At 37.3% G+C, this 939,244-nt stretch overlaps 7 protein-coding genes across 20 annotated transcripts; 2 read left to right on the forward strand and 5 right to left on the reverse strand.

Moving 5' to 3' along the window:
- Positions 1–13,381: 13,381 nt before the first annotated feature.
- On the reverse strand, positions 13,382–48,790 carry DCP1A (decapping mRNA 1A). Of its 2 annotated transcripts, XM_076346258.1 has the most exons (10): positions 48,652–48,790; positions 47,541–47,581; positions 45,608–45,735; positions 36,123–36,189; positions 29,619–29,757; positions 25,183–25,302; positions 20,403–21,167; positions 17,781–17,846; positions 15,466–15,684; positions 13,382–13,830 (listed from the first exon to the last, which is right to left on the reverse strand). In XM_076346258.1, the coding sequence occupies exons 1-10, from the start codon at positions 48,784–48,786 to the stop codon at positions 13,750–13,752; spliced, it is 1,761 nt and encodes a 586-aa protein (XP_076202373.1). In that variant the 5' UTR covers positions 48,787–48,790; the 3' UTR covers positions 13,382–13,749. The 2 variants fall into 2 exon arrangements, with proteins under 2 accessions (XP_076202373.1, XP_076202375.1); XM_076346260.1 differs by lacking the exon at positions 13,382–13,830 and having other exon boundaries at positions 15,607–15,647.
- Positions 48,791–91,149: 42,359 nt separating this feature from the next.
- Positions 91,150–304,759, forward strand: CACNA1D (calcium voltage-gated channel subunit alpha1 D). Of its 8 annotated transcripts, XM_076346267.1 has the most exons (51): positions 97,442–97,512; positions 99,753–100,071; positions 102,568–102,673; positions 174,326–174,465; positions 178,326–178,468; positions 179,889–180,041; positions 180,900–181,096; positions 193,644–193,747; positions 205,989–206,158; positions 209,281–209,358; positions 215,048–215,135; positions 216,451–216,477; positions 223,098–223,258; positions 223,865–224,090; positions 224,234–224,441; positions 226,317–226,437; positions 227,506–227,620; positions 228,328–228,397; positions 229,022–229,091; positions 229,916–230,060; positions 232,449–232,578; positions 235,427–235,486; positions 235,567–235,626; positions 240,566–240,672; positions 241,777–241,864; positions 242,362–242,469; positions 242,640–242,692; positions 242,952–243,098; positions 243,812–244,013; positions 245,225–245,383; positions 247,291–247,401; positions 252,964–253,047; positions 253,377–253,460; positions 264,033–264,071; positions 264,490–264,618; positions 265,359–265,424; positions 267,169–267,260; positions 268,609–268,768; positions 270,025–270,152; positions 270,259–270,355; positions 270,768–270,870; positions 271,986–272,087; positions 279,025–279,155; positions 292,481–292,597; positions 294,115–294,482; positions 294,796–294,822; positions 295,770–295,919; positions 298,224–298,387; positions 302,283–302,404; positions 303,156–303,470; positions 304,466–304,759. In XM_076346267.1, exons 1-51 carry the CDS (start codon positions 97,476–97,478, stop codon positions 304,757–304,759), a joined length of 6,675 nt encoding a protein of 2,224 aa, XP_076202382.1. In that variant the 5' UTR covers positions 97,442–97,475. The 8 variants fall into 8 exon arrangements, with proteins under 8 accessions (XP_076202378.1, XP_076202382.1, XP_076202377.1 ...); XM_076346263.1 differs by lacking the exons at positions 97,442–97,512; positions 209,281–209,358; positions 235,567–235,626 and adding an exon at positions 91,150–91,166; XM_076346262.1 differs by lacking the exons at positions 193,644–193,747; positions 209,281–209,358; positions 235,567–235,626 and adding an exon at positions 193,045–193,148.
- Positions 304,760–305,662: 903 nt separating this feature from the next.
- Positions 305,663–326,112, reverse strand: CHDH (choline dehydrogenase). Of its 3 annotated transcripts, XR_012996023.1 has the most exons (10): positions 325,670–326,112; positions 323,675–323,799; positions 319,818–320,623; positions 319,218–319,369; positions 315,297–315,426; positions 314,475–314,621; positions 313,179–313,321; positions 312,254–312,356; positions 309,625–311,668; positions 305,663–306,826 (listed from the first exon to the last, which is right to left on the reverse strand). XR_012996023.1 is itself a non-coding variant. In XM_076346270.1 (9 exons), exons 3-9 carry the CDS (start codon positions 320,566–320,568, stop codon positions 311,250–311,252), a joined length of 1,845 nt encoding a protein of 614 aa, XP_076202385.1. In that variant the 5' UTR covers positions 320,569–320,623; positions 323,675–323,799; positions 325,670–326,112; the 3' UTR covers positions 306,854–311,249. The 3 variants fall into 3 exon arrangements, 2 of the variants coding, with proteins under 2 accessions (XP_076202385.1, XP_076202386.1); XM_076346270.1 differs by lacking the exon at positions 305,663–306,826 and having other exon boundaries at positions 306,854–311,668; XM_076346271.1 differs by lacking the exon at positions 305,663–306,826 and having other exon boundaries at positions 306,855–311,668; positions 314,487–314,621.
- An 18,724-nt stretch (positions 326,113–344,836) lies between these two features.
- ACTR8 (actin related protein 8) lies at positions 344,837–355,116 on the reverse strand. 2 transcript variants are annotated; one of them, XM_076346273.1, is made up of 13 exons: positions 355,098–355,116; positions 354,042–354,212; positions 353,052–353,162; positions 352,697–352,801; positions 351,873–352,046; positions 351,217–351,310; positions 349,225–349,357; positions 348,730–348,883; positions 348,086–348,181; positions 347,349–347,489; positions 346,675–346,939; positions 346,205–346,368; positions 344,837–345,526 (listed from the first exon to the last, which is right to left on the reverse strand). In XM_076346273.1, exons 3-13 carry the CDS (start codon positions 353,121–353,123, stop codon positions 345,383–345,385), a joined length of 1,542 nt encoding a protein of 513 aa, XP_076202388.1. In that variant the 5' UTR covers positions 353,124–353,162; positions 354,042–354,212; positions 355,098–355,116; the 3' UTR covers positions 344,837–345,382. The 2 variants fall into 2 exon arrangements, with proteins under 2 accessions (XP_076202388.1, XP_076202387.1); XM_076346272.1 differs by lacking the exon at positions 355,098–355,116 and adding an exon at positions 354,443–354,625.
- A 2,397-nt stretch (positions 355,117–357,513) lies between these two features.
- On the reverse strand, positions 357,514–359,965 carry SELENOK (selenoprotein K). The gene is made up of 4 exons (XM_076346274.1): positions 359,880–359,965; positions 359,164–359,254; positions 358,311–358,391; positions 357,514–357,610 (listed from the first exon to the last, which is right to left on the reverse strand). Exons 1-4 carry the CDS (start codon positions 359,896–359,898, stop codon positions 357,514–357,516), a joined length of 288 nt encoding a protein of 95 aa, XP_076202389.1. The 5' UTR covers positions 359,899–359,965.
- Positions 359,966–455,556: 95,591 nt separating this feature from the next.
- Positions 455,557–935,279, forward strand: CACNA2D3 (calcium voltage-gated channel auxiliary subunit alpha2delta 3). Of its 3 annotated transcripts, XM_076346275.1 has the most exons (38): positions 455,557–456,465; positions 457,093–457,174; positions 556,009–556,125; positions 599,943–600,002; positions 638,338–638,500; positions 661,079–661,210; positions 662,640–662,700; positions 662,793–662,943; positions 674,822–674,896; positions 689,516–689,605; positions 697,699–697,812; positions 763,635–763,713; positions 771,082–771,215; positions 796,322–796,339; positions 809,521–809,592; positions 810,395–810,475; positions 814,629–814,703; positions 827,957–828,040; positions 834,283–834,354; positions 834,586–834,647; positions 836,555–836,622; positions 838,458–838,503; positions 838,654–838,751; positions 839,567–839,660; positions 841,339–841,434; positions 842,764–842,885; positions 843,462–843,542; positions 887,195–887,256; positions 888,417–888,461; positions 894,519–894,581; positions 897,888–897,958; positions 907,042–907,117; positions 910,757–910,809; positions 912,419–912,474; positions 916,348–916,459; positions 933,030–933,142; positions 933,950–934,032; positions 934,880–935,279. In XM_076346275.1, the coding sequence occupies exons 1-38, from the start codon at positions 456,347–456,349 to the stop codon at positions 934,970–934,972; spliced, it is 3,273 nt and encodes a 1,090-aa protein (XP_076202390.1). In that variant the 5' UTR covers positions 455,557–456,346; the 3' UTR covers positions 934,973–935,279. The 3 variants fall into 3 exon arrangements, with proteins under 3 accessions (XP_076202390.1, XP_076202391.1, XP_076202392.1); XM_076346276.1 differs by lacking the exon at positions 796,322–796,339; XM_076346277.1 differs by lacking the exons at positions 910,757–910,809; positions 912,419–912,474; positions 916,348–916,459; ... (1 more) ...; positions 933,950–934,032; positions 934,880–935,279 and adding an exon at positions 905,512–905,557 and having other exon boundaries at positions 907,042–907,111.
- Positions 856,196–864,666, reverse strand: LRTM1 (leucine rich repeat transmembrane protein 1). Its single transcript, XM_076346775.1, has 3 exons — positions 864,597–864,666; positions 859,560–860,156; positions 856,196–856,629 (listed from the first exon to the last, which is right to left on the reverse strand). Exons 1-3 carry the CDS (start codon positions 864,664–864,666, stop codon positions 856,196–856,198), a joined length of 1,101 nt encoding a protein of 366 aa, XP_076202890.1.
- Positions 935,280–939,244: the final 3,965 nt, after the last annotated feature.

Here is a 939,244-nt window from a genome sequence, read left to right on the forward strand (position 1 = left end):
AAACAGTAAATTAAAACCTTACGGTTTTCCACTATTCAAACCCTGTTCGATAAAGCTATTTCAGAGGGTTTCCACCTCAAGCCTGTCACTGTAAAAATGTCACTGCATCCAATGCCTCTTAACAGTAACCACGTTCCTCTGCGCAGTCAGGAGAAACAGTAACGGAATTACCCTGTGTGACTTCCTTTCAAGAAATAATTCATATTTCTATAATACACGCTTAAAAATTTGACAAATACAGAGTCTTTTGCATAAAAGATTCAGGAAATACATTTTCTCTAGCAATTCTGAACACTGAGATTAAAGCTACAGACGTAACTAGGCAAGTTAAATATTTCATATTTGTTCTAGAAAGCTCGAGTAGCATTAGAAGTCACAATCCGGAAAAAAAAAAGTTTAAACAGACAACAACAAAAAAATCCTTCACATCTTGCTCATGAAACCTGGTATTCCTGCACTGCTATCTCCATGTATTTCAGTGTTCTGTCCACTGGTAGTTTTTCCTGGAAGTTGTATTATATGATTTAAAAATACTAATATATTTTAAAATCTGTTTTAAATGTAAACTGTTACATCTAGTGAACTAGTGCTATCAGCTAATTTCAGAAGACACTAGCGATGTGTACTATTTACATTAAAAAAACTACACCTTTGTCTTCAAGACTCTGAAGACTGGGTTTCGGAAAGAAAGGAAGCCACCTGTATTTACAGAGTATCCATGCATGCTCACTTGGCAAACTGCAGCTGAAAAGTAACATGTGAAACTCTTAGCAAGGTAAAACAAAACTTTCTTCCATAAACTAACCACTTTATTGGGAGAAATAAAAGCAGACACCATTCCCTTAGCTTAACTGTTTTCTTTAACTGCTCCATCAGTTGTCTTTTCAAAAATCCTTTTAATAAAAAAATCTCAGAAGCAAAACTAGACTGGAAATAGGCTATATGCCGGGAAGAAGGAAAAAAATGAAGCCAGACAACCAAACTTGACAGTAGCAAAGTGCAGAGTTCATTTTAGAGAGCACTATACAAAGGTTAGTTGCTGCAACTGCCATTTGCTATGCTCCAATCTATATTCTACTTTAAAATAATTAGGTAGGCCAATTACTTTATTGTCTTTTGCAGAACCATTTATCCAAATCTTTGAATTTCAGTAATACACTTTGAAGTGATATGGACAATAAAATTGGGATACGGAAGAGCCTGATGAGAATCGCATAAGCCTTTGTTTAAATTCAGGAACTCTGAAGACATGGCCTATAATGCCAAGAGCTTCCAATGGCGGGGCAATGCCCCCTTAGAGCAGAGAGCCAAGAACTGAAGTTGTTAATGCACTTCAAGGGTCATTGTGCAGATCTACTACTGTCTCAAGGTACAGAAAGACACATCACATACCCTGTAACATGCTATGTCTAAATGGCAGCTTGGAAATTAAATTATACTTGATAGCTAGAAATTAGCTAGTTGTGTAGGAAATCATAGCAAAGAGATCCTAGCTGAGGAAATGTAGAAAAAGGACTGCCAGACATGGTGGAGGCAATCAACAGCTGTTCTTAGTAGCAGTTTCCCCACAATATTCCTGTTGAAATCCACTTTGGTTCAACAATACATGGACTTCTTTTGTCCTCCTGGAGCTATGGTGCCCAAAGGAATATGGTCAGTAGGGGGACTGTGAAAGATCAAGAGTTACAAGTAGCATCTACAAGAGAATTGCTGATTTAGGGCTCCTCCTTTTCAGATTTTCAACTATAAAACCTACCTTAGCTATTGGAGAAGTAACAGTAAATTAAAACCTTAAGTTCCCCATAAAAGTTCTTTAACTGAACCTTATTATGCTATATACCAGCAAATATCTTGCTAGGGATCTGGCTGTGCCATAGCCTCAAATAGGCCTAACATCAGTCTAATCTCGTAGAGTGAGGGTTACCAACCTCTTTGAGCAAGTTACACAACTTTCCCTCTTCTCCTTTGTCCTTCCTTGCATCCTTTTCCACTACCTCTTAGCCTTTCTCAAGGCAACACCACACTTGATTCTGTCTGCAGCCATATGGTCAGAAGGTAAGTCTAAAGTAGCTTGAGCCAGAAGTACCATCCTGATTCAAATCTCCTGATCATCCCTGCTTACTGTGCTTTGGCTTGCCCTGCAGAGCAGTCTCAGAGCTCATGAACTGGGTTCCCTTCAAATGAAGATGAAACAGAAGATTCAGTCTGAGAAAACAGCTAATACGCCCCAGCCATTAACGAGTATTCAGTCCAACAGGACAGACAAGAGCTAGTCTGGAGCAAAATTCAAAAACATGTACAGTGCGGATGTTGAGTCTTCAGCACTGTCTCATGTGCTCTATAGACCTGCTATACTGGAATTTCCTACCTGCTGATGTAGGTGAAGCCACAGAACCATTTATTAGCTTGAGCTCTGTTCCATGCTTACTGATTAAGAACAGTTGCTAAAATACTGGCTGTGCTAGGGAAGTGAATGGCAATTTTTCTGTCACTCCTGCTGTTTAAACAGTGTTCTTTAGACAGATGTTGACATCTGGCTCAACCATCATCTGTGACATGGATAACTTCACGTCAGTTGAGCGAGGTTAGGCAGAATAACTTGGTCTATCTGTGGTTTAGAAGAGGTGCATAAAGTAAATTTTTCAAATGAGGCCAAGCATAAGTGAAATAATGGCTATGATGCCAAACTCCACAGTATTTCGTGTTGACTGAAGACACATTAAGAAAACATGGCTGTACACCCTTCCAATTTCAGCTGCAGACAATAAGTTTCCAAAAACTTCCAAAACACATTTGCATCAGGAAACCAAAAGCTTATTTTAGAGATATGGGTACTTCATCTTTCTGGATGGCTAGTAGTATCTATAAACACAGTAGAAAAATATCATCATGGAAGCAGGTATCATGAGAACAATCAAGTAATTTCTACACTATATTTTTGCTTCTAATAGATTAATTTACTCCATGTTTTAAGTATATACAGTGTGATTAAGATGTAAGCATTGCCAGGCTGTTACTGTTTCTCTCTGCATACGTCATTGGCAGTGGCAAAGTGAGGTAACAGTCAACTAAAATAGAGTTCAGTCAGTCCCTGCTCCTTAGTCAACGTCCTTTGTTTTCCCTCACAATTCTTTTAAACATACACTGCCTAGGTCATAGCTTCAATTTTGGCTTTATTGGTCCAGGCTGATTTCATTCTTTGGCTGAAGAGTAAGGCCTGTGATCAAGTCTCTGTGATTACAGTGAAGATGCGCTCTTGAATCTTCATTGTAAGGATGGCTCCCTAACAAACTGTCTCCCTGGTGTACTATAGCAATAGCAATCTTATCAACTGCTTTCTCAGGCTCGACATATGGTGCTTTCTTTTTTTCCCCTCCTGTAAGAAAATAGGGGGGGATGATCTGGATGAGACCAGTATTACTATGGTTCACAACTTACTCTGTTTCCTCCATTGTTATCTGGATGGTAGAAAGACTTTAAGATAGACTTAGCTTAGATAATGTCATTGGGAGATTACTGCCCACAACTCACCCTCCTTTCCCTGAATCCTCATGCTGCATCACTGAGTGCTTATTTATGGTATTGTGCTGTTAAAACAGCAGCTCAAGCATACACAGGATGAAATTCCACCTTGTGTCAGTGCCTCCACTTTGATCTACTGAAGCGGCATGTTATTTCTGCAACTTTGACCAAGTGTGATGGACTGTAAAGCAATAGTTAAAGTCATGGTATACATTGTGTACAACAGTCAACATTTCTTCCACATTCTTGGCATTTGTCTCTGAACCCACATACAATATGATTAAAACAAGGATGCAAATGTATGGACAAACAGTCTTGCTTCAGTATATACAATCACATCTCGTTAGCTTCAGTATTAACTACTAGACTAGACAGCTTCTTAAATACATACACAGGACAATTGGATTTTTCCATCCCCTCCTCCACACATTTCACAGTCAGGGCATTATGTGCAGTAGAAGCATGGAAGCTGAGCTATGGCTGTCATTTGCTGAGATACTGCAAAAATGCATTGCTGACATAAGTACATGCAACCCTGTTTACCAGAGCAGGAGCTGCATGCACTCAGCACTGCTGAAATTCAGGCCATTTAGCTACTGTGGAGCTATGTGCCAAATTTTGCCTTAAAAACTGTTCTCAAAAGACATTCCAAAATCAAAGTCTAGTAAGAACACTGAGTGGTTAGGTAGCTCATCACCTACAAAATCCAAACAATAGTGAGTAAAGAAAATGAGTGGAGGCATGGAAGGAGACCAATGGGCTGTGCAATTGCAGTTCAAGCACTGTATGGATTCCAAACTGAACTGCAATGTGCCGATCACTGCTGGCATGGATTGTAACCTTGCTAGTCCTGAACATCTCCATATAGTGTACAGGGTTTCATTTCATTTGCAGGGTACCTTAAAAAAAGACAAGTTATGCGGTGGAATTCCAATCATTGTAGTCTGGTGTATGGGGATGCAGTATATTCTCAGAACAAATCTGGTGCTGCAACTTTTGCAGAGATTCAGTCCATACTGTCACACCTTACTCAACATAAATTCTGTTCTTTTGTCAGCGATAGCAAGTGGTTTTAGTTAAGCAGAAGCGCACACTCAAGTAAGCACGCTGTAAAAAGAATATTCAGCAAGCTGTGAAATAATGATCAGCTCTGCAGTTCCCATTGGAGCATGAAAAACACTTTAAACATCCTTTAGTTTCCATAGAACAGCAGTTATCTCTGCTACACAGGCTACAAACAGCTATAACCAGCAACCTGGAAAATGCAAGGTTCTCATGCAGCACCTGATCCAGAAATATCCAGACAGGGAAATCAATTCACCTTTGAAGTCCATAAGAGCAAGACACAAGAAAAAGATACGTACATGCAGAAATACATTCATAGTTCAACTCAACTATAACCTTCTCTTCAGATACAGCTCACAAAGTAATCTGCAAAAGGAAAAACGTTTATGGAAAGCTTCCTAACAGAACAGACCCATTTTTGAGCTACAGGCAGCCAAATGTTGGATAAAAATAATTTTAAAATCATAGTAATTTTTACATTGCCTCTAAATAAAATGTTATTTAGTAAAAAAAGACTGGAAAACAAACCAAAATTTGCAAAGTTTCCAAAATATTATGGCAATTTTATGATACATTAAAAATGTTCAGATTAAACCAAATAGGCCAAATAATTTGAGACAAGTTTTATACAAAGAGACTTTTTTATCTCTATCTAACATGTAGCCTATCAGAGAAAAACCAAATCATTGCATATCTCACACAGTTAAAAGGAATTTACCGTGACTGATTTTGGTAACTGCTCTGCTGTTTGATGATATTTAGGGAAGTATTTCCGCTAGCAATGCAACAAAACTACAATATTTAAATTGTAATTGAAATTGAAACTTCAATTGAAGTTTGTAATGCTAATACAGCAATATTTGAGGGTATTTGGATTAGTTTAATTTAACCAATTGCTAATATTAATATTATTTACACATTTTTTGTAAATTTACAAACTGAATTTTCACAAGTTGCAATTTCTTCGTATTATCTGTTAACATAAATATGAAATACTTACGTAGTGGGAGTTTGAGGCATTTGCCTGCATCTATGCTTGAAAGACCTACTGAATACATAAATGTTCCACAGTCACTTCATCACATTTGCCTTTTCTATTTGATTCTTAATAATTTAGCTTCCATAACACTTACTCTTCAACAAAGCTGGGAAGTTATTAGTCAATTTAGACTCTGTTTAAATGAACATCTGTATTCAAATAACTGAATTTGGTACAATTAAAAGAATAAAGTTATCATCAATAACTTACGCTATGAGAAATCTCTCAAACAGTAATGCTTTCACAGATCATGTAAATTTAGAAAGAAGGTAGCAGAGACAGCTATAATGACCAAATAAAGCAGGATTTATTTGTGCCGTAATGTGTATGGAAAGAAAGAAACTGAAAAATTTTCTTCAGCTTGTCCTCCGCGACACGACAGGCTTTGACTATTCTTGCCCTTTGAAAGAACAGCTGGATTAGAAGCCCTTCAAGAAGGGAACTGTTCAAGAATGGATGAGATGGATTTATGCCAAAGCATTCTCTAATCATGCAGACCATTATGCATCACCAGCACATCCTTCCACATGTGCAAAAATACAGCTACTTCAGTTATACATGGAACAGATTGTTCAGCTAGTCTTCAGTAATAAAATTACTTTAAATTCATTAGCAGCTAAATAAAAAGAATTAAAAAAAATCTCCAATTTCTGTGCAACATAGCATCAAGAATTGCAAGAAATAATGATATGTACTTCATGGGAGCAGGTATAGGTGTAGTAGTAGCATCAGGCTGTCTTTTTTATCTAAAATGAAGCTACAGGTAGAGCTACATCATGGGCCCAGGCTCAGTCACTATGTAGTATGCAGTCTACAGTACTTTCACATACATCTTTTATCTTAGCAATTTCCTTCAGACAGCTATCCTCATATCTGCAGAATATTGATTTATGTTTATTTTCAACCCCTTATTAAAAGTACCACATGTGTTTCTAACCAAGCCTTTGGGTATTCTGTAAGGGCTTCTGTTGTGGCAGGATTTTCCTATTCCATTATTGGAAAGCAGAGATCTCCCCTTATAAGGGGTGCCCTGTGTCTTCCATCTTGAAGATTACACCAGGAGCAGGGCTTGCTGTAAACCACAACAGATTCTGTACACATCTGAATCCTGTAGGCTTTAATTTTACCCTTGTATCTCAATTCTTGTAGTAAGTTTACGATAGCAGAAGCTTCCTTTACAGCAATTTTGTTACATGGGAGAACTGTGTCTCCAGAGAACAGAAGCTAATTTATTTGATGCTTAAGAAGTAAACTAGAGAAGGCACTTAGCATTATCGGTAAATCTCAAGTCTACACAAGAAAGTCAGATGGATAACCTGCTAAGCCTTTCCCATCCCTCTTATGAGCCACGAGAAGTAAAGCAGGATGTGCAAGCCATATACTCTCTAAATTAAGACGACAGTTTTGCATACATGAGACCAGCTGGGAGATCTTTGCTCTGTAGATACTCTTAAAGCTTCTTGACTTATTTATGAGGAGAAAAGAAACAGAACTTGTGCATTTACATCACAAACCTGCATGTTTTCAAGTAAGGCCTAAGGGCAAGTGCTTTCATTTCAGCCAACATATAAAGAAAACTTACTCTTTTCTGGTTGTATTTCCCAAGGTTGATTTTGTAAAATGGAGCTTCTTGAATTTTAAAGAATGGATTATGGTAGAAATATTTTTAAAGGTCTGTTTAAAGTGAAAGATAGAGGGCAACTAGGTATGAGCAGCCTTGCTCTATGTAGCAGATTAAGCTGTAATGTGAAGCCATCAAGCAAAGATAAAAATTAGGTACTGCTATGAATCAGCCAACTCCATTATGCTGCTTCGTAACTGGAGGTTAAAGAAACCCACAGCAGACCTGGCAAATTATGTACTGCTGCCTCAGGAATTACAGCAAGGAAATCATGCTTAACCAGTCTGGTTTTGAACACACACTGAAGCATTCTGGATTCTTACAGGCAAACCGCATTTGAGCTTTGGGAATACCTGAAGACGACATATAGCAGTACAGAAACAAAACTATAACTTAAATTCTTCTGTGCTTCAGGAAATACCTTCACAGGCCATACTTGTCTCTCTACAATATTCCCTTTCACATTTACTTACCCTCTTTTGCTATTCCTTCCCTTGTTCACTTCTCAGGAATCTTCTACTCACTGGTCCTTTCCCTTTCATTTTATTGCAAATGCTCTTTCAAAAATGCAGCAACTGATAAAAATATTATCTCTTCACTGCCCTTTTTTCCCCAATGCTTTTTGAACGTAACTGAGTCTCATATGAAGAAGGATTCTAAGAGGAAGTGAAAAATTGTTGCATACCTGACAAGGATGAGCTTTACAGTTAATAGCCATGTTTCAGTTACAGGTCTATCACTGAAGTTTAACTCTCCTAAATTAGTAGGTCAGTTCAAAAGTAAATCCCTCAATCATAAAATCTGGAAGAGAGAAAAAAAAACCTGATTCACACTTGAAGTTGTGTGAAGATAGGAGAAAAAAAATCCACTATTGGGCACTGAAAATAACTGTCAAAGTTGTTTAACATATGTTATAATTTCTAATCTTTTGAATTTCAGATTAGGTCACTAAACTTAAGAGAAATTTACCTCAGCTATACTCAAGACTGTATTTAGTGATTTGACTGCATCCTGTTCATAAATGAAGAAGAGTTATATGAATGACAGGTTTCTTATCCTCTATACTAGTGTTAACCCCCCCCCCAGTATCTTGTATATTGAGAATGAAGTATAGTTGAATCCTTACCAAATAATGAGTCCACTGACTTCAATTAATTTGGCCCATGAACATGAGCTACAACTTGGTTTAAAAAGCCAGTTGCGTTATTTCATTCTGCAAGTCTGCAAATAAAATTTGAATTTTAGTGGATGAGTTTTAGGAAGCCTAATGCTTACTCCTTGATTCTATCTAGCGCTGTATCACCATCGTAGTAGGGATTGACTTTATGCTCTCATGCACTCTCAGGAAACACGACTGTAGAGCACACACTAGCAAGAGAGAAAAGGCCAAAAAGATTTTGGTCTGCGTAAATTTCTTGCACGGTGCCTGGTTTAGCTGCAGCTACACACAGTAAGTCAGAAGTATTATCTTATTTCCAAACCAAAGGGGAGCACTTCATAGGAATAACAGTAACCAGGAATACATGGATCGAGAAGAGACAAAAAGGTTAACAGCATCAACAATGAAAAAAAGTACTTCCTCAATATTGACCAAACAGGCAACACATCTAACATAGAATTTAGAGTTAGATTCTAGGCCTTAGCTGTTTCCACTTCTTCTCTATTATCTTACAGTAAATCCATGACTTCTGTACTTTTTTTGTATGGTATTCTTCTATTAGAAGAATCTGCTTTTGTATATAGTACAGGAGCCAGTTCAATATTAACCACTAGAGCAGCAAACACCGTTCTTCAGTGGCCTCTCCTGACATTTGGTATGCCTTGCAATCTCTAACTCTTATGGGTAGTTTGAATGGGAATAAGCATCTAGCTAAGATTAAGGGACTTTGGCATAAGGTTTTGTTTAATTTCAAGATCTATTCCAACAGAACTTCTGCTATGGTTTTCCTCCTCATCAGCTTCCCTATTTTACTTTGCAAAATTTGGATCGATCAGTTGCATGATACCAATCAGATATGGTAAGAGGGCAACTGCAATTTCCAACATCTATGATCAAGGACCAACGCTGGATTGAATATCATATGCCACGTCTAGACGGCTGAGAGGGGATACCATAAAAAAAAGTGATAAGGAAAGGCACTAAAACCAGTTACACCCGTACTTACAAGACAGTGAACTTGCAGCTGCATTTCTTAACGTGAAAGGAAATCGGTCTGTTTATCAAATTCAAAGTGCAAGCCTGCTTACAGCAATACAGAGGATAGCCAGAAGCTGTTACAAGTGGCAGATGCTATTCTCAACTGTCCTTCAAGCAGGCATGCTGCATTTTCTTTAGTGAACAAATGCAATTTGTTTTTGCCCCTGGTAGGAAGTAAGGAGTTTGAGTTTCTTCTCTGGAAAATATTAACCCTAAATAAAATCTGAACTTACCCTTCTAGCAGGCTACTAGAGCTCTAGAAATAAAAGGAAACATTGGAAGATTTTAGGAGGTGCTGAAACATTTGTTTTGAAGTTTTATTACAAAAATATATTTGCAAACATACAAAATTTTGGATGAAAAATGCTCATTCTTAAACATTTATGCAATAACTTAATAACTGCAAACATACATAGGTGCTATAAAATCCATACCATACCAAAAACGTTAATGATGCAGTATCTACATGTATTGACTTACAATTATTCTCATTCAGGTTTCCAGAAATCTTTCCTGAAGCCCCCCCTTCCCCATGGTCTTCATATTGAAAGAACATGCAAATGGGTACAACTGGTGCATCCACAAAAGTGATAGAACTCAGAAGTTACTAAAAGCACATAATGTACATAAAAAAACCTAACTAACCATATGCCCATACACCGAATAGATAAAAATAAATACACCACCAGATTAGAGATACTGCAATTTTTCCAACTTGAAGTGAAAGGAAGATATTGCATCTTAACATTTTCGTAACATTGCCAAACAAAACTGAGGTGATATATATTGCACACATTCCTCCTGTTAAGATATGCTGTACAAAGCAACCCAAATACCTGGCAAAAAGGTGGCTGATTTGTTTAGAATACTTTTTAAAAACAAAGAAGTCCCAAATTAAAGTTTGTTTTCAAAAATATTTCAGAAATTATATCAGTGACTATACATGGCATAATGGGTTTCAGAAATATACCAAAATGAAGCAATTAGAAATGCAAGCAAAAATGAGATACATCCAGCAGCGAGTGTTTAAATATTATATTGAGTATTTATACACAGAATTAAACATTTTATGCGAAATCAAAATTAACCACTTACATTTTTTTTTTGAACTTTATTCAATCATTCTGCAAATCTTGTTTAATTTGGAAAGATATACTGCTTCTAAGTTAATAGCTGTTAGGCACCTTTCATATAAACTTTGCATTGTTAAATAACAGCAGATAAAGTCTAACTACAAAACTGAGAATTTTGATTTTCCTGAACAATTCAGCAGCTGTAGGTTTTAAAACTGTCTTTGATTAGGTTTGAGGTGGTTTGGGTTTTTTTTTTTGTTGTGTGTGGTTTTTTTTTTTTTTTTTAAAGTGACTTAACGCTAGCCACAAAACACATGCTTAGATAATACAATTAATTTGGGGAGTATAGTCTAAACTAATAATCTTTTAATTCTCAGAACTAATAGGTAAAATCCCATTAAGCCAGTAGTTTAAAAAAAAAAAATCACTTGAAAATGGTCACAATAATTTCCTGTGATGACCCATGGTAACTTGCTACACACTAGTTATCCCTACACGTGGATAACACGAATCAAGCACTTTGACAAGCTGGCAATTTTAGATTTATACAAAAAGTTAAAATAATCAGGAAAAAAGTTGTTAAATAACACAGTCCACATTTAAAAAAAAAAATTCTAATTCTACGCTGTAGTTGAGCTTGTGTTTTACAATGTAACTTTTCATTGAAGAGGTTTATCCGTTAAACCCACTACCCTGGCACTTGTCATAAATCTCTGTGGTGTATTAGCTGACACCTCGGTTGGTTCCAGTGTCTGTTGGCTACACGTAGAGAGGTCAGAACAAACATGTGCACGTGTTCAAGATGAACAGGCTTGCTTGTTGTAAAAATGCCTGCCTAGTAACTATGATTTCAACTCTGTTTCTCTTCCAATTAATTTTGAAAGTTGGGGGTGGGGGTGGGGAAGTAAACCAATAATGCAAAACCAAAGTAAAGTAAGGAGCTGCCAACTGCTTGTGGGGGTTCCTGGACAGCTGGAAACAAGTTAAGGATAGTCAAAGTAGAGTCAAACTCTCATAACAGCATTGCTGCTCTAAACAGTATTACTTTTGTCAACTGTATATGACTGAAGAACTCAAAATACAACTCCTTCCTATCATTTCTATAGATCTTTGGATATGACTGTATTTAGCAAACAGTACAAATCCGCACTATCATCTTCCAACATTTCTATTCTTAGAAACTTTTATCAAATCTTCCTTTGAAGAAACTGGAAGCTGTCCATATGAAGTGAAGTTACGGACTTAATCGTTGCTAAATCCAGATAAAAAACAACTCTCTATTTGGTTTAGGATATCCTTTTTTGTTCAGAGGAACTACTCATTGGTTTGTCCCTTCTAGTGAAACTTTTTCTAAAAAATCCAACAAAAATTAGTTTAGACCTTAGATCTAATTTGAGTCTCATTGTTTATGCATATCCACAGTATCATGACTCCAGAATTTATGTAGGAAGCTCCTATCTTCCTTAACAAGGCTGAGTTTATATTGCTGAATTCAAATGCTACTATTAAAGCCAATATATTTCTTGATGAATGTGCATGACATTAGCATCTTTCCCTGAATCTTGCACATTTTTCTAACAAAATACTACATATTTGAACTGGAAACGCTGAACTCAAAGGCTGAGAAGAGCTTTTCAGAAGGCAGGTAGTGCTAAACAAAATATATTTTCCACTAAAAAGCTATGAAAAAACTAAAATAGATCAAATACATAAAAATGTAAATATTTGTTGTATCTAAAACATACCGATTTGTGAATAAGTTGCAATTAAAGCTCAATTACTAGTTTCCAATGAAATGACCATGCACCTTGACTATGTCAACATTAACTAATCCTTAGGATATATATACATACATATATGTTGTAAGGAGCCAAACAATTTTTTTCTTTGTATTTCAATAGTGCTTGAGGGAAAAGAAGCAGCAGTGCAGCATAATTCACTACAGATTATCTTTTTACTCAATAAACCAAAACTTTTCTACTGGAAAAGCATCCTTTAAAACTACTATTGCTGGAGAAAGTTGGGACCTGAAGTCTTATTAATTACCTTTGCATGCCTTTAAGAAATAAATACAAGCCATGGGTAAACCAACACAGCAGCATAAGAAACTATAATTAGAAATTTTCTGATTTCAAATGGGAAAGTTAAATCCAGTTAAATTCTTACATTAGTGAATAGTGAATTACTAAATCACATATAAGAAGCGATAACATTTTAATTAGATAAACTTCAGACTATGAAGTGTGCACTAACAATTTGGGGAGAGGGCAACAGAAGAAAAGCATGCATTTGTTCCCCATCTGCATACTTTTCAACACTGCAGTTCCAACACAACCGAGGAATGAAAGCCAACTACGACATGGTCCATCCTTAAGCTAAAAGGGAAACAAAGTATTTAAATTATATCAAACACTGCTGAACAGGGAGAGGGTCTTCCAGTGGTGGTCTCCTAACTATAAACTTAAAACAAGAGAACTTCAACATGCAACAGAACAACTCTGTTGCTTTAAAAAAAAAAAAAAAGATACAATCACTGAGGATTTTGCATACTTCAAATTTTGTCTTTTTAGAGAAAATGGCCTTACTCACTTGGATACCTGTTTAATGTCAGCGACACAGAAGCAAATAAGATTAATGGAATATTTAAAAGATGAATTTATGTGCATTAGGTAGAGACTGTCAATGTATCGAGCAAATCACATTTTTAAACCTTTTGTTAAAGATTTCTCTCCAAAGGCCTGGCTTCCAGATCTGTTCCTTCCCCACACCTGCCAACTTAATCACAAGGCATTTTGCTCTCCTTTTCCTCAGTCCTTCAAACTGGAACTAGGTTCCCACAACTGAATTTTGTTCTGGTGTGGTGTAGTGTACTGTACTGTACTAGTTATTTGCTGGTTTAAATAGTATTGAGTCTCTAATCCTTGAACAGTGAATACAGGTAGGAATGAAAGCCAGAGCAAACATTTGCACATTCACTTAATGCTAATGAGAGCTCAAATGCAACTTAAAGTCCCCTCCCCAATAAAAACAAAGGTTTGCTGGTGATGATCACAGTGAAAACCTAGATCACTTCTGAGAACATTACTTTCATAAGTATTTAAGGAATAGTCTTTCCTAACAGGTTCAAATTCAAGACATTGAAAACTAAATATTCTTTTACAAAAATATTAGTTTTATAGACGAGGCATAATTGTTTCTAAAATGGATATATTTTAAGCAGATTTAGCTTCGATTATAGCTTAATGTTGTCTGTATTCTTGGTTAGGACTTGCAAGTAGACTTCATGAATAGTGCTGAGAAAATGGGAATCATTCTGCAGGAAAAAAACACATTAGAAACATTAGTAAAAAGATAAAAAAAAATTGTTTAGTTTAATGCCATTTAAGTTGTGCATAAGGATTCCTTATAGTGCTAGCTATCTGAGCATTAAGAGAAGGGAACTAGCTGCATACTTGTACAGAAGGCAATGCTTTTTGGACAACATACCAGCTTCCTGGTTCAGAGTCTGTAAGATAGCTAAAGAGATCACTGAGCACATTGGATGCTCAAACAAGCAAAACAGGGGTCACTAGGTCAGCCTTGGCCACATAATTTCACCTCCCTCCAGAGTCCAAACCTTAGTCTTGGACAAAGGGAATTCCATCCTGTGTACAGGCTCCCAAATAAAGTCTGCATGAGTGTCAGAAATAATGTTATTTCTGTCTGTCAGACCAGCCTGAAAGGGATTGCAGTGTGTTATACAAGAAGTCTCATGTCAAAGCATTACTGGGAGTGAATTCTTTTAACCTATAGACAATATTTAGAGATATTTTCTGAGTTTAATTCCTTCAAATAACAAGTTTACAAAACTGGTATCTAATCACCTAGCTTGAAGATGTAATATTCTTTTTACAATATCTGCATAGCAAATTTGGTATCCTGCTTGGAGTGCTGTGCAAGTACTCCCATGCTGCAGGGTATGCCTATTTTGGTCTTCATTCAGCTATCTCTCTACATAAAGAGAAGATTAGAGACAAATATTCCAATCAGCTCTCTGATCACCACAATGATGTTCCTCAGACTACTGGGTGAGAATCAGTGCGCTATGTCTCTAATGAGAATAAGACTTCCAGCAGCTGAGCTCAGATGCAAGACTTACAAGTAAGCTAGTTTAAGTCTTTAAAGAGAAAAAAACCCATGCACAGCAATACACAAAAACATTATGCAAAAAGGAACAACATAGATAAATCAGGCAACCTAGCTGATGATGGGATCTGGTAGCTGCCCTTTTTGGTCCTAACAACTTTATTGCTGGGAAGATAGTTTGCTATTTTTAGACTTGCATTCTGGGTGTAAGCTCTACTAACATCAGCACGGAGGGGGCAAGAGAATCCTGAGTTAACAAAGAACGGTTTGTCATTCATGGCAACTTCACCATGACATTAGAGGTCAAAATGATCTCACTGCATGGCTACTCCCGACATCACAGATTTAATTCAACTGAACTTTTTAGTCCCTAGAAATGGCAGAACTAGAACTTTACAATTTCCATTTCAAAGACACATACTTCAGTTAAAGATCAGGAACAGTTCTAGGGAACTGGAAACAGGAAAGCTTTCCTTGGAAAAGCAGGAACACTTACAAAAACAACAAAACCAACCCCCCCATCCCCATACCAGGGCTTCTACTAGTGCAACTTTTCCTTCACTCACCCACAAATTCATATGGATGTGAATGGACACATCCAATGTACAGCTCTGTCCTTCTAAGTCCTCCATCTCGCAACCAAAAGGAGCAAGCTGTGCCATACTATGTGTACAGTGTGGAGTAATCTACCCCTTCCAACAGAAAGGAACAACTTTTGTAATGTTTCAGGGCAAAAGGAGTTATAGGGGTACAGAATTTCTCAGTACTGGCTACTGTAGTTGGAACCCCATCCCTCAGAAATTGAGCTCTGTAAAGACAGGACCTTTATTAGATGTATCAGTGCTTCTTGAAGCTGCGACCTACTGAGAACAGTAGGAGGTATAGTCTGAATTTCTGTTGTTCCAAGTGTTAAAGGCGAAGAGGAATTGGCTTTATTCTCCACTTCAGTAGCTTTTGTAGCTGATTGCTGAAAAACACTAGGAGACAAGAGGATTGAAGGCGTTACTGTAGTTGTGGCTGTCACAAACTGCGGAGGTGCAACCTGTAAAAAAGAACAGAAAATTAATAAGCACTGTGTCCAGTAAGAATGAATGCTGTTATAAAGGCTGGAGAGACGAGCATAAAAAAAAAATTGTAGCCACTATTATTCAGTCAGATATTACAGAATAGCTGCTCTTAATGAAGAAATATCTACCTATGAAGATAAATATCAATAGTAATTCTCATTTTAAAAGCTGAGGAAGGTAACAGTCTTCAATATTCTTGTATGCAGACTCCTTCCTCCTCATGTGGTTGCTACCTTCCAGAATTTTTGAAACATAACACGTAGAATAAGAGATGAGCTTTTCACCTAGGTAATCGAAGGAGCCTGTAGTTGTTTTGCAAATTATTATTTTCCTTGGGAGTTTACAGAAAGGCTAGTCCTGCTTCCCGCCCCTGCCCGCTTCTATGGTCTCCAACAAATACACTTATAATTTGAAGTAAAGTATCTCAAAGATATTTAAAATGACTGATGAACTATAATTAAAGCATTGGAGTACATTGAAATATTCTTATTCTAAGTAAATTTTCCCTTGGGAGGAAGGGAGACAGGAATATTTTGAGGACTCTATCTTCCCACCTCATTCTTCCACAGGTCTGTGTCCATTTCATTACAGAAATCCACACACTGCCTTCACCACTTTTCCTTTTAAACATAAATCACAAATGTATAGGAATATTATATTTGCATAAAGTGGATGTGAATAAACATCAGCTTTGAGCAACTCTGACATCTCCTGATAACTGCAATTATTATTCAGTATGATAATCTACATCTTGCTCATGCTTCCAGAATGACCAACATGGCGGGAAAAAAAAAAGAAAATAAACAAGCCAATCTCACTCAAAAGAAAGCAAGACTAAAAGTGATATATCAAGATGTTTGATATGTCAGCAGAAAGAGTTCCCTTTGGATAACCAAAAATCTCCAGAAGAAAAAAAACTGCAAAGCCATCCGAAGTGAATGCATATATAACAACATCAACAACAGCAGAACTAGCAAATTGATTCTGTTGTAGCCAAAACTGTGAAGACTTACAGCGTGGGATTTCAGCTGAAGACAACGTGTTTAAACCAGCAAATGCAGTTTACCACACAACATGCACACATTTCTTAAAATTCCAAAATCCATGTAAAATGCTTTTACTTAGATAATTATTTGCTGTATCATGAACAGACTGTATAGCTTGTCTTATAGCAGGCCAGTAGCTAAAACAGCATTTTACTTTAAGCAGGACCGTTTTTACTGTCTTCACAATCAGATCTGGGCATGCTACTAAAACTGCTTTTATGTAGTGCAAGTTGGGCAAGAATGAGGCAATTTAACAGATTTGAAAAAGGAGGAGGTGGGTAAAGGAAAAGTAGAATTAAATTACAGATGGTATCCTGAAAAGAATACATAATTAAAAACAATTCTTGAAGACATGACTATTACCAGTTATTTTTTTAACTGCAACCTGAAACTTTATGTTGACATTATTTTGAACTGTTATTCAAAGGCAGTTCTAATAATGTTAAATCCGTAGTCAGATCACTAAAACTTGCTATTAGAAAGTTTTGCAGTAACAAATGCTTGTCATTCTTTTCTTCCTCTATCTTCCTTCTTTTTTTTTTGCTTGGTATCTTTTTCATAAAATGCAAGGTATCTCAGGAAAACTGAAAGAGACAGCAAGGCAAGGACTGCATTTTATGCCTCTGGGGTACTTAAGGTTGGGCTAAGGCTAATAGACCCCACTGCAATATTATAGCATTAGTACTGCTTGCTTACAAGATTTAAAAAACCAGTTCAAATGGTGCAAAATGAATGCAAGATTGCAGATCCAAAAATGGATTCTCTTTTCTGCATTAGCATCAACAATAAGAGGCACTGTACAACCAAGTAGTGTACTCGTTCATAGTAGTCTACAGAAACTCCCCCTTGCTTCAGTACAGCTTCTTTCTGCTTCATCACAGCACTTTAAATATGGTCAGTGGGCAATGACTAGTTGAGATACCAACTGCTTACCAGTTTTACACCACTACCATCCCCTCCCCCCCCCTTTTTTTTTTTTTTTAAGAAAACGAGCAAACAATTAGCAGAAGTATTTATTCACTTACTTGACTTGCTTTAGACAAAGTCTTCGGCTGTGGAAATACTTCTGATTCCTTGTTTTGTTGTACAGTCTAAGTTAAAAAGAAAGCATAATTCACAAGTTATCATCCACAGCTCAATTTCCAGTGGTGGTTCTCTGTTTTTATGAAAGCATAAAAATGTAAATTTCAGCAGATTTTAGATGTAATGCTATTCATTTTGTAAAAGTGATATAATCAATGGGAAGCTGGAAAAAGAGGAAAGATTTGAATTTATGTTTTATGCTCTCAATATTACAGCAAACCTGTAAAGCCACAACAAAACACAGTTACTACAGTTAAAAAATTCTAAACATGAACACTGAAACTGGGAACAAAACAAATGCTACAAAGTGAAGAGTTAAGTACCTTGTAATAAGTTTGGTAAATTGCCAGGAAGGTTAAATTCAGTATTTTTTTTCCTAGGAATTTGATCTAATCACCTCCACAAAAATTAAATGCTGTTTTCTGGTAGAATTTCAGAAGTATTTTATACCTTTACAAACAGCATCCAGTTATTTCTTTAGTCAGATTTCAAGACTATAATATAATAAAATTCAAGTATTATAAAATATTAGAAAATACAATAAAAGGCACGTAGATAAAGTATGTTAGTAAATTCCTGTGGCATTCTTTGAAAGGCTTGTTGTAGCCATTTGGAATACCTCTTGGCAACATAGAACAGGAAAAAACCCTTCGCAACAGACAGTACTTAGCTTACTTGAACTGCAATGAAAAACACTCAGGGAATTGATAGTCCTTAGTGACAAAAACAGAATTAGCTTTATGAAGTGGTAACAAGCACAAGATCAAATTCTTAAAGTCTAATTACACAAGATTTAAGAAGTCTTTTGCTAGTTTGAGAGTATATTTGGACTATGGAGAATTTTGTCTAATGAAAATATGTACACACAGTGGACATGGAAAAAAAAAAAGGGTGTAAGACTGGCATATGAAGAGCTAATTCCCAAGGCTATCACGCAGACGTTGAATAAATGCAGTCAAGGGCAGTTACGGATAAACACAGCCAACTTTTCTAAATGTTCAAAGATGTCACAATCTTCAGTCAAATCTGCACCAAGGTTTAGTAGTATACAAAAGAAAAATACTGCTCAGAATGTACAGTTCTTCAACACTAGATCAAGATAGCTGCTCAATGCTGTACTTGGACCTCCTCCTCCCTCTGCAAAATGAATCAGTCCAAACATCTCGAGAGGTGATCGCTAGTAAAATAATCCTAGCACGTAGCAGTCACAGTCATCTTGAAAATTTTCAAGAACAAAGGCAGTAGATTAGAAATAAGGTAATTAGAAAGACACCACAATGAAAATATACCGATTTCTTAAACATTAAGACAGGGATAACTCTTCTGAGGACAGAAAAGCAACACTTGAAAAATACAGGGTATTCTAAAATAATGCTTAGGACAAGTTACAGGCTGAAGAGTTGAGCTTTTGATTAGTTCTCTGTTATAAGTAAGTCATCACCATATCATAGCAAAGAGTAGCAGCTGACCCAAACAGGGCTACCAAAGATCTTGTTAAAACCCAGTGGCAAGCACTGGATAATAATAAACATTAGGAAATTCATACAGATGTAGCTGTAAGTAGTTTAGTTAGGTGGTTTTTATTCTTGCATTATCATTGTACCCAAGATGCAAGAAGACACGACTGAACACTGGCTTAGTCTGCATGACTGTAAATAAAATAAAATAATAACGCAACAAAACAAAGAGAAGCCTCTGGATAACCTGAGAGATGGGCACTACAGAAAGTTACTCCCTTTGGAGAAAAAAGAAATCCAATAACCCAAATTCATTAATGTCTTTACTACTGAGATAGCCAATTATACAGCAGAGCAACACTAATGGAAAATAATTTGTAACACAAAGCCACACGCATTAACCTTACAGACTAGCTGTGACATTTTCACCTAGTGTCTCAAAACAAATTTACTGCTTTGGCTTATATTAAGGCATAGACAATAGATTCTCCTCCAAGAAATAAAAAATTTAAGAGGTCTTTTGTAAGCGATACTAGGATAAAATAAACCAAGGCAGTCAATTAAACAAAATAAATCAGTTTACAATCCATTTTACTAAATAACTAACAGTATCTCAATGTAGCCCACAGGTATCCCCAGCAGAAGGGGGTCAAAATTGAAGGAGTACAAAACATCCAAAGCAAAATAACCAGAAACAGGAAATGGTTAATTTTGTACCTTCAAAGAAGGTACAGGCTAGATTTCCACAGCATCAGCTCTCATAACACTGATCAGTCTGTAACCTTCTGTCCCTTCTCAGATCATCAGTTCTTAGCAGTATTTTTCTGACACAAGTACAGATGAATTCTTTAGGACTTATTCAACTCCTAACAGCACCAGCTTGAAAAAACCTCCTCCTCTACAGACAGGTCTGTTACTGATAGCAGATGCTAATGATAGAAAACTAGTGAAATTGGATTTCTAAGTTAGCAATTCAATCAATATCACACAGTGGAAGTCCTTAATTATTTTAAAAAGGCTAATATGTAACAGTACCTTTTCCAAGGGAAAATACATGTAGTCTAAAAACAATCTAAAGCTTCATGGATATAAAAACCCACAGAATACCTGAAGGGGAGAGATTATCTTGCTGTTCAAGGTTGATGGCTTACTGTGAGATTCTTTGAAGCTTTCTGGTGTTGCAAGTTGGCCAACCGAGGCAGAGATGTTTGGTGTTAAGGAAGTCTTAGTGAGAGACTGCTGTTGAATTTGGTCATGCTGTGGGGTCAACCTGAGTTTCTGGAGAAGATCAACACTTGTATGGGATGTATTTGAGACAGTTCCTGTATTTGTTGACATCAAGGGTGCTATAAGCTGGCTTTGGCCAGCCATTAGATTTTGTGGAGCGTGGTTCACTTCAGATGGCGGCTGATTCACTAGTGGGGATATCTGCTTGGCAGCTTGCTGCATAACGTGCATTATACTGTTGCTTTGTTTTAAGCCAGGAAGCATCTGAGCAGGGGCAGCTTCCATTGTCGAGGCTGAATTAAGAATAGGGCTTAAACGAACTGAATAGCTTGAAACATTTTTTACATCAGGCTGGGAAACTGAAGCTGGAGGTATTAGCATAGGTGTTAAACATTCCTGCTGATTCAAAGGATTGGCACTGGTTTTAACACTTGGACTTTCAGATTTCCCTAGTGATTGTTGTATTACTGTTGACTGGTCAAAGGAAAAAGGCAAGAGCAAGCTGTGCTGCTCTCTGGCAGAGGTGTCAGTCTGCAACTTTTCCATTCTCTCTGGATTGGGATACGGAGCTGTGGGCTGTTCCTTTGGTACAGATGTTCCAAACAGTTCCTCCAAAGTCAGATGCTTCTGCCTTGACTGAAATGGCTAGAAAGAAGGGAACAGGAAGTTTTCAGTTTAGAAATATACATACCACTGTGCATCTCACACAGTCTATTACAATTTCAAGAAAACTATGAAAGACAACTAGGTCAAATGCATTTAAAATACAGTTTGGATATCAGTGTGCCCTATTCACAGGAATTTTGAAATCAATTTCATTTACAAGGAACATCCTGTCTATGTAAGCTTTTTCTCTACAGCCTTCTGTGCACAGACTGTCATTAAGATGGCGCCTGCCATCATCGATCAGCCAGAACTACACAAGGCACTTCAGGGGCGGGGGGGGGGGGGGGGGGGAACATACATGTTGAACAAAATCCACATAGAATTTATAGAGTTGGAAATAATTAAATGGCCTAAAAGATGGGAAGGGAACAAAGAAACCTGAAGGTACACAACTGATCTAGCAATACATGCCTAGACAGTTGTTCTCACCCTTTTCATTAACAATGCGATAGATGTAACAATAGGTAAAAGAATCTGTATAAACGTAAACATATGTATATATATCTCCTTGAAAAGTGTGTATATATACACAGTTACATCTACCAGTCCTTTAGTTTCTCCCAAAAATATAGATCTAGCCTACAGCACTGACACTGTTAGAAAAAATCCGATTTTAAGGATATCATCTTCTAAATGTTTTGCTGAAAATGTTTAAAAATGTGCCTCACTAAAGAGAAAAGAAAAAGCTATTAACACCCTTAACCTCAAAATTTTCCTTTTTTTTTTTTAGGTTGCACAGGACCAGAAGTTATGTAAAACAGCTGGACTAAAATACAACATTCTGTTCAGAAGACTGAATGGCCTGCAGCACAATTCCAGTGTATTCTGACAGTATGTCTAAACAAAGATGCTATTTTACAATAACAACAACTACTGTACCATGACATTGCTATGCTAGCTCTAATTTTATTAGCACAGATAACAGCAGTGAAAGCACGGCAGTACAGGTAGCATGCAAGTAGCCTAACAAAAAAACCCTTGAGCTTGAAATCATATTGACTTCTGCCCAGGTTACTAATCTCTACTGCCATTGTTGTTACCCATTTTTAGCTAACCTAAAGTCAGGCACACTTTCATTTTGCAGCTGAGACATTCTATGGTTTATAAGCCTTGTTAATTATGTTAGGAATTCTTCCTAAAAAGTTGTTCGTTCTTTTCTCCACTGATCTTACTGTTCTGGAGACCTGTCCTTCAACTGTAAAGATTCCGTTAAAAGAAAAATCACTATTCCATCTCATTTCAGACTCAGCTTTTCACTTCACTATGATAAATTGACTAGTTTTCCTTCATTAATATATTACAATAGTCAAGTAATAAACAGAAATCTCTACCATGCTCTGATCCAAGTCAGACTAGCCCCTTACGTGGATACAGTCTCAAACATGAAGTTAATTTCCAGCCTGAAGTATAGAACACATCTTTTGCCTGTCCCAACTCTGGCTGAGGTATATTTTGAGCGTATCATCAGCTCCGTGGGTTATGAAGACCCTTATCAGTGGGGGCTGCAAAAAGGCAACATGATCACTTTACTTGATAGGAACAGACTGCTCCTCAGAGGGTTTCTCCAGAAATCATTTCAGATGTATTGAAACATGAACCAGCAGTCAGAGCTGGCACTATAAAGTTTAATTTCAGTGTTCTAGTTCAGTTTTGCCGATCACTGGCACAAAAGCATTTCATGATACAACTGATTTTCATTTTGAACTGCCAAGATAAAAAACTTGAACTTCAGAATATCACAGAGAAAACATTTATTTTTATTCCCAAGTCTGTGATATCTTTAGCATGAAATAAAGTTAGTCAATCAACATACAAGTGTGACATTTTGGAGGGGGTTTAGGAATCTCACCGTACTTATATGCACACTTTAAGTCCACTGGTCACATGTTTCAATTAGATGAAAAATGTATTTTTACAGTTGAAATGGAATGTTTTTCCAGTAGTCTTCCAGCTGTCCATGTTATTAAAAATGTGATTAAGAACACACACATTTGTAATATATTTGAACCCAGTTAACTAGCTTTACTTTTATTACCCAATTAATTTTTTCCAATATCTCCGCACTTACTATTTTAAATAGCTCAACAGAATTAAAAATACGCCATTTCACCTGTTCTATAAATCTACTGTTTCCCTTGAATTACTTCAGAGCAATTTGTTAGAAGCTTATCTTTCCAATTTTTCCCTTTGCTAGTTATTTGATTTCTGTTCTGCAATTCCATGCACTGTCAGGTGGGGCACTTCAGCTGATTGTGTACAGTCTACATGGAGTGATCCAAAAGAAAGTATCTTCTTTTAAAACAAAGCCTTAGGAAACTCTGCTACCAGGTCTCAAGACCAGGCATGCAGCAAGCAGAGCTGGCTGCCAGGGGTCAGTCTATCACTTGTGCTGATCCAAGAGCAGAGGTGCTGCTGAGGGGGTAGAGGGGACTGTGATAGCCAATAATCCCAGCAAACTCCCCACCCCCAATTTAATTCATTAACTGTTACTACCCAATCCCCTAAAACAGATTCCTGCTGCCCATACCCAAGCCCTAACCTGTACTGGAAATTACTACTACGAAGTAATTTGTTTACAAGTACTAAGTGCAAGGTTGCACACATTTTCATAGGGCATTTCATTTCACAGACACAGTGGTTTATTGCATCAGAAACACAAGTGTAAACTACGGCAAGGACGGAAGGCAGGCCTTGCAGTTTACCTCAGTGGGGTATGTTCTGAGGAAAACCACTACTGACCTTTCCGTGCCCACTGGGTGGCACTGTAAGTAGGCCCAAGTTATTTAGGTGTTACAGGGAATTTAGTCATTGCAGATTTTTTTTTTTAATCTCTAAAAAGTCTTGTATGAAGCTACAGCTCCCTTGTGCTGAAATGCTTACTAGAAAACGGAGCCAAATACTGAACTATTGCTACCCGTTCCAGCCACTCCAGTGATGATACTAAGTATTTTGTAACAAGTTTCCCGTGGTTCAAAGACATCATTTACATAAAGCAGAGGTTATTTCCACTAGCATTTTTACTGTGGTTTAAACTTTAATTACAGTAGTAACACCAAGCTTTAGAATTTGTAGATATTTGGATACATGCTGATTCAACATGCTGTATCTAACACTTACCTGAAACAGATCTCAACACTCGTATTACTACAGTTTGAGCAACATCCCTCCCCCAAATTTTTTTTTTTTTTTTTAAAATATTTCCCTTCCTGCAGAGGAAGGAATATATTGTCAAAAAGTTCTTAACATAGGAAAAAACTCCCAAACAACACTCCTCCCCTGCCCCCAACAAAACAAAAAGCCGCAAAGCAAACCAACAAAAACCACACACACCTTTTCCACAATATAAGTATGAAGGAATCAGCCAAGCTGACTGATATTGTTACCAAACAGTGATACAAGCGAAGGTTCAATGCAAGCTACAGAAGTATGGGAAAAGATAGGTAAACACACTTTCAGTTACGCCAAAGAGACTTTGGTGCTGCCATGACTGAAGCGCTTTCCATTTCTTTGACTAACTCCTGATTTAAGTTAGCAGGACTGTGGCTTTGAAGGCAGCACAGACAAACCTTAAGTAAATCTCTCAGACATGAGAAAACAGGGCTTGAGTTTACGTGTGAAAGACTGCAACAACATGTACAGCTAACTGATGCCATAGTCAGTCCAATAATGTGGCAGAGGTAATTTTTTTCTTGCTTCCTGGCTCTGCAAGTCATCCTGCACATTACCACAGACTGACTTCTTCCAGAATCCAAGCTAGTCCATTTAAACATACCTGGATATTCACAGTAGTGTGGACATCGCCTCATATTTTAAAATGCTAAGTCAAAAGACAGAATTTAGGATCCTAAAAGTCTTCAAACCCATTAGTTTATTTAAAGCGATAATATCTTCAGACAACAACACTGCAGGCATTCTAAGAAAAAAATATTTTCGTACCAAAACAAAGTACTAAATGAAAAAAATAGCACCTTATTTAGGGTTGGATGAAACATACCTGCTCTTGCACTTGTAATGAAGTTTTTTGTTCTGAAGGCTCTGTGCTTTCTGGCTTTGGAGGATTTGCATTTTGTTGCATTCCAGAACTTGATATAATACTTAAGTCGCTAATCTGATTCTTGGGTGGGGGGAGAAAAAAAAAAAAAGAAGAAAATTTAACACAAATACATGAGTTTAAGTCTACATTTACCCACTACTACAATCCTGTTTACATGGCACTTTGACTGAAATACAGACTATGTACAGAGTACCGATTTTTGTAAGACACTGTGGAATTCACAAATTTTAGGAAATAAAAATCATACCAAGACATCCACCACCTTATATGTAGTCATAAAGCTTTTACTCTTTATTATTCAAAAAAAACCTGACAACTGGCTTCATACTTTTTTCACCAATAAATATTAAAAAAAAAAAACAAAACGGGCTTTTTACATCCTTTATCTGCATTAGCTGCTAACGAGGAAGTTTGCTACACTTCACTAAATCAAAAACCCAAAGTAGAAACAGCTTAGAAAAAAAAAAATCCTGTCAGAAATCATTCTAAGTAGCTGGAAAGTGAGCTTGTCACGGACTTATTTCCGCCAGATTTAATTAACCATGTACATGTATTTTCAGAAGCTGTTAATTTGGTTTTCTGTGAACAAGACAAAAACAGACAGTATGTTTACAGATCGAGTTAACTTTCATCTTTAATAAATATATACATAAACAAATATAGAAATTGTATTACAGTTGAAATCACCAGAGAAAAAACTCAAACTGTAGAACAGTCTAGCTTTCAATAGGTAAAATACACCTTACGCATATGATAGAGGTGAACATTAGCACAAGCAACGATTGCTCTGGTCACTTAACCACAGCAGCAAAATCTGGGTTAAACTTTTTTAGAAACAAGTTAAAAAACAATCTCAGCTTTATTATTCTTTTGTTTTCCATTTCTAATTGAAAGCAATAAATACAAAATCAAGGCTATATATTGTGATTTAGGGACAGAGGCAAGAAGCAACTTCTCCCATCTTTCCGACTTTTAGCCACTAACTTGAAGGTCAAAACTCTTTGTGCCTGAAATACTGGATGCCTTGTGGTTACAAAAAATCAGACAAGCATAGTTTTCTTTTCAGTAGAGGATGAGCTGCAGTATGTTTCCATGCTCATACTGAAACACACACAAAACACTACACTATAAAGAGCATCCATTCACTTCATTAAAAAAAATAGTATCTCAGAATTCATTCATTTTCACGTATGGACTTGATGTAGCGAGTACTTGAAGGATTAAGCTGATTTGGAATCCTAGATTAAATCACTCAGACCTTCATAAATCTCTTTTTCACTCTCTGCCCCCTTCTCATGCTGACACTCTGCCAATCTCATGTGGGCTGCGTACAAGGATTACTGTATGATCCATCTGGAATGTACCAGGCAGATAAGTACGTTCTGCTCCTAAATACAAATTCATGTGTAATTACCGAGTGCCATAAAATAATAAAAAAAAAATTAAGACAGGAAAGGTCTCTCAAGAAGCCATCTTCAAGTTGGTGACTTCATCACGTTAACATTGACATACCTTGCCTACAAGGAGTTCTAAAATTAACGTGCCAGAGGTTTGTTGCTAAAGCTGAGGTGGTCAACAGAACATTCTCCAAAGAAATTTGCTTGAAAAGTGACCAACATTGCTCAATTGAGTTTATCTGACAACTTTTATGTAACTACAATCATAGCAGGCTATCGGATTATGTTGAACAGATTCAGTTTACAGTTCACATACACACACAAAAGGGAAATTTTTTAATTATTCTAGTTTCACTAGTGTTCTAAAAGCATCAAGAAACAACACACACACACACACACACCAACAACTAATCAAGATCAAGACAAAAACCCCAATTATATAGCAACTCTACTGTAGTCCATGCCCTGCATATTTCCCTATTGTATTACAGGCACCACAGCCGTCAACTGTCCACCACAAAATCTGCATACCATGGCCTGTTTAGCAATATTTTACTTGTCTACAGAGCTTCATCCATGATGCTTAGGAACTTCGTTTCTAGCAAAAGCTTTTCAGTACTCTCACATTAAAAAGATCTGAAAATTAGGAGAGGAGAAGCTAGAATATCCTTTCTGAGTCATTTTTAAGAGCCATCTGTTGGAAATGTGTATTATCCAATACTGCAAGGACAAAGAGGGAGAAAAGGCTTCATCACACCCTAAGAGGGCACTACCAAACCAGTAAGTTTTGTGGTGTGTTTTCTTTTTTCTCCCCCCCTCCCCCTTCCCAAAAACCCTTCAATTTCTTCAAATCTGTCTCAATGGATAAACATTGAAAGATGAGTCATTCAGGTTTTGATACTTCCTTCTGTGCTCTCACAAAAGCTGCTACTTCCACAATGCTGGCCTTCGTACAAAGACACCTTCTCCCCAAACAGCACTGATGTTCAGAGAACCAGAAGCAATTTTTTTTTTAAAATCTGTATTTAAAGCATTCAAAAAACACATTACTGATTTTCAGAAACGAGTATCTAGCCTGGGTCAAATATATTGTATGGTTTGTCACATTCACCTGTCCTCAATCTACGTCAGAAAGTAACAAGTTAAGTTGGCTCATACAAGGCTTAATCCACGTGTTCATTCTTTTCTCCTCATCCCACCTTGTACTGTAACAATCTAGAATACCACAAAGACTCAAGTCCCAAGTACTCAAAGGAACTCTGCTGTGATCTACTGCACAAGCAAGTTCTGGAAGGAATCAAGCACTCTACTAACGTGCTAACTCTTCTCCCACCAGTACAACAGCAAAAACTATACCACAGCTCTGCAATGTTATACTCACACATTACTTTACTATTGCACATTCTCACATTATTATACTTGGGGAGAGGCATGTTCAGAATCTTTGTTTCCTTTTTGGGATCTCCCACACATTACCCTTATATTTGTCCTGCGTGTATGAATTTGGTCCTCAGGACTATATCACGTAATTCTTTCCTAATTTTCTCCTTCATTATGTAAACTTGTGAATTTAGCACTGGCAAAAGAGACCAGACTCACCCTTCTGAAATCAATTAATTAAAAGGATAGACACACAGCAGACAGGACAGAAGTAGTAAACTGGGGAACAGAAAGATAGGGGAACAGTATTGTTATACTTAGTCTACAGCTATTAAAAATATGCTTCATAGAGTCTACAAAGGTACTGAATACTAAATCTCTCATCTCTAATACCGCAAGACTTCTTTTGAGACTAAGAGACAGACGCTGTTGGGTACAAATTTATTTGCTCTTCTCACAGACAAAATTTTCTCACAGCAGTAGAAATCGTTGTAAAATGGGTCTATCAAGCTACATTTCAAATTGGATCACACGATCAGTATTCACCCTATCTTGCCTGAAATCAGAGACTGTTTCTAGTAAAGTGTACTTGAGAGAGGGAAGGAGACATCAGTCTGAAAACAAGGCTACTGAAACAATGGCAGAGAATGCCTGCTCTTTAAACAAAACACAGCTGATGTGTTAAAAACTAGTTTCTAGATAGGCTTTCTTAAAAATGAAAAATAATAAAAAAGTAGGCAAAGAGTTGCCCACTAAGGTAATAATTACAGAAATAAAACCTATAAACTCATGCAACATGCAAATCCCACACTGTTTTAAAATATGAATTTTTCCCCACATTACCCCTTCTCTCTAAGTCATTGTACATCTGTGCTTGTATCACAGATGTGGGATAGTTCACAGTTTCTGGGCTTCTGTTATATTATTCAACATGCTAAAGCATTTTAGCGTGCAGCTCAATGAATGCTCTTGATTATGGCATGAATCATAGCAGATCTCCTCCAGTGACTTTCAGTACAGAGGAAAAAACTGAAAAACCAAAGTGTCAGCCACTGTAAGGAATATTTACAACAGTGGAACTTCAAGATCACAAACCCAGACATGTTCAGAGTATGTTCTTCTACAGTGTTACATATATACCTATTTGTTCACATTTCCTTTGACAACGATCTCACAAAACAAGACAGTAGACAAGTACTGAGATTAAGCAGCCCATGCACCTACTTTAGAAAAATATTTTGTTGTGTCTGCATCTCCAGGTACCTGTTTTTAAAATTATATTTCCTCCCCCAGAAGGTAGCAATTCAAACATGAGAATATACAGGCCCATTAAATTATGGATTAGGTGCATTACTTTGCAATCTTGGGTTAGAATGTATTGCACAGGACAATTTAGTCTATCAGAATTATTCTCTATCATCTATCTCTCAGAAATCACAGGGCATGCTATTTCAGTGGACTCCATATGATGTCCTAAGCCCCTTATTCAGAAGTAGAAGTAGTGGTTTTATTTGTTTGGGGGGTGGGGAGAAAAATAGGAAAAAAAAAGGAAAGAGAAGGGGGGGGGGGGGGGGGGGGAAGAGAGAGACATTTCCTTACTCGTTCATATTCATCCTTGGCTTTACTAAGCATTTCCAGGATGTCAATGGGCCTGTTTTCATTGCAGCCATTGGTTCTGCTGGGACTTTTTCTGTCCTGGGAAACCTGCTGCGATCTCTGAGCTTCTTGTTCTACCACTCTGTAACAGGAAAGGAGAAACAGGATTTTAAGATTTTATCTGGAGTTCACATCTTGCAAAAAAGCAGTAAAGAAAAATGTACTCCCAGCATATCAACACATTTTGCTCCACCTGTATAAAAACTTAAAACATAGTTGACCAAAGTTACAAAAGTTTTCATTTGCTACAAGGTTTAGACAAGTCAAACTGGCAAATGGTCTGTACAATTTATCTCCAATCCAGACAGCACTGGTCTGCCTCTCACAAAGTTTGCCTACAGTAAACACTACTACTGTCATATTTAGACTTTTTTACAATAAAATATGTGGACATTCAAGCACGTGTTACACAAAGAGCACATGTATCATACCACAGACTGAGTAGAATACATTTTTTACTCTTTACTTCCTAACATGCATTTTTTCCATATTTAGCCAAATCAAGCCATGTTATTCAACAAAATCAATTATAAAACAGCTCTAGTTTAGGATGAGGCCTACCATTATACAACAAAACAAAGACACTGGGAAAGAAGAGAGCTGGCTCACACCAGATGTCTCTGGAGTCAGCCTGCAAGGAGGCTTAGAGCAAGTTACCCCTTACTCCCCCACTTAAGGCTCTGAAAAGAAGGGCAAACCATTTTCTTCTCTAGCTACCCTATAGCCATTCCAATTACCTGCAGGTCAACAACACGTCTTTTCCTCCAGCCTTTGGTGCCTACAGTTCATTCACCACTTCTACTCCACCCCTACCTGCCTCAAGTATAAAAAAATTTCAGTTTAAAAGATGGTTAAGATATGCAAGATGATGATGTGTACCTGGTACATTTCATTAATAAAAGCAAAGGCAGCATATATTTCTACTCCTAATCCATACGCAGTTCACAAGATATACATGGCTGTGCAATGCGCTAAAGCTTATCCTCTTGAAATAAACACACACCAGCCTGTAATCCCTTCTTTTTTAAGCCTGCATTAATCAAATATGTTAAGAAAAAACAAGCACTGTAAACAGGGCAGAACTCTGGAGCTGGCATGTCACTTGAGAACTCTCATGCTGTGGAACTGATGGCTGATGGGGAAGCCAAGAGGTGCCATCATAACAATCACAGAAAGTGACAATCATTCCAGCCTCCAGTTTCTTTGGGTCAGTTAGGATTCAGGAGTAACTCCAGATTTTATAGACTGTAGAGTTATTAGATATTTATATGCACCTCTATGTTCCCATTTCTGAGGAAAAAAATAGTTCAAGTCTTGGAAGTTTCTTCCCAGTTTTCTAGCAACCAAGCCTCTTAACTTCACTAGAGTTTAGCTGTGTTTATCTGAAGAAGGGTTAGATTTGGCTTTTAACAATTCAGTACTGCTTTCAAAATTACTTTGAAAATTTTTAATCATACAAGCTGCTTATTTAACCAGCTTCTCATTATTAGTACAGCTTTCCCTGTTTGTAAGCAAGCATTCACCCACAAACATAACTCAGAATACGGAGGCCAATCTACACTGTCTGACAATTTCTAAGAACTGCAGCATGTGCTCGTTTGGATTTAGCAGCTCAATACTGTGCAAATGTTTCTATGGTGACACCCTGAGAGAACATTTTGTTCTAGCACCCCACACGGTCATACAGTCCTGACTTAGGACTTGTCTAAACTCAACTTTCAAACTAGAGATGAGAAAGCGCAAGGTAAAAGAACCAGAATACCTTTGCTGAGATTTTAAGTGTCAGCATAATTTTATCAGAAAAAATAAATACTTCAGTTAAAGGGAAAATTTTGGACAGCTGAAGTCATGCATGTGCTGTCTGATGGGTGAAGCAAAGGCTTCAGTCTTGAGACCCTCCTTCTGCTCTTAACTAGTTGGTCCAGAAGGTTTCAACAAAACATCTTCCCATTAAAATAGTACTAATTGGTCTCATAGCAAAACATCTTCAGGGAGTACATCCATTTCACAGAAATGTTTCACAAAGACTTCTGAAAAATATATCATAATATTTTTCTGTTGTCCATTATGAAGTATTTGTTACCTTTTTAAAGTTTACTGTTTTTTTCTGAAGAATGACAATTAAATTATCTTCTCATGTAGCTAGCTCTCTAATAGCTCTTCCTCCATCTTCTGTCTTGTGCAGGTTACATTCAGATGGTGGTGATGGGGTAACTGTGAAACAGTATACTCCCAAAACTCTGAGATACTATCCCACTTCTGGCTTGCTGCCTGCATCTCAGAAGCCAGTTTGGGTCTGACTGTTGAAACAGGGTAAAACAAGCCTATAAACTAACCTAAAAATAAAAAACCCCTACAAAATTACATGTCAGAATGCAATAGTTTCTCAAAGATTTGTAAAACCCTAGTTTCTGTCCTACTTCTAGAAAGCTCATCCCTTATAAACAATCATCTTGACTTAACTTGACGCAAATTAATTCCTTCTAAAGTCAGCAGTTTGATGACTCCCATAAAATTTTTTCATTTCAGAAAATTCTAGAATTCTTTTTTAAAAAAACAAACCCAAAAAAGTTCTGTAAATCAAATACCTTTGCTGGGGAAAAAAGTCAACTAATGCAAATCTATACACTGAGCATGCTCTGTGTGCAATCCGGGATTAAATCTTTTTTAAGCAAGGCCTGCTGTTTCTTTCCATTATATCAGATAGTGGAACAGGCACACATTCCTTTGGGGACACAGTAGCTCTGTGACAGTTTGCTTAAGAATATCTGCAGTTATAGCATTGAAAATATACCTAGCACAACCTCACAGAAGGGGGGGGGGGGGGGGGGGGAGGGAGAGGGAGAGAGAGAGAATGTGAGAAGTGAAGTCTGTGATTACAAAGCTCACAAACACTAATTTACTTTTCTTTTGAAAGATAAGCCACCAAAATATAAATGGATGGCCTGCAATCTTGTTAACTGAGTCTGGCACAATAAGGTCAAGTCAAACAGCAGGAAAGAGAATGCAAATCTCCTTGAAACCTTTTATGGTTATGTTTTTGAAGCTCTGACGTACTATAAGGGCAGTACTCTTGCTATCAATGATACAAAAAATCCCACCCAAACGAAGGGGTGCCAATCCAAATTTCCACCCAAGACAAAGACAAAAACTGTGGAACAAAATTAATGCTCTTGGAAGACAACATAAATATTTATTTTAAAATACACTGAACTAAGCCTGATGGAGCCTGTTACCATGCACTGAAATGCAGCTTTCCTTCTTTAAGATGCAATCTGATTTTATTTTTTAAATTAAAAAGTATATTTTAAGTTTTCTTAAATACATATTTCATCCCAAGATGAAATAGTTCCTGCAGTTTCAGCCTCCTTCTTGTAGAGAAGCACACAGAAGTATCCACATTTTTACTTTTCTTCTGACTGCCTTCTACCCATTTTGGGGGAGAGAAAGCTTGATGTTTGTGGAAATGGATGTCAGCAAGACAGTATCATTCAGCTTTTCATCAAGTTTGCAACAACCACCTCAGAAGAGCAGCTTTTCCATCCTACAGTAATGTGCAACTAGAATGCCTTCATTTCATTTTCCCTAATATGAATCTTTAGATACTCAGAAGCTATAAAGCACGTGGTACCAAACTAAATGCGATTTTATTCTACAGTGCTTTTTCAACAAATAAAAGTAAATATACTTACACTAAATACCTTTCTCAGTATAAAAATGGCTTCCGCAAATACTTTCGTTACCCCTAAACCAATATACAATTTTAAAGGAAAAAAGAACTAGAAGTATTCAGACATTCCATAATCTAATAATGAAGAAAGGTGTTATGAAAAAAAGCACTCAGATAAAGAAAGACTTATTACTAGCAGTACTTAGGCTAGCAAAGATCACTTATACCTTTTTTTACCAAGTTAATGGCAGCAAAGACTAAAAATCATACTAAAGTGAGGTCCTAGCCAGCTCAGCAAAATTCAACTGTCTGTATTCTGTCAATATCCAATCAATGTCTTTTTTATGTACGCATTTGATTTCTCTAATTTCACTTGCATAAGTCTGAAGTGACAAAGCTCAATACATGTTCCCCAAACTCTGCTTGATGCATTAACTCTAATTTCAGTTTCAAAGATACTTTTAATCCACAATCATTCCAACACCTACCATAAAAAGTTCCAACATTTTAAAAATACATTTCAGCTTTTTGACCTTCCAAAACAATTTGTAATCTCAGAAACTTTCTAGGTGCTGAGATGCTACAATTACAAAAGCGTGTGAGTATCTGTACTATAAACGGGGCGAAGCAATAATGATAACATTGGCACTTAATAAAGCTGTAATACAGGCATCAGGGACCCAAGAAAAGGCAGGCTACAGTAGTCTACAAAGGAGTTGACAATAAAACTTAGATTATTCCCAGACTGACTTTAAATAAACCTACTGGGTTACAGTTATTTCCAGAATCCAGCAAAAAGGGTAGATGTGATTTATGGACTGCTGAGCCATGGCTAAATCAGTCTGTTACCTGATTACACTTTTAAAGATCCCTGAAGTATCTATAGCCCATGATTTGTGCTATAGTGACTAGACTAGTTTAATACCAAATGAACTCAAGTTTTGCTATATGACACTTAGAGCTGCAGTGTAGCTGTGCATGACAGAATAAGAACATGGTAGAGTTCGAAGGGCTCAGCTCTCTCCCCCACTGCAAACATTAATCATGGTTTTAAATTAAAAGGTGCATTAAAAAAAGAAAACCTTGCCCTTCTGATGCTCTGTTTATAAAGTGGAGAGGCAATAGACATTTTATTTGTTTTGGTAACTATTTCTGAGAGACAGTTTCACACAATTGTTTTCCATTAATCCTTATATTTGCACAAGCCAAATAACAGCAAAGAGTCCAACACAGCTGGGGACAGGGGAGGGAAAAAAAAAAAAAAAGTGGGAAATGGGAACTGTATAGGGTTATCAGGACGACAGAAAAGAAAAATAAGAATTTAGAAAGAGACCTTGATATCAAAGCCTGTCATTTGTGTTGCCTTATATTACTTCTGTGGGGAAAAGCCAAAATAACCCAAAGCAAAAACCCCAGAACAAGAAATTAAAATTCAGCTTAAAATGTCTACACTATGACTAGTTACCATATAATTAAGTTTTGCCAGTCTTCAAGATGTCCTGACTTGCAAGCCATGACATGCTGATTAAGGCATGCAATAGAAAAGAAAGTTCAGGAAAGTAGAGTGTGATGGTGAAGAAAAGCAAAGCAGAAGACAAGGGATGAGAAGATATCCTGTGCAGTATTTCTACATTTTGCAATTTTGCATTTTTGCTAGTGTAACTACCCTGTCACACACTTCAAGCTCCTTCCTTTCATAAGAACACTGAAGATTTGCTTAAGTTAATTCTCATCCTTTTCTATTAGTAGAAAGTTTTAGCTTATTCTGCAAGGTACCTCACCTGAAGGAGCAAAAAGGTGCAAGAATACCCTCCAATCACAACATTTTAAAGACTTTATGCCACACTGCCAAGTCAACCAGTTCCAGCCTTCTTTGACCTCTGTTTTCACTCAAACTTCTGTGCTCTAGTCTGAAGCCCTCCTCAGCTGTGGCACTGCAACCATCTACAGTACAGATACTAACTGCATTGCTACAGTGACAGCAGCTGAAACAAACTAACAAAACCATGGTATTGCAAACAGAGTCTTTTAAAGCTTCTTTAAATTGATACCACTTCAGAAATTCTCTTGCTGCATGACATCTCTAGGAGCCCTTGGAACTACAAAACAGGAGCAAGTGACATGGCAGATTTATAAACCAACTTTATCTCCAAAGGTGGGAAAAAAAAGAAAGAAAAAAAATTAAAAAAAAAATCAAACAATCCAGAAATTAGCAACAACAAGCTCCTATTATTTCATAGTTTTGCTTACCCTCCTAACATGACTTTAATTCTAGAAGATTCCACATACTTCTCCCACTATTCTCCAATCTCTTCACTTTAGTCAGGAATAATAACTAAGCCTTAAAAAAACCCCACAAACCCAAACAAAAACCAGCCCACCACCAAACAAACCACAAAACCAACCAAAAAGATGTGGCCATCATTTATTTGATTACACTTTCTGCATCAGAGGATCTTTTGCCAGCATCCCTATACAAAATAAAATGTAAAATTATAAACAGTGTTCATATTTGCTTTCTTTGGAGAATGCCAACTTATACTTCAACTGATTTTTTTTTTTTTATGACTTAACTGAAAATTTTAATGCTGTAGTTTTTTTAAAAAACAAAACCAACATTTTGCTTACTAAAAAAACTGGTACCAGCAAGAACGTTGCATTTTTCTATTTAAGGAGAGTGAGGAAAAAACCCCCAATCACATTTAATAGGTTCAATTCCCCCCTCCCCCCCCGTACTGCATAAAAGAATTACAGGATAGTAAGACCACAGTACTTACTTAGCCATGAGTTTTGCTATTCGATGACAGTCATTCTTGTCGTAAAACCAGATACTGTAAATTGACACTTGAAAATAAGAAAAAAAGGCAAGTGTAAGACAAAGGTTTAAAAAAAAAATTAAATCAAATCAATAGGAAAAAAGCAAAAAGCCAGCAGTCCATTAGATCTGCAACATATGAATTACCATCAATTTCCACTCAAATATTCTGTGTGTAACCAACTACTATTTATAAAGTAATCAGAAATAGCACATGTGCAAACACAAATACAACTTCAGTCAGATTAAATGCAAGAACTACAAAATGTTGATACTGTTTGTAAATAAAAGTGGCAGGAAAATGAAGTTTTAACTACCAGTTGCCTTCTCACTACAGTTGCAACCTTCTGTTTTGAATTACTGATTTTACCATTTAAACTAGGCTAAAGAATATCCACTTTTTTTTTAAACACCCATTTTTAAATTTGTCAATTTTTGAAGCTCAACAAAAATATTAAAGCTTGAATTACAGTATGATGATTCAGTCAGAGGCTCTCTGAAAGGTTCCCTCTCCAAATTATTTTCGTAAGAGAAGTAATTGTATATGAAGGAAGCAGTACCAAAGCTCCAATCATACTGTCACATTCATGGAGCAGCTTAAAACTAGATTCATATTGAACCCTACTCTTTGAAGGTATCAAGGACAAAGCAACAAGGGCAAAAGGGTTCCAGCTCAGCAAGACTAAGCCCCTTTCTGGCTTTCAGAATAAGTAAAATTCCACTGAAAGTTGGCAGAGTTAGAGCCTGATCACTGAGCTGAAAGGTAGCCCATCAGAGGGAGAAACTTCGTCAGTAGTGCCATGTACTATTTCTTCGACAGCAATCCCACTTCAAAGAGGCCATTTTTACCCACACACATGCTCATCTCCTCACTGTCCCCACAGTTGTGCCAATACAAGTCTACAGAACTCTTTTCAGAATTGTATTTAATCCAACCCACAAAGCAGGTTATTTTAAATCTTGGTTCACCTATGAAGTTTGTCAATGCACAGTGTGCAAGTACATCAAAGGCAACTGGACACTTTACGTATGTTACCATTAAAATATTTTCGTTTCTGAAAAGACACTTTTAGCCTTTTAAAACTCATCTTTATACTGCAGCTCATGCCAATGTTTTTATGAAGTTGAAATCATTAACTGGTTATAAAAATACGACTTAAAGTGAACAAAAGGAATGTTTGGGGAAAAAAAAAAAATACACAACCTTTTCCAGACAGATGTAGATTTTTATTTCAATGTGAAATCCTTTCCTCCCCCTGCCCCCCCCCCTTTTTTTTCCTTCTCAAAACACTCAAAAATCTCAACCAAAGCCCACTGAAAATTATTTCAAGCCATGGTAAAGAGGGCAATTATTGACTAAATTTTTTTCCTAGACCTTCCAGTTATCCTAGGCTTACTGTGCTGGACCAAAACCCTTAAAGAGTCATGCCCACACCTCATTTCTGTAACAATATCCTAAGAAACTGAAGTTCTGCTTTGCTTCTTTTTAATATATTTTATTTAATAACAACTATATTCATTTGGGTGTTCGTTTCTTTAGAAGTTACAGCTTAAGTAATAGACAAAGCTTTTCAAGTCATAAACAAAGAAATCGATACCGCACAATTTAAGGAACTTTCTTCTTACAAAAGACATAAGCCAATAAAAAAAGCATTTCATACATGTAGCCAATGCTTAGGAAATATTTATTAATATTTACAGTTTAATACAACTGGATTGTCTACTGCATAGAAACCTGAAGAATGTTTACAGTTTGAGCTACTTCTTTAGTCATGTAGCATATTTTAACACTGAAGAAAAGCTCTTTCCCGTCCCTTACTTCATTATCAGACAAACTGCCAAGAGAAGAAAGCTTCTTCAAAAGCATACTTGCTGAAGAACTGAAGATAATGATATCTTAATGGGACAAATGATAAAAGTCACACTCAATTCTGCCAGAAACAGGCCTACACAAGACAAGAAGTAGATCCAAATCTCAGTTTGGTGTACAGAGTATCAGGCTTTTTTCCACTTTGTACTACTGGCAAGCAATCAGAGGGAGTCACTGCAAAACTTTAACAGTATTACAAAGATGTAAAGCAGATTATGAACAAGTAAACTTGGGCATTAACTTAGATATGGTCCAACAGGCTGGAATGTTTACCTTCCTCTTTTCAAAAGAGAACTCATTTGTACTATCAGATCAGTCCCTTACCCCAGAAGTATATGTGTGTGTCCCAACTGCATTACTGTATTTGATGTATTTCTTACATGCATGCAACTCTAGCTATGAACATCCTTTTATTAAAAACAGAGTTGGTACTTACCAGTTCTTTTCAAATCTGTGATCTTTTTACTACATCCAGCATAAACATTAACTGAACAGTCGTATGTCTAATGGCCTATCTTTCTACTGCAGTTCTTTTAAGAGTTTCATCCAACAGAAGCCACTAAGTTACGTGACTCATTTTTCCATCTAGTTCAACACTTTCCATCCAGCTTTTCTACACTCTATGCCGGGCAGCATCTTTAGTAATCAAGTAGAAGCAGTTTGTAATCATCATCAGCAATATCTTTCAGTTGGATTCACGCTACGTTTTGACACGCATGAAGTCATGAGTAACCCATATCACAGACAAATCAGATTTCATAAAATTAAAAGAAGTCATCAATTATCTTTATCTACATTCTTTGACATATGCCATTTTTATTAGAAACATTGACCTACAAATATTTATCTAAATACGTAACACAACTTCTCTCCAAACTTGACTGGATCAACCATTAAAACTTGATTGAAATTGCTATGGGAAAACAAAGAGATTTTGAGAAAACAAAAGCATTATGGAAGTCTTCCTGCTCAAGCCTAACAGCTGGATGACACCAAAAGGAAGGTCTTGGTCTCTTCTACATTGTACTCCCATTGCTTCATGGGGCAGTCAGCTTACTGTTCAAAGCTGCCCAGTTAGCAGATCTGAATTAAGAGTGGGGACAGCGAAGTGCCACAGTGAGACAGAAGCCTCACTCTTTGGCAACATAAAATGAAGTTGCATCCCAAAGCTGTAGTTTCACTTCAGTTTTTATTTTAAGTAAGCAGAAAGAAGCAGTGTCACCACTTTTACGTTCTCACAACTTTGCCATTAACTCATTCCACCCCAACTCACCCCTCGCCCTTATGTCAGCTGGATACATTTTAGTCCAGACCAGTTCCTTGATACTGTTTGCGCATCAGCTTCACAAACACGCCATCTGGCACAAGAGAGAGGGCAGAAACAAGAAGCTGGGGGCAGCACAGTAAGGCAAAACCGTTCAAAGCTGTAGCCTGAGAATGCTATGCCAGAAGAAGTGTACATGGGACTCATCAGCACTGCCAGTTTCAGAGATTCCAGACACTATCGCTCTCTTGCCTTAGGCAGTTTAGCCATTTGTGCAGATATAGCTTCATCTCATTCAAAAAGATGACCTGTTTAGAAGTTACCTTAACTAGTTGGAAGAGCTGACAGAAGAGAGAGAAAATTTTTATTTTATAGTTCCAATTTAGACGTTGCTATACAATGAAGCAGAACAACTGGAAGTGGAGGACAACAACCTTTCAAACTCTCTCCGGAAAGAAAGGACTTGTATTTTGAAACCCATCCTATAAGGTAATCACGGAAATCAACCCAATCTCGCTCCCATAAAGAAAAGTACATACATGCATCATTTGCATATGGTATATGCATCATTTTACATTTCAAATAGAGTTTAAGGCAAAAGCATATAAAGCAACCTCTCTCAAAGCTCATATTTCTTCCAGTAGCAAGTTTAGCTGAAATGCCGCCTCTCCTCAGTCAATCTGCTCTAATATCTTCTTCACTGAGATTCCTCATTCACTATTCATATTTTCCTCAATTTAAATATTAGCCTGCCACATAGATTTATAAATCATTAGAATTAATTTAAAAAGTCCCTCCCTTTCATATGGTTTTAATATCTAAGGCCATTTCACAAATACAGTTCACAGCACAAACCCACAAGCAGTTGCACTGGAGAAATTCAGCAGGTGGCACACAGCATCCGAGATCAGGAACACTTTAACAAACTGCCATCTGACAAAGTACAGTGTGGAATGAGAGGGATTACTACTTTGCAACACTGAACCAGCGCGGAAAACCCCGTCCAGTTAGAGTGCCATCTTTCAGGTCAAACAAAATATTTTTAGAACTTCTTAACAGCTTTCAGTGGTTCCTCCCCTCCCCCTAGCTTGCATTGCTTCTGCTATAAAGGTATCAAGAACAGGCTCCTTTCTTATCTCAGACTAAACCACTGGGTTAATGCGCTTGCTGGAGAGCCATTCAGCTTCGGCAATCGCACAGATATGTTATACTTAATGCATTGCCAGCTGGGAACAAAGGTGATAATGAGAGACTTTCCTTACCAGTAAAGATGCCCTGTTTTGAAACCAGTCAGGAGCTCTTTCAAAGAATTTTAAAAGCCATTTGAAATAATGCAACATTTTGCTTTTGCTGTTCTGAATACAAGTTTGTTTAATTAATGATAATACAAGTCCAGAAGACAGTACTTTGTAACTGAGTTTTCCACTTAAACATATAAAACCTCTCCAAAATCCATTATTTTTGTTTTTCTAACTCCTACCCTTGGACAGGAATAAGCAGCAAGTAAGAAAAAAAACCGAAAATACCCACACCAAACAAGGACCATTTATTTTAATACCCAAGTTTTACGCTTAGCATCTGTCTTTTCAGCACCATGGAAATCAATCTGCCTGACATCCCAAGTGAACTAGCTTGGATTAAAAAGCCTTTTAATCAAGACCAACACCACCGATACAGAGGGAAAGTTATAAACGAGAAAGACTTAGAAGAATACTTCTTGCAGACTTTAAGCGGTAAGTTGGCCATTGCTTAAAACTTTGACTAATTTTCCTCTATTATTAAGCAAACTATCAACTATCGGCTCCAAATTCTCACATTAGATTGAAAGAAAGTACCGAACTTTCAGATCGGACTATTATTTCTGCTACTGGCAGAACTGTATGCATTTTTTTAAACGGAGTTTAACATACTTTCACAAAACACAGACAAGAGGAAACAAGCTTAGGTTCATTGGAAAAAAAAAAATAGGTCAATGGGATTCAGTGCTTCATGAACAAATACTCTGAATACTCTAAATGTGCATGCATCCAGAGGGAAAGTTAGACAAGGATCAAATGTACCCAGCAACACATATTCCAGATTAAGCAATAATAAATAGCACATTAAGTATGAAGTATAATCTAAAAAATTCTACCTTTTAAGAGAAATTATAAATTAAAAATGTTACATTAAGTCAAACAATTTCTTTTCATTATGGCAATTTCTTGATTTGTTCACCTTTGGAGATATTTGCTTTCTTTAATTCTTTCCAACGATGAAAACTAGAATACATTTTTTTCTATTTACCACTGTAACTGGTATAATGTCCACAGCCTCTTAGTCACACCCCCTGCCATTTTTGCTTTAGGACCTGATGCCTCATGAATAAGTGGTGTAAGTTTTCAGGCAGCATTATATACAACTTTTAAAGTAGACATAGCCTTTCTCAAAATTTTGGGTTTAAGTATTCTTTTGGGGCTTGAACTGTATTATGTAGCCAGAATGATTTTGAGAAAAAAATTCTGGAGTTGGGAAAGATTTTCCCATTAACACTGAAAATATTAAAAAGATATTCTTTCCTGAAAGAAAAAAAAAAAAAAGCCTCTAAATGTCTTAACAGAATAACGAATAACAAATTGACCCAAAATGTCTTCCATGTCACTCAGTGAACACAACAAAAGGTAGATATAAGAAAGGTACTGTATCACTTGGTCTATACTCCTTCCAGAATACCCATGAAAGACTCCTTCCTATACCACCCTGCAAAAACGAGAGGAAAACCCCCAACAACTATGAAAGATAAGTCAGGCCTCCTTTCCCATGAGAATAGCATGGCAATTACCTAGTCTGGTTCTAAGAGTTTTCTAATGAAAGAGTCTTTCTGCAATTGGATAAAGGATCTCATGCCTACAGCTTAACAGAGGTAAATTCCAATATGCAGCAAACTAAAGATTCCGTTGTATATTAAAAATAAGTATTTGAACAAATCAAACCATAAAAGAATGGTAAAACCCACCAAAAATATTATGACCTAGCATGACAGGCAAAGCATTCTTATAGCCTCCAGCCTAGTAAAAATAATGTTTCTATACTGCTTGCAAAGTTTCTCATATAACTTGTTAGCGGCTCTGCATAGACTAGAGTACGTCACTCGATATACTCAGAACAGCTCTCATGCCATTTAAGACAGAAATGCCAGAGATCTGATCTGGTATACCTAACAGGCTTTGCCCTTATTATCTTCTTAAGTCAAGACAGAATCCCAGAACAAAGTGAAAACGTGAAGTTTATAAAACAGTAGTATCATATTCAGTTATAAAGATTGTTGACATGGAACCTTCTCCAAATACGTGGTGGCATAATTTTGCTTTGATCATCTTCTACTATTTCTACCATGCCCTGGGGAAGCGTAAACCACAATTTGTCATTGATCCTGTCACAACCTAAATATACAGGCACAAAATATGCTTGTCTCTGCCAAACAGCAGTATGAATAAACATCATTTTAGGTTTTTATCAGGTAGTCTGAACCATTCCCCATTTGTAAGCTAAGGAAACAGAATCCTCAGTTCAATCATTCAGCAATCTTAGTAGGACAACTGATTCTTAAGAGTTTCTAATGATCACAGTAGATTTCCTCAAGCAGCATACAAAAAACCCCCCCCCACTCTACAAGAAACAGGGCTGTTGCCAACACCCTGTATAAGAGGTAGTTTTTCCTTGCACAACCTAGCAGTCCATCCTCTTTCAGTCATTAAAGGATCTCAGAAGAAATTCACATTAAGCCATTAGAGATACACCACATTAAGCCCTTAGAGATACACATTACATTAACCACTGGCTTAAAACTCCTATTTGAATTAGTCCCAAAAATGCAAAGGTTTTTCATGCCAGCAGGCAGCTGAGCAGAAGTGGACACCCTTCTGCATGAAAAGAACTTGGGCAAGAATCCCCTAATCTACCCATACAAATAAAACATATACCTGTTGAAATTTGTCTACAAATCCAAATCAATCCTGAAGGCTTTTCTGGTTTGTTTTTTTTAAAGTTTCATGAATACTATGCAGGTAGAGGCAAACAGCTTTAACACTGAACATTTCAATCATATAATTTGTTGGTTTTTTTTTTTCCTAACTAATTCAGGGGACAGAGGTCAGAAAATTTGGGAAACTGCATGTACAGAAGAAAATCCAAAACACAACAACTACGTGCAAAATGTAAGGGAGTTAGCGGTGCTGAAATCATAAGGAATAAAAAGCTTAGATGCTGTTTTCTATGCTTTTAAGCTTGTATTTGAAAAAGGTGCACACTAGCAGAGCACACAAAAACTGATCTGCTGCTTATCTGTGGCCCTCGGGGAAATAACTAATGACATACTAACTACACTGAACATTTTCAATTTGCAATCAGTGTAGACTGTTTCTGGACATGCTACCACCCTCTTCCAGGAGACAGAACAGAGTGAGGAAATAAAAGATGGTTTCCGACCAAAGTCTTTTAAAATGACAATGGGAAAGATGTAAGAAGAAAAAAAAAAAATCGCTCTTGACTACTTCAGAATGCAACTATTTCCCATATCCAGTCTATAATATTTTCCTTGCTCGCCTTTGTATGAGTTTCTTCCTTCCTCATACTTTTCTATGTCATGTCTATCCTAACTCCAAAGAGCCTCCCACAGATCTTACACAATAGTGTCCCATAGGAAAAGGAGAGCTTTTATCAATGAGAGAAAGGCATATAATTAGCTTTAGGGGTTTCTAATGAACTCACACACAGCCTACCTTCTCTGATTGCTTCCTTTAAGTGATCCTCTAGACACTCCCACTAGCATACACCATGGTAATTCCACAGCAGCTCCTGCTTCTTGATACCATCAGCAGTTCCAACAAACAAATCAATCAACTTCCTGCTTCCCTTATGTCACCAATCTCACAATTGCAATTCTTTCCTCTACTGCCACCTCATCAGCCATCCTACCCCTACCACCATCTACAGCTCCTCTTCCTTCCAAACCAAGCAACCCGCTTAAACATCCAACAACGCAATATTTTTCCCCCCACCTCCTCCTCCCAATTTCTTGCCAGTCATTTACTTCCCTAATCTCCTAGACTTCTCAACTTACTGACAAGTTTTGACTTATTCCTCTCAATGACACTTATAGAAGGAAGACTGCTAAGACTATTCAACAGAGGAGACCACCTACGTTATACTGTTCTTTGTCACCATAATGGAATCTATCCTACTCCCCACAGAACCTAGAGGCTTTCCAAGGGGGAAACAGGAAGGGATTAACATTTGACTGTTCTTTTAGGTACACTGAAGCATAGCCAAAGCAGTGTTCCTATCTGTAATTCAAGAGGACAATCTGATAGGAAGAAGACATGGTGTGGAGGAAGTACTGTATCCAGACAGCATAAAGGTTCTCTGAGTAATTCAGTAAGGGGAACCTGTCACTAGACAGCAGCAAACTAGTTTCGAGAACTTTGTCTAGAAAAGAGGACCTGAAATGATACCTTTGTATCAGGAGGACCCTCTGCTCTGTGGGGTGCCTTTTATTTATCTACTTAACCTAACGTGAATTGCATATACACATATACTCCCTCTTCCTCTCTTTAAGGGCTACATAATTTATACTTTGAGCTCTTTGGACTAACAGGATTTTTAGCATGTACCTAATTGGAACACAGTACACTGGGACACTGAAGCTCAACTGATGACCCAAAACACTACTAGAATTCAAAAAGCAGCAAGAAGATACTGACTATTTCACCGCTCATCTGTATAACGACTATCCCAACGCCCAGACTTGCTGAAGTCTAGACTCCAGGAAATTTAGTATAGACATCTATCTCTTGACTCCAAAACCTATTGTAGAGAAAGAACCTTCAACCTAGAGCTGAGCAATTTTCTCAACTTCTTCAGGCAGCTACTGATTAATATTTAATTTTTCACTGGCAAAAGAGGAAGCCCTTAGAACTGTTCTTGGTGTTAAATACTTTCAAAATCTATCAATCTTCATTATTCTTTCATAGTTTTTTATTAATGCTATAGCACTGCATATATGTTTAGATTAAACCTATCAGATAATTAATTAAAAAGAACATAGCAATATTGAACTTTGTTAGTATACCCTCTTTTTATTGAGAGCAGGTCATCATAATATAATAGCACAGCTATTTAAGTAAATCTAGGACTGCAGACAGAAAACATCAGACATTTCATTGGAACATGCCCTATTACATTATACTTGAAACAGACACCACAGTAATCAGAAATGGTCTAGGTTATAAAACAGAACATGAAGTTTATATGGATTAAAGAAAGTTATACTCACAGCTAGCATTTCTGTAGAGAAGAAAAGGTTCATGGAGCTGAAACTCCAAATCTTTATTTACTGGTTCAACCAGGTTGTGCATGTTCAGTCGATTCACTATCGTAAAACCGTGATAAGGAGAAGCTGACCTATTGTTTCAGTTAAAACAAAAACAAGGATTAATACCTTCATCAACGTATACGATTTTCTGAAACAGTTATGAATTAATCTTCAAATCTTCAGTGCTTTATTAGGTGAAGCTTTAGCAGTCCTGAAGCTCTAATAGTTGTTCTTCTATGCCATTTCTTGGCATGCCAACTAATTTCAATTTAAAACTACCCTTACCTCAAAGTAGGATTAACATTACAGTTCTACACTGCTAAACTGCTGAAAGATGTGCCTCAAAAAAAATCTATTCAAAACAACTAGGGCAGGTCCAGGATTAAAATGCAGGTGTATTCAATACTTCACATAAGATAGTTTTCAGGCATTTTAGAATCTTTTATTAGAAGACAAAAAACCAAACCACTTATGGAGCAACATTTACCTTACTGTAAATAGGTACAACAATGGAAAAAGCTGTTAGCTGAAATAACATGAAATACACTTAGAGGGGAACCATAAGCAGTAATTTCTTCCTAATGGGAGACTCTTAAAATGAAGACTTAACCCAGTGTCCTCAAACTAGATGTTAAATTATTCAAAACCGTATTGCTTAGTGAAACAATTTTTATTATCTAGATTTTTGCTAGACACCAGGTGGAAAAAGAAAACATCAAGCAAGCAAGCACTGGAAGTTCAAGATAGTTTTAGAACTGTTTTCTCTTGCTGCATGAATGTCATGTCAGCATACTCAACTGTGCCTGTAAGCAGCCATATAACCAACACAGCAGCATGATGAAGGCAGGGTAAAAATAGATATAATTAGCTAGCAAATGTTAAAATTTCTGTAACAATGTAGCCACCTTTACCGAATGATCAACAACAAAATCTGTTAAGAGCTTCTAAGAAGAGCACAAACGATCCTTACCATCACAAGTTAGTCTTTTAATGCGCCTAACAGAACTTACTTGAAATAATCAGCTAACCACACAGAAACTTTCTTGCTTAGTTTTTTGGTTTTTAGTTTGGTTGGCTTTCTTACACTAAGTATTTCCAAGCTTGGAGCTCAAGTAAAATAGACAGGAACTGGTTATTAGTATCCCTTCACAGTGCCAGGATAAAATATTGTAATGACCTAGTCTATAACAGTCTGTCTCAGGACAGGTTAAGTCTGCATTATTTGTATTTCTTAGATTCAACAGTGTTATTTCATCGTTAGATTTTTGATTTGCCTGTAATTTAAAGCTTAAATCCACGCTTGGTTTTATGCGCTGGTTCTCCCCCCCAACCCTTTCCCCCATCCCGTATAATTGGAAATTTCTTTCATGGTTTTGATGAGGAAATCAAGTAGCCCCCAAAACTATATACTAACAGATCTCCAGCTTTTAGGCAACTTTGTCCATTTACATGAAATTCTGCCTTTTCCCGACAGTAAGTTAGGACAGATTATTTAATTTGTCATCTGAATTGTTTTCATAGTCAACTTTATGGATTTTAGGAGACAAAGGAAGACTCAGCATTTAACAAACTCAATACATTAACAAATGCTATTAGATTAACAAAATAAGCTCAATAAACTAGGTTTTTGTGTGGATACATATGCAGCGTTCATCAAGTTTTATGATTTTTCAGCAGTACTTTTAGGTGCTTTTGACAGAGTTATTAACCAATGTGCAGAGCTTATTCTTTTCAAATGAGTATACAGATGTTAACAGCTGGACAAATAAGTAATTATGAGTTTACTAGAAGCAGTAAATCCAGTATGAAAGCTACTTATGAAGCCCTCTAAGGTTTGTTTTCTTAAGGAAGGAAAATGAACCCCCACTCCCCCCCCCAAAAAAAAACCCCTTACCTTTTGTACACAAATAAGGTCCCTTCTATGTCGGTTTTCTCCTACAAGAGACAGCAATTGCATTTAAGGGATATGCTTGTTCACCCAGTTATGTAGCTTTTGTATAGCATTTTAATTAGAGAGATTTACAATATCGTTATCTTCCCATGAGGTCTGACATCATAGGACTAAAAATATGATCTCTTATTTCCAGAAACTACCTATTTTTTCTTCGTAAGATTAGGAAACTAAACCCATTTCCAGAAGATTTTGTTCATGCTATCAATCTGATGATGTGATATACAGTATTCTACAACCTTCCTATGCTGAGCCTGATGGGTCAGAGCTGAACACCTTTCACACAACTCCTTATTTTAAATATGGACTACAGCCCATTAGTCTGCAAATGGCAGATAGGTTGTCTTCCACAGTGTTACTTAAAGGACAGCAATGACAGCACAGCCAACAACAAAACAATAGAACTACGGACCGTGGCTCTGTTTCATACTTCAGTTTTCAAAGCAACCTTTACCGTGTGCTTGTGACCCACAAGCACAGAAAGTCGTGTACAGCTCCGGTGCTGGATATGACAATGTGAAATTCCATATATTTCCATTTTTATAGTTTTGTGATAAAACCGGCAGTCAAGCAAAAACTGCGTTTTAATGCAATGACGAATACTAACATTTCTCAAGCCCCACTCTTCCTACATTAGGGCTCTGTTCAACACGCATGAGCAACAACAATTACAATTTAAAAAAAAAAAAAAAGAAGTCAACCCAGCAACGGCCACCAAGAGCAAAAGAAACCTCGAGCCCCACAGCTGCTTCGGTCACAGCGACCCCCAGTAGGTGAACGACGCTGTGCCGCCCCGTGCGCAAGCACAGGCTCTCCTCTCCTCTGGCACAAGCGCCCTTCGGGGTCGACACCTCCGCCGAGGGAAGGCACCCAAATCCCAAACTTTCCCTTGCACGAGAGCAGCCCCCACCGGGGCCCCGTGCGGAGGCCCCGGGCCGGGCGGCTGCTGGGGCGAGGGCACGGGCGACCGCGAACGCCCTGCCTGGGGCCGCGCCGCCGCCGCCACCCCCCGGCCCGGACGTGGGGAGAGCCAGGCCCGCTCCTCCGGACTCACCCACTCGTTGGCCTTCGGGCTGAAGCTGTAGAGCGCTACCTGGCCGGTCACGTCGGCGATGCTGGTGATGTACGGGTCGTGCTGCTTCAGGGCTGCCAGGCTGATCTCCTGCCCTGCTCTGCTCACCGACTCCATCTTGGATCCCGGCAGCCACTCGCGGGGGAGGGCAAGAAGCAGCCGCGCGGTGTCACCGGCGCACCCGTCCCCGCCGCCGGCCGGAACGCCAAGCCCCGCGCCTGCCGTTCCGCCCGGCGGTTTGGCCCCCTCCCAGGGCTGCGCCGCGGCAGCCGCCGGCCCCGCCAGAAGACGCAGCGAGGCCCTTCCTGCCCTCTCGGGACCCGGAGCCCCCCCTCCCCGGGCCCGCGGGCTCCCCTCTCCCCCACCTCGCAGCTCCCGTGCCCGAGGCCTTGCTGGGCCGTGAGGCGTCAGGGGTGCCCCATGGCCGTGGGGTTTGGGCACTGGCTGTGCCCGAGGCAGCCCCCAGCCCCTGCCGACACCCGTGGCCTGGGGCTGAGGGTTGGTGTTCACACACCACCACCACAGAGGGGTTAGTGGCATTGTGGCACGGGGTCATGAGCCGCAGGTCAGTGGCTAGGTGGAAAACCGGCTTCATGGGGTTCAGCCTGACACGTGGCAGCTGGGCTGTGGCGTGTCCCCCGATGCTGCTGGGCATTGGCCGAGCAGGCGGTGGCCAGCTGCGGTGGCAGTGCCTCCACCAGCTGCAAGGCTTGGCCAAGCTCTGTCGGAGCTGGCACAGCTGAGCGATGGCCTCCACGCTCCCATGCTGCCAAGTGTCCAAAGACACCAACCATTGCCATGCCTGCCAAGCAGAGAGCTTGTGCTCCCTCCCTGCCGCCTCCCCTCCGTTTCAGCCGGCTGTAGCTCCATCCAGGAGGTTTATGTCAGAAATGTTGTCGCTCAGGTTCAGCTCACGCAATGCTGTGAGGAAAGGACCTTTAGTCCTTTGTTGAAGAAGGGATCCTGCCAGCCACCCTACCCAACTCCACTCCCTGTACTTAGTCCCCTTGAGCACATTGTAAGAGATTTTCAGTTGACTTCTTCTGAGTTGTCTCTCCACATCTGGATGTGTCATGAAGAGAAATAGCTTCTTCGTGTCAATGGAACAGATTAAGCTAAAGAGCTGTGTATTGTTTACAGTGTAAGAGGTCATTATTTTTATTGTTAGTATTCATTTACTGACATTAGTAATACAAAGGCTTCTGAGTGAGCTGGGTCACAGGCCGGAGGAATTATCTTTCAGTACTTTGGGGGTTATGCTGTTTGTTCGCGTGTTTGTCATTATCTGGTATCTGAATATTTCACAGTCTGCAGTGGGATATGGAATTTGCAATATTTTAAAAGAATTTTAGAATTAAATATTTTTCTCGGGTATAGTGAACATATCAACTGTCCTATGTAGTACATATTTAAGTTTGCTGGAACAAGAACAAGGTAACATGCAGTGCACTGAGCTTTGTTCCTGCAATTTTTTTAATAATTAGTGGATTTTAGGAACAGGAAAGTATAGAATATTTATTAGGACCAAGGCATGAATGACTTCCAAGGCAAGATCACTGAGATCCAACTATCTTTGTAGCATTCTGTGCAATCTGACAGGAAAAAACAGGATTGTAAATTTCTAAACAAAACCATGTTTCTGGCATGCTTCTGACCCTTCGAGAATGTAAAGAATTTCCACTAAGCTCTGTATTACCACAGGTTATGTTCTTCTCCATTGCAGGTGGACATACTTCTGATTTTAATACAGCTTTACAGTATAATCCTCTCCCACAATGGCAGACATTTAATGCACAAGCTATAAGCAAGGATCCAGAAGTTGTGTAGTTCCATAAAAAGTCTTTCTGACAAGCAGTGGAAATACCAAGTTCCCGTATAATATAATTTTGTAAATTATAAAAGTAAAGCTTTGTGGAGAAAACATTAATCTACCTGTTTTGATGTCAAACAGTTCTAGTATAAAGACATTTCTTAGAAAAAAATGTAATCTGGACACAAAACTCTTGTGTACTTCATCCCAGTAACTCACCCCTGAATCCCAAGACCTAAGCATCAGTAAAAAAACCCCTAAAAATCATACAGAATGTCTTAGAGCTCCATAAATCTTCCATCCCCTTCTAATGGTTTTACCACAGGAGGGCCCAATCTGATCCATACAATTTGGGTTTTCACTGATTCTGTTAGTAAAGTACATAAAACTCTTTCCATCAAGGACAAACAATGACACTTATTATGGTGTCAAAAATACTTTGACGTAAAATGTCTAGTTATTATTCAGTAACACTCTATATTAGGAAAAGATAGTATGAGGAAGTTAAAGTTTGAAAACAATCTTTTATAAAGAGACAATCAACATTCTAAGGGCTCAAATGAGACAGAAAGAAAATGACAAAAACTTTTTTAAGAGCTGGTTTTAAATGGCGTCTTAAACATCTTCACCAAACCGCTCCTTTCTGCAAGATTACTGTAAAGCAAAGGTATCTTTCAAAGTAAAAAACTTATTGGCAAAGGACAGCCTTCTGCTGTGTGAGATCTTCTGAAGTGTGAAAACTCCTTGGCTTCATCTTGAATTAAAAGTGAAACATGAGGAGCATCGATAAAAAAAGAGAAGTGGTGGTTTCTGGTTATGGATTGTTTTCCTCCTTCATCTGCTCATTCCAGTTCCGCATTTTAGTGAATTTATTCTCCCTGCCCTGTTGTTACCTCGGAATAAAATATTTTGTATCAGAAATAAGTCATATGGCCTGCCATCTGCTTCCTCAACCTTGAAGTACACCAAAGTATATCGTATACTTAGACTCAAGCTGTGACCTCAGCGTAAACTGAAATGTTAGTTGTATCCATTCAGGCTTGTTCTGTGATTATTGTGTACTGCAAATCTCTTTGTCCTCCCTTGAAGCTATGCAGCAGTTATTGCTGGGGAAATGTTCATCTATCACTCTCTGTTCCCGATTCTTGCACTGAACCAGGCAGAAGTGGGATGATGTACATAATGCCCTTTTGATGTTTTCTCTGTGAGTGGGACAGATTCCATTTGTCTTTCAACAAGTGAAGAGACCGTTACGTTCTATATTTCAGTTATTCAGCTGTTTTTATAGGACAGGTTATGATGATTTATTACCCTAAGTACTATTACCTACTTGATACATGTTAATATTAAGGTAGGTGCAATAATAAAGATCTCCTTTTATGCCTTCAGTTGCTTGTGACAGCATGGCTGGGTCTCTCCATTGATGTCTGCTCTGCTGTTTGCAGTTACGTTATACAAACTCTTTTTCTGGCCCCTGTTTTTCACACAGCAGATTACTCATGTATTCCCAAAGCTTATTTGGGCCGCAGTCACTCCTTTCAGACCATACAGAAAAAGTCTTCTTCAGTCTGCGGTCCCTTTGTTTTTCCCTTGTTAGCTGAATATCATCAGGAAAGAATATATTGCTGCTGTGAAGATGATGGAGGAGTGCAGTAAGCATTCCCAGTCAGTGCATTTTCTGTTATTACTAAAAGTTGAATTAGGGTCCAGTGGAGTCCAGCAAATCTGAGTGACTCATAGAGCTCATATTCTATCTTTGCTGTTTTCCACTTGAAACAATTGTCAGAAGTTTCTGGTTTCATGACATATTTTGCAAATGACACGGTTTTTACTGGTTTGCTTACAGATGTTTTTCCTTGAATTGTAATAGCAGGCAATTCTTGGGCTATTGATTAGTAATTGCATTGTTATCTATACCTTAAATTTCAGTGATAATGGCTGTAATTCTACAGACTGTTTATTTGCGCTTAGTCCTAGCTAGGGCAAATTGTCCTGGTGATAACTTCCTTAATCAACAATTTAATGAACTTTTATTTTGCATTGTAATTCTCTGAGCAAGCCTGCAAATGTTTAGCCTGTCTTTTTTATGAAAGACACAAATTTCTCTGTTATTTTAAAGTGGTTAAAACAAGGGGGGGGGGGATGCTAGAATTTTGCAAGGGTTGCCATTTTATTTCACACCAGGCATTACTTGAGCATTTTTATTTGCTTATTGTTTATTACAGTGTTTTCTTCAGTTGTATTCTTTGCTGTACTGTGAATGCATGTTTGATCTTTGCTATTGGTGAGGCTGACAGTTCCTGATACTCAGTCTCTTTACTATACCTCACTGTGCAAATAGTTCTACCTGTGGTGAGGCTCCAAGCTGATAAAGGATAACTGAAAACTGCTGCAGTTGGAGCTTATGACCCATCTCTTCGTAAACGAGATTTGTAAAAATCTCCCCTTTCAAGGATTAGCACAGAAATGGCCTTGCATGCTACTCAACAGCAGTTTATACCATATTTATGTAAAGAAAAGTTACCTTTCCAGGCAATTTTTCTGCTCTTTGGGAGTGCCAAGTGAATCGCAAGCCTTTCATAGGTCTTCCACCTTGCGGTATGCTCTTTCTGCACTAATGCTGCATTCACAGGTACCTTATTGGATATTCATGGTGACAGATACTTATTTTTAGCTGTGAAAAATCTTTTTCCACCTTTAGAGGAAAGTTTTCTAAATTGTTACACATTGCAGTGCTATAGGACAGCAAAATTTTTCCTTTTTACCTTAGAGTTTTTAAAACTTGGATACTCTGCAGTATCTGTTGGTCACCAAATCAGTTTCCTTCTATCCTTCTTCCCCTGGCTACAAAACTAAACTTGTTAAAACACTTGCTGATTGTCATCAGGATAAAATACCACCAGATGTACAACTAATATCCTTTCCTTGGATTTTTAGTAATTAATTCCATGATAAATTTGTCAATTCGTAATGTCCTGCTTGAGTGATACACTAAATAGGAATCGTAGACAAACTGAGGTGACTCCGGGGAAAAAGCTAGAGGAATGGCAAAAGAATTAGAGCGCATGCCTTGAAAGAGAAAACAAAAGAAATTATTATGTTGCTGGGTTAAAAGAAAGAGAAAATTAAAAAAAGAGCATGGCAGTTTACACATTTGATGTGTAAAAGGTTGTTACAGAAATCAGTTCTCCACACTTACTGGCAAAAGGACAAAATGAAATCAGGTTAATGTACAGCAAAAATAATTACACTGGATCCTAACAATGCCAATCAGTAGGAATTGTTAAGCCATATAACAAATCACTGAAGGATGTTATGGTGTCTTCTTCACTGTTGTTTTTTAGGATCAGATGATACAATATCTGTCAGGGATGATCTTTACGTACTTGTTCTTACCTCTGTGCAGAGCCTTTTAGCTAAGGTAATTATTCCATTTTGCTATTGTACCATTTCTCTCCCACCTTTCTGGGGAGAGCAGTACCCCTTCATTTCTGCCAAGTCAATTGTTGAAGTCAGAATTATGAAATAAGCCAACCATGTGTTTCTACAGTTCTTCACACCGAAGGTGACAGTTTCTGGCCCGGGTTTTGTCAACAGGTTTTTTTTTTTTTGAGTGTGTGACTACATCTGCAAATACAGTCCAGATGGATACAGAGCAGTGGTAAGCTAAACAATTAAAATCCATAGGATAGGTTGGTGTGTAAAGTGACTCCTGGCTTTGGAGGATCATCACATTGAAGTGACAAGGTATAGGAAAATAGTTCTGGGACTGCTGACTTACCCAGCTGTAGGATTTTTTCCTATTTCTGTGCTGTACCTAAAACAGAGATAATACATAACTACTTTGTAGAGTATCTGAGTTTTTCAGATGTTGCAATACTGAAATCTGAATTTAACTATAAATTACTTTGGTCTCATTTTGACATGTAGTAGTTGCAGTCCTGATTCTGTAACAGGAATGGATGACTTTTTCTTTTTTTCTTCACCTTGTACAACTGGCAAAATGTTCAAGAAAATGTGAAGCAGGAAGCGTTAAAACAACAGTGAATTACTGAAATAATGTAATTTAATAAAGTACAAGGAAAATGACATAAAAAAACCATTTAGCCATCTATGTGTTCACTGCCATTTTGGACATGAGTATTACCAACAGTTATGGTCCTTCTGAGAGATGCTAAAAAAACATGGAACAAAGAAAAGGCATTAAATTACTCTTACAAGTCAATAAAATCAAGGGAATGAAAATAATTCGATTTATACAGTAAAGCTGTTCTCACAACAACAGTGCAAGAGGTTGAAATAGGTCACAGGCAGCCCTCCTTACATTGCTCAAGAACATTAGAAGGATTAATCATTTATGGATTATCTCCTAGAAACAATGATCTGGCGCAGACAGGTAATCCAATCTCCTCTGTCTTTCTAACCTGGTTTGCCGTTTCACAAGGGATTGTGGAAGGGTGGCAATTTTTTCTAGGAAGACATTGCCTGCCAGCTTGAAATGTGTAAATTGCTGGAATTTGCATCAAAATATGACAGCTTTTCTCTGATGAAGGTAGGTAGTGAAATTAGACAGGTAAAACTAACTTTTTTTAACTAGAGCACAGAGGTTTGGCTCAGAAATTATATCATGTTCACCCTGTGCTGGTTTCGGCTGGAATAGAGTTAATTTTCTTCATAGTAGCTGGTATAAGGCTCTGTTTTGGATTTGTGCTGGGAACAACGTTGATAACACAGGGACGTTTTAGTTACTGCTGAGCAGTGCTGACACAGAGTCAAGGCCTCTTCTGCTTCTCACCCCACCCCACCAGCCAGCAGGCTGGGGGGGCACAAGGAGCTGGGAGGGGGCACAGCCGGGACAGCTGACCCCAACTCACCAAAGGGACATCCCACACCATAGGACGTCATGCTCAGCATGTAAAGCTGGGGGAAGAGGAAGGAAGGGGGGGACGTTCGGAGTGATGGCGTTTGTCTTCCCAAGTCACCGTTACGCGTGATGGAGCCCTGCTTTCCTGGGGATGGCTGAACACCTGCCTGCCGATGGGCAGTGGTGAACGGATTCCTTGCTTTGCTTTGCTTGCATGCGCGGCTTTTGCTTTACCTATTAACCTGTCTTTATCTCAACCCACGAGTTCTCTCACTTTTACCCTTCCGATTCTGTCCCCCATCCCACCAGGGGGGAGTGAGTGAGCGGCTGGGTGGTGACACACCCTTAGTTATAATCTGTCACTGAACAGAGTAGAGAGAGAAGTTTATCATTGACATAAATCAGAAATAGAGAGAAAATGTTGTTCCTGGGACTCTGCATTTTGCATAAATATCCAGTAATGTATTCTTCCTGACTAAATTTGTCCAAAAATTTAAATACAACTTACTTTTGAATACAAGCCTTTCAGTGATCGCAGCTTCTGTGAGTACATTAGATGTAGGTGTACAGCCTGACTTTTACTGATTTATATACTTAATGTAATGTATAGGGCTTTGAACATACATCTTTAGCCAGTTTTGTCATATTTTATCCAACAGTAGATACAAGGCCTGCTGCTGAATATATTAGAACTGTACTAATTTCATTACTGAAAATGAACTCTATTGCAAATCTTCATTGTGGCAAATTAGCAATTGGACAAAATATTGCAGTAGCAAAGGTGCACCATCAGGGATTCTCTATTGCTTATTTCTTTTTACATGTACTTTCTGTTTTCTTGGTATAATAACATTAGGAAAAGCAATATGCAATTACTATCACAAGGCAGAGTAGCCTGTTCTTCTAAATCTTGTACAGATTATAGACTGCACAGATTAAAAAATGACAATTAGATTAGCAAGGTTCTGCTCTGTACAGAATTGAGAAATACGTCAGGAATAATTGTGCATCATAGTAGATACCTTGAGCCTTGAGAAAGTTACTTTAGTAGAACTATGTCAGTTTTTAACTCGGCCAATTTTTAATTATTGAGTTATCTACCTTAAATATACTGTGTCAGTTTTATGGCATTATTGTGTGCTTATATTTTTGTTTTCTTGTAAGCATCCCTTTGTATCCTTTAAGGTTCCTGAGCCACTTTCGATGCCTCTATGTATCTAGCCCTTTAAATATTGAGACTATCACATAAATTTTAAAATGTGGGTTTATATGCTGCTTTATCTCTGAAGCCTTGCTGTAAAATAGCAAGTCAGAATTCCTTTTTAATATTTTAATATTTTTAGCTGGCCCTCTTGCAAAATAGGGACATATCAGAGCAATCATCTTTAAAACAGGTTAGATAAATTTTTTATGACCAAATGTGTATTTTTCAATAGGCTTTTCTTGATGTGGTACAGTACTAATAAAGAAGATGCAACACAGTTCTGAGAGTAAATAGCTTCTAGAGCTTTTCAGACAGGGCTGGGAACAAATACAATGTAAAACAGCCAGGTGATTTTGGCTGCTTTTGGTGCTTCTTAGGTTGTCCGGTCTCAGAGGAATGGGAATTGGTAAACCTGCATTCATTTCATAGGTTATTAAACCACTTCAGCTCTCTGTACCTTCGTTTTCCCAGACATAAAATGAGTACAATGTATTTACTCATCATTATAAATTTCATTGAAATACTTTTTTGAAGAGTAATATAAACAGTAGGCATTATGACAATATTTCACTCATCCAGGGAAGGGCTGGTGGATTGCTGATCTATCACAAGACCTTGTTTGAAGGTGAGGGCGGCAGCGGCATTGACTGCTATCACCCTAATGATGCAGTCATGACAAAGGAGCAGGTTCAGGAACACCGCTGTGCTCTGGCCGGGTGGGTTTCCTGAGGCCCCTCGCTGCCACCTAACACCCTCTCTAGGTGCTCATCTGCCTACTGGGGTTGGGCTGCAAACTGAAAGATACATGTGTGTAGCCAGACACCCAAGGCACAGCGCCGGTTAATTCTTAGTGTAAGCACATGTATCTCTTGTTCTTTGCTTTGTCAGCTTTCTCCAGGATGTATCATGTCCAAGAGTATTCAGTGACATAACCACGTGGATTTAATGTGTGTTGTGTGCTAAATTCTGCCCCTAACAGTTGCAGTCAAGAATCCGTAACGTGTCTCTGCTTTGAACTGAAACTCTGAGGCAGACCCACCCAGTTTGGGATGGGATGGCCTTCCTCCAGGGGTTAAGGAAGGCAGGCTAAGAAAAGTGGGAAGGAGTCACCATCCTGGCGAAAAGGGAAGCTCGATTACATCATGACTAAGTAAATAAACTGGATGGGATCCTAATGTCCTATTTGGCTTCTTTTCACCAATTAAGTTTTGGCTGATGGAGCATTCCTTTGCTGTAGTCACTCAGAAGAGAGCCATAAAGCTGTCTGCTGAAGATCCTCTGGGGAGCCCTGTGGTTAAGATGTGCGAGGAATGGCATAAGAAGGGTGTTTCAAGGGAAAGGCCTTTAATCCATTAACATGCAATGCTGTGGAAATTTGCAACCAAACTAGCACAGAGCTTAGTGTAAGAAACTGCTGTAGTTCAGGCAGGCGTTAAGGGCTGTGATGGAAGTGCAATTGCAGCCTTTAATTTTGGGACCTCGTGTCCCTTCATTCTGGTGTTAGAAAATAAGTGATCTGATAGTAGTGAATTATTTAAGAACAAAAGCAGTAACATCTTATTGAATTAATTTCAAATGGGTTGTGTGCAGTTATGTGCGTAAAGCAAAATGGCAGTCAACTGGTAAAATATTTTCTACAAAATTCTGTGTACAGATTTACTGAATTTTCATTTTGAAAACTAATGTAACTTTAGAGAATAATCTACAAATTAGATTGCTTACTTTGGCATGTTTTCAAAGGAAAAAGAACTAAATAATGTGTTGTGTGTTGAAACCATCCGCTGCATTCATACAGTAATTTTTCCCCAGTGGTATTTCACGATAAAATTACTTTTACATGTGGAATTATTGTACTGAAATGATGAATCCGAAGAGCTTGTGTAGGGGTGATACGTTTTGTCAGGTAAGGATTGAAGAGCTGATGAGCATCTCTCCAATAGATTGTAATAATCACAAATAATTATTTAAACACCTCTTGAGTACCAGTTTACACGACAGGCTCTAACAGGTTCTTTCAAAACTCTCACGGTCAACACGATGACTATTTCTCATTTTCAAAATTAATACCTCTTCTAAAGTCTATATAAGTTATGTGATTTTCAAAGCAATTAAATTTAACAGACTTTGAGAGCTGCAGTGTAAACAATGCACATATGCAAAAACAGCTGAAGGACCACATCTCCTCTCGCTTTTTCCTTCTGGTGTGATGCCTTCCAGAGCTGGCCAGTTCAGCCGAGCTCTGCAGTCCTGGAGGTCTAAACCCAGTGCCTGCGTAGCTGCCCAGCTCCTCCTCTACCTGTGAGTGCAATCTGTGGCTGATGGCAGCTGGCATAGAAATCGGTGATGGGTAGGTCAAACTTGCCATGCTTGCCGTTCCCCTGTCCCTGTGTGCATGTGTGCACCTGACGTTGGTCAGACAAAACAGACCTGCCAACCAAGAGAACTGAGTTCCAGAAGTGATGAACTGTCCTACAGGGCAGAAATGACCAGAGTCCACTATTTACCCTAATGGAAAATAATTCAAAACCAGTTATCAAAAAATAGAACAAAAAATTACCTCTGTAAAACATTTTCACTCCGGGATAAAACTGGCATGCAGTATTTTTGGTTTTTTCGGATTAAGAAAAATTCTGATCAGCTCTGTTTTCATGACAGACTTGTCACCTGAGTGGTGATAATTCGTGAGTGGTTGTGTCTAGGAGGTAAGCAGAATACAGAGGGAGAGCTGTTGGCCTACCTGCAGTGCGTGGAGGGGGAGTGTGGACCAGCCAAGGGGTTAGGCACACTAATCCTCCTGCTCTTTGCTTTAGCTCTCAGTAGCAAGAGTGTCTGCACAGGAGCAGCAGAGGAGCTCAGGCTGAAGGAAGGTCTTAGCAGGCAAAAACGGCCGTGTCTCTGCAATGTATTTGTGTGGGAAGGGGACTGTTAGACTTTGGTGATATCATGGGCATATATTTTTTGTAAGATCCTCCAATTACAGTTAACTTTGATTATTTTTCTTGGTTTTTTGGAGCTCAGTCATAAATTCCAGTTGTAATGGGGCGCTGGCCAAGTAGGCTGTGTAAACTTTAGAGATTTAGCACTTCAGGGCCGCTATGTGATTCATGAGCTTCTTTGACACGAGAGCTAGGCAATGCTGTTGGCTTACAAACAGCTGTGGGGAATGCTTAAGTTAAAGGAGCAATAACCTATTATTCTTGCTCCTTTAGAAAATCCCCAAAATACTATTGTGTAATATCAGGGGATTTACATTTATTCAACTTCAGGTATTCCTTTTTTAGGTCCTAATCTACTTCATGGTGCTTGTTTAATGGTCACACTTCTGCAAAGTGCTCTCCATGGCTTAGTGGCACCATGCCAACTGCTGAGAGGTTTGAAGTGTAGTAACTATTTGTTTGTTTTTAGACAATGAGAGGCCTACTAAGTAAAATCCACTGCAAGTGAAAGCTAGTAACTGAAACACTGACTTTACCAGGTGAGCATGGCTGCCAGTATACAGGCACTTTGTCAAACACTTCAAGAAAGAAAAAAAAAAAAGTATAATAATTAAGGTAATTGTACAAATGTATTTTGTTTATCACCATCATATCAGCAGAGCAGACACAAAGACTTATTAAACTTACTCCAATCCCCATTAGTTCTTTATAACCTTGACAAAAAATCAGAGCGCAAGATAAACAAACTGTCTATAGTCTATGTATTTAAGTTGATTTTTCATTTGTATCTCTAGTTGGAATTTAATTATTAATGTTTGCAAAAACATATTCTGGTATATGGGCTATTTGCAAACTGTTCACTGAGATTATTATTTAAGATATCTCTTAATTGTAGTTTTCAATTAACTAAGCAATATTGTAGTGGTTCTTGAAAGGCTCCCAAAGCCATTAAGCGTTCTCCAGAGGATATGCTAATGAGGCATATAATGGGACATCAAGATGGATTTATTATTTTAATTTATACATAAAAAGATTATTTTTTATACTTTTGTTACCTGTGTCTCATTAAAAATAATATAATCCTAGAAAATGTTTACCCTGTAAAACTATCAAAAGAGAATATCTTGCTTATTTGTATGTAGCCAAAGGAATAGAGTAGCAGCAGGGCTTGTATATATACTTCTATTATAATCAGCAAAACGGTAATAGAGGAAAAAGGCAACTAAGACGTAGATCTGTAGCAAGATCTTCTGTTCATAGATTTCTAAGGCTTCTACAGTCTCTTTGGGGCTGAGGCTTTTCTCATATTTCAGCTGGAGTTGCCTTTTTTTTGCACTTCCACCGAGCTTATGGAAGAGAGGAACTTTGCAAATCTCCATGACTTATTTTTCCGATGGGAAACTTTGCAACTATATGTGTGGCAATTAGGGGCTTCACTCATCTATGTAATCAGGGGGAGCTGTTACCAGCCTTACTCTGGATCTGAATGACCCAGACTGACCTCAGTGGTGGGCTGTTCAGGGCTGCTGGCTGGGCTGACCCTTTCAGCAAGTCCACAGTCATGATGACTGTGGTCGCCCCTGTGAATGCTCACTGGTGCTAACATCAGTGCTATTTAAGGGAGCATCTAAATTTGTTCTCTGACTAGTCAGTAGCTGAGGTGTATGGCTATTTGAAAATGCTCATTTTGTGACCTTCGGCTTGCATCCAGGACCTATTTCAGTCCTAACCTTTGGCTTGTATCTTGGTTTCTGACTCAGGCTCTTGACCTTTGGTATTTAGCCTGATCGCTGGTCTTTGGGTGCCAGATCGCTTCTTGTCCTAGGCTTGGATTCTGGTTGCAGATTAGCTCTAACTGCTTGTTGCAGCTTGGCACTTAAATCTTCTTCGTGCTTTTGAAATTTTCCCTTTAGGTCACTAATTGTACTTCTCACATTTCTTTTTCAGCCTTTATGTAAATGAGTCAAAACTCTTGTAATCAGAACAGCTCTATGTTGCTCAATTCTAAATGCATCCTTTCTCTCATGGGTCATTAAACTGAGGATGCAGAGCTGTTTGGACACTCCTCCAGGAATCCTTGATTCCTACTCAACATGGGTAGTCACTTGGTTGCCTTTGTGCTCACGCTTATCTGTTAGGATGGCTCCTGGCCTCCGTGCAGGTGGGTGGGTGCCCATCAGCAGAGCCTCAGCCCCCGGTGGCCAGGGGAAGTCTGCTTTATGGCTGGACATTCCAAAAAACAAAACGAGTGCAAGCCTGATAAATCCCAGCATCCTGTTTGCTAGAAATCTGTTGCTGAGACACCAACCTGTAAATTGGCTTACTTGAGCAAATGTGGGAGAATGAAAAACTCTCCATAAATTGAAATGAAATCAGTTGATTTCCTGCTAAGACATTTGATATGAAATGACAGCAAAATCATATTTAAGGAAAATAAAAACAACCCCCAACATCCCTATAGTGTTTTCAGTAAAAGCACCAAAAAATTCTGTCAGTTTTGAAGGTCAGATGGCAAGCTTCATGTTCACAGTCGTGACTGCATGCTCACGTGAGTTTGTTTCCCTGGCTTTACAGGGACTGTTCGCATGAATAACTACCCCTGCAGAGTGAATAAAGGCATTTGCAATCTGGTCCCAGCTGGAAACTTATTTCTGAAGCCAGTTCACTCCCTTCACAAAGCACAGATTCTTTATTTTATCTTGTTTTGTATGTAGTTCAAATGATTTGAGATCTTTGGGTTGACTGCTACTCCATTCCAAATCGCTTCCTACTGGAAGAGACGTACATTTCAGAGCTCTTAATTCTTTCTGGTCACGTACTTGGAATAGAGATATTCTTTTTGTCTGGGAGGAGAAGGGTAATTGCTGCCTGCCTGGATATCAGTTAATTAGCAGTCTCCTCACCAGTGGACGCCTGGCTAAATTCACTCCTTTGCTGAGTAATGTATTAAATCACTACAAGACTATTCAGGCAGCCCCAATAGTATTTTATAACAAAGCACTAATTACTTGGTATATTTAATGGCAAAAAGGGATGTAAGGAAATACAGGGCATATAGTCTCAATTGTTTATGAACCTTTCTGTCACACCCTTCTCTTGGATCACAGAGCTCAGTGAACTAGATCCAGTTGTTCCTCAAGTGAGGATGCGGCATAATTTCAGAGGAGTTATTGACTATCCTTTTCTTCCACGGTTAATGCAATCTTGGCCTGCTTGGGAATGCAGCGTAACATTTCAAACAGGAATCACTGTCAGAGCCTTAGCAAGGCTCCTTAGATAGGGAGAATCAGCTCCGCTAAGTGCTGATGCTTGTGCAGTGGCTTGGGAAACGTATGGAGGAAATGCACGATAAACCTTTTGCTCGGCTCCCCTGTCACATCTTCTGTGGTGCGGCTGTCCATTAACATGCCACTGGCTCAGCAAGAACGCTGGGGTCTGCCCAGATCACTTGGTAGCTGTCAAGAGGATAAGACAAGCTTTCTGGGGAATGTACTAAGATAATTACAGGATGGTGAAGTTAAATCACATACATGTGCTGCACTGAGCGCTGTGAGCAAAGGAGGCTTTATTCTGCGGTACGGGGACCAGATGGACTCGGTGACTGTTCTTTTGGTTTCTGGGGGGCAATTCAGCACATATGGTCTGGAATCAACACCTCATTTTGTCAGTTCAAGTCACACCACCGCACTCCCGCCCCCCCAAATAATAATTTTTGTTGTTGTTTTATAAACAGGAAATCTACTGGTGAGTGCGAGCAGGTATGCGTTAAGGCAGCGTTTTGACATTTGCCAGCTCTTTATCTCTTTTGCTGAACCCCCCCTGGAGTCCAAAAGCCCAAGTTCTTTTCTTCTCTTTCCTGCAGGGTAGAGACAGCTGTTATTTTGAAAAGAGAGGCTATGTACCGTAGTCATTCTTCTCAGCAATTTGAAAAAAGCACAAGCTCTCTGTTACTCTAATGACTTACCAGATGATTTGCTGTTTATATATTTATATAGAAAAAATAGACTACTGTATAAATTGTCAAAATGGAAGGTCAGTAGATTCAATGATTAGGTCTAACCCTGTTCTTTTAGGACCAATCCTTGCAGCATATCTAAGGTATCTTAGTACACAAAAGGTACATGCAGGTATTTCCTAGGTATTACTTAATGAGTAATACCAATGGTCAGTTTTAATGCTGGGATATGCTAACTGGGGAGGAAGCACGCTCTAGTTTTTCACGTACTCCTTTCCAATACATCGTTCTTGCAACACTGAACACACGCGTGTTAAAACATTATTCTACACAGCATTGTAGTTCATCTGTTGCAGCCTTTCTGCAGGGAAAACAGGGATTAACTCCATATCTTAGTATACGGAATAATTTAACGTGCTGCAGAAGATTTGAAGAGAGACCTTTTTGCAAAGTAGTAAGTAGACAAGCAAATGTAATAAAATTGGGGACCTGGCTTGGTAACTCTAGTTTAAATGTATATGACTGTACTTCATGGTATGGTCACATAAAAAAATTTTAAAACCCTTGTAGTCTATTTGTTAAAATAATCTAAATTTTAGTTTTATCTAGAACTTTTCTGCCACATTTTGAATGTGTGAAATCATGAAGCTTTGTTTTTAATGAAACGTGTATGGTACAAAGAAAGAAACTATCATTTTAAGTATTCATATATAATGGGCAGAGACCTAAATTATAAGTTTTGATGTCTGTTAGTTCTTCCTTGAGTAAACACCTGCCCGTTCTTGAAAGGTGTTTCTGGTAGGGCAGTTTTGCTGTTGTTTCATCCCTCAGTTTTAGAATATTAAAGCAGTGAATAGCACAGAAAAGACTTTTTTGCATAATGGAGGCAACTAACTCACACCGGGACCAAAATGTGTTAAAGAACAAGGCTGAAGCATTGCACTGTCCTCTTGTAACAGATCAGAAATCATGGGTGCGGACAACACACACCAGGTCATCTTTGGGCTTTGGTGGGCTTGACCTTGAGTCAGCTCAGAACATTTTTCATACGAATAGCAAAACTGAACTAGTCTTACAGCTAAAGGAGAAGCAGGACCTCATGGTCCTCTAAATACATTTTTTTTTTCATTTAAAGGAGTAGTTAGTTTTCAAGGCAGAAGGGGTTAGTAATGATCCTTTAAAACAATGATGATTCCTTTTTCATTTTTAAAAAAATCTGTCCTTACTGAAATGTTATTAAAGGCTGTTTAGAATGTTTTTGTTTTAGTTAAATGGTTAAGTGGAATTAGGTAAAGAATTACACTGAGTTCAGAAAACTTTCAGATGGTGGTGCCAGTTTGCTCTTTATGAAGATCCGAAGGATTGCCGTCAGAATGGTTACTATTGCAGCACTTGTATATCACTGACAGCTGGAGCTGCTGTCTTTTGGTTTTGCAAAACTAGCTGAAGTTTTATTTCATCCCGGTTTGTTTACACTGACTTGATGCACACTTTCAAGTGTTTCAGCAGCATGTATGAAGATTGTTACTTTGAGAGAAGCGATTTCCATGGATTCCTTATATTTGGTGTCACGTAAGACTTGCATCTTGCATTGTGGACTCTGTAGCTCAGTTTTATTTCTGATATTTTAGAAAGCACACTTATAACTTGTGAGATAAAAAAGTCATCGAAGCTGTCATTGTCCATTGCACTCAGGCTTTGACGTTTCCTTTGCATTTCCCATTATTCATTAATAATGGCAAGCTGACTGATCTCACTCACATTTTACGATGCACAGACGCTCCATATGTATGACAAAGACCTGCCAAAGCCTAGGAGGCTTTTTTTTCCTCCAGTGAATTGATTATCTTCAAAGTCCTGCCCCATATCTTTTTTTTTTTTAAACAAGATCTTTCTATGTGTCAGGGAGAGGGATCAAAGGTGCCTTTACACTAGCCTGTTTCCCCAGCTGATGGATCAGCCTTAAGATGGTGTTGGTTTAGGATGTGCTAGAGGGTTGGATGCGAGAGGTTTTACAACGGCACAACCTCCACTCCGATGGCAGAGGTTAAATTGCTTTTAGCCTTTTCCAAGTATATACCAGCAAAGGATTGTTCTGGCTGCTGGTTTTTCATTATAATTCCTATCTACTTCATGGATCTTACACTTAGATCTAAAACCAAATGGCCTTCAGGAAGTAATTAATGTAATTTTCTACTGGGAAAACAATTGCAAAACTATTGTGAGAAATTTCTTTTCTGACTCATCCATTTGTGGACAAGTATTTTCGTTTCACTCTGAATCAGAGGCACTTCCTCTGCTCTGTCACCCTCCGTGTTGGAGCAGGTGTAGTGGGTCTATTCCTGCATTCTGCATGAAATTGGCTCCTTTTCCTCTTGCCACGAGTGGGTTTGGACAGGAACTAAATAGTGGATGAAGTATCCACCATGAGGTCATTTCGCTGCTGTTACATATCCCCATATCTATCAGGCTTTCCATGATACAAGTTTGGATGCATTGCAGGAAAAGCTAATAAAGCCTTTCAACGTGAGAGTTCCCACCTTGCAGAACTATGGAGGAGTGTCCTCCGTGGCCTTGCTCCCCTCGGACCCCTTTCTCCCTTTTGCACCGTTTTGAAACTGCACCGAGACCAACCAAGTGGAAGTTCCCACATCGTTTCCAGCCTGGGCAGAGACACTTGCAGAGCGTACTGGACCGTGCCCAGACTTCATGCTTGAAAGTCTTCTATACACTCAGAATCCCAATAAAAAATCTGGGGTTTGGGTTTGGAGAATAGTATGGTAATAGGTACTGAATAATTTGACACACATTTCTGACTGGCTGGTCGGTCATTTAAGGCTTTGAAACTAACTATATAAAAAAAGGTGATGTGGAACCTATGTTTGGGATAAAAGCAACTTTTAGGTGTCTTTAGCAGTTCACGAGGATGACGCTTGTAAAAAAAATAAGTATTTGTTCATATCTTTTCAGGAGTGATACTGTAATTCCTTTTGCTGTTAATACAAAATGTTGACTTAAGAAAATGCCCAGTGCATTAGCTTTTAAACACCTTTGAACTTCATAGTCCCCAAATTTGGTGTAGGCGTTAAATTAGTAGCAGCTGTTTCTAGTCTCTTTTTTCCCTCCCTCCCTGAATATGGATCACAGACACAGGATGTACGATTTATAAAATGTGTGCAAGTGCAGACACATTCCTAAAAGTCAGGGCAGCTTCAGGTAGTTCTTTTTAATTTTACTGTTTCTTTGAAAGCTGATAAAATTAGGAATTTCCAATAAGCTGTAGAAAAAAAGAATTTTTACGGCTGGAAAATACCTAATTCAAAATGTCTTCTAGTAATACGGAAGAACTTGATATGGAAAACATTCAAAACATTTTAAAAATAAAATTGAATACTCCATTTCAATATTTCCATTTTTCATTTGGATCTTTTTCCTGTTCAAGCTTTTAGACATACAGACTATAATATTTCAATATTACTGTAAAAATATGTCAACGGGGCCTGGTTGATATTTCCAAATTAAAAGACAGTGGAATCCACATTTTACTAAACTTTTAGGGGTTTCAATACTTTTTACCTGCTTAGAATGAAAATAAATTTTGAAATGCCTGGATTTCCCAAAGGATAGACAATTTATTACTCTAACTAAAAGGGTTTTTGCCACAGAGCTCCCTAATGTAGGATCCGTATCCTTATTACACAAAGCAGTGTGCTTCCTCTTGCAGTCTTGACTATTAAAGCATGAGAGCTGTCAGATGAGAAAAAATGTGTAGCATGTAAGAAAGAACTGTGTATCAGTAACACATTGTTTAAAATCAAAGGAAATTAAGACCAAAAAAATCATGTTTCTTTTCACCTTAATACTAAATCAAACAAACGTTAATTAACCTTCCGAGACAGCAATAACTTCAGAAAATAATGGCTTTTCCGGGATTTTTATCAGTGGAAAGCCCTTGGTCTCCAAATGCATAGCACAGAACTGTTTTTACAGTTCCAAGGTATTATTTAAAGAAAAAAAGAAGTTGCATCAAGATTTTTAGTCTCACTGAAGTCCATGAGCATTGGATTAGGTCCTTAGATCTGGTTATGTAAACATTTCTGTAACATTTTTAGACTGTAATGTTTGGACTGTTACTATGGAACGCTGCAGTGCTTTTCATAGCTTGATGTTTTAATACCTACACTTGAAGAGCTTATAATTTATTTTCCACCTGATACATCCTCTTCCCATGTTAACATATACACTGGTATTTAAGAGTATCACTCTTTCCTTTCTGTACTCATTGAAATATGTGAAACAGCTGCCTGAGGTCTGACAAAACATAAGAACATTGCTGAGCCTCAGTGATCCTTAACTTGTACCAGAGGAGAAGTTATCCTTTGCATTTTATCTTGCAGCTATTTCCTGTTTACCTGTGGGTAAGAACATGTTTTTTTAATTCATTGTCTTTGCTCCTCATACCTCATGGGTGGATAAATATGGCCACCCATCTGAATGCTGCCTTGAAGACTTTCAACCTATTTTTTCTTTTTCTTACTCTGTATAAGCTTTATCCTTGTATAGCTTTGTCCTTCCACGAAGAGTCAGTGCAAAGTCTAAGGTCCTTGCCCAAGAATGCTTAATCCCACTTAAAAACCTCGCTTCAGGTGTTACGTGGGGCTTCAGTGACACAGAAAGGCTGTGCTAGACTTTGCGGAGGAGGAGGCCTGGAGGCAGAGGACTAGGAAACACTCGGTTTTGATTCAGGGAGCTGTATGGTCAGATACAAGATGAAGACAATACTCATCATTCTGGGGTCCCATTAGAAGGAAATGAGGACCTCAGGTTTAAAAAGAACAGACGCTTCTCCTGTTAATTCTGCATACTGCACTGACTTTTTACCTAATTTTTCCAAAAATGTATCTCACTACTAACTGGGTAGTGTTAAACAAAGGGAGCAGATTGATCTAAAAAGAGTGAATAATAGATGCCTTGTATCAGAACCGCTGAAAGATCGCACACTGACAAAAGTGAAACGTGGTCGCTCATTCATTGTTCATTCACTCCTGTGCCATCTGTTACGGTAGCACAGTGACACACTGAAATATTGCACCTCAAAAGCATCGGCATTTTGCACAAAGGGAGCAGACTGACACTGTCAGGAAAATGGTTTTGAATGTGTGACCTGTATCTTATGCAAACAGCATGCCCTTCCCTGACAATACAGGCAAGCAGGAGAATGGGGTTCCACCTCTTCTCTGTGATAAATGACAGTAAATTTTATATTATAACATGCATGCATGTCCTGGGAAACTTATGACAGAACTGTGGTTCTTAAGCAACAGGATTGTTAATTACTACAGTGAAAATAATTCCTTTGCTACCAAATTAAACTGATGTTGCATGGACATGTTTTTATTTTAATATTACCTCCAATTCCCTGTTTCTTACAACCGTCAGAGCTCTCATATGATGAGCACAATATAATTTTTCCATGATCAGCAGTTGCACTGCTTTAGGAATGATGCACTAGACTTTCTCAAACACTTGAACATACATTATGCACAGCTGCCCTTCTTCAAGAACTGCTGAAAGAATATCACAGTCCAAACCTGCACTCATTTATGAAGTCAAGGAAGATGCTACCCTAACAAAGTCAATGGGATTAGGTGACTTATATGATTGTTATCTTAAGGTCTTTGTTATAACTAATTCTGAACATGGGAACTATGCACTTTCTTTTTTGACTTACTGGCATTCTTCAAATCCTCATAAAATTTTACTGAGATAATAATAGCAATCATATGTTGCATAGATAGTACTGTTCATCTCTAAGTGCTTTTTAAAGATAAGAAGCATCTTCATTGATGCTGAAACAAAATTAAACGGCTTGTGCCAAGTCCCACAGCACCTACTGACAAAAATGGGGAGTGAGTGAACCTTCCAATGCACCAAGTTTGTATAACGGTAACTGCATCTTTGTTGTTCTTACCGTTTTCTGTGAAAGTAATCAAACCTGTTAAAAACTTTTAAAAAATATAAAAAATAATAACTAATACTGTGGTTCTACACACACTTTAGCCTAGCATTAGCTAGCTCTGTTACTGCAAGAAGTGGTCCTAAACCTCTCTGACCTTGTCCACAAGCTGATCCATAGGAACAGAGATTCTCACAGGTTGGAAGGGACCTCGGGAGGTCACCCAGTCCAGCCTCCTGCTCAAAGCAGGCATCAGTACTGATCTCGGACTAGGTTGCTCAGGGCTTTGTCCAGGTTAAAACTGACCCACCATCATAGCTTAGTTTTAATCTAACTCAGTTCTTTACTCGGGGTCATTCTGCATCCATATGGGTACCAGTATTTATTTAGGCTGACAAAGGAGCTGAGCGGATGAAGCGGAGGGGCAAGTGAGATCATTTCTTTCAATGGCAGTACTAATTCATGCTGCCCTACAATGTAAGGCTTGCTGTTGTGGTGTAAGAGATGTTTTGATGCTATGTTCGGTCCTGCTTTCTTCTTGTATTTAGACATTTGTTGGAGCAACAGTCTCAACTCCAAAAGGAGGAAGGGAGAAGGGTACTCTACACTGCTTGAGAGAAATCTCTTATGTTAGTGGCACTTTCCACTCCCCAAACCAGTCCAAGCAGACATATTTTCATACATTCCCTAAGTGAAGTTGATATCAACTGTTCAGATGTAGTATTTGTGTGTGGTCTGCCACTTCTTTCTAGCTTATTTATTTCCATTGTAGTGCAGCATAAATTTAATTTAAATTACCATATTAATACTTAGCCTTCTGGATCTTTTAAGACTTTCATAGTAGTTTCATAAGAATATATCTCACTGAGCTTTCAGTGCAATTCCCTCTCTATCACACCATCTTAATGAGAGAAGGGATAGTTCTCCTAGCTTAACTTCTTGCATTATGCTTTTTAAGATACTGTTTGTTCCTGACATGTGAAGGTATCTTAGGATGCCGTCCTTGAAGCCTTTGCTTTCCTTTTCACTGTGTTCTTACTGTGTCTGTCTGTGCTTTAAGTTTTACGCTCTGCCAAATTTTAGCCTGGAGTGACAGCAGAGAAATGAGCATTATAATGAAAATGCTGACAAACCCTTAGCTGTAATGACGTGAATGGTGCAGCTATCATTCGAGTTTGCTGTGTTCTTTACTTTAAATCTTTAATGCTATTTTCTCCTTTTATCCTATGTTGAACAGTGGGATTATTCAAGTGGTTTATGGCTTAGAAGTTGTGCAGTTAAGTGAGTTGTTCAGTGGGGTGGAAGGACTCCTCTTTGGGGGCTACCTTCTTCATTTTAGAGGTGTGGAAGAGTTTAAGGTTTGAGGAGGAAAACCACTGCTAGCAAGATGTTCGATACTGCATTGCCATTCCAGCAGTGCCATCAACTTTGCCCCCTGTGACCACTCACTCTAATGACACCTTATTTTGTATACCTCTGACTGAGGTAAGGTCAGTGTCCTCTAAGGTGGAAGAAACAGGGCATTTTGTATTGTAAAGGGGGAAAGAGTGAAGCCTTAAGAGTGAGAAAATTTAGCTCATATTAAAGAAGTATTAGTCGATGATGTAGGCATTAATATTTTAGACTGTAAGTCATTTGAAGCAGGATGTCTGCATTCCTGTGTGTATGGATGCTGTCCAAAACATTTCTGACATTACCACAGCACAAATAATGCATGGACTAGATATGAATCCGTACTGAAGTGCCCACTCTCTGTCTGCCTGTACCTGACATGGCACCAATGGAAGTTATGATCCTGTGGAGTTTCCCATTCATTTCAGTGAGAGCAGAAACAAATTTTCCAGAGGCCTTTTGGATTAGATCTCTAGCTTTTCTAAAATGGCAGAAGTCCTTTCATCTTGAATATGCCCTGCCATTTTATACCAGACAAGGATTTGGCTCTGAGAATTGCCTCTGGGCAATATCTGCCTGATTCCAGTTGGGTGCAGTTACTGTGTGGGTGGATGTGTGGCTCTTGCTGTACCATGTGACTACGTAATGCTAAAGAAGAGGGGAACTATAATCCCTTTAGCTCCATCATATATCTTCCCATGGTGACTGAGATTAACACTGTATTAGTTTGAACAAAATAACTAGAGTATGCATATATTAAAAAAGATAAAACAAGATGTATATGCAGAGGGATGTTAACAGCCTATGGACATCGACTGACATGAGCCTCATGGAGCTCAGCCCCATTTCACCATTAGGGAAATGAAATCCTTACCTTTGGACATGGAGAAAACTTGACTGGGCAAGGCCATGAGCAACCTGCTCTAAGTTGGTCCTGCTCTGAGCAGGGGATTGGACCAGGTGACCTTCAGAGGTCCTTTCCAGCCAATATCGTTCTATGAATCTAGTCTATTAAAAGAAAGATTAGTAGTGAAATCATTGTCCTTTGTGTTGTGAATCTGACTAAACTACTGAAGCAGTGGGTGCTTAGACCTGCCTAGAGGGACATTAATAGCTCTGGCAGGATCACTGAAGGAAGACCCTTCAAGTGTGTTATACCAGCAACAGATTAGCTCGTTGCTGTCAGCAAAGTTAGGGTACAAACTTTGGTTTGATCTCCTGTGCTTCCCTGTCACTATGAGATCTGTATTTCTCTCATTCTTTATTATGATCATCGAATCAAAATCCTTATGCCTCAAGAATTCACCTGCTTTGTCTGACACCATCCCACTTTTCTTCTGCTTTACTGTATGGAAATTATGTTGATTCACGGAGAAGAGATTACTGTGCATCATACCTGCCTTTGCTCTCATTTTCTTTTCTGCTTTTCACATGTGACAGCATTATATCGCAGGCCTTGCACCCACTTCTCAACTTCTCTGGGGTATGATTCGGAGAGTTCCTGGAACCGTGTTGCACAGATGTGGCTGCCCCGTGTTGCACAGATGTGGCTGCCCCGGGAATACTGCTGCAAGCTGCTTTCCATAAGAAACAGTACAAATTCTTCAGATCATTGTCTCTCCTTAACTCGCCTTGGTCTTTCAAGATTTCCGTACCTACAGAAGGCACGCAGACACACTGTCTATACAACTGGGTGTAACACTTCGTTTCTGGAGCTGACAACTACCACCAGTTATTCATTAATAGTCTTTTGAGGGACAATGCTAATAAGAGTGAGAACAGCAGCAGTGGGGGTGATATCATGCTTCTCTGAGTCAGGTTTGATTAAAGAAGGTAAAAAATCATCAGAAGAAGCTTCTGAGAATCAGAATTGCAAAATAGGTGATAACAGCCTTCTCTGGATTATGTCTGACTCTTCAGCTAAAACAGGTTTCTGTATTTCTGGGATCTTCATTGACAACATTCTGCTGGTCATAAAGCACATGAGCACAAGAAAATTTATGGAAAAAGATCCAAGTAACCTGCTTGCTTTATTTTGCTTTACCATCATGGTACTCCAGAGCAGATCAGAGCAGATGAATGAAAGTCAGAACTTTTGGGGTTTTATTCTTACCCCAGACCTGTAATTTCAACAAGACTTGTTTCATCTCTCATTGTCTCATCTTACCTCCATGTAAAATGCGGATTTTTTATTTATATTAAAAAGGAGGATTAGATGCTTAATCCATTCATCTTTGTGAAGTATTTTGAAATATTAGGAAGAAGACATGTGAGTCCAAAGTTTTGCTGGTTAGGAGCCTGCTGTGCTGGGTGACAATGATATTAAAATCCAGATGCGTTTTTTTGTGAATGCTTTTCTGGACTCTTGTTTTGCAGTGTGACATAAAGAGTTCATAAAGAAACCTTGGCAGAAAATGCAGTTACACAGCACCTCCAGAACAGATACATGATGATCTCAGGAACTCCCAGGTTGGGAATATAGGTACAGGAGACAAATACACATATTTTCTTGAATGTACAACCAAAGTTATGCAATGATTAGTAAGACTTGAGTGTTAAGCATTATTCTGACTTCATTATGATTGCTCTTTGAGACACAGATATGAGCTGAAGTATAAAAAATACTGATTTGTTGAGTGTCTAGTAAACTTTGAGAAAGCTTCCAGAAACACCAGCATAACTATAAGTGTAATCAATTCCAGACTTTTTGTCCTTTGTACCACTTTTCCAAATAGCTTATGGGAAGTCCAACGTGTCAAAAGAGGAAAGCTCTGGAAAACCAATTACATATATTCTGCCCAAGAAGCCACACAATTTTTCATCCCTGAATACAGAGGCAATATTTGACACTAGGACATTCTGGTATATATGGCAACATGTAAATCCATGTTGGTTCATACCAACACCGTATATGTGGCTTAGCCAGACAGCCAGGGCAAGAAATGCCCTGCAAAGAGACAGACAGGTATGTGGGTGTGGTCTCAGTCACCTCTGCCCAGTGACCTTTTTCTAGCAGCCGCCTTTTCACTGGATGCTAAGAGAAAACTAGAATTTCGTTTTCAGAGGGACTATGGCAGGGACCTGTGGGAGACAACAGGTTCAGCTGCCTCCCTGTCTTGGGGCTCACTCATCAACTTTGATTAAGTGCTGCTAAAACTTGTCCCAACTAGTTTAGCTTGTTTCCCTTTTCCCCACTGACGTACGTATTACGTCATCAGCAAGTCTGCATTCTATTCTGAGAATTACTTTCCTGCAGATTTCCCTATGGAGAACTAGCATCTATCTTGCAGGGAGAAACAAGTGTGTGGATGTCTGACACATTACATTTTCTTCTATATTTGCCCTTCATTTGTGTACAGCAAGAGGCTAAAAATTGTCAAGGATATTTGTTGCCTGTCACTCTTATTTGTGCATGAACATACACGTACAACCTTATGCAGAGACATGGAAACTTTGAATTTTAAAACAGTAAGAAAAGGTTTTATATCCTTGTTTATCCTCTAGGCACTGTGCTCTCACTTCTCTTTTGATGCTGATGGGAAAGAGGCTTATTAATGGGCTGGTTCAATAGACTTGTTAAAAGATTTTCTTTATAATAAAGGAAAAAAAAACCTCTTTGAAATTCCATCACTGAATGAATTACATCACTGACTTAGTCTTTATTTTCCAAATGACTAAGCATCTAATTTTTATACAGAATAAAAATCCTTGTCAAGAAAAATTGGTCACAGTTCAAATGTTTTCTAACAAGACATCAACTGCATCATTAGTATGGTTTTCCTCTCTAAGCTGAACATCATCTTATATGAGAAAGAAGTGATATGCTGAGCTCCACATTCGTCCTCCCTCTCCGATCTGCATATCGCGCTCCATTGCTGTGGTACATTAGTTCTCTTGTGACCCAACCATTCATAAATCATCACTACAGAGAGCACAGAATTACAAACTTTAGTGAGGGAAAGATCTTGCAGGTCAGCCCACTCCGTTTCCTCACCGGTACGAGATTGTTCTATGATACCTAGAGTCTACACATGCCTCTCTGCTAATACAAAACCGTGTGTGTGGCGTAGGAGCAAAGGAGAGAAGCAAGAAAGGTGTTCTTCTGAAGGAGTGGGGGAAACCAGTGGCACTGAGTTTCCGGATTATTCTGGTGGCATAGGTGGAAACTGGGACAACCACCACTGAGATACTTATTTTCCTCTCCCTGAAGAGTTTGAGACTCTTCTGTCTCTCCAGTGAAGACCTGGTATCCTTCTGTTGAGAAGTATTTCTTCCAAGGAAGAGCCATCCTGTCGTTTTCCCCACAGATTTCAGTGCAGAAGGACAGAAAAAGGACTCCTATTGTTCAGAACATTTAATTTCGACAAATATATATTTGATATGTGAGAAACAACCTATATATTTGTTCTGTATAGCTTGAAATGAAATACGTGAATGTTATCCCAATTGTTCTAAAGTTAAATACAGTTGTATGGCAAATTTTGTTTTCAGGATCTTTTTCTGGTTTATGAGAATCAGTCTCACAAATCAGTCTCATTTGCTTTGGTTTTAAACCCAACCTTGCTTACACTTTTTTTTCTGCACAAAGCTTTGCGACACTGTGACAGCTAGTGTATTTACAGACACATACCCCTCCCAGACGATGTAGTCAGATGAAGGTAATCTAGTAATTTTATAGAGGTAAATCTTCACACAACTATTTGTCTTCTGAAATATAATCCCTCTAGTTTTTGTGTTTAGAAGGTCATTTAATAAATTATTTGTTGACCTTGTCTGCTCTTACAACTATCAGATCCACTGCTGTACTACGCACTGTACGCAGCATGCAAGAGAGTTTGGAATGCTGTGTTGTGTTCACACAAATGGTATGTAATTTTTGGCTCAAGTTCAAAGGAATAAACCCACATCATTTTCCTAATGCTGCCATACTTTAATATAAAAGGCTTAGTGCTTTATGTTTGAGAAAATGTAAAAGCTTAAACTCTGGTTATATCTCTTACACCCATTTTGTAGTACACTGACTGAAAACCTCACAGAACATGATGGTTCAGCTTTCAAGTCCCTCTTATGCTCCTGGGCCATAAGAGTGAAAATGTATTTTGACATTCAAGCTATACATCTAGCCAACTTACAAGTATCTCTTGACAAATATCTGTTTCATTTCTCTGTGGAACTTTGCTTCACTACTGTGTGTTAATGGGTAGACATACAAATACATTCCCTAAGTAGCCAGTGACAAAAAAGATTATTTTATACATTTATTTCTTACCCAGTGGACCTTTCAGTGCCATTGTTTATAGTGATGGGTTGTGGTCACTCTGCTACTGAAGTGAGAGTCAGCTAGTCTCCTGGAAGATACAATTCTTCAAGAGTCTAGCATTTTCTTGATTATGAACAACAGCTTTATTCAGGTCAGGCAATAATTTCATCAGCTGAGCTCAAAGTACATCTCAGGGAGCATTTTGAGACATTCCTCTAAGGCAGTTAAGAAAAGTTTTGTTCTTATGACTGCTGCACAGCTTTGCACATTGTATTTCCATGTCAGACTTATGTGCAGGGTGAGCCCGAAGTCAAATGTCTGCTGGCATTTTAAGCTTAGTTCTTGACCCAGTTCAGAATGAGGATAAATGAAAATGGCCAATTCTGCAACTGGCTTCACTGGTGTCAGAGCTAATCAAAAGTTTCTGCATGAACTCCTAGTCCAGATGAAACCTGGTAGGGACTGTACTAAGCAAGAATATTTAGTTTCTTCAATAAAGCCTTCTCTTTATGGGCATGAAGCAATGTTCACAGAACCAAATGGAAGAAATCATGTTCTTGTGATGACTAAGCATCAAAATCACACACGCACACACTGAAATGCAAATTGTACCTGCTGTTGTGAGTGCAATTTGAGGAATGACTTAACAAAGAGCCACAATGACTAGAGAGGAGTGGAGGGGCAGGAAAAATAGAGAAAGAGTTAATTAACATTTCTGAAACCATTTCATTCCTAACAAAAGTTCATTCATCTATGTGCCTTTAGCTGGGAGATATTTTTCTGTTGAGATTTGCCTACACAATAATCTGCATTATTATCTCCCTCATTGTCCTTTATGCTCAGTAATGTCAAATACACGTAAACTGAATGAGAACCTTGTTTATTGTGAGAAAGGGTAGAAAAAGATGAGGGAAAACATAGACAGCATCTATTTTAACAATACTCTAAAATTATTAGGTACTCACGATAGATACTAATTAACAGCTGATGGAGAATTGAAACCCTGCAATTTTGAGTTAATTCCCAGATTTAAAGAACTGCAGTCAATGGGAAACAACTGATGATGTATCCACATGACAGACATTGCTTGGTGGGACATTCCTGTGTTTGCAAGAAGTGAAAAGTGCAGCCACAACAATTCAGAAATTGAAGGGATAGTGGACCGATCACCCCTATTTCGGCATCCACTTCATTATCTCTATTCACACTGATCGACCCCCTAACATAAATGAAACTACTTTTTGGAGAAAGGAGTGTTCACTGTGTGTAAAATTGCCAGAAAGAGACTCTTAAGGAACTAAGGGAATAATTTAGTAAAATTTTATTCTTCCTGTACATATTTAACTGCTTTCTGTCTAAGCCTATTTTTAAGGTTTTATTACTTCAGCTTTTCAGTACTAAATAACATTTATGAATAAATGATAGGAAGTTCCATAGTTGCTTCTTTTTCCAGATTTTTAATGGATTTGTGCAGGGAAAAGCTTTTTCTAGAAGATGCTTTCAGGGAAACGTCTTTTACTTTCTCTGCAAATGTATATTGCTGTGACCACTAAAATGTGAGTTTGGAAATGAGAGTAGGCAGTAGCAGATGAGGTACCATTACTGCTGTTTTGGGAAATGGAAAAAGATGTGATCGCAAAGCGACAATTCCCTACTTTTTGGAAGTCTAATCACTATATTCTTCTGGCTGTTGTGGTTTCAGGAGTAAAGGGAATTAAAGGCATGTCATAGTTATATATGAAGAAGCTGTTTCTAGTCAGTTTTGCACTCAATGTGTGGTCATATTTTTGGTAAAAATTATGTTTTAATATTATTTTAAGTAAAGTATAATATGTATAATACATAGTGCGTGATCTTTTTAAAATCAATTTAACTTAGCTCAGCATGAATGTGCACAGATGTATTAGTTTGTATTTCAGCATTGCGAGCGAAGTGGCCAATTTAAGTACGTGATAGTAGAACCTCCCAGTCTACCATCATGTGGTATCTTTCCCTCTCTTTCAATGCATTTTTTAATTGTAAATCCTGCTGCCTCTGAATCGCTGATGTAGGCAGTCTCCAGCAAAGCCATCAGCCATACCTTTAGCTGCAGGCACCTGCAAAAATCCCATTCATATCCTGACTTCCAGAGCTGGGAACAAATTACTTCCGAGGCACCTGCCCCAAATGAGTTAGGCAATCATCGTAGTAAATTTAGAAGAACTTTAAAGATAATCTTTTTAAAAAAAGGAGGGAAAGAATAAATGAAGTACAATGCAGTATAGATACTCTATAAATACATCATGCATGACTAAAGTACAAACTTGCAAACCTACCAATGTCAAATAGGATTTTGTAACAGGCTGCCAGCCTATCGGGAAGGAAAGCTTACCCAACTGAAGAATCAGAGAGAAAGCTCTGCAGAAGGTCTATGCCTTCTAGATGGAAACCTCTCCAACAATGGTAATTCAACGTGAGAGAAACACCATCTCACAGCAAAGCTCTTATTATCTTTTCACAAATGTAAAGTTACTTTAACCTCACAGGGCACGCAGATACATGTATTTTGGCATTCACAGTCAGGTTGATTTATGCTAACACTGCTAATTCTTTTGCTTCTTGCCTCTGATGATTTGTAGCTGTTCTACTTTCTGCTAGCTTAGCTGAATGACACGATGTCTGTCTGAGACCTGTGCTTCCTGTAGTTCCTTGCACTGTGCACCTCAACATACATGTTTAAATTACTTTGAATAGTTTCTTATGCTGTCTTATATGCTTGGCTTTCTTAATGGGTAACTTATACAAAAGTTTCACAGACTGAGACAAATATTTGATTGCTTAGCTGAAATGAAATGATTAAATATAAAGGTGAAAAATTTTATTGCGTCTTTCTAGGAGGAGCTCTGGTCAAGATTTGACTTCCTTGTTTCCCTAGAAATTTTTGAATACTTTCTGTAAAATGTTACAAAATCCAGGATTTGTTCTTTCTGGAAGATAAATATGTCTGCTTGTAATGAAACATTTCTGTTGAGATACTGATGCATTAATATAATGCAAAGGAAGGTCTATACGTCTATCAGACTTCTATTTCATTTCCTATGCTGATCTATAAAAAAAAAAATTCTCATTTTCCTGCTGGAATTCATGACATTACTGATTTTATCTATTTTTTGAAACCCAAAACACAAATCAAAGGAATTCATATTCACTGTAAAGAAGAAATTTCAGTGTCTTTTATAAAAATGCCACAATCCCACCTACGCACTAACAGTCTTTCCTGTTTTCAGTAATAGCTTTTGGATGCGTGGAGATATATGAACCATTAAATTGTGCCTTGGAAAGATGTTTAAAGAATGATCTTCACTTAACAGTGATTCTACATGACAGTATATAAAGTATAGAGCTGTAGATTTTAAAACCGTAAGAGACCATTGTGACCGTCTTTTTCGATCTATGTAATTTTATGAATGAATCATTGTATCACATCCAACAGCTACAACTGAAAGAGAACTGAGCTTTTAGAAAAAAGTCCAACTTTGATTTGAAGATTTTCAATGATGCAAAGTCCTTTGCAGGCCCACAGTATACACCTTCTTCATAAGGTGCATCAGACAATTTTTAATACATTGTGTGCCACACTGCTGTTATCATCCTGTTTTAGTAATCGAAAGGACAGATCAAATACCATAGAGAAGTCTAAATATAATACATTAATGAAGTTATTTTATCAAAACATCTCAGTCTCAAAAGAAAAAACGTGGCAAGGTGGTCTGAAAGATTTATTTTCCATTGCCCTATGTCGACTTGCATGAATTATATTACCTTCCTTTAATTTTTTGTTACTTAAAAATTCCAGTGCTGGCTTTTCTATTATTTTGCCCAGGATCGCTGTCAGGCTGACAGACCTATAATTACCTTGGTCCTTCCATTTACTCTATTGAAATTTGGCACAATTTAGCTTTTTTTCTGTCAAGCTGAATTTTAGTATTGAATTCTCCTTCCAAGCTAGGAAATTGCCCTTGGAATTTTTAAAAATAATAACTGACACTGTATTGTTCACATCATGAGACCACCAGCATATGTCAATGAGATATAAAACTGTTTTCTAAATAATTAAGCTTTATATCTAAAAAACCCAACACCCGTGCAGTGGAGGACGACTTAAAATATGATACAACTTTTTAAGAATTAACTTTGCTGGAGTAAGAATTTGAATACTTATTCTCTTGAAGTGTTTAATTCAGTGGTCACTGAGCATAGGATGACTTTGCAGCGCTGGAATTTCTGCACACAGAAGTGCAAGTTGGGATGATAGGTTGTATTACTACATAAAGATTTATAATAGTTTATTTAGTGGTCAAATGATGACAAGTTAAAACAGAGGACCATCTTGCTAGTTATTAGGTAATTTGAAAGAGCAAATTAATCTTCAGAGGAAGTCAAGATCATCATGGGTTGATTATGAATTCAGAATGGTCCTTCAAGAGAACATTCCTGTTTACCAAAGTACCGCACTACATTTTTAAATTCAAAGAAGTAAAAGACACTTGGGGGCTTTTCTGGAATGACCACATTCATTCTTTCTTTGTTGCAGACACACAAACAAAATCAAATGTTAGTTTTTAGTAGTGCTTAAAGTAACTGTATCATCATGGATAGTGAATAAAGGCTTTACATTACTAAAGCTCTGTAAAAGAAAAAGGAAAAAAATTGTTTAGGAAACTTTTTAAAATTAAGATGCTAGTCTCTTAGATTTCTCTGTAGACTTTCAGAGATTTACTACTTTAATACTTTACATCCCATATTAAATAGTAGATGATGATTAAAACTAAGCTCTAATGTTTCTCCTGGCTGCAACTTCATTGCCAAAACACCATAATTTGAAGGCTGTTTTGCCATTAAAAGGTATTACACTATTCAATACAATGTACTTTCCTGAAGATTTGTTCGTTTATCTTTACAAATTTGATTCTATTTATGTCCATTCTATTTCAGTGCCCATTTTAATGGCTTTAAATTATTGCAAGTTACTTGAATAGTATTACATAATTTCTTACAATTTTACTCTATTATAGAGGTATTTAACTTCTTCCTTCTCCTTTTCCGTGAAAGATCACTTAATATTAAAATGTGCCATTTTCATCTCTTTAGATAATAAATTTTGCCATGGTTTATTTTCTTTACAACTAGTTTTAGTAGTGATTCTATTGCAAACCATGGGATCAATGTATATTTTATAGTGTGTAGAATCTATTGTGAAAAGTCTTATGTAACAGATTCTTTGATATAAATAAGACTATTAAAAATATGGATCTGAATTCTGCCTGCTTGTACACTGATGTGGTTGCATTGTCACTGGCTTGCTAGCTGACATCAGTGAGTTTTCTTCCATTTAATATTCATGACATTGCTGGACTAGTTTCTGCAGCAAAAAGTTAAGTCCTAATGCTATTGAAATTAAGAGCTCCCTCTGGTTTCGGTAACTCCATGATTTTATCCTAAATGCATAACCTTTCCGGATGTTGAAAATATCAATATAAAGCAATGAAGGCTACTGTTTTGGGGTGCCCACAAATAATCAGATTGATTGTAATTGAAATTCAGTCTAATACAGACCATTAGTGTTGTGTTTATGTGGGATGAAAGACTACTGAAACGTTATTCTTTGGTTTCATAAGCACATACATAAACATTTGCGCTGGCTATCATTGCAAGGGTGAATTTTGGCCTGATGGAATAGATGTCTTCAATGGCGTTTTGCCTGCTTGCTCCAGCAAAACAATTGGCTCCAAGTTCTGCATTGCCTGTGATTGCTCTGTAAAGTAATTAGCTAACTAGCCTTGTTCTTAAAGCTATGCTGACATCAGCAATGATGGTGGTGGCCAAAGAGTTTTGGCATGGAACTCTTTAATGTAAGGTCATCAAATAGAATCATAGAATAGTTTGGGTTGGAAGGGACCTCTAAAGGTCATCTAGTCCAACCCCCCCTGCTGTGGGCAGGGACATCTTCAACTAAATCAGGTTGCTCAGAGCCCTGTCCAACCTGACCTTGAATGTTTCCAGGGATGGGGCATCCACCACCTCTCTGGGCAACCTGTGCCAGTGTTTCGCCACCCTCAGCGTAAAAAATTTCTTCCTTATATCCAGTCTAAATCTACCCCCCTTTAGTTTAAAGCCATTCGCCCTTGTCCTGGGGGAAACAGGCCCTACTAAAAAGTTTGCCGCCATCTTTTTTATAAGCCCCCTTGAAGTACTGATAGGCTGCAATAAGGTCTCCCCGAAGGCTTCTCTTCTCCAGGCTGAATAACCCCAACTCTCTTAGCCTTTCTTCACAGGAGAGGTGTTCCATCCCCCTGGTCATTTTTGTGGCCCTCCTCTGGACCCGCTCCAACAGGTCCGTGTCTTTCTTATGCTGAGGGCTCCAGAGCTGGACGCAGTGCTCCAGGTGGGGTCTCACCAGAGCAGAGTAGAGGGGCAGAATCCCCTCCCTCGACCTGCTGGCCACGCTGCTTTTGATGCAGCCCAGGATACGATTGGCCTTCTGGTCTGTGAGCGCACATTGCTGGCTCATGTCCAGCTTTTCATCCACCAGTACCCCCAAGTCCTCCTCGGCAGGGCTGCTCTCAATCCCTTCATTCCTCAGCCTGTATTGATACTGGGGGTTGCCCTGACCCAGGTGCAGGACCTTGCACTTGGCCTTGTTGAACCTCATGAGGTTCACAGGGGCCCACTTCTCAAGCTTGTCCAGGTCCCTCTGGATGGCATCCCATCCCTCTGGGGGCATCCCCCCCGCACCACTCAGCTTGGTGTCATCTGCAAACTTGCTGCAGAGGGTGCACTCGATCCCATTGTCTGTGTCATTGATGAAGATATTAAACAGTACCTGTCCCAATACGGACCCCTGCGGGACGCCACTCGTCACCACTCTCCATCTGGACATTAAGCCGTTGACCACTACCCTCTGGATGCGACCATCTAACCAATTCCTCACCCACCAGACAGTCCACCCATCAAGTCCATCCCTCTCCAGTTTAGAGAGAGGGAGGTTGTGGGGAACCGTGTCAAAGGCCTTACAGAGGTCCAGATAGATGACATCTGTAGCCCTTCCCGTGTCCACTGATGTAGTCGCTCCATCCTAGAAGGCCACTAGGTTAGTCAGGCAGGACTTGCCCTTGGTGAAGCCATGTTGGCTGTCTCGAGTCACCTCCCTGTCCTCCATGTGCCTTAGCATAGCTTCCAGGAGGATCTGTTCCATGATCTTGCCAGGCACAGAGGTGAGACTGACTGGCCTGTAGTTCCCTGGGTCTTCCTTTTCTCCCTGTTTAAAAATGGGGGTTATGTTTCCCCTTTTCCAGTCAGTGGGAACTTCACCAGACTGCCACGACTTCTCAAGTATGATGGATAGTGGCTTAGCAACTTCATCCGCCAGTTCCTTCAGGACCCGCTGATGGATCTCATCGGGTCCCATGGACTTGTGCACCTTCAGGTGCCTTAGATGGTCTTGAACCTGATGTTCTCCCACAGTGGGCGGCTCTTCATTCTCCCAGTCCCCGCCTTTGCCTTCTGCGGCTTGGGCAGTGAGGCTCGAGTACTTGCCGGTGAAGACTGAGGCAAAAAAGTTGTTGAGTACCTCAGCCTTCTCTGTGTCCTGGGTAACCAGGTCTCCTGTTTTGTTCCGGAGAGGGACCACATTTTCTCTCATCTTCCTTTTATCCCCAATGTACCTATAGCAGCTTTTCTTGTTGCCCTTGACATCCCTGGCCAGATTTAATTCTATCTGGGCTTTAGCTTTCCTAACCTGATCCCTGGGTGCTTGGACAATTTCTCTGTATTCCCCCCAGGCTACCTGTCCTTGCTTCCACCCTCTGTAGGCTTCCTTTTTGTGTTTGAGTTTGTCCAGGAGCTCCTTATTCATCCATGCAGGCCTCCTGGCGTTTTTGCCTGACTTCCTCTTTGTTGGGATGCATCGCTCCTGAGCTTGAAGGAGGTGATCCTTGAAGATTACCCAGCTTTCTTGGGCCCCTCTTCCCTCCAGGGCTTTGTCCCGTGGCACTCTGCCAAGCAGATCCCTGAAGAGGCCAAAGTCTGCTCTCCTGACATCCAGGGTAGTGAGCTTGCTGTGCGCCCTCCTCGGTGCCCTAAGGATCTTGAACTCCACCATTTTGTGGTCACTGCAGCCCAGGCTGCCCTTGAGCTTCACATTCCCCACCAGCCCCTCCTTGTTGGCGAGAACGAGGTCCAGCATAGCACCTCTCCTCGTTGGCTCCTCTACCACTTGGAGAAGGAAGTGATCATCGACATGTTCCAGGAACCTCCTGGATTGCTTATGCCCTGCCGTGTTGTCCCTCCAACAGATGTTGGGGTGGTTGAAGTCCCCCATGAGGACCAGGGCTTGTGAGCGTGAGGCTGCTCTTGTCTGTCTATAGAGGGCCTCATCCACTTGGTCTTCCTGGTCGGGTGGCCTGTAGCAGACCCCCACCGTAATGTCACCTGTCCCTGCCTTCCCTTTAATCCTGACCCATAAGCTCTCGGTCGGCTCCTCATCCATCCCCAGGCAGAGCTCCATGCACTCCAGCTGGTCATTGACATAGACGGAGACACCCCCTCCTCATCTCCCCTGCCTGTCCTTCCAAAAGAGCCTGTATCCCTCCATCCCAACACACCAATCATAGGAGCCATCCCACCACGTCTCCGTGATGCCAATAAGGTCGTAGCCCTGCAGGCATGCGCACGTCTCTAACTCCTCTTGTTTATTCCCTGTGCTATGTGCGTTTGCATAGAGGCATTGAAGTTGGGCCCCCAATGAAGCTGTCTTACTGCCTGGAGTTCCTTTGTGCTGCTCTTCAGGTGCTCTCCTGCTGACCTGTGCTCCTTCTCCAGGCTCTGGGCATCTATTGCTGGCCCTGGCATCAAACTGGTAGGAGTGGGATGGACTGATGTTTCCCTCCCATGGCATCTCTAGTTTAAAGCCCTCTTTACCAGCTTGGCAAGAGGCTGAAGATGCTCTTCCCTTTCTCTGACGGAGGGACCCCATCAGCCCCCAGAGCATCCATAGTAGTTACAGTATAGCCTGAAACATGGGATAGCGTAGCCTATTAGGGAAAGGTCAGTAAGTAGGTAAGAAGCATATCCACAGACATTTAAATTAAGCAGCATTCAATGACATAAAGGTGAAAAAACCACAAGGTTGATTGAATGTGCATTTAGAAAGACGGGTATCCACAGAGAAAAAGAAATGCAAATTGCACAGTGGTGAGTTTATTTAGTGTGCAAAATCTGGGCAGAAGTGTTCTGAATCTGATGAAGAGAATAGTTGGATAAAATGTATTTTGCGGCCTATTTTGGCAGTTCTTAGGCTTCAGACATCAGTTCAATAACCTCTTCATGGCAGAAAATGTGTTAATTAATCAAAGAAAGTAAACAGTGTTACTGCATACTTGGGTGTAGAGAAGCCAAGAAGGCACTAGCTTCTCTCTTTTTCTGTGGTTGACTTAATTACTTGATACAAAAGGTTTAATTAAACTAACTTTAAGTTACAACAAAATATTATGTTCTTTAATTTTGTCTGATAATATCTTCTGAATCTAAGAGGGTCAGTGAGTTCCTTCCTTCATGCTGCTAAATCTAGGGCCAGTGATTTGATGCAGGATGGGCCTGCTGACCTTTTATACAAAGACCTGGTAGAATATAAGGTAAATACCTTGGTGTGAAGGTCTTCCAGCTTTGGGGTTATTTTACAGTGCTGAAATAGGGCTCGTGACTGATCCTGAAATACCCATTCTTTCAGATCTGCCATCGGATTTTAATAGAATCAACCTTAAGGTTTCCCTGACGTTGTGAATATGGGTGCTGCCACTCTCCAATGGTTCTGCCTAAGTAGTGAGACACTAGTTTCTGTGAAAAAACAAGGACAGAAACTGGGGGAGGTTGCAGACTATTGTCTCAGATTGACTTCACTTCAAAGTAATAGAAAATGAAGTCGCAAACATACTACATTTGCAAAGGTTGTCCTATTGTGGATTGCTATGGAATGCTTTTTATTTCTTCCTAATGCTATACATGGTTACTGATCTCATGCTTTAATGTTGGTGGGATCGCTCTGGCCACTCAGGTTATAATGAGTCATCTCTGCTTTCCTAGCTCTTTCAGATTTGGTTTCCGAAGGCTGGAGTAATATTCACTTATTTTTGTGTTCATCTTGAGCTCTTTCTGCAAAATCACTGTTAAAGGGTCACTGTTGTTTGAAATTTTCTTTCAAGTATATTTGTCACAAATAATCTAGCCTCACAGCCTCTCTGTGTTATTGGTTATTCTAGATGATGCAAAGGTTAGTTCTTATTTTATTGCTCTTAAAATGTTATTTTCACAGTATCGTCCTCTGGAAGTTGTGTTCTCTTTTCTGGCATTTCACTTTTCTTTACTGCATGGATATTGAATAGAAGTGCGCATTTCCATTTCTAGCTTTATCTTGTTGTTTTGTTAAGTCCTCTCATGCACAGGTTCTGTTAACAGCTCAGTAGCTAACTCCTTGTTGATCTTCACATCACTTAAATATTTTGGGATCCTTTATTGTTTTTCTTCCCTTTCTGAGCAATCTTCTCACTTTGTCAATTCTGGCAGTCTTAAACAGTGCTGTTGTTGGGTCTGGGTTTTTTTTACAGCCTTTCAGTTTCAGTTCATAATTCTCTTAATCCTCTTCAGATTTCATGTTCTTATATATATCATATACCCTCTATTTTTCCTCAAGAGGTCTTCTGACATTCTTAGTCATCCACATCAGTCTTATCCTTCTTTTATGCCTAGAACAGCCAACCTTGCTCATGCTCTCATAATCTCTTGACCTCCCTCCCTTGCCCCAACTCCTGTTTTGTTCATTATTTAGCGCTGGATGTGGCTGGATTGAAAGAAATACCAGATCTCATGGAAGTCAATGATATTGAAGTGTCTGCCTATTTAGGGGAAGCATTGATGTTTAGCTTCAGTGGTTCTGAGTCAGCCTTTGCCCCCAGGCCACTGCCACATTGCTGGCTCATTTGAACAGCAGAGAAGGTGGTGCTGGGTGATTCAACAGGCACAGGCTGAATAGACACAGATTTTGCTTGCCAAAAGGTAAATCTGTATGTAAGCAGGATGCTTAGGCAGAGGTAAAAAATAACTTAAATTGCTGCATTTGTCAGATAATGTGCTGAATTTCTAGGAAGCCAAAAAAGTCCTTCTGTAGAGTGTATCAGCTAATGCACTATGCATACATGGCATGCGGTTTTACAGTGGGCACCTGTGCATCAGAGGCAAGATCAAATCCGTTTTCTATACACATACTCCAACCCCAAACCTTCATATTTGAATATAACTTAAGTAGTGTTTCTGATGAAATTATAACATTGAAAAATTGTATCTGAAAACAGAATTAGAACTGAAGGATGGAGAAAAAGCATATTTCACATGGGTTTGCAGTGTAGACTATTTGACAAAACGCCAGCCTGCTGAAGAAGCATTCCTGTCTATTTTTATATAGCTTGATTCCCCATGTTTTCTAAGTAGTTTAACAGCTTATTATTCTAAAAAATAGGTTCACAACAACCCTTTTTTGAAGTCTCAATTACATTTGCTCTCTCCATAGTTCTGAAGCTCTACCTCCCAGGCATCTCAGCACCATGCCTCACTGCCATCAATGAGGAACATTTTAATGCCTCATTATAATAAGCTACTCCCTAACTGGAGTGAGTGTTCATGTGTGGGCATACGTATGTTGTGTGTCCCTCAGTACCTGCCTGCAGTGCGTTTCCGGGTGAGATCTACTGTTCAAGAATACGGGCAGCAAGAAAGTCAGCATTAGCCTTCTTTTCTTGTGTCAGATACTAAAAGTAATAAAAGATCTGCAGTCTTTTTTCTTCTTGTTGTTGTCAAAACTTCCTGAAATATTTGAGCTCCTTTTTCTCCTTCCCACTCTGAAAGAAAACATTCAACTACAATTTGTTCTTCAATTAGAACTGCTCTGTGGAGAGATGGCACTGATGGAAAGAGGTACTTTGCAGATATCTTTACATTCTGGCAATTCGGTACTACATCTAGGGGCTAGTCTAATATCTGACATACATTAATTTACCTTGGAGACTCTTCAAGTGTATGCCTGACTGCAAGATGCTAAGAAACTGTATTGTTAGCCAGGGATCTCCTTGGCAAAGGTCACAATCATTTGTATTTCTGTTGAGAACACCATGTACTAAGGGCTAAAGCAGTTCTGAGGTTCCTCTGAGACATCAAAACTTCAAAAATAGTGATTGTCAAGACAAAGTCTTTGCTAGGATTTTTTAAATAATTGTGTTGGTCTCTTTCAGCTTTGTTTAAACCTTGAATTTTTTATCAAAATTCTGTTGGAATTTATGAGAGACTGTGTAACTTAGAAGGTACAGCTGTAACATGCCCACGTTGTGTGACTTTCGAGTATGATTTTGTATGCGTAGGGCACTCAAATGTGTTTTATTTTGCTAGGTACCTATATTAGCTATATTAGCTCTCGGGGGGCATACTAAACATAATTTCTCTCTCATCAAGTGTTGTTTTACCCACCGTATAGTACACAAAGTAGGTCAAAATGTGCTACAGCTAAGCAGAGCCCTTAAACCTAAATCAAATTAATCTAAATTGAACTTCTGAGTGAAATTCACCATTTGTTTTGTTTACAATTTTCTAAATTCAGTATGAGACAAGAGGAAGCAATCTGTATCTTTAGTGAATTAAAATATGCCCATAAATAAGCTCAATCACTGGCCTTTGTACAGAACAAAACAAAAAACCCCACCATATACTAAATCAGCCAGAAGCTGAAAATAAATTTTGAGATTGTACTCTATGTTGTTGTCTTTTTTTTTTAAACTGTGTATTTATATGGAACAGCAAACACAGATTATGCCTTAGTAACTTTTATGGCTTCGGCATCTGTCCCTTTGCTTTTATTCACATATTTTCATAGCCATAATGTCTAGTTTCTTATTTGATGATGTAAACCTTTCAGATGCAGAAATGGATAAAAATCTTGCCAAGTCTAGTGAGAGTCATTTTCAGGAATAATCCTTTTATTTGACAGGAAATAAAGACCCCAGGCAAAAAAAAAGCAGCATGCATATTAAATGACTGAAGATCTTAGTGTCCAATGTTTTCATAGCTAGGTTTCTGCGTAAAGAAATGCTTGGAGAATTGCTCTACAACAGCAAACTGGAAAAGCCCCAAGACATAATCCACCTGAGCCTGAGTTTTATTTTGCGTGCATAATAGAGCCTTATTGTGTTTGAAATTGCAGAGTATGTTGACAGGTCTGTCAGCTATCTCAAGCAGATATCCATAATGGGATACACGCCCTTCATCGGGAAATGGCACCCTACTTTGAGATGCCATTTCCATGGTCATTGAAAGGAGCTTTACATGTACGTTCAAAGCTGTAAGTGAACTGCATCAGCAACTCAACTATGTGAGGCAGGCGATTATAGAATATTGAGATTTGGCTGCACTCGCTGATTTTCAATTAGTTTCAAGGGCATGCAGGAGATGATAGTAAAAGTGTGACAGAATTTGTTAGTTGTTTTAGAAATATTAATATGATGCAAAATTGGAATATTTCTATTAAATTAAACACATGATAGCACATCCTCATTTGATGTGCTTGGGCAGTGGTGTCTCTGATGAAAACAAAGCAAATCCCCAAACCCTCTAAGTAACAAACCGTACCCCACAAACACCTTTTGATAATTGCACCTGCTAGCTGAAAAGCATAAAGAGAGTCCATTGTGTCCTAAAGAAATTTTGTTATTTGCAGCTACTCTATTACTGATTGAAAGCTCCTCTGTTGCCTTGTCTACTACTAGCATGATCCCTAAGTGCTTTTCTATAGGGATTTGTTTCCCTAGTCTATTAAACTGTCTTTGTGTTGTCAAGAGCTACACAGTGAAGTCTTATGATATGAAAGGATATTTACTTTGCTTCCTTATTTATGCTTTTGTCCTTTCAAACTCTTTGAACTGCAGTGAAAGCAGAGATTTGACCTAACATGGTTCCGTGTTTTGTTGAATATCACCATAAAGCCAGGAAGAAAGATTTTTGGTAGGGTAGCAATCTTGACATCCTACAGCATTCAGAGAGACAGGGAAAGGAATTTTTGAACAATATGCAACTCATAGATGTGTTCATGTATCCATAAAAACAAAGACTGAATGTATATACGAGTTGTTCATGTTAAAGCCAAAGATGGGATCCTGGCATCTTTACATGATGGTCTCCGTTCTACCTAGTGAGGCACTTTAAAAATGATTGTCATATCATCTACTGTTGAGATTATACCACAATTTCTAAAATATTTAATAACTGTAATCCTTTACTTCTGTGAGTAATGCAGCTCATTGCATCTACTTGTAAGAATGTCAAATTTTAAAGAAAAAAGGCTTTAAAAGCTTGCTCCAGATCTGAAAACCTAGACTTGCATTTTACTTCAGTAGCATTTTACACTTTTTTTCCCCATTCTCTTATGCAGTTACTGCGACTCCTCCCTCATTCTATAAGCCTGTGATTTTCCTATTATCTGTGGTTCTCGTTTCAATGGGGGGTGCCAACACCAACAAAGAGACATGAGTATATTTTCTCCAGTGGGTACCAATTAGCACAGATAGAAAGCTTTCTTTTTACAGTTGTTGTTAGCTCCTACTTACTCTAAAACTTGTTTGTGCTTACTGCTAGCCCTAATTATTGTGAAACAGGTACAGGCAAATCCTGCATGCCTTTGCTGCATTCCAACAAAATAGGTTTGGAATAAATTTTGTGTCGTATCCATTGCTGAATACATAAATTAATTAATCGGATGAAAAGATAAATATAAATATTCACTGTCAGTTTCTTGCTGTAAGGGTAGGCTGTCTCGTACACTACATAGTGTGTATTCCTGCAAAAGGAAGAAAGGATCATGTGAAACTGTGTCATGATGCAGCCCCAGAATGAAGTAGGACATTTCTTGACCTTGGTGTGCTCAGCCGTGCAGCTGTAGTCTTCTTCAAGAGCTACCTTTGACAAGGAATGTCTCTCAAAGTCATCTTAAAAATCTATTTGGGAAAGATTCTGCAGAGAAATTTGCTAAATTCATGTTTCCTGTATCTGGTAAGTGAGAAACATTTTTTGAACCCCAGGTAATGTGTTTAGTAACTGGAGCAGAGACAGGTAAACTTTTTACTTATTCGCTAATCTCTGTGTCAGTTTCTTAATATTTCATACAGAGCTAATGAATTTTACTTGTTCTGGCAAAAATACTTCCAGATACCACAGCAGAACAAGTTGGTTTAAAAGTGCAAAGTAAGTTTACATTTGAAAGGATACATTTGTGCTTTCATAGGGGAAATCAAAGGGCTTCGTAGGAAGAGCAAGGACTCTTGCCTGAAAGTGTATTTTCATTTGGGCTGGGCTCCACTCGGGAGCAGCGCTTGGGCAGCACCTCGGGCGGCTCCCACGGGGTGCGGTGGGAGAAGCTCCCAGGGCTGGAATTCCCACTTGATGCTGTCGGGCTCGGCCGCCCCCTCTCCTGCTGCCTCCCACGGTGCCCGCCGAGAGCTGGTGCTGCCTGGCTGTTGTCTCCTGCAGTCGCCGTGGGAGAGCCCACACACAAACGTGTTTGCTTCTGTCTAAAATCTGTGCAGTTTTTAGTAGTCTTCCAGCCTCCGGTGTGGGGTTTTGAAACTCCGTCACAAGCCACCGTCAGAATATCCTGCAGAAGCTGGAGTGTGGCTTGTATTTATAAAAGTTATTTGTTTGCATGAGGCACATGTGCTGATACTGTGAGTCATCCATCCATTTCACTGTGACATTTTCAAGCACAATTATGTGTAGTGGAATTTTTTTGGTAGCTGGCTATGTTGCCCATCTGTGAAATCATCATTCTACTGAGCACTAAAAATAGAGATGAAACTCTTCAGAGAAAATTTTGAATCTACTTAAATGACAGTTTGAAATGTGTTCCTGCAGTCAACAGTTTAAATATTTTCTATCCTAAATATGGATACTCTAAATTTAAGGTGATGTAGTCCTGCTGTCACCACTTCAGTTCACCTTGCTAGCACAGTGATATAGTTGGAAATAATTTCTGGCTAGGAACCCAGTCTGGTGTGCACCAAAGCCAATTCACTTAGGGCTCCAAGGACTAGGACTGGCATAGGCATGTAGAAGTTCTGGAAGGCGGGTTACACACAGGGTGGAAAGTATTTCTTAATAACGGTGGATCACTGGAGAAAAATGTGAAGACAATCTGTGACCGTAGATCAGAGGGGAACAGGGAGAAGATGAAAAAGAAGACTACTAGGAAATGAAGCTTTAAGATAAAGAACAATAGAATATCCGGTAACTTCTAAGTGGCTGTATTTTCAGTCAAATAATCAAAGCAAGTTAGTGAAAAGATATGGTAAACACTGAAAATAGTGAAGAACTATAGCTAGGAGAGGGAACTGCTGGAAGAATATAAACTGTGTTGCTGAGTAATAGCATCCTAATTGAAGCCACAGAAAGCCAAAGAATCTAATTAGTCAGGAAAACACATTTCATTGCATTCTTAGTAATTTGTTTTGAAAAAATCCAACTGGATTTTAAATTTAACAGATTTTCAATATGTTCAGAGCAGATTACACTGATTATACTTGCATATAGAGAAAATGAAAAATACAGTTTTAGAGACATATACAAGAATGCGTTTAATTCAAAATTGTGTTTGCTGTTGTCCCTTACTATCTGGGTACCATTATATAAAGTTCTGCTGAGAGGATGGAAAAAATAAATTAGGACTTTTGTTGAGTTGGTAAGCATTACTGGAGACCATCACCCATTTCTTTAATCCACAGGCAATCTGAGACATATTTGAAGCTGTAGCTCAGCCAAAAAAAATGAAAAGAGCATCATCTGTGCACCCCACTGCCTTCCCTCTTTCTCTCCCTCCTTCTCCCTCCCTCCCTCCCTCTCTCCCTCCTTGTTTCTGTACAAGTTTTCACAATGAAATTTTTTTGACAAAATGTACAGCTAGATCTCCAGCTAGACTGAAGTGGTGTTACTCACTTCATTTACATTTAGCTTTCAAAAATTTGTATTTTTGGTGAGCTTATATGCAAATGATTACATGGTAAGACCTCAGTGTGGTGGGTTTCTTGTATCTTGAATGGTTTTGTCAAACACTAAGTAGGAGAGAAGAAAATCAAAATTATGCCTAGTGTTAGGATACTTTGCTCACGCAAACTGATAAAAAAACAACTATGCAAAACCATAAAAGACTATTCTTGCAGAGGGCAAATCAAAATTCAGTGTTATATCCTCTTGGAAGTTTTTTTACCTATTAAATCTCGAGCATGGATAAGGTCAATAACGTGAACAATTAAGCCTCCCTCTCATCATCTTTATTCTATAGTGGATGAATGTGTCTTAAAATCCATTTATGCACATTTTTATCTGTTTTTGAGATTTGGGGTTTTCAGAAGTATGCACTTTTTATTGTGCATATATATGCAGTCCATATAAACTACATTCATAATAACAAAGTGCTATTTGAAATTCTTTAGAGAGTCACCATTACTTGTACTAACATCAGAAGGACGATATTCACTGATCTGACATAAACAATATACGGACATATTTAAATTTCATCAAGGTCTTTTTAGATAAAAATTTGAACAACATCTTCAAACTCAAACTGTAGCTCTACCATACTTCAGATGAGAAGAATGAAAATAGAAGTCCTTAGGCAAAAAGAAAAAGAGGATGCACCTGAAAATATATGCAAAATTAAAAGGAAATACAGAACATGGACGAGAATGAATCCTGCAAGTCCTTGCTTGCAGCATAGTCATCTTTCATTAGAATATTCCTCCCATGTATAAGGACAGTAATAGTTTAGTATATATTAGCATACTAATAACTTCAGCTGGACTATTAGAAATAATAATGGATTAACCCGCACGAGTGAGAATCCCTGCCTTGTTAAGGACTAGGCTAGTTCTGTTGCTTCCCATTTTTTACAAAATTACGTATTTGTTAGGTAAGTTCCTCCCACATGCACTGCAATTGGATTTGTTCTTTCTTCCTGCAATGAACTGCTGCACAGTATTGCTGTGCACCGCTCCACAAGTTCATAGCTGCTGAAGTTTTGGTTAAGTAGGCTTGTCCTTCTGCACAACGCTCCTGAATTCTTAATGGGCTTCTGCTCCTATGGTGTCCATAAGAGGCTGCTTCTCTGGCCGCCTCTTTCCCTTACAGAGAATAAAACCCTGACAAGCAATAAATGTTATCGAGGGGGAAATGAGTGTCATTTAGTTGCAAATCTGCAACAAATGTCTTTGTTCTCTGCTCTACCATTCTTTAACATATAAAGGAAGTACACTGAATATGGTATAGCACAGAGCGTGTGACAGATGAGGACATCCATATTTCTTTTTTCTCTGAACAATGGTTGTTTCCATTCAAAATGTCATCACTTATTATCGTGGTAGCTGGTACACATTCTAAAACATCCATCTAAGGCTGGCCATTTCATTCAGGAATGAGTAACTAGTATCAAAGTGACATAAAAGTGAAGCAATCTTAGTAAAATAATTAGACACAAGTTTATAGAAGAAGGGAAAACAGCTGTTTAGAGAAGAATTGATGGCTTCAGTAATTAGCACTTTTGTGACTAAACAGTGTCAGTTTATATATCTATATATAGTAGATAATTTGATCTAGCAAAAAAGGGCCAGTTAGCTTTTGAAATATGCAAAACTGTATGCTTATGGGTTTGGACCAACTGCAAAAAATTTTTTCTCTCTGTTTCATGGTTTTATTGGGAGGCTTACGAAGTTTGGTTTTGAGGAGTATTTGGTAGCTTCCAGTTCATATTGCTATGGTCCATTATAAGGACTGGGGGTTAGAAAATAGGCAATGGCGAGGCCAGAATCCAGGAATTTCATTAAAACATTTGCAAGGGAAGCAGACCTTTTCTATGGGATGCTTTTTGCTTATGTTAGATCCAGGCTTTATTAGTTATGAATTCCTCAATAGTGCCTCAGTGCTTAACTTCATAAGCCTCATTTAAAAAAATGATTTAGATACCTGAGCCTAGATTTGTAAAGGTACTAAGTGCCTAAGCAGGTTAGGCACTAACTCCTACTAAGCATGCTAGGTGCCTACTTCCAGTGCCTGCAGTGGTTGTTAGGCAACTAGTCTTGATTTAGATACTTTTGAAAATGTACCAAGCATTTTTGACACCTAAATATCTGACTGTCGAGAAAAGAAGTTCTAGTGACTTTCATGGACATTTAAGGCGAGTACCTAAGTACGTAGTAGACTGTTTTAATCTGGAAAAACATGCACTGTAATGATAGAAACCTGTCAAGTGGGTGTGGTACCTTCCCAATTAAACCAAACCAACAGATGGATTCACGACAGCAACAGCTGAATCCATCAGGTCAGAAGATGATAAAAAAGGAAGTGCTGAAACCAAGATCAAGAGGTGCCATTGGGTTTTTCTCTCCTTAAAAGACTTCTTTCCAAGTCAGCCTTGCTGCTAATGGTTTTTATCCTTTAACTTACAAAGGTAACACCAAAAGGGATAGGTTCCACTTAACAGTAGAGCTTCTTATAAAGCTGGAGGATGGGCATTCTTCACCCGGTCCCTGGAGAATATCAGGAGTATTAAGGTTTTATTGCTCTTCTAATTACTGTCTGTAGTTGTTATTTATTATTAATTAGATGGAGATAGTTGTGGATGAAGGAAGGCTAAAAGAGCGGATAGGGACACAAATAAGGCGGTGATAGAGGAAAGGGATAGTAGAGGTAGTTTCACTGACATGTTTTCTTAACAAAATACCACCTTTGTCAAAGAGAAAGGTTCAAAACCATCAGGTTTGATGATGGCTTGTTAAAAAAAAAATAATCCGGAAATACTCTTAAAAAAAAAAATACCAGAAAAACGTTCAATGCGGAGAAAACAAACTTTAATTTTGAAGAACCAATTCTGTTTTGAATTTGTATGTCTATAATCCTTGATTTCATTAATTACTCTCTGTAGTGATTGAAATACTGCCTTGCAGTAATTGAAGGCAGCTGCCCTGAGTTTTCTCCTTTGCAGTGCAGCTCGTGGCCCCTCCAGCCGTGTGTATCAGTACACAGGACTTCGGTGGTAGCTTCAAGATCAATGAAACAAACCAAAACCTCAATTAAAGTTTTAGGGTTCTGCAGTGAAAGATAACGCCAAAAATAATTTTTTTCAAAGCCAAATTTATTCATATTATTTACTTGGATAAACTTTGAAAATCTCAGGGTTAGCTTGGAGTCAGAATGACGGCATTTCAACAGGTTAGCGCGGTAAGCGGAGCGCTCAAGGTTGGAATAACTTACTGGGTTTTCCCTGGAGGTGAAGGCAGAGGCTGAGCGGAGCCCGCGGGGTGAGGAGAGGAGCCCCCGCGGGGCCGGGCGGCGCGGGAACAGCGCAAGGGCGCTGTGGGGGAATGGCGCAGGCAGGGGTGGACGGGGAAGGTCGTACCGGGCTGGTAAGCCTTGAGTTGTCAATAGCGAGGGACACGGTCGCCGAAGTGGAGAGGGAGACGCTAAAGCTGCTCACGTCTCGGTGGTGTCCCGGGCGTTACACCGGTACCTGTCGTGTGGGGCAGCGCGAGTTGGACGGGAGGGGAAAGGGCTGAGGGCGGGCGAGGTACGCGGGACGCTACGCGGCCCTGAGGGGCCGGGGCCTCGGCCGGGACGGACGTGGCGACCGCGGGGGAGGACGGCTAGCGGCGGCGGGGACGGCGCGGCTGACGGGCAGCGGTGCCTGAGGGAGGGCTGAGGGGCGGGAACCAGGTGAGGCGGCGTGTGGAGCGGGAGCCCGGCCGGCGGGAGCGGCGGCGAAGGGGTTAAGGCGGCAGCAGAGGGGTTAAGGCGGCGGCAGCTCTATTTGCGGCTGCCGGAGCTCCAGGCGATTAGAGAGCGGCTCCGCGTCCCCGCCCGGCCCGGCCGCGGGAGCGCGGTAGCAGCAGGTGGCGGCGGCAGCAGTGAGGGAGTTAACCCTGTGGCGGCGGCAAGCAGCAGCAGCAGGAGGAGGGGGACTGAGGAGCAGGCGGCAGCAGCAGGAGGACGGGGACTGAGGAGGAGCAGGCGGCAGCAGCAGCAGGAGGAGGGGGATTGAGGAGCAGGCGGCAGCAGCAGCAGCCGGGTTGCTAGGGATGGAGAGATCCCGTGTCACCCGGATGTGAGTGTCATGTTGGCCCAAACTCTGAGGGATTTGGCAGCGGCGAAGCATCAGCAGGAGGAGGAGCAGCCCCTCGCGCGTCGCTAGTCACTATCATGGGGGTCGGGTAGCGGGGAGCGCAGGGGGCAGCGCACACCTGGCTCGGGGTGGGGTGGGGGGCGTCTCTGCCCTTTTTTGTTTTTTCATTTTCCTCTCACACACTGGAGAAAGTGAGAATAATGCACCACCAGCAGCAGCCGGAGCAGCACCCAGAAGGTAAGAGTCGGATCTGAGGGGAGGGAGGGAAGGGGGAGCGGGGGAGTATTTATGAGGGATGTGGGAGTCGGGGATTGGGGGGATTAGGGAAGGGGTTGAGGACGGGGTAGGTTTGGGATGGGGAAGGGATGAGCGGTTGGGTTCGAGGAGGGACCGGGAAGGGCAAGGGGATGAGGTGAAGGCGAGATAAGGTGCTGCCCTCGGCGTGTGATCGACATGGGAGCGGGTTTATACGTGTCTGTCTCTTGCCCCGAGGCCATTAATATCAGCTGGCTGAGCTGGGGGAGGACACGGCTTGGTCTACGTTTCCCTCTTACTTGTGTAATTGTGGATAAACCTGCCCGGAGATGCGGCTTCCCCGCGCCGGGGCGGGCGGGCAGCGGGGGGTTAGGGCAGGGCGGTGGGTGCGATGTGCTCGGCCTCCTGCCCTGCCGGGGCGCGCGGGGGCAAGACGCGAGGCTTCTCAGCGTTAATCGCGTTAATCCCCTCCGCTGACGGGCTCCGGCGCTGCCACATCCCCCGCTGTTGTTTTTAAATGATTCCTCGCTCCTCAATTAGCAGTAAATTCGTGGTTTTGCCCCTGCCGGAGGCCAGGGGCTCCCCCGGGGAACGCAGGCACCCGGGCTTTGTTTCCCTTTCAAGTATTGATTTAAAAAGACGATGGATAGATAGATGGATTGGTGGGTGGTTTATTTGCGCCGAGCCACGTTTCATGGCATCCCAAAGGGCAGGCGGAAGGCGGGGGAGATGGCTGTGCCATTGCTTTTTTTATTAAAAAAAAAAAAAAAGGCGGGGGGGAGCAGGGATGCTTTGGAAAAATGTTAAAATTCCCACCTTTGCCCCCGGTGTCAGCCCGCCCCCGAGGCGGCACTGCCCCCCGTGCCACCCAGCTGTTGATGCGCCGCCCGCTCGCCGCTGGCCAGCGCTCGCCGCGCTGGTGCCGGGTCCCCGCGGCAGCTCGGCCGCCCTCGGGGGCGACGCGCGCGAGCCCCGGAGTGACATCCCCCCCCCCCCGCCCACCGCCCCCGCCGCCATCCCGGGGAGCCATCTTAGTGCTCCCGCGTCCCCTCGCCCCCGGCGCGCGCTGCCGTCCCTCACGCAGGCAGGGGCGCGAGCGGAGCGGGGCGGCGGGAAGCGGCGGCTGAGGCCGGGCTCCTCCGCATCCACGCATGTTCGCGGCTCTCGTGTCTTTCTCGTCGTCTGTTTCCCCCCGTCTAGAAAAGGAGGGGTGTGCTTTTTGTGGCTCTCCTCTGTTTGACGAGCAGCGATCGCTGGAGAGCAATTTTCCTCTCCTGCCTGGGTAGATCCATTTCACAGTCATCCCGCCTGCCAGCCCTAATTCCCAGCACGTATATTGTGCCGTTCCTCCATTTTTTTTTTTTCCCACCCAGGCATCTTCAAGTTTTGAATTTCACTTAGGAGTCTCTCCTTCCTACAGGTGCATGTAGGAGTAGACTGTTGCTCTAGTCAAAGAGCTCGCGAGGAAAGATGCTTGTGAGGAGGTGGTGTTTTGCCGCTTTTGCTGTCATCTGGATAAAAAGGACTTTATTATTGTTTGGAAGGTGCAGTTTATTTTGTAAATCCTTGTGAAAAAGCAAAAACAAACCCCATCCCTTTATAGTGGTTTCACGGTTGTAATTTCTAGTGTGAAAGATACCAGTGCTTTATTAACTTGTTTTTCAGCAGACAATATTGGATTTTTTCACTTGTGGGAGGCATCCATGCATTTTTCTTTGCAAATGCAGATTAGGGCAAGGTTTAACTTGCTTACAGGACTTCCTCCCCCCCCCCCCCCAGCGTTGGTTATTCGTAATTAAAATACTTACACATTGTTCAAACAACTACTTTTTGACCAAAATGAAGTGAGGAAATAGTAAATGCTGTGGTACTACAGCAAAGTTGATCTTAAGGAGTAGCTATGTTTTATTGGATAAACATGGTGACAGAAAAGCTGCCATCCAGTTAGGAAAAAATGCAGTAAGTGGAAGAATCAAAACATGAAGTGTTTGTGTAGCACTTGTCTTGATGCTTGGATTAAACTTGAAGTTGTAGTACAGATTCCTGAGCATTTTTTGCTACTGTTCAATCACATATATACATGCATACAATTGTCTCTGTAGTATGTGTAATGGAAGCATCACGCTGCCAAGAGGTCTTAAAATAATCTTTTTGTCAGAAATATTGTGACGCGTTTTAGCATAAAAAATTATAACCAAATACTTTTTTCTTTTGTCCCACAGAGGCGAACTATGCAAGTAGCACCAGAATTCCTCTCCCTGGTGACGGACCAGCTATTCAGTCAAACAGTTCAGCACCATCCAAGCAAACTGTTCTATCTTGGCAAGCTGCAATTGATGCTGCTAGACAAGCAAAGGCTGCCCAAAATATGAGTACCACCACAGCCCAGCCTGTAGGGTCTCTGTCCCAAAGAAAACGCCAGCAATATGCCAAGAGCAAAAAACAGGGTAATACGTCTAATAGTCGGCCACCCCGTGCCCTTTTCTGTTTATCCCTCAACAACCCAATACGAAGAGCCTGCATTAGTCTAGTAGAATGGAAGTATCCTTTGACTCAGTTTCATTTTCACAGGCTGTTCCTTGCGTTTTCTGAATGTATCAAGGGGATGTTTTACAGCATCTCTTATAGCATCACAGCTAACACGAGTTCACTTGCACGTGTGGGTAACTGTCATTAATGTTGATGGTAGTTAAATTTGCTTAAATTGCTGTTAAAGATATCTTCTTAATTTGTGTCATAATGACCTAGAGTATCATTTTACTGAAGTAAGTAGTTCAAAGTCAGAGAAGAGCTCATAGCTGTTCCTTTTTTCTTGGAGGAGATGGGGGAACGCTTTCAGAACTTTTTAAAGTTACAAGCTTACATTATATTCCAGCAAATCTCTGTATTGCATTTGTTGCCCTTCCAAATAAGGTTGAATGGATAGGAGTGCGTCTAGCAGTGTTAATTGGGAGATGACCTAAGATGTCAAACCTGTGTCTTCCATATTACAATTTGGTGTATTGCCATTAGGGCAAATGAGTCAGATGTAGAAATCTTTTAAAAAAGATTATTTTTGCAAGTACTAAAAGTAGGGAAGATTTTTAGTTAAGCCAAGGACTCATTCTAAGTACATGCAAGTGTCTGAAATATATTAATCTTCTGAACTTTTACAACATATGTCTACCACCAAACATATTTGGAAGCATGTACATCTGTAGATAGGAGATCAGATATACTGGCCTGTATTCATGATGACTTGTATGCTGGGAAGGATTGCTTTATCTTTAGTTCAGTGGTTGTGATGTGGAAGTATGTGGATTTCTTTGGCAGAACTGATAGCATGTTGATTTGGTATATTATTTCTCAAGAAAAGGTTTGAAATAGAAAATAGTTTTGTTGAGGTATGAGTAGAAAAATGTTTGCCTATTAGCCATGGCAACGTCCCTGTAACGGGAAACAGCTGTTCAAGAGTAGATTACTGAAGTAAAACTGATTTTGTTACTTTAAACAGAACAGCCAATCTGGCAATAGGAACTATTACTCATTTATAAGGCTTGTTTTTTTCAATTCTTTGAACATAATTCAATTCCATATTAAAGATTCTGCTTTCATTTAAACTGGTAGAAGTCCAACTAATTTCAGTAAATTGGCCTCTCCTTGGCTAAGGTCAGTTAAATGAAATTACTATGGATCTAGAGTGGAATAACTCAGGGCAGAATTTGTCCCAGTAGCACTACGTCATAAAATAAGGTTGTCAGTCTTGCGCTAGTATCATTTGTTCATTTCAGTCTGGAGAATGTTGCATGTTAAGATGTGTGTTGTAACTTTATTTTGTACACAACATAGCAGCTGTTGATGTTGATAGGCTTTGTGAACATAAACTCAGCCCTTGAGGTGGCAAACTTCTTGTAGGGCAACAAACAAAACTTAACAGATCTTAAGGGGCATATGGGCTTTGTAGGAGTTTTTGTCAGGAAAAAGATTTTAAACTGACAAAAATATATGCTTTTGAGTATATTCGGTACTCTTCCTTGGAGTATATTCAGTACTCTTCCCTCAGTCTTTTATGGGACTCGTATGGACGCGTATCAGGAAGTTGTGCATTGAATAGAGGAAAGGATGTAAAAAATCATAGCTAAAGCCCAAAATATTCCCTTTCCAAACTTCCACAGATAGGTTCATCTGGGTACCTCCGTGTTCGTAGTTAAAAGAAAATAATGAAATACTTTGGGGGAAAGGCAAATTAATGATGAACTGAAGGATGAACTTCATAGGCATGAATCTTAAGAAATATTTTTCTTTCTGGAAGACAAAAGGTATCTCTAGGTTTCAGCTGCTGTCATCCAGATATGGTATAAAAAGTGCAGCTGCAATTCATGCTGTTGTCAGTGTGAAAGCCTATAGCCTCTCGGTGTGCATGGCTGCCAAGCCAGTAATGATATTCCATTCCCCAGTCTACTCACCTAAGCTTTCATCTGTCCTGGCCAAAGCAAAATTGTTCTGGAGTCTAGCTGTCAGAGACATGAAGAGAGTCTCAGAATTTTCCTGCGTCCATTGTACAGCTTTCCAGCTCTCGTACAGGAGAACAGCTGTGATTTGCTGGGAATCTTTCTCATATCCTACTATGAACTAGACCCCAAATTATTTTCCTCCTTTGGACAAACACATTTCTGTTAACATTAATGAGACTTACGTGAGCGTATGAGGACAGAAGAGCTCAGTAAGTATTCCTTACCCATCATGATGACCCACATATTGATTTAAGACTGTATATTAAATTCCAGAGATGAATATAATTATAAAGTGCGCTGTGGCAGCAAGAGTAATAGTCTTCTCTTTTTTTCAAAAAGGAGAGGACGTTGAAAGATCATTGTGATGGAAAATAATATGGTATAGTGATATAACTAAAAGTGATGAAATGTTTGTCATAGTTATCAGTCAAAAGATTGCCTTAAAAGTAAGACTTGTTTTACAAGTGTTGATGCTGAAAGGAGAGCTAGACTTAAAAGTTGGTAGATACTCATAATTCATGAATTCCTTAACAAGATTTTCCAGACCATTTGACATATTTATACTACTGTCTATTTTTGCCAATTGTGTGGCCTTAGCTGTTTACATCCCATTCCCAGAAGATGATTCTAATTCAACTAATCATAATTTGGTAAGTACTCTTGAGTTTTTATTTTCTGTTTGTTTGCTGCACTTTTAAATTGATGGTCATGATTAGTGGCTAGTATTTGAGACTGTATTAAGTATAGATAATTTTAGTAAAAAAAATAAGATTGGTATATAGTGATACTTTAAAATAAAATGTATATGGAATTGCTTTGGGTTGGTTTTTTTTTTCAGTTTTAATATGTGCTCCCTTATGTCATGTTTAAAATAAGATTTTTTCAGCAGTAATATTCTTTGGAGGAGAATGTACATTAATATTATGCTGCATGTATGTGTACATTTGTGTGGTATAAAAACTTTAATTTGAATTTCTATTGCTTATATTGATTAAATATATTTACTAGCTGTTACTGTGTTTCTGACACTTGTTTCAGTCCTGAAGTTTTATTGCCTTTCCTGTATACTTGTTGTCTGTTTTCGATTTTTAATGGTGTTATTTAGCTGAATATTGTACTAGATATTTTAGTTTTTAATGAGAGGATGGTGGGAAATTTTACATTAATACATTTTAAAGTGGTAGGAACATCAATGTGAATCTTAAAAGCAGTCACTGCTGGTACAAGTGATCTTTCAAAAAGGGATGGTACTGCAGTAAGTAGTGTGTAGAGATGTATTTCTTCGATTGAAAATAGTGTACTATTGTTGTGCTTGAAAATATCATGAAAACTAATTTTGTTCTAATTCTCTATTTTATTAAAACTTATAAAGGCTATCACACTCAAGGGTAATATTGAATTACACTGCAATAATTCCATTGTTTATACTAGACACCATCTTGAAATAGTGGAGTTCAGTGGTCCTGTGCACTCAAAATCTGCGTGTGACTTCTTTTTTGGGGGGGAGGTTTGTTCATGAAATAAAGAATTGGATACCAGTAAGTAGGTAAATTTGGATTATTTTACATGGAAAGTTTAGGTTGATATGAGGTCTTCTATTTATGAACATGTTTGTGTAATTTGCGGTGTGTAAGCTTTTTTATTTTTCTAAAAGTAATTATTCTGTGCATATGACCCATTTTACATATTTTTTGTTTATCAAGATTAAGCAAATATGGACAATAAAAAATGCTGGCGAAAGGCAGAATAATTCAGGTCAACGTAAAGAATGATTTATGCAGCTGTGTATCTAACCAACAGTCTTTATCTCTCCTTTCTTTTTTTTTTCCCCTGAGAAATTCAGGGCACAAATCTCCATAGCTGTCAATCCACCAGGAGATCCGCTAATAACTAATTTCATAAAGCATTACATAAAAAGTGTAAAAGCAGTTACTTGTGTCAGAGGCTAATCATTTTGAAAGAAATGTTTTTAGCATTAGTTTTGTTAGGCTAACATCTGGTATTTCTGACCTAATTCTGCAGTGCGCTAGTATTTAGAAAGAAATGGACATTTTCATCCCTGATGGTTTTTCTTTTTTTAGCTAATGTGGCCAGGTTAGTCTAAGTAAAAATAAATTAAGTTTTTTTTAGTAAGAGATCCTTATCCATTTTAAGTAGAAGAGGGTCTTGAACACCCCCAATTATATGTATATAAAGTTTACTTGGCCATTTAAATTCTCTCAAATTCCCATTTAAATTTGTATCCTGTTTATATTGATATTGAGTAATTCCACTAAGTTTGCTCAGAGAACAGAATTTATCCTGACAACCTACTTTAAGGTGCTGGGACAGATTTAAGCCCGGTAAGGGAACACAGAGGCACATCCTGTGTACCTAATCTAATAAAATAAATAGTTCTGGAATGAGCAGCATTGGCTTTTCTTATGACTAAGGTTCTACATAATGAAATACACTAACCGGTGATCCGGGTTCATGTATCTTCCTCTAGCATTTCGCTGACATTTTTCCTAGTGTAGACCCACTTCCTTTGTTGAACTCTTAGTGTGGATACAAGTGTACTGAGAGGGAGTATCATAGAAGAGCCGAGTTAGAAATCCTCAGGCTTGCTTGGGAACCTGCTTGAGCATGCATTTTCTGATGCTTGAGGTGTGTGTATAGATATATATTTGAGAGAGAGAGCTGTCAGTTGTCTTACAGTGGAAGTAGAGATTGAATATTGTTCAGATCTTTTGTGATACTGGTTTTAAAAAAGACCAAATCTTAAAAATCAGTATTAAATCTTATGAATAGGTTTGGTAGGATTTTAGCCCCCTGCATGTAGACATGTTTGTCTTCCATGAGCCCTACATTGCCAGTTTGATCTTGCTAGGAGACTGTACCCCACTCTGGCTTTAATTCAAATTCAAAAGTTGAGGAGAACAAGATAATTTCCTCTCTCCTTCCAGCCCAGGTGTTTGGTCCTATCAACCCCATAGCCCCTTCTCCCCCCTTTCCTTCTCTGGACACAGGCATCCATTGACACTGTACAGATTGCAGCACTTGTATCATTTAGTGTCTTGGGGGAGGAGAGACCAGAGTGAGGAACAGGAACATGGTCTGCCTCCAGTGCCTTCACTTCCTCATTATGTAAACCCCAAAAGTTCAGCTTTATAAATTTTAGTTTGCATGTGGATATTATAGCTAGGGCTTGGTTCTTAGGGGGTAAATCAATTTTGCTTCATTGAGTTGAACAGATTAATTGCTTTCCATCAGCTAGCTGAACTGGCTCATATTTTTTTAATTTGTAAACAGAAAAATTAAATATGCATGTGGATTTTTTTTCATGAATACGAAATATACGTGACTTGTAATCAGGTGTGGAAAGAGGAAGCAATGGTACAAGAGGGCAAAAACCAGTGGAACACTGCTAAGTGGGAACTAGAAATGGAAACTTTTCCAGTTTTGCTTGGGCTAGGGAGAAGACTGCATATGTGGGAAGTTGAGCAGTCGAAGTGTTTATGACTTCAGGAAGTCTACAGTGGCAACCTCAATCCAAGGGTGTACATGCAGAACACGTATTCATTCCCCTTTGTGATGGGATGTTAGAAAACAGCTTCTGTATGATGGAATTTCCAAGACTTGTAAGAGAAACCTGAGATACAATTTCTGAGTCTGTCTTCACCTGTGACTGAGCCAGTGAAACACTGACTGTATGTCAACCACCTAACCGCTGGTTGAGCTGTGAGTGAGCCCTGTTCTTGCTTTCTCATGAATGTTTCAACATGTGGTGTCTAATCAACACAGTCAGTTACACGTTGCAGTAGTAATGGCAAAATAAATTTTAGCACAAATTAACCAAAACTATAACAGACATTTTAAGAAACAGGTAGATGTATCTTAAGAGAAATAGTAAATCAAATGTATGCATATTTATGTATTTTTTAAAAATAAGATGTATCTTGGGTATCTGTTATTCTTGAATTTGAGTCAATTTTTAATCTTTAATATCTTGAGATGTCTGTGGGAAGGTTCCACACCCTTGTTTTTGGAACAGTAGACTTACAGAAAATTGACAGTACAGGCTAAGTGTAAGGATGGGACAATTGTGTGTTTCTGTGTTGGTCACTCATCTTTGCTGAGATGCAAGTTGTGATTATTGAAGTTTTTGTGATAGAGCCAGCAGCATGCTATATGAGATATGAGATACTTCTGATAACTTAGGGAAGTAAGAAAGGGTTTCTTCATGATATCTGTGACTAAATTAAGCAGATGGTAATCACTGATGTAGGATAGGAGTCTCTTTCATTATTAGTTTTTTTGTCTGTCTCTTCATCTTCTGAGTAGACAAGCTTAGATTCTCTTTTGCCTTTTTGCCATTCTCTGAGAGTAGAGGGTGCACTACAGCTATCTTCTTGCACAGTGGATTCATGGTCATCCTTGTTCTCTCTCAAGAATGATGTGTTAGTACTGGGTGATACAAAACAATGCATTTCAAACAAAGCAGAAGTGCAGAATTAAATTCAGACTGGACTGTGCTTGACCACTTGCCAGTGTTAGTCCTGTGTTCTGTGGGAAAGTTTATCTAATCCTTTGTCTAAAAACACCTTGACGTGTGTCTCTGGTGTGTGCTGGGAGAGGCAGGAGGAAGGGATCTTCTCTACTTTGAATGGACCAGTTTTGTCATGTATTTCTGTACTGCATAGAGTGCAATACAGACTAATGAATGTTAAAAACAGTTATTGAACTTGATCCCGAATTCTACTTAATAATTAGTCCCTAATCAATTAACATTCTTTCACAAGTGGGCCCAGTTCTTCTGCAAGTAGATGTGTGAAACTATTATTGAACCAAAGAAATTTTTTTTTTCCTCTTACAGCAGAACAGGGCTGGTGTACTCTGGGATGAAATCCTCATAAGCTCACTACTTTGTTCATATTTTAATGTAGTTTCTTTCATCTGCCTTCAGAAGTTTCAGGTGATCTGAACTTTCCATGCTTGATTCAGCTCTTCTTTTGGCAGTGTTTCTTGTCTGAGCTTGATAAGAAGCAGTTTCTGGCAGGATGGGTTTCCTGTCTATATCTATCTTCTGTTTCTGTCTTTTCAATTTTTTTTTCCCCATCTGTGTTATTTCCCTTCATGTCTTTTGTCTTTAACTTCCCATTCCTTCCTTTCTCTCTTGCTATCTTTTGTCTCTGCCCTCTGGCTTCCCTCTGTGTTTACTCTTCTATTTGTCCTCATCTGCAGCATGTTTTACTCTATCTCACTCTCACACCTCAATGCTCTTTCTTGTATCATCCTGCTGTACCATGTTCTGTTCTCCTGTGCTTTGCCTCCTACTGACTTTCCCATTGGTCTGGCTAGCACTGGGCTTCTTTACAATGTGCAGGCAGACTGGCACAATATGAGTCTGGATTTTGGCCGTGATTAAGATGTTTTGGTGGTTGTTTTTTTTTTTTTTTTAAATAACTAAATGTGAACAATGAGACGGCATGTGTACTAAGTCTATGAAAACTAGACCCCTGAAGTTTGAGTTGAGTCTGCTTTGGGTGTACTGCATCTATTGTGACTAGACCCTGAAGGTTTTCGCTGGTGACACCATTCTACTTGAGAAGAGATTGACAGCCTGTGCATTTTGGGAGACTTACTTGCATAAATTACAGCAAATTGGCAAGTGCAAAGTCATGTGAGTAAAGGGCTTGACCCTAATGCATAAAGGGCTGGAACCTGATGATAATTAAAGACTCTATGTCCCTGATAGCAGGATTCTTCAGCCTTGTTTCTGACTACTGTTGTCACTGGGGAACCCTCTGAGTGAGGTGCTGCATTATAAGAAGGTCTCTCCAGCCTGTGCTTACAGAGCAGGTGAGGTCATGGTCCTGGACACCTCTTGTTTCTCCCAGGCAGTTGGGACTGGGAGAGCCATAGTGGGGGGACGCTGCTACAGAAAGGTAACTGTTTGTGTCCTATTTTTCAGGCAAAGATTTCCTCTGTAAGTAGATTTAGGTGGATTTTTCAGTGCCTCCAGCATTAGGAAAGCCCCTGTTGTCCCTGAATTGTTAGTTGTGCCTTCAATCTAGGGCACAGCAGGAGAGTACTCTGAGAAGAACTGGTTGAACTCTTGATTTAGAGGTGTCAGGCTTCCTATCCTTATCTCATTAGCAACCCCATGACTCGTTCAGTTCTAAGGCCACATGACTAATTAATCCACCCATTGAAAAGGTTTTTGGTTTCTACCTTGCACCTAGTTATCCTTTATACATAGCTTATCTGAAAATATTGTTGTAGAATATTATTAATTTTAACCACATTTAGAATTATTTATTAAAGATTTCTGTTTAATTGCTAAATGTTCTATGATGTATTTTAGAAAGACTTCCATGTATAGCTACTGTCTTTGCTGTGTTTACTTTTTCAGTTCAGGGGTCTTTGAGGCCTGTGTGTGTCTCTCCTCACTTAGAACATCTTCCAGTCTAAATAACTTTTTGTTAGTGTGTTTCTGATCTTTTTCTACTTTTGGATTCTTAGCTAATGCTCTCTCCTAATGTCTCTGCTAGCTGGTATAAAAGTCACCCAAGTAAACTTTTGAGGAAAGATGCAAGATAATTTGGACTCTACTGAAAATACTTCATTTTGCATGCGGGTAAACATGATGGAGACATTACAATATTTTGTGTGTATTTAGCCAAGCACCTAACTACTGGTACTAAAGGCACTAGATTAATTCTTTGTAAGGGAAAATGTCATTAAGTTTAATTTGAAAAAAGATTCAAAAATATTGGATCTAATTGTAACTGATATACCACAGGAATTTTATGTTGCATGTTGATTCAAGTCAGTGAAATGTATTTATAGCTCTGTGTATGAGTAGTCAGGAGGGCCTGAGAGAAAGTCAGTAGTTTAATTTTGAAAAAAATACATGTTAGGAACTGTCCTTTTTCTTTTCACACAGGCTTAAAAATGAAGAGGCTTGAATTATCTCCTCATCAGTGTTTGTGTCTATATGCATATGTAAATGCTCTGAGGGATAGTTTTGATAATTTTTTTTGCTATTTTTAATGTACATCGATTACCCTGGCATCTATTTTCTCATTCAAAAAACCATGAAGTAACTATTTAAATACTGGAGCAGCCTGACTTACCTTTCTGAAAATTAGTAGTAAAGCTGTTTGGTTTTTAGGTGAGACAGTATGCATTAGTAAGTAAGCTTTGCACAACTGCAAGAATTCCTTAATAGATGACACTTCTGCAAGGGAATTATTAAAAAATATTATAATGCTGTACTCAGCCCTATCTTCATATTTCAATTTTTTTATATTACTGGCAGCTCAAGACTTCCAGTAGTATGCATTAGCTAATTATTATGGATTGCTTTGACTTTTATCAGTGCAGATCATGTATTTAGAAAACTTTTTTCCTTTGTGTTGTAATGCACACCTCTGCAAAACAGATGAAAATTCTGAGTTGGTAGTGTTTTACACCCACTTTGTCCTACAGCCAGTTCCTAGGCTATTCTGTCTGCTCTGCGCTATACCAGTAGAATGAAATAGCTCTTGAATTTTTTTTGGTAAACATAATTGCATGTGTCAAGTCCATCTCTAGTGGAGAACGAAACAGAAATTTTATTTCACACTCTTGCTTAGGAAAAGGGACATTCCTGAAAGAAAAAGATGACCAAGATGACTGGCAATTTCCAACTGGTAGAAGGGTCACTTGGGTTTGTAGAGGTTTGGGAATAACATAAGACTAGTACTTGTTCTTCTTTATTTTATGTGCCCCAATACAACTTAGGATCTAGCTACTTCAGCACAGATGAAAATGGCTGTTTGGCATGCAAGACTATGAGAAGGTGGTCTGCAACTTAGTTTTACAGGTTTCAGTTAATGACACTGCAAAAATAACTTCCCATTTTTTTTTTAATGCAGGAGATAGCTTCTCAGTTATCCAAACCAGAAGGCCTTACAAAAGGATGTACTTAATCATTCCCATATGAAAGGAAGTGTTTTTCTTTGTTCAAAGTTGCAAGCTTGTTCCTGTGGGGAATTCCTACTAAGGGCTTGTCTCTCCTTAAAGATTTGCTGGTAGTGCTTCACTGGCAAACTGCCTAGGGAGATACAGCATACACCAGAAAGAGTTCTTTTTCTATTATAGCCTAAAGTCAGTCTCCCAAACAGAATAGTGCTGCACTGGTAGAAGGCTTTTTTTTTCCCCTGGTTTAATTGTGCTGTGAAGAGCAGTGATTCCCCGCCCTATGTGCCCTTCTCCCCTTTCCCCCCCGCCCCGTTCTTTTCCCTTAGTCCCTGCTTGATAAAGGTATGCCTGCAAAACTTTAGAGACTGGTCACAGTAAAAGTAAATCTATGTCCTTCCAAATACACAGAATAATCTTATTAGTTACTAATCGGTTGAATGGTTGGTGGGAAAGTAGATTTGACATTAAAATTGTAATTCAAATCTATAGTGAGCATTTAAGATAAGTGGGAGAAGTTTGTACTTTTCATACAAACTATTGGAATAGAGTAAAAGTTGATTTTTAAATGCTCTGAAAAAAACATGAACAAACCTAGGTTATAAAACCAGTTTATGGACTGTATGTAAACTATGTGAATTACTAATTTCCTCCAATATTGAGCATGTAAATGTAATAAAATGCTAATCTACAGTTTTATTCCTTGACAATAGCTGCTATATGAAAGGAAACCCTGAAAATTGTTTCTGAAGTTTTTACTCAAAAAATGAACACATAAAATTGAGAATCTTTACATGTTGCCATGTATCAGTGCCATACCAAAAGTAGATTGCCGTAAATATTACTTGGATTTGCCTTATAAAACCTGTCTTAAAACTCTAGGTTATGCAGAATATGGGTGTTTACTTTCTTTTAAAAACATGTTTCATATAAAAAGCATATTATGCATTGAGAACCGTGGGTTTTTTTTATATGGTCTGCGTGTGTGTGAGCGCTGTGTCTTGAAATACCACAGCCTCGGGATCCATGGCTTTTGAAAATGCTGGTCAAGGCTTGCTTTCTTAATTTGAGCAGAAATTGAGAAGTTCTGGGTGCTTTTGAAAAGCCAGTCCCTGGGTACTTCAAAAGACTCATGTAGCTGTTAAGATCGACTAAAACGTATTTTCTGATCTGGTGAGCTTTAATGACAAACTGTTTTCAGTGATGGTTGATTGAATATGTGATTTGGTTTACCATTCATTTTGCAAGAATTCAAATTTGTTTATCCTGCTGTCATGCACCAAAACCTTTCTTTTGCTGGGCCATCTGGAAGGACGGGGCCATGAAGAAAGGTTAAATGAATATATAGTGATAGTGGGAGAATGTTAACTAAGATGGATTTTCTTTTCAGTGTTAGGTTTTTTGGTTATTGTGTAATCCTCTGCAATAAAATTTTCATTTAATGAATTGGAAATACAATATCATCTGCCCCTCCCCCTTCAGAGGCGATTGAGAGCATGCCCTTACTTCCTGCTTGCATAAAGTTCACTTGGTAGCACCGCTTAGTAGCCTACTGTTGTTTGTGTTTTTTCATAGTTATTTTTACGAAAAGTGCTTTTAGAGTTCCATTCTTCTTGAAGAATGCCTTGATTAAACAGTGTGATTCTTCACAGAAACCTAGGTGCTTGACTTCAGCATTTGAAAGCGAACTTTAAATAAAGATTTGAGATTTATGCTCAAAATTTAACTATGAAAATAACATTTTCAATGAAATCAACACAGTTGACCAGGATACATCATTTGCCTGTTAAATGTTAGTAGGGAGTATTATTCTAGAATAATACTGTAGTGATTGATAGCAATATAAAACTTTGAAATGATGATTAGATTGATTTGCGTGGATTTATATAGTTATGAACCAAGATTTTTTTCCTCTTATTTAATATTAAAAGGTATTATGTGAGTACATTTTCAGTTTTGTTGCATAGCTAAAAGTTTGGGCAGTGTCTAACTCCTCTGTTGCCATTACATGATGGCTTTCACAGTGGTCACTATTCATGTGGGTAGAGAGCTGCTTACAAGTTGGAAAGCTTGTAGAATTATACCTTTTGATGTCATTATTAAGAATCTGAATCTTGCTATTTGTTACTGTAGTAAATCACATAATACAAACTGATCAGTGTTGGTCAGTATAGCAGAAGGGATGATGCTAGACAAAGAACTTGCAGAAGATCAGAATTTAATAATCAAATTTATTTTTATTGCATATTTTCTAAGAAACTAATATTTGATGTATCTTAATTGAGGAAAGTAGTTCAGCCCAAAGATTCATTTGGCCAATTGTTTTGGTCGTTCTTTTCTCATATGGTACAAAACAGGTGGTATGTTGAATTTTATCACACCTGACTGCTTAAACCTGTCGTACTGAACTACCAGCTTTTCTTTCAGTAAAATTTTGTGGAAGATCCAGTGGCACAAAGGAGCATACAGAGCCAGTTATGTTTGTATGGCATAAAGGCTGGAAAGCTCTTTGCAATGTAAGAACATAAACATAAGAAAAGTTCATTAGTAAGGTTCAGTAGTTTAATTATACTTTTCTGGGTTGACTGACAGTGGCTGCAGCAGTGCAGCAGCCTCCAGCAAGATCGCATCTTATGCCACTCAGCTAATTGGAAAAATGCAGTCCTTCCAAGGTACCGAGTAGCAAATACCCCAAAGCTGTATTATGTTTATCAGACATTTTGTTAGTGCAGTTTTCACTCTGATGGATTTATTATGATGCCATTACTTATTTTTTTCAAATACTCATCCACAATCCTTTAAAACACATACCAATGATGTGTGGCATAATTCAGTTATGAAATGATATTTAAGTAATTATGTGCTTATCTTCATCCCAAGAAGACCTACTAGTTCCGAGTTCAGGTAGCTTTTATTGTTCAATAATTTATTTCTTGCTATAGCAAAGGAAGAAGCTGAAAGAAAACAACCTACCAGATTATATAGATCTTGTACATTTATTAAAATAAGGCTCAATCTCTTGACACAGACTTCAGAAAAACTAAATTTAAGAAATTCAGGAATAAAAAGGAACAATATTTAACCCAACTGTATCTAAAAGTCTCATGGTATTAAACGATGCTTACTATAGTTTGTGCTCTGATTGACTGCTAGAGCAAAGATGAATACTTCCAGGTACAAAGTCTCTGTGACTGGCGTGCATTCGTACTGCAAGGCAGCTAGCTCTGTCTCTTGTTGAAGTGCCTCAGCTTCCATAATTCTCGAGGCATTGTATAGAACAGAAAGTTTCTTTACATTCTAGTACCAAATTGAATGGTACTTAAAATGTTTTACATATTGTCTTAAATATAATGAAACTATCACATTTAATTGAAGTTCCCTAAAACATGGTTTCAGCAGAGGCCATGTTATTTTTCTGGCTAATGATTCAGTTTTATGTTTGCATTGTCATGGGTGTGTTGGTGTAAGCCCGTCGTAAGACCAGACATGCCTGCTGTCTGTATTCTTATTATATTAAGACCACCTTACCCTGAACTGTGAAACTCGCTGGAAGCTTTGCAAGCTTAACACCCGTAGTTAATGCAGATTGAGCATAGGTAGACTGAGCATGCACAGACCTAGTCTGTCAGCATAGGTTAGATTTGTGACTTTTTTAAAGGACTTTGTCTCGTGTAGTAAAAGACTACCAGCTGCTTCTCACATCTATGCTTTCCCTAAGCACTATATGGCTGAAAGCATTTATCAATGTAGATGAAAAATACATGGGCCACAAGTTGTGATGTAGCTAAGGTTGTTCTTCCAGGAGCTTCCTATTAAAAAGGGGGGGGAAGCAAAAAAAAAGAAGCTTTTGCAGTCACATGCTATATGTATCATAGAATCATAGAATAGTTTCAGTTGGAAGGGACCCCTAAAGGTCATCTAGTCCAACCCCCCCTGCTGTGGGCAGGGACATCTTCAACTAAATCAGGTTGCTCAGAGCCCCGTCCAACCTGACCTTGAATGTTTCCAGGGATGGGGCATCCACCACCTCCCCGGGCAACCTGTGCCAGCGTTTCACCACCCTCAGCGTAAAAAATTTCTTCCTTATATCTAGTTTAAATCTACTCCCCTTTAGTTTAAAGCCATTCCCCCTTGTCCTGTCGCAACAGGCCCTGCTAAAAAGTTTGCCGCCATCTTTTTCATAAGCCCCCTTTAAGTACTGATAGACTGCAATAAGGTCTCCCCGAAGGCTTCTCTTCTCCAGGCTGAACAACCCCAACTCTCTTAGCCTTTCTTCACAGGAGAGGTGTTCCATCCCCCTGGTCATTTTTGTGGCCCTCCTCTGGACCCGCTCCAACAGGTCCGTGTCTTTCTTATGCTGAGGGCTCCAGAGCTGGACGCAGTGCTCCAGGTGGGGTCTCCCCAGAGCAGAGTAGAGGGGCAGAATCCCCTCCCTTGACCTGCTGGCCACGCTGCTTTTGATGCAGCCCAGGATACGATTGGCCTTCTGGTCTGTGAGCGCACATTGCTGGCTCATGTCCAGCTTTTCATCCACCAGTACCCCCAAGTCCTCCTCGGCAGGGCTGCTCTCAATCCCTTCATTCCTCAGCCTGTATTGATACTGGGGGTTGCCCTGACCCAGGTGCAGGACCTTGCACTTGGCCTTGTTGAACCTCATGAGGTTCACACAGGCCCACTTCTCAAGCTTGTCCAGGTCCCTCTGGATGGCATCCCATCCCTCTGGGGGCATCCCCCCCGCACCACTCAGCTTGGTGTCATCTGCAAACTTGCTGCAGAGGGTGCACTCGATCCCATTGTCTGTGTCATTGATGAAGATATTAAACAGTACCTGTCCCAATACGGACCCCTGCGGGACGCCACTCGTCACCACTCTCCATCTGGACATTAAGCCGTTGACCACTACCCTCTGGATGTGACCATCTAACCAATTCCTCACCCACCAGACAGTCCACCCATCAAGTCCATCCCTCTCCAGTTTAGAGAGAGGGAGGTTGTGGGGAACCGTGTCAAAGGCCTTACAGAGGTCCAGATAGATGACATCTGTAGCCCTTCCCGTGTCCACTGATGTAGTTGCTCCATCCTAGAAGGCCACTAGGTTAGTCAGGCAGGACTTGCCCTTGGTGAAGCCATGTTGGCTGTCTCGAGTCACCTCCCTGTCCTCCATGTGCCTTAGCATAGCTTCCAGGAGGATCTGTTCCATGATCTTGCCAGGCACAGAGGTGAGACTGACTGGCCTGTAGTTCCCCGGGTCTTCCTTTTCTCCCTGTTTAAAAATGGGGGTTATGTTTCCCCTTTTCCAGTCAGTGGGAACTTCACCAGACTGCCACGACTTCTCAAGTATGATGGATAGTGGCTTAGCAACTTCATCCGCCAGTTCCTTCAGGACCCGCTGATGGATCTCATCGGGTCCCATGGACTTGTGCACCTTCAGGTGCCTTAGATGGTCTTGAACCTGATGTTCTCCCACAGTGGGCGGCTCTTCATTCTCCCAGTCCCCGCCTTTGCCTTCTGCGGCTTGGGCAGTGAGGCTCGAGTACTTGCCGGTGAAGACTGAGGCAAAAAAGTTGTTGAGTACCTCAGCCTTCTCTGTGTCCTGGGTAACCAGGTCTCCCGTTTCGTTCCGGAGAGGGACCACATTTTCCCTTGTCTTCCTTTTATCCCTGATGTACCTATAGCAGCTTTTCTTGTTGCCCTTGACGTCCCTGGCCAGATTTAATTCTGTCAGGGCTTTAGCTTTCCTAACCTGATCCCTGGCTGCTTGGACAATTTCTCTGTATTCCTCAATATACATGTATATCAATGTATCTCTTTGATCTCTGTAACTTCTGAGAGCATCCGATTTCAACCAAATACAGCGGAAACAAAGTTTTCAAAGTTATTTTTACATGTTTTTTGAGAACAGGAAGAGAGAAACTTTGTGTTCCGTCCTTCCCCCAAAGGCAGGCTGCAGCAGGAGCCCACGTTTCATACCAAAACCCATCAACCAATGCCAGGCTGCAGGATGAAGCGTTATTAATTTTCATGCTTACAGAACTGCTTGTCTCCTCTAAGAGAAACACTGAATTATGCAGGTTAAGGAAATAAAATAGTTTGTTGCTATAGTGGAAAGGGTAAGAGAAGGTAGGTAAGATGCTAGCCAGGAACTTCAGAAATGAGCATTGAATTTTTTAGTTTGCCCCTAGCTTCTTGTGTGTTCTTGGATCAGGCTATTTATCTTTTTAGTATTTTAGTTTCCCACCTATGGAATAGGTTTCTTCTCTAAAAGGATATCAAAAGGAAAAGTAAGTTTCATGCTGTGAAATGTTCAGATATGGTGATAAAGTTCATATGAAGCGTAGAATAAGATCTAGGGAGTTCTCTTAAAACAGTTTATTTTGTCTTTATTTGGAAATGGTTTGGCTGACTTTCTGGTGAACGCTTTCTGGTGAATCTTGTTGTCAGAGGGTATATTTTAAGTTTGAGAACGTAGAATGTTTTGGCAGCAAATTTTGGCGAAGAAAAAGTGATTGGTAGTGGCAATATAGGAACAGAAGGAACAGACACTGTTCCCATAGTGATACAGCAAAAGCTGTTTACCTAAATGTCACTGCAGTAGGAAAGGAAATTTGGGGGAGTTAATGTTAAATGTCTCAGAAGATACAGTAAGCTTCCATACGGTGTTTCATGTGTATCTGAAAATGCTAATGTTAAGCTTCTATTTGGTATATTAGTAGCACAAGCACCCCTCAATGTTTTTTTGGTGGGAAGTTCAGTGACTTCCTTGAACAGGTGCTCTGTGAATGAAACCAAGGCAGGCAACATCCCATTCAGCAGAAACTGCACATAGCAAAAGAAAGCATGATATTTGTAGTATTCACAAATAAGCTCATGTGAACTGTCCATCTGGTGGGAATGGTACCACTGAAGGTGTTTTTAGCATGACCATGTGACACATGGATAACAAGGGTATTTTTAAAAACCCTTGCAGCAACATTACTATTGATCCAAATATTACATCCTTCTTAGCCCCAAATAATTATTTTAAATATATGTATGAAAGTTCAAATACAGGACCTTAGTACTCATTTTACTCAATGAGTGCTAGGGCTGAGGTGTTGCATGGTGTTGTGTCTACCCCTCTGTTTAGATACTGGTCAGTGCAAATTCTGGAATGATGTAAGGACTTTAGCTTGTGGAGTAAGCCAAAAACTAAGTGGATAAAAGTTTCATTTTTGTAATAGTAATTGTTTGAAATAAAGTAGTATGAAGTAGGAAGAATAGGGCGTTAAGTGCAGGGTAGGAAATTAATTTCAGACAAAAGTTGTGGGAGAAATAGAATTCTGGAGACTTTTTTTACATGGAAACTTTCAGGAAAGTTAGCTAATCAGTTAAAGCATGGATTAGATAAACTGTCTTCTGAAGTGTTGCACAGTAAGGGCGGTGGGGGTGAAGAGCACTGACTATTGGAATTAGTGTCCACATAGGGACTCTGTGCAGGGGTTTATCTAGTCCCCTTTGTCCATGTTTGTGAATGAGACTGCTTCAGAAAGTATCAGAAGAAAAGCAACAACTGGAAAGGCTAATGAAAAGAAAATGAACTTAAAAGAGCAACTGCACAAAGTTGGTATATTTTAATGTGGTATGACAGCACGTTTTAATAAATAATCTGAATGAGCTTGATCCATTCTTTGAACAAAGATAAGGCTATGCTAGATTGTCTTGCACACGCTTTGTTCTGTTCCAGTGAAAATAGGGTCAAGATTTACAGATAATTTTGAGGCCCTGACATGAATGGGTGTTCAGTGAATGGAGGGTTTCCAGTGAAGGGTTAAGTAACGTGGATTGTAAGCACATTAGAATTGTCCTTTTCTTGCCTTTAAACAAGTGTAGAGGTTACAAAATATAAATATGTTAGCTGATAACTTTCAGGCAAATTGATCATGGTGACTCAGTTAAGAAAACTATAGATTTCTGGGCTGAGGATACTGGAAGTATTTGAAGAGATGGATTAAAGCTCTGTGCTTAAGGGCCCCCTGTACAACAGCTATTTTCTAATCGTTAGAGAAGTGATAAATTGTCAAGGATGCATCAGTATCCTTCATACAACATTTATCAATATAAATGTATTTCTAAAGAATATGGTTACATATGTAAGAAAAGTAGATGCGTTATTTTGTAGCTAGATTACTTCGTAAAAGTGTACTTTGAAAATGCCTATTTTGCCTATAAAGAGGGTATCTTTAAGTCGAGGTGGTGATGCTGAAAAAGGCTTAACTGGCCCATGTGTCAGCCTCAAGTTGCAAGACCAATGCAGTCTTTTTGGATAGCAAGATTCTGTGTTCAGAAATGTTAGTTTAAATTCCATATTTCACCACTTAGTATAAAAAGATAGAATCATAGAATGGTTTGGGTTGGAAGGGACCTTAAAGATCATCTAGTTCCAACCCCCCCTCCATGGGCAGGGACACCTTCCACTAGACCAGGTTGCTCAAAGCTCCATGCAACCTGGCCTTGAACACTTCCTGGGATGGGGTATAAGAAGTAATGTTATTTTCTTTGATATGTGACTTTGTGAAATACTACTGAAACTATAAAATACTTCCGAATTTGCTTTTACAGAAGTACAGAACTCTTTAACATTCTTACTCAAAAGTTTCATCTCTAATAAAGAACAAATTTTACGTGTAGGTAGTTCAATATTTGGATTGGACACAGCTGGTAAGTGAGCCTACTAGAGGAGGTGCCTCGCTCGACCTGCTGTTTACAAACAGAGAAGGACTGGTGGGAGATGTGGTGGTCGGAGGCCGTCTTGGGCTTAGCGACCATGAAATGATAGAATTCTCGCTTCTTGGTGAAGTAAGGAGGGGGGGCAGCAAAACCACAACCATGGACTTCCGGAGGGCGGACTTTGGCCTGTTCAGGACACTGGTTGAGAGAGTCCCGTGGGAGACGGTCCTGAAGGGCAAAGGGGTCCAGGAAGGCTGGACGATCTTCAAGAAGGAAGTCTTAAAGGCACAGGAGCAGGCTGTCCCTGTACGCCGTAAGAAGAACGGGCGGGGAAGACGACCGGCCTGGCTGAACGGGGAGCTCTTGCTGGGACTCAGGAAAAAAAGGAGAGTTTACCGCTTGTGGAAGAAGGGGCAGGCGACTCAAGAAGAGTACAGGGATCTTGTTAGGTCGTGCAGAGAAGAAATGAGAAAGGCAAAAGCCCAGCTAGTACGCAATCTGGCCGCTGTCGTTAAAGACAACAAAAAAAGTTTTTACAAATATATTAATGACAAGAAGAGAGCCAAGGAGAATCTCCATCCTTTATTGGATGCAAGGGGGAACATTGTCACTGAGGATGAGGAAAAGGCTGAGGTACTCAATGCCTTCTTTGCCTCAGTCTTTAACAGGCAGACCAGTTATCCTCAGGGTACTCGGCCCCCCGAGCTGGAAGACGGGGACGGCGAGCAGGATGAACCCCCCGTAATCCAGGAGGAAGCAGTCAATGACCTGCTATGCCACCTGGACGCTCACAAGTCTATGGGGCCGGATGGGATCCACCCGAGAGTGCTGAGGGAGCTGGCGGAGGTGCTCGCCAAGCCGCTCTCCATCATTTATCAGCAGTCCTGGTTAATGGGGGAGGTCCCGGACGACTGGAGGCTTGCCAATGTGACGCCCATCCACAAGAAGGGCCGGAAGGAGGATCCAGGGAACTACAGGCCTGTCAGCCTGACCTCGGTGCCGGGGAAGATTATGGAGCGGCTCATCTTGAGGGCGCTCACAAGGCATGAGTGGGACAACCAGGGGATCCGGCCTAGCCAGCACGGATTCATGAAAGGCAGGTCCTGCTTGACCAACCTGATCTCCTTCTATGACCAGGTGACCCGCCTAGTGGATGAGGGAAAGGCTGTGGATGTGGTCTACCTGGACTTCAGCAAGGCCTTTGACACTGTCTCCCACAGCATTCTCCTAGAGAAGCTGGCGGCTCACGGCTTAAGACAGGTGGACTCTGCGCTGGGTCAAAAACTGGCTGGATGGCCGGGCCCAGAGAGTTGTGGTGAATGGAGTTACATCCAGTTGGCGGCCAGTCACGAGCGGTGTTCCCCAGGGCTCAGTACTGGGGCCAGTCTTGTTTAATATCTTTATTGATGATCTGGATGAGGGGATCGAGTGCACCCTCAGTCAGTTTGCAGACGACACCAAGTTGGGCGGGAGTGTTGATCTGCTCGAGGGTAGGAAGGCTCTGCAGAGGGACCTGGACAGGCTGGATCGATGGGCCCAGGCCAACTGTATGAGGTTCGACAAGGCCAAGTGCCGGGTCCTGCACTTGGGTCACAACAACCCCATGCAGCGCTACAGGCTTGGGGAAGAGGGGCTGGAAAGCTGCCCAGCAGAGAAGGACCTGGGGGTGTTGGTCGACAGCCGGCTGAACATGAGCCGGCAGTGTGCCCAGGCGGCCAAGAAGGCCAATGGCATCCTGGCCTGTATCAGAAATGGTGTGGCCAGCAGGAGTAGGGAAGTGATCGTGCCCCTGTACTCGGCACTGGTGAGGCCGCACCTCGAATACTGTGTTCAGTTTTGGGCCCCTCACTACAAGAAGGACGTTGAGGTGCTGGAGCGTGTCCACAGAAGGGCAATGAGGCTGGTGAGGGGTCTGGAGAACAAGTCTGATGAGGAGCGGCTGAGGGAACTGGGGTTGTTCAGCCTGCAGAAAAAGAAGCTGAGGGGAGACCTCATCACTCTCTACAACTACCTGCAAGGAGGTTGTAGCGAGGTGGGTGTTGGTCTCTTCTCCCAAGTAACAAGCGATAGGACGAGAGGAAATGGCCTCAAGTTGCGGCAGGGGAGGTTTAGATTGGATGTAAGGAAAAATTTCTTTACTGAAAGAGTGGTGAAACATTAGAACAGGCTGCCCAGGGAAGTGGTGGAGTCCCCATCCCTGGAGGTATTTAAAAGACGTGTAGATGAGGCGCTTAGGGACATGGTTTAGTGGGCATGGTGGTGTTGGGTTGACGGTTGGACTCGATGATCTTAGAGGTCTTTTCTAACCTCAATGATTCTATGATTCTATGATTCTATGATTTGGGATCTTTGGAGTGCAGAATTTATTTATTTTTGTAAGATGAATGTTTGTACTCTTAATTTTGTTTGTAAGTCAGGGAAAACAAACAAACCTATGTGCCGAAGTGCATGCCAGAAGATATAAATCATGTGAAGAGAATTTAGTTACTAGAAGAGATCATCAAACTTTTCTACCAAATGTGTAAACCACACTTTTGCTGAATGTGGTAGAAAAAGTTTAAACCCACAAAATCTTCTTTAAATCCTCTTCAAACTATTAAAAATGCAAGTGAGTATGGCCGTTTTATACCACAAAACTAATTTTTTTTTTTTATCAGACTCTTGTTTCCAGTATGGCATTTTGAAGGGTTTGTGTTTGAGATATATAGCCTGTCCTATTATTAGCCAATAATCTCAAAATAAGTCCCTGGCAAATGTGAAGGACAAATTAGGGTGCTAGACACTCCAACACAGGGTTCAGCACTTGGCATGTAAGGTGACCATGAAACATCAGCTGTTTCTGCATTGTGCAATTTGTAACCCCTTTTCAGTATGTGAAGACAAGACAGGGAAATCTTAGGGTATAAGAGCACAAGTTTTCCTATCCTTTCTTCTCTAAAGCTTTGGAGGAGTAACCATGAATAAAAAGTCCATGAGTTTAAAGTCCATGGGTTTACAGTATGCAGGGGCATTTCAGGATGCACCCTACAAAGCTGTGATCATGTATTTTAGCAAAGATTTGCAAAATTGCAAACGCTTCCTCACTTTTACTTGCTGTTACTCCTGTCATGAATAGTGCATGTTAAAGCCCTACTGGAATGAAAGAAAATCCTTGAAGTTGAGTCCTTGAATTTGAATGTTACTATATTAATTTTTTAAGTTTGTGGTGAAATATTTGTTTCTCTAAAAATGAAAAAGGGGTAACTATAAGCGTTTATCTTGACTTAGAAAGGGAAGTTAAAAGGGCTTATTCCGTTTTGAGGTGTAATTCTCTTTTGAAGAAGTCAAAGGTTCTGGACTTCTGTGTGTGTGTTACAGATGAAGCTGCATTGCTTGAAGATTTGAGTGTCTTCTGCATTTTAACAATCTGGCAGCTTAGCAGTAGTGATGGTGGTACATGCTTCATTAGAAATGGATTTTATAGGTTTGGTTTGTAGGTGAAAAAAGAAATATGAAGTGTATTAAAACATTAAAGAATATTATCATTCTATCTAGAAGATAAAACTGAGACTGAAATTTTTATTTTAAAATTATTGTTTATCCTTAAACTAAATATGAACCAGTCTTTGTATCTCTTTGTGTATTGACTTGATTAGAAATGATTGGGTGCTGCTCTTAGACAACCCCAGTTGCAGAGTGAATCACCTTCTGCCACCTTTTTGATGGCTGCTCATGTTTTAAATTAATGCGTTTTACTTGCAGTTAAGATGTGTTAAACATGAATACTTGAAGTATAATGACTTAGCTAAAGAGTGATAAACTGCTGTGGTCTTGTGATCACATGAAAATACCTGACTCCCATGGAGCAGGCGAGTTTTCACCTTTCAGATTGTAATTAATTAAATATTAGAATTCTTATAACTGAGTAGGATATACAGTCTCAAGGGATTGTACTTTTTTAAGCCAAGCCTAGATCATGGATATTGTACATGGAACTTGCCTTTCTAAATAACTAGCTTCATAATTCAGCTACTGTACCTGTTTTCAAATCAGAAGCAGCTTATCTAAGCTTAAGTTTATATTTTGCCATTTGTAGTATTAACTCTATTATGGATGCTTTGCTGCATCTAGTTAACTCTTTCCTAAGGCTAAACACAAGGCTGTGCTCCCCAGAAGAAGATTGAAGAATTCACTCACCTTTGAAAACGTATAGATAGGTACATGTTACAGCAAAATTATAAAAAAAAAATTAGAGGGAAAAATCAGAGTGGATTAATTTTTGATAAATGTCATGGCTTCATGACGGAATTTATTCTGTCAGTAACTGTTAGGTTGATAAAAATTTATGAGAATTGATTTCCTAATTTGTAAGTTGGTCATGTGTTACTCTACCAAAATAGTTGGATTCTGGCACATCTTATTCTATAGCTTTTCCTAATACAGTTTTTCTTCCCATACTAATAGATTATTATGAATAGTGAGATTTCAATGACAAAAATAACACTTCAAAACACTTCAAAATACATTAAAAATGGTGCATGGTTTCCCTTAACTTCAGTAATAGTTGGATGCTGCTATATTTTCCATTAATACATGCAATGATTCCTTGATAATTTGATGCTATGTCTATTCAAGTGTGTTGTGCATGAGTTAAGAAAAATATCACATATTTTAGCTTATAGTTGCTAGCTGTGATTTTGTATAAGTGGTAACAAGCAGTAAAGTGTGCGCTGTGTGGTTTGTAGTGACTTTCATTGCTGGGAATAACTGTAAGAAAAAAAAAATCAAAGACATGCTTAGAAATTCTTTGTTTGGAGGGCTAAATCTGGCCTTTATTCTGCTGTCCTAATTGTGCATAGTGACTGGAGACCTTTCAGCTTGGACAGACACAGATCTTCCAAAGGGCAGAATCAAGCACTTAGTTTTGTTTTTATTTTACAAAACCGTGTATATATCAGCGTAAAATAGAGCAATGTGTTTGTTCTGAGGTATAGATTTCTAGTCTGCATACATTGTTTTTATGTAAATTTAACAAGCATTCATGCCTCTAAAAAGGACTAGAAGTTATTTTTATTAATAATTTAAGCATTGTTATTAGTTGGAAGTTAAATGTCAAGATTTTTCTTGCAGTTTGGATGTGCCCCAAAATTAACTTGGTCATGCTAGAAGCAGCTCTGTTTTAGCAAGATTTTCCTTAATGTAGGAACAGCAAATTATAACAGCTGTACTGGGTTACAGCATCAAGCCCCCAATCCTAGCTCTAACACTGACCAGTAGGGGATGTATAGGCAGCGAAATAAATGCATAGTACATGGATCCAGTAGTCCTCATCTCAAGAACTTTCTGAGGCAGAGGTAAGGTCTTTGTGTTTAATGGTTTTAAATGAGACAGTACACATCACAGTTAATAATTCAGTAGTTTCATGTCATACTTTCTTTAAACATTTTGAGAGAACATCATCTGGTCATTGTGTGTTCTTACTAATTTTTCTTAGTTTTTTTTTTCTAAAGATGTTTCAGCTGAGACAAATTTTCTAACATCTCCCCCATAAAAAACTTTCATTATGGAGCACTCTCCTACTCACCTGCAACTTTTTTTGTTACTCTTTCCATTGCTCCTTTAACAAGCTATTTTATTCTTTTATGTCACTGTAGTAGATATTTTTGATTTTTCTTTCTGCACTTGTAAGGAAGTAAAATTTAAGAATGCAGCGATTGTTGCTGCAGATGTATTCTTCAGAAATAATGTTTTGAACCAGAACTGTTCATGACGTGATGACATGTGGATTTCTTGGAAAGATGATCTGAGATGCAGTCATGTATAGTGTGTCATAATTCAGTATTTTATCAGATTGATTCTGACCCAGTATTTACCAAGTAGTGATCTGGGTTACTAGAATATTCTGGTCTTGTTTTTCCTGCCTTTTGAAGGCTTTCTGGTCTCATTTAGCATGTAATAGATAGATACTATTTATTCAGTAACAGATACTATTTATGGAGGAATAAAAATATTTTCTTTTAAAATAAAGCAGATGTCTTTTAAAAACTGCACTTAATAGTATCTTTTCTGTTGTTGTTAATCTAATGCTTATTTTGGCAAGCATAAAGTTTGAAATTCAAGAGTAGTCAAAGTATTTTCTTTGTCAGATGTCAAATAGAATCCAACAGCAAAGTTGATACTAACATTGGTCTGATTTCCCCCCTCAGCTGCTCCCGCAATTTAAGAGTTACTTTTTGCTTACTGCAACTACACTCCTCACCCCCACCCCCCCCACCCCCCCCATCTGATTCTCTGTGTTTCTGAGATTCTGAATTGTAGCAGTATTTCTTGTGTAATGGAAGGGATAGTAAGAAAAGTACGTTTTGAGAAAGTAGCAGCTGTGATCATAATATATCTGCTCCTTCTATACCACAAGTAAACAGCGTATGCATGTGGAATTTACTGTATCATTTAGGGCTGTGTCAGCTATGCCTTTCGGCAGATTTCACACTATCACAAGTTTCTAATTTTAATTGTATCATTTCACTGTAGCACTTTTGAGTAATTTTATTGGTAGAAGGGAAAGCCAGTAGGCCCTGGACAAATTCTAGTAATGACTTTAGCTAAATCAGATTATGTCCAGTTATTTAAATATAGTTTCTGCACATTATTGGTAATGATACTGCATTACGTCTACGTACATATAATGATGGCTCAGAACACTGTTCCCGAGTATACTGTGCTTGCAGTATTTCTCATAAAGTATATTGTAGTATTATGAAATATTTTCCTAGCTTACTTGTTAGTAAATAGAAACATACTCCATATCATGCCACCATAAATTTGCTCATGTTCTCTGGTGTTTTTTGTAAAGGCGGCAGCCAGTAGTGATGAAGGTGAGCTACAGAATATTGAAACATTTCTCTGTGAATCGAAATGTGTGATGGATACAATTTAACAACTATTTCTTGCTTTATTTTTTTGTCCCGAGATTTTAGTCTAATTTGGTATCATATGTTACTGATTATTGTGCAGTTTTCTTAAAAAAAATTTTCTATTACCAGATTACCAAATTAACATATGTATACAATAAGCCAATAGCATATTCTTAGTCTTAAAAGATAATGAAAGAAGCTGGTGATTCCAGCTGAAGTAGGAGGATGAAAACACTGTTGTACTGAAATTGGTCAACAATAGGCAGCAGCTGTTAAAAGAAAACGAACTGTTCTGTTTTCAGCCCACTTACACTATTTTCATAACCTGATGAATAGTGAATTAGTTAATCAAGTAGTCAGCATGAAAGTATCTAGGAGAAAATAAGACATTGTAGGTAAACAGTAGAAAACAGAAGTTCAGTTAGAATTAAATTGTGCCAAACTGTGTTTGTTTCTGTTTTGTTTAGAAATCTATCCTCCCACTTTGCTTCCTAAAAATAAGAATCTTTGTAGAAGTGTTGAAGGCCTGAAGGGGACAGTACTCCAACCCTGATTCATGAACCTGTTTTTTCCCAGTCCTTTAAGAGGTGATGATGGTAATCCCATCACTTTGTTGTTTTCCATCGAGATTGACCAAAGTCCCTGTATGAAGCCCAGATCGATAGAACCTTCCTAATTACTCATTGGAAGAGCTTTGGGATCCTGTTCAGACATGCTTTTCATGACTGTGGTGCTAAATTTTCTCCTGGAGACACTATTCAGGAAGGAGGAATGGGAATGCTTCTGGGGAGCAACCTTCATTATCAGGTCCTTCTTTTGGCCTACAGACCAAGTGTTGTCTGTCTTCAATATTGCAGTGGTTCTAATAAATGAATGCCCAGCTAAGATATGAGAAGACGCATTGCCCTCTTAGTGAATACATATCATTCCGCTCACACTTTTCTTTTCCTAGCTTATCAAGCAGTCGGTGTTATCCTTCAGCTATCCTGGCCTTCATTAAACTAGGCATTAAGGAAGAGTGGACTGCCTATTTATTTCTCCTGAGATTTCTCCATTTTGCAGAATCTTTTAACTATCTCATTGAGAAAGGTAGCTACAGTAAAGCAGAGAAGATGAATAACAAGTAAGGGATATAGTCATCCCAGAGAACACACCTCATCTGTAAAATTGTTAACTTCAAAGTCTTCCCAACTCTGAAAGTTAAAACCATGGGATTTTGTCTGGCAGTTGGTGTACAGGCTTCATGCCTGTATACTTACTGCTGTTCCCCGCAAAATTAAGCCTACACCTCCTTTCTCTGCCATTTTTTTTCTCTGTCCATTGTTTCATCAGTGAAACACATTTAAAAATCATTTAAAAATTGCCTAGATTATGGAAGGTTCTTTGACTTGTAACTACCATAAAACAAATCAGAAAGTCTCCAGAATAAATGTTTTCCATTTATATAGGGATGTTGCATTGCAATTTAGGGGAAACAGTAAGTCTTAATACTGCATAAAAGTAAGAAATGAAGATGAGAAGCTAGGTAAACAAGCTTAGAAAAATGCCCTTCCTTTATTTTATAGGAATGTTAAAGAAAAATTCCTAATACTTCTAAATTCCTTATTTGCCAGGAGCATCTCTGGTTGCTTGCAGATAAAATAAATGGATCCTGGTTTATGTTCATTGGTTTGAAATTTAATGTACAGTGTAGAAAGTCCTCAGTGGGAAAGATCTTCAGAACTACTGCTTTGGAAGTCTGCCACTTTTATTCAGGAAATTGTTATTGCTGAGGTTGATATTGTTTCAACAGAGTATCCGTGTGTGTGCATGCATGCACATGAATATACATATATATCGTCAGTTTCTAAGAATATACATATGATACCACATCAGTTCAGAATGATTCCTCTGTATGAGAAAACTGAGCAGTTGATATGTGGAAATGTTTTTTAGCACAACTAGACCAGTCGAAATGGCCACTTGTCCTAATTTCTTTTTGGGCTGATAGACCTGCTGGTAGAATAACCAGAATTTCTCCCCCCCCCCCCATTTCTTTCCCTTGCCTTGATTGTTGAATGTAACTCAAATTTTAATTGGGAGATTGTTCTACTTGCTTGAAAAGAGCTCTCTCTTTAGCAGCTACTGCTGAACTAAAGTATGTAGTAATCAGTACAGTAATGATGAAACTATGTTACAGAAATTCCTCTTTCCATTAAGATGCTTTTGGATCACTGATAATAGCTTCTATGAGTTCTTAAAGGAGACTTTGTCTCTAAGTGGTACAGATTACTAAGTAAGGAGCCATCTCACAAGCACTACATTGCTTGTCTAAGGTCAGCAGATTTAATGAGGAATCTTGCAGATTATTCATCTCAGCTGAGCTTTGTGCCTTTGTTTGTAAATTTACATCTTTTATGAGGCTAGGCAGGAATTGGTGAGCTGACTAGGTCTGTTTGGTGTACCCACACTATGTGGATACAGGACTTTGGTAACTTAATATTGGCATGCCACAGTTTAAAAGAAAGTTTCCATGCAAGATGCCTGTGAATTTCAGTTGCCCCTGCTGCATACCCTGTTGGGGTTCTACCTAGGAAAGCCCCCAAGCTGATCTGCCCATAGGGCACATGGGAGCAGCTGGTCACTGTCTTCCCATCCTTCTGCACTGGCCACAGGCATGCACTTCAAGTGGGATGAGGAAGCGGGAGCCTGGTAGCATGTTCTTCTCCTCCATCAGCACGGTCTTCTGTCCTTATGATGTGGGGATAAGGCAAAGTTGGGCTTAGGTGCTAAATAGGGCCTAAGGGAACTCTAGCCACTGTCTTGCTACATTTGTGCTGGCAGTCTACAATGATGATGTAGTTCCTGAGAACAATAAAAATTTTGCAAAATAACCAACATGACTTATGCAGCAGGATGTACTATTAATGATGGTATCTCATCTTGACCAGAAACTATGAAGTTACTAGAAAACGGGGAAATACGTTCTGGAACACATACATAATTTTTCAGTCTTTATAAATTGGTGTATTTTATGGTACTTTTACACTTGTATTCTGTGTTTGTGTTAACCCCCAAAATGCAGGTTAGTGCATCTCTTGAAGTCGTTACCATCACTTTTATATAGTACAAGTTGGCATTTTTTAAAAGTAGAAAGTTATTCTGTGCTGAAGGCTGATGTCTGTAAAAGTTCTTGTACTTATGCGAAGAGCCTTTTCATTTAGCTCATCAGTCAGCTGTGACTTTCATTTTTATCTTCAGATGTAGACAACAGCTGGGAGAGGAATGCTCTGGGTTGCTTTCATTGCTGATAAATACTTCAAAAATCATTAAAGAGAAGGGTCTTTCATGCTGAGGAAAAATCCTGCTTTGTTTTCTATTCCTCCATGAAAATTTAGAAGATTTTGTGCGTCTCATTAGTATTAATGTTATCTGTTACAAATCTGCTGACTACCTCCAGAAGAATAAGCCTGCAGTTTTTTAGCATTATTCTCAGCTATCATAATGTCATTTTATCCCTCATCAGCATCCCTTGCAAACAGCATCTTACACAGTGAGCTTGCAACTCAAACTCTGTTCATTAATGCAGTTTTGTTTGGGGGGTGGAGGGGGGAAGAAATAGCAAAGTCCATATTGGACACTTTGCATGGAATTAGTATCAAGGTCATATGCAGTAAGAAATGCAGTGAATATAAAATTCAGTTATTTGAAATTATAGTCTAGAAGCTTATTACTTTGGACCAGAACACTTTTAAAATTTTAGTTTTTGTCAAAACTTTGTCTCATATGAAGATTTTTTGGATAGCTTGTAAAGAAATGTCAAGTTTCTATAGCCAGATGTCTGTTTTGCAGTGTCAAAACCTATTAAATGCCAGGTTATACAAAGTCAAGCTGCTTATGTGTAATCTTTGATTCTCTCTTTCGGTCTTTTTCTAAAATGAGATTCCTAATACTACATTTAATCAACACTAGTATTATAGAGTTTGCTTGCCTCATCAGTTGCTTTATGGAACATTTTTAGGCAAAAATGTACTGTGATATGCTGAAATTACAATTTTTTTCATATTTTAAACAGTGACAATGTATAGAAAAATAAGGCAATAATATGTTTCATTTAACACAAGTTTTAGCAGTTAGCAAAGGGGAGCTCATGACGAAGTTTATAAAGCAAGTGCTTTCTGTATTTTAGTCTTTATTCTAAAATTAATTACATGATTGAGGATTAAAAAGGTCACTAGTAAATGCATAACTGAAATATTCACTTACGTCTAGCAGTATAGTCTTCAATTTGCAAGCTGATTTCAGATATCTAGCTGTGATAAGAACATGGTCCATCACCTTTTAACAGCTGAAGTGTCAACGATCTACAAGTTTTTCAGTGGTTTTTCAATACCTGAGCCTGCAATTATGGTGGAGGAGGGGATAGAAGGATATTGGAATGTGGATACTTTGACAGCAGAGGCAATGCGCAGGAATGATGTTTGTGCTGGTTTTGGCTGGGTTAGAGTTAACTTTTTTCGTACTAGCTCGTATGGGGCTCTGTTTTGGATTTGTGCTGGGAACAACGTTGATAACACAGGGACGTTTTAGTTACTGCTGAGCAGTGCTGACACAGAGTCAAGACCTCTTCTGCTCCTCACCCCACCCCACCAGCGAGCAGGCTGGGGGGGCACAAGGAGCTGGGAGGGGACACAGCCGGGACAGCTGACCCCAACTGACCCAAGGGATATCCCACACCATAGGACGTCATGCTCAGCATATAAAGCTGGGGGAAGAAGAAGGAAGGGGGGGACGTTCGGAGTGATGGTGCTTGTCTTCCCAAGTCACCGTTATGCATGATGGAGCCCTGCTTTCCTGGAGATGGCTGAACACCTGCCTGCCGATGGGCAGTGGTGAAGGAATTCCTTGCTTTGCTTTGCTTGCATGCGCGGCTTTTGCTTTACCTATTAACCTGTCTTTATCTCAACCCATGAGTTTTCTCACTTTTACCCTTCCGATTCTCTCCCCCATCCCACCAGGGGAGAGTGGGCGAGCGGCTGGGTGGTGCTTAGTTGCTGGCTGAGGTTAAACCACGACGATGTTGTATCATTTTATCTGTCTTTTATTCAGCATGTTGCCAGAGTTGAGGTGTGGTTTCTTTCTAATTATACTGTTGAATTTGCTTTTGGAATTTTTTGGGGGATTTCAAGATCATGTAATTCTTTACATGGCACAGTTTGACACCTGAAATCTAATGTGAATTTATATGCACATGAGTTGTGGTCCTCAGTGCCTGTTTTACTTAGAAATGTCTGTCATTCTTTAAAATGACACAGTCTCACACCATATTTGCTTTATAATTACTCTATTTACCAATTGTCTTTTACTACCAATAAACTTGCATATATAAGGAAGTTATAGGCTTCATTTCGGGGGGGGGGAAACCCCAAACATTCCAAGAATAGAAACCATACAGAGAATTTTTGGATATTAGACAACTGTGCGTGGTGAACTTTCTTTATTGTAGCACTAATTTATTCTTCTTTAAACATAAGGCTTTGGCATATCCGAAATCAAACTAATGTTAAATTCACTTTAATGTTTCTTGAAAATCCCAGCCTTTATTCATAGTATCCGTTCTGATTTTTCAAAAAGCACACCACATGTATTGTGGTGGAACCTAAGTAGTCTTCTGAGAATTTTTTTTTTGTGAGATTTTGTCACTTTTATGATTTCTTTTTTTGAGTAGGTTGTTCATTATGAAATTTCAAAAAAGAATTAAATGATGAGAATTGTAAGAATGAACAGCTAAAATGGCAAAAAAAATCATGAAGGTAAACAGGAACTTTCAAAAATCACTTTTGTTCAGCGTAGTTGATGTCCACTGAAACATTTAGTTCATTTTCCTTCCTCCTCTTGAGCATCAGCTTCCCATTTAGTTTCCTCAATGTCTTGGGTAAACAGTGAAATTTAGGAGAGTGAACTTGTCAGTTTACTTCCTATCCATTCATCGTGAGACTTGGGTGATATACTTGAATTCTATTAGCCAAAATCTTAGCAAATTCTTCCTTGTTGCCTGACTATATGAACTGTGCTAGCTTTCCAGCCTGTTAAATAGGAGAGTTTATTGCCTATTGAACAGAGGCCTGGTTATGAATGTACAAGCATTTAGCTGACTTATCCTATTGATTTCAGTGAGGGTATTTATTTCAGTAACTGTTAACAGTATAATTTAAGGGATCCTAATCTGTCTCAAGATGTTAAGCAATTAAAAATTAGTAACTTGAAGGTGTAAGTTATGTACTTTCCTGTATTGCTTATTTAACACTGGACTCCCATTTAAAAGGGATTAAATGAACAAATACTTGAGTTTATCCCTGACATTGTTGTTCTTTTGTCTAATTCCTTGTTTATAAATCTTTGGTTTGTCTTCTCATTTGCCTGTTTTTCTTACCCTCTTCCTTTCTATTTCCACTTCTATTTTTCTTTTGTGCTTTTTGAACTGAAATTGCCATGTCTTACCTGGTGTGTATTGGACGGGCTTTTTGGAGTTTGCTTGCTCATGAACTCTGAAAACGTTTTTTATCCCAAGTAGTGTGACTGCTTGAGCTGTGTAGAGCACATGTAAGGAAAAATATGCCTTCTACCACTATGTACATAGAAGACGTAGTATTTCCTTTTTTTACATTATGCTGAAGGAAAATCACCAGCATTTCCTAACTGTCTGACACTTGGTGGATTGTCTGATACTTGCTTCTCTTTCTGGTTGGTATTATTTATACTAATTGTGGTACTCCTCTCTTAGAACTTGAAACTAGTAATGATTGCTTGACTGAAGTTGTCAGGTCTCTTGCTAATGGAACAAAGATGTAAGAATGGGAGCCCATTCGTATGGCTTTGGAGAGAGGCTAACGCTTCTGACAAAGTTTGGAGGCTGGGAATAAGAAGGACCAGCAGCAGAACTCTAGGTGCCTTTATCTACCCATACAGCCAGGGAATCTAACCTACAGAGGCTCAGGGACATTATATATTATAGTTAAAATGCTCCACATTAGGTTTCCTTGCAGAACAGAGATCAGAGCCTGTAAATGGATGATAAGGAAATGAGGGGTGATAGAGTTGAGGCTAACAGTTATTTGGGAGTGGATTCAGAGCAAACTGAATGTATTACTTCAGACTTAATTTTCATACTAAAACTAAATTTGTGCCAGGATATTTGGTGAGAATTGTCTGTGTTTTAATATTCTTGTTTGAAAGTAAAGTATTTAATAAACTTAAATATTTTGTTCAGATACTGGGCAGTGTCCCATTTTATGATACTGTTGAAATGAGAAAGTGTTTAGAATGAGTAGTGTTGAAAAGCCACAGCAGAGGCCTTAATATTGATGGCATTTAAGTATTAACCAGGAAAATGGCATGTAGTGAGAAGTAACTATGTTCTTATGTAAACTTTGTTACTTTAATATGACAAAAGGTTGTTTTCTTGAAAGTTAAAAGAACTGGATTGATTCCATTTTTTAGTCATGTAAACTGGGAATTTATTTCTAAGGTGTACACATACAAAAATATTTTCCACTTGTCTAAACTAAATCTTTGGTGTTATTGGCATTATAAACCATTGTAATTCAATTTAAAATGTCCATATGTGCTAGCATGGGAGTTGGATTATTTTGTATAAATATCGCATTTGAGCTATTAAGCGTTTATGATGACAGTGCATTAAGTCTTCTGACCTCATTTGTTGATATGAAGTTAGTTACTTTAATGACGAGGAGAGTAAATGGATGTTCTATACCATTAAAGTTTCCATACATGGATGATTCAGTCTGAAGAGTTTCACAGTTGTAATGTTTTTCTGCATGTATAACCATTGGTATCTAAAAGCTGAAACAGGGTATCTTTTTATAATGGGATATAGTGCTGTTGAATATCAGAATTTTATATCTTGGTCTCCTTTATTTTACCAGTACCTGATGAGCAATTGTTACCATCAAAATATTCTTTGAAGTCTGGTTTACCTAAGCAGAAATGATGGGCTTAACAGGACTTTCTTGGTTTAGTAAGAATTACATAAATGACGTTTTGTAGTCTTGGATGCTAGTTTTATTCTTTTTTTCCTGCTAGAATGCCTGGTAATATTCTTCGATGGAATGAAGGGCTTAGGTAGTCTTCAGACAAAGCAAACTCAAAAATTATTTTCAGGGGAATAGGTTTCTTTACATTTGTGTCAAGCTACTTTTCAAGCTGGAAGGAGGCTAAAAGTTTGCTTATGGTGTATGTTATGACTATACAAATCTGATTTTTACATGCTGGTTTTTCTAGTGTAATATATTGATTGAAAGGTAAATTATGAAAAAAATATGAAAAGCTTTGCAGAGAAAGCTAGCTTTTTAGATAAATTGTGTTATAAAATGAAGTAATGAGAAACCAGAAAAGTGGAAAAGGATTTTGCTTAGTAATATAGACTAGTTACTCAATTCCTGGCTTCCAATTTTAATTTTGGCAAGCTAAATGACCATATCTTGATTGAATTATTTTTGTGGGGCTTCGGAAAGAAGGAGGGAAAGAAAGAGAGAAAGAAGAAAACTTAACTTAAATTTTAGAAAATTATAAGCATTTCCAAAACATTCAGAATTGTCAAAAAGGTTAGATAGGACTTATTTGCATCATGAGTATAATAAATACAAAGATTATATAAAGTGTTTATGATTGCATATTCAGAAGACATCTTACGAAAAGCCTTACTTTTTTTTCTTAAATCCAAGCACTTTTAAAATTTAACATGACCTTTAGCCTGAAAGGTAGACTACATTGACAAAGGTGGGATAAATGTATTTTCTATAAACGCAGTGGACAGGTTTTAGAAACCTGTTAAATACTACGTTAAGAATGATGTTCAAATTTGAAGTCAAGTTCAATTATACATGAGATGTTATGAGTAGTTTTAAAAATACATTGGAATGTATTAAAATCCAGATTGATCATCAGCTCCTGTCTCTTCCTCTCTGCCAGAGGAAACCTTTGTCTCATATCTGCCAGCCAAACTGTTGCTGTGGTTGTTCCCTACCCTAACGTGGGTGAGTTAACTAAAACAGTTTAAACAATAAGCCTCACCTTTTTCTAAACTAAGCAGTGATGAGCAGCTAAGAATAGACTGAATGGGGTTCTCCTTTCTGCTCTACAGCTGGATCCAGAAGATGTTTGCCCACAGTTTCATTTCCAAGTTTGATACATAATCTTTAGTTAGCAAGGTTTCCCCTCTGTGAGGGATTCTGCAACCAGAATCTCCCTCTTCGTATTGGAAGCTCAGGAGGTGACAGAGGTTCAGAGCTTTCTGTTATTACACAGCAGCAAGGATTGGACCAAAGCAGGCAGAAGTGCTCGATCGGGGGGGCTTGCATGAGATTGCCTATGATGGATTACAGTCCATAGTCTTTTCTTTCAATCAATTTACAGCAGCATTTGAATGCTGTGAGGCTTCCTTTGTTTGTGGAGGGATGCAATTTCAGCATCAGTGAAGAAAAAGAACTGAAATTCTGGGAATGGAAACCTGGGGTTTTTGTCTGTTTTGGTTTTGCGCTCTGTGGACTGTTTCTGTTTTGTGGATAAATGGTACTTACATTAGCACATGGCTACGATGTTAACTGTACTAGTTCAGGTAATTCAGAATTAATGTATCTTTTCTATGCTTTAATGCATATGCAGTGTAGAAGCTTTAATATATACATGAGCATGCAACATTTGGTAACGAGACATTATTATCAATTTAAGTGCACAGATGGTACCTTTGATGCTATACAAGGCATGAAGAGACACGTTGCTAAGTTCTTCTTTTAGCTATACTGATGTTGACTATAATTCTGCAGTTCTAGAATTATATCTGATTTTAGTCCTGGCTTTGGGGGGAAAACCCAAACATAGTATCTGAAAAATAATTAGTGCTTTTTTTTCAGGTACCAACGCAAACAGATGATTTTATTATTGTATTTAGCTTATCCTGTAGTGAGAAATTCTCTTGTGATGCATATATGCAATGATGTGAGCTCAAGTCTACCCTTGGGAGTTTATTTTTCTTGATTTCTGCATTATTAAATATGTACAGTTTTCAGTTAGGAGCAGCTTCCTATTTTCATATTTTGTAAGGTAAGCTGACAAGGGCCTGTAACAGTCTACATACTTACACGTGAAAAGTGTGGATATAATTTAAAGCATGTTGTGTCAAACTGCCATTATCTTAAGGAACAGTGTGCTTTGCCAGTAATAGAGCATCTGCTCTCTGTTGACATTGTCAAGGGTTGAGGTCAGTAATGGTATTATGGTCTACTGTATACTTAGCAAAGAGCAGGGTAAAGCTTTTCTGTTTCTAACATGTTTTGCGAGTTGTTTGTACTGTTTGCGGTTTCCTTACATATATTTGTATGTTGATTTTACTATGCTCTTGGAGATGTGAGAAGCTGCTAGTGTTCTGATCTGATTATAAAATATAAAAGATGTCACGCATGCTTCTGGTGAATTTAACTTCTTTGATCATCAGGATAATATTCTCATCTATGTAGCGTATCTTCTGAAACTGGGGTCTTGGAAATAGACGTCTGTGGTCAGAAAGATTATATCACACCAAAGCTGACAGCGTTGGGTACTGCTGAGGAGTTGATTATGAGGGCTTAGATGGCATCAGAGAGAGCTACTAAGGACAATGGGTAGGAAACTGAGGTATAGCGTAGGTGATATGAATATAGCCCCTTGTGTCACCAGACGCAGCAGAGAAAGGGCATGTGATCAACAGTTGCTGTTACTGTATTGTTTTAGTGACTTTCTGCTGATGCAGCAAAGCTGTGGCCGTAGCAAATCATACAGCAAAAATGTACTTTCCTGGGCATGTTTTGCTGATGCTTCTGGAGGAAAAGGCACCTAAAAGGTGTTCCTGTATCATTGAAAGCATTGTTAGTAATACTCTACCAGAAATGAATATGCTACGTATCCTATGTATCTTTTATGAAAAGTGTAAGAGACTGAATCCCTCCCCCCACCCCCAGCCCTGCAATGTGAAATTGTCACTAGAGTCTGTTTCGGACTAACAAATTTCTAAGTGGTTCAACAGCAAACCAGAAGAGCTTCTTCGTTGTCCTGGGGTATTTCATTAAATAGGTTTAGGTAAAATAGGACAAGATCTTTGTTTTTAATTAAAATGCTAATTCATAATTACAGGAGGCACATATGACCTTAAATTACGTGTAATAATCTGTTTCTTGTCAGATCTTACTTGTAAATGGTATAGTAGCATTAACATTTCTTGTAAGAGTGGGTTTGCTGATCAAAAGCAGCTCCAGCGCAGTACTCTCTGGTCAGTAATACATCTTAGGTATAGAGTTTGTTTTTAAACTTAATATGAATGCCCTTCATTAGGAAGTAAAGTACAGCCTCTCTGAAACACTAACAAAATTATGTATTTGTGGTCCTGTGAGCTGATCTGGGCACACCAACCTCTACCCCTGTATGGAGAGCTATTAATTTTGCTGGTGTGCTATAGCAGTGCCAGGAGAATGGAGGAGTGTGTTCACACAATGTGGTTTTAGTCTTGCTTAGATGTGTAAGTAAGGTGCTCAAAGTTGGAATGTGTTACCAGGGATCTTTTAAATATGTTGTATACTTGGATCTTATTAATTAGTCTTCCTGTCCCGCTGTGCTAGGTAAATATTTTATTACATTTGAAACACAGATACTGATGTAGTGTGGAAGTCTGACTGTAGGTACCTGCCTTTGTGTTTATACTCCTGAAGCTTTTGCTGACTGGCAATGCAGGGGCAGTTCTCTCCTATGACTGCAGAGTTGAAGCTTGTATGGTGTTGCATGTGTGACCCGGGGGCTGTTTGATGGCTTCTTCTTTCTCGTTCTAGGATCTGCTTGGGGATCATTTTCATATGTTTGCTTGTACTTTTACATCTTGCTCTTTCTTCAGTGGTCTGCAAGTTATGTCAAAATGTAGTATATGTGGTGTGTTTTACAGAGGTTATGTACTTCTTTGTTCTTTTTGTTACCCCCAAATTGGTTTGCCCCACTCCAAGTCTGCATTTCTTCAAAACACTGGCGATTTATTTGTAGCCTTTGCTGTCAGCCTATGCTTGTACCCTCATGCTGTGCCCATACACCTTTACGCTGCAGCTCATCTTTCTACTTTTCAAGGCCTCTGCTATTATTCCGGGTCTGTATTCCTCCACACTAATCATAAATGTTTCATTCTGTACAAAATAACTACTTGTTACTGCTGTCTATATACATCTATAGTTATGCTATATGAAAATAAGCAAAAGCAAAACAAATCAGGCATAGCTACCTGGCCATTAGAAAGAATTGCTGTTATGGCTAAACCAAGTGAAAAGAAAGCTTCAGGTGGTTGAGACAAGTTCAGACAAAGTCTGCCTGGTGAGCCCTTGGTCCTGAGACCCAGCACACTGTGTACGGAGCCTGTGCCCTATCATTTGCAATAGTGTATTTACAGAGCTATAGTTTGTCTCTGTGATGTGACAGAGAAGAGGTCAAAGTAATCCTGAAAAGTTGGTACGTGAGAACAGATTGCAATCATAAGAGTAATTAATTAATCTTTTAATATTTTGGTTGCAAACCTGTACAGCTTCTGAGATGTCCCTCTAAAGAGGTATTTATGAGCAAGTTGTGTAAATTATTTCAGCAGCAGGTGCGTTCCCAAAACTCTCATCAGAAACAGTTTGGGACTAGTGAGGGACATGCATGCTTTGAGGAGCACATAATTACAGACACTTGTAGAAATTACTGGGTTTACAAATGTATACCATTCTGTAACACTTATATAAACTCTCTTTTGACTTTGAGCTATACGCTAGAAATACAATGCATGTATGTGAACTGCAAAGAAAGTTTAGAACCAATCCAGTAAGATCATAACTGTTGTTCCAAGGTGTGCTGTGGGTCTTTGCAAACTATGATACTGAACGTTTTCTTGGGTCAGTACCTTTGGGGACGGTTAACTACAGGGGAAAAAAGGACTGGTGCTTTATACTGACACACTGATGCTATGGTAATATAGGAGTGTCTGCATATGAAAGTTGAATAGGGAATGACCCTCAGAGAGTGTAGCTTGCACAAGATAATGCCATCGCTTGTTCTCTTCCTGTGTCCTGTTGCCTCAGATTTGCAGGCATATCCTCGTGGCATAATACATGCTATTAGAGCATCTCTGAGGGAGATATTTTCAACCACTGCAGTGCAAATGCAATGATAAAACTCCTTTCTAGTTAACTAATCCATTTAAATACTAACTGGGAACAAACTGCTAATATAGTGAAACCTTACATGTCCACCCTACCTGTTCTCACTTTCAATATAGGTTTTAGAGTAGGAAGGAAATACTTGCATAGTTGATGACTGACAGGTGGTGCAGGTATCTGTCATGGTAGTTTCAAGGCAGTAACCTTCAATTTTTTCCTTCAGAGAAATCCTGAGATTAATATAACACTCAGTTTAATCTTAGATGATCTCAGATTCCTTACTTGAATATAGAGTTAATTTCAAAACGGCAGTGTTATTCTTAAGCAACTCTATAGCTTCCCTGTGTTGCTGTGATAGTTTTCTAAATGAAAATTGGGAACAGTCATAATTGTTTAATGTGATGATAATAAACTAAACAGATTGTCTGTTCATTTTAAAAAGGAACTAAAATGCACATAAAATGAGAGGAAAAAGCAATTTCAGCATCTGCTGCTCACACAGGATTAATTTTCAGATGTTCTCTAACAAAAGTTGGAGTACAAGAAATTAAGATGAGAAGTAAACCACAGTTCTTATGTGCAGTTACATTTTATTTATCAGATTCTCTTGCTTACTTCTGTTTTTTCTTAATGTGCTCAAAAGCTTGGATGTACACGTGTAGCAGAAGAACTAAAACCAAAATGAAAGAACAGTATTTGTCTGCTCATCTGTTGACTGCCCTCATGATTATTTGCAGGATCAAATTGTGTGTTTGTGTCTTTATTGCACTGTACACAGTGCAGCCCTTACACTGGGTGTATAAAAGTTCTCACTTACAAAAGGAATGAAGTTACAGGATTTTTTTCTTCAAGGAAGTACTGTATCTAGCCCTGTTCCTTATCCAGCTGCTCCTTGATTAGGAGTGGTTCTTCTCTGAACTCAGTTTTCAGTTGTACAGAGAGTAAAAGTGGAATGTATCAGCTTTGGAAGAGAATGCTTCTTAAGTTCATTCTCAAAAATAGTGTCTTTCCTCTGGCAAGAATAATGGCAAAACTGATCGCTAATAAAAGCCCTTCTTCTTGCACCAAATTAACTAAATGAGAGCACAGAAATGGGAAAACTCTGAAAGTATGCAAGAAGAAAGTAGAGGAAATATGTGTATGTATACATACATATATACCTGTGTGTGTGCGTGACTGCAGACTGATGAATGAGTCTTGGAATAGCTGATACTGGAAAAATTGCACAGCTTGAATACAATTATAAGATATAATGTTCATACACAAGGTTAGTTCCCTAAAGAAGGGAACTTCACACATTTTTGTGTCTTTTACGATCTTACCAGAGGTGTAATTCGCCTCCATAGAAGATTTACCTGACATTGGAATAACTGGGGGGAGAGGGGGGGGAAACACAGAAAAGTCTTAAGATTGGTGGAAAGCTAGTAAGTACACTTATTAACTGTGCTTCATACTGCTGAAGAATTGTGTGACAGCATATATTTTTTTATTATAACTAAATAGATTAATGTTTCATATCTTTAAAGGATGCAATTAATCAGCAACATTCTCTTTAGGTGTCTTTTAAATGCCTATTTAATTTTTTGATGAAAAAATAAGATTGATCAGGATGGAAAGAATGTCATACCAGGCTGGCATGGAGATTCACTGGCAGAACACTTTTTTCCTGAATGCTGATTTCTTCTTTTTTAACCTTTTGGTCAGGTTAACTTTCTAAGGAGGTGAATTGCACCTCGTGTAAGATCACAAAAACGCACAAAACTGGAGTTCCCTTCTTTAAGACACTAACCTTGTATACAAACATGTTACAATTGTATATTTTTCCAAATCTTGTGACTTTTTTTCTTATGTATAGCTATTAATTGAAAAAACCCAAACAACTCACCATTGCAACTTGAAAAACAATTGATCTATTTCTGTTTTCTGATCTTGGCTAGGTCTATCTGCTCACCTAATGCTACTTTTCAAATTCTAATATAGAGGTCCAAAGCATGAAGAATTATGGCTTCTTTTTTCTTTTAACTTCTCCCTGTGATTAAAAAAAATAGTAGTAAGGAAATGGTTGCATTTCTACACAGCACATAAACATTTCTATGGGAAATTTGAGCAGTTCAAAGATAACAGCTGTTGCACCACTTTAGATTGCTCTCAATGGAATGTACTATTTTTACTGGTATTTTTTGTGGATGGTTTTGCAAGCCAGTTACCAGGAGCTCAATTATATAATCCTGGTTTAATCACAGACAAGTGTAAATTGAAAGAATATTTTACACAGAAAGCCAAACGGAGCTGGCTCATTGGCAAAGACCTGATTTTGCAGGAAAACCTTCGCGGTTTTAGTCAATAAAAACATGTAGTAGCACAGATGACCACCTAAGACCTTTCTGGGAAAGGTGCTGGCTGTGCAGGTCACAAAAATGTTTGAAATTGTCATCGCTTCTGCAATAACTTTTAATTATGTAATATTTTGGATTTGATTCTTTTAAGATGTATGGGAAGAATATAAAGCATGAGCCTGTTGGCTGTATTCATGTCTGAAATTAGAAATTTTTGAATTCTGTTCCAAGCACATAGTTAGGGGAGAAAACACTTTCATATCTTAAACAGAAACAATAATTCCATATAGGACCTTATAGGGTTTAAGGCATTACCTAAGCTTCTGATAAGGAAAGTGCAATACAAGTGCCAACTATTAATAATAGTTAATTTGAGAGAAAGGGGATGATAGGTTGCTAACCTAGAAGAAAGATTATTCATAACATATGCATGTTTCTTGTTATGGGACAGAATCTCTTTCCGGTTTCTATATGCACTTGAAAAGCCATGTTTTGGAACACTTTCAGCTTAGTGTTTCTATATGTTTTAAGATGGATAGATAAGAAATTGCAGGAATGTCATCTAGGTTTGTTTTTTTTTTTTTTTTTTAAAAGTCTCAGAGATTTATGATTAAAGTTGTTTTATCTACTGATATGGTAAATCAAAGATAGTTTAAATATATTCTGGTCTGAAGTACTTTGCATTTCTCCTTCAGTAGTTACTTTGTAGAAGTTTTCCTTGTGGAGGAGTAAAAGACAATGAATGCCAACGTCACATGCCCTGGGAACTCGTTAGCTTTTCTGCACTCTTGTAATCAGAGCTCCGTATAAAGAAAACTTCCTTTGTGAAGGTACTAATCTAGGAAGTAGGCCTATATTAATTATGTAATGGGAGTTGCTTTAGATGCGATTTCCAAATGTTACTTTGTTACAGATGACTCTGCTCTTGAAGTGACATTACATTTAGTAATATGCTTAAGAACTCTAAATCATCTTTGCCTAAAATAGGTAACACATTTTGTTTTCCAGCAGCAGGCAGCTGTGACTGTCCCTTCTAGCATCAGAATTATTTTTATCATGTAAAATCTCATTGTTCATTTTTTGGTCCAGCCCAGACTAAGCAAAGCTACTTTTACACTTCCACTTGTATAAAATGTTTGGATTATAGTCAAATGAGTAGAACATCTGAACAAATCATTAAACTTTTTAAAGTAAAGAAGAATTCTGTGGAAGGGGTAAATATATGGATTGTGTTTACTGGTGAGATAGATATTTTAATAGAGTCCTTACTAATTTAGTAATTAAATGATCCATATGCAATTGCAAATTTATTTCTATTTGCTCTTTATTGATTCAGAATATTTTGTTAAGTTACAGTTAAGGATACCTAGGTTTACTTACTGTTACTGTATTAATTTAAATTCAGAGGAGAAATGGTCAGCAAAAGGCAACACCCATCTAATATTTTCTCAACCATTGTGTTAACCAAATTGACTGAGACTTTTGCAAGCAAAAAACTAATTTTTAATTTCAGTGCTCAAGCATGTTCATTTAACTTCACTTAACTGCTCAACACTTTATTTAGTAGGCAGCAGTAATAGGTGTCTTTGCAATAGCTGAAGCAACAAAATTCTGCGCCTGGATTGGCAAGTTTAAATACCATATCTCTGGCTTTTTTCCTTGCATAAAAACAGCTAAAGCAAGAGTATGACTATTGTTACTAGAGGAGAAGTTTAAATATTAACTATCTTACCTGCAATACCTGTCAGGTTGAGCTGGTAGAGGAACATTGTCCCAGGTTTTATCATGACTTGTTTTATGACCTGTACCATAAATTACATAGATATAGAATAACAAATACTCAGAATTACTAGAACTGCTTTTATTTAATAAGAATAGTATCAGAATGGGTATTTAGATGTAAATGAGTACAAACCTACAGTCTATAAGTACACATTGGCATGAAAATGAAGTTCAACTAGTTTTATTCTAAATACTCAGAGTGGTGCAGAGTTTCATTGTAATAAATGATAGCTTCTTTGAAGTTAATAAGCACACAGCCCACAACCTTAGTCAATGACTAGCCAATTGTACAACCTTCTATTTTTCTCCTCTTTATTCTGAATCTTCATTTACATTGGGGTTGCTGAAAACTTTTCTGACATGAATAATGAAAAAATTATGATCTGGAGAAACAACATTAACTGTTTCTCACATGGAGTTCACAACAGCATAATCAGATCCAGACAGTTTCTCGTTTTCATTAATGATTTAAAAAAATCTTTTGTAGTATGGATACTATGGTGAACAAGTTTTTAAACTCATTTACTTGTTTATCACTTTTTAAAACAAATGATTTACTACATTCAAAATTTTTTACAATCTTATCTTTTTTAGTTGTTCTTTTGCTCATTTTTTGTTTCATTTGAAGTATTGTGAACATCAGAAAACGTCCAAGAAAACATTTATGTATCTGTTGAGCCCCATGTAAATATCCCATGTGTCTTTGTTTTCTTCCAAATAAGGAAATGTTGATTCATTTGAAGAAACCGATTTAAAAAAAAAAAAAGATTATGTATATTGAAGAATGCACAATTTGATTCCCTCTTGGAAATTTGGGGGAGACTTTCATTATCCCTTCTTTCCCTCAGCATGGCAGTTGTGACAGAGGAGCTTGTTGAAAGTGTGCTGGTCTGTTGGACACAGTTATGGCTAGGTTGTGTGGACTCATTAAGAAGTCTTAATGCAGAATTCTCAAATTACATTTTTCTGTAGGAATGTGTTTCTTAAGTTATCAGTGATTTGTTCATTAAATACTGTGGGCAGTGTTCCTGCAAAGAACAATTTTTTTTTTTTAGAAGGTGGTGGCTGATTTTAAGTGTGTGAAATTGAGACACTCCAAATTCCACATATTCTTCTGAAAATTGACTTGGAAATAGAAATGTTATTCATTAAAAATCAGATTTGTTGCACTGAGTTTAAAAAAAAAAAGAGAGAAAAACATTTGCCTTCCAGGCTTGTGCAGGAGTAAAAGGCAGAGCCACTTGCTTAGTATTATTCTGTATCTGCTTTTATGGTTCCCAGACATTATTGTTTAGTCTTATGATTCAGGTTAATCTGGCAGTTAAAAAAAATAAGTTGACTCTTAAATGAGGTGTCCACTTTCAGTCGTTCTTTGCCTGCAATAGACAGGTTCTAACCACTCTTTAGGGAGCACGTGGTATTAACTGGACAGGTTTATGATTTGGAATAATTCTGCTGGCATGTTTATTCACTAACCTTACACACAAAATACCAGCCTCGCTATCCTATGGAGTTGTGTAAGCCAAGGTCAAAAAAAATTTCTCCCCCAAACTGGCCTTTGCTTGGTGTGCTTACCAAATGGAGCAGTGCCTACTTCTGTCACTTTTTTCAGTTCATAATATATAGCAAATGACTGGTGATGAGTGGGTTCTTCAGCAAAATTTCATTAAGTTCATGTCCCACACACATTCTAACTTACTTCCAAAAGTGAGAACCAGTATTTTAAACCTTGTTATCATGTGTAACCCATTGTAAGTAGTGAAATTATTTATGTACACAATGGGACCTTTTAAAACTTAGGGTATGATTCAGCTGTTCTTGTATTAAATAGTACTTACTCAAGGTGTAATTCTATTTGTTTTGATAATAATACCATCTAATGATGGTTATTTTAACACTTGATCAGAATGACTCCACTTTTAATTAGCCTCCAAGGACATGATGTTGTGACTCACCCTCACGCTGAACTATTTTTAGTAAATATTTATATTCTTACATAGTACTGAAAGGAAATGGACCCCAGTATGTTGACAGAGGAAAGAGGAAGTCCCTACTCTGGAGGTGTTCTAAGGTGTAGATTAAATAGCAGGGCTTCTTTCCCATGACTGGCTTCTATGCAATTGGTATTTTTCTAGACCACATTATTACTGAACGTGAACAAGGATGTAAGAGCTGGACATAAGAAATGAAATTCAAAGAAATTTCAAATCACTGTCTGGTTTCAGGTACATAGTAATTTTCTGTACTTGCTCAAGGACACTGGCAGTGGCCATGTTATGTTGGTAGTTTTGAGGGATACTTCATATGTATGTGCAGAAATACGAGAGACGACTTGTTGTTCAACTTCCGATATAAGACCAAATTAGAGGGTGAAAAATGTAATACGGAGGTGGAACTACTTTGAATATGCAAAGTTTTGGGTTTTTTTTGAATATTGATATCATTCAATGAATACTGACTTAACAGGTACATTGTTTTGCTTCCACTGGGTTGGTAGGAGTATATTTCTCTGCACTGCCATTATCCTGAAAGCACAGGCTTTTGGGTGTTTTTTCTCAGTTTGGTGTTGCACTAACTTGTGCTGATGTTCTTCAGAACATCGAAGCTTTTAATATCTTAGTCTGTCATCATGCTGTAAATTAAAGAACATATCACAACAGGTAATGAAAGAATATTCAGCATTTACCTATATTTCATTCTGTACAATTTATGAGCTTTTCTCCTGTGTAAGATTTTGATCTCAGTATTACCAAATAAGGTAGTAATATTTCAAAATTGGAAGAAAGTCATGCTGTAAAACACACTCACAGAAATAGTAAAGTTGTCAGCAGCAGCTTCTAAAATACATCCTTGTTAAATATTTTAGGATTCCATCATGTTCTCAATCATTTCCTTAGAAGGGACTGTGATCACAGTGGAGAATGTGTTACTTTTCTTTGAGCAATGTGTCTGTAGTCAACAAGAAATAGTTTGGGGCTGATGACCTTCTAAAGTCCTGCCAGAATTCTAGTTAGAAAGTTATTCTATGGCTGTAAGGAGGGAATTAAGAATCCTGATACATGAGAATAGAGGCCTCTGGGAGCAGAAGGTGATTTATATGTACCATGCTTTTCCCGTGGGGGCTCTGCTAGCCTACTGGTTTTTAATGCAACAAGCTTTAAAAAATGACACAAATAACTTCTGGGGACAGGTAATTTCCATATTTTTCTGCAGACTTCACTGTTGGGCAAAGCCTCCAGAGACACTTTTTTTTCATTGCACCAAGCTACCTACCAAGCTAGGTGTTCTGATTACCTATGTGAGCAGATCTTTCTGGTTCTTTGTACTTGGGCATTCAGATAGTAAGAAGAAACAACATTAGAAACTTAATATTTTAGTGCTGTGGAGATATGAGTGAAATTCATTCTGATAAATTTTGAATTTTGTATTTGTGTCTTTGGGTCCTTGATAGGTAGTCACCTGTATTACTGAAAACAACTGCATTAGAAGAGTTTTTTTAAAAAATTATATAGCTAGAAGAACTTCATTAAACTGTAGTAAAGATGAATAAAATGTAATCCACTAACTAAAGCATCTCTGGTGGTTTAAATAATATGAACTATTGAACAAAATAAGCTATACCTTCTTCAGGCCATTTGACATAAATATTGATGCATTAGTATAAGCAGTTAAAACTAATTTGGCTTTTCATTCTTAAACTTCCCATTCCAGTCTCCTTAGCATGAATCGAGTGGTTTTTTTAATACAGTTTTTGCTAGGTTTAAAAAAAAAATCACTAATGTATAGCCAAGCTGCAAGTTATTTCTCAGTGCACTAGAAACGTATGATTATTTCATCAAGCAATCGAAGAAACTTGTTACAGCAAAATACTCCAGTGAGACATTTGTTTGGAGTGAGATCATGCAGCACATGCTACTGTGTTGGGGTTTTTTTTCTTGTTAGTGCAATTTTACTGAATGTAGTGATTATGAAGCAAAGAACTCTGTGTTTGGGTAAAGTGGAACTTTTGCTTAGCTCTACCTTGTGAGATCAGAAGATTGAACAAGGTTACCTCCATAAGCTACAGATACACCTGTAGGAGCAAAGAGAACCTGAAGGAGTTCTGGAGAAAAAAAGGAAAGACAATTTGAAGAAAAAAAATCATTTGGTCAAAATCTTATCTAATTTTTGCTTTCAAACTGGGCTGTAAAAATCTGTTCCATCATGTTCTCTTAAACATACAGTTAAAAGGCTTCCCAAAAAACCAGTCCTCACTCTCCTCCATCGAAAATAGATTTTTATTTAAAACTACTGATAATTCACTTCCCCTTCAGTTACTGAAACAAGCTAGGTTAATCTCTGCAGTCCCAAAGAAAATAATAATCTATGAAAGCAATTTGCATGTCTTTTTCTTCCATTAAGTATTCCTGTATTTCATTGCTATGCAATTGGTGCTAATCCAATTTGTTCCAATTATGCATTAGATCGCATGACTTTGCCTAGTGCAAATTACTGTGAAATTATGGTAGACTCACTCAGTTTTTCCAAACTCGGTTTTGTGTAGGCTGACTTAGTTGTGACTACTGTTAACTGTGTTCGTTCTTTAAATTTTGTTTTGCTAATCAGATTTTTTTTTTCTTGCTAGTCTAGCTAGAGATATTTGTATCCTCTTTAACCTTAATTGCATCACCCCTCATTTTAACATGCAACTCTTTGCTAATCTTGTACTTGTAATTCATTCCATGTTTTTTAGATAGGCTATTGTGTATTGTTATTAATTTTCAGAGTAATCTGATTTAGAGTACCTAAGGACATTTAATCAAGATATGTCAGTGCCTACATATAATAGGACTGAAGTTCAGGATAGGCCATGAAAAAATTGGACTGTATTACGACATTTTTTTCCATCCAAATCCTAAACATCTCAGATACAGTGATTCTAAATGTCTTAATGCTGGAAGCTGAAGCTATACAAACTCTGAGATGTAAGGTGAAAATTTTGAAGAAGTGGTATAAATAACGCTACAATGGTTTGACAGTGGTTATAGTAGATGCCCCACATGCATCTGATCATTCTAAAAATCTGGGTGGGATGCTCTTTGCTGACTGGCATGCTGCTCAAAGAGGGCAGAAGCAAATTTATGTTTTTGGAATACAAACACAAGGTTTGTTTAGGGACCTGTCAAAGCTTTTGACCCAGCTCTCTAGTGAATGACACAAGGCTTGAATATTTACTCCTAATACTTAAACACAGTTTCATGTGTTGTGGTTTTCTTTTGACAAGTTTACACGGGGTCTCAGCCGAGAAAGAGCAGAGAAGGTCAGAGATATGTTTTGAGCGCAAAATGGAGTTACTAAACTTATTAAAGGATACTTCTTTATTCGTAGATTAATTTCTTTCCTCTAGGTTGATTGAAGGGCACTGCTTTTTGTCCTGAAGGAAGGGAGAAGCTTTTATTCATTGAGCTGAATCACTCTCTTGTTTTTGTAGCTATAAAGTCAGGTCTGATTAAAAAAACATTTCCCTGGGTTGCCGTGGCAGTCAGTGTTTCAGGCCGGCCAGAGGCAAAACCAGTCTAGGCTTTTGTCATATGGGAGATCAGATAATGATGATTTCTGCTTGGTTTTATAGCTCTATTGCTGTTATTGGTAACTTCTGTGGTCCTATCTTCAAATTCTTGGAAGATGAAATCTGGTATCAAACTAGCTTTGCTTTCTTCTTTTCTCCTTGTGCTGAAGTTACTTAAAGGATCCAGCTCTTGATACTTCTTCAACAATTCCCCTGCTAGATGATATGTCTTCAGTTATGGTTTCCTCTGTCATTTTATTTTTATATGGACTCTTTATCTTCTTAAAACTGCTTTTTTTTTTTCTCCCCAAAGATAGAACATCTAAGATTTTAGCTTGATGAACAGTCTTCAGTTTCACTGCTTGCTTGAGCATTGCCTTCATCCTCCAGTGTATGTTTCTGCTGCTTTGATTGTGCTGGTGTAACTCCGTGTACAGCTGTGTTGTGAGACAGATCAATGAACAAATTTGTGTTAAAATGGCCCCTCCCCACAATTTTTAATAAACTTTTTAAATTAACTGGATCAACATATGCCCAGTAGTTGTTCTCATGTAGTTGAAATGGTGTTGCCTTTGTGAGAAAGAGTGGCAAGATGGAAAGAGGGAAAAATGCTCAGTTTAATCCAGCACCACTGCTGGAAAAAAAGGCTTGTCAGTGTCCTTCCCTGCATTTCTTATCCTGTAGCAGACTGGACCTAAAACCATAGGTATTTCATTGTACGTAGAACTAGTATGAAATGAGGAACTGTGGAAAACCTAGCCTTCAAGTCAAAGTCCAGTAAAACACAGTTTGGTTTAGAGTCTGAAGGTACTAAACCAGAAATGACATATTGTTATGCTTTAATCCGCAGGCAGCTAAACACCACACAGCCGTTTGCTCACTCCCCAGTGGGAGGGGGGGAGAGAATCGGGGGGGGGGGGGGGGGGGGGAAGGAAAATTCATGGGTTGAGATAAAGACAGTTTAATAGGACAGAAAAGGGAGGGAAAATAATAATAACAACAATGATAAAAGAATATACAAAGTGAGTGATGCACAATGCAATGGCTCACCACCTGCCGGCCGATGCCCAGCTAGTTCCTGAGCAGTGGTCACCCCTCCCCCAGCTAACTCCCCCCAGTTTATATACTGAGCATGACGTCATATGGTATGGAATATCCCTTTGGCCAGTTTGGGTCAGCTGTCCTGGCTGTGCCCCCTCCCAGCTTCTCGCTGGCAGGGCATAAGAGGCTGAAAAGTCCTTGACTCGTGTAAGCACTACTTAGCAACAACTAAAACATCGGTGTGTTATCAACATTATTCTCATACTAAATCCAAAACACAGCACTGTACCAGCAACTAGGAAGAAAATTAACTCTATCCCAGCCAAAACCAGGACACGTATGCAGATGGTGTAGCATTCTGAACTCATGTAAATTCATGTAGCTGTTTCAAGTTTGCTAAGTATTTTTTCAGTAGGTAAAGTTTTCATTGACACTTCATGTAGTTGCAGGTATTGCCTCTTTGGCCTACTAGGTCTTTTTCTGGCTTAGGGATCATCAGACCTACTATAGCTGTCAAAAACTTCTATAAGCTCCATATTACGTGCCATGAATAATTGGAGATACATGATCATGGGCCATGTGTGATCTGAATCAAAATTTTTACTGTTGGGTGAACTGACATGGATATACTGTGAATTGACAGCCTCAGCCTCCAGACTTGTCTCACTTTTGAATTCTCTGAGCAGAATTTTAAGGGAAGAACACATTATAGCAAACTACTGGGACTTGTGGGCTCAGAGCTTCCAGCTGTGGATTTCTGAAGTTTGAATGAATACATGTGAAATGATTGCAAAAATATTTCCCAACACTCTCAAAAAAATTATTTTTACTATACATAATATTTTAAAGAATATTTCTGAATCTTGTTTTCTCCTCTGTGTCTTCCTGAATCCTGTTTTCTTCTCTGTGTCTTGTAAGTCTTGTAGGCTAATGAGTTTCCATTTGGAACTGATTTTGGTGTTGGGAGTTTGATTAGAAGTACATCATCATGGTTGCTTCTGTCACTGGAAGAAGTACAATTATTATGTGCAGTTGTCAAGTGACTCAAAAAGTATTGTAACAAATATACAAGTTAGCTGCAGAGTATACAGTATTTAGGCACTTATAACTACGTTTCCGTAAAGCATTATGAAAATGTTGAGGGAAAAGGATACCAATTTAACAGACTTTTTTTTTTTTTGGTATTGTGTGGTTTCAGAATGAATGTAATGACATCCGTTTTACAGAAAGTTAAGGATGTAGTCTCAGTATATCTTGTACAGTTCAGGGATGGAAAATCTTAAACTACATTTTTAAATGTTGGCATGGTTTCATGATTATTATTTTTAATACACTTTTTCTGGTAAATTGAGGTAAGGTAGCATACAAACATACTAGCATAGTAAAATATTTGTCATAGGTGTGTCATGCCATATTAATAAATACTCTCTTGCAAATTAACTTTAAATGTTAAAAGAATTTAATTCTTTCATAGCTGATGAATACGATAACTGCTTGCTTACGTCTTTCATGTAGCTTGTACAGCATTCATCATATTGGTATCTAACCATCTGCATTCTTTATGGAAAGTGAATTTATTGCTTGAAGCAAACTGAACTTCTTTATCTACAAAAAGATACTATCCAGACAGTCTTCATGAGGGTTGTCAGATGCTTCATTGTGAGCCTCAAGTACTGTAGTTACTGTTATCTACTTAGAACTTGGTCTGGCTGGGCAAGTGATTGAAGACAGATATTAGAATGGATTCTGAAGAACTTGACCTAAACTTTTAAATTGATATACTGATGTTTTTCAAGTAGGCACAGTGTGAGGATTACAAGGTTCCTGCCATGTAATCTGTAACTCAGGGCAGGTTTCCCTCAGCATACCAAAAAGATTCAGCTCTTTCCTTGCATTCTTCTGTTTTCATGCTTGGTAGAAGAACAGAAAATAGCAAAACAGTTGTTACGATTTACAAAGTTATTTATTTCTGTAAGTGTATGTATGATCCTTAATTTACATTAGAGGTCATAGTTATAATTGAGTCTTTTATCTGTACTGAATATTGATGTCAAGTTGTGCCAAATTGAATCTTTGCACAGCTGAATTCAGTCTCTAAATTTTAGTGTGTATTATAATATCTAAATTTTAGTAATATTTACTAAGTAGAAAATAACTTCATCCACAGGTCAGTCAAGAGTAAAGTTAGAGGGTGTTAGCTTTCTTGCTGTTTCTGCCAGATTATCCAGCTATTTGTTATGTGGACATACACGTGGTAGGAGTTGCCGTGAGCATACTAGTTGATTATACTGTAGGCTACAGAACAACATTCAAAGAATCCAGTTTCAACCACTGTGCACCTAAATTGAGTTTAAACAAATAATTGAAAGGTGAAAGGATTTATATCCTGTTACAACCTACTCTTCAGCTATGTTCTGAAGTTTTAGTCCTCTGCTAAATCTTTTCTTACATGAACTTCCTGTATTTGTGTTTGTCCTAAGATGAACACGCACAGGGTTTTCATACTTTTTGCCCTAATCTCATTTTCCTGCTGAAAAACAAAACTTCATGCAAATCTTCATGAAAAGAGTGCCAGTGATGTAGTTTTAATATTAACAGCATATGGAAGCTGCCATCTCACGTGAAGGGAAAAAAAGGCTTATATTTTTGCCTTTTGCTTTTAAAGAGCGAAGATATTCAATATAGTAGGAAGCAAAAATTAAGGAATTAAATTTTATTTTTCAAAGAAACATTCATCTGCATTATATTGGTGTGGCAAGGAGAAATTCTCTAGATTAGGATTGAGGCAGGGATAATTTAGATAAGCTCTGCATTTACATTTTCAGTTTCTTACCTCTGCTTGCTTCCTCTGGCTCTATATGTAACGGTACAGCAAACATGTGGAAAAGCTTCTGATGGATATATATTTTAATTTTCTCCCTTGCAGCCTGCAATAGTTGGCCAGCATAAAAATGTCAGGAAATACAACCAGGTCATACTGACCTACTTTCTTTATTTTTGAAGGGTGGGAGAATACTTTTGTACTGTCATATAGATGCATTTAGGAATAAGCCCAAGTAGAGGGCATTGGTTTGAAATCTCCTCACTTTCTCCCCACTTCTTAGAACGCGCTACCACAAGAAGTCACTACCAGTTACAACATCTAAAAAGCATTATGCTTTCCGTTCTCTGCTGTACCAATAGTTTTTGTATTATGTATATACAGACTATATTACAATATACAGACTATAGTCTGTGTATATACATAGTCTGTAATATACAGGCTGTATGTTTATCTAAGATACCATTAAAATATTAAAGAAAATAAGATGCATGTATAATTTGTGCATAGCAATCTTTTAGTTGTCCTAACTGTGGCAGAGTGGTGTTGGACTGGATTCCCAGTCTCAATTTGCAGCACCTGGTTTCATCACTGTCATATATGCTAGTGGTAGATGGAGAGTGTGTATTTCTGCATATGATTCTTAAATGCTGGAATAGAGACCCTAGACAGCCAGAATGCTGTAATTTATCGGACTACTTTATTTGCCAGCCAATACCAGGTTTTATGGTGCTATCAGACTGCTATGTCTAGCTGGTATACACTGCAGTCAGAGGTTTAATTCAGAATACATAGGGTAGATTTAAAGCTAGCTAGCTTGGGCATGAAGATCAGTGCAGCTGCAGCGTCAGTGACTTCACTCTACAGACTGCAGGTTACTAATCTGTGCTGTATTAATTACTTTTGACTCAGTTAAACTAATTGAACAAATACGATCAAAGCTTAGAAGTAGTTTAGAAGTAAAATGCCTGTTGTGATAAACAATCTAAAGTAATGACGTACAAGGTGAAGGCAAAGTATTTTTCTCTGGCTTAGAGCAAACATTAATGTGAGAAAGGCAGGAGAATGCAATAAATACAGGCAAATACGGTGTATTTTTTCTTTCCTCTTGCAGACATGTTTTGCACTGAATTTTTGTGGAATTTCGTGAAACTTGGAGGTAAAGGGAAACTAGGGAGGTAAAGAAGCTTGATATCAGTTTCTGTCTCCAGTTTTCTGTCTTCAGCATATCAAATGAATTTCATTGCCCCATCACTATAGTAATATTTTGCTGTCTGACTGCAGACTTTACCTGACTTGCAGTGTCTCAGGTCCTCCAAGGAAGCAGTGTTCTATATGGCCAGCGGCTGGGTGTTTTGCTCTAGAAAATACCCTGGATCACCCAGCAGCTGAACTAAGTTATCTTGGCCTTTTCTTGAGACCTTTTGTGCTTTTCCAGAGGGGAGAATGGATGGCGTCTCAACACATAATTCTTCAGAAACTAAAATATGCCCTGTAATTTATTCTTATTTGTTAACACATCTGTACTGCCCTTTCTTATGTAATGAACCAAAACCTAACTGAGGCATAAAAGGTCGTTAGGACTCCAGTATTCTTGGTTGTTAGATGGGATAATAGTTGCAATAATCTATAGTCTAACTTTCAAGCTTGGCTAAGTAGTATCAGAATGGTGCCGTCTGTAGTATTTTCATTATCTTTTGGGAAAGGAAGTTAATGTGAAAGGGTACACTCATTCAAGAGGTAGACAAAGAACGAATGACAGCATTTTAAATGATCTGTGTCAGTATACACTATAGAAAACATGAAAATAAACAGCTACATAGCGTAGTCCCTGATAATAATCATACTTCTGGAAGACTGCATATAAAGGTAAAAAAATAATTCTTCCTTTTAATATGAACTATTTTTTACAGAAATGTGGGACTTTTTAATAATCTCAAGGGCTGATTCCCCGGCTAACTTCACTCTGCTCTTCTTATGGCTTATTGCTGTCACACAACCTAAATGACAAGTATATAGCCTGAAGACCTAATCTAACCATATTTTATAATAATAGTAAAAAGGCTTTGCATTTGTCCAACATCTTTCATCCAAAGAAAACCTTACTACAACAAAGTATCACTGGTTACCTTCCAAATTCTGTACTGAGTCCTGATCCTTTTGACTTAAGAGAATACTGTTTAACTCTAGACATGATAAATACATGACAGCGCAGACATCATCAAGGCTTATGTAACATGGGAAAAAGACTACTTCACACAAACCAACCATAATAATCCTCTCTTCTAAGAAAATTCACGTATGTTTTAAGGATCGCCGCAGAAAGGACTCCCCAAGTGTGAGATGTTACGAAGCTCTATATGTTTATTTAGAAAGGATAAATGGTTAAGGTGCCCTAATGAAATGGGGCGCTTCAAAAACTAGCATGATAAATTCTGATTCTTTGGTGCAGTTCAAGTGCTGACAATTTTGACCCTACAGTAAGGATTTGAAGGTATGGAGTTTAGGGAGATTCACTGAAACAGAGACATATAAGAAATGCCTACTTTTAAATTATGTAACAGATTTATGTGCATACTTTGTCACACTGTGGAAATTGCTTTCTGACAGAGGGTAAATCAATCATCCTTTTTTGGATCAATTCAAACAGGTGCAGAGGAAGGATAATAGGATGACTGTGTAAAGAAAACTTATTTCATAAGAGGGAACTGTAACAGCATGACATTTTTCAGCTAGGAAAATTGAAGAATGAGAGAATATCATTGGGGGAACACGAGGAGGAGAGAAAAGCTACTTAAGCTAAAGGCTGGTGTTGGCACAGGAGCAATTGGGTATCAGTTAGCTGTGAGTAAAGTTACATTAGAGATTAGAAGAGCTTTCTAAACACCAGAGGGGTGAGATATGGGAACAGACTTCCAGTAGGAGTGAACAGGACATTCATTTTTGCAGGATTGGGCCCCCCAACTTCACATATTATCTAAATGCTGTCAACTCTGCTGGAAAAGAGTGCAGCAAAGAATCAAGAAATAAAATAGGAAAAAGATGCAAATCTGAATTTACTGACATATTAATAAAATGTCTCTTGAGCTAACCCAAACCTAATAAAGCGCTAGACTGTATATTTTTGTGAAATTATTGTACAAAAATAGGCTTTAGAATATCTGCAAAAACATAAAATACCCAGAGTTTATTCGGAACAGTTAATTGGTGGTGCTGCTGCTTCTCACCAAAAACTTTGAAATTAGTGATTATTGGATTATTGAAGTACGCTGAGAGTCCTAAGCAAGTAACTCACCTGCTTCAAATAGCTATAGTCTCTTAGGATTCAATAGTAGTGCACATTTTATTATCTAAATGTATTTTTACTTTCTGTCTTATTCTTTATAGAACAAGGAATAGTATTTGTAAAACAAAAGTAACTTCCTTAGTTAGGCCTGTAATTATATATACTTTTTGTAATGATGAGGGATTAATGGCAATGATGATTTATTGGAATATAGTTTCATTATGATTTTTGAGATCCTTTCCTAAGTGATAATATATTGGAAATGTATAGAGTAATGATAACCTGTGAAATTAGGAATAAATGAGGTACTTGGGCAGAAGTGCCAAAATGTCTGAGAGAAAGAAACTGATGGAATTATAATGCAGATAAGACTAAAGATGGAGAACTATTTTAAATGTAAGTCACGTTTTCAATCTTGTTGATCGTATGTTTGGTAAAACAAGAACCATCAAGAGTATCGTAGATACTGGCACAGGACAAATACTGTGTAATAGAGTGGAAATATTAAAATGTGAAGTGTGTACCTGTTTTGAAGTAAAACCTAGATTTATTTCTGAAAAGTGTTGAGTGATGTTGCTAAAAATGTAACAATAGTTAAGGTTAATTGTATATAAGAGGAATAAGCATAGTAGAGCCTTTTTATTTCAGTGAAATCATGCATTTTTTGTTTTTGATCTTTCTTTTCTGTTGAAGACTAGGACTAGGTCTTTCTGCACGCTTTTGCTGCAGGGATTGTAGGAATGTTTTATGTAGCTCTACAGCAAATACTACTGTAGGAAATTACACAATTGCTGGATGCCTCACCAAAAGTAAATTACGTCAGACAACAGAAAAATAGGTCTTTAAAAGAATCACTTCTATTTATGCCTGAAGAGTTGTGTTCTGTGATAGATAGTGAGTCTGGAGTCTTTCAGTGTTGATTCTTCTAAAATTTGTATACTCATCTAATTTATCTGATTTCAGTGGCATTACTACCAATTTATGCTAAAGGAGAATCAGGCAACTGATTTTCTTGTGGAGCTATATTCCATTTTAAATAATTGTAACTTTAAGGCTAATCTGCCTTTCAAAAAATAACACATTATTCTAACCTATTGTGGAATTGAAGCTGTCTTTGTGTTCCTGGTTTTGTCTTCTTCAATGGTTTAATACTCAATTCTGAGAGTCATCAGTGAACCTTTGTATCATAAATATTATCATTTGTTGCTGTGAATAAATGAAAACTTGTATTTTGCATTCCCATAAATATCTGTTAGAAAAACCAGGAGCTTTTAAATCTGAGCTAAGATGCCACTTGTTAATTGTGGTTCAGGTACTTAACTTTTCATGGAGAAAAGACAGATTCTTGGTCAACAGAACAAAAACAAAACTAAGAAATTAAGGTTATTCTCTGGTCAACAAGCACATCATACTCTCTCCAGTGTGTTTTTGCATGCCACTTTTTCTTCTTTGGCATCTTTCATCTTTTAACTCTATTTCCAGGATAAACTAAGCATGCAGACTAAAAGCTTGTAGTTTTCTGTAAACTGTATTAATTATACATGGAGTACACATGTATTCAGTGCTTTGAAGAGCTTTCTTCGAGTGTGTAGCACTCTCAAATAGGGAAAAAAAAAAGGTTTAGTCTTATATGCTGTAAAAAACCCAAATGACTAGTTAATATTTAAAAAGGAAATGGTATCATAGTTTAAATATCAGGTTAGAAATACATGATCATGTTGAGAATAGAGGTTCATTCCCTGGCATGGTCAGTACAGGTTTTAATGTTCCAAAATAAATACGTTGTTTACTATGTGACCTTATGGTTCCTAAATCATTGTATATTTAAGCACTAGTAAAAAATTAATGCATGCCGTCCAGTTGGTCATTACATAGTATGTTGCATTCTTAATTACTGCTTTTGAATATGGCTTATATGTATATATAATTGAAGGACTGTTTCTGCTTCCATAATAGGCAGATTTTAGGTCATAATTTTTAGTAATATGTGGGATTTTTGGAGATCAGTGTAATTGTAATTATTGTCACGTACTTTTCTGTGAGATGACTTTATTTTAATGTACAAGGCAGAATTTGTTGCTGGTATTTTTGCCTTTTTTTTGGTAGAAAAAAACCCCAAAAAACAATCAAACAACAAAAACCTCCAAACAAAGAATTCAGATGCTTAAAAAGGATGTGAACTAAACCATCTAATATGGCTGAATTTCCCTGAAGGAGGAGGAAGGTGTCAGTTACGATCAATGTGAACAACATTTATGGCCCTTGAGATGTGACCTCTCATTACAGTAAATGTGACAGCATGAATTACTTTCAATTACAGTGAACTACATTCAGCTACATTAGTTCTGACACACCTCACTAGGAGACTGCTGCTTTGATAGCTTTAACCAAAGGAAAAAAAGGAAAAACTTTTGAGTGCAAACGTGTACGTCACTTGAGCAAAACCATTGGATTCTGACTACAACTTATTATTACCTCAGGTTTTACACACTTCTGTTACATCGTTTGTTATTTCCACTGACACTTTCAGGTTTATGCCTTGGGCACTGGAGAATATGAAAACCACCTTTTTAATATGCCATGTATAATAAATTTAAATGCTGAATTTTTTTTTTTTAAAAGATTAGATGAATTATCCTTTTTTTCTTGTCAGATAGTAACGTGCACCTTTACTTGGAACTATGATAAGTGGGGTTTACTAGCTATCAGCATGTCCCATTTGGTATGGCGTAACTCCCTTTAATGTTTGTTTAACAATATCAATTTATTCTTACAAATTAAGTATATCGCAACACAGGATGTTTATCACTTGACAGAAGCAGTTGTTATAATGTCACTACTTTTTCCTTTAAGGTTCAATTATTATGCTTCAGTTTCTACCTCTAAGCTTTCCATAGAAAATAAAAGATGCCCAGGGCGGAAGTCAACCTTTCACTTTTGCTACAGAGGAGATGCCATCTATTTCACGCTGTGCTAAGTATTCCATCGAAACATGAGTAAAACAATGCCTTTGGCAAATCATAAGTTAGAAATAGCACTAAGCAAAAGAAATAGCTTTAATTAAAGCATTTTGTTTCTCTTTGAGAACTTCGCAGAGTATTGGGCATTTTTTCTGCAAAGTGAAGACCCTCTTTTCAAATTCAAGGGATTGGTGGTGTGGAATCACACTAGAAAACTTGCAATGTAAAATTGCCAGTTAGCAAAAGAGAACGAAAAACAGCGGCTGCTTATTCCAAAGTGATTCTGAATTAAGGCTGTGTTAGTCTTTATCCCATGTTAAGGGCTAACTTTCAAACCTCAGTTTTTCCAATATTTTCACTGGCCCTTTGATGTTGTAGTAGTGGATTGTGAAAATATTTGTAAATGTTTTAATAGCTATTTTAAAAAACAATATGCTGTATAAACTTACTTCCATATGTCAGCAACCTCCAGGCCATTAAGGTACAAAGATTTGTATTTTAGTTGTTATACTTATTAAAACTTAAAATAGAATCATAAAATTTTTAGAGTTTTCTTCAAATCGCTTGAAACAGTGTGAGTCTAATAGCATTTTCGATTCAGATATTCTATCTGTGAAATGTCCTCACTTAAGCAATCAGATACCCTAGAAGTGGTGAAGATTCTTCTTCTTTCTTTCTTTTTTTTTGTGCAACAGAGACTCAGATTAGCCCCTAAATCTTATGTCCATTGTTGTAAGCAGTAAGTTTGATAGCAGAGAGATAAATGGTTTAGAATAGATCAAATAAAAAGAGTTTGACCCAATCCTTATATCCTACCTGCATGACAAAGCAGGATGGGTTAACAGATAACACCTTAGGTTGATAACAATGAGTTTTCTCCTGCTTCTGGAGGTGATGCGTGCTATTAATTCAGTAATTTTCTTTATGTATGTTTAACAAATAATGGTGTTTCATGCCATCAAACCAAAGAGAAACTTCACAACTAACTCCATTGGATTTCTTTTCTGCTGTTCGTGCATTTAAGGCCTCACTTAAATATACTAATGGTACCTGGCTGTTTTTAGTTGCAATACATAGAATTTGACTTTTTGGCTTTACATGCCACCTAACAAGTCTTCCTCTCTCCTCAACAAAATGGGAAAATCTGAACGGACTGTCCGCGTGGGCCAGGTAGGCTGAGGGTCGTTAGTAGAACCATCAAGTTCTCTTGTGTCTCTGTGTGTGTGTATATATATATATATAAAAAGAAGCATAGGAATATCTAATATGAATTTGTGAGCACATTTACATAGAATGTGCATGAGATTAAATTAGCCTAGCTTTTGGGGAATTCCTAATGATTGCTCTTTCATTTTTGCAAGTATTGAAGTACACGAAAGCTGGAAAAATAGAGGGCTTACTACACATGAACATCTTCAGCAAATGCGTGTTTTTGAAATTCTGTGCATATAACTGAAGGAGAAAAAACGTTTTTTTGGTTTTGGCTCTTGGTCTCTGTGATTTGTATCTGATCAAAATAATAGTTTTTTTCTTGCCTACTTGGAAGTAGTAGAGACTCCAACTGTCTAGGAGAAAGCCTAATTTTTCCGAAAGGGAAGTAACATTTCTTATTCCATGTAATTACTTTCAAGAACACAATTTGTAAATATGCTATAGGGGCTATCTCACTGAATAGGTGGAAGAAAGTCACAGGGACTGTGACATTTTACATCAGCTGGAGAGCAGTTTTATAGGTGGAGAAAAAGCAGGTGTTGGTATACTCACTGTCTTATAGTGATAATGGAAGTGAACTTGAAACAGTGACAGAGCACTTATGAATATATTGTTGTGGGCAGTGAGTTCTCTGGAAATCAAAACTGATATCCCAGATAGGGGAATAAAGAAAAAAAGGCTTAGATGCAGTTCAGATGGGAATAATAAGAATTACAAAATAATGTTCCTGATAAATAGTGTTCTGTGTGGAGAAGTGGAAAATGAAATAAGAAATTCAAAACCTAAATACATCTCCTGGGCTGCCAAATGGTATAGGAATGAAAGGAAGAAAATTACTTTGCGTTGTAACTTTGAAATTACAAGGATGCACTTAGAAGTGTTTGAGATTTTTGAGTACTGCTTACTGCCTTTAATATTATGGCTGGCTATGTGATTAAAAAAACCTATGCGTAGTTGTTTGCAGAATCTGGAGCTGTAATTGTAGCAGCCACTGGAGGGGCACTAACTAATGTTAGTAACATTCCGCAAGAGAGAAGGAAAACTGATTCATCCATAGAGAAGAAAGAAATTTGGCTTCAGGGCAGGCAGACTCATATTTTCCTTTCTATCAGAAGTTTAAGCTTTTTATCAGTAAGGTTTGATCTGCAGATCACAGGAAGTGAACAAAAAATATTTTTTCAATGTTATTCAGGTATTTTAGTTTTGTTTTTACTGTGGCAAGTTTTCCTGATACTTTAGCAATGACTATCAGTAGTATTCTATGTGTTTATTTCTTTCAAAATTAGTACGTTCATTGTTACTTTTGTTGGACAGTTTTCTATCTTGGTTAGAACAAAGAAAAGAGTAAGGCTTCATGATGGTGCTATTACTAGAACCAAGCTAAATGTTTTAATTTTTTAATGAATTTCTGGAAGAGCAGACCAGTATTGTACCTGACTACAGCTGAAATCAAAACAGGTGTATCACTGATCTTGTTTGTGGACTGGGAACAAATTGGTGTTTTAGTTGTGCGATTTTTTGAATTTTTCTTGGAGCTCCTTTATATTTATACGGAGCCATTCCACCTCCTAATATTTCTTCTCCTTGTGCTCTCTCTTTGCGATGTATGTCCAGGCTACAGTCCTTTTACTTTAGGGAGCAAAGGGCTTCCATTAAACACTATCATGGCAGAAGAGTACATTTCTCCTTGCAACTGTATTTTTCTCTACAGGTCTGCATTTTCTTGGTTATGGAACAGCCAGAGCAATCCGACCCTCAGATGTGTAACGAAAATGTTCTCATGTTCACTGAGTCTTCTGTTTCTGTTGAAAGAATTATAGAGGTCTTCCTTTTCATAGTTATCCAAATACTTACTGGGCACACAAAATGGGAATCTCCCTGCATTTTATTGCTGCAGGGAAATGCCAATTTTTGCAGCCAAATTAAATTTTGCATATCTGGAATTTACTACAAGATATTTCATAACAAAGTCTTTTATCAGTGGAAAAGCTTTGATTTTTGATGATTGAGGAATAAAATTTTTATTGAATAGACACTTCAACCGTTTGGTTCAAAAACAAGCACAGGAGAAGAAGAGTACTAGGAAGAACTTCTTCAACAAACTGAGACAATCAAGGATAAAATTGTGCTTTAACATTTTCATGGAGAATGCAGACCCTTCTTCTGTCAGTTCGGATAAATGCTTTTTTTTTTTTCTTCACATTGTTGTTCTGAACAGTGTCTACAAGGAGTATTCTATCCTGCCCTCTCCTATAGTTGAAAATTATTTCATTAACATCATTGCTGTTGACATTTTTATAGTTTATGACTTCTAATGCTCTGGCAGGTTGTCTGCTCATAAGTAATGAAGTCTTCCTAGACTTATTTGAGTGTAATCTTTTATAGTGCAGTACAGCATGTTACCTACTAACAAATATAAGGTAAATTAATGTGTATCTAAGTAGTAAAGAAATTCCTTCTAGAAGAAAAAAATTCCAAAGACATGGTAGAGCATGTAGCATGTCATTACCAGAAAGGCATTAGATCTTTCACCGTGGAACTTGTTATTTACCAGTCATACCTGCTCCTCAGTATAGAAGTGTCATGTCCACATCAGGTATTGCATTCAGTACCTTCTGTATGAAATTCTAGTGATGGTCTGATGTTCGGAAATACTAAACAAGAAACTAAGAACTAAATGCATATTTCTCTGATCAAATTTCTTAACGTTGTTATCCCAATATAAGGGATTCGCATCCTCTAGTACTTTTTAAAACCCTTGCTGATTTTTTTATAATACTTTAATTCTGTAGCCTGTCCTGCTACAGAAGACCCAATCCTGGACATGGAAGTTGACTGCTCTACAAAAGCAGAGGATTTGAAGAAAGTGTTCTTTTCTTGATCTTGCTGGCTTGTAGGAGGCACTAGTAGACCACAGGTGTAGGACATAGCACCCTGGCTGACACTGGTCTAGGGGTCTGCCATTTAAAACTTGAGAAGGTAGATTAGAAAAATTCTGATAAAGTAATAGACGTAACCATGTCCTCTCTTCATATTCTGAAACTTCAAAGTCAGACCAGGACATATGGTAGATACAGATCTTGATGGTGTGTTTAAGTTTTTTGCAAGCCTTATTCATGGAGATTTCTTTAACCTTCTCCACCATAGTAAAACAAACAAAAAACCAAAACCAAAACACCAAACTAACACTAAATTATTTAGCCTTACATAATGAAAGGTTCTATCCTGCTAAAGGTATTTAGAAAAACAGACTGTCTCATTGGGTAGGTTTTTAACAAATCGTTCTGTAGTTTTTAAACTGACAAAGGCAAAGAGCTACTGTAGTCATATATCTGACAGATTAATGAGTAAAGTATTGTAATGAAACTATTCTATCGGTTTTACCCAGTTCTTTTGTAATCAAAGTGGAAATTAGATTTGCGATCAGATGGATAAATCTAGGGCAAAAAACACCTACTCAACAAATATGGTATTGTTCTGTTTCCCAGCTGACACTATCAGTGCAGAACATAACTACAAAACCAATCTGTTCTCTGTATTGTTTTTTAATCTTTTTTTACAGGAAGTCCTTGGCATTCTTTAAACACAGCACTGGAACATTATAGAGCTGTCAATGAATAGTTAACCCACAAAACTGTTACCTTTTTGGTCTTCTCACTTCCTTTTCATTTGGGATGCCATGTTCCTTCAGAGTGACTTGAAGAAAGCTTGCATGAAGTATCTCCTGGAAAATAATTTGGCTGTTGGGGTAGACTTTTGCTTTGGCAAGCTCACCTACATAAAAGCTGAGCACAAAGTGACTGTTAACTGACATATGAGAGCCACTCTTTTGTACATTTCAGAACTGTATTAGTCAAAGAACGAAAAAGGTTGGAAAACTATGAAGCCATCAAAAAATGGACATAGGAAAAAGTGGATAGGCTTGAATCCAGGCTATTGCAATATCACCTGAATAGGTTGACTACATTTTTATGACAGTTTTTTTTAAGAAACATATAGTATCAATATATATTTTTTTTAAGTATGATTAGCAAGAAGATGCATATGAGCTCACAGAAAACATGGGGAAAGCTCACATAGCAGTATTTTTTTTTAAATGCTGAAATGCATTATAGTTTGCTTTGATTTAATTGGTCAGATTTTGGTCTGGAATTTTTCTGTTTTAAGGAAAAATTATTTTGGCTCTTGGAGATTTTTTTTTTTTATGCACCTTGTCCTTGTTTTTTAGTTTCTCTTCAAATGTTCTGGGAAGTCTGGATCTAAGAAACACTTGTTGAACATACAAAGTGGGGTTGTTACCAGTCTTGTAACATTTGAAAATTTTCCAAGTTCCAACTTATATTAAAAAAAAAAAAAAAGAATCAGTAGAGGATTTACTGCTATCAGTGCTCCTGTCTGTTTTCTACTCATGGGTTTCTCCATGGTCAGAGGTGAATTTACAGGGATTAGAAAATTCTCTTGGTTTATACATTCTCAGAGAATTTGAAGATGTTCACTGAAGTATCTGACGCCTAGTAACATTCTTACCCCTTGGCTTCTATCCAAAACCTGCTCTCTTACAAATAAATAAAACTGCTAGCAAGTAACAAAATATATTTAACCTTACTTTAATGCTGTTTTATGACTAGATGCAGGTTTAATTCACCACTTGACACTGACTCTAGTCAACTATGTAAGGTAAAATTATGTGATGGTATACATAAATATTGCCTCTTCTACTTTCCTTATTTTGCTGACATTATTTTCCTGAATATCATCAATTAGAGGGTGGCAGAAAGGCACCCAAGTAATTTGGATGCTATTCCAGTTATATTCTTTATTGCTTGTTTGGCCTGCTTTCTGTTGTGCAATTCAGATTCTTTGGCATACTGTGCTCAATCTTCAATAGGAGTTGTATGGATTTAGGATTGAAACTCATGTGTCACTGCCTATTAGCATTTCTGCAGCTTGCCTTTCACACCTTGCAAGTACAGAGTCAATGCAAAGTGATTGGTTCGTTGTCCCTTTGTTGATAATTTTTCAGTAGATGGTAAATTTATGGGGGGGTCTGTTACAGTTTTAGTAATTGATGAGCAAATTTCCAAAATCATGCCAGTTACCTTGTTCCTTCAGAACAATGTGAAACAGAAAGATAGTCTGTGCCTCTATAAGGGTATGTAAGGAAGTGCGAATCATAGAATCATAGAATCATTGAGGTTGGAAAAGACCTCTAAGATCATTGAGTCCAACCGTCAACCCAACACCACCATGTCCACTAAACCATGTCCCTAAGTGCCTCATCTACTCGTCTTTTAAATACCTCCAGGGATGGGGACTCCACCACTTCCCTGGGCAGCCTGTTCCAATGTTTCACCACTCTTTCAGTAAAGAAATTTTTCCTTACATCCAATCTAAACCTCCCCTGGCGAAACTTGAGGCCATTTCCTCTTGTCCTATTGCCTGTTACTTGGGAGAAGAGACCGACACCCACCTCGCTACAACCTCCTTTCAGGTAGTTGTGGAGAGTGATGAGGTCTCCCCTCCGCCTCCTTTTCTCCAGGCTAAACAACCCCAGTTCCCTGAGCCGCTCCTCATAAGACTTGTTCTCCAGACCCCTCACCAGCCTCGTTGCCCTTCTCTGGACACGCTCCAGCACCTCAACGTCCTTCTTGTAGTGAGGGGCCCAAAACTGAACACAGTATTCGAGGTGCGGCCTCACCAGTGCCGAGTACAGGGGCACGATCACTTCCCTACTCCTGCTGGCCACACCATTTCTGATACAGGCCAGGATGCCATTGGCCTTCTTGGCCACCTGGGCACAGGCTCATGTTCAGCCGGCTGTCGACCAGCACCCCCAGGTCCTTTTCCACCAGGCAGCTTTCCAGCCCCTCTTCCCCAAGCCTGTAGCGTTGCATGGGGTCGTTGTGACCCAAGTGCAGGACCCGGCACTGAGCCTTGTTGAACCTTACGCGATTGACCTCGGCCCATCGATCCAGCCTGTCCAGGTCCCTCTGCAGAGCCTTCCTACCCTCGAGCAGATCAACACTCCCGCCCAACTTGGGGTCGTCTGCAAACTGACTGAGGGTGCACTCGATCCCCTCATCCGGATCATCGATAAAGATATTGAACAAGACCGGCCCCAAAACTGAGCCCTGGGGAACACCGCTTGTGACCGGCCGCCATCTGGATGTAACTCCATTCACCACAACTCTCTGGGCCCGGCCGTCCAGCCAGTTTTTGACCCAGCGCAGAGTCCACCTGTCTAAGCCGTGAGCCGCCAGCTTCTCTAGGAGAATGCTGTGGGAGACGGTGTCAAAGGCCTTACTGAAGTCCAGGTAGACCACATCCACAGCCTTTCCCTCATCCACTAGGCAGGTCACCTGGTCATAGAAGGAGATCAGGTTGGTCAGGCAGGACCTGCCTTTCATGAACCCGTTCTGGCTGGGCCTGATCCCCTGGTTGTCCCGCTCATGCCTTGTGAGCGCCCTCAAGATGAACCGCTCCATAATCTTCCCCGGCACCGAGGTCAGGCTGACAGGCCTGTAGTTCCCCGGATCCTCCTTCCGGCCCTTCAATAGTGAATAGAATAGTGTATTTAATAAGGTACATACAGAATGGATATGTCTGTTGTTTCCACCTAGCTGTTATTCAGCAAAGCTCTGTATTACCTGTCAGAGAGCAGAGAGAGTTCTGCCTAAATATAGCACAGGAAAAAACTAGACAAAGAACTTGGATTTTTCCTATTTAGTGTTATGAATGGACAATACATATTTAGCATATGTACTAAACAGAGCTTTTACACGAACAAAACCAGCACGGATCCACACAGATGCCTGTACTCGGTGTGAAAATTTGTCATTTGGATGCAACACTTTCCTGTCTGTACAAATGCTTATTTACAGAACTGAGGTGTTTAACTATATCTCCATTATTGTGTTATTTACAAAGTAAAGTGGAAAATATATGATTAAAAATATTAAAAATATTAAATAATATACGATTAAAATATATAAAATAATATACGATTAAAAATATGGGAAGCAATCACACTCAAAGATGAAATGCAGGCCTACAATGCATTTAGAGGATATAGATCAGTGTATAGCTTGCACATCCATTTTGTTCTTTTGCCGTGCTCAGTATTTGAGATGTCCTACTGCACATTCTTTTCTTGCAAGCATAAATGCCTGCTTGAGATCTAGAGTGTGTAACTGTTGTTAATAACTGTTGTTAATTGGTGCTACACCAAGTGATTGTGAATTCATAGTTCAAATGAGATGAAAAGATTTTGTGTCCTCTTTAGAAACAGTGGAAATGCTGTGGGTGAGATTTGTTGCTTGGCAGTGGTACTAGGAATGTGAAATCTCTTCAGTTTTATATAAAACTGGTTTAAGAATGTTTATGGTGTGTAGCACCTACTTAGTTCTACTCCTAAATATGGAGTTTGCATTTGGTATTGACTTTTAAGTATCAACCTTGCTATCAGATGTACCAGTGCTAACTGCCAAAGCATCTGGATCTGTGGTAGTATGATGGTGTCCTATTAAGAGCCTCAGAAGATTGGCGATATTTCGGGGCCTAATGCCAAATTCCTGCCTGGAGTTGCCCTGGATTTTACGTGTGAGCCAATGTATTCATTTCAGTTTTATTGTTCCAGACTTTCACAACTAACACTAAATTTCTTACACTTTTTGTAGTACTTTTGTAAATTCAAGAACATGCTTGGACTCTGACCTCTGGATGGTATCATAAGGGTTAGGAAATGTATTCTCAAAGTTTCCCAAAACAGGCTTCTGAATGCATAAAGACATATTATAAGTTAATATATGAAAGTGGCTTAGCCACATCAGAACTTTGTCCACTAATTGCTTCCAAATTTCTGAATTTTGGAAAGAACTACTAAGATCTTTGTCCACACCTTCGTAAAACATTTTTCTTTAGCATATATATCTCGATGGGGTGCCTTTTTGATAGAGTTGTTCAGCAGTTACCGTTTAAGGGGGAATGCTCCTACTTAACTAGAAACATAGAGATAATTTAGTCACCAAAGTGGAATCCACATGAGCAGTTAAATGATTCTTTAAGATACAATGTCTACACAAGCTGTTTCCTTTTCCATACTGGAATCCTAGTCCTCAGGAATTGAGGTCTGTCCAACTCTTTGCACTCCAAGATGTGGGGATGAGGGTGTCCTGGGAGCAATTTAAGGTCAGGGGACATTGCTGGTCAAACAAGGGGACGTTGCTGGTCAAACATAAAATGGTCCCATGTACATGGAACGTCATGTGCACTTGAAGTGTGGAAACAATGTCTATTGGTCCATGTCTGTATTAAAGAAGTATAATTATGGGTATGTAATTATATTCCTAAAGTTGCTGCAGAGCTCCTCTCTTGAAAAGCAAAGCTGCCCTTACAAGAACACTGATGCAGACATCTGGCAGTTGAGAGCAGTGGTTGTATCCTCAGGTGGATCAGGACTGGTCAGGAAGATGTAGCATAATTTAACTGGATTGATCAGAACACATCCTTAAAATTGTTTTACAAACTCTCCCTCCCTTGTTTGCTGTTATGTATCTAAAGACATAGTTAACCCAATAGTTATCACAGAATTCTTGAGTGATAAATAATTCTAATTCTTCTAATAAAGGGAGAGTAATTTCCATGTCTAATCTAGGAAGTAAATTACTTTATCAGCTTTAAAAGCAGAAACAAATAAAGCTTTAGTGCTGTTTTCTTTTTGCCAGGTATATGGATTTCATGTTTGTTTCATTTTCTATATTGGGAAAGTGCTATAACATTTTCCACATGTGGGAATAAATAGGTTTTCTTTCCTTTTTTTCGTATTAGTGTGGTGCAGCTCACAAATGATTTTCAGGGGAATAAGGGTATATGAGGTGAAAAATTAAATCATTATATCTCAAAATTCAAAACTTAGTTACTTTTCTGTCTTACAAATGCCGTGTTTTCCCAGTGGCAGAATTTGAAAGAATGGCTGTTTGTCAAAAAGATAAATGGCTTTGTATGTTGTCAAGGCATCAGTCACACATCTTATTTAATAGCACATGATTGATTATTAGTCCCCAAATCAAGAACGTCAAAGTATCTGGTTTTGTGTATGTCTAAACTGCAGAAAGTTGATCAGTTTGGTTACTTTGCTTAAATTGAGTCACTTTATCTGCTAAGCAGTTTTTACTCTGATACATGTATGTTACTCTGGGTGCAAAAATGTATCCCCCCAGTTAAGAAGTAATTCCGATCTCTGATGCCCAGGGAGTAGAAATTAATATGAGAAGACTTAATTGCATAGCATAATAGATTAAGGTTTTGCAAATTAATAACTTTTTATTTTGAAACAATTATCTTGTGAGACATCTTAAGTTAAATGCAGAGTTTTGGTGCATCACATTACAACGTGTAACAGTAGCTTTGCATATTTCTTTCAGAGATTTTGAAAATATGAAGATAATAAATGATGACTAATGTACACCATCTGGCTAGGGTGGGGGGGAAGAGATTTCTTCCTGAGCAACAGGGTTTCTGCTAAGCTGATTTACTTAAAATAAGAAAGCAAATGCATTTGTTTGCTGAGAACATGAAGTTTTAATGACTTCACTGAAATTCAGTGGATAAGGGTAGCCTTTGTTTTGTACTCCACGATCAATATCAAAGCAGAGCTCACTGGTCTCTGTCAGAAAAGCAGTGTATCTTATCAGTCCTGTTGTTGCATCATATATTCAGAAAAAGATTGCTGAGACTTCAAGATTTTGAGCAATGTTAACAAAAGTGTTAGCCTTTGCAGGAGTCAGCCCCTGGTAAAGAGAGATGACCTAGCTCTGTGTGGTATCAAATCAGTGAACAAACTACTATCAATCTATACAGCCATAGGATTAGATCCTTAGTAACACAGACATTTTTGTGCTTCGTATCTTTAGATTTACAGCTGTCATTTTTTCTCTGCTACTTTTGTGATGCAATATAGAACTAAACGCAATAATAGATACTAGAAATGATGTACAATTTCTAATCTAATCTGTGCAATTTCTTAGAACCAAAATTGTATTCTCAGTTTCTTTTAATACAAATTTTGTTTTTCAGACAGACAGTCAGTCTTAGGTATTTCCTTTTTTGTTTGTTTGTTTGGTTGTCTTATTTCTTAGTGTTCCTACTTCCATTTTTAATGAAATAAAGTATTCACTTCAAGACCTCAACTAATTTGAACAAAATAAGATGTGCAGGGATAGTTTTCTCCACTATAGAGTAAAGAAAGCAGATAAATGTGTGCATCAAACTGTTAGAACTGCAGTCTTCAGCCTGTATTTTTAAATTATTTCTTACTGCTTTAGATTTATTTTTACATAGCAACCCTACCTCTGCAACTCTTCCAATAATACTGAAAATGGTATGATAGATTAAACTTTATTTACTCTTGAGTAATGGTTGCTTAAGCTCTGGACATGCTAGGTGACATATGGCCTACAGATGTATCTCGGTTGCAGAGGCAAAAATTGATGTCCATAGTGACTGGCAAGAAGTTACGGCAATGTGAGAAGGGACTGCCAGTACCTTCCTGAGGGTGAGCAGGTTGTTAACTTTGCAGTTTGTGTTAGAACATCTGCTGGCTGCCTACTTATTAAAAAAACCCCAAACAGTCTGTAAAGAAAGCACGGCCTGTACTTTGAATGTTGTTAACTACTGGGCCAAATCATTCATCTGGCCTCTGTGGAAGACACAAGTTGTAATTTAAAAAAAAAAGTGAGTGTGAGAGAGCATGAAAGAAGAAGAAAGGAATGAAAGGAGGAAGGGACGAAAAATGAAACACTGGAAAATAATAGGCATTTTTGGTTGTAGATGTATAGAAATATCTGTGTTCCTTTTCTCAAGGTTTTCAAGAAATCGTGGCTCTTGGATTGCCCAGTGGCTGTTGTTACAAAGCATCTTTCCCTTGTGCCATTGGCTCCATTAATAGCATCATCCCTGATTCTATCTTGTATCTATTATGAATATATGTTTCTAGGGGCAAATTCTGGAACCAGGCGTATATGTGCTTTACAACAGGGAACAAGAATGGAAGGAAACACTTCTATCCTTCCACAGGAAGGAAGGAAAACTTTTCTAGTGTTCAACATCATGTAGAACGCAGGGGCTTTTACATGTTGAATGTGTAGTGGGTGTAGGTAGTTGTACATGCCCTGAATCTATCCGTACTTTTCCCTATGATCATGAAAGAATTATCAGAATTGTATCAGAATAATAGAAATTACAGAACTGTAATTCTATGGGAGAGACCTCTGGAGGTTACCTAGTCCTTCAGCTCCTGGCAGGACTGTCACCAGCACTAGATCAGGTCAGCTGTACCTTTGCCTAGCTGCATCTTCAAAAATTCGTGCTTTGAAGCTGCATGTTCCTGTTCTGCACTACCCTTCTGATAAAGTTGTTTTTCTTAACATCCTGTGAGCCTCCAAACCTGCAGCTTGTGGCTGTTTTCCCTTAGTTTACCATGTGCCGTTACTTCGTGTTTGGCTTCATAGTCTTTTTAACCCCCTTTCAAGTAGTTGTAGTCTACTGTTAGACCTTCACTTAGCCACCTCTTTGATGGAGAGGAGATCCTTCTTGCTGGAGAGGAGATCTTTCCTTCACTGGAGTCTGCACTTTCTCAACACCCTTTTTGAACTAAGAGACCCGAAACTGTAGTAGTGTTGCAGCCCCAGCACTGAGTAGAGGTGGATAATAATTTCCGTCTATCTGCTCACCATGCTGTTCCTAATACAGCCCAATGTGGAATTTGTCCGATTTACAGTAAGCGCATATTTAACTCGGTGCCCACTGTGACTTCCAGGTCCTTTCTCAGCCCATATTGATGTGGGATTATTTAACCTGAGGTGCAGAACTTTACATCTTTCCTTGCTGAGATTCATGTGGCTTCTGTTGGTCTAGCTGTCAAGGTTTCTTATGGTCCATCTGCTAAGTGACATGCACTGACCTTAAGCCCACCACTTGGTTTAAAAAATGAGCTTGTCTTACATCCCATATTGTTTGAATAGCGTGTTTGCAATACTGTTTAGGAAATAAGAAACAGTCCTGCTTCCATAAAAGGGAAATAAAATAAACAGGAACAAGACCAATTGTTTTTTTAAAAGTGATAGGGTAGAGTTGTTAGATTTGAACTGTCACATTAAAATGAACTGCAAGGGTATGTGACCATTAAGCAAGTTACACTGCGACTAGGCTAGGGCTGGTGCCTAGCCCAAATAACAGAAGAGCATTAGAACATTCTTTGAAGGGGAGCAGTGAAGGGCAAAGATGCTTTTTAGGATGGAATCTGGTAGGTTGATGGGCAGAATTAAACTACATATTTGCCTGTAATAACAGGACACTGGACATGATGACCCAGGAGGTCATCTTGGCCCAGAAGGTCCCATCCAGTCCTGTGTCCTATGTTCCCTTTATCTAAAGAAGCTGTTGAAATTTTGCATATATAAAACTTTCTATCTCTTTTGTCTCACCTTTTCTTTTACTACTATGATTTTGAGATATATTTTGCCCATAGCAAATGCCAACCATAATATTTTTGTCTTCCTTATGTTGTCTTACATTATTTATCTTTCTATATCCAAGCTGCAGACTTAGTTATATGCAGGGAGACAGAAATAGCTGTTATTGTGAAATGCATACATGGTAGGATTTGCTTGAATTTAAGTGTTTTTGCAGTATGTTTCTCAGGAATTCTGATAATTCATATTGTAACATCTGTGGTGCTCTCTAGCCAAAGAAATCTGATGGCTTTTGGTGCACAAACCATTGACATTTCTTCTGTGAGGCCACTTCACTCTTGTTATCCAGTAATTGTTCCAGTTTATTGGTGATAAATTAGAGTGGAAGGGACAATTGTAGTCTTTAGAAGTAAGAATTAGGAAAAAAAATCAGGAGAAGGGAGTGAGGAGAAGGAGGATGTCCATCAGTTTCAGTGGGCTGGAAGATCTCATGCAAAATATAATGCAGCTGAGGAGAACCTGCCTTTGGTGAAGCTCTACAGTGTTTATGAAGTGTACTCAAAGCAGAGGAAAAAGGCAGGAGTATGGGACTGACCTGAGCAGAGAATGAGATCCAGGAATCCTTGCTTTGCACTAGGAGAAAGCCTTACCTCTCATCGTGATCCCAGGGTGCTGCCTGTTGGAGATGAAGACCTGGAGAGGAGTATGTAGTTTATCGATAAGCCTCTACATTTATTAGGTCACCAGTGTCAGATTTATAAATGGATATATCACATCCTATACATAACCAACCCTAAACGGCCTTTTCACGGGGAAAAGAAATCTAGCCTCCCAAATTAAAGACTTTGCACATGAGAATATAAAGATCTTTGTTTAAATCACAAACGGTCAAAGCTTGTTTTTTAATTGGTTGTATGTGAAAGTGCCAATCTGTGTAACAAATAGAAAGTACATAGTTTTGTGTGTAATGTCTGTGCTATATTTGAGTATGTGATAGTAGGAGATTGTAATCCTTTCTGAGAAATTATAGTCCATACATTTAACGCTGTGTGTGATAAGTGAGCAACATCATGTGTTCCTGAACAAGTTAAAAAAAAATGAATCATTCTCTTTGTGTCTCTTATGCTTGGCTCTAATATTTGCATAGCAACAGATAACTGAAAAGTATTATACAAAGTGCTGAAATGATGATTTCTGAAGGTAAAAAGCAACAAATGTGTTAACTGGTCTGTTTTGATAGCAGTGACTTTTGCAATTTATCCAAATCAAATATGCTATTACTATAGAAAAAAAAAACACAAAAAAAATATTGTCAAATTAGCTAGGAAAAGAGATTCAATGTATAACTCCGTTTAAAGTAAGAATTTTGGTAAAATGAAGAAACGAATGATGTTTAAAAAAAGCATTGAAACAAATCTGAAGTTGGAGCTTCAATGATACAAGGTGGTGATATATTAACTTAAAATTTCTTCAAGCATGTTAGGGTGATTTAAGGAAATTCTGGTGACATGGAAGGAAGAATAAATCAATGTAAACTTCCATGTCAACGTGAAAAAATTGCAAGACAGTGTAAAATTAAATGAAGACCCTCTTAAATAGCTTACAACTTTTTGACTCTCCTTAGTATGGGATAACACTGTCTCAAACTCCCTTATTAGGTAGAACTCTGTGGGTCCTAATTAAATAAAGGCTGACATAATGAATAGTGAAAGTAAGTATACCACTGCATAGCTTTTAAGGATATTTCCAGGGCCCTGTTCTACAGCATTTTCTGGTTTTAATGAATGCAAAGAATCCTATTGACCTGGATGGGACTATTTGCTTAAGCAAAGGTACAGTATACTTCCATGTTTGCAGAAACAGAGCCTTTTTCTCTCACAGAATGTGAAAACAGGAAAATCTCATGCAATTATGTAATTATAACCTTGTCAGTACAGCTATCATTAAGTGCTATGCAATTAAAACCTGTAAAATAAACTGCCATGAAGTATTTATCTCCTTAGTCCTGATCAATACAACTTACCCACTTACTGCAAATTCTAACTAGTATAAAAGCTGTTACATTACATTGTCTTCCATTGTACTTTTTTGTCTTTTACAGGAAAAAGTAGAATATGCCTTCCTGATAATTTTTACAGTTGAAACATTTTTGAAGATTATAGCATATGGATTATTATTACACCCCAATGCGTATGTTAGAAATGGATGGAATTTATTGGATTTTGTAATAGTAGTAGTAGGGTAAGTAACTTATCCTTCATTATATAAAGATTTAAAATCTTCTTTACAGTCAGGTAGATATAAGTCTGTTTGGCTATGAGTAACAGGCTATGCTTGATTTCTGTTCCTTTGGAGTAAAAGAATGAGCTGATATGAGTGGAAGAATTCAAAACAAGTTCCTAAAAAATTTCAACACTATCTGTGGCTGCAGGCTGTGTTGCGCAATCAGCTTTATAGAAAAGTTCCCAGGGAATTCTGAGTTCTGCCAAAAATTTTCTTTGGTTGTTGTCTTTCAGAATCTTTTCCATCTGATTTTTTCCAAGGTGAACTCCTGATGTCTTTCCATGTGATAAAGGTTGATCTGTTTAGGTTCATACATTGTTATGTCATTTATTCATTTATCCCTATACTGCGGTTATGCGGAGTTCATCTGTTCTACGGAGACCTCTAGGAGAACCCACGTGTTTCGAAGTGGAGGAGAGTGGTCAGGGGAGACAGAGTTAACTGAGTGATTCCACGACTTTCCCAAAATCTGAGGAGAATTGGACACTTAAGTACTTTCCTTTGGGGTGCTGCACATCGGGCCCCAGGTATATATGATTTTGGCTTGCCAGGGGGAGAATGTATGCTAAAAATGCCTTCCCCCACCTGCGCGCCTTGCTGTACCAGGAAACCCTGGAGAGTTTGTTCTGCTCCTCAGAGGAGGGGCTGCTCGGGCCTTATGCAGGTTACAGAAGAGTGGAGAGTAGAACAACCCACAGTTATGTTATGCACCTGCTTATGATAAATAACACATCTGGCCTTTTTGTCAGCAACTTCATGTCAATGGTTGTGCTAGTTCATTAGAAGATCCTACCTTCAGCTATCTAGGGAATTAATCTTGAGGCATATATTCCCCAATTCCCTAAATATGGAGGAGATTATATTGGGGAAAAAAAAGGAATTTCCAGTACTGTAAATTTTGTTTACTGAAAACATTTATTGATATAGCACACGGAGAACATTATCAACATATAACTTTGTATGTTGTGGCTGGCTTGCAGAGAAGACCTTGGCATGCAGTGTGCAATTCTAATTTCATTTTTAAGTTCAATCTATTTCAAGGGTTGCCTGTAGTTGAAAAGGCCCAGAAATTAGAGTGTGTGCTGCTCTTAACTCACGTCATTACATTGAGGGAAAAGAAAAAGACGCAAAGTAAAGGAATTTGTGGTAAAGCGTTATTAAATTTGGGCAAGTATTATGAATGTATGAATATCCAGTTTATAACTGTTTGATTCTGAGATAGTAAATGTTACTGAGAAGATTGTATTTGGGCCAGTTGCTTGGCATTCAGGCAGTTTTGGTCCAGGACTAAAATTTGTATATAAATAGATCCTTCATCAGGTCAGGTCATTCTCAACAGATTGGCCTCTGTGCCTGAAGGGGAAGCTTGGTAGGCAGGTGTGGAGACTATCACACATAAGAGCTCTATTCTCTTGCCAGGCAGTCACTTGAATAGATTTCTTCCCTCTTGTCAAGTGACCATGGAGTTACAGTAACCCTGGAGCAGTCTAATTAACATGACCTCTATCTTTGGCTGTGTCCTAAATACATGATAACTAAAAAGTTTTCCATTAACTCATAAAACACTCATTATTGGAGGCTAAGTCTAGTTAGGTCAAATGCTCATACAGAATCCAAGGAAACTACAAAGAAAAAAGGACTACATCTTATCAAATACCTAAAATATCACACTAAGATTTAAATCCTAGCTCAAAACCAAAAGTTTTGGCATATAAACTATTGTGTAGGTTGTCATTGGTCTACCTGGAAGACAAGGTGGACCCTTCATAACACATCAGGCACTGACAAAACTGAGAGCAGTATTTTTGTTCTTGCACTCTGTGAGCAATATTTTTGTTTCTTCTTTTAAGAAGAATACAATCCACATAAGCAAGTAAGCAAGCATGAATCCACTTATTTAATTAATACTTAAAAGCCCAGTGAGAAATTGATTTTCATATATAACCCAAGGTAGATATGGAATCACTTCTGGATCTGATTTTATTTGACTAGTTTCATTGTGAAATTTCATTAGGTATTTTAATAGCTTTGAAAGAGCTGCCATGATGTCCTATATTGGATGTATTAGATGAAATTTGCTTTGTGTGCTTTCTCAGCAGAAACTGTAGCAGTCCAAATGCATAAGTCTTATTATATCAAAAGAAATCTCTACTAGCAAAAGAGAAGCAAGTATAGAGACTTTTTTCCACAACATCAAATTTGGCATTTAAACTTTGGTAAACTGTACAGGAAAATAAATGCCAATTTTAAAAGTAATAAAGGAGATCAATGGTTTTTATACCTAAATGGCTTTATAGGATAGACATAAAATGACAGAACTGTAGACATAGCTGTGAATGTGATGTTTTCTCCTGTTTTTCTCACTTCTCTCTGAAACCAGTGAGTATGAATTACTTTCAGAACAGTCTACTGCTTGCCTGCATGCTGTGCCACGTAATTTCCATTGATTTCTGTGAAAGAATAAAGTCCTGGTAGAGAAAGCTTTCATAGCACCTTCCTGTGCCTGTAGCCCTTTAATTTTCTGAATGATGTATGGACTGACAGGCTGAAAACAGCTTCTCTTAATTCGGGACTTGATTCAGAAGTCTGTTTAATCATGTCTGCCTTTAGAGCATGAATAGTCACTCTGAAATCATTGAGATGGCTCATTTTCTTAGAATTATGCTTCTATTAAATTATAGGGCTGAAATATTAAACATCTGGATTTCTGTGGTTATAGCAGTATGTAGGTTGCTGGTGTTCATTCTAAGATCTGTAGTCTTCGTGGCTGGGTTTCATTTTGGAGGAGAATGAAGCAGGATAGGGGTGGGTGTTGTGCTTACTGGGGGAAGAGAAGAAAGTCTTCAATATTCTAGTTTGGGCAACCTATTAAATATTACATGATTTCTAGCAACTATCCAGCATGACAGATTTGTGAAAACTTTTCTTGACAAAACCAAAAACCTGCATGTTTCAGGAGTCCTTTACAAGTGTGAAACATTTTTCAGGATTACAAAACTCTATTGACTTGATAATCCTTTCAGGAGAAGTTCAGTTTTGCAACTACTGAACTACAGACTCTGTGCAAAGGATAATATGGTTTGCGTGGTCTAGCCACAGTCTAGAAAACCATGCATCTGAAAAGCAGGTCCAAACTAAAATAAACCTAAGATTACTTTGGACTTCAACCACTTGCATCACTTTGAATTGCTGCTAGAAGTGGGAAAGAAAAATAAAACTCTTCTTTTCCAAACTGTTCTAATGAGACTAGCTCATTTCTGCAGTGAAGAAATACAATATAATAAATGACTCATCTGGGAGTATTTTTATCCTCAAAGATATTATGTGTAAGAAACAAATCTTTTTGGTGTTATTAAATGTTGGACTCTATTTTTTCATATATTCAGTTTTTGCTGTCTGTATTTAGAATATTGAACTGCAGTGTCACTTGGAGTTCATATATTCCACCAAAATTAAAACAGATGGTTTCTTGTGATTATCTATTTCATGTTCTAAAGAGAAGACTAATTCTCCAAACCTTACAGCTGAAACGTTTGGACAAAGAAGTGGCAAAGTAGCTTCATTTACTTAAAAATAGCAGATTGTGTATATAAGCAGAATGCTAATTTATCGGATACCGTGTGATCATCGCTCTCTGGAGGGATTAGAAACTCTTGCACTTCATAACTCTTCCTGTCATGATTTAATGTGTAAATATACCTCTCATTTTGACAGCTGAACAGCTTTTCAGAATTATCTGCAGTTCAAGTAATTTCCTAATGCCTTTGATTGCATGGTAAATGGATGGTGATGACCTTACCCTTCATCTCATTTTCTAGATTATTTAGTGTAATATTGGAACAATTAACCAAAGAAACAGAAGGTGGCAGCCACTCAGGTGGCAAACCTGGTGGCTTTGATGTCAAAGCCCTAAGAGCCTTTCGTGTATTGAGACCTCTCCGGCTTGTATCAGGAGTGCCCAGTAAGCTCTTTTCTATTTAATTCTATTGGAATGAATAATGTAACTGATCTGGTTATTTAACTTTCTGGTTCCAGACACTAACAGAAATGAGATAATATGAAGTTGATTTTTTTTGTTATCTGGTTATGTATATCAAGTGCTTTTCGAGATGAATGATACCCTATTTCAAGTTGAATGAAGGATTGTGAATTCATTCAGTGTATGATCTTCTTACACAGTTCAAAAAGCAGACAGGGGAATACACTTCCTTTTTAGAAGCTTTATATAAAAGTAAATTACATGTTAAAATGCAAATACACCAGAAAAAAAATTCCGATTTTTTTTTTTATTCCAAAACCCTGCAGATCTGAAAGTGTAGGTGGTCCTAAAATAGTTTATATGTTGGTAAGTGTATGCCAAAGCACATTACACATTTCATATTTCCTGCCCCCTCCAATGCACATGAATGCCTTCTGTTTATCTCCGTAGAGCTAACAGATAAATTAGGAAACTTAAAAAGTAGAACAATATTATTTAAAGAAAGCAATTTAATTTTCTGATAATGTATTTAAAAAAACAGGAAAGATTATTAATTACTGAAGCTATTTAGGCTGAATAAGAGGTTCATGGCTTACAATTTGGCTCTTTCCAAGACATTCAAAAGAAGAATCCTAATGCTGTGTTTATTGTATCATAGTCTGTTACATGGAAATGATCGTGATGGTATATATTTAGCAAAAGAACTTCAGTGAGGAAAGAAGCAGCCTTATGAAATGTCAGAAAGGAAGTCTGTTAAAATAAAAATGAGCCATATTTTGTTCTCATTGGTACTGTGGCAGCTTCATTAGTCTGGGATTTACTTCTTTTGGTAAGACCCAAATTTGGCTAAATATTTAATTAAGGAGAAAAGAAAAGAAAAATGAAGTAGTTCTGAAAGTGATGTGAGGGGTAAACGATGAAAAAGTAAGTTTGTTCAGAGTAAAAATGTGTTTTCCCAGGTAACTATACTCTATCTCTCCAGACCAAAAATACAGTTTTGTAATTGGCTGGGTGTACATTTTCTGAGGACTTGCCACAAAGTTGTGGTTGTAGCACAGAACTTTTTAAAGGTCATATAAAATGACCTACAGCCACATACTGACTACATGCCCTTTCTTTCTAAAAAGCCATAAATTCTTGTGACACATTTCAAGCATTGACTTCTATGGCATAACCTTTATTAACAGAGGAAATAATTAGACTTTGACACAAGTTTTAGGTTCTTATGAAGTATTTTATGTTACAGAACATTTTGTGGCTCTGAGCAATAGGATTTTTTTAAAGCTGATTCACTCTGCATGCCTGTATCATTAATTTTTAATAATGTGTAATTATAGACAATTCGGTAAGGCAAGACATAGAAGTCTGGTTCATATCTTGTATCTCCTTTTTTTTCTTTTAGGTTTACAAGTTGTCCTGAACTCCATTATAAAAGCCATGGTCCCCCTCCTCCATATTGCCCTTTTGGTATTGTTTGTAATCATAATCTATGCTATTATAGGATTGGAACTTTTTATTGGAAAAATGCACAAATCTTGTTTTCTTATTGATTCAGGTAAGTCATGAAACTGTTGACTAAAATAAGGGATTAATTTTGTTTTATTCCAATCTGTGGGATTTCAGTTTGAAATAGAACGTGGGCCAAAGCACTAGAACTGTTGTAACCCCAATTTTTACTGTGGTTCATAATTTTAGGAAGAGTGCATTACATGTAAACAACAACAACAATGCAAACTAGTTAGAGACTAGAACATGCTCTGAATAGGTTTTCATTTCTGAAATGTGTAACTGAAATGTCAGTACTGAAAATAGTAAGGGTGACTGTTCACAAGGGACAACTCAGTAGTTTTTTCTAATCTCTGATAACTGAAGAGCTAGCTAGTCCTATTCCAGGGAAGATATACTTTCCTGAGTTCACAATCTGGCAGTGTCTCTCCTTCCAAGATTGTGGTAGTGTGGTAAGAAGTGCGGTTCTGAAATGAGTGATGAAAGAAAATGGTGTTCCTCTGTCCAGGTGAAATGATGAAATCAAAGTGTTTGTTATGGGAGAATTTTGAAGGAAGTAAACATCATGAGGGAGTAGCTGATGGCGAAGGGTACATTTCTATCAGCTAAATAATGAAGTAGACTCTATGTATCTAAAAGGATATGTTGTATTACTACATGCTTCCTTTCACTGCTTAATTACTTGAGCTCTTTTATACATTCAGTTTTGATTAGCCTATTTAAGGCTGTAAGGCCCAGATGTGAGAGACACTAAAAGCTGTGAAGCTCCCACAGGTTGCCTTTCTCAGTGTTTCTCAGCTTGATACCTGGATTTACCTTCCAACAGGGTTGATACTTCTTCGTGCAAAGAGTTAACTCACAAAAATTTGAGAACGGAAAGGTCTGAGGTTTTTTGGTCAATTTTCAGATATACTAGTTGAAGAAGATCCAGCACCTTGTGCATTCTCAGGGAATGGACGTCAGTGTGTCATGAATGGCACTGAATGTAGGGGTGGATGGGTTGGACCAAATGGAGGCATAACCAACTTCGATAATTTTGCATTTGCGATGTTGACTGTATTCCAGTGTATAACCATGGAAGGATGGACTGATGTGTTATACTGGGTAAGTTCATAAATCACTGAGCTTTGTTTACTTTTAAACAAGCTTCAATGTTTAAGTGAGAAATAAACCGTGTTTTACAACACCATCAGTGGGAAATCTCGGTGAGTTTTGCAGCAGACGAGCTCAGCTGCATACTTTTTCCAGTCACAGCATCTTACTGGACTCCTCAGGCTAAGAAGACATTTTAGAAACAAATTTATTCGTTGCTCATTTGAGGTTTTTTTGCCTATTCCATTTGGATAAATGTAATATTACATTTATGTCCTTTGGACTAGCGTTTTTTCGTGCAAGCCTACAGTTTTTAAGTATGTCATTTCTGATTAAGCTTAAAAGCTCTCTTTTTGCAGTATTTCTGCAAAATATTTCACAATATTAACATAAATTAGAACAAAGCAAGCTCTCAACTGTCATTGCTTGCCATGGGGACTGCAAATCATTTGTTAACCATTCAGAAACAACAAATCACAAGAGCTGTGAGCCTGACATTGTCTCCGTAGAAGCAGCAAAAGGTTTTAAAAAAACCTAACTCTGTAAGTCCCCACCTTTAAATGCTACTCTAGCATCAGATATGGAACCTCCACAATCTTACAACATAAACAGACAGCTGGTCATAGACTGGGAAACTGAAGATATGTTTAGTCCTGATTTTACAAATGAGAAGGGAAGAAAAAGAACACAAGATTTTTAAAGGACTAGGGTCACCTAAATATACAGGTAGACATTTCTCTGCCTAACCCCATTCCCATCTAAGGACATTACATTCTTTTTTCAGTCTTTAAGCACCTAAATATATGATGTGAGTGATTTGTCCAAGGTCGTTCAAGAAGTCTGTGACAGAACCTACCTACCATAGGTGCTGAAAATTAATGAGAATATTCTGTACTACTTGGTACTCAGCAGTAAGTCTTTGCAGCAATTAGGACCTTATAACAAATATAATTCTAACAGTTCAAATATTGGAAAATATTTATGAAAGAAGAGAACTGATTACTAGTAAGGATCACTATTAGCAAATTTAAGAATGGACGCGCTATCTCAAGATGTATCTTGCATAACCTAGAGTATAGTTCCAGTTGCTCTCAGCAGCTCACATTTAGAATTTCTTTGTCTGGCCAAGTGGGACTATTTACTAATAGCACATCTGTTGTGGAGTATTGGATGCAATTAAGGATGTAGTATTACCCCTTAATTTTGTGTGGTCATTTGTTGCAAATCAAGGTGAAATATGCTGTTGCTAAAAAATATAACACCAGAGTGTAATCTCACATAAAATCTGTGATACTAGAATATAGAATATGAGATGTTTTTAAGATAATGTCACTGTTAAAGATAATTAAGATGGTAAGCTGGCATTCTTCTAGGATTGAAAGACAAAATTTTGCAAAATATGAATCTCTGTTTCCACTGTCTGTTATCAGAGATATAAAATCGGCTATAAACATGCAAACCTTCAATACTAAAGAGTCTAACAATAATGCATAGCTGCATATAGGCTAATGTATTGTTTCTCATAGTGTAGGTTTATCAACTCTTTGGGTTTTGCTCTCCAACTCCTCCTGATTTTCTCAAAGAGACTGTGCGAATATAGAATTAGTATGTGCTTTATATGATTTGTGTTTGTGATGATGACAGTTATTTTTATCCCTCCTGAAAGGAAAGGGAAGGTTTGCCATGATTCTCTAAAAAAAAAAAAACAAACCAAAAACCAAAACACATTTAATACCTTTCAAGGCAAAACTATGCCCACATTTCAGCACTTGATAATTCCTCCAACTGTCACCAATTTTTTCAAAGAAAATTAATGTAAAAACTTCGTGGAGTTACTGTATTTAGAATATGATTGTTATAAAAGGTATAGAAACAATTTAAGCTGAGTGGCTCAGTATTAAACACTTTCCCCCTGTAGAATTAATGAGCTAATTGATCTGATGCATCTTAAGACATCTTTGTAGAGTCTCCATTGACAGCACAAAAAATAAAACCATTAAAACAGGATGCTGAATATTGTCATGATCAGACAAAATGCAAGGCATAAGAAAATGAAAAATTCAAAAAATTCAAAACTGCACACGAGTTATTTTATTTGTTTCTCTATAATGAGTTCTTGATGTAGAAGATATTTACAGGTACATAAATGTCAGTTTTCATTTTATTACAAATGATACTGGGATTATTAGACAGACAAGCAAATATTTATTGATCTAGTGAAATATAATCAAAGTCAGATATTCAAGTGGCTTTGGAACCTGTCTTAACTGACATTTATATAATTATAGATCTGGATTCTTTCTATCTGTAGACCAACAAATTGCCCGTTGTCAAACTGATGTTACTTGCTGAGGACAAGAGAAATGACAATTTATATGTTTTAATTTTATCCCTGGATTAAGCTAAGGTAGATTTAGCTATTGCTAAGTAAAAGTTGGAAAAGATCTTGTTTTAATTGCAAATTGTGAAAACATTAGGGGTATACCAGATTGTACTAAAAATGTCCAAAGAGTCTAAGGAAACCATTTTAGCTAGAGGTGATTGGGTTTTGTGAGTTGCTTTTTACTTAGAAATCTGTTGATGATACACAGACTGAATGAGTTTTATACAAAATGTAAACAAATAAAACCAAACCCACAAATATTAGAAACTGCACAAAATTCTGATTTCCATTTGGTCGCTGTGTGAACAGTAAAATTAAGAATGTAGGCTTATCTCGCTAGCAGGTGTAATCTGAGTGGGTGAAATACGTGCAATATTTTGCATCATGTTATGTGGCATTCTGTTAGCAAGAATGACAGCTGAAAATGACAGCTTCCAATAACATGCACTGGGACAGCTTGTTATCACCTGTTAACAACAGTAAACTCGGCTTAAAAATTCTCCAAGCATCGATAATGATTTTTCTCTTATGCGTATCTATTTTAGATTGAGGGCTTGATCCTGCTACTGCTAGGCACCCTTCAGATCCTGGTGACTCACATGGACATCCTGCTGCTCACCAGTTTTCATCCGAATCCCATATGTCCTATTATTTTTTAGAGTGTCTTCATCTGGCTACTTTTCTCTCTCTAACTTACATGTAACTCCCTGGATAGTATGTATTACATGTTTCATCCAAAAAAAAAAAGTGACTCCTTAGTGCCAAATGCTAGACTTAACTGTAGAGGTTAAGGGGTAGTGTCCTTGTTTTCACCAGCCAGTGCAGCATATGTGTTCCCAGATTGTATAATATGTTTGTGGCTGCACATCTGTACATCTTCTCCATTTGTATCAGGACTGTGTTTACTCCCAGTCAACAGTCCTTTCTGTTTGCTCTCTAGCCCTAGCTGAAGGCTTATGCTGTTAGTTTTGGATCTCAGTGCAGTTCTTGTTATTGGCAAAGTGGCAGCCTCTGTGCGTCCAAGTTTTTAATGCTCTGGCTCACAATCTAAAGCTGAGAGCATAGTATTCTTTGCCTCATTTTCAGTTTATGCTAGCAAGCACTCAAGAATTACAAAATCTGAGTCTACATTTGCATATCTGGCTCTAGATTTTTTCCATGTCTTTCAAACATTTAGATTTATAGTCTATTAATGGCAAACACGTATTTTGTAAATCGCTTTTTATTTTTAGGTATTTCACTTGATACATAGGAACACACATAATGAGCAGCGGTACTTGCCAGTAAAACCTCCAATTTTCCCATGAGTACCAAAATTATCACATTTAATTCTTCTTGTTTTCACCATAGTGAAGTTATCTTGAGTTACTACACTTGAATAATCTACACTGACACTACTGTAACTTGAATGAGAAATGGGCAGGGCCTCTGTGTACCTAAATTATATACTTCATTAGCTGACAATGGATAAAAATAACAGAAGGTAGAAACTGAGGTCTGTTCAGATACATCAAAACAAATTAGTAAAACGGAAGCAAGTGTCTTGCAAGTTAAGGTTTAACTTGAGAGGGTCACTTATATGTGTCCTATATGCAACTTCATAGCATGGTTTACATACAGAAGACAAGGGCTAAATTTAGAGGTGATTAAGTAATTATGAGGCTCTCTAGGTACTGTAACAATTTTTCTCTTCTCCAAGGGATATATTTCTCTTTAGGCCTACCTTAGGCCCAAGCCATGGAATTCTGATTTTCTAGTTGTTAATGAACTGAAATGCTTAAGAAAGCAGTGGTCTCTGAGTTCACATCCCACCAGTTGTATCTCTCAGCTCATTTCTGTGTTGGTAGTACAACAAAGTTGAGCCTGGCCAAGCAGGAGAATGTCAGGGAAATCTGTGCTTTAACTCCAGAACCCAGATAAGATTGAATATAAAATTACATGCTTTTACAAACCAGCCTGGAGGCTGCTATGCTTCAAGCACAGCCTGTTTTAAGTCAGCTTTAAGTCCACTTCAGCCAACAATATCCCAGGACACAGCCTTTGAAGCTAGAAGGCTTTGAAAAGCTGTCTGGTATCCTCTAAAATGAGTAGAATAAATAGCCTGTGATCTGAGGCTTTGTGAACCTACATTGTATGCTTTGAAGAATGCAGGATTAGTCCCACCTCACAAAACACTGATTTCTGAAGGATTTTTACACCTGTCAAGAGACTGAGTTTGTCAGTCTTAATAATTTTTAAGATGATTAGGTAGATTATAGGTAACAATAAATAAACCCACAAGTTATGAGTCTATTGGAATGTTACAAAAGGAGGAAGGTAAAATTGAAACCTAGGGAAACTAAAACTTAAGAAATTAAGCAAGTCTGAAACATTGTGGAAAATAATTCAAAATAGGTTCATGCATCAGTGCATTATATCTGTAATAGTACAAATGAAGAATTAGAGGTGTTACTGCATTGCTTTATCATTATTCCCAGTTAGGGCTTAGATTAATTGATACATACAAAGTGCTTGCAACAATTTTCAGTAAAACAGTACCAGGTGTGCAGAAAAGTAAGACCTTGATCTGCACGCAATTGCATATGGGGATTTTACTCTCAATTACCACAGATAGGAATAAATGACACATTCTAATGATTTCTAATAGATGTTTTAGATTGGAGTGTGCCATCTGCTGCTGTGAAATACTAATGGTTATGTCTGCTGTAAATTTGGCTTTCTCCCTATTTCACTTCAGTCTTGGGCTCTGATCATCTACACTGCATTGTAATGATAGTTGACTCCAACTACAGCACAGCTAACGATAATTCCCTCCAAATGCCACATGAGGCGGTTTCAGACTGTACCAAGTCTGTCCTATCAGCTCAGGATAATTCTTCCAGACTTTGCAGACATATACTCACAAACATATACATGTAAATATAAAGAGCCAAATATACAATTAAAATTAATTATTCTCCACCAATTTAACTTGCATAGAGTAACTTGTCTCCAGATCTGGTAGCATCAACAAATGGGCCCTTTTACAAGGACTTTTGAACTGTTCGTTACTGCATCACTCATGAAGGGGATAGGAAGAGCTTCAGAGCTCAGTTCAAAATTCTTTTCAAAGCTGTTTAAACATACAAATCTAATTTAACATTTGTATGAAAGGAGCAGAAATGCCAGAGTGTAACCAAAAGTGACATCTCTGGAGAATAAGCGTTTTTAAACACTTATCTGAGTAGTACACATCTACCATTATGGTGAAACAGAATTAAGTGGTACGAAAAATACTTTGTCCTTCCTGTCATCCATCATCTCATCTGTCCTCTGGTTGATGTGATGGACAAACTAACTAGAACTGAAATCCAAACAGTAAGACTAGATCTGGAAAAAGGCACAAAGAACGGCAAGAAGGATGGTACTTGGGGGTGTCTTTGCAATAGGTGTTACAGATGCTAAAAGCTTAATGGACTCAAAAAGAGATGGGAGAAGTCCTTTGAGAGCCATTAAATATGACACATCCTTTGTTATAGTACATCCCTGAGCCACAGAGGGTAGGAGTCTTGCAAGACTTTTTGCTGAGGATTTGAGATGTGATATCTCCTAGATTTCCTGGTGTTACTTTAGCATAATTCAGGGGCTTTTATTGTTTATATTTCTTAGTTGCAACTTCCAATGCATCTGGAATTTGAGTCTTCGTAACTCCTTATTCTGCACTTTGGGTGAGAAGTTAGCATTAATCCTTTCAACTCAAAATACCTTGTTTCTGAGGATGGAGATTTTCCTGTGTTCATATATTAACCAAGCTCTGCCTCAATTTTTAATCAGAAGGCAAATTGACTCCTTTAATCTTTCTTTAATTGAAAGTTATGGAAAATGCCACTGGACATGCATGAAATGAGCAGTGAAGTTTTCCAAAAGGAAAGGACTTCTTTTTATGCTTTCATCTCTGGTATTAATGCAATCAGAAATATCACTTAATAGAAATTACAATGCATTACTTGAATAGAGTTTAATTGTCTCTAGAATTAAATGGTAAAATTCTTGAGTAGATGTAGTTTCAGGCTGTTGCTTTTAGGAATTCAGTCTTCGATTAGTGCCAAGATGTTCTACTAGATTAAGGGTTCCTGAGTTAGGAATGCTTTTGAATTAGTTCAGCATCTGCCCAAACCAAAGCATTTCTTCTAGCACTGGTTAGCTGCAGTTTCCAATTTTTACATCACAGGTCATTAGGCCTAGATAGATTGGCCTAAAACATTGGGCTTAAAATCAAGCTGCATAAATGACAAGGATTTTTCTTCATATGTTACGCACTATAAAGTGAATGAAGGAAATGCAAATCACAGTTGCCTATGCTAATAGAGCCTTTAGGACAGAGCATGGAAATTTCAGCTTTGCTTCTGAGTTACTAAGTTAGCACAATGCCAGGCTTCTTGAATATGTTCTCTTTGTGAGCAAAAAGTATATCAAGGTGGATTGCAGTGGTTCCCAGAGCTCTCTTTTCTCAAAGTAAAATTGCAAATATTAATCTTTCAGGTTTTTCAAAAAGATGTGCAGCAGGAAAATATTGGCATCAACACCAGATGAATTTATGCCTTCACTCTGAACTCTGCTGACTTGCAAACAACTGTTTGCTAATGGTATAGTTCAGTTAGAATCATAGAATCATTAAGGTTGGAAAAGACCTCTAAGATCGAGTCCAACCGTCAACCCAACACCACCATGCCCACTAAACCATGTCCCTAAGCGCCGCATCTACATGTCTTTTAAATACCTCCAGGGATGGGGACTCAACCACTTCCCTGGGCAGCCTGTTCCAATGTTTAACCACTCTTTCAGTAAAGAAATTTTTCCTCATGTCCAATCTAAATCTCCCCTGCCGCAATTTGAGGCCATTTCCTCTTGTCCTATCGCTTGTTACTTGGGAGAAGAGACCGACACCCACCTCGCTACAACCTCCTTTCAGGTAGTTGTGGAGAGTGATGAGGTCTCCCCTCAGCCTCCTTTTCTCCAGGCTAAACAACCCCAGTTCCCTGAGCCGCTCCTCATCAGACTTGTTCTCCAGACCCCTCACCAGCCTCGTTGCCCTTCTCTGGACACGCTCCAGCACCTCAACGTCCTTCTTGTAGTGAGGGGCCCAAAACTGAACACAGTATTCGAGGTGCGGCCTCACCAGGGCGGAGTACAGGGGCACGATCACTTCCCTACTCCGACTGGCCACACTATTTCTGATACAGGCCAGGATGCCATTGGCCTTCTTGGCCGCCTGGGCACAGGCTCATGTTCAGCCGGCTGTCGACCAGCACCCCCAGGTCCTTTTCCACCAGGCAGCTTTCCAGCCCCTCTTCCCCAAGCCTGTAGCGTTGCATGGGGTCGTTGTGACCCAAGTGCAGGACCCGGCACTGAGCCTTGTTGAACCTTACGCGATTGACCTCGGCCCATCGATCCAGCCTGTCCAGGTCCCTCTGCAGAGCCTTCCTACCCTCGAGCAGATCAACACTCCCGCCCAACTTGGGGTCGTCTGCAAACTGACTGAGGGTGCACTCGATCCCCTCATCCGGATCATCGATAAAGATATTGAACAAGACTGGCCCCAAAACTGAGCCCTGGGGAACACCGCTTGTGACCGGCCGCCATCTGGATGTAACTCCATTCACCACAACTCTCTGGGCCCGGCCGTCCAGCCAGTTTTTGACCCAGCGCAGAGTCCACCTGTCTAAGCCGTGAGCCGCCAGCTTCTCTAGGAGAATGCTGTGGGAGACGGTGTCAAAGGCCTTACTGAAGTCCAGGTAGACCACATCCACAGCCTTTCCCTCATCCACTAGGCGGGTCACCTGGTCATAGAAGGAGATCAGGTTGGTCAAGCAGGACCTGCCTTTCATGAACCTGTGCTGGCTGGGCCTGATCCCCTGGTTGTCCTGCTCATGCCTTGTGAGCGCCCTCAAGATGAGCCGCTCCATAATCTTCCCCGGCACCGAGGTCAGGCTGACAGGCCTGTAGTTCCCCGGATCCTCCTTCCGGCCCTTCTTGTAGATGGGCGTCACATTGGCAAGCCTCCAGTCGTCCGGGACCTCCCCCGTTAACCAGGACTGCTGATAAATGATGGAGAGCGGCTTGGCGAGCTCCTCCGCCAGCTCCCTCAGCACTCTCGGGTGGATCCCATCCGGCCCCATAGACTTGTGAGCGTCCAGGTGGCGTAGCAGGTCATTGACTGCTTCTTCTTGGATTACGGGGGGTTCATCCTGCTCGCCGTCCCCGTCTTCCAGCTCGGGGGGCCGAGTACCCTGAGGATAACTGGTCTGCCTGTTAAAGACTGAGGCAAAGAAGGCATTGAGTACCTCAGCCTTTTCCTCATCCTCAGTGACAATGTTCCCCCCCGCATCCAATAAAGGATGGAGATTCTCCTTGGCTCTCTTCTTGTCATTAATATATTTGTAAAAACTTTTTTTGTTGTCTCTAACGACAGCGGCCAGATTGTGTTCTAGCTGGACTTTTGCCTTTCTCATTTCTTCTCTGCACGACCTAACGAGATCCCTGTACTCTTCTTGAGTTGCCTGTCCCTTCTTCCACAAGTGGTAAACTCTCCTTTTTTTCCTGAGTCCCAGCAATAGCTCCCCGTTCAGCCAGGCCGGTCGTCTTCCCCGCCCGTTCTTCTTATGGCATACAGGGACAGCCTGCTCCTGCGCCTTTAAGACTTCCTTCTTGAAGAACGTCCAGCCTTCCTGGACCCCTTTGCCCTTCAGGACCGTCTCCCAAGGGACTCTCTCAACCAGTGTCCTGAACAGGCCAAAGTCCGCCCTCCGGAAGTCCATGGTTGTGGTTTTGCTGCCCCCCCTCCTTACTTCACCAAGAATCGAGAATTCTATCATTTCATGGTCGCTAAGCCCAAGACGGCCTCTGACCACCACATCTCCCACCAGTCCTTCTCTGTTTGTAAACAGCAGGTCAAGCGAGGCACCTCCCCTGGTAGGCTCACTTACCAGCTGTGTCAGGAAGTTGTCTTCCACACACTCCAGGAACCTCCTAGACTGTTTTCTCTCTGCCGTGTTGTATTTCCAGCAGATGTCCGGGAAGTTGAAGTCCCTCACGAGAACAAGGGCTAGCGATTGTGAGACTTCTGCCAGCCGCTTGTAGAATGCTTCATCCGCCCCTTCATCCTGGTTGGGTGGTCTATAACAAACTCCCAGCAGGATATCTGCCTCGTTGGCCTTTCCCCTCATCCTTACCCATAAACACTCAACCGTATCATCATCACAATCGTTGAGCTCTAGACAATCAAAACACTCCCTAATGTACAGAGCCAAGATGCAGAGCCAAGTTAGATGCAAAATGCTTTTATATGTATTTGAAATTTAATCAGAATGTTTGCTCTTATCAGCTATTGTTAAGAAAATACTTTGCCTGTATCATATGAATAATTTCTATGAAGCAAACTCAATTCTAAAGTAATAAAATAATTATGAATATGCATTTTAAAAAACCATTTAGTAAATTTTGTTCCTAAACCTTAAGGCCAGATACCTACAATTGAAAGAAGATGCAAAGGGCAACATACACTGGGACGAAGCAGAAATTCAGTCTGGGCAATAGGGTATTGTTAAGACTTCTCAAATGTAGGGGGCTTGCTCTGAGGGAGTGGGAATGGATGATAAAAAAACCCCAAAACCACAATTGATCTCCTTGGCATAGGCACCTGACATGCTAAGTATTGGTAGAAGTATTGCACAGGAGACTAAGTTTAAGTAGGTCAGTAGAATGGCAGCATTATGAAAGACTTTATTTTCCATATGAATATGCTGTTGCAGAATTGGACTACAGAAACTTGGGATCTTCTAAAATTGAAGGTAGTGATCCCAGCCTTTTTGAATGACTATAACCCTTCTCTGTTTTAATTTCTCCAAAACGTAGTTTTATTGAAATTAAAAGGAAAAAATCCAAATACAGATTTAGCAGTTTTCTTTTTTTCCTAGCAAGTCTAAGTAATTTTAAGTTACTTTTCAGTACCTTAGTTCAATTACTAAAGCATTTTAAAAGATGATACATAGAGAGATTATTTTAAAGGATGCATGAAGAAGTTGTGTAAAATAATCTTCTCTGGTTACTTAGAAAATTTGTTTAGTTAGTATAAAGTGGCGTTATTGCAGATCACCGTTGAAGAAAAAGTGCTTATGGGCCTTAATCTGCAAAGACTTAATGCGTGTGCTTATATCTAACCATCCATAGGGCCACCTTGCAGAAACTGAGATTATGATACATTTTTAAAAGATAGAGCAATAAATAAAATAAGTAGTACAGTTTGAAAAACGTTTGTTCCCATGTTTAATATGTCTAGTCCAACAGAGATGTAAAGGACAGGAGTCAAACTTGACTATCGATAGAGCTCAAAGCCTAATCACAAATTTCAGATACAAAAAACACAGCAGCATTCACAGGAGAGGAAAAAGTTTTGCCCAAAGATTGTTCTACAAGACCATATCCAGTCTCAAATGCTCATGGTATTTTTATTGTCTGCTGAATTTTCATGGCTAAAAAGCATCTTAAGAAGAATCTAATGCAAACTTGTCAGTATAAACAAAAAAGCCAGAATAATTCCTCTCCCACAAAAGACCTTTCCAAGAAGTTCCAAGCCAGAATTATTGTTGTAACTTATCAAAATGTCTTTTTGCACCTGAATGCTACACAGAAGAACAATTTCCCTGTGTTTTAAAAAACCTGTTTTTCTCAATAGGCCTTTTTAGTTTTCCATGGTGGTTTAAGTCCATCTTATAGGTATAATGAGTTCGCTAAGAATAGACAGTGGAAAAGGTCTTTATAGAAAAGCTTGTGTGAGTCTGTAAAGAGTGTTTTTAAAGCTCAGTTACTTCAACTTTACTTAAAAAAAACCCCAAAAAACCAAACCAGTAACAACTTTTTAAACGTCACTTAACCTTGATCTTGATATAATTTTTGTTCAGAAGTGTTTCTGGAATATTTCCATGTTTCCACTAGCTTTCTAAAATTTGATTTCAGTTTTTCATTTTCCTAAAATTGTGTTCATGTTTTTACACAAATTCATTCTCATTTATTTCTTTTTAAATTAATTAATTTAATTAATTTAGAATGTCTGCATCCAACTGTAGTATTTCAGGAGAAACATATTGAAATTCCATGTCACAGAAAAAATAAGATTGCTTGTACTGTTGAGATACATATTACTGTTTCTTTTCTCAAGGGATCATTCACGTAGCTAGGATATATATGAACTAAAAATCCTAATACTTCAGTATACTTTGTAAGCATCATTTTAATTAGTGAGACCTGAAATTTAGTTCATGTTCTAGGTGTTGAAGAACAGAACTGTTGCAGTGCTCCATTTATGTTTGATAATATTTTTGATCTGAATGCTAGGTTCACTCGGTATTTTCTTTTAGAGTATGTATTAGAAATGCAAAGTGAATGTGGCCAGTGCCTTCTTTCTGTATTGTTCTTCTTTGAATACTGAAGGAATGTATAGAATGCTATCTCACCTGAATGATTAAATTCTCTTTTTCTCTGACTCTTCATTGCTGTTACTATAGTGATCTACTCTATAAGATCATCTTATTTCTTGCAGATGAATGATGCTATGGGATTTGAATTGCCATGGGTGTATTTTGTCAGTCTCGTCATCTTTGGGTCATTTTTCGTACTAAATCTTGTTCTTGGTGTATTGAGCGGGTAAGCATACACCTTTTTGATCATGAAGGCAGAGTCCTGAATTCAGTTGCCATGAACACACAGGTTATCTTATACAGGTGAGACTTCAGTTGTGGTGACATCTTTTAATAAACCTTTGTTTCTTCCTCTTCTAATTAGAACAGAAACAGTTTTCTGTAGCTATCATATAAATAACATACAAATACCAAAATCGGAGTTTAGGCGTACCAGTATATATTCTTCATGTCCATACTTGTGGCAAAAATATAAAAAGGACTAATAATTATCCTGCACTTATTTAAATGTCATTTTAATTCATCTTCTAAGGCATCACATCTGCAACATAATTTGGGTAAGTAAAGAAATTAAACAAATGTTCATTAATTTTTTTTTTTTTTAAGAACTGAATAAGCCATAAACTTTCAGTGTTGAAACCTACGTGATCTGGCAGCTGCAAAAAGGACTCTGCTGTTTAATGAATGACTGAATCGTAACTTATTTCCTTACATTTTACAGGTAAATGATGCAATAGGATGTGAATGGCCATGGATCTATTTTGTTAGTCTTATCATCCTTGGCTCATTTTTCGTACTTAACCTGGTTCTTGGTGTACTTAGTGGGTAAGCAGTTGAGTTAACATTGTATATGCTACTGCTACTTGTAAGATGGCCTCTGCATTTACTCAAGCTTCTCAGCAATGGCTTTTTTGCATGCAATTGAGATTCTTGTCATCCTACCAGTGTTTGCTCTTTTGACTGAACTGTGTGATTCTAGTGCCTGTATCTGTCTGACATCACATTCACCATGCTTGCCAAAAATATTCATTAAATGAGGCACTAATCTCTTTATTCTATAATATTCCAGCAGGGAGAAATGTTATTTTGCACACAGAGATGGGCAGTGTACCTGTACAAATATTCTCCTCTATAGTTACAGACAAGCGTCCTTTTCTGAAAGCCCAATTTTTGCTTTTGTTCAAATATCCATAGAGTAATTGAAGTGTTATTTGTGTTTACCAGTCATGTTGCAAAAAATTTTTAATGGGTGCTTCAAGATCTGTCTTACAGAAAGAGTATGACTAGGTTACCTTGACACAAAGTGTTTAGTGCTTCCCGCATTGTAGAGCTGTGTACTGCTGTGACAACCTGCACCAGCAAGCTGATATGTTTATCAATTATAAAGAATCAATTTACTATACTTGTCAGTGGGAGTTGTCACAGCTTTTTGTTGGTTTGTGTACTCCAGACTCTAGCCAGGCACTAAAGTGGTGTCAGTTGTAGCTGTATAATATGGTTTAAAACTGTAGTTTATGGCAACAGTTTGCAAGGTTTTCCTTTTACAAAGCTCCCTTACTAAGGTTACAACCCCACTTCCTTTGTAATTTCCTGGTTTCTAACACACTTGAGCTTGGGAAACTCCAGTTTATGGTGAAGATATTTTCTGATAAATAAATAAAAGATCCTGCTAGCATTTGAATGCTAAAAGAAAATGGTTATAACTGTATGTATTAGCTTTTAGTTATACCACAAATGATACTGTTCTGGCAATCTTAGGCAGCTGTGCCATCTTTATTAGCCAACAGAAAAATCTGTCTTGCATAGAAAGCAGCCTGACACCGTAGTTGATGGTGTTACCAGACTGCTGATTGTGTGTGCAGCCCTATTCAGGGCTTTGCCATGTTGTACGTTAGTTTTGAAAGGAGTTATAATGCATTATTATATTCCTGGAAATCAGGCAATCAAACAAAATTTCCAGTTGCTGATATGATAATTATGTTACGAGAGCATTTTTATCTGATGAGTGATTTTACAATGTGTTTTTTAAAATCATAAGTCATTTATCTGTGATAGATTACTGTTGCACACAGGAAACTAGGGAAAGCGTAGTTTTACCTTACTGTCAGAATCACTTTACAAAGCAGATGTTTAAAAGCAAAGGGATGGTGCTAAAAACACATTGCTGATTTTTAGATTTCATCTCTTCCTTCCAAGATCTACCCTGTAAAATCTGGTTTATACAGTCGTATCGGCTTTGTTTTATTCAGGGACAAATGCGTAAATTGTTGCAAAACTAAGAACCTAGCTTTCATGTCACAGCCACGCTGGACAAACAAAATAAAGAGAAGGATAGATAAATGAGGGTAGTTGCAGTGCAGTTTATTTCTTCTTTTGATACTGTTACCTAACATTGCTGTGTGACCAGACTTCCCACTGAAGTCATTAGAGGATTAGGTTTTCACAGTTCCTTTCCCTGGCCCTTGAGAAGGTTATAAGCAGCAATTAGTTTTCTTCCTGTTGTGTGAAGGTGTCCTGTGGTAACAGTTAACTAAATATTCCCATTTTCCCTTGCATAACTTGAATTATTATTGGTTTCAGATTTTTATGTTTTTAAAAATAAGTTGTGGGGAAAATAATGCCAGATTGGGTATTTTGTTGCACATGTTCGTTTCTTCTACTGAAGCCTTGGAAATTTAGAGAGACCCTCACAGCTAAGCTTTACATTTGATTTCATACATTTAAAATACTTTTTAAGGTTTGCAATATTATGATATGTATGATATTTATTAGAAAATGGAGTTGTTCTTTAGCTGCTGTTACAATACAGGGGAAGAGATGTCCCCTGGTCCTTGGGTTCCATTGTGCAGTCAAGAAATCACCACTGATTTCTAGGTATTGCTTGATCCGTAGAGCTCTAATCCTCTTCAGAACCCTTGCTGGCTTGCCTTTGATTTCTAGTGAAGAGAAATGTCTGTTTCAAGTGTGATGTGAGCTCTCCTTAAATTCATAAACTCATTCATTCCTAAATTTATTTTCTGCCATAGTGTCACCTAACTGCAGTGTCACTTGAGTGCTTAGGGTGCTTGATGAATTGTTTGAATCCATGTTTGCCCTAAATACATGAAAGAGCCTTCCTAACACTCCAGTTTTTTGTTTTCTATGCTGAAGAAAATGGTACTGGTGAACTGAGACATGTGGTATATAAATATCACCGATGATTGACATTGAGAGTGGAAGGAGAAAGGAAAAGAGAGTATTCCTGAAAGATACCTATCGTACCAAACTAATGTGTGGTACATAAGGGAAGAAAATGTCCTGGCATACTTGTTTGAAACTCTGACAAGGACCAGTGTGGAATACTGTTACACTGATTTATTTTGATCACTAAATGCCATTTGTATATAAATAATAAATATTTTTCACATATTTTCTATTTAGACATACCTGTCTAAATTTTACGGGTAAAAAATGATGTACTGGTAAAATCCTATGGATGTGTTTGTATGCCTTAGTAGAAAGCCAATATTTTTCATTCTGAGCCAGGCATTGAATATGTAACACGTGCATTCTTTGTTTTTTATTTAAGAGTTATTAGCTTTTATGTTTTATGCTCTTCAAACCATAGCATGAAACTTTGTTTATGATAAATCTACAAAGAAAGTGAAATTTTACTAAACCAATCAAACTTCAAGAATGCAAAAATTATGCCAACTTACTTGAAAAGCATGGCTTTGCATACAGATTTTGGAAGTGGAATCTGAATGCCTAATTACACCTTTTCTGTATGAAAGTGTTACTTCCTGTAAAATCAAGTTATGCTGTGTACATTTAAATCTGTCTGCTGTTTTGATCTGTTTGCGGTGTTAAAATATTCATTCATTCTCTTTGCACTCCTTTGTTACTCTGTGACCATCTGCCCCTTTGTATTTCTGTAATGCCTCTCGCACACTGCATGCTTGATGTATTTAGATACTGTACAAATGGATGAGAATGATGATTTGGGAGATCTTTTGTTTTACATCTAGCCATTTCTGAAGGTGAGTATTTCCTGGTGATCCATGTCAGTTTTGCCTGCTAAAGGTGACATTCTTAAAAATAAAGTTCATATTTTTAATAGCAGATGTGTAAATTAATAGAAATAATGTGTGTGTGGAATCTGCATGTGGTGAATATTTTAATTTCTGCATGGAAGCTGACTGTGGAGATTTTTTTCTAAATATTCCCTTGAACAACAAGGATGGAGAGAATTTATAGGTTTGAAGTGATTTAGCTTTTTCAAAATACTCTGTTTTATACTAGTATTATTCACATTATTCTTACAGTGAATTCTCAATTGAAAAGCTATTTCAGTTTGCAGGGCTCTACAGGAAAAGGCATTCTAGAAAAAGACTCCAGGTCAGGTTTTAGAAATGGCTCCAGATCCAGCTCAGGCTCTAGCTCCATCTCAGAAATTACAGAACCAGCTTTAAAAAAGACACTAGAAGTGGTTCCAGCTCCAGCAATGACCTGTACAAATTGTCCTAGACTGAGCTGTAGAGATGCTCTCCAGAAATGGGCTCTAGAGTCAGCTCTAGAAAGGCATTGTGACATAAACCCCTCTAGAGCAGCTCTAGTAAAGGCCTCTACAAAGAGCGCCAGAAAGGGCTATGGGAGAGGGCTCCAGAACATGCTCTAAATCCATCTCCGATAAATGACTGGGCAATTGAACCTAGATCCAGCTCTGGAAAAGACCTCAAGAAATGGCTCTAGGCCCACTCTGGGAAAGGGCTCTAAAATTGGCTTAAGATCTATTTCTGGAAAGTGCTCTAGAAATGGCTCTAGAGCCAAATAGGCTCTAGGAAAGGGCTCTAGCAATGGCTCTTGGTCCAGCTTCAACAGAGGGCTCTAAAGAAGGCTGTAGCTCTGGCCTGAGAACAGACTTGACAAACAGCTCCTCCCTAAACATATTATGAAAAAATTGGCTCTAGGTCCAGCTCCAGAAATGTGTCTGGAAATGTGCTTGGAAATGTGATTCAAAACGCGCATGTTGGTAACTTCTTTCAGCACAGTGAATTTCTTAAGAGTCTAGCCGGACACCTGGAACTGTCAGCTGATCTTTCACAATAAGACTGCATTTTTGAATTCTTTCAATATTTGGAAATACAGAGCAAAATGCTTGCAGCTCTGGAAAGCTGCCATAGATGGATTCAGATATCTTTGCATTTTCATTATCTTGGGCTGGCTCATTCACATTACAGATTTAAAGCTGTATGTGGCTCCGATTAATTGTTTTAGCTCCTAGAAATCGCAGGGTGACCATGACACGGTCATACTCTATTTTGATTGCTATATCTTTTGAGGCAGCAGCAGGGAATGTGTTCAGTCTGTAAGAGATACCAGAGCACCTTTTCTTCCTTTGTAAAAATTCCTCTGGTTATGATGCAAGGATTAGGCAGCACATCTTTGGGGCAACTTCAGACTTGATGGAATGGCACAGAAATTGCCACTGAGGGAGCTGCCCAGCAATTCTAGCTCTGTGAAGGGTGGTGGACTGCTTCAGGAGCCTGCTTTTACACGTGGCTTTGGTTACACACACTGCGTGTAACAGACATAAACTGGACCTGTGTCCTCCTAAGGCATGAAATACTAGGCACAGAAATTGGGAGCTGAGGACAGGCCTCCTCCACATATGCCAGGGTAAAAGACCAGAGCATATCATGACTATTGGTGCAAGAGACAGTAAGCTGAAATCAGAAAGTTAAGTTAGAAATTATGAAGTTAAGGTTATTAGAAAGTTAACAAATAAAGTTAAACCTTACTTTTTTAAGGGAATTGCGAGATACTCATACCCTGAAAGTACCTTTAAAAGTGTGTTGAAAGTTAAAATAAATATGCCAGTAATTCAGCATGCATTAAACTGTTTTACTATGAACAGAGAAAATAATAAATTATAAAACTTCGTAACTTATTTATCAAGAGGCATGGCTTTTAATGATGCATGATAATCTATTCCTCAAGATAGTCCTTATCATTAGGGGATGGTTTAGCTGACGGCATTTTCTGCTCAAGGCATTAGTATTTCTTTGGGTAGTCATGGGAACAAGTAAGACCTTTCAAACACACTTTCATAAACCTCTGTAAGTTGAATTTATTGACTTGCTTAAGGACACCAAAGCATAAGCTTTGACATGTCCTTACATACATCCTCCTACATGCAAGTCTTGCAGGTTACTAAGAGAATTTATTTCCTACATTATTATTTGCAATGTATGTACAATAATGATTCTAAAAGCTGAGGGTATGTACTCATCCATGCTAATCTCAGGGCAATATCTGTCAATTAATGTCGTATAAAATACGTTGACACAGATAAGCTTATACACCTAAGAACTGTTGTCTACAGTATATATGGAAAAAATCAGAGAAAAAGGCATTTGAATAATGATGCACCAAATTGGATGACAGTTCACTGCCATTTTCTTAGTCTTTCAGCAAAAGGGAAATGAACTGGGTTTGACAGTGTTCCTTTTCACAGCAGAGGGAAGGCTTAGTAGAAAAAAAATCTGTTACAGGTAAAAATTTAACTTTCTCACATAGATAAACAGAATATAAATTCAAAAAGAAGAGAGGGACTTCAGCTCTGGATCTCAGCAGGTTATGAGCTAAAGCAGGTTCTTTTTATTGCTGTGTCACTGGTAAAAATAAAACTCAAACACAAATAGATAAAAAAAGGAAATATTATCCTTGATTGATCAGTCGAATATACTAACAATAATCAGCAAATCCTTTCAGCTGTATACAGCAGTAACTCTAACCAACTGCTTTAACCAAAGACCACTAAAGTCAATGGGAGTAGTTCAGTACTCTTGAGTAAGAGCTTGAAGGGAACTGATTTTATTTCGGTCCTGTTTGAACTTAACACACTAAGACTTCTTAGGAATTAGTTCTGGGAGATGCTTGCTCATGAGCTCCTGGCAGTTAACAAACCACATTAGTTTCAAAACCTTGGTTGACAGCCCACGTCATGATGGTAGGGTGAATACAATCTGGGGTGTGGTCCTACCCTCAGTACTGCCAGTTCTTCTCTAAGCAGTCCAGTGTCCTGAGCCAAACAGGTCTCTGCTCAGGACAGAATAAGCACATCTTAATATGCAGATATAATTGCAGTCTGAAACATCAGATCTCAGTTTTGTCGCTGTATCAAATTGTTCCCTACCTTGCTGTTCCCACAGATGATCCCATTGCATTCATGTGTGCTCTGGCGCAATAATGCTCTACAGGTCCTCTGCTACACAGAGGTTGTGCTGGAGCCATTGAATATACATTTTGTCAATTGCTAACGAACTATATAGAAATAACTATGGGTAGGTAATACCAGTTTGTGTTTCCTTATCACAAACCCAATACTCCTTGCTCAGGGAAACCTGCTAGAATTTTTTTCTTCCTGCAGAAATAATTCTACAGTGTTCACCCTATGAGTTTTTATTATTTCTAAAAGAAGGGGTAACAATGATGTATACAAATTTCCAGTAATTAAAGATGTGATGTTACTTAACCTTTTTTGTCTCTCTACATCTGTTACACATTACACCCAGCTGTGAGCTGTTGTCCATGCTTATCTGTACAGTTTAAGCAGTTTGAGTTCTCTGATTTGATTCTGTGAATTTGTTGGTTGGTATGGTTACCACTGCGTGAAACCTCGTCTGTGAGTCTGGTGGCCAATACTGTACTCCTGTGAGTACATTTTTGTTATTATGTGACTGTTCTCTGTGAATAAAAGAGTCTAGGATGTCTGGGTGACAGTTCTACATATAGCATTAGCATAACACTTTCCAGACCCTGTGCGCGCTAAGTTGCATTCTGCAGTAGATGAATTCTCTCTCTCACTGCGTTTGCAGTGACACAGAAGGGCAGTAATATGGCCAGTGAAGAATTAGTGTCCTGGTTTATGCTTAAACATAGAAGGCAACTGTTTATTTCCTATCATCAGTGCCTAGTGATGCACAGGAGATACAGCAACACTCATGTTGCTGCACAAGCCCCCTTATGGACAATGTCTAGCTCTTAGCATGGAAGAACTTTCAGCTGATAGGAGGCCAGTATAGATGTCGTCTTAGTTATTATGTCCATGAATTACAGAGAGAAGGGAGAGTATACCAGATAGTCACATTTAAGCAAATTGTTGTCTTGGGTTTTTTGGTTAATATGACCCTGCCTCAAATTAAGGTCTGAGAACCAGAGAGCTGTAATTGAGTCCCAGTAGTTACTCCCTGCTGCCACCTCCACGCTGTCGCATCAAGCCATTCCCAGATGATGCATACCAGCAGGAGTTATTTCACTCTGTTAAAGAAAGAAAAACCTGGCATGAAAATGATTGCCCCAGACTATCGAAGCACAAACTCAAAACCTGCATTTTACATGCTTCTGCCTCAACAACCATTGATGATGATGATGGTGGTGTGCCTAAGCAGAGAACTGAGATCATCTTTCTGCAAGGAGACAAGGAATTTTTGGACAATAAAAATAAAACTTGCATTTTATATGGTAGCTTAGTTATCACTAAAAATAAATTAGATTATGTAGGTGAGTCTCCATATAATGCTTTATTTTGCAAGTGATCTCTCCTTTCTGCTGCAGGTGCAATTGACTGAGTTATTTACACTATGGCTGCAATTTGAAGCTTTACTCAGTTTACAGGATATTGTCATATGCTGCAATTTTAGTCATACTTAACTAGATCAAAATTAGGCTGGCTAGGGCTGGGTCGTCTGATTTATTTGCATTTGTGATTAAATCAAAAACTGAATTGCCTCCATCTAGGTAGCAATAGGCTGTTTTGAAGAAAAGATATTTTTGAAGGCCAAGAGGTATTATACAAGGTGGTGTGTTATACAAGTTATGCAGGTCTGCCATATAAGATTCTTCAAAAGTAGAGTCTTGCAAAAAGCTCTTTCTAGCCCTGCTAGCCTAAAGTCTTAATTTTGAAGAATATTACCCTTTAAAATATGAGACACTAGTAAGCTTGGCTTTTTCTAGTTGTTGAAATTAGGACAAACATATGTTCACTGAGTCCTATGCTTTGTGAAAACTGCTTAAATCCATTTTATTTTTAAACTGAAATTTTACAGGCAATAGGCCTGATTTTCATTTCACATATGCTGGTGTCAAATCAGAGTAGCTCCTCAGGATTTTTCAGTCTGCAACTTGGGTGGAGAGTGATTTAAATCACATTTTAGTGGAGAGACCCTTATGAATCCTAGCATAGTCACAACAGCCCTTAGAATACAATTTTTGTCAGTTTAGTCAATGAACAGCACCCCACCCCCAAATATACACTTTCAAATGCCAGATCTAGGTCATTTTATGAAACCAGAATGCAATATGTATTTTGAAGTTAGCTCTTAGTACAGGCATTTGTGAAACCAAATATTTACAGAGCTTAAGTCCACTTACCACAATTAATGTGCCACTTCCTAAGCCTGTCAACTTCATAGGCTTCTGGACTGAGTACTCGGTTGATGACAGTCAGGGAGGCCAGTTCAGGCCATTAGTCTAACCACATCAGGACCGATGCTGCCTACATAGTCAAAAGCTTTTTTCTGCCCTGGACCCAGCCTGTGCTGTCCATAGCCATGAAATGCTGCACAAGCAGCTGTCTTATTCCTCCTTCCATGAGATCAGCCAATGTCTACATATCTCTGTCTAAATATTCAGATATCTTGTTGTCTAAATGTCTTTGTCAAGCTTTAAAGAGCCAATGTCTCTCCCTCATCTCACCCCATCTTTTTCAAATAGCTTGTTTCTTGGAAAAAAATGCTTTTGTTCTGCTAACAGGAAACTCATTACATTCCAATACCATTTAATTCCAATTTCTTACTCATGGTATTTCAGTAAAAGGAATAACGTACATATGTGTGTCTGAGGGATGTAACTTCATTGTGACTGTGATAGAAAAAAATACCATTGAGCCAGATTCCTCCCTCCCCTAAAGAAAATGCAGTCTTCTCAGATATTATACTTCCTTACAAAGTCAGGTTTTAAAAATAAAAGTAAAACTTTTAAATATCATGGAAATTAAGCACCATTGTATCTCCCTCTACTGATAAATTGTAGCAGCATTTAACAAGTGTGGTTTACAGCTGGCAACTAACCACAACCTAGCTGCTTGCTCACTCTCCCCTGGTGGGATGGGGGAGAGAATCGGAAGAGTAAAAATGAGAGAGCTTGTGGGTTGAGATAAAGACAGTTTAATAGGTAAAGCAAAGCAAGGAATTCATTCATCACTTTCCATCAGCAGGCAGGTGTTCAGCCATCTCCAGGAAAGCAGGGCTCCATCACGCCTAATGGTGACTTGGGAAGACAAACGCCATCACTCCGAACGTCCCCCCCTTCCTTCTTCTTCCCCCAGCTTTATATGCTGAGCATGACATCATATGGTGTGGGATATCCCTTGGGTCAGTTGGGGTCAGCTGTCCCGGCTGTGTCCCCTCCCAGCTCCTTGTGCACCCCCAGCCTGCTCGCTGGTGGGGTGGGGTGAGAAGCAGAAAAGGCCTTGACTCTGTGTCAGCACTGCTCAGCAGTAACTAAAATGTCCCTGTGTTATCAACACTGTTTCCAGCACAAATCCAAAACAGAGCCCCATACTAGGTGCTATAAAGAAAATTAACTCTATCCCAGCCAAAACCAGCACAGAAGACAATGTCTGACTTCTGTGCTGTGTTAAAGGGAAAGGTCATAGTTGGCTGTGTATGTAAAAACCCCTGTGTTTAATTCTCTGCGTGCAGCCATTTTAATGTAAAGTCAAAGTTAAAGGGTAGTTCAGTCATGGGTGAAGTGCGGTTGAAAGTACCAGCTTTGCCAACTGTTTAATTTTTATATGGAGTGAAGTGAAAGAAATCATTTAATAACAGCAGCTTTCATTTTACTTTACCCACACAGATCGCGTATTCTTCACCCTAATGAAAAACACCTGAAGGACTTAACTGAACAAACCACCAATACTTAGTAAAAGCTAGCAACGGTTGTTACTTCTGATTTCATACTATGCCATGATAGCTTTTTTTCCAAAGATACTGCCTATGGAATGAGAGTCACAAATATGTTGCCTCAATCAGATGTAAAGGATGGTCTCTTTGATACTTTCTCTGAGAGAAGCTTAAACCCAGCATTCCATAAACCAACCAATTTCTTATAGGCTTGTGACATCTTCTGCCAAAACAATGAAATTTTTTTGGTTTGTTTTTTTAAAAAAGCAATTATTCCTCAGAGAGATTTGTTGAACTCTCTCTCTTTCATGAGCGTTTTTCTGAAGAGATGGCCTTTTGAAGGACTTGGTCCTTGGATGCTAGGTGAAGGATAGCAAATGCAAAGCAAGCACGGGCATTCTTCAGTTTCATTACAGTGCCATCAGATGGAACAGGATGATCTCAACATGCCAAACCAAATTTTTGTTGAATTAAGTTCTCAACTGGAAAAGATGTAGTGCCTGCCTCTCAGCTTTTGCACTAGAAAGCTTTTTAGCTTCTGCAACATAACATTAAAAAAAAAATACAGAATCTGTATGGTTGCATGTAAAGAGCTTAACTCTTAAATTTACCAATGTCAAAGCAGAAATGTAGTGTTTAGAAGATGGGTTTGAAGACTGCAAATAAAACAATAAAACCAAAAAAACTTGGAGAGATTATATCTTTGCAATTCCAAATAAGTAATGTCTGTCACTGAACTGAAATACTGTGTTGAAAAAATATGAGACTTTCTATTATTCTGCTATATTTTGTTAGCAGGGCAACATCATTGATAATTGTGTTCACCTTGTTAAAATATTTTGCAAGTCTTACACTAATTTGCTAATATTTTTCCATTGGAAAAAGGATATTATTGAGTGCTTTAATTTCCCCTTGAAAGTGTATTAATTAGGGAATATTTTCAAGTGAAAGTTCACAATAAATAAAGGGGTTGCAAATTCATAGTAAATGAAATTACTATAACCATTTTTTAGGTTTAATTTCAACTCTATCATAAGATTAACGAGTTAGAACAAGCTTAATTTTAAATACTGAATCAGTATGTAGTTACAATACAGTTCAAAAGATGCTTGCCTACCCCTAATCATACATATTGATATTCAGATAAATCGGAAAATGTTTGATCCTTCTAGCGTAGGGAGTTACGTGTTTGGAGCTGTGCATCACACCAAATGTTGTAATAATGTCGGCATATGAAATGCTGCGGTGCAAGAAGTTACTTGATAATTGTCGAGTCATATATCATTAAGGGAATCATAGATTCATGAGGTAACTCAGGTTGGAAGAGGCCTCAGTAGGCTATTGTGTCCAACCTCCTTCTCAAAGAGCATGACTTAATTATTTTAATTATCATTCCATGATAATTTAGGGATTGACCCAAATCAGGAAGCTAAACTAGACAGACAGTCAAGTACATTGTCTTGAGACTGGGGCAATGAGAATGAGGATTCAATTTATATGAAAGGATGATTTCTGATCTGTGAGAACAGGATTTCTAGGTTCTTTTACAGAGAGCAAAAGGGCAAAACATCCAGATCTGAAACAGCACAGGTGTCTGTGCATGATGTAATTAAGAGAGAGATTATTAGTGGAATTCTGTGAACCACGCACTAAAATAAGTATGTTTGGACATAGCCAATAAACCGTGGTTGGAGGAGGAAGGATTTTAGAACTGGCTGCCAGAATTTCCTTTTTACTGAAACTAATACTCACCTCTCTGAAATTACTTCACTACAGCAAGTCAATTTCTCTTCCTAGCCATTAGATAAAACTGGTTTTAAAATCTGTACAGAAGAGCACATAACTAAATGGGGGGGACTTTTCCAGTATGGGAAGAGTCAAGAATACTGCTTAATTTTCAATTAAATCATAAAGGCTCTGAAAGTTTTGATGTAATATGATAGGGATTTACCATGACTTCTTTGCACCATCTCGTTTTCAAAGAAGCTCTCAAATCTTCGGTGTAGTTTGTTCAGTTCATTTTCTATGTCAGTATGTTATTCTGCAATGTTGAGACCTAGGTCAAAATGCCTGGGAGTTTGGTAATCAGTATTTTTTTCTGCTTTATCTGAATTTGATAGAGAATTTTCTAAGGAAAGAGAAAAAGCCAAGGCCCGAGGGGACTTCCAGAAACTACGTGAAAAACAGCAGCTTGAAGAAGATCTGAAGGGATATTTAGACTGGATTACACAGGCAGAAGACATTGACCCTGAGAACGATGAAGAGGTGGATGAAGAAGGCAAGCGGAACAGTACGTTTTCTTTACTCTGTACTTCTTTACTGTGTGGGACAGTTTGACTGCTTTTAAGGGTGTTACACGGGTGAATGCAGCCTATCTGATGTCGCTTTCAGATTTCCAGTTTGCAAAAGTGTTCGTTAGCAGAGCAATCATGTCCGTTAATATATTGGTACTTAGTCATGGAAGATAATTCAGAATCTTACAACAAAATTCTGCTCTGAGCTGTCCATGTACAAGTCATTGTCTGCACTCAGTCACTACTGAGACTTAAAAAATTTGCTTTATTTGTGTTCTGTAAAAAGTTAGTGCATACAAGCTATGTGCCACCAACTATCATCATAAATTCTTAGTCAAGAAGAATATGTGTGTGCTTGTAGGTGCATGCAATAGAAACAATAATAATATAAAAAGCTTAAAAAATACGTCCAAAACTACAGTCAAGAAATAACCTTGTGCTAACAGTGAGGATTTTTTTTGAGTTTTGAAGTAGGGAAATGATGTTCTGGATCTTTTTTTCTGATATTCAAGAAAATTATATGTATAATCTTTTTTACTAGATGTATTAATTGAGCGTGAAATAAATGAAATCTTGTGGGATTTTTGTTCAACACTAGGAAATATAATTATCACTTACTTACAATGTGTTTATTTGATAGTAGTGTATAGTGTATTATGGGAAAGGTAATTCATGCCTTAGTGGCCCTTGAGTGCTTCTGACCTGAGTCCTAACATAAAGGAACAAGTTAGCTTCATGATATTGCAACAATTGTAAAAGTTATAATCTATTTCTCTATATCAGAAATTTTGAGTAACAGCAGTATTTTAATGTCATAATATAGTAGAGGTTATTTTAGCCTCTTAGCCACGTTTACATAGTAGTGGTTAAAATTTTCATGAGAACTTTTAGTGCTGTACATAAATGAGAACATGGATTCAGGATATAGTTTATGATTTAATATTAAACGTAAGATTAAAGTCCAAATTTCAATATATATACTAACACTTATTAGCACCTTATTATTCATGTGATACTCTGCAAAGTCATGATATTTATTCATTTAGATACCCTTGAGTTTATATAAGAAAATACATCTATAAGTGGTTTGTCAAAGGCAACTCAGAATATTACTTTCTGTGTTGAAATAATACATTATTACTGTTCTATTTCTCCTAGTGCTGCTAATTTATTGTGAACTGTTCTTTTAAACCATAGTACTTTCAGAAGTAGTAAAATAGTGAAAATTACGTGGTGTGATATGGAGGTATTTGTTTTTAAACTTACCTCTGTATTGCATGTAGTTAAGTTTTTTAAAATCTTTATATTTTTGAGTTTCAGAATTTTATTAGTCCTTTAGTTCGCAATAAAAGCAGGGTATGAATCTGTGTTACTAACTGGAAGGAAGCAAGATGATTTTATGAGAGGCTGGAAAGCAACTTGTGGGTTGATGTTGATGCCAGCATCACCCAGAAAGGAATAATTTATGTCTATATGAAAATTTGTAGCACAAACAGAGTTTTTATCTAGAGCAGAGCAAAAAAGCCAAAGAGTTCCCTATACTTGGTTATTGCTACTAATGTTGTGTGGAAGGAATACATAAACTGTGGGTTTGAGTACCAGTATAAAATCCTAAGACTGAGAAGTAAAAGATTGCACGTTTCATGGAGTAAATACACTTTGTACAAGACTGCTATGCAGAATTGTAGGTGATGCTGAATTTGCAGAGAGTGTTGGACAACCATGCTGTCAGCTATGGTGCTGATGGACTTGGTTTGCAAGTCAGCAGGTGAAATCCCAGGAACTTTTTGCATCCTGTTCAAATTGGACGTTTGTTAATATGCTGCAAAAGAGCCATTTGCTCCAACATTCTTTAAACAGCTTCTAGGTCATATAGGTCTTTCATACATCAAAAATGCTTGTTTGCATAGTTGTTGAGTTTGAGAGAGCTTTTGGCTCTAAACTGTTAACTTAGACACAGTTTTAGGGTAAGTTAAGAGTTGAAGGAGACTTGCAGAGTAAAAATAGGAGGAGGAAAGTAATTAAAAGAACTTTAAAACAAATCCCAAGAATTTAATTTTAGGCATACGTATGTATTTTGAGTGGAAATTTCCAGCAAACAGACAACCTCCTAGCAATCCTCTGGGTTTGTGCACATGTGCTTAAAAGTGTAGCTTGGAATTTCATTTTTAGTATCAGCTGCAACAGGGTGTAAAGGAGGAAGGGTTGCTGAATTGCTCCACCTCCTTGCATTCAAGACATGCTCTGCTGCATATCACGTTGCATGGGGAGGTACGATGAGAGACAGCACAAGCTATCTATCCAGTTACTCCATGGGAAGCTTTTGGGTTAGGAGCATAGTTATGATAATGAGCTACCTGTTTGGGAGTCAGGTGTAATTTAGCTAGTTATCACCAGGTTAATAATCTTGTCGTAAGCTTAGGAAATAAATTTAGTCCAAATATACTGGTGATGTGTTTCTAGAACTGTCTTTGAAGCATAAGGTAGGGCTGGGTCCCAAGATAGGCAGAATAATAATTTGCAGGCTTCTAGGCAGCTGTGTCCCTACTTTGAATACCTAAACCTCTGGATGATCAAGATTACTGCTGATTTATGGTGATGGAAGATCACCATAATGCTCTTCAACGATGTGGAAGAGCTCTGGGTTTAGGATACAGAAGATCTCTCTATGGCAGGAAAAGGAACAGATTTCAAAGGCAGTTAAATCAGTGATTAACAGCTTCTTACATAATCCTTTAAAAATGTAGTTTAGGGTCCTGCAACCCCAGCATTTTAAAATTTCTAACCAGAGAAGTCATTAAGTCAGGTCACTTATATATGAACATCTGTATTCGTACATCTCCGTTGCTGATAGTGGGCAGGTATTCAGTGCTGTTGAATAATGGAATACCTTTTAACTACTAGAATTGTAGACTTCAAAGCATTGCGAATTCAGCTCAAAATGCAAAAATCAGTGAGAGGTGAGGGATTTAGCTCTGATTAGTTATGCTGCGGGTAATTTCAATTTGTTTTGCCTAACATTGCTTGTGTGGTATATATGGACACGTTTTTATTTTTTGCGTTGCAACTGCTGCCACCTACTGTGTAAATGCTGGGATTACATGTACGTAACACGAAGGGGTTACATTGGCTGACTTAATGGAAGAAAAGAAGAAAAGCAGACTTAGTTGCTTTGGCCGTTCTTCCAATAAACATGGTAAAACATGTTCTGATTTGCAGTTGAATTTTCTTTTGTGCCAATACTGCATTTGATGTGTTAGCTTTTGAAAGCACATATTGTATGCATTTTCTATAACAAAGACATATACATCTTTAGCATGTAGACACTCATGCATGCGGTTCTGCTGTTTTAAGTGCATGTCTGAAATAGACTGGTGCTGCAGTGCTCTACCTTCCTAAAGCATAGTCTTTAATCCGTTTAGGTTTTCACTGAAGTGTCTTTGTGACTGTTCTTGTTGAAGCATAGGTTTTCTTTTTCAAAAGTCAGGTAAACCAGATAAAAAAATGTATTTTAAGTTCAGGTGTGAAGAAATTAATTGAAGTATTTTACAAGCTTTACAATGGATCATAGTCTAAGCTTAGAACAGCATGATGATAATATTGACTACTTATTTATAATAGTAGAATGTTTTAATGTAGAATCTAATAAAACATAACAAACTTTTACTGTATCTCCTCTTGTTATTGATAGTTTTGTTTATGTAATTTTTGTTTTATTCAATTTCTTTCCCACCCACAATGGAGATGGACAGGCGTTTTACAGTATGATAGTTATTTTCAAGTTTGCACTCTTTTAATACTGGCAAACTTATTGATTTGACATAATCACAGTTGTAGTAATTAGGAGACGTAGTTTTAATCCTACCTACAACAAAGTCTTCAGAGCAACTGACTTCCTTGCTGTCCTAAGAATCACCATTGTGGCTCAGACTGAGGCTGACTAAGCTGATCCAGTTAATTTAGAGAATGCAGAATATTAAGTCAGAATTGCTAGGACCTAATGGACTCATTTTCTACAAATACTGAGTTTGCTTGAAATTATTTGTGTAACTGTTACATATATTGTCTAATAGCTTGCACAGCTTTATAAGCTGGAATAATTTTTCCATAAAAATTGCTGAAAGACAGTGGTTGCAATCTTACTTTGGATATGTGTTTCAACATAGCCTTTAAACTAGCAGGTTCAGGTTCTGATGTCAGTCATGAAGCAGCATGGAACTGGCTGAAAATTTACTGTCATCTACTGGCCGCAAATGCTGTCTCGCTACTAGTACTTGACATTGCTAGTCAGAAGCATTTTCAAGCACGTGTGCACTGACTTACAGTTTCATCTGTGTCTTGCAGGGCAGGTATACCTTTTATGAGTAGGATCTTTCCAACGTACAAATCGGTGGCCTGAGTCTGTTTCTTTCTGTATTTGTGAGACTATTATGCTGATCTGAGCAGCTCAGACTTAGACTACCACTGGATTAGAAATCCCACTGTAAATGTTTTTCTTTGTATTACCTGTATGTCTATTTCTATTAAAAGCACCAAATCTGTAGAGTATACAACATTCCCAAGATTCATAGTGTCATCCTTCAGGCTAGAAGAGGTTGGTTCAGTGATGCTTCTGTAATGAAGACTGATTATTTTGCTCTCCTTCCACTGCTATGCAACCATTCAACCTTATCTTGAGTTTCCATGGGCTGCCTATAAAATATAAAATGAGAGCGCCTATAAGAATGATTGTTGATAGTATCAACATTAAATGTGCACTATGAAAACAGATAACCTCGCTACAGTATAATGTAGAACATCTTCCAGGCAGTCCCTCCTTAAACTGAATTTACCCTGAGGAGCTTCACAGAGTAGATAGTACTACTTCTTTCTGATGTGTTTTCTGGGCATACAGCAGACTTAGGAAAATTTGTGATGAATTTGCAATTATAATGTTGCCTCTTGCGATTTTGTTGTTGTTGTTCTGTTTTCCTGTTTGACTACCTCAAAGATTTGGTGTAAAGGATTCAGAAAATCCATGTACTGATTTGAGAAAAAATTAGGAGAATTTTGGAGCTCATGGAATTGGTTGGATGTTACCAGCAGACAGATGATGACCATTTTGCAAGGTTGATCTAAAATTTTGTCAGTATAGTACCTTTTTTAATAATTGTAAGATTCTCTCCAGTAGCTTTACTGATTATCCAACTAGCTCTGCAGATCAGTGCACTTCTGCAGCTCTTTTCCTTCAGCATGCGTAACCAGAAAGCTACCCAAGGTGCATCAGTGTGGAAATGAGATCAGCTTATGGATCAAAAGTTGAACCAGATTAAAATATTAATTATATACTTTCTAGAGGAAAACATTTCCAACAATAATACTTGCCACCACAGTTCAGTATTTCAGTGTGTAATTTAGCCTGCTTCTGGATTCTACAGTGACACTAAATTGTCATATAGCAGGATTATGGAATTTATTTCTTCCGACTCCAGCTGGCTAGGACATATCAATGCTGATGGACACTGACTTGCTCTTAGCTATGCATTAGTTATGTCCTGGTGTGGAGTTTGAAATCCCTTCTCTAAAATCTGAAAACTGTTTAGAGTAAATAGTGAACATTATAACATGAGAAAAACAATCTATTTTCTTATCCACTGAAATGAAATTCAGGAGTTGATATATTTGACCTATTTTCTATATACTCAGGAAAGTATTAAGCTGCATGCTATATGGGTTGTTTATATTGCCTAATGCAAGCATTCTTTCGTTTGAAACCAGTTACCATAATTGAAGAGAGCCGATACTATCTAGAAATCTAGATAATATTTCCAGATGAATGCCAGTAAAATAAGGGCAAAAGGTGAATAAAGAGTAGAGAAAATTTGGTATCTTCCTTTGAATACTGGAGTACCAGTTTAAAGATCTCAAAACTGGCCTTACTGAGATCAGACGGTCTTTCAAAAGTTCATTCTGTGTGCTGTACGTTGCCCAATGAACACCTGCCTTAAAAAAGCTGTGGTCATGAAATTGAGTCTTTTCAGGACTTGCCAGGTTGCTTGCTTGCATTAGCGAGAGTGGATGTGGTCATGCAGTGCTGTTGCTGTTTTCTTCTGGCTAAAGATTTAATGACTTGCTAGCATTGCTGGATCTAGACTTCCACATGGTGCCTTTCTCAGTACTTCTGTCAAGTTTTTCTTTTGGCATATAAATTACAGTATGATAGCTGAGTTTCTAATGTAAACTGAACTGTTTATGGTTCTTTTTTTCCTCTTCCATTTTTGTAACACAGCACCTGCAAGTCACTAATAGAGCTAGAGCAATAGCCCTGTCTGAAATAGAGAGTAACATTGTGGCTGTATTTAATTATTAGCAGAACTGATACTGGCTTCAATAGGGGCAAAGATTTTTTTTTCCTTTGGTATTTTGTTTTTCTTCATGCAGTCATGTTCAAAACAGGCTGGTATTTCTAACTGTGGGTTAAAGTATCAAGTCTGGGTAGACTTGAATTAAAATTATATTACTTTACACTTAAAAATTATTTGGCATATATTAAAACAGCATTCATGTGATGCTGAGTGACAGTTTATGAGGAATTGGATTCTAGGTACTGCTTTTAGATGAGGGAAGGGTTGATAAATTTGAAACACAAGTGTGAGACATATTGCACATGTAATACTTGCAAAAGTGGGCCTAGCTCTGTTTTCATGGCAGCTGTTACTAACAGTGTATGAGACAAGACTTCTGCACTCTATTTTGCAGTTGCCCATCACAAGTGCTAAAATGTTCATCATTAAGTGGCTGTAATGTTGTGTTTCCTAACAGCATGCAAGTCACCCAGCATAAGACAACCATTTCAGTTATTAACCAGACAGGGAAACTCCTTGCATTTATTGCAAAAGACCCTGGCATTTTTAAATAAAAAAATATTAGTTCTGAAGATCTGAGACAGTGTCTGAAATAGTTTTGTAAATTTTTTTTTCTTAAGCCCTTGAAAATTTTAATACTTGAACTTGGATTTCATCAAAGATTGTTTGCTTTACTTTTGAATGAAATTCCTTTTGAACTCTATGACTGTAAGCTGTGAAGTTCACACAAGACCAGCAATATTCATTTTTTAAAACTGATCTATAAAGAGAAACGTGATACTAGAATTGAGGCACTTGCAGGTGCTAACCAGGGATTTTGCATATATAAAGGAATTACGATAATATTTTAAAAGAATCACCAAAACAGAAGAACCTTGTGAAAGAAGGTTTTGCTGTGCTTACTGCCTGAAGTGCCTGAAGTTTTATTCAAACACCTGCATGGACATTTTGGATCTTTCTTTGTTATGCCAACTCTGTGTTTAACATTTCATGTAATGGTGACTTACATTTATGGGGACAGATTCTCAGCTGTTGCAAATAGTTGCTGAGCATCTAGCCTGCACAGACCTGTCACTCTCTAGTTGGATGAAATTGATGGACATGGAAACCAAACTACCATTTACCACTTCCATGTATCTCTCTGTCAGTGTTGAGGCAATATAGAGGCTGTGCAGAGAAGCTGTTACTAACAGTTCTCATTTTGTACCTGATCTGTAAACAAATCAGAAAATTCAGGGCCTGATTCTCGAGTCTCACGTATATTAAGATGTGTGTAATTAAGCCTGCTTTAAGCCTCCTTTAGGCTGCCAAAATAGTGAGACATCCCTAACTGAAACAGGCATTGTAGCCCTTCTGCCTTCAGTACTCTCAGTCCAAGGACATTGGTTTAAACCCTCCCCAACAAAACAAAACAAACAAACAGGCCAAACAAGCAAACCATCAAAACAGCAGAAGGTACTGAAACTCCTGTAGAACAGCAAGAACAAAAGAAAAAATGAATAGTTTTAAGATACTCTGTTTTTCTTTTGTTCTTGCTGTTCTACAGTCATCTCAGTGCATCTTCCACCTCTCATTTTTTCCTACTTTATATGGTATTTCTACTGTATAAACCAGCAACATTAATTTTACACTTTTCTTATTCCTGAGGTTTTCCTTTCATGCTTGCTTTGCAGACATGGAAGTAGTGTTCTCCCCTAGGAAGTACTGAGAACTTTGGCTGTTCATCATTTCCTAACACCTTTTGACATATGTTGTCCTCCCTCTATATTTCAGTTGATTTGATGATAAATGGTGATGACCAATCTGCAAATGAATTTGTCTAAAAAACCATTAGCTACAATTGCTAACTATTCAGTAATGGTCCGCTATATGTACAATAATTCACCGTGTAACCAAACGTAAGAATCCCCTTTTTATTAGTAGTAATTCTCATCATCCTTTGTACTAACCATTCTGCCATTCCCAGTGCTCCTTCCTGTCTGTCATATAGTATTTGCAGGCACAATTACTTTCTAGCATTGTGCCTTGATACTTCATGATGGAAGTAGAAGCATAGAGCGGTCAGTATGATCAGAGTTGATAGTTCCTATTTTCAGAACTGTGATGATGTTTCTTGGAATTAATGAGCATGTTAGCAACACTTAAACTGATAAACATCTCCGAAGTGTTAACAGAACACTTCTTAAAATGAAAGGTCATAAAATCTAGCTCAGGTTTATTTCTTTACTAGGGGTAGCATGCTCTTTGCTACAAAACTCCTCTACATTGTATTCTGTAGTGCATTTTCAACAGTTATGTTGAATCATTGGAAAGAAACAAAAAAAGCTACGATACACTCTGGAATTTTGTGTGCTGATGGAGGACTGATGAAGTGTCTAACTTCATCTGCTATTCCTCAGATCTTCCAAGCTCTCATTAGACCTGCAAAAAGTGGAGGCATTCTTGCAATAGAACAGGAGATCACATTCTGTGTAATGAATAGATAATAATGATAGCCAATTGCTTGGCTATCAATCTAAAACAATTTCTGTCTCCTAACAGCAAGCATGCCCACCAGTGAAACTGAATCAGTGAACACAGAGAATGTGAGCGGAGAAGGAGAGAACCCAGCATGCTGTGGGAGTTTATGGTGAGTACACGGACTGTTTTCAAGTACCACCCTCATCATCTCAAAATTTAAAAGAATCATTCTTTCCCCATTGTTTGTTTAGTCAAAAGTGCTTTCAAATAGTCAAGCTTTGTATGACACTTTGGGGTTTTTTTGCCTTTCAGTAGTTTAATATTAGACCGATTATTACAGCATTAAAGCACTCATGAAATTCTCAAGTTAAGAAGATATAAACCAATTCAACTAAACTTCCAGTGGAGTCATGTTTTCCTGAAAGCTTTTATAAAATATAATTATTGTCCAAAATAATAAGAATGGAAGTCCCCTATGACATGTAAACCGAAACATTTTCTGTTAAATTGTTGTCGTGCTTTAACCCCAGCTGGCAACTAAGCACCACCCAGCCGCTCGCCCACTCTCCCCTGGTGGGATGGGGGAGAGAATCGGAAGGGTAAAAGTGAGAAGACTCGTGGGTTGAGATAAAGACAGGTTAATAGGTAAAGGAAAAGCCGCACATGCAAGCAAAGCAAAGCAAGGAATTCCTTCACTCCTTCCCATGGGGAGGCAGGTGTTCAGCCACCTCCAGGAAAGCAGGGCTCCATCACACGTAACGGTGACTTGGGAAGACAAACGCCATCACTCCGAACGTCCCCCCCTTCCTTCTTCTTCCCCCAGCTTTATATGCTGAGCATGACGCCATATGGTGTGGGATATCCCTTGGGTCAGTTGGGGTCAGCTGTCCCGGCTGTGTCCCCTCCCAGCTCCTTGTGCACCCCCAGCCTGCTCGCTGGTGGGGTGGGGTGAGAAGCAGAAAAGGCCTTAACTCTATGTCAGCACTGCTCAGCAGTAACTAAAATGTCCCTGTGTTATCAACACTGTTTTCAGCACAAATTCAAAACAGAGCCCCATACGAGCTGCTGTGAAGAAAATTAACTCTATCCCAGCCAAAACCAACACAGTTGTGCATGATCTGGAGCATATGTATTTTTTAGGCAATAACTGAATGTATGGGAGTATTTCTGTATCCCATGGTGTTTGTTATTTATTTGCTCAGATTTTCATGACTTCCAAGCAGCTTCTGCATGAGCAGTGTATTTACTTAGTTTTAAAGGAGGTTTCCTTTCTTTCACTTAGAAAATTTGTAAAGCTTTAGGAATGGTATTTTAGAAAATAAATAACTGGCAATAGAATTTCAGCATTCATGATGCATTTTGTTAAAAGCTTGGGTTTATGTATATGTAATTCCAGTGTATTGATTTGCAAAATTCTAAAGAGAACCAATTTGTGTTAATTATTTTTTCCACATTCTTAAAAATGTGTTTTCCTTTTCTTCTAGTCAAACCATCTCAAAATCCAAGTTCAGGTCAGTATTTTCCTCTCTCTTCATCACTTTTTTTCCTTGTGACTATTTCACATCATGATGATCTAATATAATTGTTCTTTATTTACTGCACTTTAAATTTTACTGTGTGAAAATTCTTCCTAACAGTTACTGGTGAATACAAAAGTAAATTATCCATGAATGCTCTTGGAAATCAAACACCCTGATTTGCTTTGCTGATATTTGTGGCTCTCTTTTCAATTACTAGGAGCATTTGGGAATATGAGCTTCTATTTTCAAGTATGATTGCAGAAGGGAAGTGTTGTAAGCAAAATTAAGAATTAATAGTCCCGATATTGTAGACACTGGATGTGCCAGTACAAAACCAATAGGTTTCTTTATTTTGATTTTATTTTCCAGTCTTATAGGCCATATATTTAGTAATTAGAAAGGGTAATTGCAAAGAAGAGATACCTCTTTCTGTTTAAAAAGGTTAGGTTGCTCCATGAAGGAACAAAAAAAAAAGAAAAAAAAGCTATGTGATTTAAGGTAAGTAATCAAGTGGTAGACTTAGTGAATCACAGAGGGCAAAGACACTCCTGCAGCTGCAGACAACCCACAGAATAAATATTTTTCACAGAAAATTTTCGGTGGAAAAAAGGGACAATCAAGAAGATTTGGCAACATCTGGCATCAGCAGTTTTGGCAACATCTGGAACCATTCCAATTTTTTAACCCTAGTAAAACTGATTTCAGTGTTGGATATGTAGCAAGTAATTCATTGGTAACAGCAGTGTATTCTCCTTGCAGCAATGAAGAGGAATAGCATACCCAGGTTTACTCTACTAGCCTTACTAGCTCTAATGACCTGCCAGCGCTGACCAGTTGCAAGCAGTTGGAGCGGACTTGTGTTCCTTCTGAATAGTCTTCTTTCTTTTTTGAAGAGCTCCCAGGCAACAGTTAACTGGTGCTTTTCTACACTGAGAGTTTTTTCATGTGACGCTATGATCAAGCTTTATTTTGTCATCCCTTTCAGCCAGCAAACTGGTAACAGCATATAAATGTGCCTCACTCTGCTGAAGACTGTGGCCAATGGAGATCTGGCCGTTAAGGATGGTAGCGAATACACAACTAACTTTTTAGAATTTTCATCATTAGTTGTAAAAGCTGTATCACTTCTTGTATGCCTTCTGCTACAGAAACTGGCCTTAGCTACACCAACTGAATGGACCAGTTGTGTCCTTGTGGACCTTTGAGCTTAACCCTTCATGAGAATGATGAGAGATGAGACTGCTTTAGCTTAATAAAGAGAAGCAATTCAGTATGCTATGGTCTGTAATTTCTTTTGCCGTTGCTTCCAGTTACCATAACAGTAGAACAAATGGAACAATTTGTTTAGTATTTCATTAGCTGAGAATCCCAAACAAGCATGATTATTTTGAATCATGGGATTGTCTCCAGTCAACCTTATAGCATACTATTTATTGCTATGAAGCCTACTCATGCTGGTTTTAAAGGAGAAACTCAAATATGAAGTGGTCGCATGAAACTTCAAATACCAGGCAGTGCAGTAGACTGCCATTATACTACATTCTCCAAGTTTGGTCTACTTGCACAGTGGGGACTCATAGAAGCATTACAGAGAAAGCACAAAGTAATACCTACATTCTGAACCATGCCCATTATTCATATTTTAAGGAAAAAGAGAACTCCAGAAGCTCTGTTAACTGAAAGCTGCTACCTCATCTTTGAGAAAGGAGAATTTCTACCCAAACCTGATGTTTTTAATAGTCCAAGTAGTGAGTAATAAGCAGTCAGTGCTATCCATCTCTACAATCATTGTTCATAATCAACATGTCAATTTGAAAGAAAACTTCTTTGCAAGCCAAAAAGTCACCAAAGTATCTCCAGCTGTCTAGATTCTGCTACTGTCCTAAATGTCTTTTGCATGAGCTCTTTGATCAGAACCTGTTCTTGTGGCGTTAAAAAACACAAGTCACACAGAAGTTCATTCATACATGTATTGCTGCATCTCTTCACAGAGGTTGTGGCAATCGGCAACGGGATGTTGGTGTTTCTCATTTGGAGGAGCTGCAGCAGTCTGCAGCTGCTTGAGGTCTTCAACCATACTTAAACTTTTTAAGCTGAATTTGGTAATGGGAATTCCCCTTTCAACTTTCATGTCTTTACTTGTATTGGAGAAAGATCTATCCCTTTTAACTTAATGAATCCATGTGAGGAGTAGTTTTGAGGCAACAGAGCTCAAAATTATAGTTGTGCCATTGTCTTCCAAACAGATGTGGCTTGCACCATGTCCCAAACTCCTAAAAACAGCTGACAACATCTGTTATCAGAGAGAAAAAGCACTTTGAAGAGCTGCTGGCTCTGCAATGCCACTGAGAACAAAGTGTATCTGCTCTTCTATCTCTCTAAGGATCTGCAGACTCACGGTTCTCATCCCATTGCTTCTGGATACCTAACATCTCATATTTGCAAAATCAATTTTTCTGATATGTCAGAAGAATGTAATTTTGGTGTTTTTCATTGGAATCACTAGTTTCTAAAAAGTTCAATTTACCTAAAATACAGAAACTCTCAGTTCTGCAGCAAAGCCCTAGATTATGTGTTCAGCTGTCAGGGATGTCCTATTAGGATGTCCAAAAAGGACTGTTGTGGTTTAACCTCAGTCGGCAACTGAGCACCACACAGCCGCTCACTCACTCTCCCCACCCGGTGGGATGGGGGAGAGAATTGGAAGAGCACAAGTGAGAAAAACTCATGGGTTGAGATAAAAACAGTTTAACAATGGAAATAAAATGATACTACTACTACTACTACTAATAATATGATAATAATAATAATACACAAAGCAAGTGATGCACAGTACAATTGCTCACCACCCGCCGACCGATGCCCAGCCAGTCCCCGAGCAGCGGTCCCCCCGGCCAGCTTTCCCCAGTTTATGTACTGAGCATGACGTCAAATGCTAAGCCAAATGCTAAATCTTGGTCTAATTCTCACTCTTCTGGCCTGATCCTCGCTCCAACTTCGGGAATGTTATTCTGCAATGGCAGTACACTGTGTTTCAGGGCAAAGTAAATCAGGACATAGCTTATCAAGGATATTGGTTTGACCATAAACATCTTTGCCTTTGGATCAAAGTAGAAAATGCTTTTTATTGCAAGCTAGCCTACCTGCTGTACCACAAGTGAAAATAGAAGTTAATCTTTGGAAATACGTTTCTATACAGTCAGATGGTATTTGGTCAAGAGATAGCAGTTATCTGCCAGTTTAGTAAGTGAAGGTGTATATCAGCCACACATTATGCAAGGATATATGGGTAAATATGATCTGTGCTGCATGTTTGTAATCTTCCAGGTGGAATTTGAAATGTTTTGATACTAGAACAACTGTGTTTTCTCCTCACATGGAAGCGACAGAGCTATGATTAGAGGAAGATGGGGATCCACTAGTTGAAGAGATTTGTGCACGTTGTCCTCTGTGAAGATCCCTCTTTTTAAGAATTCGCTTCCTCATTTGTCAGTATGATTATATGATCACATTAACCTTCAAGTCATGCTAAAAAGCTGGTGCTATGCCCTGAATCCTGTAACTACAAAAATGAGGAATGGAAAAATAATCTCAAAGGCTTCTATTTTTTCATGAGTGAGCACTGTGGTGCAATTTTCTGTCCCATACTTTATAAATAAGAGCAGTGAAGTCTAGGGTCTCTGCACAGATGTTAGCACCCACAATTACAGAAGAATTCATCTTGGGCATTAATATTTACTTCTCCGTGAGCTTACTAGTGAAAATATGAGGCATGCCAGTTTTGCAGATACAGGGATTATGTATGCGGTTCTAAACAGAAAGTCCAGTTTAGAAAAATACCATGTTGTAATGAAAGGCTGCTGATACAAAATAATCTGAAAATGAACATTCCTACCTTTGCGTAGGTCTAGTAGCGATACACAAACACACATGAATAGCAAGTAAACAAACTAAACTTCATAGATTCTGCATGACTGACTGTCTGCCTGACACTGATTTCAGAGTCAATGCAAGGCTGGATTTCCCATGTGTGGATTCAAATTTAAGACCAGGGCCTAAAGGACCACCTAAACATGAATACCTGAGTGAATGAAAGTGAAATTGGGAACACATTTGTAAGAATAATGATTTGCTTCTAAATAGTTACGAAGCAAATATGATAAATTATTTAATGAGAACAAAAGCAGTGAATAATTTGGTTTGTTGTAACAAACTGTCAACTATAAGTGTCCTCTGTGATTTTAATATTTATTCAACTGCTACATTTTGTCAAAAATGCTTGATAATTTCGTGAAAGCAATATTGTATCACTGCAAATTTATGAAAATGGAATTTCTCTTCAAAATAAAAGGGTACATTTCATTCTTCCAGAAAAAAATCATGCTATTTGGTTAAAAGTAGGAGGGGCGGTTACTAAAAAATAGAAAACTGTTGAGTGAAAATAATGTAATTGGTTTTCCTATTTTATATAATAGCCACAGGTTTTCCTGCACAACAGGCCATCTACTTCAGTCTGCTACTTACTGTTTATTTCTTTACTTGTACCAGTCTAATGAAGGTAGAAGATTACTCCTATTCACCTTGAATTTTTGCTTTATTTCTGTAGGCTTTTTACATATACTTATATTATTCATACACTTCTACACGTGAGTGCCATTGCACACCCTTTGGCAGCATTTTCAGATGGGCACCACTTAGTTATACTGTTTTGTCACTGATTCCACAGACCTTTTGGGAAAAAAAAAAAGCCCCATTGGCTTCAGAGTTACACACTTTGAGACTGCTTTTGGCTCCTTTGAGTAGAGATATACAAACAATATTGTTCTTGTCTCATTGATTTCATTGATAGGATGTTCTGTAAGCATAAAAAAAGGCTGTTTTACCTACCCAGGGAGTGAACCATCCTGATGATGGCCATGGACATAGTGCTGTTTATCAAGGGACTGGCAAGATAAGAATGATCTTGAATACCATGTAGTTTTAGGTCAGGACAGGATATTTTTCCTTTATATAGCTAAAATATTGTAAAGGCTTGAAACATCTTTGTACTGATGTCTGAAACCAGTATTAATTTCCATTACTACAAGTACAAATTTAAGGTGCATAAGGAAAACTCAGTTAATGCTTGAATGCAATGCCAAGCTCAGTTATTTTTATGGTGGTGGTACTCATATTGTTTCTGTTTTCTGAGGCAGATTTAAAGCATTTCTGATTTTATACATACTAAATACAATACCTGCCAATTCAGACAATAAAGTATTAAGAAATTCACCTAGTGAATGTAACAGTTTTCAAAAGCCATAGTTCCATGTTTTGGTACTGCCAAAAGGGCTGCAGTGCCTTTCCCCTGTCTCAGCCACTCATTCTTCCTGCTCTTTCTGTGATGCGGCAATACAAGGAATTGGATCAAACAACTGACCAACTAAAATCAACCCAGAAAAAAAGAAGTTGGTTTCCACCAGTCAATTCTCAGGTCTAGCTCACTTCATTAGGGCTAGTTTTGGCAAAATGGAAATGAGAGGGCAGAACAAGGAGAGCAGACCACCCCTTTCCATCTCACAACAGATTTATGCTAGACTGGCTTGATAGTAAAACTATAGAGGAAGAAGCTTATACATGTACACTCTTCTCAGTTCTTTGCTATTTTAAGGCTAGGTCAAGCTTCCATTGGAGTCTGTGCCTGCTCTGTCCCTTGAATTTTGGATGAAGCAGTTGTCAGTTCCTAAAATTTTTTATCTGAGCCCACGGCGGTAGTTTTGGATGTGTGAATTTTATATGCCTCCCTTTTAGGTAATATCAATTGCTTCCTAATCCTTCTCTTCCTATGACCCAGCAATATATTTTCTTCCTGTTTCACAAATGGAAATGTAACTCAAGGAACCTAATTGGTTTACTAAAGTTCCCAGAAGTGAAGCAGAGAAATTAAATCTAGTTTTATGAGTACAAAGCTGAGCTAATACCCTCACTTGTGAGTCCAACTCCTATCTAGATAGGATCTGTTTACTTGTCCTTGATTGTCACTGTTACTCATTTCACAAATGTTTGCCCACTGACACAATTTCAAGGCACATGAGTGGAAATCTGACACATCAGTGGAGTCACTGACAGATTTCTAACGTCGTTATAGGGTAGATTTCTAAAAGTTGACCTCAACATTCCTGCCTTGTTTAATCCTGCCAAAATTGTGCCCGTGGTTGAACTCAAAGCCTACATTTTCAGACTAAATGTAATCTGAATTCTAAGTTGCTTCATTGGCTTTTCTTTACTGCTGTTAAGTGTATGGGGCCTGGGAAGACAGATACATCGCTACTCAATGAAATGTTAAATGCAGGTTAATCTAATTATGTCACAGGCAATTAGAGTCTCCAAAAGTTGTGGTTTACATTTAAAAATCTATAATGAAATCTAAAAAAGGAATAACAAATTAGCACTCCCTAGTCTGCAACTGGTAATAATTTACACAACTATCTGAAGTATTGTGCACATATTTACGTAAACACACCTGCTCACACATACATACTTGCACTATGTTTTCTACACAGAAGAAACCCTCCTTAAGTTCATATGTGTTTTCTGTATAATAATAAATTTGTTTTTATTTGAACTTTCAGTCGACGCTGGCGTCGCTGGAATCGATTTAATCGAAGAAAATGTAGAGCTGCAGTAAAATCTGTCACATTTTATTGGCTTGTTATTGTCTTGGTCTTTCTGAATACATTAACTATCTCATCGGAGCATTATAATCAACCTGACTGGCTGACCCAGGTCCAAGGTACAATCAAAAATTATTTGTCCTGTTTTTGACTATGGATACTTGCATTCTATCAGTGCCTACTTTTGTACTTTGCCATTTTGTTGTTGTTTGCTGTCCTGAAGGATATTCAGCCCAGCCAAAGGGAGATACAAGAAATGACTGAATGTGTGTGATTTCCACAACTTAATGGCATAACTTAACAGCTTAATGGTATACCGGAAAAAAATGACAATACTAAATTGTCAATACCTGTACTTTTATTGTTAAACCATGCTTGAAAGATGAGGAAGGAGATGGGAACTGGCACAGCAGAACACACTGTGGGCTGTGATGCTTAAGTTACAGTGTTTACTCAAGGTGTGAGTTGAGCAGCCATGAACTGCACAATGGATTGGAAGGATGAATAGTTCAGAGGTCGCAGGAAGCTTTACATCCTTGTGTAACTTTTGCCACTTAGGCATCAAATACAATCCAACATAAAAAACCAGTACTTCCTTCCTTCTTAAGCAAAAGGCTGTGACCTAGTATAGAAAGTATAGTACTAATAAGTTAAAATAAAAATTGAATCTATGAGACAATTCAGGAATGTCTTTCTTTTTTCTTTTTTTTAATATTTTGTTCCAGATATCGCAAATAAAGTTCTTCTGGCTTTATTCACCTGTGAAATGTTAGTAAAGATGTACAGCCTGGGCCTACAGGCTTATTTTGTTTCTCTTTTTAACCGCTTTGATTGCTTCGTTGTTTGTGGTGGCATTGTTGAAACAATTTTGGTGGAGTTGGAAATTATGTCACCCCTTGGAATTTCAGTGTTTCGCTGTGTTCGTCTCCTGCGTATTTTTAAAGTAACAAGGTAAGATTAACTAATACTGCTAACTTTAGGGATAGCTGAAGGGTGATCAGCAATTCTTTTGTAATACTTCATCATGCACTGCTCTTTTACTGTTTTGTTTGGGTTTTTTTGGTGTGTGTTAACACACGCATTTTAATTTATAGGCACTGGGCATCCCTGAGCAACTTGGTAGCATCCTTGTTAAACTCAATGAAGTCCATTGCTTCACTGTTGCTTCTGCTTTTCCTCTTCATCATAATCTTCTCGTTGCTTGGAATGCAGCTGTTTGGAGGCAAATTTAATTTTGATGAAACTCAAACAAAACGGAGCACCTTCGATAATTTTCCACAAGCTCTTTTAACTGTATTCCAGGTAACTTTCTTTCATCCCGTATGAAACATTTTACCTTTGATGATCAACAAAACTGTTTAAGTGATCATGTTGCCTGAAAATAAAATCACGAATACTATTTATTCAGTTTACTTTAAGTAGCATTCTGCTCATTAAATTCAGTACTCTGGTAACTCTGCACCATTTGTACCATTTGTTTCATGTCTTATTTGATCTATCTATGCAACATAGCTGTCATATTACTTCACAAAATTAAATCTCCTTTGTCCATCAAATACCAGACTAGAAAAAGAGGTGGAATGTTATTTTTATTTTAATCAAATTGTTTTCTTTAACTTCATTAGCTATATAAAAGTTCAGCTATTCCCAAGCAGGAAAAAATGAGAAGCATTGTAAGAGTGTATATTTGCATATGGGTCATATCATTTACTGTAATATAAAAATAAGTATGAATTTCTTTAAAGAGACACTGTCAGGTTTATTAAAATTTTAAAGCAAGGTGTCTGTTACTTGTGAAAAGATAGGGCCATACTCACAGTTTACTTTTCACTACTTTATGATCCTTTTTTTTATTTTTCCCAATTTGGATTCTGGAATTAGGCTAATTGGTTTCATCTTTCTAGCCATTTTCACATTCAGCTTTGCACATTACCACAATGTTTGGTTTCAGACATTGTAGGTGAGTGTTTAAAGCTGACCCTGCAAGACTCAGCTTTGTGCCAGCTTCCTGTCTCTGGTAGAATTTTCATCTGGTGGCTGCCCAGAGCAAGCAAAAAATCTTTCCATGTAATTTTGACATAAGGAAATCTTAATGAGAAATTTCCTTAAGAGGAAAAGTGTCCACATTTGACCTGGCATTGCCCCTTTAAAAAATGAAGGCTGTACTTTCAAACTCAGCTGAGTTGGATTTTTTTCAGATTTTAGGCTGATTTTCAGTTTCAGAATACACTCAGGAGCAACCAACCTGTTGGGTGCTCAATAACTGTGAAAATCAACTTGATAAGTTTAGCTCTCCAAAAATGAATTTCAGAAATTAGCATGCATATAATTTTCTCAAACAACCAATTAATTACTTGGAAGGAGAGTCAGTATTGCATGTTTTCTCAGGATAGAACTGATAATTTTTAAGAAGTTACTTAGAAATATACAAAGTGCCCCTATAACGTGCATTGTAATACCCAGAATTTTCGTTACAATACAGAAAAAGTGGAGTTGCCTCATTGTAAACTATCCTTTTAACTAATCAACAGATTTCTGTAAAATTCTTTCAGACTTCCATGAAACAATAGCCAATAAGAAAATCATGTAATTCTCCCGCAGCATTGAGGTCCATTCAGTTTAAAATAGCTACCATTTCAAAAGCTATAGCAGTAGTGTATGTGTGTGGTATGTGTATTACATAATTTATGATAAGGTGGCCAGTCCCCGTTAAAACTGAAATTGGTTAGACCAATTTGCAGGACTAAAAAATGGCATACACTAGAAAAGATTTGTGGCCACTATTTCAAAAAAAGAGAACCTTAAAACATATATTAACTTGATTTTCAAGAATGATGAACGTTTGTGGGCATTACTACATATGTGGCATTACTGAAAATCAGGGCTCTTACTTTTGCATGCCAAAATCAATAAAATTATAGGCTTCTATTTTTATTATTTTTGCCTTTGAAGTTCAGTGATGTAAATGTGTAGCATAAAATAAAAGCTAGTAGAATTAAACCCAAGCTTTCAGGAGACACTTATTTAAACGGAAATTGTAAAACAATGCATGAAAAGATTATGGTATTGCTTTATGTATACAGAAGGTTAGCCTTATTGTGTATTGTGGTCAGAGGAAATGTGTTTCTCTATTGCTCTTTTTGATGTTGAGTTACTAATAATATATCTGCTTCTTAGATTCTAACAGGTGAAGACTGGAATGCTGTTATGTATGATGGCATAATGGCATATGGTGGCCCATCATCATCAGGCATGATAGTCTGTATATATTTCATTATCCTCTTCATCTGTGGTAACTGTATCCTTTGCACTCACTGGAAACATCTCCAAATGGGGCTGGGTGCCAGGGACATATGCAAAATTTCTCTAGAAGGGAGTAAATTGCAATGGACATGCAAATGCTTTCTGCATGTGCTAAGTCCTTTAAATAGACTTTTCTTTGTACACCTGTTCCCTAATGAATGAGACTCCAGTGATCTCCGAGTCTATCTCCCGCCACCACAGTGGCAGAAACCAGAGAATTTTTTTTTTCTTCCTTCAGTGGGAAAACAGCCGTGTTCTTTCTACTTGTCTCTATTTGACATCCCTCCCTCTGAAAATGCATGGATGTAGTCTGATCTCTATGGCAGTAATTTCCCGTTCATCCTTTTGACGCTTGATATAGCCCTGTTAATTCTGACACACACTGACAGTGGAGCCAGTGATCCACTGTATAGTGCAGGGACCAGATGAGAGAAATCTGCATGGAAGAATGTTGAGTCAGTTAGGATTAAGTCTGCTGAAGCATTCTCCCTCCCTGCCTTCAGTGTGTACTGGAAATACTTCCTTGGCCCCACGTAGCAGCAGAAACTAGTGTCATTCTCAGAAGTTCTTAAAAGGTCAGGAGGTGATAAAAGGGCAAAACCATTCCATTTTCTGCACTATATGGTACTTGTATCAGTATTTGTACTCAACTGATATGGACTGAAATACAGAATTTGATATAGATTGTTGTGGAAACAGAAGATAGTGCATTATAAAAATGAATTTTTCAAAATGCCTGAACAGTCTTCACTTTTAATAGACAGTGTTTCATATTTGAAACTTCCTCAGGCCAGCTTAAAGTTGAATTTCATTTATTTAAAAAATACGTCAAGTATTGTGCTATTTTAAAATTTTAAAACCTAACGGATCTCTGCTCATTTTACACCCAGTATTAATCTAGTCCATTAAATGAGTGTTATTTGCACTACGCTCCAGCATCACAAGTCTCTACACTGTAGGTTGGGAACATGTGTTTTATATCTCTCACATTGTCAGTGTTCATGCTGATAATAAACCAAACAAGTATAGTAAGGCATAATGTCCTTAAAATTATTTGAAATAGATATCTTGCTAAATGTCTTCTTGGCTATTGCTGTGGATAACTTGGCAGATGCTGAAAGTCTAAATACAGCTCAGAAAGAAGAAGCTGAAGAAAAGGAAAGGAAAAAGAATGCGAGGTAAAATAGCATGGGCATGTTGAATAAGCAGGAGAGGGAAGGAGGAGGGTACTGAATTATTTCATAAGGATTTTCTTTACTTCATATAAATGTCTTTACCATCTTGAAAATTTATTGGACTCAGGAAAAAAATGAGAGAGTTTACCTAGACATTAAAATAAGACCCAATTAGTATGATTTTAGATAAAAGTTGGGTAGTAATTGGGAAAATGGGGTGAATTAAGGACATAATGACAAGCCAACTGATATTTAAACATTGCAACGGTAGGATTTATTGTGCAATTAGAACAAGAATGTATCTGTTGTTGGCAGTGCACAACTCCCTGTGGAATCGGTTCTCTAAGCCTTATATAGGCAACAAGAAAGCCTTCATTTGAAATCAGTGCAGGCCTGTTGAAGTCAATGCAAGTTGTTTGTTTGAGTCCAAGGGCACAGTTTATCCCTCTAGAAAGGAGTAATGATCATGCATTGAATTTTTTAGGGATTAGCTTCTGGAATTATATTCAAAACTATAATCTTTTAAATGGATCATTGCATTCAAATGCAATAGATTTTATTGCTCTGACACCTGCAGCTGTGCAAATAATTTTAAATATTTTACTATATGGTTTTAGGTATGCTCTCTTTTCATAGAATGGGTATAGCTCACTTAAAATCTTATGTCTTTACATGACGTGCTTTGTAATTGTTATTGTATTGTTTTGTAGAAAAGAGAGTCTGGAAAATAAAAAAAGTGAGAAGTCAGAAGGTGACCAAAAGAAGCCGAAGGATAGTAAGGTGTTTATTCTAAAAATTGTGTCTTTTCTAAGAAGCAGTTTTACTAATTTTGCTAGGGAGTACTTTTCAAGAGTGCTGTGCATTGTACAATTTCTTCTATGAACACATCATCCCTACGTTTTTTTCCAGGCAAAAGAAACTTAGTTCTGATGCTTTGCATCCTCACAGAATCTCTTAAACCAGAAAATCCTTTTGGTTTCAGGATATCCTGAGAAGGGAAGTTCTTAGAGCGTGAAATAGTTAATGTTAGAAAAATTTGACGTTATTTTAAGATCCCTGTAGGTATTTTGCCTGATAAATCCGGTGGAAGATACTAATAACTGATTAACTCTTAGTACAATGTTCAAACATTCTTGCTAATTTTTACCAAAGCCTGTTGGTTATATTCTCATTGTGATCTACACAGCCAGAAGAATGTGGATACTATAGAAAAATCATCTTTTAAAAATATGTATTAAACTGTTAGCTCTCTTCTCAGTTACCCTGTTTCAGAAAACTCAGACTAAGCGTAGGGATTGCTTCCCTGACTTCAGAGGCTTATTTGGTTTGCTTTCTGTTGAACTTTATACTCGAAGCTGTATTTAAATCTAGTTTTCTTCTTGTGCATCCCTTTCATTGCTGTAGGTGACAATTGCTGAATATGGAGAAGGAGAGGATGAGGATAAAGATCCCTATCCACCCTGTGATGTACCAGGTATATGAATACCAGCCAGAAGACAAACACATTTAAGTTTGTTTGCTAAAATATCCTAAACTTGTTCTTGCTGAACACTGAATCAATTCCTTTGAAGCCGGTTGTGCTCTGTTATCAGTGGATAAATGGGCCTGTAAGCTGCTAAGTATTATCTTTTCCTGCAGCTTCCTAGACAGTACAAAGAGCATATGAGAGTTAAAATTGTGAGCCTGAAGACTGCTGTGGTAATACTACCTGAATGTGAGAGCAAATTCTAAACTTTTCTGAAACGTTTGGCAGAAGAGGACATTCCAGGGCTGATGATGTTCGATCACTTTTGTCTTAGCTTCTTCCAGTCCAGTGAACATACTTATCTAAAAATCAGTTCTGTCTGATTGTCTGGATGCCTGTTACAGAAATCTGCCCTACCTTTTGAGCACTCAGTGCTCAAACAGTGCGCAGAGCTCAGCACCCCTACAACACAGCTGACGTAGGGCACCCCTACAACAAGGACTGACGGTCAGGGGCTGAGCTTAACTGGGACTCCAGAGCCCATGTGTAGGGGGTGTGAGTGGAGACCCCAGATGAGGCTGGTCAGGGCGAGTAAAGCCTATTAGTGTACTCAGGGCACTTAGGCACATGCCCATATATGCACATAAACATGTATATAAGCTCATGACAACTATATGGATGTTCATATATTGATTCATAGATTTTTAAAGCCATGCTTTGAATATATATTTCCTATAAGCCATATATATTTTAATAGAAGCCGTGCTTTTATATTGTTATGAACAAAACCTCAATGTTTTTTATTTTATAGTAAAAAAGTGTTTAATTTAAAGTAGGTGAAGATGAAGAAGATGAAGAGGATGAACCAGAAGTACCAGCAGGCCCACGTCCCCGGAGAATATCGGAACTACATATGAAGGAGAAGATAACACCAATCCCTGAAGGGAGTGCCTTCTTCATTTTCAGCAGCACCAACCCGTAAATATAACTTTGAAAAATACTGGTTTATTCCATCAAGGTTTAGCAGTGAAGGAACAGGCCTCCTTCCAATGAGCTTAGGAATAGAACTCCAGTATCTTCAACAGGAGAGAGATTGGCTTCTCTCCTAAAATTTTCTGAATGGCTTGGTAAATGGGAAGAATTTGATAAAGATATTAATTTGCTTCCCACTGTTGAAGATAATAGCATTTTGTAGATATAGTCTGTCAAGTCTGCACGTCTGAAAAGTACCCTTTAACGTATATTAGCTATTTAGTATGTTAGTCACTGGATATAAAAGGTGTGATGTTAAGATCTGAGCATCTTTTACGTGAGATAGGATTCCTAGGAACCCTAGGAACCTCTGTGGAGCTGTACAGGTAAGGAAGGAGAAGATCAAATAAGAGAAAAAGAGAAAAGGAGAAAGGAGAGATATATATATTCCTCTTGCGGTAACCGCATTTTCCCAGATTCAAGTAAACACTGAAGATAAAGACAAATTATTTCAAAAATCAAGAACAATAATAGTTGGATTTGGGGGGGAATTGGAATCTTTCACTGCTTAGTCCAACTCCAGAGCATTTGAAGTCCTACACTGATGAAGAAAGCAAGCTTCTGTAGTCAGTAAAAGTCATTACTGATTGTTGGATGGAAGTGAACAAGTGAACTAAATTCAGTTCCTATAGGCTGAACATAGCTGTTACGTTTATATATAGCAATTTCATGAGCAGTCTTAGAAGGGAGCTTGAGAGTTATTTGGCACAGGAGAACGCTGTCTTCTCGGTGGTAGAGCTCATCACAATTAAGTTTAGAAGATGTTGTGATGATCAAGATACAATGTTTTGGGCTTGTATCTTATTCATTGCATGGGTTGTCGAAAACTCTTCAGAATTTTCAAACAAACTGGAAAAACAGCTATTTAAACTAGTAATTTTAAGAACACATACGCTGAATGCAAAAACATAAGATTTGTTGAACATGTCAAATTGCTTTTGGCCTCAACTAATGCTACATATTTTCATCCCAAAATGGCCATCTTACTTAACTGTCTTGGTTTAACCCGGCAGGCAGCTAAACACCACACAGCAGTTCGCTCACTCCCCCCCGGTGGGATGGGGGAGAGAATCAGAAGGGTAAAAGTGAGAAGACTCGTGGGTTGAGATAAAGACAGGTTAATAGGTAAAGCAAAGCAAGGAATTCATTCATCACTTTCCATCAGCAGGCAGGTGTTCAGCCATCTCCAGGAAAGCAGGGCTCCATCACACGTAACGGTGACTTGGGAAGAAGACAAGCACCATCACTCCAAACGTCCCCCCCTTCCTTCTTCTTCCCCCAGCTTTATATGCTGAGCATGACATCATATGGTGTGGGATATCCCTTGGGTCAGCTGGGGTCAGCTGTCCCAGCTGTGCCCCTCTCCCACCTTCTTGTGCACCCCCAGCCTACTGGCTGGTGGGGTGAGAAGCAGAAGAGGCCTTGACTCTGTGTCAGCACTGCTCAGCAGTAACTAAAACATCTCTGTGTTATCAACACTGTTTTCAGCACAAATCCAAAACAGAGCCCCATACTAGGTGCTATAAAGAAAATTAACTGTATCCCAGCCAAAACCAGCACGCTAAGATACACTATGCTCAAATCATCTACTTAGTAACAGGAGAACAAATTTTCCCCAAGAACCTTCTGATTCTTCAGCAGAATTTAGACAACTTCAGTGTTAGTCAGTTATAAACCTGATCCTGCTTTTTTGCCAATTTAATCCCGGACCTACTCTACCAAGGTGCTCAATAGCATTTTTAATAACTGTGTGCTCAGTGACTCTAAGCATATGTACAGTTTCACTTCTTACGTGGCTGCAACTTAGCAGCTCTGTAATCTTCAACGCCCACTTGTCCTCTAACTCTATAAGAAAATCTTCACAGGCGACTCTGATTTGGATTGAGTCTCTAAGTAGCACAATGAGATCTGCAGCCTAAGCCACATCTCACCGTATGACTATTTTTGACAGCTTTAATAAGAATCAAATCAAACTGGGGATCTGAAATGACATTATCTAGCATTGGTCCTTTTGACATTGGCCTATGTGTGTGCACAGTGGTACAAACGCTGGAACTTGTAGTGGCATTCATAACCCATAGAAAACTAACAGGAGCTGGGAAATCCTCTCTCAGATTCCTTTGATAAGTGCGTCTTCACTACAGGTGGATTGGATTTTGGATTTATTTACATTTTTAGAAATCAGAGCTATAACTTAAGCATTTGCACTGCTTTTAGCTACTGGTGGTTGCTCTGTTCTGTCATTGTTGTCAGAGTCATAGAAAATATGTTGTATATTAGCCATCTGCTGAGTTCTATTTGCACACATGGTATATTTTTGTATCTCCTCTTCAGAATTCGAGTGGGATGCCACAGACTCATCAATCACCACATCTTTACCAATCTTATCCTTGTCTTCATCATGCTGAGTAGTGTTTCCCTAGCAGCAGAAGATCCAATTCGCAGCCACTCTTTTCGAAATAATGTAAGCCCTTAATTTTTATGTCTGAAGATAAATACCTCCTCACAGGATAACAATCCTTTGGGACTAGTGCCTGTTTTCTAATTTTCAAGTTAAGAAACTTTCCTTTTCCTTTTTTAAGTCATACATTTGTATTTTTTTGCTTTAAAAACCATAAATCTTTAAAGACAAGTAACTTTATTGATGGAACATCATAGATATTAGAACCATTTATTATGTACATAATGTTTTTCCTTTGTAGGCTATTAATATATTGGAATAAAATATGCTCAAGCTGAGCATAATCTTTATAATTTCCATGTTTTTTCATAATTTTCAGCTGGTGTACCTGATATGCATTTCCTGAATCACTCTTAGTGCCTCGCATTGTTTGACACTGATTTAAGATTGCCAGTTAAAATTATCGCTGTTTATAACATGTTGGGAATAGCCTCTGACCTGTCCTCTCTTCTCCTTCATTGACTCTATTGTATGGTCTTGGGGAACTCAGAGTATCAGTCTGTTACTGTGTGTATGCATTTGTAAGGATATTACCTCTTCTTTCAAAGAAGCTAGTGTGGCCACACTAATGAGTCTGAGTACCACCACATCGGACCTGAAGATCCTTGGATTCCTGATTGGCCAAATCAGAAATGAAACAAGTTTCACTTTTTTCTGGATCAGAGCATGCCCAGCTCTTGCCTTGATTCAGAGTCAAATGCCATTTCAGCCTATATACAAACCTGAAAATTTGAAAGTGTTTCTGCATCCTTTTTTAGATATAGTTGTAGAAACAAAATACTTGTAAGAATATTGATTTCAGAAATGTCTCTATTATTCAATAAAACTGTAGTTTATGTGGTATAAACATCTGTGTTCTCCTAAAACAAATTCCTGAATCCCTCATTTTAAGTTCTTAATATAGTAGAAGACTTGCCTGTTACTCAAATGCACAATTATTAGACAGAGAAACAAAAATAAATCCACTCTCGTGACCACTAATGTTTGTCTTACACTTGTTGCGCTTGTATTAGCAGTGAAGCAAGTCTCTCATTTTTGTGAGTTGTGCATGCTTTAGATTAGGTATGAAATAGCTGAGATGATGCAACTTGGTAATAGTCTGTGGGGACTTTTGGGATACGTTGACAGAACTTCCAGGCCTCTCCTGTCTTAGGTATAAATTGATCTGTAGAGATTGCCATGGAGTTAGAGAAACTGTTCCACCTCTTACAGGAAAGATGGGCCTACTAGGTCAGTAGATGTTGTATCCCTCTAGTTCTTGCTAGTGTAGATGCAGCTTCTGAAAGTCCTCTTTTGGCTGTTGACATTCTCTGAACATTTTTTCAGTAACATTAGTAAAAACCAAAAAGTTAAAGCTTTCTTCAAAGGTAAAAAGAGGTCAAAGCACAAAGACACTCTTCATGTACTATTCAGTAGAGCTGTGTGTTTCCCATATCTATAAAACTGGACAAGTGCAATCTTATAAATAAATCACACTAATGGATAAGAAAAAGAGAGCTGGTGGGCAATACTGAAATTGTTATTGTAGAAATGGCTTGAAGGGCTGATAATTAGTTTTGTAACTGGAGGAGTACTAGGAAAATGTAACTGGAGAGTGCTGGTAACTGAAAGGATTATTCCTATTTGGGACGCAGACAGGTAAAATGTGTGAGTGATTTCAAGAAAGCGTTGCCCTCTTGTAAATATTCACAAATGCACCAGACCTGCATATTTTCTTGTTACTACCTTGAATGATCATGTTCCTTCAACCAGCCAGCTCGACAAGGAAATGAAAGTTTGCAAACTAGAATGCCTTTAAATACTTTCTTTTAACTCTAGAGTGAATTCCCTACTGATTAATCTTTGTTGAATGGCTTTAATGTTTGCCTATTTTCTCAGCCACAGCAAGGGACAGAAGGATGTGATCTTCAACTGAACATGGGCAAAAAAATTATTTCCTTTTATATGATCTAACAGGAATACTGTCTTTATGTGTTGTCTCTTTATTTTATTTCTCCTTCCCGTTTTATTCGTTGCTGAGCCACAGGCAACATGTTTCTGTGCACAGCTGTTTGCTAGTTGGATTGCTGCATCCTTGAAACTAAACTAGTACCCAATGCAGTGCATGTCAATCGCTAAATTAGGTGCTAGCAATATGGCCACCTTGAAAGGGTGTGAAATCTTGCTTGTAATGAAATATATGGCAGTGTTCCTGTCGACAGCAGTGAGGTCAATATCACATCCACAATCTTTTTAAAAGTGTGCATATCACTACGCAACTGTTGTGGGTTCTTTTAAATTTCCTACAAATAAATCACTGCTGTATCTTCCAAGTTCAATAAAAAAGAGTTGTTGTGCTGATTTTAAGTAATTTAGTTATTCGTTAATTTGCTTTGTGACACTCTAGCCCAGTCTATACAGGAACAATATGTAGAATGTGGAATGATGTGCAGTCTAGAAGCATCCATTGAAGTTTTATCTTTTGATGCAATACTTTGGTAAAAAAAAAAAAAAAAAAAAGGATTTATTATTAATAAGTATTTATTCTTTGTGTAAAATTCTGTATCTCTGCTAAAGGCTGAAGAAAGTACCTGTGAAAGCTGATAGACGAAAGTCTGAATTGAAAGAACATGTTGCTTATGGGGTCCTGTTAACTCTTTAGGGGTGAAAACTAATATCTAAGCACAGTGGCATCTGATAAATTTTTAAGTAAATAAAAATGGTTGCACAATAGCCAGAATTTTAAACTACTTTGTATAAATTCCCCATCTACCTACTTAGATTAATTCAGGTGTTGCTGTGCATGTGGTCTAAATTGTAAAAATTTATTAACAGATGGATTTCTTACTGTGGCACATATTATACCTTGCAGATACTTGGTTACTTTGACTATGCTTTCACAGCCATCTTTACTGTTGAAATCCTGTTAAAGGTAATGCATTGTTAATTGATCCTTGTTAGCTCACAAGCAGCTTTAGCAATAATGTTTGTAACTTTTTGTTTACCTTCCAGATCCTAGGGTATGCAGATTATGTCTTCACTAGTATGTTTACATTTGAGATCATTTTGAAGGTAACAGGTTTTTAAAGGAAGTTTGTTTAAAAGGATTTTCCTTGTGTGTCACCTGCCAAGAAAAGGCACTTGAAGTGTTCTTCGCCTTTTCTCTAAGCTATCAAAGCTGAACTTTTTTTAAACCAGAGGATTTTTTTATTTGACAGTTCCTCATAGTTTTGATTGGTTATTTTTTACCATTGGGTGCATGAAGAAGCTGATTTTTTTATCATTACATCAACTTAATAATTCATTTTTTACCCTTTTTAAACTACAGTTGTCAGAAAAGGGAAAAATAATTCACTGCGCATGAGCTTTTCCTTCTCCTTGCTCTGGCATTTCCAAAAGAGATAATCAGTCTTTTAAGGAGAGAGCATGTAATTTCTCATTTCTTTTGCTGAACTATATTCACAGAGCTAAAATAGTAGATAACTATTTTCTTGCAATAGGACTTGCAAGATATCTTGCATTTATCTATCTGTATACTAAGATACTTTGCATTTATCTTGGGCATACATTTAAATACACGGAAAGGCATAAATATGCTTGCTTAAATGTATTACCCATGCATGAGTCAAAAATTGGCATTTTAATGTATAGTTTGTGTACTGATTATTAAGAATATCCATTGGGGTTACTCAGATTTTAGATGTATGAGGCTTACTCTGGCACTGAAGCCGTATAACTGAGGATTAGGTTCACATGTAAGAAAATGCTGAACAAATAAATGAAAAGTTTTGGTGGGAATTTGTGAAATATTTTTTCAGAGATTTACACGTTTCCTAAAAGTATCATGCTGTGCATATTCACCATGAGTTTTTGGTTGAGTAACCCTGATCTATAAACTTTAAAATTTCTGGTACACTAAGAATCTGTACATAAACTTTGCATTTCCAGTTGAGGATTAAGCTTAACAAAATCTCTTCTCCCAGCTTTTGCTCATATTGCTGTGCATACTCTTCACAATGCGATTCGATTAATACTAATTGATGCAATATTTGGGCTGTTTACAAGATAAGCTGTACTGTAAGTAGTAGACTATTTTTATGCTTGCGAATATTCTCCCAGACTTACATTTATCCCCTTATTTCTCATTTTCAGCAGTGAGGAGCTTGCTAGAGAATTGATTAATCTTATAAAATTTGTAGCATTCTGTTGTGGTTTAACCTGGCAGGCAGCTAAACACCACCCAGCTGTTGCTCGTTCCCCACCCCACAGTGGGATGGGGGAGAGAATCGGGGGGGCAGTGGGGGAGGAAGTAAGATTTGTGGGTTGAGATAAAGACAGTTTAATAGGACAGAAAAGGAAGGAAAAGTAATAATAGTAGTAGTAGTAATAATAATAATAATGATAAAAGAATATACAAAATAAGTGATGCACAATGCAATTGCTCACCACCCACCGACCGATGCCCGGCCAGTCCCAAGCAATGGCCCCCCCAGCCAGCTTTCCCCCAGTTTCTGTACTGAACATGATGTCCCATGGTATGGAATGTCCCTTTGGCCAGTTTGGGTCAGCTGTCCTGGCTGTGCCCCCTCCCAGCTTCTTGTGCACCTCCAGCCTGCTCCGTCGGTAGAGCATGGGAAGCTGAAAAGTCCTTGACTAGTGTAAGCATTACCTAGCAACAACTAAAACATCAGTGTGTTATCAACATTGTTCTCATCCTAAATCCAAAACACAGCACTGTACCAGCTACTAGGAAGAAAATTAACTCTATCCCAGCTGAAACCAGGACACATTCTAAAATAAATACCCAGTTTTTTCACTGCTAGAGAAAGGTCAAACTAAAGGAAAGAACAAAGTATTGAAAAGAACTGTAGCATTAGATCAAACTAGTTCCCAACTCCGAATTTGAGAAGCCATTCAAAATATGTTACCACCATTTCTGTGGCAGAAGAGAGTCGGTAAATTTCCACATGCTCTGAGCAGCAGGTTGTATAGCTCCTGCAGTTCCAATTGTGTTTCTGCAGGAGACAGAGGAGTTATAAAGCATGGCATAAAGAGGCATAATTGGATGTATTAAGAAAAGCAACTTTCCTACTAATTGCAAAAGATTCTGACACTGAGCGACTCGAGAGTTATCCAAGGGAAGTAGGAAGCTCTAGAGCTTGGGCTGCTGAAATCTGTCATTGTAGAATATTACAAAGAAACAAGAAGCCCCATCATAGCCAAAAATGTTGATGCTCCTGACTCCACGTTCTCCAGGAAGCTCTGCCCTGCAGGACACTCACATGTATTTATAAAGGAAGATAGATTGTACCATAAAAAATGTAATGGACAACCAGAACATGACACACGTACGTATACAGTGCCTGCTTTACTAACATGTCTCAGACACTGGCTTTGCTTGCTTATGGCTGGAGTCCTCCATGTCTTCTGTGCTGGGTTTTGCGTTGTGCTTTCCACAGTATCTAAGTCGTGCAGAAGCTGCGTGTGTTCTGCAAGGAGTAAATTCAAGACTAGACCTGCAGTAACAATAGCATTCCTTAATTTCCAGGCAAAAAGTATATGAAACTAAAATTGAGATAACCAGAGGCAATATTATCAGCTGCAGCAAAGAAGCTCATAAATGTCCAAAAAACAAGCATTAAAACAGAATAACTCTCAGCATGTGGAGAGTCTCCCTGTGCTCTGTCTTACTGACTGCTCTGCAGGCATGAGGATTTCCACATTATATGGTGTTGAGGATATGAATGAGGATATGAATAACAGAAAAGCTGCAATATCAGTTTAAAGCATTTAAGAATTCTCTCACGTAATCCCTACATGATGTTGAAATCCAGCTTACCATCCTGTTTGCAGTACTTGGGAAATGTGAAAACATCAGAGCAAAGGTCAGGTTAGGACCTTGCCCCAGCTGTGCTAATCCCACACCATTTAAACCATTCCCCACTGGCGTGGAATTACAGGCAGGAGGAAGAGAGCAGCACTGGTGGTGCCCCGGGCATGCAGCTCAGTGAGTGTCCTGCAGCATCTGCTCCGCTGAAGGCTGTGTGACAGTGCTCACCACCTCAAATCCCCTCTAAGCTTTGCTTTGGTCCTGATCTGTGTGAAGGATAGAATGATTTGCTATAGAGAGTTTTAGTCAGATGCTTCTGCTGGGATTTATAGTGATTGAAATACGAGTCTCCATATAAAGATGGGGAGATACGTACTTCACCTGTATTTTTAGGTCAATGTATCTTTACTTTTGTGGGAGTCTTTACATGAAACTTTGTGTGCTGCTAACTGACAACATACTACAGTGTAAACGAGTATTTGTAGATAGCTGTAGGTTTGATATTCGAGGTTAGTTTAGTGTTCAACTCCCACTAATTTTAATGAATTTAGCCATGCTCTGTACAGCTGTAAGTGAAAAGAGCTAGGAATTTATTGGAAATTGTATAATATATTAACCTCTCTCATGTCATGGCATAGGTTAAAACTTTAGGATTTTTATTCTTCTAGTTTTGAGGAACATTTAGTATTTTGACCATGATGAAAGCAAGTTTAACATGAGAATAAGGAGAGAAAGGCTTCCAAGAAAAATGTATCTTTTGTAGTTTGCATTCCTCGGCAGATACATAGCTTTCACTGACGTTGATGGTTTTTCATGCAAAAGACCTGCAAGTTTGTGCACACGAGTAGTGACACAGTGGACTGAGATGTCCATTGACAGTAGCTCTGTTCTACATTGTGGAACAGTCTTGAAAGATGTAATAGTCTACTGCAAGAGGACAGGGAATAAAATCTTTTCGCTCCATCTTGAGGAACAGAACAGAATAGAAAGTAATGGGTTTAAAATGCACAGTCAATACCAGATGTTTTCTGGCTGGCATTGAGTTTTCTTCCCTGTGGAAAACAATGAGTAGCTGAGAGTACTCAGGTCTGTTTTAAGAGGACCATAAGGCTGAAGAAATTAGAATCTATGTACCTGAACTGACTACTAGGTATTTTTCAAAGGTATCCTTGTTTTAATTTCAAGTTTTTAGTTTCAGTGTTTCAGTCTTAATCCATAACTATGGAAAAACCCATGCAAAATTCTACTCAAGTGCAGATTCTGTGCTTCTAATGGCTTCACTGGATTCCTCTGTGCATTTTTTAACTGGTACTTACTTGCAGTTATGGTAACGGTCTAATTCGTAGATTCAGGAACCAAATTCAGCTTTGCAATACCTGAGAGCATCTGCCCAGATTCTGTCTGCAGCCATAATTAACAGAGCCTCTGTCACTGGCTCCTCATGAAACCTGCAAATGATGCATGCAGGTTCCTTCACAAGATATCCTTTGTGTGCTTCTTTCTTCTTAATCTAGGCACAGAAAGCAAAAAATGAAGAGAAAGTCCAATAGAGAGCAATGTTTGATACTCCCCACAGACCAGCAAAACTTGGGGACCCTTGTCCACACATAATACAAAACAGTCTATGAGTTGTTCCAGGTTATTCCAAGATACCCACTCATGGTCTTAACATGTCTCCTGTGAGCCAAAGGCAAATAGCAGTGTAATGCTGCCTTACGACAGCCTTGTGCTAGCTCTGTACCAGATTCGACTCTCAGGTTTTTACAATACATTTTCAGCTCCTTGAATTCTCAAGATAGTATGAATTATTAGGAGTCAGAATCTGGACCTTACAGTTTAGTAAGCATGGAAATTTTATGTTTCTTTTCTTCTTCATTTTTCTAACAAAGGCCAAATCAATGCAGTGTAATCACCTCGGCCTAATTAGTTCTTACACAAAATAGAACATTTGTTGACATCAGAAACAATTAACACATTTGCTGGTGTTGCTTGAGCAGAATTTTTATGATTTAAATGAAAGATTTAATGTACATAGTGGGATTGTTTTATATCTCAATTGCTTTTAGAAAGTGAGATAATACTGTATGCATTCGCACTCTAGGCAATTGTCTTGTAAACAGCCTAAATGTGAATTTGAATAAATTGAAATATAGACTAAACGTGTAACAATTCTATTTTTAGATGACAGCTTTTGGAGCATTCCTTCATAAAGGGTCCTTCTGCAGGAATTATTTTAATTTGCTGGATTTGCTGGTTGTGGGTGTTTCTCTGGTATCATTTGGTATTCAGTAAGTACTACACTTATAATGTGAATGATTTATTTTTGCTTTGGGGTTTTATACTGAAATAAGCGTTTCAGCTCCTTTTGTTCCCCCATTGTGTGTGGGTGTGCAGTATCAGTATTCAGAGTTGGGACTGGCAAGAGGTAGTGCTGTATGTTGAGAGTGTTGTAACTCACTACTCATATGGGTTGGAAACAAATTGCTACTTCCCGCTATTACCAAGAGAACAAGAAAGAGCACCATGATACTGCATTGTATAGCAACTAATTCCTGGAGCTTCAGGAGGTTTATATACCCTCTTTTGTACTATTGCCACATCTACAACCTAATTCTATGAGCTTGCTTATTCAGCATTGACCTACTGGGATATGTAACTTAACAGTATTTGAAGGGGAGAGAAGTTTTGCCTTAATCAGGACTGTAAGTGGTAGTGAAGAGATTTTTGTGCTTTGTTTGGATCAGGCTAAACATAATAAAAGATTGATTCACTAAGCAGTTGTGCCTCATTTAAAATAATCTGTGAAACCCTTAGTGACTTAGAAAAGAGCAAGGGCTGGGTGTCAGTCAACTGCTTCCCGCTTTGTATTCTGCTTGTGCTAGAATACCTATTACACAAGCTTTCAGTTTCACAATACGTTCTTTAAAAGGCTGTCTGCTATTATTTCTTCAAGATGCAGTCCTAGCTACTTAAACAAAGAGAATGTGAGTCATTTGAGATCTTTTTGTCTCCAGCTGGTTGGAAACTAAGGTATTCATTGATTTACAGGACTTACACAGTGTCTTTGAAAGAGCTTGTCCATACTGAAAAATACTTTGGGGACTATTTTGCTCCTGACCAAACTTAACTGCATTACAGTGTCAGACAAGCTTCTGAGCTGTTAATTCCCAAGTTGCTCCAGAAATCAAAATAATTCTTATGGTACTTATGAGATTGATACTATTTTCTAATATTAATAAAGACTCAATAAAGAAATACTTCAAAAAATCTTGTATATATATCTTGAGACTTTTTTGAAATTTCATTTATAAGGAAGTTGCAAGAACATTGTTATTCTTAGTGATAAAATCGGTTACCTTAAAAGTAACAGAATAACTTCTTTTTCCCTCTAGATCAAGTGCTATCTCAGTTGTGAAGATCCTCAGAGTTTTAAGAGTCTTGAGGCCTCTAAGGGCAATAAACAGAGCAAAAGGACTTAAGGTGTTTATTTTTATTTTTTAAGTTATATTTCTGTTGGCCTGATTCTTCAGTCCTGCCTCAGGTTAAAAATTCTTGCACAAGAAAAATTGCCTAGAGAAGTTTACAGGGCAAGGACATAAATCAGTTCCTGATTCTTAAATATATTAGGGCAGGTTTTACCCACAGTTACAGCAGTTTATATGTGGAGGAACGCCAATGCCATGGAGAGCAGATTTTGACCATAATACTTGCTGTGAACCAACATGCCAGAGCAATATTTTAATTATTTTTCCATAATGCTTATGTAATTTTTAGTCAGTTGATGTTGATGAGTCTATATCAACAGACTTACAGAGAAATTTAGAAAACAAGTTGAATTATGGTAGTATGTATAATACTGACAACACAAAAACAGTGGTTTTAAAAAATAGTCTGAATGTGATAAAATAGACTTTTATGGTATGTATTCTGTGATACTAAGTAACAAGTATTAAATTTTTTTCTTTCTTTCTTTCCAGCATGTTGTTCAATGTGTCTTTGTGGCTATTAGAACTATTGGTAATATCATGATTGTTACAACTCTGCTGCAGTTCATGTTTGCTTGTATTGGAGTGCAGCTGTTCAAGGTAAGTAGACACGCTCAAAATTTACACTGCATCAAGAAAAGCAAAGCTGAGTTGAATTCTTGGTGGCTTGCTGCTGGAACTGGGTTGGTCACATTCTGAACCAATCATAGTAGAAATGTGTTTATTTTGCATATTCTGCATTTTGTTATTGCTTTTTGTTTTATATGTAGGGAAAATTCTACAGGTGCACCGATGAGGCAAAACAGAATCCTGAGGAATGCCGGTGAGAACATCTTAGATCTAAGAATGATACATTATATTTTGAATAATTTAAACTGTAGCAGATATGGGCAGGCATGTGTCAGGCCACTTAGGTTTGTGTAAATTGGAATTATCATTTTAAATCCACCAGAAAATACAGGTTAGCAAGGAAATAAAACAAGCTTAGGGAGGGAGTAAAATAACCTGTTTTGAATATAGCATTGAGTAACTCTGAGGCTAATTTAATATTTCACTAATGAGAGTTTGTTTCTTTCCCACAGAGGGATATACATCGTTTATAAAGATGGAGATGTTGATAATCCAATGGTCAAAGAGAGGGTCTGGCAAAATAGTGATTTCAACTTTGATAATGTTCTATCTGCTATGATGGCCCTTTTTACAGTATCCACTTTTGAAGGCTGGCCAGCGTGAGTGAATTCTCCATGTTTTCACAGCATTGTTAAGATTGTTACATTTTCTAGAACAGTTCTTTATCATTTACCAGGCATTTTTGGGCAAAAAACCAGTCTTAAGGGATGTATGTAAAAAGTTATTAATGGAGGAAGGAAAAAACCTACTGTCCTTCTGAATCTGTGCACTTTTCCTGTGCACTTCGTTCACCTCTATCTATAAAGGGCAAACTTTTTTTATATTGTTTGATTCCTAATCTTTCAGCTACTTTTGCTATAATGACCTATTCTTTAGCTCTAATGGAAGTTATCCTTTTAGATGTTTATCCATCGATGCCTTTTAGTACTAATATGAAAATTTTAGGGCTTTGAGTAAAACTTTTACTGCAAAATCAGGCAATAGTACACTGCATAGAGAGGCCCAGGAAGAGCAAACTACCACTCACTATTTCCCTAAATGAGAAAAATCTTAGAGGATAGCTTTATGTGAGGAAAAAAGAAATAAAAAGTACAACCATCTGGTCAGTATCTTGATTCTTTTGGGAAAAAAGCGTATAACATTGCGTGGTGTGATGCTTTGGGTTTCAATATGCTTGTAAGCACTGCCAGTAGCTAGAAAAAGATAACAGTAAAGAGCAGACCATTTCTGAAATCTGTCCTCTGTGTCTGCATATTTTACTCTCTTTTGTCATTTTAATGCTAATAAAGATAAAATTTTGTTTGTTTTTCAGGCTGCTGTACAAAGCCATTGATTCAAATGGCGAGAATGTAGGACCTGTATACAACTATAGAGTGGAGATCTCCATTTTTTTCATCATCTATATCATCATTATTGCTTTCTTTATGATGAACATATTTGTTGGTTTTGTGATTGTTACATTCCAAGAACAGGGAGAACAAGAGTATAAGAACTGTGAGCTGGACAAAAATCAGGTTAAAATAAATAATGAACTCTTAACTTTTGGAAGTACTCTTTTTTATTTATGCATGAAGAGCTTCCTTTCTCTTTTGGGTCAGAAGAGGGCACCACACACCTATCTTAGTAAAAAAATGGAATTAGTACATACCATCAACTGGTATTCAGGTCATTGTATGTTCCTCTTTCTATAAGCCCAACATATCAGTCTTTTTGTTGTGAAAAGGTGTTACATTAAGCTTGTTAACTTCTTAGTGTCTCACTTGTTGGTGTCACATTAAGAAGAATACAGCACTTGCCAGTTTATCCATAGGCAGACGTAGGTTTTACAATAAGAACAGGAAAATAAATTTTTCGTTCTGAATAGTCTGAAAGTGTTCAAAATATGCTACTCTTTTTTTTCGCCCCTTATTTAGTTAGAAATTCACAGGGGATATTCAGATTCAAATAAAAAAAATCTGTCCCCTTTTACTGTTTAATCCTTTGACTAAGAAACTCATCAGTCACCAGTTGTGATTTTTCAGGTACTCTTGTCTGACTGTAACACACTTCATTTAAACAAAGTTAAGCAATGAAACTTTAGCCAGCATTCATTCTGCATTTTGTGTCCTGTCCATCAACTTTTATAAGCATCCTTCAAAAGACAAGTGGAAGGTCCAGCCTACATGAAGATTTCAGGCACTAATAGAGTAGGAGATGAATCCATGATGTTCCTACATATGACATGATTTTGCTGGGCAAATTAACTGAACTATTAGGAACAGCTCTTCCTCAGTATTTATTTTGCTGACTCTAGGGTTTTAAGCTATGCAGTAAAATTGGTGGTTGAAAACTTAGTAAAGACAAAGCATGATTTCTAGATGAATTAATAGTCATGCTATTAATAGTTATGCTATATACTATACATATACATACATATAGTCTACAGTATACTACTGTGTACTACTACACTGTATAAAGGTGAAACGCTTCAGAATTACTCTGAGCATTGTTTGATTCTTTGTATGTGGCTAAGTAGTGTATATGATTAGATACAGTTGTAAATAACCAAGTGAGTATTGGTAAGCTACTTGATTACTTTATTAACACTTAATAATAAAAACCCCTACATCAAGTAGATAGACTGCCTGTTTTTAAGAGTTATGTTTAACAATTTGCACTTATTAATTATATTATCAGATGATTAACAGGTATAGTGTGACAATTTTTGATGTATTTGCTTTTACAGCGTCAGTGTGTAGAATATGCCTTGAAGGCACGTCCTCTTCGTAGATATATTCCAAAAAATCCTTACCAATACAAGTTCTGGTATGTGGTGAATTCTACTGGATTTGAATACATCATGTTTGTCCTCATCATGCTGAACACTCTTTGCTTGGCTATGCAGGTAGGAAAATCAGCTCTTTTGAAGCCGTTGGCATAAATTGCAGGGAAGGATATGGGTGGTATAATGCCTTTAATTTATGGCAACCTGTATTTTTTTATGCAGTGAAATTGAAAAAAAAGCACCTCTGATCATAGTACTCTTCTGTGACATGTTCTAGTCTGTTCATCAGTTATACTACTCTGAAGTAAAATTGTTTAAAACAGCTTGATGTTGATAAAGGTCTTCCTAACCTAATCAAGCTCTTTGAGCTTTAGTTTGTTTGTACCTGCAGTGTAATTTCATTTATATTATACTATGTATTATATGTAATATATGTAATACATATATTATATGTACTCCCAAGATTATCCAAGTGCAAGAAAATCTGAAAAGTCTAATTTTGTTAGTGAATGTTTCTCTCAACCCCTTAGATTCTTTTATCTAGTATATTCTTTTATGCAGTGTTTTTAAGCATTACTTCACCTCTGTGTAGTTTCTGTACTTGTTCTGTGTTCATTTTGTATACGTACTACTACATATTTGGTTGGGTTGGACTAGATGATCTTTAAAGGTCCCTTCCAACCCAAACCACTCTATGATATTTCTATCGTCTGTGTCTGTATCTTCTTCAGAAGTTTAAAAACTTAATATACGGAGCAACTCTAGTTTTGTGTGTTAATCCAAACCTCACACAAATGTGTTTTGATATATTGTTGTGGTTTAACCTCAGTCGGCAACTGAGCACCACACAACCGCTCGCTCTCTCCCCCCCACCCGGTGGGATGGGGGAGAGAATTGGAAGAGCACAAGTGAGAAAAGTGAGAAAAACTCATGGGTTGAGATAAAAACAGTTTAATAATTGAAATAAAATAATAATAATAATAATATGATAATAATACACAAAGCAAGTGATGCACAGTGCAACTGCTCACCACCTGCCGACCGATGCCCAGCCAGTCCCCGAGCAGCGGCCCCCCCGGCCAGCTTTCCCCAGTTTTTACATGCTGAGCATGACGTCCCATGGTATGGAATGTCCCTTTGGCCAGTTTGGGTCAGCTGTCCTGGCTGTGCCCCCCCCAGCTTCTTGTGCACCTCCAGCCTTCTCAGTCAGCAGAGCATGGGAAGCTGAAAAGTCCTTGACTAGTGTAAGCATTACCTAGCAACAACTAAAACATCGGTGGTTATCAACTTTGTTCTCATCCTAAATCCAAAACACAGCACTGTACCAGCTACTAGAAAGGAAATTAACTCTATCCCTGCTGAAACCAGGACATATATTAGCTGTATATCTATATATACCTGTGTGTATTTTTGCAGGTTTTCACTTTTTCTACATTATGTGTGTAGTTCTTCGCCACCTACTTGTCTTATCTACTTTTCCAAGCTGTCTCTTTCTTTTCCGCCAGTACTTCAGATTTTGAGAAGAAAAAGAGTGGTTCAAATTCAGTTTACAAAACCATTCAACTTTTTTCAGTAAACTTGCGTGCACTGTATCCTCTTAAAAATATCAGTCCTACACAATGTGTGTTATTCTGTGACTAACATACTGCAGGCTTTCTAAGCAGGTGTAACACAAGGTAATGTAATTTCAAAACCTAGCATATAAAACTTGGGAAATTGCTGTTGTCAAATACTTCTTTTTTGAGGGAGCAGTTTTCTTCTCAAAACCATGTCTCTGGAGATTCCCTTAGGATGGAGAGGAATGACAGTTTTTTTCTACTTAGTACCTAAACAGAATAAATTTAAACAACTCCATTCTTGACCAGAGATATTCAACTATTCTTGTATGTATATAGGTGTGCATTATAAATACTACTAGAAAATATTTTCCTGTGCTGCATTTTTGCCAACTTTGTCTTAGGCTGCCTTACTTTCACTTAACATTTTAAAGCCTTTACTTTTAAAAGTACTGTATTTTTTATTCACAGCACTATGGACAGTCTAAGCTCTTTAATGATGCAATGGACATTATGAATATGGTTTTCACAGGAGTGTTCACTGTTGAAATGGTTTTGAAACTGATTGCATTCAAACCCAAGGTAAGTTTTAGATACGATTTAATTAGGTCATCACCACAGGAATTAAGCATAATGTAAGTTTCACACTAGCTATGTATTATTCAAAGAACAAAAAGAACCTATGTTTCCCACATTTATCTGTCAGTGAAATCATAATAGAAATGTTAATCTGATAATACGTATATATGTAACTTCAGGAAATGAAATGCAAATATCAGAAAAAATATTACAAGGTGGTTGATGAGATCTGGAATATTTTGTAATGAAAATGTCCCTTTGTAAATCAGATAAATCATTTCCTGTTACAAGCATTACCACTTCTCCTATTCATGGTACTACATTCATAACTTTACACTAAATTAAACTCCAGCAGAGTCCTGTATGTTATGCTATATTTCCTATTCTAAAATGCAAAATTACTTCTTTACTTTATAAAAGATAGCCAAATACTACAAACATACACATAAATAATTTGCATATTTAAGAGCCTTTTTAGATTTTTATGTTTTCGGTTATACATACACAATATTTGGTAGAGGGCCCCACAGAGAGTAGTTGATTCCTTGCCTTAAAGGGACACTGTCAAAATGAAAAATGCAGACACATTTTCAAAAGTAGATTTGCAAGAGAAACTGATAACTATAATTACTAATTGAAGAAAAAGGTGAAAATCAGACTGTTAATGCAGTCTTTTTGTTCAGTTCTCATACTGCATTTATGACAGTGCAAAAGTTAGTAATGAAAAACTAAACTAAATTTTGTTTTCAGTACAATGAAATCAATGTTTATGCTGGGCTTATATCTATGTAAATAAGTGAAGTGTGGTCACTCGCTATACATGGAATTTGAAAAAAGCCAGTCATGCCATTTGAAGTTTACTGATCTCACCATCTAAGGCTGGTATTTTTCATTTTCCATTGCCCTTCTTTTAAAGTAATCAGGATATCTGCATCTGTAATTGGCTGTGAACTGTGCCCTTTCTTGGGGTTAAGTAGCAAACTGGATGACTGAAACAAGCTAGTGCTGATGCTTAGAGCAACATAGCCATGGCTGCCCAGAGCTCAGTGCTGGAGTAGATGTATAACTACTTGCCAGCTTTTCAAAACTATTTATTCATCTTGCATTTAGTCATGAGCTTGGCTGTGGAGCCTCAGCTACTTGATTTAAAGCTAGCTTGTATTTGCCTGCAAATTATACATCACCTGAGGTCTGGTGTTGAGGTGTGGAGTTCTGGGTGAATGCTTACCCACTCTCCTGTAGTCTCGCTCTGCACTGTCCAGTCCATTGTACATTTCTAATGAATTTATTTGTATTTTTGTGTCACCTATCTTATTTAAATGCTAAGGATTTCACATTAAAAATAACACGATATGAGGCCCCAGAGGAGATAGCTCAGATATGTGGACTGCAGTGTCATGAGTATGCTGATTGTGTTTCCTAATTTTGTATTTCCTGTTCTACATCCTTGTTTCACACTGAAGTTTCAGAAGACTTTGCTGCGTTTTATCATCTGCTCTTTGAAAGAAGATTGTGAATCCTTGTGTGGTTCTCCATGCACTTGTGACTGTAGTCAGAAATAGCAGCTAATGCAAAATATAGTGGTCTGATAATGAGTGTATAAATCACAGTGCTCCATTTGTATTATGGACTTCCTACTCGTTATCAAATCCAATGTCTTAATACTGGTCTCTAAGACTTTGTACAATTTGAGTTTTAACTCTGCAACATGCTTTCTATCTGATTGGATGCTTCTACTGTGAGAGATCCCTGGATCTGAACCCTGAGAGTTTGAAGAGCAGACACTCAGTGAAAGGTCCTCATTTCCTGGATTTCGTTCCCCTGTAGATGCAGAACACCTTAAACTTGTTAATTAGCAGGACAAGGTTAAAAGGCCATGTTACTAATCAGACTTTTGGCAGAGATTAATTAGCAGGAAGGGAAGGGAGTTAAATATCTTTAAAGTTTTTCCTGTTATTCTTTGAAGATTGTAACTTTTTGAATTGTCAGATACTCTTTAATAAAAACACCTACTGGCAACATATATTACATAGTTCATTAATAATTGCAAATCAGCTAGCAGTCTTAAGCAGAATGTGAATGTCTTTTAGTAATCTACATTTAAACTAGATACATGCTTAAATCAACAATGAATTGCTTTAATTCATATTAAGATTTAATAATAGTAGGAACAATCTGAAACCCGGCTTAATGTTTTGCTTTAGGGTCCGTGAGGAAAGACTGATTCATTTCCTCTATGTTTGAGTCACTGGGGGGTTTCTTAGTCTAGTCTGGCAGAATGGACAGTTTTATTTATTAATTTTGTGCATTTTAAAAATTATTTCAAAGATGCTCAAAGCGTCAAATAAAAACTCCGTTACTCACTCTGTAAAAATAAGAATAGATAAAAATATGTTAGTTTTTGTCTCATCTGCTTGACAGTGTCCCCTTAATATGTTGACAAAAAATCTGTGAAAACTGTGATCTTTTGGTTTTGCTGGTCATACAAACTTAAGGCTACTATAAATTATCGATACTCTTACTCTGATATTGTGTTGTTTAAAACCAAGGTACTGCAGACTGCCTTCCAGCTCTGAAATTATAAAACTTGGATAAGTGATAGATATTAAAGGTGATGCTGAGTGTCTGGCACACTTCTTGACTGGGAGATTGGAACACACAGTACTTTGCAGAATGAGGCCCTAAACTTTTCAACAGAGTACTAAAAGGACTAAAATATTTATGTGGTAGATCTATAGAAACATATTTTGGTGTTAATTCTCCTTGCCTACATATTCCCCAGGACTTGTGATTTTATCCTTCAGCATTTCTTAATGAACAAATTTTTCATAATTTAAGTTAGAAGAGCAGGCATTTTTTCTTCACATTGTTCTTCACATTTGCTAAAATCTGTTACTTAGCATGGTTTAGTACAGTACAAAACAAAATACAGCTATGAAATCTAAAATAATACATCAACACATACCGTATGTACAGCTTCATGATAGCTAGCTGTTACTTAAACTTGTAATGATTTTCCATGTCATTTTACATCAGATTTTTGTAAGAAAAAAGGAAAGATGGCTAGTAAGTGAATTGATCTTGGGTCATTGCAGTGGTGAAAACAACTTATTTGCATGATGTTTATTTGCTGTGACTTGTCCATTCCTCCCTTTTCCAAAACCATCTTTATTTTCTCTTAGTTTTTTTTGTTTATTTGTATGCTTTTGCTTTACATATTACTTTGAACAATATTTGTCTATACTGATGGAAAAGGTTTCATAAAATAAATAAATGTGTAAAGTATTGTAGCTGTATTGAATCAAAATGTGAATTTGTTATTTCAGTGCCTTATATTGTAGCATGTCTAGTAAAGTCACTTTATAGCTGAAATTAACCTTTATTTGGAGGACCTTTTTTGGCTCCCATTGTTGTAGAGGGAGATGGATAGCACACCTCAGGATTGTGCTGATTATCTGTTTGCTGTTTGCCAATAGTCTCTTATTTTATGTATATATATAAATATCGCTATTTTAAAATCAAAGATACTTCTTTTAAATAAGAGAAATAAGGAATATGAATGATCAGGAAGAATATTAGGAGAGTAGCTCCCTTTCTTTAGTTGGCAGCTGCTAAGCTCTTTAGGATTATAAATTTCAGTATCGTTGAGGTGGTTCAGCATGATGTTTACTAGAAACTTTGGGAATGACTTGTTCTTGTGAAGTGGGATGAGTAAGGAAGGAGCGATAGGGAATTGTGCAGGAGCTCTCAGAAATGGATACGTTTGTTCAGGAGGCCAAATGCATGAACATTGGCTTTTGCCCCAAGACTGGAATTGATGATTAATCCCAGAGAACCAAAGCATGTGGCACAAAGGGCTGTAGTGATAATCATACTCTGATCTGTTTTCCTCTTACAGCCCCTTCCTTAAATGAGGGAATGATTGTAGTAATTTGTGTTTTAAAAGAGCCAAAAGAGAGTAGCATTAGAAACATAATGAGGCTTTTCTGACTCCGCTCAGTGCTTACTCTCCTAGAATACGCTGTAGAGCTGTCTTCTTCTGTAGCAGCTCTCTTGTAGTCTCCAAGAGCAAATTTCCACATAAAAGTAGCTTTTTTTCAAATAATAATGCACTGGAATATAACCTTTAAACTGTGAAGTTACTAGAAATTCTAACAGTTTAAAATCTTGAGAAAAATACTGTCCAATTCTAAAAAATTTTGTAGCTGATTTTGCTTTTCTGTGCTAACAACACGTCACAACTTGAACGAGACAGCTAAAACATTATCTTACAGTAAACAGTGTAATAATAAGTGTAACTAGACATAAAGTTAGATTAGCACACTTGTCATTTTAAACTTTTTGCTAAATCTATTTTTTAGAGCTTCAGTAGTGGCTGACAGGTTAGTATTTTTAAATTAATTACCAGGAAAGCAGAATGTATGTGTACAAAATGTACATTTCAGCCTTTGTCATGTAATGCACATTCCTTAGTCATAGTTGGCTGATAAATTAATATATCTGAATGAGAAAAAGGGCAAGTTCAGTAATTTTTGCAATTCTGAATTTCTGTAATAACTAGGCAAAATCCACATATTGCAGAAAACCTACATACCTTGTCTCCGTAGAGTTGCCTTCAACAGAGTAATACATCTTGATTTGTTCCCAGTGAGAGATTGATCCTGGGACCTACCTCAAAGTTTCTTCTGAAATACCTTTTTGCTCAAACACGCGGTTTGATGCCAATAGACAGCTAATTGCATGATAGCACTTTATAACCATTTGCAGCAGTGTGCCAGTAACAGACGCATAGGGAATATATTTAAAGCCATAAAATGTCAGAAGGGTGACTAAGCAATTCATGAAAATGAATTTTCGGACATTGGACTGGCTGTATTAAAAGCATTAAGAAATTGTTCAAGTTGCTGTGGTTCCTAGCACTGACTTCACTGGTTACAGAATCAGGCCGTGACTGCAAATGTAGTGTGAGTTCCTATATTAAACCTAGTTTATGAATAGAAGATTAAGTCAGTTCTCTAATATTTATGCACAGTTCCACATTAATAATTGTGCATGATTAACCAGTGATGAGCTTTGACCCTTTGAATATTTTTACCAGTCACTTAGATAGGACTATCATAAAGTCATTAATGTTAAGGAGGTTTCAATTGGCTTGGTCTTGTAGAAATATTATTAAAGGGATTTTGTCGTGCTTGTTAGGGTATATACATTAGAATTTTTCAGCCTTGCTAGAAGTCCAAAACCGGTTTTGGATGATGGCTTGCTTGCCAACTTTGTGCTTATACGATGGTGTATTATGCATGTGTACTGCGTGTGTGTGCGTGCGTGTGTGTGTCTGTGTGTGTGTCTGTACATGTATATATATAAAGTATATATATACACACACATGCACATATATGTTGCTTTTCCTTCAGTAGGCAATATTGTTTGTTTTGTTTTGTTTTCTCATTAGACCACAGGTTTTGTTTAACTAATTTCTGTTTATGCAAAACTAAACAGAAGTATGCAAATATTTGACATTTCATGTGTAATCACAAACGTTTGCACCCTGCCTGCTCTGTTCAGGGCTATTTTAGTGATGCCTGGAATACGTTTGACTCCCTCATCGTTATTGGCAGCATAGTAGACGTCGTTCTCAGTGAAGCTGATGTGAGTATACCCCAGCTTACTTTCCCCAGTCCCTACTTCTCTTTCTCTGTCTCCCCACTATTTCCATCATCTGGACAAGTCACAGATTTTGATCTGATGTTTCTAAAGTTTGAGTACAGACCAGTCATAGGTCAATTATGTTGATATGGGAAATAAATAGCCTTTTTTTTCTACCAATTTTTTTTAGCTATGAAAGGGAAAGATTAGATTGTATAGTGGTACATCAGAGAAGCCTAGAGTGTTTCTGTGTTATAACACTGTCCTTTTCTTCTCTTTTTCTGTTTGTGTTTTTCTCTTGCTCTCTTTCTGCTGAATGCTTGTCCTAACAGCACTATTTCACTGATGCATGGAACACTTTTGATGCCTTAATTGTTGTTGGTAGCGTCGTTGATATTGCTATAACAGAAGTTAATGTAAGTAGCAACTGTTCATGCACTAAAAAGTAATTGCTGTCATCAAGAAATACAGAAAATGTAAACTTTATCCCTCAAAATCCTTTTTTAGAAAAGTATGTTTTATCCTGGAATCAAAGACCAAAACATTGATATAGATGTTTGTACAAGCTGTTATTATAAATCTATATACCCGTATAGTTGCACATGCACACAGCATAGCGAGACAATAAGAATTATGTTTTTCTATATATGTACAGAAAATATTTAAAACATTTTATGTATAAAAAAGGAATTAAGCCTCTGTGACTATTTTACTTGAAGCCCAGTGATTTTTGTAGGTAGCTTGACCAAGATAATTCAAGATCGTGTAAGCTGTTTCAGTGGCTCAGTTTAACAAATAATGATTTTTTTTCTGTGGGAGGTTTGGCTTTTAGAGCGATGTTAGCATTCATATCTCATGAGGTAGCAGAAGAAGGGTGCATAGAGAAAGTAAGGCTTTCCATGCTGTGGAAAAATAGAATGTTTATTTTTTCCTACTCCTTTTGCTTTTCCCATGCTGCAGTAAATGTTTTGAAATTTGAATTACTCTTAAAGTACTTGGAAAACTATCTTTTCACTAAAATTTTGACTGATGGCCATTACACATATAGGTGTTTGGACAACAGAAAGATCCCTTTCCAAGAAAAAAATAGGGAAATACTGATTTCAGCCTGTTTTCTGTCTGACTTGCTGGTTTTAACAAGGAAAGCTGTATCACAAAAATGATAAATGAAAGACAACAAAATACATACCAGTTCTGTAGTAGATATGCAAGTGCTTCCCATACTTACATGGGAAGTTTCTTTGTTTAACTAGTCAAAATAAAATTTCAGAGGAAAATGCCTCTTCCCTCTAATGCTTCTTGAGACATCAAAAAGGGAGACTGAAGAAGGTGAGACTTGGATCCAACCCAGCCACTGAAAATGCTCAGGGAGCACACAGGCTCAGTAGGTGCTGTTAGCATATTCCACCTGCTGAAGATCTTACCTGTTTATCATTGTAAGAACTAAGTTATCCAGAAATGTGGGAGATCCCCAACATTCACATATTTTCCCTGTATCAAAGAACAGATTAATCAGAGAAAGCTGTAGATATAAATAGTTGCTTGGTATTCTTTGAAGATATTTAGCTTGCATGTTTTTCTACAGCAGTCACAGTTTATGCGCTGGCTAATAACATTCCTTTTCTCTTAAATTTGTTTTAGTAAGCTACTTGCTAGACATCTTTTTTTGCCCCAGTGGATTTTATTACTTACCCAAATGGTTTCTTTTCAGTAGGGATATTTAATACGCATCATCTTTCAAAATACTTTTCAGTGGTGAATATTTAAGTTGCAATATCTCTGTCACATTTTGGGGAAGCAAATCTGTCCTGTGGCTTTTGTTACCATTTAATTGAAACAGTTTTTCAGAGAAAACACATTTTAAAATTTATTTTCCAAAGTGGTTCATGTCAGGAACCCAATTCTTAGGATCACATTCCTCCAGTCAATAGCAGAAACGATACCCTTTACTCCATTTCGACAGTACCTTGATTTTGGAACTGTGAATACAGCGATAATAAAGTTGCCCAGGAACATGGAATAGAAATTGTATTTGAAAGAACTGTGATCTGTTTCAGACATTCCAGGATGAGGGGGGAAAAAAAGAAAATGCATAATTCTCAAGAAAGATCTGTCTAGAAGACAGTTTTTGGCTTTCAGTGCGTTGTTCAGATCAGCAGACCGCCTACTAGGAGCTTGGATTTGTGAGGCTGGTCTTGATTGAGGCCGTGGTTTGATGAGGATTTCTTTTAGCATTTCCGTGAGCCTTCGCCTGCAGCCCTTCTTACCCCCATAGCTATGTGAGCTGTGCCTCCACAAGAGTTTGGGGACTTCACAGTTGGCTGGATGAGGTGCTGAGCACAAAGTGTTGGCAAAAGTGTGGGCCATGGTAGGGCAGAAATGAGTGGATAAGGCTGCTGCCAAAGGAAATACTTCTTGTACTGTGCCCATACAGGTCTCCCCTTCAGAGCATATTAGCATTGGCACAGACAACAACAATTAGTGGCAGTAGCTGCTGTTGAGAAACAGTGATGTACATAGTTTTTAATCTTCTTTGGTTCTAGTCTACTTGGTAAGCATAGTAATACCTATTATAAATGCATTTCAAGCAAATATAGAAAACGTATTCTTTTATCTTTTTTTTTAAGATGGCAGAATATCTTCAAGCATACAGAGAGTCTATTAGCCCTTATTAAAGACTTCAAATTTCTTTATAAAGCTGCAAATTCTACACTGCCATCTCAAAGAGTAAACACAATCAAAATAATTTTAAGGCTGATTCACCTTAAAATTCCTTCCTGGTTTTATGTTAAACTATGAGAATCTCACAACTGACTGCTTTACTGGAAAGAACAATGGAGGAATGATGCGATAACGTGGGAGTGGAAGGACCTTAGCCTGACCCTTAGATTTCATTCTGATTTTGCTCAGTTCTCAGCAGGCGATGGATCTTTCTGTCTGTGAACTGAAGGAACCTGAGCTGACAGGGAGGGTCAGTCAGCACAGGACTGCATTGTCCCATGGAGACGTTTCTCAAAGTATAATCACAGTTCACGGAACAGAATTTTAAAAGCTGCCTCTAATTTCTTTTTTTGGGTTTTCTTGTTTGTTTGGTTTTGTTTGGGTTTTTTTTTCCAGAAAAGTTTAGATTTAGGCTTTCAGCTCAAGTATTTACAATTTACCCACTATTTCCATTCACAGTAGTACTGGTGTAGATGAGCATAATATCTGAGGAGCGTAAAAAGACCAATCATTTAGAATAGCTTTCCCTAATAACTGCAAAATGTACTTGATTGTGAAGAGATTGAAAAATAGCTCAAATGTACTTCCGTGACCATAGACAATGTCCCCGTATTTAACCCCGTATTTAACACTGTATGGACAGTGTTAATTTGACAGCATTACTTGTAACTGATCACTGCTGAGTTTTCAGCTGTGAAGAACACTGTCATTTTAGTAATTCACACAGTTGTCTTGAAAATATTCCGGAGATCAAGTAGTGATCTTCAGGAAAAGTACACACCACAGTCAACAACGAGCACTGTCATTTCTTAGTTTTTCATGCTATAGTCACTAGAGAAAAAAGGCTCATCTTTGATGTCTTCTAGTACTGCACAGCAGACTATTTGTGTACTAAGTATTGTCTGTTTCTGGTCTTTTCCACTTTTTTGTGCTTTGTTTGTGCAAGTCATTAATGTATTATAGTTTCAATATACTTCTGGGCTTGATTTCCCATTTTCAACATGAAACAGTGAATACTACAGAGTGTCCAGGGAAATTTCTTAGATTTTTATTACTTTTATTGTTTTGATTCTACTGAATTATTCCCACTTCATTAGTTTTGTGTAAATGTCTATAATCCAAATTCAGTATTTTAGGGTCTTTTTCTTAATATTTTTTCGGCATTCTGAATTGTGCCATTCCACCTGTACTTTTTATCTAACACTGACAGTGATCCTGGGAAATCTACAGCTCTGCTAAGATGCTAACAAGACTTTGTTTTCAATGGGATTTCAAGCACGATTGAAATGGCACCTGTGAAAAAAATTCCCACTATAGAAACTTCTTAAACCGAGGAAGCTCAGCCTTGTTTGAGGGGTCATCTGAAACTGTAAATTGCTAGCACTAATGTAAAATCAGATCTTGTTGCAGTTGTACCTGCACGAGTACAGCCATCTTAATGGGTCAATGTAAAAGAAGACTTGAAAGAATGTGAATACCTAAAATAATGTACTCAAGATGAACTAAACATTCTTATAGGTTTGCACATATAATTGCCTCATGCTGTGGAAACAACTCAGCATCATTCTGATAGTCTAGCTGTGTACATTTAGACTAATTCCAAAGGCCAGCAAATTCTTCCAGTATATAACATGTTTGTATCTGATGCATTTTTTTCAAGAGAGTTGGTTGGACTTTCTAGTTACATATCACCTTGATTTCAGTATTAAATTCTGGAAATTAAATGTAATCTCTTCATTTTGTTGTTCCTTTTCTTACTTTTTTAACTTTCTATAATAATGTATATGGTGCCCTGAGGCTGATTCTTCTGATCCAGTAACCTCCCGTTCACATATAATCCAGGAAATTACTGTGTTTGGAGTACTTTTGGTGCCCGTGGAAATCAGTGTTTAATGTGTTCAGCAATTTACAGGACTGCTCAGCATCCTCAAGGACTGGATCAGTGACCAACTGCAGAAATGAACCACCTCAGAGCAACATATATTTTGGCAATACACTGTTTTCTATGATTGTTTTTTTAATTTACTCTGCCATTTAATATCCCTTCCTTTAACCAGTTCTTCTTTTATGAACCTAATTGGTTTTCATGTTCATTTTATTTTTAGAAATTTTTAGAGGCAAGTATATATAAGTAAATATATATATATGGTATAGCAATAAAAAAATTAAAAACACTACTAAAACCTATATAATTACTTTTGGTTTTTGTAACTTTTTGTTTTCAAAAAGTTTCACATGACACGCAAGATCTTGTGTGGTCATAAAAATGGTTCCTTTTCAATTAAAAAAGCAGAGTAGTGATTGTGAGACACAAGATGTTGTCAGTCCATTCTGGGAGATGGACATATATAACTTAAGACAATGAGAGATAAATAAATTGGAAATAAATTCTAAATAAATGAGTAAGTTCTTAAATGGAAATAACGGACAAGTTTCAGTCTGGCCTGACTGTGTAGAAATTATCTTACTTGTCAGCTCAGAAACCATTTGGATGACCAGCACTGGATGACTTAGAGGCATGATCACATTGTTACAGTAGTAGTTACAAAGGTTTTAATTCACATTTTTTATTTAAGTTTCTTTTACCATTCATGTGCTGCCAAAATGTCGAGAAAAATAATGGAGAGTTTGCTTTCCTCTTCTTTTGTGCAAATGCTTAATGCAGTCCCTATGGGACTAATTTTATGCTTGAAGTTAAGTAAAATTCAAGTTCTTTGCTGAAATAGGGCTTAAAGGAACAGCATTGATATCTTCCTCCTGAGCCCCTCAGGAAAATCTGTTTGTCTTGAATCACCACTGTAAACACGTGAGGCTTATTCAATGCTTGCACTACTGTAACAACTAACAGTGGTTAGTAGCAATGTCATACATCAAAAAAGTCTCTCACAAAACCAGAATTGGATATTCTGCCATTTGGCAAGAAGGAGCATCGTTACTACCATTTCAGCACTATGCAGTGCATAATGTTGACTTGCGAATAGTGGGATGCTCCTTTCGTTTGCTAGACTGGTAGTGGAGTGTATGCTGGGAGGGCTGGTGCTTATTTTTATATAGCTGCCCACTCACCGAGTAACTGGTGGGACAGCTGATCTTGCTTGTGCGGAGGAGCACCTCATATCTACCTCCTGTCAGAGATTCTGGATTCCAATTTTGAACAAAAGCTCTGTAATTCAGTTTGAATCCCACTTTGTGCATCAGTATCATATGTTAGAACTTATGTTTTGTTGCTAGTAATTGATATCTTTGAACACTGTTAATACATTTTGTAGACTTTTGCAAATGTATCTCTTTAGGCTTAAGGATAGGTCAGAAAAATATATTCTCATATGGCTTTGCTTTCGTTAGTATGAAGTCTTATTGCAAGATGAAATCTATACTGTGTTGCAATATTTCATTTGGAAATAGAAGTAAATTTCTGAGCTGCTTTCATGAAGGTGTTAATACTAACATTTAGTTACTTTATTGCACAACTGAATATTTATTAGCTATCATAATAATACCCTATGCCAGCAACATGTTAGTTACGAACTTAGAGTTTTAAATACATCTTTGGCAAGGGAAAAAATACTTTTTTTATCTACTCTGGGGTTCTTCACATTGAGTCAAAATTTTTGACTAAATTACGTATATTATTGTATATATAATTACTAAATACTAAATTACGTATATGGGCATTTGGTTCATGTTGAACAGGGAATATAGAGAGCACTGATAAGACTATGAAGAAAATTACTTGCTAGCACATTTGAATTCCAATAATTATTCTCTGAACAAATCATATATGTATATACATACATGCACACAGACACATATACACTACACATTTCTGAAGATATTTTGGCAACCTGAATGCTTTCCTGTATATGTTATTGTCATCATATGTATTTGTCATTCAGATGTTTCTTTCTGTATTTGTAATCATGATTACATTATCATTATGTGTTCATTTGTTTTGGCATGCTCTCATACCCTTTGGCACAATCTGTAAAAAAGAAGCATTTGACCAACACTGTATACTAACATCCACTGGTTTTTACCATGTTTATTTTTTCTTAAACACAGAGCTACAGTTTGCTTCCAATGCATGATGCAACCTGTTTCACACTGTTCACAGTTTTGACATTGAAGCTTTTTTCAGTTAGGATGTTTATCTGGAACTTTTGTTGCAATATGAAGAGTGTAATAAGGAGTTACTGTTTAGGAAATGTGCTAAATTTTTCATAAGCAGCAATAAGCACTTGACCGAAATTGGTAGCAGGTTGCAAACATTGTAATCAGTGAGTCAGAAATTTAGGTTGATCATTGGTTAATCTTTTTTGAGGGTTGGGATTGTTTGGGGAAGAAAGCTGCTGTGTTGAACTTTGATTAAGGAAAAAAAAAGATCATATGTTACTGCCTATTTGAAGTATTTAAGAATTGGCTTAAAATTACATAGTTATGAAGTGCTTTGCTGAACTAGGCTCTCAGTGTAGCTGGCACATGGCTGACAGGAAAGGTGGAATAATTAAGCCAGTCTCTGTCCTCATTTACCTCATTGCGGTGCATCTGTTAGCCAAGCAGTGAAAGCAGAAGCTGTTCATTTATTCTAGCTGTGCCCGTTACCAGACTTGTAGCAATGATCCCAGAAAGCACATCTGTCGTCTTAGGAATCACGTAGTCCCACAGGGAACAAAAAATCATGATAATGACCAGCCAGTCCCCAGGCATTTGGAGCACAAGTAGTACTGGAATCATTGGTGGAAGGTGAGGGGAAAGAGGAGGTTGCAGGTAGATTGCCTGACCACAGGAAATATTTTTATTTGCATTCTTGTCAGCAACTATCATCCAAAGAGACACTCTCTGCTCAACCTGCCCCCTCCTCAGTCTCAAGTCTATTCTAATACTTTCCCTACATACACATAATGTGCCACCTACTTCCATGTGTACATGTCAAGTAATATTACTGAAGTTGCAAATAAGATTCTGTGTTTGGGTAGTATATGTTTTTTCCTTATCTGTAGGAAGCAGATGTTCTCTGTTATTGTCAGTCAGTCTGTCTTGTATTGTTACTGAAGATTGTGTTAGCTTAATCTTAGTTTCCCAGATCTTAGTATTACTTCATGCTGGATGGACACACATAAACGTTAACTAACTTTGTCTCTTAGATGAGCATTTCCTTTATAAATAAGTATGAATAATGTTTTCTTTGTGGTATATCACTATATTAGCTTCATTATAATTATTATTCATAATATAAACCAGGCTGCTGTATTATCAGAGGGAAATGCCAGAGAGGGTAAAAAGTTAGATACGCTCACTTTAAAATGTCAGTGCCCAAAACACTTGGCCAGTGATGGGCAGAAGTTGAGTATTTTCAGCTCCAGTAGAAAAAAAAATCCTTTGGTATCAGGAGTTTGATTTCATTGTTTGTTTCTAGCATCGATCACCACCCTGGTAAATTTGTACTATTTACTTTCTGCGAACAGGGTGTTTTCCTTTTTCATTCCTGGCCTGCTTTTTCCAGTGTCCATAATTTATAATCTCTTGCATGTGACATCCTAACACTTCCCAACAGCAGCAGATCAGCCATCACAAACAGGCAATTAGGGACTGCTTAGTACAAAGAAGCTGAGAAAGAGTGATTTATGAGAGGAGTGTGCGTTACACGGTCCTGTGCATACACAAATACATTCAGTGCCCTTCAGAAAAAAAGTTGAGGGATTTTGCACTCATCATTCCTGAGCACCTGCAGTAGAACTGTTCGCATAGATCTGATCTCTGGCTGCATTTTCAAAAGTGAGAATTAAGTAATTATAAAGATAGTTATATGTAGAAAAAGTTCTTTTTACTGACTTTTCCATTTGTGAGAGTCTTTTCATAACCAAATCATAATGCATACTCCTCATTATTTAATTGCTTTCCAAAAGAAAAAATAAAAATCTGTAGGACCAAAGTATCCTTGTTCTGTTCTTATCTATCCCATTACATACTGCTATCCTAATACTGTTCCTAGCTTATTTGGGGCCCAATCCTTCTCCTATAAAAGCCAGCGGGAAAAACTCCCAAATGCAAACCCCAGCATTTTACTTCATTTTTGTTTTTAGTGTCAGTTTGTGATGATACTGTAATTTAATCTCCTCTGTATCTGTCAAATACTTCATTTAATTTTTGATGATACAAAATATTGAATGCTATTTAAGTAGTTCACTCACTGATTAAGACGGCATCAAGCTCAGCATGAGTCAGTCACCAGAGATTAATACAAAACTTCAGGCTTCATCTGCAATTTCTTTAAAAGTTTCAGATAAAAAGGAATTTTTTTCTGTAAAAAAGTCAATAGCAATGTGGGACTGTATACACTAGTACAGGTTTGCGATTGATGTAGGTAGAAAGCTTTGCAAGATTGTTTCCATGTTTTGTGCTATTTTGGCATTTATGATGTTTGTGATTACGAATTTCTCGTTAATCTATATTTTGATGGTTTTATTTCAAATTGTTGAAATACGCAGGGAATTTCTAATGCAGCAACTGTTTCATTGGCAGCATATTTTTTTGTGTATTTTATGTAAGTGCTTACAAAGCTTAGATGTTACAGCTGATTTTACAAATACTCTGCTGACTGAAGTCTAATGAGGAGATCTGGGTTTTGGTTAATATTAATGCATCAATTTAGTAATAATCCCTTAAACAGTTTTAAAACTCTTTGTTTCAGAAAATACTGATATCCTGGCAGGGCAGTAATGTATGCATGTGTAGATTGCACGTAGTTGAACAAACAGTTATTTTTACCTCATTTTCCCCTTGTGATACCTTTATATTATATATGTTTTGCAAAAAAGTAATGGACAAAACAATTAGTATTTTGAGAAATACTGCTAATGATCTAACTTTAACAAAGTACTACCTATTCTTGTTTTTTTACCATAGTATGTTTGTATAATATACTGCCAGTATTTTCAGCAGAATCATCTCCTCTCTTTCCCCTTCCTTCTCCCCAAATTTTGTCTTAGGTAACAGCAATACTTGAGATTTTACTCAGTGAAGCATGGCATTGAGAGTGTGTCTGATGCATCCACAGTATGTTGGAAGCAGCACTGAGGAGGCATCATGGTTATTGCCGCTCTATGTGACAATAATTGTTGAAAGGTGCCCCTTTAAAAGGAGGATATTTTAGGCAAGAGAGTAAAACCCATCACTTAGATCCAACATCCAGAATCCCATTTGTTCTAGTGCTATAAAGTTTTTAAAGATGCTTCCATTCAGTTTTGGAAGAAGCTGCTGTGAATCTGTCAGTGCCACAGGCAAGCATAGACAGTTGGTCCTTTAAGCTTTGCTAGCTGCTTTGCTAAGCGCCTGACCATTTAGGATATCGAGACAGTTTCTCCAAAGACAGACAGAAACATTATAAAGAGAGAAGTGAGTTTCTTCGTCACAGGGCATAGAGTTTGGCTCTGTGAACAAGAAGTTGGTGTGTGCCTCTCTCCTCCCTGTAGCTCCTGAGGGTTGTACAGATCTGTTCCAAAAGGGTCAATCAAATCCTGAAGCCCTTTGTCCATGCCTGATTCTGTTACATCAGCTCAGGTATATGAGTACTTTGTAGATGGTGAGAGGGTACAAGTATTGCCTTCTCATTTGCACCTCTATGGGAGGGTTAGCCTTCGTGTCGTTGTGCTAAAAATGTTTGTCTATCACTTTGGCAGAGTGAAAATCTGTCCTTGTTAAGCACTGCAAAACCCAGTGTTCATCACTGAATGAGTTAACTCAAGTGAATTACTTTGCTTTAAGGGACCTCCTGATGTGACACAATACACAATTACTTGAATATGGTTAGATTCCAGTGATGGAGTAATTAATCTTCAAAAAGAACACAGCAGAAAAGGGACTTTGAAAGGCTAGTTTGACCCCAAAGCTTTGTTCTTCAGTTTTACTTAGGCTTACTGCTACAATTACATACAACCTGTGGAAGTCGATGGCTAATTTTGTTTGGCTTACATAGGAGCAGATATTTTATTTTGTATTTACTTTCCATTGAGTCTTTTAAACATGTTTTATAGTAGCAGATTTTAGTATGAGTCAGCCAACAATGTTTTAGTATGAGTCAGCCAACATGAAATGCTAAAGGGAAGGTTTTAATAAGGATATTAATCTTTTGTTCAGGAAGTATATTGAGTTGAAAGATGTTCATTTATGTTTAGAAATGAAAAATGTCCTTCCTTCTGTTTATGGTTAAGCTGATTTTTTTAATCTTTTATTTGATTTTAATAATTAATGTTCTTAATTTCTTAAAGCCAAAGCCAACTGAAACAGTCACAACTGATGAGTCTGGGGTAAGATTAGTAAATTGACCCCAGTGGTTTTACCTCTACTTGAGTTTATTCTTTTTGCCATGTCTATTTTCCACTGATTTTTTCTGTATTTTTCGTAACTGTCTTACTACAAAGGTGTTATGCAGTGTTTTGCCTTCATTGTCAATGTACTATTGAAGTCTACTACAAACAAACCCAATATGATCCTTATTAACAAACCAGAAAACATGGAAATGCATGTGATGTGTGAAGCATTTCTACAGGTCCTGTGTTTTTAGCATGTAATTTTTCCTTTCATATCATGCTTATCAAGGTGAAAAGGCCCTCAAGATACATTTTCAAATCTTACCTCTTCCACCTTTGCATTTGATGTTGTTTTTCTGGAAGTGTTGCATGTTTGAGTTTGTATCTGGTTTGACTTCTCCATGATGCTCTTCAGAATTCTGAAGACAGCGCTAGAATCTCCATCACTTTTTTCCGTCTCTTCCGGGTGATGAGGTTGGTGAAGCTGCTTAGCAGAGGAGAAGGAATCAGAACTTTACTGTGGACATTTATTAAGTCATTTCAGGTTAGCAAAATTTATTTAAATTTGCTTCATAATTACAACCATTTATACACCAAATTTTATGAAGCCATACCCTGTAGAGTGCAAAAAACACTTCTTTTGAAATTCATGCTATCAATAATGACATTTTTAAATATATTTGCATACTGATGCCAATTTAAATTTCACCCGCTACTTCAGTGAGTCCAAGGGTCATTCTTTGTCATTTAATATTAGCTGTTACCATGAGATTTCTATGGTACTTCATAAAAAAATATTTGGTATATCTTAAAGGGATAGGATAGGTTTGACACACAGGTTTCATACTTCCACACATTTTATTAGATGACTACAAAAGAGAAATTTAATCTATTTTTTTGTATAAAACTGATTTCATAAGTGTAACAGATATTTGAATCCTTGCTCCTGAAAACTCTGATGAATGTGAAGTTAATGGAACTCTATAACTGTATAGAAGGAAGTATCTTTGTGTTGTCAGAATCAGTAATGAAAATAAAATTAAAAACTGCTAAAGATGATTCTTCCCCCTGGATTGCAGACAGAAATAATTTAAAATATAATGAAGCTTGTGTTCATTGTATGCGGCAGAATATTAAGAGTGACAGGTAATAACATCTTAAGCACTTGTATAGGAAGAAAAACCTTGGAAAAGCCTGTGTTGTACCGAGAAATTATTTTTGTAAATGGAAATTGAAATTATGGTGTGAAGTTATTAAAAGACAATGCACCTGTCCCGTTTTTAGGCTCTGCCTTACGTCGCCCTTCTGATAGCCATGCTGTTCTTCATCTATGCTGTCATTGGAATGCAGGTAATTGTAGAATTTTTTTAGCATTAAACAGAAGTACAGTGTTGGCTACTCGGAGACATGTTTACTAAGGTGCTTACTGAAACATTCCTTTGATGGTGGTGCTGTATATAAGGCAGAGCTTTTGGAGTAATGTAAAAATCTTTTTTTGGCTATGATTTTGGTAGTCAGAAAATCCAAAAAGATGCAAAAGAAGAGCTTGTTGTGAGCTTATAGTATTTTGGTTTGCTGAAAGGAGCCACTCCTTTTCCATATACTGTGATGTTTATTCCTATGCATGAGTGCATGAAAGAAGGCATGGCTTTTTTTTTTTTACTATAGACTTGTTTTGGGAATCGGGCATTAAAACGCCAGCTTTTTTTTTTTTTAAGTCTTTCCCATATGAAAAGAATAGAACTAGAAAAAGAATCTAGCTAAAGATTTAGGCACAGCTGAGCCTGTGGTTAATCAAGAGTAGGATATATGTACAAGATGTACAAGCACAGAAAGGATTTTGATAACTTAAAATGTAAAAATGTGCTGTTGGGATGAAGGTGCCATTCCTCACACCAGCAGCAGTGCTCCGAGGGCAGAACAGGTTCTCCAGTCTTAGTAACTGGAGATAGCTAGATAGGAGAAACCTGTCAGGAAACTGTTCCTAAAATTCACACTACTGGGCCATTTCTAGTGTGGGGATGGGATAGCCGTTTGGGAGGGAACTGCACAGACTGCAGGAAAGCAGCAGGTAAAGGCACTGAGCATGGAGCTGTGATCGGGAGCACGGTTTGAGTTGCATGGTAGTCTCTGTGCCACACATGGGATCTAGTGCTTGCCTAAGGAGGTGCCTGAGGAGCAGGGCTGGGTGACCATCAATACTTTGGCAGAAGTTCCTGTTAGGTATCCTGAATTTGGGCTGCAGTTCTTTTCTTTTTTTTTTCTTTTTCTTTTCCTGTCATAAGGCCTTAGGATAGCTCTGCATTCTGTAAAACTTTACAGGTGTTTACTTTTGTTTTCAAAGTTGTAACGTTCTTCAAATCGACACAAGGGGACGTCCTAATTAAATGGGATCAATAGAAGAAATATGCTATGGCGAGTGGTTTTCCTTCCGGATTCTCTCTCTTCATCATTTATCCAAAAGCAATTTAATGTCCTTACAGTCCAGCAGCATGTATACAGAGCACAATGGTGTTAATCTCTCTAAACTGAGTAACAGCCTTCACTGTATTGTAAGAGGATATAAATGTATTATATTGGGGAAAAAGAGTGGTCTTGTGGCCAAGGAATTGCAATTTAATTTTGAGGAACAGAACTCATTTCCATCTCTGGCTGAGACAGGATGCTCAGACTCTCTGTGCTTTGGTTTCTGTCTTTGCATCTCTCTTTCTCTATTTAGATTCGAGGTTTTCAGGACAGTAATTATTTCTTACTACAAGTATGTCCAATATTTAGCACAATAGGGCTTTAATATCAATAAAGGACTCTAGGTCCTAGTTTAAAACAAGTAATATTTTCTCATCTGAAATACAGGAATATGTATTAGTATTATAATGGTTTATTGATGCTAAATTAAGTGATTAAGAATTACCTTGTATATATGATAAATTTACTGCATTTACATCATTATCAGGAAAAACTAAAGAGAGTAAAGAAAGTGTATTTGTGAAAGTGTTTTTCATACATACTGAAGCAAGTTTAGACTGTAAGACCTACTACAGCTTCTGACAGTACAGGTCACTAGGATGAAAGTCAAAATCCTGTTTTATTGTAGGTATTTGGAAAAGTGGCCATGAGGGACAACAATCAAATAAACAGAAACAACAATTTTCAGACTTTCCCCCAAGCTGTGCTTCTTCTCTTCAGGTGAGTAAACCTTAACTCTTACTTAATGCATCCCATTTCATTGATCTATGAAAAATGTCTGTAGCTCTTTTACCATAGATTTGTTCAAAATGTGTTTGCAAGTGAGAAGCAATTTAGCGTAACAAGCGCATACTCCCTATGGCTGTATGCTGAGTGTCCATTGGCACAGCAGGGTTCTAATCAAGTGATACAGACCTAAACTCATTACAGCTCTTGTGAAACGTCTCGTTTATGGACTAATTGTCTTCAGGTAGAGCCCAAACATAGTCAGCCCTGATATCACTGTGTAGGTGTTGGGAAAGGTGAAAAAGACTGTGTCCTTAGTGTATTCTTTAGAAGCACAGCTAGCATGGCAGTTTGAAACAATGAAAGGTTCTTGCAAAAATGAAGAAATAAACTCTTCTTTACACTTGCTGAAGAGATGAAATAGAGGGAAATAGAGGGTGTAACTTGCAGAAGGGAAATACCAGATAAGCAGTAGGCAAAACTTTCTGATGGCAAAGGTAGCTAAATCTTCATGTAGGGGGATTATGGAATCTCCATCACTAGAGAGCTTAAGAAGAGGGTAAACATTGGCCAGGAGTGCTTCAAAATGTCCTGGAGCAAGGAGGGGGAATGACATCGAACAGGGATGCCCCTAAAGGTGACAACCTTGAGAGCTCTCTTGCCTGTGATTCTGTAACTCCACTTGGCTCCTATGCATTGTTACTAACCTGGCTGGCAAAACTGGCAGGTCATTCCTTATCTGAGACCAAGGGCATCACCCAATGAGATGTAAGTCACTTTATGCATGTAAAGACTTTTGCCTTTGAAACTAGGTAATGAACACAGCCAAAAATGTCATAAATATGTAGTTGTCTTTTAAATATTTGAAATCATGGCTCTGTACACAGGCATTACCCAACTATGCAAAAAATGCAATAGCAGAAGTTAGAGACAAGCATTTCTTCAGCCATGCTGAGGAAAAGGCAATTCATCTTTCACAAATAGATACTTTCAACTTTTATGACAGATTTTCGTACACAACACCGCTTTCATACACAGCAGCTCCACTGCAGTAAGTGTTTAACTTGTAAATCACAGTTTGCGGTTCAAATTTTTTACATGCAAGCCTTTATGGTGCATTAGTCTACCTTAAAAAACGTTTCTGCAGTGTCAGATCCTGCTTGTCATTTCTGAAACATGCTCTGTATTTTTTTTAATTAGTTCCAGCTCTGAAAAGTTCACGACCTGTCTTCACGTTTGTGCTTGTACAGCTCCAAGCATTTTGTCAGAACTTCACAAATTAATACATCTTTAATCCATTTTGATCAAATAATGCTTAATTTATCTTTGTGACTTTATAAAGGTGTGCAACTGGGGAGGCCTGGCAGGAAATCATGCTGGCATGTTTGCCTGGAAAACGCTGCGATCCAGAATCCGATTATAATCCAGGGGAAGAATACACATGTGGAAGCAATTTTGCCATCATTTATTTTATCAGTTTTTACATGCTTTGTGCATTTTTGGTGAGTCTAGCGTGTGCTTATTAACAGAAATGAGCTTTGGCATTTTGACTTTCTTCTGAACTAAAAGACTAGTGGCTTCAGAGAATGATTGAAAATCCCATCTCTAAAGTTTTTTTCAAGGTTATATTTTTCCATACGCAGTCCTAAAGCCTGTATCTTACACTGATTTTCACGCTGAGGGTGGTGAAACACTGGCACAGGTTGCCCAGAGAGGTGGTGGATGCCCCATCCCTGGAAACATTCAAGGTCAGGTTGGACGGGGCTCTGAGCAACCTGATCTAGTTGAAGATGTCCCTGCCCATGGCAGGGGCGTTGGACTAGATGACCTTCAGAGGTCCCTTCCAACCCAAACTATTCTGATTCTATGATTCTAAATTCCCATGTGCAAGATGTTCTTCTGACTACATGTGTGCAGGAGTGGTTGGTTGCACATTTGAAAGCTAAGTTAACGGTCTTTTCATCAGCTATTATTTCATGCATTTCTCAATAGTATAATTAAATATTCATTAATAATAAAGCTGCAATTCCTTTGACTTACTAGTAATGCTATTTGTATTATTTAAACTTAGCAGAATTTGGATTCGTATCTCTACAAGTGTGCTCAAACTGTAGCACATGAGATGTGAACAATAACTTTTCTCCCTAATCCATGGCATAATGGATTATTTGCTCTAAAATATGTTTTTCCTCATTGCAGGTGGCTGGCCTAAGCTGGTTGATTTGTTCTATTCACAGTACTGTTCTCCTTGCAAAAGGAGAGTGGTTGAACAGAATTCTGTGAACTAATGTAAACATACACGTTCTGCTGTTCTGTATCATCCTCTCTGTTAACAAAACGTATGCAAAAGTCTTATTGTCATGACATTGAATCCTGTTAATACAAAAGCCGTTTCCTGAGATCTACGCTGTGTCAAATACATGTATTGGATCCATTCTTTAATTTGATGTAGTGGGATCTGGCAAATCAAGGAAGAGAAACAAACCCATGTTACAGCCTATGTCAAAGACTGAGTACTCTAAGATAGAATCACACTCTCGTCGTGTCATATTACTTGACAGAGTTCCAGTTAGTCAGTTAAATGGTTAGCAAGTATTTCCTGTGATATTTGATGATATTTGCCAAAAATCATTGTTTATGAGATCAATTTATTTGTTTGAATTCTTAATCCGCTACCTTATAAAATTATTTTATTTATGGAATATTTTTTTTTAATTTCAAAATAATTAAGGCAGATTGTTCTTAATTACTTTTTTAGATTATAAACTTATTTGTGGCTGTCATTATGGATAATTTTGATTATTTGACACGTGACTGGTCTATTCTGGGTCCCCATCATTTGGATGAGTTCAAAAGGATATGGTCAGAATATGACCCTGAAGCAAAGTAAGTTAGATCATTTCTCTGATAAGATTTATCTGGTATAAATCAGAGCATAGTATATTCTTTGGGAATGTATGTATGGTTGGTAACTGATGTGTGTTGGTTCTAGGGGAAGGATAAAGCATCTTGATGTGGTTACGTTACTGAGACGCATTCAGCCACCACTTGGTTTTGGCAAATTATGCCCTCACCGAGTGGCCTGCAAGGTAGGTTTTACCCTGTTTTCTTCATTCATTCATTCAATTCTGCCCAATATATGCACAGTAATCCTGTCTGTTCACGACGTCTCCTTCACTCTCAAGTTCTCGCGTTTTTCTGCAGGCTTAACTTAAACCAGCAAAATTAGTGTCATTTCTTTCAGTGTACTCATTTGAGTAGTTACCACCAATGTAAAATCACCATCATTAATGGTGATTAATATCAGAAAGAAGCAACATTGGGTGGTTATTGTACACAGCTAGGATGGAAGACTCAACTGTTTTTGAAGACTTACATAATTTTTATGCCTCTCGGTGGATATTATTCTTTGAATAAATCAGCTTTTCAGAAGTGAACATTACAGGAGGTTTTTGCCAAACAAAGCCGCATGTAAATTTGTTTTCCTTTTCTCATTTACAGAGGTTAGTAGCCATGAATATGCCACTAAACAGCGATGGAACTGTTATGTTCAATGCTACTTTGTTTGCTTTGGTTAGGACTGCTCTAAAGATAAAAACAGAAGGTAAGGTTCTTGGATGTAAAGCCTTTACTGCACTTGTCAGAAGGTACAATGAGGAAAAGTTACAATTTACTTTATTCATTTTGTTGGACATGAGTAAGGCTGCCTTAGTCTCACTGGATTTGGTTTGCTTTTGGATCATGGGTTGTATTCACTGTTGCTAGGATTGATTTGCTAGAAAATGAAAGGAAAGGGATAGTGAGGCCAGAGCCCAAGAAATCTCAGAAATTATTATATGCTTTTATCTGGTCAGATAAAAACATGTAGCAGTGGCATAACAGGAGTTCTACTGCAAGGAATGAATGAGTTTCCCTTTCTGTCCAATCAAGATGCTTCTTCCTCACTGCTCTTTAACTTTGTGCCTTGGATCCCACATTGGTGCAACTGCAACTTTTGCACACTTGAAAGTAACGTCCCCAATTTGGTTGAGGCCAGTTCTGACTGGGTTGAATGGATTTCAGTCATTTGCATCGAAGAGGGAAAAGTTTTTTAAAATAGTGGTATGTTTCAAAGAATTCTCATTCTATTTTCATACATTTTTTCATTATTTTACCATCTTTTACTACTTTCTGTTCTGTGTCTTCTGCTATTCTCAGCAGAATTTGAGTTCCACTGCCAATAACAAACTGATTAGATTAAGCCTCCTCAGGCATCGCTGTGGTTTAGGTGAGTGCTGCAAGAGATAAAAACCTGCTCAGTAGTCAGTTGCCTGAACTTTCAAGCCTGTACAACTGAGTAATTACTATGATTAAACAAATAAAGGCTCAGCTTTGGATCAAGAAAGAAGTGGCTTGTAAAGAGCAAGTCATCACTTTCTGCACAATTTAAGTGGAAGGCATTAAGCAGTGACAGAGTAGAGCCAAGATCTGTAAATTATGGTTGACCTCTGCAGTACTCCAGAGACTGATTTGAAAGCCCCAGGAGCTCAGTCTTACACCCTTTCTTCTCTTTAGTTGTTGTAGTATCGTTATCTGCTACTTCTGGTAGCTTAGGCTTGCTGCAAAGCATCTTTATCACAGTCTTCATTTGTATACAGCTAATTAATATCCAAAGGATCATTCATTGCAGCTGGTTGAAACATAATTGCCATCCTCCATTTTTCTATTTCATTGCCACAGGTAACCTAGAGCAAGCAAATGAAGAACTTAGAGCAGTTATAAAGAAAATATGGAAGAAAACGAGCATGAAATTACTTGACCAAGTTGTCCCTCCAGCTGGCGGTCAGTCTGATAAACTTTGCAATATGCTATTCTCTGTGCCTTTTGGTCTTTCTAGATTGTTAGGAACCAAAGAAATAAAATTACTAAGTTTTGCAATTATGATGTCATTAAAGGACAGCAAACAATGATAACAAAATAAATATAGAGAAAATTATATCCTGTTAGACTAGGCAATACATATAGGACTGATAAGTACAACTTCCTTAGATCAAAATGGGAGAGGAAAATCTTATGCTTATTTTCTTGCCTGAAAAAAATGCCTTATTAGACCTAAATCTAGTCTTGATTTAAAGTCATTCAGCAAAAGAAACTACACTTAGTTTGATTTCAGTGCATTGAGCAAAATAACATGTTTTGTGCTAATTAAGCTTAACAATGTGCACTACATTATAGCTTATATCCTTGTATATGTTGAATACTTCTGGGAGAAAACTGAAAAATTTTAATTGCTAGTTTAAAACTAATTTTGTTGCTAAACTGATAAAGCAAGAGGCTAAATTATCTCAGTTACACTAGTTTAAACCAGAGCAGTTCCATAGTCAACAGATAATGGAAATGGTTCAAATTTATGCCAGTATGACTGAGATATGAATATGGCCCATGTAAAGAGATATCGAAATTCTAATGACACCAATCCGTTTGTGAGAACTATAAGGCACGTATATTAGGTGTCCCTACGTGCTGTAAAATGACATGTCAAATATTTGTTATATCTCTCTCTTTAAATATATATATTGTAATATATATATTTAGCCTTTTTCAATATATACATTTTTATTAATATGCTGTAGTGTAGGTTTAGGTGATTGTTTTTTACTTGCTTTTTCAAGTTTTAAAGGTGCAGGATCTGTTGCACTGTCACCCACACCCAGGATGTATTTATCTGGACATCCAATACACAGATCCGTTGTAATCATCTGGTATTTCTTGTAGTTTATTGTACTTTTATAGTGTTACGGCAGCTTTCAAGACTGATCAGACTCAGGTTTGGAAGCAGACTCAAGATCCCAGGCCCGATGGTGGTGGAGGCTGATCCCTTTCTGAAGGTGATACTCTCAGTCTCTAGGGGAGGAAGAGCATGCTGGCTGCACTGCTGTTCAGCATGACCCAAGAAGCAGCATTAGCTTTGTCGCTGGAGGGAGCCACTTGCTGTTGGCGTGGTGGCTGCCAGATAATAGTGGGGATGAAGGCAAAAATCTAGTAAATTTGACTATCCAAAGGGGAACTGATACTGCACATTTAAAACAACTTTTTGTGTTCTACTCTGTTGTTTTTAGCCTTACTCCTAAGTGCTTGCATGGCATAGATGAATTGCTTTGTTATTGTTGTAACTATGTGCTTGAGCTTTTTCTGCAGCCTCTGTTCCTTTCAACTATGAGTCTTTCCGAATATTCTGAAGCAATTCTGTTTTAGGGTGGTGGCATGGAATTAGTGTTGCCTCTTGCCAACTTTATTCCCCTACATTTTTTTATTGAAGTAGAGATGCATGCTTCAGAATAGCGAGCTGTGCCTGCCTAAATCAATCTGACAAAGAATCTGTAAAGATTACATTCCTAGAACTAATCTTACATAGTAACTCACTATTAACTTCAACTTCATTTCATCGCTGAATATAAGCTGTATATTTATTTTCAGCTATACTAAAATTCATTGCTAATATTTATCCTGCAAATGTAGCTCTTCAGCTAGAAGGCTGAAAACCTGGATTACTGCTTGATTGATAGGAAACAGTATGGCTTCTACAACCCAGTATAAATAAGAACATGTTGGGAAGTCCTTAAGATTTATGAATTTTTTTATTTCAGTTTGGTTTGTTTCTCTGTGGACCTTGTTGTGACTTATCTGAAAATTGAAAATATTGTAACCCACCTAGAAAAAAGAGCAATATAGCTATTTTGCACTCATATGCCATAGGAGTGTAAAATAGCTTAGTATGCAGTAGAGATTAGTTTCTATTGATGCTTAATATTCAATAGAAAATTGTAAATGACAATAACACCAGTGACAGCTGGTAATAACAATCTGCTAGGAGACAGAAAATTCTCTTCAATATAAATCAACAATGCATCCAAATTCAATATGTTAAAACCACTTGCACTTAAAAGTATTGAGCGGTCTAGTTTATAATGTTTTTCTCCAGTATTATTTTTGCTGGTATTACTGAATGCTAGATCCTTCGTGTGCTTGTGACCATGCCTCCAGAACACAAACAGAACAATTATTTGCAGAGCAGAATGAAAATAATCAGTGTAGCATTTTTTTCCTGTATTATAAATAGATGCACTAGAAATGAACAGTTGGTTAATTATTGGTACTGGTTAAATAACTTATTACTATAACTTAATTAAACTGTTAATAGTTAGCAACACATTTTCAGTACAGAAAAATGAAACCGCTTTGCAAAAACGTAGAATGTCACTCAAATGCCTGAATGTATGAATGAGTTAACATTCTTAGGAGACTAGAGAGTAAGAGAAATACATACAAATCACTAAAGATACACCTGTATTCTCTAAACTCCCCAGTCTCTACCTGCAAGCCCATTTAATCCTGCCTAATACTTTTTGCCCTCTTCCAAAAACTTCCTACTGAAGTGATTCCTTTTGCTGCCACTAATTGTAATTACAGATTTGTCTATTCTGTGGTCAGTTATGCTTAGCTGCCTCCCTATACCTGTCCATATCTGGCTATATGTGTGTTACTCAAAAAACAAAGTCAAGGATGGCTCCCCTTGGCCAGGCTTCCGTTCTTGTGTGCACGTGTCTGCAGTACAACTGACTGTGCCTGTGAAGTACACATGCGTCTTGTTTGTACATACAGACTTCGGCATGCACAATTCAGCAAACTGGTAATGCGTCTAATATGCTTATAAAAAGTTGATGTGTGTCCAGAGGGATCAATAAGGGCCCTTCATTTCTGCATACTGAGACTTGGCGGGTATCGTCATCTCAGGTACAGTCAGTAGTCATGCAATGTCATAGCCTGACTTGAGACATGCTCTAAGTGCAACCCATAGCAGTGTATGTTATATCAAGTCTGTCACTTCTATGTGCTTGTTCTTTCTAGGAGCCATTTGCTCTATCACTTCCTTAAAAGTTCTGTTCAAATACTTGAAACAAAATAGTATAAAGGATGGGGAAAGGCTTATCTGGGGAGTTAGACCAAGGCTACGTTGCAGATCAATGGATTCAGCTAAACTAAGGAAGGCAAGTTTAGAGCAGATGCTTTATAAGAGATCTCTTCCTAAGACAAACCACCATTAGTCTCCTGGGGAGCTGCCAAGAGAGATTACAGATGAACACCAAAGCAAATGTTCACAAAAAGTTTAGAACTTAGATTTGGGGAGTCAATTAAAAAGCTTTTTACTGCTGAGACTGAATCTGTAGACTGGTGAGCTTTTCTTGTGAGCTATAGAGTTCCTGCTATTTCGTAGCAGGAACTGGGGGGACTTGGACCCTTGAAGAGATGCCAGTATTTGGCAGAGCAGGCTCTTTAATGTGCTAAGATATTTCCTGCAACAGACTGGTCTCCCAGCCAAGATATTGTAAAGCAATTATTATAATTATTTTTGCCTTGATACATTTAAAGACAAATAAAATGCCTGGAGAATACATCCGTGGTACATTTTTACTGAAGTTGAAGCCTGTTGTACTTTCTCACATGCATACAGCCCATTTCAGACATTACAATAAGAGGAGCTTATTTTGAATGGTAGAGGATTTATTTTGAGACAAATTTTGTCACAGAGGTAAAAATGAGTTTAAACAGTATTGTACATGGATTGGATTTCCCATCTTTTTTATTGATGTGAAAGCAAGTCACGAAAAGAAGACAGTTAATTAAATTTAAATTAGCAAAAGCTGTGTCAAATTACAGGTAAAAATACTGTTAGAAATACTATCATTACTGAGATACATTGGGACATATTATTATTGATAAAATGAAGACGCGAGACTTTTAATCAAATGCTAATGCATGACATTACAGTATATGACAATCGATTAGAGAATTTGCTTGACGATCAATTACAGAAAAAGCTTGCTTAACAGAATGTGTTCAAATGTAAAAAAAAAACCACAAAACAAAACAAAAAAACAAACTCAGGTCTATCCTAAAGCTCCATTAGAGAGTTAAAATATGGAAAAAACAAATGACACAAAACAAAAAAAAAATCCATACTTTCTAACAAAGGTGTGTTAAAATGTGTCTGGGCACATTAGATTTTCTGTGTTTAGTCAAGTCACAACTAACTGTACAGAGTAACCTTGACCCTGGGGTGTGTTAAGCACCTGTCTGTCCCAACAAGGGCAACTGGAATGATGGGAATTTACTGTCCATCAGGATGTGGGCCCTCACAGTGGGGAGAACTTTGATGCTTAAAACACACCAGCCCTCCTTTATGTATGGCAGTAACCAACTAGCAACCACGTTGTAAATAGCTGTCTCAAGATACTGAAAAAAATCGAGAGATTAGGCAACACAGCAGAAAGGGAAATAGCTAACTTCATGCCAGGTAACTCTAGGGGAGAAAAAGTGTGTGAAAACGAAAGCAATGTTTTTTAATAGAAAACTATTCCTAGTTTTCTGGCAAGCGTTACTCATCAAGAGATCAAACTTGCACAGCTGAATGATTCAATGGTACTCATAAAACAGGCACATACATTCTTAACATGCTATGAAGCAGGCGATTTTGATATCCTTATAAGGTACCTGCCTTTGAACTCTGAAAACTTTGAAATTTGGATTTTGTTCACAACAGTGACTCTGTAAAAATGCTAGGTTTTACTGCACTTGCTGTTTGCATATCTTTTGAATTGTACTAAATTAGCTGATGGAAGTTATTTTCATTCTATCAGCAGAGCTGGTACAATACAATAATGTGGGAAAGGGACATGTTGTTTCATATTTACTATTATGATCATCAACTATCTAGGTGGACCACATCTTCACTTAAACAACAGCCTCATAGAAAATATGTGAAGTTGTAACCTCTGTGGGATTTCCTCAGAGTCTACAATCTGTCTTATTGGGTAACAGTAAGATAGCAGAAGATACAGCCCGACATGAGCATCTGGGACACAACTAAAATTCAAACTGGAAGATGCTTGGGTATTACAGTGAAGGCATGACACCAATAAAAAAATGTGCATAGCAAACCAGGCTGTAAAGATGTCTAAGTCCTTATGCAATTAGAACAATGCTATATTGATACACTGACTAAGCAAATTTGGTTCAGCAGTGGGAAAAAACAAGAGAGATGTTGTAAGCAGGACCTTTTTTTTTTTTTTAATAGAGTCACTCTTATGAACATAGAATGATAGAATTGTTTAGGTTGGAAAAGACCCTTAAGATCATCAAGTCCAACCGTTAACCCAGCACTGCCAAGTCCACCACTAAACCATGTCCCTAAGTGCCACGTCTACACATCTTCTAAATACCTCCAGGGATGGTGACTCCGCCACTTCCCTGGGCAGCCTGTTCCAATGCTTGACAACCCTTTCAGTGAAGAAATTTTTCCTCATGTCCAATCTGAATCTCCCCTGGCGCAACTTGAGGCCATTTCCTCTTGTCCTATCGCTTGTTATTTGGGAGAAGAGACCAACACCCACCTTGCTACAACCTCCTTTCAGGTAGTTGTGGAGAGCGACGAGGTCTCTCCTCCGCCTCCTTTTCTCCAGGCTAAACAACCCCAGTTCCCTCAGCCGCTCCTCATAAGACTTGTTCTCCAGACACCTCACCAGATTCGTTGCCCTTCTCTGGACACGCTCCAGCACCTCAACGTCCTTCTTGTTGTGAGGGGCCCAAAACTGAACACAGTATTCGAAGTGCGGCCTCACCAGTGCCGAGTACAGGGGCACGATCACTTCCCTACTCCTGCTGGCCACACTATTTCTGATACAGGCCAGGATGCCATTGGCCTTCTTGGCCACCTGGGCACACTGCCGGCTCATAATTCAGCCGGCTGTCGACCAACAAACATGCCCAGGTCCTTTTCCACCAGGCAGCTTTCCAGCCCCTCTTCCCCAAGCCTGTAGCGTTGCATGGGGTCGTTGTGACCCAAGTGCAGGACCCGGCACTGAGCCTTGTTGAACCTTACGCGATTGACCTCGGCCCATCAATCCAGCCTGTCCAGGTCCCTCTGCAGAGCCTTCCTACCCTCGAGCAGATCAACACTCCTGCCCAACTTGGTGTCATCTGCAAACTTACTGAGGGTGCACTTGATCCCCTCGTCCAGTTCGTTGATAAAGATACTAAACAGAACTGGCCCCAGTACTGAGCCCTGGGGAACACCACTTGTGACCAGCCGCCAACTGGAGTTAACTCCATTCACCACAACTCTTTGGGCCTGGCCATCCAGCCAGTTTTTTACCCAGCGAAGGGTATGCCCATCCAAGCCATTGAGCAGACAGTTTCTCCAGGAGAATTCTGTGGGAAACAGTGTCAAAGGCTTTACTAAAGTCTAGGTAGACAACATCCACAGCCTTTCCCTCATCCACTAAGTGGGTCACCTTGTCATAGAAGGAGATCAGGTTAGTCAAGCAGGACCTGCCTTTCATAAACCTAAGTGTATGTAAGTCATAGTAGCTTTTATTTTAATCTGTTTATTCCAAGTAACTAAAGCCAGTCTTTCAGCTTCAATGCATATACAAACATGTTTATGGTTTTGTAAGAAACTTACACGAACTTACTTAGAAGTACGTGAGATTTGGTAAAGTATTGTATTTTCTTTTTTATTAAGGATGAGTTCATTTAACTGACTGAGCCTAGACTGCTTGCTAAAACATTGCTTTTAAGCTAGTTACAGGTTCCATTGTTGTAAGCTGAAAGCATAGTACCTATTGCACCCATCACATTTTCCCCCCAAATCAGATACGAGTGTACAGGCTATTGATAAATGTGCTGACTTGGGAGAGATCTGTCTGGTCTGTTCATTTAGATGATGAGGTAACCGTGGGGAAGTTCTATGCCACCTTCCTGATACAGGACTACTTTAGGAAATTCAAGAAACGCAAAGAACAAGGACTGGTGGGGAAATATCCTGCGAAGAATACCACGATTGCTCTGCAGGTGATTTTGTTTTTACATTTTTAACTAACCATTTTGTGAGCTTACTTGAAATAGCAGGTAGATGAATATTGATGATTGTGCAGTGCTGCAAGAATTTTATTTAGCTGGGACACTTTTGGCTCTTATTCGTCAGAAAAGTAAAACGTAATCCTGCTATTCTGTCTATAACAAGGTAAGTGCAAAAAGTTATTCTCTGTGGATTACTCAAACAGTAGCAACAGTTATAAAATTTCTTAGCAAGTCTAGTTGATACATCACAGTCTAAAGTTGCTGGTGTAGAATCAGATAAATGAAGTTCTGAGCTATCATTGCAGTTCTTTGTTTCGTTTTAACTCCTTAATTTCTCGTGTTCCTACAATGCTATAAGCCAGTTCTTGGAAAACTTCCTAATATGCATTACCTTATAGTAAAGAGGTTTTTATATGGTATCATTCTTCTTCTTAATTCTCATTGTTCTTTTTCTTTTCCACTTATGATTACTGGTGAAATACCTTCCTATCAGTATTTTTTAATATTTTCAAATTTTGAATTCACATTAATCAATTTCTTTTATAGGAAGTAATATTAGCATACTACATTAATGTCATATACTTCTGTCTGTCTTTTAAAATAAGCTATGAAATGGAAACCAGGACAATAGATTTGGCCATCTGTCTCTCAACAGGCCTGCAGCAAGCAGTCCATAGAGTATATGTCATCTAAAGAGTATATTCTGAACATTTCTGTCCAGTGATACCCTTTGTATTATGAACTTTGAAACAGGCAAACGGAAGGCTGTCCTCAAATAATTCCAGACATCATACACTGCACCATTTTTATTGGATTGGGACTTTCTGAATTTCAGTTAATGCTGAGTAGCATTAACAAACTATAAAGATATTTAATGTTTCTGATAGCTTTTTATTCTGATGCCAAAATTTAGGAATATGTTGTGAAAATCCCTTTCTAAAAGGGGAGGAATGTGTTAACCTGATTCAGATACCGTTTTCTTTGTTAAAAATCCTGCTGGTTTGTACTTTGATCTAGCAGAATGATCTTTGCTGTCTTAAGTGGGTAATTTGTTTCATTCCTATTTCCTAAGAATGTCTCTGCTGGCAGCTCTGACACATTCTGTTCCAAGTCACCATAAGCATGAGATGCAACAGGCAGAGAAAGATTCATCACGATTCTTGCTATGGATGTGTGAACACATGGCTTGGCAGGACAGTATGAACTATATTTGCCTGTCATGAGAGAAGAGAAAATTATGGGGAATGGAAAAGATTAAAAAAAAAAGACTGGAAACAGTTGAGAGGGAAGTGAAAGCGGATTTTTAGGAAGGACTTTGCAAACTTCTTCATTTCAGAAGCATTTGAGCATAAGGAGCTCCAAGTTAGTTTTAGGCCACAGTATTACGGTTTTCCACTTGTGTTTTTGTAACAACATAGAAACAAACACTGAGTTTCCAAATGTGAGTGTGCTCTGTTGTTTACTATCAGATCGTGCTTCCTGTTCAATAACGAAGACGGAGGGCAAGATGAAACTGGAAAGAATTAGCTCTTCCTCTGTCTTTAGACAAATAATTTTTCAATTCAGAACAGCTAAAAAAATTACTATGAATCTCTGCCAGAAATTTACAAAGGCATATGGAATTTGAGGCATGGCACTTAGTTTTTTGCTGATTAAAACAATGCTCCTGTGGTAATAAAATGAGCGAGGCTGGTAGATGGGAAGGTTATTTCTTTCTTTCTCCCCATTTTCCTCTCCTCTACTTTTGTCTTTCTAACAAATCAGTAGTAACTCAACTTGATTTACCAAATAAAAGTGGAAATGCCATTTCAAAGAAACCTGAAACCTATGGTTGGGAAAAAGCCCAGACTTAGGGGTTTTCAGTCCAGCATGTAAAGGGATAATATAATTCAATACTGGAAGCTACAGCAAGTCAAATTCAAAGTCAAAATGCCATGTTTGTTAGAATAATTAATTATATGAGGATACAGGTTTAAAACAGACCTGGATATCTTTCTAAAAGAGATGTTCTACTTCAACAAGGAATTGATTTCTTCTCATCAACACCCCGAGAACAGTCCGGCTGGATGTATTATAGGGAAGTTAATATAAATGATCACAGAGGATCCTTTTGGCCTTATAATATATAAAAATCTAATGTCTCTCCGTTTTCAGCCTCTTTGTTCCAGACTTGCTTTGTCCAAAGCTTAAATGCTTATAAACTTCAATGTTTTCAAAAACCTATGTTCCTAACCACTGTTTTTGGCAGCATAATTTATGGGTATACCATTAAACTTGTTTTTCAACTACAGAAATTTTGTTGAATGATCTGTGAAAGGCTTGTAACTATGAAATTGTTACTTCAGTTCTTGGAGAGCTAATAGTAGCTATTTTTCCATTTATTCTCTCAGATACTCTCAGTAAACTAATGTTTGCAGATCTCTCTGGTAAACAATATACTAGGAAAAGCAGAAACATGCAATATCACTCTGTCTCTTACCCAATTTCTTAGGGAAATTGTGATGACTATTATGTCAATATATGCCACGCTTCCATTGTAAACACTGAAGGAACTTCATATAGCAATGACAGTGGACTTACATCTTTATTACCCAGTTCATCCAGATGAATTTACTCTTTATTTATCTATCTCCGCGTAAACTAATCATACAAACTGCGCATCCAGTATTGCAGCACCTGACTTTGCTTACTAACGTATGGGTGGAACAGCTTGTGAACAAAAAAAGGACTAATTTAGTTGGCCTTCTCTCCTCTCTGGAGGGGAAAAATATCCTCAGCTACACCTGAGTTCCTGTCACTGAAATGTGCCAGTAAATATGGGACCTTTATTTTTATTCTTGGCTGCATTTACCTTACCTTTTCGTTGTTTTGAGAACTTTCTTTTTGAAATTAGAAACTTCCTGTAACCAGGGTAGGGACGTGACTTCAGCAGCAGCTTTTTAGTTTCTTCTTTAAACTAGTTAAGATTTCACAGTATCCAGTAGTCATGATAATACCACTGCAAACAGCTTCTGCTTTCTGGACTACCAGAAGAGATGAGAGCAGCAGAACCTGGGCTAAGTCTGTCTTTAGTTTTTCAAGCTCTGTCATTCAGAACCTTCCTATACTAGGAATTGTTTGCTTAAAGCTTTAAATAAGATGAGGAAAATACTTTTATCAGGCTACGATAAGAAAAGGCTTTCCAGCCATCTGGTTCTTCTATTTGTAAAGAACAAGACCAACCGTATTTTCATATATTCTCATCAGCATCTCACCCTATTGCAGATCAGTTGTCGTGTCGCAAAATCCTCAATCAAACCAGCAGATAAAAAGCAATGTCACCTGTTCCAGTTTGTGTCCAAAGCTATATGAGCAATAAATGCTCTTGTACTTTTGCTGACATCTGTAACTTCCCTTGGGGTAGTTGGAATTACCTGCAGAACTAGTTAATTAGTTAAGAACATGCTTCCTAAGTATCTCGTAAACCCTGCAATTGCTGCATTATCTAGCCTGACCTTCCTTATTGCCTTTCTCCTGCAAGAAAGGAAGAAAACAACATGTTATCAAGCTTTACAATCCATTCCTAACTGTTGTATGAAGCAAGAGGTGAGTTACGGTTCTATAATCCTGCTGATTCCTGTAGTTGGCCATGTCACTCTTTTCCTGGCTTCAGGGAGTAAACATCCACCTTGAGAGAGAAGGTATACGCTCCTTGTGACAAAACCCATTCTGTTTTTTAATTCTCAGGGCAACTGTTGAGGCAAGAAATTAATGGATGTTGCCATTTTCCCCGTTTTATGAGAATGTAACAGAATTTTTTTAACATCTATCACTCCTCTTTGCCTTCCTTTATTCCTCATGTTCTCAGTGGTATTTTGTTGGGGTTTTGGGTTTTTTTATTGTTTTTATGATAGTTTTGTTTAGTACTTTTGAAGATACTGAAGGGAAAACCATGTAACTGTCAAATGGCCTAAGGCACTGCTTCTTCCAAGAGAGTTATGCCTACTTTTTTTTTTACTAGTCCTTTAGTTATACTCTAGGATATTAAGTTGGATGCCTTGCTTTTAGCTAAAACTGTTTAAAACATTTACTTCTCATGCCGCTGTTTCTGATGGAATGACTTATGTTAACATAGGCAGAAAAACGATGCGCAGTAATTTAAGAACCGTGACATGGAAGATAAAAAGTTTTGTAGAACTGCGAAGCAAAATCTTCACAATATTACAACTAGAATTCAAGGTCATAAAAAGTAATGTTTTCAGCAAGAAAAGCACTTCAAAAAAATCTAATATAAGAGATAAGGAGTCATTGACACCATCTTTAGTTAGTTGAAGAGAATTGCATAACACAGGACAAAATTCTGTGAGCTCAGGAAAGTCCAATGAGGTTTTATGGTGGCCTGCATTAGTCATGTTAATAAGTCCTGCTTCAACAAGCGTGGCAATAAATCTTCCCTTGGAAGCCACATGATTTAGCTAAAGATTCAATCTGTGGACCCAGGAAGGCAGACTGACTAAGGAGCGTGTGTAAAAATACTGTTCTTGGAAGATGTTATCTTTAGAGAGACACAAAAAGGGTTTAATTTCAAGGTTAAGTAAAAAAGATACACTTTTTTTTGTTAGATCAAGAAGTTTTGGCAGTAGATGTAATAACTAAAATCAATAAATTTTACCCTTCTCCCAAAGGTCTTTTCTGTCATTCGCAATTCACTAGATAAAAGCATTCTGTGGCAGTTATACTGACGTCAAAATGTTTTTCCAGCACTTTACAGACAAATTACTACAGCAAAATTGACTTTATCAAGCCTCTTAATCCCACTTGAACCAGTTATTAGTATATATTTGTCAATAAAATACTCTTAAACTTCAAGAAATTTTTATCATCCTTTGACTTTTGAAGAATGCAAAGGATGTACTTTTTTCTTACTTTTAAAGAATATTTTGTTATGTATAGTCACGTAGCTATTGAAAAGCAGTTTTGAGTTAGGGGAGGCTCAATGGCTTGAGGAAATAATTAATAGGGTTCCTAGGCTTTCTGAATTAACTGTTCTATTTAACCCTGCTTTCTTAAATACACATCTCTTGCATCCTTAATTCTAGTTGAAGTTACAATGCTAACGCTCTCAAATTTAATTTCAGGTGTTTGAAAAATTCAGACTAGTGAAAAATGTTTTCTATTGCTTTAGGTTCTTCCTTTACTGTATTGCTCTATAAAACAAAAGAAAAATAGTCATAACTTGCAGTATGCATTAACTACCCAGCCCAGATGATATTTATGTATCTGACATCAGTGATAAAGATGTGCACAAACAGGGAATCACATAAAGGAATCCTCTTGGCTGCTGCTTCTCTGATGTCAAAGACGTCAAGCGATGCAAAACATCAAGAAAAAATGAAAAAATAAGGTGCGGTTTTTCCCCTCCAAGGTTTTGAGAGTTTTATAGGTAATGAGGAGTTACCCTGCCTTTCTGCAAACAAAATCAAAGCAGTTCTTTAAAGGAGTTGCACTTGATTCTGCTTTCGCTTTGAAATGAGCGGCACTTTTCATGCAGTGCTGTTAAATCTGCTGCCTCTGTCCTTTTGAAACTGTTAAGTAAGAGGATGTTACAGTTGATCTTGATTAGTGACAAGTCTGAATACATTTGAAATTGATACTGAATTCTCTAACAGGAAAACTAGCAGAGCTTAAAAAACACCTGTTGTTAAAATTATTTGTTTCTTCCCCTTCCATTTCTCTTTAGCCTACTTGAATTTCTCTCTCTGCAAGGTAGCGATACTTGGTCCTTAATTTGATAAAATATTTCTCAGAAATGCCTCTTTCACTCTGCAGGTGGCTCTTCCGCAGTGTAATGGTAGTGTAACAGGATAAACTAAAGAAAAGGAAAACTGATAGTGGTGGTTGGGCAGACGTTTACTTCTGTAAGAGATTTTATTCAACCGTGTCCAGCATTTGATCAGACTCTTCCAGGCACTGCAGTGTGAGGAGTGGCTGTGTCTGCCTCTCAGGGGACAGTGTAGAAGCTGTAAAATCAGCAGCTTCTGAATTAACACTAGAGTAAGTACAGAACACTTCTTTTTGTCATTATGACTTTAGGAGTTTTAACAGATGAAACTGTGAAAATCTCATCCTTTGCCTGAATTTTATTTGGTTGCGCGAGACCAAAACTTGCATACTGTGTCAAGAGAATGTCACTGGCAGCCCCCTCACCATTTTGGGGCCAGAACCTCGACCCAACTGGAATAAAGCAAACAGCTTCTTCTGATACGGGGTTTGAGAAATGTTTGGGGGTGAGGAGAACCAATAAAAGTTTGGGCTGAGTTAGGAGATTAGAACTGAGCTCCCTGCAAAGCTAGATTGGCTTTGTGAATGCCAGAGCATGCAGCAGGCAGGAATTCCCCTTCTTACTCCACTATAATTGCATTCAGGGTGATTTTTATTCTGTATAGCTCAGTTTTTCCCCAAGGATGCAGCATTTGCTGTTAGCCTAACACAGGCTGCTGTTTGGGTACATGTAATCAGAGAAGAGGAAGCACTCTAGAAAGTGAAATGGGTCTCAGGAGATTATCTGCTCAGGCTATTCAGTAAAGTCTTTTTGCCGTGAAATTTCAAATTCCTCCTCACTCAGAAAAGGACACTTCAAATTATAACCAACAGCAGTTTGTCTAAACTTGCATATTGTCACCAAAAACATCTTCAGAAATGAAATAACAATATTCCTTGGAATTACAACAGTCTGTCTTCTACAGACCCAGGGGTTTTCGCTCCTTATGAAGGGAAGAAAAGCAAGTGGTTCTGAAATGATAGGTGACCAGTTCATGTTAGCTATCTACTATCATTTTTGTGGTGTTATATATGCTCCTAGGACATGAGAAAAAAAATTCCTTAGGGCTCACAGTGCCTTTCTTATGCTATTGACTGATACTTAAGCAGTGAGAACAAATATATTTTCTGGGTAAAATCAGAACAAAATTATATTTGTAGCAGTAGTTTAGGAGATGTCTTTTTGTAGTGATGGAAATTTGTATTGAGCCAAACAATAGTCACATTGCTAGTAAAATAAATGTTAAGTGAAGCATGAACAAGTTTAATTACTTTCGTCTAGTACTTAGAGTGAATGAATTAATTCCACACCATTTTTCCTAGGGAAAAAACTTACTGTAAACTATGTAACGTTTGCATCTATATTTCACATTTATTTACATGTAACACTCTTTGTTAATACATACAAATAAAAGTTAAAGGATATTTCCCTTCACATCACGAGTACACAAAAGCACTGATTTATTGAGCTGAATTTGATTTTGGGAACGTGTTTCAGATTAAACTATGCTTTTTTCTCTCTGCAGATTTTATAAGTAATATCAACCCTGCAGTAAACAGTAAAAGAAAAAAGAAAAAAACCCTCTAGTAGGCATCAGCTGAGGGGTTAATATGTTACTCAAGTTCAATTTAATTGTGCTTCCATGTTCATGTTGTGTTCACAGGAAGGCTGAGCTTGAGGGGAGTCTGGCTTTGACTGAAAGCACAGAGCTTTTGTGTACTTGTAGAGCAGTGCACTCAGCTTCAGCGTTAGAAGATGGGCTCTATGGAGATACGTAACACTGGGGAATCGAGACTTGACTACTATGTCTCTTATGTTCACTGCTATAGCGTAGGTCTATTCAGCTATTTTTCTGCATGCTTATTTTCTTATGTTAGTAGTTCTTGCATCGTATTCTGTTCATACTAACCTCAGTTTATTTTTGTGTTAAAGTGCCAGTGTAGCTTTGGGGGTTTTTGTTCTTTCTGGTTTTCTTTGCTATTAAATAAGCAGGTAGTAAAAACATGTTCATTATCTACAAATGTAATGGTTTATATGGACATTTTCAGAGTCATAGGCTTTCAGTATTCTGAAGCTCTGAAGACCTAAGTATTTAGAATTCATGTTTATGCCTTATTTCAGATCCAGTGAGTTTATATAGCAGTATACTTAAATATCCATCATTCTTCTAAAATCCATGAAGGAAAGCTTAGAAGCGTCTCTTCCGTTTCCTGGTATCACTATAAGATGCCTCAAAAGAGGGAGCATTGTGTATTTTACATGACCAGAAATAGTGTAGGTGATAGTGATTCTTCTTATTTAAATAAGGATATTGTGCTTGCACTTCTTAAACTAAGCTTAAACTGCATCTATATGTAGGTTGCACCATATCTCAAAATGGGTGTGGGCTGAGTTTAGATATAGGGAAAATTATCTTTTTGTAGTTCCAGTATTTATAAGCATTTAAATGTTCTTCTAGAAGTCATGACTCTCGAGTCTTGCATTATACACAAATGTCTTAATATAAGACATATATCTAAAATGGTGTTACTATGTTTTATGCATACTATAGATGTGGAAAATTGATTTAAAATCTATTTGGCATTTGTTAAAAATAGACTTTTTAGAATGTTTAACTGTTTAATGTTTTAATGTTTAACTTTTAAATGTTTTGATGTTTTGGCGTGAGGTGCTTTTCAAGCATCTTGAAGCTTATCTCTCTCTAAATGACCAATTCAGAAATACAGTTACTAGTCATATGACATTTTTTCTCACTGAGGGACTCCTACAGCTCTATTATTTCAGCATTTGAAAGCACATGTGTGTCATTTCAATGCTGTGTCAGAGCCAGGGGCATCGTTAATTGTCTCTTGAGATGCTATTTAGGACACAGCACTGGTGTATTAGTGCCTCATGCCATCTTGAAAACATTGCAGGTGCTATTATGCGTCACAAAGCACAGCTGCACAGAATTACCATGTTAATTTGAAGTCATCTTGTGCATTTACAGGAGAACGTATTTAAAGACATGCTTGGGTTTAATATGTAATTATGTTGTTCAGCGCACTGTGTGTCAGTGGTCTGATACGTCTCATCTTTCTCATGCCTACAAGGAAAAAATTAAGTAAGGAAGGCATCAAAAATTAAATTTTAGAGATGAAGTGTCTGAATAAGAAATAACTTCTTTTGCAAACTTCTAGTGAAATCTCTAGAATAGAATTGGAGGGAAACACGGTAGCATTAATCTCTTTTCTTCCTCTACTTCAAAGAAACAACAACAAAATAGAAAAACCTGAGTAGAAACAACAGATGTCCTCTTGCAGAACAGCATGAATAATTCAGTGATGCAGTTTTGATCAATGTTATCCCTACAGAACTGGTGCCTAAACATCTCTTGCATGTTTTATCTGTTCTGTTAGACCCTTTCATCTTCCAGTGTCTTTGATGAAAACAAAATTTGCTGCAAGGTATAGGGTAAATGTGAGAAAAAAAGATGTATTTTTTCCAGTTACAGGTACATTAGGCAAAGACATTTTGTGTATAGCAAATAATAATACTCTGTGTTGGAAAGTTAGAGATGAACAGAACTGAACAATTCTGTGTTCTGCAATATACTGGGATTATTAAACACATTTTCTTAGAAATGTGATCCACCTGACTGATTTAACAGCCTTGTGAACCAGGCAGGTTTTCAGTCTGGTGAGCTGAGATGGATATTAGATGTATATATGATGGCAGAACTGGCCCCTTGCTTCTTGAAATGATGTGAATGGTATTTTGGTCCTCAAAAAATAGGAAATAAATCAATATTTATTATTCACATTTCCACTTATTTAGGGAAAAAATTTATGCTGAAATGGCATAAAATAATCTTGAAGCTTCCTTTAAGGAAAGGCGAGAATTCTCTGGACATGAGAAAATCTTCAGGGATTAAGAATCTGCCATAAAAAAATGAGGATATAAGGGAGACTGGAGAGAGTGTGACCCTTTCTGTAACCTTTACCAGCCAAAGGAAATGTTATGAAAGTTCTTATATCGGTCTTTAGTGTCTACTCATTGTTCTGTTTGGGGAAAGTAAAGAGGATTTAGCTGTGACTGCCTTTCCTCTGCAGCTCTGATAAGCCATGCTCAAAGATTGTGAGGAAGTAATTTCTGTATAACACTCAAATTTGACTTTTTTTTTTTTGCAAGTCATTATATTACGATGCTTCAGGAGTGTGGCTAGTCTTGAATCATTATATGTAGTAACAACAAAAGCTCTTAAAAAGTTCTACTTAGGGAAATAATTGCCTCCTAAGAACTTAAGCAGTTGTAATGAAAAAGAAACAAGCACGCCTCTGTCAAATGTAGACAAATCACTATCCAGGCTCTCTTCTTGAAAAGTCCCATCTACTCAGTTTTTTTGTAAGAGAAGAAATTATCTCAAATCTAAATGTAGCAGTTTTTAGAATTTCACAAATGGAGGACAACATATACTCCCATTGCCCTCTTGTGCATTATAATGTCTCTAGGGTTCTTGCTGGGTAGACTAAAATGGGCAACGTTATACAGGGAAACGTGTATCAGAAGGACCCTTCTTCCCTGTAAGCGAATGGAGAGATCTGGGGAAGGTTGGTTTGATATTTGGGTGTCATCTTTTATTTAAGAGATTTTTGATTTGGTTCTGAAGTGCTTGAAGGTAAAGTGAAATGCTTTATCAGTCCATGCTACCTCTACGACCTTCACACAAGACGTTAAATGCGGTTCAGAGGAGGGATCTTCCTGCTGACGTATAAGTACCAATTCCTGCACTTTTACATCAGCCCCCCTTCAGTGGTAGCTGACTGATCTAATGAAGGATTGTCTTATCGGTAAGAGCTCAGCGTGAGAATTTGTCTCACTGCGTGGTGCTCTCCTGTCATAAAAATTGCTCTTAGAAAACTTAGAATACTTTCAGATTACACCAGGTAAAATGAGGCAGTACACGGGAGTAGTCATTTTAATGACAGAAATTGTTGTAGGTAGTTCTGTTAGAGCAAGTAAGTGGAGGAATATTGTAATTCTGCAGGCAGATGTTGCTTGTAGAACCTGTGGCTTCTGTACTGGCTGTGAGTGAATAAAGCTGATCGGTTTAGTTTAACTAACGTATGCTTTTACATATGGTGATCCAGGTTTTAGTCTTACGCTGTTGACTGTGTCATTGCAAGAGGTCTGTTACAAGAAAATGAGTATTACTGAAGAGAGATGAGATGATAAAAGCTGCCTGCTTTCTCTTGAGTAAAGGAGTAATTCACCAAGAAGTAAACCAGAAGGCGGTTGGAAATATAATCAAAATTAAATTACTATTGAATATGTTGCTGCCAAACACATGGCTTTTCTCAGCTTTTAGGCATATGTGGGACTTTGTCACAATTTGGCAGGGAGGAATATAAGCTAGTAGTTTTTGCCAGGGGTAGAATTTATAATACTGCTGTCTGAGCGTGTTGTGTTCACAGGAAGGCTGAGCTTGAGGGGAGTCTGGCTTTGACTGAAAGCACAGAGCTTTTGTGTACTTGTAGAGCAGTGCACTCAGCTTCAGCGTTAGAAGATGGGCTCTATGGAGATACGTAACACTGGGGAATCGAGACTTGACTACTATGTCTCTTATGTTCACTGCTATAGCGTAGGTCTATTCAGCTGTTTTTCTGCATGCTTATTTTCTTATGTTAGTAGTTCTTGCATCGTATTCTGTTCATACTAACCTCAGTTTATTTTTGTGTTAAAGTGCCAGTGTAGCTTTGGGGGTTTTTGTTCTTTCTGGTTTTCTTTGCTATTAAATAAGCAGGTAGTGAGTGTGAAATGCAAGTGAATATTCTTGCTAATGATTGAATTACCAAAATATAATAGTAATCCTCTGCTAAATAAATACTGCCTTTGTCTCTGCTAAATAAATAGCAGCCTTTGGTCTTCTACTTCAAAATCTGTACCTTAAAGTGTTAATTTTACTTCCCTTTAGCACCTTACAAAATGATGACATTAGCAACCTTGCTAAGGTTTTGACTATGCAATTAGCATAAGAAGTGGGAGAAAGCACAATGTATTCATGAAATGTATATTGTATATTAACTCACTAGGAAATTATTTTTAGAGCCTTGTTCAATTATAGCATAACTCTCAAAGTTCATCCCTGAGGAAGAAAGTACAATTGCCAAATACACGTAGCTAATATGATTAGTCAAGCGCCGTTTTCAGGAAGTCAAATACTGGTATGAGTGAAACCTGAAAGGAGCCTATAATAAATCTACACCGTTAGATACAAAGCTTTTTGGTTCATCCCTTTCCAGGTTCTGATTGCCCACACTGCATAAATGCCATTTTGCTCCGCAGCAAACCAACTATTTCCGTTTTGAGCTGAAACCTGACTGCGATGCTGTGGTGTTCTCCAGGCAACATGTGTGATAGGCAGCATGAGTGGGACCAAGCCACGTTTGGTGCCCTCCAAGGTCCTTCAGCTCCTTCTGGAGCTGAGAGACACGCAATATTCTCTACATACCTTCATGCCACCCCAGGGCGAGTAACATGCAATGTCATGCCATAGAAGTGCAGCTCTGATGGGCTGGAACAGCCCTCATCTGCATCAAAAAATGCAGAAAAATAATAAATCAGACTTTTAGATCATAATCAAGAATGGAGCCAAGGGCTGTGCGTGATTATTAGTAGTGTGAGTGTAGTGTTAGTAAAGGGCTAAACAAACAAATCTTTGATTTCTTCTGAACCTGAGGAGATAAAAGAAAGAGTTGGGAAGAACAAGATTGCGTTTTTTGCTTCGGACCATGACAGCCGGAATTAAAACAGGAAAAATATCTCCTTTTTGAAGTAGGTAAGGCCTATACAAAAGCACTGAATTCTTGGCCCTGAGTATGATGTCTGTTTCCTCTCTCATGTGCAGGTCTGTCCTTGGCAGCTTCAGCATTATCCCTTTTCCTAAAGGTTGCTTGTGGTAGCAGGCTTGAGAGGAATATGAACCAATATATGCTGAGGTTCATGTTACTGTAGCTAGATGGTTTTCTGTCCTAAATTAAAGCTTCAAATCAAATATCTGCATATCGCAGTGCAGTGCAGATGAGCTGGAATTATTTCACTGCTTTCTTTTACATCTGAGCTCTGCTAAAACTGCTGTTGCAATAGCAAAGATCTCCTTGTGTTTCCTTTGTGGACACAGGCTGCAAACATGTTTTTAACATTAAATATACATCTCATTGAAATGCATTTTATTATAGTTCTTGCTGATTACTTATGCTTTATTATAAGATGAATTTTATTTCCATAGGGTTCCTTAAACATCAGTGGTCAGGATCCACACTGTGATGATAAAGACATGATCACCTCAGCAGGATTGTACTGCAATATAAGCCTTTTGTTAATAACAGTAGAGAGACTTGTAGTAGGATGCATCCTCTATGGATGTCAGGATACAAAAACTTGTTAACTGTCCTTTAAAAGAAATTTACACGCCTGTAATTAAAGAACGAAAAAGAATTTGCATTCCTAATGTGTTATGATATTGTCATTGATTTAGGCAGGACTAAGGACACTTCATGATATTGGCCCTGAAATACGCCGAGCTATATCCTGTGACTTGCAAGATGATGAACCAGAGGAAAACAATCCAGAGGAGGAGGAAGATGTTTATAAAGTAATGTCAGAACACAGCTACCTGAATTGTTTTATCATATAATATGAGATTAAAGAATGAGCTTATCCCTGAATATGGAGTAAAAATAACAGTAATAATAATAATAAAACTCCCTCAAACCAGAACAATATAAATATTCTATAAATAAGTATATTTTTAATATATGTATCTCTATAAAAATGGTATTACCAGGACACTTGCATCTCATCATAAATTTAGGAAGTAGTTCCTGCAGGATGATTCTCCTGCCCCTAATTCTTTCTCATTAATTCTTTTTTTCTTAAGCAAATCCTAAGAAAAGGTATGAACCTTGCCGTCTCAGATTTTGATAGTGGCAAGGTTAGACTGGAAGTGTCTTAACTTCTGCAGTGGTAGATAGGAAGAAGAGAATGAAATTCTCTGCGGCCACATCACAACAGACACAAAGCTGCGTATTTTAAAATGAATGCCTGGATTACTTACACAGAAGTCAAATAAATATAAATGCCATTTCCGATTTCCTGAGGGATATCAATAAGAACCAATCAGAAAAAAAGATTAGTTTTCCTCTTTTACGCTATAGATATCCAGTCTAATGGTGAACACGTAAAGTTGGTATTATAACCAGGAGCGATCTGCAAACCATTTGTCAGCCAGCAAGAAAACTTAATTTTTCATAAGCATTTCAGAAGAAGCAGATGTAAAAGCATGCTTCTGCAGTAATTATGTCAAAAATAGCTTGCTCTTGTCCTTTGCAAAAAAGGAGGATGTGGCACTGGAGACATGCATCAGTAGATGCATTTCTCTGCCAACCATCATTACCTCCTGTCTTTCCTAGATTGAGCTTCAAGACAGACTGCTGTCATCCAAGACCCACACCTGGCTAGACAGGGAGGCTACCTAATCTGGGTCAGATGTAAAAGAGAGCTGCATGTCATAGTCATAACTTAGCACTTCATTCTCTCTTTCACCATCCATTACACTCTTCAGGGCTAATAAAGAGTTACTACTCTTTCTCGTACCTCTGCAAGGAGAAGGAATGGAAGCACTGAAGCTTAATGTTACCTACTTGAGATATGCTTGCAAGCTGTTGCATGGCACTCCATCCTGTCTGAGTGACGCCTGTTGCAAACCGATGCTCTGGGAGAACAGGAGAGAATAAGTGTTCTCAAAAATTAAGCAGACACGTCCCTTTCTGAGGAAGTTGGTGCATGTTCGTGTATGGAAATCTAGGTTTCTCCTGCGTAATAAAATGTGGAGAAATCTGTATGTCACATTTAGTTGTATGGAAAAAGAATAATGATCACAGCATAATGTGGATTTAACTCTGAAATACAAATATTGTCATTATCACAATCACATCTCTATCACTTCAGGAGATCCCACCTGAAGCATCATAAAATTAGGAAGAAAAATCACAGCTTATTTGAATTGCTATTTTTGTATGCATGTAGGAGAGAAAATTAAGTTATCACTGTCTAAAATCTGTTCTGTTAAGGTATCTGATGTAATTTTTTCTTTCTCTTCCCCTAAAACAGAGGAATGGTGCCCTCTTTGGCAACCATATAAACCATATTAGCAGTGACAGACGAGATTCATTTCAACAGATCAACACCACACACCGTCCCTTACACGTTCAGCGGCCTTCAATTCCATCTGCAAGTGATACTGAGAAAAATATCTATCCTCAGGCAGGAAATTCTGTATACCACAATCATCATAATCACAACTCAGTAGGAAAGCAAGTTCCAAACTCAACAAATGCCAATCTCAATAATGCCAACGTGTCCAAAGTTGTTCATGGAAAACACACAACTTTTGGAAATCGTGAGCGCAGAGCTGAAAACGGTTACCATTCATACTCCAGAACTGATCATGAGAAGCGTAGAAGGCCAAGCAGTAGGAGGTAAACTTACGAATATGTATTTGCTTTTAAATAAGTTTATATATTACAAGTACACTATAAGAAAACTTATGCTACGTGAAACTAATTTGTATATTTAGCTTCGTTTCTGTTGCCTACTGATGTATGAAACGTATTTAAAATATAGCTCTGACGTATGGGAAATGTATATAACTTTAATAAGGTTTGAAAGTAGTAGTTTTCTGTAAAGTGAAATTATTAGTTACGGCACAGACATTGTAATCACCAATGAATTTCTCTAAACTACCTGATTTTAAAATAGTTTTCTCCTTATTTTCATGGCTTACCTGGATAGAACCCGCTACTATGAAACATATATTAGGTGAGTTGATATTGTTCTGATGTAATTGAAGAGGACGAAGTAGTTTTTCTTGTTCTTTTTTCCTTCTTTTTCTTTGTCGTCTTCTTTGTCTTTGTCTTTTTCTTCAGTACAATTTTCAAAATTAACTGTATGACAATGCATGTGCTGAATAACTTAAGTGACGATTTCTAAGTCAAATTTTCCACTGCCTGTTCTAAAAGGATAAACTTCTGGTGAAGTTCAAAATTAATTCAAGCCCTTTTAAGAGTCCTGGCAGGTTTGCGCAGTTTTCAGCAGGCAAAAGATCACACCTGATGGTAGCCCTTGTTTAAAATTGACTTGTGAAGACTGGAAAAAACACTGGGTTTAGCTTTGATAAATATTAACGTGTACAGTTCCATTTATAGGGGTTCCAAAATCTTTCCTGGTCTTATGTCTGAATATTTTCTAAGACAGCTTTTAAAAATAGGATATATTGTGTTATTTGAAGTGCATTGCTAAAGGTACATTAAGTGCTAGTTTTTAATGTCTAGATTTGCACATCCATTTCAGATTTTTCTTGGAATACCTCAGTGAGTGCTCCTTAATATTTTAGCCATTTGGCAAACTTCAGACATTTGAGAGAGGCTGTTTCTTCAAAGTATTCTGAATTTATATTTTGTAGAAATGTCTTAAATGTATTTGACTTCACGGAGCATCCCCATATTAATTATTTTCTTATTTGTACCATAAGGAAATAAAGGGAGGTCACCTTTAAGAAACAGATGAAATAGTCATGTTCTGAATTGCAGTTCTGTGCAATTTACTATAACACCACATTCTGACAACGAGAGAGTTATTAATGCTTGTCTCCCCCCCCCCCCCCCCCCCCCCGGAAGCACATTAAAAGAACTGTGCATAAAATATACAATATATAATTTATATAACTAAAATATAAAAAAATATAAATATTTGTTTGCTACTTACAGATCTGACTCTGGTGATGGGCGTCGACCTACTATTTGCCGCGAAGAACATGAAGTTCAAGACTATTGCAATGATGATCATTATTTGGGAGAGCAGGAATATTTTAGTGGGGAAGAATATTATGAGGAAGACAGTATGTTGTCAGGAAGCAGGTGAGGATATTTGTTACACTGGGAAAAATATTTCAATAAATTAGGTGCATGTCTGTAAAGGCGTCACTAAGCACACTTATACTGAAAATTCTCTGATGAAGTTAATACTCCACAACTGCTGGCAAGTAAAACGGTGAATGGGAATAGTGTGTGTACCAAAGATCTTCTGTATTTGGCGTCATGTGCCGAGTCCAGCAAAACTTCTGTACCAAATTCAAAGGAAAGCACAAATTTCCTTTGAACTGAGTATAAACTAGATAGTGCATAACCGAAGAAGCATTTCATTTATAAATAAAATTTCACGTACAATGGAAGAAGGATCAAGCTCAGATAGAGAGAGGAGCTTTTAGAAAGGGTTTTCTTCTTTTAATTTAACTTAAAAGAAAGGTGAAACTGGTAACTATGGACTGAGATCATACGGTAGTACTAGCTGGACCAATAAAGAATTGGACGACTTCCTTTTGAAAATTCTCATTATACCTCTTTACTAATAATCCTCCTCTTGGCACCATGTTTTGTCTCCTTAGTGCAAACACTTAACACTGTCATAGTTGTCCTGGCCTTTATATGTTTGGAGTAGATGTTTTTTAAGTTTTATTCATAAGCTTTATGGAAATGCCATCAATTGAATTTTAGTCAACAACTAGCGTTTCTTACAAATTTGTAATACTGCATAATGTCTAAATTTGTATTAATCTGAGGCTCCTTACTGTAACTGCAGAATTCTAGTTTTGTGACCTGTTTCCTCTCAGTTTTCTAACTGATTTCTGTTTTCTTTGGCCAAAACTTAGGAATAGTATCCTAGTTAATTATAGTATTTCTGTCCAGTAGGGTTTTTCCAAGGCCCAGTAGTGTTTTTTAACAACTCTTGCCTGATCCTGTGTGTTTAACCCCCATGATCTTTGCATTCAATATCTTAATTTCAGATTTAAGAAGAAAAGGCCTTGATTTAATTTTGGTAAATTTCAGCTTTTCTCTGAAACTTTATTTCACGCAGTTTCTTCAGAAATGGACTGGGGTGGGTTTTTCTAACTTTAGAAGAGTGGCTCCCAAGTTAGTTCAGCTTTGAGCGTTACCAAATTAGTTTGATTTGAGCACTGTGCCGTTGGCTTCAGGCAGTGACGGCTTCAGCAACAGGGCAGGTCCTAACTTTGCCTTGGGACCACTCCTGTACGTAAATGATAGGTTTCCAGTTGTTCAGGCAGTGGTGGGTGCTACTTTGGGAGGAAGTCCTGCCTGATATTCCTGATTTAGTCTTTAAAATGTGAGATTGTTCTGGTGTTTTCTGAGTATCAACCTGCCATGGAACACAACCTATATTTGGTAATACTGAAAGGCTTCCTATTTAAAAAAAAAATTAAATGCACCTTTTCCGCAAATATCTTGTGTTTTTTTTAGTTCCATAATATTCACCTTCTCATTATGACGTAGAAAGACGTATGCATTTACAAGATCTTGAGTAGATTGTGTTCATCTTCCTTACAATAGCTGTGTTTCCCTTCTGCTGAATAAATTCAATAACTTCTCAAAAATACCCTCCACTTCTGTCAATAGATTTTTAGTTTGAAGTCCAGCCCAGAAGCAGAGGAGTTTATTGCCATTTTATCTTGGATCCACAAGTGCATATGCACAAGTGCCAGACATGCTGAATTCTCTTCCTCCTCCTCCTCCTCCTCCTCCTCCTCTACTGCCTTTCTTTGCCATCTGAATTCTGGCAAGATTGGCACCCTAATCTGCATCTTGTTGGTTTGCATAAAAGCTAAGATTTGCATGAAAGTGAAATTCTACAGAATTCTCAGGTCACTAATTTTTTGGTATGATAATTACAGTCAAATTACAGCCTTACAAGATTTGATTTTCGACAAGAGAAGTATCCAGAATGTAAAAGGCTTAATTCCATTCTCGGAGTTTCCGTGCTCAGAGGGTTCCCAGGGTTCACAAGAGAGCATGGCGGGAGTAGAACAGAGTATTTTTATTTATTTGTTTTTAAGCAGTGTACAACTGAGGTCCTCCATTTTAGCCTGTACTGGTAAGAATAACTTCATTGAAAATATAATTTGATAAAAATTTCACCTGAGAACTCACTATATAACTATACTAGTACAAAAGTGTATGCTTGCTATCTCAAAATCAGTTTGCATGCAGAAACTGGATTTTAAAATTGGGTCGTGTAATTATATAATGTAATGTTCGGGTATCTTGCTGGAGAAAGAGTAGATCTGAAAATCTTCTAGAAGAAATCCAATAGATCAATTTACAGAAACTGACTGAAATAACGTTTTCTCTATTGTATTTTAAACGCAGGCATATATATGATTACCACTGTAGATATCACTGCCATGACTCAGATTTTGAGAGACCAAAAGGTTACCATCACCCACATGGTTTTTTTGAGGAAGATGAGTCACAGATCTGTTACGATACAAAAAGATCTCCCAGGAGACGGCTGCTACCTCCAACACCAACACGTAAGTACATTAAGAACAATTTGTTTGCAAATCCAGAATTATTTAAATGCATTCAGACATGTTCCAGTTTAAAAAGGCTTCTTTTTAACTTGGATTTCAAACGTGACGTTTCTCGATTACTGTTGCTAGTGGATTATTGTGTATGGCAGAAATGTCTATCCATCCTGAGAGACTGCTCAGAGAATCTGTGGATCCTAGCTTACAAGTCAGTCTTTCTAATATCTCTTGCCTCACTCATCCAATAACATAAAATTAGCCGATTTAATTGCCAGTTTTAACTTGATAAATTAAGAAAGAGCAAGGTAGAACGCAGCAGTAGTTTGCTTTGAAACGTTGGTCAGAGGGTTTCAGTCCGTGTGCCTTCATTCACACCTAGGGATGTGCAGCGTTGCCCTGAGTCAGTGCCATTGTCTCTCTAGTGACGCACCTGCTGGCACTTTCCCGTCTCTTAAGACGTGCTGCTTAATGACGTTGTGCTCAGTGCCATTTACAGCTTTACCTCGTACTGCTTAGTAAACACCACCGTCTGAAGCAGGGTAATTGTCAGGGAAAAGAGAACCAAGAGTGAGCTTAACGGTGCTTTGGGTTTGGGTTTTTCCTCCTTACTTTTGAAGTGCCTTAAGCTTTTTAATGTGAGTTTCTCAAATCCCTGTGAAAAAGAAAAGTGTTACCCTGGGCTAAGCATCTTATTTCAGACTCACGTTGGTACTTTATTGTGCCATCTCAGGCACAATGCTTAATATTCTGTGTTTCTTCTGAGGGAGAAAATGTTTCAATTCATAGATTGAATTAGTATTGTCAACTGATTTTTTTACCTGTTTCTTTCATTTTTGTTTATTCTCCTCCTTGGATCTTTCCCTTGGTTTCCCCTTATCTCAAGCACAATATTGTTTCATCTGCATTTCTAAAAGCTCTCATGCTTCTTATCTTGTAATTTTGGTTTTGTATGTTCCAGGCCATAATGCAGAGATTAGCAGTGCTAATCCTCTGGTGAAACTAGGCACAGACTCAAAGCTCTTGGATTTTGGTCTTTGACCTCTGACACTTCACAGAGAGGAAGCACTTGGGGTTGGGAAGTGTAAAATAAACCGCTTTCCCAGGCTAAAATAAAGAGACTGGGTTGGTGCAGAAGAAACAGCACTCAGCTCCGTGCAGCCCCATAGGGTCCCTAAGGGTACTCTCACGCATGGCGTGGTCAGCACAGCCAGGTCTGTCACATATGTCTTTGGGAGATGCCATCTAACCAGTGCCATCCGGACAAGACAATACAGGATCATTTCTAGAAGAGTCTCCACGTTTTGTCTGCTCTAAGATGGATTGGCTTTCTCACAAAACCAGAGCTGTCTTTCATTCTGATGATGCTAGCAGCCAGAGTCACAGTCCATTTATCTGTGGAAGTATGACTCTAAGGACCCTGTGGGTAGGAAAATGAGTTTCAGTCCTTTCCCGTCTCAGGCACCCTAAAGAAAATGCAGGTATAGATTTAAAAAATAAAAGTGTTTCAGAGACAAGTGTTGTGGGATCATTATACAATGCCTGAAGTACAGTCTCAGACTGTTCAAAGCTACAGAAAGCTGTAATAAAGGGCAGCAGCAAAATATATAATAAAAGAAACATTCTTCAGCAATACTGTCAGTGCTGGATCCTCACTTTGGGCACTCAGCTCCTTACGACAAGACTAGGAATGCTCTCTGCTGTTTGGCTTTCTGACCTTAAGCGGCACAGGTGGAAGAAGCAGAAAGAATATGAGTCTTGCACTATAGAGGGTAAATAACTCAGATGAATGACCGTGAAGTGTACAGAAAGCTGCTAGCTCTCTTCCAGTAGCAGAAGGAACAGACATCAGACAAAGGGGAGACTGTGAAAGGAGACTCCTGTATATCTTTCTACAAGCTTTTCTGATAGCAGAGGAATTTAAAGGTGAAGAAAGATTTGGATGCTTTATATATCCTCTCCATACATTGCAGGAGAACAACCTGCAATAAAAATCCTCTGGGGTCTTCCCATGGAAGTGTCGAGAGGGGAGGGTTGAAGGTTTCCTGTGACTGCAGCCTTTGGACTTCATTTAACTTTTCTGATAACGTTCTGATGACAGTATTAAGCAGACGTTCCTTTAGAGGAAGCTTACGCTTTTTATCTCATGTACAAGAAACTAGATAAATGTACTAGATAAGAGGGTATTTGATATCCTAGGATAAGAGGACCTAGTTCTGATCTAAGGTGCGTAAGGGTAATGTAGGAAGTAAAGTCCTTTGACTTACACCAGTATAATGTCACAAGAGCAGAGTCAGGCCTCCTGTCATAACCATGTGCTTAATGTTCAAGAACAGAGTTGAGAAATTTCAGAGGCTCGGTATCTCGGCAGATTTTAAAAGAAGCTCAAACCTATTATTTGTAACCAGTGTATGGGCTGTTTGGCCTGGGGAGGAAGCCTTGATCTTCTCACGTAAAAGAAAAAAAGAGAAAGAAAACCCAAAGAACCTGCAACACTGCACTAGCTAGTTTCTGCTAGCGTCTGGATTCAGTCCAAGTTAATGTAACATACAGTGCCTTGGCTGGGTACTGTAGGTAGTAAATTGAGCTCTGTGTCGAGCTTTCTAGAGGTTTTCATACCAAACTCATCACCACAGTATTTGAGCAACTTCCAGAAGTGCACTGGGAAATGATTAAACTGTTGTTTCTGGCCCTCTCCTGGGGAGAAGGATGTGCAAAGCAGTGTCTTGTTTTGGATGAGGGGACTTTTTGGTTTGTTTTTTATTCATTTTGGTATTGGCACATTTAGCATTTGTTAGGATCAGGAGCCAAGGCTTGCATTCCTGTGTTTGGATTTACCATAGAGACAATGGAAAGAGGCACAAAGTTTGCATTAAGTGGACTGAATCACCTCCTGGAGGTGCCCATTTTAGTCCAATGGCTCTTTAAGGAACCTTGATTGTTAGTATCGTTAGAGCGCTAAGTGCCTGGTGAGAACTATGAGGAATCCTAAGTCTATGGCACCTAACTCTTCAATACTGTTCACAAAATTCTTGGTGTTGGGGAAAAAAGATACCAAGAATAGTATCAATAAATTTCAAGAGAGCACAATTCTGTATCATTGCTTTGTGCAGTCAGGCTCTTTCCAGTTTTACACTATGATGCTCACAGCTGTGAGGACGTATCTGGATTCCAGCTGCTGTTCAGCACCCGGGTTTTCTTCACACTGAAGCTAACACAGGAATGATACCATGCGCTGCTTCCCATTGTTCCCTAGGCTTTCACCAAGACCAGCTGAAACATTTCCACATCAGCCAAACATCTTGATCCAGTTTAGATTTCCACTTTTTCCTTTCTAGCATTTACATGAATAATAACAGCACACGTAACAGCAGAGACCATGGCTTATCATTGTCGTAAGTAACAGAATAAACATCAGGAATTGATAACATGAGTCAACTTTGACTTGCATATGGTTTTTCATATTACACGTTGCTTCCAAGGAACCGGGGATTTGATATTTCCTTTGGGAAGTCTGGTTCATTAGAATGAAGAGTTTAAAACCATGGGGAAGAAAGAAGAAACTCTTCTTTGTAACTGTTCACAGCAGTTTGCAGCAAAACTCTGAAGTTAAGTATCTGAACCAGTCTGCTGCATAACACAAGCTTGCTTTGTGAAACAGCTGCTTCAAATCCTGCCATGTTAGGCTGCTCGTATGGTTTCTACCTAGGGCTGCATTTGCTCACACGATGAATCTATCCTTTATCTTATAACCAGCTGCTTGCTTCTGTTAGCACAACTCATTTCTTGTTGCGGGATATGTTTTTATTTGTGTGATAGTTGGCTCACACTGGAACTCTGGAAATAATAGACTTTGAGGAAAAGTATTTTATTTTCCTAATCAATTATGGTTTCCCTGTAGCAAATAGACGATCTTCCTTTAACTTCGAATGCCTCCGCCGACAAAGTAGTCAAGATGACATACCACTCTCTCCTAATTTCCACCATCACACTGCTTTACCACTTCACTTAATGCAACAGCAGGTAAACACAAAATCTTACTTAACTAATAATGAATTACATTTTTCCAGCTTCTATATCATACCTCTGACTTTCATTGTTGTTTGAAACAGTACTGGTGTACTATGTAGTTTACCTGCACACGACTTCTAGGCCAAGTGTAGGCTTGTAGTTGCTAGACACGAGGCTTCTCAAACATCGACCTTCTACAAAACATTGAAAATGCGTAGTTTGCCCCTATGACTCTTTAAGCGTCGGGATGCCCTAAGGAATTTCGACCAGGACTGCATAATACGGCAACTGTCTATTAATCTTCGCCTATGCAGTTACTCAGCTCCGTTTGTGAGAATTTGCAAGTACAACACACGCATCTTCTGAGGCTCAGTGCCCAGCTCTGACGTGGCCCTGGGAAGATGGCAGTTTCCGTAGTCTAGAGACACCATCCAGAATGCTTGGAAAATGCTGACAGCTTCCTATCCTGTCCCTACAGGACAGAAGGAATGTTTCTACGCTTTGCTTTCTTTGTTTAATATATTGTATAAGCAATTACTTTTCTGTATTAATGCTAATACCAAGATTTTGTGATCCCAGTGATAATAGAAAAAATACCCCTTTATCCAGTCAATTTACCACTTTCAGTCCTGTTAAACATCAGAAAATGCTAGCTTTGCATAGCTGCTGCCTGAACGATTGGTTTGAAGTAACTGCTGAAATGAGAAATGAGTATGACTGAGCATTTGAAATCACTAACTTCTAAAACTCTTCCCCTTACCAGGTCATGGCTGTTGCAGGTCTGGATTCCAGCAAAGCTCATAAACATTCACCAAGTCGTTCAACGCGTTCCTGGGCTACCCCACCTGCAACCCCTCCCAACAGGGACCGTACTCCCTATTACACACCTCTAATCCAGGTTGATAGGGCTGAATCGACAGAACATATGAATGGCAGCCTGCCTTCCTTGCACCGGAGCTCTTGGTACACAGATGACCCTGATATTTCCTACCGAACATTTACACCAGCCAGTTTAACTGTACCTCATGACTTTAGGCATAGTGACAAACAGAGGAGTGCAGACAGTTTGGTAGAAGCGGTAAGTATTACAGAAACCTCTGAAGTAGCCAAGATTGTCTGTCTCTCTGGTTTTTCTGTTAACTTTAAAAAGCATATAGTTCAGTCCACATTCTCTCTCTGAAAATGGGGTATTTTCATTTTCAAAGCCCAAAACTGTTTTTAGGTAAAGACAGGGGAACTTATTCATAGTTGTCATGTAGTGAAGGGTTTTTACTGAATCCAGACCTCAGCGTTGGTGTGTCAGAGAACTGGAGGGATTTCAGAGAGATTTGAAATTTAAGTTTTCTAGATGAGGATCAGTTATGAAGTGCCCTTCCACAATGGCTGATAGGGAAGAGAAGATGCATATGCCGGTTCTCTCTGGTGTTTCTATAGAAATACATCACCATTTTTGCAGTAATCTGAATAAAAGAAAAAGAGCTCTATGAATCAGGGTACCAAATGCAGAGGTATCAACTACAAGGATTGATTTGTAGGTGGACTAAAGAATGTTGAGAGTTCCCTTTTAATGGAAATGGAATCATAATTTCTGTTCTTGCTTCCATCTGTCGCTTCCTTTCCATTGCTATGAGCTAAAAAATATACTTTGTTACATTTTATTTGCAAATGGGACTTCAGCATCTTTCTTCCATGTAAAGTACCGAGAACGTATCTAGAATTCTGTGTTTCAGGCAGGTGTTCTAATTGCGCCATCTGCGATCTATCAACTGTTGTCTTTAGTATATCAGCCTGATGATTGACGTTTATCAAAGACTACTCCCAAATTTCTAAAGAGAGAAGTCCGATGTATTGGATTACCAGTTACATTATCACATAACTGACGCAGTGTGGTTTGGAGCCATTTGATTGTCGATTTGATTTGATTGTCCTTTACACAGGCAGTTTTGCGGTGGGTTGCTGTAGTGATTCAGCATGGGGTTTCTAGTATTTTCCACAAATGAGAAATGTTGTTATGACCTGTCTGCTCTTCTGTATTTCCACTGTGTATCTCATTCTCTCCCCTCCATCTGCCAGGTACTTATATCTGAAGGCCTAGGAAGGTATGCAAAGGACCCTAAATTTGTTTCAGCTACAAAACACGAGATTGCTGATGCATGTGACATGACTATTGATGAGATGGAAAGTGCAGCAAGTAATCTTCTCAATGGAAATATCAGCAATGGGACCAATGGGGACATGTTTCCCATTTTAAGCAGACAAGATTATGAACTTCAGGATTTTGGTCCTGGCTACAGTGATGAAGAACCAGAAACGGGACGATATGAAGAAGACTTAGCTGATGAAATGATATGCATTACAAGCTTATAGTATTTAGCAAGGAAAATGATTCTAATAACAGAAAAAGTGCCTCATAGTTTAAAGATGCTAGGCACTAGCTGGAGTGAATAACCAATCAAGTTTTGTACAAGTGATGTCACACCTCAAGGAAGCCATAACTAATAAATTGATTATCTCCAGGTTGCCGAAATGTGATCAGAGCTGCAGTACGTCAAGTCTCCTCCCACAGAATCTTCAGTTCCTCTGTAGGAATAAGGTTATTTTGAAACCAAGCAGATTGTGACAATCAGTTTTTTGAGGGCTAGAGCGGGATTCTGAGGTGTAATATCTTGCCTGTCTTTCAACCTTGTGCTGCTGTCCTTCATAGTAGAGCAGGATTTTGTCAGTGAAAATGTCTGTGTAAGTCCGGCACAAAATTGCGTGGGAAATAGCAACATGTGATGAGTGATGACAACCAATAATGTCATTACCTCAGTACTCGATAGCATATCAGCTACCCGTTGCATATCCATTCTAACATTGTTTTCAAACTTGCCTCCTGATTTCTTTTCTTAATGCTCTTCTAAAATACAGTTTGTTGTGCTCTACCTGTTAGAGATCGTTGGAAAAAGAAGTTATATAAAGAATAATCTGTCATATGTAACACCAGTTTACATAGGAAAATATCATTCAGATAGTCTGTTTTATGACTATCACGTTAAGGGCAAAATATACTGGAATAATTGCATTCTTACTAATGCACTTGCAACCAGGTTATAGTAGAATTAGATAAGATAGTTTGCTAAAAATTATATAGTAGAAATTATTGTAAATGAATTGTAATATACAATGATTTGTATTTGTAAAGAGATGTTCTATATTTTGTAATTATTGTACCGTAATTGAACTGCAGCAATATTTATGGACCCTAATTATTGTAACTCTCCTCAGAATTCTAGATAGAAGTATTTTTACTTGGAATATATAGATCTATAGCATAAATATTTAAATAGAGCCACCTCTCAGTGTAAATCTCTTTTTGGGATAAAGTGTCAAGTTTGAACTTGGCAACAGAACAGATTTTTTTTTTTTTTAATAATTGAGTCGAATCTCTCTGCATAAGGGATGCACAGTTGACTATTTACAGTCTTATACTTGGAAAGGTAAAAGATTTAAAGTTATTTTAACTTTTTTGATTGAAAAATAAGCTCTAATTTTATTTTTGTATTAATCCCATGCTAAAAATAAATATTAAAATCATTTAAAAATTGGCAAGTTCATGCCAGGGTATTACTGGTCATGAGACAGTTAGCTTTGACAAAGTGTATTACCTACATACCCTATGTTGATAGGAAGCGTCTTGGGCAGAAAATATTTCACAGGTAAATGAAAATGCTTTACTTCAGTACTACTTACTCTGCTTGGGAAGAAAAGAAATATGATGAAATGCTTCTTCACAGAACCAAAAACCTTGATATAAGAAGTATACTATTTTATTGCCTCTACCTTACTGTTGTTCTACGTGTACTATTTCAAAGATTATTTTTATGCAATCGGGAGAGGGCTTAGATACCGTTCACAATGCAGTAAAACCCTGAAATGACTTTGAGGCTAATACAACCTTGGAGGAAAATCAAAAAACACTGAAAGCTACTGTCTATTTTGTTACCGCTGGATAACAATGACTTGTTCTAACAAGTTATCTTATCAGGTTTTACCTGTAGTTCATATGGTAGATAGCAATCCAGTTCACATTTTTACAAATGTGATGTTTAAAACATGTCAATAAACATTTTGTACATAATGACAGTTTCCTATGAATAGCTCACAGACTTCCTCTGAAATCATTCTTATTTCAAATGCCAGGATAAGAACTTAAAGGTTTGTAAATTATTTCTTGACCTACATCATTTTGTATTAAAACAAATGCAAAATGTTCTTCAAAATAAAACGGTGTAATAATTTTATTATACTTGGGACTCCTTTTACTAATAGTTTTCCACCAAGAAGCTCCAAAGGTTAAATTCCGTTTGTGCTGTTTGAAGAATGGAAGGGAATGTGTGGAATATAGTCATCAGCCTACGCTATCATAGCGTGCAAGTCTTTTATGAATGATTGCTGTTAACCAGAAAGAAATAAAGTGATTAGAGTATTCATATGGAAAAGGGTACTATTACTCCCCTACTATCTAGGGGATTATTACTTCCCTAGATACAGATCTGTGGAAACAATTAGGAAAATCTGACTGAAATCCCCTAAAACGTCAAAACAAATCTTTCATGCTGTCTGCCAGGAAACACTTGGGTAGGTTACCCAGCAGCAGTCACTTCGTTACACTTTCCCAGCTTACAGAAACAAACTTCAGGAGACCAAAATGGAGCTTTCTGGGTCTGGTGTCACTGTGAAATAACAATGAGTAGTTTTCAAAGTTCCACCTACTGTGGTATACCCACTTCTGAAAACCGCCTTTAAGGCAACTGAAGTTGAACATTAAAACAAAAAAGGAGGGAAAAATCCCAGACCAGGTTACTTAACTGCATGGACTTTTGACAGCACATCAAATTTGGCAGATTGAGCTGAACAGCAATGCTTTTAATTAATCATTTGTCCAAGGAGACAGAAAACAATATGCTGTCTTCGCTGTATTTTCTTGCTGGTATGGTTAGTCCTTAGCTTTCAGTAGTCTGGTGAGAGACGCTTTAGGGCAGATATGCTATTTTATGAGAAAACAGTCCTTACAAAAATAAATCATGAAGGAAATTTAGTTACAAACCATGTTCTATATAGTTAATGGTTTAAGGGAGAACATACATATATATGGATCATAGAATACCTGTTCAATTTTATTACAGAAGCATATGGAAAAAAGTAATCAATATATGCACAATTGCATGGTAATTGGCACCCTTAAAGTGCTGCCAATCGTAGTAGTTACTCAGTACAGAAGAACTAGAAGTTATCTCAACAATTAAAGCATATTTCATGAGTTTCCAGATTTGTTTAGATATGTCTATAACGACAGAAAACATTAGTAAAGAATTAAGCGTTGCTAAGTCTTTTACAGTGCAGTAAATTCACTGAAAAAGTGAATATATAAAATATATTCATATTTGAACAGTGTCTTTTTTTGGAGCTTGGATGACAGAAGAATAGAGACTAAAAATTATAATGCTATAATAAGATACGCTTGTGTTCTCTCTACAGTAATTCTTCATTTTAACTATAATTTAAAAAAATGCATAAATGCTTTTATTATGCCTCAAAATATGTTTCTATGTTTATTTCATAGAAAATGCATGTTCCAAGCCCACTTCCCAGTTTTCCAGTGTTTATATAGCTGCCTCATTTGGTTGCAGACTAATTGAAATCAGGCACTTGGAAAGGATTTTAAGCTGCAGAAACATCAAAAGTTCTGGTGTACAAAACCTTGAGGGGCCTTACATAAGTTAAATATAATGCAGTTTTACAAATACTGCTATTTTCTGCTACTTTTAAAAGCACTTCTCATACTAAAGCAACTTGAACTGAAATATGCGTACAAAAGAAACATTTTTGGTCACTTTTCTTTCTTAATCTCATTGTCCCCAGCCAGATACCTCCAACTGTGTCTGAAGCATCTCAGCAAGCTATTGCCATGGAAATGCTGGTGTTCTCACTCGCAGCACCGTTGCTGGTTCAAGCCATGCTGGCAGGTCTAGTAACTTCCAAATTCTTACATTAAGCAGCTTTTACAGTTAACTGTTTTTGAATACATAATGTAGTATCATCTGCGCATTTATAGAAAAAATTATATCTGGGTAGAACTGGGAATAATATTCAATTATACACTGTATTATTTTGTTAAATAAGTAAAACCCTGGAATTACCAGCCTGTGTTCTGCAATCCAGTAAGGTGTAAAAGATGGTTAATTTTAGCTAGCAGACTGCCAGTGCTCCACAGAGCATGTTAGAATATCTTGTACCTGTTCTAATTATCCCTTAGCAGACTTGACTCTGCTAGAAGCACGAACAATTTTGACAGGAATTCACTATCAGAAACCAGATACAAGGCAGGAGAAACTAATGGTAGCTTGATGCTACCTAAAGAGTTCCCCGGGGCAACAGCACTTTCAAATACCTGAGCCATTTCTTTAGCACTGCATCAAAGGAATGTCACGAAGGAGCCTCCACATTCTGTAGCAGTGAGGCCTAAATTAATAAAGCAACTGCGGTTCACAGCACTGAAAATATTTTAAGTGTTTAGAAGGGGAGGAACCTGCAGGGTGGCTATGTATGTTTAGAACTGCAAGAAAAGATGATGATGTTTCAGAGGAAATGCCCGATTATCTGATTGCACAATGCAGCAATGTGTACCTGAACATAAGACACACGTGCAGTTTGGCATGTGTCTCTAACCTGGCTATTTCCTCATCTTTTTAGAGCCTGACATAATGGCAGAGGATAGCTCTGTGCGTGGTCAGTAGTAAGTTACGTAAGACAGTGGCTAGTTAATCCTCTGCAGTTGCATAACAACAATTCCCATCTTGCATGCCTAGAGTGGAAACCCGTGTTGTAAATCTGCAAATGCAGGCACTTCAGTATTCTGTCTTTCCAAATTGCTTCCCCTCTCAACTGCACAGGACTGTGGTGAGTCTCACCAGTATATATTACTCTGAGTATCCTAATACTTTGTATTCCAAATGACACTAAGGTACCTACTGAATGCCTTTAAATGAAAATCTCAAAAGCACAGGTGCTGAATAAAAATTATTTGCCATAAAAAGGTACACCACACGCAGTTCATGCTTTCCTCAAACGCACAGTTGCATCGGATGAATTGTCTTATTAACACAGCTGATCAATCACCTATGACTGAAAATATTCTTGCTCTTCCCCTCATTCCAAAAGAATGCATCCCATACATAGAAAGGGTTTACCTGCCTCCTTTTGGAGCAGAGGTCACTGCTAGCATCTTCCATCTTCAGTATTTTTGTTTGTCTTCATGCAGATACTCTAATGAATTAAGTCCTTTCCCTCAGTTAGCAGCAGGGCTTCCAACCACTGCCTTACAGTAAGCAGCACCAGGTAGAAGTATCTGCCTTAAACATCTGCAGTTGTCCCTCTAGCCAACATCTGACTCAGCAAGTTTTTTTACAATCTGCTCAAATGGTGTAAAATTCCATTTTTTCTGCAAAAAGTTTATTCTGTTTACCACAAGTCCTGAGCAATCTTAGGCTACAGAAGCTTTTACTTTATAATTTGACAGCTGCTTAGTCAGAAGTTATTTTGGAATACTTAATAAATCCAAACAAGTCAGTGGATTAAATTTCATTCAGTGAGTTCCATTTCTTTAGGTTTGTTTTTTTTTTTAAATCAGTACCTGAAAGATTGACACAGAAAACAGCCATGAAAGATCATGTACCTTGCTTTACGCATCTGAAGATAGTAAAACAAAGATTTAAGTCCTAACTAAAATACAGCATTGGTTCACTGAATAAGTTACTTGCCTTCTAATTTAAAAAAGATCTCTTCCCGTATCATCAATATCTGACCTTATGCAGTTATTTTGAGTAACCTTTCATTTTAAATCTAGCTTGGCTGTAGTTTTTTTAATAAAATTTGAGTGAGAGTAAGGCACCATTCAGAGTATTTGCTGAGAAATATCTTTTGCAAACACTCATCTTTGAGCAAAGACCAGTAACTTTAAGGACGTTAGAGGAAGTGCAGATCTCTTACTGTGCTAAATGATGAAGTGGTACAACTAAATCAGCTTAAATTGTCAACGGAATTCTACTAAGCTCCTTGCGAAAAAAGCAAGGAGAAATTCCAGTTTTCCAGTATATTTTTACAAATATCTGCTCCTGTTCTGCATTTTTTAGAAAAATAAGTTTCTGATAAATATAATGTATATCTTCTTTCTGAATACTGTACAGTTAAGACTGCTAAGTATGGTGAAGTCTAACCTTCAGTGAGGATTTATAAACTCTGCATTCCTCTCATAAAAAACCACATTTGACAAATTCCGAACACATGCAGGTTCCTCTCTCTCCTATGAACTCTGATACGAACTACTTTGGCCTGTGCATATGAAATTGCATAAATGCTTACATTTACTTAACCATTCTTTGCAGGATGTGGGGATTACTGACTAGCTGTTATCCTGGGTAACGCTCTCACAGCAGTTAAAATCCTTTAAATAACAAGGCATACCATAATGATTTTCAAAATAGTGCACATTAATACCTTCCATTCCTCGTGCAATTGCACAGTATTTCTGGCTTATTTGCGCAACTGTCTTGTCATTTAGACATAGCTTCTCTTCAACAAAAAATCTGAACTGTACTGCAAAAGGTCATGTTTAACTAAAATAAGCAGCTTAAGCCAACTGATTAAAAAAAATGAATAGGTAGTCTAATGTAAGAGAACGGTTCAAATTAATACTTATTTTAATAGGAGATGTTGTTTTGCATGGTATTTATTTTGTTGGCATGTTCAGTATGAGATACCAACGTGCTGATGAAAGCCTAAGTAGCAAAAGATGTGAAAGGATGAGAACATTTGTTTATCTCTGTGTTTCCAAGGTCTTGGGCTTATATACAGGAACATTTTTCTCCTGAAGCGATGGGAGGCCCTTAATTATATCTGCAGCTTTCTCTGCTATCATAATAGTTGGGGCATTCAAATTTCCACTGACAACACTGGGCATTATTGAAGCATCTACTACTCTCAAGTTTTCAACGCCAATTACTTTTGTTTGGGGATCAACTACAGCAGTGCTATCTGAAAGCTGACCCATTTTACAGGTGCAGGAAGGATGATAAGCACTATCGGCCTTCTGCCTTATGAAAGCATCTATTTCTTTGTCAGACTGAACATGGTTTCCTGGTTGTACTTCAGGCCCACGAAATTTTTCAAAAGCTTTCTGAGCAAAGATCTCTCTGGTCAACTTGACACACTGGCGGAATTCCCAAATATCTCTTTCTGTATGAAGAGAAAATAAGAAAACTGTAAGTACACCCTTAATTTAGTAATACACACAGAATGCATAACAGAAACAAACAGCATCAAAGAAAAAAGGCTGGAGGGGAAAGTCTCTCACTTATTGCTGAAAGCCATAATAAAGTAGGATATTTTTCAAAGTCACAGATATTTACATTCACTGTGAACAAAACTGTCACTTATATTGCACGGTCCCAAAAGGGAATAGGTGAGCTATGAAGAATTGCTCTCTATTTCGCTATACCCACTGTCTAGCCAAGGACACTAATCTCAGCACAAAGAAGCAAACGAGATCCATTCCTTCACAAGCGGAGGAGGGGATGAAACGAACAGCATGATGCAGCAAACACTAAGAACCCTGACTGCATCCCCAACAGGGCATTCTTTTTGGTTTATACAGTGCTTTGCACAATGGCCTGTTTTGATACTAACTGACTTTCATAAATGAGAAAGAAATAACAATGCACCAACCAGCACTTCCAAACTGGTGTGGAGTAGATATGAAAATCTGCTACTGAAACAGGCAGGAAATAAGTTGACATCAGAGCGAGGAGAGGCTGCATTTACCTGTTGACATGTAGTTAGGCTCAATGATAGGATGGTCATTTGGGTCTGTACTCTTCAGCTTTAGCCAGCCCACACTCGTGCTCCTCATGGGTCCCACGTGGACCTGCAACACCCACGCTATACTCATGACACAATCCCACCTGATGTGTTTCTAAATTCAGTATGATTTTTTTTTTGCAATTTGGACAGTCTTTATAAATTAAGCAAATGTAAACGTTAAAGGGAGATAATGGAAAATGCCACTGAACATTTTTCCATTTTATATAAATTTGTTGTAAATATGATAGTCCATAAGGGGAAGGGAATATACCTGTCTTATCAACTCACAGCTGTTCTTTTAATTTAAAATACAACCATTCCAATTTAGCAGTAGCAGAGCATTCTAATACAATCGGCAATCAGACCAAATTACTATCATCACTGAAGAAAAGAGATTAGCAAGAAGAGACGTGAATATTCAGTGACAGTTCCCGAGCATTAGCACAGACTTTTGGATCAAGATCATAGTCTAAAATGGGGCTTGGATTTGTGCCAATGAATAAATGAGTGGCCTCATACATTCTCGCTTAAACCTCTGTCTAAACTGCAGTGGAACAGGGAACACCTTGTTTTGGTTTTGTACAGCATCTAGCACAATGGTATCCTAATCAATAGCACTATGGCACTTCAGTATTGCAAATACTTAAACAGCAGTTCAATACTTGCCTACTTTCCCAGAGACAAAAAGTAACATAATTTTGGTAGCAATATCAAATAACAAGCTCATGTTTTTTCCCCAATGTAGGAGGTTAAGCCAGCTCTTTTGTATTATACTGAACAAAGTCTTTTTCAGTATATAGCCAAATTATCAATATTTATAATAGAGCATAAGCCTCCTTGCTAATTGCTACAGAACATTACTAGAATACGTTCTTCAACAACTCACCTGGTAAGCTTCCATTGTGGAAGCAACCCGACCATGATCAATCACCTGAGAAGGGAGAAAGTGGAACTGAATGTCGGGGTGAGGAACCCCTGGTTCACTTCGGATAAAACCACCAGATTCTAAGTGGGCAGTGGCTCCCTCACCTACAGAGTGCAAATGAGAGAGAAAATGCCATTAAAAGACCTCAGAAAAGCAAGAAATCTGCTGCTTCTTAACCCTTGGTTTCACTACTATGAATAATTTATATATACAGTGGCAATTGCAAGGAACACAAATCCATTATGAACAGCTTGTAATTTAAGCAATATGCATCACTTTCATCTGCTTTTTAATCACTAGATAAATGTAAATATGCATAACTTTGGAAATCCCACTTATTTAAGAGTGTGGGGTTATCTCACTGTAACTGGCAGGCCCAGGGTCTCACTCCAGAGGCAGATTTGGTCCCAGGATCCTAACTGGTGCGGAGGGAACTGGCTGCAGCATCCTGATACCGGTGCACTGCATGCTCCACGACATGCAGTATAGTTATCCCATCAGTCACATGTAATAGGCAGAGCCATCCACAGTACCTACCCTGAAGGGTCAAGATGAAAAGCCTGCAATGCCCCTCATATTATGTTATTTTCACATCCGTTTAAAACTGTAAGTTAGCCCTCAATATTTACTCGCATGGTAAAAAGCCACATATACCCCACGTAAGTTGTCAAATACTAACATAATAATTCAGCAAGTGATGAAGACCTCAACTTTGGCCAAACTATTTTACTGGTTTCAAGGATTACTTTTACAGATTCTTTTTAAGGTACAACTCACAGCTGGGTTACTGTAAAATGAGTGTGTCATTTTAACAGAAGTCACTTCTGATCTACGTGCAAGCCTAAAGGCTTCTGATCAGGGCAACAAACTAATACTTTTGGGGCAATTATACAGAAAACTTAATTCAGTTCAACAATATGGTTTTATTGACACGCTATCTATTTCAAATAGAATTTTTTCATTTTTTTACAACAGCTTTTCTCAATAGCACCAAGATTTTTAAATGTAGAATTTTTCTTAAGAGATATAAAATTGTTAAAAACCAGTGTATAAAAACCTCCCTTGTTACCTAAGATATAATAACTGTTTTAAAATATTCTGATTTAGGGGGGAAAAAAAAAGTTCAAGTCCGTTTGCAAGCTCCAGTTATTTCCCAGAACATGAAAAAAATTATATATGAAGGCTCCCAGACTTTGAAATTCATGGATAAAAGGCTGTAATAATTCTAAATCAATCAATGGTAGAATGATTGCGTACTTTGTTTCATACCTGTAAACTTCCAAAGCCATTCTAGACCAATCCTCACCATGTTAACTGGCTTTTGTGCATTATATAGAGTAATAGGTTTGGTGCACTTTTGCTGGACATACACTTCTAAATGATCCTGAAGGTTCTGGCCTACTCCTGAAGGGGGGGGAGTAGAAAGGGGGAGGAGGGAGAAGAAAGGGGAAAAAAAAAGGTTGTTTCACACAGAACAATTATACACAACATTTGCAACCAGAAAACAGCATAAATGGGAACTAAACTAACCTCTTACAAGGGCAGTGATGACTAAGACCAAGACCATGAGTCATATCAGCCTTTTGCTCATGTCAGAATAAGGTTTTACATAAACATAGCATAACTAGAATGAAAATAGAAAGTTAAATGGCAGACATATCACTTGTTCTTAAATTGCCAGATGAGACTTCTAAATACAGTACTAGCTTTTCTAGTTTTAAGGAGAAGTTCATGTTATTCCTTCGATCTTTGAATATATATGATAGTGGGAGTTTATACAATCTGTCATGGATCAAAACTCATTCAAAATTCTAAATTATAAGTATGCTGCTTTACTTTAAAAGTACTCAGTGGCATTTTTCAGAAAGGCATTTTTCACTATCGAATGTAGTGAATAAAGTGTAGGAGTTTATTGCTCAGTTCTAAAACCAATGCATGTTTCCACTGATTTGTAGCACTTACATTTCAGTCCACACAACCTGACATAAAGACAACTGAATTTCATGGATTCGTTTCATTTAACGGTCTTTGAACTGCATTCATAGGAAGATGTAAAGTTAAAAGAAATAATAAAATTACCAGGAAGATGGCAAACAACAGGGATCCCCAGTTTTTTTAGATCATCTGCATTGCCAATCCCAGACAACATAAGCAGCTGTGGAGAATTTATGGCACCTCCACTTAAAATAACTTCTTTACTGGCAAAAGCCTAAAAGGAAATGAGCACAAAAGTCCTAGCATTATTAAGCCTGATCTGAATGCAAGCAACATGTCAAAAGCTTCTGTTCAGATATGCTATTCTGACCCAGATTAGACACCCTTCCCTCACTTTTTTCTCATTCTCAATGTATTCCTATCTTGCCAGAAGTTTCTGCAGAGAGAAATGATCACATTGATCATTTCTGTATTCATTCCCATGTTTACAATCTGTTCAAACTGTATGGGACACAAACATTCAGCTAAGCCAGTACCATGGCTGCCAATAAACTCCTGTGCTACTTGCCAGGAAAAAAGTACCTATGACACTCGGATCAGTCAGCTAAGTGTCTCTTCCATTTTCAATAATGGTTTGTAAATGAAAACTGAAACTCCTAAGGAAGATTTTGAATTCAGAGACATGCTAGCTCAAAAATTCTCAAAAGCTTATCTTCTTAATTCAACCAAGACTAATGTTTGGTTTCTTAGCTCACTGTAGTCTTCAGAAGCCTCTCAACCACTAAAGCACTACTGAGAAAACTCTGACTTGAGGCATATATATAATTCTGTTTTGCTGACAGACTTTTCATCAAACAGTTTGAGTCTGAGCCCTTAGCTGGTCACGATATAGGCTGCTAAACTATTCTTCCGCCTTTGACTTTTCTGTGCTGGATAGTTCTTTTTCTAGAACCTTCTCTGCAAGTATTTTTGGCACATCTTCTTTCCAAGGATTTCTGCCCCAAAATATTCTCATTTAGCAATACCAAAATCCCTCCCTGTGTCATTTGTATCTGTGGCTACCTCTTCCCTGTTGCCACATCTCTTAAATTTAGGATCAGCACCCCCCTTAGTGCTTTTCACTGTTAAAAGGGAAAACTGTGTGGAGTAAGAAAATTGATACCCTTCTCCTTTTCCCTTTGCTCTTTGAAAGAGGATGATGTGGGTGAACCCAACCTTGTTCAAACCATCCCTTTCTATTCCAATGAGATGGCTCATGAACACACACACACATTGGATGCACTCCATCCTCCCTAGTCGCACGTATGTTACCTGTTGAAATATAAGATATCCTATGTATACACACTGAGTTAGGTAGTTGATTACAAACTGAATAGTAACTCTTGCACGTTAGAAAAAAAGAGATTCAAGATTCATCTGTCCTTAAGAAAGAACAACTGCACCACAGAAGAAACAAAAAGTAAGCAACAATTTATATTTAATGCAAATTCTAATGCTGCCTAAGCAATACACATTTGCAAAAGTAATACCATAACATTTATCTGTGAATTCTAATACATCAGTGTGGCCACAGTGAGGAAAAAATAGATGAGGCACACAATTATCCTCCCTGAACTTCCTCTCATTAGCAACCCCACAAGGGTTCAAGGAAACATCTCTGGTACTGCTCATCTGCATTCTCCACTTTTGTAGAAGGTAAGGTGCTATCATGAGTAGCTGCTTGTTTTTATTTTAGATGAGACATTTAGCTTCTAAAGCAACATTAAAAAGTGCTATTTTTTCCTGTAGTATGGTGAAGAGTTAACAGATCAGCATGGAGTGCATATTAACTTGTAGTAATCCTGTCCTTTTTGAATGACACCTCAGCTATACAGAATGATGAATGAGATTGTTGCCAGTAATAAGATCAAAATGTAGTAAGAAGATAAATTTTGATAAATTGTTTCCGCACTATGTATCTGATATTGCCAATGGATAGCCAGTGCTGATATTTTTTGTTCGTTATTGTTTTGCTCCGGGCAATCATTAGTATGTTAAGACTAATACACAGCGTATCTGTGAGTGCCGAATCAATACCTAGATCTGTATTTTACATGTTATACAAATATAACTTACTTATATTTTTCTATAGTACACACAGAACTGGTGCCAGTTTGTTCCAGGTAGCATTCAAATGATGCTCGTTCAGTCTACACACGCTCACTGCAAAGTCAGCACTGTAGTTATTCCTAGCCCATATACAGTCTTTCATTGCACTCAAAGCTAACATGCAAAGAGGAAAAACTGACTTTGAAACATTTTTGTATGGGTTATTTAGTCTATGATACATTAAAAACATTTTTCCCCTTTAAATACACTTTTCTGCTTGATTCTGAACTCAGAAACTCCAGGAATGTTCAGTCTACCTTCCCTACTTTTGTCAGAGGGCTTGCTGGAGTCCTGGGAGCTCTCTGGGACCCCAGTGTCTACTGAAATAACAATTAAGTCACTGGCTTGATGAATAGGTTTTGAATCATGCTTGAATCAGGTTTGGATGATCTTTTAACTTTACTGATGACTGACGTAAAAGAGATCCTACCTAAAATAGACTGTAAAAACAAAAACGCTTTAATGTAATCAAGTGTTTCATCTTGATGTTCATAATGTAATAAAATTATTAGCTCTTCCATCCTGACAGGTATAAAATTTTCCAGAAAGTAAAAGCAGACAAGTCCTGCAATTTTGATGTTGGGGGGGAAAAAAAAGGAAGGGAAATACTTTGAAGGTGTACTTTTTATGATATATGCTATAAATATATCTCATTCACTATGTATAATTCATACATATATTAATATGTATGAAAATTCATAGCAATTAAAGAATTTTGCAATTAAAGTGGTCCAGTATTCAGAAAGTCTTTGTTCATATGTAATTAGCTTTCCAAGACTTTCTTCAACAAAATTAATCTTGATAATGGCACAAGAACAGCAAGTAGAGACATTGTTTTCGCAGACATTTAATAGCTTATGAAATCAATTAAATTTTCTGCAACTTTTGTTTTACATTGTTAAAATGATTATCATTACCAATCCACTTAGAAAACAACAGATTTGTTCTGTGCATTAGAAAATGAAAGAACAGTTTATTTATATTGCATTTTTAACTGTTAGCAGGTGTTCAGTCACAGAACACTTGTCTGTTGAGTCTTGTAAGCCTTACTGAACTCAAACCATCAAAATTTGTACTCTTTTTTGAATATTACTATTACACTTTTTAATTGTTTTATAATTGTTTGTGACTAAATATCTTGTTATTAACATACAAATCCCTTTTAGGCAATTTCCTAGTTACATACTCCACAATCAGCTGTAATAATAAAGAGTTAAGGGAAACGAGAATGTTTTAGGTCTTATAGATGTCAATGGATTGAAAGCTGCATAAAATGAACTGTTTATCCACAGAGTTAAGTTGTAATGGCAATTCAAGCTTCCTTCCACATGATCACATGTTCAGTGGAAGTTGGACTGAGATTGAAAAATACTCATTCCACAAATAACCATAAGGCACGTTTCATCATTATGTTTCATCATTGCTATCCCTAAACTCAATACGTAATGGCAAAGTAGAAGTGAATGACTCATTATTTATCCTTTGAGCCATTCAGATTTCAGTATCTAGCTTTTACAGATTATCCTACGCCAGAAAAGCATTTTCAGAATTGTTTTTCAGAAACATCAGCATTTCAGCACACTAGTCAATACGCTGAGACAGTGCACGATTGCACCATAGGTTCCAGCCAGAAACCTTACACAACACTCTTGCGTAACATCAATTTATGGCTTGTCCCCTCAGTACCGAGAGATGGAAATATAATGGCGATGTTAATCTCTAAATTGATACAGCTGAAATATCACCTACTGTAAAATAACTGACAAGGAATCATATACTGGAAGAGACAACATAACATCTGAGAAGCAGACATTTTGCATAGTAAAGTGCCACTTTTAATAAAAGTTTGTTTTAAAAAAAAAAATCTAATTTTGCTTTGACTCATAACTTTCATACGGGAAAATAAAAATCTCTTACCTTTTTCCTTTGCCCATTTTTCACATACTCAACACCAATGGATTTTGTTCCTTGAAACAAGATTTTTGTTACAAGTGTCTTCTCTGCAACTGACAAATTTGGGCGTGATATGGCTGGGCGAAGGTAAGCACTAGCTGTGCTCCATCTTTGACCTACAATGTATATTTACATTAAACATCAAAATAGTCATGCTCAGTATTCTTCAAGATTTTGGCTAATGACCATGAGGATGTTTACAGAGGGAAAGCCTTCATAGAGTTTATAGAGTTCAAAGCAAATGTGATTTGATATAATAACTAAAGATTTTCTTTTAATATAACAAATTTCACAATGACATTCTGAAAACCTACCCTCCTTCCCAAATTTAACTATGACTCAAGACTTGCATGCCAATGCAATTTTCAATGAAATACACCCTAGACTGACAGCAAGCTGCTGTGAAATGAACAGGGTGTAAATACAGGGTGCCATAGCTGTTCAGTAATCTAAACAACCAAATGGCATGCAGTGCAGATTATATGTCCATATTCCAAAATGCTTTCAGAAGTACCACTGGTGGGTCAGAAATACAAATTACTTAAGGACACCTTTATGATTTACCTTGGCGTATAGTCATGTCCATCCAGCCAAATCCTTCTTGCTGATAGCCATTCATATCATCTGTGAAGGGATACCCAGCCTGCTGGGTTGCCTCCAAGAATGCATGATGAAGAGGATGGTTTGTTTTCCCTCTTGACACATACAGGGGTCCATTTCCACCTCTGTACTGATCTGGCCCCAGTTCATGTGACTGTGCCTTCTTAAAATAGGGCAAGCAGTGTTCATAGTCCCATCCTATAGCCCCTTCCCTGCTCCATCGATTATAATCTTCTGCATGCCCACGAATGTATACCATAGCATTGAGAGAAGAGGAGCCACCCCATACTCTTCCACGGGGCCAGTACATAATTCGGTTATCCATATGCTTTTGTGACGTTGTGTGGTAATGCCAGTTATATTTCTCATCACAGAGGTTGTAAGTTAATGCAGCAGGCATATGAATCTTCCACATCAGTCTTTTACTACCTAGGAGGGTATCTTTAGGGCCTGCTTCCAAAAGTAGTACAGTACTGAGAGGGTCTTCAGTCAACCTGTTGGCTAACACACACCCTGCTGATCCAGCTCCAACAATGACATAATTATAAGAGTTTGCCTTTTCAGAACTAAGTTGAGATGATGTACGTGAAATTTTGAATTGTTCATTGGTGCCAGATATGTTCTTTAATATGTGTGCTTTAAACAGAGTTCCTGTTACTTTGTGCATCTGATTCACAGAACTGCAATATTTAACTCCTTTCATTAAGTATGACATCTTTATTGATTGTATAACTCTTGCAGAATTTCTAACAAAAATCCAGTGTATTACCCTAGAAAAACAAACAAAAATCCTAATTAAGATGTCAGCGTTAACACCTCTAAAATGTCAGTCATTTTCAGGTAAAACTGGTATACTTTACCCATTCTTACTATCCAAAAGGTTAACAACAATGCCAATAAAACAATAAACATTTACTCTGAAACTTGCTGTCTTATTAATGCAGCCTATACACCAGTCAAGTGGCATACATAATTTTGTGTTATATGCAGTCTGATTTTGATTTGCTTCTGGTCCCTGAGATAGATACATGAAGCAGATTTTCAAGTATTTGCCAAAACCATAAAGGATGGAAACCTTTGCTTGCCTTGTAGTCTCTCTTCATCTGCCTCTAATAGGTAAGAATTTATGAAAAACAACAATTTCATAAACTTCTCTGTAAGTTTGTGGCTGTCAGTGATATTGCATAGCCAAGTCACTACAATGGAAATGATGAGTACGCCTACTGTAGCTTCTGCCAAACCAAATCTAGGACAACGTCTCTACAAAACACGTGTAACAGTGAAACTCATTTTCAGCTATCCCTAAGGTGAAAAACTGCTGGTGTGTCTCCTAATATAGGCAAAGGCAAAATCTGTTCATCTGTGGCTTTCTCCCTTATTACTAAAACCAGATCCTGCAGCAACGTTCTGAGGACAGTTACAATCTAATACCACCAGACCCTTAGGCTGAGTAGGAATGGCAATTTTTTTACGTTCAGAAAAGCCTGTGAGCCTTGCAGGCAACACAGGTTTAGCTCTGTGTTGCAGAGGTTCAGGTACAGGGACTAAATGCAACATTTTCACAGCCCGTGTAAGTGTCATAGGTACTGATGCTGCTGACCAGTCTGAAGTGTGTTTCTCTTGCTCTCTCTCCTTGAAACCATTTCCCTTGGTATAAACAATTAGTGAAAATGGGTATCTTTGGGCTGTAAAAAGTATTTCTCCCTGGCCCGTAGCTTCTGTATAAGCGGTTGCCTTGGATTCTAGAGACAGCAACCTATCCCAAGGCTGTTACACTGTAATGCACTGCCCATCTGAAAGAGGTAAGCAAGCTTTCTCCTGGAAATATATGGAATACTGTATTATGTTTGTGAAATCTAATTTTTCAGAAATTATTTAAGTTGTTAACATTCATTTTTATACATTCAGGTTTCATAGTTAGCCAATATTTTGAAATATAAGCCCTGTATTTCTGTAAAATGTCTGGGTTTTTTCACTAAAAGAAAACATGTCTTAATGAATCACTGAAATAATCAGCTTTTTCTTACTAAAAGGTGGAACAGAACTGTACTAATTTTCTCGGGTGAAACTCTACAATGTACAGTTTGTGAGAGCACACACGAGCTCTTAAGGCCCAACTCTGTAACAAAATTAGGTGCAGGTTCCTGATAAACGTTAAAAGTCTTCCACATATAACTATATTTATTTACAATTTGATGTACAATCTCATATGCAAAAGTATTTTTTTTTTCCTCTCAGGGAAAGGATGGGAATAAGCATACATCTCTTACTCTTCTCTAGGAAGACTTGTAATAGGCTGTGCAAACCCTCAAACTTCTGGAAAATGAACAACCAATCATGGAGAACAGTTTGCTCTGTTAAAAAAGAAAAAGGATGCAGGGGATAGGTCTGAGCTCACAGTCCACACAGCTGATTCTCACATGGCTAATTCAAAATTTATCCCAGCTGAAGGTGGGGGTTGTCTTTTACAGGTGGAGAATATTAATGGATTCTTTCTCGGAAAGAAGGTTTGGCAATTTCCTGTTGTGCAGCAGAGGAGGATGCAAAGGTAGAGAGGTTTTTACTTGTTTTGTTTTAATTTGTGATGAAGAGGGCTACAATTCTGAAGCACTTATGTTTAACTTGCAGAACTGGTGTGTGACAGGACTTTATTGTTTCAGGAACAGATGTCTGATGGGGTTGGTAGAATATGGGCCTGGGCCCTGATAATCTGGGAAAGATACTTTGTCCCCATAATGTGAATTGTTTGTTGTTTTTTTTTCTGGTAGAGATTCACCATGATGAGGTGAAGTGATCAACCTTACTCCCGAGGAAGTAAACCCTCAGGTTTTGGTCCTACAGATGGTCAACAGCTATTATTTAGATAGGTAGGGCTCACAGACTCTGGAACAAGTACTGGCTGGCTTATTTTGGCATGGGATCTATAATGCCATCAAATATTACTGTGCCTCCTAACCAGAATGCTGGCTGTTAAGCCTATAACCTACCTAGTTTTTGGCTGTAAAGAGGGCAGATTCTGCAGAGTCCCTGGAATCATGTTCTGTCAGGGACTGACTTACTCTGGTTGTGCTGAGGGCTGTAGTTCTGCAGCTTGCTACAGCATAAGCAGTGGCTACTGAGCTCCCAAAAATACTATCTCAAGTGACACTCCAAAGGCAGCACTGATGTTACGGGACTAAGTGTTTGTGCCTTGCCTTATGCCAGAACCCTAATATGAAGTCTAGACCCTTTTAAAAGCTGATTTATTAAGAGCTTCTCACGTGCAGGCTTTGAAACTCATAGAACAATTCAACCTTGTATTGAAGGGGTTGGTATCAAGGACTGAGATCATGAAGTCCTGAAATTAGAACATGATACTTCTCTCTAAAATAATCTATGTAGTTCTATTGGCATACATGGGTTTGTCACGGTTCAAGTTTTTCTACAGAAGATAGTCTTGCGGAATTTTGCAGGAGTCCCTCTTTGAACAAGAGAACATCAGTCAAAAAGTAACCTAACGCATCTTTGCACTCAACTTTCCCTTAGTTTTATCTGGCTTTTTTGCCAGGGAGACTTTACAACCTGGACAGCAGTGTTCCTAAGAACTGTATTTCAGCAAGAATATGCTTTTTCCAGTAACTGGAAAAAATCAAGTTGTTATCCTAATAGGTAGAATCATCTGAGGCTCTGAGATGTCCTGGGGAAGCTGACCCAATTTACTCAGTAGGGAACTATAGTTTTATGGCCAGCTCTATTAAATATTGTAGTGGCCATGTTAAAATATGTAGAAGTAGGGAGGTTTACATGGAGAACATGGTTCTACTGGAATGCTCTGTACTTACCACCAACAAAAAGTTGTCTTTTGGGCCTTACTGGATATTACTGCATGTCTTTATCTGGATTCTCACATATCATGACCTCTCTATGAACATGTAGTAAGATGTTCCTCAGGAATCAGTGAACAGACCTGCAGAAACGCATACGGCAGCAACATAAAATATATTCACTGTATTGCACTAGAGCTTCAAAATCTGGAGCTCATTTTAAAAAAGTATGTATTTACAGATATTACTATTGAGCAGGGCCTATAGACAGTGGTCTTACACAAGTGAGGAGAGCAGGAGCATCTCAGCAGGAAAATTCTGTTGCTACAATTTAATAATATATCTAATTGTACACCAGGTAGCCAGAAGTGGGCAGTGGAGTTCTGAAGTTAGGTGTTTGGGGCTCCTTGCGTCGTTGTAACACATTTCTTAATGCAGTATCAGGCTTGCATGAGAAATAAACCTTGATGTAACCCATGGGTGCCTACCATTGCAACTCTAGAGATGTTGATTTGGGGTCACATGTGAAAACAGACTTCTCTAAGGGACAGTGAAGCTGTGAAAGGTGAAGAATATGTTATTTCACTTTTTTTTTTTTTAAAGGAAGCGGGAGACAAAAAGGAGAGAAAAAGGTATGTAAGAGGCTGCGTAGGGCATCTAAGGACTAAATGGGCTTGCCCTCTAAGGAAGCTAAGCAAAAGTGCTAGGATTCAGCCCAGGGACCTTACTCCCAGACTTCTAGATTTAGAGGGCTCAGAGTCCACCACAAAGAGAGCAGGGTAGGTATCCTGCACGCATGGGGGGGATATATTGAAAAATGTACAGTAATGAAATGATTCTGTAGGTGGATGAGGTGGCTAACCTAAAAAAGTTACAGGGCACTGGGCATCATTACTGTTAACCAATCACAGCTGTCCTGTTCATTGATAAAACCTGAAATTAAAGTGATCAAAAATATGTACCAAGACAGTTAGGGTACCCACTGTGTGGGCTAGAAGGCTGAATTACCAGCCAAGGAAGCTAAATCTAATGTTGCTTTTAAGTAACTGAAGTAGTATTTTGAATCTACTCCACCACATATGTTTGTCTTATAAGACATAATAACATCTTACAGTTAGATGTTATTATATTATGTATTATATATAAAAATATTATATATAAAAATATTATATATTTTTGCTTTTTTTTATTGTTTTACATCTAATGGAACAGGACTGGCAGAGTAACATTTGAGAGGATTTTTATCTTGCAAAGAGTGAGTTGGGAGTGAAGTCAGTCAACAGTGTCCTGGTCATAATACTCAAGTGACTTTGAGAATCAGTGTGCAGATGATTCACAAATTTCTGTGCTTTTAAGTTCTGAAGTGTGGAGGTCAAAAATCAAGCCATTCTGATTTAATTTAAATCCAACATACATAGTTGGATTGAATGGATGAAAACACTAGTTTCCATGCACAATTCTTCTTGTCGTATTGATCCATACCCACTCTCATCTATGCATGGTCCTCCTGCATGAGCACTATCCTACCCCAGTTCCTCTAACCTGATCCTGAAACAAAGAGGAGATGGTCACTGTGGCTGAAAGTTTTGGCCCTGGCAAAATAGGACAGGGAGTAAACAGTATCTTCTCTGGTAGATGTAAAAATATGACCCTCTCCCGGACATGTCCAACAGCATGGACAATACATGGTGCAGTAGAGCAATGGGACATTTGCTGGACATTTACCCTTCACGGCACTGCGCTGCCAAATCCTGTCAGGCCTGTCTGTGTAAGACGCAGAAGGAACAGCTCCTCAGGTAAAAGCAGCTCTTGCTTCCCTCCCCACCCCCCCGCAGATTGTGTACACAGTCTAAATTCACCTGCTGTGGGAGTGTTTTGGATTCACTTTCCCTTCAGTCCTGCTAGTAAAAAAGTTCACTCACTTACAGAAACCTTGTTGTAAGTTTCATTTCCACGGCTGAAACTGTTCAAGCCTACTTACCTCACCGTTTCACCCTTTATGAACAAACGTACCTGCTGGCCTAGGGCGTCAGACTGCTGTAAACTCCTGCAGGTCTGCGGGCAGCCCGCGACCCTGCTCTGGGGCGCCTACAACGGCTTTTGCTCCTCACAATGGCCCGGGGCCGGATCGGGCTCCCGTTCAGCCGCCCCGAGGAGGGCGACTGCAGGCCTGTCCCGGTCCCCTCCGCAGGACAAGGCACCCACGGGCTGCGTCTCTCTCCTTCCCGGCCGGGGAGGCCTGCGCCTCCCTCAGAACCGCTTGTGTGTGGGGGGCTGCCACCGGCGGTGGAGCACAGAGGGCCGCGCTGCCGAGCGCTAGCAGCCACCGCTCGCTCCTGTCCCGCCGCGCCCTCACTCCCTTCTCCCGGCCCTTCCTCCTCAGCCCACCGGCTGCGGCCCCACTCACTCGCACGCCCTGCGCGGGAAGCCGCGGCGGCGCTCCCCGTCGCAGCTCCCCAGCGCGGAGGGCGGGGCCGGTCCCTGTGAGGCGCTGGGGCCGCCGGCGGGAGGGCGCGGAGAGGAGGACGGGTTGCGCTGCGCGGCGGCGGGGCCGGGGATCCCGCGCTCAGGACTGGTCCCGGCAGGGGGAGAGGTCCAGGGGGGAGGCAGGGCAGGGGAGCGGGTGGAACTTCCCACAGGAATGCACCCTTTGGCCGCCGTGGGAGATCTCAGTCAGAGCGACTTCGTGCTGTTTCGAAACCGGCCAGAGCGGCAGCGGGCCGAAGTCCGCCGCCTCACCCATCCCGCTGGAGTCCCCGGGCGGCTCGGCGCGCCGCTCTCTCGCCGATCCCGCACGCCAGCCGGAACAGGAGTGGCCGGAGCTGGGGCAAGCGGCGCGGCAGGGCAGGCCCAGCCCCGGCGCTGAGGCGACCTCCCCGTCCCTTCCCAGGAGCACTTTAACTTTTTCACCCGGCCCTTTAGTGGGGTAAACAAAAGGCGTTTATTTTTCCTTAAAGCAAATGTATTCGACAGCGTTGCCACCTCAGCTGCGAAACCGTTTTCCAGCAGAAGCGTTGGGAGCTGTAACGCGGCTTGAGGTGAAGGGGAGAGCGGCGGGAAACCTCACGTCGGGCGGAGGCGCCCGGCTTGTGCCCGCGCGGGCAGCGCTCGGCCTGCCGCGCCCGTCCTGTCCCCCTGCCGCCGCCGCTGCTCCTCACCGGCCACTTACGGACGGTGGTCGCTGTGTTAGCTTGTGGGCGCGGTGCTCAAGGGCTGCGTTTGTAAGCGGAGCTGGCGCCTGCAATTCAAGTCTTTAATTGTGATCCTTACCTGTGTAACGCGTATTTCAAAGACAACACGTTGGTTTGGAAGTGAGCAAGTAGTAAAACGAGTTGTCCCACCGAGTCAGTCTGTGGTGACTAACTAGTTACCTCAGCAGTGAGGACTAGTCGGTTTTGGTAGTCATCATTGATAAGTGCGCATTCGGCAATAATTCTCAACAGTATCCCACCGGGTAGCCAAAAGTACTAAAAATACTGCAGGGCCTTTGTAACTGTCATATAACTTTTCTGTTGGCTTTGCCCTCTAAGTATCTTCAGTATATCCTACGTCAGTGCATGTTCAGTGTAGGCTAAACTGCGTTAAAAGGTAGTGGTGGGGAGAGGATCCCATAAAATTCCTTGGGAAATGGCCAAGGATCGGTACTTTGTGAAGAGTCAGTGCCAGTGCTCTGCTGGGCTGCTGGAGGATGAACCCAAGAGTCTTGTTTTCCCATTCAGAATGCTCATGGTAGAATAACGATGATATAATGAAGACTAATCAAGATAATTGTTGTGAGAACTTACACGTTCTCCAGACATCTTGTAATGACAATAGTCTCTGCTACAATATCTTCGATATTGCTTGTAGATGCTGATTATTTTCCTAAGTCCTTCCTTATAGCTCTGCTTGGAATGTATTGGATGATTAATAATTTTCTGGGATAATTGTTTGTTAATGTTTTTGCTCTTACTTAGATAAGCAGAAAATAATGGACAGTCTCTGGGTGGTTGATTATTCATACTTAGGCACCAAACTCTGAACTTCTGAATAATTATTCATTAATGGCACAGAGTAATTGTCGCCTGTGGAACTATGAGTAAATGTGTAGTTGATGTAAGTGGTCTTTAATCTTCATAGTGATTAAGAATGCTTGAAACCAAGCTGATGGGTGTTTGCAGTGTTTGAATAATTTTGTATACCTTCAGTGCTTTTATGCAGTAAGCAAATAAAAAGTCTATAGAAAATATGCATTTGATGTGTATAAGAATATATTAAAAATATACATAAATATGCATGAAATATATACATTTAAGAACTATTCTATTTCTTTTCAGTGAATAGTGGGGTTTTGACCTCTGATTGTATAGCACTAGCTGCAGTGGAGTCCTAGTCCTGGTCCCTTGCTAGAGCTCTTAAGCACCCTGACGACACTAATAAGAATCAATAACTGTTTTTTCTTTCCTACAGAAAAAAAAAATGTTAATTTGTTGATTCCTTCGATTTTAATGCATTCTGCCCATAAAATGTGGCTGAAGCAGACCTAAAAGTATAGGCTCAATTACTCGTGTGCAACCCTGACCCTCACATGGAACAGACTCCCAAACACCAGTCTGTAGAGGTGACGATTAGGATCTTATGGCAACTAGTGTTTTGTTTTTCTGTCAGAGAGAAGTGGGAGAGCAGGGTGGATTCTGCTATATGCATTACTACACTTGGTTCATGCTACCTCAAAACTCTTGGAAAGACAATAAACCAATACATGAATTAGCACAACAGTTAGTGAAACTTTAGTATCGATATTGTTTGTGTCGCAGTATGTTTAAGTTATGTTTTTTGGAAAGCAGAGCCCTTAAGTTTGCATGGATGACCATAATTTGTTTACACAGTACTGCTTGGGTAGATCAGTTACGGGAATCTCAAAGGTACTAACTTGTATGGAAAATAATGTTATGTTCACATAGAAATGAACTATCAGCTCTGGTCTCTACTTATGTGATGGGTAGAAGATTTATTTTCTAAAAGGTCTTTTCAGCTTATTTTTTAAAATCTTCATCAAAGTTTGAAATAATTGTGAAAGAGGAGATGTATTAAACAACTTTGTCTCATTATAGAGTTTCTTCCCTACAGATTTATCTTCTTGTTTGGGCAGTCAGTGGTGCATACTTTCTATTAACCTGTTTTTTAGAGGTTGATGACAAGATGTTCTATAGTGAAATTTGAAATATTTTACTAGGAAAAAAGCATAGAAAATCTATGCTTGAGATTATAGTTCAAAGACAAAAGAAAAAATTAATTATTTCGTAAAGGGCATAACTCACCTTTGTGTTTTGCCATAGAAATAATAAGTTAATTGAGACACTGTAAATACAGTCACGACAGGAAAAAGTGAATTAATAAGTACACATTTCTCAGGAATAAAACAATATAGAAAAACAGAAAAGAACCAAAACCGCTAAAGAGTAACGGATGGGTCCACGTGCTAAAATTCTGTGGTCCTAATTCTTGAAAATAGATTAGCATAAATCAGGATTATCTTCAGTGTCAGAAACTTAAACAAATGCAGGGCATTGTCTTTTTTAAGCTACAAGCTACAAAAGCTCTGACTGAAGTAGACAAGAAACAAATAAAAAGTGAGTTTGCTGTATTATCTATACGGATACACTAGGCTTAGTGACTATTTAGAATTTTCTATAATTTGACCTGCTCCAGTTTTGCTACATTTTCTTTTCTTGCAGCTAATACTAACAACTTGTACTAATTTCTACTCTAGGTTCTACAAGAAAGGGTCTTCAGCTATGAATAACTTGAGAGGACTATAAAAGAAAACAGAATTGATTTTTAAATATTACTGTTCTGTTTAGCAGAGCACCAAGTGACACGAGCATCTATTACTGTTTAAATGTGCAAAACAGCAGTTATATGTAAGTCCTTAATGAAGTGTTAGAATCCAGGCTGATGCTTCTCAGTTGCTGTGTTTTTAAGCTTAGCTAGTGGAAGGTCAATTTGAGTAGAATGTTTTCTAGAGATTAATTCAGAATCTGTCACCTTAAGCAAAAAAAAAAAAATTGAAAAATCATGAGTCACTTTTGAAAGTCATGATAACAATGTTTATTCTTCCCTTCTCACGTTAAGCAAATGGTAATTAAAAATTCTGTCACTTTTTTCTAGCCTGTCTTTTTATTGAAACTTTTCTTACTGTATGCAAGGGAAAACTTCAGGTGGGAAAGTCAAACTTCAGACCACGAAGTTGTGCCTGTTGATGTCTGGCTGTTCAAATGCAGATGAAAATTCCTCAATTCACTCTTAGTAGAAGTGAACTCCAAGATTTCATGGTAGTCTTTTAACGCCCCCCCATCTTAATTTTTCCACTTGAATCCCATGTTTCTTGGACCGAGGCTATAAAATCTAACTGGAGAGAAAACAGGGAATATTCTAGAAGTGCAATGCATTCTTTCTATGCGTGGCGTTTTCTTATGTCTTTTCAATAAGCGTTTGTGAACTACAGCGAGGAATTGTCTGCTGGGACTCTAGTTTTCCCCCAGCTCTTCAGTGTTCCTTCTTCCTGATGCCCAATGACTTCTCTTTTGATGAGATATTAGCTTAAAAAAAAAAGCTGTTTTATGAAGCAGCAGAGCAATTTCATCAGTTAAGCAGGGGCAGACCTGTAACACAAAATTCTGGCTGTGTTCACTGTTTTGAACACAAAAAAAATGGAGGGGTTTCCCACTGCATTGCAAGGGCTGCAGTGTGTCCAGTATTTCATGGGTTTGTTGTCAATCTGTACAAATCAGTGATGCTACCTTATCCTTGGCTACTCAGAGGATCGCCCCTTCTGTCCTTGGCTCAGAGAACTAACATCTGATCTTTTCTATCACTTTGTCATAGAATAGAATCATAGAATCATTGAGGTTGGAAAAGACCTCTAAGATCATCGAGTCCAACCGTCAACCCAACACCACCATGCCCACTAAACCATGTCCCTAAGCGCCGCATCTACACGTCTTTTAAATACCTCCAGGGATGGGGACTCCACCACTTCCCTGGGCAGCCTGTTCCAATGTTTCACCACTCTTTCAGTAAAGAAATTTTTCCTTACATCCAATCTAAACCTCCCCTGCCGCAACTTGAGGCCATTTCCTCTCGTCCTATCACTTGTTACTTGGGAGAAGAGACCAACACCCACCTCGCTACAACCTCCTTTCAGGGAGTTGTAGAGAGCGATGAGGTCTCCCCTCAGCCTCCTTTTCTCCAGGCTAAACAGTCCCAGTTCCCTCAGCCGCTCCTCATCAGACTTGTTCTCCAGACCCCTCACCAGCCTTGTTGCCCTTCTCTGGACACGCTCCAGCACCTCAACGTCCTTCTTGTAGTGAGGGGCCCAAAACTGAACACAGTATTCGAGGTGCGGCCTCACCAGGGCCGAGTACAGGGGCACGATCACTTCCCTACTCCTGCTGGCCACACTATTTCTGATACAGGCCAGGATGCCATTGGCCTTCTTGGCCGCCTGGGCACACTGCCGGCTCATGTTCAGCCGGCTGTCGACCAACACCCCCAGGTCCTTCTCTGCTGGGCAGCTTTCCAGCCCCTCTTCCCCAAGCCTGTAGCGCTGCATGGGGTTGTTGTGACCCAAGTGCAGGACCCGGCACTTGGCCTTGTCGAACCTCATACAGTTGGCCTGGGCCCATCGATCCAGCCTGTCCAGGTCCCTCTGCAGAGCCTTCCTACCCTCGAGCAGATCAACACTCCCGCCCAGCTTGGTGTCGTCTGCAAAATGACTGAGGGTGCACTCAATCCCCTCATCCAGATCATCAATAAAGATATTGAACAAGACCGGCCCCAGTACTGAGCCCTGGGGAACACCGCTTGTGACCGGCCGCCAACTGGATGTAACTCCCATCATCATCATCTGAATCTTTTTAGTCGTCTTCCGTTGCTTTTCCCCAGTACTGTCATCACCCACTTCCTGTCATGCAGTGCCCTGCTGCACACTGACCTTTTTTTTTTTTTTTTAACAGGGTCTTCATTGTTCCTTTCAGTTTCCATTTTCTAGAACTGCCCTGTTTGGATCTCCTGCAAAGTTGTCTTTCTCTGCCTTATTCAACCAACGGGCTGTCATGTGAAAGACATGAATGTTTATTTCTCAATTTTGAAGACAGGGTGTGGATTTTTCTGTTACATCTTTTTTTACACTCGAATAACTTAGTTTACTTCAGTGGAATCAGCACCTAATTTCATCAATGGGATAATCGAAATATTGATTGATACAAGAGAAAGCCTTAACAGAAAGCTTTATTTATGGTCAGTGATAAAAAAGCAGTATAAAATGTGGTTAGTTCCGGTAACTGTATTAATAGAAACATATCTGATCACTGTGAGGTGAAAAATCCTTAAAAGTAACATGTTAAAAATAGTGCATGAAAATTGAGTAAAGCTAACCATTTAGGATAAGAGGTGCTAATAAACATTTGATGTGATGGTCTTTCTGCTCAGTTTTAGTCAAAAAGATGTATGGCCTGGTTTTGCTTTAGAGAGTCATTGACAAAAAGACTTGCAGGAGTCAAGCGTATAAGCAGCGGTGAGGTGAAAGAAGCATTTGTTGCATTGTATATTGTCTTCTGCTCAAAAACCTGGAGAGCAAACCAAAAAACTTGAAGTAAAAGCTGTGATAAAGATTCAAGAAGTCTAATGCCTTCAGATGAGGACTGAGAATATTTTCTTTACAGCTTCCTAATTCACTGGGGAATTAATTGAGGATGGGGGGAAGAGTTTAGACTTGTTAATCTAACAAAACTATGAATGGGAAAAGAACAATCTGTAAGGGGTTTTAATACCTCATAAAGAAACAGATCTCACCATTTTCCTTCCCAAGTCTCCCTCAACAGAAGTTTCTGATGTGTAGTAAAATCAAGTCAAGCAGTCTCACTGCAGATAAGGCTCCTGTGTGGATTTATAGACGTGGTGGATGTTCCTTGAGATTTCGGAAGGACTGATGTTTTACTTGCACATAATTTTGCTCACAGCAAAACTTCTTTCATTTTAATTTGAATACACAGTCAGATTGAGGAATTGTTTCACGAGTTTTTAATGTTTGTGTAATTCAGCAAGGAAGTCCTTAAAGACCTAACAAAGATGGCCTCAGGCTAGTTTTTCTAATCCCCAAAAGCGACAGAATAGCAGTTGTCACCTGGACAAGGCTTCAGTTTTCTTCAAGTTTTTTATTTTCCAGTAACTTGTCAGTACGTGTTCTTGGTCCAAATGTCTTACAGCCATGCAGCAGTTTTTCAGTTCTGTTCAGACAGCCAGCATCTGCAGAGCTGAGATTCATGTGCACTTATTCACTTATTCAAAAGTCGAATAATGTATCTTTGCAGTCCATGGAGCTGAGTAATTTTTGTTTGTCTTTCAATGAAAAGTGCAGATTCAAACCTCTGGAATTTAATGGCTAAAGTTAGCTTCACTAAATTGTAAGCAATACAACAAATTAAAAAAATCCTCGTTTTACATTTATCAAATGGTTTTACAATTTTGTTACTTACCATAATAATACTTACCAATAGAAATAACTAAACACAACATTAAAATTCATTCTCTAATTGAATAAAATTTCTTGCTTAAAATGAAAGAATATTTTTGCTTTTTTGGAACTGCCAGTGAGTTAAAATATAGTTCCATAGTTCTACAGCTTTTGCAAATATCTAAACCTGTAGGTTTTTTGCAATCATTTCAGAAATGGTGCTCAGCAGCTTGACCTTATCTGTTGTTTCAGTTTAATATGAAAGCTTGTTTTGTTGGTGATGGAATTTTCTTCAGTTTAATTTTTTTCTTCTGTATTCCTTTATGTAAGAAATCTAAGGAATATCAAGTCTTATCTTTCGCAAGTCTTCTATATGACTAAATGCAAGATCTACATGCTCAAAAAGAAATAGTGAAAAAGAGAGCTAAAAATGTAACAATATTAACTCCAAAACATTAATTTGTTGTCATTGTTTAAAAAAGTGGGAAATACAGAGTTTTTAACAATCAGGCTAGGATGACTTTCAACCACTTGTTGTTAAATTTTGTCTGTTAAGGTTTTGTCATTGCACCATCTGCCTGGTACACAGACCCAATATTCTAACTTAAAGAGCAAAGTTAAAAAAACCCCCACACCTGTATTTGTGAAAGGAGGGAAATATATGTAAAAGATCAGACCTTCTGGGAAGTAAGGCTGATTATCAGCCCATTATTTTCATCTAATACAGGGATGGATTAAGGTTGAAAAAAATGTCAGGATTAAAAATGGGTACTTGTCATTGCCTGCTGTACGCCACTGCTTTCTGCATCAGCACTACTAGCTTGCAGAGAAGGCTGCAAAAGGGTAAAAATTTTAAAATTACAAAAAAAAACCCCAACCAAACTCCATTTTGTCTATCCAGTCTCCTGTTGACCAAGGTTTAAAGAGAGTTGTAGTGGTGCTAAGCATATCAGGGAGTGGACATCTGGTTCTGTGTTGTGCTGTCACCTGTGTGTTTCTCTCCATACTGTAAGTTATTTCTTTCTGTATTTACTGACCTAAATGCATTAGGTTTTTCTTGTGGTGCTTTGAAAATTTGCTGATGGGAGTGATGGCATGACATGTGGGTGGGGGGAAGCACTGAGATATAAATTGCTTGGGAGGAAGGAAAAGGATAATTAAAGGTCTTGGCACACAGCTTAGGCTATGAATGATTTGTAGTGAAGTTGGTTTTGGGAAGAAAAAGTAATTCTATCCAGACTGAAGAGATTGTATAATTTTTATCAACGGAGATGAGTCTGGCAGCTTGTGTCCTGCTGAATTTGGTACTGAGCAGCTGTAGTGGCAGGGGACAAGCTAAACTGGTAAGATATGAGAATGGGAAATCATCCACCTTCCTCTTTTTTCCTGTCTATTCTGCATCAAAAGCAAATGAACAGTTTCTTACACTGACTTGAAGACGTCAAGGGAAACTGATTCTTCATGCACTAGAAGGAAAATGGATGCTGCTGTGGCTACAGATGGTGGCTACAGTTGGGTGATCTCTATTCCTGTATGGGATAATGGCTTGAATCCATAGCTGCTATGCTCAGCTTTACTCAGCAGATTTCTTTCCTTTAAAATTGTTGTGAGGAGAAGCCACTCACCTTAGCAAGAACACATTTGTCCTAAAGGATTTATGGTGAAGAAGGAAACTTGCTGAGTTCAAAGTCAGTACGTGGTATTATCAAGATAGCCTCTCGCTCAATGATGTTTGACTCCAAGACAAACAAGTCTCAAATGTTGATAGTAATCAGTGTTTTAAACATGATAATCTGTCTTTTAAAAGGAAGGGTGTCGGCTCTTTTCTGAAGAATAGGATGGTAGTGTAGAGCCAAAGCAATAACTCCTACCTATTACAGGAAGAGATCCCTTAGTACATAAAATGTCCAGAAGTTTTGATATAGTCTTCCTTTCTTATGATCTGTCTTTACGGTCCAGATATGTTTTTTGGTAAGTACTACACAAATATAAAATAAATTAATAGTCTATTTTCCAAGGTGTCCACCTTATTTACAGTCTCAAGGGTTTGAATAAGAAGCTACCTTTATTCTTTTAAGTTCTGTGCTGAAGCCCCTAAGCACCATTCAAAAAAAAAAAAAAAAAAAAAGGCTATCCAGAAGAGCTAATGTAACTGCTGAGTGGTGACGATGGCTTGTCACACCGTTTGTAGTGACCTTGTTACTTTGTTCTCCCCCTGTTCATTTGTTATCTGTGAGCACACTTGTATACTTCTGGCTCAGGAACTTGCTGGAAATTAATTTAACAATAACTTAATGTCATTTTCTGAGAGAAAACTAAGTTATTGTGCCTTTAGCAAAAAAAAACCCACCATAAACAGCCCCCTCTCCCCGCAACAAAACAACACAAACATCAAACAATATGGATTTTTCTTTTCTGTTGGTATGTGCACGTCTGCTGCAAGAAGAAATTGGCCGTATAAGAAGGGAGTAAAGCTAATTAGACACAAAAATCCTACCACATGTGCAAAACAGAAGAGGAATTTATTTTGTCATGTATGTTTTAATAGCTCTGGGATAGTAAGATATTACTCTGCTGTCTTCTTTTAATAGCTCAAGGGGGTACCTGTAACTAGAGGGAACTGAAAGTGTGATTTCTGCCTTCAACTTGATGTTATTTCTTTAAAGCTGGGATTTTGAAAATACTAAAGATCACAGAGAATACTGTCTTTATGTAGATATGACTGCTCAATTTGTGCTTTCAAGAAAAATAACACTAATTTTCTTTCTTACAGTCTGTTGTGTGTGGCTTAGAAACAGGTATGTACAAACAGAAAGTTTTAAAAAAATCCAATTTCCAATCTGTGATTGCTAAAATAAACTAAAAGTGGCATACTTTCTTTACATACCTAGAACTTGTGTTGCACCGTCCTTCTTTAAATTTTCTCTCTCTTTCTCGCTGTCTCCCCGATAAAACAGATTCCAGTTAAATTTGTCTTCCACATCTCAGTGCTCCCAGGAACTTATCTCCCTTCTCAGATGGATTTCTAGTTGCCTCCCAACTTCTCCCTGACAAACTCTTAGGATAAGGGGCATTGCTCAGTTCTGCAGAAGAGGAGGAGTTCCATGTTTGTTGCATAACTTCTGGTCCACCCAAAGGAACACTGGAATTCTGACAGTTTGTTTCGGCTCATTGCATTGCCAGAGACACAGGATTAGTTCGTGAGATTCCAGGGCTATTGCATTTTGCAAAGTATGCATTTTGCATTCTTTTAAAAAGTATGGCTTTTTAAAGAAATGTTTTCACCTTACATATAATGAAAGAGGTACGTAAATACTGGTACAGAAAACGTCCCGCAAACATGTCATCTACAAACTTACGTTAGTATTATGACTTTATCTGCTTATACCATACCTCTTCTGATTTTTAACAGTCACTGCAGCTTAAGACAAATAGTTTTCGTATAGCTAAACAAGAAAGGGAATAAACACCAGGTTCTTCATTCTGTGATTTCTAGAGAGAGATTTTTCTGGGTGCATGGGGGAAGAATGGCTTTGTTATTCATAAACTGATACTGAAATTCAAAATTCAAAGTGTGATTTTTTTTTTTTTAATTTATTTTTCATTTTCCCCAACACCAGGTAAACATGCAATCCAGAGACTGATGGACAGATGGGGATATGTTAGCTATGATCAGACTATTTTAATTCCTGGCTGCATTTTTTCACAAGGTTCTGCTCCTGAGCTGAGAAAGTGGTATGGCATTGCACCAGCAGATCTTCATAGTCTCAGTGCTGTATTGGTTGAAAAAGAAGCTGAAACACAATTTCAGTCCTATTTCATGAATATAAGTTGGAGCCTCAGCACAGGTGGTAAGTTTGTTGTCACAGTGGCTGGTGGGGATCCTAAGGAGAATAAGAAAATGAACTCTAGAAGATAATGCCAGAAATGTGGTATGAGCAAATAAAAGGTATTCTACTGCCTTTCAGTTTAACCGTCAAGGTTTAAGGTAGAAAATTGTTCTGAAGAGATTGGTTTGTGTAAACCTACATGCTTCCAAATCAATAGAGGTATTTTCTCCTGGGTTGACCAATATATTAACTGACTTTGTGGCTCTGGGTGCATTGTTGCAGTGAATGCAGCCAGCCCCTCTATGGAGCAAATACATGTTCAGTAAAGCTTTTGATTTGTTAATGACTTGGTTGCAGTCATAAATACACAAGACACTATGCCATTGGGAATCATGGACAGGATAGGGCTTGTAGGCAAAAGTACTACGTTGAGAAAAAATAGCCAAGCTTTTGGGTATCAAACCTTTCTTTATGTTAGAAACAAAAGCAGTGGATGCCAAAACTAAATACAAGCTGGGAAAAAATGTTTGGAGTCTAGGGAGGAGAGTATCTTGCTGATATTCTCACAAAAGATAAGGTAGGTGTTATTTGTGGAGTGCAGGGGACATAAAGGGAGCTTATAGCCTGTGGACATGGAAAGGGCTAGAAATTATAATATCCTATAAAACTTTAGAGTCCACTTTTCCCCAGCAGAATTATGAATTCTGGTTCCCAGCTCTGGGACCACACTTGTTAGAATAGAAGATATTTTACTTAGGATTTTCTGCCTTCAGTGGGATGTTTTTAGGTCTGCAATGAAAACACTGAAAATCACTTTATTAGAGCTGCAAGGACAGACATGGGTACAAAGACACAATGGAAGTATACCTGCGACCGAGCAGAGAGCAGAAAAGCAGAGAGAAGGCAGCCATAATCATTATACCTCCCTTAAAGATGTGACTTCTCGAGTCAGGATCAAGGTGTTGCTGCTGTGTACGTAGTACTATTCTATACAGAGGACTTTCCCCAGCTAGATAGGGTTGAATTAACTACAGTTTGAAATAGGTCATACCTGTTAATTTTCTTTTTTGTTTTGACTTGTATTGTCAGGAGATAGAGAGATAATAAGCAGAGCAGCCTGATAACAGGATGCTTTTTTTTTGGTTTCTTTTAATCTGTAGTAAGATAATCGCTGGTAAACAAGCTTTTGTTGCAACGAGAAAGACCACTGGGATTTTTTTACTTAATGCCTACTCATCACTATCACATTTTAGGCAGCTATCTATGAAGATTATGTAAGTGGAGTGTGTTTTGTGTGAGTGCGTGCGTGCGTTTGAGGAGGTGGTGATAGAAGTAAGGATGGTGATAGAAAATAAGACAAAGCCACTGTTCACGGAGCAGGAGCTAAATAGGCTAAATAGGCTAGTACCTATTTTGAATTGTCCTTTCTAAAATATATTGTACTTAGGGATTCATTTATGCATATTTCAATAGACTTTAGTGAAAATGCACACAGATCATGCACTTGCTAAAATTTTAAATATCCATTTAAATTCACTGTCTGTAAAGATAATGTAATGAAATACAGCAGAAGTTGTATTGAAATGGGTAAGTGCTATGTATGCATATAGACATCATACTGAAGGGGGAAACATGACTCTTCAAAAGTGTTTCACAACATCATCTTTGCCTGAATATTTAATAGGGTCTAAGACCTACTTCTGAATCTTTCCCTATATCATAGTCATGGCCTTAAAATGGGAATTTTGAGAATTCTGTACAGGTTAATTTACAGAATAATGCCATATTTTAACCCATGAATATGGGATTGAGAAGTTTGCTTGGTTTCTCTGAGATGATGAGTTTAGTCTAGTTACTGGTTGGTACACTATGACATGAACAAAAGTACCTTTAGTAGGCTAAACAAATTCCTTGCAGTTTTGAGCATGCAGATGTGTCATTAGTACTAGGTACTACCGTTTATAAATCTCTTGGAGGTTTAATGGGCTAGATATTTTTACCATATACATTTTCAAGCAACAGTGCCTGAATTCAAACAACTGCAGGGGATCCCTGTTGTAACTAATACTTCTGACTTGCCCCTTCAAAAGCACAAACACTCTGTTCGGTCATAAGGTGCCATCTGCAGGGTGTATGGCACCTATCACAAGCACAGTTATAGCAGAAATCCATTTCATCATTTACATAGTTATTATCAATTTTAAACTGAAATCTTTTCAACCCTCAGGAAGTTTGTGGAATCCAAATATAACTGTTTGTAGAATAGAGACAGAATTAGAAGTGAATTTTACAACAAGCAGTCTCAGGCTTGAATGTTTAATACTGTTTATGAGCATCAAAAGTATGAAGGACTTTTTGAAAAAAACGGAAGCAAAGGTAATTTTCTGTTAAATCATAATAAATTGGAAGCATAGCTCTCTAAGTTCTCCTTCTGTATTAGCACAGCAGGAGGCATATGCTTCCACTGAAGTCAAATCAGCAGAGCTGGCCAGCAAACACTGAGGAGATGGTCTAAAAGAACCGTGGTTACCCTCAGAAGAGCTCTGCTCCACTGTTACAATATGTTATTTTACTTTTTGAGATGATATTCTTTATTTTTAAGAATGTTTTTAAACAGTATTATTCAGAATGAGCTTAATCAATGAACGTGAAAACGTAAGAAAATACATAGTAACTAGTCAATTAGGCTTCACTAACATGAAACACACCTTGCTTGTAATTCCTACTAAGGTATTGTGAGAGACTGAACTGTAAATCATTTGTCTCAAAGATTGTTTGTCTAAGCGAAGAATCCTCTGGCCGCTACAAGGCCACAGAGGTAACGGCTACAAGTGGGAGACTGAACTGTAAAACATTTGAAGACATCCTGCCAAGTCAGGCGCCAGTCACGTGAAGAGCGGGGCTGGGGTCCTGGGGTCATGTGAAATGTGTGCGCACATGCAGGAATGCGGAGATAGGCAGGTATGTGTCGTTGTCATGGAAATTGCAGCCCTGGAATGAGGATAAAAGGGACTGCCAAGACAAGCCTGGTGCGATCGCCCACTGCTGAAACATCAAAAGACTTGGACCCTCGGGACGCCGTGGATCCATGGTGGTGACTATCCTTGCAACTCTGTCCCGAATGCTTGTTTAACTTCTGTCTTTTTATTCCATTCTATCCTGTCACCACTAACTTCTCTTTTCTACTTTTGATAATAAAAAGCTGTCTTTGGTACACGGCATTTGACCTCGTTTGTGTCTTAATCTTGGTCTCGGGATCATATTGAAACCTCTCCCGACATTGGATCGGGACAGGTATTTACCCTGTTTTGTTATATTAGACTAGTAGATTTAAAGATAAATATATGCACTATCTATAATTCTGATGTTAAGAATATATTAGTTTTAAAGCCTATTAAATATGATTTAACTTAGTAATGACTCCTTTTGTGATAAACGCCTCTGACTTTTTTTCTCCCTCCCAGACTCTTCTTTGGGATTTCATTTCATTATTAGATAAATGAAACTAGAATTTCTGCGAGGATACCAGGGAGTGATGAGAGCACTGATACTTTTGTAGAGGTAAGTAACATTTTTGATTTATTTTCAGTGAAAAGACTATTTGCTTTTATATAGTTAATTGATGTGAAGAGTTGTACTATTTCTGACTAACAAACAAGACACAAGCATAGCGCTGTATATAATTTAATTTTTTTTTTTTTTTTTTTTTTTTTTTTACTTATGAATTGGTAGATATCAAGCCTCTTCGCATGGTGGTAATTTAAGTCGATATGTTCTGTAGAGTGTCCCTGTGTTACAAGCTTCAAGCAAACATACCTGATATGTTTACACTGAATTTTCTTGGATTCTTACTTATCTCATGAATCTCGCTTCATTTTTGTTATTTGTATCAGTTGTAAGGAAACAATCTTTCAAGAAAATCTGGTAACAGTTTTAGGAAACACAGTATTCCTGTCAGGAGCCCAAACCATAGTACAGAAGGAAATATGTGAAAGGAATTAATCTGTGCAGAAATCCCATTTAACTGTGTATTGGAATTATTCTACTTCTCCCCACCCCCCGATAATTTGCTAAGTGTGGATATGACTGACGAGGCCTACAGAAAACCTAACAAACTGCGTGCGGATGAAAGCCAATGGTTAGTCGAGTATTTGTCATTCTTGAGTCAATATTCCATGCAAACTAAACAGAAACTGCTCAAGGTTTTCTGTTGCATTATGTATCATGTGTATTCAGCAGATTTTCCCCTGCATGTTTGTGAAAATCTGGGAAAATAAATGTTTTGGTATACAGATATTTGAATGTCAAAATCCTGTTAAAAAGCAGATGACTGGTCTTAGATGACTTAAAGTACACCGGCCTTGGCAAATCTTGCCTTTCATCTTCCTCCTCTTAAAAGTTGAAGTTTTATGCTTAATACGCTAATGCCGCAGTTCAGGAATTGGTTATTTTGTAACTATTGACCATGGTAAAACTCTAAACAAAAAGGAAGAGAGAACAACTGATGAGATGCCAGGCTGCAGGAAAAGTACATTCCAGAAATGTGGGAGGAACTTGGAGGGAGCAGATTCAGACTGGTATGTCTTGTTTCTTTCAAAGTAGGGAAGAAAATTAAGTAACTTACTCAACAGCTCTGTAGTTCTCAATGTGATTACTAACCATCTTGCATTACCTTTTAGCACAATTTCTCGTCCATGTACAGACATTGGAAATGCTCATTTCAATAATTTATTAACTGAAGATAGCTTTTTCAGCTGTGCAAGACTTGTTTCAAAGTGATTGTTCTTTCTCTTTGAGAGATCCTCACAATCGGTTCAGTTGGAAGATTTGTGTGTTTTCTCCTTGCTGCTCTACTTGCAATAGTATGTGTTATTGCTGTGGTAGCTTGCGTCATCACAGACCAAGGTAAGAGTCCTCACTTTTTTGAACTTTAGTATTTCTATAATTCCTGTTCTTCGAGTTTTGCTGCAAGCATCCTTTTAGAGGAGATAAGGTCATATGAAAGAGACTACCTTTTAGGTATCATCGTAATAGAAACTCTCTCAAGTTTGTTTAGGAAACTCCAGATGTGGCTACATTAATGTTTTAGTTGAAATCAGTATTGCGCTTTTGAAGGGACTTGCCCACCGGCCTCACTACGGTTTGGTTCGTATTGCAGGGTGGTTGAGGAGTGCAGCCTCGATTCTCTCAGATGAAATTAAACTGGAAGATGTGCTCTAATGAATCTAACATAGTCCAACCACTAATGGGTATGTAGGCCACAGGACTGGACTAGGGCTAGGCTGCAGTAACTCCCCTGAAATACTTAGTGCAGAAATCTGTTCCTTGGCCCCAACTGTTTTGCTCTGTAGTCTCTGCCATTCTACCACACTACCTGCTAATGTAGGCCTAGCATTTTTCCTTCCATTGTTCTTTTCCTAAATGGAGAGTAAATATTTAATCTCTTAAACACCTGTAAAAACAGTGAATCATTAGAGTGTGGACAATTTTTTGGTCAGCCGTTTCTTCTTTAGCAAACATCAACTGGGGTCATGCGAGCATTTTGCTGTTTAATTTTTGTTTGCTTAGCACTTTTTTCCACAGTATTAGTTTTGCAGAATGACTAACAGATTAAGTACCATGCCTCTGCTACCCTCTTCTCATCAGTATGTAATGCAAGGCTGCTCCCTCGGTGTAGTAGACCTTAAACTGTTCTAGCTACTGAACACTGTCTTGCTAAATTGTTTTCAACATTCTTGGAGAGATGAAGTGTAGATAAGTTGTCTAAGTTGGATCTGTTTCATCATGAAGATGGCAATCTGAGCTCTAAATTCTAATTTTAGTTCACTATTTTTGCTTTTCATACTTTTATACAAAAGTATCATTTTTTCTAGCAAAAACGTAAGAGGCACAGAGTCAACTCCTCCATACCAATTTAGAATGCCAATCAAATTTTGTTTACATTGTTTCTAGAAATACTGACATTTTAAGAGAGCATATGGTGTCTTTTTCGTTCAAGATTCATTTAGGAGGTGATTCTTCCATCAGGTGCAGCTACAACTACATGTTAAAGTACTGGTTATATATCCAGAAGCAGCGTGTTTTCATCACACTGTCCTTTCTTTTGCTGAACTCCTGCGGGAGGGCTGCCAGACTGATGTTATTCTAGATGTGTGGGAGAAAAGGAGAATTGCTGAAAATGGTCCTTTATACTGGCTTGCTGCTCAAAAAGCAGCAGCAGATAGGGTAATTTTCCTCAGTTCAAACCCTACCGCTGCTGCATGTGATGTTTCTTGTAAAAGCAATGAGAAACCACAGTAACATGGAAAATACGTTCACTCTTGCAGGTAACCTCTTCTGCAGTGACATGACGAATCAGTCCTCTGTACAAAAATATATGGTTGTTTCTTTCAAAGAGGTGAGTTCACAAGACGCTTTACCAAGTGCTCTGAACTTCTGTCCAAAATACTGTCTTATGAAGGACATTGGGAACTTCTGCAGAGACCTTTCTGTTTCATGCAATGAGGTGCATAGCAAGAAATAGGAAATTAACAGGTGTCTGGATATTGAGCTCTAGTCTTAACAAAACTGAAGACAACAGTATCAATAGCTGACCAAACAGTAGGGCGCTGTAGCTGCTGGACCATATTTAATACAAGCTTACTTATTTGAACTAAATCCTGAACAAAACATTTCTAAATTGTGGCAAACTAAGAAGTGACTTCCATAATAAGAAATGAAATTATAAGAAATTTGTGCTCAAATAAAACTGTCAGTCAGAAATAATTGATTGTGTAAATACCAGAACACAGTCCATCAAGTAATTTACAAGTACTGCTCTCCTCTGTGTAGAGTTTGTGAAGTTAACTGATGGGAGCCTCAGGTGCAGTTAAGCAGCACAGGTTTTCCAACATGACTTAAAGGCTGGTTTTGTGATTCTGTTACTCTATTGAGTTACAGCGTGCATTTACAGCATGTTTGATACGCAGTTGTAAGAATAATGTAGCTTTTAAAGTGGAGTAATTTACCTCACCCTTCAGGGTGTCCAAGTGTCAGCACTTGACTTGTGAAATGTTTGCTGTGGAGAACCATTTGCATATCAACAAATCTAAACAAGATCTTTGTACATATGTACTTTCTCTTCTGTATCACAATCATGCGACTTAAAAAAAAAAAAAACAACCCTTTCTTCTATAACAGGAATTCTGGACCCTTTTCTTGAAGGGAATGCCCCCTTCTCGCCCCAAAAAACCAAACCCAGCAATGACACCTAATCTTGCCAGAGTAAAATTTGAAGTATTGTATGCTATATCTTGAATAAAAAGAGAGCCCAAAGGTCCTAGTCTTAAATAAAATACAAGAATGTAATCATAGCCTGCAGTAAAATACTTTCAGGTAAGATTACAGCATAATCCATAAGTTGGGTGGAAATATCCTTTCTCTTTAGAACTTTTAATGAAAGCAGATTAAAAGGAAATCAGTTCTTTCTCCTGTGCTTTGTAGAAACCACATTCATTGATCTTTGATATTTATTATATTGTTAGAAGTGTTTTAATAGTTTTAAACTAAATTATAATTGCAGATATGGATTTGAGGTGTGATCTGAGGGTGGCGGGAGCCTTCATTACAGAAGAAAAAAACCTAACAAATAGCACTTCTGTAACTAAGGAATATTTGTTGGGAGAAAAAGCTCGTGTGCCTGTACCATAGGACTGAGGTTGGTGCTGGCTATATGAAAATGCATCTAGCTCTTTTGAGTGTATTATATTGGATTTTTTAAATAGGGAAAAGAGTGGATAACTGCCATGCATAATGAAAAGCTAGCAAGAGCTTTTGATGATGAGAACAGGCAAGAAAAAATACTCCACTTTCAAATTCTTAAGTCTTTCCGCTGAATAATATGATTTATTATATAAGCAAAATACCAACAGCAACTGTAGTTTGGGTTCTCCATTACACTTTTTCCATGATGATTGCTTACGTAACAATTTCATCTCCTGGTTACGTTAGAGTATGAATCGGAATAAGGCATTAAGCCCACAGCCTGCACTCTTCAGCTATTGCTTCTGTGTACTGGAATGAATCTGGAATGAATCTTGGCTTAACATCTGCCACATCAGTATTTTATACCTCAAATTCCCACACTGTGCAATTTTAATGTACGTAACCTACATAATATAAATGTAGTGAATTTGGAGATGACTGTGATACTTTGTACACAGAATTCAACGCATACAATTCAAAAGATGAAGTATAGCAATGCTGAAGACTTGCACCACTTTTGGAAAAATCTCAGTTGAAGTTAGTTTTAATAAAATACAAAAATATCTATCAGCAGAAGATCAATACATCTGCACTGGAAAAGGGGGCATTTGGGGAAAAGAATCACCAATTAATCATGTTCCACTGTAAACATATCCATTACCATACAAATGCAGCTCGCTCTCGTAACATTCTGACACCAAAACGCTGCCATTCTCGCTGATATATCCATAGCTCCTGAGTTGTATCAAGACAGGCTAAAACTGCACCTCCTTTCCATGCAATTAAGCGGGGATCCATATCCTAAATTCAAAACACAGATTGTACACAATCATTGGTGTAAATTTGCATAGTTCTCAAAACTTGTATCCTAACTTTTCCAACAGTATTCACCACTTAGAATCTCGGGGGTGAGGGGAGGAGAAAAGAAGTTTTTCAAAATTATTTAGGAAAAAATAGTGAGATACAACTACAGAAAGAATATTTGAGGTGTTTAGCAAAGTCACCTTTTTTTTTTTTTTTAAGATGCCTTCTAGGCATGTCATGGAAATCCTGCCCTCAGCAATGGAGGCTCTGAAAAATACTCAAGTTTTGTTTTTACAAATTTTGCTGATTAATGCCAAATGAAAATTGCTCTTTTAATGCCATACTTTCTTTTACCTTAATAGTAATAAAAAACCCTAACACAATTTCTTGCTGAGCCAGACAGGTTAACTTCACGGGCCAGTACTAACTGCTTCTTTAAGAATATGGCCTTTAGCTAATAAACGCTTCAGTGATCAATACTAGTAACACTCTTGCTATACCTCTAACTTCCTGCCTATAATTGGAGAGCGCTATGTTATGAGCTGAAAGCTCTCCTAAATCTCCTCAGATATGCAACTAATCTGTGGTTTTGAAAGAGTATGTATTTTTTTAATCTTTTGAAGATTTTAACTAGTCATAGTTTATTAACCATTTAGCTATCAGTTAACAGTATACCTTCGGTCTTGTGATGACTTCAACATTTTCAACGACTCTTCTAAAAGAAGGTGGCATTTTGTTGAGAATTCGGTGTTGAAGAAACTCTTGAGCTTTATGAAACATAAGGCCTCCTCCCACTACTAAGATGGAGCTGTACATCTTCTTTTTTGTATCATCAGATGCTGGAATGAATGGATATATAGAAATATATCTGGTTTTTAAAGTTAATATGGCCTGTATTTGTATTATAAAGAATTTAGTGCAAGTCAAACCAGACAGAAACGGGTAAGTGTTTGCTTTTAAAATTCTTTTCCTATTCCTTGGAGATTCAAAACATCTCGCTCAAGAAACCTCAGCAAAGGTGCAAGCATAAGGAACTCCAGAGATGATGAAAACTTAGGGACATACGTGTTACTTTGGTAAAATATAGAAGTTACCATAACTTCTGACATGCATATTTTACAGAATTGTACAAATGTAATTCTTACCGCAGCAGTCAATACTATGAAGAATGGCTTTGTCAAGGCCTAAGGCTTTGCCTTCAAACTGAGAAATAGCTGTTTTCCTGGACATGTGTGCAGTTAAAGGTTCCTCTGAATCATTTCCAGATATCATACAGTCACTCTGGGAAGATCCCAGTTCCACTTCTTGTGGGTAGATCCTCTCTGAAATGTCTGAGGCTTGGCCTCTCAAGTCTCCCTCAAACGCACCAGGCTTCGACATAGATTTTCTATCAGCTGTAGCTTTTGCAGACTTAAAAATGAGAAAACAAGTTGAACTATGAAAAATGCAAAAAGATCTTCAGCAGATTACAGAACAATACAAAGACTTAACTAAACACCACTGCACTTCTTGTCACCTTTTTGCACAGAAAGGTTAAGCATTGTATTATTTCATTTTAATCCTCACTTCCAAAATAAGGGTTTTATTTTGAACTCCATCAGATGTATCAATGCCATAATATGAAGCCCTCTTAGACTCTGAAAATAAACAGTTCTAATTAAGGACTTGTCTAGACATCCGTAATTTCTTACTCTAAATTTATTTTTTAATGCTTCTGGCCCAGATAACAAACTTTGGTTTCTAAGATGAGCTAATGAGTCCTGATTTTATTCCCCAATTAAATAATACTTAATAAAAAATAAAATGAGCATTCACACACCTGCTCCTGCTTACTTTGTGTGGCTAGCAGATAATGTTCATCATGAGGATCCTCAGGGTCACCTTGTGACCTGTGTTGCAAAGTTGTCATTTTTTGTCCAACAATTCCAAATGTTGCTGGATAAAACAGAGCCATTGGAGCCTGAAGAATGAGACATTTGACATGGTTTTACAACATAGTTGGTTTTTTGGGGTTTTTTTTCGGTACTTACTATAAAAAAAGAAAAAGCTTGTTCTGTTTTTCTCACATTTGAAAATTAAATACACATTCTTTTCAAATAGTTTTGTAAAAGGCTAAAGTGTCTTCAGCTTTGTATAATTAAGGAAAACCTCAAAACATAAAATTATACATGTATATAGGTTTCTTTACAGATTCTGGCATTGTATGATAAATTAGTATTCAAATGCAGTTTGTTACAGAATTAGAAAATTCAAGAGTGAGGTGAAAAACTTGCAAAATTAGCATTCATTCCTTACCCTTGAAGGATAAATATCATCATATTTAGTTGAAGCTACAACCATTCTGGCTAAAGCTAGTTAGGAAGTCTTGTGCATCCACTAGTGCTGCATTAGGCCCATTCATACACATAGGAATTAATTTTAAAACTATCAACAAGCATATGTTAAGAACAATCCATAAATCATATGGGCTTAGTAGCACTGAACCGATACAAAGTGAGGCCCTGAGCCTGAATGCTGAATATAATTCTTGTAATTAAAAAAAAAACAAAAAACCACCTGTAATTTTTCATCTCCTAATCGGAACTGGTATAATAAAGCTGGAGAATCCGGATGACGAATCTGGAACTCATGGTCTTGCAATCCAGAAATATCCTAAGGTCAAAAACAATGTAAAAAAAATTGTAGCTTTTATATCTCTCTATCAAGCTGCATAATCTATTTAAATTGTAGGAAACAACAAAAAGTAACAAAACTCCTCAGACTGTGAATTTCATTTACCTATCCTTGAGCTCTTTGAAGTCTTTTCCTTGTAGCACAATCTGCCAAAACAGCTTTCTACATGCCTAAGCCTTTACAATGAGACTTTGTGCAGAAAGAAGAGACCTGCTGCCAGACCTTACAAAACTGAAGTTGAAAACCAGCAAATATGCAGCTACTATCAGCTGCTTTCAGTAATAAGAACAAAGAAACTATCTTTCTAAGAGTTGGGATTCTTTCAACTAGAAGAAAAATAAAACAAGTTACAAATACTTCGAGTCTAAAGCTTCTCCAGCTTTTGCCAGTATTCTACTGAGCAAAATATTACATTTTATTCCATTTACAAGCACTCGTAGACTCGCAAAAGGGTTCCCCAGAGTAGCATTCTTTAAAGGAAAAAAAAAAAAAAATTACTTGGAGAATATACCATTTTCCCTTCTCACCTGGTCTAGATGACAAAATGTCTCCTTTAAGTGCTGAAGCAGCAGGCAATCCAACTTATTAGTTAACTGACAGTCTCTGTATGGGAATCCTGCTCGTTGCATAAGCCAATAAAAACACCTTGACACGTCAGATCCTCCATATGCAAGGCACAGCCTAAAGCAGAGAGAAGAAAAAGGTTATTAATTTGCTGAAATACTGGCCTTTTACGGTAGCATACATAGGAATACAAGCAACATTTCAGACATGCTGTGATCATGACCTCCACATAGTTTGCAGAGCACGGTATCAGTTCTGCATGTTTCCTTCTTTTAAGGATGTCAGAGTTCTTTAAGGTTCATATCATAACATGATGACCCTGTCGCATAGCTCGCAGTAAAAAAACCCTTGTATTTGTAAAAAAAAAAAATCTTGTTTTTAAGACTTTAAAGACTTTACCAAGTCTTTGGTAAGCAACTAAGTACATGCTTATAATAATTCTGCATATTAAAAGATACCTGGTGTTGCGATGGGAAACACCATCTTCCACACAGCAAACACTTGTCTTCTGATCTCCCACATCTACTATACATGCGCTGCTTAAACCACTTCCAAAGGTAGCACAGACAGACTCCTGGTGTACAACAATTCCTAGCAATATGAGAAAAAATTATATCCAATTTATGCCAAGCTCCAGAGCCATGTTGCTGATATTTAAAGGACATCTTAGTGTCTTTTAAAATCTACTAATAGCCTGACTCTGCACTGAAAGTCTGTATATTTAGTGGAGATGGGGTAGGGGGGGACTTACAGATTTTTTGTTGGGTAGGCCCTTAAAGTCCTGAGAAAAGCTAGGAGTGGGGTGGATGCCTATGTTCAAATGTTCTTATTTTTTGCAAGTTTCAAGATACTGCCTCCAGACTTTACTTGGTTTTGTAACCAGTGTTGCAGGGACTCGGTTATCAGATGCACATGAAGCATCTTCCCAATTTTTTTCTAGTTTTAATCAAGTATCATTACCATTAGCATTTTAGATATATTCTTTAAATAGTTATAAAACAAGGTCCAATTTCACTGTCTGCTTTCCTTTCAATCCACCTTTAACTCTGTGAAAGAGTACCTTTGTATTTGTATCAGAAGCCCATACTTAAACCTGAGACGTACTGGAGGCTTCAGTCTATCTGCCTAGCCAATGAAGGAAAAGAATAACTCAATTGAGCTGTGCTTTGTAGACAAAAACTAAGTAGAATTACTGTTTTAAAGGCAAATGTTTTTAAATAGATTAAGAAAGTTTAGTTATGCTGTATAATTAGTTCAGCTCTTCACTGATTATTTAGGAAACGGCACTGTGAAGAGTTATTAAGGATACTTTCTGATTTTCACTTTCATGTATCAGAAGAGCATGAAGCTTTGTGTATTTTTCTTAGTATTCTTCCTGTTCCTCTGAAGCTAACGCATTTCAACTGCAAATTCCTCTGTCTAGTGCCAGTACATTTTTACATAGTAGTAGTATTATTAGGTACTGTTCACATTACTTCTATGTAAAAACTGAGGAGGAATCAACCAAAGTATGATTTAGAACCATTCTGATTAAAACCTAAAACTAATGGTTTGTTCATTTTAACACAATGAAACAAATCAAATACATGTATGCATGTGAAAAAAATTTAGATCTCATGAGATCAGTCTCTCTTTTTGCAGTATTTATTTACCACCTACTTAATTCTTTCAGATGGGAAGCAGTAATATCTAAGCACATATTCTGCTGAGAGTAATACTTGGGAACTGTTTGCACTTCGTACTGATTAATTATTAAACAACAGCAGTTATTAATCTTCAACATCTTACAATTAACTTACCATTTGACTAGTCTCTATCATTTAACTTATTATTCTTGTCCACTTTTTAAGCCTCTTTCCTTGCATACCTAATACAAAAAAGGACTTTGCAGCACCAAAGGTACTACTACTCCGATTATTTCAAATTAAGTATGCTCCATATGGTTGGGTTACTGGGCCTTCCATAATGACTTGCTGCGTTTTCTCTAAATGTGAAATCAGAGAAAGATGGCTAAGACTACAGCAGTTCTTTCCAGAAGACTAGCCAGAAACTTCCAGCAGTTTAACTGAAAACCTCCTATTATGTCATCCTATAGAGAGGACAGTAGCAGCATCTTACATCATATACTTTTGTTCTGAAGTCTAAGAATCTTAATACTCCGTGGAGTTAACATTGTGCATTTTAGAAATACTTGAGAAATCAGACTGTTGCTACTTTTGTCTCAGCTGAAGTGAGAAGCCCACAGTTGGAATAACTAATAGCAAACGAAGAAACTTGTTTCAATGCTAGCCAACCATTTTGCCCCATTGAAAGAGACAACAGTTATGGGAATAGCAAAAGATGAAAGGTGCTAGTCCCAGCCAAACTGGGATTGATGTGCAAAAATGTGCCTTAAAGGTAAAAAATCTTTACACTATTAATGATAAGTGCTTGCTTATGTATGGTTTTACCTGAGAAGCCCATCTTCATTAGGATCATATTTACCAGTTCTTTCACATGTTGTTTATTATAGATGTCTGGAATTAGTAAAATGCATCTGTAGTACTGAAGATAAGAACAGTATATTAAAGCCAGCTCTCAAATTAAGTTTCTCTTTACATTCTTGAATACCTGATGCTAAGGAAGAAAGCATAATATACAAATTATTAAAAGAAGCAAAATTATGGGAAGGGTTTTAATAATTTAAAAAAATGCGTTCAGAGTAAGTACCAAGTTAAGAGTTTATAGGTCACTAAAGTGTTTAAAAGTACATCAGATATGAGAAAAACACCTATACTCAGCAAGGAGAAGAACTTATGCAAGTATTAGGCACCCGTTCCTCAGTTGCCTCCTTTTTAGTCAATTAAAAAATCCCAAACAGACTAAGACTGAAATTTCTATAATGGGATTTCCAAACCTCCTTGGTAGAAGTTTTATTAACAATTTTTGTCTTAAAGACATGCATAAAATTCCAAATGAAGTCTTAGGAACCATGCTCACCAGCAGAAAGAATTTATTCTTTAAGAAAACCACCAGGGAGAGGCTAACAATAACAGCAGGTTGCTTCTCTTTTATAGTAACGTTTACAGAAGTGGATACAGCCCACATTAATGTGTTCACAGCTCACCTTTAAGTCTTTCAATGGTATTTCCAGGTATTTTTGTATTGCATGTGACCATATAACTTCAAGGTCTGCTAATACTGCAGTGAGGGAGCCACCAGGGCCTGTGTGGAGATTCAACTGCCCTCTTCTAATAGGCCAATGTATATTATAAGAATCTAGTGGATTAACATACAGTGCCTGAAAATAAGAGACAATGTTCTAGGCATTGTTTTCCCCAAAAGATTAGTAACAAATACTAGGAAAATATTTCAGAAGCAGATACAAGACATACAGCAGCACTCAGGCCAATGCGACAGCAATACAGTGCATTTCTTTTTAACAGGGCTTGATTATAAAGCACTAAAATAAAAAAGACATTAAATACATGGTTTAAATTGTTTGAATTTTCATATCCATAGACATCTACTATGAACATAACAGTATATTTTTCCATTATCTCAAATTAGTGTCTAAAATAATTTAAAAGACTCTTTGAAGCTCATGAATACCTAATTACTCAGCAGTGATTCCATGTACTGATCCTTTTACCAGTTTCTTGCCTTTTCTCTGGATTATACCACATGGGCAAAGTTCTCACCTAGTCCCTGCAGAAACACTGATTTATAGCAGCAAAGGATCAAGGTTACTTGCTAGGCAAATGGGGGAAACTGTCTGGTCTTGCTGAATGATAATAAATATTCTGTTCGTCCATAGTAAAGCTGCTCATGTTTTGCTTGACTAAATTTATATGCCTTTCAATACATACTAACATATAGCAAACTGCTACTGATTACGCAGCCGCATTAAAACAATACTAAGCCTCATTTCAGCGGGAAAATGAATCTTACCTCTTCTCCTACCAAAAATTCAGGATGATTTGATGTGTTTGTCCACTTGGCCCCAGAACTGTGATCTAAAATAGCTGGCCGCATCTGTCTGTTGTATGACCTGGCCTGAAATGTAATCAAAACAAATGCTGTTGATGATAAACATTTCACCATGCATGAAAAAAAAAAAGAAACCTCCCACCCCTCGAAGAACCAGTTTAAATCTTCATCTCCTCAGATCTTCAGAGTTAGGTCACACAATAGCACTATCCATATTTGCTGTATAAAGGATATCTATTCTTCCCCACTAAAATATAGCATCACACCAAATGACTATATGAATGAACAATGTCATAAAATCTTAAGAATAAGTTACCTGATCAGGTGACACTGGTATACGCCTTGCGCCATTTGACATCTTTTTGGACCATATTGCTTGGTCCACCATTTTAAGGCCATTTTGTCTCTGCTCAGTACTTTCAGGTTTCTAAACAAAACCCAAAAATATACAATGTAAATACTTACTTTCTAACTCCATGTCTGTATGCTGGTAATACTGAAGCTATTACTAAACAATGAAATCATTACTGTAGTTGATAGACTGTAGAAAGGACAGAAGGTTTGCACATTGTACAATAAACATACACTTATTTTTAAAGAAACTTTTTTATATTAGGGTTCCCAACACCCATTTGTCTAAGTCAACTTGAATCTTTGAACTGACTGTAACGGCTGCTGGACTTCATCTCCAGAGTGATGAGCTCAGGACATTATCTATTTAACTATAGAAATATTAAGCAGGCGCAAAAATGTTTAAATAGATCTCGATTATTTAAAGGTGAGGTTTAATATTAGAGACATTAATTTGATTAGTGATTTTTTGTACAGATTCAAAGTATATATAAGATCACTACCTATATTTTTTGAGCAGGTTAGACTAAAACTACTGGCTATGTTACTGAAGTTACAAGCCAGCTTGTAACCAACTCATTCACAAAGGCGGCAGCCCAATTCTAGTTCTACAGTTGTCATTCTACAAACAGCAATACCGTGTGTGATATCAGACCACAGAAATCAATGAGTACTAAACCCTCAACCTATCAATTCATTGGATTTAGTTCATTATGAACAAATCACATAAAGCCCTAACAGAGTGGTGCAAATCTACTGACTTCAGTAAGGTGGCATCTACAGCACATTAAAAGGGGAAAAAAGTTTGTCTCGAGATTTATTCCTCTCTGGAAAAACAGAATGCATGAGGGGAAGATACGCATTACACAACAAAAAAATGCAACAGAAATACGTCGTTAAAACATCCGTTTTAGCAAGTTCGGAGGACACGCCACCGGTGCGTGGCCCGGCTTACGTTGAGCCCGTCCCTCAGGAGCCAGCTGTCTCTGTAGGCCGCCTGTCCCTGCTGCTTGTGCCGCCGCGCGATGACATGGGGAATGCCCGCGGGCAGCGTGTCCGTGGCCCTCCCGAGCCGCAGAGTCGTCGAGCCAGGGTGTATCACCACGATGAAGTTGCTCTGTATTTGCTGAAAGCACCACAACGCGCACGGGAGTAAGCCGGTGTCCCCGCGCCCACCTGCCCCCGCGCCCTCCTGGAGCCGGCCCGGCGTTCCCCCGCGCCTGAGCCTTTAAAAGGCCGAGCCCGGGCCCGACCTACCCCAGCGCAGCCTCTCGGCCAGCAGGGAGGCTGCGCCGCCCTGAGGAGCCGCCGCCGCGGCCCTGCCCCCTCACCGCTCGCCGGCCGGCCGGGCCTCACCTCCTGCAGGGACTCGGGCACGGCGGCGGGGACGATGGGCCGCTTGACGCCGCGCTGCTCGCGCTCCCGGTCGCGCTCCTTGTCCTTCCCGTTCTCCGCCTCCCCCTTCTCCGCCTGGGTCATGCTCCCCGCCGGGCGAGCGGCGCCCAGCCGCCAGGAGGAAGCCGCTCCTGCGAAGGCCGAGCGGCGCCCGGCCCGGCGTTCGCGCGGGGCGGAAGCGGGCGGGCCCGCGCCCGGCACCGCCCCTCAGGCAGGTACTGCGGGGGGCCTCGGCGGGAAGGGGCTCGCCGGCCCGGCCGTCCCCTCAGAGGCGCCGCCGCCTGCTCCGGGCCACCTCGGCTCGGCTCGCGGGGGGGGTGCGGGAAGGCAGCGGCTGCGCCGAGGGACTGCCCCGGCCTCTGCCCTGAGGGGACGAGCAGTGGTAAGCAAAGAGCCTGGGGAGCACCTCCGCCGCTCCGGGCTGCGGGGGCTCTGACCTGGCGGCAGCCAAACCTGGTCAGCTGGGCTGTTACTGGCGGGGAGGGAGGGGGGCGGCCTGGAGGAAGGGTAATGCAGTCCTCCGAACAACTTAAAAAAATACTGTCTATAAAAAAGTCATAGTACAGCTGATACACGTGTGATACACCTCTGAAGAACTTAACGATGACCCACCTACCTGTACACACCTGATCTGTGGGCGGGAAGCTCCACAGATGCGAGGTTTGAGTGGAGCTGAGGAAGGTACGTGTGTTAGACCAAAGGCTGCTGTTACGCGGCAAGTTTAGAAGACAGTAACTTTTTTTTGTGTTGCGTACGTGTAGCAAGAGCAGGAACCACCGGAGGGGGTGGTTTCACCCTAACTAGCTGGCAAAAGCCAGCTAATTAGTAGATGCCTATGTTAACCAAGGGATATTGTTGGATGTTATAATTTCGTGCTGAAGAGACTATTAGAGAGGTTTAAGTAAAAAATTTGCAGTGGCACCTTGTAAAAGATAATTCAATCTGGATTCTTGGCAGCTAATCTTTTCTCAGATGCAGCCCTCTCCAACTGAACAAAAAAACCAAACCCCAAACCAAACCCAAGAACAACAGTAAGAAACCCCCACCAAACCCAAGAACAACAGTAAGAAACCCCCATCCTGAAATGGGGTAAATTAGTTAAAAGGTAGTTACTGTTTGAAAGAAAACTCTTCTGTGTTAGCACTCTGTGTTTGAATTCACTACCTTCTCTTCCTGTAATAAAAACAAAGCCTAATTTTATTGGAAAAAAGTCTTACCAAAATTTGTACAGCAAATAGATTTATACATTTGGGTAAGTTTATAATGGAGAAGGAAGTTGTTTCAAGAGGTGCTTATAAAACAGGCATGTTATAAAACCCATTATGGGCCTTAAGGAAGCGAGTTTGTAAAACGCAAGGATTGTAAAATAAAGAAATTTGTAAGTTGCATTTTAAAAGAGGTTTTAGAGTATCATTACCATCATAAAAATACAGCAAGGTACAGAATGTTAGTACTGACAAAAATAAGAGTAAATACCAAGCCTATTAGGAAGCACTGCTTTAAGTTTGACTTGAGGGACATTCTGTATTAAATATAAATTTATTCTTCCTCATTTGAACAGAAAAGGGCTTACTGTACTTCAGACAGATTTTTTTTCCTAAAATGATGAGAAAGTCAGCTTTGTGACAAGCCAAATATAATTTACTTATTACTTTGCAACTACAGTAGTGTTCAGAAACTATACAAAGACTTTAGACAATAAACATGTATTTAATAAAACTGCGGTTCAGTTACACCAGATCCTTGAAGAAGGAGTTCCCAGTACAACTTCATTAATCTGCTTGTATCACAGAACAGTTTCCAGTTAGACATACACATTCACAGCATTCAAACTCATTTGGTCCACCACTAAACTCTTCTTCCCTTTCATCTTGCAGATGTGTATGCTCTTTTGCCTGCCTCTTCAGCAGGTGTTTACCTAAAAGATAAAGTAATTACAGTACACTTAAAGATGACAAAGCCTTTCTTTGCAAGATAAAATTATGCAAGTAACAATTTTAAAATAAAATTGTTTTTAATTTAGCTAAATGGGACTCGCAAACTTCTATTCCCGAGCAGATTACCCGTTGCTGTTATTACCCAAAAGCCCTCCCCACAGTCTTTGCTGGCCTCATGTCTAGTCGAAAAGAAAAAAAACCATCCAAATGAAAAAAAAAAAAATGGGAAGAAGCTTATCCTTTTTTCTAGGGAACCGAAATACTAGTGTATTTGGTGCTTTTTGGAATATGAACTTTTTCCTACAAGATTTACAGGTATTAACCAACTGCATGTGTTCTTTTTTCTTGTAACTTTTGTTATGGTAACGATGGGGAGTGATTCATGAAAAGGAAAAAGGATTGTTTACTTAAATCTTAAAGTAAATTAAACCATACTCTATATACATTCAGTGTTAGATGAAACTCCCACCAGCCAAACTAATCAATAAAACAGAATTAAAGTTCAAGCAGCTGTAAGAATTTTAAAGACCAGGGCTTTTTTAATGGTTTCTGCCCCCCTTTTTAAGCAATTCTGATATTTATGCTGTATTAGAATTCAAGATTTGCATAGCTATATCACTGTAACAGGAAAAAAAGGTTTTTTACTAATAGACTTTTAACATCTGTATTACTTACCGACAGAAAAGAAGTAAAATTATGTACTTTAAACAAAAAAAGTCACGTGTCACATGATAACTATTAGAAATGCAAACAAAGTTTCAGTCACTACTGATCTGGACAGAAATTAGCAGCCAAAAAAGATGAAAAGTTCTAAATAGTTTTTTATCAGCTGCGTTCAAAAATCTTTGCTACACTCTGTATATCCACCTCTATGCAGTTAAAAGTAGAAGCTCACCATTTCTGAGCCAAAACCTTTTAAACACCCCCCCTCCCTTTTTTCCCCCCTTTACTGAAAGTATCTAACCACTTTGATCCTCCTCCTGTTTTGGTAAGGTTTGCAAAAGGAGGACAAAACACTCCATTCTACCTTAACCTTCAATTATCATTGTTGTTTAAAAAAAAAAAAGTTCAAAGCAGGATACAGCAGATTTGGAATTACCTTCCTCATCCACCTCCAGCCATTGGTGGTGGACTGGGGCCTCCACCCCAGTGATTTATTCGACCCATCCTTCGGCGAGGATGTGCTGGAGGCCTGAAAAGGAAAGGAAGGCAAGGAAAACAACATGCAATCGGCATTAAATTGTTAAACTAGAAATATAGTAACACTGTCTCTGAATGATAGCAATTAGAAAGTTAGAACCTCTGGAAAAGTTGTTTGGGTTTCATGTGAAAGCTTTTTAAAAAAAAAAAAAAAACCAACCCAACCCCACTTTCTTGAAAATTCCCCTACACAAAGGGTTCTAATTTCTCCTGTCTCACAAGAGAAAGCTACAGCTAACTGAGGCTTTTACACAGTCCTATAAAAAAAGTTAGGCAAACCATTAAGAACAAAGGAACACAGTAACTATAGTGTTTATAGAAATTACATCCCTATAACAAAGTGTTTTGCTTTATCTGTAGGTAATCTAATACATGAAATGACTGATTTAATGTAAATCAAATGCTGAGTACGAGCAAGTCTAACAAAACAAGAATTTCAACAAAGATGCGTATTGCCTATTAGGCAGGTTTGAAAAATTGTTTCAGTGAGCGTCAGACTATACTGTTATTACAGCTATCCAAAGCTATGTATTGTCATCAACGAGTTTTAGACAAAATACCGCAGATAAACAATGTTTTAGTCTTCTTACATGATCTGATTCAAAGCAAATCACAACTGTAATCTGAACACATTATGTCATTTTGCTAAGATAGAAGAAAAAATCAGAACTAGCGTGAATATGAAAAAATACCCTCTTCCATCATTGTATCCTGAATAGGAGGAAGATGTGTAGCCTCTTCTTCTCAAATCTGGTTGAATAATGCTCTGGAAACTGAAAAATAAAACAGGAGTTAGGTGAACTGATTGCTAGATATAGTTTCTGAATTTTTGGATTGCAAGATAAGAAATGGCCTGAAAAACTGTAAGTAGTGTTCAGGAATGAACAGTGTATCTTCTCAAGATTATTGTTGTTTAACAAATCTTGGCATTTTTTCTCCTACGTATGAAGACCAAATCTGAAGTAATTCGAAATTACTGTAAGGCTCAAACTGTAACATCTATTCTTCTGGTAACTAAAGTGCAAGAAATGCATAAATATAAACCTGTAACTGAAATAATGAAGGACTGTTGAATACATCAAAAGAACTTTTTGTTTCTTAACTGGCTTTGATCTGGGGCCATAAATTTGTGATTACTTCTGTGTGATTATTTTTACATAGCCAGAATCTATTGTCACCAGTAGAAATTCTCCAAATAGTATCTTAATTATTTGATCAGCTATTAGAAACTAGCTGTTTAACAGAAGTATATGTTTCCTTTTTCCAGTATTAAAATGGAAGAAATGTAAGAAAACTCATTTGAACTGCCAGTAAGTTTGCATCGCTTTTCATACACTTTTGTTTTTATTAAATATATTATAGTGCTTAATAACCAAAGCCACGCAGTCATAGTAAAACATTCATATATGGTTTTGGGGACAGTAGATATGGAGTGCTAAAGAGTAAATCTACCGGTTTTATTGCTGTTTTACTGACAGCACTGAGTAGCTTCCACCTACGGCAAATCTGAAATAGAGCTCATCAAAAGAATTAACTTCTACTTACAACAGAACCACGAAATCTGCTATCGACCAGAAGAAATCTGTTATAGATGACAAACGCCAAGGAGCCCGACTCTGGTTATCCAAAACTTGTCCTGTAACGTATCAAGATACAAAACATCCAGGGATGTTTAGTGTGTGACACTGTACAGTACATTACTGTTATAAAAACACATCTGCTGAGTCTAGAGTTTGCAAACAGGATGGAGAAACTACACTTCGTGGGCAACAGTAGCAAGTTCCCTTCCCTACAGGGTATTGTCCAAGTACTTGAAACAATCGGACCACCACCGCCAAAGAGACACCGTGTCCACGTCAACCTACAGAAAACCACCCGTACAGCCTGTTTCCCAATACGCGGTTAAGCTGCTTCTCTGTTACGCTCCCGAGGTATGCAGAACGCGCTTCGACGTTTCAAAGTCCTTAAAAACCGCTTAGAAGCGCGTGACGCTCAAATCCAGGCCGCAGAGAAGGGGTTGATTTGGTAGCGGCAGCGGGCGAGGCGTGCTGCTGGCTCAGGGCAGCGGGCTGGGCTCGGCTGGGCTCTCCCGGGCCCTCCCGGGCCGCGCGGAGGCAGCGCTCGGCCCAGCGCAGGCCCGCCGCCCCCCAGCCGCCCGCTGCCCGGACTCTAACCTGTCCCCCGCCGCGCGGCCGCCGCCGCCCCCCCGCCCGCCCGCTGAGGGGAAAAGGCGCGACCCGCTCCCTCCAGCTGCCCCTCACCGTTGGAGATGTACACCATGGCGGCGGGCCGCGGGCGCTGCCGCGTCGCCTGCCCTCGGCTCCACTGCGCGTGCGCGGGCGGGAAGCGCATGCCCAGAAGGGGCCGCCGAAGGCGGTGACCTGCCGCGGTGCCGGCTCTTCGCTCCCGGCCGACGGGCCTGAGGGGAAAGGGGCGGCGCCGGCACGGCCGTGGCGCTGTGGCCGTGCTGGGCGGCGCTTGTTTTCCTGGTTCCCTTGCCGCGGTAACCCTATGTCGTGGTTTAACCTCAGCCGGCAACTGATCGCTGCGCAGCCGCCCGTCTCCCCCGCCGTGGGATGGGGGAGAGAATTGGAAGAGTAGAAGTGAGAAAAACTTGTGGGTTGAGATAAAAGCAGTTTAATAATTGAAGTATAATAATAATGAAATAATAATATACAAAGCAAGTGATGCACAGTGCAGTTGGTCACCACCCACCAACCGATGCCCAGCCAGTCCCCGAGCAGCGGCCCCCCCGGCCAGCTTTCCCCAGTTTATGCACTGAACATGACGTCCCATGGTATGGAATGTCCCTCTGGCCAGTTGGGGTCAGCTGTCCTGGCTGTGCCCCCCCCCAGCTTCTTGTGCACCTCCAGCCTGCTCCGTCGGTAGAGCATGGGAAGCTGAAAAGTCCTTGACTAGTGTAAGCACTGCTCAGCAACAACTAAAACATCAGTGTGTTATCAACATTGTTCTCATCCTAAATCCAAAACACAGCACTGTGCTAGCTACTAGGAAGAAAATTAACTCTATCCCAGCCGAAACCAGGACATTGTAGTGGCGTGCAGCCCCCTCTTAACGGGGAGTCGCTCTCAGCAGCCCCACTGCGGGGCTGGCCGGCCTGGGCCGGGCGGTGGCCAGGTGGGTCATCTCCTCCCTCAGAGCGGGCGGTTCTGGTTCACTCCTAAAATGCATTTATTTTGGTAGTTACACTACTGTTTAATGCTGTGTTGGAGCTTCCACGCCGTGCGCAGTAAGTGTATGGTTTTACCAACAGTAACGGGAAAGAGCAACCATAGTTAGTAGTATGCCAGGGTAGCTTTCATAAAAATTACATGTTCTTAGTAGTCGTCTATAGTTAACTGCTTATGTAAAAGCTAGCACTTTTGTCTTTTATCACCGCCTCAATTATCTCTAGTTGTTGAAGAGAACCTCGTCCATCCCTGTGGTTTTCTCTAATTGAATATTAAAAGTGATAACTCACTGCAGTAATGTTAGAAGTATGACCAAATTCAGATGTTTATTTAAAACTTCTCTCCAAAGGGAACTTTTGTTCCTTTTATGTAATGACAGGTACGTGGCTATGTATAGTCCCGTTAAGTTGGTGGGAATGTTCAGCCCAAAGTTGAGCATTTGTTTTAATTTATTTTATTTTCATAAAAACTTTACCATGCAAATAGTGGCTAGCATTTCTTCTCATGGAGAATCCACACATGTAAAATTGGATGTAGCTATATAGGCAAATTTAATATAATGCCTTTTCTTTTTTAAACTAAACTAGTAGAGAAGGGATGTGTAATTCTGCTGGGAAACAGCAGTAAGAAAAATGAATATAAAAGTGTTTTTATACTGCCTTTGCAAGACCTGTCTTTTCCTAGTAACTATGAGGTAAAGTCTTTTGCTAAACCTCTTAACACAAGAGTGTTGTCTGAAGTTGAAATAGTAATATAATACGTCTCTGACATTGTAGTTGTCCCCTAGTAAAGAAATAGTTTGCAACGGACAGGTGTTTATAAATGTTTGATGTTCCAGAAATAAACTCTTGCTAACAACTGAAAGCAACTGTGAAAGAAAACATGTATGTAACAACATATATAAAATAAATATTTATCATTAATGTAAGAACTAGGTAATCTACCACTCAATAAATGGGGAAATACAAAAGTGTTTAGAAAACAGTGGGTGCTACACAGTGCATAATGGGCATAAATGCAGGCAGTATGTTAAAATTATTCAGGGACAACATCTATCCTTATTCCTAATTAGCTATGCTTATGATGATTTTTTCAAATAATAGTCAAGTGTAGTCAGATCAGTTTCAGTTTACAAATCGCAAAACACAGCCTACACAGGTATAGAAGAAAAACAGAGATTCAGTCAGTAAGTCATTTGAACATTGTTTTTAGATTCTCAGTGAAACCGGATAAATGAAACAATAAACAGGAAGAAAGATGCATTGGTGTACTTTTAATTTATGGAATGCATAGTAGATCTGATATCGTGTGTTAGGTGATACTGTTACATATATACTAACTTTCTATAGAAAGTGAAAACATTACTTTAAAAAGGTATTGTCAAATAATAGGAAAATAACAGTACTCAAGGAAAGTATATGACAAATGCATACCTTTGTATTAGTATGCTAACGTGAAAATGATATAGTCTTGTTTTTAAATAATTTTCATAAATATACTTTGTTTTCTTTTGACTAGGCTTTGAGACAAAACAGCAAATTATCTTGTGTTTAAAGAACTATTGCACAAGTTGTAGATACAACATTTACCAAGAAGAAAACAAAAAGAGGGAGGATGGCAATGGAAAGATAATGGTGGTAAGTAAAGATAAAGGAGGTATTGTAAATTTTGTGATGTAATGAAAACACACACAAACTGACTCTTGCTAGTATAAAACCAAATGTCACAGTCCAAACTTTTCACTGTAGTTTAGACAGAAACATAATAGTGAACCTGAATACGAGCAGGTAATTATTCCATCTGAACTCATGCTCTGTATGCGGTTGATGTTGTCCTGCATGAAGTAATGTAGTAAGAGTTTGAAAAATTCATTCCCTTTTCTAATGTATTGTCTTTCAGAGGGAATGTGTTAATCATGCAGAAAGGAACAATGTATTTTTTGTTTTTCAAATGACAAAAAAAACCCCAAACCCAAACAACAAAGAAGATGGTTAGGGGGTTCCTCAGTTGTTTTTTTTAAAAAAAGTAATATCATATGTGAGATAGTCTTGGTTTATTTAATAATAAAGTAATAATAAGTATTGTCTCAGTGCCCTAAAATTATATAAGTACAATGCAAACTTTCTCTGTGAAATGCATTTTTTTGTGAATGAAATTAAAGAAATATGCTTTTTAAATTGAGATTACGTGTGTGTGTGTATTCCTAACATAGTTATATTTCTCCAGGAAAACATGTCCAGGTACTTAACAGTGGCAAAATAACCCACCATTGCATAAAATGATACATGAAAATGTTAGTATTTGTAACTATTTTTTAAGTACTTACATATGCATTATTTATTTATTTATTTATTTTCATATTTAAGTTTTAGACATGAAAATGTGAGATTTAAAAGGTGTAGTTAAAAATCAATGGTAGCATTACATTATCAAGCTTGTAATCCACCGGCCTGTCCTTGGGTTGGGAATGGATCAGAGAAGAGGAACAGGAAAACAGTTATTCACCTGCATTTGCAGTTTATGGTACAGTTGGGACAACAGGTGTGGACCCAAGTTCTGGTGGGAGCTCATTTCTGGTAGCGACACAGCCCTGGCATCCCATTCTGAGCAGCTACTCCTTCACAAAGGGCAGACAGGGCAGGTGTCTCTAGCTGTTGCTAGCTAGAGTCCTTCAGTGACCCGCACCTTTGCTTTCAGTCTGCGTGCCTGATGCTGGGAAGTTCAGAGGACCACAGCAGCACTGCACCCGCACTTAATGAAAACCAGTAGGAGAAGGCGTTTTGAAAGTCAGCCACAGAAATACAGAACAGCTGGGTTGCCCTTCTGAAGGTGGGTACCACGAAGAGTAGAGCCAGGCAGTCATTGGTCCATAAGAGCTAAAAGTTAACATATGTGCCATTTGGAAACTGGGGAGAGGCGATCGTTTTGATGGCAGGCAAAGTAAGTATCTGTACAGTGCCATGAAGAGTAGCGTAGGCCATATGTTAAGGTAAGTAATTGAAAAAGACCGATACTAAATGGGCTTTTCATTGTTTTTAAAGCAATCTGAACTCTCAATGGGATACCTTCTGTTTTTAGGTGGTTTGGTTTTTTAGGCTCTATTCCAGATGTAGATTTGTATAGTTTGATTCTTTGTGAATTGTGTATTTGCATATCAATAACTAAGTACTGGTGTCTAAGCAACATATTACTGTGCTTTAGTAACTTTTTCTATTTTTTCATCAAAAGTGGCAAAACCATGGGTCAGCTGTTCTTATAGCATGATCTATACTAAGGAATGACCTTTTAGTTGTGATGCAAGAGAATTAGAAACTTGTGTGCATAGAAAAGTGGTGGTACAGCATGAACAGGGCTTGTACTCTCTAAAATTTATGCTACATTTTTAATATGACTTTTTAACTTTTTAAGAGAAAATAATTTTTAATTAAAAGCTAAACTGGGGAAACTCGACCCTGCCCTGAAGAGGAATTGCAAACTGTTCACCACATTTGAATAGCAGAAATAGAAAAAGCATTTTTTTTTTGCTGGCCTATAGTTTTTTCTCATACTGATTATCATGTTGCACCATCACATAATTTAAATGGAAACATTCAAAACTTAATTTGGACTTGAATTATTCATAGAAGAGCTGATTGTCACAGAGTATTTGTCTTATGCACACACAATTAATACTGAATGTATTAGAGTGAGAAGGTCTTCTAAACTCCAAATTACAAATGTAGAATGTTCATTGCAACATAAACATAAAATTCAGATGCTATTTCACAGGATTCTATTTTTTTAAACAGCTTTTATAAGAAAATTAAAATAATTTGCTGTTTGTGGAAGAGCTGAAACGCAATTCTTTGAAGTAAATTATGTTGATTTAATGTCTAAATTTTAAACAGAACTTACCTGTTTAAGCTTCAGTTCTGAATAATTGATTGAAGACCTAATTTTTTTTTTATTCTTTGGTGCCCCAGAGATACCTGTGTACTGTGGGGATTGAGTCAAAGATATCTTGTGCAGATTGCAACTGGAAGATACATTTTGCAAAATCAGCAGTTCTGATCTCAGCATAAAATCAGGTCAAGAAAATAAACACCTAATTCTGTGAACTATTTTTTCCCCCTAGCTGGGACAGAGACTAGATGTTCTAGCAACAGAATTTGTCTGCAAATTGTTTTTTTTATACCATTTGTTGATATCTGAATAACAAACATGATGAGGCTTTAGTGCAAAATTACTACAGTTAACAGTTTGAAAGCAAATATATGCTGGAGGAATGCCAAAGGACTGTCTTGTGCTTTTATATTTCTTTAGATAACAGCATATCCTTATATACAGAAAGCCATAACTGTCTGTAAACGTTACATATTCTTCTTAATAACAAAGGCTTCAGCCCTCAGTAGAATGAAATTGTTGGTCCTCAATTTAAAGTTGTATGAGAGTCTAGAAAGAAACTTCTATACTCCTCTACGCAGGGTGAATAGCGTGCTAAATTTTCTGTTCAGGCAGAAAAAGAGCATGTTCAGTAATTGGTGAAAGTACCCGACCACAGTGAAGGAATAGCCGTGTTTCATGCATGGTATTGAGTAGTGGTGATACTTTAAATATCCATCAGGTGGCAGCGTAAGTGTGAAATAACGCTATCTGCTTCTTTTAATCACACTGCAAACTTTCTACCCAGTTAGTCATAACCTGTTGGGATTCTTCTTTATAAAAATCCTTTGTCCAGTGCCATTAGGCACTTATGTAATGCATAAGTGGCAAATTCTTACTGGATTAAGGACCAGTGTTGAATATACAGATGTATACTGTTTTGGGAATTTGTTAGAAGTCTCATATTGTTAGGGTCTTGGGTAAAGCTGGAGAAATGCTTGTATGTTCACATATGATTATTATATAATGGAAAAGGTTGGGGTGTGTGTGGATTGGTTGGTTAGCTTTTGTTGGCGCCCCCCCCCCCGCAGTTAGTTAGTCTGGGGAGAAGCTGAGAACTCTGCTGTGGAATAGCAGACTTGCAATTTTGTCAGCAGTACCGTTGCCATTTTTTTTGGTATAAATGAAAAATAAAAATTGCATCCTCAAACCTATGCAACAAGTTAATGGCAAAGCCTGACATAGAACTGACTTGCTTATTCTCATACCTGTGTTAATTTCTGAAGGATATGCTTGCACCTGTTAGGTAGAGGAAACAAAAGCAATCTTAGACTCTTTTAGTGTTTTGGTTTAAGGCAAATATCCTTTGCCTTGTTATGCTTTCTGCTAATGCACGAGAATTTGATTTGTCATGTACCTGATGAGACTGGATTGTGAATCTATGCGCACACACAATGCCTGCTTTTGCATGTTTTTCTTCCTCCTCTCTTTCTGAACTTATTTAAAAATAATGGGCTTTCTGTTTAGTGAAAAGTAAAATTTAATGCAATGAAATTTGAAGAATAAATGTTCAAGTTAGGGATTATCCTTTTTCATTACTGTTTTTACATTTTTAAATCCTGTTTGTAAAGTTAGCTTGTAAGCGCAACTACAGATTTCACATGGCTATTTCCACTTCCCAGATTTTAATTTGATACGGAAAATGACATCATTATCCCATTGTGGTATCTTTAGAAATTAAAAAGAATGATTAACCAGAGGAATGGATTTGTTAAGACAGGTGGTGTGATGTGGATGTTGGCTTTTCTGCCAGACTAGCCCACAGACCAAGGCACTACATCAGCTGCAGGTGACAACATGATTGAACTGATGTCATAGTCTTCTACTGTGATTTTGGTCTTATCTGCATGCAAAAATTTGGTTGTACTGATTTGTTTAGCACTGTGGTACTAGCAAAGGAGGGAGAGGTGTTTCAAAGGCTGGGAAATGGCATCTCAGAGTGCTGAAAAACGGTTTAAATGCCAGGCATTATCATATCTAAGTAAACCTGGTTTCTTTCAAAATGTTGGTTAACAATCCATTTTACACTGAACGTGTTCTCTGTGGCCTGTTAAGGCATATAGTGTGTTTCTGTTATCTGTAAAAGCTCTATTAAATGTTTGGCATACATTAGGCTGTCCATTTAGGTGATAGCTTGGTTATGAATACACTCCAAGGAGGACGAAAGGCTTTAGCTCACTGATGCTGTGGAGCTGCTTGTAGATAGCTGGAACTTTCTTATCAGCCACCTGGTGGGAGAGGTATGGAATATAAGACTGAGAAAACTCATATGTGAAAAGTGGGAAAGGAAGCTGGAAAGACTTGCATTCCAACAAGGCACTACTGCTTGTCATTCATCTTTATTTTTGTGTCTGAGATGACTACCACACAAATTACGTAGTGGATTCCTCTGGCCTCACTGATGTTCAGGTGAGCCTTGTGTGCGCAGTGCCTGATGGGATAGCTGGGGCAGGTCTGTGAAGCCATAGCGGGAAAGGTATTAGATTTTAGTAGGAGTGAGTTTTGGGAATGTCTGTGCTGAAGAATACATGTTTCTGAAAAAAAGAAACATGAATCACTGTGAATGTTTTTCAAGTTCTTATTTTCTCAGTTGTATGCATGTTGTTTTTGTTAGAGAGCTGGCTGCTGTCTGTTGTGCTCCTACACTTGGTTTAGTGGGTTGGTTTTATCAGAAAGTTTCTGTCCCACAGCCTAATCCAGTTCTGAACATCAGTACTATCTCCAGCTGTAGCTCTTGGGAGGCTTGCTGAATATTTATGGACTGAGATGTTTATACATGAATTATATTTCTTGGTTATGTTAGTCCTTTAATAAAGTCAGCACTCTTACTGCTAAATTGTTAAATATTGTTAAAGAACAAAGACAAACTCACCTAATTGTTTCTTACTTCTCATATGCTCAACTGAAATGGCACTTGTCCCTGAAAATATATGCAGATAGGATACAGACAGTGCTGTTTTCTGCTGGATATGCATCTACACTGATGATTGAGTGAGCAGGAATGCTTTTTCTTGATGCGTATTTGCTTTACTGTATGTTTGGAGTTTTGTGTCTGCATTTGGAGTCTTGGGTAGGCACTTGAACATACTACTGTTGTGCTGAGAGTGGATTCCCTCCTGATGAACCAAGGCTGAGATTGCACAGCAGCTGGAGCACTCCTGCAGTGTGGGCACAGGATTATTAGCTCAGTTCATATGCTGTGCACACAGCGGACTGGCAGCTGGCATGAACTTTGCTGCTGGTAAAGTTGTAATGTGGATATGCAGTCCTGGAATCATACCAGATTTCAGAAAATGAAACCTTGTTTTTTCCCTCTTTGCACCATAACAGCCAGCAATGTAGACTTGTCAATGGAAATTGTATATGACAAGATTAACATAAATTTTAAGAATGTCCATTACGGCATTAGAAAGGGCAATGCAAGTAAGGTGACAAATTAAACAAGGCTCTAACTGTTGCTAGAGGCATCTCTGATACTTGATCTACAGCTTTAGCTGTTGAACTTACTTTAACTGTTTCAGACTTAACAGCCAAGATAAAAATAGCAGTTAAGGTACTTGTCAGAAGTAGGTGGATAAAGGCAATTCCATAATCTATTTGGTGAATAAAATAGTGATGTGATAATTGACACATTGTTCTGAAGAGCTCTTATGGTTGTGCTGGAGTATTAATGTCAATTTTTGTCTTCTGAAAAGTTATTACTTTAATGGAATATGTTAATGCAATCGAAAAACCTTTAAATGGGTGCAAGCAGTGTAGGTATTTAAAAAGCAGGCAGTTATGATTTGTTAGGGGGTGTTTGGGAAGATGCGGATGCTGTGAAGCCTGGAATGGGTGCTGACATGATGATTCTGTAGAGGTTTTAAAAGCACATTGCATTGAGGTTGCAGCATTCTTACTCCATTCTTATTACTCCTGATTTTGATGTTTCTCTGTATGCAACATTGCCATTCTTGGTTTTACTGAACATAAAAGGGAAGCTACAGCCATGACAAAAGATTCATTGCAAAAACGGATTGCCTCCTCTGAAAGATGTATTTAAAACAATGGTCTTCGGCTGGGAAAAATCCCCTACAAGCCATAGAAGTAATCTCGGACAACATACCCACAGAAAAATTCCACATTTTGCAGGAGGTTGGTACGTCATGCTGTACAGTGTCTCATGGGTTGCAAAAATGGGTTTGAGTTACCATATGAAATCATTTTAGGCACATGTGAGACTTTTTATAGTGGAGTTAATCAAAGAAGTATTATGTAATATCTGATTGGGGAACATATACCTCATCCCTGGTTTAGCTTTTATGTGAATATCATGTTTGCTTCTGTCATTATCACATGATGGAGGACCCCCAAAGAATCTGATTTTAAAATACAGCTGAAATTCTTTATTATCTTATTTCTTGCATTTTCCATTTTTTCTCATTTAAGATAGTCCACTGCGTTATACCTCATAATCTAGAACATAATGTACGCTGGCTCAGTGCTATCAGAAGCAGAGCTAGCCTGCAGTAAGAAATAATTGCATATAAACTTATTTCATATTTGTGTCCATCTCCATCAGACTGGGTGACAAAACCATGCTTTCAGTTCTCTACATTCATATTGTCATGACTTTAAAAATTCTCCCTTTTCTGCCTGGCTTAAATAAGTAGTTTTTAAGCTCAGAAGGAACAAATTCAGGACATTGAGAAGAATCCCCATTAACTTCTTTATATTGACAATTAATTGCAATTGAATTGTCATGTGTTTCATGCTCAAGGAAGAAAAAATCCTAGCCTATAAAGAATTCGTAAGTGCTAATTTCATTCGCCAATAACTATGGTAAAAATTAAGGTTCTCCAGCAATCCAGTCAGCATGAAGCTGAGCTTCAATGGTAGAGGAAAGGAATGCAAGTCAGGCTAAGTAATGAGACAATAAAATTTCTTGTTAAATTTTTCCATAGAGTAATATGTTGAGTTCTAATTACTGCATCATAAAAAAAAAGACATTATAGCAGTACAGAGGATGGTAGTAAAAGTTGATTTCTTTTAGAAGCAAAGTCAGGCATAAAACCAGATATGTAGTAATGCCTAAGTATCTGAGAAGATAAATAATAAGAGAGTTGAAATATAAAAAAAATATAAATTGATTAAGCAGCACAAAGTTTTGCATTTTCCTTGGTAACAAAAACATTTTATGTCAATGAAAATAAGTGGGTGATAACAGGTATCAGGAAGCCCTTTATGCTGTCTTGACAGAAAGACACTTCCATGCAGAAGGAGGTTGTGCTTCTTCAAACAAAAACCCCACCAAAGCCTGCACTGTAAGACTATTTTTCTTTAAAAAGGCTTTGGAAATCAAGTGTTTTAGGTTTTATGCCTTCATAGTAGGTTTTTCACATTCTAGGCTACTGTCAAATTTCTTTTTGGAAGAAGTAGAGGTGAGTTTAAAGAAAGACATTTTTTCCTTAGGCATTGGGTTCCTTCTTTCTTGTTGCCCTGGGACAAAAAACAAAACAAAACAGTGAGAATCAAAAGGAATTGGATGCTTTTGACTAAGAAAAGAGTTTTAATTTATGCTTTAAAAAAAGTCAGGGATATAAACGATCATGTCTGATTCTCCAAGCAGTAGGAATTAAGCTGAGACATTTGACTGAAGTAGCTTATTCCCATATCTATCTCATATGGTATCTCTCGTACTTTTCTTTGAAGTGTTTGACATCAGGTACTGGAAAGAGCTATAGCAAAGCATTTGATGCCTGGAACTCCTTTCAGAGACTTTCCAGTCATCATTGCTGCCTCCTGCTTACCTTGCTGCTGCAGATCTGCAGCCTTTCTTACGGATATTAGAAGCAGTCATTAGCCTTCTGGAATATTTGCTTCTCTCATTCTGTTTGTGTTACAGCTGCAGTTTTTTCATCATTAACAGAAGTTTCCACGTGCTGTCGTGGCAGCATTTGTCTAACTTGTTTCGAAGGTGAGATAATAACGTACTGCATGGTCCCATTGTGTGACATGGTCTTGCTGAGAACCAGTAAGCATCAGTTCAAGTTAATTGTGAGAGTGAAGTCAGGCACCAGCGTGAAAATGCAGGCATTTTAAACAAAAAAGTCCCATGGCTAGCTTTCTTATTAAGCATATACCTCGATCAAACTTTAAATGCTGCCAAAGCAGCAAGGCTACATTATCTATTAAAGTTCTCTAAATGATGTTGGATATCATTTGTATAATGCTTTAGGTGGGTGTGACTCATGGAGAAGGTGCTCCTGAACGTTCCCCACCTACAGCATGACCCTGTAGGCTAGCCTTTACCACTGACCCAACACACCACACACGTTCCCTGGTATGTAACAAAGGAGAAGAGATCAGTTATTTGGCTGTTCATAGAGCTGCCAGAGAACAAGAAGGACAAGGATGCTGGGCTTGAGACAGCTGCTTTTGTTCACTGTGCAGAAAGTTTCCAGGTGTGTGGTAGCAAGGTGAGCAGGAGACAGTTGGTGATGAAGTTCTGTATTTTCTTGGGTATTTCCTTAACTTGAAGATCCTTTCGGCACCCTTTAAACCTTTCATAATTTTAAGTCATTAAGAAGGAGAGAGAAAAGGTATAAGCCCAGAGGAACCAATTCTCTTTACTTCCACCCTGAACACTTTGGCTCTCCATTCTGCCTATTTCTTAATTTCAAAACAGACTCATTCACAGAGTCTTCTCCATCCTTTATGTCACAAGATTTTCTTCCAGGCTGTTAGCCAGGTACATGAATCACTGTAGTCCTGATCAGAGAAATGAAAACTAAAATGGTATGAGGGAAGCTTCCAAATAATTGAACTCACAATAGATTACAATGCTTTATTAGGCTAATAGACTTTAGAAAGTGCTTGTTTACAGATTCTCCTCTTGAAGCTGTTCAAAACATGCTCCTGAGAGCAACTAAAAAAAAAAAAAAAAATCAATACAGAGAGTAGTTTTGGCCATCACTTGCTCTTCTCCTGCAATGTGACTGGTCCCATCAACTTGTTTAATGCTGAGAGGCAGAATCTAAGTTCTGGAACTGGTGAGCTGTATTTTGTCAGGTTGCTTTCTTTTGTCAGTTACAGCTCTGTCTCTCTGAAGAGACAGAAACTTCACTAATAGCTTCTTAAAGTTCCTTCTATTACTTCGGGTTAGTAGCTTTCCATGCATAGAAAAGTGACACTGTTGCCTTCAAATTTCAGGTATGTTTCATCGCTTGACAGCATCATGTGTTGATTTTGCATTTTGTGCCTAAGGCTTATTTTCTAAAGCTGTTTTTCAGATGACACCTGACTACACTAATAAATCTTAAAAAATAAAAATTTAATAGTAGCTTATGCAATCTATGTTTTTGCATGGAAATTGCATAATTTGCTAGAAAGCTACCTAATTTGCATAGCCAATAGTAGATTCCTGGTATACTAATGAAAAGCATGTGTCCTTTGGGGCCGCAAATGTAGAGGTCTCTTCTGAGTGTTTTCTTACCAATGATATAAAATCTGACGGTCTCTTTCATTGAGTAAATTGTTCATATGGTTCCGCGTCTTTCTTGAACCTTAGTTTCAGCAGATTCTGATACATTTAGATGATCATTTACATTTACATTTACATGACCATGATCATCACAGAAACATGGTGGGGTGACTCTCATGATTGGAGTGCTGCAATGGATGGCTATAGACTCTTCAGAAGGGACAGGCGAGGAAGGAGAGGTGGTGGGGTGGCCCTGCATGTTAGGGAGTGTTTCGATTGTATAGAGCTCAACGATTGTGATGATAATACGGTTGAGTGTTTATGGGTAAGGATGAGGGGGAAGGCCAACGAGGCAGATATCCTGCTGGGAGTTTGTTATAGACCACCCAACCAGGATGAAGGGGCGGATGAAGCGTTCTACAAGCGGCTGGCAGAAGTCTCACAATCGCTAGCCCTTGTTCTCATGGGGGACTTCAACTTCCCGGATGTCTGCTGGAAATACAACACGGCAGAGAGGAAACAGTCTAGGAGGTTCCTGGAGTGTGTGGAAGACAACTTCCTGACACAGCTGGTAAGTGAGCCTACCAGGGGAGGTGCCTCACTTGACCTGCTGTTTACTAACAGAGAAGGACTGGTGGGAGGTGTGGTGGTCGGAGGCCGTCTTGGGCTTAGCGACCATGAAATGATAGAATTCTCGATTCTTGGTGAAGTAAGGAGGGGGGGCAGCAAAACCGCAACCATGGACTTCTGGAGGGCGGACTTTGGCCTGTTCAGGACACTGGTTGAGAGAGTCCCTTGGGAGACAGTCCTGAAGGGCAAAGGGGTCCAGGAGGGCTGGACGATCTTCAAGAAGGAAGTCTTAAAGGCGCAGGAGCAGGCTGTCCCTGTACGCCATAAGAAGAACGGGCGGGGAAGACGACCGGCCTGGCTGAACGGGGAGCTCTTGCTGGGACTCAGGAAAAAAAGGAGAGTTTACCACTTGTGGAAGAAGGGGCAGGCGACTCAAGAAGAGTACAGGGATCTCGTTAGGTCGTGCAGAGAAGAAATGAGAAAGGCAAAAGCCCGGCTAGAACGCAATCTGGCCGCTGTCGTTAAAGACAACAAAAAAAGTTTTTACAAATATATTAATGACAAGAAGAGAGCCAAGGAGAATCTCCATCCTTTATTGGATGCGGGGGGGAACATTGTCACCGAGGATGAGGAAAAGGCTGAGGTACTCAATGCCTTCTTTGCCTCAGTCTTTAACAGGCAGACCAGTTATCCTCAGGGTACTCGGCCCCCCGAGCTGGAAGACAGGGACGGCGAGCAGGATGAACCCCCCGTAATCCAAGAGGAAGCAGTCAATGACCTGCTACGCCACCTGGACGCTCACAAGTCTATGGGGCCGGATGGGATCCACCCGAGAGTGCTGAGGGAGCTGGCGGAGGAGCTCGCCAAGCCGCTCTCCATCATTTATCAGCAGTCCTGGTTAACAGGGGAGGTCCCGGACGACTGGAGGCTTGCCAATGTGACGCCCATCTACAAGAAGGGCCGGAAGGAGGATCCGGGGAACTACAGGCCTGTCAGCCTGACCTCGGTGCCGGGGAAGATTATGGAGCGGTTCATCTTGAGGGCGCTCACAAGGCATGAGCGGGACAACCAGGGGATCAGGCCCAGCCAGAACGGGTTCATGAGAAGCAGGTCCTGCTTGACCAACCTGATCTCCTTCTATGACCAGGTGACCCGCCTAGTGGATGAGGGAAAGGCTGTGGATGTGGTCTACCTGGACTTCAGCAAGGCCTTTGACACCGTCTCCCACAGCATTCTCCTAGAGAAGCTGGCGGCTCACGGCTTAGACAGGTGTACTCTGCGGTGGGTCAAAAACTGGCTGCACGGCCGGGCCCAGAGAGTTGTGGTGAATGGAGTTACATCCAGTTGGCGGCCGGTCACGAGCGGTGTTCCCCAGGGCTCAGTTTTGGGGCCGGTCTTGTTCAATATCTTTATCGATGATCCGGATGAGGGGATCAAGTGCACCCTCAGTAAGTTTGCAGACGACACCAAGCTGGGCGGGAGTGTTGATCTGCTCGAGGGTAGGAAGGCTCTGCAGAAGGACCTGGACAGGCTGGATCGATGGGCCCAGGCCAACTGTAGGAGGTTCGACAAGGCCAAGGGCCGGGTCCTGCACTTCGGCCACAACAACCCCATGCAGCGCTACAGGCTTGGGGAAGAGGGGCTGGAAAGCTGCCTGGTGGAAAAGGACCTGGGGGTGTTGGTCGACAGCCGGCTGAATATGAGCTGGCAGTGTGCCCAGGCGGCCAAGAAGGCCAATGGCATCCTGGCCTGTATCAGAAAGAGTGTGGCCAGCAGGAGTAGGGAAGTGATCGTGCCCCTGTACTCGGCCCTGGTGAGGCCGCACCTCGAATACTGTGTTCAGTTTTGGGCCCCTCACTACAAGAAGGACATTGAGGTGCTGGAGCGTGTCCAGAGAAGGGCAACGAGGCTGGTGAGGGGTCTGGAGAACAAGTCTTATGAGGAGCAGCTGAGGGAACTGGGGTTGTTTAGCCTGGAGAAAAGGAGGCTGAGGAGAGACCTCGTCGCTCTCCACAACTACCTGAAAGGAGGTTGTAGCGAGGTGGGTGTTGGTCTCTTCTCCCAAGTAACAAGTGATAGGACGAGAGGAAATGGCCACAAGTTGCACCAGGGGAGGTTTAGATTGGACGTGAGGAAAAATTTCTTTACTGAAAGAGTGGTGAAACATTGGAACAGGCTGCCCAGGGAAGTGGTTGAGTCCCCATCCCTGGAGGTATTTAAAAGATGTGTAGATGCGGCGCTTAGGGACATGGTTTAGTGGGCATGGTGGTGTTGGGTTGATGGTTGGACTCGATGATCTTAGAGGTCTTTTCCAACCTCAATGATTCTATGATTCTATGATTCTATGATTTACAAATACTACAATGATAACATATCCAGTGCCTGAATATATCCAGTATTTGGGTACCCACAAAGTAATGTTTCTGCAAAGAGTGATTAAGCACAGAAGAGTAATTTATTATTAGACCAATATAAAAGAAAAACTGGAAGACAGCTTGTTCCTTTAAGTCTCTGAAGCCGTTATTTGAACCTCTTAATGTTGAATATATGTGTCTTTTTCTAGCCATTCTTCCTTTTTGATGGTCTTGAGGCAACTCTTAACATTTTTACAGACAGAAGCAGTGACAGTGTATGGATTATCAGCATTTAAAGATCTGAGTTTTTGATCACAGCATCCTTCCCTCTTTTTCCATTAATTTTCTAATTAAGTTAATATTGAATTTTTCATTATTGCTATCATTGAAATACTTATAGTCAGCTCAAGCTATGTATAAAATAAAGATAGACTATTTAACTACACTGCATATTTCATTTTAAGGATGAAACTGAATAAACTTGATACTTCTGGCAAAACCAGTTTCCTTAATAAGAATAATCAATTACATTTTCCTCTCTGCCACATGGCCAGACATGCAGAGCATATCTTTCCACCTGGGTTCCTCATGTCATTTGAAAAGCCAGAATTAAAAGGGACAGAACAGGGATTGCAGTCCTCTCCATTTCATCACATAAACTTTCCCTCTGTGCAGCTGGTACACTGAAAACGTAACTGCTTCAGAATAAACTCAATAGATATTAACTGTGAGAACAAAAGAACTTTAATTCCATAGTGTAATTTTTGTCCTAGAGAATTTGTATTAATGATATTGTGGGGATCCATAATCATCTCAGTACTTCAACGTAAATTGAGCTTCCTTATGTCTTTTGTAAGTTTTGTTTTGGATTCCTCCCCCCTGCTGGCCTTCCTAAAACTTCTGTCTCCTGACTGTGGAGTCTAGATCTGCTTTGCAATATGTCATCTGTAGTAATAGATACCCTGCAAATTATGCACTTATCCTCACCTCAGCAGTTAATTCCTTCAGTATTTTATGGCATCTGTGTATAGCTACTGGCAAGTACAAAATAGCTGGGATAAGCAGAAACTAAAGGAAGCACATAAATAAGAAATAGAATATAGAAACAAGGGAGAAGAAAAGTGTTTTCTGTGCAAGTGGTTGTTTATGTATGTGCTGCAGCTACTTACGTCTCCTTGCTGGTGTGGATGGCGCTGAAAACTCGGGTCATCTTCAGAGTTATTCCTCTGAAGTCTGCAGACCCTCCCTTTGAAGTAAATGTCTCTGTGGCTCTTCGAGCCTCCATCAGTAACTGAATTTGTTCCTATAAGACTATGTTGTGGCTTCTACTGGCTAGTACAAGGCAAAGTATATCTCTCTTGGCTGAAGAGGTTACTACATGTGTTATATAGAGACAGTTTTCATAACCTTTATTGTGAAGTCATTTAATTTTTCTGATTCGTAATTCTTCAGATAGGGTCTTTACAGAGTTCTTAAGCTTGATCACTGCTTCATCAGAATGTATTACTATTTGAAATCATAAGGGTCTTTGAGCTCCTAGGCCTGCTGTGACTCTGCGGAACTCCTAGAGATTGTTGCTAATATTTTTGCAGGAGCTTTCCTACTCTTTGCATATTGATATTATTGTGCTCATCTCTCATATAACTAATGCAGCATTTTGTTGTAAAATGTTGTTGTAAATCACTTTTATGTTTTTAAATGTCTTTGCAAGGTGGTGGAATGACTTAGCAGAAAATACTGCAGTTGCTGACAGTGGATTCTTTCCCTTAAAAGATAATGCTTGCAAAAAGAAAACATGATAGTGTAAGCAGAAAAAAATCTGGAAGACTTGTTGCCCACTTCAGTTACATGACCTTGGATGTAATTAAAAGACTTCCTATCTTTGTTGCTCAAACAATGTGTAGGTAGTCCTATACACAAACTTGACTGATTTTTATGAAGAAAGAGGAAAAATGAGCTAGAGACTAGGAACTTGACATGAAAGGTAACTATATTGATTTTTTTCCTAAGAAATTTTTATTAAAAATTGTGCTTTCTGAGACCTGAACAAATACAGATTTTTCTACTTTTTTATATCTGTTAGTTCCATCTAATGCAGCAAATCTACTAAGGAAAAAAGAAAATAAAATAAGTTTTTTGGTTTTATTTTTGTTTTCCATGCAAACCTTTAATTAAAAAGGCATGAGTATTGTCTTTATTCTACAAAGTATCTGATTAATTATATTATCTACTTCATTAGTGAGTATGTGTCCTTAGACCCTCTTAAATGAAAATAGGACATTTTAATCTGACCGTGTTTGTTGTATTGTGGGAAATCCTATTCCAATTATTGCCTCTTTTCCTTTTGTCAAGGATCCTATTTTAAATATCTGATGGCTGTGATAGCAGTCAGGTTATGTGAAGTCTGATTCATACTCTCCTAGCACATATCCTGTTTTCCATATCTTTATTTTATTATTGTTAACCAAACCAGATCTAAATGCCATCAGCCATGATGTGTTTTTGTTTTATAGCATTCTGACTTAGTTCAGTGCTACTGTATCTTTCTTTTCCTGTGATTGCACACAGGTTAGCAAGACAGTGCTATGTATAATTTTTTTTCTTTAGTATACTCATTCTTTGTTTCTGGGCCTCTGGAGGAACTATGGAAACTCTCATCCATTGCTTCAGCTCCCAAGAGAGCTAGATAGTCTTGGGGGAGGAATGTCCGAGGGTCGATGAATTTATTGATATACTTAGCCTGAGACTGTGTGTGTGTGAACCAAACAAAAACCCAAAAACCAAACCACCACGGGCTTTTCAGATGGCTGTGAGTAGCTGAGACTGGAGTGGTACTCAGTGATAGGCTGCTCTAGGACCACAGTGCAACTATTCTAAATCAATCTTGAAACTTCACAGGAAAAAAGACTCTGTAAACTTCCCAGACTGTCTTGGCCATGGCAGAACTGAGGTATGTGTAGTTACTTTTGGGGGAATGGCTTCTGGTGCTTTCTGACAATGCTAGTTCCTACATGATGAAATTTTTTAAAAAAGGGAAGAGTACATATATTTTAAGCTGAATGCAAATCACCTTAGGGCAGTAGCGCTAGATGACATCTCTCTCTCTCTCTCCCCTGTTCTTACCATCTTATCCCAAAATCAGTAATAGTCTTTGACCAGTATTGCTGTGATTAAGGAAGGAGACAGATTGCCTTGTTAAAGGTACTTCCCAGAGTATGAAAAAAATAATGCGAGGATTGCTTAGATTAATAATTCATAGTTAGCTGATGTAGCAGGACAAACTAAGTACACTCAAAGTTCCAGTTACCTGAATATCATGAATGTCACTGCATCCTTATGATAATGGACAAGATGCTGCTTCAGGACTTTCAGGGACAATGTATTCATTGTTCTTCGGTTTGTCCAATGTAGCAATTAATGTGATTAAGCTAGTGCCAAATCTGTTTTAAATACTATTGCACTGGGTCATTAACTTTAACACTGTCATCATGTTCTCCCTACTGCATTTACCTTATTTAGGGAAGATACTAATGCTTAGCATTCACTTGGATCAAGAATATATTAATGCTTCTCTAGTTCTCAAGATATTACTCAAACTGTTTGTGTATTAGGAATTATATAGAACCAATAGGGAAAAAAAATTCAGCCCTATATCCCTTAGCCACTTGAAACTCCCACTGAAATAATAGCAAGTGTCTCTAGATCCATAATTTGGAAACCTGTTGGTGTTTAGCCAGTTGTGTGTGTGGTTTTTATCTTGATGGATGCTCTGTTAGGTTACCTTCAAGGTTGCCCAGAATAAAAAAAAGATAGAGCTGTTCGTAGGTCCTGTAAAGGATATGATGCAAGGTAATTCAGAAGAAATCATCAGATAATTCTCAAGCAGTTCTTTTTATTCAAAAGATACATCAAGGCATGCTGGATTTTCTAGTGAGGGCTATTGGGACTGGCTGGAGGCGGCTGTAAGGGGTACCTGAAAATGAGTCAGCAGTGGGTAGTAGGTCTAGACATGGGTGAAATGTTTTTTAGAAATAACTTAAATAGTGGCAAAAACTGCATAGAAAATTGGTTGGTTTTTGAAAATTGACTCTTGTCTAGAAGAGTCATCGGGACGCATGTAACAGAAGTTCATTCTGCAGAGACTTGGGGAAAGGTTCTGGTGTCAGTTACAGAGCCATGAACCTACAGAAAGTTATTCAGGTAGCAGTTGATGCAGGCGGCTTCTAGTCTTTATCAAATATACTCATATACTTGAAACAAGGAAGTGAATTAATAACACATATAAAAATATTTGTGTGCCAGAAACTTACTGTAAGAAAAGAAGAAAAAATAATGGATTGATTTTCGTTATTACAGACGTCAGTCTGGCACCGCTCTCATTTTTCACGTGTGGGCACAAGAGTAAGAAAAATGTCTAAAATAAATTCATAGTTTATAATTTGCATACATTTGATCTTAGGGGAACAAGTCCTTGGACTTGAACTTAAGATGAAGAGGAAATATAGTCATGTGGCACCATACCTGAAGACATTCCTAGAAAAGCATTGAGTAAGCACATATATCTGCTAGTGGATTTCAGACATGATCTTCAAACGTTCATGTTACTTTACTTTTAAAGTGAAGTGCAAGCTCAAAAAAAAAAAAAATTATCAGTCTCATCTGAAAGAAATAGAGAAATTAAGAATAGTGTCTGGTAGATAGGCAGAAGGTTATAATGAGATTACAGGGTGCCCTTGCAATGTGAAGAGGAGAGGAAAAGCAGGTAGTAGAAGTCAACAGGAATATGGGAAAGGATGCACAAAGCTTCTAGCATATGGGGACACAGACTGTTTCCAGCCTAGGGAGATTGTGCATAGGGACTTTGTGGGGGGAAAAAGGAAATATGTAAGTAGGCCACCATGTGTGCAATCTGCCGTGCCTATGGAACGACAAAATGTAAAACCTGAGTAATGGGGGGATTGGTCAGATGTGCCTGGAATGATTTTCAGGGGGAGATAATAGAAAAAAATTTTGGTTGTGAAGCTATAGTCTGCTGACTTTCCATTAAATCCTTATAAATACTCTTACAGAAATCAGAGTAGGCTGTTTTGTGCGTAGCAAATGATAAAAGACTACCCAGAAAGGGAATTAGGATAGACTGGTGAGTGCGCTGTAAAGTCCTCCCTAGCTTATAGTGTACTGTTCCATGTGTAGAAAAGCACGTAGATATCTAAGGGCTTGTATACATAGGAACAGCCATCATAGTTAAGGTAGCTTTACTAAAGAAAGGGAAGACCTCAATAAGTGAGATTTGTACCACATTAAAGATGGTGAGAGGAGCTCTCATTGAAGTGTAAAGTGACTGTGAAATAATTTATTTTTATTTTTGATACTTCTTTTTAAAAATGTGTAACCTTCTATGAAGTGCATAAAGAAATTGGATCTCTTTCTGGAACAGGCAGTGTTATATTTTTATGTACTAGTCTATATGAAAATCTACATGTCAATAATTATGCTTGCTTTCAACCTCTTCCTTGTTTTTTTTTTCCCCAAGTTCTCGTAGTTTTCAAAAAATTTCCCTATGTTTTGCAATTTGACCTGGAGGGTCAGAATGAAATGTGTACAAAACTGTTCCTAGAGCTGGTGAAGAATATAGTAGATTCTATCTCCCTGGTGTAGAGCAGGAGACATGTTGTGTTAATTAACTTTTTTCATAGCTGCATCATTCCTTAAAATACATTCTGGAGAAATGGTTGTAGTTCTGGATAGAGGTTAGCTTTTTCCCTTTCAGCCCTGGTGCATACCATAAACTGAATTACCTCTAATAGCCCTTCTGTTCTAAAACTGTTGAGTTTTTTGTCTCAGCAGCCTTTGAAAGCATATGTCTGCAGTACTTTGTATCTTGAAAAAAACTGAGAGAACTTTCACAGTTCTGTAGAATCATCTGATTCGATAAGTACCAAAGAAGATGGAGTTTTTCTTGTGCGCTAGCCAGATGGGTTCCACAGATTCCATATTGCACAGTCTGATCTATAGTCTTGGCAATAGTTAGTTTCTAATGTACAGCTTAGCTTTAGTTTTTAATTTGTGATGACCTTCACTTCATTAGTTGTGATTTTAAAGTGTGCAATCCATCAGCTATTTGTTTGATCCAGTAGCCATACAGTTCTAGAAATTGCTTCCCAATAGATTCTCTTAGTGTTTTATATTTTTGTAGGGAGGGTGGGAAGGAGAAGAATTTCTTACTTCTTGGACATTTCCAAACTTTTACAAAATTACGATCAAGAATACATAATGCTTAAGAAATTTTCCTTTTAATGAGCTAGTCCACTTCCTCGTGATAAAATTGGACCTCTTCTGGGCAAAATCCTCCACAAAATACATTTTTGGGCAGAGAAGGTATATCTGCTCTTCTATCCTTTGCATCTTCCTCAAATACTAACAAAATTTTCTATATTTAAAATGATAAAACATAGTGAATGTTCTTTGGAGATTCCCGTTTCCAGGTACTTGGGAAAATATGCAGTTGTTTATCAGAAATTCTGTCTATCGCTCCTGCAAAACTTAATGAGAACTGCAGATGTTTGGCCGCTTTTGCTGTAGTGTTCACCATATAACAGGCTGGGCAAGCAGCATTGGTGACTTTCAAAATCACACCTTATGTTTTAAAACTGACAGGTGCGTAACAAACTGGTTGATTCAGACAATTAGTATTTTAATCTTTCTGAAGCAGTATGATGTCTTTTAAGGAAACAAAGGCTTTCCCATCCAGCAATCAACTGAAAGGAGTTAGAAATGCCTCACAGTTCCCCAGAGAACTTTCTTTTTCTGTGAAAACTAACTGGACCCTGAGATTTTCTTTATGGCATATGTCTGTCATGAGTAATGTAGAGGGCAGGTGGGAAGTGAGAAGAGACTTGTCTAACTAAGGGACCCTATGAAATCCTCACCTGAGACAAGAAGAGAAAGACAAACTTGTGTGAAGGTACCATGGGCTTTGTTTATGGATAAAAAGAAAGGAACGATTTTATGACGTATCCCTCCAAGATAAAGTGGTAGCAGCCTGCTTTGATTTCATTCCAAAGGAACTGTGGCACATACATAAAACAAATTCAGGGAGGTAAGAAGCATTATGCAGTGATCCCAAGACCTTTAGATACTATTTTCTGTGGGTTCAGGAAGGAAGTATCCAAATTTTGTGTATATATTTTTTTCATATATGATGAACTCATTAGTTCCTCAGAGAACACAGAGCTATCTGAGAGTAAGAAACTTTAGGCCTCAGACTAGTGAAAAGTCATCCCCAGGATCAATTTTTCAAATCTTTCAGATGGGAATCATGCAAACTGAAAAAAATGTGCATTTCAAGGTCAAAAGAGATTATTGTAATGAGGTGAGTATACAAAAAAAAAAAGCATAAATTATGATTTCTAGATGAAGCCTTTTAAACTATTATTCTTACTAGTGTTGCATTCAGTATTTATAATATAGAATCTACAGAGTTCTGTCTGTTAAGCTAGACATTTGGAAGAACAGTTAACTTTATTTGCAGACAACCACTGTTAATAATATTAAGGTCAGTGTGGCATAGCAAAGAGTTTGTGGGCATCTCTTGGCTGATATCCTGGTGCTAATTCATTACTGGTGCACTAGTTTCATTCACTGCACAAACTTTAAGAACCTCTATAATCAGCATCATAGGTCAGAGATTGTTCTGCGTTGATCAATGTATTCATCATTAATATGTAGCCATTTTATGATATATTTTTTCTTGGGGTAAAAATAAATAGATTACAGATGTATCCAATTAAAAATATGACACTAAAGGAAAACCTAAGTTTTAGAAATTGACAGCGCTTTGGTTCTTGTTTCTATAAATTGCTTTTATTGGCTTCTTAGAAAGAATGACTTGAAGCAGCTGTATTTAAATTAAGGTGGAGTAATTTATAAGCAGAATAAAATGGTCATAATGTTTCAAATTAACAACAGGTAAAATAAAATAACTACCATAAAAGTGAACGAGAGAGAGAGATAAAATCTACATTGTGTGCATTGCCCCTTCATTGTGAAGACTGTCTCTTCTTAGGGAATTTGCTTAGTTCACAGCTATTGCTAGCACTTTCAGCTGCATTTTGGCTTTGGTTCTACATATATTGGAATGTTTGGAGCTTAGTGGCCGTGTCATGTAAAACCTATACTCAATAAATTGCATGCAAGAACAGTATAAATATCAGTGTATATGTATAGATAACTAACAGATAATTACCAGTAGCTGTCATCATGCATACAAAATTATGGTGACTCTGGGTACAGAAAATAACTACCTTTCTGCCTCTCTTTTTAATGCTAGTACTTATTCTTATGTGAAAACCACAAGTTCTTTTCCAGGTCACTTTTGCATGTGCTGTTCCTTTCTGTGAAAAACTTGGGGAAAAAAAGTCTGAAAAATGGAGACTTTTCAGGCCCTCATGGACAATCTATATTTGACCTTTTCCAGCAAGTTAATCTCCTTTGCAAAGCAAATTCATTATAGATCAGATAGTTTTAGGCATAAAACCCAGTAAAGCCAATGCAGTGTCTGCAATGGGTTTCCAGCAAATTAGCAAGTGGGGTAGCATGAAACAGATCAAGTATACCTTGTGATAGTTTGTTGCTTTTCCAATTAAGAAATAGATCTTTTGCATGCAGTAATGGAAACTTCTCCCATGGCATGGCTTGCCCAGCATGTGTTTCCAGTGGGTATCATTACAGATAATGGGCTTCGGTTTGCATCTTGGGATTTCAGAATTTTGCAGAGCAACACAATTTGATTGTTATGTTCTCACCGCATCATTGCAAACTCAATGGCAGAAGCAATATCAAAACTGTCAAAAGACCCAAGCAAACAAAACCCAGCAACAATTGTTAAAAGGCAAAGCATATATTCATGTAAGTAATACTGAACTTCAAGAGTACATCTACGAAAGACTCTGCAACTTGTGGGCTATATTGTAAAATAACAATTATGGAGAAAATTATAGAATGACTAGTCAATAAGGTAAGGTAAAAACATCAGCCCTTAGTGTTATTTGAAGAGGCCCTTTGGAATGATGCTCTTTCATAAAAGCATTTTAGATGTAACGTGAGGCACTTATAAGATGTTAGATATACATTTCAAACATGAATATCCTCTTTCTTATCTTCACTGAAAAGACCTTTCACACTATCCTCCTCTCATCAGTCTCTTTGCTAAAAAAGTTTGCAGCTTGCACATCTCTGTTTATTTCAGTCTGTGGTTAATGCATATGCATTCATTGATTTGGCAGGTGCCAATGCAGTTCATTTCATAATCTCAAGGACAGTGATCCAGTTATTCACTAAATGTGCAGATTGTCTGTGGCATCATTTATCTAACTGTATCCTGGTGGATTCTGTACAACAGGTTTTCATTGCAGGGATCGTCTCCAAATTACGGATCGATAATTTGTGTGTAGTACATGCTGTAATAGTTCCATTATAGCATGCACTGCAGAAGTAACTCCAGTCAGTTTCATCCATTTTGGCACAGAAGAACTGCAAGTGGCAGGTTTACAAAAAACTGTGTGTGGTTCTCACCATACAATTAGGCTGTGGAACTCTTCTATCATGCTGTTGATTTTATGTGAATTCAAAAAGTGGCTATGCAAATTTGTGAAAGAAGAATTCTTGAAGGATGGGGAAGCACAAAGATATCACCTCTGGGTCAAGAAGTCTGAGCTGCAAACTGCTGGAGGTTGGGAGAGTGTACTTTGGAATTATCATTCCAAGTTATTTTTCAGGTTTTTTCCTTTATATCCACTCTTGGTATCTCTTGGAGGCGGGGTACTGAGTTGGCTGGCTGGCTTAATGCAGAGATTCTTATGCTAAGTTCTTACAATACTTTAAGGATTTTCACTAGAAAATTTAGAATTGTTTAGTAACAAAGTGTTTTTCAAATGTTTTATGGGCGCTTCAGCACTTAGCAGACAAAGCGAGGTTGGTGATAGCGTTCTGAACTGAGGGTAATGATGTTTGTATCTTCTTGATCTATCTGAATATCTTTGTTGCTCTCTCCTTGATTGCTGGACCTACTGGGGTTCTACCAACAAGCTTAGTCTACCTGATTAGAACTGACATTCCCCTCTTTTTAAGATGGTCAGTGGTGGCTGAATTGCTCACCTGGTGTGGAATGGGAAGGTGAATAATTTAGTTTATCATGTGGAAAAGCCAAATAATTGTAGCACAGATGGAATTCAACTGTATCATTCCATCTCCTTCGCTATAGGTGCTTGGACTTGTCTCAGCATATCGCCTGGTTTCATCAGTGTAACAAATCCAAAAAACTGTCATGTTTCCATTATCACCATCTCTTTGGCACATGAGGTAGATTTTAAGTAGATGATTCATGAGAATGTGTTGTTGGAAAGGGCTGTGCTGAAATGTGTGTGACAGATGTCAAAAAAATATTGCTGATGTATTTTAAGTGCTGCTTCCAATCAGGGCGTCCTTGAGAGTGTAAATATCCTATAGCAACAAGGAAAAAATTCCTTCTGTGCTCATCAAGAAGCGCTTTGTATATAGTTTTCTGGAGCCAGGCTGAATGTTTATGATAGTGACAATAGACATTTTTCTGATAATGGGCAGACATAGAATAACAATATTAAAGACATCCTTCTGGATAGCATTCTGAAATAGATTACTGTGCTTCTGTGCTACTTTGCAGCTTTTATGTAAAGGTTATATCCTCTTCACTGCCTTTTGTCGTTACTTAGCACTGTAAATGGGATGTTTATTTTTCAGCTTGCAAAAAAGTTTGTGTAAAATGCACAAAAATTCACAAGTGCCTTGTAAATGACAGTTATAATAGCAGATATGCAGGTGGAACTCCTATTGTGTCAGCCAAATTTCCTTGTATATATGCGTGTGCGTGGGACCAGCTTGGAAAAGTTAATCAGATGGAAAAGTTGTCACAGATACAAGACTCAATTAAACCATACAAATAATTTGTTACATATCTTGTGGACTAAAATATCACTATGATGGAGGTTCTTAAAAAATAAGACAAAACAAAAAACAAAGCCCAAACCCAAAAAATATTTTAGAAATTCCAGATAGGGTAGTAGGATAACAAGGAGTAAAACCAGTTCATATAGGCAAGAGTAAAGGGATATGCATGCCAAGCCTAGGACAAGGACCCTTTTGCTGTTGTGGCTGTTCTGTGAGAACCATGAAGGGAAAAAGCTGAAATGAATGAGTTTGACCGGAAAGAGAAACTTGTGAATGGCTGCGAGACCACTGTGTGTTGGCAAGGATGTTGCCAGGAAAGCTAACAGTACCCGAGGATAGTGGCAATAGACAGGAGAGAGCTACTGAAACTCTGCCAAGACTTCGTGATTTAGTTGGTGACTGAGTATGTTCGCTTTCTGTTTTTATTGGAAGAAATTCTTGCAAGATAACATCTGAAATGCCTTTATACTTAACAATGTTTAACAATTAATATGGCTGTAAATGGCACTGAAATGAAACTTTTTTTGGTTTTCTGAGCCCAATAAAATGGATTTTTTCACTGCAAAATACTGAGGGACTTTACTGGACCAAAATAGAATACAGTACTTACAACTGCAGTGATATTGAAGAGCAAATATGAATAAAGATATGTATTAAAGTGAAAATAAACAAAATATCCAGATATTGAAAATTGACTAAATATACAGTTAAAGCATGCTTTAAAATTTAAAAAATATTTTTCTTGATCATAATTTCATGTTAACAGCTTGATAGCTTTAGTCCTTGCTACAGGATCAGGTTTGTTTCAGGACGACAAGCAGAAGAAAAGTCTCTGTAGATCAGGTGTGTAAGTCCCCTTCCTAAGATAAGAAGCATATCTTTGCGATTTTTCTCTTGTGGAGGTCAGGAAGATACTAGTGGTATTTTTCCAAACATTGGCATGTAGATTTTCTGCTAGTATAAAATTTGCCAGTATAAATATGATAGAAGATTATTTGCCTAAGCTGCTCAGCCTTTTTGTTTCAAGTGTCTCTTTGGATTCCAGTGGGGAAAAATCAGTTTGTATGACCAGTCCATAAAAATTAAAACTCCATTTAAGTTGGTATAGAGTGTGCTCATCAGCAGACCGTAGGTGGCAGAGCTGGAGACATGACTACAGTCAAGGCTAGTTCTAGCAGCAGCAGATACTGAATAGACTGAGTACCTGTTTACCTTGGATCCAACTTGTATCTGCTGAAGGCAGTGGCAAAGCTTCCAATCAAGTCTCTTACTTGTGGCTTTAACTGGAGAAATAACAGTTTAAAAAAAAGTTCAGAAAATGCAAGAAATTCTCTGTAGCTGAGATGTAGTAGTTGCCAGCTTTGGGCACGTTTTGTAGTTAGGTTACGTACATCGCTATAAAGGGTTTCAGTGGAAATGCTGGCATCCTTAACTGTAGAAACAAAATGAACTGCTTATTAAACACACTTAGTTAACACAAAAGATTTTACCTGCCAGTCTTTGGCATGGAATGTACACTTGTGGCTGCAATAGCAACAATTTTCTTCTTGCAATAAACCACACATACATTAAAAAGTGAAATCCTTTTGTTTTTCTGTAATTAGGAATCAACTTTTTTAAGAATTCAGCTAAACACTGTTTCAGATTCCTCTCATTCATCAGAATGGTCCCAAATACTGATGAAAATAAAGCCTGATGCATTCAAATTTGGTGAAATATTCACTGGCAAGTTTACTGAATCAAGGCATTCATTTTTAAATGTATGTTCCCCACCAGAGTGTTGTCATGTGAGTTGAAGAAATGTGTTCTCAATAGTATACCTCCAATGATAATTTCTGTATTATGTTTTCTTCAGGAACAGACTTTTTAAAAATTATTTTTAATTACAGACAAGATTATCTGGTCCATCTCTGCACATAACGAAGACAAGTCTACCGGGTCCAAATGCGCATAGGGAATTCAGAAAGGTGGCTTTGTCATCTAAACTTTCCATCTTCCAAACAAAATTGTAAAGGACATAAAGAAATATATGCTAGGAACTTAAGCATATAATAAAGTCAGAATCAATTATTTCTGCCTAGAGAAGTGACCTTTTATATAGCAGCCAGTGTTTTGTTTTATAAATGTTTGATGAAACACTTAGACTGAGCTGTTTTTTAACAAACTAGATAAATGAGTATAAGTATACTGTGCTTGCCTTAGGCTTACTGAGCATTGTTGTCCATACCAGCTGCTGTACCTTTTAGGAGGCTGGGTGAGGCTGCGAGAATTGCCATTGTGAATTTTGTTTATACACCTTGCTGTTTGCAGTGAAATGAAATTTTAGAGAAGTCAGTATCATGATTTATGATACCATACATATATATATATGTGTGTGTGTGTGTGTTTTATGTGTGTGTGTAGTGTATATATTTCTATTTGAAAGGCTTAATTTTTGCTTTGTGTCTGATTATATAATGATGGAGTTAAAAATCTGTTTCTGTGTTTTTATACTGCATAGGCCATGCTCCAAGCAATGGCCATAGAAGTAATCTTTCCTCTTGGTTTCTGTCTGCAAGTTAAAATGAATTCCATGATGTGACACTGTCAGCTAATTTTGCGCTTTCATGTATTTGCTCAAAAAGAAGCGCACTTTTGATGTCGTTCTACTTATGTCTCATCAAAGGTTTTGTAGCAGCTGCATTTCATGGTTCTCTGCAAAACCACCTGGAAAACATCCATCGTCTGAAAGTGATATTCTTAAGAGTGCCTTGCAGACTCAGATTTGCAGGTTGCTGAATGCTGCTAAATTGAAAACGACCTTATTTGAAAGGAAATGGATGCCGTCAATCCTTTAAGAATATCAAAAGCTACAGTACAAACAGCTCACAAAATGTAATGGGTGTCTAGAGATCCAGCTGTAAAGCTGCAGTGCTAGTGTAATCTGTTGAATTTTAGTCATATAGAGTAAGATTTTGCATATATCTCTTAAAATGATTTTATATTGAATGGCTATTTTAAAAGTTTACTGAATATGTGAGATTACCTGTGCTTATTGAAAGAGACAAGACCTATATTTAATGAAATTGTAGTTAAATACTCCTGTTACCTTCGTGTTTTCCCCTATCAAGTTGTCAAAGAGAAAACCATATGCATTAAGATTTAGCTCTGCTTTTTCCAAATGTACATACATTTAAAGGATCATTGGAAAAGAATCGTTGCTGCTGTTCAGCAATGGTTAGAAGAGTATTTGAAATACTTTTTTTTTTTTTTTTTAAAGAGAGATAAGGAATAAATTATGCATGTTCATGATGAAATTACTCATGAAGTCCCACAAGGATCTGTCCATAAACTTGTGCTGTTCTATATAATTCCATACATTCGTAAATTATTAACAAAAAGGGTAAATAATATGTATCAACAACAAATTTTGTTTGCTCAATTATTTTAAACAGTGAAAACTTAATTTGACTGCAGAGAGTTTGAGAAGGATCTCTTAGTACTGTATGATGCAGTAATAGAATAAAAAATTTTCAAAAAGTGCCAGGTAATATGAACAGGAAAACCAAATATAATTCTACACAGATCTCTCTAAATTGGCTATTGTTATTCAGGAAAAAAAAAGATCTCTGAACTATTTTGGATGGTTCTCCAAAAATGTCAGCTGAAGGTCTACACTGGGTTATTCCAAGTGGCTTTAGAAAATACTCATTTTGATGAAACGTGTATGCTTTTTTAACAAATCCATTTTGGAAAAAAAACTTTATTAAAAGTGTTCCCATGTCCACCTTGTTCCTTTAAAGTAAATCAAAGAAAGTTGATATTAAATATCCAAAATGAACAGAAAATATCAAGTAAAATGAGCAGCTCTATTGTCTTTTTTGTTTGTTTTTTTTAATATTAATCTGCTATTCCTTCCCAACAATCATTTCTAGTGGCACTTAATGCTGTGATTCATACCATTAATTTATTCAAAGATTTACATAGGTAGTATGTAATAATTAACTACTACATCCTGTAGTATTGGTTTCACTAACTGCTACATGAAAGGACAGATATCTCCACACTGATCTGACATCTTTTACTGTTCAGGTGATATAAAGGAGCCAGATGCTGGCTGTAATTAATCAGTAGAGAATTGTTCTGTTGATGGAAAGCTCTCAGCTGGAATAAAGCACACAGAGCTGGCTTCTACTCCAAACACTTCTGCCTCTCTGACATCTGAAGAGGGACAAAATTTTGATCCATTAATCCAGCTGATGTGTAATGTCTTATGAAAAACATGTGTTGCTAGGACATTAGGTTGGTGTTGGCTTGCTCAAGGAATTGTGGAGCTGTAATTATTTCCTTGTTTTTCATCTGCTGCACTGGTCAGATGAAGAATGTAGGAGATAACATAATGCAAGAAGAATTTGGACTCTACCATTTTTCTGAGTAATGGTTGTCCAATTAAAAAAATAATTCTAAAAAGTATTAGGGAGATGTGAAACTAAGTCTTTTAAACTATTTCTCCTGCTACATCTACAAAGATTTGTGAGGATCTCATTAGTCACAAGACGTACAATAAAGCAATACGTACTTTAAGCAGAATGTTTCTTTAAAAAGGGAAATTTATTGTTTTGATTTCTACACAGAAGAGCAGCTAGTAAGTTGCCCTTCTCTCTGGGTCACCCAAGTAAGTAGCATGCATATGTTTTCTGTTAAACTGCTTCCCCTATTTCTGCATTACAGTACATTTTAAGGAAAGGAAGATAAAATCAGATCAGAAAATAGAATGAAAATTGAAATCTTTATTCAAAATATAAAACTAAAAAATTTTGTGGAGATTTTTATGATTGTTAGAAAAAGTATGAGGTTTAGTTCTTCTGCGGTTTTATATCATCTTCTATTCCTTCCAAATCACAGAAGAAAAGAAATCTCGAAGAAATTGCTATTGGGAAGATTAAAATGTGTCATTTATTTCAGGTATTGATTGTGAAGATTTTTAAATGAGAACTTCTCACAATTGAGAATTGCCAAGAGGCAACACTCAAATTGTTGGAAATCGCAGCGTAAATAAGATACGCAGATGATTTTTCTTAACAGCAGCTTGAGTTACCATAATGTCATTTAATTCCTGTGCTACTTTGTTTTTTTCCACTGGGTGTCTCCACACTACATAGGAAGGACACGCAGTGTTTCTTTTCAAAGCAAATACTTGAAAGCAGTGTGAATACTAAAAAGCATGTTTTGAAATACAGTTCAACAGCAAACTATAGAAAATGGGCATGTCTAAACGAACCCTATCTTCCAGATCTGAAGCTTTGAGTGGCAGCTGACTTTTCTTCCATTCACCAAAGAATTTAGAAATGCATGCTGATAGTTATTCTTTCTATGTTGATCTAACTTTGAGGAATTCCTGTCCCAGTGTAGTATCAAAATGGAAATGGGTGTCCAATGGAAAGAGAAATTCCAAAATCCCACTGTCGGGTTTTTTTTTTTGTTTTTTTTTTTTTTTCTATCATCTGTACATTAGTTACAGAACTCTGGTCCAGACCCTTCTTTTGAATTAGACATTTGCTAGCACTTTCTAAATTTGTTTCACCTTTGGCTACAGACAGTCATTCCTATTTCACACTGTAATGACAATGACTGATAGCTTTGAAATTAACTAACCACCACGTAATCCCTGGAGCCCATTTCTCCTAGGTGTGGGTTCTCAGCCACGCTCTTAACTGCAGTCATAATGGCCATATCCGCATTGCTCTTTAGTATTCTCCAGAGCACCATGATAGAGAGACTCTTCTGTACTGATTTTTTTTTTTTTCTCTCAGCATCCATGCTGTCAGGGCTTACAGCATCCTTATGCCGGCTGCAGAGATGTGCAAAAGCACCTACCAAGTTAACCATCCACTTTTGCTTTTTGTTTGGGATTACAAAAAGTTGGCATTGCCACTTTCTGGAGGTGTGATGACACCAAAGTGTGTCTGCATGGTAGACAGGATACATGTTGTAATCCAGTTTCTCTTTGGGGTGATCAATAATTCTGACAATCAGAAGAGGTATCATTTCATCATAGTTGCCAAACACTGTGCAGTTCTTACAGACCTTTGAGGTAGGTTTGATTCCAGCATCAGCCATACCGTTTGGATTACTGTTGATATAATGCATTTCACAGTTAGTGAAATACTTCACACCTGGGAGTCCCTCCAACCGTGTGACTAAAGGGGGAAGCTGTATCCTGGAAGGCCTCTTAATGCAATGTCAATCCTAAGTGTGCCTTGAGAGCCTCACCTGTGTATGATTTCTAGGCAAAAGAGCCCATGCAAGACACCAGTATGGCTAAGAAGCTTATGACAAACATCTCGAAGGGAAGTAAAGCTTTCCATGTCTTGATGCCTTCATGTTAATACTGGATGCCTTTTTGGGATTTCTTTTTAGCCTCAGCTATACTTAGAGCTCATTAAAGAGTGAAGTGGATGAAAATCTATGGCATACGAGACAGTAAAAGACCATTTTTGTGGTAGTCTAAGAATCCATATGCAGTCCTTGACAACATAGATGCCTGGCAGTTTCTTTGCTTTCACTCACACTTGCTGTAAGTATACAATGGAAAAATCTAAGTAAGTGTTAAAAATTTCAAAGTGTTTCCTAGGCTGCTGCTGCGATGAACTGAATGTGCCAAAGTGGGTCATAGGTGAACGTGTAGAATGGGATCTGCTGTTCCATAATCTTATTATCTTGTAGTAATACTAATGGTAAATTGCTGTAATAGTGATATTGTACAACCTGACAGGTCAACCAAGTGAGACCAGAGTAAAGGAAAAAAAAAAAAGTAAAATCATTAAGATTAAAAAAGTTATTAAAACTAGTTGGGTTTTTTTTCCTTAATGTAAAGTGAAACATTTTTGAACTGCCTCTGTAGATCTTTCAATTTTGTTTTATACATTTAACTAGCTGTTAAGCAGCTCATAGATGTAGGAGCACAGCTGCGTAGCACTGTTGGTTTTACATCTGAGGGAAGTCTGTCTTAGGGCTGGTAAACTAGTAAGCCCTTGAATGGATATTGAACATTTTGAACTTCGAATGCTGAGCAAAGGAATGTTTCGGTTCAGCAGGAACCATTATCTTTAGTCGTAGTTTTTTCTCTGGAATTTCATGTTTTAAAAAAATAAAAATCTACAATGAAATGGATGTTGTTCCTAAATTCTAACATGAACCCACATAGGAGGAACACCAGATTGCTGATGTAGGCGTTTTCCTCATCCCTCATTGACTGGTTTTCATCAGTTTCTTTTCTAATTAAAAGACAATCTATTGCCTATTAACTTCCCTTCAGAGTCTGCCATCTTTTTCCCTCTCTATTGCAAGTACAAACCTAATGTATAGAGGTGTTGCTGCAGTTCAATGGAAGTTGCAACAGAGTTAGTGTTAAGAAATGTGGAACTCCCTCTTTTACAAGTGTGCATCATGTGTTTTTAATTATATATTTTTGCAAGGATAGTAAAACACAGCTTATAAATCACTTGCTGAGCTCAAAGTCACTTCCCTATTGATTTGGTTACCTTCTTGCTGCTTTTGCCATGCAGGCCAGCAAGCAGTGTTGTTTCCTTTTGTAAACTTTATCGATTAGGAGAGAGAGAACATGGAAGAAAATATGCTTGTTCATATCAAAACACTTCTCCGTGTGTTTCAGCAATGTTCATACCAAAACAATTACTCTTGTGTTTCATGAATATTCCTGTAAGAAAAAGCAGTTTTCAACTAAGCATGGTTATTCATTTTCCCCAGAAGAGCATGGAATACGTTCATTAAAAACATACAGACAGATGGAACTGGTGCTACTGTTGTATACCATTGGGGAGCCTTTAATGATTGGTTCCCGAGACATTCTTTTCTCTACATGCTATGAATTGGCGTGTGTGAGAATAATTATTTGTTTCAGTACAATCTGTACCAGTGCCCTTTTTAACAGAAAGTTCAGGCTGCAGTGCCTAATTGCTAGATAGATGGACTTACAGTGAGTTGTGGTCTACAGGGCATAACATTTAGTGGATACACCATGCCTGCTTCTACACAGTTCTACAGCTGCGTGCTTCCAACTTTATTTTTACAGATCATGGACGCTGCCATTTGTGGTCTCTCCAAATGAATCAATAGGGAAACAAAATCTTGCCATTAGTACCATCACTCACTTGTAGTTTCTGGCCCTTGTATTCAACTACACCGGAATTAATGGAAGCATATTTTTTTGCAAATGCTTTTCTGCCCATATTCAGTTGGGTCACGAGACACATCGAATGCAAAAACTGCCAGTTGTAACCTACCTTCTTATATTAGTTATACTTAAGAGTTTTAATATGGCTGTATTTATTAAACTTAGTGTATAATTTTGTTATCTCACCAACAGTGTGTTATGGCATTTCATATGCCCGGTACTTTCTAAAAATGTGGAAATGCATCTGAAGAACATTTTTTATATAGGAAAGCTGAAGCATAAAACCAGAAAGGTTTGCTCAGAGTCCACAAAAAGGCTGTTATATAGCTAGAAATAACCTGACGTCTGGACTCTTATGCTCCTACTTTAGTATTCATAACTGATCCATATCATCTCCTATTTGAAATATAAGGGAATCAAGATTTTATTTTCTCCTACATTTGTTTAAATAGAAAATGTTCCTGCTAATAGAGGACCCTGTGCTAAATACAAATGAGTGTAAGTTACTGAATCCACAATATGAAGATGGACTTCTCTCCTTGTTTGGAAGAAATTGCTCATTTTTTTTGTGCCATGAAGTTACAATGAGAAAGATGTATTATTTTTACTCAGTGCTGATTTTGCTCATGACATTGTGCAAAATCTTAAATTCCCATTCCCTCTGCTGAGAAGCTTAGAGCACAGAGGAGAAACTGTAAGTAAGAAACTTTTTGATTGGATGGTGATTCATCATAGTATGACTACAAGTGTTTTTCTTGTGTTTCCCATGTATTTTAAATAGTAACTACAAATAATTATCTCTTTTTTTTTTTTTTTTTTTAATTGGATGGAATGTATTTTCCTGATACTCAGCAAATGAAACTGTATCAATGAAACTAATTCAGTTACAGAAAACAATACCTGGATTCAGACAAAGAAACGCTCTTTTTTCTTTGTTTTCTTTATGTCCCTGTTACTTCTAAGTACTATTTGGAGTACTAGAAAGGATGAAGAAAAAATTCATTTTAGTGTGTCTGTGTCTAAGTGGTATATTTTGGGAAAGGATCAAAAGAATGACATGAATATGCTGTAAGAATCCATGATATTTGCATCGGAAGGCAACCTCTTGGGAGCTGCTATCTGTTACTAAAGCACATTTTTTTTAAAGGAATACAAACTGCTTTACTCTACAAGGTATCTTAGCTTGTTAACATTTATTTCTATGACTGCTTCATGGCAGCCATAAATCATTCTGTCAATATACCCCTTGCCCGGGTTATTAAGATTTGAGACATTTATCCCTAGGAGTCCACTTGTATAAAGAAACACTGTCCATTTCCATTCAAGAAAGGACACTATCAAAAGTAAATGTGGACGCATGCAGACTTGTCTGCCTTTCAGTGTTTGCTCTCTTCTCAAGGCAAATAGATGATCTGGGTTTGAATTCCACAGTCCTGATGCTATTTAGCTTCTGGAATTAGTCCACTTCTGATATTCTCTGCTTTTGACTTCCCATAAGTACATGACCAAAAATTGATGTATATTATGCACAGAAAAATGTCACCAACATGTAGTGTGTTAAAGAAATTAATTTTAGTTTTAATAAATACACCCAATCATTTTTAATATAAGCCAGGCCATGATTTCATGCAAAGAAAGTATAAAATAAGAGGCAAGGAAAGATCCTTCAGTTGTGAAATTGGTACAGGACTAATGAGTATGTCTGGTAAAGTATAGTTCTAGCATTTCAAAGGACTGGCGGTCCACAGGAATGTGTTGGTATTAAGATGTGTACCACAACATAAAACATTGCTCTGCAACATGTTAAAAATATGCTTCAAAGGAAATCTCTGCAATTTGATTTAATTAAATTCATAATAGACATTCACACAGCTTCCTGATTGTAACTGATTAGCCGACACAGGGCCCAAGCACATTCTTACTAAAGCCAGGGAGAGTTGTGCCATATATATGCATAGGAAATACGTAATACAACCATCTATACTCTGTGGTGCAAATACCTTTACTTCAGCTCAGAAAAATGACCTTACCAAAAAGGCTTTGCATTTAAATACATATATACACACACACTTGCATACACATAGATGGATATATACATATATATTCATAAAAAAGAATTCTGCGTAAAATAATTCTTGCTTGTATTTCACTATTAATTAATGTGAAATGCTTGTGTTACTGTTTCAACAGCTGCTTCTTTGAGTCTTTTTAGTGTACTTCCAAATTTTTATAATGTTCTTATAAGGTTCTTGAGGTTACAGGTGACTGTGGTGGTAGATTTTGAATCTTCAATTTCTGAAAGCACTGTGAAGTCAGCTGCCAGTTTTTATTCATTGTTTCCATTTACTCTTTCCTTAATATTTCAGCTTTCTCAGCTTGTAGTTCAAACTTCTGAGAAAGGTTGGTTTGCAACTCCAGGAAGTCCTTCAACAGTTGCTGCTGCTTAGTCAGCATTTTATAGATGATTGTCATTGTATAGTATGGCAGTAAAAATGCTGTACTGCATAATGTCATATATATTAAATAAACACAGAACTTTTTGCAAGCAACATAAACCTTAAAATGCTTCCTAAAATAAAGAGCTTTCTAAATATCTTTTCATCTGTTATGCCTAAAGAAGATATACATAATATTTTCTGAGGCTTCTTTCAGAAATTTCCGTAGTCAACAGCCATAACCATAATGTTTTCTAGTCCTGCTTTGCTGGGTATGGGAGCTGCTCTGTGTTGAGGTGAGAATGCTTTCATTTGCAGCTTTTGTCATGGGGAAGGGTTTTATTTTATGAGAAGGTTATGTGTGTGGTGCTTTTGCAATGAGCTGTGAAAGTAACTTTAAAATTTCTCTAATAGAGCATTCCCCAACCTTAGGATCGGAACTGACAACACCTTGGCCCTAGTCCTCAGCTGCACTGCAGGCTCTTTGCACCATGCCAACAGTGCAAGGTGACTCTAAAGCCAGTTTAATTGGCCATGGAGGTATGTGCTCAACATAAGGATTCTCCCTTGAGGCTGTACAGTGTGTGGTTGGGCCTTCCTTGTAGAACTGCCAAGCTGGCTAGTGCAGAAGCCTTTGGGAACATTGGCAGCCAGTGTAAATCCGATTAGACTTTGGACAGCTATGATTTATGTGAAAAGACTAGACCAATGAATGCGCAGCCAGCCCACTCTTCAGCCAGTGTTTGTGGAGAAGTATTTACAGTGTACTCGTGGTACGCAGATTGGTTTGCATTTTTATTGTATATGCAATCTATACTATGTTAAATGCATGATAGTTTCAGTTAAAATTCTAGCAAAAATAATTTAATCAATGTATTTCTGTGTTTTTGCTGCATAATTATAATCGTGATAGAAATGTTCCAGTCTGTGAATTTAACTTCAAGGCTATTCATGCCTAGGGTTATATACAACCCAGTGTAGAGAGCTCCTCATTCCACTGGAAAGGGTTAATAGGAGATGAAGAACAAGGGATGTGCAGTTAAGATATTTGCATGAAATTGTTAGGGGAGTTGCAGGAAGCATTTTAATTCTATAATTTTTCATAAATTATTCATTTTTTAAATAACATCACAAATTTTAACACAGCTAAAAGGTACCAGGCTTTACAGTATATCACAGCTTTTGCAATCACAATGGAAAATGTGCCCTTTCAGATTCTTGTTTTCTTCAGCCATTTCTTCACTGCTAAAGAGAGTAAAGGGAAAAGATATTCAAGCTTTTCTCTTTTCTTTCTCCTCCTACCTAGAAAATTATGGCACTGAGTCAGGTGGTTAATTCAGAATAAAAAGAATAGCTTTTGTTTACATTCTCTTATCTAGTTTTCGGAGCTCTTTTTGTATTTCAAAATTATTTTCTCTGGTAGTTCTGAGTGTATATTTTATAGACTGCTCACACTGCATTTATTGATGATTCAATACCATTTGTTCTTTGAGAAGCTAGTAATGATTTTTTTTTAATGTTTTTCTCTCTTTCCTTTTTTTTTTTTTTTTAAAGCTCACATCCTGGCAATAATTGACTCATTCCTCCACTAAATTTTGAAAAATATTAATTAACAAAAGGGAACTATAGTTTAGAATCCCTTTGTGAGTCTTTGTTATTTTTGTACACTTCTAATATAGGGCTACGTAGACGTGGACAAGGCTATGTACATGCTTTGTGTGTCCTAGAATTTGAATAGATGGAGTATCAGAATGGAATGGATCATTAGCTTCCCCGCTTCTGTGTCAAAATGGTGACAATGGAATTATTGGAGTGGCAATAGGATACAGAGCTTGCCACGATTTCAACTGCTTTTACTTTAGCCTGTCGGACACTGGTTCACTGGACTATCACATAATAACTGAGTTGGTGGTATTGATCCACACTGTGGCAAACAGATCAAAACCTCTGGATTACCAAACCTGCTTCAGAATAGGCAAATCATGTTTGTTTTAGCAGAAAGAGCAAGGACTAAACAGGCACAGAGACAGAGTTACCCTAGGATAGGTACATCCAGACAATGGCTGAGGTGTATTGGCAGATCAGTGTTAAAGCCTCTATGGCTATTTCCTTATGTTGGACCTATCCTCTCAAACATAACTTTCAATTTCTGTTGCTACCCAAAAAGTACTTCTAATAGCATTTAAATTATGTTTATATTTTAAAAAACATACTTATTGTTGAGAAAAATAAAATTGTTATATATTGTATATTTATAAAAATAAAGCCATAACCTAGCTGGAATGTTTGCTAATCATCAAGTGGTCAGCGTTTTACATTCCTTCTCAAATAAAGATGCGAAATGCTCTTCCAACAAGAGATGCAAAGGCAGACATGAGGTGGAGATGCAGGTAATATTTAAAGAAGCAAGTTCATAAAGAGGGGACTGAGAATAGCCTATTTTATTTGCATAACATGATATCTAAAGTTTCAGAGCAAAGTGATACAGATCTTTGCTTTGTCATTTTATGAAGAGCCCTATCAAAAACTTTGTTTCGGAACTCTGTGTTTCAGCTATGTGTTTGTGACTATATTTTGGAAATTTACAATTTGAATGACGCAACATGAAAGATTATTTCTGTAATTGCATTCATGGCACTACATCCCTTTGGTGTTTCTGCTGTTGATGTAGCTTTTTAAAGCAGTCTTGTTCTGTATGTTTTGTCATTTGTGTATGAAAACATAACATATTACTGGAAATTTTGATAATATGCGTTAAACCATATGTTTTGTTGATTTCTGTATATCGAATATATAGCCTATTTTGCCATTTTATTTTGTTTTCGACTTCTGCCAAAAATAGTTATGTAGAGGTTTCTGTCATGCATTTACCACGTGCCTTCTTTGATAGTCCAATTCAGAAAAAACATTTATCTCCTGGACATAAAATAAATGACAGTAGCAATGGTGATCAGCATTACGAGAAGATAAAAAACAGTCTCTTAAAGTGTACCATGCAAACAGCTTGGCTAACGTTTTTCCTCTGATCTCAAATGCAAATTGTGACTTTAAATTGGAGCAAATAGTCCAGCAAAACAATGTAACGTCACCTGAAAAATATGCCCCTGCAACATTTCACAGTGGGGGATGCAGCTATGCATGGCATGTGAAATTAAAGGTATGTCACATACTGGCATATCAGCTGTGTCATTTCACCCACGCTGTAGCACTGCAGACTTTAGGTGACATGCCACAGTTGAAAAGCCAGCATATGACAAGCTCGTCATTTAACTGAGTATGCCAGATGCTAGGAAATACTGCAGTCTCCACTTATGTTTTGTATAATCAGTTTCCATGCCGTTGTGCGCTCTCAAACGTGGTGTTTTGAAACACCATTTAGGCAGAACAATGATTATCTATACTTTAGGTATGCATCTGGAACAAAAAATGAAAATAACCCTCTCCCCCACTATCCTGCCCCTACATCTGTAAATCATTTAAATCTAGCCATTTATTTCAGGACCCTACATTTGCCAAGGAATATCAGAAATCCACATGATGTCCCAAGTGCCAGATTTTGTATTTGGATCTCTGATTTAGATGAATAATGTGTAAAAGTTCATGAGGTGTGAAACTGCATATAGATAGCTCCTCACTGGTTTATGCACATGAGGACATTAAGGTTTCTTCCAAGGTCAGTTCAATTTATGCTCACCAAATACTATCAGAAATGTCACTTGCCTTCAGAGATAGCAAATGACCAAGCATTTTGTTAATATTAATTTATTGTCCCACCAAGCTCACTTTTGAAACCCCCATATTAAAATACAAAGGATGTGCAGACTCATACTTTCTTAAAGATGTCATGATATATTGTTGTTGTAATTTAAAAATAAGGACTGCTAGCTACTGTGACAGTCTTAATCTTCCATATGCTTAAGAGCTATGAACTAGGTTTAATATTAAATTTGGTTCTAAGACTGGTTTAAAAAAGAATCACAATGGCTGAAGACATAACTATGCAGTTTTTCCCGGTTGTTTCAAATGTACTCATCCATTCTTTATTTGGACTCATCCATGCCATTACTGTAAATCATGTTTTCCAACAAAACGTATTTTATTTTCCTGTTCAAAACAATTAGTTGACCACATAAATTGGCAAGTGAAAATTTTCACTAAAAAACTATCTTGCAACTAATAGCACTGTCAGTCTTTGTAACTGTGAATAGCTGATAACTGCAGGCTATTGCAAATACCACAACAAAGAGTTGTTTTTAAAGCGTGCAGCTATACACTAAAGAACTTACGGTATGGATTCGATTAAATTGGTTTGAATAAAAGTGTTGGCTTACACGAAGTGAAAGCTGACAGCAGGATGCAAAGAAAATGAAGTGGTCATGAATAACACGAGACAAAGGAAAGTATCTGCTGGAGGAGTCCAAGGAGAAGAACTCATACCCTTAATTGACATTTGAAAAATTTTGAGCTATACAATGCAAAATGATGCCTATGTTCATGTGCTTTGTGTCATAATAGCTTCCACATTTAAGTTTTAGATCCCTCACTGGTGACTCATCAAAAAGTGTAAAGATTAGCATGAATAATAAATATTTATGTCTACCTTGATCCAGGAATGTTCTTTTGTGGAAAAGGATAAGACACGTTATGTCTTCCTTTCCAGCAAAGCTGTGTAGAGAAGCTTTGCTCTGTAACTGATCAGGTACGTGTGTCACTGAATCTGAATACTACCAGGATTCTGAAACGATACTCTTAGTCAGCATTCTTCTTTGTGACTGCTAATAAGTTGCAAAAGTAAACGTTGGTCTTTGCTGGTTTTCCATTTTTTTTCATAATCTCTCAGAAGCTGTTGATGAGAACAAATGCTTCAGAAATTGTGTTTATGAATTTTTGACTATATCATACTGTGGAGTACAGGAATTGAGGATTAAATCAGTAGCTAGTATAACATAAGAAATGACCAAATGAGGCATTCTTTATGTCTCATGTTGTCTAGAAGATTAGCTGCTGCATACTGTACTATTTCTGCACTGAAATTTCTGCAAGCATTTACTTTCAAACCTACTCTAAAATGAGTAGCCATAGTTAGATACAATTCTGCAAGAATGTTTACTTTTAAGTCCAAACACTATCCATGATGTGATAATGAGTACTGTTGCAGTGTAGTCAGAAGGCAAAACTGGTCTGAGGGAACTTTCCTCCAGATTTGGCATTTTGGCATTATATTCATTGCTGTGGCCCATCACTTATATGCAATAGTTTTGAGTAAGGTACATATGTCAGGCACACTTACAGAAAAACAGTTCTTCACATATCAATGATCCTGATTTTTCAGATTTGCCGGTATGTTTGTATATATATAATATCTCCTTTCACTTCAATTATTTGCTTTAGAACATTTGATCTTCAATTGCTCTGTCTTCAGGTATGCTCCTGCCAATGGGGATACTGATACTTAGCTTTCCTTAGGCACTATAAGGCTAAATTTATAAATGCCTGGGGGCTCTGTTAAGCTCTTCATATTGTAGATGATACATTACTGTGGTAGCTAAACCCAAAGGAAACACACAGAGGTAGTGAGGCACAGCAAAATAAATACAGGTTCGCAGAACTGTGTGTGGCAAGAGCAAAAAACTCTAGATATGTAGAGCCTGAGCCAGATAGATGATAATAGACGATCATGTCACTAAGCTACATATTACATATTCATAAAAGAATTTTCTAGTCAGGCATTGATCCTACCTCATACTATCCCTGTTCTGTTTACTTACTAGTAAAAGATATGTTATGAGAATTGCATAATTTCTGAACTGTTGGTGCTTGAAAATGTATGTAAGATGGAAGAGAATTAAGGATAGTAACATGGCTGTTATTTATAACAGAAAGTTGAACAGCTTTATATTCACTTCAGTGCTTACTACTCTTCCACGCTCGTTTGCTTTCTCCTTACTCTCTATATGGTATGGCTGGTTTAAGTAGAAGTACTGAAGAACTTTCTTTTTCACTGGAACAAACAGAAGATCCAGCATTTTTGCCCAACTGCATTCTTTAGTCCAGCCCAAATCAGGTCTTGAAAAATGCTTTACATTCATGACTGCACTGCCTTCAGCACCTTCTCGGGAAAGAGCTACCTTCATTACCTGCAGCCATTCTTTGGCATCTTCTCTCAGCATCTTTTAGAATAAGATCCTAATCTATTGATGCTTCTTGAGAAAGGTACCTACATCATTATCATGAAATATAATGTTTATTGAATTTAAAGCGACAGCCTATTAAACATTTGGTCTAGATTATTTTGGTCATAAAGCTGTGATATATTTTGCATAATTTTAATACCTAGACATACAGAACTCATCTCTGTCACTTAGTTTTATTAGTTATTCAATCTGATGTTAATGCCTTTTTTTATAGATGATGGTGATGACATATAGCACACATATACATATATTTCTCAATTTTTGAAAAAGTAAAGTACTGGATTATATCTTATATTCTCAAGACACCGATTAATTTAAAATAAATGATAATAAACACTTTGAAACGCTTTCATGCGTGGAGAATTCCATAGAAATTTCAAATATTAAGCAATCAAGATAGCTAATTCCTTCCATGTAAACATAGTAATTGGAAAACATTTGTAGTCTTGTAACTGTTGACACGTTTACAATTATTTTAATATAAACTACTGGAGTTGAATTAAAAATAGTAGGGGGGGTCAGCACTGGTTTGCACACCATTACTATTTTTCCAACTGCTTTTTTTCCTAAAAACTCTTCACTATGATATTGATCACAGGTCAGGTTAAAGTATGACCCATGTTCAGCTTTTGATGGTCTTGGTGATTTTAGCAAGGGTGCCATACCACTGAACATGAGCAGAAGATGGATTCTTTCTTGGATTTTTTTTTTTTTTCCCCATGAAAGTGTGTTTGTATTTGCTAAGTACAAAGATACTATATTTCTAGTGAGGAGATTAAAAATGTAAATATGTTGTTCCCTGAAATTTTCACATCCTTTTGTGGGTTTATTGGAGGGGAGAAAAGTTGGCTAGAGCTTTAAGAAATATTTACGTATGAAAATTGGAATGTTGCTAACTGCACAAAGAAAGACTGCTTCCAGCTTACAAGAGGCATTTTTAATGCCAACTCTAATTAAGGTTTGCAAATCATGCTACAAGACTAAGGACCATGAGGTTCCAATAAGAAGGAATTTTTTTGTAATACTAGAATTATTCTTTAAACTCTTTGTTCAGTATTTAAATAATTAGTAAAACATATGTTACAAAATAAGTATCAGTGTTGTCCCTTTGAAAATCGCAAAAAGAAATGTCTTCAGATTCCTGCAGCAGCAAAACACATTTCTTTGCATGACAAAATACATGAATGTTGACTTTGTTTAAGAAATCATACCTGAAGTCATATAATAAAGTTGCTGTTGCTGATGGTTTCATCGTTATGTGCTAACCACAGTGCATTTAAAACTGTATCAGAATTTTTGCAAAAAAAGAATAAATGATTGCTTCACTTGCTTGGCCATCTGAATAGAATTTCAGTTATGTATTTCCTGTTATAGTTATATAGGATGTAAAATTTTCTGGTTTGCCTTTTTAACTCAGTCAAATTATACAAGAGTGAGCTTTGCATGTCTAATGAAGAACAGCTCAAAAGATTAGGAACAAAGCATTTTTGTAGAACTAACATGCGCTTCAGATATATGAGTGCAGAAACTGTTGCTTAGCCACAAATGGTTTCTGTGAGATTCAGCTTTTATCTTGGATGTTCCTGAAGGAATCTGGATTAACATAATGAGAATGTTCATGAACCATCTCATTATAATTTTAGAAATTTCAGTGCTGAATAATACACTAGGCTTTATTATCAAGCTTCATGACAGCCTTTTTATTTAATAAAATATATTTGCCACATATAGTTTTGTTTGCATTCATTTTCCTGTATGTCAGCTTATTTTTTTTTTTAGTCTAGAATTTGAAAAAAAGGAGATAAAGTATCAGTAAAAGTCTGAGCATCGTTATGTCATCCAAAATATTAGGCAATTATGGGTTCCCTGTATTTTCTAGTGCCCTTTGTACTGGATGTGTCTAAGGGGATGTTCATTATATATTGCTGTGAATTCCAAGTAATTACAATTAATTCCAAATTAACCCAGACTTGAAAACACATATAATCCTTCATCTAGGTTTTATGGTAGGATGAGGCATTGCATGTCACTTCCAAAACAAATTTGACATTCAAGAGAAATGAATCATAAAGGAGTAAGTATGTATAATATGCTTTATATACTGCATTAGCTTTGGATGAAACAATCTGTATGGAAAATTTTTTGAAATATAAAATATTTGCAGTAATACCAAAGAATTTGCAAAGATTTTTCTTAAACAGCATTTTCTTTTTTCCCACATCACAAACGTAGAGCAAATGTGATACAGTGGAAGAACTGATGATGGAGGGGGTTTTCTGTTTCACTCAAGTTATTGACAGCTTTTATTACAGCTTTATATCACTACATGAGTGTGTAGCATTTTTCCTTTCTTCTTGCTCCTGCTCCAGCTTTTAAGCTATTTTCCTTCATGTAGTGGATGATTCCACTACTCTTCTATTAAAGATGGAGAGTTCTTTACAAGGGAAGCAGGGTTGCCATCAGAGATGACACCACAATTTCTTTAAATGCTTCTGCCCATAATATAAAAAATATTTGGTATAAAAGAGTTTATTTTGGAAAAGAGCTCTCTTGGAAGTTCAGCTGCTCTCCAGTCCAAATATATTCTTACTTCCTTTTCTTATATTTATAGATGAAGTATAACCAGCCTTTCTCTAGGCCTAACATGAGGTGGACAAAAGTAGCATTGCTTTTTGTTGTTGATGGTGTAGATTGAAAAAAAAAGTTTGCCTGAAATCTTTAAGAATTTATAGAGCATGGAGAATTTTAACCCTTACCTTAACTTGTGTATCTCAGACCCAGTAGTGTATTTAATGAAGACTTGTACCTGCTTTGCACAGGTGACTGTGAAGCAAACAGAGATTTTTCCCATTGTGAAACTGATAGCAAGTATGTCCTCCTTGCTGTCCCCTGCAAATTACTCCCCATGCCTAAACTCTTCCTTCAAGAAGTCCTCCTTGCTGTAAGAAATTTATCAGGTTAGTTACCTGATACTTCTTATTTAGTGAAATGGATAAAAGCATGCGTGGAAGTCAGGAAGAGGTGTAGGTGAGTTCACCTATCACAGACACAGCAGGAAGAGACAGGAGCCTCTGAGAAAGTAGAGTATGCTGTAAGGCAGGTGTCTTTTGGTGTTCCCTGCTCAGAAGCATCTCAGGACAATCCAGAGTGCTGTAAGCTTTTTTTTTTTTTTTTTTTTTTTTTTTTTTTTTTTTTTTTCCCCTGTGCTCTCATTTGGGTTTGCCAAAGCTTTCTGACAGCAAAAAACATGAGCCATGACTAGACCTACGGGCCACTCTCAGCAATTGTATGTTCACTGATGTTCTTAGTCTCTGTTGGGGAGTTATGACTGCCTTCTCTGCAAATACTCATAGACTGTGGTGCTTTGATTTTGGAGAACTGGTTAGTACAGAGAACGATAGTTATATTAACGCCTCATATATAATTTTTGCATGCTGACAATAATATGCTATATATACATTGCCAGACACATAGCATTACTAGCACAGCAGGGCTAGCTTTTAATTTGATTGGTCCTAACTGTCATAAAATCATATATTTAAAGATTAATATATAAGCATATAGTCCATCTTATACTAAGCCTACTGTGCTCATAATAGTGTACTTGTGGAAAACAGAACTGATGGCTTTCTGTGCAACTTCATGTTTGGATTTATTAGGTTAATAGCATCTGAGGAAGCTGTGCCATGTTAATATTCTTATCATTCTGTATTCTGAAAGACATATTTGAGCTACAGTGACGTGAACATGATGATTCAGTGAAGCAGAGATGCATGTTTCTGTGAAGACAGAACACATTCTTTATTGCTTGGTTTTCCTTTGCTTTTGTTGTACACATTTTTTATCTCTTACCATAATCTTTATTTTCAAAATGATTAAACCTATATATTTCAAAGCATATGGAAAAATGAATAAAATATCCATATGGTCAATGCTAGAAGAGAAGCCAAAGTCCTATTATCTGCATTATATGTTTCTTATACCTGTGGTTGAAAATATGTTCTTAGGATATTGAAAGTATATGTAGACTGAAGTTTCAAATTTCTCTAGTCATTTTATTAGTTGCCAAGAATATTGAGTGGATTTCTGTGAATATTGAGGTACATTTTCAATTCAGAAGTCTGAAATCAGATTCCAAGTCCATAGATTGGTGCCTAAGTATAACTGGCCTGATTTTCAGAAGGCTGAATATCAGTCAGTCATACTGAAGCAATGGAAACTATTCCTATGGTATAGATACCAGAGATTGGTTTTAGGTGTCAGAGTTTGGAAAACTTGGACTTTTGGCTTTAAATCCTATAATATGTACAATAACTTCTTTTCTTTTTGACACATCTACATTTTTCTGTTGAGCTTTGTTAAATGTTGTGAATGAAAAGTTGTTAATGAACTTATGCAGTTTTGAATTTTGTAACTGAAATTCATGTACTCAGATGACCAGGTGTTTAAATCCAGATGCTCTGTAAGTGCCCCTTTACTGAACATTTATGAACTTCTCAGATGTAAACTGAGGTAAATGGAATAAATGTCAGTTTGGGTTAACACAGAAGTAGACCTGGACAGGAATTATCTCATAAAACACTGTTCTGTTGGAAAATGTTACACTGTTAAGTCTGAATGTTTAATGAAAACTTTTGCTGTAGTCCATTTTCCTCTGGTCAGTCAGGTTTTTCACAGAGGTGGAGACTGAGCAGATCCAAGACTTGCCCTCATCTGTATGTTCCCACTGTTTCCCTTGCACCAGCACTGTGGCCACAGGGGTAGCATTTGTGAAAATGGCAAGCTGAGCTGACTTGTCACAGGGTCACATAATATCTCATGTCTCCACCGGGTAAGGAGATAGAATCGTGTGGCGGTGAATAGAAGCGAGGGCTGGACTTGCCCTTTTGGCTCTAACGTGCTTAATCTAATAGTGAAATGATAGTTTAGACTCCATAATTTACTGCTTTAATATTATTATTGTTACTGTGCAAACAGTTAAAATGTTAATCGTTGTGGTTCCATGTTTTAGTAACAGAACATTAAACACAGTAATGCTACACTAGTTTGTATCCATCTATTTGCATCTAGACTCTTTTCTAGACTTTTTTACCAAGATTTTGGAATCAAAGAAAAGATGATACACAGAAAATCCTTTCTGAATTTTAAGTTAGTTTAATGGCTCTTGAAAGAAAGCTTTGAGAGGTTAGTGAGGGTTCTGTGAGTATTCACAGAGCAATGGCCATTGAAAAGATGACAACTGATGTGGTAATTATATTCTCTCTGCTTATCTGACATTCACAATTCAAGAAGGTTTTAGAAACCGACCCATTACTTGGGACCAGATTGTGAATGCTCTACTCCTGTTGTTGACTGTTTAGTCCTGTTGTCTTCAATGCTTACATTTTTCAATGAGTAACTGCACAGCAATAGAACAAGATATTATTGGTTTAGTCTTTAATAGTTGTTTCTTCAGCAATTTGTGTGAGCTGGGAGGATACTAATTTGATGTATCTTTTGGGCATATGCAGGCAGCTCCGTGTAAGTTTGGGAGGCTATGGGAAAATAGAAATAATGGAAAAAAGAGATTTAAAAATACTGTGAGCACAACACATGGAGATTCCCCCCCCTTCTTTTTTTTTCCCAAAATACGTTTTCCTGTACAAGTTTTAAAATTCTTGAATGCATATTCTGTTAATCGTCTCTTCAGTATATGGCTGCATTTTTTGCCTTGCAGTTGTGAAACAGACATATACTGAAACCTTGCCAAACAGCGTAGGGAAGTTGTTAGAAAATGGAGGTTCTTTACATAAGTAACATATGTAGATGAATATATAATTAATTATAATTGTATGAGAGGCAATTTCCTTTTGCTGGGTACATCCTCTGTAAACCTACAATATATTATTCAAGTTTCTTTGCGTTTTCAGTAGTTAACCTATTATTGTAATTATCACTCATCTTTTGTGGCAAGCTTTTTCGATCAGAAATAATTGCTCTAGAAATAATGCACTCCCCTAAAATATTCAGATCATCTAAGATGAATTCTTTTGTGGTGATGCAACCTGATATACCTTGGTGAAAATTTGTGGATGCGGCATTTTATACATTAGGGAAAAACAGGCTGACTGCATGAGAAAAGGAGTGGTGAGTCAGGAGAGAGAGAGATGAGTGACCTTTTCCTTTTTTGTTCTTTATGTTCATCTTATACTTGTGATACATAGTCATCATTTTCAGAGGAGATAAAATCCTCAGCTAATTAATTCAGTATAATGTATAAATGCTTTCTGAAGTGAATAAACAGTATTAGATTATTTTTAAAAAAATTGGGTTGTAAGATCTCTAATGATAACCGTATGCACATCAACCGTATCAACAAGTAATATTCATAAGTCACATAAACATTACTCTTAGGGTCTGTCAATCAGTCATCCCAGAGTTTTCAGCCAAAAAGTTGTCTGATGTTCTTCGACATAAGAGTTTATGTATTACCCGAATGTTAAGAACAAAACCTAAGTGAATACAAAGTGCGCTCTGCATTTTCTTCTCAAATTTCTTTGTAATGGTATAATTTTGTGCCCTCAATCACAAGCTAGAGTAATTATGACATCCCAGAATGGATTTAGAGGTGAAAAAGCAAATCCAGTCAAACTAATTATAACAAGGGACTGAAGACTGTATATCACTTTCTTTTGTGTTAATGGCTTCAGAAACGGGTATGTGTGAATCTGACCCCTAGCTTGAGAGGTCAGCTTTGCAATATTCACACCATCATTTGCAAACACCCGGAGTACTTGTGACAACAGAAATAGTTTACATGGAAAACTATTAGAAAGAAATTATTTTGAACCATACAGAGTGATATCTTGATGCATGATGAATAATCCTGGTGAGCGGGGTGTCATCCAAGCATTCTTTTCCATTGCTGAAGCTTCAGACAAAGGAAAGACTGTGGCAGGACTCACATTAGGTGTAGCCTTCAGAAATATTCTTTAAGATTGGTTTTTCAACCATTTGCCCTGTGGGAGAGAATGTTATCCAAGTCCCTCATTTACTAATGAAATGTTATGTGAGACTGTGTCAAAATCTTAGATAAATGAAGATCTATCGCATTTACAACTCTGTCATCCAACAGGTCACAGTTTCCCTATAGAGGAAGAAGCATGGCCAGCCTCTGGTCTTGTGTCAAAGGTGTCATCAACAAGCTAATTGTCTAATTCTGAGATTAATACTTTCGTCATTTTTGTTTGTGCAAGCTTCTATGTTCAGCCAAAAATAAGACACTTGTCCTTTTTCAAGTTTCTCCGAAAAGATCAGCAGATAAGAAGTTCTGATTGCAGCTCCTGTTATATCTACTCTTATTTTTAAGAATAGGGCAGGACACTTCCCATATGGCTTGCCACAGTAGCTCCCAGTCTGTTGGCCTGCAGATGCAAATGCTATATGAAAGTGTAAGTAATGAATGCAAATAGTGAAAATGCCTCTCTGATTTGGCTTTATATCAATCATTCAAAGATCAAACACCTCAATGAAAATTGCAAAGTGACAGATTTTTTTAAATTCCTCTGTGTGATGACTAACATGTTAGAACAATTTATTTAGTTTCAGAGATTGAATTCCGTGGTAATTTCAGTGGTGCTTGCCTTAGTAAATCTTGCATATTTGACATTAGGAATAACTTAGAGAAGGTATTTGGTATGAGCAAGTCGATCTGTAGGAAAAAAAATGCAGGACATCTGAGGTATCAGACAGCTCAAGGTAAATTCATGAAACCTTTCATCTATGTTTCAGCAGGAATCCAGAGTGGTAGATTTTCAGTAGCGTGCATTAAATGAATTTTTGGCTTTAGTGCAATTCAGGATTGTTTTTCAAATCATTGTTAATAAAAACTCTCTCCCTGTGTAACTGTAAATCTTTTGGTCATGGAATTTTTTGCAATATCATCTGCTGCTTGCAATATCATCCTGCTGCATTGTTCGATGATCATGACAGAACTCCTGTCTTCACTCGTGCTTCTGGTCCCTGTGGCACTAGCTTATATCCAAATCCATCATCAAAATATGTGTGTCCTGTGTCTCTCATTGACCTATCAATCTGACTGATTTTGACCATGGAAGGCAGGTTATTTCTTCTTAATATCTGTGAACACCCTTTTTCCTAGAAGAGAATGTAGCTACTCGGTACTAGTTTTGCTTTAAATGGATATATGAGGAGTATAGTTCAGACGTACGGCCCCTGGATGTTTTGACTTATTTTAAAATCAGATGGACTTCCAAAATGGAATTTCTTCTCATTCAGACACATCTTCCAGCATAAGAGATGAAATAAAAAACAAGGTGAGAAAGAGCAAATATCGATAGGGGATTTGATGTACTCTCTCCCTTGCTTAGGGACAAAAAGTAAAAAGAAGGAAATAAAAGTTCTCATTTATGATGTCTCAGGAAAAGGAAGCATTTCATACTTACCCATTGACAGACTCATCTGCAATACTATTTTTCAGTGTGTGAAAGGTGCTTGGAGGCCTGTTCCTATGAAGTGCACTTGCTTTTACTACATGCTAGTGAAGAGGCAGGTAATGAGAAGAGAAGAAAGTTTGGAACAATTAAATGAACTGCAGCCCCTTGTTCCCTTACCGTTAAGGAAAGAGCATTACAGGAAGCAGCTATGGTGAATAATAACTCTGGAAAACTAAAAGGAGAGCTGACATTAGTGATAATGCACGTTCTGCCTCTGGAAGGTAGTAAGTCTGCAAAGCAAACAAGTTGAAAAATGCTCATAAGCAGAAAATAAATACTGAGAGTGAAAATGCTGGATAGCAGACTGAAGCAGAATACAAGTTTGAAATGCAAGTGATTGACAGTAGGGAAAGACACTAATTGGTCTATAAGTGCTACTGGGATTTACATATAACATTAAAAAGTTTGCGAAAAGCAAATCAATGTAGCTCGTGTCAAAATCATTGGAAACAATTTACAGAAGAAATCAACATAGCTATTGATTCCCCAAAATGCCTCATAAAAGTTGAGAGTATTGGAAATTGAATTGGAACATGTGATTATGTATGCTGGGTTTTGGCTTGCATTCAGTTATTTGGGGTTTATGGTCACTCCTAAGCTTACATATAGGTTAGGTTAAATCTTGTTACAGTTCTGACATCTGCTTATGTAAAATTAGTGTTACAAGTGAGGAATGACAAATGGCTGCATGTAAATGACCAAAATGTCACACTTGAATGGTCTACTGAAGGTTCTCCTGAATATATTTATGTTCTGATCATGAAGATTAGATGATTTTCCCCTTAACTTTTTTTTTTTTGAGGGATGTGGATTTTTGATTTTATAGTGATTTAATACACCAGGAATACAAAGATGACCAAAACAAACCTTAGAAAATAAAAGTTAGACACTTCAATGAAGTATTTTTGCTTAATAGTTGCATCCTCTAATTAATTGTAAATCTAGCTTAAAAACAATTCACATTGATACTCTCTGCATGGTAATTTATTCATATTGATTTAACAGTTTTTCAAAAGACTCCAAATGGAGAAAGGAAATTGCTATCATAATGTTGCCTATATTCTGTTAGTATTATTTCTCAAGCTACCCTAAGACTATATTGTTTAAATAACTCGTGTGGAATTCCGAATTCCTGGAGATGCAGTTGATATACCTAAGTGTGTGTGTGTTTATGTACACCTATACACCTGCACCAAGTACACACTGAGACATCCAAGGCGGCATCTGAAATATGTCTGAATAAGTTATTAGATCTTTCAAACAGTATAGCTACTTTATTCTGACTAGCTTGAATGGTTGATTTAGAAACAACTGATGAATTTGTCATATTGATAAAGGCATTTTCCTTTTAAGTGGATGTTTTGTGTCCATAGGGAAATACATGAAGTTGCCAGGGTAACCATGAATTTTCTTGAAGTCCTAGGATGATTAAATACCTGCAGTTCAATAGATATATGGCTCTGTATGGGGTGAAAAGGATTCTGTCTATGGCCATTTTGACAAAGTCCAGGATAAATGGCATCCAGTATCCCATGGAAGCCGGTAGCTAGATATGTACTGACTAGCTCATAGGATCTCTTGTCAGACAGGTGAAGGTGTTACTGGGAAAGTGCTTTAATGTAGTCATTTGATGGAGTCTGCCTGGATTTGCTTTCCCTCGACTAACCTAACTTGCTCTTACTTCATTCTACTGCAGCCAGGACAAATGTGGTCATCTTTGCAAGGTAGAGCAGCCCCAAGAACTGCTATGGTGCTTTGCAAGGGTGCAGACTTGCCGTGCTGAGCACCTTGTGATTTCTTTTGCAAGCTTGTACTACACACATAGAAATCACTTTCCTATGTTGTATTCTATTGCTTCTAGGCAAAAAGTAAAGACAACACTAAAGGTGCCTACGTGGTGAAGAGTGAAAGCCAGAAATTGTGAACCTTAAATGTGTCTTGTCATGGGAGTTAATGGGAAAGCTGTTGCTATGCAAACGTGTTTGTGACTTCAGGGACTAGCTGCTACCAATAAATATAAGCTCAACTGCTGCAGTAGATCTTACTAAGATAACTTCATTCCTCAGAGATGATGAGACTTTCCAGATTTCAAAATATTTTGTTTCCCAAAACCATATAAAGATTAGCCTTGCAACATTCACATATGGACATATGAAGCAAGGCAGCAGGCATAACTGCACTCACACTTTCAGTCGAAAAAACATAGACCTAGCAATTTTAAAGTTAAATGTTATGACATATCATCACAAAAAATGTTCCATAATAGTGAAAATTCAGGTTAAGAAAAGTCATATTTAATATATTATAAATATTTGCCTTAATTTTTTTGTGGTTTTAACACAAAATATTGTTGCAGGGCCATTGCCTAAATATACATCACATAGCTTTATACTAACGAGAGTACATGTGAGTGACTGTGTTCTCACTACCTTTCACTGTGATGCAATAATATTGCAAGTTGGAGCTATAGACCCAAGCTCGCTTTTTTGATAGTAATATCAGTTACTTAAAAATATGTGATTAGGCTCGAGTAAGATGGGATTCAAGGATCTAGGCAAAGTTAAGTATTTTATTTTAGTAAAAAATTTAGAAGCCTCTCTTGAGCTGAAGTGAATTCTTCTGTTTAAGATGGCAGAGACTTTTGTCTAATTCTCTTCAAATAGCTTAGTTCTGTACAGGTTAGAAACTAATTTACTGTTTTGTTCAAACCTAAAACTGCAATGGTGCTGTTTCCTATGTTCTTTTCCTTGCTTTTTTCTCTCTTCTTTCTTTTGAGGGATGGAAATCTTTTTGGCTGCTGCTAAGCAATGAATGACACTGATAAAACTTGGCTATTTTCAATGAAATAGAACAAGGTCAATGTGCATAAGGAATATCTTTCTTATGCTAGTGAAAATGCTCAGGGACAGAGGAGAAGAAGGGGAAAGGAGAGAAAGACTGGGTGTTGGAAGGACTTCAGATACTTTGTTTTCAGGGGAAGTTCAATAGCTCTGCAAGTCTAAAATTAGAAATGTGTGCTATATTGAGAAATTAGCAGTGAGGAAGGTGGGCAATCTTTCTGAGACATCTAACAAAACTATAATAAAATGATTTGCCAAGGTCAAATGCCTCGATTTAATGCTACTTGAAATATATCTAAAATACTCTAGTGAAGCTGTGTGCAAATCTGAAATCACTTCAGTCCTGTAGTGAAGGTTTTACAGTGAAATAGAAGATGATAAATCAGTGGGAGAAAGCACATCACAAAGAATATCTATAGATCCTAGTAATGGCTTTTTAAGGCTGGAACATCTAGTAAGTACTAGAAGGACTTCATAAAAAGGAACCTTGTCAATAAATGTTCGCAGTTTCCAAGCTGGTTTTGCATGATTAGCTCCAATGGCTGTTACTTTCAAATGATTTCAGATGTTTCTGACTGAACCTGAAATACACTGATGCAGCACTTAACTGAATTCTGTCACAGGTGTTCATGCATTTAAATGCAGACTTTTACCAAATAGCTTCCACCTGTATTCTCTCCTGGGTCAGACATTCTCTTGCTCTCTTTGTGCTTGTACAAAAGCTTAATGCTGTTTGTTGCATGTGTGTTTTACTGTAATATAAACATGAAATAGTAAGTATTTTGCACTGTCATAGGATCTTGCTCCCAAGAAACTTCATAATAATGCATTAATATCAGCATAAATGCATGTCTACACTGAGCAGTGGAGTATAATGTATCGAACCCCAAACAGGCTGATAACTCTTCATAGAGCAGGATAGAGTCAAGGTTTAGCTTCCATTAATAAGGTAATGATCTGAACTCTTTACCAAGACCAATTAACTTGCAGGATGTCAATATAGCTGTGCTGCTTGAAAGATCTAGGAGAGAAGATCTTAGATGGTACTTTTGACTGTGAGTTGTTTCTCTGCCTGTTTGGCACTGAGGATCAGTCCCATAGGCTTACTCTGAGTATGCTTTGGATATGTGTGTCGCTCTCGAACAGTCCGGTGATTAAAGCACAGTTGTGAGTAAGTAGATACAAATCCCTATTTTGCCTAATTTGATGACAAGAAATTGAAATGAGGTCTTGACACCACAGTGCAGAAATGGTAGACTGCAGCGTATGCATTTTCTTTCAGGGTTTCTTTGCAAACAGAGGTAAGGTGTGCAACTGAAAGAGAGGTTTTGTGGCTTTGTATCCTACATAGAGGAAGGTGTTTGTCTTTGGATACCTCAGGGCATAAACCTCAGATGTATTCTTTTAGTTTAGGGAGCTCACAACAGTGATGCTTGTGGTCATCAGAAGCCAAGGGAAATTTCTCTGCCACTTGCTCCTGGCTGGAGAGGTGCTAGTTTGCTCACAGTACAAAAACTTCTTTCCCCAAGCTGGCACCTATTACTAATACCATGTTTGCAAACCAGCTGAAGACATCTGTGCTAAATGCATCCTAGTCCCCAGGTCCTTCAAGACCATCTAAGCAATTTTATTTTGATTCATTACTTCAGTGAAGATAATGCTCTATGTAATCTTGGTTTGCAACAGCATGGGAGGTTAGTAGTAAAAATACCAATGTCCATTTAGCTGTGTTTTAGTACAGGGTTTTAGTTATAAGTGTGAAAAAAGAAAAGTGAAATTAGTATAAAATATACTTCTGTTATATATTTAACAAACATTACCAGTTGTTCTGTGTCACTCATCTGGAGTACCTTTGGCATATCTTAGCTTCAGAGTCTAGAGTTTGTAGAAATTATGAACTGAAAGCTGAAACAACTCTTAAGCTCTGATTGACTCCATTCTCATTTATGTTATCATTTATTCCTCAAGGAGTTAGGTTTTGGATACAAATGCAAATGCCCTTGCTGCTATGCCTGGCCAGATGCAGAAGGCAAACTAGAATTAAAGTTCATGAAAAAAGAATGAAGGATTTCCAGGATCTTCCCCAAAAAAGGATTTACTGGAGAGAAGGAGGAGAAGAAACATGGGACATCTACTTCTTCATTAACTTCTGTCTCTGCCTTCTCTCCTATGACATTTGGTAGGTGTAGGCTTCTAACACTACAGTCTGTGTTATCTCCTGAGGAATCAAACACTGCATAACCTTGTGTAAGAAACTGAGAGTGACCTAGTGTAGCGTGTGCCCCCCTTTCATCTGGCTCAGATCAATCCCTCACTCATCTCAGAGTGCGTCTACCTCTGCCTTGGTCAAATCTTTCATCAGTGTTTATATCAAAGTACCTGAATATCATAATCTTTTTACAAATATCTTCCAAGGATAGGTTTAAATTACAACCACTGATATTATAGGTCTCTTGTGTTTCATGAAGTGGGTGAGACTAACTCTGATTTAATCAGATTTTCCTTTCCTAAGAGATAGTTCCCATCTGTGCATCTTTTCCTTTTGCCTTGAGGAATTTAGCAGGAAACCTAGTACACATTCAAACAGTACTAGAGCTGAATAGTTTAGTGATTTCTATTCTGGTCACATCATAAATAATCCTCTGAATGCTTGTTCCAATATATAGTAAAGGCATTTGGAAAAAATACACACAACTGTGTTGAGTGGAGTTGATTTGGGACCACTAAAGTACTATTAAACCAGCATGTTTGTAGTTCCTTCGTATTCTTAAAATTTTGCCATTAGCTATAACCATGTGGGAGAGGGAGATGTCTAAAACTATCTGACATATAATAATCAACATTAATATTTCTTTGCAATGAATAGCCATTTCCTTTTCTGGATCTTATAGATGTAAATTAATTTTATCTCTTACCTCTGTGCCTTGCAAGCACATACAGAAGCTATAAACTGAAACACCAAAGCAGAATTAAATGCTTGAATACATTTAGAAAAGACAAACACCTTGTTCATAAAAAGAGCCAGAAGCAAGGCGCAGAACAATGAAAGTCTGAGTACCTTTGAAAGGTGAGGGTGTCAACAATGAGTTTAAAATTTGTTTTCAGTGGGTTTATTTACAGGTAGTACTGTTTTTATGTCAAACACATTAGCAGTTGTTCCATGAGTTGAACAAAGAGGAAAGTAAGTCAAAGGTGGTAAAGTTGTTAGCAAAGATTCCTTATGCTATCATGGCCCCAGCCAGCTAAACGGCTGAAGTGTCCATACCTGAATATCTTGAGAAAAACATGAAAGCCACTGTAACCTCAAATTCCTTTGTGTCTTTCACATCCTGCTCCAGATACAAAACTAATTCCTGTATTTCCAATGCTATGTACTTTTTACCAGTACAATGTGGCTTCCAATCTACTCACTTGTACTGGACACTGTTCTACAATTTTTCCTCTGAATATCTCGATTAATGAGGAATTTGCAAGGGTATGAAATCCCTGAAGTGCCAAAGGTGTTTTTCAATTGCTGAAGGCTGATTAGGCTCTTAGAAAGTAACTTCTTACTTTAATTACATTAGAAAAAGATGGAAAATCATCCATTACCTCAAATATATTTTACAATTATTTGTGTCATATATGGTAAGTATTTTAATGCTTAATAAAAAATAGAAGATGTAAATTAATGTGTGAAGAAGACTAGGCAGCACTGGGCAGACAGCAAGGCAGCTGCTGGAACGAGCAGTCCTGAATTCAAATAGAGGCTGGATTGAACATCTTCATTGTATACATGTCCTGGTTTTGGCTGGAATAGAGTTAATTTTCGTCCTAGTAGCTGGCACAGTGCTGTGTTTTTGATTTAACATGAGAATAATGTGATAACACACCGATGTTTTAGTTGTTGCTAAGCAGTGTTTATACCATGTCAAGGATTTTTCAGCTTCCCAAACTCTGCAAGTGAGGAGGTGCACAAGAGCTGGGAGGGGGCACAGCCAGGACAGCTGACCCAAACTGGCCAAAGGGATATTCCACACCATGCGCAGTATATAAACTGGGGGGAGTTGGCCAGGGGGCGGTGATCGCTGCTCAGGGACTGGTTGGGTGTTGGTCGGCGGGTGGTGAGCGGTTGCATCACTTGTTTTTCCTGGGTTTTGTTCCTCTCTCTCTTTTGTTGTTTTCCTTTTATTATTATTATTTATTTATTTCAATTATTAAACTGTTCTTATCTCAACCCATGAGTTATCTTACTTTTGCTCTTCCGATTCTCTCCCCCATCGCACCGTGGGGGGGTGGGGGGAGGGTGAGCAAGTGGCCGTAGGATGCTTGGTTGCCAACTGGGGTTAAACCACGACAATAGACAAAACTCATTTTTGAGTCAGAACCTTACAAAAAGTCTCATCTATAGATCTGTTCAATAAATTAACAGTATTTTTGCATAGTCATTTTTAATATTTAAACTGCATTGGAAGTACTTCAGTGCAGATTTAGGTCTGTTGTAAAGTCCACGGCGAAACTGTTGAAAAAACCCCCAAAGAATCTTTAGAGCAAATATATGTTGTTCTAAAACCAGACATCCAGAGATATGTTCCATTTCTGGTTAACTGACTTTTCATTAATGAAAATTACTCTAGCCTCTTTTACTGTTTTTTACGTGTTTAATTATTTGTTTGCAGAATTATTTCATTTCTTTATTGTGCTACTTTAGCTTTGGTGAAAAGTTCTGAACTGACCATTACTTGTGGAGTCAGAAGTCCCTTTATTTATCCTTCCAGCGCATAATGCACAACCAATACTCATGCAAGTTTCCTACAAATTGTTCTTTGAAATGTCTCAGCCTGGAGAAACACTGAGTTGGTATTAGAATTTAGATGAGATTTCTCCTGAGAATGTAAGGATAGGAATAGTGATTTTGATGTGAAAACCTATCCTACAGGACTCAGATTGGGATAAACAGTCACATTACACAGAGCAATGAACAATAGCCAGGGATAACAACTGCATCGAGTCTCTGCTTGCTTAGCTGCATTTAAACTGCAAATGCCAGCCTTCTTCCCCAAGCAACTCCGTAGCTTCAATTAAGGCTTTTCTGTGTAGAATTGTCTGCTTATGTGGAACGGATTCCAAGGATGAGGTTTCAGACTACATATCCATGTAACCTCACTAACCCACCTTATCTGTTTAGTTTGCCCCATGGAATTATTTTTCTGGACCTAGTTTAGATGACGAAATTAAAAATTCCTGAAGAGCTCTTTGTTCTGGCACTCTACTGAGTACATATATGATTTCTTTTTCCTCTGGGTCTTACCAAGGACTAAGCTGTAAACAATAACATATAATTTTAAGATGGCCATTACTCCTATGAAAGTTGACATAATTTTGAATTTTATTTGGTTGGTTGGGGAAATGAAAGGAGAACAAGGAAGAAGAAGCAAAGAATCTCAGACTTGAATAACTGAATACCTCTTGGGGATGCCAGCTGAAATATTCAAGTATATAATGGAATCATAGAACGGCTTGGGTTGGAAGGGACCTTTAAAGATCATTTAGTTCAACGCCCCTGCCATGGGCAGGGACATCTTTCAGTAGATCAGGCTGGTAGATGCAAATACTTTTTGATGTTTAAGGTCTTGCTTTGATGATTTTGGCAGTTGCATTTGGGAGACCGAGACTTGTTTTATTAAGGGTCACAGTAGTGGCTTTGGTTAGGTGCTTGTTCTCTGACTTTTTCCTCATAGGCATGCATCTTGCTAGATCTAAATAAACTAACTCCTGCATTTCTTTTACAGTAAGCCTTAGAACAAAATAAAACATTTATGCTCTAAGGAGGCCAGCATTTACTAATACAATAAGGAAAGCCTGTTTTAATGCAGTAATACTAAAGATAGAATTATGGAAGATTTAGGGTAACACGCCCATGTAAGCTTGTACTTAGGCAACTTGTAATGGTGCTTAATTTGCACATGTTGCAGATCAGGGTTTTTTATCCATGTCAGGAGACTTGAACACTGCTGAAATATTAGGATACATGTATTGGATCTTTAGACATGGGGTTCAGTGCTGGCATACAGCTATAATGGCTTCAGACATTTTAATTAGAACACCTGCAACTGAAGAATACTTTTAATTTATTCAGTTTATTTGGCCCCAAATTATATCTATTATGCATTTTTAGCACATCCTGTTATCAGCAGCACGTGTTGAGATAATCCACATTCTTGAGCTCAGATTACTCATGTTCATTACAGTAGTGCCTAGGGACCAACACAAATCAGTGTGTAATGGTAGAGATAATGTATTTTGATATTTTATCACACATAACAGTTGTCTGTCTCTGCCCCCAAAGTGCCTCAGCTGGCTCTTCTGTTAGAGGTAAAGATTTTTTTCTGCCTGTAAAGAAATAGGAATGCTCCAATTCTTCAGGACATTCAAATTGCACCTCTCTAGAGTAGTAAAATAAATTACTATTACAAACAAAATCTTCATCTAATGAAAACATCATAATAAAAATTTTTTTCAACAATAAAAATTCTTCATTGTTGTAGATCATGGATCCAGTAATTCCTGAACATTAATGGGTTATTTCTAAAGCATTCGCAATAGTGTGTTCACTTAATAAGGAGAAACTTAAATTAAGTTCAAGTTCACCTTACAGGATGAATTGCAGAGATAAAATTTGTAGTAAATAACTCTAGAAAGCTATAAGCTAGTAAAGATCTTTTAACAAATTCTATGTGGTTGCTTTAAAAAACAACACCACACATGTGGACCTTATTGAGTGCCTCATTATCCTCCCCAGTTGGGACCAATCAACCCATTAGATTCAGGTGCTTTAGAAACAACAGCCCAGGTAATAAGAGATGATGTTGGTTAGGGAAAAAGATGTCTAGTGGGAAGAAAAGGTGAAGAGTAGAGAATGTAGAGTGTAACACTAAGGGGTGGTCAAAGTTAGTCCTGTTGAGTCTTCTCACTGTAAGAAGAATGTATTCTTGTGATTTGTGAGAGGGCATATGTGAGGCCTGCATGTGGGTGAGTACAGGTCCTTATTGTCATCTACTGTGTGGGTGTACAGTCTGCCCGACTTCTGTTCATCCTGGTTTTGATGGGTCTAAGTGTTTGTGTGTGAAGTTAAGTATGTGTAGTTTGCAGTCTTCTAGTAGCCTTTGTAGTACGTGTGTATGCAGTTAGTATTTCTAGTATTAGACCTGCTTATTGAAATACTGCTTTTTATTTTAAAATAAAATGCGGTAAGGTGATGTAGAACTCCTAGTTTTGCAACAAAACAATTGTGACGTCTCTGCCTTGGGTGGGGGGAAAACAACAATGTGTGATGATATTGTGAGAGAGCTCTCTGGCAAACTAAGTCTTCTCAGTAAGCTCTCCTTCTCTATTCTCACTCTGGGTTATCTAACCTCTCTTATTTTCTTCTAATACTTAAAAGACCTTCAAAGCTTCTGTCACAGGCTTTCGTACCCTTTACCTCCTCCCCCCTTTTTTTAAACTTCCAAATCTTTTGGGTTCGTAATTTTAAACTGAAAACGGGTCCTTCTTCAAGGGATCTTGATTTTGCTTCATTAAATGTCATAGTAAGTGAATAAACTTTGCTGTAAAAATAAGAAATTTTCATATAGTAACTAGTGACAAACACAACAGTATGGCTTTTCTTCATATTTCCATGAAGTCTCCAGTTGCCACTTCAAGCTAACTTGGTATATCAAACTGTAGCTTTAACTTATTTTTGGGCAAGGTATGCTTAAACTGAATGTTAAAGATTGTATGTAGCTCACTTCCAAACGTTTTCCCTTGAATGCTATGGGTTTTAAAGGCATTGCATCATCTTCCGTCCACAGTGTCAGGGGCAAGTTTTCAGTACGTTATATTTCAACCTTCAGTATCCTAGCAGTATAAGCGTAACTGGATAGCCAGCTTCTGTTTTCGTGTTTGGACATACTATCAAGAACTGAAAGCTATTTGAATTATTAGCATAATTCTTTAAAATAAAATACTTTTCTGAAGTAGCTATTGCTGTATCAATTTTTCTAGTAAAACAACTTTTCTTAGGGTTTATTTGACTTTCTCACATGTGCCCTGCTGTTTTTTACTATCTCTAATATGTTTTGGAACACTGTAGATATGTGTCACACTTGTCATTTCCTCACAAAGTTGTACAAAAAATCACGTTTCTTGCTTATACCATTATCACGTGTAACAGAAATGTCTGAAGTCCATTTACCTCATAAAACTTGTCTGAGTTATCAAGCAGCCCTCAGTAGTTTCTGCTCATAATAGTGCAACATGGTAGTATCACCTGCTGTTCATATTGCTCTGAGTTTTAAGGGTCTGCTTAATACTGCCTAGTAATTAAGGCATTGAGCACTAATGTTTCAAGATGTGCTGCTTCTAGACCATAAGTATCATACTATGAAGAGCAAATATGCTTTCTGTGGAGTTTCTGCGTTCCTATAAAGTTAAAGCTCAACAGTGTAAAAAAAAAAAAAAAAAAAAAAAATCTGTGATCTCTTGGTAGAGGAGGGTTGTATTGTAGTGTGAGCAAGTTAGAAGAGAGGATAATAATCTTTGTCCCCTAATACTTCCTTTCTGGTACAGAAATTCTTCTAAGTTGAGCAGACTGGATGTTATTGTGTGCTATGAGAAATCTCCAGTAACGCATCATTGCCTTTCTAAGTGCTGCTTATAATGATTTGCATTTATGCAGAAGTGTAAAATTGGTGACAAGATCAGGCATGGGAAAACCTTCTGAGATTTTGTAAGTACGTAGAAATGGAGGCTTGTCACTTTAGCCCCAAGTCAGATGTTACCCTATAGACTGCTTCTCTTCCTCCCAGCCCTTCTCCCCCGGCCTTGATGTTTTTTGGTTGTGGCTAGATACTGTGTTCAACTTTTCATGCGCTGGTCCTGCAGAGAACTGTAATTTGAAAAGCACTTATTCTAAACTATCAGTCGAAGGGTAGGACTATGCTGCATGAATGAAGTACAGTGCAGAGTGTCCCAATCTGCTGTTACTCAAATTTTTATAGGGAGCAATGTAGGCATATCAGTGCAGAGCTACGTCTCAGCTAACCAGTTCTTAGCTCTTGGGCTGGTGTTGAGATGTTGCTCATGCTGGTATAAATGCTGTGCCTGTCTGAATGGGCTATCTTGGGAGTTTCTATGTTGCACTCAATGGCTTATTGTTCTTTAACTGTGGACACATGCTTCACATCAGACTTTCTCAAAGGTTACTAGAGGAGCATTAAGGTTAACCCTTCTCACTTTTTGCATTTTTTATTAACCATTCTAGATTTTTCCATCTACATCACATATCTGTCTACTGGCACTGCATGGGAACTGCACCTAATTTCTTAGTTTCCCCTTACACCTCATGTTGTAAAGCCCTAGAATTATGTATAGACTGGTGATGTTGGGAATCTGTGGGCTACTTTTTAAAGGGTGATTGAAGGGTAACTGTGGAAAAAGTAGCTACTGTCAGTAGACTTGTATTTGCCATATGGTGAGTCTAGTTGAAAACAGCTGAAAATGACTGATCTCGACAATGATGCACCTGTGTGAACTTCCTTGTTACAGTTTCTTCATAACTCCTAAAAAGCTGTTTGGCTTAGATCAGAATCCCCTAGGGGATATCTTGTCCTTCCTCTCCTGCCTATAACTTTCCTGCTGAATCATGTAAGTGCTTATTCTCTGACTTAGCAGTCAATACCCTTCTGGTCTCTAAAATGATCTGTGAGACCTTTTTGTTCTTACAAGTGATAGCTTCCTTTCCAAAGCTTTCCTATGGTATGTTTGCTCTGAAGGTCTAAGTCCCTGTCCAGGTGGTTATGTAGGTACTCCCTTGGAGTTCTGATATGAAAAGCTTGTCTTGCAATTAGTAGTAATTACTTTTGCACAGTGGCATCTTGTTGGAATGCATAACTGCTAAGATTTAAGAACTGGAGTTAGACTTCTGTTGTTTACAGGAATCTCTTGTGTTGGTATGGAGATAAGTGTTTTTCACTCATTTTTGTGATGTTTCTTAAGTTTACAGTCTGACGTAGACATATCTGAATTCCAAGTGTTAGAAAATTTCAATGGTATAATGTTAATTTCAAGTTAATCACAAGCTATCCAATTTAGTTGGTGCAGTAAGCTGCTCTCTTCTCCCTCTGTCCGTCCTCCCCCTCCGTGCTAATTATGTCTCCTTCTGGAAAGATCTGTTCTAGTTTGGGTCCTACTGAGGTGGTAATTCAGTCTGGATTGCTGCATTATTGTTATGTTCAGTTATTATCTTCTAACTCCTTGTATTGCTGAATCATCCTGTCTCATCTACTAGTGTCTTTGCTTGTGATCACGTGGTCCAGTGACCTTGGTATCTACAAGAATTTTACTTTGCGTTGCTGTAGGAAATATGAAGCTAAAGAGAAGTTAAAGCTTCTTCAGAACAAAGCTGTGATTCACTTACTCAGTAATACAGACTGGACAAAGAAAAGGATTTGAAAACAAAGATGATCTAATAATACCTTGCTTACGCCAGGCATTTCACTCCAGTCCTTAGATAAATATGACTTACCTTTGGCATCCCTTGCCTGGTCCTCTTGGGGACCAAATTACAATCTGCTTGCTGCAGACTCTGACTGTTAGATTGCTGCAGCTGACGGCTGCAGAACTCGGGACTGGCCATCAAGCCAACAGCAGTGAGTTTGCAGGCATGCTTATGCTCTGTATGTCTTATGCGATCTTAAAATCTGTGGGCAGATGATACTGGTGGTGACTGATTTTACATGTATCTGGTTTTAGTACATCAGATAACCTGCACATGTATGCACTTTACTCATCTATTAAAAAAAAAAAGTGATGCTGCTTTTGTCTTGTTTTCCCTAGCCCTCGCATTGTCATCTCTTTATTTTCATTAAATGAATGACTTGGGGGATGCAGGATGGGAAGGCAAACATGAAAAGCATGATTTTTTTTTAATTATGAAAATTACTTTAGGAGTACATGCCAACATATGTCACTGTCCTAACATCAACAAAGGAAATGCTGTGTACTGGCATTTCCGTCAGGACAGTAATTTATGGTACAGAGAAGACTGTACCATACACTAAATTGTAAGACTAGAAATAAAAGTATGAATATTTTTAATTCACTAATGAAACTGTCCAGTTCTGTTAAACAATTAGGAAGTTACTGATCAAAGATCATCTTTAAGACGTCTCAAGTACACAAACTTTACTTCATGGCTACTGTGTATGAGTGCTTATAAACATCTGTGCTAGTAAAAATATAATTTCATAATATAACTCGTTCTTTTTCATAAATGTCATAATTTCATATCGCTAGCAATTTGGGGAAAAAAGCTTTAGTCTAGGATATGGTAAGGTGAAACTACCTGTGGGACTCTAGTATGTATTTAGAATGGTTGCTTACAGTTCTGGCTGAAACTGAGAAGGAAGGTGGTACATGAAGAATTTATAGAAACAAAAATAAGCAAGTTATTTGATGTATACAACTTGTGGATTTGCTTTGATAACTTTGAACGCTCCAGTTAGATTCTCTCTTTAAAGCCTGTAGGCTTCCTCCCTTGAATGTAGCAGGGGTAATAAGTTCATATTCTGCTACCTGGAACACCAAGGTGTACTTACTCTCTATATGAAGAACAATAGTAGCAGCAGTAGGTAATTTCCTGCAACTGTGTTGTCATTTACTAGCTTCAGTAGCCACTTCATTAAGCAGCTGATATAATAGCAATATTGAGACACAATCTCTGGGGCAATAACAATAGTCTGTATGCCCACGTGGAAGGTCCTTGAAGGGCTGTGGGCAGTTTTCTGGAATCAGAGAATATCTACTGCTTTATGGAGCAAGGAAAAGCTGACGACTTGGACATCAACGCTCTTAAACTTTGCAGTTAATGTGCTTCTGTATCTACTTACCTCTCCTTTTAATACGTATACTTCGCATCTGGTTGCTTTCTTTTTTGTGAAACATCACTGTTTTTTCCTTTCTAATTCACCCTAATTGTTTTTTTCTTTCTATGCAAACTGTAGAGACAAAATGATTGAAGATAGTTTAAGTGAATACGTATAGATGCAATTTCATTGCTTAGAAATGAAAGATCCCTTTAAAAACAGGATTGGTTTAAAGAAGCCTTTCAGTGGTGCCAAAATATGCATAAAGTATATTTAAATAGTGAAAGTCAAGGCTTATTCATCTTTTTCTACCCTTTTTCATCACTGTAGTATTTTCACCTAAAAAGAGAAATGGATGTGTCTGTCTTGATTTGATAGCTTTGTAGATATTAGGTAAGACTACCTGTTCAAATACTTAGTTTTATCTTTGGTGAATCTGGCTGTATATTCCTCAAAACTTTGTTCATTATTCTTTTAAATGACTCAGTAGTGTGTTATTTCTTTGTTTAGCATAGTTTATAGTAAAATGGCTATTAATTTCAATCTAGAGTCTGTTTTTGACTCTGTTTATTCTAACGTTGAAAGCTGTATGCATTTTGAACAATACCAACTCTTCTTTGGTGCGCTGACTCCTGTCCTACTTGCAGCTTTTCCTTTTCCCTGTTGGTTAGACAAGCTATACTGACAAATGGTTTCAATCTTCGTTTAAAAATAAGTAATTTCCTGTCTATTGCCTGTGTTTGGGTTTTTCTGGATTCTCTATGTAATTTGTTGATATATTTCTATTATATTGGAATTCTGTACTCAGTTCCAATTGAGTACAGAAGAACATAAAGTATAAAGCAATTGAGTTTGATAAAAGAAAAACATTCTTTGCAGTGATCAGTAAAGCACAAAGGTGATGCTTATCTGTAGGAGCACCAGATGCGTGTGTAGTACTCATCAGCTTTCAGGATCTTTCATGCTTTTTTGAAATATCATCTCCTTTTTAAGAAACATTCTACTACTCAGGAAAGAAAGTTTGAATACTTAGCCAGAAATCAACTGTGAAATTGTACATATCTAAAATAGTGGATAAAAGCCCATCTGGAGCACAACCAGCCATTCCAAGAATTAGATTTAATAGTATGCTTCAAACCTGTGGATTTTCTTGGATGATTGTAATGGAGAATTTATCAAGTCCCCTTTTTCTAAGGATGATCTCCAGTGCTTCTGATTCTGGAAACCTGTAAACTGCAGGTATCGCTGACTTTTCAATCATGAAGTAGTAAGATACTTTTGTTCTACTTCAGGGCTTGAATAGTTGTGTATGTGCTGAAAGTATGGTGAGCTGTCTTGTTGAAGGAATTTTTTTGTTTGTTTGAGAAGGAATTTTTTTGTTTGTTTGAGAAGAAAACAGGAAATACCGATAATGAGTTGTAACTTGACAGGCTGAACCCTTATATTTAAAAATAACACAGCAAGTCCTGTAGTAGTGGCACCATTAGCTAGCCTTTTCATGAAACATCACGTATCGTGGAGAAGGATAATGCTTTCCCAGGTGCAGAAATGACTTGCTAGTTTTATTCCATTGCTTCCAATTTTCTGCTACCTATAAAACACACTTCAATCTCTTTTTTTTTTTTTCCTTTTTTGATAAGTGAAGGTCTATGGACCAACACTAACCAGAGCTGAAAAAATAAGGTGTGTTTTTTTTTTTTCTTAAAGTGCAAGAGGGAAGAAGTTTTACAGGCTGTAATTTTCTTTGAAAAGAAAGTAGGTTAAAAAGGTTACAATATGCTCTTTTATTGTCACTCATAAAAGCTAAGCTGTTTACTGGGATTTACGTGGAAAATCATGTTTTAGTTTGGCAAACCGTATTATCAATATGTCTAGGTATTGCAGTTTTTTTTCCCTGTATCATAATTAACATCTTGGACACTTTGCACATAGCTAGCTTCATTTTTATTTACATGCATATTTAAAAAAGTCCTCTGCAATGCTAGTAGCCTGCATAGCTTTAACAGACCTGGGAGACAGACACACGCGTCCACACACTTTGTTGGTGGGTAGGTATCTTTGCTCTACAGTACTCATGAGAAATTTTGGCTTATTAGAATTCTGTGAATAAAAATTGGGGTTTAATTCCTTAGCAAGGATATGTAAAAAAGAATTAAGACAAAGAAGGTTGGAAAAAAAAAATTATGTCTTCAAATACATTCTGGGGATTTCTTAAGACTGATATCTTAAGATCCAATATAATAAATAGTAGCTTTTGTAAAGCTGTATGCTCTTGGACCTGCAGGTATCAGCATGGGCATGTTTTCCATTTAGTTAAGCAACCTGTGTACTTGAAACCACTTTAAATGTAAGGAACGGAGCAATGGCCAATAACTGTAATACATTATTTCAAAGGTCCCACAGCTGCTGATATTGATAACTTTTAAAAATTCTGTTCTGTATACAACATTAAATTATTAACATTAGGTCTACTCAATATTGTTATTTATAGTTTGCATACTACATGGTGTGATAGGTAATAACAGACCTGTGCCTCCGCACAGAAAGAAACTGATTTTTTTTTTTTAGTTCCACACAATTTATGTGATTGGTTAATGTATGGAAACTACAATCTTACACCAAGTTGAGTTTGGTATAAGTTGAATTATGCAAGACCTGTGATAACTAAAGAAGATAGAGTCAGAAGATCTAAACTTTAAACGGCCAGTATAAAACAAACAAAAAACCACAAACAACAAATGTAGTAGTATTCTATGTTAACTCCTTGGAAATGATGACAGTGAAACAGAGTTTGCAGATGGTGCTGAAATAGAAAGAATAAATATTGAGCAATGTAGCTAGACGTGAGGTGGTTTTAGTTCATAAGTACCATGTGTGAAGTGGACTGTTCATTTAACATAAATGCAATAGCAGATGCTGAAAACATCTCTATTATGGCATTATCACAATGAACCCATATTTTTATTCTTGGTGTGTGCAACTGACTTGCATTTTAAAAATTATAACCATAATTTATATCACGGTGAGGTATGACAATGCACAATCCTCAAGTTCTTGCAGTACCCACAAGTTTTCAGTTTCATTGATATCAATGTTTTAATACTGCTTCAACTTTTACAGAAGAGCAATAAAACCCTTACTGTCATTCTGAAAGAAGGTTCCAATTTGCACGTATTCGGTTCTTTGGTTCCACACGTTACTTGTCGGTATTTTGAACTTCTGTTCCTCAAAACCACAAAGACAAAGAAATGATGGAATGTCCTTTCAGCCAACCGTAATTTTTTTTGTATGTTTTGTTTTTAATGCAGTTAAACAGTGTAGTTTGTGTTTAAGTGGGGATGAGAAAATCCTTGACCAGCACTAAGTATTTGCTTGTGTTATATTTCAGTAGCATCATGCAGGTCTTGTTTGGCGGCTTTTTTGTTTAACTGCCTGATAGAAGATACCCATTTCTAGACTAACAGCTTCTGGAGCTATCACTTGCTCACGTTTGACTTGAAACTTGTCTATGTTTTCAAGTCCTTGTCTTGCTGTAACTCACAAAAATAACAACAGAACAAATGTTATCTACAAATGTTCTATTTTATATAAATGATTCTATTCTATATATAAATGTTATATATAAATTTTCTGTTGTTTATAAACACTTGTTCCATAAATAGCTATTTGTTCTTTGACTGAAATAGGTGCTGTTCCAAACTTTGCCAGTTCATTACCATGAGGTATACAGTGGAGCTTTAAGGAAAACTGGATGACATCTTGAAATGCATTACTGATTTCTATCTTAAATGTGCAGACAATATTAAAACAAGAGCTGGGACCTTCTGACTTCCCTTATGCAGCTGAATTAACAGTTTAAATGAAATAGGTTTACCATTAGCATCAGTCTTTGTGAGCTGGAGGCACTGTGTCATGGTACCCTGTATCTGCCCTGAGGAAAGAGAGAGGAAGAACTGCTTTTAAATTCCTGCATCTTGATGGAGGCAATCTAAAAAGAAATCTAAAATAACTAAACGCAGTATAAGAGCTATGGGGCCAAGATTACTGAAGTGATATACGTTGTCCATTACTTACACAGAAAATGAAGCCAAGGGAATTGGATGCTTGCCTTGTTTTTCTCTTCCAATAGCAGTTTCTAGTTCCTTTTATCCCTGCCTTTGTCTTGTACTCTGTAGAGATTCTTCCCAGATGAAATGGGTGGGAGTTTTGAATAGGTCTTGCTTCTTCTTCTTTCCAAAAAGAGTACAGTTCAGAAATGAACGCACATGGTAACTTTTATCAGGGCTCTCTTTAATTTGAACTTAAAGGTAACTGTTCTGTAATACTGCACTTAAACTAGTGATTCCACTGCAAACTTGAAGAGTCTTTTTGAAGATGTGAGTAAGTGAAAATGGGAGGAAATCAAGTGTGGGTTTGGTTTTTGAGAGACCAGCACTAGTTGTATTTCTTGTACTCCTGGGGTTTCAGTTCCTTGCTCTTAAAACCTATATTTCTGATTTTGTGCAAATTGCTATACCTCAGTTTTGAGGTCTACAAGCTGATGATAGAAATTTCTGCCTGAACAGGGGAATCAAGATATTTTAAAGATTCTCTCCCCCCCCCCCGAGTGCTATATGAATGTAAATTAGTGCTATTAAAATAAATTAGACTGTATTTTTGATTGAAGTTTCTATTTCAAAAAACCATATACTCAACAGCTCCAATGTCCTTTTGAATGATTACAGAAGCTGCATGTTTTGATGTTTCAAAATGTGTGGTTCTTCACTCGGATGTTTCTTCAGTGGTATCAGCTGTGGGGAGCAACCTCAACCAACTCTCCCTGATCTAGAAGGGGCACTAAGCCACCATTTGGATGGAGAAATGGAGGCTGTTCAGTTATGCAGTTGCTCTGTAACAACTAGAAGCATGTGCTAGTTCAGATATTATTTAGGTGTGAAGGGCTGTGACTTCTGCTTGTCTGTGCCTTTCCCTGCTCACTTCTTTTGATTTGCTCTTGACTGTTACGGGCATGTCACCTGGCCAGCATGCACTAGTTCTCAGTTTAGTGTCCTCTAGTAGCTTTTTGTTTTAGTAGTCCCATTTAAAATTAAGAAAGTAAGTTTCAAAATATGGTCAGACTACAAATGGAAAGTAGTGATTTTTGTTTATATCTATTCTCAATGTTCTTTTAATGAGGGTGTTCAAATATGTTAAAAAATCTTCAGTGACAAGCACACATTAACAATACAGCAATTTGCTAAGCTTTTTCTAATGGTGCAGACTGTCAGTGAATCACTGCATTTTCTAGTTCCTGCTGCTTTGGATGATTCCTGCTTTCTCTGTGTTATCAAGGGTCAGGGGAAAATTATGGTGTCTTTTCTTTTGTGTTGCTGAACAAAGTGCCATGTTTCTTGACTTCTGAAATTAAACCATTTTGAATTTTTTTCATCTCTTCTTATTCACCTTCTTTTACACAGTAGTTTGAATTCCCATTAGAGAAAAGAACCTTAGTAACAGGCTTTCAACTTTGCAGTGCTTGCGAGACAATCATTAATGGAGGTATTTTGATATATTTCTTTCCATGACAGCGTTAAGCTGTGGCCACAAATGGCTTTTCAAATTATTTGAACTCGTCTTTAGTTTTCATGTTTTTGATGAATGGATGCTGCCTTTAGAGTTTCTAAATATATGTTGGACATATGAAAACATATTCAAGGTCTCTTCTTAAGTGGAACGAAAGAGTAAAGCCCATAAATAAACCATCAGAGCATTGCTTTCAGAGATGTGTCACATCAGTTGTAGAATTAGCATTGTGAAACTTCAGAATGTCAGACTGTTTTTGGAAAGATCCTTCTTAATGAAAGGGGGGGAGAAAAATAAGAAAGAAAGATCACTTCAAAGAGTTCCTTGCCTGATTGAGTTGAGGTGAAAAAATGACTCGATGCTTTGATCCTTCCATCAAATGAAACAACATTGTGGGGAAAAATGTGTGGCTTTGCAGTTTAATGTTACGCTGTCTGCAAGTACCACTGAAGATGTTTATTGGCTCCAGCAGACTGTATCATAATACACAAAATTTTTCAGTCACTGTAGGGCTACCCATTTTTTTGTATTAAATTTTTGGTGGTAGAATGTTAATAAATCAGTAGTAGTTATCTAACCAACACTTACGAAGTGAGTGGTGATGGATTCAGCATTACTTTGCGAAGAATGAGGACTGTCAACTATGCAATGCTTATTCCCAGTATAAACAAATATTATATTAGCTAAATATAAGCATATTTGCCTAAATATGCTGTGAATTTCTTATACGTAGCTCTTACTGGGGAGGGAAAAGAATCAACCTAACAGACCTACAGTCTGTGAACTTCATCAAAGAAAATTGCTACCATTTCCATATCTGTCTCCACATTTGAACTTTGCTTTATTGTGAACAACTGGGGGAAGGGGTTGGACTCAAGCATCTCAGACTGATGTTTTAGATCCTCTGAATGCTTACCATTCATGATGTGCATAAAAACAATTGAGGACTTTGAGGAAGGACAGGGTGTAGAAAGAACAGCAATATATATTGGTTGGTAGGGGAACCCATTACTGATGAGTGGCATTAGAAGCCTGCAACTGTTAGGGGAGAGGAGTCAGTGCGGAGTGCGCAAATGCACAGAGCTGTCAGGAAAGAAGCATGGGCAATGAGCCGGGAAACTGCTTCCTGTTGCTTAGTTCTTGCTGTGTTCAGGGAAATGGTACTTTATACTGTCTCACTAAAGATGGGCAAGATTGCATCAAGAAATATTTGGCTCCGTCATCAGTTTTGCTGAAAAACAATCGTCTCCAGGATCCTGTACTTGTTCTCTGGCCCAGGAAGAGTTATTTCTGTTCTCTGGTGTTGTGATTGTGAGTTGTTTTTGAAGCCAAGCTTTGCAGCTGACCTTTCAAATTTGAAGCGCTATCTTCTGTAGCAGAATACAACACTCCATTTTCCAAGTAACCTTCTTTTAGTCTTCTGTAAAGAGGATAGAAAAGGAGGAAAAATAGAATAGTAGCAAATGCTTTTAAAGATCCAAATAAACAGCGATGCGTAACTATTTTTAATGTTTAGTCAACTCTAGTCGCAATTGCTTTCTTGTCATCTTTATTGTAAGCCTGTAATAAATAATTAACTTGAATGCACTATTTCTGTACAGGTTGATGTAATGTATAAACAGCTGCCGTCTGGTATTTGGATCTTATTTGACTTACTCCCTTTAGTGAAAATGCTGACCTAGAAACTGTCATCTCTGACCAGAGCAGTGGTTCTTCTGCTCCACTACCTGCAGCTGTTTTGGAAAACAGTAGGATTAAAAAAAAAAAAAAAAAGTCTCTAGTGGGAATATATAGAATAACTCTCACATTTGGGGAGCATTTCGAGTATGTATGATGGTGTGTTAGGAAGCAAAAGAAGACTCTAGGGGGTTCAGTAGAAAAGATGTGTTCTCCTGACAAACAATAAAGCGTTGGTTAAAAAAATAAAATAGAATTTGTAAAAGATGTGCTTCTTGGATTATAATAAACTTCTTTTTATAAACCAGTTAATTTTTAACTAAAACTAATTCTGTAATTGGTAAAACTTCCAATCAAAATTGGAGTATATAATCAAGAACCAAATCTTAATCATTTTCTCAGAGGTAGGTCTTGTTAATGTACAAACTTGACTTACTGTAAAGTAAGCTAATGGTTCTGTCATTACATGTTCTGGAAACAGCTCACTAACTCAGTTGGCTGTCTAAAAGACATAAGACTGAATAAATGTATTATTCTGGGTTATGTGGGTACAGCATGGGACATGCATGCCTGTTAGTGTTGGCTAGTCCAGTTTGTGGTTAGTGCTATTCACATGCGTTTTGAACATACACTGGTATTACTGAAACCAGTTTGTATTGTTTTGGAAACGGGTATCAACTTTACAGCCTGTTATTGTTTTTGCGTAACACTTAAGATGAATTGAATAGCAATTATTACTCTGGGTGGGAAATGCTGGCTGCTGTTTTTGAGTGGAAAGCAATTGTAGTGAATTCTCACCAAGTAAGGCATCTAAAGTGCTAGATGGTTTTGAAAATTCTAGCAGATGTCTAACTCTATTTTTAGGTCCTTGAACAACATTTCAGAACCTGGTCTGAAAAAGCTAAAACCCCCCTGAAGATACCATTAGAATTTTCATGGTAAGTTAATGCAGGTACACAGATTATCTGTTTTATTAACTTGTTTTCTGTAAATGCTGTGAATGTTTTGTAAGACTTGCAGGATATGTTACTTTCAAACAATGCAATATCACCAGAAACTTACTGTTCACTGAAATAGTAACAAAGGTGCTTCTTCATGGTATTATTTGATACAAACACTCATAAAAGTGATTTCTGATTTTACTTTTATTTTTACCTTTGGTACCACCATCAATAGCTCTTGCTCCTTCTGTATGTTACCTGTCTAGGCTATGTGTACCTTCTTTAAGTGAGGAGTAGATCTTTTGTTTTGGTCATGATAGGGGTACATACCTTAAAGCCTCAGGCTGTTTTGTTCCGCTGTCATCTTTTTCCAGAAGCCTTCGTTCTGTGAGGCTATTTGCATTCTTATTTCTTCAAGAAAAAGAATTAGATAAACCTTTCTGAATATACCCTATTTTTAAAATTTAGTTAAGACACACTTAACTCTACGTTTCCTTAATTTGCTGGAAAGTTCAGATAGATCATCCAGTACCAGAAAGGACATGATCAGGTGGGCTTATTCAGTGAGTATGTCCACTCTCTGTATTTTGGTTTGCAGAGATTGGAATAAAAATTCTGGAATGAGGGTAGAAGCGTCAAGCATCCACAGTGTAATCTAAATGTAAAGTAATGAGTATTTCAAACTGTCGCTAATGAAGATGTACCTCCTAAGCCTTTTTACTTAACTCCATTCTCCTTCCTCCTCTTGAGGGTTTCTCAAAATGACTTCTGTACTTGATATTCTCATAGATGACATCAGTTATATTTGACGAGGGCTAAGAGTCAGTTAGGAGGCTGCTGTGAAATTTGGTTGTTCTGGTGCTGGGGTGTGTTTTTCCTTAAATACACACAGAGACTGGTAAGGAATATAGCTGGGGGATATGTAAATCATAATTTGAGATGGTGATTTGGCAGATACCTTCTCTTTGCCTCCTTTGGTTGAAACTCCTTTTTGGGATGTGAAAGAAGGCTCATCAATGAAATTAAAAATTTCTGGGCCTTGGCATGTGGTGACTCTGACCTTTATGATGATGTTGATTGATGTTCTGGATGACACTGTCCAGAACTCCCTGCCAAGAAACCTTGGCTGTTGTTCCCCAGAAAAAAAAAAACAAACCACAAAAGCATGGGGGTGGGGTTGAAGCAGCAAGCTTGCTAACCTAAGAGAAAATCCTGAAGCTACTGCTCGCTTGACCATTGGGGGCTCAAAGCTTTGGGACCTCAGTGATGTCTGTACTAGAATAAGTATTCTTTGTTTTAAGCTCTTTTGCTGGGACAATAACAAAATAATCATCTATGTAACTAGACAGATAAATTGGGCATCCTTTGGGGGATGATGCCTTCAAGTGAGCTGCTGTTAAGCATCTGTTGCCATCTTATTGGCCCTACACCATTCACTTGTTTAAGCTGTTTAGCAGAAATGGTGGGATAGCATTTACCCGTTCAGACATTGTACTGCCACCTGGCCTGCTTGTTCTTAGTAGAATAAGTGGTTTACCCGTGAGGAATAAAGTCCATCTGATAATTTTATTCTTAACAGCTATGAATGGGTGGGACGCAACAGTGGCTTAACAGTGAAACAAAATTCTGATGGAAGTGAGAAAGAAGTCATTAAAATTACCATGAAAATGGTAAAAATTAGCCAACCTTGAAGGCTTTAAAGGGTGCTATTAATGTATTTGAGATCTACTTTGAAAGGTGAATTACTACAGAGAAATTTTTCTCGTATCTCATTTTTACATGGCAGCAGGTATCCAGAATAATTATGTGTGGTTTTTGTTCAAATGCGGCATAGGAAAATGGAAATATCCTTTAACTTGTCTCTCAGAATGTACTTAAAACTTGCAGTGTTATGATGTGCTCTTGCTAGCACCACGTGCCATGACAATGAAACAGTTACTCCCAGAAGAACCTGGTGGACTGAAGAAATAAATGTTTAAAAATGTATGAATTTGCATGCTTTGAAGTATAATTATTTTACATATTGGGCCTTCAAGAAGGAAACTGTTCTTAATTATGATTATGTTTGTGGTAGCAGAAAAGTGATTTTTTTCACACATCTATTAATTTATCTTAGAATTGTCTTTATCTGCTAGATGTTTCTCCCTTTTTTGCAAAATTTTCAGCAAAGAGAGTCTGTTTCTTGTGTGGAGTAGGACATGAGAGGTCTCAGTCTTCAAATAGCACAGTGAGGGGAAAATAGAAATTGTGGAGCGATTTATGAAGTGACCAGGTGAGAGGGTTCTCCAATTAGCCTGTTTTTCTGTGTATACTAAGTAAAATAAGATCTCTTAATAAGTTTATTGTATACGCTATGAAAATTATATTACCAGAGAGTACTTTTGAAGATTATACTGTAAGCTACTAGTCACATGACAGAAGTGCTGCTTGTCATCAGCACTTGAATGGTTTTCCTTTGAGCAAATTTTACAGAATTTGATCAGTCTAAGAGTCTGTAAAGTCTAAATCTAAATGAAACGTGCCATATTCAGAGTTGAAAGCTGTAACTGATGTTTGGCGAAAGGGTGGCATCGTTCTTCACTAACCATCTGTTTGTAGCTACTGTTGGACATAGATCCACAGGATTACAGCAACTCTTAGCCTGAACATGAACAGCCAGATTTACATTGTTATGGATGCTGCAATGTATATAGACAGGCTACAGTTTTCTTCAGAAATACATATATGTGTGAAAGATCTCCATCTCAAAGTTCCTGGTTCAGCATGGCACTGAGCTTCCTCTGCTGCTGGAGGATACCAAGTACCCCTAAACCCCCTCTAGGACTGTAGCAGGCAGGGATAGTCCTAGCTCTGCAGATCTGTCTATGGGCTTCTTTTCTCCAAAGCTGAAGATTCCCCATCTGTCTCGCCAATATTCAATTTTCTCTGTCATTTGGTAAGATAGTTTGTTAGCTTGTGGGAGGGTGTGATTTTTTTTTTTGTTTGTTTGTTTTAAATTTCTCTCGCTTCTAAGGGATGATATTTGGCTAATTAAATATCCTGGCCTATGTCACCAGGTGCATATATGTACACTGTAGCTAAACCTCATTGTATGCTTTGTCTGACTGGTCATGAATTCAGCCTTCTAACTCATTTAGCCACTTTAATGGCTCTAACTGACTTTTTTCCCCCCATCCATATATTATAACTACAATGCACATAAAAGCCATTGTTTTTGCTGCCTGGTAAGTAGGTTTTTTTTATGATAATACAAAATTTGAAGATATGGCATCATGCTTGCCTAGCAGCAATGCTAGCCAGATGGAATGGGTTTCTGACTAGCAAGTATAGGCTAACCAGTCACCTTTTTGATATTGATTCTACAACAGAGAAATATCAAAGTTTATTTTTTCCAGATGAACAAGATTTTAATTAGTGCAACTTGTCTTAAGAGCACAGGAATGGCATAAGCTGGTTGCTACTATGCTGCTCTTACCATATCGCTATCAAGCCATGCTTTTAGTAGTATGCCTAGCTGCCATTTCCCCCAGGTCTCCTGCAAAACTTAGGCAGAACTGCATGGGTGTAAGTTTAATGCCTTCCTCAAAAGGAAGAGCAGAGTTATTTGTGTGGTGTGGAAAAGGTGTAGGCAAAAATAAGGCAAATTACTTAGCTGATATTTATTTCAATGTTGAATTGCTGACAGTTGCCAGCCTGTTGTTCTTCAGCAGAAGTGGAGAGTCGATGATTGCATTACATGCACGTCTGTGCTATCAAGGCTTAAAGATAAATCTAGAACTGTTAGGAAGATATTTCCTTAACTGTAAAAGATTCTTTATTAAAAGTAGCACAGATTCGTGTTGTGTTTTGTTTTCAATTTCTTCTGAGTTTCTGTGTGGTGTTTGAAGCATTGCCTTGCTTGAGTACTTCACTGTGGAGACAGTTTAATGATTAAATTGTATTTCAGTTCTGTGAAAATGTGGGAGGCTGGGGAAAGTAAGTCATTTAGTCCTGTTAAAAGTGTGTTTTCAATAAGTATGTACCTTCTTGTACAAAAGATTACCTCATCTAGTATGAGACCAAGGCTTTCCTCTCCCTTTATTACTAATAAAGCAAGGGGAGTGTTGACACAGGCTTCATAAATACAAATGGATTATGTGATACAGTAGATGCAGGTCCTTTCGAATATCCTTTGGTCAGCACCTTCTAATAACGTGGAGGACATAGTTTATAGTTCTGGTTTTGGGGTTTTAATAGAACTTCTGTCGTTGTATAGTTTATAAAGCTAAATTAGAGTCCACAAAATGATAAGTTTTGGAATGAATGCTATATGTAGAAATGTATGTATATAACCCCTTAAAACCCAAACTGGCTATATATCCTTAAAACCAAAACAAGCTGGTTTTGAATAGTCTTGTACTCTCCCCCCGGCCCTTTGGCTTGCTCATTATGTAGGAAGAATGTGATGAGCAAGCTACACTTATGTGTAGCTGACTTGTAAAGGTCTTTGTTTAAGTGTAATGACTTATGCTTGTGATTGTGACTGTTTGCAAGAATGTCCAAATTTACAGTGAATGAGATAATCTTTACAGGATGTTAAAAGTATATAATGGGTTTTGTAAGTGTTTTATATTTTTGGAGGAATTTTCCCAATACGGCATGTGAAACTAACAGCTTGTTAGTTTAAAATTCTGTAAGGAACTCAGTGTGTGCTGTGTGTAGTGTTTGGGGGGGGGGGGGGGGGGCTGTAGCTATAGTAAACGAGATTTGAAACAGATTGAAATGGGGAGCAGCATGCAAATGATACTAGATCAAAGCTTTTGCAAAATACTGTTTTATTTTCCAAATGGATTCTCTGCATACATCATCTAAGTAGGAAAAGGAAAAATGTATGGAGTAAGTATAGCAGAAAACATGAACAGAGGTGGAGGTAAGGGGCAGATTATTTGATGAAGAAGTTAAGTAGCATGTAGGAAAAGCACAGAAGAATCTTGGGCCAAAAGATCAATGATGGATCTAGGGGTTAAAAAAACAACCCTGGTTCTGTGAAGTGGGAAGTCGGATAGGAATAATGTAGTTGGTTTAGTTAAAAACAAGGCTTTGAGCATGTCTTGTGCAGTACGCTGGGCCAGAAGATGATATGGGCTTAACAGAAAACATTTAAGTGAAGTTTAGCTGTTGATACTTGATCTTTGGAACTGCTGTCGCTCTGGGTATCAATAAATTTCCCTTGATATTGACAGTTTTGGTTCTCTGCACACTAGGAATTGTGCTGTGGAAGGGTTGAGCTATGCATCTCTTCCATGCCCAATAGTGGGGATTTTTGTTTGGGGAACCAGTCCAGTGAGTGTTTCTTAATCTGCCCAGTATAAGCTGGCAGAAAAACTTCCATGGAAATAGGTCACACCTACTTTCTTTAAAATAAACAAATCAACCTATAGCATAGATGGACACTTGGCATGGAGGCAGTGAGGTTTAATTGCAAAATGGTTTAAAGAGCGAATTCATATCCTGGAGACCTGAATGCCCTTTCTCAAAGGTTTGTGTGGTATAAGTGTCTTTTTCTTTTTTTTTTGCCACCCCTCACCCCACCCCCCCCACCCCCCCGGATGGGTGCGGAGTGTTCAGGGACTAGGCTGTGGTGACTCCCTGAGGGACTGCATTGCTGCTGTTTCTCTTGATGCATTACTAGATCTACTGTGCAGTAGGACGGGTGCTTTCTTGAAGATGTATGTGCATAGATGCGACTGCACTGTTTCTTTGTTTAATGGCATTGTCCTACTTGCATATACATTGTATAACATTTCCTTTTTCTAATCCACTCCCAGAATAGGTGTGAAAACATCTACTACAAAGCATGCATTTTCTTTCTCTTTTGAGTCTTCAGTCTCAAAAGAATTTGAAATAAAAGACAGGTAATGTGAGGAAAGAACAAGTTGTCTTTCTAGGCAAGTCCAGAGTGGCTGTACTAATATCTCGGTAACCATTACAGAACAAGCATAGTGATGGGGCACAAAATAAAAGCTGAAATCGGTGAAAAGAATCAGATAACTTTTTTTAGTGTGTTGTTTTGCTTGGATTGGTACCTTGTAATGGCAAGTTTTGCGGAAGTAAAGATCTTTTCAGTTGGTGGGTTCAAAGCCTTGCAAGTTTTAACTAATATTTCCTTTTTATTGATACTGTGAACTCCTACATAAGCAATAATACATTTACCCTAACTATCTCTGTATTGATCTGGCACTGTTACTCCTTCTAGCATCCTGGTTCACGTATTTAACATTTAACTGGTAGGTTATTCTGTGTTTTCTGTAGTCTCATTGTAGAATAATTCCCTCCTGAAGGGACTCAGCTGTCAGAACTAGAAAGTACTGTGTATTTCCCACTAATAAGTAATAGGCTTTTCTCAATCTGAAGGTTTACCAGGCTGTTCCTTAGAGACTGACACATTTGATTAGCCTCCTGCAGGCATATAACTATTACTAGTATCACTGTTTGCCACTTCACAATTTAATTAACAAAAAGTTGCCAAGTTTTTTTTTTTAAAGTAGCCTAAGGCTTCAGCTAAGAAGAAACATGTTAAATATGCTCTGCTAATGCCACCTGCTGATGCTGAGTGTACATATCTGCCTGCAGTTTTGTTTTATGCAAAGTTTTTTATATGCAATCCTGTATCCATTCAATGAATAACTTTTCACGTCAACTGTAGTGGTGAATTAGCTCCAGCTCTTATTCCAGTGTGCAGTAATTTCATTTTAGCTGTAGTCCAAGTCTTAAAGTGTAATTCTAGTTGTTAAAAACAAACAAAAAAACCCAACAAAAAACAACTTAGTCCTTGTTCTTGCTGTTGTGTACTAGTTCCATGCATTGTTAAACAGCAGACTTACAGATTTTATAAAACTGTAAGGAATTGTTTATTGTAACTTACTGTCTCATAGAAACTTACTCTGTGTGTCTGTAAGCATGAAAATTTCTATGTAAACTCCTGGACTTGTATGTGACACAGTACAGTTAAACTCAGTTTCATTTTTGTGACTCAACATTTTGCTTTCTTTCTCTGTTGCAGAGGACTCAAGTACAACATATCCCTGGTGATCAGGATCACAGAGGTAATAAGAAATTATAATTTTTTTACTGGGAGTAGTCTTAACTTTACCGATTGATGGCAGGCATGCCTGCCGATAGCACTGTAAGACATGATGCAGTTGCACCTTTTTTCTTTTTCTGTTTTTTTTTTTTAGGGTGTATTTAACAGTATTTAATTACTATTTATGACTAAGCTTTTCATTGGTCATTCTTAAATGTGTACTTTGTTGTTCCTCTCATAGGATCCTGATCTTTAGCTCATCTGATTCAAATAGCTGTTGTCAAAATACTTCAGAAGTTTTATGTTTATATACCTTATTCAAATCCATTTTATTTCTTTTTCACTGTGTTTTTACTCTGTCTCAGTTGCAAATGTCCCAAAGTAACCATATTTCCCCCTACTCCTAAAGGAAGAACTGATCTCTCTCTGTTCGTCTCGTGGATGTTGAGGCAGTTGTCTTCTACCTGCCCTCGGGCATTGTGCTTTGTTCTTGCATGGCAGTGCATTTGTTGTTTTAGCATCCTAGCTCCTATTTCCCACAACTCTGACAAAATTCTGTTCTTGTAGAATATAGTTCTTGTCTACTGTCCTTCATTGTTCTTGCTCTATGTTAGGTTTTTCACTAATTTACAGTAAGAGAAAAATATTTGGACTCCTGACCTTTCTTATGCTTTATCTCAGAAATACTCATCTCGTGGTTTAAAGTACAAAACTAAGTCAGGGCCTCTGCTGACTGGCACAGTACAAATCCCTTTGTCAAATGCAAGTCTCTCACTGTGTTGGTCTTCCTAAGTGGGAAGACGAGTTTGTTGAACAGGGATGCTGAACTTGCTTTAGAGTATTCTTTGAGTACTTACGAAAATGAAAAATATTGTTGACAAAAAAATGCGATATGTGCTTGATTTTTTTCTTATATAGAATTGCAATTTACCTTTGTTTTTTGAGGAAAATTGATTTTTTTTTAAACTGAAGTTAAGATGAAAAATTAACTTTTATTTTGTAGATAATTGCTTATCTATAAGTTAAATTTTAAAGCCATCTCTTAATCCCTGAAAGAGGAGTGGCTGAGGGAAGGAAGAAAAGACTGACTAGTTTGATTTCCTTTAAGCACCTTGAAGCTGTTTTGGTTGTGTTTGCAGATCCTGGATTTAAGATGATTCTGCTGTGTTTTAGTTTTTTTTGAAGCCATAGGTAAAATTGGAATGGCTTTTGCTTGCCAGTTCCCAACTGTCATCCTCTTTTCTGCTTGACCACTTCTCTGCTGTCTGAATGTTTGTTGCTGGTCAGTACTTACAGAATGCAGAAATTTACTGCGAAGATAAACTCCCACACTGAAGCTCTCATGCTGAAAATTTAGGACTGTTGGGGGAAGGAAATATGTCACTAATTTGAAATCTTGTATTGTAGTTCAGTAGATTATGGGCTCTGTGGTACAGTAAACTGACGTTCCTATTAATCTCAAGTGGATGTTATGAAGGTAATTTCAATATATTTTAATCAATCTGTTAAATGCTCAAATTGGGGTAGTTGAAGATACAGAACCACAAAGAGAAGAGACAAGTAAGGCGTAGCTGAAAGTGGAGTTCCTGCCCTTGCTGATGAGAAGGTATCCGAGAACCCTGTTTTTGGGGAAGGGACCCTGCTCAACATGTTGCATGCTGAGGAGAGCCAACCCACTGAATCTTCTCAGCTGTGGTGGGAAGCACGGAAGGGGGAACTAAAGACCACTGAAAAGGGGAAATGTGGTTGCTGTGGTAATACTTTTCTGTTTTGGCTGATATATGTGTACATAGAAATAACAGCATCGGTTTGAGTTTAAAGATCCCTGGTTACAGCTGCTTGAACTCCACTTTGCTTTGGACTAGAACATGTGCTTAAGTTCTATATCTGCTTCTTCTCCCCTCCTCCATCCCACAGCATGCCTCTCTGGAGATGGACTGTGCCTTAATGCTGTGAAATGCTGTAATAGCAGTTGAATATAGTTGTTAAAGGAAATGTGAGGAGAGAAACTCTCACTTTAACAAGATGTGAGTGTCTTTATATGTGTGGAGACCTGCTGCACCCACACAGGTACCATGCAAAGATAATGTCATTTTAAAACACTATCATAGAGGAAAATAAATGATGGACTTTGTTAATACTAAAGAATAGAATTAAGAAATGCTACAAAAGGTCTAAACATACCTAGTTCTTGCTTTTCAGTCTAACAGTGGCTTGATTATTGTTGTATGGGAGCACTTAAGTGCAATCTCATTCTGACAAGTAAAATGAAGGGGTTTCATAGCCTCCCAATATTTTCTTTTGAGGAGAAAGACTCAAAGATGTGGTACAGAGGAAACTGCATCTAATCTGCCTAGTGAATGATACTTTATTTATGAACGTACTATTAGAAGTCCAAGGTAGAGTAAAAATGTGCATACCTAACTCTGACAATGTTCAGATGCATGCAAAAATTGATCAAATTCCTTCTAATCCAGAAATCAAGGTCCAGCTTGCTGGCAGATTTTGTATGCGTTTTTGAATGTTGCATGCACACTAACAAAAGGCTCACCCAACCTTACCTAGCCTGTGAACTTTGAACTGAGTAAGAAGAGCAGACTTTTTCACTGTCAAGTTTTCATTAAATTTTAAAACACATATGCAGATTTGTGGTTCAGGGTTGGCAGGGTTCAGATTCAGCACTTTAGTGTCTGCATTGGTTGATTGCTACTCCAACTATCACTGTGGTGTTATTTATATATCATAATACCTATTAGCCAGCAGCTGAGGGCTCTGCTCCAGTGGAGGCATATTTACAGTGTGTGCGTGATCTTTACAGTTTATGATGATCATTGTCACAGCACTTTCAATAGAAAGAGTTTCCCTGCCCTCAACAAACAACTCGCGAGCTCAGTGCACATATCTTCCTAACCTCTTGCTGAGCCTTGACAGTCTGGCACAACTGCAGGTTCTGCAGCTGTTTTTCTTTAATGAACTGGAAATGGCATTATACGGGTGCAGGCTTAGTGTTAACCTGTGATTGATGTGTTATTTCACCAGGTAACTTACTATGTGTGCGTATTAGTGCAGAACAGTTATGTTTCACTGCACACAATAGGTTCATTCTTCACTAGATAAATATAATGTGAGTAATTGCAGTTCATTATGTAAATACATCTGTATGAGACTTTTATGGAGTAGTAATGGATTCTGCAGAATACTTTTATCCTACATAGAATACTGTTTTTTAAAGCAATGTAACAGTGTCCATCGGGAGGAGGGCTTCTAAGCCTGCAACTTAGAACATTTTATTATAACTTGGTCTGACTTAGTTTGAATTGGAGAGAACAATCCTGACTATTCAAACATCTAACCACCTACTACTGAGGGGAGAGGAGGGAAGGGTCCTTTCATCATAGGCTTCCCAATTTTTTCCAAGCAGTTCAGTGCTTCAGTAGAAAAAAATCTTAGGCACTGAAAGGAGATGGTGCTTTTAAATATTTGGAAATGCTGATTCAGCAGTGATGGCAGGTCAGAAGACCAAGTGAAAGGCTCTTTGGTGTGATAGACTGTATTGTTCTCTTTTTTTTTTTTTAAGCATGTAGATCATGGAAGGTGAACAGGGGTGGAATTTAAAAGAAGAGAAACATACTCCCCTAAACAAAGGGAAAGAGAAAGGAAGGTTAAGAGGATGTGATGGAGAAGAGGAGAAATTAAGGTCTAAAGGCACAATTATTTGTGGTAGTACCAGAAAAATGTCTAAAACATAGGAAGCCTCCTCCTAAATCCTAAACATTATAGGGTTTATTTCAAGTATTTCTTTCCCTATCTGTGTATATGATAGTACCGGTACAGAGATAACAACAAATATTTCAATATAATAATAGAAGTGCATTCCAGTTTGAAAAATATGAGCAGGTCTTATGTTGGTGAAGGATCATTAAGAATGAAATATTAAAGAACTAAAAAGATAACTCTGTTAACCTGAGATGATTTTTTTTTTTGGTCTGACTATAGTTTTAAATCTCATCTTCTCATATTTAACTGCAGCTTTCTTTCTAAGTTTTGCATGCTGGCATGCAGAAAAATCCCAGCCAAATAAAAAAACACCTGGCAACACTTATTCCTCAGATTGCAGTGTTTTCATGAAGCTTTCCTACTTGGATAATGTAGCATGCTCCTTGTTTCTGGGCACTAAAAACTAAATGTGTGAAAACTTACTTTTTCATTACTGTTGGATTATTCTATTTTGCAAATAGAGGACAGTGTCTTTGCTCCTTACGTTGCCCGATAACACCAAGATGCACAACTAAGTAATGTTAGTCAGCTCTGTGAAAAGGAAGGTTGCACACATTTGCAAAGACAGATCTTTCTGTTGTGTCGTGGTGAATTCCAGCCAATACTGTAACGTATCTGGAAAACCCTAACAGGCTTCCAATTTAACAATGTCTCTAAAATATTGACATATACAGAATGGAAGCCTTTGTGGTTTTTTGCTATAGCTAAGTTCCTTGCATATTGAACAAAAACCTGTAATGAGGAAAATAGTTTCAACGAGAGAAAAACAGCTCAAGTCTATAAATGAATGAAAGGAAAAGCCAGATGACACAGCTGCTTTATGTAATGGCTAGCCTGTCTTCAAACAACTCGGCTGTGAAATGATGCAAGCCTTGAGATTATTACTTTTCCCCGTTGGCAATTGGTATTCTTGAAGAGTGTGTGCACTACTGTATTTCAGTCTCAGGATGGGGGTGGCAGTATGCTGGGTGGTGCATATTCTGCCAATTATGGTAAATAAGGTCAATTAGGACACTCTCTAGTTTTTCAAAATAAATCCCTAGTCACTTCCTCTACAATTCTTAAAAATGTAAAACGCCATCTCTCTTGGTAATACAGCTAAGGCAAGATGCCCAGAAAGAGGACATGTGGTGTCTTCAACTACTGCAGCTCCCTGGTCTTACATATTTCTTGAAGCAGTAACTGCTGCTCTAAGAAGTGCTGCTTGAAGTGTCTGCTGTTGTAGAGTGCTGCCTTTCCCTGACAACAGAACTATGTTACCAGATGTTACCCAGGGTAGTACGAAAGAGTTGTTCAGCTTTGCTAAAGGATTGTATTGACTATATGCATCAGTAGGCTAAAGGCTGGGCATGTACTGATTATATCCAGAATAACTTTAAACATTGTCTCAGGAATCTGTTAGAAGCTTTTTGTTTACTTGATTTTTGGAGAACTTAACTCTTCAGAGATCTGCAGCTTCTCAGCTGTGTGTTATGGCTAACTTTCTTTGTCTAGCAGTAGTTAGTTTGGTTAAGCAATAGAGACCAGAGTAGGTCCACTAGCGCGTGCGCGCGGTCTCTCTCTCCACCCCCCCAAAAAAAACCCCCTTAGTTTTAGTCACTTCTTGGCAGGGTAGGTGCAAGAATAGGAGAGCTAGTAATTCCAACTATTACTCCCTCTTACATGTAGGGCACACAGTTTGGATGGGGGAAGCTGTCTTAGGAGTGCAGTGTTTGCATTGGGACCGAGTAGTTTGGAAACTCCTTATCTGGAAGTGAGAAAACAGCACCAGCTTTGTGGGACATGGTGCAGGTCCTGATGAAACACACCGGCAAGGATGCTGACATCAATGATTTCTAATGTTCAACCATTATATAAACTTGTGTAGAACATGGATATCTTGTGCTTCTTTAATCTCCTTATAGGTTTTCTTTTTCTGAATCTAGGAAGCAATAAACAATCAAATCATTCTGTGATTACAAAAGTATCTGCAGTATAAATGCACTGAAGTATGTGTATTGGTTAACACATTAAGTAAAAATATGTAGATAGCTGCATTTCTGGAGATGCTTCATATCTTCTGTGTCTGATTACTACCACAAACCTGTTAACAAGAAGTGTTATTGAAGTCTTGCAGTGATAATTATTAATTCTTTTCCTTAACAACAAAAAGGTCACAGTATTGCTTTTCTTGGGCAACTAAAAAGATCTGACTTTAGATCTTAAAGCTTGAAAGAAAGTAAGGAGTTTCCTAGAACAGCTGTTTGGGAGGAGAATTTTAAACAGTGCAAGTAGGTGGCACCTCAGGTGGAGATTCCCTAGTGAGAAATAAAACCAAGGTGAATTAGCAGTGCACTGAGGAGTGGGTCAGTGGTCTTGATCAGTGATGGATAGGTACTCTTAGGAGCTTGCAGCTTTAACGCTTGATTACTAGGCAAGTGTCACATGAGCACGGCACACCTTATAAGGAATGCTCTTCATGAATTTCTGACACCTCCTGTTCTGGAGGCTGAGCAGCTTCTGCAGTTTCGGTTTATGGTAATTTTAGGTAGAATTGAGCATAGGCTGTGATTTAGATGGCTTTCTCTTCTCCAGCAGTAAGACTATGGGCAGCAGTCTGTAAGAGTCAGAAAAGTCCGTAGGATGAAATAGCCTTTACTACACTTGTAAAGAAGGATGGGAGTATTGAATTTAGGGATCAAAGCAGTCAGAAAACTGTTTAGGGAATTTCATGTGCTTTTGTGAGAAAATGGGCAGTACCATTCTGTTGCTTGGAAAAGTGGTACTTGCAATAGACAAAGGTGAGAACTGAAAGTAGAGACACATAGCAATGTGTTTGCAGGAAAAAAAGATGGTGGGGGGGATAAATGTATTGGAGGAAAAATAGGGAGCCTTAGTTTTCAAGGACCAAATTATGTATCAGGTTGCATAATACTCAGGAGAAGCTCTTGGCGTCTGATATCTTTCTTAAGCTTTTCTGTGAAACATTGACAAGATGTCCTGTTGCTTTTTTCTAGCAGCCCTCAGCTAATTCAAAAAAGACAAATTAGGGGAAAGTTAAGAAGTTCATCGTCCGTTAAAATGGAAACAGTTATTTCTAGTAATGTCTGAGAGATGGAGGGCTGAGAACTGCACAAACCTTTTTTTTTAATGCTTATTTGAGAGGTCCTTGATAAATGGCATGTATTATATATTAACAAAACCTCACCTTTGGGTTAAGGGCTGGTTTCACTGGCCTTTGAACAAATATTGTATTGAATCCATTACCTAAATTTAGTGTATTAGTCCCCATTTTATTAACAAATTGAAGATTAAGCAAAAGTGTTTTCATGACACACGAACACAAACAAACAAAAAAAGGAACCCAAAATATTGGGGTGGGATAACACCAAAGAATAACAAGTTTGGCTCAGAATTTTGCTTCTTTTTCTAGATTTTCTACAGTCTGTCTAATATTGGTTGCTTATAAGTAGAATCATAGTGTAAACTGGCATTTCTGGGTGGGGATTTTGTTTTGTTTGGGTTTCCCCCCCCCCCAGTCATAGGAAGGATGGCTGTATTATGGCCTGAACTTGTTAGTCTTATTGTTTAAAATGGAGTGATACATTAAAAAGTAATGAGCATAGCAGTCTGAGTGTCTCTCTTGCGATGTTAGTGACACTATGATGGATTAACAGCCTGTAAAATAGAAATGCATGCTCTGGCAAATATTTTACCTAACACTTATTAGTATATTTATGGGTATCAATTTTGCTTTTACTTTGCATCTTTTACGCATAATTGTGCTTTAATGTATTTAAAAAACCCCCACAACAACCTAATAAATCCACTATTCTTCAGCAGGTGAAGCCTGAGCTTTCCATGGTATGTAATGGCAAGCTATGTTATTAAAATAGAATTAGAATTGGACCACTATACACAAGTCAGAATTTGAAACCCCAGAGAAAGAGACTATCTTGTATTTTTTCTGTGATAGGGTATCATTCTGTCTGATGCTGGAATTATTCATTATGCTCAAGTCCACTTTTTCTACTGACTTAGGGTATTATAGGAGTGCCCTAATAATAATTGTTTCATCTGCTTACAGGCAGAAAAGTTTCAACTAACGTTCACTAGAAGAAGTAGCCACTTGTGTTGGTGGAAAAAAATACAATATTAAATTTGGTTCTTACCCAAAGTAACAGTAACTGCTGAAGAAGTGAAACTTGATTTACATAAAGCAGCAAGTCTTAAATAGGCTTTATCAGGTTGCTGTTGTGACCTTAAGACAATTAATGAATTGCCTACGCTCTTTTTGAAGTTCAAATCAATTTTAAACTCTGAAAAGTTAAGAAATATATTTAGTGCTTCCTAGTATTATTTTAGTCTTATTGAAACTTGTTTGCCTTTTGATAAGCCTTGGTTGTCTTACTCTGCAATTACGATCAGCTATTTAAGATAGTCTGATATCCTCACTCTTCAGGACTTTTTCTTATGTTGATGTATTTTTTTTTAATGTAACAAGTTACTGGAATTCGTTACCATAGTGTGCTTACTTTTTAATATATGCTATTTCCAATAGCCTTTTGAGATAACTTTGATTTTCAGGATCAGTCAATGTTCATGATAAATAAACAAGACTCACCAAAGTGAGAGAGCAGATCACAGGTTAGCAACTGCTGCCATAGAATTACACAAAATTATTTTTCTGTAACATCTCATAAGCAGCACTGTGTTGACTAAACTACTGGTTTCTTGATCTGATATTCAAGACTTCAGAAAAGTCACATTTCCACCTCAAAATTCATACTTGTTATGCAGGAATTAATTGGAGAGTGACAGAATTATAGGCCTCTGAAGTACCCAATGGCTTTACATAATTACTTGACATAGCACTGTTTCTTGGATCCTTTGCAATAAGGACAGTATTTTGAAAATAATTAAATGTTAGTCTAAAGTTTGCAGGTTGCTTTCAGTTGAGTGGTTGGAAACTTAACCTCACTGATGACAACGGGTTAATAGATGACACTTCATCTATTGATGCAAAAGGAGCTCTTTTGAATGAGTCTGCTCAGTACCACTTCCCCTCTTTCTTCCCCCTCGAATACATCGTTTTTGGTACCCAGAGTTTATGTGTTACTAATCCTGCCAAGATCTGAAGTAAAAGCAATGCTTTTCCTAACCTTTGAAGTCCGTATTTCGGGCTTCGACAAGGGTCCCTTAAAGTGACTCTGAGGAATTTGCAAGGTTTGGGTGAACATTCACAGGCCATTATAGATATGACTAGGGGTTTCAGTCTAGTGTGTAGACAGTAGTAGATTAGCACTTAAATATGCTGTGACCTTTAGTCTTCACTTATATCATCAGAGAAAGAATGCTAGGTTGGTTTGTTTCCATAGTATTCTGTCCATTATGTTAGAGCTCTCAATTACAGTTTCTCATTTTTAAGTCCTATCTTTGCTTTTCAAGTATTTTGAATGCATTGAAAGCATTAACATTTACAACCTAGCACTAGCCTTGGGAGTAAAAAGGTAATTTATTTGCTTAGAGAAGAGTTCATTTCCTAGCATGACACTCGAAAGAAACCAAATGCGGACTTTGTCTTAACAGTTGAAAATTCAAAATAAATGAAGCTTATGTAAAATGGCAGTAACAGACTAGAGCTACAGTGGACTGCTGAAATTGGATTTGGTTAGCTATAAACATCATTATCTTAAAGCATTCTAGCTTACCATGCGGTGTGAGCTCTTATAGGCTGGGATGTGATAACATTACGTTTTAACTCCTTGTGGAAATGCTAAAGCCAGCTGAACGTGGGCTTTGTAGAAGCTAAATTAACGATGCGTTCCTTGGGGGTTTATGGCAAACTGAGGTTTATTTGGTGTTGAAGTGTGCTAAAGATAACGTGACAGTAACCTAAAATGCTGTACTCTCAACATATTAATTGTGAGTGTATATTAGGTTTTTTTGAATCTTTAGAGATTGTTTTTATTCTCATGTAACTGATTTTGAGTATATGTAAACATAGGTTGCATATACCCTAATATTCTCGTGAACTGAAATATTAGTGTTTGATTTGACCTGAATAGTATACACAAACAAGATGATAATGTTACAAAGTTGCATACAAAATACTGACATGGTTTAGAATTTTTGCAGTATTTTTATTTCTACAAGTCACTAGCTCATGCCCATTATGTGAAATTGTGTTCATTTAATCCAGTGAGTAATGTTACTTGACCTCAATCTTTGTTGTAAGTGGGTTGGAATCAGTCAATAGCCAGGCATTCCTGTACCAATGAAACACTTAGATTTATACACATGGGACCTTCATAAAATTTGAAGAATACATGTACATATGTTAAGTCTCTACAGAATAGGTCTAATGTGCAGTCTCTTGCTCTTTCTCAGACGTACAGCTCACTTGAAACAAGTAAGCCTGTGTTCTCACAGCATGCAAAACGCTACTTGATGAATCCTTCCACCACTGGGTTGTTTCCAAATAATAAATCCTGAACATTCAGATTTTGCCTTTCATCTGACAATCTCAAAGTGCTTTGTGAAGCTGAGATGACTTTTGTTATCCCTCTACTTGTCCTGTTTTCATTTTCCATGTGTAAGTGTATGTGAAACGTTATACTTGCAGAGAAGTAAGGGAAAAGTTGCATACAGTTGTTAAAGGCTTGGAAGGATTTTCAGTATAGGATGTTATATTAAATTATTGCATGAGGTGGTTATATCCCTTCACTTCCTCCCTTTTTTTTTCTCCTCCCACTGCCTTTATTTAAGGGATGACTTTTTAAGAGAAGTATTTCAGCGAAGGGAAAAGAGGGGGAAGGGACATTTTAATCTCTTGAATCAAAGAAAAAAAAACAATGCACTGTAGAGAACACAGCTGAGGATCATAATCTTAGTATTTAGAACTGCTGAGGAATATACTACAAAGCAAGTATTAACACCACATCATGCAGTGTAGTTAGGACTTGGCTGTTTTTGCAGTATCTGAATCTTCTAATATATGTGAAATACAGATAAACTGACGTATTCCTCTTTTTTTAAAATTAATTTCCAGTGGAGGTGGCTTGCATCTTCAGCAAGGCTTTTAGCACTTTAGCCTTCTGCATTTATTCCTCTCTGTTTAAAACTCATTGTAGATAAGCATCTGAAAAAAGAAATACAATAAACATTTGTGTTAATTATATCATTTCCTCCTACTCTTCTCCCCTGCACCGTATGTTCTCTTCTCTCTATGCCTCTCGATTGATTTTTTTATTTATTTATTTATTTATTTTTTATTAGGGCTTGATACGTGTCTAATCAGAAGACCTCAAAGTATGCTCTGATGATGCAAATGTGACCCTGTTCCTGCACCCTTTTATAAGTGTAAATATATCTGGAGGTAGACAAGAGGAAAGAACAATGGGATTAATTTGTCAGGTAAAGTTACTGTATCTATGTATGTACAGGACTTTCCCTTAGTCTGTGTTCTCTACTTCAGCCTTTGTGTCAAATCTCATATTACCCTTTGCCCTTGACCTGTGGTTTTTTGTTTTGTTTCCCTCTGTTATTTTCCTGAATGTGGTCCACTGCAAAAGCTTTAGGGATTCATCCACTTTCTCTGACCGTGCCTGTGACTTTCTATTACAACACTTGATGATTCACGTGTCCAAATTTTATTTCTGCTTTCATGGGGAAAACAGTTTCTTTCATTTTCTGTGAGATACTAAAATGCGCCATTGTACTGGATCATCAAAGACACAGCAGGAGATTAGATGCCATTTTTGTCCCTTAAAAATGGGGGGCTGGGGGCAGGGTGATCCAACTTAATACACTTGTAGGGGGAGCTCTGCTTCTGAGACCACTGACGTGTAAGTAACTTAACTGCACTTACTGCTAAGATGCACTTTGGTTTTAGAACGTAAATTTACTAAGCGCATAAACATTTTTCCTTCTCTGATCAGTTTATCTGTACACACATCTTTCTATGGGACCAGCACTTAAAGGTTCTTCCAGATTCGGCAGTTATCTATAACAGCATAAGGACATGATAGAAATGCCAGATTACTTCCAAAATATAAATTCTTTACTATGCTGCTTTGAAACTTAGCTTTCTTCTGACTTTGCTCCAGGATGTCACAAGGCTGTACCAAATAACGAAGCACACTGCTATATCCCCAGTATAAAGGATTTGAACCTTTCAGCGGAACTTACCACTTGTTTTTTCTATTTATTTTCCTTGGTCCTTATGCAAACCCACTTAGGGAAAGTTTCTGCATCCCCCTCATGAAGACAACATGGGGGAAACGGTAACGTTAGTTTTGAACCTGGTGTCTTGGCTGCAGTGATCTGCATACCAGGAATAGTCAGTAGTAGTCAGGCCAGAATACAATAGCTTGACAGAAAGTGTTGTCACTTCTAGTGGTTTATATGTATGGCTTGTGTGTGTTAAACCACTGTTACAGTATAGGTTTGCTTTCCATTCACTGAATTATCGAGAGGAACTAAATAACTGCAGGAACATAACCAGTGTGCATTAATGAAAGATGCTGAAAGCACTCTATGGTATAATGCATACAAATGTTTGTTAACACAAAAGGAGGTGGCCATGCTTGTACTGTCAAATGTAAATTTCTTTTTCAAGTGATTTTTTTCTGAGACTAGTGATAGTAGAAATAGGATTTCTATATTAAACAAATGTGAGTGTCCAGTTATACTTTCCAAATGCATAAATTGTAGATCTGATATGGTATTGAATGTATAATAAATGTAAGTGAAGGCCAGGTTTGACAAGTGACTATCATCTTTTCTTGCCAATAATTAGTGATGGTTTTAATAAATGTTAAATTTCTTAGGCCTGTTTGAACACAGGCACATTGTATGTGCTTTCAAAAAGTTTCTAGGCTTCCAGTAATTCTTTGACGAATGAAGCTAGCTGTTACTTGTCACCAGTGCACTGTGTTGACTTGAAGCAGATAAGGATCTGCGTTAATGTAAAAACGAAGCTTGAATCCCACAAATTAGCCTTATGAATTTCCTTCCTGACATTGTTTAGCATGTAAAAAAGCTAAACAGTGCAAGTAGTGAGGCAGTCCACCATTCCTGTTTCATTCCTAGTTTTGAAAAGATGCTATTGTTTATATAATATGTTCAAAGGGGCACATAATTCATCATATATGGTTAGTTAGCCATGTGCATTTTTACATTTCTGCCTGTAGGTAGGCTGAACACCTGGTGACATGGCAGCATATTTAAAACACTGCTTAGAAAATCCACAGTAACAGCACGGATAATAGGACTTTCAAAATGGTTGATTAATACACAAAATAAGCATCCCTTTAACAAAACTTTCATTATTGCCTCCATATGAAGATAATAGTACAGACAGAAATATGATCTATTTACTGTTCATGGTGGGGATGGTCAGTGGGTGGTGAAAGTTGCGGTGTACCATGGTACTCTGTTCTATACAGTTTCCCTAAGGTAGTCTTTCTGTCGTTAAACTTCTAGTTTCTTCTGAGAAAGCAGAAAGCTTTTATCAGCCAGGTGTTGAACAGAGGTTTTGATATTTAAAGCAAAGTGTTCAGTGCTCTTAGAAATGTTAATGTGGAAAAAAATACAGGTACTACATATCTAGCTTCAAGACAGAAAATGTTAAACAAGACAAGAACAGTATACAAAGGCAGAGTGAATATTTTGGGGTGTTAATTCTAACTCCAGAGGGAAGAAACTAGAATTCTGGAGCGGACACTGGAGCTATATTGTATGATGCAAGGATGACTCAGCCCATACTCAGATCATCTCCAGGTCTTGCCATACTTATTTACATTAAAGTTCAATTGCTATTTTAAGTCTGTGCCTTTAGTGGAGAAGGTGAGAAACAAGCAGAGGGGAGGGAGAGGAATAAAAGCAAAAGGAGGGGAGGGTAGATTTTAAAATGCAATGACAACAAAAATACCTGGACCAATCCCTCCTGCTCCCCATGCTGCCTCTCTCTGTAGAGGAGCTTGTAATCCTATGTTTGCTGTATCAAGGGGATTCTTCTATGAGCACAAATTAATAATTTATTCATAGGCTCGAGTCAGTTAGCCCGCATTGATTTACTTATGCTGCATTTCTTTTCATTCATAAGCCTTTGCTAGTCCCAATCTCTCGGGTAGTGACTCGCTGCAGCGCTCAGGCATGGGAGAAAGCAGCTTATGTGCCTTTATGCGCAAGGATGTGCTATATATGACTCGATTAAATGTGCGAGCCTGACCTAAACCCGGGGCTCGCTCCAGGAACCTGCTGCTCCGGCTCATCAGTGATGCTACCTCAGCGGGGATCGCTCCTCTCCTCCTTCCGTCTGTCGGTGCCCTCCTCGGTGCAGCTCCGCGGCCAGGATGCTGGGCGCTCTCAGCGCACAGGGCTGAGCTCCGTCCATCCATCGCCTCTCCGGGCTGTGTGACAGATGCTTGTCATGCAGCAGTGCCCTGCCTGAATTGGCCGGGTCTCCGGTGGGTGTGCGCGGTCCCCCCACTCCCCCGCCCCTGCCAGCCTTGCCGAGCCCTCCCTAGCTCAGCCCCCGACAATGTACAGCGCTCTCTTCTCGCCTTCCTGGAAGGGCTCAACTACACTTTCAGCTCCTCCAGACTTTCTCTGCTTTTGCCATACAGAGGCACCCTCCCTCTGGTCCAGCTCCTCCTGTGCCTGCCTCTCTGTCTCCGTGCTATCCCGTTAAAAGGCTGCTGCTCCTGCTCCACTGAACCAATGCGTTGGCTGACTTGATCTGGGATGAAGGCTGGAGGTTACCGGCGAGGGAGAGGAGAAGTCTAGGCAGCTTTCCATTTGCAAAGTGAGCAGTAATTGCAAGAAGACAGCCTCCCCAGTTGGAATCAATAGTCTGCTTTCTTGCTGCTAAGGGCACTTTGGAGCAGCAGTAGGTCACTGAAGTAACTCCAGCACACTGCTGACTGCGGAGTTGTAAAGAACTACGTGCAAGTGGCTGCAGTAGTGCTGGAAAACGCTTTGCTTTTACCAGGACACAATAGTTTTCAAGTCATTAGAGCTTCGCTTCTGGTCCTCTCCTTCCATTACACAGAGAAGGGTCATTCTTTGGAGGGATGAGGATGGAGCTGTGATTTCTTCCAGTGTTGTTCTAGTGGAGGGGGTAAGGCTGGGGAAAGAGGCTTTAGAAGCAAAACCCCACTGCTGCTGAATTCAGCTGTACTGAATTTCCCCAAATCTTTCCAGGCACAAAGAGGCACAATGTCCGAGAATCTGAATCATCTTCGGGCTTTTTGGGGGTTTTTCTTTATCTTCTGGACAGCTTTTAACACAGCCTTAGTGGATGTGGTTGGATCGGAGCAGCAGATCCCCTTGTCTGTGTAAGTGCTTTCATGCTATTGCTCTCAGGACCATGTTCAAGGATGAGAACTTGACTGCTCAAATTCTTATCTTTTTGTATTGCAGATATTTGACTGTTCAAGGCACCTTTTCTCCTCTGTCAGCTGTGTTTAAAGCGGTAGTCTCTAATATGCTCAGCACTACTTTAATTTTATTGTAGGAGCATGTGTTGGTGGAGGATGTGGCCACAGAGTCTTAACTGAAGTGCTTGTATTTACTGAAGTTGATGCTGTTATCTTAACTCCTTCTCATGTGAGACTTTATCATTCAGAACTGTTCTGCCACTTTATCTGCTTCTTTCCTTTCAGTGGATATATGTTATATTGTGCCAGAGCATGTTTCTGTAAAAGTTGATTCTTTAAATTTAAACAGTGCAGGTTGGGTAGTTTCATATCAGAGGCCTTACCTTAGCACAGCATCTAGTTTGTGCTTATACTTGAACAGCGTCACTAATCTTTTGCTGTGCTTAGGTTCCTTAGTGAGCTCTTTGATGCAAAATTGCTAGGATCCTTCTGAGTGCAGCTGAAGCTGTTACAGTCTGTGTTGCTTGCTATGACATGTGTATTACATTTCTTCCTGTCTCTTTTTTTTTTTTTTTTCCTTCACAGTGTAAAGCTCTGGGCCTCAGCATTTGGTGGGGAGATCAAATCTATTGCAGCCAAGTACTCAGGTTCCCAGCTCCTGCAGAAGGTAAGGATCTCTTCAGTTGTAATAAGGAAGGTCTTAACAGAGAAAATATGGAGGCAGATTTAATTTTTTTAAATGAATGGGAAAGCAGTGCTGTACATGCTTTGGTCTAAGATCTATTTTTGTATTGCGTACTAGTCCCTGGTGACTCTTTGCACTGCGCTGCACTATCTGGAGAGTCCTTGATTAAACTGATATTTTTCTTTTTGGATGATTTCTTGTTATCGTTAGAAAGTAAACTCCAACACTTTCATTTCTTGAAGTCTAGGCTTCAGCCTAGATTGCGGGTATTTAATCTGGTTGCTGCATTGTGATGGTGATGTTTCTGTGTAGAAACAGCTGCTTCTTATGAAAAATGTTAACTTCTTTCGAGGGAGCAGAATTAGTGCATATTGTATTATTTTCACCCTGTGCTGTATGTACGCAATTCACCGTATCAGGAGAAGGCGGCTGCACTGTTGTTTGTCATCTCTGCAGTTTTTACAATCCCATTATTCCCCCAATCATCTCAACCCAGTGCTGGGATGTATTACATCATTACAGATAAGAGGAATGAATGTGGTTATCTTCTTGCTCAGCTGCACAGCTGGGTAATAAGCTAGTGAAGTATTGCAAAAACTTGAGAAATTGGTATAAGTCTACATAATTGGGGCAGAGGCTAATGAGAAAGCGGATTTGAGTATTAGGTATATATCAAGGACTATGTTTACTCTAAATACGCAACCTATAGTACAGTTCTGTGTTGTAGACAATTTATTTTTACAGCAGTTGCTGAAAAAATATAATAAGAGACTAAGAGGAATATGTTAAAGATTTTAAGACTGCGATTTTGCGGCATTTAATATGTGATCCTCAAAATGGTAATATGGAAATGGAAAAACATTGAGACATTCACTGACTACAGAGACACTCATTCAACCCATATGTTAAATTTCTGCTGTTTTTTTAAATGTGATTTTTAGTTCTGAGTAACACGTTAGGTTTTTTTTGTCTGATTATGAAGGAAACTATTCCTTGAGCTTGAAGCACTTATTTTGAAAGGCTTGTGTATGTGTGAAATTATGTAACGGACAGAACATGTAGCAGTTCAAATAAAAAGCTTATGCTATCCATGTAAAATGAAAGCAACTGACTTAATGATTACTAAAGGCATATGAATTCCTTAGCAGGATCTGTCTTTTCAGTGTTGTATACCCAGGACCGCAAAACATGAACTTTACTAAGCTAAAATAGAGAACTATTAAGAACAAAAATATTTGAGGTCTCTTACTACCTCTCGAGGTCATTAAATAGCTTCATTTCAATATACTGGGCAAACTTTTAATCTGAAAATCTGGACATTCAGTATTTATTGTACTTCTAGCTCACATTCTTTAAAGTCTGTGTAGTCTTATATCATCGCATTTTTGTATGAACTCTTTAAATATATAAAGCAGATGGACCTTTCAGTTTTGATTAGTATCTAATCAAGTATTATTAAAAGGATTTAATTTTTATTGGGCCATAACAAACAGGTACCTTTATTTAACTTTGGAACTGTTCCACGCGCAGCCATTTTTGCACTAAAATGCAAAATTAAATTAAAAATTAAATCTACCAAATGCAGATAGTCCAAAATTTACTAGAAAAATATGGAATATACTGTGTTTTGCAATCGTGCTAAAATCCACAAAGAATCAGTATGAGAACCTTAATCATTCTTCTCTTCCTCTGTAGTAGATACTGCTGTCATCCCTCTGTAATGTATTTTTTCCCTCTGAAGTAGCAAGATTTCTTCCTATTGGTTGTTATAATTGTAGGTAATTGGAAGCTATTCATTTTACCTTTTCATCAGCATCTTTTCTATTTCACAAATCTGTGCTTCTGTTTTTGAAGGTGGACAGTGTATGTTCATTCCAAGCTATTTTGTTTTTGTTTCTTGCTTTTGTTCTGATATTTCATTATAGAATGACAGAAGAAAGACAAAACACAGATTTGACAGGTATTTAGAGCATTTTTCTTCTTCTGTCACATCCCCTATTCTTTTTTTTTTTTTGCTTTTTCCCTTCTTGTTACAGTAGTTTTGGGAAACCTCTGCTGCTTTTTATTTCTATTTAAAATTCCAAGTGTCTTTGTCCTTTTCAGCTTGCTATTTCTTGCTGTTGATCATGGCAAATGAGCCTGGATGACAGACGACTTTAACGTGTATCTTTTTGTATTGTTATAAAGTATATTTCTCTTGTAAGCTTGTGTGAACAAAAACATACTAAACTTCGAGATTTGCAAGTATTTTCAGCACACAAAGTCAGTGGCAGAAGTTATAACAATTAAGTGATAGCACAGTAGGGGTCTAAATGCAAATGCCTTTCCCCACCCCCCCCTACTAGCCGGGCATCAAGAATCCATTTGGTATTTACTGTGAGCGCTGGGTGATCAGAGTCAATGTCTCCTTTAAAGTCAAGATTCCACTTTGGAAGCAGTGCGACTTCTAATATTACTGGAGGAATCCACATTTTCTGGTTATGAATTAAGCATCGTTAAACAAATGAAGATATAAAATGTGCATATAATTATGTATTATATATACTGGGCAACATAGATTTCTCAATTACCAACTGCTTTGCAGCGCCATTTAGTTTAATAAAGGCTTGCTAAATGAAAAATTAATGTAAAGGTTACTTGATTCATTCTGTTAGCATATAATAGTGAGCGCTACTTTCAAGGGAATGCGTTTGAAATCAAGGCATGATTGACACTCTCTACTGCCCAAATGTTTTACATGTTAAGAGTCATTTGACCCATACTAAAATTTCATTGAGCAAATGAAGTCATGTGAGTTACTCAGTAAAGCAAAATTTTGCCAGCTTATAGCTGTGAATACTGATGTAGTTATTACAATTCTGAAGTCTTGCTGTACTGTGAACATCAAAGGAGTAACCAGCACTGCTGTCCTCTTGAGTTTCAAAAAGATGTGTAAGAATATTTTTGTCAGTTTTTTCAACTATTTATTTTTCTTAAAAAATACTACTTGATTGAATGTTTTATTATTTTATTTCATTGTGACAATCTTATCCAAGTATGTTGTTATACCTCCTAAGAGTATATGGGATATATGATTTTTCCCGAAGTTGACTTTAGATTAAATACAGACACTGTAAATAGCTGAGAAAATAATAGTTCAGCAAATAATTTCAGAAATGATGATCTTTTAAGCAAAATTAGCACTTAAAAATGTAGCATTTTAATGTTCTACTAGCTTTCAAAGCGAAGGAACACCATTCAGTGTTCAAAAAAACATACACTAGAAAATAGGACAATATTATTTCTAAGTTACCTGATTTATGGAGGTTTTACAGTTGTCATATAGATTTGGCAGCATACAAGAAGCTGCCTGGTGCTGTAGAGACATGCATGCTCTTCACCTAGTTAGCAAATGCTGCTGGGGCCTAAGAATTGATTGAAATTTTCATTGTCTCTTAGGTGCTTATATTTTTTTCCTTAGACTTTCAAAAGACATCCCTCTTATTTGAATCTTGACGCTTCTTTAAACTTTTTTTTTAAAATGTGTTTGTTTAGTGAGTACTGCAGTAAATGTGAAAGTATAGCCCACTGCCAAAGCCAGACTTTAAGCATAGGATGCAAAGCAAGGGTTAGGTGCCAGGAAGACATTCACTTCAGCTGCTATGATTAGAATTTTGGAGGAACAGACTTTGGGGAACACTACTGTTCACATTACAGTGTCCATGATAATAGTGTATTTTCAGTTCCACGCTGTTGCAAAATAATAGTAATAATAATAAAATGGAAGCAAAGAATGCAGGTAATGTGCCTTCTGTTAATGTTAAAAATAATTGTTACACAGTAAAGCTTTTCTAATATCAATGAAGTGTCTGATTCTCTAAAAATGCAGTGTGGTCTGTGCTTTCCCAGATTTCTTTTGGAGAGACTTTTTTTAATGTTCTGAGCTTTGATAATTCTTGATTTGGTCCTGAATAGTCAATATTATTTTATTGCAAAGGTAGGAACAGTTTCTAACTGAAAATAAACTTTATTTATCGGTTCTGCCATAAAGGTTTCTTACTGAAGACAAGCTTGTTTAAGGCTATCTCAGATTTTTCTTATGCAAGTCGACTGAGTCTTCACTGTTAGGTAAGCACTGACTGCCATGGTCTCAAGCTGTCTGTAGTCTGCATCTGCCTACTCCTTTCAACAAATTCTTCATTGTGTTAGGAGTTCTCAAATCATTGTGTTTTTTTCAAAGCAGGTTTTCCAATCAGTATAGCATTCCTATTTTTAAAGGTTCAGAATTGCATTTTGTCTTACTGACTAGATTTGGTGCTGTATCGTGTTATTTCTTACAACTATGGAAATGTCAGTGCAAAACTAATATAATTAGTTTTTTAGATTAGTGATTTAGATCAATTAGCATTCAGCTGGTATATCTGATTCATGCAGTACATCTATCTTTAGTTTTAAATTGTATAATAGTGACTTAAATTCTTAGAGAAATTTAGTCCAATCACCTTGACATTAATTGCTTTTCTTTTATTCAGCCTTATGTTGGTTTTGGTCTTTGTAGGCTGTTTCTTCTTTGCTCGAGATGCTGCAACTACTGCTTTGAAGGAAGGGTCAGTAAGATTGAGACATGCAGTTTACGGTATATACGTGGATTGGCTTCTTGGGTAGCAATTCAAACTTTTGCCAGCTGAGCAATTTTAAAACTGCAAAAACAATACTGATTTTTTTCCTATCAAAAATAGGGGAAAAAACGATCAAAAAACTGTAGACATATGAATATGATTTAAAAAAAAGGCAACACCACGACCACCCCCTGCAAAAACCGGAAACCAACAGCAACCCCTATCCCCAACCACCCTGCCCTCTCCCCCTCCCCCCCCCCCCCCCCCCCAAAAAAAAAAACACGAACCCAAACCCGAAACTCAAAAAAAACCACCAGCCAGGTAAATGGTCTAGAGCTTACAAAAAGCTCTGTTCAGAGTTAATTCATTATAATTCAAACTCCTGAAGTCTGGATTATGTAAAATGTGTCTCCTAGCACTGAATTAAAATCAAGCATTAGAAAATAAAAGAAATATGCATCTGAGAATCTTAAATCACTTTAATTCTGATGATTAATGCAAATGATGTTTTGGAACTTGCAGAGCTTGAAGCTCCATCCCCTTTAATTCTTACAGATCTTTGGGCTACGTAAATCACAAGGTTATTCTCGGTGACAAGCTAGTTACAGAGTATTTCTGTGTGTTTGGTGAAGTATTTAATGTTGTTATCTGCAGACATAAAGGTAAACTCTTTTGGATAGATATTTTAATTTTTCTTTAACAAAGAAAAAAATAAGCAAATATATTTATATGCTACTAATGTATTAGGTGGAAAAACCTGCTGGGTCCAATACTAATTTTCAGGTAGCATATTGATCTGTAGAGGAAACTATCGCAGTGCTATCAAACTTGCAATAGTGTGATCTCTTCTTCTTAATAACAGAGAATAATTTTTCCTCCTTTCTTGTAACGAAGTTCTGCCATCTCTGAAGGTATTGGAAAATTTTCTTTGCCTTCAGTGAAGTTAGACCCGCACCTTGAATGACCTACAGTCTTACTCTCATCTCCTGTTTGAATGTTATGGCAGGAGTAATAATTTCTTAGTGTTGGTAATGTTTTTAAAATGTAGTCTAAATCAGCCTGAATATCAATCATTATGTTTTATATTTCTCTTTAGCTAAAAGGAAAGCCCTGTTTTAATCAATGGTGAATTCATGCTCTTCTGCCATCAGCACTCCGTGTCTTGCAGTATTTTCTGTGTCTGTCTGGGTTTTGCAAGCACAGCATGATCCTCTTACTTGTGTTACTTGAAAGTAAATATGTTCTATTGTTAATACATAGTAGAAATAGGAGATGGCTTCAGTAAGTTTACGATACATGCATTACACTTTCAGTAATGTCTTTTAATATGGAAATTGAGTGGACAATCCAACTGGAAAACATAAAATCTTGAAAGGAAATGAATGCTAATTCCCTTGCTTAATGCATTTATGATTGCTTGTTTTCACATCCTGTATCGGAAAATGCTTACATTTCAAGGTTAAAAGAGCCAGTCTCCATGCAAATTATCTTGACAGTGAAGGTATGTAGAGCCATGAATAGATGCCACGTTGTAGTGGTGATTCACTTTTAAGTAACTGCTAATCAATACTCTACACTTTCAAATATTATTACTGTTCTGTAGGGTACAATTTTTTGTTGCTGATAATAAGTGGTTACACATTGTACAACACACATTATATATTGATAGGCTAGACTATATTTTAGGTTGCTGTAGAAGCTGCAATGAAAGGTCTTCATGAAATACTTTGACTAATATGTTGTTCTCATGAAGTTCCATTTTGTTTTTTCTATATATAATATTTTTGCAAAATTGCATGGATGTTTTTGTGAGCCTATTTAGCATCTGCCCAGTTCATTTGTAAAGCTTAAGTACTTTTTTAGAGTGAATGACAAAATCATTGCAAGATTTGTATTTGAAAAGGAGGTCTGTGTAAAAATGCCTTTTTTTTTTTTTCTTTTTTCATAGTTGGAGAAAAGTTGGGAAGGGTCTTGGAAGCCTTTCCAGAGGTGATGAATTCCAGGGACAGGTACTTTCTGAAAGTATCCTGCCCTCAGATCTCCTAAGACTTTACAGATGGAGTTATCCATCTTATAGTTGATAACTACTACACCGTTTCTGAGGATGATGATGTAAGACACAAGGAGATTGTGACTGGTCAAGAGAGACAGACTTGTTAACACAGGAGTGTACAGATGTTACAACCAGAGTATTGGATTTAATCTGGGAATAAAATAGTAGACAGTAGAATACAGAGCACAGGAATTAAGGTGTCATAAAGCCCTCCTGCATAAGAGAGTTGGATTCATGCAGTCTTTAGCAGGATCTCAGCAGTAGCTAGAGCATCTTGGATTGCTTTAACAAGCTAGACTTGAGTTGACAGTAGATAGATGTCAAGTTTAGAAGAAAATAATTTGTTTAGCTAGACAAAGGTAAAATAAGGCCATTTCGTCAGTGGTGCTCTTTGAGAATGAAGGGAGAAACAGATTTGAATTTGTAGTGAAGTTAGTGTTAGGTGCGTAACTGTATGTTTGAAATGATCTGGATTCAAATCTTGGACAAGCCTATTGGTGAGGTGTGTGTGTTTTAAATATATCTTCAAAACAGGAATGCCTGAGCAACACCCAGTGCCAGGCAATTTTCAGGAAAGGGATGACAGTTTAGGAGACAAAGATGATTGCTGTAGTGGAAGACAGAAATACTTAATATGATTTGCTGGATGCTTTGTATAGGAATATGATTTTCATTTTGTGCACATGAGGTTCAGGTTTATTTCCTGGAAGATCCCTAATGCATTTTTTCCAGAAGACTCTTTCAAAACTCTGAGAAAGCTGGTTACCTTAACAAGAGTTTTGGAGGCAGAGATGGGTGGAATTGTTGCTTCCACTCCTAGACTAATTTATGTAAGTAGACATTTGTAATCTTGTACAGATGCCCTCAGAAAGACTGAACTCTTGCACTAGCTTCCTGTTATAGTTGAGGTTTCCTGTTTGCTAGGACCACAAATTAGTTTTCTCTTGTGTTGCTTTTTATACCAATTCCTCTTGCACTTATTACAAGCAAGGGTTATTCTCTCTCATCTCTCTATTGACTCTTTTTCCCCCCCCTGTCAACTCCACCCATCATAACCAATTATGGATGTGTCAAGACACTGATTTACAGAAGTCATCAGCAGAGGAAGTTGCAGACTGCAGATGTTCTTGCTGCTTTTGTTATCTGTGGCTATTGTGAATATACTGAGGGGATGAGGAATGTTTTACCTTCAAGGATTCATCTGATCTGATACATTTTACCTGTTCCCCATTTCTACCATATTTTCTGGTAAAATGGCTGATGTGGCTATCTTCAGTCTCTGCAGAGAGCTGAGAAGTGACTGGGAACCTCATGTATGATAAACCATATGTCAAATCCCTATTTACGAGACTAGAAATGTTCTAAACTGTAGAAACTCTTAAAGGGTAAGATACTTACGTTGCATAAAAAGAGGGGGACAACCAGACCTGAATTCCAAAAAACCTTTCAATGTCTGATGCAGACAGGTATGCTGTGTGAAAGAGACAACCTTCAAATAAGCTAGAAAACTAGGGGGGGGGAGAACCCAAATTAAAAAAAACAGTGTATTTCCTCTTGTACTGAGGAAGAAAGTGTGGAGAAATATAAATGGGGTGGGGGAGAGGGAAGAGAGGAAGAAGAACTATGTCTGTTTCACTAGACAGTGATACAGTGTCGTGGGCCAAGCTGTGCCTGAACAAAACTAGTAAAAACTTGAAAGGAAATATGGCAGCATTCTTCACATGCAGAAAACCAAGAAGAATAATAAATGTGTTCTCTATATCCATGGTAGATGAACAAGAACTGGTCTTTAAACACAAGAATTAATTTTTCCTACTATCAAAAACTTTTTTTTCCCTGAGAGAAAACACTGGAATAGCGTGGAATCTTGCAGGGTGGCTTATCAGAACAGATTACCTGCCATTATGTAGATCTTGTTGAACTGCCTTATGTTAGGAAGATGAGCTACATAATCCTTTCTTTTGGAGTCTTGTATCTTTTTTTTTTTTTTTTTTTATTTTGGACTGTAAGTGATGAAAGTAATTGTATTTCTTCTTTGACGTCTATATGTACTGTTAAGGTTTGTGCCTTTATCTCCTTAAGACACAGCTGGGGAGTCCTTCAACTTTCAGAGCAGAAACAGGTTATAAAACACTGTCATTATTGCTGTACAGGTTGGCTGAACACTTGCTTTTTTTTTTTCCCCTCCCCTTTATAAGCATACAATCAAATGATCTTATTAATATATATGGCTTTTTACTATAGAAGGATAAATATACTAAAAATAACAGATTAAACTTGTAAGCAGTCTTCATCTATTTGACTTGAAGTCCAACAACCATGTGGTAAGACTTCAGCAGGGCTACCTTTCAAGATGTCCCAACATGTTCTTATGTTAAGTGTAACTACAAATTACATAGGTAATAAAGCTTCACTAGGGCTTGTAAGACAGTGTGATGTTCCAATGAGAGAGAGGGAAATGGTTGATTAGGTGTAAACTCCTGGTTTATTCCTTACATACCTGCCACATGTTCTAGTGCTTTGCTATCAGCAATTACTGGTATTTAATGAAGTTTGTTCTTAACTCTTCTTACTCTTGAGAAGAGTTCTTCCTAAGCACTACTTATGCTGAATTTTTGCTTTTATAGGTAGAGCCTGTTTGGTTGGTTTGATAGAGTCATCAAGGCATATAGGTTCTGGCAATGACTCTTAATCAGAAAAGTGTTTGACAGGTGGTTGTTTCTAGCCATTTGTTCTATCTGTCAAGATTCCTGAAAGAACCGTAAAGAGTTAAATCAATGCATTTCATTAAGGTGACCAAAACAATTTCTAAAATATTAGAAGGTGTTCTCTTTGTCAGAGCACTTGCTCCTACTTCTGTGTTTTGCTTTTGCCTTCCTTAATTTGACATGTTATTTTATTATTGTCTTTCTCTCTCCCCTGTCCTCCTCTCTGAACGACATTATCTTATATTTGAATCTTTCTGTTTTAAAATGGGCAAATGTTCTAGAGAGAAATGTTTTCTTCTGAGACTGATGCCAAATGCTTTGCATAAATCAGTTTGCAGTACAGGAGGCACTTAAAATAGCTATTACTATTTATCCTTCAAACTAGATTACGAGATCTTAGAGTACTCAAGGAAGTAAAAGATGCAAGAAAAAGTTGTTCTCAGGTTCATTAACAGAATAAATCATATGGTGACATAATCTAGTTCATAAGATTGGGGATATAACGTGAGAAGTATGTGTGTATAATTCATTCAATGTATTGGGGCTTAACGTGTGGATCCTGTTGATTGTTCATTAGTTAGCTTGCTTATACATATGACTGACAGTAGTTTCCTTACCGAGGATTTGCTCTTAGTTTTTACGAAAGGGTGGAAATTACTTTTGAGCTTCTAATAGCCTCATGAAATGTTTTCCTTTGGTGTACTCAAAAGGTGGAGTTGACAGGCTTCCCTGAATTTTGTCCAGGTGGCGGATTATATATTACGTTAATACTGTTCTATAATGTGCAAGTTGAGTAGATCTCTGATTAATGTTCTTCTGAATACAGTGATACTGAATTTAAAAATTCTAATTGTACTCTTATAACAGACTTTTGTGTTTGGCACTAATGACTCAGCAAAACTGGTTCTGGAAAAAAACCTCTCATCTTCCCCCATTGCACAACTGTCTTACTCTCTTCCACTATGGAACTTTGTTTTGAATAATTTCTGAAATCGTAGAATAATTCATTCTGGAAGAAGATATAGAAGGTCTTTTAACTCAATCTCCTGCTCAAAGCGAGGTCAGTGCCGAAATTAGTGCAGATTTCTTGGGGCTTTGTTGGTTCTGATCTTCAGAACCTCCAAAGACAGAGATACCACAACGGTTTTTGTTCCAATGGTTGACTGGATGAAAAGGTAGTTACTTAAGTTGGAACTTCCCATTTCAATTTATGACTGCTGTCTGTCACTTCTCCTACTGTGCTCCTCCATAAATAGCCTTGGTTCATCTTCTCCATAACCTTCATGTAGGTATCGAAAGGCATGACACTTTGTCGTGGCAGGCCTCTCTTAGGCCCCAGTCATAGACAATATTATACCATCTTTTAGTTGCTTCATCAGGTCTCAATGCATTCTTTTCTGACCCATTCTTTTAAAATAGTTTGCACTAACATTACAGGCTCTTAAAATGAACTTTCTGCTGTTTAATATTCAGGTGGGCTTTTTTCCACAGACACTTCTGTTCTCACGATAGGAGTATGTAACTGTTCTCATAATTACAAAGTCTCAAGAGTAATTTCCACTAAGTTGATTGCATGAATTGGAGAAGGTTGGTTGTGGTTTTTTTTTTTTTTAATTTGTCGTGGTAACAAAGGAATTTCCCTTCTAATCTAGGGCTAAACCAAACCCTTTAGCTCCCAGTTGCTTCACTAACCATTTTCTTTTACTGTCTTTATCAGCCACAGTATCTTAAGTGAACTTAGTGTTGTACAGAAATAATTTGTTAGCTGGTAGGAGGTTTTACGTCTTATCTGTTTATACTTGAAATTATTCTACAGTAGCTCCAAGGAGCTTCTTTGTGCTTTTATACACAAACAAGGATTTGACTTGCTTCCCTAAAAAGCAGGAGTCAAAATTATGCAGTCATAGTATCTCTAGCCTGTTAGATAAAAGCACTGTGAAAATGCTGTTTAGAAGGCATTATGAAAACTTTGGTCAGGGCCACAGCATATAGTGTTCCTATTGTTCCTCTAGGTCATATTTTAGTGTTTGGCTATTCAATATACTCCAAGATTTTGTGTCAAGCTATCTAAGTTGCTAATTTTCAAGACACAAAAAAAGGATCTACATACTACAGGTATTAAAATTTGATGTGTTGGGAACACATCATTGGTCACAAAATTAGATAATTATCTTTTATCTTCTAAAGTGACAAAGCTTCAAAGATGAAAAGAAGGAATATTCAAACGTCAGCTTTACCTTGAAGCTAAATGACTATCATTTTGACAGCTGTGCAAAATGTATGACTGCCAAGCTGCTTGTACACGATGCTATCGTATTACATTAATAGAAATTTTCACTGATAATGAAAACTGGTAGGAGGCTAAGAGTAAAGCTTTATGTTATGACTTGCAGCCATTGACTATCTGCATCCAACAGATTTATTACCCCCTACACACATCGTGCCTTTTACAATATCTTCTGCCATTTCTTCAACAAAGTACAACAAGAAAGATGATGATATAGATGGTACGATACAAAAAAATCTGAGTACTCACTTCACACTTCCACCTATCATTACCAACTGCAATGCAATTTTGTAGTAAAAGTAGAGATGAGTTCTGACGTCCCCCTGGAACTTTCCATGAAAAACATTGAGGGGGGGAGGAGAGAAGGGGAACATTAAAGAAAACTGGAGGATTTCTGTTGGCCAACCCAGATTTTAATTTTCCTATTAAAATCAAGGCAGTAGACAGATTCAGATATATCCGGCTTCTTATCCTACGTCTGTGATAACTTTCTTGATGGTCTGCTTAGGCCACGTAATCTTAGTGGCCAAAATTTGGTGAAGCCCTTAAGCATGATATTAACTTAACCTGTAATGTCACACATACAAATCCGGCACTTGTGGTGGTGGTAGGATTTCATCCAGAATGCCAGAAGCCTTGAATTGAAAGTTAATACTGCTAGTAGGATTCCCTTCCTCACCCCTTGTCCACCCCACCCCCCCACCCCCCCACACCACCCCCCTCAAAACAGAGGCATCTTTGCCTAACTTTTCCATGTAAAATGGGCCTAGCTATATTGCCTTTTTCCTTAAATTTCTAAGCTTTGAAATTGTTTGGATCAGGAGCAACACTTTTTGTAGAGTGTTTAGCATATGGAGAGGATCAGGTGGTAAAGAACAGCACTAGCATATGGATATGGAAGTAAAGCAAAGTACGTGGAATGGATCAGCTCCGAGAGCTACAAAGCATTAATTTTGACACACCTTTTAAGTAAAACTTCTTTCACTACTGAAAAGATAAATGGTTTCCTCTAACAGTCCTGAATAACTCCAAAATTGATAGAAGCTCTCTTATTTCTGCTGTTGATACTTGGTATCTGTAGTTGGCAATAAATCTCCATATGGCATTGTGCTGGCAAGTGAAATTGAACCCTTTCTTGTCAGAGAATTAATTCTTCCTATGCTTTGAATGCTAAGTGATATGCTGATATTAGAAAGTAATTTTCAATTTTGCAAACATTTTCTTCTTTCCCTTATACCTTTTTTTCCGCACCCTGGTACTTCTTTCTTACTATCCATTTTCCATGTAACTACAGTTCTGCGCTATTTTTTTTTTATCTAGATCCTTCAGACTGACCTTCTCTGATTATCTTCCAAGTGAGATCCAACCAATAAGACTCATTACACAGTCAAATTCACAAATGTCAAATGCAGTTAAATTGGGAATCAAACAATTTTCTTTATCCTTTTATGGGTAGCTGATTATTTCTGTCTGTATTGCAATTACCATAGAAATTTATTTTCTATGTGTACTTTCTCACTCTGTCCTTCTCTGTGCTCCCACTTCTTTATAGCCATTGCTTTTTTCCCCTGGAAATTTTTACCATTAACGTATTTTTTTTTCAATGCCTTAAGCGATGTAATCATAATGCTGCAGTGAGGATCTGGTCAGCTGGAGAAAAATATGCAGAAATAAAATGAGTAATGACTTAACACTTTAATACAGAAGAATGGGGGAAGGTTATGCCAATACAAGTGCTGTTCTTAAAATTATCTTTTCATTAAGTTATGATGTTTGAACCTTTTAAAAGGAAGAATAAATACATTAGGATCTGCTGGTGCACCTTACACGGTGTGAACATTATTGGAAAGAGAAGGTTGTTATTTCCCCAGTAACAGCCAATATACCTAGTTGTACCTTGGATGGTGTGTTCAGGAAGTGGGCAGGAGGGACACAGAATTCCCTCCAAAATTAAATGGAAATCTTCTGTCATAGCAGGGGAGGCAAGTTTAAAGCATCTTTCTGACAATATAAATTGGAGGGAGGAGTCAGTATCAGGAAGCTACTGCAGTCTGTTTAAAAACAGCTAAAGGTGAGAACAGGGACATGTAAAGGTACTAAGATGAAGAGGAATGGAACACGTTGGGAGCAAAGAAGCAGAATGGCTGAAGAAAGAGTTATTTTTTCTCTGTAGTTTAATACAATCGGAGAATACGTTTGTATGAAATTCAGTCAGTATCTGTATTCTGATAATTATTTTTGACAAATCTATTAAATGAATAATTCTCTCATTAAAAAAAATAGAAGCCACAGCCAGAAAGTCAAGTTTGCTATTTTTGAAATGCATGAGTACCACATGATTTTAAAACTTTTGCCAAGAACTAAAATTAAGAGGAAATTGTTTGCTAAGAAATGTAAATTTCAATTCAGGAAAGGCATCTGAAATTAAACTGAGTATTAGTAATGACATAATTCTGACTTTGGCTTCCCAGATGCTTAAAATTTGAATGCTTTAACATTTTTTTTTTTTTAATTCGACATTTGCTCTGCTGCAGTCCTTTATTCTGCACAGCCCCAGTGTAGTAGGAATAGAGTTCAATTACATTCATAACTTGGCTCTAATCCTGTCCACTCCACCTTAAGCATGTTATTAATGTAAATATATGTTTGTTCAGAAGAATTTCCTCAGCATTACAAGATGTCTGGGGAGTTTTGTCTGAAAAAGGATGGTAGAAAATGGCATTATATGCGGATTGGGACCTATACTTATGTGTTGGAATAATTTAAATGTTAGCGTATAGAATTATTCATGTATGGCCATATTTGATTGCACGCTGTTTATTTATCTTGGTTTATAAATATACAGGAGTCGATAACTGAAAACTCTAATTATTCTGAACATAATTTGTCAGACAAAAGCAGCTGCTAATTCAGCTCTTCTCAAGAATCTTCAGTAAAATGCACAACCTAAAAAATAGTGTCTTGAAAAGTACAAAATTCCCATTCTTCACACAAGTCCTCTGTGCCTATCGGGTATCTTCCTCTCAAGAATCTAGTAAAAACCTATGGCTTTCTGGTGTGACTAGAAGGGCAATAAATCCGGGCAGGCTGTACTGTGGCTTGCATTGCTTGAACTTCACTCACTTAAAGTAACGTTTTCAATGTTATAGGACAACTCCGTAATTCAGTAGAGATGATCCTTTCGCATCTTAGTTACTGGTTGAAATGTCAATATGTTTGTTGGCCAGTTGGTGCAATCATTACATTGAATTAAATAATGCTCTTTCTGCTTTAGAAGCCTCCAAAAAACCTATAGTCCTGGTTTTGACCCTGACCTGTTGATTGACCTTCTGCAAATCAATTCTGATATATGTCTGATTCCATATTTATAAAGATGTTGAAAATTATGCTTACTGTCTGCAGTTTAAAAAAGAAGTTTTGATGACAGCTTGCGTGTAAAATTTGCTTTTGTGGGGTGGTTTTTTTTTTTGGTGTGGTGTTTTTAGTTTAGTGGTTTTGTTGTGGTTTTGGGTTTTTTTTGTTTTGTTCTTCTTAATAAAATGATATCAGATATCACTTACTAGTATGTATTGATGAATGATTGATCTAGTTGACTGAACATGTCAACTTCCTGTAACTTTTCCAATAGTAGCAGTGCTGTCAAAAAAGAACAGTCTTGGAGTCTGGATGATACAGCATTTGTTTCCAAAGGCTTAGGAACTTGAATGAAAACAAGGTGCGTGCAGGATTAACGTAATTATTTCAATCTCTTTTAAGAGTAAACTAACTACCACAACATTCAAATTCACATCAGTTCAGGAGCAACTGAGGCAAATGCAGATGGGAGTTACTTTGCTTGTTGATATGAATGGCCCCTCTGTAGTGGTCTTGTGCCTGAAATAAGGTCATTTTTGGTAACAGTATGCATGCTTTTTAATGAAAAGTACTTGCATAAAGTGTTGATTAGCTCAGGTATTGTAAAAGAATAGCTGATTCTGTGTTGACTGTCTAGGGCTAAAGTCATGACTGCTGATGAGAAATGATGTAAAGACGACGACTGAGGAAAGGAATTGCTTCTGGACTGGCAGCTAGTTAAGGTACCTGCCAGTAAAAAATAATTTCCACATATAGGATATATGAGTAGGTCTGTGTCTACTATGATTGTATGCAGCCTTGCAAGCCTTTAAACCAGTACTTAGAATGCTGACTATTGTATAAATTGCAAAAGGATTGGATCTGCAATCTGGAAGTTTTCTTTTATATTCACAATAGTCATACACAGTAATGAGACTGTTATCTGTAATGAGACTGTATTCTGTTGGAAAAGAGGTGTAGAATGTTTGAGGGTGCAGTGTTCTTTAGGCTGGAAAAATGTTACGGTTTAAATACGAAGAGTAATTATAAGTCTCCTTGATGGCTTCACATTAAGTCAAGCTGTAATTCATTTTAACTGCAAAAGTGTATGTACTTTGCCAATTTTTACTTTTTCTCCTTGGTGGGTAGGAGGTTAGAATTGAAAGATGGCTTTTGTTTCCTTGTTTAATTGCCTAAAAAGAAAAGTAACTGGAATAGAATCCCATTTCTTGTAGGTGAACAGTAAAATAAGATTCTCTCACCTGGTGAGAGATACAACATATGTATTCCCTAATTCTTCTGTTCATTCCCTTCCAGAGGAGCTGGCAATCCTTTTGTGCCACGAGCTCTTCTCCTTCATTATGTCATGTATGAGGAATTGCTTTTTTCCTTTTTAATATGAGTAGCTTGATATACAACATACCTTCTGCCTTAAGCATTTATTTTTCTTCTCCTTTCTGATACTTTTTCATTTCCTCCCTGCCCCCCCCCCCCCCCCCCCCCCCGATTTCTGGTATTATTTGATAATTGGCTTTTTCAGAATACAGCTTTTCTTAATCCTGTTTTCAGACTTACTCCTATGTGTTAACTTAAAATTATATATATGTACATATGTGTGGTAAAGCCATATTGATGAGTTCTGTTCCATTAGTGCTTTCTCAGCTCTTTGAAATATCCCAAAACCTCTCTCTCAAGAAATATAATATCTAACCTTGATGTACGTGGACCTCTCTGTCTCTGAGTCTTATTCTACCTCTTAAATGCCTCTTGCTTTTTACTACCTTTAGTCTAGAACTCCTCCTTGGTTGTAGAATGCGATCTCGTTTGCAAAGTGTGAACGATTCTCTGTTCATAGTGAATCTGTTTCCGTGCTGTTGCCCTAAATTCATTCTGTAATCTCTAGTGCCCCACTGATAGTTCCAGACAAAGAAAATTGTGGAAAAGGTAGTAAAACATGAAAATACTTTTTTCATTTACTACTCTTTAAGCTTTCCAAAGCTGGAAGAATTGTTCAGGATACAAAGGAGGGTGGGCAGGGGGGAGCGGGAAGAGAAGAAACATTTATTAAAGGAAAATTCTGAAAACCTTTATAACATCCTTTATTTCTTATAATGTTTCTCTCACCACCAGCTTCTTAGTGGTGGCTTCTTTAATTTGATGATAAGGAAATGGGACTCGGAGGCCCAAGTCCTGTTACTATGGGTGTCACCAGGGCTGCTGCGTGATCTTGAGCAAATGATTCTGTCCTTCATACATTCTATCTAGTAGCAATGTCTTTGAGACAGTCTAGCTCAGTTTTATGTTTTAATAGCTATCTGGTACTCTACATCTACTGAACAGTTGCAAAGGTGCTACCTGAAACTTGTTCTTGACTTGCCATTTGTACCTATATCTCTGTTACCAGGAGGATTGCAGCCCAGTCCCTCCAGCATGATTGATTCAGAATATTCCTGTCACCTATTGCCACTTGCTGCAAAACCCACAATTACACTGCACGAGCTTCAGGCTACTCCAGGTAGTTCAGAGACCAGTTCAAAATACTTTTTTTTTTTTTTTTTTTAAATTCTAATTTAATTTGCTTTTCTCAAGAGTTCTTCATAGGTCTTGCTTTGTTTTATTCTTACTCCTCTCTATGCATATAGGTCATATTGTGTGACTGCACACTTGGTTAAGCATAGAAGTATTTGAATGTATAGTAGTGAGACTTTGGAGATTTATTTAAAGCAATTTGTTATATGTAGGTGTCCTGGTTTCGGCAGGGATAGAGTTAATTTCCTTCCTAGTAGCTGGTATAGTGCTGTGTTTTGGATTTAGGGTGAGAACAATGTTGATAACACACCGATGTTTTAGTTGTTGCTACGTAGTGTTTACACTAGCCAAGGACTTTTCAGCTTCCCATGCTCTACCGACGGAGCAGGCTGGAGGTGCACAAGAAGCTGGGAGGGGGCACAGCCAGGACAGCTGACCCCAACTGACCAAAGGGATATCCCACACCATAGGATGTCATGCTCAGCATATAAAGCTGGGGAAGAAGAAGGAAGGGGGGGATGTTTGGAGTGATGGTGTTTGTCTTCCCAAGTAACTGTTACACGTGATGGAGCCCTGCTTTCCTGGAGGTGACTGAACACCTGCCTGCCCATGGGAAGGAGTGAATGAATTCCTTGTTTTGCTTTGCTTGCGTGCGTGGCTTTTGCTTTACCTATTAACCTGTCTTTATCTCAACCCATGAGTTTCCTCACTTTTACCCTTCTGATTCTCTCCCCCATCCCACCGGGGGGGAGTGAGCGAGCGGCTGCGTGGTGCTCAGTTGCCGGCTGAGGTTAAACCATGACAGTAGGAAAGATGTGTTTCTTATTAAAATAATTCTTTTTTCCCCTCCCATTTTATAATTTCATCTATTTTTCTTTTTCTACCCCACTTCCCCCGCAAGAACCTGTTTTTCTAGATCTCATCTGCAATAGTTATGCTTGTGTTTGGATAAAACTTTGAAGTGAAAAAGGGTAACCATCATTATTTATTCAGGATGAGTGTTAAAAGCAATTAAAATACCCTTACACAACAGAAGCAGAATAGGATTGTCACATTACAATATCCTTTTTCAGGATCAGTTAAGAACCTAGGCTGTGCTTGTGGAAGAATCTTCTGGGCTGTGAAAATAGTATTATTGAAATAGCATGTATGTTTTTGAGGAAGAGTAAGGAACAACACAGAATTCCATGGAAAAGGGAATAGAGGATGCATGAAACAGCCTGCAATTGTAAAGCCCTATAAAAAGTGTCTTTTTCTTTAAATGAACATGGTTGCCATTAAAAAACATGTAACTGGATCAGTTTCTTTGTGCAGCTATAACAAATCATATGACCTTGAGCTAACTACTGTGCTAAAAAGGGGTAAGAATAACTTTTGTATAGTTTTATGCCTCTTTTTTTATTCCATGTTTAAAATTCAATTTTTAAAACTATTTACCTGTCCCACGTACATCTTAAATTTTCTCTCATTGGTACTGACTGAAAGATTTTACAAGATATGTCATATGGTGGCCTTATGCCATCCTTAATAAACAAAACCAAACTGTATTATTGTCTGTATTATGTAACTGTATAAAGCATTATGAGGTTAGATAAAAGAAGATATAAAAAATTATAGAGCCATTTTAATACACCTTATTGTCTGAGATTGTGAAATTTATCACTAATGAGCGTTGCCTACCGTGTTGTCTATACTTTGTTTCCTCCATCTTGATAGTCCTTAAAAATCAAATAATAGAACTGTGATATGGTTCCAACTTTGGATAAGGATTACAGGACAAACTTTTTATTTATTTTTGTAGCCTGGATAACCATGTTATTGGAGAACAAGTAAAAAGCTGATGGAAAAAAACCCTGTACAGATTCCCCACCCTCCCATGTATTCATTATACATTCAAGGATTGCTCTACCTGTGCAGGGATAAAAATACCCAAGTGCTGCAGCAAGATGTTGTATTGCAGGTGGTGTCCGTCCAGGCATGAAAAAAAAATCTCCCTTACTCTGGTCTTTCTGGAATGTGGAGAAATTGTGAAGAAAGATTGCTCTGTTGTGCTATATAAGTATTAACGGTAGTCCATTATGAAACATAGAAGTAAAGGAAAAAGAAAAAGGCAGTAGGTGAAATTGGAAACCATGGTTCATTGTACTAAACAAGCCAAGGCTGCTCTTGTCTGACCTTCTCAGAGCAGGATTTATTTTTGTTTTTTATATCTTCTGGATCCTTTGTTTATCTTTCAAAGGAAAATTCCTTTGCATATAAAAATATCCTTTGTAACTCCCTCCCTTACCAAGAAGGTGTTGCACACTTGTAAAAAAAAAAAAAAAAAAAAAAAAAAAAAAAAGACAATTCTTGAGTTAGACTGTTTGAAAAATTGTTTTCCATACATCTGGAAAAAATTTCTCTTTGCTTCTGCTCCTTGACACTGAAATTTTGTAAGGTTTTTCAGCAAAAACTAGCAATGATACAAAAAACCACGAAGAAACATTCTAGGTATTAAAATAGACTGAAAAGGTTTTAATCAGCTGGATATAAGTCTTTTGACTTCCTCTTAAAAGAAAAATATTGAATCCATTATTCAGAACTCAGTCTACCCTTTAGCTTATTCAAGGTGTTCCATTTGGGAGATAAAGTTAATTTGTTGTAATATGTATTATTTTAAACTAGTAACAATGGCTATTCAGCCTTATTTTCCTGAATGGCCCTATTGGCTTAAAATGTGTTGAGCAAGGTTTCAATTTTTTTTTAAATGTAAATACCCAACATTAATATGGTTTCAAAACTAGAATTTGAAAATTGTTGAGCTGAAGGAGAAAACAAAATCCATAATGTCTGACTTCTCTAAGTAAAGTTGCTCAGAGAAGTGTTTTGAGGTTTGATATGCCTTATAATGGTTTGTAGAGGTAGTGTTATCAATACAGCGTCATTTGAACTTTTTTCTTGCCTTGAGACAGTGGAAGAATATTAGAATGCTTTAACTATATATGCTTTTATAATCTGTATGCTTTCTGATGAAAGGTCTCAAGCCTGCATGATTTGCCACAGCAGCATTGTTGAAATTATGTAGATAACAGTAGGTAAAGGAACAGTGGGGTCAGTGCCACGTTTGGTTGGCACTGACTCCCTAGCCAGAATGATGACTTGACCAGTTTGGGGATGAGCCTGGAGCACGGCTTAGCTTCATGATGGTCTTGCTGTTGTCTAGGTTACTGCTAGAGTTCCCTTCCAATCCGTGTGATTTTGTATTCTCTGCTGAGCTGCTGTGGCTCATATATAAAACACTCATTCAGTGACAATTAAAACTAAAATGAACCATACTAAATCATAAAAGTAAAAAACAAACACAACACCCCCCCCCCAAAAAAAAAAACAACCCCAAAACACCCCCCCACCCCCCCCCCAAAACCAAAAAAACCCACCCAAACAAAAAACTCTGGGGCAACTTATTTCCCCAGAGCATGCTGTGAAAGAGAGCTTAGCTTTACTTGGTGGTTGTTTGGTTTTTTCCAAAGTTTTTTACGCTATTGAACATAATAGCAATTAGGTACTTAAACCATGTACATCAAGTACCATGTAGAAGTGGTATTTTAGTAGTGCTTGGCTACTCTCTAGGGAACTGCATAGGCTGGAGCTGCTACTATGTCATGTGTTCAGGAGTAAATAGTGGTAAAAATACTGAAAAATGTGAGAGGGGTGAGGGCTCCCTTAGTCTACCCCTCACCAGTATATTTTTGTGGGGTATAGGTACATAAAGTTCTCATTTTGCTTGGTACACAGTTTAAACAAATTCAAACTAAAATAGAAAATTGTAAAGAAAACTTGACTTGTGGAATTGTCTTCTTACTAAGGTTTGGTGTGTAGCTGACCTCAGAGAGAAAATGCTGGAAAAGGAAACAGTTATAAACTAAGGAGTTTTCAGGTTGTAAGGTTGGCATTGTAGCCAAGCGTAGAGGCAGATGTATCATGGGTGGCCATGTCTTTCTCTTGGTGAGTCTGCTGAGATTGCTTGAGGAGTCTTTTTGCCCCAAATGCTATTGAATCAGAATGTACAGCAAATGCTCAAAGGGAAGGGATTTTTTTTTATTAAAATATTAACCAAATTATGATTAAAGCTTTAATCAAAGGCTGATTATTAATGACTTATCTCATATTTTTTGATGTATGCTGCCCATTGTGTGTCAGACATGTAGACAAATGCCTTTCTGAAGAGCAGAGTGTTGCTTGGGTACTCATTTCTCATTCCCTCAGCTTTCCTGTCCTGAACCTGGGAATGGCAGCACAGTAAGACTTAGGCTGTGGTGTTACCACATTTCTGTACAAGTTTGGAGTCAAACCTTGCGGGTAAAGACTGTCTTGTGGAATTGCCAGACTAGTTGAAAGCTACAATGTGTTGGGTTATTTTGATTTATTTCAGATAAGCTGAAACCTTTGGACACTTTTTGTTCTTGACTGAGTCCTTAGCTCATGAAGTTGACCTAGTTGTAGGTTATCTTGTGATCCTTGTTAATTTTGTTTGTACTCTGAACAATTGTAGCACAGAGTCACTTTTTTTGTGTGCGTGTTTCCCCCCCCCCCCCCCCCCCCCCTTCACATCACATTACATCTCTGTAAGAGGATCCCTGTGTGTGTTATAATCATGAACTAGTAGCTGGACTGTTCATGCCTGTCTCAGTAGGTTTGTCTTCAGTACCAAGATATTCTGAAGAGAAATGACCAAAAGAGGAATAGGTAAAATAAATAAAAATTCATAGTATTTTTAGCCTTCAAACATTTTTGTTCTGAATAGATGAAAACCAGGTAAATGTAAGTTTCAGAGAAACTGGATTAATATAAAATACTGTACTAATATATGGCTTAAGAAATTTAGGGATCTTTTGCTGCTAAAAATGAAAATGACATTTTTCTGTGGCTAGCCCATCCACTCTGATACTTGTCAATACCTACCTATGTACAGGTATCTTAATAAAAAAGTATTATATTTTATATGAAACATCTTTTTACTTGTCAGATTTTTTTCTCTCTGACTGCTTATTTTTGTTAGGAATTTGAGGCTTTAATTTTAGAACTTTGTGGGGAGTGTGGAGAATGTTCTCTAACAGTAGGTGTTTGTCTCTGTCTAGGCGTGGTTCTGTCCTGTCCCCGCCCTGCCCCCCTCCCCCCCCCCATTGTATTCCTCTTGTAAACAGTTGGCTTTCAGTATCAGCCGATGAACTAAAAGATAAACTGTGGAAGTGCCAGAAGGTATTAAGTCACACTGGGAATCTTGCACTGGCTGCAGTAAGACTAATAGGTTCAGCAATGAATCATTGATGTACAACTCTCAATCCAGCCCACACTTTGTCTATGAGCAGATTCTTACCTGGACGTCATTAAGTTTAAGCCTTCATACCTGGAATCAAATTAATGACAAAAAAAATTCAGCCCTGCTTCTTTCTGGGTGAGCTGCTCAAAAGTTCCTGTATTCAGATTCCCCTGTCTTACGTGTTTCTGTACTGAGCCTTTCTCACCTGGGTGGAGTAATAAGCAATAGATAGTTATGAACATGCAAATTACAACATTTGCAAACACGCAAAATATCTTTTTGTGCAAACTGATCAATATTTCATTTTCTAACATTTTATTAATCTATTTTGATTACTCAAGATAACTCACCCACCTCCTCCTACTAAGAGGATGCAAATTTTCAGGCAAATGATTCTATCTTTCAGGAGGTTCTCCTTAACCAGTACCATGTGCAAGCCAGACTTTTTAGCTAATCTATCTTGTCTCAACTTTTAAAAATAAACCCTGCAGCGATTCCACAGTTGCCTGAGCATATTCGTCTATGATCCGTGCTTTTTTTTTTTTTTTCCTTCTGTCTTTAGTCCTGGTTAGTGGCTGTGGAATTTGACAATTTCTATCTTCAGTACAAGTGAAAATACCTTCAGTCTGCTTTGACTCCACTAGGCTAACTGCCAGTCTTTCTTCTCAAATAAGGTATAGACTCAATGACTATGTCTGTACAGCCTTAAGACAGGCAGCCATAAGAGCGGCTGTGAGAACAGCGTGGTCTGCGATCTGTTCGTTTTCCATTCATGTGACTGCTTTGGAAAGCAGACTGCCTGCAGCCTGAAACTCCTGGGCAGCGTATTAAGCTACTGAACTGTACTGAATATGGAGCTGCCAGGCATGCTCAGGCAGGTGACATCCTCTGTGGTCCCAAAGGCATTCTCCAGCTTTATTTTCAGGTTTCCTGTCTAGAGATCTGGTCTGAGGGCTTGTCACCTCTCAAAGAAACATGCTCAGTGAGTGTCTGGCATCATGACCTCTGTAAGACAAGGTGGGTGCTTGTCATTAAGTTTGTCCTGTTGTTCCCCCCAAAATTGTCGCCTGTATTTTTTTTTTTCTGTAAGCCCAGATCCCCTTTCAACCACTGAAGATGCTGATGACTTTGTAGGGTACAGACAAAACCTGATATACAGTTTGAGGCTCTTGCACCACTTGTCCCTTTCCTTCTGTTTTAGTATCACTGTCAATGTGCTGATACTTGAAGGTAATCTGTGTTGCTATCAAGTCCTGTTTCACACAATAAACTTGGTACTTTGTCAACACAGGAAAAAAAAATCCAAATCCTGTGAAACTCTTACCTTTCTAGGATTTATTGCCATCAGAAATAATTAAAACACCTTCAGAATACTCGGTTAAACCTTGACTTGAAGTAACTTCTGGTATGCTTCTTTTTTCAGGAGTGCTCAGCTTAATGTGTAGATTTTCCTTAAAGCCCAGTTCCATCTCTTTTCTTGTGTTATGGGTACTTTATTTCACCAAGTCAGGGGAGGCATTTTAATCTTCTGACACTCTGCCACAAGGCAAGGTGTTTCAAAAAAATGTTACCTGTTACGCTGTTATAGCAGACAAAAAAAAAAATCATACTGGATCCATAACAAGCTTTTATTAGCTTGACCTATTTAGTAGTTTTTCTTCCTTTTGTGACAATTTCTGTAATAGACATTAGGAGAAGTGTCAGTTTATCAGCGTGAAAATGATAAAGCAATTATATAGCCCTTTAAGGCATTGTAATTTGAAGTTTTCTGTTTAATGGAAGACTTTCTTCTAAGCTTAAAAAATGGAAAGGAATTTCAGAAGTATTTTGATAACGATCTGGGGTTTTTCTGTGGAGCTTTTTTCTTGCATTTACTGTTTTTTGTCACAGGATGGCAGTATGAGTAAGACCCTAAGAAGGTATAGCGGTGAGTCCTTTTTGACATGTTTTAAAGACTTGTACAGGGTTAGCTTTGTTGCTTTTCAAGGGGAGGGGTCAGATATAATTTTGCATCCTAAAGACTGTGAATATCTAAGTTTCCAATGCTTGTACATCGTCGTGTAATCTGAATAGTAAATTATGAAGGAATTAAGTCATTTGAAAGATGAGGTTTCCATTCAGTTCAGGCTTTTTAAATAATATTAACTTAACTTTTATATATTGGCCTTTTATTTTCCAGATTAGAATCCAGGGCTCATTTTGAGCATGCTTGTATATCATTTGGAAATCTTTCTTTTGTTACCGGCTTACAAACTTCTGGCTTGTGAGCATATTTCATAAAACATATACCTGAACCTGAACCAAATGCCTGGATCCTTAAACTCTAGGGAAGCTTAGCTCTTCTTAGAACTTTGTAGGACAAACCCATTTCTTAAATGAGTTATTTGATCATTGGTTTAACCAGGTCCTGGGGAAGAGCTCTCACAAAATCACGTTTGTGTAGGACAGCTACTACTGCTAGACATCCCCATGTCAGGTGCAGTGATTGTGTCTGAAAAATATACCATATTTCTAAAAAATATACATGAGCCTGCAAATCTTCTCAGCTGAAAAAGCACCTGTTTTTCAGATTAAGTGGTTCTTGAAATGTGTTCAGATATGTGCTGATTCGTACAAAATTATGGGTCAGCTTTTGTTGCCACCCATTGCTTTAATCCTTGAAACTGTTGGCTTAAAAAGGTAGAATACGAATGGAGGGAAGCCATCTTCTCTTCATGACCTAATACTTATAGATTTTACCTCTGTTACTTAAATCTAAACTCACTAAGTTTAACAGCCTTAGTTTCCTCTGAATTACATTCTCTGCTGTTTTTGTGTCCTGCTTGACCATTGTATTTAGGAGCTTTATAACTGAAGATTCAGACTCTCAACACTTGTTCCAACTTCGAGAGATATGAAGAAAAATCTTTTCCTCCTGCCTCCTGAAAACCCTCTGCACTATGGACTGAATTCTTCTCCCTGTTTTCATCAATGAATTCAATACAGAGATCCTAGGATGTGTCTTCATGGCACAGTGCTATGCCTTATAGAGAGGTTCATGGCTTGGGTATAGGGAGCGGTCTGGGTTCATCTGTGCCTGCAGGAAGCGATTTCAGTCTGAAATAAAACAGCATTTGCCATCATAGTTATACAACTTCCAGTATAGCTGTGGCAGTTACCGATTAAGCAAGTGAGCATTTTCAATGTTATGTCCACAAATAGGGAAAACAGACTTGTATTCTTGTGCAATCTTTTCCCTTCCGATGATGTTTTTAATCAGAGATGAATGAAGCAGATCTCCCTTTTTTTTAATAAGAAACTTGGAGGCATCTTTAAAAAAAAAAAAAAAAGACTTTTTTATTTCTTTCTGCTGTGGGTTGGGGGCAAAAACTTTTGTTATAACTTTGGAATGGAGTTACTGTAAGCAAAACAGAAAAAAATCAATTATGCAGAATTTTGGTGCATGATACGATGAATCAACTCTGTTCGTGTAGTTCCTAGTATTTATTTCTTTACGCAAAATAACTGTTTTTCCCAGATAGCCATTAGCAGTAAAAGCAGAATGGCACGATGCAGTAGATTAGGGGTCTATTTATTTTCTTTTTCGTAGGAGCAAGGATTGTTATTATAGGGCATTGTCAACAGAAACGCCGAATTGACGAGGAGATGTTAGACTTCCCATGAGTTTTGGGTGATTCGTGTGCTAATGTATCACTTAGTGTGATTCTGACTATGTAATCTCTCTTTCCTTGAAGATGTGATATGAAAGAAGTCTGCATTTGCCCCTGCAGATAATTCTGCTATAAACCACTTAGAGTTGTCATATCCTCTCGCATAAAGCTACATTCTCGCACAAAGCTAACAATGTTTTTGATCAATTCTGTGGTTATTAGTCGCTTTCGTTTTAGGAATTGCTGGGCCCTTTTGAATGCATCAAAGAATTCTACGACAATCTCCAATCCTCCATCAAACCAAGACACCCCTTCAGCTGAAGAGGGCTCTGCATTATCCCTCCAGATGCCATTGGTGCTGGTTCTGAGTCTACTGGAGAGAGAGTTCATCAAACAGCAGCATAGCGCTTTTCTGCTACTGCTAGGGATCTAAGCAAACTTCTTCTGTAGTGCTCCCAGCTGCCAGTAATTTTTAGAGACTTTAACTATATTGCTCACTATGCAGATTTACATTTACAAACTCTATTACTTTGTCCATTTTATTCTATGAGTGGTTCATGTCCTTCCTATTCATTTTCTCTGTATCGAGTGTTATTTCAGCTCTAATTTGTTTGACATTCTTGCTAGTAGTATATTTGTATTCACAGAAAAACATGTGAACAATTTCATCTATTGATGCCGTACAATGTGCCTATTAGATATACAAGTAGCAGTTGAATATATCCCCCAACCATTGTTAGGCCTCTTCAAATGATAATGTGGCCACGTTCCTCTGTGAGGCTGATGCAGCATAAGAATGAGTCTGCAATCTTCAAGGACCTGTATGTTGTGCTAGCAGTGACCAGAAATGGAAAGTAATTACTTCCGTTACTTATTGTGCTGGTTTTGGCTGGGTTAGAGTTAATTTTCTTTGTAGAAGCTCGTATGGGGCTCTGTTTTGGATTTGTGCTGGAAACTGTGTTGATAACACAGGGGCGTTTTCGTTACTGCTGAGCAGTGCTGACACAGAGTCAAGGCCTCTTCTGCTTCTTACCCCACCCCACCAGCGAGCAGGCTGGGGGTGCACAAGAAGTTGGGAGGGGACACAGCCGGGACAGCTGACCCCAACTGACCCAAGGGATATCCCACACCATATGGCGTCATGCTCAGCATATAAAGCTGGGGGAAGAAGAAGGAAGGGGGGGACGTTCGGAGTGATGGCGTTTGTCTTCCCAAGTCACCGTTAGGCGTGATGGAGCCCTGCTTTCCTGGAGATGGCTGAACACCTGCCTGCCGATGGGGAAAGGAGTGAATGAATTCCTTGGTTTGATTTGCTTGCACGCATGGCTTTTCCTTTACCTATTAACCTGTCTTTATCTCAACCCATGAGTTTTCTCATTTTTACCCTTCTGATTCTCTCCCCCATCCCACCGGGGGGGAGTGAGCGAATGGCTGTGTGGTGCTTAGTTGCCGGCTGAGGTTAAACCATGACACTTATGCAGTGAATAGCAGAGAATATGTGTGGTTTCATTGTGTTCATTAGTTTTACTTGTAGATCACAGCCATTAGCAAATCATGCCACTGCAGTTCAACAGACTATGTTGGGGAGCTCATCCCTTTTCCTAGGATGGTATCATGAGCAGAAATAGAGCGAAAAGTATTTGGCCATTCTCCAGGCATTTCTACATGAAGAAGTGTAGAATTGACCAGAGAGTGAGTGAGTTTTAAAATCTCTAGTTATTCTATACCAGCTCCTTCACTAAAAATGGCTTTGTACAGTGCAACTTATTATGCAATGATAATACATAGACAAGTCTTCTTATTTGCCTCTTTTTTCGCAGAGCTATTTCTGCATATTTGGAAGAAGTATAAGCATAAGGAGATTTGCTTTCAATATCCTAGGAAAGAGAAATTATGCTTATTTCGTCCTTTTTGGTTAAATGTTCTAACAGTAATAAATGATATTACATAAAGGGATCTCAATGTAGCATAACTAGAGAGCTGCAAAGTCCATGTTCTAAGATCTCCTCGAAGGCAAGAACTAAGAATGACAACTTGTTAACATTTATTTCCTGAGCTGAATTTTAGGCAAGTCTGCGTCTTTTACAGCAGCAACTGTATGGAACAGCGAGCGTGTGGGAGTCCTTGGCAGGATCACAGTGTGCTGCTACCAGTAATCTCACTAAAAAATAGTAATGAAACAAGAAGGAAGACAAGTATCTGCTAGTAATGTATATATTAGTGAATGAGCTACTTGATATAAATAGTTCAAACACATCACAGTTGCAAAATGGAACAAGGTCAACTTAAGTGGAATATTAATTGGACATCTTCTTTAGGCTTGTGTAGCTTCTCACTCTTCAGAGAGAACTGGGGAAATTCATGATGCAGAGTTCTGGAAATGCTTGCCTTGATGTGTTTCTGGCTCAGTGAAGTCAATTCAGTTATTGCACAAACTCCTGAAGGCACTTAAATTTTAAATTTACAAGGTTAAAAATAGTAATACATTAAATAGAGAAGACAAACTTCCACTTATGGGTGGCTGAATATTGAACTTCATGCTATTTTGACTACAAACAAAAATTCAAATTGGTATTGCAGAACACCTGAATATTGCATTTTTCACATCAGCTGACAACTGTAAAACTCAGTGCTTGAGTTGCTTAGTTCTTTTACTTAAAGTGGGATGTTGAGCTGTAAAGTGGACTGTGAGTGAGAGCAACAGAACTGACAGCATTTGTCTTTTCACAAAGAGCTACCAACTATTGTCTTCAACAGTCTGCTCCAGGCAGCTTCCATCCACAAGTATTTTGACTAGAATATGTAATTTTAAACATCCTATATGATTCCAAAGAAAATTATTGACTTCCAACTTGGAGTGCAACATTTTCATTTCAGTTAGTGGAGATGAGTTCTGTAGTATCTGCTCTGTAGTCAGTGGTGTCTGAGACACATACTGTTGCTAGTTGGCACATGTAGAGAACAAGGCTTTATTCCAGGTTAGCAATTAATGTTGTAACTGTGGCGTAACTACCAGGTTTATCCTTGCTTTGACCTATAGCTCTTTGCTTCTTTACTTGCCTCCATTGGCATGTTGAGGTTTTGTTTTTCTGATGTCCTTGTGTACTGAATACCCAGATAACACGTACCCTATGCTCTTTTTAGAAACAGATCCCTCTGTAAGAAAGTCAATTAAAACATTTGAAATAATTTTCATACCCCTTCCTCCAGTGGAAAGTATTTGTGTGAGTAATTCAGTGTTTTGCAGTAGTAGGAACTGGATGGGGAAGGGGGTGGAGAAGGAAAAGAATGGATTTTTAAAAACGCTTAGGCTACAGGGGGATGGAAACCACAGCAGTACTTCCTCTGCTTTGAGAGTTGCGATTGAAAAGCAAGGCTTACTTGCAAATTCCCAACTACATCTAGGCCTGTTATTCTGGCATTCCTGCTGGGGACAGTTATTAGATGATAAGGAGACATTTAATATTCCAGCAGAAAATCAGAGACAATTATAGTCAGGTTAATTTATGGAAAAGGTGAGGAAGAGTTCCTTCTCATATAGAGAGAAACTGGACTCTTGCTACTCTGCAGTCCAATGAAGGTGAATTACTGTTGCCGATTTAAGAACTGATATTTCATAATGAACCTGAAAAGGAAGCAAACAAAGGACATAAAGTTGCAAGTTGCAACAGGCTTTTGCAGGGGGTTATAAAAAAAAAAAAAAAGAAAAGGGGGCTCAGAAGGAAGAAATGAGAAAGTCAAATTATACATGGACTAAAAACCATGGCAGTATATGTTGGATGGCAAAATTGTGTATGTGTAAGAACAGATCTTATTTGGGAGGCCAGTTCTTTGATCCCCCCTGACCTTTAAGCCCCAAAAGTCTCCACTGCTCTCCTTCCTCTGTAAACTAAGTTCTGTATGATAAATGAGTATACGTTTCTTCCTGCAGTTTCCTAACTTGAGAAACAATCCAGTACCATTAGCTGAGCATTTATCCGTGTGGATAAATGACAAAATAGAGGAGGGTGGGCGTTGCACCTTGTTCACAGGTGAGGTTGTGACCAGCTGGTGAATGCTGTTTAAGTGTTCTTGCTGCCATTTCACCAAATAGCTTTACAAGCCCTAAAATGAGTAAAATGGTACTTGTTACCTATTACCTCTTATTTTTAGTTTTTAAAAGAAAAAAAATGAAAATTGTCTCCCTGGAGGACAGAGGAAAATGAAGCTCAATACCTAGTGGAATTTATGTTCAGGTTAACCTTAAAAAGTAAATGAAATACCTTAGAAGTGCTAACTATGACTGCTCCTTCTAATACTTATATTCCTAAATCGAGTTTTCTTTTTAACAATATTATGATGATATTTATTGGTGGCTGGTTTTTTATTTGCCAAAGATTATCTCCTTATTTTACCAGATTTCTTCTTCTGTAATCTCATGAGAGATAAACGACTTCCATAAATTTAGAAATACAGAATTCAAATATTCTTGATTTAAATTTGAAGAATCAAATTCTAGTTCTGTATATACTGGAGTAGCTGAATGCAAATCCAGTGTTTAAACTTGCTGGAGTTTATTGCTGAACATCAAAAGAAAGATTAACATTCTGCAGATTTTAGATACAAGTACATTATATTTATTTTGTCTGTAATTTGTTTACAGCTTTGTTTAACCTTTCACAGTCGAACACAGCATTTGGTGATTTTTGTTGTATATGACTTGATGTATGAGAACGCTTATAGAGGGTGAAAAAGAATGTTTCACTTTTTTCTTTCAATATTAGAACTGCTGTAAGGTGGGCTATTACTGTGCAGTAGATTACATGACATGAGATACTTTGCACAAGTTCTTGTGCTTGCTGTTCCTTCTACACCAGGACCCAGACACAACAATGAGTTTCATGAATAGTAATTTTTTTTGCAAATGAGACTTTAGAGGATGCAGAGTACTAATGATGCCATTAAAGCATTTATGGACTTCATCCAAGGATACTGAAGTCAGAAAAAATCATGTGACTTCACTGGACTTTGCATCAGATTCTTAAATTTTATGTCAAGTTCAAAACTTGCCTGATCAAAATGTTATGTGATTTGAATTACTGAAATAGCATGCTCAGCTAGTTATAAAAAAAAATAATGTTTAAGAGCAGTGGTGTTTAGGGTAGTAGCCCTGAATTGCCATCTCTGGATGGATATGGTCCATAGCTGTTAACTACTAGATAGATGATCTAAAGCGCAGAAGCGAAGGCAAGTTCTGTGCATGAACATATTCTGTACTGACAGCCTTTTATTCCAAAGGGCAAGCCCAGGGTTGAAAAAGTCACTTCTTGGTACCATGTGTGTCTGCATGTCCCAAGGACTGTTGGCAGGTTTCTTTTATCTTGTTCATTCACCCATATGTCCTATGAAGGATTACAGCTCTAAGTTGTTATGCTCTACACTCAATACCATTAAACTTCAGTGAGTAACTTTACTTATTGTAGGTGATTAGCTGTTCACGTTGAAAACCTGTGAATAAAAATGAAAAGTATCCTGATGTCTAGCATTATATATTGAAAACACAGTGGCTAAATTCAGTAATTGTCATTAATAACAGAAAGGAGACAATGCCAGTTGAAGCATTGTTTTAGATTAGCTGTTAGGTAGTAACTGAAGTAAATCATAAAATCATACACTTTGGTAGCTTGAAGGAGTATCTTCCCCACTTTTTTTTCCTCTCCACCACACACACTGAGACATTTTAGGGTTTGCTTAGCATGTGGACAGCACCCCTGCATTCCTCATTCTCTTTAGTTTATCATAGTACTGTATGTTGGATTCAAGAAACTAAAATGCTTACTGAATTTGTCAGACTGCTAGGAAAAGAATTATTGACTCTTATGTGTATTGCATTGTTGTGGATACAGGAAGAATTTAGCATCATCACTATCAACGTTCAAAATTTTCTTAGGAAAGAATAAATTAGGATTATGTACAGCTGATATGCCTATTAACCCAAAGCATGAAGAGGGCATTCTGATGAACTTATTAATTTTTTTATTGTGGCTGATAATTAAAAAAGGGAACTCTTCTGAAAAAGAATAGGCTTTGTAGTAAAGGTATTTTACAACCTATATTTTCAATTATTTTACAATTAAATCTTCAAACGAATTTTTTTTAGGTTTTTATTTAGATCTAGAAGTTGCTTTTTTAAAGAGAATTTAAACTTGGAGTTATTCTTTTGGTTCTAAATGAAAATCTTGACTTAACGGGTCTTGCTTTTTCTCTTTTTGCAGTTTAATTTCTGTCAAACTGTGTAATGTCTTTCACATAATTTAAATTAATGAGTTCTGATACTCGTGATTGTACAATGTCTTTTGTGTACATGTAGGGTATGATGTTTTATTGTAGCGGAATAACCGCATAATGGAATAGTAACTCTGAGTTTGCAGTAATTTTTTCAATATGTGAGAGAAAGGTAATGTTTGCTTTGAAGGGCAGGGGGTTTTGTTTTGTTTTTTGTTTTCTTTTTTGGACGAGGACAAAAAGGTGGTATATACAAAAGAGGTATAGCCTGGTGCTATCCCCCTCCATTATTTCTCTCTCCCCTCATAGGCATGCACTTTCTTGACGACTACTTGTCATGAAGTATTCTGTCTTGATACAGAAAAACGGAAAATCTCTTGGTTGGTGTTATGGCAATGAATTGCAGTTAGCGAGTACCAGCTTTAGCTAGAAGGATTTTGTAAAAGTTATTTATTTTGGGTTATTAAATTTTTTCCTTATCTGTCTTGTGGATATGGGCGCATTAATATTTGTGAAGTACTTCCTGAAAATTGAGGGAAGGTGTTTGAAAAGTATAAAGCATAGCCATTCTCACATTCTCTGCCATAGTCTTAGAAAGGGATTAAACTTAAAAGCAGTCTGTTAGGATCAGTCCTAAGAAAGTAGCAAAAGGTTTCAGCTCATTTCACATGGTTCAAAATTTGGAAGAGGCTTTTCAAATCAACTGTATTTGCAAAGCTAGATTTAGCCATATTTGTTTGCTGTCTTTTGTAGTAGGCCATAAAGTTTTCTTTCAGCAGAGATAGTTGACATAGTATTTCATATTTTGGAGTGTATAGAAGGGTCTGTTATCACTAATAACTAACCCCCAACTTCTCACTAAATGTTATTCTCCTGAAAAACTGTTGTCTCTAATGGATACCACACCATTTCTGTAAAGTTTGTTGTTTTGGGTTTTTTTTATGATTCTGAATACATTCTGACCTTTCCCCACTGAAAAGCCTGACTGGCGGGGTGGGGTGGGGCAGGCATGGGATGAGAAGCACCCCAGGTTTACCTGGGAGTTATTGCTGTTTTGCCCTCTGGGAAGAAATTAGTGGTTATTAGGGACAGGTAGTGACTTCGGTGTGCTCCAAGCCTAGTATTGTGTACATTATAGATTAAGTTACTGTTTAAGTTTTTTCAAGAAACACAGTGGGACTAAATTTAGAGAACACTTTATGTAGAACATTATGGGAAGAAAACTGATTTTGCAGCACAGTGTTGGGATTTCCAGAATAATTGTCCCCATTCAGGTAAGTGTTATGGGTCTACTGTAAGGTGGCTTCCATTATAAGGAGGGGACTACTAATGCTCAGAAAAACTTTACCCTTCAGAATTTGTACTTGCTGTGAAATCAGAGCCCTTACAGAACAGATACTACAGGACAAAAAGCAGTTTTCACTTAACCAGGTATTGGAGAACCCAAGCAAACATGACTGTGCTGTTGGCATTGAAGATGGGTAGTTGCAGACTATAGGAAGTGTAACTTGAAATTGCAGGGCAGAATACAGACTGTTCATTTGGATTATTTAATTTGTCAGTGCTCATCATTTGCTAAGAATTTTATTCTTTCTGAAAATACGTATTTATATATTTCTAAGAAAGGCCTGTGATACAGTGGTTGAGCTAAGTTGTTATAGCAACTGAAATAGCTCAGACATCTGAGAATAGTATTGCAATAATTAAAGACCATGTTGAGCAAACTTCAATGGAAACAATCTTTTGTAAGGTGCAGATAGCTCTGCCAGGGTTAACAGTTCTCAAAATAACATTTCCATGGTTCCAGGATAATATGAGATGGAAAGAGCTTCTAAGGCTCTTCTTTAGTAGAACTTCCTAAAACTTACCTTGAATCAATTAGTAATTTTCTCTTAAATATCATTCTTCTCCAAAATGGATTTACGCCATTTTATCCTATTTTTGTTGTGCGTTGTGTATGAGAAACTGATAAAGCTTGCATTTAATCAAACTGATAAAGTTTGATTAAAATTAACAAAACTTTGCTAGGCCAAAAGCTTTTTTGAGAATGTTGCAGCTGAAAAATGAGGACTCTTACTAGGTCATCAGGTTGAGACTTATTTTAGAAGTCTAGCACAATTTGAATAGTTCCTACAACAATCACTGGTTACTTTGTTCTTGCCCTTCTCAAAACTCAAACCAAACCGTTTTCCTTTAAAAAAGAAAATGTGTTTTTTATATATATATTTTTTTTCCCCCTAATTGCTTGATTTAATGTTACTATTGTTTCTTCTTAAATTTTAACGTGCACTCTCTGGAAAAAGCTAGGGAAATGTACATGCTACTGGAACACCGATACAGCTTAAAGCAGCACTTACCAAGAAGTACTGTCTGTTTTCAGACTTTCTCACTTATCTCTTGTGTCAGCCCTTGAATTTGAGTTGTAGCATGGAGATACAGTACTACTTGCACACATCAGACATTTTCTATTTGGTCATAATCATAGTGCTTTTGTCCTGTTCTGATCTTGGGTTAATATTTTCTGTTGTCCTTATTTCTTCTTTACTGTCTGTTCTAGAAGTGAGACCCATTCAGATGTTGACCATGTGCAGAAAAAGAATTATGCTTATTTTATGCAATATTTTAAATCCTTTGCTATTTGTTTCTGGATTCAACATATGCCTCTCTAGAAACGGAAATAATGCCTAGACACTCGGTTGTATTGTGGACTGAGTTCCATCAGCTGCATGAGTTAGTGAATGAAAAGATGAAAGAATTTCAAATGAGCTTAAAAATATCTTTTCGTATTACTTCGGCCCTTCTAATTTTTGAAATCTGTCATATTTTCTATTTAAAAAAATAAATTGAAACAGTACTTTTCCTTGAGATGGCATATTTTAATATATTCTTAAATTTGAAAGATTTAAAAAGTGGATGGTTTTCTCTCGTGAGCTTAAGATTACTATTGAAAGCAATAACTCCTTCAAGGAATGTGGTTAAATGGGATAATATTCATGTGACCAAGAGCAACTTTAAATGTGCAGTTGGTTATATGCCTTACAGTTGGAAAGCAGCATAATACAGAAATTGTGCAATCCACCAGTATATCCTAATATATTCAATATGACCTAGTTCATGTATCTACTTTTTTAGACTTACAGAGTCCAGGAGTTTGATGAAAAACCAGAATAGTGAAGCGCTACATATCAGTTATGTTCTGCTAAATAGCAGTATTTGCTTTATAACATTGAGTCAATGCTTGCAGGCTTTGTAATACAAACACCGGTCAGTTCAACAAATGACATGGTCAGTCTTGATCTCTGCCTTTTTATAAAAATTGCACACAGTGCGCAGGTGAGGAAACCTTCTGTCTCTGGGGAAACAATGCCTCTTAAGGGCATACGCTACTACTAATGTCACAAAGGGAGAACGTGCCATCTTCTCATCTCTCTGGTCGTTCTGATGGCCTTTACTACCTATGAACTTACAGCAAAAGAGCAAGTTTGGTGGTGCAGCTGAGACCTATAGAATCACGCTTTATGCAGAGTGGAAGTCAAAAGTGGCAAAGAGGACAGTAAGAATTGCTGGGAACGGAACGGAGAATGAAACAAATTATTATGCTATTAATCCATGTTGGACTCAAATCTTGAATAAAATATGCAGTGCTGATTTTCCATCTTAATAAGGTTACAGTAGAATGAGAAAAGGTAGAAGCAAATCCTTAATATAAGATGAACCGGATGCCTTCGCGGGGTGAAATTAAGACTAGCATACGAAAGAAATGGGAGGAAAGGATGGTTTGAAAGCTGTGTAAAATCACTGGTTACAGGAAAGAAGTGGTCAAGAAATTACTCAGTTTCTCTTAACAGAAGAGTTGAAGAGCATCATATGAAATTCAGTTAAAAGTTTTGATATAAAGGAGATGCTGTTTCCATTAGACATAATCTATGTAATTCATTGTCATGGGATATTAACAATGCCAAAGTATAAATAAGTTCAAAAAGCAATTAGACAAGTGCACAAAGGAAAGGTTTACCAAAGAGCATTAAAATTTAAATGGATGCAGATGCTAGTTTTGTCTTGAAGTTCTTACATCACAGACTATTGCTGCCTAGGAGAATGTATCAGGAGAATATTAACACAGACTTCTTTCATCTTTATAGCATGTTATTTAAGCATCTGCTGCTGGACGCTGTATCGGTGAATACTGTGTTCATCCAGTATGACTATTCCTGTGTTTGTAATGATTATTCGTAGGCTACAGAAAGAATATCTTGTTTGTTTATGCTAATTATGGGTGACCACATAAATCGTGGTTGCTTCAGGGCAATGAGCAATACAGGAGTCTAGGTGTAACTTCCTGTGCCAAACAGAAACAAATCCACGGTACATCTTTGTAGCTCTTACTTTTAACTTGACTATTTTGCTTTTCATTATAAGTGTATTTTGTGTGTATGTTAGCTTGTTGAGTGTATGACTTAAGCATTGTATTGTAAGTTTTGGTAACGTTCTAGTATAAGTATTCTTTGATCGCTGCACACTTGGCTAGAGGAATGATTTATTTGTGTTGATTATCTCTTGAACTGTATGTGGCATCTGTAACACACAAAAGGAAGAAAATAAAACAGGTATTGCCTTTTTGCTGTCAACTATCAACTGCAGCAAACTATTTCTTACTGCTGCTACTTCAAGTAATTTGCCTTGTCATTGTGGATTATATTTATTATTTCAATTACTTTTAAATTCCTTGATAAAATAATTTGTTAGTGTGACTATTTGGAAAGGTCAATTAAAATTACTTAGCCACAGAGAAATCAGTTGACATCTGAAAAACTATTTGAAGACGGCATTAAGTGCATGACTGCTGACAAAACTGGATGTGCAGTTAGATTTGGAACTCGGTCTGCAGGAGCCTCCATCTACAATGAACTTGCATGGGAAACCTGCACTTGTCAGTTATGTATGCTGAAGCACTGTGAAAGGCATCATGAGTTAAGAGTTCCATGTCTGAATGTTTCTTATTGTGTCATTTCCCATCAGTTCCTTACTATTTATTGCTTGCAATTATTTTTTTTGGTTGTAAAACGACAAAAAAGAAAATCAGAAATACAAGCTGACATGGTAAATCTTTGCTACATAGTCAGCGTAGTTTGTAGTGTGTTGCTCTAAATAGACTATTTAAAGTCGTATCATTTTACCGGTTAGATATCAGTAGCTCCTTTGTTTTTTCTTTTATAGCTAAAATAGCAGAGCTGGGTACAGCTAAAATTAATTTTAAAAGAACACTTGACAATATGTACACCTCTTTTTCACCTCTCTTACCCTTTGTTAATGGTGAAGAGCAGTAAATCGACTTGAAACTGGGCAGAACAACTGACACTTGCAATACTTACACCATGCTTATTGTGTGAGAAACTAACTGTAGCATCATTAATCAAGCTGTCGGGTACAATGTGAAAGTCCCGTATTTATTACATAAAGAGGAACTCCGTGAAGAAATGGAACCCCTATGATGAATAGACACTGAACACCAATTATTGTGGTGCTATTAATCATTATAACCATAGTTAACATAGACTAGGGACTGTGAACTTAAACTTCGGTGGGGAAGAAATGTGCATATGTTCACATTCATATATACGATTTTGTGAGCTTTATAATCTTAAACATTCGTTTGATGAGATGACGACTCTAAGTGAATGTTGCCAAGTTAACTTAGAAACACTTATAATGGAAAGTATGATGGATGAGAAATTTTCTTGCCGTGCATGCTCTGCGAACACATGCATCACACTGACTTTCACTGTCTCTCACTGTCTTCCTTGTGAGTTCTAATGTTACATTTTAAAGAGAGGTTTCTAGTATTCATTCTTAAGATGATTCTCTTGTTTCTGGATTTGGAAACTTTCTCATTGTATACTATCAATGTGAAAAGGATATACTTGCAAATGACAAGTGGGCTGTAATATGTAAAGAATGTATGTTCTAACTGCTTAAGGAGGAGAAGTCTTTGCAGATCTATTTAATGAATCTCCATAAACCAAATTATTTTCTTTGTATTCTTTCATTGTGACTTGCAGTTTTTTCACTTAAGTTTACAGGATTTTTCTGTAAACAGTTCTCTGGCAGATACTTTTTTTTTTTTTGGGGGGGGTGTGTCTTATTCATATTGTCTGTAATTCCTGGAGCTTTCTATATGAAATCTGAGTGGCTTAATGAATTTGATGCAAGTTAAAATTAAAAAAAAAAAGTAGAGGCAGTGGATCTCAGAGTACTTTATTGCTGTGTAGCACCACTGCAAGGCGATCACTATTGTCCAAATAATGTGCAATGTGAAAAATGTACTTTCCACTTGAGACTGCAAAAAAGAATTCACAGACAAATTGCAGATTTTTCAGAAAATGCAGTGAAATCATTAATGTTCATGGAAAAGAAAGACTTTCCTCTCCAGTAGGAACTGTACAAAATGGCTTAGATCTTACACCCATTTGAAAGATCTGCATGAAATTATTTAATCTCCAAAATAATATGTATTTTAGCCTTATGTCTGTTGCTCCAACATTAACTTTTGAAAGTCATTCTCTTGTGTTAATTTCTCTCTCTGAATTAATTCTCATTCACTTCAGATATTTTGAATATTACATAAATATAATTATTTGGATGACCAGCGCTGTAAACCAAATAGCGAGATTTAAACTCTCTCCAGTTTGGTTGCTTCTTCCTTCTCTAGTATTTTCATAGATAACTCTCTCAGAGTTCTTCTGTGGCAGATATCTAAAGTTCAATTTTACCCTGATATATACAGAACTGTACTCTACTATCCTTTTCTTTTAACAGGATTTGAGTAGAAACCCTGTCTGCTGCTTTGCTTGTGCTTTTCAAATTATCACTTGAATCCTAAAGAGTTTTCAGGCTTTCTTGTCCTTTTTTCAGGCTGCTGAAAGCAAACCTTGCCATCTGAATGTTTCACTGCAGAGAGGAAACTAATCACATGAGGCCACTTTCTGAACAATCAACCACGGATCATTCAGTCAGAGCTGAGCAAAACCCCAGTCAGAATTAATTGCTAAAATTACATAATTACAGCTGCACTGAATGAGACTAGACCACAGCATCTGTTCCAGCCTCAACTGCATTTATTCTTGCTTTTGAGGGAAAAGTGCAAACTAGGATATATATTCTTTTCTGTGTCATTTTATGAATTGCTACATGAAATAGCGGTTTATTTAACAGGGTATTCTCAAGTGAAATAGATATTTTAAAAACACCATACGGTGTTAAAGTTCCCAAAGGAAGGGAAGAATTATCGCTTAAATCCTGATGAGTTTTTAGGCTTGGTTTTCTTTTCTTGCGTTACAATAGGTTATCTAAAGATTGAGATTACTTTTATGTAATCATCATAAAAGAAAGCAGTAACTTAAAAATGCAAGTTCCCTGCATCCTGAGTCCAAACAAATTAATACTGTTTTTACGCATGCATGCGAAAACAGTAAGTTTACCTCTAACTAGCAAGTGAAATAGAGCGGAGTAGAATGCTTTTGAATCTACAAAGAGAGCATGAAGAAACAAGTAACACTACCAATAGCAAAACTCTAATTTTCTCAGTTGCTGCATTTTTGTAATCTAAGCTTGGATTATTTTCATGCGATTAAAGTGTATGAAGGGCATTTTATAGTTATGACATAAACATTGGTACGTAAGTAGGCTGAGCCCTCTCTTTGGGGATGTAAATGCCAGACTGAAGGTATCAATGCGCTCTGCTCATCAGTTATCTAATGAAACCAAGTCGTGGCAGAATTGGTGCACTCTGAAAACTGCCATGGATTGCATACTCAGGAGGGAAGGACTTACTGTTTTTGAAAAAGCAGCAAGAGGAACTGAAGCTTCAAAATACACAGTGAGAAAGGCAAAAGCCGCGTTTAACTTCCTTGCTTGTGTGACCAGTCTTGCTGTCCTACCCATTGGATCTATTTCTAGCCTATCAAGCAAGCAATAAGGAAATACATCCTTTTTGCTTAATATTACCAGTCCTAAGCAATCAAAAATTGTGAGACAGTCCCCTTAAAACAAGAGATGGGCTTGAGTACTAGAGATAGAACCAGTATGTCGCACCTACTTGCTCTACTAGTTTTTAATCTTGAGGTTGACCAATTTTCAGGATTTACTCTAAAATCATGAAATGGGTATATATACTTTTTAATTAGAACTCAATTTATATGTAATAACTTCTTTTTCCCCAGAAAATGAGCCTTTAAAAAGCATCAAACAGCTTAAGATTTGCAATGATGAATAAGAAAATTTGGCAGACGCTGTTCTGCTATGGAAACTCTAGGAGTTCAGTGTTACAACTCAGCATTTATTAAAGCTAATTTACTGTCAAATGTTTCAGAAATCTTAGCTACATCAAACTTTATAATGAATATGAGTTATGTTCCAAACTAAATGTATCTGTCTGTGTATTTCACGAATATTTAATTCAGAAATTGTTTCTTGAACTCCCGTCCTCTTTAAGATGTCTAGTAGCATGTCACTACTGAATCCTTGTTGCTCCCCTTGTTATGTTAACATCACTAGTTTTGAGCACCTTTTTTTGCACCTATTAGATTTGTTAATACAGTCTGATTTAAATGCTGCTTTTCCTAAAACAAACAGGCAGAATGTGAGGCTCTTGTTTAGCGTAAAGTATCAACTAAGCACTGCAGCATCAGTTCTGTAATTTCATTTACTGATCTGTCTTGCTAAGAAGGCATTTTTTTGTATTTCACACGTATAATAAACGTTGACAATATTTGTCAAAAACTTGTTATTAAATGGCACAAAGAGATAGAATTGGATTTCATAATAAAAAGAGCACTCAAACAATCTCATTTAGAATGTATAGTCTTTTTTGCACTTCCAATCTGCAGAGCTGTTTGAATGGTGATGAGTTCTGGTTACATGAACAAGGTATTTTACTGACTGAATTGTTAATGTGCTTAATTTTCAGCAGGCTTTGCAGATGCATGGAGGCATATTGTGGGTTATAGCTGTGATCTTACGCATTTATGACAGTTGCTAAAATTACATTTTAACATACTTTCTTGTTCCAAAACTAATTTTATATTCAAGTGTTAACTTCTCTCTCGGCATTAAGTTGTGTAAGACCACATTTATTTACGACCTGCTGTTGTTGTGTAATGGCTAACACAATTTAAACTGAAGTCAGAAAACAGTAATTATGATGAAGAATGAACAACAGGTTTAATAGAGTAATATTTCTACAAATTTCCCTCCCCTCATGTCCTAACAAGTATATGTGTGCATGGTTTGCATGTGAGGGGTAAAATGAGAGGTTATCAGTCCATTAGTTACAAGTATTTACCTACTTTACTATAGTTTACTTCATGTTTTAGAAACTCAGTATGTTCATTGTGGGGCAAAAGACCATATGGTCTCACTATTTTCTTTCCACTCCTATCTGACACTTACTGTTTGTATTGCAAGATCATAATCTAAGACAGAACTTCACGAGTAGTTTACCGAGAACTGATAAAAGGTGAAAGCAAATATGTGATAGACTTGAGATTAAACCTTTAGGGCATTTCCATTTTCTTCGACGTGTTTCTATGCATCTGTGTGTGTAATTTGTCACATACATGTTCCATGAAAGAGATCTTCAGCTCATGTTTCGATCCAGTTGTATAGTGCTTTGCAATTCTGGATTAATAAAATGAAATATACTCCCTGCTTTCCAGCTGTAATTATTTACAGTGGAGTACTTGAATTACTCTGGTATTTTGGCAGAGAACATTTTTTTGCCTCAATTCCAATTCTGATATTAATATTTGTTTTAAGGTGGCTGAAGACAGAATGGCAAATGTGGCTTGGTGCCCAGGATACACAGGGGACAATAAAGTAGTTAGTTATGGTGCTGCTGGAGAACTTAATTTAGAAAAAGGAAGTCCAGAGATACTATCGATATTGTTTGACCTTTGAATGTCACTTCAGTTTTCAAGATGCATGCTTCTTGTTGAAGGAGGTTAAACAGCTGTGAACTACGTTTTGGCAATGTGTGGCATATGTATGATGCTGAAAAGCAGCAGTGCAACCAATGTCTTAGAGTTACGAGGATTAAACAAAAGGTGAAGTTTTTTTCAGTCTTCAGGATGTATAGTCTCACAACTCGCAGATTTTAGGATGCTGTTTTTTCTTTTTTTCAAATGTTTTCTGTTGCTATTGCCTTATGTCCGTAACTGTTAGTGAGTGACTTAATCTCTCTTTAATGTAGTTTGCATAAATGAATATTATTAGTTTTTTATATTTTGAATATATTGTCTTTGCACTGTACTTTTTATTATAAATCAATATTTAAACACAAAAGCTTTCAGAATAGTAAAATAGGCATATTAAAAATTACGTGGTACTATGTGAGTTCAGTCAAGAGTCTGCATTAGAGTTGCAATTATTTTCAAAATAAAATTTTTTTCCTAAAAACTTAATTCAGAGAAACCAGCATTTTCTTTAGAAAGGAAAAAAGGTCTTAGAAATACAATGAGGAATTCTGGGTTTGAGTTTAGTCTTTTATGGTATAGGTGGACTTGTATTTTATAATAGCTGTATGGTTTAATCCTGATATGGGCCGTATAATTACAGGCAAGTTGGGGGGGGCACTCCTGCTTTTGTTTTGGATTATCTTTTAAAATAAATTTTCAGTGTACAGTAACTTCCATATAAGTATTAGTGTATATATATAACCCTGGCAGAGACAATTTCAGGAGCATGTTCCTGACTAAGAGAAGATGGAAATAGATTTGACAAATAGGTAGCAAGTATCTGGAATTTGAAGGAAGCAGCTGCTGTGTATGGATTAGCTATTAAGTAATTTGGTCGTTTATATACTGTGGAGGAAAAAAAAAATCCCAAACTCTTTGAAGACTCCAGTCCTAAATCTTCTACTGATCTGCCTGCCCTCGTAAGGATTTGGAGGAGGATCAGAGCTCCTTCAAGTCCTTATGCCTCTCTGTGCAGGCATATAGTAGAGGGTTGTCTTAGATTTGCTCTGTTTCTGTGGGTGTGAGGGTACAAAGGATATTTTAGAGGTGTCTTATTGTTGCATGAATAGGTATGCTCTTTGTGTGATAAGGGATGAAGATCGGTTGGAATACAATAAGAATCTAAAAATAATCTGTAATTATAAAACTACAAAATGAGCTGTCTACCATGCATGTTGTCTAAAATTAAAGTATTTAAAGACAACTATAAGGATGACAACTGACTATTCAAGTGGATTTCTTGCCTGACTTTTATTTTACTTTTTTGTCCACCAAAATGGTGCTATTGATGATCAGTCCCACATCCTACTGTTTCTGGCTTTCAGAGGCTTCAGCACCCATTTATTTACTAGCTGGATCTTACTGACAGAATGCTGTGGTGGTGGAAAGTCTATTAGTGAAAGGACCCTCTAATCACTAATTTCCTTATGGTCCGTTTAGACATCAGAATAGTTGGCCTCTGTCTTTCTGTTTGAGAATATGGCAATAGCTCAGAGATATCAGCAGTCTACAGCATGAAGTTTTCATGGACACGCTTATTTAGTGCCTGACATTTATCCTGATAGTATAATTTTCTGTTGTTAGGTTCCTGCTATGTTCTTTATTTTCTTCATGGATTATGAAATTAGTTTTTATCTGGACTTGACATATTGACAGTAGGCATTTCTACTGTGAAAGTGATTCCTTTTTTGATCAGGAGGCTGAAGCTGGAGATCGGTCTTAGTTTGACTTTATAAAATGCCATGATCAACAAATGTAATCTGTATTCTATTTTACATGTAGTAATTTGTGTTTGCAGTTTTATTTGGTTCATACATAGTAGCTTCAGATGAAAAAAATATATATTACAGGAAGTATTTTCTGCATTGTTAAGATTTAGTAGTTGAACTCCATATGGAGCTTCTCAATGAGCACTGACAATTAAAGGGAAATTAAAGAAGTAAGGGTTAAGAAACTGCTTGGAACTAACTGAGATTTTTGCGCTGGTTGAGATTCATGGCTGAAAGATGTTTTGATGGAAGCCTTGTTATGGCATTATGTGTGATTAAATTATATAGTGTCATCCAAACTGTATTGCCTTCAATAATATCTCTGTAAATTACCTTTATGCTTTTTGCTCTTTGACTGAGTCTTTGGAGCATGTGTATTTATATGTTTCTGTCTGTTCTCAAGGGCCCTTCTTTTATAATAAGGGTGCATCTCTCCCCACGTGGTATTTAATGCAGGTGTGATTCCAGACAAGATGCAGAAGGTTCATCTAATTTGCTGTATTTATTCTACTGCTGAAGATACTTATTTCCATTTTTTAAAATATCCTTCTACGATTTCTTTATGGAGACCTAAAGATTTCAGTAAGCAAGTGTAATTAGAATTTCTTTCCGATTAAAACAGTGGTTTTCCTGTCAGTGGGAGACTTCATTCAACACGAGTCTGTTTGGTGATTATTACATGGCAACATTCTGATGTTTTTATTTAACTTAGTTTGAATTTAGTTCTCATTGATCTGGTGTGTTACCCCACTGGAGACACTGGCTTTGGTCCTACAAAACTTTACTGCCTTGATGTCAAAAAGGCAATTTACAATGTTAATGTTGAGCAGCAGAAAAAATAGGCTGGGATTGTAAGGATAACTAGCAGGCCATCATCTTTCATGCATCCTTTCTGTAATTCGAAGAGGCTGAGTAATGAAGACCACCTCCATCCTGCTGAGCTGTCACTGGGGCTTTGCCTTCTATTGAGTTGCTGGTATGTTTCATTAGGTGGTGAGCTGAGCAATACTCTGGCGCTCTATTCTTTGCAGTCTGAGTCATGTTAACATAACCTGTTTCCACCTGAGCTTTGAAGAAACTGAGAGACAGTTGGAAACCACAGGTATTCCACTTTTTCCTGGTCTCTCAATATACATATAAAGATAAAAGAAAAAGTTAGTCTACCAATTTGTACTTGCTTTTTAAACTAATTTCAGTGGTCTAGTCATATAAAATAATGTGAAAGAAACAACGGTTCTTGAAATATTTCTACATTTGCTATCTTCTGGAATGCCTTTTATGTAATTCATGATCATAGGCTGGTTCATTTTGTAGGAGATATGTAAAGTGCTACTATTCAGAAGATGAGTGTCAACAAAAGGATCATACAAGAATATATGCTGTAATTAAAGTGAAACATTCTAACTACCTCTTACAACTAAAACCTTTCTTTTAATGATGAAATAAGCCTAGGAGATGAGTGGACAAATACATGGCTGTGGTGTGTATTGGTGTTTATTATACATGCATAAGGAGTAAAGGTAATCTAAACAAATTAACATAAATGTGCTTGAAAAATACAGAAAATCCTGCTGAATATACTCCATGGCATGCTTAATGTAGACTTCTTGGAGATCTCAAGGATAGTGCTTGTTAAGGTCTCTGAAATTTCATTAGACCACTTAATTTAGCTGCCTGGTGCTAAATTTATGTGAGAAAGTATGCTCTTGATTTCACTTGAGTCGTTAATATAAAACTTTATACTTCGGCATGTATTTTCCAGAATGCAAGAATTGTATTACAAAGTCCTGGGTATGTATGTCACAAAATCATCTGAAGAGTTTTGGAAGATTCTGCTTACGTTATTTTGGGTATCTGTTAAACACATTGCAAAAAGTTGAAAAAAATTAATAAAATGGGAAGTGAGCTTTTAACAGGATGGTAATCCTTGTTTTATGTGCAGATTGTATACTGTATTCTGTATTCTTACTGATAGGTCAGGCACAAACTAAAGATGAGGCTGATCAATTTGAGTGTAGTTGCATTAGAGTGTTCTGTAATTCTGGGGAGTTGTATTTGTGATAAATTCTGATATTTGAAAATGTGTAAGTTCCAGAAGAGATTAAGTAAATTGCAGGCTTAACAGGCAAAAATAGGAAATAATCGAAAACTAAGAGAAAACCTTAAAACCTGGTTGTGGTTGTGTGTATACTACCATTTATTAGGAATTAGGAACTGCCAATGTCGAAGGAAGGAGCTGGGACAGCGGTGCTTTAAGCAAACAAACGGAGGAAAGCACCCTGAGTCTGGATGACACTAGAACTCACATTTCTGTTGTGCCAAGGTAGCTGCAGTGGTTTTAGTGTAATGGTGGGTGATTTCTTGAAAATGCTAGCACAGACAAGGCTTTTGAGATGTTAATTTGCTCTTATGCAAATTAACCTGTCAGTGGCATAGTGAATGTGGAAGACCCAACTCTTTTCCTAGAGTGGTTCCTATGGTTTCTGAGGTATGCTTTGTCAATTTGGAAGCTATGAATATTTATGATATACAAAAAAAACTCATCTGTGTTGCAGTTTCTATAATTTTTATTTAATTTTACATTAAAAGATGTCATTTCTATCCATTGCGTAGGTAAATGGCTTCATCAGCAATCATTTTATGCATGCAAGAGCTGGCCTGATTTACAGAATGCTAAACACAGATGGGTTTGTTCCTAATGCTCTCTAGTAGTTACTGTAGGAAATAGTGCACAGTATATGCCTAATACATTATTTACTGAAGATAAATGCCAGACATGATTATGGTAAATTAAACCTTTTGAATTATTTATGAGAGTCAGTGCTAAATGTTTTTCTCCTACTTGTGTTACTATAAAAGCTGTTATATAATTGTTGGTAAACACTTTTTTGTTAATTATTCAAGATACAGGAAATAAAATGTTTGGTTAAGTGAATCTGTTATTCACTTAGAGCCATCTGGGTTTTTTTTAAACATATTTCAACATTTATCTCTGCTTTCTGAGGTAAAAAATTAGTGCGTTATTAGATAACATTCCTCGTAGTCCTGTCATCACCTAGATGGAGAAACTGAAAAGCAGAGTGCTGGATGGAAAAACCTTTTGTGTTTGGCTTTTTGGGTTTGGGTGTTTTTTTTGGTGTTTTGGGGGTTTTTTTGTGGTTTGTTTTTTATTTTTTTTTTGAACCATCACACCTTCTAATATTTCCGTAACGCATGTGTGGAAATATTTTCCGTGTATGCATGGCTATTCTTCATTGAGTGGGTTTGTGGCTAAAGTTTGGTACTTTAGCTTGTGCCCTGACCTGTACAATGATTGCCCTCATTTTTATTGAAATACTTGAGTTTTTGAGGAAAACAGGTCTGTGCAGTATTGGCATAATATTTTGTATGTTCCAGTCTCTAGCTGCCTCATTGGTTTCCAGTAAAATACCAAATAAAAATTCCGATCGTGAATTAAGCATTCTATACAAGGTATTCCTCCTCCAGCCATTTTAATGTTTGTGGGTTTTTTTTTCTTTTTCTAATTATATTTTGAAATTGAAATTCTAAGATGCCACCATTCCCAAAGGCCAAATGAACATAATCTATTTGCTGGCAGACTGGCTTTTGGCAGCAAGGAACATGCTGACAATGTGGGCATATACATCTTTTGTCAGTTTTTATTTAGCATGCAAAATATATTTCCCATGCTGTGAGAGTACTTCTGCACCAATTTCAAAGCTATGCTGGCAATTGTGTGTTAAAGCCTCATTCTGCATTTTTTACGGAGAGCATCTCCCCTTATTTATTCAAACTGAAGCATCTTTAAAGCTCTACACGACCATTCATATTTATTTTGATACATTTTCTGTATTACTTTTTTCACTCAGTTGGGATAGCAAAGCTCACTTGTTTGTAGTTGTTTGGGCATCACGTTTGAATCTGCTGTAACACATTGCAGTGCTGAGATGCAGACATGACATGCGACTTTCGGAGAATTAATTCCAGGAAAATTCTCTCCATACTTAGTTGAACAAGGTATTTTGTAAAGCACACAAAAAGAGGTATGAATGGAGAAATGCTGTAAGCATTTTTAAGACTGTTTTCTAATATTCGCCCAGCTCACGTTCACCATGTTTGAGTGATGTCTAGAAGGAGAAGAAAAAAAAAAAATTGGTGGAGGGTGGAAAAAGTTTAGTTAGAAAATTTTAGGGATAATACATGTCTGCTACCAGATTATTTATGATCAGTCTCTCCTGCCAAATTAAGAATAAGACAACTTTCTTACCAGCTAGGCTATTTTGGAAGGCTCTTACTGTTTCTTCTTTCAGTTGATTAACTTTCTTTTTCTCCCTTCTTTTTCCTGAATTCAGCAAGAAAAAGCAAATGTTTGAAAACCCTTTTGGGTATCCTTTTTCTGACAAGTATTTTTGGAAGGGTTTTATTTTTTCATATTTATCAAGCATTATGAAAACTGGTAGTTTTTCTGGAAAGTTTTTTCTTTAGTTCTGTAAAAGACGAATATACAATTCCGGTTCAGATGCAAGCTATATATGTATTTCAGGAAAGCTTTTGTAAGTAATGTTAATATATGCATTTTATTCAATTAAAGTGGTAGAGGGCTAAATGCTTAGCACTTAAATCTGCCAGGAAAAATGGAAAAGAACAGCCTTAACTTGAATTAATTTAACTTTAAGATAAGTTTCTGCATAAGTCCAAAGTTTGGTTTTCTAACCCTTTAAACTGAAAAGTTAAATGAAGCAGCCATAGTATGTTTGGTGTGTAATAGTCTAATTCCTGTATGCACACTTGTTCAGACAGTGGTGTTCTATTACTCTAAGGATGAGTCAAGAGGAGCTAGCTGAATACATGCTGAGCAATGATTTATGTTTCTCCCCTACCCATTTACCAAAAGAATAAGAGAAGAACAGATAATGATTTGTCCATACATACTCACATCACTTGGCCTATTCAAATTTTTTCATTCCCTGTGATCTTTTCATAAATGCAGGAACTTGGCTGGCTTGAATTTCAGATGTAATTAAAAAGAATAGTTATGAAACCTGAACTAATATACAATAGAGAACAAAATACCTGCTAGACTATAGAAAGCATTTCATATCGATCCTGAAAAGCAAATTCAGCCAGCCGGGGTTAAAAGTTGGTGCTAGCGAGGTGGTAATCAGTGTTAGTATGAAAATGAATATACTCTAATGGATACTATGCTGGATTTCAGTTTCAAATGGTGTGATGGCCTATTTATCATCGCTTATACTACTTGTTTAGGTATCAAAGTATAAAGATTTTGTGCCAGTCATTAGTTTTTACAGCATTGTATTTAAGCCCATTTTTGGAGCTTGATTACAGAGGAAAGAAGTGGTGGAGCAGTGCTTTAGAGAGCACTAGTTATCTTTTTCCTAACTAGTCAGTCATTCTGTTCATGCAATTTATTAAGTTCTTTTTTTCAAAGTACATTTGTAATTGGGGGGGGAGGAATTGGTTAAGTAGGTGTTAGCTTTATAAACTTTCAATGATGACCTTTGAGGTAGGTGTATTAAAATGTTGCTATAGTATAAAAAAATGCTATATAGTATAAAAAAAAGTACAAATAATAAATGTTAAATAATAAATACCATTGCCACAAGTTTCTCTGAATTTCATGTCAGATGTGCTTAATTTACTGGGAAAAAGAAAAACAAGGGTGTGGGGGTGTTTTACTTTTCTCAGTTTGTGGCCTTTCTTTCTCCTTTGGAAATTGTAACAGTCAAGTAAGATAGTATTGTGTATCTTCATCAGTAAAAGTCACCGTGGCTATAATTTCAGTAATAGTTTCTTAAAAGCTATGAATTCAAATGACTTCTAGATCTTCACTCAGCTGCAGGAAAAAAGCTAAAAAAAAAAATTCTGTTGTAGATTAAATATTCTGAGTGTAAATCAGTTTTGTATCCATACTCCATTTCAAGGGAATTAGTTACATTTCACACTTTGCTTATTAGAATTTGTATTTTGTCAAGAAAATGATTTTAGAAAGTGTCCCTATTTATTCTGTTTAAATTTGATCCTGTGAAGAAAAGGTAACTTCTGGTCTTGAATTTTTTTAAATTTTTTTTCCCCTTTGAGTTCTATCAAATAGAATTAAATATGGCACCTCTGTTTTCTCCTAATCCAGGGGCAGCCTGCAGTTTTCTAATAAACAATTAGTGTAATGATTTATCTAGGGGGAAAACTAAAATGTTTAGAAGGTACCTTATCTGGAAAATTATTTTAAAACTAAATGGTGAAGTAATGGACCCAGGGGGCATGGTGATTTAAAACAGCACCAAGTAATAATTACAGTAAGGTTTGTAAACTAAACAACCATCAATATTTACAGGTTCAGACAAATGGTGATTTATCGTGCGTGGTTAATTTGTGCTTTAACAGAAGCCCAGTTGCAAAGACAAACAGTAACGGCATGCGCTGTTTGTTTGAAATAGGACAAATGAGATTTTTGTGGCTGAGAATAACAGAAACATCCGCAAGTGGTGCGATATGTTCAGTCTCTTGCCTTTCTGTTAAAAAACAACCACCAAAACTACACACTAGAAAACAAAAAATAAAACAAAACAAAAGCCAACCAATCAACCAAAAAACCGACCCCCCCCAAAACACCAACACCCAGGAACTGTGTGTAGTGAGATACTGAGGATCACTTATGAGTTGCTGATTATGCTCAACTTAAAAAGGTGTTGAAGGCACCCAGCATGACGTGTGTTTGGAAACATACATATGAATGCCTAGCAATGAAAATAAAAGTATTTTAAATGGAAAAAATCATCATAGTTTAGTGGTATGCTATTCACTCGGTATTACACTAATGCCTACCACAAAGGGTTAACTTCTCTCTACCCCTCCCAAGAGTACATCAATAATGCATTTAAAATTCCTTACTGGTAATTTTATCATTGGTAGCAGTTTACTGTGCTTTAATGGAAGTGTTGATAAGAGTCTGTCTGGAGATGATAACAGCCTTTTTTCCTCTTCTGTTCCCATGGCCATAATCACAGATGTGTTTGTTTACTTGCGTTGCTCAAGGAATCTTAACTGAATTAAGGGGATGGCTGTGACATGCTCCTGCAGCCGAGGAGTGGGTCTCACCCGCATCCCAGATATAGCCGCAATTTAACCAACTCCCATATTCCCTATGTCTTGGTGACTGTAGGAAATGACTCAGTTCTCGGTGTTCCCCAAATCCTAGGAAAAAATGGCGTTAGAAGCATCCTATTGTAACAATGAACAGAAGTGATTAGGAGGTGAATGGGGCTAGGTACTTAACTTTCAAAAAAAAAAACTTTTCCAGGGGTATATTGCCTATAGAGTGGCATAAAGCTAACATTATGAAAGAAGCTACATTATTTCGCTATGTATTTAATTTCTTCCTAACACTGTGATTTCCACCCTTGGTAGGTGACTGGCTCAGGCAGATATCCTACAGTGTCACCAAAACGCCAACTATCTTTCCGCTGTCTCTGGGCGTGGGTTGCCACTGCCCGCTGTAAGGGCGGAATCCGAGGGCTGCTGGAAGGGCAGGCAGCAGTGGCTCTTTGTTTCCCTGGTGCTCCATTCATCATTTCCAAAGAAAGGAATGAGCTTCTTCACTTGAAGTCCGTGGGGCTAAACCCTTTCTTTGGCGGATCAGATCCTTCCTTGGGAAACAAATGACCTGCTTCTGCCTTTGTTGTATTTAGTAGAAAAGGCATTTAAGCAGGAGGAGTTAGGCATCTAGTTTGCTTCTGAATACTGGCTGGGGACTTGCTTCTGCTATCTGTTGCAGGAAAAAAATTGTTCTGAATTTTTTTTATTGCTTTGAGTCCTTAATGCCTCAACTTTCTAAACAAGTGTTACTGGTTACTTGACACTGTTTCACTCTGACAAGTCCTAAATTTTCCAGATCTATCTGATATCAGTGTAGTATTATTCAAGCAAAAGTTCGTAACTAGCATCAAGTAGCATAACCTAACACTTTCTACGAAAGTCATCTTTCCTGTGTTTTATGCAGGTGACCAAAGCTCAGATACTGAATAGCTTTATAAAGGCAAGTATCTATTCTCCATGTGGTTTGAATGCTGATACTGCACTTAAAGTTGCTCCTGCCACACTCAGTAACAAAGTTCTTTGATTTCAATAGTTTCATTCCAAAGAGAAACACATATTATATTAAGTGAGGAAACTTATGTTCAGCAACGATTCCAGTACTGTTAGAAAAATAGGAAACTTAAAATCTTTAGATAATTTTCAATCCTTTTCTAACTTGCAACTGTTCAATTAGTAGGTGGATTTTAATTTGAAACATTATTATAGTGGAGAATGACCAACAGTATTTTGTAATGGCTTTTGGCAATTATGTATTAGAATAATTCCAATATTTTACATTTTTAAAATGCAGTTTTTTAAAATTTGGGGCTATACTTTTCCTGTAACATGCTGTTCTGATTGCAGTGAGGTATTTGAAAGAATATGGACAAATAACCCTTTCTGATGAGTAAGTTGAACACATAAGACTTCTGCTTTCTCCCATAGAATGCAGACTATAATCTGCTTTTTCAAAACTACTTTTAATTCTTCATCTGAGTAGATGCATAGATAATAGAGAAATTCTAAAGGAGATAAATAATTGCAATTATAGACCCTGGAATATTATCATTAAATTGACAGATAAAAGACTATTAATGACTATAAGGGTTGCCTTGCATGCAGTGCTAGATTAAACTGAGATTGCTAAATGTTTATTGCCCCCCTGCCCTTAGCTTTTCTTAGAAATTGCAGCTTCTGCAAGATGGTAGAGAGGAAATGCAGTAACACCTAATATCCTCTAGCAGCTTGATGAGATACAGCCTGTATTAAAATCCTGAGCTATAAGTTGCAGCATTGAAGAGTATTTAAATGTCTTGTCCAGCATCCCTTTAGTGGAACTGAGTGGACAGCTGGAAGCAAGAATCACTTCAGTCCTTTCTCTTCTTTGAAGTCTTGTTTGCAGTGCCAGTCTAAATGAATGTTGTGTTTGGATGATAGTATGGAGGCACCGTCTGTTCAAGGTTGTTCTCTTGCAGAAACCTGAGAACCCAGCAGACCTGAGGGTAGCCTGGCTTTAACTGTACTAAGTCAGTGTTTCATGACTGTTGTCTTTTAGCTGCTTTCAGTATATTTCGTAGGGTGACAAAGGTTGCCTTCGGTTGTTTTTAAGGCCTGAATTGGTTTTGGCTATATCAGAATATAAAGTGTATGTCGATGAAATAATTGCATATATCTTGATTAACTACATTTAGTGTGTCTAGGGTTCTAGGGTAAGCAAAACTTTAGACGTATTCTGAATCATCGCTGCTTTAAATGAGAGGAAAATTGGGACTGCTATGTATTAAATTCTGTTCCGCAAACAGTCATGGAAATGCACAATTTTCTGAACATAAACAGTCCTATTGGCCCCAGCGGAAATGTTTAAAAGGGTTAGTGACTAAACTGATTAAGAGCTGACTGATGTAACTGTAAGGCTACAGTCACCATAAAGCTCTGTTCTTGGTGCCAGAAAAGCTAGTGGCAAGCGCTGTCAGCTCTTATAAAAGCATCTGTATTCTGTGAATCCTAACCAATTACAATATAAAATAAGTCCTGAAATAGCCTAAACCCCAAGATCTAAGATCTCCGAAAAAATAATCATACTATAGACATAGGGCTCACTCCAAAGAGATGCATCAAATACTCTCTAGCTCAATATAGATGAAAATATATGTGGAAAACATGCAGGCATGGTCATGAGGAATAGCAACATAAAATAACAAGAGACAAGACCTTTCCTACTATGTCTTGAATTGATTTCAACAAAATGAGCCTATTACAGAATTGCCTTTAGTCTTTATTAATTGTGTGTTGTATTTCCTATGTAAATACGGAAATGCAAAAAGTAGAAAAAGAAAAATCAGTATATAAACTGGATCTTGTTAGAAAGATCTATCTCAGACTTCCTAGCTTTCCTCAGGATGCTCAGCTTTTAATAACTGGTCAGTGGCCCCTGTGTGAAATTTGCTCTACCTGAAGTTACAGTATAATGCCAGACAGAACCCGGTCCCAGTGCCTGTGCCAGTAGGTAGTCCTGTATCTTGAACATTAGACAACTCTTTGATGTGTCGTTGTGGAACAGTTTGAAACCTGCAGAAAGAAGCTGCTGGTGATAAAACATTAACTGCATGGAGGCATGTAAGACAGTAGGATGGATGAGATATGCTATAAAGTCCATGTAAAATGTATGTTCAAATTGAAACACAAGTCTCTAATGATTTTTAAACCTTTTTTTCCTAAAATATTACCAGTGTAATGGAATGGTATCATTTGAAGAATTTTAAAATTATGCTTGATATTTTTAGCAATGTGCAGTATTTCCCTTAATCCGTTTTAACAGGATTTACAATCCTTTTTTTTGATTAGAAGCTTCAAGCCTTGCTGAATCTTCACTAAAGCTACAGTTGTAGTAAAGCCAAAAGGGTTGTATGAATTTGGCTCGTGGTCTCTTGATGCAATTTATGTACATTCCTACCAAGGGAAATATCCCAACACAATATTTCTAGTATGGATCGCGCTTTTTGTAAGTAAGTGGTCTTTTGTAATGGTTTATAGTTAACTAATTTATGTATTATTTCATTAGAGAGTTTTTTGTTTAAGATAACATTTTTGAGATTCATAAATATATTAAAATTCATTTCCAGGACTAAAATGTCAAAACTGGGTCCTGTTCAGAGCATTTTACATTGAGTCTCACACGTAATGAAGCAGTGCCTCACAACAGGGTATATTGCTTTAGCAAAATATTTTCTTTAACAATTAGCTTCATTTTAATCTTCATAATCAGGTGTGAGCATACAGTCCCCTTTCAAGCAGGCTGACTGGACTGCATCCAGGATCCTCCCATCGGTGAAATCAGATGCAGTTGGACCAATTTAGAAATAAGTCATTGATGCATCTGTCCTGATGATCAGGTTTGATTACAGTACATAAATTTTCAATAGCAATATAAACATATTAGCAAAAATGTGCTCTCAATATGATGTAAAAGTACCGTAACCACCCGGTTATATAACCTGTCCTCAATTAATTCCTTTTTACAAAGTTTGATTGGGGTAGAAAGTAGCTTTTTAAAAACTTCCTTAAAACAGATACTTGAAAAATTCGACCAGAATCAGATTGAAAAGCTTGCTATTATAATTATGAAGAGAAATCAGATAATTAATGCATGGAAAGTCTAGAGGTCATAAAATTAGCATTGTGTGAAACTTCACACCTTTTGACCACAAATTCTGCTCGCTCTTTTATTTCAGGCAAATTTTAAAAGTTACTTTAAAACTATAAAATCACTTCTAGGTTCCTTCCATATAATAACCCTGAGACATCCTACAAAGCATGGAAGCAATGCCAATTGATACAGAGTGCAATGGGCAGGAAAAATTGTCTACCAAATGCTCTGCTTCTCTGAATACGGAGGGGGGGGGAAATCCTTCTGGAATCTTGGCTCAGTCCTCTGCAGATGCTTGGTGAGAAAATGAGCCTTGTATCCTTATAAGAGACTCACAGATCCCAGTTAACACATGAGAGTCAGGCCTAGGGTGGTGCGAATGCCCTGAGAATGTCCAGTTTTCAAGCCTAAATGTTTATATCCTATCAAATTGTGTTAGCAACATCTCACCTATTTCAAGTTGCTGTGGTTACACTGAGCATGGTTCAGTTTGTAAGCCTATCCATTGTGATAGGTCTCATTGAGATGATTTAGGCTAATGGTAAGAAGTAGTTGGAGGCAAGATGCTGAAGCACGTGGTCCCTGAACTCCAGAGTTAAATTGTGGGTGGAGAGCTTCACTGGCTGGTGTTTTTGAGGAGAATGTTTGCGACATTGGCATGTTAGAGGAGGACAGGAGAGAGAGCATGTTCTGAAAGAAACCTTAGAAGATAGGTTCTGTCTGATGTTTGGAGAAGGTATCAAGGAGTGGTCAGCAAGGATAACAATTTCTGTTGGTTGACTCTTTCTGTGCTCAAAGAAAGGATTTTGCACCTCCTTTGCTCACAAAGAGAATTATATTTAAGATACCTGAATTGACCTGATTTTCCCATGTGGGAAAAATAAGCATTCTTTTCCTGAAATGTTGGGAGTGTCTTTGGCCCTTCATCCGTATAGGACACCCTTGGGCTAAATGGTAAGTTCTGTAGAGCTTTGCACAGGGGATGCTGGAGTTATGTTTAGAATCTTGAATAACGTTCTCTTTGTATGCTGATTTCTCCTCATCCCCTTACATATTTTTACCCTGTTCTACCTGAGATAAATACAAAGTGCATCGCAACCAAACTTTCATCGTTAGCTGATTAGAATTTTTGATAGACTTCATAACAAAAACCTAAGTTGCTCGTTGACTTCAGAACAGCAAAAGCAGGGGATTTTGTTATGACTACCTGCTTCCTCTGAAATGCCCTGAGTAGCAGAGGCATTGAAGTAGTAGAGTGGCCTTGAAACAGCAGTAGTGCGAGAAAAGGATATGGTAACTACTGTGATGGTGGTGTGGTGTGTTGTTTTTTTTTTTTTTTTTTTTTTAAACTACTTTCTGCTATTATTATCTGCATATCCTTGGGCCCAAAAAGCACTGAGATGAATGTCATTAAAGACAATGTATTCCTGACTGTGCCAAGCACAATATTCTAGAAATTCTTCCTGTGCATTTGGAAAAGTGTTTCAACTGGTATTGGATCTTTTTGCAGAAAGGATCAACCAGAGGAGTGAGCGGGGAAAACGCTTTGGAAAAAAGACTGTAAACTGAGACGAATACATATTTTCCCAAGAATTTTGTAATAAATACAAGGTTATTACAATAACTCAAATAGAAACGGTTTTAGTGTCTAGTCTGAAGTAGGGCTCTAGTCTATTCCCCTCACCTTATTTATCCCTTTTAGGGGAAAAGTAAATAGGTTATCGCTGGAAGAGGTTTTTTTTGAATCTGAAGTCTGCCAAGCAGATTCTTGTATTGCAGGTCACTGCAATAAGAAATTCTCTGTAGCCTCTGTCATATTCACTAATGTGCTCTCGCCACACGAACACTACTGTGTATGCTAGATATTTTCTTAGTTTAAGCTGTGTGTTCCATGGTTGCCAGGATTCTGATACAAATGAATTTTATTGCATATTTAGATAATTTCAGTGACAGTATATTTTGAGGGTACTTCAAACTGTCCTCCTAATTGTCTGTAAGAGAGACTGCAAATGTATGGCCTCGTTAAGCATGTGTTAGTTGAGAATAACCTGCGTGAGAGAATAACCTGGCATCGTATTGTCTCAATAGACTTCTCTTTTTGTAAAGGAAGGAGTTCTAAACTATCACTGACTCAAATTTCTAGTTTTTACATTTATAATAATGTATATCAATTACTTTTTAACATGCAATTTATCCACTCTGTAGAATTCTATAATCAAATGATTTAATTTGCCATCTTTAAAAATCATAAATGGAGTAATTGCAGAATATAAACCAGTGTTGAATTGGATAAACTTGGTTTAAAAGGGCTATCTCTATTTCATACTGCTCATGATTACTGAGAAGCATTTAAGAACATAAAAAGGTAAGTGCCGAGAAATCCCAAATTCTGAAACAATAGAATTGCAGTCAAGGAACTGCCCATCCCCACCCCCAACCCAGAGCCAGAATAAACCTGCATAAATGGGATTGTGTGATTCTATTGGGAAGGCAATTAATCCCTTGAGAGAGAGAGATCTATTAATATGCAAATGAAGTTCATGACATGGTCAGCGTATTTTAAAGGGTTGTGTGTCACTAGCAGACATTTCCATCGGAACAAAGCAATTTTCAAGAATTTGCAGGAAAATGAAGTTCTGAGAAAAGGAGTTTTATTAAGTAGAAGATGATACTTTCGGAAGTGCCCATTTGCTGCTTGTTTCAGACTGTAAGCTGTAGCAATGTAAGCATTAAAGCAGCGTGCGCTCCTGGCGCGAGTGCTGTCAGACTGACATAACTTGTTCCTCTGGACATTTTGGCACCAAGGCATTGAATCTTAAACTTTTTCTCCACGTGTCATTTCTCAGTCTCGTACAGCCAGAGAACCGTTGAGTAAAAGGCACAGACCATGCACTTTTTTTTAAGGCTTAGTGCATTTCTAGTTAGCTGTCAGAAGGAGGTGTACGGATACATTTGGGTGGAGGTGGTCAAGGTATATGCAGTCTGTGAGAGAGACAGGGCAGGCAGCTGCTGAGGGTTTTGGCTAGCATTGGCTTTACCTCATCCCTCTGCTCTCTTCTGTCCTTTCTGTGATTTCCTCTGCCCTGGGCTTCTCTAGCTCCTTCTTCTAGATGATTCCTGCCCCAGCCACCCACTCTTTAGCTGCCTTTGCTGCTCCACTCGCAGTGGCTCCTTGGCAGAGTGCCTTTCCTCTGCATCGCATGTCCTGCCCCCTATTTTTGATGCAATGATCTGAGGTAAACACCCCTCCTCCCCCAAAGAAAGATGTGAGCCAGAACAGGGGCATCAACAGCCTTCTGAAGAATCTTTGACCCCCCCCAACTCCCAATAACACTGACATTCCCAAGTCAGTCACATGTGCTCCGAAATCACCAAGACATCATACTTTTATCTAGATTGTTATGATGGGACTCTGACGTGTTCTGATGGCTTAATCTTCCCCTTATGAATTTCACTGAAGGATTTGTAAACTAAAGAAGTGTGGCCTCCTCTCAGCAGTGTCGCAGTGTCTCTGGTTAAGCTGCAGACTACCAGCTCTTTTCTGAGACCATCTCAATGCCTCCACTCAACCACTCACTACCTCGAGCTGCTTACCCCAAGGAGCAATTTCCCTTCACCTCCCCGGTCTCTCTTCTGGCTGTTAGCAGGTTACACCAGACTCAGTTGTTCTTTTTGTAAATGAACGTTGCACGCAGCCTGCGAGCCAGCCTACCCAAAGCACGCTGCCTGTCACAGCAGTAAACGCTGGCCCTTGACAAGGAAACGATGCCGATAATGCATCGCTGGGTGGAGAGTGTTGGTTGGAGAGGCTGGAATTTAGAGGCAAACTCGGAGTGCGCAAGGGGAGTGCTGAACTGCAAATCTATTGTCCTCTGCAGACTCTTTGAGGAAGCATTGAAAATTATTTTGAAGTGCTGGATCTTGTACTACTGACCAAGAGTCAGGCCAGATCCTGTCTTGCCCAGAAAAATTTTCATGGGTAGACTGGGAGTTCGATGGGTAAGCACACACAGGGACTCTAAGGATGGAAGAAAATTGTCTGAGATGTCAGTACTCATTTAAAAGCTTTTGACCTACTTAAAAAAAATCTGTATGAAAGCAAATACATAGTTGTGGCGTAAATTATATTTTGTTTCCTTTGTAAATTTTTTTTATATTTATGGCTCAAAAACACTTCCTGAAAAGCAAGGGAAAAACGTACTGTATACAGTTGAAGAGGTATGAAAGACATCACTTTTGTACAGAAAATCCCAGAGCTTCCAGTAAGCATGGCAAAGTGGGGAGCAATAGAGTATAAGGATTTTAAGTTAAGAGATTAAAGAAAATAGCCCTTCCGTGGTGTGATAGAGAAATTGTTATGCCCATAATGAAACACTTGTTTTCAGTAGCACTGGAAGAAACTCAGTACCTTTTACATTCTCCACATAAAATGTCAAGAGACTGGGAGTGAACTGTTGAGATTGTGCAAATTAGCATAGGAAAACAGTTTGTCAACCTAATTTTATGGCTATAGTAATTAGGTTAATATTTTTGTGATAGACTGCAGCCTACATTGAAGACTGAGGGAAAAGACACCAATACTTAAAATGTCTCTCTAGTTTCTGAACAGCAGCAAAACCGACTTTTTACTGTGAAAATAAGGAAGGTGCCGAGTAACTATCGGGTATCCAGAAGTGCTTGGTCCAGTACGATGGTCTGTGAATTTGTGTAAAACGTAATGGGTAGTGGGGTAATTTTTACCAGTGGCTTACAAAAACCTGGGGTGTGACTTAATGTACTGAATGTGCTTATTTCTGAGGGTAAGACTTGAGGATTTAAAAATAAATGTTAAAAGTCGGAGTCTTTGAAATGCTTTTCATAAAAATCCATTTTTAAAACAGTGCACAACTAATATAAAAGGTTTGATTTTTCTTCCCCTTAAAAGAACACTTGCCTCTTTAGTTTTTCTTTGCCTTGCTATGTAAGTCATATTTTGATATGAAATGACAATTTTGTAGCATAACATAGTTCAATAATATTCAGCCATATGTAGTTGTTGAATATTACTTATTTAATACGTTATTTGATGAACATTGACACTATTCCTATGCTTTATAAAAGAAGCAGAGGTATTTTAGTATATCAAACAATGAAAATGTAAGAAGGAAGAAAAAGTCATTTGAATTATAATGAAGTGGTATAAAATTCACAGTACATTAGTTTTCATCTGTGGGATCTTATAATGAGTATTATTCTGCCAGGCTAAAAATTAATGTTGTGAGTAACTCCCCTCAAGTGCTTTGTGATGTTTCATATCTTTTCACTGTGTTAACCGTCATAGGGTTTGACCCTAAGTTCCCAAATGCATCTCATTAACGCAGAGATTTTTCTTTAGTTTAAATAATAAAATCGCTGATTGTCTCTGTCAGTTTGTCAGTGGGATGGAAATCTGTAAACCTCTAGTTTTTTTTACAGAAGTACCTTGAGAGCATCAATACTTGCCAAAGTAACTTTGTTGACGTTTCCTGTGGTACTGTACAAGTATGAAATTTTAAAGTTGCATTTTCTGCCGTTCTGCTGGTACAGAGCTATTTCACAGAACTGGGAGACAGCATCCAGAAACTAGGTCACCGTCAGTTTGGACATTGAGCATTGGATTTGAAGAGCACAAAGCCACTTTTTGGTCATCTTTACATTCTCAGATTAGTTGTGCATGTTGTCTTTTGAAATCAGAGATTCAACCCATTTACCTTCATACAGGTTGTAGAAAGTTCTTTCTGTGAAAGTCACGTTAAATTGTGGAAGACGATCTCAGTGGGGGGAATCAAAACACTAAGCATTTCTTTTTCAAACCAAAGATGCAAAGGCAAGTCTTTTTAGGGGTGTATTTTCTTAAGAGGTTTATAGGAGCACGTAGGACACAGCTTTCACTTTTATTCACAGTAATTTTCAGCTGTTGGAATTAGTGTTTGGTTTTTTGAGGTTCTGTTAATAATTCAGATCTACATCTGGAGTTATAAAATGTTGCTGCATCTACAGAAATGTTTCCTTGATGCAAAACATTAGAACTAGAATAGAATAGAAATAAAATAGCAATTAAATATAATAATTTTGCATAAAAAGCATCATTACAATTGCAGAATTGCACATTTGAAACCTTAGTTTGTGAGACCATCCTGTGCGCTAAAAGTCACTGTGATCTCATGAGGAAACAGACAAGCAGAGTTAAGCTTACATCATAAAGTGTTTGTATACGCAAGCTCAAATGCTTTTGCAACTGTAAATCACGCTTTTCTTAGTTTACAAGTGCTTAAGTTTGTCAGCTAAATTGTTTTTTTTAGTGTAGCTTGTTCATTTGTTATTTCTCTGAGGGTTTTTTTTGCTCATTTTTAAAGATAAAGTCTCAGATTCTTGTGTTTCCAGTTGTAAACATCCTTTGTAATGGGTGGATCTAAACGGCTGCTTCGGTTGCGAGTACTTAATCTTTAGGACCGATGGTAGTGGCCCGTGGCTTGAGAAGATGATCAGCCTAGAAAAACAGATGGATGGGGATGCCACCTGGGGCATTAAGCTACTGTGGTCCTGTACTACTTCTACTGGGCGACTCTAGCCTCGGGTCTCTGTCTGCCCTTCTTGCAGCTGCCCTGGTGTCCCTCCCAAGTGTTTCCAACCCCTTTGTGGTAGTGCTGTTGGTGGTGATCTTAGTAGCTACTACCTAAGAAATGTGATTTTCATCTTCCAGTGTTAACTTTGGCAAGGTGACAAGGTAAAATGCTTCTGACAAATCCAAGCAAGAGAAAGGAGAAGCTCTTCCCATATTACTAACAACACATAGTATCTCAGCGAAAACTAGCACAACACTGTAGACTTTTCTCGTCCTTGGAGAATATCAACAGCTTTTGCAGCAAACAGTAGCAGTTCTAATAGGAAAGATCAGCAGAGTTTTTTATTTAGGCAAACTAAACATAGGGGTTGCTGTCTTTTCCTCCTACACAGAGTTGGATTTTTGTTTCCTCTTTGTACCCAGGAGATTATTAATTCAGTAGTGGGATGGTGTCCTAGAAATGCAAAGCATTTAATTCTTGCATTTTCAGAATGTTTTGGAAAAGTCAAAATTCAACCTTTGAACTGTGTCTCCAGACTCCACTTCTGTTTCAGAATTGACATCTGTATTTCCTTTTCAAAATGAAAGGACAAGAAGGAGATAACTCATTTTGACCCAAGCTGAAGTAATTATTTAGCCACTGAACTGAGAAATCTATTGTTTGTATAACTTCCGTAATGTAAATAACAATACTGGCAACAAATCTCAGCTAGAATGAAAATCATAAACATTTCATACTGTGTATGTTTTATTGAATTATTTTAACATGTTTGTTTTAGAGCATCTCAGAGTTCAGTTGTGTACAGTTACATATGGGCAATGAAAAGACAATTCTAGTCCCAGAAGTCTGCAGTCTAAAAATAACAAGAGAGAGAACAGCTGGACATGCAGCAGCACAGGCGCTCTAGGAAAGAGTGAAATAATTGTGATTAGTGTAATAAGCGGTGGTCACAGCACACCAGCTGTCTCACCAACATGAAGCAAAGCTTAAAGTGGATTAGATATTCATGAGTTTTAGCTTCTCTGCTTTACTGTCCTAAAGCTTACAAGTGAATTTATTACTTGTCAGATGGGTAAATGAGAAATTGTTAGTGGCTGAAATGAGAATGTATCTTGGCAACGTGGTTGAGAAGAGTCCGAAGATAAGAGGATGACAATAAACAAAACTGTTTGTGTCTTTAGAAGAAGCGAGATTCATCGAACTAGCTGAGTTAATCAACATTTATGTGTGCTTCATAGTAACACACATGGTAAAAACTGGAATTGGAGAGACTTATTGTAGTAAATGTAATGGAACAGCTTATTTAACATAATGCTCTGGGTATGGAAGGAGAAAAAATAATTTGCAGGCAAAGCTTTGCTGTCATGCATGGTATGCTGCAGTTCGCAGCGTAATGCTTATAGGTGCCTAGGTTGGCCATGTCCTATACTATTGATGTTGGAAAAAAGTATATTTGTCTGTGTCAGATGAAGGCTAAATTTAGTTCTGAATTAGTCTAATTCTGTCTCTCCCCTGTCCAATCTGCAAACACTCGTATGTAATCACAATTAAATGTATTGTAGAGCCATGTCTTATGTGTCACTGTGAGCAATTACTAGTTTTCTCTTCCACATCGGCAATTTTTGTATAGAAGATAAGACTTGTACTTCCAGAGTATAGTACCAGGTATATAAATGACACTTGCTAATTATTCCTGGTAGTGTTTACCTTAAGCACATTATTTTAATTACTATTAGTTTAGTAGTTTACCAACTAAAATGCCTTAAATAGTATGCTTGCATGTCTAATTAGGCATTTAGGCGAACAAGTCTTGTAGTTTTCTGGAAGCATGGAATCTTCCATCTCACATGTCTGCAAATAGTATTGCATACACGGTCTTACTTACAGAACTAATAATTTCTTTCCTTTCAAACATCTCTGATTCAACATACACATAGCAGGAAATGTTTTGTGTGGCAAGTGCATACTAGCAAGACAAATGGAATGTTCTTTATTAATTTTTTAAAATTTCTTCCCATTTACAGCAGTTTTAACACAAGATATGTCAGCCTCAAACTAACTTTTGAATTTCTTCAGATAAATTATGGTGCCCTGCAAATGAGCGTTGAAAACTATTTTACAAATATAAGTAGATTATTTGTTTATTTTAATGTCGTATAGGGAAAAGTGTAAGACATAAACATAAGTATTCACAATATATATTCTAAATTAAAATTTTTGCTTCTCTCAAATTAAAAATTGTAAAGACTTCATGTGGCTGTAGGGATAAAAAGCAGAGCAGTTAAATAGACAAGCTATTTCTACTGAAGACTGTAATTTTACCGTTGTAACTCAAAGCAAGCAGGACTGCAGATATCAGTGAAGTCTGAATTCCAGGGAACTCTGAATTCTTATGTGTCTCTTCTTTTCTCAAAAGGAGGAAACTGGGAACACCATGGTAAAGGACAAGGTCTTGGTGGACAGAGATTTCTCATGTTGTTGTGGCTAGCTTTGGAGAGTAACCTGTTCTGTTCCAAACAATTTTCACAAGTTTCATAAACAAGCCATTAATGTTAATATGGAATATGAGGCTACGACTGGTTGAATAGAAATTACTGCTACCCTGAATTCTAAAATTTTTGTGCTGATTGTAGTAAGAAAATGAGTGAAGATGATGAAAGTCTTGCACTGTAGACTTCTAGGCATTTTCAATTTTAGCTTCAATGGGTTTGCCACTGTGTATTTTTTAATGAATTTCAAAATGCTGCGGCATTTGAGAACAACTGGAGGAGAAAAGTATGTTGCCCTTTAGTGCAAAACAGTAATTCTGCACTTTTGCTTAGATTCACAGGTTTATATTTGCATCAGAAGAAATTTTAATGCTTGCATTAAAAGCTGGTCCATTCTGAAACTGCTGTTGCTCTGTAAACAGCAGTGAAAGGTTATATATAACTTGCAAAGGAAAGGTAGAAATAGCTTTGAAATTGCAGGTACACTGAAGAGCTGAAACTTCCAAATTGAAATTGTATTGCCATTTAGAAATGGAGCAATGGGTTTGCATGAGGAGTTGTTCGTAGATAAGCTAACTTAATTTTTCAGAATCTTTCTGCTTAGATTGGATTTTATAACCTTATAACCTTATTCATAAACATAAACAGCTCCTTAATAACTGGAGAGTAATTAATAGAATGGGCAGATCTGCTCAAATGTTACACATACTAAAGTAGTTCCAGTGAAATTGTATGATTTGAACCTACCATCTTTACTAGATGCTTGACTGATGAGGAAAAAAAGATCATCCCAGCAGGCAGTTTAAGAAAAAGAAAAATGTGTGGTTTATAGTAATTATTGTATTAAACTAAAAGTCATTCTTGTCACTCTCTATTGGTTCTGAAAAAGATGTTTCTCTCGTAGTTGTGTATGCCATCCTTAAAAAGGTAGAGGTTTCTATAAGGATAAAGTGAAACAGGGGAATCTGGAAGATGGTATTTAACAAGTTTCAGGCATAATGAAATATCATACAACTTGATCACTTTTCTGCATAAAAACTTCTAATAGGTTTTAGTCTTTTGTAGCTCTGAGGAATATCTGACAACTGTACTTACGCACCTGCTTCTAGTTAATTTTCGTATGGGGGGAGGGAATAAAATCTGCATATCTCCTACATTCAGCAGGTTTTGTCAACAAGGCTTGCTCCATGCATATGAAGCAAGGAATCCTCCAAGAGCAAGTATTTCTTAACAACATTACTTGCTTTGCACTCATTAGTATACTTTTTAAAAAATATATGTGCATTTTAAAATCTATGTAAGTCTGCCAGAAGTGTGTTAACCAGACCGGAAGGAACAGAAAATGCTACAGAAGTTAACACTAGTTCCAATATTTGGTTAATCGGGTGCTCAACCTCAGCTCTTGCAAGTAAAGAGAGCTGAAACAGTGGTTTATATTTCAAATGCAACTATAAGTAGGTTTCTGTGCATGTACCCACAATCTAGTATGTGTTTACATACAGAGCATGCTGCTATGCCTTTGATCTCACCCTTTTTGATGGAGAGCTAGTTGCAATAATTAATGTTTATGTAAAAACGCGTATCTGTTGTTTATATACAGTATATTTTGCTGACTTTTAATGGTGACTATACTGAAAAAAGCTGGTGGCTTTGCATTTTAGCATTTGGATATGTTTGAATAATAAGTTTTTTTTCTTTTAATATTCAATTTTTTCTTTCTTTCCTGGTTTCTTGGAAGTATCAGTCATCCACTCAATCTCTCTCTTGCCTCTTTGTCACTGTCCGGTATACCTGGACATATGAAACAAGACCAGGGAAGATACTCTTACGTGGATATGATGGTGTTATATCTGCTGTGCCAAGTGTTTAACCTTTTACCACAGCTTAGTTCTTGTATAAGCAGTATTTTATGCCCATTTTACAACAGATTAATTTTGCTCTTGTTGTTTTCAAAGAGGACAGTCAGGTCTCGCAGTGCTTGCAGTCGTAGTGCCAGCAAGTTTCTCAGTTTTGAAGGTTGCTTACGTCGTGGCTGAGCAGAGACGTGTCAGACATGCTGTCTTGCTATAAGAACATGATGTGTTTATTACAAGACAGAATTTTGTTGTATGTCTCGAGCCTCAAGGAAGCAGGGAGTTTCTACTAACTTCTTTCATGCAATGATGTTGACTTTCTTCTGTATGTAATAAGCTGCTGTTTAGTCAGCATTAAATCCAAATCAGCAGTCAGCATAACTATGCATGCCTCTACTGGAACTGTGTCATTAAACAAAGGTTAAATCAACAAAATGTTGTGGGAAGATAAAATTGTAATTATTAAACCATGTCTGTTTTGTCTGAAGCAATAATATGAAACTGAATCTGTAATACGAAATCTGTAGAACCAAGACAATTAATTTGAATAACAATCTGTCCAAAAATTCTAAGAATTCTTAAATGTTTTTCTGATTATTTGTCACAAATTCTGCATAGCTTTGCATAGACTCTAGGTGGGAGCTTCTCAGAGCATATACTTCGATGTGTTACAGGAGACTTCAAGGAGCTCTGTAGCCTCTGTTGCTTTGGATTGCTATCTGTTGGTAAAACGTTCAGGTAGGAAAATGTAAATAGGTGGCTTATAACCTGCTTGCAAGCTTTGGTCTAAGCTGGCTCTTGTGAAATGCAGTCTAGAGGAAGGTAGTAATGTTATGAAATTGTCTGTAAGCATTGCTTACCTACAAAGAATTCTGGCCCTGTGGAATGAGCAGAAACTGGCAATGCTGTGGCAGAAAGAGTTGCTTCAAATCTATTGAAACAAACTGAATTCCTTTGCTGCTTTTTAGTGAAGGTGGCTTACGATCATAGTGAAATCTTATGATAACTGCAAATTACTAAAAGTATATCTCCTTGCTTAATAGCATTATCTGTCTTTATCAGGAATAAATGCTAGTGTCAGCATTTTTATTATGTTTGTTAATAGGTAGTTTTAAATGATAGTGATATTAACAGTGCAGGGAAGTAAGTTGTACTTTTTTTTCCTACAGCATAGCAAGCAAACAATGTCTCATTGGCTTTTTAAAATTACTTTTTTAAAAGCATGATTTGTTGAAATAGAATGGACTAATTCTGTGTTAACACAGACACCTCAGGCGTCATTAGCTGTTTTTCTCTGTCAGCTATTTTCAGAGGGCAAGGATTTTATGACATTCATTCACCAGCTGTGCATAGCTTTTGCTCAAGGAAGGTTTTTAAAAAAGATAATAATATGATGAATTAAAAGTATAAATTATAAAGACATAAGGATGTATATCCTGAGTGCAGTGCAGTGCATGCCATTTGGTTTAGAGAAGACCTGCCTCTGCGGGAGTTTCCCTGTAGGTTCTAAGTGTCCTCTAATTTATAGCTATCTCACAAACACTCTTTATTGTCATATTTTGAAAGCATACCATCATAGGATTTTACCAGCATTTACAGAATAAACATTTTTGTTTAGGCTGCTTTTATTCCCGCATCTGGAGTCTGGCCTCGTACAAGCTAGTCCTGCTACACTAAGCCACACTCCGCACCCTTAGCATGGAATAAATATGTGTGTATGGGAAGCACGGAAGAAAAATACCTGTTCTCTAAAGAAGACGTGCCATCTGTTTTGTCTGGTTTTGTATTCCGGGTTTCTGAGGGATATTTTTTTAAACTAATTTTGTAAATTTTAGGCATTCCATTTGGAGAAGCTTTTCCCAAGCTTTCTTTTTCTGAAGGAAGCAACAGTACAAACTGCTGGTCATTCATCCTTGTGATTGGAGGGTTAAAAAAATATATTGGCGCATATTAAAAGGTCAGTATTTATCAGAAGTGGTTTGGTAGTATCTGAACTATTGTAGTTCTTTCCTGATTAAACTTTACAGAACTGTGACAGTAGTAGTGTCAGGTGTCTCATGCACTAAGGTTCCTAGGCTTTTTTAATATTGCATTTGACAGACTTTGCCAGCTGTTAGTTTCAGGAAATGATTAAAGCATCTTGGATGAGCATGGATTAACTTTCTGATGATATCATTAGGGTGGAAATGTAATCCCCTGGAGGAAAAAAACCAGGGCAACGTTAGTAACGTGGAATTAAGTGGAGCACGACTTTGAAGGTATGAATAGAACAATATGGAGAAAAATGTTTAGATATCTAAACACTTAAAATATTTTATGTTCTCACTGTGTTGGTATTTATGGAGAGCTCTGTATTATAAGGCCTGATCCTAAACACACAGGGGTAAAAAAGAAAATTCCACTCGACTTCAGTGGGGTGTTAAACAGGTCCTATATAAGCTTATGGAGTTTCCTCATTACCATCCGTGATGGACTAAATGGGGCCTGTTATTTAATACAATAATTGTTCCTTGCTGTTCTTACTTTGCAAAATTTCATTTATTTTGCCCTAAGCATCCTTGCTTCAAAATGTTCCATGTTACTGGGTCCAGTCCTATAGACCTTCAATGATTTGCAAATAATACTCTTAGCAGTTACAACTATAAATTGAAGCAATCCTAGGTTTTTTTCACCCAGTAGTCAGAACTCAACCATGCTGTTTGATCTGGTGCCTTTCCATGTTTCAGCTTACCTTTTCACCTATTGAGATACCCAAACATTTAAGCTAACCTTATCAGCAAAATATTTCTAAAAAAGGCTTCCAGATTGCTGTTATTGCCTATGCTGCTGCTTTACCATCGAGGGTACTGCAGTATTGAACTCAACCTCTATGTTTAGCCATAGCAAAACTGGAATGCTTAAGGTTGACCGCTGTATGAGGTTCTCGGAAATCTATTATCAGGCAGAACATTTCACACTTCAGTAAACTCCAAATTAATTACATTGATGGTACATGAATACCAAAAGAAAGTGAGCATAATTAATGCTACTTCAGCAAACATCAGAGGAAATATTAGTGATTTCCAATTGATGATAATGCTAATGTGTTATATGCTAATGTGTTATATAAAAGTATTTTATTAGAAATGGCATAATACTGTCTCTTGCAGTGCCTGTGTAATATGCCAGTTTATTAATTTAAATGTTTTTATTGGCAATTTAAGATTATATCAGCATGCAAATGTATTTTAATATAGTCTTAATTACGTGCAGTTCACTAGTAGGACAGTTTAGGTGTGAGGACAGAAAAATCTGAAATGAAACAAGAACATGTTATGAAGATATCTTCTAGGGTTTATAGTGCAGCATTAAGAGCTGATGCTATCTCAACACCATCTGTAATTCAGTGAGTGACACTTACACGAAAATACCCCATTAAAGGTATTATGCTTTCTGTTGTTTACAATCTGAGCCGTAATGCATTCCACCCTGCCTATTGTAGAGTACTGTAAGAGCAGCCACTGTAAAATGAGCTGTTGGCATCCAGAATGCAGTTTCTCACCCAGAAACAATGTAATAAGAAATATAATTAGATTCTCTGATTAGCAGAACACAGTGAAATTATAGAAGGTGTTTTTGAATTTTTTTTGCAGATGTTAGCACTTTATAAATTTGCATTGGAATCTTATTTCAACCACTAAGACTGACTTTCAAGCAACAGTAAGCAGGGTATAGTTAACCACTGAAGCAGAAATCTAGAGTCAATGAGTAATTATTAAGAGCTTTCCAGAATATTAGCTGTTTCAGTTGCTGCAGTGATGGAATAGTCCATTAGATATTTCAGTTTCTGGCAACTCCTGAGAATTGATTCTGATACGAAACAACGAGCCATTTTGATCAATACTGTAATTACTCTTATTGATGGATTGTTTTACAATGATAGTCGTCATTGCAATATGTCTGCTCAGGAGGCATCAAGACTGTCCGCTGTATGCAGTAATGCGCCACAAATATCTGATTCAAATCAACACACTATTGAGACTGGGCTGACAAGCGTGAAATTAATTGTTCCACTTCATGTAAGACCTGCATTCTTCTTTTGAGAGAGTAATTTGTTGCTGTGTGTAGCCTGGGAACAGTACAGCCTCGGTGCCATGTTAGGTGTGGCTTTTTTTGTCTTTGTCTTTTCCCCACAAGATCAGTTCTTTCACCCTTTTAAGCATAAGCAAAGGAATTCATGACTCAAGGGCTCTGACAAAATTTATATCCTTTCAGGTTTTTGAGGAAGGAATTGCATATCTTGGTAAAAGAAAAGTAGGCTTTATGATCCAAGCTATTGAAACGTTTTAAAATACAGGAGTAACACTGAGGCAAGAAAATCCAAAATCCTTCTATATGAAAGTATAGCAGAGTGAGATAATATTTGGAAGCTGATTTTTTTTTCCATCTGAAATGTTGCATCATCGCTAGTTTATTTTTTTTAATGGATGTTTATACTGAAAATGTTATCTTCAAATTGCCTTGGTGGAAAAATAGGGACTACATTCAGTGAAAGAAAATATTTATAAACATAAATATTGATGTACTGTGCCACACCACTATGGACTATTGATGGTTGGTTGGACAAATGGCTTATTAAGTAATGGAAGCTATGTAATACAACATTTATTGTGATAATGTAGTGATGGTTATTAGTACAGTTCACAAAATTGTGTTCCCCTCAATACTTTGTGTGCTTCTACTTTAAGGACGTTATGTTTCAGCTTTAGGTTTAGTTAAAGGATATTCATGCTATTAAAATACTTGAACTTAAAGGTTTTTAACTTCATCCTATTCTGTTTTGTCATTTTCTTCTGTGTGAGCTTTTCTCTCTCAATGGAAAGGCGAGGGTTGTTTATTATAAACTGGCACCCATGCATATGTAAGTTTACTGCATCTGTTTAAAATCTAACAAAATAAAGTCATAACTGGGTATGAGTAAACTGGTTTGAATATGGAAAATATAGAAATAGCTGTGGAAATCACTGGTCATTTCCTCAATCTACCATCCTGTCTATCAGTGTCAAACTTAAATGCTTATGAGGATGATGTTAATATTTCTGCTATGAACAACCTTCTTGCAGAAGTGAAGAGCCCAGCACAGAGTCCCTGATTTATTTTCATAAATATAAAGGTTCATGTCTCTTCTGCTTATTGAAGAAAAAAAAAAAAAGTCCTGTCTTAAAGCTACTCTTCTGTCAGCAGCACAGGAGATGGTCAATCTTTTTAAATACTGCTTATTTAGTTGACCTCAGTGGGGCTTTTTTTGATGGTAATTTCAGTGCTTTAAAGATATGTTTTGTGTAAAATGGTGGTGATGGGGAGGTTATACTTCTGAAGCGACTTGTTCATCTTGTTTCAATGTTACAACTGCATTGCTTTCTTATGGTCTTCCCAGGGAATCTTCCAGTGATGGAACACTACCAGCAAGTTTTTAGTGTACCCTAAGCAGATGCACAGATGGTTTATTTTTCAAGAATACCACTTAACAGATGCTTCTTGCCCAACAAAGCTCTTTGAGGACTTCAGCTCTACTCTGACAGCTTCTATCATACCGATCCCATGAGGTCTTTTCTTCCTCATCTATGCCCCATGCCACATGTTCTGCATTTGTGTCATGCCTTATGCTTTAGAGATGAGCAGTTGCATAGTTACACGTAGTGCTACTCCAATGTATTAAGTACCAAAATTTTTAGGCACTGATAATCTCAATAGTATCTATCAACAAACATCGCAGATACTATGTCTCACTGAACCATGTCATCCAGTCTGGCCTCACCTTGTGCCATTCAACCCTGCTCTTTGTCTTTCATAGTAAGTATTCACGTGTGCGTATGCCTCTGTTGCTTTTGTAGTGACTGATGTTAGAGTTGATGCCTGTTTGAAACCCGTAACTCAGGTTAGGCTGGGCAGTGCTGAGTAGTGGGAGAAAGGCAGTGGTGGACACCAGTGAGATTGCAGCTGGTGTGCTCCTGGGAGCATTGTGAGATAACTGCTGAACTCTGAGACTCGTAGAAGTTTGCTTATGGGTGGTTTTCAGGCCTGGCCTCCAAATTTGGACTGTAATGTCAATGGAAGGACCCCTAATGACAATAAAAGCAAAGAGTCTGTCCCTAAGCAAAGAGTGGGTGATTTAGTGGTGTTGGTGGTGCTATGTTGCTGAATTATGAATCTTTTTTTTGACTTAACTGTATATGCCTGAAAGTAATGACAGAGAGGAAATAATTGTAAATATTGTATAATAGTCAGGAAAATTCAGTAAGAGGAAATAATATCTAGTAGTTCTGATCCTTGTCTAAACCTACCTTCTAGTTAACATCTTGAGCCTCTTTTTCCTCTGATGTTCTAAATTAGCGTTTCTCAACTATTACCGTTGATGTTAAAGACATCTCTGTTAACAAGGCTTCATTAAAGGAAAACGATCCAGTGTAAAATGACTGGAAAGATGGGTGTTGCCTGTGACTGAAAATCTGCTTTTGCTGAAAAGGTGTTTCCTGAGTAAGTGTTTACAAAATATTGATGGAACACTTGTCTAATGACAAAGCTGGTATTTGTAGTCATTAATAGTACTTCATGTTAGAAAATATGAAAGGAATAAAAAATACACTGAGGATGCATAGCTATCCCATCAAATATGGGGTGGGCTTCCACTTGACTTACACTGTGTATAGCTCCATTGCCTTACATGCATTGACTTGCTGTACAATTTTTATCTTTGTAATTAATAAAATGCAAAGAATTTAATGCCAAATATTGAATTTGCTACATAGGTATAACTGAGTGAACTTTTGTTTGCAGAAGTCTGATTATCTGAAAAAAAAACTTCAGAACTTCTAACTGATCTGTGAACGGAGTTCATTTGCATCATTCCCCTGCCACTGTCTTTTGACTGTTTATCACTTTTAACAGAAGAGCTTCTTTAGAATGAGTTTATAATAAGGATATTACATACAATATTGAAATAATACTTAAGTAAAGGAAATAATTGAAAGTACATTTAATTAAAACTTTATTCCATATTTATTTTTAAATCCACCAAAAACTTTTTAAAGATGTTTCACAAGTGTTCAGGGACTATTATAGAACACAATACTGCTGTGAGTGAGCCTAGAGGCACCTTCTAAGCTCTGAAGTTAGTAGTGTGTATCAGCAGGTCCAGAGAATCAAGCAGAATTAAGAAGTGTTACACCCTGGAAAAAGTGGTTTGGTTAAATCAACTTCCCTATGTGGAAAGAAAAAAATACTTTGAGTTGTATGAAATAACTAAACCAAAATCCAAATATTTTATGAAGCATTTGGCTCAAAAATTGTTTCGTGTTTATTGAGAGGATTTTGTTTTATTATTTGTTTGGATTTTTGGTTGCTTTTCTGCCTGAACCAGTTTAAGTTTATACTGCCATCTGAAATTTAAATTGGATTTCCAGGATGTAGGCATGAATCAAAAACAAATGAAGTAAGCCCAGGGCCAGTTGTGGCTCAACTCTAGCAAATATAAAAAAAAAAAACCTGTCAGGGATATTTTGCTTTGCTTTCTCTTTTTCTCCCATAGTTGTGCAGCAACAGTCAGCAGGGATCTTATTCTTTCAATTATATCCGAGACAAAGCTTTTGAAATTCAACTGATTTTTGTGTTTTGTTATACAATTTCAGGTGTATATCTATCAAAAATCATGCTTTCTCCTAAGGAAGTGCACACACAAATTAATCAACTGCTGTTGTGATTCCATGAATTAAACGCACCCCCCCCAAATAAAAAACACAACAAAACAAAAAAACCCCAACCAACCAAAAAAAAAAAACCCAAACCAACAAAAAGAAAACCACACCCTTGCTCCAAACACCCAACTCTCTTTTTTTGAAGTTCATTTTTTTTTGTTGAGCTTTGACTGGTTCCTTGAAATAGTTTTTTGCAATGAACTCACTGAAATCTAACGTTTATCTTTAATTCATCCCTAGGCTAAATACACAACAAAGCTCTTTCCTGAAGGTAGATTATGCTGGGGCAACAAAAAAAATGTATCAGACTGTTCTCTAGGTCAGAAATTCAAAGAACTGCTACTTGCTGACTGTCCAAAATGTAACAGATATTCTATTGATCTGTCTACTTCTTAATTACCATAATCCTGTCTGCTTTGTTGCTATTATGGTATGTGATCTGCGATCATTCAAGGTTTTTTTTATCTATGGTATCAAATATAATATACCCTCAGTCACTTACAGTTCTAAGATTGTTTCTACATGTATTGATTTTTAGCTTGTTTTATTACATTGTGAGGAGAAGAAATTGAAAAGCTTGCTTGCTTCATAAATGTCTTACAACTCTAGTTTCTCATAGGAAAGAAATATCAGCTACACAAAGTAGAAAAAGAAAATCAAAGTGCATGGTTTGCCTTTAGAGATCAAAGGAGGGAGGGTTGCAGGACAGAATAATAGGTATGTAGGACCAAGCATGCTGAAGTATATTGTTGTTGCCCCAAAGATAAAGGTAATAGCTATTTATCTTCAGCCTGGACAGCTTCACCTGAGATGAAAATTTTCTGGGCAGAGAACATATCCCCCTGCTTGAATTTCAAGTAATGCTTTCCATTTCTGAATGGCAGAAATAAGTTTTCTTGTTGAAATTCTTTGAGATGCCTACTTTTGGTGGGTCTTGTATTTGAACGGTGTTACACAGCTAGCTTACTACTTCTGGTTTCTCTTTTATATAGGGTTTTGTGTCTGTTTGTGTGTGTAGCAGTATGCATTTGGGTTTTTTCAGTATTCTTTTAAAAACAAAAAAAAGTATTAGTTCACTACTAAATGCTGATATGTATTGTTTTAACAAAAACTGGCTATGACTTTTTAAGAATTGAAAATCAAAACAAATTTAGACATGATAAAAACAGAGCTTGCTATTTTCTGAGCCTTGACAGGCTAATCTATTTACCTTCATACTTTTTTTTTTGCTTGAAATCAGCATTAAAACTTCCATTTATTTAATGGCTGTTTGTGATGTAAAAATTCTGTTATCATTTGTAGCTAGCATTAATGCAATTACTGTCAGGAAAACATTTATGTACATTTTCATGTGATAAATCTCCCAACTTTTTGCAGGCTTAAATAGTCATTGATTCTTACTTTTATTTATTAACTTTTCATTTCTCTCCTATAGCGAAGGCTACATTTTTATCTGTTTAAAATGTGATCATAATGAAAATATTATGTGAAACTGAAATTGAGGTGGTGTTTCAGTTCTGTACTGTCCAGAGCAAATTGATGAATCAAAGAAGAAAAAACAAGAAATCTCTCTGCCTGAGAGCTTTGCCAGGTGTACCTTGGCTTCTTTTTCTCTCATATGGTAATACTACACCTGAAGTCCATTTTGCACTTTGATACACAGTGGAAATTCACCCTTCTTGTGTAACAGACTGCCTACTTGGAGCAAGATGCTTTAAAAAAATAAAGGAAGGAAGCAGCTATAAAGAAAAACTCACAGCTGAGTGCTACTGAGTGGGAAATACTTGGACAGAGGGAGTTTTGTGGCTGTTGACACTCTGGATCTGGTGCAGTTACGAAACTTGAGTGTGTTATTGAAACTGAACCTAATGCTGCCTTTAAAACTAGAAATTTGTCTCCATTCCCAACAGCCATATTTGAAGTTGCAAGTGCTCAGTATATAACTGCTTTGATTGGATTAGCAGATTTGAGGATTATATTTGCGTGTTTTGGAACTGGAAAACACTTTTTCTAAAAAACCCGTGTGCCTGCGCGTGTATGCTAGTTTTCAGAAATTGTATTTTCTTTCCTTATTTGTGCTTTAATCCTGGATAATATGAATGTAGGCACATATAATGCATTGCACGATTAAAACTGGTTAGAAAAATAGATCAAAATTCTGCTGTCATTCACTTGAGTCAACCATCATAAATCTCTCTCTCGCACGTACTGGTTATTCATCTGACATGGCCACAAAATACCCACTGTCAGCTGAGAATTGCCTCTCTGCCTAAAGCTTAGTGTATAAGAAGGAATTACTTTTTTTCTTTCGCTATACCTCTATTCTCGGAGCATTTTGGGAATAAAGCTGAAGCGACTTAATTTTGAAAAACAGATAAGCTGGAGTGCTTGCTGAAGTAATTGAACATGTTAGCACTATAAAATCTAATGGACGCTGGTGTGTTCTGCTGACTTTAGGTCTGTCTACACTAGCAATTTGTTTTGCTCCCTGTTTTGTTCCAGGACTTTATTTTTGGGCTGTCTTTGAGAGTGACCAACTTCTCTGCCAGGTGAATTGTGGGCACTAGTTTGCTGTAGGATCCCATTGGGGAGTGCTGTATACTGCATGTACTGTGCTGAGACTGAGTCCCTCTGCTTAGGAGGTCCTCAAAGGTGTCACAGCAGGTCGTGTGTGCTCAGACGTTCCCATATGCTCAAAGGCATTCAGGACACACCCGCAACTTTATGCTAGAAAATTCCTGTTTTGTTTTCCTGAGTCAGCGCTAATAGATGGTAATAATGTCTCAGGAGCAAAGGAGCCGAGAGCAGATGTAGCACAAATGCAGGGGGGACTTAGCACCTGCTGGGGCAGATTGGCCAGGCGTGAACAGTCTGACTGTGCACCGCTCCCCACAAATTGATCCAGGGATGAGGGCTCCTCACCTTGGTCTGATTCATCAAGGCAGTAGGGACATAGCTGTCCTGCTACCACGAGTTCTCACCAGCAGACCTGCTTTTGGAGCGCTGTCGGTGCTTCCTTTGGATGTGAGATGGACCCGTGCAGGTGGGACGGCTACTGAGGCAGCCACAGATGCAGCTACGGTGAAGTGGAGCCCAGTCAGCAGCTGTGGGAGTCTGGATAGAATGAAAAAGCTCTGTGCCACAGCAGTATCTTGAGATTTTATATATCTTTTCTTTTCCTCCTAATCCAGTTTACCATTGAATATTCCTGGATTCAATTGATTTGTATGTGTATAGCTGAGGTAATGTGTATAGCCCAGGGTTCTGCTCTACGTAAGTTGAAAATTTTTAATTCTTTCATGTACTTGGTATCAGAGCTGAAAATAATAGTGCAGCAGGTTCTAGTATAGTAATGTATTTTGTATCTGTAGTTTTAAAAAAGGTTCAAACCCGAGACTTCACCATTTCTCCTTTTTTGGAGTGGAAAACATGAAGACTTAGTGCATGATATGGACAATTTACACTGGAAATTTGAGGAAATATATAAACAAACTACATGTGGAAATGAACCTGGTTGTTATGTTTTGAAAAGCAGCCATCATGCCTATGCATGAACTTGTTTCCAACAAAAAAATTTCAATGGCAGATTTATTGAGCAGGCATGGTCGCCAAATTGTCACGGTAAAATGTAGTCACTTCTTTGGACCTGGATCAATACTCCATATAGTAAATATAGATGAGTGTCTGTATATAGATGACTGAATTTTCAAGCTAGAATTTTATGAATCTGTATTTTCAGTGGTTTTTCAAGGAGCGAACTGGTTTGGTACACTTTCAGACCTGCAGTCCACAAACAAAATTGCCAGTGAGAGTATTGGAGCCACTGTAGGAATGGGAAGTACAGTATCGGTTCCTGAAAAAGAATATGTTCTTCACTAGCAATTTGTAATTGTTGGATGAGCTCTTAAAATAGTGATAAAACTGATTTTTATGTTTTGATTAAATAGAACACAATGCAAAATACATAATGCAGTGAGGGATTCTTAGTGCTGTATTTTTAGAATAATAGAAACTGATAGCAATCATGTCAAGGCACTGTTTGGTACACCTTCAGTCTTAGCAGAAATATTGAATTATCCTCTGGTTAATAGGTTATTATAGGATAACTGTATTTTGAAACCTCTCACCTTTTCCATAAGCTGCACTATGTAAAAAGTTCAAATGGGATAGATAAAATATAAATGTGTTTATCAAATAAAAGCATTATCAAATATTCCTGTTATCCATCTAGTGAAGTGCTACAAAGTATCGCTTTGCTGCAGTACCTCTGAAGGTTTTGGGGCTTCATGTTAGACCGCTCACAGCATTTATTTAGTTGTAGTAGTATTTTGCTCGTTGTATTATATTGCATTTGTATCGTATGTAAGTCTGATTCTTGCCTCTGCTTGAATTATAGATGCTTATATTTCATACTACTTTTACAGTGTTTTGGACTCTATTTCATGCTGTCTATATATGCTTTTAAATTTAAGATCTCAATCTGGCAGTTCCTACTCCTGTGAGTACTATTTGCACAAGTAGGAGCAGCGCTGATGTCAGTTTGATCAAGTAGGTGAAAGAGGGCTTGCAGGAATGTATCATATGCTGTATGCAAATTTCTTTGAGTTTAAAATGATTTAGAACACTTGCATCTAACGCATTAAGCAATTCTCTCCAGCTTTATGAAAAAACCCCTAAAAAAAGATTCATTCACTCCTACCTGAGATTTTTTTTTTAGGCTAATTAAATATTTTTTTTTTTTCCTTGTTCCTTCTCCTCTCCCCCCACATTAGCATTATGAAACAGGTTAGTAAAGTCATGGTTTCTTTCAGGCTGTTTCAATAACATTAGCTTTACCTTTGTACCTCATTTTCACAGAGGTTAATAAAAAAGTTTGAGCTGTTAACGTTGTGGTTTGTTTGTGTAGAATATGTGAATCTTTTGTTCCTGTTTAGTTTATTTATTATCATTTCCAAGGCACCGAGTATAGCTAGACAGTTTGTATTTCTGAGTGGGAACTTGTAGGAGAAGCAAATAGTTTGTGTAGAACTCTCTTTGTATTATTTTTGGACTGGAGAAATCTGACATACAAGAAAATTGCTTATGCAGTTAGATTTTGTTGTTTCTCCATCGGGATGGATTGCACACTCTGCTTTAGAAGAAAAGAAATGATGATTTATGCAAGTACATAATGGTCCAGGGGTAATGAGTGTGTGAGAGCATACTTTGTGCAAATGAAATTCAGGCAACCATAATGTATAGAATAAATAGTGACAACTGTGAATTACAGACCCATAATTCCACTGCGGAGTTCTGCTGATGACATAAACTTCAAATGCGAAGCTTGGATGGTTTGTGATGCTCCATCACTGGAGCCCAGAAGAGGAATTAATTCCAGTGCAAGCTCGATAATTCCAAATTCATGTGATTTTTCTTTTGTTGCTCAACACGTGAACCTCACCTCCTTTCCCATTTTAAATAGTGTCTCTCTACATCTTCTTATCTTATGACAGTGTGAGCACTCTCACGCGCGTTCTCTCTCTTTTCATTTCTTGCAAGCTTATGGATAGGAACAGTAATAGCTTTCATTTTCAAACTACTGCAAACTAATCTCTAAGCTACAGTTGGAATGTTTTTAGTGTTTTTTAAATGTCCAAAGTTTGATTGCTCATCAGTCAGCTTAAATTCTTTGACGTTGTGTCTGATAAAAACTTTTAGCTTGATATGTGTATGATTTTATGGAATCTAAATAGAGAATAAGTGTTTTGTGATTCTAACTGCAATTATTTAAGCCTCGATTTCTTGTGGAGTTGTGCAGTTTTCAGTTAAGTAGTGGTTGGAAAATATTTTTATGCGATGCAATTCTTAAGAGTTCTTTGATGGGGGAAGCAAAAATAGGGCATTTATATTGAAAACTATTTGGTTTTATTTTTAAGTGATATAAAGTCCTCGTGATGCTTCATGATAGATATTTACCATATGCTCAAGAAGTGGATAACTATTTTTACAAACTGAGTAACAGATTATGTGCATAAACATTTCACGGTAGATAAACACACGAAGGATTTTTTATGTTTGTTTGAATGTATCACAGTACTTCAGAATGACAGGTATTTTGTGCTCTTGCTACATAAGGAGTGTTGCTTCTTAGTCTGTGTATATCTTCTTTGCATGTGAATTATGCAAAGTACATTTTATTCTATCAGATGCACGTTTTACTCAAAATTCTGTATTCTTTTCACTTTTCAAACACACAGAGTGCGTGTACTGAAAATATAGTAATATATTAAAAAATAAGTATTTATTTGTCTTTTGACTTTTTTATATTAGGTTTGAAGTTAGCTGGCTAGGGTTTTTTTAGCAATTGATGTAATAAGCCTTTGCCTTTTATGCAGATACAGTATATGTGATACAAATATTATTGCTGGAATGCTATTATTATTGACTGTTTTATTACTGTAGTTCCTAGGATTTTTGATGGTGTTTGGGGTTGCACCATGCAAACTGAGCATGATGCCAAGTCTTCAGAACAGAAACTAATTCTCAGTCCTGAAACACAATTGTTCTTGGGGCTAGACTACTGGGGGCTTTTCACAGATTTTGTTTTCTGCCTAATTTGCAAGACTAAGCCTAAGAGCAAGGTGAAGCTGACTATGGAAATTTTATTATCCTTGTTTAATACCTTGAGAAGAGAAGCACTGAGGAATTAAGTGACTAATTCAAGGTTATGCAAAACTCTGTGGCAGAGCTGGGACCTGAGCCCAATTCTTTCGAGTCCAAGGTTAATATCTCAACCACCAGACCATTCTTCCTCTAAGAATATAGCCTTCATTATAATCCCAAATTTCACTTATGCTAATTTTACTGAAAAACCAAAATCCCTTTGACTTAAATTTTTCCATAGTTGCTCTCAAATAACAAGGGAGTTAAAAGCTGCTTCTGCAAAGTCTGTTTGACTACTATTAAGTTGTATTTATTGGTAAAATAACTGATCTTTCAAAACATCTTTAAGCTTAAATAGTAAGGCTTTTTATGCTGACTGTGAGATTTCCTTTCCTCTGTCCCCCAATATTACAGATCATTTTATTATTTACTGTAGCCATTGCCTGAAACTAGACAGATCATGTTTATCTCAGCAATATTTGAACTACAAAGCATGGTTTTGATATATTTAGTCTCTCAACATATATTTATATGTAAAATGAAAGCTGAATTCTTAAGAAATTATTAATAATGTGATAGTTCAGCGTTCTAAAATTTAAAGCCTCTGTAGAGGGACAGTTGACATCAGACTTGATCTATATTGTAGCTCTTATTTTAAAGAATTAAAAGTCTCATATTCAAGACAACAAAAATGAAGCATGAGTATATGCTGCCTGTCTAGAAGATGTTTTATTATAGAGCAAAATGATGATTCCTTCAAATGCAACTTGTGAAACTAAACCTGGAATAATATGGGATTTTTTTGGCAATTCAGCCTTGGTAAAGGGTGACAAGCCAGGACCAGTAACTGGAAGAACAATAAATAATTAGGAGTCTAAACATGCTTACTATAAATTATTGGGAAAGAAATAGAAATATTAACTAAGTCTTAAATATTGTATATCTAAGTGTACTGTTTTAGGAAAAAAGTTAGTCTTTTATTTACCAAAATATTTTCAAGGGAACTCAATTTTCAGATACAGCTTCAAAGATCTGGTTTGTTAAGTTATCCTACTGGGGTAGAAATAAATTTAACAGTTGTTCTGGATGTTTATTCATTCTTACTCAGTTTGCTCTGTGATATACGCTAATACCTGGTCCTCTTAAACTATTTCAGAAGATCTTAAATTCAAACATCTTCAGGAGATCTTTGGAAATATTTTAGTGAATGAATGAATAAGGTATTTTAAATGTTTATACATTTCTTTCTATACAAGAATGATAGCAATTTCATCATCAAACTATTCCTATAAGACAAGTTTAATTTGTTTTACGAATGAGGAAATGAAGACACAGAAAAGTTAAAATAATTCCATCAGAAGACTGCTGCAGTGCTGGGAAGGCAGCCGTAGTGCTTAGGAGATTTGTGTTGTCTTCCCAGTTGTCATTTAGCAAGTGCTTTGTTTTGACTCTCTATGTACTGTGCAAAAAAGAGGACCTATTTATCCTTTCTTTTTGTCCATATATGACCCTTAAACCCACCTCCAACTTCTTAAACCAGAAGACAGAGGAACTACTACATTTTTATGGACAATATACAAAAGTTAAGCTCTAAGAGTCATGGAATCTGATATCTTTTCTGAATGTATTGATCCTTTCATATGTTGTTAATAGTAAACTGATATTATTTAGAAATTGGGTTACTGAAGAATTCCAAGGAAAGCCAAAGATGACCAGCTGATTATGACCTTGACTCATTTGTTGTTATAAAATTTGTAAAATGTTTCTGCTTGTTAGTGAAATTATTATCTAGGAACAAAGACTTTTTCTGGGCAGGATTATAGCTGCTGCATGCTAATTAACGGAACAAAGAGATGAGGATTACAGAAGCAATAACAGTAAAATATCCCGGAACAGTTGCATCAGGACATTATCTTCCTGTCAGCTGTGCTGTTGTGTGCTTTGGCACTTCTCCTCTTGTCATCCCACAGTAACCAGAGACTTTTATGAGGGCCTCACGGAAACATGCTTCATTCTGTCCCTGTGGCTTTCCTTTTCCAGAGAGTAATCTTACACACTGGGTCAGCAGAACCAGATGGGGAGAAGAAAATAATCTAGTTCTGGTATTCTTAGTGGGATGTTAATGGTTCACCAAAAGTGATAGAGGATGGGTGATTTCTTTAACCACTAATTGTGAAATAAACAGTTTATGGTGAAGTGAGTCACTCTTCAGAAATACATACTGGTAACTTGGGTATCCTCAGTCTGTTTTGGCGGGAGATCCTAACATATAGTGGAGGATATTTTCCCAGCTATCAGGGTCATCAGAGAGTTCTAAGTCTGGTAACTGATTGTTACTTTTTACTGGAAAGCATGGATATATGATAAAAGGTTAGTTTGCTAGAAGCATGCTTTCACTTCTAGTACTGAGTACCAGAGATTAGAAAGAGCACGTTTAGATATCCTGCATCTTCTTCAATTTCTGCTCCACTGTTTTATTTAGTAATGTCATCTTGTCGGTGCTCCTAGTGGCTTTTTGTGTAGTGTATGCTATTTCACACCTTGTGGCACCTAAGCTCTGATTTTTAGATAGTTACTTAAGCAAGTGGGCTTATGCAATTTTCTATTCATTGTTTTGGGAATGAGCTTCCATCAACCACACATCTCTTCTAAAGCTATCACCAAAACCTCTTTGTTTGAAGCAAGGATATAAATGGGCTGGAGTGTGATTGGAATATTTGCATGCTTATTCCTTGACTTTTTTTCAAGTGCAGTATTGACAGAAAGCTGTAAAACTGACAGGAATCAAATTAACATTCTTTAATGTAAGCCGTTATTGCAAAATTATCTAATTTACTGCAATGAATGTTCCCCCTCTCTTTCTCTTTTGCTTATAAATGTATAATTTTATTTTTCTGACTTGCAGGGAGCTAATGATGCAGTGATTGGTAGCATTCTTGTGGTTTGACTTTTAATCTCCAGTTGGAATAGGAAAATTTTGAAGAATGAGCCAAAAGCAAATTGCTGATTATGAACAGTGTGGTTTTTTGTTTTAAAGGCTGGAAAACATTCCCATTTCAACTAAGGCATCTTTCAACGTAAGCCTGATTAGGGTGTTCTAGAGACATCTAGAGATGTAAGATGGCACCATCAGTACCTTTAAAGCATAAATAATGCTCAGGAATCCTTACAGGCTCTGTAGATATGAATTAGTGAAGTGTTGCATGCAGGCTTGGGCTGTTCCTGCAAAAAGGACTTTTTCCATTTTCAAAATTCCTTTAGATGAGTTTTGGTGTAGATGATACATAATCTGATCAGAATGCTGCTGCATTGTTTGTACAGGGCTTACATGGGGGTAAGCAACATGCTGCTTGTGAATTCCCAGCACCACACAGACTGAACACAACACAGCTCTTTCCCCTGGTTGTTGTTGATTAGCTATCAGTGACATGGGGTCTGGAATGGCATCAGTGTCTCCTCATGTTCATCTCTCAGCAGTACTTGTACACCTGTAACAGTAATCCGGAAGACATGTTAAACCAGAAGGAGATGTGGTGGGCAGGTCTTGCTAACTAGCCTAATCGAACTGGTTTACTTGTCCTTCCACCATAGTTGGGGGAGAGAGGAAGAGTCTCCTTCAGTTGGTGACTAGGAACCTTGGAGGTTAGTCCATTGCTGTCCTCTGGCTCCAGAAAGTGCTTAGGAAGAGGAGTCCCTTGTGATCAAACCTCTCACCAAGAGGTTACTATGTTGGCTGAGATGCTCCCAAACCAGCAGAATGACTCGGATCTGAGGGCAAGTCTTCTACCTAGCTCAGAGTACTTCACTAGAGGCCACTTCAAGTTTTTCCTGCCAAGTGTTTAGGATATCTTGTGGGTGCAGTTGCTCATATGTGAAGTTTTGGACCTTATTCCTGAAATAAAAATCCATAAGGTATCGTGATCTTGAAAGCAGAGTTGTGTTACTAAAACCAAATGTTTAAAAGGGAACTTTATTTTGAATGAATTAAAGGCAACCTTTTTTGACGCCTTTTTTTAAAGCCACTGAAGAAAAATCCTTATTTTGTGACTGAAACAAAACTGTTGATTGCCCCAAAAGAATGGTGGAGTACAAAGGTGGTGGTTTTTTTTTTTTTTATTACGCCATAAGATTTTCAATTACCAGAAGCCTTCCCAACAGTTATACCGTAATAGGAATACAGGCTTTTTCAAAGTTAGGAATTTCTACACAAACATTGAAAGTTAATATAAAATAAATGAATAGCTTTACTGTAACAGGTTATGTCGTGATAGTACAAGGTAGAATTCTAGTGTAAGAAAAAATGCAGGTGGTACAACCTGTGATTAAAATGGTGCTTGTGAATTGTTTTTGGTTTGCGTTTTTAAAAAAAAAAAAGTAGTAGGTGGTGTTCTTGTGAAGTCTTAAAGATATCTTGTATGTTTCGCTAGTGGCTATTATGCATTCAGGCACCTCAGGAACAAAGAAATGACAGAGAAATGGATGGCCTGGGCTTAACTAAGTAGGTGATGGTACAGATGAGGCCTGATAAGCTTAACACTTCATCTCTGTGCTGCCACTGTGGTTTGCAAGGAGATTAGAACTGTCTGACTGTGAGGAGGGCAAGCTCCACAAATTCACTCATACATGGCAGTTCTGTAATGAGGTGATACTTCATTCCTTAAACTACTGAACTAGAACTGCACAAACAGATGTATGCCTCTGGCAGTCCTGTGCATGCAGCACAGGCTCTGCCATACCTCCAAATGCAAACAGAACATCCAGTTGCCACAATTATATTTTATTGATGTACACTGTTCTTTGTACATCGTAATAATAAGGGACAAATTGTATTTTTGTGAAAGGAGGAAACCTGCAAGTAAATTCAGGGTGTTTACATTGCAGGGTAGAGTTTGACAAGAATCTAAATTATTACAATTTTTCAGTAGGTTAACATGACAAAATCTGGTGTTGGAAATTAAGAGGGTGTTCTGCCCTTGCTTATGTGCATTATGTTCTTTCACAGCAAAACTCTTTTAGAAAGCTCGCAAGATGGTGATGTGACCCTACATTATGAATCTTTTCACAGTTGCTGGTAAACAACCAAAGGTCAAGCTCAGTCTCAGAAGTTAACTTTTTTGAGCTTGATGACATGAGTTTAGCAAAACTACATAAAGGATGTGTTGAGAGTCAGAAATGACCACCGGGACCCTAATTCACACATAGATAGCTTTTAAGTGCTGACTTGTTCTGCCTGCTTCAGTAGGATCACCTGTGATTTTAACTTAAGTATATGTTAATTACTCTGTTGTCTTAGAGGCTTGAATGCAGTTCACCAAGAAGGTCGTTGCTTTGTGGTGAGCAGAGAGGAATTTATCAAGATTGACTAGCAGTAACCTGTGATTCAGGCGGCTTTGTCTGATGTTCTGAGGTTTAGCAAAATTGTGTATTTTTATTAAGCAATGAAATAGCAGCAGTCTGCTGATGGCAGTTTGAAGATTATCACAAAGAATGTATTTTAAAAATGGAAACTTTAATGTCGATGTCTTTGTGGAAATGTGCTGTTAATTGTAGCAATTTAAAGTTTACTTTGTGCAAAAATAGTACTTAAAAGAATTAAACCACAATGAATATTAAAATTCTGTTCTTCAGAAAGTGATGGCACTCTTTTTAAAACCAGAGAACCAGTAGCTTTATCTTGATTCCTCTTCTAGAGGCTTGCTGGTCTAGGGCCAGTCCCTCAAAGTAACAGGGCCACCAAATCTTTTTTTTATTTCATAAGGAGGGGTTGCCTCCGTTAGAAGCTGATCACTTAAACCTGGTCTGTCTTTAATTGCAAAAAAGGCATTATTTAATTAACTAGTGAAGGTGAATCAAACTAAGCCTCAAGATAAGCAAACATTAATTTTTCAGTGCTAAGGCTTTCCGTTATAGTACAATGAACCACATAAGGCTTAAAACGTTTCTATACATATATTCCCTAGTAGAGTATTTGTGTTGCAGAAGTGTGGTTTTGGACATCGGCTGTTTATACTAATGAACATCCCAACCAGAACAAGATCTTTTATTTAAGAAGCAAACTTTCAAATTGTAGTACTTGAAAATATCAGCCAGTATATGCATATGCTCCTAAAACACAAGCTGTTTTCTCTAGATGTGTGCAAATGAAGTAATATTTTTTAAGTGCTATAAGCATAAGAACAGAAAAGATACAGTAAGGAGATAACAGTGTGTGTGTTCTTTTTCTAATTAACAACTTTTATGTGATTCAAGTCTTCTACTAGCTTCCTCTCATGTGTGAAGGGAGCAAAAGTAAATTAATTACCATTAGCCTGAAGGAGAGCACACTCTATTCTTTACGACTTCATAGTATTGATTTGGCTATTATTCATGGCTTCTATTCTCTGCTATGCAGATTGATGCATCTTTAATTCATAGATATGTTATCATTAATAGTGGCTTATTGACCAAGCAAAACAAAGCTGTTGCTGCGTCCTTTCTAGTGCAAAAGCCCCATACTTTTTCTGATAAATGTATTAGTTTATGCATTCTATTATAGAGTCTCGAGTTAGATGGTTTATTTCTATATGCTATGGTGATGACCTGTCGTGGTGCTATATGTAATATGCTTTATTTTTTTGGTGAAACAAACTCTCTGGGTAATGTAATGAATTCCTAAATTACAAAAACTTTCTAGTCCTTTGAGAATCAGACAAAAGCTGAATAAGCTGTCTTTGTGTTTGTGTACGTATGATACAACTAACTGTATGTAGAAACCTCTGTAAATAATAGAAAAAGAATGTGCCCTACACTTTAACTTGAGATAGGTTTGGTTCAGATTTAATTTGGTTAAATTTGGGCAAAAGTTTTTTTAATTTTGCAAAAACAGCACTAAACTTGATAATTTGTTAAATTGTTTCCAATCTGATCAAATACTGACATGTAAGTACACAAAAAATAAATCTACCCTAGCTTGATAGTCAACTTATTTTCTTGTTTGTTTGTTTGTTTTTTTTTTTTGAGAGGAAAAAAAGGCGACTTTAATACAGGCATGAGACTATACAAATTTTTAAGTAGAGGGTCTGAATCTGGTTAGTTTTTGACATGTTTTGATGAAGGCGATATCATTAGGGAGCTATGTACACTTCAATAAAATGTCTTGTGTTTTCAGTTTCTGGGGAAAATAATGACTGAGATTGAGGCTGCTATTCTTCACTCTCCTCTCTGCAAAATTTTAAATTGCTCAGTGTGTTTATTTACTCTTTGCAGTGATGTTTTGGAATACCTGCTTGTAGTATAGCATGGGTATGATATGATACAAAGGCTATTATTCTGTAGATTATTCATCCAATTTTCATTAAAAAAACCCAAACATAGCAAGAGCTACAAACAGAGCTCTGGCTGTGGTTTTGATGTGTTTGTTGTTTTGTGCAGAGGGCTTTTTCTTAACTAGGTTTCAAGCTTCATTTTTAAAAGTGCAAGAGAGAAAAAGCTCTGTTGAGGGGAAAAAACATATTGGGAGCTAGCAGCATGCCAGTATTTCAGATGCCAGTCTAAGAATATATGCATTCTAGCTAAATGGTCCAAAGAGAAAAAGATTTGGGCAAGTTCTGTTGTACAGGACATTAGTCTGTATCATATTACAGTCTTTCAAAGGCAGTTATTAAATATTGTACTGAACGTGGTTTGGCAATCAAACTTTAACAGTTTGTTTTTCCTTGTGTGTTCACCAGTTTGTTTTATGAGCCTTTGAAAGAAAGAAATCATGGTGAATATACTACTCCACCTAAATGTACAGGAAGACTAGTCATTCTATGCTGTTTCTTGTGGAGTTTTATAAGTGACTGAGAATCACACACGGAAAGTGAAAAGCATTAGCTTGTGTGGCAAAAACACAAATGTGTGTTCATGCTTCCAGGCAGTGCCAAATACTATAGTTTGGTTTCCAAATTTTTTTTTTTTTATGGTTAGCCTGCTGAATTTTTCTCAAGACATCTGCACACAGACCATGGGCAGGTGGTCTGATTTTCAGAGGTGCTGAGAACATCCTGACATTGCTGGCTTTGATGTGACTGAGGGCAGTTTAGATTTTTTGAAAATAAAATCCTTTTTCATGTTCAGTGATGAAATGAAGAATTGGAAGCTTCAATTTAGGTGCCTGAGTTCAGATATTCAGCTGTTATGCTTTTCCTTGTTGTTAGAAGTCCACTTCGATACATAGTGTTCTGATATCTGTCTAAAACCCTAAATCAATATAAATACTTTTATCAGGTGGATACAGAAAAGTGCAATGATGAGATATAGCAGCAGGGATCAATGCCATGTCCTCCATAGTGACAAACAATGAAATAAAGCCCATTTAAGAGTTAATATTGAAGGTCCCACACAATGCAAAGGGTAAAGGTTTAGAAGTATTATCCAAGCAGATGAATGTTAGTTACAGAGAACATTGCAAATTGCAAACAGAGTTTGTGTCCCGAGGAGATGAGATTACATGTTTCTTTTTCTGAGGAACAATAACCATTAGCTATTCTAAATGAGCAGTGCTTTTAAATCTTGTCACAAGACATGGGTATTGCTAAGCAACGGTTTGTCTTCAGAATGTACTTCAGTTTTTGTGTCTATACTCCACTTTGTCTCTAGCTTTCTTTGTTGCTCGTTTAGGGGCAACCATGGAAGGTGGGGAGACAATTGTCTAGTTTTTCTGGGATGGAAAATAAGCTTTGTATAATAAAAGCATATAGAAATACTGAAACCCTGAACAACAGTTTGGGTGTAAAGCAGGCATATGTCCACAGAAATGGAACAATAAGGAGGGAGACACACACACACAGTGATAAAAGGAAGTGTAATGAGAAAAAACATTATGAAGAGAGTCTGATTGAAAGAATTAGTTTGTGGATGTATCCTGTGACCTTACAGCACAAAGCAAGGTGTCTTTTTTGGTTGTCCTTGTTTCCAGTAACTATAAAGGCTTTCAGAGAAGACCAATGCAGTTTGGCATACAAAAGAAAATGTTGTAGTATCTCATCCCAGCTGAGAAATTGGTGAAAATAGTAAGTTGTCAGGTTCCCTACTTCTGAGTCTTCAGTGACTCAGAATAAATATCCAGGATGAAAGGACTGCGTTCTCACATTTCTTCAGACTTTTCTGAGGAGCAGATTAGATGTACATGCTTCTAATATACTTGCTTTCACCTGAAAATACAGTGATGGCTTTGCCTTGCATGAATGAACATGGCCTCTGGGTCATATTGTGATTCTGCAATTCTATACCTATGGGTTTTTTGTTCATTGTCTAAAGCGGTTCATGTGCAATACTGTAGTGAGTTTTCAAGAGTATCAAGTACGTCTTTATGGAAAAAGGAGTCTCCAGGGCAGTTCTAGAATGTTCTTTTTTGGTTTAAATGTGAGCTTTATGTTCTTTTCTAAAATAGAAGCAAAGGTATGTATAATTACATAGATAGCTTCTGTAAAATGTATTTCTAAAGCAGCTTTTCATAGTCTTGGTTAACTGGCTCTTAAAACACCCATGCTGGCCTGTGAAGAAGTTTCAGATGTCTAAAATAATTTACAAGACAGTAATTTGCTTTTTCAACCATTTTCATTATGATTGAGTTTATAGTCAGGAAAGATGGTGAGCTGGCACTCTTGCAAAAGAGTCGGAAGTCCCCTCGGCCTCTGCCGCTGGACTCTGGAGGCAGCAGCGAGGCAAACCTTCTGAGGCGTTTTTTGCACTCTGGTTAGCCCTGACCCAAAGTAACTCCGTTAAAGGGAAAGATGGGAGTGTATTCCTGACCTCTGTTTGACTGCTTAGAATTAGATCTCCTAACTAGATTGTTATTTGGATCACCCATTTTTGGTGATGGCTGTTTAGGCAGAGGCTTATTAAGTACTTCAAGTAAAAATTGCAATACTGAATTAGTCTTAGAGAGCAAGCATTTGAAACTCCTGGAGTATGTTTCCTTATCTTTTTATTTATTAGAGAACATTCTAATTTGTGCATCACCAATGTCACTGCTGCTTTTAAATTTTATTTGTGATGAGAAATACTCTATATTGTAGAGTAGCTTGTATCTTTCCACACTCTCTCAGCTGTTTCAACCAGGTATATATTTAAGACTCCTCCCGTTATTGCTGTTTATGTGGTATACTTATACATACCTAGGTGTGCTAAGGTTTGAGGAGATACCTTGTGTGGACACGTTTCACAGACAGGGCAGAGGAATATTGCTAAATCAGGCATTGCGTTGGTTGGTTGGTTTGTTTGTTTTTGATTACCATTCAGCTTAATGCTTTAATTGATTTGGTTTTGTAGCACTTGTATGTAGCAATGAGGTAAAAACAGGTCAGAAGTAAATATCTTTGTAAAGATTAAATATGCTGGGGATATAGTGCCCTTGCAATGACTGTAAGATACTTACATTGCGTGTAAATTATTTTGCAAGGAAAGCAGTAACTATCCTTGTCATGTCTGCTGATGATAAATTTCCCAGGATAGCTGATCTTTGGCTATAATATACCAGGTACAGCTTTGAGTAGCTAATTGTAGTGCTATAGTATGCAACAAATATTTCAATATTTTGCATTTCAAAGTGTATTTTATGAAGTAACTAAACGGGAGTGTGAGGCAACAGGAGTTCCTCAGACACCAGTGTGTGGCAAGAGTCAAACGTGACAGGCTAATGTAGAGCTCCTTGGAGTCATTTGATGAAGCGAATAAAAATTTCTCTGTAGAAAGGAAAATAAGCGTGCCATCACACTGGTCATTGCTGATGGATTTCATCAACACAAAGAGGTTCAGTAAAGGTTAATAGGAGTGTGTAATGTGGTGTAACACAAACTCCCAATTATCAAGGAGTTCTCTAATGTCAAGGTGAGGAGAAATATGCTATTGTGACTCATCCTTCCATACAGATCAAGCTGAACCTAACAAAGTTATCTGTGGTCTGTTGGGCAGGGTACTGGAAGAGTAACCAAGAGAGCTTGTTCTCTTTGTAGTTGTGAACTGTTGTGTGACATTGGGCATGTCACTGAATTTTTCTGTATCTCAATATCCTCATGTACAGAATGGAGATTATTATAGATACTCCTTTTATAAAGTCTTTAGAACTCTGTGGATGAAAAATTCTATAGCAGCTCTGAACTAAAATAATTTTGTTTATAAATGCTCACCAGCCATCATCAACAAAATAAAATCAACTCTTAATATTGCTTATTTTGTTAAGGCCTTTAAAGTTGCTCCACTGAATGCATTTTAGAGTAAGGAGGTCCAAATAATAAAAACGTAATGCTGGCACTCTAGCTTAAAAAAACCACACCACCATAGGGTCAACGTGATAATGGGAAAATACAAAATCTTTTACTAAGGAGACATTCACAGATGAGTCTATCAGAGGAGTGCACCATCTGTATTTGATATCTCTGCTGTGGTTGTGCCATCTGGGTACCCTTCTGCTCAATGGAAAAGCTCAGATTCCCATTCACATGCACATGTAATTCTGGAGACTGCTTTTTATTTGGCTTCAAATTCAGGTTTATTCCAACAGTGCATATATAATTAGCGACCCCTCACTTCTGATGAAGCATTCAGAGGCTGTGCTGTATATTTTTAAACCTTCTGCTGGGAATTGCTCTGCCATCTCGCACGTGCAGAGGGGATGTGTGCTGGTGTGGTAGAGCACCGCAAGAGCTGGAGCAACATAAGGTTTGAACTGTCACAGTTTGTGTCCCATCAATTTGAACATGGATATCATTTTAAAATATTGTCTTATAAAATACTCTGATAGATTCCCCACCCCCACGTCAAGAGCAATTTATATTCTTAATTTTGATTCAAAAGCTCAGAGCCATATTTTGGTAAAAGTGGAAAGCCTTGCACTGTGCATAGTTCCTTTAATTTCAACAGAACTGTTAATGGTGTAAGTCAGCACCTAATGTGACTACACTGTCAGTTTGCTCCACATAAATTGTAGGTTTGGGGTTTTATAATTAAAAAAACCCTGCAACAAATGAACCCCCCCCGCTTCCCCCCCCCAAAAAAAACAAACCCAAAACAACCAAAAAAACCCCAACCCCACAAAGTGTAAAAAGGAGTAGGTGTTTTTAAAGCACCCTGAATAAATGCCATTTGTTTTAAATTTTGTACAGTAGTGTTAATAACATATAAATAAAAAATTATTATACAATGAGAAGAGCATAAAAAATGAATGGGAGCTTTATTTTTTGATTACGATGAGGAATAGATTAGTGAAAGAAAAAACATTTTTCTTGATGCGTAAAAATGTAGTATATTATCAACCACCTGATCCCTACACTCCAGAAGAACTTGACCTAAAAATCCAAGGTTACTTTGGGTAGGAAAGTCAACATTAGCGAAGAAATCCATGAGTTTAGGGCTTAAGAATTAACTGAGACAGAACTCTGCTTAAGACTGACGTAGCTTTTGACTCTATAACTAAAGAAACCACATTTAGAGCTGCAAATTGTATTAGCTGTAAGCTTTTTGCAGCCTTGCAGACTCATTCATTGATTACATTTGATTGTCAGGACATCTCAAATATAGAATTAAAATAGTTCCAATAAGCCAATTAACTCATGTGGCACTTCAAATCAGCACTTCTGTGCCAAAGGGAGTCACTGTTAGGGCTTACACGGCAGAGCGTCTGAAGCAAGTTTGAACAGTTCAAGCAATGCATAGCACAGCCTTTCTACTGGGCAAATAGATATTAATTGAAATCAAAAGTTGGTGATTTAATCAAAAGTATATGTTTCTGTAATCTCACTTTACATTTGCAACATTGAGACAACATCTGAAAGTGTTTTTGGTATGGGGTGTTTTGGTTGGGTTTCTTTGGGGTTTTTTGTTGGTTTTTTTTTTTTTTCAAATGGCATGGAGTAAACATACTTTTTTCATGGAAACAATGGATAGATTGAATGGATATTTGATCTTTCATTTGCATGCTGGGTTCTGCTTTTTCATTATAAAACAAAAGATATATACACACATATGTATTTAACATGTATGTGACAAAAACACTCTCAAATAGCAACATTTGTAAAGTATGTATAGCGATGCAAGCTATAGCTATGAATACACCTCAGAGGCATATATCACTTTCTAATATGCAACACAAACCGACAGATTACTTTTAAAGGATTATTACAATATTCCTGTTGAGTAAATAAATTTCTGTAATCAGGATGGTAGTGATATTTACTGGCTCTGAAACTCCCGGGGAGGGGGAAGAATTTTCATCACAAATGGTTGTATTGTTCTGCGCATGCACAAAGCACCCACAGACTTGTCAAAAGACTGGTACTAAGGACTGTTTACACACTTGTAAGTAACTTGAAATCTTTTTTTATATGGCATAAAGGCAATTATCTTGATTTTGATAAGAGTTGATAGGAGTAGATACAAATAGGAACACAAAGATCATGTTTCTCTTTGGAGAAGAAACAAGGAGTAAAAATACGAACTGTAGCTGACGTATGGTGTCTTTCTGAGGTTGTCTTGTTTCACGAGGGTATTTCTTTTCCTGCCTTGGTCATTCAAGCTATGTGGTTTTCTGGCGTGGTGGTTTTATTTGTTTGGTTTTTTGGTTTTGTTTTGCTGCTGTTGTTGGTTTTGGGTTTTATTTGTTGTTTTTGGTTTGGGTTTTTTTTGTGCGTGTTGATGTTTCAGTGCCAAATACTTGGATTGCATTAAATGCTTCAGACCCGAGTTTTGTATAGATTGCTTTCTGGTATGTTATTTCTAGATGATCGTTTACCATGCAAGAAAAAAGCCCCACACCTAAATCCATGAACGGCGTTAAAAGTTCTGACAGTGAAGTACTGTCTCTCTTTCCCTGGCGCTTATGTGAAATGATCTGGCAAAACAGATACCGAAGAAATAATGTATTTTTTGTGTGCTTTCCAAATGATAAATGTTCTTGTCTCTCTGGAGAATTTTTTACCAAATACTAATTTTTGTAAGCAGAAAGAATCAGCATTCCAAGTATTTTTTTTTTGTGATGCAGCGAATCACAAGTTGTATCTGCTTGATCTTCTAGACAATTAGAAATCCACTTATCTAAAGAAATGTCTAACTGACTCTAACTTTTCATACCCCTTTTGTTATGCAAGTCAATTACTTATAGCAAAGTTAAGGCTGTTTTCTCACACTTGTACTGTTCTTAAAAGGAATTACTGGGTATGTTACACATGTTGACGAGAATTTTTCAGTATCTCTTACTGGAATAATAGTATATTGAAAAAAATCGAGGGTTTCATCTTTTTAAAAAACAAAACAAAACTTTATCATCAACTTCATATTTTTTACAGTGGAGGGAAATGGCTATTTAAGGCATTGCTTGGAAGAGCCATTCAGAGTAGCAGTACTACAAGGTAGTTTGCAAGTCTGGTATATAAAGGACAGCCTGGCCCAGAAGCTATGTTTTTTCACCACTGTCTGTGATAGCATTTTGCTTAATTGCAACTCTAGTGGCACGCTGCTGTTTTCTCAAGGTTACGTTAAAAGAAAACAAATAATGTCATTTAAAAACTTTCAAATTTATTTCAAAGGAACTATGTCTTTGCTGGTTTAGTTAATTTATTTAAATTAAAACCAAATTTAACATGTAAAATCTAGTGGTAGGGAAATGATGAGAGCCTGGAGGTCAGACAGCCTCTGCGGTGAAAAGAAGAGAATCCATTATTAATGACGTCCTTTGTTACAGTTTTATTGTGTTTTTGTTTTCTCACTATCTGCTGTGATTCAGGTTTCTTGCACTGCTAGTTATTATAAAATTAACCGCTCTCTAGATTGAATCTAAATTCCCAGCCTCACGCACATTGAGTACTAAGAGGAAGTGCATAGACACACAGATTAAGCTGGCACCTCTTCCCTCCAGACGCAATCACTAGAGCACAAGGATACTAAAAACAGCTGGTGTTTTTTCCAACCACATCATTTCTCCTGTTTTGGAACCTTCCACTGACGGCTGAAAAAATAATAGAAGTATTTTTATGGCAATGAAATACTGAATGTAAAATACATATTATGTTAAACCTCTTGGTTGCCAAGGTCTTGCAGATCAAGTAAATGCTCCTAGTTTGTTGCAAATGTTCTTGAAGGTTTCCAACAATTGCCTAGACATGCACCATGCAAGATGTGTGGTCTTTTCAAATCGAACTCAAATAATATCTACTATTTTCTCCAATTTTTTTTTATGTTGGAACTTTGGCATTTATATTGGGGGAAAAAATGAATTTATGTATTATGAGCTAGCATAATTATAAAATCATAAATTATCAGTTAATTAATCATTCCCATCTATTTTGAGTGCAAGTTATTATTAATTTTCAAAAGCACCAGTTACTCAAAATTGAGAAGGGCGGCTTTTTAATATGTTATCACAATAGCCTAATAGACTACATGGTATGATTCTCTGTGCCTAGAAAATTTGTCGACTTCAACCGTACCATTCAGTTTTCAGACAAATGCAGTGAAAAATCTCCTGGTTTTCTTCACTTGATGGCAAAGCTTAAATCAATAAATCTGATGACCTGAAAACAGTCTCTTGAAGTGATGCATTTTAGAATACTTTCTAAGAACTCAAAGGTCAAGTCTGAAGGAAACCATTTTTATCACAACTTGATACATTAAACATGATCTGTGCAGCTTGAAATAAGCGATTCAAAGTTGTAGTTGATCTCTTGACATAATAAATGTGATAGTTGTTCATGACACGGCAATTTTTCATTTGTTTTAAATTCTCCAAAACTTCAAATCCTGTGGGATGTGAACAGACTTTGACATTGTTAATTAACTGGGAATGTTTTCAATTTACTTTTAATTTACTACATTTTATCACGGTTAGTATTTGTTACAGTAACATTTATCCCTGTTGTCTACTGTGTTCTTGTATTTTCTCCAGTAAATAAAACCCCAATATTTTTCTGTTTTAGACAAAACACTGTGCTATCCTAAATTAATTTTTTTCAGAGTGGAGAGTAATGAGTTTAGTAATGGCATAAATGGACTTGCAGAGTTGAAATCAGAACTCTGCTTATGGCATTTAAATGCACACCAAGAAGGGAAAAAACCAAATCTCCCCTCCTGCCTCCAGGGAGCAAAATGCAGGTGGTCTGCTTGAGGTTTCTTAGATTACTTGGACTAATATTAAAATCTCAGCTAGAATAGAGCCTCATAACTGGAAATAGTGTGGGGGGAAAAAAAAAAAAGAAATTATTACTGAAATTAGAAAATTACAGAATATAAAAAAATTTAGTGTCCTACATATTTACTGGCAACTTTGTATATTTTAACCTTCTTACGAAATTGTCTGCAAATGATGTTTTATCAAATATTATTTGCCTATCAAAACATTCACACAAGGTTTTTACAGAGAAGAATAAAGATTAAAGCAAGTCCAAAGTGTTACTTAGCCTTGAAAATTAGTTTTGTCAGAAGAAATGGATACAACATGTGCAGGCATTCACTTACAATAGAGTCCTTCCTTCCATCACCAGCCAGGACATGACTGGTCCTGACTTATTCACTGTTTTGATCATTTTAGTGTTCATCCAGGTGCTTTGAGCCATTGTTTTTGATGCTGTTATTCTTTCTTCTCTCTCTGGAGTTATATAAGGTTTGGAGAGAATTGTAATTCTATAGGCAAGTTTTATTGATAAATCTCTTTAATACCAGCTCATTTTATTGACTCAAGTATTGTGCTGTGGGTTGCACTGAGAGTCTGCTTTAGAGGTTTGGAAGATATTTTTTGCACACAGGGCTAAAGCTGGCAGAAGCCAGGTATGCTTTTCATCTTCCTCACAGTATCATGGAGGTACTATTATGTGAATAGGTTAAGGGTTTGGTAATGGGCAATGAGTAGTTCATCACAACTCACACATGTTTTAAATAGAGATAAGCAAACAATAACTAGACTGAAAGCCATCACTTCTTAGAGTACAGGTTATAGTGGAATGACATGGGAAAGAGGAGTGTTCTCAGTACTAAATGTTTTGAAGATTGACTCCAAAGAATATTATGCTTTTTCTGTATATTATATTCTCACAAGCTTCATTGTAAATACTGATAAAGAAAAAATACGGATATGCAGAAAATAGAGGATAAAAATTGTTTTGAATATATTTTTAGTGCTTAGTCAGTCTGAGAGTTACGCACACTGTGAAAAGAGACCATAAGCTAATGCTCATCCATATTGTATAAAGGATACTTTTAGGCTTGCATTCGGATAAAGACTCATGTTTATGTGGTTTATTTAGGGTTTTCTTTGCATGGAAAGTTAAGAATGTTTACATAAGCTTGTAGTATAAGTAATCATAATGTAAGTATTGTGTAAAGCTCGTGAAAGACATCTACAAGTTCAGCTGAGGAGGAGGAGGATTCTAGGTTGCTAAGGCCTTGTGGATTGCCAAGCATATCACTGGTTTTAAACGATTTTTGGATGGGGTATGAGGATTTTTTACTACTTTTTTTGGCTGTTGTTCAGTTGTGGGGAGGGGTAATTTAAACGTTGTGAAGAGGAATTACCATTTTCCTACAGTGCACGAGATAAATATTTCTATTATATTTTCTTAACAGAGTTCTGGTTCTAACCCAGTTGTTCTATCCCTGTGACAGCATCTTGGCACAAAGCAGCCTTCTGTCACACAAATAAACATCAAATAAATGAAGAATGTCAGCAAAAGTGTAATATGAAACTAATAATTAGTTGTCAAAATTTCAGCTGGTTCACTGTGAATAGTTTTCCCTAATTCTTTTTTCTTTTTTTTTTTTCCCCTTCCAGAAATACAAAGAATATGAGAAGGACGTTGCAATAGAAGAAATTGATGGCCTTCAGCTTGTGAAAAAGTTAGCAAAGAATATGGAAGAAATGTTTCATAAAAAGTCTGAAGCTGTACGGGTAAGCAGCAGATCAATCTGCTATTTCATTCTAGGATGTAAAACTAAGTATATAATTTAGGCTCTGCTCTGAAGGCTGTACTAGCAATCGAAGGTGCTGAAGTGGAAGTGCTAAAGCATTCAGAAGTATTTTAGGATCAGTGTTCAAGAGAATAGATATAAGTTATTTGTACCATCAATAGATAAATGCAAGAGCGTGTAACTAGATTTGGACTACCAGTTTCCCATATGAGTTTGTAAGGTATCACTTGTGTTCAGTAAAACATAACTACATATGACTGTGCATTAAAATGTTGGATTTCAAGATATCGGACCAAAGCAACTTAATTTAACTGCTCACTGTTACAAAATAGGATTGCAGGGAATCTTCTGAGTTCAATAACTGCCCTTTAGTTCAAATCTAGAAGAAGATGGAGATGCCTCAAATGGAACTAAATCCAAAATTCCTCTAGTTGTGGTAAGTACTACATCACTCTAAAGGCAACTTATTACTGATCATTAAGTAGCTACACTGAGCTTTCTGTACATCTGTAGGTTTTGGGGTTGGTTTCTTTTTTGATCTCCATTCTGATCTTTTGTAGTAGCTTTCGCATCCTATTAGATTAGATTTACCATGAAAAAAGAAGTTCCAACTTCTGTTTTACTATATCAAATAGGAGTTCATTGTAACATGCATGTCCTAAAGAACAACAGGTCTTCTGTTGTAGCTTTCATTTTGCATTATTCTTTGCTAGAAGTTGAGGTGACTGCCTGTAACAGTAGTTCCTGTTACATCACCTATATCAACAGATTAATGGGACATTATGGTGATGCCGTTTACCCCCAGCTACTGTATTTCAGCCAGATTTGTCTGCTCAATTGAGTTGAAGGTCTTTGTGTCTCAACTGTGGAGCTTAAGGTGTCACCCAAGGACAGGGATTCCATTTGTGTAACTGTAGATAAAATTTCGCCTTCAGCCTTTTATTTTTTGTTATGGTGCAAAAGGGAGGAAGGAATTTGGCTATGTTTTAGAGATTGAATTTTCTGGGCTGGCAGCAAAGTAAAACATATTTCAGCTTGTAAACTGAGCACGCTTGGCAAGGAAGCAGAGAAAGACAATAAACATGGAACCCCGCAATGCTATTTTTACAGTCTGTTTTTCAGAGGAAAACTGTACTTCAAGATGTGTGCAACAGCTTCCAGAAGCCTGCAGAATATTGACTCTGGGTGTGTGTGTGTGCGTTTTCCTTGTTCCTTAGAAGAGAAAACTGCTGCCCTGAGATTGTAACAATGTGAAAAAACCATTCTTGGAGCAGCACTCATTTAGAGCGAGAAGTGACCAGCAAGCTGCACACAGGGAAAGGGGAGCTCTCTTCCGTCGGTGTGGAGTGCTCCTGGGGAAGAGCAGTCTGACTCTCAGTTAGAGCTTTGTAGCATATGTTTTCTAACATTTGTGAGTATTTAGAACTGGTTTGGCCTTTTTATACAGATGATGTTTTTGTCTAAGGAGGAAGAAAATATAGGACCAATATAGGCCACCCTGCTCTGAGTGAAAATAAGCCCAAATTCTGTGAAGTTAAACTATGCATATAGTATTGCGTGAAAAGGTTTTAGTGCTGGAAAAACTGACTGAAATCCAGAGTCTTCTTTGGAAGGTTTCCATCTTTGGAAAGGAAGCTAGAAGCTTGGTTTGGACAGGGTCACTTCTTTTAGAAAACGATCTGTTTAGTGTACCTTCCAATAAAGTTGTTCTTTTTTGCATAATTACATAATGTGGTCCATCTTGGTTACTAGAGATGTAGTGAGTGACCTTTTATGTTGTGGTAGTAAGCAGTACTTAGTATTTTATGTCCTGATAAGTACAAAATCCTTTGGTACAGTGCAGATTTTGCATGAGTTCCATGTTTGGTACATCATAGCTACTTTTCTCCTCATATCTGGAGAGGTGAGATAGGAGTTACAAAGCTCATATGGACCTAAGACCTCTGCTCCATGTTGAGACAAAGTAATACTGCATCACCTTGCCTCTAAAATAATAGAATTTTGACATAAGCTTTTGATGGAAACTTGTACGAAGAGCACTGAAACCTAGAATTCACAGTAATATTTTAGATACGCTGGCAGTAATATTAGGGTAAGTACTAAATGAGAAGAGTACCTTACAAAATATCTCTCAGCCCTAGAAATAATGGAGTGACCATTGCAAGGGTTCAAATCCAAGTGCTCAGAAAAAGGTGTTCCAGTGTTACCCCAAATTGTTACCTTACACTGCTCGCTGAATTAGCTTCAAGTAGACATCAAAATCCATGGTTTAATTTAAAATACTTTTTAGATAAAACATTTTAATCAACATACTTTTTCAGATTCTAGCAGATGTAGCAATCTGTGACAACTATTCAGAAAGCCACAGTATATAAAATGTTTAATTTGTAGAAAAGGCCAAGAAGACTTGGAAATATAGAAAGAGGATGGCTTGGAAAGGCCTTCAGTTTTTTTGGTTTGCTTTATGCTTTCAAACACATTAACTTGTTTGAAGCTACTAATCACGTTTGAACTCTTCTCCCTCCTCCCTCTTTATATTCTGGTTGAATTTTTATCTTTCTGTCTCATCGCTTTTCATAGTGATTAGTTGGTTCAGCGTGATTTTTATCATATTCATCCCCTGTTTGAATTACCCTTCAGTATGCAATTATCCTATCACAGAATGTCCTATTTTTGTGCTGTCAGATACATAAAATAAATGGAAAACTGAAAGTGCTAAACCAATTATATAACCTTTTGTCATTTACTTACTGATGGAAACCCTTGCAAGCAACCTCCCCCCCGCTGGTGTTCACTATATTTACCTTAGATTTATGTCAGTTCAGGATATTCCTGTTAACCATTTCCTTCCTAATACTGCCCTACTTGATTGAATTTCAAAGAGGCAACTTCAGATTTTATTTTGAAATATTTGTGACATGATTTAAGTTAAAACCACTGAAGAGTGGTTTTGATTCAATGTTGCTGATGCTTTGTTTCTAGCTGTGACAAATGTAGATGTATCCATTTACCTTTAAGACTATGACATTCGAGTTGGGGAAAAATCTTACTGCCCATAAGGTGGGATAAGTTGGAAATGTTTCCTGCGTTGTTCAGTAGTGGGTTTAATTTTACAGCCAAACCCAAATAATCCCTTTGAGAGCCTTGTGTAGTCTGCTGTCACTTGTGGTATTGCTTCAGTTGCTTTTCCTGGACTTCTAGTGATTTCACTCATAGGAAATGTGCTTGATCAGTCTTAATTTTAAGTTAGCTGTGATTTTTTTTTTTATTTTATTTTTTTGAAGGTTTTATGCTACTCTAGTGACTCCACTGGTTTGAAACTGAAGAGAATAGAGCACGATGACATAATGCTCAGTAACAAATGACTACTGCAATAAACTCGATAGTGAAAAAGAGGTGGAATTAAAACTATTCATTTGGTACTTTTACTTTTCCTAGTTAATGGTGTAATAGGAAAAAAATCAAAGGAAGATAGAGGGAAGTGAAAAAGAAAGCAAAATGAAAGATAAATAAGTTATTAGGGAATATTAGAAAAGCTATTATTAAAACTTCAGCTATGCAGTCAAATTTCTATTTTCATTAGTGTTTCTTTGCAAGTAAAGAGAATCCTGTAAAAATGATTGTTGATTTACTTGTAAGATGGCAAATCAAGTGTTAAGGATTATTTTTCTTTAAGGCAACTACCATTGGTGCAGTGGAAAATGCAAATAAAAGAGATTTCTTTTTATTAACTTTTCCTACTGTAGCTACCTAGTGTTCATTGTGAAGCTGATTCTCATTATAACTGTACGGTGAAAAGTAATTGCTGTTGTACAGTAATTCAATTTCAGTGCATTCATGCATCAGTAAGCCAGTAGGGTTTATCTAGAGAAACCTGGGACTTTAAAGCTTTTTATCATGAAATTCCACATGCAGACAAACGTTCTTTCAAGGAGTAGAATATCAGCATTTACATTTAACAAACATTTGCAATGGAGAAATGGATTTTTTTCCACCAATGATTTTTACACCAGTCTTCAAACTGCTTTCAGATACTATTAGGATGATATTTATGCACAGTTAAAAAAATGTATGTATTTGAAATGTTTGTGCTTATTCATATACGTGGATGTATATGCATATGGGTACATATCTTTACACACATGCATATTGAGGTTTATATATGTAATATCAATAGATGCAATTTACTATTGATTTTTGGCATATATATGTAAGCAAAGTATTTAACTACATGTACTGCATCCACATATTTCCAAGCAAATACTGGTAAATTGGTGTCCTGATCAATAAATTAATTTTTATTTAAAATAAAGTGATATGTTGGTGAATGCAAAATGAACTTGGCTGGATGAACACAGAGATCATGGTAAGTAATCCAGAGCTGAGAGTGAAAGGTCCTAAACAGAGGAAGTTTCTTTCTCCATAGGGATATTTTGCAGTGCTCTGAATAGGCTTATTTATGAAAGCTTAGTAAAGAATTCATACTGAATATTGTAGTCAATGAATGTAGCTTTTATTTACAACCAAGTACTTTACTGTTTTCTTGGATGTATTTGGCATTTGACTAATTTTTGGTGTGTAACTTAATGGTAAGTTCTTCCCCATTTGATCAGACGTGTTGGTACAGAAGGTAGTTTTTGTTTTCTGGTTGGTTGAGTGTGGCATTTAGAACTGGATTTTGAAAGTAGATGCTTAAGTAGACCGATTTCTTACCCACTGTTAAATACCTTTCCATTCCAGGAGTTACTTCAGTCATTCGCTTTAAGACTGCTGCTTCCAGTTGTTGTCACTGAGCTCATACAAAAGTGTAATCACAGCAAATAAACTAAATAAAACTCAAATTTTAGAAAGGGGTCATTATTTCACATGTTGTCATTGATATGGAAGTTTTTTATATAATCTTTTGGGGGCTTCTTTTCTTCTTAGAGTGGATAACTTTTGTCATGTTCTTCGGTTGAGGTTATTGACTGCAGCCTTCCCCCCATTTACATTTGAACCCATTGTCACTTTTGCCAGTGGTTAAATCCCTACAAGTGTCATCAGAATCGGGGAGTGGTTACAGGGAGGAGAGTCTGTATCCTCATTGAGGAAAGGCAGAGAAAACTCAGTGATAAGAAAGGACTTCTGTATCACTAGGGGTGATACAGAAGAGACCCGAATAAATTGTGGGAGCTTTATTTAATGGATGAGGGGTAGAGACAAAAAAATACTGTGATAAGATGTTATATGGCACATGGGAACCTGATGAAGGATTAAAAACAAAACAAAAACTAAAGAAATGTACCTTTCTGTTCAGTAGTCTTGGATCTATGTTCTTAATACTATTGAGCTGGTTTTTGGTTTTGTGTGTGCGCATCTGTGACCAAAGTAGATATAGTTCTGAATATAGGGGGAGTATATCTGTTGAATTAGGTAAAATAACATTTTTTATTCCATTAAATTTAAAAGAACTCGGTCTTGAATGAATATGTTATTGAAAGTACATTTAACACATATATTGAAGGAGCATTTAACTCTAAGTACTAATCTGCAGGGTTATCCATGTAGATTATTAGCTGATCAAGGGTAACCGTATTGTTGTCTAGACATTCACAGGACCTGCAAAGCTTTGCATCTTTTGTGCACCTTACAGCTCAGAACACTTCCCAGCAGTATCATTATCTTACTTTTATATCAAAGATCAAATATATCAAAATGTAACATACTACAAGACATTGCCAGTGTCCTAGGTCCATTGTGTATTATGTTTTCTTACAGCCAGGCGTCTCTGGTGCAGACATCATTATGTATAAAAAACTGTTTGATATTCCTTCTATTATGGTTTTAAATGGGATTTTAAAATAACGGCCATCTGCATAATTTTCTACCTTTTATTTCTTCATATATAATCTGCGAATTAAGAATTGCTGGGATGTAATCTCCAGTTTACTGGAGATTGCATACTGGAGAATTTTTGTAAAACCCATTAAATCAGGGAAGTTGAGGTTGTCACTGCTGTGTCATTATGCCAATTAAGAGCATTTACTGAGGACAGAACATTTTTGCGTGGTGGGGTTTAGTATTTAGATAGTACTTTGTTAACTTGGAAGTTGAAAAATAATAAAGGCTTCCCACAGTGCCTAGAGAAAAAATGAGGCAAGTGAGGAACATTCCAGGTGAATTTTGAACTGATTTCTTTTGAGACTGTTTTAAATGTACACTGTCTTCAATGCCCACTGTGTGTTTTATTACACTGTATTTTTATTCTGATTTTTCTATCACTTTGATCAAGGCTAGATTGGGAATGGCATTCTTGAGAAGCAAATAATCATTCACACTTCATATTCATATAATAGAAGATAGAAAGGTCTTAAACGTCAAAACTTATTACTTTGCTAGGCTCACTATTTCTAAATGTATAATAAACACGTTTTCACTATCCACGCTGTTCCCTCATTGAGCTAATTTGCATCTGCAGAATTAGAAGGAAGGAAAAGGAATATCAACATGCACTCTTTAAAATTGTGCTGCTCAATGGATGCTATTCTGACTCCTGATTTTTTTTTTTCCATATATAGTAAGACAGGTTGTTTTTTGTCAGCAGGTGGAAATGAAAAAAAAAATACCATTAAGTTTATAAATTTACTGGAGGAAAAAATTATAAATGGTTGTGGGTGGAAGGAAATTGTGGTGAACCAACCCAGTGTCACTATAAATAGTTTTAAATGGCAGAAAAAAGACATAATGAATAAAGGAGAGATGGCTACAATTGTGTTAATTCCTGCCAACAAATTAAAGGTTTTCAGCAATATTTTTGTATTCACATTTAGTATTTTAGCTGTAATTGTTGCTAGTTACTTTTGGTATCATTTGAATTTTGCTCACAGTTCTACTGATCTCCTTCATATTTAAGTGATGAATTTCTGTTCTGAAAGTATTAAGAGCTTTATTTACTTTTTAGCAAGTTAGACTACACTGGAAAACAAAAAGATGGTTAGTAATCCACCGACAGTCAGTGGAGTATTCAGTAGCATAATACATAACCTTGATAGTCATAGTTTGAAGAATATTTAAAAGCACAGTAAATATTTTTCTTGTTTATTGCTGTTGGACTTAAGGGTTGCTTTTGCCAAATGTATAGAAGTTAGGATCTTCAACAAATGAAGCACTTGCCAAACCTATTCTAGTGCAGATCAGCTAGATCACGGATTGCTTCTTTGGTTTTTATTTCTTTGAGTTTCCCAAGAAACGTGTGTATTTGCAAACACATACTGCTGTGAATTCTGAAAGGGGGGGAAAAAAAAAGTTCCTTTTTATTGGAGTGTAGGTAGGCTTCTCTTATCCTTAGCCTTCATTCCCATGACATAGCTGCAATATGAGTGCGCAGACTGTCCTCAGGCACGTTGCTGGTGAACAAAAGAAATGAAGGGAAAAGCTACAATCAGTTTATCTTATACCTGTACTACTTGTGTAATGGAATAGATAGGTTTAATGGAAGTTAAGGTTTTTGCCAGTAGACCTCTCTGAATCATAGCGGGGAGCCCAAGTGTGTTGATTAAATCTTTATCTAACTCTTATATGTCTTAAAATCCAGGTTAGCTGAGTCTACAGAAAGCTATTCTTTAAATAGGTTGGGGGGGAGGCAAAACCTAAAAAACTCAGTTGCTTTGTCTCATGCGTTATTTCTCAGTGTTTGTCTTCCACAGAATGAAAAGAAAACCAGCAAAAACTTCAGGGAGACCTTTCATCTGCTGCTTAATCATTTATTTTTTAACAGTTCAGGAATGCCTTCATTGCAGAGACTTTAATTAGATCAAAAGAATTTTGTAAATCAACCTTTTTTCTCTGCTCAGAATGAATTTTCTGTTTTCTGTCTCCGAGTACTAATATGTATTAAAGAAAACTTGAATACAGAAAATGAACTTGCTAGGTACATTTTTTGAGGAAGGAGCAGTAGTTCATGTTGATCCTGTTTAGGAGATTCAGGGATATGTATTTGTCAAGATTTCCAGGGAGTTATGTACATTACCTAGTCACATGCAGTATCTAGGAACTACTGTTTCCTAAAATGCATGCTTTTAAGGCTCTGCAAATTTGGAGCTTTCATTGTCTTGGTATAGCTTGAAACAAATGATCTGCAAAAAATGAAGAAACTTGAACTATGCTTTGAATTTTGTCTGTCTTTAAATTCTGACATGTTTGTATCTTTTTAAAAAAAAAAAAGCCCACACAGTCTTAGGAAATTAAGTGAATTTCTTTTGGAAGTTCGAATTTAGAAAAAAGAAAAAATACTGTTAAGACAAAAAGGAAAAAAATAAAGACTTGTAGAGAAAACCTAAAAGCATTTGCTGCTGGAGATGATTATGACGGTTTCATCTTCAGTGCCGAGAAAAGAAGTGAAAAGTATTTAAAGATAGCGCATTCAAATATAGAACACTTATCTGGAAATACAGGCAGAGAGAAATATCAAACCAGCCACTTCACAGAATAATTATTGTATTAGACTTCATTGCAAAAGTACATAACATTCAGTCTTTGCCATCAACAACATAAAATAGCTTTCCACGCAGCAGGAAGAAAACAGTAAAGTAGTTTTGGAAGAATGAAGTAGGATAAATTAGCCTCATGTATCCTTCTTTCTTATCACTGTTTTAAGGTATTAGCGTATTTTAATATTTTACATTAGCTTCAATTATTTTAACAAAAATAGTTGTGTTGTCCAACTTGCTGTTCAATGTATGATTTTAAATTAGTCACTTCAAATAGTAATCTGTTACAATTAAAATTTAATTCCACTTGTACAACTGCCAGTTGTTTGATTTTTCAATTCTAATTCTTATTTCATATTGTAAATACATATCATTAAATCTATTTTTGGAATTATAAAAATGATTCCCAAATTTATAAATACTGGTACTTTTAGGTCATTAAACAATTAATGAAAAAAGTTCAGAGTCGGCTCACTTTTAGAGTGTTTACTGGTACTTATTATTAATTGACTGCTTTAAATATTCTCTTGAGAAGATGCACTATAGCTTGCTTGCTGTTCATGTAACATTAGCCTGTTTTCCGAAACCTTACACACATTCGATTTAATGCTTAGATGATGAAAAAAGGTATCTTCTTAAAGAGAATGCTCAATTTGGCGTAACCTGCATTTGTACAGAGTGGGTGTTCAAGTTGCTGCCTCCTTTCCTCGTTGCACGAATGATGTCACGCTGCTCTCTTCGGTCTGTGGAGCATGAGGGAATGCTAGGAGCTGTAGTAAGGAGGAGCCTGGTAATAGCTTTCCTGGAGGGATTTAATGAATGGTCATTTATCAATATTTTGAGTAGGAGACACTATCATCTCTGTATGAGTCTTCATTTTGAGAAATGAACAAAATGATATAGCCCTGACTCTGCAAAGTTTTTGAAGTGTGCTCCTTGGCTCGTTGTGGTGTGCCTCGGGTAACTACTGCTTTCTACAGCCACTTGTCACTTGCTTCCCAAACATGCCTAGCTAACCAATTTTCCTGCCTCGCCCCGTAGTTGGGTCAGGAGGTGCATCAGGTCCCAAGTGCTGGATTATCAAACTCTTTGCACAAAAGGTGACTGTGCTGAGCTAGAAATAAACTGGTGGAAAAACAGTTTGGTGGTCGTTTGTGGTTTAAGTTTTGCGTCCACCTAAAACTGCTGCAAGTCTTCCTCCATAGTAGCTCTTAAAGCACTCAGAAGCATTTTAATGAAAAGAGCTGTAAAGAGAATTCATTAGTATTTTTTTTTAAGAGCTTTAACTCTTCAATCTGCTCTTTATTTGTGATAGAGCTTCCAGCAGGTACTGTGTTAGGTCAGGCATGTTAGTTTAGCCTAAACTGCCACGGGAGCACCATTGTGAGAGAAGAGCCTCCTACACAGGTAACTGAGGGCAAATACCCCATTTATCCTCCTCACTTCCACCTTTCTTGAGTTTATTTGACTTCAGTGTAATTATGTAGGAAGATGCCTGCTTAATGTAAAATACTTTCAGCTTAGTTCATTTGCTGTATCATCTCTAACAGCTGATCATGTGTTCCAATGTACACAGTGCTGGTCAGCACAGTTACTTTCTCTTTTTCCGTTTGGATTTTTAACACTTACTGGTTCAAAAGTTATTCTGCCTCATCTCATTTTCCCTTAACACTATAGTTACTTTTATTTTCTTAGTTACTTTTATTTTCTTATTTGAATAGATTTATACTTACTTTACAGAGTTATACAAGAAGCCCATCATGCTCCTTCCCCCATTTGAACAGTTTCTTTAAGACTGGAAAACCAAATGGACTCTAGCAGTGTGTTTTTTAAGTGCACAGGCTCTCTAATCTTTCTAGGCAGCTTCCCGTGAGGGTGGGGGTAAAGAAACTCTTCACAACAGCATTGAATTTCAGGTGGTCACAATTTCTGCTTGAGTAAATCAGGAGTGCAGGCTTATCGTGACTGGCCTAGTGCTATGTGAAACACTTCTGGGAGACAAAAGCAGGTTGAAAGTGAAGTGAGATGCTTTTTTTTTCCTGGAAAAGCAGGGTTTTTTTGAGAGTGAGTTAACTGAAGCATTTAGTTAACACTCTTGTTTTGAACTGTTTTTTAACAGCTGTGTGAAATGCAACTGTAATAAAACATCAGACTTGAAGCTGTAACTAGAACTTCAAATGTTTAATCTTAATTTTCATGAATACCGAGAAAAAGGCTCAAGTTTTGTTAGTTAGCCTGTACTTCCATGTGCTTGCAAGTTGGCACTGGCTCTTCAAAAAGAAGCCACCCTATCAGCTTCCACAGGTGCTTGTTCCGCTCTCCTTTCTCCATCGCCTTTCCTTTCCCTCCACTGCGCTGCGGCAAATGTTTGTGTGGCTGTGCAGGGTGAAGTCTGGGAATTATAAGACTGAAGAATTATCCAGGCCGGAAACCCCAAAACAAAAACCTGAGAGGGGTTTTCTTTCCCTTAGATTAATTAAGATTTTGTTCATTGCATGAGATGAAAAATACTTGTAACAGCAAAGCATAGGAAGGAGACAGGAATGAGTTGGATCATATGCTGCTTTTTGTTTTTGCCTTTTTTTTTTCTTTTTTCTTGTGGGGTGGCAGTGATGGCTTTAAAACCATGTTGAACCATCTTCCTATTTGTTTGGATGTTTTTTAAGCTCTGGTGACTGCACAGCTGTTTAGGGAAATTGTCTGATTGCTTGTGTGTAAATGAGATGCTTCAGGTCTGATGTATGTGTTACCGTGCTAAATCTTTTTTGCTGTTGCATTCCATACTGTTGCAGGTGAGCATCTCCTCCTCCAACTCCTTTGTAGATAATCAATTTCTCATGTATGTTAGCTGCAGAAAGCTGGGCTCTTTAGCTCAAACTGTAGATTTCTGATCGAAAATGTTTCAAATTAGTAACCTGAATCTAGAACTTCAGAAAAAAAGAAACAGGATTTGGAATTTTCACTTTTCGAGGGACTAAGGCAAACTGGCTCTCACACAGCACGTATCGATTGTTAGATTTGAGGTTTTGCTAGGCAGAAGGGCAACATCTCAGGAACAACATAAACCCACTGAAGCCTGAATCTCATAGTGCTCAAATTCTGATGGTACTTCAGTCTTTGACGCTGGAGATCAAGCAGCCTGAGGGGTGGAAAGAACCCTACTAAAAACATAGCCTTGCTGTTGATCAATTTTATGGATTGATTAAAATGTGCTTAAAAATAACATGTTAACGGATTTCAAATCACTTCCGAAGACAGACTCTGAATGTGGGGTTTCATGAAAATGTCCAGGCAATTCTTTCCATGTACGCAGACAAAAGGATCTTAAAACATTTATGTTACAGAATTAGGATTTGTGGAAAGAACAGCTGAGGACCACAGCTCTGTAAAGCAGTACTGCTGTGCACTTGTGTGAGAGCAGGTACGGAGCGTGACACGTATGCCTGAGATTGCTTTTCTATTTTGAGATGATGTGAAGTTAAAAATCCCAGGGGGCGGGGAAGCAGACGTGTGATTTTTGTTTTTGTGTATCTTAGGTTTGGAAGGAAGAATATCGTGTAGCTCATGTTCAAACTTCTAAGTTTTTTTAAGCATTGTGTCGTTTGGTGCTTTGTCTTTGGTGCTGTAGCAATAGTAAGAACAACAGTGTAGTCATTTATTTCAGGTAGCATCTTGATTTCAATATCGTGTAATTATGCGACATTAACTTTATGTTTTAAAAGTAGTTACACTGAAGGGAACAAACAATAAATTATAGAGAAACACCTTATAACTTATTTTACTGTCCATATAAATAGATATAGCTATGTATTCTTGGATCAAGCACATTTCTCTGTCCTTTAAGCAAGCACAGCATATCTTGGATGATTGCTTCTGGCAATGCTGTGCAAGAACTCCAGGAGGATAAACTGAGTAAATCGTATCAAAAAAGGTGTTTCATGGAAGAAAATAAACAGTTCCAAACTAATGCTATAAATTGAAGTTTTATTGATGAATCTGTTTTTTATTATAAAGGTTGAAGTACAGCAATCATTGTGGCACAAAGCACTACAGAAATACTACATTAGAGAAAAATCTGGTGCCCTGTATTTCTGATGGGTCATTTCAGTGCGATGAAAAAGTGCTACACAAACATATGCAAGAAAAAAGGAAATAACTGCACTGTACCCGTGAGTCTTTATTTTAAAAACAAGCTGGAATTGGAGAAGCAAGCTATGCTGCAGAAAAATGCACTTAGACTGCACTTAGAGATTTCATGTATCTTCACATCACCCTTCTCAGATTTATCGTGGCAGGGGCTATGATACAAAAGGATTACAGGACAACTTTTTATACATGTCAGAAAAAAATTGCGGGATATCTGAGGTTAATTCTTTAATTCTTACGTGTTAGGATAAGACAGCATTTAAAACCACTTTAACTGGTGAATCTTTAGCACAGGCAGAGGACACTTTAAGGGAGAACACTGGTAAACATTTTTTATTTGCTAGTTTATACCTCACTTTGTTTCTACGGTGGGGTGTTTGGTTTTGGTACGCTTTGGGGCTAACACAATGAGGGGATTTTGTCCTCCTTAACACACTGAGCAGACTAGAATAAAATCTGTAATTAAAAAAGATTGGCTTATATTGTAATTTTTCATTATATTGAAAAAAAACCTGAGTTTTGTCAGGAAAATCATATTTTTATCACTCATTTCCCATATCTTGTGGTGAGATGGTAATTTAGCACTTTGTAAATGTGTCAGTAAATTAGTCTAGAGTCATTAATTTTGCATTTATCTTAATTGTGTTACATTTATGGATATTTATGGAGTTTTACTTTTTTACACTTCAAAAATATTACTACAGTGTTATTTTTGAGATGGATCTAAGACGACTAAATTATCTTATTTTAATGCAAATATTTTTGACATATAAAAATGGAAATACTGCCTTGATTTGTGAATTAAGCAATTTTCATTTAAATGTCACTATGAATCATTATAGAAATGAGAATAGTTATTTTCCTTTTGCTTTTAGATAATTCCATGCTCATGATCTAGAAATTAAATCACTAACCTCTTGATCTTTATTTTTGACTGAAGTTCAATAAGGGATTGGATAAATTCATAAAGGATGAGTCCGTAGGTGGCTAATTAGTATACTGATGGACAACCTTTAACTCAAGAAGCCCAAAAAACACTGATTGCCATAAGCTGGAATGGTTTACTAAAAAAAAAAAAAAAGGGGGGGGGGGATTTTGTCCTGTTTCTTAAGTTCTTTTCTTCAGCATGCACTGCTGACCACTGCTGGAGAGAGGTTTGGAGCTGTCTTTCTTATGTCTCTTACGTGCTGACAGTATGTGGTGTGATAATATAGACTCATTAGTGTGATTCTGCAAACATCTTGAAGAGCTGAACTTAAAAAGTTACTAGATGAATGCTATGCTTTTGAAAGACTAACTAATTTGCTGAGCTTACGATACAGTTCTTTGGGAGCTGGTGTAATCTTTAACTAAAAAATTATATTTTATTTTACAAAATGCTGCATGTTTCTGATTTTTGTCTTGTTCATTATCTTGTTTTCTGAGCTCAAATCAGCATCATATGGTGTCAGACACAACTGCAGGCTGAACCTTCAGCTTTTTACTTTTCTGCCCAGAGAGAGAAGTGAACCACACAGATGACACTGGCCTGGCTTCTTTGTGCAAACATTTTGAGCAATGTTCAGGAGAAACTCGGAGTATTGTGTGATAAGAGTGAAGCAAAAGTTCCTCAGAACTAGATCAACACAACCCCAAAGTTTAAAACCATAAACATAAAAACAGAGAGCTGCCTTTGGTTTAAAATAGTTTTAAGTTCTTGGGTTTTTTTTTTCCTTGTCTTCTCTTTAGATGTTGAAACTCAGCTTTGTTACATATAGTACCATGAATGTTGATGGACGTGAGCAGGTGAAAAAGGTATATTTTTACTATAATTATACAAAGATATTGTTCACCTGTTTCAGCCAGATCTACACCTCTCTGAGAATATGGGCAGTATCTTACATTCTGTTCCTGGCTGCAGGTGACAGTTTTGAACTTCTCTCCAGTACCCTCTTCTCCATTGAGGATATGATTAATTGGTAGAAATACATTTTATTACTCCATTTCTCTCCTGATTACTATAATGCAATATATCACATAAACACTTCACAGAATTGCTTGCCATTTTTCATGACTAAGGAGATGGTGTGTGTAGTTGGGAAGCTGTAGGAATGGAGATTAGTTAGTTAATTTAGGCTATTCCAAGTGACAGTCTGCACCAAAGGAATTACCAGTGCCTCGACAGACTTCCTTAAGCCAGCAGCCATTGTAACTCTTGGTTTTGGAGCTTCACAGAAATAATTTAATTACCTGGGTTCTTCCCTCTCTTTTCTTAAGCATATGTTCTCATTAGGGAAGAAAAAAAAAATCCTGATCACTGTTTTGTGGCTTTTGTACTGAACTCGAGGGCAATTAATTCACTTGTTCCATGCTATATCAATACTGTCTGCCACTTTATTCCCAGATCCTTTGTGGTCTGGCTGCTTCCTTGCCAACATGCTTCCTACTTTTTAAAGAACTTCTCTTGCTTTTCTAATATTTTATTGGATGTTTTAATTTTGGGCTACCTGTTGATTTTCTTCCCTGTTTATCTTCAATCCTCTATTTTTTTCTCAATCATGCTTAAGTCTACTTTGTCTGCACTGCTGTGTTACTCATCGTGTGATGCTTCATCTTACATTCTAATCTGTTTACCCGCTGCCTTGCTCCTTAGATATTTTAACGCTATGATGGTGTACCTTTTCCTTTCTCCCATAGTTAAACCAGTTATTTATCTTTGCAATTGTAAACCTAATGAAATCAGCATTGCCTTTCTTACTTCATCTTTCAGATGTACATTATATTTATGAATAGAACGCATCTGACTAGAATTCTATGTTCATTGTGAACAGATAAGGAAAACACAAAGTGATTATTTTGTGATTACCCTGAGGTGAAATTCCAGGAATAATGTTCATTTCTCTTCTGATACTTCTTGTCTGAGTGTACTGTTTGCTAAAGAAGCGACGGCTGTAAGCCCTTATGGTGCACATTGCTTTCAGTGCATGATTTTGCAGGACAGGTACTTTTCCTATGAAGAAATAGACAACTGGAACTTTACAATAACAATGAAAGAGATTAAAAAGTCACAAGACACGTTTTGTGTTTAAATGAGGTATTTATTTTGAAGGTAAGCATTTGAAAAGGCTTCTACCCTTTCAGAAGGCTAGAAATGATGATTGAAATGAAACCGGTTAAGCTATTTGATTGTAGCTGAAGCTACTTGGATTTTCAGTATTTCTTACACAAAACACTCACGACTGAGGCATAGTGGTTTGGTTTAGTTTGGTAGAATTAGTTTTTATAATTAGTCTATCCCCTAAGAAAGCCCTCATGAATTTGGGGATGGTTCCAGCCACTCCTGTGTCTAGAACTAGCTTATCTCAAATTCTTTTTGCACTCTGAGTATACTGATAGAAATTTTTAAACATCAATTACTTAACGGTTGTCCTGCCACATGTCTGAAAAGTCTTAGTGAAGCAAGTCACTTTTTATGAAAAAAGATTAAGAATTATTATGGTCTAGGAACTAAAGGGGGAATAGAGGAGTTTATTAGAATATTTTTAAAGATTAATTTGCTCATGACTAGATTTGAAAGTCAGTTTTTATCATGCAGGTATAGCCCAGACTGACTTTTGCAAGACTTGTTTCTGCATATGTATGGGAGTACTAGAGTGGAACAGGTGAAAAAAAATGTAGTTGTGTCAGCGTGATCCCTGATGATGCAATCAGATGATGGCACAGAAAAGAATATGGTTTTACTACAAGATCAACAAAGAAATAAAGCATACTTCTAAAATGTTTAAGAAGTTATGCAAAATGATGGCTTCTATATCACATGTTCTTAAAACATTTTAATGTAACATATTGCGCAAATCTGTAGGTATATATGTTTTTACTGCTAGTATCTTGTTAGAGTGCATGGCAGGTATAGGAGAAACATTATCTTATGTAGTTGCAAAATCATAAAAGCCCAGCTGCTCCTGCTGAGGATTCCCTATGATAAAGGGATGTCGGTTGTAGTCAACACAAAATCTAGGTTTTCTGTATGACATGACTGAAATATTACATCTAATGGCAGAGCTAAGTCAAAATTAGATGCCTTTCATATTAAACGCAGTCTTAAATAGCTTCATTCCACAGCAGAAAAGTTGAGAATCGTGGTATAATGTAGTGCTTCATGTCATAAAGACAATTGATCTTACATTATTCTGATTATGTTGTAGAGCACAGACTCAGGAGGATGCACAACATTTCAGGTGTAAATATAAACTCTGCAGTGTTGTTCCAGAATTCAGACAAAGACATGGAATTTATAAGTAGCCGTAAACATTGTGCATTTCTTCAAGGAGAATTTAGTGCCTGTCCTGTGATAGAAGCTCTGTGCAGCATACCCTTATGTTTGTTTTGCTCCCATACAAGACGAATCCATGCTGTTCATGCAAATCTTACAAGGCTGGAATCCTTGCGGATACCGATGTGATGATATACTTAATTTCTTCTTGAATGGCATATAAGTGTCCAGTGTGAAGAGGTAAGTACATGGGATAATAAAAATCATAAACTCTAAGCTTCAGGTTAATTTTAATTTGTTGGAGTAAAAGTCTTCCAAGGCAGTTAAAAGGTAAGATAAACTCACAGACATTCACTGATTGTGATCCTGCAAAAGCTGGTTTAAAGCTTCAGTGCAGAAAAACCTAGGATGCCATATATAAAACTTATCATTCAGATGGCCCCATTAATATTAATATCTGCCCCCCTAAAAAAAAAGTTTTAAGTGTTTTTTTCTTTAAATCATGTAAAATATTTTGCATGTTATCCTTAATGCTAGTATCAAGGAAAATATCTTTCCAGAGTGTAAATGTGAGTGGATTTAGTTATGATCTTTATGTATGGTGACAAGAATAATTTAGTATCAAAGCCTAGTTAATCCTCTGCATTCAGTCTGTCAAAGCCAACATATTTACCAAGTCATACTGACTGCAATAGGGACATTTGTCCAGTCAGAAAATATTAGGACCAGCAACTCATTTCACAGAGGATTTTGACCAGCTTGCAATGGTAACTTGGAATTACTGCTAATGGGACTGAATTTAAGGAAGTGTTTTGGAGGAGAAAAGGCTTCATTATCTATTATAAATGTCTGTTACTTGGTTTCCCTTATTTCTGTTACAAAGGACTAATGCTTTAAAAAGTGAAATGAGAAAGTGATATGGTGATTGTTATTCCAGAAATTAATTGCACTGCAGTCTAAAGTGGGTTGAAAATTTAATTTCCGTCTAAACTAAAAGAACATAAAATTTTATCCTGGATGAAATTTCATTCAGTCTGATTTCACTATTGGTTGCTTATAATGCTTCTTGGGAGACAAGCAAGTATAACCTACTGGCATGAAAACAGCCTATAAAATTTAATAAAAACCACAAAGCTATTAATCTACCAACTTTGTAAGCTTTCTTTTTGTTGTTTATTTTATTTCTGTTTTCTTTTAAAAAGGGCCTATCAACCTCAGTATTTCTTCCCACACAATTCTGCTTCTTTTGAAAATCCAACCTTCCTTTTCTACTAGTTAATTATTTCTCATGCTATTTATTTATGAAGAGTTGAGAATAGACAAATTATACATGGATTTTATTCCTTTCTCTATGTGCTATTGTGTTAGCTAGCTTTTAGTTTTCTGGTATGGCATGGTGTATGAATTAGATGATACAAATAATTTTAGTGTATTGTTTTGGTGCAGTAATCATAATAACATTAAAATAACTAGGAAAATGAATCATTCTTTGCACTATAATAAGGAAAAATCTAAGTAAACGTTATTAATTTGCAACATTGTATATGACTTGCCTACTCTCACTTTTATATAGCTCACAATATCTTTTCAAATGTTTTACATGGTATCACATTTGTGGTTAAAAGCTGTTAAATTGTTCCCCTTTGCCTTTCTTTCATTGGGGAATTCAAGTACTCTGAGCCAAAATTAGCGTTCAGGTCATTACAAAGACACTGCTGATATTGTATTTCATACTTAATGAATCTTTATTGGCATCTGAGTCTAACCTTGACTCTGCTTAGTGAATCATAACTTGGCAGTCTCTGAATAGGTGCTCCATTGTCCTATCAAATTCCAGCATAAATCAACTTGGTCTTTCCCAGGCATTGGCAATTTCATAATAAGATGCAGTTTTGTGGTTCTTTTAAAAAAAAAAAAAAAAAAATATATATATATCTGTGCTCCACTAAGACCTCATACCACAGGCAGTTGGGCAATGTTTGTGGTCTTGAGGAAAAGCTCTATAAATGTCAAATAAAAGTTACATTAGATTTAAATTTTGTAAGCGTAATATAGTCTCACTGTTAATAAAGGTGATGTTCTGCGCTTTTGTAATATCCTCAGTCATTTTGCTAAAATCATGCTTCTCTATCTCTTCATCACTGATGATCTCAAGGCTTGTTGTGAACCTCAGAGTTTTCAATCTATTCAATTTTTTAGGAGAAGAGAATAGAGAAATGATACTTTTATAAGCTGTGAGCTAGAATAAGTTAAAATGTCTCATATCACACAGTAAATGTGTGACAACTGAAAAGGAACTCAATTCTATGTCTTAACTTTCAGTATCTGAATGCGGAGCTGGAGAGCTCCCCATCCCTTTTATGGGGCATGGGAAGCCTTTTCAGTGCTCTTTCCCGCTGCTGCTTCTCCTCCTTGCCCATTAATGCTAAACGGCACATTCAATATTTCTGTTCTTTCTAATTCCTTTTGATGTTACAATAGGTAGCACAGAAGAGAAAACAACTATTTTATTTTTAAAAAGGTGGGATTCTGAGCTGTTAGATAATAGAAAGTTAGATATGTTTTTAAAACATGAAAAATACTGGGAAAATCCCACCTTCAAAGTAACAAGGAGCTTATTTTGCCTCAGAGGTGGTCAAAGTTGACATTTATTTGCGGGGTGTGTGTGCTTGAAATAAAATTATTTGCATACAGACTTTAGTTTTTAAATTTCTCATTTAAGTAGAAACTCAGGGAGGACATTTGAAATCCTAAAACACAGAGTATTATTTTTTTTGAAAAATATGTATGTTTCTAATAGGTGAGTGCAAATGGTATTGTGATGTACTGAATGGCATCACGATGCAAGAGTGATGCAACAGAAAAGATCGTAAGCTTTCACTTAGGTCTTATGGTCCTAGCAAGAGATGTAGCATGGGCTGCCAGCTAGCTCAAGTCTTCAACCTTCAGGCTTCATCAGATCCGTCTATATGATCATGTTTTAGACCTTCAAACCTAACTTGTGATGGTAGCCATGTTCTAGTTTATGCTGAGGCTTTTTACCTCATGCTTTCGGGTGTGATAAAGGCCACTGTGAACCCCCTAATTTCTGTGTAAGCTGTCTGCCAAGGAAAACCATGATTTACAGTGCAGCTGCACCTTCAGCAGTGCGTGGTTTGGGTCTTTCTGTCTTAGGAAGGCAATAACGAACTTAAAAAAGTTCAGGGAAGGGAAGCAAAGACAGTCGCGGGTTTGAATGACTTTATGGCAAGTGGATTACATACATGTGGATTCCTGACTCTGGAAAAAAGAGAACTGAGGGACGGGGTATATAAAAGGAGTCAGTAATATCATAAATGGTAGGGAGAACTGGAGAGCAAGCGGCTGCTCTGTTTTCCAGGGCAATGCCTAAGGGGGGTGCTCAATTCTCGTGAAGTCCCAGAGCTGCAGACTGGAAGCTTGGCAGGGTACTCTGGAGCATTATCATATACAGTTACATTGTTATTTTGTGCTTCCTTGGATTTCTTCTTTTGGCCACTTCTGAGACTGAATGCTGGTCTAGATGGATTCCGTGATCTGACTGCACATACCTGCTCTCAGGTGTAGGAGGGGAAGCGTATAGTCTAGCTCTGGAGTAGTTACAGCCTGAAAAGCCCAGACTCAGCAGCTTGCTAGCAAGGAGATAGATTTCTATGCAGAAAGCTAATTAAACTAAAATGAAGTCAGAAAAATTCAGAGCTCATCAATTTCTGTTGCAGGGAGGGTGGTTTTTAAGGTCAGCTCCAATCTAGAATCCATAATGCCCAAATATAAGTGTATGAATGCAGTTTCCCAGATCTTTGGATGAGAGCCCCCACTGGTTGGCTGTCATGTATTCAGAGGTGTCTCATTCTTGCTAGAAATGCCATTCTCTTCTTGCACACACAAAAAAACCTGACAAGTTTTTAATAGAGTTTAATTCTTGACAAAAGTCAGCTTTGTGCTTTTTGTTTTTATTTTAAATTGAGCTCTATTTTTAAGCCTGAGGGCTATTTCCTTTTTTGTAGCTTTGATGTATGTGCAGCTCTTGTACTGATAGTTTCAAGGGTTCATAAAGGACCTTTTTTTCCCCAGAAACCTACCTTTGGCGATTGCAAGAGATACTGTTGCAAAGTGATCCCCAGGCAGTGTTTTGGATCTCTTTCTCATTTTAGCAATTAATCGGACTTTTGCCATAGGGCATACCTAGTATTTCTGCTCTGTGGATGTTCCTTATAATTCAGAATGTGTCGTGATAGGTACTGTGTGATATAGCAGGGAAACATTGACAGAAATGTGGAATACTGCAATCAAGAGAGAATATTTGAATGTCTCACTTAAACTGTCAGGCAAAGTAGATATGCAGTGATGCATATGTTCTGAGAATATCAAATCTGCTGCATGTACTACCTTCAAAGAGATACTTTGAAATAGGAATTGCAGCTGCAATTAATTCTGTATAGCATGTTCCCCGTCTTCTGGAATTGGCATCAAATTTGCCTCAGAACAAGACAAAAACTAAGCAGAAATATAGAGAGCTTCTAGAAATGGTGAAATTCTTACTGGAGTTGCAGAACAGCAAAACTAGTAATAACATTTGGCGTATCCTTTAATTTTAATACTCCAATCTACTCTATCTGGAAATCACTTAATTAAAAAAGAAAGAAAGGAATACCACCAAGGCATTTATTAATTTTGGGGTAAGCTGTGTGAAATCTGTCAGCCTGAGTTCACAGTATCCCTGAGCTTCATTTTTTTTGGATTTGAAAATAAACCTTAAACCTCAAGGATGAAATGCCACCCTGGCTCATTTCATTACTTCAAGCAGATAATAAAGCAGCCCAGAATTAGCATTCCCTCCCACAGCCATGCTGCTTTCCTTAGGTAGCTGCCTTCTGTGAAGAGAGGCTTGTGAGCAGTGGTCTCTTCCATCTCTGTGGCTCTCCTCTGGCTGATGTTAGCCCTCTTATACCCAGGAAGGATCTGCAGATCTCTGCACCTGCTCTTTAGCTGGTTGCTGGTAATTCCATGAATACGGCTACAGAAGATGTACTTGGGATATTAATCTTCCTACATTTTAATGAGCAAGGCATACTATTCCTAAACCTTCCCCCTCCACAGTGCACCTTCTCTGCTACCTGAAGGAGCAGCATGTTTGATTCTGTTCTGTTTGCCTATATGCATAGTCAGGCTGTAGAGACAGTAAGCTTCGTGATTTTTCTCTCGGACTAAAGGACAGAATTAATTGGCTTTGAAGACCCCAAACCTGTATTCTAAATAAGAGGTTTACGAGTGACTCTGAAAGGGAGCCTCCATGGAAGGCAAATCGCTCTGAAACCAGAGCAGTGCTGGCTGGGTCACAGACGCCTGCTCTGAAGTCTTCTGTTAGCACTTGATGTGAAATTGAAATTGGAATGATTTCCATGTCTCTGACAGAACTGGCTCCTCTCAGTGCTGTTAAAGCATCTGTGGAGATGATTATTTTATCCTGGTAGATCATAGAAAATACTCAGAAATCTTTATGTATTTATTTACTTATTACCTCCTTAGGAAACCAAAATGAATGAAGTAAAACAATCCCGATGACACAGAATTCTCCAAAAAGACTTAGCAGCAGTCTGTATACTTAGACGACTGCGTGCTGGCTCCCTCGTGTCCAGGAGCTGCATGACCTTGGTGATACAGAGCTATCTGCTAACACGTCAGGCAAATTCCTTTGCTGTAACCTTACATCAGTTTGAGGCTTTTAAAAAATAAAAGATTTACAATCATTTTTGAGAAAGTGATTTTATGTTTGGCTTTTCTGAGTGGACTTTTGATTGGTAGGTAATGCGGACGATGTGGAGGAGTTTATTCTGGGAACTTGACTGAAACATTGAATTTTCAGACAGGAAAACTCGTTCTTTTTCAACCCAGAGCTAGTGGGGTTCTCGGTGGTGCTTTGTCTGATGTTCCCAAACTTCTAAATCCTGATTTGGACAAAGGATGAATTTGAACTTTTTGAATCAACGTCTATTGTAGCTGATACTGACCACTTACTACTTGCCTTCTAAACTCATGGGATGGAGAAATCTGGGTTCTGCCGGATACCATTCTGGAGAGATCCCCAAGTGAATTCCACACTTGGGGACTCTGGAAAAATAGCTTTCAAGTTGCCATTGGAGATTTGCAAATGAATGTGAACGAATATGCAATTCCAGTATGAAAAGCATCGTTAATGGCTTCTTTTCGGTGGTGCAGTGGAACTTTCCACAATAAAAGCCGGTGGGAGGTAGGTTTACCTTTCACAAGAGTAGAATGAACTCTAACAGGAATGCATGGCAAATAGCCTCAAATTTTCCTTTTGTCCACTCCAAGTACAAAGCACGTTCCTTTGTCCTTGCTCTCTCCACTGTACGCAATGTTAATGTGTAGGTTGAGAAAAGCATATGAATGACTGAAAAGTGACAGCTAAAAAGCAACACCAACTCAAGTAACGTTACTAAAGTTAAAAAGAAACCGTTGCATATGTATCATCTTTTGGGAAGAGGAAGAGGGCGTATTTGTGACAAGTGGGAGGCTAGCATCCTGCTGGAACTTAACGGGCTGACACTCCTGTATGATGTCAGAGGTAGTATAATATCCCGATTCAGGTTTGAAATGTGCAATTCAAGCCTATTCATATTTGAAATTAAGCTATTTTGCTACCTATTAACATCTCTTGTAGGTTTGGTGGGTTTTTTTAAACACAAATTGGTCAGTGTATGTAAACTTCTCATTCGTGCAGTTGTTCAAAAATCTGTGCTGTAATAATATTAATATATGGCTTAAACACAGGGCTCCTCTGTATTTGAATTTTTAGAGAAAAGCTTTTTAAAACATTTGCCTACAATAATGTGCAAAGACAAAATAGACTGAATAGAGTATGCTTTCTGGTTGCAAAATGTGAAGTGATGTGAAGAGTGTAGTGTTCCATGTTATAATGTAAAGGTGATAGTCGTTAGATGCAGGTTGGTTGGAAATGTTTCTAATATTTGTTTTCTCTTTAATGTGAGAGAATTTCACAATTTGTAATGTTCTGGCAATATTAATTGAGGTGGAAGAAATCTGTGTAAAATCTGTTAAATGAGCTGAGAAGTGAATGACTCCAAGCTACTTTGTGGATGTAAATAGTTAGACATCTCAGCAGAGCAAATCACGTAATTTTTCAAGGTTTGATCTTTATGCATAAACAATATTTGAATATAACAATTGCCACGCAAAACTCAAGAACTTAATACTGCAATTTAAGGTGGCTGAACAGATATTTTTGTGCAGCTTTACCAGTATACCTGCAGAAAACAATTAGCTGTCTTACAGTGCTAAAGGTATCTTTTTCTATCCTTTTAACAGTTGACCCTGAAACAAAATACTATCCATTTTGAAGAAGCAACACTTCCAAATAAGTTTTAGCTCTAGATGTATTAAAACCAGAAGAGAAAAAAGACCAAACCTGAGGTTTATTTCTTAATTTCTCAGGCTGAGTAACGTGATGCAAAAAGAGTGGCTTTGCACTGTGTGTTTCAGGGAAGGTGACTATGCTACTAAGGTTATTAGAGAATTATGCATTTCACCTTTAAAGCGCTATCTGTCACTGCCACTATGGCTTATCATTAGCATATCCTTTGATACTTCCGTGGCATCAGAAAAAACGTAAGCACAAAGCAAAATAGAGATGGGAGTCATAAACAAAACAATATTGTCACTATGTTGGCTCACTTAGTGTGGTAAATTTTTCTTTAGTTTTTTTGCAGTCTTTTAAAGTGGAGATAGAATTATTTTAAAAACAGTACAAACCTGTATCATAATGTAAATGATTTGGGAAACTAGCCCAAACCAGTATAGTCTGCATAAATGGAAGTATCTGTGAAATTGCGTATAAGAATGGGACTGAAAATGTTCAAAATTATCATATTGGGACTTTCTATTAGGTTCTATCCTAGCTATCTTCCTCAAAATAATTCTTTTAAGATGGTTTTGTTACATTGATTCGCTTTATCAGAACAAGAAAGTAGAATTAAAGACAAAGTACCTGCCTGGTAAAATACTATGGGACAATTACTTTCTTACTTCGGAGGTCATCAAGCAGATCTCTGTATCGTGCCTGCATAAACAGGGTAGGGGGCAAATGGGTTGGAGTTGCAATTTCCTGTGACTGGTTTTTTTGCAGATGTTAAAAGTTAATATATACAACACATGTATATAAAGTATAATTAAGACATTATGCTATTGTTCCATGTACCTTATCTCATCAGATAGTTAAGCGTGATGGTGGTCAGTGCAACCTTTGTATCAAAATGTGACCTGAATTAATATATCAATACCCATGTTTATACATGGGAGTGTTGCATTTACTGTACTCACTAGTACTGTACTATTATACTAGTGTATACAGGCTTATCCTTTGTCATTTTGCTGTTTGACTGTGTCAATGAGGAACTGAAATATTTTTCTAGATATATCAGTGGAGATCTCTGGGTTTTAGTGTCTGCTTTTGGAAATCCCTACTGAATGTCTGAAGAAGAAAGCAATATCACAACTTCAAAAAATTGAGGATTTAATTACCATTTACGTGGTCTGTTACGCATTTGTGTAATAAAATTGACCTTGCAAGTTTTATTGGTTTATGACTTAGCCATCATCCATACTTCTTAAAGATTCATAGGAAACATCTTACATACGTATTTTTATTTGAATATCACTTTCCAAACAGTCCAAACACCCATTGGAAAAAGAGGTTTAAATAACTCGTGAGAAGCAGACTAAGCAGCATGTGCAAAAAAACCCCAAAACCCAAAAAAACCCAAAACAACAACAAAAAAAAAAACCAAAAAAACCCCACAAACCCCCAAAACTCAACACCAACAGAAATTCAGAGGCTGCCAAGATAATGATACTGTTCTACGCCCCTATGCCTAGCCTTTATATCTAAGAGTCCTGAAAAATGTTTTTCTTTACTTTCTCAGTCAGCTGAAAACTATCAAGGGAAGACTATTAAAGACTATTAAAGCCTGACTGCCAGGACATGATTTTGAAAAGGCTGTAAATGGCGCATTCTTCAGCAAGTGGTGTAATATATGCATTGGGAACACGGCAGTCCCCATATGGAAGTCCTGCTGACAGTAGCAAAATACTTTTTAAGCAGTATGTACTGTCATACTGCTCCAAAGAGCTGTGAATTGTGTGATGTGGAAGCCTGTACCGTAACCCTCTTCCATCTGTGCAGGATGGTTATGGTGCCAGACAGGTAGTAGGCTCTGCTGTGCTCTGCTACCCTTCATCTGCTTTCATAACTCCCACTAGTAAAGGCAGAATTACACTGCTGAAATTCTGTTAAATCAATGAAATTCCATATGGTATGGGGTTAGTCACTTGTTTTCAATACAGCTAGCCGTTAAAGGGGGTGACCTATTAATTGTGAAGATATTTAGGTACTTAAAATCAGAAGTAGAGTTCTATTTAAGTTCCTGGTTTTAATTGGTTATGTGTGGTTAATACAATTAAAAACAACAGCAACAACAACAAAAAAAAGCCAACCAAAAAACCCTCCAGCATTTGTAGAAGATATATACATATTTAACATGCTGGTGTAATGTAACTGATTTTCAAAATAGCATTTTAAGCTAAAGCTTCCTAATGCTATTCTCCAGTATCAGATTAGTTTTTTGTAAAATGAGTGGATTATTTTTTTAAGTTTTAAAACTGGAATACAGCATACCTATTTTTTTACACTTGAAAATATCCCCCAAACACAAACCAACCAAATAGCCTTATAAAGTGTTTGACTTCCTTTTCCCCTCTTGTTCTTGACAATTCAGTGGCAAGATTACTCCCACCTGGTGCTTTTGTTACTCCTCAGTATTCTGATTGCCTCTTGAAGCTCTCCACAATTTCATTCTTCTACAAATGGCTCAGCTGTCTGGAAAAAGGCCGATTGTTGTTTGCTTTTGTGAATTTCAGCATTGAGGAGATCAGAAAAATACTCTTTTGATCTTTCTATAATTGCGTTTGTTTTAACAAAAATATGTCTGCTTTTCTGTGTTCATTCTTTAACTTATTAATATGACTTCTTCATATACTGATATCCTTACAAATTAGTCTCGCTTTCTTAGTACTGTCTTAGTTCATCTTCTCTGCTGTTCTGTGCAAGTTCTGGCTTTTACATTATCTTGTAAAAATAAAAATAACAACAATGTTAATTCCCCCCCCCTCCGCTGCTGACTTACAAACTTTTAAACGTTTCTTCAGGCCCTCTCTTGTCCTGTTTTGGCCCTTCCTTTGTCCCTGTATTTCTTATCTCTTTTGGACCTCTCGGCATATTTTATACACGTGGGATGGTTTGTTCATTTGCTCTCAGTATTTTCTGAGACCTCTATGTACTCTTCTAAAGCCTCAAACTGTTTCCTAATTATTCCACAAGAATTTCTGTCCATGTTTTAGGTTGCTTGTAAAGGAGAATGCTACCTGTATTTTTTTTGCCTTTCTCAGAAGGAGTCCAAAGTGTCGTCCATTCTGTTAATTTCTTTATTACGGTAAGTTTTTCACCTTGCTCTATCAAGATGGTAGTTGTGAGTTAGGCTGGTCACCTGAAGCTCTTTTGGTCCCAGATAATAACTTTTTGGGATTTTCTTTGGCAATAAGGGTATGCATAGCTGTGGTACTAATGTCATTTCAGGGTACATCTGTACATTCATGTACACATCCTTAAGTACGATGGAACAATTCTAGTGAGAATGCAGCGTAACTCCTGATCATTCTTCTCCCATCAGCAAATGACTAGGAAATCCATAAACTAGGGAATCCCTTTTGTCCTTTCCTTTTCTGATGCTGGCCCAGTCTTTTCCTGTTACAGTTACTTTGCTCCAATGGCAAAATACCGATGTAGAATCATAGAATCATTTTGGTTGGAAAAGACCCTTAAGATCATTGAATACAACTGTTAACACTACCAAGTCCACCACTAAACCATGTCCCTAAGCGCCACATCTACATGTCTTTTAAATGTCTCCAAGGATTGGTGACTCAACCATCCGTGATGGTTTTTTCCATCAGATACATTACCAGATGTAAAGGTCTTTCTGTTGAAACCATGCCAGTGTAACTGTTGTGCTGTATGATGGAAGTTGGGTTTTACCCCTTTTTATTTCATCTATTAAAAAAAAAAAATCACTCAAAAAACCAAATGAAAATCATTGTTTCTAAGGTCAAGCACAAAAAAATGTGGGAAATACCAGAGTTAGGGGTGGCAATTTATTATTTGTATTATGATGTAATTGTTAATTATTTAATCATTTTTCTTAAGGTCTTCTGACCTAATGCATAGAGCAGACCTACTCAAAGGTTAAATCAGTGCTGCATGGAAAAGAAAATTGTGCATGAAAGAATTCATATGTGCCTGCCTTCATCTTTTTATGTTTAAACAAATCAGTTTTCCTGTGTTAGTCAACATTGTGTGCCAGGGCTATCTACTCATAGCGTCCTCCAGGAAAAAAACCCTAGCTCTAATTCCTCTGATTTATGCTGAGAAACCTTGTATATAGTAATGCCAAAGGTAGGGTTTTTTCAGATTGGCTTCAGTTGAACCCTATGTTTTGTTCTTCAGTTTGTTTGCTGGATATAAGTTGCTAAAATAATAAGGTAAAAATGTTTACTAGAACAGTATTAATTTTCATAAGAAAACGGGCATTTTTCTGTTATAGACTATTGCCAAAAGGTGGCAGTCTTTGTCCCCAAAATTCTGTGCTGTCTAGAAAATGTTATGTATGGTAACCATAATTTATTCCTAGCTACACTAGATACTAAAAATTAATTGTTAAATAGACATAGAGGGAAAAAACCCTATATTTGAAAGTTTAAGGGTGACATAGCTATAGTAATATTTTATTTTGACAGAGGAATGTTAAATAACAAGGCTTGGATGACAGCAGTGATGGGGAAAGAGCACTTCACAAGTGGACTGCTAACGAGCAAGAACTACTTATGTTTCAGATTCAGTTAGTGCTTTAAGTATTTCAGGTTTTGGAGATGTTATTAGGATCTGGCAAATTGGATCAGTAGGTTACCGTGTTCATCAATCAACACGATGAAATATATAGAAATAATCCACTTACATAAAAATTTATGGTACAGTAGTTGATTTTCCTTTCCAAGTGTTCAGGTAGATCCCAGCAAAGCACAGTTCGTTTCCTTACAAATTAGTGTAAAAAAAAAAAAAAGTATCTGATGATAAATGATAGCCTTTGCTAAAGACCTGCAAAAAATTTGGCTATATATTTTGTATTTTAAATAGTAGTTCTTCTGAGGTTTTTTTTTTAATGATTGGAGAGGGTATCAGGCAAAAAGATTTTATTAATTTTAGAAACCTTGCAATTATATTTAACTGCCTTTATTCATATCTATACGGACCCTTAAAAGGCTAAAATACTATATATTAAACCATTGACTAGAAAGTAACCAAAATTTGATATGAAACTATTACTGTCTTCATGGTTATGGGTAAAACTTGCAGCACGTTTTTGGGGAGAGTTCAGGGCAGTGATATCATAAATAACTGTACACACCACATCTGTGTAGCGGTCACAGCTGAGGGCACATACCTGTATCACTTGCTGCCTGATCGAGGCCCCGGTCAGCTCTGTTGTCCCTCACCCAGTGGCACAGTGTCTGCATCAAACCCTGCTCCTTCCAGACCTCTTGCAGCAGCCCTGCTGTGACTCAGTGACCATGGGTGGGCTTCGAATGCAAAAAAACCTGTGTCTTTAAGAACTGACCAAGGAAGAGCAAAACTTGGAAAAACCCTCTGCACTCAGGTAACATTGTACTGGAACCTCCTCTCAGAGAGTAAAACGCTGAAAAGATGCCTGTCTGCTCTCTGGGCAAGCAGGTTGTGCGGAGAGGATGGGCTGCTTGGTAGGGCTCTGTCAGACCTGTGCTAAAGCGAGGGTTTCTTCTAGTTAGTCCAGGAAATATCCGAGTAGTCTAGAAAGCTTGTGAAAGTTAGTAATGTGCCAACATTTGTTATGACCTTATGTTATTTAGTTCTCCTCACTCTTAACTCAGAAATTTTAGGAGAACTTATCAGCATAATACTTTGAATTCAAAAGTGTGGTAGGCAAATTTGCTCGTAAGCAATTGAAGATTGTACAGAACCGTGGAAAGAAGGGTGTAAACTGAGCTGTAATTTCTTTTATAAATATTTATGTTTATTATATATGTACTACCTCTGTATACTCTCTCTATAATCACACTGAATCTTTCTCCTATGGCTTTTCAGTCAATTCTTATTTCAGATCTTCTACCAATAGTTACAGTAGGCCACTGAAAAATTTTCTGATGCACGAAGTCATTGCTCTGTCTTTTTTTGTAATTTTTATTACTATTTATTGCTACTTATATAATTGAGGTCTTACATGACACAGTCCATATAAACTATGTATCAGAAATAGGAAAAAATCCAGTTGGTGAGGGCTCATTCTGAACCATTTTAGTGTTACACAGAAGCGTTCTTAATTTTTTTGGTGGTTATTTTTTCAAGGGTCTGTGATGAAAGCCTACTTACTGAGCATGTTTGACTCATCTTTGTATACTGGTGTAGAAAAAACAATAATTACAATGTTTTTGTTGTAGAAAATATATTTCATTTAATCTTCATTTCAATAGTGTTGCATATTTTTCATGACAGATACTGCAAGTCACTTTATTCAGTTTATTACTCTGGAATGGGTTGTAACTGCTAAAAGAGCATGAAAGACTATTTAAAAGCCAAGCCTAATACATAAGTCTTTAAGAGAGATTGCCCAGCAGATTTAATAACCAATGAATGAGAAAATTCAGAATCTAACATTGCACAAATATAACAGGTCTGTCATAAACCCCTTTCACTGGTGTCAGTGGGGTTACATGAAGGTAACGTCTAAGGCTGGCCCTACGTGTTTGCTTAAGGCAGTCTCCTGCTATCACCCCACAAACCCTGAGCTGGAGGAACTGTCACCCATTCTCATACCTGGCTTTGTCCATGCTATTGCACCTCGAATACTGTGTTCAGTTTTAGGCCCCTCACTACAAGTACGTTGAGGTGCTGGAGCGTGTCCAGAGAAGGGCAACGAGGCTGGTGAGGGGTCTGAAGAATCATAGAATCATAGAATCATTGAGGTTGGAAAAGACCTCTAAGATCATCGAGTCCAACCATCAACCCAACACCACCATGCCCACTAAACCATGTCCCTAAGCGCCTCATCTACACGTCTTTTAAATACCTCCAGGGATGGGGACTCCACCACTTCCCTGGGCAGCCTGTTCCAATGTTTCACCACTCTTTCAGTAAAGAAATTTTTCCTTACATCCAATCTAAACCTCCCCTGCCGCAACTTGAGGCCATTTCCTCTTGTCCTATCGCTTGTTACTTCGGAGAAAAGACCAACAAGTCTTCTGAGGAGCGGCTGAGGGAACTGGGGTTGTTCAGCCTGCAGAAAAGGAGGCTGAGGAGAGACCTCATCGCTCTCCACAACTACCTGAAAGGAGGTTGTAGCGAGGTGGGTGTCGGTTTCTTCTCCCAAGTAACAAGCAATAGGACAAGAGGAAATGGCCTCAAGTTGCTCCAGGGGAGGTTTAGATTGGACATGAGGAAAAATTTCTTTACTGAAAGAGTGGTGAAACATTGGAGCAGGCTGCCCAGGGAAGTGGTTGAGTCCCCATCCCTGGAAGTATTTAAAAGACATGTAGATGAGGCGCGTAGGGACATGGTTTAGTGGGCATGGTGGTGTTGGGTTGACGGTTGGACTCGATCTTAGAGGTCTTTTCCAACCTTAATGATTCTATGATTCTATGATTGCCAGCGCCGGGTATAGATTTATTGGTGCGTACAAAGTCAAGGTGTTCACAGAGGCTTCAGCCTGCAAAGCATAGGCAGCTTCATGGAATAAGGATTTAACAAAAGGGAAATCTGCCTCCATATGGAACCAGAGAGCTAGCTTAGATCTTTCCTTTCCCCTTTGCCTGTCTCATTTTTGTGATTCTGCTACGCTAGTGTGTGGGTTTTAGATTGGAAAAACAGAGAAGGTAAGAAGCATCAGCAGTTACAGGTCTCTAGGGCTTCATGGTTTGTTAGGAAAAAACGTGTTTTGCATGTGTTTCTCGGGATCAGAGTTGACTGGGAGTTAAAACTGCCTGTAGCAACATTAATGACCTTGGTGGTTTTGTCCTTGTTAGGACTTTGAAGGTTGGAGCGCACTTGCTGGTTGTAGATGAACCATACGGCTGAAGAGTCTGTGGCAGTGGGTGAGGGAGTCGTTCAGCCAATAGAGGAAGCCTTGCCAGCAGCATGGGGGGGTTGACTATTCTCCTATAATCCAAAATAAGTGGAAAACTATTATTATAATTTACTCACTGCCTCTGCAAACATAAGGTATGAGTTTTTGTCGGCTTGGTTGCAGTCTTCGGTTGTCACTTTTTGAACCTGCAGCTGTTAGTTAGCTATGTGAAGACTGATACTGCTCCCCGAGTGTGTTTTAGAAGTACTTTGAGAGTCAAGAGGAGAAATTATTAGGAAAAATGGGAGTATTCTATAAAATGAGTTCCCTTGGTCATAGCAAAATCTAGAGGTGTGTCAAACTTAATGGAAATGAGGTGCTGTGTTGCATATTTTTCTTCGTTTTCCAAATAAACCTACATACGATAATTAAATGCTGAACATTTCAGTTGATAAAAACTGATTAAGAGGTGAAAGTATAGCAATCTTTTTGTTACTAGGAGAATACAAGTTACAAGACTTTTCTTAATAAAAAACAAAACACTCAATGGATTTGAACTCATTACCTTTACAAAGTAAAGCAGATGTTTTGACTATGCAATGTAGCGTTTCCTTTGGGTTTGGGAATTTGCAAATGTTCCTTTAATTACAAGGACAGTTTAATATTGTTCTTGAGATAGAGCAAAAAATAATGACTATTATTACAAAAAGATTTATTTAAAAAAAAAAAGTGAATAGATGGGATGGAGTCTGTACCTATATACAGACTTACAAACCTATATATAAGCATGATTTTGGAAAAGTGATGTCTGTATATTATTCTGTAACTTCAGCATTAATTCATAGTGTACCAGAAAATCCTTCTAGGCACGTGGAACCAATGTCTAGTTACTAAGTGTGGACGTAAGATCCCAGGATTAATCACCTAGATAAATGTGTGACCAGAGTGTTTCAATGTAGCCTTTTTTTCTTACCAGACCTGCCAGAACATACAAAATTATGAAAAGACTAAATTATCACTTAGTCTGAAAGTTGCTTTTGTAATTAATTCCAGTATCTTCAACAGCAATCAAGTCTTCAGGATGATAAAGTATGGTCCAGGAGACCAAAAAAGCTTTGAATTTTGTCTTTGAACTTCAGCTGTTTCCAAGAAAGAAACTAGGGGAACGCTCATTGGTTTACCCTCTTAATGAAAAGAACATCAGTATTATTTTTAAGACTTTATAGCACTCCTATGCTTGGGAACCAACTCTTGAAATTGGCAGGGATGTGGCCTTGAAACAAGTTTTTTTTGAAAATCTGTTCCAGCTGGATCAAGTTGGTATCATTTGGAAACTCTGCACATAGAGGCATATGGCCATTAGAAACCTATCAGAGCAAAACTGTCTGTAAGTGAAATCTTTGAAAATTCTTTGCACTGTGATTTTTCAGTACATGGTTGAACAAGACTTTCCTGCAATTGCACCATTAGTCTCTTATGGCTTGAGCCAGGAGCAGGCAAGGGAAACAGTCTTTCTCTCCTGAGGCACTGTCAGTGCGTCCATGTGCCTTCTAGGCCCAGGAGAGAGATTTTGTCTCATCTCTCTCTCTGTGTTCATGTTAGGGCACTGGAAAATGGAAGGGTCAGCGGCTAAGGGAGTCTGTTGATGGGTTTAGGAGAGGCTAAGGAAGGTACTGGCACAAGAAGAACAGAGAATGGAGAATAATGAGATGGTTTAAGGAGACAAGGGGAACAGGATTGGACTGTGCTGGGATTTAGAAATACAAATGGTACAAGATATCCTCAGTGGGGTCAATGAGATTGTACAGGGAATAGGGAAAATTGGAAATAGAGGTTGGCAGAGTGAGAAATGAGGTGTTGGTAGGGGCCTGGAAAAGACTGGTCATGAACATGTTTGGCAGTGTGGATGCCAAGGCTGATATGAAGAAGGAGGAAGAATAATTGGTAGGTGCTAGAGAAGAGGTGGAGGGTAGTATGAAAAACCTTAGCATTGGATTTTGGGACAGGCAATATGAGCTTAATGAGCTCAGGATGTGGCGAGAGGGATAGGAAAGAAATAGGAGTAGGTCTAGGGCTGTGCTCAGATAGGAAAGGAACAGGAGTAAGCCGTGGTTATGTTTGAAGGCAGAATTGGGTACACTGCAGCATTGAAGTGGGCCAAAGAATCTTTACCTGTATAACCTGAGGTGTAGCGCTGGATTTCTAAGATTTGGGTGAATGCTTGCAAAATCCATTACTGATACATGTAGAAATGGATACCAACTGCCATCACTCTGTTAGTGAGGACTGCAACGGTCTTAGATGGTATTTTTCAGTGTTCTAACCAAGCAAAATTGTATGGACAAAATGATGCGATAATACTAGGGATTGAAGTTAGAGGCAACCTCATTCTGGCATTTCCTAGCTTAGTTTGGCTTTGTATCCGTAATACTGTTTGAACTTTTTAGTGTAATGTGGCTTTCTTTTTTAGAAAATTATAGAAATATAACAATGCTAATACTGATTTGTTTAAATTCTCAGGACAGTTCTTGTGAGAGATGGAATATTTGCTACAGTATCTTCACTGTGCCCCCATTTTAAACTGGCTCCATGTATTGAAGAGACACCACCCCCTTACTTCATGAAGTACTTCTTTCTTCACATCTTTGCAATAATACTCTACTTGCCTCAATATCTAGCTTAGAGAATACCACTTGCAATAGGGAGTAGGGAAGGTTTTAGTAGAAAATTCGGAGTTTGATTTTTTCCTTTTTTTTTTTTTAAGTTTCCCTTTAATTTAATCTATTGGTAACTGAAATCCTGACCCTGTGGGAAGTAAAAAAAAAATGGTCTAATTGACTTCACTTGAGAGAGAGTAATACCTACTGTTTTCATGGCTTGGTTTGAAAGTGAAGACAAGGCTCAGTGTCTTGTGATTGAGTGCTGGGCTAGGCAGCGGAAATAAGTCCCTGCAAACTCTGGAACTGACCTTTGTTTTGAGTAATAAATCTTGAGGTTTTTTTGCTGTTGTTGTGTGATAGTAATCTGGTTGGAAACTGGAAGAAGGACAGTATATCATAGCTGATTTTGTTGAACTGGACCACAAATTGCAAGCTGAATTTGAATTAACTTGGGGGATTGAGCCTTAGTGCAGAGGTGAGGAAAAAGCTGAGGGAGGGAACAAAGCAAAGACAATTGGTTTCACTTGGTGCTTCTAAATGTAAACAGAACAGAAACACCTCGACTAGTCCCAGGACTGCTGTCAGGACAAAGTGTTGCCTCAAGACTCCTTTCCTCTATTGAGTGAGCATGGGAATATCTCCATTTCTCTTTAGCTCATTTATGTTGCACATACAGCATGGGATTCATCTCCCTTAACTTCATTTGTATAAACTTAAACATGTAATGAAGGAAAAGCTCCAAAGTTCTTCCCGGTATCTTAGGAGCTATTTTAGAATGGGACAAGCAGCACCTTTGGAGTTTTCTGTCTCTACGTATGAAGGATATTTAGTTAACTTGTGTAGAGAGATGATTAACTTTGGAATCGCTGAGGTTAGGTGAGATAAATCCTGCCAATGGAGAATTTTGCGTTAAATGGACTTGCATGAAAACAGTTATCCCAAATATTTCTTCAGCAATATCTGCAAGCATACAGCAATGGTGTTGAGAGCTGTTGGAGCTGAGGGCAAACTATTTTTGCTCAGACATTGTATAAGTCCTCACTATTCAAATGCAGAAAGACAGTCTGGCGTTATCCAAACAGGATAGTGATTGTGACAGTCGGGTAAAGAGTGTGACCTGTGGTAGCTTAAATGTGTGAAAAAGATTAATAAATCAGATGTTTTAATCTGGTGATTTCAGTACAGGGGACAGGAATAAGGATCATAATGATACTTACAGGTTAGTATTGAATAAATATATATAAATGTATGTGTACACAGGTGGATATTTAGACGCATATACAGGCCAGCTTCCCTTGATTTTGGAAAGTGTTTTACAAAGTAACATTGTAAATAGCTTTTTAAATTTATGTGGAAGAGGGCAACATACCAGTTGCAAAGTATTCATTGAAAGCAAAACTTTACAAATTGTGTTGCCCTGTTGCAAGAGGAATTAAAAAGACGCGTAAAGGTATTTCCAGAGAATTACCCAACCTTGGATGAATACATGATTGGTGTGAAATGCTGAAGAACCTTCCCGTTGGCCCTGAGGTAGGAGAGGTAGCTGAAGGAGCTGCTTGCTGCTGTACCCCAGGCAGGCAAATCACATTTTAAATAGCCCTGAAACAGCTTTAAGTTGTGTCTGCAGTTGAACTGATTCCTCGATGGCTGGGACATATGGAATTAAAAGTATGGAATAAAACCTCATTTAGCACATCATTCCTTTCTGCTCTGTGGTAGACATAATAACATGGTAGGAGCAGATTTGATAATCTGCATATTTTGTACCTGATATATTGGCTTTGCACAGCCTCGAGCACAGCACAACTCAGTACAAGACAAATGTGTTACCTTCTTCATCTGCAGTCTGTCTTCCATGCCATGGCAATCTCCAGATGCCATAACTAAACATAGTGTTGACCTAGTTAAGTTAGAAATGCGTCTAATTACTCCAGGATTGTCTTAGCCGCTGTTATGCAATGTGCGAGTTTCACGTACTTTAATCCATTTACAGTTTCATTTCTGTTTGTCCAGCTCTTTGCCAAGCTGAACTCTTTACGTTGCTTCAAAAAACCAGCTAGCACTCTAACAACGATCAACCTGAAAATCTGCCAGTCTTGAATGAATATAAGTGGATAATTGAAGTTACTTACAATAATTGCTAGGCTCTTAATTTATTTTTACCTTTTATTTATAATTTGTGCTTTGATGCAGCACTTACTGTGACTGAGCATTGTCTAGTGAGTTGTTGTAGTGGAATTTGATAGTAGTCATAGAGCAGTCATTTTTTTGTATGGCATTAGTTGCAAGCTGTCTCAGGCTAGAAGCACTAGGCACTCTAATATCAAGAGAAGAGGAGCTAAATAATTTTCAGTGCATCTTAGCCACAGCAACAGCAATTTTAGTGATAGAATTTCCTAGAAAATACCTCGTAGCTGAGGAGAACAGAATGGGAAATAAAATATGCTGCTGGGCTTTCTGAAAAAACTCTGTGTGTGTTGTCGTCCCCATCCCCGTCCCCGTCTCCCCCCCCCCCACCCCCCAGTCTCAAGGATAAAAACAGCCAAATTGCAAGTCTGTTGTCATTGGCCTGTCTAAAAACTCATGTGTTTCTGATGGTAGCAAGTATTCCTCCAAGGTCAGCATCAGTCTCTGATATCTACACTGCTTTTCCATTGGTTACGGCAAACATCTGCAGAGCTATTTGCAATAAAATAGTGAGGCTGAGAGGCCTGTTTGCACATCGGTGCATTCATTGCCATGTTATATGATACTGTTTTCAAGCATAGAAAGTAATAGGGATACTGATGAACAACATCAAATATTCTCTGTTGGCTTCTTTCACTTTTCCACTAAATGAACTGTGAAAGAAGCAAACCCCAGAACTCAGAAGTAAGGAGGACTTGCAGCAGAATTACCACCCATGCCAGGATATTACCTAAGCTCACTTAATGCTAATAAATCTTGTTCTTTCTCAAAACAGCCCAACCTTTTCAGAAGTTTTCAAAGCACCTGCAGCTTTACAGGTTTCTGGGAAAGGAAATCCCTTTTTCACTTCTGAAATGAACCCCAAAATGGGGAAGTCATAGGAAGGTACCTGGGCAATGTTTTTAAAGTTTGGTAATCTATTACTGAGTGCTCCCACATGCACAGCATAGGCTTCTCACGAAGAAGCCAGTGAAGAAAATTGCTCTGATGATTGAAACACAAGTTCTGTTTTCTCTCCCAGGAATATACTCAACTGCTGAACTATGTTTTAAATAGTTATCTGGCTGCACTTTAGGAAATATCTTTGGCATGTTCTCAGCTCAATTATAAATTTTGATTGGAAATTAGATGTTCAAATCAATAGTAAGGTTATTAAAATTGCACCGAGTATTGCACCTGAAGAAGGGTAACTATTGGTAGTTGTAAGTATTTTCCATATACAGAATACTGCTGGTTTTTGCTTGGTGATGTACCAGAAAACTTGCTACAAAATATGAAAGAAATAAGCTCTTAAAAACACGGATTAGTTTTCCTTTGTTTTGCTACCTGCTGTCTTTATTGACAAAGTTTGTTTACATTTGATTAAGATAGAAATCCCTGTTACAATTCCATACGTAGGACTCTGGGAGACAGGCTTTTAAAGTTACATAAATTCCTGGGTTTTTTTTCCTACATATTGTTGTTTTTCAAGACAAACTTTCAGTGCAGTATATTCATAGGATTTTCTTGGGTTTAGACTTTTTGCCATTTTTTAATAAGAATGGCTTTTAATTATTATTTCCAAAACACATCTCAAATCAACCTTGGAGACATATACAAAGTTTGTATAGGAGGTGAACCTCAAACAGATCTGATGCCACGGGAAAACGATGAGAAAGTGTGTTAGGGTTCAGGGCTATTTTTTGCTGTTGGTTGAATGCATTCAGATGCTAGGATATAAGAGCCTCCTACAGGTTTATCTGCACTTTTTTTTAATGACTATGATATCCCACTGCTCAGAGCAGGGTCAGAATTGGTGGCATACTTTGGATGAAATTCTCATAGGCCTATAATGATAATTCTGCATTGCGCAGGACAACGCGGAGGTAACAGCTCAAACTGGCAAGATTCACATAATGTACTGAAAGAAACGTAAGGCAGAATCTAGTGAGTTTGGGAAGAATATGTCAGTAGAAGGGCTGCTGACAAGCTCACGGTTTTTTAACCGAGAGAACTGAAGATGTGCTTGGTTATTTTTGTAGCAGTGAGGCATGAGCCTGGGACTGAGTAAAGAAGGAGCATCTACAATTGAGAGGGTAGATCTTTCATTTTCTGTTTAAGTACATCACAATATAGCATTTTTTTTGCTATTTTGAAATTAAATTTTATCATATTGATCTTATGGAATATAAACTATTAATGTTATGGACTGAGATAATATCAGTACCTAGTTGGTACTAGTTACAATTAAGGTAGGGCAGTCTTCTATCTTTTTTTGAAATTTGTAGCAGTTTGGTTTGGAGAAGAGCAATTTCTAGCAGTGTTTCTGGTTTTATGTGTAGCAGTTGGTTTATCTTAGAAAAATAGAAAGGAAACAATGAAATATAAATGTGCTTCTTCAAAATTTGATAGCTGAAGAGAGAGAGGAACGTAACTTCAGTCAGCATTTATGGATAAAGGTTAGTGACTGCAGTTCAGGAGTTCAGAAACTGTTTCAAACTTTGTTATGCTTATGCATTTAATCTAACTTCAAAATGGGATTCTAATGAAGAAGAATCATTGAAAAGTAAACTGAAACCCTTACAAGGCACATGGAAAGAGAAAAGATGATCTCAGAAGCTAAAACGGGTACCCTATGCTCTGGATGTTTGCGTGATGTTTTTCCTTGAAATTATTTTCTTCATTTATTTTCACCTTTCTGCCCGTTTTCCCCTTACTTTCTGTTGGATTCTATTTTCCCCTCATCCATTCTGTTTCGTTCACCTTTCCTTTGCTATCTCCATAACAACCTGACTTGAATGAGAATTTATCTGGGAATATCAGTTCACTGAAATTAAAATACCATTTGTCGAGAAAATGATCCTATTCAGAGAGAGCTCAATGTTTGGTTTTTTTTTTTAATGTTATTGAGAGGAAACAAACATTTCTTTTTCTTCTCTCAGCCTTCTCTATATTATCTCTGATACTAGTACTACTAAAAATACCAAACATTGACATGTGTTTTGGTGACCATTTTGGGTTTTTTTGGGTGTGATATTTGTTCCATCTCCCACTTCATGCCCTGTTTTTATCCATGCTGCATTGTGATATGCTGGATAAGTCGGTTAATCTTTCTCATATTTGCGCGTATTGGGAAAGTTATAAGGATTAGTTTCTTAACCAGGGGAACCTCAATTGAACTGTGCCATAGAACATGAAAATTGTTCTTTAGCTAAAGATTATATGCTGCCCTTGACTTGTCTGTACATGCACATGCAAACACCTTTCCACATGCAGAGCTAAATACTCATAAAATGTAGACCCTTAAATGGTGTAACTCTAACAGCGCTCACTCAGTGTTCATAATTCATTCCTTGTAAATGTATATAGATAACTCACAATTCCCTTCAGGATAACCACATCTTCATTTACTTGCTACAGCAATGATTTTAGAGCATGTTTACTGAAATGAAAATATATTGGCATTTGTATTGAGTGTCCTTATAAACTATTAAGTTAAAATCACTACTCATGCTAATGTTGAGAATCATTGCTAGATAACTGTTCAGTCATTAAAATATTTTAAAAGGGATTTTTGGCCTACATAAAAATGTTGCAGTATTACATGTGGTTTTTATATTTTTGCCTCCAGAGTGTTACGGAATTTCTTCCATCGTGCTTCATCCCTTTGGGGACTTCTTTTAAAAAAACCCAACAAACCCTTCCCCCTCCCCCAAAACCAAAAAACCAACAACAACAAAAAACGACCAAAAAACTTCCAACCAAAACCCAACAAAAAACCCCCCAAACATTTGTATACAATTTCTCCACTAATATGTCATTTTGTGGATTTAGGTTTATTACTTGCTTACCTTTTCTGTAGCTCTCCCAGATTTCTCACAGTCTCCTTCATAATGGTGTTGAGATATTTAAAGCAAACTGTAGTTAACGACAAGAAAATGCAGCATATGCTTGTGTTGTCTACATTCAGTGTACCATTTTCTTATTAGATTTGTGAGGGTGAAGCACATAGTGTGCGTGCGTATTTGTGTCTACACATCTTCAAGGAAAAATAGGTGTTGGTAGATTGTTCACTTTTTTTGTTGTTCTGTTTCCTGTAGAGAATGTTGCTGAAATGTATGTAACTTTTTTTAAAGAACAAATGTAACAACTGAAATCTTAATGAATAAATCAATAAAGTGTCCATCAGTACTTCTCATTTCTGAGCTGGCCCCCTTAACCAGATGTTTCTACTATTACCCATCTTATGCTTCTTTAGCTATTTCTTACACGGAGGGATAAATCGTAGTTTAAATTTATTTCACTGAGGCAAAAATGTAATTGAAACACATTGGGATCAATAGAAACTATATAAGAAGCCATGAATTATTTTTCTAGCCCACTAGGTACTAATATCTAGGCACTGGTATCTCATGGAATACTATAATAATTTTTCTTCCGGTGAGTAAGTAAATATTTCAGCTCAGAAAGAAAAACATGTTTCTCTTTTCCCTGTATTCATTTCTGCGTGAAGAATTTTTTTGACCCTTCTTTCACTTTTTTCCCCTCAGACTCGTCAGAGTCATGATCTTTTGTATTAGGTGTGGACAGAGTAGTAATGCAACTATGGTTTCAATATAAATGAGTACACACCTGCAGAAATGCATTGAATTAGCGTAGTTTTTTACTTCTATTTTATTTTATATTTTACATAAAATGCCTTTTTCATACTTAAAAAATGAGGGCTAGATTTGTAAAACACCGTAGCAGGTCACTAATGTGCTAGACTTCTGAGAACATTCAAATGTTTAAGAATCTATTTCAGTTGCTGTGAGGCTTCCCCCTCAGAATAGTTAGTTTGTGCTACTTCTCTTTTTAAATTCTAAATGCAAAAAAAATTGTGGGTCAAATTAATGTTGATAACCTTTCAAATGGCAAGGTCTGTTTTAACTACTATTCATACAGTACAGGAGCAGTAGGAACAATTCCGTAGAACTTCACTGTTTTATTTGAAATATTTTTTCACGGCTTCCCCTCACGTAGCCTGTTGTGATACATCGTTAGTTGTTGGGTTCTTTTACCGAAGTATGTGTCTGTGGGAAGGTGAGCGGTACATTTTTCAGTTCAGTTCTGGTTTGACTTGCCTGGGGTTTGAACCATTTCAGTTCAATTCCAGTTTAGGTCAAAAGGCTTTACTAAGACCAGCTGGGTTTACACGGGACAAGATTTTTAAAGGTGGAAGCAGTCAAATGACAGGGATGTACACGCAGCACAGGGCTCTGGGAAGGCGGACTTCATCTGCTATCTCTTGCTCTTCTGTATCAACCTAGGCATCAGTAGTGTTTCCAGTTTTTCATTAAATCTTTGAGATCTGTAATGCTGCACTAAGGAAAAAGGTATGAAAAACCTTCCCACTGGGATCTGCAGGGAAGATGCAGAAGCCCAGCAGAGGATTGAGGGTTTAGCGAGGCTTGTGCTCACCCGTGGTGAGCGATGAGACAGAGCTGCGGAAGGAAAGGCTGTGACATGCTGCTGCTTTGCAGACCTCGGTGAACACAAATGCTCCCTGTAACCAATGAGGCTCTGCCTTAAACCGTCAGGTTTTTGTTGAACCATTTACTCTGAATTGGCAACCAGGAATATTTTTCTTGGTTCAGTTTCCGTCATAGTTCAAATTGTATAGCAATCGATATGAATTCTGGTTCCATTTTGATTTATATCCAAAGACTTGATAGAAGTGCATACGCTTCTGAAAAGGGAAGCAAAAGTGTACACGGCTGTCCGCTCTGTGTATTGTTAATGAAAGCCTGTAGCTCACTTGCTTCATGATACAAAATATTTGAAAATATACATGTGTACCAGTGCCTGATAGATCAAAGAAAATAAAAGTAATATATTGAATATTCTGTGACATATCGTTCATTGATTAATTTTGGGTTGTACGTATATGAATGTTCAGATAGATTAAATAAAAACTAGAAAGAGTTACTTCCATAGTTAAAATATTCAGAACTATAAAGAACCCTGAATGAAACCTTAGAAAGGCTATAACGTCTTTTCACAAGAGAATGTCTGCAGCAAACCCCTATATGAATTAAATTTTTCAAGTAGCTGTGTTCTAGTGCAACCCCTTTTTTCCTTCAGATGATAGTGGTAAGGAACAATAACTACTACAGGGAGTTCTGAATATTATTAAGAGGAAAAAAATACTACTGAATTGCCATCATTCAGTAAATACTACTTCTGTAATAGCAGAAAAATCTTCTTGTGATTATGCACCATGTTAAGCTAGTATGCACAACACTTCAAATCTGCTAAGTAGACAGACTTAAGCTCCATTTTTCTAATCTCTTATATTTGATCTGTTATTTAGAAATTCCTTTTTGTTTCAGTTGCTTGCAATCACGTGCGTTATTAGGAAATACCTCCTATTTTAATTTTAAGAAAGATTTTAAAAGGTATCCCACATGTAAAATAAGGTCCAGTGTGAAAGCAACTTTATTTTGTGTTCTTTCAAAAATCAGTATTGGAATGGGAGCTGCAGGGTGCTAAGCACTAGTGGAAAAAATGACTACTTTTTTTTTTTTTCTTAATTTATTTATTAGCAGTTGAGCTGTTTTGAGAGTTTTGTACCGCCAATCATGGATGCTGAGGGTTTAAAAAACTTGGTCTTGTGTTTTGGTGGTTTTTTTTTTAAAATCTGGATAATTTATTTCTATTCTATGAAGTATCATAGCAGGTATCGTGTGGTGACAATGAATTACACAATTCTCAAACAATCCCTGTTGTTTTACTGGCAGAAACACTTGGATTTAAAGATGTTATCTATTATTTCAGAAATACACCTTTTTTTCTTTTTTCAGCGTCTTGTTGAAGCTGCGGAAGATGCTTACCTGAAACATGAGTTTGATGCTGACTTACAGGTAATTAATAATTATTTTCTTAAATATTTATCATCAGAGTATACTATAACGGTTTATACAATAGCTTATTGGAAGAACTGCTGTAGAAAGCCAAGCATGTGAGTAATAGAGGGATGCTGATTACAGAAAACGGAATTAATGAAGGCTGGCTCAGTATTTGGCATGTTACGCATTTAGTGTTTGTGTGTTGGGAGACCAAGCAGGTGGATTTTACTCTTTTAGAGATTTCATTTAAATTCCCTGCACGTCTGCTTAGGTCAAGATTTTTAAACACAGTCATTAGCAGCGTGTTTCATCGTTGCAGTGTATTGGCAAGGAATTGTTCTATAGAGAGTTGAATTTGCAGATGGGATGGGACCCACAGGGATGGGATTAGCATGACCTTGGTTTGTGCAAATGGTTTATGTTTGGATCTGAGTCTAGAGCAGACACTATTTTTGCTCTTACCTAGAAGCCCTTAGAGCCATACCATTACTGTCTCAAAATGTTGCCTTTAGGAATAACATGGGAGGGAGAAGCACTGTGGCAGCTCACAGTTAAAAATGTTTAAAAGAAAAACCTTTGCTTAAATAAGACACATAATTAAAAAAACAGGTTAATTCAGAAACCGAGTACTCTAAGCTAAAATGGAAAGTTTAATAGAAAGTGTTAATACTTAAATGAGTAAATACCTCCTTACCTTTAACGAATTCCTATATCCTGGTTTCTTGAATGCCATGTAAGGTGGAGTTTTGTTTACTTTGTCTCTAGCTATCTAGTTTTAATTTTAAAACCTTTGGTGAATATTTGCCATATGTCCATTTAAATTTTGAGCTTAAGCATTAAGGGAAACAGAGACTTTTTCTATAGACTTTTTCCCATACATGTATCGAAGAACCACACAGATCTGTAAGTTCTATTTTCAGATTTTACCATGGTTACTTCCAGTAATCACAAAACATTTTATTTTAATGAAAATATGATGCAAATTACTGATTTCTGCGCAGAAAGGAAAAAAATGGAGTGAACTTTTCAGAGCTAAGGATAAAAGATTGAGTTTAGAAGGCTGTGATACTGAGATCTGTCAGCCCATGTTGGAGTAAGGGTAAAATGAGCACCTTGAAAGTGATAATTCATATTTTTGTTGTATTCAATGAATGCTGGCTTCTGTATTCAAATGCTTTAGAGTTCTATTACATTCCAGCCTTGCAGAGCTGTGCTGCATTTTGGTTTTTTGAACTTTAAGCCTTGGAGAAATAGGAGCTGTTGTCTGAATAAATCAGAAACACACTTTACAGAAGACTTTTTTAGAGGTCTACAGTAAGTGCTTCTTCACTGCAGGATAGTTCTCACTTTGACAAAATCCTTCATTTGCTGAGGCTTTGAAGATATTAACACTTTCAGGAAGCCAGTTAAAAGCCATTTGTGTCAGCAGCATTAACAGGACAATCAAATCTTTGTGTAGAGCTCTGTTGTTTATTACTGTCATGGTCCATTAAAGCTAATCAATTGTTAATCTTGGTTTCAGCGACCCCTTTGCAACCCTTGCTGGGTGATTGTTGTTCTTTATCAAAAATCTCATAATACCATCTGCTCAATATAAAATAATGGCCAGAATGATTTGATGGTGTACATTCAAGTGGAGGGGGACAGGCAGCTTATGTAATACACAGTGTATATAATTCTGCTATCAAAGAGGAATTTTTCTGGCATTTGTATTGCGTTGGCCGACCTGTGGAAGACAGGATTAAATGCTTTGAATTGGTGGTATGTGATACAGCACCAGTCTGCCTTTTTGTGCTCAGCTATTCTGGAAATTCAGAAAGCACATAAAGAAAGTGCTTTCGTGCTTTTTATTGGTCCAACGTCACCTTCTATGTCTTGAGGACAGTATAGATAATATTGAGTCAGTACATAAAAATGATATAAGGGAGAAATAAAATTCTATTAATATTTTTATTGACTGTGACAAAACACCAATTTAAAGAAAATAATAACTGGAAGAATTCATATTTTAGACTGCTGGTATTCTCTTCAGCAATGCTGAAACTATATTGTTGGGTTAAGCTAGACTTGATCCCTTACGGGCATTTTTCTTGGTAACACTATCAGTTTCGTCCTTAGTTATTCTATAGGTATTCTAATTGATATACTGTAATGCTGTATAATGGTCTGAGCATTCAACTATCTATCCCTGGACTGAATCTATTGGCACCACCAATAAAAGCCTTGTAGTTATAAACATAAATAAAATTCCCAGTGAATTGAAAGAAATAAATCAAAATGGGTGATATGATGCTTAACTCAACAGCATTATATATTGCATGTTTGAGTAACGGCCAAACTAAGGATCGGTGAGAGCTGACTTTAAAGATTGCAGTATTTGGGCTGTGGGAGATTCTTTTTTCCGTTAGGGATGTGAACCAGGAGCTGCAGCTTTAGCAAGTTAGAGGAAATGACCTTCTAAATGTTACTTATACTTGAACCTTTAAGCCAATCCAGGATTTTCTCACCTGGTGGGTATGGTTTCAAGTTATTCTGTGTTATTAAAGACTCTTTTCAAATTGTTGTGAAGTGAAATTACTATCTTTAATCATGCCTAATAATGTATTTGGAGATGTAAGATAAATTACCATTTGTATTGCTACAGCAAGTTGCCTTGTCACAATATTTCTATAGTCTTAAAGGATTGCTCATCTTGCTTTATACAGGACACTGTCTCTGTGCTTGCCTCTGTTTAAAATGAAGTAATTCCTTTGTGGCTTTAACACCATGAAAAAAACAATATAGGGGCCAACTGCCAAGCACAGACCCAGCGAGAGTATTGGATGTTACAGGTTTTGAAGTGCTTCTACAACCATCTTTTGGTTTTGTTGACCTAATTACTTGCCAGAGAAAAATTTTTGGGAAAAGATTAAAAAGAAGGTAACATCTTCTGTTGGGAGGAGATCTATTAAAAAGACATTTCAAATCATTTATTGTCATTGTTGTTAACTGAAATTTGGCCTCCTGATCATTTACTTCCTTTGTGCTTGGGTATGTGTTTCCTAAGATATAAACTGCCTTGTTATGATTCACGGAAACACTGTGGTGGAGTTTGTGTTCAGATCCCTGGAAGAAGCTGTGAAGTGGAAAACTCTTCCCGGGAGCTGTCATATACCTAAGAATTTGTTGCATATGCAGCTGATACAACCACAGAGGTTTAGAGGCTTTCTCCTCCCACCACATCTCCTCAAACCACTAGAAACTGGACAGATTTTGTTGTGTAAAAATATGCCAGTGTGACACCCAGCTGCTCTTATGCAGTTACTAGAGAGGTGGTAAAGCACGCTTAAACTGCAGTCATGTGGTCTGTGTTGGCACCTGAGGCCTCTACAGTATCATACTATTTATGTGATTGTATCTGAGCTCTTAGGATAGAAATGCAGAGAGTATTGTTACCATCTGAACAGAGTGAGGATAAGATCTATTACAGCGTTGTGTTATTTCTGGTTTTCAATAACCTCCGGAGGTAGGTGGATGCTCAGCAGTGGAACTGATGCTGGACTTATCAATGGAGCAGTAAAAGTAACTTGCACTTTGTTTCTTACAAACTTTTTAAAAAAAATAATTTTAGGATCAATAAAGATTTATAATGCTTGGTTCCTATCCAGTCTTCAAACCTCTGACCCCAATGACAGGAGGGAGTCGTACAAAATTTCGTTGTGACTACTGGTTCATTTGCAGAACGGTTTCATTATGCACGCACATTTGCAGGGTAGTTCTTTTATTTTCTGTGTGTTAATTAAGTTCATTAGTTCACTCACCTTACATTCCAGCTGAGTTTTCTCTGTGTGTGTGTGATGTGATAATAAAAAAGCAAGATTATTTCTTTTTAATAGAATCAAGGCTAGTGCATAGTTGATGTCACCTGAATTACTAGTTGTTTTCTCCTCGGATTGTTGCAGTTTCACTTTCTGTATAAGATAGGAGAGGCTCAAGTGCCAATACTTTAAGATGGTTGACCTTATTTCAGTTTTATGTCACAAGACTAGAAGATGATTAATCAAATAGTTTTTAGGAAAGGATTATTTTCTTTTAGAATACTCTTAAAGTTAATTTAGTGGGATAAAAAAGGAATAATGGTATAAGGCTGCTTTTCATTATTCATTTTTTTTAGATCTGTAACATATGGCTCAGTCTTAAGGAAGAGGTTTTCAAAACTATACCAGAGTTAGGTACCTGTCTGCCAGATTTTGCTGGCTCTTAACTCCTAATTGCATTTCATTTCCTTGAAAATCTCATCCTTACTCTTAGAGTATATATGTTGGCTATAGAAAAAATCTTGTGAAATCAGCAGACGGATAGTTAAGGATTTTCCAGTGGCTTACACAGGTGAACGATGTACTTTTTTATACATATTTAATGATTTTTGAAAGTCTACAGGAGGTGAGACTTCAAAGGTTTAAGGAGAAAGCACAAATAGCAAAAGGGAGCTGGGGAACAGAATTAGTCCAGTTCATAGTCTGTAGCTTCTGGGTCTAATCTTTCAACTGTTAATATTACTAGATAGTTTATTGTTGTCTTTCAAGGGGAGCTACCTGACTTTTAGTATTTTTGAAGTTCAGCTGCTGGATATAGACCTTAAATATAGACATAAAAGCGTAACTTAAATTGCTGCTACTTTTTCTTAAAATTCTGACCTAAATGTTTATTTAATATAATGATACCATGCAAAAATTTATAATGATGGATTGTTAAATGCTTAGGTATTTAATTAAAATTTAATCAAATAGATGGTAATTACATTGACATCAGTTACTGGAAAATACAAGGATAAAAGATAATTGAGAATAGCTATTCTGCATAATCTTATTAAACTATTATAACACGTGCATTGCTTTCATGTTAGTATTTCAGAAACGTCTGTTTGCATATTTATTATCTCACTAATTTTGAATGAGGCACATAGTAACTAGATTTACAGTCTGTTGGTATTAATATTTTTCTGCCTGTTAGAATAATGTCCACAAGACTGAAGTCAGGTCTTGAAGGGTCCTGAACATCCACAATGGAAAGGGAAGTCTGTTGGACTTCCAGCACTTGGAACCAGTGACTGAAATGACTTTTTGAAAAGTGCATTTAAAATAGCAGTGCAGCATCTGAAATTTGATGTGCTTCATGGATTATTTATCCAAGCTGCTTACTTTCTAAATCAGAAATCAATCTTTCTAAACTCCAAGCCTGGAAACCTAAGATGAGAGCTGACAGCCTAAACTCCTTTTTAGACTTTCTTTTGAAATATTTTGCAGACCAGAGTGCTCTCAGCTATATTTGAATGGGATATGGACAGTGTACCTGTAGTAGTTTGTAAGAAGGCACGAGGGAGAGATCCTTAACTAGCACCAATCTAAACTGTTAACTTTTCATGGCCCTGTGCAACTCTTGCAGAAGTAGCTAGAAACCCTGGAAACATTATAGTTCGTTCAGTTGTAAAATCTGCCTCTGGAGTTCTTTCCTGAGGTGCCTCACACAGGACCTGCTCTCAAGGGGTTCGTCTTTGTGTTCCTCTAACACTTGCGATACTGCAACAGGTTCTTCTGTATGGTTATGGGCATCCAACTGAAGGCATAATTTGGATACGTTTATGATGTAGAAATGCTGCCAGGACCTGCAGAAGTCTTGTTGTTACTGAGTTTTCTGAACAGTTCCAAGTTTTCAGTACTGATCAAAAGATAAGGGAGATCAGGGAAAGACAGTAAGCATAGAATTTAGAATGTTAAAAACCAACAGCAACAACAAAGCCCCAAACTCTTAAGATTTGCACTGCAGTTTGAGGGCTAAGAGGAAGGAAAAAGGGAATAGAAGCATGAGCATCTAGTGAGTTAGTGAACTACAAGGCACAACGGACACATTTAAATGATAAAAGCATCTGTTGGTCTTTATTCGGTTTTACTTTTTCCTTTGTTAATTTCTTTTTCTTTCAGAAAATACTTCTACACTTTTTTCTGAAAGAAAAAAAAAGCTTCAGCTTAGTTTAGTAGTATTCTTTTTGATTTCTGTGAGCTCAAATTAAGGACTTCTCAACTGCTCCAATACCAGAACTGCAACGAATTGACTTCCAGATTTTTAGCTCTAAGGATAAGCCCTTTCAGTGAAGAGCACTTTAGCTTTCCTATTTATTTGCTGAGGTTGGGAAGAGGAAAACTGAAATGACTATGGAACTATCGAGACATCAGCGAATTCAGATGTTACTGGTTAAGTATTCTCTAGAATTGATGCACATGTAAGGTAACCTTCAGAGGAAGACTTTCACATCGCTTTCACTCTGCATGCATGGCAGAGATTAAGTATCAGAAAGAGAGCGTACAGAGGAAGAGGGGGCCCGTGCACCTTTTGGGTTATTTTAATCGCCAAGCTTTTACCTGTTTTCTGCCTCCGTGGTAAGTGAACAGAAAAAGAGAACAGGGTTTTGTGAAGCCAGAAATAATTAAAAAAAAAAAAAAGTCTAGCCATATTTTAATTAGTTTTTTCACTTTGGAGTTTTGTAGAATTTTTTTGAGGATTGAGGGAAATTTTGGGCTTTTAAAGACAATTATGATCAGTGGATAATTTTCATTACTTTTCCCCCTTCCACACATGTGTCTTTCTAAGAATATTTCTCTTACTACAAATAAATCAAATGTAAATCACTAGAACAATTTTGTTTTTATGTGTGTTCATAAATTCTGTTGGCAAGGAGTGAGCTTGATAGCTAAGCACAGAAATGCAGAGTTTAACTCACTGTCTCAGAAGCAGAGGTGCAGGAGATGATTTTTCAACAAATTTGTAATTTCTCTGCTGTAAATAATTGTTTAGCATTTTGGTGCCATTCTGCCCTATATAAGGAAGCCATCAAAAAAGAACAGTCATTCTCTCCCTGTTTAGTTCAATAGCTGTTCTGCCTACACAGGGCTCGACAGCAAAGGAACCAGCAGCTATGGTCTGGATTTGCTATTGCAAATAACGTGCTCTGCTTCTGAGAAAGTTTGGCACGGAGTTCCAGAGATTCATTCTTCTGACTGCAGTTATAGGACTCATCCTTTTGGTACCCTTAACAGGTTAAACTCATTAAAGAGCTACCAGAAATAGTTTTCAGGCAGTTCTGGATTTATTCCTGCCTACCTCTCTCGTGAATAGCAATCGCTGTCTGAAGTATGTGAAGTGTGTACTGAAGAACACACTATAAATTCACCTCTACCTATCGAATATGGACACAGTGCTTTTTGCCTGTTGATATCTGCTGTAAATACTTACAGAAATCTGAAACCTAGAATTGTCAAAGAACTGTATGACTGAGCAGATAATTTTGTCTTCCTGAGATTTTTCTTTTTATATTTGTTTGTCCCTTTATTATGTTTGCTTGCTACCAGAAATGAGAAGGAAATAGCTTTCTCATCCCATGAGTGTTTTCAAAATTTCAAGTTCTCTGATTAAACATTGAGGTAGCCCAAAGCTTTTCCTGAGGAGGAGAAACCTCCGCTTTGGAACAACTCATAGTCAAATAGGTGGGGCTCTCAGTTAGGATGTGAGAAGCCTGTTCAAGTTGCTTCTCTAGTGAATATTAAATTATTTATATGATGTGAAACAACTGCAGCAGAAGAGTTTGTGAGACACTCGGCTCAGAAAAGCCTGATGGATGGGGCAGTCGCTTTGGATCTCAGAGGCCCTAATCTGAGTTTCTGTTCTGCTTGATTCAGAGGATGGATTTGAATTGCAGTGTAAAGCTCTTCCTCCCTGGCACAATTCTGCAAAAAAGAAATGTATTTTCCTAAACTAAGAAGAGTCACAGGTCAGGTCTAACAGCAATAACAAGATGGAACAGAAAGTATTTACATACGTATAAGACATATATACAGTTTTTCCTTTCCTGTGCTCAAATTATTAAGTATTTCCAGGTTGCTTTTTTTATGCTCTTTGTAAGCATCTTATAAGAATTAGAGACATGTTTAAAAGAAATAAAAGCTGAGATTCCTGCATAGTCACATAAATTCACAGGTTAAGGTTATAAGTAGAACAGAAGTTCTCATTAAAATAGTGATAAAACTCAGCGTTTGCAACATGGAATTCTTTCTTATATTGTTTTTGCAAGGCAATTCTTTAACTTATTCCAGTAGAACAGATAGAGGAATAAGCTAGTATTGTTCAGATAAAGGGATAATGATGTACCAGAAGGAGCCAGTCAAATGAAAACGGGTATGGTCACTTTCAAGCAGGAAAAAAAAGAAAAAAAAAAAAGACATCATGAAATGAACTTTTAGCAGAAAATCAATAATGATACTTAATGCTGCAGCCTTAAAATTAGATTGAAATTTGTCATATCAAGCTGGGAGTTAGTGTAAGCTTGCAAGAACTTCACTTGAGGCTTCAAAAAAATTTCCTCTTTCAAAATGCCTAGCATTCCTTCCAAAACCGCCCAAACCAGGATAGCTTCTGCCAATGTGATTGCCTTTCCACGCAGTCAAAATAGCATGTGATCCATGCATGCCACAATTTAGAATTGAGAAGTCGTCGACTTTCCCTGCGTTTCAAAGCAGACTGTCCTTTGGGAAGATGAGCGCCTCCTGGACGCCAGGTCCACTGGTCTGGGCAGGGATGTAAGAGTAGGCAGAACAAGTTAAACAAAGCAAGGGGAAACTGAGGTTTGTGAAAGGAAGACTGTGGAGGATGCAGAAGAAAGCAGAAACAGTGCAGTAAAAGGTTAGGTGTCAGAAGACTGTAAAGTGCAGGAAAGGAGGCTGGAGAAGGAGAAACAACAATAATGTGTGAAGGCAAAGCTGTTAAGGGTTAATATCTTTGTGTTTCAAGAGTACTGACAGTAATCTTTTTGCAAGTCTCTAAAACCATTACCTTTGCTTATAGTGAGGCTAAAATGGAGAAACCATTTTCAGCTACTTTTAAAAAAAAGAAAAAGGCAAATTCCTCTTTCCTCCATCCTCTTCTGTGTCAGGTTAGGCAATTATATAAACAGTAAGAAGCTGCCTGACATAAGTTCATTATAAAACAAAAGAAACCTTCAGAGAATAAGAGTAGGTAACATTCAAACACCATTTAAAAATGGGTTTCAGAGAAGTTTGGCAAAACAAGTACGTGCAGGGAGTGAGGGAGGAATGCTGCATAGGAGATGAGGAAAAATATCACAATGTTATCGAAAAACATATGCTCCTTGCGATTGCCATAAACCTCAGAGAAACTTGTCTCATCATTGTCAGAGCAGACAGAGATGATGTGTTTAAAAATGTGTCTCTCGTAGACGTTTATGGGACTATCAATTTCCAATTCTAACTAACCGAGAAAGCAGCTAAAGAGCCAGAGAAAGGGAGAAATGACCATGCAAGAATAAGTTAGTCACCAACGCTTAATGTTTGGCGTATTGGTGATAGCAAACAGGAACTTGGGATTAAAAATCACTTCATGGTGGGCAGTTGACTTGCTTGTTGAGACTTGTGGCCTATAAATTAGTCATCACCCCCCTCAGAAAAAAGAGAGCTTGTCACCTTCTGAAAACGCTTTCTAATTAGCTTTCGACTTTTGCTGCAGAGAAGGTCAGCTACTCAGTGGCTTGAACTCTGAGCCCGATGCCTTTTACCTGGCTTGCAGCAGCCCTACCCTCAGCACTGAGCAGCTTCACACTGGGCGTCAGATTTACTTGTACGCTCCTGTAGTCCTGTCAAGATCTCAGTGAATGTTTTAACAAAACAACTCTCCTTGGTTTAAGCGATGCCGATGGCAAGTGACAGTTCTGAGGATTTTGATCCTATCAAGATTCAGTTTGAAAAATGCTGCTCTGGCTTAGCTTTCCTTTATCCGTGGATATTCAGTACGTGTCAGACAGCACAAGGAGGAGGTGATGTACAGAGATTGTTGTTTTCTGATTTGTTAAGACTTTACACCAAAGATACACAGCACAGTCTATCATCAAAACTGTGTGTTTGAGACGTGCATTTTGCCAGAAACACATGCTTTCTGAACTGTCTGGAAAGTCTATTTTAAAGAATCTATCTGAAACATCTATTTTATTCTGTATGTACTTGTACGTATTTTGTATCTACATTTAGTTTCTGATACGTTGAAAGGACGAGACGCTAAGGTGCTTCATGGAGCAGGCAGTGCTGGAGTTAATGTTTTTATTTCTAAGGCTCATTGGTCAGTGATACTGAGCTCTCCTCCAGGAAAAAAAGATCCTTAATTCACTCTTGCAAAATTCAATGCCCTATTGTTCTCACTTTTCTGAAGTCACTGTTTATAACGTTGCTCTCCTTTCCCCTCTGAGGGATAATATAATTTATTGGAGCAGTTCATTCATAGTCTATGTGATATCTATCTTTTGGGACAGAGATACCTTTTGCATGATGTACACACTGTTAGCTTCAAACTCTTCCTGTTTGCTTTATGTGAAAGGGTTTGTAATCAGGAATATTTATGCATCCTGGTACCCAATTGTGCTGTGCTTGCTGTTTTCTGCTCTTCGTAGAAAATTAAACTTTTTTTTCTTTTTGGCTCACACCTACCTGAAAAGCAAAAGATTTTAGAATATTACCCTATGGATTTATGATTACTAGGCAGATAGCCAGTAATAAGCAGTGATATCTGATACTACAGCCCAGACATTCTCTGCTTTTTTCCACCTTTTTCCTATTATCTTTAGGTTTAATAAACTATAAATGGGAGAAATAAATGGCAGACCATCTTTTCTCTTTTTGTGCTTTTTTTTTTTTGGAGGTGCTTGGTGATGAGATTAAGTTAAAGGTCATATAGTCTTCCAACCTGGTATTTAGGAATAGGCAAATTTTTGAAAAGGGTGGAAGTAATCTAGGTTTATTCATTTTTGTGGGAGAGCTGCTTTTTTGCTACACAACAGTCATTTTAAATGGAAATAACAGTGTTATAGATAAAGATTTAATGAATATATATGAGAAAGGCAAGATAGAAGTCACTAAGCAGTTCATAGCTTTAGATGAGGTCACAGTTCTGACTTGTGCAGTATGAAAGTGAGTAAATCGTAGAGGATCATAGTGTGGAAATATTTCCAGGGGATTGTATGTACTGCTTATTGTAGGAAAAAAGTTACTTTCTTGCCTTTGGCTTATAAGAAAGATATTGAGTGAAAACCAGCTACGTTCGTACCTTAACATTTCAACTGCGTGTATTGTTTCTTTGTTTCTGAATCTCACATAATTGCTGACTACAAAATTAAAATACCAAGCTCATTATTTCAAACCTAAGATACATCTTCCTTTAGACTTATGCTTCGTCTCTAATTGTAGTGTCTGTGCGTTGAGCTTCATTAACTTGAAACAGAAGGAGCCCCCGCTTTTGTGTTGAAGTTAATTAAAGCTGGTAATGATTATTGTCTGAAAATTTTCTGGGTTCAAGTGGGTTATTTTGCCTCTGCCTCTATTTTCACGCATCATTTCATCAATCATGTGGTTGGTCAATTCATAATATACAGGATTTGTCTGAATTCAGTGAGCTATGGAGGTTTCTTTTTTAATCGTAGAAATACCCTTGCATATTTGTTTAACGGTTAGTTGAAAGCTTCTGCTTGTAGTCACTGGTGACTTTTAAACTCAGATTTTTTGAAAATTATTTGGGGAAAAAAAAGGCAATTGTTTTTCCATGAATAATAGGTAATAGCACAAATCACAATAGATCAACGGCAAGGGCCACAGTTAATGGCTTTCAGGTCTTTTTAATACAAAAATTGAAAATTTCAAAATATGACAATTCTATGATGGAAGTGTAAAAACTTCAGACTTGGAAGTACAGTCTCTTAAGCTGTACTCTACATACTAGTACAGTGTTGACCATGACTGACGGTATGAAATAACTATGCATATTTATATGCATGTATAGTTTAGTATTTATGTTTTAATAATTTTGTTCAGAGCTCTGCATTTCAACCTTATGTATATTGCCTGATGTGCACATCTTTATCGTTGGTTTTGTGGGTCATGCTGTGGGAGATGTCCTGCTTAAAAACCAAAAACAAAATAACCAGAAAACCTCCTCTGGTGAAAGACCATGACTAAGGTCAGGCCCAGGGGTATTGCAACAAAGTGCAATGGATAAATAGATAAACAGGTGAAATAGAAAAGAGAATGTACTTGCCTGGGGGAAAAGCTTGGAAAGAGTGATGGTATTTTTGTTGAAAAATCATAGAGGCCAAGTTTAAGTAAGTGTTTTGTTTGTGGTTCATTAAAAAAAAAGGCAACACTATAATAACAGTAATTTGATTTAATGTTACATTTTATGTGTTTCATATTTCAGGTTTAAACTAACAGCTATATAGCTAAAGCTTTCAGACTGTTCAATTTAGATGTAAAAAAAGGACTTGAAATCTTATTCTGTGTCCAGTTAGCTTTTTGAAATGAGGAGCATGTGTTCAGAGAAGTATTACTGTGGATCCAAAATGTGCCTGTCAAAGATATTAGTGAAAGGTTTAATGGATGTTCTGTGCCTGTGTGAAGCTCCTGCTGACAAAGTCAGCTCAGGAGCTTTCAGCATCACATGCAAAACTGAATTTTGCAGCAAAGGGTCGAGCTGGGGGAGGTGTGATATGTTGGAAGGGACAGTGGAGGTTTTGCATATAGGGCTGGCGAAGGCCAGCTGGTTGGCAGCAAGGTGAGGAGATCTGGTACAATTTGTAGGGCTTGTGGGAGCTTATGCTGCGTTTGTGATTTTTTTTCTTAATGGGTGTATGGAACTGTGATGAGGTAAAATGGTCTGGATAAAGGAGGTCACCTGAGGTTCCGAAAGGCTGTGGGAGGTCTTGGAGGCTCAAGGGCTTTCTGAGACTTTCTCCCCAGCCCACCAGTAGACCTTGCTGGCCTAGTGCAGTTCTGAACTGTTCTGCATGGTGTCCTTTCCTTTCTGTCACACTTCCATTTTCACCAGGGTGCCCATCTCAGTTCCCTTCTCTCCTGCGTCTCCTCTGCAGCAGCAGAGGGTTGTGGAGGCAGGTTGGGGATCTGCTCTGTGGAAGCGTGTGCTACCCTAACTCATCTTCACTCTCTTGCCACTGGCAACATAGACAGTCTGCTGCCCTGGACGTTTTTGCCTGTATTCGGCACAGTGCCTGGCTGTTGGTTGATTGTATCTTACACGAGGATCTTTCATAGTAAGCTGTGTACTATTTTTCGTAAGACCATGTACCGCTTCAGATCCCTGTAAATCTTTCCCCGACACAAGCGTCGTATCTTCTAGTGCATTCATGTAGTAGCTGGGGATCCAGCTGTTTCCTGCAAACACTTAGGAAATTAATAGTCCCATGAAGTATCACTGTGTTAGTGTCACTGATTAATGATGGCGGTAGGGATGTTCAAAGTTAAGCGTGCGCCTCTCAGTGAAGGGGCAAATCCTATGTTGACTTTTGAAAATTGTCCCCATTTTTACTGAAATTCCCACACAGGTAAATGGCTATTGAAGTAGCTCTCTAAAGGTCGTGATTATTGTTCTCCTAGAAAGACCCAAATTTCCAGGCTTTAACTACCTGTAAAATGTCAATGATATGAAAAGGCATAGTAAGGACGTGAAATATAAGATGGTGGTGTTATGAAAAATTACTCTATTCCTATACCTGCTCCCTTTCCCTACTGCATTCCGTTTCTCAGAATTGCAATTTTCTGCAGATTTTATGGGATTTATATTCATTGGGATCTATTACAGGTTATAGAATGGGAAATCTCTTAAAGATGAATTGAAATTCAGAAAGTAAGAATGTGTAGTATGTACTCTAAAAATACTTGAATCCCGAAACGTTCATCATTTTTCGTCCAAGTTCTGCACCAAATTCCATAAAATAGCAGCCCAGTTAGCATCCACAATTATCTCCATAGATAAATAAAATTAATTATTTTTTTTAATTCCTTGTGGTCTCTTGGTAAATGCCTTGCTATATGTTTCCTCCAAATAATGTCCCAGTCCTTGACCTTTCTACATACCGGCAGCACGAGCGTTCCTCTTGAGTGGGGGGTTGCTGGGCTTGTGGTGAAATGAAATGGTAATTAGGGAGATTCTGCTAAGATGGAGACAGAGCAGTTTTAAACAAGGGCCCCTTGCAGTCCTGGTAATGCAGGTTTTACATGTTGCTTGCTTTCAGTTTAATGAAAGGTAATACTTTTCAGTAGCACCTGGGACTGGTTGAAGTGAAAGCTATTCAGCCTTGGTTGCTTTTTTCCCATCCATTGGTGAGCTTTTTTTCCTCCTGCCCCTAATGTTTCAAGAGTTGTTCCTTCCCTTCATCCCATCCCAACCCAAGTTTTCACCTCATCTTCCTGTTTTCCCTTTGTGTGTGAGAAGACAAAACCGGGAAGCGGGATTGTTGTCAAGTTCAACGCGGTTCAGCTGATCCAGTTTTGTCTGACATGGGTGACTCATCCCCACGGTACTTGTGTAAACCAGGAGTGATCCTGGTATATCGGGGTAGATCTGGACGGAGACACAAGGAGAGAATTTACAGGATACAAAACTGTTTCATTTGTTGTCTTGCCCTTTCTCTTCAGACTGCAGCTCAGCTCTACTTTTGACTGATGAAGCATTTCTGCAGTGAGAAATCCTCCGGTGCACAACCGAGGATGTGTCTGATGGTTTCATTAGCTTTTACCACGGTTGCCTAGCTCCTCGAGTGCACGAGCGTGCGCGCCCCTGTGTACAGGCCCCTCTGTGCTCTTGTTTCCAGATGAGCCCTGACATTCACTCGGGAGTCTGGTGAGCGTTGCACCTCAGCCTGTGTGTAAGTGAACTCTAGAAGGACAGTATAAAAACTGTGGGTTTTGAATTGGACTTTATAGTGCCATAAACAGTGACATCATTGTATATACACACAGATATATAATGATGAATACAGCAAATGCAATCTTGGATGTTGGCTGGAAAATGCACACTTCAGGCCCAGATTTAATAGGAACTTTCATATTCCATTCTTGGAATATAAAGCCAGCTTTTTTTGTCTATTTTGACTTTTGCATTAATAAAATGAGGTCAGGAAATCTGTTAAAGTTTATCTTTAAAAATGTTCTCAACCCAATCACCTTGTTTTAAAAATCATTTCCGTTTGTTATCTGCACATTTAAGTAGATTGTGTTTCCTCATGATTGATTCTCTGAAGGAAAGCACTAACAGATTCCTGTAATTGATTATACTTTAATGATACATAATGGCAAGTTCTGTTTTCCATTATTGTTACCTTACACGCTGAACTGAAACTGCTGCGATACCAGAATGTATATTGATATACAATTGATTTAGTAACATTTTACCAGTTGAACTGCCTTGCATTAACTAAAAACATGTCTCCCCATCCTCAACAAAAGCGGCCATTCACACATTCAGGGCAGGTACCTACACTCTCTGCAGATGGTCAGGTCCTTCAGCTTATTGGAGTTGGCAAAAGGCAACGCTGCTGGAGATCGGTGCAATCATTGTTTCTGGGCTTCACGGGTGATTACAGATGGGAGTTGGCTGTTTTTACATTTCAAATGTTTCACTTCAATTACGTTGTTTTTTCTTTTTGATCGTCGTTTTTCAACAAATGATCCTCTGCTGCTCCTTCCTGCCCCCACCCCACCAAATCTTCGATGGCGGATAAGGTGGTTGGTGATCTGAAAGTGTCGCTTATCTTCTTGATCGGTATCACCTAATTATTTACTGATGTCCCCTGCCTATCTGTATAAATCTCTTCGCTTGTGTTTAGATGGAAAACTCTACAGCAGGGATTACTTTGCATGCAGGCATGTGGCGGCGTGGGCATTTGTAACAGCAGTTAGCACATCTGAGTCCCGTTCCCTGACTCAAACTCCTGCGTGCTCTTTCCTTACGCAAATAAATAGCGCGATTCAGTTGCCGCTAGCTGTACTTTAACTCTCGGACACACGACCTGTCCTAACCAAAAGTTACAAGGAAGGTCTAGCATGTGTAGCTGGCCTACGTGGGAGAAATAAATAAATTTTAAAAAACTAATTTAAATTTTGAGTTTTGCGGGTGTTTCAAAAAGGCATATGGCTGTTGTCTTCTAAATACTCAAAGGAGAGACAGAAGACTTAATAGCTAGAACTCTGTGATTATAATGATGTAAATTGGTGAAATATGTTAGAAATACTAGATAGAAGTACGCAATATAGTCAGATAATGTACTGACTAAGGCTTCGCATTTGCTTGTGTTTTAAACTTTCTTTACTGAGAATAGGATTGTACTTAAAGCTTACAATTCTGGCAAGTTGTGCCAACAAATCTCATTTGTTGTATTGTAAGTCAGCAGCTATATTATTGAAACGATGGAAAACAGATAAGGTTACACTCTTCTCGCTTTCAAAATCCTTTATTTTCCAGGGATTTAAATTCAGGCTTTCACATTATCAGCCATATTAAGCCAGCGTGATCTTTCTTAACAAAAAGATTAGGAAAAGAAAAATAAAAAACTGCTGCTTGGATTTGGTGAATGTCAATGTTTGGCAGAATCAAAGTACTTTCTAAAAATCTGCAATAATTTTGTATTTCAGTTTTAAAACTGAAATTCTTAGCTTTAAAATTCAGTTTAAAATCTGAAAACTGAAAATAAAAAGAATCACTTCCGAAGTATGTAGACACTTTTGTGAGTTGAACTCTAAAGCAATGAATTACCACTACACACAGGTTTTGTATTTTATTCTGTTACATAAATTTTTAAATGTTTTAAATTACATCATTGTTTATATCTGTATTAACATTCAACACCTCAATTCTGTTACATATATGTTAAATATAAATACTGGTTTAATGGCTTTGTGTATGACACTGCAATTCAAATCTTCCTTGCATGCTGTTCTGAACTGCTGATAGTAATAGCAGCACTTGTAACACTTGCATCGCCATCCTAGTCATAAACAGGAATATCAATTAATATGTCCTTATGCTTGTGTGGTTACTGTGTGCAGGGTTATTAGAGAAATTATTTTTACTATCAGAGAACAGTTTCAAAAAGATAAGAACTGCAAACACAAAGCAGATTAGGTTACTTAAATGGCCTTTTCAGTGGTGACATTTGAGGAATCAGTGATGTCTGTAGTATCTTACACTAATTTTGGAATATAATACACAATTTAATTTCCTGTTTATTTGCTGTTCTAGAGGAACAATTTTTGAACTGTGAAGTAAAATTTATGCTCTAGTGCTACGTATTCTTAGCTCAACCCCACATTGCAAAAGAAACCTCTACACATTTCTTTAATTTAAAAAACATGAGTTCCTAATTAGTTATACATAGACAATGTTAGATTTTTCCAGCTGCATAATAATTAATAATACGTAATTAAAATGGAACCTGGATCAAGAACTCATCAAGTCTCCCTAATACCGTAATACTGTACCCTTTCCTTGGCAAACAAAGTGATCCTGCCCCAGGGGATATGAATGACTCTCAGGAAATCTGTTCCTGCAAATACACTGTCTCCTCTCATAAGGAATTTCCAGAATTCCCAGTTGGGGAACTTCTTTCCACTATTTTCACAGTAAAAATATGCAACTCATAAAAGAGTATTAAGTAAATTTTGGAAAATGTCACCAAACATGTATATGATGTATGAAAGTGCTCTGTTAATATTCTTTATAGTTGGAAGTCAGTGGTAACCGAACATGTGCATACATAAAGAACAGATCACTTAGTCCTATAGCTATACTAAATATTTTCTTAAAGACTGTGCAATTTCTTCTTGAGAGATTTAAAAAAAACCAAACAACCAATCTACTTGCTTCTAAGCTAAGTCGCTAAGAAAGCGCAGATAAACAGAGAATAATATCTCTTTACTTATTCCTTTACATGTTAACCTTTTCTTTTCTTTTCTTTTTTTTTTTTTTCCTTCCCCCCAAGTTTTGCTAGCAAGATACTCGCCAGATACTCAATTACAGCCCAGACGATTGCAACGAATACTGTAGAAAAGCAGGTCTGGAACATATCCCAGCTGTTCAATGGGAATAAGTACCATAACGTTGCGAGCCACTAGGTGCCACTCTTGTCTCGTCCCAGTACAAGTCTGAGAGTATTTATGATTGTTTAAAAAACCCAACTATGCCCTCCCACCCCCAAAGCCCCTTTAAAGATGTTCCTTTGGTATTTCAGCTATTTTGCATTTTTTAAAATTAGTTACAATATGACCCTATTGTTTATAGTATTCCTTCCCTCCTCAGTAATATTACACTTGTTTATAAATATTTCAAAGCTATCCCTAGACAATTTTTTTATCGCGGGCCTCTTGCATAGCTATGTTGTGCTTTGTCTCATTTTTCTCTTTGGGTGGAATTCACAAACTTCTGGCATATGTATTCATCTGTGTTTCTGATTGATTTCACAGCCACTTACGGTGCAAGAAGCTCTAAATCTATTTTTTAAAATTCTACAAAAAACTTTACCTTTGCATTTTTTCTATACCAGATACAGAAGGAAGCTCTTGAACTTCTTGTATATTCAGATTTTACCATTGGCAACCTCTCTACTACAGTTGTCATGATATTTCCATGCGAGCTGCCTGTCTGTAGATGCCTATCCCCCAATTTCCATCTTTCAGGATTTTCTTAGCCAGGTAGTTGATGAAGAATAAGCGTAAAAAATGCTCAAGTTATTTGAGACAATACAGGAAAGTTAAAAAAAAAAAGTAATCCCTACAACCTTCGACATAACAAAATTGTAATGTTTCATCTGCACAAGGCATAATGCAGACCTGGGCCTCAATATAGTACATTTGAATTTCTTTGTTTAATCTCATAAAAGAAAGCGTTGCACCCCAAATGGATACACATTTAAAATATTAAGCTTTTCTTCCAAATTCATCTACATCGTCTAAAGAAAATACAGTGGAGTTCTGACTATTTGTATAAGAATCACTCCTTTCTGCATCTTGCAAACTATGTGGAATATAGTGGTCACTTGTTTCCAGAGAAATGTTTCCATAGTCTGGAATTTCTTTTAAAATGATCACTCAAAATTCAATAAGAAAATGTCTCGCAAGCTTGCCTGTCTCACAAGAGAAGGAAAACCAAAAGACATTTGTTACGATGTCAGTAACATTGGACAAATAAGCCCTCAGATGTTGAAAACATCAACAGTAGAGATAAATATATCCTCTTTTGTTGGTAAGACTGAATCTGTTCTCTTTTGTTTGTTTGAATTTGATATAGCCTTTAATTATGTGATTTTAATACTCTTTTCCATATAGCATCAAATATTTTTTTGCAGCTTTAAATGTATATGTGAGATAGCTTCTACATACTGTAAACTACTTGTATGCCAGCCAGAGTCAATGGAAGTCACTTGCTTGAAAAATACACAGTATATATTTTGTAAGTAACCTGCAACAGCCTGTGAATAACGAGACTGAGTAATGATGAAAAATTATAGGCATATAAAGACCTCCTGCACATTCAATTAAGTTAGGTTTAGATTTATCTGAGTACTTTCCAGGGTATGTGGAATGCTGTGAATTGATAGAAAAACGCAGAGGGATACAGCCATTAAGAAAGCCCTTTGTATCCTGGTTAGATTCTTAGAGGCGAGGATCGTCGGTGGGGCTCCGTGTAGAGAAATGTCATTGGAAGGTCAAAATCTGTAAATACAGGAAAAAGATCTTAGTGCATAAAAACGTGTCAGTAAAGAGGAGACTGGATTATTTAAATAAAAGTAGAGCTGTCTTCCTAGAGAGTCTATAGACTGTATGCCGATAAAAGGTATTATTCTGTTCTTTTTAGGAAAAAAAAACCCTATTAGTGGTTTATGGAATTAACAACCACACTACATGTCGACCAAAGCACAGAGCTGAGGCTTCATGTGGAACCTTAACTTTATTGCTTCCATATCTCTGAATAATAACTGTACAACTTGAAAGTTCCCTTTTTGTCATTTGCAATGGAGTGATTTAATTTATTTAAGTTTCTGTGATGAACACTTAATGTCTTGCACATGTAGGGAAAGGTATAGTCCGTGACTCAGCGCTCGAGTCTCATAACTAGCCTGTCTGCAACACTGCAGTGAGGAAGCTTTTTGTGGTCATTAGCAAATGCTGACCTCTCTGTTTGTATACATTGTCTTGGCCGTGCAGTTGTTGAAGGGCAAGTTAAGGGGATGTGGTTAAATTAGTCTGCAATTTTATTAGCTCACTTGGGACCCATAGCAGTTATTTATTAAAGGTCACTCTGTAGATCCATTGTCCGCTACTATCAGATCTTCCTTTTATAATCTCTTCCCAATAAGCTCCCCATTACTTCCCTTTTCTATGAATATTTAAGTGGTGGTGGTGAAAAGAGAGTCTTTGTACCAGCTTCTCTAAAGCGTGTCTTCATGTAGCGTACCTGGAGAAAATAAATCTCTTACAAAGCTATATTGGCTCACACAAATGTGAGGAAGCATTTAGTTTGCTTCTCCCCAAGGGGCAATGGCTGGCAGTTCCCTTTGTCAAGAGTAATTCTGTGCCCTTGGTTGGAGGACTGCATGTCAAGGGTTTGCAGATGCCAGTTTTGCTCAAGAGCCGCCATCTGCAGAAGGAGCAGCAGCTCCTGGGCAATGTGCACACACCCTCTCTTTTCCCACACCAGGATCCTCACCCCATACCCACTGCAATCCCATCCAGCTCCGGTGAGGAGCAGCTGACCACTTGTACTCCCTGAGAAGCATCCGTCCCCCAGCTGAGCCCCTGCTCCCCACTGTATCCTTCCTCGCCTCTCCCAGCTGCCAGAGCACAAGTGTAGCTCATGTTGGTGTGGGATGGTGCTGCTGTGCTGAGGAGGGGTAAAGCGGCTCCAGCTGTGCCTGTGGATAGTGTGGCAGGGATGGCCGTAGCCTTGGCTCCTCATCCAGGTAAGACTGAGCACTGCTGCTCTGCTTGCAGCAACCCCTTACTGCTCCAAAATGGTTTGTGTACTATGGTTTGAAAACCTCTTATGTCTGCTGTTGTCGCTAAAAGAAAAAAAGAAATCTGAGTATCCAGTACAGCTTTCCTCTCTGTGGTGAAGGAGTATCTTCTCTGAGTAATGTCTCCCCACCTTGAACCATGGGCAAGTTGCCCATGTCAGGAAACTTGTAGTCTGGCAATAAACTACCTTGCTGATGCCACCTTTGTAGCAACTAAAAGGGAGAGGGGACAGACCTTGTTACAGGGGTTTCCAATCCTATAATTGCATGCGAAGCCCTGCGACATTTCTTGCAGCCTGGAGAAGTGCAAACATCAAGACTTTGGCTGGTAGGCAGAATGAGGTAGCGAGTTGCTTGCAGCACAGGGCTTGCTCGGTGGTGTTGCATCTGGACCTGCAGAGGCAGAGGGGGCCAGGCCAGCGCTGGGGTGTTCCTCGTGGGGAAACCTTGGGCAGAGCTTGTGGGGAGCACCGGGGTGGAAGAAGACTGTGCTGTACAAGGATGAAAGTATGTCTGTTGTCAGGGTGGGGTGTGTGTGCATATTTGTCCCCCTAATTGACAAGTTTTTCCCCCTCCCCTCAAAAAAGTCAGAATGTTCTCCTGAGATGTAAAAGGACAGGCATTTTGAAGGAAATTAATTGTAATCTAATAAAGTGTGTTCCAAGACTTAGAATTTGCAGTAAGCATAACCTTTTATGAATAAAGCCAAATACATTACAATATACTGAATTTAAGAGAAGAAAGGAGAGTACCTGACCAAATGTTTTTTTGAGAAAATACTGGGACAGGGAGGTCTATTCCTCTGTTAGTGCAGGTACGTAACTCAGAGGCCAATAAGTGCCAGATAAACATGGGCTAAAAATACAAATATGGTTAAGAGCCAGGTTTTATTTTCAGAGGTTTTACACCCCTTAATATGTTGAACCTGGTTAAAAATAGTTACTACAGAATGACAGCAATATGAAATTGATGAGCTTACGAATATAATCAATGATGTATATGCTTTTTAGCTAACACAAGCAATAACCTAGACAGTAAAGAATTAGGGATTATTTTATATTAAAATCAACACAATTATACTTATTATCAGAGTAGGAAGTTGTGATTAGAATTAGGAACATGTTATAACTTCTGGCATTATGATATGCCATTTATAATATTGTAATTTGTTCTTTTTTTTTTTTTGTTTCCAATGTACAGAATGCTTCTTTTTAGGGAATCATACAGCAATAAACTGCAGAAGAAAATGGCGGCTTGGGACAGTTTAAAGGGAGCCTTACAACTAACTGTTGGCTAAAATGATTAGAAACACCTGAGTCCAGTTTTTCTGTGACATCCTTTGTGATGCACGCAGCGCAAGATGCTGGTCGATCTGCACCACCAAACGTGGTGCCACGAGGAGTCCGTTAGCTGTGGTCTCGAAAGCAGAAGGTCTGTGTAGTACAAGGCTGTCTCTGATGTCATAGGCTCTTCTCTTAATAATGTTAATTAACTCGGGCATAGTACTGTCTAGGCAAGGTAATACAGCTTCCAGCTCACTTTTTTTAGTCTCTGAATTAAGAGAGTTTCTGCCCTGGGCTGTGTTGTACAGCATAGTTATCCTTAAACACAGCAGAGGTCGCTCCAAATTTAAGGCCAAATGCAAGATTTGAGAATGAAACTTAAATATTTAAGTCAGGCAGGCATTTATTTTTTGCATTTCACTTCTCATCTTTCCAGGAGGCACGTGCAATTTTGGGCAGAGTAGGACCAAAGTCTTAATTTCTTTTCCCATGCTTTATTCCTTGTATCCCTTTTTTCTCTGTTGTCCTGCTTTCACTTAATTTTAGCATGGTGAAATACACACCAAATTCAGAAACTGAGTATACATAGGAATGTATTACTCTTGCTTATTGCAGGTAAGTAAACACTAGTGAAAGCATGTGCTCGCCAAAGTTTTGCAAACCTTATGTTAAACCTTGTGGAACCGTGCCAAGCATTGATGGACTTCAGCTATCATTAAAAGCTAAATTTCCATGAGATTTTTGCTAAGGTTCACAGAACTCTTGAAGCAAATTTGAGCCCCGTTGCAGTAATCTGATTTATTGTTCTGTATCAAACTCTAAAAAGGGTTGGGTTTCATGTTTTCAGCATTTCAACAAGTAAACTTTGAAGATTTTTAGATCTGATCCTGACGCACAGCTCAGAGCAAAATACAGAGTGAACCAGAGTAGAAATCAAAAATGATTCTTTTCAAACCATGCAGATGAAACCTGCAGCTTTTTTCCTAGAACTCTGTATTATGTGCCTTTCAAAGGACTGATAATAGTTTGTTCTTACTTTACAAACATAGGCAAATAAGACTTGGCAAACAGCCTGGTGAGAAAGAAATGAAAAAGAGAATGAAGGAAAATAGGTACAAAGAAGCTGTGAGCCAACCAGCCCCAGAACCATACTGTGAAATGATATGACTAAAATATGTGCATGTAAATAGTGTGACATTGAAAAATGAAACATTCAATATTACAGCCAGAGGAGAAAAAAGCCAGCTCTCAAAATTGGGTTCTGGCAATATGTTCAGAGAGTGGAATAGGCATATGCTTGATTGCAGTTTGGGTGGAGAGAAAGGAGATCCACAGAGCTCTATTTCAGTTCTTTCTGTATTTTCCCACAGTATGAATTAATCACATCTAATACTAATTATATACTTGCAACATTCTAAATTCCTGCATAAACTGTGGAAAAATGTGACGACGTTTCCAAGGCTGGAGTGGCTTTAACAATGAATCCGTATCTGTGCTTTTGCAATTGTTTGCTGTGCGTCATATTCAAACCCAGTTATGTTCTGCAGATTTACTCTTCTGTACTTTGATGGTGATTTACACTCCTAGGGAAGCGGTTGGGTGAAACCATGTCTCAGAAATGTGGAAGCTTAATATAAATAAATTAAACACAGGCGCTTGATTTAAGTGAATCACAGCCTTTTGACGTTTATAATTTCAACACATGATTGTCACCAGCTAGTCAACCTCTGTGACTCATGGTGATGCTTAAGCTATTGGCTTGGTAGAAAATGTAAAAAGTAAGGGGTTTTTTTTAGCTATTCTAGGATGTCTTCTGGCCTGCATCCACGCAAGTAAGACATTCATAGACACTAACAACATATTAGGAAGCTGTTTTATTACTTATCATTCTGAATTAATGATGCCCTGATTAGCTTGCCTGTAAACATTAGGTCAAATGAAGAGTTTCTTCCAGGCTTTGAGATACAGGCAGGTGGTTATTTTGTTGCTGCTAAAAATAGAACCATGGCCTGACTACAGTGGTGAAATTATTTCAGCACGTAAGTCTGAGGAAGAGCTAAATTCCTTCTGTTGCTAGCGTTGCTCTTGCCTGGAATTAGAGAGTGTTATGCAAGCTACTGTGTGAAGGTTTCATCCAAAGGGAACCTGTTAGGAAGTTGAATAAGCGTGATCATGAGGTGCAGGTGCTGCATTCAGAACTGGCAAGTTTGAACAGGACTTTTTCAGTATGGTCTGTCAAGTGCTCAGGTAGGGAATCTGGAGTGCCACTCTATTATTGTTGGCGGTATATATTAGATAGAGGATCTGTTGATACAGAAGTACCAGTAATGCTTTGGAGGGCTAGTAATGCTATGGAGCATTTTTCATCAGGCAGTCTCAGTCCTGCAAGAATGACAAATGTGATAGTTCCCGTCTTACAGCTAGGGAATCAAGATTGGTCTCTCCCCCGAGAGATACAAAATGTTGATTTTGGGTTTTTTTCTGCATTTTTTAACAAAGTGGTTACAGATCAGTATCCATTGAAAAATCAAATAATTTTCAGCCAGAGTTTGTTGTGGAAATATATAGATATACTTGACTTTTCTAATTGGAAGTAAAAGAAATTGCTGTCTTCTTGAAGTGGGACAGAAAACTTTGAGTTTCAGAAACCACATTTAGAATTTCACAATTCTTGCTTGAACTTCATTAACCTACTAATTTGTAGTCAATAGCAGAGCCTCAAATAGTAAGACTCCAGCGAGGCTGGTGTAAATAAAGTATGAAGTTTCTCATTTTACCTGATTTGCTCAAGTTTTTATACTTCTAGCAGCCTATGATAGATATGTTTGCTGCTTTGGTTTCATCTGCATTTCATATAAACTAGATTTAGGAATAACAGAAAGAAACAAAGAATGAATAGAATGAGAGAGAAACAAAGGGTAAAGCTCTTCACCTATTGCCATCTTACAGTTCTTCAGCAGGTCTGCTGAAACATTGGGCAGCAGCATGATGGGATGTACAAATACTGCCGTTGGAAATACTCTGAACGTTTGACAAACATGAATATTGGAGCTAACAGGAAAAAATGTTGGTGAGCTAATCTTGCTGCTTTCCATGGAGAACTGTAGAGGGCTGGCTGTATTTTGAGAGCTGTCTTCTCTTTTCCCATTCGCTAATATTTGCCTGACAAAGTCCTGGCCTTCAGTAATTACTGTGAGGCTCAGCTGGGAGAAAACCCAGCTTAACACTTGAACTTTGCCTGGAAGATGCCAGTGTTGTGCACTAATGCTTTGAGCTGGGAGCACAGGAAAATGTATTGAATGTGTGGGTCTTGAACTATCAGCACCGCTGATCTCTTTCTGAGTGTCCTTAGTGAAGGCCAGGAAGGCGATTTGCTCTTTGGCCGCTGCTGACTGTGTGAATGCCTGGGAGCTGTTAAGAACTGCTGCCACAAAGAAGCACTAAAAGTCAAAATTACTCCACCTTCTCAGGCATGCTCACAGAGAGGATTTGGGGAGTGGGTGTTAAAATGTGCAGTTGGAAACTCTTAATTCTTCTGTACATAAAAGTGGTATTGTATCAGATTAGCTCTTTAGTCATGTATATGTTTCAAGATAAAGGGACAGCTATTGTTTTCAGCTGCAGCAACTACCATTCACATTGAGTTCAAAGTCTCTGCATAGCTGTAACAGAGATGAGGAGCTTTTTTTAATTGAGTATGTATCATTTCCTTGAAGTATTTAGGGCTTGTCACTGTCTAACTGAACCCAAGATGCTGACAAATATGCAAGTCATTTGTAAAGCAGTTAAAGTACAGGATATATATAAGTAGAGACGTTCTTCTGATTAGAAAATAATCTTGTATTAATGGTAAGTCTTCCTGTTGTAAAACTCTTTCTAAATACAGTAATATTCACAATGGAAATTGGAGAGATTTCAGGGATGCCATTTCACTATTCCCAATCAGCTTTACTATAAACAAACTCTGCAAATTTTCAGCATCAGCATATAGCTCAGGTAAACCTAAGCTCATAATTGTACTCTAAATACCTGAATGTTTGCTGAGGAATTATCCATGGCATAGTTCTGTTTTAAGATGATGTGTGTTACATTAGGCATTTTGCATGGTATCCATTAGCATAAGCCTTTCTGTCTTTGAAAATATTTTTTGTCACTAAAGTTTATAAGTCTGGTTTAGGTCTCTATGTTTGTTTAAACAACAGATCAGTAAATGGCTGAGATGTGTATTACATTTCAGGGTTTCTTCATGATATGTTGTATGTATTGTTGTTCAGATCCCTGTGTGGTCTAGTCACTCTATGTATTATTTCAACGAAATAGCTAATGACAAGCTGGTTGCTTAATGAAGTGCTTTCATGGCACCTTATTGAGGAGGGAGGATCTTTTTCTGGCAGTTGAAGGCTAGTGTAACAATATCTAGTGTAATTTCTCCCTTGGAATCTACATATAGTAAGTCATCTGTGTAGTAAATTTATGTCTGGGAAGCCTGAATTAATAACCTCTGGGTCAGCCTCACAAATTTTTCATTATTTCAAATACTTTCTCCTGTTGGTTAAGCATTTTGCTCAAGACTACGTTGAATTGCAGTGGTTAGATGGCTTATGACCAGTATTTTTCAGGGAAGACGCTGGCACTTTTCAGGGAAGACGTAGGCACTACATGTCACTTCTGTCACAGACTTGAAATGAAGCAAGCACAGAAGTAAGATACATTAAATATAGTAATTATGCATTAAAATAACCATTTAAAAACATTAAGTATGTTTCTATTTTTATGAATATTGTTTTAGCTGTGGCAATAAGCTCGGAGCTAACATATTCAAAACTGATAAACCTTTTCTGTAAAGGGAGTATGTTATATATGCACTAATCTTTGTTCCTACAATAAATGGTTAAAGGCAATGTAGGATTTTCCTGGAAATCATAATTAACAACTTACATAATCTTTTTACATTCAGCTCTTCTCCTTCAATGTAGACACATGCAGGGGAATTTATATATCTGTATGTCATGTTTTCCATTAAGAAGATAGTAACAAGTAAGAAAAAAACCAACCCTATGTGTGTGTCCTTAAAAATGTCATTCTTCATATGATGTTCTGGTAACAAAAGCAGCAGAATCTTAGATAAACATCTGGTAGGAATGAAGGGTTCTTCATGTTTTTTACTAGATGAGCATTTCGGACTCATTTGTGACTGAATGATACTGTATTCCCTCTCATGTCTTGTTGTTTTCAATTTATTCTTTACCAGAGACAGGAAGGGAGCAGTGAAATAGGAAATTAGGATGTTTAGAGAGAGTAACTAAAGAGAGCTGCAAAATGGTTTTTATTTTGTTTAGATGGCTGAGAGGCCTCTACGTGTGTGATCTTTCCTGCTGAGCTGAGGGAAGCGCATAAAGACACCGTGTACCCAGTCTGGACTGCCATTGTCCGCTGGTGACTTCCTCAATTCTCAGCAGATGCTTCACGCAAGGCCCTTCCTAGGAATGTTTCTTCAGAGTCTTTGGAAGATATTATCTCTCCCACCTCTTTAGCCTGCACTTCTAATGCTTGTAAACAAGACCGGGAAGCAAGCTGGGTTGTGGGGTAGATGATTTATAAAGCTACCCATTATCCCATCACCCAGATGGGTTTCAAACTAGAATTTTATGTCTTTGCCTTGATTTGCCTGCTCATCTTTTCTAAAAGTGTTTATCTGTTTTAATTCAGGCTAGATAAAAGTGCCACACAAATTACAGCTGGAACATGGAAAATGGTAATGTTTCTGAAAATCTAAATAGTTTCTTCAGTTGCTTTCACAGAGCCTTACACTATGCTATGACCATAACTCTGAAGTTATCTGTAGGAGTATGATAGCAACACAGTCTACAGCTCAGTAAGCATACTAGTAAACTGTTCCATGAGTATCTGAGACTTTAATATAGTGAAGAAATAATCGTACAGACGCCAGATAGTTTCATGATGTTGCTCTGACAAGTTCAGTTTATATAATGTGTTCCTTTATTGCTGCTGTTACATTTATCATTGTTAGCCTGTCCTTGCTTGATGTGAAAAACAGTTAAAAGTTGAAAACAGAGACTATTTTAAAATTTCATAATCTTAACTCTTGGACTGTACCACTCGCTTATTCGCACAAGTTCAGGAAGTGAATAGTGTGCAGGTGTTCATTTTGCCCATGTAGATATTTTGCAATATCCAAGTTCTTAACCTGCCCCTCTTTCCACCCTCCTCGCCTAGCTCCCAGGTCAAATATAAACTAGTATTTGAGGCAAACCTGCCTCAGCTGGTTTATGCGGATTCTGAGTTTCTGTATCTAGGCCTCATGCTTGTTGAATGAAGTCAAGAAAAGACTTAGTGTGACATGTAAAAGTATTTTTTTGTGTATTTTTTTAAACTTTATTCATACAATCAATGCAAAGCAGCAGTGTAAAGAATCAGAGAAGTGATACTTGCGTTTCAGCCATAATCCCATCAGAAGGTGTGCTGTTCTTAGCATGATCTACAGGTTTGAAGAGTTCTCTCACAGTGTAACCTGGAAGTTAGAATACTCCAATGTATTAGTACATAACTACAGTTTGCAAAATATCCTCTTAAGTTTAGGGTTCCCCCCACCCCCTTTGTAGAATAATTATTCTCATGACCAATTTTTTTCTATGTGAGATTTTTTTAAACACTTCAAATTAATTTTATGAATAAAATAGATGCCGTTGTCCTTCTTTTTTCCTAGAACTGTGTGATTCCGGAGACATGTGTTTCTTTTATTAAATTAACTCATCATCGTGGTCTTGTTATTTCAACTGTGGGCTTAGCTGACCAAGTTTGTAGATTGCATGAGAGAGTCATTAATCATTTGAAGAGGATTTGTATACATTCAGTTGCTCAACATCTCATCTCTCACTTTACTCCCAAATAAATTCAATAATGTTGCACATGTTCTTTTGCTTTCCTTTTTGTAGTCAATAATATTAATTTAACCTCCTGTGTGTATGGTGGGTGGTTGGGAGTAACAAAACAAACTTTGGATTGCAGTGAACACCATGAATTTTTGTTCTCTTCTAGTTCTTCAGTATTTAATTATTTTGATTATCCCCTGTTGGTATGAAAAAAAAAAAATAATCTGGTAAAGTACATGTTTAATTCATCATTCAGAGCCACAGTTAGTGTTCAAATGTTGTCAACTGCTGGATATGAATTGCCTGCTACTTTCTGTTTTAGGGATAGTTATTAACCTCCAATCCAGCAAAACGCTATATATAGGTTGTCTACTGTCCCTGAACATATCATGTTGAGGAGACCGTACAGCTCTTGCTGAGTACATAGCAGCATTATATGCACGCCTCAGACTATAAAGAGTCTGGGTTAAAGTTGCTTCTCATGGGAGACAGAGAAGATGTAGAGCTTGAGAAATATTTTTTCTTCCTGCTTGGAAGTAGGGATTGAGGCACTTAGGGCATATGATTGTAAAAAGGCACAAAGAAGTCAGATATGTCTCCACTGATAATTAGAAGCAGCCTTGAGGTTGTCATCAACCTGAATGTGTCAGATGAGCTGAACATGCATGGAACTACTCTGATTTAACTTTAAAACTTTTCAGCTTATCTGTTTGTGAAATAGTTTGCTTTTCTATTTCTCTAGCATATTTTAAACTGTATGAGGAATTACCATTTATTTAATGTTCTATATTGAATGCCATTCATTGGTTACCTTATGGTAAGATGGAAAACTTTAGAAAATATTGCTGCATTGGTTTTGAAGGAAGTCTGTAATTTTACTATGTTCTTCTACAGAATTATTTTATAGAAGTTGTTGATCCTGCCTGTTCACTAGCTTGATATGATCTATGGGGTTTAAAGAGAAATGAAGGAGTCCTGTGGTTCTAGCTAGTAATGAAAATGGTATTAAATATGAGGCAAAGTCTTGCAGATTTTTTGCATCTGTAAAGATACACAAATGATATAATTTGTTTGAAAAGGTCAGCCCCATAAAATTGGTTTTGGGAATATTTGTGTTAGTGGACTTTAGAGGGAAGAAATCCATTGATTGTTGGCTTGAGACACATAACTTTTCAGAAGTGGACTGTGAGGGTAAATACAACAAACTTTAAATTGCACCTGATGCACCTTTTAAATGTGACAAGTACCTTCACACTACTGTTCAAGATATGCCTAACCTTATGCCCAGAGCATGGCCAGTAGAGGCCAGTAGTTAGTCCCGTAAAAATCACACACGTGTGACTTCTTCTTTTCTCAGTTGCTGAAAAAGAATGATTCCCCCCACCTTTTATAAATAAGTGTTTAAAAAAAAAAAACAAACCCACCACCAGACATTTTAAAATCAAGGTGCTATTTCTGTTATGTATCAAACTGCATTTCTATTTCTGTCTTTAGACTTTAAAAGAGAAGAGTAGCTGAGAGCCTTCTCCAGTGTGTGTTTGTGTGTCTTAACTGCTCAGCAAAGCTGCAGAGATTTTATAGCCCGCCCACCCCACGCATCCTGATAACCTGTTGGCATCTGTTTTGCTATAAGTATTTTGCATCTGTGTTTTGGCCACACCCACATCAGTGGGATACTACTTCTAATCTAAAAATAAAATGAGGCATAGCGAGGGTTTTTTATGCTCTGAAAATAATACTAATCTAGTCAAGGCTTGCTGTGTAATATTGTATCTTGGTTTTCTAGTCTGAAAAGGGAGGATCCACCACTACTGTAGCATGGAAGTAATGGCAAGCTTGATACAAATGCGTTCAAAAATGTTTTAACATTCTCAAGTGTTCAGAAGTGCTTATTAGTCTTCCCTTGTTTTCTTTGCTCTTGCACAGAGCTTGTCCTTTTGGAGTGAAAAGTTTTAGGCTAATTGCTGCTTCTTCCAAAGTGTGGTTTAAATAAAGCCCAACAGACCTCTCATGTTTATTAGCAAGAAGAATGAGCCTCTTCTATTGTATATTTCTGAATTGGAAGCATTAAGTGTAGAGTTCTCTACTGTGTCCATCAGGAGCGAGTTGGGAAGATGCGCTCTCAGCAGAAGTGCAGAGCCAAGGGAGCTCTGCCTGTGCTAAGGCCAGAGTGGAAGCACAGGAGGGAGCATTTCGGGTGCAGCTGGGAAGGGTCTGCCCCAGCCACAGAAGTATTGCTGTCATGCTCGCTCAGCAATATGTGCAAGAGATGATAAGCCTTATCAAAGGGCCACACTACTATATTGGTAGATTTTCCAGGTTGGCGATTTTTGCCTTTTTATTAGAGTGTAAGCTCATTGACTGGGATGCAGGCTTTCTGGTATTTGTGGTAATTATGTGGTTTTGAAACGCTCAACCTTCACAAACGCACAGACTCCACCATTATTGTACTCTGGTTACAGGATGTTTCACTTAAGTCATGAAATTCTTGATTAAAGTTGCTCCAGAAATCTTCAGTAAATTGTCTTCATGATTTACTCCAGCTCTGTAGGAGCATGATAACTGGCTCCGAACTTACTCATCTGTGTAACTGGTATCTTTTTAACAGACGTCCATTGGGAGAAGGGAGAAATTACAGTGCCACCAGAGTAGGGATTTGTTTTGCTTTTTAGCAGAAAGTATTCCCTGGGGGATTTTGTGTATGAAAATGAACACACTGAACACTTGCATTTCTAGACCCAACTAAAACATTAGATCTCCACTAAGGCTTGTCATACAGGTGTCCGAAATGTCAAACTGAAAGCCCGTTATGGAAGCCTTTTCTCCTTCCTTGTTGTGTTTACTAAATTTAAGAGTTTTTGTCCAGCCTTGTGACAAAGAAAAGAATCTTGAGAGCTTTTATATGCAAAAATAGGTATTTTTGAAGTTATTTATCTGTAAGGGAAAAGGAGGCTTCATATGAAACTCATAACTAAAAGTGACTCCTTTTAACTGGATGATTTAAAATAGCCATCATAATTACGTACTACTTGCCACTTTCAGTGAATCAGATAATCCTTACAAGACCTCTGAGACCTTGATGTGTTATCAATTTACATGCTGGTATAATTGATTTTATATTATAATAAAGTATTATTTATTTATCCTGTTTTAAGACAATTTTAATAGGGTAGTCATACTGGGAGGGAACGGATAGCCTGGGGAAAGGTCATCTTAATCTGATTGTGTAGAGAACAGATCAGTTGTTTTTGCAAGGACGCGAGTAACATTTCTGTAGTACCATAATTAGCAAGGGACTGATCACAACATTTCAAATCCCAGGTGTTTTCTGAGCCTTGCTGTTGAATAAAGACATGAAAAAAAGGGGGGAAAAAGCATTGGAAGTTCGTACAGAGGAGCAAGCAAGAACTTTCAGAGAATAATCGGAAATGATAAAGATCGTATCTTACCACAAGAGATGCCAGTTTTCTCAAATTTAAAAGCTTTTTAAAATTCAGAACAGTTTTTATTGTATGAGGCAGTTTGCATTTATGACCTTTTATACTTGCTCGCTAAACATCAGACTAAGTTCTTGAATACAAGAGCTTTCATCATATGCTTCAAAACATACATTCTCCTTGCTGGACAACTGTCAGAAGAGACTTTTTTGAGCCTTAGAAACTGATATGCATTCAGACATCTGCCTCTTCGTTAACACATGAATACCGGAGTGGAGACTGTTGTTGATGGGTTTTGTAGTAGGAGAGCCTCTCTCAGAGTGGATAACTTTTCTCATTTTGTTTTTTTACATATCATGAATATTTCTGCCCTCAGAGATGCGTCCTACTTGTCAGAGTCTTGAGAAAAGAAACTTTTCCTCTTTTTTTTTTTAAACTCACTGATGGTAATAGCTATTTTGCTGAAACTGTCATAGACATTCAAATTATTGTTTATTTCTAACTGTCTGTGCTATTTAATGCTAGGTTTTGCTTTCCCCTTCGTTTTCCATGTTATTTGCTACTTTTTCATTTTCTCTCTGATGCTGTAGCATTTTGAGGTTCAATTCAAATGCCATAAACTTTCCTTGATTTAGTGTCTTCCAGAGATGTCCAACTTTGACTTTAGATGAGCTGTATGGTTGCGGAAACACTGTGAAAATGGTTCTTGCATAGTTAAAAATTATCGGTGTAACCCCAATACTGCTATAGTGCTGACCCATTACTGCAAATCATTCCCAGTTGTGTTCTTATACCTTCCTAGTCCTCATAGCTCTGCAAATGGGACTTTTTATGCTGTCTTGGTAAAAATAATTTCTGTACTATAGAAAAAATATATCAAACTAAAATTGTGGCTTGCATTGTTTCATACCATTAAAACAAAATACTTCATTTTAAGATATGGTGAAAGCAACTGATACGTGTTTACTCTTATGTGCCAAGTACTCTCTAAGTTGCAAAGGCAATTTGCATTAGAATGTGTCTTTTAATTTAAACAGTAAATATTTATATTTAAATAAATATTCTGTTTATAATGTTAACAAACATTTGATAAATAATTTAAGCATCACAAGTATCTGTTTACAATAAGATAAATGTAAATGGAAATAGAGAATGTCACTCATCTACCACAGTTTCTACAATACTGCAATTACGCAAGGCATGCGCAATAGTTTTCAGTATTCTATCTGAATTACTGATGTCTTGTCTCAGCAAAGTATCCATTGTAATCAAGGTGCTTGTTTAGTTGAGACATTATGCCAAAATAAGTGGCTAAACTGGAACAGATAATGCCAAAGTTTCCTTCTTGCCTTGCAGATCAGTTCTCCCCTGCAACCTACCCCTGTGGTTCTCATTGCATGCCACAAACCTTGCACTTCCCCACAATTTTTCTACGATACCTTTTGAATGAATTAATTTTTATCATCCTTAACATATGTGTGTGGCAGCCATCCTAAGAGATCATACAGCACACACTTTTGTATTGTGGCTGAGGCTATTTTACGGTGTTTTAAGACAAAGCTTGCCTTTGCTAGTCAGCGCAAATGAACCTGTAAAACAATTTTGTGATCAATCTCCTAACAGCCCCATAAGTGTCTGTCTACTATGAGTATACCAGTATGTTAGAGCAGCCCAGGGTTCTGCAGACTGTTAGCAATATGATTCTTTGGGATGTCTCAAATATGGTTGGCTTCTTGCTGAGGCAGAATGGTCCAGTGCTTGTTCTATTGAGCACTACTGATCAGTTTATATTGACTTGCATTGGGAAGGCTTTCTTCATAAGGATAAAATATTAGTATCACGTGAAAGCTGAGATTCCTTTTTGTCCCCAATTTTTATGGCCTTGCTCTAAGTCTTCTTCATTACGATACAATGGGGGCTTTCAAAATGGTTGATCAAACACTCAGAATGATGCAGATGCTGTTAAGGAATGTACAAACAAAAAACCTGAATGTGTTTATGTGAGCAAATTTAAATGCACAAAAGTACAAAAGTTCATGTTTAGATCTTGAGATGCATGTAATGGATTACATGAATGAGATTTCCTTTGAATGCTTTTTCACCAGTTCATTGCTCACCATGCAAGTCTATATGTAAGGTTAGTGTAAACTCCTCTGTTGGCCAAGTCATAGTAGAGCCTGGCTATACTCCCAACCTGGATGATTACTTTGTTATTTATTAGACTAATAACTTTTTGGCATGTTAGATTGCGCACTCAGAACTCACCTAGTTAAGGTTACATCAAAGGTTGACCTCCATTGACAAGATAAAATTGAAGTCATTTTCTCTTAGAGCTTAGCGGGTAGAGTATTTGTGTTGTCAGCAAACAGGACTTTATCCTCTTTCCCTTGGGCATTATCTTGAATGCAGTGTCAGAATGCCAGATGGATTTACTTTAATATTATTTTTTTCTCCAATTTTTATTTTTAATTTTCCTTCTATCACCTTTCAGCTGTCATACTCAATAATTTCCTTGGAAGAAAAGTGCCCAAAAGAAGCCACTGTATAACAGCTCTGCTTCAATGCTGATCTTTTTCAGTAGTATTTTTGAGCTGTATGTGTTACCTGATGTTTAATCCTTCGAACTTGCAGGACTGTCTTAAATATGTTATTTTTATAGGCTTCTCACTTGCAAAAAACCCCCAACAAACCAAGCCCCCAACCCCCCTAAATCAAACAGAAAAAAACCCCCAGAAAAATATTAATTATCTGTAATACCGTAAGCACTATTTTATGCTACAATTTGCTTTAAAAAAAAAACCCACATAAATCATATTATTATGTATACACTTGTAGAATTGAAAAGAGAAAATACAGACTCAGACCAATAAATCAGTGAATACTAAATCAACCAAAGAAACAATCAGTCCTAAATACCCTTAATTGTGAAACGAGTGGTTTCATTTATTTAGAATACAGCAGATTTTAATACTTGGCTAGCCTTGCCACTTACAGAACATGATGAAGGAGGATGTCTACTAATTAACTCTTTTGGAAGAGGAAAAACCCACTGAATGAAAGGAAATAATATTCTTTTAGAGGTGATTTCCATGTATATTCTGACATTCTTATTTGAATTTTGTCCATTTTTCTTACCATTTCCAAAGTATTATAAAACCTATGGGCAAGGTAGATTTACATCCTTGAAATCACTGTATGTGAATTACTGTAGAAATTATTCCATGATACACAACTTAAATTCAGTTAAAGGAGAACAGTGTATTGCTACATATTTTAGTACAGAATTTTTTATCCCCAAATGTATTCACCTTTCGCTTAAAGTGTAATATTTAAATACAACTTTTGTGTTACCATTTGGTGTTATGAATGCTTTCAATGGTGGTCTTCAATAAGAAAACAAAAACCCCCAACCCCTTTGATTTCCCTGTGACCATCCTGATAAGACTTCCAAAGCCAAGAAACGTCATGAAAGCAACGCAATGGCTTATCTGTAGCTCCAGCAGTTGTGGAGGCGATGTCATGTTCAAGAGAGAAAAAGAAAAACAAAACTATGTTTTTAAGGACAAGAGAACAAGTGGTTTGGAAACAAGATGAAACAATCATCCTCATCCTGCTGGAACTTAGCTATCCAGGGACTGTGAAGAGAGAGGTCGTTGGCAACAAAGAAGCATGAAATATATAATTTTATTTATCACTGTACTCCCAGGGGATGGAATATCAGCCTTTCCTCCAGAGTTAGATACTCTCTAATATGACATGGAAAAGCTACGCAGCTTACTTCTTCCTTGCTTGGAATTGGAGTAGAATTGCACTTTACAACAGTCATTAGTGCATGGCTTAGTGTTGGAAGGTATATTCTATTTCTTACTAAGATGGGAAATACGAGTTGGGCTTTCAAGTCTTCTGCCAACTGTCTCTGGCTTTTTCCAGAAAGGGTAAACTGAAAAAGCTGCTGTCACATGTGGGCAACAGGCATGCAGTGCAGCTAATGATCCGTGATAAACCTGGATAATAAGCAGAGATGGAGAAGGTTTCTCCAAAATAGAATGAGAACTGGTGTTTTGGAAATGATCACGTTTCTTCATCCTTTTTGTTTTGGTATGAGAAGAATCAAATCTATGAGAGTGACAATCCGCCAAATGTTATAGAGAAGGGTAGCATCTGTGGGGGTGTTGGATAATTCTAATAACTTTTGGAATTAATTAATTAATGAAACTACAGCTTTAGATCAATTATATCTCTACTCTTTTCTTTACCTGTGGCTCCCGGAGGGGAAAAAAAAAACCAACCCGAGACTACTGTGGAGTTTTTTTCCAGAACTTTAGGATTCAATAGCTGTTTATATTCATGAGATGTATGCAGCAGATTATTTGGCTCACGTCAGTATAAAGCAATTAAAGTAAAATAAATAACTTTAAGGTCAAATGTTTAATCATGTCAGATTAATTTCCATTAAATTGATCTTCAAATACTGATGTGTCTCAGTCTTTGTTATATGGGATTAATGGTATGTGGAACACTGAGTTTGAATATTTCTGTCACACACAGAAGGTCCTCAAAATCTAGCTAATGTACAGTGACTTCTTTTGTATTCTGCTTTCATTTAAACCCCAAACTACGGCTTGGCCATTTTGAAAAAAATAAAGCTAAAAGAGCAGGATGTGGAAAGCTGCTTTCCAAGTAAGCTTCCATTTAAGATACTCGTTAAATTATCAAGCCTTTTAATGGAAGTGGATAGATTGTAAGATTTTAACTAATTCTTGTTTAGTAGAACGAATTGCATATCACACTGAGAAAGAGTGCTTGTGAAAAGCCTTTTAAGTTTTTGTACTTGCTGGTCTGTTTTAGCTTTGTAAATGGTATATTTATCCTTGTAGAGGTTGTATAGATATAGATGATCTATGAATGCATAGATTTATGTCTAAATATCATTTGTATTGATTTACTCTCAAATGGATAGTTAGGGCAGAGACTCATATTTAAATTAATAAGATTCTTCAAAGACACTAAACTTTGTTCTCTTTCAATTAAGAAACACATCACAAACTGTTGCTAAGGGTTAAGGTTATTTAAGAGGTTAAAAAGTAGTCTTCACTATTGCCTTCAAAGCTTGATAAAATTTCTGGTTAAACTAGGTCATAAATCAATAATTTTATCTAAATTGCTTTTGCTTATCTGGTTATAGTTCTATACAAAATAGGCCAAATACTCTTCAGGAATCTGTAACAATAATTTCTTGTTCAAAATAAGTTACTGCTAAGTTTATATGTCTATATGAAAGTATGCATACCTACTATGATGTGCATTTGTAAAATTCAGCATAAAGCAAATACTTTTCTTTAGGAAATGTCAGTCAGTACACATTGGGTAAGCAACAACAGCTGTAGTTAATATTCCTGTGAAGTAAAAACACTTTTAGTTTGTCGAGGCCTAAGTTCAGCACTGATGGCAGTTCTTGAACTGATGAAAATAAGCTAAGCAGAGAAATCATAATTAAATAATTATCCAGGGAATTATTTAAATCTAGAGAGCTTTGCATTAAAAATAGCACATACATTGTTTATGTTCAGGCTGTTTGTTGGGCTGCCCTTAACATTTTCAGGGTAGCCAGAGATCTGAGGTAATATGGGGTTTTCTTGAGATGTATAGATAAATCTGGTTTCAGAAATGTACCTGTACTAGGAGTATAGAGGGAATCTGAGAGATGATAAAAATATCTTCTTCTTTTATTCTAGATGGAGATACATGTAAATGTTAATCAGTGGATTGATAGATATGTTAAAATATTCAAACTTCATATTTTTATACTGAAAGTGAATTCTGAATACTGAATGTGGGTTTCTGTTGCAGTATGAATACTTCAATGCTGTGCTCATAAATGAACGAGATGAAGAAGGAAACTATCTGGAGCTGGGGAAGGAGTTCATTCTAGTGCCAAATGACCACTTCAATAACTTGCCTGTGAACATCAGTCTGAGTGATGTCCAAGTACCAACCAATATGTACAATAAGGGTAAGGAAAGAACTGTTTTATTTCGTCATTCCACTGGCCAAACATAGGAACTTCATTGCTTTTAAAATGAAGCTGTTGATTAACTATATATTGTGTGTGTTTTGCAGTTTGCAATTAAACTGAAACTTCAGTGGAAGAATGCTTAAAGTATGACAGTTTTGCAATATCTTTTGTTCTGTGGCAATTTAGCAATTTAATATGGTCCAATGATTTGCATAGTAGACTTGCATGAATTCTGCGATAGAATATGGTAGAATATGTTTATTCTTATGAATTATTTTCCACAATCTCCACATCAGTTGAACAGATTACATTGTCACTTACAAGTTACATTCTGTCTTTGCTGAGAGCTAGAAGTGTCTTTGAAAGATACAGGGTAGATGGGAGGGGAATATTTTATTAGATTTATGCTCTCAAGCTTCGGGGAATAATTCTAGCTGTATATGACTGTATGCACAGCTGCTGTGAGTTTTCAGATAATATTTAGGAGGAATAAACTACATTAAAATTTCTACTCCCCTGACTATGTCATGGGTGCTGGATAGCACATAGTACTAACAAATAGCTACATAAGACATTAGGAGTGATGGACTTAGTTTGCATTCCCAATATTTAGACCTTAACTCAAGTACAGGCTTACTCATTTTCCTTTTGCCACTACCCTTTGATCAGACAGCAGAATTTTGTAATTTTACCGTGATTATGCAGCACCCATCTATTTGTTTTTCTCAAGCCAGTAATAAAAGAAAAATTAAGAAGGAAAGCACCAAAGTTTCCGAACAATGTCTACAGTATATTTGCCATTGATCTGTAGAGAGCTGCCTAATCTCATTATCTGGTTCCTCTTCCTTGTTTTAACTATACTAAAAGACAGCTAAAAATACATTAAGTGCTTTCCTCGTAATACATTCCAGGCTAGCAATTGTGGTAATTCATGCAAGGATATTGTGTAATCACCAGTGGAAGGAGAATTAATTCGGATAGGTTGGACTGGTAAGTGAAGCAATTGATATGACAGCTTCTCTTCGAAGTTATGATTCAGACTTGAGAATCTTGAGAAGCCAAAAATCGTACAGTAATGTTTTAAATTAGGGATTACAAAACAACAAAGTTTCTGAGAGAGTATTTGAAAGGTTGTGAAATGATTAATACTGGATATTTTGAAAAGATTTGGAAAATGCTTAAAGCTTCTAAAGCTACCAAACCATTTTTTTTGTGCGAGCGCTAATATTTATTTAACTGAGCCTGTCTATAAATTAATTCATTCCAGAATTGCTAAGGAGGAAAAAGGAGGGGGAAAAAAAGTATGGTTGCAAAGGGATATAGAGGTCAGGCAATCATGTTTTTCTGGAGAAGCAAACTAACCTGAGCAGTTAGTGAGAGCAGTAAAACTAAAGGATCTTCAGTTACATGATATGTAGTACTGCTGTGTTCAGAGTACATTTTCACATGCTGATGAATTACAGTTAAAGGCCAAAGTCAAAGGGCTTGTTGCATTTTGTTTTGGCCTCTAATACAGGGACTGCTTGTAGAGAGATGGGGAAGATAGAGCTCTGCAATGATTCCTGTTTCCACTTTGCCTAATTCAAACCAGCCAAAATCATCGCTTTATGCAGCTGCAGAAAAACTTTTTTTATTATTTAAATGTGTTCCAACTGCTGAGATCTGGTTTGTTGCTGACATTTTCCTTACACATGGACATGATAGTCTTGGCTTGGAGACTGACAATGTCTGGAAATGTTATTCTTACCAAGAAGAGGCCTGTATACTTATGATTTTTTTGTTGCCCATTTCTTCAGTTCTGTAATGCGGAGGGGTGATAACAAGTTAATTAAATTCTAGCCTGAGGGTACAGGCAGTAGATATTGATAGGTTTACAACCAAGTGTCTGCACAACACCATTTCTGTAGAAAATGCCTGTTGTTCGTTTCTAGGTTATGTTTTATTTTATTGAATTACCAGGCAAAACCACAGCCCAGACTCACAGTTGAAAACAGACAAGTGTGATCATTGAATATTTAAAAGCAGGACTCTCAACTCAGCATAGAAAAATGAACTTTTTATTTGTAAGCTAATTCTACAGTTTTTCCTTAATTTTGGGTTTTTTAGTTGTAGAGATACTGATAAATTGCAGTGGGTTCAGAGGAGAGTCACAGGACTCATCAAAGGGTTGAAAAATGTGCCTTAGACTGAAAGACTCCAGGAGCTCAGTCCAGTTAGCTTATTCAAGAGATGATTAAAGGATTAATTAGTTGATCTCCAGTTAATTACTAATATCAGGCTCTATAATTCAGTTGCCAAAGGTTTAAAAAGATCCAATGGCTGAAATTGGGTTCCATTATTTTGCAATTTGTACAAATGTGGACTCAGTTAAGGCATGGGGGGTTGTTTGTGTGTGGTGGTGTTTTGTTTTGTTTTTTTTTAAATGCTGAAGATAGTGGTCTGTTAGAAGGGTGTTGTCCTATGTCACTCCCTCTAAGCTCTTAATCAAGACCAGGTTCTTTTTTGTTTGGTTTTGAAATAATACGTAGTCTAGAATTGGTTTGGGGAAAAACTTTGGCCTGGTCAGCTTGCATGGTCATGGTGATCCCTCCCAGCTGTAGAATCGCTACAGTGAATGTTTACGGTCCCTCGCTAGGCTCTAGATGAGATTGGCTTAAAAGTCATGGGACATAAATACATTGCTATTCTTTACATATCTTCTGGCTCTTTAAGCCTCGGCATGGAAAAGCTTAAAAATATTGATGGTAACAACAGGACTAAATAATTCCCGTTCTAAGAAAACTATCAAGTTTAGAATTTGAAAATAAAAAGCTAAAGCAAATTTCATGACATTTATGATGAAATCAAGAAAGCTGAAATACCATAAATATCAAAACTATGATACTCAAATTTAACATGGAACATTTTGAAAAGGAAAATGGGTGCCAATAAAAAAGGCTGCCAACCTAATTGGTAAGCATACATGTAACTCTAGGGCCACCTTTGTGTACAGACTGCATGCACCTGCTATAAATGTAGAAGGAAAAGTAAATTAGTGAATTTCATAAAGAATCACAGTTTTGCATTTACAGTACTCTTGATCATCATTGTAAAATATAAAGAGCTGGTCTGATTATTGATGTGTTTTTATACTTTTCATTCCCCTTTTCTGCACACCCTCGTCCCCCGGTTTCTCCATATCTTACAGTGTACATCAATTAAAAATAGAAAAGCTACTGATCTTTGGAATATAAAGCTTGTGGGGCTCAGAAAACACTATTTTGGCATTCCTATAATGTTCATATACTGAAGGAATTCAGAAAAAAAAAAGTGGGGTGATTGTGCTTTACAGGTAAGTGGGCTTATCTGTCTGTTAATAGAGACCGACCTCTCAGCTCTAGGCTGTTTCACAGCAAGGGTGGCGGTCCATTTAAACTGTAGAACATTCTGATGGAATTGGCCTCCTTCATTTTTCCTGAAAATGACTGCTTATGATAATGTTTTGCTTTTGAAATGTTTAAGCACACATCGGGATTCTAAATCTGTCCGTGCATTCTGTTTCTTCTCTTTAAGTACAAAGTGTATTGCCTATAGCCACAGGATTTGCAAGGCAGTAGTATCCTTTTAAACAATAAATAATTAAGATTAAGTAAGAAGTTCTGTGATAACTGTCTTGGCAAGCGGTGGCTCTTTCTTCCATCCACAAATTTGGTAACTGGCAATTATCAATTGTATACAGATTTCTGACAGAAAGTAGGGAAAAGGGTTCTTAGTGAATTAATCATATAGGTATATTCATAGATGAAAAAGGAAGGGAGGAATTAAGTTACTTGTTTCGTATTAGAAGGAAAGTTTAGTTTTGGAAAGTATGGAATCAATCTGAATCCAGTTTGGACAATGCAGTACCAGGGCAGAAGTCCAGGTATGAGAACAAGTGTGTATAAGGAACTGATTCAGCTGCTGGGTTTTTTTTAAATAAAGTTTCTTTATTTAAAGAATAAATAAAGTTTCTTTATTTATTTCAGCACCAAAATGAGTTTTCATAGCTCTTATTTTTATCTCTCTCCTATTATTTTAGAATGTAGGTGATTTGGGACATGCTACTGTCTCAGACATATCTTGCATATATACTTCCATAGGTATACCTTCCAAAGATACTCAGATATACCTTTCTACATATCAACTGGTATATTTTAAACAGTTGTTGTGGAAGAGATTAATAATAATGAAAAAAGATTAATGATTTAAAGTTTACATAGTTTCAACATTTGCTTTATTACTTTCTGAGATGCTAGTAGTATGTTCAGGAGAACCTAGGAATGTGACATGTAATTACAAAGTAGGCAGTTGGAATGTGGGCTAGGCTTTCTGGCAACCATCCATGGAGAACACGGTTTCCGGCAGTAGGATTGCCACTGGGAAAAAGTAGGATTCTATAATGGATTTATGTACACGAGGAGATGATAAAAGAAGGCTTCAGAACACTCAGATCTGATCTTGCAGATGTTGACAGCATATAAAAGAAAAACAGAGTAGCATTTTACTTTTTGTCAGTTTGAGAACGTAGGTAGTCTTCTTAAAATCCTACATTCTTTGTCCAAAGTACGTGCTGTATCTGAGCTGAAGAACCTGTCCAGTTTTATTTTTCTAAGTCTGTCACCTCATACTTACCTGTAGTTGTGGACAGTAATGACATGTTTTCTGCTATTGAGTTTACACTCAGCATTTGTTCAAGTTCTTGGAAGAGGCTTATGAATACTTGGCTAAATGTGGATTTCAGAGGAGTGTAGATGAAAACTGAAGCCGGGGTGAGGGGGTGTGTGTCTTGGTGACATACACTCAGACAATTCTAAAATATGGCACCTGTTGAAAAGTGAAGTGTAGCATAGTACAGTACCAGAAGTGACACACAGCAGGATCTTATCTGCTTATGTTAGCGTTGCATAAAATCTAGGAAATTCAAGAGGATGTTGATAAATACATTATCTCAATATCAACTGAAAACAATTCCTGTTTTTGAGCTTTTGCAGTCAGTCTTTGTTTATATGATAAAGTAAACTTTACATTTGTAGTTTGTAGAAAGGGGAAAAGCCCAGGTTCTCTTCTTTTCAATACTTCAGAAATTTCTAGATGCAAGCACTTCTCCTTGCCTTTTAAACTATCTTTCTATTGTACCTTTCTGTTTTTCCCTTAGGTCCTCAGAATTGTGGGCTTTTGTATTTTGCAAATTTTACTTTTTTATTCTCCGAGTGTTCTTAGTTGTTAAAAAGAGTTAGACTAATTCACTAACTAACATGATTGACTAACTAATTTAGCTGGCACTGAATTCTCCTTTATCAAGTACTGGTGCAAACTAGAGTCTTGGACTCCTTGAAGTCAATGACATTACTGTTGCAAAATCAGCATTAAGACTGCAGTTGCCTCTTCCATCCCTAAGAATGCAAACAGGCAGTGACTTAGATATGTCACAGCAGGCACCTGCCCATCTGGAAGACTTTTTAGTCCTTTTCCATTTCTGGGGAATTACTCCAGTGTTTCTTGAATATTTCTGGGACTTGAACGTTTCCAAAATAACTGTAAAGTGTAAGAATTTGTAGTGATTTATAAGTACAGTTGATGCACTATATGTTTTCTCAAAAAGTGTCAAGTCTTTTGTTTAACTACCTTTTGTTGTTACCAAAAATTAAGTAGTTAGAATTTTGGATTTTAAAAAGTTAGGTGTCTAGAGCCTCTGGTTGGGAATCAAGGATAGACAGTAAGATTCTTAGGTACATACCTCTAAAATTATTCAAGGCAATCAAATTAATTTTTCTACATGGGTAAACAAGATCTCACTCAGACCTCTAGATATAGATGAGTACAATGAAAAGTGAAGCGATGCAGGCCTTTTACAGTAGAAACAGAGTAACAAAACTAAATGAGTTCTAATCACAGCTTGATACAAAAAACCCACTCTGTCATTACTGAATCTTTGTTTAGAGTAAATGTGTTCAGTGTAATCATTTCTTCACTGTAAGAAATTTAGATCTAAAGAGAGACTTCTGTGCCTGAGAGCTTTTTCAAGTATAAAAATATTATTTATTTGTAAAAACCTTATGTCTCAAAATCTTCACTGTAGCTCTGCCTCCAGACTTGGTCTGGACTGAAATACTACACATACAAAGAAAACCTTTCTAAATGTTCTTACAAAATAAAAATGCCTTTTACAATGAGGTCAGTTTTACTTTCCTGGTTGGGTATCTACTACCTCCATTTCCTTTCTTTGTCTTCCCAGGAAGACACAAAGAATGAATGTGGTTATTCAGGCCTAGTTTGTACTAACTCTTAGGTGAACTTGCATAGTTTTACCCTTGCCCCAGGTATTTAATTTGTTCCCATTTAGGCCTGTACTAACACTTTGACAACTTGCACATTTTACTCCTTTTTTCATTACATTTTTTTTTCCTGCTTACCGAAAAACACTTTCTCATACTTTTAATCCTGAACTTATAGCTCCATTTTCTGTATGAGCTAGTTCTTGCTTGATCTCCTTTGTGCTTATGATTATGACAAGGCTTTCTGTCCCTTTTTTTGGTGATGAATTACCTATAAATAAGTTGTGAAGTGTCTCAAGGCACAATTGGATGTATGACGTCAACTGCAGGTTATTGGGGGATAAGAAATTACTGCTTTCTGCCACTTGTGCTTGCTGGGTATTACTGTCCCATTCAAACCAGCTGTCATAAACTGTTTTGTAAGCTCTTCCCAAAACTGGTTTGGTAAAAGGAATCAGATCAGCATTTTTTCCTAGCAGAGTGTTTGAAAATAGAATCATTATGAGAGAACTAAGGTGGGGGTGACTGTATGTGAGTTTATCTACCAGCTCTGGACAGTTGTTGTGGTTTAACCTGGCAGGCAGCTAAACACCACGCAGTCGTTCACTTGCTCCCCCCCCACTCCACAGTAGGATGGGGGAGAGAATCAGGGGTGTGTGTGTGTGTGTGTGTGTGTAAAATTAATGGGTTGAGATAAAGACAGTTTAATAGGACAGAAAAGGGAGGGAAAAATAAAAATAATAATAATGATAAAAGAATACACAAAGTAAGTGATGCACAATGCAATTGCTTACCACTTGCCAACCGATGCCCAGCCAGTTCCCGAGCAGTGGTAACCTCCCCCGGCTAACTCCCCCCAGTTTATGTACTGCGCATGATGTCCCATGGTATGGAATGTCCCTTTGGCCAGTTTGGGTCAGCTGTCCTGGCTGTGCCCCCTCCCAGCTTCTCGCTGGCAGGGCACGAGAAGCCGAAAAGTCCTTGACTAGTGTAAGCACTGCTTAGTAACTACTAAAACATCGGTGTGTTATCAACATTGTTCTCATCCTAAATCCAAAACACAGCACTGTGCCAGCTACTAGGAAGAAAATTAACTCTATCCCAGCTGAAACTGGGACAACAGTAGTCTCTGAGAGATGTTGGAGGAGTTAGGCATGTGCTAATAGAGGTAGATTGGGGAAAGAGGATAATCTCTTTACTGGGATCGGATCAGATCAGATGCAGCTTGAGCAACATGTCTGATTTTGCCTTTAAAAAAAAAAAAGAAGAAAAATAATTTCTCTTGGCAATAGAAAGGAAGTAGGCTTACATAAGTTGATTTAAACTAATGGGAGTTTTTTCCTTTGCTGTCATTTCTAGTTTACTATATATTATCTTGTTTTACTTGCTGAGTTTTATAATGGAGGAATATTTCCTAGAGGATAAACCTTCATCCTATTAACACAGCTGACGCTGGAATTAAATGCATTCTACAGCTTTGCAAGACTTAGTTATCCATTGAGTTTTTTGTATTTATTAAAAGTCATTGAGGAAAGAGTCCAAACTTACTACCAGATAAACAATAGATTTTCAAATTCCAAATGCTCTAATTATTTTAAATGTATTTTTGTTTTCATTACTAGTAAATGTCAGAGGAAAAGGCACATAGGCACATCTATGCTACATGGTGGAGAGTTGTGCAGTCTGTTCTTACCCCAAAGGATGTTGACATATAAGCATGATTCACTGGACTATTGCATGGAAATATTATGGATGCAAGATAGTTTTGTGACCGTGGTTCTGCAACTAAGTTACCAAGTCCCGGATCAGAAGAATTTTAATTTATTAAGGTGCAGCACAAGGTTAATGTCTCTGTTTTGCTTCCCATCCAGAGATAGCTGGATTGCAGCTTTGCACTGTCTTCCATTGTACAGCATACAACATACAGCTTTTAAGAGACATGATATTTTTGTACACCGGTATTTTAGTGCTTGCTTGTTTTCCTGTAGTTTGTTTCCAGTGGGATTCCATTGTATAGCCTTAGGCACAGTTTCTCATTTTAAACTCTGTGACTATTGGAGAGTTTTAGACCTGGCTCAGCAATCTGGTGCTCTGCAGCACAGCACCAAGTGCATGCCACCTCCCCACAAACCGTTATGTTCCACTGATTTTCATCGTCTTAAAATTGTAACGCTTGCTGAACTATTGTGCTCTGTGTGGCGAGATTGAAGCCTATGCTTTGAAGTTCTGTGGAACTGACATCTACATCTTTCAGCTTGGGCTCTTTGTGCTTTACTCCTGGTAAAGTCCTGGGGTGAATATAGCATAAATACTTAAATGCCAGTCATTCTGGGTGCACACAAGCAGAAGCACCATGCTGGTACAAAGGAATACACTTGTTCTGAACTGACTCAGTTTTGGAAATTTTTCTTCCTAGTTTGATTTACAATGATGTCTGTTCAAATTAGTTTAAACCGGGAAATGTCTACTCTTAGCTTGGAAGAACTGTTAGACTCTGTGAAAAGAATTGATTACTGTCTTTGAAGTGCCCGAGGTGAAATGATGATTGGTATGTGGAAAAGCAAGATGTAGTGGGTAATGCACAAAAGGAGCACATTAACATGACTACATGCAGTAAAGTCTACAATAATAACTAACTTCTATAAATGGCGTTCTGATTCAGGAAGGCACTTTGAAGCACCTTCCTGCTTTCCTACTTGTTGCTCAAGCTGAATTAAAATATGAGTGTCTGGGCATGTGCAGATAGTTATTCAAATGCATTTTACTTTTTTAGAAACTTGATATCAATAACTGCCTCATCTAAAAGGCGATGGGCTCCTCTTCAGGGAGGAAGTACGCTCTGTGCAGGGAGAAGAAAATATGTTAGAATCAATTACCGATTTCAGTAATGATATGTCAAAATAAAGCATAAAATTTCCTCAGAAGTGTTGGGTCTGGAAAGTTACTCTCCAGCTTTCATTTATAATGGAGAATGGGACTTATAGTATTGAACCATGTTTCAACATTTTCCTTATATGAGTACGTTTTAAATTAAGGAAGCTATATGAACTTTTAGCACAGCGCTTACACTGATTTCTTTTTAATGTTGACATTATTTATACCGAATACCTTCCTCTTAGCATTTTCCTGCAACTTTGTCTGACGTTTCATAATGTCTACCAGTATAAAAGACTGAATTTTCCCATCCTTTGTTACATCAAGCAAATTATATTTCATAGTACTGCCACATGATTTGGAAATACATTTTGGGGTCACAGTCATGTTTTTGTGAATTTTGTAATTGACTAAGGCTTCATTCCCTACTATTATGTATTTGAGAAGGGAGCGGGTGAGCAATATGATTTAAAACAAATAATCATAATTGACTTTTAAAAATGTCTCCTTAATAACAGTTCCCTCTTTCCTACCCCTGACATTAGACTGTGATGTGTGCATTCTGCTAGTTGGTGTTTTGGCACTAGGAAGAGTTTTTTCTTATTATCAGATTGGCTGGTCTTTGGCAAATACCTGTCAGCAGCCCAGAGGCTGTTTAGCTTATAAAAATCTCTGCTATCATAAATTGTCAGGTGCCTTAGTAAACTACTTTTACATTTTTACATCATCGGGCCTGGTGAGAACCTGTTAAATTAGGAAATATAGGCATGTTATGGGGAAGATCCTTTTTTTAAGGAAGCTGGAGAATAGTGTGGGCATGGGTAGGTGAAAAATTAATTTCTCCAAATCCTTTTTGTTTGAGGTGTTTAAAAAAAAAAAAAGAGAAAAAAGAAAAAGATGACACTGGATTGCAGATTGTCAGATATCTATCCAGGTATATTTAGATAATGAAGTAGTAGCCTTAGTGCTAGATGTTGCTGTGTCTTTACTGACAGAGCAGAAGAACCAAGACAGAAAATAAAATTTGATGATCAGTGTTATACAGTCCAAGAGTTAATCTGCTGCTTTGGAAAATAAAAGCAATATTACAAATTTAACTTAGAGAAGTCTGTCTGAGTGTCTTCCGTCTGTTCTTTCCATCCTCATACTGTGATATAGTTGCTGTTCTGGTGTTTTTGAAGTACAGGAAGGGATTTTATCAGTGCTTTCCATAACTGCAGAGTTTTTTTGTGATGGATGGTGAAGTCCATGAATATTTCCAAGCATTTCTGTCAACAGGAGGTATGCTTTATGTCAACTCAACTAACAAACATAAGGCATACAATATGTTGCTGAGAGTCTCAAGCTGTGTCATCAGCATTTTTACAAAATGGTTCATGAATGTAAAATACAATTAAAAGTTCAATAATATGTAAAAAGATACAGAATTCTTCATTAATAATAGTCTAAATTCATTGTTCCTTAAATTAATACCACACTGAGACTAATTCCACGCCATTGGATTTGAAATCCATTGAAGTATTAGCAACTGTTTTGACTCTGTAACAGTGATTGCTCTGAGTAAATATGGATTTATCAAGGAAGTGACTAAAAAGTATCTTACAAGTCTTGAAGTATATTTGGACTTCACTTATTTCAGAGACAAGATGACTATAAATATAGTATATTTTCCTATGGATTTCAATTCAATTTTTATTATTGCTCTCATTATTTTCACAATTCAATTGCTTTCCATGTGGAGAGCCCATATTTAGCATTCTTCCATGACTTAGTATATTTGATTTGGTCTTTTTTTTTTTTTTACAAGCTTGTGATACTCTTCAGCAGAAATAGGCTTTATCTCTTTCTCTTACAGCTTTGCTCATGGCACGATTATTTGTAGCACGTATACTGTCTTTTATGCCTTTCTCTGTTTCTCTTGTCACCTATCATTTACTGGCTGTTGAAAGTATAGATTTTATCATGTGACTTAAACCTTTGTTTAAAAGCTTTGTGTTATGATTATTATTATTACTACTATGGAAAGTTGGCAATCAATTATTTGTGTGCTCTCATGATTTTCTGGGTTGTGGATCATAGAATCATAGAATAGTTTGGGTTGGAAGGGACGTTTTGAAGGTCATCTGGTCCAACCCCCCTGCCGTGGGCAGGGACATCTTCAACTAGATCAGGTTGCTCAGAGCCCTGTCCAACCTGACCTTGAATGTTTCCAGGGATGGGGCATCCACCACCTCTCTGGGCAACCTGTGCCAGTGTTTCACCACCCTTGGTGTAAAAAATATCTTCCTTATATCTAGTCTAAATCTTCCTGCTTTTAGTTTAAAACCATTACCCCTTGTCCTATCACAAGATGTTTTCTTTCTTTTCTTGCAGTTGTTTCCTTACTTCCTATCTTTCTGTCTTCATAATCACTAATACGTTAAGAAATTATTTACAAACAGTGTAAATGCAATACAGCTTTGAATAATTCTGAACTCGGTGTCTTTAGTAACAAAAGCATCAGGTCTAGTCTATGCTTTTCTGTTTACCATGTTTACTTCTTGAATGCTGGAAACATTGCAGAAGTAGATCTTAGACTTAGACTTCACAAATTATCTTTAAGTTTTGCTTGAACAATTTAGAGACTGGTAAAGAATATCACCTGTGTCAAATAGCATTTCCATTGCATGATTTTCACTGGATGTTAAAAGATGAGTTTATGCACTACAAGTCAATAAATGCAGACTCTAATCAAAAGTTTTGCTTGCATAGGAAAAAAATCTGCTGCATGTAATAGAGCCTTCTCTAAAAGATATTGAAACGTGGTGAACCACAACCATTTTTTGATTGAGTTTTTTTCAATTTGGTACTTAAAAAGAGCTATGAATATCGTTCAGTCATATTTTCCTATCAATGCCTTCCAAGTGGCTGTCAAAATTGAGATTACCTATTTTCTAGAATATTAGAACCAAAAAAATTCATTTCTGAAGTGATGCAGAAAGATTATAATCTGCAACTAGCAGATATGTAAAACCCTTTTCCTGCAAGGTGTGAAATTAAGAAATAAAATCTTGTCTGTCACTGTCGTATATGATTTTATGGACTATGCTTCTGAAAATTCAACATTCTGGAGTTGTTATTTAAATAGTTATGGCCACATATTGTCCTGGACCACTATATTTGTATTTTGAAATCCTTCCCTGAATTGTTTGTCTTCACATTTTAAGATCTGTAGGACAGTGTTTGCACTGTCTTCCTAACTTTGGTCATTGTTTAATTTAAAAGGAACTTTCTTAGTCTAACTTAGTCAAGGTTGCAGAGAATTTCCTGTCTTCCCATATTTCTTTGTTTTAACTCTTACTGGCTCTTGGACAAAGATGCCCAGACTTCTCCACTTGTTCCATCTGGTTTTGCTCAAATTCTGCCTCAGATCCAATTCCTAGAGTCTACTCAGGCTGCTGCTTTGTTCTTGCAAAGGGCTTTAGCTTCGCAGATTTTTTTTTTTTTCTTTTTTCAATTCTCTGTCTTTAACAGCAAGCCTTTTGGAAATGTTGGCATCACCATGTAAGGGGCGTACTGTGCTTTATCTTTCTTGTATCCTAGTCTGTCTGTCTCTGGCTGTGGATCTAATCTGTGTGTTTCCTAATACATCCACATCACCATGGCAACTAGATGTCAGATACAGGCTACACGGTAACATTAAGTTTTTCCTCTAAAAAGCCCTATTCTCTACCACTCCTTACTCAGCAGCTGTTGCTTAGTTACTTGGGGTTGGGCTTTGTCTTCTGACAAATGTGAACCAGTGAAGGTTTGTTAATGCAGACTCTCTCAGGTATAATATTAAGAGGCTTTTTGACCTGAGACACCTCTGTTAATCATGATGCCTCCCCTACTTCCTTGTTGCTTCCAGGGGCAAGAAAGTGACAATAATTTACCATTGGCCTATAATGGTAGAAAATTATTCTGTCTCCTCTTTTATCTTTCCTTTATCTGTATTACTGTCTCTGATGAGTATTAACTTCTCTGATGACTGATTAGAAGCTGTGGAGCTACCGTTTTAGCTGTCATTGTGAAGGGTTGGAAGCAGCAGCTGTTTAATCCTGTTATTCCTGTCCACTTGGGCCTGGGTACTAGGTAACTCATATAGGAATGTACAAAAGCATATCCTCAGCACGCACTGGAGCTCAACTGAGAGCATTAAAAGGCTACTGCAGAGTGTGGAGTTGCAGATAATGAATCCTGCTATAAGGCTCCTCATTAGCTCATGCTTGCTGCCATGCTAGTTCAGCTCTGTGACTTCCAGCACTGGAATTGGTATCTCAGTATGGTCCTGCACTGCACGTACCTGGGTATATGTGTAAGTGGGCTCAGTGTGAATGCAGGGAGGTCTGTTGCCTCAAGTTCCATGAGCGTAAGTTCACACTGGGTCCCACTGAGTACCTCTAGAAAATGTCTCAGGTTTGTATGTTCAAACTGAATTTTGTCCTCACTTGCTGCAACTCACCTGTTTTATTTTGAGGGATGTTATATTGGAATGGCCGATGAGAGAAATGGCATGTGAACCCTTTGAACTGTAGGGAAGGAGTGTGGACTACAAAGATGAAATTTTCAAGAATGAAGTAAATGAAATGCAAAAGCATCAGTAGGCTGAGAGTATGAAGAACAAGCAAGGCAATGGCAACCTTTCTTTGAATCGGAGTGAATTTACTGAACTTGAAGAGAGTACATTTTAATCTACAATTAACGGAGACTTTTTAACTAGTTTTAACCCAAGCACTATTACTGTCCATACTCTCAACATCTCTGATTTGGAGGCATGTTGTGTTTGGGGTGCTTACCTGAAAAGAAGTCTAAGTTATTTCAGCTTCATTTTTTATTATCCTAGGGATTACCTACTTTACCCAAGCATCCCTTAAGGTGAAGCAAGTTCTCTTCTTACCTGTTTACAATTAGCATCACTGAATGAAAAAGAAACGTTAAGCATTTCAGCACTGAAGTTATGGAATCTGTCCCCAGACAGTCACAACTGCAGAACCAGTAAGGAGACAGCTAAACATGTTGGACTAGCTTAGTGTTGCCTCATCCAGCTGCATTTGGTTTTTAAAGCTGTGTCGGTAACATATTGCTTGTTTGAAAGGTCAGTCTGGAATGCAATGGTGAAAAGTTCTTACATGAAATATATGTTATATTGCAGGATAAAAAGGGAATGGTATGAATTATCATTTAGACATACATTTTTAAAATTTAATAAAAGTTTGAAATTCACTTTCTCCAAAACTAATTTATAAACATAATTCCTCCTTTTTGTCAAACTGAAGTGTTTTTTTGTTACCTTGTGGATCGGTTTCCTACTTGGAGCAGAAGTTAGTGCCCAAAGCCAGGTATTATTTATTTCATGCGTGTGTCTGCAAAAAGATTCATGATTCTTTTTCCTTCAGCAGCAATAGGAATAAATTCCACCCAAGCAGGTTTAAGAAACATCAAGTAGGGCATCATTGTCCTGTCCCGTCCCAAAAGCAGTTGCCTTTGTCTTGCACCAAGTGCAAAGAAATTTAGTCACTTTAAATGTACAAGGTGTCCTCCTCCTTACCTTTGTTCTCTGTGTTTTGAGTCTGGAAAAACATTGTTTTTGAGGTTTTCTTGGTGCTCTGTTCCCTTTTTGTGTAATCACTGTGTAACCCGAAGAAAGGTTTGAGCCTATCAAAAAAACCCAAACCAACAACAAACAACTCTCTGTACATCTGTTGTCTACAGCTATATACAGGGTGTGTGTGTGTGTGTAAACATATATATTATACACTAAACATGTTATTGGTATTGTATGCTTAATTATTCTTTGAGAGCAGTTATTTCCACTTTCTATCTGTGTCTGTGGAGAATTTTTTGTAGGCTTTTGCTCATCATTAGCCTCTGGTGTGCAAACTGTTTCCCTCTTTTCCCATAGTAATATACCTTTAAAAAAATAATGAAAATGAATTATAATTGGTTTGTTCTCTTTTAAAGCACTAACCTTCCTTACTTGTGTTTATTTCATTATATTAATGAGAAAAAGCAATCAGGGAATCAGGATATGTTCTGTTACTGACTTAAAATAGCAAACAGAAAAGTACCCAGGGTATCTTTTAGTGTGGAATATATTAATGAAAAAAACCTCGTGATTCAATACAAGATTATTTTTAATGGACTGAGTTTATATGCTAGGAATGCATTGGGGAGTTTTATTTGTTTTTCAGTTTGTTTTGCTTTATTTAAAGATTTTTCAAGACTTCATTTTCTCAATGAACTATGTTGGAAAAGCATTCTTAATCTGTAAACTTAGTGGTAATCGATGTAATAGTTCTGGTTTCTGAAAACCTTTAGAATTGAATATGGAAAAACATTTGATTAAATGGTTGTATAGCAAATGTAAAAATTGTAGCTTTTGTTTAGTATGGAGCAGAGAAGATTGACATTTGACAAAGAATCATAGAAGTTTAAAGATACATTTTATTCATTTTGTCTACTATTTTAGAATACAGTAATAATTTGTCTCTCCATCTTGCTACATAACACAGACCCTTTGATTTTTCTTGGATCTGTGTTGTGTGAAGAGGAGAAAAGAAGGCTTGCTCTTCTGGTCAAATATTAGTATGCTTGGCTAGAATATAAACTGTTTCAAAATATTGTTTGACTAAAAACTTACAAAGACATTTTTACACTGTACTTTGTTTATCTAGGTGTCTTTCTTGCAGCTTTTATTTGACACATTCCTGAAGGAGCAAATAGTGTTTAAGAATCCATAACTGATTTTGTAGTGTATTCATCCCAAGATGCATTTGTGCATCTGCTCAGTGTTTTCAGTATGTTTTAATACTAGCTTCAGAGGTTTTGAACCAGCTGAATGTTTTCATATCTGTGAGGCTTTTTCCAACTATTTTTTGTTTGAGTAAAACTTCCATTCTACTCAAATTGTGCAAACGGTCTTTTGTGCAAGGAAGAAGTGCTACACAAGGATTATAAAGCACTACAGCAGTATGGGACCTTTGATTTGAGACTTGTCATGCTGATAGATAAGTGTGCTGTCATATCTGATACTTGCACATTCGTACTATGTTGATATTCCCAGGAATATAGCGGTAGAGGTTTAGTTTATTATATCCCAGTATGACTGTAATGCATTTTACATGCTAAAATGTTTCTCTCTAAAGGTTCTCATGCCTCCATTTGTTGTATGCAAGAAGCATGATGTGTTGATAAAACTAGGAGGTCTTTAACATCTCCTGTTCAAAGCATTATTTGTTGGTCCTTATTGCACTGTGTCATGTAACTAAGTTGGCCTGTTTCTATAATTCCGTGTCTCTCTGAATATCTGAGCAATAGGAATTAGACATTTCTCGTGAAACATTAGTTTACAGGTTTACGTGGTCTTGTGTTTTAAACGGCTTTTGTAAAGATTTGTGAATAGGTCTGTCCTTGAGAAATTTCCATAAAGATGACTTTTATTTCCAAGGCTGTGCCTTGCCTTTGTTATATATCACTTTGACAACAGCTCTGCTAAAATTGTCCCTTTTGGTATGTTCTGCGTAAAACATTTTACAGCACAGTTGGCTTCATTTAGCACGTTTGCTTTCTTTTCCTCTAATTTGCAGTGTGTTTCACTGGCTTCCTGTATTGTTTGTCATGACACTTTTTCCTGCCCTGCCACTTGCAGAGGTTTAGATTTCCTGGTTAGTGATAGTCACTGTTCCATCAGCCTGTGCAGAAATTTCTTCTTGCCATGTGTCAGAACTGGCTCTTTTTTTCAGTATTCAAGACTAATTTTGCTTCTGTGATGAAATTGCAGTGCATATAGGGCCACTATTCAATTTGGTTAATTCCTATGTTCTGAGCATTTGTTTTCTCTTTCCTACTTGGAAAACTGTTTCTAGCAGTGGTTTTTCATGTTGTTCGCCCTGTCTTTCATTCACACCCTGGCATCCTAGAGTTGTGTGGTGTGGTGTTTTCTTACTGATCTTTTGCATTTCATAGTCTTCAATTCGTATCCGGCAAAAATGTGGAAATGAGTGTGTTTTTCTGAAAATACAGAAATATCCTGGTATCTGTGGTCACATTGATTTATGGAGTGATCATCTGTCAGGATTCCTGGGTTTTGACTTTAGTTCTTAGTTCTCCTCAGCTAAAGGCCTCTTAGCAATTGCTGGGTAGGCAATCCTATTTTGTTAGACTGTGCTGTGTTAGTGATAGGTGTAACTGCCCCATGTGCCTGGCTTCTGTGACAACAGCTCTATTAAGGCAGCATCTTTCTAGTTCTTCCTGGGATGGACAGTAAGTGAAGCCTTTGACTTTTGCTCCAAGTTCCTCCTTTAATTTTTAAAAAAAGTAATGCTCTGTATTCATAGATCCTGCTTATATTCTGTTTCCAGAGCTTTGCTCTAACCGATTTGCAGATCTGCCCACATACTGTTTGCTTTTAGCTGTTACATCTGATAAGTTAAGCAGGATCAAACCAGGTCGGTAGCCAAATGGGTGACCTCAAAGGTACACTGATTTGCTGCAGGACATTTTCTATAATTCATTAGGTGGCAAGCTCTTAGCAGAGTCAGAAGTGAATCTCTATCCCAGAACAGTGTTAGTGAGGAGTTTGCAGCTGTAATTCTGGCTTTCAAATGAACTAAAGTTGAATCTCAGACCACCTTGTTCACCCCGCCACCCTGCCCCCCACCCCCCCCCCCAAAAAAAAAAAAAAACCACCCAACCAACCAAACCCCAAACCCACTCATGAAACTCAGCATAAACAAACACATCTGGCCATACTCCAATTGTTCTGCTGCCACTTCAAAGGAGAAGGGGAATGTTATTAGGGCAATGTTGGAAGCTGAAACAACTAAATACCTACTGCTATGCCTCTATACAGTCATGCACTTGAAGTCTTTACCACCCCATATACATATGAGGAGGGAATGTGATTTCTGACATTGGTGAATGGTTCTCAGGACATGCAGCAAAATGGACAAACACCTTCTTTTGTGTCTACAGATGGCCACATGCTTTGATCTGTGAGCTGATACATACACATTACCCAGTGGAGGCAGAGGGAGGGGAAGAGAGAGAAAAAAGCAAAGGCAGTTGCCGAAATTGGCATCCAGCCCCAGCTCTTGAATATGTTGGACCACCCTGAAAAGCATTCATATTAGTGTTGAGTAGTATAATTATTAGATTGTTGGTGTATGTCCCAGCAAAGTATGTGATTTTGTTATTCTTTAAAATATGACCAGACTAAATATGTTGTCAGTGGCATCAACACTAAGCTAATATTGTTGCTATCTTTGAGCCAAAAGGATGCTGGATTTTGTATTCCTTTTCCAGTGCTTGGTCCTGTAGGCTGTGCTTGTACTGCTTTGTTGTATGACATTACTGCTCTGCAATGTTAGGGGCTGCCCTTGAGGTCATCAGGTATTACAAGAAGGAACACCATTTTTGATGCCAGCATCTTTGACAGCTTTCCAGGAGAAATTAGTGATTATATTACAATGGTAATATAATAGGGGAAAAAACCCAGGATCATTGGTAACATTTTCTCTTGGAAATAAAACAGAATATGGCAAGAAAGAGAAGTATTCTGCATTTTCTTCATAATCACTGAATTTCTCAGTGGTCTCCCTTATTTTCTGTAAAGCTTGCTGGAATAATAAGAAAGCAAAATGCATCATGTATGTATTAGTTTCGTTCCATAGACTTATTCTACTCTAGATATTTTTATGGATTCTGTGACTTAAAATACATTTCATTACAGTGCTAACCTTTGGCATGCTGTTACCCATCTCTCAGCCTGCACACCTTGATCTCCTTTGTTGAGACTTCAGACCTATTTCTTTGGGTCAGCAGTATCTGTGACAGCAACTTAATTGCTACATGCATTTGTACTGTTCTTTGCCAATTATGTTTCAGATTTGTGTCAGTGTACCTATTTGCCTGGGGCCTGGTTTTATATTAAATATCAGTAGGAAACAGTTAACAACTACACAAACAGCAGTGGAACAAAATCCCATACAATTGCAAGCCAGCCCATCTAAAAGGTGAGGGAAAGGGAGTATTTTAATTATTTTAGCTGTTACTGCCAGGAAGCAAAAGCAGAAATGATGTTTCAAGAATGGTGGCAGAAGCTATTTACACTTATTGTCTTTGAACCCCCTAACATCACGTTAATGATTTTGCATTTATATTAAGCTTTATCTTTTATTCTTTTTCTCCCTCCCCAAATTTCTGAATATTCACAAGCATTAATTTACCACTATATGTAGCTATAGACATATAGCTATTTTGGGGATGCAGATGACGTTCACCAGTAATATAAAAACTTAAGAATACTGTTTCTAAATGAAGTAATGGGGGCAATTTAAACAATTTAGTGTAATTACTAAAATTGGAAGTTGCCCAGAACTACAAGCTTAACAGATAGGTTATTAGAAGATGAGTGTGTAACGTTTTAATGAGGATATATGGTCAGAAACTCAGTTGTATTTAGGATGGTGCATGTGGACAGAGATGCATCCACATAACAGTCATCATCAAATTCAGAACAAGGAGCTCGGGTTTGAAATCGTTCTGCCTGAAGATACAGTAGCCAGTAAAGACGCGTGATTTCCACGTGAAGTCTGTAGGCTTGCAGTTTTGTACTCTAAATAAATTTTTTCCCGACTTCACTTTTCTTTGTATTCAAAGGATTAAACTGAGTGTGACCTTATTTGCTTTTTTATAAAAATGGTTGATGCATAAAATGTAACTTTTGGTATATTGTAAAAAAAGCAGCCAGTGTAATATATATGCAGGGTGTAGGAAGGTAGTGAATTCTCACCGGGTTTCATTTTGAAGGAACCCAGTCATCATAGATCACGTTTTAATTGTGCCCTCTTATTTAAAATGCCTGCTTAATGCTCCTTTTAGCTAAAAGATTCCTATTAGTTTCATCACTGGATTAATGTTTATGGTGATCGGCATTTGGATGATTAGCGATTAGTGTTGTCAACCTAATGCAGAATGCAGACTCAACCAATCATGCTCAAGGAAAAATTCCTGATTATATTTCCATGGAGTTTTCTAATCTGTAGTACAGATATATAAACATGTTAAGTGGCTAAAAAAAGTAATCCACTGCTGTGGTGGCATGGATATTTTAATATGAAAATTTTTAAAGTAGCTTTATATATGTATTTTTTTATAGAAATACATTTTTTCAAATGCCACTGGAAGGATTTCACATTCAGTTTAGAGCTTAATAGGTGGACAACTAAAGTTGACCTTATGGAGCTGGAGTGTGTACAGAATTTAAAGAAAATTATCATTGGGTTGGGAGGCAGAGTGAAGGTTCTGCTTATATGAGTAGCACTTATAGCACAGATTCATTGGGAAAGGGCACTAAAAATTAGCCTCTGAGGAATCCAGAATAGAAGACATCTGATGAACTGATGATATTATAAAATACTAAGGTACAATGTGCAGTCTTGGAATGAGATCCAAATGTGAGTTGCTAAGAACCACTACAGTTTATTTTAAATATAAATTAAGATAGAATTATTCTGTTTGATTGGTTTGGCTTTTCCCTAATCTTGATGATTGAAGGGTATATGAAGAGCTTATTGTTCTCTAGAGGCTGAGGAAAGGTTCCTTGTTTTTCCTCTAAACAGGCTTTTCTAGCAACACTTCCAAGAAAAAAAAAAAACCAAACCAACCCTCTGAACTATGTTGCTCTTTTCAAAGATGACTTAAACTTATCACCTTATCTCAATATTGTAATGCTGAGTCTATAATGCCACTGTGCTTTTTAGTGATTCAGATACTCCACCAGAACTTGTGTATAGAGGCAGAACCAGGATAACAATATTCGAACTAGTACTGGGAAGTTCCAGTGGACTGGGAATAGGATTCTCATTTTAGTGTTTCACTTCTCATGTAATGTCTAAGTGCTGAACAATGGATCAAAATTTTTGGGTGCTGAAATAGGAGCATATTTTTACAAACTGATGATAGATCCCAGGATAGACAGTCTTGACAGTTAATTAGTGATGTCTTAATCACAGCTTGTTCTTGGAGTAACTGCAGACTTGGAAACAATGGGGCAATGGATTTTGCCAGCTAGGCAAAACTGAAGTAGTACCGTTGGACTAGTGACATTGGTTTGTTTGATATGTGTCTGGTTGGACAGATTTTAAATGTATATTTCATCTTCAGGAGAAACAAGTAACTATATGAGACATGTTTTAAAAACAACATCTGTTTTGTTGGCCTTGCTTTTTCAGCAGTCCATCTATGTCAACCTAAATATTTAGATGAAAGCAACATTCAAAGACTTGTAGCTGAGACATTTCCCTTTTTCTGCTGTTTTTCTTGATGAATGTAAGGAAAGATAACAATTCACCTTTTTTCCACTCCATTAAAATCACATTCTAAGCAGTCTTCTGAAATCAGTACAGCGACATTATTTTGCAAGCTAATGGAAGCATTATTCAAATGCTTGAGCAAATGTTACTGTGTATTCATGTATGCACACTTTTACAAATGAAATAATACATCTGTGATTTTAGTTCTGTTTTTTCCTTTCTGTACTGCTGACTTCACATACAGATTGAATTGGGAATATAGTATATCTTAATTGTTTGTCTTAATCATCTTTCAAAAAGATGATTCAGTTTGAAATTGAGTAACTTTTTAAGATATGTTCATTTATTTCTGATTTCCCGCTATCTAACCAAATCTGCATCTTAAAAACATACTTGGGCAGCCTGGGTTTTTAGGAATTGATAGATGGGGATGTTTTAAATAGAAATAATTTCTTTTCAACATCGAGGATTTGCTTTGTATTTCTCTTTCTATGGGAATCAAAAATAATGAGGTATTTGTTGTGAAATCTGGGTTCAGTGTTTTCCAAATAACGATTAGTGTTGTCATGAGATTTTGTGTTTGCACGTATATCATAATTCATTGAAGTGTGAAATAAAAGCTATTTCACTTTCTGTTCCCACATGTGAAATTTCAGATATAGTGAGAATGGTCTTACCAAGTTGAAGATTTAAAAAAAAAAAAAAAAAAGTGTTGCCATGAGACATTCTATGCATTTAGGGAAAGTAAATCGAGTAAACAGTCTATTATTAGATTCACTCATTTATGTCCTCCAGAACAAGTGGTACAGTAGTTCCAGATAGATGGTCTAATGAGCAATTTTAACTTATCTAAAAAACCGTACTTGGTGTCTCTTCTGTATTTTAACCATACTTCCATTATTTAAGTGTATCATTTATTTTGAATCACTTAATTGACAAAGGAAACCAAAAGATGTTCTGCAGTAGTTTGCAGTCACTAGATTTTTGGGTTCTGAATAAGCTGAAGATGACAGAGTTCAAGGGATGCTATTTAGGGAAAATCGCTTTTCTCTGTTTTTTTTCCGCCCCCCCAGATCCAGCCATTGTAAATGGAGTTTATTGGTCAGAATCTTTAAATAAGGTGTTTGTTGATAATTTTGATCGTGACCCTTCTCTCATCTGGCAGTACTTTGGAAGTGCAAAAGGATTTTTCAGACAATATCCAGGTAAGAAGAATATGAGTTCTTACTTAAAATGCAATAAAGATGCTATGGCTCCAAATTTCCACTGAGTATTGTCACAAATCATGACTTTCACAGATACTTCCAGGTTTGATTTTACTTCATCTAGTTTTCAGAGAGAGATATTTCTAATTAACATTTACAATGTTCTAAGTTTTTTCTACCAATTTTCATTTGGAGGTGAAGCCCTCAAGATAATGCATGTACTCGTATAAATTCCTATTCAGATATACATATACCCACATATGAAAAATAGCTTCTAAACAGACTGTGGAGAAGGAGCGCAAAAGGATTAGACCCTTCATATAGTACTGAACTTAAATAATGTGCTCTATCGATGCATACAGTAAGACTTAATTGTACTTTATTGGTCAGTTTTTAGACTTCCACTTAGCCTGACATGTTCACATTTAAAGATTCAAAACCTTGTTTTAAAGTTTACTTTCACACCAGTTGTAATAAAATGCAATTAGATCACTTGTATTATTTCTATAGAAATAGGTTAAAATATATATTGTTACCTATTAAGTTTTATGTTTAATCACATACTAAATTTACTACATATTAAATAAACTAAAAAGCTAAATAAACTGATCCTCAGCTTCTGTAACTTTGGATCAGGCCCATAGTGGGAACGGTTCCTTTGGCTGACATGGTTTAGCAACCCATGTTTTTTTAAGTCTGAAGTCTTGTGACTTGTGAAGTTTAATGTGAGCAAGTTTGCTGTAAGCCTGTATGTCTGAAAGTGACTGAAATTAATGGCTACTACATCTGCGTTAGTTTTAGATTATAGTTCAGTTCTCAAGCCCCATGATACTTCAGGGGTAGAAAAAATGTCAGTCCTTATTTTAAAGGCTGTTTCTTGTTTTGTGCTAGAAAACGAGTGTAAAAAGCAGGAAGGTTTGCCCTGTCAATTTTTTTTGCTTGGAGATGTTTTTATCATATTTCTTTTGACCCACAACTGGGAGATATTACCTTTCCTGTGAACAAAACATCAAGTGTATGACCCGTGAGTGAAGAAGTTAGTATAACAGGACCTGTTGAGATCAGCCATGGGTAGTAAGTGCTCAAGGTTTGAAAGGGACTTGGCAAGCATGTGATAAAGCTTGCCAGCATCAATGACCAAGTGTGACAATACTTTAGTGACAGTCATATGATGAACACGGTAGACTTGAAGAGGCTTTCACCTTAAGGTAGGCTAAAAAAGAGTGAGAAAAAAATGTTGTTTCTGGTGGCCCTATTTTATTAAATTATTTTTACAGCATTTCCTATGTTATAACACCATTTCACGTTAGATTAAACTATGAAACTCCATTAAGTGCCACTTTGCCCCAATACCACAGATACATTTTGAATAGGTACTGTGAAAATGTTGTAATTTGATCTTTTTATCTGTTTTTTTTTTTTTAAACAGGAATTAAATGGGAACCTGATGAGAATGGAGTCATTGCATTTGACTGCAGAAACAGAAAATGGTAGGCAATAGATGACTACCAGTGTTTAAGAAATTTGAAAAGAAGAAAAGTTCAGTATTTGGAAGAACAAGATGTTTTGTCTTTTGTCTTAGGTACATCCAGGCAGCAACTTCTCCAAAAGATGTGGTAATTTTAGTAGATGTCAGTGGCAGTATGAAAGGACTTCGCTTGACTATTGCAAAACAGACAGTTTCATCTATTTTGGATACCCTTGGAGATGATGACTTCTTCAATATAATTGCTGTGAGTGTCTCAGGATTTTTCTTCTTTTTTTTTTTTTTTTCTTCCATCATTTGTTGCTATCTGTCATGTTTTACATCACACAATACACTTGAAAAATGTTGCAGGCAGGTGATGGATATAAGATGACATCTGAACCAACTGGACAGATAGTTTGATTTTCCAATGAAAACTTCTTCAGGTGACAGTGTTTTCAAACTGTTTTTCTATGAGTTGCAATCTGAAACCCCTTAAACAACTTGTCTTGACTTTGGGAGTTGCAAAGAATAGTAATCTGTTTTGTAGCTTGCCTGAACTTTCTACATTACCTTAATTTTTAACTTTGGGGTGTGTCCTCCTCCCCTGTCCCATCCCCCCTCCCCCCCTTTTTTTTCCCCCTCACAGCTTCTTCAGTACAGTGCAAGTTGCAAAATGGTTAATATGTAAGAATTAATAGAACCAGATCTTAGCTTTTGCTGAAGCTTGTGTGGCGTGATAAAATGCCAACATAGCTCCTCATTGTTCATACTTTCCTCAGTGTGCATCTGAAATGTATGTGTAAGTCATGCAGAGGTATTACTGGTGCTTCCTAACAGTTATAAATTAGATGATCAGTAGTTCCTGTTATTTGTGTATGGTAGTTAGTTTTCCATGGTACAGGTACATGTTTTAAATCTATGACAATAGGATAGTTTTACAGTATATAAGAGTAATGGGATTAATCATGTAGGTAAGGATGGCTTTAAAAAGTCCAAAACTGACATCAAAACTATGCTTTGGCTGGGGGAGGAGGGAGGGGGAGAGGGAGAGGAGGAATTGGTGGTTTTATAAATTCTCCTTTGCTGATATTCTTTTGCTAATACTTTATAAATATGTGGTTTTATCATACGCATAAACAGTAAAAATGTCTTCAAACTCTTGAATGTTAAGGATGATTTTGGCCTTATTTTGCTACGAGGGAGGTGCCCTTTGTGTACTAAAATAAATGACCCCAGTGACACCAGTGCAAATCATTGAGATTGTATGGAGAATGAAGTATATATGCCTGAAGTATATGTGCATTTACTGCATTTTTAACAGTGAGCAGTTAGTTCAGAATATCTTTCATATTAATCTCCTTGCATGATAATTGCATAATTAGCAGAAACTCATGTAGTAGAAAGACATAATTACACACTGTATCAAAAAAAAGGTTTACTGCCCTTCAAAAAAATTATGTTTAACTGTAATCGAAATAACTTTTGTAAGTTGAAAGAATGTTTCAACTAAGTAATTATTAAGACACTTGACCAGCCATTTTTCGGTGTATAATCTCTGTGTTTATCACTAGTTATGACGGTTACTGTGAATGATGTAGGAATAAAAAAAATAAGTGTTTTTTTAAGTGAAGTTTTTTACTTTGGGAAAACCAAAAGGCTCATCTATAACAAAAAAATGTAAAAATGTATGTAACTAGAATCCAAAGTAATGATTTTGCCTAAGTAATACAGCAGAAATACTGTGTAAATACTTCAAAAAAAGCAAGTATGAAATAACTAAATGTCATTTTTTTTTAAATTTAGACTTTAATTGAAAATGAACTGAGCTGTGTGTAAAACAGCATGGAGTCACAGAATTTTTACATAATTTATTGCCAATTAACACAAACTTCTAATCACTGATTCAGCGACTGAGAAAAGGAAAGAAACACCCAGTTGAGCCTTTCCTCCCCCTTGCCCGGGCTCAACTTCTGTCCAACACCTCCCCTCCCTGCGCCCTGGTCTCAGCACCCCTTACCTTCGCTGCCATTTTCAGTCCCTCCCGTCTCCTGGGTGAGGTGCTGGGCGGTGTGGGAGGTCGAGGTCCTGTATAGGTTTCTGTCAGTAGCTCTGTGCTTGTTCGTTTCTTACTGCCGCTCTTTGCTGCTGACTGGTTTTTCTCTCGTGCTCTTTGCTTTTCCCTTCAGTGTGGGTCACCCATGGGCTGCAGTTCCTCAGAGGTGTCCCCACCTCAGCCTGGGTCACCCATGGCCGCAGTCCCTCGGGGGTGTCCTTGCCCCGGTGCGGGTCACCTGCAGACCACGGTGTCCAGACGTGCACCCCTTTCAGCATGACACTGTTCCAGCTGTGTTTCCAAATGTTTCCAGCCCCTGATGGCTGCTTCTTTACGTGAAGGATGCTGCAGCCTCCTCAGGCTTGCTGCTGCAGTTTTGGCGCCTCACAGGTTGCTCAAACTGGTGTTGGTGCCAGCTGGAACCGGCTGTGACCAGCACAGGGCAGTTCATGGCCCTCTCCCACACAGGTTGCCACTGCAGCTCTCTCCTGCTTACACCTAATATGTAGTTTGGTTAGAATAAGAAATTCTTAATATTTAGAAGGATACGTAATTACTGTGGTAATTATAGCATTTGTCTGAGGTAATTTTTTCATCTGAAGGTTCTTTCCTCTCTTTTAGGATGAACATGCGTTTATTTGTTGAAAGAAGTAGAAATAGCAACTGAGAATGCGATCTTATTCTTACCACCTCAGCTGTTCAATTTCATTAGGACACTGATGGTTTAGTTACTATGCAAATATGAACCTGAAATTATTCACTGCATTGAAAGAGGTACTGCAGAAATGCAGGGGAAAACAAGGAGACCATGACAGGAGTGGCAATGAGTGGGTAAAGTGCTGTCCTGTCACCTTGAAGGTATCTTGGAAGAAGAGTTTTTAAGGAATTATTTTGGACTAAGTGTCACAATATAATCCTTGCTGTCTCACAAGGCAAAAAAATAGTAATGTAAAGAAAACACAGAATTTGTTTGCTTGGAATTTTCAATGAGGAATGGCATAGGTAGGCTGGGGCTGGATTATTAACTCCTTTTAAAATTTGGTGTATTAGAGGAAGACATAGCGAGGGTACACAGTAAAGCCAGGGTTACTGTGTTCTAAATGATCAGCAAAAAATACTTCTGAAGCACTGCTCTGAATAAGTGTCAGCAGGGTAAATGATCTTTGTCAAGACTGGAGAGGATGTTTCAGTGTGATCAAAACACAAGACAACAAAGCCCACGCAAGAGGCTTCTTGGTGTGAAAGCACTGAAAATCCTGTATAGCTTTTATCTATAGACAAATGTTTGAGTGAGATTCTATCTTGCTCTTTATAATTTAGACAGAGCCTGGTGATATGAAAGCGGTTTCATTTGAAGGTAAGATACACATATGTCCATATGAGAAATCCCCTTTGTAACATAGATCTGTCCATATATAACAAGTCTCTGTATCTAGAACTGGCCAGCTGTGCAGTGTGTGGAAAAAATAGATCCGCTGTGCCTAAATGTTGAAGACTTACTCTTCACATAGCACACAGCTGATACTTGCTCACACCGATTGTTCTTCTGGAAGGCCTGTCCAAATTGTTGCTCTGTGAGGACTGCTGGACATCTGGAAGCCTGAGACAAATGACCAAGTACCTCTTTCTCTTCCCAGACCAAAATTTGAGGTAGAATAAGAGCTTTATGTGGGAAATCTGTACAAACAATACACTTACTAGATGAAGCGAAAGTTTTGAGCCTGAGTGATTGTCAGGATGGCTTTATTACGCACAGTGATTAATGGATTAATACTTGCAACAGAAGACTTCTGTGAGGAACTTGGTCAGGAATTAGGGGTCAAATAGGTTAAGGAGTCTCTCCCTCCCTCTCCCCCCTGCCCCCCCTGCCTCTCTCCCTCCTCTCTCCCTCCTCTCTCTTTCATTCTGACAAGAGGGGAGAACCCTAAAGCATGCCTGCATTTTGAGGCAAAAGAAGGAAATGCAAGGAAAATAGTGATGAAAGATGTGAGAGAGGACTTACAGATGAGCAACAGCCAGAATGAAGGCAGTGGAAGGGTTACACAAGCAGATGAGAAACTTTTGTGTTTGTTACAGTAAGAAGGAAGAGCACTTTAAAGTTAGCCAAAAGAGAATATGAGGTTAGAGAAGCTGGACTAGTGTAATACAAGGCTCTGTTGACAGTGGGGGTCAAGGATGGAAAGGAATTGAGCATTGAGGAAGTCAGTATCTATGTCAGTGAAAGAAGAGGAAACAGAACTTAGCAGATGAAAAAGTGAAGTCAGAAAAGCATTTGTGCAAAATTTGTGGTCATCAACTCTAGTAGTTTTTTACTCTCCCTTTACAATATTTCACTGTACAAAAAGTTTTAAAGCTTTTCAATTTGCTTTTCAGGTTGCTGTTATGCATTTCAGTATTCCATACACAAAAAGACATTTAGGATTCTCATTAACTGTAATGGGAGTTATGGTCGCTACATACTAACATCGTTAAAAACTCAATTAACACTTAGAAATATGCAGAAAGATAGCAAAAATAACCCCAGCCAAGAAAGAACAAAACCCAAAAGCCACTAGCAGTACATTAGCTGGGTTGTTTCATATCCATTTGATTTTTCACTAAATATACTTTAAACTTTTAATGTATATATAGCAGAAAGCAGAATTCAGTGCAGGTCTTTCCAGAGAATAAACATAAAAGGATGATGTTAAAAACCATTTTAGCTTTCATGGGTAGGTTGTTGCAAAATCTATCTGAAATTGATGGACTAGATGATTGAATTGCAAAAAATTGTTGAAATACAAGAGCTATTTTGTGCTGCCTATGTTAAAATTTAAGGTCAGTTCACTGGTGCGTGAACAGAGATGCCTGCAACAACAAGAGAAAAGGCATATTTTTCCAATTCACTTTGAAGTATAATTCCAAGTCATGCATTAAATTAACAATATTATCATAAAACGAGTACTAATTTTGCCGAATGCTGAAATTTTTAAAATGCTTTTATAAAAATGTAAACTCTACATTAAATTAACAAAATATTAACTAAGCCAAGAATGTTAAATTAATTTTAATGCTTTAGTCACACCATTTTAGCAAACTTGATTAGAATAAAAGTATTTGTTAATTCAAAGAACAGTAGTATAGTTCCCTGTTTTTAATTTGTAGAATTTTCCATTATAAATGGTTTCTGTGTAGTCTCATCTTTGGAGTCCTTGTTGTCATATAGAATAGATTAAGGATAAACTTACTTTTCAGCCTTTTTGAATAATCAGATTCTGCACAGCTAGTGTGTGAGCAGGCTGAGAAAGAGAAAGGCAGCCAATTGCTAACCTCCATGATTGCTCCAAGCAGAGGGCTGAGCTTGTGTGCCACTTGTTGCGCATGGTAACACTAGTGGAACTTTGGAAATATCAATTCCTTTGGTTCCTTTTCTGGATTGGCTTCACTGGTGGATCTTAGGTTAGGCTGTATGGGATATCTGAGTATGCCTAACATGGCGTGAAATCTTTTATCTGTGTATTGTTGCACAATAAAATGTGAATTTAATTTGTTTCTGTGGACCTTGCTCCAGACAGCTTAAATATGACAAAGGATAAATATGAAAAATACTAAGGTAAATGTAAACTACTTGTGTAGATGTGCTAGAACCATATGTATCTCACATTTTCAGAATATGAATAGTATCTGATTATACAATATAGGTCAGCAACTAACTAGCTGTATGGTTCCTCCTAGTTTAGACTTTAGCCCACTCATTTTATTTTATGCATGTTGTGCAAAGAAATAACTAGAGTGACAAAATAATGTGAACTAATAAAACAGATAAATGTAACTAAATAAAATAATAATTAAAATCAATGTCATCAAATGTTGAAATTACAAGAGAGTTGAAAGTAGACCGAGGTTTTAGAAGAGGAGCTCAGAAAGGAAGGTAATTGGTTTTTACTTCTCTCCCTCCCTCCTTCAGCAAAACACAAGCTATTTGCAGCTATTGCACACGTATTAGTGCTCTCAGCTATTGCATCACAGCTATTACAACTATAACATGCAAAGATGTCATGTGCAGGGTTATGGAACTATGCAACACTAGGAAATATAAGAGAACAGGGTAATGCAAGACTCTTGAAAAGCAAAATGCAGGCTTTTACTGAGGTAAATTAACAAGACATCTATACTTGGGTATTGCTGGCAAAGTCAGCAGTTACTAATCAACCTTTTGCTTCAAGATCAGGAAGCTATTTCACTAAATAGAAAATTTTAAATGTCATAGAAAAGCTGCAGAACTGAGTTCAAATTGCTGATAAGGTGGTGGGGAAGGGGGGTGGAATTTCTCCCTTTTCCACTTCATAGAATCATAGACTAGTTTGGGTTGGAAGGGACCTCTGAAGGTCATCTAGTCCAACCCCACTGCTGTGGGCAGGGACATCTTCAACTAGATCAGGTTGCTCAGAGCCCTGTCCAACCTGACCTTGAGTGTTTCCAGGGATGGGGCATCCACCACCTCCCTGGGCAACCTGTGCCAATGCTTCACCACCCTCAGTGTAAAAAATTTCTTCCTTATATCTAGTCTAAATCTACCCCCCTTTAGTTTAAAGCTACTCCCCCTTGTCCTGTCGCAACAGGCCCTGCTAAAAAGTTTGCCGCCATCTTTTTTATAAGCCCCCTTTAAGTACTGATAGGCTGCAATAAGGTCTCCCCGAAGGCTTCTCTTCTCCAGGCTGAACAACCCCAACTCTCTCAGCCTTTCTTCATAGGAGAGGTGTTCCATCCCCCTGATCATTTTCGTGGCCCTCCTCTGGACCCGCTCCAACAGGTCTGTGTCTTATGCTGAGGGCTCCAGAGCTGGACGCAGTACTGCAGGTGGGGTCTCACCAGAGCAGAGTAGAGGGGCAGAATCCCCTCCCTCAACCTGCTGGCCACGCTTCTTTGGATGCAGCCCAGGATACGATTGGCCTTCTGGGCTGTGAGCGCACATTGCTGGCTCGTGTCCAGCTTTTCATCCACCAGTACCCCCAAGTCCTCCTCGGCAGGGCTGCTCTCAATCCCTTCATCCCCCAGCCTGTATTGATACTGGGGGTTGCCCTGACCCAGGTGCAGGACCTTGCACTTGGCCTTGTTAAACTTCATGAGGTTCACGGGGGCCCACTTCTCAAGCTTGTCCAGGTCCCTCTGGATGGCATCCCGTCCCTCTGGCGTGTCGACCGCACCACTCAGCTTGGTGTCATCTGCAAACTTGCTGCAGAGGGTGCACTCGATCCCACTGTCTGTGTCATTGATGAAGATACTAAACAGTACCGGTCCCAATACGGACCCCTGCGGGACGCCACTCGTCACCAATCTCCATCTGGACATTGAGCCGTTGACCACTACCCTCTGGATGCGACCATCTAACCAATTCCTCACCCACCGGACAGTCCACCCATCAAATCCATACCTCTCCAGTTTAGAGAGAGGGAGGTTGTGGGGAACCGTGTCAAAGGCCTTATAGAGGTCTAGATAGACAACATCTGTAGCCCTTCCCATGTCCACTGATGTAGTCGCTCCATCCTAGAAGGCCACTAGGTTAGTCAGGCAGGACTTGCCCTTGGTGAAGCCATGCTGGCTGTCTCGAATCACCTCCCTGTCCTCCATGTGCCTTAGCATAGCTTCCGGGAGGATCTGCTCCATGATCTTCCCAGGCACAGAGGTGAGACTGACTGGCCTGTAGTTCCCCGGGTCTTCCTTTTCTCCCTGTTTAAAAATGGGGGTTATGTTTCCCCTTTTCCAGTCAGTGGGAACTTCACCGGCCTGCCACGACTTCTCAAATATGATGGATAGTGGCTTAGCAACTTCATCCGCCAGTTCCTTCAGGACCCGCTGATGGATCTCATCGGGTCCCATGGACTTGTGCACCTTCAGGTGCCTTAGATGGTCTCGAACCTGATGTTCTCCCACAGTGGGTGGCTCTTCATTCTCCCAGTCCCCGCCTTTGCCTTCTGTGGCTTGGGCAGTGAGGCTCGAGCACCTGCTGGTGAAGACCGAGGAAAAAAAATCGTTGAGTACCTCAGCCTTCTGTGTGTCCTGGGTAACCAGGTCTCCCATTTCGTTCCGGAGAGGGCCCACATTTTCCCTAGCCTTCCTTTTATCCCCAACGTACCTATAGAAGCTTTTCTTGTTGCCCTTGATGTCCCTGGCCAGATTTAATTCTGTCAGGGCTTTAGCTTTCCTAACCTGATCCCTGGGTGCTTGGACAATTTCTCTGTGTTCCTCCCGCCCTCTGTAGGCTTCCTTTTTGTGTTTGAGTTTGTCCAGGAACTCCTTGTTCATCCATGCAGGCCTCCTGGCGTTTTTGCCTGACTTCCTCTTTGTTGGGATGCATCGCTCCTGAGCTTGAAGGAGGTGATCCTTGAAGATTACCCAGCTTTCTTGGGCCCCTCTTCCCTCCAGGGCTTTGTCCTGTGGCATTCTGCCAAGCAGATCCCTGAAGAGGCCAAAGTCTGCTCTCCTGAAGTCCAGGGTAGTGAGCTTGCTGTGCGCCCTCCTCAGTGCCCTAAGGATCTTCAACTCCACCATTTTGTGGTCACTGCAGCCCAGGCTGCCCTTGAGCTTCACATTCCCCACCAGGCCCTCCTTGTTGGCGAGAACGAGGTCCACTTGGAGAAGGAAGTGATCATCGACGCGTTCCAGGAACCTCCCGGATTGCTTATGCCCTGCTGTGTTGTCCCTCCAACAGATGTCGGGGTGGTTGAAGTCCCCCGTGAGGGCCAGGGCTTGTGAGCGTGAGGCTGCTCCTGTCTGTCTATAGAGGGCCTCATCCACTCAGTCTTCCTGGTCGGGTGGCCTGTAGCAGACCCCCACCGTAATGTCACTTCAAAGGTTTGGCGCAGTTAAAAGAAAGGCATCACAAGTAACACTGCAAAACACACTATGACAAGGAGAAAGAAATGGAATATATGCTATGAAGCACAAGTTGGGTATTTTACTAGAAGCTGACAGTTGCGCTAAAGATCTTATCAAGTGGATTTGCTAGTTTAAGCAGCACACACTGCTTGAATGCTTTCACATGTTGCATCAGAATTCTACAGTTTTCATGGACTTAAGCAGATGTTTGCTGTTTTGGGAATTTCTTTTGGAACTGAAATAATTTTGTCCAGTGAATTTTTCCATCTCTTCATATTTGTGTTTTTTAAAAAGAAAAAAAGTGTATACAACTAGCAAAGAGTATAAAAATTAAAATAGATCATAAAAATGCACCCTTGCAAGAATTCAAACTGTCAGAAGCTGCTATACCCTTTTATAGAAAGGTTTTTCTTACTATGCTTTCTTTTGTATCCGTACAGTAGAGGAAGAACTGCTAACAAACAGAACGCTTCCAGGTTATGCTTGTTATCCATAGAACACTGTTACCTAAAATACTCATTTACACACCTTGGCATAATCCAGTTTCTTCTGCCATACATAGCAGATTACTTAACGTATTTTTGATAGTAATAATCTCAAGGTGAATTAGATGCCACAAATGCAAATAGTGTCACAATTTGGCTGGGTTTCAGAAGGATGAATATTTGTGTTCTTATGTTCATAGTGACAATGAAAGTGCTTTGTCCACGTGCCATCTATGTAATCCTGCTGTTTCTGTGAGAATGAACATTTTTATTCATCCTTTTTTGAAGTAGGTTGATTCTGTAAAATGGGGCTGCTAGGGGTCTTAAAGCATGTTCTCTGTGAAAGTGTGGGCATCCTTTATACTATGCAACTGAATAACACTAAAGGCGTAGTGGGAAGCTACTGGGAATCTGTCTGGGTTATGGAGCAGCTAGCAGACATGCAAGTTACATGTCTATGGCAATAGCCTGATGGTATGAGTTACTCCAAATAGTAGTTAAAATAAATCTTACAGAAATCTAATGGACTGAAATTATGCTACTTAGATGCAAGGTCTGATAGAGTAGGAAGTTGTTTCATCTATTTGCTGGTGGTGATAGGCCTGGAAAAACAAAATTGTAGTACTACTACAGCATTAGGAAATTCTGAGTTTGCTTGCATGCGGATGTTTGAAACTGAGACTATGACTGAGAGACAGGTAGACTTTAGTATTTTATTGCATGTTGGCCAATTACAGACACTGTGCTTGGTATCATATAACAAAAAGTATGTATGTTAATATAGTTTCCAATGACAGCTATGGAAATCGAGCTAACAGGCTTAACCGGAAAGTATATTGATTAAAGAACATGCTGAATAAAACTGTGTGAAGACAGGAAAAAGCTTCGGAGTAGGAGCTGGTGTATCCGTGTCTGTTACAGATTTTCAATTTTTTTTTTTTTTTACAACAGAATGGAATATAGTCTTGACTTCGGCCTATAATAAGAGATGCTGTGTAGATTTGGCATTATTATTTTGCAATGACTGTCAGGAGATAGATTGGAAAGCAGTCTGAAGAGAGAAACTACAGGGGACAGTATAGCATTTATCAGATCAATAAACTGTTATGACACTGAGATGCACATGGGACACTCCCGGTGACTCTGAAGTGTTCTAGAAGTCTGCCTTGTTTTTTGTATTACCTTTAGAGCAATAGATATGTCCACAGGCTCTCATATATAGGAATAACATTGGGAATAAAATAATTAAGGAATCATGCAAATCTGCTGCAGAAATTACGTGTAAATATCTTTCAAGCATTTTTGTTTGTTTCTATAAAATCAACCAATTACTATGTTGATGCTGATGTAAATAGCCTGTATAACCAGCAATAGTAAGTGGAGTTACTCTGGGTTTGTGTTTCCTTATAGCTGAGGACTGAGTCTAGCACAATGCCTCAAGAATAACTTGATGCAGTTCAAATTAAACACTCTTCCCTATGCAACGGGAATTAGGTAATTACGAGTGTGGTGAGTAGTGCACTGTTAAGATAATGACGATGACAGGTGTCCAAAGTGGAACAGGTTGCAGGGGTCTATGGTTAGACATAGGTGCAGAGAAAGGAGTGGTGTTAAACTGAAGAGAGTAGAACAAATTCAGAGCTACAGGCAGAGACAGTGAGAACTTGCAGTGAGAGAGAACCTTGTCTAAGCAGCATTCTGTAATGTGTCATTGTAAGGCTTCTTTTATTCCCAGTGAGATGGAGGAATAAGGGAGTAAATGCATATATTAATCTAATGAAATGTTTTTCCTGATTATTTTTGACTTAACGTGTCATCTTTCGTTGTTTACTACAGATGATCCGATTCACTTAATGCCTGTGAAAGGGTGAAACTGCTTAAAGCCTAAATGCAAAGGCCTTATAGTTTGATCGGTGATAACTTCTAAAGTAGATTAAATTAATGAGAGGAGGAATTAAGTTAAAACTCTATCTATTCAACTAATGTAGAATTTTGAAGGTACTTCTGTATTAATTTGACCTGTGTTGAAAGGTTTAAAAGATGTAAACAATCAAGTCCAATTTTCAATCAAGTGACTTAAGCATCCATGAGTGTGCAAGATCTACTGACTGCAGATGAGACTTAGTTTCTTTTAATGCTTAAGATGCTTCTGAAAATAGGACTGGGCTATCTACCTTAGACCTTGCAAGATAAGCAGATAATTTCTTAAAGATCTGTCACAGCTTCGTGACTTAGTGTATAATAAGCTACTCTGCTTGACTGAAATTCTGCCTATTGTCAGGTATGTCCAGGATTGATTCAAGCTTACAGACTTTTTGGCGTAGTTTTTCCACTATTAACCTTCCAAAATGTTAGCCAGTGCCTCAAATATTTGTTAGGACTTTTTTTGTATGTAGCAAAGAATTGGGAGTTGTGACTGTGATGTATCAAACATGACCTCTTAATACTATCCAGATTTCAACTTGAAGGATACTTATGCCCGCTGGTGTTTATAGTACCCATTAACTCCACCTGAGTGTTGGCATCCATTCAATTAAATGCTCCTTTTCAAAAGTATAAACCTCTGAAACATTGAGAATCATGTAAAAGAAAAAAAAAATACCACAGCCAGTTTTAAAAAATGAACCGAATCCTTTTGTTCTTGCTTTATGTGCATGTTTCACTGTAGTTCTAAATCATTAAATTAAATTGTATCTTTCAAAGCTTTTAATTAAAATTTTCATCATACTTTTTATTTCTCTCTGTAGTATAATGAAGAACTTCACTATGTAGAGCCATGTCTGAATGGAACATTAGTTCAAGCAGACAGAGCCAACAAAGAGGTAAGGAATAAAAGTAACAAAACAGCAGAGAGATAGGAAGCAGTGCGTAACAATGTGCTATAATGATCTTTTCCTAGTACAATGCATTCCATTATTAGAATTTATTAATTATTCGCCTTATGCCATTTCAAAGGAGTCTTATGTGACTCAGTAGAAAGAAAAAGAAATAATCTTCTAGTCAATTTGATTGAATAAACTTAATGGAAAAATACAGAAATCACTGAAAATATACTGTTAATAAAGTTTAGTAATTATTTTAAGTAAAATACTTCAGTTGCTTTAAATTGAACTATTATTCTGTTACCAAAAAATTACTGAGGAAGAGATTGCATTCTTAAGTCAAACTAACACTAAAGTTGAAACAAAATCTCAAAACAAATTAAAACAAATACAGTACTATGTGAATAAAAAACTTTAGCATTCCAAACAGGTGTGTCAAAATAATGATGCATTCATTCAAGAAAGTTCGGTGAAAGTGTTCTAATTAATTACATCCTGCTGGCATTTTTCAGAAAAAAAATTACAGTGATTTCAGTGGAAGTTTTATTTGAAGGGAGATTGCAGTATGAATCTGCAGCTTGAAGTTTAGTTTATTGTCTGCCATCCAAATGCAGTTGCTCTGTGCAAGCATTACTCCATCATACTTCTTAGAGGGGTAAGGTAAGATTATTAATGCCATGTAAACTTACGAAATAAGAGTTGAAAAGTCCTGTGTTTCTTGTTAGAGGGTAAGGCCTGTTAAAATAAGCCACTTGTGTTATTATAGAACTTCCCTGCTAAAGCTTCCTCTCTTCTTAAAGTGACTTGCCCACCTATACTGAGTCTTGCTTATGGCCGGAGGGGGCAGCAGTCTTGCATCTTTCTTTAAATACTTCTCTCTCTCTTTTTATTAAAGGCAAATCAGAAGAGTTTCAGCTCAGCACTGAATTGTGCTTAACATTCAGCGTGGTAGTTCATTTTTGCTGAAGAAGTCAATGAGATGTTACAGGAAGTAGAAAACATAGCTCTGAAAACACACTTCTAAGTGTGTCAATGTTAGGTCTTTTTATGTATACCAAGACAAAATGAATTTGTTCTCATTATGCTGAACTTGACTCCACTGTATTACTCACATGAGTTCTTTGCATTTTACCTACATATACACCTACATTCTACAGGAATTATTCTTCGTGGGCTGCTTCCTTAATATACTTGAAGTTTTCCACTGTTGATTCTTAGATTATCTAAATACCATTTGGTCACTATGTGGAATGGCATGAATTGTTTCTAATCATTTAGTGTTGAGGTCCCTTATTTGTGAACTGTGATGCAGTTTTCTAAATGAGCGCTTTATTGTGGGTGCATCTAATGAGCCATATGAAAGCTGTGCAAGTTCTAGACTTAAAACTAAAGATTCAAATATATTGCCCAGATGTACTGTCTGGAATTAATCCTACTGTTAACCTTTCCATGACTCTGCAACTGATCAAAATGCAGATTACCATATACCCATATGTTACTTGATGTCAGATTCATTTTAATTTAATTGATCAAAAAGTTTTTATGCCACCCAGATGATGCTCAGATTTTATGAAGTGTTCAGTTATTCAAAATAGCTAAGTAAATTTCATATTTTGTTCTTCAGAGTAAGCTTCAATGTAATTTCTAGTTAGCAAAATTTATTTATTTATTTATGGAATCACTTTGTGCTTTATTTTGCCTATAAATTGAATAATACATCAAAGGTTTTGGAGAATAACTAAGTCTGACCTTTTTTCCAGTTATTCATATTAATGAGCTAGTTATTGTTCTTTCCTTGAAAGGCTAGAACTAGAGAATAAACTTGAGATAGGTAGCGTGTAATAGTTCTGTGTATTTTTATATACTATGTCTTTGTCAATCTTGATTTGTTTCTTAACTTCTGTGAATTCATATGTTCTTACTGTTTTTCTAGTTTGTGTAATGAAGTTAACAATTTATTTGCCTAAGCACTGGAAGGCACAAAAGTGCCATTGTCCTGAGTATAGCTCAGAGAATAAAGTAAAGACTGTCAAGGAGATGGGTAACCGCTTAATCCTAAACGAGTAATTCAGTTATCATGCTCCTGAATTCTTAGTTACAAACAACTTTCTGAATTGTCTGATATTGTTGTAAGAGGTGATACTGTGTGCTCTGAATATACCAACACAGCAAATACTACCTGGGAGCCTCATCAAAAACTCACTGAATTTCCTGGAAAAGTTTCTCTTGAATTCATAGTCTTTTGGTCGGGTCCATAGAAAAAAGTTGTCTTAAAATGTTGTTACTATGCTCATTCCAAAACTGGTCAAGAGCTATCAGGGTATTTAGCTGTGTTTTGGAACTCATCATAAGAATTCAATCATTTGGGCTGTTACTTTTCATTTCTGTGAGTCTGACAGATATACCAGGCTTCTCCTGTAGTTTTTTTCTGTGTAATTGCCACATGTCCATTGTAATATCAGATGACAGTAGATGAAATTACACTTTCTCAACCAGTCTTACAAGGTAAATACTCCTTTGCATGTTCACTGGTAATAATAGCTCTTTCTCTTGTTTATTAAATGATAAAACAAAAACAAGAAAAATATTGCAACAAGCGCTGTAACGTGTTTTTTCAAACAGCCATTATCAACATATAACCATAAGTTTCTGTATTGGCAAAGTAGAGCGGGTGATTGACAGGCAATGTTTTAAAATATATGCTGTTGTTTCAGTTTATGTATGTATACACATGCCTGATTTTTTTGAAGTCCAACATAGGTCTGAAGATGTAACTGTATATTCCTTCCAGAAATTTCTATTCGTTATCTTTTAATGTCAAATATTCTCTTCAATTGAATGGGAGTAAGGATGACCACATCTATTACTACCAGTATAAGCTCCATTAGCACCAAAATAAATACAAGTATTTTAAAATACATTATAATGTTTTTTCTTTAACTAGCGACTATCTATTCCCATATGCTAACTTTAAACAGAAACAATTTGAAATTGATGTAACGGTATTTCATATTGCTATAGTTTTCCCTTATGTGGAAAGAGGAGGTGTATGTTGCTGATGATTGCAGGGACTGAATTTTTAACAGTTCACTCTACCACACTTTTATATTGCTGTGTATACATTTGACCTTACTAAGGACAGGTACTTCTTAATGCAGCATTTGTTGCTGGAAGCACGTATAAAACCAGTTTTACCAAGCTATTAATTTATGCTGAGTAAACTTTGATTTCTACTATTTTGGCAGTATATTTCTCTCTTTTTTTTCTTTTTTTTAAACTGTAACACTCGAGTGCCAATATAAAAAATTGCCATTAAATGGCCCTAAAAAAAAAAACCCTCCCCCCCAACATACACAGATGCACACCCCAGTTCTTGCTAACTGCATCTTGCTAGGTTCATCTGACATCACATGTAGCAAATAAACACAGTTCTTAGAAGCAGAGATAAGAAATTACTTTGAGATGTTTGACTGGAGCTTTTTATTTAATGAGGAAAACAGCTGTTTCAATAACTCAAAATAAAAATTGCTTTCACAGGATCAGTACCACAGTCTACATTTGTCTTGAAAGTATTTATTGAAGAACTACTTTGCTGTCTTTATATAAGGCTCAGATGTTTTCAAGTGGAATCTTTCTACTCTGAGGATGTCACTTAAACATGCTGAATGTCTTTCTTTGAATTGAGTTTTCTTTAATCTCTAAACTTTAACAAAACAAAGAAATAGAAAATCCGGAAGATTAGGCTGTCATTATCTCTTGCACTTCATTTGTAGTGAGCTAAAGGGCAAACTAGCTTCTCATCAGCATAAATAGGGTTAAATTATATTAACTTGGGGCAGATGGGCCAGGGCTGGACTTGAGGGGAGAGATCAGGTCCTCTTTTTTGGGGGGAGCCGAGTGTGGTGTTTGCTTCTGCTGAGAGGGTTCCCTTCTGCCAGCACAGACACTGTCAGGCTCACCCTGACCTCTTGCACAGCTGCAGTAGCAGCCAGCCTGGCTTTCCAAGACGTAGGCTTGGAAGTCAAATAGTTTGGTTTGCCACCTGCATCTGTCTGATGCCTCAGGCAGTTGGGCTACAGCCAGAGCCTATTCTGTTCCCATGCACAGCCTGCCTAGGTAAGATGAAACCTGGGAGCATCTTCAGGGAATGGAGCATAAGGATTTTTTTTGGTAGGCTACAGGAAACTGCTTCAGCCTTAGGGCTTTATAGAAGCCTGGGAAATGAGTGCTTCTTAATGGTGTTGGTGCTGAATATTCAATGGGATTACGGGTAGCAAACGAACATGCTCTTTTCACATTCAGGGATGGGTTGCAGAAATTCTTCTCCATACTGCACAGGGAACATAGCAGGCTTCCAAAGAACCACACTTTCAGAAAATCCAATTAGTCTTGGGGGGGGGGAAAGGCTATCTGGTGTCCGGTTTACACATTTTCTCAGTGAAACAGTGTGACTCTTGCTTTTTTTTTCCTTTTTTTTTTTTCCCCTCCACAAAATCTCTTCTTTTTTTGGGAGGGAAACAGTATTGTAAACACAGTGTTAATTCCACACATTGGCTCTAGACCTCTTACTATTATTTTCTGGACCACAGTGTGGGAACTACTTACCTAAAGAAAAAAAATCCACTCTCATTAAAGTATGAAAAAGCATTTAAAGCATTGTAACCCTCATATCCACTCTGTGGTGATACTCTCCCTTGAGTAATGTGGCTCAGTTTTCTGTTCCAAGTGTCGGGAAAGAGATTATAAAGCCCACATCCCCCCCCCCCCCCCCATTTTTCTCTCTTTGTCTTTCATGTAGGAATGTGGGCCTGACACTAGACTAAATCTGTACAAAGTGCATACAGAGCAAGGAAGTGGCATTTCTCTTTGAATGACAACCCAGTTATTATTGATGAAGCTGCATTCGTTTCCTCTACAATGTGCAATCTGTATTCCAGTTGCATCCTTACTTAAATTATTACTTCCCTACCCCTGTAGTTAATATTTTAGGTCTCTCTTCTCGCAGCCATTTTAGGAAGAGGTGACAAGTTAGATTTACTTGTTAATTTATATGATATAGGAGCCCAAGTTAGCCAAAGATTCTTGATCCTGCATTGTTTTGTTAAGTAAAGAGAGCAGTCAGAAAAGAAAACATAGCATGAGTACTTTTACCTTTGCAACTTTCAACTTAGCCAAATGCGTGTTTTGAAGACTGGTACAGATTTCATAGTGATTGGCATAGTGAAGGCAGGAAGTTTTTTTTTTTTTTTTTTTTTTTTTTTTGAACAAGCCTCATCGTACCTGTAGGGGTTACTTGATCAAGATCACTCCTTAATTAAAGCACTAATAAATATCTGTCTGGTGCATTACAGTAGATTTTTAAAGGACATCAAATAAGTTTAATATAACTAAGCATTTAAACATTTAACATATTCATGCATTTTTGTTATGGGAAAGGAATGAAGGTCGGAGAAAACAGGTTTTCAGGTTTTCAGCCCTGAATCTCCAGCATGTTGATCAAGTAACATGCTTTTCTTTAAGAAAAGGTGAGGATATGTTGAAAGAAGTGGTGATTCTAAGCATCTAAACCTGTTCCCTGCTAGCTTCAAGAACAGCAAAGTAATGCAGTCTTGAGTTGAAATCTTCATTTAACTTTATTTTTTTACTGCTAGCAACAACCTACAAGGAAGAGATGCTAGTATAATATGTTTAGAAATTTCCACAGGTTTTGATCAAGTATTTTTTTTCTGCAAAGTTGTTGGTTCTGTAAAAGCTTGTTATGTATAGCTTTCAGAGCAATGAGGATCTAATTGCACCTTGAGTTTCTGTCAGATACAACTTAAGAAAGCATAGTCCTTTTGAGAAACCTTATTGAATCAAGTCTGGTTTGTGTATTTATAAAAGACAAACTTACAGCTTCAAATATGACAGTGATGTGAGTGGTGTTAATGTATGTGCCACCAGTTTTACTAAGATACAAATAGGCATCCCAATACTAGATTTCTTCCAGCATATAGTGTTTCTGCTTTCATTTTTACAATAGGAGAATATAGTAATTTGTTTTAAGAATAATTATAATTTCAGGTAATGCGGCAGGCATCAAATTGCATCCCCTTATTTCTAAAATTTTTTATAGCCTAGCATTTGTCATAAAATTTTTGTGTTGGCACTTACCTGCATTGAAGGTTCAGTTTAGATATGTGGAGACATATTCTCAGAATGTTGTAAGCTATCCCTAATTTGCAAAACTTGCGTCGTTTCGTTTATCACAAAGATTAAATCTATAATTACATTGGGTAGCATAAATGAAGTTGAAATTAATCTGTGATCCTAAATGTGGTTTAGTAATATAAAATATGTAACACATATTTGAATTTTACCAGACTAATTTATAATTTGGCATTAGCATTAAACAGCTGCTACCTTGAAGTGTATCAATTTGCTATACACAAATTTAAAAAAGAGTGGGAAATAGTTCAGACACTATTTTGTCACCGTCTGCACTTTCTCCACAAATTACAAACATGTGGAACTGCCTATTTTAATACTAGTTTTCTTGGGCCAAGAGGTTTTCATCTTTGAGAAACTCCATGTTACAATTTACCTACCCCAAAGGAATCAGATGACAACCTGATTTAATATAACTCCAGATTTAAAGTAACAATATTACAATATACATTCCCCTTTTATATGTTGTTTTAATGTACTATATATGGGTTGAGGACATTTCTCTGTAAACGTTTCCAGATGAAATATATCATCTTCTAGATGCACAGATAGGCACAGTAACTCCAAACTAAATCAAGAACTTACCCCTGTGTAAATTAGAATGACAAAAATAGACAGATGTAGTGTATAACTTCCAATGAGCTTTTATTTTTGTATGCAATTACCAGAAATTATATAACTAGAAGACTGATTCAGCAATGAAGCTGAGTGAAATTGCCAATAAGAGGTTGGTAAATACAAATTTTGCATATTGAATTTTATTTAAGCAAATTACTTAGGTGTATAGTTATCTATCTGTCTCTGTCAGATCTCCAGAAAAGACTGTGGACTGCATTGCTTAGCTGTTAAAAAAACAAAAACGTAAAGTCTCACTGAAATCTACTTTTTTTAAAACTGGCTAGCCATTATAGACCCCCAAAACTTTCAGCTAGCCCCAGACCACTGAAATTTGGTCTGAAGTTTTCTATTGCAGCCCCAGGCAACTAATTTACTTAACAAGAATTTGTTTTTAATTTGAGTATATTGAGTCTTGAGCTCTTTGTTCAGCACTGTTTTCAGGATTGTTTTCCTGAAAAAAATCCGGTCTATCAACACAACATGCTAGGGAACACAAGTGGTTGGATAATCATCACCAGTAAGCTCACCTGTAATTGCACTGGCAATGGATTTTAAATGGGATGATGCTTAAATGCATTTTACAGATGTGAATGCACATTTATCAACTGTTAGTACATGTGGGTAAACTTCCCTGTGACACATCAGTAAACATCAGTCTCCCACCTCACACACATGCCTCCTGATTTTTTTTTTTTGTTGTGTTTTTTTTTGTTACCGGTTTATATGCTGATGTAGTTCATCTTCACAAATCTCATAAATCTTTGCCAAGTATGTCTCAGGAACATTTGGAGTTACAGAATGCATGGATGAGTATGGGAACTAATACTAGAAGTAGCAAAGACTTGCACTAAAACCGACAAGAGAAATCTAGAGGAATGTTGAACCCATTAACAATGCTTTTCTGTAGGAAGATCACCCTTGTCAGACAATTAATAGCAAATATCATAGTTTTCCAGAGTAACTGTGTAAACTCTGCTGCATATATCAGTTGTGAACTGTTACTTCCCTCTTTGGAATCAGGGGAAAATGCTTTTGAATTTGGTTACAGGACTTGATTCCGTGGTCCTGTAACCCCATCTAATTTGGGTATTCCTACTCATCGTAAACGGTACCTTATTTTTTGGTAATCACAAGTAAGCTATAATAAAATGTGTCTGTACAGGGTACTGGGACTACTGTGTAGCACATTGCCTTAACAAGAAGGAAATAAAAACTTTGTTGGTTGTAATAAAAACACTGAAAATGGGAAGTTGGGCATAACTCAACTAATTCAGAAGCCCTAAAATAGAAGAAAAAAAAAAAAAAAGAGGTTGGTTTAGCTAAGTAAGTAGGCAGATAAGAGCTGGGGACTTGATTTGGTCAGAAGTTTACAACAGTAAACTCGCTACCAGTGTACTTCCACCTTGTCAGTGGTAGAGAAATATAATATAAAGGCAAACAGGTTTTCAGGTCTTCCAGAAAAAGGATCTGCTATAAGCCATAACAAGCTGAACTTATTGGGTGATGTATCTCTATTTGTGAGGCTTTAGGTGGTGTCATGTTAGGATGCATTGAAACAGCCAGTGAAGTCTTGTAGACTGTGTGCCAATTAAAAATTGAGCCAAGCACACCACTATTGTGACTAGCTTTGTCACGATGCTAGGAAAAAAATCCATCAGTGAAATTCTGCAAATGTTTGCTATGGTAAAAAGAAGCTATATCAAAACATGAATGCCAGACATTAGGGATTATGTTAGCTGACAACTTGCCTGCTCTTTTTTGTATATGTCTGAGATGGCATGGTTATTACGGCACTTACCTGGCATTTGAGAGCTGGAACTCAGTTCTCTGCTTTAATGTATCATTACTTGCTTTCAGATGTGTTTGTTTCCTCACATGCTGAATTAAGGTGGCTTGTACGTGTTTGTTCTCATTTCTTTTTCTTTCTTAAAAAGGGTAAAACCTTGAAAGTTATGGAGTATCCTCATATTATCGTAATGGAGGCCAAAAATTTTCCCTGACTGTTGTGCAGACACGGAACTCTTTCTCATTTGTTAAGAGTGTGACCAGGTCTGTTCACTTCCAGAATGTAAAAAATGGTCGTCTTGTTGTGATTATAGATACCAGTCAGCTTTTATAATCTCAGAGAGTAAACCTTGTGAAGCCATTAGAACAGCCTGTAAGATAAGAGACCAATAAAAAGAGATGCCTCAGAATTTCTTCAGAATTGCCTCCAAATCAGTAAATTATTCTTCAGCTTTACTACAGTTAAACCAGTGTGTCATTTTGGCTACAAAGTTGGGAGCTTCTGCCATGAAGGAAAAATTCAGTTTTCACAGTTTTCTGGCCTTCATCTCAGAAGAGTTTTTAAATTGTCTGCAATGGCCTGAAATTAGGAAAGGAACATCAGATTCTCACCTGTATTCAGATAGCCCCCTCTACCTCCCTAAATTCTTCTATGTTCCAAATAATGAAAAAGTGTTCTGAATCTTTGCAAAATCATACATGTCATCTCCCAAGCACAGATTTGCTGAAAGAAATTACTGAACTTGAATTATTTAAATTTATTAACTATTAAACCCTAATAAATCAAAAGTAGGAAATTGAAAAAAGAAGTAGCAGAAATATGACTTCCTATCATATTTTTCCAGACAATTTTACCCTAATCCCTGAAGTCTGAAAATTTAAGGTAATCATCTAACCAAGTATGGTCCAAAATCCCTACAATTGTTGACTAAGCTGTGAGGCTAGAAAAGGTGAATACACCTGGGTGTACCAAAAAACGCTTTTAATAATCTCATTATAAGAGAAACTCCAAGTTCAATCATGATAAATGGTTATAAATTTATCCTCTTGTTCAGTTATGCCAAAGCCGTGTGCAACAGTGGGGTGATTTCTAATATCCTGTATAGCTGTCCCATGAAGCATGCAATATGAAGACCATTAAAAATCTTTCTATGTTCCTCCTCATTTAAGTTCTGAAATAGTCCAAGTCAAGTTGGGCCACCTGATTTTTAAGCAGAAATAGGCGTGTGAATATTATTTTTCATCTTTGGAAAAACAGCGTCAGTATACCCCATTGTTCTTCAAATAGGCATATTTGTAACTGTACCTAGGACAAGAACCCATTTCCTGATTCGAGGTCCATCAAATGTATTTGATAGTTTGTTTCTGACTTAGAGGGTCCTAACAAACTTTACACAGTTTAAAAAGAAAAGGAGAGAACCTTTTGATTTGCATACATGGATTATTATCAGATGTTAATATCTCTGGGCCTTTCTGGTTTTGACCAAAAGACCTTGTCCTGGCTGACATGCACAAGTGGATTTCTATCCTCACTTTCTTCAGCTCATGTTTTTCAGCCGCTTCTAAATGGATCATAGATACCTCCACAGCTGAACATATCTATGCTTCCTCACTGTAATAAGATGCAACTTCTCCTGTTGAGCTCTGGCCCTATAATTGTGTAATCAGACATCAGAGTCTGATTGTCATAATTGTGTGCCTAATTTGCATTCAGAATTACCAAGATTATGCATGTCAATTAGGTATTTGAGTCTACAATTAGATATTGCACATTCTGGTAATTGCACATGGAAATTAGGCATACAGTTGTATGCAAATGTTTGTGCACACAGTTGGACAGATATCCAATTCAAACTCTAGGAAACTCAGATATTAATCTACAAGCGCTCCGATAGGACAGTAAAGAGAGGCTGAGATGAACCAATATTCTTTCTTGTGCAGTTTATTACTAAAAAGAGCTATTTGAGATGTAAAGATTGAAAGATGCTTTTTGACTCACTGAGACAGGGGACTCCTGCTTTCCGGCATCTGTTTGATTTCTGAAAGTTATTGAAAGTGGAGTTGAGGTGTTTGTTACCTCATTCCAAAATCACTTATTCTTTTTCTTTAAATTGATGTTTCAGTGGTTAGTGTCCTGCCCTGATATTTTTTCACTCCTAGTAGGGTTGAAATACACTTTTCTGTTTTGCAGTGCTTTTGTAAGGGACGAAATTATTGAGTGGCAGTTGGAGACACATGCGGGCAACTTGTAGAGAAATTTTGAGAGTGTAGTACTAGTGTGAAACTTTGGTTTTCTCATACACAAAGAATACAATGCTTTTAAAAATGCCTTTTCCAGTAACAAAGGGGGCACTATAGCATGACTGACAGGGCATTGCTTTACTGACTGGACATGTGAAATAGGAAAAAATGAATGTTTGGAGATTTGGATTTTTTTCTTATCAATTTTCCTTAAAACAACAGCCTGACTGATAATAGTTGTGTCAATAATATCCCCTTTGAAGTCAGAATAAGGTACCGCTCTTTAAGAGGGTAAAAAACCAGTCTCTATGAAAGTACAACAGCACATTTTGATTGTTTAATAATAAACATCCTCAGCTAGATGTAGAGCGAACAATCTGAGAAAGCTATTCTTTGTGCTGCCTGTAAAATGAAACATGATTTCTTTCGGCATGGATCCAATTAATGCCACACATCCAGGGCATCTGTTATGATAAAAAGGGAAACAAAGAAATGTAAATTTGCATGTTGTTGTGTGATTTTTTCCACACATATGGAAAAATGTGGACATATGTCTACACAGTGGACCTACAAAGTGGCGAAAATCTCAAAAAAACCAAAGACAAGACAGAGAATGGAGTTGGTTTAAAAAACAAATCAAAAAACCCCATAAACCCCCTCTAGTCAAACAAAGACCAAACCACACATGCATTTTAGTTATTTAATCCTTTTGCAGAATCACCTTGTAGCATCTGTTCACTCTGAAGCCTGGAGGCAGAAAACATTGATTTGTTAAAATTCATAGTGCATGAAATCGATTTTTAACATTTTTACTATTTTGTATCAAACAAACATCACTATTATATTTCTTCATATATCAACAGTGTATTTTTCAGAACCTGTATATATATAGCTATGGCAAGAGAAAATATTTGTTCTCCTGACAGATCACGTGAACTGAATTATATACTAGATATTATACTGTTTACTAGTAATTTTTAGTAATCTGTTTTTTGCTGTATGTTCATACTTGATAATGTATATGCATTGTAGTAAACATTCCACAGTACTTGTCTCTGAAATGTTCAGAGATTTTATAGACTATTGTGGGTTTTTTTGATACCAAAATAATTCTAGTTTAATTATGAAGCAGTAATGTATTCCAAAGAGAAATATGATTTGTAATAGATATTTATTTTAATGTATCTGATTTACAAAAAGGTAAGATTAGAAACTTATTTCCAATACAAAAATTTGGCTTTATTGATTTTCAGAGAACTCCTCTGTTCCGGGGTGAATCCCTGTGTTAGTAGGGAAGCATCTGTGGTAACTGTAAACTAACCTTAGTTCCATGTATCTGGGAGAGACGGGCTGTGAGCATAGGGCTGCTTCAGCAGTTTGAAAACATCTGGTCAACACATAACTTTGATGTTATGAAATTGTTTTTGACATTGATGAAACAATAGTAAACTGCTTGTTTTCCACATTTTTTAACTGTTAACACTTTCTGTTTAAAAATATCATCCGTATGTAAAACTGGTTTTGCTAAGATGTTTCCTGGAGAATTTTATAAACCTGATATATTTTAGTTTTCAAAGAATTCCAATGAACAGTTTTAAATCTGTATGAACTTTACTTATTTCATAAAAAATGGTTGTATATTCTGAGTTTCTGAAAAGCCTTAATGACTGTAACAGTCCTGTGCTGTAGTTAATCCTTTTGTATATGGACTGATGGCATGTGTATTAAAGTCACCCTGAGTACTGAAGTCTCTGAATCTGGCTGTTGGTCAGTTATCGTGTTTTGAAATAGCTATGGAAAACACACAGTGTTGTGCTGCTGGCAGTTGAAGTAGCCCTTGTCTGGGAAACTGCCGTCTTTGCATTGCTGCTCTCAATTTCCAGGCCACATTAGTTGAAGTCAAGAATATGCCGATGTGGCTTTTGATCAGTTTGGACCTAAATTTCAGAGATACTTTGAAATGACAAGTTGGATACAGCATAACAAGAGGTTGATGCATTTATTGAATATTTGGGTATTTTTGTATTCATTCTTATTTTCATTATTACTTGTAAAAAATATGAAAGGTGCAGTTCAAGGGACAGTAGTATTTTACTTCTCCTACAAAGATAATTAGTTTGATTTGGTTTTCTTGCCTATAATAATGCTTTAAGACCAATGGACTGATAAATAAAAATTTTCCTCTTACTAACCTATTGAGGTAACTTTTTTATCCAGTTGTGGAGATTGAAATAATGCATCACAAAAGCATTGCCTCCCCTGCTATTTCCCACAACATATGTCTCCATTTTCTTCTTACAAATTAATTATTATATTTTAAAAATGTATTTAAAACAGTAATTACTAGTACTGTGGAGATACTGACTAGTATTTACTTAAGTTAGCTGTATTTAAGTTGGGGAAAAAAGAATCATTTTGCAGTGTAGCCGTATGGGCGTTTATGCTATCCCTGCTTATTTAGACAAACAAGACTGTACCTTTTGGCTGTTCAAAGTATTGAGCTGTGATGAACCACATTTACTAAGTCACTATGAAGTAATTGTTTTCAAAAAGCAGCCCTTTTTTTTGCGGCTTCAGAATTGCCTAGAGGCTAGGATGTAAATGTTCCTGTTTCAACTTACTGAAATTTAATAATGAAATAGGAAGTTATCTGCCTTCCAGTAGACCGCTGTAATATCTTTTTATTTTATAAAATAAAAAAAAAATGTTTCTATCATAGAAAATCAGGGGAGTGAAGTACTTGTTTGTTGATGTTGCATACAATGTCCCTTTATGATAGCATGGTTCATGGCACTGTTTTTAATGATCTATTGCTCTTTCTTATAAACCTAAGAGAATTTGTTTCTCCTCTGAACATTTTATTTTTGGAAAGTAGTGCTAACATTGTTTTGAAAATGTGCTACTTAGTACTTCATAGCTTACATTTTCTCTAAAAAATTACAATTTAATGTATATATTATATAGTAGTCCTATATTTTTGTTGAGTGTGAAATTTGTCAAACTTCTGACATACCCAGAGAAATAACGTATGTTTAGAAAGAGGAAAACATAGGATGAATTCTGACCTGCCAGCCTCTAAGAACTGCTTGTTATAAAATTTTACACATGCTCATGGCCAGCAAGTATGGCAATGCATAATTGATGAGACATTTAAAACTGCAAAAACTGGGTTTAAGTGTGACTGCACAACATAATACTGAAGATAGTCACATATAGCTAGCAAGTGGTTAGCCCCGTCTTTCTTCTTTTGTAGAGTAGTTCTTTATCAATCTAAATATTACATAGACATTGATAAACTGCATTTAAATTGCAATGGCCTAATGATTAGGGTCTACCATCTTTTAGGGAGGGATCATAACAAAAAATAGAATCTCAAAGCTAAATTTAAGAAAGAATTATTTTTATTAAGTAGCAGATCCCGAAAACCTAGAAGCTGAATAGTTAGAAATAATATAAAAATTACTATATGAAGTGAAAAGAAGATATGGATATCCCTAAATAGAAACCCAAACAAAAAAAACAAAGGAAAACTATTTGATTGAATAACTAGCCAAAAACATATCTCGTGATACCTTCGCATTATTATTGTTCTAACACATCCTTACTTTAGTGTGACTTCAAGAGTCAAAAGGACTAACCAGGAATTACTTTGGTTTATGAATTAGTGTATGCAGTCATTTAAGCTTAAGAAGTAAGCTTAATCACTGATATCAACATGTATATTGTAATAATGTACTGACAAATAAAACCTTCTTGTTCATTTTTCAGCATTTCAGGGAACACCTTGACAAACTTTTTGCAAAAGGAATTGGAATGCTGGACATTGCTTTAAATGAAGCTTTCAACATGCTCAATGAAGTAAGTTAATGCTTTTCAGATCTATGCTGCTGACACGTTTCTTGCTATTTAGCAATTACTGTCAATTCGAAGAGAATAAATTAGAACTCACTCAAAAATGTGATGATAGTAAAATGTTATCTATGGAACAAGAATATATATTCTATATAATCTATATGTGGTGAAAGATGTAAACAAGTTTTCATTGTTATGTATACATTTTATTAATTTATATTAATGTATTTTGTGTCTATATATACAGCATACACCTATGCATACATGTGTACATTAAATAAGGTTTATTTCAGTAGCTGTTCTAGGTGTTAAAAAAATAAAATAAAAAATAAAAATTAAAAATAAAAAAATAAAAAAATAATAAAAAATATGCAAATTTCGCAGTTTAGATTGTTCATTTTTTCTTTGGAAGGGCTAACGTTTTAGGAATGACAGGACTTTGTATATTCATAAACACTTTGACAATACACGCTGTTATTAGAGTCGTGAAATGATTGTTCGTTATTTTGACTTCTGGCATGACAATTATTATCTCTTATAGCTTATATAAAAGAAGTTATTTGAACACTTTTGTACTTCTGTAATACTCTTAAGATAGAGGGAGAAATGTAAAGCTTTGTCTAACCAGCTCAGAGGTATTAATATTATTTTAACTATTTATCTGCCAAAAACATGAGGCCAACTTTCTGATAACATTCCTGTGAATAATGTCTATAAACAGGAATGCAGTCTCCAGAAGATGAACATAATGATCATGGAGATAATCTAGTGCAGGGCATCTAGTTTCCCTCCCAGACTCCACATAAAATCAGTGTAGCATTCTTAGTTGTCCAGGAAATTGCCCTTCAAAGGATATTTTAATTAAAATCAGACCCATTGACTTTGCCCGAAATGCTTTTCCTCACAAGGTGCACATCAGTCTTAGTGGTTATCATGAAATGATTTTATGTAGTGTATTTGAGAGATTTTTTGTCATTTCTGGCAAAGGTAAAATATATTGTCATGCTACGTATTCCAGCAAAGAACAATTTTAGCAATATTTGGATTTGGCTGACTATCTGCTTTCTTGGGAATGTATATTGGAAAAAGCAAGGAAAGAAAGGAGAAAAGTGAACAGTAGTAGTAATGAAAGAGAATCAGTGCGAGGGAGCAAACCAATGAAAACAAAATGCACTATCAAATATTTCTTGTGAATGAAAACCCTAGGTGGTGTGGTAGGACTAAAGCCATTGCTTACAACCTCTGTTAATATCAGTTTAGATACAGGGTTTCTGTGAAGGAGAGCGTTCACTTTTTTTTTAATAACTGATTACAAGCAGATCTCTAAACTAATGAGTACTTGTAAAATTGTAAGCTGCTGTATCACAAAGCTGCAGCAAAGTTCATTAAGCAAGATAGATGTAGCAAATGCCATTGTGAAGGGCTAAAACACCAAATATGTCGAAGGCCAGAGCAGATACTGGGCGGGAAAATGTGAGGTATTTCGGTTAGCCTCAAGACTGAGGAAAGCAGGAAACTGATTAAAAACCCCCAAACACTCATTTGTGTCCAAGTGCCAAGAGCCCCAAGATGAAATACTAGCAATCAGTGATCAATGAGTCCTAAAGAAAACTTAAACTCTTATCTCGGAACATTCCCATTCTAAGACCTGGAATATTAGCTGTAAAGTTATTTCAAAATGATGACACGTGTAATCCTGTCATGGTTTAACCTCAGTTGGCAACTGAGCACCACACAGCCACTCGCTCGCTCCCCCTTCCCCCCCACCCCTCCCACCCCCTGGTGGGATGGGGGAGAGAATTGGAAGAGCAGAAGTGAGAAAAACTTGTGGGTTGAAATAAAGACAGTTTAATAATTGAAATAAAATAATAATAATGTAATAATAATAATAACATACAAAGCAAGTGATGCACAATGCAATTGCTCACCACCCGCTGACTGATGCCCAGCCAGTCCCCGAGCAGTGGCCCCCCCGGCCAGCTTTCCCCAGTTTATGTACTGAGCATGACGTCCCATGGTATGGAATGTCCCTTTGGCCAGTTTGGGTCAGCTGTCCTGGCTTGTGCCCTCTCCCAGCTTCTTGTGCACCTCCAGCCTTCTCAGTCGGTAGAGCACGGGAAGCTGAAAAATCCTTGGCTAGTGTAAGCACTGCTCAGCAACAACTAAAACATCAGTGTGTTATCAACATTGTTCTCATACTAAATCCAAAACACAGCACTGTGCCAGCTATTAGGAAGAAAATCAACTCTGTCCCTGCCGAAACCGGGACAAATCCCCACCCAGCATTTTCTAAGGCAAGAAAATGAAAATTTCTATTTCTATGGATTCTTTCAGAATGCTCCATCTTGCCCAAAGTTCACTCTTTTTAATAGGAGGCCAAACCCTTGTTCTTTGCATCTTGTTGGTAACCTTTGAACTGCATTAGTGAGTCAGCAAAAGTGACGAAACACCTTCCAACAGGACGAACTCCTGCTAAGTGGTGGATGTTACAAGTACGCATCACGAGCCTATTAAAACATTCCCTATAGCCTTCTTTTGAAGTTAATAATGGCAGCTTAAGATATGATTGAAAATGCTTTGGTGTTTCCAGAAAAGCTTTCTTTTTATTAAAAAAAGAAAATATTTAAAGATTAGGCATGTATTCTTCTTAATCATCTAAACAATTAAGAGGTGAGTTGATGCTGATTTAGAACCCCTATGTGTAGTGGAGGATTTCTTGTTTGTTTTGTTTTGTTTTTTTTTAGTGAAGAGGGAGGTATCATCTAGAAAGGCAGAGCAACATCAAATTCCTGTCAGGTGAATTAAAATCATGTGGACTTTTAATTGTTAAGTAACCTTTAAGATAGATTGTGCAAGGTCTTCTGTTGCTTTGAGGTCTTCAAACAAGATTACTTAAAGGCTTTTAAAAGCTTTTCCAAAGCAACAAAAAAGGGAGACTGCAATGCGATTCAAGTGCAAGATAGTGATTTGATGCCCAAATTATTGGGTTGAAATGTATGGACTATGGTTTTTAGATGATCAGTTTCTTCTACTGAATGTCTGATGATGTTATGATGAGAACGTAGTTCCTTGTGTATTTAGGCATTCTAGTTAGTCTACAGATAGAAATTAATCTTGTATGATATGGTTATCATGGTGGCAGTCCAACTGGTGATAGTTAATACTGTATAATGTTAATGTTAGTGATGGATACTTCCAAGTAAATCCACTATGTGTTTCTTTCGAAGAACAGTTTGTCCTTGAAAGAGAATCACACTTCATATCCAGAAAAGTAAATATATCTCTCTGTGTGTGTGTATATATATTAGCTTTAAAGATAAAAAGAAATTTACAATATTTAGAGACAAGCTTTCAAAAATAAACAAATCAATGCCTTGTTGGTACTGCTTGAACCTCTGTAACATATTCAGGGTATCTCTTCTCGGTGAGCCGCACTGGCCTGACATCCTTCCATGTTAGCCTGTTTCCAAGAAATCTATAAACTCTATGTCTATGGGCTCCAAATAACTGCTATCAGTGTGATCTGTAGGTGTGTATTACAGAAGAGCCTAAGTTTAGGGCTGACAATTTAGACCCCCTATCGTGCTGCTTGATAGTTCAGATCCAGAGCTAGTTTGCTTTATCATTCTCGGTTTGAACAATGGATTGGAGTGTTGACTGGGATACATTCATTAGAAATCAATTCACCCTTCTTCTCTAGTCAAAGTATGGCTCTGAAAAGAGGCACCATTTTAAAAATGACACTCTCCTTTAAACTGAGATACATTTCTTTCAGTGTAAAAGTTACAGGGACTTAATTCCTGTCTCACAGATTAAATTCAGTAAAACTCCCTACACTACAACTAAGCTTAGTAAGGGTTAGTAAAGAAAGCTGGAAAAACATTTTTATAGTACATTTTTACTTTTAATAAAGATGCAATTTAGGCATATTCTGACTTGAGTTTTTTTCATGTCGTGAAAATAGTTTTGTTTCTCTTTTTACCTAACATTTCCCAGGCCATCTATTTTTCAGCTTATCTAGCTTTAGTAGATCCCATGTATTAAAAATCATGTACCTTTAGAATTAATATGCATCCTAATTAACCTCAATTGGATTTTAAGAATACAGGCAAACTAGTCACAACTCATGAATTAACAGATGATAGAATAAAGATTGAGCTATGCCAACTGATGTTTTTAGAAACTTTATTATTGTCACTCACATTTACCAGGGTTGTTTTAGAAAGAAATATTTCAGTCACAAATAAAACAAGCAAATTCCTCGGTTCCCCCACCCCCCTGGTCCTTTTTTTTTTTTTGCCTCCTCCTTGTTTTCCCTTTTTTCAACTGAGCTTATATTCATGGAAATGTTTTAAAGTATTTCCTTAAGTAAAGTCATTCCTTTTGGGGAAAGAAAAAAAAAAATCTGTTAGTCTGCTGGAAAAAGAAAATCTCATTTAAAATAAGTAGCAAACTGTCTTTTGATTGAACGATGTACCTTGCAAATGAGACCTCAAAAGAAAATATTCTCCAAAGGGTTTGACTTGACAAGTGTGCCTGCCTTTATACTGTAGGATCATGGACTAACTAATGGTTCCAATTCCTTTGTATTTATCTTGAAGCACAGTATTGATCAGTTCTTTTCTAGACATAAAATCCTAAGATGAAAAGATGAGGATCTTCCTCCACCCACTGCCCACGTGTTCACCCAGACGGTGTCGAACTAATTCTTTCATGTGGTGCATGCCAAAAATGACGATGGGAAAAGCTGCATGAAGTAAAGAACACTCTAGGTTGTTTGTAGAGGGTTTAAGAATCCCGTTATGGGCACTGAATAGAGTCTTAGGAAACAGATGCACAACAATAAATAGTAACCAGCTTCAATACAAGAGATGTTCTATACTAGTCTTCCAAATCTGTGTAAACTGAAAAAAAACATTACAGACAGTGATCAAGAAGACCTGAGATGAGATTTTTTCTTTTGTTTTAAAATCTGTGAGGTAACTGAAGTTATAATGATGAATGTGGTATAAAAATGTCATTAGATAAACTGATAGTTTTCAGAATAAAGGGAACTGACATCCCATGGACTGAATTGTACCTGTGATGAGTGAGTCTTTTGATCTGTAAGGTCATGATGGATCATGCTACATGTATGTTCAGATCTATTCAAGGTGGAGTCATGACTGTTTTGATTTATACTATAAAAGGAACTATAATAGCTTCAAGCCTTCTTGCATGTGTACTTGCAGAATTGACAGCGTAAAAATCTTTTCCATTATATACAGGCATATCGGCAAAGTCTCTGGGAGCTTCTATTAAGCAGCCTAGGCCAGAGAAAAAGCTGCTTAATCTCTCATTAAAAGAGTACAGCTAACCATTTTCCACTTTGTCTACAGGATGTGACCTTTATGTGCCAGAAATCTGTTTTTGTGAGTTATAGGTTAGCTAAGGATGTTTTGTCTACATTTAAAAAAAAGATGGGGGGAGGGAAGGGGAAAAAAAAAAGTAGGGGGGGGAAAAAAAGCAAAGGAAAAAAAGGAAAAGCTTTATTTTTACACAAATAGTCTATTAAGATTCTGATTGGATTTTAGAATGGTTCAGGGGTTACACTAATTAAACTCAGTTAATTTTGCCTTGCAATTACCTTTCAGTATATGCCTATGTTGTTAAGTCTTGAAGATGGTTGATACTGATGTCTTTGAAAAGCACATTTAAAAATCCATTTCCAAATTCTTTCCAATCATCAATTTATGCAGTGTTCGTTATACAGTGTAAGAACATAGAAATGCTTGGTACAGTAGTTAGGCACCTACTATGTCATGTGACAACTGCAATTATCTCTTTTGGTGACAAATGCGGTCTTTGCAGTGATTACCTTTAAAGAAATCATAGCAAATTAAATAAAATTCTGTGACATTTCAAAGGCTGTTAATCACAACCAAATGCTGTAAATGTCAGGATGCACTGAAATTTTTGCTGCTTACTGATGAATCACTGAGTTAATTGTAGTTCATCATAAGGCCCTTGTCATTGTTATTATTATGGAAAACACTTTCATCACTCTTGCTATTCAATAAAATTAAAGTTCTAGACAAATATGAGAAGATATTACTCATCAAAGCATTTGAATTTAATCTCGTTCTTCAAAATATTCAAACAGATAACTACATAGAATAATACAGATGCATACAGAGTGATGTTTTAAAATAAATATATGAAGGCATTCCCTCTTTGTTAATTTCCCTTTTAATATACCTTGTCTCTTTGAAAATATGTTGTCCATATGAAGAATATATCCCTTGAACAAGGTAACTTCATCTTTATGAGAAAATATTGGATCTAAGATCATACTAATGAAGGAATCCCACTTTAATAATTCTGGTTCTGGTTCAGCTTGGAAAAACTGTCATGACTGAAGAATTTCAAGAACAGATTGCCTTGCAGGTATTACAGATAAGAGTTTTCACATAGGCAGTGACCAGAATGTAGCTAACTCTGTAAATGCACATTAGTTTCCCTTTAAGTCACATGTTTCTATTACTGTTCGCTGAGGTTCCTGTTTGATCAAAAGGAAACTGATCTGGAGGAGAGCTGCAGATGATATAAATGATTGTTGAATGGTATTTGTGGATGTGATTACTCAGATATAGAAATGTGAAGGCAGAGGAAAAGAAGACAGAGCACTGCTGGAACTCACCATCCACTCCCTTTCCTACTGCAGGCATGTCTACAAAGATGACATTTTTAGAAGTTAAGAACTTTTTCTAGAAAAAAGGTTTTTAGAGTTGTGGGAAGAACAGCGAATATGTAAGGATGAGTAGGCTGCAGAAAGCTTAAAGACAGAGCAGTTGCTAGCCTGTATCAAACTAGAATACTGTGAATAAATTTTGTTGCATCACAAGCAGTCAGAGTCCTTGCAAGGTAATTCACCTTTAAATTTAAATACTACTTCTTAAATGGGACCACCCTTTTTTGGGCACTGTTCATCACAGATAGGCTGGTGAGGTGGGACAAGGTAATTATTGCTTGGCTTTCTCAGCACCAAGAGAAAGGTGGTAGGATGAGGCCTTGTCTGACCTCAAAGTTGGTAACGTACCTGAAAACTACATAGGAAGAGAACAAAGGGAGATTGTTCATTCATGAGCATGTATTCAAATGTTAGCCCAATCTATGAAGAGTTGTGTGTAATGCCCCAGTTTATTGATCTTTTCACAGATATTTTTAGTGTTCGTACAGAGTAATTAAAAATCAAATAATTTTCCAGCTTTGCAATTTTTGCACCTAAGTTCCTTGAATATATAAAATGATACACAGACAGATAAGAACCTATTCTGCAAAAAGAGCAAATGGACACACATGGATTCAAAATTAAGGCACCAACTTCACAATCGAGATCAAAGCTTATGTTATGACTTAGTCCAATTTGCCTGCTCTTTGACCAGGAGAAAATCCCGTCTGTGGAACAATGAAACTTTCTTTGCGTACTCTAAAGGCTACATTGATTGCTGTCTAAGTACCTGTGCTCAGGTACTGCTGTTCAGCAGCTTGAATTACTTATATGTATTCATTTCGAGTGAGAATCTGAGAATATATAAATATTAACTTGGTTCTCCCAGATAAACATTTTATGAAAAATAACATATGGAATGTAATCCTGAGTGAATATGAATGCCATATGAATAGTCGTATATCTCTCTAAGTGGTGTATCTTCTGTACTTCACAGTAAAATTTTTGGTCATTCATTTCTTCTTTTTGTGTAGCTTGTTCTTTTAAAATTATATTTAAATCAAAGCAAACCCTATGTAGATGCATCAATACATATCATCTATCTAAAACAGGGGAATACACTTTTAATTTGGGGAAGTGCTATATTTATGTATGTTTCTTATTTTTCAAGCTGATAAAATAGGGATATATAATGAATCCCAATTGTGTTACACAATTGAAGTTACAATTCAGTAAGAACATAATATCTATGATGAAATGTTTTCAACCTGAGACTTTTTCACCTACTTCTAAGCATGCTAAAGATTTGACAAGTTCCATGTTTATCCAGTGCAATCCTATCTATCTTCATCTAACAGGAATGTGCTGTAATGATTGTTTCCTTTCACAGTTCAATCACACAGGACAAGGAAGTATTTGCAGCCAGGCCATAATGTTGATTACTGATGGAGCTGTGGACACATACGATACAATATTTGCAAAATATAATTGGCCAGACAGAAAAGTAAGTATGTTATCACCTTTACTTGATGGAAAACCCAAAGCTTCATATCCAATATAAAGTGTATGCCTATTGAAAAGTCAGTAACAGGTTTTTTTAATGATCTAAAAATGATTTTGGATAACTGGATGTTTCACTAATGACAAAAATGATGCTTATGTGATATTGCTCGAGGATAGAGGTGGCCTTTTACTGTAGTAATGAACTTAAGATAATAAGATCTTAACAAAGTATTTCCCTCTAGGGTACATTTTTGACCATTATATAATGCTTCCCCTGTGAGACATCATTAAACATGAAAAAAATTTTCTCTTCTTTCTCCCAAAATACTCATTAATAATTCAATGCTTTTTGAAGCTAAAGAGGGGTACATACTGTGGATGGTTTACTACGACTGGAGAAGGAGCAGATGTAGTACTCAGTATTTTTAATTTCTTTATTTGGCAGAGTGAGGGGTAGAGTTGGCAATTGGTGAGATTTTATTAAAAATGTATTTGGTTCGGTCGATCTGCATAAAGAAATTTGCCCAGAATTAAATTACCTTGTTATATAACACATGGATGTTATACAGTAGTGCAGAAATGCCTTGAATTTTCCTGATGGGAAAGCTCTAGTAGGCCTCATGTTTGGATGTGAAATAATTTCCTTCTACACTTTTTATCTTCTGCTAAAGCAAGCTGTGGGACTATTTTACGAAGTTTTTGTAGTTTGAGATACCTGCCATGTTATATGCCCGTAGAAGCAACAGCCTCACTCTTCGACATGCAATTTGAGCAAGTAGTTGATTAATATGAGTGTGCTGTGTGGGGTTTCAGTATTCTGTGGAAAAAAAGTAGTAATTTTGATTTGTAGTTTTTAGTCACGTTTCTCTCATTTATAAAACTACATTTGTTTTCTGTTCTCCCTTTTCTTGTTTATCTGAGCTAAACCTCATCTATTAGCAATCAGTGAGCAAGAGAAAATGGGAAATTGGTGATTTTTTTTTTTTTTTACTGATCTTCTGAAAATGTTATGTCAATTACTGTCATTTTGGGTAGTGAAAATGACATACAACTATTCTTTTTGTTGGTTAAGAGGTTTTTATTCAGAGAATGTAGAGTAATAACTAACTGCAATCTGAAGATCTATTTTTCTCTTCAGATACCTTGCTCACTCCTTTTATGTAACTTCATTCTCTAGAAGAAGAAAGTTCACACTTTTTGTGATTTTACCAGGACGTGCCAGGAAGTGTGTTCTCTTTAAAAGAATGCAAGGATGCATCGATATTTGCACATATTCTGAGGAGACCTGTAATACTTTTCGTGTGAACTGATGCTAGCCTTTGTGTAGTGGAAGGGATGAGGAAGTTCAATATTAACGCAATAAGATGTAGAACTAGATGTTATGAAAGAAGTTCCATTGGATGTCAGCATTTGTCCATTTTGGTATTTATTGTACTTCATTGGGTCACATCTCAATTGGCAATGGCAATATTGCTGAAATATAACAGAAATATTTGTTTCTATTATGTGACATACAAGAAGTACCTCCCTGAAATGTGGTGATCAACTATTTACAAGTCGGAGGAGAATACATGACCTTTGGTCTTTGTCTCCCTACTTTTCTTCAGTGCTTTTCACTGAGATTATTTGTTGTTGCTATTTACGTGAAAACATCTCCTGCCTTTTCTTATTCTGTATTTACTGTTGAAGATGGATGATTCTTCAGGGGTAAAGCTTTTATTGATTTTTTTTCTGTTGATTAATTAGACATTTGGCAAGTTAGGGCTTTATGAAATATATTTGTCTGTTGAAATTACTGAATAATTTTGTAAACAGTAACATACTTGTACTGTAGCCTGTTTTTTAGATATTTAAATATTCAAAATGGAATCCGTTTTTTATAAGACAGGTCATATGTTATGTTTTTCTTCCTAAGTAAATGAGTGTAATTCATCAATATTATATGGCTATAATATAAGCGCATATATATATATATATATAAAATGAGCTGGCTGTGCTCATATAAATGCCTGGTAGTAATATAGTCTCAATGTATCTCTTAAATCCTTCTTGGTATTCACACTTATTTCTGAATGTTTTCTGAGAGAAACAAGACAACTATAACCTGATTGTTAAATTATTATTTTAATAGTTGGTTCTTCAGATAACAAATGTTTATAAACAACAGACAAATTTTTTTCCTTTTTTTGAGTAATTCCCAGATGTTTGCAGACAATTTTATCCCTATAGAAATGGTCTGAGAACTGTTAATTTCAGCTATAGTCTTCAATATTTACTTTAATACTTTAGTCAATTAAATCTTGTAATGGTTCAAGATTTCCATGATCAGATGATGTATGAAGAATTTCCATTAAGCAATATTTAAATTTAAACAAATTAAATTTAAATAAATTAAATAGAGGATATGAGGAATATGACTGAATCTAAATTATCTTTGGAATTTCAATCAGTATTTCTGGCACCTTCCCCCTCCCACTAATTTTATCTTCTTTCCAGTTTTGATATGATTGAGTGACTTTGTAGGCTAGCATTAGCTCTGTTTTATGAAAACATAACTCATTTTAAGCCTCCTTTCCAGTGGAACAAAAGTTTTTTAAAAAACAACAACAAAAGTCTTGTGGCCAGTCTTTCCTCTCTTATTCAATGGGATATTATCTGATTTAAGTTAAGTCCTCTAATGTTCTATGAGAACATTTTGTTTTATCTAGCAAACACTGATGTCTAAGGAGATTTACAGAATCTCTCAGAAGGGTGTGCCTCTGATGTCTTGTATATTCTTATACTATGAAGTTAGTTCCTCTCTTAAGAATGGGAAGAGACCATGGGGAAACTCTATCATGTGAAATCAGTGAGGAAAGAATTCTCTGAAACAGTCAGCTAAGTATTTTCACAAAACCATGTGCTATATATCTTTCATGTGCAAATCAACAGCTATATCTGAGATAACAATACTTAGCACAGCTGTTGCAATAAGCAGCAGGACAGGTTTCCCTTTGGGTATACTTCTGCAAAGGTCTAGCGTGAAGAATCCTACCTTGTTTAGCCAGGACACGGTGTTTAAGGAGTAGCTTTTACTTAATATGCAATATTCTACCCAACTCTTATAAAATATTTAATGTGTTATACAGTCTTTTAAATTGTATATTAGAAAATATGTAGAAAAAAAATCAAATCAGTTTGTCCTCTTTTCAGCCTGAAATGTTTCAGTATGAAAAATGTAAAAGATTTCCATATGTATGCTTTAATGCATTAGCGCTTTCAATGTTCTTTGTTGGATTTTTTGTTCTAGAAAGGAAGAATTATTGAAAACGCAATTTCCTACATATTTGCAATGTCAGTGTGCCTAAAATTATGCATGCGGTGCACTTCAAGATCTCCTGCTTTTGCATTACATCATCTTTATTCTCCCCAAAGCCATTGTTTATATTTATAAATCACACCTTTGAACTGCTTAGTCGTTTTTTTTCTCGCCTTTTTTGTTCTCTATTAATCTATACATTGCCTTGCCATCTTTCTTACCATTTATGTTTTGCCTGCCATTTTGATACTGTGGTGGACAGTAATGGACAAAGTTAATAGCTCTAATTGAGATAAGTTCTTAAGTTTCTGTTTACCTCAATTACCCTGTCAGCAAAGTACCTATTTCAGTTATGTTTTATCTAATGTTAGATAATATTAAATACGTCATCATGTATTGGGTTTGAGTGGCAAGGTTTTGGTAGCGGGGGGGCTACAGGGGTGGCTTCTGTGAGAAGCTGCTGGAAGCTTCCCCTATGTCCAATGGAGCCAATCCCAGCCAGCTCCAAGACGGACCCACCGCTGGCCAAGGCCGAGCCCGTCAGCGACGGTGGTAGCCTCTGGGGTAACATTTAAGAAGGGGAAAAAGTTGCTGCATGAGAGGAATTGCAGCTGGAGAGAGGAGTGAGAATACGTGAGAGAAACAACTCTACAGACACCGAGGTCAGTGAAGAAGCAGGAGCAGGAGGTGCTCCAGGTGCCGGAGCAGAGATTCCCCTGCAGCCCATGGTGAAGACCATGGTGAGGCAGGCTGTCCCCCTGCGGCCCATGGAGGTCCACGGTGGAGCAGATATCCACCTGCAGCCCATGGAGGACCCCACGCCAGAGCAGGTGGATGCACCCGAAGGAGGCTGTGACCCTGTGGGAAGCCCGTGCTGGAGCAGGCTCCTGGCAGGAGCTGTGGGGAGAGGAGCCCATGCTGGAGCAGGTTTGCTGGCAGGACTTGTGACCCTGTGGGGGACCCACGCTGGAGCAGTCTGTTCCTGAAGGACTGCACCCCGTGGAAGGGACCCACGCTGGAGCAGTTCGTGAAGAACTGTAGCCCATGGGAAGGACTCACGTTGGAGAAGTTCCTGGAGGACTGTCTCCCATGGGAGGGACCCCACGCTGGAGCAGGGGAAGAGTGTGAGGAGTCCTCCCCCTGAGGAGGAAGGAGCGGCAGAGACAATGTGTGAGGAACTGACCACAACCCCTATTCCCCATCCCCCTGCGCCACTGTGGGGGGAGGAGGTGGAGAACTCGGCAGTAAAGTTAAGCCCAGGAAGAAGGGAGGGGTGGGAAGAAGGTGTTTTAAGATTTGGGTTTTATTTCTCATTATCCTACTCTGATTTGATTGGTAATAAATTAAATTAACTTTTCCCCAATTTGAGTCTGTTTTGCCTGTGATGGTAATTGCTCAGTGATCTCCCTGTCCTCATCTTGACCCACGAGCCTTTCATTATATTTTCTCTCCCCTGTCCAGCTGAGGAGGGAGAGTGATAGAGTGGCTTTGGTGGGCACCTGGCATCAAGCCAGGGTCAACCCACCACAAAATGCAGCAGAAACATCTTGTTTTCTTATAGAAAGGAACAAATTCTTCATATAACTGTGAAGGCTTTGCCCATTTGTCAGTGACAATCCCTAAAAATGGAGAGTGAAAACATACTGGCACCATGTAAATAACAATTCATATTTTCTTCTTTTTTCCAAGCCATCTCTATCTTTGCAAAAGATAGTCTTTTTTAAAAAAGACACCATGTAAACAGGGATAAAAGCACTTTATTACATATCATTGTAGATGTATTCTGCCTGAAAGCTGATTAAAAAGCTGCTTCTTTCTGATAATGTATTAAATAAAAATTGTGTTGCAATAATTTTGAAATGGAATAACATGGCTCCAATTAAATACCCAACGTAGCTTAAATTAAGTAATTGAGTTTTTTGGGGGGACATTAGCCTGATTCTGTGTATGAGCTAGAGAATTATGACCATCAAAAGACTATTTAAAATTGTCTTCTGGACTGTTTCCTTGAAAGAAGGAACACTTTCATTTTACTGTTTATTTTATGAGTCCCTATCTCCCTCACCAAAAAAACCCACTAGCCCATGTTTTCTTAATATCTTCTGCTACTTAAAATGTAAATCTAGTAGATGCTGTTTTTATAACACAGTGTTTTATTTGTACGACTAAGGCTCTAAGTTGTTAGTGTCTATTTCATTTTTTTATGAGTCCATACATGCAATCTTGCACCTTAAGGAGCTAGATTCTCACACATTATAAATGAGTTTATGCTATGTACATAATTTTTCTCATTCATGAAACTTACATTCAGTATTTTCAAGTTTCTGTAATTCATTCATGACAGCTCTGCCACATGAAGTACCACAAAGAGAACAATTAATCTGCAAGAGTACATCCATCTACACTGTCATATAAAAGCCCAGGTTTTCACCACGTAGCAGAAATAAGTATTTAAAAAGAATAGTACCAAGAAAGTGTTTGTTTACAATTACAACTATGATATAGTTGCAATACTTTTTTTGTTTTAAGATGTCCTATTTCAGGAGAAAGCCTTTAAGTCTCAAAACATCTTTTTGATGTCAGTTGGAACAGAGTCATGCTTTTACTGTATATTATTGCTTCTACTATTATATCCAAATGCACTATTAGAAACCAAGCAAAATACTGCACTTAGCTATTTCATTAGGCACCTTATTCTAATTTAAAAGCATGAAAAGACGTTGTTGTGGGGCGGGGGGAGGCAGGCAAATGGACATGATTACAGGAAAAGATAGCCCTTCAGGTTTGCTCCCAGAAAGTTGTACCACTAATTGTCTCTTCTTAAATAACACAATCCTACTTCCTCTCTATTGGAAAATTTCAGGAAGATTAACCTTGTAAATGTTGCTGAAATGCTATAGCACATCTACAAATGAAATTACAATGAGATCAGAGATATTATCAGAGCTTCAAGCCCTGTCATGCTCTCTGTTGAAAGCCATTTTAGTCACTAAGTGAAAATTAATAAACTTGGAACAGAAATTACCTATTTAAATAATATTTAACATAGTTTGACATTTTAAATATAGCAAGACTGTTCTCAGTATGTTGTGACATTGCAAAGGAAAATAATATAGTAAATCCTTCTGTATAAATGCATGAGGAAACACTTCAAAACCCTAGTGACTCACCAGCAACTCCATGAAGTCTCACGATCCTTTTTCTCCACTGGTTAAAATGACCAAGTTGCCTGCATATTTTGCAGCATGGGTCTTTTTCTCTCCTCCTTTTCCCCGTTGTTTTTATGTGGCTATCAAGTTCTATACTTCTATAAAGCCCATCTCCTCATTGTTTTGGAGAAGCCCAAAAGCATTTCTTCCATGACCATGATTCAGGGCAAAGTCTAAAATCCCATTGAGATCAAGGGGAAATAGGTACATAATTGAAGTATATAAGCAAATATTTTTGTGAAATTTCAGTTTGGATACAGTCTTCTAGTATTCCTTTTTCATATGGGTTGATGCAGCACTTAACAAGTGGTCAAGGCAGATAGCATCTTTGTGAGCTGTTGTGACTTGCAACATCCAGAAATGGATGTTCTGCTCCCTTAGCCTGAGAGCTCTTCACTTGGTGATGTTGTACCACATGCAAAATCTGGAAAAGAAAGCAAAAGAATAATTGAATCAATTGAACTATATCCTTCCCTTTGGGTTTGTCCTTTGATCCTGAAAAGCATTTGCTTTTTATCTGAAATAGCTATATGCTATGGTAGATATATGCAAAACCAAAAGCAATAATCTCTACTTAGTAAAGTGAAATGGAAACCAAAATCCTGCCTAAAATGTCCTCATTTTCAAGAATCAAATCCAGCTCGACAGGCCAGGAGTCACTCCTGAATTTTGTCTCTGCTGATAAGAAGGAAGGGTGAATGTACTCTAGAATTAATGCTTGGTTGTTTTTTTTTTTTTTTTTTTTTAAATCTGAGTTAAAAGTACCCCCACCTTCAGTTACCTTATTCATTATTCTGCAGCCTTTCACTTCCTGGGCAAGTAACAGGGAACAGAACTTCATCTGTCTGTCTCCTATTATTCTGAGGGCTCTCGGGAGAGTTCATTTTGTATGGGAGAGAAATATTTTCCTTCTGCTTATGAACCATTACAACGAGGCAGAGATTTAAGATGGTTTCTGTCAGTGCTAAGACTTCAAGTAGGGTGAATATAAAGAATTACTGCAATAACATCTTTATTCCTACTGCTAAATGATTATGATGCGGAAAGACCTAACAGCTAATGCTGCCTATGTCTGAAAAGAACTGTTGAAATTACAAGATAAATAGTTCCATGACTTTTAAGTCTTTATACCTGCTTTTGCATCTGTTTTATATGAAAAATTTCACAGTCTGGAAGGTCTCTGGGTCTATATACGATATTTAAAATTATAATTGGATCCAGAGGTTAGCACCTCAAAATGTGCTGGATTTAGATTTGATTTCATAATAATATACTATATTTGCAGACAATAATAATCAGTTGGTAACTCCTTAGCTATGTGGGACTTTAATGCATACTTTTACAGGATCAGTATTTATAGTGCATTTATTATTATGGCGTTATGCTTTCTTAAATACTTAAGAAAATACTTGGTCATTATTGGTGTCTACTGGTCACTTGGTCACTGAAGAACTTTATTTCAATCTGCTCATTTATATTAGAGATCTGTGAAATAAATATTTAACTTTAATAATTCTGCATTTTATTTTTTTACTAAAAATCTATTTAGTTTAAAGACAACCAACAATCTATCGGCTTCAACTGCTGTATATGAAATGAAAGTCTGAGCTTTGGGTATATGTAAAATTCCCCAAACATTTAGATTCTGCCATAGAACAGGAAAGAATGCTTTCTTTACCCTCCTTTAACAAAGGAAGATGAAAACATGACACGCTTTCGTTTCCTTTGTCTGAAAACTATCCTAAAGAGAAACATGAAATCAAGTGGATGCTGTGAAAACAGGCTGCAAGAAAATGGGTAGCTGCATTGTGGCATCGCATTGGTGACAAATCATCTTTTTCTTCATGTCTGCTATCCACAAGGTTACAAACCTTTCTGCAGATTTTTAACCAAGTCTCTGTAGCTTAGGAACCTGCTGATGTTGGCAACATGGAACATTAGTACAGCAAATTGAATGTCTCGTGTACAATGTTATCTGGATGTTATTAAATTGATTTTTTTTCTGAAGTACTTCCGTCTTTTTAGAGGCGGATGTTATTACTGCTACACAAACCGTATGCTTTATTACTGGTTATCTCAAGAACAAAAGAAGGTCCAGACACTTTATAGGCCTTTCAAGCTATGACAAGCTTATGTTAATTAGCTATCTTTTTAGGCACCCTTGCAGTATGATGAAAGATGGGGTATGAGATCAAACAAAAGTTCTTGATAAAGAACTTTATCAAGATAAAGTTGGGGATAAAGAGAAACAACTCCTCACAGAAATGCTGTAGTCCTAGTTTCCTGCCCCATCTGCAATTTTTTTTTGAAAAACAAAAAGTTTAAAAAAAGATTATTTTCTTCTGCATTATTCTCCCTTTTAAAGAGAAAAAGAGGCAGGTAGGTTTCTGTTTCAGCAAATGCCTTTTTTTTTTTTCCTCTCTTTTTTTTTTTTTTGGTCAGAACTACCAGAATGCTGTCTACAAATTGGTCACTAGTATTTCTACTTGTATTCTTTAATACGACACTCAAAGTAGTTAAGAATTCTTTTCTAGGCCAATGTCAATTTAATTTGCCATGAAGAAACTTTTTCTGCAGTGCTTAAAACCAAAAAGTGGGGAGATGTTTTTTTGTGAAGATAAGGGTAATTGAATCTTATCCTCAGGGTATATGAGGATTGCCAGAGGAAGGATTACTGCTTCTCATATACAGAGTTATATGGTTGGCTAGAATCATATAGTGGCTAATGCTTTCTGAATGTTTCAAGAATTTTAGTTGGGATGATCATTTACACACAATGTAAATGTATATCCAAAATGCCATTACCCTGTTAATGTTTGTCATGTAATCAGAAATAGATACAAAAGTAAATTAATTATGAATCATACAGAGTACCTTATAAACAACGGACAGTCAAAATGGAGAATAATCCACAATCTGAGAGAGAGTTGTCCAAAGTACTTTTCGGGAACTCATGAGCATCAGTAACACAAAAATCATTACTTTTGCTTGTAAAAAAGTTGTTAATTTTTATGTAGTGTATGTAGACATAAAGAGTTCCAAAACTTGAGAGAAAATGTATACATAAAACATGCCTAGATGACTACAAGTAATCACTGTTTGCATCTGACATCAGCTCCGTATCACTGAAATATGTGGCTGAAAGCCATTATTAACAAGAGGGACCAAAGTATTGTAAGTAAATATCATAATAAGAACCTGATATCTTATGGATTCTGTTTACTAATCTGCAAAATGAACATAATAAAACCTGACCTGGTATTTGAAGTGCTGTAAGGTCTTAATTTTTTAAAAAAATATTTTTGTGGAGTTGTTATGCTGGAAGCAAGACAGTTAAAGTAGGCATAGTAATGGCACAAATATGCCCATTTCATTCTGTGGACTATGTCTATTCTTGAGGTGATGTTTTTTGTGAAGAATTATGTCATCCACTTAAGGAAATAGTGAGATTATTTCTTGAAGTTCTTCAACAGCATGATAAAAACTGTGTTTTAGTTTGTGTGGTTTAAACTGAACAATACTGCAATTATACTAAAAGCCAGGATACAGTTCATAGTCTGCTTGGTTTTAATTACTTCTCTTTATAATGTATGCATCTTCTTACTTAAACACGACAGGCAGAAAAGAGATGTTGAAGGCTGTCAGAGCTGTTCTATTGTAGATGAGTATCTACAGTCTCTGTAAGATATCAAAAACGCGTATTGTTAATTGTGAGTAATCCACCAGCAAGAAGGTGACCATAGGTGCGTATATGAAACCCATTTGGTTGCATTTGACAATAAAGAGATAACATAGTATTCCAATCAATTAATTTGGATTAATAATTTAAAAAAAAAGTACAGATAGTAAAAAAAACCTGAAGATGATGTTGGACTGAATGTCTTCCTAAATTACCTGTTTAAAGTTTGGCTTCTGGAAGTAGTTGAAATTATCTGAATCTATATTAAAGGTTGCATTACAGAGGAGAGCCTTGGTGAAAAATAAGTTGGTAAAAGAGACAAAACTAGGGTTATGCTCAGTCATCTCTGCTTCCTTCACCTATAGCCTGAAATAAGAAGGCTATAATAGATCTACAAGCCTGCTTGCTTTATAGGTACTTTCTGTTCTGTAGAGCACAAGATACTAAGTGAAATTTTTTCACTGATTCTGCAGACAGGGAAGAGTGAAAACTTCATATGTATTTTGGAGTAAGCTTTAAAAAGCTGTTCTTATGATGTTTTAGGCCTCTGTTATAGCTTTTAGAATATATGGCAATAAAATTTCAATTTTCTAATTTTTTTTTAAGTGCAAGGTTAAGCTTGAATCAAACATAATATTATCTAGTAGACAAGCATTAATAGGATTAAAGATCTTTTTATCACTAACAAGAATGTTCACAGTTACATGTGGTAATACAAGTAGAGGAGACAGTGCGATAGTGAGGCTTAAATAGGAAAATGGGATATTGCGTCTTTTCCTAACCACTAGGTCAGATTCATTGCTAGTCCGATGAGGTATGGCAGTTCCAGTAGCCTGTAAGTAATTGGTAAGTACCTTGGAAAACTATAGACCGGCACAAAGAGTAACTGTTTTCAGACATTTTCATTTGAGTACTGAACTATATTTCTGCCTAGTTTGTATGATCCATTCTTAGTTCATTCCTGTATCACTTTTCCTTTAATGACATCTTCATATACTTCTATTTTATATAACTCTCACTGAATTAAAATAAGCCATAGTGTGTTGTTTCGTTACATACTGAGGCTTTAAGTTAACTTCTGTTGGATATTTACATTAAGTTGAGAAGGTTGGTAAATTGCATGTTTAAATATCAAATCTCAAGAGATGTTTGGAAGGGGAATGTTACAAAGGGAGGAAGTTAAATGTTTGGTATAGTATTCTCTTGCTGGCATCCCATTACATATAGTAAATGGTATTTCTTGCTCATTTTGCTCTGAGAAGCCAAATTCTGCTGGTTTGGAAGTATAACAGACATTGTTTATATGAAATTATTATTCATATATACCATTTTCCCAGAGTACCTCTGTTATCCTTCGTGGTGTCTGGCTACAGAACAATCCCGCAATACATGCACATACATCAAGACGGTACGGAAGATTCATTACATGTAGGGGATCATATATGTGTAGTTTAGTATTCATTTCAGCAAAGCGCTTACATATGTGAATTATTACATCTCTGCTAACCAAAGCAATGGATTCAGGCATACATTAAAGTGCTTTACTGAATTAAGAACTAAACAAGTTATCCAAACAATTCCATCTTTAGAACTCTGTTGTGGGTCTGCTGATTCTTTCTGAGTGGTTGAATCTTTAACTGTGTTAGTGGCTCTGCATTTTATAGAATACCCATTTAGAGCGCACTGTTTGTTTATCTCGCTGTATTTATACCTACTTTTTCTAAACTGGCATAACAGCATTAACTACATTCTGAGACTTCTGAAAAACATGGCAGTCTCTGTAGACTTAACTTTTGTGTTCCGTTCCCATGTGCAGACATCTGCTGCAAAACTGATAAAAACCTGTTCTTCTCTAGGAGGTTCTAAATGCCATCATCCCATAATCCTTTCTACTACCCTTACCGTAATTGTGCAAAACTGACAGAATGAGATTTGCACATCTGAACAAATATGTTCTGTTTCTGTGGGATAACACTTGTGCACTGACTTCTGTTAAGATTTAAGCTCAGTCACAGAGGTTTCTCCTTACGAGTTCTTGAAACCTTTTTGCTGGATTTTAACACTGAAGCTGAGTTTAGTGCATTGTTGGAAAACAGAAGGCCTTATTCTGCCATCTTATGTCATTAGACATTCATATCTTGAAAAAACATGTAGGATTTTGAATCATCTGGGACTCGTTATTGAAGAAGGCTTTAAAATCCATTGTAGTAGTAAAGTGTATATCCCAATGGCTGCTGTTTAGCATGTCATTATGGAAATAGAAGCAGCTGTAAATACTTATAAAATGTTTTGAAATTTGTGTCATATTGAGGTTCATAAAATAGAACACCTATAGAGCCTATGACACTTGGAACAGGCCTTTTTTTGATGAGGAGATATCAGAAGCATGCCTTTGTTTAACCCAATCATTTTGTGTATTTTTATGTATGTATATAGAGAGAGAGAAAGAGAGAGAGAGGGAAGTCTACTGGGTACAAAATAGGAATTTGTTTTTTAATTCTGGCTTTTCTGGACAATTCAAGACAGAAGCCACTTAGGGTTTGTTTTTGTGGAAAACTGTGTGTCTCGCAAATTGTACAGTCAGCTTCCATATCTCTTATGTTTCAATAGGATCTGGAAATGTTCAACAACAACTGGTAACATTTTTATGTTCACTTCACCTATTTTAAAAATAAATAGAAACAGGTTATCCTTGTTTGAGGAAAAACCTTGCCACAAACACCCTCAGAAAGATGACTGCTCTCTGTTGTCAAGAAGCCTAAAGAAAAATTTGGAAGTGTGCATGAATGGAGACAACAGACATATCTGCTAGGCAAGCTCCTGGGCATTCCTCTTGGTAAGAACAAAATATGATGGAATTGTGAAATACAGTAGTTATTCCAAGAATTTTCTATCACATGGTTCTGTTTTTCAGCCTCTGATGAAGGAGAATTTTTCATTTTTCATTTTCTATTTTCATATTCATATTTCATATTCTATTTTCAATTTTCATTTTTTAAATAATGTAGTAGTATCAGTTATGGTCTGTCTCTGTGGTTTTTAGTTGATTTAATAATAAAAGAGATAAGTAAAACTGCAAAGAATATTCCAAAAAAGGAATAGGTGCAATGTACTGTAAGTTACAGAAGACCATGTGAAAGTTAACTTCTGTTATTTTCTAGATCCATCTGCCTAGTAGACTTCCCAAGAGTAAAAAATCATGCCCAAAATTACAAGGAAAAGGGATAATGGAAAGAATAGGAGAGGGAAGGATGTAAGAGGAAGTAAATGAAATGGGAATCAAAAGGGGATTTCTCGAGACTGTCTTACACAGATTTCTTTCCTTCTGGGAAAAAGTCTTCTGTGGTATTGCATGGGAGGCTGGCTACAGCGAGTGGTGAATTACCAATATGCGCAAGCCTGGAAGAAGAGTGTTGCCAAGCTGTGGACTGGTGTCGCCACTGACTATGGTTTCCGACAAACTGATTATAAAATTTGGGGCTGCAGCCGACCTGCCTTTCCAATGTGCCTTATGCTCCCAGACATATGAAGTACTCACCATGTAATGCTGGGTTACAGGTTAGTTACAGCATGTCACTTATTCAAGATTCCAGTCCGCCTCTTTTGAGGTGCCTACTTTCCCCAGATTTTGCAGTATCTACAAACACCTACCAGCCTGAAAATTACTGTTGCGGTTGCCCTGCAGTAGGTGTGCAGTTGTTTTCAATTTTTTACAAACGAATGGAAAAATCCCTAGGCAGTTCGTCTACTCTATTAACTTAATCTCCAAGAGTGAAATTAACTGGGTACATTTATTAGTTTTGCTCTCACTGTGAAAATGAAATGGCTGAATTTTCCATAAAATGAGAGTTTTGTCTAAATACTGAAACATCTGTGGAAGAGATGGGTGAAAACTGTAAACATTTGCTTTGGCAAAGTTTACGTCACATTCAGGGGGTGAGTTTTCATCAAATAGTCACACTATCAAGTTCTATAGGCGCAAAAATTCATGGAAGATTAATTTCATCCAGTGTGCGAAAATGGCTATGGTTAGATTATCTTTCTATCTGTCCATTTCTTGTCACTTGTAATTGAAAAAGAGTCCCTCATCAGTCACCAGTCTGTGGGAGCACCATCAGGGTAGCATTTTTGCAGTTGTACTGCTGGCAATTTTAAGTGGGGACCACAGAATGTGGCTAGAGAGTATGGATAGTCTGAGATTCCCATTGTTTTCTTGCATAGAATTTGAGTCTGATCCTATGGTTTATATTCTACTGAAAAGGCATAATCAGCCCACCATTCAGAAATGAATATGGATTTTTACTGAGACCAACTTATTTTCCCTTCATTCCTCCACTTCTCCTAGCGTCAGCACTACTTGCGTTTGTTCTGTGCAGTGGTGGGAGCATAGCCAGTGGCAGCGTCATGCCATTGTGTGGCAGGCAGGGATTAACGAGGATCTAAAAATCTCTCTTCATAGCTTTGATGGCGACTACTCATGAGAGGAGTTCAGACTTTTTTAGTACAGTGTTTCTGTCTCTGCTGGGTCTGTATTTGGGACATCCAGTATCCTAGCTGGGTTTACCTTGTTTTACCAGAAAATCTGTGCTCTCAGTCGTGCTGTGCCTGGAAGTCTGGCATGTGGGCAGGACACGCTGCCTGAGATTTGATCAGTATAACAATACTGTCCTGTTCCCCTCTGCTAGAAGAATTTCTCTGGAAAATAGCTCCACTTAAGAGACCAATAGGAGTTTCCTTCTCTCTTTGTCTCCTACACAAGGGGGAATGTTTGCCAAGACAAAGGAACGTGTTAGCTGCCTTGTGAAGGAAGTTTTCTTTTCTTAGGTAGAGGTAGTTTATGGCACCTTCTTGTGTGTTATTCCATACAATCCTGTCAAAATGGGAGTTCTTTCCTATTTTGGGACTATCTCCCTGACTTATCATGGATTTCGTGATGAGTAGTGCCCACAATATCTGTATAGCAAACAGAACTGTTTAGAATTTAAAAAAAAAGGGTGACAGAACTTAGTCCATAAAAAGCATAATGGAAACTTAGCAGTATTACTTAATAGTGATTTTAACAAACAGTGATATCAGTATGATTCTAATAACTATGATAGTATTTTTTGAATATTTTGATTCATTTAAGCAACCAAAACCAAATTTGTGCAAAATATTCAGATGTGTACACAAACAGCATGAGAAAATTGTGAGTACAGAGATTTTAGCACCGTATCTGATAATACTGAATTTTTGGCTAAAAATTATACTGGCTGACTAAGAACATTTTGACATATGGCACCGCATTTTGAAACAAACTGTTTTATTTAGGCTGACCTAAATTCTCCTTAAAAGGTCATGTATGGAAAGTAGTGATGAGCCAGACATCTGAGGATGCCTTTGTGGTACGTCATGTTTGTGCAATTTCAGCCAGAAAAATGCACTTGGCTCTGCATTTGCGTGCAGCAAGAGTGACATCTAATAAGCTACTAGATCAGTATAATCGGTGGGGTTTTCTCTATGGTTATAACAGTGTTATATACGATACTCAGTTGTATTCAAAGGTGAAACTCAAAACCAAGTCTTTGACTGTGCTCTGCTTGCATTAGCAATAGGAAATAATAAACATAATTTTCAAAATCTCAGTTTGGTTCGTAATAAAATCCTCACATACTTTCCCGATGTTAGTAGACATGACTAGACTGAGGTCAGTCCATTTTTGGTCACATAGCAGCAAGGATGTAGGGAATGTCTTCCCCCCCGTCCCCTTCACAGCCTTCACAAAGGTTGCTCAGAATGGTGTCTCTTCTCCCAGGCAAGGAGATGACAGTCATTAATCATTGCCAACCAGCCAGAACAAACTTCTCAGTTGACAAATACTGAACCTTTAAGGGAATTAGCAAATTCCTTTCTTAAAAATGTGAATCCCTCCATCAGTCTCCTCAATCCATCTAGGGAACTCTGTGCCAGAGCAACTTTTAGATATGCTCTTCTGTGCCAGATACTCACTTCTGTAACTACAAAGTATTACCTTTAAGACCAACTGCTTAGCAGGGGTGGACAGGATCTCTACGTGACGTAAACCGCCAGGGACTCTCAGGAAAAGGAGGGGAATACAGCAGGCAAGTGCTCATATTGTGTAAATAACCACAGCTGCTTTTGCTGAGGAGGGGGGAAAAAAAAAGCAGAACTTGACCTCAGCCTGTAAGGGATGGCAATGTTGCCATCTTTCATGCATTTTTAAAGTTTTGTCGTGTTGTTGTTTTGTTTTATTTCTGAGAGGGTTTTCCTGGTGGATGTTAATGGTAGAAGGTGACAATATGGTCTTGCTTTGAACTATATTTGTGTGGAGACAGGAGGAGGAAAATGGCAGATGGGCTTCACATCCTGGTGAGGTTAAGATCTTTTACTGCATTCATACAAGCCTAATATTATTGGCCCTTTTTGTATAAATTCTGCACAAGATTGTTACCGCAACTGCTCCATCTCTAATTATACAGGTGCACAGTACTCCAAAATATCCTGGGAAGGAGAGTAGTTGACTATAAATTTTGGAGGAGCTTCATGGCAATTGTGCCTTCTCTGCTGCAAGGGGCACTGGAAAGCTTTGGTATCTCTGAAGATAAATGCTCACTAGTGTTCCCTCTGGGAAGCCATGACCCTAAAATAGGGCTGAACTTCAGTGTAAAACTGAGTTAAAAACTAAAAGGATGATTCTTAAATTTTCATTTCACCTTGTGGAGAAGAGACTCGATTAAGGTTATTTTTAGCTTTTAAAAACAAAACCATTTCTTTTTACTTATAGGGCGAATTGGTAATTTTCTCGCATTTGCACTGAACTGTTGATGCTGTATTATCTGTCCAAGAAATATGTATGATGCAGTGTATCAGTGAAAAAGCATTTTGAAAAGCCATATTCTGTATTAAATCACTAGAAATGAACAGAAAGTCGAGTCAGAAGGAAATTTAATAACTATTTCAGCATTCAATGTTGTTATGTTCTGTATTTTTATATTAAGATCATTTTTTATAGGATACACCTTTGAAGAGACGGTAAACTGTGAAATAATACACAGATTTGCAGAAAACAATCTAGATAACTTTCCATCATTTAGTGAGAAATAGATGAGTAAATGCCTGGTTTAGTTATGGTTTAGTTTGCTGCTTTTTTAAATGTCGGAACATTTAATAGCCATAAGGGAACAGTAATGGAAAGCAAGCCATATAGGTATGTTAAAAACACTACTAATGAACTATTTTTTTTTTTCTACTAATGTATGGATTTAGCCTTCCCAAAAGAAATTGGCTCAACAAAACATGTGCCTTTTCCTCCTTTCTCCAGAGTGACTTATTAATGGGTTGTTGAGTGGCAAAAGAGCCTGGTGTTCATTCCCACATTAATATTTAATCAAGTGCTAACAGCACTACAGTATCTACAAGACCCAGAGCTACTCACAGGAGCTGTGTCAGTACAAAGTGTACTTGCCCTCCGACTGAGACTGGATTATTAAACTAGAAGCATAGGCAAGATTACCATGCCATCATAAGCAGATATCTTTGAACTTTTAATTTTCTTAATTAATTTTGCTGATATTTTAAGAGTAAAAAGCGCTATGCCGGTTTAATTGTCTGTGTATGACTGCTCAGATTGTGATGTATTTCCCACTAGGGAAGTTTCTTTCAAGGCATAACTTCTTGTAAGAAGTTTTCTGAAACAACATTTTTGAAATGAAATTTAAAAAAATTGATCTATACTCTGTGTGTATGTCTCAATTTTGGAAGAGGTACATGAAAAATTAATGAGATTGCAGTAAGGAACTTTTGTACAATTCTTCCTGTAAACTGTGTAAATTTATAGTTAGATGTTTACATTTATCCTATAGTGTGTTAATTGAATGTAAACATGATTTGTTACATTCTTTCTGAAAGTGCAGAAGAGACTTGACTATGGTTGCAGATTTGGACTCCGTTTTAAATTGTGCTATGCAAACTTTGTGTGAGCTTTTTTTTCTTTTGGTTTGTGTTGGTTTGGTTTTTGTTATTGTTATTTGGGGTTTTTTTGTTGTTGTTTGGTTGTTTTTTTAACTATCTGAGGAACCAGTGACCGGTAGAAACATAGAATCCTGAGGGCTGGGCTGTAAAGGATGGTTCCAGTCACTGTTGGGAGTGCATCTTGCACTGGAACAGTGTTTGTGATCTTGTAGCTTGATGCAGCTGTCACCGTGTTCCTGACTGCAGCACGTACTTGCCAAGAGAAAGCCATGCCACTACCAGTAGTCATCCAGCAACTTTTGCATTGTCTCTCAGCGACAATGCCAGAAGCAGTACCTCTAGTGACTGTAGTCAACCTTAACCACAGCCGCTGAACCATTTTGAATGCTAGCAACCAAAACTGAACAGTGCTAGCAAAACTCTACATGCAGCCTTGCTAGCATCTTTGTGGCCACACTAGAAGCCCTTTGTCAATGTAGTATTAAATTATTCCTGAATAAAGTTGCTGAAGTGCTCTTTACGTGCTCTCGATGTGGATGAAGTAGCTGATGTGTTCTGTTCAAATAAGGCATATACTTCATGGCAGACACAAATAAGCAGTTTTAGTGTTTCTTTGACACTTGTTTGTCATCATAAATAGTTATAATATTTTAGGAGCGTTGTACTGCCTTAATTACAGAAGTAGGCAAGACCCATGATACAAATAAAAATGTAAGAAAATCCGGACTGCCTAACAAAATGTAGGGCTTAAAAAAATCTAGAATATTCTGAAATTGGACAGGGAATTGTCTCCCTGCAAGATAACTTGAGACTTAATTTTTCTTATCCTATGATTTAGCAGTCTGGATCATAATCTCAACAATATTAAAGAGAATCTGAGAGATGCTACTATTTTAATGTATTCAGCAATTCCATCGCGTTTTACCTGTCTGCACTGTACAAGTTTCAGAAAAATGAAAGAAATTATTTTATGTAAACATGTCCTTGGCTAATCTGTTACATTTTTTCCTACAACTGCTGCAGTCTGTGCTGCTTGTATGATTTTCTGTGACAGTACTGGCACAAGCTGTTAATAAATTAGGCCCATAGCCTCTTGATGGCAGTGTATTTCCTTCTTGAGTTCATAGGCCTTACCGAACATTTATGTCTCATTACAGCCAGTACAGCAGTTTATGCCCTAATAAATCAGAGGAGCTTTGCAGAGATGATCTTGACAGTAATGAATCTTTCTGTTGGCATTTCCACTTCACAGACACAAATAATGAAGCAAAACTGCCCCATCTGGCCACTCAGTAAGAGTCAAATCACAGTGGGAAGCTGTGTTCTCAAGCATGACAAAGGTCATTGTGTGCAGCAGGAGTGAGCGATAGCAGGTTGTGCTGTGAGTGACAGTGTAGAATGAAGCCATTTGTGAACTTCTATCGTTATAATTACATTTATTAGCTGTGCTGCCAAGGTTCTCCCCACCCTTCTACCAAGTCTGTGTGCTTTTGCATCAAAAGCTACCTTAACTGATTTCTGCAGGTTATTTGGAGAGCTGTTGGTTAGTTATTGCACAGAAATTGATTTAATCAGCTCAATCAGCCGTTGAAGTAGTATTATAAAGGTCTCTCACAGTAATTTAAAAAAAAAATAATTTCTGCGAATTTACTGCCTTGAAAGAGCAAAAACTGTCAAAAGATGCTATATACTAGTTGTAAGCAAATAGATAAAACCGGTTCAGTCTGCCTTAGGAACACACGGCAGAAATACAGGATACGTCATCTCAGGTTGGCCAGTGGGTCCCCTGAGCCTGCTGTCTAGCCTTTGGCAGTGTGTGAGCAGGTGATCTTTCCACCTGTTCTAAAATCCTCAGTTCTTAGGTCTGACTTTGTTGCTATACTATTCACTTGTTAATAAAGTCCTTGCAGCACAGAACTTGGACACACCAAGTATCCTTGAAGATTTTTCCAGGGCCCTTTGCAAAGCACCTTCCACGCTCTGGAGTTCCGCAGCTCTACATTCAACAGTACCACAGCATCTCTATTTTAAAGCATATTTCTTCCGTTCTGAGTTTTTCCTGCTTGAGATCACTGTTGTGTCTGATTTCTTCCTTTTGCAAGATAAAGTACTTTCCCCTGGCTTAGTTTGGGGTTTCTACACTGCATCAAACAATAGAATTGAAAGAGGTTTTCTTCTGTTGGGGAGGAGTTCAGGGCTGGTTTAATTTTTTTTTTTTTTTTTTTTCTTTTTCCCATCTATTTCGTGCCCTCTTCCTTCCTTTTCAGTAGTATGCTAGCCCTGCAAAAATGGTACGGTAAGAAAAGGTGGTTACAGCATAGAAAACCTGGCTAGCTAACATTCCGAACAGCGCCACCACGTGACATCACGTAGATGTCACCCAGATCTCCCTCACGGCTTATTGCTCTTCGCCTTTTGTTTTTGCACGCAACATATTTTAAATGTCTGGAGGTGCATCGATTCTACTCTGTCTATTCACACACGCTATTCTGCCCTGACTTTTTTCTAATTCTGAAATGCTGTCGTTTCTGTAGGCCTAACTCAGCAGGAAATTGAAAAGCTATCAGAGGAGAAAACAAGTAAGTTAATGTTAATTTAAATGTGGCAGGCTTTGTACTAATTCTCCCTTCACCTACAGTACAAGTTTGTACTGTAAAGTACAGGTGTACTTTGGACGAGTCCATCTCAGGCATGCAGGTATTCATTCTGCATCAACAACACGACACAACAGGGTTTTTTTTAGGGGGAAAGTCTAAAAACTATTTCTTCCAGTTGGTATTTTACAAGGGTTATGTCACACAGTGAGAATGCAATTGCTTGTGTACAAATCTGTCCAGAATATGGACACAGTAACATGCTTGTGGGAAGTACCAAGTATTCTGTAATAACCACAGGTAGGTAGGGACTCAGTTTTATTTTTCTAACCTTTACAATTTTACATGATTGTGTTATTATTAACAACTGGAAAGCGCTATGCTAGCGCTAGCAAATTTGTACTCATAAATAATATTTTTTACCCTTAGAAAAATTATTTGTATCTTTTATTATCTGTGGTATTTCCTTTCCAAATTGTAAGCATGGAAAAGTACATAATGAAAACTATATTTGATCCTAAGAAACAGCTTGGGTCAAACGCTGCTCAAATTAAAAAATTCTTCTGGGCTTACTGAACTGAGTTCCCTGCTGGAGCCACTAAAGGAAGGGACAGGGACAAAGAGTGATTCGGTCAGTAAAGGCAAGGATAGCTAGAGAGAAGTGAAAGGAGCCAGAAGGAGCGGTTTTGAGTAAGTTAAAGTGTGGGAATGGTGAGAAGGAGCAGTCAGTGAGGGACTGGCTGCAAAAAGGTGGTCAGAAGAATTGATGAGAACATGTACTTTGATACTCCCTCCACACACATTTGCAGTCTATGTAATCCTGTGACAAATGCAGTTTTGCTATGAAATACAGAATGCTTTGAAATGCTTGTGTGTCACAGGAAGAGAGGGCAAGAGAGAGAGGAGTCAGCTTCATTCTAGAGCCTGAGCTGTAGCACAGGACTGTTAGGTGTAAGTGTCTAAATGATCCTAGGAAACAGTGTGATCATAGAATCATAGAATCATTGAGGTTGGAAAAGGAAAGCAGCGAATCCCTGCTGGTCCTGACAAATCTGATGTGAGGAAAATCTAATGTTTGGTTAAGAGTAAAACCTACTAGCCAGACGTCCTAGTGTGGTTTGTTTTTTTTTTTTTGTCCTGTCAGGGGTACCGCTGTACTCTATTCCAGTCTCTCACTGATAGCCATGGGCTGCCACTAAAGCTGGAGAGAGAAGGGATGGAGTAGGAGTCATCCTTTCTTTCTCAATAAGTGACCAGCAGAAGCCCTGAACGTGATGTTAACTGACATTTTTTCCTGTTAAAAGAAACACTTATAGCTTGTTTTTCATTTGGCTAATGTTGGGATATTTCTCCTTTTTAAAAACTAAATTATCACTCTTCTGGCTGTTAATATTAATTGTATTGTTAATAGGTCACAGTTTTATGCCTTACCAAAAATGATGAAGTTGTAATGATGTTGAGACAATAATGTGCACACATGAATTTTACTGAATGAGGAAGCAAAATAGAATAGTTAAAGCATAGGCTGGAGCAAGGAGGCTCATTATTTCTACAAGTGCTTTTGCTGTGGATATCTCTCACCTTAGTCCTCACTCTTATCAATAGCCTAGCCAGCAACAAAATCACAGGCCAGCTCAGCAGTAGTTGAACCAGACAGGCTGAGGAAACTAAATGCCACCAAAAGGCCATGTTCCTTAGGGAATTATTCTATATAGAAAGATGAAAAACAATTAAAAAAAAAAAAAATCAAATCCATCACAGTACCAAAAGATATGAGAGAGACTGAGAAGACCCTGAGTACTAGCTAATTGCTCAGTGTAGAACGCTTATAACAAAATAGTTTAAAGCAGAAAATTGTAAAATTTGGCTGTAAAATGCCCCTGGAGATTACTTATGTACTACTGCAAGACTTTTGCTGGTTGTTCTTTTTAAACAAGTGCTACTCCAGTGGGCTATTTTGATGAAGAAAAGAAAAAAATAAACTATTGAACTGAAAATGTAACCCAGGAAATGTTAATGCTGAAGAATATTAATAACTAAGTTGAAGGAAGTACATTTCAGTGAGATTGAGGTGCAGGTGGATGATATCTATGAAAAGTAACATCTAAGAATGAGGTTAGGTGTATATATACAGTTCAGAGAGGAAATGATAAATTTCATTACAGAAGAAAATGAAACTTTAAAAGAAGGAATATTTTTATTGATTTGAGAGTAAAGGTAGATGTGAATGAACCTGATGAGTAGAAGTGTTATGTACATCAAGTGCTGTAATACTTTGTTACATGTGGTAAAACTCTTGCTCTACATGGTGAAATAAGTAATCTCTTCTGTAAAAGATGATCTAGTGTTCCAAGAAAATAATAAAGGTGGCATAGTTAGTGTTACAGATTGAGTAAGATGCTGCACCAGTAATAGTGTTAGAGATCTGGCTCCTTTCCACCTCTGGTTGCAAACCGTTCTTTGCCTTCAACATCTCTGTCCTGCACTCAGGTCGCTGACTGCCCTCTCATCCCATTCTGCCCCTGCATTTGAACTCCCCAATGCTTAAAATTCTTTTCTTGCTGTTTTCTGTTGGAATCTTGTTTCTACCTAGCACAACTGCACACTGATTCCTCATCTCTTATATGTTTTTTCCTGTCTCCCTCGCTACTGTCTCTATTTGGGAAGTCCTTTCTGATTTATTTCATCACCAAAATTCCCTCTTCTTTCTGTTTTGCCTAAAAAAAATCTGTTTTTTCGAAGACCTCCAACAATCATATTTGTATTCAAATTTATTCAAATTTATTCCAAAGCAAAGTAATTTTTTGCAGGACAGAAGGAAAATTAAGTGCTGAAGTGCTCCTTTAGTGGCAGCATACAAATTTTCCCAATTTATACAAGCAGTGAAAAGCTTCAGGCAACCTTCTTGCTCTTTAAGAACAAGAATCAAACGTACAAATCCTAGGTTATTTATATGCTTTTTGTGTTTTATCCTTTTTTTTTCTTTCCATACATGAATACTGACAAGTTGAAAGATTATACCTTTCAACTGCTGTCTTGACAGATCCTTATCTATGGGTTTTGTCTGTCTTGTGATGGGAGTCACTACAAACTTTCACTAGCTTTGTGCCAGCATCTGTGAAATGCAGGGAAGGAAAAATACTTTTACAGTTTTTGTGTCATGGCAATAACTTTGATTGCTGATATACAAGCTACCTTTCATAGCGCGGTATCACTTGAATCTGCTTTTTCTTACATTCATTTGCTTTTATATGTTGAGCGATAACATGCTGGCCTTTGTGAAATGTATAGAATTGGTGGTGCTTTTTTCATCAGCTGTGAAATAAGCTGGTTATAAAGTTTCTATGTAAATTCAGTTATTCTTTTTCTTAGTTCTTTCAGTCACAAAGTTGAAAGGCAGGACCAAAGAAAGTAAGTGAAATTAGTATTGTGTGAATTCCTTTGGCTTATATCTTTTCTGGCTTTCACCAAAGTATTGCCATTTGTTGACTCCAATTCTGAGTGAGAAATGCATTTCTTTTACTTAGAAAAATTATGCACTGGTGCCTTAGTGAAAGAGCATATTGTTAATTATAGCTCTTAAATGTTCATGTCCCAAAAAATATTTTAAATCAAAGCAGTTCTCCTTTTTATCCTTTTCCTTGTCACATATTGTATCTTATAGTCAGCATAGTTTAACTCAGCTGATCTTTCTCCTAGAAGTCACTGCTCTTGGATCAGAGGTCAACATATTTTGCTTTCTCTGGTGTGATGTAGCAAGAATAAATTTGAGCTCTGCAGATTTTGCAGTTTTAAGTCTGCACTTTCTATGCTTAGAAGTTTTGCCAACATGCCTATGTGTCTCTCAGATGTAATAAAGATCTCTTTAGCTACCATTTCATTAGCAGCTTAAACCAATCTAAGACTATGAGGCCACTATAATATGTGGTGCCACCTGCAATCACATTCACTGTAATGTGATCAGTACCATTGTTTGGTCATATCATCTCCATTTTACTGTCACTAGTGTTTTGTGGGCCTCCTACGGTAAAAAAAACTACCTAAAAAAAAAAAAAAATTGTACTCAGGCTGATCAGATGAAAGATGAAGGAAAAGGAGGTGAATGAAACCACATGGTTGATGGCAAGAACGTAAGAGCACAGCACCATGGTTTAAAGTTGTGTTAAGCTTATTGTGATATCCTTCTGGCTGAGGTTTCATGAGACAACTGAGCCAATTTAAAACTGTCAATGAGGCTCGAGAGAGCAGGGAAAGGAGCAAGGTGGTGCTGGGGAAGGAGAAAGCAGCCTGTGGGCAAGTGGGGGGAGCTGTGCCCCCAGGAGTTGTGTGCTAGCAGCCAGAGCAGATTGGTGGCACCGCAGCCCTGTGGTCACCTGTTCAAGACCCAGCATTCTCCACCCCAAAAGAGTTTGGGGTCAGGAAGGAGCAGAGAGGGCCAAGGCCAGTGGACGGACGTGGGCTCGGTCCCTCTCTTCCCACCCCTCTCTTGTTTGCATATTCTGTCCTGCTCTAGCAGCGCAGGGGAAGCTGTGACCAGCCGCAGGTGGCCCTGGACCCGGGCAAGCAGTCACACCATCAGCAGGGAGTGGTGATATGACAAACAGGAGGTGGCGGCTGCCTGTGCATCCTAATGCAGAAATTGCTGCTGCTGCTGAAGGGACATGTCCTCCTTTCCCTTCCTCCCGCTCCCCCTCCAAGTGCATGTTCCTGAGGTGGCTCTGGCAGCGCAGAGAGCAAGTTCAGATGAGGGAGCGGGCTGATATTTAACCCAGCAAAAAGAAGCGAGTACTGTAGAGAGCTGAACTTGTCTCACTGAGGGGGTCAGAGGAAAGCCAGCATCAGTATAAGGTAGACAGAAGGTAGCGGCCAGGTTGTTGGACTGGCTTAGTCCTTGTTGAGAAACTAAGCTGAACTAATGGATTCAGGTCAGCAGAATTTCTAGAGTAGATGCTACTGAAAAGGGGGGGGGGGGGGGGGGGGGAAGAAAAAAAAAAAAGGTGGGGGAAGCCCTGGTCATTGTAAAGTTTTTTTTGTTCGGTAGCAAAAACTACCACACATTCTGGTAGAACTACTGCCGTATGTTCTACCAGTAACAGTAATATTCTTCCTGGTTAAAAGCCGTAGTGCTCACTGGAAAGTTTTTGTTGATATATAGGCAAGCCCCTTTCTAATGCAGAGGGAGAGAGAGATATTCCACTCAATATTACAGAAAAATGTTTAGGGGAAATTTTCTGAGAATTTTTGCTTTAAAATAATACTTAAAGGAGGGAAGATATTAATTTAGAAAAAGGAATGGCAGCAAAAAAAAAAAAGAGGAAAGAGGGTGGGGCAGCATGTTTTAGGTTGTGTAATAATGAAATGCTTTCAGTATAAATAACTTGATTCACCACCACGTATTTTTCACGTTTGCTTCTTTCTCTGTTGATTACTTATATTATTTTTAGTTTCTTGAATAAAGTACATGTGTGAGGAAAGATACAGCTTGGCAACATTGAAACAAGAAAATTAATGCCATGTCATTTTATGGTGCTATTAGTTGGGTGAAGATTCTTCTAGTGGGAGTGGTACTGATTCTAACTTGATCTTGCTCTCACTTGACTTAAGTCACATTTCTTTGCAGTCACATTTGGGACCCAAATTTACCCATTCATAAACTTGGATTAATTAGTGCACTTGCATTTTAAGGAGCAGCACATTTTTAAAATAAAATATGGTATAGAAGTTTGAAGAAAGAATAGCAGCTGAAGAACGTCTTAGTCTCATGGCAGTCTGTGGTTTTGAAAAGAAAAGTTGTCTGCTGATAAGGTTAGTAATGTCCATGTTGACTTAAGAAAATGTTATGTGTGGCTGCTACAGCATAAAACATCTTAATGCAAGACCTGAAAGTAAAAATAGAATCCTTACTTTTTTTGATACTGAGAGATGTATTTTCAGCTACCTTAAAAGACCTGTTTGGGAATGAACTAATGAAGTAATTCAGAAATGGTAAAGTAAAACTAGTCAAAGCTGAAACTGTTTGCAGGAATATAAGAAAGTGACGTGTGGGAGAGAAACTCACTTAATTTAGATTATTTACTATTCTTGTGACAGGTTTTTATCCTGGGTGTTTTAAACTGAAAGTCTCTGATTTAAACCAGGTACAGTATGGACTAGACACCACGCAAGTATAGTGTTTGCTAAATCTTGCCTGCTAGAGCTGTTTTGTTGTTATACAATTAATAATTCATTAGTTTACAGCAAGAGAAGAAAAGAGAGGGAATGTGAGGAAGTGTGTGTCTGGGTATACTTTAATGATATGACACATGCCTGGAAAGTGGGAGACCAAGATGTACACTCTCCAAGCAGTATTTTCATAATTTATAGAAAGTGAAGAAACAGTACTGATAGGAGTGATTAAGGCATCCTCCTCAGGTTGCAGTTGCCTATCAATTAGTGCACTTTGCATGTGAATAGATGCATTTCTCTGGTCTAAATCAAGTGGAGTAGAAATGTGAAAGTACAGAATGCTAGAGACTGTTAAAGGTTTATTTGTCTCCCATTTGTGTTCCATTCATGAGTGTTTTAACCACGGATTGTGCACTTGCACTTTGTATATCTTGATTAGCTCCTCTTTACCCATATCCTGTAAAAATTAATTTAACTTGATAGCTCCTTAAAAATAGTACAGAGCTTGCAGAGTCATAAAAATGTATTTTAAAAATTAAAATGAAAGCATGATCCTTTAATACTAACCCAGTAGAGTTCTACAGCTTTGACTGTTTCTACCCTCTGAGTGGCCTCTGTCTAAGGATAGTCTTCCAGGTAACTTCCTTAGCTGCTTTTCATTCCTGATTTTCATCCTATTAATAACACATATAATTGATCGTGATTTTAGCATATTTGGGTTCTGGGGCCCATCCCCTCTTCCTAGACTGAGATGCAGAACCTTCTGGTTTAGGATGTGAATTCAGCCTGGGTTGAAGGTAGCCAACTTCTCAGGGAAGTTAGATATTAAATCATCCCCAGATACAATGACTTTACAAAATTCCTACTGGCAGACAAGCAAGCTTTTCCACAGCTGACTAGGAGTCATCTTTATTCCTTAGAAGAGATACATGAGCTATATCCCTAGGCATACCCAGGTGAGTTCAGAAACAACTGTCAGTCTAAAAGTATGATGCTCTCAGACATTAGGCTAATGAGGCACTCAAACCTGATTTTTCTGGGCTGTATCTATATGGTAACGTGCCTCAAAACATATGCTAAGCATTAGTAGTAAATGCTATACTGAATTTACATACTAACTGCAGTGTATACTGGTTTCAGAAACCAAATTGTTTATCAGTTCAAAGATAACATTTCCATTTAAATTAGTAGGATTTATACAATATGACCTTCTGAAAGAGGTTTATATCGTACTAATCTCTGTTATGAAATGTTAGTCCTAATATTTTAGTTGTTTCAAATATGCATTGGTTTAAGTGTGTCTTTATTTGAGATATTTATTCCAAATTAGAAAGTGGATGTCTAACAAAACATTCCCTGTAAGAATGTTTGGAAATGTATGCAAAGATTTTGACAACAACAGTGTATTTTTGTATACCCTATTTAAAGTGCCTGCTGGCAGGAAAACCATTCCACTCGTCTTCAGGAGATCAGGATGTCAGTATTCACTTAGCAACAAATACCCTGCCAAAAAGTGCAACTAAAACATGCATCGGTATAACACAAGTTCTAAATGCGGTTTGAGGGCATTAGGTTAATCGTGCTAGATCATGGAGAAATTTCTGTGTTCAGAGCTGCGTGTTGGCAAGAGCTCTTTTTAATATATATTTGCGATGTCCTTTACATTATGGTATACTTAAGAGATCTAAAAAACCCCAGTAGCTTCAATCAATTGTACTTTCCAGCTGGCAGGAAAATTAGTAGTAGGTAAAGCAGTAATTGCAATAAAGCTAAGATCAAATGATAATTAATTTGAAATATTGGCAACCTAAAAATATTTTGCCTTTTCCCTGTTTAATTCTCCTGATAACGAAATTGTTTGCTATGCTTACAGTTCAATAACTGGTATTTGCTTGCAAAAAAGTTAAACTTGTTTGTCTCTACTTCTTCTAGGATAGAACAAATACAAAGTTTCTTTCACTGTTTCATAATACATGCTCTCTGATGAAAGCATTCAGAATCCTTGAGATGTGTGTAGACTTGGCAGCGTTTTAATGCATGAATGTTCCATTATATTTGTAAATTGAATTTTGGGCTTTGGAAATACTGTCCGAATCATTAGGTATTAGTATACGATGCTACTCCTATACGTTTCTCTGAAGTGTGATTTAGATTGTTTTAGATTTTTTTCTCTTTTTACTGCATGATTTTTCTGGATTTCTTTTATATATATTGTCAAGTTGGAGAGATGTTTTATGACTTTTTAAAATCCTTTTATCCCAAGACAAATCTTTAAAAAATGCTGAAAACATCTCTAAATACATGGAAGATTAAATAAATCCCTTGGTAATGTAATTTATCAACAACTGAGTAAGATATTACAGGTAGGAGTCTTTTGCTTCCTTTATGCCAGACCGGAGACAGAAAAGGCTCCAAAACGGGGCAAAAAAGCAGAATCTCTTTTGCAGTGAAAGATTGTGCCCCTATTGCACAATCTTATCCCCTCTCTTATCCCTTCTTTGAAGTACTGGTGATGGAATTGTGCAGATGGGGGCAGAATTCAACTGAATCGCAGTGTGCTTTGATTTAGTTTTTTTTTTTAAAAAAGGGGCTGTGACCGGCAGCCGAAACAATGGGAAGATGCTAGTGGGTGTGGGCAGCAGGTGGGAGCTGACGTCCAGCTTGGGAAAGCCACACTACGAGATCTTGTTCAGAGTGCTGCTTAGTACTGAAAACTGGTTTTACATGATGAGGTATCACAAAGGTAAGGGGTATAAAAGCCATCTTTACCTGTGATCAAGACAAGTTTACATCATCAGGTCCACCTGCTTTTTGTAGGTGTTTTAGGCGTTCTGCTTGCTAGTTGTAGCAGATTTGATACTCTGCATGGCCTGCTATTTTAGGGTTTGATCCTACAGCCCTACTTTACCGAATTTCTGAAAGCATCCAAGTCCTTTATTTCCAGTTTCTGACTAGCCACATATTCTCTAAGCTTTCATTTGAATATGACCTCAGGTAGGTGAAGGTTTTCTTGGATAAGTTACCTGATCAGTAGAGCAATTCTACAAAAACAGCTGGAAGGAAAAGGAAGAAGATGCATGTCTTGTACTGTGGTATTCAGCTAGAAAAGCTTCCTTGGCGATTACCATTATACAAAAATAGGAAGCTAGAAACTTATTTCTGAAAGAAAGCTTTCTGCAGAATTGATGTTCATAATCTCTAGTTCAAAGCATATATTCAAATAACATTAATTAACTTCTTCAAGTTAACACACTAAGGCAGATGGACTGCTTGCATATCAGAGGGCTTACTGCTGCATCTAATTAGAACAGCTTTTTAAAATTTTCATCTATTAATAAATTACTTTGCACATTAAGATGTTAATATTCGTATTTGATTTGATTTTCTACTGGGTAACCGTCACAAAGCTTTTTTCTTTTTTTTTTAATTGGTTGGAGGAGATTACTGTGTCTGCATCTCGCCATTATTTAATTAAAGCATTGGTTTAACTTTAATTAATAGAAATACAATTACTCTTGTGTTACCTGTATGTGCATACTTTAAAGTGTGCTTTTGTACATCTGTTCTCTTGCATGTTTTTTCAGAGCCAACAACATTTTTGTTCCAGACTTCTTTTTTTAGATGAGTTTAGTTTGCTTTTCATTTATAGACCTTCGTGATGATCATGAGTGATTAAATTAAGCACTAAATAAGGCAGTATGTACATAAAAAGATCATGCTAGTGTATAAACTTCATTAGCCTTTCTTTTTTGTGACCTTTAAACGGGTGATGTTTCCCTTGGGACAGAAGTGCAAATACTCAGGGATGGAGCCAAGGCAGGTCCCCTCAAGAATGTCAAAGTATCTGTCATAACAGATGTACAAGTTCTGCCCTTTCTCCTCCCATGTCAGAATATGTTGGAAACATTATTGGATTACTTCATATTAAATGAAGGGGGAGACTTGCCGTCTCCGTTTCTTGTTAGCTCAGGTGAGCATTTGTAAAGTCATTGCACTTTGTAGAGAACAAGCCTCTTAAAGCATTCTATTGGTACTTCTCTTTTTAAGTGGTTCCTTCTCATATTATACAAGTTTGGGGAAAGTTTTATGCACAAAAAGTCTTGCGCTTTAGTCAGTTTTTGTTATAAATCAGTGATTTGGCTCCGATTTCTTTTGGGTTATATCCTCTGTGAGAAACAGACATTTAATTCAACACTGGGCCTAGCCGCAGTCATAAAACAAAATAGAATAGGAACGAGTGCCAGGGGTTTCAAATATAGTACACTGGCTGTGAAATAATACACATGAATACAGCATCATAGTTATATTAGATCTCTTCACATAAGAACATTATCTTTTATCTTCCATCTGTAAGGCTTATGAAGAATTGCCTAAATAGGGAAGTCCTCGAACTCCTTCCATTTTCCTCAATTTTTGGAACTGAGGATGCATGCAGAAGCGGTAACAGACTCAGATGTCAGCGTGCTAAAGCGCCACTGTGCAGTGTGAGAATCTTAAATATGGCTGTCGAGCACATTTCTGTAAGAGCACTGCTATGTGGTACGTACCTGGAAGTCTAGGAAATTAGATGACAGGTTGCTGGTTCTCATTGTGTATCTTACGCTGATGTGTGCTCTTACATTTTGAACTGATTTCTATTGTGCTTGGCAAGTGCTTTGCTTTTGAATATAGAGCACAGACCTAACCATAAAGTGTGTTCCGGATGTGCAAGGAAGGGTCTTGAAGGAAAATGAATAGAATTTTTGTGTATTTTTTGTTGAGTACGCAAAGCTTCTCTCCAAGCTGTACAAGAATGCTTTGTGATATCGCTGTAATAGAATGGAGATCAGATTTTTAACATGGTTCAGGCATCTCAGTGTCCATTTAGGTATCGGAAGGCAAAAGTACACCAAATAAGGCTGTAACACAGTGTTGTCTTACCCCTATTCCTTTTTCCTAATTAAGCTCGCTTCCCTCTGGTGCGTCAGAAAAGAGTGATAGTGACAGAAGTATTCCTCACTGACCTGTTGGAACCGTGGGCTAACCTGCCTGGGCTAGTTAGCCCATGGACAGTCTTTCCCAGCAGTACTAGGCAGAACAGCTACGCTGGAGCAGAGAATACAGTCTTTAGGAATTATGAATGCTTAACATGTTCACAGTTCTGTACAGTGACTAATTAGTCCTTGAATGTGTATCTAGTGGCATTTTCAAAAGCTCCCAGGAGTTTTACACAATGGATGTTGTTTTTGAGAGTTACAACGTCACCTATGTGTACCTCTAGGCACCTTTAAAAAGCGGTTCTTAATTCAGAGTGGGAAATCTTAACACTCTTGCATCTTTCTCTTGCAAGTCAAATGAAAAAAATCTTTCTTTTCATACTATAGGATTAAGACACTGACATATGTTTTTAACTGCAAATGTTTTGAGTTTCTGCAACTTCAGAATTTCTGCATGTTTTAGAATTTTTTAGAACATAATGTATTAATTGACAGCAGTGTAGTTCTATTCCTTTTGCAAAAGCATCATACTATAGAGAAAAATCCTGTACCTCATCACATGCTGTTTTAATGATATACATGTGTTTGAATATTCAAAGTTTCTTTGACTCGTGGTCTGGCTTGGGGTTTATCTCAATCTACTGTGTAGGAAGCTAGGTATTAAAAGTAATAGTAAATATATGCATGCCATTAGACATGCTAGAAATCGACTGGAGTGACTATACAAAAGTTGAAAGGGAAGTGCTGAAATGGGAAAAGAGGAGAGCAGAATCCAAAAAAGGGAATAAGAGAGTCATCGTGACTATAAGGGAAGAAGGATTGAACACATAGTCATCACTTTGTTGACGATGAGAGATCCAGGAAGGAATTCCACTCAAGCTGTCACATCTGTGCAGTATTAACGGGAAAAAGCAAGAAACCTAGAGGAAGATGCAGTAAGAAAGGGGCTTTTATTTTTGCTTAGACATGTGTGTGTTTCTCTGAAAATCAGTGCACTGTGTCCCCCTGGGTTGCGCGCTGTGGACTGCCACTGCAGTGAGTCCAGGAGTGCAAAAGTGGTGCTTGGAAATAACTTTTTTGTCACTTTCCGAGTGAAAAAAAGTATGAGCAGAAAAAATAGAAGGAGACCATGTAAAGTTTTGAGACTTTGGTGAGAGGGATGTGACAGCGTACAGCTCCTTTTCATACACTTCTTAACAAGCATGAGGTTTTGCAACAGTAGTATTATCAGTGCCAGCAGCTTAAAATAGCTCCCTTCTGTCTATTCTCCGTTTTACTATGGCCAGACTTCATTTAGTCCTGATAGAAAAGCAAGCCATCAGTATCTATTTTTTTCATCTGTAAACTAGAGAATTATTTAAAGAAAATGGCATTAGCTGGCCATTGCTAAGTTACTATTTGTAGGAATTTGTTAGAAATTGCTAGTTAGTAATTATTAGTATTTGTTAATAATTAGTTGCTATTTTTAAAGAACTCTGAGCAGGTAAAGGATTGATAATGTGTAAAGGACTTATTCTATGGAGCAACACAAATTTGTAGGTCTAGGAAAATCTACTTGCATATTTACCTTTGTCTCACAGTTAGCCGGAGTGTCAATGTGTCATAGAATTGAAAGAGCTTTTCTTACAGCTCTCTTCCTCTTTTTGGCAATAGCAGAGAAAACTGGCCTTACTTGATGTGGGAAAGATACAGGCGGTACAATCCTATGTTGCAACCATCAATGGCAAAGTTTTTGGTTCTATATATATGAACGTACCCAGTCTACATTATTCCTTTATGGCACTCTGATTTGAGTCTAGGGACTTATCTTAGAAACAGCAAGGATTAATTCTACGTTTGCGCAACCATACGTGAGCACCATTGTTTGTGTGTCAGCAGCATCTGAAGATCTGACTGTGTACCTTATCTTGTGCTACTAATTTAAATTGAGATTTGAAAAGCGAAGGAAAATAGAAAACTTTAAAAATTCCCAGATTTGCTGACTTGAAACAATCAGATATATTTTGTTGAAGGGGGAATTCTTCTGGTGTTATTTTTGTGACCATATGTAAAATTTAATAAGAATTTTCAGTCCATTAGCAAAATAAGTTTTGTAGAGGATCATAGTGAACATTTGTCATTACCAGCTTTCACTGATGAGTAACAGTCACCTGGCATAGAATTAAAATGGCTAGCTTTGCAGCACGAATGATGCCTTTGACCTATTGTCTTGAGTACCTCCTAAAATAGTTTGTGTGTGCATGCGTGTGTGCATGTGTTTACTCTTGATTTCAAGAACAGAAATAGCACAGACTTTACTCGTTTTTTATGCATTCCTAAGAACAAAGATGTTTGGGCCAATGAATTTTGAATATATGAGAGCTATTCTCCGTTTGTTCAAGTGACATTTTAAAAGATACCAGAACTTCTGTTGGAGGACAAGAAGGGGAGTGGGGGTGGTATTTTCTTAAATGCTCTGAAGTTGTAGCAGCAAACTTGTAGATTCACATACTTTCATATTCTTAACTGCATTTTTTCTTAGGAACAAAATTGAGCTTAAGTGAATGGGGAAAAACATTTTCCTATGTTGGCAAATCGTATTTCTTCATTGATAAAGTAAGCAAACATTTATGTAATACTATAGATTTAATAGCATAGTTTTCCATGCAATGCTGTACTATAGCAATGAATCAGAATTCTGTAACCTATAATATTACATTTACTTTGACATTGTCATGTTTCATTGCTTAATTTCTATAGAAACAGTTACATCCGTAATGTATTACTACAGCTTTGATCTGCCATCTACTGAAAATGAGAATTTATCAATCTGTTCATTCTAGCCTCACTGGAGACTGGGGTAGGTATAAGCTAAATAAACAATAAGGTACCAGAAACTCAACAAATGGAGCACCAGAGGGAATATCTAAATTATTTTCGATAGCTTCTTATATTACAAATTCAGGAAGGGAGAAGTTAAATTTTGACACACAGGAGTTCTGGGGGGTTGGGGTAGGTTTAAGGATGAGTCACAAGTCAGCTTGCCTTTGAAGATGTTGAAGGGAATGGCTATCTTACAAAAAGAATAGAATGCAGCAGAATGTATCTGTTTTCATAATCTTTCCACTCACTTTGTTACTATGTTCGCTGGTAAAAAGTTGGTTAAGAATCCCCAACCCTTCTAGTAATATGTTGAGGATTCTGCTTAGAAGAGTCTGATGTTCAGTGTGATAATGTTCCCCACCCTTGTTCTAGATTTTGAACATGCACAAACAGAATTTAGACTAGCTGTAGGAAATTCATGATTTGAAAATATAAACCATGTTCTCATGAGAAACATTTTTAAAGAAAAGAAAATGTGTTAGTTACAGGAAATTCCTATTATTCAGAGTGAAAAGGAGGGGAAAAGATGAGGTAGTTGGCAGAAGGTGTTTACTGAAGAGAAATACCCAGGAAAATTGAGCGCATCTTTCTACACCAGTGCAGATGCAGAGTTGTAATAATAAAGTCAATAATTCACCTTTTTATTTTTTGTAATTTAGAAATCCTACTTAAAATGAACAGACTGTAGTGAATACGTGGATGGTCGAGGGAGGTGACAAATCACAGCCTGTCAAAATTTCTTGTCCATTCTTTCTGAGTAGAAACTGGTTAGAAATCACCTGAGTTACACAAGCATTTAACTGGAATACTGTTCTGGTAAATCAGGCTGCAAGTCTATAATATCCTGTAATTTACAAGACTGAATGGTATATTTTACTCTTGTAATTTTTATATATGTAAAAATTTGAATATATATATTCAAAGTATTTTTTATTTAGTAAATGCAAACCTTTTCTAGTTCTCTCCACAGTAGCAAAAAACATTGATTTGTTTCTCTGATACCTTTGTGTTGTTCCTAAATTAAGATAATATTTTTAGTTCTTGCAGTAGATTTTGTTTTATTGTCGTATACAGCAACAGGGTACAAGCTTTACAACTAGCCAAAAGAAACATATCCTTCTCAGTAGCCTGGTTTGAAGTTTCACGTTGGAGCTGTTTCTGTATTAGCCTAAATTTGTTTAGATTCATGAGGGAAGTGCTCAAAGTTGTAGGGACAGGCTTCTCATTGCCTCTGGATGCATAATACCACTTTTTTGTACAACCGTTGGAAGATTGCTCACTGTCAAAGAATTTTTCAATTCATATTTGTTCTTCATTAGTTCATAATGTTACAATTATATTCAGGACCAACACATGTTTTATTTGGCTCACCATCATTCTTTGTCATGTTTCTGATTTTGTCTGATATATATACATTCATTAAAGAGAAACATATTGTAAGAGGCATATCAATGGTAAAAGTCAAATGCTTCCAATTTTAATAGGGATGTCAAAATTAAAACTAAAATGAAATTCTTTGGTTCTGAATGTCACAGAAAATTGTCTTTTTTAAAAGAGCACTGGAATGGATGAATTGAAATTATATTCTGAGTACAACTGAAGTTTTGTGCATATTATACATTTTCATTAGATATGTTTTTCACTCTAGGCTTTTACGATAAACTTCATAAAATACATCTTCTAAATGTTCTAAAACATCTTCTAAATGTTTCGATTGCTTTTGAAATTTTCACAGTTGACGAGATGATAGTGATGATAATGAATAAAAGTTCACTTTTATGGAATGCTTTGTATCCGAAGTCCTCAAAATACTTTATTATTCCTCGTTTATGGATAGGGAAAATGCATTGCAGAGAGGTAGAATAATTTGTTCAAAATTCACGAACTGGTAATGTAGCCAGAATCATATTCCATTTGTAATGACTATACAACAATAATACAGGTAAATATACAACATAACTACAGTTTTAGTTATAGAACAAAGAAAACTGTCCAGAAGACAGTTACAGCTGTTTAAGTAAACACATTACTTATAAGTAACTTGTAACTATGTGTACATGTATGGTTTCGGTCTTCTAGTTTGCTGAAGCCTGCAGCCTAATGGAAACCCCATTAACACTGGCAATCTCTCTTAAGTACTAAGTGATTAAGCATATATATGCACAAAGATGTTTCTGTGGAGGCTACAACAAAAATAGAGAGCAGAGAGCCTAATCATGAGGTATGCCATTCCCCTGTAATAGCTGTGGTTATGGAGGAATCCTGCTTAACTAACAGCTGTCCTACCTGAGCAAGCCAAGTACTCATCTAACCCCTGAGAGAACGTGGCACTGCCTGCTGCAGCTACAAGGCAGGGCTTTAACTTTATCAGTTGCTTCCCTGTTGTGGCAATGATGCCGCTTAAAATCCTCGTGTCATGCCGTGACATTTTTGGTGCTTAGGAGAGAACTTGCGGTGCTTTGTGAGGATGCAAGCAACGGCAACACTGCAGGCAGGCAGCGAAAGGCGGGTTAAAAGCCTCCGTTCCCTGACAGAGCTGTGTGTGTGTTGCGGCAGGTGTTGAAGAGTTGAGCTAAGTGAGGTGGTACAAATCCCCTGGGGAGTCTGGGGCTGACTCACAGAGCTGGTCTGCGTTCATGCTTCTGCCAGTGTCTTTGCTGCTATTGTGCATTGCCCTTGCTAGATTAAAAAGTACTTGAGTACTTGAGAGATTTATGTCAATGTGCAACACTCTCTACTCTGCCTGAAGCATAAATATACTTTGGGAAAGTCTTACTTCCTTTTTGATTGTTATGTTGACTTTTTATTTTAGAAGAAGGTGGCTATAGTAGGTAGATGACAGAGGGGCACGTGATTTTCTGTTTACTTCTGTTAAAAACACATAGGGTAGCTATAGCTGTAAATCTGATTGAGCCCAAAGGCTTTAAGAGTGTATTTCTGTCAGTTTTCAGTATTTTGAGTTTTCTGCAAAGCTTGATTTATTTTTATATCATTTTTAAGTTTTGAGGTTTTATGTATTTTATTTATTTAGAGCAGTAATGGGGGATCCCAGGGCAGGCATGTGTCTCACTACTTTTGCATGCAGTGTGGCAGTGATTTAAACTGAGGCCTAAAGTTTTCTCTGCCGCAGCCAGGTGGCATATTACTGTTCTCTCGAACTAATTTACAGTCCGTTCCTATGCATTGCCTCAGTCCAATTTGAGTTGATGTCAGTGAACAGTGTGAACTCTAACAAGCATGACTTGAGAGGAGACTGTCAAGCATTTGATGATCAATGAAGGAATACCTTTTAATGCTCTCTAGTCAGCACATTGTGTTCCCTGAGCAGCCTTGAGCATGCCAGCTGTCAAGATATTGATTGGATAGTTTCCACTAGCTACTGTAAGTGCTTGATATTGCACCATATAATTTCCAGCTTCTGTTTTTCTGTCATCATTTAGAAAACTGTATATAGTCCAGTTTGGGATTTTATGGTCTGCTGCCCCATTGGACAGTTTATTTCTTTTTTGGTGGAGAAAACCTTTGAAAACGTCTGTAATCTAGAAAGTATATATATGGTGTATGGCAATGACGCTATCACAGTAAGTGAAAAATTGATAGGGGTCATTGCTCCCTTGGTAATGAACGAGAATAATGCAGACTTGCATAGGGCAGAGAAAAAGCAAATATCCCAAACTGCATATAATAAATTTAAACATTTTTCACGGGTGTACTACTAAGGTAGAGCTCAAGCTTTACGTTACGTGTTTGGTACTTTGAAGAAGTAAGAGGGCAGAAGGAAGTGCCTGGTTTAGTACTTAGTACTCATTGATGGGAGGCTTTACCCTAGAAGAACTTTCTTCAAAAAGGGTGGAGGAAGAACTGCATTTTTCTAGTGGCTTCCTGAAATAAATGAACAGGAGCCTCTCTGTCTAAAAGCTTTAATTACTTTGTATGATAATAAAAACTACAGTTAGCAGGAGATTTTCCAAAAATAATGTTCTTTTGATTGGATACAAAGTGGTTTTGCTAATTCTTTAATTTGTAAATTGGTCATCAGGTAAATACTGTCTATGGAACAAATAGTATTTTGTCACATTGTAAATGTGGAAGGAAGAAGTGAAGGGGATTTGCAGAGTAGTGAAAAGAGTTCTAGACTTTAAAGGTAGGTCATTTGTGACATTTGTGGATTGGATTCATGCTGGTAGGTACTAAGTCTTTCCTCAACCCCCAAATTCTTTTTCATCGCTTACTTGAAAATCTTTCTTCTCTAGAGTTACCAAAAAAAAAAAAAAAAAAGTAAAAATAGTTGGTGGCTCTTTATCTTTTGTGTGACTTTTACATATTCGGTCTTTAAAATTTTTTTTCTTCATATTAGTTACTGGTTGTACTTCAGTAGTTATTAAATATTTACATATGTGTTTTGCTTTAAAGGCATTATTCAGAAATTTATTAGTCAAGAACTCTTTACAGTGGATGTTATTAAAAAATCATGGTTCACTAAACCAAAATGAGGTGAATATATATCTTAAAAGATACTACTGCATTGCTGCAGTCAGTGAAAGATTACCCAATGTTCAGGTATTAATGTCCACTGTAAATTCAATTAATTAGCAAGTAATTTGGAGAGAAATGCAATTACTGTTCATTAATTACTCATTATTATTATTATTAACAACCACTCTGAGGCATACATTAAATGCAAAAACAAGTACAATTGCTGTAGTTTCAACTTTCCTTTTAATTCTCTTATCTTTTAATATTGCTTTCTGTTTTATGTCAAGATGCAGCTGTGAACCTGAAAAGGCTTAAGTATATGCTTAGCTTTATGCACTGGGAATATTCTAAGAGTCTCTTCTGTGAAAAGCATTTTGATTTGTGACCTTGTCTGTATACTTGTATTTGAGTTTGCCACTTCCATGAGCAGATCTCCCTAAGACCTGACACTTAAAACCTTACTGCCCTTGTGAACCCCCCAAATTTTATTTGAGCTCAGGATGCCTAGAAATCAAATCTGGCATCACTTATTCATGACTGGAGGATAGTGATAGGTGAAACCATTTGAATCTTCCACATTAAATAAAATTTTAAAAATAATATTGTGACATTAATGAACCTTTTGGACAAAGAGTTGTGTGTCAGGAGACTATCAATTTCTCCTTAGCCCATGCCTCACTAGCATTTTGACCTCATGATGGGAGGAAGGCACTGGGAACTGTCTCCAGAGGACTCCCCTCAGGTTGGGGATTGCTTCACAAATTGATGCAGAATCTGGGATCTTTTTCTGCTTTGCTAGCTGCCCAGCATATGGAATATGGAGCACCTCTCCTATGAGGGCAGGCTGAGAGAATTGGGGTTGTCCAGTCTGGAGAAGAGAAGGGGGAGACCTTATAGCAGCCTTCCAGTACCTGAAGGGGGCCTACAAGAAGAAAGCTGGAGAGGGACTTTTGGGGTAATGGCTTTAAACTGAAAGAGGGTAGATTTAGATTAGATATAAGGAAGAAATTCTTCACTGTGAGGGTGGTGAGGCACTGGAACAGGTTGCCCAGGGAAGCTGTGGATGTCCCATCCCTGGAAGTGTTCAAGGCCATGTTGGACGGGGCTTTAAGCAACCTGATCTAGTGGAAGGTGTCCTTGCCCATGGCAGGGGGGTTAGAACTAGATGGTCTTTAAGGTCCCTTCCAGCTCAAACCATTCTATGATTCTATGAATATCTGAGGCCAGCTTAAGTCTTTTCTTTGCTCGTTCTTCACTGGGAATCATTAAAGGATAGCAGCTTTTTGGAAGAAAGAACATGTAATATTTCTGTCTAACTTATAGAAAGAGGGTCAAAACCCAAGTACATAGTAGGCATATATAGTAGGGCACTAAACTGATATTTCATATAACATGACAATGGTGGTACCTAATAATTCTTTATCATTTGATATTGTGGTTCTACTACCATATCCGTATTAGAGTCCAGGAGGCAGCCCATACCCTTGTCTGCCTTATGATATCTGCACAATGTGACCACGAGGACAGATGAGAATTGTCAAATCAGGCAGTGAGTGTTAGAAAACACCCATTTGGCATTAAAAGTTCATGGGGCACCCCGAATTTTTGCTGCAAAAAGTGGTAACTCAATAGCCTTAGACTGTGCCTGAAAAACTTCCTGGGTGGTCAGATAGGAAGACTGGGTGGTGAGTTTGGGTTTGTATAGTGTATTTGTAGGTAGCAGAAAAATTCCAGGAGGTAAAATGAAGTATTTGCCTGTATCTGTGCAAGACCTCAGGGCCTGAGTTTATGAATTTTATAAAGACCTTGTCTCCAAGGCAAGCAGTGCTGATGGTCATTATTTGTAATAATTATTTGACGTAATATATGTAGTTGCCAACTAGAAAATGAGTTTCTACTTTTCAGAAAGTTTCCCAACTTTCTTTGTATTTTAATAATGTGTTTTTCCTGCAAAAGATTCTGCGAAGATTTATCTAGTTAGTTTCATAAACTTTATTCAGGAGCCAGGAACCACAACCTGCAGATTTTTAGAGAGAATTCTCGTTAAAGTTCCCCTGTGATACATCATTACTGTGATCTGCCTTGTAAAGTCAAGTAAAAGTTACCAGGAGAGTTTGTTTTGAGGAACTTTTTGCATGAAAAACTTAACACCGTTCACTTGTATGTGCTCTGCTCCCTGCCTTGACCCAGATATTGTCTATTGTAGCCTAGATTTTCGCATGTGAATCACTGTTTGCAAACACTGTATGCATGAGAACAGTTCTATGCTTAAAACAGAGTATATTTGAAGAAATAAAAGGCACTGAAGATCATGGCTCAAAAATGAGGTCTTCTGAATTCTATTCCTGCCTTGTTTTAAGGCCAACAGTTAGTCTGCTTAGACCCTTGGAGCTTTTGCATATCTTGGCTTTTTTAAATGGAGGGATGAATAAACACACCAGATTTCCACATTTTTTGCAATTCTGTCTGCATAAGTTCATTTTATTTAACTGCTTTGTACCCCACTTGAATGGGAAATATCTGGGGGGTCTGTGCTGTTATAAATGAAATGGTATATGCAGTCTGTTTCAGTGGAGCCAAAGTTTTGCATACAAGTTTTAATATAATATGGAAATTCATAAATAGTTGGCTGTAAAGTTTAGATTAGTGGGCCATTTGATTCTGGGGTCTCTACAGCTACTAAAGACAAAAATGACCAAAAAAATAACAAAAACAAACCTGACACTGAATGGATAAACCTGAACAAAATCTCTTTGGTTGGAGCATTTGGGATAACTGCCAGGCTGGACTTTGAGATGTTTATAATAGGTTGTGTGTTGATTGAGGAGAGGAGCATGAAAGGTACAGTTTTAGCACCCCCAACCTATGCCAAAGTATGCAAGAAAGTGGGGACTGCTGTTTGGACAGGGGACAGATCAATTAAATCTTTTAGGACGGGATGCTTTAAAATGCATGTTTGTAAGTCAAGACATAACATAAACATTTTAATCACAAGAGATTCTGAAGTTTTATCCACCCAGTGAGTTCTTCATGGGGAATCAACATTGAAACAGACTCTCCTAGGCCTTCAGCAATTCATTTCTTTTCAACCATGTAGCTTTTGAATTGGTTGAGCATTTAAAATTCATTCTTCTCCCCTGCTAATTATAGACTGTAAGGAGATGTGGTGATATAGCTTTTCTTTCAGTTTCAGATCAGACACAGTTTAAGTTTGATTTATTCAAACACGTTTTGAATCCTTTTAATATAATAAATAAATCTTGGCAAAATGTCATGGTTGAACTGTAATCTTAACTAAATGTAAAAATACAATTTTACCTTTCTGATTGCCAAACTCCTAGAAAAAATTAAAGGTTAAAAAGGGCTTATTATTTAAAGAAAGAGACAAAACACTGACAAAGGAAAAACCAAGAGTCATTACCATTATTTTCTCTAGCCCTTACAGAAGAATAATTCCCGTGTTTTGGTAGTTTTATCAACAGTGAAACCTGGAGTAAAAATCAGTTGTTACACATTTTGTTTGTAAAGTGGCTCTGAAGTAAGTAAATTAAAGCATGTTGGTAAGTTAAAGTTTTGACCAAGGGATATTGTTAGTATGGAAATAATGCATGGTTCACTAGATGGAAGAAGTTGGTTGTCTGGAATAGTAGTGATGCTTTTAATCCAGAAGATATAAAGTAAAATTTGACATGAAAATGTACACTTGAAAAATTATTGCTTGTTTTGCTTTACGCTATCAGCATCGTTTAACTTTTGATAATCTTGGTTTGCGTTATCTTTTGGAATCTAAAATATTTTTTGAAAATTGTTATTTTGACTGTGAATTTTATTCCTCAAAGACCTTAGGACATTTGACCAGTTTTCTAGTGTGAGACATATTGTACTGTTGTGATTTTCCTATTTAGAACCTGATTTTTGTGAAGTACTGTATTGTACCATCTAGGTCAGCACAGCAAGCACCTAAGTAGATAAGTAGTCCTATTGAGTGCTCATTGATGGAAATATCATGAATGCCAACAGAGAAGAATTACCTCAGTGAAAAAAAAGGCTTTAGCAAGGTGAAACAATAGAGCTAGTGCAAAAACAAAGATGAAGAAAATGGTCTGTCCTGATAAAAGCAGCAACCAAATCAAGGAACACAGTATTTGTAAAGTCCTTCTTTGTTGGTAAAATTAAAGGTAATAGTTTATGTAGAATGGACTGGACAGAAGCAAAGTTGTAAAGAGATAAGCAGGATGAAATTAAAAAGTCTGCTTTGAGAGTCTCGAAATAAACAAAAGGCTGAAGAATGTGGGAAAAGTAGAGTGAATTAAGAATTTCTGTTTAAGGCTCTCAAATAAAAATACGAAAGATTTATGCAATCAGACAGTAAGCTCAATTCTGCTTTATTAGATAGCTTAAAGTCTAAAGTAGCTCTATTAAATTAAATGGAAATAAAATTTACCAGATAAATTATTGGTACTGTAACAAATTTTAGTAAGAAAGTAACATGAATCCATGACTGTTTACTTAAAATAGCTGGCAAAGTAATACAATACAGAAGAATTTGAATTTCTGTATAGCAAATTCACATATAGGTCTACTGGTCAGTACTGAGTTCTCTAACAGTATCTAGACATAAATTGTCAGAGTAAAATTCAAACTCTGAAGTGCTTTTGTCCTTGGCTATTGTCATTTGCTTAAATCCTTTCAAGTGAAATCCTGTTCTTTAATTGTTCCATGAAGAATTTTAGCATCTTAATTTTAAAATAAGTTATTTAAAAAATTTCAGTTACTATTTTGGTTTTATTTAGTGTGCGTGAAAGTGGAACAATGATAGCATTGGAGTAAGCCAGAAATAACACCAACTACTTCTTGTCATATATCTCCCTCTTGTAATGTCAAACTGGTGTATATTTGTTTTGATACTAACATGCTGCTCTGATGGTCACAAAGGTTCCTGGTAGACACAAGCAAATTCTATTTTTTCATATTATTGGTTTTTTCTGTGGTGTTAGTAATGATGTGTATGCATATGAAAAGACAGTCCTGAATTGGAAAATTAGCTCTTCAATTACTGGAGTCAGACTGCAAATAGGATATTAGGCAGGCATGTAAAGACTCTGTACATTCCCAACAGAGAAAGGAACAGATTTAAGGTCTTTGAATCCCAGATCCCTGCATTATTTATTGTCTGGGTGGCAGCCACAGTTTCCTGAGTGATGTAAAAGTTCAGCCAGTATCTCCTGAGGCAAAATATTAATTAATTCACCTATCCAATTATTGGGCCTTCAATAAATTTGTTATTACTTTTTTATTAAATAGGTAATAGGAAAATGCCTTGGGCATCCTTGCATAAAATAGCTAAAACAATATTAAGTTACCAGGAGAACAACAAACTCTTTTCCTGTCTATGTGTGTTTGAGGGACTTGCTTTGCTCCAAATCTCCGTAAAAAGATGGCTCTTGTATTATGTTTTTATGAAGATCATTGATTCTGGACAATTTCAGGCAGATGGTGGAACCTGTTCCCAAGTGATGAGTTTCTAGTGGAAAATGCTCTAAAGCCATCCTCTTTTAAATTAAGGAGAAGGCAGCTTCAATACTCTTACAAGTAGAGTAATCCAGATGAAACTCTTAAATAGACATTGTTCAAATTATTTGGGATTGATAGATTCAACCTTCATCTTGAAGTTAATGTAGAAATTATATTCTGTATTGTCTTGTATTTCTGAATTGACTCAAGATATGTTTTTGCGTGGAATATGTTGCCATCACCTGATTTTGAGAAAAAGAGTGGTCATAGAAAGGATGACATCTGAAATAAATGATTGCAATTCCCTGGCTAGTTGCCCATGTAGAAAGCTTTCTTGGGCTCAGCTGCTGGTTCCAGAGCAGCTGGGGAATCTGGTGCAGCTCCCGTGTTAGTAATGTGCGTAACAAATGGTAGGAATACATGCTGCATAAAAAGGGAAGATATCCTTTTCAGTATATAAGCTGACTTCTTCCTTCAAGTATACTGGCAGCATTTGAGTTTTCTCCCGATTCAACATCAGCCAGCTAACTGTCAGCCTTATCCTAATCTCCCTCTGACAGTGGCCCAGATAATCAATAGCACTGGCTGGATGAGGAGAGACTGAGACGGCTGACTGAGACTAATGGCTCCATATGCACAAGTGAGAACAAATAAAAGAAAGAGCACTTTAGAAGTCCATGTGCAGCTCCACACATCTGAAGTACTAACATTTTCTGGCTGTTCAGAGACCTTCTGTACGTCCCCTTGTTTAAGGAATACACTGAATTGTGTTTTACCTTTATATATGTTATCTACTTCTAGTGATGCTTTAAAATAAAACCCTGATACAATTTATTACTCTGCTTTCAGAAGAAGAGTTACTTAATACTTAAGGAAGTATGCTATTATGGGAAATTACATAATTCTAAGAACATACCTCAGCTTAAAAAAGAAAATGTCTCACAGTGAATAGAAGATACACCAAATGTCATGAAAGATGAAATTCAGAGGTAGGAACAGGAACGTCGTAGAAGAAGGCATTTGGGAGTAAAAGCTCATAAATAGCTTTCCAGGAAAAAAAAGGTTATGGAACGTGCTTGCAGATTGGTGTGTAGATTGTATTTGCAGTAGATGTTGCTTGAATAGGGAGGGTGGTTCATGTCCATTCTAAACTGCATCTATAGGGCCATTGCGTTCATCTGAGAATGAAATCTGAACTGTCAAAGTTGACAGCTATAAACTAAGAGATGATAGTGTCTGCATGCTATTTGCTTCAAATGAGTGCACTGTTATTTGGAAGTTGTACTTACTCTTCTGTGAGATTTCTGAACTAGAGCTAGCTGTATACTTATGATTCAGAAAAACACCGTATCTGCAGCTCATTTATTGGATTTCAGCATGGTAAAACTTTTTTTTTTTTTTTACTTTGATGACATGAAAATGAATTTTCTAGGAAGAATGTGGGAAACCAAATTCTAATTTCAGTGACTCTAATAGTAACATAATTGTTCGCTTCACTTCAACGAAATATGGCTGATGTCAGAGTAAATGTTATAAAGGGAAAGGCTAAATAATAAAGGTTCTTTTCTGTCCAGGGCCTCCTCTTCCTCTTCTCTTCCTTCCACCGGCCATATGCAGGATTATACAAGTATATCTCATATCTATGTAGCACAGAAAGCACCATATATTTATAGCCTATGCATGGCAATATTGAGAAGTATCTATTAAGAATTTGAATGAGTATTTCCGAACTCCACATGCAGGTATTCTTATCCTCATATCTTCCAAACAGATTAAACTGATAAGAACATCAGCATTTGTACTCTGAAGCAAGCGTCCACTCATGGATTTATTCAGGAATAGATACTGTGTTTCAGTTCACACATATCTATTTCAGATCAGTGTTTAAATATAACAGTCCTTAAATGCTGTGCATGATGGTGGGAGGTACAGACACCAAATGTTTTTCCTGTGGAGGGGAAGGCAGTGGCTAATCCCAAGGAATTGTGGGGTTGGACGCAAGAATAGGAAGGGGATGACGGACAGATAGGCAAGCAATTTTAGCGGAGCTACACTTGTTTTCTTGCTCTCTGGCATCGGCCAGGATTCCTGGAGTTTCATTGCCCCCAGCTGGCCATTCCTTTTCTTCTGGTACCCACCTGCGTTTCTTGCCTCCCTCGGTCAGAGTGAAGGATCAGTCCTGGGGACTGTACCCTCCCTCTGTGACAGCTGTCCCTACTGCTGGGCTCCTGGGACTGCTGGGCCCTCAGGCTCAGCTGGGCAGGGATTTAATTCCATGTGTCAAATGTTGTCTGGCTTAATTAACCTACTTCTACCTTTGATTGAATAACCCCTTTTTCTCTTTTGGCTGTCTCATTAAAAGATTGAATAAAATCTCTGTCTTAATTTGGTGCACATTAGATTTCCCTTTCCTGAGGCATACATTTTACAGAGAGAACTTACACACGCACATGTTCTCTCTTCTATATTTTTGTGTTTTCTGTTTTCTTCTTGCTCTCATTTTATATGCAGTCATATATTTCCTTTTACTGGATCATAAGATATAATGTTAGGCTTATATCTTGACTTCCTAATGTTTATTATTATTATTATTACGCTCCCTTTGTGTCTCAATTGGGCACTTTTTCCCTGTGTCGCCTGACATCGCATTAAGGATGTTTATTCTATTTCATGACACTAAGAGCCCTCAATGTCTAGTTTTCAGTGCGGTTTGTTAGTTTGTTAAACTCCCTGTTTTCTGAAAACTCCTCATTTTGCTCTGCTGAGCAAACTCTGCCCTTTACAGTTCTCAAAAGTGCTGTCTTCCTTCTATTGTAAGTTATTTTCTTCTTTAATGCTGTCCTTGTCTTTTCTTCCAACTTTCTTTCATTCTTCCTTCTCTTGTCTTCTATTTGACACCGAGGGCATTTACTTTGTTCTTTTGTCTTTACTTCCCTACTCCAATAGTCTCTGCTTTCTCTGTTCAATTTCTTTACTTTTTTATATCCTTTTTTATTTCTAAAGTATCCTTTTTATATGATTGCAGTGATACTAAATGCGAAGCACTTATTTTATCCTTAACTCAAGATAATTGATCCTAGGGACAAACTTGTGATCTACCGACAGCTATCTCTCTAAAAAGGCACTCGTGATTTTTCTGGAGACAACAGAATTGTAAGTGGTTTGTTCTGGCTCATCGGTAATGATCAGCTGAAATTCACTTAAGGAAATCGTGCAAGATGTGATATGCCTGGGTTTTCATTTCACATATTGAAAGCTTATTTGAAATTCAGTAGTATTTCCTCCATCATTAGCTGATGTTACCCTGCAATGTAGAAGTGATATTAGCATACATGGCAATTCACTGTTTCCTGAGAATTGTAATATTTTACTTCCCTTCTGCACTCTGGTGAAGAAGATGCCATTTCCTGCAGTGCGTTGCCATTTAGGGAAGCTATCGTGCGAGAGTACCACGTTGCCTCTGCATCTGATCTCTCTTTGAAACACAGACCTGAATTCGGGCTGTCTTTTGGTCTAGCTGGATTATGAAATCACCCCTCACAGACAGATTTATTACTACTCACGTGTAGTGGCTATTGTTATGTGCTAAAGGGACAGTCACTTTCTGAAAATATTTTCTCTGTACAGGCCATTACCATTCTACTTGTGGGTAAAATGTTTTTTATTTGTGTTTGGGCCCCAAAGGCAGCATCAAGCAACTGTATTAAAAAATTACTGAAGTTTTAGGAGTTTTTTCGATATTTAAAACAACTCTACATGTTAAAAATGTCCTAGAGTTCTGAATTACTGATCTGATTTTAGATCTTGTAATTGGTGTAGTGATGGAGGCAGTAAAAAGCCAGAAAAGGTGCTCTTTGAATAGATTAAATTATTTTCTGGAAAAGATTGCCACAAGGAAATATGCATACAGTGATGTAGCGTGTCAGGAAGTTTTTTAAGGATTCGGTTGCTCAGTGTCAAAACTCCTTCAGCAAAATGAATTATTTTTATCTCTTAAGTTTGGAGTTCCCCATTTTTCACCACTAACTTAACTTTCCTGTATTTCTTAATGTCAAATGTAAGTGTGCTGATGCTCAATGTCCTAATTTTGTTTCTTAGTTCTCATTCTTCCCATGTTTCTCTAAAAGGAGGAGGAAGCCCTTTGTTTAGGCTACATGTTCTAAGAGCGAAGAGTGTTTATAGAGTATTCATCTGTTTTTCTTGTCTATGATACATATGGTGACATCACTGCATACTTTCATATGGTTTGGACAATGCAAAACCAGCAGTGAAAACGGAGAGAGCAAATGGAGCATGTTTTTATAATTAACTACAGAACTTAGAGCATAGCTTGTGAGTCACGTTAAAAAGGAAAAAGCTCACTGTAGTTCTGAAATCAAAGGACGGACCTCCCTAAGCTGTTTTTCATATTTAGCGTCCAAAGAAGTTCTGCTCCTCATTCTTCATTCTTTCTAGTACCAGGTTTACCATAGTCAAAATAGTTCTTTCCAAACACCTCAACTGCTGTTGTTGATATCTAACAAGTGTTGGAACATAAATGAATTCAAACTGACAGGTAAAACCCCCCAATGTTTTGTCAACATTATAAAAGGGTTAATAGGAAGACACATATATCTAGCTCAGTAACCACAGTACCTGGAGTCAGCCACAGGTAAAATCATTAAATGACTTGCTCAGGATGCAGTCAGAAAAGAATTAACAATTATGATGAAGCAAACCTATTTTTTGTATTTAATGTTTAATTAACTATGATGACCATTGTGTTACAATATATGTAGGCTTATATGAAATGTGTCTTACTGTTGAATGACTTTCTGATTTACAGTACTTATAAAATTAGCTAGGATAGCTCATGAGAAGTAAAAAAAAAAAAATTCATGCAGACATGCAGGGTTCCTACTTTATCACAGACCTCTTAGCAGTCTCAGGCCCAACAATGAACACAGTCTAGCTAAAGCTTTTTTTCCATTTTTCTTTTTCACAGGTAGAGCTGAAGGACCACCTCCTTTATCTTGCATTCATGTCAAGTGTGTATTGCCATTTCTCTCAGCCACATGCAGCAAGTGTTTGATACTTGCTTTTATTTCAGTAGTTTGCTGGTTTTGACCCACAATGAATTTGTGGTTCTTTCTAAAATCTAGATCTTTTTCTGGTACTCTACTAACGTTTTCCTCATCTTTTGTCAATGCATTAGCACTTTCCCTCCTGATTATGTACTTACTTGAACTGAATTTAATCCTGTTCATTTCAGACTGTTTCTCTTGCTCAAAAATACTATTTTGAACTCTAATTCTGTATTCCAAAGTGCTTGGAACGACTTCCATCTTCGTCATTTGACAAATTTTTAAGTCTTCTCTTTAGTCAGTTATCTAAATCCTGAATCAAATTATTAAATTGCAGTCAGTCCAGGCCAGGTCATTCCCCCCCTCCACCAAATTCTCTTGCTAATATGACAATAACAAGTACACTTTGAGAGCACAGCTGTCTGAAAAGTGCATTCACCTTATGTTCATTCATTAGGCTACTAGTTCTTAGAGGTAGACAACATCACTGAGCAGATAACACGCTGTGGCTTATTTTTCTGTCAGTCCCAACTGGAAGCTCTCGTGGATGATACGCTGCCTATGAGTCCTAGATTGGTGTGGGTGACCATACTTCTCCTAAAAATACAGAATTTAACCAAGATATCTTTCTCCTCCTCTTTTCTCCTACGTAGTACAAAAGATACTTGTCATAAAAGGAAATCGGATTGGTTTGACAGAATGGCTCTTCAATTGATGTTGGCTATTTCTTTCCACGTTATTATGTTGTATATGCTTGTGAATTGATTGTTTAATCACTTTTGCTAATGTCTTTCTGGGTAGTAAAATCTAGGAAGTAATTCTACAGGTTTTTTCCTTTTTCTTGGTTTTGAAAATACAATTTAAAAATATTTAAAAATACGTTTCCCTTTCCTTGTCCTTGGCACTTCCTTTGCTGCCCACAGATCTTCAAAAATATTCACTAATGGTTTAAAGATTCATTTGATTAGTTCCTTGAATACTCCATGGGAAATTTTATCAGGCTTCATTGATTTAAACACATCTTATTTATCTACCATTCTTTTCCAAATACGACCTCAGCTCCTAATCCCATAGTTAAAAATACTTGTGTCGTAATGACTGCTCAAGTTAAACTTTCTGGTGAAGGCTAAAATAAATAAACCATTGACTACTTGAACCTTCTCTACATTATCTGCTGGTTTTTATACACTTCTTGTTAGAGTTAGCTTGCATACACACTTTCTTATGGCTTGTACCTCATACATACTTACTGAATAAAGCAAATGTTTTCGTCTGAGAATTTGAAACTGGATTTTGGTGCTAGATCTAAGGTGTCCTTTGGCCAAGTATTCCTGATTAGTAAAGAGAAACATTGTATTGGCCCCGATTATTTCAATGTCTCTGAAACTGGCATGGTAATTTTCAAGTTAGTTGGATTACAATCATGCTTTATAAAACATTTTTAAAATGTGGTCTATGAAACACAGCATCATGAATTTGTTTAGAAGACAGCTAAATTATGGAACAGAGTTCCTATACTATTTAGCATTTTAAAGATAATACCCGGTGTCCTCAATTTCATGTGGAAATGAGTTGGCAGCCTGTGTGGGTTAAGGCACAAAAATATAATAATCTCCTTTTGGTCTGATTCTACAAGTCTGTGAATCTTCTGCAAATACCATTTTCAGAAGTTCTGCTGTCTCGAAGACATGTTTGGAGAGCAGGGAATGGAGTTAAATTTTCTGTGTTTTTCCCAAGTAGAGTTGTTTTGAAAAATCAACTGTCCTTTCTGACACGTGAACTGTACTATTTAATGATTCCCCTGAATTTACCAGTTCTGCAAAAGAAAATCAGAAAGTTTCCAAGATTAGACAAATTAGAAGAAATAAATCATAAGGTGAAAAGGCCATGCTTTTATGTCTAGCCTATAAATGATGCTGCAAATTTTTGTGACCTGGTTTAATGAAAGGGTTAAACAAAGTGTTATACACTGTTTGCTGTCTTTAGGCATTTGTTCTGTATCCATGGACTTATTTTAATGTAAATAGGCACCTCAACAGCTGTGTCCCCTTAAGCACATTTTCTTTAGCAGCTGGGTTATACATGTCACTTGGCAGCCATAGATTTTCAATTTTTTCCCCATGCCAAGGGGGCAGCTGGAATAATTTGAGTGCTCATTAATTTGGGAGAAATATGAGCTGTGTAAGTCAGACAACATGAGTCTTCTGTATGGTGTTGTACAAGGATAAGCGGATCAGGGTAGAAGCAATTTGCCCCGTCCCAAGGGGGCCTTCATTTTTTAATAAGCTGGTTATGAAAATTCTATTTCTTTGCAGTTTAGAGAGTCTAATTAGAGCCTGTAATTTCTCTCATATAACTGGAGTGGATGAAGGTTAACGTTAGGCCTCCAGAGTCTTTTCACATTCATTTACAGACTTAAATCAGGTAATAGTTTGTAGCTAATTAGAACAGTGTATTAAATATTTAGTTTAACTTAACTGTGAGAACACATGGATGCTGTAGGGCTACAAAAATGATAAAGTAGAGCTAAATTTAGTTTTTAGTCAAAGATAAACTTAAAGGCTATATAGTAATTTTAATACTGACTGGTGTATTCTATGACAGTCTGAGCAGCAATTGCCTTCAGTTGGTTGAAATGTCAAGATAAAGGAATATGATGTCTATTTAATGTCCTTGCTGTAACACTTTGACGGTTCAAACAATTCATGGTGTATATACACAGTGTCTGAAGGATTAAATATTTTTCAGCATAGCAGACAGTTTTAATGTAAAATCTCATTTATTTTTCTATCTACTAACTCAGCATTTTCAGAAAGATTTTCTTAAAGAAATTGTAGTGCTTCTACTCACAGGAAGTCCAACAATAAACACACATTCCTATCAGAGTTTGCCAAACAGTGGGTCTGCTGTTCCATCAGAGCAGTATCTGCATTTGCAGCTTTTGCTTTGGCTGATTTTTGGTTTCAATGAATTAGTAAGGTAATCTTAAAATTCCATGCGCAAACTTTTTTCTTGTGCTTGTAAATAAAGCCTTCAGTTTTATTCTATTATGCTTGTAATTTGCAAAATTCTTTGCATTCCGTGAGTAGACCTCACTAGTTTTCTGTGCTACATTATAAAACTCTTCCTGGTGCTGGTTGGATTTCTAGAACTTGAACCTTTTGCCACTGAAGTTAGTATAAAAACTAACATAAAATTCAGTTGTACAGAACCAAACATAGGCTTACAAAGTTGAGCTCGGCACCACATTGACTTTTACCTAAAACGGTTGGTTCAAAGGGCAGGCAGGGATTTACATCTCCTTGTAGTGAAGGAAAGCTTGAGCTTGCTCAAGTCAAGTCTGCATAAAAAAAGACAGGTAGACGATATCCTGAGTCATGAAATACAGAAGCTCACTTCAACACAGTTCTGTAAAGCTTCCATGAAGTAGATCATATTTTATTAAACTGGACATTTTTAGTAATGCCTCTCAGTCAGAGCAGGAGTGTCTATGGTTCAAATTTTTCTGGCTTTTAGTGATTTTTTTTTTTCCCCCCACTGTGCAAAATTCATTCTATGAAACAATTTTGTTGATTAAATATATAGCATCCAACTAATGCTCCTATCCTATACTATATAAAATGGCATTGAACAGATGTAGCTGGGTGGACCTAGCAGAGACCCCAGAAGTACCTTGCATCTGATATCTTTTTCAATTATCCTTCTACAGTTTGATGTTTACCACAACATTTTGCCTTTTGTAACAGACTTTAGTGCTCAGACAACAATTACATTCTGTTAGATTTTAGCTGGTGAAATTTTTAAAGCCTTTTTACAAATTTGTAGAACTGATTCTTATTTCCAGTGAGAATTCTGCTCGCTAATTTGTTTGACTGCGAGTACCTTGGTACTATTGTCTGTTTGCTCATATGGTAATGCCATTGTAGTTTGGTCTGGAGTCTCAATTGCTCATCTTCCTAACCTTTCCCACAGTTTCAGTGAGCTGATTTCTTATCCCATAAACTGAGCACAGCTCCCTGAAGGCTCACTTATATCCTCAGCAATTGATCCTGATAGCAATGAAGTCCCTTGTTCATTTGTGAACAAGGCTGTAGATCTAAAACTGGAGTACTAACAGTGATGAAATACTTCAAAGTGAAAAGGGAAGAATGCTGATCAAGGGAAGAGGTGAACTAATAATTGAGACAAAATAAAGAAGAAATATACTATTTGACAGAAAAAAAGATAAAAAAGCATCTGTAACCTCAAAATAGTCAAACTTTTCTGGCTATAAGCTTGTTCAGGCCTCAGATTCTTGGCTTGTGATCTGTACCTTTAATCTCAAGTTTCCTCTCCAGCATTTTTTGGATGCTAGCAACTCCATTACAGATTGGTAGAAAATCAGTGATAAAACTTCTAAATATCACCTTATTTTGTTACACTGCTCTCCCAGTTGCCAATTTTTATAAAATGGTTTATGACTGCAATAATCCCCTCAAAATCAGCTGTTATGGGAGATAATAGCCGGTTGTCAGAGCATTAACCACCCTTGACTTCACTTCGGGCATTACGTAACAAAAGAATGAACTGGTGGTAAGGTTGCCAGGTGTATTAAATTAAATGATGAATTATAGAGATTCTGTAGTGGGGATTAGTGTCCAAAAGAGACTAGTGGAGATTGCCAAGCCCATTATCTGATAGGACTGCAGGCTGGACAAAATCCCAAGGGTGAAAGGCCAATGCTTTATCCATTATGTCATCCTCTAATCTGTGTCTGCACCATGCACAGTGAAGTATACTGCAAATGAGTTACCGTTGTTCTATGTTACATCCTGGAACTATGTAATAACAGAAGTGGAGACATTGGCAGTATTTGGTTACTTAGAATTTAGTCTGATTTTGATCTTTTCTCATGGATTCTTGCAAAAAATATTAGTTGATATACAAGAAAGCTAAGTAGTGTAGTAGCAAAAATTGTATGAGCCTGCTTTTTCCACAGAAGCTTCAGCTAGATCCAAGAAAGTTGGTTACGTCATGGTTTCTGCTCTAATCCCTTCCCCTCCTCTCCATTCAGACAAATTAATTTGGTTAGCCTGCTATTTTGCACTTGAGGAAGAAAATATCTGTTCTACATTTCAATAAATCCACCAGCATTTTGAAGAATGGCAATAATAGGTATAGTTGAATTATCCTGAAGTAGTTCATCTAGGCTTGGCTGTAAATGGTTTGTAATGACTGATCTGGAATCTTGCATATCAGGACTGGAAATGAAAATTTCTTTAGCTTTTCAGATGAGATCACAGAACTTGTTCCTGGCTCCAACAAATAGTATCATATTTTACTTTGAAATAGTAACATCGTTATGATAGAAAACTGATGTCAGGTAATTTTTGAAAGTTATAAAAGTATGAGTTAAAATTTTCCTCTCCTTCTATACCCCATATAGTCGAACTCACTGTACCATGGCTGGCTTTACCAGTGGAATGATATCAAAAGTAGAATAAATAAAATTTTCTAAAACTCAGTAAAATATTTCTAAAAGAATTCTTCAGTAAAAGTGTGTAGTATATACACAATATTTGGAGGTGCTGTATAAAGATTTTTATTGGCACTCTCTAGATATATCTGAAATATTTATAACACCCTTAACCCATTGGTCTCAAAGTAATTTTTAAAGGTGGGAGAAATGTTATAGCTTGTGCTGAAAGTAAAAGTTACAGTGAAGGTAACACATTGGGTTTTGGTAAATTTTTTTTTTTCTTTCAAGTAATCATAACTTTTTGAAAAGAAGTCTCTGGGATGTCATTTTCTGGACATGGTTTCAGTCCAAAAGTTTAATATTCTCAAAATCTGTGAAAACTTTCTTTGCTGAATTAACTGTTAAACCGCTAAGAAGAATTTAGTACATTAATGATATATATCGTTGTATTACACTTTGTACATTATTGGTTGCTTATTTAACATCATTAATACATGCTGCACACTAAGCAGGAAAGCTAAGCTAGAAAGTATTAGGTGCTTCTCAGACCTATTTTGTGTTTTTTTGTTTTGCTCTTAAATGCCAAATCTTAAATGGTTATTTAATACAATGTATTTTCTCTGCCAAATCTTTACATGTAATTCTTTAGTGATAAGCTCTTGATGTGCCGTTTGAAGCTCATCTGCCTGCAGGGGAACTGATCTTGCTCAGTTCTCTGTGACCAATAATTCAGGATGTATAAAGCGGCTAGAACTTGTCCCCCATGTAAAAGGCCCGAGATGTCTTGTTCCTTTCAGAACCACGTCAACCATCAAACTCCTTTAGGGAAGCAAGAAGCCTTGTGCTAATATGGTGTCAGACACTTTCTTATCACCTGCTCTATCCTTGTACAGTGTATAATAGCATAATCTCATTTTCCTCTGCTAACGGCATTTCTAATATATTGGGTGAATTTTGACAGTGAGAAATTACTCTTGATAAATCTTGAGTTGCATTATAATTTTCTGTATATCAACAAAAGATGTCAACACATTTTCAGTGCTAGAAGAAATATCTTCACTCGATGTCTCATGTAGCTTGTTTGAATTTTCTAAAAGTGACCCTCAGCAGCCTTAGACCTAGAGGGTGGATCTAGAAATGCTCCTCACAGGCGAGTGTGACGTAGTAATGCTGTCCCCTGACCACAGGGGATTAACTGCAGCATCAATTTCCTTTTTTCCTGCATGTATTTTCTGAGGTAGGTCTATACAAAGAGCTGTTGGGGATGCAGATGTTTGGAAGAGCAGGGCTCAGCTGCTTGATGATCCCCAGACAGATTAAGTGTTTTTCTTTGTTACTGTTTTTGCTTACAACATCTTGTTTTCCAGTTAAATAGACCTACTAATTATTTGGGGTTTGTTTCCGTTAACTGTCCCATCAGTATTTAGGGTACAATGCACAGTGTTTCGGATATCTCTGTAATAGAAAACACTGTTATAAAAATATCTGGGTACAGTGTGCAATTGCAGGAAGGAGAAAACATGAGGAAACGTATAAATGCAAACTTTTCCAAAAGAGGTATTTTAAATACTACAGGAGAAAAATTAACAATGAAGAACCTTTTACTGAGTAACTTAATGTTTAAGGATTCAATTTCATGAGGTAATGGCTTCAATTTCATGGCTTCCTTGCACTGAGTGCAGCGTAAGTTGAGTCTTTCAGCACCTTATAGAGTAAAGGTCTCTAATAGGGTAGAAGATACTGTAGTAGTGCTATCTTGCATTGTATCACAGGGCTTTGTAGCCCTCATCAGTAGAATTTTGTGTGCTCATTTAAAGCATTGTCTTCATGGAATTTCCTGCTAACTTATCAATGCAAATAGATCCTTAACTCATTTTTTTCACCACTTCATAATAAAAAAAGAACTAAAATTAAAAAAGCTATGAAGACATTCAGAGATAAGATGAAGTTTCTAGAGTGACCTTGTATTGTATTGTATAACATACATTGCCATGTATGTTATGCCCTTTGCAACAACCAGATACACTGGAGGACACTTGGAATTCGTGTATTATTTTCGGATTACTTTGTGTGTGCGTAGGTTCAAGTTAGAAGCTATAATACATCTCAAAAACTGATACATTTTACAAACTCAACATTTTTCCCTTTTCAGATTTGGAAAGGTTACTTGTGCAAAGACCTGTGGCCTGTTCAGATTTTTTGAATGTGAATCTTACTGATCTTGATAAATGGATCCGGTATGACTCTCAAAAACCTTTATGACTGCATCCAGACTGTTCCTCACAGGAAAGTGTGGCAGGGTAATGCCATCTCCTTAACACAGGGACCGACTGCAGCATCGATTTCCCCTTTTCCCGTTGGTGTCTTCTGAGGTAGAGCTGTACAAAAGGATGCTGGAGAGAGAGGAATAGGAGGATGAGATTATGTAAGGAGGAGTGATATTGAAGACCAATCCTGAAGTGGCAACAGGCACAGTGTAGTGTTGGGAGTGAAGCAGTGGAAGCGTAAATAAAACCTCAAACTTTTTCTAAATTTGGAAGTAAGTTTAGGTTGCTTACTTTTGGAGTTTGAACCTAAAAAAGACATCAGAAAATTATAAAGCAGCAGGACCCCAAGGAAGAGAAGCCAGTTATTGAGGCTTAAAGGATGAATAGTTTATAAGTTTATCCTGGGTAACTAATTTTAAGAATATTTCCACTATAACAAGGGTAAGAAGAAATAGAGCATGATCAACAGAAAGAGAAGCTGGTTTCAAGAGACAAGTAATTTACAACATAAAACTGAAATAGCAAAAGAACAGAATCAGAAGTTAACCCTGGCAAATTAGAATGTGATGTAATTGTCAATTCTGCCACCAAAAATTACAGCTTGTAAAGTTAACTTTTGCTTCCCCCCCCCCTTTTATTTTTTTTTACCTCTTGGTAGACTTTCAAAGAATGGGGAACCTCCCTAATGCTATTTTTCTGAATAGAAAAATGGATCTGCCTGGAAGGGATGCACATGAAAATTTCAAAATTAACATCTTTCTTTTCACCTTAAGCTCTGTTAAGTTTCCCTGTATTCTTCCCATGTGCTTTCTTAGTTATATTCAAAGAGAGTGAACCAGAACTTTGCTTTTTGTCAGCAACAGACTTTGGGAATGTAGCTCTGGGGTTGTATTTAGAGGAGTGACACCAGCTCTTAATGAAAATTATTAATCATTCTGCTCTGCTTTTAATCAAAGATAAACAAACACTTCAATATTTTTTTTTATATACTAACCTGTGTGAATGTTCAGTGCCTTTTAGATAACACATGAATCTGTTTACGCAGAGTAGGGAAAGAAATGTCAATAAAAAACTGAATCGTCTTTTTCCTGGATGCCCATCTTCACTTTTCAGATGACAGTATGCAGCACAGGTTAAAATATGTTAAGGGAGACCAGTGATTTTTCTTTTTGAAAAGTTCTATTAACAAGTGCAAGATGCCTAAATAAATGGCAGCCTTTTTCATTATTAGGTCCACAAAATTCAGGCAATTAGAGAATTGCTTTTGTGAATCTTGAATTACAGCATGTAAATCAAATCTAGACCAGCTCTCGTCTCATCTGTTCCTACTGCCATTTTCTTAGCTGTTGATCAAATGAAAATCGAAGTGCTTTGATCAGTACACCATTGAGACTGTTGCAAAGACCAGAATGTTAAACCATTTGGGAGGGTCTTTGGATAGGGTAATACTCAAGTGGGGAATCAAGCATCTTGAACAGGATGATCACATGCTATCTAGATGATGTGTCCTTGCAACAGTGTCTTCAACTGTATTGGGTGAAATGCTCTGACTTGCTGTTCTGCTGAATCTTTATTTCCAGCTGGCCTGTGGTTGTATATCACCACTCCAGCGCAGGAATGATTCATTGCTATTTATCTTAAATTATGTACAAAACATTTCTTAACTATCTTAAGTACGTTCAAAAGACTCTCCTATGTGACTGTTCCTCAGGTTTTCTACTATGATACTATGCAAGTATCTTTTCTCTATACAGTTCGGTCCATTCTACAGCAGGAATTGCCTGAAGAAGTCTCTGGGATGGCCAGATTCTCCAACCAAGTAGCTAATTAACCATTTGAAGTATACAAATGGTGCCTATCAGGTGGTCTAGCCATCGCATGAGTTGCCTGGGAAAACCTCCAGGACTGTCCCCAATTCCCACCTTGAGAGCTCCTATAACAATTAAGCTAATTCTTTGTGGTGAGGCTACTTAGTAGTTCAGACAATCACTTAGTCTCACGTTGATCCATTGTTCCCAATCAGTCCATTCGCTCATCTGTGCAGAGACTAGCTGGGGCGTTCCTGGACCACCATAACTTAGAACTATGGGAACTTGAATTTCATCCCTATATCCCACTTACAACTTAAATTCCATAGCTCTTGCCACGGGGCTATTTTTATTTCTTGCTGAGCCAGAAAGGAAAGACTATTTTGCTGAAGGTGTCCATGAAATAGTTTGCAGCTGCAACAGAGGTCTGGACTGTCAGCTGCAAGCAGAAGTCCCATTTCCCCTCCCACACTGTATTTTAAGTTTCTGGAAATACTATTTTACCAGCTGTTTGGCATGAAGCTATGACTTCACAGTTCCAGTGTGTAGAATCTTGCAGATTGACTTGTCTTGCTTAACATAGATAGAAGAAGGTCCCTATTCTCTTTGCTATGCTGCTAGTTAAATGAAGTTTCAGAGGTGAGGACAGTTCAGGGACTGCAGATTAGTCCATGCATAATGGATGAAACTGTTAAGTGGATATTTCAGATGAAGTGGTTAGCACTGAAATAGCTGTCATTTAAATCATCATTCTTAGGTTTCCTCACTAATGGTTGAGTGTATGCATCTCTGAGATTTTATATAAGCCGTCTGTCCGGAGTGTAAAGGTTCAAACTTCAGAATATTCCCTAGCTGTAAAAGCAAGAACCTTATTAACAGTACTCTCTTATTTTTCACAATCTGAGGGGATGCAACAAAGACTAGAGAGCAAACCACCTGTGTAATCCAAACCATGATCTCTGCCTAGGTAAGGCAACAAGAGTGTAAAACAAAGAGACTGGAAAACCAGAGAAAGCAACTTAAAAATAATGATAACATATGCATTTAAATATCTACTGTTGATTTACGCATTTTACTCAGTGTAAGATTTGTGTTCAGTTTTGTCTGAACTACTGAGCTTGGTGGTTCAATGCCTTAATATTATTTAGTTCTGCTGTGTACATGGGAGTAGTTACTAACACAACTTGTGACAACTGTTGACATGCTGTGCTTCTTCTCACTAGCTCACTATGGACTAGTGGTTTGGACCAGAATCCACAATCTTGCACGTAGAAGCTGACCGTCATAAAATGCACTGTTGAAATTAGTCTGTTGCTTAATATTAATATGATTCTACAGTTCAGAATCATTTGAGCTCGTGCAGCAATCTTTTAGTAAGAATACTAACTGAATGGAGTGCTCTTTCCCAGAGGGCATCCTTCTAGGTCAGGAATGAGACATAATAACAAGGTAATATATGGGAGGTTTCTACAGCTGCTGTTTTAAAGATAATTAAAATACATCAATCTCAAATGGTATTCTTTGCTATTCAACACCCGCTTTAGAAAAATATGAAGTGAGAAAGTCACAAGCTCTATTAAAGATTCTAGTTCGCTGTCCTTTCAGTTTCTGTAATTTTACTGTGGAGGTCCATTTTCTGTGAACATTGACTTAAAAAAATAGCAGCCTATGGCACATCTGTGGGATTTACATACTTGCAGTAATAGCAAGTATAGTTCCAGAGATTAAAGTTTTTACTCTTGGAGTAAGCTTTGCTTTGCATTCAGTGAATCTGACAACATCTACAATTTTCAGTTTTGTATAGGTAGGAGAGAACGATTCAAAATTAGTGCTTCTGCCTGAGAATACTTCCTTTCTCCGCGGCTAACAGTTCACGTTAAACCTTAATGTAGTTGATATCATATTTTCCAGGTCAGACATTGAAAGTATTTTGATTCAGGTATCTCTCTCAAATATCTTACAAGGCTTTCAAAATTATCCAGAACCTGAAGGCTTCTCTTTCTGTCAGATGTTTTTTGCCGGAGAGGTACTTATACCCTCTGATGCAGATTCCTTCTCAGATGAAAATGGTCTCCTGATTCAGTCACAGCGCTTGGATATTGAAAGGTGTTTTTCTCATTTGGCTTATACTCAGTTAGCCAGAACATATGTAGACTATGTAAATGTTGTTACTGGATCTTCTGGGAGTGGCCCGTAACAACTTTGAATTTATTCAGTCTGCCTTGACTAAAATGTTCTCTTCATATGGATTTGAAAGAATTTGTAGTGTCCTAACGTTAAGTGTTGTACCATAAGATACCGATATAGGTGTATCAGTGTATATGTATGTATATAGTGTATAGACTTATTAAAACTCATCGTTTCTATTGTGTTATTTTCTTTAAGGTCCAATACAAACCAGAGAATGAGACACACTTTATACTTCATCTATTATAAATTATAGAGATTTCAATCATATGCCTCAGTACTATATATATATCAGTAGACTATACAATATTAGTGCTATATCTGGATTGTTTGAATAAAATAGACATTTCATGCAATCATTTTGCAGAGCAGAACTGCTCTGACACACTTTCAGTTACTTCCGATATACAAAGAAGAAAATTTGGTGGTCACTATTAACAGTTATTACCTAACAACATTTATCTTACATGGTATCTGAGAATATGAATGGATATTAAATCTGGTACCTAATGTCTAGTCAATTTACAACGACCATTTCAGTGGTAGCTAAGACGCAGTGTGTCCTGTTTTGCAGCATACATAGCCCACCACTGCATAGGTCTTCTCCACATGCAGAAGTTGAAGTAATTTGAACTTATCCTGCTAAATTACAGTAGTACTTCTATAATATTGACTTAGTTACATTTTTATGTAGATGCAGAAAACGGGTATATGACCACAGTAACTTTGTCCCTGTTTATTGGCATTATACCACGGATGGTACCAGCACATCTAGAATTATTACATAAAATACCTATCCAGAAGAGTAAAACTAGTATAAAAGGTATGTAGGTCCAAGTTTGTTTTAAAAAATGGGATTTAGAACGTAGACTTATTCAGGCAAGTTTCAGTTCCAATCATTTATTATCTAAGACATTGCTGTGATCTCTAAAAGCAGAAAATAATATGGCAAGCATGTTTTCTAAAATTACTTCTGCGGTGAATGGTTAGGCACTCATGAGTGTTTCCCACTGCAAGCTCACAGTGAATTAAGTTTCCACTGGTGGGTTCAATGAACTGATCAAATGAAACTTTTAGAAGTAGAGCTATAATCAGAATTGTTTGCCATCAGAGCTGATTTTGAGGATTTTTCTCACTATTCTGAATAGAGTGTTAAACAATATTCATAATACCTATTAATGTATCTTTAAAGTCAATGTAAAAGAAAAACTTTAATGTATCAGTGGCATTATTTTTAGCTTAAATACCTTCCTATGACCTTACATGGTTATTTTCTTCTGAAGCTACTATGTATAATAAGTCATAATAAGTAATGAACAGTAGAGAAATGGTATTTTAAAATTATAGTTTACCTTATATTTCATTTTATAAAAGATTTTATACTTCATGTTGACGCTGGTAAACATCATTTATATAACACGCACAGTGAAAAGTGCATAGAGAAAAATACACAACTCATTGGGATAGGGAAGGAAAGCAGCACTTAATAAACTGATCAGTCATCTTCAGTGCTAGCTCTCTATAGCTTTTATTTTTTATTTTTTCAGGTAACGCCAAACAATTAGCAGTATTTTTTATGATGCTTAAAATATTTTCTAGAGAAACTGCAGATACCAAGTAAACTGTGTGTATAAAATGCACTCAGAGAAAAATCATTAAAATCCTTGCATCAGTATCACAGAGGCAGCCCGTTCCTCATGATGATCTAGGATACCAATTTGTTGAAATTTTATTTTTTGTAGGTTTAACGCAGTTAGTTTGCTGCCTACGCCTATTATCATGCTTACTGCTCATCCTTTTAGATAAGGCTGGTCTCCTTTTATTAGGAACAGTGTAGTTTGATTCTTTATAGATTCAAGCAGATCATTAAATATAAATCTCTCAGATGTATTCAGTCTCATCATAGGCTATATTCGAGCATCATTTTCAGGAAGATAAACTGTGACAGTGATTTATGCTGTATTGAGGGTATAAATCTCACTGTGCCCTTTCACGTGTGTTTAGAGAATAAAGATTTTCTTTATTAATGCTTTTCGTAGCCATCAACAAAGCATAAAAGCACCATTCTTTTGTTTAAGGCTGTGTTCTTTAGAGTCTTAGAGTAAGATTATGCATACTGTTTGATTCAAACTAATTAAGAACGCTACACAATCAGTGCGTATACTTTTTAAACGATATGAATCATGATTGAGTTCTATGTACATTTTATATTTGAAAGACTGGGAAAAGTTTTGTGATTGAAATCTGGTCTCTAGGCATGATAATAATGCAAAACACCATGTATGCCTAGAAACAGTATCTGGCCATTAAGAAAATGGACACAAGGGCAGTGGGGGAATATGGTATCATAACTGACAGTAAAGAGGGAAACTTTTAAAGACATTTTAAAACTTCTTCTGTGAAAAAAAAACTATGGGAACTTAATATAAAGTTGGTGTGTTCTACAAATAATTTCTTTTGTCTCACTGTGAGTGAGAAAAAAGTGCTAATTGAAAAAACTAAGACATTTAATTCTTTGATTATTTTTTTAATTGCAAATGAATTTAATTAGAGGTCTTCATAAACTTCTCACATCATGACATTTCTTTCTGTGTAATTAGCTTTCTGTATAATTTAATGTGAATGTGAGACCCAGTTAGCTATTGAATAAAATGTTCTGGAGCATATTTTGTTGTATACAGCTTTTTAATGATGATAACAGAGTTTCTGTAAAAAAGAATAATGATGATTCTATTAAGTATACTGATAAAAAGATAAAAGGATCTGATGTGGGGTTTAGTTACAATTTTTAGTGTTACAATATGGAGTTCGTAATTTTCTTTCTTCTCATACATAATGATAGCACCATGTTTGCAGCTACAAATTGTCAATTTCCAGTCCTAACTTAATCTATTTGTTTTATCTTCAAAATCCACAAAATGTAGAACAAGTAATTTCATTAGAAAATCAGTCAAATTTTTAATCTCTTGTGTAAAATATTGCTAATTTCATAGAATCATTTAGATTGGAAAGGACCTCTGAAGATCATCTTGTCCAACCCCCTGCTCGGAGCAGGTGAAGTTAGATCAGGCTGCTCACGAACTTGTCTGGTCAGATTTTGAGTATCTCCCAGGATGCAGGTTCTGCAGCATCTCTGGGCAATGTTTTCTAATATTTTGTCACCCGCATGACAAAAATGTTTTTCCTTATATCGAATCAGATTATCTAGCTAAAACCCACTCAATTATCTGCTGTAGTTTCCCATGTATAGAATAGGGTTGAGAGCAGAAGGTATGAGGGAAAAAATGCTGTCATCAGTCTAGCGTGAGGACAAATTTGCAGCTGTTTTCAAGGCTGGTAAAATAACGCAACCCTGAACCCATCTCTATTTGAAAAGAAAGAACTGAGAAAATGGTATAGTAAAGAGCAAAATATTTCACTGGAAATTTTCCTTTGCTTTCTAAGTGGCAGCTGTCTGAAGCTGCTCAAAAACACAGTTTTGGATATAAGTATTATAACATGGAACTGTGGAGTCCAGACGAACAAGTGTTATCATTTAGCATCTATCAAGGCCTACCCTGCATCGAACGTTTCCGAAGTATGCCTTTCTTCTCTGCCAAGAAATTTTATCTGGGCAGAATTTTAAGGGAAGCAGCAATTTTCTAGGATTTCTAGACGAAGGTCTCTGTGTGTATGTCTGTGTGCATGCACATGCACAGACCAGCTGCACAGCTTCTGCACAGATATTTCTGTCTAGGAGATGTGGCAACCCTGCACGTGATTCTGCTGTTTATCACTTGATAGAACAAGTGCCACCTGTGGGTACCTGTCTCTGAATTGATAAAGACACTGAGTCATTCGAACCTTGAAAACTGAGGGGAATTTGCTTGCCTGGTGTTTCAGATCCTTTCTATACAGAAGTATTTGCTAATTAAGTGCCTCTTTCTCCACACCATAGCAATTTTCTGAATTCATAAGTGCAGAACAGATTTGTCTGAAACATGCGGTTTTGCCTTGTACCCAATGGTTTTAGTTTATTCTCACTTACACTTTAACCGTTTAACCATAACTTTAGTTAAATGTCAGATATTAAAAACATCCAAAGAGATCAGCCATTCTGTTACATAGAACAAAAGCCACATTTTGTCATGAAGACATTACTGGCAGAGATTTTTTTTAACCTACTGTGCTGTTTAACCAGTCATACTTTCTTAAAAAGGGTCTATCCATATGAATTACACATCTGTATCTGAAGTTCCACTGTATAAGTTTTCAATGCAGTATTAATTGACTTGATCTTTTGCGTTGTACTTTCAGGTTCGTATTTTTACCTATCTGATTGGAAGAGAAGCTGCTTTTGCTGATAACCTGAAGTGGATGGCCTGTGCTAACAAAGGTTAGTTAACCTTCAACTGTGAAAGCCTTGTTTTCATAACCCTATTACTGAGCCTTCCTGCATATCTGACCCTTCTACAGATATGGTGTCACTGACAGCTGATCAGAGAGGATGGGTTGTTTTTTTCCAGGAAAGGAGAAGACTTACTTATCTTGTAGCATACAATTTAAAAAGAAAAAAACCAATTTGAAATGTATTTTTTTCTTAAAATATGTATGAAGCTTTTAAACTATATGATCTTAAATTTTTCAGAGAACAAACTTTAATGTCAAGGCATTTGTTCTATTATAGCTGTTATTACTCAGCCAGAGTTAGTTTGATTCCTAAGAACATTGGGTACAAGTCCTGTAGAGTTAGGCATGGTATGTAAAACACCAGACATCCCGTCCCTTGAGGAACTGACAGTGTAATTGAAAAAACAGTTTTATATTCTTGAAGGAAGGAGCATTAAAACCTGTAAGATGCTGAAATACTACAGTAAAAGGATTGACTAATGTAAGTAAGAATGATTCAGAAAAAAACCCAAACCCCTAATTAATCTTCAGGTTTTCCTTTTCTTTTCCTCTTGGAAAAAAAAATGTTCTTTTTTTCCATTGTGCCACATTACATTATGATGAATTGCATCAGGTGCTATCCATTTAGTCATTATTTCTTTAACTACTGTTATGTCCAGCTGATGGAAATTACTCAGTTTGAAGTCTTGTCTTAATCAGCTAATATTGCACCATAATTTAGTTTAAATAATAGTATAAGAATCCTTTGAAGCATCTTTTTGAAGACAATTTAATCAACAAAATCTTTTAGCTTTTTAGCCTAGCTCTACAGATTCATAAAGATCTAAGTACAGCAACTCAGAAATTAGGACCAGGCGATAGAGACTGCCTTAGTAGATCATCTGGTCCACGTCTTCCTTATTCCCAGAGGGGGAAAAGTGGTCACCTTTGTCATTCTTCAGGACTACTTTGTTCTTTTCAGAGCCATGTTGCTTTGAGTCAGAATCTTACTCATATGAATCAACTGAACAGCTTAATGACTGTTTCTTTTATAATTTTTTTCTCTCAGTTTAATGGTTACAATACCTGCTCTCTGATAGCTTACAATGCAAAAATCTTCTAACTCTAATCAGTAATTAAATACTTTATTATAGCTTTGAAAATCACAATTGGAAACAGCGTAAGTCATTATGTCAGACAGTGTAGATTTAGATCTTTTTCGTACAGTTTTCAGCTACAGCTCGTCCATTTTCTTTTAGTGAAATGAAGGATTACAGCACAACAGATGAGGAGTGTAGTAAAGCTGGTCTAAAGATTGGCTGCGTGGCTGGACGGCAGTTTACTACTTGCATGGGTGGGCCAAAGTGTGGTGTTGTCACTGAGGGTCAATGACCCTAAAATCAATTTTCCTTGCAGTGGTTTTCCCCTTGGAAGCACAACATAGATGAAGGCTATTTGCAGGGTTTCCAGTTGGCTGGACTGTGGACAGCAGTCCTTTCCTTCAAAATGGGTCACAGGGGAAATTCATACCACCTTGCAGAACTTCTTTAGCTTCCAGATTCTGATGGTGAAACCTTGAAAAACCCCAAGCATGTTTTTCTGTTACATTTTTATGTAACAGGGCATATCTAGAGGGAGTTGGCTTAATGAAGCAAAACACCAAACCATTTTAAATACATTAAAACATTTGAGAACCCCAAAGTCCCTCTAGAGCGGTTTGTGAAATTTGCAGTGATTTACTCTTCTGTATCATAAGAAAGTGCACGTAAAGGAAAAGAGTATTTGCTACGATTCTGAAGTGAACAAAGGTAAAAGTTTCCTAGTGCTTAGTGTGCATGTGCCAGATTTTAAAGTAAGCAGGCACTACCTTTCCCTTAGCAGTCACTTCCAGCAGAAAGCTGTACAGATAAAGATGGGAGTTAATGCATTACTTACTAACAAAACAGCCAGGATTAAACTTTTTTTTTTTCAGTAAAATTCTCTATTGCATTAGTAATTTGACAGCCTCTGTTTTAATTATTATTTTTTAAATTTTTATTACGGGTCATCACTGTGGTTGACATATTGTAAAAGGGACAGAGGAGAGGATTCATCAGCACAAAGGAGCAGAGGCTGAGAAAGCAATGTGGAGAAAAATGCTTTGCAATCGGAGGTCTGATAGCGGCTCTCTAACTGCCAGCAGAGGACAGATCAGCCCGGAGGCAAATTGTGCCCCAGCTGGAGCAGTTTATAGACTATTGTATTAGCAGAGGAGAGCTGTGTACAGGAAGCCCCGGTCACATCCATTCCCATTATTAGCATGACCCCAGCACCTCGTGCACTGTGGGCTCTTGTGGGGGGTGGCAGGCAGCCAGTTACAGACACTGTTCACCTGCTTGAGAGGCCTCTTAGGTGGGGGGGCGGAGGGGGTATTCTCCATGGGAGTTTTACAGCTGCAGTGAAACAATGAGTTCCCTCCTTAGTCCCTACCCAGAGAGGATTTTTTAAGTCTGATATTTTATTAGTTGCAAGAATATTGCATCTATTTTGCACAGTGTCCAGAAAACAAAAGGTACTGCACTCCATGTAAAAATCCGTTGGAGGCATTTTGAAAAGTTACGAGTCTAATGGTGGACATTTTAGAGAAAAACATCGCAAGGACTGTGTATTATGGAAAGGCAGCCCACTTGCAGAGCATAAGTGTCTGTCTTTAACCACATTATTATACATATCTCACGCCTGTCATTACCAAATCTTACCCATTTCCTTCATGAATTTTTTCCTGCTGGGGAGGAAAAAAAAGTAGCGCTGACTGTAAGGGGCTCTAAGGTGGCATAATTCACACACCAGGGAGCTGAGAAGCAGGTGTTAGAATGCAAAAATTTAAGCACGGCTTTGCTGCTATTGCTTACATGGCCTCAGCAGCTGTGCTCAGGAACTTCAGAGCGTGTCTTTATCTGATGATTAAACCTTGGTATAGGGAGAGTAAGGTTTTTAAATCCATGAGGTACCTCTGATCTCTAGATAAGAGGGATAAATTTAGCAGTGTAGGAAGCTAATTCTGGTGAGGTTTGGCATTTGTTACACACAGCCACAAACACATGAATCATCAAAAAGTCTAAATATACAGTGAAAATGAACTAAGAGAATGTTACCTAATGCTGTCCCTAGCTGTAATATAGTAAGTTTTGGTAGAGTTTTCCCATTAGGAGAAGATCGAAAAATAAGTATTAGAATAAGCATTAAAAATATGAGAAATATCATTCATGTAGCTTTTGCAATTCCTTTCACTTTGTTGTAAAGAAAGCTAAAACTTAAGGAAAACAACTTTTTGTAGAAATGAACTAAATAGATGAACCATAAATTCACAGAAGATAGGTAATTGTTCATATTACGAGTTACAGAAACTGTAAAATCATTATAGATTTTTCTAATGTGAGCTACAAAAGCACAAGCCATATTTATAAGGAGATTAAACAGACAAAATCTTCAATGCAAGAAAGGAGCTCTTCCCAGAAATTGCAAATGAAATCCACCCCTGAGATCACATTATAAAGAACCTAGAGAGAATCCATATGGTTGTGTCTTATGACACCATCTTCATCTAAGTCTTCTGTTTTACATATCTTTACCAGCAGTTTTTACATCTCACTAAACTCAGCTATTTGAAGCAACCTGATTAAAAGGAATAAAGTCTCTAACACACTCTTTCTTTCAACTTTTCATCTGTTGCAGCCTGATATATGAATAAATCTGTGAAACACAGATATGATTAAAAAAATAGGATTTTTTCACACTAATCCCTTTTTCTTCCGCTTGCTAACCTTGACTTCTTTAGCTGTCATACTCACTGGGCAAGGAGTACTGCGTGGCTAGCCTGCAACTGCATGCATGCCGGTATACATATGCTGATTTGCCATCTGGCTGCTTCCAAATAGGATGCTCGATGTCACTTCTTTCAATCTTGGGGTAGTCACAAATTTTCACTTGTCTTCGAGACCTTTATTTCTTTGCTAAGTTTATATGAAATTGATTCAGACTTATTCACGATCTCTTTTAGCCTTAGGAAATTAGGCCAAAAACTGTTTTCTCTATTGTGCAGTTTAGAGATATGGTTTGCAAGTACTACAACAAGAAATAAATACTTTGTCTGTAGCATGCTGCCTGGAGAGTTCTGTGTAAGTGGTGATACGATAGCATGCATTCTCAGAAATACTACAAAGAGAAATACCTAATGTAATACACATCCATATGAAGAATAGTTGGAAATAAGTGCTCAAGTAGGTGTCTCTGCTCATGTTGGCTGTACCTGGTCCAGATGGATCTCTTCTAAATGAAGGAAAAGAAGAAAAGAAAAGAGAAAAAAATATTCAGCATTATCAGTGTCTTGTAACATGTATAAATCTGTATGGCACGACACTGAAGTGTTTCAGATTGGGTTCTGTTTTCTGTTTTTTTTTCTTTTTGTTTGAGTAATCTAGCTAAATTTTTCACTTGAAAAACTGACATAAAAACATTTCAGGAGGCAATCAGAATGCATGCTCATTTTACAGCAAGGTATTCTTTATCTCAAAGGTAATTTATAGGATGTGATTAAAGAATTTTCCAGCCGTAGACATCCAGAAGCTTCTTAAACTAGTCTTCAAAACTTTAAAGTTTAATTTAATTGTAATGAAGTATGACATTAAAAAGTGTTAACTAATTGTGATTTCAACCTGTATGGGTAAGAAAATACTGCTTGATTAAAAAAGACCTTTCTATCACCTTAGATACAATACAAATTTTTTCAAGTAGTTAATCTCCTCTGACTTTTCAGGCATTATTTAATATGCTCATATATATATATATTAAGTGTTTAAGTGCAGGTATTGTCCTATTGTTCACTGTACGCTACTCAGTGCAAGCAGATGTCTGCTCCAACTGTAACTTTGCACACTATTGTAAGAAAAACGCAAGTACTGGCATAACATGCACTGAAAAGTACATGAGCTCAACACAACAAATAGTATTGTAGTGGTGATGTAAGATTGCACAGAAACCACTGAAACAAAACAGTGACTAAGTTTGCTCTTTAAGGACAACCAAAAACTTGTCCATGGGGACAACTGAAAGCATGTGTTTGGTAAAAGGAGAAAAGGAGAGATGAATGTACGTGGAGGTTCCCTGCTTTAAATCTCCTACAGAGAAACGAGCAGAGTTTGTGTGCTCTTTCCTTTTAGTGTCTTAGCCCTCACTTATAGCCATTGTACGCTAGTCTAAGATGGAGGAAGAAAGGCAAAAGGCTGATTAGGCTATTTGTGCTTCTGTTTAATTTTTCTGAATTTCTGAGTGGCCTGTGCTTTTGAGTATGTAACTTGAAACATGTGAACGGTGCTGAATATGGCCGCTGGATATTGGTTCTCTTTTAAGCTTTCTGAAATGAGACATACCAAAATTCAGGCATGCTGAACTGCTTTAGGAAAACATAGGTCATCACCTGTAAAATGAGTGATCCACACAGTTCTGAAGTATTTTGAATCCTTGATTAAAAGCATTATAAACCACAGTGTGTATCTATACATACATACACGTATATGTATAATTTATGAGGTTCTCTATGTGAATAGCTCATATTGGCGAATAATCATATTTTGACTGTGTATTGACATTTACACCAAATTAAAAGGACCAGAAAGTGAAGTGTCCCTTATTACTCACAGGAGGGATAAACCCATACTTTGACTTGGGAGACTCAGCAGTCCCAAAATTGGAGCAGGCAGCATTTCAGACAGAGTAATGTACACGTTGCTTTTTCCCATAAGTGTTCTAAGCCAATACTTCATGAAAGTACATTATAATTTTCTTTTTCTTCCCCATATACATAGAATTCTGCTTTCTCAAGTACAGATTTCCTAATTAAACTTACGTCAATCATTTTTCTCTATGGCTGAAAAAGCTTTCAGAATCTTAGATTGAAAATAGCCCTATTTTGAAGCAAGAGTTAAACCTTGATAGTGTATGTAGTAGTCAGTTAACGTCCTCACACAATACTGGACTTAATAGAAAAAAATAAAATATCAAATAAATAAAATCCCTTAAGCAGAATATTGAATATTTGAACAGTATGAATACTACACTATGAGTATGAATACTATACTAGGAATATTTGAGATCATAGTATAATAAAATTAGTTTTGCAAAAAAAAAACCCCACCACCTCTGCTTTTTCTTAAGTTGAAAATATGCATTAAGCTACTGCTATGACTCGTTTCATTTTATAGATTGCTGCTATAAAGTCTGTTCTTACACTGTGTCTTAATTCATACATAGATGAAATGTATGTAGAGACATCGATTTTGTACTGCATGAATTATTGGCGGGCATATTGAATCAGAAAGTTCTAACATTCAGTCTACAGAGTACCCTTTGCAATCTGGCCAAAATTGGCCATGTCTACAATAAACACAGCTCAAAAGTTCTTTGCAGCTGCCATGTTTTCTGCTGAAGCTTAATATTCCAGCTCCACAGAAGTTGTGATCTTGTCAAAAGACTAAAATTGTAGCAAGGCTTCTTTCATGAAAATTCCATGTTGGTCTTTTCTCATTAAAGAAAAGGGAAGTAAATGTAGGGGAAGTGATGCATTTAAATAAAGCCTGATGAAACTGTAGTCTTGAAATTTGTCAGTCCTTTGTCACCCTTGCATGATGTGGGCTCCAGATGCCAAGTTTGTGATGTATAAAGATACTTGACATCTAAGCACTGAAAAGGGAGTGGTGACAGCTCAAATAGCTGTGGCCTCTGCTGTTCTCAATCAGGTTGTAGGAGATGTTTTAAAGGATTAACAAAGCTGTGATCACTAAGCCAAGCAATTCTAGTTGTAGTCTACATTTTCTGTGACCTGCCATTTCTAAATAACATACTGCTGTTATCTGATATTTAGTCACATTCTATAAGGATGAGCATTTTAGAGCATGTGCAACTACTGTTTTGTTACTGTAGTTCTAATCTGTAACATTTCTTGAAACTGGACAAACTGGATGTGACATTGTTGGACAAAGTTAATACCAGTTCTAACTTTTAAAGTATGCAGCATTTAAAAAAAACAACACCCAAACTTCTTTACCATTAAACAACAACAGTTTTCTGGAAATAAAGAGTTTAGGACAGGCAGTACAGTGGTTCATAGCAATATTGGGAACCCAGTCCTTCAAGATGGGCCAAAGGTTTCACAGACTTCTGTTTTCACCAATTATTACTATTTGAAGCTGCTTCTTATGAAATGTTCCTTTTTTGCATTTCTTCTTTGGAAAAAAACAAGCAGAAAACATGACAGACATAAAACACATTGTACTCCTTGTTGCAATCTTCCTTAATTTGTTCTGTCTGGTTTATAACTTGGAATTGTGTGTTTTCACAGGGTTTTTTACTCAGATCTCTACCTTAGCTGATGTTCAAGAGAATGTCATGGAATATCTCCATGTTCTTAGCCGACCAAAGGTTATTGACCAAGAGCACGATGTAGTATGGACTGAAGCATATATTGACAGCACTGTAAGTCTGCATGATAAAGCATTTAATATAGGTTTACTGCATGTAATGAGGAATTAGGAGCAAAATGGTTGTGGTAGAAACACTAGTTGTGCATCTGATTTCTGTTGCTGGAATGTGCTAATTCAGCGTAAGAATCAGGACTTGATATCTTTATGTTACAAGTAAATAATGCAAGATTATTGAACTTTAGCAGATACTTATACATTGTAAATTACATAGAAAATAATGAAACAAACATGAGTAACAGCATAATTTTAAAATTTATGACCTCTAAATGTACATTTCTTTTTTTAATCAAAAATAGGCATTGAACAGAAATTGATTAGATTGAGTAACCGTTTTTTCTATATGTTTTAAAACATGTCAATGAATATGTCAGTATAAAAGCATAGACTGACAAGAATCAATATTTTTAGTATATGAAGGTGGGTCAACATCTAGGGAACAACTGTGATGTCTTGGGGAAGAATGTCTTTTAAAGTGGATTGAATGGGTGATATGCTAACAAAATTGTCATAAATGTCAAATTTTAATTTGACATCCTTGTGAAACATTAGAGTTGAAGCAGAACTTTGTTATGCAGTGACTGAGCATTCATGATACTTCTGTATTATTTGTAGTAAATAATCAGATTTGCAGATAAAGTTTGTTCATTTTCATGGGTTGGTCTAAAATAACTTTTTATCTATTTTCTTTTGATCCAATTAAAATATTTTGGTTTGTATATTATCTGTAGAACAAGAGTTTGTAGCAAGTATCTGTAATCTAGTACAAGTGATGCCAAGTATTCAATATAATGGATAGAAGACCACAGATGACTAGTAGCAAAGCTGTTTCTTTCTTTTTGTTTTAAATTTTTACTTTCATGAAGGTGGGACAAGGTGAGAGAATCTCACCAGCTTCACTTTGATATTTGGGGTTTTTTTGTTTGTTTTGTTTTGAGTCTGTAATGCTTCTAGAAGGTTTAGTTTTAAATCAATACAAAAATATTCTAGGAAAAAAAACCCACTTTGGGAATAGAGTTTTGCTTCATTTTCACATTTGCTTAGGTCTTTTCTATTCTTCAGTTGTGGCCACGGGTAGAGTAATGTAAAATCAATACTAAAACTGCAGTTATGAAGGAGAAACAAAAAGTTGCTTGGAAATATTGCTTTGGAGGGAATTTACTTATCTCTGTTTCCTTTTTTTAAAAACCATATTAATCCAGTCTTCCCTTTGTTCTCTTTCTTTTATTGAAACATAAGGATGAGATGAACAGAAACTACCTGTTACCGCTCTCCCTTCAGGGCATCCCATGAAATGGGGAGATGACTAGGAAAACTTAGTTCTTATTCACTTCTTGCTTTTATATGCTTGAAGTAATCAGTGTGTGTACATGTTGAAGGGAGTTTGTGTATTTGCTAGAGAGAGCAGCAGGAAGAGATCCATGTAAGTGGTGTTTTAGTGCAACTCTCATCCTTGTCCTTTGCCTATGAATCTTGGATTAAAAGTGTTGCAAATAAAATCTTCCTCCTTCCTCAACACCTAGTCCTCCCCTTTACTTACCAACAAAGTACAAAATGCTGTTTCAGAATTAATTTTACACTTTACTCTCTCTTTCATCTGTTAATCTTTATTTCTTTGATCATTGCAGGGAGAAAAAATTCAGAAAAGTTAGTCTAACTTTCAGTGATTCTCCTGTAGGTTATGGAAAGGCTAAGGAAAATGAACAACTTAATGTTGTGTGAAATACTAAGTCAATACAGCAGGGGTGAGTAAATGCAAGTGAATTTAAGAACACTAGAGGGAGCGTAGAGAAGGAATCTTGAGAAAACAGGAAAATATAAAACAATGGAGCTGTTACATTCTTGAATAAAGGAACTGTTTAAATCCAAAAAAAAGCTGGTTTACTGCAATCAAAATAAATACTTCCAGGTTCTTCTCTTTCTCTTTTCTCGCTCTCTTGACTAAGGCTAATTAATGTCACTATACACACACATATATATGTATATATACACGCGTATATACACATGCAGTCATATACATACTCACATGCACACACATATTTTTAAGTGTCTGAAAACTCCACTCAGGACCCTAATGGGTTGGATGCTATAAGAAAAGATTTAAAAATAGAATACCGTGATCTGCTGAGTTGCAAACTACCTTTCTCCTCCATCCTCCTCCCCTCAAAAAAACTCATAGGCAAAGGAGCAGGATAAATTAGGGTAGTCGCATACAAAACTCTGGAAATAGCAATGAAGAGAACCTTGTAACAAACCAGATGTGCTTCTGCCTCAGCTAAAGCTGCCTGAGTGCTATTTTCAGAGACAGATTCCCTGGCTATTTCTAGTGTCTTGGCATTGGAAGTGAATAATCCTCACCATCCCATAACTTGTTGATTTTCACAGACAGTTTGTGTCCCTGCTCCTCCATGGCTGCTGCTTGGACCTTGCCAGGTTAGAAATAGCAGTGTATTTCCAGACAGCTTAAATGTTCTTATCATCCAGCTGTGTCAGAACAGCCATGGCTAGATTCTCAGGGCTATATATACGTGGTTGTAATCAGTGTCACAGTGCCCTAGCAGCATGGAGGATACTACTTCCCCATTCCCTTCTCACCAAATACCGGAGCTAATTGGCCAGCTGTGCTGTTTTTGAGCAAGCAACATCAGGCTGGAACATACTAGGAACCAGAAGGAAAGAAGCTGGACAGGAACAGTCTTAAGATACAAAACATTTCCCCTGATGCCCCAGCCTGTTCTCATCCAATATTAGTCCAGGACAAAGTCATCTGTGAAAGCCAGAAGTTAGGTCATTTAAGTGTTTGCTACCATTTAGGAATATTCCCAGAAGAATTTTGCTACTAAAACAAGGCATCTAATTCCTGCGTCTGTTCACCTTTCCTGTAAGAGGATGTCTGCAAAATGTTCATAGAGCTGCCTCTTCAGCCTAGCTTTGACACTCTGAGGTGCTTCGCTTACTGTTAGAAAACAGTATGGTGTTTATAGAACTGGAGATCCCTGGCAAGATATCACATGCAGAAAATGTAACATGGAGGAACCTGTATGTATGTCAGGTCTGCGTTGCCTTTGACACCGTCAGGATCACACCTCTGATGGTTGAAGGGATTATAAAGCCACTGAGACTAGGCCTCTCTGAGTGACTCCTTGCTTCGCAGGCAGCTGAACTGGCTTCCTTTTTTCTGCCCCTAGACTTTGTTCTCTCCCCAGCGTTTCCTGCCTTTTTGTAGGGGTAACCAGCCAGCTCCTAGGGTCAGTTTTAGTTACCCTCCATCAGAAAATTCTCTGTGTTTCTTCCCTTAAACCCAGGATTTCGTGTTGGAAACATTATTATCAGTGACTCAAAGCCTCATTTCTTTCAAAAAAAAAAGGTCTTTTGACATAGGAGTGATGTAATCTTAAGAGGTGTCACTGACTCTCAGAGAAACTTAACAGATTTCTGAAATCATTTGAACTTAGGTCTGTGGAGAACAGGGCTGATTCCTCATTGTACTTGGTTTAGTCATTCACTTGTAAAATAGTCTTTACAGGCTTATCTTGGGCTAATTCTAAAGTCAGCTTCACAATAGTTGGAGTCCTAGTCCTGTAATAGACTAGTAGCTTAAGTGCTGCCAATACCTTTAGGCTAAAATGTTGGGATCGAAGTCTAGGATATATGCCAGCCAGTGTCTAGCCTTCTGCTTCAGAGTCCTCCGATCCCAAGTTCCACACCTTTCCCTAGGCTTGGTGTCTTTCCCATTTGTACTTCTCTAGTCAGCAGTTTGATACACACTAGAAGGGAGTAAGCTTTGTTGGATCTGTGCAATTCTATGGGAAAGGGTGTTTTGGCTGTCAGGAGTGAGGGGACAGGCAGATGATGCTTGATTATGGCATCTAATAGAAGAGATTGTCTTGCTACATGTTCACGTTCAGCTGTATAGCCTAGAGGTGCTGTAAGGGCTAGCTTGGACGTTTCCAGATAGGACGCGTGTACAGTGGGCCCTAGACAGTGAGGTCTGGACAGCACTCCAACAGACCAGTCTCAACGTAACTTTTCTGCCTCAAAAGTAGGTCACATTTGGATCTGATATCGCTGCTTCAACATCACTAAGGCTTCCAAGTATGTAACGCTTCAGAAAATAGGATACTTTAATGGGTGCTTAAAAACATTTGGATTTCTAATTGAAAGCTTCCAAAGGTACTCTCTCCTGAGTCGAAAAGAATTCTAAAAGTATGAAAGTATTTCAGGGAGGGAACAATTTTAAAGTGGTCAATGACTTCTTTAAGCATATGTGTATCTATAGCAAGTCAATACAAATTAATATATTGGGGGAAAAAGGAAAATTGCCTGGGCATCAGAATATTGAAGTGAAGTAATGCATAGAGGTAGTCTCTTGGGATTATGGGTAACCATCTATAAAGCACAGAAACCCTTAACTCATTCTTACGGTAACATCTGGAATGTGGAGAAACATTACTTTTTGCTGCAGGAAATACAGAAAATAAGACTGGACTGGCCCCTGAGTTCCCACTGTTTAAAAGCTTGCGATTGAGAATTTGTTTATTGGGGCATATAATTTGACCTACTTAGACCTTTGTTGACTCTTCCCGGTGAAATTTGTTTCTCGTAAGTGTTCCTGAATATATTCTCTGGATCTAATGCACCGTTGAGTTAATCTCCTTCAGGCTATTAGTTTCAAGCTGTGAGCAGATTCAGGCATACGTTACCATGTTGGCTCTGTTCAGTTTCCAACTGGAGGACTCCTTTGCATAAAACCAGCAAATTATTATTTCATTTAATATTTTGAGATGACTGTCTGGTGCTTCAGACTTTAAGAGTTCATTTTAAAAAAAAAAAGCGTTCTGAGTCATTACAGGTCATGATTCATCATAACATGAATGGCGAGTGGTTTTTACTCTTTATACTTTTCTTTAGTGTTGAAGTACTATATGTTGATTCTTCATTTGCATTATTCCCACCCTCTCATAGACATACATTAAATTATGGATTTTAGTTCAATTCTACAATTGCTGTTAAAAAAAAAAAATACATCCTTCTTTTCTTTCTTATTTTGAAGCAGGGATTTTTTTGAAATATTTTCTGACCAAGAGGCTGATACTGTGCTAGTAAGGCAACCTAACCAAGAACCTTATTTCCCCTTATGGGGCAGTAAATTGAGGTAACTCCACTGAGCTAAAGCCTAGACTAAATATTTCTGAAATGCTTATGATGGATGTTACAATTAGATTATTACATATATGATCGAACAATTTCAATTTATTCATCTTCATCCTTAAAACAAAAAATCAAGTACTATGTAGGCATACGTTTTACTCTGGTTCAGGTTTGTTGCAGAAATTCAGTAGGAAGTATAGGAAGCTCATGCTTCTCAGATAGCTGTCACATCAGAATCCAAATGTTTTAAGTATGGAAATTTAGATTCTGGGATACAGTTCTTTGTTAAAGGATGAATTCTGAGCCAGTTCCAGAGAAGCAAGGGAAGCTGTAGACATGAATTCCTGTGTATAATGTACAGAGATGTAACAGAAGGTCCTACAGACTGAAAGCTCTTATGCTGGCATTTTTTCCATCCAGGAGTTTCTGGTGAGATATACAAATGCTGTTTAGTGCTTCTTCCATTCACACGGTTTTCTTTGTGTTCAATGCACAGAAGAGCTTTTATGAAGTAACAAAAATTAAATAGTACCCTGTTTCCACTAGCTTCTATTCCCAGAGATATCTTCAAATACTTTTGGTGGCACAAGTTAACAGTGCTATTATAATAAGTGGGTGTAATTAGCATTTTTATCACAGTAAAAGGTTCCCTGGGCCTCTATTTCAAAACTAACTTCTAGATTGTAGTACTGGTATGCATTAAAATGCATCAGAGTGTTCAGAATGCTCGTGTATGTCTACAGCAAGTAAATATTGGTAATCACTGCAGAACTGAATGTCAGGAAATGTCATTAATCAGCAGCTGTGAAAAGAAAATTTACACACAGGCAGTAATTTTTTTTAATGTTTTAAAAACTAGAAATCTGTGTTCCTTTCTTCCCAATTCCACTTTGGACTTGGTTACATGCTCTAACCCTCCCTTTGTGGCCAGCATCTCTTAATCTCTAAGAATTTACAGCTCTTTATCAGAGAATGTCATCACCACTGACTGACTCTGAGGTTCCCATGAGAACTTCCTTTTATTGCTTTGACATTTAAGTGAATTGGGTTAGGGAAGGAAAATCCCAGGCATGGATATCAGGCCTTCCATCAGGTAGGTTTGTTCTTAAAATATGGTTCTTCAAGCTCTGCTTTGTCTCCTACAGATCTGCAGTGGTCTTTTGAAGACTCTGATATGGGAGAAAAAGTAGAAAGTAGCCCAGGGAATGCCTTCTTATCAGCGCTTCAGTCTGGATTAATTTTCCTGGAGAAATATAACAGCTCTGACCATTTTATCTTTTTCGAAGCTTCTATAAGAGCATGATTGCAGTTTGAAGTTGTAGACCATCTGGTCCAGGAATTATGGTCTGCTATATTTCCACTGGGATCTTACAGATCTGGGACTGTGCTTGAAACATTAACAATGGTGATCAATGCAGCTACTTGTACACACAATAAAAAAAGATTATGCACATATTTATATGTAGGTGTAACATCCCTTTATGCTGATGATTAGCGGGCTGTCTGTGGAAATCTTCATTGACAGTCCAATAAAAAAAAACCTTTGAGCCATGACTTTTATGAGTTCTGTGGCCCAAAATTTCCAGTTGCCATAACTAAGTATTCTCGTTTTCTCCTAAACAGTTCTAATCTCTTTGTTTTACTGCTGGATCTAGAATAAATGAATTACCATTAACAACATTAACTGTTTCAAATTCAGTAAGATCTGTGTCAACTGTCAAAACATAATGAGTGCTCAAGATAGTAAATGAATAAACCTCTCAACTGAATAGAATTAATGCACTCTCATTATCTTTCAGATGCTGCTCAAAATAACAATGGATGTTGTTCTTTTTTGTTAGAAAATGCACATCTGATTTACTTATGTTAGGCAGCAGGGTGCTAATCAGTGCAAGGAATGCTGTGCCACTTAAATTGGAGCTTAGAGCCCTTGCTCACACACCAGTACAAGAGTCATGGTGCAGTGTGTCCCAATAAAACACACAAACTGAGACCCCTGAAAGGAAAATTGGGACGTACAAAGGAAAATAAAGTCCATAATGACCTAGTGGGAATATGGATACTTTAAATAAGAATGATTTGTGCATCGTTCCATGTAAGCACAGCATCTACAAATAAGGACGTGCGTAAGCATAGATAGCACTTATGCACATGTATGTGTGTATATGTGTACCTTTCAGCTTTTGAAGTAAACTACTTCGTTTGATAAATTACATGTTTGCTTTACTCCACTGCTAGTCCTGGAACTTATGCTATTAGGGCAATTTTCAGTGATTGCATTAAGCGAAGAATATTACTGCAGAGAGCTAATTGCTGGTTGTCAAAGTCACTAGAAAAAACGTTGTAAGGAAATAGCAATATTTATTTTAATGAATTAACACTTTTCATGTGTATCGCTGTATATGGTATTTACACTATAAAATGCTATATGTGATACATCAAAAAGATGTTTAAAACATCAAAAACAAAAACAAAAACAAAAGTCCTGCACTTAAAGAGGAACATAAAATTTCCTGCTGGGGATGTGGAACATGGAATGCCATCTGTATTATATGGCACTGAGAAAACTGATTATGTTTGGACCTCTATTTCATAGCAGATGGGTTCATTAAATTTAATAGCCTCCAGAGCCTTTAGAAACAGTGTTAAAAACATGTGGAACATGCTGAGACACTTCACTTCGCGCCCCACAGTCATTATAACTCTGGCACAGACTATAAATATTACAGTACTTTATTTCCATTGAAACGGATTACTATTATAATTATTTTTCCTAGTGTACATTTACATGAGAAATGCAGAATGCAAATTGTACTTTTTCAAACTTTGAGATATGCAGTTGATTTCTTTAAATGCATTTTACAGTTCTTTGCACTTGGAGGCTTTGATATAGAACTTATTTTTATCTTCTTCCTGCGACATCAGCAAGCAGCTGTAATGCCACAGCAAAGCTGGGTCTTAAGCAGCTCTGCTCCCAGTGTGGTGCAAGTAAGACAAGCATTATGTTAAACCATAGAAGGGAAATCAGAGCAGTGTTACATCTTGGCTTTTAGCTACATATTGATTCTCTTTTCTAGTATTTTATATGATAGCATTACTACAGTTTGACCGTGGTCTCTGTTCATCTTTCATCACGGGAGCACAGAGAGATTAAATATCTAATTTCAAATCAGAGTAGTTCCTGCAGAAACATTGCTTTAAATGGAGTAAAAACTCACTGCTTTTTGAAATATTCTCAGAATTTGATAGCTAAAGGAATATTTTAGTGCTACTTACTTTTTGATTTTTAAATGATGTTTCAAATGAGAACAGGAAAGTTTTACCATGTTTAAATGCTTTGACATCCGTCTAACATTCTTTCACCTCTTCATTTACATGCTCTGATGTTTAAACTAAATTACTTTTTTACAAACTTTGTCATATTTGATTGCTATTTTTTTCAAAAAATAACCCAGTTTCCCAATAACTGTATCAGCTTGTTCTCGTACTATAATTCTCAGTAATGCTCTTCAGTTTCCATTTCCTATCCTACAAAATGCTGTGACTATCCACACTATCTTTTACTGTCTTCTAAGGTCAGTCTTGGTTTTAGGTTGTACAGACCATTTTAATGTGGATTTTCCCCTTCTTCACATTACTGACTTAAACTCCAATTTTGTCACTGACCATTGCTGATGTTATTATCAAGACCTGCGAATTTTAATAAACCACTGAAGTCCTACTATGGTAGATGATATATGATGACAGGATTAAATAACGATACCTTCCTCATGTAATTTACATTCAGAGTAGTAGGTAAGAATCGCCAGTTGCTTAGAAAGGGCAGAGAGTGTAAGGACACAGTAAGACAGTATAGGTTAATGCAATAAACAATTAACGGTCTACGAGATCTCAAGTATGAAGGGCAGTATGTGAGAACAGGCACAAATGCATGTTCCAGTCTTTCAAATTGTAGTGCCCGCTTCTACAGGGTTCCCACACAAGTGTTCTTTGTCCAGATCTTAAGAATCATGGAGTCCCTGCTTGAGTTTGGTTTTAAATTCCACTTAATTTCATGGAAGTATTTAGGTGGTCCAGTATTTACAGCTCTAATAGTTTTTCCAAGCAGTTACATTCACAAAACACATTCTGTGATTGAATTTTGGAAATCAGAAAATTCAGTAAGGTTTGAATGTTAAAGGAACAAGTTTTGCTGTTTTGAGAGCTGTCAAGCGCAATGATATTATGTTAGGACTTTGTTGTGAATCGTTAAGCTTTTCTTTGCTGCTTTTGCTGTAAATATGGTGTGTCTTGTGACATGATTGCTTTGCACAAAATTACTGTTTCTTCTTATATGAAAACTGATTGGATGTATGTGAAAAAGAATCCATAGAATTACAAATGTCTGTAGGTTTCGCCTGCTGGATGTTCTCCTACCAGTTACTACATACAAATTACAGAGAATTGCTCGGCTGTTGAATTTGATTAACGGGCATATTCATGCCAAAAGGGTATTGGTCTCATTTGCAGACACCTGCACACTAGAGATAGAGCAGCTTGGGACCATTTCCAGCTGTGGTCTGCCAATGACATACAGTGCCTTTAGGTGAGGGGATGAGGGGACAGAAAATGCTTTTCATTTCCAGCTTGTTTCACAGGGAATTTTCTGGTTTTGTTGTGACACAGATATAAAATCAAAAGGTGACAAGTCACTAACTAGAGGGAGAATTTGTTTCTAGATCTCTATTTGCTATGGTGAATCCAACATTTAGGAGGATATATCTATTCTTAGTGAAAATAACTACTTAAAGGCATTCACAGCTGATAACTGTTTGTCTGTCTTTGATCTTATTGCCTCCATTCTGAGTGAAATTGGGTTAATTATAAGGAAATTGTAGCTATTTTGTCAGATATATTACCTTTTTTCTCTCTGTTCTTGTCTTTAGTTTTCCCATAACAGATTTTTTAGGGTAAATGATAATGTAGGAAAGCAATGAGTTTAGTATAATGTACTAAATCCCATCCTTTGATCTCATATATGTCATTCTTTGACTTTCTGGAAGAAAGAGGGCGGTGAAGATGAAATATACTTTATCTGTACTGGTAATATACTACACTGCTGGAGTAAAAACCTGAAATAATAAGAAAGACTTATTAAATTATTGGTGCCATTCGAGCTTTGCTGCAGTGGCAGAATTCAGTGCAAAAAGGAAAAGAAGAAGAGAGAATAAAAGGAAATAATCTCTTTTGTCTATTGTTCTGCAGATATTGAAGTTTTTAGTTATTTATAGCTCTCCTTTTTGTATAATCAGGAAATTTCACATATAACTCGCCATGCACACGATACAGTATACACATGAAAGTTAATGTTTGTCACAGGCATTATGACTAATATTTACTTTGAAGTTAGTAATTTCTGGAGAAATTATTCAGAAATACACTTTGTTCTACAAGGAGTAATAGGATGTTTCCTACTGATGTTCTTGCTGCTTGACAGCAAGGCATTTGACCTTTGTCCACACCGTTGTATTTTGTCAGATCAGATCTTTCCAAGCAAGCATTTCCCTTAATGATTAGTTGAAAGATGATCTAATCAGCTGGTAAATGCATGATCTTCAGCAACATCAGTATCGGCAGGAGAAAGCTTAGAACACTTTTAAGTGTTTTCTCTGGAATTCGTAAGAGCCATTTCATCTGCACTGATGTCAGATTTTTTGGGAGGAAAATTTAACCCCCCTAAATATTAGTTTACATTGCCTAGTTCTAGGTAAACCATTGAAATCCCTAAGGGTTGACACAAGGAGCCTGCAGGGCCATTCCATTTAAGGGCTTCTTTTACAGAATATGATATATTTTTTTTTTTACAATAGTGTTTATTTAGTGGCACATAAATACTACAAGAGAATACGCATTAGAAACAGTATACTAATACCAAGGAACAATACAACTTACAAAGCTTTCTAATGTCTTTTTGTTCTGTTGCAGCCAATGACATCTGTATAATAATAAAGGCCTCAGTTTTCAATATTGTTAGGTTTATTCCAGAAAACTGTCAAAAAAAAAGAGTAAACTACCTAAGTCAGCTATATGCTTGCATTCCATATGGGTTACATTTGTTGATTATTCTTCTTTAATTTACTCTGCAGTAAACCAGTAGTATCTCCATTTATGTACCTGTAGTTACACTGATGTAAAACAGAAGACAGATTCATGGTATTAAATCTCAGTTTACAGGGCTTCGATTATACTTCTGTTGACTGATGGAACAATTCTAACATTTTCTTTCTTGGATTAAAGCCTTAAAGCCTCAAAAATTCAGGAGTTACAGTGAAGAGCAAGTTGCCTTTATAGGAAAGAAAAGTTTAATTTTTCTTCCCTCCTTCACCCTGTCCTTTTTGTGTTACAGTTCAGTTTAAGAAAATGGAGAATCAGTGAAAGCTGATTTTGCAATAATCAGGTTTTTTATTTTCACGAAACTTTTGCTGTGTAGCCAACTACAAGATAATGGGTTTTATCACATTTTGGATCCTAGCATGGCTAAAAAAGACCTTAATGTCTGCAAAGAGTTCTAGCTCTGAGATAGCTGAAAGAATTTTGAGACCTTTTCTTGTGAGATCTTCCAGTGAAGGAGTGAAGTAGTGGTAAAATTTTCTTGACCTGCTGGATAATGCAATAAGGGGAAAAGAGCAGAAGGTGCTGAAGAAATTTGCTTCAGGCCAAAACTATTCCTTGAACTAGATTTCACAAGCATTGTATTTAATAATGAGAAACTGCATATTTGAAATTAACTTAGATCATCTAGAAATGCTCTCAAATTTGTGATCTTCCAACAAAGCAGAGTCTTGGCTCTTGGCCATCAGGTCAAATTAGCTCTTAGGAAGCTTTGAACTTTCAAGTTGTGCAGAGTAACGACAGAAAGCTGCTTCTGAAATAAAAAAGCAAGAGAAATATAGCTCTTTCTACAGAGTGAGTGAATCTTTATAGAGCCTGATGAATTGAACTTGCAGTGTGAAGAGTCCATAAAATGTTCTATGGCTTTTTCGATAAAGTGTAGCTATAAAATATCGGTGTAAAACTAGAATGGTGAGATACATTAGCTACATACTTATTAGAAGGGTATGAAGACAGAACCTGTTCCTCAAAACAGAGCTAATGAAGAAGCAGCAGCATTGATTATGCCATTTTATCATTTATAATGGCAGCACTAGCCAGATCTGTGGCACCAACCTACCCACAAACCGATATAAAAATACTACAGGAAAGGCAAAGACTATATTGTTAGATTAGGAGTTTATCCACCTAAGAGATTTCACAATGTTAAATGATGGAGCATTTTCTAAGCTTTTTTTTTAAAAATTATTTGTTTTATCATATATTTTAAAAGTAATGCTTGTAACAATTAGAGACTTAAACCTGCCCTCTGGTCTTGTACATCCCTGCTAGCTAATAAAATCAGCTGCTTTGCTTATGCATGCGAACCTGAAACACACGTTTCTAATTTGGAGACACGTGATGGCCACCTTGCTACTAGAGCATAGTATTTTAGCATATTGTTAACTTATTTCCAAAATACACATTGGACATTTGATTCTCAAATGTTTATACAAAGCCTGAACGTGATTTTTATGGAGATTTGTTTTCTGGGTTTAGGGAGTATGCCTCCTTCCCTCACAAAGCAAAACAGTACATTTACACATCTATCTGAGCTCAATTCCTAGGTTTCTGACTGTAGCTTTTATTGCAGCATTTTCGCAAGAAATTTGTTCCTTCTTTTCCATTATGCTTCATCTGAACTTTCGGAGATGTGCCTTAAGATGGATCCATCGGTGTTTTGCCCTTTCAGAGGCAAACTGATAAACAAGAGAAAAGGTGATTCCCTTTGAAAAACTGTTTGAAGCTTTTCATTTAGTAGTTGTGCATAAGCTGCCTTTCCTGCTGCTTTCTAGTGCCCTTGATCTATTATCATATCTGTGGATTTCTTCTTCTCAGCGAATGAAATTGTGCTAACACTTTTGTGCCTTCTTTCTTCCTTTAAAATTCATCCCCTATTGTTTAGCAGCTCAAATAATCTTACGAGCGTATAGTATCTATCTCATTACGCCCTCCAGCATACTGCTCCATTCAGAGCAGTTCTGGGCCATTGGTTACTGACATAACCTTCAAGGTATTTTGTGCTAGCTAAATACAAAATTTGTGCAAGAGTTTTGCTCATTCAGAAGTGATACATGGGGAAAAAAAAAGAATAAAATATAGTAATTATTGTGAATGTATTTGTTAGGTAACTAACAAAGCAGATTGTTCCCTCTATGAAAATGTTCAATGTTTTAATCCTAAAAGATAATTGGTTCCAGCACTTAGAGGCCTATACTGGTTCCAGTCTTTGCATCAGACTGCTAGAATCAACCAGCTGATTTCAAAATATTTTTGGAAGGACTTGTTTCTAAGCAAGTAAGAAAATCCAGTTAATTACAACCTCCCCTCCCCCAAATCCAGCTCCATTTTTCTTTGCCTTGATATTCCTAGAATCTTTTGCATCACAGATTCATGTTCTTACAAGATCAATTTAGTCCTCTAGTTAGCAAAAGCAGATAGATTACCTTTATTGTGTGTAACAGTCTTACTGATGAGATTCTCAGTGCTGATTTTTTCCCTATCCCTGATTCTTCTGGTCTTGTTTGTGCGTGCTGAACTTCAGTCATTCAAACTCAATCCATACTTTCCCTATTTTTTTCCCTGTGTTTGTGTTAAACATTCCACAGTATTTTTGCAAGTGCCTTGCTTTGTCCCCGTATTAGCCAAAGCTTTCCGTTTTCAATTACAGGTTCATTGTTTTCACCATAAAGTAAAAAAATCAACAACTGCAACAAAAAGAAGCTTAAATAAAGATAATGGAAAGCAAAATCATATTGAATTAAATATTGTAAACAGGTTATGTCAATCCACTGATGTCAGGGCAGGTTTTATACAGGATACAAATCTTTTTATCATTAACCCTGTGTCCTTGACATAAAATTATGTATAAACCTTGCAATAGGTCAGTTTTGCCTTCATACCTGTAAATAGTGTCCCCTGCAAATAAGAAAATGTTTACTTCTACAGGAAACTGCGAGACATCAAGTAATTTACAATCTGTTTCTCCATTGCATGTTTTGTGGTCACAGTCCAAACTGTACTGGTCTTGAAATGATGCTGTTTACATGTAATAGAGTAAATGTCAGCAAAAGATTCTTCTTCCTTATTAAATGCACATTCACAAGGTTAAACTGAATGTCTGGTACGAATTGTGCTTAATACAAACTTGCAAAGCTAGGTCCTAAAAACCTTTCATCATGGTACATTCCTTCACTCCTGTTAGGTTGTGAACACTAACTACAGCAAGGGAGAAAGGATTCTCAGATTTCTAAGTTGTACCCCTAAAATGCATGGATTGATTGTGAGAGTAAGGGAGAGGGACAGAGAATAAGGGAATGGAAGCAGAGTCTTGCTACACCCTCCACTTTCTGGCAGAGCAGCGCTCTGGACACACAGAAGAAATGGTACTCTCTGAAAAAAAGATGGAGAAAAGAGTGGTTTGGGATAATTCAACTATACATGTTCTTACAGCCATTCCCTTTTTAGCGCATGTTGGATGATTACAAATAGACTATAGAAAAACACATCTGTTTTAGAAGTGCAATCCCATTTAATGCAGAGTAGCATGCTAAAAATCACAAACACAATCAGTAAATCTAACTTTTAGAAGAAATTCCAGCTTGCTTTACACATTCATTAAGTCAAATACACTTTCATCCCTCCTCAGAAATTGATTATCGTTAGTTGTTGGTCTTACATTGACATGTAGAGCAAGTAAAATTTAATATAGAGCAAGATCAAAGTCCCACTGAACTCACTGCAAGATTCTCATTGACTCTAATAGGTATCGGGTAAGGCTCTTCTTTGGTTTTGCTTTGAGGCCAGTGTGGATTTTATCATGGGAGAAAGGGGATCTGTGTCTAGCTCCTGAAAGGATTTATGATTAAGAAATGATTATTCGTTTCTAGAAGGACTGTCAAAGACTTTGCCCTTTTTTGAAATGTGAAAAGGCATTTACGTGAGAATAGATGAGTAAATGAATGAGTATGTATATATGCACCTATCTTCTGAGGTCGATTCTTTTTTCCCTTCCTTCTCTTCCTCCCTTCCTCTCTCCCTCTCCTGGTAATTCAGAACAAGACTTTACAGTACAAAGACCCTGCTTTTGTTTTTTTCTTTGAAACACAAGTATGACTTCTTTTTTCAGCTCTTGTTTTACTAGAATGCAGGTTTTTTTCCTCTTACTAGAACTATTTCTCTGGGAAGGATTCTCCTGCTATTATTTATCGCCTCCCTAACAGACTTTCTAAATGTCTCATTTAGAAATAATTAGCATTAGTAATAATTAAAATGACACTATCTGTTCTTCTAGAGGTGGTACAAATGGTAATAAATACGGAAGAGTATTAAGGGTATATAAGGAGAAAGAGCCTAACCATATAATTTGATGCCATTTTACATGGATAAGAACCAGAATCTTACAAGTATGTTGGATGTCATATTATGTGTAATGTTCCGTTTTAGAAATTTCTTTTCCTTTTGATATTATGAGTAAGAGCAAGGCTGAAAAAAAAATGCTTGTTGTCTAGAATATAGGTGTATTGTTTTCAGTTCTCTTGTGTAGTAGACAAAATGAACATTGTATTATTGTCTTATACAATGTGAAACCTCTTTAGTGCTCCTAAGGTTGAATACTACATGGTTAATTAGAGTGTAGCTTGAGGGTTTTTTTTTTACCAGACTTTAAAGGTATGATCAGAAGCTCTTTCTCAGTTTCTGCCTTAGTTCTGTTCTGGCTTCCCTGGTTATTCTCTTTGGATGTCTAAAAGCTTTTTGAAGGGCTATTATTTAAGTGTTCAAGATAAGTTTGCTTATAATTGGAGTTGAAAAATTCTGGTCCTACAAAAGGGATAAAGAACTGTTATCATTTGACAATCCATATCCAGTTCTTAATCCACTTACGTACACCTTTTTGGTATCCAGGGATTCCAGTATTTTTTCATCTTTTGAATAAAAATTTATGTGATTTAAATTGTTAGCTTTCTAAACTTTGTGGTGCTTTAGAAAATCAACTAATGCTAAAAGCAAGCACAGTGAAAGAAGTTGCATAGTAAATACTTTAAAATAAATTAACAAAATTAAGAGAAAAATATTAAAATACTGTTTTCCTGTATCTTCAAAATTTTACTTAAATTAGATACTTCACTGTAGGTAAGCTCATATTCTCACCTTTGTAGTAAACTTTGATCTGGTGGTATAACATAAGTTGAAATTGATCTTGTTCGTAGACTGGTAAAAGAGAAGGGGACACATTCAAGACACAGACAATTCTTATAGTTTATTAAAATCATACTACATCCCTATTACTTATATGAAAGCAAAACCAAACAGTCGTTCAAAACAAACAAGCAAAAAACCCCAATGTGCAGTGTAAATAAAATAATTTTGGAGGCAGCAGAAGACATAAAGGTTTCCTCTGTAATAATATGATTGCTATACCAGAAAACAGTAAAAAAACAAACAAACAAACAAACAAAAAACCCCCAAAACAATAACAAAGATATAAATTTCTTTTAATTATTTTCAGGTTAACTTAGTGTGCAGCGTGAAATATGATCGTCAATGAAATGTAATGGCATACATTTTCTCAGTAGCAACAGAAGTTAGAATAATACTTCCAAATTATTTACATTGCTATGTTCACTTCTGTACCAGTAGTATAAAGAGACAGACTGACTGACCACTAACACTGATTAAAGCAAAACAAAACAAACTTGAAACCTACTATCTCACTAAAATTTAAATAAACCACATTAATGGAAATATGGGAATTATCATCAGTCATGTAATTTAAGTTGTATTACAACTTCAGATTTTATACTAATATGTATTTAAGCAGTTTGGAAGTTTCTGTTAATTCTCAGGGCCAGGAACATTTAGGGACCTGTGCCTCTAGATCTAGCAATTAGTACTGAAGCTCTGCTCAGAGATGGGAACATTTCAAGCACTGTATGAATTTTAAAAAACCTACTAGAGAAGTCATTCACTGCTAGAATAACTATGCAGTCCATGTGTTGGTAACCAGTAAAATACAGACACTAGGTTTAAATAAGCACAGGAAATCATCCCGAAGGATAGCTCTTCGCTGCTGGTGCTTGTCTGTTTATCCATCCTCTTAGAGTCAATTGCAGAGCTCATGTTTAGTGATATTACAGAAGATATTAATTAGCTTTAGACCCTTGATGTGTTTGTAACCCAGAATATTTGCAACAACTTGAGAGCTGGAACTTGTAGAAATTTGAAGTTGGTGCACAGATCCTACATGAGCTACAACAAGGACTATCAAAACCACCAGCCCCTAAAATAATATTATCCCACTTTATGCAAGGTGAGTCTATGTGTTCCCCAACAGAACAACCCAATAGAACAAGTTTTAGAGAAAACTTATTTACAGTCTCACAAAACAGTGTTAAATTTCTTTACGGTGGAATGAAAATGTACTATGCACATTTAGTTCTCTTGTTCATGTTGTCCACAGTTGAAGTGCAATTGAACTAGTTGTCTCCGTAACTTGAAGAAGGTCACCCTCAAAATGTAAAACTTAATAATCCAACAATCAAATAGCCGTAACATTTTGAAAAGACTGTTCTTAATTATTCTGCTTTTGGTAGCACTCTAATACTGATGATCCCATTTTTAGAAACTGTTATTTTCAGTGTTTTCTGTATGAGATAAAAAGACTAAATATGCAGATTTTAATGTAAATTGTGTCACTTAGATGATACAAGATCAAGATCATTTGGTATTGAATCCCTTGAAAAATCAAGATACAAGATCAAGATACATGATGTGTATCTTACAACCATTAATTTTATTTGGAGTTGTCTATATTTAGAAAAATATTCCAATTCCATGCATGAATGTTTGTACAGTTTTTGTTTAGGAAGGAAATATCTACTATGTAACAGATAAGAGAATAGTTCTATCAATAATTTCTATAGGGAAATCTAAATACAGTAATGTTTATACATAATATATGTTTGCATATATAAACAGAATTAACCATGGACATCTATTTTGCACTAACAAGTTTTTCTTTATTGATGTAATAATGAAAATAGAACTCACTCCCTTTAAACACACTTGCTTCAGGCCAAAATTTTGTTCATGGTGTGTGGAATGTTCATGGAGTGTCTTATTTCATGAATTGGTTCTGCTACTTCGATCTTTAGTCATGTGGCTTATTTGTAAAATTAGCATAATTCTTAAAAAAATAATTATTTATTTATGACTGAAGTTTCTAACCAAACTTTGCATTTAAAGTAATCACTCTGGGTAATTTAAATACAATCTTTCCTGTAAATATTTTGTATCGAGAAAACTGTTAGTTTATGCAATTAAAAGAATCACAGTCACAGACTCAGAATAACTGAGTCTGGAAAGGACCTCCCATAGATCATCTAGTCCAACCCTGTGCTCAAGCGGGATTAGATGGAGCAAGGTTGCCCAGGACCGCGTCCAGTTGGGTTTTGAACATCTCCACAAACTATCTGGGCAGCGTGCTTCAGTGTTTAATCCATCACTCCTACAGTGAAAATGTATTTTCACTGCAGGAGTGAATATTCCTACGAGTATGGATTTCTTTTCTGTTAACTTCAACACAAACTTCAGAGAGCAGATGCAGACAGATTATGACTTCATTAACCATTTTAAAAGTTGAGCATATTTAGATTTTTTTTTTGTTAATGATTCTCATTTTAAAAACACAGTTGCTAGACGGTGCGTTAGAAATTATTCAGTCATTTACATTAATAAAAAGTTATGCATTTTAGAAAATGTGTAAAATCTTCAAAGGGTGGAGCCATTTCATTACAAAGATGTTTGGAATGTATATGTAATTTTTTAGTGTACTCTGCTATTTCTTAATTCCAATCTGGTACCTTTGCAGCTCCTGTGCTTTCTCTTTTGCATATTTCACAAGAGCTAATTTCTCTCCTTTCTGTCATCTTTACAGAATTCTTTTTAAAGAGAGAACTAGAATTGTAGTTTTCATCTATATTTTATGACTCTCTTCTCCATAGCAACATTTACATTTGCTCTGACTGGTATACTTTGCATACAGTGCACAGTCTATCCTTGACTAAAATGCTGTAGTTACTGCAAAATATGTGGTAGCACAGTAAAACAATTATGTGAACAAAGAAGGATTTGGTATTGAATCCCTTGAAAAATCAAGTGCATTTTCCTAGAGATGTTGGCCCAGTAGGCTGCAGGTTAATGTCACTCTTTTAGTATTTATACTGAAATCTTAACATCAGGAGCATCCCAGTAGAAGGCTGAGTTTTATTTCTTCCTCCATGTATGCATATAATTATCTATGATGCCTCTAGTACTTACATAGTTCTAGGAAGTGGAGAATAAGTGCATAAATTGTAAAAGAGAAATTGCCAAAATTTAAATGCTGTATCTTATAGCAACCAAGTAGATTTTAAAGCAGAAAATTTACATTTTCTGCTAAAAATTGAGAGTTTGAATGTTCCTTCTATTCTCTCCCAAGTTTTTTGCCATTTTGGGGAAGAGCTGTGGAAGCCTGCCTAGCAATGTATGAAATACTTTGCATTTCTTTATACATGTAAATAAACCATTATCTAGCCCTACATTTAATCATATTATATGATGCCATAAACAACCAACCTATATTATAGAGTACGTGGCACATGTATGCACTAAGTGTTCTATTCTTTTTTTGTCTCATTCTTTTTTGAGGAGCTTCACTGATAGGTGTGACATCTTCCTCCTTGCTGTGGTGTTAAGTACGGGACCTACGTGCTTGCCAAAATATTTCACATCTTTCCTGAAAGTGTATTTCCAAAAAGTAAAAGTTCTAATACATACATTCAATGCCAAATTCAGAGTCCATATGTGACATGTACAGGATGAGTCTGAACATTGCAAACCACCATAAATTTAGCTATGCACACGTTAAATTTGTTGCAGCCCAGGAACTGTTTACAGAAATGGCTGTACTATCAAAACTGTATTCATACTTGTTGATTATTTACTGGCATGTTTGTACTTAATTTCTATTCATTTGTATTATATCTGATTATGGAACAATCAAGTCAGTAGGGTTGTCAGCGTTTTTCTGAGACTGGTGACACTGAAATGCTTGGCAGGAGAACAGGACTGTGGAAATGAGGTCAGTGACTGTAAAATAAGAGTTATTTCTTTATTTTTGAATGCTTTAACAAATATATTGCAATAGCAGAATTTTTTTGAAAAAGAGAATTTCATGCAATCGTTATTAGAAAAATAGAAAATGGAAAATTAATTTTGTAGTGATTTATATTATTTTTGTTTCTCTAATAATAGAAATCATAGTTTTTTGGTATAACAAGAAACTGTTGAGTACAATTTAGTCTGCAGGAGATTTTTTTTTTTTTGCTATTCTTCAAACAAACGTAAGGTTGAATTCTGATCCAACAGAACAATAACTTTATAATTCTAGTATGTTTTCCTTTAAGACTTCTAGACTTAGTTTCTTGGAAATCTAGGACATACAGTTACATAATGTTTTGAATAAATTGTTGAAATGGCCTTAAAATATTTTAGAAGTGTATGGCCTTTTTGTTTTGGAATTATCATGAAGTCATTTACAGAATCAGTCTTTATGAACTTCTTTTGTTAAGGGTGAAAGGAGACAGACTTTTATGAGGTCTGGCATGGAGCACTTAGCAGAACTACTCATCCTGTAACATATGCCTCCTGCTTCTAAAGACAGTATTTCAGATCTATCTATGGTTTTGTCTGTTTCACTCATGTTGGCCCCGCAGTAATCCGATCCGAGAAATAGTGCAACATCCTTGATGTTGGACTCCTTTGCCTGTCTTGGTTTGTTTTACCACATTAGTAGTGTCTGTAATTTTTCTTTTTCTGATAATACCAAACACATTTCCACGAAGGGCTCAAAACAATACTAGATTATTTGCAAATGTGGGAAGCATGACACTATGTGCAATAACAGTACTGAAAAACCTCCTACAGTTATTTATTTTGTGTTATGTTGTGTGACAGGACCCCAAGTTGACTTGAATTTAGAGGTGGAATTCTCAACATGTCTTACTGGAATCAAGCATACTGTGAACTTCAGGGGGCTTGCAGGCTCTTTACAATACAAAACAGAATAAGAAAATTTGTTCGGTAAAGAAAATTTGGGTTTTCTGGGAAAGACAGATTAAAAGAAAAGAGTTTGAAAACAACCCCCCCTCCCTTTTCTTCACTGTGTCCTTGCAAGGCCCTATGCTCTAATCTTGCTCTTTAATCTATCCATTTTTTTAAGTTGCAGCAAAATTTACACAGTTTCATCAAGATCCCCGAGTCGTCTTTTCTACATCAGAAAATCCTCTCGGGTGTCCCCTGGTGCTTATAGGTCTGCAGGCTCCTGTCCCTGCCATACCTGGCAGTACTGCAACAGCCTCTTCTTACTAAGCAGTTGTGTGGAGGAAGGTACACTTCCCTTCGGAGGGCTCCTCCTAACTCAACCTGCAACAACCAGGAGACAGCAAATGGCCAGACTTCCTCCCTCCACCTCAGCCACAGTCGTTTCAATAAAACATGTGTTAGCCAGATGGTAAACTAGGAGGAAGTAAAACAGATATACGCCCTATCATGTATCTTCTTTGGAGACAATCACCAGAGGGAGGAAGAGACACTAATGGAAAACAAATAGGAACAGGAGGTACTTTGGTATGGTTGGAGCTGAATAAAGACACCAAAATGGCATAGTACCATAGGTACAAGTAGGCCGGGAAGATCTGCGGTGCTTTTGGAGGGCCAGGGAAAGAGCACATAGTTTACTGCAAAACTGCCTCTTGGCAGTGTATAAAGCAAACCACAGGAATCGGTGGTACCCGCTGGGTTTTACACAGAGACAGGCAGTTTTTAGACTATGCAATAAAGGGTCAGACCAGAGGACTGTTACTGTTATTGTTAGGAAAATTATTTGTTTCCTATGGCCTCCCAGAAGGGGTAATGTCAGACAAACCTCCGTAGTTTATTTCAAAGGAATTTGTAGCAATTATTAAACTGAGTTGCTGACGCATAGGATCTTGTAACAGCCAAGTTTCAAATCAGCAACAGAATGAAGATTTGTCTGGCTGTAACAGACACAGATTTTTTTTTAATTTTTTTTTAAGGAAAAGACTGCGAACCTGGATTTTGAAGCTTAGGCGTAAAGTGACAAGAATGCCAGTGCAGGAAAAAGCATAATGGAATGTAAATCTCATCTGCTGACCCTATTATTCTTAATCAAGGCTTTGACTACTAATATTTTAGAGCAAAGAAATATTCTTGATTTTCTAAAAGGCTATAAATGGGATTGACAAACTGAATTCAGCAATAGATAATATGGAACTCTGATTTGTAAACTCTTATTAATGTGCTCTTGAAAATAATCTCAGTAAAAGCAATAGGGATAGTTTCATATACAAAAGCGTGTAGCATCTAGTTTCTGTGGTAATTATTACTAGGAAATCCTCACTTGCATTCCACCTGACTGTAATTCCCTCACATGGCAAAACTTGACCAAACCATATGTATCTGAAGGGATGTGCTCAAACAGGAGTAAACTCAAGTTCTGAAAACAAGTAAAAATTATATCAGAGTACTAATATTTGTATAAGGATTCAACTTAAATTTGAAGTCCTAATAGAGCATTGTGTTTATGCATGCATTTGTGTTTTGGGTTTTTGCGTTTGTTCAGGTTTTTAATGTCCCCCCCCTCCCTCCCCCTCCTTGAACCTATCTCCACTGTATGTGGACTATAAGCTTTCTAATTTAGTTTGAATGTTATCTGGAAGTATTTCTGAAATGATACTCCTGTACCTAACGTTGCATATGTTGCCTTGGATGCCTTGACCATACTTGAAGTACTGTTTTGTAGAATATGGCATACAAATTAGCTCATTATGAAAACATACGAGTTTGCTATGAGTAGTGGTCTTGGGCAAACTGTAGAGTTCTTTAGTATTTATTCCAAAGGTGGAAATTTGGACATCATTCTTTACTGTACCTGTCTTTATCTGAGATACAAATGAAAGCATGCTTGTAATTTTTACGTGTATTTAGGAAGAAGGTGGCATTTAACACCCCCCAAAAAAAACCCCCCACCCCCCAAAAAACCCCACAGTGTTAGAGAGAAAACCAGTTTCAGTGCTACAATAGGAAATTAAAAAAAATCATATTGCAACTTTCTCCTTTTGTTTGAATGAAAAAAAGAAAAAGCTTCCACTTACCAGAGTCAAAGTAGTTTACCAAGTCGAAGACTAATAAGTAGATAAATGTTCAGAAAAGCTTTAAACTGCTCTAAGTAATGCTTTAACTTGTTATACAGGATTTAGCTCATGTATTTACAGTTCATCAGGTATCTGCAATTTCTGCAGCAACCCATGTATATCGTTCTATATAATCAATTATTTAAACAACAGGCTTTTAAAGAAACACATATAGGTCATACTTTAGTGTGATCATGGCTCTTATGTTGCTATTGGATCATTCTAGTTTTAGGATGAAAAAATTTTACTCACAGCAATTCTCCCTGCCGTGAATTTTGTTACGTTTTATATTGTGAAAACAGAGAAATTGCGGCTGGTTGCTTTCAGTATTTGTGAATTAGAGATCACGTGACAATTCTCTTTCATGACATATATTAATGTCGCCATTAGCTTTTAGCAGAGTACTATATGGAAGTTGATTTTTCTATCTGTTTTAATTCAAAGCAAGGACAAAAGGTCAGTCAGTATCTCACTAGAGATCTTGAAGGTCTTTTTGCATATGGTATTGATTCACCTGCCTGTTTCTGTGTTCAGCTGATGCCAGTAAAGAAACGATATATATTGGAAAAAGAAATTTTCTGAGAAGGTGGATTTAGCACAAGGCTAAATTGCTGTGTATGGTTAATTTCTCGACGAGTATGAAAGTAAGAGGAGAAGAATTCAGAAAAAGGGAAAACTGTATTGTGCCTATAATAGTTCATTTTTCTAAGTTCCTCTCCATTACCTACAATGGGTTTTCTTTTTCCTAAAGTGAAAACAGAACCCATTTTTCAACTCTTGATAAATAAGGTATTTTATATGTAACGGAGTCTACTGCCTGCTCTCCATGCCTTTTTACGTGAGTTGTTGCTTACAGTAAACACTGTGCATACAACCATGTATGGCTAATCTTGTCTAAGAACATCTGTGTGATATAAATATGCATATATGCATAAACACTTACCTTTTATTTGCATATATGTACATATAATCATACTTGTGTTTACAGTACAGAAATGTATTGTTCCATGCATACATTATTGTATATTATGCATATATGATAATATGTCTGCATAAGCAGTCAGTAACTTTCTATTACCATTTTGTTTTTCTTTCCTCTGTCACAGAGAATACAATCTTCTACTTTAATATGATAAACCGCTCTCAATGTCAATTTCATTCATAATAAGTGTAGGTTTAGATGTTTACAAACCAAGAATGGCTGGTTTTAAAACTAAAACTATCTTTATGTTGAATTATATTTGTGTACAGGAAGATGGAACTACTTCACAGTTCAAGTGTGATACCATATCTGATGAGAAAACAGCCCCTCTCTTAGTATCGTGGTATTTAACAAATTGCATGGTGCTTTTGTGATACCTAGTAGAGAAGCTGTCAAATAATAAACTAAGTTAATAAGCCCTCAATAAGTTGAATCAATTGGCAATGTAAACCTAGTTTCTCTAATTTCTTTCCTTTACACTTTGTTTTATATTATGTTTGTGATTTTATGAATACAACAGCTAAAGTAGCTGTTCAGATTGATTTAATGTATAATGATTGCTTGTTCTGTTTTGTTGTTTTCCAGCTCCCTCAGGCTCAAAAGGTAAAATATTTTACTCAAATCTTAGTTATTCAAAGTAGTCACCAGTCCTTCATGTTTCCATGGTGTTGTGAGTATGGTACAGTAGTGATCAGTGAAACAGCTAACTGTAGTGGGGGCTCTGGAGTTGAGCAGCAAGAAGGGTAGCTGACATCGAGGCCAGCTAAGGTACTTGCTGAGAGCAGCTCTTCAAACATATGAGCTATTTGGACATGATAGGCATATAGTAGCCTACAACTTTAAAACAACAGGGAGGCTATTTTATCAATAATTTGGAAAGAATAGTAAGGATAAAAAATATCACCCCATTACTCCACGTGAAACATCTCTGGATCATTTTGTCTCTATTGTAGAGTCTGCAGAACCCATGGTATAGCTGGTACCCTTTCACTGCTCCCCACTGTATCTATCAACACACCTTTGAACACATCCAACATTTGACTTCTCTAATAGGTTGCATACAGTTTTCATGTAACATGCTCTTGCCTTCAAACAACTTCTGCATCGATACGGTATGTTACCGGAGTCACCACTGCACATCATGATAGCACAATGATTGTGGCAAACTCGAAGAATTGCTTGATGCCTGTTGCATCATCCTTATATATTTCACAAATATAATTAAAGCTTCCAGAAAATAGAAAATCTAGATGCTGGTTTGTAGTTTGTGGTGAAAAATATTGAAATGAAAAAATGAATAGAATATACTGGGAAATTGCAATACTTACTTGTCCAAGTCATTCTTACTGTGCTAGGTAAAGCACCTTTAATAAGAAATGTCATAGCAATTAATCAGTTAAACATCACTGTTATTAACAGTCTCGGATGATGACTGAAGTTCAGCTTCTAATGAAAGCTATAGGTTAAGTGATCTTCAATGAATAGCTTTTGCAGAATGGTGAGGAACTCAAAGCTTTAAAATGGTTAATCGATGTATCTCATCCACTTTTTAGTTTAAAAAGCAAGAAATATGAGCATGGGAGCTTTTATTTTTATGATGCTATGTATATTTGAAATTTCCTTGCTTGTGGAGCTCAGAAAATTCTATTTGAAATCTGCAGGTAACGTGCTATTTTGTGACACTGGACTATGTCCATAGTTTGTTCTTGTGTTTTGATAGTTGCAGAGCCTACCAAATGTGGCATGGTAACAAAAATTGTTGCTGCTTCTTTTTTCTTCTGGAAATAGATGGTTTAAAGAAATCTTTTGTTTACAGCTTCCTGGAAAAGTAGAAGGACTAAAAGATTGGCTAGACTGGCTAACTCTGGCTTTTTCATGTTCACCTGCTTGTCTAAAAGTTTATGCCAAACGCTTCTCCTAACGGTTTGCAGAAAGAAGAGACGGAGTGAGGTTATAATATGCTGGTGCAGAGAGATATAACCGGTCAGGCTGTTTACCAGACTGTGTCATGTGGTGCTGTATTATATGTTCTGATTTCCACAATTCTGAGCTACTAAAATACTGTTCTGGTACAAATTACTCAAGTTCGAGGTTAGTGAAAAAGCACAGAGTTTTCATGGAAGGTCAAAAATGCCAATTTTCAGTGTGTTTACCCCTTGAGCAAACTAATGAAGAACTAAAGCCACATATTTTGTATATGTATGCATAACGTCTAGTTGACTGTATAATACTTTCATGCAGAGAAAGAGGAAGAGGGGTGGGAAGGAAGGAATGGGATGGGGAGGGAGGACAGATACAAGTAATCCACGTGGGCTTTTGATAACTTCAGGTAAGAAATAAGCCTTTTCATAAGCATGGCCTGGTAGCTTATGAACAAAATGAGAATCTCTTGCTATCTGCGAGGCGAAGGGAAGCAGCACAGGGCTGATGCATGCCTTTATGAATTACTTAGTCACTAGTGTACGTGTTTTGCCCTATGGTGTCTGAACTTGTACTGTATTTTTGTTGGAATCTACGTATCATCTTGCAAATGTTTTCTCTATAAACATTTCAGTCATGTCTCTCTAAACATGTTCACTTTAGTCTTTGAGTGATCTGAAAGAAAAATGTGGCATTCCAAGTTTACCTTTACTATTTTCTATCTGTTATAAATACTTGGTCATCTTGATGAAATGCATTATGTCTTTTATGTGAAACACTTTGGCTACAGTCTTCTCAGTGTTTAGTCAATGTTCTATGGTGGTTAGCTATTGATTTTGAAGACCTGTAGGTTCTCATCTGTCTACGGCAGTTAAATAACAATTAAAACCTGTTACTGTTATGCTATCTGCTCTAAATCAAATTGTTGCAAATTCAGAATTGGAGCACAGGTGAAATGAAAAATGAGGAGTTTAAGGTGGATGTGTATTGCACCGCAATATTTGTCTTGAAAAGATCTTTGTGATATAGCTTATACTTAAAATAGAGAATACCACAAAACCAAATAAAAACCCACCATAATTTCAGGTGATAGAGATGCTGATTTAATATGGTTATGTAGCTTTCAGAAGAAAAATGTCTAGGAAGAGCTAATGTATCTCAACGAAAGAGCCACTATCCAGAAAAATGGAACAAATTCATGTGAATTTCGTATGTCCTCTATGTTGCTTTTCTGCATGTTTTTAGGTAAACATCCCACAGGGCTGTGAAAATAGTAATAAAACAACCTAATAACTCAAATTTACCTATTTTCAGACTTTTTCAGTTTGGCTTCCAAAATGACCTTTATCTTTGAAACACTTTTGAAAAGCAGCTTTTGTATTCATCGGTGAGCAAAAGCTGTTCTTCCTTAATAGCTCAAAAAGGTGTTTTTTTCCTGGTAGGAAAGCTTTACTTGCTTTCTTGAGCAAACACAGCAGGATTCAAAATCTGTTGTCCTACTCCTGCTGTGATGTTTCATTCTACTTAGCTTGTGTGAAGAGGTAGAAGTGAATAAATTAGGCACACAAATCAGAAGCAGATAGTTGTGTTTAGGAACATTTACGGAAGTTTTTTTTAAATGATTCTCTCATGAATGGAATCATATTTCCTCCATATAGAAATGTTTTGATGATATTTGTTGCCCAAAAGTTCCTGACAGCTTTCTTCTCTCTTTCTGTGTTATCCCTTAACTTCTGTAAGTAGTGTTTTGCCCTCCTTTTATCTTGATGCTATCATCTTTCAGCCATTTGGGAGCATCATTTATCATTCCCTGCATCATTTACCTTCTTATACTTTGAAGTGTTGAATTAACTGTCACTGGGAATAGAAAATAGAAAATTTGCAAAGCCGCTATTTCATTGAAGTGCGTGACTAGTGATTTTAGCATTTTTATAAAATTATAGGAGTAAAATTGAATCTAATGAAGTACAAAATAATCATGAAGTAAACACGTTGACCCTGATTTAGCATTCCTTTGGATCTGTTTCCTGCTAACAAGAGGCTATTGTCTTTCAGTTTCATAATGTATATAAAGTTGAGTTTGATTCAGAAAACTGCATTAAAATTTTCACTTACATGTTAATCACAATCTTAAATTTAGTTTCCAAATTTCTCTGTCACACTCCTCAACAAGCAAGCTGACTTTTAATAACATTTTTGAGTCAGCAATTAGCAAACTCTAAGTAACTATTTTACAATATGAGGGTTTTTTGGTGTTTCATTTCTGTGTGCTAAACATGGAAATGTCTCTCTAACTTAATACACTCACACAGGTTCCTATATTGTCCCAGGCCATAATTTGAATCTAAGCCAAAGTAATAGCTATTCCTTATTCTTGTAGTCTATATAAAACACAACTAAATGGTTAAATTCCAATTCTCTGATGCTTCCATCCTGCCTCATGACGCTACTCAGTACATAAAAGCACAGTAGTCACAGGAGAAGACAACACCTTGTGAAGCAAGCCTATGCGGAGTGGGGAAAGGAAGAAGGGGGGTGGGTTGGGAAGGTGGCAGAGTTATAACAAGGTAGTGAAGAAAAAACAAAGCTTCAGCATGAACCTCATACTTCAAATACATCCCTACAGAACTGCTCTCTGCTGTGAGTAAAGTTTCAGCAGCAGCATTGTGGTAACCACTTTCAACACTGGTGCCTTGTCAGAGGGTTTGCAGTGTTCCCATGCCCCACAGTTTCACCCCACTTTCAGTCCCTCTGAACATAGCAATGTTTTTCCCCTACTTTTCAATTGTTTTTTCACAAGGCTGTATAGGCTATGCCAGCAGACCTTCACTTTGACCTATTTCCTCACTCAAGTCCCTTAAGTCCTATTTCCTTCCAGGTCTACGGACCAAAGGTTCCTGTGACAGCATAGCTGCACAGCCTTCCTCAAACTGTTGCTCGAGTGCCTCTGTTTAGCCCCATCATATCTCCTAACCTTGCTTCATTTTTTGATTCAGAATGTTAGCTCCAATTTTAAGCTCTGTCCTCTAGATATAACAGCCTATGGACCTTTTCTGCACTTCAGCCTGTTGGTAATTTAATTAAATATTGTGGAAATCAAAGCTCCTGTTGTGGGATGGTAAAAAATCAACTAGGAACACTGTAGGTCCAGACAGATTAGAATTCAAAGGAATATTATTGGGCTAGAGATTAGTCTATGAGCAAATTTGGGCATCGTTGTGGTTATTTGATAGTTTCCATGAATCAGAATTGGTGGGAGATTAATCTGACTTTACTTGACACTGTTTGCTGCAACAGATATCCTGTTCTGTACAGTTATTACAGTCCAATGTAAGTGCAAAAATGAGGAATATGTCAAGCAACAAAAAAGTTAGTGTAAAAAAAATTTCTTATTTTGTTTTGCTAGGCATTGTTTAAATTGGGAAATGAAGACTGGATAGAATTAGCACTATGGGAGTTAACTTCTGAGCTGAGCTGAACAGTCCTGCTAGGATTTCCAGATATATATCATAGACATAATAAATCTGCATTATAAAAAAAAGATATTTTGAGGTTTCAGATCTAATATTTTCTTGGATGAATATCTTTTTAGTGTGGTGAAAGCTGGTGAAAAAATTCTGGAAACCCTGACACAAGCTGTGGTTGTCTAAAACACAAAGTCTAAACTCTGAAAGATACTGGAAAAAAATTTGAGTTTTAGATCTCAAAATTTGTTTCCTTTCTGTGACTAATTATAGTTCAAAAATTAGCAACAATAAGTAGAATTGCCCCATCAAATTTACCTTTTATTTAAATTAATTTGTATATTGTTTATTTTGCTTTTTTTATTCATCAGTAACAATTAGGGAATGTGTATATTTAACAAAATGAAAAACACCACTTCATAGCCAGCTAAAGTGAAACAATATTGCATATTGTCTTTGAAAAAAATCAGCAATAGCATCTAAGAAAGGATATGAGCTTTGTTACTGTCTTTACTTGTTCTTCCATCTCAGGAGACATCCACTGGTCCATCGCTGGCAGAGCCTGGCTTCGTTATAATCATCGCACAATATACGTAGACAAGAATAACATTGTATTAACAGTAATAGATATGGACACTACTAACTCTGTGTCAGAAATTCTGGACAACCTACTGTAACTCTTCTTGACTATACACTCCGAAGGAAAATGTTTCAGGGATCCTACTCAAATTCCTATTGCCGTAATGGAAACACCTAAGGAAATGGATATTCTTTCCTGTATACGTGTTTCTGGAGTAATTCTGGAGCCTGCCGTAATCTTTGTCCTGGGAGACGGATGTTAGTGCTAGATGTGAGGCTAAACTCTCTTTGGTTTATATGCTTAATGTGAGGAGTAAGTGGATGCTCGTTTATTTCTTGTTTCTGGAGATTTATGTGGGGTTGTTCTGAGGGGTGTAACCCTGTACAGCAAGGAGTTAAAGGCAAAACTGTAGCACTAAAATCTATTTCTAAAAGGAGTTTTTCTCCAGTGACAAGACTATTACTGCTAGGGATTACAGATCTGTGGCTTTCTCAGTGAGTAAGTTCTGTTTCTTTATTCTAAACAGCCAAGAGTCATTTAGCCTGGGAATGCATTTTTCCTCATTCTTGAGACGATTTTTAAAGGTTTTTTATTGTTTGCTAAGCATTTTGTCAAACTGAGTGACCACGGCCTTTGTATAGATTCCTGCCTAAAACTGTTACCACTAGCTCTTTTCAATAGAACCACTTTCTGGGGCAAACCGCTAATGCTGTCTCTTTCCTTCATCATTTTAGACTGCAGATGATAACTTACAAAATCCTGGGATCTAGTTGAAAACTCTGTGTTTTTCTTTGGGGGTCTAGTTTTAGTTTTTCTTGCCAATGTTGTCCAAAGTAGCCTAGAAATTCTGAGACAAAACATATTGATGGAAGCTGGAGAAACTACAAGAACTTGCTTTTTTGCAATACTATTAGATGAACATGTTGAAAAATGAATATTCCATAGCATAATTCATCCAAACTTCAAATGAACTGAACTGAAGCATTGAAATACATGTATTTTTACTCTACCATTGTAATTCCATGTTTTAGAGAACCATAGGAATAATAACAGTTAAACTACTTGTGTTTATGTGAGGCTATCTTTCCAGACTTGAAGGAATCTGAGGGGCTGTACAGTTCAGTAGTCTCCCATAAACCTATATACCCATATCCATGAATCCACACACATTTAATATATATATGAAACACATTCCCATGAATTCTTATTGCACCAATTTGACATTTTTGTAGGTTCGTTATCCAGTCAGGCACTATCAAATCACTGGCATTTCATAGCTCTTTGAGGCTAAAGTTGCCTTGTATTTTTCTTGTAATGGTGGTTCTGCTTAAATGGTGGCAGATTTCTGCTTAAATATTGCCAGAATCACCTGACAGAAGAGGTCTACTAGTTTTCACTCATGATGTAAAAGGGAATACCTTCTGCTAAGGGCAAGAATGAAAGAAAATGAATTAATTAAGATCTTGAGTGGAAGGTAGGCTCAGAAGGAGATTAAATTGAGGTTTGTTTTGTTGCTTTTAGTTTATTAATAAACCCTAGAGGGAATTATGTTATTGTGAGTTGATATTCTTAGTAGAAGATGAAATTTGTAGTGTATTCAAATGTAGAACTAAATCAGAAATTAACAGCTCAGCAGAAAGGTAGAAAATGGAAGAATTTTTGAAATGGCTGGTGGAACAACAGCTGCTGCAATATGAAAACTTAATTGTACACTGGCAGTACTGGAAAAAGAGATGCTCATTCAGCAGAGGGAGGAATCCTTTCTTCTGGTTTTCAGAGGAGAAACTTGAATATGAACAAATACCTTACTGCAAAGGAATTCTGCCTGTGTATACATGGTTTGCCTGGGTTCAGGGGTTCCAGCATGCAGCGTGCCTTTGCCACAAGAAGGACTGTAATGAGCCTTCACATTGCTTTCACATTACTGTGGAGAACTTATTCAGGATCAAACCACTGGCGTAGACAGCAGAAACCACTCAAGTCTCATACGTTGTTGGGGACTCCCAGACACATCCGCTGCCTGAGGAAATAGGCAGACCAATACTGGTCAATAGATTAGTCTGACTAGGAGAATAGTGAAGACTACTGGGGTTTGAGAGAACTGAATTTAGAGAGGAAGCACAGACTGATTGTGTTTATGAAGGAAGATGCCTTCGTATGTGAACTGGCGTAGACAATCTTTGTTTCCCCTCATGAAGGTATCTTCCTGATTCATTAAGGGAGATGCTGATTACAGCACTCATCAACTGCAGTCCTTAATCAAAATGAATCAGTCGGAGAACAACTTAATTGCATCAGAGCAGAAGAAACTGAACTAAACTTTAGGTAATTTTTTTTCTTTTTTTCCCCCCCTAAACAGTGACCACTGTGTTTTATGGGGCAGCCTACTTCCCCATGTTACACTCCATGCCTGCAAAATAAAACATTCCGATATTCGGATGGATAAAGAATTTCTTGAATAAAATGTCTTTGCAGAATTCATGTGATAAGGTAAATTCAGGGTTTTGTTTTGAAATGCATAAGGCTCATGTAAACATGCTAATTTGGCTTTTGGAAAAAGCAGGAACTTCTTGTTATTCTATGGGGAATAAATATCTAACAGAGTAAGGAAAATCCGAAAGGACAGGCACTTAGTGCCATACGGCATATAGTCAGAGTTCTGTATTGTTTAGCATGAAGATGACTTGCTCTGCAAGACTGGAGGCTTGCTGATGTCAGACATTTAAGATGGTTAGTGCTTTTATAAATACATATCTAAATAAATATAGGAAAGCATATGTAAATACAAATAAATATTTATTCTATAAATATAAATAAATAATACAGGCCTGGCCCCATTTGTCTTTTTTAAGAAATTACTCTCTAAGAAAGTGACTTTGATCCCCATAATACCTTTTAAAAAAGCCATGAGTAATTTATCGCATGTTTTTCCATTTTTCTGTCCAAAATGTTTGGATCCTTATATTTATTTTCTCATTTCATTTTCATTTGACTAATTTTAATTTGCTGACTGAAGCATCTGACAATGCCTTAAGCATTGCTCTTGAATTCTTATCTTTTATTTGTGTTAGCTTCCTTCTGTCTCCAGTAATCCAAAACCAAGAATTTGAAGAAACTGGAATTCACATCCACTTCTGAAACCAGGAAGTACTTTCTTCAAAAATTGCAAGGGACCTTAAGAAGCTTGTCTGTGCGGATACATTCAAGTAGGACAAAATTCCAAGTTAGTGCACAGATACTGTCACTGGCCTAAAAGTGTTAAACTGTTTTTCAGTGATTACTTTATGGTTATATTTTGCCAATATTCCTAAAAAGGCAACAACAATTAATAGCAGTCTAGAATTTTCAGAGGCCTAATGAAATTAGATGCCCGAGTCCTGGCAGAGGTCAGTGGTATTTGGAAACTAAACTTCCTGAAGCATCTTTGAAAATTTCATCCTTAGTAAATGGCAGCAATATCCAACAAAACCATTATTTCAGACTATTTTTGTACTATTCCACCCAATCTTATTTGGTTCCATCTTATAACCTGCAGGATGTTGTACTGAATCTGGGAAGTGTTTAGATGCATTTGAATGCTGCTTTTTGTATTGTTTAGTTTTATAGCAAAAAATACTGAGCAAAAAAATGTTTCGAAAGGCACTTCAAAGCACATACCTTTTCCTTAGTTCACATCTGTTGGTAGCCTCAAGTGTTGGAGCTTGCCAGTGGAATTTTTATTTTCCTGGAGGGTTGGGGATGAAACATCTTTTGTTTCCTTGCCTTTTTCTTGATATTATGGAACCACTTGAAGGAAATAAAAACGCAGTAATTGATATGCTGCTAAACAGGTAAGGGACAGGACTTTAATGTCAGTCAGAGCCTATGTGTGTTAACTAATATGGTGCCCCAGGTAAAGAATAAACTTAGACACTTATCAGGGATGTAAAGATTGAAGAAATAGAAAGGAGCTTGATTCATTAATACTTAGACTGATGTGTAAAGAGACATTGTTAGGCACTGGAAAAAAACCAGTGTAGTAGTAGAGGGGAAGAAAAGAAATAGAGGGTTTTCTTTTGAGAATAGAACAAGAATTCAAAACAGAGCGTTGGAGGAATTAAAAGTTATTAGTGGCTCTCCATATATATTTAGATGAGGTTCCAACATTTGGGTGAACTTTGATCCAAATTAATCCTTGTTTGTGAACACAGTTGGTCTGCCAGCAACATTTTGTTTCAGCAGAAACTACATACATAACAAACATAACATTGTGTGAAGATATTTTTGTCAAACCTTACTCTCTGTTTCCCATGAGCCCTGCCAGCCCCCAGAATATGTGGAGGTTAGTAAGGATGAACCAAGTCAGCTTAGCATGTAGCTTTAAACAATTTTGCATTATCAGACTGTGGGGAATTATTATGCCACATAAAGCATACCTTTGTAAAAATGGCAGTAACTATTAGTATTAGTTACTCATATTAGTTACTCCTACGAGACTGGAAGGACAAAATTGGATAAGGTATAGCCTATTAAAAGTTTGAGATTAAATTCATGGTGCTTCACATTTCAGTCATTCTCAAGGACCCTTCACTGTATATAACTAGTAACCATACATGTGGTGACGTTATTGCATTATACTAGAATAAGTATAATTCTCTGTATTTGCTAATAACACTAAAAAACCCCCTGATTCTATGTGTAACAAAGTTATTTGTTGCCTGCTTAGAAACATGCATTTTGTGCTTATGGGGGGGAAAAAAAAAATCATTCTTCAAGATGTTTCCTGTAAGAAATGTTTGACTACAGTATTTTCTTTTTTACATGCCTACATAATTCTTTGCTGAGCCTATGACTGTGATGTCCAGTTGATGAGTTTGGAATCATAAGGATTGTCTACATTTTCTTTTGGGGAAAAACAAATAATAATTGAGTAACCAGAGAGTTTATTACTAATTACACAATAACCTAAACTGTTAAATTTAGTACAGTCACTCAGAGACTTTATCACTATATATTGATTTTTTTATTCTGAGTTTGTGATATTTAACATTTTTCATTAAGCGTTAACTTCTAATTATTTGCTGATGATTAACAAAAAAAAAAAATCCTAGCCAGTCCTGAGGATATCAGTGATACATGTTCGTTCTGAATGTAACTATTATAAGCTGAAGTTGTCAGTGATTAGAGAGCATATTACTGGGTTTTTTTTCTCAGAATCACTAAATTTTTGAAACACTTACATGAGCCGTTACAGAGTTCTGCTATATGTAAGAAATTGTCAGACTTGAAAACCAACAATGCAAAATACCTAGATCATGGCTTCCTTTGCAATTTACTAATGGACTCCAGCATTAATTGTCTTAGCAGAAATACCCAGTGGCTAACATTCTACTATTTCAAAGTATTTCTGCCAAAATGTCATTGCCCAGGGAATAAAGCTGTGCTCCTCCCCAGCAGATAATTTCTCAGAATCTAACAATTTTTGTGAAGCAAATACTGCAGCTTGAGTTGGTGACTCAGTGAAACATCAGAAATACGAGTCATCTATCATCCAGTTATTTGCTGGCTCCACTTATGGAAGTGGCTAACAACCTGTTCCTCTGCCGAACAAACAAAAAACCCAAACAGGCTGGACTATAAGATTGCACTTCTATAGAAATGACTGCAGCAGCCAACCCTCGGTGGTACTTGTAGATATCACAATTACAGGGCAATCATTCTCTGCATGCTTCCATAGTTAGTTTTGAGAGTTAATGACCTGTTCTCTCAGAATTTCCCAGGAAGTCCAGACTGGGTTTTTTTTCTCCATTTAAAGAATTTCAAACACCCTAAAACTTTACTGACAGTCCCTTGGCTGGCATCCTATCCAATAAATTGTTTCTAGTAATCTCTTGAGAGTGAGTGGACTCGTAAAATAAGACCATACTGATACTTGACAAATACATAATATCAGAGAACAAGAACCCTGGGCAATCATATAGAATCTCTAAATGCTCCAAGATGTCACCCCATAATCAGCAGAATGCTTTTTCACTTCCTGGTGTGCGTGTGTTTGGGACTATTGACTGTCATACCACAGAAGGCTCCTCTCCATACAAATCATGTCAGCGTGCTTGACTGTACTACTCTGGCCAAGGAGAGTAAATTCTTACGCTAGTTCAGCCGCATTTGACTTTCAAGTGCAATCTCTAAACTCCCAGTGTTTTGCCGAGTTGTTGTTTTTGGTTTTTTTGTTGGTTGTTTTGTTTAATAACTTACTATTGCTTAATAGATCAAGGATTATATCAGGGCTGGAAATACCTCTTCTTATTAAAAAGGAAAACAAACCAAAAAAAGCAAACATGATCATAAGTTGGTTCCACCTCATGTCCCTATTGATTCCTTATCAAATGTAAACCTTCCTGATCCTAAACCCCATTTGTATTCCTGTCTGATGTCTGCAAACGTTCCTCCTCACCATGACATAGTGCCATGCTTCAGGAAATATACTTGTTTGGGAAACTGAAACCCTCCTGAAGCAGACTGGGAGCTGCAAGACATGTAATGTTCTAGATTTTATTTGTCTGATTTGTTAATGTGAAACATGCTTCATAAAATATCTTGGTCCTAATATATGACGTGTTCTGAAAATTTGGGGAGTTGATAGCTGTTGCTTCATTAATAACAAAAGCTTTGTTAACAAAAAATCAAAATTGCAGCAATTCTCAAAAAAAATGTATTGGAAATACTGCCTGAGTACAGAAAATGTGATACTGATGTAGGGGTAGTAGTAGAATATCAGTTGCAATTGGGCATGACTGTCAGCTACAGCATTTCTCAGGAAGATTGTCTCTATTGCCTTGTCCATTTGGCTAAACACAGATGCAACAAAGCAGACTTTAATTGTGTTCCACAAAATCTCCAGCTGTGATTATAACTGGATATGTCGTGGTTTTAAATGTTGGGTAAGCCTCTTCAACTGTAAACATCTTCCCAAATTATAGGGGCAGAAAGAGTTTAACAGTAACTCTCAGCTTCCTGCTTGAGTTATCTTTTATGTGTAGATGGTGAAGATCTACAGGCACACAGAGCAGTGCTTGTCTTGTGCATCACAGTTAGCCTTTGCCTTATGGCAAAGATGTAGTCTGGCCAGAGGGCGTGAAGAGACCATAGTCTGAGCAATGTCACTCTCCTGTGGCCAATGATAAGCATTCTACATGTTTCTCTTGAATGGAACCAAGGTCAGGAGATCTGTTTTCTCCCTAAATTGAAGAAATATGTTGAAACCTGATGTGCCGAATCAGCTAATGCTTCATGCCACCTCTTTGTCCAGCAAACTGAAACCGGATGGAGCAAAGATGCTCCTGGGATCCTAACTGGCTGTCATCCTTTCTGCCGCTGTGTTAGCTGATGAGATCTCAGTCTGGACCAGAACAAAGTGCATGCAACTCATGACCTCTTGTTCCTTGCTGGGAGAAAACAGCCTGAGGCAATGTTGGCAGAGCCGACACTGGGAAAGATGTAGAACAGAGCTCCAGCTGCTTTGCTACTGCACATGCCGCTTCCACAATCCACATTTCAGCCCCTTGTGTCTCTCATGGGAGACTGCAATAGGAATGAAGATGAGGCATCTTTCCTGCCAATGCAGACGGTGGGGTGGGGTGGGCAGAGCTGGTATAGTTGAGATGGGGCCGGGGCTGGGCTGGGCTGGGCTGCACTGACTGCAAGTCTAACTACATAAGCGTCATTTAGATAAATTGCCTTATCTCATTTAAAATGAAGAAAATGTAATTGAAAAATGCAATCACGTGTCTGTAATTGTTCCTTAGTTGTTAAAGATAATATTTCTTTTTCAAATATAGCTTGCTGATGATCAGGGATTGGTGTTGATGACAACTGTTGCCATGCCAGTATTTAGTAAGCAAAATGAGACTGTAAGTACTCAGACTATTTCTGTCATGTGATAATGAGGTGACTGCAGTGAAGTTGCTTTCAGGGACCTAATAAGATTTTAGCCTACTCTAAAAATTTTTCTTCTCTTCTTATTTTGTCTGCAGTTAGTATCTCTTTGTTAGCACAAAAATGTGGACAAATAATCCCAAATAACTATACTCTAGAAACCATAGTAAAATAATGAAACCTTATGTCGAAGAGAAAATCTCAGATGACGCTAGGCCTTAGGGTTTTCTTACTTCTACATTATCTTTTTACAGCAAATAATCTATATCCTTTTCTTCTTTGCACTGATATGCTTCTATTTCATAGACTCAGAATTTAATTTGTCATATGTATATTATGTATATACCTGTTTATCTTTACTAATTTAACAGGTTATTAAAGAAAATTACGTGTACTTTCCCCTGACTGCTTAATCTTTCTCTTTTGTTTATCAAATGGCAGGAGAAATTGGAAAAGGGGAGGGAGTAACATATTTTTAACAGTAGTTTTTAATTCAAAAACTATTTTGCATGAGGAAGTTTTCTGTTGAGGGACTCAATAGCTATCAGAAGTTTGCATGCCTTTTCTATGTGAATTGCAGATAAAGTAGAAAGGAGCAATATTATTGATTAAATGACTGTTTGATCAGATGAGTTGTACCAGTGTCTGCTTTCCCCACTTTTTAAATAATTTGTCTGTTATCTATTCACTTCTGCAGAGTAGCTGCAATGTGAAATGAGTGGTGAGAATGTTCGTTATTATTGTGGTTCCGACTGCATCTTTTATTGTTCTTTTCAGAGATCTAAAGGGATTCTTCTGGGAGTAGTTGGCACAGATGTTCCAGTTAAAGAGCTTTTAAAAACTATTCCAAAATACAAGGTAATACACAAATGATAATATGTCCTTTATACTCAGTATAATATCTATAATGTAACATAATTTATTTAGCATGTTAATACTGTTTATACTGATGTAGCTCCATTATTTCACTCATTTACCTCAGGAATGTCATTTGTCCTGAGATCAAGTGCAGTTTTTAATACCAAAATTAATCTATGGCTTGATCTTCACATTTTTGCAGATCACAGTGTGCTCTAGAAGGTAATACTAAGTATTGTCCATAATAAAATCTATGAAATGATTCAACCACACAATATAACCCGAATACCACACAAAATAACCAGAAATTCATGGTGAAAATTTGCATAACTTTGTATGAAAACCATAGGAAAATCTATTCTTAACATGGCTTTAGGCTTCCTGCCTGTGTGTAGCGCTCCCTGTCCCAATTCCATGTCCCAGATTAGTCGTCTCCTTGAATTAAAGCAAGTGACACATTTCAGGAACTTTAACAAGTTCCTGCCTAACCAGACTAGTGGTTCCTTCTCTCCTACCCAGTAATTGCTAGATATTTCCCTCTACTTAGTTTTCTAAAGTCAGAGACAACTCTACTATAAAATTCGTAAAAAATAATTATCATAAAAGTTTTCAAAATTTGATGCGCTTCATCTATTGTGAAACGTTTGTAACTCAGTAAAAGTAAGCTTCAGGCAAATGCAAAGATCTAATTACTTTTCATTTAAATTTGATGCAATACATTAGTATTTCACTATTTCTCTGTGTCTGAAATGCTTTACTATAGTGCTGTTTTATTCACAAATGAAAATTAAATGAATGTTTTCCAGTTAATATTTTTGCAAGACAAATAAGCACATAACACAATACCGTAGACAGCCTTTACTAAAGAGGCCAGCTATTGGAATAGCTACATTTTGACACGTACCTGTACTGAGCATAAATTTGTGTGTCATACTTCCCCCTTAATCGGCTGCCGTGCTCTCATTTACTGATTTCTAAGAGAGCGGAGGAATAAGCTGACTTGTGAGTACCTTTGAATATGCCTACATGTTTTTGTAGATAATTCTAGTTAGGATGAAAAAAAAAATCCTCCTATCAATTTTAATTCTAATTTGAATACATTAGCAATTACCAAATGATTTTGTAGATCAATATGCAGTAACTGGAAAGTTTAAATTAAATGAGAATTTGATAAAAATAATGCATAAAATACTGGCAGTAACGTTGATAAGGTGTATTGGAGTAATTTCCTGGGACCTGGATCCCCCTAGGCTAGATGCTATGCAAACACGGAACAGAAAGGCTGTCCCAGCTGGAAAAATGTTTGCAGACTATGGGAAGAGGCAGCAGATGACTACACACTGATAGCAAAACACAGTGAACAGAGACATTGCTGGTCAGGATAAATAACAGAGAACAGACTCAGTGCACTAACCACCGAAGTTAATTAACCGCAACTTGTATTATACTTTTGTGTATGCAGAAATACAGAATCAGTAGAAGGTAGAAGAGAAAGGAGCAAAATTTGCTCCTTTGCAAAATTTGGAGCAATGGAAACTATCTTTGGAGCAGCCTTCTAAGGAGCTATGGGTAGAGCAAGTTTCATTTGTAATGAGAAGGAAGAGCAATGTGTAGTAACTGCAGAAATGAAAGCCTGGCTGTGCATGGCTGGATAGAAAAGGCCGTATCACAGCGATGTTATTCAGAAGTCGTCTGTAAGATTTGGACATAGCCCGAATACAAGAACCTGGAGAGAGCGTGGGGTCTGAATAGCAGGTATAGCAGCAGAGTTAGAGCGATTCAGAAAAGGAGAAGATAGGCAGGAAAATTAAAATTTCTGGTTTTGTCATATGGTATTTTATTTTTTAAGACTTAGTTTTCAGTGGAAGTACTATACGATCCTCTTTCTGAATATTAGACTTTTTATTTGAAAGTACATTTTATATTGCAGGATGTAATGCAAGAGAGGATTATTATAGGAGGCACCAATATCATGCAATGCAGTTAGGTTAGTGAAATCACTTGAGTTATAACTTCCAGTCTCACACAGCATACACATTTCTGAATAGTAAAAAGACCATGCAATTGCAAGAGCATAATCAGGAATGGGTCCCAGGGGTGTAGAGGCAGCATGTGAAATAAAATTCACACAGGGATGTAAAATGATTGGTTGGAAACAGAATTCTGCTGACCTGGAATTCTCTCAGCTTGGATGAGGTGGATTTTATGCTGAGGAAGATGAATAATAACAATAAGCTATTTTCAGCAGTCATTATCTAGACTAAGCTTCCCCAGATGTCAGTGGCAGTTTCTCCTGAATAAGGGAGGGTTGGATTTAGTAATACTTAGTTTTCATGTGGCATTTAACAGCAGTTAGAAAAAGTTTTTTAATTTCTGAATCTGTCATCTAGAGACAGAGTTCAACGTTTAAAATGGCAATACTGCTGTAAGTGGTAGAATCTCTCAAACCAAAGCATTTTAAGTGCAGAGAGTGTGCAGTTTCACATATTGCACAACACACAATAAAATACTACCCTTGGAGTCTGGGTATGCTTCAAATAGGCAAATATTTTTTTCCTGTGAAGTATACCACCCACATTTGTTTCCTTACCTGACTTCCATTGCTTGGATGTCATTCTGCAGTTATCAACACAGACAATTATACTTGAGACCTGATATTTAGCCAACAGCTAGTTCACTTGTCATACTATAATAGGTAAAATATGTCCACTGTTATTATTTTGGTTATCCCTCCTTTATGAAGAGATGCCAAGAACATATCACCTTCTATTACTTTCACTGAAGTTTATTGCTTTAGGAAAACCGCTAATTTATGAAACAATCTTCTATATGGCAGATACAGTTGACCATACACAATCATTCACAGAGAGACGGTATAAATCCACCTGGTATGTTTTCTCTATGACCTTGCCATAATATCATACTCTGGTTTGTATTTCCAGAAAATTACAGAAGCCAACAGACTTGCTGTCCTACTTGCCTCTCAGAAATGATTCTGACTTGTCAGCCTTGCTCACGTTGCTTTATGCCAGACAAATTCCCAAGGACCCACTTCAGCAAAGCATTTAAGAATGTACTGAAGTAAAATAAAAAGATCGTTAGTAGTGAGAACTGTAAAGAAAATAGCAAAGCAAGATAGTTCTGGGGTTTTGGGTTTGTTTTGTTTGTTTTTTTTAATACCTCAGTGCATCAAGGTGCTTAAATAAAGATACATGGGATGTTATGTTACTTCAGAACTGAAAAAAAATGGGTGAGAAAGTATAGTGGGATGTACTCTTTGCATGGTAAAAGTTACATACTGAAGCTGCAGAAAGATTCTACATCAGCAGCAAGTTTATGCTAAGAAGGCATGTTTGAATGACCACGTGAATGATTTGAAGGTACATTTATTGCATTCAGTGGGTGCAATCCACTGTGTAATAGCCATATTGTACAAAGAGTAGTACTGGTATTTAAATAAGTACAGTGCTAAATTTGATCACATATACTGTAAGGCCTCGTAAAGCATTTCATTGCTCTCAAATGATCTCCCATAGTTCCACTCGGTACGAACACGTAAACTTACAGGAGTTTCTTTAGTAGAAAAAGGCCGCCTTCTGTGGCTCCTGATGAACTTGAAGTAACAGACAGGTAAAATGCCTTTAAGACTGGGCGATGTGAATATCCCATGTGAGAGGCCACTGCTTGCTCACTATACCTGTACATTCAGTACCATTGATTTAAATGATTCTTTTACAACATCTCATGAACAAGTGAAGTAAGCTGAACCGAGCCACTCCTGGGAATATGTGAATTTAGTAAATTCCGGTATCCCTTTGCTTTGGCACATGCTATGGTGTATGCCACATGCTATGGTGTCTCATACATATGTGTATATTTAATTCACTCTAAAGCACATAAGTGCCCTAGATAGCAAAGCGTGTGTGACATTTTAAAATTGTGCTATACGCTGAATTCATCACAATAACAGGTTCTCATTTTCACAAAATGTCAAGGATCAGAGCTTTGCATATGTTATAATGAAATACTATGTGGATCAGGGTTTTGAATGCCAGCTTTAAGCCCTGGATAACTAAATTCTTGCCTGATTTTTTGTTTAAGAATTTACTGAAGGCCATGCTAATTAGTATTTCTTTCTCATTTACTCTTACAGTTAGGTATTCATGGATACGCTTTTGCAATTACAAACAATGGATATATCTTGACTCATCCAGAACTTAGGCCTTTGGTAAGAATACTGTTTACTGATCTATTTTATTTAGCTATATATGTTGCATTTGTTTTTCTTTTAGTGTGAATAATGTAATATTCATTAAAATTTAAATACAACAGACCAGTTACTGCTTTATAACACATTATAATTCTTGATAAATTCACCTCTGGAAACAAAGGTTAGCATGAAAAAAATCAAGGAAAATAAATATACAAGTTGTTTCTGCAAAAGATGCAGGCCTCCATTACTGAGAAATGGCAAAGCCAAAAATTGCTATAATTATGTTCATTTTACATTGAAACGGAATGCCGGAATGCTCTATTGCTATGTAATAACCCCTATTTGTCATGTTAAAGTGTTAAAGCTAATTTAATATATGCGCAGAAATTTCAGTAAAGCGTATTCTTAAGCAAAATAGGGGCACAAGGGATTTTTGAACTAAAAGAGAAATAGCAGCAAATTTTACTTTTAGTTTCCCTTATCATCTTGTTTGCATTAATCACAGCAAGAAAAATAGAAGTGCTTGTTACGCAAATGTTTATCGACTTAACACCCTAGAGAACTGGTACATTCTTCATTGCATCATTGTTTAGGAATAGCACTTGCAAGTGTTCCATCACTATCAACTCTTAGCAAAGCATCGGTATTAATAATTCCACTGCTGTATACACATGGATGCCATGTGTATTTCTCATGTAGGCACTTCAAGTAATGTCCGATTTCAACAATATTTTAGTAGAAAGCAGAAATATTAATTGGATGGATAATTTCATATCAAAATACATTTATTGAGAAGCATGATTTATTAAGTCATTAGCATATCTGATGTTTTCATTCAGCGAAAGAATTTGTCTTTCTAAGATTTGGGCTAGGAATTACACACTTAATTAACATTTAGTAGTTTGACTTACTGTTTCCCCATTTATTTTTTAACTGGAGTAGAGCTTATGAAAAGTTCAACACGGGGACTTTCATGGGTGAATGGAAAAACATTTTCTCAGTAGCTTCCCTGTAAAATGGGCAGACAATCTAATGGTAAAGCAGACATTACAGTATCTTGGAAGGAATTTTAAAATAAATGGTTTAACTGTCATTTTTCTTCTAAGAATATCACCCATGATTCTGGATGGTAGAATTTTTCACAACTGTGGAGAATTTGGCAAATTACTGACCAATAAGCAATGCAATTCTCAGAAAAGGCTCTTGCAAATTATCCCATTGGCTTTTTTACCATTCCAACGGTGAGTCGTTAAAGCTATATATCCAGGTATAGGCAGCTCAGACCCCAGTCAGTTAAATTAACATACTCCAGTGACCATTTTTTTTCACCTCTACACTCCCCACAGATGATTTCTCATAATGATGAATTTGTATATTCTTGTTTTATGGGAATTAGGACCTCTGCTACCCAAATATATAAATATTAGGGAGTGAAAAACTTCCAGCTTCCGTAGAAGGAGTTTACTCTTAAGGAAGATAGAAAACGCTAAATCGATACCTAAGCATTTCACCCCTCGGTCAAATTGTGTTTTGTCTCTACAAGATATTACATACTTGAGAAGTACGTAAGTGTAGGATTTATGAGATTGATTCACCACACCTAGACCCATCTAGTCCAGAATCCCACTTCCAGCAGTGTCCAACATGAGATTGTTCCCGAGGAAGATGCAGGAACTGAGGAAGAGGATGTGGAAAGTCTCGCAGCAGTCAGTATAACTTTTAAGAGTTCCGGACAGGCTTCTGCTCATAAACATTAACATTGACATTTTAACATTAAGACTTATTAGAGTGGATACTTCTGTTATCCATACTAACACACTCATTTTTGTCATGTATGTGATTTTTCATATTGTAACCATTTTATGCACAGTTTTTATTTTGAATTTGATTTTAAAATTTCATTAGAAGTAGTTCTTATATTATGAATATGGAAAGCAGAAGCTTCTGATCTATTTTTTCTTTTCCATGTCTTTGTGTAGTAATTCGTGATTGTTATCTCATGGAATTGTCTCATCACAATAAACAACCAATATTTTCAGTCTTGCTGTAATGTTTTTCTACTCTTACTTTCCTGCATTTCAGCATTTTGTTGTCATGTTCTTTGTATTTTTCTGACCTCTTATTTATCCATTCTTCCATGTTCTTTCCTTTTCTGACTGAGATTGCCTGCTGAGCTTTATTTGGTGACCATCGCAGAGAAGAGGCAGCAATAGGGGCTGTACAAAACCTCCTTTAGAGCACCTGGATTATATACAAAGATTTTTAATGCACCTTTGGGTCTCTTCTGCTGCATCTTCACTGCTCTGTTACCTCAGCTAGCTCGTCCATGTCGAATGACTGTTTGTGTAATTTTGCTTTTATCTCACATCCAGCTGCACCATAGACATAACCTCAAAATTGCTTGAAAGAGCCAAAGTTACAAGCACACTGACTAGATCTAAAATTTGACTGTCATAGCATTCTGTATCTTTTCCTACAATTTGCTATTTGAAAATTTATATTAGATTAGTTATGTTAATTCACCTCTGTGGTTAAAATGCTGAAATAAATGTTGTTGTGCTTTAATGTAAACTTTTTATATTCAACTTTTTTTTGTGGGAAGTGCCAGTGTGGGGAGAAGTTGTCTTCAAAATTTTTAGCTGTTGCAATGGAAAATGTGATGGGGATTGTTTTTAGTTCATGATTGGCCACTACCCTCAGAATATTTTTTCTTATTTCTTTAGGTATTAAAATCCATGTGTTTTTTTAATATCCCATTCGAAATTGGATATATATGCATTGTTTTTATAGCATTCCCCAATTTTCATAATACTAAAATCATGACTTGGTCTCGATTCCTAAAAATGCTTTTGAAATCTTCAGGTATCACAGGTACATCTGACAGCCTCTATTTGCAAGCCATGGGAATACACATTTGAAAGTTCCCTATCTACATCGCAAGAGTTTGACAACACGTGCATTTGCTGTACTGTCCCTTTTTCTTCTGCAAATTACTTCCTTCAAAAATATTAGTATTTATTCATTACAGAATAGATATTTTAATAAACAGAAGGTAATGAAATCCAGGAACAGTGGATAGCTTTAAGTTAGACTGACAAAGGGTGTTATCCTCGTTCCTTATTTCTGTTGCGGTGGCATGTTTTAATGAGGCAAAAGGTGGTTTTCTGTTACTCGCCCTCACCCCAGTGTACATCCTGAAGGCACTTATTTCATTACCTTATACAACAGTCTCTCTTTTTAAAATCAAAATGTTGGGCAGTAGCCCATAAGCTGTCAACTACAGGGAACTCATTGTGATACATTCATGGTCTGTTCATTTAATTTTTTTGGAAGAGTCATTTTTACCGCTGGGTTCTGTCAGTAGTGCGTAATGGGAGTCTTCTGCTGACTTCAGTGGAGTTTTTGAGAGCGAAGTGATTGCTGGCTTGGGCCCTTAGATTAGTATTGCAGGCCGAATCCTGATACTATTGTAAGTAGTGGCAAAACATTCCATGAAATTTGTGACAATAAGTATGTGAAAATAGGCATGTAGGACTGGAATTAGATAGTTCACCAAAGATATTATCTAAAATTATTTGGGTGGGTTAGAGTTTACATTCAAGTTACACCGACTACTGACTCGATCCACGCTGGTTTATGTTGCTACTATATTTTCCTGTGGTGATGTAAAGCTAGAATATTACTAGACTCCTGAGTTACTAACCCCGGCGGGCATAGCTGTTAGTTCTGAAGCTGACATACTGCTTTTTAAGGAATTGTCTTATGGGACACTGAGCAGACAGGCAGGAGAGCAAACAGCCGCTGAGGAAGAGTGCTTCCTGTTGCGCCAGATTTTTATCTTATGCTGACCAGTATATTTAGTCATTAAGCTAGCTACATTTTTGTGCTGATTATCCTATTGGGTTTATGTTTAGAAATGTTTTCCTTGGAGATTTCCTCTTTTGTTTCTTGTGCTTTTTTTTGAATAAACTTGGCTTTCAGTTAGGATGACTGGTTGCGTGCACACGAGCAGCTGGTGGGAGTAACTGAAGGAAGAAGAGGAAAGTACTTTCTAGATACTTAGACGGTACTCGCAGAGGTTTATGACCGCTGCTGAAGTAGCCCCCAGGCTTCCAGCGCAGCGCTGGCTGGAAGTTTTCACGGGTGACGGCTGCCACAGAAGGACGGGAAGGAACTTTTGGTTACATTCTTCTCTCAAAGGCATTACTAGAGCGATCAGTCTTGACAAACAACTTAATAAGTCGTGATCGTCAGGGACTAAGGAATCCCTTGGAAATTCCTTTTGGAGACCGAGAAGAGAGAACCTGTGAGGCCTTGCCGATTGCGGGGTTGAGCGTCAATTACCCGTACGTTTCACACACACGCACAAACTCTGCTTTTATCTCCCTTCCTTTCGTCGCCCTTTTCTTCCCCAGTCCGCCTTAGGCCGTGCCACCCCCTTCTCCCAGCCGTGACCGGCTCTCCCGTCCGCGACCTTCCCCAGCCGCTGCCGACACGGCTCCCGGAGCGGGGCCCGAAGCCCTCCCCTCGGCGGCGGGGCCCGGGACGGGCGGCGTCCCCCGCCGGCTCCCGCCGGCGCGGCGGGCGGGGCTGCGCTGCGGGGCAGCCGCCATGCGGTGGCGCCCCAGCACCGCGGAGGGCGCGGGGGGCGGTGCCCGGCCCCGCCCCGCCCCGCCCCGCCCCGCCCCGGCGGCCGGAGGTGTGCCGCTGCACATGGGCAAGCGGCACGCATTGGGGGGGGGGGGGGGGGTCCGCCGTGCAAGCTGCGGCGTGGCGTTAGAACCCAGAAACTCGTCTCAGCTGGAATTTAAATGAAAAAAATGCCTTTGTCATCTTTCGGCTGTGTTTCAAAACCTTTTTTTTGTTTAATCACGTAGCGGATGAGTACGTTTTAAATGTTTTTACACGTTATACCCTTTGTAGGGTGCGTTTCCTACCGGGAACACGCCGGCGGTAACTCAAGAACATGTAGCTGATGGTAATGACGTTTCAGGTTTTTTTAATGTTGCTGTATCAGAATGCTCCTATATGCTGCATTTTGATTAAAAGTCTATATTCTTACAGAGTAGTGTTGTATTTTTTACGAGAGAATATTTTAAATTGTATGATGTCATTTTGAATTTCATATTTAGTTTAAAACCACGACTTACTGTTTAGAAAAAAATGAATTGTTTGGGGGTTCAAAAGTGAATTTTGAGCTTTTCAAGGCGGTAGCTTGGTTTCTGAGGCTCTTTACACATGCTTGAAACGTGTACACGAGGACAAAGTTTTTCTCGGCAGCGGTTACGTCAGATTTAATTGCTTGCTTTTCAGCATCCTGTTAGCACTTGCCGTGTGCTAGGTGTTACTCCATTATACTTTAAAATGCAAAATATGTCACGATGATGTTACGGTTTGCCAAAGAAATGAGCTTACTGAATGTACAGGAAGAGTAATAAACAAGCGATATATACTTTCTACACACACTTAAAAACAACCACCATATTAATTGTGGCTGATTGCTCGTTACTGTAACTGTCCTTGTATAGTCTGTTAAACATCGGTGCCAGAGGAAAACTGCTTTCTTAGGAAAGTGTAGTGGGATTAGAGAGAAATTAAGGAATGCCACTGAAAGATTAGTGTCTGCCGTAGTCACAGATTGACACCTTTGTGAATCTTATCTGGTGTTAGGGGTTTGTACTGTTGCCTCTCGGTCCTAATATTTGTGTGGTTTTCAATGAATAATAGTAAGATTGCCGGTAGATTTTGTGAAGTCTGGGGCTTTTTTGATTCATAGTTGGCAATGGAATTTGTATTTTTGTTCAGGGAGTAAAGAGGGATTTTGTTTTCAGTAATTAGGCTCATGTAGGGTAGAATACTCAAAAGTTCCTGAACAAGGAGCTCAAGTTCCTTAATTAAAGAAAATATGCATTTAAAGACAAATGCATATGTTATGGAGTCAAATTGCATCTTTTATTCAGATTCTACCATTTTTTTGATAAATGTAAGATTAAGAATGTATTATGACTTATGAATTAATCTAATAACAACCATCATGACTAAGGATTTTGTAATATTTCTGAGTTTAAATCAAAATCCTCTACCTCTCTGAGAAGATTGAGGCATATATTCATACTCTCAGTATAAGCTCTGGAAGGCTAGTAATGGTGATTTTTCAAATGGCTATATGTGAATGCTTTTTTTATCACTGTAAACCAATTCAATCGATACATTGCTTTCTTTAAAATGATGCACATCTTTATTTCATTTGATCCGTCTTAATATGGAAAGTTACTCATAGAAATCAAAGCTCATGTATATATTGCAATACCCTCACCGAAATATATTGGTGGTTTAGCTGCCTGAGTAAGTTACCGTTTCAAACCTAGAATGTTGACTGTCACGATGTATCGTCTTAAGCTAGAGGACCTGGAGTATTTAAAGATTGCTAGATCAGTATTAAGTCTTTTGTAGCTGTAAATTCTGGGAAAATTTGTTTCTCCTAGTTTAGAAAAACAGAGAAATCCAAGTCTCAGGGGAAACATTAATGCCCCACTTAAGCAGTGTTAGCCTTTCATAAGCAGCAAATCTCATTTCTCTCTGGGGAGTCCCGCCTGGAACGTAAGATAACCTACACTTACCCTTGCTTTATTCAGCAACTCCATAAAACTCTACAGCTGTAGCTGACAGCAGAATATTTAAATGATTTGAACAGTGTAAATGCCTCACATTCATTTAAATAACTGAAGAATTCAATCACTTGAATGCCAATGATTATTCCTATTGGAGTTTACATTTCAAAAAAGACAGCCCATCTGAATCCCTGTGAGAGCATTAAATTGCTATCTAATTAGAAGTGCAAAATTACATACATTTAAAAGATAATTAAAGGTTTGAAGGCTGTTGAATAACTGGTTGTACATATAAATGAATCACTGAAAATTTGTTAGCAATATGTGAAGCTTTCTTTTATTCTTTGCTTTCAGCTTTGAAGTTAGGTATAACCGAGCTCATGGGTTTAAGTCTGGTAGTATTAAGATAAAGGCAGATGTTTTTAATTATTTCTACTCAAACCCCAAATAATTATAAGCAGCTGCCAGTTTTACATAATCCCAAATGATAAGGTCCTGAGAATGCAAATAAAATCCTAAATAGAGGGGTTGTTTTTTCAGTGGAGTAAATCACATACATGTCGCGTTGCTAATCAACTCCAATCCACCTGAAAATGTGAGCTCAGCCGATGTACTCTGTCCAGTCTGTAGGTGTGTGACTTAAAGCTGTTTTTTGTAGTTGCTTTTACCTCACCCTGTATATTTCCATATTTTGTTTCATCAGTTTAAACATTACTGCACCATTTGTAATGCAAACCCATGTTATGAGTGTAAGTAGACAGAGTAATTTAAATACACGTGGCGTGAGAATTATTTTCTTCTATTACTTTGCTAGAGGGTTCTTCTCTGTACATGGTACGTCTAATTGTTCCTACTTTTTCTCTTCCTGGAAACTTAGAATTGCGCTATTCTCTTTTCCCTAGCAAATGACATGGCTCCTGTTGTCAGCTTTTCTCTGCAGTATTTCTGCAAATTTTATAGTGTGGCAGTTTTTCACTGCCATCTGGCATGAAAAATCAGTCCAAAATAACTGTGTTTTACTGCCAACCATAACCTAGGAACTTCTGGATTAACATCTTAAATAATAGGCTTGTCATGAAAGTCTCTCTTTGGAAAGGGAAGTTGTTCTTCCTATTTTCCTAAGAAAATCAAGATGTTACCTTTATTAATATTAAAACAAGGAGCTTTGTATAGAAAGCAATTTTGGTTTTGGCTGGACAGCTATGAGTGTTCTACAAAGTCAAGATTAAGTGCAGATCAATAAAAGATCATTTGAGGCCACAAACTAGATGCAAATCATGAAATAAAAGTATCACAAAAGGCAAATCGGGATCATATGAGCAGGAAAAAAATACCCAAATGAAATGAAGAGCTTAAAAGGCAAGCAGTAGTGATTTACATTGAGATAGGATGCTGCTTCACACGTATCCCCAGGGAGAATGTTTTGGAGCTATGTAGCGCAGGGTGAATGAAAGCTCGGTCACTGTGGGCACTATGATATAAACAGGTGAAGCAGTGAAGGGAATTTCTCACTACTGGGGTTTTTTTTGTCTTTTTTTTTAAATGTCAGAGCATCAATCAGTCTACTGAAGTGATCTCTTCCCCTGTCTTCTCACGACCCTCCACTGTATTTTCCATTGTCTTGCCTTTGTCTCATAGTATTTAAACTCTAAGCTTTTTATGATAGCAGTATTATTTTATTAACGGACTAATGGTGAAGGACTTAATCCATATTTAAAGGAATTTGCAATTTGGAATTATTGCAATCCTTGCTGAAAAGCAGGAAGGAAGTGCCCCCCTCCCCTTCCTTTCTGTGCACATTTGCATAGCAGAGTGGCATGGCTCTTTTTGGAGAAGTGCCTCACTCAGGGACGTACCCCGCTTTGCAGCCAGGAAAGGAAGCAGCAATATACTCCTGCCTTATTCTACGCAAAGAGCAAAGACGACACGTTTGAAGGACTGGTGACAGAAACAGATGATTCTGCTCCTAAAGTTGGTGTAAACCGAGCTTTCCCCTTGCACAGTCACCTCAATAAGGAATAGCGTGACTCAGTAGCAATTTATGCTAGGATGGGTAGCTGGTAAAGGTCTCAGTATCAGCCGTTGTATTGACCATGTAAAGTCAAGTTCAACGCAGTTTTCATTCAAGCAGCTGCAGTCTTTGCATTATGTCAATCAGAGCTACACTAGGTAATAAATTAGCGGTAACAGAGTGTCCAGAATCTTAGAGAAGGGAGGTAGCTGAATAACTGGCTAGACCAGTGAATTGCAATAATGACAGCGTATTCAGTCTGTGTCTGTTTATTTAAAACTATATAGAAAAGCATGTAATTTTAGTTAATGATGCTTTTCCTCTGATACTTGTTCATTCAACCCTTCCTATCAAACTTTGTAGAGAAGAATACCTTTACAGCATGGCTTAATGTAAATTACAGTTATACATGCAATTGTATTGTGTATTTAATTACATAGAATTCAAGCTCAGCAAAACATATTTGCATATGTTCAAGTTTGTCTCCTCTAAACCAAAAAATTGGGATCATTCTCAAATCCTGTTTAGATTAATACATTATCCTAATTTTGAAGTACTAGTCCAAAAAGATGAAACTTAATCAATTGATGATATGTTTTAAAATTGGAGGAGTTTTTTTAGTTCCCGATTCCTTGCTTTTGTACATAGGATAGTAGTTTGGCAAGGAAGAGCTTTCCCTTGAAATTCTTTTACCTCTCCAGCTTTTGGTTGTTGTTTAGTGGATACTTTCTTGCTATAATGTTTTCCCACAGATGATTCCACAAGTGTGGGTAAGCAAGTTTGCTAAAACCTATTGACGCTTCCAAGGCTGCTATCACGGCAACTTACTCTCTCCTACTTTCCCATTATCCAGATGGAGCACGTCTGAGAAATTCCAATCACCTTAGACCCAAGGCTTGCAGCTGTTAAGATGTAGCTTGCTCCCTCTCCCTCCGTGATCAGATTGCTACACTCTGACTTTATAAACATGTGGCAGGTCATATTCAAAGCAGATGGTTTGGGACTGCTCATGTTTAAAAAAAAAAAAAAAAAAAATCAAAGCAAAGAGTTTAATAATGGCACATGTAAATGGTTGTGTACGGGGTGGTGAAAAAATGCGATTCAGTCTTTAAACAGTACATGTCTCATGTTGTTTGAATCATCCAGTGCTATAAGAGCTTGGCCGAGCCTCAAATAAAAGATACTGAGTAAGATAAAGCTCATTCTGTTTACCAAACAAAATCATTTCCTGTGTTCTTTCCACAAACAAAAATATGTTGGAGCTATCATGTAGTTTTGAGCAGACTAAAAGACTCTTGTATTGCAGTCCAGATATTTAAAAATTTTCAGTATCTTCCCCCCCCCCCGGGGTTAACTACTATATAATGTCACCACACGTTTTATACTGGCCAAAGCAGATTAACAGCACACAGTTTAAATCTACCTCTTTTCCTCATGCACTTAAATCAGAATAATTTGGTAGAGCTCCTAGTTTCTATCTTTCCCAGTGGGTCCCTTAATAATTTGTTTCAATGCTTTATAGTAATCTTGCAGATGGGTTTGGCTTCAGCCTTCAGTCAGTATTTTATACTTCACCCAGGAGTCTCAGAGATAAAAAGTTAGATTAGGTTTGCTACCAGAGAAAAAGATATAGATGGATGCCATTTTTAAAAGTTGGTGAATTGCTTCTATGTCCATGAATAACTTTTACTAAGAAATTGGTTAAGCAATAAAACTAGAAAGAAGCTAGAGAAGACTGGCCAAATGAACAGTAGTGTTATGAAGTATTTTATATTTGATCTACTTGCATTTATGCTTTAGGCCCTATTTACATAAGCATAAAGATATGTAAATTTACTGCTGGGAATAAGGTAGTATCTTCATGAAGATTAGATTTGTAAGCAAAGTTACCCAGATGTACAAATAATTGCTATTTTTTGGTATCCTGTCCTTGCTAGAAGTTGGTTTTTGTTTCCTCTGCCATCCTTTTCTGAACTATAACATAAATCTACTCTGCACTTAATGAATTCCTGTGTAGGCAATTCAACAGTAGCCCCTAAAGTGTAAAAACTGAATGAGGGGTTAGGCATCTCAATACTTTATTAGTTCCTGTCCTAAATGTATTTAAGAGCTGCACTTTCTGTACCTTCGAGTGCTTACAGAGCCTGAGCATTGGGATTTTGGCTTTGTTTCTGCTTATCTGAATTTTTAAGACATGAATGCTTCCAATTCTGGCTTTGCTGCAGAACTTTTATCCAGCTCTCCATTTGACTGCTTTTGGATTTTGTTTTTGCTCTTTGAGTGCAAGGTGTGGAATCTATCTGATTAAAATAAATACAAAACCCATAATCAATATGATGCAAATGGTTTGCCTGATGTTTGAAGCCTACTTCTGCTGCCAGACACACAAGATCAACTCCTATTGTCATAAGTAAGGATTTGCACATGTGTCTGAGAATGCAGTATAGCCCAGAAGCTCTTCAACATCTGTGAGTAAGGATGTAATTAAATATTGGAACCAGTACAGGAGCTGTTTGCTCTACTCAAATGATCCCAGCTAACTTCTATGTAACACTTTTCAGCTCTCAGTATTTCAGAGCTTGACTGTAACCATTTCTATACTAGAATGACTAAACCATATCAAAGCTTTGCTTGGTTAATTGGTGCAGCCACAGAGAGTAGACATAGTTACTCCTTGTAAAGATTAAAGATAATATTGATATAGCTGCAGTCATAATGAAAGGCTTGCAAAACATAGCTACAAAAATCAAGCCCTGCTAATGAACTGGACGTTATCCTCTCATATTTTATTCTTGTGAGATTTAACTATATTTGCTGCAAATTTTGTACTTCAGTATTTGGGTGTAGTTATCTCTTCGGCTATCAGAGCTGTAATCGTAGCACTGAGCTGCTTGAATTCACAGCCTAGTGTATAAGCATGTGCTGGAAGCAGAAATTCTTTACATCTCTTTACCCATCTGTTGAATAGCATTAGCCCAGAAGTAGATAACCTTGTTATTACAAGAATGGTGGCTTCTAGCAGAGGGGCAAGAAAAGCACCTGAAAGTACTCTTCAATTGCATCTGCATGAATTCTCAGAACTTAGTCTAAGACTTACACCAACGGAGTTGCTAGGTTTTTTTGGTATTCAAAAGAAGAATGAGAATTGATTCAGGATTTTATCCCACACAGCTTCCCAAAAGAATCATCTGTAGAAATAATTGGAGTATCCAAGTTATTATGAGCAAAAAATTAAGGAGGCTCAGTGAAGCCTGTGCTAGAAGAAACTTTACAGTGCTACCAATATCTCAAAATCTCTTTGTGATTATGAACCAGTAGTCAATATTTTTAAAAGTTTGCTGTTCTTCAGGAAGATTTTGTCATGCCTATTTTTAAATACTGCGGTCTACAAAAGCAACTGTGGGATTCACATGAGAATCTTTTAATTTAGAGAGAAAAAAGTCAGGATGGGAATAACTTTAATGCTCAGAGAGCAAGTTTTTTCTTTGGCCTTTCTAGTCTCTCTGTAATCTGCAGAATGTGATTGAAAGTTCCTGCACCACTGGCCCCAGTGATGAATTGGCTGTCTCAAGCACTGACAGGTTTGGTTTATGGTATAGTTGCTCCTGCCCTGAGGGAGGAGAATCAACTATATATACTGCCTTACAGGTACATTTTCTATCCTTCTATGATGCTATTGTTGGGGAGTCACAAAAGCAATTTGGGGATATTTCTCAGTATCCCAATGTCTCCTGTCATACTTCATAGAAAGACTTGTGGTTTTCCCTCCCACTTACATGCATCATAAAAGATAAAAGACCAGATTTCACATTACGCTGATCCTCTCCCAAATTTAATTTTTTTCAAATATATTCTCATAATTTTTCTTAACCAGTTAGGTTCTTTATCCACAGATCTTCCTAAATACCTTTTTCTTCTTCCACCAAGCAAGGCTTTTGTTCTTACACTAGTAGGCTCTCTGATTTTGAGTGTTCAGCAGAGGGCAGAATTTCCTACGTTATAAACAACTCGGTGTCAAATCAATTTGTCACTAGAATGTTTATTTTAAATGTGCGATTTACAGTGTAACAGTGACTAGTGATAAAAAACTATGAATTATCATTATTAGTATATTACTTTTCCCCTATGAAGTTGTAGATAAAATGTAGTATCAGCAAATGTTAATGCCATACTTCCCAAGACTTGCATCTTATCTTGTTTAAAGAGAAATGGGTAAACATTTTGTTGATAAGATTATAGTAAATATAACTTCCTGTACAGCTGAAAGAGCTAGTTTGAGACATTTAACATAAACTACAAGATCAAGGTCTCATGTATTTTCCATATGGGGAGAAGAAGGTACAACTGCTGAGTTTGTCCGTCAAGACTTTCCCAGTGTGTCCGTCAAGAAAAGCTTTGTATCATGGCAAGAGATCATACAAATAATCATGTGTGATGTAGGTTTTTAGTTCACAGACAACAGTTATGCAGCAATACGGTGCACAGTTATGCAGCAACATAGTGCACTTTGTATGAATTAAGCTACCTACTGTTATGTGTATTGCATACACTCAGCATGCATCCAGCAAATTTTTAAAATCTTCTGATACAAAATCTTCGTGCAAATAAAACAGGATGTGCTAAATATTTCACCTTTTTTATGCCAGTATGAAGAGGGGAAGAAACGAAGAAAGCCCAACTACAGTAGTGTGGATCTTTCTGAGGTCGAGTGGGAAGACAGAGATGATGTGGTAAGTGATGTGTTTTAAAACCCCGTCAGAAGACATTGTTGCATCCCACTACTGTACCTGGAAACTGTTTAAGTAGGCATTAGAGAGGCCACCTGACTGCTCTCAGGAAGGGAAGGACAATAGCCCCTTTTACTTCATTCAGAATTTTAGAACTGTTTTGTATTGATTCTTCCTTACATAGGCATATACCACAAACACAGACTCTCTGTAACTTTGGTAAAACTCATCACCCTTGCATTCTCCATGCATCCCATTGTGTATTTTTGCTGGATAGCAAATACAGTGCTAGAGAAGGGAATAGAATATCTCTTTAGGGCTGGCCCAGACAACTGCTGAAACTCAGAAATGAAGGAATGAGTTTAACTTCTCTCCATGAGATCCCTCTTTCCTTAATGGAAGTAATGAGAGCTGTTTTCCTTAATGTACAAAATAAAAAAAGATCAGATGAATAAACAAAATTGGATTCTTTGACCTCTGTTCAGAGCACAGATTACTCCAAACTCCTAATTTCAGACATATGGGTAGCTGCAGAAGCATGCGTTCTATGTACATCAGCTGTTATGCACACAATCCTTTCCGTTAAACTCATTTTTCGGCGCTCCACCTACTCTGTAGTTCACTCTTTATCTTGTTCTTTCTTACCTTGCAGGCTTAGCCTTTTCTGCAGTACTGTATCAAAAGCTTTCCTTATGTCCACGGCTTAACCTTTGCCTGGTCTTTCTGTTACTTCCTCAATAAATCTGATTTGTTAGGCATGATTCGTTTTGTGTGAATCCGTGCTGACTGTCCTTAATTAAATCGTAACTTTCCAGGTGTTCCCCTTTCTGTCCTGTAATTTAGTTTTCCCCATAATTTCCCTACTGCCAAAGTCACGACTGCATGTCTGTATTTTTCATAGATGTCTCCTCGATCCCTTCTCAAATATCAGTACTGTGTTAGCTTCTCTCAAGTCCCTCATACCTCTACTTTTCCAGAGAGGTTTTGAATATATCCACTGAAGGTTCCCATATTTACTTTGTCATGTCCTTCCGAAATCTGGGATGGATCACGTACAACTGCCCCTGGAGTCTTGTCAGTCTTCAGATGTACTAATTTCTTGATCCCTGTTCTGACATAAGTCTATATTTTCTTTCTCCCTTACAAAATATATGTCTTACATTCCTCCCTCTCTCCACCCCCTTTGTGAATAGTGAAACCGTTCGTTTATGTTTTAAGCAATGTCTGTTTCATCAGGTGATAGATTGTCCTCATCCTCTCCTAGGAGGCCATCTTACTTCCTTCTTTAAAGTTTTGTGTTGGAGTGCACACTCAAACTTTTTTTAATGTTTCTTGTATAGCTTTGTGCAGTTTTCTATGCAGACGCTATTTAAGGCTTCCTCAGTAGATTTTCATATACTTGAAAGTATATGATTGCAGCCTTCCGCAATCTTGGCAATCGCGTTCACGTCATATTTTATACCTTGCCCTTTTCTCTTATCTTTGATCACGTATTACTCAACAAGTTCCTCTGCAAATGACCTTTTAAAATTTCCTCTCTCCTTTCAAATGTTATTGCTGTAGTTAAGTACAGCTTTTAAACCTTCGTGATTTTTTTTTCTAATTATTTGTCTTTGGTTTGGGTTTTTCCCCCCCCCCCTTATTTCTTCCAGTACTTTCTCTGATTAATTTTTACAGTTTTAATCCCTCATTTTTAATCATATCTTAGTAGAAATTCAGTGGTTCAGTTAATGTAACATTGAACTATTTCTGTGACATTGAAAATTAAATTTTATTTATAATTGAGATTCTATCTGAATACTCATGAAAGCAAAAAGTCCAGATTCAGCTCTTTCTAAGTATTTCCTTTGTTTAAGACCCCTAAGCTCTGTCACTTTTTCTGGAAATTTCTAGCAAAAATTGAGTTTTGTCTATCCGCAGGCTGCAAAAATTTTTATTTCACATTTTGATGAGAGAGATGTACATACATTTTATCCGACTCTTTCCCTTTCACCTAAAAAAAAGTTTGTTAAAAAGTATTTTTTAATTGTAAAGTAGAAACAAGCAGCCTTTCCAATTGTTTCATCTTTTGAAGGAGAAAAGAAGTTAATTTACAAGTAGACTAAATTGAGCATTACATTTGTAGAAAAGATCCAGGTCCATTGCCCAATATGTAAGAGTAAAAAAATAGATAAATCATAAGTGAAATTAATTTTGATAAATATTTAATACATAATAGGAAAAAACTAGATATTCTGCTGTAGCTTTGGAGAAGCAGTAAGCACAATTTTCAGTACTCATGTATAATACAGGTCTGTTGTAGTGACTTCCGTGAATGATCCCCATCTATCAATGCTAATAATTCACTAGTGCATGTGTGAATAAGCAGGCATTTTTTTGATAAATAATCCCCCAATAGATTGTAAAATAGGTTTTGTAAAACAGCCTACACATCTACTGTTTGATGATTAGTGACCAAGTGTTATCTGAAAAAACAGCAGGTTAAATATTGTAGAAAAATGTATTAACATTCCAAATGTTGTCCTAATACTTCAGCAATGCCACACGCAAGTGGAGACCTTCATGCAAATATCTAGATAGGAAAAAATACAATGTCAAACAAATAATATTTTTACAGCTATTTTAAAAAGTAAGTCTGGTATATCACTAGAAGTTTTTTGTGTTTGTGTGAAATAATATGTAAGTCATTTATACCATGTTACTAAGCCCTTCAGAGGGGCTGATGGTCGGAAAGACTAATAGAAGAATAAAAGAGAAAAAGATATGAAATAAAGCAATATTGGAGCTACAGGCAGAGTCATTATTAGCATTAGAGCTAGAATGAGAATAGAATTTGAAGGAAGTTCTGTAGATTATTGTAATGAATTCCATCTCTTTATGCAACTTTTCTGACGTGAGGATCCAAATGAGTGTCCAAAAAGTGTGTGTTATTTTTGTTGATCTTTTGTAATAGGCAATTCCTTAATATTGTTAATTTTGAGTGAAAATGGTAAATATTGTGTAGGAGACTTAAAACTTTGTGAAGTAGCTTATGACTTGAGAGCTACACGTGGCTCTGCTTCACCCAAGGCCTTGGATTTGATGTTCTTGATTTTTTCCAAGCTTGGGTAGTAAAGCATTGTTTATTCAACTGTAGAGGGAAAGAATTAATGTATTCATATAGCTGCTTTTAATAACATAGACTACTACTGGTATATTTTTCTCCCATGAAACACTTATGTGGAAGCTGATTAAGACATTTTCTTACTTTTTACCACATTAATTTAATGGTTACATAGTTTTCCAAGAATATAGAATGATCTCATACTATAGCAGTGAAACTGGGTTGTTAGCAAGTGACTGGAAGATATTTAGTTGAAGGAGTAATAATGCGTATCACTCTGAAGAGGTGAAGAAATAGTTTTTTCTCTAGTCATCCAATAAGGAAAAGGTGGCAGAACTAAGGTTAGAATTTTTTTCACCATGAAATAGAGTTGATGTAAATATATATTCATCAGTTAATTTTCCAGGATAACAGTTCCTGCTATCTTGCTGTTACTGCATTTTATTAGAAATAGAAATCTTAGCATCAGCTTATTAAACTAACAGTGTCTTCCAGCAAAGTTTGGGAATACGCAGTACCGAAGACAAGAAGTTTCAATTTGGACAGAAACCTTTTTCTCATTAACTCACTTCTTAAAATTCTTTTATTATAATTTCTAGCTGAATGAAATATTTTTTTCCAAATGAGAAAGACCATGAATGAATGTTTTGGGGCTTGAAGCCAGCTGAGGCAGTACTTATTTTATGCATTTGAGGAGGGAGATGGAACTGCAGAAGAGCTGAGAAACCAGATTACAAAGCCAAGAAATGTAATCACAGCAAGCAAAAAAAAAAAAAGAAGAAAAATAAAACTCTAAATCCCACATGCAGACTTGATCTTAAACACTACTGAGAGTTTGGAGGCCCTTTTAGTAAATCTATGAGTTGCCTGAGGCTTGTGGGAGGAATGGGTCTTAGACAACTGCAGGCACCAATAGGAGAAAAATGAAAACCATGTTAAAGATAAATGGAACTGTTCTGTAAATGTTAGAAAGTAGATGGTTAATTAAGACCAGCTCTCCAAGTACAAAACCACAAAACTTAAAATGGGAAAATATTTCCAGAATTGCCTATTATGTATTGTTAAAAAAATCTACAGTAAAATATATGCTTTATTTTATACATGCCTCCAGCTAAAAATTATTCTTTTACACTCACTGACAGAAGAGTAAGACTGTTAATTCAAATCTAGATGCCCCAGAATTAAATTTAGAGAGCTGCAAAGTTTGCAGTTTTTGATAGGTCAGCCATGCTCAACTTATTCATGAGAATAAAACCAGATATTTCACTGGCAAGTTTGGTCATTCTCTTTTCACTCCATACTAACTCAAAAAGCCTGCAGAGTGCATTGACATGACTATCTTCACAATTTTTCATTAAAATCTGACTGAATTGCTCAATCTGGCATGAGGTACTGGAGAAGAGGAGATATTTATTCAGCAAGAACACGATGTCCAAAATTGTGTTCAGGTAGATAAGCAACAGAAGAGACATAAAAATGCTGATTTTGTCAATATTATTCTGCATTTTGAATATCCCTGAAAAGGGAGTGTGAATTGATTAGTGATAGTGGAATTTTCCTATTGTAATGAAGATTACAGCTGCGAAAGATTTATAGGTGCTTCTTACCACAAGAAAATCCCACAAGTATAGCAATTTCACTTTGAAATTGAAGATATCCTGAAACAACCACCTTAAACTTTCTGCATCTGTGCCATTAATTAAAAATAGAAGCAAAAAAAAGTCACTTCTTCCATTTGTAAATCTAAGAGCATTCAAATAAAATACTTCCATATATGGATGGTATAACTGCTAACCAGTAACCTTCTTATTTCTTCCCTAAAGTCCTGAACTGATAAATAGGCAAATTCAGAACACTAAGGCTGAGGATTTCTCAAAAAGCATGTCTTGTGATTCTTCAGTTTCAGCCCAGAGACCCTGCTCTCAGACCAGCTGTGTCAGGGTAGCGTGTCCTCATCGTTAGGGACGCTGCAGGTCATTTTGGCTTCTAGAGCTGGGGGACAGTTGTTGGGTTTTTTTACTCTTCTTTCTGTCATCATGGCATGTTCACCTAAGAGAGAGGCTGTGTCAGCTGGTGTCCTCTGGGAGGAAGGCTCTTCTTTCCTAGGGCGCAAATAGGTGTGCGAAGGGAAGATTTTTTAGAGGTGATGGGTAAGGGACTTTGCAGCGCAGATTTGGGAGCCTGCAGCTCATGTAGAGGCTAGAATAAAGTTACTGAAACACAGTGTTTGTGGTAATCTAAAAAGTAATAGATATAACTTGCAGAGCAGCAGATAAATCATTGTGTATAAACCCTTTTTCATTTATTTTCTGTTTTCCCTACCTGCTTTAAGTTTTTGGTTCATATAGTAATGAAACCTGTTTTTGAAGGGGATTTAAAAAGTCTTTTGGATGACTTTGAGAGGGAGAGGTCCCGGCCACTTCTTAAAGCTGTGACTGACCTAGGGCTTCCATTACAGAGATAAAATTTATTACCTTGCAAGGGGCTCCTGGACACCAATGGACAGCCAGAGGGAATCACAGAGCTCTGCGGCTGCGTGTTCCCATTGAAACAGGTTACTGATCAAATGGGCTGTCATTCTTTTGCTAGTTCTAATTTCTGAAGCGGTTAGGATACAGTTTCTGGTGCTAGTTTAGGATGCAGCTCAATGTAGAGTATCAAGCAGAAGCAGAATGAATAGTTTAGGGTAAGTGGGGTTTTCTCTTTTTTGCTTCGTTATTACATGTATAATTTTTGATGTATTTAAACAGTGAGCCCTGGTCTAACTTCAGCTAAATCCAGCTGGGAACCTAGTCCTTATGTTCCTCTGCAGTAACTGCAGAATAGTAGTCATTTACACTTTTTATCCCACATAAGATCCAGATTACTACACAAAGAGCTATTTTACTATGACGGATGCTGAGAGCTCCTATCTTACGTACCTCGGCAACTTGCCTAAAGTTGTGCAGCAGGAGTCTTGGCCTACACAGTCAATAATAAAATCTGTAAGGGGGTTGTTCAGTGTGTAGTAGAACTACTGAAAATGAAGAAATGAAGAAAATTAAGTACTGCTTAGGCCAAATGAGTGTACCAGAGAGCTCAGAGTTGAAAGAATTAAAGAAAGTGCAAATAAAAGAGTTGACACACATTTCCTTCATTTCAGCTCCGAAATGCAATGGTGAATCGGAAAACAGGGAAATTCTCCATGGAAGTCAAGAAGACAGTGGACAAAGGGGTACAACCTATAAAATGTTATTCCAACTAAGTATAAAGCAAGCAGTTCATTTTTAAACAATTTTTAAGATTGCCATAAATATGATTCACTGCAGTATATTTTTTTGCACTCACTGAATGTAAACATTGCTTGTAATTTTATCAGTGACTAACCACTTGATCTTTTATACATTTCTTATAGCAAGCTAACTTCTTCCTCCCTCCCCTTCTGACTTTCTTGTTCTGAATCTAGAAGCGGGTATTGGTGATGACAAATGACTACTATTATACAGACATCAAGGGTACTCCATTCAGGTAGAGCCGACCATAATAAATGGACATTTCATCAGACTCATTGGATTTGCATTTGTACAGAGCTTGTGAACTCATTAAAAACTCATCAGCAAAAGTTGACAATGAAATATCCCTGGACAATGCTGAAAATAGCAAGGAAAAGGAGCCTACCAGCATTCCTTTCAGCTTTTCCAGGGACGGAAAGTTTGTGCAAGCTCACACAGGCAAACTCACAGTGTTTGTCATGGCTTACGTTTCACTAAAAAAATATTCAGTTGAGGTTTACATTGAACGAAAGGCTTTCGCAAGTACTTGGAGAGCTATAAATACTATAATCCATTTAAGTAACTACATATTGAGCCCCATTTTGATTTTTTTCCACAACAAAAATGTAATGTAAAATGAGATAGTATTTCACTTCCAATTTGAGGTTTTGGATGTTTTGTTTCTCCGAACTACCTTCGGTGTATTTGTATAACTAAAACTGAGTCAGTCAGCCATGTTATTTTGGCATGCATCTTAGGAGGAAAAAAAAAAGACGGACAGGAAGTCACTTTAAAAATGCTCATATTTGAATTAGAAATAATCCATTAATAAAAGAATACTAACTGTATGCTTAAAGTATCAGTACCTTAAAGCATAAGGTACTGGTAGTTGCAATACTCAACTGAAATTTTCTTCAATGGAACCATTTCACAGAACTTGAGCTACATTTCCACATAGAGAAAATATAGGCACATTTCTCTGATGTCTAATGCATGTGTTTGTTCTTGTTAAAATTCACACATGGGTGGTAAAACTCAGTGGGTTTTTTGGTTTGTTTTGTTTTTTTATTTTGTGTGGGTTTTTTGTTGTTGTTGTTTGGTTTTTGTTTTTTGGTTTGGGCTTTCTCCCCTGCCCCCCCCCATGGCACTGTCATTCTTACCCTATTTAGTAAACAGATACGGGGCTACATATGTAGTGCGAGTTCTGATTCTTAGGACAGAAATATGGTAGGAAAACTGTCCTGCCTTTTTCAGCGTGGTCTGTATCTAGTTTTGATGGGTAGGAGTATAGACTCAGGAAGATGGCAGTGTATTAAAATATACACTGTAGTGTCAAAGATGTTTACTGTTCAGCCCATTTCCAGATTGAGCTGTTGATTGCAGCATGTGTGCTCTTGGAGTTGGTGCCTCTATGTGTACTTAAAGTATCAGCCCATGCATTTTCAGTCTTACTGATTACTGGCAGGTTCCTAGCCTGATATAATCCCCTTGAATGAATGAATGCCAGAAGGTATTCTGTGTATGCGTTCAATAGGAAGAGGCATGGGATCCCCCAGCCAGTTCATTAAACCTGAATAGTTTAAATGGTAGACTAAAAACCAAACCAAAACTGGGTACGTAAGTGTTGAGAGTTTATGAAGCTGAAGTCAATGCAAAAAAGTTAAACTACCTAAAAAAAATGAATCACAGAAAAATTAGTCCAAGAGGAGTCATGATGCTGTTGTCACATATGAAATTATTTCCTCTCGGTAGCTCCATTGATTCCCACGCTTATGTAGTTTCTCAACAGCTTAGTCTGATTTACAAAAAATTGTCTCCTTCATTGTAAGGCCACGGGCATGTTCAAGGCTCAGCTGAAGAAATCTCATGCTGGGTGAACAGCAGTGAGCTTAGAGGGGCTCATTTATTAGTTTGCCAGAGAATAACGGTTTACTGCACCTCTAAGCACACATAAATACAGCTGATTGTTGCGGGCACATCAGAACTGAAACGGCATTGAAGCAGCTAGTTGAACAATAAATATGATCAGTGAGGGTTTGGAAACAAACAGTTTTAAAGTTAATCATAGTACACTAGCTGGAAATGTTAGAAATGAAAATAGCTCTGAATGTCTGTTATTGTTTGTCTCACAGATTTCAAGGTCTGCTTTATTTCTCTGCACAGTTTAGGTGTGGCGCTCTCTAGAGGACACGGAAAATATTTCTTCAGAGGGAACGTAACTGTAGAAGAAGGTAAGAGACCTACCTTCTCATGTTGCTTACACAGTAGTTTTATTGTTGATTTGGTAGACCTAAAGCTTGTATGTTTGTCTGCAGATTCCATAACGGAATTAGATTTTTTTTCTATTTTTTTTTTCCTTAAAGATCTTTTACTTCATGGGATTTTTTCCCTCATTTATATTAAGCATAGTCAGACTGTTTGTGAATCTTCTTTAGGTGGGGATCATGTTCCTTCCTCCTCTCTCAATGTTCCAGCGAATCACTCAGGGTCCAATGTTAGTTATTTGTGGTGTTTTCTGAATGAAGTAACCACTGAGAGCACTGTAATGGCTATGGCTTTTTTGTTCACAGACTATACGTTATGAAATCTTTCAGAGCTATAACTACTTTGGGCCTTGTCTACAGGGACTTACATTTTGCATTTTTATAGTAACAGTAGAATTAACCAGGGGAAGAACTGTTCTTTCTTCATGGTTTTACGTTTTTATAAATCCACAATTAAAATGAGTGGAGGAGTCAACTGTGAGTGGTGATAAAGTTGTTTGGCAACAAGATCAAAAACAAAGGTTCCCGAAGATAAAGAAAGAGCAGAGGCATTTTAGAAGAGTGAAGGGAGGGTTGAGAAGTTTTAGCAGTTGCTGAGCAAAAAATGTTTCAATAGAGGAATGCTTTCTGATTTTATGCTTAAGTCTCAATTTCCAATTCTGCTTCTTGTTTTGTCAGTGATGTTAAACAAGAAAGTTAATTTCTTCAGGTCTTTGTTCCTCAGCTGTATTTTGGGACATGAATATGTTCCTGTACCCAGGAGAGATGTAAAAAGAAATGCTTTAAAGTTTGAGTCGCTTGCACAGCAAATACATGTCTAGATAGAAAGAGAGGACAGCAGGAGACTTGGAGCTGCTTGCTCTCCAAACTGTTCCCAACATACCTCTCACCTATCTTCTTCAATCCAGCCGTACACCTCAGCCAGCCTATCTGATATTTCCTCCCAGATGCATCGCCGAAATGTTAACGTAGCCATGACTAACTGTTCCTTTTCTCCCACTCTTACCGTCACTGATTCTCTGTCACTGACACCTCACTGTCCTCCCCAAGGACTGTAATTATAGTTCTAGTTTTGACTTCTCTGCTTTCCTTAATCACTGTAGCTCTGTCACTGTTTATTATGTACTCGGGGGGTTTAAACCCAGACCCTGCCTTCTGAACCCTGTTTGCTTATTGTCTATTGATAAGTGTTTTAAGAGGTTTTAAAATTGCCAAAGTACATTTTTGTTGTTCTGTATAACTAATGATATAGTTCTTATTTACAAGCATTTGCGTGATCTGTTAGTACAATAAACCTATTCTGAACGACCCCGTAAATTGCTGTTTGTGTTCATGGGCTGTGTGCTTAGGTTTTGAGGCAATTGTTCTTTTTAAAGAATTTTTTTTTTTCCAAAGAGAAAGAGAACAACTCTCATGAAATGCGAAGTATGTATTTTAACATAAAGAACTTTACTAGCCAAATAGAATAAGGGAGTACAAACAGGAGTCTTTTACCATTGTGTATTTCTCCTTGCTCAAGTTTTCTTCTAAACTTCAAATATACCATGTGAGTAATTTGTATGAGTTGAACATATCGGCACAAAAAAAGTTTTTCCTACCTTTTCAGTTTTAGATTTGATTTAGTTGGCTTTTGCCAGTTTGTTAGACCCTAAAGTGTATTTGAATATAGTTTACTGCGATTTATTACATTGTGGTAATAATGCACTTTCTAAGAAGGAAGGGTTTATGTTATGGAGGGCATGTAAATAACCATCTGCTACCCGGACTGCTCCCTAAATAACCCATTATTATTCCTGTTACAGGTTTACATGATTTAGAACACCCCGATGTATCTTTAGCAGATGAATGGTAAGTCTTAAACAAAGCATGAAATTGGTGTCTGTTACCCTTCTTGGTTTCATATTGTTTGTGCTTGCTGAGCCCAATTCTTTATGTTCAAAGACAAAGAGAGATCGTGCTTATACATATTAACATTTTAATGTTTTGATGCGTTCACAGGTCCTATTGCAACACTGACTTACATCCTGAACACCGTCAAATGACTCAGTTAGAAGCAATCAAACGCTACCTCACAGGAAAAGAGCCATTGCTCCAATGCAAGTATTTTGTTAAATATGCATGTAGTAGGCTTTACCCCAGCTAAAAACTGTTGTACCGATCCTTCTACAAAATGCAAAGCTACTTAGTTTAACCAGCGATAAACTGAGATTGGATTGCTTGGCTGATGTCACTTTGGAGTTTCATTTGGTTTTGAGCTTTTTCCAGGGTATCAATAAAGGTATCGACGATACAAATTTCTGACTTCCACAGTAAACAATATGTCTGAACCAAACATTCAAGTTTCTGTTCAGATGGTGTAGCTAGCTATACTATGCAATATTATTGCTCCATCTGGTTTTATAAGTTAAACAGGATTGGTCTGATTCAATCCTTGGATCACGCCTCTAAAGAATATGCCAGATATTTCATGAGTATTTTAGGGAGAATGTGTATGCAATTAGCATTTCTGAACTGCAAAGCAGAATAAAAAAAAGTCAGATGGTTAAGTGCATATTTTGTCTATTTGCAGAAATGTAGAGCTTTTGTGACTGTTAGTAGACCTAATTGTTTTAACCTTACGTCATGTACAAACGCGAGCATTAGATAATGTGTACATGAATGTGTTACGTGGAGAACCATTTTTTGGTTTTTAATCTAAAATTGTTGTTAGTGCAATGAAATGATACATGAAAAACTGCATTATGGTAAAATACCATATAATATTACATAGTAAATGCTTAATAGTGCAAGAAGTTTGAAGGCATATCATAGATAAAATATAGTACAATGTAAAAAAAATTATTGTTTAGTCATCTAAAAAAAATTCTCTCTGTATGCACATATGTTTACTGATTTTAATATATTGTACTAGGTGATAAAGAATTGATCCAGGAAGTTCTGTTTGATGCAGTCGTGAGTGCACCAATTGAAGCTTATTGGACCAGTCTAGCATTAAACAAGTCAGAGTAAGCAAGCTTTGTGTCAGTCGTTATGCAGTCATGGGTGAATTTTTAATAGTTATGTTGGTGAACTGGTGGAATACCTAACGAATCCTGATATACACGAAAATATTATATTAACCATTAGAACCTAAATACCACCAATTTTGACTTCAGTGTTAAGCGTTTATGTTGCAGTGTACGTCATGATGATTAGTTGTAAGGTTACCCAATTTTCACAATATAACTAATGAAATTGTATACTAACTACAACTTACAGTTCTGAGTATTTCTAACAAATGGTTTAGAGTACTTGAGAAATTGAATGCAAAATTTACCAAAATTGTTGATGGAATTGGTAATTTGTCTCAGAACAAATTAAATCTAGAAAAACTTGCACTGGTGAAATAATTTCTTTAATCCTTTGGGTTTTTTTGGTTTTGTTTTGTTTGTTTTCCAGAACTAACTGGGATCTAGGTTCCTGTTATAGATAATCAGGAGATTAGCTGGTCCTTTTTAGAGTTTATGTTTACTTAATTCATTTATGTTACGATGTACTAAGGTGTTAAGTAACAAGTTGTCATATATATTAGAGAAAACAGGTGTTAAGATTAGCAGTTTGCATGAAATACTGTGTTTGAAAGGCAATTCTGGAGATTATCCTGATTAGATTTTGCTAAATTGGAACCATTTTTAAAAGTCGAATGAAAAAATATATTGCTGTAAAGAACACACTCATACTGAATGAGTAAAATCAATGTGATAAGATCTGATTCATCAAACTAAGGATTTTCCATTCTCCTGTTAGAAGATAAAGATAAGAAATTGTTGCATGCTAATATACTGTAGACATTGATGAATTTATATAGGGGCATAAGGTTTCTTGGAATCCTCCTACACAATGAAATAACAGATCCAGTAAACACAAGGAAGACAGCTGCAGAGGGATGCTAGTGGGAGACTTTTGATCCTCTTTCATATTCTGACTTACACTAATGAGACAGGCCATTTATTGAAGAATAAAGTATGAGACAGCAAGATGGCTGAGACTGTGGTCCCTGGTTTTGTGGTGATACGACTGAAGTTCTTGTAGCCATATGAGAACTAGTTTTAAAGTAGCTAGCTTGGTACTGATAGCAATGCAGCAACAGAGTTCAGCCTGAGCTACCTGCCATTTTTTCCTGAGGTCTAGAGGCTAAAGCCTATCCTGATGGCAGCTACATTTGACTCTGAGCCAGCTGTTTTAAATCTAGCTTAATTTTTGCTTGCTTGAGCAACAGTCACATCTATGACTTGAAGCATAGATGTACCACAGAAGTGTTGGATGGTCTGGGAGCAAGATCTGGAATTCCTGCCCATCTTGAATCACTGGGTGCCAGTGATTATTAAATAGTTGGTATATGGCTATGCCACACCTTTCTATTCTATGGCTTCCATATCATCCCTCCCCACAATTCCTACCAAATTTACTGTCTCTGACTTTTTAGTGACTCTTGGTCTAAATAGCATTTCTACCTTGTATGTTTTCCAAAACCCACATGACTTTAACTTAAAAAACAGCATTTAAAAAAATAAATAAGGGAACTATACTTAAAATAATCTTTCTCAAAAATGTGTACACTTGTACTTTCCGTGACCAGTAATATAGCTTTATCTGTTTACTGTCTGGAAACATTATCTTTGCTTGTGTTCTGCTCTATTTCAGAAACTCTGACAAGGGAGTGGAAGTTGCCTTCCTTGGAACACGGACTGGACTATCTCGTATCAACCTGTTTGTGGGTCCGGAACAGCTTACTAATCAGTAAGTAACAAAGCTATGCTTGGCAGCCATATGAGAAAAGAAGAAAAAAAATGTTTATTTTTAGGAAGCCCATCTACTGTTTCTTCCAGGGTTTTACGCTGGCGCACTGAAATACATAGAACGAGTTAGAAAGATTTTATAGGATCCCTTCGATTCTTTCTTCAGCTGGAGCATTTGGAACAATAAGCTATTTTACACCTGTAGCCCGTACATTTTCTTTCCCCCCCACTCCCTTGGAGTTAGCCTCACATCTTTATTCTTCAGAGCAGAATTACGAATATGCTACATCTGCAGATGATGATTTATTTTTTTACTATCCCATCTAAAAACAAATATCTGTAGGCTTTTTCAGGAATTTTGCATCATTGTTGTGGAAAATTTTTTGGTGTTGAAATAAAGCCGTGACAGAAGTGGACTGGATGAAAGAGTAAGCAGGAGATCTCGTCATTCAAGAGTTTTCTATTTTGCTTGGAGAAGATGTAATCTAGTGGAGGTACAGGTTTCTTAAAATGGAGAGCTATAAAATAAGGTCCCATAATTAATGACTTTTCAGGCAGCAGTTTGATAGTGTCAGGCAAATCTATATGCATTATGCATGTAAAAGAAAATCTGCACTTCATGTTTATGATGAACTACGTTTATTGAATATAAAATTATATGGTGCTTATCTGACCACAAAATATTATTGTAGTGTGAGTAGCCTGACAGGTGAGATCAATAACACTGCAATTTATTACTGTCAGATAGCAAACCAGAACAATAGCGTGGAGACCATACTTGCTCTTTTCACTGACACAGACTTTCCTCTGTCAACATTCCTTGAGATTATTGAAGAATAAAGTATGTAGTTGTCCACTACCAACCCTAACATATTATTTGGAAAGTAGGCTGTTAAATTACTTTTTTTTCATTACTTAAGAGTGAATGCCAGTGGCAACAAACTACAAAATCTCCAGTGCCTTTTCCACTTTGTACAGTTCACAGTTCTTGCATTTTGCTGAGAGAAAAAAGACTTTTTAGAATAAGCATTTTTATTTGTACACATCAGTACAAATGTTTTTAGTGGTACTTAGAGGCACTATTTTTTTTAGTACTTTTTCCATCCTTTACAACAAAAGCAACTGCAAGTGTGTCACAAATATTTATTAGGGGCTAAATTGTTGAACAATTTTTGAACCTTTTGTTGAACAAATGGTATTAGAAAAATTGTCCAAAACCATTTTCTTTCCCAGAAGATTGCATTTTGGGTTTTTTTGTCTTTCAAAGCTAGAAACTATTGTGTGCCATACAACAAACAACAAGTATTTTCTTTCTCTCTTCTTTCTCAAGAGATTTCCTGACAGCTGAAGATAAGGAGAACATTTTTAATGCTGACCATTTTCCACTCTGGTACAGAAGAGCTGCTGAGCAAATACCTGGGAGCTTTGTCTATTCAATCCCATTTAGCACAGGTCTATAATTTTGTCATTCTCTAAATGCCGAGCCATGTATGATGCTGAAAGGATTCTAAGTATGTCAGTACCAAGTGGGGTCTGTAGCTAATCTCAAATGTTAATCTTAAATATGCATTGAAATTTGCGGCTAATTTACTGGTCCTTTGACCAGGTGCATCTTTTACAGGGCTCCAGGTGAAACCCCAAGATGTGGTGTAACAGTTTTCATTTAATATTTGCACAGGTTGAACTTACAACCTAGTATTTTAAGCAAGACAAGCCCAACAGAGCAAGTGTCCACATTAATGAGAAGCCCTACCAGTTGTCACATTTGTTGCCACTTTTAGCAGAGAAAGCAAAAATTGATTACTCATTTCAGTGTTTTAAGCTTCTTGTTGGGATGCTGGGGAATTTTGAAATGGCAGTGCCTGTATGTTCTGTGCATACATAGGACATGATGTTGGCTGTCTTATTTTCTGAGCACTAAATCCACATGGACTGTTATTTCAAACCAGGGGGGAAAAAGCTCAATTTCCTCATTCTGCAATATGTTATTTCTATTTAATTTTTTTTTTTCCTTAATACACTCTGCAGAAACCGCAAACAAAAGCAATGTAGTGACAGCCAGTACTGCTATTCAACTTCTGGATGACAGAAAATCTCCAGTTGTTGCAGGTAAAATTGTAGTTTATTTGTTTCATTCATTTTTTTTAAAGCCGTTTATGAGTTCCTCACTTTCTCTTTTGGGTTAGCAGGAATTTAACGTAGGGATATCATTTTTTAAGAAGAGAGGAGGAGAGAAAGATGCAGTTGCACCTACAAGATACAATTGAATGACTTAGTGTAGAGAACACTTAATGCCTCCTCTCCCTAAGAACTTGATCCTTTATTAATTGGCTATCCAAGCTCCCTGCGAGCTATGGAGTTAGACTTCATGGAAATAACCATTATCAGTGAAGCATTTTTAGTAGACACAATTCTATATCATCATAAATCAGAATATATTATGTTAAGGAGAAAGAAATATAAGAAAGGACTATCTGATGTATAAAGGTTCCACCCAGTCTTCAGGTTTGAAAATCCTGTCCTATAACAAATGATACAAAGTGGTCATTTTGTCTAGATTATGAGAGATGTGATTTGATCAGAGCATATAAATTGAATAACAAAGCTCTGCAGTCTATCAGCCAAGAGTATAACTGTGCCTAAAGACTAAAAGGTGAAGTTTGACAACTGCAGATTAGAGATAAAACATACAGATTTAAAAATGAGAGTAACTGATTTTTAAATTGCCGGATGTTCCTCACTCAAATTCAGATCCTTTTCTGAACAGTTCTCTATAGTTCCCAATGGTTACTGACTTTGAAGAAGGAATTAATTTAGAGAAGTCTTATGGTTTATTATGCCAAAAACCAAGCTCTCATCTCAGGGAAAATTAGGTACCTACCACACAAAGCAAGAAGCATCCTGTTTTTCTCATATTTAAAATATGATTTAAAATGCAGTAAGAAACAGTGAATACAATCCTGAAAGAGCAAGAATGTGCCAGATAATTGGGAAATCTCTAATCTGTTTCCTCAAACACAGAATACCTCCACTGATAATAATAGTTTTTATAGGGTCAATAGGAAAGCACCCTTCTGACTCCAGTTTGCGTGAATACACTCTCCACAACTTATTGAATTCTTCCATAATATAACAGGAAATCCTAATTATGACTTCATACTCCTGTCAAAGCATAAAACAGCATTTATAAACTAATGTCAATGCAGATATCTGCAAATTGCTGAAGATATAATTAGTTTTCACTGTACAATGAAGAAGGTTGACATGTTATTTCTAGAATGCTTCATCATTTGGAGTTAGCAAAAGGCTCATCGTGCAGTTTACCATCGTCTGTAAAATGTGTAGGGTTAATAGGCATCCTAAAATTTATTCTTTCCTCACTGGTGTTTGCAATTTAGCGTTGACTTCGAGGAGGTATCACACATAACCAACTCTAATACTGTGTCAACAAGCTTTGGGGTTTTTTTGGTAGTAATTGTAAAAGAGAGGCAGATGTTGCTCCCATTTCCCCAATAATTAGTTTAACATTGAACATTCAATATTACTTGGGTCCCATACTTTCTATCTAAAATAAAGACAGGGTCTTCAAAGCTTTTAATACCAAAGCATGTAAAAGATTTCCATGATATCTGTAGATGCATAATGCCATGAAAAATATGAGCAGTGTATTTACATTCTGAAGCACATCAGTGGTTTTTTACTTCTATTTCTGTAAACTTTAGAAACTGTGCATGAGGGATTTTTTTTCAGTGTGAAGCATTTTTAAGAATTTGCTTTGAATAATTTTCCCCTTCCCTCTTCTATGGTTGCATGCTTTCAGGTTTTTTTTTTGGGGGGGAGGCCTCTTTGGATCTGTACAAAGCATTTTCCATGAAAGTATCACTCAGCCAGCTACAGCCATTCAGAGACAAACAAGTATATGCATTATTCTTGTCCTCTTTAAGTTGGAGACCATAAATGCGACTTGTCAGTCCTACTTTTTCCGTTAGAAAACTTTCAACAAAGTACCCAGCATCTACTTCAATTTTTAGGTTTTATTATAAGGTTGACAATATTCTGTTTTAAGCAAAATGGATTTGAAGGTGGAAACTGGAGCAGTGGTAAATCGGAGAAGTTTGAAGGTTTTATTAGCCAGACTTAGGAGACTAAAGTAGGATTATGGGTAACATTTTCAAATACCTACATCGAAGTTCAAATTTGGCCAAAACGTCTCATTTTAATTTGTGTGAAATAAATATTCCTCATCCCCAGTCTGAGTGGATTACAGAAAGCAGCAGGATGGGATACACGTTTCATGTAAAATCACTCTGTTCCCTAGAGGGATTTGACTGAAAATAAAGCTATCCCAGAATGTTGTTTATTACAGATCACTACAAGAGTTTAAAACTGGCAGAAACTAGAACATTATTATAAAATGGAAAACTGAGTTAGACCTGCCCACAAGGGGGAAAAAAAGAACAAACCCGACTCTTACTACAAAATCTGCAGTCTCTTCTATTTTCTTTGTAAACTTTTTTTTCTTTCTGTTTTTGTAGAAAAACAGACTTTGTATGCAAATCTACAGTAAGGCTGATTGCAAGTAGGGAAGACTCAACTCTTTAATAGAGGCAGAAAATCCTAAAATCAATGAGTCTCCTGACTGTTACTACAGAGAACTTAAGTGTCACTGCTGCGGTTTCACCATCTGTACCTACTAATACCAGTGCATTGTCAGAATGTGTTTGCTTATTGGCAAAAACCCATGTAATTTGTTTCTAAAATCCCTCCTGCCTCTTTCAATTGAGATTGTGATTTTTTTTTTTTTTACTTAAATGAAAGCAAATTTCTATAGAAAGTGTGGAAGAAGGAGATAAGTCTTTAATATATAAGTGTAGTAGCATCATATTTATTACTGTTTATACAAAGTTTAGTTTAGTTGCAGGACAGAAAGGGACAATAGTACTGAATGCAGGGTTTTTTAAATTTAAACACATTTATGCTCAAAATTGCTTTGTCTTAGTGTTCTCTGTGACCATGTCTCCTATATCAAGTTTACACTGAAATATTAAGTTTCTTCAAACTGTCCATATTACAATGTGAAGGAGAATAAAAGATGGTGGAATTTTCTTTTTTATTCTTCTCAACATGATCTAAAAATTGTAGAATCATCCTAGTCTTTAAATTCCATGAGATTCATGTAAGGTCAGTATTCCTTTCAGTGACCAAGATGAAGCCAGTCAATATAGGATATCTGAATTTAGGTAGTAATCTAGTTATTAAAAATAAGGCAAATTAAGACTGAATTATCTCTTCTGATGCTCATGTGAAAGGCAGTACATTTCATGCTAACTGTTGATAGAATTCAGCATTACAGTCTTGCATTTTTTTGATATTGCATGATGAGTGAACTCATTTCAGGTCCTTTATTTTAATTTCTACTTCCAGGTAGTGAATATATGGGCATCTGGGTAAGTGCAGCATAGGATTTGTATACGTTAGGTACATGTTTCTTTTTATTTCCAATTTTTTTGGGAAAGGTGATGGTTTCATCATTATGCTTTTGTTTAAAATAAATTTTTAAAGATACTGCTCACCTTGACAGTTCTGGGCAAGAGATGGGGACAGAAGCAAGCAAATGAAAGTCATCATGGAGTAAAACAGGCTCTAAAAAATGAAAAATGTTTCTCTCTTGAGATTTTGAGACAGTTGAGAGAGTACGTGAACCTTCATATATGTGCTTCCCTATTAGATGCATTTTAGCTCAAAAGCTACAGTACAATATAGGACCTTAAAAGCCCTTTGTGTTGAAAGAGGCCATTGCTGTTCACAGGAAATGTGAAAATTAGCCCCTTGAGATGTTTAATTAAAGATAACAGAACTGACATAGTCTTCTTAGGGCAAAAATTTATTAAAGAACACTTAAGAAAATGTCTGATGAAAATTGTCAAGATCTCTTAACTTTTCTTCATAGAACAAGCAGAACCTGGAATTTCAAGCCTCATTGAAAAAGTCCATAGCAGTGCTTAGTAAAAAGCTCTGGACATCTAGTTGGAAGAATGAAGGATTAAATCATACACAGGCACAGTCTTTAGTCTCATAGTCATTTGAAATTTGGAGTTTGAAGGAGATGAGTAAAAATAGTCCATTTTTGTTTAATACAAGGCTGCTTAAAAATTCTGACATTAAGTACAAATTTTCCTGAATTCTTTTGTGCCTATTTTTGTGCAGACTAGCTATATACATGGATAGTTGAGGTTGGAATTGACCTCTTGAGATCATCTAGTCCGATCCCAGCGGACTAGATCTTGAGCAGAATCTTGAGCTAGAGCAGGTTACCCAGAACTGTGTCCAGTCGGGTCTTGAATGTCTCCACAGATGGAGAGGCCACACCCTCTCTGGGAAACCTCTTCCAGGGTTTGACCACCTTCACAGTAAAAAAAAAAAAAAAAAAAAAGTGTTTTCTCTTCTGAAACCAGGTCCATGTTGCAAAGAGGTATGCAAATTTGTTGCAGAAAGACCATGAAATGTGCCTACATTTCTAGTATTGTAGGAATAGAACAGCAGTATGATACCATGTGAACATGAGTCATCTTAAAGATTAACAAGACTACTGAGTGTGTGTGTATCACAGTCTTTTCATTTTAGCAAATGGCTGTGCTGTCGGTTGCAAAGGACCTAAGTACATAGATTTGAAAAATAAGTGTATAAAAAGACAATACTACTCTGAAACCTAGCTTGAATGTCATCAGCATGTTCTTCCCATGATGGAAAGGTTGCAGTATAAAATGGTTTAAAATTATTAGACATAACTAGATAGGAAAAACAGGTGGTTTTTTTATTACTATTGCCACCTATCGATAAAAATGTAGAATTGCAAAGAAGTTTTGTTTCTATGGTACCAAAGTACAAGGAAGGAATATCTAAAGCGATTTTATATTTATTTTCTGCCAAAATATTTTATATATGATCCTTTTTTTTTTGGACTTCCTATTTATCAAAGTTGAAATTAGGACATAGAAAACGCTAAATGAGTCCTCCCTGCACACATGCTTTTCTGTGGTCTCTCAATCAAAATCAAGTAATATTTTAATTTGTTCATTTTAAAAACATAAAAAGCTTTACCAATACAGTCAGACCTGTAGTTTCTGAAAAGAAGCAAGCCCTCATTGCTCTATGTCAACTTAACTGGAATAGTACATTAACGGAAGCTCAGTGTAGCTAAATTAGAGAGAAATGAAAGTACTCCAGTAAACTGAAGATTTCTCTTATTCAGCGTAATACTGGAAAGAAAAGAAATCCATGTTGTCCTTATGTACAGGCATCTTTACAGTCATTTTCTATCAAAGAAGAGTGATTGCCTGGGATGTGCATTCAAGCGTTGCCATAGCTCTGTGAATCTACCCTGACTCATTCTTTTCTGCTGAAGCTACATAAAAAGAACAATTGCAGTAATTCCTGTTTGGACAGAAGAGAAGAACCAGTACAGAAGGAACCCCGTTTTTCTTCACAATTGCAAGCTTCTTGATTAGTGTTTTTGTTTTTCTTCTGTGTATTAAGCATTCCTCATACAGATGGCCTGAAGATCAGCCACTCTCAGAATCTTCTGTAGCGAAGGTTACCAAAAAGTCTATAGCTCTTGTGAGAATACTAGACCCATAAGGGCCAGATTCTGCCGTTCATGAACATGTTGAATAATAGTTATACTTTGTATGTAGTCATTTCAAGAAAATAGATTTACTTTTAATTTCAGAATGGTTAAGGATGGCCAATTTTTTCTCACAGCCATTATTTTCTGCTGCCAAGCAGTAAAAGCTGAAAAGAAATGGGAGATACTTTCTACCACCCATGATTTCATATCTTTATACAGTGTCTTGTCTTTATGTGTCTGTATGTGACACAGAAGGTTCCAGGGAATCTGTCCTTGAATGCATGGCAGGTGCATTTCATTCCGTAGTAGATGGTGCGATAACACAAGGGCACGATAAGTGTTAGGTTACGTCCTGTTCTCGGCCACACAGTAATGCTGTGAGGCTAATAGAAATAATTTATCACGTAAGAGATTTTTTGGAAAGAAACATGTCCATATGGCTTAGCAGAATAAAAGAAACACCTTTTAAAATAGTACTATTGATTTCTGCTAAAACTGTAGATCATGCTTAAGTATTATGTGTATATTATTTATATTTAAACATACACTAAAATATATATTAAAATGTAATAAGTAGGCCTTTGTAGTCATATGTAGGAGGTGTTACTGAATCTGAAGAAAAGGCAGCCTAACCCTCTTCTATTCACTGACAGTTTGATTTTTTTTTTTTTTTTTACCAAAAATCCTTATTATGCAAACAAGGAATATTATGTTTTATACCGGCAAACAAATTGTCCCAAGTAAAGCCAGGATCTTTTCCCTTTCTGGTATTTAACTTTTCAAAGCTGATCCTTTATTTTTATAACCAGCTTATATACAAGTTCAAGGGTTTTTTTCTCCAAACCCTGGTTAGAGAGAGATTTTTTTACAAGTGTCCTCTTCCATCACCTTCACTGTTCTTTTTATATCATTTTAAGAACAAACATTAGTATAACAATAAATAAGGTCCTTCCATGTTAAATATTCCTAGTCAAGATGCTAAAAGCCCTCAGGTATTTTGAATGACACAATTTGAAGATTTAGGTTCTCCTTTTTGTTTCCCATCCATAAGCTAAAGAAGATATGGTAAAGATTTAATTTCATCACTAATTTGTTAAAAACGGCGCACAATCTTGAATGCCTCTATTCTGGCCAGAGCAAAGTGACCCTGATGATCCTGCTGTTTAAGGTATTTCAAACTGTGCCTTGAAAACAGGAAAGATCCAAAATCTCATATTACTTTTAAAATACAAATCTGTCTCATTGAGGCTGGTCACGCTTCAGTTTTTTAATCTTCCTGTTTGAATCCAGCCTCTACAGAACAGCAATTTGAAAGGAAAATTTGTGAATATACCAGTTTTCCAGTAACTGAGGCTTCTGGTGATCTAGGGTCTAAGGAAGATTCTTTTATAATTTCATAGAGGAAAATGTGCACATTGTATCTGAAAATAAATGCCTTTACAGCACAAATTTTGTTCTTCATCCCCTTTTTTCCTTATTTTTTTTGATGTGTTAATGATTGTATATACGTGACCTCAGCACTCCATTCAGGGTTTTTTTTGAGTGAATTCAAATGGAGTTTGCATGCACATCTTTCTTTGAACAAGATCCCAGAACATGCTTTGAAAAAGTGACTCCCAATAATTTAATCAAAAGGAGTTTGAACTACTGATATTTCTAGGAGTGGCAGATATTGTAAATATTTCACAAATAGTTAAATCTGCTATTGTTACAATAACACATAGAGTAAATACATCTGCTTTGTACTGCTTATACCTTTTTTTTCCCCTTTTTTCTCACATGTATTGCTTTGGTATTACTGTATTATTAAAAACATTCAAGCAAATGTCACTGTCATACGCAGTCCTTAAAATTTATGATATCATCTATAAAATTGCATTTCAGTATGAAGGTCTAAGGGAAAATGAATATGTCATCATAATGACACACCGACCAAATTTTTGAAGCGTTCTAAAATAGATGTTTTCCTTGTCAGGCAAGACAGTGATTTACTTAATCTTTACTCCACATTATAAGCCACAGAAGATTATATTCAGCAGTAGCGTTTAGTAAATCCCTCAAAATGCTTTTCATGCTTTGGTGGAAAACCACTAGCTTATGTTTTTCCAGAGTTTCTTGTTCATTTTGAATATTATCTTTGTATTCATAAATCTAATATTAGTATATAGACTAATGTTTTCAGTTTCAGGCAAATTGAAATGTGTATTTGTACAGTCTAACATTAAACAACTCACAGACTTAGGTTGGGAGCTATGACTTGGGAAACATGGTTTGTAGGTAATGCGGGGAGAGAGGTAAGCTCCTCCACAGAATGCTTCAGAGCATGTGGCAAAATCCTGCCTCTCTCCCCTGACTGAACAGGGAATCTGAAGTTAGATGGCGGAGTCACAACAATTCACACATTTGTATTCACTTGTATTTGTTCTCAATTTGTTTTACCATACAGAATTAGCGTGTGGAATGATTAAATAATAGGGCTTTTAAAGACAGTTCTCTGCTAGTGTTGGCTCAAGAATTTAACCCCTATTTATCTAATTCTTGGGCTTTCCTCACCACTTGTTCTCGGAGAATCTGGCGGTCTGACGGATGAATTAGAACAGTATCCCAACATATATAGTATTAACATTTATAATAAATTGCCTAGAGCATTTTGCTCTTTCCTCCTGCACTTCTGTTTTGCTGTTGGGATTTTTTGTTTGGTTGGTTGGGTTTTAGTACTATGTAGTTTGGGTAGGAGGAAAATCCTTGTGATCTAATAGCAATCAGATTCTAGGGGCATTTTGCTAAATAATTCTGCTGCTAGCAAAATAAATCCCTGATTGCAGAACAAGGCAGCAGATAAGCTGTCAGGTCCTTTTGAAAACTTCGAATAATGCTGTGCAAGTACGAAGCTGCAATTACGTAGTATATGAATACATTAATACCAGTTTAAGTACTGTGGATTAACTAATTTATTTCCCCCCAGTAGACTATATTTCCAAATATTAACAGTGTTTTCTCATGTGTGTGTTGTGTATTGAAATGAGGATGGCAGCCTTATGCAAAAAGTTCAACATATAGTGTACATAGCCCTAAAACATTGGGGGATCCCGCTGTAGTCAGTAAGAGAGAGCAACCGCAGATTTCACTGGAGATAGTTATGAAGTATGTAGTCATTGGTTTGTTTATTATGGGTTTCTAATTCCTACTCCTTCTCCCTATTGTGGCTTGCTGCCACATCCAGATGATTGATGTTGCTGCCTGTCTCATCTGGGGAGCATACAGTCACATTTCAGGTAATATAAACCCAGGAAGTACCAAGACTCTCTTATGATTATTATTACCGTGCCACTTTCAGCCAAGTTCAAAGATCAAAGGTGTAAAAGTAGGCATACTTTCTGGATGCTTAACTAAAGCCTGTGTGTCTGTCTTCTGGCCAGCAAAGATAGATGGTTATTAGTAGGCAACAGTTGGTATGTTTTTGTTAGTGTTGTTAATGATAAATAAGCTATGTATAATGTCACTAAATGTTCTACTTTGATATTCAAGAAGAGGGATCCTGATTTTGTTGGGACATTGTATTACTAGGGAATAATGAAGCTGAATTTTGATTGACTTTTTGCAAGCTCTGGATGGAAAGACACATACGGCAAGCAAGTATGTTTCAGCTTAAGCTTTGTTTCTTTCAATATAGATACTAAGGACATTTTCTGTAAAGAACATTGGCATGTTGTAGTTTTTAATCTCTGTTCTAAATTGAAATTTTAGAAAGCCTCTTTTTCTGAAAACAGAGTAATATGGTGAGCCTCTATATGAAAGATAGGAATATGACAATATGTGTACTTTCTCTGTCTTTGCATATACCTTGCAGAGTAGCATGTCCTGATATTTTGTTGACTTTGGGGGAAGAGTGTTTTTCGTGGAGATTACAAAAAAATACCGTGCTCACTATAATACCTCTCACGAGATTGCTGGAAAAACAACAAAGCTTTCTCAGGAACCTTTATCTGAAAAATAAATCTGTGCAGACAACTTATTTCAGCAGCAGATGTCCATTGCTAAGCTTTACAAATTAAGGGCAGTTCTGTGGGGAATCCCTAGATCCAGTCTTCCACTTGTAGTCAATAATTGTTATGGACAATAAATTGTGCCTTTTATCTCTATTTTTCAGTAGTCGAACATTCTGTTTCCTCTACTGAAAAATAAATAATTTTGCATTTATTAATTTAAGCAATTGAATCAATACTTTTCTCTGTTGAATGTCTGCTATTAGCTTATAATCATAAATAACTGGAATTTGTTAATTGCAAACACATTTGTAAATATTATATATAGTCCTTTAAACCTTAAATGAAAAATTTCTCTGGGATTTTTTGTTGGAATTTTTGTTTTTTGTTGGTTTTTTTTTCTTTAGCAAAGAGCAAGTTAGAAAGTATAAATCAGATTTTGCATAGATTGGCTTGCTCTACTCCCATAGCAGAGTGAACTAATGGAAATACGAAATACTTTGCTTTCTGGCAGAACTCCATATCAATTTACAGCCTTATGTGTGCATGAAAATCCCCAAAGCATCTTAAATGTGACTTGGAAAGAGTTTCTTTAAATGTTGTTGTGCCCTTCGTTGCCTCTTCCTCACCTTTTTCCTTCCCCCCCCCCCCCCCCCCCTTCTTTTTTTTTAACTGTCTTACAGTAAGGAAAGCCTGAAAGATTTTTGTTGATAGGACTGTTTTTTAAGGACTAGGAAGATGTTCTGGTTATTCCTGACTAGGAAATATCAAGTCATTTCTTGTTTTTCCTTTGCTTGAAGATATCAAAAGTGTGAACTTACTTGTAATGGAAGCTGCATTGCTGTATCTGAGCCTATTAGAAACACTGTGGGTGAAATCATCTCTCTGGAGGTCAGAGAGCATTAGCTTTCATCTTAGGATATGCAGTTCGAGTGCAAGTGTGCTTATTTTAGGTTGTCACTGTAGAAAAGCACTGATTTGGTGTGGCTCTGAACTCATTTTTTGGCCCATGGGCAATAAGATCCTATCCTGTATTACTTCAGTCTTCTCTATCTGTAAAACTATGTTTTGCTGTGTGAAATCTTATTGCAATAAATGGATAAAAGAGTAGAAAATGTAGTTCTACACACTCAAATGACTTAGTTCTGAAAATAGGTTATTCATTAAGCTTTACCGAATATTTAAAAGGAAAAAAAGCCAACTTGCTTCTGAGATACATCATCAAGAGATCAGATTTAAAGAGTCTGAATATAAATACTCTAAAAATTCTGCACTGGTGATGTCTCAGCTGAAGTACTGTGCCCAATCTAGGTTACCACATTTTAAACAAGATGTAGAAGAACAGAAAAAGTTCCAGGGAATGGGGGGGAGGGGGGGAAGTTTGGAGAATGTGGCCTTACAGGAAAATTTGAAACAGCTTGGTTTATTTAGTTCAGGACAGAGAAGAATGAAGAGAGCCTAATAATAATATGAAGTACTTAGCAGTTGAAAAAAAAAAAAAGGACAGACAGTAATTGATTGTTTTCAGTGTCTGCTAGATTTAGCTTAAGACTGAGATGCTTAATTTTCTCTGGACATGAAAGTAACTGCAGATGCAGGAATGAGCTTTAATATTTAGGTTGCAATTATTACTAAGTAGATAAGAGCAAGGGTTACGTGACTCCTGCCATACAGCCCATTACTCAGTTGAGGCTGTTACTAGAATAGCTACATAACTTGATCTTGGTATCCATCTGTTGGAAGGAGAGTGGAGGTCTCTGAATGCCACAACACAGCTTCCTTTTGCTCTTATGGCAGACTGTTACTCAGCCGTTGTCCCCAAGTCTTCTGCCCAATGGAATAAATGGGCAAGATTTTTGCCAAAGGTTTAGGATAGATGCTAAGAAAAGCTCCTAGACTATAAGCATAGTTGATTTCTGCATTAGCTACCTAGACAGGTCTTTAACCCTGTCACTGGAGAGATTTAGAAAACACATTAGATATCTGTCACAAATAGCCTAGATGTATTTTATCTAGTCTTGGAAAAGGTAGATGGAGTTGCTGATCTCTGTTGGTTGCCTTAAAATAATTTCTAAGAATTATTTAAAAATTCTTCTGTACATTCAAAATATTCTTTCTGTTCTAAACTTATATTACTCAAATGGTTTTGGCTCTGATTTCCTCTGATGGCAAAACTGCGCTGCAGAATGTTAGGGTGGACCCTCGAATGAATTCAGCTGAATGTTCTCTCTGTGAGAGAGAACGTGTAAACATGCAACTATATTATCCTCCGTACTGAAGGGCAGCACTGTGATGGGAGCTGCATCTGCAGTCATGGTATTTGCAAAATGGAACACTTGTGTGTGGATTTGGGAATAAGAAGCTTCAGAAATGTCTGTAGCGAGCATGTATGCCAGCAGGATAACGGGTAGTGTCTCTTCGTATATGCTAGATGTGCTCGTTTCAGTGCTTGTATCTGAAACAGCGTAGCATTTCTTCTTTCTTCAGCATTTTCTCAGCTCTCTTCCCTACTCAGTAATTTTAAAATGATATGTGATAGTTAAAGAGGTGCTTCCTATTTTCTAAGTTAGATAATGGATGCAATGTTTAACTGTTGTCTTCTAGGGCAGATTGGAAGGTGGAAAAAATGTATTTGGAAATGTTTTTAACACATGTTTAAGTTATCAGACTGGCCGGTTCTAAAACTGATTGTGAATTGTATTTCTGGATACATACCAGGTATTCTACGATCTTAAAATATAGTCAGTCATTTGTAGCTATTTTGTATTTTTCTTTGCAGAAAGCTCACACGTGTCGGCTGCTGACAGTAGCTGCATCATAACTCATATGTTGTACTAATATTATATCAAGAGCTAGTAATGGAGAATGGAATACTTTAAAGAGGCTACATCATGATTTCATTATCTCAAACACTCAGCCTTAAATAGTGGCTTCAGAATATACATACACAAAATACAAATAAACTTATATTCTTCTACATAAAGTCTTAATATATATTCCAAAGAATATATATATTTACATTTTAAAAAAAAGTGAAAAAGCAATTTAAAAAAAAAACAGTAATTACTATTAAATCAGTCCTATTTAGATTCTAGGCCTTTTAACTGAAGTGAGGGCTTTATTTTCAAGGAACCAAAGACAGAAGTAACTCAAGCCCAGGAACTATCAAATGGCTCTTTTTCCTCGGGAGTCCCATGCTGTCTGACCGGGGCCAAATGTTCTCTGTGGTATTTAGCAGTAATTGCAGCATAGGCACAACCATAAACAGCAGCTGCCAACATCATTAGACACACAATTCCACAGACAACTCCAGTTATTACTACAGTGGCAATTGCATGACGCAAACTAACAGGCCTTGGCTTTGGTTTGGGTTCACAGTTGGAACGGCTGTTTTCCCCGTGTTCATTGTGATGAGCATGCTTCAGAGAACTTCTGTGCTCAAAGCTATGGTGGTGAATGCTAGCCAGATGAACGTGAGCTGTCGTTAGAGGGCATGCCCCAAACAGCTCATAAGGAACTTTGAGGAGGTCCTTTCCCTTCCGAATCCCTGGCGTTGAGCAGATAATGCCATCACTTATTCCTCCTGAAAAAAAAACAGATTTATGGTCTTAAGATTTGCTGGTTTCTGAATTATCTTAATGTAAAATTAACAGAAACCTGAAGTAAATTTATCATCAGCTTTGACTTTATACTTTTAAAGATTTATCAGTGGCGAGATTATTACGCTTTAGCACTCATATAAAAGAGTATTTGCAAGAAGCAATTCATCAGGAATTGAGTTATCTATGATTGTATGGGTGTAAAAGTAAAAAACAACAGTAAGAACTGAGTCACAGATGAAAACAAAGAGGTATTGTTAACAGCAAATTCATCCCATTCAAATTCATACCATTATTTCTTTTTATAAAGAGAAATGGAAACAATATACTTAGTAAAGATTTCCCACTTGATTGAAATATTCCATGAAATAGTCATTGTTCTGACATCATATGCTAACTGTAATGAAGCAAAGAGAAAGTTCAGTAAGTTGTATGTATACATGAGCAATTTTTTTGAAGCAAGGCTCACGGTAAGAAAATATACAGAGATCTAAAGGAGTTAAGATTAATCAATCTATTACCCTCAAATGGTAAATTTCATGATTGCTTAGAGCCAGCTTCTGCTCTCTCCCAAAGGATGTTTTTAGTATAACGGGAAGTAAAGTAGGAAGCCTCAGTCCTGGTAAATCACGCAGTTGTTCCTCAGCATGTAGAGGAACACACGTAGCCTTCAGGTTTCTAATTAGTCTGTACACCACGGCTTTAGGGGAATAGTGTGTCAAGGAGTCAACAAGGCCAAAAACAATGTTTACATATTTTAAAAATTTAACTAATCAAATCAGCTGAATTTTCTTCCTCTTCTCTATCCAAAATAATCCACCTTTCAGCTAAAGCCAGGCATAGAAATTTTCATCCTGAAAAGACTTTGTCTGAGAAAGTAGTGAATACAGATGGACCCAAACTGACATCTGGAGACTACTCCACAAATATTGATGATATTCCAAGACAGATATGAGCATAGCAGCTTGTCTCTTGGTCTTTAATAGCCAAACCCAAAGCGTGGTTCCAGACACCTCCAATGTGTTAGTTTGAATGTGGCTATAGGTAAAACTCCAAATCCTGCAACTGTGATCGTTCTATGGATTTAAGTAACTAAATATGTGTGCTTGGAATAGAAGACTGGAGTCCCACCTGAACTGAAGCATTCTCTCTAATTGTTTACAAGTATGCATCAAATGAATATTTTTTTAGTTGGATTAAGCTAAAAATACTGAAATCTTTAGAGTTATATTGGACACAACAGTCAATACTTTTAGATTCAAACAATATTCCATCTCTAGCAATATTTTGTTAGGACTTGCAAGAAATCTCTGTAGAACCACAGTACTATTTTATCGTAAGTATACAATGTAAGTAATGGGAAAGATTAATGTGCGGTGTAACTAATTTTTCTTCATGTGATTAACACAAGTAATTTTAGGGAAATATGAATGTAGAAGAAAATGTAGTATTTGGGCTTCCTTTAAAACTTGTAGCTAAAATGAATTTGTAAATTCCATATCACTTCATTTAAGTAATCTGTGCAGAGTTTGGAAAGATGGAAAGGCATCACGGAATTTCTAAACAACGTTGGTTTTTGAAATAAATTACAATACTTATGCTGCTGGCAGAGTAATTAAGATAATCTGATATGTTTATCTTGGATCATTACACTCTTCTCACAGAGAAGTCAGAACCCCTGCTGAAATTTGTTGTAGGGAATGGTTCCAGCATAATACAACTAAAGCCCTGGGATAATGTAATATTTTACCAATCCAAAATATTAAGATTTTAACCCTGAGAGGAGTTTGCCTTTTGTGTTTTCTAAAAGGTTGCTTCTGGCAGCGGCTTTATCTCACCCAGAGACTATTCCTGTATTAATTGTGTCCCTGCATAGCCAGTACAGTTTTCCAGCTGGCCTGTAGAGTCCTGATGCCTGAAAATGGCAGTCCATTCAATCACAGGCAGCATGGACCATCTTCACATACGCTGTGTTGCAACATGCTCCGTGTCACTTCCATACACAGATAGATAATCAGTAGTTTGATCACATGCAAGCATCAAAGCCTGATTTAGAGAAAAGCAAATTGCCCTGCTGTTCTGAATTCTCAGAGTCTGAACGTACCTCCTGGGAGAAAGAAATTCATTTCTTTTAATACTTAATTCCTTTAGAATTAAATCATATTCTCTTTTCTACAGCATAACTCATGAATATATTTAAAAGCAGGTGTGACCAACATATGAGGCTACTTTTATTTATAAAATTCACTTTTCCCCATGTGATGGCATTACATATTTCTGTCAGGAAATTGTCAATCAATTTAGTACCTCTTCTGGTTAACAACAGATTAGGAAGCAATACTAGGCAAGAGTAAACTTGACCAAGGTGTAACATACATTTTTAGGTAAAGTATTCTTAAAATATTGAAGAGCTACTAAGTGATAATTTGTAATTAAAATCCTGAGTTCTCTAAAGTTAAATTGGTATTGATATCTGTCTTGATGTTTACCCTTATGTATCAGGTAAAAAGCTTTTAAACAGTAGGTTGGTTTCTAGCAAAAATATACCATTAGAATTAAAGCAAGTGTATGTGCACAAGTATACTTGTCATATATAGAGATATGGATAGATATGTATACACACACTGTACACATGTATTTCCAGAAAGTATCTGTACATACTATATGATTGTGTGTGTATACTTTATCTTTCTCTTTGTACTAATATAAAGTTCCTCTATGATTCTAGTTTGCCACCTGTATTTATGAAAGCACCTATATTCTGACCTATGCATAAGAATATATTTTGGTGTGCTTATTTGAGGGGGGTGATCTAAGGTGTGGGGTAAATTGTACTGTAAAAAGTAGTGAAGATCAGTTAGATGCTGGTTAAGCGTTCTCATGTGCATTGTATGTAATGAGAAGAATTCCTTACCTCTGTATAAAAAGCTCTCCAGCCACAGTTTCAGCCCAAAGACATTACAATTACATTGCCAGGGATTATCTTTGAAAAGAATCACTTTCAAGTTTGGAAGTGACTCCAACAGAACTCTTTCCATTTTCTGAAGTTTGTTATGCTTCACAGACAGCAGTGTTATATTCCCTGTGCTGTTTCCAAAAGTCTCAGGCAAACGTATAATGCTGTTGGATGACAAGTCCAGTTCTTTTAGGTGTGGGAGGAAACTGAAAGTCTTGTTTTCTATATAATGAATCAAATTTCTGGTTAGGTTTAGAACCTGTAGATACCGTAATTTTTGGAAAGCACCTGGTGCCAAACTTGAGAGAGAATTATTAGATAAGTCTAAGATTTTTAGCAACGGTGTTGCAGTGAATGCATTTTGGTTGATTCTCCAAATACGGTTATTCTGCAACTGTAGTATCTGAATTTCAGGAGGTAAACGGGCAGGAATTTCAGTAAATCCTCTATCCTTGCAGTCTGCAGTCTTTGAAGCTGTATAGCATAGGCATTTGTCGGGACATCCATGAGCTGCATATATTAACAAGATGACACTCAAAACCAAAAGCCAATTACCTGTATCACAAGTGAAAGAAGATTTAAAATTAGTTTAAAATGTTTGTCTTTTGGCAATATACGGGTCATTAACTGAGCAAAGAATATACAGCTCCATTATAAACATTAATGTAGATAGCATAAAGAGAGTTCATTTCTTTTACAATACATTAGTAAATTACAGATAGTGTTGAAGTACTTTTATAATGCAGAATGAAGTTAGTGCTTCCATGGTCTTAAAAAGAAGTACTTCCCATGGCTTTATCTTAAGTACAAATGGTTTTCAGGAGGATTTGCCATCAGCAGAGCAGTGATGTTTGAAGAGAATGTAACAGAGTTTCTAAAATTATTAAATTGGAATGTTTCTGTGGTAGTAACAACTTCGAGCCATCTTGTGTCAGAAGAATTGCAAGTAGAACTTTTATTTTTCTGTGTTTTTACTAATTGTGCTACCTGAAAAGAATTAAGTTAACGTGCCGTAAAAAGAATAACAAGCTTCAAAGACATTGCTATAAAAACAGCTAACAGTACTTTTTCAGCAATCCAGATTCTGTAAGTTTGTTCTTTAAAATACCTATGTTTATACTTATTGCTTTAATTCCCTTATCTGAATGCCAGCTGTACTTCCCATAGATATACGTTTCTACACAATCAGCAAACATTTGTCAAGAAGCTGTTAAAAAGATAAATGAGTTGACAGGAGTACTTAGTAAAAGTTAGTATTTAGAATTATCTTCTGCTCCCTGATGTTCAGGTCAGTTTTAACTGAAAAAAAAATAGTTTTTACCTTTCATATCTTGCTAATGATCTTACTTTGAAAACAAGGTGGCACTTTAAGCTATGTTCCTATGCACAGCATGAAATAAAAAAAAGATCAGATGATACTGAATAATTAGATTTTCTTTGACTAAAGAAAGTCAGAATGATAAATCTTTTTGTAACATTTTTGAGATGCCTCAAATAATTTTTACTATTTCAAAATAAAAAACATTTTAGTTAGTTACTACTTGAAACCTTTGGAAATTAAAGGACATACTGCTTATTGACTTACAGAGATCAAACATTAATTAGTAACGGGGAATACCATATTAAAGGAATAACAGTGTATGATTATAACATTGAATATGACAAATGTATAAATGAAAGTTTTATTCTGAGACTACAGTTTAAGTCACAAACTGCTCATTAATTTTCACTCAAAAATGAAATTATTTTTATATTAAAATTATACATAATCTTCTGCAATACTGAATTCAGCATTCTTGCAAGCAAGGTAAGCAATATTTTCAGTTCATTACATTGTTCTGCAACAGTTGGCATCAGAAACTGAGACACGGTTTCCAATGTAGCGTTAAAATAAACACTGCTTGGCAAGGAAATGCTTAGACAAGAGAAAAAATTCATTATTAATCTGAATGCTTCGATATCTCACCTTTCATTCTGCTTTGCTTGCTCTTCACCTTGCAGAAGATTCAGTCCAGTTTTCTGGTGTACAACAGTAACAAACACTTTGTTCTGATTCCCACTTCAAATCTGTAATGTGCTCATCCAGTTTCCTTTCTGTGGTGTTTTTTTTTAGATAGTATCTGTGGCTTGTGTAGAAGTGCAACTATTTCTAGTGAGTTACTCCATCAGCCTTTGATTCTTTCTTTACCACAGTCTTTCCCCCTCCGCCGACCATTTATGACTCTCAGAGACTTACTCTGCCTCTTAATCAGTCAACAGGCCATGCAAAGAGTGTCTGTCAACTCTAACTGGACAGCTGTAACATACAAATAATGACCTGATAGCCTTGCCTTTTCGATTTATTTAATCTGCCTCAAATGCAAGGCACAAAAATAAAGCCGCCTTTTTAAATCCAGTATAGTTTCTGAATTCTGGTGGATTATTAGCTATGCTGTGTCAGTTTTTGCAAGATCAGATGACTCTGAACATGGATTCTGATTATCCTGGGCTGTGACTGGAGGCAGTGGAGTGTATAATATCACTAAGAATAGGCCTGTGGGTTGATGACATGGTTTTGACAGTGCACTTGTTTGCTCTTCTAAGCTTATTCATCTGACATCCATTAGTTGTGCTGACAGGATTTTCTTGCATGGGAACACAGGACTGGTGGCTCCTTCCATAAAAATGGCATACATACTGGTATGGTCACCAAGAATACTGAACAAATTTATTTATTTTCAAAGATATTGGAAAGAAATGGCAGATGATATTTAAATTGTACTTCATGTGTTTGTATGGTGCCTTGACTTGTCCTCTTGTTACTACTTCAGTACAACTCATTCATACTGTACCATCTACAACAATAAAAGGATTAATGACTTGTGACTTTGAAGGAACTCAAAGGAATGAGAGATCTGGTATAATAGAGCCTTTCAAGGCCATATGATCACTCCATCTGTTAGCTGTCTTATGGAGAGGGAAGTTGTGCAATCAAAAGCTTTCAGACCTATTCTTATATGTAACATAGCTTTCTTGGGTTCAGATTCTGCTTTTAGGTGCTTTTGAAAAGGTCACACAAAGCTCACTTTCTAGGGCAAAATTTATATGCTATAGGCAATGCTATGGAAGGCATCATGGAAAAGTGAGATCATCAGGTCCAAACTGCTGCTGAAAGCAGGGTCTTACAAGAGGTTACCCAGGGTCCTGTCAGGCTGAGACTTGGATATTACCAGCAAGGGAGATTCCATCACTTCTCTGGGCAACCTACTCCAAAGTGTAACTGTTCTCAGCATTAATAATTTTGTCTTACATCCAGACAGAGTTTTCCTTGAAGCACCTTGTGTCCATCACCTCTTGTCCTCTCACCATGCATCCTTGTGAAGAAAGTAACCCCATCTTCTCCATAACTACCTTTTGGTTACTGAAAGTCTGTGTTTAGATCCCCGCCACCCTCACCCACAGGAGAGAGCTGTAACTGTTATTGTATGCTTTGCTGAATTGTTTCTGACACCAGTCAAGATACCCAAAGAAACAGTGAATACTGCTGAGCAGTGAAGGAGAATGTAGAACAACTGACGTTCTGTAAAGTAAACATGACTGTTCATCTCGAGGATACTAGGATTACTGCTACAAATGGCAGACCATACTGTCCTTGACACTCTTGATGAATGACACATCATCCCGATACAGGATGAAAGTCTGCGATTTAGTGTAGAGGAATACTGTAGATGTAGATTACCTGGTACCATAGTCATACTAAATAACTCCAACTTTACAAAGGAAGGGGGAGATAAGTTTAAAGATCAGCTGTAATGTACTTTAAATGAACGTCAGGTTAAAGCAAAAAGCTTCTCTAACCTTTGTCGCACAACACATTTTTTTGCTATTTCCTTTCCCAACCCATGTGTGTGCAGACATATACAAACATACAAACAGACCTATCTTAAATAGCACCAGTGAATCATTTTAAGGAAGACAACTAAATGTAAAAAGGGCTATTATAAAATATCATCGTCCTTAGAAGTTGTAGCCTTGCTAGCTGCACATACTCTGCTTTGCTCTTTCAAAGAAAAAAATTTAGGTCAGATACTTGTTGCTTGAGATGACATCCCACTGTCCTTGCAATAACTCATCCCTTGTATAAATGATAGCCCTTTTCATGACTTTTGATTATATTGCAGGAGGTACTAGCTCTTACGTTATTGTTTTCTGGTATGATAAGACATTTTTACACTTTTAAATTCTCTTTGGTATCTAAAATTTTATTTTGGCTCATGAATTCAAAGGGTTTATTTTTTAAGCTGTTTTTCCTTCTTAACTAATGTTTGCTGACCAAGTGAGCTGACAAGCTCCCACAGCAGTTTGTGTCATCTAACAGAGGGCTTAAAGAATGTCTCTTAACTGCCTCTCTTATTTTAGGTAAGTCCTTGCTACTATAATTGTATTATTTTTAGCACGCGCCATATTAAAGAGATGTTCATAGGACAAGGTCACTGAAAGTTAAGCGCTGTGGGAGGTTCAGTTCCAACAATAATGCAGAGGTTGTTTTATGTACTCTGAATTATGGTATAAGAAGTTATTACTTGTTTTTAAATCTTCATGCCGAGTTCAGATTTGGAAACGTATGATTAAATCTGTCGATTTGCTTTTCATGTAGATGTGGCTATTTTTTCCTTATATTGAGAACTCTGAATGCACGTGTTTTGTAAACAGAAGTTTCCCCAACCTATAATCCATGTCCTATTCCCATTTATTAGAAATAATACTTTGGTTATGACAGAGAAGTCTGATGTGGTGAAAATTATAGTTGTGACACAGGTAGAGATTTGCCAGAAACAGAATAACCATGAAATCTACTCTACTTCTGGCCTTTTGAACAACCAGCAGGATTCTTTTCAGTTGTCTGATGTGGTGCAGCAACTGTGTTATTGTGCCTGCCTAAATTAACTTGTGCCTTGTAACAAGATACGTTTCCCATTGCAAATAGCAAGACAGCCCAATGAACTAATATCCTACCCCTGTTGGCTGGTGGGGGCAGTTCAGTGTTTGCTTTGCCAGCAAATACTGTTGCAGCAGTTACTGCCATCTGCTTTAAAGGAGTAGTATGTGTAAGAATAATCTCTTTTACACAAGAACATTATGTTAATTAAACTCTAGCAGAAATATTTTGAATATTTAAAAGCTACAGCATTTGGATTCCACTGCGTTGTATATCGAGTCCAGGCAGACATGATTATATAAAAAAATGTTCCTAAGACCACAGCAGACAATTCCTATACATTCTTTTTATTAGATTTATTTTCCTTATGCTTTTGAGTGGGAAGGTATTAAAACTGTGACACTTACAGGGAAATCACATGTGCTTTCTCCTTACTAACGTGTGTCTCCAGATTAGTGAAACAGCTAAGCTCTTGCTGAAGACCCTAAATGCAACTCCGGGCAGTGCAGACTCCTCTTCATTTTGGTTCAGGACAAAAAATAATTCATATTTGTTAGTGAAACAGCCCACACCTCTGTTGTTAAAAGTCTCCCCCTTTAATTGGCACTTAGAAAAAATACAGTACTGCATCATGGAGAAAGATCTTATCCTTTCCCAGCTACGAGTCAAAATGCTGTGCAAAGATGACAGGACATGAGAAACCCTTGAATCGCTCATGCTTTTCTTGTACTTGTACTCTAAGAGCTCAGGACCCTCTCAGCTTTTGCCTGGCAGGGTACTAGGTTTTCAAAAGTCGACAAAAATTAGAGGAAGGCCCTGGATCCCACTTCTGCCTACGTTTCACAAGAGAAGTGTAAGCCAATGGATCAGACCAAATTTGGCTTGAGGAAGATTTATACCTTAAAAAGATGGCCATATTTTCCAGCAGAGGTGGGTGCATGGATTTCTTCAGACATCATATTGCTTAGGTAGGATAAGGGGAGAGTAATACCAGCTAGAGTTTAATAACATCGAATCTTGGTTATCACACAGCATAAAGAGACACCGTGATGTCTAAAAATTTGTTTGCGTCTGTCCTTGGCAGTTGTTATGAATTGTTTGGTGGTATCCCTTCAAGGTGAGAAACAGTATTTTGTAACTCTCAAGATGAGGAAACAGGCAGGCAGTTGTGATTTTGTATTTTGGATCACTGACTTTGAGGGGAAGAGCCCAGTTTTCTTCTTTCCAGTGGCTTGTTTTGCCTTACTCTAGATACATCTGGTACTTGTTTATACAATGCATAATTAATCTATGAAATGCATTGTTGGAAGTTATCCTTGGGCCAAAAGATTAGTAGGATTCATATATAATCTGAAGCCGTAGTTACCTCATGGGGCAAAAAATCATTTAGAAGGGGTATAAACTTTCACTCTTAAGGGCTTTAATCAACCACTAATGACACGAGTCATGGAGAAAAACCTTTCCCTGTGGGCAGGGTTTTTTTTCCATAATTATTATTTATGGGAATTTTTACACCTTCCTCTGACACCTCTAGAAGAGGCCAGTGTATGAGATGTAATAGTGGACTAGATGAACTGGAACATACTGCATTCCGGGTGGAAATTTACAATGGGGGAAGGGATAGCTGGGCAGACTTACAGCCTGCTAGTTGCAGCAAGCTGCGAACTGGTGAGGTGTGTGCTGTTGTGTCGGGCGATATCGTTGGGGCTGACTATCTGAGCACCTCAGTTTAGGTCAGAACTCTGTTCATCCCCAGACCGCTCTTCTGGTTTGGACTGGAAAATTCTTTTAACATTCATATCCAGGTCTTTGCTGGTAATCTATAGGCAACTGTTTGGGTCAGTCCTTTGCAGTTTTTTTCAGTTTTTTGCTCCACTAAAGTGATGCAAGACTTTCAATCATTACGTAGATCAGTCAGCAATTTGTTGTGATATCGTAACTCTAATATAATGTCATTAGGGGTTGGTTTGGCTTGTACTCCTTTTCCCATAACTAAATGAGCAGAAATACATGAAGGTGAGAAGGGGTTACTTGGAAAATGCTCAAGCACCAGCCTTACATTATGCTTCGGTAGGTAGAAAGTTTATTAGAAGGGAGGCAAGGCCTTCAGAATGAGGAGAAGCACAGGGAATAGAGATGCTGGGCTTCTTTACCTTAATTGCAAATTAGATGAACTTGCAGCAAGGGGCAGATTATGTGTCAGCAGAATATTTTTTCCATCACGGATAGCAGCAGGGGGTGCAGATTCAATTTTCAATCATTTTCTGACTAATGACAACCACCTGTTATATATGCTGAGCATCCATAGATATAGATAAAATGTATCTCCAGTACAATTAGAGTTAATGAATGAATTCATTTTGCCGTTGTTGTAAATAGAAGAATAGATTGCTTGACATAAAGCTAGTAGAAATGAAAGGAATAAAACCAGGAGCTAGAAAAATACATGTAACAGGACAATACATAAGGACAGGTGTACATTTCGTTTTATCTCAACATTTTAGATGCTTCTTGTCTGCTCTTAAACATGTTAAAATTGAGATCACTCACTGTCATTCTAGGTACCTTACTCATTCTACACTGAAGACAAAGTTCTTTTCTAAGCTTTTACTTAGTGTTTTTGTTTTCTTATTTTTATATTTAATATGAATTTCTATTCATGGTCATAGCTCACCCTGGACTCAAACTTAAGAACAAAATACAAATCTCCTGTGCATTCTGAATGGTTGATTTACTAGGCCAGTTCTTGTAAGAATTGGAAGGATTTTTCTTGAACAACTTCCTGTAAAATGTTGAAATGTTCTCAGTGTATGAAGAAAGATTGTAAAGTGCAGTAAATGTTTCTTAAACTGCTACTCACCAATTGTGCTACAAAATAGAACTCATACTTCATTAATTCCTTTTGTGCTTTTAAGGCAAATCGTAGTAGCTAAGGAAAACTCACTGTTAAATGTTGGGAACTCCTGTACTTACAGGCTCAAAAGGACTCTTCCTCTTTGCCCTAGTAGTCACTTGAACACGGGAACTTGCAGAATTAGGGATGACATTTACTGCAGTAAAAAGTCAAATAATTAAACTTCTGTTATTCTTGCAACACTTTGGAAATAGCCATGGGATTTTTTTTCATTAATTTAAGCAAGGTACTAAATAGCTTGACATTAAAATTATGCAGCTGATAAACAAATATGTAATTTTTGTGGATTTAAACGTTGGCATATACTTAAGTATTCTATTGGGTCAGGAACGATGTGCTCAGTAGCTTTGGATTCAAGCTTTGATGGAGTATCTCCCTTTGATGGAGTCTTTCTACAAGAGAAAAGCTTGAAGCCTGTAACTCCTGAAAGAATCTTAATTGTCTTGCAGCAGGTAATGTATGATGTACCATCTGTCAACTACTTTATAATGTGCATGATACCAGACTATAACCCTCTTCAATACTGGTATGTAGCAGTTGTAACTAGCAGACCTCTGAATATGATAGATTAATAGAACCTGGAACGTGAGTGTTCATTGCTTATGGAACAATTTCACAAGTGGAGTAAGGATATTGTAAACTTTTTCCATATGACTCCAATGAACAAGAATGAGCCAGATACCTATAGTTGCTGCTGATGTTCTTCAATAGCAGATAAGTTTTACAAGGCAGTACATAGTTTGCTGCTTTTCTTGTTTCTTTGTCCTCTGGATTTCTGTGTCATCCCTGCTGCTGTAACTGCTACAGCACCAGGCACCAGAAGTCCTCTGTATATGACGACATCCTAGAGATCACATGGCATGCTGTTATCTTGCCCCCCACTCCTATTTTTCAATCTGTAGGCAGGTGTTAAACACCAAGTGTGTTTTTAAAATCCCTTTTTCTCCACAGAATGTTTTAAATTAAGTGACAGGGTAAGTCAGGTATATAGATAGACTTCTCATCCCTCAAGTTTAGCTAGTTGTGCTGTTTTCAGACATGATAAATCCTTGGGAAACTTAGCTAGTATAAAGGATAATGATGTTTCTGTTCAGAATTTGTAAAATAGACCACTGAGAGGTCTTTTTCCTTTGGGGGAAAAAAAAAGAAAAAGGAAAAACTCTTTCAGAGGGCATTTTATTAATGAGAATTACAATGCTGGAAAATCTGGTATAGATTAGCAAAGAACAGTAAGAGTGTATCCAAATGGAACTGGTTGGATAATTAAGTTCCTTTAATAGGTACTGAAATTTAAACCTCTTGATCCCTCTGACGTAAACATAACTCTTAAAAGTCATGGAACTTGATTCTAAAAGTGTAATGTGGGAGAGAAATAGTGGGATGATGATTAAGGATTTCAGATACTCTGGGAGGAAATTTATGCAGGAGTAAAACAATAGGCATTTAAATAAAGCAAAAAAACCCAAACAACCAAACCAAAAAACCCCACCCAAACCTGTAGCTATGAAATATAAAAGGAAGCTTTAATAAACCCCTGTTTATATAGGTGTGCAGTTTATACCAGCAGTAATGAAGCAACTTGACTGGGATAACCTAATGGCAAGTAAAGGGCACTAAAGATTGAAATCTTCAAGGAACATCATGTTTTTACTATTCCTACACTTTTTTACCTGTTCATGATTATCTTGTCTGTTTTGACTATATGTTCTTCTGTATGTCTGTTTTGGTTTCCTATTTTCATGCTGAGAATCACAAAGGCCCTCATTCTATGGTTTCTTTTCTCATTAATAGAATATGTTTTTTTCAATATTGATTACAATTTATAAAGTATCTGCAGTGTATAATATTTGCCTTTTCTTGACTTAGTAAAAAGGAAAATTGTTTACTGAGATTTAATACAACTGTTAGGAGGATCATACCTGATGGTATGATGGCTGACATGCTGTCTGCTAAGTAAGAAGGAAAATGTTTTAGTAAGATAGGCATAAATGATGGAGTCCTGACAGCCATAATACCGAGCTATGCCTAGTTTTTGTTTGTACTAACCAAAGTTATCTGCAAGCTTTTAACTGTAGTTTCTGTTTTACTGTCCCCTAAGATGCTGAAGGATGAACTTTCTGGGTCAAGCACATGCATTAGTTGAGAGGATAACAAATTTATAACAGTTGGAATGCCTGTAGGCAAGTATAAAGAAAAAATACTGTATAAAAGGAGATTATTAGCCCTAAAGTTCAGGCAGCATTTAAATGTTGATCTCATCTTTTTGTCTTCCATGTTTATATCTGACTTCTGCTTCATCACCACTGAGTGATGCTAAAGTATACAGGTAATACATATTATCATTTAATATAATCCCTTTTTATCCAAAGGCACTTCTATTTTAATACTATTTAATTTAGGGCATGATCTCGAAAGTTCCCAACCTAGTTGAGCTTCCTCTGTTCATATAGCTATAGCTGTCTTGGTCAAAAAGGGTGTATTTTGATCTTCTTTGTTTGCTTTCATTCCCTTCTGCAGTATGTTATTTTGGAACATAATGGCAGGGCTGACCTTGGTTACTGATGTTTTGGGTGAGACTTTTTATCATTTTCCCTTTTCAAAATGACTGTGCATTGCTCGGTGTCCATTTTCTCTCCATCTCTGTGTTTCAGCACAGTTAGAAGAGATGAGTTCAAAGAACAGTACTACTGGCTTCTGTTTCTCGAAGTACTCATCGAGAGAAGTAGGCTAACTGCTTTTAGAAGTTGCAGTTATGCATCGTGTGCCTAGTTTAGTGGACTAATAATTTCCATACCTGTGTTTTTTAGTGTCAGTAAGATCTTAAATAGGTTTTCATTAGTTACTGCTACAAGCTTCCTTTCTTTAAACCCTTTAGAAAGAAGAAAGAGCAGAGAGTTCTCTCTAATTTCTAGTTCGTGATGATTTGGAGATGTCATGTTCAAACATAGGCACTTAAGTGAACATTTGTATTTCGTGCAACTGAAGGGAGCTGTAATACAGGCTTTTCCATGGAAACTAAACACTTTGTCTACTATATGCCATCAGCTGGTCATATCTTTACATATTGTTGCTTTCTTAGCTTTGGAGTTAAGGGATACCTATTTTAGAAGAACTGTTCTGCAGACTTTCTTAAATTAAAAATGTGAAAACAGTTTTGAGAAAGAAGTAGACACCAATTTATCTGAAGGAGTTGCATAATGCTTGATTCTCTGTAATACTTGGTCTGAATGGAACTTGGCTGAAGTCAGTGATGCAGAACAACATTTCAGTTGCATCATAGTACAGTGCAGATTTACACTACAAAAGTCAAAAAACTGTTTATCTCCAATCCTCTTCATTGTAGCGTCACAGTACTTTGCTAAGGCATGTCTTACAGCTTTAAATTTTCCTAATTAAGACTTTGGGCCTGGTTCTTCTCCTAAAATCTTAGGGAAATCTTTCATTGAAGTCAGCAGAGATAAGATGAAGTGTAATTTGTACCCTTTCATCAACGTACCTTTTGAACTGCAAGTGCGAGTATGGTATGAGCTTTCTGTTTTTGTGAATAAGAATACTATGAAATGGTGAACAAAATTGACCACTCAAAGATTCAAAACTTTTTGGACCTTTTTGGACAGATGATGGCACCTGTCAGACCTAGGTTTCTAGAGTTCTTGTGAGGCTAAACATGTGGGAAAAAAAAAAAATCACTTCTGAAAGAGAGTAGCTGTTTGATTTTTATTGCTATTCATATAGTATCTTTAAGATTGATAATTACGGTAAATTAGGATGAAAAAATAATTGTGGTGGACAAAAATAAATCTTTTAATCAATATGCTGCTTCTCCACTGAAGGTAAGAGACAACAAGAGAGAAGGCTCAAGTAGGCAATGTTAGCCTTTAGAAGAAGGAAAACATTTATGAGTGGACTTCCTTTATTTCATAGAATCATAGAATAGTTTGGGTTGGAAGGGACCTCTGAAGGTCATCTAGTCCAAGCCCCCTGCCGTGGGCAGGGACATCTTCAACTAGATCAGGTTGCTCAGAGCCCTGTCCAACCTGACCTTGAAAGTTTCCAGGGATGGGGCATCCACCACCTCTCTGGGCAACCTGGGCCAGTGTTTCACCACCCTCAGCGTAAAAAATTTCTTCCTTGTATCTAGTCTGAATCTACCCCCCTTTAGTTTAAAGCCATTCCCCCTTGTCCTGTCACAACAGGCCCTCCTAAAAAGTTTGCCGCCATCTTTTTCATAAGCCCCCTTTAAGTACTGATAGGCTGCAATAAGGTCTCCCCGAAGGCTTCTCTTCTCCAGGCTGAACAACCCCAACTCTCTCAGCCTTTCTTCACAGGAGAGGTGTTCCATCCCCCTGATCATTTTCATGACCCTCCTCTGGACCCGCTCCAACAGGTCCATGTCTTTCTTATGCTGAGGGCTCCAGAGCTGGATGCAGTGCTCCAGGTGGGGTCTCACCAGAGCAGAGTAGAGGGGCAGAATCCCCTCCCTCGACCTGCTGGCCACGCTTCTTTTGATGCAGCCCAGGATACGATTGGCCTTCTGGGCTGTGAGCGCACGTTGCCGGCTCATGTCCAGCTTTTCATCCACCAGTACCCCCAAGTCCTCCTCGGCAGGGCTGCTCTCAATCCCTTCATCCCCCAGCCTGTATTGATACTGGGGGTTGCCCTGACCCAGGTGCAGGACCTTGCACTTGGCCTTGTTCAACCTCATGAGGTTCACAGGGGCCCACTTCTCGAGCTTGTCCAGGTCCCTCTGGATGGCATCCCGTCCCTCTGGCATGTTGACCGCACCACTCAGCTTGGTGTCATCTGCAAACTTGCTGCAGAGGGTGCACTCGATCCCACTGTCTATGCCATTGATGAAGATACTAAACAGTACCGGTCCCAATACGGACCCCTGCGGGATGCCACTCGTCACCACTCTCCATCTGGACATTGAGCTGTTGATCACTACCCTCTGGATGCGACCATCTAACCAATTCCTCACCCACCGGACAGTCCACCCATCAAATCCATACCTCTCCAGTTTAGAGAGAGGGATGTTGTGGGGGACCGTGTCAAAGGCCTTACAGAGGTCCAGACAGACGACATCTGTAGCTCTTCCCATGTCCACTGATGTAGTCGCTCCATCCTAGAAGGCCACTAGGTTAGTCAGGCAGGACTTGCCCTTGGTGAAGCCATGCTGGCTGTCTCGAATCACCTCCCTGTCCTCCATGTGCCTTAGCATAGCTTCCGGGAGGATCTGCTCCCTGATCTTCCCAGGCACAGAGGTGAGACTGACTGGCCTGTAGTTCCCTGGGTCTTCCTTTTCTCCCTGTTTAAAAATGGGGGTTATGTTTCCCCTTTTCCAGTCACTGGCAACTTCACCGGCCTGCCACGACTTCTCAAATATGATGGATAGTGGCTTAGCAACTTCATCCGCCAGTTCCTTCAGGACCCGCTGATGGATCTCATCGGGTCCCATGGACTTGTGCACCTTCAGGTGCCTTAGATGGTCTCGAACCTGATGTTCTCCCACAGTGGGCGGCTCTTCATTCTCCCAGTCCCTGTCTTTGCCTTCTGCGGCTTGGGCGGCGAGGCTCGAGCACTTGCCGGTGAAGACCGAGGCAAAAAAGTCATTGAGTACCTAATTCTAGTACATTTCTACCAGTGTTGTGAGAAAAGGTGTAAAATCTGTAAATTGGAACTTAAAGTCATAAAGTTCTGGGAAAAAAGTAATTGTTTTGTTGTCTCTTTTTTTCAGACTTTTAGGATTCAGACTTTCAAGCTTTTCTCTGAACCACAAATAAGAAACCACCCTCTTTTGTTTGTGATCACCTTCTATTAGAGTTAGTATACACCCACCATGTGATTTTAGAAAGTACACTATTTGGGAGATAAAAAAAAAGCTCCAGGCTATTTCTGCTATTTGTATTTGTAGACTAAAAATTGATGAGGATATGCTTTGTAAAGTTATTTTCTAACTTTTTATAAAGCAGTAGGTCCAGTATTTTTGGAAGAGTGGCCTTTGCTTCTGGATAAAAGGTTTCCCATTCTGTCTTACAGTTTTAAAGATCGAATCCTGCCATATTTTTCTCACCCAAGATTGCTTCATGCAAGTCGGCATGCTTGTTTCCGGATTGCACCCTAATCTATAACATATGATTGTAAGAATACTTAACTATTATTGCTTTCATTCATAAAATTCAAATCACTTTTCACAGAATGTGAAGTATCCTTCCTCCTGTTTCACAAATGGGGAAGTGGAGCACAGAAAAGTAAGGTGGTTTGGTCACGGTTGCACAACAGGTAAACAGCAGAGCAAGGAACAGACCCTAAGCCTTCCAACTCCAGTTCAGTGCTTTAGCCACTGGACCTCCCTGTCTTCATAGGCAGATGTTCTCTGATGGAAGTTTCACAGAAATCCAGATGCCATGGGATAATGTCCTTATATATGAAGATTGTAAAACAAGACCAATGTTGTCATTTAATAAAAGAGATTATTTTATAGATATAAGACAAGTTGACACATTTTAAGCAATGACAATGCTGATGTTTCCTGTTTTTCAGAGATTAAGATGGGCCGAACAATGGAGGGTTTCCCATGGTAAAAGTACTGCTGTAAATGTTTCTTCTGGTAATGTAATTAGGAAGTATTGGCTCCAGTTAATGTAACTTAAACAAAACATGTTGTCCTCGGCAAACTTGTTAAACAGGCATAGCCTTGTCTAAAAAGAAAACAGGGGCATATAGTGTTTCCATGGAAACTCGGTTAAAATGCTGATTTGTGGATATGATCATAATCAGAACCACAATCTAACCTGATTGAATTAAATGAAAAAGAGTCTTAGGTATGAAGTCAGCACAGTATAAAAGTATCTTTACACATGCAGAAGTCATAGTCTTCTATCCTTATAGATGCTTTCTAACTGTATGTAAAAGCAGGGAATAAAGCAGGAAAATTTGTGTGGGACCCTTCCCTTTTTCCCTCTATGATCAGTTGTACCATTTTTAATACAAAAATCAAGATCAGAATTTAAAATAAGTCTGTTTAAATATACTTTATTGAAGTTGGTTATAGCTTACCGCATCTCTAATGTGTGTGTTTGATTTCCTTTTTTTAATGAAAGGGAGAAGGGCTTTTCCCTTAGGGTAGGGCATATCAGCTCTGTACTCTGAAAGACTGGAGAAGATAATCTTTGCTTCCCTTATAGACATGCTGAGAAGATTTATTAATTCTGAAAAAGATTCTGGCACCCTTGCTTGTAAAATAGCAGTAAAATGCAGAGTTGATTGAATTGACCCTATTAGAAAATTAAATATGTTTTATAAAATGTTATAGCAACATTTCCAAGAGAACATCTGTAATTTAGAAATGTCTACATTTTGGAAAGTATTTCAAAGTTATTTTGATGCCTAGGAATACATTAGAGACTTCAGAATAACAACCTAATGTTTACCAATTGCAGTGTGAAATAAGTGCTTCTGGAAATCCCATCAGTATCAGTCTACCTTTGGTATATGCCTTAACAGCTATAAAAATCTGGCCTTTGGAAGGCTAACTTTCTTTGTAAGTCAGTGATAGGTTTGCCTTTATATGACAACATAAGTTCTGAAAATTCTTGCCAAAAGTCCTTTTTTTGAGTGGAGATTTGAGGACTTTTTGCATTCTCCAGAGCTCCATTCTGGAAGGTGCTAAGTATTCTTATCATATGCTGGGCATTGCTTAACTCTTGCAGACTTCAATGAGCACTAGCACTGCTCAACACCTTTCAGGCAGAAGCCGCAGCTGAATTTGCACCTATCTTGCAACTTAGTAGAAATAGAAGCTATTTAGTATGATAAATCCTTAATTTAATGGAATATCAAAGACAGCTACCTTTCAGCAAACCTTCCTGATTTATTTCAAAGCTATTCCATTAAAAAGGATTACAGCTGGTATCCATGATATTGATTTCCCTCAAAAAATATTAATTTATATGTCTAAAATATGCTTTACTGCTATATGGACAGCTAAATCCTACTAATCATTAGGATATAAATTGTAATATACTACTTGTTGAAGCATCTGGATAAAGGTTTATGTGATGTAAGTATAGTACATTTGTACTTCTATTGTGGAAGTCATGTCAGCACTTACACTGTTTCCAGAAGTTAATAACTCACCCAGAGAAGTTCACTTACGATCATAACTTGGCACACAGATCTCAGGCAATGATGACATTTTATTAAGAAATTTTAAAAATCTGTCAGTGCCTTTTAATTTTATCAGTCTCAGCATTTTTAAAAAGCCTTCTTTCTTTGTTGCTTTCTTGGAGGATCCATTGAAAACATTTATTGATTATGTATTTGGCCATAAATTAGTCAATAAATTGTTCTTTGTATTTTGTGGCCGTATTTAGGGAGGTCATTTCAACTTTTGTCTAATGAAGCAAATAAGCTCTTGGCTAATTTTCAGCAATATGAAGACCTCTCAATTCATGAATGTTCACAAGATCAGATCTAAGCAAACATTTCTGCTGAAGAGTTTGTAGACTTATGTAGCAATTCGGAAGAAGTTAATTTGTTACTTTTCCTGAAATGTGGTAAGTAGACAAGTAAAATAGAAAGCTGTCATTCTGTCCCTCAATGCCTGACCTGTTGGATGCACATTAGCTGTTTTCCAGTTCACACACTTGAAGTTCTTCAGGTTAGATAAAGCAAAAGATAAATTATTTTCCCCAATATAGTTTATTCCTAAGAGGTATAATTAACATTTCTTGACAGGGTTTCAAAATGGTGGCAATAAAATGTTCTCATGAAATAAAGTTAAGTAAATATGAAAATGTTTGGATTATGGCCAATGTTAATCCATGGCTTTAGAAACTGAATAAACTTTCAGGTGAGATGTTTATATGTAATATACTGAATACATCTTGAAAGATGGCATTTCTTTTCTTTTACACATACAAAATAGGAGAATATGAAAAAGAAGAAAAGTTATATTTCAGTATACTGGAAAATCTTTCAGTGTTATTAATCTAAGATTACTTTCCGTTCCTGACATGGTTTAAATCTCTAGTTCAGGATATTCCAAGAATGCTAGTTTATAGCTCAAATACTAGCTCTTATTTTTGTTGAGCAAATAGGCAGCTGTGTTCTTTTCTACTCAGAGATTCAATAAAAATGCATTTTTTGATCCAAAAATTGAAAAACAGGCAAACAAAGCTGCTTTTGCAGCTAATACTGTTCGTGGAAAAGTATAACGTCTATCTTTTGCTATTACTGTCTTTTAAAATTGTTCAGTAAAAGATACAAACATAAATCAGGAGGGTTGCAAATCCACCAGCACTATTTTCTTTGTATTTGCAAGTACTATGAAACTACTCAAATCTATTTCAAACACATAAAGTGTGCCCTGAGTCTTTTGGGCACATACAGTTTTTTGTACCTTTCTAAAATTATAGATTACCACCATGTGGTTAAACAGCAAAAACATGGTTAAATAAAGTAGTGATCTTAGAAAAATAAGAACATGAAAACTACTGTGGAACATTACAGTAAATATTGTTAAACCACAACACTTATAAAACATCCAATAGGTATGGCGTTGAAAGGCTGGAGAGTTGTATTCGTAATGAGGTATTTCTGATGTATTATTTGACTTCAAATAACGTTACTCATATTTTCAGTAATTCACAGTAATTTGCTAATCACAGTATAGCACAAACAGTTTGTAGACAATGTCACTATTATTATTATTATACCTCAGTCAATAAGTGATCCAAGACTTATTTCCAGATGATAAATGGTTTGATAAAGTGTTGGTGTTTTCTCACTCGGTGTCCGAAGTCTGGTTTGACTAATGAGATTTCATATATTCACAGACCTTGTATGCATGCAAATACCCACGATGACAACTGGATAGAGCATGCAGTTGGTAGTCAGTGTGTTCTGGAGGCGGGAAGAGTTGAATTCTGTAAGTCTCTCCCCTCAGTGCTAAGACTGGTAGCAGTAGGATCTCCATGTCTTGGCTTCTAGGTCAATGGTAGGATAGAAGGCATTGAACTGACACGGGAAAAACTGGACAGAGACCTCATGAGTTCATAACATTTATCTTTATTGTCTCATCCAAAGTATTCTGTGCCTGGCAGTAGGACAACTTGTAGCCATTCTGCTATGATAGGATTTCAGTTTGGGAGGGATAAATTTCCTTGGAAATAAGAGCAATAGAAGCTTTGCCCATTTCTGAAATCGGCCTTTCTCACAATGCTGAGATATGTAGATATGACTTTTTTTGTCAACACGATTAGATAGTAGCCAGGATCAAGTCTGAAAAAAAGAAAATACTATCAAGGTTTGGACGTGTTGTATTTTAGTTATAAGTGGAAGCGGAAAGCCTGACATCTCCTAAGAGAATCTGGCCACTGTCTCCAAGAGTTCAGATAAGTATCCTAATTTCTGCATGTTTGTCTGAACTTTGAGCCTCTTAGGGTTCATTAGTTGCAAACTTGAAACCACAGCCTTTTGGCCGAGATATGAGGGGTATACTGGCTAAGCTACTCTAAACTAGGACCTCAGCTGTAAGAAGTAAAGCTTTTTTTGAGAACTTGACAAATCATGGATCCTCCCTTAAGATTTATAAATGTGCTTAGAAATATATACTGTTCTTATTTTTCGTTTCAGTCATGGGATGTACTTGAACATTGCCAAAAAATGAGCAAGAAAACCCTATTAAACTAAAAAATGGTTAGGGAGTTATTAAAATACCATCACCGCTTCCTTATTTTAGTGTTACTGTGGTCAGATTTCAGTCTTCACATGCTTCCTGTACCATCAGAATTCAGAAATATTTGTCAGACTAGTGGCCATGCAGGGGGATGTTGGAAGAAAGCTGAAGGCTCATAGGAACTCCTTATAAAAATTCTGCCACCAGCACAGGTTTTTTTATGGTGGCGCTTGCCTTCTCTCTGCATGCTACTGAAATATTCCTGAGACTCTAATAATACTGCCCAACCCACTGTTTTCTGTCCTCCTGTCTTTCTGTGCTTCTTGTCTGTCTGTCTTTCATAATGGAATGAACCAGGTGTCACTAGGTGTCAGGTATTTTCTAAAAGTCACAGGGAGGATACTCCAGACACCAGACAGGGCTTAACTGTGCCCTGCCTCACCCTCTTCAAATTGTGCAGTCTAAACCACTATTTTATACTATCAATGTACTCCTTGTATTTCTCAGGAACAAGGTATATATCTTTCCAGCAAAGTGCACTTAGTGTAATTTTGCATGCCAAGTGGTTACCTCCCTCCAGGCTTATGGGAGGGGTTTTTTTTCTTGCTTTTTTGTGTGGTTTTTTTTAAATTACAAATGGATTCCCAAGTAGCTCCCTTGAGCTGTGCTTCTGGTACACAAAGTTTATCGCAGGGTAAATGAGTAGATTTCTGTGGGAGCCCTTTGTTAGAGTGTTGGCAGCACATCAGCTACTATCTTGTAAAGTTTGAAATACAGCGTAACTGTCCGAATGATAATTTACAGATAACCTGTTTCCCTCCAAGCTCCTCTGTGAAGCCTCCTGAAAAGGCAATGGACTTTCAGTCAACAGCATCTATATTTTTTAATGTTTTCACTCAATTTATATCCTTTTTGTGTTTCCTCCTGCTCCTGCTGCTACTTCATTAGTCCTCCAGAAGGAAGATATGTGTCAGGGAGTCAAAGGGAGTCTGGTTTATGATGATGTTCACAGACTGCCCTCCGCAGTTCAGTTTGTCAGGGGTTGGCTGCAAACCAAGCCCTTCAGCTTTCCCTGGTGATTTGAGTTTGGATGAACTTCAGCCTCCCAGCAATCATCATCCTGCTCCCCTTTCAGCTTGGCCTCACATCAAGTTCCCAATATCTCCTCCCTTTCTGCTTGAGCTTGGCCTCCAGGAAATACCAGCTGCCACTGCCTTCCCTGTATCTTGGGAGTTTCCATCCAGGCAACTTCTTCCACCACTAATTCTAAAAATCTTCTGGAAGAAAAGAGCAGGTTTGAGGTCCATGAGGAAAAAGGCAGAACTTCAACTTTCCATTGTTCATTTAAGAAGAATTCACTCGTTTACATGTTGCATCCCAATAGCTCTGATGAAGGAAGTATTCTTTGTGTTGCTAAAATCTTATGACATATTACGACATGAAAACTGTCTCCCATAACAAACTAATAATTATATAGGACTTACAAATGTTTATGTATGTCATTCTACTTATTTGATGATAAAAAGATAAAGGTAAGATACCAGTAATAATACAGGATTTTTTTCCTGAATATTGTTTAGAATCTAAAACCATGTGATAATTTGCACTTTGAGATTTTTTGTAATTTACATTGTATCTAGGTTAGTAAAAGACTTGTTTTTGGAAAAATCAATCTGTAAATGTTAATGAAGCACAGTAGCTCAAATTTAGGTGGAAAAGGTAGGTGCACATTTACATGGATTTCAAATGGATTTAATATTAAAAGAATTGTAAAATACTAAAGTAATTTAAGGATACCTAAATATGCAATAGACACGTTGTGGGGTTGGGCAAGAAGGTTTCACGTCGGAGAAGCTACAAGAAAAGTTGTAAAGAACATTAGAAATCTCCACTGAGTTAAATAATAAAATATTAAAAAAAACAACCAACAAAACACATTGCAGGGACAGTTTGTGAATAATAGTATCTTATCCAAACAAATAACTGATATTTTATTTTTGCTGGGGTAGGAACTATACTTTATTGTAAGTAAAACAGAAGAAAGTGCACAACTACTCGATACTTTAGCCCAGCTTTTTGTCAATTTTACTCTTTTATCACAGGCTACCTATAACAGTTCATTATGAAGATGGCTAGTATCACCATCAAGTATTGAGGTTGCCCAACACTTCCAATTATAAACTCATGTTTTCAGTATAGTAAAAAATAGCCAGACTTAAACTGTTAGGCTGAAATTTTTTGTCCTGGGTGTCTGAATCAGGTTCAGACATTCTGGATAATAAAACTAATATTTTTTCATGTTAAAAGAAAATTCTGGGGATCTTCTGTTTGAAGAGAGGAACTGAAGAAAATGGGCTAGGGTGAGAAGAGGAAGGTATGGGTAGAATGGAAAAGATCCCTGCAATCAAGAAGGAAACTGAATGAAGTGTGAAGTTTGGAAGGGTGAAACTGCATTTTACTGTGCAAGTAAACTGAAACTGGGATTAGAAGCAGTCTGGGAAGTGCACATTTGATGAATGCGCATTCATATTTTTTACATATCCTGCATGTGATGAAAGAATGACTATCACTGGGAATATAGCTATGTTGGATGATACTGGAGCATAACTATATTACTGTAAGAGAGTGCCTGTTGGAATACCTCTAGTTTATTAGCTAAGACTTCTTGGAATTGAGGGGGAAAAATATCGGTACATTTTGTTTTTAATTACAGTACGTAACACATGTTTTATAAGTATTTTTAAGGGCATCATCTTTGGTGGTGGGAGTCTTCCATTAATCTGTACTAGAGGTACTTTTTGGCAGCTGTGGTGTTTATTTCTCAATATTATGCATTGGGGTGTGATATTCAGCGTCTCATTCTTTGGCTGAGCTAAAAACTGAAGACAGATTTTGAACTGAAACAGATTTAGAGTATAAACAAAAGAAGTGCAATCAACTTTTTTTAAGTAGTTAAAGGTGTTCTGGAATATTTCACATTTAGTTATTAGATATTTTAAAAGATAGTACTAAGAGGTAATATGAATAGGCAGAAAGAAGGGAATCTTAAGGACTCTAAGCTTAATACATAAAGGCAATACAGATTAAAAAAAAAATCCTGCTACAAATCTGTCTCCGAGATTTCTTATTTTGAAGCCAAGTTAAACCTCATTTAAGATAATTCCATCAGAAATAGGAGGCCCAAATGTCCTCAAAATGTTGAGCGTCTTTTAAGTATGAGAAAGAATCTTAGTCTATACTGTATTCTGTGGCAAAAGGGAATGGAGACCTTAAGATATTTTTCTAAGCTTGCTGATCTAGTGCTTTTATATAGTGTAAAGTTCTATAGATATTTCACAGAATGAACATCCTTTTAGCTTTTACTACTTTTTCTTTAATTATGTGTTTGGAATCCCTCTGCCAGGTTTATAGGGAGATTCAGCTCCTGTCTTGCCTTAAATCTATTTAATCTATTTTCCTCTCCTATTTTAAGTGAGAGATTATTCTTTTTACTTAGAGCCTAAGAGCTCTTGTAATTCTATGCACAGAAGTAATTTGTTGAGGAAGGCTTTCCTTATCTTTCTGTCCATTTGCTTAACCATGGAGATCTTGAAATGAACACAAGCAATCCTGATTTATTTTGAGTAGTTACTTGTTTTCCTTCATGTTTGCCTTGATACTAAGCAGCCCTGAGCTCTGCAGCAGTTGAGCACTTCCCAATACTTCTATCGTCAAAGCATCCCACTAAAAGAGTGAAATATTACCCTCAGCCATGGAATCAATGCATAAGGAAATTACTTATTTAACAATAATTATCACTGGGACAAGAATTTAACTTTGTAATTCTTAATGATCTGTTATTTCATAGGGTATGCACTACAGAATAGCAGCCACTTTATTAAACAAAGGAAAGAAATCTCAGGGAGTTAATAACTGTTTTCCATAGGCAGCATTAAAGGTATTTAATTCTGAAGTTTCCCTTTTTCCCCACGTGTAGCCAGTTTATAAAACATAGATTTAAAGATAAAGTAGCTTGGAGCACAGATATTTCGTTCTGAAGTTCTGAAATGCTGAAGGACTAGGGATTGTTCAGAAGAATGTATTGGCTCTAAAACCTTTTGAAGTATGTTTGAAGAGTTCTTAAGGCATTAAATGCCCTGACCAAAAAATATCTGTGTTAGTTACAATGTTCTCGAAAAGCTCAGGGAAATGAAAAGCTCCAGGGAAAAAAAGCCTGCAAAAATGCTTTAGTATCACCTCAGGGGTTGAAAATAAAATTATTTTCACATACACTAACACTGTCAATTCTTTTGAATGTAGAGGCATTCAAATAGTTATTAGCTGAATTGTAGGAAACGTTCATAATTGTCCCTTATTATATATTACATAGGATATAGAATATTTAGAAGTTACTCATTCAGTGACAGGGAAGTTCCTATGTGGAATTGTGCAAGGAACAAAATGTAAAGAAACTAAAATGGTGAGATTAAAATCTCACATTAAGATATATCTCTTCAAAGAAAATGTCTATTGCTGCTTCCACCATACCATGTTTATGGGAGCTGTGTTTTCTTCTTCTGTCCTGCAACATAGGTACAGATCATAGAATCATTTAGGCTGGAAAAGACACTTAAAATCATCGAGTCCAACCATCATGTAGCACTTCATTATTTAATAACAAGTAAAAGGATTACAAAACTCTAATTGAGGAAATACTTCACAAGGGAAATATGTAATCTGTTGTGTGTATACTTAAAATGTTGCCATTATAACATTGTATTACCTTGACCAGAGTAGACTAAGTTTAAGATGCATTTCTGTTTTACCTTCTTCAATGGTATTGTACCTCAGAGATTAGTGATACGGCTCTTTTAAAAGTTAAGTAGAGAAATAAACTGAATCTTTTTTGAAAAAGTAAGGAAGACAGTAACTAAATTGATAATGCCTGGGCCTTCAGTTTCTACACAAGCTACACTACTGCTGAAATCATGGGAATCTCCTCAAGTGGGAGCAGGCCCAGTATTTCTCACTATCTTTTATTTCCCCTCACAGTCTGTCCAAGAAAGCATCAAATTTCATAGAGCTAATACTATGGAAACAAAACAGCAGCTGCCTGCCTCCTCTCATCTTCATGAAGAGGGATGCTCTACGTTTCATAGAAATTAGTCCCAGTATTTCAATTGTCTTTATACTAGAGCATTCCATTGTGCAACTCATTAAAACATGCACATGGAATCTTTTACAGATGAGCTTTGTCATAATTATCTTGTTACTGTTTCAGATTCTCTCTCATGTGGTAAGTAATTTATACCGGACACTAGAAAACCTTCACTACATACTCACTTTCTTTTTATTTAAGGAAGATTCTAGGCTATATATTTAGCACTTCTCTACAAAACATTTACACTTAAATCTTAGAATCATAAGATAATTTAGATTGGAAGAGATCTCCTGAGGTCATCTAGTCCAACGTCCTGCTCAAATTTGTATATACATACAACTTCATTATGGGAGAACAATAGTTTTAATTGTTCCTTAATGTTTATTACACTTTCATTAATAGTTTACAATAACAAAAATGGCATTTAATCAAAAGTTACTTTGCCAGGTATTTTAAACAGGTCAGCCACGGCAGATCAAATAATCTCTAAATTATGGAGACTTATCACTGACATGTAATGGAATATTTTGTATTCTAATATCACCGTTATCGATCTGTACTGGTGTTTTGCAGTTTAGATATACTATAGGTCTTGGATAGACGCTATATGTGTTGGATATATAAGCATAAATGGATGAACTTCCATAAATGTAGTGGAATATATCTTTGTCTTCATCCTTTAAAGCTTAATAAATGTTTCTTACAAGTTTAAACCTTAAACTGATGTTTGGTAACAACTCTGTTCTTTTCCATCATCAGGATAATGAACTTGATCATTTTCTCAATTTTGGCAACTGCTTCTGTGCTCTGGGTGGTAGTGTCTCTAATAAGAGTGCAAGCTCCGAAGGGTCGACCTTATCAGGACCTTAAATAAACAATATCTAACCACAGTCCGCTCATCTGTGCCTGTTAAGAGCAGCAGTATTTCTAACTGATAGAACAAGGCTTTGGAGAGCGCAGATCTGTGTTTTATTCTAAGCCCCGCTATTGTGACTGTCTGTATCAGATTGTTGTGTGAACTCTGCTATTAATGTCCTTTATGCATCATTTTTCCAGCAGTAAAATAAGAATATTAAGACTTAACTACATTTAGTTAGTATTTTGAGATTCTTTGTTGAGAGGTACTTTATAGTAAATATAGGTTGTTGAATTTGTTAGCATTTATGAATGAGTGAGGAACAGAATTTGTATGGCACCTGAGAGTCCAGAGGTGGAGACAAGAATTTGGAGGGTTTATAGAAATAGTTAAACAGATTAGGAACCTGCTTGGTTATGGAACCATAGAAATCAGTAGGAGTTAATAGCAACTCTGCGTCAACACTTCTGAAAATCTGCATCTTTAAAAATCTAAACAATTTCGAAAATCCATTTTTTCAGGAACTTAGCTATTCAAAACAGATTAGCCAGAAGTAGCAGCTCCATGGGTCTATGTATCTTAATTCTTTTGTTCCCCAGAGAAAAATGCCTACTGGCTTACAGCTGTGACCCAGCTGAGAAGTGAGGTTGCCTCCACTAGGTCCTGTCAGGTTACCTTTAAACTGAGAGCTCAGAAACGTTTAAGGATTCGCAACATGTATTTAAGAATTTACATTTTTCTAATGCAGAGTAAAGACAACCATTTCTCACTTCAGTTTCCCTTAGATATCATGTTTTATTGCTCAGAAAACTTGTTCTTTCTCTGTCTTTCGGAAAAGAACTCTCATCCTCCATGATCAGAAAGCTATTGATTCCACCTGAAGTCTGCAAAAGATTACATTCTTCGCAGGTTGGAGTCTTAGACTGTTAGAGTCAAATCTAGGCCTTGATTCAGTAAGGTACCTATCTGTGTATCTAATGTTGATCGTGTGGCTTGATTCAGGGAATTCAACAGGAATGTTCACATGCAGAAAACAAGGCATAAACTTTGCTTGCTGAAATCAAGATGACTTTTACTGATATAAATGGTTTTACATTAATTCTGGATTGGTAGAAATGTAGTATGAGATTGAAATTTCAAATACTGATATAGCATCCAGGAGCAATATGATTTCCTTGTGGAAAGTTCCTGAAAATGCGTGTGTTTTGCCTCCATTTCAGAAAAAGCGGGTAGGATATGCAGATCACCTGCATGCTAGGAATGAACCTAAAGGGAAAAAACAGATGAAGAAAACATGTGCTGCATGGCTGACAGATAGCATCTTCTCATTGACTGTAAAATAAATTACTAGATAATAAAATGTAGCTGGAGAGAGTCTCCTCTGGAGTTTATTCAAAAGGAGAACTAGATTTCTCTACTTACTGTCTTAAGCAAAAATGTCCATGAGTTACAGATAGCAGAAAACTATTCATAACCTGCTATAATAAGAAAACACCTTATGTAATTTCACATCCCATTGTATCAGTTCATTACAGATTTCATTTCACATACTTTTTCCTACCTGCTAACACAAAATAAAATATATGTGTGACATCAGCATGTGTGCCTTTGCAAAAGCAAGTACCAATAATCTAAATGTAAATATGTTTTTAAATGATCCCTGCTGTGGAAAGTGGAGGAGGAATGAATAAATGAAGTTTTCTTCAATTTTCCAAAAATTTTTTGAAGTTTTGTTTGTTTGTTTTTACAATGTTTTACAAAACATTGTAGCAATGAATTTGCTAGGAGTTAGGTCTTCAGACTTTCAAGGCTTTCAGAACTGTAGCTTTTGTGAAGAAAATAGTATACTAAGGTTATAGATTAGTCATTAGGGCCCAGTTCATTCTTTTTACCCCAGCAATTATGTATCCTCTAAGCTGACATGAAAGAGCTGTAGGGCATTGAACCAGAACCTGTTGATAAATTGTACTGAACAACTAGAATATCACTTGGTACGGGGCCAGCACTGAAATGCTTTTGCAGAAAAGCCTAGCACAAGGTGTGCTCTGTGAATGAGTGAGAGCATAAAAGATAACGGTGCAGGGATGCAGCAATAGCTGGTAAAAGCAATCAAAGCAGATGTCTTTAGCCCCTCTGTCCCTGTCTTCCTGCCATATTCTTCATCATATCAAGTTCTTTTAAATAAAAGGAAGCTAATTCAGAAATTTTCAGCACGCGTAGATGGATGCGTTACCATTCTCTTAGTTTAGGCAGGTGAAACCAGAAGAATCAACTGCCTTTGGAGCTTATGCAAACCACGATGCATTATGTTGTTGTTCAATAGAAAGAATGTAGTTCTAGGTCTGATAGGAACATCAGATGAGGCTGAAAGGTTCACTGATAGAAGGAAAAACATAATCCCACCTGAGGTTATGAGAAATATATAATTTAAACCAGTAGTATCTTGAATCATTATTAAAAAAAATTACAAGCTATTATCATTAGTATCCTTTTTTTTTGAAATTTGAAAACCCGTAATGCTTGTCAGATACTTTCACTTAACAGAATTTCACATAACGCTCTTAATTTCAATTTTTTAAAGAAGTTTTTAACGTTTGAAATAGGCTTCTTGTGTTCCAGTGATAATTCATGGATTAAATTACCCAAAACCAAATGATCACTTGAAATGTTAACCAACATTTTCATGTTGTTTCAGTACATCTTCATGTGTTTCAGCACAAAACACATAGTGTGTGTTCCTACAGCTGTTACATTGGTATCAGTAAAATGTAAATTTGAGAGATGCGAACATAAATATGTTCAGCTTGTGGTTCTTTTATGTTATGGGGACATATGCAATTTGAATGGTTTGGCTTGTGTATTCTTCATGTTATATTAACAATGCCTTCATGTTTAAACAAACTGTAAATGGTTTAAAATATGACTGTGTGGTTGCTTCAATTTAATTAGTTGTTTTTTTATTTTAGGGCTCACTTTCCCTTTTTAAGACTGTTTTTCCTTCTGACTAATTTTAAATAATAATTTTGAAGGAATTAAACACACTGGTTTTATTTTATTTATTTTCTTTATTTATGTCTTTCCCAGCTGTAGGTATCCAGATGAAACTTGAATTTTTCCAGCGGAAATTTTGGACTGCGAGCAGACAGGTATATTTTAAATTGACATTTTCTTTGTCATTGAATCCACAGCAGCTTTCTGACTGTGCAGATGATGATCTGCAATTTTTTTGTCTCAAGCAAAACTATTGTAAAGAAACAATGTACCTGGAATATATAGTGGCTAGCTCTTCTGATTTACATTCCAGTTCATCATTACAAAAAAGAGAATCCAGTGGTCAAAAACATTGCTTGATCCCATATTTATGGAAGCAAGTAGAAAGATTATTAATTTTAGGCCCCTATACATAAGGAGTTACTTTGTTGGCCTGACACACGTTGATTTTCTCCCTCAGAAAAAGTGGAAACAGTAAACAAAACTGTGATATTTATTTGTTTTCAGGGATAGCAGAATTATGCCTTCTCACTTATTTAGGACCTATCTTTGGACATGAGGAAAAATTTCTTTACTGAAAGAGTGGTTAAACATTGGAGCAGGCTGCCCAGGGAAGTGGTGGAGTCCCCATCCCTGGAGGTATTTAAAAGACGTGTAGATGAGGTGCTTAGGGACATGGTTTAGTGGACATGGTGGTGTTGGGTTGACGGTTGGACTCGATGATCTTAGAGGTCTTTTCCAACCTTAATGATTCTATGATTTTATCTTCTAACATGCAGTAACTGAAGTATCACATAGATTAACTAGATTACTGAATCATGGTTGGCATTCATAGTCTTTAATAAACTATACCTAAAATGTTCAGGATATAGAATTTGTACTCATTGAAGAGGATAATCATGTACTTTCTAAAGATTAGGAGATGCCACCCCTATTTTGAGAATAGATTGTAACTATACTGTTTCAGAAAATAACCCCTAAAATGCAGGTCCTACCCCACCCCTACTGGAAAATCATGTATTCTTGTCTACGAATGGTCTCCAAGCTTCTAAAGCATGGAGGAGATTATGGTGTTTAAAACAGTTGAAATTGTTACAGTGTGAATGCACCCTTTCTCTGCAGACAGGAACAGAACAGGATTGGTGAACAGATTTAGAACTTTCCTAGTCATTTTTAGAACAATTGCTGTCAGATAAAAATGTAATCAATATCAACTTCTTTATAATTGTGCTCATATGGATTTTTAAAATGTCATATTTTGTAATCATCAAACGAGAAATGGAAATATTTTATTGATTTTTGATATCATCTCTAGTGTGCATCTCTCGATGGCAGATGTGCTATAAGTTGTGATGATGAAGTAAGTATTTAACAGATTTTTTTTTCCCATTTATACCTCTACTGCAGTAGAATATAAAGTTAATGAATTTAATTTGAACATCTCATTGTATATTATAATCTCCTGGTGTAATTTGGAATTGCCTTCTAAATATTATACTATTTAGATAGTGAGACCACTTTTATGACTGCTTACAAACATCCATTTAATTACAAGGTTGACACTGATACCTCAAATATGCATTGTAACAACTTGTGCTTTGTGAATCCAGTGTTGAAAATAATTTGAAGCTGTTCTAAGGCTTTTTTTTACTACTTTATTGTTCGTCTTAGAAGCTAATCTCTGATGTTCACACTAGCATTAGACATGAATTCAGAGTTGAATCTATGCAGAACTAATACATTAATAGCACTTCAGAAATAAAAAAAGAAGTAACCTTAGTCAGTTTGGCTTAATGAACTCACCAAAGTAGCTTTTTATGTAGTTTAATTTGTTAGATAAAAAAAGTATTTTTAATATCTTATGCATAGATTTTTGTAAAGCATTTGACATCATACCATATGATGTTTTGGTTAAGCAACCAATGTATCACAGGTTAAATGAATTAAAAAGTGGTTAATAAACTCCAGACTGTATTGATACATGGGGAGGAATTAGACATACAAGATTCAAGAAAATCAGAGTTGGGTTTGAGATATTGTCTCATGTATAGTTAGTGATTTGGAAGAAAACAAAATAATTACTGATGACATCCGTGTGTTATCTCTAAACTGAGTGAATGGTGTGAGGAGATCTGGATCACCTGATAAACTGTGCTTGAACAAGCTATATGAATTTAAGTATGATAAAATGTAAATTCATACATCTGGAAATAAAAACTGCAGGCTGTATTTTTATGATACTTTTCATACAGTGGCCAAAAGAGCTGTTGTAAAACATACATAAAAGGCAAAAGCCTGTTTGGCTCTGTAATTTATGCTAATGCAATGTTTTTGTGATTTTTTTTTTAAGTACAATAACATTTTTTATACAGTTATAAACAGTTTTATTCAGTTTTTTACACATGCTTAGTTGTTTTCAGGAAAGCTGCTATCTGTATGGCCAAGAGTCAGCAGTCAGCACAGCATTAGTTTTTACACCCTTTCCAACAAAGCATAACATACAGTACTCACAGCAAACCATGAAAAACTGAGCAGTCCCCCCACCATTGCGAACTCTGGTGTTTAAACAATGCCTTCTCATCTCTTTTCTCTGAAGCCATTTCTTCTGAATATCTTCAAGATCTCACAAGTTTGTGTCACTACTTCTTACAATAGGAACCCACGTAGATTATTTGCAGTATTCCTTAATCTTTCTTTTCTCTTTCTCTGCTGTCTCTTCTTATCTTTCTTATGGTCCCGCCTTACAGGTCTCTTTCTGACTGTCCCAGCATTTGAAATAGGCTCCCACTTCTTATCACGGAGGTGCTGCTTGCCCTGTGTTAATGTATTTCCAATGAAATCTCCACATCTCCTCCACCTGAACCGCTGCCCTGACTGTATTCCTGCCTATACAATAGTCAATTCATTTGGAGCATGCTCTGTGTTGTGTAGCACTAAGTTTGTACAGGGCTGTTCGGGACATAAAAGAAATTAGCAAGGATGGTTACATAAAGTACTGTGGGATGTTTCCTGTAGTGAAAGTTAGCAGAGTTGGGCTTTCCTGAGGATAGGTAATTCAGAACTTTAAATAACCATGGTAAAAAAAAGTTCATGAATATGTTTGAGGAGTGCTTTCTAACATGTGCCATTATTATATTGGATATTTAGTTGTTTAAGGTAAAAAATGTTATTTTAATTTTTTTATTACTTTTGTGTAAATTAATTTATAAAAAGTTTAAAAGGTACATCATCAGTCCTAGCAATCTCACTTCTAGGATGCTACTTCACAACCTCATATACTGTGACATTGAAATTTGTTTTATCGAAAAGTGAGTCCAGGACATAGGTGCAGTGATAAATTTTTTTTAAATACACGTCTGCTTAATGTGAGATTCAGATCATAATAACCATTCCAGGGAGAAAGGCAGAACTTAAAACATCAGCAGTTATGAGTGGAACACTAACTTCTTCAGCACACCAAATCAGCAAAACTTACAACGAACTATAGTTCATCTGCTAGGACCCTGGGATCTCACAGTTGGAGGATAGCGATAGCAATAAACAATAGAAAATAAAATCTGCAGTAAGCCAAACCACGAAGGCCTGATGATCATGCCATCTTTGGCAATGAAATGGACCATATAAGTCAACATATCTCTTGCATTTCTAGCTGTAACAACTTACAGACTCTTCCATTTAAAGCTTGTATTATTTTAATCATTAAGTAAAATTTTCCAAATATGAAGTAATGAAAAACAAAGCAGATTCCACCCACGTGTGGGTGAAAGTGCTTACTTAGCCCAAATTCCAGGCTGTCATTTGCATATTAACCAATTTTAAGTTGAGTTCATAATGTTTCTTACCCCATTCTCCTAAGAGTGATCAGACTTCTGTTGAAAAAGGTGGTCTGTGGAGCTGTTAATTACCTAAGTTTTGTGGCCTTCCTTTACTGTAGCTTGCCGTAGACTTAATGTGCAAGCTTTACCTTGAATTGTTTCCAGCAGCTTTACATCTTTTCATCAACGGGTTTCCAGTCATAGCCAACCAGCTTGAGCAGTATAACTGCAGGTAGCTTGGGTAAAGTTAGAGTGCTGTATAAAATCTCCTCCTCGTTTAGCCTAAACCACCATGCTTTTGGGATTAAAAACTGGGCAGAGATTACTTCCTTCATTTGTGATAGACTTTGTGATAGAATAGTAATATTACATAATTTCTTGTGTAAAACATGCTCCTGCTGCAAAGTGTCCAACTACTGCATCAAAACAAGTATGTTATCGTTACCGCAAAAATGTTTTTGGTCTGTCCTTGCTAAGAAGCAAGCACACACTGATAAAGATTCCAAGAGGGCACAGCCAGAAACAATCTACTCTCTTCTTTTTTATCTCATTGGCAGTTACTAAGAATAGTCATATACTTTGCTAAATATTCATGCAGCACTTCTTTTGCTATTGCATCTGTATGCAAAGAAAACAGAAGCAGTTTAAAGTCTTTTCAGCTACTTTCACTTGACACCAGCAGGAGCCATGTAAGCGTATGGAGAAATTTAGTAACAGTGCGAACCTTGGTGATTTAGAGATTCCAAACTTTTTTTTCATGACAAAACATACTGTTGATAGGACTCAATCAAATATCACAGCTCCTCTGTTGAGTCTGTTAACTTTCACAGCTGTCCTTTCTCAATGGCAAGAAAATATGTGCTGTTATGGTATAAATGAAAGCATTTAAAAGTATTAAGACATTAATGCAAATAGAGTGGCACAATAGTCATACAGAGAATTAGTTGATGAGTTTGTGTGATACTTTTGATTCTAAAATACAGACATCAAATCAATTAAAATCCTTTTTTCTCCTTTTTTTTTTTGAGAGCTTTGAATTGGCTCATTTCTTCTTGTTTTCTTGATGTCTCACATTTTATTTTAATGTTCTGTTTTCTTTCTTTTTGGTTTTTGGTTTCTTAACCCATATTACATTCCATTACTGTTATTGTATATTGGAGCTGTGAAAAATACATAGAGGACTTGAACTTGATCAAAGTTACTGTAATTCAAATGTGTTCTCAGACCTCAGTCAACATTCTTGCTGTATTTATTCTGGACTTCATACCTACTCTATTTTACAAGCTCAGGGACTCTCCAACTATGGAACGTTCCCATTGAAATCTGAAGTTCACTGAACTTGAACCTTTGGGCAAACCTGTGCACAGTTCGCTTCCAATACCTGTGAAACACTGTGAATTAAACCTCTTTCATACAGCTCTAGTCTATGCAAATGCTATTATCCCATGCAATAATCTTGTATCTGAAATCTTCTGTTTGAGATTTGCTAACGTATTGGACAAGTAAATGCACCCCACTGTCCTTTGTCAGTGCTAAATTTAAGTTACAAACTGTTTCTTTAATGTAGTGCTCAATATTGGAAGTTATTTATCTTGCTGGCAAGCAGGTGAGTGAATGGTCCTGAATGAATATTTTTCCCTTGTTAATGTTTCTAAAACGGATTGAAATAGAAACCCTCTTATCTTCACATTCCTCCAAAAAGATACAGATTCCACTTACTGCGTTATGCCTGTTTCCAATAACAATGCTAAAACATTAGTATCTTTTTAAATTCTGAACAATGCTAGTGAATGATTATGGCTTAGAGATTTGACATATGGCCACTAATTCCTGAATCGAGCCAGTGTTTTCCCAACTGCGTATAATCCATAAACTATGAAATTAAGCCTACACTCTTTCTTGTCCAGCATAACTACTTTCATTTATTTTCTATACTGTGGAGAAATATTGTTTCTAAAGCACTATCTTTAGATTAATCTTTCATGCATGAGGACTGCAAATACATATCCTCAGAAGAGCTCTTTGTTGACTTAGCTCCTCTCCTAATAAAGTTAGTGGGAGGTTTATGATTGACTTTGGGGAGAGCAGTGTTCTGGTGTTACAGTCTACTTCTGAAATTCCACCCTTCACACTCCATTGAGGTTAAGTAGCTGCCTCTTCTGAATGCATTAGCTCCACTCGATTCTTTGCTAGCATCATCAGCTTTTCACATTGCATTTGCCAATTTTTGGCTTTCTAGCAGATCAAAGGTTGGAAATGAGTTGTTTCAACTTCCTTTTTGACTGGTTTTCTGTCACTGGGGGTGTCTGTAGCTTAGGTTCCACTACTAGAATGAATATCCTGCATTTGCATTAGGGAATGATGTTCATTCCAAACTTTTGCCTGATTTGGGCTTCTTTGCTTTTTTAAAAACTAAACTTCAAGCCAGCATTTCTGGAAATCTCTCTTCTTCAGCCCCACAGAACAGTACTAATATGTGGCCAGAATGAGACACATCTAAGCATCTCTTGAAAAATCAGACTGCGTTTTCCCAACGTCTTGCACAACTACTACTTCATGGAACTACTTTCCTCTCTAAAACAGCAAAGAAATGTTGCTGGATGTGCAGAGTGTAGCAGAAAGCATATTTTATCATGTCTCTGTGCAGGCCATTTGCAGCAGGAAAGGTTTTGAATTAAAAGCAAAGCCATGATGATTCCTATACTGGAAGCCATCCTACTTTTTTTTTACGCAAATGTCACATAAAATTCAAGAAACAATGATAAAATGTTTGCTGATTTAGACCAACAATAGAAATACATTAAAGATTTAACGCTGAGGTAGGTATTTGGCAATACTGAAGAGAAACTGAGTTATATCAAGGTTTGAGTTGAACCTTATGTTTAAACTCTGAAGCGCAGTAATTAAAACTTTGCCTGTAGCAAGTAATTCACTTGAGGTTAAAATAGTGCATGCCTGTATGGAGGGAAGCACTGATTTGGGTTTACCTTGTTTTATACAGTTTATACATCTGACCTACAAAAAGCTAACAGTCCTACCTCTAAATCCAGTTCCCAATTAAAAACACAATTTGAAAAGCTTTAGGAGACCTGTGGGGCCTCTTTTACAGAAGTTTCTGGTCCCATCCCCCAATGAACAAATTAAAAACTCTTACCTGGGCCCCTGTTGCTCCTCCAGGCTGACACTGTGTTTTCATTAATACATCATTAGGGTAATGACATTGTGCTGATGTTTTTCTCCAAACACAGGAGAAGCCATCAGGAGCAACAAAGTTCTATGCCTTTGCAAATTTAGTTATAAGGAAAACTTTTAAGAATGGATTATAAAAATACTGACCTTGTTCTTTTTCTGTTTGTTTATAATTATATCTTCCCTTTCTGTACACATCTTTGTTTTGTTTTGCATGAAGCAAATGCATAAAAATTAAATCAGATAACATCCCATAAGTTGAGACTACATTCACTTAGAAGTTATGTAAGCCATTATGACAACCTGGAGGCTTTACCCATTTAGAATTCACTTGGAATTAGAGTAAAGTAAGTAATTAACTTATTGCTGTATCGTACAATCGAAAATTAAAATTGTATTTTATTATTTTCCAGGCAATCAACTGTTACCTAATAGATAACAATGGATTTATTTTAGTGTCTGAAGACTATAGACAGGTAAGTGAAAGATTTTTATTCAATCTTCTCATGTAACACATTCATATAAAATTCCTTGTTTTTTAAATAGGCCACTATCTTGAAATGTTAAGGAATTAGTAACATAAAATTAAAAAAATTCCTTCAACAAAGAATGTAAGTTCTTTCTCACAGGAGCTCAGTTTCTGTCTCCCATTGGGGCAGGGTCTGCTCTTAAACTCATAAATGTTCTCTTAAAGGGCTTTTTTTCTGCAGAAGTGTCTGTCTTCCATAAGACATTTTTACCCCAAGACATTTTTACCCCAAGATTCTCTGTGGCATTTTTGTGACATGGAAAAGTTGTGGAGGGAGGGAAGGACGCTGGGGACACAGAGCTTTTACATTCAGACTTGAGATAATGAAATTTTACAGAGCTGTTAGCTGAGGAATTTGTTTTCTGAAGTGGATTACAGTCATTGAAGGGTTAAAACTAAGCACTCAGCATCGCAACAGAGAGGACAAGGATCATGATTAATGAGAAGATAAATCAAAACACTGATTTGCTTTGTCTTCGTGGAAAATTACTGAAAAATGAATGTATAACCGCTCAATCCTGCAAACCTTATGAAGGAACCATCACCATTCTCATTAACTTTTGCCTGAAAACTGCTGGGATGGTGCCCCAATTGTGCCAGAATTGTCTGAAGTTGAATTTCTTTTATGTGTTGGGTTTGTGAATAGGAATATCCACACTCCTACTTAGCCCTCAGGTGGATTAAATTTGTTATGACTAGGTTGGTTACTGAGAAACAGCTATCGGGAAGAGCTCTGGGTGACTTGGAAGAGTGGCTGGAGAGGAGGTAAAAAACTCGGAAGCGAATGGCAAAAAAGAAGCCAGACTGAACATTTTACTTCTAAATTAAAAGCTTGAATTATTGCAACCTTAAATCTGACACTTCTGAAAGTAAAAAGATACAGATATTTTTCACCTTTGCATAGCGCAAAAGTAATTGCATGTTTCGTCATGATCCCTCTTCCCCTTTGCTCCATTTTGGCTGAGACTTTGAAGAGCTTATTGGCACATAATAAACAAGGGAAATACAAGTTTTCTGAAACTATTATTCTTCCAATGTGTACTAGAGCATTAACTGTTAAGTATGCTGTACTGTCATGCAATAGTCATTCTTCATGATATGTCGTCTTATATGCAAAACCGAGCACTGAAATTGATTATTTTGTTTTACTTTATTAAATTTATTGCTTCCATCCCTTTAGAATGTCAAGCATATTCTGAATATAATTGTAGGATATACCCCCAAAATAATACAAACTAAAAATGTAACATTGCTTAAATATTACCTTCATTATGTTAAAAGCAGCTGTTTGGGTTTTTTCCCTTGTATCTATCAAATCTGTATTTTCTACTTAGTTGAGCAATGACCTAAGAAAAACAGTCGTAGAATAAACTTGATAAAACATATTTTTAATTAAATTAAAATTAAAACATTTTTGTCTCGTTATTCCCTCTGTTGTCATTATTCACAGGTACTTAACTGTGACTTGTGTAACTGATTTGCTAGTTGATAGTTGGCTACAGCCAATAAATATGATTAGGAAGAAATTTTTCCTTTGGTAGGTTACCTGCCACTAGCCATTACGTATTCCCATGAAGAATATTGTGTGGACAACTGTTGGACCAGAACTAGGCTAGAAATGTGTTATGACCTTGTTTTTCAGTTACAACGGATCTAAGCCGAAAATGGACAGTAAAGTTGTGTCTGTGTTTATATAACGCTATAGTAAGATTATGATAATTACCATAGTATATGTTTATTTTTATATGTGTATGTATGTATACACTCTATATGTATTGTGGATAGAGAAGTGGTAGGGAAGTGGGATGATGCATTATCAATTGCTCACCTGCCTGGGGTTGCTTCAGCACTGTTTTTCTATGGACTTTCCAAAAATGACCTGAACTGCTCTGAGAATCCTGTTCGGGGGCAGTGTAATGCTTCATCTGAATTGCAACTAAATCCTAATGTATTAAAAAAACAATGGTAATCTGGGTGTTACTGCTTTGGGGGAGAACTAGCATTTACAAATGGAGCTTTTGTGGAGAGAACTGTCACTGAAATGTCTTTATAAGACTGAAGCACGACTTGATAAATCAGGTTTATTACTATCGAAGGTTATACTAGTCATTTATGGTTTGGGCTTTTTGACTGACTGCCTCTCCAATAGTTAGGATAATCTTTCTTCATCAGTCAGCTAGGGCTATTGAAACTAGTATTTTTAGTCATATAAGCTACAAATGTTCCTCTTGTTTCTAGGAGACTTTACACACCCACACGTTTTGGAAAATGTTCCAAGTTTCCCCTGAGTTTAAAAAAAAAAGGCAATAACTTGCTTTTTAGGTGGAGGAATGCCTTTTTTTGGCTAGGGCTGTAACTTTTCTGCCTGCGAACTCCCAGGTGCATACTTGAGGTCAGCTAAGTTCCTTGTAATGGAATTGGGGTTTAGTTCATACCAAACCTATGGAATCCATGCAATCTGAGAGTGTAGTGCCCTTTCCCCCCCATAAATTGTGGGATTTCTCCCTTTAAACAATGCAGAGAACATACCCAATCCTTCTGGGAGTTGAGGCTCTAAAATAAAAAATGTCTTCCCAAAGTAGAAAAATGCTGTACATGCAAGATTTTCCACTGTCATATGAATGGCTGCGGATGATGGAGTCACTTCCATATTACATACCAAATTCATAACATGAATGTTACTTTTCTCAACAGATTTATTTTTATTAGTCCACATGTACTGAACAAGGACAAAATGAGTAATTCATCAGGCTGAGTGGTTTTAAGTATGAAATGACTCTGAATGGAGTTAAATTTATAGGATTGATGAAATGTACTGTTCCAGCTCCTTAAACAGGTCATGCAGGAATTATAAACAATGCTTTTTAATGACTGTTTATGAAATCCTCTCACAACCTGTTTATATCTTTTTTGAGTAACATTTTAATCACGAGGGTTTGTGATCAGATTAATGTGTTTTCTTTGCAAGCTTTAGTTTGGATGGCTTTTATTTCTGATATTAGATGTTATATAATGTACCTCAATATATTATTTAAGCTCTCACATCTGCTCAGGGGTAATAATATAATCCCTATAACTTGCCATGACTGTGAAGTCCTCTTCAGTTTTTATGTAGCAGTAGTCCTGAAAACCTATCTATGTAACTGTCAAAGCAGATCTTGTCAGATCCTAGAATATGCCAGTTTAAATTGCATCCAGTGTTGTTTTGCATTTATCTACACTTCTGGTAATTTCTTGCATTTTCCCCTTACAGACTGGTTACTTTTTCGGGGAGGTTGAAGGGGCTGTGATGAACAAGTTGCTAACAATGGGCTCCTTTAAGAGGTAAGAATTAACTCAACTTTCTATCTCTTCAAAAATGTTGTAACAACAAAATGAAATAAAACAAACCCAAAGTCATATAAAAGAAGGCCACGACTGGCAGTGTGGATGGATTCTCATTTATACTTCTTTTCCATATGATCTGAGTGTAACTCGATGCCATGCACATTGAACGTTAAGAGTGTTGGAGACAGCCTACAGTGAGTTTCTTGTTAAAAGAACAGTTTATTTGACTACGATGCTAAAACTGTGTGCCTTTCCTGTTCCCTCTGTGCTCAAGTGGAAAAGGGATTGGGCCATATCTACTACTGAACAGTTTTAAACAGCTCTAAAGCAAAGCATTGATGCAACATTAAACATTTTGACCTGTAAAAAATTGGAGATTGCTCAAACTAGGCAGTGCAAAATGCCCTACTGTTAAAGGGAAAGAGCGTTCTGCCAGTAATTCATTTTCATTCACATGCTAACTCACCTTTGAACGTTGTTGTGACTATTGACCTGGTCTTACTATCATGATGACAATAAAAACTGATAGTGATTTTATGTGTTGTCCTTTGAAATAAATTATGCATCCTGGGGAAGTAAGAAAGAACTTTTCCCTTTAACCTGTAACTCAACACTGTAGTCTTCATGGCTTTCACATGGTCTAAGAAATGTTCCTTACCCCTTTGTCCTCTTACAGCATGAGAGAAGTGCTGACCATATATATTACACTTTTCCCTTTCATTTTCCTGTGCATTCCTAGTACAAAAAAAAGACACATCACTGATCCCATCAACCACTGAATGCAGTTATTACATGTGAGGGTGTATACAGAGGCTCTCAAAACAGATGGTTTGTGTGCTTCCTTGGTAAACCAGCTCTCTTAAAGGCAGAAAGCTTTCCGTGCTGCCTCTGTGCATTATAGCTGAATACCACTCCCAGTAAATGACTGACCTGAAACAGAAAGATCTAGCACTCACTGAATCATCCCAAAACCTAGTTTTCTGAGGGTGGCAACTTTTTTGTGTTTAGCACTACATTCTTAACATATGCTGTAAAAGGAAGTAAAGTAATACATATTTATAGACTGGGTTCTGCGATGAAAAGATCTGTTTATACAAGAGATGAAGCATTTTATTTAGTGCAAACAAAAACATACAGTCAAAATCAAGGGATAACGCTTTAATTTGTCCCAATTTGTTTTGTCCTGCCTAGCAAAGCATTTCAAACAGAATATCTGCTGGACAATCGATGGTAGCAGGCACCACCGTTGAGAAAACAAAGACTGCATGGCTTGAGTATTCCATCTAAACTGTGATGGGCGCCAGTTTGGCGTGGATCATTGGCTTATGATTTTGCTGGTTTTCAGCTCCGAGGGAGTTACAGATAATGAAGCTGCTAGCTCAGTGCAACTGAGCTGCATGCTAAAGAAAATGTAAACACAATGAGCCAATTATTTAAACACAATAAACTGGCCACTGCTAATCAATTACAAATGGGAGAGAATCAAAGTGGTGTAATTTCACTAAATGAGCCACCTGCTTTTCCTGCTGTACAGCAGATAGCTCTGTGCGGCAAAAAAAAACCCCCAGAACTGTCTTTGAGCTGTGTTAGGTAAGGCCTTTAATTCCAGCAATATGAAGAAGAAATCCTTGCTGGCTCTCATGAAAAATAGTCAGACACATTTACCATATTTTAAGATTACTAATTTGTTTGGGTGGGGTTGTGTTCTGCTTTTCCAAAATTTATTTTGTATGGCATAAGAAGTAAAGAAAAAAAGCACTAAATAATGCAGTGGCAAAATCTATTACCAGTACCATTTCCCTGAGAGCACAACAATATAGATATTGCATGCATTATGCTTGTCATCGCTGTTCTTACCACGGAGACAAAATCGGAGAGCAAGCACTGTTCTTTAGCCTTTTATTCTGATAATATCTAGAGCCATCCTTTCTTGCAATTTGCTTCTTACGTGGCATTTACCATCCAGCAGGTGAATTATATAGCTCTGCCCTGTTTGATCTGGTCTTGCTCCTTTTTTGTTTAGAAATAGAAGGTTCTACAGTGCCTGATCTTCACTGCAGAAGAGTTTGCTAACACCCCCAGTAACCGTGGGGATGGGAGTCCTTTCTTCCATTTGCACCAACAACCTGAGTGGCAGTGCAGATATGTGCTACCACCTCGCTGATTCATGCCAGCTTTCAGGCTCTCCATCCACAAAAGGAATGAAATAACCCTTTGTGCGTTCTCTCAACTACCACTAATTTGGAGGGATATAGGAGTTCTTTTTAGGATTGAGCTGGAAGTGTTAAACAAAAGGGGGTTGTTTGCTGCTGACTGTATTTCTTTTCAACCTGCAGCAGGATGAAATTCAATTTTTGTGTTCGCTGTTTATTTTTTAAAGTGAACTTAAATACCTCCTTCCCTCCTCAATTTCTTTAAACTCAGTACTTCTTTTGAATAATGTGTACATATGTATGTATGTATATTTTCTTAGTTTATGGGTTTTATATTTAGGGAGAAAAATTATATCGGTGCCTCCACAGCAACGTGACATGTTCTATGATTTCATTTAGCAAAATGATGTTTATCTTATACCCTGAATATTGCACGCAGTTAAATAATTTAAATATAATTTAAATTTATTATTAAATAAATTAGGATGTGCTTATGGAAAAGTATCTGCTTCACATAACTTAGAAAAAAGTTTCTTTATACTTTTCTCAGCACTTTGTTTACATAAAAACAGTGAAAAAATAGATTCAACTACTCAAACCATGAAAATCTAAAAAAGCCACATTAACATCAGAAAAATTAAGGGCTATCGGACAATGAGATCCCCAAAGAAATGTACTTAATAAACTGTAAGAGAAAATTAAATATCTCCTTCATCCTTTCCAGTAGGAGGAAAATTAAGCAATTCCGTAAGACAAATATGGAAGCAGCATCATTTCCTCTTAACAGCTCTGTTTCCACCAGGCATCCTCTTGGCCTCTGAAGAAGAATCTATGCTTTGGTATTTAATCATGTTGGCAGGATATGTGACTGAAATGGTGCACCCCTGAATTCCAGCTTTCCCAGATCCTAAGGCTCACTCGAAGAAGTTCTTGTTGCTTTGAGAGCTTCTCTTGTTTCTCAGTTTTTCTTGCTCTGTTCCTTTATCTTTACTCGCATGCTTCTTAGTGAATAATGCATGCTGTCTGTGCCCTTACGGCACGCTACGGTCCAAATCCTTCACCTGTGTTCTCCAAACGCATGCACATAGAGGCAGACTTTCATCTCTCTGTCTTGATTTGCTTTATAAGCAAAACCTAACAAGTGTTTTGCCTCCAGGTTATAAGATTATAAAAAAATTCAGAACTCTTTACTAAGCTACTTGCAAAGAGCAGAATATTCTTAATGCCAAATCATGAAAACAGTAACCATTTCCTCGCCAACAGGATACTAGTTTCCACTGAGGCAGCACTACCTCTAAATGAAGGATATTTTTCTGTTTAGTTTAGGCCACTCTTTCTTATTTAAGCATTCATTTTAATAAGATATTCTTGAATTTTTGGTGAAGGTGTTAAATGGACGCATACTTTAAAATTGTGTTTATTTTCTTGTGGATTTTTAGTCATTGATTTGACCTATTAATTTGGCAGTGTTTCTGAACGTAGATGTATACTTTGGAGATCAGTGATAGACTGAAGGAAAAATTCAAATTGGAGTTAGTGGATTTGGTATTGGACAAATGCAACTGTGATGTAGCAGTTCTGTAATGTAGCAGTTCTTATTAAAAAATTCCCTCTCTTTTGTGATGATTTATTTAGTAAAAGAAAAAGTAAGCTCAAAATATACCTTATGTTTATGTCATAAATACCACAAAAAATAGTTAGGTAGATGAATAGACATTTTTTGGGGGGCAGGCAGAAGACATTCAAGGTAGGCAAATGAGCAGACTATTTCCAATAATCATCTTCTATATTGGCTGTCATGTGCACTGCAGAGGATGTGTGAGGCCTGCACCCTTAATCTTCAATTTTTGAATTAATAATATGTAATTGTACTGCCCTGAAGAATGACATTCCATTTTCAACAAAGAAATAGCTGTCAGAAAGGCAACGATATAGCAGACTGTCTAGTAAAGGTTTACAAGTAGGTGCAAAAGAACCAAATAATACCTGTCACTTCCCTCTTGTCATTACCAACAAGAGCAGCCCTGTTCTGATTTTTTTTTTTTTTTTTTTTTTTTTCATTTACCAGATGTGCATCTGGTACCTGTGCTCTGAAACTCCCGCACTGCTGTGTGGTATGTTTTCTGCTCATATTTTGTCCACGTGACATCTAAAATTAATGTCTTAAAACTGAGTTCGGGCATAGTTAGAGTTTATATCTCTGTAAATATTACCACTAATTTAATGCAGTGTATTAGTATATGGGAATCGTTTTACCCACTTAAGGAGAAACCCAGGCATGTGTGCTATGCAAATGAGTTGTCATTCTGTATGCTGGAAATACAGGTTGAGTTGTAGTTTTTATACATGTTATGCTTTGGAGCACTTTGGCAACTGGGAATAGCTGAACAATAAAGGCAAAGATATGTGATGACAAGCTTGTTTTGTCAAAATGCTGTAATTTATTTTTATGCTTTTTGTTGATTTTCTTGGTGGTGAAAGGTATTAGTCTGACAGCTTCTGGACACTAATAATCTGTCTGTCAATGAAGGTGGGAGAGCCAGAGCAGCAACAGTATGGGATTTCTTAGTGTCCTGCTACCTCCCCACAAAGGACCCTCTCTAGACTTTAGAAACTAGGTTACTCTTCATACCATTCAACACTGTCCCTCCTTCCCCTCTTTGCGAGAATGCCAGACAGGCTGCTTATCTTGTGTCTGAGTTAATGAACATCTTTCCACCAGAAGTGAGCTGTAATCACCATTAATTTTTTCATAGACTACTGAGTAAAGCATAGTGCCAATAATTAGGGCTCCCTGTATTATTGGCTTCCTATGCTTGGTTTTTTGGAGCACTTCTTCCTTTTTTTTTTAATGGACTTGACATTTACTTCCATGGTAAGAAGCTTATTATTCCTACGCTTTATGTGAAAACCCCCACATGTTGAACTGGTGACAAAACATTTGGAATTTTATGTATTGAAGATCTTTCAGCTGTTATATTTGTCAATGGTGGTATTTTACACTACCAAGTAGAAATCCATAAGTGTGCTGAAGATCTAGCTGAAAGCAATAGAGTACACTTGTTAATATAGCCTGTGCTGCTGGTAGGTCTTAGAAGTTTAATTTTCTTGAACCAGATTCATACTCAATTGTAAGTACCTTGCAAAGTACAAGACTGGAATTTACTACATCAGGAAATTGACAATAAAAAGGTTTTCCCTAAAATGTATTTGGCCCCTGAAGTTATATGTAATGGAGGTGCACATTTAGGTTTCGGTAAGTTATTTTCCATTAGCTAAATATGATTGCACATAGTCCACGTTTGTCCTATGACTGATGTTGAAAACGATTGCTGTGTAGACTTCAGTGACCAGGTGTGGAAATATGGGCAGTTAACAGCACGGTGATGTCAGAAAGTCTCAAGCACGTTACCCATAGCAAAAGCAAAGCTCTCCTGTGAGATGCTGTAATACATAGCATGGACTTGGGCATCTAGATAGACTTAAAATTAGATCGTGGGAAGCAGGCAATTATGTTCACTAACTATAGTCAGTTGAACGGGATACGGCTAGCTGCAAACAGTTATTTAAAACTGAAATACAATCATTTCAAAAAGGGTAATCTGGAAGCCTGCCTTTCTGCAACAGTGAATTAAGTCTGTCTGAGTGAGAAGAAAGGTTATTTTCTAAAATCTCAGAAATACATTAGCAATAAAATAACTCTCTGGAAATGACACCTGAACACAGAAGCACCGGAGTCTCTTAGGCCACTGTTTTGACTACAAATACTAGCCTTTATAAGGAATAGGGCTGGAAGGCTTTTACCTTCCTATTACATTTACAAGAATAGAAACAAAACAAAACTGGATTTGAATTTGTGAATGCCTTGGAACCCATTGATACTTAGCTTTAACACCATTCATAGTGACAGGGAGTCCAGAATTGATTCAATATGTTGCAGTGTTCAGATTTCAGTGTGGTTATGGGCTTCATCCACTGATCTTTGAAGTGTATTGCAAAATTACTATTTGTTTTTAGTGCCGAAGAATCATGTCTTTTAAGACGGTTTGGCAATAATACTTTTGCTGGTATATTTTGCACATCCTGCGTTACAGTTGTTTGAATTGTCTTTTGAAACTTTCAGATAGGTGTTGAACCTGCCCACTTTGAAATTTACTGAGATGGGAATACACGGTTCAAAACCCAGAACTCGTTCCAGGCTTTTGTTAAGAAATCTGTCTGCCATGTACCTTTCTAAGGATTTTCTCTCTTTTTTTTTTTCTTTTAACCTGGATACACTATCTGTTTTCTAGTTTGTTCCTGAGCCAGAATCTTCACACTGGAAACACCTTCAAATATATTTACTAAAACTCAACGCATTATAATATCATCCACAGATGATATTCAGGCATTTCCAAACAACAATTCTGCAGTGTTCCACAATGATTTTGAGGTTGTTTATTGCAACTCTTCCCCTCTGCCATCACTTTAAAGTTTAGTATTTCTTTCCCTGTTAAATGAAGTTTTTTTTAACTACATACATTTTAACATATTTGTTCCTCTTGCTTATAATACAGTCTTAGATTGTTGTATACTCCCTACGATACAATAAGACAATCTACAAAAAATATAATCTAGCATGTTGGGGCACAACATTAATTATATTTCTGATTATTTGTGTGAGTACATATTTCAATCTTTTAATGGCTTTTTATCTTTGAGCATTTAAAGAAACTATTACATTTATTACAATGTAATGATTACATAAAAAATGTAATACAAGTGCAAATATTGAGGGGAGAAAGGCTTTTTCCAATATTTAAAGTGAAGCTCAAATTATAACAGATGTTCCACATGACACACTGTAATAGCATTTGATGAACACTTCTTAGCAGAATAATGAAGTCCACAGATTGACCAAGCAGTTCTGGTGTATGAAACTGAAAGTTGAGAAACTGATTGCACTTTCAAACACCAAACAAACAGTCACCAAAGTCATTATATAGAAAAACCATTTACAAAGAACAAAGGCAAAACTGAATGCTATTGTACTTGTAACACTAGGTATTGAATGAAGCAGGATGGGACCATTTCATCCATATAGAATTCCTTGACTACTCTGCAGAGAGCACATTAACATCTGTAAGCTGCCCTTGTCTGTGCTTATCACTTGCTACCATCACTAGGAGGTCCAAGTGGACATGCGGCACGGTGCTTGGATCTAGAGGAATAAAATAGTCAAGCCAGCCAAGACTGGAAAGGCTGAGCTGTAGAGATTACCTTACAGGGGCTGGATTCTGACCATGGTTAAAGGGGGGAAAAGATAAAGGAAAAAAAAAGCTAGGGAAAGTGGTGTATTACTGCATGCCACACAGGCAGCACAGCTTACACCATGTACTGCTCTGTTTGTCTTGGCAGATCTGTGTGCGCGGATCTGGCTGTGGGCGTGATTCTGCCAAATATGGTCAGTGTTCAACTTACACCCATGTTTAGGTCTCTAGTTATGCGTTTGTCTACCATGTGCCTCTCTCTGCCAGTCCACAAAACAATGGCTTCCTAGCCATTTCAATTCTGAATATAAGATAAAATTACTAATGTAAGAAGTATGACCATGTACTACATGTTTAGTTGAAGCTGCGAGATCCAATATATTAGATATTTTGCCTTTAAGCCCAAAAGAAAATATAGGCATAATAAAGAAGCTTTTAGTGATGGTTGCTGTCACAAAATTAGATCAGAAAAAATATATACAGTTTCTACCACAATGGATTACGACATTTTATTGGTACAGGTTGCAACGTTTCATGGCATGCAGTGCAGAATGCCTCATGGTGACGCTGAATGCATTTCATGACCTGTTTTTGGCAGCTTCTGGGACATCCTTTCCATAGCTGAATTTGTGTGCTCTCCTTTCCTCTTCACTTAGAAGCAAGGCACACATTGCAAAACGTTGAAGTCCCACCTCATACATCTATAAACCGTCTATGTCCAATTGTGCTCCTTTGTCCCTCTGAAGATGCAAAAGTCAAATGGATATGTACAAACAATACTAGTAACTTTTATATATTTACACTTGTTGCAACTTATCAGCTAAAGATTCTTTACATCTGCTATAGATGTTAAATGCTTTTTATGTGGATGGATATAGTTAATTAATTGTTCTATGGACAGACAGATTTAGAGAAATAATCACAGCTCCATATACTATCTCTGAGTTCTGGATTTTACATTTAGATCTCTGAAGTGTATCAATGATGAGTAAAATCACGAGCAGAAAGAAATTTCCCTGTTTACTATGCATCTGAGGAGGCTTCTAGCATATGTTGATTACAGCAGGTAATCATGGAACGTCATGGAATATTTTGCCCTCATGAAAAGAAGCAAAAGTAAACCCATCCTGCTTCAATTATCTGTACTGTGAATACACTGAAATTTCACCTCTCTCTTCTTTGGAAGCAACACCATGTTTTTACAAATTCGTTGTGCACTGAGAACTGTAGAAGTGTCTTTTCCCTTTACTGGAGTTCAGGAGTGGTCTGTTGTGAGAAGCCCCTCAAATGCATAGGTTCTTTCACTTTCTGGGGCTAAATGTGCTGATCTCAGTCCAGAACCAATTGTTTAAGCATCATGTTGAATGTGTATTCTCCTCCTCCTCGCATTGTTTATATCATTGTGTGTTACACTGTACGTGTATTTTCCCTGGTTTCTCCCAGTTATGCTTTTGCTTTGTTCTGTAGTCTGATAAAATCCTTACAAAGTTTTCAGTGTTTCTTACCTTTATTCTCCTTTGTGTAACCTGTATTTTAATGATCCCTTTCCCTCTTTTCCCTGCTGCTGTTACAATTTTTATTTTCCTGTCTACTTTGTGGGCAGACTGTTCCATATCATCATTTTTATTCCACTGTGTTTTCTTCTTTTAGTCAAGCAGTTTTCTGTTCTTCTCTGTAGAATTACACTTTATGACTACCAGGCCATGTGTAGAACAAACAAAGAGAGTAGCGACAGTGCCCATAGCTTACTGGACGTAAGTATAGTAAATTTTCTGAGCACCTTTCCATGCAATCATCAAAGAAAATTGTTGCAAATATCTCATGGCCATTGTAAGCCCATTATTTTGATTTGGAATGCTTACAGCTCTTGCGTTTATCCTAGTGCATACAAGGAATGGTTCATTATAAATAAATGCAAAGTGTTAAGCATTTTCAAGTTCAAATACTTACACAATCGTTTTTAATGCTGGGCCACCATTTCTGAGGTTCTGTCAGAATGTTCTTTGCACCATATGAATCCTCCTTCTTAGGTCTTTGTAAATTTGGCAATAGATTGTGCTTTGTTTGGGGGACTGGAATCACATATGCCTTTTCTGTAGGTAAACACATACACACATGCAGAAATGTAATTCAAATTAAAAATTGAGGGTTTTTTTTTTATATGAAAGGATTGGTTCATTGGCAAGGCATGATTTTATCACATTTTTTTTCCTTAGTATTTAAAGAAGATGTCTTTTAAAGTAGAATTTCAATGCATTTAAACCCTTGTCTTGCAATCAGATCTGAATACAAACCCTGTCCCTCTGCAAGGCCTGATTAGAGTCAAGCTGGGTCTTGCAAGGGCAACACTTCCTTGTTGCTAAATCAAATATCTAGGTAATAACTCCAAGGGTATTTTATAATCATGTATATGTTTCACTGATTACTATAATAATCTATCAGAACTGATAAGGTGTTAGATAAAGTACAGTTTTTGCATATTAAAAAGGAACCGTTTTAACAAGTATATGACAGTATTAGCAGGAGAAATTCTCATGTAAAGACAGCAGTAAAACACACTAGCAATTTTCCTGGTCTGGAAAAGTTATCTGATAGTATTTTTAAATACACAGGGATCTAGCTAGAAAAAATAAGCCTACACATAGTTAAACCGTTGAGTAAATATCAAAGTTCTGGCAACTCCCAAATATCTATATATAGCTTCTATGGTTTAATAATCATATGCTTTTTGGGATGTTTTCATTTACATATTTACATGTCTCTATGTTTGGATTTACTGCACTTATCAGTCTGTTATCCGCTAAAGCCTGAACCTGAAAAAAGACTATCTTGACATAATAATAAGTACCAGGCTGTGCAATGAGACTTAAATTATCAGTGAAATAGAACGGCATGCTGTGAATCACATTTGCATGAAAAATTCTAAAATTTATTACAACTCTTAGCAACAACCTTCCATCCCAAGGCTTGGGGCTTCAGCTCAGTTTGCATAAGCACCCAGCATGTAGAGCTGAAGTATTTCTCTCTTACAAGTGGGCTTTAATCCAAGAGATTTTCAGTATTCCAATTCTTGCCCAGGTTGTGTTTACGGAGAAAAAACTCTGCAGCTGTTGTGGGATACACTGAGACATGGCGAGCATGTTCTTTCGTTATTTTCTTAAAGATAGTCAAACTCTTCTTTAAACCTGAAGTGTGTTTTTGTGATGTTCAACTTGAAAGATGGGCACAGCTTTGGTTATTTTATTATTTTCCTGTTGATTCAGTCACTTCTAATAAACATGACTACAGAGAAAGTATAAAGAGAACTTGCATTAAAACCAGGTAGGGCTAGGTTCCTCAAAAGTATTTTTTTCCTGTTTTTATGCCCAGTTTTGTATATATAGATCAGGTTATTAGGCAGTATTCAGAACCGTTTCTACATAAGCAAAATATTTGTTCACAAATGTTTATCCTTCCTTTTGAGAATTATAGTTTTACAAATACAGGAATAGATATAGGGACAAGACTGAGACTCTTTAAAAAGTTCATATTTTAAACAGCATAGAATTGGAGCATAGGCATCAAAGACTGACTACTAAAGGATCTATCACAACATTCTGCCAAAATCATGGAAAACAGGTGTCAGGGCTGGACCCCTGTTTCTATCATAGCTTTTTAGGCTGTGGGACTGAAATGATAAATTAGGGATGGACTAGATTTATAGATCATCTGGTCCATTTCTTTACAAGTATAGGATTGCTTCTTAAAAGATATCCACATACTTTGTTAATTAGCATATTTTCTTGTTTTAATTTATTCAAGTCCTAGATAACTCCATAGAACCACTTTGTTGCAAACAGCTCAGTTCCTTTGGCTGTCAAAATGATGGTTTAGATACACAGAGAGAATAAAACTCATGCGGTTTTTGCTGGAACAGTCCTTGAGTGGAAAAGGCTGTCTTAGTAAAATCACGTTTCATGAGAATGCATTTATATCAATGTAATGAAATGTTTTTCCACTAAAATTTCAAAACAAATTATTTTTCTCATTTTCTGTTCATATGATTGAAATTTTTTCAGATACATCGAGTTTTAAAATTTTCTTTCAGTTCAAATATTAAAATAGTTTTATAATACATAGTATATTTTACATTAAATATGTATTATTCATAAGTAATAATAAATATTTTACACTAAATCATTTGACATTATGAAAACAAAAGTATGCAACAAAGTTAATTACTTGGGTGTGAAATTTCAGGTTTTCTGATTTGGAATGAAAATAAATAAGATGTCCCACGGGGCTGAAATTTTGTTTTCTTTTCCTCTCTAGGAAAGACTTGTAGCTTTTTATCTTTTCCTATAAGACAGTCCTTAATAGGTGAAAATCTTTATTGTCTCAGGAATTATGCATTCTGCTGGCTTGCTATTTTAGCCTTTCATGCCACTGACTGACACTAGTTCATTGGCTCTGTTATCAGCCCTGTGCAGAAATACTCTTTGTGGCCCCTGAAAACTTTAAATGCCCGGTTACTGCTGTGCAAAATGGCGCTGCTTCAGTAAGGTGCTGATTCGGGACGGTTAAGCAAGATTTTAGATATCTGAGTAATTCTCTTAAAGTCAATATGACTTCTCACATGTGCTAAAATGCTCTGTTGATATGGAATCTAAAAAGTCTGCAACATTTTACACGACTAGGAGACCCTAACACAAGTGAGTGAGACAAGGATACATTCCTTTCCAAATTTCTGGAAACTGACTTTTCTGCCTGAGATTCTTTCATAAAAGAATAATCCTATTGACATTCTTTTCAAAAATAAAAGATTCAAAATGTAATAGAAGTACTGTAAACACAGGATTTTCCAATTATTTGCTGTATTTGTTATGATCCAGAAAAACAGATGGAGAAGGGAAGAATCCTAAGAACTACTTAACGTGCTTACAGTTGGGCATTCAGTATGACACAGATAACTTCATTTAGGTAAATTCAAACTTCAGAAGCTTTTTCTAGCCTAATTAGACTGAGGTAATGAATAGAGATTTACATTATAGAGAGGCAAGTCTGTGAATTGCAGCCTAAGAAAAGCTCATATTATCTACCAGGGCTGTTCCTCCAGCAATAGCCTGGGAAATAGGAACCCCTAGAGGATAAATATTTAAGAATCATTTGCAAAACTTTCCTTTTCCAACTGGTAATCTGTGTTCATGACCAACCACATTAAAAAGAAATTTCATTACTATATATTTTAATATTCAATTTAATAATATTTGCTTCTTCATAAGAAAAAGTTATTGTCTTTTTCTCATGCTACCCATCATTTGAATATCCATAACATTGTCCTTACATGAAGAATTCAGTTAAGATATAAATACTGCATGTTTTGCCTTTTTATTAAATGGGTTGCTTCTCTTCAGCCTTATAATGCCTTCTTTGCTGCAGTAAAATGGATTATGACTGAGCTTGTCTTGTAAGTAAATTTTATCAAGAACTTAATGAATATTTGTATGAATTAATGAATATTTGTACTTTTGAATACTTAATGAATGTTTGTACTTTTTGCCTTTTACATACATTGTGCAGCTTCTATGATACGATTTTAAATATAGTAATATTTGTTAATTTTTTGCTTTCCAATTTTGCATTGTTAAAATCTGAGAAATTTTTGGCTATATGAATGCGCAGTTGCACTTTTTACATTATTCATGGTCTTCACTTATATCCGTATGTCTTTGCTTAGTAAGTCTAGCAGATTGCAATATACAAACCAAATTTATTATTGTGGTTACTGTTAAATTTTACATAAATGTCTGGCTGTTTGTAATGCTGCTTGGGTGGGCTGTTGTCAATATAGCAAACTGTTATAGTGATTCATTCCATTGTTTGTCACTTCATTAATTTCTGTAAGATGGACTTTTTACAGTATATGCCAGATAAGGTGTACTCTGGATGTCGCTGAATTTTTTTACCTGACCTAATTCCTCTAACATTTCAAGTTAATACATAATAAGCATTGCCTTTAAGAGAGATTGCTTAAGAAATCACAGAGAAACATCATATGGAGAAGAGGAAGCCTTAAAATGTATCTTGTATGATTAACCTATATGGTTTATTATTATTCTTGTCAGAGAGCAGAGTTGCAGATTTAAGTGAATTTTATCTTTCTTGAAATAGAACTAATTTTTTCTTGTAGTCATTTTGTTTTAATTGTAAATTATATGAGCTTTCATCAAAGTTTGGAATAAGAGTTAAGGAGAATTAACTGAATGGCTATTGCCAGAGGGCAGAGGTTGATCTTAAATGCAGCTTTCAAAGTAAATATCAGGGAAAGAAATCATGTTAAAATGAGACTTTGATGCTAGCTATAACAGCCTCAAAAATTTCCAGAAACTTTCTGTGTTTATAACTATTGTAGTTTCATGTCCATGTGATAAACTGGATGTTGGTTTCACATTCTTTACGCTTACAATAGCTGATAGACTGACACATTTCGGTCCATTCTTCAAAGTAAACTGCAGTATATTTTAGTGGGAAAATGCATTCTCTACACGTCTAGTTATAGTTGATTAGACACTGGTCAATCAATCTTTTCTGCTCCTAGAAATAAATTAGTTTTATTATTTTAGTTCCAGAATTAATATAAGAAAGTATTTTATGTGTATTTCTGTACTGCAGCCAGGACAGCTATAATCCTGTGGCATTTTACTAGAGAGTCAAAATATCCCGCATAATGAAGAAATAATGTTCAATAACGTTCAACAGTAAAAGCATTGTATGCTGCCGTGCATTGAGAATTTTAATGGACGCTTCAAATAAGATCAATAATTTAAATTAATAATAGGTAAATCTATTATTTATTGATGGGGTTAATTTCAGAATAAATTCTCGGTGGTAAGATACAACCCAGTGAAAACACGAGAACAGCAGTAGTTGATAATCTCAGAGTTATGCTACTAATGTGAATTTCAGTTCTGTGTTAGCTTTTATTTAAAATAGGATTAATGGTATCGAACTACTGCCAGTTTAGTGTTTTGAAAACGTTGTGTGGGATAATATGAAAACTCTAATGATTTCTTTAGGTTCCTTGTGGAATTTAATCTATGCAGTTGGTGGCACTCTGACCTAACAGCAAAAGGTAAGTGTAATTTTTTTTCCTGGCCATAATGACAGAAATGCCTAGATTAAATTGGATTTTTGGAATTCAGATGTGTGTAAAATGTTTTAGATTAAATAATAGATGTCTGATAACACTTGTTTGTCTCCCATATCTACATCCTCTTCTTTGTTAATATTTGCCAAAACACACGATAATTAAGATCTTCTATGAATAACCACAAAGTGCTTGTGTGTACTCTAGGAATACAGTACACTACTATAATGGAAAAGTTAAAATAGTAGATAATGATTATTTAAAAAAAAAAAAAAAGTTTCCCTTCATTCCAAAACAGTCTTTGTGAATAAAGCAATTACACTAGCCTTTTTCTCCTTATACTACACTTTTTCTAGAGCTGCTGTAATATGTAGGGGGTTATTGTGCTGGAAAATGCCATTTCAACAAAAGTCCACGGGAACATGGTCATCTTAATACAATTTCATATGAAAATAATTTTTGAGGTTTAAGATAGTAAATTTTATGCTTTTATTTTTGAGCAAAACTGGTTAAAACTGTATTTTGTTTTATCATCCCATTCAAAATAGACATTTTAAAGTAATAAAATCTAGATGAATTAAACTTCAATTTACTCAATTTTTAAAGATGTGGAGGCTTCATTTGAAATAATAATGAAATTTTAACACTTCCCATAAGAATCAGAAGTTTTCGATGTCAACTGTCTCTTGTATTTTAGCAGACTTTTTACGGCATTTCAGAAGTGTTGCTCAAACGTAAAGGGCTAATTTACAAGAGCAGTGCTCTTCAATTGGCTATTTCATAGGCAAATTATGCTGCATGCCATTTACTGGTATAATGATTTAAACTGCATTCTTCAGACTCATATTTGTAGATTTGCGTATTCCTTAGCAGCAGGGATAAAATTACTACTTTAGGCTTCAGTTTATACTTGCATTGCCTGGACACTAGGCTGTCCTTATGCCAAAATAATATCCTGTCTGAAGTTAAGGCATTGGGAAAATGGAACATACTGATGCCCTGTACTGATATTCCGGTATCCCCTGAGGTAATAAGATGCTGGAGCTCTTCTGGCAGAAAGATCTATCCTGGAGCAACTGGAAAGTATGGCAGTAAATGACAAAGCCCATGTCAGGCTACCGCCTAACATGCTGTAAATGCTGTGTAGGGAGAAGGGGAGGCTGAGATGGGTGTCTGCTGGAGGTGAAGATTTGGTAGGAACCTTCTGGAAATTTAGGTGCATGAGCTTAGTATAGCCTTTCTCATGCTGATGGAAACTGTATACTGCATTGCAACACTGAAGCCAATTCTTCTGTTACATGAACAATGAGCCCGACATAGATTGGGTGCACATACACACACAGAGCTTCATGAGAACCAGCCAGACACTCTTTGCTTTTGGGGCTGCTTTGTAATCAGCAGTTCCTAGACAGGTCTTCTAAAAACCAAGACTAACTTTCCAGTGATTTCCCTAACCGTGAAGAAGAATGTCTCTCACACTGATGTCTGTGGAGGTTTGCTCTGCTAGACCCAGAAAATGCAAAACTGTTCCTTATATCTGAAAAGGAATGGCAGGTATGCCAGTCTTAGTCCTTGGTGTTTGCAGAACAGCGCAAAGCAGCCAGTGTAGGGAAGGGGTAACTTTTTTGGATGTTTTTTCAAGTGTACTGTACAAATATGCCTTAATATATCCTGACATGAAACATCCAATGGCACTTGCATTGTATGTTAGGGAAAATATCCTTTAAAGGCAGCATCCCTCTTCATCTCATGAAAATGAATGTCTGTTTTGTATTTTAAGCATGTACTAACTACAGAAGACAGGCATTAATAACTTGCAACCTTTCTTTTGTTAAAGACAAAACTATCATTACAGCACTTTGACAGACAAGCGTGATTGAGGGATTTTCATTCGTGTTTTAGTTGAAACTGAAGATTTAATTACACAATTCACTTGCTCCGTTTCTCTGATGAGTAAGAGTATTGAAAATACCCCCTCATCATGCTCATTGGAATGTCATCATTTTTATGGTACTGCTTGCCCAGTTCAAATTTGGTTAGGTAGCAAGTGATAGTTGTTTGGAAACCAACACGTGTTAGTAAAGCAAAAGCAAGAGAGATTTCACAAGAGAGAAGTCAGCAGGAGAGAAAAGCACATGCTTAGGTATGTTTTTCTGTAGATGTTATGTTACCACTAAGAGTTGTAATAATTATGACTGCACTTCATGAAATTAAAACTAATGAACTTGCACTTTTTTTTACTTAACACTGACTAAGAAAGCTCAGAAAAAAACCCAGTTCCTCTAATGGGGAAATTGCTTCCTGTTCAAATTGTGACATTAATAGAGCATCACATATTACGAAGATCCTAGAGGGTCCCCACACACCTGCCAATTTACCAAACCCTGGTATGAAAAGTACTTCTGCACAAGATCTTGTAATCTCAGTCACATTTGTAAATGAGAGAGAAGAAACTGATGCCCTAAACCTTGGGCAGCCCCATCATCTTCTGGACTCTAACGAGGTGCTGGAAATCTGAGACCCATGGATCTTTGGCAGTCTCTTTGTTACACAAGCCATATGTTGATACAAGTGAGGGTAGACCCAAAATACAGGTGATAAATTTCAGTCATTCCTGGCAACAGATAAGGAGGATGGAAGAGAAAGGGAGAAGGTGCAGTAGAGCGTCAGACAATTTTTTAAAAAATGCTAAATTGTTAAATATGTCATGACCATAGTGAAAACATCAGAAATAACACAACTTTTCTGACCAACTTTAGTACCTCCCTTGAGATCTGTGCATTTGGGGGAATATTTTTTTAAATTATATACAAAAAATATGAACAGTTCAGAAATGCATGTCCTAGTGCGTGATTGCAAATGCAGTTTTGGTCATTCCCCTGGCACTGCGCAGTAGATACACCACTGGCTCTGAAACAGATTATCTTGAATGGAAGATCTGTGGAGTCCAAGAGCCTGTTTAGTGTAATCTATTTTTGTCACACCTTGTCTTGTTTTCTCACTTAGCAATTAGATTAAGACAGGCTTAACATTTGTGCTGATGTGCAAGTGTATCTCTGTTAAGGAAGAATGAAGGGGTGGGGAGGAAAAGGCAAGGGAATGAGGGAGAGACTTTGTCCAACAGATACATCAGTGTGAGAGTCAGAAAAGCTGCCGTCAGTTCCCAGCTTTGCTGCTGTCCTGTAGTTCGACCTTGAACCAGTCTCACTGCTTACTGGTACCTCAAATTCTCAATCTTTAAGATGTAAATAGTGACACTTTTTTTCCCTTTGCACTGCAAGGGCTTCAGACTTAAAGTGTTATGGAGTCTTAATTATTACTATTTTGGGAAGCAGATAACAAGCATTGGTTCTGGGCAAAGTAACACTTCTGCCCCCCACCCACAGAGTTATTCTAACTGATGAAACTCTGAAGAGATTCCCAAGCTGTAATCCAAAAAAGTGTTTTGGTTTCAGTAAAATATACCACAATTTAGATATCAAATAAATGTAAACCCCCATACATAATAGTTAGTGATGCACAGCATCACTGAAATAAGAATGACAGTAAGTCCATCTTGAACCTACAGAGAAAGGAAAAAAGCTTGTGCATAAATGTAAAGTAGATTGGCAATGGCTAAACCACGAATAACTACTTTAACAGTTATATCTTACAAAATTGCATTCCATGGATAAACTTTTTTTTTTTTTAATTGAAAATATAGTGTTATGCACTGCCTAGGAAATCTCACAGGGTGGCAGAAGCTGAGTAACATTTCCGTTCTCTGTGAGCTCTGTAATACAGCATCTCATGTTGTTCAGAATTTTGTGCGCTGTTCTTCCCATGTTAACATCAAGATATTTTTTCCTGTGCCTATAGCGCAGAGGTTGAAACAAACCCTAGAGCCCTGTGATACTGAATATCCAGCTTTTGTTTCCGAACGCACTATAAAGGAGACCACGGGGAATATTGCTTGCGATGACTGTTTCAAGTAAGCCCTTTCAATTTTTTTATACAACTGTTTGTGACAAAGCAGTAAAACTGAATTATTCAAGGTTATGTTGAAGAACGTACAAGTCTGTTGTGTTTTATCTTACATAATGACCTCTGTCAGGGTGTCATTTCTCTTATTACAGGGGTCACTTAAAAGTTTGATACTCTTAAATTAAAGCAGTGCCTATTATTTTCTACCAAAAAATGTAAAATCTATAGAGACTTATGCTAATTTCAAAGAATAGTGAGTGTTTTAAGACTTTTCCTGGACACAGACAGCATTCTAAGGGCATATTCTGTAGAGATTTCGCTACCAAAAGGTTAGTGCTGTTAGCTCTCCTATACAGGAGCGAAACCCTGCTGGATAGGTTAGAAGTTCCCTTGTGGTACAGTGAGATCTGGTTGTTTTATTTGAATGCCAAACAGTGTTTCCTTCTTAGAACTGTTAGGCTGAAAGAGTGGGAGAGGATTAAATCTATCCTCCAAACTTTCAGTGCTGGGAAGCTGAGTTAATAGTAACAAATCTCGCATGTCAGTGCTGCAACCTTGTCAGTTCTACCTTTGCTACTGTAAAGTTGTCCCTCCTAGGGTTGAAAGAGAAAGACTTCAGTCTAGCTTTCCTCCTGCATACTGAAAATGTCTTTTCTCTGCATTTAGTGCCTATGTCCAGTGACGTTTTTACTGTAGTTATGGTACATTGTAATTGAAGAATTGCATAGGTATTGTTTATGCAAATTTCTGTACGTCTCTTAATTGGATTTCCTTTATGCTAAGAGGTAATCATCGCAAAGGAGAGTAGTATTTACAGCAATAATTTGTCTATCGATATAAATGTCAAGAAGAATGTATAAGTCAAACAAAAATTGTTACAACTCTCCCTTTCCAGACTAAATCAATATGCAATTAGCAAATAAAGGTGAAAACTTCTTCTCTTTGAAGTCAATAGGTGTGCTTCTGGACTTGCTCCTAAATTTTCTCCTCAATGTCTTCATTGTTTTAAAACAGGAAGTAGGAGTAAGTACACTGGAGATATATTTTAAGTGCTAATATTCACTTTTAATTTGCCGCTGACCAACTTTTAATTATTAGGAAATTATTGATGTCTAGTATGAATAATTGTTTTTATATGGCTTTGTGGGATAGAAGTACGAAAGTGCTTTGTAAATCAATCCTAGGGAACCCTTTAAGTGTAACAATAGGTCCCACTGCCTGAAAAGTACAAACTCAACAAAATCAAGCCATGACTTTTCCACTTGACATATCAAATACAATGTATGTTACACTGCTGTGAGTGCTTCATGCCAGCGTTGTAGAATTCAAGCAGCCTTATTTTGTGATCTTTTAGCAGCAGATTACTGAGAATTTGTGCAACAAGTTATCGTACATCTCTTCTATTTAAATACTGGAAACAGACGTGATTCTGTGAAAGGAAGATTAATGTAACAGGACCAGGTTTTCTCAAAGGAATGCAGATTTCAGTCTGTCTTCTTAGGTAACTTCAGGTCAAAGGAAATAACTTTCAAAAATAACACAATTCTGCAATACTTGGACAGCACTGAGTTGGAAACTGAGTTTAGTGAAAATTATAGTATTTAAAAAATAATGCGCTAAGATCTTTTTCATAGAAAAACAGTTTGTGTTCCACAGTGGAACAAAAAAAGAAAAGAAAACCCTGTAAGTTACAAACTGATCTCAAGGCACCCATTATTTTTCTCCACAAGCAATGGCAAAACCTAAAGAAATAATCCAGAAGAACTATTAGATTCTCATGGGAAAGTTCTTCGTTATACCATTTACCCACTGTCATTAACAATCTACAAATTGCATCTAAGATTGCAGACTGCATTGGATTCCAAATATTTTTGTTATAACCCAGGACACTTTCCCGCAGAACAGCTAAGGAATTTGACCCAAAGTCCTTTGTAGACCTACATCTTCTGACCCAGTTTTCTGTTTCATGGCCTCAGTACCAATAAATATTTTTACAAGCAAGTGTATTGCTTAATACTTGTAATGTAAGAATGATGGGCTCAATCAGTCAAAATTAGGGTTCAACCTTATATGCAGCGACTCTTGAACTGACACTGTGTTCAATGGTTAATCTGCACGGCATCTGTTGCATACTGGGCTCTCGATTCAGATCCCTTTGAGTCAGCGGGATTATTTCCTGTGTCCTCCTTGGACCGTGTTGTAGATTAATCTGTTTGTGATATATACTTGCAAATCTTGATTACAAATACAAAAAGGTATTTGTAAATACTTAGCTGAAATTACACCCACCCTAATATTGCAAACCTATTTGAAAGACACTGGAAAGGTCAGTATATTGTGAACAGGTTTGCAAGCAAAAGTTGTGCAAATACTCTGCTGCAAGAAAGTTTGTGTCACAAGTTACTCATTCAAGTCAGTCTTTTGTTCCTATAGTGTCAGGCTCTCCTATAGAGCCCTTGTCTGAAAAAGGAGACTGAAAGCAGTCTCTTAGTAGAAGTAAAAATGATGACTGATATTAATTGAAACCGTGTAATGGTACTTAGATAAGACATTTTGGAGCACAAATACTGTGTTATTGCTAACAAAGTCAGTCATAGTCAACAAGGTCACACAGTGAGAGTCAGAGGCTCAGTCTTATTCCATCCTGGGTGTGCTGTTACTGGTCTTACAGAAATACTCTGCACTTCACAGTTACCAAGGGGAACAGTTACTAACTGTAGTTATGAAAACTAAGCCTTATTCTTATAAATGTTTCCAATCGTAATTTGTAATCATGGGTGCTTGGATTTAAATCAAAGTATCCTCACAAATAAATCACGCAGTAGAAAAGACTACATGCTAATTACTTCGTAAAGTAATTAGCTCACCTTTTCAGCCATCTCTGAAAACTTATTCGATCAATGGAAGGGCACCTATACACTTAAGCGGACTTTGAGTCAGGCACTAAATGTATACAGACGTATAAAATACACTCTCTATATGTAAACTTATCTCTTACTAGCAAAAAATAAATGATACTTTGGGATAATTTGCAATGTTTAAAAACAATTTTCAAAAATATAGGTTTTATTAAGAAAGCAGGAGCCTAAAAGAAAATAAGAATTAACATAAGAATGTCATTAGGGTCAGGGTTTGGCTGTCCCACCCCGTAATTTGTTGTTATTCAATATCCCAACGATTATTAAATTAATCTGTTATTTAAACAGCAGGCAAAAACAAGTCCACCCACATTTTCTAAGCACTGTCAACAAGACAGAAAAACTGGGACTTTTTTAAAAAATCTGAAATGCTTTCATATTTTCCAGTAAGCTATTCCCTTTTATAGCAAAAAACTTTAAAAAAAAAAAAAAAAAGCATTACTTCTGAAAACTCAAATGATAGACTGTTGAATGTTCTATGGCCGCTTCAGTGTTGGAAATAGTTAATTGCTGAAGAGAAATGTTTTTTCTTTATCAATGTCGACTGGCACTCTTTCTGTTGAGTCAGAACTACACTAATGCCAAATGCACTTGGTATAGGTTTTAAAGGCGTTGTGTGGCTCGGAGATGTGTTTTTGATTAGACATCAAATTTGAAGTCTTTGGGTAAATAAGCATCTCATTGCTGCTTGCAGCTTTATGAAGTATTGCCCCAATGTGTTAGCCAATTTTTAATACAAGTAAGCATGTCAACCAAAGTTCTCCAGCAATTCTCCCTGGTTATATTACCAGCTTTTGCTTTCTGGTGATCTCAGCATTACAAAGTTTAATTGCTGATACTTAAGCACTAAAGCTATCTACGGAAAGCATCCTTGGAAAGACAAAGTTGTTGTTATAAATTAGAAAGGGTGATGACTGTTATGATATTTGACCAAAGAAAGTTACCTGATCTTTTTAGTATATCCACTCATCTGTTTGTAGAACAAACAAAAAAAGTTTTCTCTAATTGCAAATTGCATTTTTGCATGAAAATGTGGATGTTTTCATTTAGCTTCATTTAGGAAAATACTATTAATTTCAGCATTAACTCAGGCTGCTATGAGTGTGGGTGTAGATCTTCTGTAGGCACAGCAACTTACTCATCTGACTATTTATACGTTAAGTATATATTTTAAAATTTCAAAGTTGCAAGGAACCATTTGAGTACATAGTTGCCAAATTTGCATGTTCAACTGTAGAAACTATGGGTATAAAAATCAGGCAGCAGTTGCACAGTCAAATGCTTAAAAATCTGCCCTTTTAACCTCTCCTGTTCATGTGTGATGACATACTGGACTTGGATGCAGATCAAAAATCTGGCCTTACTTCCAGTGACCCAGGGAGCAAAGCCCCCTTCTCTTTTAATTGCAGCACTCATGGGTCCACAAGGTCAATACCAAAAACCCAAAGAAACTGTTTTGTTCCCAGTTGATTCTTTGTGCGCAGTCTTAAGACACAAAATAAAGAGAAAAGTAAATATGAGAAAGCCATATTTTCACTAGGGAAGCAAGGAAGTATGTAGCTACAATCATCCTAACCCTGGGAAAGACTTGTGTGTGTGTTTTAATTATGCAAGATGAATGTAAGTGTTCCATTTCCTTTGTTGTATATCACATGTAAGTTGCCTGTTAAATTGATAGGAACTACTTATTTGATTAAACACTGTCCCATGTGTTATATATTTGGCCCATTGGAGTGTTAGGTAAGCAGACAATTATTTAACAAGGAAAATCATCAATAAACCAAATGCCTTCTCTTGCTTTCTTATAGACTGGGCATTGTGTGCGGTTCATTGTCAATAAAAAGAGGTAAATGGCAGTGGAATTATAGTTCAGGATGACACTGAAACCTTCATGTGGATATATAATGGCAAATTTCAGACTTGTCCACTGAATGCGCTTATTTGGCAGTAACGGATAAATAACAATACAAATTAGATTCAGATTGTTCAGGGCATGAGTATATTAGTGTCAGGAATAGTGCAGACGTTAAAATGGTAATGGTTTTCAAAAACCACTTAATCTTGAGACATACCACCATTTGCTAAAACATTTCTGCATTTCTTTCTCAGTAGAAGCTTGCCAAACTGCTGTACTTGATCGTGTTTAAAATGTGTAAATAAATACGCAGTTCAATTTCCCATGAAATAAATCATCATTTGCCTTTTCAGATGTAGTTAGTTTACTTCTAAACAAATCAGCTTGCCACATAAAACAAGCAAAGCATCAAGGGCCAATTTCTTCTCGTTTGGAGTTCTGTCTATGTACATCAGAATATCCCTGTAGATTTCCTGGAGTAATGTGGGCAGTAAATTATAGTCAGTCTTCTAGAAGATATTTTGGGTTGTATTGATTTTACTGTATCCATCTTATAAGACCCTGAAGAAAACCAAATGTTCTCTATACTTCACCATACGTTGTTTAGACTGTATGTTTTTACATGCTTGCTTTTTCAGCAACCATGCCGAGTACACATGTGATACCATGCACATAAATGGTTTTGACCTATGCCCATGCTGAGTCACAGGTGTGCTATAGCCCAACTGCTCACTGCTGATCTTGGCATGTCGAACAGGTCTTAATCTCTGAGAGCTTGCTTAGACATGCATGGAAGTCGAGGAGTATCTTCAAGGGAAACTCGGTATTTTGCATACCTCGGTAGTTAATTGTTGAAGTCTCAGGAATCAAAATCTTAGTCTACAGAGTCATCTTGCATCTCTGTTTCAAATATCAGATCTTCTAGATTTGCAGAATACTTACGAGTGTTAAAAAGTCTTTATATTTGGGGCATCAGAAGTATTGGTAGAAACTTACGGTAGCCAAACCCCCAAAACTCTAGAACATCCCAAAAGATTTTTTTTTCCTGTTCTTTCCTTATAAAAAGTATCAAATTATGCAACTTAAACTGCTCGAATTGTTTATTAAAGGTCTTTATACTTAGTTTAAAATCCTATATTGTGTGTTACTCACATCTCCAATTGTATGCTGAGTAACTTCCTCTTCACTCCAAAGGCAACAGTGATTATAATGTTTGTCACGCAGGTGCAATTTAAAGTCACTGTATGGGTAATTTAACTCTACCCTTTGATAATGTATATTCTGAATGACCAGTTCAGGAAACACTGTAAATTACTGTTTTCATTTAAGAAAATAGGTATATGAAATAATAGGGAAAAACATATATAAGTTACTAGGCAGGTCTGTGCCTGCCACTCATTAGTTTAACAATCCTTTGGACAGTTTTCAAGGGGTTTTTTTGTTTGCTTGTTTTTTTTGTTTTTAAATAGATAAAGATTTTCAATATTACTTTTTTGTTTCAGAACTTTTTTAGTGTGCTGCTTGAATTCAGGAGTATTGTAGCTGCTTATACACAGAATGTCACCTTACTTTGAAAATAGTCTTTCATTATTATTCTCAGTTTCTATGTCAGTGTTCCCCAAAAAATCAAAACCTTGGTGTTTGTTTATTTCGTTGACAAAACCATGCAAGTCTGTATTCAGATTCTCTCTCTCAATTTGCTTGGCATTGTAATCATCATAAAAAAGCTAAAAAAATTGTCATAAACAATGAAAGAATCACTGTGGATCAAAGGAGAAAAAGTATATTTAATGTAAAAAAATTCTGACCATAGTAATATTTTTCAAAGGGCATTTTTAATGGCAAGGAATAAATATTGAATGAGACCGGGACTCTATAGAAGGAAGAGAAAGATGAGGAAATGTACAGTGGTCTTTTCTTGCAGATGCGTGCAACTTTTTCGTTAGGAGACTTCATAGCACTGTCCATGTGGTCCATCTGTAAGTACTGTAAAATCTTGGAGATACATGGGTCAGCTTCCTAGCGATTTGGTCTATTAATGTTGTGATTAGTTTCACTGTAGGGTTTTTTCTGACAAGTAGGATGAGATGTGCTCTCTCTCTTAACTCCCCACTTTCCTACTTGTGTCTTCCGAATCAGCCTAGAGCTGAACTGCTTGAGAAGTTCATGAATAAAACTTCTGCGTGGGAAGGTGGTGATCTCCATCCATTCATTCTTCATAGTTAAGCTCAGTAGTGCTATAAAATATAAATATTACCTCTACTGAAAACTTAACATAATTTTACATTTTAAACAAGCAGTTATAAATATTAACCAAATGATAGATAGTAGCTGACACAATGAAAGGATGCTTTGTAATGACAGGAGATTTAAAAAGTTGTATGAATGCCATAATATATTGAGCTGAGTAATAATATATATGTATCAAAGATGGCTTAGAATGGGAAAACTTATTAAAATTGGAAAACATTGCAGTGAATTTTTAAAGCCAGGCACACTTGTGAAGAATTGCTATCACTAGGAAATTAATTTCCATTTATAATATATTAATATTATATTATAGTCTGATTGATGAAAAACAATGCAAACACGACTTAGGCATCTGTACATTTAGCACTTCTCTTCATAAAGGATTTGAGAGCTTAATAGATATTTAATAGCCTTTAACTTGGAAAAACAACATGAATCTTAAGATTTGAGTGCCATGCAGGGAACATTTATATATTACCTAAAATATTATAGAGTTTTAACTAACTATGGAGAAGATGACATGCAGTGTACTTAATTCTTTCAGATGTGCTTTTCTCAATCGTTGCTAAAGTTTATATTTGCAGAAATAAATTAACAACATCCTTGCAAAGCACACTGGGGGCACATCTGATGAGCACTTTGGTTCTAGGATTTACTACACTTTTGATGTGAATCTCCTTCATCCCTGCTTTTCATCCTTCGGTTTGTGTTGCATAGCTCTTTGCTAGGGCCATATCAGCTTTGTAGATTAGACTAGACCTAAATCTGTGGAAAAGAATAGTAATCAATTCATGCAATTCAAAAGTTACTTTTACAATGTCATGTGATATTTGTAAGCCTTCCTAAATCAGAGGAAATCTACTTTTTAATCTTTAAATTATATTTAGAATCTAGCTTAGACATCATCTAATACTTTAAAAACATTATCCAAGATGTCTCTCAATACAAACCACAGCTACTTAAGTAGGGCTAAAAAAACTCTGCTAAAAACACGTTGGCTAACATGCTAGAGTGGAACTGCATTTTCTGGTCTGGATAACTTCTCTGACCTCCCTATCATCATCCTGCTAACCAGGTGCCACTGTCAAAAAGCAAAGTCCAAGCTTTAAGAGACCTCTGATATGATTTGCTTTGTACCGATTACTGTATCTCCTCTGTTGTTCATTGGGAGCAGTTTATCATAGAATCAGGTACCCACTCTGCTTATGGAGACCCACTTATGCCACACTCTCAGCTCAGGTTTGTTTAGGGGTATGAACCTTGACTTGTATTTAAAGTTTGTGGAATTTCTGAGCTTAGTTTCTTTGCAAAAATTTTGCAGTCCATTTTAAACCTAGTGATCTGAAACTCTCCATTATCTTAACATCCTCGTAAGGGTGGGAGGCTGGACTAGAAAGCTCAGGAGCATTGTCAAATTCCTTATTACACAAAGTACTTTTTTTATCCTAAATTCTGTGTACTCAAAGCTTTTGGACGTTTGTAACATTTCTAATATGCAGTTGGTAAGCTACTCTTATCTGAGCATCAGTTATTTGAGAAAGCATCCCCTGATTGATAATGAAAGAGGAATGGCACTTCTGGGGTTTCCTATCTGAAACAAAGAGGTTGCCAACCATGCCACAGCTCTCCGGGGTTGCAAGCCTTCACCAGACACAAGAACGGTGAGGATGATATTGTTCATTCAAATCCTTGATTCTAAACTTTGCTTTGAGTAGGTATGTTTATACTGACACCAAATTGTGCTGAAGTCCGTCAGGCTATATGTGGTAGCAATATTTTGCTAGCGTGGGGTCAGGTTGCAGGCCTGAGGCTGAGAGTTTATCTCTCTCTTTTTATATGAAAGAACCACTAGCTGCTTTTTTTCATATACTTTAACTGCTCCGGCTCTCAGAAATGTTGTTATTGGCATATATGTTATTTTTATAAATTGCATTAAAGATATTCCATTCTCTATCATAATTTATTTGAAAAAAACCCAAGTAGCCCAATTTGACTGTGATATAAACATTTCATTCATTCATTTAAAAAATGTGATAAGTGAGAGAAATGTGGGTTGGAAATGTAGCCAGCAGCCTGGAAAGCACATGATAGGAGTTGGGAAACAGCACAGCGGATATCTGCACTTCAGTTGAATGCTTAAAGTTTGTTCCAGACCATTAGGGTTGAATGTTTGCAACCAACAGTTATGTGAGTAACACATATTTGAGTGCAGAGTGCACAATATTTTCCATTTACTGTACCCTGGTGCTGGTATGGTTTTTCCTTCTCCAAAAAATAGGAAAGATCAAATTGGACAGATATGAAATGTAATCCCAAAGTAACGACTAATCTTAACCCAAAATACTCCAACTTCATTAATGCAGGTTTGCACTCAAAAAATACGCTGAAAGGCCTGGAGGGAAATGGCTGAATTTACAGAGATGCTCAAGCATCGGAGCGCCCAGTGGGGGCTATCTGAGTTGAATACCATGGAAATTCAGACTACTTTTTCACATCTCTGTGCATGTGTTTAGGTTGCCAATTGGAAAATATTGCCCTCAGTTTATTTCAGTTCAAACTACTGACAGTGAAATTGTTCCATGCTTTGTAGGATTCATCTGCATGGACAAAACAACTGGTAGCTAAAAGATCTTTTCTATTGCCTCCTAAAAATGATTGACATGCTAACGCAAAAATGAGATATTATTCTAGTCATAATTTGAATGTAAGTCCCACAGTCATCATTGTAACATTAAACAATATTATTAAAGTGTTCCTACAGTCATTACAGAAACAAATGAAAAAAACCCATATGGATTTTTTTTTTTCCCCTGGTATCAGGGTGTTAAAGCTCCTGAACAGGAAATTAAAGATGAATCTGAACAGCCATTTAAATGTTTATAGGATTAATATCCCACCTAAGCCATGTGTTTATCGTGACCACATATTCTACTGCATAGCATCTGTTGTCATGAGCACATATATAATAGCAACATATTTTTGTAACACTAAAAAAAGTATATTGTTTGTAAAATACACCATATAGATCAATAATTCTTACATATGAACAAGCGTGTTTTAAAACAAAGCACCATAATGCAGTATTTCTGTGAGAAAACAAGAATTAAGTTTTAAATAGAAACATACAGCATTGTTTTTAAACAAGTTGAATTGCTTTTAATGTTGGTGCTGTGCTCAAATCATCCTCAAATTACAAAGAAATATCTCCCATTCTGTGGATAATGCGAAGATGTTTTCTCTTATTTTTTTGGTTCCTCTAGTGTAGTCTTATCCTGTAAGCACCCGTGCTGCTTGTCATTCATTTTGTTCCCTCAAACACTTTGCAACCTTTGCAACTATCTGAAGAAAGAAGGGGAAAATGGATCTGAAAATCAGAGATTTGTGAATGCTGTTAGGAGGTTTATTACTATTCTTTGTTGTTGAAACAAGTCATGTAGCGGTGTCACTGCCCACCAGCTAATGGCAGCATGGTTGTAAGCCAGGAAACGGAAAATAGGTCAGTGCAAGTGACCAATAAATGATGGTATTTGGGATCCTCAGTCTGAACAGTCTAATATGACTGTGTCCTCTCTACGGCTGTCTGGCCCATCCTCAGTCCCATACAAAATATGTTGCATTCAACACGTTTCCTTAAGATTGGGTGTTTCTGGGGCTACGTAAGTGGCTGCTTATTAGTAGCGAAACCTCAGGTCTGTGTTCAGTTTATATCCTGTCCAAAACTTTACATCAGTGGACAAGGAAATGGATTCTCTCTCCTGCATGGAAATACAGAGACTAAGCTGTTTAACAGTAATATCGATTTCCTTTAATAGCAGATGTTGTAGTCAAATAGTAGAGAGTAAACAACTTAAAGGTTAAGTTTGCTTAGCTGGACAAGACACATCTCTTGCATGTTTGAAATTGAATTACCTTAGCTTTGCCTGTTATGGATCCAGCTATGTTAGGCAAGTTGAAGCCAGCACTATTTCAGAGGCAAGATGTTAAGCCTACCACATACAGATTTTGCACCTTATGATTCAGGTAGTTGTAGTGAAGCAATGACCTACATGAAGCAAGGAAGTAAGTGACTTACAGAAGGTCGTGATCTTCAAGTTGGCCAGTAAACTGGTCTTCTTACTTCAGGAGATATAGCAGCCTCATGACTACAGCAGCCAGGAAGAAAAAAGGGTCTAGCTCTGCCTTGCTACTTCTGTGCCTGTTTTCATCAATGTGGGAGATGCTCCAAAATCCAAGAGCCTGCAGAGGCCCCACAACAAAGCCACCTGACGCGGCAACTAATAACCTTCTTCCCTCTGTCCCTTTCCCACAGGGCACCAACACTGCTTGTCCTGTCATCCCCACCCTTTCCCCCCATCTCGGAACATCTCCCTCCTTTCCATGGAGGTTTGTCCCTCTCCCAGTTGCCTTACTGATACTTTGCCACCCTAGAGATTTAGAGGCTGGAAGAAGAAAGGAAGAGAAAGAAGCACACGGTATGGAAAAAGGGCAGTGCAGCAGGGGTAGTGTCAGCTCAGTCCCTACTACTCTACTGCCCTGAGTATATCTTCTGATTATTCCTCCTTACAGGATAAAGTAATTCTTAGAATAAGAAAAAGAGCTGACACTTTTGAAATTAGGTTAGTTTGTTGGGTTTTTTTAAACATCATCTGTGGAAGAAATTATTATGATAACAATATAATATATATTATAACTGTATGAAAACTTTATACAAGCAAAAGGAAGAGATTCAAATTGGAAAAAAACCAGGTTTGAATGTAGTGTGCTGGCTCTTTTAGAACAGGTGTTGTAGCCTGCACTTAGCCTTAGGCATCGCATTTCACCCTGTTCAGGATGCATTTCTCTGCAGGCTCGCTATTCAGCCATTAAAGAGAGAGAAAGACCCTCCTGCAGAGGATGATTCAGATCACCGAAGCCAAGCTCCTGCTCTGAATTATCCTTGAATAGTCTGTGTCTCTGCATGTACTCTCTTCGGAGTTGGAGGTGATTAGCCTTCTCATGTAGGAACCTGAGTTACATGCATAAAAGCAGCTGGTGTGACTGCCCTCCAAGATTTGTATTGAAGTCCTATTATGATAGCTTTCCAAATTGTAGGCTATCTTAAGAAATTAGAAAGAACTGGTTCTCTGTGGGAAGAGTCATTTAGCCACCAGACACACATTAAAAGCGTGCTTTCTTATCATGCCTTCATATGCATGACTTTAGCAAATATAATTATGAATGCAGCAGTACTTGAATTCCGAGTCTTTTCCTGTTTCATTCCACAATGAAAAATTAATTTTCAAGGAACGGATTAATAAATACTTGCATTTTTGAGCAAATATTTACTATTTCCAAATAAAACATGAAGCTGGTTTTTTTTTCCAAATCAATTTGTATGATATTTGTGCAGATGTTTTTATATGGACCGATACAGAAATAGGTTAGAAAGAAACAGATAAAGCGTGTGCAACATGAGAAAAGTGTTGTATAATGCTCTGACTCAAAATATAGACTTTCTTACAAATTTACTCTCTGTTCTTATTTTTTCTTCATTAACAAAAGTTTGGCATGACTAGATTTTCTTCCTCCTTCTCTCTCTACCCCTTTCAAGTATTAAATTTCTTCCTTCCTCACCTTCCCTGCAAAGTGAAGAAGCAGTTTGTGTTCAGGTCTGTTTTAAGCCTCTGAACCTGCACATCAAATAAACCAAACTGGTTCCTCAGTGGATGAAAGATGGAGGAGAAGTTATTAATAAGGTTCTTATTGACTCAGTGTGGCTTCAGCATAACAGGAACCCAAACAGTTTATTCCATTTTATATATGGAGACATATGCGAGGCTTTTTCTGTGCTGTCACTATCAAACAATGGTGATGATACTGGTGTAAAAGAAAAAGGTTCAAATCAAAAGATTTACATCACTTAACACAAAAAGAGCTTTACCCTTTAAACGTGAAACATTCTCCATAAATATTAAACATAAGCTATTAAACATAGGCTTTCTTTTGATTGTTAAACCAGCAATAATGTTCAATAAAAACCCTTACTCTGTCCCTGAGAGTTGGCTCCCATGTTGCCAGTGACACAAATGACAGCGTAAGCCAGCAGGCGTTCAGAAATGCTTATTTATTATAAACTTTAGAGACTCTCAGTGGAGCTCACTTAAAAGACAAGACCATTTTCACTACTTTGTCAGCAACTTTATTTCCCACTGCAGTCATGGAAGCTGTTTTGCTAGAGGTTTTTCTCCCTTGCAACTGAATCTTGGCATACACAATGAAACATTTTGGTGGAATATTTCAGTATTTGAAAGACTTTGTTGTGACTGTGTTTATGCACCTTTTGTTTTCTGTGAATGTTCAGTTCCCGAGACTTACTGGCATGAACATTCACTCAAAATGAATTTCAAAGACGCGTATGCATGTCACCATGGAAACTGAAAGTTGAACTCAAACAGAAGACCTGCTGCTGGGATGATTGTGTGCTTTATCCAGTTTGGGCATGGAAGCAGTGCCATGTGAATTATCTGAATAGTCACAGAGCAACTGCAGTGGTTATGACTGGCAGAAACTTCTTTGCCATTCATCTAGTGGGGTAAGAATACCTCATGACTGTGAAATGATCTTAAATTACAGCAGCTGAAAGAAGTATAATTTGCTTGTGCACATTCTATTAATAGAAAAGAAAGCTAAACTGGGCATAATTTTTTTCCCCGCTTAATTATTTGCTCAACTCAATCTGTGTCTTCAGTCCTCTGTCTTCACTTGTTGATACGTGAATCCTTTGCCTGTGACCTCACAAGTCAATGACTGGTGAGGACACGCACTTGGCTTTACAACTTCATTTCAAGATGATGTTTTAGAATTGTCAAAGGGAAAACATTCATTTAATGCTTGTGGAAGATAACATTTTCTTTTTAATTTACCTCTTGTATGGTGGATGAGAAGCTAGTTGTTCCACTTTGCAAAATATTAGTTAAGATATTATTATGCACTATGGGAAAAAATGTTGCAGTGAGCCAAAAGTTTCATCTTTTTATGGCTCTTTAGATGACAGTCACATGTTCTGGGGCAGTCACCATAAGGTTAAACACTTCACAAACATCTGCAATAGATAAACAGACTGTAGATTTGTAAGAAAATTCACTGTTTGGTAAACTGAACCGGTGTAGTCGATATCTGTCATATAATTCATAAAGTACGTAAAGTAGAAAAGTTTTTTTGACTTAACCTAATATATTGCTCTTTGCAGTCCCTTTAATTCATAATTTCCATCAATCCATACATATACTGCATTCCCCAAATTACCAGGTCTAGCAAAATTTTCTGTATCACTTAATTCCTACAAACCTTTGTAGTTTTTGACTATTTTGTCAGAGAAGCCATATAGTAATTTACTCAGCATCGTAGTTCTGTAGCGGAAACTTTCTTCTGGGTTAAAGTCCTTTCTTTTTTCATTCCAGCTAGGTGAAGTGATAGGAAAAGCTCCCAAATTTCTTTTAGGTTTTTTTTTTCCACCTCTCTTCTTTGGGGAAGCAATAGCCTATACTGTACAGCCCTTATGCCACCCCAGAGAAGTGGGTGAAAGAAGAAATGAAATGGGAAATGTTCCCACCTTTCATGAAATGACACCTTTAAGCCTGGCTATATGATACATGCTTTCTCACAGGCTTCAGTATTCACCTGGGGCCACAAAAAGAGGCAATCACAAAAGGACTTGGTGTCCCTAGTACCACAGAAGAGTGATTACTCGCTTCTCATCAAAATGAGGAATGAATCATTTAGCATCCCGTTAATTGTTCCAACGCTTTATGCCCTTCAGGTCCTTTTCTGAGCTAGTTTTAAAGACACAATAAATATAAGTTTCAGACTGCACAAAATCCAAATTGTGCCAATTTCTGGGAATAAAATTAATAATTTTTTTCTGCCCTTTAGGGTTTGATTTATTCATAACTGTTTTGAGAAATTCATGCAATATAATTTTGGTGTTATTGTCTGTTAAAGATCTCCCCTCCTTTCCTTTTATTGGCCCCATTTCTCCCACACACAAATCCACAAAGCCACAGATGCTCCATTACAATGATGTCAGTGTTGCTACATGCTCCAGCTGTTTGGTAGGTACATTTATAAAGTTCAGCCTTTTACATTATGCCATAAATGTATATTTCATGTATAAACATAAAGCTAACATATTGCAGATCACTCTAAGTGTAATTTTAATGGAGGTTCAGTAAGTTTAAAAAATACTGAAAAGTGTTTAATCTTTCCGTTGGCAATATTTTTATAGTAAGTTTTCCAAAGTTTTTTTCTGAAGCTAGGTTTGAATATTCACTGCCCCCTCCACTATTTCATCTTCTGTGATCTTTGGAAAAAGCAGGGAGTTATTTTAGTAAGACAATATGTATTTTAAATAAAGATGTCTGAGGAAAAATATGTTTTTCTCCACATCTCGGTGCTCAAACCCTCACTTAATGTTCTGTACATTTACCAGCATACCACACTGAAAAACACCTAATTCCTGGAATTGGCAGGTTTCAATGATATTCGATATGGCAGATATTCTATTGATATGATATATAAATTCTGACAGATTGTTTTAAAAATTTATCAAGAATTGGGTCCGAGCCTTAAAGCCTTTCTTTGTCTTCTGTCCTGAATTTCAAAGAAAAGGCTAAACAGTGCCTATTTGGCTCTGCCTCCTCCCCCTTTTCTCTTTGGTATGTGCTTGAAAGTTCAGCTCATTGTAACTACATGGATCATTGAATAGTGCCCACAGGATCCTTCCCTGGTCTCCCCTGGGTGCTTTCTTTCTTAGAAGCAATGTCTTTATTTCTCGCTCTCCTTTTGAGTTGCCTACTTTGTCTTAATTTGAATGTGGTGCTGAGTTATCACCATATTTGTACCATATAGTAGTCATTATTCTAAAATAAATCTCCTCACTTAGGAAGATTTTGAGGCTTAATCTCTGTTTTGTTGGCTCAGTAATAAAATGACTCTCAAGAGGACAGATGAAAGCTGAGATCTTTCTCAGTAGTTCATGTTGCTTCAAGCAAGACCCAGAGTGAATAAATGCCCTAATGTGATTGTAGAGGCTAAAGTTTGGGACCGTGAGTTATCGCTCAGTGGCTGCAGAAGAACCTTCGTCATTTTTGCAGATCGGTTTCATGTGTACTTGAAAATTCCAAATCATAAATACATAGCTAGGTATTCATAATAGAGCAGAGATTCAGTATTGAAATCTGAAAAAGAAAAATCTAATAAACTGCTTGGTAATTCACTTGTGTCCCAGTCTCTGCATTAATGTATCAGCAGTATAAGCCTATCCGTTCTGCTTCAGCTGTGTATCTTTCAGCATCATGTACATCTCAAAATGGACAACCATATTCTGTGAACTGAGGGAAGCATTGCCCAAGGCCCTCTGCTTCTACAAGGCATGGAGATATAGTATGATATATAAAGTCAACGATAGTTATGACTATAATACGGGTGTTGTTGACAAGTTCAAAAAACCCTAACAAAACCTGTTGCTCAGAAATACAGATAATGTCACCATTATTTGATTTCTTTTTAATTTACAGGTCTTTTGTTATCCAGCAAATCCCAAGCAGCAATCTCTTCATGGTGGTAGTAGATAATGAATGCTTCTGTGATTCTGTCCCACCAATTACCATGGCACCTATAGAAATAAGGTATATCCTTTTATTTGCAAAGTTGTCAGAAATTTTCAAATATTGAAAAATTTCTTATTATGTAAAAGTTGCATTACATGACTTAAGAACGTATCATAATCCATTTTAAAGTGCTGGGGCTGTTGGAAATTAAGCCAGCTGAGAATGCATTCTTACGTATTTTCAAGGAGAATTAACTTTTTTTTTAACAGCCAATACAAATTAAGCAAACACACTTATGTGCATCTTTAAGTATCATAAGGTCATAGTCATCTTTAGATAGCTGACCATCTTTCAAATTAGGCCCTAAGTATGTAATTTCCTTATGAGAATGCAGGTCCTGATATTGGAACTTATAAAACTCCTTACAATATAGTTATCTTTTTATTTTAGGTTTGGACTGGATTATTGAAAATGTTTCAGAATCCTGCTTTCCAAAAATATAAAAAATGTAGCAAAGTAAATATATCACTTGATTTTTAGTTGCCCCACTTTTTATTTTGTGCCGTTCTGTAGTTCATGATTTGTTTTCTCACATAAGTTGGTATTTATCAAAAGTAGCCTGCAGTGTGCTTTTATTGCAGATTTACTATGGAAAGACAGGTTAGCAGTGTAAGTGCAAATGATACTGTCTAAACTATGGATCACTGAGGGGAAAGCTCTAGAATTACCTTCTTTTTCTTGTGTTGACCATACATATCACCTTGGGTTTCTGATAGAGAGGAAGGAAGGAGCTGAAAGATTTTCACTATATGCGTTTCAAAACACTCGCATAAACTCAGAACATTAAAATGCAGTGCTCAGAAGATCTCTCCTTAACTACCTTGTACATAATGAATCCCTTAAATGTGAACGTTTAAAATCTCAGAAGATAAGACGACGCCCAGAGTCTTGTCACGGATTTCACCCCGAAGTAAGTTTCTATGTACTTTTCCTTTCTTTTAGACTCTGGTAGACATTTTATTTCTTTAAAAGAATAAATAGGAAAACTGTCTTCTAAGATGAAACATCAGGAAATATTCTAAACACTCAGAACACAGTAGTAGGGGAAGTGAGTGGCATTGTAAGTGCTGCAAATCTTTTCAGTACTTCTGTAGACAATGTCTTGACTTGCTGCTTTTGTAGACTGTTTTGTATCCTATAAGAGAACGTGGTAGGATGTGAGCACAGACTGGCAGCCAGGAATATCTGAGAACTTACTCTGGCTCAACCACTAACCACAAGATTCCTCATTAGAGATAGTTGGTAACTTCGTGCTGTTAATGTTTTTTTCATTAACTAGCTTCCGTATCTCAACTGTCATGCTATAGTCATTATGTTTACACATAGTATTGCTTGGGAGGGATCACTACACGTATTTACTACTCTGCGTTCTGCATAATACTCTTATTTGTATAGTGCCAAGGAGATCCGATAAGAGACCAGGACGTGATTACAGTGGCTTGTATAGTATATGTTCATAGACATCCGTTTTACTCTGGGGTAACATGCCTTCGATGGTGTAATGCAATGTTGAATGAGACCTAAAATATGGCATGGAGGGGATTGTGTAATGCTTGTTGATCATGCTCACTTTCAGTCTACAATCTAAACTTGTTCAAATGAAAACGTGTACCTGTATTACTGCCTGAATGTATTTAGTTCATGGGTTTTGTTGTTTGCACCAATCCTCTTCTGCCCACATAGTTTGGTAAATAATCATGTATCATAATTGAATGCAATGGCTTGCATTTATTTTCCTTTGTTTTTTCTTTCTTTAGGAAAATGCAAGAGAATGTGGTGGTGTGTCAGGCCTTAGTGCTAAACCTCCTCTTGTTCTTCTTCCTCTGCTATTGACAATTTTCTCAAGGTGACATTGACTGATGTGTTCAATTGGCATGCTAATACATGGATAAACTGTGATCTGGGAAATGGTGCAACACAGAGGACGTGAAATATAGTCAGAGCATCAGCATTTCATGATTTTAAACTGTTGGTGATATAAATTCCTAAAGATATGTTGAAAAAGATTTATCTTTTTACTTTGCAAGTCATGCAGATGTGAATTTGGCATATGGTAGTCATGATTCATCAAAAAAGGACTTGGTAAATAGAGGTGACCATTGCTTTGTCCCATTGAAAACAATTTAAAACTGTGTACTTTTTCAATAAAGTATATTAAAATCACAGTTTCAGAGTGTATTTTAAGTATGATAATATATTTGTTCCATTAATGAATGATAAGAAGAGAATAAAATAAGTGGAAGATGTTTTCTTATGCTTTTAGCCTATTTTTGAAAAGATTCAGAGAAGAAAATGTGGAGTTAGCTCTTATTATAAGGCAGAATAGCTTTTATTAACAAGTCAAGGAAACACATGTGCATGTATGAAGCTGAGCAGGTAATATGCTGTGCTGATTTATAGTGAAGGTTTGGTTTCTGGAAATAGCTATAAAACATCTCAGCCACATTTAGAAAGTGAGTCAAAGCCTGATTAAAGCTTTTCCCCTAACTTGGGCAAGCTTTAGATCAAATCGGTTGATTTGATTGCAGATGGCAAAATTAAATACTTTTCATCTGTTACAATTTGTGGGAAGCTATGTGAAATAACCTATAAAAAAGGATGATATTGTTCTGTTAGTGTTCTGCCCTATAGATGTCGTGTCAGCTAGGAGAATCTCCTTATGAGGAAATTCATAAGCAGAGAAAGTTTGACTTACAACACATCTGCGTCAGCAGAACTCATTATGGTTTTCACTGAGAATTCATTGAGGCTCACCCTCAGTGGGCAAAGATCAAGACCAATATTTTTTTATTCTAGGTCTTACGTTCTTCTTTGTAAGGGAAACAAGAACATACAATAAGATTTCTGAGTCTTTTAAAACCCTATACAAAGAGGGATATTTATCCTACCCCTAGTATAATGAGTATATTCCTCTTGTAATAGGTAGTGATGTCCCTGTTGTGGATATGTTTGCTGAAGATCTTGGTCTTTAAAGTATATTAATCTCTCAGTTTATCTTTGGAGTTTTATATGAAGTAGAATGCTATCAAGAGAATAACGTGACCTTCTAACAATATAATACATTAGATGCAAAATAAAACGCCACTGTTCTAAATCTGGTGCTTGAAGATTGCCCTTTCCTGATTGGGAGTAAGTATGCTTTTAGCGTTAGATAAACGCTAAGCAGATTTGCTATGTATCCTAGGTGAGAATAGGGAGCTAGGTCACTGAGAGGGGCTTTGTTTTAAGGAATACTATCCAGCTTGTAAGAGGAAGAACTAGTAAAATAAAATTTGCACTTCAATGCTTTAACGGGTTCAAATGCACTGGTACTTCCTCTGGTTCTGAAACCATACAGATCTTTGTCTCTACTCACAATTTTCTTTTCCTCACCTTTTTTGGTTAGGAGTGTTTTCCTGCAGACTTTTCTGTCCTTCCTTTTTGGTCTCAAAATCACTCACTATGGGAATAATTTTCCAGCTGACAGTCAGTCAGTCTGTTAGCCTAGCAACATGCTCTGTTTACTAAGCTAACTGGGAAAACAAGGCATTTTCTACACTTGGACTGACACAGATATCCTGCAGTTCTTTGCTTGGTTTTTCTCTGAGCACCATTCCCCCTTACCCTCCATCATTCTCTCCAAAATTAATCTCAATACTTTGTTTATAAAGTATTTTAGTTTCTGATTTTCCTTACGAGTTTCCAGAATGCACAACACTACAGCCTCATAATGCTTTTGTATGTCTGATGCTTGTTCTTTCTCAGTGCAACTTAAATGGGAAATGTTTCTAAACCAACGCAGTCCAGGTGATTTTTCCTTGTTAGTAGAAAGTGAAAAGAAAAATCTTTCTCATTAGAACCACTGAAAAGCTCTGCATACAAATGCCTATCCTGTCTGATGTATAAATCATCATTGCTCTTACAAAGAAAAGAAATACATTAAAGGAGAAAATTTATTTCTGCTGAACCAAGATGAAAATGCCTAATAATAATTCATTGTTAATTTTGCAAAGAGGTGGACAGTTTTGTAATTAGAAAGGAGACGGGGAGTAACAAGAGAGATTAAAATATGACAGCCTAAATTAATATTGTGAAAGAGATTAAAATATGGGTATGTAAATGAATATTGCTCAGAGAGATGTGACAGTTCATTTTCACACATTAAGACAAAATTATAAAGCAGAATGTATTGGTGTACACAAACAAGTTATTATGTAAAACAGAATAATCCAAATAAGTTGCTGAGTGTAAAAACATTTTTTATGAGTTGCCCTTTCTTTGTTAATGAAGATGTCTTTTTAATTTTGTATTATTCCTTTACAACTTTCTGATGCAGTGTGAATTCAGGTTCATAAAGCCAGTAGTTTAGGAGAAATGGAGATGTTGCCTTGGGTTCACATTTGTGGATCTCTGCCTATGCAGGTCCTCATATTCAATTGAGTACGTTCAGTCGTTGACATTCATGTTGCTTTTTCTGAATTTCAAACGTCAATCATGAGTGCATGAAACAGATCAACAGTAGGCCAGTGATAATGCTGTGAGATCTCTGTTTGAACTAGTTGGCTGCATCTATACTAGTAAAGTGAGTGTGTCTGGAAACATTTCTTGGCACTGAGGCCAACTGGCTCAGAGTGGCGTGTGTATATGCTAGTAAGATCTCTTGGTCTCCAAAATGGAGTAGCTGCGATAACGAACAGTCTATGTCCAAACAGAAACGATGATTTTGAGTTTTATGGGACAGAGCTAGCTGACACAGGCTGAAAGCATGCCAAGGTCTATTCGAAACAGTTTTACAGAAAAGCTGATCTCATTCTAATGCATAGGAATGTTCCTGACTGTTGTTAAGTTTACCAGTCTGTATGTCATCATTAGCTCTGAAACACTGAGAAGGTGTGAAGATACCGTGAAGTGGGTCTGTGCTGTCATACCATAACCTGTGGCAGGTCATAGAAGGTGTAATTAAATTTCATAACCTCGCTAATCATAGGTGCTACTTCTCTCAAATCCTAAAAATATCATGCAAGGTCTGATCCAATATAGTCAACAGAAAAACACAGGTGTATCCATAGGCATACATACAGCTGCATATATGTAAGCTATATGCATTTTTAATAAACAGGAAATTCAGACATCATCTATATTTTTTACCTCCCTAAATCTGAGGTCAAATCCAAGGAGAACCAGGACAACTGTACAATCTGTTTCTACACAGCAAGAGGCATAGCTGAAAGTTTCAGCTTCTGCGGGGCTTGGATTTTTTTTTCTTTTTTACTCTCTTTGTTAACCGCATTGATTTCAACTTATTAGCCCCAGCTGCCTCGTCTTCCTTTAATCTTGATACAGCAAAAGCTCTTTGGGGGGGGGCTCAGGACTGGCCATGGACACACCATTTTCTAATGGCTTTGTGTGGGAAAACTGCCTGCCCATAACTGTCAGTGCTGCAAACACTCCTTTAAAGTCCTGTAAGCCAGAGAGCCTCAGGCAGGTTTCTGCAGCTGTGCTATCTCCTCTCATTGTTTTTGTGACACTGAGACTGCCTGACCCACTGCATTTTGCTGCCAGGGCCAATTCTGCAATATATATGCTAGGCAAAACAGGTGGTTGCCTAGGGCAAGAAGATATTAAAAGCAGCAGTGATTGTTTCATTGCCTAAATGGCTTCAAGAGACTGTTCCAGTTTTCTTCTGATAGCAAGAGCCCCAGAACAAGGCACTGGCCTGTTTAGCCCTTTGGGTTCAGAAGGCAAGATAGAAGTTTGGCTCAGAAGGTTTACGGTTGGAAGAAGCCGGTTATTTCCATTTGTCTCCTGAGCCCTCTATGACCTCCCAGGACTTTTACATCTTGAGACTTTCTGTGCCTCGGAAATTCTGACTTGTGCAACTTTAATGTAAATAGGCATTCACAGTTGGAAAGTTTTCTGCAGAAGAATGCATCGAAATCTCACAACTGTGGAAAATATTAAGTTTATTTAATTTTCCTACTTGATTATTCTTTTCCGTGAGCTGTCCAAGATACTTCCATTAGTATGTTTTTTTCTTCTTGTCCAAGTTCTTCCCCGTGGTTCTGAAGGTTTCAAGTATGTATTTAGCTGACTTGCTCTTTATCTGTTTTACAACAATGTACTCTCTCTGACAGGTCCAGCTC

The sequence above is a fragment of the Aptenodytes patagonicus genome, chromosome 8 (genome assembly GCF_965638725.1).
Source record: "Aptenodytes patagonicus chromosome 8, bAptPat1.pri.cur, whole genome shotgun sequence".
Taxonomy (NCBI): Eukaryota; Metazoa; Chordata; class Aves; order Sphenisciformes; family Spheniscidae; genus Aptenodytes; species Aptenodytes patagonicus.

Coding starts and splice junctions, on each gene's coding strand:
- LRTM1 (XM_076346775.1), bottom strand. CDS start 864,666: ATGGCAGTAACTGCTGCAACAGTATTTGCTGGCAAAGCAAACACTGAA. Junction 860,157..864,596: donor GCCCCCACCAGCCAACAGGG/GTAGGATATTAG, acceptor CTTGTGATACAG/GTAATTGGCTTTTGGTTTTG. Junction 856,630..859,559: donor GGAGAGCTTTTTATACAGAG/GTAAGGAATTCT, acceptor TTTTTTTTTCAG/GAGGAATAAGTGATGGCATT.
- DCP1A (XM_076346258.1), bottom strand. CDS start 48,786: ATGGAGTCGGTGAGCAGAGCAGGGCAGGAGATCAGCCTGGCAGCCCTG. Junction 25,303..29,618: donor CCAAGGATGAATATGAACGA/GTAAGGAAATGT, acceptor CCCCCACCCAAG/AATCAGATTAGCGACTTAAG. Junction 17,847..20,402: donor AGATAATCTCTCCCCTTCAG/GTATTCTGTGGG, acceptor TTTTTAACTTAG/ACTGTACAACAAAACAAGGA.
- CACNA2D3 (XM_076346275.1), top strand. CDS start 456,347: ATGTCCGAGAATCTGAATCATCTTCGGGCTTTTTGGGGGTTTTTCTTT. Junction 763,714..771,081: donor GATGGCCTGTGCTAACAAAG/GTTAGTTAACCT, acceptor GTGTTTTCACAG/GGTTTTTTACTCAGATCTCT. Junction 838,504..838,653: donor GTATCTTTAGCAGATGAATG/GTAAGTCTTAAA, acceptor ATGCGTTCACAG/GTCCTATTGCAACACTGACT.
- CHDH (XM_076346270.1), bottom strand. CDS start 320,568: ATGTCATACTTAATGAAAGGAGTTAAATATTGCAGTTCTGTGAATCAG. Junction 312,357..313,178: donor CCACAATGGAAGCTTACCAG/GTGAGTTGTTGA, acceptor TGGGTGTTGCAG/GTCCACGTGGGACCCATGAG. Junction 311,669..312,253: donor GCCTAACTACATGTCAACAG/GTAAATGCAGCC, acceptor CTCTTCATACAG/AAAGAGATATTTGGGAATTC.
- ACTR8 (XM_076346272.1), bottom strand. CDS start 354,565: ATGACCCAGGCGGAGAAGGGGGAGGCGGAGAACGGGAAGGACAAGGAG. Junction 352,047..352,696: donor AATTTTTGGTAGGAGAAGAG/GTAAGATTCATT, acceptor TCTTATTTTCAG/GCACTGTATGTTAATCCACT. Junction 346,940..347,348: donor CACAAAGTAAGCAGGAGCAG/GTGTGTGAATGC, acceptor CTCATTTTTAAG/TCTGCAAAAGCTACAGCTGA.
- CACNA1D (XM_076346267.1), top strand. CDS start 97,476: ATGCACCACCAGCAGCAGCCGGAGCAGCACCCAGAAG. Junction 178,469..179,888: donor GCTTGTATCAGGAGTGCCCA/GTAAGCTCTTTT, acceptor TTTTTCTTTTAG/GTTTACAAGTTGTCCTGAAC. Junction 264,619..265,358: donor CATTTATTAAGTCATTTCAG/GTTAGCAAAATT, acceptor TCCCGTTTTTAG/GCTCTGCCTTACGTCGCCCT.